The sequence below is a fragment of the Triturus cristatus genome, chromosome 11, assembly GCF_964204655.1.
Source record: "Triturus cristatus chromosome 11, aTriCri1.1, whole genome shotgun sequence".
In the NCBI taxonomy this organism is placed as follows: Eukaryota; Metazoa; Chordata; class Amphibia; order Caudata; family Salamandridae; genus Triturus; species Triturus cristatus.
In genome coordinates this window covers 1,144,135,835-1,145,091,841 of record NC_140594.1, presented here as the reverse complement: position 1 = coordinate 1,145,091,841, position 956,007 = coordinate 1,144,135,835, and the positions used below count along the sequence as shown (strand labels likewise).

The following is a 956,007-nucleotide window of genomic DNA, read 5'->3' as shown; positions in this document are numbered from 1 at the left end:
AACCAAGCATGCATCAGAACGAGCAGAAGCCATACTGAATCGCAACACTGACATCACATTCATCACAGAAACGTGGCTAAATGAATTCTCACAGCCAATCATGGACACACACGTCCCACTGAGATTTCTAGTCATCAAGAAAGACAGGAAGGGCTGCCACAATGGAGGCATTGCCATTATTTACAAGAACAACATCAGCACGGGCTAACAGAGACCTTCAACTACAGCTCGTTTGAATCTCAGCACCACCATAAGGATGAAAGAAAACACAAATATGTCCTGTCACCTACTCTCCCACCCACCGGGTGACGGACTCTCCTTTGGTGAACAACTTGTAGATATGATAATACACTACTTGCTCATGCACCAATAATCTCATCCTAGATTACCTCAACCTTCACTGGAATGACAAAAGCAACACTCTAATTCAGTCCTTGAATGACCTTACTCAGTAAGGAACTCTCCCAGCACTGCAAAGGTCAAACCCACAACAAAGACTCAACTCTGGATGCTATCAAAGCTCAGGAATAAACTAGGCCTGGGCCAAAATTCAGTTTTGTTCGCGGAAATTGCGATTATTTGGCATTTTCGCGGAAAGCGCGAAAATGTCAAAATTTCCGCATTCCGCAGCTTAGCGATAATTTGTTTCTTGCTCGCTCTGTAAAATGATACATTCTCACGTGCGCGCGATCGCCTTACCTGAATCCCCGCGTTCGCCGACAAGTTTTCCCGATCCGGTCGCGTTCTCCACGAGATGTTGGATTGTTGGTAGCCATTTGCGCTGTCTTGCAACAGTTCGCGCCCGCAGTAACATCATGCGTCGCGCAATCACGTCTTTCTTCTCGCGATCATGCACCGCGAGACAAGTGAAAAGAAGATGGCCGCGCCCGCGAGCAACCGCATGGGTAAGTTGGCGAGCCGCGACCACGCAGAAAATACCGCGAACGGGCGGAAAAAAACTTCCGCATCTTCGCGATATTTCCACGTGTTTGCGGAGATTTTTAACATTTTCGCGATAATTTGCGAAAGTGAATTTCGCAAATTCCGCCCACCCCTAGAATAAACACTAACTATTGACATCATTCTCCCCGTTGACTGGTTGGATCATTACATCATATTAATGTTTCATATCAAGAAAGCTTTTCATCCCCAAACTAGACCACAATAAAAAAAACAATGCGCAAGAAACATAAACAAATTCCATTAGTGGACCTGGAAGACAGAATGGGATCACTTCTTCCCCTTCATCAGACAACCTCTCAACAGCCAAACTCACCACCCACTGCAATTAAACAATGTCCTCTAAATTGGACCACATAAACTCTGGAACACAAATCCATCCACCGCCCTCCTTGATCATGTGAGGAGGGAATGCAGAAATGACAAAAAACACACACCATAAAAGAAAAAGCCACCTTCTTCTGCAGTCCTCTAGATAAGGCCAAAAACTGCCCCAACGGGCTTTTCAATGTCATCAAAAAATAAACCTCCAAACCATCCTTAAAAAACCCTCAGATCCCCAAAGAAAGGTGTGACAGCGTTTCCAACTTCTTCAATGATAAAATCATGAAGCTTGAGCACTCCCTTGAAGATCGCAGCCAGTCAACCAATTAGAACCTTCCTCCCATAAAGGAAGATAACGATCACTCCTCTTTCCGCATGGCCTCCCTATCAACGAGCTCTCGACAGGACCAAGATGGAGCTAATCGAAAAGAAGAATCCCTCAAAACACCTGGAAGCTGCAAGGTTTTCCACCCACTCTCAGAGGCAGTCATTTCTGCTCTGCTAGCCACGTACAAACCATCCTCCAAGCTGGCCGACCCCCTCCCAGCATTCCTGGCAAAAAAAACTCAATCTGGACTAAGATTATAAACAGCTTTGGGAAGACTGGTGTGCTGACAGACTTCTCAATCATGGTATAGTCATGCTACTGCTAAAACAAAACCGGAAAGAGACCCAAACAACCTCAATAACTTCAGTCCATTCTCCAGTCTCCCATTCCTAGCCAAAACTCTAGAGAGATGGATTCTCTCATATTATAAATCTCCGGCAGGACATGAGGTTATTAGAGTGCTTTACAACAGTGCATGTTGATACCAGCTAACACATATAATTTATACAGCTGAATTAAATTAGAAAGAGTCAAAGTACCCCATCTCAAAGGTTCCTACACTACTCACCCACCAGACCCACCATCAAAAATAAAGAACCCACTGACATCTCAGATTGCACTTCTGCTGACATCCTGAATCTCATTCCCACCGACACACACTTGCGGACGCAGGATCGCATTCCCCATTCAATCTGAAGCGAAACACCCATACTCACCCCTCTTTAAATCACACGCCCATATCCAAAGTAAGCAAGAGATTCATTTGCTTGAAAAACCAGCCAGAAAAATGTATAAAGGGTCTTAACAATATCACAAGGAACTTAAACACGTATGCACACCCTGCCCTTTACCATTATACCCCCAAATATCCTCCAACACACTACTCCTAAGAAAAGCCAAGACACAGCCAGTCAGCTGGACCACATTGCCCCTCAGCTACAAAGCTCAGATGCCAAAAAGAAGGAGCACCACAATGCCTCGGAGTGAAGTGGTGAAGCTAGCCAAATCTTATTCCCTGAAGATTGCTAAAATCAACACCTCCTCTAAGATCCCTGTATCAAGTGACTAGGGAGAAATCACACACCAACAAGCAAGACTAGACCTCCAGCACACCTCACTAATATACCCTTGAACTCCACCCCTCAAGATCATAAGAACAGCAGGCAAACCAAATGCGTGCTAATAAACTACAGGTCTATTTTCCCTGGTATCTAGTGGACTTTTTGCCAACTGGGGTAGGGGCAAATGACTGTAATGATTTTTTTGTGAGTGAATTAGTTTTCTAACAATACCTCCCTTTTGGCACAGTTCCTTGGAGCCAGAGAGAATGGGACTGTTTTCAGACCCCGACACGCTCCCAACGAGATCAGGAATGGTTTCCAGGGTGCCAGCCCTGCCAATGATGTGATCGCATCATTGGCAAGACGGTCATACCCCCTGTGCTAAAGCGTTTTAGTCTCCTGATATGCCCTAGGTGGGGTGTGGGGTGGACCGAACAGCCCACAACAGCTTCTGTTCTGGTGCAGGGTGCTCGGACATGACTTACGCATCAATAGCGCTGGTTGTGAGCACTATAGGCATGCAGGCTATGTCAACAGCAGCCAAGAGTTAACGTCCATGACCTGCCTTTCAACTCACCTGCTAACTCTGGTAGAAGGCATTTTGACATTAGAACTCAACTGTAATAAGTTATTAGAGGGGAGCAGCTATGTCATTTCATTATTACAATTAACAAGGTTTGTCACAAGTTGCCTGTAAAAAGGAAATTAAAGACAAGCTTTTATACGAGGATTGCAGAATCCCATGTGTCACATAAAACATTACTACTAGCAGTAAAATTCATTGCAGCAAACAGGACAGGTGGAAAGTATGGATACCAAAGGGAAACACTTTTATTCAAGAGCAGTGGACCACTAAACTACTAACTCTAAAGTCGTGAACGACAACAAAAGTACTTTGGAACACTTCAGGTTATTTGAAATGGAGACCAGTCATTCTGGAAGAATAAAATCTGTTTTAAATTTGATCCAAAAGATTTGTTACCCACTGATTCTTCTGATGATGCCGGTCAAAAGGTTTTGTGGGTCCCAAGTAAAGAATATATGTAGGGACTCTTTCGTTTTTTATACTAGAAGCTCTTCATTCTTTTTAGAAAAAATATTTTCTGTGAAAAAGATTTACTTTTACAGACAGTGCCAGCCTTTGGCTCCACCTAGTGGTATGAACACCCTACTACCTTTCATAATTGAACAGAACAAGTATGTGTTTAGAACTCCCCTGAGACAGCACACACATTGTCACTTGTGAGTCTCTTGTAAATAAAAGCAAGAACTTAAAAGGGCTTGGAGCCCGTCCATGACTTACCATTACGTACCACTGATTGACTTTAACATTCACTTATTTCCCTGCTTCCTTTTGGTCAGCATCTTCTGCTTTCAACTTCTCTTCCTGTGTTGTCTGTTCTGTAGAGCAGGGACCAAATACAGCCTCTTGTCTGTGGCCACCATCCCTTCATTGGACGCATGCAGAGCCAGCCTAAAATGTATATAAAAATATATATATATTGCTTATAGCTTGTTGTGCTATCCCCTCAATCGATATGTTTTTGGCCCTTCTCAGTTACAGGCTCTTGGCCCACCCCCACAAGTGAGGTATCATTTTACTCGGGAGACTGAGGAGAACTCTGGGTGGTAGAAATGTTGTGCTAGCAATGCAGGTGACTCCCTAGCAAAACCTGGTAGTTTTGTGATCGATAATTTTGAAGTCGCCACGGTACATTTTGAGCCATTTCCTGTTGCGGGCACTAGGCCTAGCCACACAATTGAGGTACTATTTTTAAAGGGAGACATGGGGGAATGCTGGTTCGTAGGAAATTTGTGGTGGCCCGGTGATCCCACAACTTTCTCACACAGAAAAGTGAGGAAAATGTGATTTCTTTAGCTAAATTTGAGGTTTGCAGGGGATTTTACGTAGGAAAATGTTGGGTGATCCAGCAAGTCACACCTTCCTGGACTTCCCTGGGTATCTAGTTTTTAAAACTATCTGGGGTTGGTAGGTTTCTCTAGTTGGCCACCCAGCCCGGGACCTAAAACCCAGGTTACCGCTTTGCAAAACCAGGTTGTTTTATCCTAGATAGCGGGGCACCTGTGTATTAGGTCTGGGCTTTGCAGCCATATAAATCCTACTAAACCCAGGCATTTCTTAAAACTAGACACCAGGAGAGTTCGGGGACATCTGGCTTCCATGGATCCCCCAACATTTTCTTACCCAGAATCCCCTGCCAACCTCAAATTTAGCAAAACAGTCACATTTTCTTCACATTTATGGTTTAGGGATCACAGCAACGGCACAAATTTCCTACCACTCACCACTCCCCTTGGTCTCTTGATAAAAAGGAGACCTCACTTGTGTGGGTGGGCTAAGCGGCTGTGACAGGGAGGGCCAAAAACATGTAGAGATTGAGGTGGACCCAAAGTGGGTCCAAAAGGGCAGTTTCTTTATGCGTTTTTAGGCTGACTCTGCTTTGGGCACCCTCAGAAGTGAGGTATCATTTTGTACTGGTGCGGTGATCCTACAATTTTCCACACAGAAATGTCAGGAAAATAGAATTTGTAGCTAAATTTAAGGCTTGCAGGGGATTTTAGGTAAAAAAAAAATCCTCGGGGCATCCACACAAGCCACACCGGCAGTCCACGCATACCCAGATGTGGCCAGTGTTCTGGATGAGCAACGGGATGGGCGGAGCTGGCGGAGGAGATGGGGCGGGGATTAGTGTCACAGGTAAGGAAAAATAAAATACTTCCCTGCAGCCGGTCGTGTTGCTCTCTTCTCCTCTTCGTCTCCAGGCAGCTCAGGCTCCCAGAATGCCCTGTGGCCAATCCTGAATCTGCTCTCATGCATGAGAGCAGCTCCAGGATTGGCTTCAGTGCCCTCGATTGGGTCTCCAGGACGTACTGTGAGTCTGTTCCTGCTCTCTGCAACCCAGCTGTGTTGGTGAATTGGAGAGAGCTTTTACTGCGCATGATGGTTTTGCCGGTCTAAGACATTTTATTTTGCCTTTCCTGCCATTATTTTGGGGAAACACTCCTATGCCATAGCTGGGGAGCCGCTGCTGCACACATCACCAGCCAAGTGCCATCCATGCACATCGCCAGCCAAACCATTCCACGCACACTGCCAGCAAAGCGCCAGTCCATGCATACCTCCAAGCAAGCACCAGTCTATACACACCGCCACCAAGCGCTAGTCCACACACACCACCAGCTAAGTGCGAGATTACACACACTGCCAGCAAAAAACACAGTATGCACACAGCCAGCCAAATGCCAGTATAAACAGGCCATCAGCATAACTCCAGTTCACACACACACACACACGCATGCACGCACACACACACACACACGCGCACACACACACACACACACACACACAAACTTTCCTTGGTATCAAGTGGCTTTCAGCCCCCTTGGCGGCCAGATGAGTCCAAAAATATTGCTGATCTGCCCTTAAGGGGGGGCCTGAAACAGGCAAAATATGTCCCTAGAAAAAAATGGAGCAACCCTTGTCAATGGAGCCGCTCTCTAACATGTACATAAACATATCCCTGGGGTCTAGTGGTCTTTCTGTCCCCCTGTGGGGCAGATCGGTGTAATAACCCCCTTGGGCCCCCAAGGGGGGCAGAGAGACTGTTCAATTTGTGTTTGGGGGCACAGACATGTCCATTTTGGGCAGCCCAATCCCCTGCGTATAAAAAAAATAATCCCTGGTGCCTAATGGGCTTTCTGCTCCTTGGGGGCAGATCAGGGGCTATCGCCACATCTGCCTCCCGGGGGGGGGGGGGGGTGGCAGAAAGACTGTGACAATTTTTTTAGGGGGTGGGGGCATTGGCATGTCCATTCTAAAATGCCCCCACCACAAACTACAAAAAAGATAACTGTTCCTGGCATCCTAGTGGGCTTACTGTCCCACGGGGAGGCAGGTTGGGAGCTATTGCCTCCATCTGCCACCAAGGGGGGCAGAAACACTGTCTAATTTGTTTTGAGGCTGGGGGCACTCTCATGGCCATTTTGGGCAGCTCCCACCCCTACATATTAATAAAAACACAATCCCTGGTGCCTAGTGGCCTTTCTCCCCTATCTATTGCCCCATCTGCCTCCACGGGGGCAGAAAGACTGTGGCAAATTTATTAGGGGTTAGAGGCACTGGCATGCCTATTCAGGGCAGCCACCACCCCTCAACTACAAAGAAATAGTCCCTGGCTGCCTAGTGGGCTTTCTGCTCCCTTGGGGACAGATCGGGTCCATTTCCCCATCTGCCCCCAAGGGAGCAGAAAGACTGTCCAATTAGTGAGGGTGGGGACTGCCCAAAATGGGCATGCCAATGCCCTCAACCCCCTAAATAACCTCCACAGTCTTTCACCCCCACCTCCCCCAGGCTGGGGGCAAAGCATGTACTAATAGCAGTTCCTGACCTTTGCCGGTATCGCGTCTTTTCAAGTAGGAAAATATTTTGTTCAAGGCAATATAACATCATTGTCTCTAACATCATATTGTGTTCCAATAATGAGGTGTGACGCCCTCGTAAAAAATACATGCTTGCCTCTATCACCTTCTTTTGATCAATGCAGGTTTATAATGAACATCCATCTAACGCTATCATGGAGTACGTGTTCTCCAATTTAACAGTTCTGTCTTTACATTAAGATCTTAAGTTGACAACAAAAGGAGATAGAAAAAGATCCAAAAAATAGAGGTATTTTCCAACAGTCCTCCATTAGATGCGCCTATAGGTCTCCCTATTGGTCTAATGGGGTCTTAATGAATTTTCGGCAGCAAATATAGGCAGGGGACACGTTGATTTTCAGTTCTCAGGAAATTGTGTTCGTCTTCATCAATCAATCCTGCTTCCCACCACCCTCTCCAAAGATCATATTTGGTGACGGACGATCTATAGGTTTCCCATCCAATTTCCTCATAACATGTAAAATCAGCCAATTGCTGTTGAGCTTCAGTTCTATATTTATTTATAAAGTTTTATATTGCACGAACATGATCCCGAAGGATATCAGAGCGCTTTACAATAGGAGGGAAGGAAGGTAATAAGTTGCAGTACCGGCACCAAATATGAATTATACATCAAACATTTAAAACACAAAAAGGGTCAATAAAAAGTAAAACAATAAGTGGTACAAGGCGTGCTGAACTGGGAGCAAATGATAGGTTAAAAGAAGAGTAACACTCAGTGCAGGTCATATGTTTGTAAGACTTAGAACAGATGATCCACAGCTAATTGAGGTAAGAACTTGTTCATAAAGAATCTTTTAGCTTCCAATTTGAAAGCAACCGTGGTTGTTCAATATCCATGATTACTATATTTCCCCCTTTGTCCGAGGGTTTGATGATGATACTGGGGTCATTTTCCAAATCTGTTAGTGCTAAACATTGTTTTGTTGATAAATTTTCCCATTCCTTACCAGAACCGCAATGTCTCATTTTCATCAGTTCTTGGAAAATAGCAGCGCTAAAGGCTTCTATATTATCATGTGGTACATTTATATTGAACTTTGATTTGGATTTCAGGCCACTGCGGCTCGCATGATTGGTAGTGAAGCCCAATTGTGCCAGGGTTGTCCCTGTATCATTATGTGACCTTTCCTCTTTGTTCGTTTCAAAATCATGCAGATTTAAACTGAAATCTATATCTCTGATCCGAAAATCGGCAGAATCGGTCATCCTGATATTGAAAACTGGTGCCTCTCGTTGTCCCACCGTCATCTTATATAGTTTAATCAGCTTTAACTTCCTTATATATAGAAATAGATCTCTTCTTGTATCCACATAGTTCATATCATTAGAGGGACAGAAAGATAGGCCTAATTGTAGTACTGATATCTCTTCGGATGCTAATGACCTTGAGGATAAATTGATTATAGAGTTGTCACAGATGTTGTCTGTTGTCTTTGTTGTTTTGAGTTTTTTTCTCCCCCCTTTTCTTTTGATTAGTCAGAATCTTTCTTGGTTCCTTTTCTTTTTCCTCTTTTTGGACCTCTGCCTCCTCCTCCGCCCCTGTTCGGTGTTTTGTCTGATGGTCCCTGTTCTTTTGTCTGCTCACTCACTCGAAAAAGGCTATCGCCGAAACGCATCGTCTTTATGCTCAATAAAGTATTGTGCAGTCCCTAAGGTGTGCCGCTTGTTTTTCTTCTCGGATTCCTGGAAAGTAATGTGGGTGACCATATATATATATAGATATTACCTACTGGCAGTCGCCAGTAGGTAGTTATAGTTAGGACCACGTTTCCATAGGAAATCCGCAACATTCTATTTTGAATAACTTTGGCGCCGGTCGACGAATCCTCGCGAATTTTTCAAAATAGGTGGGGCGCTACGCTCCGCTCCTACCCTGAAAGTCTCGGGGGGATTCGTCAAGCGGGGGCTGAGATAAAAGGGGGGTCCCAAAACGCGTTTTTCCCATGCATTTTTCCATAGGACCTTTAGACAGGGCTACAGCCCGAACGGCTGAACAGAATTACTTGAAATTTGGCAGAGAGGTATTCCTCAGGTCAAGGAAGTGCCTTTTGTAGGTTTGGTGTAAATCTGTTCAGTAGATTCTGAGAAAATAGCCTTTAAATCAATATATATATCTGAGCCAGCTTATGGTGCGCTTACGGTACGCTTACCGTACGCGTACGGTGGCGTGCGCGAGCGCGATTCTGATTGGCTCTTAGATCTTAGTAAACATTCGAATCGGCCGAAACCAGGAAGCGGCGGCCGCCATTTTCTCTCTCGCACTGAGAGTGATGATGAAAATACAAAGCACAAAAACATGTAAAGGGGCTGTTTAGACAGCGCCCACACACATAGCCATGTTGAGGGAGTCCCCAAAGATCCCCCAAGGCCAAAAACTGATATTTTTTTTTTTCGCTAATTTCGCCGATTACGCTTACCGTACGCGTACGGTAAAAAAAGAAAAAAAAACAAAAATTATCCACACTCTCCCCACCCCGTGTGCAATTGGTGGCCGAAGGCCACCAATTGTGCATGGCTTTTAACACACGAGATAAACTATAATATGTAAAAAAAAAAAAAAAAATTATCCACACTCTGTTCACCCCGTGTGCAAATGGTGCCCGAAGGGCACAATTTGTGCATGGCTTATAAAAATTACGAAAAATTAAAATATTACCTTTCAAAACGAAGTGCATCATATGTCCTCCATGTGCGCACGGTGCGCGAAGCGCATCGTGCGTACATGGCCCATCTAGCGTAACGTGGGCACGCGGTGCGCGTAGCGCACCGCGTGCCCACCGTGCGTGCACGGCACTAACTGCGTAAAGTGGGCGCACGGTGCGCGAAGCGCACCGCGTGCTTACTGTGCACGCACCGTGCGCGCACGGAACGAACTGCGTTAAGTGGGCGCGCACGCCACGAATGGCGTAAAGTAACTTAGCATTTAAAAAACCGTACAAATTCACTGAAAAAACCATAGGTTTCACACACGTTATAGTTAGGAATTAGCATTTAAAAAACCTTGCAAATTCACTGAAAAAACCATAGGTTTCACACATGTTATAGTTAGCGGAGGGGGGGCGTGGCCAACTGGCGAACATGGCGGCCGCAAGTCCTTGAGGCTCCGGCCGTTACCCCCGCTTCATCCTGACAGTTATCCTGGGAAGCGGACAGCCCTGACACAAACAGCGCTGGTCGGGTGCAGGACTGCGGTGGGGACACCCCCTGAAGTCCGGGAGTGGTGAGGTGCTCGCTCCTGGCCGCAATCCGCGAGGCAGACTACGAGGCGGAGCTGCTCGCTAGCGGCGGCCGCCGTCTTGAGGGCGTGTCCGGCGAGCGGAGGACGGAGAGCGCGGTGCTCAGCGAGGCCCTGAGCGACTGCGGCGGGGGCCTCCCGTCGGTGACTGCGGGGCGCCTGCTGTGCTAAGGAGCGGAGGAGTGGAGGCGGCGGCCTGGGCTGCGCCGCGCGACCAGTGAGGACGCCGGGGACGGCGGCAGGCGGAGCTGTGCCCTGGGGGAGCAGCGTGGCTGGACCGGACGGCCCGTGTGCGGTGCGGCCTGAGGAGGACACGGAACAGGGTGCCCTGGGTCACTGCGAGCCCTGCAGAGGTGACGACCGCTGAGACCCCCGACGAACAGTGAGTGGCTGGGGGCAGCGGGGCCCGCGGAGCAGCCTGCGCCCTCGCTGCGGGGAGAGCAACGGTCTGCGCTCGCGCCTGGGCAGGTGCGCCCTAAGAGAGGTGGAGCGGAGTGGCCAGCCCACGGCTGCAGGGGCAGAGTGCAACAGCAAGCGGACGGACTAGAGGACCCGGAGGTTAGAAGACACCTGCTGCCGGGGGCCTGTGGATGGATGCGGGCGGCTGCGGGCGCCGCGCTGAGAGAGCCGCCATCTTAGGTGAGCAGGCAGCGATCCCCTGGGAGAGGATACTCACTGAGGAGGACAGCGGTGCGAGCCTGGCGCCGGGGTGGTAGGGGCGCCTCTGGGTGGCTGAGCAAGGCGTGCTGGACGCGGGGGGGCCCCCGGCCGCCCCTGGTGGCTGAACGTTGGACCAGTGACATTACAAGTACCCAGGGGCCCAGCGGGCTGCCGGCGGGCACCGATCGGGTGTACCCGGCGACGTCGGACGGAGCGCCAGTCTCCACACAGCCGGTGCCGCCGCAGGGAGCTGAGGGCGCCGGTCGGGCACGCCTGGAGCGGCTGAAGGGTGCGGGTTGGAGGCCTCGCTGGCCGTGGACGGCACCGGTGAGGGGAGCCACGGAGTGCCCCGCTGCCTGGCACACCCCGGTAAGGAGGACAGTGGAGCACTGACCAGGGGAAAGGGGCACGACACACTGGCCCAGGAGCCCTGAGGACTTTGGGACTTGCCGCTTGCCCGCACCGGTGGCCGCGCGGAGGGGTGCGCAGTACAGGAGCGGAGCAGCAGCCACCGGGCTGCGTCTGTGACACCGGGATCCGGCCTGCGGATGCCGACGGCCCAACAATACGCGATGGGCCGGCTCCGGGACAAAACGCAGCAGGGACAGTCACGCACAGGGAGCGTGGACAACACGCAGCCCCGTCCAGGGGGAGACGCGGAGCCACAATCTGCAGCCCTGTCGGCCAAGATGGACGTCATGCTCGCAGCGGTGGAGAAACTCGGCGCCAGTCTGGAGCAGACGAGGGAGTCCTTAGAGGTCAGGATCGACAAGGTCACCTCCGACTTCACGTTACTCCATGCAGATCACCGCAAGCTGGCGGAGAAGGTCACGGTCCAGGGCCAGACGCTTCGGGAGCTCCAGCCAATCGCCCATAGCCATGGGGCTGCGCTGCAGGATGTGTTGGACAGGGTTAATGCACTGGAAGACCGGGTTGACGAAGCAGAAGGGCGCTCCCGTCGCAATAATGTACGCGTCGTGGGCCTTCCAGAGGGCGTCGAAGGCAGGAACCCGGAGCAGTATATCGAGCGATGGCTGACGGACCTCTTGCCGCAGGGGGCACTATCCCAACACTTTGTGGTAGAGCGTGCACACAGGGTGCCAGCGCAGCAACCCAAGCCGGGAGCCCGGCCCCGCCCGTTCCTCTTCAAACTCCTGAACTATCGCGACCGCGATGCGGTCCTGAGGGAAACGCGCAAGTCTGGTGACCCGACGGTTGGCAGTAGCCGTGTCATGCTCTTCCCCGACTACACGGCAGCGGTGCAACGGCGCAGGAGCAACTACCTGGCGGTGAAGAGGCAGCTTCGGGAGCTGGCGCTGCCCTACTCCCTGCTGTTTCCGGCCCGCCTGCGAGTGGTGGCAAAGGAGGGGACCCGCTTCTTCGACTCCCCGGATGATGTCTGGGACTGGCTGGAGGAGACGGGGCAGTGGAAGGGGGAGAGGCCCGCGGGCGCGGCGCCCGGTGGCTGCCCGGAGAGAGGACCCCGGAGGCGTAGGAGGCGAGGGGCCCGACAGCAGCTGAGGATGGGGCTGACGGCGCCTAGCCCGGAGAGGATCAGAGTGGAGCGGCAGGAGGTCCTCGACGCGGTGGCGACCCTGGGGACGCCGCCCGGTGGAGACTGCATGGAGATTGGAGCGTGCAGTGCCCCGGGGACCAGTGGTGCCTCGTCCCCGTCCACGGTGATATCGGAGGACCTGGCTCTACCGGTGGTGACCCCACAGACTGCTGATTTGATTGCGTGATGGGACACTGCTACACCGCACTGAGGTGGGGGCCTTGCGGGGTGGGTAAGCCTGTGCGATTGGCCTGCAACTGGGTGACTGGAGGAGAGACGGGGACTTGAGGGTGGGGGAGTCCTCCCGTGGGGGGCGCAGGCTTAGCGTGGGGGGCGTCTGGTAGCACAGGAGGGCCCACCCGTGGCGCGCGCCACTGAATGGTCTAGTGGGGGGTCCTACTTCCGCGTACTAGAGCCCGGGCAGCGTGACAGTTTCATGCTAAGGTATGCTGCTGCTTTTCCCTTCCCTTAGAGGCGATTGGGGTGGGGGGACATTGCGCCAGCTAGTTGACACTTTCGCGCGTACCCCATCAGACACTGTACTGACACATTGCATAGTTAATTAGTTTCTTAGATGTTTGGACGGATGCCCCGTTGGGAATACGCCCCTCTTTGTTCTATTGTTCACGGCAGTTACACTGTTCACATGGCAGCGCAGTTATATACTCCCCTGGGTTGGGTGGCTGGCCCCTCGTCCTCCCCCTCCCCGGGTACAGACGCTCTACCTCCGGCCCGGCTGGTTTTCCCACCTTCACGATGGCGCACACTAACGTGGTGACCTGGAACATACGGGGTATGCACACACCGTCCAAGCGCTACTCCATCTTCTCCTACTTACAACGCCACTCTGTCGGGATCGCTCTCCTGCAGGAGACGCATATGTCCCGGCTAGAACTGGACAGGCTTTCCAGGCGGTGGAGGGGGCACACATTTGGTACCATCTATTCGGCGCACGCGCGCGGCACATTGATTTGGGTGCGAGCAGGGGTCCCCTTCCGATGCGAGGAGGCGGTGGTGGACGGCGAGGGCAGGTACACGCTGGTGCGGGGAAAATTGAATGGGCAGGAGATATTGCTGGGGTCGATATACGCGCCCAATGTGGATCAGTCGTCTTTCCTGGAACGCCTGACACAAGTCCTGCACCCTTATACGGGGCTCCCCTGGCTACTAGGAGGGGACTTCAACATGGTGCTAGATGTCCAACTGGACAGATCCTTCCCCCCGCTGCGTGCTGCGGTGGTGGAGTCTAACGCTAGGGCGCTGGGGGACTGGCTTGCGCATTGGGCGCTACAGGACCTATGGCGCACCCTCCACCCGAGAGACAAGATATACTCTTATTATTCGGCAGTGCACGATCTCCACGTCCGGCTGGACAGGTTGGTGGGCTCGCAGTCGCTACTCCCACTCATAGTCCGCTCCGAATACCTGGGCCGAACGCACTCTGACCATAACCCCTTGTGGCTCTAGCTTAGCTGGGCGGTGGAGCGGCAGCCGGTGCCCACCTGGCGACTCCAGCCGAGCGCGCTCGAGGATCCGGAATTTAGATCTTCCCTTGGCACGGCCATTCTGGCATATTTCGAAGCGAATGAAGGGACTGCGAGCGATACGCTGGTGGAGTGGGAAGCCCATAAGGCGACCATCCGCGGCCACTGTCTGGGGGCTACCTGGAACATACGTAGGGGCCTCTCGGACTCTCTGACGTGCCTGGAGAATGACCTCCTGCGGCATGAGAGGGAGGGAGAGGGAGGGGGTCGGCACTCACACACCCTGGCAGACCTTCGGGAACGGCACACGGACCTCCTGGAGCGACTCCGGTGCCACAACTATGCCGCGCACACGGCCAGGACGCATGCTGGGGCGGATAGGGCGGGCCGCCTCCTGGCCTGGCTCATACGTCAGGAGGACCGGCGTGCCCCTATCGGTTCGATCCGCAGAGCGGATGGCACGCTAGTCCACACACAGTATGAAATACACCAGGCCTTCACTGCCCACTACCGGCAGCTGTACACAGCGAAGGGAACTGGTCCCCCGCAGCTTCTTGGGGACTTTCTGGCCTCTATCCAGCTCCCTGAGGTCATGGCGGCGCAAAATGGGGACCTCGCCGGACCTCTCTCTCTGGAGGAAATAGGGGAGGCGATCCAATCGATGGCATCTGGGAAGACGCCGGGGCCGGATGGCCTGCCCGCGGAATATTACAAAGCATACCGCGAGTCCCTGGCGCCGCTGCTGAGAGAGCTCTATAACACAGCACTGGAGATAGGGTCGCTCCCTCCTTCTATGCGGGAGGCGTTCCTGGTCTCCCTACCCAAGCCCGACAGGGACCACACGGAGCTAGGCTCCTACCGACCCTTAGCGATGCTGAACGTGGATTACAAAATCATCGCCAAAGTGCTGGCGGAGCGGCTGGCGCCGGTGGTCCCCCACCTGGTGCACACCGACCAAAATGGCTTTGTCCCGGCACGGTCAACGTCCCTGAACATCCGGCGATACTTCAGGGTAGCAACTGAGGCAGTGCACAGTTGGCCCAGGGCGGGGTGCCTTATCTTGGACTTAGAGAAGGCGTTTGACAGCCTAGAGTGGGGTTATTTAGCCGAGGTGCTGCTGCGATATGGGTTGGACCGGGAATTTCTGCAGATGGTCGACCTGTTATACAGGCGGCCCACGGTCCGCGTCCGTCTGGGCCCTCACGTCTCGGAGGCGATACCGGTGGGCCGGGGCACACGACAGGGGTGCCCGCTCTCCCCGCTCCTGTTCGCCCTGGCGATTGAGCCCCTAGCTGTGGCTCTGCGGGCGACACTGGGAGATGGCTTACAGTTGGGGGACGCGGTCCACCAAGTGTCGCTCTATGCCGACGACCTGCTAGTCTATGTACAAGATGTGGGGCGTGTCCCGGAGGAGCTACCGCGACTGCTAAGGACGTTCGCCGCCATCTCGGGGCTACGTGTGAACGCAGCCAAATCATGCCTGTATGCCTTTAGCGCCGGTATTGAAGACCCGCGATACTGCCTGGATGGCACGCTGGTACAATGGAAGGCAGACACCTTCCGCTACCTGGGGATCCAAATCTACCGCTGCCCGGCCGACCTCTTTGATGGGAACCTGGGGAGGGCGGTCACGGCGCTCAGGTCGCAGATACGCTTCTGGAGCGCACTCCCACTGACGATCACGGGCAGAGTGGCGCTGGCCAAAATGGTCATGCTCCCCCGCCTCCTGTATTACTTTGCCAATCTCCCGATGTACATCTCCCCCGCATTTTTTGGCAAGCTTAGCCAGCTGCTGCGGGACTTTGTCTGGGGTAGTGCCCGGCACAGGCTGGCGCTCGCGAAGTTGTATTTACCAACAGACCGAGGTGGTTTGGCCGCCCCTTGCTTTGAGCACTACTACCTGGCTGCTCAACTGCAATGGGTGGCCCGTTGGCTCGCCGATAAGGGCAGGGATGACACGGCCTCGGAGCTGGCACCCTACACACTGGAACAATTAACCAGGTTCTTCCATCCTCTCCACAGGGTCGCGCGCCCGCTGCCACTCCTACTGGAAGTGGCACACAGGTGTTTCCGGAGGGCCTTGTTCCTCACGCGTGCTGTTATCCCGTACGCGCCGGCGATACCGCTTGAGGGCTCCCCTGGTGGGGGAGGGGTACTCACGGCCCACATGCTGGCAGGCTGGTGGGGGGCCGATGTGCGCACATTGGGAGACCTCTATCGGGAGGGTGAGCTCGTACCGTACGAGACCCTGGTATCGGAGGACGGGCTCCCGCCCGGGGGGTTTCTGACACACCGCTCGCTGATGGCGAGCATGACTGCCCAGTGGGGAGATATGACCTCGGAACCCGCCCTACATCTGACCATGCAATACTTGCATGTTATGGGGAGAGGAGGGCACTTGATACGCTGGTTCGCAGCCTCACTGAGGGAGCTGTCGTCCGTCAGCCTGGACCGCCTCCGCGCTAAGCGGGATCTGGATCTGGGTAGACCGCTAGAGGACAAGGAGTGGGAAAGGATACTCAAAGGCCCGGTGCGTATACCCCGAAACCTGCGATTCCGCCAAATCCAGGTATTTATTGTGCACAGAGCTTACCTCACGCCGGAGTTAATCAATCGGTACTTTCACCGCACAGACGCAGTGTGCCCTAGGTGTGGTGAGCCGGGGGCGGGTTTCCTGCACATGCTGTGGAGCTGCCCACGGTTGGGTGTCTACTGGAGATCGGTCAGTGGGCTGCTACTAGAGAGTGTGGGTCGCAGCATCCCGTTCGACTGGCCCGAACACATATTGCACCACTTTAAACGACCGCGCAAGGATAAGGTGACGTCGCGGTTCATTGACCTGGGGCTGGTGGTAGCGGCACGACTCATCACGAAACGATGGAAAGCGCAGGACCCGCCGCGCGTGCAGGCTTGGATCGCCTCGTTTCAGGCATGGGCCGGGGCTGAGGGGACCGCCATCCAGAGGGAGGAAACATTGGGCCTGCGGAGGGAACCCATGGCGGACCACTGGAAGCAGCTGCTGGGGAAGCTCCGACACCTGGGTGTGGAGGGCGATGCGGGGTTGCGGGGGGCGTCCGACGGCGCTGACGCAGGTGGGGGTGGATCGGGGGATGCCCCCCTGCCGTGCTGACATACCCCGGCTACTTCCTGCCTCCCTTGGAGCCGCGACGCCCACACTTGCATAGTGCTGACCACAGCCGGGGCGCACGCACACACACACATGGGGATTCCTGGGGGGGGTGGGGAGGGGCGGGGGGACTAGACTTCAACTGGGGGGGTATTGGGACTGCATGTACAGTTTATGCTGCCATCGTTAAGGTTTTGTTCTGTATAATCTTTAGGCCTGGCGGGTATTTTGTCTGTTCTTCACTATCTGAACGAGGCGGGTAGCACCCGCGCATAGCCACGGAACCCAGCTGAGGTACGGTTAACACTGTTACTCCTGGTGAGACTACTACGAGACTGTCAAAGAACTGTGGTTGGCTCCACTGAGGGCGGTGCTCGTGCACAAGACTGATTGCAAGTCCTGACGCAGTGGTTGGGGGTTCTGTAGCGGGGTGCTCCCTTGCTTATGCTATTAAATCTATGCTCGCCTACTGTGTCACTTGCCAAAGAATGTTGTTGTATTCTTTAAAACAATAAAAACAGATTTAAAAAAAAAAAAAAAAATGTTATAGTTAGCGGAAATTTTACTGATAAAAAACTAATGAAATTCCCCCGTTATAGTTAGTGCAGGCAACTATAACTCACGCGACCGCAATCTTCTGCTGATGACATATGTGTCTTTATGAAAAAAAAATATTTGTAATATATGTATAGCTAAAAATGTATGGAAGAAGACATGGGCAAATAAGGGTCTAAATACAGTATTAGCATCAGCAGAAGATTGCGGTCGCGTGAGTTATAGTTGCCTGCACTAACTATAACGGGGGAATTTCATTGGTTTTTTATCAGTAAAATTTCCGCTAACTATAACATGTGTGAAACCTATGGTTTTTTCAGTGAATTTGCAAGGTTTTTTAAATGCTAATTCCTAACTATAACGTGTGTGAAACCTATGGTTTTTTCAGTGAATATATATATATATACATATATGACTCAATGCGAGAGGCCACTGCAAACAAACGTATAGATTATGTGAATGATAATAGGGGAAGCAGAAAACTGATTGAATCCCCCTCAGCCTCAGACTTGAGTTCCGCTGTGGAAAGCGGCTCGGAATCAGATAATTTGGGAGCAAGGTCGGAGGCCAGTAATATCAAACTAACTTTCGGGGAAGAGATGGAAATTTTAAAACGATGTCGGAGGGAGACATTTAGGCCGCGCAACAAAGTGCCCGTCAGAACAGGGCAACCCGGAGAAGAAGGGGGCGCTGGCAGGCAAGGAGAAGGTGCCAAGATGCGCGGGCGAGGCAGGTCCCGCAAATAGAGGTCAAAATGCGGGACATGAGGAACAATGATTACAGTGCCAGTACCTTGGAAAGTAATACCATTATCAATCTAGTGGGTATTGACCTCACCACTGTGGAGCAGCAGCTCCTATCACTTGGATTGTCGTATTGTCCTGAGTCTGATTTTAAATACACCCAGACTAGGGCGGACATATACAGGTTCATACGGAAATTGAAATTAAAAAAGTTCCATTACCAACGTGGCAAGCAGAGCGGGCCGGATGGGGTGGAAACAGGATCGCAGGTCCCTGGGTTGTCAGGCCTGGTGGGCTCTGATTATGAGTTGTTACATGATCTACAGAGTCTAGAAAGAGGAGATGTATTATCAGCTGATGCCTCCACCAGCCCACATGAGGGAAATTAAATAGCAGGCCCAAGTTTACAGCAGTCACAAATACATGGGACTAATGTTAAGCCACGGACTCCTTTCAAAACTAAATCTAAAATTTGTACCTATCATGGCCAGAAATTCCATAGATGTTTTTAATGAACAAGTGGTTGAACAAATAAAGAGATTGAACATCACCACCAATAATGCCAAAAGGAAATTTACCAATCATGAGAGGAAATATCGTCAACTTGTAAATGAGCTTAAGGACAACCATCAAATCATAATACGCAATTCCGACAAAGGGGGGAATTTGATATTATGGCCCTTAAAGGATTATTTGGAAGAAGCGCACAGCCAATTGAACAATATCGAATGTTATAGAAAGGCTTCTCCCACAAAATGTAAGGACACACAGGAGTTATTGTTTTCCCAATTATTAGCCTGGAAAGGTATGGGCCTGCTAAGTTGGGAGGAGTTTAAATACCTTAAGAAGGAGCATGCTACTATCCCGGCGATTTATTTTATACCTAAAGTACATAAAAATATCAATAAACCACCGGGACGGCCCATTATAGCAGCATGTGATGGGCTGTTGGAGAACCTTTCTAGATACATTGATTTTTTCTTGCAGGACTTTGTTAAAAGTCTCAAATCATTTGTGCAGGATAAGTGTGACTTTCTGAGGAAGATTCAAAACATCACATGGGAGTCCACGTTTTTGCTGATAGCGCTCGATGTGTCCGGCTTATATACATGCATTAAGAATAAGTACGGAATGAGTGCGGTTGAATACTTTTTGATGAATAGGCCAATTGTATTTTCTCAACACACTACTATGCTGCTCAAGTTGTTATTATTCTGCTTGGAAAACAGCTTATTTTTGTTTGATGGCAAAATGTATCAGGAGACTCAGGAGGTTGCTATGGGGGCCAGCTTCTCCCCCAGCTATGCCTGTTTGTTCATGGGATGGTGGGAGGAGCTGGTCCTCTTGCAACAACATGAGCGGATTTTTAATAAGAGTGTGGTAACATGGCTGCGCTATATTGATGATTTATTTATAGTGTGGGATGGAGATGTTGAGAGTGCAACTGCTTTTATTGAGTTATTAAACAACAATACAGTCAACCTATATTTTACTTCTGACATTAGTAAGGATATGTTCACGTTCTCGGATGTAAGAATCCAGGTAATTAACAACAGGTTATCCACTACCCTTTTTAGAAAACCTACAGCAGGGAACACACTGCTGCATGCCTCTAGGGCGCATCCTCCCCATCTTATTAAGAGCATTCCGTATGGGGAGATGCTGCGCATTAGACGGATATGCAGTGAGGAGGTCGACTGTAACCTTAAACAGGGGGAAAGTCGGAATAGGTATCTAGCTAGGATGTATGGACCAGATGTTATTGATTCGGCAAATTGCCAAATCTAAATCTTTGACAAGACAGGGCTTATTGAAATACAAGGAGAAACATGCCAGCAATGATGCAGGTAATGAACCCACAAGGTCGATTCTAGGTTTTTCGCGACAGGAAAAACAGATAAGGGCAATTGTGAGGAAGAATTGTCCCATTGTAAGGGACAACCCAGTGATTGGAAGGTTGCTACCTCACAATCCAGCAGTAACCTTCAGAAAGGACAACAGTATGGGTATGGCACTTGTTAGAAGCAACCTTGAAGTACGAGGAAAGGGATCATGGCTTATGGCGCGGAAAGGGTTCTATAAATGCTCTGTATGTAAGGCCTGCTAATATGGTGTTAACACTACAAATTACACAACTGCATTTAGTTCCAGAACTTGCAATATAGGTCAACATCTTACATGCAAGGCTGAGTTTGCGGTCTATGTGTTAACGTGCAGCTGCAATTTGAAATACATAGGCAGCACTAAATTGCCAGCGCATAAAAGGATCCTTCAGCATATCCGGGCAATTCTTAACAGTGATGAGAGTTATCGGGTTGCAAGGCATTTTAAGATCAGCCATAATAGTGATCCAAAACACCCGAAGTGCTATGTTATAGAGGCCATAACTCCCCAGAAAAGAGGTGGGGACAGGGAATCAAAATTGAGGAGGCTAGAAACAACTTATATCCTGCAATTTGATTCTAAGTACCCCAGGGGTCTTAATGCCAGTGAAGACGTATATACGTTTTTATGAGGAAGTGGGTTGATTGAAAGATGATAGGAACTATATGGAAATTGTAGGCATGAAGGTTTGGCAATGAGAGAAACATATACCTTCTAATATGACGAATGTTGATTGGTGCCACCTAACATGAATTTTTTATTTTGCATGTTTCAGGGTAATTTATATATTTATGATATTTAAGGTTGGATTTTAGAAATCATTTTTGGAAAGTGTATTTTTATACTTCCATTTATATACTGTGATTTTCTGAGTGATCTACCTATTGTATTTATTGATAATATATATTGCTGTCCTTAAAATGTTTGCACTTTAAAGATTGATGTAGTTTGCACACAGTGGATGCTGTTTTGGCAGCGTGCGTTGTCTAGAACGGAAACTTGGATCTTTCAGTTGACAAATAGGGGCCCTTTGGGAATTTAGCTTCAGGGGGGTCACTTTACTTGAACAAGGAACTATAGAGTGTTTTTTTTTTTAAGGGATTCACATTGAATGTCATTATTGCACTAATGTTGTTAAGCATTCTATATGGTTTCACTGGTTGGACATAGTGAAGAACTGGAAATAGCTTATGCATTTATGCTATTATTGTATTGTATATATTATTATGTACTGATATGTACCATTATGCCCTTTTAATTTTGAAAGGGCATAGGATTTTAGTGGCCATGTTTGTGACATTTATGTTTTGTATTAACGGCCATTTGACACAGCAAATCTAGAAGTGTTTCTTCTATGTCCATAAAATTGCTATTGCACTTTAAAAAGCGAGTAAAATTGCTGATGAGTTGTCATGTGATATATATATATATATATGTGTGTGTGAAGAAGCCCTCCTGTCTCACAACAGCAAGGTAAGAGTCGCACTCAGGTTTGCAGGTAGAGAAAAATGTATTGACTGACGCGTTTCAACCTCACGGTCTTTGTCAAAGTCACTTCAAAGGCAGGAAGTGGATACTAATTTATGCATTTACAAACAGGTATGACCAAGCAAATTTGAAAATAGACATAGAAAAAAGAGTCATTTAGGTGTAAGAAAAAAGACTCTCCACATTCAAGCCAGCATTAGTAAAGGGTTATTTTCATACGCAAATACATTTACATGCCCTTCTTATAATTGCTCGATGTGGAAAGTACAATAAATTAAAACAACAGAGGAAAGCACAGTCCATCATTATAGCGCCAACTTAGCCTGCTTTGTGCTGAGAGAAGTCCTACTCAAATGTGTGCCAAGATTTAAATTAGGTGCATATCCAGTATTTGTGACACTGCCAAGTGGCATTGTGGCAACAGACAGATTATCTTTGATGAATTTTAACACCCAACCAACGACAGTCAAAATCAGTCAGGCCTGTCAATATGAATGTTCTACAAGGTATAACAAACCCGAGTGAGAGCTAAAATTTGAACTAGAAACATAAAAGAGAAAAAATTATAAAAATCTCACAATCAGTGTGTCAAAAGGGTCTAAAAAAACAAGCTAGGATCATACTAGGAAAAAACCCACCCCCTTGGTATTATAAAAATCAGTACGTGGTGGCAATGCAAACTAAATGACCACGCAGCCGCTTGGAAGAAGTTGCGGCCAAAAAATATAGGGAAGAGAAAAAGAGACTTAAACTCTTCTACACTGAAACTGTATTGCAGTGGAGTGAAAAGAGAAGAAGGAAGGGATGAGGGAAGAACTACAGGCGGGCCAAAGTGGGGACCAGAGTATATATACACAGTGTCCAAGATGTTGGTGTATATGATAACTCTTCATCCTAGATGAACATGTAGGTCTTCCTCTCGATTGAGACCTCCAGGGGCCTTACTCTGTAGGCGAATGATGTATTCGGATTCCAAACGTCAAAGAAGGCGTTCTCGATCACCCCCACGTGGATGCAATGCCACCCTGTCAATTCCAAAAAATGAAATTTTAGAGCTGACATCAGTTACCTCTCCATGTTCTAGCGCGCAATGCTTAGCAATAGTATAGGTAAAATCCCTATTACTGATGGCGCGTAGATGCTCAAGAATACGCTTCTTTACAGGAAACACAGTGCTGCCAACATAGCCCAAGCCACAAATGCATGTCAGAACATAAAAAACATATTCGGTGTTACAATTGATAAAAGACAGTATTTTTTCATCCCTTCCAATTGGTAACCGGTGGCTTTTCACATTGTGGCTGCTGGCGCAGGCCTTGCACCGTCCACATTTATGAAAGCCGAGAAGTTCCTGTAACCACGTGCCTATCACTTTGGCCTGTTGCGTGAAGTGACTGTGAACCAGTGTGTCCTGTAGGGATTTACTTCTACGGTATGTTATGTGTGGTTTGGGGCTGACCAACTTGCCTATGACTGAATCCTGCCTGACCAGATACCAGTGTTTACTTACAATCTTGTGTAATGCCAGGGATGCTTTGGAGAAGGTGGTGATAAGCCTAACTTCCTGTTTGTCCGCACCTTGTGTTTTAGGGATAAGGAGACTGTCCCTGTCCTTGGTGGAAGATTTTTCAATGGCAGCTCTAACAGTTTTACTTGAGTAGCCCCGTGTCTTGAAACGGCCGGCCATATTGATCTGTTCCTGAGACAAAGCCTGCAGGGTACTGCAATTACGCTTTGCTCTAAGGAGCTCCCATAAGGGATGCTCCTTTTTAGGCCTTCTGGGTGATGACTACGTGCGTGTAGAATGCTGTTCCCGGTAGTAGCCTTTCTGAACATACTTGTGTGTACAGTGTCATCAAGAATTTCCACTAGGACATCTAAGAATTCAATAGTGGTGGTGTCAATCTTACAGGTGAACCTAAGGTTAAGGCTATTAGTGGAAAGCCCAGCAATAAAATCCTGTAGTAAAACCTGTGGACCATCCCAAATCAGAAAAATATTGCCAATGTAGTGGGTCCACAGGATTACATTGTCAGAGTAACACACATTGTCCTGATGCCAGAGATGCTCCGCCTCCCACCATTCCATAAAAATACAGGCATAACTAGGTGCGAAGCAACTTCCCATCGCAGTACCTGTGTAATGTTTGTACCATGTTTCCCCAAATCAAAAACAGTTGTTATGCAGGTAAAAGTGTAACATGTCCAACAGTAACACAGTGTGATCAAAACTGGAGATGGGTTTGTCATGCATAAAATATTTACAAGCTTCAAGGCCTGATCATGTCGGAGGAAGGTGTACAATGACACCACATCAATGGTGGCAAGTACATACGAGGCTTTCCATGGGATGCCTTGTATTTTGGAAAGGAAGTCAATAGTGTCCCTGCAATAGGATGGTAAACTAAAAACATAATCACAGAGAAAAAAGTCAAGATATATGGAAGAGTTTTCCAGTAGGCTTTGGTTGGCAGCAATGATGGGTCTCCCAGGTGGATTAACCAGATTTTTATGCACCTTAGGGAGCATATAAAACACCGGGGCAGCTGGTTTCTTGGTCATCAGAAAAGGAAATTCATTACGTCTCAGGGTCCCTTTCCCAATCCAGGTCTCTAACAGTTGGTGATATTGGACAATAGTGTTCTTATACTCAGCTTGACTAGATCTTAGATAGCTACCTGAGAATTCCAGCTGCCGTATTGCTTCAGTTTTATACTTATTAATGTCCCACAACACTACGTTGCCCCCCTTGTCCGAGGGCTTGATGATAAACGATTTGTCATTCTGCAGGGATTCAAGGCCCACCCTCTGTTCAGGTGCAAGATTGCTACCAAATGAATTATTCTGTTTCTTCCATAACTGCATTAGCTCCGATAGAATCGTCTCTTGATACGTATCGATTCCATCATGTAGGGTCACTGTGTTGAATCTTGATTTGGGCTTAAAATCATTCCTTGATTTATGGTCAATAGTGATACCCATACTAATCAAAAGGTCCCGATCTGAATCCCAGTCTTTGCTACCTAGCTCAATTTCTCATGCCGCAGCCAGGGGACCAATGTCGTGTATAGTCAGAGGGTCAAGGTCAGGGCTATGAGTGCTAGATGGTAGAATTGATGCAGAGACAGACCCACTTTGTTTCAGAGTATGGACTTTGAGAAGTTTTAATTTTCTAATAAACAGAAAAATATCAATGCGTGCCCTTGGGAAATTGAAGTTCGCAGTAGGGCAGATGGATAAACCAAGTTCTAACACTGCACGTTCCCCATCTGTAAGGTTGTGGGAGGAGATATTATTAATAGAAAGATTATTAATGTTAGCTTGCTCACCCATCACTTGTTGTGCTTGGAACGCCGTTGTCCTTTCCCATAGGGCGTCTCGCTGTCTTTGGCCTTCGCCTCCTCTCCTGGTTTGTCTTTTTCTTGACTGTTGTTTCCGCCTTTTCCTCTTCCCCTGGGTGGATTCTTTCTTCCACCCAGGCTTTCTCGTAAAAAACTGTTTTCAGTAAGAGAAGGAAAGGGACCTCTCACTGGTGCCGATGCGCCAGGTGTTTCTTCCAGATCTGATGGAACATCCGAACTAGACTCAGAGGTTCCTGGTTCCACAGTGCGTGCCATCTCTGATTGCGCAAAATTTCTTCTTGCTGAATCATATTTGCGACCAAAGGTTAGTATGCGGCCTTGGGCATAGTCATTACGATCCCTTATAAATTTCCAGCGCTTCTTGGATTTGATGCCCTCTTTATACTTGAGAAGCCTGGTATCCATATCTTTTAGGAAAGAAACTATCTCACTCTGAGACTCATGTAAACACTGTGAATTGCTATACAAAACGGTAAACATTTTCTTTTAGGACTAACTTGACCAGTGATGTTTCCATGGGCATTTATGTAAATCGCAAGTCGTGGTTGCACACAATAATAGTGCGTGTGTGCTAAAAAAGAAATGAATGCATTTCAAAAACAAATAACTGTGCAATAACACTTACCCCAACCAGGGAGGCCTTTGACGACAAATGGCGATACTTTCAGAGATGATGAGCCCAATTAACAGAGGTAAACTGAGACAAAAGTCCAACTTTACTACTATTGGTATTCACAAAGGGCATTTACGAGGAATAAAGTTAGACTCTTGTCTCAGTTGAACTTAAGTTTTGGTCTCAAGTTTAACTGAGACCAAAACTGAGACAAAAGTCCAACTTCCCTACTCGTAAAGGCCCTTGGTGAATACCGAAAGTCGTAAAGTTAGACCTTTGTCTCAGTTTACCTTTGTGAATCGGGCCCAATGTTCACAAAATATGCTAGTACATCAATATTATTTAGCTACATTCTTAGGAATAAACATAAAAATTACCTTCATTAAAATGTAATAATCTAATTTGATAGCACCATAAACTGCAATAAACTAATAACATATCTAAAAGATGTTTCATAGGTGAAACCTATTGGCTTTGCCCAAGCTTGTTCTTATTTGAAGCACATACCCACCACATTAGGTTGCACTGCTTTCCTGGTTCCTGCTTTTATTTTTTGTATTTATCTTCTATATGCTTTTTAAGTATGTGTGTGTTTTTCTGTAGATACATGGGTGAGTGAGTGCGTGCATGAGCGACTCAGGTGGATTAATAGATGCATGAGTGCACGGATGAGTTACGAAGTGCCTAGACTCACCAGTGACTGACAAAGCACTTTCAATTATAAGCCCAGCCTACTGGCACTGACCCTATTTATTTTTTTAGACAACCAATTAAAATTCCCCTTGAGTCGCAGAACACTGGGTTGACCGTGAGTTTGACAGACACACAATAACACACACACAACCCCCTGGCTTGAAAGATGTCATTGTGTGCTCCTGCTCTGCTGTTCATGACAGGTGGGTTTAGGTTTCAAGGTCGCCAGAAGCAGATATTCCGGTTTGCTGCACCCAACCGTCAGTTCAGGCTGATGGCGGTGGCGGTGGTGGACGCCACCAGGAGTGTCTGTTTCTGGTCTGCCTTGCGGTATGGTGGTGGCATCATATCTCCAGGAGTGGGTCAGGTGTTTGCTGCAGAGTGGAGAACTCAAGTGAGTGCTTTTTATTTTATTTATCAAAGACATGTCTGGGATGGATAAGGTGTTTCTAGTTTGTATGTCCCAGGTGTCTTACATCGAGCATCGTGCCTGGGTCTGGCAGTGTTCGTCATTGGACGCTCAGCGCATCTCTTGCGCACTCACAGAGCTGGGCAGGCCGGATGCAGTGTGTGGTGGGCTCCCTTTACACACTCGTCATATCCGGTGCTGCTAGAGGCGCCTCGTGGTGTTGATGGCAGCTGTTGGCAATGGGGAAGCGAACAGCTGCCTCTCTAAGATATCTCCCTTCCCTGGGCGGCCGGTGGTCCACCAAGGAAGGAAGACAAGGATGCAGGGACGCGTGCCTCTCTGGAGCACATCTCGGAGTTGGGTGAATGTGTGCTGTGTGTGTGTGTGTGTGTGTGCTGTGTGTGTGTGTGTGTGTGTGCGTGTGTGTGTATGCAATGGTGTATGTTTTTTGAGTGGTTTTTGAGTGTCTATGTGTCTGTCGCTGTATCCCCTGGTGTGTGTGTGTGTGTGTGTGTGTGTATGTCTCTACCTGTTTGTTTTGTGAGTGTTTTGCTTCTAGTCTGTGTGTCTGTGTGTACTTGTGTGTGCTTGTGTGGTAGGGTGAGCAGACAGCCTTGATTCCCACAGACAGTCCCGGTTTGCCGAAGCTTTCTCTAATTTTAAATACATGTCCTGGCTTTTGGGACAAATGTCAACTCATCCTGCAAAGCAACATTGAAAGGCGTGCTGGCCACCCCTAAAGTCTAAAATTACTCAGAAATGTAGATTTTTGCTTTAAGCAGCACAGGAGGAGGTCAGCTGCATGCTCCCAGCAGAGGGGGGAGAGTGGGAAGGAGGGCAGGGGGAACCAGGGTGGAGGTCCTGCCATAGCTAATGGTATGTAAACGTCGCTTGTTATGCATTTAGAAGACTAGTTTGCATCTGAGCTCCTCCTGAACTGTCTGAAAGAAAGAGATACATTACATAAGTTATTTCAGACAATTCTGCTTTGCAGGATGAGTTTACACATGCACACACACAAGCACACACAACGTCCCCACCCCTACACAAAAACCAGGCCAGGCGGCAAAATATATACCTTGATCTCTGTCAGCCTTCATCCTCCATGTCTGTCTGGCTTATCCTATTTTAACTTCCCCAAATCTGTCCCTGGTAACCCTCCTCTGTGATGAGAGATACACAGAGCTGCTTGGACCTGGCTCCCCGATGCCCTGGAAGTACTCTGGGGTCAGGGGGAGGAGACAAAAAGTCCATGAATTCATGAGCTGTGAGGAGCAGTACAAGGGATTCACTTTGGGAAACACGTTCATGCAAAGCACCAGCTGGACCCTTATTTCATTTATAAGTCCCTGGATGAGCTCGTGGAGGGCTGCAGGGGCCCAACACAGGCCCCTGCAGCCCCTGTGGCATAGTGGGGCATCCCTCCAGGGGCCCCACAACTCTTCAGAGGGGCTCCATTCCCTAATGCCCCCCAGCACCTGGATACCCTCATGGGTGATAAGCTGCGCTTTACAAGTACTGATTGATTTATTGATTGAAGGTCAATTAATATTTGTGAAAAATTGTTACTTAAGGTCCCCACTTCACATTCTGCAGGGGGGCCCCCATTATTTTATGTTACACCGCTGGAGGGCTCTGCTTCCCTCACAGCAGCCTCATCCTTCAATCCTCGGCATGTCCTGGCATCTGGCCTATGTTTCTCTTGATCCCTCTCGTTCACAAGAAAGACCTCCCCAAAGGCAATTTAGAATTTCGTACTAATTGTGCTGATCAAGTGAGCAGCTAATGTCCTGAATAGACATGAAATGTATATCTTATTAAAGGGAAGGAGGCAGCTCTTTGTATGAAGGAGCCCGTCTGAGGGTCTATTCTGTAAATCCTGTGGTAATCCCCTTTCCATGGTGAATTTCTGAAAGAGGATGCTGTCTGAGAATTCACCATCGATGGACAGTTTTGAGTATTTGACTAAAATATATTATCATACCTGATTATAAATATTTTAGTCATTCCCGACACAGTTTAGTAAATGTAGACACGATATTTATGCTGGACGTTATTTCTGCATGCAATATTAAGATATGCAACTGTTACAGTGCAACCATATATATAATTACTGATTGATGCATCTTTATTTCATGTTTGCTTGCTACATCATGCTTCTTTGTTACCGTTTAACACATTCTCTTTATATCAGGCTTGCTTGTTTCATTTCGTTCTTTTGTTAAATGCTTCTTTCTCACATTTTTTGACACGTATCACTTCATTCGATTTGAACAATGCAAATCATAAAAGTACTTAAAATCATACAATTCATCATTACATTTTACATACATCTTTTGTATTTATTGTGTCACACGTTACATCATGTTTGCTTCATCATGCATGTTTGTTACATCAATCTTTCCTGTTACCTAATGCTTTCTTGTAACGTTATGCACGGACATTACATCATGTTTGCTTTTTACATTGTGCATTCTTGTTGCGTAATGCTTGCTTAGTGCAGGGTGAAAGATTGTTACATGTGTCTTGCTAAAAAGTGCAATCTCTGTTACATCACACTGTTTTGTTACATCTTCCTTGCTGCAATGTGCATGTTTGGTACATCATTTTTTGTTACGTCTTCCTTGCTGCAATGTGCATGTTTGGTACATCATTTTTTGTTACGTCTTCCTTGCTGCAATGTGCATGTTTGTTACATCATTTAATGTTACGTCTTCCTTGCTACAATGTGCATGTTTGCTACATCATTTAATGTTACGTCTTCCTTGCTACAATGTGCATGTTTGTTACATCACTTTTTGTTACGTCTTCCTTGCTACAATGTGCATGTTTGTTACATCACTTTTTGTTACGTCTTCCTTGCTACAATGTGCATGTTTGTTACATCATTTTTTGTTACGTCTTCCTTGCTACAATGTGCATGTTTGTTACATCATTTTTTGTTACGTCTTCCTTGCTACAATGTGCATGTTTGTTACATCACTTTTTGTTACGTCTTCCTTGCTACAATGTGCATGTTTGTTACATAATTTTTTGTTACGTCTTCCTTGCTACAATGTGCATGTTTGTTACATCATTTTTTGTTACGTCTTCCATGCTACAATGTGCATGTTTGTTACATCACTTTTTGTTACGTCTTCCTTGCTACAATGTGCATGTTTGTTACATCACTTTTTGTTATGTCTTCCTTGCTACAATGTGCATGTTTGTTACATCACTTTTTGTTACGTCTTCCTTGCTACAATGTGCATGTTTGTTACATCACTTTTTGTTACGTCTTCCTTGCTACAATGTGCATGTTTGTTACATCACTTTTTGTTACGTCTTCCTTGCTACAATGTGCATGTTTGTTACATCACTTTTTGTTATGTCTTCCTTGCTACAATGTGCATGTTTGTTACATCACTTTTTGTTACGTCTTCCTTGCTACAATGTGCATGTTTGTTACATCATTTTTTTTGTAACATCTTTCTCGCTACAACCTGCTGCACGTCTTCCCTTGACAATCCCCGAAAGGCTACATCCAGCTGCCAGGGTTTCCATGCCACATGCTCGTTTTTTGCATCACTGTCCAAGGCTCAGAGGGCACCTTTGTCAGTATGCCCCTGGCCCAGTGCCCATGTCTTCCCACACTAGTCTCTGTCTGTCCCATTACAAGTTTTTGTTTCCCCTGTTCTGGTGTCAATGTTTTCCTGTCCCACATTGTGTCCCTGTGTCATTATGTCATTATGCCAGCGCCAGTGTGTCCCTCTCGTGGTGTCAGTGACTGTCTCCCCATCCCAGCATCTGCCTGTCTCACTACCAGCCTCAGTGTCTCAAGGTATCCGTACCCACTGACAGTGTCTCAAGGTATCCATACCCACGGACAGTGTCTCAAGGTATCCGTACCCACGGACAGTGTCTCAAGGTATCCGTACCCACTGACAGTGTCTCAAGGTATCCATACCCCCGGACAGTGTCTCAAGGTATCCGTACCCACGGACAGTGTCTCCCTTCACAACTAAAAATGCCGCAAGGAAAGTGACACTCAAAGTAGCTTTTACCTGCATGGAGCTAAGGCATACGAAATATGCATAATTGGCTTTCAGTAATAATGCAACATTTTGGGAACATTATGCAAAGTTGCATGAAATGATGCGAAACTGCGCAAAATGCAAGTTTGTATTTAGCAATATATTTCGCATGAAATGTGTCCTCGTGTCGATTTTTGACACAAAGACGCATTTTGTACTAAAAGCAGCGCAATGACGAGGGCCTGCATGCACCAGTTGCTTCGCTCTGTATTTAGCACTTTACCTTAGCATGAAATGTGTCCCCATGTCAACATTTGACACGAAGACGCATTATGTACCAACAAAAGTGCATAAAACACAAGTGCTGCACACAACAGCTGCCTGTGCTCTGGGTATATGCCTTGTTACCATGGTATCGTTGTGCCCTGAAAGTTGGACTACCTACACAGCATGGGGCAATCCCAAAATGAAGAGACTGATCCCACTGTCATTTAAATGTAAAATTGGGGCTAAACGTGTCTATTGTCGGGACCTAGTTGCTGGGTGCTAAAGTGAAAGGGGGGGGTCAGTGCCTCTCATGTGGGCGTGGCTTTCGTGTCAAGAAGGTTCAGTGTGCAGTTCCAAAGCAGGATGTACACGAGAAATATCTGAGGCATGAGAGGAGTTAGAGATCGCAGTCTCAAGGGCCTGGGGCTAAACAATGCTTCAGAGAGGTTTCTGTGAAGCCAGGGACTGTGTGCAAGGTAATGCAAACATTTAAACAAAACAATTCTATGGGAAAGTACCATGTGAGATTCCTTCTGCACACAATGAGGGAGGCCCCAAAAAAACAATGAAAAAGGAGTGTTACCACCAACCCTGGACACTCCCATGTAAGATATGCATGAGCGGAGACTGGTGCCAATCGCACATTTTTTTATTTTTTTTGTGCTCATTTTGCCTCCTTTGGGGACCTTGCCTATCCACCAGCCTTTCATGGGGCCTCAAGCTCATGGGAAGCATGGACTTCTGTCACGTGTGGCTCAGAAGCCCCTTTCCTGGGCCCCTTTCCATTGGTTGTTTTTTCAGCAAAGCAGTTGCAGGGGGTCACATGAGGAATGCCGGTAGCGGAACCCTGGCTGGGCCTGGATGGACAAATCAGAATGTGATGTAGGGGTCCACGCTGCAGCAGAAAGCGTGCCGGTGACCTGCGTTGGTCTCGTGTGAAGTGCCCGTGATATGTAGTTCTGCAGGGTTCCAGGACAAGTGGTCAGTGGCGGCTGGTGACATTTAAAAGTGGTGAGTGTGTGTAAATGTCTATCCTGAGTGCCATCAGATTTGTGAGCTCAATTCTTCCAACTCTGGAGGTCAAACAGTGATCATTGCAACAGGCACAGTAACCCACCAAACTAACTTAACAAAAACAATAAGGGCCAAATACAAATATTTCTGAAAGAAAGGAGCGGCAGATATTTGTGCTCGACATATGAGAAATAAAAGACAAGGCCTGCTGTCACCCATCAGCCAAGGAGAGTGGTGGGCAGCAGAATACACAGATTCAAACCTTGAGGATTCAGAAAGAGAGGTGGGTATCGTATGGAGCAGCGCCACCTCTCACTTCGACCCTTTGCCTTTTTGCTTTGAAGGGAGTTGAATGAGGCTATTCAGGAAATAATAACTCCAGATCTCTGCAGCATTTTCTGCTGCTTCCCATTGATGAGTGAGTCCTGCACAAACCTGGATGGATCCAATGTTCAATAAGGATTCTTGGACTCAGATCTGCTCCTGTCCTTAATACACTCGAGGGCTAATGCCTCAAGACTGACATGGACAAACACAGTACATTAAGGGCACTACTTTCTGGCTCAGCCCTCCACACCTCAGCCTGGTCATCTTCATTACCCTTCATCTAGTTAAAATGTAACAATTAGATTTTTTTTGCCACGCACACTTATGGATCCAACTTTGTGATAAAGAATAAAAGAATTCCCCGATGCATTGTGGCCTGGGTAAGTCGCGTTGCGGCACGTTCTGAGGCCTGTCACCTTCTATATTATTAAGGCTCCCCGCTTTAATTATCAGCAACAGTGGCTGAGGAAAACTTAAGCTTGACAGGCAATAAGAAGCATTTGCAATGCCATAGGTTTCGCATTTGTCAGAGTTAGAGCTTTTGGTGTTGTAAATGACATTGTCTTTTGGTTTGGAGTGTAGTGGATTTATGTGGTGTGGAGTGGAATTATGTGGGTTGTATTCGAATTGTTAGTTGTGAAATTGTGTGGGGTGGAATTGTGTGGTGTGGAGTATATTTGTGTAGTGGAATTATGTGGAATGGTGAATAGATAGGGGTGAGAGATACACAGAATAGATAGAAAAGACAGAGTGGTATAGGTAGTTTGTGCAGGAAGTGGTAAATTAACTCGAGACAGAGAATCAGAAAGAGTGTGCGAGAAAGAGAGAAAGAAGGGGAGAGCATGCCACGGACATATAAAGAGGGAGACACAGAAGACACCCTAAGAAGAGGAGAGTGTAGGTTTGAGGGACGAAAACCTTGAGAAGGCATGGGAAAGAAACTGTACTTAGTTGGTGTGAACAGGCTGTATAGAGAAGGGATAGGGAGTGTGAGGGAGGGATGAGGGGGGCAGTTGGATTGGGAGATGAGAGAGGTAGTGACAGTGTGAGGGAGAGATGAGGGGGGCAGTGGGTGTGTAGGGAAGAGTTGACTGTGTTGTTGGAAGTGCAAGGGATTGGAATTTTTTGTTGTTGAATTGTGTGGTGTGGTGTGAAGCTGATTAGTTGATATGTGTTATGTCAGTGACATACGTTTGAATGTAGTTTCCTAAAATGACTACTCATGGTAAATTACCAGGAAGCGCCATCATTCACTCTTGTTTCCCAGGCACTTTGGGGCAGAGTGGTCTGGTTGGCATGATGCAAAACATCTCACCTAGAAAATCTTTTGTCACCAGGCACCTCCTATGTGTCAAACAGGTCCAATCAAATAAATACGACCATGGATATCTTTAAAAGATTACATCTCCTAAATAAATTTCACCTCAGACCCTACCACAAATAATCCGAAGACTGCACTCATACAATACTCAGAGGTGAAATCCCTCTTGATGCAGTTAAGTAACTCCACTGTGCAGCATGCATAGTAAACAATAGGTTCAACACAAGCTGATAATGTGTTTATATTTATAAAGCAGTGTCTGTGTGTTATTAAAAGTTGGGAAAAAGATCTATAAAAACCTATTTTATCACCATAGTTTATCTTGAATCTCCAGGGGAGCTTTGACAGAAGGCAGGACATGATGTGGCTCTACAGGGTCTGAGCACAGGGTTCATGTTGCAGTTGCAGCCGGCGCTGGGGAGACGCGTCTGGCAGGGGGAGGACACCACAAGTACCAGGATGCAGGGGAGTTGCGCTCGCAGGCAGGGTACAGCTCAAGCCGGACTAGGGCATGGCGAGTGCAAGTATAACAGCAAGGTAAATGGCAATTTGAAGATATATGATAAAAAGTGATCATTGTTTTTAAGTACCTACGGCCAAAATGCGACTTCGCAAGCAAAATACAAATTTTAGACAGCGGAATACTGCAACCTTTTTCATATCAAACTAATATGTGCTAGAAATAATTTAAAAAAATTGCTAGGGTTATCATTTCCTTGAATTTAGAGAAGCAATGAGGCCTTTAATTAAGAAGGACTGTTGCGCATGACACAACTAGGCCTGGGCGAAGCACTACGCTACGCTCGCGTAGTTTGCGAAGTTCGCGCTACCTCGCGCTACGCGAACTGCACGTAGCACAGTGCGAACACGCGTAGCGTAGTGTTGCGTAGTGCTGCGGTCATTTTTTGCTTGCTCGCGGTCCTCAACGTCAAGTTGGCGACCGCGAGCAAGCAAAATGACATCCTGGCGAGACTTTTTCCTTGTTCGCGATCGCGAGCATGGAAAATAAACCTCCCGGCGAGATTCCCAACGCGAGAAGGTCAGGTTTCTCATTGCGAGGGGTCGCGTATGCTCGCGACCGCTCGCGATGAGAAACTACCAGTTCGCGTTGAGAAAGCTGCAGCTCGAGTAAAAATCTACTCGAGCAGCAGAAAACTACAGCTCGCACTGTGCAAGATGCCATTTTCAATGATTGCACAGTGCCGGTTGCTTGTCCGCACTGTGCAATCATTGAAAACAACATCTTGCACAGTGCGAACATGTTACTTCGCAGTTCGCGAAGTGCTACGCGTAGCTCGCGTAGTGCGAACTTCACTTTGCGTAGCTTCGCGAAGTGCTACTTCGCGAACTACGCCCACCCTTAGACACAACCCGTTGTCTCTGCTTGGGGCATTAATTGGCCCAGGAGAGCCCGCAGAGTCTCCGGTGAAGCTGAGGGCTGAGGAGTGTCTGCATTTTACAACCTCTTTCATAAAACCAACGGGGGAAGGCATTCTTCTGACCTGAGTTACACGAGGTCGTAGCCGTAAGGTCTCTTGGCGCTGAAGTTAGTTTTGGAGTGATCGATAACAGGAAGTCTAATCTAATTGTGTGCTTGAGTGAAAAGCCAAATCTTCAGCATTTTTCTGAGACGCCGATAGTCCACTTTGAGTCTCAGGGTTGTAGGCAGAGTGTTCCTCAGTTGAGGGCCCAATATAGAGAACCGTGACCCACCTGTCCGTTTGCGTCTGAATCTTGGAACTGCCAATAGATTCATATGCATGGATATTAAGGTGCGCTGGGGGAGTATTTGAGGATATGTACTTAGGATGTACAGTCCTGAGAATTTTAGCAATTGGTTCAACATTTCCAGCCGTCTACCTTTCTGCAGTCTGATCCTATGCTTTGCTTTTTTTTATCAGTTCTATCCTAGTTGCCTCTGGCCTGCTATTATCTTTTACTCGTTTACTTCTTCCCCTGGACTCTAGGGTAAGAAGCTCTAGGCATAGGGACTTTCCTTCTTGCCCCAGGAGGCTCTTGGCACTAGTCGCGTGGCACGTGATACTATGCAGGAAGTGGGCTTTCCCCGTGGTCCCAGCCCCCTTATCACCCTGCTCTTGATGAAGCTTCTTCTTCTCTTACTGTAAAGGTGTAGAGAGAAAGTTTTGGGAGTAGTTGCATTTCTCACCTATGTCCACCCATAACCAGTTGTATTCAGGTGTCACTCAGACCTTCCACAAGACGATCTTATGACCTTCATTGGGTCTCCTTCTCAGATTGAAGTCTTCCTTTTTTTCTGAGCTCCCCTTCAGTGTGTGCTGGAATGAATGCTTTGCTTTGTGAGATTTTAATTAGAGGAATCCTGTTTCAGTCATAAAGGAAGGCTTAGGTCTGAATCAGGATGAACTGTTGCATGGTAATAACACACAGTCACTTCCCACACACATTTCACCAGAAAACAAACCTGCCTAGGTGTCAGTGGAGAAAGTACGTGGAGTGAGAGAAGACACGTGGGTAATTGTGTAAAAACACAGATCACTCCTTAAAAAAACTTAATTTATGAATACTCTGTTAATTGGCCTCAGGGAAATGCCAATCGCTGCGTCCCTGTTTCTCACATAGAGAATTCTGTTGCTTCCATCCGGGCCACTGGGAAATGTATGAGAGCAACAAAATAACAGATTTGAATAGAGCTGGCACATATTGATGACTCCCTGGATACAATTAAAGCATCCAAAAAGGACACGGCATTCCCCATTTATTTCCACAGAGGCATCAAGAGAGAGCAAAAAGAAACAGATACCAAAGCAATTGCGGGTCGGCAAGGTGTTTATGCACATGTTAAAGTCTCGCTGTCCACGTCATTCACATACCACATTGTGTCAATAAAAGGAATGCACAACACATGTATACTTGTGCTGAGCAACTTTCCACTGGTCCATGTGGACACTTTTCCACCTTTTTTTAAGTTGCATTTGCACCTACCACTGATACAAAATGTGGGTTTTACCCTGTGAGTGAGTGCAAATATCCTTTTTGCACTGGTCTTTGATGCCAGCAAAAGTGCCCAGTACTGGTGCAATTGTCTTTAGGGTCTCTCTAAGCCCCCAGCATTCACTTGATAGAATTGGCTTCTCCACCCAATGGCCCAAGTCTGTCATTCATCATAAAGCAGAGATCAGCAGGGATGACTTTCATGAGGGCCCTTCATGAGTCACTTAATAACGGGCCCAAGCCTTGGTTATCTGAGTGCTTCATGCAGGCCAAAGCGGATTTGAAGTCATTATGAGGATAAGCATTTGGGAAATTTCTGAGCATTTTTTTAAAACTTGTTTTTATAAAACAAGAAGTGTTTCATCTCATTGAGATTTAAGCCCTTATTACAAATTTTGCAAAAATCACACATGATTTGTCCCAATTTGTAGTACACTCTTTTTTGGTTTGAGCTTGGTCGCTCAAACTAATTTTTAAAAGAAATGTTTGTTGCTAGACTGTGGTCTATTTGTACAATTCTGTATTACAAAAGTACCAAAATAGTGCAGATGGTTTTGTATTGGTAGCCGCACCTGTGTGAAGATTGTTTGCAATTCCGCCCTTGTGTTTGTTGGACACCAGTGCAATGTCCACGAGACCGGCATAGAGAGAGTCCAGTTCTAGCCTCGCACCGCCGTCTCTTTGAATCTCTGGTGATGCCACTGACACTCCATTGATTGATTCAAGATAAGTTAGTCTGGGCGAAATGGAAACTGGAAAAGGGTGGCCCATGGCAAATTTTTAGGATTGCCAGTGTCTGTGTTTATGGCTTCTGCATATGAGCATTATGCATGTACCTCACGTGGATAACATGAACTCTGCTGGGTGTGTGTGAGCATATGTACGTGAGACGACTCTATCGATATAGGGAAGTTGTTTAATTTAAAAAACTGCATTAGGAAATGATGTACTTCTGAAGTTGGAAGAGATATCCGGGTGATTGTGACGGAGTGCTCATCTGCCAAACTCTAAGCTTGGCCCAAAATATATGCTTAATACTTAGTTGAAACTCTGGAGGGGGATATTCATGAGACTCGATTTAAACACCAATATCAACAATCATTGGCAAAGTCAATAGGTATTGTGTATACCTAAAAGTGCCATTGTGTCACTTTTTCACTGGCACTCCACTTAGTCACTCATCCTTCCAATCATGGACATATTCATCTTCCATTCACTGATTTTTGCATTTACCCACTCAGCTACCCACAATACCACACAACAGACCCACAAGTTAATGGAGATGCACGTTCACTTATCAGATTTATTGCTTTTGCTGCTAGTCTGTGAGAGATGTTGGAGTGTTTCTGACTGAGTTTCTGACTTCTAATCTATGTGAGATATGAGGCTACTTTAAAACATGTCTGATTGCCGCTCCGTGAGTAGTGTGAGACGGTGATACTCAAGTGTGAATGCTGGTTAGTGACAGATGTGAGAGTATTGGTGATAAAGTGCGACTCATGAGAGGAGTGAAAGTGCTTTTATTAGTGTCTGACTGCCAGTTTGTGAGAAGTGTGAGAGTGTTCATGGTAGAGCATGACAACTAATCTGTGAGGGATGTGGGACTGCTGTTGCTGGTGTGTAACTGCTTGTCTGCGAGGTGATGAGAGTGCTGTCAGTAGTGTCTGACTGATACTCTGCGAGGAATGAGAGAGTGCTGCTGGTAGTGCAATACCGCTTATCTGTGAGACGTGAGAGAGTGCAGTCGTAAGTGTGTCACTACTATTCTTTGATAGGTGCAAGAGTGCTTCGGGTAATGTGAGACTGCTACACTAATGAATGCAGGAGTGTGGTTGGTAATGCATGAATGTGAGTCTCTATTGAATGCAAGATTTTTGTTGATTGTGTGTAATTGCTGGTTCAACAGGGGTGTAAAGTGACACTGATCACAGTGGGAATTTACTCCTCTCCGAGTGTGGATGTGTGGCATTCTTTGCATGTAAAGAATGTGCTGTGCTGAGGGTTCTGACCCTGTTATGGTTCAACTGGGCCAAGAGTTCAGAGAGGTGGATGTGGGAGTATGCTTTGCTGAGGTCGTTTTACCAGATTCTTTGTTGACCTTTATGGGAAACCTCGAAGATTCACCTTGTCATCTTTACTACACTCGCGACGAGCAGGAGAACTCATCTTCAACTTCAGCAGCTACTAATTTCATAGAACCTCTAGCACTACTCAAATAGCGGATAAATAGCCACTAGAGGTCGCTAACTGCATCATATAGTGGAACCCACCCGATGTTACTTCCTGGGCCCTGCATTTGGACTAAAAACTCATTTAAACGGCGTTCATCTCTTTTCTGCCTATCCTGACCGTCTGTTACTGAACACCACACTGGCAAAGAAAGGCAAAGATGTGCAAGGAAGGTGCACTTTACAGCCCTGCCTAGTACCACACATCAGGCGTTAGACTAACGCATTTCAGTGGGGTGGTTCGCCTCACAGCAATGAAATGCAACGTCACGCATTACAGCGCCTCCCGAGCTGTCAAAGCTGTGGCTCTGCTAATGCACTATTACTGACTGATTTTAAGCTGGAGCGGCAGCGCGCAGTCACGGTGTGGGCTGCTCCCGCCAGGCTTGGAGCTGGTTTAGCTGCTCGGGGAGCTCTAGCTGGTGTTACAATGTTGCATTCATAATTGATTCACCCGACATTGTGTGCAGCAGCATTACTGTTACAACTGACGTCAGGAGTCACTGTGTCCAGTGAGTACCCTCTCACCCGCACCTATTAAAGTGTGTGTCTGACCACACTGTCTCGATAGTACTCATTGGACAGTAATGCCACGGCGCATGGTGTCAGGTGGATCAATTATATGTCATCCGAGTCGTTGCGGCTACTAGACGCGTTACCGAGTTTGCCACTTACCTCATTTGTGACGCTGCACAGAAGTAACTGCCTGGAGTGACGTTACTGTCCTTGCTGCTAAGGCTGCTGATGATTAATAACATAAACAACTTTACTTTCTTACAGTGTTGACCGTCCACTCACTTCAGCGAAGTGTATGTTCCAAAGACAGTGCAATCCAAAGATGGCGCTGCCGGATCCAAGCGGGATGGGCCTGGCACGCAGTGGACATATTTGGATTTCTTGCCATTCTGGGTAAGCGGCACATGCTACACTTGATAGTTCAGGCAGGTGCTGAAGCTTGAACCATCAATCTCCTCACCCTGAACATGACCCACATCTGCGGGTTGAAGTGGGGATGTGTGCCCAGGGTGCAGTGGGCAAGGATAGGCTTGCTCATGGTGCCCCCACTCGCAGTCACAGGGCTGCTCGATCTGAAGGCCCACCTGCCGCTACACCAGCACTGAGCCATTCCTGTCTATCTTTCTGCTGGATGGCACAGGGGGCTTGAGCCGAAAGCACCCTCGCTGTCAGTACAGAGGCACCGGACATCCAGGCACAGTGTAGGGTGAGTGCTTAAAATAAAGTATTTGATTTTAAGATCTTCTTAGAGTTTTTCGTTGATCCAATGGGTGTAATTTCTGATATTTACACATTTCCCTTGTCTTCATTGCATGATTTTTGCAAACGAGAAAGTGCTACTCATAATTTCACTGAAATTATGAAAATGTTACACTTAAGCAATCTGAAATCATGCAGCTATGGTTTTATCTAGCTACCTGCCTTACGGTCAATTTATTTCTTTGTGAACTTTTTCCATCCAGACTTGCAAACAGGAAATCAGCACGTGCACTCGCTATACTCACTTTGGATTACCACTTACCACTAAAATAGCCTTACAATGTTCGTTCTGTGTTCGCACATCGTCCCTGCCCCCCACTTCTCATGTGCCCTTGCCAGTGATGTCATTCTGCATCATGTCACACTCTGGCATAATTTATGCAGCGCCATCTTGGATTGGGCTAGATTCCAGGTTTTTTTAACAAGCAAAAGGATGGTGGCACTGTGGAAGAACAATAGAAAAAATTAGCAAGACAAGACTTAAACAATTCTATCATTTAAAAAAATCTTGTATCACGATAGTACGTCTTTTCACCCTCTGTAACCTCGGAAAATTGACAGTTAACTTCCACAATGGATTTCTGGTATTATATCGAATACTAGTGCTTTCTTCAGGTCTCGGGTATTACATCAACTACCAATGTTGTGGTTGTTTTAATGTATACTTGATATATAATATATTAGGGGATTTTTCCTCTTTGTTTCATATTCGTCCTCCTTTTTTTATCTTTTCCTAGTAAAACCGTTCCTCATTGGCAAAATGGAAAAAGGTTTCTAACCAATAGGCTAGAGTTTGTGGCACTTCCCTAAGTGGTGAACAGAAGATGTTTCTACTCATTCACTGTCTTGGACCTGAGGGTCAAGAGGTGTGTGAACACTCTCCAAACCTTTCTGATGAAGATGCTATGGGTTTAAATTAATTTTTTAATTTATGTAAGGAATTTAGAGATTCACTGTCTTCCCAAGATCAGAACTGTGTTAGAACGTTATCATTGACTTCTTTTGTTATTCCTTTTGATACTTTTAAATATGTCAGTATAATCTTTTGATTAATTTCCACCTTGATCCAATTTCCAAAGGACTTTGGAAAGTATGTTGAAAGGAGTTTATGGGATAAAACTTTATCAGGACATTGTGCTAGGATTTGGTAGCAATGCTCAAGCACATGATGTTACGTTACGTGAAGTCCTCCATACACTGGAATTTAGTGAACTTAACCTTAAGTTGGAGAAAGTCCAACACAGAGTATTTAGTTCACTATGTCTCTTCTCATGGAATCCTACCAAAAGGGATCTAGTGAGTACCATAAGTGACATATCCAGTCCCAGTAACAAAGAGTAGCTGTTGATACTATAATAAAGTACTCACAAGTTGTGCTGAGCAAAATAAGAACATGAGAAAGCTTTCTGAAAAAAAGAACAGAGATTGTTTGGGGTCGAGAGTGTGAAGTAAAATGCAAATGTATGAAATCTGATTTAATGAAAGGTCCTTGTTTAATCAGTTTTGAACCAGGTCAGAAAACCATTTTTATGACTGATGCCAGCTCTAAAGGCTTGGGAGCTATTCATGTGCAAATTATTGGTGGTTAAGTGAAGACAATTTTGTTGATTTCCTAAGGTTTGATGGATGCCGAGCTTTGGCTATATATTGAGCCGTGCGAGAATTAAGGCAATTTCTGTGGTGAAGTGTGTTTGAAATCACAGCTGACCATAAACCTTTGCTTTAAGCAAAGGTAGAGATTCTGTTTCATGTAGGATACGTAAATGGGTGGTAGCTCTTCAGGAATATGAGTTCAATCAGACCTATGTTCCTGGTGAAAGAATTAATTGTCAAAATGATATGGTAAGGATGGTGTGGATGGGTTGAGTGACATCTTTGATAGTGAATCTTGTAGTGAGGAATTGCAAGTTTGCGGAGTGGAGAGTGGCATTATACTTGAGGATGAGTGTTTGAATGACTTGCCAAATGGCAAAATCTTAGAAAAGGTTTTTGTTTAGTTGAATTCTGGGTGGATGCCTAAGAATGCATGTGGAGAATGCATGAAAGGTTTTATGGAATGTCAAAGATGAACCTTCTTTAAAAGATTAGTTCCTGTTGAGAGGCAATAGGTTGGTTCCATGGCCGAATTTGAGAGATCACATAGTATCTAATACACAAGAGTCATTTAGGAATTTTAAAGACAAAGAAAAAAACTTTGTGGTGATTATTGGTGGCCAGGCATGGTTTTAATGGTGGAAAGATTGGCGACAAACTGTAGAGTATGCTTGAGTAGCATTAAGATTTTAAAATATAGAAGTCAATCAATGGGTTTGTGCAAACTACTCTCTGGACCATGGGAAGAAATAGCTTTGAATACTGTAGGCCCCATTTGTACACCTAGTATGATGTCATACCTTGAGTTTCATTGACTTGTTTTCACAGCAATCAAGATTGTGGGTTCGATTGAAACATGTCTTGTAATTGACTTTCTTGATGAGATGTTTGGAAGAGAAGGTTATTCTCCCACTTTGTTAACATTCCAAAGACAATGGTATGATTGGGCGTTTTAACAAGGTTTTGAAGGAGATTGTCAAGGTGTCATGGCTAGTGGCAAGTGTTGGAAGGAAAGGTTGAAGGGAAAAGTTAGAGTGTATAGGTTGACGTCACATTCCACAGCTGGCTTGACCCCATTTCAGCTTTTAAAGAGTAGAAAGCCCCACTGTTTAATGAGTTTGAGTCAAATGTCATAGGGGTTGAATGCATGTACAGAGAGAAAGATACAATTCTTAGGAGGAAAGAGAGTTTGATGACTGGAAAAGAGCCAAGGTGACAAATGGACAGATTGGTAATTGGGTCAAGATTAAACTTTCTGATTTAAATGTGAACGCTTCAAAATTCTGTAAACCTGTGACAATAATACAATTATTCAAAAATGCTGCGAAAATGAGGATCATAGGAATTTGAATTTAGGTAAAGTTGTCAAGTGTAATTCATTTTATGTTGATTCGGAGGAACCAAGGGACAAAACATTGTCTTCACAATCTACAGTGAGGAAAAGTCGCCTTTATGAAGAAGGAGAGCCTTCATATTTTAGAGATTCTAAAAACAAAATGTAGAAGTTCATGTAAAGATAAGCCTTAGAAAAAGTAGAAAACGTTCTTACTTGACACACTATGTTAAATAGATCATAATCTTGGTTGACCTTAAAAGTTATCTTCTATTTAAAGAGTAAAGAGTAATTTGTTATTTTATCCAATTTGGTTATTATTTGATATATGTTTTCAACTTTCATTCTTGTAAAATTGCATTTGTTGTAGGGGGATGGTGTGTTGTATTTTTTACATGTAAAGAATGTTCTGTACCCAGGGTTCTGAGAATGTTATGATTAGGCTGGGGAAGGAGCTGAGAGATGGTGATGTGGGGGGTTCCTGGCTGAGGTCGTTTTACCAGATTATTCCTTAAACTTTATGAGAAACCTTCAAGAGTCACAGGGCCATCGTTACTGCAGTGGTAATATTTTTTGTTTTTGTCTCTTCAGATTCACCAGGCTCATCCTGACATCTGCTTTAAATAGGGCTGACAGTCTGATGTACTTTCAAAGAGGACCCCAATTTTTCCAAGCTATTGGTGTAAGCTTTCTGCCAGTGGGGACTCAGTCAGCAGATTATGTTGGTTGCTTGACTCCTAATAGAGTGGGTGAACCATCCATTTGGAATATAGTGTACTCATCCATATTTGTCAAACTATAAATCAGGTTAAAAGATATTGCTCTGTTGAGTGACTGGGGGCAATCCTAAAAACGTCCTCTCTGTCCTTGATAACTTAAATGAGAATCCCTTCAAAAAAGCAGAATTTGAGGATGTGATAGATTAGATAGATTAGATTTGCCAGAAATTCATAATAGCCATGGTCAGTTTGGATTCATCAACCTTAATGTGGTGGTAAACAAAATTATCTGAAAAGAGGGACTATTGTAATTGTACATTGGGCAGAGCAACTAACCTATAGTATGTTGCACAGCTTTGCGGACATTACTATAATCCAAGCAAAACACTGTTAACACCCCTCTTGTTTTTAAATGATGTGTTCTGCTCAGAAGCACATTCTATTGTTGTGGCGCAATGGTCGGAAATAAGGCTTATGTGCTTTGCGAACAATGGCATTCAATAGCTCTATCAAAACAGCCAGGAAAACCGATCTCTGAGATGGGTGGTTAAAACACACAAAACACATTCTTATGTATAGTTCCTCAGGTGTACAAGACAGGTCAGAGTCAAACTAAAGTTCCTTATAATGTCTTCCTTTGTTTTCTTCTTTTCCAGGTCCAGCGGGATGGTGCCACCAACACCCCTCAAACAAAAGAACAATGCCCAAGTAAGTATTCTGACAAGGTTCCTTTAACAATATTCCTTCCTGGTCTAGAAATGGGTCTTTCTTATTCTGTCCTATATACAATGAAGTCCACTAATGCTTGAGCCTCTAGGGATTGGTCCCTTCACCACTGAGGATCCAACTACGAGGCTGGTAGTCCGAGGACCGTCAGACTCATGGGGGCATTAGGTGGTTGTCCAGCCAACACTCCACCAGGGGTCCAACCACCCCATTAGGAGTTGGGCAGTGAAACGGCACTGGAACCGCCGCCAGGGAACCACCATTCCTTGGTGGTGGTGAGGTAGGGTAGAATCAGCAATATGCTTGGAGGGATGTTACTTGTTTCCTCTCCACTTGCAGTGTCATAGAGGTTCCTACACAATGAACATCGTGGCAGAGAGGAAACAAAGGGGCCCTAAACGGCCCCCTGTGCCTCCTCCACGTGTGGATGCACACAGGAGGGCATATAATTTGCCCCCCTGTGTGCATGCACACCAGTTACTGCATGAGATGGACTTTACAGTCCATGTTACGTGCAGGAACCTTGTGTGGCATTCCCATTGCAGTGCCTTTTTCAAAGGCACCGCTGCCTTTGAAAGAGGCACCGCCACAGGACTGCCATGCCACCACTTTTAAGTCATTATCTGGCAGTCAGCAGTGAGTCTCGTCAGTGTGGGGGAAATGGCGGGGCAGCATATCTGCTCCCACACCACTGAAACTCGTGATCGGTCCCTTAGTGATTTGATTTGAAATTTATAGAGCGCAAACAATTACCCATATTCATGCTTTTGACCAAGTGTTAGGCTATTCCGTACAGGTTCCCCTAGTGCTGTCATAAAACATCTCTATTGGTCAATCCATGTTACTCCATGTTTAGATCCCTTCACCAGCATTTGTGCACAACCCCCTTGTGTGTCATGTTTTTTAATTAATTCTCATCCCATCAGGGTTGTGACTTTAGAGGTGATCATAGGGAAGGTTGTATGACATAATTTCGACAGACAGAAAATCGACCTACAAATATATCGCAACAAAAATATCGATGTCAAGAATATCGACATCCTATCTACAACATGGTAAGTACAAAAATATCGAAAATTAAATATCGATGTCAAAAATATCGTTATTAAAAATATCGGTTTTTTTTTACTTTAAAAATATATGTAAAATAAACCAAATTATACTTAGAAATTAAATAAACATAATTAAATATATTGTATAATATTTATAATGTATAATTAATATATATAATTTAATAAAACTTTAATTAAACATTTACATATAATATATATACTTACTTAATAATTAATTTTACTAATAATTTCTGTAACGTATAAATTATTAAATGTTTTTAAAAATTACCAATACATCTATACACATAAAATAATAACATTAATAAATATTTAATAATTACATATAGCAAATAATAATCAATATTTTTAATGTGAATAATTTTTATTATTAATGATATATTACAATAGCCAAAATAATACAAAACATATGAAATATCAGACACAATAAAACTACTAGTCAAACTCCAACAAAAACAACAGAAAGTAAAATGTTGGATACCGTAGGGGTAAAAATTACTATTCCAACTCCAAAGAGTGCAACAGTAGGGAAAGCGTTGGATAGCGTAGGGTTAAAATTACTATTCCAACTCCAGAGAGTGCAATAGTAAGGAAAGCGTTGGATAGCGTAAAGGTAAAAATGACTATTCCAACTCCAGAGAGTGCAACAGTAGGAAAAGCGCTGGATAGCGTAGGGGTAAAAATTACTATTCCAACTCCAAAGAGTGCAACAGTAGGGAAAGCGTTGGATAGCGTAGGGTTAAAATTACTATTCCAACTCCAGAGAGTGCAATAGTAGGGAAAGCGTTGGATAGCGTAAAGGTAAAAATTACTATTCCAACTCCAGAGAGTGCAACAGTAGGAAAAGCGCAGGATAGCGTAGGGGTAAAAATTACTATTCCAACTCCAGAGAGTGCAACAGTAGGGAAAGCGTTGGATAGCGTAGGGGTACAAATTACTATTCCAACTCCAGTAAGTGAAACAGTAGGGAAAGCGTTGGATAGCGTAGGGGTACAAATTACTATTCCCACTCCAGTAAGTGAAACAGTAGGTAAAGCGCTGGAAAGCGTAGGGGTAAAAATTACTATTCCAACTCCAAAGAGTGCAACAGTAGGGAAAGCGTTGGATAGCGTAGGGGTAAAAATTACTATTCAAACTACAAAGAGTGCAAAAGTAGGGAAAGCGTTGGATAGCGTAGGGGTAAAAATTACTATTCCAACTCCAGAGAGTGCAACAGTAGGGAAAGCGTTGGATAGCGTAGGGGTACAAATTACTATTCCCACTCCAGTAAGTGAAACAGTAGGGAAAGCGCTGGATAGCGTAGGGGTAAAAATTACTATTCCAACTCCAAAGAGTGCAACAGTAGGGAAAGCGTTGGATAGCGTAGGGGTAAAAATTACTATTCCAACTCCAGGGAGTGCAATAGTAGGGAAAGCGTTGGATAGCGTAAGGGTACAAATTACTATTCCCACTCCAGAGAGTGCAACAGTAGGGAAAGTGTTGGATAGCGTAGAGAAAAGAATTACTATTCCAACTCCAGAGAGTGCAACAGTAGGAAAAACGCTGGATAGCATAGGGGTAAAAATTACTATTCCAACTCCAGAGAGTGCAACAGTAGGGAAAGCATTGGATAGCGTAGGGGTACAAATTACTATTCCCACTCCAGTAAGTGAAACAGTAGGTAAAGCGCTGGATAGCATAGGGGTAAAAATTACTATTCCAACTCCAAAGAGTGCAACAGTAGGGAAAGCGTTGGATAGCGTAGGGGTAAAAATGACTATTCCAACTCCAAAGAGTGCAACTGTAGGGAAAGTGTTGGATAGCGTAGGGGTAAAAATTACTATTCCAACTCCAGAGAGTGCAACAGTAGGGAAAGCGTTGGATAGCGTAGGGGTACAAATTACTATTCCCACTCCAGTAAGTGAAACAGTAGGGAAAGCGCTGGATAGCGTAGGGGTAAAAATTACTATTCCAACTCCAAAGAGTGCAACAGTAGGGAAAGTGTTGGATAGCGTAGGGGTAAAAATTACTATTCCAACTCCAGAGAGTGCAATAGTAGGGAAAGCGTTGGATAGCGTAAGGGTAAAAATTACTATTCCCACTCCAGAGAGTGCAACAGTAGGGAAAGTGTTGGATAGCGTAGGGAAAAGAATTACCAATCCAACTCCAGAGAGTGCAATAGTAGGGAAAACGTTGGATAGCATAGGAGTAAAAATTACTATTCCCACTCCAGTGAGTCCAACAGTAGGGAAAGTGTTGGATAGCGTAGGGGTAAAAATTACTATTCCCACTCCAGAGAGTGCAACAGTAGTGAAAACGCTGGATAGCGTAGGGGTACAAATTACTATTCCCACTCCAGTAAGTGAAACAGTAGGAAAAGCGCTGGACAGCGTAGGGGTAAAAATTACTATTCCCACTCCAGTAAGTGAAACAGTAGGGAAAGCGCTGGATAGCGTAGGGGTAAAAATTACTATTCCAACTCCAGAGAGTGCAACAGTAGGAAAAGCGCTGGATAGCGTAGGGGTAAAAATTACTATTCCAACTCCAGAGAGTGCAACAGTAGGGAAAGCGTTGGATAGCGTAGGGGTACAAATTACTATTCCCACTCCAGTAAGTGAAACAGTAGGGAAAGCGCTGGATAGCGTAGGGGTAAAAATTACTATTCCAACTCCAAAGAGTGCAACAGTAGGGAAAGCGTTGGATAGCGTAGGGGTAAAAATTACTATTCAAACTACAAAGAGTGCAAAAGTAGGGAAAGCGTTGGATAGCGTAGGAGTAAAAATTACTATTCCCACTCCAGAGAGTGCAACAGTAGTGAAAACGCTGGATAGCGTAGGGGTACAAATTACTATTCCCACTCCAGTAAGTGAAACAGTAGGGAAAGCGCTGGATAGCGTAGGGTTAAAAATTACTATTCAAACTCCAGATAGTCAAACAGTTGGGAAAGCACTGGATAGCATAGGGATTCTATAAACATAATAACCAATTAAATACTTAGTTATAAAAAAATAGCATATTAATAATTAATTTACAAACTATGTATTATTAAATATCAATTATTTTAAATAAATATTTATATAAAGAACTTTAAATTACATCCCACACTATTCCCCCTTTAACACACAACACACTACACATACAAAATACACAATACATTTAAATATCAGTTTATCTATTATTTAGAATTAATAATACATTCTTTATAATTAATATACTTATTATTTACAAATCTATACATATTAACTACCAAATTACAATTATTCACAAATTAATTATTAATTAACAATACATTAATTAGCAATAACAACAAATAACATGGAATAATACATTATTTATATTTACTATATTTAACGTACTAATAACAATTAAATACCAATTAATAATTAATTAACAATTAATTATTATTAATTACAAATAAATAAAAATTATCATTAATTATTTGAATTTAATTACATCCCACCCTATTCCCCTATAAACCCACAACCCACTACACATAAAAATTCACATAATTAATTTAATCATCAATTAATCACTTAATAAAATTAAATCACCAATTAATTAGTAATTAATAATTAATTAATTAACAATACCAATAAAGAAATATTAATATTAAACTAATTATAACTTATATAATTAACCAATTAATAAAATTAATTTACAATTAATAATTAATTAACAATTAATTAATCAATTAATATATTTAATTAACAATTAGTAATTAATTAACAATTAATTAATCATAAATACCAATTAAACAATACATATTAGTTAATTAATTATAATTAAATTACTTCCCACCCTATTCCCCTATAAACCCACAACCCGCTCTGATACTAAAACGCTAAATTATATTTTACATAATTATTAATCTCTAAACATTTATTTTTAAATGTATTAAAATACATTACAATAGTCTTTAACATACAAATAAAATACATATTAAAATACATTACACTAATAAAATATCGATATTCTTGACATCGAAATTTTTGATTACGATATTACTTACATCTATATTAATGACTTCGATATTATTAACTTCGATAATACTTACCTTGGGGTCGATATTCTGTCCATCGATATTCTTGACTTCGATATTCTTTACCTACGATATTTACAACTCGATATACTAGTAGTTCGAAATTTAAAACTCGATATTTAGACTGCTCACCCATAGGGAATAATAAACAAAACAGAAGACTGAAAATAACATCAGAAAAAGAAAAAATGTCTCAACACGTAGCTTTTAGGCTCTCACCTGAGTAGCCACAGGACTCCTGAGTTGTAGTGGGCAATTCGGCAACAGCTGGGGGCATCCATCACACCTCTGTCCAGGCATTTTCTTCTGCTTCATTCTCCACATCCTCCCGGCTTTCTACTTGGATGGCACCTGGGTCCTAATCCCCCTCTTGGGAACTCCTTGCCAATGGGTCATCAGCTTCCTGCTTCTCCCGTCTCCGGTGAACCTTATCCTTTCTCATGGTCATGTCTGTCAGCTCTCCTCACTTTCTTGAGTTCTCTCACTTTCTTCCTTTCTTATCAACCTCTCACCTTCTTCTCTCCTCTACTACTCTCCTTGTAGCTTTTTCACTCTGCCTTTTTCCAGTGAGGGTTAGATCTTCTTTTCTTTTCACCTTTCTTTCCATCTACACCCTATCACCACCTCTCTGTTTGTGCTCTGTCCCTTCTCTCTTTCTAGGTCTTCTTGCTGTTTGGGAGGTGGCTTTGTGTGACCCTTCCATCTTTCCTAAGGTAAGTGATTTACCTTCACAATGCTAAAAATGAGAGCACAGACTTAATTAAAAAAACTGGAGAATTGGTGTGTGAATCACCCCTGGTTCACCAAAGGTTGGAGATCATCGATTGAAAGTACATCAACATGATAATATCTAAGGCTGCTTAAGATCACAATGGATTCTTTGAAAACAGAACATTTTACTTATTATTTTTATATAGACATTCAAAAAGACTTATTTACTTCTTTTATGTTTTTGCTTCTCAAAGAAGCACGTGTACCATTGCATCTCTCAGCTATGTACCAGTTTGTATTTAAAACTTTAAATTTGGAAAACATTATACCTGACGGGCTGAAATAATTTCTAATTGTTATATTTGTCTTCCAAGGTTGAGACTTTGAGCACAAATGGCAGCATCCACAGCTGGAGCACAAGAAGGAAATGGCTGATTATACAGGCAGATGCAAAATCCTTTCAAGTGGTTTGTAACCATTGGTATTCAGGGATCTCTTGAATTGATTGTTCTCCGATAAAAGGTATGTTTGCAAGCAGCCCCAATTAGAGGTATTGTCTGACCACTACTGCCCAATATGAATGAGCTGTCAATTCTTTGAAAGTTTATGTTTTCTCAAGCAAAATTTCCATCTACTTCCTGTGTTGTGTAACCTCTCATATAATATTAGCTCTGACAGTATAATGTCACTGAAATGCCTGAAGCTGTTAAAGACTACAAGGTATTCCAGCTATCTTGAGGGGGACAGATGGAAAAATGCAATTCCCATTTCATTCAGTTTACAAAGGTACAGTATGCTCTTATTACCTCTCTAAACCCCTCCCCATGTGACATGTTCAAGCTAGACATAAATCAAATGTGTAGTCACACAACAGGTAAACATAGGAGAGGGTAGTGACATCACACTCATGGCAGCCAATAAGAGTTGAGAGACTGGTAGACACACTGGGGTGAGTGTTTCCTACTTGAGTTTCAACTCTTACATGGCTGCCAGAAATAGCACCTGGGATCAATACCCATCCCACATTTAGGTGTCCTCGTAGCTGGTTTTGGGTATTTTTGGATGAATAATTGCTTGCAATTCGGTGACGTGTTATGTCCATTCTCATTGGATTGGCAAAGTGATTTGATGGTGGCCTGGCTAGAATGCAGAAGCACTGAGCAGTTGACATGTCTGGTTACTTTCAGTTCCTGGTCTGGTCCGAAACCTAACTCTCCTCCCAGTATCCTCGACAACTTTGTTCATTAGCTGGTATCCACCAGAAGGCGAAGCCGGCTTCTACGTGGTGAGGATTTTGGGCACTCCTTCGCTGAACACAACAGTTATAACAGAACATTTGAGCGTACCGGACCTGGCCCCTGGAAACTACTACACTGTTGAAGTGTCAGCACAAGATGGACCTAGACAAGGAGCAACAGTGTCAATATCTGGCTTCACAGGTAACTATGCTATCAATATTCTAGCTGATGGTAGTATTATTTTCACGTTGTAATCAAATCATTAATGTTAACTTTGGACAAGTTGTGAAATGCAGGGTAGATATTTTCTAGTTATTTCAAGTGATTGTCAAATTTCATGCAAACCAGTAAGTGGGGTCCAACGCTTTAGGCAAATCAAAATACCTCTTCAGTGGAAAGAATGCCTGAATCATAAGTATATAGTGGCCATCATGACTGCTTACTATTGGAGCCATTATGCATATCTTGAGGTTGCAGCCTCGAAGACGAGATCAAAGACTATATATACTGATGTGGGGTCTCTTTCTGTTGTCCTGTCCTTGCACTCAGTACCAAGACCATGGACTATGGGCCACAGACTTTAGGGGAATGGAGGGTGTCTTTCTTTGTTAGAATCCCAGGTCTATTTGTCAAGATCGTGGACTATGTGTGCAATTTTAGCTGTGTGAGGCTTTAACAAAAAGTCTGTTGACTACAGATACTTTTGATGGACACATACAATTCTAAAAACATAACCTTTCTTATGTCCACTTACATGTGCTCTGACACAACATTAAATTTTTGTTATTCAATTTTTAATTACATTTTTTTTAGCTCTAATGATTACTTGTATAATACTGCTTCTCTGTTACTTCTAAGAAATTACTTCTCTGTTTGAGCAAAATACTGACTTTTCAAGTATTCAGAAATATCCCATAGAACATTCCTAGTGATAAATAATACCTGTTAGAAATTTCTAGGGGTACTATTTTGTATAACTTTTATTGGCGACATTTCGAAAAGTCTTATCCTTTCCTCATCTAGTCAAGTAGAAAAAAGATGTTAATTCCTTTTAAAAGCATGTAGGGACAATGGCTACCAAATCATAAATGGAAGACTGGCAAATGACGTCTCTACCCATTTCATTTATAAGAGTGGAAAGAATATAATTAATCAATTACATTCTTACCTCCTATCCCTTGTTGTTTAGATTGCTAACTGACCCTGAGATAAAAGACTCTCTCTGGAGTGAACCATAGAATAATCTCCTTTGATTTGAAATTACCTCTGGAGGAGTGTCCATCTTGGAATTTAAAGGGTGTTTTAGTGCATCTTAGTGACGTCAATGGTAAAATTCTGCTTAAAAAAAACATATATAAAAGTTGCCTTAAAAATACATTAGAGCTTAGTTTAGATAGAGAACTAATTTGAAAAAGACGCGCCTACCTTGTCGGTAAAGAATTATTCTCCCCAGGGAATACCTTGGTAAATAATAAACCTTTAGTAGTCTCCCATAAGGAGTTTAGCCTTAATAAATTGGGTAACAAATTCCAAAGACATCAATTTGTATATTTCTCCAGAGAGAGAATACAAAATATGCATGTACTAAAATGAAGGTGTACAATAAGGAAAGTTACAATAAAAAAACAACAGGCCAACAAGATTTGGAAAGATCTACGGTAAGCTGCTGCCCGCAAAGACTCCAGAAGTTTCTGGCAAATAATTATTACGTCTTCCGGGAGTAGTATTAGGACAAAAATGAACCCCATCTCAAGTATAGAATGGTCTTCATAAATTTGAATCTCTACTCAGCTAACTCTCCAGTTGATGAGAATGTTTCTCCCCTGTTGGCCCTTCCCTCTGGGGGAGGAGATTTAGGAAGCCCCTCATGGGCTCAGACCAATGAGAATATATCATGCAAGAGCCTCGGCAGCCAGGGGTGCAGATCAAATCCCGAGCACTAATATAAAACTGGAAAAAGACCTCTGGTCAACTTATTTGACAGCTCTCTTAAATTATAGCATTGATTTAGAACAATTCCATCTTTGGGATGAAGAAGAATTATTTTAACATTATTTTAGAATGCTCTTTGATTCTATAGCAAAATATATTACTATGAGCCCTCTAGATTATTTACAAGGTTGGGCAAATGCTGCCCATAGTATCACATAGAGAGAGCAGGCTGGTTTTAAACCAAACAGCTCAACCTTGGGCAAAATGACAGCCCTTTAATTGATTTTGGAGAAATACGTGATGTCATGCAATATGCTGGTCTATGCCGCATATATCAATTTCTCCATGGCCTTTGACCAGGTAGACAGACTCACCTTGTTCAGACACTTAAAAAATCCTGATCATCAGCTTAACATTATAATAGCCCTTTACTACTTCACCTGGGGCCATGTATTACTTGGGCAAAAGACACACAATTCTTTTTACATGTATTATTTGGGGGCAATTATCACAAAACTTTTGACAAGCAATGGTCTCAAACAAGGTTGCTTGTTAGCTCCTTTATTATCTTCCTTCTATAGTTAGAATTTACCAGGTGAGAGACTGAAAGCTACGTGTTGGAGTTTTATATAGCGCGAACTAGACCCGAGACATCGGGTATCAGAGCGCTTTACATGAGCACCAGTTTCGTTACATGAGGACACATTCATTTTTGTTAGGCACGGGGAGATTAAGTGATCTGTGCAGAATCAGAGGATGTTGAGTGTCGTTGCCGAGACTTGAACCCGGTTCCCCAGCTTCGAGGTTGGCCGCTCTAGGCGTAAGGCTACATCCTCTGCCTAACCCATGACTTTGACAGAAATGGGAGGGGACCCCCCAAAGTTAGGTCACCACAATATAGCTTCATTCCTATAAGCGGATAATACTGTGAATTTTTACCTCACTTATAGGGGCCTACAGAATGGCCCAGGCTGTCTGCATATGGTTGCTTACTGCCATTACTTAAAGATGAACATCAATAAGAGTACAGTGATGATTTGTAAAGCTGAGGGATGCAAAAAGCCGACAAATTTCAATTGCCTTTTAGGAAGACAGGAGTTGGAATATGTTACATCATATCCTTACTTGGGCAAAATGTTTTCTGCCAAATCCCCTGTAAAAGAATGGATTTTGCATCTCTCTGGTAAAGCGATGGCATATGCCAACCCACTCTTATCACCTTACAGTGCCTCAAGCGGCAGACAAATTATTCAACTATTGTCTGTGTACAACGTAAAAATCCCCTCAAATAAACTCTATGCCTTTGAAGTCATCCATACAAAATATTGCTATTTTTTGCATAAAGAGTAAGAAAAAATATTTTGCAACCTCTGTAACCCTAAAGGCCTTTTGTGCAGTTGAATCACTATGTCTCGAGATGGGGCTATTGAGTATTTATGTTGGGGGGCTGCTCGCTGTTCTTTGTTGAGGCCACAGGCTAAGTAAAGAGTCCTCCTATAGAAGCCTACTCTGCTAAGAGGCATTATGACAAGACAGCAAGGCTGTATAAGAATCAAGCACTTCAGCACTTCAGTCGGAGTAGGGTCGAGCTTACAGCTAATCTAGATTTGCACTTAAGAATTTTTGAAGACATACCATTAGGATTACCTCTAGGGAACAAGATATGCGGTTAAGCGGGGCAAAAAAGAAGATGGAGGTAAACATTTCCACATGTTGTGAGGCTCCTCCTCAACTATATGTAAAGTGGGGTTCGGAGCATGGTATCTGTCTGTTCTTTTAACTCTTCTGTATGAATATCAAGCCATTAAATAAAATTACAGGATCATGGAGCAGGGTGGCTCTGGAGCACAGACTGTGTAACCTTTGTTGGAACTCTATACAAATTTTAGAGCATGTTCTTTTTGTCAGCCCCTCACTGTGCATTGATCAGTATCCCTTGTTAAAACTATTGTTCTTGGCACATGGAGTTTGTTAGACAAAGGAAGCATTACAATTCTTACTTAATTCAGCAATTGAAAAAAAATGTTTTAATATTTTTACTTAAAAAAAATCTTTTTAGGTATGTATTGATCATGTATTTTGCATATTCTGTAAAGTGGAAATCATTGTAGATCTGTATCTTATAAATAAATTACATTGAATTGAAAAGTGGAAATCTAAAACATATTTTCAAAAGGAAAAGGAAATCTACCTGCACAAGCGAAGGGAGTAACAAAGCCACCATAGTTGCATGGTGTAAACATATAATTTATTGAAAAGTCTTCTAAGGAACACCAACAAGCCCTTCCTTGCCATAACATTTGCACTCTAGCAGATATTCTAAATTTGCAATCCCATTTTTATTTAAATACCAGTTTTATCAACCCTATAATTCACCTGCAGATTAAATTTGTGTGAATTTAAGAGTAACTGTAGATAATATTTTTGTAGAAATTTGGTCCATCAGAAAGAATAGCTTTAAAATCAATTTTTCATAATCATTATTGAAATATAATTTTCACTTTTGAAATGATGACCCTAATGGTTTCAATTATAACTGTATATGTCTTCACTTTTCAATCTTTACAGCATTAATTTATTTATTTAATTAATTGACCTGAGACTATAAAAACTACTGCTTCCCCAAATTTTGGGCCTTATTATGATGGTGGTGAAACCGCCGCCGACAGCTTGTTGTAAGCACGTTTTATGCCCGGCACATTACAATGGCAGGCGTGTCTATGGCGGTCAGGAAGACCGACCGTCACGGTTCCGACAGGCTCAAGGAGCCCGTCAAATCGTCGAAGAGGAATCATATCCCTACAATGGTGGCGGTGCCTGCCAGGCACTGCAGTAGGGATTATGATGTCCCTTACCGCCCGCCTTTTTTATGGCTGGTAATCTGCCATAAAAATGCAGGCAGAAAGGGAATTTGGGTGCCTGTAGTGGGCCCCCTTCCCCACTGCACCCCATATTCGGGCATCCGAATAGTGGGCCCCCTGCTATCCTTGCACCATGTGGCAGGCACCGCATTGTGCTTGCCACGTAGTGCAGAGATTTGTTACATGTCCCGTTTTAACAATTTTAAATATAGGTATTGCGACCGCCAACACAACCGTCGCATTGTAATTACCCACGTGAGACACGCCGCCTTGTAGGCAGGCGGTCCTACTCCACCATACGAGGGCTGATGGACTGAAGTCTGACCGCCATTGTAATCAACCCCTTTGTCTTCTGAATGAAAATTTGCCATGTATGCTCATGCAAACTTGACAAGTTATTTATGTAAACACCACCCTTCTCAAATGATAACAAAATGTGCTTCATCCTGCAATAGTGTGGATTTAGTGTTTCTGAGCAAATCCGTCATTTAGATGATAATCTGAAATGAATATAGTTACCCTAATGGAAGAAGGCTGAAGACATTTCGCTCCAGATTTACAAAGGTTTGATGTCAGGCTTGCATTACTTTTATTAAGCAGACCCAATGGCAAATCCTTTTCAGGATTTACAAACCAAAGCGAATTGGTATTTGTGTTAGTAAACCGAGACACAAACCAGTGTCAAGGGGGCATTCCATGTGTGGTACATGGACATTCCTGTGCAACCACACATGGTTTTGTATGCAAAACCCTATCTGCTAAACAGGCATTAAAAAGGAGATATGCTTTATACTGAAGTTAGTCTAAGGCTAGTATTAGGGTACCCTTCTGTTGAAATGAAGACACTCTGAAGCGGGTAAGTTCAAGCGTCTTTATTCTGTCATCCACTCTCCGCTACTGACAGCCTGTTGAACATTCCAAGGTGAACTCTCTAGGACCGTCCCAAGAGGGAGGAAATGCGGGGGAGGAAAGGAAGCTACCACTAGGAAAAGGAACTGGAAAACACGTCAGGGAAGGTTACATCACCTTCCAGTGCAAAACCAATGCCAGACTCACACAGACACATTTTCACTGTGGTGCAAAGATGTGTGTGTGGCGCTCGGCTGCCTGATTGTGCCCTGGTGCTAGGGAGAGAGCCGGATACACGATTTCTCTGTAGATATGGCGTTATCCTGCTCCCTCCCTGTCACACAATGAAGCACAGCACAGAGGTGCTGCTCTGGGACGTGTGACAGGTTTCTGATCCTCTTTTGAATAAGCATAGTTGCAAACTATGAATGAATGAATGAATTGAATGAATGAATTGGGTTTGTAAAGCGCACAATACCCAAGGGTGTCTTAGCGCTGGGCAGAACAAGACGAAAGGGAGGAAGCAGCAGCCAGGCAGATGACTCGCCAGACCCTGGAATTATTACCAGAAAAATTGTAGATTCACTATTACATCACAACATCAGCTTTGCAAAGGATGCCGGAAGCATATAAAGATGTGCATAGGAAAAGTATGCCTAATTGTGGAATCACAATACCTTGCAAGCTATGAAAAGAGAGGTAAGCACTTAAACCCCCTATTTGGCCTTTCAGTTGCATATTGTGAAAACCTTGAGGACTACAAGCTATTAATCCGAAGTAGAGTAAAAGTTTCTAAATGATAAAATAATAATGCATAATTGATTAATGTGCTTGCCCTGTTTCAAAACCCTATGATATAAGACTGCTCCTCCACTCTCAGTGAAAACTATTGCAAAACATTTGCAAGAAGTATGGACATATGTTTTGGTTACACATACCGGAGATTTGAGAACAAAGAACCAAAATGGAGTTCATTTTTTGGGAAAAACTTTCATTTTATGCACTTATTTCTTGGTATTATGAATTATCTAAATCTATTATAACATCTATTAGAGTGTACATTGGTGCTGTGACCTGTAGAACTTGAGACTCCAAAGTGGAAAGATAAATTTGATAGGTTAGAATTGCTCTGAATTGCAGTTGCTTCATTATTATCCACAGGAGAACGAATCTTGCTTTTTGTATTCACACAAAAAACAGCTTCTGCTTTTGCTGGTAAGAATTTGCAGTTCATGACAGATTTTTGTTAATGAGTTTGTTGGTTTATTATATGGCTAGCTCAATTTATTGCCTAGTATGTGAAGCAGCAAGAGACAGAGAGTGTGCATTGGTTGGTACTTGTACTGGGGAGATCACAAGGACCTTCGTAGCATCCATAATGGCCACATTCTGATGAGCTTCACTGATGAGTCGTTACCTTCAGTAGAGACCACCATGATGCTCTCAGTACAGGATGATATTTACTATTATCACTCGCCTGAGCAGGCAGAAGTCAGTTTTGTGTGTTCTTACGCTGCCTTTCTATTTGGAGATCAAACTTCATATAATTGCTTAAGAAATGTATGTGACAGTAACTCACATTCCTTTATTTTTCTCAGTACCCAATGTCACCAATAATCTGGACGTCACAGAAGTTACCATCGATTCAGTTTCCCTCAGTTGGCTACCACCGACTGGCAGCAAAAGCTTGTATGTAATACACGTGTTAGGGTATCCAGCCTCAAATGTGACAACATTCTCTGAATTTGTGTCTATCACAAATTTAATACCTGGAAATTACTACACCTTCTTAGTCTCAGCTGTGTCTGGAAATGGCCTTCAAGGAAATAGCAGCATGATATCAGAATACACAGGTGAGAATTTTCCATATGAAATTGAAATCATTTTTATAGTTTGCCATTTTAAGTGCAATATCAATGTTTAGAAGATTTATAAAACAGTGTTTAAAATGATAAAATAGTAATACTCAATTGATGAATGTGCTAGACCCGTTCTATAAGGTTATACTGTATCAGAATTTTTCTCCCACTCAATATCAAATGCTTTTTCACTCTTAGCGAAAAATTAATGGAAAGTATTTATTATATAGTATTGGTATAAGAAAGAAAATGCAGTCCAAAACAATTAACAAAGTCACAAAGCTGTTAGGTCCCAGCAAAGTTAAAGAAAATTAACAAATCATTTAAAAGTACCAAAACTATTAAAAAGTCAAAATCACAACACAATACAACTTCAAACTCAATTTATAAAAATAGAGGGACTTGTAAAAAGCAAAATGACACCAAAACAGCAAAAAACAAAAATGAGGAACTGTGATATGAAATGTAAAAGATTTAAGAGAAAAGGCGCAATGAAAAAGTAAAGAGACAATTGAAGGTCATTTTAGCATGTGCCCAAGAACTAGGCATGATTTCTGTCTGACTACGATAGAGTCCATGATTTCACTCTCTGTCTAGGGCCTGTTTCTTGGTCCCTCCTGTGCTGCTGACACAAGATCACGATGCTCTGTAACCCTGTTGTCGTAGGATTTGAAGGTAGACTTCACAGTCATTTCTCCAATGTAGTGCATGGTAACAGTTTGTCTTATTTAACATGCAACAAAACATACAGTACATATGACCTACATATACATTACAACACAAACACAACATATAGATGTGTTTCAGATTTACACACATTGAACTTACCTATCTTTCGAGCAGCAAAACATCACTCCGTTGGGACACCGCCGCCAAGAGATTGCCAGCCCATTGGGAACATCGTAATTGCCTCTGAGTTATACCGCCATCCTGACGGCGGCGGAGTACTGGCAGCCAGCAACATCGTCGTAATACAGTGGGCTGGAGATTGCCAACCTGGACAAGTTCCCACTAAAAACCATCAGTTTTGGCAAAAAAAAGCTCAAAGCAAGAAAAGTTCAAATTTCACTCCCAGAGAGGCTTGCTCATTGGCTGGATACTTTTCCTGCATTCACCATGTCAATATTTTTTCATTAAGAATTAGCCTCTTTTTTTAAGCGCAGAATTCTCCAACTGGGCAAGGCTGCAGGATGAGTCCTGGAAAATTGCAGTGAAGTCAAAAAGAATTTGCGCAAGAGTCTGGTGAACATCTTTTACAGGCGTCAAAAAGCTATGAGCAGGACTAAATTAAAATCTTTGCCTGGTAATGTCTCAGTTTGGTTGGATTTAATATCTTATACAAAGGACAATCAGTGTTGCTTTTCTGTATCCAGACCACATCTTGTCCTTCCCCTGAGAAGAATTTGCAGTGCATGACAGCTTTTTGTTTATGAGTTTGTTAAACAATGTGGGTATGTATTATATGGAATACATTCTAAGTTGATTGACATGGACATAAACATTATGCAAAATTGTTCATTTATTGATACCTTTACAGGGTTGAAATTAGCGGGATATCTTTACCATCCTTAATGGCCACAATCTGATGACCTTTACCAGTTTTAATTGTATTTGACTTCTTCATCAGTCGTTATCTTTGACAAAGACCATCACTTATGGCAACATATCTGCAGAGGTTGATGTTCACAGTGAAGGATGCTATTGACTATTAGAATCATCCTAAGCAGGCATCAGTCAGTGTGGAGTATTCCTACTTTGGCATTTCTAGGAGATCAAACTTTAGATAATTGCATAAGAAATGTATGTAATAGTGACTCACATTCTTTTATTTTTCTTTCAGTGCCCAATGTCACCAATGATCTGAACGTCACCGATGTTTCCCTCGATTCTGTTTCCCTCAATTGGCTGCCACCGACTGGCAACAGAAGCTTCTATTTGATACAAGTTTTAGGTGACCCAGCCTCAAATGTGACAACATTCTATGAAGACGTGTCTATCACAAATTTAATACCTGGGAATTACTACATGTTCTTTGTCTCAGCTGTGTCTGGAAATGGTCTTCAGGGAAAGAGCAGCATGATATCAGTATACACAGGTGAGCATTTTTCATATGAAATTGAAACAATTTTTATAGTTTGCCATTTCAGGTGCAATATCAATGTTCAAAAGCTTTATATAACAATTTTGAAAATTATAAAATAATAATGCGCAATTGATGAACGTGCTAGAACTATTGTAAAAAGTTGTGGCGTAACAAAAGTTTTCTCCTGCTCATATACCAACTGCCTTTTCATTTCTAGTGGCAAATTAATGCAAAGGATTTGTATAAAGTATGGGTATAAGAAAGTGAATTACTAATTGGGGTGAATGTTACTCCACGACAATGAATAAGGTCACTAAGCTGTTAGGTCCCCGCAAAGTTAGTGAAAATATGTAAAGCATTTAGAAGATCGGAAAAAGGTAAAAAGTCAAACTCATAACACAATTAAAATTAAAATCAAATTTATAAATTAAGAAGAATATGTAATAAACTAAATGACACCAAAACAACAAAAATCCAAAATGAGGAACCAGAAACATGAAATGTAAAAGATTTAAGAGAAAAGCATAGTAGCAAATTAAAGAGACAATTTAAGGTAATTTTGGCATGTGCTCTAGACCTAGGCATGATTTCAGGCTCACTGCGACAGAGCACGGGTCGGAGACACCCAAAAGGTTCATCCCAGTCAACGATTTTTACCTTCTCACTTACTCTCTGAAATGGAAGTTTAAATCCTCTAGCGGGGCAAGGTTGCAGACTGTAACTGAGGAAGTCCATTCGAAGCCAGGTAGCCTCTGGACATGGTCCCACTAAAGCCATCAGTTTTGGCAAGAAAATCTTTGAGCACAAAACGTTTAATTTGCCCAGCCAAAGAGGTCCGCTCTTTGGCCGAATACTTTTCTTGCCTTCACCTTCGAGATTTCTTCATTCACACTTGAAGGCATATTCATGAATCTTTCTGCTGTGCAGGGCAGCACAGCAAGCCACCTTGCTGCATGGCCCTACATCACAGGGAAAGGACAAGAATGCACCATATTTATCCAAAAGGGCACATTTCTGACCTTTTCCCTTGAGCTGGCACCATTTTGGCAGCCTAGCGCCAATGCAGGGACCCTTACAACATTGTACAAGGGTGCCTGTGTTGTAGGCAGCAAAGTTTTTTTGCAGGAAGGAGCACCTTCCTGCACAAAAACAATCCTGAGAGGTGTTTTCCTCTTTCTATATGTGCTGCAGGATGCAGCACACATGTGAAGAGGAAAAAACAAGGACAAAAAAAAGGTTTTTCTCCTCATTACGCATCTACTGGGAAGAAAAATCTTTTTGGTGCATTCCCAGGTTTAAACGGTCTTGTAAATCTAGGAATGCATCTAAAACAAAAAGAGTTGTGTGGGAACACTCATGCAACGCCCATGGAATGACTTCCCTGGGCTGCGTTGTGTTACTCCATATTTTTTGATTCACTCAAAGCCAAGCAAAGCGGCATTGCTTGGATTCAGAAATATGACTTAAAGTTTGTGTTGCTCCTGCACTAGATTGCGTGGTCAAAGTGCAACACAAACTGGGTCATATATATGGCTTTTTTGAAGCACAGCATTCTCCATCAGGGCAAGGCTGCAGGCTGAATCCAGGAGAGTCTAATTAATATCAGAAAGGATTGGCGCAAGGGTGTGCTGAACATATGTTTCAAGCGTCAAAAACCTCTGAGTGGTACTAAATAGAAATCTTTGTCTGCTATGATCGCACCTTGATTGGATTTTCTTGAATAGTTAGTTCCAACCATCTGGAAGTCTGGAAGTCCAAACTTTTTCCAAGTCTCAACTTTTCTGAGATTGTTGGGGAAGTCCAGCTATACACAGACAAGGATCCGAGGACCTTTTAAGGGGCAGAATGTATTCCAGCAGACTCCTCCATTAAGTCCAGTTGCTACTGGGCAGTTCAGAACTTCAGGAAAATATCTCTTACATTTTGATGTGTCCCTGTAGCCACACAGGCGTTCAACCAACTGACCCATGGAGTCCACTTCTCTGTCCTTGGTACCAGGTACCAGTGTGAGAAGTTGCAGCCCTTCAGATCTCCTCACAGATCACAAACGATAGGTGCACTCCTTTTTCTGTTCTCACAGATGTCTATAAAGTGTTCTATGGAGCTATGGGTGAGGTGCCATCTTTGAGGATTTTGATAATTAGCAGATGGTGGTAACTACTCAACATTCCCTAACCAACTGGGTAAAAGTTCCAAACCAAACTTGTTCATCTAGGGCAAAGATTTTACCTTCTGACTTACTCTCTGAAATTAAATTTGAAATCCTCTAATGAGGCATGGTTGCAGACTATATCTGAGGAATTCCATTCGAAAACACATAGCCACTGAACAAGGTCCCAGTCAATATATCAAATTTGGAAGGATAAACTCATAGTGGAAAAAGTTCAAATTTCTCACCCATAGAGGTCCGCTCATTGGGCGAGTCTTTTGGCACCTCCAACCAGTCAAGATTTTCTGACTTAGCCTCTTTTTTGGAGCTCAGTATCCTCCAACAGGGCCAAGCTGCAGGCTGAGACCGGGAAGGTTGCACTGAAGTCAGAAAGGATTGCTGCAAGGGTTTGCTGAATATGTTTTTCAAGCATCAAAAAGCTCTGATCCAGAACAAAATGAAATCTTTGAATCTTTGCCTGCTAAGGCCACACTGAAGTTGGATTGAATTGGGTGGTTGGTCCCCGTCCACTGTAGGTCCTGGAAGTTCAAAGTTTTTTTAAGTCCCAACTTTTCAGAGAATGTTGGGAAAGTCTAGCTGGACAAAGTTAAGGATCATAGGACCTTAGGGACAGCATTCAAGGATCAGAACATACTACAGTAGAGTCCACCAGCAGATCCAGATAAGGTTCAGCTGCAACTGAGCAGGGGGCACTTCAGAAAAATGGTCTGGTACATATTTCTGGGGTCCCTGCAGCCACATAGGAGTTGAGCCAACTGACACATGGAACCCACGTCTTTGTCCTGGGTACAAGTGTGAGCACGCGCAGCCCTTCACGTCTACTGACAGGTCTCAAACAGCAGGTGCAGTCCTTCTTCGGTTCTTCCAGAGGTCCAGAGGGTGATCTATTTTGATATACAAGCTTTCTGGGCATCCCTAGCTAGAGGATGGGGGTAACTTCTCAATACTTCCTAGTCAATGCAATAATTCCTAATCAATGGGGTAAATCTTCCTGGAACCAACCCTTCCCACTTTTGGAGCACATCATGTTTGCCTTACTGCAAGCTATCCACATTGTGCTACTCTAATGTAAATCCAACATGACACAGGACTTCTGCCCCCGAAGGTGACCCGTGGGAAAGGCAGGGTTGTGTTTAGGGAAATGGCAGTCCATTCCTCCTCCGCTACATGAAACGTATCCTAGGAAGAACTTCCTCTCTCACTGGTCTGGTGTCCAACTGGTTAACTTTGACCTACTGGAACAGAGGCTTCTCTATCCTCTGGTCTCTTCTTACAATGACCTATGAATTGACAGGCTTCACCTTTATTCTTTTCATGTTAATGACAATTCAGGAACCTTGCCAGCTGCCCTTCCTGAGCTAATAGTGGTTTATGTGCCCTGTGTCCAGTATATTCTGTTGCAAAAGTATACATAACCTGAGGCATAAAATGCTTGAATTAATCTCAGTCTACCGGTAATTACTCAAGGCTGTGTATCACTCCAGCGTTATTTTCCACAACATGTAAATCGCTATTAGGAAATCTCCATTCAGGAAATGCAAAATGGAATGTACGAAAATAGATATTTCCTAATACGAATTCCTACTTTGTAAGAATAGCTATTAGGAAATCACTATTTAAGAGATGCTAAACTAATCATTCCTGTGGGCCCAAAGGCCCATAGGTATGAATGGTTTAGTCTAAGTTCCCCCTTTATGCAGCCTAAAAAGAAGTGGTGCGCATTTAGAGCCCTTGGGGCAAGTGTGTGCCTTACAATGCTTTTTGCAAATTGCACCTGGTTACAATTGGCTTGGAATCGATGGTGATAGCATTTCCTAAATGCCCATTTTGCATTTAGGAAATGCTTTGTACATGTGGTTAGGAAATCGCAAATAGGAAATCCCTATTTGCGATTTACTATTTAGGGAATTGCAAAATTAAATTTCTACTGGGTAGAAACCACATTTCATGATTCCCCATCTGCCTTTGTACAGATTTAAAGGCAATTTAGCATTTCTTAAACGACCAACATTGAGATTCGGTCTCTTTAAGAATGCAAAATCCTTTCGGACATCTGGCCCTATGTGTGCAACCAATCATGTTTGTGCAGCATCAAGAGGCTTTAGGTCCTTTTTGATAAAGAGATGTTGGGTGAGAGAGAACTTGTTGTTAACAGCCCTTGCAAGATGTGTTCTCCTGCAGTTGAAGGCATTTATGGCAATTGAACCCTTCAATGGTACCACTGAAGGCCAACAATCGTTAGCAAAGGAAGAAGGGCAGTTTGGACATTTGGTACTAGACCTACTCTTAGGCATAGGTGTTTCACATCGATGCAGTCCATTTCCACTGCTAGTGTACAGGAACATGCAAGAAGTCAACCCAATCCAAAGATGGGTATCAGGCAAATTTTGCTGCCTGTTTACCCCAAAGTTAACTATTCTTAAGACTTGCAGTGCTCCAGCATAATTTTTCCCACTCCTGGAATCGTAAGAAGATGATGCTGTCCATGCATTTAAACCTTTTAATATGCATCACAGGTCGCTGGGGCAGTTCACACTTTGGTCTACCTAAATGCATGCCATCTACATGTTTAGCCATTAAAATAATCCTACATCTTGTCATACATAATATGTCATCTGTATGAACAGACAGCTTATCTTTTCGTTCCCCTCTTCAAATTGTTGATCCTAATTTCATCATCGGACGGAGCCCCGGCGGCAAGGCCACATTTCCGTGCAGCAGCATGGTCTGGTTTGTCTTCATTTCCATGCTTCACCATGGACACTTGGCTGAAAATCAAGAACCACTCCATGGAGCAGACATTGTAAACACTTGTATAACAAGTGGGGAGTTGAGAAAGGGCAGTAAAACCAGGGCAAGGGGTGTGTAGTGAACTATAGTTTATTATGTACGGATCTCCAAACTCCAGGGAGGGGAGAGGTGAAAGGGAGTCCAACCCTCATAAGCACGGAGGTTCCCACTGACTGAGGACCCATCAAGACGCTGTGGAGGTCCCTGTTGTAGCAGGTAAGTAGCAGTATGGCAGTACAGAAGTGCAAGAGAAAGTTAATTACAAGGTCAAAGTTTATTGTGAGGGCTCTGGTTGGGCGTATGGATCCTTGAGGTTTCACCACAGTAAACCAGACCCGAGGGCAACCCATGCAGCTTGCAGGCTTTCCATGTCTATTTGTTGCTTATTAGCTCCTTTTAGAGTTTCCTGGAATTGTTTTGGTGGAGCCATCCATCTTGTGCCATGTAACAGTAGTTATGTTATGTTATATTAAATGTATAAAGCGCTCAGCTACTCAAAGTGTCCCGGCGCTTGCTCCATAACGAAGGTGAACTTCCACTAAATCAGGACCTAAAAGAGCAATGTTTTGAGCTTTTTTCTAAACAACAATGGGTCTTGACTGGCCCGAAGTACCAATGGTAGCTCATTCCAGGCCAGACCGGCTTTACGAGCAAAAGAGTTCCCACCCAGCATTTGGGGCTTAAACCTAGGGATTTGCATCAACAGCTGATCAGAGGAACGAAGTTGTCTGCCTGGTCTGTAGAAAACAAATCTTTTTTGAAGGTAAGATGGACCTGACCCGTAAAGGGCCCGATGTACAATGGATAACATCTTGAATCTCAGCCGAGAGTCGACTGGAAGCCAATGCAAATTGCACAAATGGCTCCGAACACTCTGAGTCGGAGAAAGGCCAAGCAACAGTCTAGCGGCCGAGTTTTGAACTACTTGCAACTTTTTAACTAAATAGGCAGGACATCCAACCAGAATTGCGTTGGCATAATCCAACCAAGACAAAATCAATGCCCGGACCACAGTTTCCTTGGCACAAGTAGGCAAAAGAGGGAGAAACTTCCTCAATATTTTTAAAGTGCCGAAGCAAGTTCCTACCAGTTTCTGCACATGAGTAGAAAAGTTCAGGTTTTCCTCGAACCAGACCCCGAGATTTTTTACAGCGCCCTTACCCATAGATGGCCACAACCTTTCCCTAAAATCCGCAGGGAACGATCCATACAACAGCACTTCCGATTTTTCTTTGTTGCACTTTAATTGTGCATTCACCAGCCAATGAAACACGGCCGTCAAACAGAGCTGCGCGGCCTCAACTGAATTGTCTCCATTCCTCCAAGAGAACAGTAGCTGGGTATCATCAGCATATGCCATCACCTTAGCCCCCAGTGACTCAGCAAGATAGATCAGTGGAGTCACATAGATGTTGAAAAGCAGAGGGCTAAGTGATGACCCCTGTGGAACCCCAGTAACCAACTGCAGAGGGGTAGAGGCATAAGGTGGAAGCCAGACCTGTTGAGATCTGTTTCCTAAAAAAGATCTAATCCAGCTCAGCACCTTTCCCGAAACACCGATAACCTCCAGTCGGTCAAGAAGCAAAGAGTGCGGCACCGTATCGAATGCCGCTGAGAGATCAAGCATGACCAAAGCCGCTCTCCCACCGGCATCCAAGCTCTCCCGAACTCTATTAGCTAAGGCGTCCCCACATGAATCCAAAAATACATTGGCTAGCCCCGGTGGACGATAAATCAAAGACCCACCCAAAGTAAAGTGGGCTGAGAGTTGTAAATTAAAACCAAGAGCCTCACATGCCCCCCAGATGGAAGATGTTTCACCAAACAGAGTCCAACACTGTCTGTATAAAATAGCCAGTCCGCCCCCCCTCTACCGACAGGGCGATCAGCTCGATGGATTTTGTAGCCAGCTGGCGAGGCCAAAGCCACAATAGGATTAGAGAGAACATCAAGCCACGTCTCTGTAATAAATAGTAAGTCTAAATGATTATCAGAGACCATATCCGCAACATCAACATAATGCCTTCTCAAGGACCTAGCATTAGTGAGGGCGGCCCTGATGTTCCCTTGGACAGGTGAAGCAGTAGACACTCTATCGGGAGGGAGCTGGGTACCAAAACAAAAGCCACAATCCACACAGGCAGAGATGTTCGAGAGGCACGCCAAGTGAATGTCGTGTGAGGGACATTGAGGGGGACGAAAAGACGTTAGGGACGCACTAGAATACTGCACAATATTACTCTTAGTTACAATCTGACAAGCAGTATAACTCGCCCAGAGCCCTGCCTTAGCACGGACGGGCGCAGACAAGCTTGCCTTAAGTGCGCCTTCGGCGTGCCATCGGCGCGCCCGCTGCGCTCGCCTGCTGCGCGTACAAAAGCAGCCCATTAAATAGACAGGTTAATGACGTAGAACGAGTGTACCGCTGACCGCGAGGAGCGCGCGTCCCGTCCCAAATGGCGGGTAGCCGAGAATGGCTCCGTCAACAATGTAAGGCACAGAATGAGCAACGTTAAAAATAACTCTGAAGTCCCCCTGTGAAAAACATAAAAGAAATAGCCCGTTTCCCCCCAGTTTTCATACGAACAGCACTACAATTTTTTTAACCGTTTCTTAGAAGCAATTCTAATAAAATTAAGTAGCGGAGAGCACCTTACTGTAGTGGTGTCCTAAATGAATCCCACTGTGCTTTATAATTAATACAATGTTACGGACTGAGGATGAACAACAGTAGATATCCCCTCCAGCATTTGCAGAATATCCTTTCAATGTTTGCATCCAAACACACCTTCACACTTCTACCCCCAGAGCTGATCAGCACTCCTTGCTCAAGCGGTGGCCTACTGGCGACATAACATTGAACAGACTGTTTACCTTACCTTAGCAGCTATCAAAGTACCTGATGTAGCACTATCTTCACATGTAAATAATGGTGTTTCTCTCTACAGTATTGCATTCTGAAGTAGCACGTCATCTCAAATGTCCCCTATATATCCTAAAATGCAGCATGAAAAATGATCTTTACTTGAACCCTCTGGTGGTCACCTCTCCCTTTGTCCTTCCATCCTTTACATGCCTCTTCTACTTGAAATAATCTTCCTCTTAGTGACATCTATGTTTTCCTTAATTTCTATTGATGTATTTCAGCAAAGTGCAAACAGCTCATTTTAAAGATCACAACCTCTCCTTTTTCTGAAAATGACAACCTAATACTAGCTAACCTCCACTAGCTAATCTATTAACCCCACCAAACACAGGGGCTCGCTTATCCAACTTCTCTTCTATACAGAGCCATTCTCCTCAATTGTGGCAGTCTCAGAGCCTGTCCCTGGGTATTCAGCTCCCTCCTTGAGTCCTGGTTGGACTGTGGCTAGCCACAATTATTCCACGTCAAGAGAGTTAAGCTTTGAGCATCATCGTTAATGCATATGCGTATTCTGTGTGCTTGTACTGTTATAAGTGTCACCGTTTATTTTGTATCCCTCACTTTTTTAGATACCCGAGCAGTGGTTCTGAGATGTTACTCTGTTGTTGTGGCTGCAATTCAGAACTAGTGTCTCAATGTCTTTTCCCTTATTGATTGCTCCCCAAGGTTTCTAAACTACATGTCGTCATTGAGTACCTCGGTTGGAATAGGTGGATACATTTAAATGCGGGCTCTACTCCTGATGGATATTACATTTCTATGCTTCAGTTCTGACAATGTTTTCGTGTGTGAGGATATATTTTCAGGAGCTGGTTTAATAATAACAAATATCCAACAATAAGGTGTAAAGTTATATTTTTCTGTATAGCCACGTAGGAATTCATACAACCCCTTCGCTGCTGCAACATTTGTCTACAGGCACAATCTTCAAAACTTTCATATGCCATCTATTTAAATTGAGGTATTATTAATTGTGCCATTTTTACCAGCAAAAGGTTTTTGCATGGGTCTATGTTTTATTAGAGAAATACTTTTAACACTTTTAGTACCTTAGGAAGGGTATCTTTACAATGTGTTTATCAGCAGCATGAGAATTAATTTTTATATGTTGAAATGTTGAATTCAGGAATGTGTATTCAAATTGCACCTTTTGTATACCTTTATTAATTTCAATCTTTAAATGTGTAACTATTTAATTTAGTAAATCCAATTAAATCCTGCTCTTTCTCTGGACTCTTTGCCTTTGTGTTAACAAAAAGAAATCAGCAAGTTTGGTCAAACAGTGCTGAATCCTCAAACATCTCAAATAATGAAATCTACATTTTTGTGAGATTAATGCTCCAGGGAGGGCCAGGAGCAAGGATTACTGTTGCCCTGTGGGGAGCAAGTATAGCACTCAGCCACAATGAAAGACTTCGGGGTTGGGATGATGCTATATCAGACCGAGAGCTAATATTAGATTTCAAGCATGACAAGAGATGTTGGGCAGCAAGCAGACATGCCTTTATTAAACTCACACAGGGAGACCCTGGTAAAAACATTAGTCCTGTGTTGTGACCGCAATCATGCCCAAAGCTGTTAGGTAGGCAGGCATGGCCTCTATTTAATCCTTCTGGCAGATCCCCAGGAGGGGAATAGAACTGTATTGTAACCCTAAACAAGCTGCTGAAAAAAGAGGTGCTAACCTCAAACATCTGTAATCAAGTTGAGAGTCATGGTTCTCAGTCTCTGTGGTCTCGGCTGTGTAATCACTGCGGTCTCCATTCGTGTGGTGTAACCAGTCGGTCCCCTTTAAATACCAGTATTGATGTTGCTTCCGCACATAGTAGCACCATGTTCAGCATCAACATGTATGACCTTTTTAATATTACTGGTCGTCATCTTCGAATGGTACTCCCTTGGCCTAATCTATATTAATTCTAACCTTATCTGTAATCGGGGTAGTTTGCGCTTTAATGTCACAGAGAGAATAAATATCTGAAAACAAAACCTTGATTTTCTATTCTTTACAGGAGACCATGAAATCTATAGCCAGAAATGCATTTCCTAGTCCTTATTAAGTCCAGCTTGGGCAGTGTTAAACCTAAGGAGGGTTTTGGTTTCCTATCCTCTTAGTCTAAGTTTTAGACCACTCACTCTTATGTGTCTGTGGACTTGTTCAATCCCTATGAATGTGAAAGCTGATGGTGCTCTAGATAGTGTTCCAGCAATGGTTGTTTGGTGTCCCATTTATGGATGTTCTGGTAGTGTTCCTAGATTCGTTGTTTAAGTTATCTGAACGTACTACCTAAATTTATCTTGTGATGGGGAATTTGATGATATAGTTCACAAAGTTACTATTGCAATTGATCCAAGTAATGATTTTATATTTTGTCCCTTTCAGTATGATAAGTTATTTTTCTTTATTATTCACAAGTTTGCAGGTGGAACAATCATGGCCGTTAAAGAATACCTGTTGTGTGAAGAAGGTGCTATTCTTGATTCATGCATCCTGGAAGTGTCATGTACTTAGGAATTGTTTTTTTGTTTTTCTTAAATATTTTTTTATTGAGCGGGAAAAAACAGACATAATAATCATGGATACCCAATCTCACATTTCATTACACAATAAATTGCATACATTCATATTCTATTTTATATCATATATAACCAGCATTCCATATAATAAAACATTGATTACCTAAAATACAGATGCAAGAGTACCAAAAATATTGCTGCAAACTGGGATCGATCTAACAGTTAAATCAAAGTTTATAGATTAACACCCCTAATTTTACACAGAGGATACCCTGCTTTGCACATTGTCATTTGGATATGTCACCAGAAAATTGCCCTCCCAAGTCGCTCCAAATCTACGAAGCGCCCCTACCCTTTTTGCGTAAACCTCTTCAAATTGGTAGGTCCGGTCCAACTTAGGAAGCCAATGTCCCATTGAAGGTACCCTCGGTGATCTCCAATCTTCCAACACCAAGGATCTAGCTACCACTATAGCTATGAAAACAAAGTATTACCTATGTTTTGGTAGCTGACTACCTGAGCGACATTGATGACAGGATAACCAAAGACATACAACCACTAATAAACCTAAAAACCTCCTCTCAAAAGTATTGCAGTCTCGGACATGTAAACAATATATGTATCCCTTCACCTGCCCCCATAAAATTGAAACTCAAACATTCATTTGGGATTGATGGAAACCAATTATGTAGTCTGAGGGGAGTATAATATACCAACCCTCTAGAAAGAAAAGACATTCTCAGAGCTTTATTCCCACACTCGCACACTTGTTGCCATTTCTGAATATTAAACAATTAGTTTCCTGAGCACTTTTAGGAAGTATTACCTCAACGAGATTCTTATTCGTACCCTGGGGGAGTAACCAATACCAGTTTCCAACACCACTCAGATTCAACTCAAAAGCTGCTTTTAGGATTATTCTTTCCCTCTCATTAATTATGTTGTAGTTATTTGAAAGAAAGCATGTTATCTGCCTAAAACTTAACTACAGATCTCGACTTTGGGGTTCAAATTGCAATACAAATGATTCCCATGCTACAAAATTGGTACCAATATAGAAATCCACTAGCTAACAAAAGCCTAGATCTGCAGTCCCTTTTGTGAAAGGTGGAGACCCCATAGTTCACAGACTTAGAGAGAGGTGTATACGTGCATGTTGGAACACTGTAAGTTTTATAAACCGCTGCGTATGATTTGTAATTATATTTACGACCTTATATCTTGTCTTCTTAGGTAATTTTGTAGTGTGCAAAAATGCTGGTAGCTCAATTGCGCTTTCTGTTAGCATAAGACTTAACAAAAATTATCAAATTTCGACGAAGGGGCTGCTAGCTGAGTTAGTAAGATAACTAACGCAGCTTGAGAATAAGTAGAGAAGTGAGGTAGTGCAAGCTTCCCCCCTGCTCAACATCTAATTGTAAAATGGATAGTTTGACCCCAGGTTTTGATTTGCCCATAAAAAGTCACAGATAACTTTATCCACTTCATTTAAATATGGGATTGATATTTTTAAAGGAAGATTTAGAAACAGAAACATCAGCAAGGGAAGTATAGACATTTTTAATAGGGAAACTCAGCCTCCTATAGACAGAGGTAAAAGCGACCATCTTTCAAAGATGTTTTTTTAATTAAGCGTAATTACATAATTTATATGAAACAGTCAAGAAAAATTGGCTTGATTAACCTTAGACCCCCTCCCCCCACCTCTATAAATGCCTAGATTTCCCCTAGTCCGGATTTGTTGTTTGCCTTATCTAGGTTCAGATATAAAATCATATCATCAGCAAACAGCTAATTTTTGCCATTCCTGTTAGGGGAGCCAGAATTGATGGGCAACCCTGCCTAGTACCCCGCCTAATCACCACTTTACCCGCCTGATCCGCAGATATGATTATTTTTGCAATTGCCCCCTTATAAATTCCTCTTAGCATTTCTATCAGTGGGGTGGAAAACCAAACTTCCCTAAAATAAAAGAAAAGAGCCTGCCAATCCACCAGATCGAATGCCTTTTCTGCATCCATCATTTCGATAGCCACTCTATCCTTCCTGACTGAAAAATAATCGATAGCTTGAATTAAAAAAAAAGTATTCATAGCCATCAACCTACCGGGCAGAAACTCTGTTTCGTCAGCGCAGCGAGTACCACCTGCTGTGCACATCCTGAGATCCCATTTGCCCAAATGTTCATACAAAGCTTGTAGTCTATATTTAACAGACTTATTGGGCGATAGGAGCTTAGGACCTTAGGTTCCTTATCTATCTTCAGGATAGTAATCACAACTGATTCCTTGAATCTGTCAGAGACAGGCAACGCACCCATAATCTGATTGTACAGGAATAACAAAAAAGGGGGGAGCTCATCCAAAACCAGCTTATAGACTTTAATCGGTATTCCATCATTACCACTTACCTGAGCACCAGCCATTCCTTTTACAATTTCCTTAGTTCTGCAGGTGTAATCAGTACATTCAGAGCCTTACAATTATCCTTAGTAATCATGGGTAACTGAACTTCAGGAAAGAATTCCTCAAGGGCCTGGGTGTTAACTAGCTGGGTCTCTGCATACATTTCCTTAAAGTGAGAAACAAACATTTCGGCAATTCTATCTTTATCACTAACTGGACTCGCAGTGCTTGGGTCTCTTATTTGTGGAATTAGTTGCCTACTCTGTTGTGTTTTAGTTGACGAGGCTAATCATTTTCCTATATGTTGGCTTTCTTTGTATACTTCTGTTGAAAAGCTTTGCTTCCAGAGATCTCTTCGAGAATAAAACAAAAATTGAATTGCTCTTTTGCCCTTAATAATTCCTGCTGAAGAAATTCCTCCTCAGGATCTCCAAGGGGCCTGGACGTAAGATCTCCCCTAGCTCGATCTACAGGAGTTCTTCGATCTTATGTAGCCTCACTTTATGTAGATTATCCTTATATGCAATTACCCATCACTGAAAAGAGGCCTTAACAGCTTCCCAGCCCATAAAACCTGATGCTGTAATAATATTCTCTTTATAAAACTACTGTATAAACTCACGAATTTCGGAGATCCATATTGGATCCGAGAGCAATTCAGTATCAAAGTTCCACCTTCATTTTTTTTATTAGGGGTGGGTAAATATATTACCAGGGAGACTAATGAATGATCAGAAAACAAATTAGAAAAAATGACAGATTCCCCTCTTACAATTTGGTTATTTCTCAAGATGAAGTCCAATCGTGAAGCTGTTTTAAATTTAGCTGAATAGCGTGTAAACTGAGTAAAGCCTGGGTGATCTACCCACCAAGGATCGAATAGGGCAAAATCTTCTTTCAGGATTCTTAATAATCTAGCCGTCTTTGGTTGTAATTGCTGTTTACCCTTATTTGACGTATCTAGGCCTAAATCTTGAATAAAATTAAAATCGTCTCCCATAACTGGAGCCATGGGCATTTATCAACAAGCCATATATCTGTTTCAAGGTCTTAATGTCATCATAAATTGGCCCATAGTATTTCAACAACACTAGCCCTATCCCATTAACTTAGACTTCAATCCAAATCCATCTTGCTCCTTCATCCCGAATCATTTTTCCCACCTCCCAATCTAGCGCAGATGAAAGTAAATGAAGATAAATTAGGGGAGTTGGACTTAAGGTGTGTCTCTTGCAAAAAAATCATCGGTGGGGAGAATGAGTCTAACCATTTTAACATTGCTCCTCATTTCTGTACATTTAAAAACCCATTTACGTTGCACAAGATTATCTTTAGTGGTTGTGATGTTCTTCAGGATAACACATAGCACCTTAACACAACCAACGAATGCATTTTACACTCTCCCCTTCGCAAGACCTTAATTTGTACCGTCTCCTTTGTTGAAGTTACCTGCAACCCCTCAGTGACATAAAGACCACAGCATACCCCTTGACCCCTGAACTTGGTTATGTTGCAATCATGTTTCTTGCTCATTACTAGCCTGCTATTTCCTGCCCATTTTTTTATAATCCTTCACCCCACCACCCTCTACCTTCCAAAGCTACCTGAGTAAGGGGGTAGCCCTTACCTCCTTTCCTCAGCCAACCCATCAAACAAAGGCGCCTTGTCCTAGCACCTGGTTGTACGTCTATCCACCTCCCCCTTGGTGCTGTATATCCTATGACTTGTAACCCTCGGAGTATCTCCTGTATAAAGTACTACCATCAACAAACAGTGCTTGTGATTTAAGTGCCCACACAGACCAAGAAATATCCAGCTGGAACTGATTTTATTGGCCAAAGCCTAAAACACCTTAACATAGGAAAAGGCAACTCATTTCTTGCACACACAAAACACATGCATATAAGAATCCTTGTCCGCCAGAACTTCTAGAAAAAAACCCTGATTCTAGTATCGAAAATGGATAATACATAAAGTGCAAATCATCTTTACTGTATCCATTACTTATTCAAGAAGAGGTTGCTACACACTTTTCCCAATCCAGCATGGTAGTTACCATTCCCCCATCATAGAGGAAAAATAAAGTGCAATAGTGAAAGTGAGCACCGTGCATAAAGTGCAAAGTGCAGTCTAATTTTCTGGTACAAAATACCTATAACAACAGAAAATAATAGTAGCTTTACCCAATACATAATCCCCATAGAGGAGAACAAAGTGCAGTAGTAAAAGTGAGCACAGTTAAAGTGAACACAGTTCACAAAGTGCAAAGGACATAAATTACCAAGTGCAAGTAACTAAGCCTAAACCACTTGCATATATCACTTGCAAATGATCATACAAAAATCGAGCTTGTATATCAGCTATATACAGTCCTAAAGTCCTGGAGATGGCACTCTGCTCAGAAACCCCTCATTTTCCTATTTTCCACTTGCTTGGGATATCTTTTGTAGTATTTCTTGAGCTTCTTCAAGAATGGATCATAGATGAAACTGTCCTCTCCATAAAACGTTCATTTTGGACTGATGGACGATAGAAATTTTCGCTGCTGCACTCTCGAATTGACCCATCATGCCCACAAAGTCTTCCTGCTGGTGACGCACAGATATCGGAGAACACTCTCACCTTGGATCCATCGGTTGGGACAATATTCTTCTTTTGAATCGCTTTAGTTAAAATGAACTCTCTAATGCGGTTATCAGAGAAATTAACAATCATCGTCCTGGGATACTTGGATCCTGGATATTTCTGGGAGGGGACTCTATGGACCCTCATTATAGTAAGGTCCTTGGTACTTTCTCAAGTACATTTTCTCTGATCTTCGACTCATAACCAAAGGATTAGACTGACCATTGAAGTGTTCACTATCCTCCGGTATCCATGTAAAGCGCAAATTAGATCGTCTAGCGTAATTCTCCATCTCGTCTATATTTAACTGTGAGGCCAGCAGCTTATTCTGGAGAGAGGCAATATCTGAGTCACATGACAGGGAGTGGTCCTCAATGTCAGATACACGTGCTCCAATTCTTTAAATCGCTCTGGTATTTGCTGTACCGTATTCTCAATTTTGTCTAATCTCTCATGTACTAGAGAGAGCTCTTGGGCCTGAGAGGTTTAAAAGTCTCAAAGCTGTTGCATTTGGTGCGTTGAGAACAGTGGGGGCTGGCTCGTAATGTTGCTGCCCCTTGAAATGAAATCGTGTTTTTAGCCCCCTGCTGCTTAGGTGAATCCAGCTCTTTGGCCCTGGGTTTCATCAGGAGACTGCGGGATACTGAGGGATACGATAACCCTGGGCAGCCTAGTATCTTGCATTCATGTATAGGCTGATCCAGACCTTTCACTTGAGCAGACTGTATAGGCGCAGCTAGACCTGTCCCTTGTACAGACTGCCCTCTCTGACCCAGGTTATTACCAGATACATTTCCAGAGCGACTTGAAATACCACTCCAGGTGATGTACGGACAACAGGAAGAAAATTGGTGCCCATTTGGGTTGTCTTACAATTATTAGAAAATACAGGGTAGTCTTTAGGAGGATTGCCCACCCCTACCATCTTGTTATTCTCCTCAGCTACTTCTCTTACAGCCAGTTGCTCAGACCCTACCTCATTTCCATCCCAGTCAGTCTCTTGCTGAATGCTGGAGGGCCATGGAACATCCAACCCATTAACTTCTGAATCCTGCCTGAGACCCGGAGTCCTCCCTACCAGGGCCCCTATTGCTGTTATCCATTTCTTTAGACGACCCAGATGAAGTAAGTGCCGGGGAGAGGAACCTGGGAATACAAGATCCATTGCAGTATTCACCACCCTACTCTTCACTGTATAGGTCTTCCTCTCCTGGCTGCCGGAATTCGAGTTTGTGCTGCTTTCCTCTTAGCCTTTTGAGTCAACGCTGGAGGGGTGGGTGCCTCAGCTGAAGTTCTTGCTCCTCGTACTGATCCCCTCAGGACCATCTGCTGCATACTTCACAGTCCATACCTCCAGAATGACTCTCTCTAACTCCTACACTACAGATCACTGTGGGGACTGTAGTTGTGCTATATGGCCACCATATAAGCCGAGTACTTTTCCAGGCTACTTTCACACTTGCAGCCACAGAACCTCCCCCAAAAAAACACAAAGGGACACCTACTCCAGTGTCTGGAACGAGAATATGCCCTTTTCTTCCCCTAAGAGCCTCCTCTGGCTTCGACATCAGCCATGGTGGCCTCAAGCCCCCATTTACTTCTTATCTCAGCACCAGTTCATTACCCCGTAGATTCTGCCATGTCATCACGGGGGTCAGATAATCCTCGAAATAGCCGTAGACTCCTTGCAGGATTTTTTCACCGTGGATTCCGCTTGTTATCATCCTTGAGCCGCTGCGCCCTTCATCGCAGCTTGCTGCTCAGGGCTCACCGATTCCGGCTGTGCACGACCCGCAAATAGTCACACATGATGAGAGGAAGGGGAGGAGTGACGAGCCTCAGGAGCAGGGCACCGGGCTCGCCCACTGTTATGCCCGGGACTACATAGGAATTGTTTAAGATTTTTTGCACATAAGAACCCAATCTGGAAAAAATCATTGATCTCGTCTGTTTGGGTTGCCCTTTAGCAATATTCTGTGTTTCTGGGGGCTGTTTCTAAGGATATGAAGACCATTTTTGTTTTTGGTGGTACATGTCAGTGAGAAATCTTTTGATCCTGGTTCCAAACTTGGTATGTGGTCATGTAGGAGGGTAATACAGTCCAAATTTGAAACTTCAGCCATGGTTGAGACAAGTAGATTGAGATTGTATGCTCTGTAGTGTAATATTGTTTTAATTTTCTGGGAATTTACCTGATATTCATAGTTTTTGACGTAATTTCTTCTTGGCTAAATAAATTCCACTCTTGGAATATTTTATATAATGCTATTAGGATGGCAGATTTCTGCATGTAGGATTACATTAGATGCTCTTTCCTTCCTGTGAATCGGACTGTTGATTTTATTATCTTCGATGTATGGGGTAAGATCCAGGTAGTTCATTGAGTATTTAGAAACTGGTTTGGTAATGTATATATTCAGTTTGTTGACTGATAGTGTATACGACCAGGCAAGAGTTTACGTAGACGCTCCCGTCTCAACGAGATATTGCCTATGGGATGCCCCTAGAAGATTTTGTGTTCTGTTATGGTGCACTTTCTGAATATCCTAGGGCAAGAAATTTCCTACCTTTCTCAAAGTGATGCGGACATACAGTGGGGCAAATTTGACCCCCAATTTCGGTGCCATGCATTTGTCGGAAAATCTTAATATGAAATGTGAAATAATGTACTGGAGCATCTCAATGATCATTTAATTTCTCTCCAGAATGTGTATGGATCTGGTTGACAGAGCTTTTCTTACCATTTCCAGCCCATCTTTGTGTCTATTTTTTTGTAAAGAGGCCCAGTGATTGTTGCTAGTAGACAATTCTCCTGCAGTTCAATGTTCTACAATTTCTGGAGTTTATCCTTTGAGTGATTAATGTAAGATGATAGGCTATGCAAGATAAATTGTAGCTCTGAGTCTATCCTGGTTTGTGTATTTTTAGAAGTATGTACATGGTAGCCATGACTGGGTGTTACATAAAGAGATATTGTTTCTCTTCCTATGTGATTATTTCCCTCTGGTACCATCTATCCATTTGAGTGTGTAGTGCTGTGGTTAGATTTCCGGGTAACTTTTCATAGTCGAGTCAACAGAGAGTTGTCTCACTATTTCTGTAATGTAGTCATCAGTGTATATAAGAATACTATATTCAAACCTTTATCCACTATTTCTATACACGATCTTGGTTTTGTTTGAGTTCATTAGGTGCCAAAATATGTGTCTTAGGCAGATACTTCAACTTTTTAAGATTTTTACCACACTCTTTGTCCGATCCTTTGTGACTACTGAATAAAAAAGGTCAATTGAGTTGCATTGAGGAAGGACTGGTGTGAAGGTAGTTCTAGTCAGTTTGATACTAATTCACGTTCTGTTTTCTTTATTTCAGAAAAACATCAAATTTCGAATCTTAACATCGTAGAAGTTAACATTGATTCAATTTCACTGAGCTGGGTACCAGGGACTAACGGAATAAGCTCCTATTTGGTGAGAATGCCAGGAAATCCTTCCTCAAATGTGACCACGCTTGTTGAATTTGTGTCCATCACAAATTTGATACCTGGGAATTACTACACATTCATAATCTCAGCTGTGTTTGAAAATGGTGATTTGGGAAATGAGTATGTAATATCAGAATATACAGGTGAGTTTTTTAATTGTAAAAGTAATCTCATATGCAATTACAGATGCAATACTAATCGTGTAAAGATGTATAAACTGGATAATGTTACTAACTCACAAAACAACAACAGAAATATATAGATTATAAATTTAACAAGCAGAGACAACACCATTGCCTTGACTACAAATTTCATGGAAAGCATACCTTTATTGTATCTGCCTTATGAAAGAAAGTTTGAAGAGAATAATAATTATATTCCGAACCAAGGATGTCATTACGATGGCGGGCAGACTCAAGTCCGCCCGCAACCGTAGCGGTGCATAGGACCGCCTGCCTGCAACGCGGCGGTCCCGCACATCAGATTACGATGTGACTGCCACCGTGGCAGTCGCATCGTGCATTGTTCACATTGTGGCGGGTGCTGCTGGCTGCAGCACCCGCCGCAATGCTAAAAATGCATGTTATGCTTTTCACTGCACTACGTGGCAGGCACCACGCGGTGCCTGCCACGTAGTGTTGTGAAATGTAGGGGTGTACCATGGGTACCTCCACAGTGCAACACCACCCCCAACACAAGGGAGGCACGCAACTGGCCCCCGAATGCATTATCTGCCACCCTTTCAATAGCGGTTTACCCGCCACAAAAAGGCCCGCTGTGGCCAGCATCGTAATCTGGCGGACAGTGCCTGCTAGGCACCGACACCATTTTATGCTATCTGGACGGTCTGCCAGGCAATCAGAATGATTGCCTGTGGTAGATCCGTGGCGGGCAGTCTTTGCGCCCACCACGGTCGCGGTACGATTCCCCCCGCCATCCTAATTTGGCGGGCGGAGAATCCTTGTCTGATGGCGGACGGCCCTCCAACGAACGGCTGGTGGTGGCAAACCCTCTGCCATCGTAATCACCACCCACGTTCCCAATTTAGGTTAGAGAGTACTCTTAAATTTCTACATGTCCCATTTTTATATACCAGGCACCCTACCTTATAAGCTGCAAGGTATTGATACGTGTGACTCATTAATAATGAATGGGAAGTTTTTCACCTACCAAAATGATGATTTTGAGAGGTCTGTCCACAGATTTAAACTAGACTTTGGCATGCCTGAAGCCAAGTTTTCCATTTTACACGACTGGATTGAACAATAAGTGCTGCAATCCATCGGTGACATTTAACATTCCATGCTGTGAGTATAGCTTCTACTCCATATACTATGGCCCTCAAAGAGAGTTAGAGAGGTGAATCCGGGACTAGCCACATGTTTACATGTTCTAGGGGTCAGAGCACATATACTGGGCATTGTTCCACACTTCCCTTATGTGCAGAGTCTTCAAACATGCAATAAAATAAGCAAAAAAGGAGGTGGATGCTCTAACGGGCATTATCTAAGATTGGGAATATGTTTACTTTCTGTTCATAGCTAAGATTAAAGAATAAGGAACCAAAATGGAATCCATTTTATTTGAACCAATTTTACTTTATTCCCTTATTTCACTTGGTTTTATGAATTATCTGGATCTAGTCTGACATCTATTATAGTGTATATCTGCACTGTTTATTTGTGCTCTGTTTGCAGAGCATTGGACTTCACAATGAGAAAGATTGATCTGAGGGGATAAAAATGCTCTGAATTGCAAGTACTTAGATAATATCGTATTATACACAGGACAATGAGTTTTGCTTTTCTGTATCCAGACCACATCTTTTCCTTCCCCTGAGAAGAATTTGCAGTACATGACAGCTTTTTGTTTATGAGTGTTTTAAACAATGTGGGTATTTATTATATGGCTTGGGTTCTAAGTTGATTGACAGAGACATAAAGCAGTAAGGAAGATTGTTCATTTCTTGATACCTTTACAGGGTTAAATTAGAGGGATATTTTTAGCATCCTTAATGGCCACATTCTGATGACCTTTACCAGTTTTAATTGTATTTCACTTCTTGATCAGTTTTTATCTTTGGCAAAGACCATCACTTATGGCAAGATATCTACAGAGGTTGATGCTGTCAGTAAAGGATGCTATTGACTATCAGCACCATGCTGAGCAGGCAGCAGTCAATCTCGAGTATTCATTCTTTGACATTACTATTAGGAGATCAAACTTTAGATAACTGCTTAAGAAATGTATGTAATAGGTACTCACATTCCTTTATTTTTTCTTTCAGTACCCAATGTCACCAATGATCTGAACGTCACTGATGTTTCCCTTGATTCGGTTTCCCTCAGTTGGCTACCACCGACTGGCAACAAAAGCTTCTATTTGATACAAGTGTTGGGTGACCCAGCCTCAAATGTGATGACATTCCATGAAAATGTGTCTATCACAGATTTAATACCTGGGAATTACTACACGTTCTTTGTCTCAGCTGTGTCTGGAAATGGTCTTCAGGGAGAGAGCAGCGTGATATCAGAATACACAGGTGAGCATTTTCCATATGAAATTGAAACCATTTTGACAGATTGCCATTTCAGGTGTCATATCAATGTTCAGTACCGGAGAAATGAAATATAAAAGATTTAAGAAAAAAGCGCAGCAACAAAATGAAAGAGACAATTTAAGGTAATTTTGGCATATGCTCGAGACATAGGCATGATTTCAGGCTTTCTGCGACAGAGCACAGGTCGGATACAACCAACAGGTTTATCCCAGTCAACTATTTTTGCCTTCCGACTTAGTCTCTGAAATGGAAGTTGAAATCCTCTAGCAGGGCAAGGCGGCAGACTGTATCTGACAAAGTCCATTTAAAGCCAGGTAGTCTGTGGCCACGGTCCCACTAACGCCATCAGTTTTGGCAGGAAAAGCTCAGAGCAAAAAGAGTACAATTTGCGCAGCCAAAGACGCCCGCTCGTCGGTCGGATACTTTTCTTGCCTTCACTGTCAAGATTTCTTCATTCACACTTGAGGGCATATTTATTTGCATAGCCCGCATCACAGGGAAAGGGCAAGAATACACCATATTTATTCAGGACACCGCATTTCTGACCCTTTCCTTTGCGCTGGTTCCGCTTTGGCAGCTTAGCGCTAATGCAGGCACCCTTGCACCATGGTACAAAGGTGCCTGTAATGTAGGCAGGACTTTTTTTCCAGGAACGAGCACCATCATGCACAAAAACAATCCTGAGCGGTTTTTTCCTCCTTCTATGTGTGCTGCAGTATGCAGAACACACAGAAAGAGGGAAAAACGAGGGAAATGAAGGTATTTCTCCTCATTATGCATCTCTTGAGAAGGAGTATATTTTTAGTAGATTCCCAGGTTTATAAGGTCTTGTAAATCTAGGAATGCATCAAAAGCCATGAGAGTTGTGTTGGAACACTCTTGCAACGCCCATGGAATGCCTACCCAGGGCAGAGTGATGCTTTGGGCTGCGTTGTGTTACTCCATATTTTTTGAGCCACTCAAAGCCAAGCAAAGCAGCATTGCGTGGGTTTAGAAGTTTGTGTTGCTCCTGCACCAGATTGAGTGGTGAAAGTGCGACAGAAACTGAGTCATATATATGGCCCTTTTTTAAGCACAGCATTCTCCATCGGGGCAAGGCTGCAGGCTGAATCCCGAATTTAAAATAAGAAAGGATTGGTGCAAGAGTGTGCTGAACATATTTTTCAAGCATCAAAAAGCTCTGAGTGCGACTAAATTGAAATCTTTGGCTGCTAAATTCACACCTTGATTGGATTTTTTTGGGTGGTTGGTTCGAGCAATCTGGCAATTTGCCTAATTGCAAGCTATCCACATTGGGCTACTCGAACGTAAATCGAACATGACACAGGACTTCTGCCCCTGAAGGTGACCCGTGGGAAAGGCAGGGGTGTGTTCAGGGAAATGGCGGTCCTTTCCTCCTCAGCTACATGAAACGGATCCTAGGAACAACTTCTTATCTCACTGCTGTTGTGTACAACTGGTTATCTTTGGCCTAGAGGACAAAAGCTTCCCTCTCCTCTGGTCTCTTCTTACAATGACCTATGAATTGACAGGCTTCACCTTTATCCTTTTCAAGTTAATGACAATTCAGGAACCTTGCCAGCTGCCCTTCCTGAGCTGATAGTGGTTGAAGTGCCCTATGTCCAGTATATCCTGGCACAAAAGTATACAAAAGCTGCGGGATGAAATGCTTAAAGTAATCTCAGTTGACTGGTAGTTACTCAAGGCTGTATGCCACTCCAAAGTTATTTTGCACAACATCTGAGATTTCCCAATAGAAATTCCTACTCTGCTATTAGAATATCTCTATTTAGGAAATGGAAAATGGAATGTACAAAAATAGAGATTTCCTAATACGGATTCCTACTTTGTAGGAATAGCCATTAGGAAATCACTATCTAAGAGATGCTAAACTAACCATTCCTGTGGGCCCAAAGGCCAATAGGTATGAATGTTTTAGTCTAAGTTCCCCCTTTATGCAGCCTAAAAAGAAGTGGTGCGCATGTAGAGCCCTAGGGGCAAGTGTGTGCCTTATGGTGCCTTTTACAATTGCACCTGGTTACAATTGGCTTGGAATCGATGGTAATAGCATTTCCTAAATGCGCATTTTGCATTTAGGAAATGCTTTGTACATTTGGTTAGGAAATCACAAATAGGAAATCCCTATTTGCGATTTACTATTTAGGGAATTGCACAATGCAATTTCTACTGGGTAGAAACTAGAAACCACATTTCATGATTCCCCATCTTCCTTTGTACAGATTTAAAGGCAATTTAACATTTCTTAACGGACCAAAATTGAGATTCGTTCTCTTTAAGAATGCAAAATTCTTTCGGACATCTGGCCCTATGTGTGCAACCAATCATGTTTGTGCAGCATCATGAGGCTTTAGGTCCTTTTTAGGTCTCGCTGGCGTTGCAGCGCCAAGCGCTGCCGCCAACGAGTACTATTGTTGCCGTGTTTCCTCCCAAGGGAGACCAACCTGGGCACGAGCCGATTCTGCTCCGGGCACGAGCCGATTCTGCTCTGTGAACGCGCTTCACAGTGGAACAGCTTGTTTTTCTTGCCCCGCCCCTTCTTCGCTCCAGGCCTCACTTTCGTCCAGGGCTCCCTTGTTTTGCTGTAAGCTGGTACACAGACTCCGTCTCCGACATTTCCAAAAGGGGGAAACAGAAATAAAAGAATTTTGAAGCTGAAAGAAGAGTCCACTGGGGATCCGACTGACGACGTTCTCCTGAGGGCCTCGCGCTCCGGTCCTAACGGTGCACGGATTTCCCCTGCCGCCTGCGGTGAGTGTTAGCTCCAAGATAAGAGGCCTTTACCGGGCGGGTGGCTTTCCTGCTAGCAGATAGATTATTCTGGAGATGTGGTTTGTAAATAGGCCTGTTGCAAGAGGCCTTTCTCGTCTCAGCAGTTACAGGCAGGCGTCGTGGATCCGCAGGCTGTGGGCAGACAATAGTTTTATTTTTTTTCCGCGACTGTTTCTCCTTAAAACGCAGCCTAGCATGACGATGTGCCCCTCCCCAAACTAGGCCATTTGTTATTATCACAAGCTTCGCGCGCGCAATATGTTCTTAGAGGCCTAAACTGCACAGATCACGCGTGCATTAATCTAAATAGATTAATGCGGGATGTTCCGGTACCCCCCCGCCCCCTTCTTAAGGCTAACTACGTGTATTCGTGAGATGGACGGTAACACATACTAATACATTAACGGGACGGTGGTCTCGTGCTAAAGGCCACAACGGAGCTTGACGCAGTAGTAACCGCGATGTCAGTGGAATCTGTGTGAATAATTTGGATGGGGAAACCTTTTTTTTTGTTTGTTTTTATGCTGCAAAGGTCACAAATCGCCTACGACGTAATTCGGCGTCTTATGCAATTCCTAACTTTGACCGTACAGCACGTTGCTGGTACTCTTGTTAATGTTTACTAAAGTCGTAATGGGCTCAAAATCCAGATATGTAAATCTATATCGGTTGGTCTGACTTCACTTTTTACACGAGGGCTTCTTGGCTTGGCTGGTTTCGGTAGTTCTAGTGCAACGACAGAAGAAACAGAAATCAAAATAGCGAGACCGTGTCAGTTGTCCACTGAAGTGTAACCCCTTCGGGTGAGCTAATTGTGAGAACTCAATGGTTTGAGTTGACTGCAATAGTCCACTATTCATTCTTCTGCCACAGATTCCATCTCCACAGGAGCAATCTATAATATCTGTTTCGAAAGCAGATGGCTACCATTTAGCCATGTTCAGCAGCGTCTCTGTGCAGCATGGCTAAAGGGAAAGTTAGGACAAGCATTTGCAATGCAATAGGTCTCGCATTTACGCGAGTTTGAGCTATTGACATTGCAAATGACAATGCCTTTTATTTTTGTTTTCATTTGTAAAACATAACTAAAAGGCATTGTCATTTGCAATGCCAATAGCTTAAACTCGCGTAAATGCGAGACCTATTGCATTGCAAATGCTTTTTTTTTTAACCAGCGGGGCACCCTCTATATTTCACTGATTCTAACATTCAGAAGAAGCACCATGCGACGCAAGGGGGTATCGTGTAAATAAAATTATTATTTTTTTAAACCCGCCACACCGCACTTTACCTTTAACATTACCACGCTGCGCCTTTCTTTTGTTGTGCACCCAAACATTTTTTTATTTCTTTAAATTACCAGCAGACTTTATTCCATTCGCCGGCCGGTAACTCTTCAGAGCTCAGCCCGGGGGCGGTCAGAACAAGCAGCACGAGAAGTGAGGGGGGACCATTTCCAACATTGTGTTTTTTTCCCACAGCGCGCCATGCTTTAACTTTGAGAATGCTGCTTCATATTGAATAATGACGCCCATGCCTTTCTTTTGTTGTGTGTGGCTCGCTCTTCAATGTGACAAACTTGTACCTTGCTGCTCAACTCTCTGGAGGCGGGGAGCTCACCACTCGCAGTTCCTTGTTTAACACTCTCAGAAGTCCATTGGGGCCGTGGCCACATGTATGTGGTGACGTAGGATTTACGAGAGCATGCTCGGGAGGGATTCGGATTGTACCCGTTGCAGGGCTGCTTAAACGAGTTAATTTTTAAAATGGTGAATAGTCCCTGTTGATGCTTCTGCCCACCAGCTCATGCAGTGTCTGTCTTTCCACTGAAGCTGAAATTCTCAACCCACCCCTCCCTCGCACTTCATCCTGCTTGCTGCTGTTTAGCAGGGCGGTGCTATGGTAATCTATAAATCACACGTGAAGCACATTATTTTTGGGATATTATACACATGCAGCATTGATATTTAATTTTGTTTTGCTTTAAAGGGAGTTTTACAGCAACCTATGTTTATCTATTGTTTGTACGGAAAGTTTTCACAAGCCCTAGAGCTTCCATTCATACCTTCATCCAAATTCCCTACAGTTCTGCTTTTTAATTTGGTCTGTGCATTATGTTTTCATCAGCAACGGAGTCTAAATGCACCGTGACACGCTCTTCTGACTCTAAAGCATTTTGTATTGAGTTAACGTTAACTTTTGTTTAGAGTCTGGCTCTTTTTGCAACATAACACGCTCTTATACTTCACAAACTGTAATAAAATATATTTTCTGTTTGCAATACATCTCCATGTGTAATTGCAATATGACACACTCTTTTGTTTCACTTTCCATAATGTTTTTTTTATTTTTAGGTAAGTTTGACAGCAACCTAGTTGCCCAAACATAATAGATTCATTTATTTTATGGTTGTGTGGGGGGGGGGGGGAGTATCGCCTGTCCTAGGATGATAGTGCATCATTACACACTACATCTAACACATTTGCAATTACATTTTTTTTTTATTGTTGATACAGGTAAAATACCTTTGCACTATTGATGCCCTCCATTAAGATTTATTTATTGACGTGCAGCAACAGACTTCCCCAAACCATGTCAAAGTGTACCAAGACAAGTTCTCCTGCTTCCTCCACCATCATGGATTTTTATTTTTAATGTATGTAAAATTACTTTGCACTATTGGAGCGCTCCCTTACAAATTATTTGTGGAGTTGCAGCCACAACAGCAAACACCTTCCACAACGAAAAGTTAACTTCTAAGTTTATTAGTGTGTGCAATCCCTTGTCGCCCGCCTTAGGCTCTCACTGCACCATCGCAACACATAGAAGATAATATTTATGTTACAAGCAAATCCGCTTGGTATGGTAATGGCGCTCTCTCTCTCTTCCACAAATCAAATTCATTTTCGTTAGGGGTGGGTCCCACAGTGTAACTGCACCATCAAACACCCTCCCCAAATGTATGTAGTTTGTTTTATGTTTGCAGTAATTTTTAAAGCAACATACTTTCAACAAACTTTACATAATAAAATATTTTATTAATAGCTCAGCGGAATGATTTCAAACACAATGAACACTAAGCGCACTGTGACACACTTTTCCCATTCTCATTTCACAATCCTTTTCTTTTTGTGTTTATGGTGACTTAATACACTCTCACCTATAAGCTCTTTGTCTTCACTTTAGCACTCACTTATCACTCACAAAATTACCCACCTCCCCGCCCCAAAGCTCTCTCTCTCTCGCAAATGTTCAAAATATCACTATCTCCACATGCCTAGTAGCCCCTTTATTTTCTGGCGGCCTTGCTTCCAGGTGTTCTCTCAGCCTCTCAAGTGCCCAAACTTTGTAGATCTAAATCCCACTTCCTTCTATTCTCTCTCTCTTTAGTTTAGCCACACGTACTATCTGTGTCTCCCAGTATCTGTTATTCCCATAATACTTTTCCACTGCACGTCCTGCCACATAATTCCGCTACAAAAAAAAACCTCATAGGTAAAAAACATTGTCATTTACACAAGGTCAATAACTCTAACTCTAAAAAATGCGAGATCTATTGCATTGAAAATGCTTTTTCATAAAGAGGTGTTGGGTGTGTGTCTAACAGAGAACTTGTTGTTAACAACCCTTGCAAGATGTGTTCTCCTGCAGTTGAAGGCATTTATGGCAATTGAACCCTTCAATGGTACCACTGAAGGCCAACAATCGTTAGCAGATGAAGAAGGGCTGTTTGGACATTTGGTTCTAGACCTACTCTTAGGCATAGGTGTTTCACATCTGCTAGTGTACAGGAACATGCTAGCGGTCCACCCATGCCAAAGATGGGTCTCAGGCACATTTTGATGCCAGTTTACCCCAAAGTTAACTATTCTTAAGACTTGCAGTGCTCCAGCAACATTTTTCCCACTCCTGGAAACGTAAGAAGATGATGCTGTCCATGCATTTAAACCTTTTAATATGCATCACAGGTCACCAGGGCAGTTCACTCTTTAGTCTATCTAAATGTATGCCATCATTATGATTTCTACCCCACATCTACATTTTTAGCCATTAAAATAATCCTACCTCTTGTCATACATAATCTTTCATCTGTATGAACAGACAGCTTAGCTTTTCGTTCCCCTCTTCAAATTGTTGCTCCTAATTTCATCATCGGACGGAGCCTCGGCGGCAAGGCCACATGTCTGTGCAGCAGCAGGGTCTCCTCGTCTTCATTTCCATGCTTCACCGTGGACTCTTGGCTGTAAATCAAGAACCACTCCATGGAGCAGACACTGTAAACACTTGTATCACAAGTGGGGAGTGGAGAAAGGGCAGTAAAACCAGGGCAAGGGGTGTGCAGCGAACAGGAGTTGGTTAGGTAGTCTGTGGAGGTCCCTGTTGTACCAGGTAAGTAACAGTATGGAAGTACAGAAGTGCAAGAGAAAGTTAATAACAAGTTCAAAGTTTATTGTGAGGGCTCTGGTTGGGAGTATGGATCCTTGACGTTTCACCACAGTAAACCAGACCCAGGGGCATCCCCTGCAGCTTGCAGTCTTTACATGTCTATTTGTTGCTTATTAGCTCAGTAACTGAGAAGAGGGGTCCTAAATGAATCCCACTTGCTTTATAATTAACGCAATGCTCCAGACTGTGGATGAGCATCAGTAGAAATCCCCTCCAGCATTTGCAGAATATCATTTCAATGTTTGCATCCAAGCACACCTTCACACTTCTACCCCCAGAGCTGATCAGCACTCCTTGCTCAAGCGGTGGCCTACTGGCGACATAACAATGAACTGACTGTTTACCTCACATTAGCACCTATCAAAGTACCTGATGTAGCCCTATCTGCACATGTAAATATTGGGGTTTCTCTCTACAGTATTGCATTCTCAAATGGCACGTCATCTCAAATGTCCCCTGTATATTCTAAAATGCAGCATAAATATCTGATCTTTACCTGAACCCTCTGGTGGTCACCTCTCATTTTGCCCTTCCATCCTTTGCATGCCTCTTCTACTTGAAATAATCTTCCTCATAGTCACACCTATGTTTGCCTTAATTTCTGTTGACATATTTCAGCAAATTGCAAACAACTCATTTTAAAGATCACAACCTCTCCTTTTTCTGAAAATGACAACCTAATACTAGCTAACCTCCACTAGATAATCTATTAACCCCACCAAATACAGGGACTCGCTCATCCCTCTTTTCTTCTATACTGAGCCATCCTCCTCAATTGTGGCAGTCTCAGATCCTGTCCTTGGGTATTCAGCTCCATCCTTGAGTCCTGGTTGGACTGTGGCTAGCCACAATTATTCCACGTCAAGAGAGTTAAGCTTTGAACATCATTGTTAATGCATATGTATATTTTGTGTGCTTGTACTGTTAAAAGTGTCACCGTTTATTTTGTATCCCTCACTTTTTTAGATACCCGAGCAGTGGTTCTTAGATGTTACTCTGTTGTTGTGGCCGCAATTCAGAACTAGTGTCTCAATGAATTTTCCCTTATTGATTGCTCCCCAAGGTTTCTAAACTACATGTCGTCATTGAGTACCTCGGTTGGAATAGGTGGATAATTTTCAATGCGGGCTCTACTCCTGATGGAGATTACAGTCCTATGCTTCAATTCTGACAATGTTTTCGTGCTGTGAGGATATATTTTCAGGAGCTGGTTTAATACTAACTAATATCCAACAATGAGGTGTAAAGTTATATTTTTCTGGATAGCCACGTAGGAATTCATACAACCCCTTCCCTGCTGCAACATTTGTGTACAGGCACAATCTTCAAAACTTTCATATTCCATCAATTTAAATTGAGGTATTATTAATAGTGACATTTTTACCAGCAAAAGGTTTTTAAATGGATCTATGTTTTATTAGAGAAATGTTTTTAAAACTTTATACCTTAGGAAGAGTATCTTTACAATGTGTTAATCAGCAGCATGAGAATTACTTTTTATGTGTTGAAATGTTGAATTCAGGAATGTGGATTCAAATTGCACCTTTTGTATACCTTTATTCATTTCAATCTTTAAATGTGTAACTATGTAATTTAGTAAATCCAATTAAATCCTGCTCTTTCTCTGGACTCTTTGCCTTTGTGTGAACAAAAAGAAATCAGCAAGTTTGGTCAAACAGTGCTGAATCCTCAAACATCTCAAATAATGAAATCTACATTTTTGTGAGATTAATGCTCCAGGGAGGGCCAGGAGCAAGGGTTACTGTTGCCCTGTGGGGAGCAAGTATAGCACTCAGCCACAATGAAAGACTTCGGGGTTGGGATGATGCTATATCAGACCGAGAGCTAATATTAGATTTCAACCATGACAGGAGATGTTTGGCAGCTAGCAGACATGCCTTTATTAATCTCACACAGGGAGACCCTGATAAAAACATTAGTCCTGTGTTGTGACCGCAATCAGGCCCAAAGCTGTTAGGTAGGCAGGCATGGCCTCTATTTAATCCTTCTGGCAGATCCCCAGGAGGGGAATAGAACTGTATTGTAACCCTAAACAAGCTGCTGAAAATAGAGGTGATAACCTCAAAGATCAGTAATCGAGTTGAGAGTCATGGTTCTCAGTCTCTGTGGTCTCGGCTGGGTAATCACTGCGGTCTCCATTCGTGTGGTGTAACCTGTCGGTCCCCTTTAAATACCAGTGTTGCTGTGGCTTCAGCACATAGTAGCACCATGTCCAGCATCACCATGTATGACCTTTTTAATATTACTGGTCGTCATCTTCGAATGGTACTCACTTGGTCTAATCTACATTAATTCTAACCTTATCTGTAATCGGGGTAGTTTGCGCTTTAATGTCTTAGAGAGAATAAATATCTGAAAACAAATCCTTGATTTTCTAATCATTACAGACCATGAAATCTATAGCCAGAAATGCATTTCCTAGTCCTTATTAAGTCCCTCTTGGGCAGTGTTAAACCTAAGGAGGGTTTTTGTTTCCTATCGTCTTAGTCTAAGTTTTAGACCACTCACTCTTATGTGCCTGTGGACTTGTTCAATCCCTATGAATGTGAAAGCTGATGGTGCTCTAGATAGTGTTCCAACAGTGGTTGTTTGGTGTCCCATTTATGGGTGTTCCGGTAGTGTTCCTAGATTCGTTGTTTAAGTTATCTGAACATACTACCTAAATTTATCTTGTGATGGGGAATTTGATGATATAGATCACAAAGTTGCTATTGCAATTGATCCAAGTAATGATTTTATATTGTGTCCCTTTCAATAAGATACGTTATTTTTCTTTATTATTCACAAGTTTGTAGGTGGAACAATCATGGCCGGTAAAGAATACCTGTTGTGTGAAGAAGGTGCTCTTCTTGATCCATGCATCCTGGAAGTGTCATGTACTTAGGAATTGGTTTTTTGTTTTTTTTAAATATTTTTTTATTGAGCAGGAAAAAACAGACATAATAATCATGGATACCCAATCTCACATTTCATTACACAATAAATTGCATACATTCATATTCTATTTTATATCATATATAACCAGCATTCTATATAAAAAAACATGGATTACCTAAAATACAGATGCAAGAGTACCAAAAATATTGCTGCAAACTGGGAGCGATCTAACAGTTAAAACAAAGTTTATAGATTAACACCCCTAATTTTACACAGAGGATACCCTGCTTTGCACATTCTCGTTTGCAAATGTCACCAGAACATTGCCCTCCCAAGTCGCTCCAAATCTACGAAGCGCCCCTACCCTTCTTGAGTAAACCTCTTCAAATTGGTAGGTCCGGTCCAACTTAGGAAGCCACTATCCCATTATAGGCACCCTCGGTGATCTCCAATTTTCCAACACCAAGGATCTAGCTACCACTATAGCTATGAAAACAAAGTATTACCTATGTTTTGGTAGCTGACTACCTGAGCGAGAAAAACCAAATAAGGCCAGCGACATTGATGATAGGATAACCAAAGACATACAATCACTAATAAACCTAAAAACCTCCTCTCAAAAGTATTGCAGTCTCGGACATGTAAACAATATATGTATCCCTTCACCTGCCCCCATAAAATTGAAACTCAAACATTCATTCGGGATTGATGGAAACCAATTATGTAGTCTGAGGGGAGTATAATACACCAACCAACGAGAAAGAAAAGACATTCTCAGAGCTTTATTCCCAGACTCGCACACTTGTTGCCATTTCTGAATGTTAAACAAACAATTAGTTTCCTGAGCACTTTTAGGAAGCATTACCTCAACGAGAATCTTATTCGTACCCTGGGGAGTAACCAATACCAGTTTCCAACACCACTCATTCAACTCAAAGCCTGCTTTTAGGATTATTCTTTCCCTCTCATTAATTATGTTGTAGTTATTTATAAGAAAGCATGCTATCTGCCTAAAACTTAACCACAGCTCTCGACTTTGGGGTTCAAATTGCAATACAAATGATCCCCATGCTATGAAATTGGTACCATTATAGAAACCACCTAGCTTACAAAATCCTAGATTATTATAGGACTGCAGTCCCTTTTGTGAAAGGTGGAGACCCCATAGCTCACAGACTTAGAGAGAGGTGTATGCGTGGCATGTTGGAACACTGTAAGTTTTATAAACCGCTGCGTATGATTTGTAATTATATTTACGACCTTATATCTTGTTTTCTTAGGTAATTTTGTAGTGGGCAAAAATGCTGGTAGCTTAATTGCGCTTTCTGTTAGCATAAGACTTAACAAAAAATTTTCACATTTCGACGAAGGGGCCGCTAGCTGAGTTAGTAAGATAACTAACGCAGCTTGAGAATAAGTAGAGAAGTGAGGTAGTGCAAGCTTCCCCCCTGCTCAACATCTAATTGTAAAATGGATAGTTTGACCCAAGGTTTTGATTTGCCCATAAAATGTCACAGATAACTTTATCCACTTCATTAAAATATGGGAATGATATGTTTAAAGGAAGATTTAGAAACAGAAACATCAGCAAGGGAAGTATAGACATTTTTAATGGGAAACCCTGCCTCCTATAGACAGAGGTAAAAGCGACCATCTTTCTAAGAGTTTATATGAAACAGTCAAGAAAAATTGGCCTGATTAACCTTAGACCACCTCCCCCCACCCCTTTAAATGCCTAGATTTCCCCTAGTGCGGATTTGTTGTTTGCCTTATCTAAGGTCAGATATAAAATCATATCATCAGCAAACAGCTTAATTTTTGCCATTCCTGTTAGGGGAGCCAGAATTGATGTGTTAGAGCTGATCTTTATTGCCAGTGGCTCAATAAAAAGGGAAAATAGAAGGGGGGAGAGGAGGCAACCCTGCCTAGTACCCCACCTAATCACCACTTTACCCGCCTGATCCGCAGATATGATTAATTTTGCAATTGCCCCCTTATAAATTCCTCTTAACATTTCTATCAGTGGGGTGCAAAACCAAACTTCCCTAAAATAAAAATAAAAGAGCGTGCCAATCCACTAGATCGAATGCCTTTTCTGCATCCATCATTACGATAGCCACTCTATCCTTTCTGACTGAAAAATAATTGATAGCTTGAATTTAAAAAAAGGTATTCATAGCCATCAATCAACCGGGCAGAAACTCTGTTTCGTCAGCGTGTACCACCTGTTGCGCACATCCTGAGATCCCATTTGCCCAAATGTTCATACAAAGCTTGTAGTCTACATTTAATAGACCTATTGGGTGATAGGAGCTTAGGCCCTTAGGTTCCTTATCTTTCTTCAGGATAGTAATCACACCTGATTCCTTGAATCTGTCAGAGACAGCAACCCACCCATAATCTGATTGTACAGGAATAATAAAAAATAACAAAAAAGGGGAGAGATCATCCAAAACCAGCTTATAGACTTCAATCGGTATTCCATCATTACCACTTACCTGAGCACTAGCCATTCCTGTTACAATTTCAGTTAGTTCTGCGGGTGAAATTAGTTCATTCAGAGCCTTACAATTATCCTTAGTAATCATGGGTAACTGAACTTCTGGAAAAAATTCCTCAAGGACCTGGGTGTTAACTAGCTGGGTCTCTGCATAAATTTTCTTAAAGTGAGAAACAAACATTTCGGCAATTTTATCTTTATCACTAACTGGACTCGCAGTGCTTGGGTCTCTTATTTGTGGAATTAGTTGCCTACTCTGTTGTGTTTTATTTGACCAGGCTAATAATTTTCCTATCTCTTGGATTTCTTCGTATACTTCTGTTGAAAAGCTTTGCTTCCAGAGATCTCTTCGAGAATAAAACAAAAATTGAATTGCTCTATTGCCCTTATTAATTCCTGCTGAAGAAACTCCTCCTCAGGATCTCCTAGGGGCCTGGACGTAAGATCTCCCCTAGCTCGATCTACAGGTATTCTTCGATCTTATGTTGCTTCACTTTATGTAGATTAGCCTTATATGCAATTACCCATCACTGAAAAGAGCCCTTATCAGCTTTCCAGACCATAACACCTGATTCTGTAATATTATTCTCTTTATAAAACTACTGTATAAACTCACGAATTTTGGAGATCCATATTGGATCCGAGAGCAATTCAGTATCAAAGTACCACCTTAATTTTTTTTATTAGGGGTGGGTAAATATATTACCAGGGAGACTAATGAATGATCAGAAAACAAATTAGAAAAAATGACAGATTCCCCTCTTACAATTTGGTTATTTCTCAAGATGAAGTCCAATCGTGAAGCTGTTTTAAATCTAGCTGAATAGCGTGTAAACTGAGTAAAGCCTGGGTGATCTACCCGCCAAGGATCGAATAGGGCAAAATCTTCTTTGATGATTCTTAATAATCTAGCCGTCTTTGGTTGTAATTGCTGTTTACCCTTATTTGACGTATCTAGGCCTAAATCTTGAATAAAATTAAAATCGTCTCCCATAACTGGAGCCATGGGCATTTATCAACAAGCCATATATCTGTTTCAAGGTCTTAATGTCATCATAAATTGGCCCATAGTATTTCAACAACACTAGCCCTACCCCATTAACTTGGACTTCAATCCAAATCCATCTTGCTCCTTCATGCCGAATCATTTTTCCCACCTCCCAATCTAGCGCAGATGAAAGTCAAATACCCACCCTCCATACTTCAGTATGTGCCGAAGCAAAGTATGCCTGAGCATACTTCCTGGGGTGTGATAAATTAGGGGAGTTGGACTTAAGGTGTGTCTCTTGCAAAAAAATCATCTGTGGGGAGAATGAGTCGAACCATTTTAACATTGTTCCTCATTTCTGTACATTTAAAAACCCATTTACGTTGCACGAGATTAACTTTAGTGGTTGTGATGTTCTTCAGGATAACACATAGCACCTTAACACAACCAACTAATACATTTTAAACTCTCCCCTTCGCAAGACCTTAATTTGTACTGTCTCCTTTGTTGAAGTTACCTCTAACCCCTCAGTGACATAAAGACCGCAGCATACCCCTTGACCCCTGAACTTGGTTACGTTGCAATCCTGTTTCTTGTTCATTACTGGCCTGCTATTTCCTGCCCATTTTTTTATAATCCTTCACCCCACCACCCCACCACCCCCTACCTTCCAAAGCTACCTGAGGAAGGGGGTAGCCCTTACCTCCTTTCCTCAGCCAACCCATCAAACAAAGGCGCCTTGTCCTGGCACCTGGTTGTACGTCTATCCACCTCCCCCTTGGTGCTGTATATCCTATGACTTGTAACCCTCGGAGTATCTCCTGTATAAAGTACTACCATCAACAAACAGTGCTTGTGCTTTAAGTGCCCACACAGACCAAGAAATATCAAGCTGGAACTGGTTTTATTGGCCAAAGCCTAAAACCCCTCAACATAGGAAAAGGCAACTCATTTCTTGCACACACAAAACACATGCATATAAGAATCCTTGTCTGCCGGAACTTCTAAAAAAAACCTGATGTTCCAGCTAATTCTAGTATCGAAAATGGGTAATACATAAAGTGCAAATCATCTTTACTGTATCCGTTACTTATTCAAGAAGAGGTTGCTACACACTTTTCCTAATCCAGCATGGTAGTTACCATTCCCCCATCATAGAGGAAAAATAAAGGGCAATAGTGAAAGTGAGCACCGTGCATAAAGTGCAAAGTGCAGTCTAATTGTCTGGTACAAAATACCTATAACAACAGAAAATAATAGTAGCTTTACCCAATACATAATCCCCATAGAGGAGAACAAAGTGCAGTAGTAAAAGTGAGCACAGTTAAAGTGAACACAGTTCACAAAGTGCAAAGGACATAAATTACCAAGTGCAAGTAACTAAGCCTAAACCACTTGCATATATCACTTGCAAATGATCATACAAAAAACCGAGCTTTTACAGTCCTAAAGTCCTGGAGATCGCGCTCTTCTCAGAAACTCCTCATTTTCCTATTTTCCACTTGCTTGGGATATCTTTTGTAGTATTTCTTGAGCTTCTTCAAGAATGGATCATAGATGAAACTGTCCTCTCCATAAAACGTTCATTTTGGACTGATGGACGATAGAAATTTTCGCTGCTGCACTCTCGAATTGACCCATCATGCCCACAAAGTCTTCCTGCTGGTGACGCACACATATCGGAGAACACTCTCACCTTGGATCCATCGGGTGGGACAATATTCTTCTTTTGAATCGCTTTAGTTAAAATGGCCTCTCTAATGCGGTAATCAGAGAAATTAACAATCATCGTCCTGGGATACTTGCATCCTGGATATTTCTGGGAGGGGACTCTATGGACCCTCATTATAGTAAGGTCCTTGGTACTTTCTCAAGTATATTTTCTCTGATCTTCGACTCATAACCAAAGGATTAGACTGACCATTGAAGTGTTCACTATCCTCCGGTATCCATGTAAAGCGCAAATTAGATCGTCTAGCGTAATTCTCCATCTCGTCTTTCTTTAACTGTGAGGTCAGCAGCTTTTTCTGGAGAGAGGCAATATCTGAGTCACATGACAGGGAGTGGTCCTCAATGTCAGATACACGTGCTCCAATTCTTTAAATCGCTCTGGTATTTGCTGTACCATATTCTCAATTTTCTCTAATCTCTCATGTACTAGAGAGAGCTCTTGGGCCTGAGAGGTTTAAAAGTCGTGTATTTCTCCCAAAATAGTCTCGAAAAGCTGTTGCATTTGGTGCGTTGAGACCAGTGGAGGCTGGCTCGTAATGTTGCTGCCCCTTGAAACGAAAGTCGTGTTTCTAGCCCCCTGCTGCTTAGGTGAATGGTTTCATCAGGAGACTGCGGGATACTGAGGGATACGATAACCCTGGGCAGCCTAGTATCTTGCATTCATGTATAGGCTGATCCAGACCTTTCCCTTGAGCAGACTGTATAGGCGCAGCTAGACCTGTCCCTTGTACAGACTGCCCTCTCTGACCCAGGTTATTACCAGATACATTTCCAGAGCAACTTGAAATACCACTCCAGGTGATGTACGGACAACAGGCAGTAAATTGGTGCCCATTTGTGTTGTCTTATCATTTTTAGAAAATACAGGTAGTCTTTAGGAGGATTGCCCACCCCTACCATCTTGTTATTCTCCTCAGCTACTTCTCTTACAGCCAGTTGCGCAGACCCTACCTCATTTCCATCCCAGTCAGTCTCTTGCTGAATGCCGGAGGACCATGGAACATCCACCTCCATTAACTTACGATTCTGCCTGAGGCCCCCGAGTCCTCCCTACCAGGGCCCCTATTGCTGTTATCCATTTCTGGCAATGACCCTGCGGAAGTAAGTGCCGGGGGAGAGGAACCTGGGAATACAAGATCCATTGCAGTATTCGCCGCCCCACTCTTCTTCTGTATAGCTCTTCCTCTCCTGGCTGCCGGAATTCGAGATTGCGCTGCTTTCCTCTTAGCCTTTAGAGTCAACGCTGGAGGGGTGGGTGCCTCAGCTGAAGCTCTTGCTCCTCGTACTGATCCCCTCAGGATCATCTGCTGCATACTTCACAGTCCATACCTCCAGAATGAGTGTCTCTAACTCCTACACTATAGATCACTGTGGGACACTGTAGTTCTGCTATATGGACACCATATAAGCCAAATACTTTTCCAGGCTACTTTCACACTTGCAGCCACAGAACCTCCCCACAAAAAACACAAAGGGACACCTACTCCAGTATCTGGACAGAGAATATGCCCTTTTCTTCACCTAAGAGCCTCCTCTGGCTTCGACATCAGCCATGGTGGCCTAAAGCCTCCATTTACCTCTTATCTCAGCACCAGTTCATTACCCCGTAGATTCTGCCATGTCATCACGGGGGTCAGATAATCCTCGACATAGCCGTAGTCTCCTTGCAGGATTTTTTCACCGTGGGTTCCGCTTGTTATCATCCTTGAGCCACTGAGCCCTTCATCGCAGCTTGCTGCTCAGGGCTCACCGCTTCCGTCTGCGCACGACCCGCAAGTAGTCTCACATGATGACAGGAAGGGGAGGAATGACGAGCCTCAGCAGCAGGGCACCGGGCTCGCCCACTGTTATGCCCGGGACTACATAGGAATTGTTTAAGATTTTTTGCACAACAGAACCCAATCCGGAAAAAATCATTGATCTCGTCTGTTTGGGTTGCCCTTTAGCAATATTCCGTGTTTCTGGGCGCTGTTTCTAAGGATATGAAGACCATTTTTGTTTTTGGTGGCTTATGTCAGTGAGAAATCTTTTGATCCTGGTTCCAAACTTGGTATGTGGTCATGTAGGAGGGTAATACAGTCCAAATTTGAAACTTCAGCCATGGTTGAGTCAAGTAGATTGAGATTCTATGCTCTGTAGTGTAATATTGTTTTAATTTTCTGGGAATTTACCTGATATTCATTGTTTTTGACGTAATTTCTTCTTGGCTTAATAAATTCCAGTCTTGGAATATTTTATATAATGCTAATAGGATGGCAGATTTCTGCATGTAGGATTACATTAGATGCTCCTTCCTTCCTGTGAATCGGACTGTTGATTTTATTATCTTCGATGTATGGGGTAAGTTCCAGGTAGTTCATTGAGTATTTAGAAACTGGTTTGGTAATGTATATATTCAGTTTGTTGACTGATAGTGTATACGACCAGGCAAGAGTTTGTGTAGACGCTCCCGTCTCAACGAGATATTGCCTATGGGATGCCCCTAGAAGATTTTGTGTTCTGTTATGGTGCACTTTCTGAATATCCTAGCTCCAGAAATTTCCTACCTTTCTCAAAGTGATGCGGACATACAGTGGGGCAAATGTGACCCCCAATTTCGGGGCCATGCATTTGTCGGAAAATCTTAATATGAAATGTGAAATAATGTACTGGAGCATCTCAATGATCATTTCATTTCTCTCCAGAATGTGTATGGATCTGGTTGACAGAGCTTTTCTTACCATTTCCAGCCCATTTTTGTGTCTATTTTTTTGTAAAGAGGCCCAGTGATTGTTGCTAGTAGACAATTCTTCTGCAGTTCAATGTTCTACAATTTCTGGAGTTTATCCTTTGAGTGATTAATGTAAGATGATAGGCTATGCAAGAAAAATTGTAGTTCTGAGTCTATCTTGGTTTGTGTATTTTTAGCATTATGTACATGGTAGCCATAACTGGGTGTTACATAAAGAGATATTGTTTCTCTTCCTATGTGATTATTTCCCTCTGGTACGATCTATCCATGTGAGTGTGTAGTGCTGTGGTTAGATTTCCGGGTAACTTTTCATAGTCGAGTCAACAGAGAGTTGTCTCATTATTTCTGTAATGTACTTATCAGTGTATATAGGAATACTATATTGAAACCTTTATCCACTATTTTTATACACAATATTGGTTTTGTTTGAGTTCATTAGGTGCCAAAATATGTGTCTTAGGCAGATACTTCAACTTTTTAAGATTTTTACCACACTTTTTGTCCGATCCTTTGTGACTACTGAATAAAAAAGGTCAATTGAGTTGCATTGAGGAAGGACTGGTGTGAAGGTAGTTCTAGTCAGTTTGATACTAATTCACGTTCTGTTTTCTTTATTTCAGAAAACCATCAAATTTCGAATCTTAACATCGTAGAAGTTACCATTGATTCAATTTCACTGAGCTGGGTACCAGGGACTAACGGAATACGCTCCTATTTGGTGAAAATGTCAGGAAATCCTTCCTCAAATGTTACCACACTTGTTGAATTTGTGTCCATCACAAATTTGATACCTGGAAATTACTACACATTCATAATCTCAGCTGTGTTTGAAAATGGTGATTTGGGAAATGAGTATGTAATATCAGAATATACAGGTGAGTATTTTCATTGTAAAAGTAATCTCATATGCAATTACAGATGCAATACCAATCGTGTAAAGATGTATAAACTGGATAATGTTACTAACTAACAAAACAACAACAGAAATATATAGATTATAAATTCAACAAGCAGAGACAACACCATTGCCTTGACTACAAATTTCATGGAAAGCATACCTTTATTGTATCTGCCTTAAAGAGAGTTCAGACTCTTAGATTTCATCTAATTGTGGTTATTATTTTGAAAACATTTTATGGAAGAAAGTTTGAAGAGAATAACAATTATATTCTGAACCAAGGATGTCATTACGATGGCGGACAGACTCAAGTCCGCCCGCAACCGTAACGGTGCATATGGCCGCCTGCCTGCAACGCGGCGGTCCCGCACATCAGATTACGATGTGACTGCCACCGTGGCAGTCGCATCATGCATTGTTCACATTGTGGTGGGTGCTGCTGGCTGCAGCACCCGCCGCAATGCTAAAAATGCATGTTATGCTTTTCACTGCACTGCGTGGCAGGCACCACGTGGTGCCTGCCACGTAGTGCAGTGAAATGTAGGGGTGTACCATGGGTACCCCCACAGTGCCTGGCTGAAGACGGCTGAAATGCCAGAAACCGGTCCTAGGAAGCTTGTTTCCGGTCCAGGGAAGACATGGCTTGGCAGTTCGGGCTGGACTGTTCCCATGAGGCACAGGGTCAGACTGATTTGCATATGGCCATGTCTGAACTGGGGTGGCAGAGTGGGCTAAAGAACGGTGATGGATTAAACCCAGATCAGTTGACTGGGGGTGAGTGCTTGCAATGTTCAACACTCCGTCCATCATTTCCTTTGGTTTTTGCTTTGTTCGCCATAAGTTGGCAGGGTATGCTCAGACGTGAGTCCCTTGCTCACTTTGCCACTGGATTCAAGCAAGCCTGGCTGAAGACGGCTGAAATGCCAGAAACCGGTCCTAGGATGCTTGTTTCCGGTCCAGGGAAGACATGGCTTGGCAGTTCGGGCTGGACTGTTCCCATGAGGCACAGGGTCAGACTGATTTGCATATGGCCATGTCTGAACTGGGGTGGCAGAGTGGGCTAAAGAACGGTGATGGATTAAACCCAGATCAGTTGGGTGAGTGCTTGCAATTTTCAACACTCCGTCCATCATTTCCTTTGGTTTTTACCCCCACGGTGCACCACCGCCCCCAACACAAGGGAGGCACGCAACTGGCCCCCGAATGCCTTATCTGCCACCCTTTAAATGGCGGTTTACCCGCCATGAAAAGGCCCGCTGTGGCCAGCATCCTAATCTGGCAGACAGTGCCTGCTAGGCACCGACACCATTTTATGCTATCTGGACAGTCCGCCAGGCAATCAGAATGATTGCCTGTGGTAGATCCGTGGCGGGCAGTCTTTGCGCCCACCACGGTCGCGGTATGATTCCCCCCGCCATCCGAATTTGGCGGGCGGAGAATCATTGTCTGATGGAGGATGGCCATCCACCGGACGGCTGGTGCTGGCAAACCCTCTGCCATCGTAATCACCACCCACGTTCCCAATTTAGGTTAGAGAGTACTCTTAAATTTCTACATGTCCCATGTTTAAATACCAGGCACCCTACCTTATAAACTGCAAGGTATTGATAGGTGTGACTCATTAATAATGAATAGGAAGTTTTTCACCTACCATAATGATGATTTTGAGAGGTCTGTCCACAGATTTAAACTAGACTTTGGCATGCCTGAAGCCAAGTTCTCCATTTCACACTACTGGATTGAAAAATAAGTGCTGCAATCCACAGGTGACCTTTAACTTTCCATGCTGTGAGTATAGCTTCTACTCCATATACTATGGCCTTCAAAGAGTGTTAGATAGGTGAATCTGGGACTAGCCACATGTTTACATGTTCTAGGGGTCAGAGCACATACACTGGGCATTGTTCCACACTTCCCTAATGTGCAGAGCTTTCAAACATGCAATAAAATAAGCAAACAATGTGGTGGATGCTCTAAGGAGCATTTTTTCAGATTGGAAATATGTTTACTTTGTGTTCATAACTAAGATTAGAGAATAAGGAACCAAAATGGCCTCCATTTTATTTGAACCAATTTTACTTTATTCCCTCATTTCACTTGGTTTAATGAATTATCTGAATCTAGCTTGACATCTATTATAATGGATATCTGCACTGTTTATTTGTGCTCTGTTTGCAGAGCATTGGACTTCACAATGCGAAAGATTGATCTGAGGGGATAAAAATGCTCTGAATTGCAAGTGCTTAAATAATATCGTATTATACACAGGACAATGAGCTTTGCTTTTCTGTATCCAGACCACATATTTTCCTTCCCCTGAGAAGAATTTGCAGTGCATGAAAAGCTTTTTGTTGATGAGTGTTTTAAACAATGTGGGTATTTATTATATGGCTTGGGTTCTAAGTTGATTGACAGAGACATAAAGCAGTATGCAAGATTGTTAATTATTTGATACCTTTACACGGTTAAATTAGAGGGATATTTTTAGCATCCTTAATGGCCACATTCTGATGACCTTTACCAGCTTTAATTGTATTTCACTTCTTGATCAGTTTTTATCTTTGGCAAAGACCATCACTTATGGCAAGATATCTACAGAGGTTGATGCTGTCAGTAAAGGATGCTATTGACTATTAGCACCATGCTGAGCAGGCAGCAGTCAATCTCGAGTATTCATTCTTTGACATTACTATTAGGAGTTCAAACTTTAGATAACTGCTTAAGAAATGTATGTAATAGGTACTCACATTCCTTTATTTTTTCTTTCAGTACCCAATGTCACCAATGATCTGAACGTCACCGATGTTTCCCTCAATTCTGTTTCCCTCAGTTGGCTACCACCGACTGGCAACAAAAGCTTCTATTTGATACAAGTGTTAGGTGACCCAGCCTCAAATGTGATGACATTCTATGAAAATGTGTCCATCACAAATTTAATACCTGGGAATTACTACACGTTCTTAGTCTCAGCTGTGTCTGGAAATGGTCTTCAGGGAGAGAGCAGCGTGATATCAGAATCCACAGGTGAGCATTTTCCATATGAAATTGAAACCATTTTGACAGTTTGCCATTTCAGGTATAATATCAATGTTCAGAACCCGAGAAATTAAATGTAAAAGATTGAAGAGAAAAGCGCAGTAACAAATGAAAGAGACAATAAAAGGTAATTTTGGCATATGCTCGAGACCTAGGCATGATTTCAGGCTCACTGCGACAGAGCACAGGTCGGATACACCCAACAGTTTCATCCCAGTCAACTATTTTTACCTTCTGACTTAGTCTCTGAAATGGAAGTTGAAATCCTCTAGCAGGGCAAGGCGGCAGACTTTATCTGAGGAAGTCCATTTAAAGCCAGGTAGTCTCTGGACACGGTCCCACTAAAGTCATCAATTTTGGCAGGAAAAGCTTAGAGCAAAAACAGTTCAATTTCGGCAGCCAAAGACGCCCGCTCGTCGGTCGGATACTTTTCTTGCCTTCACTGTCAAGTTTTCTTCATTCACACTTGAGGGCCTATTTATTTGCATAGCCCGCATCACAGGGAAAGGGCAAGAATGCACCATATTTATTCAGTACGCCGCATTTCTGACCTTTTCCCTTGCGCTGGTGCCACTTTGTCAGATTAGTTAGCGCCAATGCAGGCACCCTTGCACCATTGAACAAGGGCACCTGTGTTGTAGGGAGGATTGTGTTTTTCCAGGAAGGAGCACCATCATGCACAAAAACAATCCTGAGAGGCTTTTTCCTCCTTCTATGTGTGCTGCAGTATGCAGAACACACAGAAAGAGGAAAAAACAAGGACAAATAAAGGTATTTCTGCTCATTATGCATCTCCTGAGGAGTATATTTGTATTACATTCCCAGGTTTATAAGGTCTTGTAAATCTAGGAATGCATCAAAAGCCATGAGAGTTGTGTGTAAACACTCTTGCAACGCCCATGGAATGCCTACCCAGGGCAAAGTAAAGTTTTGGGCTGCGTTGTGTTACTCCATATTTTTTGAGCCACTCAAAGCCAAGCAAAGCAGCATTGCGTGGGTTTAGAAGTTTGTGTTGCTCCTGCACCAGATTGAGTGGTGAAAGTGTGACACAAACTGAGTCAAATATATTGCTCTTTTTTAAGCACAGCATTCTCCATCGGGGCAAGGCTGCAGGCTGAATCCCGAATTTAAAATAAGAAAGGATTGGTGCAAGAGTGTGCTGAACATATTTTTCAAGCATCAAAAAGCTCTGAGTGCGACTAAATTGAAATCTTTGGCTGCTAAATTCACACCTTGATTGGATTTTTTTAGGTGGTTGGTTCGAGCAATCTGGCAATTTGCCTAATTGCAAGCTATCCACATTGGGCTACTCGAACGTAAATCGAACATGACACAGGACTTCTGCCCCTGAAGGTGACCCGTGGGAAAGGCAGGGGTGTGTTCAGGGAAATGGCGGTCCTTTCCTCCTCAGCTACATGAAACGGATCCTAGGAACAACTTCTTATCTCACTGCTGTGGTGTACAACTGGTTATCTTTGGCCTAGAGGACAAAAGCTTCCCTCTCCTCTGGTCTCTTCTTACAATGACCTATGAATTGACAAGCTTCACTTTTATCCTTTTCAAGTTAATGACAATTCAGGAACCTTGCCAGCTGCCCTTCCTGAGCTGATAGTGGTTGAAGTGCCCTATGTCCAGTATATCCTGGCACAAAAGTATACAAAAGCTGCGGGATGAAATGCTTAAAGTAATCTCAGTTGACTGGTAGTTACTCAAGGCTGTATGCCACTCCAAAGTTATTTTGCACAACATCTGAGATTTCCCAATAGAAATTCCTACTCTGCTATTAGAATATCTCTATTTAGGAAATGGAAAATGGAATGTACAAAAATAGAGATTTCCTAATACGGATTCCTACTTTGTAGGAATAGCCATTAGGAAATCACTATCTAAGAGATGCTAAACTAACCATTCCTGTGGGCCCAAAGGCCAATAGGTATGAATGTTTTAGTCTAAGTTCCCCCTTTATGCAGCCTAAAAAGAAGTGGTGCGCATGTAGAGCCCTAGGGGCAAGTGTGTGCCTTATGGTGCCTTTTACAATTGCACCTGGTTACAATTGGCTTGGAATCGATGGTAATAGCATTTCCTAAATGCGCATTTTGCATTTAGGAAATGCTTTGTACATTTGGTTAGGAAATCACAAATAGGAAATCCCTATTTGCGATTTACTATTTAGGGAATTGCACAATGCAATTTCTACTGGGTAGAAACTAGAAACCACATTTCATGATTCCCCATCTTCCTTTGTACAGATTTAAAGGCAATTTAACATTTCTTAACGGACCAAAATTGAGATTCGTTCTCTTTAAGAATGCAAAATTCTTTCGGACATCTGGCCCTATGTGTGCAACCAATCATGTTTGTGCAGCATCATGAGGCTTTAGGTCCTTTTTAGGTCTCGCTGGCGTTGCAGCGCCAAGCGCTGCCGCCAACGAGTACTATTGTTGCCGTGTTTCCTCCCAAGGGAGACCAACCTGGGCACGAGCCGATTCTGCTCCGGGCACGAGCCGATTCTGCTCTGTGAACGCGCTTCACAGTGGAACAGCTTGTTTTTCTTGCCCCGCCCCTTCTTCGCTCCAGGCCTCACTTTCGTCCAGGGCTCCCTTGTTTTGCTGTAAGCTGGTACACAGACTCCGTCTCCGACATTTCCAAAAGGGGGAAACAGAAATAAAAGAATTTTGAAGCTGAAAGAAGAGTCCACTGGGGATCCGACTGACGACGTTCTCCTGAGGGCCTCGCGCTCCGGTCCTAACGGTGCACGGATTTCCCCTGCCGCCTGCGGTGAGTGTTAGCTCCAAGATAAGAGGCCTTTACCGGGCGGGTGGCTTTCCTGCTAGCAGATAGATTATTCTGGAGATGTGGTTTGTAAATAGGCCTGTTGCGAGAGGCCTTTCTCGTCTCAGCAGTTACAGGCAGGCGTCGTGGATCCGCAGGCTGTGGGCAGACAATAGTTTTATTTTTTTTCCGCGACTGTTTCTCCTTAAAACGCAGCCTAGCATGACGATGTGCCCCTCCCCAAACTAGGCCATTTGTTATTATCACAAGCTTCGCGCGCGCAATATGTTCTTAGAGGCCTAAACTGCACAGATCACGCGTGCATTAATCTAAATAGATTAATGCGGGATGTTCCGGTACCCCCCCGCCCCCTTCTTAAGGCTAACTACGTGTATTCGTGAGATGGACGGTAACACATACTAATACATTAACGGGACGGTGGTCTCGTGCTAAAGGCCACAACGGAGCTTGACGCAGTAGTAACCGCGATGTCAGTGGAATCTGTGTGAATAATTTGGATGGGGAAACCTTTTTTTTTGTTTGTTTTTATGCTGCAAAGGTCACAAATCGCCTACGACGTAATTCGGCGTCTTATGCAATTCCTAACTTTGACCGTACAGCACGTTGCTGGTACTCTTGTTAATGTTTACTAAAGTCGTAATGGGCTCAAAATCCAGATATGTAAATCTATATCGGTTGGTCTGACTTCACTTTTTACACGAGGGCTTCTTGGCTTGGCTGGTTTCGGTAGTTCTAGTGCAACGACAGAAGAAACAGAAATCAAAATAGCGAGACCGTGTCAGTTGTCCACTGAAGTGTAACCCCTTCGGGTGATCTAATTGTGAGAACTCAATGGTTTGAGTTGACTGCAATAGTCCACTATTCATTCTTCTGCCACAGATTCCATCTCCACAGGAGCAATCTATAATATCTGTTTCGAAAGCAGATGGCTACCATTTAGCCATGTTCAGCAGCGTCTCTGTGCAGCATGGCTAAAGGGAAAGTTAGGACAAGCATTTGCAATGCAATAGGTCTCGCATTTACGCGAGTTTGAGCTATTGACATTGCAAATGACAATGCCTTTTATTTTTGTTTTCATTTGTAAAACATAACTAAAAGGCATTGTCATTTGCAATGCCAATAGCTTAAACTCGCGTAAATGCGAGACCTATTGCATTGCAAATGCTTTTTTTTTTAACCAGCGGGGCACCCTCTATATTTCACTGATTCTAACATTCAGAAGAAGCACCATGCGACGCAAGGGGGTATCGTGTAAATAAAATTATTATTTTTTTAAACCCGCCACACCGCACTTTACCTTTAACATTACCACGCTGCGCCTTTCTTTTGTTGTGCACCCAAACATTTTTTTATTTCTTTAAATTACCAGCAGACTTTATTCCATTCGCCGGCCGGTAACTCTTCAGAGCTCAGCCCGGGGGCGGTCAGAACAAGCAGCACGAGAAGTGAGGGGGGACCATTTCCAACATTGTGTTTTTTTCCCACAGCGCGCCATGCTTTAACTTTGAGAATGCTGCTTCATATTGAATAATGACGCCCATGCCTTTCTTTTGTTGTGTGTGGCTCGCTCTTCAATGTGACAAACTTGTACCTTGCTGCTCAACTCTCTGGAGGCGGGGAGCTCACCACTCGCAGTTCCTTGTTTAACACTCTCAGAAGTCCATTGGGGCCGTGGCCACATGTATGTGGTGACGTAGGGTTTACGAGAGCATGCTCGGGAGGGATTCGGATTGTACCCGTTGCAGGGCTGCTTAAACGAGTTAATTTTTAAAATGGTGAATAGTCCCTGTTGATGCTTCTGCCCACCAGCTCATGCAGTGTCTGTCTTTCCACTGAAGCTGAAATTCTCAACCCACCCCTCCCTCGCACTTCATCCTGCTTGCTGCTGTTTAGCAGGGCGGTGCTATGTAATCTATAAATCACACGTGAAGCACATTATTTTTGGGATATTATACACATGCAGCATTGATATTTAATTTTGTTTTGCTTTAAAGGGAGTTTTACAGCAACCTATGTTTATCTATTGTTTGTACGGAAAGTTTTCACAAGCCCTAGAGCTTCCATTCATACCTTCATCCAAATTCCCTACAGTTCTGCTTTTTAATTTGGTCTGTGCATTATGTTTTCATCAGCAACGGAGTCTAAATGCACCGTGACACGCTCTTCTGACTCTAAAGCATTTTGTATTGAGTTAACGTTAACTTTTGTTTAGAGTCTGGCTCTTTTTGCAACATAACACGCTCTTATACTTCACAAACTGTAATAAAATATATTTTCTGTTTGCAATACATCTCCATGTGTAATTGCAATATGACACACTCTTTTGTTTCACTTTCCATAATGTTTTTTTTATTTTTAGGTAAGTTTGACAGCAACCTAGTTGCCCAAACATAATAGATTCATTTATTTTATGGTTGTGTGGGGGGGGGGGGGAGTATCGCCTGTCCTAGGATGATAGTGCATCATTACACACTACATCTAACACATTTGCAATTACATTTTTTTTTTATTGTTGATACAGGTAAAATACCTTTGCACTATTGATGCCCTCCATTAAGATTTATTTCTTGACGTGCAGCAACAGACTTCCCCAAACCATGTCAAAGTGTACCAAGACAAGTTCTCCTGCTTCCTCCACCATCATGGATTTTTATTTTTAATGTATGTAAAATTACTTTGCACTATTGGAGCGCTCCCTTACAAATTATTTGTGGAGTTGCAGCCACAACAGCAAACACCTTCCACAACGAAAAGTTAACTTCTAAGTTTATTAGTGTGTGCAATCCCTTGTCGCCCGCCTTAGGCTCTCACTGCACCATCGCAACACATAGAAGATAATATTTATGTTACAAGCAAATCCGCTTGGTATGGTAATGGCGCTCTCTCTCTCTTCCACAAATCAAATTCATTTTCGTTAGGGGTGGGTCCCACAGTGTAACTGCACCATCAAACACCCTCCCCAAATGTATGTAGTTTGTTTTATGTTTGCAGTAATTTTTAAAGCAACATACTTTCAACAAACTTTACATAATAAAATATTTTATTAATAGCTCAGCGGAATGATTTCAAACACAATGAACACTAAGCGCACTGTGACACACTTTTCCCATTCTCATTTCACAATCCTTTTCTTTTTGTGTTTATGGTGACTTAATACACTCTCACCTATAAGCTCTTTGTCTTCACTTTAGCACTCACTTATCACTCACAAAATTACCCACCTCCCCGCCCCAAAGCTCTCTCTCTCTCGCAAATGTTCAAAATATCACTATCTCCACATGCCTAGTAGCCCCTTTATTTTCTGGCGGCCTTGCTTCCAGGTGTTCTCTCAGCCTCTCAAGTGCCCAAACTTTGTAGATCTAAATCCCACTTCCTTCTATTCTCTCTCTCTTTAGTTTAGCCACACGTACTATCTGTGTCTCCCAGTATCTGTTATTCCCATAATACTTTTCCACTGCACGTCCTGCCACATAATTCCGCTACAAAAAAAACCTCATAGGTAAAAAACATTGTCATTTACACAAGGTCAATAACTCTAACTCTAAAAAATGCGAGATCTATTGCATTGAAAATGCTTTTTCATAAAGAGGTGTTGGGTGTGTGTCTAACAGAGAACTTGTTGTTAACAACCCTTGCAAGATGTGTTCTCCTGCAGTTGAAGGCATTTATGGCAATTGAACCCTTCAATGGTACCACTGAAGGCCAACAATCGTTAGCAGATGAAGAAGGGCTGTTTGGACATTTGGTTCTAGACCTACTCTTAGGCATAGGTGTTTCACATCTGCTAGTGTACAGGAACATGCTAGCGGTCCACCCATGCCAAAGATGGGTCTCAGGCACATTTTGATGCCAGTTTACCCCAAAGTTAACTATTCTTAAGACTTGCAGTGCTCCAGCAACATTTTTCCCACTCCTGGAAACGTAAGAAGATGATGCTGTCCATGCATTTAAACCTTTTAATATGCATCACAGGTCACCAGGGCAGTTCACTCTTTAGTCTATCTAAATGTATGCCATCATTATGATTTCTACCCCACATCTACATTTTTAGCCATTAAAATAATCCTACCTCTTGTCATACATAATCTTTCATCTGTATGAACAGACAGCTTAGCTTTTCGTTCCCCTCTTCAAATTGTTGCTCCTAATTTCATCATCGGACGGAGCCTCGGCGGCAAGGCCACATGTCTGTGCAGCAGCAGGGTCTCCTCGTCTTCATTTCCATGCTTCACCGTGGACTCTTGGCTGTAAATCAAGAACCACTCCATGGAGCAGACACTGTAAACACTTGTATCATAAGTGGGGAGTGGAGAAAGGGCAGTAAAACCAGGGCAAGGGGTGTGCAGCGAACAGGAGTTGGTTAGGTAGTCTGTGGAGGTCCCTGTTGTACCAGGTAAGTAACAGTATGGAAGTACAGAAGTGCAAGAGAAAGTTAATAACAAGTTCAAAGTTTATTGTGAGGGCTCTGGTTGGGAGTATGGATCCTTGACGTTTCACCACAGTAAACCAGACCCAGGGGCATCCCCTGCAGCTTGCAGTCTTTACATGTCTATTTGTTGCTTATTAGCTCAGTAACTGAGAAGAGGGGTCCTAAATGAATCCCACTTGCTTTATAATTAACGCAATGCTCCAGACTGTGGATGAGCATCAGTAGAAATCCCCTCCAGCATTTGCAGAATATCATTTCAATGTTTGCATCCAAGCACACCTTCACACTTCTACCCCCAGAGCTGATCAGCACTCCTTGCTCAAGCGGTGGCCTACTGGCGACATAACAATGAACTGACTGTTTACCTCACATTAGCACCTATCAAAGTACCTGATGTAGCCCTATCTGCACATGTAAATATTGGGGTTTCTCTCTACAGTATTGCATTCTCAAATGGCACGTCATCTCAAATGTCCCCTGTATATTCTAAAATGCAGCATAAATATCTGATCTTTACCTGAACCCTCTGGTGGTCACCTCTCATTTTGCCCTTCCATCCTTTGCATGCCTCTTCTACTTGAAATAATCTTCCTCATAGTCACACCTATGTTTGCCTTAATTTCTGTTGACATATTTCAGCAAATTGCAAACAACTCATTTTAAAGATCACAACCTCTCCTTTTTCTGAAAATGACAACCTAATACTAGCTAACCTCCACTAGATAATCTATTAACCCCACCAAATACAGGGACTCGCTCATCCCTCTTTTCTTCTATACTGAGCCATCCTCCTCAATTGTGGCAGTCTCAGATCCTGTCCTTGGGTATTCAGCTCCATCCTTGAGTCCTGGTTGGACTGTGGCTAGCCACAATTATTCCACGTCAAGAGAGTTAAGCTTTGAACATCATTGTTAATGCATATGTATATTTTGTGTGCTTGTACTGTTAAAAGTGTCACCGTTTATTTTGTATCCCTCACTTTTTTAGATACCCGAGCAGTGGTTCTTAGATGTTACTCTGTTGTTGTGGCCGCAATTCAGAACTAGTGTCTCAATGAATTTTCCCTTATTGATTGCTCCCCAAGGTTTCTAAACTACATGTCGTCATTGAGTACCTCGGTTGGAATAGGTGGATAATTTTCAATGCGGGCTCTACTCCTGATGGAGATTACAGTCCTATGCTTCAATTCTGACAATGTTTTCGTGCTGTGAGGATATATTTTCAGGAGCTGGTTTAATACTAACTAATATCCAACAATGAGGTGTAAAGTTATATTTTTCTGGATAGCCACGTAGGAATTCATACAACCCCTTCCCTGCTGCAACATTTGTGTACAGGCACAATCTTCAAAACTTTCATATTCCATCAATTTAAATTGAGGTATTATTAATAGTGACATTTTTACCAGCAAAAGGTTTTTAAATGGATCTATGTTTTATTAGAGAAATGTTTTTAAAACTTTATACCTTAGGAAGAGTATCTTTACAATGTGTTAATCAGCAGCATGAGAATTACTTTTTATGTGTTGAAATGTTGAATTCAGGAATGTGGATTCAAATTGCACCTTTTGTATACCTTTATTCATTTCAATCTTTAAATGTGTAACTATGTAATTTAGTAAATCCTATTAAATCCTGCTCTTTCTCTGGACTCTTTGCCTTTGTGTGAACAAAAAGAAATCAGCAAGTTTGGTCAAACAGTGCTGAATCCTCAAACATCTCAAATAATGAAATCTACATTTTTGTGAGATTAATGCTCCAGGGAGGGCCAGGAGCAAGGGTTACTGTTGCCCTGTGGGGAGCAAGTATAGCACTCAGCCACAATGAAAGACTTCGGGGTTGGGATGATGCTATATCAGACCGAGAGCTAATATTAGATTTCAACCATGACAGGAGATGTTTGGCAGCTAGCAGACATGCCTTTATTAATCTCACACAGGGAGACCCTGATAAAAACATTAGTCCTGTGTTGTGACCGCAATCATGCCCAAAGCTGTTAGGTAGGCAGGCATGGCCTCTATTTAATCCTTCTGGCAGATCCCCAGGAGGGGAATAGAACTGTATTGTAACCCTAAACAAGCTGCTGAAAATAGAGGTGATAACCTCAAAGATCAGTAATCGAGTTGAGAGTCATGGTTCTCAGTCTCTGTGGTCTCGGCTGGGTAATCACTGCGGTCTCCATTCGTGTGGTGTAACCTGTCGGTCCCCTTTAAATACCAGTGTTGCTGTGGCTTCAGCACATAGTAGCACCATGTCCAGCATCACCATGTATGACCTTTTTAATATTACTGGTCGTCATCTTCGAATGGTACTCACTTGGTCTAATCTACATTAATTCTAACCTTATCTGTAATCGGGGTAGTTTGCGCTTTAATGTCTTAGAGAGAATAAATATCTGAAAACAAATCCTTGATTTTCTAATCATTACAGACCATGAAATCTATAGCCAGAAATGCATTTCCTAGTCCTTATTAAGTCCCTCTTGGGCAGTGTTAAACCTAAGGAGGGTTTTTGTTTCCTATCGTCTTAGTCTAAGTTTTAGACCACTCACTCTTATGTGCCTGTGGACTTGTTCAATCCCTATGAATGTGAAAGCTGATGGTGCTCTAGATAGTGTTCCAACAGTGGTTGTTTGGTGTCCCATTTATGGGTGTTCCGGTAGTGTTCCTAGATTCGTTGTTTAAGTTATCTGAACATACTACCTAAATTTATCTTGTGATGGGGAATTTGATGATATAGATCACAAAGTTGCTATTGCAATTGATCCAAGTAATGATTTTATATTTTGTCCCTTTCAGTATGATAAGTTATTTTTCTTTATTATTCACAAGTTTGCAGGTGGAACAATCATGGCCGCTAAAGAATACCTGTTGTTTGAAGAAGGTGCTATTCTTGATTCATGCATCCTGGAAGTGTCATGTACTTAGGAATTGGTTTTTTGTTTTTTTTAAATATTTTTTTATTGAGCAGGAAAAAACAGACATAATAATCATGGATACCCAATCTCACATTTCATTACACAATAAATTGCATACATTCATATTCTATTTTATATCATATATAACCAGCATTCTATATAAAAAAACATGGATTACCTAAAATACAGATGCAAGAGTACCAAAAATATTGCTGCAAACTGGGAGCGATCTAACAGTTAAAACAAAGTTTATAGATTAACACCCCTAATTTTACACAGAGGATACCCTGCTTTGCACATTCTCGTTTGCAAATGTCACCAGAACATTGCCCTCCCAAGTCGCTCCAAATCTACGAAGTGCCCCTACCCTTCTTGAGTAAACCTCTTCAAATTGGTAGGTCCGGTCCAACTTAGGAAGCCACTATCCCATTATAGGCATCCTCGGTGATCTCCAATTTTCCAACACCAAGGATCTAGCTACCACTATAGCTATGAAAACAAAGTATTACCTATGTTTTGGTAGCTGACTACCTGAGCGAGAAAAACCAAATAAGGCCAGCGACATTGATGATAGGATAACCAAAGACATACAATCACTAATAAACCTAAAAACCTCCTCTCAAAAGTATTGCAGTCTCGGACATGTAAACAATATATGTATCCCTTCACCTGCCCCCATAAAATTGAAACTCAAACATTCATTCGGGATTGATGGAAACCAATTATGTAGTCTGAGGGGAGTATAATACACCAACCAACTAGAAAGAAAAGACATTCTCAGAGCTTTATTCCCACACTCGCACACTTGTTGCCATTTCTGAATGTTAAACAAACAATTAGTTTCCTGAGCACTTTTAGGAAGCATTACCTCAAAGAGATTCTTATTCGTACCCTGGGGAGTAACCAATACCAGTTTCCAACACCACTCATTCAACTCAAAGCCTGCTTTTAGGATTATTCTTTCCCTCTCATTAATTATGTTGTAGTTATTTATAAGAAAGCATGCTATCTGCCTAAAACTTAACCACAGCTCTCGACTTTGGGGTTCAAATTGCAATACAAATGATCCCCATGCTATGAAATTGGTACCATTATAGAAACCACCTAGCTTACAAAATCCTAGATTATTATAGGACTGCAGTCCCTTTTGTGAAAGGTGGAGACCCCATAGCTCACAGACTTAGAGAGAGGTGTATGCGTGGCATGTTGGAACACTGTAAGTTTTATAAACCGCTGCGTATGATTTGTAATTATATTTACGACCTTATATCTTGTTTTCTTAGGTAATTTTGTAGTGGGCAAAAATGCTGGTAGCTTAATTGCGCTTTCTGTTAGCATAAGACTTAACAAAAAATTTTCACATTTCGACGAAGGGGCCGCTAGCTGAGTTAGTAAGATAACTAACGCAGCTTGAGAATAAGTAGAGAAGTGAGGTAGTGCAAGCTTCCCCCCTGCTCAACATCTAATTGTAAAATGGATAGTTTGACCCAAGGTTTTGATTTGCCCATAAAATGTCACAGATAACTTTATCCACTTCATTAAAATATGGGAATGATATGTTTAAAGGAAGATTTAGAAACAGAAACATCAGCAAGGGAAGTATAGACATTTTTAATGGGAAACCCTGCCTCCTATAGACAGAGGTAAAAGCGACCATCTTTCTAAGAGTTTATATGAAACAGTCAAGAAAAATTGGCCTGATTAACCTTAGACCACCTCCCCCCACCCCTTTAAATGCCTAGATTTCCCCTAGTGCGGATTTGTTGTTTGCCTTATCTAAGGTCAGATATAAAATCATATCATCAGCAAACAGCTTAATTTTTGCCATTCCTGTTAGGGGAGCCAGAATTGATGTGTTAGAGCTGATCTTTATTGCCAGTGGCTCAATAAAAAGGGAAAATAGAAGGGGGGAGAGGAGGCAACCCTGCCTAGTACCCCACCTAATCACCACTTTACCCGCCTGATCCGCAGATATGATTAATTTTGCAATTGCCCCTTATAAATTCCTCTTAACATTTCTATCAGTGGGGTGCAAAACCAAACTTCCCTAAAATAAAAATAAAAGAGCGTGCCAATCCACTAGATCGAATGCCTTTTCTGCATCCATCATTACGATAGCCACTCTATCCTTTCTGACTGAAAAATAATTGATAGCTTGAATTTAAAAAAAGGTATTCATAGCCATCAACCAACCGGGCAGAAACTCTGTTTCGTCAGCGTGTACCACCTGTTGCGCACATCCTGAGATCCCATTTGCCCAAATGTTCATACAAAGCTTGTAGTCTACATTTAATAGACCTATTGGGTGATAGGAGCTTAGGCCCTTAGGTTCCTTATCTTTCTTCAGGATAGTAATCACACCTGATTCCTTGAATCTGTCAGAGACAGCAACCCACCCATAATCTGATTGTACAGGAATAATAAAAAATAACAAAAAAGGGGAGAGATCATCCAAAACCAGCTTATAGACTTCAATCGGTATTCCATCATTACCACTTACCTGAGCACTAGCCATTCCTGTTACAATTTCAGTTAGTTCTGCGGGTGAAATTAGTTCATTCAGAGCCTTACAATTATCCTTAGTAATCATGGGTAACTGAACTTCTGGAAAAAATTCCTCAAGGACCTGGGTGTTAACTAGCTGGGTCTCTGCATAAATTTTCTTAAAGTGAGAAACAAACATTTCGGCAATTTTATCTTTATCACTAACTGGACTCGCAGTGCTTGGGTCTCTTATTTGTGGAATTAGTTGCCTACTCTGTTGTGTTTTATTTGACCAGGCTAATAATTTTCCTATCTCTTGGATTTCTTCGTATACTTCTGTTGAAAAGCTTTGCTTCCAGAGATCTCTTCGAGAATAAAACAAAAATTGAATTGCTCTATTGCCCTTATTAATTCCTGCTGAAGAAACTCCTCCTCAGGATCTCCTAGGGGCCTGGACGTAAGATCTCCCCTAGCTCGATCTACAGGTATTCTTCGATCTTATGTTGCTTCACTTTATGTAGATTAGCCTTATATGCAATTACCCATCACTGAAAAGAGCCCTTATCAGCTTTCCAGACCATAACACCTGATTCTGTAATATTATTCTCTTTATAAAACTACTGTATAAACTCACGAATTTTGGAGATCCATATTGGATCCGAGAGCAATTCAGTATCAAAGTACCACCTTAATTTTTTTTATTAGGGGTGGGTAAATATATTACCAGGGAGACTAATGAATGATCAGAAAACAAATTAGAAAAAATGACAGATTCCCCTCTTACAATTTGGTTATTTCTCAAGATGAAGTCCAATCGTGAAGCTGTTTTAAATCTAGCTGAATAGCGTGTAAACTGAGTAAAGCCTGGGTGATCTACCCGCCAAGGATCGAATAGGGCAAAATCTTCTTTGATGATTCTTAATAATCTAGCCGTCTTTGGTTGTAATTGCTGTTTACCCTTATTTGACGTATCTAGGCCTAAATCTTGAATAAAATTAAAATCGTCTCCCATAACTGGAGCCATGGGCATTTATCAACAAGCCATATATCTGTTTCAAGGTCTTAATGTCATCATAAATTGGCCCATAGTATTTCAACAACACTAGCCCTACCCCATTAACTTGGACTTCAATCCAAATCCATCTTGCTCCTTCATGCCGAATCATTTTTCCCACCTCCCAATCTAGCGCAGATGAAAGTCAAATACCCACCCTCCATACTTCAGTATGTGCCGAAGCAAAGTATGCCTGAGCATACTTCCTGGGGTGTGATAAATTAGGGGAGTTGGACTTAAGGTGTGTCTCTTGCAAAAAAATCATCTGTGGGGAGAATGAGTCGAACCATTTTAACATTGTTCCTCATTTCTGTACATTTAAAAACCCATTTACGTTGCACGAGATTAACTTTAGTGGTTGTGATGTTCTTCAGGATAACACATAGCACCTTAACACAACCAACTAATACATTTTAAACTCTCCCCTTTGCAAGACCTTAATTTGTACTGTCTCCTTTGTTGAAGTTACCTCTAACCCCTCAGTGACATAAAGACCGCAGCATACCCCTTGACCCCTGAACTTGGTTACGTTGCAATCCTGTTTCTTGTTCATTACTGGCCTGCTATTTCCTGCCCATTTTTTTATAATCCTTCACCCCACCACCCCACCACCCCCTACCTTCCAAAGCTACCTGAGGAAGGGGGTAGCCCTTACCTCCTTTCCTCAGCCAACCCATCAAACAAAGGCGCCTTGTCCTGGCACCTGGTTGTACGTCTATCCACCTCCCCCTTGGTGCTGTATATCCTATGACTTGTAACCCTCGGAGTATCTCCTGTATAAAGTACTACCATCAACAAACAGTGCTTGTGCTTTAAGTGCCCACACAGACCAAGAAATATCAAGCTGGAACTGGTTTTATTGGCCAAAGCCTAAAACCCCTCAACATAGGAAAAGGCAACTCATTTCTTGCACACACAAAACACATGCATATAAGAATCCTTGTCTGCCGGAACTTCTAAAAAAAACCTGATGTTCCAGCTAATTCTAGTATCGAAAATGGGTAATACATAAAGTGCAAATCATCTTTACTGTATCCGTTACTTATTCAAGAAGAGGTTGCTACACACTTTTCCTAATCCAGCATGGTAGTTACCATTCCCCCATCATAGAGGAAAAATAAAGGGCAATAGTGAAAGTGAGCACCGTGCATAAAGTGCAAAGTGCAGTCTAATTGTCTGGTACAAAATACCTATAACAACAGAAAATAATAGTAGCTTTACCCAATACATAATCCCCATAGAGGAGAACAAAGTGCAGTAGTAAAAGTGAGCACAGTTAAAGTGAACACAGTTCACAAAGTGCAAAGGACATAAATTACCAAGTGCAAGTAACTAAGCCTAAACCACTTGCATATATCACTTGCAAATGATCATACAAAAAACCGAGCTTTTACAGTCCTAAAGTCCTGGAGATCGCGCTCTTCTCAGAAACTCCTCATTTTCCTATTTTCCACTTGCTTGGGATATCTTTTGTAGTATTTCTTGAGCTTCTTCAAGAATGGATCATAGATGAAACTGTCCTCTCCATAAAACGTTCATTTTGGACTGATGGACGATAGAAATTTTCGCTGCTGCACTCTCGAATTGACCCATCATGCCCACAAAGTCTTCCTGCTGGTGACGCACACATATCGGAGAACACTCTCACCTTGGATCCATCGGGTGGGACAATATTCTTCTTTTGAATCGCTTTAGTTAAAATGGCCTCTCTAATGCGGTAATCAGAGAAATTAACAATCATCGTCCTGGGATACTTGCATCCTGGATATTTCTGGGAGGGGACTCTATGGACCCTCATTATAGTAAGGTCCTTGGTACTTTCTCAAGTATATTTTCTCTGATCTTCGACTCATAACCAAAGGATTAGACTGACCATTGAAGTGTTCACTATCCTCCGGTATCCATGTAAAGCGCAAATTAGATCGTCTATGGTAATTCTCCATCTCGTCTTTCTTTAACTGTGAGGTCAGCAGCTTTTTCTGGAGAGAGGCAATATCTGAGTCACATGACAGGGAGTGGTCCTCAATGTCAGATACACGTGCTCCAATTCTTTAAATCGCTCTGGTATTTGCTGTACCATATTCTCAATTTTGTCTAATCTCTCATGTACTAGAGAGAGCTCTTGGGCCTGAGAGGTTTAAAAGTCGTGTATTTCTCCCAAAATAGTCTCGAAAAGCTGTTGCATTTGGTGCGTTGAGACCAGTGGAGGCTGGCTCGTAATGTTGCTGCCCCTTGAAACGAAAGTCGTGTTTCTAGCCCCCTGCTGCTTAGGTGAATGGTTTCATCAGGAGACTGCGGGATACTGAGGGATACGATAACCCTGGGCAGCCTAGTATCTTGCATTCATGTATAGGCTGATCCAGACCTTTCCCTTGAGCAGACTGTATAGGCGCAGCTAGACCTGTCCCTTGTACAGACTGCCCTCTCTGACCCAGGTTATTACCAGATACATTTCCAGAGCAACTTGAAATACCACTCCAGGTGATGTACGGACAACAGGCAGTAAATTGGTGCCCATTTGTGTTGTCTTATCATTTTTAGAAACTACAGGTAGTCTTTAGGAGGATTGCCCACCCCTACCATCTTGTTATTCTCCTCAGCTACTTCTCTTACAGCCTGTTGCGCAGACCCTACCTCATTTCCATCCCAGTCAGTCTCTTGCTGAATGCCGGAGGACCATGGAACATCCACCCCCATTAACTTACGATTCTGCCTGAGGCCCCCGAGTCCTCCCTACCAGGGCCCCTATTGCTGTTATCCATTTCTGGCAATGACCCTGCGGAAGTAAGTGCCGGGGGAGAGGAACCTGGGAATACAAGATCCATTGCAGTATTCGCCGCCCCACTCTTCTTCTGTATAGCTCTTCCTCTCCTGGCTGCCGGAATTCGAGATTGCGCTGCTTTCCTCTTAGCCTTTAGAGTCAACGCTGGAGGGGTGGGTGCCTCAGCTGAAGCTCTTGCTCCTCGTACTGATCCCCTCAGGATCATCTGCTGCATACTTCACAGTCCATACCTCCAGAATGAGTGTCTCTAACTCCTACACTATAGATCACTGTGGGACACTGTAGTTCTGCTATATGGACACCATATAAGCCAAATACTTTTCCAGGCTACTTTCACACTTGCAGCCACAGAACCTCCCCACAAAAAACACAAAGGGACACCTACTCCAGTATCTGGACAGAGAATATGCCCTTTTCTTCACCTAAGAGCCTCCTCTGGCTTCGACATCAGCCATGGTGGCCTAAAGCCTCCATTTACCTCTTATCTCAGCACCAGTTCATTACCCCGTAGATTCTGCCATGTCATCACGGGGGTCAGATAATCCTCGACATAGCCGTAGTCTCCTTGCAGGATTTTTTCACCGTGGGTTCCGCTTGTTATCATCCTTGAGCCACCGAGCCCTTCATCGCAGCTTGCTGCTCAGGGCTCACCGCTTCCGTCTGCGCACGACCCGCAAGTAGTCTCACATGATGACAGGAAGGGGAGGAATGACGAGCCTCAGCAGCAGGGCACCGGGCTCGCCCACTGTTATGCCCGGGACTACATAGGAATTGTTTAAGATTTTTTGCACAACAGAACCCAATCCGGAAAAAATCATTGATCTCGTCTGTTTGGGTTGCCCTTTAGCAATATTCCGTGTTTCTGGGTGCTGTTTCTAAGGATATGAAGACCATTTTTGTTTTTGGTGGCTTATGTCAGTGAGAAATCTTTTGATCCTGGTTCCAAACTTGGTATGTGGTCATGTAGGAGGGTAATACAGTCCAAATTTGAAACTTCAGCCATGGTTGAGTCAAGTAGATTGAGATTCTATGCTCTGTAGTGTAATATTGTTTTAATTTTCTGGGAATTTACCTGATATTCATTGTTTTTGACGTAATTTCTTCTTGGCTTAATAAATTCCAGTCTTGGAATATTTTATATAATGCTAATAGGATGGCAGATTTCTGCATGTAGGATTACATTAGATGCTCCTTCCTTCCTGTGAATCGGACTGTTGATTTTATTATCTTCGATGTATGGGGTAAGTTCCAGGTAGTTCATTGAGTATTTAGAAACTGGTTTGGTAATGTATATATTCAGTTTGTTGACTGATAGTGTATACGACCAGGCAAGAGTTTGCGTAGACGCTCCCGTCTCAACGAGATATTGCCTATGGGATGCCCCTAGAAGATTTTGTGTTCTGTTATGGTGCACTTTCTGAATATCCTAGCTCCAGAAATTTCCTACCTTTCTCAAAGTGATGCGGACATACAGTGGGGCAAATGTGACCCCCAATTTCGGGGCCATGCATTTGTCGGAAAATCTTAATATGAAATGTGAAATAATGTACTGGAGCATCTCAATGATCATTTCATTTCTCTCCAGAATGTGTATGGATCTGGTTGACAGAGCTTTTCTTACCATTTCCAGCCCATTTTTGTGTCTATTTTTTTGTAAAGAGGCCCAGTGATTGTTGCTAGTAGACAATTCTTCTGCAGTTCAATGTTCTACAATTTCTGGAGTTTATCCTTTGAGTGATTAATGTAAGATGATAGGCTATGCAAGAAAAATTGTAGTTCTGAGTCTATCTTGGTTTGTGTATTTTTAGCATTATGTACATGGTAGCCATAACTGGGTGTTACATAAAGAGATATTGTTTCTCTTCCTATGTGATTATTTCCCTCTGGTACGATCTATCCATGTGAGTGTGTAGTGCTGTGGTTAGATTTCCGGGTAACTTTTCATAGTCGAGTCAACAGAGAGTTGTCTCATTATTTCTGTAATGTACTTATCAGTGTATATAGGAATACTATATTGAAACCTTTATCCACTATTTATATACACAATATTGGTTTTGTTTGAGTTCATTAGGTGCCAAAATATGTGTCTTAGGCAGATACTTCAACTTTTTAAGATTTTTACCACACTTTTTGTCCGATCCTTTGTGACTACTGAATAAAAAAGGTCAATTGAGTTGCATTGAGGAAGGACTGGTGTGAAGGTAGTTCTAGTCAGTTTGATACTAATTCACGTTCTGTTTTCTTTATTTCAGAAAACCATCAAATTTCGAATCTTAACATCGTAGAAGTTACCATTGATTCAATTTCACTGAGCTGGGTACCAGGGACTAACGGAATACGCTCCTATTTGGTGAAAATGTCAGGAAATCCTTCCTCAAATGTTACCACACTTGTTGAATTTGTGTCCATCACAAATTTGATACCTGGAAATTACTACACATTCATAATCTCAGCTGTGTTTGAAAATGGTGATTTGGGAAATGAGTATGTAATATCAGAATATACAGGTGAGTATTTTCATTGTAAAAGTAATCTCATATGCAATTACAGATGCAATACCAATCGTGTAAAGATGTATAAACTGGATAATGTTACTAACTAACAAAACAACAACAGAAATATATAGATTATAAATTCAACAAGCAGAGACAACACCATTGCCTTGACTACAAATTTCATGGAAAGCATACCTTTATTGTATCTGCCTTAAAGAGAGTTCAGACTCTTAGATTTCATCTAATTGTGGTTATTATTTTGAAAACATTTTATGGAAGAAAGTTTGAAGAGAATAACAATTATATTCTGAACCAAGGATGTCATTACGATGGCGGACAGACTCAAGTCCGCCCGCAACCGTAACGGTGCATATGGCCGCCTGCCTGCAACGCGGCGGTCCCGCACATCAGATTACGATGTGACTGCCACCGTGGCAGTCGCATCATGCATTGTTCACATTGTGGTGGGTGCTGCTGGCTGCAGCACCCGCCGCAATGCTAAAAATGCATGTTATGCTTTTCACTGCACTGCGTGGCAGGCACCACGTGGTGCCTGCCACGTAGTGCAGTGAAATGTAGGGGTGTACCATGGGTACCCCCACAGTGCCTGGCTGAAGACGGCTGAAATGCCAGAAACCGGTCCTAGGAAGCTTGTTTCCGGTCCAGGGAAGACATGGCTTGGCAGTTCGGGCTGAACTGTTCCCATGAGGCACAGGGTCAGACTGATTTGCATATGGCCATGTCTGAACTGGGGTGGCAGAGTGGGCTAAAGAACGGTGATGGATTAAACCCAGATCAGTTGACTGGGGGTGAGTGCTTGCAATGTTCAACACTCCGTCCATCATTTCCTTTGGTTTTTGCTTTGTTCGCCATAAGTTGGCAGGGTATGCTCAGACGTGAGTCCCTTGCTCACTTTGCCACTGGATTCAAGCAAGCCTGGCTGAAGACGGCTGAAATGCCAGAAACCGGTCCTAGGATGCTTGTTTCCGGTCCAGGGAAGACATGGCTTGGCAGTTCGGGCTGGACTGTTCCCATGAGGCACAGGGTCAGACTGATTTGCATATGGCCATGTCTGAACTGGGGTGGCAGAGTGGGCTAAAGAACGGTGATGGATTAAACCCAGATCAGTTGGGTGAGTGCTTGCAATTTTCAACACTCCGTCCATCATTTCCTTTGGTTTTTACCCCCACGGTGCACCACCGCCCCCAACACAAGGGAGGCACGCAACTGGCCCCCGAATGCCTTATCTGCCACCCTTTAAATGGCGGTTTACCCGCCATGAAAAGGCCCGCTGTGGCCAGCATCCTAATCTGGCAGACAGTGCCTGCTAGGCACCGACACCATTTTATGCTATCTGGACAGTCCGCCAGGCAATCAGAATGATTGCCTGTGGTAGATCCGTGGCGGGCAGTCTTTGCGCCCACCACGGTCGCGGTATGATTCCCCCCGCCATCCGAATTTGGCGGGCGGAGAATCATTGTCTGATGGAGGATGGCCATCCACCGGACGGCTGGTGCTGGCAAACCCTCTGCCATCGTAATCACCACCCACGTTCCCAATTTAGGTTAGAGAGTACTCTTAAATTTCTACATGTCCCATGTTTAAATACCAGGCACCCTACCTTATAAACTGCAAGGTATTGATAGGTGTGACTCATTAATAATGAATGGGAAGTTTTTCACCTACCATAATGATGATTTTGAGAGGTCTGTCCACAGATTTAAACTAGACTTTGGCATGCCTGAAGCCAAGTTCTCCATTTCACACTACTGGATTGAACAATAAGTGCTGCAATCCACAGGTGACCTTTAACTTTCCATGCTGTGAGTATAGCTTCTACTCCATATACTATGGCCTCCAAAGAGTGTTAGATAGGTGAATCTGGGACTAGCCACATGTTTACATGTTCTAGGGGTCAGAGCACATACACTGGGCATTGTTCCACACTTCCCTAATGTGCAGAGCTTTCAAACATGCAATAAAATAAGCAAACAATGTGGTGGATGCTCTAAGGAGCATTTTTTCAGATTGGAAATATGTTTACTTTGTGTTCATAACTAAGATTAGAGAATAAGGAACCAAAATGGCCTCCATTTTATTTGAACCAATTTTACTTTATTCCCTCATTTCACTTGGTTTAATGAATTATCTGAATCTAGCTTGACATCTATTATAATGGATATCTGCACTGTTTATTTGTGCTCTGTTTGCAGAGCATTGGACTTCACAATGCGAAAGATTGATCTGAGGGGATAAAAATGCTCTGAATTGCAAGTGCTTAAATAATATCGTATTATACACAGGACAATGAGCTTTGCTTTTCTGTATCCAGACCACATATTTTCCTTCCCCTGAGAAGAATTTGCAGTGCATGAAAAGCTTTTTGTTGATGAGTGTTTTAAACAATGTGGGTATTTATTATATGGCTTGGGTTCTAAGTTGATTGACAGAGACATAAAGCAGTATGCAAGATTGTTAATTATTTGATACCTTTACACGGTTAAATTAGAGGGATATTTTTAGCATCCTTAATGGCCACATTCTGATGACCTTTACCAGCTTTAATTGTATTTCACTTCTTGATCAGTTTTTATCTTTGGCAAAGACCATCACTTATGGCAAGATATCTACAGAGGTTGATGCTGTCAGTAAAGGATGCTATTGACTATTAGCACCATGCTGAGCAGGCAGCAGTCAATCTCGAGTATTCATTCTTTGACATTACTATTAGGAGTTCAAACTTTAGATAACTGCTTAAGAAATGTATGTAATAGGTACTCACATTCCTTTATTTTTTCTTTCAGTACCCAATGTCACCAATGATCTGAACGTCACCGATGTTTCCCTCAATTCTGTTTCCCTCAGTTGGCTACCACCGACTGGCAACAAAAGCTTCTATTTGATACAAGTGTTAGGTGACCCAGCCTCAAATGTGATGACATTCTATGAAAATGTGTCCATCACAAATTTAATACCTGGGAATTACTACACGTTCTTAGTCTCAGCTGTGTCTGGAAATGGTCTTCAGGGAGAGAGCAGCGTGATATCAGAATCCACAGGTGAGCATTTTCCATATGAAATTGAAACCATTTTGACAGTTTGCCATTTCAGGTATAATATCAATGTTCAGAACCCGAGAAATGAAATGTAAAAGATTTAAAAGAAAAGTGCAGTAACAAATGAAAGAGACAATAAAAGGTAATTTTGGCATATGCTCGAGACCTAGGCATGATTTCAGGCTCACTGCGACAGAGCACAGGTCGGATACACCCAACAGTTTCATCCCAGTCAACTATTTTTACCTTCTGACTTAGTCTCTGAAATGGAAGTTGAAATCCTCTAGCAGGGCAAGGCGGCAGACTTTATCTGAGGAAGTCCATTTAAAGCCAGGTAGTCTCTGGACACGGTCCCACTAAAGTCATCAATTTTGGCAGGAAAAGCTTAGAGCAAAAACAGTTCAATTTCGGCAGCCAAAGACGCCCGCTCGTCGGTCGGATACTTTTCTTGCCTTCACTGTCAAGTTTTCTTCATTCACACTTGAGGGCCTATTTATTTGCATAGCCCGCATCACAGGGAAAGGGCAAGAATGCACCATATTTATTCAGTACGCCGCATTTCTGACCTTTTCCCTTGCGCTGGTGCCACTTTGTCAGATTAGTTAGCGCCAATGCAGGCACCCTTGCACCATTGAACAAGGGCACCTGTGTTGTAGGGAGGATTGTGTTTTTCCAGGAAGGAGCACCATCATGCACAAAAACAATCCTGAGAGGCTTTTTCCTCCTTCTATGTGTGCTGCAGTATGCAGAACACACAGAAAGAGGAAAAAACAAGGACAAATAAAGGTATTTCTGCTCATTATGCATCTCCTGAGGAGTATATTTGTATTACATTCCCAGGTTTATAAGGTCTTGTAAATCTAGGAATGCATCAAAAGCCATGAGAGTTGTGTGTAAACACTCTTGCAACGCCCATGGAATGCCTACCCAGGGCAAAGTAAAGTTTTGGGCTGCGTTGTGTTACTCCATATTTTTTGAGCCACTCAAAGCCAAGCAAAGCAGCATTGCGTGGGTTTAGAAGTTTGTGTTGCTCCTGCACCAGATTGAGTGGTGAAAGTGTGACACAAACTGAGTCAAATATATTGCTCTTTTTTAAGCACAGCATTCTCCATCGGGGCAAGGCTGCAGGCTGAATCCCGAATTTAAAATAAGAAAGGATTGGTGCAAGAGTGTGCTGAACATATTTTTCAAGCATCAAAAAGCTCTGAGTGCGACTAAATTGAAATCTTTGGCTGCTAAATTCACACCTTGATTGGATTTTTTTAGGTGGTTGGTTCGAGCAATCTGGCAATTTGCCTAATTGCAAGCTATCCACATTGGGCTACTCGAACGTAAATCGAACATGACACAGGACTTCTGCCCCTGAAGGTGACCCGTGGGAAAGGCAGGGGTGTGTTCAGGGAAATGGCGGTCCTTTCCTCCTCAGCTACATGAAACGGATCCTAGGAACAACTTCTTATCTCACTGCTGTGGTGTACAACTGGTTATCTTTGGCCTAGAGGACAAAAGCTTCCCTCTCCTCTGGTCTCTTCTTACAATGACCTATGAATTGACAAGCTTCACTTTTATCCTTTTCAAGTTAATGACAATTCAGGAACCTTGCCAGCTGCCCTTCCTGAGCTGATAGTGGTTGAAGTGCCCTATGTCCAGTATATCCTGGCACAAAAGTATACAAAAGCTGCGGGATGAAATGCTTAAAGTAATCTCAGTTGACTGGTAGTTACTCAAGGCTGTATGCCACTCCAAAGTTATTTTGCACAACATCTGAGATTTCCCAATAGAAATTCCTACTCTGCTATTAGAATATCTCTATTTAGGAAATGGAAAATGGAATGTACAAAAATAGAGATTTCCTAATACGGATTCCTACTTTGTAGGAATAGCCATTAGGAAATCACTATCTAAGAGATGCTAAACTAACCATTCCTGTGGGCCCAAAGGCCAATAGGTATGAATGTTTTAGTCTAAGTTCCCCCTTTATGCAGCCTAAAAAGAAGTGGTGCGCATGTAGAGCCCTAGGGGCAAGTGTGTGCCTTATGGTGCCTTTTACAATTGCACCTGGTTACAATTGGCTTGGAATCGATGGTAATAGCATTTCCTAAATGCGCATTTTGCATTTAGGAAATGCTTTGTACATTTGGTTAGGAAATCACAAATAGGAAATCCCTATTTGCGATTTACTATTTAGGGAATTGCACAATGCAATTTCTACTGGGTAGAAACTAGAAACCACATTTCATGATTCCCCATCTTCCTTTGTACAGATTTAAAGGCAATTTAACATTTCTTAACGGACCAAAATTGAGATTCGTTCTCTTTAAGAATGCAAAATTCTTTCGGACATCTGGCCCTATGTGTGCAACCAATCATGTTTGTGCAGCATCATGAGGCTTTAGGTCCTTTTTAGGTCTCGCTGGCGTTGCAGCGCCAAGCGCTGCCGCCAACGAGTACTATTGTTGCCGTGTTTCCTCCCAAGGGAGACCAACCTGGGCACGAGCCGATTCTGCTCCGGGCACGAGCCGATTCTGCTCTGTGAACGCGCTTCACAGTGGAACAGCTTGTTTTTCTTGCCCCGCCCCTTCTTCGCTCCAGGCCTCACTTTCGTCCAGGGCTCCCTTGTTTTGCTGTAAGCTGGTACACAGACTCCGTCTCCGACATTTCCAAAAGGGGGAAACAGAAATAAAAGAATTTTGAAGCTGAAAGAAGAGTCCACTGGGGATCCGACTGACGACGTTCTCCTGAGGGCCTCGCGCTCCGGTCCTAACGGTGCACGGATTTCCCCTGCCGCCTGCGGTGAGTGTTAGCTCCAAGATAAGAGGCCTTTACCGGGCGGGTGGCTTTCCTGCTAGCAGATAGATTATTCTGGAGATGTGGTTTGTAAATAGGCCTGTTGCGAGAGGCCTTTCTCGTCTCAGCAGTTACAGGCAGGCGTCGTGGATCCGCAGGCTGTGGGCAGACAATAGTTTTATTTTTTTTCCGCGACTGTTTCTCCTTAAAACGCAGCCTAGCATGACGATGTGCCCCTCCCCAAACTAGGCCATTTGTTATTATCACAAGCTTCGCGCGCGCAATATGTTCTTAGAGGCCTAAACTGCACAGATCACGCGTGCATTAATCTAAATAGATTAATGCGGGATGTTCCGGTACCCCCCCGCCCCCTTCTTAAGGCTAACTACGTGTATTCGTGAGATGGACGGTAACACATACTAATACATTAACGGGACGGTGGTCTCGTGCTAAAGGCCACAACGGAGCTTGACGCAGTAGTAACCGCGATGTCAGTGGAATCTGTGTGAATAATTTGGATGGGGAAACCTTTTTTTTTGTTTGTTTTTATGCTGCAAAGGTCACAAATCGCCTACGACGTAATTCGGCGTCTTATGCAATTCCTAACTTTGACCGTACAGCACGTTGCTGGTACTCTTGTTAATGTTTACTAAAGTCGTAATGGGCTCAAAATCCAGATATGTAAATCTATATCGGTTGGTCTGACTTCACTTTTTACACGAGGGCTTCTTGGCTTGGCTGGTTTCGGTAGTTCTAGTGCAACGACAGAAGAAACAGAAATCAAAATAGCGAGACCGTGTCAGTTGTCCACTGAAGTGTAACCCCTTCGGGTGATCTAATTGTGAGAACTCAATGGTTTGAGTTGACTGCAATAGTCCACTATTCATTCTTCTGCCACAGATTCCATCTCCACAGGAGCAATCTATAATATCTGTTTCGAAAGCAGATGGCTACCATTTAGCCATGTTCAGCAGCGTCTCTGTGCAGCATGGCTAAAGGGAAAGTTAGGACAAGCATTTGCAATGCAATAGGTCTCGCATTTACGCGAGTTTGAGCTATTGACATTGCAAATGACAATGCCTTTTATTTTTGTTTTCATTTGTAAAACATAACTAAAAGGCATTGTCATTTGCAATGCCAATAGCTTAAACTCGCGTAAATGCGAGACCTATTGCATTGCAAATGCTTTTTTTTTTAACCAGCGGGGCACCCTCTATATTTCACTGATTCTAACATTCAGAAGAAGCACCATGCGACGCAAGGGGGTATCGTGTCAATAAAATTATTATTTTTTTAAACCCGCCACACCGCACTTTACCTTTAACATTACCACGCTGCGCCTTTCTTTTGTTGTGCACCCAAACATTTTTTTATTTCTTTAAATTACCAGCAGACTTTATTCCATTCGCCGGCCGGTAACTCTTCAGAGCTCAGCCCGGGGGCGGTCAGAACAAGCAGCACGAGAAGTGAGGGGGGACCATTTCCAACATTGTGTTTTTTTCCCACAGCGCGCCATGCTTTAACTTTGAGAATGCTGCTTCATATTGAATAATGACGCCCATGCCTTTCTTTTGTTGTGTGTGGCTCGCTCTTCAATGTGACAAACTTGTACCTTGCTGCTCAACTCTCTGGAGGCGGGGAGCTCACCACTCGCAGTTCCTTGTTTAACACTCTCAGAAGTCCATTGGGGCCGTGGCCACATGTATGTGGTGACGTAGGGTTTACGAGAGCATGCTCGGGAGGGATTCGGATTGTACCCGTTGCAGGGCTGCTTAAACGAGTTAATTTTTAAAATGGTGAATAGTCCCTGTTGATGCTTCTGCCCACCAGCTCATGCAGTGTCTGTCTTTCCACTGAAGCTGAAATTCTCAACCCACCCCTCCCTCGCACTTCATCCTGCTTGCTGCTGTTTAGCAGGGCGGTGCTATGTAATCTATAAATCACACGTGAAGCACATTATTTTTGGGATATTATACACATGCAGCATTGATATTTAATTTTGTTTTGCTTTAAAGGGAGTTTTACAGCAACCTATGTTTATCTATTGTTTGTACGGAAAGTTTTCACAAGCCCTAGAGCTTCCATTCATACCTTCATCCAAATTCCCTACAGTTCTGCTTTTTAATTTGGTCTGTGCATTATGTTTTCATCAGCAACGGAGTCTAAATGCACCGTGACACGCTCTTCTGACTCTAAAGCATTTTGTATTGAGTTAACGTTAACTTTTGTTTAGAGTCTGGCTCTTTTTGCAACATAACACGCTCTTATACTTCACAAACTGTAATAAAATATATTTTCTGTTTGCAATACATCTCCATGTGTAATTGCAATATGACACACTCTTTTGTTTCACTTTCCATAATGTTTTTTTTATTTTTAGGTAAGTTTGACAGCAACCTAGTTGCCCAAACATAATAGATTCATTTATTTTATGGTTGTGTGGGGGGGGGGGGGGAGTATCGCCTGTCCTAGGATGATAGTGCATCATTACACACTACATCTAACACATTTGCAATTACATTTTTTTTTTATTGTTGATACAGGTAAAATACCTTTGCACTATTGATGCCCTCCATTAAGATTTATTTCTTGACGTGCAGCAACAGACTTCCCCAAACCATGTCAAAGTGTACCAAGACAAGTTCTCCTGCTTCCTCCACCATCATGGATTTTTATTTTTAATGTATGTAAAATTACTTTGCACTATTGGAGCGCTCCCTTACAAATTATTTGTGGAGTTGCAGCCACAACAGCAAACACCTTCCACAACGAAAAGTTAACTTCTAAGTTTATTAGTGTGTGCAATCCCTTGTCGCCCGCCTTAGGCTCTCACTGCACCATCGCAACACATAGAAGATAATATTTATGTTACAAGCAAATCCGCTTGGTATGGTAATGGCGCTCTCTCTCTCTTCCACAAATCAAATTCATTTTCGTTAGGGGTGGGTCCCACAGTGTAACTGCACCATCAAACACCCTCCCCAAATGTATGTAGTTTGTTTTATGTTTGCAGTAATTTTTAAAGCAACATACTTTCAACAAACTTTACATAATAAAATATTTTATTAATAGCTCAGCGGAATGATTTCAAACACAATGAACACTAAGCGCACTGTGACACACTTTTCCCATTCTCATTTCACAATCCTTTTCTTTTTGTGTTTATGGTGACTTAATACACTCTCACCTATAAGCTCTTTGTCTTCACTTTAGCACTCACTTATCACTCACAAAATTACCCACCTCCCCGCCCCAAAGCTCTCTCTCTCTCGCAAATGTTCAAAATATCACTATCTCCACATGCCTAGTAGCCCCTTTATTTTCTGGCGGCCTTGCTTCCAGGTGTTCTCTCAGCCTCTCAAGTGCCCAAACTTTGTAGATCTAAATCCCACTTCCTTCTATTCTCTCTCTCTTTAGTTTAGCCACACGTACTATCTGTGTCTCCCAGTATCTGTTATTCCCATAATACTTTTCCACTGCACGTCCTGCCACATAATTCCGCTACAAAAAAAACCTCATAGGTAAAAAACATTGTCATTTACACAAGGTCAATAACTCTAACTCTAAAAAATGCGAGATCTATTGCATTGAAAATGCTTTTTCATAAAGAGGTGTTGGGTGTGTGTCTAACAGAGAACTTGTTGTTAACAACCCTTGCAAGATGTGTTCTCCTGCAGTTGAAGGCATTTATGGCAATTGAACCCTTCAATGGTACCACTGAAGGCCAACAATCGTTAGCAGATGAAGAAGGGCTGTTTGGACATTTGGTTCTAGACCTACTCTTAGGCATAGGTGTTTCACATCTGCTAGTGTACAGGAACATGCTAGCGGTCCACCCATGCCAAAGATGGGTCTCAGGCACATTTTGATGCCAGTTTACCCCAAAGTTAACTATTCTTAAGACTTGCAGTGCTCCAGCAACATTTTTCCCACTCCTGGAAACGTAAGAAGATGATGCTGTCCATGCATTTAAACCTTTTAATATGCATCACAGGTCACCAGGGCAGTTCACTCTTTAGTCTATCTAAATGTATGCCATCATTATGATTTCTACCCCACATCTACATTTTTAGCCATTAAAATAATCCTACCTCTTGTCATACATAATCTTTCATCTGTATGAACAGACAGCTTAGCTTTTCGTTCCCCTCTTCAAATTGTTGCTCCTAATTTCATCATCGGACGGAGCCTCGGCGGCAAGGCCACATGTCTGTGCAGCAGCAGGGTCTCCTCGTCTTCATTTCCATGCTTCACCGTGGACTCTTGGCTGTAAATCAAGAACCACTCCATGGAGCAGACACTGTAAACACTTGTATCATAAGTGGGGAGTGGAGAAAGGGCAGTAAAACCAGGGCAAGGGGTGTGCAGCGAACAGGAGTTGGTTAGGTAGTCTGTGGAGGTCCCTGTTGTACCAGGTAAGTAACAGTATGGAAGTACAGAAGTGCAAGAGAAAGTTAATAACAAGTTCAAAGTTTATTGTGAGGGCTCTGGTTGGGAGTATGGATCCTTGACGTTTCACCACAGTAAACCAGACCCAGGGGCATCCCCTGCAGCTTGCAGTCTTTACATGTCTATTTGTTGCTTATTAGCTCAGTAACTGAGAAGAGGGGTCCTAAATGAATCCCACTTGCTTTATAATTAACGCAATGCTCCAGACTGTGGATGAGCATCAGTAGAAATCCCCTCCAGCATTTGCAGAATATCATTTCAATGTTTGCATCCAAGCACACCTTCACACTTCTACCCCCAGAGCTGATCAGCACTCCTTGCTCAAGCGGTGGCCTACTGGCGACATAACAATGAACTGACTGTTTACCTCACATTAGCACCTATCAAAGTACCTGATGTAGCCCTATCTGCACATGTAAATATTGGGGTTTCTCTCTACAGTATTGCATTCTCAAATGGCACGTCATCTCAAATGTCCCCTGTATATTCTAAAATGCAGCATAAATATCTGATCTTTACCTGAACCCTCTGGTGGTCACCTCTCATTTTGCCCTTCCATCCTTTGCATGCCTCTTCTACTTGAAATAATCTTCCTCATAGTCACACCTATGTTTGCCTTAATTTCTGTTGACATATTTCAGCAAATTGCAAACAACTCATTTTAAAGATCACAACCTCTCCTTTTTCTGAAAATGACAACCTAATACTAGCTAACCTCCACTAGATAATCTATTAACCCCACCAAATACAGGGACTCGCTCATCCCTCTTTTCTTCTATACTGAGCCATCCTCCTCAATTGTGGCAGTCTCAGATCCTGTCCTTGGGTATTCAGCTCCATCCTTGAGTCCTGGTTGGACTGTGGCTAGCCACAATTATTCCACGTCAAGAGAGTTAAGCTTTGAACATCATTGTTAATGCATATGTATATTTTGTGTGCTTGTACTGTTAAAAGTGTCACCGTTTATTTTGTATCCCTCACTTTTTTAGATACCCGAGCAGTGGTTCTTAGATGTTACTCTGTTGTTGTGGCCGCAATTCAGAACTAGTGTCTCAATGAATTTTCCCTTATTGATTGCTCCCCAAGGTTTCTAAACTACATGTCGTCATTGAGTACCTCGGTTGGAATAGGTGGATAATTTTCAATGCGGGCTCTACTCCTGATGGAGATTACAGTCCTATGCTTCAATTCTGACAATGTTTTCGTGCTGTGAGGATATATTTTCAGGAGCTGGTTTAATACTAACTAATATCCAACAATGAGGTGTAAAGTTATATTTTTCTGGATAGCCACGTAGGAATTCATACAACCCCTTCCCTGCTGCAACATTTGTGTACAGGCACAATCTTCAAAACTTTCATATTCCATCAATTTAAATTGAGGTATTATTAATAGTGACATTTTTACCAGCAAAAGGTTTTTAAATGGATCTATGTTTTATTAGAGAAATGTTTTTAAAACTTTATACCTTAGGAAGAGTATCTTTACAATGTGTTAATCAGCAGCATGAGAATTACTTTTTATGTGTTGAAATGTTGAATTCAGGAATGTGGATTCAAATTGCACCTTTTGTATACCTTTATTCATTTCAATCTTTAAATGTGTAACTATGTAATTTAGTAAATCCAATTAAATCCTGCTCTTTCTCTGGACTCTTTGCCTTTGTGTGAACAAAAAGAAATCAGCAAGTTTGGTCAAACAGTGCTGAATCCTCAAACATCTCAAATAATGAAATCTACATTTTTGTGAGATTAATGCTCCAGGGAGGGCCAGGAGCAAGGGTTACTGTTGCCCTGTGGGGAGCAAGTATAGCACTCAGCCACAATGAAAGACTTCGGGGTTGGGATGATGCTATATCAGACCGAGAGCTAATATTAGATTTCAACCATGACAGGAGATGTTTGGCAGCTAGCAGACATGCCTTTATTAATCTCACACAGGGAGACCCTGATAAAAACATTAGTCCTGTGTTGTGACCGCAATCATGCCCAAAGCTGTTAGGTAGGCAGGCATGGCCTCTATTTAATCCTTCTGGCAGATCCCCAGGAGGGGAATAGAACTGTATTGTAACCCTAAACAAGCTGCTGAAAATAGAGGTGATAACCTCAAAGATCAGTAATCGAGTTGAGAGTCATGGTTCTCAGTCTCTGTGGTCTCGGCTGGGTAATCACTGCGGTCTCCATTCGTGTGGTGTAACCTGTCGGTCCCCTTTAAATACCAGTGTTGCTGTGGCTTCAGCACATAGTAGCACCATGTCCAGCATCACCATGTATGACCTTTTTAATATTACTGGTCGTCATCTTCGAATGGTACTCACTTGGTCTAATCTACATTAATTCTAACCTTATCTGTAATCGGGGTAGTTTGCGCTTTAATGTCTTAGAGAGAATAAATATCTGAAAACAAATCCTTGATTTTCTAATCATTACAGACCATGAAATCTATAGCCAGAAATGCATTTCCTAGTCCTTATTAAGTCCCTCTTGGGCAGTGTTAAACCTAAGGAGGGTTTTTGTTTCCTATCGTCTTAGTCTAAGTTTTAGACCACTCACTCTTATGTGCCTGTGGACTTGTTCAATCCCTATGAATGTGAAAGCTGATGGTGCTCTAGATAGTGTTCCAACAGTGGTTGTTTGGTGTCCCATTTATGGGTGTTCCGGTAGTGTTCCTAGATTCGTTGTTTAAGTTATCTGAACATACTACCTAAATTTATCTTGTGATGGGGAATTTGATGATATAGATCACAAAGTTGCTATTGCAATTGATCCAAGTAATGATTTTATATTTTGTCCCTTTCAGTATGATAAGTTATTTTTCTTTATTATTCACAAGTTTGCAGGTGGAACAATCATGGCCGCTAAAGAATACCTGTTGTTTGAAGAAGGTGCTATTCTTGATTCATGCATCCTGGAAGTGTCATGTACTTAGGAATTGGTTTTTTGTTTTTTTTAAATATTTTTTTATTGAGCAGGAAAAAACAGACATAATAATCATGGATACCCAATCTCACATTTCATTACACAATAAATTGCATACATTCATATTCTATTTTATATCATATATAACCAGCATTCTATATAAAAAAACATGGATTACCTAAAATACAGATGCAAGAGTACCAAAAATATTGCTGCAAACTGGGAGCGATCTAACAGTTAAAACAAAGTTTATAGATTAACACCCCTAATTTTACACAGAGGATACCCTGCTTTGCACATTCTCGTTTGCAAATGTCACCAGAACATTGCCCTCCCAAGTCGCTCCAAATCTACGAAGTGCCCCTACCCTTCTTGAGTAAACCTCTTCAAATTGGTAGGTCCGGTCCAACTTAGGAAGCCACTATCCCATTATAGGCATCCTCGGTGATCTCCAATTTTCCAACACCAAGGATCTAGCTACCACTATAGCTATGAAAACAAAGTATTACCTATGTTTTGGTAGCTGACTACCTGAGCGAGAAAAACCAAATAAGGCCAGCGACATTGATGATAGGATAACCAAAGACATACAATCACTAATAAACCTAAAAACCTCCTCTCAAAAGTATTGCAGTCTCGGACATGTAAACAATATATGTATCCCTTCACCTGCCCCCATAAAATTGAAACTCAAACATTCATTCGGGATTGATGGAAACCAATTATGTAGTCTGAGGGGAGTATAATACACCAACCAACTAGAAAGAAAAGACATTCTCAGAGCTTTATTCCCACACTCGCACACTTGTTGCCATTTCTGAATGTTAAACAAACAATTAGTTTCCTGAGCACTTTTAGGAAGCATTACCTCAAAGAGATTCTTATTCGTACCCTGGGGAGTAACCAATACCAGTTTCCAACACCACTCATTCAACTCAAAGCCTGCTTTTAGGATTATTCTTTCCCTCTCATTAATTATGTTGTAGTTATTTATAAGAAAGCATGCTATCTGCCTAAAACTTAACCACAGCTCTCGACTTTGGGGTTCAAATTGCAATACAAATGATCCCCATGCTATGAAATTGGTACCATTATAGAAACCACCTAGCTTACAAAATCCTAGATTATTATAGGACTGCAGTCCCTTTTGTGAAAGGTGGAGACCCCATAGCTCACAGACTTAGAGAGAGGTGTATGCGTGGCATGTTGGAACACTGTAAGTTTTATAAACCGCTGCGTATGATTTGTAATTATATTTACGACCTTATATCTTGTTTTCTTAGGTAATTTTGTAGTGGGCAAAAATGCTGGTAGCTTAATTGCGCTTTCTGTTAGCATAAGACTTAACAAAAAATTTTCACATTTCGACGAAGGGGCCGCTAGCTGAGTTAGTAAGATAACTAACGCAGCTTGAGAATAAGTAGAGAAGTGAGGTAGTGCAAGCTTCCCCCCTGCTCAACATCTAATTGTAAAATGGATAGTTTGACCCAAGGTTTTGATTTGCCCATAAAATGTCACAGATAACTTTATCCACTTCATTAAAATATGGGAATGATATGTTTAAAGGAAGATTTAGAAACAGAAACATCAGCAAGGGAAGTATAGACATTTTTAATGGGAAACCCTGCCTCCTATAGACAGAGGTAAAAGCGACCATCTTTCTAAGAGTTTATATGAAACAGTCAAGAAAAATTGGCCTGATTAACCTTAGACCACCTCCCCCCACCCCTTTAAATGCCTAGATTTCCCCTAGTGCGGATTTGTTGTTTGCCTTATCTAAGGTCAGATATAAAATCATATCATCAGCAAACAGCTTAATTTTTGCCATTCCTGTTAGGGGAGCCAGAATTGATGTGTTAGAGCTGATCTTTATTGCCAGTGGCTCAATAAAAAGGGAAAATAGAAGGGGGGAGAGGAGGCAACCCTGCCTAGTACCCCACCTAATCACCACTTTACCCGCCTGAGCCGCAGATATGATTAATTTTGCAATTGCCCCCTTATAAATTCCTCTTAACATTTCTATCAGTGGGGTGCAAAACCAAACTTCCCTAAAATAAAAATAAAAGAGCGTGCCAATCCACTAGATCGAATGCCTTTTCTGCATCCATCATTACGATAGCCACTCTATCCTTTCTGACTGAAAAATAATTGATAGCTTGAATTTAAAAAAAGGTATTCATAGCCATCAACCAACCGGGCAGAAACTCTGTTTCGTCAGCGTGTACCACCTGTTGCGCACATCCTGAGATCCCATTTGCCCAAATGTTCATACAAAGCTTGTAGTCTACATTTAATAGACCTATTGGGTGATAGGAGCTTAGGCCCTTAGGTTCCTTATCTTTCTTCAGGATAGTAATCACACCTGATTCCTTGAATCTGTCAGAGACAGCAACCCACCCATAATCTGATTGTACAGGAATAATAAAAAATAACAAAAAAGGGGAGAGATCATCCAAAACCAGCTTATAGACTTCAATCGGTATTCCATCATTACCACTTACCTGAGCACTAGCCATTCCTGTTACAATTTCAGTTAGTTCTGCGGGTGAAATTAGTTCATTCAGAGCCTTACAATTATCCTTAGTAATCATGGGTAACTGAACTTCTGGAAAAAATTCCTCAAGGACCTGGGTGTTAACTAGCTGGGTCTCTGCATAAATTTTCTTAAAGTGAGAAACAAACATTTCGGCAATTTTATCTTTATCACTAACTGGACTCGCAGTGCTTGGGTCTCTTATTTGTGGAATTAGTTGCCTACTCTGTTGTGTTTTATTTGACCAGGCTAATAATTTTCCTATCTCTTGGATTTCTTCGTATACTTCTGTTGAAAAGCTTTGCTTCCAGAGATCTCTTCGAGAATAAAACAAAAATTGAATTGCTCTATTGCCCTTATTAATTCCTGCTGAAGAAACTCCTCCTCAGGATCTCCTAGGGGCCTGGACGTAAGATCTCCCCTAGCTCGATCTACAGGTATTCTTCGATCTTATGTTGCTTCACTTTATGTAGATTAGCCTTATATGCAATTACCCATCACTGAAAAGAGCCCTTATCAGCTTTCCAGACCATAACACCTGATTCTGTAATATTATTCTCTTTATAAAACTACTGTATAAACTCACGAATTTTGGAGATCCATATTGGATCCGAGAGCAATTCAGTATCAAAGTACCACCTTAATTTTTTTTATTAGGGGTGGGTAAATATATTACCAGGGAGACTAATGAATGATCAGAAAACAAATTAGAAAAAATGACAGATTCCCCTCTTACAATTTGGTTATTTCTCAAGATGAAGTCCAATCGTGAAGCTGTTTTAAATCTAGCTGAATAGCGTGTAAACTGAGTAAAGCCTGGGTGATCTACCCGCCAAGGATCGAATAGGGCAAAATCTTCTTTGATGATTCTTAATAATCTAGCCGTCTTTGGTTGTAATTGCTGTTTACCCTTATTTGACGTATCTAGGCCTAAATCTTGAATAAAATTAAAATCGTCTCCCATAACTGGAGCCATGGGCATTTATCAACAAGCCATATATCTGTTTCAAGGTCTTAATGTCATCATAAATTGGCCCATAGTATTTCAACAACACTAGCCCTACCCCATTAACTTGGACTTCAATCCAAATCCATCTTGCTCCTTCATGCCGAATCATTTTTCCCACCTCCCAATCTAGCGCAGATGAAAGTCAAATACCCACCCTCCATACTTCAGTATGTGCCGAAGCAAAGTATGCCTGAGCATACTTCCTGGGGTGTGATAAATTAGGGGAGTTGGACTTAAGGTGTGTCTCTTGCAAAAAAATCATCTGTGGGGAGAATGAGTCGAACCATTTTAACATTGTTCCTCATTTCTGTACATTTAAAAACCCATTTACGTTGCACGAGATTAACTTTAGTGGTTGTGATGTTCTTCAGGATAACACATAGCACCTTAACACAACCAACTAATACATTTTAAACTCTCCCCTTCGCAAGACCTTAATTTGTACTGTCTCCTTTGTTGAAGTTACCTCTAACCCCTCAGTGACATAAAGACCGCAGCATACCCCTTGACCCCTGAACTTGGTTACGTTGCAATCCTGTTTCTTGTTCATTACTGGCCTGCTATTTCCTGCCCATTTTTTTATAATCCTTCACCCCACCACCCCACCACCCCCTACCTTCCAAAGCTACCTGAGGAAGGGGGTAGCCCTTACCTCCTTTCCTCAGCCAACCCATCAAACAAAGGCGCCTTGTCCTGGCACCTGGTTGTACGTCTATCCACCTCCCCCTTGGTGCTGTATATCCTATGACTTGTAACCCTCGGAGTATCTCCTGTATAAAGTACTACCATCAACAAACAGTGCTTGTGCTTTAAGTGCCCACACAGACCAAGAAATATCAAGCTGGAACTGGTTTTATTGGCCAAAGCCTAAAACCCCTCAACATAGGAAAAGGCAACTCATTTCTTGCACACACAAAACACATGCATATAAGAATCCTTGTCTGCCGGAACTTCTAAAAAAAACCTGATGTTCCAGCTAATTCTAGTATCGAAAATGGGTAATACATAAAGTGCAAATCATCTTTACTGTATCCGTTACTTATTCAAGAAGAGGTTGCTACACACTTTTCCTAATCCAGCATGGTAGTTACCATTCCCCCATCATAGAGGAAAAATAAAGGGCAATAGTGAAAGTGAGCACCGTGCATAAAGTGCAAAGTGCAGTCTAATTGTCTGGTACAAAATACCTATAACAACAGAAAATAATAGTAGCTTTACCCAATACATAATCCCCATAGAGGAGAACAAAGTGCAGTAGTAAAAGTGAGCACAGTTAAAGTGAACACAGTTCACAAAGTGCAAAGGACATAAATTACCAAGTGCAAGTAACTAAGCCTAAACCACTTGCATATATCACTTGCAAATGATCATACAAAAAACCGAGCTTTTACAGTCCTAAAGTCCTGGAGATCGCGCTCTTCTCAGAAACTCCTCATTTTCCTATTTTCCACTTGCTTGGGATATCTTTTGTAGTATTTCTTGAGCTTCTTCAAGAATGGATCATAGATGAAACTGTCCTCTCCATAAAACGTTCATTTTGGACTGATGGACGATAGAAATTTTCGCTGCTGCACTCTCGAATTGACCCATCATGCCCACAAAGTCTTCCTGCTGGTGACGCACACATATCGGAGAACACTCTCACCTTGGATCCATCGGGTGGGACAATATTCTTCTTTTGAATCGCTTTAGTTAAAATGGCCTCTCTAATGCGGTAATCAGAGAAATTAACAATCATCGTCCTGGGATACTTGCATCCTGGATATTTCTGGGAGGGGACTCTATGGACCCTCATTATAGTAAGGTCCTTGGTACTTTCTCAAGTATATTTTCTCTGATCTTCGACTCATAACCAAAGGATTAGACTGACCATTGAAGTGTTCACTATCCTCCGGTATCCATGTAAAGCGCAAATTAGATCGTCTAGCGTAATTCTCCATCTCGTCTTTCTTTAACTGTGAGGTCAGCAGCTTTTTCTGGAGAGAGGCAATATCTGAGTCACATGACAGGGAGTGGTCCTCAATGTCAGATACACGTGCTCCAATTCTTTAAATCGCTCTGGTATTTGCTGTACCATATTCTCAATTTTGTCTAATCTCTCATGTACTAGAGAGAGCTCTTGGGCCTGAGAGGTTTAAAAGTCGTGTATTTCTCCCAAAATAGTCTCGAAAAGCTGTTGCATTTGGTGCGTTGAGACCAGTGGAGGCTGGCTCGTAATGTTGCTGCCCCTTGAAACGAAAGTCGTGTTTCTAGCCCCCTGCTGCTTAGGTGAATGGTTTCATCAGGAGACTGCGGGATACTGAGGGATACGATAACCCTGGGCAGCCTAGTATCTTGCATTCATGTATAGGCTGATCCAGACCTTTCCCTTGAGCAGACTGTATAGGCGCAGCTAGACCTGTCCCTTGTACAGACTGCCCTCTCTGACCCAGGTTATTACCAGATACATTTCCAGAGCAACTTGAAATACCACTCCAGGTGATGTACGGACAACAGGCAGTAAATTGGTGCCCATTTGTGTTGTCTTATCATTTTTAGAAACTACAGGTAGTCTTTAGGAGGATTGCCCACCCCTACCATCTTGTTATTCTCCTCAGCTACTTCTCTTACAGCCAGTTGCGCAGACCCTACCTCATTTCCATCCCAGTCAGTCTCTTGCTGAATGCCGGAGGACCATGGAACATCCACCCCCATTAACTTACGATTCTGCCTGAGGCCCCCGAGTCCTCCCTACCAGGGCCCCTATTGCTGTTATCCATTTCTGGCAATGACCCTGCGGAAGTAAGTGCCGGGGGAGAGGAACCTGGGAATACAAGATCCATTGCAGTATTCGCCGCCCCACTCTTCTTCTGTATAGCTCTTCCTCTCCTGGCTGCCGGAATTCGAGATTGCGCTGCTTTCCTCTTAGCCTTTAGAGTCAACGCTGGAGGGGTGGGTGCCTCAGCTGAAGCTCTTGCTCCTCGTACTGATCCCCTCAGGATCATCTGCTGCATACTTCACAGTCCATACCTCCAGAATGAGTGTCTCTAACTCCTACACTATAGATCACTGTGGGACACTGTAGTTCTGCTATATGGACACCATATAAGCCAAATACTTTTCCAGGCTACTTTCACACTTGCAGCCACAGAACCTCCCCACAAAAAACACAAAGGGACACCTACTCCAGTATCTGGACAGAGAATATGCCCTTTTCTTCACCTAAGAGCCTCCTCTGGCTTCGACATCAGCCATGGTGGCCTAAAGCCTCCATTTACCTCTTATCTCAGCACCAGTTCATTACCCCGTAGATTCTGCCATGTCATCACGGGGGTCAGATAATCCTCGACATAGCCGTAGTCTCCTTGCAGGATTTTTTCACCGTGGGTTCCGCTTGTTATCATCCTTGAGCCACTGAGCCCTTCATCGCAGCTTGCTGCTCAGGGCTCACCGCTTCCGTCTGCGCACGACCCGCAAGTAGTCTCACATGATGACAGGAAGGGGAGGAATGACGAGCCTCAGCAGCAGGGCACCGGGCTCGCCCACTGTTATGCCCGGGACTACATAGGAATTGTTTAAGATTTTTTGCACAACAGAACCCAATCCGGAAAAAATCATTGATCTCGTCTGTTTGGGTTGCCCTTTAGCAATATTCCGTGTTTCTGGGTGCTGTTTCTAAGGATATGAAGACCATTTTTGTTTTTGGTGGCTTATGTCAGTGAGAAATCTTTTGATCCTGGTTCCAAACTTGGTATGTGGTCATGTAGGAGGGTAATACAGTCCAAATTTGAAACTTCAGCCATGGTTGAGTCAAGTAGATTGAGATTCTATGCTCTGTAGTGTAATATTGTTTTAATTTTCTGGGAATTTACCTGATATTCATTGTTTTTGACGTAATTTCTTCTTGGCTTAATAAATTCCAGTCTTGGAATATTTTATATAATGCTAATAGGATGGCAGATTTCTGCATGTAGGATTACATTAGATGCTCCTTCCTTCCTGTGAATCGGACTGTTGATTTTATTATCTTCGATGTATGGGGTAAGTTCCAGGTAGTTCATTGAGTATTTAGAAACTGGTTTGGTAATGTATATATTCAGTTTGTTGACTGATAGTGTATACGACCAGGCAAGAGTTTGCGTAGACGCTCCCGTCTCAACGAGATATTGCCTATGGGATGCCCCTAGAAGATTTTGTGTTCTGTTATGGTGCACTTTCTGAATATCCTAGCTCCAGAAATTTCCTACCTTTCTCAAAGTGATGCGGACATACAGTGGGGCAAATGTGACCCCCAATTTCGGGGCCATGCATTTGTCGGAAAATCTTAATATGAAATGTGAAATAATGTACTGGAGCATCTCAATGATCATTTCATTTCTCTCCAGAATGTGTATGGATCTGGTTGACAGAGCTTTTCTTACCATTTCCAGCCCATTTTTGTGTCTATTTTTTTGTAAAGAGGCCCAGTGATTGTTGCTAGTAGACAATTCTTCTGCAGTTCAATGTTCTACAATTTCTGGAGTTTATCCTTTGAGTGATTAATGTAAGATGATAGGCTATGCAAGAAAAATTGTAGTTCTGAGTCTATCTTGGTTTGTGTATTTTTAGCATTATGTACATGGTAGCCATAACTGGGTGTTACATAAAGAGATATTGTTTCTCTTCCTATGTGATTATTTCCCTCTGGTACGATCTATCCATGTGAGTGTGTAGTGCTGTGGTTAGATTTCCGGGTAACTTTTCATAGTCGAGTCAACAGAGAGTTGTCTCATTATTTCTGTAATGTACTTATCAGTGTATATAGGAATACTATATTGAAACCTTTATCCACTATTTTTATACACAATATTGGTTTTGTTTGAGTTCATTAGGTGCCAAAATATGTGTCTTAGGCAGATACTTCAACTTTTTAAGATTTTTACCACACTTTTTGTCCGATCCTTTGTGACTACTGAATAAAAAAGGTCAATTGAGTTGCATTGAGGAAGGACTGGTGTGAAGGTAGTTCTAGTCAGTTTGATACTAATTCACGTTCTGTTTTCTTTATTTCAGAAAACCATCAAATTTCGAATCTTAACATCGTAGAAGTTACCATTGATTCAATTTCACTGAGCTGGGTACCAGGGACTAACGGAATACGCTCCTATTTGGTGAAAATGTCAGGAAATCCTTCCTCAAATGTTACCACACTTGTTGAATTTGTGTCCATCACAAATTTGATACCTGGAAATTACTACACATTCATAATCTCAGCTGTGTTTGAAAATGGTGATTTGGGAAATGAGTATGTAATATCAGAATATACAGGTGAGTATTTTCATTGTAAAAGTAATCTCATATGCAATTACAGATGCAATACCAATCGTGTAAAGATGTATAAACTGGATAATGTTACTAACTAACAAAACAACAACAGAAATATATAGATTATAAATTCAACAAGCAGAGACAACACCATTGCCTTGACTACAAATTTCATGGAAAGCATACCTTTATTGTATCTGCCTTAAAGAGAGTTCAGACTCTTAGATTTCATCTAATTGTGGTTATTATTTTGAAAACATTTTATGGAAGAAAGTTTGAAGAGAATAACAATTATATTCTGAACCAAGGATGTCATTACGATGGCGGACAGACTCAAGTCCGCCCGCAACCGTAACGGTGCATATGGCCGCCTGCCTGCAACGCGGCGGTCCCGCACATCAGATTACGATGTGACTGCCACCGTGGCAGTCGCATCATGCATTGTTCACATTGTGGTGGGTGCTGCTGGCTGCAGCACCCGCCGCAATGCTAAAAATGCATGTTATGCTTTTCACTGCACTGCGTGGCAGGCACCACGTGGTGCCTGCCACGTAGTGCAGTGAAATGTAGGGGTGTACCATGGGTACCCCCACAGTGCCTGGCTGAAGACGGCTGAAATGCCAGAAACCGGTCCTAGGAAGCTTGTTTCCGGTCCAGGGAAGACATGGCTTGGCAGTTCGGGCTGAACTGTTCCCATGAGGCACAGGGTCAGACTGATTTGCATATGGCCATGTCTGAACTGGGGTGGCAGAGTGGGCTAAAGAACGGTGATGGATTAAACCCAGATCAGTTGACTGGGGGTGAGTGCTTGCAATGTTCAACACTCCGTCCATCATTTCCTTTGGTTTTTGCTTTGTTCGCCATAAGTTGGCAGGGTATGCTCAGACGTGAGTCCCTTGCTCACTTTGCCACTGGATTCAAGCAAGCCTGGCTGAAGACGGCTGAAATGCCAGAAACCGGTCCTAGGATGCTTGTTTCCGGTCCAGGGAAGACATGGCTTGGCAGTTCGGGCTGGACTGTTCCCATGAGGCACAGGGTCAGACTGATTTGCATATGGCCATGTCTGAACTGGGGTGGCAGAGTGGGCTAAAGAACGGTGATGGATTAAACCCAGATCAGTTGGGTGAGTGCTTGCAATTTTCAACACTCCGTCCATCATTTCCTTTGGTTTTTACCCCCACGGTGCACCACCGCCCCCAACACAAGGGAGGCACGCAACTGGCCCCCGAATGCCTTATCTGCCACCCTTTAAATGGCGGTTTACCCGCCATGAAAAGGCCCGCTGTGGCCAGCATCCTAATCTGGCAGACAGTGCCTGCTAGGCACCGACACCATTTTATGCTATCTGGACAGTCCGCCAGGCAATCAGAATGATTGCCTGTGGTAGATCCGTGGCGGGCAGTCTTTGCGCCCACCACGGTCGCGGTATGATTCCCCCCGCCATCCGAATTTGGCGGGCGGAGAATCATTGTCTGATGGAGGATGGCCATCCACCGGACGGCTGGTGCTGGCAAACCCTCTGCCATCGTAATCACCACCCACGTTCCCAATTTAGGTTAGAGAGTACTCTTAAATTTCTACATGTCCCATGTTTAAATACCAGGCACCCTACCTTATAAACTGCAAGGTATTGATAGGTGTGACTCATTAATAATGAATGGGAAGTTTTTCACCTACCATAATGATGATTTTGAGAGGTCTGTCCACAGATTTAAACTAGACTTTGGCATGCCTGAAGCCAAGTTCTCCATTTCACACTACTGGATTGAACAATAAGTGCTGCAATCCACAGGTGACCTTTAACTTTCCATGCTGTGAGTATAGCTTCTACTCCATATACTATGGCCTCCAAAGAGTGTTAGATAGGTGAATCTGGGACTAGCCACATGTTTACATGTTCTAGGGGTCAGAGCACATACACTGGGCATTGTTCCACACTTCCCTAATGTGCAGAGCTTTCAAACATGCAATAAAATAAGCAAACAATGTGGTGGATGCTCTAAGGAGCATTTTTTCAGATTGGAAATATGTTTACTTTGTGTTCATAACTAAGATTAGAGAATAAGGAACCAAAATGGCCTCCATTTTATTTGAACCAATTTTACTTTATTCCCTCATTTCACTTGGTTTAATGAATTATCTGAATCTAGCTTGACATCTATTATAATGGATATCTGCACTGTTTATTTGTGCTCTGTTTGCAGAGCATTGGACTTCACAATGCGAAAGATTGATCTGAGGGGATAAAAATGCTCTGAATTGCAAGTGCTTAAATAATATCGTATTATACACAGGACAATGAGCTTTGCTTTTCTGTATCCAGACCACATATTTTCCTTCCCCTGAGAAGAATTTGCAGTGCATGAAAAGCTTTTTGTTGATGAGTGTTTTAAACAATGTGGGTATTTATTATATGGCTTGGGTTCTAAGTTGATTGACAGAGACATAAAGCAGTATGCAAGATTGTTAATTATTTGATACCTTTACACGGTTAAATTAGAGGGATATTTTTAGCATCCTTAATGGCCACATTCTGATGACCTTTACCAGCTTTAATTGTATTTCACTTCTTGATCAGTTTTTATCTTTGGCAAAGACCATCACTTATGGCAAGATATCTACAGAGGTTGATGCTGTCAGTAAAGGATGCTATTGACTATTAGCACCATGCTGAGCAGGCAGCAGTCAATCTCGAGTATTCATTCTTTGACATTACTATTAGGAGTTCAAACTTTAGATAACTGCTTAAGAAATGTATGTAATAGGTACTCACATTCCTTTATTTTTTCTTTCAGTACCCAATGTCACCAATGATCTGAACGTCACCGATGTTTCCCTCAATTCTGTTTCCCTCAGTTGGCTACCACCGACTGGCAACAAAAGCTTCTATTTGATACAAGTGTTAGGTGACCCAGCCTCAAATGTGATGACATTCTATGAAAATGTGTCCATCACAAATTTAATACCTGGGAATTACTACACGTTCTTAGTCTCAGCTGTGTCTGGAAATGGTCTTCAGGGAGAGAGCAGCGTGATATCAGAATCCACAGGTGAGCATTTTCCATATGAAATTGAAACCATTTTGACAGTTTGCCATTTCAGGTATAATATCAATGTTCAGAACCCGAGAAATGAAATGTAAAAGATTTAAAAGAAAAGTGCAGTAACAAATGAAAGAGACAATAAAAGGTAATTTTGGCATATGCTCGAGACCTAGGCATGATTTCAGGCTCACTGCGACAGAGCACAGGTCGGATACACCCAACAGTTTCATCCCAGTCAACTATTTTTACCTTCTGACTTAGTCTCTGAAATGGAAGTTGAAATCCTCTAGCAGGGCAAGGCGGCAGACTTTATCTGAGGAAGTCCATTTAAAGCCAGGTAGTCTCTGGACACGGTCCCACTAAAGTCATCAATTTTGGCAGGAAAAGCTTAGAGCAAAAACAGTTCAATTTCGGCAGCCAAAGACGCCCGCTCGTCGGTCGGATACTTTTCTTGCCTTCACTGTCAAGTTTTCTTCATTCACACTTGAGGGCCTATTTATTTGCATAGCCCGCATCACAGGGAAAGGGCAAGAATGCACCATATTTATTCAGTACGCCGCATTTCTGACCTTTTCCCTTGCGCTGGTGCCACTTTGTCAGATTAGTTAGCGCCAATGCAGGCACCCTTGCACCATTGAACAAGGGCACCTGTGTTGTAGGGAGGATTGTGTTTTTCCAGGAAGGAGCACCATCATGCACAAAAACAATCCTGAGAGGCTTTTTCCTCCTTCTATGTGTGCTGCAGTATGCAGAACACACAGAAAGAGGAAAAAACAAGGACAAATAAAGGTATTTCTGCTCATTATGCATCTCCTGAGGAGTATATTTGTATTACATTCCCAGGTTTATAAGGTCTTGTAAATCTAGGAATGCATCAAAAGCCATGAGAGTTGTGTGTAAACACTCTTGCAACGCCCATGGAATTCCTACCCAGGGCAAAGTAAAGTTTTGGGCTGCGTTGTGTTACTCCATATTTTTTGAGCCACTCAAAGCCAAGCAAAGCAGCATTGCGTGGGTTTAGAAGTTTGTGTTGCTCCTGCACCAGATTGAGTGGTGAAAGTGTGACACAAACTGAGTCAAATATATTGCTCTTTTTTAAGCACAGCATTCTCCATCGGGGCAAGGCTGCAGGCTGAATCCCGAATTTAAAATAAGAAAGGATTGGTGCAAGAGTGTGCTGAACATATTTTTCAAGCATCAAAAAGCTCTGAGTGCGACTAAATTGAAATCTTTGGCTGCTAAATTCACACCTTGATTGGATTTTTTTAGGTGGTTGGTTCGAGCAATCTGGCAATTTGCCTAATTGCAAGCTATCCACATTGTGCTACTCGAACGTAAATCCAACATGACACGGGACTTCTGCCCCTGAAGGTGGGCCGTGGGAAAGGCAGGGGTGTGTTCAGGGAAATGGCGGTCCATTCCTCCTCAGCTACATGAAACGGATCCTAGGAACAACTTCTTATCTCACTGCTGTTGTGTACAACTGGTTATCTTTGGCCTAGAGGACAAAAGCTTCCCTCTCCTCTGGTCTCTTCTTACAATGACCTATGAATTGACAAGCTTCACTTTTATCCTTTTCAAGTTAATGACAATTCAGGAACCTTGCCAGCTGCCCTTCCTGAGCTGATAGTGGTTGATGTGCCCTATGTCCAGTATATCCTGGCACAAAAGTATACAAAAACTGCGGGATGAAATGCTTAAAGTAGTCTCAGTCGACCGGTAATTACTCAAGGCTGTATACCACTCCAACGTTATTTTGTGCAACATCTGAGATTTCCTAATAGAAATTCCTACTCTGCTATTAGAATATCTCTATTTAGGAAATGCAAAATGGAATGTACAAAAATAGAGATTTCCTAATACGGATTCCTACTTTGTAGGAATAGCTATTAGGAAATCACTATCTAAGAGATGCTAAACTAACCATTCCTTTCGGCCCAATGGCCCATAGGTATGAATGGTTTAGTCGAAGTTCCCCCTTTATGCAGCCTAAAAAGAAGTGGTGCGCATGTAGAGCCCTAAGGGCAAGTGTGTGCCTTACGGTGCTTTTTAAAAATTGTACCTGGTTACAATTCGCTTGGAATCGATGGTGATAGCATTTCCTAAATGCCCATTTTGCATTTGGGAAATGCTTTGTACATGTGGTTAGGAAATCGCAAATAGGAAATCCCTATTTGCAGTTTCCTATTTAGGGAATTGCAAAATGAAATTTCTACTGGGTAGAAACCACATTTCTTGATTCCCCATCTTCCTTTGTACAGATTTAAAGGCTATTTTGCATTTCTTAACGGACCAAAATTGAGGTTCGTTCTCTTTAAGAATGCAAACTCCTTTCGGACATCTTAAATTCTGTCATTCCTGTTAGGGGAGCCAGATTTGATGTGTTAAAGCAGATCTTCATTGTCAGTGGCTCAATAAAAAGAGAAAATAGAAGGGGGAGAGGGGGCAACCATGCCTAGTACCCCACCTAATCACCACTTCACCCGCCTGATCCGCAGTTATGATTATTTTCGCAATTACCCCCTTATAATTCCTTTTAACATTTCTATAAGGCGGGGTGGAAAACCAAACTTCCCTAAGATAAAAAAAGGGCCTGCCAATCCACCAGATCGAATGCTTTTTCTGCATCCGTCATTACAATAGCCGCTCTAGCCTTCCTGACTGAAAAACAATCGATAGCTTGAATTTAAAAAATATTCGTAGCCATCGACCTACCGACAGAAACCCTGTTTGGTCAGCGTGTACCACCTGTTGCGCACATCCTGAGATCCCATTTTCCCAAATGTTCATACAAAGCTTGTAGTCTACACTTAATAGACTTATTGGTTGATAGGAGCTTGGGTCCTTAGGTTCCTTATCTTTCTTCAGGATAGTAATCACAACTGATTCCTTGAATCTGTCAGAGACAGACAACCCACCCATAATATGATTGTACAGGAATAACAAAAAAGAGGTGAGCTCATCCAAAACCAGTTTATAGACTTCAATCGGTATTCCATCATTACCACTTACCTTAGCACTAGCCATTCCTTTTACAATTTCCTTAGTTCTGCAGGTGTAATCGGTTCATTCAAAACCTAACAATTATCCTTAATAATCATGGGTAACTGAGCTCCAGGAAAAAATTCCTCAACGGCCTGAGTGTTAACTAGCTGGGTCTCCGCATACATTTTCTTAAAGTGAAAAACAAACATTTCGGCAATTCTATCTTTATCACTAACCAGACTCGCAGTGCTGAGGTCTCTTATTTGTGGAATCAGTTGCCTATTCTGTTGTGTTTTAGTTGACGAGGCTAATAATTTTCCTATCTGTTAGCTTTCTTTGTATACTTTCTGATGAAAAGCTTTGCTTCCAGAGATCTCATCGACAATAAGAAAAAAATTGAATTGCTCTTTTGCCCTTACTAATTCCTGCTGAAGAAACTCCTCCTCGGGATCTCCTGGGCACCTGGACATAAGATCTCTCCAAGCTTGATGTACAGCATTCTGGTGTCCTTCGATCTTATGTTGCCTCACTTTATATAGATTAGCCTTATATGCAATTACCCGTCCCCGAAAAGAGGCCTTAACAGCTTCCCAGACCATAAAACCGGATGCTGTATTAATATTCTCTTTATAAAACAACTATATAAGCTCACATATTTCAGAGATCCATATTGGATCCAAGAGCAATGCTTTATCAAAGTACCAACTGATATTATTTTTTTTAGGGGTGGGAAAATATATTACCAGGGAGACTAATGAATGATCTGAAAACAAATTAGAAAAAATGACGAATTTCCCTCTTACAAGTTGCTTATTCATCAAGAAGTCCAATCGTGAAGCTGTTTTAAATCTAACTGAATAGCGTGTAAACTGAGTAAAGCCTGGGTGATCTACCCACCAAGGATCGAATAGCGCGAAATCTTCTTTCAGGATTCATAATAATCTAGCTGTCTTTGGTTGTAATTGCTGTTTACCCTTATTTGACGTATCTAGGCCTAAATCTTCTATGAAACTAAAATTGCCTCTCATACCTGGAGCCATGGGCATTTACCAACAAGCCATTTATCTGTTTCTAGGCCTTAATATCGTCAAAAATTGACCAATAGTATTTCAACAACACGAGCCCTACCCCATTAACTGAGACCTCAATCCAAATCCATCTTGCTTCTTCATCCTGAATCATTTTTCCCACCTCCCAATCTAGAGCAGATGAAAGTCAAATACCCACCCTCCATACCGCAGTATGTGCCGAAGCAAAGTATGCCTAAGCATACTTCCTGGGGAGTGATAAATTAGGGGAGTTGGACTTAAGGTGTGTCTCTTGCAAAAAAATCATCTGTGGGGAGAATGATCCTAACCATTTTAACATTGATCCTCTTTTCTGTACATTTAAAAAGCCATTTACATTGCACAAGATTATCTTTAGTGGTTGTGACGTTCTTCAGGATAAAACATAGCACCTTAACACAATCAACGAATACATTTTACACTCTCCCCTTTGCAATACCTTAATTTGTACCATCTCCTTTGTTGAAGTTACCTGTAAACCCTCAGTGACATAAAAACCACAGCATACCCCTTGACCCCTGAACTTGGTTATATTGCAATCCAATTTCTTGTTCATTACTGGCCTGCTATTTTCCCGCCCATTTTTAGGTCTCGCCTGACCGAGCGCATGCGCTGGTCTGGCAAGACATTTTGTAAGGGCTCCAAAAAGTGCTACCAGGCCAGCCTAGAGCTACAGTGCATGTGCGCGGGCACGCGCGTCGCGCTTTACCGAGATTACTTTCACTTTCACGGCCGCAGGGCCGCTTTGATGTTCTCTGTGAGGCTTCAATAGATTGCAGCAGTTAAAACAAGCATTGGCATAGCCAATCGGTCTCGCTTTTGGGACCTTACAAGTGTTTAGTTATGCAACTGTTGCATGGCTAAACACTTATAAGGTCCCAAAAGCGAGATCTATTGGCTATGCCAATGCTTGTTTTATAATGTTTCACCCCCCAATCCCACCGCCCCCTCCCTCCCAAAGCTACCTGGGGAAGGGGATAGCCCTTACCTCCCTTCCTCAGCCACCCCAGCAAACAAAGGCACCTTGTCCTGGCACCTGGTTGCACGTCTATCCCCCTCCCCCTTGGTGCTGAACATCCTAAGACTTTTAACCCTCGGAGTATGTCCTGTATAAAGTACTACCATCAACAAACAGTGCTTGTGCTTTAAGTGCCCACACAGACCAAGAAATATCCAGCTGGAATTGGTTTTATTGGCCACAGCCTAAAACCCCTTAACATAGGAAAAGGTAACTCATTTCTTGCACACACAAAAAAAATGCATATAAGAATCCTTGTCTTCCGGAAACTCTAAAAAAAACCCTGATGTTCCAGCTAATTCTTGTATTAAAAATGGATAATACATAAAGTGCAAATAATCTTTACGGTATCCATTACTTATTCAAGAAAAGGTTGCTACACACTGTTCCTAATCCAGAATGGTGAATAACATTCCCTCATCTTAGGGGGAAAAATAAAGTGCAATAGTGAAAGTGAGCACCATGAATAAAGTGCAAAGTGCAGTCTAATTTTCTGGTACCAAATACCTATAAAAAGAGAGAATGATAGTAGCTTTACCCAATACATAATCCCCATAGAGGAGAACAAAGTGCAGTTGTAAAAGTGAGCACAGTTAAAGTGAACACAGTTCACAAAGTGCAAAGGACATAAATTACCAAGTGCAAGTAACTAAGCCTAAACCACTTGCATATATCACTTGCAAATGATCATACAAAAAACCGAGGTTGTATATCAGCTATATACAGTCCTAAAGTCCTGGAGATCGCGCTCTGCTCAGAAACCCCTCATTTTCCTATTTTCCACTTGCATGGGATATCTTTTGTGGTATTTCTCGAGCTTCTTCAAGAATAGAGCAAAGATGAAACTGTCCTCTCCATAAAACTTTCATTTTGGACTGCTGGATGATAGAAACCTTCACTCCTGCACTCTTGAATTGACCCATCATGCCCACAAAGTCCCCCCGTCTTCGTGCTGCTGTAGCAGACATATCGGAGAACACTCTCACCTTGGCTCCGTCGGATAGGAAAATATCCCTCTTTTGAGTCGCTTTAGTTAAAATGGCCCCTCTAATGCGGAAATCAGAGAAATTTACAATCATCGTCCTGTGATACTTGGCTCCCGGAAGTTTCTGAGAGGGGACTCTATGGACCCTCATTATAGTAAGGTCCTTGGTACTTTCTCAAGTATATTTTCTCTGATCAGCGACTCTACATAAATCAAAGGATTAGGCTGACCATTGAAGCGTACACTATCCTCCGGTATCCCAGTGAAGTGCAAATTTGATCGTCTAGCATAATTCTCCATCTCGTCCATCTTTAATTGTGAGGCCAGCAGCTTTTTCTGGAGAGAGGCAATATCACAGGGAGTGACAAGGAGTGGTCCTCTATGTCAGATACACGTACTCCAATTCTTTAAATCGCTCTGGTATTTTCTGTACCATATTCTCAATTTTGTTTGAATTCTCATGCACTAGAGAGAGCTCTTGGGCCTGAGTGGTTTTACAGTTGCATTTGGTGAATTGAGACCAGTGGAGGCTGGTTCGTAATGTTGCTTTCCCTGGAAACAAAAGTCATGCTTCCAGCTCCCAGCTGATTAGGCAAATCCAGCTCTTTGGCCCTGGGTTTCATCAGGAGACTGTGGGATACTGAGGGAGATGATAACTTTGGGCAGCCTGCAGCCTAGTATCTTGCATTCATGCATAGGCACATCCAGACCTTTCCCTTGAGCAGACTGTATAGGCGCAGCTAGACCTATCCCCTGAACAGACTGCCCTCTCTGATCCAGGTTATTACCAGATACAATTTACCGAGCAAACTGAAATACCACTCCAGGTGATGTCTGGACAACATTTGGGTTGTCTTACAATTATTAGAAAATACGGGGGTAGTCTTTAGGAGGATTGCCCACCCCTACCATCTTGGTATTCTACTCAGCTACTTCTCTTACAGCCATTTGCACAGACCCTACCTCATTTCCATCCCTATCGATCTCTTGCTGAATGCTGGAGGGCCATGGAACATCAACCCCCATTAACTTCTGGATCCTGCCTGAGGCCCCGGAGTCCTCCCTACCAGGGCTCCTATTGCTGGTATCCATTTCTGGTGATGACCCTTAGGAAGTCAGAGAGGAACCTGGGATTACAAGATCCATTGCAGTATTCACACGCCCCACTCTTCTTCTGCATAGCTTTTCTTCTAGCTGCCGGAATTCGAGATTGCGCTGCTTTCCTCTTAGCCTTTTGAGTCAATGCTGAAGGGGTGGGTGTCTCAGCTAAAGCTCCTGCTCCTCATACTGATCCCCTCAGGATCATCTGCTGCATACTTCACAGTCCATACCTCCAGAATGAGTGGCTCTAACTCCTACACTATAGATCACTGTGGGGCACTGTAGTTCTGCTATATGGACACCATATAAGCCAAGTACTTTTCCACGCTACTATTTACTTGCAGCCAAAGATCCTCTCCCAAAAAACCACACAGGGACACCTACTCTAGTATCTGGGCAGAGAATATGCCCTTTTCTTCCCCTAAGAGCCACCTCTGGCTACAACATCAGCCGTGGTGGCCTCAAGGAGCTCCTGCTCAGCCCCCGTTTACCTCTTATCTCAGCACCAGTTCATTACCCCGTAGCATCTGCCATGTCATCACGGGGTTCAGACAATCCTTGGAATAGCCGTAGTCTCCTTGCAGGATTTTTTCACTACAGGTTTGGCTGTTATCATCCTTGAGCCGCTGCCCCCTTCATCGAGGCTTGTGGCTCAGGGCTCACCGCTCGCGGCTGCGCACGACCCGGAAGCAATCTCACACGATGAGAGGAAGGGGAGGAGTGACGCGCCTCAGCAGCAGGGCATCGGGCCCACCCACTGCTATTCCTGGGACTACATAGGAATTGTTGAAGATTTTTTGCACATCAGAACACAATCTGGAAACAATCATTGATATCATCTGTTTGGGTTGGGTTGCCCTTAAGCAATATTCAGTGTTTCTGGGGGCTGTTTCTAAGGATATGAAGACCATTTTTGTTTTTGGTGGTACTTGTCAGAGAGACGTTTTTTTGATCCTGGTTCCAAACTTGGCATGTGGTCACGTAGGAAGATAATATAGTCCAAATTTGAAACTTCAGCCATGGTTGAGTCAAGTAGATTGAGATTGTATTCTCTGTTGTGTAATATTTTTTTAATTTTCTGGGAATTTACCTGATAATCATAGTTTTTGCCGTAATTTCTTCTTGCCTAAATAAATTCCACTCTTAGAATATTTTATATAATGCTATTTGGATGGCAGATTTCTGCATGTAGGATTACATTAGATGCTCTTTCCTTCCTGTGAATCCGGCTGTTGATTTTATTATCTTCGATGTATGGGGTAAGATCCAGGTAGTTCATTTAGTATTTAGAAACTGGTTTGGTAATGTATATATTCAGTTTGTTGATTGATAGTGTATATGACTAGGCAGGAGTTTGCATAGACGCTCCCGGCTCAACAAGATATTGCCTATGTGATGCCCCTAGAAGAATTTGTGTGTCGTTATGGTGCACTTTCTGGATATCCCAGAGCCAGAAATTTCCTACCTTTCTCAAACTGATGCAGGCATACAGTGGGGCGAATTTGACCCCCAATGTCGGTGCCATGCATTTGTCAGAAAATCTTGATAATAAATGTGAAAAAATGGACTGGAGCATCTCTATGATCAATTCATTTCTCTCCAGAAAGTGTATGGATCTGGTTGACAGAGCATTTCTTACCACTTCAAGCCCATCTTTGTGTCTATTTTTTTGTAAAGATGCCCAATGATTGTTCCTAGTAGACAATTCTCCTGCAGTTCAATGTTCTATAATTTCTGGAGTTTATCCTTTGAGTCATTAATATAAGATGATAGGCTATGCATGAAAAATTGTAGTTCTGAGTCTATCCTGGTTTGTGTATTTTTAGCAGTATGTATATGGTAGCCGTGACTGGGTGTGACATAAAGAGATATTGTTTCTCTTCCTATGTGATTATTTCCCTCTGGTACCATCTATCCGTGTGAGTGTGTAGTGCTGTGGTTAGATTTCCAGGTAACTTTTCATAGTTGAGTTATCAGAGAGTTGTCTCATTATTTCTGTAATGTAGTCATCAGTGTATATAGGAATACTATATTGAAACCTTTATCCACTATTTTTATACATGATCTTGGTTTTGTTTGAATTCATTTGGTGCCAAAATCTGTGTCTGTGAGAATTTCCTAGGCAGATACTTTAACTTTTTAAGATTTTTACCACACTCTTTGTCTGATCCTTTGTAACTACTGAATGAAAAGGGTCAGTTGAGTTGCATTGAGGAGGTACTGGTGTGAAGGTAGTTCTTGTCCTGAGTTTGCTATGTGATGAGCACTCTGTAACCCTTTCATATTTTCCATGGTATGCCTGCTAGAAAACAAAACTCAATACAATTCTTTATGTAACTCCTCTCATAATAATTCACGTTCTGTTTTCTTTTTCTGCTTTATTTCAGAAAACCATCAAATTTTGAATTTTAACATCGTAGAGGTTTCCATTGATTCAATTTCGCTGAGCTGGGTACCAGGGACTAACGGAATAAGCTCCTATTTGGTGAAAATGTCAGGAAATCCTTCCACAAATGTGACCACGCTTGTTGAATTTGTGTCCATCACAAATTTGATACCTGGGAATTACTACACATTTATAATCTCAGCTGTGTTTAAAAATGGTGATTTGGGAAATGAGTACGTAATATCAGAATATACAGGTGAGTATTTTCCATGTAAAAGTAATCTCATATGCAATTACAGATGCAATAGCAATTGTGTAAAGATGTATAAACTTGATAATGTTACTAACTCACAAAACAACAACAGAAATATATAGATTATAAATTCAACAAGCAGAGACAACATCATTGCCTTGACTACAAATTTCATGAAAAGCATACCTTTAATGTATCTGCCTTAAAGAGAGTTCAGACTCTTAGATTTCATCTAATTGTGGTATTTATTTTGAAAATATTTTATAGAAGAAAGTTTGAAGGGAATAACAATTGGATTCTGAACCAAAGGGATCATTACGATGGCGGGCGGATTCGAGTACGCCCGCAACTGTAGCAGTGCCTGGAACCGCCTGCCTACAACGCGGCGGTCCCACATGTCAGATTACTATGTGACTGCCACCGTGGCAGTCACATTGTGCATGGTTAACATTGTGGTGGGTGTTGCTGGATGCAGCGCCCGCCGCAATGCTAAACATGCATGTTATGTTTTCACTGCACTACATGGCAGGGACCACGCGGTGCCTGCCACTTAGTGCAGTGAAATGTAGGGGCGTACCATGGGTACCCCCAAGGTGCACCACCACCCCCCAACACAAGGGAGGCCCGCAACTGGCCCCCCAAATGCATTTTCTGCCACCCTTTCAATGGCTGTTTACCCGCTACGAAAAGGCTGGCTGTGGCCAGCATCATAATCTAGTGGACAGTGCCTGCTAGGCACCGCCACCATTTAATGCAATCTGTGGCGGATCCTTGGCGGGTGGTCGTTGCGCCCGCCACGGTCCTGGTACGATTCCCCCGCCATCCTAATTTGGCTGGCGGAAAATCATTGTCCGATGGCGGACGGCCCGCCACTGCACGCCTTGTGGTGGCAGACCCTCTGCCAATGTAATCACCACCCAAGTTCCCAATTTAGGTTAGAGTGTACTCAAAAGCTGCAGTGAGAAAGGTAGTCTGGCAATTGTACCTATGTTACTTCAGTGTATGTGCAAATTTCGGACTTTTCAATTATTCATAAACAGTTCCCAGAGAGCTCTGGGTGATCTATGTCAAGTAGATATTTCTATGACTGCTCAATTGCATAATAGTTCATGGAGAAAAGTGAAATGTAAAATGTATGTTCAATGAGAATACATTTTTGGATTTTGAAAAAAACTTCCACAATAAACCAATCCAACATTTGAGTGAACTCTCAACATTTCTGCCCATTACATCAATTGATCACACAATGCATGAGCACACTTTCATTACTTAAGTGAATTTAAAATAAAATATCTGAAGTGCTGGGAGCAAAATGATATCATTGGCAGACATTACTGTAAGATTTTCTGTTTAGCAAATCCTAAATAATTTTATATCGTAGTTTCAGCAATCGTGGAAATTACCCCCGCAAATGAGTTTTGCATGCATTCAAGGTTAACTAACGAAGATTGTTTTACAAAGTGTACACTTCAGAAAGAAATGTTTTAAAATGTAATCATTACCATCTCATTATGGGAACAACTGTTTAAGTATTGAAATGTTGATCCTTGAGATGTTGGTTCATACTTCATATCTGTATTCCCTCACATGTTTAAGCATTTAACTTTACGACTAGGATTTTTTTTTTGTCCTCATTACACCCCGGTTACTACATTCTGAACCGGTTGTAAGCACCCTCGATCTGTCTATCTGTCTATGGTCCAAATAGTACTCGGACAGCACCTTCCACTGCACCCTTCGACCGACAATAGGGGGTAGGGCTCAAAGACTTCAAACCACTATCCATTGCTTGATGTAATCATTGAACTAGATTTTGCTTTTTTTGTAACCATGACCCTGCTACATACCTGACCATTTCAAAAAGTCCTCCCATACTTCTGCAGACCTTCATGTGTGCCTTTTGGTATCTATACTACATGTCTATCAGTCCAGACCTCCAATAAGGGTCTCATTTTCTCTTCCTCTGCTTCCAACAGATATCTATACCAAATTGCGACTTCTTTAGCTTTCTGATCTGGATCCTGAAGCAAGGCCTCAAATTCCCAATTTCCTCTTGCTTCCTCCTCTGCGGCCAAAGCCCATGAAGTAAGCTGCAGATACTTGAACCTGGAAAGGCAGTGCCTGTCTTAATGTTCACTTGTTCAGGACCTCCCATGGGACCAATGTGCCTGTTGTTATTAGGTCTCCCCATTTTGTTACCCCCGCCTGCTTTAAAGGCAGGCTCAGGGCATCCTTCAGACATTCTGGTGTTCCCGGGGATTCCCATATTAGGGCAAAGTCTGAGAAATAGCCGATCTTTAAGGTCCGTCTCACTGCTATCCAGAGCCGTAAGTCTGCTTGCAGCACCTTTAACCTTACTTTTTTCAATATTTTTGGGCTCCAAATTTGTATAAAAAGGCTCCTCCCACTTCTTTAATCATCTCACCAAGTATTGGTCCCCATGTGGTGTTAACAGGGTCCCCCACTAACATGTAAAAGTTCTTAAATTGAAGGGCCATACAGTGCAATCTAAGGTCTGGTAGTGCCAACCCCCCTTCTTAAGATAACTTCTGAGTTTTTTCCAGGAGAGCTGTATCCCCCGAGATGACCAGATAAAACTAGATATCTCCCCTTGTATTTTTTTAGTTTCATCTTTAGGGAAACTAAGTGGTATACATTTAAAAAGATAGGTTAGTTTTTGGAGAACAGACATTTTTATTAGGTTTACCCTCCCATATATTGACAGGGGTAAATTCATCCATTTGGCTAGTTTCCTATCTGCCTCCTTCATCACTCGTTTCAAGTTACGGGAGGAGATCTCCTCAATTTTCTCTACAATTGTTATCCCCAGATATTTAATCTCGGAACAAGCTCTGCCACCCCAACCTGCCATGTTCCAGCTCATTACTTCTGTTTTTGAAATATTGACCATATATCCTGAGAGAGCACCAAATTCTGTTGTCAATTGCTCTATCCTCATCAATATTTTCGCTGGGTCGGAAGTAAAAACTACCAAATAGTCTGCATATAGTGCAATTTTACTATGCGTTGGCAGCTGGTGGATAGGGGTGATCTGCTCATCTGTTCTTAGCTTGTGCGCAAGTAGTTCCATATATATATCAAAAATAAGGGGGGACAGTGGACACCCCTGTCTCGTCCCCCTCATGATTTTGAAACTACCTGTCAATACGCCATTAAGCAAAATTTTGGCCGTGGGCTGCTCATATAATTTTTGCACTGCCTGAATAAAGGTGATACTGAAACCCATTATATCTAAAACTGCCCAGAGAAATGACCAGCTGACACGATCGAAAGCCTTGGCGGCCTTGATAGTAATCACTGCCAAGGGGATAGATCACGCCACTGCTAGGTCGATAGTCCCAATTAATGAGAGCGTGAGGTCTTGTATTTGCCTCTTAGGGACAAACCCTTTCTGGTCGATGTGCATCAACTGAGGTACCACCTTAGCCAGTCTCCTCGCCAATATGCATGTATAAATTTTTAGATCGGCATTTAATAAAGAGATTGGTCGATATGAATTGGCATTTGTCGGATCCTTTGCGGGTTATAAAATTAACATTATTAAGGGCTCATTCCACGAACACGGAATCCTATCTCCCTCCTCATATACAGTATTAAAGAGAGTCACCATTTCCATTACAATCTCCTCCATTATCAATTTATAAACCTCAACCGGAACTGAGTCCGAACAAGCCGCCTTACCATTCTTCATGTGTTCTCTTATTTCTTTGAGACCTCTCTATCGGCCTTCCTGGCTCTGTGTACAATTCTGTGAAGAGTTTTACTATGCTTTCCTGAATTTCCTCCTCATTATTAGTAACATGTCCCTTGGGATTAATAACCAACTCTCCAATATGGTTTCTCTCTCTATCTGCCCTCGCCTTCTAAGCTAGTAATGCTCCGGCTTTTTTGCCATACTCAAAATGTTGCAAACAACTTGCCTCCTTTCTCTGCTCTTTGTTTCTAGTCTCATTCCATAATTCAATCTAGCATCCTCCAGTTGTTTTTCCATCTCCTCACTATACTGTGTGTCCTGCTGTATCCTTCCTTCTAATAACCTAATCTCCTCCTCTAGCTTTTTTAATTCAACTTGTTCCACTTTATTTTTATATGACACCTGACTTTGCAATACCCCCCGAATATAAGCCTTGAAGGTGTCCCAAATAATCCCAATTGGTGCTGAGTGAGCGTTTACCTGAAAAAATTCCATGTTTTTTTAAGCCTGGGCGGACAACTACGCTACGCTTGCGAAGTTTGCGTAGTTTGTGCTACTTCGCGCTACGTGAATTGCACGTAGCACAGTGCAAAATCGCGTAGCGTAGCGTAGTTGGCATTTTTTGCTTGCTCGCGGTCCTCAACGTCAAGTTGGCGACCGCGAGTGAGCAAAATGACATCCCGGCGAGACCTTCTCCTTGTTCGTGATCAGCAACATCAAGCTGAAGATTGCGAGCGTGGGAAATGAACCTCCCGGCGAGATTCTCAACGCGGGGAGGTCAGGTTTCTCATTGCGAATGGTCGCGTATGCTCGCGACCGCTCGCGATGCGAAACTACCAGTCCGCATTGAGAAAGCTTCCGCTCGAGTAAAAATCTACTCGAGCGGCAGAAAATGACAGCTCACACTGTGCAAGATGCCATTTTCAATGATTGCACAGTGCGGACAAGCATCCGGCACACTACACAGTTCACGTAGTGCTACGCGTATCTCGCGTAGTGCGAAGTGCCCTTCGCGTAGCTACACGTAGCGCTACTACGCAAACTATGCCTAGGGTTAGTTTTTTTCCTTCAAAAGGGCAGCCACGGCCAAATCCGACAAAACGGCTCACTTCAGTGTCAATCTGACATTATTCCTAATGCATATCTCCCTCAATGTGATACTGACCATATTATGGTCCGAGATGTGTCCTGGATGTATATGCACCTTTTTTATTTTCCCCGCCCACTTTCTATCTACCAGTATATAGTCCAACCGTGAAAAGTGGTGATACTTTTTACTGTGAAAAGTGTAGGCTATTTTCCCTTTCATTAGATGTCTCCAAGGATCAACCATTCCAAAATCCTTTAACATGTATGTTAAGGCCTGCCTTGTTTTAGGTGCCTGGGTTTGGACCCCCTCCTCCTTGTAGATCTATCCAAAATTGGGTCCAGGAGAGTATTAAAATCCCCGCCTAATATTATAGGTGATGTTACCCCTGCTAGTCTTAATTGCATATCCAGTATATATTGGGGGTCATCTGTATTCGGGCCATAAATACCAGCATACAAAAACTCAGAACCCATACATTTAAGAGTAGCCATAAACCATCTACCTGAACAGTCAGTATTGGAAGTGATCATTTCTAGTCCTGAGCCTTTCCGGATGATTATTGCTACACCTTTCTAATATACTGATTGATCTGATGCTACGTGGCTTCCTATCCATCTTTGTTTAGAGTATAGTTCCCTACTTTCCCTTGCCATTAGGTGGGTTTCCTGTATGATACATACTTGGGCATTAGATTCTTCTAAGTAATTCATTACCAGCCTTTGCCTATTTTTTGTCCTTAAGCCGTTTAAATTCCACGTTATAATTCTAACTTTGTTTTCCCTCCCTGTCATTTTAATGTATTAGAGGCATTGGAATCGAGGGTCTCTGGTTCTTCTGAAAAAAAGACCAAGATAGGATAAAAAGTGTTTCAAAAGTGTCTAAAAATTTATTTTTTATTTTCTCCCACTGCACCCCACCGTGTGTGCCCTTAACCCCCCCCCATGGGAATCCTCCCCAAGCTGTCTGGCATAGAGCCAATTTAGACCGCCTGGAGGCCTATCTATAAATTTTACTTGAGTTTACCCCTGCCTCCCGTGATGACTAAGTGAGTAAATTATGCTTATGTGTTTTCCTCTCTAATATATATATATATATTTTTTTTTGTTATCATACATTTCTAACATATATATTTTTTTTATATTTAAAAAAACGACAAAGAATTTAGAATTGTCTTTTACATTCTTAGCTTCTTACAATAACAGACTCGCCTACTCAGGGGCGCCCTTCTTTCCTTACAGACTCAATCAAACTATCTGCCTCCTCTATGGTTCGAATATAATGCATTTGATTGTCCTACATGACCCGTAACATAGCTGGAAATTTTAGTTGCGCCTTGGCCCCCAAATTATTAAGTACACCCATTCTTTTGCCCAGTTCCCACTGTTTCTGATCTGTTGCGTGGGATAAATCTGATCTAATAGTAAACTGAAGGCTCCGAGATACATGGGGTCCGTTCCTTAATGCAGCCGACAAAATGGCATCCTTAACCGAATATGAAAGAAAATGTATCAACATTTTTCTTGGTTTGTGATGTTGAGGATTTCACCTAAATGGAACTCTATGGACCCTCTGTATTTCGCGTTCCAAGTCAATATCTGACCTGTCCTTCAGGGCTGTCTCCAATAAAAGATTGATCACAAATGCCTTAAGATTGGACCCCTCTTCTGCCTCCAGGATGATTAGGATCCTCAAATTATTTCTCCGGGATGGGTTTTCTAATCTTTCTAAGTCTTCTCTGAGGCTAGCATTTTCTTTAGCCAAGGTCTATACTCCTTTAGTGTTGTTTGAGATTTTCTTCCGTATAGTGCTTACTTCCTCCTCAAGCTTCCCTGTTCGAGTAGTGACATCATCCAAATTTTGTGCAAGGGCCGGGAATGAGGTTTGTATGCCCTCTTGGTTTGCCTCTGATACCTCAAACCGACCTCTAATCTCTCTCTTGAGATCCATAAGGAAAGAGGCCATTGTGACATCTGGGTTTTCTGGTACAGGGCTAGGATGGTGTGCCACTAGAAGGTCCACTAATGCTAATGTACTTGAGGGGGTTAGCCGATCTTCTACTTGTACCATGATGTCTCTGCCCCCACTTGCCGGGTCCATCTCCACCAACACCACAGTTTCACTCTCTTGGAAAATGCTAAACCTATTCTGTGTTGTTACTTGGAACTCCACCCCAGCTACTCCTTTCTTTTTGTATATCTACTTGTATGCCTTCTGGTGTTTCTTGGCCCCCAAGCTTCTCCTCTTCTGGATTGGTCGCAGGCTTAGTGACTTTTACGGACTTCAAACGTCTGCCCTCTTGCTCGCATAGCTGCTTCTGCACCCCACCACTCATACTCACAATCGCACCACCTCCATTATCTCCTGATGCCATTACTTGTGTTAATATTTTGCAGTAGGCTTCTAATGAGGGGGTGATTTTATTTTGTAAGGGGGAGATTTTTTCCCCCTTTCCTTAGGGCTCCTCCCCTGATGCAGTACAGCTTTCCCTACTTTGGTGACTTTAGAAGGGGCTCTACCAGCCAATGTGCCCCAAGCCGAAAATAAACAGGAGTTGTCACTTACTCCCGTTGAATTTTCCAACCACTCCGAGGGCACGGGTACGAAGCATATACCTCAAAATCTGGTCCAAACTTGCATCTGGAATCTCAACTTTCTTTTCACCTCTCTTCCCTACGTATATCGAACTCTCCTTCTCCATAGAGGGTGGAAATCGTTTTATATGGTTCTCCCTCCAGCACCTTTTATTGTTATCATCTATCTGGGGCTCTGTTTTGCCTTGTATCCTGGTAAAAAACATTCTCCAGTGACTCTAGGATTTTGTCTCAGTTAAACTTAAGTTTGTCTTAAGTTTAACTTAAGACCAAAACTTAAGTTTAACAGAGACAAAATCCTAACTTTAGTACTCCTAAATGCCTTCTGTGAATATCAAAAGTCGTAGCATTTTTAAACTGATGTAATCACACCGGTCCTCAGAGCAATATAAAGATGTACATAAAAGATTATTGCTATATTTGGAATTTTCAAACTTTGCTAAGAACTTTGGGCCTCATTTACAATGAATTGGTGTAGGGCAAAGCCACAAGTCTTTTTGCTGCTCTTCCCTATGCCAATCACAAAGGACAGGAATGCACCCTATTTACAAAATAGGCTGCATTCCTGTTGTTTCTGCCAGCTTTGGCGCACAATTGCAGGTGCCCTTGCACCCTCTGCGTTGTTAGCAGGATTGGTTTTGTACAAGAAGCAGCATCTTAGTGCACAAAAACAATCCACTGAGACCTTTTCCTCTTTCGATGTGTGCTGCAGCCTGCACCGTACACAGAAAGAGGAAAAAACTAGGTGAAATACAGATATTTCACCACGTTACATCTCCCCAGGGTAGGTTTGCAGTTTGAAAAACATTCCCAGTTTTGCAGCTCCGTGTAAAACTGAGAATGTGTCCAAACCCATGAGTGTTGCGTTGGAAAATCCACCTCAGTGCCCATGGAACACCCGCCTGACACAGTGTAAGGCAAGGTAGTGACTGGCGCTGCTGTGCCTAACACCATACTCAAAGTGGCTTTGCATGGCCTCATAGATATGGGACTGCACTCTGCACCCCTGGAGTGTCATAAAAAGTGAATCTCTGGTGGAGCAATGGGCTTGTAAATAAGCTCCTGTATCTCCACATTTGGGATCTCAATGGCATCCATTGTAAACTTTGCAAGGCAGAAGCTATAAAAAAACAATTTCGAACGAAACTCCACCTCTCCAGTTGCTTCTACTGCTCTGTAGCTGACGTTTTTCAATTTTTTGAGGCTGTCACATAATTCCAAGAGAGTATGTGCCCTCTCGCCTCTGCCACGAGTCCTCACTGCTGAGTAAGTCTAAATCAGATACTGCAAGGGACTCAAAAAACACAACACAGGGATAATCCAACATCAATTTAGAAAAATGGACTAAAATGTAATACATAATATGACACCAAAATGACAAAAATCCCATCAGTAAAACAGGAATTATGATTTTGTTTAAGTTTAAAGTGAAAAATAACGCCAAAAAACAAACAAAGAGCCAACTGCTGGCATATGGTCACACGAGAATGAATTGGGCCCCGTCCCAGCATACATTTAGATTTGGAATTTTTGAGGAAAAATGTCTGAGCAGGTGAAGGTCAGCAGGGCAAGGCAGCCGCCAGTGTTCAAGGTAAGGTGACATTGTTGGGGAGCTTTTGGACGAGTCACAGAGAAGATTTCTTTGTTCAGACTTAGTCTCTTTTTTGGAAGCCAAAGATTTCCAGCGGGACAAGGCTGCTGTCTCGAGGTGCCAATAGTTCCACAAGGCCAGATACCCCGTCTGCGAGGAGCTGCTAAACAGGATTTCATGATGCAGAGAATGCATAGCGGGAGTTGTAGCGAAGTCAGGTCGAACAGTGGTGTACTTCAGGAGGATCAAGGATCAGGTAGGTCCTGGTGTCCTGTCAGTTTTCGGAAACTACCAGGCATACAACTTTTTATGTCCCAAGTTTTGCATTTTGGTGGTTTGGGCACCTTTTGTACCACTTCCAAGACACTAATACTGGATGGTCACCACTTGGAGGGTAAGTCTTTTCTGTCCTTGGGGCTCCGAACTGGAGACCGGCCTTAGAGTCACACTGGTAGTCCTGGGTCCCAGCAGAAAAGCAAGTCTAAATCAGCAGGGAAGTTCTCTAAGGACAAAGGGTAGGCTTCAGGCAGCAGGATGATCCCCATGGAGTATCAAGGCAGTCCTCTGAAGTACAGAGTAGGTCTTAGGCAGGAGGGCAGTCCTCTGTGAGTCTTTCACAAGTCCAGAAGTGAACTGAAGAACTGAAGAGTGGGTCTGAGAGGCCTAGTTTTATACCTAGTTCCAGATTTGAAGTGGAAGAAACGTCTGGGGTTTTCCTACCACAAATGGCCCTGAACTTTCCTGCCTACCTCCCACAGCCCCAGGATATCTAGATTCACAAATGGCTAGTGTGAAGTTCTTTGTGTGGATGCTGAGGCAGCTTCTTTGAAGTGTAAATGGTGCTGTTCATAGCTCCACCCATCCTTTTAAAACCAAATCCTCCTTTGTGATACTGTCTGGGAGGAATGCACAAAGGCCAACTGCTAGCTATACCTAGTCATGTGACCTACAATACAGACTGCAGGCAATAAATGGTTAGGACAAGAAAAAAACTACTTTCTACAAGTGGCCTTTTGTGAATTATGACTTGAAATCTGACTTTATCATTAAAGAGGATTTTAAATGGCAATTCATTGGAGACCAAACATGACATTTCTATCTGTTCCCAAACAAAAGTTATCACCTATTAAATGTAATCAGGAAACCCACTGTTATCCTATTGCAGTAGTGAAAAACAAATTTAAGAGTTTTCCACCAAAAGGACATGGAAAACATAAAACCACATGCCCAAACTTTTAAATACTCTGCACCCTGCCCTAAAAGATGTGTAGGGCCTACCTTAGGTGTGACATATGTGTTAAAAATGAAGGTTTAGGCTTGGCATATGGGTTATTTTGCCAAGGTAATTTGCCAGTCAAATACTGTACGCAAGCTGCAATGGCAGGCCAAAAACATGTTTTATATGGCTATTTAAGTAGGCAGCACTATAAGTGCTTGAGGCCCACTAGTAGCATTTAATTTACGTGCCCTGGGTACTTGTAGTACCACTAAACTAGGGACCTATAAATAAATTAAATCTGCCAACTGAGTGTAACCATTTTTACCATGTTTAGGGGAGTGAACACAAGCACTTTAGCACTTGTTACCAGCAGTTAAGTGCACAGAGTCCTAAGGCCTACAAAAATGAATTCAAGCAAAACAGTAGTAGGGAAGGCAAAAGGTTTGGGGAAGGCCACACTAAGGCTGACAGGGCTAACACTTGCCAAGCTTGCATTTGGCACTAGCTACTAGGTTTGATTGCTGATCATTTGTGTCTTATGCACAATGTTAGAACTCAGTGGACCGGGGCAGCGCAGGCCCTAGTAAGCCAATGAGCAGGTAGTGGCCTTCTTCTTCCTGCTGCTCTGTGGGCCTTTAAGTCTTTTGGCCTGGCCCACTGGCTATTTTCTTAGCAGGACTCCCAACTATTTACCCCTCTCCCTGGAAAGCCAGGCATTGAAAGCAATTGGTATTATGGCTGAAAGGGATCAGTTGGAACCGGCTTGGGGTTGGAGTTTGGCTCTCTAGACCAATGGACTTGCTTGAAGATTTCCTTGTATTTAGTTCAAGTGGATTTGGAATTGTTTGTCACCTAGATGATTCCATGTCCTGCTGTTAATGTATCCAGTGACTAGATGGCTAGGTTGGTAGAGGCTGAAGAAGGAGGTGGCGGTGTAGCTTGCGACTCCGGTGCAGTGAGTTGAGTTGAGCTGTGCAATCTTTGCATTGGAAAACATAATTTAGGTTTCTCTGTATTATGCTTTGATTAATTTAAATGCATTACTTATACTTATATTACTTTCCTTTTAGTTATGATCTTGTCCTAATGAAGTGGAGATAAAATAGGTTGATTTTGTTGACTAGCAACAGAATAGTATCAGCTACCAAGACCATCCGTAAATTACGATCTCACATTCACCAATTAGATGCTCAATGTGGGGTTATAATTAAAGAAAGGCTTCCTATTTCAAAGCCACAAGTAATTTTAGTACTCACTTGCAATCCCAGCCCACCATAAAAAACAACAGGCAGTAACATCAGAGTTTCCTCTCATCACTGGCTGTTTCATCAAACAACTACGGCTTTCTGGGTTTTCAACAAATGTGGTTGTTATTCCAATGAGGAACTTGTGTTGCAACTCAGCCAGACTCCATGAAGGTGAGAGCCAGCACTACCACAAGATGTCCAGCAGTTGTAATTGCACAAATAGATGATGCATATAGTACAATAGAAAAAGCCATAGTGAAAGCAAATAGTTTTGATGGGTAGCCAGAACATTGCTTTTTTAACATCATAAATTCTCTGGTTGGTTCTCCTTGTCTTGGAATATACTCCCCCAGATTATTATTATTATTATTAGAACCTTTGAATGCTGCAGGCAGAGAAGTTCTACCTGTTACTTCACAGGAGGTTCTTCATGATAATTCGAAATCCACAGGTAAACAATACAGAGGAGAAGACTTTTGGACCAATGTCAAGGCATTATATGGTCAACATGCCTGACCAGCCAAGTTTTGTTATGCCTGAAAAAGGGCTGAACGTATTCACCACTGATGCATTAGCTTATAGAAGGATTCTGTACAGCAGAGATCAACTTGGTCGATGAGCCATTACACTTCCTTCAAACAGGAATTAAAAGGTTTATGGGAATGACCATTGACCTAACAGCGTTATTGGATGTGCTGAGGTTATTTGTCAATAATTTCGCAAAGGCCCCAAGCCCATTAATGCAGAATGTGTTTGCCAAAGCAATCCAAACTCAGATAACTTTTCCTCTTAACACCCAGAACTGTGATTCTATTCAATCCCCTCTGCACCCTAAAATGATCTCGTTCAATTTTTCTCTCCCCATTGGAGTAAGATCATCAATACACCACTAGTGCAAGACACAATCCTAGATTGCCTAGAAATTGGGCATCGACCTAATTTTTTTTATCCCAGTGTCAAAAATACCCTTCCTCTCGAAACTACTGGAAAAATGTGTACACAAATAATTATGTTATTACATTGAAAAGTTCAGCTTAGTCAACAAGTTCCATTTGGGATTTAGGAGAGGTCACAGCACAGAAACAGCCAAACTACGTGTCATGTACAATACACTCAGAATCCTAGACAGTTATGGTTCCTGCTTACTCATTCTTCTCAACCTTTTCTTGGTGTAAGAGCCTGTGAATCACACAGTCTTTAAGAGTTCCTATATCACAGAATGGGGCTGTCAGGAAATATCCTAAAATGGTTCTATATAATTTATCACAACAAATCAAATTGGTGGGCACTATCCAAAGTATCCCGGGTCAGAATCTACCATCTCTCACTGTTACCACTCTCTATTAAACCATTGACGGAGATCCTAAACAGGCAAACCTTTCATGCCACATGTATGCAAATGGAATGCAGTTATACCTAACGAGATCATCCCTAGAGGATATCATCCAACTCAACACAACTGTAATAAAACCCAAACATGGCTGTCAAGAAACTACCTAAAAATTCATACTCATCTCGCCACCCCACAGCACCCTCCATACAAGAATGGATCAATCACTTAGACACCCTCAATTGCAAACCTGTCATCATTGAATTAACAACATCCCATGGGATAAACTTGAATACAATAACCTCGTCAAGCAAGCAGACATGTTCATCATCTCATCCTCCTCAAGAAGTTGGAACTATTCATCCTACCACTAGACTTCAAGATTGCAGTACAATCCCTAGTCATACCCAGACTAGTTTATGGGAGTGCAACCTTGAAGGGTTTGCCGAAGTCAAGAATGGTACCACTCAAGTCAATCCTAAATGCTGCTGAGAGACTGATTACAGGTACACGATGCTTCAACTATATCATACCATCTCTCAAGTGTCTCCACTGCCACTCATTCAAAGCGAGGATCCATCTAAAGATAGCTTGTATGATGCACAAAGCCCTGCACTCTGATAAATCCATGTACCTAACACAAAGTCTTATGATCTCAGGAGGCAGCCGCTCTCTACAGATTGTGAATTCCCTGTTCCTGGAACCTCAGAGATTCAAAACAAAGAGGACCTAAAACCTCACCTTCTCAAAAACTGTCTGGAGAACCTGGAACTTGGAGATTTAGATGAACCCTTCAAACATTGCACTCATGAAAGCGGTTAAGACAGTTTTACTAAACACATTCCCAACATAATTTATATGACCAGGGCTTACTCCTGGATGTCTTAGGCACCTGCCCAAGAAGACTCAACTTTCTAGCTTTTTGCTGTCACACCACCAAGATTGCGACCACGGATAAAGAACCTATTTTGTGTATTGTTTTTCATTTTTGCTTGTCGGTTGCTTGGTAGCATATGTTATGTAACATGACATGGTTTTTCTTGGCACAGCACTCTTGGGTCATTTTATGCCAAATAAAACATTAACTAAAAAATAAAAAAAGGATGTGATGATTGATCTGTGGCCTTAATTTCTAATGGGAATGCCAGTGATCTTATGCCATTAACCTCTAACTCCTCCTTATGTAAATCTTATGCTACAAAACAAGTTAAAAAATGCAAGCATGTTTCACGCAAATCCACCGGTATAGTATCTAGCTGGAGAGACAGACGAAGTACTCACAGCCAATGAGGTGGAAACATTGCTTACATTCTGATTCCCACAACACTAAGGATGAAAATGTCCCTTCCTCCAACCCTCAAGTATACCCAATCTTTATGAAGGTAAAAATGATGGGAAAACTGTGAAGAATACTCAAAAGATAACTAAGAAGTGGAGAAAAAAACGGGTGAATATCTAAAAACTCCATACATATTTAAAGTGGCTCTGGGTCCCTCAAGGTTAGTGGATGTGAGTGACAGGCAATTGAACGATGAACAACCCGCTGAACAACTACAGCATCCCTGACTACTGTGTCCTTAATCGTAATGCTTGACCTTATCATGTAGAGTGTGTCAGTGGTGGCATGCCAAATTCGGTATGTGAGGGGTTTTCGATCTAACATTTCCAATCTGGTTTTCTTAGATCTGTTCCTATATACTATCAAATACTTTTCCCAAAATAGATCAAGGTTGTTTGATAAGGTTACACGAGTCACTGTCTTTGTTCTGTAAATTCTAGTTCTATTGACTTGGCAAAATTTGTACTCTCAACTATGACTGAATTTCCCATTATTGGTTCAAATTTCAGTCTACTAAAATATGCAGGCTGAACTTAGATAAGATTGATTTCATACAGGTAATGTCGATTGATTTTGTCCCTATTTTTCTGAGGGAAAAACAAAGCACTTAGGGCATGAGCCCTCTTATAATTAAGAGCTGATCAGGAGTGAGACTTTTTGCCCCACAATATTTTTTTATTTAGCCAACCAGCATTCTTAATGAAGCCGAATACTTAGGCCCTAATCACGATGTTGGGCGGACTCATCATCTCGGTGTGGGAACTGTTGACTGTAGGTCGTCAGTTCCGAACACCCTATTACAATCCGACCGCATATGGTGCAGTTGCAAACTCCCATTTCCCTATGGGAGCTTGTGCAGTGGGAGTTCCTGTAAATCCCTGTGCTGAGTGGCAGGCACCTCACAGTACCTGACACACGGTACAGGGATGTACAGGGAGACACCATAGGTGCCCCACACCGGAAGCCACTGAAGCATGGGGGCCCTGCTAGGGGCACCCAAAGTTGCTTTCTGATAGTCTTTTTATGTTGGAAAGCCCAACATGAAAAGCCTGTCAGAAACCAACATCATAATCCCAAACGCGTACATGCCGTCCAGGGGGGACTAGGTGCAGCCTCCGACTGGTTGACAGGCTCCTTGAGCCCATCGGGAGCCAGTCGGCCCGACCAGCCAGTTTAAACTCCGACCGCCTACATTGTAATTAGGTGGTCGGAGGATTTCCAACCCACATCCAAATGAGCCCCTAGTCACACCTCAAAATAATAGAAGGGTGAATAAAGAGTGGAATAGGCAATCAGTAACTAGGAGCTGTAATCAGCACTCCACTGAGGATAACTGGGGTTGGTTGCCAGCAGTTGCAATCATCCTCGCAGTCCCATGCAGTATCACTCAACTCTCATAATTATTAGTACTAGGCCAACCCATCACTCTTACAATAGCTGGCACTGGAAATGACATGGGTGAGGGCAAAGAGAATTACAGTATTTAATGGAAGCTGCTAAGACTACTGGAATATAGCAGGCTTGGCCTAAAAAGTTAAGGTTATGAGTGGTTAGGCGTCATAGGTAAAGGTGAGATATGCTGCTTCCAAGAAACATAGGAACTATCCAAAATGCTTTCCTTACATGATGCATACCATAAAGAGAGAATTGGAAGGTATTCTTTTTCCCGGCACTAGAGCTAAAACACTATTTGACCAAATGATCACCAAAGCTGCTTATTACTTGACAACCATTATGCCTAGCACAGTAAGACCAAGTAAAGGTCAAAATATTTGTTTTTTTGATGAAGTTTGGTCAAGGAAGCAGGAACTGCCTGTAGCTTATGGTGAATGGAAAATAAAAGCCCTCAGGATAGACTATAATAAATGAATATTGAACAAAAAAAAAGTCAACTGCTCTATAGGATATGCGATGATTTGAAATATACTGTGCAGTGGAAAGGCTTCAAAAATGCATTTGGACCCAAGACAGGCCTTTTCACTTTACAAAACGTACAAAACTTCACTCATTGAGTTAGTAGGAAAACCACTCCTAATGCACCTTCAAGCCAAAACAGTCATGCAAACTGAGTATTTATAGTACTTCCGAAGTGGAAACATCTATATTGTGCTAGAAACCAAATAAGGCCCGTTGGGTAGCAATGGATCTCTAGCAAGCCGATGTGAACATATGGGCCCCTGTTCTTGCCAGAGTTTTTAATGCTTTAACATCTAGCAATATTGTTCCAGGTTCATGGCATAGTGTCACAACTATTCCCACAAAAAAGGCAGTTCACCAATTCCCAACAGTCACAGACTTAGCTCATCATTGGATGGCTGTTTCTTGTTGAACCATATCCAGGACTGGCGTCAAGATGATAATCAACTCTCTGATTGCCAGGCTGGTCGCAGGAGTGTGATTCTACTGCTCACCAGGCAATGAAACTTCAGCGTATTTGTATAAGATACACTCAACTGACAAAAGACTATTCATAGGATAGGATAGGATAGGATAGGATAGGATAGGATAGCCACTTGTAAAGCGTGAACGAATGCCGAAGCGTCTTGGCGCTGGTGGGTAGAGAGAAAACAGCTCCATGATTAACACCGGGTCACCTCAAAAAGCCGTGTTTTTAACAGTTTTCTGAAGACTTGATGACTGTCTGTTAGTTTCAGAGAAGCAGGAAGTTTGTTCCAGAGACTGGCAGCATGAAAAGAAAAGGCTCTGCCACCCCATCCGGCTTTCCTGACACGATTTAGCCTAAGGAGGGATTGAGAGGAGGACCTAAGTGCCCGACCCGGAGAGTAGGGAACAAAAAGCTTCCGAACCTCCTTTGCTCCCCCCCCCCAAACACAACCTTGTGTACTAGGCATAGAGCCTTAAAATCTATGCGTTGCTGGACTGGGAGCCAATGAAGTGCCTTGATTCCCTCAGCGATAGAATGATCTCTGGGAACGTCTAGCAAAAGTCTGGCTGCCGCATTCTGCAAGACCTGCAGTCTCCTCATCAAGGTCTTGTTGATTCCTAATAGCAATGCATTGCAGTAATCCATTCTGGACAGCACTAAAGCTACCACCACATTCCTGCGAAGATCCAATTTAATAAAAGGGAAAATCTTCCGCAATGTCCTTATTAGATAGGAGCAGGAAGAGGCCAGATTACTGACATGCGCAGAAAAATTAAGCTGATTATCAAACACCACTCCCAGGTTTCTGACCTTAAGCACGGGACAAGGGCATTCGCCAGCCTCCGCTGGCCACCAGGAACCGCTCCACACGGGTTTTCCCCGGCCAAACTCTATTATCTCCGTTTTCTCCGTATTAATTTTGAGAAAATTCTCTCGCATCCAGCTCATGATTTCTGACAGACAGCTGTGAAACTTAATAGCCGTGTCGTTGGCTTGTTCACCAGCGGACACAATAATTATCAGCATAGGAGATAATCGTGAAGCCATGCGCCCTAATGAGCTTGGCCAAGGGGGAAACATAGATGTTAAAGAGCGTGGGAGATAAGGCAGAGCCCTGTGGCACTCCGCACTGTAAGTGAAAGGGGTCGGACTGCAGACCATCCCACGACAAGCTCTGCTCCCTACCCTCCAAAAAAGAGGCTAGTAGGGCCAATGCAGTACCCTGGACACCAAACTCCTGCAGCCTCCGAATCAGCACCGTATGATTCACGGTGTCGAAGGCAGCTGAGAGACCCAACATCACCAGGACTGCCCGACCTCCCCCGTCAACTATAGTACGCACATTTTCTGCTGCCATCAGAAGTGCTGACTCTGTAGAGTGCTGGCCGCGGAAACCGTGCTGAGAAGAGTCAAGCAGATCGTGGGCCACCAGGTATGCCGTAAGGGAGCGATTAAGCTCCCTCTCCAGAATCTTGGCCACCATGGGCAGTGCGGCAATTGGGCAATTGTTTTTTAAGACTTGAGGGTCTAGTGTAGGTTTTTTGAGCAGAGGCTTGATTATAGCTTTCTTCCAGCTCGAGGGGTAGCAACCAGATTGCATTGCTATATTCATTAGCTGGGATAGCTCCTCCGCAATCACCTCAGCAGCAAGATGGAAGACTGATGGTGGGCACGGATCCAGAGGAGATCCTGAGTTGATTGAGATGATCAACCTACGTGTTTACTTCACCGTAATGGGGGCAAACTCACTGAGAACCGTATTACCCCTAGGGCCAAAATCCTGCCTCTGATCGCTCCACTCTGAGCTAGGCGAGCTAGGAGACATGCTACTAAATTCATTATAGATGGCCTGTACCTTCTCCTGGAAATATACCGCCAACTTTTGGCAGGTTTCCAGGTCAGGTCGGTAGGAGTTATCCTGCGGAGGTTTAGCAAGAGCTGTTATGGTCTTGAAAAGCTCCTTAGCTGAGTTGCCAGCCTCGCTGATTTTAAATTCAAAATAGGCACTTTTGGCTGCCACTATTGCTTGCCTGTAGGCTGCAAGAGTGCAATTATAGTGTGCTTTGCCCTCGACGCTATAATCCTTTCTCCACAACCGCTCAGCCCTTCTGCATGTACTCTTCAGTATCTTGAGGTTGTTGTTATACCAAGGCGCGGATAGTTTAGTTCTTCTGGAACCCTGTGGCTTCTGAGGAGCTACTCTCTCCATCGCGGCCACCAGCCAATCCTTAAAGACTATCGCCGCCTCCGAGATATCATTAGTGTAGGAGGGGCGTGAGCCACCCAGGATAGGGAGCAGTTTATCAGCGGTCACCTGAGACCATGGTCTGATCATGAGTGAGAGACCGATATTCTGGTCCTAATAGTAAAATTCACTGCCTTATGATCAGACAAGGGAAATGGCATAATATTGGCCACCTTCAGGTCCATGTTGTTGAAAAAAATGCCATCTAGAGTATGTCCCAAACTATGAGTGGGACTTGTGACTACTTGATTAAAATCGAGTGCGGCTAGGTTGGCAATTAACACCGCCACCTCTGACTGCTCCACGCGTTCTGGATGATAATTAAAATCACCAAGGATCATAAAAGGATGGTGATCCATCCGGGATTCTAAAAAATGCATATGCATTATAGGGAAAGTGGATTTGGGGCCTTTCGGACGATAGACTAGAATTCCTTGGAATTTGTACATATTAGCTACATAGATGGTAAAAAACATTGCTTCCGCGGGGAGATCAAGATAGGTTTCCACACGAATTTTTAACAGTGTTGAATGAACAATGGCTTGTCCCCCCGCTTTCTTGTCCAGTCTATCCTGGAAAGAAACAACATAACCGCTGGGTAAGGCAATGTTCCAGTCCGGACCGGATGTGTTGTCCGTCCAAGTTTCAGTTAAAAAAATTAAATCATACGCCCCATTCTCAATAAGGTCATAGATTTGGTAAGTGTTTATGAAGCGACCGAACGTTCAACAAAACACAATTTAACATATGGGGCGGTATAGTCTTCCTCAAAGGAGGGGTCATTACTCCTTGCTGGTTTGCTACCTCTCCTCCATGCTGCCTATCAGGCAGGATCCCCCCACCAGCCTCCTTACGATACTCCCAAGACTGGCCAGCACAATTGGGACAGGCTCTTATCCCCGAAACCTCCTGACAGAGATCCCAGTCATGGGGCCTGCATAGGGAGGTATTCAAAGCTAACAGCTCACCTCTGCTGTATGAGTATGGGGACCGAGGGGCAGGGGTCCTGGCGCTGGGCGTGGATCGGGCGCGGACGGGCGCAGACGGGCTTGCCTTTGGCGCGCCTTTGGCGCGCTCGCTGCGCGGCCGTCCCAGTGCTGTTTTAATTTTAGAGCTAGCCACGCCCCCCAGCTGACACGTCGAACCCAGGTGCAATGCGGGCCCGCCTACAGCCGGGTCCGCTTGGGTCGACCGTCGGAGAAGACTTAGCAGGGAGGAAAACGTGAAAGAACCTTCCCCGTGAGCCCGGTACTGTGCAAATTAGCAATGTGCAAAGATGGTGCCAGCAGTATAAAAATCAGGTAAAGATAAAATATTTTTAAACGAAGTACAGGTAGCAGCAAGGTATCACAGAAACGGCTTTACATTTTCATTAAAACACAATAAAAGTGGTAACACGCTGTCCTCTGGACACAACGTATGCTGAGTGTGACCAGCGGCAGAGCGGAGGTCCCTCTCTACAGACCGCTGCGCGGCCGTCCCAGCGCCATTTTAATTTTAGAGCTAGCCACGCCCCCCAGCTGACGCGTCGAACCCAGGTGCAATGTGGGCCCACCTACAGCCGGGTCCTCTTGGGTCGACCGTCGGAGAAGACTTAGCAGGGAGGAAAACGTGAAAGAACCTTCCCCGTGAGCCCGGTACTGTGCAAATTAGCAATGTGCAAAGATGGTGCCAGCAGTATAAAAATCAGGTAAAGATCAAATATTTTTAAACGAAGTACAGGTAGCAGCAAGGTATCACAGAAACGGCTTTACAATTTCATTAAAACACAATAAAAGTGGTAACACGCTGTCCTCTGGACACAACGTATGCTGAGTGTGACCAGCGGCAGAGCGGAGGTCCCTCTCTACAGACCTCTATAGATTGGAAATCCGCTTTTGACTTGGTGCTAAGAAGAATTGTGTTTAGACAGAATATCGAAAAAAATATTTTGATAGTAAAAATATAATTACAGGAATATGATGAATTCAAAAATACAATGTACATGAATTTTAAAGATAAGTATAATGTTTTTAGTCTTCTTTTAATATTGTTACAAAACATATTTACTAAAATATTATTGTATATTATGTCTTTTTTTACTAAAATGTTGTGTTAATGTTTTAAATCTACATTTTGTAGTTATTTTAAATACCAGTTGATATTATGTGAATATATTTTATAAAGTATTCATAATGTTTATTTTACTGAATTTGAAAATTTATTTTTAAAGTATGTTGGGGTTGCAGGGAAAAAATGTTGGGAGATTTTTCAAGTATGTTTGCTTGTTTAAATAAGCATTTTATATATATTTCTATAATTTTATTTTATTTAATTACTGGTTTTATATTTTAGAACTCTAATGGCCATATTCACAAGGAGCTATTGCCGAATTAACGGCACTTTATCGCAGGCAAAGTCGTGATAAATTTACCTCCCTATTCACAAGCTGTTGCTAACAGCCCACAGCACCAGTTTACTCGCGATAGCAGCGGCAAAAAACATCGCTACAGAGGATCCCCGCAACTATCATTAATGAGAAGCAGAGTGGGCGTTCCTGTGCCAAAAGCCGCAACCACACCACTCCTCAACATTCTCAACAACCAGACAGATTGGTGATAAAAACACAAAATAGGTGATAAGGCGAGTTAGCACCAGGAAATCTACACCTGCTCTGACCTGGTATTAAGTGGGCGGCAGCCAGCACCTCAAAAGGGAGACCAGCCCAGGGCCACATCGGAAGTGCAACAGATGTCAAAGAGCCACTCATCATGCGGCCCGGAGGACACCCATGAGGGACACAACACCCACCGACACCACCCCGGGACCCCACCCACACCCGGAATCTCCCCCGGACAACCACAGAGGCAGCGCAGGCAAAGACAGCGGACCTCCAGGAAACGTACCAGCCTCACAGACGCAACATCTGATAATGTTACCGTCCACTACAGGCTGAAACGGACAGCCATCCTACGCATCTTGACTAACCCTGGGCAAAGCACTATGCTCCGCTCGCGTAGTTTGCGAAGTTTGCACTACGCGAATTGCACGTAGCACAGTGCAAACACACGTAGCTTAGCGTAGCGTAGTGCAGCGGTAATTTTTTGCTTGCTCGTTGTCCTCAACGTCAAGTTGGCGACCGCGAGCAAGCAAAAAACCATCCCGGTGAGACTTTTTCCTCGTCGCGATCAGCAACATCAAGTTGCCAATCGCGAGCGTGGAAAATAAATCTCCTGGCGAGATTCTCAACGCGGGGAGGTCAGGTTTCTCATTGCGAGTGGTCGCGTATGCTAGCGACCGCTTGTGATGAGAAACTACCAGTCCGCGTTGAGAAAGCTGCCGCTCGAGTAAAAATCTACTGGAGCGGCAGAAAACTACAGCTCGCACTGTGCAAGATGCCGTTTTCAATGATTGCACAGTGCCGGATGCTTGTCCGCACTGTGCAATCAATGAAAACGGCATCTTGTACAGTGCGAACAGGGTACTACGCATTTTGCGAACTGCTACGCGTAGCTCGCGTAGTGCGACGTGCACTTTGTGTAGCTACGCGTAGTGCTACTTCGCGAACTATGCCCAGGGTTAATCCTGACCATCATCGCCTAACAGGCCTACGGCACCAACATAGCAGACAACCAACATCCCACCCCACACCAAGCTGCTGGATTGGCGGCACTTGTTGGCCCCTGGCACCCCCCCAAACAACACCCACTAGAGTCAGAGGAGTACCACAGCTAGCCACATTCAAGCCCCCCACACCTGTCCTGGACATCACCATCACCCTGGTACCCCAGTCCCCCTACGTCGAACACAATGCGCAGGATCTGCTGGAGACCAAGCAAGGACTATACGCCATAGCAGGATGCACGCATGTGTTGGGGGCAACCCACAGCACACATGTCCCACCTGTGTCCCTTGGTGACACAGCACACAATCACCGCAACAGGAAGCACACATCTCACATCAATGTGCAGGCAACAACCGAACACCATGGAACCTCCAACAATGTCGCCTGCAAATACACAGCCAGTGTGCATGAGTCCTCCATCCTCCGACAGTCCATCAGCAACCAGCGTACCCAGGATGGAAACAAGGAAAATGCACAGCCCCATGGCAAGTTTCAAATGGACACCCTACTCATCTCATCTCCACAACCATGCAACTCACAACCCTGGCATTGCACACATCACAAAATCACTACCAACATACACAACAACATGACCACCCACCAGACACGAAGGAACAACTCACAATTGTTACCTGGCCAAGCCGTGAACATGAGCCAACAATGGCATGGCAGCTCAGCCACACAACATCCAAATGTGGGAAGAGGTGGCAGCCAGGCATGTGTGAAGGATGCAGTAGAACCATGATTGGGAGAGTACACAATGCCAAGAGTGGCGAAGATGTGCTGGACAGACCGCAGTATGCAGAACACACCCATATCCATGGCAGCACACACCTCCGGGGTATGGAGTCCAGTGGACAGTGGACGCAACCATTTCACCCCTGCCAGTGAGGGACCTTGCGGAAATGTTGACTGTTACGCCCCCCAAGCATGACCGGAGTAGGATGGCCCTGCGTATACCACACCAGCGTAGGGGTTTGAATAAAAAGCACGTAGCCCTGAGTGTGGTCCTCTTCTGGAAAGCACAACGTCTCTGCAGGGCGGCGCCTCTCACCCCGCCATGAGGCCGAGGCCGAACTCGTGAGCGGAGTTGCCTGCGATGCCGTGCGCCTGCAGGACCCCGGCAGGCAGGACCACAAACCTGTTAGAGCCGCCCCTACGCAGCCAGGCCACACTGATCACCTGATGACACCGGCGTGTGTCAAGGAGGGCCCACCACGTGCCGGCGCAAGCTCCAAACCTGAGGGCCGCAACCTTGGCAGCCTCCTCAGTCCATTACGACCTCCACAACACAGGCCCGCTTAACTCCTTTCTCGTTGACGTAGTCTACTGCCGCCTTTGGACTCCTCTTCGGCCCAGTTGGTCACATGTGCGAAAATGTGTCCAGATTCATGAATGGCAGTGACCCCAATTCCGGGCCAGTGGCCACAGCACCAGACCCACTCCGATCATTGAGGCATAGTTCCATATGGGCCATTTGTGACATGTTCAATGCCAGCCCGCGACACGTGGTGCCGCTAACCCTGTTCAACGCCAGCCAGCGACAAGTGGATGAGGGACAAGGACTACCCTGCGGACCAGTAGGTCCCACATGCAGCATCTTGGCAAAAATCACAAATGGCAGAGTCCACACCAGTGGTCGCACGGAGAGGAGTAAGAGGAAGATGTGGCTCAGTCCGGACGAAAGCCGGGTCACAGTCACGAAGGTGAGCAAACACGTGGTGCCACTGAACCTGAACTAAGCAGCCCTTTGGGGCCACCAACCTATGCCGGCAACACTTGGTGAATGGCCTGTGCTGACCGCTGCCACCGGCCTACACTGCGGTCCAGTAGGTCACAGACTCTTCATTTTGCATTGGCTGAGTTCATATCAGCGTACCGGCATCATCAAAGACTGCATCCCCTCTCAGCCCCGGTGCCACTAAGTCTGTTCCCCGACAATCATGGACCCTCTCTGGTCTAACTTTTGTGGCGTCTGAGTCTATGGACCAGGGGGCAGTTTTCATCCTCATGTAGCTGATACCGAATTGGTGGTAGCAACAAGGCTGTCACATTCCACTCCTCCATTTGCTGCTTCCGGATAAAATCTAACCTTCTGGTGTCATGCCCTGGAAGACACCTTCCACTGTCCCCCGAAACCCTCCGCAACATACACCTCGGACATTGATGGTGACCCGCTCAGGTCGCATGACCCTTCTGACTGTACCGCAAGTCACCGTCCCATGGCTGGGTGCATGTGCCGGCCACTGTGCATCCGGGGCCAATAACTCTGTACTAGTCAGGTCCGGGACCCCTTCTTCTGAGAAATTGGATGGCCCCTGAAGCATTGGCCTTGGGGTCATCAACGCCATTTCTCTGTGGCCCTGTGCTGTACGCAGCCTCCGGGCCCAAGAGCGTCCCATCAGGGCTCACACACCAAATCGAGTCCTGACCGGCCCAGACGTGGCATCACCTCAGGAGGCACATGCCACCACCGCAAAGACCACCTACAACAGCTATCTGCCACAGTCGACACGGTGGTCCTGACAGACTTACGGAGTTGCTCAGACCTGTTGGGGATGCCATCATCGGCGTAATACCCTGCTCAGCACTCCAGGTCCCAGTGACTCAGTGCACCGCAAGCCATTGTCCGTTACTGATTGACAAGTGTGCAGTGGAGATGTTGCGCAGCAATGTCACCTCATGCAGTGTGGAAGAGCTGGGACTATGATGAGGAAGACGTGTCAAGTGTGCAGACAGGAGATGGCACAGACAATGTGAGGGCAAGAGGCAACATCCCCAAGACAGGAATGCAGACTGGAGGTGGTAGTCGAGCCACACACCCAGGACCATTACTGGGTAATGCGTTGTGGACTGCGCACGCAACTGTCACCTCAGACAGTGTGGGAGACCTGGAAAGTTGATGAGGAAGTTGATGCAGGTCTAACACACCCCACTGCTTCTGCATCAGGACTAACACGAAGGGACACAATCCTAGCATTTCCTTCACATGAGCACGTTCATCTCTAGTGCCCCTACCTCAGTGCACTGCAACTCACGGAACCTCCTGACTGAGTTTCGGGTGACCTCTGTCCTTACTCCGGCTACCTCCATGTTGCTGTGCAGCTGACTTTGTTATGCTGTTTCTGTTGCACTGGTGTCCAATGTTCAAGTTGTTGCCAGCACCAGGCATTCTGTGCGGGCTGTCTTACACTCACCTCACACACATCCAGCTCAGGCATCACTGTACTTGTGGCCCTGCCAATAAAGGGGCCGGGCGCACGTGTCTGTAGCCAGTTCAACATAATATCTGCGTGTGTCCCTGTGGTCTTGTTGTATGCATGAGGGCCCTGGGCCCTACGACACTAACTTGTGCTGTGTACATCGGATGCAGACGTGTCACCGCAGGCAGCGGGAGCTTGGACATGTAACTTTGTCATCACCCACTCAATTCGTAAGGGGAGTGGCCAGGGCCATCGTACAGAGAGCCAACATGGGTGTGTGTGACTGGAGTTTGAGCGCCCCTGCCCGTGGTTCTGTACTGTGAATGTGCAACTGCATGTGTCTCTATGGCAGTGTGGGTCTCCTTAGTGGGGTTTTGGTGGCCCCTGAGGGGTGATGGACACCTACGTATGTGTCCTGGTTTGCATTCCATAGGTTCTGCCCCCACCCACACCTGTTGGGCCACCTCCTTTTGGCATGCAGAAACATGGCATTGGGGTGCGATGTGTGGGTGGGTGAAGTGTTGTGGGCCAGCTGTGCTTGCAGGTGCTTCCTGCTGTGTGGTCTGTTGCAGGCTGGGTGTTCTCCTCTAAGTAGCTTGGCTGTCCAGGTCCTGGTTGGGGGTTGCGTGGGATATCCATGTGCTGTTGTAGGGCGTCGGTGTCAACAGTGTGGTGGTCCTCTCCGGCATCACTGATGTGTTGTATTCTGTGTTCTACTGAAGGTGTTGTGTGCCCCTCTGGGATGTGAAGGGGAGGTGCGTATTGACTTTGCGTTGACATATATGTTGGCGCATTGTGCAGGTTTGCATGCAGAGTGTACGGCAATGTACATTGTGACTGTTTGTGGGGTGCAGGATTCTTCTGTGGGACAGTGTCGATTTGGTTTACATGACGGATGTGATGTCGTACGCGTACATTTCCATTTCACATTTTCCGGCTCCATCAGATGTAGTAGGTATGTTTCTGTGCATGTGCGGAGCCAGTTGTGTCCTCTGTTCTGCAGTGTTGGCTATGTGCGTTGTTCCTCATTGTCGTCAATGTGGGTGTGCTGTTCGTGCTATGTGTGTGTGCTGCAGGGTGGCAAGGGGATCGGGCCCATGGACCTGGGTGATTGTGGGTGTGCAGTGTGCTACACCTCATTGTGCATGTGTGCCATTGTGCCCACTCCCCCGTCCACTAGTCCCTGTTGATGTTGTGTCAGGTCCTCTTGAGCTGTGTCCATACTCCCCACTCCTTGCACCGTCTCACACTGATGACTGTGGCCTGGGTTTCCTTCAGCTCCTCCGGTGGTGCTGGACTCCCACCTTCTGTCACCGTTGCTGCCTTCCTGTTGGCAGCGGGTTTGTGCCTGGTTTAGGTAGTCACGTCATGCCGGCGCCTATTGGCCTCCTGGGCACTCCGACTGCAATCCAGGTGGTCTGCTAGTGTGTCAGTTGCTCCGTGACGCTGGTCTTGTTTTCCTGCGGTCTGCACCCCGTCTTCCTCTCCCTCTTCTCCTTGGCCTTGCCCAACCCTGTTGTTCCTTGCTGGTAGTCTGTGGGGGTTATGGGGTTTGGGTTGGCCCCTGCTCTGTGTCAGGGTGCATTCATGTTGCTACGCACTATGGATTGTTTTTGGTGTATTTGTTCTGTGGTTTTTAGAGTGCATTGTTCTGCCAGACACGTGGGATTTGCAGGCCTGTTGCTGTTTTTCGCTATTTTTTGTGCCGCGGTCGGCCTCATCGCATGTTTTTTTGCATTCGTGTATCGTATTTCTCAGGCGTGGCATTGATTTTGACGTGGACATTTGGTGCGATATCTGGTGACTATCGCAAGCTACCGCCTTGTTGTGAATCACATTTTGTCACAGGTTATTTTCCCACGATGGGCTGCGATATTGAAAGTTGTGTTACGCTACTCTTGCAGTAGTTATCACACGTTCTTGTGAATAAACCCCTACGTTTTTGCACATTTCCTTTTACGATGTCAGACAGACTTGCATCTGCCCGACACCATATCGGTATGGGAACCACCAGACGATGGGTCAGCAGCTTTCCGATTCTCATCGTAGTCGGGCCCTTATTTGTAAATTTTGAATTTGTTTTCATTATTAATGATAGCGCTTCAGTTTTTTATTTGAATATGTAAGCTTACATTAATTTTACTTTTATAAATTGCATTTACTATTATTGTTCTTTATGTTTATGCTAAGTTTGTTTATGTATATTTTGTGTTCAAGTTTAAGAAAAGTAAAATATTTTATAAACGCATATATTTATTATACAGTGTTTTGGACTCATTTTATTTTGTTCTTACTTTGCATTTTTTAAATAATTTTTGTAATTTATTTTGTTAATTATACATTTGCATTTATTATATGTTGATGTAAAAATATATGTTGTGTGATTGCATTTTTAAATTGAACAAACTGTTTAGTACCGTTTTTACAAGTAACATGTTGGGTTTATTGGCCAATAGTGTTGTGAGATTTTTGAAGCATTTTCTTGTATATGTATGTTTCATTTAGATTTAAGGCTGGAATTGTAAATATAGTCTTTGTATTTTTTGTTTTAAAAACATCACATTTTAAAATTGAAGATTAAGGTGGCAATTACGATCCTGTAAAAAATGTCCCCGTCCGACTCGTATCCGGTCTTTTTACCGTACGAATCGCACAAGTGCCGTACAAACTGGCAAGTACGATTCGCATGGGAAAAAGTCCATACGAATGTAATTGGGGATAATTCCCCACACGTCCTCGGGTCGGAAAATGTGTCCGACACGTCCCCGGGCGATTCACCGTACAAATGTGAAAAGTGAAGTCCGACCGCGCAAGTACGATCCATCCCGTGCGTCCGATGTCACAATCGTATGGAAAGAACACCGTCCGCACCGTACTCCCATAGCAACCATGGAGACATGTGCCCGCATACGCGCCGACCCCCCCCAGCCCCCGCATGTACGCGCCGAACACCCCCCCCAGCCCCCGTGAGTACGCGCCGAACATACCCCCTAGCCCCCGTGTATGTACGCGCCGAACCCCCCGTGTATGTACGCGCCGACCCCCCGTGTATGAATGGAGCGTACCCCCCGTGTATGAACGGAGCGTACCCCCGTGTATGAATGGAGCGTACCCCCATGTACGTACGAGTCGTACCCCCGTGTATGTACGGTGCGTACCCCCAGCGCGTACATACGGGGGCTGGGGGGGTGTTCGGCGCGTACCGGGCCCCCAATTCCACTCGCATCGCGGCGTACTTCGCTTTTCTGGCACTTTTTGGGTGCCGTAAAAATATTGCCGTCCGGACCGCTGTCGGTTCGAATCGTACTTCCTGGTTCGTGAAACGCTGCCTGAGAGCGTCCCGACGTCACGTCGGCGCTGTCCCCGGATCAAATTTGTATGTATCTTTTCGTCGGTCAGTGTTTTGTACGACTCGTACGGAAATGGTGTTTCCGTGTGAATCGTACTTGCATGTTTGTAATGTTTTACGACCGGGTACGAGTCGGACGGAAAAAAGCCTCCGTCCGACGGTTCGTACCCGGTTTTTACAGGATCGTAATTGGCACCTTAATATTAACAATTGTTCTTATTGTGTTTGATAATAATTTTTTCTGATATAATTTTATCTAAAATATTAAATGTTTTTTAATATTCAATAATTTAGTTGAAGGCATAAACCTCCAGTTGTCAGAATTTCAAAACAGCACTGGCTATCATTAATAGCCTTGAGCTGTGGGTTTCAAGTGAAATGCAACTCAGGAGTCCTCCCAGTGCATTGTGTGTAACATGGTTCATCTTTTGCACAGGTCATTTTTAATACTTAAATTATTTTAACTTTAAAAAAAATATATTTTTAAATATATTTACATGTTGTTTATTTATGTTGTTAAAGCATGTTTTTATTTCCTCAATGTTCGATGTTATTATTTCAAATTTTATTTATATATTTTAAAAGAATAATATTTATATTTTTAAAGTTATTTCAGAAAATTAAAATTTTGTATTGCAGAAATTTTAAGCTATTTTTATTATTACTATGACTGCTTTTTTCTTTGCAATTCTCTTTAATTTGTAATGATGCATTTCATTTATTTTTCGATGTAGTGAATTTTTCTTTATATTTTATTTTTATATTATATTATGTTTATTCCTTTAAAATGTATCTAAACTGAAATATTTATTGCAATTGACATTTATTGTTTTTTCACGGATTTTGACAATTTTGTAAAATTATGTATAGTGTTGTAGGAATAGTCCATCTGACTGCTTTAGTGTCTAAGGGGCCCATTAGGAAGGTGGGCAGATTGCCCCCGCCGGGCCAGCGGTTGCCACCGCCATCCCGGAGGGGGCAATCCGCCCGCCTTCCTGCCAAGAATGACCCCCTGCCACACTAGGATGGCTGGGGGGTCCACGGCAGACGGGAATACCGTCCGCCGCTTTTCCGCCAGTCGACTCGTCGACCGGGCGGAAAACGTGTATAATATGGTGGCGGTGTCCATCCATATTATGATGATGGCGGAGATCAGCCTTTTCATGGCGGCGTTACCGCCACGGAAAGGCATGTGGTTTCTGCATTTGGGGGCCCGTTGCGGGCCCCCAGGGTGTTGGGGGTGGGAGGTGCACATGAGGGGTACCTATGGTACGCCCCTGCATTTGCATGCACAAGGTGGCAAGCACCGCGCGGTGCTTGTCACAATGTGCATGCAAATGCATGTCTTGCATTTTTTACATTGCGGCGGTTGCTGCTTACAGCACCGCCCAATGCAATGTAAAAAATGCGGGATGCGCCCGTCAGTGTGGTGGGTGTATCCTAATTAGAATGGTGGGACCACCGCACCTATTGTGGGCGGTCCCTTTTACCGTTGCGGTGGCATCGTAATAGACCCCTAAGTGTCCAACACCTTCCTCCATATGTTTTAGACTAGAAATAGTAAATATGATTTATTTAGAGTTCAAGACCTTCCTTCCCCTAAAATGGTTTTAAATGTAGTGGGAATAACAAATCTGACCCCTTTAGTCTCTAACACCTTTCCCCCAAAATTAATAACATTGGAGTGGGAGTAATAAATCTAACCCTTTAGTGTCTAATATCTCCCCGAAAATGGATGAGATTGGAGTTAGAATAGTATTTGTTTTAAAACATTTTTACAAATTTTCACAGACATTTTTGTAATATATTTAAACAGTCTTATGTAAATTTATATGGATAGCTGCCTTTTTAATGCTACCTGTATTTTATACTTTATTAGTGTTATTTTGAGGTGGATTTTCATTCATATCGGTTATGATTACCTGTTGCTAGTTGACAGATAAGGTATGCGCTTTTCTAAGTAGTATTTTAGGGTTTTTGGGATGGTACGATGTGTGTAGGTTAGTGTAGGTTATGGTATTAGTTTGATTTGATTAGCTTGTTTAGTTGTAGTTTGTGTATCATTGTTATGTAGTGTAGTGCGATAGGCCTAACTTTACTTTGGGGAGTGGTTCTGTTCTCTGGTGTTAATTACAGTATAATTTTTCCTTGTAGCTTGCCCATATCAATCATTTGCATAATATTTAGTACATTTTCAATTCACATTTATGGTGCTTGTGCTTTCCTGGCTGTTTGTGTATTGCCTTGTGCAAAAGCCATTTGTTGCATTTCTATGGCAAGATAAACATAGCTCTTTCTGAAATTCTGTCAGAAAGTAGCCCAATTTCAAAATTAATAATTACAGAAATGTTTGTTATGTTTGCTAATATAAATCAATCAGTCAAATGAAATATTTGTAAAGCGCAGCAAATCACCCGGTGTCGAGGCGCTGGAGATGTTGGCTACTGCATTGTGGTTTGTCATTCAAGGTGCAGGGGCAGGCTATTCCATGCCTTGGTTGCCAGGTGCGAGAAGGACCGTCCTCGACTGTTAGTTTGGTGGATCCGTGAGATATCTGCGAGAGAGCGGGAAGCAGACCGGGAGTCAGTGTAGTTTCTTGAAATGGGGTGTGATGTGGGTCCTAAAGGGGAGGTCGAATATGAATCTTACTGCTGAGTTTTGTATTGTCTGGCTTCTCTTCGGGAGGAGTGCAGTGATTTTTACTTAGAGTGTGTTCTGTAGCCCAGTCTGTGGTGATAAGGGTCTGCGTGACTTGGAGCCAATTGAAGATCTTACTGAGCATGTGGAGCATGCCAATGGTGTGGAAGCAGGCTGATGAGACTGGGTTGACTTGTTTCTTTATAGATAGCTTGCTATTCAGGATGATGCCGATATTGCTAATATCGTGTCAAGTGTCAACGAAGCAACGGATAGACTGCAGGATCACATCGCAATGGCCCTTGAGCATTGCTCTCGACAGCGTCGGAATCCCAAACCCAGCCGTACTAAGTCAGAAAAATGGTACGGCCAGGAATTAAAGACACTTAAAAGGAAATGCACCAAGCTTGAGCATAAATGGAGGCTAACAAAATCTCAAGAGAATAGGTCAATGTATAAAATAGCTCTGTCGCACTACACCTTGGCCATCAGGAAAGCAAAAAAGGACTACTTCTCCCAGAGGATTCTAGAGAATAAAGACTCCTCCAAAGAACTCTTCAAAATAGTTAAGGAGCTATGTAGCCCGTCTAGTCTATCATCTGAATTGATCCCATCACAAATCAGCTGCGATAAAATAAGCAGCTTCTTCTGTGAAAAGATAGACAAGATTTATGCTTCTTTCCCTAATTCGGAAGCAGGACCCCTCATAGATCATGAGCCCCCCTCTCCTCAAGTCCTCTGCACTAGCTTTGGGCCATTTTCCGAAGAGGAAGTAGGCAAAACAATGATTGAAATTACATCTGGCTCTCCTTTGGATCCGTGCCCCCATCATATCTTCCGACAAATTATTCCCTTCATTTGCCCTGCAGTAACTCAAGTTTTGAATCACTCGTTAGAAGTTGCAGAATTTCCACGCAGTTGGAAGAATGCCATAGTCACCCCCCTCTTAAAAAAAGCAGGCCTAGACATTAACAATCCGGCCAATTATAGACCTATTTCCCAGCTTCCCTACCTGTCGAAAGTCTTGGAGAAACTGGTCAATAGAAAATTGGTCAGTTTTCTCGAGACTAATAATTTATTAGACAGTACGCAAACAGGTTTTAGGGCCAACAATAGTACGGAAACAACTCTCCTGGCCGTGCTTGATAACATCAGAATGCTGGTGGACCAGGGGAAAACAGTTGCCCTAATCCTGTTGGACCTCTCGGCGGCATTCGATACCGTCCCACACAAATTGCTCCTGGAGACACTAGCCACCAGAGGCATTAGGGACAGAGCACTGGGATGGTTGCGGTCCTTCCTATTGGAAAGATCCCAATCGGTGCATTTGGGCAAGTTCTCATCCTCCCCCCGGACCATCAAATATGGGGTCCCACAGGGGGCTTCGTTAAGCCCTACTCTGTTTAACGTTTTTGTGTCTTCTCTGGCCGGAATTGGCAGAAAATGGGGGGTGGAAATTTGCTCCTATGCAGATGACACCCAACTTACGGTAGTCCTGGATGAGAAGACCAATTCCAAGGACAGACTTAGGAGCTGCCTCTCAGATTTGGCTGAATGGATGCATAAACACTATCTCAAGCTGAATGCAGACAAATCAGAGATATTGCTGTTTGGAGGCCACACACAAATGTGGAATGACACCTGGTGGCCCGAAGCATTGGGCATCCCCCCAGCCCCTACATTAACAGCAAGGAATCTGGGGATAACGATCGACACGTCCCTTTCCATGAAAGCTCATGTAGCCGCTATATGCGGCAAAGGCTTTGCGATCCTGAAAATGCTCAAAAGAGTTTTTCCTTGGATTCCATTAGATTGCAGAAGGATCCTAATTCAGTCTCTCTTGATGAGCAGGCTGGACTATGGAAACTCTCTGTTTGTTGGCATGGCGGAGTATTTGTTCACCAAGCTACAAACACTTCAGAACGCAGCAGCCAAGGCCATCTGTATGAAAAGGAAATATGACTCGGCCAAAAACTGTCTGCGAGATCTGCACTGGCTTCCGATGAAGCAGAGAGCAACTTTTAAGATGCTGTGCATTGCTCATAGAGCACTTCATGAGACAGGCCCTCTCATCCTTAGAAACAGGATCCGGTTCTACACGCCCACTAGACACCTCCGCTCACAAATCGCGGCTCTGGCCAGCATACCGAGGGTAAAGAAAGCCAGAATGGGTGAACGAGCCTTTTCCCACGTTGCCGCAAAGAAGTGGAATGAACTTCCCATGGCCCTTCGACTTACAGAGGATCATCTGGCGTTCAGGAAACAACTGAAAACTTTTCTTTTCCCTGACTATGACTAAAGACACCTATTTTTTCCCACTGCATCCTCACTGTAGCAATCGCAGCGCCGTGATATCCCTCGGGATGATTGTTAGCGCTTTATAAGTAACCTAAATAAATAAAATTGCTGGCATGATTTGTTGGGGCAGGGGGTGAACCGAGTTCCACAGGTCACCATATGTCGTTCCATGGCGAGGTGTTGTTCCCAAAAATAAGAACTTCCTTCTTGTTTGTGCTGAGTTTGAGACAGTTGTCTTTCATCCAGTCTGCAATGTTTATCATGCATCTGTGGAAGTTGGCTTTGGTGGTGGAGGGGTTTTCAGACAGTGAGAGGATATGCTGGGTGTTGTCGGTGTAGGAGATGATGTTGAATCCGTGTGATCTGATGGTGTAAACAAGGGAAGTCATGTAGGTGTTGAAGAAGGGGTGTTGTGGGGATGATCCTTGAGGACTCCACAGATGATCTTCTTGGGTTGCAAGGTGAATGATGAAAGACGGATCATTGAGGTTCTACTGGTGAGGTATGAGGTGATCCATTTGTGGGCATCCCCTTGGATCCTCATGTGGTGGAGTCTTTTGATCAGGATGTGATGGGAAATGGTGTCAAATGTATCTGACAGGTCCAGGAGGATGAGGGCTGTTGTTTCTCTGTGTTCTAGAAGGGCTCTGATGTCATCGGTGACTGCAATCAGGGCTGTCTCCGTGCTGTGGTTAGCTTTAAATCTGGATTGGCAGGGGTCCAGGAGGTTGTGGTGTTCTAGGTGTTGGGTACGTTGCTGGTTGATTGCTTTCTTGTAGACTTTTGCTGGATAGGGGGGCAGAAAGATAGACCGGTAGTTCTTTCATTCGGCGGAGTCAGCAGATTGTTTTTTGGGTAGGGCCACACTTCTGCGTATTTCCAGTCCTTATGAAAGGAAGCCACAGTGATTGAGGTGTTCAGGACTTTTCTGAGCTTGCCACCGATTGCCTTGCTTCCGAGTTTGAAAACGTAGTAGGGACAGGGGTCCATGGGTGCTCCAGAGTGCACAAATGTCATGCTGGATATAGTGTATTCTGTGGTATGGATGTCCCAGTGGGTGAGCAGGTGTTCTAGGGTTGTGTTTGTGGGCATGAGCTGGTTGATGCGGTCGCCAGCGGAGAGTTGGCGTTCAAAGTTTTCGTAGATGGCCGAGATCTTGTCATGGAAGAAGTCAGGCAGGTTGTCCCATAGTTCTGGGGTGCAGAATAAACATGCTCTGAAATGTTTTTCATTTTAACTTACATATGTGCTGTTGCTTCAAGTTGCCCTTGACTTTAAGTTTTATTAACATTATGCCTTACTCACTGTGTTAGATGTATTAACTACCATTTAGTCCCTACCCGATCCGCTGCGGCTGTTGTGCCGTTTGAGCGGAGGGCGGGACTCGAATCTAATTGAAACATCTACTTCCACCCTCACTTCCGGTCTCGGTAGTTGGCGGTCTAGCTCTTTTACAACTGGCTTTATAAGAATTGCATGCTGCAACGGACGCACAGCACTAGTGGACAGAAACACTGGGGCGCATTCTGTGTGCTGTCGGGTGTTGGACCTCTGCTGATTGATTGTTACTTTTAGTCTGTTTCTAAACATTTTTTAGCTTATTATAACCGCAGATTTAGCCTTTTTACCGCTGTGTTAATTGCGTTTAAGTTTTATTAACATTACACCTTACTCACTGTGTTAGATGTACTAACTACCATTTAGTCCCTACCCGATCCCCTGTGGCTGTTGTGCCGTTTGAGCGGAGGGCGGGACTCGAATCTAATTGAAACATCTACTCCCACCCTCACTTCCGGTCTCGGTAGTTGGCGGTCTAGCCTTTGACAACCGGTTCTATACGGATTGCATGCTGCAGCGGACGCTAAGCCGACGTACGCAGTGAATTCGGCGCACCCGTCTGCACACGATCCCCGCACAGTGTCAGGCACTATGCAGGTCCCACCCCAGATGGCGTTAGAGGCCTACCACTACAGTATTCAAGGGAAACTCTATTGCACCTTAAAACCACACGTAAACCCTGTTCTAGCACCCCCTATTACCCATGCCAGATTCAAGGGAAACATGCATGCCCTCACTGCACAATTGTGCTTTATAGTCTTCCCCTACCTCAAACACGATGCTGGCAAGCTAAGCAAATACACTCTGACACCAGTTATGCTATAACTCGCTGCCTACTCAATAATACATGATCTCTCATCAAAAACGCCTTAGCGTTGCATGACCTTATGGAAGAGCACGCCATCGATACAGCCTTTATTACAGAAACCTGAGCTGACTCCTCATCAGAACCAGATCTCCTCGTAGGCCCTCCAGATGGTTTCAACATTTATATGGAAGACAGAGTTGGGAAAAGAGGGGGGCATAGCACTCACAGCTAGAAATAGTCTTAATATTCAGTTCAATGCATTCCCCTATTTCACTGAAGGTGAAATAGCTACCATCAAAATCAAGCTCGACAACCGTTTTAATGGCACTCTCATTTACCGTTCACCACTGGCTAAATCTAATTTTTTTTAACTCCATAGGCCAGCTCCTTGAACCCAAAGCAAAATCACCTAATTATAGTGTCCTTGGTGATTTTAATTTTCATCTCGAAAACTCCACAGACACAGATACAGAGGTCCTCTTAGACCATGTGGCCAGTGTAGGACTCAATCAACTGGTCAAAGAAAAAACCCACTCCGCGGGGCACTGCCTAGATGGAATCTTTTCCGACCTTCCTAACCTTCTATGGAATAAAACCCTACCACTTATTGGGTCAGACCATAGAGCAGTACTGTTTAAAGTCTGATTCCTCTCAAAAAGTCAACCCATGCTCTCAGCTTCCGGCCTTGGAATAAAATTGAGAGAGATGAACTGAGCAAGACCCTACAAGGCTCATGTAAATCCACTTCGGAAAACCTAGATGAGGCGGTTATAAATTATCACTCCTGGATTTACCACGCAGGGCATCAGTTAGCCCCCCTAACTACACGGCACTCCACTAGAAGCTCCAAACCTTGGTTTAAGAAATCTCTGTAAGAGCAAAAACAGACCTGTAGGAAACTGGAAAGGAAATGGAGACTAGCCAACAATGAGCAAACCAAATCCGAATATAGATTGGCCATGCAAACCTATAAGCAGCACATTCTTAAAGCCAAATGTGACTTCTTCATAGAAAATATTGAAGCATCTAAGGGCTGTGCAAAGAAACTGTTTGCAACGGTAAAAAAACTCTCCAAGCTTCCTGAAATACAAAGTCAAGGCAACAGTAGGCAATTCTGCAACAATCCAGCAAACGCTTTCCAATTAAAAGTCAACCAAGTCAATTCACTTGCACTTATGGATAAAAACACAAGTGCCAATTTTTCCCACCAAATCAACACAGCCATCCTATCTACGTTTCCACTAATTTCTCTTAACCGTACTATTGACCTTCTCTCCTTAGTTAAGTCAGAATCCCCCTCTGATCCTTGCCCTCGTAAAGTCTTACATCTGGTCCCTGAAATTGTGGGACCTGTTCTTTGGCCCATCTTTAAGTCTATGATCTCATCAGGAGCCTTTCCCACTGACTGGAGAAGAGCCTCTATATTGCCAATCCTGAAAAAAAATAATTTGGACCCAGACGAACCCTCCAATTACAGAGCGATCTCCAGGATACCGTTCCCGGCTAAAATAATAGAAAAGTATCTGAATGAGGAATTTTCTGCCTTCCTCATGGAAGGTGATATCCTAGATCATTCACAATTTGGCTTCCCGGCTCACCATAGTATGGAACTGGCCTTAATTACAGCTATGGAGGAACTTAGGTTATCCCTTGACAAAGGTGGGTGTGCTTCCCTGATCCTTTTAGATCTCTCAACGGCATTCGATACTGTTAAGCACGATGTGCTTGTTGATCACCTTGCCTCGCTGGGAATCAGGGACAAAGCACTCCTCTTACTCAGATCCTTCCTGTCAAACAGGACACAATCCTTAGCACTTGATTCATTTGTCTCCCCAGACTTCACACTCCCTTGTGGAGTGCCTCAGGGCTCATCGAGCCCCACTCTTTTTAATCTCTACGTCACCCCGTTGGACAAATTGATAGAAATGTTTGGATTCATGCTGGTGTCCTATGCTGATGACACGCAAATCATAGTGTCTGTCAATAACCCGTCAGCGGACACTGCATCCCGGTTTAAATGCTGTATAAGTCATATAGGGAAGTGGATGCAGACACACTGTCTTAAGCTCAATACTTCAAAAACAGAAGATATGCTCTTTGGCAACACACCTATTGTTTGGTCAGACAATTGGTGGCCAAGTCACATGGGCTCTTCCTCTACACCAGCGGATAAGGTCAAGAACCTGGGAGTTTGGTTTGACGCCAGGCTCTCCTTCAAACATCAGAACAACTATACTACATCAACATGCTTTTTCATTCTTAAAATCCTGAGGAAAATATTACCATTCAACCCATTAGAACTTAGGAAAACAGTAGTTACAGCCTTGATTGGCTCAAGACTGGACTACTGCAATGCCCATCTGACCAGTGCAAGCAAACGTAGTCTACAAAAACTGCAGACTACTCAAAATGCCGCCGCTAAAGTTCCGCTTGGGCTCTCTCATTTCAACTCAGCTTCTAAGGCTCTCGCAGAGCTACATTGGCTGCCCATAAGCAAACACATCCAGTTTAAAGCCTTCTGCATTGCATTTAAGGCCATGCATGGCAAGGGCCCACAACAACTATCTCAATTCCTCAGACCTTACATCCCAAGCAGATCACTTAGATCGGCAAATAGTGGCAACCTTGCCATCACCAAGATTTCCAAAGTAAAATTGGGAGGCAAATGTTTCTTCTATACCACCACTAAACTTTGGAACTCCCTGCCCACCTGCCTGAAAAATGAACACAATCTGCTCCAATTTAGGAAGCGCTTAAAGACCTGGCTTTTCCAGTAACATCATGCTGGAAATAACTATCCTCTGGTGTCGTTAGGATCTAGATACCTTCGTGTTATGTCGCGCTTGAAAAATCCTTCATTTCATTTCATTTTCTTCATTTGTCTTTGATGCATTCAAGATTTAGGTCAGGTTGGCTTTAATTGTCTGTTGGTGAGAAAATGTTTGTTTTAGTTTTATGTTAAAAATTCAAGTTTGGTTAGTTGTTAGGGTTTTAGATTTAAGTTTAACATAGGGGTTGTTTTGTTTTTATAACTTTTTATTTTACTTTGAAAATGCCTTTTTTACGCATTTGTGAGTGTGGAGTTGGAGGTTTCATTGTGAATTACTTTGTTTTCACTGGAATGCTTCCTTGACATCGAAATAATAATACATATAATTAAAGACAGAGTTTAGGAACATACTTACACAATTGTGTTTGAAGAATATGTTAGCCTGCATTGTAGTTAAGTTACTTTTTAAACCTACCTGTGAAGTTGACTTGTTTTGTTGAAGTCCTCCTTCTTTTTTTTCTTCATGCACCTAGCACTGTGTCTATTTCTTACAGTTGTTAAGTTTTTCCTGTGAAAAACAGTAAGGTTGTGTGCTCTTTTAATACTGTTTACTTAATACGGTTTATATTTTAATCGGTTTGTTTGTATTATGGTAAATTTTATTGAATACTTTTTATATAGTTTCAAATGTTTTTCAGTTATTTTCATTTTGGTAGGATGCTAGTTAGTTTTTCTGTTTTAATTCTGAGTATGTGTCTTTGTTGGATTGTTGTATTCATTTTATATTTTAAATGTTAAATGCACTTTAATTAGTTGTATGTGTGTTGTGAATTTATTTTCCAGTACTAATGTTTGATTTTTTTTAAATGTTTATATTAATACTATATGTATTGTCAATAGATATGGTTTTATATATGAATAGTTTAATGTTTCCTGTTTTAACTCATAATTCATTTTTGTGTGTTTAGTTATTGATTTTATGATTTAAAATATAATTATTTTCCTATTCTTCACTATATTGTTGATAATGTGTGTTTCAATATTTTTGATATTGTGTACATATTTAAATAGTAGACAATGTTTTGTATTTCAATGTTTGGGTGTTCAATACTGTTAAATTTAGATATTTTATACAGCAACATTTTTGCTTTTGATATTTCATTTGTTTTTCGGGTTGAGTATAGAATGGCAATATTTTTGCAATCAATATTATTTCGATGATATTTTGGTGAATCCATATTATTTTCAAAGTCATTCTGTCATGCACGAGAAGAATTGTGACGTACCTTACAATTGCAAGGTCTTAACAACAATTTATTATGAGCTGGTAAGGTCTTTCACAGTAGTACCATGCAAAGAGTACATTATAGGCAAGAAGATGAATGCACTAAGACCTTTCCTTAAAAGGTAGGAGTTGGCCAAGGTTGTGTGCTTGCACCTACAAAAGCTACTATTTGATACAAGTGTTAGAAATCGCACCTCAAATGTGATCATCTTCATTAGTTTTGTATTCATCACAGATGTAATACCGGGTATCACTACACATTCTTAGTCTCAGCTGTTTCTGGAAGTAGTCCATTAGGAAAGGGTATTCATAACAAAGTGAAAGTCAAGTTTTTTGGTTTAGGCCTCAACTGAGATCAACAGTTATTAAATATTAAAAATGATTAATTCTTTCCATACATCATTACAAATAACAATTTAAAAGGTTTAAAAAATGAAACAATATTAGAGAACTCAAATCATCAGCTCATGTTATGTTACATTTAAAATACAGAGGAAATAAATAACAGTTGTGTGATATTGCAACTGCAGGGTATAACATTTTTTGAAAAATTTAAATCTTGAAACCTTCTATGAAGTAAGCTGCAAACTATTCTGGCGTTTTGAAGTGGACCAAGGAAATGTATCTGCATTCAGAAGAATAATGCCCTTTCTGAGTGTGATTGTGACCTGAATAACTCTTTATCTAATATAAGTGATAAAAACAATTTGTGGGCACTTATACACTATGACTTCTAAAAATGATTCATACAGCTTTAGTGTCTTGCAATGGAAATCGTCAACAGAAAAATGAAGGGCATCATTACGATGCAGGTCGGTCTTTTGTCCGACTGGCACTGTAGTGGAAGCAGGATCACCTGACTTGAAGTTGGGGGTCATGCTGCCCTTATTACGATGCGACCTCGTTGCCGGTGGTGGCAAAGTGTATATTTTCCATTGGGGTGTGTGCTGTGAGCTGCAGCACACGCCACAATGGAAAGTTCGCTCTGTGAAAACATCCCTGCACCATGCGACGGGCACCGTCCGGTGCCTGCCACATGATACAGGAATGTTTAGTGGAGCACCATAGATGCCCCTCATGCCCCATAGCGGAGGGCAAGGGGACCCTGCTAGGGGCGCCAAAGTCCCTTTCGGCCTGCCTTTTCATGGCAGGTGGACCGCCATGAAAGGGCAGCAGAAAGGGACAATGTAATCTCTACGGCGGTGCTGGAGCAGGCACCATCCCTATTGTAGGGATTACTGATGCTCCGACGGTCCGACTGGCTCCAGGCATCGGACTGTCCCTCCACCTGTTGCCTCCGACTGCACGCATTGTAATGCGTTGGTCAGACCGCATCAAGAGAAGGCGGTCGGGCTGCATCTGACGAGCTATCGGATGCGGCTCGAACGCCATTGTAATGACCCCTTAAATCTTGAAATTGCATGTTTTAAAAAATGTCTAATTTGTTAAATAGTCCATGATTGCAAGTGTTCTATTTTGCAATCAAGTTATCCAAAAGCAAACGTAAGGTTTATTGTGAAAGTGGAGTTTTTCTCAGGTACTGCAAATGTTTTCTACTTTAATAGGTTGCTAAGGGTGCCCTCTGATGCATGCAGTAGATAGTAAGGCTAGCATGCTACATTTAACCATTGAAGAGGAACAATTACTATTAATGCAAGTTCCATTTTTGTTTTAAATATCTTTATTTGATTTTACCATAGTTAAACATACCCCAAACCCGCACCCCCCACCCACCCAGGTCAGACACTTAATAATACAATACAAGAAAAACAAAGATTTGAATGTTCGCACAAGTTCATGATCATGTTACATTGTACATTATCCCTGTAAACTACCACTTTCTATTAAATCATAAAGTTCATTATACTTCACAATATTCTAGGTGTTATTTTGGGATTGACACCTTTTATTAATGGGGACCAAATTCTCCAACCCCTTTTACGCCGTATCCTCCCTATCCGTTTATAAATAGCAGCCTCCAGATTGGAGATTGCGAGAGACCTAGCCAGCCATTGATGAAAAGACGGTGCATTGGGATCCAACCAGGCCGAGGCGATACACATTCTTAAAACCACCATAGCTATAAAGATAAGTCCCTGACCCGGCCTGGGGGTGCTAGGATATGTCGATCCCAATAATATGACTTCACTGGACAAAACAATCTCTCTTTGCTGTACAGTCGATAAAAGCTTCTCAATGTTTTGTTTTAAAGATGTTAGTCCTTCACAGGTAGAAAAAATATGCACACAGTCAGCATTAAATAGCATACATCTTGGGCAACATGTCCCCTTGACACTCCCCCATTGAGCGATCCTATCTGGAGTGTAGTATAAAAAGAAGCATGTTTTATAGAATTGCGTTTGGAGTTTTGTTGACATGAGAATTGTTTGAAACAAGGAGTATGCAGAGTACAATTTTTCCATAGTTATGTCAATTTTCTCCTGCCACTTCTGAGATATTTTCTCCAGATCATCCGGAAACCGCGAATTTATAAGGGAGTATATTCCCCCAATTGTGTTTTTCCTAATGTGAATTAATTTTTCTACAAGAGTTATTTTTCCCGGAAAAGTCTCTCCCTTCACCCATCGGATTAGAAAGTCTCTAATTTGAAGATATTTAAAGAAATTCCGCCGGTCCAATCGATAATTTTCCCTAAGTTGCTCAAAAGATTGTATCCCTGCAGGGGAGAGGAAGCACCCAATGTGATTTATACCTGCCTCGTTCCACTTGCTGAAGTACTTATCTTTAAAAATCTCCGGCAATCCGGATTATCCCTTAAGGCAGTATAAAATGATATTCGTCCAATACCCAGCATTTTTCTCACATTTTTCCATACCCTAAACCTGTCAATGTTTTTAGTTTCAATTTTTCATGATAGCTGTCATGAAGATGTCGCCAAAGATATCCATAATTTTTGTTGCCCAATGTTAATTGGAAAATAGATGGCGAATCACCCCCTGGTGTCATTTCTATCCCAGTATTCTGTAATAATTCACGACTATAGAGCAGCACAGATGCCCAATAGTATGCTTTTAAATTTGGGAGAGCCAGATCTCCTCTTTCCTTTGACAAGGTCAAAAATGTATACGCACGGCGAGGTTGTGCATACGCCCACATAAAACTCGAGAAGGTGCGTTCCATAGATTTAAACCATTGATCTGAAAATTCTAAGCATATTGCCCTAAATAAATATAGGATCTTAGGGAAAAACATAATTTTCAAGGCATTAGCCCTGCCGATTAGGGATAGATGTAAATTGTCTAAGCTACGAAGATCTTTCTGTATGGTGCCCAGCAATGGCTTCATGTTTAAATCCACCAGAATCTCAAGTTTAGATGTAATACAAATTCCTAAATATATAGCTTTATCCACAACTCGGGGGTCAGACATCTCGCTTTTGTTCTTCAGCACGATCTGTGTTTTCCCCTGATTGAGTGCATATCCGGATACAAGCCCAAATTTATTAGCCTCGCATTCGATAGCCGGCATAGCTGTGCTAGGATCCGGGGTCACAAAAGCAATGTCGTCTGCATAGGCCAAGATCTTAGTCGGGTATGCTTGTGACAACATCGGTGCTATTTCGATATTTCCCTCTAGTCTACGAATAAAGGAATCGATATAGATCGCGAAGAGCAGTGGCGAACATGAGCACCCCTGTCGAGTTCCACGAGATATAATCAACTCTTTAGTAAGGCTACCGTTCACCATTACCATGGCCCTGGGATTCACATACAATTTTTGCACAGCATGAATAAACCCTCGGTTAATCCCAACCCTAGACATAGCAGCCCACAAAAATTGCCACAAGACCCTGTCAAAGGCCTTCTCGGCATCGAGAAGGACCAATGCCATAGGGTCTCCGGTGCAATCCATACTATCAAACAAGGTGATCACTTTCTGAATGTGATTAGTGGTTGATCTCCCTGGAACAAAGCCATGTTGGTATTTGGCAATTACTTTATGAATAATCGGGGCGATTCGATTTGCCAACAGTTTTGAGTATAATTTGGAGTCTGCATTTATTAGTGTGATAGGGCGATATGAGCCTAGCTGATCCGGGGGTTTATTTTTTTGGGGAAAGATAACTATCTTTGCCCTAGACCAAGAATTTGGAGGCTGTCCCCCTTTAAAAATGTGTATTATTAGGTCAAATAGAATATCTTTAATCTGATCTATAAATACTAGATAGAATTCCGATGGTATATTATCCAATCCGGTTGCTTTGCCTTTAGGTAAGTTTTGGATTGTAGTTACAATTTCTTCTTTGTTGGGAATTTCATCTAAGGTAAACTGATCATCTGCCTCCTCCATCTAAATAGCTCTCAATTTTATCTGGATCCCTCCCCCCTCTTCGGTGTACAGGGTGCTGTAGAATCTCCAAAATGCCTCTCTAATTCGTTCCGGATCAGTTATTTGGCCTTCCACTGGTCCTGTATTTCCCGTATCAAATTTACTGAGGCCTGCTGTCTCATACGAATAGCCAACTGATGGCCAACTTGTTCGTTAACCTCATAGACTAGCTCTTTATGAGCAGTTGCTTTTTTTATGGCTTAAGCAGTAAAAATATTTGTAATTTCGGCCTTTGCAATTGCCACCAAATTTTGAATTCTATTTATATCTTCTAGCTCCTGGCTCCCTCGAGTTACGCTTATCAACTCCATTTCAGCATGTCGAAGATTTTCCTGCAATCCTCTCAGATGTTCCCTGGCTATTTTATTAGTCTTTAATGAGTATTGCATTGTTTCTCCTCGAATCCCTGTTTTAAGGCGTCCCACATTACTTCAATTGATACACTCCCAATATTGTCCTCTATAAAGTTAGGAATCCACTCTTTCATGTGGACACAATACAAATCATCTAAAAGCAAGGATTTTTTGAATGTCCAGGAAATAGGTGTTATTGTTCCGGGTGTTATTTCTATGGTGCAAATTAAAGGATTATGGTCTGAGAGAACTCGAGGAAGTTTCTCAATTTGAAATTTAGATCTAAATGAGTTGGACATCAATATGTAATCTATCCTTACGTGTGTGCGATGCGGGTTAGAAAAAAAGGTATAACCAGGATCATTAGCTTTTAAGGTCTGCCAGCCATCTACAAGCCCATGTGTATAACACATATGTTTCATTGCCTTAAACACTCTAGGTTTCCGGCCCTTGTACTGCCAATCATCCCTTAAAGACCAGTCGCTGGGGAGATTAATATTAAAATCCCTGCAGACCATTAAGGGTAGAGGCCAGTGCGTAAGTTCATTAGAAATCTCGTGGAAGACTGACGAGTCGTCATTATTGCTCCCGTAAATAGCACAGAGAGTGGTCTTTTGCCCCTGTCCATCTTGACACTCCGTCACTGCCCAGCGGCCAAATCTATTGGCTTTAGAGCGGTTAAAAATGTACCCTGGGCCCTTAGCTAATATAGCGACCCCCCGCATCCGCACACCTTGTGAAGTTGCATAAACCAGTTTATACCCCAGTGTTTTTAGCATATGTATCTGTGTGCCCTCAATGTGAGTTTCCTGTAAGCATACGACATTCTCACCCATGGTTTGTAAGCCTATCGCAACCCTTTGTCTCTTTTTAGGGTCATTTAAGCCACAAATATTTAAGGATAGCACCTTGAGGACCCCCATCTAATTATGTCATGTGATCTTGGTATTGCCCCTTTGCTACACCATAACCTACTGTTTCCAATATACCAGTTAACAGCATACGTCAATATAGCCACCTGTCTGACCTTCCACCCTACCCACTCTGCCCAGCCAAGCCCCCCCCACCCTGCCCCCCCCTCCTCCCACCACCATTATTAGAGGTTACCTGGCCAACACAGGGCCAGGTATGTGGCATCCGACAAACACAACACCCGTCTGCCCGCTAAGATTCCCCCACTGTCGAGTAATCTTCAAGTAAGCAAAACCGACAAAGCGAATACCCTAACGCGGGGCTTGATTCAGCAAAGAATCCCTTAAATTTAGTTTAGAGCCACTGTTACCCAAGAGTTTTTTTTAAATATATTTCCCCCCCCCTTCTTCCTTTACTTATTACCCGAAATTTCTTCTAAATACTCTTTCGCCTGTATTTCAGAAAAAGAACTGCGGGTAACCCCTTGATGGACAACTTTCAATCTGGCTGGATTTTGGAGGTATACCATTGCCCCAAGTTTTTGAAAGGGATCAAACAGCTGCTGCATTCTCCACCGGCGCTCCACTGTTGCATGTGCAAAGTCAGGTCTCGTGAAAAAAGTTATGCCATCAAATGACCGCTTACTTGTAGGTCTAGCCAAGTCGTCTCACAGCAAAGAAACTGCAAGGGGCAGTTAGGAAAGTGGGCAAAACCTGTGCCGAAATTGTTGATTGAATGGCCTCAGTTGAAGAAAGAACAGAACAACTAGAGAAGGATGTCTCCTCGTTGAAAACTAAGTCGAACGAGCATGAAGGGGAAGTTAAGGATTTAATGTGGAAGCTGGAAGAGCAGGAAAACCGACAGAGACGTAACAATCTCCGCTTCCTAGGGATTCCGGAGGGGGCCAGGAAAGAGGATCCCAGAAAATTCATGATCTCACTTCATAAAGTTTCATTTCCTGAACTTCAATCCTGGGATTGGGACAAGGAAATCCAAAGAGCCTACCGATTTCCTTTGTCTCTTGGGAAGTGTAATTCGGCATCCCAACCGCATCCTCGAGCTATGCTTTTATTTTTGGGAAATTTTTTGCTGCGGCAAGCTCTCTACGACTATTAATGCAAGTTCCAAATGTAGCAACTTGACTAGAGTTGCTTGACTTACTGTAGTTACCTTGTGTAGGGTCTTACCCTCGTGAAGATTCAAAGATATCCATTTACTAATTGGAACATCCTCAAGTGCATATATGAGAATTGGTGGGATTTTTATTCTCTACATTTCTAACAAATAATTAAAATGTGTCCATCCTGAAGCTATATAAAATGTATTCAAAGCACCAGCCTGCGTAAAAACATTGTTCCCTAGATAAGAGAGATGTAATTTACTATTTAATTACCATCTAAACTTTGTGAGAACACATTTATGGAGCTGTGTGTACATTTTTACTGGAAAAGAGAAGTATGACATCACAATACATAAGTGGCCATTTTACAGGTAAGTCAAATATGCCATTATGGGGTATGCCAATTTCTTCATGTTAAGAAGGCAGCACCAACACTTTACCACTGGTTAACTGGGGAATGGTGACAAGAGTTCTGCAGCTAGCCAATACAAGGGTTCATCAAACAGGCAAAAAGTCCAAGGTGACCCTATAGAAAGTGCAAATTTCTAACAGGCTGGTAATTGCTATTGCTTTTTTATGAGCAAATACCTTCACAGTTAACCACCCATTTAATGCAAGCAATAAAGAGCAGTTTATGCCCTCAATATAGGGCATTATCTACTATTAGCATCCTACTACATCTTAATGATATTTTCTATGATATTTCTGTTAGTAAAAAACTTCAAATTCATACAGTTATTTACATAATTTATTTGAGAGTAACTCAAATTCTTTTTTTCTTTCAGTACCCAATGTAACCAACAATCTAAGCATCACAGATGTTTCTATTGATTCAATTTCTCTCAGTTGGCAGCCACCGTCTGGCAACAAAAGCTACTATTTGATTAAAGTGGTAGGAAATCCTGCCTCAAATATGTCAGTAGTCACAGAATATGCCTCCATCACAAACTTAATGCCTGGGAACCACTACACATTTGTAGTCTCAGCTGTGTCTGGAAGTGGCCTGTTGGGAGAGAGCAGTGTAATATCACAACACACAGGTGAGCATTTGATATATGAAATGAATTAACCATTATAGTTGGTCATTTTAGATGCAAGCTTTAAAAACTGGATACAAAATTCAGACCCTTGTCTTTAGTCAACTTGGTTCAACTGAATAGGTGCACCATTGATGGGAATATGTATTTGTTTCCTCAACGAGCCATGCCAGGCCTTGAATTCTCAGCATTTTCAGGCAGAACGTATGTCATCGGGTATTGGCACACTTACTGTTCAATTGATTTCTATAGGTGTTTCACACTCACAACAAATTACTTGTAAATGGGTATATAGCTGGACTTGATCATAGGGAGCCTCATTACTATGGCAGGCTCTATTCACAATATAATTGCTGTATTTTGTATCTTCTCTTGACAGTTTCGCTGTTATTGATTGTGTCGAAATTTATTTGGTGAAGGGGAGTACACTCCACCAGAGTGTTCCTAAAAGCCCACATCGGGCCATGAGACAACTTGGTAAATTCCCTTTTGCATGATAGATGAGGAATTTACTCCTACTGTTAGTGTTTACCCTATGTGTGTTACTTATGAATGGCATATTCTCACTCTGCATGTGACTCATTGCACTCAGCATAATTATGGACCACAGTCATTATCACAACGGTCAGGATTATTTTCTGGTTCTAACATGCCACATTGGCCGTGATTTTTATCCCACACCTAGGGGCCCATTAGCATGGTGGGCGGATTGCCACTGCCCGACCGTCGGTGGCGATCCGCCCGCGAAAACACCTCACTGGACAGCCATTTACCCGCGGTGGATAGAAAGACCCTCCGCTGCTTTTCCGCTGGTAGGCAATGGTCACGGAAAAGGCCCATAATATGGTGGCAGTGCCTTGCAGGCACCGCCATCCATATTATGATAATGGTGGTGGAATGCCTTTCCATGGCGGAGACACTGCCATGGAAAGGCATGCAGTGTTTACTTTGGGGGCCCATTGAGGGCCCCCCGCGGGGGTGGGGGGCAGCACTTGTGGGGTACCCATGGCACCCCCCTACATTGGCATTCACAAGGTGGCAGACACTGCGTGGTGCCTGTCACGTTGTGCATGCCAATGCACAACATGCATTCCCAACATTGTGGCGGGTGCTGCTCACAGCACCGCCCGCCACATTGTTGGAAATGCGGGATGTGACCGCCAGGGTGGCGGTCGCATCCTTACTGGCAGGAGGTCTCAGCACCGCTAGGGTGGTGGGCGGACTGGAGTCCGCCCGCCATCCTAATAGACCCACTAGGGCCTAGTTATGAGTTGGCAGTCCAAGGACCACCAAACTCATGGTGCCGCAGCAGTGGCAGTTAGGCCACTGCTGAACCGGCAGTCTTATTGTCTGATTACAACATGGGCGGTCAGACTGCCATGGCACCCCCGCAACCACCAGGAAGCCGAGATCCCTGGCGGTGGCGCGGCAGTCTGAGAGCCACAATATGCTTGGTGGTGCCCTGCAGCAACATCAAGCATATGATGACTTTCCACCTGCCAGCACTCTTATGGAGGTGCCTATTCCATGAAACCGCTGGCGGTGAGGAAAGAAAGGTGGTCCTAAAGGGCCCCCTCATGGCCCTGTGCATGGGGGTGCATGCAGGGGGCCCCCGTGTGGATGCACCCCATTCCTGCACCTTATGCACTTAACAGTCTATGCAATGCGGGAACATGCACTGGAGGTCCCGCAGGGTGCAGTTTAAAGCTCACATAGGAGCCTTTTAACTGCGCACACCACCTGAAGGCCACGTTCCCCCACCAGATCACAGTAATACTCGTAGTCTGTTGGGCAGACAGGCGGTGGCCCTGTTTGGTGATGTGGGAGCAGGGCAGTGGTGTGCCATCCCGCCCTCACACTGCAAAACTTGTAATCGAGCCCATAGTGTAGAAAACGCTCCATGGTTCTGTCACAGTGACCACAGCATGGACGTTTTTGCATGAATTCTCACCCACTGCAGATTCCTTAAACGTATATTATAAACTAAATTAATTTTGATCTTTTCTTTTCCTTTCTCTCTCTATAGTTTCGCCTTTCCTCACCCTTTCCCCCCTCTTGATTTTACAGGTTCTCATATTTATTCTTTTTCTTCCCATATTTGTTTATGTATCCTGGTAAACATTGTATTATATTGATGATGATCTCTAAATTTGAGGGGATTGAAACATCGTCGACCTGATCACTTTGACCCATCTGATTATATACACTTGATTAATGGGTGCAGCAATGTTGTGTTTTACAGAGTTGTGTCTTTGATTTAGTGTGTTTTTTGTCACTCACTTTATTGCCTGTGCGTTTTTTTGATACCTGTATAAGTATGCCTCGTAGAAGTAACCACCACTACAGATTATTTAGAATTTGATCTATTCATAAAATGTAATTTTAAGCGTTGAATGGACACTCCCTGGTAATTATTTATGTTCCCAGTGCATTATATTTTTCTAATTGGAATTTAGGGTCCTCTGTTCCTCATAGCATAGGGTATTGGGACAAAAATATCAAAAAAAATCGAGGAGCAGAAATATTGAGGTTTAAATATTGTGATGCATAACTATTATGTGCAAAAATATCATTGACAAGGCTTTTGATTTTAAGGTAAGTAAAATTAATGTTAAAAATATATACGTTGTTAATCATGATGTTTAAAATATCTAAGTTGTTAATATAGTTTCCAAAGTTTCCAAAAATATTGTTGTTAATAAGGTCATCTTTAAACAATTTTTATGTATTATGATATATATTTTTATTGTATACATTATGAATGGTTTGTATAATTATTGTTAATGTTTTTATATAGTTTTCTCATTTTTAGTTGTTTTTAAATTTAATGTAATGGTTTATTTGTATTTTTAGTGCCAAAGTGTGTTGAGTGTCAAGTAAATTAAGTATGGTTATTAATTATTGATTAGTATTAAATAGTTGATGATTAATTATGTTAATGTTGTATTTTTTTTATTACGTTAGGTTTTAGGTACGAGTTGTGGGGTTTCTATAGCTATAGGGTGCGAATTAATGTAATTATAATTATTTAATGATTATTATTTAATTATTATTAATTATTTAATTGATAATTAATTATGTACACTGTGATATATATGTATTTTTTATTATTATTTTTGTTGTGGGTAGTGGTTTTTATATAGGTAAAGAAAATAGTTATATAATTAATAATAAGTGTAAATTATTAATAATTATTTACTTAATAGTTATTTATGTAAATTATGCAATTGAGTTTTGTTTTCAGGTTATATATTTGGGGGCCGATTCCGATCCTGGGAAAACGCTGTACAAATCGTGGTATGGAGCGTTTTCCCCATACAACTCGTACTTGTAAGGATTCCCCTACAACCTAGGAAGTACGATCCGTACAAATAGACGCTCACCATACAAATTGTAAAAAAGACCATACAACTCATAAGTACAAGCGATTCCGATTCGGATTGCCCTGCACGCGACGTTCACATGTATTCACGGCAGCAGTTTACAACCCGTCAAGTACGATTCGTACAAACGGCACTCCGTACGGCTCTTTTTTTACAGGAGCCAAAAAGTGCCAGGAAAACATTGTACGCCCCAAAAACAGTACGAGACGGACCCCCCATGTACGCGTCGTACACCCCATGAATACAGGGGTACGGTGCGTAAGTTGATATAAACAGACACAAAGATTTGAGTTTTTTAAATAGTATTATATGTATATATGATTTTAAATTATTTCGAAATATATATTTTATATTATATTACTGTTTAATGTTAATATATTTTATGTTTACTATGTTTAACTATATTTATATTAAAAGACTATATTTTTGTCTTCGGTATTAGTGTATAACAATATTTTTTTCATTTTTTTTGCGTATTTACATTATAAGTATAGATAACAATAATTTTGGGTTTGATATTTTTGAGAAAATATTTATGTCCCACGATATTTGTGGTTTCGATATTTTGTCAGTGAACCCGAACCCTACACATCCTTAAGTGTCCCTTATATTTGTAAAACAACACCTATAGGCTCTGCACTGGACCTCTGCACAGGGAAAGAAAGGTTCTGCCATCTTGGGTTTAGGTATACAGGGGCACTGTAGGGCTGTTTGCAGTAAGGTACACAGGAATTGCAGGGGGTAGGGTTACCCCTCTAAAGGTTTTCTCAATTGGTTAGGGAAAGGTCAGGAGTCAGCCTCATCCATGGGCCAGTGCCATGCACATATGTGGCACCCCTGGTCACCCTCCCCAGAACACTACTGGGCCTGTGGAAGACAGAAGAAGGACTGTACCTGCTGTTGAGAACTGTGAGGAGAACAAATGAGCTGGACCTGCTCCCACGTGTCCTCAGGACAAAGAAGTGGACTTCAAGGGTCAGTTGGTTGACAACCTACAAAGCTAAAAAGCTACAGGTTCATCAAAGCCACAACAAGTCCATCTTTCTTGAAGAGCCCAGCTGACCAGTCCGCACCGGACTAGCTCTGGACTCTGCTGGTGACTCCTATGGAGTGGAGTGAGACTTTATCCTAAGTACCGTTCCTGAGGTCATGGAACACTTGGCTGGTGTCAGAGTGTACACCTTCTGCCTAATACTAATGATGGGGGACTTTGAAACTTTTTGTTAACTTTTTGCTTGGAGAACCATTGAGAAACTGGGAACAACCTGCTATCTGAGACGCTGGGGGAATATAACAAGTTGGCCTCACTTCTCAGTAGTTCCCATGCATTCTTCTCTTGATGACAGAATCTGTCAACACCAAGTCCTTCTCGGTTCCCATCTGCAGTTTCATTGGTTACGCCATGGAAGGAGACTCAATTAATGCCAGAGATCTCTGGGGCTCAAAGACTTGAACATCTCCAATGGAGGTCTTTAGCCTAAACCAACAATTTTGCTAAGGTTCCTCTCTATGCCCAAATATGCTGACCCCAAAGTCTGCTGTCTTTCTCTACTGAAAACTGTTCATCATTAGGAGGTAACTTTACCGCAGGACCTTGTATCTGACCCGCGCTCTATCGTGGTCGGCCTTAAACCTTATCCTTGTCCTATTCAAGCGCCACCAGATGACCCTTGTTGGTGCTTGACTCTATTTGGTGCTATTTTCATTTAATCAATTGAACCGGATTTATGGAGAGGGACTAATCACCCAGGAGGGTATCCAGACGCAGATTTCCATTACTGGATTTTTGTTATTTTGGTGTCATTTTGGTCATTATAAATTGGGGTGGGATTTTTATTATGTTGTGTTTTTAACTTTTTAAATGTTTTAGAACTCTTAAATGCTTTACACATTTTCTTATGTTCAGCCTGTCTGCTCTGTGCCATAGCCACCAGGAGTTGAGCTCAGGTTAATATGATTGAAACCTTGACTGGACCTAACAGGAATAATGACAATATTACTTGTGATGGCCTACCAGCCATCACAACTAATCCACTTCTAAAGAGTTGGGGGCAGATTTACAAGCCCCTTTCGCCACCGGTCCATCCCCTTTTGTGTCGTACCGCTGGTGCACGCATGTTACTGCTTCATATTTACAAGGACCAGAAAAGCTGCCCTGCGTGACTTTTCCTGTCCTTCTAAATATGGCCCTTTACACACTGCACTTTGCCTGAAACAGGCATTTCATGGGTGTTGCTGTGGGTTTTCCCACGCAGCACCCATGAAACAGACACATTTCCAGATTTACGAGGAATCGTAAATCTGGAAATGGGTGTGAATGCTACACCTCCCCAGGGGAGGCGGAGGGAGGCTCAAAGAGGAGAAATGTATTCATTTCTCCTCGTTTTCTTTTCCTCTTTCTATGCGTGCTGCATTCTGCAGCACGCATAGAAAGAGGAAATCATCTCTAATGATTGTTTATGTACAGGAAAGGGTTCCCTTCCTGCACATTAACAATCATTGAAACAATGACATTTTTCAACTTCTAGGTGTGCTAATGAGCACACATAGAAGTTGAAAAACGGCATTTCAGATTGTGTTTGTGCAGGAAGGGAACCCTTCCTGAACAAAAACAATCTCCCCACGATGCAGGCATCGTTGCACCATGGCGCAAGGGTGCCTGTACCAGCGCATGGCAGCAGTTTGTGTGCCAGAGCAGGGGGAAGCACAGAGATGTAACAAATTGTTGTAAATATTTTGCATCCCTGTGCTTTGAAAGTGACTCGGTGCGGCCAAACCAAATGGCCTGCGTTCTGCACTGAGTCACTTTCTTGTAAATCTTCCCCCTGGTGTTTTCTAAACCCCTCTTTATGAGCCAACATCATCAGAGAGGACAACCCATTTAATGCAAGCAATGAACAGCAGTGATGCCCTCAAAATTGGGTGTTATCTACTATAAGCCACCTGAGCAAGAACTATTTAGGCCCCTATTACGATATTGGGCGGACTTGCATCTGCCCAACACCGTATCGGAATGGGAATCGGCCAACCATGGGTCGGCCGAACCGCAAACCAAATTACAGAGCAAACGCAAATGGTGCAGTCGCAAACTCCCATTTGCCTTTAGGAGCTTATGCTTCGGCCTTAAACCGACCATAGAGAAATGGGAGTTTGTGTGTATCCCTGCACCATGTGGCAAGCACCTAACAATACCTGCCAAACAGTGCAAGGATTCACAGGGGGGCAGCCCCCAACCACAGGCCTCAGTGAGAAGGGGCTAAGTCGCTTTCCGACAAGCTTTCCATGTCAGAAAGCCAGGCATGGAAAGCCTGTTGGAAACCGACATCATAATCCTTATGGCGGAAATGTCGTCCATAGGTATTACAGGCCAGCCTCCTATTGGCTGATCGGAAGCCAGATGGAATGACCGTCCAGTTTCACTTTCGACCTTTTGCATTGTATTGTGGCAGTTGAAACTGAAACTATGATGTGATTCCGAAAGCCTCCGACCTGAGGTCAGAGACTTTCTGAATCACCGTCGTAATTAGACCCTAAGTTTAATGAAAATTTCTATATTTTTGTTAGAAAATCAAACTTTCAATTCATATAGCCCTTTAAATAATTTATTTGATAGTAACTTAAATTTTTCTTTTTTCTTTCAGTGCCCAATGTAACCAACAATCTAGCAATCACAGATGTTTCCTTCAATTCGGTTTCTCTCAGTTGGCTACCACCGACTGGCAACAAAAGCTACTATTTGATACAAGTTTTAGGAAATCCTACCTCAAATGTGACCATATTCACAGAATTTGTGTCCATCACACACTTAATACCTGGGAATCATTACACATTCTTAGTCTCAGCTGTGTCTGAAAGTGGCGTATTGGGAAAGAGCAGCGTGATATCACAATACACAGGTGAGCATTTTACATATAAAATGAATTCATCTTTATTGTTTGTCATTTTAGATGCAATATTAATCATTGGAAGCCTCACCACCTGGATAATGCCAGCGGCTGCATCCTGGAACAGCGAGATGGAGTCAATCTCCAACACGCATAGACCATGCCATCTCATTTGCTTATGATTACATGAGCAATGTACCTTATTTGGTTCTGCATTAATGAGAGTTTTGACATTTTAATTCTATCCTGCAGAGTTCCAAACAGAGATTCATAACCTTCTTCCCATTTAACATTTCATTTTAAATAATTTAATCTTGAGTTAAAGGCTAAAGTAAGAAATGTACTCACATGCATAAACTGATTGAAAAATGTAACATTTTGAAAAGAGGAAATGTGAATGATATGTGAACTACAAACATGCTTTTTACTTCTGAAAATCTTCCACACTAAACCCATTTAAACATAGGGGTGTATTTTGCGCTTTCTGCCCATAAGATCCTAATTGATACCAAACCTTTAATGAGGATATGTGCATGCCTTTCAAGGGTGTGGGAATGAACCTGGAATTTCCACCTCCAGGCACATTTTGAGTTCAATTAAGATGAATTTGGGGGGCCCTAGCAGACCCCCCTTCACCCAGAGGCCTCTGGTTGGAGCCTGTGGGGGTACCCATGGGACCCCTCTTTATAACCATGCAGTGTGGCAGGCACCATGAAGTGCCCGTCACAGGGTGCAAGGTTTTCTGCAGCCACCCCTTTTTTCAATGGGAGCCTGTGATGTCAGTCGAAACACAGGCTCCCATTGAAGTAAATTGGAGTCCAACGGAACGGTGTTCGGAAACATCGCGATCGGTGACAAATGGACTCCCTGAACCCAAGTTGGTCAGAAATGATTCAGGCAAGGAGTCTGTCGAAATGCTTTCCGACCGACATCGTAATGAGGCCCATAGTGCGGTCAGAAACTTCCATTTTTCAACGGGAACTTGTGCAGGGGGCACCCGCAGCACAAGATTCTCTTGAAAAATGGAAATATGTAAACATCCCTGCACCGTATGGCAGGCACCTCATGGTGCCTGCCACAAGGTGCAGGGATGTTGTGGTGGGTATGGTGCCCCCCAGGGCAGTATGTGGAGGGCCAGGGGAGAGGGGGCCCTGCTAGGAGTCCCAATATTGCTTTCCGACAGTCTTTCCATGTTGGAAAGACCAACATGGAATGGCTCTTGGAAACTGACATCATAATCTCGACGTAGGATTATGCTGCCTTTCCAACTGAAGCCAATTGGAACTGTGTTGGATTCCCCCACAGGTTTAAACTTCGACCACAGTCATCTTAATACAGCCATTGGACTTTAAACCTACCATGTCGGGCAGAAAGCCTCCGGAGGCTTTCCGCCCGTCATTGTATTCGGGCCCTAAGGGTCTGATTTAGATCTTGATGGCCTTACCATCATCCGGCCGTGGTTTTAAATACTCCATCAAGAAAGACAGTGGTCCGACTGCCATATTTAAATGTTGCGGCTAGAGACAGAAGACTGCAGTGGTTTTCCCTGCTGGCTAGCAGTATCCCATCGCTGTCAGGCCTCTGAAAAGGAGACTAAGGGTCTGATTTGAGATATTGACGATGGTATAGCACCGAGCCAGTTTAGATGGTCCCATCGTGCTGACCATGTCCTGACGTAGTGGGGCAATTGTGGTGCGGAGACAGGTAAGTAATGCTTATTTAAATCTCAATACACAGATGTGTTGAGTATATGTCAATATGCACATGTAGGTATTGTGTACTGGCCATTGTTGTGACATACGTCAATGCACACCAACAACCTACACACACCATTGACTGTACACACACACACCAAAAAGCCTACCTTAGTATCCAGTGACAATGGAGTGGCTGAGCATTGTGATCAAGTAGCAGCAGCACAGCAAAGACCTGGACAATGGCGTTGGCATTTTCACCAACCCAAGCTTGGAGGTTTCCCCACCACAGTTGCCTCGACGGAAAGGCACATCATAATCTGGATGGCGGGAATCTCAGCGTGACTCCCTCCAACAGCCACTCCAGTCTACGAGAGAGACAGATCCTGGGGAAGTGGGTGGGACCGCAAAGGTCTTCCCTCCAATGCCCAGACAACATCTAAATCTGACCGGCGGACTGCCAAGGTGTATGTGTGGGAAGACCTGCAAAGAAGCGATGGCTGGACCAGGCCCATGATGATCTAAATCAGGCTCTAAGTGGGAAGGTAGAAATCCTGAACAGGTGAAGGTGCCAATTGTATCCTGCTGACAAGAGGACTTCTCTGGGAGTTGAAATTCAAATTTCTCTTCACAAACCACCAAAACCAATGGTTTCACCGGGACCTTGTCTGAACCTATCCGACATTGTGGAGCCCTCCTTCGAATACAGCCTGCTGCCTTGCCCTGCTGCAGAATTTTGACTTCCATTTTTGAGTTTAAGTTCCAAGGAGAAACGTCCAACCTGGTTGAACCTAGTTGAACCTGGTTGGTGTATTTGAACCCTGATCCATTGTGATCAACCTGAAATCACACCAAAGTACTGGTCTACCTTGAAAAGTTGACCACTATTTGTGCTTAGTGTTTTTTGGCACTACTAAATTGTATCTTTGGTTCCCCTTATTGGATTATGTTTGTTTTATATCATTTTATTTACTAAAATGTACTCTACTTTTCAAATTATGCTTGGGATTTTTATTGTATGGTTTTTATACTTTATGACATTTTTGGGCTGCATAAATATACATTGCCTTAACTTAAACCTGAAGTATGCAAAAAGTGATCAATGAAATTCTTGAATACTCTCAGCCACTGGTAATTATTTGGAGCCGTTCTCCAATCCATTGTTATTTTCCACGGCATACTACCTGAGCTTGGACCAAGCTATATGCAAATCAGTCTTGACCTTGCTCCAAGGAGAACAGTCCAGCTATGAACTGCCTGGCCACGTACACTCAGACCATTTCACAACAACCTAGGACCAGTTGTGCCCTATTTGGGGCTCATCACCAAGGTATAGCTTTGTTCCAGTGACGTAGCCTTTGTCACGGAGCATATAGGGGCAATGTGTAAACTATTTATACAATACTGATTTCTCGCCCTTAGTTAAGACCAACTGCAATAAAGCACGGGGCAGATACAGAAACCAGATTCCACATGATCTGAAGTTTTACCTTCAGACTTCTTCTCTGGAATGGAAGTTTAGAGTTTCAGTCTTCAGTGGACAAGGGAGCAGGCTGTACCTGAGAAGTGTTCTATGACTTTGGACAGTTACTGGATGAGGTCTTGGTACCTTTGACTTTTGGTAGGAACTCTCTGAGTCGGAATAATTTGAATTTATTGATCACTTTTATGGAGCTCAGATTCTTCCAGCGGAACAAGGCTGCAGTCTGTAGTCAAAGAGGGCTCTACACGGCTGGGTACCTTCTTCACAAGGTTCAGCTGAATCAGATGTGCTGCTGTGAGAAAAACGTAGTGGAAGCAGAAGAGATCTTTAGCACTGGGGCAATGCACCATTATTAGATTGACTTGGCAGGTTGGCTCCAGTCCCCCACCGGTTCTCAGGGCAAAAAGTTGGCAAAATGTTTCTAAGTCTTATGTTTTAGGATTTCTTAAGAGTTGTACACTTTGACACTAGATAAAAGGCCCAAACCTTGTGGACAATACTAAGGAGTCAAGACTCACTCTAGCAGAGGCCAGCAGCAGGGTCCATGGCATATCCAGTTGGAACTGGTCAGATGAGAATGCAGGCAAAGGGTCTTTTGGAGCTTTTTGTGTCCCTGTAATTCAAACGGAGGTCAGCATTATGACAGATGCAGTCCATTTATTTGTCCTTGGGTAAAGAGGGAGAACAGGTCCAATCTTCAGTGTACTGCTCAGTTCAGACCTCTTCTAGAAATCCAGACATTGTTCTGATGAGAGAACTGTGGGTGCCACATTTTTGTATGAGACCAGCCTTGGGTAGGGATGACTTCTAGCTCCTGCTTCAACAATGGTAAAAAATTTCCCAGGGGCAACCCTACCCATTTCTGCAGCACTTACTATGTGCCCTACTGCAAACAATCCCACAGTGCCCCTCTCTACCAAAAGGCAATATGGCAGTGCATTTCCTCCCTTCCCCATAGCGCCTGTGTCCACCCTAGAGGGGACCCCTCCTCCTCTGTAGTCACTCAAAACAGGATGTTGTGGCAGCTCCCCTCCCTGGGCATGCTGCCTGACTGGCCACCAGTTCTTGCTTTCCTGGCCCTAGCTACCAACAGGAGTTGTAAACTGCCTGAATAGAAGTCTCTCCTGGGGACATGATGTAAGAAGATTTTGGAATATGGGAGGGTCTTTTCAATAAAAGGCCCTAAGCGCAATGCAAAGGACCTTAAAGAAGATTCTTTGTTGGATTGGCAGCCAGTGTAGCACTGCCTGGGCCGGCCTGGCCAATTGATGTTTGGGTATTTTAATCAGAATTCTGGCTGTGGCATTCTGAACCACTTGCAGTCTTCTTATCACAAGTTTTGGACTCCCTAAATAAAGGGAGAACTCATAACCAAATCATGAATTTATTCGAAACTGCACAGCAAGTCACCTGGTGGATTGTGGTAATAAATATAGATGTCTTCTTAGGGACCTACAAATGCCGAAACATGAGCCAGCTAGTTTTATGGCTTGGGTTACCATTGAAAGATTTTCAATAAATCCAAGAACCCCAACTTTTTACTGCTTGGATAGGCTTGGGTAATTCTCCTAGATGCTTGGCCAGGATACTTTCAGCCACCGAGACCTGTTATTGCCTACCACAGGCACCTCTGTTTTTGTGTCATTAAGTTTCAGGCTGCTAGCAGCTATCCAATCTATGACCTCATTAAGACATGTCTTAATGAGAGTGGAAGATTGTATAACTTCAGGAGTAAAGGCCATAATGATCTGAGTGTCATCTACATATGGCAGTATGGCAGATCCATGTGATCACACAATTTCCGCAAGAGGTAAAACATACAAATTAAAACATGTGGGTCTAAGGTAGGATCCTTATGAAACTCCACACTGGAGATATTTAACTGCAGAATGCAGAGCACCTTCACAAACTTTCAGCCATTTAATTGCTTCTCCTGTGATTCCAGGTTCCCCCATTCTTTAGATGAGGGTGATATGTGACATAGTGTTGAATGCAGCACTCAGGTCGTGCCTAACAAAAATGAATGTGTCCTCATGTAACGCAACTGGTGCTATGTAAAACGCTCTGATACCCGATAACTTCGGATCAAGTTTGCGCTATATAAAACTCCGTAAAATAAAAAATAGAAAAAAATAACCCTGGCGGATGAACCTCCCTGATCTAGGATAGCCTATCATGCTTTTCTGATATTTGGCTGGCTGCTGGAAGCAGTGAGATTGGCCTATAGCTTTCGGCTAACAGGGGATTTGCAGTCAATTTTTTTACAGCGGTTTTACCATTGCATGTGTCTCTTTTTGAGGAATGCAGCCCTTTTCCAGAGAGTGATTAAGTATATCCTGAAGAATAGCCATAATAGTGGGGATGCCCTGAGCTAGGATATCAGGTGGTGCTAGGTCTGCAGGAGATCCTGACTTGACCTGAGGATAATTTCCATAACTTCCTGACCCAAGGCTGGGAAAGCCGACAGAGTGGGGCCTGACTACTGTCTTACAGGGGGAATCATATTAGCAGTAGGCTACGGTAATAGATTTAGGAGTCTGTTAACTTTCTCAAGAAAAGATTGGCTAACGAGTTGCATCTTTGGGTAGAAGGTAGAGGGCCTATAGAACAGGAAGGGAGACTCATTAAATCCTTTAATACTTTGAATGAACCTTAGAGGAACTGGGGGCACTTTCTATGTTTCCATAAAATGGTTGCATCTGGCCTGCAAGTAGTCTTTTATGACCAGTCAATATAGAATTTTGCTGTCATTCTTAAATGGCTTCCTTCATTCTCTTTCCCTTCTTTTGGCTTCTTTCTTCTGCATGCTAAATTCTGGTGTATATAATGGGGCCTGGCTTTTAGTTTGGTTTGGGAAGTTTCAGAGGAACTCAAGGCTCTAGTGTATTAGTAAGCCAGTTCTTAAAGACAATATATCTGTCCAGTGTGTCACCCCTCATGTAGGAGTTGGTTCATTCAGCGTATCCTGTGTTCCCTTACATTAAGCTTGGACCATAGTCGCTTGGGTTTTTGGGGAAGGGGATGTTTGGTTGTTTTTCTGAAACTTCAAGTCGGAAGGGGACCATAAAATGGTTGGACCAAGGTATTTAAAAGGCCTAATCTGCGGCCAGATTATTGAGATTTGTGAAGATCAAGTAGATGCCCCTGTTAGTTGGTGGATATTTTTACAATTCGGTCTTGAATTTTAATTTTTGTGTTTTCACAACCCTGTTCTTCAAAATGAAAAGAAAGGTCACCAAAGAAGGTAAAGTTAGCTTTCCGTAAGCTGTGTTCAGTCACTAACTCTGGTAGGTCTGCGACTAATTTGGAGACTGACCCAGGAGGGTGCTTTACTACAATCCCTGAGAATGCAAAAGTTGAGCTCACCTCCAGAGGAAATTGAAGACTCTTACTGCCCGGTGTATCAATGAGAGTAAAAGTAAAGGTAAAAATGGCAACAAATTGCTCTTTATATATTATACCTACGCCCTCCTCTTCTGCCCTCTATATTTTGACTAGCTATTAAATAGCCAGTTCATGGCAATATTTGGAGTTGACTCATTCCTGAGCCAAGTTTCTGTTAAAAACACGGCGTCCAGTCTTCTTTCCTCTATGAACCGAAATAGAAACATGGCCCCCCTCCATGCACCCCCATGCACAGAGGCGCAGGGGAGGCCTATTAGGTTTCTTTGGTGCTTTACTTGCTCCCTTTTCATGGTGGTCTCTCTGCCATGAAAAGGATAGTGGTAAGACAACTCGTATTATGCTTGGAGGTGTTGCAGTGGCACTACCAGCATGTTTCTGCCTCTGACCACTGCACAACCACCACGGGATCACAGATCCTCCACGGTTGCAGTGGTCCCGTGGTGGTCCAGCCTCCGAAGTCATAATGCGGTAGGTGGACTGCCAGTCTGGCAGTTCACGGACCACCACGAGGACTATGGCAGTCCAATGAACTGCCGTAGTCGTAATCAGACCCGTAGTCTTACCAGTGGATGTATTGCTGCATCCTCCCTTCCAGTTACAATTCTGGCAGGCTAAGGGTAAGGTGCACGTTTGCATTGTTTACCTACAATTGTTATTTATGGAGTTGTTAGTTAGGTGCAGTTCTTAGCCCCCTGGAAGCGGACGTGGGTAGACAGGTATGCCATTGGCCCCCCTTTGGGGTGTGTCGTCTGAGCGTTCGCACCAGTGTGTGCCTTATATAGAGGGTCAGACTTCTGCTAAATTACTAGACTGCACTGCCAAAATGATGGTTCTAGTCTGTATTAATGGCAATCTCAGAAGTGACTCTGAAACTGGCAATGGTACACTCCATAAGGTATCCTCTTCCCTCAATATTGCACCAAAGTTTCCCGTCAAATCAAGTAAAAGATTAGAAGCACATGTTAAGTAAAAGTAGGCGCCCATGATCAGCAGCACAAATAGTTAATATTTAATAAATCGGTGATTTAAAATAGTGAGTTAAAAGTGATTCCTCTAATACAGTAGTGGAATTGCAGAAATAGTGTCTGCGCCACGTTGTGCCTTATATACCGGGCTGGAATTTTGCAAAATGACTAGACCGCACTGCCAAAATGGCGATTCTAGTCTGCAATAATCGTAACCTCGAAAGTGGATCTGAAAACGGTCGCAATACACTCTGTAAGGTATCCCCTTCCCCCATTATTGTACAAAAGGTTCTCCTGTCAACTCAAGTAAGCAGCGCAAGTTAAGTAAAAGTAGGAGCCTGCGATCGGCAGCACAAACAGTTAAAATTAAATAACCAAGGGGCATATTAACAAGGGCTTTATCTCCGCTTTTTTGGCTTTAAAAGCCAAAGAAGCGGAGATAAAAATGTCGCCCTATCAACAACAGGGTGCTAACATGCAAAATTGCATGTTAGCACCCTTTTTCACTACGCTTCCCTTTGCATCTCCAATGAGATGCAAAGGGGCGTTCCAGAGCAAAATAATAGGAGAAATGTCGCTAAGCGACATTTCTCCTATTATCAAGCTTCACGCTAACCCTGTTAGAGACAAAAAAAAGCAGCGCTAACCACGGTTAACGCTGCTTTTTTACGTCTGCTAATTTTCAGACTTAGCCATGTAATGCAATGGGAGGTGGATTACAGGGCTAAGTCCACCATGGGCTATCAACAAGGATATCCCTATCCTTGTAGTTTTATCGCTGCATTACCAGCGATAACCTCCCAAAAGGCCGCTATCGCTGGATTTTTTATCGCCTAGGTGGTTAGCGTTGTTAATAACGCGATAACCAGGCGATATTATCCAGCGATAGCGGGCGTTAAAAAAATTAACGCTAAGTGCCCTTAGCGTTAATTTTCCCCGTTCCTTGTTAATATGCCCTCTAGTGATTCAAAATAGTGAGCTAAAACTGATTCCTCCAATGCAGCAGTGGCGTTAATGAGCTAGGGCAAGCTTTAAATCTTTTTATAATAGAGTTTTTTTTTGTATGACTGTGTTTGTCAACTCTGCAAGAAATTATTTTTCAGGTATGAGCTAAAGTGCTTTTTTATGATAATATTTAGAGACCTATCTGAGCAAACATGAGCCTAAGCATCTTTATTCACTGGCTGTTGTGCTGCTTCTTTCCTGTCCTGGGATGGGAATATACTCCTTTCTCGATGCATGGTCTTGCATGAGGACTGTTCTTGGAAGAAACCATCCCCTTCCCCTTCACTGAGATCTTCTCCTAAGAGTTGGGTTCCCATTTTCTGCTTGCTATCTACCTTTTTTTCTGCTCACCATTTCCATATTTCACCAGCTGCCACTGCAATGTAAGTCTAACACAATTCCAAAACATTAAACTTGCAAGTAACGCTACACGCCAACCAGGTTCAAATCTACTATATCCCTGGCAGGCCTGAATTAAGTAATACTTTACACCAGGCTACTCACAGGACTGGTAGTGGGTTTTTGATAGGGATATTAACATTTTTTGCTCCTTGGTGTGCTGCAGTGATCTGTAGATAATTTAACATTTGAGCTGGACCATAAGAAGTAAAAATATGCTAAGTATACATTTTGGTACACACAGAGGCCTTAGCATGTAGACCAACCACTGGTTATATTACTGCTTACAAGTGTAACGCCAATAGTGGCAACAGACTTTCAATGAACAAGGTAAATGGGTATTTATTCTTTTTTTTTCAGTTTCCGGGCTGCTCTTTCCATCTTTGAAATTTACCTCACGTCTCCCTGCATATCAAAGAAAAGAATATGTTGTATCAAAGGTATGGAAATAATTATGTTGAATATTCATGTATAGAGTGCTAAAACCACAATGCAGTAACATTTTGTGAGTGGGTGCTTACGGATAAAATTGCTGGTGAAAGACTCAAAATTCATGGTTGTAGAAGAGCAGGGGAGCAGGGTGGATGTATGTGTGTTATTTGTGTAGATATATTTCCACTCTGTAGCTATAGTTAGGGTTACCAGAGATAGTTTTTTTTTATCATTTATGTCTCTTAATAACTTTGCACCCATTTGTGGAATGTCCGCAAAACTTTGCAGACCCAGTGCCCTCATTTAATTCATGAGTCCCAAAGATTTCACGACATTTCGTCAAGGTGTGTAAAGACAAAAAGGGGAGTCCCAAAACGGAGATAAAATCCAATGCATCTTACATAAACTTTTTGCATTTTGTGTAGCGCAAAAATCAGCACTCGGATTTAGATGAAATTTGAAAGGATTTTGTATCATAGTGCACAGATGATTCTGTGGAGGTACTGCAGGTAAGTAGGGTAAGTATGTCATAAGTTTAATGTTTTCAATGTAGTTATATCTATGGTCCGTGATAGTACCACAGTACTCCCTGTGTTCGGTGTTATACTATTCAATGTAAGTAAGTGTTAGATTTGCTATTATTCTTGTATCTATTACCACTTCAGTAAAGTGGTAATAGGTTGGGGAAAACATATGTAGATATATATATATATATAGGACCTATTTTCCATAGGAAATCCGCAACATTTTACTTGGAATAACGTTGGTGCCGATTGACGAATCTTTGCAAAATTTTCCAATCTTTTGGCCAGCTCCGGTCCGCTCCTATCCTGAAAATTTCACGGTGATTCGTCAAGCAGGGGCCGAGAAAAAAGGGGGTCCCAAAACACGTTTTCCCCATGCATTTTCCCATAGGACCTGTTGACGCAGCTACAGCCCGAACTGCTGGACGGAATTACACCAAATTTGGCAAAGAGGTAGTCCCCAGTTCAGACTCGTGCCTTTTGCTTAAATGGTGTAAATCCGTTCAGTAGTTCCTGAGAAAATTAGAGTTAAAAAGATAGATATATCTGTGCGGAGCCTAACCACACATCTCATCGTGAGATCTGATTGGCTGTCAGTACTTCATCCAAGAAGTGTTGGCAGCCATCTTGGGACCAATATACATGATAGCACCTCATTAAAAAGCATTGCAGTTAATAGAAGGTTTTAAGACTTTAGTTACATTAAAAATCATTTGTTGATGGTACCATACTCATTTTGGAATTGTGGTGTGCTCTAAGGTGATTTTACCATGTGAAAAAGCCTTCTGCTGTGATATCATGAATCATGATGCTTTTCCCACAGAGGTTTGGAAGGTGATCTATAAGCTAAACTGAGAGCATATTTTCTGTAAATTCACATTATCTTTCTCAGTCATGTGAGAATGAAGTCTGACATTCTCAGTAAAACATGTACATCCAACAAGGGCAGAGACTGTCAGTTGATTCCTTTGTGTTCTACTGCAGCTTCCCAGAGTGTTCTAAAGAACAACTAGAGCGCTAACAGTCCTACTTATGACAAACGTATTGCACACCTGAAGCCATCTTGATTGGAATAAAGTGGTAACACTTAAAACATTTAATTTACAAAGGAACAAAATGAGGGGGTTCATTTTGCCATAGAAATTATGATTAGTGCTGCAGAAAGAAAAATTAGGGCACATTTTGATTTCTCAAATCCTCTTCTATTTCATTAAAACATTCTGACATGCAGACTGAAACATGCACTTTCAATACCAGCAGCAGACTTCCCTAGTGAGCAGTAGCTTTACTATAGGGATCTAATAAGCAACTAGAGTGCTAACATTCTGAATTTATGGCAAATGTGTGACACATCTGAATGCCTTCTTGATGGAATCAAAGTAAAAAACTGAAAGTATTTCCTACTGAGGAGACTGCAGTAAATAAGGAAATTAGGAAACTTCATAACAAATAAGTCTCCCAAAATGGCCACCAGAGACAAAAGAGCCCAAATGTAGCCCAAATATCACCCAGATGTAGCCCAAGTATAGCCCAATGACAGAATGTCCCAGAGTGTTCTAACGAACAACTAGAGCGCTAACAGTCTTACTTATGACAAAAGTATGGCACACCTGAAGCCATCTTGATTGGAATAAAGTGGTAACACTTAAAACATTTAATGTACAAAGGAACAAAATGAGGGGGTTCATTTTGCCATAGAAATTATGATTAGTGCTGCAGAAAGAAAAATTAGGGCACATTTTGATTTCTCAAATCCTCTTCTATTTCATAAAAAAATTCTGACATGCAGACTGAAACATGCACTTTGAAACAAATAAATCTCCCAAGATGGCCATCAGAGACAAAAGAGCCCAAATGCAGTACAAATATCACCCAGATTTAGCCCACATGTAGCCCAATGACAGAAGTGTGCAAAACACTTATTTTTGTGTATTTGCAGTTTTATATAGTGCAGACTTGTCAGGTATTGGAGTGCTTTACATGAGCATTGGTTATATCACACAAGATCAAATTCATTTTGGTTGTAGACATGGGGAGATTAAGTGATTTGATCAGAATCACAGAATGTTGAGCTGAAGCAGAAACTCCAACCTGGTTCCCCAGTTGCAAAGTCTGCAGCTCTGGAAGTAACACCACATCCTCTCCCCTAGGTGCAACATTTAATCAAGTGGTCAACTGGATAAAAAAACATAAAGATTACAAATAATTTAAAAGTTCTTTGTCGCTATTTGAAAACTCAGAAAATATGTCCTCATTTTAGTTTTTTAGAGCACTAACCATAATTTTGATGCAAATAAGACCCTCTCATATATGTAATTTCTAAAGGAAATGCTCTAGGTATTACAGTTTTGATTACATCAAGATGACGTCAGGCATTCCACACTTTTGTAATAAATATAGAATGTTAGCAATCTAGTTGTCCATTGGGATACTGTTGAGAGGCAGAGGCCAGGGGCACGGACTCTGAAAATTGAAGGCAGGTAGGAAAGTGCCGAGGCAACAATTTGACCACACTGGACAGGCAGGAAGGGCAGTGGCAGCACAACAGACTATGGAGGGCAGTGGAAAGGGGGGCAGGGGCAACAAACCAACAATACAGGACTGGCAAGAGAGGCTGTGGCAATATAATAGACCATTGTGGGCAGAAGGAAGAGGCAGTGGTCGTACAACCATACATGCCAACAGACCCGTTTCAGCCAGGAAACGTCCAAAGTTTTTATGCTCAGATGGGCTTTATTTGATCTGTCTCCTGTCTACAATCTCCTCTTTTTCAATGTAAGTCAAAGGGGAAAATCAATACCCCAGTTTTATTTCAAAATCTCCCTCTTACCAAGTTCAAAATGTTCGCCAAGTATGGTACATTGGATCATGGTAGGCAGGAGGAATTGGGGTAGGGACATGGAATCGGATAACAGAGGACAGGAGGGACATGGAGAGGTGCACCAAACTGACCCTACAGGGCAGGCATCAGGGTTTGCAGCAGCACAATACACCACACAGGGCATGCGGGACGGGAGTGCAGCACAACAATCCATAGAAAGCAAAAGGGAGGGGACAGGACCATGCACATGGACAACAGAGAACAGAGGGGAAAGAGGCAATGGTAGCTAGCTGACCATAATGGACAGACAGGAGAGAAAGCTGCAGCATAACAGACCATAAAGGGCAAGAGGGACGGATCAGGGGCATTACAATGGAACAGACAAGCCAGGAGGGAGGAAATAGGGGTCTGCACATGGAAACAGAGGGCTGGTGGCAAGGGGGCAGGGCAGGAGCAGCAAGATGACCATGGAGGTCAGGCAGAATGGGCACTAGAAACAGGACACACCATGGAGAGCAACAGTGAGACTATGATGGCATACACACAGACCATGGAGGGACGGTGGGAGGGGGTCAGGGGCAGCTAGCTGACCACACAGGGAAGGTGGGAGGGGCCATGGCAGCACAGACGACCATGCATGGCAAGCAGGAGGGTTAGTGGCAGCACAATGGCTATGATGGGCAAGAAGGAGGGTGCAGGGGCAAGCACAAAGGACCATGGAGGATAGAAGGGAGGGTCAGGACCTGGGCACAGACAAGAGAGTTCAGGGGAAGGGGCCTCACAACAGACCGCACGGAGCAGGCAGGAGGAGCAGTTGCAGTACAACAGACCAGGGAGGGCAGAAGGGTGTGGCAGTAAAATGGACCATGGAGGACAGGAGGAAGGGGATATGGGCATGGCATGTGGACAGGCAGGGTGGAGGTAGCAGGGACAGGTTACAGTCATTTGACAATGCTAGGCAGGTGGGAGGGGAGTGGCAGCTCAACAGAGTAGATAGGAGTGGCAGGTCCATGGAACATGGTGGGCAAAATGGATGGAGCAGGGGCATGCACAAAGACATCGGAGGGCAGGGGGAAGGAGAATAGGGGCAGCAAGCTAAGCACAGAGGCTAAGCAGGAGGTCAATGATGGGCCATAGAATTGGGCAATGGAGGGCAGGAGGAGTGGACTGGTACATCATGCTAAATGGAGGGCAGTGGCAGCACATCAGACCATGCATGGCAGGAGGGAGGAGGCTAGTCCATGGATTCAGACAGCAGAGGATAGGGAGGAGTTGGATGGGGCAGCAAGCTAACTGTTCAGAGAAGGTGGGTATTAGGAACTTTATTGTTTTTAAAACGTGTGTCTGTGCGAACTACTTAAAATATGAACAAGTATGCAGCATAATCTCACTTTTATTCAGGAAGAAGAGGACGTTTGTGACAGTGACTCCGGGCTCATTTGGCAGAAACACCCCCTGACCCTCCATCCCCCATCGCAAAATGTAATGCCTGTGAAAAGGGTAGGTGGACGCAGTGTTATATAGAACATAGTCCTGAGAGCACGATTGAAAATGAAAACTAGATATAGTATATGGTATAAACTATGCACCAAAAAGTGTGATATAAGATGAACCGGGCGTGAAATATAATATGCAATACATTGTACGCAATGACAGATTCACTGGAGAGCGCGAGATAGCACAGGCACTAGCGCATACTATGCGATATGCACCTTGGAGTGTAATATGCACAGGGCAGTGTTGTGTAACCTAACTAGTCTCAAAAGTTGTAATATAAAATATGTGCTGGGGAGTGTAACATTGCATATGCACTGTGACAAAGATATGGATCCCAGATTGTAATATGTATGGCATAGCGCTGTGCATTATAACATAGGCATCAAGGAAGGCACGTTAGATGGGGCAATATAACCCGTGCGAAGGCAAGTGTGGCATGACATATTCACGGGGTGGTGTTACAGTGCACATGGGCTAGAGAGTGTCATAGCATACGCACTAGCTGGTGGAATACAACACAGAGGTGTGTGGCACTCGGCGGGCACTGGTGGGTGTAACACAGCATTGGGCTCAGCCAGGAGCATGCTGTGACTCTCTTGTGAGGTTTGTCTCCTTTCCAGAGAATAAAATAAAAAGCATTACACAGCCGGTGGTGGATGTGTGTTTTATTAACCGTGAGGGGGGTTTCTTGCATAGTTTGGTTGAATTTTTGTCGAATCCCCTTTGAATTTCTTGGTGTGCGTGTGTATCAAATGTGGCCGTCAATAGCTACCCATATTTGTATAAATAAACGACAAGGGTGTCTACTTGGAGAGTACCCACCGGCGGGGGCGCCGGGATTAGGCACGGTAGGGCGTCAGACACGTCAGAGCTTCACTAGCGGTGTAAATACATTCCACGTGGATTCATTGTATGCATAGTCGCCTTTTATTGAATATCACGCAAATCGTCATGGTGATAGGTACATACGGTTTGTCCAGCATGTCCTTGGTGTTTCTATAAATATATATTTTTTTTAAATAATAAAAAACAAAGGCCGGCCCCGGGGGATGGGGTCCCTGGCGCCATAAGTGGCCTGAGGAGGGGGGCAATGCAGCCCCCCTCCTAAAGAATTAAAAAATTAAAAGAAGGCCATGACCCGGGGGTAGGGGTCCCCGGGGCCGATTAAGACCTTGGGAGGGTCAAATTAATTTTTTTTAATAAAAAAAATTAGGGTGCAGGCCCTGGGGGATTGGGTCCCAGGGACAATAAATTAGAAAAAGAAGGGGGGCCACACAGCCCTCTTTCTTAAAAAAATAAAATAAATAAAAGACCGGCATCGTGCCGGAGGCCACGCCCCCACCTTGCAGCACTCTGCAAACGCGCCCCCTGACCAGTTGTAAGTTGAGGAATTAATTCCCCTTCGATACCGAGGGTCCCTGAGGGCCAACTAGCCCAACAGGTATCACCAGTATGTGCCAGGGAGCTGCGTTGCAGACAGGTGTTCTGAGGCCACGCCCCTTTTTACACCTCTATGCAACGCAGCTCTGTGGCGCTTACTGGAGGTACCTAGTGGGCTAGTTTGACCCTAGGTACCCTTAGGATTCAAGGGGACTTAATCTCTCAACTTAGAACGGCCACAGGGCGCGTTTACACAGTGGTGAAGGGAGGGGACGGGGCCTGAGGTGACATGTGCAAACACACCCTGTGGCGCGTTTTAAGTTGGGGAAATAATTCCCTTTCAATCCTGAGGGACCCTGGGGGCCAACTAGCCTACCAGGTGCTTCCAGTAAGCGCCACTGCTCTGCGTTGCAGAGAGGTGGTGCAGACCGTGCCCCTTTTTACACCTCTCTGCAATGGTGCTTACTGGACGTACCTAGTGGGCTATTTTGCCCCTAGGGACCCTCAGGATTCAAGGGGACTTAATCTCCCAACTCAAAAAACGGCCACAGGGCGTGTTTACACAGTGGGGAAGGGACGGGCCTGAGGTGACGTGTGCAAACACACCCTATGGCGCGTTTTAAGTTGCGGAAATAATTCCCCTTCAATCCTGAGGGCCCCTGGGGGCTAACTAGCCCGCCAGGTGCTTCCAGTAAGCGCCACTGAGCTGCGTTGCAGAGGGGTGGTCCAGGCGGTGCCACTTTTTACACCTCTCTGCAACGCAGCTCTGTGGCGCTTACTGGAGGTACCTAGTGGGCTAGTTGGACCCTAGGGACCCTCAGGATTCAAATGAACTTAATCTCCCAACTAAAAACGGCCAGAGGGCGTGTTTACACAGTGGCGATTACTGGAGGTACCTAGTGGTCTAGTTGGACCCTAGGGACCCTCAGGATTCAAGGGGACTTAATCTCCCAACTTAAAACGGCCACAGGGCGTGTTTACACAGTGGGGAAGGGAGGGGACAGGGCCTGAGGTGACGTGTGCAAACACACCCTGTGGCGCGTTTTAAGAGGTAGTTTTAATCCCCTGCCCTATTATATACTAGTGGCTTACAGAGGAAGCCATGCTAATCACAGGGGGATCCCAACGCATAGTGTTCCCTAGTGTTTGTAGGTGTTTTCACTGTATTCTGAGTGTCTTTTAACATAGCACTGGCTCTAGGACTGGTTAGTCAGACTCAGTTACCACCAGTATCCGTCTGAAAAAGTTGAGAGTACAGGATGATTTTGCAACAAGGCTTCTTTCTGCTCTTCTGTTTGGTCTTTCTGCACGTTATCCTTCTTCCTGCACTTTTCTTCGTCTTTGAGGGCTTATGTTGCTTCTTTCTGCATTTCTTTTTTTTCTTTCTGTGCGTTTTTTTCTTCTTTCTTCACATGTCCTATCTCTGTAGGCATAGTTAGAAATTAGCATTTAAAAAAACCCTTGAAATTCACTGAAAAAACCATAGGTTTCAGGCAAGTTATGGTTAGGAATTAGCATTTAATAAACCTTAGAAATTCACTGAAAAAACCATAGGTTTCAGGGGTGTTATAGTTAGCTGGACTTTTCACTCGTACAAAACCATTGAAATTCCCCCGTTATAGTTAGCTCAGCTAACTATAACTCGCGCGCCCACAATGCACTGCTGATGACGTCACATATTACATCACTCATGACATGGTCAGTGACATCACTCATGACATCACTGATGACATCACAAATGACATCACTGATGACATCATCCTTGTGATAGAGTGGCAGACCTCCTCTCCCCCTAATATAACCTTTGAAACACACATTCAAAAATAGAAACTAAAATTTTCAAAACAATGTACATACCAATACCAGTTACAACAACCTATTCAGTAATTCTAAGATCCACATATACACCCACTCATTCACAAACAGTCCTATACAGTCACTCATACATGTACTCACTCATCATATGTACTCATACACCTATACATCCTGTTACACAACGCCACTCATCCATAGAGTTACTCACACACATAGTCACTCATGCTAATAAAGAATCAAACATCCATTTACTTGCATATACAGTTATACACACACCACCACACTTACTTCTACAGAAACTTACACATACTTAGTCTTTTAAACAATCCCTTATAGAAACACATACTTATTCATACAGGAACCCTTTCAATCTCTCACTCTCACATATACTCACTTATATACACCAATAGTCACATATACTAGTTTAAAACATATGTAGTTACTTATAAAGACACTATTGAGACAGTCATTCACTCACTAACACACCCATGCACACACTCATCCACCCATACAGTCCTGCACACATGCTGTCGTCAACACTTACAAACAGTGAGTCACTCATCCCTGCACCTATGCACTACGTAATACCCTTCACCGAACCATACAGACACTCAGACACTCATACTGATACTCAAAACACCAACTAATAACCTATATAGACACTCATGTAGCTACTCACCAACCCATGCAGCCACTTATACACAAAGTGAGAGACTGATACAGATATTTACATATTTAAACATTACTCACTAAGCCATGTATTCACTAAGATACACTTAATCAGTCAGTTATACAATCAATTTTTCAAAAACAAATCATCCATTTAGACACTTATATACCCATTTATTCTTCCATCGACCTTGAGATATACATATATAAAACATATGTAATTTTCAGAAAAACACACATTCACTGGATGATGTCATCAGTGATGTCATAAGTGATGTCATTTGAGATGTCATCAGTGATGTCATGAGTGATGTCACTGACCATGTCATGAGTGATGTAATATGTGACGTCATCAGCAGTGCATTGCGGGCGCGCAAGTTATAGTTAGCTGAACAAACTATAACGGGGGAATTTCAATGGTTTTGTACGAGTGAAAAGTCCAGCTAACTATAACACCCCTGAAACCTATGGTTTTTTCAGTGAATTTCTGAGGTATTTATAGAAACACCTAGGACTTGCTGGACAAACCGTATGTACCTATCACCATGACGATTTGCGTGATATTCAATAAAAGGCGACTATGCATACAATGAATCCACGTGGAATGTATTTACACCGCTAGTGAAGCTCTGACGTGTCTGACGCCCTACCGTGCCTAATCCCGGCGCCCCCGCCGGTGGGTACTCTCCAAGTAGACACCCTTGTCGTTTATTTATACAAATATGGGTAGCTATTGACGGCCACATTTGATACACACGCACACCAAGAAATTCAAAGGGGATTCGACAAAAATTCAACCAAACTATGCAAGAAACCCCCCTCACGGTTAATAAAACACACATCCACCACCGGCTGTGTAATGCTTTTTATTTTATTCTCTGGAAAGGAGACAAACCTCACAAGAGAGTCACAGCATGCTCCTGGCTGAGCCCAATGCTGTGTTACACCCACCAGTGCCCGCCGAGTGCCACACACCTCTGTGTTGTATTCCACCAGCTAGTGCGTATGCTATGACACTCTCTAGCCCATGTGCACTGTAACACCACCCCGTGAATATGTCATGCCACACTTGCCTTCGCACGGGTTATATTGCCCCATCTAACGTGCCTTCCTTGATGCCTATGTTATAATGCACAGCGCTATGCCATACATATTACAATCTGGGATCCATATCTTTGTCACAGTGCATATGCAATGTTACACTCCCCAGCACATATTTTATATTACAACTTTAGAGACTAGTTAGGTTACACAACACTGCCCTGTGCATATTACACTCCAAGGTGCATATCGCATAGCACGCGCTAGTGCCTGTGCTATCTCGCGCTCTCCAATGAATCTGTCATTGCGCACAATGTATTGCATATTATATTTCACGCCCGGTTCATCTTATATCACACTTTTTGGTGCATAGTTTATACCATACACTATATCTAGTTTTCATTTTCAATCGTGCTCTCAGGACTATGTTCTATATAACACTGTGTTCACCTACCCTTTTCACGGGCATTACATTTTGCGATAGGGGGTGGAGGGTCAGGGGGTGTTTCTGCCAAGTGAGCCCGGAGTCACAGTCACAAACGTCCTCTTCTTCCTGAATAAAAGTGAGATTATGCTGCATACTTGTTCATATTTTAAGTAGTTCGCACAGACTCAATGTTTTAAAAACAATAAAGTTCCTAATACCCGCCTTCTCTGAACAGTTAGCTTGCTGCCCCATCCCCCTCCTCCCTATCCTCTGTTGTGTGAATCCATGGAATAGCCTCCTCCCTCCTGCCATGCATGGTCTGATGTGCTGCCACTGCCCTCAATTTAGTATGATGTACCAGTCCACTCCTCCTGCCCTCCATTGCCCAATTCTATGCCCCATCATTGACCTCCTGCTTAAACTCTGTGCTTAGCTTGCTGCCCCTATTCTCCTTCCCCCTGCCCTCCGATGTCTTTGTGCATGCCCCTGCTCCATCCTTTTTGTCCACCATGTCCCATGGACCTGCCTCTCCTATCTACTCTGAGTGTTCTGTTGAGCTGCCACTCCCCTCCCACCTGCCTAGCATTGTCAGATGACTGTAACCTGTCCCTGCCACCTCCACCCTGCCTGTCCACATGCCATGCCCCTATCCTCTTCCTCCTGTCCTACATGGTCCATTGTACTGCCACACCCTTCTGCCCTCCCTGGTCTGTTGTGCTGCAACTGCTCCTCCTGCGTGCCCCGTGTGGTCTGTTGTGAGGTCCCTTCCCCTGAACTTTCTTGTCTGTGCACAGGTCCTGACCCTCCCTTCTATCCTCCATCGTCCTTTGTGCATGCCCCTGCACCCTCCTTCTTGCCCATCATAGCCATTGGTCTTCTGTGCTGCCATGGCCCCTCCCACCTTCCCTGTGTGGTCAGTTAGCTGCCCCTGACCCCCTCCCACCTTCCCTCCATGGTCTGTGTGTATGCCATCACAGTCTCACTGTTGCTCTTCATGGTGTGTCTTGCTTCTAGTGCCCATCCTGCCTGACCTCCATGGCTATCTTGCTGCTCCCGCCCTGCCCCCTTGCCCCCAGCCCTCTGTTTACATGTGAAGACCCCTACTCCCTCCCTCCTGGCTTGTCTGTTCCATTGTAATGCCCCTGATCCGTCCCTACTGCCCTTTATGGTCTGTAATGCTGCAGCTTTCTCTCCTGTCTGTCCATTATGGTCAGCTAGCTACCATTGCCTCTTGCCCCTCTGTTCTCTGTTGTCCATGTGCATGGTCCTGTCCCCTCCCTCTTGCTTTCTATGGATTGTTGTGCTGCACTCCCGTCCTGCATGCCCTGTGTGGTGTATTGTGCTGCTGCAAACCCTGATGCCTGCCCTGCAGGGTCAGTTTGGTGCACCTCTCCATGCCCCTCTTGTCCTCTGTTATCCAAGTCCATGTCCCTATCCCATTTCCTTCCATGATCCAATGTACCATACTTGCGAACATTTTGAACTTGGTAAGAGGGAGATTTTGAAAAAAAACTGGGGTATTGATTTTCCCCTTTGAGTTACATTGAAAAAGAGGATATTGTAGACAGGCGACAGATCAAATAAAGCCCATTTGAGCTTAAAAACATTGGACGTTTCCTGGCTGAATCGGGTCTGTTGGCATGTATGGTTGTACTAGCATTGCCTCTTCCTTCTGCCCACAATGGTCTATTACATTGCCACAGCCTTGAAGGAGGGTAGATTTTGTATCAAAGGGGGCCCCTGGCCCGTTCTGTCCACACCTGAAGTATGAGACCCTTGTCCTTGCTCTGCCAGCCGCATTTGTAGGCCGTATTAAATTGACCAGCGGGTCCTGTGTTGCTATATAATTATCCTGAGACATCCTTACCACTCAGCCAGCATAAAACCCCTGTGTAGGCCCTTCTGTTCAATATGTAGGCCTCTTTGTTAAATTGACCATAGCTCTGCAATTTTAGTGTATAGCAGTCTGAAGGCAGGTCTGCGAGGCCTTCTGCTCCAAACTAGTAGCCCCCACCCTACCCGAGTGCTCCGTGCTCGGTATCAAAGTTCAACATCCCACTGAAGCTGTCGACATACAGTAGGCTGCATCCTGGACTGGTACTTGCTTCCTGGGCAGGTTTCCCGCTTTTAAGGAAGTGGCAACCGCAGAGCGTCAAGTTAGGAGAACTGAGGAGATTTTGTACATGAATATATTGAATTCCCGTACAATACCCATTATTTTCTGCTTGCTCTATGGAACTTACGATAAGCGATTGGCCTGAGAGACTGACCTTTTCACCCAGTCCATTGTCAGCATTAAGTGGGTAAATGACGAAATGTCTGGTAAAATCTGCAGACGAAGCTTTTGGGTAGCATACGTAGGTAGATGTAGCGTGCAAAGGAGCCCACAAAATGATATAAAAAGGGAGCACCCACAGATATCGACGGACTACCTCGCCGTCTGTATGTAGGTTAACAGGCTGTGCAGGTTTTCCCCAAGAGCTGGGAGCTCTTGTCTTCCTTTGCTTAAAATGTCTTGCTCTGCTTTGCTTGAAGTATCTTATTCTATTTTACCTATATGAAATGTCATGTTATGTTTAACCATTGTTCTCTTTACTTTTGCATTTAAAAGATTTTTTATTGTAATTGCAGGAATGCTTGCTCTAAGAGTAAACGTGTGTGTTCCCAGGTAACATTTTCCTTGGTGTAACTTGTTTCTCATGATGCATTTATAGATGTGTTTTCTCTCTCTCTCTGTCAGTACATTAATTAAGATACAGAGAATATCATGACAGCTGTATGATTATCTGGATTCTGTATTTTGTACTTTATGTCTCTATTCTGCGGTTTCTTTGAAGTTGTATCTTCTCATTAAACTGCCATTGTATTCTGCCACCAATTCCATGTCTCATATGTCTGTTTTCTTCATTTTTGGAGCAAGCGTTCCTAGGCACCCCGGCTCAAATTAAGGTGCCCCTTTTGTCCCTGACTCACTCTCCTGCTCAGTTCTGTGGTGGCTCCCGGGGCTCTGGGGACCGCCTCTAGCTTCCTTGACCCGTAATAGATCTTCCCTCCAACAGCCTCTCTTGCAAGTCCTGTATTGTTGGTTTGTTGCCCCTGCCCCCCTTTCCACTGCCCTCCATAGTCTGTTGTGCTTCCACGGCCCTTCCTGCCTGCTCAGTGTGGTTAAATTGTTGCCTTTGCACTCTCCTACCTGCCTTCAATTTTCAGAGTCCGTGCCCCTGGCCTTTGCCTCTCAACAGTATCCCAATGAACAACTAGATTGCTAACATTCTATATTTATTACAAAAGTGTGGAACGCCTGACATCATCTTGATGTAATCAAAACTGTAATACCTAGAGCATTTCCTTTAGAAATTACATATATGAGAGGGTCTTATTGGCATCAAAATTATGGTTAGTGCTCTAAAAGACTAAAATAAGGACATTTTGTCTGAGTTTTCAAATAGCGACAAAGCACTTTTAAATTATTTGTTATCTTTATGTTTTTTTTATCCAGTTGACCACTTGATTAAATGTTGCACTTAGGGGAGAGGATGTGGTGTTACTTCCAGAACTGCAGACTTTGCAACTGGGGAACCAGGTTGAAGTTTCTGCTTCAGCTCGACATTCTGTGATTCTGGTCAAATCACTTAGTCTCCCCATGTCTACAACCAAAATGAATTTGTGCTTGTGTGATGTAACCAATGCTCATGTAGAGCACTCCAATACCTGACAAGTCTGCACTATATAACACTGCAAAAACACTAAATAATAAGTGTTTTGCACACTTCTGTCATTGGGCTATATTTGGGCTACATCTGGGTGATTTTGGGCTACATTTGGGCTCTTTTGTCTCCGGTGGCCATCTTGGGAGATTTATTTGTTATGAAGTTTCCTAATTTCCTCATGTACTGCAGTCTCCTCAGTAGGAAATGCTTTCAGTTTTTTAGGTTGATTCCATCATGAAGGTATTCAGATATGTCACACATTTGCCATAAATTCTGAATGTTAGCACTCTAGTTGCTCATTAGATCACTGTAGTAAAACTACTGTTCACCATGGAAGTCTGCTCCTGGTATTAAAAGTGCATGTTTCAGTCTGCATGTCAGAATTTTTTAATGAAATAGAAGAGGATTTGAGAAGTCACTCAAAATGTGCCCTCATTTTCTTTCTTCAGCATTAATGATAATTTCTATGGCAAAATGAACCCCCTCATTGTGTTCCTTTTTAAATTAAATGTTTTAAGTGTTACCAGTTTATTCCAATCAAGATGGCTTCAGGTGTGCCATACTTTTGTCATAATGAAGACAGTAAGCGCTCTAGTTGTTTTTAAGAACATTCTGGGACATTCTGTCATTGGGCTATACTTGGGCTACATCTGGGTGATATTTGGGCTACATTTGGGCTCTTTTGTCTCTGGTGGCCATCTTGGGAGACTTATTTGTTATGAAGTTTCCTAATTTCCTCATTTACTGCAGTCTCCTCAGTAGGAAATACTTTCAGTTTTTTACTTTGATTCCATCAAGAAGGCATTCAGATGTGTCACACATTTGCCATAAATTCAGAATGTTAGCACTCTTTTTGCTCATTAGATCACTGTAGTAAAGCTACTGCTCACCAGGGAAAACTGCTGCTGGTATTGAAAGTGCATGTTTCAGTCTGCATGTCAGAATTTTTTAATGAAATAGAAGAGGATTTGAGAAGTCACTCAAAATGTGCCCTAATTTTTCTTTCTGCAGCACTAATCATACTTTTTATGGAAAAATGAACCCCCTCATTTTGTTCCTTTTGAAATTAAATGTTTTAAGAGTTACCACTTTATTCCAAGCAAGATGGCTTCAGGTGTGCCATACGTTTATCATAGGTAGGACTGTTAGCGCTCTAGTAGTTCTTTGGAACACTCTGGGAAGCTGCAGTAGAACACAAAGGAATCAACTGACAGTCTCTGCCCTTGTTGGATGTACATGTTTTACTGAGAATGTCAGACTTCATTCTCACATGACTGAGAAAGATAATGTGAATTTACAGACAATAAGCTCTCAGTTTAGTTTATAGATCACCTTCCAAACCTCTGTGGTAAAAGCATGAGAAAATATTTTTCTCTCAATCATGATATCCCAGCAGAAGGCTTTTTCACATGGTGAAATCACCTTAGAACATACCACAATTCCTAAAATGAGTATGGTACCATCAACAAATGATTTATAATGTAACTAAAGTCTTAAAACCTTCTATTAACTGCAATGCTTTTTAATGAGGTGCTATCATGTATATTGGTCCCAATCATCCTTGTGATAGAGTGGCAGACCTCCTCTCACCCTAATATAACCTTTGATACACACATTCAAAAATAGAGACTAAAATTTTCAAAACAATGGACATACCAATACCAGTTACAACAACCTCTTCAGTAATTCTAAGATCCACATACACATCCACTCATTCACCAACAGTCCTATACAGTCACTCATACATGTACTCACTCATCATATGTACTCATGCACCTATACATCCTGTTACACAATGCCACTCATCCATAGAGTTACTCACACACATAGTCACTCATGCTAATAAAGAATCAAACATACATTTACTTGCATATACAGTTATACACACACCACCACACTTACTTCTACGGAAACTTACACATACTTAGTCTTTTAAACAATCCCTTATAGAAACACATACTTATTCATACAGGAACTCTTTCAATCTCTCACTCTCACATATACTCACATATATACACCAATAGTCACATATACTAGTTTAAAACATATGTAGTTACTCATAAAGACACTATTGAGACAGTCATTCACTCACTAACACACCCATACACACACTCATCCACCCATACAGTCCTGCACACATGCTGTGTTCAACACATACAAACAGTGAGTCACTCATTCATGCACCTATGCACTACGTAATACCCCCCACCGAACCATGCAGACACTCAGACTGATACTCAAAAAACCAACTAATAACCTATATAGACACCCATGTAGCTACTCACCAACCCATGCAGCCACTTATACACAAAGTGAGAGACTGATACAGATATTTACATATTTAAACATTACTCACTAAGCCATGTATTCACTATGATACACTTAATCAGTCAGTTACACAATCAATTTTTCAAAAACAAATCATCCATTTAGACACTTATATACCCATTTATTCTTCCATCGACCTTGAGATATACATATATAAAACATATTTAATTTTCAGAAAAACACACATTCACTGGATGATGTCATCAGTGATGTCATCAGTGATGTCATTTGAGATGTCATCAGTGATGTCATGAGTGATGTCACTGACCATGTCATGAGTGATGTAATATGTGACGTCATCAGCAGTGCATTGCGGGCGCGCGAGTTATAGTTAGCTGAACTAACTATAACGGGGGAATTTCAATGGTTTTTTACGAGTGAAATGTCCAGCTAACTATAACATGTGTGAAACCTTTGGTTTTTTCATTGAATTTCTAAGGTTTTTTAAATGCTAATTCCTAACTATAACGTGTGTGAAACCCATGGTTTTTTTAGTGAATATTATATATAGATAGATAGATAGATAGATAGATAGATAGATAGATAGAAAGATAGATAGATAGATAGATAGATAGATAGATAGATAGATAGATAGATAGATAGATAGATAGATAGATAGATAGATAGATAGATAGATAGATAGATAGATAGATAGATAGATAGATAGATAGATAGATAGATAGATAGATAGATAGATAGATAGATAGATAGATAGATAGATAGATAGATAGATAGATAGATAGATAGATAGATAGATAGATAGATAGATAGATAGATAGATAGATAGATAGATAGATAGATATAAGTGTGTGCTAAAGTATTATTTAGATATTGAAATAAGCACATAAAAGTGTACGAGTAGCACATTAATCACTAAACATTACCTCACTACTTTAAAAAAATGCACTTCACCATACAGTGGTATAAAAATGTTGAAAAACATGTAAACGAAAATGTTAACCTTTGTACCACAGTACTCCTCCATACATAGAAAGTTATAATATTTTGCTCTACCTATTATCACTTACAGGTAATCGTTAGGGCAAAAATGCGAAACCTTATATTTGCCTACATTGGAAGGCGTAACGCACAATGCAGGAAAAGTGTACCTAAAAACAACATGGGTGTCTTTAACATTTGGAAAGCCAATGATTACCTAGTCAGCTAAAGACTTGTAATAACTCTTTGGCCTATTACGATGGCGGGTGGATCGCCGGGCTGGCAGTAGCCACCGCTGGCCCGGTGGGGGCGATCCACCCACCTTCCATACCTGAAAGATCCCCCGCCATATTAGTATTGCTGGGGGGTCTGCGGCAGAAGGAAAGACGTTCCGCCGCTTTTCCACCGGTTGACTCGTCGACCGGGCAGAAAAGGGGCATGATATCGTGGCAGTGTCTGCAAAAAACCGCCATCCAAATCACGATGAAGGCGGAGAGCAGCCTTTCCATGGCGGCGTTGCCGCCATGAGAAGGCATGTGGTTTTCGCTGGATGTTGGGAGGGTGGGGGGTGCACATTGGGGGTACCTATGGTACCCCTCTGCATTTGCATGCACAAGGTGGCAGACACCGCGCGGTGCCTGTCACGTTGTGCAAGCAAATGCACTACATGCATTTTTTACATTACGGCGGGTGTTGCTTACAGCACCGCCCGCCGCAATGTAAAGAATGCGGGATGCGCCCGCCAGTGTGGCGGGCGCATCCTAATTTGAATGGCGGGACTGCTGCACCTATGGCGGGCGGTCCCTTTTGCCGATGCGGTGTCCGCCCGCCATCGTAATAGACCCCTATGTACCTACGTACCCTAATTTCCTCCACTGTGTGGCAAAACACAGCAAAAAGAGATATAACTAACTTTAAGTATACTAATACTTGATAACAATTTTACTTACCTGCACTACACAAAAACATCTGTGTACCATAATATCTAATCTGGACAAATTTAAACAAAATAACACTCACGGTTTTGGAACAATGCAAAAGCAATAATAGATATCACTAAATTTAAAGACATTAAATCTTAAAAAATAATTATATTACTTGCCTGCACTAGAGAAAATAAACATCTACGCAACATAATATTTAATCCTGCAAAATTCCAACAAAATACCACTCATAGGTTTGAAACAATGGAAAATTTAAAACTGTGTGTCAAATACATTGGATTAATGCACGTTTTGGGACCCCCCCCCCGTCTTTTTACTTTACACTAAGTTCACACAAACACGCAAAAGTTTGACTTTTTGAGAATTAAACTGCTAGAAGAAGTGTGGTAAGATTTGCTGTCATTACTAAAACAGGTGCAAAGTTTTTAAAAGGATACATTTAAAAATAATCCATATGGGGATAATCTTTAAAAAAATGAAAAAGAATTTACCTAGTACATCTTAAATAATGTGGGAATAAGTTATTAACAATAATAAAAGGTAATAGATAACTGTATGTTTTACCCTGACTCACAAGTCAACGAACCACTGGTTGTACAATTATGCAAATTACGAATACATGGCTGACTTTTTCCTTTGGCAAACACGGCCATCTGCCTATCACATCACCCCTTCCAAGCCTCATATATCGTACCATACCAGCACAGGGGTCTCCAACCTTTTCTATAGACAGATCTACTTAAAACAGGTGAAAATCACCCTCACACCCAGTTTTGTCAAATCTAACCCTAATGTTCATAGAGCTAAAGACTAGGGTTTGAACACATTACTTTGACTAGGGGAACTATGACATGGCTGCCATGTGTGCCAGTGAGAGCGCGGTCTTTGGGGATGTATGAGCATGTGTTTCTATGAATTGGATACATGTGTAAACGTGAATGAAAATCTGTGTTGTATGTACTTGTGGGACAGGACATATATTTTCCCCTATGTGGCACTGATACATTTATAGCACAAACATACAACCATTGTTTTAAATGGGACGAATTTAAAGTGCAAATAAATGTTCTGCAAAAAAAGGTTCACAATATTGAGCATTCTTCTGCACTTTAAATTTTTTCCACTTTAAAAATGGCTTTTTTCAGTGATAAATATGGCATCGTATCTACCAGCCACTGGGAGTAAACTGCCCGCTGTGTGTAAACGAGAGACTTTAACCCCTTCGCCGCGGTGGAAATTCCGCCGCGGCGCTGGGGGGGGTTTGGGGGCACAGCGGTGGCGCGGTGCTCATGACGGAACCGTGCCGTCATGAGCCACGGGCGAGCTGTGCTCATGACGGCGTGGTTCCGTCATGACTCCGCCCACTCTATAATTCGCCCGCACAGGCGGGAAATTCGAGCCGCGTGGGAGGAGCGGCCGCCAACGTCCGCTCCATGACGGAACCACGCCGTCATGAGGACACGGCGCCCGTGTCTCATGACGGCGGGGTTCCGTCAAGGGCACAGAAGGGGTTAAGATGGGAAACATTTAAACTGAAGAGTAAGCTTCATGTTCATATGGATTCCATAAAACTCATCATTTAAGTTTTCTTCCATTTCAAAATGTCTCATTTACAAACAGCAGGCATCTTGCACCCAGTGGCCTGTAGACATGGTGCCATATTCATAAGAGAAACATACAGCCATTTGTTTAAATAGGAGAAATTTAAAGTGAAAAAACATGCATTTAAAAATAAATGTTTCATTTTTTACTTTTCCCATAGATTATTGCATTCTCTAAACAATTCATTACCACTAATCTTCGGTAGCTGGTAAATTATTAATGTTTTGCGACCAGAATTTGCTTGCAACACATGAATACATTCCATTTGGATTCAGTAGTTGGAAGAGATGCCCATTGCAAATACCGAATCGGTATTTGGTCGCAAGCCAAAATTGTGATTAGATCACATGCTTCCCAATCACAGTTTGGGTTTGATACATACCAAAATGCTTTTTTTGTGGTCGCAAATGGGAAGATTCTGCTAATCAGCCCATTTGCGACCTGAAAAAATCTTGATAAGAGTGGATGGTCTCAGGTCCTTTTCATTCTGTCCATCACCATCAGGTAGGGTTTACCAGTGAACACCAGAAAAAACATAACGACCTTCACACCCTGGGAGAAAACCATTTTAATTTTGCTGAACCTATTTCCATTTTTTGAGTTTGTATCAGTGCACAGCCTCCTAAAAGATGGCTTACATGCACCAAACTTTCAAATCTTTACAGGAGCCATGATGCTGGCCGCTCCTGTGAATGCACAGAAATCACTGCAGAACCAGAGGTGATCTGTAAATTTGGCCGTCCTCTCTCCGTAAAGATTGTACATCTAATGTCCTCCACCACTATCGCGAACATAGGTAAAACAGCCATACTATAAAATAGGCCACGTGTGTGCAAGGCCTCTTAATACCAGTGTTAATGGTTTAGTGTTACCTACAGGGGTCAGGCTGAACATTGAGTTTAGACAAAAGAATGCTGAATTTGTAGAAAAATAGTTTGGATGAAAATCTGTGTGGAATAAAATGCTATTAATGCATACTACATACAGAAACATTTCTTTTGAACTGTATGTCTGCTTTAACAAGATCAACTTGTACAACTTTAGAAGTCTTTTGGCGAATGGCGGAAAAGGCATTTATTAAAAAATGTGTTGATAATTGACTGATCTGAACAGTACCAACAAGCAATAATGACACAGTAATCACATTTCATCTAGCCTGTAATTCCACGAAATGTTGAGGAAAACAGGTCCTGAAAAGTTAGATGGTACTCTATAGATTTAGATCTGGTTCCTGTCAATATAGCAATTTATTTACATTTTTCTACACAATTTGTTCTCAGTTTTTTAAACAAGTGCATGCTTTAAGAAGTGCTCCGTTTTCATAATATCCCATGGATCATAAGTAGCAGAATATTCCCGCAATCATGCATGTTCTTGAGGAGAATAGGGTGATTCCTGACAATACTGTAAAAATAGTGAAAATGATGTGTGGTGCCTACAAGAAATAAAAAGTCTCCCTTCATGGTGGTAAGTTGAAATGTATCAACATGTGGCAAGATAGCAGAAGAGAATTTCATTAGTAAATATGGTGAGGAAAAAAAGGAGCAAAAGACATGAATGTTTCAGGGGTCCTTTTAGAGTTTGGCAGATTAGGAGAACTGCTGCCAATTTGTGTTTTTCCTACCCCACCAAACTTGCAGTTCCTATTCCTTATTTTAGATGTGGAGTCGATGGTAAATGATCACCAATAGCCATCACCAGTTCTGTTGACGCTTAGTCAAAGATGGCAGCTTTGTTATGAAAATGTATCTTGCTTCAGAAAGCCCCCCTATCAAGGGCCATCTTCCCAATGCATACATTTTGAGTCCAGGTTCACTGCACAAGGCATGGTGGACCCAAGCACAGAAAATAACAATGATACCCCACACTGGCAGATAGATTCCTGCATAGCAGAACCATTGTTTGGTTTGGTGGTTCGTGAAAAACAAATATGAAATCCCAGAGTGTCACAAATTCACAAATTGCACTTTGAGGTACATAAATTAGTATTCCAATTTACTGCTTCATGTAGTACAAAAATGCAATTTAGCAGACTATGGGCAGAGAACTCTACCTTCTCCATCTTTCTGTGCGACAATCTTAGTCATGGTAGCAGAGGTCTCTGCTCATATATACTTCCACTTTTTTTTTTTTTTTGTCAAAATTGTTTTTATTAACATCAAAACACGACAAAAGAGACATACCGTGACATTTGCTTTACGACTGAGTAGACCAGCAAGCGAGGATATAGGAAAGAAAAGAGTACCGACTCTGATCCATACACAGAAGAGGCAAGCGTCCCCCACAATAACATACGCTAATGGAGAGGTACAGTAGTGCGAAAAAAGGAGGGGGAGCAAGCCCTGAGAATACGCCCTAGAGGACTCTAGTGGGCTTCAACCGGAATCTAATAGTCCAGCGCCGGTAGGCTATGCAGAAAGGTAATGTCCAAACAGCCCGCTGTCTCTGTGCCACGGAACTGCAAACTCGTTTTATAAACACCCCAGCTCCCCAAAATCCCTCCCTCCCTCCCCACCCCACAAACCCCATAGAACATGAGAGAGAACAAGAAGAAAAAAAAAAAAGAGAGAGAAAGAAAAGCAAGAGAGAGAGAGAGAGAGAGAGAGGAGAGACTCACGGAGGGAGCTCAGAAACCTAGGGCCTGAGACGGACCCATCAAAGGCGGAGACAGGGCAATGCCTCATCCAGGGGGCCCCGCAACTGCGAAATGGACTATCAGGAGAGTCAACCTGTGGCCGCCGCAGCCGACTACAGCTGAAACAGCCGCAATCCCCTGACCAGGGGCGGACACACTGCCGCCGGTAAACCCCGAGAGAGGAAAGTCACCAGCAGACCCCATTTGAGCTTGAATGCGGCATAGTCCTCCCTGAAGATGTCCGCCATTCTCTCTAAACTGAGGAGTCTCCAAAGACGGGAATGCCACATCGAGGCCGTAGGAGCCTCCCGTTTCTGCCAGTTAGCGGCGATAGCCACCTTCGCCGCCCCCAAGCAGAGCCACATTATGGCCTTATCTGCTCTAGTTTGGTAGCGCAAGGAGGGATCCCGAAGGCCCAACAATGCCGTCTCAATGGAGGTGGGGATCGGATAGCCCAGCATAGATTTAATTTGCGCTAGAATCTCCTCCCAGAAGGGGTGGATCGTAGGACAGGTCCACCAGATGTGCTGGAAGTCGCCCAGCATCCCACAGCCCCTCCAGCAGCGATCAGAGGTGCTCGGAAAAATGCGCCGCAGCTTAGCTGGGTATAAGTACCAATCCACCATCACTTTCATGTGACCTTCACGTAATTCTATAGAGTGGTTGTGTTTGGAGATGTCGGACCATAGGGCCTCCCACTCCCGCTCCTCAATCGGTCTAAGCACCACCTCTTCCCATTTAGCCTTAAATCGCGGGGACGGCGAAACCACAGTGGCCAGTAGGTGGCCATATAAAAAGGAAATTGCCCCCTTCATAGTAGTGGTAGTGCGAATGAATTTTTCAAACGGGGTCTGGGGCCATTGTTCAGTTTGCGGGAGGCTAAAGTCAGTTCTGCATTCTGAGAACGTCATGAGCCTAGAACCTCTAAATAGATGTCCGATCATTAAACAGCCCCCCTCCTCCCAAGCTGTGAATGGCCCTCTGTTGAACGCGGGCGGGAAGGTTGCCTGCCCATGGATGGGGGTGTGAGGGGAAGGGAAAGTGGTCCACCGGTCATCCTGGGACAGGGAGTCCCAGACCCGTAGCGTTGTTCTGGTGGGTGTACTAATGTACGCGTTAGCTGGCCTATCTCGTTTCGCGCGCCATGCTAAATCCCAAATAGACCGACCCGCCACCGACCTGTCCATATGTAACCAATGTTTGTCTGACTCTCTTTTCGACCACTCAATCAACACGCGCAGTTGCGCCGCCTTATAATAGAGGTGGCAGTCGGGAAGGCCCGCCCGCCAGCAGAGCGAGGCCTCTGCACCATGGAATATGACAGGCGGGCTCTTCCTCCCTGCCAGATATAACGAGAACAGAGGGAGCGCATAGTCGAGAAAAAGGAGAGGGGGACGTCAATGGGGAGGGCTTGAAATAAGTTGAGCAGTTTCGGCAATACTGTCATTTTAAGCGAATGAATACGCCCCAGCCAGGAGATGAACAAAGGCTTCCAGCGCGCTAAATCCGCCTTAATGTGCGTGAGAAGGGGGGGAAGTTAGCCTTATACAGATCATCCACGGATGGGGTAAGCCGGACTCCTAGATATTGGAGCGATGTAGACGCCCATCGGAAAGTCGTGCTTTGCTGGAGGCGCGGGAGCTCCTCCCCGGGTATCGTAAGGTTGAGGATGTATGACTTGTCCAGGTTAATCTTGAACCCCACCACCCGTTCAAAGCGCCGTAACTCGGCATGTAAAGTCGGGAGCGACGTGGAAGGGTGAGTGAGGGAGAGGAGAACGTCGTCTGCGAACAGGGATATCTTGTGGTCCTCTCCCGCAAACGGAATACCCGATATCTGTGGGTTGTGCCGGATGGCCATCGCCAGAGGCTCAATGCTCAGGGCAAATAATAGGGGGGAAAGGGGGCAACCCTGTCTCGTGCCCCTAGAAAGGGTAAACGGAGCTGAACAGGTCCCATTAACTTGGACACGTGATGAGGGAATCCGGTAGTTGGCCTGAACCATTGCGATAAAGGCATCGGCGAAGCCCATCCGTCGCATTGTGGAGAAGAGGAAATCCCAGTCCACCCGGTCGAATGCCTTTTCGGCATCCAGACCGACCAGGAGGGCCGGCATGCATCGTCTAGAGGCTTTTTCTATGAGATGTACAATACGTCTTGTGTTGTCATGCGTTTGTCTCCCCGGAATAAAACCCGATTGGTCGGGGTGTATCAGCGCTGCCATAAGGGGATTGAGCCTGGCGGCCAGGATAGAGGACTACAATTTAGCATCCAAGTTTAACAGCGCGATAGGGCGGTAAGAGGAACATTGATCCTTACGTTTTCCAGGCTTTGGGAGGACCGTTATGACCGCCTCCGCCATGGACGGGGAAACTACCCCTTGAGCGATCACGGCGTTAAAAAGAGACTGCAAGCGTGGGGCCAGTTCCGGTGCGAAAGTACGGTAGAATAGGGCTGTGAGGCCATCAGGCCCGGGTGCCTTATTGAGTTTAAGCGCCATAATAGCTTTGGTAACCTCTTCCAATGAGATGGGGGCGCAGAGGTCCGCATTGGTAGAGGCGGCGACCTGGGGGAGCGACAACCCCTGCAGATAGTCGTCCTGCACTGGGGCCTCGAGAGAATCAGATGTGTACAATGCGCTGTAGAAGGAGCGAAAACATTCCGCCTTCCCCTCGTCGGAGTGAGTGACCACATCCGCAGCGTCTCGAATCCCCTCAATATATTCCTTGTCCCTTTTAACTCGGAGCTGTCTGGCTAGATGCCTCCCGATCTTATTCCCCTGAATGTACGAGGTGTGGCGTAGGCGTAGGAGGGTATGCTCCGCCCTGTTTGCGTATATCGACTTCAATTTGCCCCGCAATGCCGTAAGGGGTCGTAAAGTGACGCGAGAGGGCTTGGCCTTATGGGCCTGTTCTGCAGCCACCAGCTCCTCCTCCAGTCGTTCCCAATCCGCTGCTCTCTGCCGGTTGAGCGCGGAATTAAGTGCGATGCACTTGCCCCTTAGCACCGCCTTAAAGGCGTCCCACCGTATCAGCTCCGAGGTCTCCTCCACGCTATTGAGGGCAAAGTATTTGTCCATAGCCTCACGCAGAGATGCGCGTAGCACAATGTCCCTAGTGAGGGAGCGGGGAAGTACCGCTTGCGCTGGCGGTCCCGTGGGCCAGCCCAATGGAGTGCGATCATGACCAGACTATGGTCAGAAACGGAGAGGGGAAGAATCTGTGCATCTCTTAAGGAACCCGACAAAAAGCGATTCATGAAAATATAATCCAGACGGGAATAAGATTGATGGACATGTGAAAAATGGGTATAATCCTTCGTGGAAGGGTGAAGTGTGCGCCATGCATCGCAAAGGCCCAGATCCGATAAGCGTTGCTTGAATGCCGGGGAAAAGGAACCCGAGTCTGCCCTCTGCAAATGAGAACTATCAAGATCCGTCCGCCATACCAGATTAAAGTCCCCCATCAAGACGACCGAGCCTTCCGCAAACTGCTCCAATTTCGCGCAAAAGGTGGACAGAAACCCCGCCTGACCGGTGTTAGGTGCGTAAAGCGTGGCGAAAGTGCATGTCTGACCCCTTACAACCCCCTTCACCATCACCCACCTCCCCATCTTATCCGAGCACACCTCTAAGGGTTGAAACTTTACCCCGTTATGAAACATCAGTACGACCCCCCTATGCTTGGTGATAGCTGAGGAACTGTATGTGAGTGGGTATGACCTATGTCGTATCCTATGTTCGTCCCCCTTACGGAGATGTGTTTCTTGGAGTGCAACTATATCCAGGTGACGATCCGATATATATTTCAGCACCCTCTGACGCTTCTGGGGGGAGTTAAGCCCTTGCACATTCCATGAGCCTATGGATAAAGCCATCGTGGGTGTGGAAGTAGGCTACCAGCATTATCAAGTCTCAAGGTCCACCCCCCCACCCCACCGTCCCCCCCCCCCACCCTCGGGAAGGCCCCCCGGTCTCCATGTCAAGAAAAGAGAAAGAAAGAGAGAAAAGAAGAAAAACAAACAACCAAAAGACCCCAAGTTCACACAACATCCAAGAGCAGAGGTCTCGGAGGGCCATGACAACCCGCCCCCCCCCCCCCCGGCTGCATAAATCTCAATGTAAACAAGAAAGATGAAAAACATCTTCAACTGTTGAACCCAAGTCCCAGACACGCCGGATCCTGTAATCCACAGCCTAGCGCGGCCCCTCCTCCGGTGTTGACAGCAAGCCCCGGTGGGGCAACGTCCAAGCGGGGCCCTGCGGGTCTGCAGTAATTACACCGGACCCCCTTCTGTGGCAGAAAAAACGTCCTCCGTATGGATTCCCCCGTGGATTCAGCGGGAAGGAGCGCGACCCACCGTGGCCCACTCCCCGGCCCTCGCCCCAGGACCCGCCAGCCGCCGAGGCCCCCATCTCCTCCTGCTCGTCTCCCGATGGGGAAAGTCCCAGTATGGCCCGGCCGGCCACCAGATCCACCACAGTCCGTTGCTTATTTTGGTATTGAAACGATAGGCCAAAGGGGAAGGTCCATCGGTATCGAATGCGCTCCGCTCTCAGCTTAGTCGTCAGTGGCCTAAAGGATTGGCGCCTCGCCAGTGTCGCCGGGGACAGGTCTTGAAACAGCGCGCACGTAAAGCCCTGGAACGATATCTCCGACGACGCCCTGGCCGCCGATAGGACGGCCTCCTTGACCTTGTTGGATTGAAATTTAGCCAGGATGTCTCTCGGCCGCCGCCTGTCCCCTGGCGCCAGGGAACCCACCCTATGCGCCCGGTCGAGCTTGATTTGGAGGGTTTGTGTCTTCACCACCTTCGCGAAAAGACCCTCCAAGCTCAAGGCTGAGGACCTGGAGAACCGCGCTCGACGCGATAACATCCGCCTGCGCCACTTGGAGGAGCGGGCGGAGGGCCCCGATCTATACTTCCACTTTTATAGTACATGTGGGAGAATCTGGGCCGTTATCGGAAAATTAGAATTAATTATGATAAAATTGGTGAGCCTAAATGAAAATTAAGGAGAGTTTTGGGAGGGTTATGCAAATTCAAAATGCACACTGACATAGGATTAGGACCATTGCAATTCACAATATACACTTCTAAATTTACTCAAGCTAGCAAAGGCTCAAAACAGGTATAAATGTACTCCAGCCCAGCTTTAGTCTAGATTTAGTATTTGTCCAGCAAATTCTCATCTCATTTAGAGATAGACAGATTGTACTCTTTCCTTGGGCAAAACCCCCTTTGAGTCTGTCGACAGAAAATGTACTATAATAGCTCGAAAGAGAAGAGGCCTTTGAATAAAAGCCATCACGCAATCCGCTATAGTTTAGGCAGATGATGTAATGTTTTTTTCCTGTCCACCACAGTCAAGCAATGAACCCCACCCTCCGGGAACATTCACCCAGGTTGTGGGCTAGGTGGGGGTCATTCGTTTTTGTTTCTGTAAAGAGATGTTAAATGTTTGGTATATGGCCATCAAAACTGAAGGTGACCATGCACCAAACCTTTTGTACCTAGAAGGGAACCACAGTTACAGCAGATCCTTTCACTGTACAGTGATGACTGCTGGGCCCGCAGTCTCTTTATGTTTAAGGGCTGGAGTACCCTCTGCATGGTAGACTTGATGTCGGTATTCCATCCATCAAACTCAGGCCCTAAGTCAAACACCATACATGGCCATCCACCAGAACTGCAGCACTCTGCTATAAAAAGTTGTGAAACAATAAGTATACAAAACAGTGATGGGTGGAATGCTTGAATTAATCTCCGCCACTGGTAATCACTCAGGGCCGCATCCCAATTCATCGTTATTTTGTGCAATATGCCTCCTCAGTTACATACAAATCAGTCTTGACCCCGCTCCATGGGAACAGTCTGTCCCAAACTGCCAAACCAGGTTGTGTCTGAACCCGAACACAAGCAACCAAGGACAGGTTTCACCCTAGTTATGGGCTCATCAGCCGGGTACAGCTTGGTCCCAGTGACACAGTGTGCAGAGGACCCACGTCTGGGATACCCGTCCCACTTAGAGTGACACAATAAGTACACAAAACAGTGATGGGTGGAATTCTTAAATTATTCTGAGCCACTGGTAATCACATGGGCCACACCCTAATCCATCATTATTTTTGCACACCATGCAACCTCGGTTTGGACCCAGCTAAATAGAAATCAGTCTTGACCCTGCTCCAATTGAAACAGTCCTGCCTAAACCACCAGGCCTGGCAATCCTAGTGATGGGCTCATCAGCAGGTACAGCTTGGTTCCAGTGATACAGTGTGCACAGGACTCAATCTGGGCATACCCATCTCACCTAGGGTGACATAATAAGTAAAACAAAACAGTGATGGATGGAATGCTTGAATTACTCTCAGCCACTAGTAATCACTCAGGCCTCATACCAATCCATCATTATTTTGCACACCATGCCACCTCAGTTTAAACCCAGCTCTAGGTAAATCAGTCTTTGCCCTGCTCCAATAGGAACAGTCCAGCTGCATTGCTAAACTAGACTGCTTATACACCCTGTGTGCATACATTACTAGCAACCTCAAACCATAAGTCTCAGTCCTGCTCTTGTTATTTCTCGTCCTGGGTGAATGGCCTTGAACACGAGCCACTAGATATTTCCCTCAGGTCAAAATAAAAATGTTCTTCTTTCTTTCAGTTAAACCAGTGGATACAAGACCATTTTCCAGAAGAGGAATTCACTTTGCTGTGGAACAAAGAGACTAAGAGCTAGCAGGAATCGTCATATGGATGGACATCAAAATATGCTGGACTAATCTCATGGCTTAGCAGTATCACTTGGTTTCATTGTACTGTACTCTAAGTAGATGCCCTTTTAATGATATCTCACAAAAGAAAAGTGATGTGGTACCTTTTCCAGTGGTTTCCATTTGAATCTACAGCCTACCTGTGCAAATGCTACAGCAAGTGGAACTGCAGAGTTAGACAGAGATTGCAAAAAGGGAACCAGTGGAAATACTTTCTGTTAAAAAAATGACTATAACATAAAACGGGGCTTTGCTGTAAATCACCGCTCTCACAGTGGAGGTTACCATGATGTGATTGTTGACATTGCGCATTAGTATGGCACTGACCACGGAGAAGGATGCATTATCCCTAAAACCCATCAACACAAATCAGATAGCTGAAGTCTATCTGTATATTCACAATATTTATGAAAAATAAACAGTAGGGTGTAAAGTGATAACAAAAGATGCAGAAGCTCACTAAATGCACCCCACTATTTGTGAAGATGCAAATGTGGTAGTTAGAGCATAATGAAACATGACGTTGTATGAAGTCAGAGTTATTTCTTTATTAAGCAAAATAACGCAAGGTCTGGGATATGTATGAACCCTAAAAACCTTATCACATTGACCATCCAAACAAAATAGACAAGATTTCAAAGGGTCCTACTAGCTTATAATGGTCCCAAATCTTTTACATGCAATTGCCTCTAAGTTGAATGGGTTCTTTACTCTTAAGTTCCAAGCAGCTCTTAAAGGTGGGGTTCTGTCATGCCACTGACTGACAACTGATGATGCAGGAATCATTGAAGAAAAAACATAAAATCATTATTTTGAATCATAGCCGAGGTTTTAGTGTGCCTGCAAGAGGGGCAAACATGAATCAAAATAAATAGACAGTCCCAACACTAAGTATATATATTCATAAGTCTCTGCTGAACATTTGGACAACAGCTCTATGAGGTGGGGGAGATTAGTGATACACTGCTGGTCTGGTGATCAAGAACATGTAAGATTCAGAAAATGGTAAAATAATGATCCTAACTCTGGAAACCTACTTACAAAATGCCAACAAATTGAGACTATGTTTTATGAAGATTTTTCTATCATTTATAAAGAAAAATCAAATTCCTCTGACTGTGACATTGCTGAATTTTTTGGTTAAGGTCTAAATTGCCTCATTTATGGTCGGAGCAGTTAAAAATCCTATCTGCCCTATGGATCTGGATGAACTTGAAGCTGTTATCAAGTCCTTTTCTAAATGCAAATCTGCAGACGAGGACAAATTTCCATCGAAGTGGCATCAATTTCTGATGTCTTAGCTAATTATTTCCTCATTAGGGGCCAGATGTAGGTGGCTAAATACCGGTCGGTAATACCGAAATTCGGTACATTTCAGTGTTACCGACCGGTATTTAGCCATTCCTAATGTAGGTAAGGAATCGGTAAATAAGGAATCGGTAAATACTGATTCCTTATTGCTCTTGCATTTAAGGCATCGGTAATACTGATTCCTTGAAATGCACTGTAGGAAGCAGATTAAAGAGTGCTTTTGAGCCTTAAGAAATCGGTAATTACCACCAACTTCAAGTTGGTGGTAATTACCGATTTCCTTTAAAAAATCACTTTTTTGTTTTTTGTTAAGTGCCATGTGGCACACATTCATGCCCTTAGGGCATGTATGTACGCCACATGTGCACACATGCACATTTCAGGGGTGCAACAGGGTGTCCTTTTGACACCCTGGCACCCTTGAAAGTGCTCCCGCTATTAGCGATTCGATAATAACAAATCGCTAATAGTGAATGTCTTCACATTCATTCCTATGGGCCTCCAAGCCCATAGAAATGAATGGGTAGGTATTCCTTATTACCGAATCTCAATTACCGATTCGGAAATAAGGAATATTAAGGATTCAGTATTTTTTACCGAATCTTTACCTACACAGGAAATACCGATTTCTTAATAGCGAATCGGTAAAATTCGCTATTAAGAAATTGGTATTTCAGATTTACCTACATCTGGCCCTTGATCTTGTTGATTACATTTTGAAATAGAGCAGTATCCCGCCCTTTTCCTGGCTCATTTCACCCAATTACACTGCTAAATACAGAATGTAAATCTTAATAAAACACACAGCATTAAGAACTGTAGGCAAATATTGAGTCTAATAAATGAGGACCAGAATGGATTTATACTCACCCACTAGCTATATTTGATTACGCATTTCTTAGAGGAACCCATAGACTACTTTTCAACAAACTATACTTCTGCAACAATACTGTTTATGGACACACAGAAAGTGTTTGACTTGGTGATCTGGAAATATTTGTTTACGTTTTTAGATAATGTGGGTTTTCCACACCAGATCATCAAGGCAACAGCCACCACATATGAGGGGTCATCTGCTTCTCTGTTTCTGAATGGCTGAGCTTTCGATCCAATAAAGATAACTTGATGCACCAGACAGGGGTGGCCACTCTCACCAATGCCTTTTGTGATGCTTCTGGAACCACTTGCATGTCTTTTAAGGGACAATTAGTGGATTAAAGCAGCAATTCTTGGGGCTCCCAATTCAACTTATACACTGATGATCTTGCATGGTTCCTTTATTCAGAAACAAGCATCTATAATTAATTATTTGATATCTTTCCCCGCTGCTCAACTATCTCGGGATACAAAACAGATATCCAACTTTTTAACCCTACTGTCAATTAATTACTGCATTATTTACAGGCATCTTATCATAGAAAGCCACTGAAGTATTTAGGGATCACAGTGTATGAGAACTATGATAAGCTATATCAATTGAACTACCACCCTCTTATTTGTAAGATTAAAGTTAAACTGAAAAGGTGGGATAAGCTACCATTATTGGAAGAGTAGCAATGATGTAAATGCAGACACTACCCCTTTTAAATTTTTTTTTTGCAGCAGTCCCAAACTCCTTAATGACTACGTTTAAATTCATAATTATAATAAATTATAATATATTCACAAATTAATAGTTTCATATGGAATAAACATCAATCTCAGATAAGCATGCTAAACCTAAATTTGACTTGTGAATAAGGAGGACTCTCCCTCCAATTGGAAGATGTATTTTTTAGCAGCCTTCCTGAGATTAAACACTAGATTGTATAACATTAATGCTTTCAAAGCATTTCATAACTTCTTCTTCGACTATTCCAACACTAAGCCCATATTTTCCTAAATCTCTGCTGAGACAATTTGAACTGCAGGGTTTCCCCATATCATATGATTCCAAGTACCGACTTCTTGATGGCACCTAGTACAACATAGTACTATTTTCATTTGCCATTTTGTGAATTTACCAGCATTTTGATTTGATATGCAGATTGTGCATATGATGATTTAGCTTTCTGGTCAGATTCCTTTAGCTTTATATTCAACCCAGAATGATAATTGTTCCTAAGTTTATCATATTTGGGTGGAATCATACGTAGTTTCCTTTATACAAGTGAAATAAATTCCTTCTGAAGAGATCATCAAAAAGCAACATTAAACAGAGATGAGTCATTTTACTGATGAAGCAAAGAAACTACAAAACTGTAAATACTTGAATAATCCCCACCAAAAAGTATTATTATTATATATCTCTGGTGGTTTCATGAGGGGAAAGAATCCTCGTGGTCGAAAATCTGCTTTAATTCCCATAAATCTTGACTTTTTCCATTCTGATATTTTCTGACTCAGATCCAACTGGTTACTCTGGATTGAATTTCAGTGGTGAATTTCTCCTATCACCTATCAAATAATATCCCTTCTTGAGCAGCTCAATTATTTTTGTAGCCCGAAATTTTGAAAAAATGATCACAAATTTAAAATACCCTAGACAAATTATTTTGATCTGCTTCTAAGAAAAGGGCAAAATCATAAGCATAATGCAATAATTGATATGCTCCTTCTAAATTTGGAGTTGGATGCACTGCATTATCTCTACATATTAGCCTGGACAATGGTTCAATAAAAAGCACAACAGTGTATTGAGATAGTGGACAACCCTTTGTTGTCTCATGTTCAATTTGCACTTTTTCAACAGAATTCCCTTCTAGCGTCAAAATCATTCTTTTTTTTTTTTTTTGAAAAACCTTTATTTCAAAAATCAGGACACAGCTATTCAGCCGACAGCCCGAAGGTTCGGCAGCATTGAGAGTTAGATACAGTGATGTGTCCCCAGTACAGTACAAAGAGTAGTGCAAAGGTCCAATTTTAGGTAAACACAAAAAAACCCACAACAAACCCCAGCAAGGCAAGAACATTGAAAGCCCATGGTGAAAGCCCCCAGGGGAGGCCGGACCCCACTCATCTACTAGTTACAAGACAGTGTACGGAGGAATAAGGGGGACAGCAGAGGCCCAAAACGGTTCCTAAAGCCAAACTGTGCTGGAAAGAAGGTCAGGGGGAAAGCTGTTCCTCGGGAGGTTCCAAATCCGGGGCAAGACATATTCCCCCCCTGTATTGGTTCCACCGCCCCCAGATGGCATGCCACTTCCGGGGGCGACCTCTGGAGCAATAGACCGTCTTCTCCCTAAACATGCTCCAGTCCATGTTCTCTTTCCACGCGGTCAGTGTAGGGGGTCCCGAGGAGCCCCACAATCGCGCGATATCCCTTTTAGCGACCATGTTACCCAGAGTCACCCATTGGGCCTGCGCCTCATCGAGGTCAGTGGGCCCCCAGACGTTCAGGAGGCAGCACCGCGCCTCCGGCTGCACAGCAATGCCCGTCACCTCCCCCATAACTGCATGGACTCTCCTCCAGAACTCCACAATGACACCACATTCCCAAATGATGTGCAGGAAAGTACCCACCATACCACAACCCCTCCTGCACAGGCCGTCCTCCGAGAATCCCATGTGGACCAGCCTTGGCCCCGTCACATACACACGGTGCAGTATTTTAAGCTGCACCAGCCTCAGACGCGACGGGATCGCAACCTCCTTAGGAGAAGAAACCGCTGACTGCCAGTCCTCATTATCCAACTCAAGGCCATCCCTAGTCCACTGTTCTCTCAGCCCCAAAAGCATGTCTGCCCGGACGTTAATCAATTTCTTATATATGAGCGAGATCGTGCTCTCGGGCATATGACCATCAAGGACCCGGTCCTCAAGGGGAGAGGACTCCGGCACCTTCTCACCCTCCACGAGGACTGATCGGAGGGCGTGGCGCAGCTGGATATACCTGAAATACTCGGAGGGCCCCAGCTCATACTCAGTCTGCAACTCCTCGAAGGACTTCACCCTCCCCTTATGCAGTACATCTCCCACCTTGGATATACGTATCAGGTCCCACTTATCAAAGCCCTTCGTATGCCAGAGCCTTCCCAATCTCTCCGATTCAAACAATGGGGTAGCGAGGGTGAGCCTATCCTTCCAGCCCAGCGAGTCAGTCGCCATCTTCCACACACGCACCGCCACACCTGTGGGCCCCGTGAGGGACGAGTCTAGGGACCGCGAATACAACGCCCTGTAGTAGTTGCCACCACGCAGCAACCACCTGTCCATGGCATACCCAGGGCTGAGGGCGGGACCATAAAACCCATGGTTGATCGCACTCAGCTGCGTGGCCCAATAGTACCGTCGGATGTCTGGGAGCGCAATGCCCCCATCGTACCACGGGAGCGTCAACTTTGCAATAGCTATTCGCGGCCTCCCATCCCACAGCAACGTCCGTTGGAGGCCTTCGACCTCCCGAAAGTATTTGGCCGGTACCCAGTCCAAAGTGTTCTGGAGGGCGTAGAGGAAGCGGGGAAGAGACATCATTTTGAACAGGGCCACACGCCCAACAAGGGAGAGCGGCAGCCTCCGCCAACCTTCAACATCTCGCCTCAAGCGTGCCAGGGGGGGGAGCAGATTCTTCTCGTAGCGCACAGCAGGGTCCATGGATATAAAGATCCCCAAATACACGAAACCCTGCTGGGCGACCTGTATCGAACATGTTCTAGGGATCGGTGGGACCTCGCCACTAAGAACGTACAAGTACGATTTGCCCCAATTAATAACGAGCCCCGAGTTCCTACCGAACGATGCAAGTACGTCACAGACCACTATAAGTGACTTCTTAGGTGAGGCAAGATACAACAGGATATCATCGGCATAAAGCGAGATACGGTCCTCGTGATCAGGCGACCACCGAAGGCCCCGTATATCCGGGTGCCAACGTATCCACGCAGCCAACGGCTCAAGGGCGAGGGCGAACAACAGAGGCGACAGGGGGCAACCCTGCCGAGTACCCCTACCAAGCCGAAACGGAGTAGATGCCCGACCATTCACCACAACATTCGCTAGCGGCCCCTCGTACAGCAACCTAACCCAACTCACGAATCCGCGACCAAAACCAAACTTGGCCAGCACGGCCCATAAGTATGCCCACTCCACCGTGTCAAAGGCCATCGTGGCATCAAGAGACGCCACAATAGCCGGTTCACGCAGCGTGCCCGCCCTGGCGATGACGCCATGAAGACGCCTAAGGTTTAATGCTGTGTTTCGGTGCGGGATGAAGCCGGATTGATCCGGGTAGACCAAGTCGCCAAGTACCCTAATCAAACGGGTCGCCAGGAGTTTAGCCAGAATTTTCGGCTCAGCGTTGAGGAGGGAAATGGGCCGATAGGAGGCGCACCTATCTCGGGGTTTACCCTCTTTATGTATGACCACGATCGACGCTAGCCGTTGATCCAACGGAAGGATCCCATCCCCCCGCGCCTCCAAAAACATGGCGCGCAGGTGAGGGGCGACCCTATCCGGGAACAGCTTGTACAGATCGATCGGCAATCCGTTCGGTCCAGAGGCCTTACCCGAGTTTAACGCGCGAATAGCCCCCGCCACCTCGTCAACCGTTATATCCCCATCCAAATCGTCCCTATCTATGTCAGAGAGGCAGGGCAACTCGATATCACGGAGGAGATCCGATGAGTCCTCGGGCGGCCTGTCCGACACAGAGGAATAAACCCTACGAAAATACTCCGCGAAACCCTTCACAATCCCCTCGGGTTCCACAATCGCCTCTCCCCTCTCTCCCGTCAACTCTGGCACCACTCTATTGACCCGTTCTTTCCTGTCCAACCACGCCAGGAGTTTCCCTGCCTTATCACCAACATCATACAGGCGGCCCTGTTGTTCCCTACTGAGGGTCTTAGCGGCGTTCGTCACCAGGTCCCTATACTCCGTCTGCTTCAAGCAAAGCTCATGCAGTGAGGACTCTGTAACCCCCTCCTCCATAGCCCCCTCAAGGGCCGCGATCTCCTCCTCTACCTGCCGTACCTCGCCATCCCGCCGACTCTTGGCAGCCACCACCAGGGAGAGGGCTTCCCCCCAAAGCACGGTCTTAAAAGCTTCCCACAGCGACACCGCCGAGTCCACGGTTCCCAGATTGTCCTTGAAGTAATTATCTACCTTCTTTACCAGGGCGCTGCGCATCTTGGGGTCTCGGAAATACCATGGGTTGATGGGGGCCACCCTCCCTCCTCCCGCCCGACCTAGATCCAGCCGGATCCACACTGGTGAGTGGTCAGAGATACCGCGTGCCATGTGCCTCGCCTCGGATACCAACGAGGCATGTGCGGCAAGAGTGAGCAGGTAGTCAATCCTGGAGAGGCTACCATGCGCCCCGGAGTGGAACGTGTATTGACTCTGTGTGGGGTGCCGGAGCCTCCAGCAGTCTATCAGACCAAGCGTGTCTAGGAAATCTGGAAGCCATTTCTGAGCCCCCCCTGTGTCCCTGGGCGGGTATCTATCCAACAGTCCGGAGCCCACAGCGTTGAAATCCCCTCCCACTACCAGCATACCCCCCGGGAGAGTCAGCAAAGCCCTGCCCAGATCAGCAAATGTGGAGGCCTGCAGGGCCGGCGGGACATAAACCGAAACCAAAACCAAAGTCCTTCCTTCCCACCGCCCCGCCACCGCCACAAACCCCCCCCTATTGTCAACAATGGTGGAGTCCACCTCAAAAGGCAACGATGCTCTAACTAGGATGCCCACACCCCTGGACCCAGAAGAGAATCCCGAGTGTGCAATGAATTTATACCCCTTCCTATTCAGGGCATAGCACGTATTACCTATGAGATGCGTCTCCTGCAGCAGGGCAACATCTGGCATTGAGCGTTTCAAAAATTGCAAAACAATCCCCCTCTTGATGCGATCCCCCAAACCATTAACATTCCAGCTTATAACACTTAAGCCTCTACCCCCCATCCTCAAACGGAAAGAGGCCCACCCCACACCCGAGGAGCCACCATGGAACAGCCCTGAGGATAATCATCATGCCTTGCAGAAATAAACCCCCCAACAACAAACTCCAAATCCCGGAAACTCCCCCCACCCTGCACCCCTGCTGCAGCTTACAAAGCCCCCCCAACTTGCAGTGTGCCTGTCGCCCTACAAAACCAAAAGTCTACAAAAAGTACCCTAAGGGAGGAAAAGAGCACCCCTCGTCCTCCCGCAACCCTCCACAGTTACTGCACTCTGTTCAATTTCTCAAGTATAGTCAAATCAAGTCAGGCCGGCTCTGAGATATCAGCCCTGTCCATCCCGGCCACTGTCTCCATGCTCGGCTGTGTCGTCCCCCGTCCGTCGCCGGGGCAAAGCGTCCAGCCATTCGTCGGCCATAACAGGAGAGTCAAAAAAGAATGTCCGATCTTCGTGCACCACCAGTAGTCTGGCAGGGAAAAGCATGGCATACTTCAGATCCAGTTCCCGAAGCCTCCGCTTCACCCCCAGGAAGCTAGGTCTCTGTCTCTGCACCTGCTGGGTGAAGTCCGGATAAAAATTCACCGACGCATTCTGGAAAGGAACTGGGCCCGCCACCCTCGATGCTTGCAGGATAGCGTCCCGATCTCGAAAATGAAAGAGCCGGGCGACAATCGGCCGCGGCGGGGCACCCGCCTTGGGCCGCCCGCCCAGCACCCTATGGGCCTTTCCACCGCAAAAAACTTTCCAAGGCCCCTAGGCTTCAGATGATTAAGGACCAAATCCTCAACAAGCAGGTCCGCCGAAGCCTCATCCGAGGACTCCGGGACCCCGATGACGCGCACGTTGTTGCGCCTGGCCCGGCTCTCGAAGTCCTCCGGCCGGCGGGCGACGAGGTCACTCTCGGCCCTCAGCTTACGGACCTCGGTCTGCAGTTCCGCAACATCATCAGTGAGGCCCATGGTCTTGAGGTCCAGGTTCTTAACACGTTCGTTCGTCTTGCCCAGGTCCGAGCGGATCAGATTGACATCCACCAGGATGGCATCCACCTTATGCGCCAGGGCCTCGAACTGTCTCCCCATCGAGGTCTGCATCCCGTCGAGCGCGCCCATGACATCCTGTAGGGAGAGCTCCGGTGTCACAGGCGAGTCCTCCTTCTGGGCATCCGGTGCCTGGCTCGATCCACTCGGTGATGCTTTCTGGAGAGCGTAGCGGTCCATGCTGTTGACTTGGGTATATGTTCCCCGCCTGGTAGACTTAGTCTTCAGCCGATCCCCTTCTGCTTTGCCCGACATAATGGACTCCAGGCAGTCCAGTGCAGTTAAGACGGTTCCCTCTCAGGGAGAGGAATAAGGAGTGAGCAGTTCTGCCTTATGCTGCCAGAGTAGCCCGCCGAGCGTCCTTGGGGTAATAAAGCCACCCAGAGCTCTCCAGTGTCCGGGCAGACAAAGGGAACGAAATCGAAAGTGAAAGAGCGGGGACCTCCGTCCGACAGTTCACACCTCGCCTGGCCGTTGTTGATCAACTAGGAGCCGGGCATCCTGCCAACTCTAGTCCCTGGCATCCCCGGGAGATAGGCCGCAATCTTCCGCCAGGCGTAAGTCCGGTTCCCGATGGGCGATCCGACCGCGGGTAGCATCAATCGCCTCCCTGACAACTCACCAACACGATGCCATGCATACCATCAGGATTAGAGACAGGATAGTCGACGGAGGGCGCTGTGGTCTCGGGAGCTCTAAGCTCACGCGGCCATCTTGGTCAAGCGCTAGGCTCCTCCGTCAAAATCATTCTTAGCTCCTTCACTAAGTGCTATCAACCGTCCTGTAAATTTGACCGGGAGTTTTATTTTTTCCTCTGACTTTTTCCTTTGACATTTCTGCAGTGAGAAACCAGACTGCTAATGCATATGCTTTTGTCTCAGGGTAGTTTACTGCTTCTAAGAGAAAATGGATATTAATTTCCAAAGGACTACCTGATATAAACCCCATTTGGTTCAGAAGAATTAGGGGCATATCAGCAACAACCGGCGATAATTATTGCTCAGCGCTCTTAGCGTGAGGATAATTATCGCCGGGTAACATGGATTTTTATCGCTGAGATAGCGTGCTATTAGCAACGCTTATCTCCTCAGCGATAAAAATCCTCACGCTAACTGCCTAGCGTGAGATTATCGCTGGAAACCCAGCGATAATCTCACGCAATGTGGCGTTAGCTTGTTGATAGGGACTCACAAACTGAGCCATGATATCCACCTTCCATAGGATATCACGGCTAAGTCAGTCCTGAAGCAGGCGTAAGGAAAGTAGCGATAACAGGGGTTATTGCTACTTTTCCTGTCGCTATGCTTCATAGCGTGGGGCTAGCGACATTTCTCCTGTCATGTCAGGTCAGAAACGCCCACTTTGCATCTCATTAGAGATGCAAAGCTGGGCGATAGGAATCCCGACGCTAAAGCAAGGTTTCACGCGTCAGCGTGGCCTTGCTAATTAGGCGATAAAATTATCGCCGCTTTTCGGCCGAAAACTGACGCAAAAGCGGCGATACTTTTTTATCGCCAGCTTGTAAATATGCCCTTAAGTGATGAATAAAGATGGTCAACAATTTGCTAAAATGTTCATCAAAAGTTTGTAGTCAGTCTTTCATAGACAGATAGACATTCCTATGTGTTTTGCCTATTTTTTCAATGGTCAGTTTCCCCTTTCAATGTGAGAGGAAGTAGAATTGCTTCATCCATAAATGCAAATACTATTTCAGTTGAGGTACAAGAAATAGGAAAATAGTTTTTAAATGGCATCCGGTAGGACATTAGACATGGGTGCCAACCCAGTGGGAGGAGATTTGAGAATCTCATCATGTGAGATGTGTGAAACGATATTTCCTGTTTAATTAAACTTAGCATTCTTCATTTGCATTATTCAAGAACTGAACTGCTCAGTTGTATTATGAAGGACTTTATGATTTTGCGTTCATTTTGTAATAAAACTGCAGAAAGACGAAGGCAATCTTTTCAGAACTATTCTTAAACAGGCCAGATATAGTATGGTCTTTTATCTTTTTAACATGATTAGAAATAAATCTGTTTTTAACTTTCCAAGGCAAATATTGACCTATTTTATTATCTTGTTCATATGTCTGTTGATCATCATTTGTAATTTTAATCATTTTTGATCTATACTAATTCTTTTGACTTTTTCAAAATAAAACCTACATTTCTTACGTTTTAATTGGTTAGTCTTTTGGCCACTTTAAACTGAACACTTATTAATGCTCTTTTTTGTCTTCTAGTATCTGAACTTCAGTTTCCCTTGACCCACGGCCTTGTTTATGATTACTCCTTGCTAAAATGCTTTAAAACTATAATTTAATTGATAATGAATACTCCTGTAAACTTCTTTGACCTGCTAGGAATTTTAAATTGGTTGCCAAGAATGTTCTACTCAAATTCAAAGATCAGAGCCACACTCTTATTAAATACATACCGGATTGTGACCTATTAAACACCAAAGGATCCTTTCTTAAGGATTTAGGGCCTAATTTTGATCTTGGCGGATGGGTTACTCCGTCACAATGGGTACGGATAGCCAATCTGCCAAAATATAAATCTAATAGGATATAATGGGATTTATATTTCAGCAGCCAGGATATCCATCCTTGTTGTGATGGAGTAACCTGTCCGCCAAGATCAAACTCAGGCCCTAAGACTTTGAGGTTGAGGAGACCAAAAATAACCTATGCATATTTGACTATATATGGATCTCAGACAGAATATTGATTCCAACAATATCGAGGGACATACATTTTGTGTAAAAAAAATCAATTAAAAAATATCGTTTCCTTATGCTTATAATGGTAAATACAGAAATATCGGAAAAAATAGTGTTTTAGACTAATATAATTTAAAAGCATTAACAAAAATGGTGTTTTATTCTATTTATATTTTAAATTAGTAAATCTTAAACATTTTTATGTATAACATTAATATAATGTAAATAAATAAATGTAAGTAATATTTAATACTATGTATACATATATACTAATATGAACATACACACATAAATATATATGTGTGTGTATATTTATGCATACATCATAGGTTTCCAAACTTTTCTGAAATGAGAACTACTTTTGATCAGTGAAAATTGCCGTGAGTTACTGCAGGCCAAGCAATGTGTGCATTGTTACCAGGCACCCCCTCTGCCAGCTTCACGGACTTTGAACCTAATGTCCATGGAGCCCCATACTATGGTTCAAATATAATACTGTGGCTAGGGGTGTTGGAGAGTAGGATCTGCCTCTTATGGTTACCCCCACTTTTTGCTGGTGTTTCACTGTATTTCGATTTTAGTCTGGCTGGGACCCTGCTATTTAGGGCCCCATCCTAGCTGCTTCCTCTCTAAATTGAGTGCATGTACATTAGGTACACTACAGATTGGATTCTGGGGTACCCTTGTGAGTACCCAGTATATGGTATACTATGTACCCAGGGCATAGGTACCCCAGAGACCTACCAGGGGCTGAAACATGTATTGTGCCACCCCTGGAAAGCCCTCCACAATGACAACACAGGTCTGCTACTGCAGGTTGGGGAAGGTGGTGCATGCACCCCTTACTGAGGTATAGGTTCACTATACCTCACCTATCACTGCACATAGTAACCTATCAGTCACCCCTGTGGCAGGCCTTATCAATCCTGAAGGCAGGGTGCTTGGTTATATGTGAGAGGGTGCCCAGGCATGAGTTGAGCCCCATGCAGCCTTCGGAATCTCTTCTCCAGGGTTGTTAGTGGTGCAGCCTGACCATATGCCCTTAAGTGCATTATATCTTAAACGATTAATGCTAACTTTGGACTGGCTGCATGTTGTGTTTGGTGTCAAACACCTTGGAATCATACCCCTACATCAGTTCTTGAAGTGAGGATATGATCCCGCCCTTCTAGAGGGAGAGACATAGCAGTACTGGTATACCCAGTAGAAATCTAATAGAGCCCTGGCATCACAAAATGGATGCTGCAGCGACAGACACGGGTCTGGCCACCTGCTGCTGACCGAAACTCCAGCAGGGGAGGCCTGAACAATAGGTTTCCTGTCACAGGGAGGTGTAACCACCTCTCAGACAGGCGTATGTGTTTTGGGGCTGGGAGGGAGCACTCTCAGTGTGCTTTGAAGTCCTGAACTGGGGTCACATTTGGTGTCCCTGTGCATAGTCCAGCTCAAACAGGTTAAGGGGCTTCCAGCCCCTGCTCTGGAGTGAAATTGGACAAAGGAAATGGGTGTAGCCACCCCTCTTTCCAAACCCTCCCATAGGTGGGTCCCTAGGGCTAGTCCAACCCCTTCCTTAGGTATAAGTAATTAACCTCTGTAACCAGAACTTTAGATATCCCTGGATAAAACTCTGAAGCTGAATCCTGGAACTTCAATGCTCTACTAAAGACTAGAGGACTGAAGAAATCTCCCTTGGGGTCAAGTAGTGACTCCCCTGCTTGGCAGGCACCAAGGAAGCATTTTGCCGGTCTGCATCTCCGAAGCTCCCACCAGACTCCGAAGTAATTGCAGCCCAGGAAAAGGATTTCCAGACATCTCAGAAACCGACCCAACTCCCCAGCAAAGCTAAGACCCGCAGCCCTCGTGAGTAGCGTGGAACTGGAACTCCTGGTCACCGTGCATTCTTGCAAGTGCATTAACTTCTCGACGTCTCTTGAAGTTGTGCTTAGGGTTACTTGTAGCCCCCACCTCAATCAGAGAATCCACTGAAGATTGTTGGCCTAGTCCCCCCGAGTGACCCGTGGGCCGCCATTTTGTGTTTCCTCCCGAGGCTCCTTCGTGATCCCTGGTTTGTAAACTGGTGGGTCCCTGAGAAGGTAACTTTGATTTTTCTTGGGTTTTCCTGGTTGCTCCAGACGTGCCCCGACTCCCTACAAAGTGGTGAGTCCCCCAGACCTTGCTGGTCTGCACCAAAGCATCTTTCTCCTTTCTACATGGGTTGCTGTTGCCAAGGCTTGTTGTGTCCAATCCGGGCACCAATGCTGCAGCACTTGACATCCTTCATGGGACAGCTCGAATCCAGCTCCTGGTTGTCCTCGACACCTCCTGGTCCTCGTGGCTGAAGAGTCAAGCTTCATCTTCTTCACCTGAACTCACCCGACATCGGTGGGCATCCACCTATCGTCCTCCTCGTCACTGGCATGGCACCCAGACTCTGTCCTCTCTGCTTTCTGGTTCTTCTCAACTTCGATCCAGGCTTGGATCTCTTCGGACACTTCGCATCTTCCCGGCAGCAGCACTTCTTTGCCAGCTCCCATTGAAATCGACGACGCGACCCGACACCATTTGACACCTATGCACCCGGCTTCCCTGGGTGAGGTAACACAAGTATTCCGGTGCTTCCATGGATGTTGGCCCTAGAACTTCCTAAGTCCCAAAGGGTTTGGTCCTGACTCATTTCTAAGTGTCCCTAATCTTTAAAAATCTAACCGTGACTTTCCCCATAGAAGCTAACGGGAGCTCGCGGCTGTGTTCCCACACTGCACACGGCCCCCGTGGGTCCCCTGTGTCACTACCTTGGGTGGTTCCTTGGGGTCCCAGCAATTCTACAGGCTCTAGGCCTTGTGTCTAGTTAAGCCGTGGTTCTTATACCGCTATTTTAGTATATGGTTTGGCTCGCCCCTAGAGCCTGACGTGTATTTGTGCTATTTTACTGTAATATTTGAAGTGTAACTTATGAGTTTTGACCTCTAGCCTCATAAAGAGACTAGGAGGGTGTGTTTAGAAATAAATACATATATTTTATATATATACCTGGTGTGGTTGTCTTTCATTTAGTCATTCAAGAGATTATAGACTGGTAAAACAAGCTGCTTTACATTCCTTCAAGACTTAGCCTGAAGGATGCTCTCCATAACTACCACTAGGATAGCTTTCAATAAAGGTTGTCTTTAACCTATCATCAATAAGGGGTTGTTTGGAGTGGTACAGGGTGCCCATTATAATTAGTGTACAGCATATACCAGGCCTACTTCTCACATTGGTGGCAGCGGTGGGATTCCACCTTGCTATTGTTTTACCAGGTAATCATAATTGAGTGGCTAACTGAAAACCACTAAAGGTACCCTAGGTACATATAATATAAGCTTTAGAATGCAGTAAGTTCTACTGAACTTAGATTTGTGTGTTAAGGGCTTAGCACACCCTTTCTACAACTCAAGAGAGTTTAGTAGGCCACACTAGAGTAGGTAGTGCAATACACCACACTTCACTAGTAATGTCTTCAAGGCCAGGAACCAGTGGGTCCCTGCCAGAAGCCAATGGGCTTCTTGTCATCAAGTATGATAACCTCCCATTCATGGAACTGAGAGCATTATGCACTACTAGGAAACTGAAGACAGGCAAAAGTCCAACCACCCAGCATCTTATAGAGGTACTCAGGCTGGATGATCTCAGAAGACCTATAGGGTTTAAAGGGGTAGGCAGAGTGGGTGGGACAGCACATGAGGAAGGACCTAGGGGTGAAATTAACCACGACCTGACCTCTAATGCTGACCAGGAAGATGACAATGATCTTGACCTGGAAAATCCAGCTTCCCTGGAAGATGAGGGGGAGGGCCACAATGGCCCCCTCTTTGTCCCTCCAGGAAGCGTTGGTGGTGGGCCTAGAAGGTCTAGATTTCCCTCAGTGGAGTCTAACCATTCTGGTTCATCTATAGGGACCTCTATTTCTTCTCATAGGAGGGAAACATCACAGGAGAGGAGGGAGAGACTGCTGAAGTATGAGGAAGCTCAGCTTGAAATCAGAAGAAAGCAGGTAGCCCTGGACAAGGAGGCCCTAGAGCTCTACAGAGCTAGACAACAGTTGGGACTAGAGTCCCATGGTGGCAGCAACATCCCTAGAGATAGGGAAAGGTCTCATGACCATAGAAACCTGAATAAGATTGTCTCTCCCTACCAGAGTGGGGATGACATCCACAAATGGATAACTGCACTGGAAAGGGCCTGTAAAGTTCAAATGTCCCCCAGTGCAGTGGGCAGCAATCGTATGGCTCTCCTTTGCAGACAAAGGTAGAGATAAGCTCCTCACTGTTAGAGAGGAGGCAGATGATTATAGCAGTCTGAAAAGTGCATTGATTGAAGGGTTTGGCCCAACCACTGAACAATACAGGATAAAGTTCAGAGATACCCAAAAGGCACAGATTCAAGACTGGGTAGACTTTGTAGATTGTGCTACTAAGGCTCTGGAGGGTTGGTTACTTGGTAGCAAAGTGCATGACTTCCAAGGATTGTACAATTTGATTATGAGGGAGCAGAGCCTTAAAGACTGTCAAAATCAGCTGTTGCACCAGTACCTGGTGGACTCAGATCTGACCTTTCCCCAAGACTTGGGAAAGAAGGCAGACAAGTGGGTCAGAACCAGGGTGAGGCAAGAGGTACAAAACCAATGTGGTGAACCAAAGAAGCAAGATCCTAAAAACTCTGACAAGGGTGGGGAGAAACGTAAAGACCAGAAGTCTTCACAAGGTCCCCAAAAATCTTCTTCAGGTGGGGATTCACAGTCTAACAAGGGAAAAGGCCAAAAGAAACCATGGTGCCAAATCTGTAAACAGAAGACTCACGGGACCAGTGACTGCATCAAGTCCAAAGAATCTACTCCAGCCACCTTTGCCCCTAAGACAACTGTTCCCCCTAGTATAGCTATAATTGGTGGTGGTAATGTTCAGAATAAGGATGTAGTAGGGTTAACCCTGGGTTCTGAGATGGACTCTGGCCTAGTTAGAGTTCCAACTCAGGCTGTCCTGATCTCTGATGGAGGCATGGATATGTCCTCCTTTGTGAGTCCCAGTAACCTGGGCAAATACAGACAGCAACCTTTGATTAATGGAAAAGATGCTTTGGCATTCAGGGACACAGGAGCAAGTGTCACCATGGTGACAAAATATCTTGTAGATCCTGGGCAGATTATACTTGGTGAAATGTACCAAGTGACCAATGCTAGCAATGTCAGAACAGACCATTCTCTGGCAGTTGTTAACTTCTCCTGGGGAGGGGTAACTGGTCTTAAGAAGGTTGTGGTAAGTGCAGACCTACCAGTTGAATGCTTGCTTGGCAATGATCTAGAAACTTCAGCTTGGGCTGAAGTGGAACTCAGGACACATGCAGAAATGTTAGGGATCCCTGCTCATGTATTTGCTGTGACTAGGTCACAGGCCAACATGCCTAACACTGGACAGGCCCTGGATTCTGGAATAATAGACAAGGTGCCTCCCAAGAGGAGGAGCAGTAGGGTTAAGGCAGTGCCTTTCCCCCTGACTCAGAATGCAGGTTAGCCTCCTAAGGGAGATGATCTTGAGCCTGAAGAAGGGACTGTCCCAGAGGAGCTTGAACCTGACCAGGTTGTGTTCTTGAGGACAGGGGGCCCTTCCAGGGAAGATCTGAGCCAGGAACAGAACACATGCCACTCTCTTGAACCCCTCAGAAAGCAAGCTGCTGATGAGGCTGCTGGGAATGCTAGTGGCACTCATAAAATATATTGGGATGATGGACTCCTTTATTCAGAGTGTGGAGACCCCAAGCCTGGCGCTTCCAGGAGGTTGGTTATACCTCTGAAGTTTAGGGGCGTCCTATTGACACTAGCCCATGATATTCCCTTAGCATGACACCTGGGCCAGAACAAGACTTAGGACAGAATTGTCCCTCACTTTCACTGGCCCCACATGTCTGAAGACACTAAGGAGTTTTGTCACTCCTGTGTGACCTGCCAAGCCAGTGGCAAGGCAGGTGGAACCACAAAGGCGGATAAATCTGTGCCCAGATGCAGTTTGAGGATCCATGGGACCAACAATGTCAATCCCAAACCCTCCCATAGGTGGGTCCCTAGAGCTAGTCCAGCCCCTTACTTAGGTATAAGTAAAGTACCTCTGTAACCAGAACTTTAGATATCCCTGGACGAAACTCTGAAGCTGAATCCTGGAACTTTGATGGTCTACTAAAGACTAGAGGACTGAAGAAATCTCCCTTGAGGTCAAGGAGTGACTCCCCTGCTTAACAGGCACCAACGAAGCATATACCAAGCCAACTTCTCACAAGGGGTACTATGAAAGGGCTGCCATGTGTATCAGTGAGAGCATGGTCTGTGGGGATGTATGAACATGTTTGTGAATGAATGTATATATCTATGGGTGACTGAGAGCCTGTGTTGTATGAAATTGTGGCCCAGGACATACCTTTTGCCACACGTGCATCATTATACGTACAGCACAAACATACAACCATTTTTTTTTAAATGGGAAAAATATAAAGCAATCTGCTGATGCTAATACTGTATTTAGACACTTATTTGCCCATGTCTTCTTCCATAAATTTTTAGCTATACATATATTACAAATATTTTTTTTTCATAAAGACACATATGTCATCAGCAGAAGATTGCGGTCGCGTGAGTTATAGTTGCCTGCACTAACTATAACGGGGGAATTTCATTGTTTTTTTATCAGTAAAATTTCCGCTAACTATAACATGTGTGAAACCTATGGTTTTTTAAGTGAATTTGCAAGGTTTTTTAAATGCTAATTCCTAACTATGACGTGTGTGAAACCTATGGTTTTTTCAGAGAATTTGTACGGTTTTTTAAATGCTAAGTTACTTTACGCCATTCGTGGCGTGCGCGCCCACTTAACGCAGTTCGTTCCGTGCGCGCACAGTGAGCATGTGGTGCGCTTCGCGCACCGCGTGCCCACGTTACGCTAGATGGGCCATGAACGCACGATGCGCTTCGCAATGAGACTATTTGCCTGGTGGATGTATGCATGTTCATAGGCAAATTGCAGTCACTCATTGCTAAGTGAGCAAGGAGCCCACGTCTGGGCATACCTTGCCAACTTAGGACGTACAAAACAAACACAAGGAGATGATGGACGGAGCGCTGAAACATTTCCGACACTCACCCCAGTCACAGATCTGGGTTGAATCCATCATCGTTCTTTAGCTCACTTTGCCACCCCAGTTCAGACCCAGCTTTATGCAAATCAGTGTTGACGACCTTTCTTGGCAGTTCGGGCTGCACTGTTCCCATGAGGCACAGGGTCAAGAGTGCTTTGCATATGGCTGGGTCCAAACTAGGGTGGCGTGGTGAGCAAAAGAATGATGGATTTAACCCAGCTCCTTGTGACTGGGGGTGAATGTTTGCATTGTCCAGCATTCCAACTATCAATTGTTTTTGTTTGCATTTGTCGCCCTAAGTGCCAACATAATGGTCTCTTGCTGAATGCAAATCAGTCTTGACCCTGTGCCTCGTGGGAACAGGTCAGCCCGCACACCATGAAAGTATTAAAATATTTACTGAGTGTCCTCTTAGATACTTTGGGGCAGATTTACAAGCCCCTTGCGCCACTTTTGCGTCACTTTTAACATTGGAAAAGTGACGCAAAAGTGGCGCCATGGGCTTGTTCATCTGCCCCTATGGGGGCAGATTTATGTTGCCTGGCGCATCCCTGCAAATCAGCAAGGATGCGCCAGGAATGATGCGTCACGCAAGTTTACCCTTGCGCCACACATGATGCGCCGCATTTACAATGTGGCGCATCATGGCGCAGGAATAAACAAATGCGTGACGCATCCAATGGCGTAAGGTTGGCGCAGTGCTTCAGTTGCGTCGCAAGCGCGACGCAACTCCAGCACTGTTCCAACCTACCCTATCCCTAACATGGTGCGTCAAGCCTTACGCCTGCTTCAAGCAGGCGCAGGGTTTTGGCGCATCAGCGTTGGGTAAGTGACTCAGTCAAATCTTATAGATTTGACTGAGTCACTTTTCAGGGGCGTTCCTGCGACGGAACGCCCCCCCTCTGTCGACACGCCCACGTGAAACCTGAAGCAGGTTTTACGTGGCGCAGGGCTTTACACCGTGACGCATCTCCATAGATGCGTCACGATGTAAATATGGCGCAACGTGGCGCAGGGTTTACACCGCCGCTGCGTCACAAAAGTGACGCAACGGCGGCGTAAAAGTGGCGCGTCGCCGATATAGATCTGCCCCAGGGTTTCTTAGCAAATAAATGTGTAAAAAATGCAGTTGCTGATGCTCAGCTCACAGTTTTTCTTGGTGGAGCACACCCCCCACCCCCCATGCGGCTCCTTCTGCTTGCTCACTATTCCTTCGGCACAGATATGGCTTCCCGCGGGTTTCTAAGAGCCCTTGCTGGGCGGTAGAAGTGGGCTGCGTTGGTGGTGGAAGAGGGCGTCAACTCCAAATAGACAGTTTGGGCACTTGCATCTTTTTGTTTATTTTTTTCTTTCACAAATTAAGCCCTGCTCCAACCCAGAATTAACATGCCAAGGAAATGGCTGTTTGCAGCTAATATGTTGTACACCACCCCAGCGGCTCAGACTCCGCCCTTCCGGACATTTGCTCTTTCAAGAAGTCATTTTATATGTAATCTAACAGAAGAACCTGTCCCTAAAACAGCTTTGCGTGTGCCCCGTGCATGTGACAGTCGGCTCGAGGCTACAAGACCAGGAAGAATTCTTTCAGAAATACACTCCCTGGGAAACTCCTCAGATGGGCCTTTCGGCCAATCCCCGCGCTCCTGCCGCCTGCAGGACTCTGCACAAACTGAATGAATATATTTGATTGACACTTTAATTAGTCGAGAGACGACAAACATCGCAAAGCTTTTATATAAAGATTAATGAAATTTTTTAGCATTTTAGGAGTGTCCAAGTGGTTCTAGTTCTGCGAGCTGCTGCCTATTATGTAATATTCATGTACATTCGGAAATAATGCAATAAGGATATATACATATATATGCACAACGGCACTTTAACTTGTAGAAGCAATGATTTAGTACAACACAAATATAATTGACCGTCTGTAACAGTGTGATTTTATATTTTGATCTGATGATTGTAAACTATACTCCTATGAAATCAATAATTGTTGTGGTAAAGAAAGAATCATTACATTTGCACCTTAAACGCTTTTTGTGCTTAGGAACTGTTTTTCTAAATCGAACTGTGATCAAAACATAGGAGAGATTAATTACAATATTTTTAATTAGTGCACACTGCAGTCCATTACAGGAAATATCCACTCTGCTTGTTACTACTCATAACTGTAAAAAGAACAGTTGATGGACAGAATGCAGAACAATGTCATACATTCACCCCAGTACAGAGATCTGGGCCTAAATCCATCGTTTTTTTGCTCACCATGCCATTCCAGTTTGAACCCAGCCATATGCAAATCAGTCATCTTTGGACTGGGGGAGAATGTTGGCATTGTCAGCATTCCGTCCATCATTTATTTGCTGTAACCCTACTCATAACTGTTACATCCTTTCTTAATCTGATTTATATTACGCTGATTCTATTATGTTTCGGCAACAATTTGCTAACTGCCTTTTTGTGTGTTTAATTTCGCACTTGGAATTCAGCTTCTATTGTTAATGTCTACAGTGCAACTATCTCTTCTGGTTGAATGACAGAAGCATGCGTGGCTGAACCACGCGTGCCTGTACAACCCGGTCCCAACAACAAATGCGTCTTAATTGCGCATTCCTTTTCCACACATTCCTTTACCACACATTCCTTTACCTCACATGCCTTTACCACACATTCCTTTACCACACATGCCTTTACCACACATTCCTTTACCTCACATGCCTTTACCACACACGCCTTTACCACACATGCCTTTACCCCACATTCCTTTACCTCACATGCCTTTACCACACATTCCTTTACCTCACATGCCTTTACCACACATTCCTTTACCTCACATTCCTTTACCTCACATGCCTTTACCACACACGCCTTTACCACACATGCCTTTACCCCACATTCCTTTACCTCACATGCCTTTACCCCACATTCCTTTACCTCACATGCCTTTACCACACATTCCTTTACCTCACATGACTTTACCACACATTCCTTTACCTCACATGCCTTTACAACAAATTTAGTTGTGAAGACGTTTGCTAAAGGGATATGCATGGTGAATTACCACTTCCCCGACACTCCTGTCCTGAGCCCTAAAACTAACCCCCATCCCTAAAAACTACACCCCAAACCTGGCCCAGCCCTTAAAACTACCCCGCCCTCCCCCAACCCTGAGCCTTAAATCCCTACCCCTTCAAAAATCTACCCCCCAACCCTGCCCCAGTCCCACTTACCTGTCCGCATCTGGTGCTTCCTGGTCCAACTCTTCCTGTTCCTCTCCCCTCCCGTGCGGACACCAGACCGCTGTTTGCCTTGTTGCGCTGTTCAGGCAAGTGTTGTTACGTTTGTGAGGAAACGGCACGTGGGGCTCAGCCTACATTGTAAAGGTCGTTTCCCATCTCTTTCAAAATAAAGGGGCGAGACACCAGGATATGAGCTTTTTGTGAGGATGGTGATGGTGTCACAAACTATTATAAGGAATAAAATACTCCCTGCCTTATGTTTAAAGAATATTGCAAACAGTGCTTAATTTGAACCAGAGATTGCAGGTGGGACATCCCAGCACTTCTTTTTGGGGACTGGCAATTATTTTTCCTCAGAAGCCTTTGGTGGAGAGCAGGAGAGAGAAAAACATGAAAGGAGGATGGGAAAACAGTGACAAAGGGAGAATGTGTGGCTGGCAAAGAACCTTCAAGAGTGAGGTAAAGAGGCTGGGAGTGTCTGGTGGATGATTAGAGAGGCATGGGGAGGAATGCACAGTATTAATATTCAACCCCTTACCTTCACTAGCGAAACATTTTGAGACAACCACTTATGCATTTACAAATTAAGAAGTGACTGCGGGTCACCTCAGAGTTCCATGATGCTATAAAGAAACTCAGCTTTCATACTCGTTCCTGTATATGGTACCAACACTCATCTATAGCTTGCAACATCCTTGTAGTATATGGCAGGAGGTACTTTATCTCATATATTCTACATTTAGCCTCCATCACTGATATGTGTTGTGTTGACATTTATACAGCTCTTTCCATGCTCCTTGCAGAGCCTAACGTGTTCTCTGGGTGGTCACATAGCATTATTTGTATAGAATATATACCCTGATATGGCTGTGAAGCGCTACATTTTATATTGGGTTCTGGGCACCTTAGCGAGTGCTATGTTCTCTCAAACATTATCTGTAATACTTGCTCAAAACCTACAACTTTGAGAAGAATCCCTAGATGAGCACCCTCGGGTACAGACCAGTGATGTCACAAGGGGCCAAGCCTGCCTTACATGAAAAGAGATAACTCTGGACGTCACAGGTTCACCTCGGGCCGGAAGACGCTGAAGAAGTTGCTGTTGGCCAACTTCCGGTTTAAGCATCTCAGAGATGTTGAGAGAGGGAAGGAGGACTGACGGAAGGTGAATAAGTTCAAGGGTCAACTTAATTAACACCTGCACCTGTGCCCACTGTACAGCAGGCTAGAAGGGCTGGGTACAACCACTGCTGACTAGCTGTAGGGCGAAGTCCGCTGCAGAAACTATTATTGGAATATGCGTATTTCGCGTAATTTTTCATTTTTGTTCATTTACGTTTTATACATAATTTTCTTTTTTTCGAGCAGAAACTTTCCGGCGGGAACCTGTGGGACAGGATGACGCAGCATCCCTGCATCTAGCGCCAGCCATGTTTACCGCACGCCTTTAGGAACTGTTTGGAAAATACATTGATCCGGTATCCCCCTCGACGTTTGTATACAATGGAACATTTCATCTACAACTTTCACACAAACGACCACATAAAGTAATTTGCTGATAGGGGAGATTTAAGCAATAACTAACCGCCTTGCACATAGGAACAATACACAATTCCACCCGAACCCACCACCAACTTTCCAACATGTGATGTGTGTAGATCCCCCTTAGTATTGTAGATTTGCGGGCTGACCGACAAAGTCACTGCAGGGGACCCTCATAAGAGGGCGCCCCTTTAGTGCCACAAGATGGCACACTGGGCAGCTTAGTGTACAGAGACCCCTTAGTGGTCCCGCTCGTCACTTCTGGCCGGGGTGGGGTCGGGGAGAGGTATAAATTCCTCCCCCGCCGACCTCTTTGTCCCCTCGCCCTGTCGCAGATTCCGTTGTGTCTCCAGGGAGCTACTTTAGTGCGGTGAGTGAGTCTCCCCCCCCCCTCCCCGCCCGCTTCCTCCAACGAGGACAGGGTGGGCCCTTGGCGCTGTGTAGCGGCAGCCTGACTGTGGGGGATGGGAGGTCAGCTCCCGGGGAACTAGGGCCCGGCACCCCTCCCCAGGTCAGCCAGTGAGGGCCGGGGAGGGGGCTCTCGTGGATGCAGACAGTACCCCTGGCATAGCAGGACTCCGCTGCGATGACCGCCGTTCATTCCGGCACCGCTGGCACCGTAGGTGCGGGGTGGGCTCCCGGTCACCATAGGACCTGCTGCGGGCTCTGCCTCGCCCTTCCGGCTGCTCGGGGGGAGAGCATCGCTGTATTTTGCAGATCAGTCAGCCATGCTCAGGTTTTCTGCCTCTGCATTCTTCCTGCCGCGCAACTGGTTGCCGATTCGCGGGATCTCGCGCAAAGTTGGTAACTGGGGCCGCCATTGGCTTTATGTTTTTTGCCAATTGTAGCAGTGTGTGACCTATCTTGCCTCAGGAAATGGGCTTTTGATTTGCCGGTGCGTATTGACCTATTAGGGAATTACCTGTATGTTATGTTACTGTGTTTTGTAACGCGCTCAGCTACTCCTAGGAGTGTCCCGGCGCGAGCCAAGAGAACAGTAAGACAAATGCACAGATTAAAACAAATGGGTTTTAGGGTGTTTCCTGAACGAATTAGAGTCCTGAATCACACGCAAAGATAGCGGCAATGCATTCCAAAGCCTAGAGGCCCTGAAAGCAAGAGATCTACCCCCCATACGTTGAAGAAGGAAACCGGGGGTAGAGGCATAAAGCTGCGATGATGATCTCAGAAGCCGGGTAGGTTGGTAAAACGAATGGCACATAGGGCGTGGCCTGTTCTGTCCCCGGCCGGGTCCTGGGTCGCAGGGACGGCCTAGTTGGAATTGTGGGCCATTTGGCCAGGGCTGGGATGATCTTGTGGGCAGCCCAGCCTAGGTTTGGATAGGGTGATAGGTAGAGCGGCATGGGTCAGGTTTCGCCCTTGGCTACAGGGCCTGACCTCTTGGCTCCAGTTAGTTGGGGCGGTGGTGCACTGGACGCCCTAGGGCGTGCGCAGTCCCGTTGACCAAGACTGGGCGGGGTGGACACCTACGGTAGTAGGGTTCTTGTCTTTATGGCCTCTGGAGGTTTTCTTCGTAATTGTTAATGAGGAAGTGTTAATGCACAGTACAGACTAACGAACTAACAAGAATATCGCTTATTCGAATTAGGTTATGGTCAGTATAGATTCCATAAAGTGGTAACTCAACCTGAGTAACACAGGCTTGTAAACATTTTATAGGTTTTCGGTAGGGCACTATATGCAGATTTGTTGTAAAGGAAGTTGTTGTATCCCCACCCCAAAGGCATAAAGCGTCAGGCCACAAGGTGGCACTGTTTTACTCTTTTCTCAACGGGTCAGAGGGAGTATCGCGGCGCCCGGGTAGCCGTATCTGCTCTGCCAACTTTTGATGCACCCTCTGCCAGTGGTGAGAGGGGAGCACATATATAGACCTGGGAGTCACCGGCAATAGCTGCGGGGGACAGTGCCACCACACTGTGGGCGTGGGGTAGTTGAGTGGGCACCACAATATCAAGTATTACATAAGAGAGAATGCGCTCCCACATGAGAACTTGGTCTCCATGTCACATAAGGGTTCCCTCTCTAGGTTTGATTTAAGCCAGGGGTCTTGGGCCATGGCACGGGTACTTAATTAGCAACACCAGTGAGTGAGACAGTCTACCATGGGTGGTTACTCCTGGTGCGCGGCTAGGAACAACACATACAGCCTGGGAACCTAATTTTGCGGACCTGCATAACCCCTGGTTAGTTTGCTCCTTTGGGCGGGCAACATTAAGAATTCTATAAAAGTTTACACCAAATAGGCCAATTTGGCATATAGGGTTGGTTAACTTGTGGGGGTCCTAAACCCGGAGCTCCTCACCCACATGGCACTATGGGGAAGCAGCAGCAAGTTGCACAAACCTTGGGGCCTGCAGCATTCTGGCCACACTTAGTCCATTCGGCTCTGACTCCACTGTTGGTCTGGCTGATACAACAAAGCCTTTTATTTGTTTAAATCTCTTTGGATTTAACGGTTTGTTTTAATTTCAGTTGCCCGGAATACAAATTGTACGTGGGGATGTGTGTGAAGACATTAGTTATCTTGCAGAGCAATATTGTGTGCTTCGTACAAAAACAAAACAGTATCCTAAAACATCACAGGACCTCAAAAATGAAGGGTCAGGGGTCATTATGATTGGCAGAAATATTAGGGAGCTGCTGCTGAAGTGCACGTTGAAAACACGAGTCAATATCCCTGAATATTGACGCAAACACAATTAGAACACAGGGGCCAGCAGGGGCCAGCAGGGGGGAAGATTCCGGCAAGAGGAGGAGCAGGCTTGTTAACCTATACTTTGTTCGATCTGAAGGATTACATGTACTTGAAAATGAACTGTCAGTTTTAATAATGCCCACAGTTATATAAGTTGTATCTCAGCGTCGCCAGTGTCTTTTACTCAGGCCCAGCGGCATTATGGTAATACGGCAGCATATTGGACAGAGCTTTGGGCCTGCGTTAGCCACACATACCTCCTCCAGTCTGACCCCACTAAGACCATTCAGCTCTGGCTCCACTTCGGGTCGGGTTGATACAATAAAGCCTTTAACTTGTTTAATTATAATGGACACATACTGGCACGTTTATGGCCATATAGGGTTGTGTCTTAGCAGGTGGGCCTGCGATTGGTTTGGCTGGTTTTACTTGAGGGGTCCAGGTGTGGGCAGGCAAAAAACGACAGTCTAAAACACAACAACAGGGGTTCACACGCAGGGGAGGGCCCTAGGCTAGGTGCACTGGTAATCCTTTTACCTTAGACTGTATTTATTTAGTGGTTATTCAGGTATTAAGGTGGGGAGACCTGTGGCAGTATTTCCATGCCTAAACGTACGTAGTGAGGAAGTAATAGTGTCCCAAGTTGCGCAACATGATTTATACATTTTGACAGGGTGCTTGTTAAAAGCTGCCTTGGGTCCAACGAGGGCCAGGCAAATGGGGCGACTTGTCAAGAGACAAACATGAATAGTTACTCTACACGGTGTGTTAGAAGGGATGTTGTCTAAGCAGGTCTCAAACTAGCCTTAAACGCATGATGGAGACAATTAGTGACAGGCCTAAAGCGGTAAACCTTGTTTTAAAGGTATGGTATGCCTAGGGAGATATCTGACATATTTCACAGGATCCCCTCAATCCAACATGCCTAAAGTAAGCGGGGAATGCCCGAGTGATCTATTAGACCTCTTATTAGTTTTATTAAACACACCAAGTACTGCGAAGTAGTGACATTTGAACTCGTATCAATGGTACTTCCAGGACACATCTCCTCCAGTGCACACACCGCCAGACAGGGCTGTTCTCCCCTGGAGCAAAGGGAAGCTAATCACCATAGACGGCATAACGCCAACGTTGGCAACGTTAGCTATGCTTGCGGCCAGGCAGTGGGCATGTCCAACTAATGTGATCATTTTAAGGGTTGCAAGCATGCACCAGGAGATGGATATTCGAGACCATCCAGGACAGACAAAAAGACCCGCCCTATAGCCAGGGAGCCAGGCATTTGCAGAAGCTGCCAGCTAACTTGTGGGTTGCGGTGCAATAAGCTGAGGGGAACATGGGATCAGAGCATATTTGGCTCAAATGTTTGAAGGCGTTCCCACTGCTCAAGAAGGGGCAAGTATTCGTGTATGTTCCCCCTCTTACACGGCAGGTACACGAGGACACACATGCTTATGTCACATATCCCATGGCAGGATAGTCACCAAAAGGGGGGGATGGCCATTGACATGCCTTGCCAGGACAGGGATGGCCACTCACACTAACTGGCGCCTCCAGGAAAGATAAATGTTAGAAATACAGACTGGGTGTGCTGGGCCCAAAACCCTTCACCAAAGCTGCGAGGGGCATCAGGCTGTCAGGTGTCTATGAGGGACGGGCAAGTGCATTAAGGGGCCGTAGTGCGTGACACAGCATCTGCAGGGATACGGAAGGGTCCCAGCGGATCCACCAAATGGGCTTCAGCGAAATATGTGACACAGAATCTGGTAGTCCGACACCATTCTGGTGTAAGTATTAAGGGTCACAGGTTGATAGCAGGAACTGGGCATCTGTGACCAATCGAAGGGTCAGCAAGCAGGGTAGGCTGCATAAGTTGTCACTTCACGAAAGGGTGCAGTGTCTAATAACAGGCACAGTACATTTATTCCCTCAAACCTGTTGTGACACCATTACTATGTTCACCAGGGATCAATCGAAAAGAACTATGAATTGGTCTGGTCAAAGTGGCGAAGTAATGCACCCTAGAATAAGACCACAAGGTGCTAAGTAGCAACCAGTTGGGGACAGGTAACTTTAGTTGTCTGATTTCACCCCCCAGCTCCCGTGGGGGAGGCGATGGAGCCTGCGCACAAGAGGTTCATCTGCGCTATGCGTAAATTAACTGAGCAGAGGGGATGTGACTCCATTAGACATGGGTGCTACTCGCCAAATTCACAGGGTGCTTTGAGGACCATGGGGTACATCTGTCCAGTATAAGCAGGGACCTGTTCTTGCAGGATAAGGGGAGAGGCCCTAGAAATAGCAGGATGTAATTAGGAATGCCGGCCTTCGTGGGGCGCCCTGGCTGTGAAGGTCACCACACCCAGGGCTGTGGCGGAGTTACATGGCAATCCAGAGGCGGAAAGTACTCAGGGATACCCTCTTCAGGAGCACAAAGGGTGCTGAGGCCGAATATCCCCAGGAAGTCTGTGCGGTGGACCCTGGGGTGCGACGGTGCCCCATATGTCCTACGGGCGGTTGGAAACCTGTACAACCGGGGGTCGCTTGAATGCTCCGCCCCTCGTGGGGGGTGTGAGTTATGTGGTGGAACAATGGTTCACCGGAAGTGGGAGGGGCTATCCCCTCACCACAACCACTAAGCACCGATTGGCTAAGGCCACGATGCAAGTTGGCCCATCAGGTGGTAGGCCACGAGGGGCGGCTTGCCTTTGGATCGCCTATAAGATAACCCACCATGTTGGCATATTTGGAATGCTAATAAACCTGCAGCAATTTTCTCCACCCCAAAATTTGTCTTGTCTGCTTATTTATGCTACCTGTATGTTGCTGTGGGAGGGCTGGTGAGTGTGGCCGACATTGGCACTATATGGAAACCATCCTCCCCCAGATACATCTATGATTGATTGGTACGGCACCACTTCTTGTGACCCCACCTCCCCCCCCCATCATGGAGGGGTTACGTTTTAGCGCCTCGTTTAAATTTCATCAGGGCTACTGGGCCATAGGACCCTTGACCCCGAGAGGGGTTCATGCTGCTGCATCCAGGGCGGGGGCCACCTCGGTGGGAAAACAGTGACTTCCAATGTGTCTGAGCGCCCCCCCCCAAAAAAATAAACTATATCTTTCTTCAGAAATAATAAGAATCATATAATATTAGTGCCCTCCACCTGCACAAGTTGTGTCCCCGGGCGCGCGGGACCCTCCTAGACCTTTTCTTGCCATCATTGGATTGGTTGACAAGGCTGCCCGGGCGGGAGGGACTGTGGGTGGCTCAGCGAGTCACCTGCAAACACCAGCTCGGATCGGGCTGTGTAACATGCATGTGAATCTAGAAGTGGCTGCAGCGTGAGTTGTCATTTATGCATTACCTCAACATGTGGTCAGTGAGGCATCAGAGTGAGGCATTGTGTAGTGTTGAGACAACTTGTGCAAAAAACGGAGCGACAACAACGAACCTGCGAAGGCGAAGCCAGGAGGCGGCATTGAAAAAGAACAAGTGACTGTTAGTCACTCACAACCGACATACATGGAGAGGGCGAGCTCAGAAGAAACATGTCACAAAAGCAGCGGAAGGGACAGAACTTTTAGGGGCTTTACATCACGGTGAACACTACAGGAGCCTTCCTGTACACACAGGGTCGCCCCAGTGCCTGCAAAGTGCGCTGCGGGTGGACACAGGGGGTGCTTGGTGGAGGAGTTGATGTCGGGAGGGGAGCAGGAAAGGAAAGAAAGAACAACTACCGGTCAGGGGTGTGACTGTGTCAAGAGCACAAAGGGACGTAACTACCGGTCAGGGGTGTGACTGTGTCAAGAGCACAAAGGGACGTGTACCGGTGGAACAGGTTCGGGTGGGAGGACAACTTCACCTGTGACTTCGACCTTGTCATGAAGAGAACTCCCGGCTGCAACAAAAATCTCACCGTGTCTTGAGGGGGCGGGGTCTCGTGTCAGAAATACTTAAGATGCACTTTTGCCCCCACCCCGGGCCTAGGATTTAAGAAAAAACTTGCTGAGGCTGGTGCCGAGGCCCTGGGGTGTTTTCACACCCATTAATGGACGTCAGCAGTTGAAAGCCTCCCAAAACCAGTTGAAATCCACTGTTTCCAGTGGTTTTTAGCTAGTTTTTCCTGCCACTGTCACTTTTCGACCCTGTGATGGAAGTCGATATCGTGTGTCACACGGTGGTACCGTGTGAGTTGGCAGATCTAACTCCAGGGTCCAGTTACATCTTAAGTATTTTGAGTGCCCTGGGCCACTTGTATTTTGTGGGCCGTTTTTAGGTCTCGCCTAGCAATGCAGCGCATGTGCTGCATGCCTTGGCGAGATCTATTGTTGTTGATTTTTTGTCGGAAAGGGGACAGGACATGTGCACGCCTGCAGAGGACAGGAGTTGTGCATGCGCACGCACATCTCCTACCCCGCGCTTTCACTCTCACAGCGACAGCTTGTTTTTAAAGGTACAGGTTACACGTAGTTTAACCTGTAGCCTGCTACAACGCGTGCAAAAAGATTACTTTTTCACATAATCTTTTGGAAAGAAGCGTTTCTTCCCTGTCCTCGTAATGCCCCTCCCCACCATGTGTGTGGGTGCTGCTTCATCGATGCAGCCCTCGGACACCCCCCAAACTGTACTTTTTGTCCCCCCCAAGGAAAATGTTTGTGAGTAGCCATGGCCTCCAGACTGTCCTGTTTCTGATAGTCCTACATTCAGAAGTTCCTCACGTTCCAGAACATTCAAACTTTTTCGTCTAAAAATGACATTCCTACAGAACTAAAAAGAATACAACACTGCCTTCTAGCGGAGAACTGGAAATCGCATGGAGGATAAAAGTGTATTTTTTCGAAAACCCACTCCACAAACACTTAATCGCCTCTACCATTTAAATGTCACTAGAGACTCCCTCACTCAGAAATAGATAATAAAACCAGCACATGTGCACCTTTCCTCACAAGCACGAAAAGCCCCTCTGCATTGCAACCGCCCACCATAGCTGTACAGAATGGCTCAGTGGCATCGCCAATATGGGACAAGCATTTGCAATGCAATAGGTCTCGCATTTGTGAGAGTGTCCTGCAGTAAAAGTGGATACTATCTGGTTTATGTTCCCTGCGTGTACGCTGCACTATCCTACACACGCCTGCAACATGTTTAAACATGTCTGAAGGGGCTCTTAGTGGAGGGCTTTTCCACATTTTTTCAGAAGACCCTTAATTTTACGGAGATCACTCGTAGGACATGAGTTGTGACCAAGTGCTGCAAACTAGATTGTGCTGTCTGGAGAAGCTAAGGGGAGACTCCACGTATCAAATGGATAATAGTGTTAAGAAGGAAAAACAACTGAAGGACGTCGGCATCTGCTACTTGGAACATGACCGTGGTGGGAGGGAGGGGGCGGGGGGGTTGAAGGAAAATATGGTGGGGGATAAGGTACAAGACTTCATGCAAGTCGCGTCATATTGTTATCTTTTGTTTTGTTTTCTGTTATGCTTTGTTTTATGTTGTTAGGTTTTGTTTTATGTTATCTTTTGTTTTGTGATGTTATGTTTTGCATTATGTTATGTTTTGTGTTATGGAATGTTGTGTTATGTTATCTTTTGTATTACGTTATGTTGTATTATGTTATGTTGTTATGTTATGTCTTATGTTCTGTTATGTATTTTTTGTGTTATGTTTGTATTCTGTTAGGTTTGTATTATGTTGGTATTATGGTTTGTGTTGTGCTATGTTTTATGTTATGCTATATTATGTTATGTTTTGTGTTATGCCATGTTATGTTTAGTGTTGTGTTACGTGGTATATTGTGTGTTATGTGCTATGTTATTCTTTGTGTCATGGTATTTTATGTTTTGTGTTATGTTATGTTTCATGTTATATGCTATGTTTTTGTCATGTTGTGTTATGTATGTTTTTGCTATGTTACGTTTTGTGTTATGTATTGTTAGGTTATGTTATTTTTTGTGTTGTGCTATATAACATTTTCAGCGACATTCCCCAGATGTGGTGCTATACGGTGTAACACTCCTTCGAGGCCCTTTAATCTTGTTAAAAAAGGCCTTCTCCTGAACTCTAGCGTTCTAAAAGTGCTCAACATTCTAGGAGCCTGGAGGCAGAGGGGAAGAACTGAAACATGGATACTGTGGCCTGCATAACAGGCGGCCTTTCTGGAGACTTCTGCATTGTCTGTGTAACATGTGATGGTCCTTCTGGGATGTGAACAGTGCAGGGTTGTGGTGCACCCATGGGCAAGGCAGCATCTGTCAGCAACCTTTCTAGGTCTGGCGTGAGGGCGCTGCTTCATTCAAAGACATGTTGCTATCAATCCTCCTACATGTGCGTGGGTGGTCTCTGGCTTCCGCCAGTGGAGTTTCTGTTAAGAAATGTCTTTATTTATCAAAATGACGGCAGACAACAAAGTTCAGTTGGAACAGAAGTTTATTCAACCTCTCCGCTTCCAGTACAAACGATCAATGCCTAACATTTCCCCTAACGCTCACCACCACCCGAGACACCCTGTTTGAACCACAACACTCCGCGTGGTCTCCACGAGCAAGATGCAAGATTGCTCGTGGACACCACGCGCCATGAATGAATGCGTATGCAACACATCTCCCCCCCTTTATTTATTTTTTTATTATTTTTTTTTTACAATATTATTCGTCAAACTAAACCATAATGTAATCTTTAAACCTTCCCGGACAATGGTGTTCACGTTTTCTTCTAGACAAATCCATTCCCCAATGAGAACACCCTGGTTGTTGATCATATCTCATATCATTGTGCACATTCTCCAATCGTGTGTTATTTTTAACATTCCTACATGAAAAGTCATTGCTTACATCATCCAAACACATGTCATTGGATGCATTTCCAGATGGTTGAATAGAACCCTTAAACACAGATACTCTGCTCAAATTCCAAACACTTCCACCCTCTATTCTCACCGCATTGCTGAAAACTTGTACAACCCTCTTTGGGTCTGACCAGCTTTGGGAACCCTTAAGAACATTCTCTTTCCTCTTTATGCGAACCAGATCATCCACTCCAATTTTTTGTGTGCTCATTGGACCTCGCTTCTGGTCCATAACTTCTTTCATTTTTTTTTTATACTCACTGACCCTTTGTCTAACTACATTGTAGTCAACAGCAACCAACTTCTTGTCATCCATACCCTTCTTTAACCACCACGGAACCAAACAAGTGCTGGGTTTCCGTCCTCTCAAAAGTTCAAAGGGACTGATTAAAGTTACTGAATTAGGAGATGTCCTATATGCCAGTAGCATGGACTGTAAAGCATTGCTCCAATTGAGTCCACCCTTAACGGCAAGTTGAATCGCTTCCTTCACCACACGATTAAAACGTTCCACCTGACCATTAGACTCTGGATGGAATACTGAAATTCTCCTATGAGTTATGCCACATTTTCCAAAAAATGACTCTATTTCTCTGCTAATAAACTGGGGACCATTGTCTGTGACAATCTCCTGAGGAATACCTTCCCTACAAAATATACCATCAAGAAATTCAAGGACACTTTGTGACGTAACTTCTTTAACCATCTTGATTTCAGGCCATTTGGAAAAATAATCAATTAAAACAATTCCAAAGCATTTATCCTTGGGCAAAACATGAAATGGACCAATGATGTCGAGCCCTAGTTTCCTCCATGGCCCAATAGGATATTCCACAGGACACGACTCAACTCTTAAAGGCACCGCAGATTTATCACTATTTGAACATTTATCACATTTGCGTACAAAATGTTCAACAGCAGAATCAATGCCAGGCCACCAAAATGCCTCCCTTATTCGCCTTCTAGTAAATGAAACTCCTAAATGTCCCTCATGGCTAATTTCCATAATGGTTTTCCTAAGAAAAAAAGGGGGAATTATTCTGTCCATCCTCATAACCAACCCATTCTCAATGGCCAATTCATCATGGACTTTGGAATAGCTCATCATATCACCAGATAATTTTCTTTCTTCCGGCCATCCCTGCACAATGTAATTCTTAACATTGCTCAATTCACTGTCATTTCTCATTGCTTCCATCCAAACTTTTTCATCCAAACTCGCCTTATCACCATGTAAAAGGTTGATATCATGTGTTGTGAAAGCAACCTCACAATCATCCTCCTGATAATCCTTATCACTATCCAAAGGCAACCTGGACATGCAATCCGCATGCATATTCGCTTTCCCCTGGACATATTCAATGTGAAAGCGAAAAGATTGTAACCTTGATGACAGTCTAGCTAACCGTGCAGACATGGATCTACCACCACCAGGAGACATTAGAAAAACTAACGGTTTGTGATCAGTTTTTATTATGAAATCGTTCCCCCACAAGAAACTTCTAAAGTGTTCTGCTCCCCATACGCAAGCAAGTAACTCTCTTTCAATGACAGAGTAATTCTTCTCTGCATCTCTCAACACCCTGGACGCATATGCCACAATCCATTCACTAGAGTTATCTTTCTGCATTAAAACACCACCCAGACCTAGATTACTTGCATCTACCATAACTATGCATTTTTTTCCTGGAACAAACGGTCTTAAGCAGGGTGCAATGACTATGAATGCCTTCAATTTCCCAAACGCCTCAGTCATGTCATTTGTCCACACAAACTTTGCATTTTTTTTTAACAAACACCTGAACGGTTCAGTCTTCATGGAATAATTAGGAATAAATTTGGCATAAAATTCAATCAATCCAAGAAAAGCAACCAACTGTTCCTTCGAGGACGGTAGAGGAGCGTTAGTAATGCTCTCAATGTGCTTATGTTTCGGTTTAATCCCCTTTCCACTGATGGTGTGTCCTAAATAATCCACTTCCTTAGCTTTTATTTTGCATTTATCTAACCGAAGAGTGAGGCCTTTTTTTGCTAAAGCTGCAATAACGCTATGTAAATTCTTATCGTGCTCCTCATCATTCTTCCCAAAAACTAAGATGTCGTCTTGGAAAGCAATGGCTCCTGACAGCCCTTCCAGAGTTTCTTTCATCAACCTCTGGAAAACAGAGGCAGCACTAGCCAACCCAAATGGCATGCGATGATACCTGAATAGACCTTCAGGTGTGATAAACGCCGTATAATTTTTTGAGCTGTCAGACAGAACTACCTGGTGGTACGCGCTTGCCAAATCAATGCAGGAGAATACTTGCGCATCAGATAGAGTGGATACCATCTCATGCAAATTAGGAAGAGGGTGTGCATCTACCCAAATAACTTGGTTCAAACTGCGCAAGTCCACACATAATCTAAGTTCCCCTGAAGATTTGACTGAAATTACGATGGGAGAAACCCACGGGGAAGATTCAATAGGTTCAATGATGCCATCATTACACAGTTTTTTTAACATACTCTTCAATTTATCCCTGTATGACAATGGGACATTTCTTACTTTTTGACGTACAGGAATGGCATTCTCATGGAGTTTGATTTCATGTTCAAACCCTTCGTATTTCCCAAGCTTACCACTGAAAACACTAGAGAATTCCTTAATGAGCTCACCCACAGTGACCGACCCATGGTGAACTCCATGGTCAACAACAAAGACTGGGGGATTGGCTCTAGGGTCAAGTTTGATGCTTAATTCATGTTGATGTGGCCACCCTAAAAGTGATTTCCCTGACCTTGCCACATAAATTTTGCTGTAAGTTTGCCGTCCTGCGAATTTTATGTTCGCATGAAAATATCCAACCAAATCAATCTTGTGCCCTGTGTAACCGCCCGGAGAAACATCGGGGTCACTAAGTTCCCTTTTTGGCCAGTTATCCTCGAAAACCTTCAAAGAAATAATAGAATACCAGGCGCAAGAGTCAACCAAAAATCTCAAAAAAACGCCATCCACACTGATGAGACAAGAAGGAAATTTCGAAACATTGTCATCACTACATACATTAATTACTGTGTTAATTTCATTTTCATCATTGTCATAGGACGGTTCATAATCATCAGAAAACTGTATGTAATTTACTTTCTTTGTGGGTGTTTTGCAAAACCTACTGAAATGACCTTTCCTATTACATTTAGAACAAACTTTCTCAATAGCAGGACACCCTTTGAAATTCGCTAGATGGTTATTGCTTCCACACCTGAAACAAAGTAATGATGAATTATGTTTCTCAACTCTAGAATTTGGATACTTAGGCTTGTTCCCATTTTTCCCAAAATTCTCAGATCTTTGAGTAACAAATCTTTTTTGTTTGTCACTATCTTTTAACTCTTTGTTGACACTGAATACATCTGTTTTCTCATTTCCTCTAATTTCTTTCACGAACTCTTCAGAGTGTTCAATAGATTTTGCAATATCAATAGCTGCATTTAATGATAAGTCAGATGTTGACCATAGTTTTTCTTGAACTTTCTTGCTGTTTGTACGCATTAAAATTTGATCTCTTAGTACTTGTTCGTATGATATTTTCTCAAATTTGCAAGAAGCTGCCAACGATCTGAGTGCTGAGACATAGTCTTCAATGGATTCATCGCTGCGTTGTTTGCGGGAGTAAAAGATAAATCTTTCCATCACTACGTTTTTTTTTTTCCCAAAACGTATGTTAAGCTGTGTCGAAGCGTACTGGTAAACATTAATTCTCCCTGGGCTAATTAACGCAGGTAACGTTTGAAATTCTTTTAAGCCAAATCCACCTAAACAGTGTTTTAACAGTGACAATTTCCTTTCTGGTTCACAGTCCTCGCCTTCTAAAACCTCCACATATGCCAAAAATACTGGCATGGGAGGATCGCCTGATGATGATAGAAATGAAGGGGGAGGTACGATGCCAGACATATTGTACTATAAATGGTAAATAAACTATAAATTTTAACTATAAATTTTACATGTACAATGGTTGTTATTCTGAATATCAAAGACTTATGGTACCGAAATTATTATGCGCCCCAACCTTACTTTCAGTAACTGAAGCTGAATTTTCTTGCTTTAAGTCTCGGTTCTTTGTGTTGAATCAGGCAATCCAAGGACAAGATTATATTTACTATCCTTCGCGATGACACAATGCTGAATTTGCACGGGTATGTCGTCTCGTTTGCTTTTGTTGAATCTGGTAATCCATAAACAAGGTCACATTTACAGACTCGACGAAACACAACGTTACGCGCTGATGCAGTGTGCGCATGCGCATCAAAGCTGGGAAAATCCAAAAGGAACAAATCCAGGATTCCTCTGCAATGGTAAGTAAAATATCTCTTCTTTCTTTTTTTTTCTTTTTTTTGTTGAAATCCTTGTTTTTCCTTAAGGTAATCACTTCCTTATTGCCTTTGTTTACACGATTCCGCGCTGTATTCAAAACTCTTAAACAGCGTAGAACAGGTTAAGTATTCGTTGAAATACCTCAGCTGCCGACACCCCTTGTAATCCAAGGAATACTTGAAGTTGTTTAAGTCATCCTTTTCAAACCGCTCCTTCCGATGTCAGTTTCATCTGGGCAGAATAGTTCCTCTAAATGACTTTCTTCTTTCAGCATGTATAGGCGGTCCATCCCACTCTCATCGCCAATGTTAAGAAATGTCTTTATTTATCAAAATGACGGCAGACAACAAAGTTCAGTTGGAACAGAAGTTTATTCAACCTCTCCGCTTCCAGTACAAACGATCAATGCCTAACATTTCCCCTAACGCTCACCACCACCCGAGACACCCTGTTTGAACCACAACACTCCGCGTGGTCTCCACGAGCAAGATGCAAGATTGCTCGTGGACACCACGCGCCATGAATGAATGCGTATGCAACAGTTTCCACTTATAACTTCATGCCTTTGCCTCTTTGAGGTTTCACTCACATCTTATGGCGTGCAGGCACCCAATGCACGAGGGACTCTTTTACATCTCAGAATTACACTGAATCATCACACCTAAAACTCGATATCTCATAGATGCATTTTATATGTCAAACAACCATTTTTTTTGTTTTTTTATTGTTCACTGCAGCAGGCATTTTAAAGCAAGCATATTTGAGCTGGGACTTCAATTTGCAAGCCAGACCGAGTGGGATAACGTGATCTGGCTGAGCTCAGTCTGCAACCATTGTGAGCTGGCTTCCAGAGAGCTCATCCTAGCCCCTTGTGAAAGAGGCTCCTGAATTTATTAAGAGCAGGGATGTAAGTATTATGCAATTAAAAACAAAGAGGCGAGCATCATGCAGTCCCTCTTCTCACTGTATATTATATAACCATTTAAAGCACTGCATTTACTCTAAAGGCAGTTCCTTTAAACAGAAAGTGAGAATTCAAAAATTAATTGATCACACAGTATGTAATGGAAGGACTCCAGACCACCCTCCCCCTTGGTATGTCCTCACATGTGCGTGACTTTAAACCTACAAAAACAACAGAACACATCCCAGTGTTCCGTTCTACCTCTGGATTAACCAGCGGGGGCCGCGTTGCGGTATTTGCCACTAGCGCGCATCGCTGAAATAATGAGCCGACTCTGTATGATAGTTGGGCGCGAACTGCCCAAGTTCGCCCGCCCCTTTATTTTTATACACACGCGCCCACGTCCGTCGACGTGAGCGTAGGTTGCGCAAATACGACCGCGCTCTAGCCAGAGGCTAAAGCGCTAACTGTAACATCCCTCTACAACTCGGTCCTTGACAACAGTTCAAACATTATTCAGCGGCATCACTTACTTGGCACGCAAAGTCTCTTAGCCGGCTGCTGGGCCTGGGGTTTTCTCTCAGCACATACCTCGAGTTCCCCCGATGGGCCGGGGTTCGGGTTGTTGGTGATGCCCTTTTCCCGGACTCACCATCAGGGCTCTCACTATCAGGGCTCTCAGTGTATTCGGGTTCGACCCGGGGCCGCCCTGGGGGATGGGGCTGGGCGAGCTGGCTGGGGGAGCCCCTGGGTCGTGTTCTTCCCCGACCTCAGTAGTTCCATAGTCGTCAGAGGGGTTCCTCACCACTTTGAACCACGATATGTTCCGGGTGACTAGTTCTCCTCCTCGTCATGCAGTCACCATAGTTCCTTGCTTGTCGACCACTCTCCAGTAGCCCTTCTCATACGTCGTCTTGAATGTCCCTCCGGGCCGTGGTTCTCTGAGAAGTACTAGATCTCCGGCTTGGACCTCTCTGGGCGCAGCTCTCCGCGCCTCACTGACTTTGGCATTTCGCTCTTGGTGCCTCTCGAACGCCCTCTCCTCGTCGAAGGGCGGGGCTGTCCAGCCTGGAGCAACTGGTAGCCCGTCTCTACAAGCCCCGTTGAACATCAAGGCCCACGGTGCTTGGCGGGTTGAGCAGTGGGGGGTGCTGCGATATTCTCCCAGAAACCGCTGCAATTCTCGCTCCGGGTCTAGTTGTTCGGACATCGCGATGCGCATTGTTTTATTGAGGGTGCACATGAGCCGCTCTACCTCTCCATTGGCTTGTGGCCACTGGGGGGTGATTCGCCGATGGCGGATGCCGTGCGATTTTAAAAACTCTTCGAACTCGTGTCCTTGGAATGGGGGTCAATTGTCACTTCGCAGTTCCTCTGGGCACCCGAACATTCCGAACACCATTTCCAGTGCTGGGCCTACGTGTGTGAAAGCGGTGGATGGCAATGCTTCGGCTATCGGGTACTTCGAGTGGCTGTCGATGATTACTAGCGTGACTCGTCCGTCGGGCAGGCTCCCGAAGTCCACACTGATTTTTTTCCCACGGGCATCGGCCGTGTTCCTCGGTTATGATGGGGGCTGGCGGCTGGGCTCCGCTGGTTATCTGGCATGCCTGGCAGCTGCGAACTGCATCATCTACAAACTCATCCATGCTCGGAAACCAGACTTTCTCCCTCATTCGAGCTTTCATCTTTTCCGTCCCTTGATGTCCTTTGTGCGCTAGCTGTGTTGCTCGTGTCCTGAGGGCGGCTGGAATGACAATTCTGGAGCCTCGTAGGATGAGTCCTCCTCTGGTCACACTTAGCTTATGTCGTATCCTCCACATGTGTTGGAGGTCATTCCTCTCTTCTCTAGTCCATGAATTAGCTGTTTGTAGAAATTGCTGCCAGGTTCCCTCTAGGATTGTGTTTTTAACCTTGACCATCACGGGGTCTTGTTCGGCTGTTTCCAAGATCTCCTCTAATGTCAATGCCTGGGGACATGTCAGGGCAGCCACCATGTCCAAGTGACCTTCTGCCTCTTCTTCTTCATCCATCGGCGTAGGCCTGCTACCGGTCTCGGGGTGCCGGGATAGAGAGTCCGCCGGATTTCGGGATCCTGGCCTGTATATTACGCTGAGGTGGTACTGTTGGAGGTTGATGGCCCATCGTTCTATCCTTGGAGGCGGGTGTGGCGCCGTTCCTCGGAAGAGTGGCACTAACGGTTGATGGTCTGTCACCACTGTGAACGGGTGTCCGCACACATACAGATGGAAGTGACGGCACCTCCACCGGATCGCCAGGGCTTCACGCTCAATTTGTGAGTATCGTTTCTCCGTGTCCGCTAGGGCCTTGCTGGCGTACGCTAAAGCTGCTCACTGCCCTGGTCCTTGCTCTTGCGTCAGGACTGCTCCTAGCCCTACGGGGCTGGTGTCCACTAGGATCTCCGTTTTCTTGCTCGGGTCAAAGTAGACCAGTGTGGTCTGGTCTAAGAGAGCTTCCTTGATCGTTTGGAATGCTGTCTCTTCTGCGACTGTCCACTGCCACATCACATCTGTCTTGGTGAGGTGCCTGAGGGGTTCGGCGAGGGTGGCCAGATTCGGAATAAATCGTCCACAGTAAGTGGCCATACCCAGAAAGCTGCGGACCTCCGCCACTGACGTTGGGGCTGCGGCCGCTTTGATGGCGTGTGACTTCCGGGGGTCCACTTGGATGCCTTCCTTGGTGAAGACGTAGCCGAAGAACTCGATGGTTTGCTGGAACAGCTGGCACTTATCTCGGTGTGGGGTGACGCCATGTTCCTGCAGACGCGACAACGTGGCTCGGACGTGCTTGTAATGCTCATCGACTGTCTTGGAATATATGAGGATATCGTCGCTCACATTTAAGACACCAGGCAGGCCGAGCAGAATGTCTTTGATAGTATTTTGGAAAATCTCTGCTGCCAACGATATTCCGAAATTTAACCGTTTGTATCGTCTCAGTCCCAGATGCGTACTGAACGTGGTAATGTACCGGCTCTATTTCGCTAGGGTGAGCTGGTGGTATCCGGCGTTTAGGTCCAATTTTGAGAACCATCGGGCTCCGTTTAAATCAGACACGATGTCGTCCATGGTAGGTGTGATATGCCTCTCTCGTTTGATGGCCTTGTTTGGGAGGCGCATATCAATGCACAGCCGGATCTTCCTGGGCTGACGGGGTTTCTCAGCGATTACCATTGGCGATACCCACGGTGTGGGCCCTGTAACCTTCTCAATGACTTCCTGTTCCTCTAGCCTCTGGAGTTCTTCCTCGACTAGCGGGCGTAGGTGGAACGGTATCCGCCGGTGTCGGAGAGCTGTTGGTGTTACTGAGGGGTCAATGTGGAGGCGTATTGGCGGCCTTTTGATCTTCCCCAGCCCTGAGAATAGGCTTTTGAATGTCTCCAGCAGGTCTTTGACTTGTTTGTCCTGGACTTTCCTGAGGAACGCAATCAGTCCTAGATCCTCCGCAGCGTGTCCGCTGAGTAGTGTGTCCACTTCTTGGTCAATGACGTGGATGTCGACGACAATTTCCGACTTTTCTGACCGCACTTCCACCGTCATCTTGCCTTTCAGTGGTAGCGGCGTGTCGCTCCCATAAGCGTATATCTTGGCCTTGGATTGTCGGAGTTCAGGTTTTGGTCTGAGACGGTTGTATTGCTGTATGCCCATCACTGTGACGGATGCGCCTGTGTCAATCACTGCGTTAACTTCAGATCCAGCGATCAATACATCACAGCGAGGCTGCGGGCGCCTGGTACTCTTTAGGGCTTTGGTGAACGACACTAGGTATGTTTCCCCTTCATCGTCAGAATCTGTATCTGAGTCTTGGAAACCCCTGGTCCTCTCGCGTCCTGACTTTGGCTGTGACGACAGTGATGTGTGCGATAGTTGCCGCACCATCTTCCTCAGCGGTCCGGCCCGCCTGTTCCCACTTTTCTGCGTCTTCCTCCGACAGACAGATGCGAAATGGTTCTCAATGCCACAGTTCGTGCACGGCTTCCCTCTCGCTGGGCATGCCTTGAGGGGGTGATCTTCATACCCGCAGTAACCACACAGCCTGGCGTGGGCTGATGGTTGCCGGTAACGGGGTCGCTGTGGTCTTTCTTTCGCTCGCACCGCATCCGTTTTCTCCATTTTCACTTCCGCGCTCTTGTCTGTCCCTTTCAACAGGGCCTGGTCCATTTCTTCCGCTCTCGCCGCGGACAGGTCATGTGTCCTGGCCAGGACGAGGATATCATTCATCGGGATGTTAGGTTGACGGAGTATTAATCCTCGTAGTGTCTTGCTCCGGATTCCTAGTATGAGCTGTGCCCTGATTTCTTCCTTGGCCCTGTCCCCTACGAGGTGAGTGTCTGTGAGGGCCCTTAGTCTCGTGTGGAAGGCATCCACTGACTTACCTTCGCACTGCTTTGCTTGGCGGAGCTTGAAATGCTCATAATCTGGATTGACCTGGGGGTCAAAGTGTGCGTTCAGGGCCGCCACCGCCGCACTGTAGTCGTCTGGGTTCCCCGTGTTCGGCAGGTGTTTGAAAAGGAGATACACTTCTTCACCTGTGTAGTATAGGAGGAGGGACCTTTTCACCGCCCCATCTGTCTCCCTGGATCTGATGAAGTAATTTTCCAACCTGCCTAGCCAGGTCTGCCATCGCGGCGCAGCTGTCGTGGGGTCAGCGGCTTCGCTAAATGGGGGTAGCACCCCTGAAGGGGGGTGATGAGGCAGGCCCCTTGCTGGGCCGGCCTGGTCATCGTCGCTCATGGTGGCGCGGAAGCCACGTGCCTGCTGCGGCTGTAGAGGCGTACTGTGTGCCACTGGTCCTCAGGGCCAATTTGCAGGCCACTGCGCCCCGCCCCGCTGCCAGGTGACTACCTGCAGGGTGCTCTGCATGGTGGCCGATAGTGAGGGTCCTCGAGAGGGTAGTGTGGGCCTCCCTTCTCCTGCAGCCGGTGGATGCGCCGCTCAGGTGCAGCTCCGCACAGAAGGAGGGGCAGGGGCCCACCCTCGTCGCCAGTGTTCTGTTCTACCTCCGGATTAACCAGCGGGGGCCGGGGGCCGCGTTGCGGTATTTGCCACTAGCGCGCAGCGCTGAAATAATGAGCCGACTCTGTATGATAGTTGGGCGCGAACTGCCCAAGTTCGCCCGTCCCTTTATTTTTATACACACGCGCCCACGTCCGTCGACGTGAGCATAGGTTGCGCAAATGCGACCGCGCTCTAGCCGGAGGCTAGAGCTCTAACTGTAACACCCAGCAGTTGCCAAACCAAATCTGCTTCTCTTTGTCCAGTCTCCATTTAGGGTTTCGATTCCCATATGAATAATAGTTTCCCAAGCTCCAAGCCTTGAGGACAAAGCACTGGGGCACACGCTCTACTGTTTCCCTAGATTCCTTGATAAGTAAGTGGAATAAGTGAGCAGACCAGTAAGATTCTTCTGTTTAGTCGTAACACAATTCGAACAAATTCAGCATGGAGGCAGTCGACATGTGTTTTGTCCAAAGGGCTTTTTCAAGGCAAGAACAGTGTCCAACTACCAAAATAGTGGTCTAATGCCGAAGGCACATCTGCCGCACTTCGTAGGTCCTCTAAATTGGAAGTCAACTTGTAATGGTTTCCAAAAAATATTACCAATCTTGAAAAAGTATTTATAGCCAACCCGGCTCATGTGGGCACGCCAACCTGGCCCAGGTAGGCACCTCATAAGGGGGTTGCCGCTAAAGTGAAACAGAATCAAGCACCTTTTCCCAGCAGGGACGTGATAAGCCTGCCAACATCCGTAAAGGCTTGAAAACGCCAGATGTAATCCCTTAAGGGAAATGTAGTGTTTGAAACGGCTGTAAAATGGTGAGAACAGAGACGGCTTATTTTGAGCCTCTATCTTGTAAGCAGTGTTGCTGGCATATGTTTATTGTAATTTCTTATTTTCTGATGTTCCTGCACGCTTCCTCTCTGCCTGGAATTTCATGGACAGATAAGCTGTGAGCACCTACAAAAGCCTCAAAACCGCAGAAAATTTGCTAAGTTTTCCAAATCCACAGAGAATTTGGAAATACGTTTTTTCAACAGAAACAATTCTGCTGCAGATTTAGATTGCCAGCATTCCAGCAGTATAACCCAGCCCCCTGAAGCCAATGCTGCTACAGTTTCAGGGTGCTGCTAGGAGACACCGAGACAGTCCCCTCAAGTCACATATGCAGTGGATCAGTGAAGCACTGAGCCAGACTCAAAGGGCTTCCAGACCACAAATGTCTTCCCACTTCCAGTCCCTGCTTCACATGCAGATTCTGAATAAGTGATTTTGAAACTGTTGGGCAAGACCCTCCAGAGGGATGAAGGTGGGGTGTGGACCACTCAAGGGGATGTAAAGGACCAGGAGGAAGGAGTGCGTCTGCCGTGGGCACCTCACCGGTGGCATGAAGTGTCTATGGCATGATACTGATACCTTCAGAACAATGTATGTATGAATGCTTAAGATGAATATCACCGAAATATGTGTAGTGTTAAGTCTGTTAATGCGGCCAATGACGCCTTTCATAAATATTTATTGGGATATACCCAGCACCTTGGGCCTGATTTATACTTTGCCGGACAGGAATTTACTTTGTGACAGGGTAAAGTACTCCGTCACCCTGTGGGCGTACCCACACGCCAATTTTAGAGCTGTCTGCCAGCCCAGCAGACATCTCTGGCATTCATAGGAACCGCGGTCACAGCGGTACCTATAAATGCTTTCAAAGTTTGACAAACAGTGCATCAACCTTTCACATGTGTTTTTTAATTTAAAAAACAAAACTCGAAAGAGAGATTTTGTTTTTTAAAGTAAAAAAAAAATCAAGGACCCCCTTCTCCATCGGAGTTTTCTCCCATGGCGTGAGGGTCCTTTTACTGTTTTCAGTGTCCCTTACCACCAGCTTTTACCTTTTTTTGTTTGTTTTTATTTTGGTACTTATAGAGCGCACGGCCACTCCCAGGAGTGTCCCGGCGCTAGAAAAAAAGGAACCAGTGACAGAACCAAAAACTGAACGCCCCGAAGCCGCTGAGCTATTATGCAAACAGACAAGTTTTTAAGCTGCGTCTGAAACTGAGGAGATCCTGCTCCTGACGCGGAACTGGAGGCAAGCTATTCCAAAGTCGAGAGGCCACCACCGGGAATGATCGTCCACCCAAGCGAGAGCGGAAAAACCTTGGGATCTGTGGCAGTGGCGCACAGTGAAACTGGCCATGTTTTCGCCCAATCTAAAGAGAGCGGGCAGGCACATGGCCAGGCCTCTGATGGCCCTTCCTTCACTGGTTGCCCGGCGTGCTATGCACGGCTCAAGGTTCCAGAAAAAGCTACAGGGTAGTGACTAGCGAGCAGGGCGGCAGTGTGGGCCTGAGAGGCAGGCCTTGGCTTCCTCTGTTGGGACAGGTCAAGTAGCTATAGACTCTAGCAGATGAGCCCATCTCTGACACCTGCCGCCCATCAACTGCTGGCTGGATGGGCTGGTGTGGGTGCTGTGGCACGCGAAGCGGCAGTGGGTGCCAACTGCTGGCTGGATGGGCTGGTGTGGGTGCTGTGGCACGCGAAGCGGCAGTGGGTGCCAACTGCTGGCTGGATGGGCTGGTGTGGGTGCTGTGGCACGCGGAGAGGCAGTGGGTGCCAACTGCTGGGTGGATGGGCTGGTGTGGGTGCTGTGGCACGCGGAGAGGCAGTGGGTGCCAACTGCTGGGTGGATGGGCTGGTGTGGGTGCTGTGGCACGCGGAGAGGCAGTGGGTGCAGGTGAAAGTTCCTACTGTGGAACAAATTACTTTTATTTTTCTGTGTTAAATATCTTTCCAAAATGCATTGAAATATTAGGTTACTTTCAAAGTTGTAAATTACATATATTTATTATGAGAACTTAAAAATAATTTTTTTAATAAATATTCTATGTACATTTTTGGGCAGACCAAAGCAGGTTCCGCTATTTGCCAGGAGTTATGAAATAAATACATCAAGAGAGAAACGCCATGGGTCAGCGTCCACCGTTGCTTCGTATTCTGTAACATCCCTCTGTGCAGCAGTTCGATGCTGCAAGGCAAGGCGTTGCTTTATTGAAGCCTTGCTTTGCAGAGCACGTGTCTCTCCCTTCAGTGCATCCAGAATGCTGGTGAATGCAGGACGCAGAATAGGGAAAACATGGTGCAGAGAGTGAAGAGAGTCTTTTTCTGATATTCTTCAATCACGAAGTAAGAACTGAGGACTTTAAATGAATCGTGCTTCCATGTCACTGTATGATTCGCCCCCGCGTCACGATGCAAGTCTCTGTGGACACCCCAGTGACAGCCTCACCCTCATGCAGTGGCGATGCCGTGTGAGGCCAGCGAGAGGTGACAGGTGTGCACCCCCCTCTTCTCAGTAGCAGGTGGGATGGGCGGGCCCCAGGCGTGTGTGCGCTTGTGCTGAGCTCATGTGCTGCTCTGTGACAGGCAGCAACAGAAGAGCTGCCTGGCCACGCCCAGCCCTTCACCAGGAACCCGGAAGAAAGGCGCCTTCAGTCAGGGAGGCTGACCTCACTCTCTGACTCCGATGACCCTGAAACTCACCAGGCCAGCACTGCGGCACGCGGCATGCCCTGCACTCACTGGGTCAAAGGTAACACAAAGCACAGGGCACTGCCAGTGCAGGTCCCATGGCACTGCCAATCACAGCACCCGGTGAGGTCCCAATGCAAAGAAAGCTTAGGGCAGCAATCAGCACACAGGGTGCAAACTCTGCAACAAAGCGAGGGTCATTTAAGTTTGTAGATGCAGGTGAGCAGGATAATGTGTATCTCTCTGAGGACATTAACTGGTGAAAACACAACCATCAGGACAGTGACACGGGTCCATGTGCAGCAAGGCGGCAGTGTTCCAAGTGCATGCCACACGCGGGGGGAACAACAAACACAGAGGTGCAACAGCCCAAGGGTGGACCACAAAGAGCCCTGGATGCAGCCAGCACTATTGGCCAACTGCTGCTTGGTCACCCGGCCTGAAAGGTCACAGGAAGAAACAAATGAGGGGTGCCAGCCTACGTAAGGGGCGTGGCGCCGTTAGTGGCAACAAAGGGCCCAGACAGGTTAGGAATCCCTTCCGGGTCGCGAGACCCGGAAGGGTGGGGACACAATAACAAACGGACCAGATGTGCGCAGGGAGGATGAGTAGATGACCCAGGAAGTAATTAGACGATGGCGGGGGGTTTAAAAGCGAAAGGGGCGTGAACTTCGCCCTCTTTGTCCGCGGTCCTGCAACAGGGTCGGAGGTCGCGTCGGAGTTGGAGCCGAATCAGCATCGGCGACTGGAGGTGCGACCGGAGCCCGATTTGCAGGTAAGCGGGCCTCACAGTGTGCGAGATGGTCAGCATGGATATGGCATGGCGGGCGATGAATGCTCAAGAGAATGTGGTAGGAAAACGAGGCGAAGCGTACGCAAAGGAAGACGAGCGTGAGTTGGGAGTACGCATGAGGGAGAACGATGCATACCGGTAAGCGAAGGGAGTGTGCATGGGCTAAGGCGGCATGTAAGGAAGCGCATCAGGGCTCAAGTCGGACTCGAAGCAATTCCGCGAACATTCGGAGCGGAAAGCGGAAACTAGTCCGGGTGGGATGAGACGCTAGAGTGATGAGCGGTGACTACGGCACGAAGGAAAGTGAAAAGAAAGTGGAAGCAGGGTGCTAGGTAGTACGATTACCTGAGTCCTGGGACAGCAATTAAGGGATTGGGAATAGGAGCTGGGGAGGCCGATTACGGCGAGCTACAATTATATTATTTTGTTTACAGGTAGAGTTCCTCAAACCCCAAATCACAAGGGAATGAATTGTTAAAAAGCAGATGGTAACATTTTTTGTCTCTTGTTAAGTGCAACATGACTCCAAGACGCGCACAGAAAGGGAAAGGAGCCAAAGCAACAAAGGATGAATACCTTGCATTGACCGAGCTGTTGGAGTTCACCAAGGAGAAGGCAGTGGATTGGTCGTTAAAGACTTTGAAAGAAGGGGCCGGTACAGGTACACAAGAGCAAACAGCGCGAGGCAAGCGGGCAATGCGTACACCAGAGAGGTTCAAGGATGTGCCAATGGACAAACGCAGTAGAACGAATGATGCTCAAGCCACATCCTCAGGTTAGGTAGAGGTTGGAGAGGCGGCAGGAATGGGATCAAACACAGCAGAAATAGGGACCTCGAAAGGGGGAGACAACACTATAAACAATGTTGCGCATGGGGCGAAGATACCTGCATCAATAGTGGAAGCGCCCAAAGAGCAAATGGTCCCTCAAACCACGCCAACATTGGTCGCACAGCCAGGCAGTGGAATAGCGCAGGTGTGGGTTCACTCAGGAGGTGTAGCGCAATCCCCAGGTGTAATAGCGGCAACGTCGCAGGGACAGGCACTGAGTAATTGCGCTGTAGGTTCAATGATTCCCGCAATGGCCTATACGGGGGGGTCAGGGCTAGTAGCTATGGGGCAATCCCCAATGGTGGTAACAGCGCCCTCACAAGGACAAACGCTCAGCAATTGCGTAGGAGCCCCCGTGGGACCCTATCCAGGGACAGTGGGGCCAGGGGCGATGGGGCAACCAACGTTAGCATACAGCCCTCTAATTTATGGATCTGCGTCCATGGCGTTATCGCCCTCGGCCGGTTTCACATGACATGTGCCGGTAGAGACCAAAGAAAAGATTTTGAAAGGGGAATATATAGATGTCTTTGATCTCATAAATGCCGGGGTGGTCCAAGTGAAAATCAGAGTAGGAAAGGAAGGCGAGTATAAGCAGAAGAAGGTATGGGTAGACTGGTCGATGAAAAATTGGATTACTGGACTCGCAATTTACGCGGCTATCATTGCTGAGAAGTACCCGACAGTGGCCCCTCAATTAATTAGTTACATATCCTTAATACATGGGGCGGCGTCTGAATTCCCAGGGACAGGAGGGCTCCAATACGACACCAAGTTTAGGCAAATGAAAGCAGTACACCCAGAGATGGCATGGGATCATCGGGAAATTAATGTATGGCACACAGTATTTTACTCAACATTACCTGTGAATAAGACCAATCAACCCATTCCCAATCAGTCCTTTCGGGGAGACAGGGGGGCGGGAGATAAAAAACAGGCCTGCTGGCAGTTCAATAAGAATGAATGTAACCGAGGCACATCATGCAGATATAAACACTGTTGCTCCTTTTGTGGAGTGTCAGCGCACCCAGAAATGAGATGTTATAAGAAATTGGGAAAGCCAAAAGAACAGCCTGCCCCTACACAACCTAAGGGTCGGCCCCCATTGGCACCCTAGAGGCTTGCCGACACCTATTAAATTGCATGTGCTAACACACCTCCTTAGCAAATATGACAAATTACAAGATGCACAGCTTTTACATAATGGTTTTCTGTCTGGATTTCGCATCCCATCTTCGGCTACCCCAACCGCCGATCCCCCACGCAACCAACGCTCTGTGCTACAAAACATGGAAGTGACTAAGCAAAAAATCGCAAGCGAAGTTGCGCTAGTGAGAGTAGCAGGTCCATTCAAGCAACTGCCGAAGCCGGACCTTATATGCTCACCATTGGGTTGATACCAAAAATGGAGGCAGGAAAATTCCGTTTAATTCACAACTTATCAAGCCCCCCAGGGTTGTCCGTCAACGACAAACTTGATCCAGAACTGTGCACAGTGCGCTATACCACTTTTGATACCGCAATCCACAAGTTGCAGAGGCTAGGTGAAGGAGCGCTGATGGCTAAATCAGATATTGAGGCAGCCTTTTGTCTACTGCCGGTACACCCAGAGGACACCAAGTTTTTAGGTTTCACCTTCAGAGAAGAGTATTTCATCGATCTATGCATGCCAATGGGGTGCTCGATCGCGTGCGCTGTATTTGAGACATTCAGCAGGTTCTTGGAGTGGGCCGTACAACAATTCTTAACCTCAGTTACATCTTATGAGGTGGTACATTTCTTGTTTATGGGACCGCAGGGCTCCCTAGCATGCAGGAAGGCCCTGCTGGGCTTCCAGCACTTAGCAAAAGCTCTGGGCGTGCCATTGGCGGCAGAGAAGACAGAAGGGCCAACTACGCGTTTAACATTCCTAGGCATAGAGATAGACGCTAGAAAAGGTGTATGCAGGCTCCCACAAGAGAAAGTGGCAGCTTTCAAGGCGGCTATTGAAACCTGTTTGTTGGCCTGGAAAGTGACGTTACATCAATTGCAGGTTTTAGTGGGGCAGTTGAACTTTGCACTGCGAGTTATACCAATGGGCAGGGCTTTTTCTAGGAGCATAGCAAGGGCAATGTCAGGGCTGCGTGCCAAGCATCATCATACTAGGCTCTCAGCGGAAGTGAAGAATGACTTAACTATTTGAAAAGAATTCCTAAAAAATGTCAATGGCACAGTGGTTTGGCAAATACCGAGTCGCCCCAATGGCGAATTGGAATTGTTCACAGATGCAGCCGGGAGTGTGGGCTTCGGGGCTATCTTGGGGCGCAGATGGTGCAGGCAACACTGGCCGCAAGAATGGGCATTGTCAGGTCTCACAAGGAATATTACCTTTCTTGAATTCTTCCCAATCATTGTGGCATTGCATCTGTGGGGGGTCAGTTTGGCGAACAGGCATATTGTGTTTTGGTCAGACAGCATGTCAGTGGTGATGGCAATTAACAATCAGAGAGCAAAGTGCACCTGGGTTCTGCGCCTGTTGAAGGAGCTGTTGATGCAATGTTTGCGACGTAATGTACACTTTACTGCCAGACACGTGCCAGGGATAGACAACACAGTCGCTGACGCTTTGTCCCGTTTTAAGTTGGCAGAGTTTCGCTCCCGATGGCCGTAAGCAGACATAGAGATGACGGACTTCCCGGTGGGACTATGGTAGCTTGGTGCCCCACAGCCCCTGAGTTGATAACAGCTTCACTGGCCCCCAAGACCACGAGTATGTGTGAGAGGTCATCGCAGGCATATCAGGTTTTTATGAAGGGATCAGGAGGAATAGAGGAATTGTCACCGTTAAGTATCTTAGAATTCATAGTGCATCAGAAGGCGAGTGGGAAATCTCCAGCAATGATGAGAAGACAATTGTCGGCAATAGCATTCTATGCTGGGTTGAGAGGTGTGGCAGACCCAACAAAAGACCCGAGAGTGAGAAGAGCGATAAAGGGTTCGGAGCGACTGACACCAGGGGCAAAAGACTCTAGGAGACCCATAGACGCAAGCAGATTAACTAACATGCTGGAAATTCTGCCCAGAATTTGCTTTGCACCATACGAGACACAATTATTTAGTGTAGCATATTCTCTAGCCTTTTTTGGGGCATTCAGGATATCAGAGTTACTGCCAGCCTCAAAGACAGACAATGAGGGGGGGCATACGAGTTGAAGATGTGATTCTGACAGGCGAGACTCTACAAGTCATGGTGCGGAGATCAAAAACAGACCCGCTAGGGAAAGGGATTTGGATCCAGCTAAGACCAATGGCAGGGGCGACAAGTTGCCCGGTTAACCTGGCAAGGAATTTCCTGCAAATCAGGCCAAAAGGGGGCGACAGCAGACTTCTATTACATGACGACGGGGTTCCCCTCACCAGATTTCAATTCACTAGAGTGTGCAAGCTAGCTCTGGTAGGCCTGGGGGTGGACACGGCGCAATTTACATCCCAATCATTCTGCATCGGCGCAGCCACGACAGCAGCGGCATTAGGCCTCCCTGATGATATCATTAAGAGAGTGGGCAGGTGGAAGTCGACATGCTTTGAACGTTATATATGCCCCCAGCTAGTATAGGTGCTGGGTGACTGCCCCCCCTGTATGCCAACTCACGTTGATTATGTCCATCTTCAATTTGCTCTAGGTACAACATCCCAGAGGTCCCAAATATGCTGGTGTGGCCCTTCCTTTATACGCAGGGCAGGGCTTGCCTTCAAGGATTCACAGGAAGAGAGAGCGCAGAAGGCGAGAAGGATTGACCACCATTGGGTGGGGGTAGGCGGACAACGTTTAGGGGGGGTGCCCAAGGACTTGCAGGGTGCCATGGCCAGGGGCATGCCGATCCCCGATATCTTAGTAATACATTCAGGGGGCAATGATATGATCCCGGCAGGAAGGAGGGGAGTCAAGGAGGCTTTGTTCTCAGTGCTGGCAGAGGTCAAGAACATTTTGCCCAAAGCGATTTTATTCTGGTCCGAGGTCATACCACGGCAACGTTGGGCGGAAGGGGCGCCTCCGAGGGCTATAAATAAGTCAGTGAGGAGGCTGAATCAGTCGGTGGCGGAAATTTTAAAGGGAACCAGCATCCGGAACATCAGGCACAAGTTGATACAACCAGCAAGGTTAGACCTTTATGCAGTGGATGGAGTACACCTTTCTAAGGCAGGTAATGAGTTGTTCATACAGACGGTGTTAGGAGCCATCGAGGAGGTATTAGATTGAGGAGGGGGGAGGGCGAGTCAGCCAGTGAGCGCCTCGCCCTGTGGCGGGGTCCTGGGCAAGAGAAATGACATGGACTCCATTTGTCGGTGGCTCTTTTAGTACCAGAACAGGTCTTGAAGTCTATCAGGGCTCCGGGCTGGCGAGAGAGGGGGGGCTGACCTGCTGGTGGCTCCGGACTCTCTGGCACTAACCCAGGAAGCCAGCGGTTGTCACAAGAGGGGCAGATTATTTACCTGCGGCTCTGTTGACCGGGGGGCGGTCAGCCTAAGGAGAGCAGGCTATCTTGGTTGGGGCCTGCTGGCACAGCCCGAAGATCAAACCTGAAAATGTATAATCGTTACAGTCAGTTGGAGTGCTGTGGTGTGTTGAAGTAAAATATATTAAAAGATGATCACGCATAAGTAAAGTGGCCAATGGAGTAATTGGCGGATCTGTATTAATAAATGTTTGCACTGTGAAGACCATAAATGACTCAAGTGTTTATATGAGTGGAAGGATGGCGGAGGGGGGGGGCAAGTGCACTTTGTATGCCAGCTATAAAATGTCTAGAAATACCAATGTTGGTTCCAAGTGAGGCGCCCCCTCATCTCCTTGACAGGGGTCGGGGTGATTCCTTGCAGTTTGTTTCTATTCCGGATGTGGAATGTGAGCGGCTCAGTGGACACCAGCGCACAGTTCTCAAACCCTCAGCAGCCTCCTTGCAGAATCTGGTGAGGCGTTTGGTGGGTTTAGGACACCTTTGAAGCATACAGTGAGCTCCGGGGTCTTCAAGCTCTCCAGAGGCGGGACGTGCCCGCTTTACCTCATGTCTGAAAGCTCCACTCCTTGGCTCATCTCGAGAGATCCCCCAAATACATTTTTCTGTGATTAATAACTTTTTAGTAAATACATGTTAATACCCAACTATATATTGGAGCCTTAGTTTTCCCCCACACCTGAATTTGAGAAGTGCATGCATCAGAGAAACCAACTGCAGTTGGAAAGTCTGCTAAGGCAAGAGGCGGCACATGGGGGCCAATGAGCCAAGGGACCCCAAGGACCCCTGTGCCCGCTAGGGTCCAACCATCCTCTCCAGACACTGGGATCCGAAGCGCTGCACCATGGGCATCCCACATGAAGTAACCAGAAGTCCCACATTAGCTGGTTACTTCTCAATTTGCCAACACTGGATGAATGAAAGATAGAGACGTCCCTTATGGAGACCACCAGATTAGTCCTGTGTTAGGGGCGAGCGGGTACTGTCCGGAGGCCTCTGACTTGGCCATGACTTTGCATATGTGGCTAGTGCAACTAGCAGAACACAGTCCAGTGGCAAGTGCAGCATGAAGAGGTGTGCCAAGGAGCATGGGCAAAGGCCCTGGAGGAATGTAGCGCTAGCAGAGGGGGTGGACACATGACGCGTGACGCAAAGCAAAGCCGGCGACCATTAACTGGTGGCCGGGTATGCCCAGATGGGGTCAGCCGCCATGAAAAACCAGGGCTGCTTGTGGTCCCGCTGAGAAGGACCCTGAGCGGACACTCCGGGCCGGACTCGTCCCACTGAAGCAGGAGACGTGTCATGGTTCTGAGGTGGTCTTGAGCGGACACTCCGGGCCGGACTCGTCCCACTGAAGCAGGAGACGTGTCATGGTTCTGAGGTGGTCATTGAGCGGACACTCCGGGCCGGACTCGTCCCACTGAAGCAGGAGACTTGTCATGGTTCTGAGGTGGTCTTAAGCGGACACTCCGGGCCGGACTCGTCCCACTGAAGCAGGAGACGTGTCATGGTTCTGAGGTGGTCCTTGAGCGGACACTCCGGGCCGGACTCGTCCTACTGAAGCAGGAGATGTGTCATGGTTCTGAGGTGGTCCTTGAGCGGACACTCCGGGCCTGACTCGTCCCACTGAAGCAGGAGACGTGCCATGGTTCTGAGGTGGTCCTTGAGCGGACACTCCGGGCCGGACTCGTCCCACTGAAGCAGGAGACGTGTCATGGTTCTGAGGTGGTCTTGAGCGGACACTCCGGGCCGGACTCGTCCCACTGAAGCAGGAGACGTGTCATGGTTCTGAGGTGGTCCTTGAGCGGACACTCGGGGCCGGACTCGTCCCACTGAAGCAGGAGACTTGTCATGGTTCTGAGGTGGTCTTGAGCGGACACTCCTGGCCGGACTCGTCCCACTGAAGCAGGAGACTTGTCATGGTTCTGATGTGGTCTTGAGCGGACACTCCGTGCCGGACTCGTCCCACTGAAGCAGTAGACGTGTCATGGTTCTGAGGTGGTCTTGAGCAGACACTCTGGGCCGGACTCGTCCCACTGAAGCAGGAGACGTGTCATGGTTCTGAGGTGGTCCTTGAGCGGACACTCCGGGCCGGACTCGTCCCACTGAAGCAGGAGACGTGTCATGGTTCTGAGGTGGTCCTTGAGCGGACACTCCGGGCCGGACTCGTCCCACTGAAGCAGGAGACGTGTCATGGTTCTGAGGTGGTCTTGAGCGGCCACTCTGGGCCGGACTCGTCCCACTGAAGCAGGAGACGTGTCATGGTTCTGAGGTGGTCTTGAGCGGACACTCCGGCCGGACTCGGCCCACTGAAGCAGGAGACGTGTCATGGTTCTGAGGTGGTCCTTGAGCGGACACTCCGGGCCGGACTCGGCCCACTGAAGCAGGAGACGTGTCATGGTTCTGAGGTGGTCCTTGAGCGGACACTCCGGGCCGGACTCGTCCCACTGAAGCAGGAGACTTGTCATGGTTCTGAGGTGGTCCTTGAGCGGACACTCCGGGCCGGACTCGTCCCACTGAAGCAGGAGACGTGTCATGGTTCTGAGGTGGTCTTGAGCGGACACTCCGGGCCGGACTCGTCCCACTGAAGCAGGAGACGTGTCATGGTTCTGAGGTGGTCTTGAGCGGACACTCCGGGCCGGACTCGTCCCACTGAAGCAGGAGACGTGTCATGGTTCTGAGGTGGTCCTTGAGCGGACACTCCGGGCCGGACTCGTCCCACTGAAGCAGGAGACTTGTCATGGTTCTGAGGTGGTCTTGAGCGGACACTCCGGGCCGGACTCGTCCCACTGAAGCAGGAGACTTGTCATGGTTCTGAGGTGGTCTTGAGCGGACACTCCGGGCCGGACTCGTCCTACTGAAGCAGGAGACGTGTCATGGTTCTGAGGTGGTCTTGAGCGGACACTCCGGGCCGGACTCGTCCCACTGAAGCAGGAGACGTGCCATGGTTCTGAGGTGGTCCTTGAGCGGACACTCCGGGCCGGACTCGTCCCACTGAAGCAGGAGACGTGTCATGGTTCTGAGGTGGTCCTTGAGCGGACACTCCGGGCGGACTCGTCCCACTGAAGCAGGAGACGTGTCATGGTTCTGAGGTGGTCTTGAGCGGACACTCCGGGCCGGACTCGTCCCACTGAAGCAGGAGACGTGTCATGGTTCTGAGGTGGTCTTGAGCGGACACTCCTGGCCGGACTCGGCCCACTGAAGCAGGAGATGTGTCATGGTTCTGAGGTGGTCTTTGAGCGGACACTCCGGGCCGGACTCGTCCCACTGAAGCAGGAGACGTGTCATGGTTCTGAGGTGGTCCTTGAGCGGACACTCCGGGCCAGACTCGTCCCACTGAAGCAGGAGACGTGTCATGGTTCTGAGGTGGTCTTGAGCGGACACTCCGGGCCGGACTCGTCCCACTGAAGCAGGAGACGTGTCATGGTTCTGAGGTGGTCTTGAGCGGACACTCCGGGCCGGACTCGTCCCACTGAAGCAGGAGACGTGTCATGGTTCTGAGGTGGTCTTGAGCGGACACTCCGGGCCGGACTCGGCCCACTGAAGCAGGAGACGTGTCATGGTTCTGAGGTGGTCTTTGAGCGGACACTCCGGGCGGGACTCGTCCCACTGAAGCAGGAGACGTGTCATGGTTCTGAGGTGGTCCTTGAGCGGACACTCCGGGCCGGACTCGTCCCACTGAAGCAGGAGACGTGTCATGGTTCTGAGGTGGTCTTGAGCGGACACTCCGGGCCGGACTCGTCCCACTGAAGCAGGAGACGTGTCATGGTTCTGAGGTGGTCTTGAGCGGACACTCCGGGCCGGACTCGTCCCACTGAAGCAGGAGACGTGTCATGGTTCTGAGGTGGTCTTGAGCGGACACTCCGGGCCGGACTCGTCCCACTGAAGCAGGAGACGTGTCATGGTTCTGAGGTGGTCTTGAGCGGACACTCCGGGCCGGACTCGTCCCACTGAAGCAGGAGACGTGTCATGGTTCTGAGGTGGTCTTGAGCGGACACTCCGGGCCGGACTCGTCCCACTGAAGCAGGAGACGTGTCATGGTTCTGAGGTGGTCCTTGAGCGGACACTCCGGGCCGGACTCGTCCCACTGAAGCAGGAGACGTGTCATGGTTCTGAGGTGGTCTTGAGCGGACACTCCGGGCTGGACACGTCCCACTGAAGCAGGAGACGTGTCATGGTTCTGAGGTGGTCTTGAGCGGACACTCGGGGCCGGACTCGTCCCACTGAAGCAGGAGACATGTCATGGTTCTGAGGTGGTCCTTGTCTGGAGAAGAGCTGGACCGCGCCCCCAGGAGCTGCCACTGGATGGGCATTCTGTGAGCATTCCAGCCATCTTTTAATTCTTTTTTATGCTTTAGATTGAATATTGCATTTATTTATTTATGCAACATATTGATTGAATGATTAGAAAAGTGCTGAAATCACAGATAAACATTAAAAGAAAACAGAGAGCGTCGTTTTACATTTCTAGTAATACCTGATTTTTTGTAAGTATTACGTAACACGAACAAATATTTTCATAGATAATGAGTGAAGTCTGAGCACTCGAGCGTTTGAAACACACAATAGAACTCATTTCAGGAATGTGAAACCCTGGTGAAGACGCCTCGAACACTATCCCAAGCAGCAACGTGTGAGATTGAATCTCGCCGAAAGCAGAAATTCCGGTTTGGGCAGCACTGTCCCTTCAGTGAGGATGCGGGGCGTGCGCTGGAGCGCTCCGGTGTGCGGGGAGTCGCCCTCCTTTGCTGGGAGGAGAGGGGGCAGCACACGTCCAGGATGGGTCGCCGGTTCCTGTACACGTCAAGGAGGGGTCGCCGGTTCCTGCACACGCCCAGGAGGGGGTCGCCGGTTCCTGCACACGTCCAGGAGGGGTCGCCTGTTCCTACACCCGTCCAGGAGGGGTCGCCGGTTCCTGCACACGTCCAGGAGGGGTCGCCGGTTCCTCGGTGAGTGCTTCGTGTACTTTGATCCGCAGACCTGTGATAGAGAGTGATGGAGTGTTTCTTGGCTGTTTCAAGCCCCCTCTAATGTTAGCCTCACGGTAGCCTTGGTTACGGCCTGCTGTCTCTGCCTCCCGGGACGGTTTGCGGTGCATGGCAGACCCCGGGGTGGGCAGGCCAGGAGCGATGTGCAGTGGGCTCCCCTCAGAGACCCCCGCAGGTTCCCTTCTGCTCGAGACACCCGGGGGTGTTGTGGGGACTCGAGCCCCGGCTCCTAAGGCGCTCTCTTCATGGCGCTATGTTATGTGCTTACGGCGGGGAAGGGACATGAACGTCCAGAGCCATGTCGCGGGCTCTGATCTCTACCTGGGAGGGCAGGCTGGCATTCTGAGGGCACACTGGAGGGTAAGTCTATGCCCGTCCTTTCACTGCACTGCATGCCAGCTTAGTGTGTATATGTGTGTATGCAAGTATCCTTGTGTCAGTATGTGTCTAAGAATGTAGATCTTGCGTCCTTGTATGTGTGCGTGTACCCATGTGTCCTCGTGCCTATATGTGTCTGCTATTGTCAGGGCTTTAAGTGGGCCAGGTCCTGCCGGTGCTCAGCACCGGCTGTTCTCAAAAGCAAATGCCGAGACGGGCCCTTATAGGGCACTCCATTTTTACCTTCAGGGTGGAGGGGGAACAAGATTAACCTTGCATCCCTCACTGCTTTTGATGTAACTTCAAAAAAAATCATTTTCAGTTTTATACAGCGCAAATATGAGCGCTAGTTCCATTACACAAGGACACGTTTGCGTTTTGAATGACAGGCGTTGATTGAGCCGATGTGAGGCTGGAACCTGCTTTCTCAGCTCGAAAGTCGGCAGCTCTAGCATTAGCCACAACCTGGCCCACAAGAACGGAAGCATTTTCAATATTATATACAACGAAGTCATAGTTGTTGCTTATTTATGTTATGCAATTTACAAACATTGACAAAGCCAGTAGTCCTGGCTTGTTGTAGGTGTAATGTGATTTGTGTATTTATATATCTGGAAGAATAGACTAACGCAGCAAAATACCAGTGGGGCAGCACACTATGCTAAGTAAAGATTTTTAGCTTGTGTTTTAAGCCACACCCTTAATTACGTCAACCACGCCCCTATGAGAGAGACCCCAGTTTTTTCTTCCCACTTAAAACCCTGGCTGTTTAATTGCATACACTTGTGTGCATCCTTGTGGGTTTCTGTGTGAACGCATGTATGACCGTGTCTCTGTCTGTGTGTTGGTGCGCGTATCTGCCCATCTGTGTGAGTGCATGTGTTTAGATGTGTTTATGTGTGTAGTTGTGATTACACTCATCTGTGTGTGCCTGTGCACTTGTGAGTGCCCTTACAATGCACGTGGGATGGTTAAATTTGGTTCTGGACAATTAATACATAGGACTGCTAACAGGCCCGGCTCCAGGAACTTTTATTAGGGTGGGCCAAGGGTGCATTCGGGTGAGCCTCTGCGGGCCGATTTGTCTCTTATTTGTCTAGCCAGGCCTACTTCTGGGCCGTCCTTTATCTCTTCTAATTCCTACAAGGCCCAGTAAAACGCACTCTTTTCCAAGTCTCTTTCTCAATGTTATCACTCCCAAAAAGTGTTTTTTTTCCATGTAATGTCCCTTTGATGGGAAGATGAGGTTTCTAAGGTGGGAGTATCAGGCAAGAGACACTTCTCAGGCTCCCTCTGTGCGAGCCTCCAGGGAGAATCCCTTTTCATTACTACCTCCACCTGACCCCGGACACTGCAACGCACTCCCTTACAGGCTCCCTCTGTGCGAGTCTTCAGGCAGAATCCCTCTTCATTGCTACCTCCACCTGACCCCGGACTCTGCAACGCACTCCCTTACAGGCTCCCTCTGTGCGAGCCTTCAGGGAGAATCCCCTTTCATTACTACCTCCACCTGACCCCGGACTCTGCAACGCACTCCCTTACAGGCTCCCTCTGTGCGAGCCTTCAGGGAGAATCCCTCTTCATTGCTACCTCCACCTGACCCTAGACTCTGCAACACACTCCCTTACAGGCTCCCTCTGTGCGAGCCTTCAGGGAGAATCCCTCTTCATTGCTACCTCCACCTGACCCTAGACTCTGCAACGCACTCCCTTACAGGCTCCCTCTGTGCGAGCCTTCAGGGAGAATCCCTCTTCATTGCTACCTCCACCTTACCCTAGACTCTGCAACGCACTCCCTTACAGGCTCCCTCTGTGCGAGCCTCCAGGGAGAATCCCCTTTCATTACTACCTCCACCTGACCCCGGACTCTGCAACGCATTCCCTTACAGGCTCCCTCTGTGCGAGTCTTCAGGGAGAATCCCTCTTCATTGCTACCTCCACCTGACCCTAGACTCTGCAACGCACTCCCTTACAGGCTCCCTCTGTGCGAGCCTCCAGGGAGAATCCCCTTTCATTACTACCTCCACCTGACCCCGGACTCTGCAACGCACTCCCTTACAGGCTCCCTCTGTGCGAGTCTTCAGGCAGAATCCCTCTTCATTGCTACCTCCACCTGACCCTAGACTCTGCAACGCACTCCCTTACAGGCTCCCTCTGTGCGAGCCTCCAGGGAGAATCCCCTTTCATTACTACCTCCACCTGACCCCGGACTCTGCAGCATAATCCCTTACAGGCTTGATTATCCACTTTTCTACCACCCCTCTCCTGTGCCCCTTCCCTCACAGCTGACCTTGGGCCTCAGCCCCATATCAGCCACCATCCGGCTCCACTTTTATTATTCCCGGATTAAAACATTAGTAAAATCATCTTCAAACTTAAAACATTGAATATAGCAGTAAATGTAATTAGCACGCACTTTAAAGTATGCTCCACAGTTGTCCAAATCACCTGACTGTTAATTAAATAAACGAAAACAGAAATGTCATGACAGGGCCAGCTTTAGTGCTGGTGCAAAAGTCTTTTTTTGGCGCCCAACCAATGACCTCTTTCTCCGTAGATACCTTTACTACCACCCTCCAACAGTGCCCTTTGTCTCTACATAGCCCCTCCCCCTCATGACCTCCTACTCAGACTCCCTCACTACCACCGTCCACCAGTGACCCTCATCTCTCCGTAGCTCCACCCCCACCCCATGACCTCCTCCCCAGATTCCCTCACTGCCACCTTCCACTAGTGCCCCTCATTTCCCCGTAGCCCCCCAACCCCATGACCTTCTCCTCGGATTCCCTCACTGCCACCCTCTACTAGTGCCCCTCATCTCTCCGTACTTCCCCCCACCCCATGACCTCCTCCTCGGATTCCCTCACTGCCACACTCTACTAGTGTCACCCGACTGTTAATTAAATAAACGAAAACAGAAAGGCGATGACAGGGCCGGCTTTAGTGCTGGTGCAAAAGTCTTTTTTGGTGCCCCACCAATGACCTCTTTCTCCGTAGATACCTGTACTACCACCCTCCAACAGTGCCCTTTGTCTCTACGTAGCCCCTCCCCCTCATGACCTCCTCCTCACACTCCCTCACTAACACCATCCACCTGTGACCCTCATCTCTCCGTAGCTCCACCCCCACCCCATGACCTCCTCCCCAGATTCCCTCACCGCCACCTTCCACTAGTGCCCCTCATTTCCCCGTAGCCCCCCCACCCCATGATCTCCTCCTCGGATTCCCTCACTGCCACCCTTTACTAGTGTCCCTCATCTCTCCGTAGTTTCCCCCACCCCATGACCTCCTCCTCAGATTCCCTCACTGCCACCCTCTACTAGTGCCCTTTATCTCTCCGTAGTTCCACCCACCCCATGACCTCCTCCTCGGATTACCTCACTGCCACCCTCCACCAGTGCCCCTTATCACTCCATAGCCCCTCCCCCATGACCATCTCCTCGCATTCCCTCAGTGCCACCCTCCACTAGTGCCCCTCATCTATCGTAGCTCCCCCCCATGACCTCTTACTTGGATTCCTTCACTGCCACCCTCCACTAGTACCCCTCATCTCTCCATAGCTCCACTCCCACCTCATTACCTCCTCCTCAGATTCCCTCACTGCCACCCTCCACCAGTGTCCCTCATCGGTCCCCCATGACGTCCTCTCGTATTCCCTCACTGCTGTCCTCCGCCAGTGCCGCTTAGTGTTCTATAGCCCCTCTCCCCATGACCTCCTTCTCGGATTCCCTCACTGCCACCCTCCACCAGTGCCCCTCATCGCTCCATAGCCCCTTCCCCCATGACCTCCTCTCAGATTCCCTCACTGCCACCCTCCACTAGTTCCCCTCATCTCTCTGTAGTCCCCCACCCCATGACCGCCTCCCCGGATTCCCTCACTGCCACCCTCCACCAGCACCCCTCATCTCTCCGTAGCTCCCCCCCTTCCCTTGACCTCCTCCTCGGATTCCCTCACTGCCACCCTCCACCAGTGCCCCTCATCTCTCAGTTGCCCCACTCTCCTATTCATTTCATTTGTTGTATAGTGCTACTCATATCAGTGTAGGATGTCACAGTAATTTACATCACACACACATTATACAGAGACAATAAATCAGTCTACAGGGAATGTAACAAATTAATGAGGATTACAAGGTGTAGGAATCACGTCATCTGTACTGGTGGGCAGGATATTGTAGCAGGGTTTCGTCTTGAGAAGCACAAACTCAGGATTTAGAGAGTACTCCAGTGGTTGGGGATTGGCTTTAATAATAAAAATGTATAACTGCCCAAACAAACTCTTTTTAGCAACATTAGAATAAGAAAGACTGGAGAAGTTCTAACTATATCACAACACAAAAAAGTGAAGCTTGTATGCAGCTCTTTGATGACAGTTTATAGGTCACTGTCCTATGTTAGGATAGTAACTTCTGAACTGCAAGTAACACAAGGATCTCTGTGAAAAAGGCAATAACCCACTGAGCTATAATTCAGTTTATCTGCATTTAAAAACTACCATCAGACAAATGATTGCTCTCCAGCAGGATCATATATCACCAGTTTCTGAACATTTTTAGGTCTCGCCTAGCGGTGCAGCGCATGCGCTGCTCGCTTTGCGAGGCATGCAGTATACACTATAGGTGAGGGAAGCCCCGCCCACTTTTTCATTGGCTTGTGGCTTTTTCTTTTGTAAATGCTGCCTTCTGATTGGGTTAGAGGCTTCTAGTCCCGCCTTATGACGGCCATGTCTCCTTCCACGGCTATTGGCCCCTTTACTGCGTGTTTTGGAAGCACTACTTTGTGCCCGTGCCACCCCTCCCGCTGTCCGAGCCTTCTCTCCTGCCCCCCCACTTCCATTGTTCGTGCCTTGTTAACGCCCGCCCACCCGCACTCTCGTTTGCCTTACATCGTAGCCATACGTTGTGGGCGGGGAAAGGTAGGCACTCTGTCCCAAGAAGGCAGGACATTGATACCATGGAAGCGGGAGCCTACCCCGCAATTTTTGTTGTTTATGGAAAACGCAGCGTCAACAACAAAAAACGCCGCAACCCGAGTCAGAAGTCGGGTGGACTCCCTGGACATAGGCGGGGCCGTGCAGGAAGACAACGTCCCAAGAGGAAGTAGGCGGCCGTGCCTGGTTGGGGGCGTGGCTTAAAGTCCGATGCAGAGTGGCCCACGTGTGGCTGTGAAAGCGGCGTCGGTGCAGTTGAAGAGACGGTGAAGTCCGAATTGCAGTCCGCATGTATTCTTTTTTATTTACATTTGCAGCTGCAGGGGGCTGGTGCGCACGAGGCAGAGCAGTGTTTACAGCTTGCGCTGGTTCACTGGCTTCACGAGTGACTTCTGGCTTGCACATTACACAAAGTGAAACGCAAGGAGGGCAGTAGTGTTGCTGCGTGCTCACCGTGCTGCTGCGAGTTCACTCTCTCTGGGCTGGCTTGGCTCTCATTTGTTTCCTGTCCAATTTGTCATGTGATGTTCTTAGTTGAGCAATATTTTCTGTTTTTGAGAACGGGCTACGCTTCAAACATGATCTAAACTGGACTGTTGACCCTGTGCGATTTCGGTGATGTGAACCGATGTTATTCTTTCATTTTTGAGGGAGGAGAGAGGGGATTTAGGAAGTGGGAGGCAGCAAACAGCAAAGTGCACACACTCCCTGTTCGGGATTAACTCCTTCGTGCCCTGCCTGTTAAGTAGAAAGTTCAGTGCTTGTAACATGTTAGGCAGACACCAGAAGCGTCTCCCACCCTTCCAGCAAGCGATGCATGTTTCATTAGAACATTCTCAAAGATTCAAGTAAGGCAGGTGGCCGACTTCAAGATGTACAGTTTGCGGGCTACGCCGCAAATTCAGTACTTGCGCAGCTCCTAGAGCTGCTGCTGCAGGTAGTTGGCACCGGGCTGCCCCCACGCTACCACAGCGGTATTATTATTTTTGCCCCTATCTATGCAGCCCAATTTCAACGCCAAGAGGCCACCAGGACGGTATCACTGGGCGGCCCCGCACTAAACTTTCAGAATAGCGTGTGAGACTGTGAGCCGGGTGGTAAATCGTCCCGAAATCGCAGCCTCGACTCCCTGTATTGCCACAACCAGCCCTTGCAGGCCACAGTGAGTTGCTGCCTAGAAGCGCCTTCCGTCTGCAGCCTCCGGACACACAGACACTAACACGCGGCCCAAGTAGGTATCACAAAATTTCTGGTTTTCATGTGGAGGCTGTGTGTTATCGCTTGTCTAGAGCCCGCCGCTCTCTGCATGTTGAGTTTATCTACAGGTGACAAGGGCACCAAAAATGGCAGCGTTTCCAAGTTTTGAACGCCTTATGGTCTGAAGGCAGAGCTCTGGCCTTTAAACAGCGAGTAGCAAAAGAAACGGGAAGGTGGCATAGAAGGGATGCCATTTTTAGAGCATGTTATCCACGGTTCACACTAAAAAGAACACTCCTATTGTACTAGGTACGACCGTGTAAAGATAGTGTATGATGTGCTGCTGTAACGTGTGTTTTGCAGTATTATATGTAATGCAATACGTAGTAACATACACTTATTTCAATAAACTAGGGCAGAATCTAGGGTAATATTAGTAGCCTGGCTTGTTCCACAGAATAATATGGAGCTTGTTCACCACCTGAAAAGTATTTAGCACATAACATAACGTGCCCACCTGAAAATTTGTATTATACTGAATTCTGTACAATAATTATCCATCAGTTTCTCGATCAGCGTTCGAAATTATCCTGTGACAAAGTGATGTTATCCGTAGTCTGTCGACTGTCTTTAATATGGACAATCTTGCATTTTACAACAGACTGATGTTTAAAAGAGAACTTGACATGCAGCAGCACCTTTGAAGACCTATGTTTCATTGTGACTGCCATGCTTACTCATCTCTGCCGCTTCAGAAACCCTGCTCCGTTATTTCTAGAAAGACTTTACTCTGCTTGCAGAGGGGCAGACAGGACTATACTTGCATATCAAGGTTTCCAGACAAAAGCAAAGGCTGACATGTGACTTACACAGCCCAAATCGCCTAGCAGAGATAGTTCCGATAAGAAAATAAATCTATTAGCCAGCAGAATAGTCCATTGCTGAGTTTTTCACCATTAATGTATTCATTTACAAGGAAAGCAGTGTTTATTAGCATCTAAATCACTAGTAAACTCTACCTGCCGATTTACATTATGAAACTGTAAATTATGTCTGGTTATATTAATTTTTTGATCTCCTTGTAATGCAGTAAGGAACTGATGAACAGCAAGGAAGGCTGCCATCTTATAGTAGCTATGTTGTTTTTTTTTGTGTTTAAGAGATACAAACACCACAAGTGGTGTTTGTTTCTGTAAAAACAATTGCTCCAGACGAGCTGACAGTTTTCTTCCTGCGAGTGGACATTTCTTTAACATGCTCCCGGCCTCCATGCAATACATGGTAGTTGCAAATATAAAAATTATGCCTTGACAGTTCCACCCTAAGAAAGGCAGGTCTTCTAGCACAATGCATCAAGCAGCATAGTTGTGGAGGACCTGTGGTCTAAATGTGTCTAACAAACCCACATAATTCCACTCCACAGCACATACATCCACTCCAATCCAAAACACATGGGCAAAAGACATGGTAATTTACATCGCCAATACCTCTAACTCTCACAAATGCGAGACCAATTTGCATTGCAAATGCTTGTTTATTGTTGTTGTACATCGGTGGCAGATTCACCGCAAGGGCCAAGGCTCATGTTTGGGTGTGCCAGGCTCATGTTTGGGTGTGCCAGGCTCATGTTTCGGTGTGCCAGGCTCATGTTTGGGTGGGCCAGGCTCATGTTTGGGTGTGCCAGGCTCATGTTTGGGTGTGCCAGGCTCATGTTTGGGTGGGTCAGGCTCATGTTTGGGTGGGCTTGGCCCACCCGCTAGAACCGGGCCTGACTGCTAAGAGCCTTGCATAGCTCCTAGAAGTACTCTGTGGGAAGTGGGTAAACACATATTGCCTCGTCCAGGGGCTGTTCTCTGATTTTTGGGATCAGGCAGAAAGGGATGTGCTAGGCCCCCCTAATTTGGATATGAGGTGAGGCATTCAGGGCTGTATAGATGGCCCTGCTCCTAAACTGCTGTATGCAGACCCCTTCTCTCAGCCACCTACAGGGCTGAAGGTGAGAGGTTTGCTTGTAGGCGGAGAGGGTTAAAACTGCTGGTGCACTAAACTGTGGGACAATGGGCGTCCCCGGTGCCTCTGTATGGCAAGCAGGGCAGCACAAACCTGCAGAATGCGTCTCCTTCAACTAGGACCATAGGGAGGGGAGGGAGGCACCAAGGGCCCACCTTAGGAAGGGAAGTGGGGTCCACCCACCCTCCCCTAGAGCTCGAAACCCTAGACCACTGCACCGTGGCCCAGGAGAGGGGGCCCTCCTCCAATGGGCACAGTTGCGGACACCTTGCTCTCGATTAGATCAGCAGGGGGGGCCCAAGAGGACGGTGTACCATGGCATACTGGTGAGGGGCCCCATGTTGCTGGGCTGAGTGTGGGGCCCGGGCAGCTGCCGACACTGCCCATGCCTAGTGCCGGCCCTGGCCTCATTACAAGTCCCATTGGGAGCACTGGTTGTAGTCATTATGGTCAGTGCATGAAATGGAAAAATCGAAGTGCTGGTACTCTGGTACTCTGTACCAGAGTACCTGCATGTTTCCGAGAAGTGCCGGTACTCTGTACCAGAGTACCTGCATGTTTCCGAGAAGTGCCGGTACTCTCCAATTAAAAATATTACATCTCTTCTGAGAACTCCCTAATCCAGCTATGTTACACTATGTTTGCTTCTTGTCTTTACCCGGTTTGTGCATCCTGTTTGTTTATGTAGCACACTTTCTTCCATTTGCTGGTCCTCTGTGCGGTTAGCTGTCCGGCCAAGCAGGGTTTTGACTGCTAGCTGTGGTCTCCTTAAAGAGGAACCAGCAGGCGATTGGGACTAGCCATCTCCTTCCCCATGAAGCAGGGTGTTTCATATGTTCTGGGTTCCCAGTGTCAGAGTCAGACATGCATGTCTTCCTGTGACAGCGCAGGAGTAGCCTCTTCGTGCTCTCTTTCCTGTGTGAGTGTTGTTCTGCTGAAGCATTTTAGAGCCTGTGGTTCCATCCCTCATTGTCTCTATGTACGACTATGAGTTCCAGATTCCGTGTCTTCCTTCGTCAGCTTTAGAGATTCCCTGTGTCAGTGTCTTCCATACACACTGTCAGTGATTCCACGGCAGATGTCAGACCCCCTCGGCATCTGCATTTCCTTGTCATAGTACCGCTGTCCTCATCATAAGGCCTGACTCACAAAGGGAATCTTACACTTTTGTGTAAGTTTACTTTTTTTTGGTACTCACAAACTACGAGTTTAATTTTGCGGATAGTAATTTTACAAGTGATGAGACTCTGCAGTCAGGGTGGTGGAATAGTATGAGAGAGTCCCTACCTCAGCGCTTGAGGTTCACTACCCCAATGCTTGAGGTTCACTTCCTCAGCGCTTGAGGTTCACTACCCCAATGCTTGAGGTTCACTACCTGAGTGCCTGAGATTCACTACCCCAATGCTTGAGGTTCACTACCCCAATGCTTGAGGTTCACTACCTGAGTGCCTGAGATTCACTACCCCAATGCTTGAGGTTCACTTCCTCAGTGCCTGAGATTCACTACCTCAGTGCCTGAGATTCACTACCTCAGTGCGTAAGGTTCATTACCTCAGTGCCTGAGATTCACTACTTCAGTGAATTAGGTTCACTACCCCAGTGCTTGAGGTTCACTCCCCCAGTGCTTGAGGTTCACTCCCCCAGTGCTTGAGGTTCACTCCCCCAGTGCTTGAGGTTCAATATTAATCATAGTGTCAGTGCATTAGGGGAGTGAGGCTATGCTCAAATGTCAGTACGTCCCGATCTACATATCCGATCCCCTATCGTAGTCTCAGTGAATCCCTGTGTGGTATCCCGCTCTCTTCTCTGTCTAGTCCTTTCTCTGTGTTCTGTACTCTGCTGCTTGGCCAGTGTAAGTGATGTCACAGAATTGTCCCTGTGTGTATGTTTGAGTGGAATTTTCAGATTCTGTATGTGGGCTGAGAAGCAGGGATGCTGCTCCCGGTGGCGCTGACTCTCCTGATACTACTTTCAATACTACTACAACCCTCTTATCCTCTAATGTTCCTGTCCTGATAGAACTAAAAAATAAATCTTCCATTTGGATACAACTCCATCTCAGCGTACCTCATTCCTGCATTCCGCACCCTGGCACAGGGACTGTGTTTCTTATAATGGTATGTGTTTGTTTCTAATGCAGTGTCAGTGAGGCTGCAGCAAAGTACAGGAGTTGGCAGATATTGAGAGCCTGCCCCCTGCAATCACCCCCAAATGTCTGTGGGACCCCAGGGAGGTGAATGCAGATGATACCGTCAGCGACCACTCCAATGCTTCACTTGAGTCCCTGGAACCCCAGGAGGGAGCTGAATAGGGAACACTATGGGAGTGAGCATTTCCTCTGGAGATATCACAGCAGTGACAGACCTTTTTGTTTTCCACTGCTCTGACATAGTGGCAGCAAATAGCTAGATTTAGAATTCAGCATTCAAAAAACTGCCTGTCAATGAGAGCCATACATGCCTTGGTAGTCACTGGAATTAGTCAACTCAGTTTAAAGTAGGGAAGAAAAAAAAATCATCAGAATGCCACTTTCACCTGGTCTCAACTGCTTTGTTTATGGTCTGGCTTCACAACACAGCGGTCTCCAGGCAATTATGTGAACATCTCCAGGAGAGGAGCTTTGGCTCCGCCCACGAGGCAGGAGTACAGCATTTGATTGGACAGAAGTTGTGTGCTTGCTCAGAAAAAAAGTGCTTCTTACACTCTCATTGCTTCTCGGGGGATTTCCTCACCCAAGATGGCCCCCATTATAAACACATTGACTGCAGCATCTTGTTTAACAGTGCTACTGGGTTAAAATTCATATCTGCCAGCATTTAAAAAAAGTGTGTAAGTGTGCGTAAAGATATTGCACATTTTCTTCAAATGAATAAAGCTGCTCACAAACAAGAAAGGAATTCTGCAAATTAAGAAAATAGTGTATTTGCTTCAGTAAACAGCATCTGTTGGGTGCTGCGTGTAGCTGGATGCACACTCACACACTACGTAGCTGCTGAAGGAAAGGGGACAAGGAGGATGTGAGGTCTCACTCAAGATAAGCCTGAACGTTTTTAAGTAAGGACAAGAATTTCCTTTACTTCCTGTGAACTTCGCTACAGCGCTCCATTCAGCGTGGAAGACCAGCAGGAACCTGCCTTCCATTCTTCTTGATGCTATCTTTGCTGCTGCACTCCATTCAGCGTGGAAGACCAGCAGGAACCTGCCTTCCATTCTTCTTGATGCTATCTTTGCTGCACTCCATTCAGCGTGGAAGACCAGCAGGAACCTGCCTTCCATTCTTCTTGATGCTATCTTTGCTGCGGTCTATTCAGCGTGGAAGACCAGCAGGAACCTGCCTTCCATTCTTCTTGATGCTATCTTTGCTGCAGTCCATTCAGCGTGGAAGACCAGCAGGAACCTGCCTTCCATTCTTCTTGATGCTATCTTTGCTGCGGTCCATTCAGCGTGGAAGACCAGCAGGAACCTGCCTTCCATTCTTCTTGATGCTATCTTTGCTGCTGCGCTCCATTCAGCGTGGAAGACCAGCAGGAACCTGCCTTCCATTCTTCTTGATGCTATCTTTGCTGCAGTCCATTCAGCGTGGAAGACCAGCAGGAACCTGCCTTCCATTCTTCTTGATGCTATCTTTGCTGCAGTCCATTCAGCGTGGAAGACCAGCAGGAACCTGCCTTCCATTCTTCTTGATGCTATCTTTGCTGCTGCGCTCCATTCAGCGTGGAAGACCAGCAGGAACCTGCCTTCCATTCTTCTTGATGCTATCTTTGCTGCTGCGGTCCATTCAGCGTGGAAGACCAGCAGGAACCTGCCTTCCATTCTTCTTGATGCTATCTTTGCTGCGGTCCATTCAGCGTGGAAGACCAGCAGGAACCTGCCTTCCATTCTTCTTGATGCTATCTTTGCTGCTGCGGTCCATTCAGCGTGGAAGACCAGCAGGAACCTGCCTTCCATTCTTCTTGATGCTATCTTTGCTGCGGTCCATTCAGCGTGGAAGACCAGCAGGAACCTGCCTTCCATTCTTCTTGATGCTATCTTTGCTGCTGCGGTCCATTCAGCGTGGAAGACCAGCAGGAACCTGCCTTCCATTCTTCTTGATGCTATCTTTGCTGCAGCGCTCCATTCAGCGTGGAAGACCAGCAGGAACCTGCCTTCCATTCTTCTTGATGCTATCTTTGCTGCTGCGGTCCATTCAGCGTGGAAGACCTGCAGGAACCTGCCTTCCATTCTTCTTGATGCTATCTTTGCTGCTGCGGTCCATTCAGCGTGGAAGACCAGCAGGAACCTGCCTTCCATTCTTCTTGATGCTATCTTTGCTGCGCTCCATTCAGCGTGGAAGACCAGCAGGAACCTGCCTTCCATTCTTCTTGATGCTATCTTTGCTGCTGCGGTCCATTCAGCGTGGAAGACCAGCAGGAACCTGCCTTCCATTCTTCTTGATGCTATCTTTGCTGCGCTCCATTCAGCGTGGAAGACCAGCAGGAACCTGCCTTCCATTCTTCTTGATGCTATCTTTGCTGCAGCGCTCCATTCAGCGTGGAAGACCAGCAGTGACCTGCCTTCCATTCTTCTTGATGCTATCTTTGCTGCTGCGGTCCATTCAGCGTGGAAGACCAGCAGTGACCTGCCTTCCATTCTTCTTGATGCTATCTTTGCTGCGCTCCATTCAGCGTGGAAGACCAGCAGGAACCTGCCTTCCATTCTTCTTGATGCTATCTTTGCTGCTGCGGTCCATTCAGCGTGGAAGACCAGCAGGAACCTGCCTTCCATTCTTCTTGATGCTATCTTTGCTGCGCTCCATTCAGCGTGGAAGACCAGCAGGAACCTGCCTTCCATTCTTCTTGATGCTATCTTTGCTGCTGCGGTCCATTCAGCGTGGAAGACCAGCAGTGACCTGCCTTCCATTCTTCTTGATGCTATCTTTGCTGCAGTCCATTCAGCGTGGAAGACCAGCAGGAACCTGCCTTCCATTCTTCTTGATGCTATCTTTGCTGCGGTCTATTCAGCGTGGAAGACCAGCAGGAACCTGCCTTCCATTCTTCTTGATGCTATCTTTGCTGCAGTCCATTCAGCGTGGAAGACCAGCAGGAACCTGCCTTCCATTCTTCTTGATGCTATCTTTGCTGCGGTCCATTCAGCGTGGAAGACCAGCAGGAACCTGCCTTCCATTCTTCTTGATGCTATCTTTGCTGCTGCGCTCCATTCAGCGTGGAAGACCAGCAGGAACATGCCTTCCATTCTTCTTGATGCTATCTTTGCTGCTGCGGTCCATTCAGCGTGGAAGACCAGCAGGAACCTGCCTTCCATTCTTCTTGATGCTATCTTTGCTGCGGTCCATTCAGCGTGGAAGACCAGCAGGAACCTGCCTTCCATTCTTCTTGATGCTATCTTTGCTGCGGTCCATTCAGCGTGGAAGACCAGCAGGAACCTGCCTTCCATTCTTCTTGATGCTATCTTTGCTGCTGCGGTCCATTCAGCGTGGAAGACCAGCAGTGACCTGCCTTCCATTCTTCTTGATGCTATCTTTGCTGCAGCGCTCCATTCAGCGTGGAAGACCAGCAGGAACCTGCCTTCCATTCTTCTTGATGCTATCTTTGCTGCTGCGGTCCATTCAGCGTGGAAGACCTGCAGGAACCTGCCTTCCATTCTTCTTGATGCTATCTTTGCTGCTGCGGTCCATTCAGCGTGGAAGACCAGCAGGAACCTGCCTTCCATTCTTCTTGATGCTATCTTTGCTGCGCTCCATTCAGCGTGGAAGACCAGCAGGAACCTGCCTTCCATTCTTCTTGATGCTATCTTTGCTGCTGCGGTCCATTCAGCGTGGAAGACCAGCAGGAACCTGCCTTCCATTCTTCTTGATGCTATCTTTGCTGCGCTCCATTCAGCGTGGAAGACCAGCAGGAACCTGCCTTCCATTCTTCTTGATGCTATCTTTGCTGCAGCGCTCCATTCAGCGTGGAAGACCAGCAGTGACCTGCCTTCCATTCTTCTTGATGCTATCTTTGCTGCTGCGGTCCATTCAGCATGGAAGACCAGCAGTGACCTGCCTTCCATTCTTCTTGATGCTATCTTTGCTGCGCTCCATTCAGCGTGGAAGACCAGCAGGAACCTGCCTTCCATTCTTCTTGATGCTATCTTTGCTGCTGCGGTCCATTCAGCGTGGAAGACCAGCAGGAACCTGCCTTCCATTCTTCTTGATGCTATCTTTGCTGCGCTCCATTCAGCGTGGAAGACCAGCAGGAACCTGCCTTCCATTCTTCTTGATGCTATCTTTGCTGCTGCGGTCCATTCAGCGTGGAAGACCAGCAGTGACCTGCCTTCCATTCTTCTTGATGCTATCTTTGCTGCAGTCCATTCAGCGTGGAAGACCAGCAGGAACCTGCCTTCCATTCTTCTTGATGCTATCTTTGCTGCTGCGGTCCATTCAGCGTGGAAGACCAGCAGGAACCTGCCTTCCATTCTTCTGGATGCTATCTTTGCTGCGCTCCATTCAGCGTGGAAGACCAGCAGTAACCTGCCTTCCATTCTTTTTGATGCTATCTTTGCTGCTGCGGTCCATTCAGCGTGGAAGACCAGCAGTAACCTGCCTTCCATTCTTTTTGATGCTATCTTTGCTGCTGCGGTCCATTCAGCGTGGAAGACCAGCAGTAACCTGCCTTCCATTCTTTTTGATGCTATCTTTGCTGCTGCGGTCCATTCAGCGTGGAAGACCAGCAGGAACCTGCCTTCCATTCTTCTTGATGCTATCTTTGCTGCAGCGCTCCATTCAGCGTGGAAGACCAGCAGGAACCTGCCTTCCATTCTTCTTGATGCTATCTTTGCTGCTGCACTCCATTCAGCGTGGAAGACCAGCAGTGACCTGCCTTCCATTCTTCTTGATGCTATCTTTGCTGCTGCGGTCCATTCAGCGTGGAAGACCAGCAGGAACCTGCCTTCCATTCTTCTTGATGCTATCTTTGCTGCGCTCCATTCAGCGTGGAAGACCAGCAGGAACCTGCCTTCCATTCTTCTTGATGCTATCTTTGCTGCGCTCCATTCAGCGTGGAAGACCAGCAGGAACCTGCCTTCCATTCTTCTTGATGCTATCTTTGCTGCAGCGCTCCATTCAGCGTGGAAGACCAGCAGTGACCTGCCTTCCATTCTTCTTGATGCTATCTTTGCTGCGCTCCATTCAGCGTGGAAGACCAGCAGGAACCTGCCTTCCATTCTTCTTGATGCTATCTTTGCTGCAGCGCTCCATTCAGCGTGGAAGACCAGCAGTGACCTGCCTTCCATTCTTCTTGATGCTATCTTTGCTGCGCTCCATTCAGCGTGGAAGACCAGCAGGAACCTGCCTTCCATTCTTTTTGAGCTACCCATTCATGCCCTCTTGCCGCTCCGGCTGCATCCTGCTGCAGATGTTCAGTGAGACTTTGAGAGCTTTTTTCTGTGCCCTCAAAAATGGCAGGGAAGGCCCTCCTTTTCTCGCCTCATTGGATAGCAGGCCGTGCAAGCAGGAGGCCCTGGGACCTGTGTGCAAGAGCAGGCTCGAAGACTGAGAGGTGTATGTCCTGCTTTGATACATTTGTATGTGTTATCTTTACATGTGCTAATTAACAGCAATGTGGCATGTGTATGTGTGTGTTGTAGCCAGTGGCGGTTTCTACTCAGGGTCGGAAGAGCGTTGCCACACCAGGAACTAGTGGTATAAATTAAGTCCTTTTCATGCCCAATGACTACTGCGCTACCTGGCTGCTCCACATGTGCAACCGGCAGGGGCAGCGCATGTAAAGGCAGGGGATGACCAGTCAAGAAGATTGGCAATGAATACCGACCGCATCAGCTGACGGCCAGTGTGCATGTCGGGTTGGACAGGTTTGGCCTACATCCAATCTGACTTGGCACTTTAGGCCAAGCACCGAGTGCTCACACAGAACAGCCCCTCTGGCCTTTGAAGCGATGTGTTCACTGGCTCCAACCAATCGCTAGTTTGCTCTCATGCTGCTGTAAGTATAAAGCTGCATGAGAGCAAAGCCTGCATTGGTTTGGGAAGAAGAGTCTGCCCTTGCATGCCCACGCTTTCAATGAAGCGTGGGGGCGGGATGATTAAGCGCATACCCAAACCACTAACCACTATGGCTTTAATTCAAAGCTACGCAGTGATTGGTCATTGTGGTGTCTTGGGCCAAGGCCCTCATGCTGTGCAAAGGACCACACAGACACAGAGTGAGTGGTACTGGAACTAGCCCACGGCACGTGCGCCCGGACCCTTTTATTAGCAGGATCACCTGACCAGTGACGCCTGTGAATGGGCGGGTGTAGAGTGTGGGTGTAATCCAGAGTGGACACTACAGTCATGTTTTTTTTATGGCGAGGACTGCGAGTGCGACGGCAGTAATATCGGTGGCTGGGAATGCTGTACGGCTTTAGACTAGTAGCAGCACAGTGTTAAATTGATTGGCAGTCAGCGGAAGAATGGGAGAGCGGTTAGGGGAGATCATGGGCGGTGGATGTTGAATTTGTGCATTTACAGTTTGGGGGACGGGAGTGCATGCAGTAAAATAAGTTGTGCTTTCATAAGGAGTGTGTAAGGGGTGGGGTGTAAAGTAAAACAAACTGGAAGGGGCTCACTGCTTGCTGATGGACTCAAGAGAGAGATGTGTAAAGGGGCTGGAGGATCTCAGAGAGGGCGAGGCGGAGGAGAGTGACAGGTGATCAGAGAGGGGAGGGACCACGGACAGACGGAGGAGAGAGGGGTCCCTGCAGGGAGGCAGCCAGGGCGGCAGCACATCTGTGTCCATCACCCTTCAACTGCAGCCTGTGTCCATCACCCTTCAACTGCAGCCTGTGTCCATCACCCTTCAACTGCAGCCTGTGTCCATCACACTTCAACTGCAGCCTGTGTCCATCACACTTCAACTGCAGCCTGTGTCCATCACCCTTCAACTGCAGCCTGTGTCCATCACCCTTCAACTGCAGCCTGTGTCCATCACCCTTCAACTGCAGCCTGTGTCCATCACCCTTCAACTGCAGCCTGTGTCCATCACCCTTCAACTGCAGCCTGTGTCCATCACACTTCAACTGCAGCCTGTGTCCATCACCCTTCAACTGCAGCCTGTGTCCATCACCCTTCAACTGCAGTCTGTGTCCATCACACTTCAACTGCAGCCTGTGTCCATCACACTTCAACTGCAGCCTGTGTCCATCACTCTTCAACTGCAGCCTGTGTCCATCACACTTCAACTGCAGCCTGTGTCCATCACACTTCAACTGCAGCCTGTGTCCATCACACTTCAACTGCAGCCTGTGTCCATCACACTTCAACTGCAGCCTGTGTCCATCACCCTTCAACTGCAGCCTGTGTCCATCACCCTTCAACTGCAGCTCCTCTTTCACGGGCTCTTTTTGGTTGTGAGTTTCAACATCACATGACCTACCGGGGGAAGAAGTAGTGAGAGACCAGAGACCAGCCCTGTACTCCACGCCGAGCTGGGGGAGGAGGGGTCCCTGACCAACGTTTGTGTGGAGTATCAACTGCGATCTCAGCACCGTGGGTTAGATGAGCTGCCCTGGAAACCTATCAGTATTCCGCAGGGTCCCCTGACTTCAGTTCACAAAAGGCCTATGGGGAGCCCTGGTTAGCCACAGGGTGCCATTTTCTGCTTCCAGGCCATCCGTAAATCAGCCCACGTGGGTCTTCACATCAGTCCCTTGCCCTGGTGGCCATAGCTGAAGCTCACAGAACCCATAACTAAAGAGAGCCAGGTTTCAGTACGCAATTCGCCTGCGGGAACCGTTGCAGTTAAAGGATTCGAGCTGCAGTTGGGCCGTGGAAGGGGATTAGGGGTAGGCATGGGTTGGGAAGAGGATGCTGCAGTCCTCATGTCTCCTTCCTGCAGTCCATAGAAGCTAGTAGTAGCTTCAGTCCTCTGGGTGTCCGGACTGCACTCCGCAGGGTGTCCTGACTGTATGTACTCCGCAGGGTGTCGCAACTGCACACCGCAAGGTATCAAAACTTGCTTTCTGCAATGGTGACTGACTGCATAGCACAATAGTGGCTGACTGGGGCCTGTATACATTCTATATTTTTGAGGGGGTGGTGTCCTGAGCGCACTCTTCATGGGATGTTGATTGCACTCCGCTGGCGGGGGCAGTGACTGTACTTGGTAGGGGGCGCACTGAGTAGACTCCACCCAGGAGCAGTTGACGGTACTAGACAAGAGGGGTCCTGACCACACTAGGAATCCTGACTGCGCCCCACAAAGTGGCTGACTGTACACGTGGAGGGGTGATGGGGATAACTGCACCACACAGAGAGGCTTACTACACTCCGGGGGGCTGGCCGTATGTCTCAGGGGGCCATGATGACCACGGTCCATGTGAAGGAGGATGGCAGCAGCCACAATCTACAGGGGTGCAGCTGCAGTTCAGAGTGGGCCATCGCATAGGTGCTGGCATGGGGGTAGCCAGTGTTTGTCGGTTAGGGTAGGATAGGGGCCCCTGATGTTGGTACACTGGTGGTTGCTGGTGTGGGCTGAAATGCTCTCCAACTGTATGTGCTAGTGGCAGGCTGCGGATCACCCACCCAGTGTCACCCGTTACATGCAGTGGAGTGGAGGGTTCCTTTCACGGTGTGACTGGGCTGTCAAGTATTGCCTTACCTTGGTTGTTTACAGTATATCTCAGTATATTCTTCTACCATCATTCAAGCAATACCCACTATTAGATGATACCAGTTCTTTGGGATAAAGACCCTATGTGCTGTGTGAAAGTATTCTGGTCCAGGTAGTGTTAGGTCTTGTCTGTACCAGAATCAACTGAGAGCCCACGCGGTGCCTGAGTTTTTCAGCGGCATGGGCTAACCTGGCTAATTTGCTTCCACATTGCTGCCTCACCCTATTGAGATGCCAGACTTGCATCTCTCCCACACTGCGGTATTGAATCTGTGTGCCACTGGACGTTTGGCCACCGCGTCCTTGCTCCGCGGCAATGAGGTCTTGGACATCTTTTTGTCCGCACCTTGGGAGCGCCGACTACGGTCTCTTCATGAACCTTTCTCCCTAATCCTAGACTGGGCTATGTAATTGGTGCCATACGTACCAATCCTTGGTGCTTCATTACATTCAGTAAGTACAATTGACGGTGGTTGTTATCAACTTATATCCCGTTACATTCATTTTCAGAAATCTTTATTCCTAAAAACTATAGGCACTGTTCCGTGAACTGAAATGTTTCCCCGTGCACTAGACAAGCCACCCGCCCCTGTTTGTAAGCGGTTCCGCCTGGGGATATTTTCTTCACTTTACTGGGTTTTCTCATAATTGGGTTTTATTATTGTTTTGCTTTGCCTTTGTATGGTTTCAGGTTTAGGAAAATATAGCCTGGAAGGCAGGTAATTCTTTCTTCCTATTGACTTAGTTGGCCATGCTCTATTTTCCACTTCCTTCTAATTAATTCACTCATGTTTCCAGACGCAGGGACACCCGAGCTGGAGTGTTAGCTATTTCATCATGTAGGGTTTCTGTAGGTTTTGTGCATCTTATTACTCTTGCATAGTGCATACTTTGAGTCGTGCCAGGTGTTTGAGAGGGGCTTTGATTGAGAGCTCTGATGCTGAAGGCAAAGCAAAGTGCCTGTCAGTGTGTTGGGCTCTCTGCAAAGAACACAGAACAATGGCCACGAATTCCAGTTGCAATTGAACTTCTGTGCAAATGTGTGTGACGGAGGTACACAGAAGTTAAAATATTTACAAGGCAAAGGGAAATAAAGTGCTTAAATGTGAGTGAGTGCAGTGTGTCTCTGGGGTGATGAACTGATGGAGACGCTAGGAAGTGCATTCGGGCAGAGTGAAAAGAGGTTGCCGAAGAGGAAAGAGAGGTGGTGGAATGCGTGCCGATGGACATGGTGTGCAGAGAAAAAGAGCGTACATATCTAACATAAAGCACACATGACTGACGGCCAGTACTCCTTCCACAGGCCTCAATAATATTTAATTCACACTCACAATACCAGATTTGAAACAAATTCAATGTCAATTATTCATAACAAATCATTGTTACTCATTTATATTAAACAGCTAACAACCGTTGTGAAAGCCAATCGTACTGGCAGGTTTTTGGTCTGTGTCAGTTGTTGGGTCATACATCTGGATGCAATTACATCTCAGAGACAAACCAAAATACTGGTCAGGTGGCACGCTACATTTATTTTACATGTTGCCTTTTAGAGAGCTCCCGCTTTTTTTCATCCCACTTAAATAGCTCTCTTCACATATTTCTATATGACTGATTGCAGCCCGCAGCTGTGGAGGCTTCCGGAAGCCGGGCTGGAGCGTTTTCTTCCAAAGATGATGCCGCATTCAGTGCGCAACACTGGACACTTTAAAGGGCTGTAGTTGCCATCATGTGCCATTTGCAAATTACAGTAACTGTTGAGCACACTCATGCAGTAAAATATGAGGCAGTTTCAATGTGTTTCTTTCTAGGAGGGCCCACCCTGTCCTCCATGTTTGTCCATTAAATGTGCTTGTGTCGCTCACTACACAAAAGTCATACCCAACTTTTACGCCCCACCACTTTCAATGATTCAATCAATCAATCAATCAATCAATCAATCAATCAGGTTTCTTGTAAAGCGACTACTTTCAAATGTCACCAGCCGCCACTGGTTAGAGTTCTGTATTTTTATGTGTAAGATGTGCTGGGTGAGTGGGGCAGTAACCCAGGGCTGGATTGGGAACACCAACCAGCCCTGGCTGATTTGTGCTAGACTGGCCCTGGCGGTGGGGGGTGCTCGTAAAAAGTAACGCTCCTGCTTTTGTTACAGGGGGTCAGCACTGCTTCAAAACCGGCCCCCTGTGACAAATCCCCCCCCCCCCCCCCCCCATGGCCAGAAAAAACCAACCCGCACCGCTCCAGCCCACCGGGGAAACGCCCAGTGCCCGCTAAGTCCAGTCCGGCCCTGCCTGCACCTCTAAGTATACATACTGGAGGTTCAGGAAACTGTTTAAAACTTAACATTGTGGAAGAAAGGAGGGAAAATCCACATGTTCCTCAGATACAAATGTTATTTATCGCTTTCTCCCACTTAAACGTACAATTTAAGTGCTCAAACCAGATGGGTAGCAGAATATTGTGAAGAAATAATTATATAAGACAGATATATTATTTACAAAAATATCGCCTCATTGGAGGAAATTATAGAAAACGTAAACTGAATGGAATAAGCATTTGGTAGGTGGTATTTAGAACACGATACTTATGCCATGACATATTTTTGTAAACCATGTTCTAACACCACCGTGCAGCTGTGTAACAAGTGCGGTTCACTCTTTATTTAACATTACAGTCCAAGAACCACAATCTTTGCTGTTCCCAAGAAGCCTTCTCATTTTAAATATGGAGAATTCGACCTACATTTGGCCCCAGAACAGCACTATTTTGTTATAATGTGTGTGCAAGTTTTATTTGCTGTTACCAGAGAGTGATTTTCTGTTGTTACATATACTTGATTTTTTTTCTCAATACTTATTGGGTTCATTTTTTGAAAATCAGAAGGCAGTGATGAAAGTCACCTGCTTTAAGGTGTATATAAATATTGTGCGAGAAGCACAAACACAATATATAAACTGCTCACATATTGAAAAAAACACGAATAAAAAGCAACGCCGGCCCATGTCTTGCACAGAGGTGGAGTCTGTAATGATTCCAGCCCACAGCCCTCCCAGAGCCAGTACAGAGCCAGGCATCAAAGTCTGAGTCACGTGACCTGCATCTCTGCCCTTTTAATCCTGCCACACAGGCCTTTCCAGGCGGAAATACAATACTGAAGTCAGGCTCCCTTTCTAACAAGCACTGGCAAAGCCAATAGGTCTGGTTTATAGGAGAGCTGGGTCTGTATTCATGCCACAGGCCTTTGCAGGCGGACATAAAGAGTGACGTCAGAGTCCCTTTCTAACAAGCACTGGCAAAGCCAATAGGTACGGCTTTTAGATGAAAGTGCTGCTTCAATGATTGTTTACATGTGCAGGTGTGTGTGATGGTTAAGTTTATGACTAAGGGTTGGATGAAAGGAAGTGCGAATGCATGTTTGAATAAATGATCACGTGCATTATTTAAGGACTGAGTGCATCGAGGTGAATGAACCATTATATCACTGCGCGTCTGACAGGTGTCTCTGAATTATTTCCGTCTCGACGAATCTCCTACAACCAGAGCCCGCGGCACGGGTGCGGCTCAGTAAAGCGTTTATCGCCAGCTTCGTGGCGCTTCCAGCTGTCTAGGAACGAGGAAGTGGTGAGCTCTGCCAGGTGCAGGTCGGACGTCCTCTTTCTATTCATCGACAGAAAGCAAATCTAACACCCTGGAAATCTCGCTGTCTCTTGAGGATATTATTGTAGAAAAGAATGGACCGAACACAGAAGCGGACACCCACAAGAAATGAGGAGAAATATCGAATGAGCCACACCGGCCATCCAAGCCCAACCAGTGACCTTCAGGCCCCATGTCCCTCCAAGATCATTCTCGGTCAGCCGAGAAATTCTAAGAAAACTGAACTACAGGTTTTGAAAATAATTTTACCTAAAATCCTTTTACGTTTAAATTATTGTAAAACAAGCACCAATGCTTTGAAACTAAACCTTTTTGTTATTTTTATAATCACACGTGCCCTTTTCCTATTTACAGGGGTAGAAATTGGGCATTTTTTGGGTATACAATGTTTAAATTCCTCGTTATTTTCATATTCTCCAACTCAAAATAGCAAGCAGTCAATTTTAAGTCAAATAACATGCGCATTTGTCAGGAAAGTTGAAAACCAGGAAGAGGGAGCCCCGGAGACGCCGCGCTTCAGGTAAGTGCCTTTTAATTTGCTTTATTATAAATTTATGTTATCTTTTAAATGGAGGGTGGGCGGGAGGCGGGTGGCGCGTAGTGGGGCTACGCGAAGTGCGTAGTGTGCGTAGATTCGGGCACACTACGTGCTGCTTCACGTAGCCCCACTACGCCCACTACGCCCACCCTTAAAACACACTCTAAGTAGGAATCACTGCATCCAGAAGAGACTCCAGACAATACAAAACTCAGTGGCAAGGATCATCCTCAACCTCCCCAGAAGGGACCACATCACACCCCACCTCAAGAAACTACGCTGGCTCCCAATCCAGAAGAGATGCCAGTTCAAGATGCTGACCCACGCTTGCAAGGCCTTGCACAACGAAGGACCAGCATACATCTTCAAATGCCTGACTTTCTACCAACCGACCATACACCTTGGATCCACTTCCCTCTCCCTCGTATACACCCCATGGATCCACCGAACCAACAGTGGAGGACGCTCCTTCTTGCACCTGGTAACCAAGGCATGGTGTTTATAGCCGTCAGCAATTGGGTTGTAGTTGAAGGCAGTGTGAGTTTTTCTCAGTGGGGCAGTATGGTGTACAGTGGGGGAGACGATGTGGCACTATGGCCAGAGCTGCTGAATTTGGAACTGGGGAACCAGGTTTAGCCTTAATAACCAGTCCACCAGACCACTCTCCTGAGAGAGCACAATCCAATGCTAGACCTTAGAAGGCTTCGCAAGACCTTAGAAGCGCTGGTGTCTTAGCACCAGCAGGTGGACCCTAGCAGTGGCAAGTCTGGGTTAACCTTCAAGGTTTATCCACCACAATCCATACTGAAGTTCACCTCCAGTCTTGCGGGCAGGCCTACGAAGCAGCAAACCTTAGAGCAACTGAGACTCTGTCACTGAGGTCACAGGATCTTTGAGCAGGGTGGCTCTAGGGCGGTGCGACCGGTGAGACCGGGCGCTGGCTTTGGGTGGAGACATTATGTTTGCAAGTAAATTAAGGTTTTAAAAGCGCTTGCTGCCTCCTTCCTGGCCTCCAGCAATTTTCGGCAAGAATAAAAATGTCATAATGACTCTGGTGTTTGAATGGTGTTTGAATGTTCTTCCTAGAGAGAGATCGGAGTTTTGTCTAGTGGAAGTTTTGACTCCTGGAAAGGTAGCACATAGGGTTAATGTGCCTGCAGCAAAGAACATGTACCATGCAGATCACAAAGTGCACATAATGTAAATAGGTCTGTGGGCTACTGCGTGTGTGTGTGTAGGTGGCTCTGTGGGTGGATCTATTTGTGTGTGGGTTGCTCTATGTGAGTGGCTCTGTGTGTGTGGCTCTTTGTGTGTGGGTGGCTTTGTGTGTGTGGCTCTGTGTGTGGGTGCAAATGCAATAGGTCTCGCATTTGTCACCAGTTCTCTGGTCCTACCCCCATACCTTTTTCCCTTTATTTTTGAATATCACCCCCCTACTTCCTCCTTTTTACCTGCACTGTGACCACCCAGATTGCAGAAAGGCACCTCCCATTCGCCATTTTTGCTGTGCCCCAGCCCTTCTTTAGGCATCTTCAGGGCTCTACCACTCAAATGAACTGTGCGCCAGCCTGCTGCCATTTCAAGCCAAAGGTAAGTGTATTTTACCAACGTATCTCCTCTCGGGGGTACAAATGAATGGCGGCTTCCCAGTGTATTCTCAGGGGCTTGAGTATTTGCTGAGTTTGTGGCCGTGTTGTTCTTGCAGTGCAGTACACTGTGTCCTTTTGTTCCATAATTGGTGCTCTGTAAAGCGCTCTAAATACCATTGGGTCAAGTTTGCGCTATATAAATCTGCAACAAGAAAGTGTGGCTGCAAGAACAATCTGGCCACAAACTCAGCAAACACTCCAGCCACTGCTTCTTCACAGCCAAGCTGGGTAAGGACACTCTCCCAACGTCCGCAGCGCGCCGCAAATACATCCCAAAAACACATGTGCAGAGCAGTACACTGTACCTGCCCCTCTGCACCCAGCAGATATACTGTCGCTGTCCATCCCTGCCTTGGGAGCTGTTTCAGAAGCTGTGCAATGAAAGTTACTGCAAGAAATGGAAAAAATGAGGGATTGTAGCCAGACCTCAGAGTGAACTGTAAATAATTTGAAATACAAAATATACTACAGTAGTAACGCATTGTGTGAAAACTGTTTTGTGAAAACACACAGACCTATTTGAGTTTCAATGTAACAAACTTCCCACCCTGTGAAAAAAACATGTATCACTTCGGCCTCGCGAAGATTTATTCAATTTTGGATTTTTTGTCTTTTGAAAGCCCTATTGTATTAATATTTTTAATTTTTTTTAGAAGCCAGCTTCTGCACATGTGAGGGCCAATCCCTCATCTTTGTTAGCTCCATGTAAACTGTGACAGGTCTCTTTAAAAGAGTACATTTTATGAGTATCATTTTCTCCATGAAGGCCCCTTCTATGTCTCTCGGCAGCTGCCCAGTTGTAACTGCACTTAAAGGCTAGGGCAAGTACATGACTGTGGCTGATTTCCACACACTAAGACTATTGTAAGATCATATTAGTTTGTATTAAAATACGAATATAAATTGTGGTAGTACCGAGCTGTTGATAGCCTTAAATAAATGTGGAAAAATACTATCTGCAGCGTCGTCTTTTGATTAAGGAAAAAAAGGGGATATATACAGAAAAAATGCCCAAAAAATAAATACAGATAAATACAGACGGAAATGGCAAAAAAATAAACACCATAAAACCTAATTGTAATTTCATAAAAAATCGATTTTGAAGATGTTTAGTACGGCTCAGGAGTGGAAACTTTATATGGTTTTATTTGATTGTAGTAATTTGTAATAACTTTAACTATTAATTATTTGATCTACTTGGTTTATGTTGACCTGTGATAAACATTTTAATTTCATTTAAATAATAATATAGAAATTTGATTCAAGTAAGAACGGCACTTTTTGAATGAGATGCACAATGGCACTTTAACACAGGAATTTTAAACGTAATGTAGTATTGATAGTTTTATGGAAGATTTGTATTAGTATATAAAGAAGTGTTGTTTTAATAAAGAAAGATATATGATTTGAAATATAAATTGTAGAATGAAATGCCATTCTAGGGATGGATTGTTGCGACATCAATGAATTGGTATGTTATGTTATCCCCAAAATTATCACAATATGAGTAATATACTGTCCTGCATTTGTTGATTGAAGAAAATGCAATTGTTCGATTATGATTTTATAAGTCTATTCTTTAAAAAAAATTATTGTATTCTTTAAATTCTTTTATGGTAATGATTTTTATTAATCAACAATAAAGATTCTATATACTGTCAATGCTTTTTACATTACACTGTCGAGCTGTTGGAGGAATTTAATCACGGCAGAAATGGACACATTTCAATTGGGCGGGCAGGCTACTAACTTGGTGATCACACCAGGAGACAATGAGAGTCCTGCGCGAGGACTCGGATTGTCTCTAGTTTATTATGTTCCTTCTGCAGACACTAGGTCCAACCACACAAATGTAATAGCATTTTTATTGGAACAAGTGTGGCCTCACTGGGAACCTAATTGTGGTGAACCCCACAATCAACCCGGAGGGTGCTTGCTCTGGGGTAGGTACTCACCCTGTGCAGAGTGCTAGGAAGTTTGAGGGCTGCTGCAGATTCCGGAACTTTTTGCCACAGATATGTAAAGAAAATCTGTGATTAAAGGCAAAGTTTGAGGTTTGCAGGGCTGGGTTTACAGGGCATTGTAAGTAAGAAAACAAACAAACAAAAATGTTTGGGTACCATAAGTTTACCTGAGTCGCAGCAGAGCCTGGTCCCAATATGCCTCTCTCTCAAGGTCTTAAACTTGGATGCACTCAGATTAGGGTCATGGCTTTTCCCCCACTAGGCCCGTTTCATAGGCAGAAATATTGGTGTTCTGACTTATCAGCCATTGATGGAAATATGAAAGTGTGCGACAGCCTACAGTTTGTGTTTGAGGGCTATGTGCGTCATTTACAAGCAATATGATTTGTTATGAGATAGACCGATCCATTAGCTCACTTGGGCAGCACCCCACTTCCTTTCTTCTAATTTCTGTTCGTTATTTCATTGTACCCTGATACAAGGACACTATTTTCAGTTGCAGACTTGGTATATATGATGTATTATGCACTGAATTATTTATGCAACATTTCTGAATATCTGCATGACTTATGGTATAAAAGACAAACTTATGCCCCCATATGTACAGGCTTGGGACTTCCGTATAATATATACAATATTATGTATTACTAGTATAAGAGGGTAGTTAGTCAATGCGGTATCTATGAGGACTGAATTGAGTGAGAAACAAATTGAGTCTTTTCTCATGTATTGTTCCAACTAAGCCCGAGCATGCAACAATTTAACTGTGAGTATTTTTTCGCAGTTTATTTAAATTGTTATAATTTAGTATTAAGAATCACTTTGTTCAAATTATTGTTGTGCTGATATAGTCTCTGCCTATAATGATGATATAGTTAATGATTTAATGCACTGTCATGTTTGTTGTGGCATGTAGAAACTTCTATGTCCATCAATTAGAATGGTTGCTGTGACATGGACTTTTTTCCGTACAAATGGTAAAAGCGCCGTACAAACTGCCAAGTACGATTCGTATGGGAAAAAGTCCATACGAATCGCATTGGGAAAATTCCCCCACACGTCCTCGGGTCAGGAAAAGTCTCCGACACGTCCCCGGACATTTTTACGTACAAATGGGAAAACTGAAGTCCCAATGCGCAAGTACGATCCGTCCCATCCGTTCGATTGTACAACTGCATGGAAAAAAGACCGTCCGGAGCGAACTCCCATAGCATCCATGGAGGTGTCCAAACAAGTGCCGGTATGCGCCGTACCCCCCCCCAGCCCCCGTATGTACGGGGCGTACCCCCGTACCCCCCAGCCCCCCGTATGTAGGGAGCATACCCCCCAGCCCCCCGTATGTACGGGGCGTACCCCTGTACCCCCCGTATGTATGGGGCATACCCCTGTACCCCCCAGCCCCCCGTATGTACGGGGCGTACCCCTGTACCTCCCAGCCCCCCTGGGTGTCCGCACTGTACATACGGGGGTGGGGGTACGCTCCGTACATACGGGGGTCTGGGGGGTACAGGGGTACGCCCCGTACAGACGGGGGGCTGGGGGGTACGCTCCGTACATACGGGGGCTGGGGGTACGGGGGTACGCCCCATACATACGGGGGCGGGGGGGTACGCCCCGTACATACGGGGGTGGGGGGGGTACGGCACGTACCGGGCCCCCTAATCAGCTCGCATCGCCGCGTACTTAGCTTTTCCGGCACTTTTTGGGTGCCGTAAAAATATTCCCATCCGGACTGCAGTCGGTGCGAATCGTAATTGCTGGTACGTAAAAACATGCCTAACTCCGTCCGGACGTCACGTCCGCGGTGTCCCGGATCACATTTGTATGTATTTTTCTGTCGGTTGGTCTTTTTTCCGATTCGTACGGAAATGGTGTTTCCGTACGAATCGTAATTGCATGTTTGTAGAGTTTTACAACCCGGTACGAGTCGGACGGAGAAAACGCTCCGACCCACGGTTTGTACCGGGTTTTTCCAGGATCGTAATCGGCCCCAATATATTGTGAAAATCCAATGGTGCCAGATGTAGTGATCAAGGCGGTTCGCCGTCGAAACGCGTCTAGGTCTTCTTATGGAATACAACTTTTTGTGTCATATCCCCACAGAGCCAGCGCCTGTTATTTGCAGATGCCAGGATTAGAAATATATATATATATATATATATATATATATATATATATATATATATATATATATATTCACTGAAAAAACCATAGGTTTCACACATGTTATAGTTAGCTGGACATTTTACTGATAAAAAACCAATGAAATTCCCCCGTTATAGTTACTGTAGGCAACTATAACTCACGCGACCGTAATCCTCTGCTGATGCTAATACTGTATTTAGACACTTATTTGCCCATGTCTTCTTCCATAAAATTTTAGCTATACATATATTACAAATATTTTTTTTTCATAAAGACACATATGTCATCAGCAGAGGATTACGGTCGCGTGAGTTATAGTTGCCTACAGTAACTATAACGGGGGAATTTCATTGGTTTTTTATCAGTAAAATGTCCAGCTAACTATAACATGTGTGAAACCTATGGTTTTTTCAGTGAATTTGCAAGGTTTTTTAAATGCTAATTCCTAACTATAACGTGTGTGAAACCTATGGTTTTTTCAGTGAATTTGTACGGTTTTTTAAATGCTAAGTTACTTTACGCCATTTGGGGCGTGCGCGCCCACTTAACGCAGTTCGTTCCGTGCGCGCACGGTGCGCTTCGCGCACCGCGTGCCCACGTTACGCTAGATGAGCCATGAACGCTCGTTGCGCTTCGCCCACCGTGCGCACATGGAGGACATATGATGAGCATCGTTGTGACAGGTAAAATATATGTTTTGTTTTGGTGTAATATGCCATGCACAAATGGTGGCCTTCAGGCACCATTTGCACACGGGGTGGGGAGAATGTGGATATTTTTTTTTTTTTTATAATATTTACTACCGTACGCGTACGGTAAGCGTAATCGGTGAAATTTTCGAAAAAATAAAAATTGCCTTTTTTCACTTGGGGGATCGTTGGGGACTCCATCGACATGGCTAGGTGCTTGGGAGCTGTCTAAACAGCCCCTTTACATGTTTTTGCACTTTGTTTTTCAACCCCCTGTCAGAGTGCGAGAGAGAAAATGGCGGCCGCCGCTTCCTGGTTTTGACCGATTCGAATGTTTACTAAGATCTAACGGCCAATCGGAATCGTGCTCGCACACGTCACCGTACGCGTACGGTAAGCGCACCGTAAGCGCACCGTAAGCGCACCGTAAGCTGGCTCAGATATATATATTGATTTAAAGGCTATTTTCTCAGAATCTTCTAAACAGATTTACACCAAACCTACAAAAGGCACTTCCTTAACCTGAGGACTACCTCTCTGCCAAATTTCATTAAATTCTGTTCAGCCGTTCGGGCTGTAGCTCTGTCTAAAGGTCCTATGGAAAAATGCATGGGAAAAACGCGTTTTGGGACCCCCCTTTTATCTCAGCCCCCGCTTGACGAATCCCCCCGAGACTTTCAGGGTAGGAGCGGAGCGTAGCGCCCCACCTATTTTGAAAAATTCGCGAGGATTCGTCAACCGGCGCCAAAGTTATTCAAAATAGAATGTTGCGGATTTCCTATGGTTAGAGGGTCCTAACTATAACTACCTACTGGCGACCGCCAGTAGGTAATATATATATATATATATATATATATATATATATATATATTCAAAAAAGGTGCTCAAACGCTTGAGGCCGCAACCCACTACAGGTGAAGGAACATCCTTTATTTAAACAAAACAGGCAGCCTTCGATTCCGTGTTTTCACCCCTGGCCTGACGCGTTTCAGATATTCACTCTCTTTCCTCAGAGGCCTTCGTTTCACAAGCGGTAAATCTTCAAACAATCCACAAATGTGACAAATAAAGGATGTTCCTTCACCTGTAGTGGGTTGCGGCCTCAAGCGTTTGAGCACCTTTTTTGTATATATATATATATATATATATATATTCACTGAAAAAACCATAGGTTTCAGGGGTGTTATAGTTAGCTGGACTTTTCACTTGTACAAAACCATTGAAATTCCCCCGTTATAGTTAGTTCAGCTAACTATAACTCGCGCGCCCGCAATGCACTGCTGATGACGTCACATATTACATCACTCATGACATGGTCAGTGACATCACTGATGACATCTCAAATGACATCACTGATGACATCATCCAGTGAATGTGTGTTATTCTGAAAATTAAATATGTTTTATATATGTATATCTCAAGGTCGATGGAAGAATAAATGGGTATATAAGTGTCTAAATGGATGATTTGTTTTTGAAAAATTGATTGTGTAACTGACTGATTAAGTGTATCATAGTGAATACATGGCTTAGTGAGTAATGTTTAAATATGTAAATATCTGTATCAGTCTCTCACTTTGTGTATAAGTGGCTGCATGGGTTGGTGAGTAGCTACATGGGTGTCTATATAGGTTATTAGTTGGTTTTTTGAGTATCAGTCTGAGTGTCTGCATGGTTCGGTGGGGGGTATTACGTAGTGCATAGGTGCATGAATGAGTGACTCACTGTTTGTATGTGTTGAACACAGTATGTGTGCAGGACTGTATGGGTGGATGAGTGTGTGTATGGGTGTGTTAGTGAGTGAATGACTGTCTCAATAGTGTCTTTATGAGTAACTACATATGTTTTAAACTAGTATATGTGACTATTGGTGTATATATGTGAGTATATGTGAGAGTGAGAGATTGAAAGAGTTCCTGTATGAATAAGTATGTGTTTCTATAAGTGATTGTTTAAAAGACTAAGTATGTGTAAGTTTCCGTAGAAGTAAGTGTGGTGGTGTGTGTATAACTGTATATGCAAGTAAATGTATGTTTGATTCTTTATTAGCATGAGTGACTATGTGTGTGAGTAACTCTATGGATGAGTGGCATTGTGTAACAGGATGTATAGGTGTATGAGTACATATGATGAGTGAGTACATGTATGAGTGACTGTATTGGACTGTTGGTGAATGAGTGGATGTGTATGTGGATCTTAGAATTACTGAAGAGGTTGTTGTAACTGGTATTGGTATGTCCATTGTTTTGAAAATTTTAGTCTCTATTTTTGAATGTGTGTATCAAAGGTTATATTAGGGTGAGAGGAGGTCTGCCACTCTATCACAAGGATGATGTCATCAGTGATGTCATCAGTGATGTCATTTGAGATGTCATCAGTGATGTCATGAGTGATGTCACTGACCATGTCATGAGTGATGTAATATGTGACGTCATCAGCAGTGCATTGCGGGCGCGCGAGTTATAGTTAGCTGAACTAACTATAACGGGGGAATTTCAATGGTTTTGTACAAGTGAAAAGTCCAGCTAACTATAACACCCCTGAAACCTATGGTTTTTTCAGTGAATTTCTGAGGTTTTTTAAATGCTAATTCCTAACTATAACGTGCCTGAAACCTATGGTTTTTTCTGTTAATTTCAAAGGTTTTTTAAATGCTAATTTCTAACTATGCCTACAGAGATAGGACATGTGAAGAAAGAAGAAAAAATGCACAGAAAGAAACAAAAGAAGTGCAGAAAGAAGCAACAGAAGTCCTCAAATACGAAGATAAGTGCAGAAAGAAGGATAACGTGCAGAAAGAACAAAATGAAGAGCAGAAAGAAGCCTTGTTGCAAAATCATCCTGTACCCTCAACTTTTTCAGACGGATACTGGTGGTAACTGAGTCTGACTAACCAGTCCTAGAGCCAGTGCTATGTTAAAAGACACTTAGAATACAGCGAAAACACCTACATACACTAGGGAACATTATGCGTTGGGGTCCCCCTGTGATTAGCCTTACCTCCTCTATAAGCCCCTAGTATATAATAGGGCATGGGGATTAAAACTACCTCTTAAAACAGGCCACGGGGCGTTTTTGCACACGTTAACTCAGGCCCCGTCCCCTCCTTTCACCATTGTGTAAACACGCCCTGTGTCCGTTTTTAGTTGGGAGATTAAGTTCATTTGAATCCTGAGGGTCCCTAGGGTCCAACTAGCCCACTAGGTACCTCCAGTAAGTGCCACAGAGCTGCGTTGCAGAGAGGTGTAAAAAGTGGCACAGCCTGGACCACCTCTCTGCAATGCAGCTCAGTGGCGCTTACTGGAAGCACTTGGTGGGCTAGTTAGCCCCCAGGGGCCCTCAGTATTGAAGGGAAATTATATCCCCAATTTAAAACGTGCCATGGTGCGTGTTTGCACACGTCACCTCAGGCCCCGTCCCCTCCCTTCACCACTGTGTAAACGCGCCCTGTGGCTGTTCTAAGTTGAGAGATTAAGTCCCCTTGAATCCTAAGGGTCCCTAGGGTCACACTAGACCACTAGGTACCTCCAGTAAGCGCCACAGAGCTGCGTTGCAGAGAGGTGTAAAAAGGGGCTTGGCCTCAGAACACCTGTCTGCAGCGCAGCTCCCTGGCGCATACTGGAGATGCCTGTTGGGGGCGCGTTTGCAGAGTGCTGCACGGAGGGGGCATGGCCTCCGGCACGATGCCAGTCTTTTATTTATTTTATTTTTTTAAGAAGGGGGGCTGTGTGGTTCCCCTTCTTATTCTAATTTATTGGCCCTGATGACCCCACCCCCCAGGGCCTGTCTCCTAATTATATTTTTTTTACCCCAATCCCCAGGGCCGGCCACTGTTTTTTATTATTTTTAAAAAATATATATTTATAGACACACCTAGGACATGCTGGACAAACCGTACGTACCTATCACCATGACGATTTGCGTGATATTCATTAAAAGGCGACTATGCATGCAATTAATCCACGTGGAATGTATTTACACCACTAGTGAAGCTCTGACATGTCTGATGCTCTACCGTGCCTAATCCCGGTAGACACCCTTGTCGTTTATTTATACAAACATGGGTAGCTATTGACGGGCACATTTAATACACATGCACACCAAGCCATTCAAAGGGGATTCGACAACAATTCGACCAAAACTATGCAAGAAACCCCCCTCACGGTTAATAAAACACACATCCACTGCCGGATGTGGAATACTTTTTATTTTACTCTCTGGAAAGGGGACGAACATCACTTGCGAGTCACAGCGCGCTCCTGACAGAGCCCAATGCTGTGTTACACCCACCATTGCCTGCCGAGTGCCACACACCTCTGTGTTGTATTCCACTAGCTAGTGCATATGCTATGACACTCTCTAGCCCATGTGCACTGTAACACCACCCCGTGAATATGTCATGCCACACTTGTCTTCGCACGGGTTATATTGCCCCATCAAACGTGCCTTCCTCGATGCCTATGTTATAACGCACAGTGCTATGCCATACATATTACAATTTGGGATCCATATCTTTGTCACAGTGCATGTGCAACGTTACACTCCCCAGCACATATTTTATATTACAACTTTAGAGACTAGTTAGGTTACACAACACTGCCCTGTGCATATTACACTCCAAGGCGCATATCGCATAGCACGCGCTAGTGCCTGTGCTATCTCGCGCTCTCCAATGAATCTGTCACTGCGCACAATGTATTGCATATTATATTTCACGCCTGGTTCATCTTATATCACACTTTTTGGTGCATAGTTTATACCATACACTATATCTAGTTTTCATTTTCAATCGTGCTCTCAGGACTATGTTCTATATAACACTGTGTTCACCTACCCTTTTCACGGGCATTACATTTTGCGATAGGGGGTGGAGGGTCAGGGGGTGTTTTTGCCAAGTGAGCCCGGAGTCACAGTCACTAACGTCTTCTTCTTCCTGAATAAAAGTGAGATTATGCTGCATACTTGTTCATATTTTAAGTAGTTTGCACAGACAAAATGTTTTAAAAACAATAACGTTTCTAATACCCGCCTTCTCTGAACAGTTAGCTTGCTGCCCCATCCCCCTCCTCCCTATCCTCTGTTGTGTGAATCCATGGCCTAGCCTCCTCCCTCCTGCCATGCATGGTCTGATGTGCTGCCACTGCCCTCAATTTAGTATGATGTACCAGTCCACTCCTCCTGCCCTCCATTGCCCAATTCTATGCCCCATCATTGACCTCCTGCTTAAACTCTGTGCTTAGCTTGCTGCCCCTATTCTCCTTCCCCCTGCCCTCCGATGTCTTTGTGCATGCCCCTGCTCCATCCTTTTTGCCCACCATGTCCCATGGACCTGCCACTCCTATCTACTCTGAGTGTTCTGTTGAGCTGCCACTCCCCTCCCACCTGCCTAGCATTGTCAGATGACTGTAACCTGTCCCTGCCACCTCCACCCTGCCTGTCCACATGCCATGCCTCTATTCTCTTCCTCCTGTCCTACATGGTCCATTGTACTGCCACACCCTTCTGCCCTCCCTGGTCTGTTGTGCTGCAACTGCTCCTCCTGCCTGCCCCGTGTGGTCTGTTGTGAGGCCCCTTCCCCTGAACTTTCTTGTCTGTGCACAGGTCCTAACCCTCCCTTCTATCCTCCATCGTCCTTTGTGCATGCCCCTGCACCCTCCTCCTTGCCCATCATAGCCATTGTGCTGCCACTAACCCTCCCACTTGCCATGCATGGTCTTCTGTGCTGCCATGGCCCCTCCCACCTTCCCTGTGTGGTCAGTTAGCTGCCCCTGACCCCCTCCCACCTTCCCTCCATGGTCTGTGTGTATGCCATCACAGTCTCACTGTTGCTCTTCATGTTGTGTCTTGCTTCTAGTGCCCATCCTGCCTGACCTCCATGGCTATCTTGCTGCTCCTGCCCTGCCCCCTTGCCCCCAGCCCTCTGTTTACATGTGCAGACCCCTACTCCCTCCCTCCTGGCTTGTCTGTTCCATTGTAATGCCCCTGATCCGTCCCTCCTGCCCTTTATGGTCTGTTATGCTGCAGCCTTCTCTCCTGTCTGTCCATTATGGTCAGCTAGCTACCATTGCCTCTTGCCCCTCTGTTCTCTGTTGTCCATGTGCATGGTCCTGTCCCCTCCCTCTTGCTTTCTATGGATTGTTGTGCTGCACTCCCGTCCTGCATGCCCTGTGTGGTGTATTGTGCTGCTGCAAACCCTGATGCCTGCCCTGCAGGGTCAGTTTGGTGCACCTCTCCATGTCTCTCCTGTCCTCTGTTATCCAAGTCCATGTCCCTATCCCATTTCCTTCCATGATCCAATGTACCATACTTGCGAACATTTTGAACTTGGTAGGAGGGAGATTTTGAAAAAAAACTGGGGTATTGATTTTCCCCTTTGAGTTACATTGAAAAAGAGGATATTGTAGACAGGAGACAGATCAAATAAAGCCCATTTGAGCTTAAAAACATTGGACGTTTCCTGGCTGAATCGGGTCTGTTGGCATGTATGGTTGTACTACCATTGCCTCTTCCTTCTGCCCACAATGGTCTATTACATTGCCACAGCCTTGAAGGAGGGTAGATTTTGTATCACAGGGGGCCCCTGGCCCGTTCTGTCCACACCTGAAGTATGAGACCCTTGTCCTTGCCCTGCCAGCCGCATTTGTAGGCCATATTAAATTGACCAGCGGGTCCTGTGTTGCTATATAATTATCCTGAGACATCCTTACCACTCAGCCAGCATAAAACCCCTGTGTAAGCCCTTCTGTTCAATATGTAGGCCTCTTTGTTAAATTGACCATAGCTCTGCAATTTTAGTGTATAGCAGTCTGAAGGCAGGTCTGCGAGGCCTTCTGCTCCAAACTAGTAGCCCCCACCCTACCCGAGTGCTCCGTGCTCGGTATCAAAGTTCAACATCCCCCTGAAGCTGTCGACATACAGTAGGCTGCATCCTGGACTGGTACTTGCTTCCTGGGCAGGTTTCCCGCTTTTAAGGAAGTGGCAACCGCAGAGCATCAAGTTAGGAGAACTGAGGAGATTTTATACATGAATATATTGAATTCCTGTACAATACCCATTATTTTCTGCTTGCTCTATGGAACTTGCGATAAGCGATTGGCCTGAGAGACTGACCTTTTCACCCAGTCCATTGTCAGCATTAAGTGGGTAAATGACGAAATGTCTGGTAAAATCTGCAGACGAAGCTTTTGGGTAGCATACGTAGGTAGATGTAGCGTGCAAAGGAGCCCACAAAATGATATAAAAAGGGAGCACCCACAGATATCAACGGACAACCTCGCCGTCTGTATGTAGGTTAACAGGCTGTGCAGGTTTTCCCCAAGAACTGGGAGCTCTTGTCTTCCTTTGCTTAAAATGTCTTGCTCTGCTTTGCTTGAAGTATCTTATTCTATTTTACCTATATGAAATGTCATGTTATGTTTAACCATTGTTCTCTTTACTTTTGCATTTAAAAGATGTTGTATTGTAATTGCAGGAATGCTTGCTCTTAGAGTAAATGTGAGTGTTCCTAGGTAACATTTTCCTTGGTGTAACTTGTTTCTCATGATGCATTTATAGATGTGTTTTCTCTCTCTCTCTGTCAGTCCATTAATTGAGATACAGAGAATATCATGACAGCTGTATGATTATCTGGATTCTGTATTTTGTACTTTATGTCTCTATTCTGCGGTTTCTTTGAAGTTGCATCTTCTCATTAAACTGCCATTGTATTCTGCCTCCAATTCCATGTCTCATATGTCTGTTTTCTTCATTTTTGGAGCAAGCGTTCCTAGGCACCCCGGCTCAAATTAAGGTGCCCCTTTTGTCCCTGACTCACTCTCCTGCTCAGTTCTGTGGTGGCTCCCGGGGCTCTGGGGACCGCCCCTAGCTTCCTTGACCCGTAATAGACCTTCCCTCCAACAGCCTCTCTTGCAAGTCCTGTATTGTTGGTTTGTTGCCCCTGCCCCCCTTTCCACTGCCCTCCATAGTCTGTTGTGCTTCCACGGCCCTTCCTGCCTGCTCAGTGTGGTTAAATTGTTGCCTTTGCACCCTCCTACCTGGCTTCAATTTTCAGAGTCCGTGCCCCTGGCCTCTGCCTCTCAACAGTATCCTAATGAACAACTAGATTGCTAACATTCTATATTTATTACAAAAGTGTGGAACGCCTGACATCATCTTGATGTAATCAAAACTGTAATACCTAGAGCATTCCTTTAGAAATTACATATATGAGAGGGTCTTATTGGCATCAAAATTATGGTTAGTGCTCTAAAAGACTAAAATAAGGACATATTTTCTGAGTTTTCAAATAGCGACAAAGCACTTTTAAATTATTTGTTATCTTTATGTTTTTTTATCTAGTTGACAACTTGATTAAATGTTGCACTTAGGGGAGAGGATGTGGTGTTACTTCCAGAACTGCAGACTTTGCAACTGGGGAACCAGGTTGAAGTTTCTGCTTCAGCTCGACATTCTGTGATTCTGGTCAAATCACTTAGTCTCCCCATGTCTACAACCAAAATGAATTTGTTCTTGTGTGATGTAACCAATGCTCATGTAAAGCACTCCAATACCTGACAAGTCTGCACTATATAACACTGCAAAAACACAAAATAATAAGTGTTTTGCACACTTCTGTCATTGGGCTATATTTGGGCTATATCTGGGTGATTTTGGGCTACATTTGGGCTCTTTTGTCTCCGGTGGCCATCTTGGGAGATTTATTTGTTATGAAGTTTCCTAATTTCCTCATTTACTGCAGTCTCCTCAGTAGGAAATACTTTCAGTTTTTTACTTTGATTCCATCAAGAAGGCATTCAAATGTGTCACACATTTGCCATAAAATCAGAATGTTAGCACTCTTTTTGCTCATTAGATCACTGTAGTAAAGCTACTGCTCACCAGGGAAAACTGCTGCTGGTATTGAAAGTGCATGTTTCAGTCTGCATGTCAGAATTTTTTAATGAAATAGAAGAGGATTTGAGAAGTCACTCAAATGTGCCCTAATTTTTCTTTCTGCAGCACTAATCATACTTTTTATGGAAAAATGAACCCCCTCATTTTGTTCCTTTTTAAATTAAATGTTTTAAGAGTTACCACTTTAATCCAAGCAAGATGGCTTCAGGTGTGCCATACATTTATCATAAGTAGGACGGTTAGCGCTCTAGTAGTTCTTTGGAACACTCTGGAAAGCTGCAGTAGAACACAAAGGAATCAACTGACAGTCTCTGCCCTTGTTGGATGTACATGTTTTACTGAGAATGTCAGACTTCATTCTCACATGACTGAGAAAGATAATGTGAATTTACAGAAAATAAGCTCTCAGTTTAGCTGATAGATCACCTTCCAAACCTCTGTGGTAAAAGCATGAGAAAATATTTTTCTCTCAATCATGATATCCCAGCAGAAGGCTTTTTCACATGGTGAAATCACCTTAGAACATACCACAATTCCTAAAATGAGTATGGTACCATCAACAAATGATTTATAATGTAACTAAAGTCTTAAAACCTTCTATTACCTGCAATGCTTTTTAATGAGGTGCTATCATGTATATTGGTCCCAAGATGGCTGCCAACACTTCTTGGATGAAGTGCTTACAGCCAATCAGATCTCAGGATGAGATGTGTGGTTAGGCTCCGCCCACATATATATATTGATTTAAATGCTATTTTCTCAGGAACTACTGAACAGATTTACACCAGACCTACAAAAGGCACTTCCTTGACCTGAGGACTACCTCTCTGCCAAATTTCAAGTAACTCTGTTCAGCCGTTCGGGCTGTAGCTGTGTCTAAAGGTCCTATGGAAAAATGCATGGGAAAAACGCGTTTTGGGACCCCCCTTTTTTCTCAGCCCCCGCTTGACGAATCCCCCCGAGACTTTCAGGGTAGGAGCGGAGCGTAGCGCCCCACCTATTTTGAAAATTTCGCGAGGATTCATCGACCGGCGCCAAAGTTATTCCAAATAGAATGTTGCGGATTTCCTATGGAAACAGGGTCCTAACTATAACTATCTACTGGCGACCGCCAGTAGATAATATATATATATATATATATATATATATATATATATATATATATATATATATATATATATATATATATATATATATATATATATATATATATATATATATATATATATATATATATATATATATATATATATGTACACATATAAATATACATATTACCTACTGGCGGTCGCCAGTAGGTAGTTATAGTTAGGACCACGTTTCCATAGGAAATCCGCAACATTCTATTTTGAATAACTTTTGCGCCGGTCGACGAATCCTCGCGAATTTTTCAAAATAGGTGGGGCGCTACGCTCCGCTCCTACCCTGAAAGTCTCGGGGGGATTCGTCAAGCGGGGGCTGAGATAAAAGGGGGGTCCCAAAACGCGTTTTTCCCATGCATTTTTCCATAGGACCTTTAGACACAGCTACAGCCCGAACGGCTGAACAGAATTACTAGAAATTTGGCAGAGAGGTAGTCCTCAGGTCAAGGAAGTGCCTTTTGTAGGTTTGGTGTAAATCTGTTCAGTAGATTCTGAGAAAATAGCCTTTAAATCAATATATATATCTGAGCCAGCTTACGGTGCGCTTACGGTACGCTTACCGTACGCGTACGGTGGCGTGCGCGAGCGCGATTCTGATTGGCTCTTAGATCTTAGTAAACATTCGAATCGGCCGAAACCAGGAAGCGGCGGCCGCCATTTTCTCTCTCGCACTGAGAGTGTGGATTAAAAAACAAAGGACAAAAACATGTAAAGGGGCTGTTTGGACAGCTCCAAAGCACCTAGCCATGTTGAGGGAGTCCCCAAACATCCCCCAAGGCCAAAAACGGAATTTTTATTTTTTCGCTAATTTCGCCGATTACACTTACCGTACGCGTACGGTAAAAAAATATTTAAAAAAAAAATTATCCACACTCTCCCCACCCCGTGTGCAAATGGTGCCCGAAGCGCACCATTTGTGCATGGCTTATAACAGGTGTGAAAAATGTAAATATTACCTTTCAAAACGAAGTGCATCATATGTCCTCCATGTGCGCACGGTGCGCGAAGCGCATCGTGCGTACATGGCCCATCTAGCGTAACGTGGGCACGCGGTGCGCGTAGCGCACCGCGTGCCCACCGTGCGTGCACGGCACTAACTGCGTAAAGTGGGCGCGCGGTGCGCGAAGCGCACCGCGTGCTCACTGTGCGCGCACGGTGCGCGAAGCGCACCGTGAGCGCACGGAACGAACTGCGTTAAGTGGGCGCGCACGCCACGAATGGCGTAAAGTAACTTAGCATTTAAAAAACCGTACAAATTCACTGAAAAAACCATAGGTTTCACACACGTTATAGTTAGGAATTCGCATTTAAAAAACCTTGCAAATTCACTGAAAAAACCATAGGTTTCACACATGTTATAGTTAGCGGAAATTTTACTGATAAAAAACCAATGAAATTCCCCCGTTATAGTTAGTGCAGGCAACTATAACTCACGCGACCGCAATCTTCTGCTGATGACATATGTGTCTTTATGAAAAAAAAATATTTGTAATATATGTATAGCTAAAAATTTATGGAAGAAGACATGGGCAAATAAGTGTCTAAATACAGTATTAGCATCAGCAGAGGATTGCGGTCGCGTGAGTTATAGTTGCCTGCACTAACTATAACGGGGGAATTTCATTGGTTTTTTATCAGTAAAATTTCCGCTAACTATAACATGTGTGAAACCTATGGTTTTTTCAGTGAATATATATATATACACAGACTTGTTACTAGCTTAGTAATAGGAAACAACCACAGCCTAAAAAGAGAAGCAGACATACAGACTGTTTTAACTGTGGCACTCCAAACTGAAGCCTGTGACTTCTTTAACTGGGCTGCTTGTGTGTAGGGAAACTGATAAACAAAGGGGAGAAGTTATAAACACAGTGGAGCCTTGCTGGCCATGAAAGTAAATGAACATTTGGTTTTATTCCTCACATATCTGTAAATGTTCTAAAATGCTCCATGCATATCAAAGCCCAGTGGCCTCAAGTACGTGCCGAAACTTGTTCACAATGTGTTAAAGGCCGACTGCTCCTGTACTGTGAAAATATGTTTCTTTTTAGAAACTTTAAAGTTTTACACAACATAATACCGGTGTGCAACCAATACCAGAAAAAAGAATCAGGTAGTCAATCAATCTATCAATCAATAGTACTTTATTCGGCTTTGTAAAAGAAAAAACATAAAAGTCTTGGTTACAACAATACGAGATATTCCTATCCATAGATATCATCAGTCATCAGTCACCAGTCTCCATTCACAATTATAAAAAACATGCTGAAATAAACGGACAAAATACAGATCAAACAAATTAAAAGATAGCAAAATAATTTCACATTTGGACCTACTCCACTCGTAAAACTTAATCACAGCTAGATCTACGCCTGACTGCGGCCTTTAAAAAACTAAGAACATGCCATAGAGAGAGTCCTGAGATCATAGCTAAAAAGGTAAATGAAGGACGCACTTGGTTAGAATTTGGCTATTTTAAAATTGGTTTTAAATAAGTCTTTCTCGGCACTTCATAACTACTACAGAACATTAAAAAATGAATCATGTCCTGAGGAGACTTGCCATCACAACCACATGGCGGCGAAATCTTGCCGTTGCTACTCCCACGAGGGTCAGCAAGGAGAAGATGAAATGAGTCAAATCGGAACCTTGTCAATGAAAAATAATCATACGAGTTGGGAAGCCCTAAGAGATACGGCTCTATGAATTGTGCACTTTTTAGGATGATATATTTATATTAATGGGCTTCATTAACTCACGCTCTTCCCTGTTCACCACCCGCTGTCTAAAAAAAGGATCCTTGGCCCAGAGTAGGTCCTTGCTTATCATTGACTCCGGGTTACTAAAAAGATCACCCCTTTGTAGAGTCCTTAAACCTTCCCGGATGTATTTAAGCCAAGGAATATAAAGGGTGTGATAAAGAGCCCTACAGTCCTTTAGAATATCTTTATTTAAGGCGGTTCCCTTATTCATCCAAACTGTAAGCCAATAAGATAAGGGGCAAAACGACAACAAATCTGACAGGTAGGGCATACCCAGTTCTTCATGTACAATCAAGGTAGAGGTTCCCTGGGGTACACATAGGAGTCCTCTCAGAAACCTGTTTTCAACTCTTTGTAGCTCCTCATGAGATATGTGGACCCAGATTTCACTGCCATACGTCGCTTGTGCCAAACATTTGGCTCTATAAATCTGTAAAATTGCTCCTATTGGTTTTTTTCCTAAACGCGAGGCAAAATTAAAAATTGCAGCATTAGCTCATAAAAATTCCACGCGCCATTTACTTTTCAAGGGGCCCCAATTTAGTTTGGCATCCAGCACGACCCCCAGGTAAGAGAAGGCACTAGTCAGGGGAACTGGCATAGACTCAACCTTAAAATTACAGGTCTTCTGTAGACAGGGACAACATGCAGTCCAGCACCCCTTCAGGATTGTGCTGGACGAAAAACACCTGAGCACAGGGCATCTTCTTGCACTGCCCTCCAAGCCACAAGCTGCTCAGTGCTCTCTCCATGCCTAAGGGGACCAATTAGACACACTGGTCCGATCACAGCAGGCCAAGGGGTCACTTGAAGATCCATGTGGCTTTTCTGGGTCATCAATGTATTTATTTACATCACGTCAGGCACTAAGACCATGCTGCAGCAAGGGACTGGGTTCGGCTGAAAGCCCTGGTGCCAAAAAGACACAGTTCTATAAATGTGTAATTTATTTAAGAGGATGCACATTGTCTTTCAGACAGCTGCCAGCACACCGGACACACTCAGTGAGAGCACGCTTCCTGCTTAAATGCTGGTCCTTGATGAGCGTGCCTCCCACAGTGTGATAAGGGAGCTTTAAATGCATGACTAACGAGTTAGAGTTTGGTGATGGCACTCTGATGCACGGTACTTTGGAGGACGGAGGAAGGAGCAGAGGAATGGGCAATGCTCTGGTTATTTACACAGCAGCCAGTTTCTGGACTTGAAGACCACAGGAAGCATCTTGTGTGGCCGCGTCCTTCATTCAGATTATGATGGAGCTGCAGTCCTTTTTTGTGTCAGCAGAAATTCATCATCGTGTGCAGCTATTTGCCTATTTTCACTTTTTGGCATGCAGTCTTTGGCATACTGATGGTTTCAAGCCTAATTGGGAGACTAAAAGTCCCAGAAAGCTGGTTAAAAAATCAAGATTCCTTAAAAAATCATTGCGGGCCCCTGGAGGAAGGCAGTGAAACACCCTCTGCACTTGGGGAATTGGGACGGAGAGAAGAACAGTATATGAAATTGGCGGCCTTGTGTGTGCTGGAACAAGTCACAGCAACGGGTATTCTGGGAAATCACTTTTCACCACTTTGCTGAGATAGGAGGATGTGTGCCTCAGCAGAAAGGTGTGTATGAATGTGGCATGCACCCCTGGTTTTCAAATACCGCTGTCAGCAGGAGCTGCGGCTCAAGAATTCAAAGTGCTCTTTCAGGAGGGTGAGCCATTCACACAATCAAGAATATCACCGATGATAGTATAAAAGTTAAAATACTTTAAGTGCCCATCACAGCACACTGTATCTTTTCCCTGTGTTTCAGCTTGAAGGAGCCAACCAGATCTAACCTCCCCAGGAGACTGCATTTTACAAGCTCATTGGCTTAAAGTTCTTTATCCTTTTTGGGTGATATAACACTCACAGTTATTAGTTATTATTTACAAATTGATGATTTCGTAGCTGAGTCCGAGACAGCTGACTTCACAATCCTGACATTTTCTAAGCAACAGAAAATGTTGTGTACTACAAATAAATACTCCTTAAGCGAGGCAAACAAGGTCCACTTTTGGGGTGAGTTAAATGCCTGACTCTTATTTCAGACGTATTTTACCTTAGTAACACAGCCGTGCTTTTGGCATGCTGAAATGCCTAGTTAACTTTAGATAGAAAGTCCGCCAAAACCATTAAAGAATGTTGTGCTTTTAAACATGGCAAATAAATCTGTAGAGGAAATGCCTCCGCACCTCCAATGTGGATGCCTATTTTGGCCACGGGGGCACCAGAAAATGCACAAAGAACACAGAAGTCTGTGCTTGATCGGAGCGCAATACTGACCCAGGCACACCCGGTCTGAGCATTGCTGAGCCATTCAGTAATTGGGCATTGCTGGAGAGGCAAAATTAGTAGTTTAGAAGTATTTATCAAGTGGAACTTGGAGATCTTTGTGGCATTAAGAAGAGGTGGGAAGAAGAATGCTACATTTGAATGTAAACAGCTAGGGTGCTGATGCTGAACACAGACAAACAGTAAAAGAGCAGGAAACCAATACAAAAATAGTCCCTCAAAGAACACATAAAGAACCATAGCAGAATGAGACAGTGCTAAGTCCCTGCTCTGTGGGTGGAACAGACGAGAGAAAAGAGGTACAAGGAGGTAGGACTGACCACTAGCAAGCAGGGATTTTTAAAGGACACTGACATAGACAAATGAAAAACACTTGCAAGAAAGGGGATGGACTTAATGCTGACAGATTGATTACAGCAGGTTTGCGGAGACTGGGCATGCACTGTCTAGCTCGACCTTAAAATAGAGCATTCTAATTTGCACTGGGAGCTTTATTTCACTTTGACTTGTGCCCTGATTGACTGCCAACAACATCAGAAAAATGTTGCTGGCAGCCATTACAGGACTTCGGGACATAGTCCCCCGTCCTGAAGTTTAAAAAAATAGATGTGGGCAAAGTAGGGATATCATGCCCTAAAAAGCCCCATGTGGGGGGATACAGCAGGAAAATAGAAGAAAATGGCAATCTTTTCCAAGATCCTACAGGACTCCCACGAGATTGTGAAAAAAAATGAAAAACAATGGCAGCCGAGGCTGCATGGTTTAATTAAGGGGATGGAGGTGTGCATCCCCCCACTCAAGGTATTATATGCCTGGAGAGCCTACCACAGGGTCATATTTCATAAGGGGAGAGGTAGCACGGACCCTCTTTCTGAACCATTATATGCCATGGGGAGCCCACCCCTGGGATCAAAATGTCCATAAAAGGTAGGGGTGGCGCATTGTCCCCCTCCCCCATCCCTTCTAAGGCCCACAGGACCTCATCCCTTGGGGCCAGTTTATTAAATTAAAGGGGAGGTGGGTAGTTAGGCTTCCTCTCTAGAAGGGAGCCCAAATAGGGGCAAAAAACCCTACAAAAAAAGGGGTGCGGCCATGCACCTCCTATACATGAGCCCATTAATGGCCTCACGGACCCCATCCCCTGGGGCCTTATCACATACTGTGCCCCCCCAGGGAGCCTATCCCAGGGACACAGTGATTTCCCTACATGCAATAGCTGGGGCAGGGAGACTTGTGTTTGCTCCTGCCTAGCTGGAGCATTTTTTAAACTACCACCAAATCGAAATAAACACAAAATCTGCTCCCAGCTGTCAGAGATTTAAGAATCCTCCCACGGACTGGGTGAAGACTTTTGATCTGTTTCCCTGTACAAACTGATGTGAGCAGAGAAACAGAACAAGATGTTGCTCCCACTCGAGGGTAGCAGCATGAATAATTTATCCTTGCAAGAGGGAGCAATGTCAGCTCCTCAAGTATGCAGGGAGTCAGTGGGGGCCCTGGGGGTCCCCTCACATCCCCAATGTATTTATGCTGGGTGCCCTGGCTGGGCACCAGGACACCCACCTATTATACGGAGAGCCCCCTTTAAAAAAACACATCCCTAGAGGGATGGGGTCCCTAGGGTCTAATAAGGCTTGGAGAGGGAGTCCATTTGGCCCCCTCACCTTGAAAATAGATGGGGCCCTGGGTGATGGGGTCCCCAGGGCCTAATGAGGCTTAGGAAGGGGGGCCACACAGACCCTCCCGTTAAAATAAAAGGCACTGGGGGCTGGGGTCCCCTGGGCCTAATAAGGCTTGGAGAGGGGGATCCTGTGGTTTAAAAAAAATATATATTTATATTTTAAAGGGAGGGGGCCCCCTCCTGTGCCAATTTTTACCCAAGGTCCCCATCCCCCGGAGCTTGGTCTTTCCCTCTTTTTTTTTTAAATAAATATTGGGAGAGGGGCTGCTTGGCTCCCTCCCTGGCTGATTTCAGCCTCGGGGACCCCATCCCCTAAGGCCCAGCCTCTAGACTGACCAGGGCACCAACTTTTTTATGTTGGGATCCATGGGGGAGCCTCAAGGCCCCCATGGTTCCTGCCGGCTTCCCACTTCCTGCGGGAGCTGGTATTGCTTTGACAGAGAGGGAGGTGCTAACATGCAGCCCCCAGGGTTGGGGGGGCAAGAGGCCCCATTATTACATAAATAGACCAGGAGAGGTGGTGGTTCCTGGGACAGTGGGGAAGGCCACACGGACCTCCCCTGTCTTTTTGGTTTAAGATGCCTCGGGGAGGTGGTGGTTTCCAGAGCATTATAAACCCCTGAAGCGGGGCATGTGGACCGTCTCCATTATTTCTATAGTGCTCTCGGCACCTGACTCACCTGGGGGCAGATTAATAATGAAGCGTGGGAGGCCGAGATTTCTTTTTGTTCCGCGGGATTCATGGATCCAGCACAATTCCTGCCAAAAAGTTTACAATAAAATACTTTTTTGGCCCTGGGTGTTCCCTGTGGGAACCTCCTCCAATAGGCCTAGCAGTTCAGGGTGTTTCTACCCTGCCCCCTTTCTTTCTTTTTATGTTTTTTTGAGTGACTCGGTTCAACCTAGTCACAAGGTGGCTCCCAACAATTTCTGGTTTAAACTGTGGGCAGCCAATCAAATCTTTTGCCAATGTGCAACATTCCGTCCATCATCTTGTGTGTTTTGCCAATCAAATCCCAGCATGAGATTGGGAGGAGTCGTGGATCCTCCACGTCCCCAGATAAGCAACTGGAAAGTTATTTTAATTTCTTCGTAGCTACTGAATTAATTTAGACTAAGTCTCAAAAAGGCACTTCCCTGACCTAACATATACCTCTCTGCCAAAATTGGTGTAATTCTGTTGAGCAGTTCGGGCTGTAGCCATGTCTTCATTTTCCTATGGACATTAACATGGGGAAAACTTGTTTAGCCCCCGCCCCCCTCCCTTTTCTCATCCCTAGATGGACAGTTCAGCCCATGGAGAGTCAAACTAGTTTTATAAAGTTCACGCAGATTCGTCAAAGATGCCAAAGTTATTGACAAAACAATAAATGCTCTTCGTATGGAAACTGGGTCCTAACTATAAGTGCCTACTGGTGACCGCCAATAGGTAATATATGTAAATGTTTCTTTGCACTAGGAACAGAAGACATCACACAACATTACAATGGCTTAGTTATAGGCTTGTCTGAAGAGCAGCCACAATTTCAGCTGCTTCCAAATTCTCATGTAATTGGAGGAAAAGCTAATCTCTGTGGAAAAAGAGTTGCACGTGTGAGGAGCGAGAACAGAACATCTGTAGCACTCTTGTCTCTTCTTTCGAATAGGGGAAGTGTGTGAAAATTCAGGTTAGTAGACTAAAAACTTTTTCCTACATGATGTACAGCGGTTCCACCAAATGTGAGGAACAGCTATGGGTTCCTGGTTTGCTCCCTCTTATGCTTGCCTCTTTATGGAGTGGTATGAGAGGGTGCACGCCTAGGGCAAATGTGCCTCCCAATGGACTGAACATATAGACTTTTGGGCGAGGTACATTGACGATATCTGTCTCCGGACTGGGTCAAATGAGGCTCTTCAATAATATTTTGCTTTCTTAAATGATAGTCCCTATAAAGTCAAACTAACCATGGCCCGTCATGAAGAAACAATTCCTAGACCTCCACTTCTATGTTAAGGATGGTGTGGTACAAAGCACACTGTTCTGTAAGGGAACAGCATGCAGTGGGGTCCTTCATGCATCTAGTGCACACACAAGTTCAGTCATCAGAAATATGCCATTTGGAGAAAAGGTCCATGTGAGGAGGAATTGTAGTGAGGAAGACACATTCCAAGCCAACATTCAGGATACGAGAAGGCGTTTTTGCAAAAGAGGATATGAAAGGAAGGTGCTCAATGATGCAGAAGTAAGGATAAAAAGGTTGAATAGGGACAGGATTTCACTAAATAGTTCGCTCCCCAAAAAGAAAAGAGGACATAAAGGGAAAATTGATGTTTGTTACAAAATATTCCACTTATAGTGGTAGGATTTTTTAAATCCTAAAAAATAATTGCCACATGATAATGAACGTTCGGGTTTGCGAATCTCCTTGAATCAATGCCCTTCATCACTTATAGAAGGGGTACAACCCTAAAGGATACACTCTGTCCTAGTTGTTTCACATCCACAGAAGGACGAAAGGAGAATATGTGGTTGCATTTGAAACCAGAAAAACAAAGCACTTTTATTTTGAAATTTCCCAGCAATACAGTATTAGACATTTAATTAATTGTAATACATCCTTTGTTGTCTACATATTGGGGTGCATGTCTGACATGATCTATGTGGGTAGTACAAGCCGTTGTCTCAAATTACGGATCCAGGAACACCATAGAGCCGTTTCGAATGGGGATACTAGATACCCTATGGCTGAACATTATAAATCTATCCACCCAAATTACTACAGCTTTTGGTTTCATGGAATAGAACATGTGACCATAGGTATGAGGGGGGATTGGGATTTATTATTAAAACAAATGGAAGCTAAGGTGATCTGTCATTTGCGGGCAGTTACTTATGGACATCAAACTGACAATGAATTTCATCATTTTCTCGTGTAAAAATCTTTGACAAATGAATTGCTCCACCTCATCTTCCTGAGCTTCTGACTTCGTGGCCTGTGACACTCATTTATGTTTTTTTGCCCTTGATTTAATTGTGGTTGTAATGTATTTCTTATTATGATTTCTTTGAGAACACTCAGCAATAACAGTTCTTAGAGGGATTCAAGATTTTGCTGTTTTTCTATAAAAATTAATATAGAACTATAAACAGAAGATTTTATTTTTTTCCTCGTCATGGGGCCATGAAGTACTGCTCATCATATCATGTATGGGTAGATTCCTGGCCCATTTTGTTACTCGTATGGATGACTAGGCTTGTCCTTTTCTAAAGATGTATGAATTCATACTTATGAACTATATAATCCTTTAATTCGATATATGATGATTAGTTTATAGTGATTTTATTTGATAATATAACGGGTGAAGTATATATATATATATATATTCACTGAAAAAAACATAGGTTTCACACACGTTATAGTTAGGAATTAGCATTTAAAAAACCTTGCAAATTCAGTGAAAAAACCATAGGTTTCACACATGTTATAGTTAGCTGGACATTTTACTGATAAAAAACCAATGAAATTCCCCTGTTATAGTTAGTGCAGGCAACTATAACTCACGTGACCGCAATCCTCTGCTGATGCTAATACTGTATTTAGACAATTATTTGCCCATGTCTTCTTCCATTAAATTTTAGCTATACATATATTACAACATTTTTTTTTTCATAAAGACACATATGTCATCAGCAGAGGATTGCGGTCGCGTGAGTTATAGTTGCCTGCACTAACTATAACAGGGGAATTTCATTGGTTTTTTATCAGTAAAATGTCCAGCTAACTATAACATGTGTGAAACCTATGGTTTTTTCACTGAATTTGCAAGGTTTTTTAAATGCTAATTCCTAACTATAACGTGTGTGAAACCTATGGTTTTTTCAGTGAATTTGTACGGTTTTTTAAATGCTAAGTTACTTTACGCCATTCGTGGCGTGCGCGCCCACTTAACGCAGTTCGTTCGGTGCGCGCACGGTGCGCTTCGCGCACCGCGCACCCACTTTACGCAGTTAGTGCCGTGGATGGGCCTTGTACGCACGATGCGCTTCGCGCACCGTGCGCACATGGAGGACATATTATGCGCTTCGTTGTGAAAGGTAAGCTTTTAAATTTCTTCAATATGTGATATGCCATGTAAAAATGGTGGCCTGCGGGCACTATTTGCACACGGGGTGGGGAGAGTGTGGATACTTTTTTTTTATTTTATTTTTTTAACCGTACGCGTACAGTAAGCGTAATCGGCGATTTCTCGTAAAAAAATAAAAATGAATTTTTGGCCTTGGGGGTTCTTTGGGGACACATTCATCAAGGCTAGGTGGTTAGGAGCTGTCTAAATAGTCCCTTTATATGTTTTTTGCCTTTGTTTTTCCTCCCCCCCTCAGAGTGCGAGAGAGAAAATGGCGGCCGCCGCTTCCTGGTTTCGAACGATTCGAATGTTTACTAAGATCTAACAGCCAATCAGAATCGCGCTCGCGCACGGCACCGTACGCGTACGGTAAGCTTACCGTAAGCTTACCGTAAGCGCACCGTAAGCTGGCTCAGATATATATATTGATTTAAATGCTATTTTCTCAGGAACTACTGAACAGATTTACACCAGACCTACAAAAGGCACTTCCTTGACCTGAGGACTACCTCTCTGCCAAATTTCAAGTAACTCTGTTCAGCCGTTCGGGCTGTAGCTGTGTCTAAAGGTACTATGGAAAAATGCATGGGAAAAACGCGTTTTGGGACCCCCCTTTTATCTCAGCCCCCGCTTGACGAATCCCCCCGAGACTTTCAGGGTAGGAGCGGAGCGTAGCGCCCCACCTATTTTGAAAATTTCGCAAGGATTCGTCGACCGGCGCCAAAGTTATTCCAAATAGAATGTTGCGGATTTCCTATGGAAACAGGGTCCTAACTATAACTATCTACTGGCGACCGCCAGTAGATAATATATATATATATATATAGATATAGATATATATAGATAGATAGATAAAGATATATAGATATAGATATATATATATATATGGAATTGGAATTGGGTCCATCTAGGGTTTATTTTTTTAAAAGAAAAACCTGGAATTCAATGTAGAGCATTATTTTCTTGTATCTGTAGTTTCAGTTATTAAAATGACAAGGTTTTGTGTGAATGATAAGTTAGATTTGTCAACTGTCCCACTTTATGTGCATTATTAAACAAACCATTTTTACAGAAAAACTAAAATAAAAAATAAAAATATATGCGGCTGGCAGTATCAGCACAAGAGAAGTTGTCTGTCTCTCCTTTCGGTGCCGCAGCGCACCTTTGAGTGGTTATCAGATATATATGTATATATATATATATATTGAAGCAGCTCGTAATCCTTTTCCTGCTTGAAAAATCACAGTCGCAAACCACTTGTTATACCAACAGTATATTTATTTCCCTATCAAGATGTCAAGACGCGTTTCGGCCGTCCAAGCGGCCTTGATCACCTGACCACGCGCTATAGCAGACCCCATATTTAAAGTGCAAGTGCTGGTTTGGAATATCATTAGACATGGAAAACATACTACAAGTCAGTCAAAATGCAGTATTATCACATTATAAATAATTTACATTGATTCGTATGTGTTTTTTTGGCTAAGGCTTAAACAGAATCGTATATATATTTATATATGACGGCTTCAATGCACTTGTCTATACAATTAGTATTTCTAAAATATCTCCATCTTGATTATTTTAAATAACAGTTAAACATTGCATTCCACATCATTAAGACATTCCAATTCGTGCTCACCTATCCGTGTCATAAAAATATTGAAAGATAATTAATTTCATTATCTACACTCACCAAAAGTCCAACACTATAATATGAATAATTATTCTATTAAAGTGCATAAGTGCTACAGTACAAAGTGAACAAAAAAGTGACTGATGCTTATAAGTACAAAAGAGGCAATCATTAGCGGCTTAGGCATAGGACAACAAAGGAGAAGATAGACAAATAATGACCACTAATAGATTGGACAGTAATGATCAGATTAATTACTTCTTATAATATTACTAGGGTTCCATCTGAAAAGTGCTTATGCAAAACAGGTATGCCAGATTTTAAAATGCAGTAAAATACATTTGAAAATATAACACAGTAAACAACATAAAACTTGTGACATATTTAAAATGATCCATAATAAAGACACTGGGTACATAAAAATTACTACCCGTCAGTATCCTTAAAACCAATCATTAAAAAATCATGATAAGCTGTCCCAAGTTAAACTGTAGTCATCTTAGATTCATATAGAGGCATGGACCTAAAATCAGATCATAGAAAGGTGTAAAGATCCTCTGTGGCATTTAAACCCCCTGGCCATTTGGAATCAAACTCCAAAATATATTGTGTTTCCAAACGGCGTAATGTGGCCTCTCTATTGCCCCCTCTTCGTTTTTGGGGAACTGATTCTATGGCAAAGTATCTGAGGCATTTGGGGTTGCTACTGTGAACTTTCTCGAAATGTCTGGCTACAGGGTAGTTCTGATCTTTATTGTTTATAGCTCTTAAGTGCTGCAGAATACGTTTGTCCACTGCCAATTTGGTACTTCCAATATATTTTAAAGGACAGTCACATTCTAGGACATACACACAGAAATCCATTTTACACGTGAAGTGTTGTTTGATTTCCCTTTTTCTATCTGAGAATGCTGTGCAGTATGTCTTAGTGTTCGTACCAAACTGGCAGGCCTTGCAGGTAGAGCATTTAAAAAAAACCTTTCTTGTTGGTAACCATGTTTGCTTTTTAAAACTCTCTTGGCTATTATCAGTTAGCATGTTACCCATACTTCTTGATTTCCGAAAGGTAATTGAAGGATTTGAGGGCATCAGGTCACCTATTACTGGATCTTCCCGTATGAAGTGCCAATTTTTTCTCATAATGCTCCTCAATTCCCTTTCTTGTTTGGAGAAAGTAAGAATAAGACGTACAGGTTCACTATTGGAATCTAAGACTTCTTTCTTTCTATATTCCAAGAGTTCCTCCCTAGGTTTTAACTGGGACTTTTTCATTGCAGCTTCCACTACTTCAAAACTGTACCCCCTGGCTAAAAACCTCATCATGCTTTCCTTTTGTTTAAGTTCTGCATCCTCAGTGTTACTACAAATACGCCTAATGCGGAGAATTTCCCCATAGGGTATACTCCGTATTAGATGCGGGGGATGCGAACTGGTGGCCTGGAGTAATGTGTTGCCTGCCGTGGGTTTTCTAAAAAGGGTAGTTGTTAAAATGTTATTAAATACTGAAACCTGTACATCTGAAAATGTCACTGAATCCTTACTTATATTAGAGGTAAAAGAGAGGTTAAGATCATTGCAGTTAATTTCATCAACAAAGTTCAACACACTATCTTTTGATCCCTTCCAAATAATAAAAAGGTCGTCAATATAGCGGAACCAGGAGACCACATTTTGAGTAAAGGCACATGCATAGTCACGCCTGACTACCAGCTCCTCCCACCAGCCCATGAATAAACAGGCATAGCTGGGGGAGAAGCTGGCACCCATCGCTACTCCTCGTATCTGTTGGTAAAATTGACCATTAAACAGAAAGAAATTATTTTCCAAACAGAAAGATAGCATATTCAATAGCATTCTTTTGTACTCAGCATATTCCAATTGTCTAGTACTCAAATAAAATTCGACTGCTCTAAGTCCATCTTGGTGTTTTATGCAAGTATATAAGGAACAAACGTCTAGGGTTACAAGTAGATAATCCTCACTCCAATTTAGATTAGCAATCTTTTTGAGGAAATCTCCTGTGTCCTGGATATAAGAGTTTAACTTTTTCATATGTTCCTGCAAAAAAAAGTCAATATACCGCGACATGTTCTCAAGAGGACCATCACTGGCTACTATTATTGGTCGGCCTGGAGGAGCAGTCAAATTTTTGTGGACTTTAGGGATAAAGTAAATATAAGGAACCAAAGGATGTTCTTTTTTGATGAATTTAAATTCTTCCAAATTTAAAAGACCCAAGCTTTTCCATGCCAATAGTTTATTAAATAATGTCTCTTGTGCATGCTTGTATCTTAAAGGCGTGCTTTTACTGTAGCAAACTGCATCATCTAATTGCCTATGGGCCTCTTTAAGGTAATCTGCTATGGGCCAAAGAACAATGTTCCCTCCATTATCCGAGTTACGGATTACTAGGTCCGCTTTTTGTAATTTTGAGCTCAATTGTTTGAATTGCTCTTGTTGATTAAAATATCTTCTCTTTTTTACTGCATAACTGGCATGTGTTAGTTTCTTCAGTTGGGCTACCACATGCTCACCAAAAGTATCCAAGCCATCATGTGAGGAAATTGGGATACATTTAGATTTGGGTTTAAAAGGTGTTTCGGGTTTTTTCTGATCAAACACTGCAGTCAAATCCACATTATCACCACCTGATTCCAATTGATACAAGTCCTTATACAATGCCAAATCAGATACTAGCAAACCGGATGGATTAATTGAACCTTCCAACTTGTTGTCCTTTTCAATTGCTGGTTTTTGCATATGAAGTTTTTTGAGTTTCAATTTCCTAATAAAAAGGTACACATCCGCCCTGGTTCGTGTATATATTGGAAATTCGATTCAGGACAAAAACTTAAGCCCAGGCTTAATAGTTGATTTTCTGCTTTGGTCAACTGCGTTTGCCCTAAATTGATAATAGATTTAACCTCCTGGGCTTTGTATTCATCGATCTCCGTTTTTAATATCTCCGGGAGCGCCCTCGACCTCTTTTCCTTGGCTCGCCGTTGTTTATTCGCCCGGCGTCTGGCCCGTCTCCTTTGGCATTTTGTTGTGTCATTGTGTTTTGCGGTCTTGGCCTCAGTGTTTCCCTTCTTCCTTGCTTTAAAACATCCAACTCTTCCCCCACCGTCAGCTTGATTCCCATAGCGTTTCTTGCACCTTCATTGTCTGATTCACTCTCCAGTGCCGAGCTAGACGGTGACGAAAGCTCAACTCGTTCTCTCTGAGTTCCTTTTTCCCCATCATGTCTTTTATTGGCAGTTGCCACTCTCAGAGAATCATAGCGACGCGAAAAAGTAAAAATCTGGCCATTCGCATAGTCATCACGGTCTCTTTTGAACTTCCATATTTTTCTTGCTTTTATCTTTTCTTCTTCTTTGCTGAGCCTACTATTCATTTCTTCCCTCAACTTAGATTCCTGTTGAGGGACATTTCCTTGTTGCTTAATGTATGCTTCCTGGGCATCTATTTTTGCTTGTAGATCTTGCCCATCTATTTCTGCATACTTAACAAGGATCTAGACTAGGCGCCTCGAGGATTCCAGGTTGCACTCTCCCCATTCGGCCATCATCAAGGGATTGGGTGCCTCATAACTTGGGGCTAGCAGAATGCGTAGCCCCCTTGGAATCCTGTCTACGTCTAAGTATCTTTTTAGGGAACGAGCCTCCCACCATTTAGCTGTTTCTTGCCTTTTCAGCTTTTCCAATAATTTGAATTGTTCCTTAAGACCAGTACGCTCCTTACTTAATTCCTTCTGTGCCTCCGCTCGTTTATTTGCCTCATTTTCAAGGGCATCAGAAAATATCTCATCGGCAGCAAGCTCTCGGGCTCTGCGCGCGTCAGTCGACATCTTTTATATATATATAACTTGCACTAATTCCGGTCAACAAATCCAGGCTGTCACGGGCGGTCCGAGTAAAGACACCGGAAGTCCTTAAAATTCTGTACACCCAAGCTGCTGTTAATTAACAGGAACCACTCGGACACCTTCACTTGTTGCAAAATTCGTGCTTTTAATGGCAAGTTTGGAACTACACGTTTTGGCTTTACGCCTTGTTCACGCTCAAAGAAGCTCCGTATCACCATGTTTTTAAATTCATTATTTTCAAAATAAACAAAGGACTATTTACAAAAACTCGAGTGTGACTACTGACAAAAGTGGTGGCCATTTTGTAACGTCTCAACTTGAATTCATATGTATATGTGGCCAAATTACTATGGTACAAATCCACACATCAAAATTTCTCCCACATATTTTTCAACATTAGTATAGCTGAAAGTCGCAATTTATATATTATTAGGCGGCAATTATAAGAGTTCATAATATTCCATGTGCGCGACAAGTTTGCATAAGTTCATTATCAAGGACCACTGTAAACTGGTACACAGCATGTCAAATTAAACCCAAGTGGGTTATAAAATTAAATACAACAAACATATCAGTCATTGCTGACCAAAATTTTCTACCCAAGTGGGTTTGCAGTGTACATCAGTTCTTAGATTCAATTTTGTTTAGTTAACAACTATTTCATCTTCAACAATGTCATCTATAGGCAGTTGCAGGGCACTGCGATGGGCACCTGATTCGCCCCCAGCTATGCGAAGTTGTTCATGGGCTGGTGGGAGGAGCAGGTGGTCTCACACATGATGGAATTAGAAAACAGTGTAACCCTGTGGCTGCGCTATATTGATGATATTTTTTTCATTTGGAATGGAGATGAGAGATCAGCGAAAAGTTTCATTGATAAACTCAATGTGAATGAGTACAATTTGACTTTCACAGAACATAACAGTACAAGCTCTATGGAGTTTTTGGATGTATTTTTGGAAGTCAAAGGGAATACCTTAGAAACTAGATTGTTTCGAAAGAAAACTGCTGGCAATAGTATTTTAAGTGCAAGCAGTGCACATCCACGGAACCTTGTATATAGTATCCCTTCTGGAGAACTATTACGTGCAAAAAGAAATTGCAGCACAATACTTGCTTATCAGACTGAGGAGGTAACTATGTGTAAACGTTTCAAGGAACGTGGATATAGTGACAAAACTATTGCAGAGGCTAAAGCAAGAGTTGAACAAGTAACTAGAAATGAATTGTTATACCTCAAACGGAAAGAAGAAAACAATGAGGGTATAAGATTCATTACCACATTTTCAGGACAAGCGAATGAAGTTCGTAAAATGTTTAACAAACACTGGCATGTATTGCTGACAGATGAACATCTAAAGAAAGATCTTGGCAGCAACCCACAAATAACATTCAGGAAAAGTCGCTCACTGAAAGATGAGCTAAGTCACAATTATGTGACAGATGGGGAGCAGGTAAATCCCAAAGGCAAACCAGGTTTTAAGTGTTGTAGAAAATGCAAGGCCTGTAAGGGAAGTTTTGACTGTGATAGATTGGAACTACCGAATTCAAAAAGAGAATTTCAAATCAGAAAAATTCTTACATGTAATACAACATATTGTATTTATGTATTGATTTGCCCCTGTAATAAATGGTATGTGGGAAGTACGAAACATCAGGCCAAGAAGAGAGTTTTGGAACATATCCGGGCTATAAGAAATAACAACAACCAATATCCGGTAGCCCGGCATTTTTTTGCCAAACATTGTCAGGATGAGAATCAAGTCCGCATGGTTGTTATTGATTCAATAAATTGGGAATGAGAGGAGGAAACAGAGAATTATCTCTTAGAAAGTTGGAGTCAAGGTATATCATAGATTTTGAAAGTTTAGTACCTAATGGTCTAAACTCGAGCGAAGAGCTGGCAATCCACTTACATGACAAATAATGAGGTATTTAACAAGACAGGGTAGCAGATGCTTTCAGTAATTTTAATTTTAACTTTTTCTAATTTCAGGTGTGGTATTTCTTTTATCTACTGTTTGAAAAATCGATGTGGCCTTATGTCAACTTGATTAGCAACCATGACAGAACAAGTCGATTGGATCTAAGAACTGATGTACACTACAAACCCACTTGGGTAGAACATTTTGGTCAGCAATGACTGATATGTTTGTTGTATTTAATTTTTTAACCCACTTGGGTTTAATTTGACATGCTGTGTACCAGTTTATAGTGGTCCTTGCTAGTGAATTGATGCAAACTTGTCGCGTATATGGGATATTATGAACTCTCATAAAACCCACTTGGGTTTAATTTGACATGCTGTGTACCAGTTTACAGTGGTCCTTGCTAATGAACTTATGCAAACTTGTCGCGCACATGGAATATTATGAACTCTTATATTTGCCGCTTAATAATATATAAATTGCGACTTTCAGCTATACTAATGTTGAAAAATATGTGGGAGAAATTTCGATGTGTGGATTTGTACCATAGTAATTTGGCCACATATACATATGAATTCAAGTTGAGACGTTACAAAATGGCCACCACTCTTGTCAGTAGTCACACTCGAGTTTTTGTAAATAGTCCTTTGTTTATTTTGAAAATAATGAATTTAAAAACATGGTGATACGGAGCTTCTTTGAGCGTGAACAAGGCGTAAAGCTGAAACGCGTAGTTTCAAACTTGCCATTAAAAGCACGAATTTTGCAACATGTGAAGGTGTCCGAGTGGTTCCTGTTAATTACCAGCAACTTGGGTGTACAGAATATATATATAAATATATATATATATATATATATATATATATATATATATATATATATATATATATATATATATATATATATATATATATATATATATATATATATATATATATATATTGGTGATTGCCTCATACATTCTCTCCTTTTTTACACTGATAGAATGGAATAATGGTTCTCACCTCCCGTGTTTGATAGCAAATGGGAGATTTTTTATTGCTTTGGGATATATATGTACACAATTGGTGAGTTTGGTATGGAACTTTCCTTTCCTTTCCTTCTAAACTATATTAAAAAGACAATCTTTCTCATATCTCTGCTGTAATAAGCAAATGACGCCACATGTTAAGATGGCCACCGCGGTAGACCTTAGAGTTCGGTTCCATCTTTTAATAGGCATTTCTTCCATGTTGCCAGTTTGTTTTATATCAGACCGCGGGAAAGGGAATAAAGGTAATGGGTGTCAGGAACGGCATTTGAGAAATCAGACCACAGTTAAAATGGAGCATAAAGCTTTAATAAGGTGAGCATTTGTACATGTGGTGGTCCGTGGAGTTTCTAGTTGTAAGGGTGTTTATTTAGTATTATGTCCTCCAGGCTCCGCTATACCGAGAATTGAACGCAAAGCTCGCGCCCGTATCTTCATATGCTACGCTACACCAGGGATTGGACGCGGAGCCCGGCACCGGTATATTTGCATGCTTTACCTTATCTTTTGTTTACAACTGTGTGACGCAAACTGCACTCTTACAGTGCTTGGTTTGAAATGGATATGGGATCCGGTAGGGATGTACTTAAAAAAGGGAGCATTTGATTATCTCCCCTCTCAAGTTCAGATTTTTTTTTTTTTGATTTTCAAAACCTTTATTGACAGAATTGCATAAACATGGTACATTCTTGCATCAAATAAGTGCACCGTATACATAAGTACAATTGCAGAAAGAAAGGAGGGCCAATAATACAGACCAGCAGAGAGCAATAGCATAAACAGACACAACTTAGGCACAGCTGCACGGTGAGCAATAGTAGGTATGAATCATACAAACTGCGGGAGAAGGAGCAGGCCTGACCGGAAAGGAATAAGGAAAGGGTAAAGGGCGGCTACTGAACTACACCGAGCCTGAAGGTATGTCACTAGGGGGCCCCATATGTCGAGTGGGCGAGATCTTGCTGGCTTAAGGTCTCAGAATTCAGATAATAGGTTCTGGCATCACGGTGCATCCTAGAGCCAGTGGGCTAACTTAGGTGCAGGTTTGCGACCCCAACACATGGACACCCTACGCCGTGCGAAAACGAGCAGCATAGCAATCAACTGGCAGGAGGGGTCTGGGCAATACTTCACAAAGCCTAGAAGGCAAAGCGGAGGGTCGGGCTGAACCAGTGAGGAGGTGATCTCGGAGATTGCAGTACAGACCTCCCACCAATAGTCGGAGACCTTTGGACATAACTTGGCAAGATGAGAGAAGTCCGCCACGGGAGCAGCACAGCGCAGGCATCTGTTACTGAGGATAAGTCCCAATTTATACCGCTGAACGAGGGTGCGATAAAGCCTATGCAAATATTTAAAATGAATAAGGCACAGGCGATAGTTAGGGGACAATTGCTTCGTCTGGTTGCAACAATAAAGCCAATCGGCTTGGGAAGTATCAACACCAAGGTCCTCGCCCCATGCCACATGAGCACGGTCAGTGGAGATGGAGGTGGCCACCAGCGTGAGGGCATAGAGTTTGTTGACCAACTTACGAGGAGAGGGAGACGAGTATAGGAAATCAAGAGAGTTCATTGAGGGAGGAGGCTGGGGGAATGTAGGGTGCAGCTCCCTACAGATGCCCGGTAACTGATAAAAAAGTTAAGTCTTCATGGGATCAAAAACGGCAGCAGGAGAGTAGAATGTGTTCCCCGGGTAGAGATCCGCCAATGTAGTCACCCCCGGGCAGGTGTCGTGTTTAGCCATGCCAGAGGGCTGGAGAGGAGGGAAAGCCGGATGCCGATCGGTTGGCATCGGAGCACCGGACAAATGGCATAGTCCATCCCAGGCCCAGCGCAAGGTCTCAACTGTGTCTATTTCGGTGTGTGGGAGTTTGGCGGGGTGAACAGGGCGATGACGAGCGGCCACGGGGCTGCGAGGTCCGCCTCAACTGCCACATGCGACTGGAAAGGAGTGGGATGAATCCAGAAGTGCAAAAAACTGTCCTGAGCACACAATGCATAGAGCTTAAAGTTATGAGTGCCAGTCCACCGCACGACATCAGGAGGGTGAGAATGTCATACACAATACCGGGTTGACTACCAGCCCAGATTAGAGAGATGATCAGGGAGCGGATCCTACAAAAAAAGTGGGCAGTAAGGGGAACAGGGATGTTCAGGAAAAGATATAAGAATTTCGGGAAGACCACCATCTTGGCAATAGCTATGCGACCGGCCAATGACAAGGGCAGCCGGTTCCTTTGGGGTATCTTGGATTCAAGCCAGTCCACCGCACGACCACAGTTAGCCCTCCAAAGTTCATCCACGTCCCTGCTAAGCCATATACCCAAATAGTGAGTGGGACCTGCCGCCCAAACAAAAGGATAGTCCGGAGTGAAGGGCGTAGTAGCGTCAGTAAGAGGAAAGAGGACTGACTTACTCCAATTCACCTGGATACCAGAATATCCACCGAACCGCATAATCTCGCGCACCAGGGGGCTGAAATTTTCCTGGGGGTGACGAACATATAAATTAATATCATCCACGTACATGGAGACCAAGAAGGTGCGGGCAGCAAAGCCAATGTCCCTCTGAGTATGGTGTTGTCGGAGTCTGGCCGCGAGTGGCTCCATCGCGATAGCGAAGAGCATGGGCGAGAGTGTGCAACCCTGGTGGGTACCGTGCCCGATAGGGATGGGATCAGATATTTGTCTGTTAATCAAAGGACGCGCGGTGGGAAGAGTGTATAGGAGTAATATTTTGCGTGTAAATACTGGACTGAAGCCAAGACGTGGAAGGACAGAGAATAGGAAAGGCCACTCTAGGGTATCGAAGGACTTAGTGGCATCAAGAATGGCTGCTACTGCGGGGAGAGCTGGATTAATCTGATGGAGGACGGAAAAGATGGGCCAAAGATTGTGTGAAGTGGCGCGTCCAGGAATGAAGCCGAACGGATCAGGGTGAGCAATAAGTGGCATGAGAAGAAGTAGGCGTGAGGCGAGTAGCTTTGTGAAGATTTTATTGTACGTATTAATAAGGGACAGGGGGCGGTAGGAATCACGGCATTCGGGGGGTTTGTCCAGCTTGAGAAGAAGAGTCAACATCGCCTCGGGGAGCGACGGGGGAGAAGACCACTCTCGAAAGAGTCGTTATAGTGGCCAGGTGCGGCACCAAAAGCGGGGCGAAGATCTTAAGTTCAGAGTTGGGGGGTGCATTGTTTGTATTTCTCTATTATGTTATTGTTATCCTTGCACTAATTGCGTGACTTGATCTTTACTCGCTTATAAGGGTTGAGAAATATATATTTCAAATCGACAAATAGGGAATAATTGAATTTAAACTGAAATAACAAATAAATTAAAACAGGTACCTTTTTTTTTGGCATAGGCAATAAATATGGAATTTGATGAACTTGTCTTGTACTTACCGTAATCTAACATAGAAGCTGATGACCAATTATGGAGAAATCCCTATGAAATATCATAGATGAAACATTGATTAATATTGTGATTAAACATACATTGTCATATGCGACTTAAAGATGAGGAGAATGTGGTTAATATGTATAATTGCACTCTTATGTACAACTTTGGGAAGGATAGAGAAAAAACACTTAAAATTAAATTAATTGTTTCCAAAGTCCTTTTTTCCATTTTTAGAATGTAATACATTTACATGTATTAGTTTGGATGATATGTGTATAGTGTATGTTTATCAATGTTTTCATTTAGGTTTATTCTTGTTACTTTTGTTGTTGTGTTGTGGAATTTCTGTATAGTTATTGATTTATTATTAGAGTTTTGGATTTGATTAGATTTTATGTGCCAGCCTATGCAATACTATGCAATAGGGTGTATTTCTGAAACAAGAATCGTGTAGAAGAAACCCAGGTATTAAATGTCAATAATTGTTGATATGTTATATGCTATATGTCCTGTATAATATGTAATGTTCCTGTTTGTTGTGGATGTCTTGTTATATTTGGTTGAATATTGTGTTTATGTCATTTTTTGTGTCCTGATGAATGAAAAGCGTTGGCTGGATTGTAACATCTTCTGAGGAATGAGAATAGAGGAGATATTTTGAAACCTACATTGAAATTGGACATCTTTCTGGTGCCCCTTCCATTTCTTAAAACAGTATTTGGATCTGCTGGACAGTAGCACCAACCAATGGCTTGTGCTGGGAGATTTGTGCACAGGACACTATACTTTTTTTGATTTGTGATTTTGATGCAGACTATATAGTCTGGCGCTGGTTTATTTTGTATCAAGAATGAAATTGAGCAATAATTTTGCAGGGTAAGTGGGTCCTCACCCAATTCCTTTTGGCGTAGCATCCTTAAGCATGTTAGACACCATACCTTGACTAAGGGAATGACTGAGAAGAGAAATAGCAATCACTGGGAAATGTGAAAAGACCGTTTTTAAAATACTTGGAGGGCAGGTTTTGTCGGGGGAGCCTGACAACTTTTGATAACAGGTACAAAGAAATCATCCTTGCTGATAGCGGGAAAGTCAGATAGTTTAACCGAATTACTATTTTCAGCAGATTTCACATTAGAGGGAGTGATGGAAGTATACTATCCTTTCTTATCTTAATCTTCATTATAAAGAAGGATTAAAGAGTATCGCACAAGATGTGTGTCGGTTGAATAGGTAGGGTCACCCTGTCAGGATTGGACAGTTCAGAAACCATGCTAAAGATTTCTTTGGACTTATTCGGGGAAGCCAATATTTTGGTGAAGAAGGCAGTCTAAGCTTGCCTGATTAGTTTTTTTTTTAATCTTGAGGGTGTGATGAATGAACTTCCTTGCTCTCAGTCATATTGTTTGTCTGCCATTTTCGTTCAGCACAACGAAGGGCGGTTTTTGCTGTTTTTAAATCTTCCAAGAACAATTCAGAAGCATCATGACTTCGAGCTTGTGTTGATTTCCTGAGCTGGCATGTACATTGCTGGCTGCTGTAGGCCAGTTGGAGATGTTTTTCACATGACTATCAATACTGTCATGGGAGAAGGGGAGAGTGGAAGTTAAAGATTCCAAGAACAGGGCTAAGTCGAGTCAAGACTAATTTATATGGAGATGTCCAGGATGGGGGGAAGGTTTTAGAGGAGTCAGACCAGATAACAAGAATTTAATTAAGTAATGGTCTGACAAAACACACAGAGAGACTGTAATGTTAGCCACTGATAAATTAATGGACCTTACCTTGTCTAACATATGGCCTTTATTATGCGTGGCTACAAATAAGTATTGTTCTAGATTTAAATTACTTTGCAGAATAGTTGGTCCTGCTAATATGGGCCCACCTGCTACCTCGTTTGCTGAGTTGTTCAGATCTCCTATGGGCAGAAATTTGGTGTGGTCAATGATTAAGGGGGACAAAAATTCTGCAAGGAGTTGAGGAAAAAGTTGCAAGTGACCAGGGGGTTTATGCACTACTGCAAAATGAGGGGAGAAGTTGAAGATTCAAGCTTATTCAAGAGGCAGTCAACCAAAGGAGTGATGCATGGTGAAACGCTAGAGAACCTGAGGTGACAAGAGCCACCCCCCTCCAATCATGCCAGTGTACCTAATTGTATACATAAGACAATAGCCCACTGGAAGAGCTGCTAAAATGTTGGGAGAGGATTTGTCTGTTAACCAGGTTTTTATAAGCAATACATTGGCAGGGAATTCAGAATCAAGTAGGTGATGGATTTCAATCTATTGCTTAATCATGGATCTAGCATTAAGGTACATTTCCCTAATGTCATCCATTTTAGTTTTAGGAGAGGTGGCGTTCATAGATAGGCCTGTGATGGATTCCGTTGGTGTGATTAAGTCTGCTGATGCTGGCTTATCGTTAAGAAGGTCAAGCATTCACAGTTTAGTTAGTAGATGGGGGAGGGGCACATGAAAGCTGATGAATGCAGCCTTTTAAGTGCCTCTGAAGAATAAGAGACTAAATGGGCATGGCAGCTGGCCCCTGGTCCCAACCATACACAGATGGGCACAGATGGGCTTGCCTTTCACTTAAATCACTTAATCACTTAATTTCCCTGTGCCTAGCAAAAAAAAAGGAATGTGTCTGTCTGTAACGCAACTGGTGCTCATGTAAAGCGCTCTGATACCTTCGGGTCTAGTTTGCGCTATATAAAACTCCCCAAAAAAGCTTTTGATTGGGAGTAGTTACAAAGTCAAGTTTGGTGTCAGAGAAATTGAATTGTAATTTATAACCCTCTTTAATGGTAATGTTGAATTTAAGTCACAATCCTGAAAATACCACTTTTAGAATGTTGTCTTTTTCGTGTTGTTACAGTTTGGTACCGAGATCCGGTTTCTGGGTCACATGACTAGGTGTAGTTTGCCCATGGGCTTTGTGTATTCCTCCTACTCAGTATCACAAAGGTGGGTCTGGGTGTTGGCAGAGTGAGCCATCTCTGAATTGATTGGGGGTGAATCTGTCACCTACCGCATTTGCACTTCAAATGTTCTGACTCAGCTCACACACAAAGGACTCCACACTAGCCTATTGTGTCACCAGCCAGACTGGAGACAGGACATTTGAGACACCTCTGCAGGAGGATGCTCTAGAAGCTGGGCTTGCCTTTGGTGTGCCAGGGGCGTACCCGCTGCGCACGTTCGCTGCGCATCTGCACAGCTGCTGGTATAAAATAGGCTGCAAGCTCTTAAAGACTCTGCCTTTTCTCCTGACTGGTTCCCCTGAGTCCAATAAGTGAAAGCAACGGCCCTCTTCGTTTAACCCCAGTGTGTGAACAACCACAAGAAGTTTCTTATGGCTGTAAAGTGCTCAAGTGACAATACTTTTAAAAAGTGCTCTGCTTTTGTAGGGATCACTGTAATGACTATTTGTACTGTCCTTTGCATATATATTGCAGGATAATAAATATCTGCAACAGAAACTCTTTCAGTCACATTTTATTTTTGTTAGATATAACTTAAGTGAGAACTAACTGTAAGGCTGAATAATACATTTGTTGTTTGCCTCCCCGACTCATGAAAGAGGTTGGCCCACTTCATGAAAAGAGACCAGCAGTGTCCTCTGTATACATAGCTAACTCCGGCCTTGGTCTGTGCGGGCCTAGAGGGTTGTCTTTGTGACACTACACATACCGAATTTATTATCTGCTTTGGAAACATCATCTGCTGACTTCTTTTCATTATGCCCATTGTTAAAGGTACATCATACCTCTGCTAATGCTGTCAGTTCAGCCCTATTAGCAATTTCCATTTGTTTTAGCTCTGTATGTTGCTTTAGTATGATATTTTCTATTCAGAACATCTTTGGTGTACATACTCCTTCAATTGCAATTGGGTTGTAAAGCTTGGTGCACATGGAAATTGCTCCACATGATTTTGTAACTCAATTTAGGGGAATCAGTAAATGATGTCCAGAAGCTTAGGGTGTGTAATATTTGCTTTATAAAATGCTGTAGCAGGGATCCATTTTAATTTAGGGCGTACTTGGTTATCACCATGTGAGCATAATGTGTTTAGAAAGAACTGCTGACTGAAACTCTTGCTACTTAGGGATGTCAGCATATACATACTTGGCCCTGTTATAATCAATTTCTATTCCACACGGAGACTGAGCATGAAAAAGTGAGATGTGATGCTGATAGTAATTTGGTATGCAGTTTCTCTGCATGCCTCAGATAATCACCTCTGTGATTTTTGTGAGAGAAAACGAGATGTACTTGTTTGTGGATTGCATGAATTGCCCGAGGCAACTTAGCAGGTAATTGAAGAAAGTTTAACATTTCTAGGTAGTGAAAAACTCTCAACCTTGTTTTTCACTATTGCAAGGCCTTCCTCTGACATTGGGTTACCTTATTACATGCAATAAGTAATAACATTTGAGGAGAGAATGTGGCCTAACAACTATGGTGGTCGACCTGGGAGGTGGGAAACGGGGTTTGAGTCACGGCAAGGACACTCAACAACCTGTGATTCTGGGCAAAATCTCTTAATTTCCCTGTGCCTAACAAAAAAAAAGAATGTGTCTGTCTGTAACGCATCTGGTGCTCATGCAAAGCGCTCTGATACCTTCGGGTCTAGTTTGCGCTATATAAAACTAAAAAGAAAGCTTTTGACTGGGAGTAGTTACAAAGTCAAGTTTGGTGTCAGAGAAATTGAATTATAATTTATAACCCTCTTTAATGGTAATGTTAGATTTTAAGTCACAATCCTGAAAGTTCCACTTTTAGAATGTTGGCTTTTTCTTGTTCTTACCGTTTGGTGCCTGCAGCCGGTTTCTGGGTCACATGACTAGGTGTTGTTTGCTGTTGGGCTTTGTGTATTCCTCCTACTCAGTATCACAAAGGAGGGTCTGGGTGTTTGCAGGATGAGCCATCCCTAATTTGATTGGGGGTGAATCTGTCACTTACAACATTTGCACTTCAAATGTCTGACTCAGCTCACACACAAAGGACTCCACACTAGCCTATTGTGTCACCAGCCAGACTAGAGACAGGACATTTCAGACAGCTCTGCAGGAGGAAGCTCCAGAAGCTTCTCCCACTTCAAAGCTGGGCCCAGGTATAAATATTGGGTTCTCAGACCCAACCTATCAGATCACTTTTGGACCTGTCAAAGACTTAGAAGAAGGACTGCTCTGCTTCCCTGTTGCCCTGCTGCAAGAAGGACAGCCCACCTGCTCTGCTGCTCAGCTGCCCTGCTGCCCTGCTGCTATGCTTCAAGTGGGACTGTTCCGCTGCCTTACAGCCTGAGGAACAAGGACTAAATCTACTACTTTAACCGTGGCCCACCAGAGTGTCTGTAATGGCCAGTTATCTGGCCTCTGGATCTGAGCTACAGGGACATAACCAGCTCCTCTGCACCAATGCAAACCGATGTATCCCAATGCAGGACCACGCATCACAGCACCAGTTCAACCCCTCCAAAGCACTACCAAATTTCATTGCATCTTGACGCCGTCAACCAACCCAGCTTGATGCATCTAGACCCACCTTTGTACAGGATCACACTTCACAGCTTCTGATCAGCGGCTTTGCAAGCACCGAATCAGCGTGACACATCTCAATGCTGACCACCGGCCCAGTTCGATGCATTCCGGTTCAGCACTGGCGCATCTCTATGCAAGTGCTCAGAGCACGAATGGCTTCATCAACATCGAAACATTGCGGTGCATCTCAGCCCTGGACTCTGCATCACAGCTCACATCAACTGCTCCAGTGACCTCAACTCAGCATGACGCATCTCAACACAGGACTTCGCATGGCAACTTCCGTTGACGATTCCTTGATGGTTGCAACACGCAGGCAACCATCCCCTTTTGTACCGCGACATCACATATTACATCATTCATGACATGGTCAGTGACATCACTGAATTCATCACTGATGACATCATCCACGTGAAAATCTGATGCACCTCCTCACACTCTAATATAACCTTTGATACACCCACTGTAAAATACAGACTACCATTTTCGAAACCATCGACACACCAATACCAGTTACTACATACGCACTCACTGATTCATAGGTCTACACACACATCCACTCATTCACCCATACAATCAATCATACATACAGTCACTCATCAATACAACACTATCATATGCACTCACATACCTATACAGACACTCACACACCACCACTCATCCATGGAATTACTCACACAACCTTTACTCACCTAAACTGTTATAAACACAAAACCTCACTTATTCATACAGATACTAATACATACTTACTCTCTTATACAAACTCTGATACAAGTACACGCTCATCCATACAGCCACTCTCACAATCACTGACTCTCATGTATAGTCATTTATATACTTCAACTCTCACATACACTGCCTTTTACATATGTAGTTACTTGGACATGTACCACTGAGATATCCATTCACTCACCAACACACCCATACACACACTCACCCACCCATACCGCTGTATCCACAGGCACTCTTGAACCCATACACCCAGTGAATCAACCACTCAAACATCTATGCACAGAGTCACACACCTAACACACATTCAGTCTCCCATACAAATACTCAGGCAACCAATCAATAACTCATATAGACACTCATGTAGCTACTGACCAACGCATGCAGCAGCTTACACAACAACAGACAGACTGATACAGATATTCACACAGTTTAGTCACTAACCAATGCATTCAGTAAGACAAATTTAATCACTCACTTATACAGTCAGTCACTCACCTACTAAATCCTCCATCCAGATACTTATACACCCCTTCATTCTTCAATACACCTTGGCATATATATATAAAACATATTTAAACTTTACAGAAACACACAGTCACTGGATGATGTAATCAGTGATGTCATTTGAGATGTCATCAGTGATGTCATCAGTGATGTTACTGACCATGTCATGAATGATGTAATATGTGACATCATCAGCACTGCATTGCGGGGGCGCGAGTTATAGTTAGCTGAACTAACTATAACGGCGGAATTTCTATGGTTTTGTAAGAGTGAAATCCAACTAACTATAATGTCCCTGAAACCTATGGTTGTTTCAGTGTGTATATGTATATATATATATATATATGAATCCCAAATGCCACTGAGACTGCTGAACATCTTAAGAAGTGGGTGCCTCCGACATGAGAGTGGCCCTCATGCATCTAATTTCAACACAAAAATATCCACTAGGAAACGGCACGGAGCACTCAGTGGGGTATTAGCATCCATTTTATTAATCAAGCAGACACATTTTGACAAAAGGAATTGCCTTTCTCAATGTTGGTATGTATAAGCATCATCACATGGCATGCCTTTAAATTAGTCCTGCCTTCTCCCGACAGCGTCGGTCTGGTGACCTTCACTAATACATTTAGTAATGTTCTGATATTAGTTCGGCAGGTATGACATCACTTCTTGGCTGCGGCGGTTCTGGCAGTTACTGTTTAACACAAATCCCAAATGCCACTGAGACTTCTGACTGATATCGGAACATTACTAAATGTATTAGCGAAGGTCACCAGACCGGTGCTGTCGGGTATGTACGTGTGGAATGGCAAGTGCGGTATAATGAGGGGTACAGACTACAATTTATAATTTGTGGCAAGATTGGTTTAAAATACTAAAGTATAGCCTGCGTGCATTTATGGAAGGAGGATGAACTGTCTGACTCATATCCACTATGGTGAAAACATCTACTGAAGAGCTATTAAGCCCACAGACACTGCAATTGAGACTAAAGAAAAGACACGCTGTGATGGCGGCCTGTTTTTGAAGTGATACTATGGAGAACAGAAAGTCCGCTTTTACTAACTGATTTGACCTCCAATCAGGGGAAGGCAGGACTAATTTAAAGACATGCCATGTGATGATGCTTGCACAAACCAACATTGAGAAAGGCAATTCCTTTTGACGAAACGAATGGAATGGACGGAACGGATGCTGTTACTCCGCAGAATGCTCCATGCTGTTTCCTTGTGGAATTTTTTGTGTTTAAAAAAAATAAAATAATATATATATATATATTCACTGAAAAAACCATAGGTTTCACACACGTTATAGTTAGGAATTAGCATTTAAAAAACCTTAGAAATTCAGTGAAAAAACCATAGGTTTCACACATGTTATAGTTAGCTGGACATTTTACTCGTAAAAAACCAATGAAATTGCCCCGTTATAGTTAGTTCAGCTAACTATAACTCGCGCGCCCGCAATGCACTGCTGATGACGTCACATATTACATCACTCATGACATGGTCAGTGACATCACTCATGACATCACTGATGACATCTCAAATGACATCACTGATGACATCACTGATGACATCATCCAGTGAATGTGTGTTTTTCTGAAAATTAAATATGTTTTATATATGTATATCTCAAGGTCGATGGAAGAATAAATGGGTATATAAGTGTCTAAATGGATGATTTGTTTTTGAAAAATTGATTGTGTAACTGACTGATTAAGTGTATCTCTCACTTTGTGTATAAGTGGCTGCATGGGTTGGTGAGTAGCTACATGGGTGTCTATATAGGTTATTAGTTGTTTTTTTGAGTATCAGTCTGAGTGTCTGTATGGTACGGTGGGGGGTATTACGTAGTGCATAGATGCATGAATGAGTGACTCACTGTTTGTATGTGTTGAAGACAGCATGTGTGCAGGACTGTATGGGTGGATGAGTGTGTGTATGGGTGTGTTAGTGAGTGAATGACTGTCTCAATAGTGTCTTCAGGAGTAACTACATATGTTTTAAACTAGTATATGTGACTATTGGTGTATATATGTGAGTATATGTGAGAGGGAGAGATTGAAAGAGTTCCTGTATGAATAAGTATGTGTTTCTATAAGTGATTGTTTAAAAGACTAAGTATGTGTAAGTTTCCGTAGAAGTAAGTATGGTGGTGTGTGTATTACTGTATATGCAAGTAAATGTATGTTTTATTCTTTATTAGCATGAGTGACTATGTGTGTGAGTAACTCTATGGATGAGTGGCATTGTGTAACAGGATGTATAGATGTATGAGTACATATGATGAGTGAGTACATGTATGAGTGACTGTATAGGACTGTTGGTGAATGAGTGGATGTGTATGTGGATCTTAGAATTACTGAAGAGGTTGTTGTAACTGGTATTGGTATGTCCATTGTTTTGAAATTTTTAGTCTCTATTTTTGAATGTGTGTATCAAAGCTTATATTAAGGTGAGAGGAGGTCTGCCACTCTATCACAAGGATGATGTCATCAGTGATGTCATCAGTGATGTCATTTGAGATGTCATCAGTGATGTCATGAGTGATGTCACTGACCATGTCATGAGTGATGTAATATGTGACGTCATCAGCAGTGCATTGCGGGCGCGCGAGTTATAGTTAGCTGAACTAACTATAACGGGGCAATTTCATTGGTTTTTTACGAGTAAAATGTCCAGCTAACTATAACATGTGTGAAACCTATGTTTTTTTCACTGAATTTCTAAGGTTTTTTAAATGCTAATTCCTAACTATAACGTGTGTGAAACCTATGGTTTTTTCAGTGAATTTCTAAGGTTTTTTAAATGCTAATTCCTAACTATAACGTGTGTGAAACCCATGGTTTTTTCAGTGAATTTGCAAGGTTTTTTAAATGCTAATTCCTAACTATAACGTGTGTGAAACCCATGGTTTTTTCAGTGAATTTGCAAGGTTTTTTAAATGCTATTTTTTTTTTTTATTCTTCATTTTTTTCAAACATATTTTTAATTTAATTTTCTTATCTTTTATAAAGACTATGCTTACATTTTTAAAATCCTTAAATATTTTTTTTATATATATTTTTTAAAATAAACATGTAAAATGTATTTCCAGATTTTTTTTTTTTTTTTTTTTTTTTATAGTACGCGTACCGTAAGCTCACGGTAAGCGTACGGTTTACGCAACGTCCGTAATCTATCTACGCTGCTTGCGTATAGTTACGTACTTTGCGTAGCCGCGCGTACTGCGCGTGGGACGCGTGCGCGCTTACGCAACACGCGCACGTTACGCGGAAGTGCCGGGAAATGACTGTTATGCGCATGCGCGCAAGCGCGTGTCTTTTTTACGCGCACGCGTACTTTTTGCCGTAAGCGTACCGTAAGCGTACCGTAAGCGTACGGTAGGTCATGTGATCTTGAAACACAACTTTTGATTGGTTGAAACTACTTTCAGTTCTAGAACTCTCCTACACCACACCCATTCCCCTCATTTCTGCTTGTGATCCCTTGGAAGAAGGAGCTGGTTTGTCTTTGGGATACGATGGCAGAACAGCAGAGCCCTTCTGAGAGTGAGGCTAGCACCAGCAGCACTGTCTTGAGGCAGAGAGCGAGGAAAGTAAAGCCTTCTTATGTTTGGGATTATTTTACTTTTCCAGAAGGCCAGCAAAAGGTGAATGCACCCTTAGTTACTTGCAGGCTGTGTCAGCGTGTACTTTCTAGAGGTAATCCTGACAGGAAGTATTCCTTTGGGAATCATACCATGATCAGACACCTCAAGGATGTACACAAAAGGACACATGGTCATCTTTTTGGAGGTAACTCTTCAGAAAGACGAGCCAGTACATCCACAGCAGCTCAGCCTGGACCATCATCTGCAGGGCAGACTCCTTCTTCTGCAGGTCAGGTGAGCCCTTCATCTGTGGGGGGAGAATCTCCTTTTGCTGGCCCTCTGGAAATTAACCCTCGGTTTGCGAGGGTTGAAGTACGGTGCGCCACTTGTCACGATCTAATTACTTATAGGGAGACCAGTATTTCCCTAGTGAACAATAAAATAGATCAGCACACTTGTCGTACCGTCTAATATTCCCAATCTTTCTTTCCTCTGTCCCTGCATGAACACAACGGCTCTTTTAAGAGCCAACCTTATCTTTCATCTTTTTTTTACATATGTTTTTAAAAACTTTTTTTTATTTTTTTTTTACCGTACGCGTACGGTAAGCGTACCTTTTTTTTATTTTTTTTAAAAAAAACACTAAAAATCATTTATCACATTACATTGACTTACCATACTCACTCAAAAAAATATTTATTCATTTGTTTTTTTAAAAAATAGTTTTTAAAATGGTTGTAGTTTTCGAAAATTTTCTATATCGATCTGAAAAAAAAAAAAAAAGTATTAATATTTTTATAACAATTTATAATACAGTACACATATTTACATTTTTTTCCCAAAAATATTTTTGCCTCTTTTAACAATTGGAAATCACTTTTACAGACTGACACATTATGAAACCACTATTTTTGATTTATTTAATTGCACGTGTCCAAGCTGTTTTTTTTTCAGACCACCACCATGTGCATTCTCTGTGACTGCCTACACTCCACCAAGGGCAACCAGCCTTAGTGATGCTGAATGTATTTGCATTACAGACTTAAACCTGAAAACCCCACTGGCTTGTAAATACTGTGCATGACTATACACGGCAAGGACATGGGTGTGTGCTAACCCTCTGCTTATTCCCCCAAAAATTCGCTCCCCCTTTCCATCTAATGCAACTGTGAAATCACCAGAGCAAGACGCAATAAATCTCTGCCTATAATTCTTCTATGCACACAGAGTCATGTTTTCACATTAGTCCCAAAACGAAATTTCTTTGCCAATTTGAAAGCACACTTACTGCTCTTTTTTTTTTCAGGGGCAAGTGTAAATCACTTTTACACACTGACACATTATGAAACCACCATGTGTAACTACAACAAAAACAATTCCCATTTCTATTATTCATTTCTTAAGTTACCACATACATACCCTCTCAAACTGTAAACTCACCTTTAAAATTAGTTAGTTGTGAAAGAAATGTGACACTCAAACAGCAGATTATCAGAGCCAGGATCTCTGTTGTGTTCACCTCTCTCCTCTCAGCAGAACCAGATAATGGCAAACTTTCCCTCTATTTTTCCACACATATACATGTAAGTTTCAAATCTCAGTGCTTCCCCCTTTTTTTCACATGTAATCACACATTTCTATTGGTTGAAAACGAACCCTTTTCCAAAAGTACCCTTCCCCCAACTTGACTTCTGCCTAGTACCCTTCCCCCAACTTGACTTCTGCCTGCTACCATAGCAACAGCTCATGGAACACTGCTGTGTGCAGTTAGGTCAGAAGTTCGACACACAATGTTTCAATTCCACAGAGCAAGAGTGCTTGACTTTTCAAACCTAACAGCAAATCCATAGTACTGTTCTTTGGTTACACATTTTTTGTACCAATACAAAACATTCTTCTATTAATTTACACATACAGCCTAGTTTTTATTCTTGAATGGTATGAAACAGCCAATCAGTTCTTTTTGTTTTGAAAAAAATATGTATGCCTCCATTTCCAAACTGTCTTTCTTTTCATATTGCCATTCTACTGAAAGACACCTCCTGAGTGCATCCAGATCTCCTTTGAAGATGTTCACAGTGTGGATTGTAGGGCACAGCTATGTCTTCTGGAGTGAAAAGTTTGCAGAGAAAACAGATATGGTGAGAGACCTTGCTTTGCCAAATGTAGACATTAAATGGATTGGTCAGAGAGGGTTAAAGTGGCACCAATTGATGCCATTGGTGAAATCCTTCATGCAAATCCAACACCCTGACCTCATAATAGTGCACTGTGGTGGCAATGACCTAGGCACTTTGACTGGGGTAGGTCTGGAAATGCTTATGAAGGACACCTTTGCACAACTGTTTTCACTTTTCCCTAAAACTGCCTTTGTGTTTTCCAACATATGCCAAAGGCAAAAATGGAACTGGTCCAATCATTTCTGTCCACAGATTGACAAAGCAAGAAAGCACGTCAACAAATCTGTTTCTGCTTTCCTCCGTGACTATGGTATGGGTGCCATTTACCACAACAACTTGCGTTATGACATGCAAGACATTTATAGAGGAGATGGTGTGCACTTCAATGATGAAGGGAACAGAGTCTTCCTCTTGAACCTTAGACTCTGCATCGGTACTTACTTGTAGGTACCACTAAAAAAATGACTTCATAAACACAACAGCTCTTTTTAGAGCTCCCTAATATCTAAACTCTTAAATCTGCTTTTCATTTATTTATTTTTATTTTTTTACCGTACGCTTACCGTAAGCTTACCGTAAGCGTACCCCGTGATTTTTTTTAAAATCAATAAATGTTTTTTTTGTACTTTTCTGTCCTTCTTTGACCCCCTTACAATTGTTAGGGGGTCTGTAACTCTCCTCATTGCCCCCTTTCCTTGTTTTCACTCTTTTTTTTCAGAGTGAAATACACAAAATGGCGGCCGCCGCTTCCTGGTTTCGGCCGATTCGAATGTTTACTAAGATCTAAGAGCCAATCAGAATCGCGCTCGCGCACGCCACCGTACGCTTACGGTAAGCGTACCGTAAGCGTACCGTAAGCTGGCTCAGATATATATATTGATTTAAAGGCTATTTTCTCAGAATCTACTGAACAGATTTACACCAAACCTACAAAAGGCACTTCCTTGACCTAGGGACTACCTCTCTGCCAAATTTTGAGTAATTCTGTTCAGCCGTTCGGGCTGTAGCTCGTTCTAAAGGTCCTATGGAAAAATGCATGGGAAAAACGCGTTTTGGGACCCCCCTTTTATCTCAGCCCCCGCTTGACGGATCCCCCCGAGACTTTCAGGGTAGGAGCGGAGCGTAGCGCCCCACCTATTTTGAGAAATTCGCGAGGATTCGTCGACCGGCGCCAAAGTTATTCAAAATAGAATGTTGAGGTTTTCCTATGGAAACGTGGTCCTAACTATAACTACCTACTGGCGACCGCCAGTAGGTAATATATATATATATATATATATATATATATATATATATATATATATATATATATATATAATTTACATATTTCTCAAAGCACTATATAAATAATAATACTTACCTACTTAAATTTGTTGACCAAGAGCCATACAAAATTCTGTTGTTTTTAGAATAGTAATAATTTTTAATTGTTTTTATTATTCAAAGTATATTAATTTTTTAGGGTTGGGTATGTTCCAAATTTTCCAGGTGTGTGTCTAAGGCTCTTGTAAGACTAAGTCCCTTCTCTGACTGAGCACATTTTTAGGAAAAAGATGCTGCAGCATTTCCTCCAGATCCAAGTAGCATGGAATGCAAATAACCTTGTCAAAGACCTAGGGCAAGATGTACGTAGGTTTTGAATAGTGATTTCCTAATTGCATATTTTACAGAAATGCAAGTTGGAAATTGACATTCTTAATGAGTCCCAATGGCCCTTCCTCAATTTCCAAATTGGTATGAGTCACAAATTGCAGTTTGGCGATTTCCTAATACTCATTCTTAAAATTGCAAATCGGTCTTCAGGAATCGCAAATTGCAAAAGTCACATTTGGAAGTATCTTGATGACATCACAATGATGCACAGCTTTCACACATGCTCTCTAGAGTACCCCAAATCAAAGTGGAAGGAAAGCTATATGAGCTAAATAGCCTACTTACAAAATTGTGGTTTTTAAAGCATCTTTTTAACATACTGTCAAGAGAGGAGTCTGAAAAGGAAAATACAGGACTCAAAAGGAAGTTAGAGTTCAATGAGAACGAGCTGGAGGTGCTTGCTGAAGGATGTGTACTTCATAATGATAAGCTTTTTAGGCAAAGCTCTTTTGAGGTTTTCGATATACAAAAGAAAAAAATTCTACATACACAACAAAATAAATTCTGTGGGTGTAACGTAGCACACCATCAAGGAGGCAATAGACTTGCTGAGGTCCAAGGAACAGGCGGGATCCCACAACCCAGGCACCTTCACCTACTCTGGAAGACTTGATCAAAAGCACCTATGAGCCTGAAAGTATATTTGGGATTTTCAGAAATCAATACCTTTGCCCCACCCATTACATTGTTAAATTATTACGTTATTTCTTGGACGGTGTAATAGATATCCAACTCATTTTTTAAGTTAGTAGTATTATAAAAAACCCTCCTGATTTATGCGATCAATCCTTTCTGATGCATTCTGATAGATATAGTACATACATTTTAGTATTTTTTTTACCAATAAATGCAGACTTATTTTTTCCCAAAACTTTAAAAAACATTTTGGAATTGTGAAAAAAAAACTTTAATGATATTTGTGGAAGAAAATCTGATTTAATGTTGGTATAAACTTTTCACAGAAGATTCCTTCAGGCATGTAGATACTCTGTCAGACATGAAGGTAGATAATGAAAAGACATGTACAAAAACACCACCTGTGTCATCCAGGTGCAAAGCAGCAGTCTCTCCACTGCCAGATTTTCCATATGCAGACAAGGCTTTTTCTGTACCAATGCATTGCTTCCAGGCTGAGAGGTCCATGTGTTGTTAGGCCGACAGATGACGGTTATACTATATCTGTTTTTGGTGGCTTGGAGGCCTCAATGTTGGATTACAAAATAAGAATATAAAATCAGTTAATACACAGTGTCTATGAATGGAAGCATTGGAAAAATCAAAGATGGTTAAGATAAGCTAAGTAAGACTTTTGAGGAGGTGAAAATGTTAATGCTGATACTTGTAGGCAACTAACAGAGGCTGTAACAAAGCTATGTACCATTTTACAGCAAGAAAAATAAATCATAGGTGCCGCCATCATCAGCTTATGTGCCAATTAGATTGGCTCAGAAGGTCTGCTCACAGGCTGAAACATGATCCTACCACTCTATCAAGGCGCACAGTCAAAATTCATGTAGGGATCAGTCGCTATATTGGGGATTTTGCACGTGGCATTGTTCAAAGTCACTAGTGCCTTATAAAATATACAAACATCACACATCTCTACTATAGGTAGTGATGTATCAGCAACTCACAATGCTAAACCGCAATAAGAGCAAGTGTTGTGAGAGAGAGAAAAAATTATCAGCAACATGTTTTACCTATTACTTGTTATTTTCCTTCAATTTGTTACTTATTGCATTGTTAAAAAAAGAGAAGCTTATTTTGTAAAACATTTGATTTTTGTTTGATGAAAAAAAACATTTACAATGTACCTACACGTGAAGGGCAGGTAATACAAATTTAAGGTAAAAGCAATATTATTGTGTGGACTTTCTTTATAGCTTTGAATTTGATTCTTAAGAAATAATTCCCAGTGAACTCAGCATGTCACTATTCGCTGATATATACCACTGCTCCGTCAAAGGCCAGCAGAAAATTGATCTCATTTTCCACACCCAGAGTCCTGCAAAATGGAACACCATTCTTAGAACACACCTTCACATATCCAAAACAACTAGCACCCCTCTCAGCTGCAAACGGATGATCTCGACCTCAAACCGCACTAAACGCAGTGGCAACACCTCTGCGACCATCTACAGCAATGTTATAGTCCTGATCCAAGCCAACAATGATAACCTAGACTCATTTGACTCCCTTTACCCCATGCTACGCAATGCCTTCACTCATTTACGCTATTCCCACTCGAACAACTCTTTATCTCCCAACCGACCTACCCCCTGGAGAATTCATAAAATAATCCCATGACACATTCCACCAAGCCCAACCTAACCCCCCTGTTGCCACCCTCTCCCCCTTCCTCCCTTTCCTGACTCACATAATATATACCTCTCATCCAGAACAAATCTGAGGTACGTCTCTGGTGAGACACTCCAACCCCTTGCCGACCTCAACCTCTCCCCCCTGTCCACAGTACTATTCCCAACAAGCAACTAGCGAAACTGACCCTCAGTCAATGACTCCTAACTCTCACCTTTCACCGGCTCTCAAGAAGTTGCCGCTTGAATCACACCGTGATTTTTCATACCACATGTCCATGGCCAGCCTCAAGATTAACATAGGCAACATTAACACTGTGAGCCACACTCCCACTGACAAGCTCTCTCCATCCCTGGACAACTCCACTCAGGACATCTGGAACCTAAACTCCACTACCCCCTCCTCTTTGAATATGACTCAGAGACTTGCTCTACTGGAAAGACAGCTAGAGATCATAACACAGAGCATCAACAAAATCCTATTGAACCACACCACACCTCTGGAGCCTACCCAACGCCCACACCCTCCTCCCACAGTTACCAACACTAAACACACAAGGCCTCCCAAGGCTCAATGGCACAGCGGGAACTCAACCCCCCTCCTGAACCAGCCTCAGAGACCCAAAAGAACAAGCGCCACAATGTCCATGAGAGAGGGGATTGATCTTGCCAACTCTTACGTTGCATCTTCAACTCTCAACCCATGCTCCAAGATCCAGGTTATCACTGGATTTGGAAGAGACCGCACCCCACCTAGAACATCGAGGCCTCTAGCCTTCCTCACTAATATCCCCATGGCTCCAATGACGAAGAAACTCAACAACAAGGGAACGACCAACTGCATGCTCATAAATTGCAGATCGGCTACCAAACATGAAACAGAACTAGCAGGAACCATCCTCACCCATGACATAGACATCACGTTCATCACAGAAACTTGGTTAAATGAGTCTTCTTCCCCAATCATTGACATGCTTGTCTCCCCGGGGTTCTCAATCATCAATAAAGACAGAAAGAACCGTCATCCACAAGATCAACATCTCCGTAACCGAATCAGACTCCTTCAAATATAACACATTTGAATATCTAACCTCCACAATTAAGACGAGTGACAACAAAATGCTAAACTGCCATTTCCTCTACCATCCACCAGGCAACACCCCCTCATTTGGAGAACACCTTTCTGACTTGATAACACACTGCTCACTCTTGGACTCCAACAACATGATACTAGGTGACCTCGACCTACATTGGAATGATGAAAATAATTCTCTTATTCAATCCTTGAATGAACTTCTACACAAACAACAATCTTATCCAACACTGCACAGAACAAACCCATAACAGGGGCTCAATCCTGGATGCCATTATAGCTCACGAAGATACAGTCACTATTGACCACATCCTTCCTGTTGATTGGTCAGACCACCACATCATTCTATTCCACATCAACCAAAGGATCCACTGCCTACCCCGTACACAGGAATCCCCCATTGGGTGAGAAATCTAAGACAGATTCCCCTTGCCGACCTCGAAGAAAGGGTTCACTCCTGCCCAGCACATCATGCCACATTTCTACAACTGAACTTACCTCGCACTACAATGAAACAATGACTGCCATTCTTGACCAAATAGCTCCCTTGAAACAAAAAAACAGTCAGCAACATTCCATCAAGATCTTGGTTCAACACAGACCTAAACTCGGAAAGAAGACAACTAGAGCTGCAGAAAGACTCTGGTGGAACTACCAGTCCACTATCCACCTTGATCAACTCAAATCTGAACACAGGACATATAAAAAACACATTAAGAATGAAAAAACTTACTTCTTCTGTGATGCACTAAACAATGCCAAAATTTGGCTCAAAAATCTCTTCAATCTCATTAGACAACAAACAACCAAGCCCCAACTCATCTCCAGTGCAGGCTTCCAAAGACCTATGTGCTAATGTTGCCAATTTTCTTTAATGATAAAATCACCAAGATTGAGCTCTCCCTTGATGACAACCACCGGCCACCCAACGAAAACCCGCCCCCCTACAAAGAAGTTAACAACCCACCCAGGCACCCCCTAACGACTGTAAATCTTTCAATCCCATCTCAAAAGCAGAGATCATTAAAATGAATACCTGTTCTTAACCCTCGTCACACATCTCGGACCGTATCCCTGCCCAACTGGATAAGAAGCTCAAACTCACCCTAGCCCCGCTCTGGACGATGATTATAAATAGCTCCCTGAGAACCGGAGTCATGCCAGACTGTCTTAAAATCGGCCAAGTCACGCCATTACTAAAAAAAATGGTCTCTGACCCAAACGATCTCAATAACTTCAGGCCTGTATCAAATCTCCCATTCTTAGCCAAAATTCTGGAAAGTTGTGTTCTCATTCAACTTACCCAACACATTGACAGTAACAACCTTCTAGACCCTCACCAATTGGGTTTCAGAAAAGGTTGCAGCACAGAGACAGCGATCCTGAATGTCATAGATGATGTCTACAAATCACTGGACACGGACCTATGGTGTCTACTCATACTCCTGGACCTATCGGCAAACTTCGACACGGTAGACCACAAACTGCTCATCGATGCACTTCGAGAAAGGGTCGGAGCAGAAGTGGTGGTCTTGCAGTGGTTTACCTCCTTTCTGCAGAACCGTACCCAAAGAATAAAAATTAAAAACTGCACGTCTGACCTACTCCCCATAAGCAGGGGTATCCCTCAAGGATCAGTTCTCTCCCCATCACTGTTCAACATCTACATGGAGCCCCTCACCACCATACTCAAAAAAGCCAACATCCCCTTCCACCTATATGCGGATGATACCCAGATCTACCTAGAAACTTCCTTCATTGGTGAAATCAGAGACTAAAATTCACTCTAAGAGAAGTCCATCACTGGGTATCCCTCAACCACCTGCAACTCAACCAAGATAAGATGGAAATCCTTCTCATATCCAACAAAGAGCAGACCCCCCAAATCACAGAATGGCTAAAAACCATTGATGCTCTCAACAGCAGTCTCACCCTGTCCGACTCCGTAAAGTCACTAGGAATCTCTCTGGACGCAAACTTAGACATGGTCAAACATATCAAGAACACCGCACAGAGCGCTTTCTTCAACCTAAAACTACTCAACAAAATAAAACTCTTCATTCCTCCCAATAACCTCAAACAGGCTACTCAATCCCTGGTGTTGTCCAGATTGGATTACGGGAACGCAACCCTCACAGGCACAGCAAAATCTCACTTAGCTCCCCTCAGATCAACTCTAAACGCAGCAGCCAGGATCGTCACTGGAGTAAAGAAATACAAACACATCTCTCCCGCTCTCAGAGAGCTAAAATGGCTCCCAATTGAAATGTGTGCCAACTTCAGAACTGCCTGTCTCACACACAAAGCTTTGCACACTGGTAAACCTGCGTACTTGGCCTCAAAACTCAATAAGGCTGTTCAGACAAGAACCTCAGGAGTACTAACACTCTACTTCTCATTCCTCAGAAAACTCGCAAACAAAAAACCTTATCACGCTCCTTCTCTGGAAATGCGCCCAAAATTTGGAACTCCATCGCAGTCCATATCAGGACTAACCCCTCTTTTTGAAAATTCAAAAGCCAGCTCAAAGACCTCTTCCTCAACCGAACTCTTTCAAATGGACAGCCGGCGCTTAACGTAGAATCTTGCCCATTGCAGCATAGAGTCACTTTGATAAGAAGGCTTCTACATCACCTACCTCTTGTCTCGCTTCTTTTTCCCCCTTCCCTGAACTGGATTAATCATGAATCGATGTGTTTATTATTGCTATTTTTTGTGTTCGATTGCTTCATGATAAATGTTGTAAAGCGCTCTGATACCTTCGGGTCTGGCTAGGGCTATATAAAACTCTTAAATAAATAAATAAAATGACACACTCTTCCTTCTCCTGCCCTTCAGCCATCCTGTGGTTGATTTTCAGTGTATTAGCAGATCATCTTCATCCAACTCTGGCTCTGACAAGACGGAGGGTATTCCAGTTTGTGTTGCTATGTTGTGCTATATAGCACAAGTTGCTACTATCTTCTAGTTTGTCTCTGGTGTATACTGGATTTCCTCAGCACATTTAATTAGACAACTTTTCAGCAGCTAAATATTCAGCGCTAACTAGCTGTTTTACTAGCTGGTTCAGAATTAAGATATAGTATTAAAATCAAGGAGCGCACAGCAGAAGCACTGTGTCTTGTAATGTTAAAGTGAAAAATGTTTTAGAATTTAAATGGATGAACATGTTCAGCATAGATCTATGTGAAGAATATGTTAGGAATTACAAGGTAAATATCTGTCTCCAAATACTCCTCTAAGAAGGTATGGGTAAAACCCACTGTGCCTAATAATAAAGGAATCATCAGTACTTTCAGGGAATCTTGCCACTATATATGTTAATGTTGATGCGTTGCAGGCAACTAGGATGTTGAGAGAATGTGTATTCTTGCTATTTCTTAAATATACTTGGGAGATGGGGAAAATATCGGAAAATAAATTCCGCCAATGCATTCAATTACATGTGAAAATTGCACTGTTTGATAACATTTTTAACTTGGTTTCTTACCATTTTTGTGCAGTTATTGGAAATGTAATGAAATAATTAATTTTCAATAGCGTTACAAACAAAGAGAGTGCACTTTGTGGTACCCCACTTGCTGCTGCAATCACACTGTGGTAGCTCTCAGGAGCTAAGGGGTGCTCTGAGCATAATACCTGCACATGGGTGGGGATTGATTTGCTCCTGAAAGTGTTTCTCTCTAGCTGAGGCTTAATTTCAGCCATGACATCTAATATGAGTGCACTAGTTAGCCTGCATTTGTAAAATATTTCCTCCTCCCTCTGACTCTGACTCTAAATATGTGCCCATGTCACCTCCTCCTTCTCTGCAAACCAGTCAGTAGCCTCATCCGCCTCACCACCACATACAAAGAAGCTATTGTAGATAATGCTGATTCATCCGGAGCTGTTTCTATAGGTTGCACCTGTTTACCAGCTGTCCAAAGTTGGTGGTAAATTGCACATGCAAAAGGACGATTTTGTGACAAGTCACAATTTGAGAATGCTTGGTACATTTAAATTAAATATAAAATTGCAAAATGTGACTCGCCATCTGGAGTCACAGAAATCCAGACTCAGAATTAATTTGGTTCACTGAATAGTGAACCAAGTGCCTTTAGTACATACGTAAATTAGTTTGTGCATTAGCAACCAGCACAATTTTGCAAATCAGACTTTTTGTGACCATAAAAATGCTTCATACAACTGGCCCTATGTGGCATGTTATTCAGGGAGCACACGTGAATCCTACATGTTCTACCATTCAACCATATTTGACCTGCTTGCAAGAGGAGATCTATAAGTTGGATGGTTACCCGAAGAGTAAACACAGTAGGCACAGCAACACCTATGATTTCCTGCATGTACGCCACTTCAGGGTTGAAGTGAATTGAATTCTAAATGGATATCTGAGAAGGGTAGTCTCCAGGGAGGGTAAGGCACAAAGAATTAAAGAATCAATATTTAAATAAACATAATTTCACAATACACTAATGGTTTCCTTGGGGGATTTAGGCATGGCCTTGAAGATATAAGAGGATAAATAGTTCCTGACTGCATAGGTCAGCATGCCCAGAATTATAAGACCTTAAAATGAGACTTATACTGTGATTGAGCTATACGCAGAGGACAAGCGAGGAGAGATGAGTACCCCTGGAGGAGTCGGCATATTGATCATCTATGTCAATGTTGAAAATCATTGATGACATACTATTATGAACACAAGGAATTGTGTGTAGCTGTACCACTGCTTATAGGTTAAATAATTGAGACCTGTGGAAAGCATTTTTCCGGAGATAAACTGCTAAAATATCATCACTTTGCCACTGGATGCAGTCCAATCCTGTGCACACATGTTCATCTAGTTTGAAAGTTCAATCCAAAGTCCGAAATCAGAGCCGTTAAAGTCTTTTTGCAAGAATTATTTTTCTTTATTCAAAAGAACACCACAGGGTCCAGCCAACACATGTTTCGTCATTGGAACAATAACTCTCTACTTCTTCAGGGCTGTATGCCTTCCCAAAAGCCAGTTCTATGCCTTCTGCACAGTTATAATTCCGACCCGGCTAAGTCTTTCCAACAAGAAGTGTATATCCAAGGAGTACAGTTTGTCAGTCTTCAAAATCTGGTTGTTTGGCTATCAAAATTTATAGAAAAGTGAGCTAAAGAATATTGATGGATTCAATCCAGATCTGTGACTGGCGGTGAGTGTCTGAAAAGTTTCAGTGCTCTGTTCATCATCTCTTTGTGTTCATTGTGTTCACCCTAAGTTGGCAGGGTATACCCAGACATTAAAGATTAAAGCTAGCCTGGTTGATGAGGGGTGTTACCCCGAAACTTGTGTCAGCATGCTTGTTTCTGGTCCAGGGAGGACTTGGCTCAGCAGTTCGGGCTGGACTGTTCCCATGAGGCACAGGATCAAGACTGATTTGCATAAAGCTGGGTCTGAACTGGGGTTGCGAAGTTAGCTAAAGAACGATGATGGATTCAACCCAGATCTGTGACTGGGTGTGAGTGTCTGAAACGTTTCAGCGCTCCGTCCATCAACTCTTTGTGTTTGCTTTATTCGCCCTAAGTTGGTAGGTCATACTCAGATGTGGGTCCCTTGCTCACTTTGCCACTGGATTTAAGCAAGCCTGGCTTGGCCATTTTCGGTTACAAGTCTATGGAGGGGATACAGACAGTTGAAAATAAATTTCTAGGCACCCTCTTGTCGGTTTCCCAATTTACTCCCACTTTTGTAACCCATCGAGAATCAGGTGTTGGTATTGTGGCAGACAGGCTGAGGCTGGCCCGGGTGCTCTGTTGGCTTAAAACTGGGCTCAACCCCCAACTAACACTGCACCATAAGATTATTAGGGATTGTGTCACCCTGGACCAAGCTAACATTATTCCATGGCTAAATTACGTTAAGAACATTTAAACTAAGCTTGGACGTTCAGATGTATTTGATTTCCCTGATAAAATAAGAAAAGGTGGCTTGGCGTGGGTACAATTACACTTCCTGAATTTGAAGTCGGTAGAGCGGGAGGAGATCAAGTTAATGAAACCGTCTGTTAAAGTCCATTTTTTGTTAAAAACCTCTCGCTAGATTGAACCTTACTTGAGGGTTGTCAGGAAGCCATTTGACAGCCTGCTTTTAACCAGATTTCATTTTAAATTAATTCACCTTGTTCTGGATAACTCGCAAGCCTGGAGTAGAACGTGTGATTTAGGTCCCTGTACCTGTGACAACTTCTCGATCCAGGACACAATGCATTTTACTATGTTCTGTGACCACTATCAAGATATCCGCAGGAGGTTCCTTGTTCGGATCTTAAAGGGGAAAGGCTTTATACAGGTCAAACCCGCTTTACTGTACTTACAACTGCTTAATGACCCATGGGAGATTTTTAACATTGCAAGCTTTTTTGTCGCAGCTGTGAGACTTAGGAAAAATCGGCACCCTATGTTATCCTATGAGTATTTGTAAATCTCACTTTTATTAAATCTTGAATACTTGCCTTTTCAATATTCAATTATTTTATAGCAATGATGCACTTTTTTAACTGCTTTAGCTACAGTCAAGATTTGTATGTAACCTCATGAATTCTGATTTATAGCCTCCAGTATTGTTTTATGTCACCCTTATTTTAGATGATTCGGATATGACATTTTATTGTGTGTTATTTGTGATTTATGTATCGTTTTTATGGTACTTTCATGGTTTTTATTAACCGAATAAAGTGGTTTGAAGATAGTACTGAGGCCTACCACAGATTCAGGGCACGAGCATACACCATACATAACATAAAGACAGCCACTGACCGGGCCAACACCTTATCCAGGGCAGAACTACTCACAGGGAGGCCGACACCAGTCACGCCAGACACTACCACCGAGACCATTGCAGAAGCAGGCAGTCCAGGCACAGTTAGCACCAGGCTTATCATCACGTACAACACAGAAGAATGTGCCATTCGTTCCATGATTAACAAACATTGGGGGATCATTAATCTGACCCCATTTTGGGCCCCCGGGTTGCCCAGCGTCCTGATATCACATTCAGGCGAGCTTTCTCCATGCACAATGCCTTAGTAAGAAATAGTCCTGAAATCACAACTAAATCCAACTGGCTGTCAGATGTGAAGGGATTTTTCAAGTGTAACAGTTGCAGGGCATGCAAGTTCGGTAAAAACATCACACAGTTAGAAGTCACCTTCAGGAGAGAACCCCTCACCATTAAACAAAGACTAACATGTAGAACAGAGTTTGCGGTGTACATACTTGAATGCGAATGTTGCCTACGTTACATCAGCAGCACAAAGTTACAGGTACATCTTCGCATCCTCCAACACTTAAGGGCGATTGTTAACAATGATCCTTCCTACCCTGTAGCCAGACATTTTAAGGAGGTGCACAATAACAATCTCGACAATCTTCAATACTACGTTATTGACTGCATACCCCCCTTAAGAAGAGGTGGTAACCGGGAGAGGCTAATACGCCAACTGGAAAGCAGGTATATCCTAGAACTCAACACCAAGGCACCCGCAGGCCTGTACATCAGTGAAGATTTGCACAACTTTTTGTAAACCATCACATAGCATTGATTGATTTTTCATGCATTAGTTAATCCACTTCACTGGTCTCCCAATCACATAAGGCTAAATGTACTCTCGGAGTCTCACCATAGCCGTTTGAAAGAACGCATATGAGTATTAATGGCATTTGTGCACATTTGAATATCTGTCTTATACGAGATCATCATTTACTGAGGAGACAAGACTCAAGGGGTGTTACATTGTCTATCAGATTGCAGCTGCAATATTTTTTTAATTATGAACCGTTGACAATTGCCGTGTGGAGGGAACTATTGCTCCTATACTGCCCTGCTGCCCTGCTGCCGTTCGCGCCAGGAGGCGCTGCCGCCATTCCACCGCGCCCGGAGGCGCTTAAACCTCAGCGCGGTTCCCGCTGCGCAGGAACCGCTGACAATTGCCATGTGGAGGGAACTATTTCTCCCATACTGCCCTGCTGCCCTGCTGCCATTTGTGCCAGGAGGCGCTGGCGCCATTCCACCACGCCCGGAGGTGCTTAAATCTCAGCGCGGCTCCCGCTACGCGGGACGAACTTAGGCACGTGCTGTGTGAAGCCCAGGCCAAGGGCGGGCCCGTCTGTGCCCGTCAGGGTCCAACAGGGGCCGGGCTGGGCCGCCCCCCCCTAACCTCCACAATATGAGCCCTTTGCTGGACTCGCTGAACTTTGGGGTGAGCGGACATTGGACTAAGGATTCTTACTCTTAGAAGTAAGTTTGTCAAAAGTGCTCGCTTTATTCACACTGCTGTGCTGCTATTGTTAAACATTTAATCAGGCCAAAAAGGAAGATGAAATATGCAGCAACTACAGCAAATGTAGAGGCCAAGGTAATGAGCCAGACATCATTATTGTCATATCTTACAGGGGCTATGGGGGCTATCGAGGAGCAAATTAGCATGGTAGAGGAATCGTTATCGAAGGGAAGGCGGGGCCCAGCAAGGGAGGAGGGAGGCCTTCTAACAACCCCCTATCTCAATGTGAAAATAATTCTGCTCTGGGTCCCCAAAATGGCTCTATACAGGATATCTCGGCTCACATAGCACAGAGTGATCTGAGTGACCTGGTAGAGGAAATACAACCACCGCTGAAGCGTAGTAAAAATCCTGGAATCCCAGAGAGCATACTCACACAAAAACCCATAGGGCAAGGCCTGGGGAGGTGTAAAAAGAGTTCCCAAGGCAGGAAAAGGGTATCTCAGAGTAAATTGCCATCTCAACCGCTACCTGCTCGTAACAACATAGGGGGCCTAAGAAAACCTACCACGCATGCCCAGTTAGCGAGCCAATCCTTGGCATTAGAAAAAACATCAAAAAGCATAGACGAACTGCACAGGCACATAGAGAACGCACTGGGGAAATTAATTGAGAGAGTGGTAACCCTGGTGGGAAACATAATGGGCAAACTTTGTACAAAAAACCAGGGCAATCTAATATATGTCCAGGAAAATACTTTTTTAAGTGGGCCGACAAGCACAACCAATATAGCTATCCCTACCCTAGCGACCAGGAGCATTATCTTGAGACCCCCCATTCTTGGATATAACGCTGACACGAGTGATCAAAACGTCATCACTGAGACAAATAAGTTGGTGGGGGAGGAGAATAGATATGGAAATAGACTAGGGCATAATGGTAGGGATTTGAGGCTAATTCAGGAGCCCCAAACACATACTTGCCTTGATCTGCCACCGGAAGCTACACCATATGTGGTACTCCTGGCTAATGCCCCAGTACTAAGGTCACCTGAACTAGAAACATGGATAGAACACCGCAATAAGTCTCTCCATTGGCTGGGAAGGCATACTGGCCTCACGGATGAGTTATTCAAGCATTTTAAAATGGCAAGACGGGTTGCGTGGGTGGGCAAAGAAAGAAAAGACCTACGGGGTGATTGTGTGGTCCTGACGTTTAGTGATCCGAGACTAGTGCATGCAATACTAAACAGGCTAGGAAATGCTTCTCTTATCAATAACGCAATCAATGTACTGCCTCTAGGAGCTTTTTACCCACCACTCCCAGGCCTATATAGGATAAATGGGAAATATCCCGTTTTGGGCCCTGATGTTAGAAAACCCATAGGGGATCCCCATAAGGGATACCTAGGAGGCGAGAATATCCCACTCTATAATCGTTTAGAACCATTAACGGGAATGGAAGAATTAGACTGACCCATTGCAATGGTAGAGAGGGAGGAGAACCAAGGGAAAAAGGGTACAACTCTGAAAAGGGGGAGACACGCAGTAAAGAAGGGACTTGAAACTAAATGCACGAATGCATTGGAGCAATCGTCGCCCAAAAACACAAGCTATGTGGGGGAGGATGGAAGCATAGTAACTGCAAAATGTCCACGCAAAAATGGTCAATTCGAACATTCCATAATAGACACACAAGGGATAAACGAAGGTGAAGTGACTGGCCGAAAACCTAGAAAATCCTGCAAAATATTAACTTGGAATATCGTTGGTTTAGAGCCCAAAGTAAAAGATCCTCAGTGGCTAACTTATATTAATGACTATGCCATAGTTGGTCTCCAGGAAGCATGGGCAATAGAGGAGATGCACATAATCGGCTTTCAAACATTTAACACCGCAGCGTGCACTAGTAAACAGGGCCGTAATAAAGGAGGCCTATGTATTTACGTCTCCAACTCGGCAGGGGTCTCTCACGTGAAAATTAGAGAGGTTAGTGACTACTATCAGATCCTGACTATGAATTTATGTGGGCAAAGGGATGCAGTCTTGATAAATTTATATAATAACTTTCCTAAAGCCCAGCAAACAAATGTCTTATCTAATTTAGGTATATCCTTAAAAAATCTTGAAGGAAAATTGAAGGGAGACATGTTTACTATCTGGCTGGGTGATTTCAAATGCTCGTTGTGCCAATTCAGCGAAGAAGGTATCTGTGGGTTGGGTAATGAAAATGAAGATACATCTTCTCACTTCTTACATACACCTTTGGGAGATCTGTTGAATGGCATAGTTTTCCAATTTGACCTTGGTTACGCGAATTAACTATGTTTGACTCCCACTCCGTTTCAATCAACCTATAATGGAAGGGGATGTAATTCTACCATTGATTTTGTCCTAATATCCAATAGATACTCCCGTAATGCATTTTCTTGCAAGACTTCTGACATCTTAATGAATGATCATTACCCTATTTACCTAGATCTCGTACTAAGAGGGCCGGAGAAAAAACCTGACAGGAACTTGCAATATAATAGCGATATTTATCTTGCCAGTATAAACGGGTATACGTTAAACTGGGCAAAAGTGGATCCCGGGTCATTCCTCCTAGGCCTGATTAATAATAGCAGAGAGGAAATAGCAATAGGCCTCTCACAGGACAGGGAGGATAAAGATATATTTAACACCTTCCTTAAGATCTCAGCTGAGGCCAGGAAGCTATTAACAAGACAAAAACGACATGGTCAGCAGTCCTCCCAGGGCTGGTTTGATAAAGAATGCACGAAGGCCCATACTCACTTAAAAAAGGCTCTGCATAATGTACCGAGGTGCAGGGATAAAATAAGGCAGGCAAGATCTTTGTACCAGTTGGCGCAAAAAAAACGTAGGGCAACATTAAAAAGGGAAGCGTGGGATGCCCTACACAAGGTTTGCATAAACAAAGATAACACTGGCTTTTTGAGAGCGGTTAATGCCCCTTTTTTTAATAACAGAGAGAAAGATATTATAGACATGGCTATTAGTGGCGATATGTGGGTAGACTTTTTCACAGGGCTCGATAGGGATGAGACTATAGATGGAAATGTGATAGAAACAGTTGCACTGAGAGAAGATGATAATATTGATTGTGGACCGTTCCCCTTAAAGACAATCGATGATAGTGCCTCAAGGAAAGCGCCAGGGCCGGATGGCATCCCGGTGGATGCCTACAAATCCAATATAGGGTTATGGGCGCCTCTTTTAACTAATGTATTAATTAGTTGTACCCGTTACGGGTTAATCCCTACCTGGGCAGATGCCGTCGTGAACAGGGAACAGAAATGAACCTAAGTATTATCGTCCGATATTATTATTGGATGCCTTTATGAAAATAGCGGGAAGGGTCATCTTAAATACGCTTGAGACCTGGGTCCAAGAGACAGGGGTTTTATCAGTCTTTCAATATGGTTTTCGACCAGTTCTAGGCACCATCGAACAGGGACTTAATTTGTCTCTGATAATTGATAAATATACAAAAGCTAAGAAGGCCAAACTTTTCCTCACCTTTGTGGACTTAAGCTCTGCTTTTGATTGCGTCAAACACATCATGCTGTGGGACACTCTTCAAGATCTAGAGCTGGATCCTCCCTTGTTGCTGTTCATAAAGGAATTATACAGGGGGGCAGGTGCCAGGGTACGGTATGGGAAACAGGGCGAATGCTCAAGCAGGTTCCCCATAAAAAGAGGGGTACGGCAGGGGTGCATTCTTGCCTCCTTGCTTTTCTCCCTCTATATAAACAGTTTGGGGCAGTACTTGAGCGAGCTCCATCATGATTATCCAACTATTAAGGGTACCCCTGTTCCTATTTTATTATACGCAGACGACGCTGTTATAATGTCTCGGACACAGCAGGGCCTGCAAAGGTCAGTCTCAAATTTTGTCGCCTACATGTCAAAGCGGGATTTAAAGGTAAATATCACTAAGACATTTACTATGAGTTGTGGGACAAAATTGAGAAAGACATGTTACATTTTTATTGATAACAAAAAAATTGCAAGCACGGATACATTTTCATATTTAGGTATAACCATTGACAGGAAGGGTTCTTGGATAGCAGCCATGAACAGTAGAAAGCTGACCCCGTCAAGAGCCATAGGAGCTGTTAGTAACTTCGCTAAGAAATTAGGCGGAAGACCTGTCCCAGAGCTGCTGGCCATCTATGAATCTAAATGCACCTCAACAGGCACATATGGGGCAGGCATATGGGGTATCGAATACTCGGACCAAATACAACGCTGTGAAAACATTTTTTTTGCGTTATCTATTGGCGGTTCCTAGCTCGACCGCCACCTATTGTTGTCTCAGGGAACTTGGTCTTGCATATATTTCTTTTTTTTTTTTTTTTTTTTTATTGGCATTTGTTATATTTTACAATCAAACATCAACCAGAACATTGCGGTCACAGCACAACAGCATCCTTCATCCAAGTTTCCTGTTCGTTTCCTAATCAGAGGTCTTCTATACCCAACACCCTTCCCCTTGCATACTAGTCGTTCGTGGGTTCTGTTGAAACAGTTTGCAGATATTGGGTTAGGTATACCCAGTAGTCCCTGGGTGTTGATCCAGCAGGGAGTTCTTCCTCGTAAGTTCTGAGGGTATCTCTACAGTACGTTAAGTCCGTAAGCCAGTCTTTCGGTTTTGGGATTCGCCTCCCATTCCAGCATAGCGAGACCCTTCTTTTGGCCATTAGCAACGCAATCACACAGAATCTGCGCTTTAGTGCCCGTAAGTCAGGCAGCAGTCCCAGCAAGCAGGTTTTGGCTTCGCAGCGCACCTCACCACCCACCATGACCCCCAGTAATTTCGTCACCTGCTCCCAGTAGTCTCCTACTGCCGCGCAGGACCATGCCAGATGCATGAAATCTGCCCCTTCAGCTCCACAGCGTTCGCATCTAGAATCCCTACGCAGCCCATATCGCTGTAGCCTAGCCGGTGTGTAGTACGTCTGGTGTAGGTATTTGAAATGTAGTATGCGGAGGTTACCATTGGGCATCAGCATTCCCGTCAGGGTGCATGCCGTTGTCCACTCCTCCTCCGTTAACTGCGTGTCTAGGCAGCTGTTCCACTTGTCCATGGAAGCGTGTGTGTTCCCTGCTATGTCCCCCTGCATTTTTATATATAGTGTTGATACCAGGTGCTTTTTTTCAGGTGTGGTTATCAGCCATTGCAACGCGGTCAGTTCCTGCGGTTCCAACGGGTACGTTGGATACAGATGTTTCACAGCTTTCTGCAGCCTATGATAGTAAAAACGAAATAATGTAGACATGTTACTAATGTATGTTAGATGTTCAATTGTTTTAAAGGTCCCATCCTCGTACAAGTCCCCTACAGTGTCGATGCCCACTTGGCGCAGTAAGTCCAATCCCACCCTTTCTTGCGTTACCGAGATGGCCGGATGCCATTGAAGCCTGAGCGCCGGGGCATACAGCGGCAGTTTATTGGCCAGTCTGCCCATGGTATGCCATGCTTTGTTCGTGGCGTCAACGGTATTTATGTCTCGCGTGTGCAAAGGGGGCCTACGGTGAGTAATGATCGCCTCAAGTGGAATTGGCATTGCATCTCCCTCCTCAATCGCAGTGTGGGTGAGAAATGGGATCCTGTGGTACCAATAATGTGCGTATTGTGCCTGCGCACAGAGATAGTAGAGATAGAGGTCTGGGACCCCGAACCCTCCTTGACTGTACGGTAATGTGAGCGTCCGCATCTCCACCCTGGCCGTCTTTCCCGCCCAGACAAGCCTGAGGACCATCGAAGCAATCCTGCGGAACACCTCCTTTGGGGGGTGTATAGGGATGTTAGCGAACAGGTAGAGTAACTTCGGCAGTACTACCATCTTGACCACAGCGATACGATCAGCCAGCGATAGAGGCAATTGAATCCATCTCCCCACCTTCTCCTCTAGCATGTCAATCACCGTCCCGTAATTAGCCCTGATCACAATTTCCGGATCCCTGTGGAACCACACACCCAGATATTTTATCGGTTCCGTTTTCCACTCCAAAGGGTAATCTATGGGGTGCGGGTGTGTGGTGTCGGTCAAGGGAATAATCAGTGATTTGGCCCAGTTTATAGTGACACCAGATTGACGCGCGAATTTTATGTTTTCCCTCAATAACGGATTCAGATTGGTCTGTGGGTCTCTCACGTATAGCAGCATATCATCTGCATACAACGATATGTGCAATGGCCGTTGCGGAAACTGAAGGGCCGAATAGTGATGTCCCTGTCTTATCTTGCAGGCAAGGGGCTCCAGTGCTATTGCGAACAAGAGAGGGGATAGCGGGCATCCCTGCCTCGTCCCCCTCCGGATATCAATGGTGTCTGAGATGTAGTTATTCACCCGAATCCTCGCCACAGGCGCATCATATAATAGGTGGATCCACTGGAGAAACATGAGCGGGAAGCCCATCCTCCGCAGTACCTTAGTCATATATGTCCACTCTAGAGAGTCAAAGGCTTTGGCTGCGTCTAGAAAGACCGCCGCAGCCTTCGTCTCTGGCGTTAAATAGTGTGAAAGCGCAAACAGCGTTCTTGTATTGTGCGCAGTGGAGCGCTCGGGTATGAATCCAGACTGGTCAGGCAAGATCAATCTGGGCATCAGCGGGTTTAGCCGAGCAGCCAGCAGTTTGTCCAGTATCTTGTTGTCCACGTTTATGAGGGACAGCGGTCTATATGAGTCGCAAAGCTCCGGATCTTTCTGTGGCTTGGGGAGTGCTAATAGTAATGCTTCACGTAAGGTTGGCGGCAGGTGTTGTTGCTCATGGGCATTACCATACATTTCCACCAGGCGGGGGGCCAGCTGGTCAACAAACGCCTTATAAAATTCGCACGTAAAGCCATCTGGGCCCGGAGCCTTACCATTTGGTAGCGACTTAATTATTTCTGTGACCTCCTCCACTGTGATGGGTTGGGATAGGTATTCACGATGTGCGTCCGATAGCCACGCTATCGCCACATCTTCAAGGTACTCCCCAATTTCAGCCTCAGTGGCCGTAGGCCTGGAGGCATACAGCTCTCCGTATGCAGCCATAAATTCCCCTAGTATTTCTCGCTCACCATACTTCCGCTCTCCTAGCCGTCCACGGATCACCTGTATGTTCTGCGGTGCGCGTCCCTCACAAATGTTAGCCGCCAATCGCCTACCTGGCCTGCCGCCCTCCCCATAGGCCCTCGCCACCTGTCGTTTCATGGTGTATTTAATTTCATCATCCGCAAGCCTCTGAAATTCGGATAGAGCTATCCGAATGTCCCCCAGTATCCGAGCATTTTGAGTGCCCTCGTATACCCGTTCTAGTACTCGGAGCTTGTCTTCTTTGGCTCCGATTTGCTTTTGAATATCTTTAAGGATGCCCGCATTGGTGCTGATGCAAACGCCACGTATAGTTGCCTTGCAGGCCTCCCAGAGCACTCCCGGGTCGGTCGCAGTGGGCGCATTATTGTCAAAATATTCCTGTATCGCCTGCCCAATGGTATCAGCGTATAGGGGGTCTATGAGTGCCTTAGCATTAAATCTCCAGCTGAATGGAGGTGGTGTGTAGTTTGGGAGCTCCAATGTGAGGAGCACCGGGCTGTGGTCGGATAGTGTTCTGGGTAGGTGACGAACTTCCCTCGTCCACAATGCAACTTCCCCCGACACCAGCCAGTAGTCTATACGGGACCAGCTACCTCGCGACGTAGTCACATGGGTAGCAGCCAGCTCAGCCGGGTGTCTACTCCTCCAAATATCAGTGAGTGCCCTATCTATCATTATGTCCTGGAGGACATGGAGTGCGCGCCTATGTGGTTCTGTTGTCGTCCCAGATCGGTCAATGTCATCGCAGAGCGCAAGATTAAAGTCTCCACCCCACACCACGTGTGGAGCCTGCAGTTCGCGCAGTTTGCTCCACAGTGACTGGTAGAATTGCGGATCGTCCACATTAGGCCCATAGACATTCACCACAGCCAGCCTCTGGCCCCGCAGGAGACCAGTTAGAATAACAAACCGCCCCACATCATCCTTCTCGACCCTCTCAATTGTATATTTAAGTCCTTTTCTTATCAGCACCATCACCCCCCGCGCATATGAGGAGTAAGAGGAATAGTGTATTGATTCGGCCCATCTGCGGCCCACAGTTATTCGGCGCGACGGTGCGCAGTGGGTTTCCTGTATGAGTGCAATGTCTACGCGCTGTCTGTCTAGATATGCCAGCGTGTGCCTAATTTTTTTGGGGTTACCAAGCCCCCGAACATTCCACGTTAATAATCGGATATATCCCTCCCTCAATCTGGTATCAGCCATTTCCCCGTATCAGCATGCATGCCCCAGGCACCCCCACTTCCAGTGAGCGCGTCCCTATAGCTTTCGTAGCGGATAATGACCATCTTGTTTCTCAGCAAACGTACTTGGATTTCAGCAATGCGTCTCATGTACAGTGACCAACATTTCAACTTCCCAACCATACCCCCCTTCCCCCCACCCACTTCAGCACCCCAACCATGCCAAAGACATACCCCATAACTAAGTTTAAACATTAGGGTAACTGGATTCGGGGATCTCCCTTTGTTTGGGGGGACCGCCTAGAACACACTACTCCATCCAACTCAATGGATGTGGACGGGGACAAATCATTGTTCAGAACCCATTGGGCCCCATATCCATGTAAGCATCTGAGTGACTCTCCCCAGGGCCCAACGCAGCCGCATCAGTGTTCATATCGTCCCATTTACGGTTTTACTGTCCTGCCAGCAGACGAGCTCCCTCCAGTCATTTGTTTGTCCCTCCTCCCGCACCTTACCTATGTATCTATGATCTAGGTCTGGGAGGCAGGGTTTGTTGCTCTCGCTGCTCTTCTGGGGGGACCGTCCTCAATCCCAGAGAACCCCCATGCCCTCCCAGCATGGGACGGCTGCTTCCCACGCTACGCGGGCCCTGTCTGGCAATGGCGTCCCACCACCGATGGCCCGCAGGCAATAGTCAGCTCTGTAGCACCATGACGGACATAGCGGCACTGTTACCGGACATCATCCCCTCACATTCCCCGGTATGTGTGTGCGCAGTAGGTGCAGTCTCCGTCTGTGCCATGCCAGAAGTCGCCTTACCGGCCATACCGCTCTCCGCAGCCCATTCCGGCAGGGCCGCAGGATCAGCACACGGTGTAGAGTCGCTTAGTCTTTCCTCTGGTATTTCTTTGCACAAGTTATTAGTCAATGTCCGCATTTTGTTCAACTCTCCGCCTCTCCTTTCGCTTAGCACCGATTTTTTTGGTGAGTTCCTGCGCCTCTCGGGGCGAATGGCACAGCGTCGCACGTCCATCGTGTGTTATTCGAAGCCGGGCAGGATATAGCATGGCGTAATCGACCCCCATCTCACGAAGTTTCTTTTTTACCGGATTGAACTCCTTCCGCGCTTGTTGAACTGCGAGTGTAAAGTCCGGATAGAACGCCAGGGTGTTTCCTTGGTGCGTGATCTGTTGCTTTTCACGCGCTATTCGGAGGACAGCATCGCGGTCCCTGTAATTGAGGACTCTGGCGACTATAGGCCGCGGAGGCGCCCCGGGCTTCGGTCTCGGGGCCAGTGTCCTGTGGGCCCGCTCAATGAGGAACATTGGGGATAGGTGCTCCGCGCCCACAATTTCCTTAATTAACTCCTCAACATATGTCTCCATCCGTCCAGTGTTGGTAGACTCCGGAACCCCCGTGATTCTCACGTTATTGCGTCTTGAGCGCGCCTCCAAATCCTCTGCCTTGTTTTTTAGCACCTCCATCAGTCTCTCAGCCTCCGTATATTTCTGAGTTGTGGTTTGCGAAGCGTCCTCCAGCGCCCCAATTTGATTCTCTGCCTCCGTCAGGCGCTCCCCGTGCGCGTCCAGTTTCGCCGCCATGTTATCAACACGCAGCGTGATAGTGTCTAGTTTGCCATGTACATCCTGTAGGCTCTGCTGGATGGCCCTCAGCGCCTCCGCCATGCCCCGTGGTGTCGAGTCCTCAGCACCCGGTACTTCGTCTGGTGACATTACAGCGCCTTTGGTCTGGCGCTTAGTTTCAAATGGAAGCTTTGTCTGTGTCTTCTCTGGTTTCCCCATTTTGTCCGCTTGCGCCCCTGGGCCCCGGGGGTCCCGCCGACACAGCCACCGACCGGCACCTTCTCCCCCCCAGGTGGGATTGGGGGGTGTCGTAGTATTATGGCAGTTTCTCAGGCTCTCACCTCTGCATGCCAATCTGGGCTCCAGTGCCGTCCGTCAGTGCCCCATGACCGCCATGCGGCCCAGCTCTCACCGTAGCGCCGGCAGGCCTGCGTAGTCGGCACCCTCCACGGCGCGTACCATGTAATGCTCGCAGTGGCAGCGTCACGCCAGCCGCCTATGTATCTCGCCAGTGTCCGGACTTTTCATTGCCCTGCAGCCAGCTTGTTGTACACGTCCACTTCGGCCCTCCGCAGCGTCCCTCCGACCTCGCGGTCGGCGCCGCAGCCCAGCGCTATTTGCCTCCAGCCGCGCAGCTTCACCGCGGCCCAACCCTCACCTCTTCAGCGGTCAGGCCGGCGGACAGCATGCAGCTCCTCCCAGGGCAGCGCCCGTCCGCAGCGTTGTCTTGTCTGGGCGCGGCTTCCGCAGCGCTCTCCTGTCGTTGTCCGTGTTCTCCGGTCCACCGCGGCGTGTCAGCAAAGGATATCCGAGGGCCATTCAGTGTTCGCATCACTCACAAGCATCGGTCTTCAGTGGCTGGGCCTCCACCTGCAAGGTCGCGTCTTCGCGTCGTCGGGCGCCGCCATCTTGGGAGCCGTTAGCTTCTCGCGCCGCGGATCACTTGGGTCCTTGTTTTCAAGGCTCGCAGGGCATCTGAGTTGTTCTCGTGCTCCCCTTCCGTGGAGGGCAGCCTCCGATCAGTGCAGCGACATTTTCTGGCTTCGGAGCGCCCCCGGTCATGCTTTTTTCGGCATTTGCGTTCCCCGTCCGGCGGAGCTGTCTCAAGAGGCAGCCATTCCGCTGTGCGCCCTCTAGCGCCCCCCGGTCTTGCATATATTTCTGACACTATAAAGATCACCCCTCTCCTTCTATGGCACAAGGTATGGGTATCGATAGAGATGTGTTTCAATAGGGATGTAATTATGGATTGTCTCAAGCTGGACAGGGTGGCAAATCTGCCTTGGATTAGTTACATAAAAGGCATGACACATGATATAGGCCACCCTGAATATTTTCATAATCCCAGGAGCTTGGAATCTGTTTCCAGAAAATACCTCAAGACACACTGTTTTAATTACCTAGAGAACAGACGTTGGCTCGTCGAGAGAGAAAAGAAAACGGACATGGCAAATCATTTGATGTCCACTTGCATAGGTCTACAACCCTACTTAACAGTGGTACAGAGCAGTTTTTCTCGCATGCTTCTGGCCCGTTTTCGTAGTGGGTCTTTCTTTAGGATGGTTACATTTCCTGATTTAATGATTGGTCTAAACACCATCTTATATGGAGAAGTGCGGCTCAATGATTAGAGTGGCAGACCCTGATGCAGAGATCTAGCCCGGGACCAGGGTTCAATTCCCTGCCTCGGTGGGTCTTGGGCTCAAAATATTCCACGGACCTGATAATTCTCGCCTCGGTGCCTATTCCAATCATGGAGTGCAACTCTGGGCAATAGCTTGCTTAATCTCCACAATGGCCCCCATAACGCAAAGGATGCCTGGCCTCCACCTTGGGGGTGCCCAGGAGTGGACGCCTCACAGGGAGAGCCAGGATGGGTTCCACAGCGGTATTCGTACAAGTGCCTTGAGACCCTTGTGGGTGAGTAGTGCGCTATACAAGTATCACATTTACATTTATGCCCATGTGATGATATTTCTAGATTGACCACAATGCACTGCACTTTATTTTGTAAATATTATGTCGCACCGAGGAATATCTTTTTGTTGCCCATTCTTAGAAGATGGAATTTAAAAAAATGTAGAACAGCCTTTTTAAGATTACAAATGCTAGAAAATGAATTCATTATCGCGGCTACCTCTTCTTTCTAAAAGGCTGTCATAAGGTTTCGGAACACTATGTGAAGAAATTGTGAATAATTGGTGTCCCTGCACTCCTCTGTGTCTATATAAGGATTATATTATGAATCTCTGTTTTTATATTGATTGTGTTTGAACTTGGAGAATTGTATCTTTTTAAACAGTGTTCTTTTTATCATCGTGCTTTTATGATTTTATGATATAGAATCGAACAAAGCTATTTGATTTGATTTGATTTAATTCTGTTTCACCATAGTATTTTCCTTAATTATGCCTCACTTGTTCTCTCACTTTGTCTTTTTACACATCTGATAATATAGATTTATCCACACTGTATTTATGCCAGGATTGTGTATACCTAATGTGGGATTATCTTGATGGTGGGTGCCAGGATCGTAGCATGCAATGTTGTGGTTAGACATACCAGTGGCCTTTATTTCATATCTCTCCTCATTTCCCTCCTTTCAGCGTTCTCAACTATCATATTGCAGCACATGAGTGCAGTTCAGTCTCAGAAATTCCCAAGTGATGTTAACTTGGCATTTCACCCTCCGGCTGGAGGCATGATCGACAAGCACGTTTATTTTGAGCTCATCTTTCTGGTAGTTATCTGATTTCAGACACACTTTTTTCCACGTCTTTTTAATTTGGCACTCACTTAGCACATCCCTATGCTGCGAACACTATGCTTCACCTTCCCAATTTCACTTCCCGTCCCTCCTTATAAGATCTTAATATTTGCACACATTTGGCACTAGCAACACTTGTTTTTAAACTATGTATGGCATCCCTGCCGGCCGGATAAGTGCATTCTGACACTTTCTGTAATAAGATTACAATCACCTGTCGACACGGCCGGTATCTCTCTTGCCTGCGGCTCCCCGTCTCATGTTCAAGCTAACTTAGAGCCCATGCTCCGACTTCAATCACATGTGACCGCTAGCCTCCAACATACACAAGTATCCAAACCGGGGCCCCGATGTAACACATACGGCTACCCTCATTTCGTCACCCTGGCCTTCAATCCATTCCTAAGCAGCTCGCTAGCTCCAGGGCGCGGATATATCACCATCAATATGAGGCAATGCCAATAGGAGAGTCTTTTCTCTGTGTCTCCATACTGTCATTCTAACTTGACTTGCGGCTAGCAGTAAAGGAGCTGCTCGTGACATGCCGGTTTTAGTGCGGTAAAATGCCTACTCATGATGTAAAACAATATAGTAAAAATACTACTGCCTATATGCACTCCTGTATATATATCACTCATTCACTACTAGCGCACTATGTGATCAAGGCCACATGTCTGGTGGCCGAAACGCATCATTTGGACCTTGATGTGTGAATGAAACACATTTATATCTTTGCCTTTGGAGTCTGTGCCCTGGTGTTGCACTGCAGTGGTCTGGATGCTTTGATATTTTCATTTGGATATATATATATATATATATATGACCAAAACCTCCTCCTCACGGACAGAGTAGAGGCCACACAGGGGTAAACCAGGGAAAACGCTTTATTGCGGCGAATGCATTTCAGCCAGTCGGCCTTCTTCAGCGCCATAAACAATGCTCAGGAGGTCTAAATGCACCACTTAGTAAGAGTCCCGCTTCGTTGTCATTGGTCAATGCCAGCACCATCCCCCAAACATGTGTATCTGCTCACCCAATTGCAGTTCACGTACTTCTTCTGAACTGCCAGTCCCAGAATGCAGTATGGTTCCAGGTAGGTAGTGCAGGGGGGTATTATAAAAACAAATAGTAGCGCTTTGTGCAGGACAGTCCGTAGTGCTTTTACAACCAATGTCCTGTTGTGTTGTGCAAGAAGCGCTTCCATGGGTCCCCAAACCACGTCAGCCACTGAGTCCAGAAATCCATCCGACGGGGGCAGCGATGTCAGCGCATCCCGCCCAGCGTGAAATGAAATCACCTCACGACTGCCCCATCTCAAACTGGAACTCGTAGGTGGGCCCAAACTATTCAAAACCTTGAAAGTCGCCACAGCTGCCGAAACAGAAGCCAGTAACGTATAGGCCAACTTGTAACGTAGGAGACTCCAGAACGCGTCTCTGGCTGACGCGTGAAACATCTCCAAAACCTCCTCCTCATGGACAGAGTAGAGGCCACACAGGGGTAAACCAGGGAAAATGCTTTATTGCGGCGAATGCATTTCGGCCAGTCGGCCTTCTTCAGTGCCATAAACAATGCTCAGGAGGTCTAAATGCACCACATAGTAAGAGTCCCGCTTCGTTGTCATTGGTCAATGCCAGCACCACCCCCAAACATGTGTATCTGCTCACCCAATTGCAGTTCACATACTTCTTCTGAACTGCAAGTCCCAGAATGCAGTATGGTTCCAGGTAGGTAGTGCAGGGGGGTATTATAAAAACAAATAGTAGCGCTTTGTGCAGGACAGTCTGTAGTGCTTTTACAACCAATGTCCTGTTGTGTTGTGCAAGAAGCGCTTCCATGGGTCCCCAAACCACGTCAGCCACTGAGTCCAGAAATCCATCCGACGGGGGCAGCGATGTCAGCGCATCCCGCCCAGCGTGAAATGAAATCACCTCACGACCGCCCCATCTCAAACTGGAACTCGTAGGTGGGCCCAAACTATTCAAAACCTTGAAAGTCGCCACAGCTGCCGAAACAGAAGCCAGTAACGTATAGGCCAACTTGTAACGTAGGAGCCTCCAGAACGCGTCTCTGGCTGACGCGTGAAACATCTCCAAAACCTCCTCCTCATGGACAGAGTAGAGGCCACACAGGGGTAAACCAGGGAAAATGCTTTATTGCGGCGAATGCATTTCGGCCAGTCGGCCTTCTTCAGTGCCATAAACAATGCTCAGGAGGTCTAAATGCACCACATAGTAAGAGTCCCGCTTCGTTGTCATTGGTCAATGCCAGCACCACCCCCAAACATGTGTATCTGCTCACCCAATTGCAGTTCACATACTTCTTCTGAACTGCAAGTCCCAGAATGCAGTATGGTTCCAGGTAGGTAGTGCAGGGGGGTATTATAAAAACAAATAGTAGCGCTTTGTGCAGGACAGTCTGTAGTGCTTTTACAACCAATGTCCTGTTGTGTTGTGCAAGAAGCGCTTCCATGGGTCCCCAAACCACGTCAGCCACTGAGTCCAGAAATCCATCCGACGGGGGCAGCGATGTCAGCGCATCCCGCCCAGCGTGAAATGAAATCACCTCACGACCGCCCCATCTCAAACTGGAACTCGTAGGTGGGCCCAAACTATTCAAAACCTTGAAAGTCGCCACAGCTGCCGAAACAGAAGCCAGTAACGTATAGGCCAACTTGTAACGTAGGAGCCTCCAGAACGCGTCTCTGGCTGACGCGTGAAACATCTCCAAAACCTCCTCCTCATGGACAGAGTAGAGGCCACACAGGGGTAAACCAGGGAAAATGCTTTATTGCGGCGAATGCATTTCGGCCAGTCGGCCTTCTTCAGTGCCATAAACAATGCTCAGGAGGTCTAAATGCACCACATAATAAGAGTCCCGGTTCGTTGTCATTGGTCAATGCCAGCACCACCCCCAAACATGTGTATCTGCTCACCCAATTGCAGTTCACATACTTCTTCTGAACTGCAAGTCCCAGAATGAAGTATGGTTCCAGGTAGGTAGTGCAGGGGGGTATTATAAAAACAAATAGTAGCGCTTTGTGCAGGACAGTCTGTAGTGCTTTTACAACCAATGTCTGCTTCCATGGGTCCCCAAACCACGTCAGCCACTGAGTCCAGAAATTCATCCGACGGGGGCAGAGATGTCAACGCATCCCGCCCAGCGTGAAATGAAATCACCTCACGACCGCCCCATCTCAAACTGGAACTCGTAGGTGGACCCAAACTATTCAAAACCTTGAAAGTCGCCACAGCTGCCGAAACAGAAGCCAGTAACGTATGGACCAACTTGTAACGTAGGAGCCTCCAGAACGCGTCTATATATATATGAATAAAACAGCTCACAGCCTTGCCCATGTCACGAACAAAACAGAGTACTCACGGGGGTGAGTCCCAACCAGGATTTATTTTCGTGGACTCTGTTACACCAGACGTGTTTCAGCAGTTGCCTTTTCCGATGGTAATTGGGCGCGCCGGAAACGGTCACATTTAAATACACCATATTTCTGATTTTTCGACATGGTGTATTTAAATGTGACCGTTTCCAGCGTGTCCAATTACCATCGAAAAAGGCAACTGCCGAAATACGTCTGGTGTAACACAGTCCACGAAAATAAATCTTGGTTGGGACTCACCCCCACGAGTGCTATATGGCGGAAGAACCTTCCGCGTGGGAGCACCCGTTTGCGAGTGCACTGAGTCGGTGCAAACCAGGAGCTGTGAGATATATATGCCTGATGTCGAGTCAGTTCAGCCTAATAAAGACTTTGTGGTGCATAACGAAGTCTGCCTGTACCTGAGTGCATTCTCGAAATTGGGACGCTTTTGGGATGATATAATACCGGCCTGTCCAGGTCGGGAGAGTGCACCGCCACGAAAAACGAGTGGACTGTGATCGCTGATACACGGCGACCGCCAACAGAGGAACAGGTGGCAGTACATGAACTGAGGACACTATTGGGGGCCCACTGAGGGTCTGAGATTTTTATTAATTTTGTTGTTTGGCGAAATTCATCATGGATTCTATTTTGAGCACTACAAGTCCCAAGAGGCTCCTTTGATTTGCCCATTGGAGGGCGTTATTTAACAAGGATGACGCTGGTGCTCGTTTTGCCGTTCAACAAACAGCCCGTGAACAAGGAGCACAGGGCTCCGAAACGCGTAGGGCAGAACTTCAATGCCTGATGTCGAGTCAGTTCAGCCTAATAAAGACTTTGTGGTGCTTAACGAAGTCTGCCTGTACCTGAGTGCATTCTCGAAATTGGGACGCTTTTGGGATGATAGAATACCGGCCTGTCCAGGTCGGGAGAGTGCACCGCCACGAAAAACGAGTGGACTGTGATCGCTGATACACGGCGACCGCCAACAGAGGAACAGGTGGCAGTACTTGAACTGAGGACACTATTGGGGGCCCACTGAGGGAACAGGAAAGTCTTTAAGTTAAAGACGAGGAGCCACACCGATCCAGTACTTCAAGTAAATCCTTTATTCACGGGCACAAAAAGACGCGTTTCGAGCTATCCAGCTCTTGGTCACATGGCCATGGTTCTGATGCAAGGGTTTAAGTGCTTTTTTCCAAATGAAAAAAATAAAGAAAAGACTCTGGATTTCACCACCATCCAGAGACTCGGTGAGTAACAAAACATTTTTGTGTATATTTAAAAAAATCATCATAAACATAACCTTGCTCAGATTATACTTTGTAATTTTTCTTTATAAACACTAATTTAGGTATAGGACCTGAATCTAGAATACCATGTATCATTTGAAAATATATATGTACTGAGAACAGAAAAAATGTAAAAAGCGTACCAAACAACTCAACTCAGAGATCTAAGCAACTTTAGTATTCAATTATACATTAGATTATCTCAGGTCTAGTACCTTGAAAAAGAAATCTATCCATACGTAAGTCTCTGTAATCAGTTCTATAGGGTTGTGAACTCCACTTATCTGATGTCTAATTTAGCTATAAGAGGAGAGTGTGTTTATAACTGTAAACACATGTTCTCCGTGCACGTAGGTTTTAACAGTAGTTGGTGACACATTCACTCCATCCGATCCAATCTATATAGAGACAAACAGAGAAAGAAAATATGATTAGTAGGAATTTCACACCTATTACTCTTTAGACCCATGAACAATAGATGCCATATACACTTCTTCCCATATTCTAATTCTCACATGGTACCCTAATATCAGAAAAGATAAACCAAAACTCTAAGACAACCTGAGCAAGTCAAAAAACATTGTGTATAAAGGTGAAAGAGTTTAAAACATTACAGAACAAGAATTCCTATCGGGATATCAGGAGATTTGCCAAATAAACAAATTTAGAGATGTACATGCATTTCTTCATCAATGTTCAGCCCTATAGGGGCGATACTGCCAGCTTGGAGAATGAACTTAGATTCTGATCTTCGCAAGGACAGGACTCTGTTGCCCCCCCTTGGGTTTTTTGGAATAGTATCCAAAGCAAAGTATTTGGCCTTAGTCCAGTCTCCATCATGATGTTGATTGAAATGTCTTGCAGTATTGAAGGAGAAGTCTTTATTGGTAATCGCTCGCCAATGTTCGAGTATCCTCTTCTTCACAGGGAAGGTAGTTGAGCCTATATACCACTTGTCACAAGGACAGGTGATGACATACACAACAAATTCTGTGTTACACTGTAAGTGTCTCCGTATACTCCATTTTCTGTTTGTTCTTTGTAGTGTCACTTCTCTCACATTATTACTGTTACTACAAGCTTTACATTTACCACACTTGTGGAAGCCTCCCTTTCTTGTCAGCCAAGTTGTTTGTTTGTTCTCCATATGACTTCTCACTATTTGGTCTTTTATGGATCTGCCTTTTCTGTATGTTATTGCTGGGTGAGAACCTAGTATCTCTTTCAGTATTTTATCTTGGAGTAGTATATCCCATCTTTTTCTGACTATTTGGCTGAACAGGTAGGATTGGGAGTTATAGGTGGTAATCAATCTAATTACAGAATCAGATTTGGTGACATTAGTTATATATTAGTTATATATATATATATCTTAGCGCTTCCCAAACAACGAAATTCAACAGAGTACAGCACTCACGGGGAATATCGTATCGATGTTTTTTTAATCAGCAAACAGACGCGTTTCGGAAAATCCTTCATCAGTGTTAAATTAGATCACTGTGATGAGCAATTTAAATTCATTCACGTCACTCGAACAGCAACATAGACAACGGAATGTGTAAAAAGACAAATACACTTCCATTGGCGGCCATATTTTAACAATGTTTGCGTTACATCATATACAGTGCCACAATAGTTTTTTGTCATATAAAGACCAACTCATTACTAATAAGACTTGAATTAAAGTAAAAAATAACTGAAAAAATAAGAGTTGGTGTGCATTAAAATTCTGCTATGAATCGGCGAAATCTGGCTAATGTATTTTCTGCGTATCACAGTCCTGAGGTAGATTAACCACTCCTACAATTGCACCATCATTTTGTACACATTGACAAGACTTATTAAGCTGTGGATCGGCCAGCACTTAAATATTTAAAATTAAAAAGTGACAATAAGTATATACCGTGAGGGATCAAGATGACCAGACATTATCAGCATATTATTCATGTCTTCTCCTTATTTTGATATTATACACCGTTCTTCGTAATTTAGATTAGAATTTAACTTATCTTCCGAAACGCGTCTGTTTACTGATTAAAAAAACATTGATACGATATTCCCTGTGAGTGCTGTACTCTGTTTATTGAATTCTGGAGTTTGGGAAGTGCTGATATTACGTGGGGCACCACCACGACAAGGCACCCGCCTGCAAGTATTCCGGTGTCAAGGTGCTAGACGGTAGTACAATCAGGATGTTGGAAAGTTTTCAAAAAGTATTTTAGTGATTAACTTTGTCCTAAGAACAGCACGATTCTCTTGTTTGAAACTATCAGAGCCCTTGAGTTTATGTTGTTTATCTTGTTGTGGGTACAATCCTGTTAATTATAAGCAGGATGTATGTTAAAATTTGAAATTATAATTTCTCAAATGAAAAATCATTATATTTAGACTGTAATTTGTTTAGAGTTGTATGAATGTTGAAATATTTTATAGTTGAAACACTTGTCCTCATTTATTAGGGTACTGGCTCCCCAGTAATTATTGGTCCCAGGGATACACAAAGGTCCTCTGGCTTGTGCCATCTCACCACCAGCCCTCATCACTCCCCTAGCTCTTTACTCCTTCTCCTGCGCCACTCTTCCATCCCCTGGCCTGCAAGCACGGGTTCGAGCAGATCAGCAATGCTCCCTTCACCCTCCCAATGGATTGGCCCCACTTACTTTCCTATTTCTGTCTTATGTGTTAAGAGATCCTCTGTGCTGCCTCTCTGAACACCACAAGGGGCTCCTGCATCTGCTGTGACAGCCCCTTCTGCATATTACCCCTGACCCTGAACTTAACTTTTGACACCTCAAAATTGAATTCTCTGCCCCTTGGCTAAAGAATCATACCACTCCCCCAAACTGCCTGTGAGAGATTGAGGTGCCACTTTCTCCCCAAAACAAAAGTAGGTCCTCGAGTCAATGCATATTATTTGAGGTCGTAGATCCTGGAAGAGAAGTCACTGTCTCTAGATGGGTGGGTACTGTAATATTCTCCAGAGTAATTCTAATAATCTAATGAAGAATTTGTCATTGATTTCTGTGTTCCAACAGATTGGTGGATGTGCTGAACGAAGCTCACAAACCTCCAGTGCTTCCCAACAGCGACTGTTCCACAGGGATCACAAGTTATGCAGCTGCTGCAAAAAACCGCACGTAATTGTATCTATGTCACAAATACCACACTTCTTTAAGTGGGTGCTAAGATTGTTGCAGCATCAAATCCTTCTACCAGATCTCTTTTTTAGGTCTGGCCTTAGCTAAGACATTTTGATTGTACTAAAGTTATATGGAAAATATACTCACTTTAACAGGCTTTCAGTCATCTCACTACACCCACTGCTCCATTGTTGTGCCATTCACATCTCCCATTACAGCATACCTCATGCAGGCAATGTCTCAGCCTACTTCAGCCACTGCTTAACTTCAATTTGAGTGATTGCATTTTGCCCATTTATAAGGAGCCCATCCACACACGAGGGAATCCCCCTCAGTGCCAGTTTATTGGTTTTTACTTTAGTGTTACCTTTGTGTATAGAGCCTTATGTGATAGCAGGCAACTTTCTTCCTAATTTGAGTTCATTCTTGCTTTATCGGTTCCTGTCTCCTGCTAATGCTATTATTAATTTATGCCGCACTGTTATATATTTTAATTGAGGACTTCAGGTACACTTGTAAACCAATTTAGTCTGTATGTACTGCTTGTATGACTTTCCAGTTTCTTGCATGTTGTGCTTAATATAGACATGTATCTATCTATCTATCTATCTATCTATCTATCTATCTATCTATCTATCTATCTATCTATCTATCTATCTATCTATCTATCTATCTATCTATCTATCTATCTATCTATCTATCTATCTATCTATCTATCTATCTATCTATCTATATGTCTATCTACTATCCGTCTGTCTGTCTGTCTGTCTGCCTCTCTATCTCTGCAAACCTCTCTATCCTCTCAACCCTTTTTATTTATCTTTTCAACCCTCTCTACTATTTGTAATATAGATTCACAAAACTGAATTTGGAAAGAAAAGAGGCTTACAGCCAATGCCAGATCGATTGGCATTTTTGGGGTGGTGACCTTTTAATGTTACTAAAAGTATGTGTATAGCATAGTTCCTTTTAGGGGTTCTCAGCCAGAATTCATCCATTAGTATGTACTTGAGTCATTTCAGATGTTTTCTTCCCCTCATTTTAGCATGCATCATGGGCAATAGGTCAGCCTAATTCAGTTAATGGTTGACTTCACTATGAGTTATGGCATGCTGCCCTTTCACAAGAAACGCAGGTTAGTTCCCTTCAGTGTCGGAGACTACTATGGCAGTGTGTGCTTTTTTACGACCATTTTTGCCTATAGCCAATATTTTTCTTTAGATTGATGAGGGCCCGTCAGCTTCCCGAACACTAAACTTTTGTGAAAACCACGACAGAACAAAACAAGAATTGCCAAAGCCACGAGGTTGTTGGACAAATTGTCTTTGACAATGCTTGTTATTATTTGAAGTTGCTAATTATACAGAAATATCAACAGTGTGATTTGCAGATGCTAAAATCAGTCGTTCAAGAGAAGGATTGAAATATGTTTGTTCCTCTCATATGAGGACCCCCAAGATTTATTCTTTGAGGTGTAAATTGAGGATTCCATATACACTGAATAACATTATTTGGTACTTGGCAGTATTTTTATTGTAGCAGCAAGACCTCATGCATAATTCAGTTTTATTGCATCTCAGCAAGCATCACTGCACATAAAAAGCATGTAATTGAATGGTAGGTAAAAAGAAATGTAAAAATATATGGCAGTGTTGTTACCCTACTGTGTTCCTCAAAGTCCCCGAAAACTTAAATCCAGACGTAGTACCATGTGGGCTGATATTACAGCAAGGTTATTACCAGTTCTAATTTCCACCTGATTTAAAATTACAATTAAGTGACCTCCGGTGTGGTCTCTTCGGATTTGTTGCAATATATTCAGGGCCACTGGAATTTTGCAGTACCGATGGACCAAATTTTTCAACAGGGTTGACAAAATTATGCAGCTAGAAAATGCAAGTTATACAGCATAATGTGGCACAATTTGTGTTAATATTATTGTATTATTTTGTCATTTTTACACATGCTAACTAGTTTAGCACCCAAATACAACATTAAGCAATAGAAAGGTGACTAGTCAACTGTTGCAGAGGGTCTTCTACTTCGCAGCAACACGTGCAGCTGGGTTTTGGTATCTTTTGAACCTTTTGAGGTAAAAAAATAAAAATTGTTAAAATATGCAGATCATGTACCAGCTGATGGATTATGTGGCAAGTGTGGTGACTCCATACCTATGCAGAAAACATTGCAGTGGTAAAATCACATAATTCCAGTGGCGCTGAATGTGCGGCAGTCTAATTATTACTCCTGGTATCAGAGCTGACTTATTAAAACAGTTTCACATCTGTGAATGTGGCACAAAAAAGACTAAGATTTAGAGTGTCTATCAATAATAAAGACAGCAAGTTAAATGCACTAACTTCCCAAATCTCTTTATTGGAGTTTTGAGGTGTACCAGATTAAAATTATTTGTGTGCAACATAAACTGCACTTCCAAACATCCACACCAACCCAGGTGATGCATGGTTATAGTGAGAAGCTAGTACTATGACTCTCATCAGTACGGATGCCTATAAGACTGGCAAAAGCTGATTGAGCATTAGTAAATCACCGGCTGCCTATGTATGTGCTTGGTCTAGACAGTCAAGGCACAGTTGTGGGAAATGTATGTGGTTACACATGGGTGTGATTTCAGTGGGGAATACCCTCCTATTCTGGACTACTAATAAATGGTTCTTTAGACCTCTGAAAAATCGCACAAAAAAAGACCCCTCTCAATCAACATGCTTACTGTCAGCTCAGAGCATAGAGTAGTGGTTTGCGAGACAAACAAATCACTTATGTGCCAAATAAGTACAAGAACAGTGAAAGCTATAGTTTGATCCAAACATCCAGTGCATCTGTTTGGCAGCTTCATTTACACCAAGGCAAAGATGCATTGGTACAGTCAGATTCATCTGTGCAGAGTGGGTGATAATGCAAAGTTAACAACCCATGACATTTTATGCGGTTAACATTGTCATGGAACCTAAGGCCCAGTTTAGAGGAGAGTGCTAATGTAACAAAACCTACTGTGTTGGCATCTATCCACCCTTACATCACCCTGTCCTAATATAAGAGTGGGAGAAGGCTACCTGTCCTTTGGGAAAGTCTTTGGGTGCTCTTCCTTCAGGAATACTAGTGTGGCGTATATGGGGGAGGGTTGCAAAGAATGGGCAGAAAGGTGGCCCTAATGTGCAGAGAACAAATGGCATGTGGGGAAGACTAGCTATTTGGTAACTGAGAATCCACCCACATGTTGCGACAGCAGTTCCAGCAAGATGGCATGGCATAGTGCGGTGGCTGTTACAACGCTAGTGGAGGCTGCCTGAAGGAAAAAAAACACCTCTGTTGCAGCCATTTGAAATTAGGGCAGTCATCCCCCTGCTGCTGTTATGAAGGCTCCCTTCCCCCAGTTATGTGAATTGAATATCTCTTAACAAAATTATAAAGTTGAAATTGTGACTTCTGCTGAACTTGGGTCAGATTTTAGCAAGAAGATAGCAGGCTCCTAGAATTGCACCTACAGAGCAGATATGGCCCTATTATCTAATGTAACCACAATCTATTGTGAACTGGAATCATAAGTTACCCGGTATTGGGCCCTTTTTTGAAAATAGTCACAGACACGCCAGGCAGGCTTAGTTCAGACGGTGACTTCCCCCAGTACAGCATGTGTTGCCTTCGGTCCAGTACATTGAAGGATTACATTCTAAGCAATAGTGGGGACTCTAATTCATTTTTACTCAGCCTTCAAAATCGTGAGCATAAACTTTGAGTTCAAAAAGACAGCATGTACAGCTCTGATTAAATTCTATGTGACACAGTTTGATATAGGACATTAAGTGCAGCCCCCAGGCATTTGAAATGTCTTTCTTCCATGATTCAACACATACCTGCAGTTGTTCTTCTTGGTGTCAATTCTTTGAATGTGATCAGTTTTCTTCTTCCTATCCTGCAGGGCAGATCAACGCAAGTAACCACACATCGGTGACAAGCTGGATGCTTCAATATTTCATGTTGTCTTTGTGAGGAGACTCCTCACCACTACACTACACCAAACTGAGGTGGAATGGTGTGCAAAATAAAGATGTGCTGGTATGCGACCAGAGTAATTACAACTGGCTAAGATTAATTCAAGAATTCCATCCATCACATTTCTGTCTATTGTATTGTATACTTCAGAGCGATGCCCTAAGTGGGATGGGTATGCCCAGACGGGGGTCCTGTGCACACTGTGCCACTGGAACCAAGCTACACCCGACTAATGGTCTTGAGGTGATTGTGTTCTGGTTCATGGTGGACCTGGTCTTGTAGTTTGGACTGGAACTGTTTCTTTTGGAGCAAACTCAAGACTTATTTGCAAATGGCTGGGTCCAAATTGAAGTGGCATGGTGTGCAAAATAACAATGGACCAAGATGCAGCCCTGAGTAAATACCAGTGGCTGACATCAATAAGATTTCCATACATCACCTTTTTTGCATACTTTCCACTACATAACATAATACCTGCACACGTTTTTCAGAGCTGCTATTTCTAAGAGCATTTCACCTGCTTAGAGAAATCCCTTCTCCCATTACAGAGCAGCAGTAGGAACATACATGCACAATATGATTGGAATAGAAGAATCACTTTGTTGGCCAACAGTTCTAGTTGAACCAGTTGGTACAACTTCACAGCTTATTACAATTATGCTCCCGAGCTGTGTGGTAGACCAAATGGCAAGTGCTTCCCATGAACTAACTATTACTAGTGGATTCAGACCTCTATAGCTCACACACTTGTGGCTCCGAAACAGTCACCCTTGGAGGAGTAAAAGCTTTCATGGGTGCCTGGACTTCAGACTCAGTATGTGTACACAGATCAGACGGTAATGCTTAAATGAAATTTCTCCCAATTCACATAATTCTCACAATTTGGACAGTTAATATTGGGATAATGTACATTATTGGTTTATCAAAAATGCATATTGATGAGGGACCATTCTTGAATGCTTACCAATGTTCCTTTGGTAGTGCAATAGTATGATGTAATAGTGGAGTGGGCACGATACACATCCTACACATATTTGGAAAAATTATATTTAAAAAAAAAATGGACACACCATTCATTGAAAAGTTTGTCTTGCCTGAAATACCTCCTCGATCACGAACAGAAGATCAAGAGAGCATGTGCTCCTGTTTCAGGAAACACCTAATAACTGGGGAAACCAACACCTCTTTAAAGTCAAGCACAAAGGTAAGTGGCTAAGAGCACTATTATGAGTTAGTGGAAACAATAATTGAAAGGCCTTGTTCATTCCACTTTGCCAAAGTAAAAGTTGTATTAGATATGTGAGCTACCTTACTGTTTTCTGTAAACAATGCACTAGTATCCTGTTTCTTATGATTGATTTACAATTATTCTCTTTTTAGGGCGTTCTTTGATTGGGTGAAAAACATTTGTCCAACAAATTTTGATGTCAACACTACTGGATCATTCTTTGCCATCAAGGTCAATACAGATGGATTCACTACTCAGATTACCCATCAAGCCCGACCCTTCTGGCATTCCCAGTGCATTGGAATAAAGCATATTGAATTAAATGCGTCCCACAATAATGGTGTTCAGGTATTGGTCTTACTTTCTAACCTCCAATTCATCACCGTACGATCAGCACCAGAAGAGTGTGTCATGCTTCTTTTCAAGGTTCCTTGAAAGACGACACACCAGCATTCAGGAGTTTGTAAGAATGGTACAGACTTCATCAGTATGGAAATCTCATATGGCCAAGACATATGCTATAAAGGTGTTTAAGAAGAAGCTTTATATTTGCTTGAATTGTATAATGAATAGTGCTTTAGCATGGCCTTCAAGTTGGTCTAAAAAAAAAACTCAACTCCCTTTACAGCCTTTGGATTCTTGCACCTGAAGTCATCCTTCTGTTTGAGAAGGCCAGCAATGTGCAAAAGCCTGTGAAACCTGCAAATCTATCAAAATGGATAAAAATGACCAGTCCTTGAGGAGCAAAAGCCTGTGAAACCTGCGAATCTATAAACAATGGATGAAAATGACCAGTCCTTGAGGAGTGCTTTGGAAACTTACCTGCTGAGGAACACATTAACTTCAATTGGATCTAGTTGCGATAACCCTATCGCTAAGGCAATTGAGAGCTCTGTTTCATTAATGTAGTACAAATCCCTCTTGTTTCCCTTCTTTGTACCTTTTACTCCATCACACTTTTCTTCTGATAACATCCATTGCTATAATACACATAGATAAACATTAAGTACATTGCAGTAAAGTCTGTTCCTAAGCTGCTTTCCCTCTGTCCACTCTAATGAAATAAAACAGCAAACCTATAAACTTGATGTGTGTCCGTTCTATGTTGTTGAGCCAGTGTCTTGACTCAGATGTATGTGTTTGTACTTTCCTGAGAGGAAAAGGAGGGTCTCTATGGCCTCGATGTACATAAAGAACATGTATTCATACACTGGAGGGTTACAGGAAAATACATTATAAGGTCTGGTTGAATGAATGATTTATTTGGACGCTTGTTCAGTGTGCATAGCAGAGGATCCACTGATAAATGATCCACCTATTATTGTTTTGTAGTCACTGCCACACAAGTAGAATGCAGGTGCTACTATTAGTATTATTATGGAGCATTTAGAAACCACAGACCCTTGTGCTTCAGGTACAGAGTAATCGGAAATTACATTTGCTTTACAATGTCCTAATGGCAATGATTCTAAAAGAGTGAAAGATCCGCCAGCTAATTTATGCATCTTTACTCAATGATAAATAGTTCTCTAGGCCGTAAGATGTGCACAGGATACAGACCACACTGTGCAACAAATATGGAACCAGTAGATTGTACTAAAATACATACTAAAATGTGTGGTAAAGTTTCTTATAGATTGGCCCAAATTATGTGGCGAAAGCTGTTCCAAGATATGTATGAAAGTATCAATATTTTCACGAATTAGCAAAAAGATGTTACTAAAGTCATATCCACTGAGGTACCAAATAAACCAAATGAAATATCAATGGCGGTACCAAGCCAAGTACCAAGATATACACCAATCGATATATAGAATGGTGTACCAAACATTGTAACAAAATGTGTACCACTTGCTGTACCATAAAGAACAAAAGAGGGTCCCTGAATCGTGAAATATAAGGAGAGGAAGGCAGGGTACAAGATAACAAAAAACAGAGAAGCTCTCCTTAACATGTAGTTCTTGAACGGGTACTACCTCAACCTTTAACAATATATTGTTCCACAAGACATTGATTCATATTCAATTTTTTATTTATCAAAAATATATTTTTAGATGTTCATTTATTTAAGTGAATAACATCAACATAAATTCATATATGAGCCCAAAACCTGCGTTCTCAATGGAATTCAAACCATGCACTAGGTCAACATCAAACATACCACTTCATTCATACCATACACTATCATACTGTCAAACATAACTAAACAGAGTAATGCCTATCATAAATACATTACATCAATGCATCAGTAAAAACATAAAGAGAAGAAAAGCGCTGACACGCGTTTCGGAGGGGGGTCCACAAAACCCCAATATCCTTCGTCAGGGCACAGCGGATCAATTAAGCATTGGAAGATGGGAAAAAGTACAGAAATCTTCAATAGGTTTCTTATGCGTAGTGCATAGTGGGCTCTATATCCTAATTCTTTGAGCTTTATGTAATTGATCTGTGGGAACAATGAAAGAACGTACATAAGAATAATGTAACTGAGTAACAAAGAACCTAAAGCTTTGGCCATACTCCCATTAGGTTGGTGCTTTAAAGGTCGTTATAATGACACCGAAAATCAGTGAAGAAAGGAAAAGTAGTGAAATGATCATAGAAGGTAAAAACGGCCACCATACCATCGTGACTGAAGAAAAGGTAAAAAAAATCTGATAAATAAAAATATAACCTCCTGGGTAAACCGTAGAGAGAGTAGATATCTCTCAAAACGATGCCGGAAGAGGAAACTAGAAGTGCTGGATGTAGAGTTCAACGAAAAGGGACCTAATGAAAACAGAAAATTATTAAGGGATATAATGCATAAAACGAAATAAACGCATATGCAGACATGTCAAGACTGACCATGAGGTCATTTTTAGTAGTCAAGTTGACACACCATGTCAAGGGGCAGAGAATAAATCAACACAATCCCGGGGAAATAGCTCATTGCTCAGTTAACCGGGATGGTTTAGCTTCACAAAAGTAAGCGGAAACCTAAAAGGTGAACACTCTTACCTTACTAGCGTAATGAGGTTAGAGGTGCTCTGGCTCTCAGCCCTCTCAACAATATCTGGGTCAATCAATGTAAGTATCTAGAGAACAAATGGAAGAAGCCTACTTAAGTATGATAAAAACGATAAAAATGGGTTGCTGAGTCAGAGGGAGATAAACATAGCAAATGTAATGCCTACCGAGCAAAAAATTGCTGTATATACACTAAGTTTTCAATGCACCAATATATTTGTCAGACTTTCTGAAGCATCTACCTGAACGTGTGCCTACATATGTACTAAACAAATTTACCAAGGGAATATCAAAGTGTATACCAAAGGAGGTACCAAAAGATACACAAAACAATGTTACCAAAAGGGTACCTCTTGATGTATCAAATGATGCCCCAAATGTTGTCCCGAGACATGTACCAGATGTTCTGAAGTATCTAGCCAAGCTGTACCTATATATGTAGTAAAAGACGTACCAAAAGACTAAACCAAGATATGGACTAAACAATGTAGTAAAGTTTTGCTTAGATATATACCAAAGGATACAACAATATTTGTACCAAGATTAGCACCAAAAAAGGTTAACTAAGATACTTGCCAAAGGATTTCTGCACAAATAGATAACAAAGGATTAACCAAAAGTTATAGCAAAGAAAACATATTTTCATCTCCAAAATCTGGAAAAAGTTGACTGATTGAAATGTTGGCTTGAGTCTGGGGTAGTTTGGTCGAGAAAACAACATGAATACAGGAAGACTAACAGGGAAAGTGTTCCAAATGCCAAACTCAGTTGTTCAGAATGGGATATGCATGAGTGCATAGTACAATGTTAACAGGGCTGTTGACACTGCATTGCGTTTTCTGGACAAGCACATGACTGCACAAGTGTCTGAGACTGTTGTCATTTCAGTTTGTAAGGCTAATGCTATCATCGCAGCTGTACAACCTTTGCAGATAACTTGCTTGTTGTTTTGATCATGACCAATCAGAAGTCGTGTTACTGCCAATGCTGAAATAACTAACCCTGTCTTCTCGTTTTTCCTCCAGTATCATGGCTTTGGATTTCATTGGCTGATTTCACCACTTGGGTCCCTGAAGCAAAGAGTGGGCCATGGATCAACACCAATGGGCAAAATTAGTAAACTTGATTAGATCAGAAACATGTATGAAGAATGATCTTGTCACTCTTCTGAGTAAGACAAACAAATACCATGCAGAACAAAGGATATGCTGAAATGAAATACCTTGTCACCAGGGTGATAATCATGAAATATTGATGCAGGAGAAAAGAGAGCATATATAAGTTTTTGTAGGAGTAGGCCTTGTTCCATAATTATAGCTCACACAATGATCTTGAATCCTGGTGGCAAAGCCGGATGAAGTTCTTCATAGGCGATTCGTACAAATATGTTGTGAATATGAAATATCCATGAAAAATGTTCTGACTATGAAAATCTTCCCAGAAAAGGGTCTGGATTTCCCATAAATCAGAATAGGTTCTGAATAAGCCATGACACAGAATAAGCTCTAATCCAATCTTGAATATATTCTAAATCATGAGTCAAAACAAAAACCCTGACTCATGATTGTATAATGACTGAAACATGACTCAGAATAAATTCTAAGGAGATGTGACCCAGACTAGACTGAGACTCAACAAGACTGTGTCACTCTTTTGCCGGTTTCAAAGTATCCTCAATGTCCAGGCTTCCTCCTCAGAGAACCTCCTCTGATTGTGTTTTCAAAAAAGACACAGACCCCTCTGCCACACTTGGTGGCATGCTTCGTCATAGGAATCATGCTTCACCAGCAATGCTCGTCCACAGTCCTTATTGAGAGAGGTTGTAGGTACACTTGTCTCAGAGGAGTCACTGTAGTTAAATATTTATTGAGTTGGAGATTTATGACTTAATTATTGGTTTATCTTCCTCACTCACACAAGTTTAAAATCTGGTAAGGATGGAGTAATGGTTAATCAGGACACATTCCTCATCAGTCAACTTGTGATCACAATACACCTGCTTTATTCTGCATGGCCTGCTGGTCTAAGTGCATTCAGAAGGTCTAAGGGGACCCTCCTGCTGGCTGACCTAAATCTGATAACCAGACTTGTAGCATCTTGTGGTAGAAACTGTAAGGTAAACCCATGTGCCAGGAGAAAACAAGATAATGGGATTGTCTGGAGATTACTAAGCAGAAGTCAATATGTGTGTAGATGATTTCAAGCAGCCCAGTCAGGCACCATATTTTGTACACATCAGTAGCTGTCACTTGGGTACCAGTGTCAATTACTTATTAAACTTCAGATGAGTTTTGAGCTCATCACAAGCTTGTGTTTCCACTGTTAACACTGATTATTGCATTTTTTTGGGATCATAAACATAAACGGACACCAGGAGTATTAGTCCTGGATACAATACTGCTGTGTTCTTTCACCTATAAAATGTGGTGCCTGGCTGCACTTGTGAAGGCTCGAATAAGACAGGTCTCCCATTGTCAAATAGATCTTAGAACTCTGTTGACTTTTTCATTGTATTTATTATCGCTTGTCAGTGTAGATGCAAGGGTCCAAGTTACTCTTCTGTGCTGCCTTCAGGCGGTCAAACCCCATTTAAGCATTAAACTTTGTGGTCTATGCTGTGTTTTTCATTGTGTCCGGCACCTTATGTTGAATGTGAGGAAAAGTCTTCAATTCTCTCAGCTGAGTATGTGCCACTTCAGCATATCAAATCCCCGATAAACTTAGAGGTCTGCCGACTCTGATATATTTTTCATGGAGTCAGGTACCTTTAGGTGGCTGTGTGGGAGATCATTTGAGTCCCTCAGCCGAGTCTGTGCTACCTTCAGACTGTCATGTCTCCTGTGGTCATTGAGATCTTTGGCAGTGCTTAATTTGAGGCATTGGTTGCTGGTGGGGCCCACCGGCACTGATTTTTGAGAACCAGTAGTGTTTTTCCTGAGTAGAGAAAATGCAAGGGGGGAGAAATAAGAAAAGAAGATAGACATTCGGCCACAAAGGAGAAAGCAGGGATCAACAATACACTGCCAAACTGAGATAGAAAAGCAGAGAGTGTCTTGCGGAGGATTAAAGAGCATGAGGTGGTATCACGACTGCACAGTCTTGATATTCAGTGCCCTAAACTTTGATAGGGCCGGCCATGGGCTCCTGAGCAAAACTTTGAGCACCACACTTATTCTTTTACAAATTAAGCTTTGCTCTTTGGTTTGTGCTGTGTTTCACATCATATTTGGACATTTATGTTGACTGCTGAGTCAAATGTACAAGTTGCTTGACAGGACATCCTAGATGAACTTAGAGATCTATGGTGTTTGCTGAGGTTTTCTTTATATTTATACCTCTTTTTAAATGCAGGTGACATACATGTTTCTCAGCAAATAATGTGCTTCCTTGTTCATGTCAAGGTAATTGCAGAGGTTTCTATCCTATGGTGTGCTTTCCGTTGTGTTTGGTACCTCTTTTAGACCATCAGTGAGAGCTTTCAAGTGGCTCAGCTAACTGTGTGATTACTTTAGAATGTCAAAACCTCCTCTTGCATGTGCAAATTCGTACAAATTCTACCTCCCCACTATCAGAGATGAGGGCCTCAAACCATAGGGGAGGGAACACATTTTGATGCATAGAATATGTGAGGGCTCTAGCACCCTTTCATGAGGGAAGATGGGCAATACATAAAAAAAAAATCTTAGTACCTATTTACTGCTATCCTGACACCTTATTTGAAAAGTGCAATAACAATATTTGGATAGGTATTCATGGCATCAAGTTGGAGTGACAATAGACATTCAATCAGACACAACTTCCAAAACAGTGTCCTTTTAAAAAATTAAAATAATTTTAAAATCCACTGAAAAGTCATAGTGTCCTGTGAGCATGGAAAGTCTGAATGCCTTTGTTACCGCCTTTACTTGTCAGAATTGCTCAGTGTGACACTGTTATGTTTCTTTTCAGACCCTGGCCTTCTCAGAAACCTAACTTTAAACGAAGTGTCCACCACAACATTATATATTGCTTGGTCAGCACCAGAAGGAGGCGCAAGTTCCTATGTCGTGAAGGTTCTTGGTTTCCCTGCAGTGAACACGCAGCTCACTACAGACTACGTCAATATTACAGGCCTGACTCCTGGGAACTACTACTTTATCCAGGTGTTTGTACAAGATGGTGTACGTCTGGGGGAAGCCTCAACTTTATCTGCTTTTACATGTGAGTGAACTAAAATTATTTATGGTTTGTGATACATTCTTTAGTAGTTCTTGTAGAGCTCTATATTGTTTCCTTAGTTTCTTCTGTGTGCTAAGAAAGTGGGACATGAACTTTGCTAGGGTTGTTTCCATCACTCTTTAGAATTACAGAGCATGTGCTTCATTTTTGCTTTCTTAACTGCTGAATGTGTACAGTTCATTTCCAAGCATTTAAATTGTGTTGAGTGTTACAAAAATGACTTCCTACAGCCTTGCCGTTCACCCTCAATGTACCCCAATAAGGTTGGAACCTAATTCCCTTTAACTTTATTCCTCAGACTGCAAAGTGAGAGGACAATTTTTTTTGAAGTGCACTAAATATGACAAGATAAGTACTGACTTTAAAGAAATCTTTAATTATTGCTTGGACTTTAGCGACTCACCAACATTTGGCTTGGTTGCGACCCTCAGTTTGGGAAACACTGTCCCATATCCATTCTTTTCAGAAAGTAATCTTTTATTGCTACTTTTTACACCTGTATCAACAATACTTGTTTCAGCATGGTAAACAATGTTTGTACATGTTTGTGTTAGCACTTTAATCCAGAACAACTGGCTTTGCCATTGTTTGTGGTATATTTGGAAAATTCAGCTTGGTCATTTATGTCTCAACAGATTTAGGGCACAACGTTGGTATTTTTCTTAAGCAATACCCCTCACTTTCCATATTGCCCCCTCCTTCCTCACACCACTCACTCATTCCTTCCCCTGCCTATAATTTTTATGTTTATTTTTTAAATAGACCCTGCTCCTCTATTGATTCCTCTCGCTGCTTATTTGTATTTGTATCTTTCCACACCTGTCTGCATTACCTTTGTTCCCCAACTGCTCCCCGTTGTATCCAATTATTTTTTTTATTTATTATTTGACTTGTTTATTTATTATACAGCGGCTAGTAGCTGCAATTTGCTGCTATGATTTTGTGTGCATTTAAATTCTCATTTATTTAGTTTACTGCTGCAAAATTGGCATCTTCTATGTCAGAACAGTAAACTAAAAACAGAAAAACAGTGGATACATCATGACACGTGTGCACAGAGCATGACGCATATATGTGTACATTTGTAATCACTCACATCGTATTCTATTCCATTCTTTGCTTCTTATAAAGGGCGTAGCTACCCGAAGGCCTCCAAGCGCTAGTACACTCAGCCTCATATTAATCAGCTCTCAACAGGACTAATTGCTGTAAAGCCACATTTTCATGCCTTATGAAATTAGTACTCATCAGGAAGCAGATGAAGTTAGAAGGGGAGAGTATTCCAAAGTTTGGGAGACAGATAAGAAAATGAACTGCCACGCCAACAAGATCTGCTAAATTTGGGGACCTGTAGTAGGTGTGCTGAAGCAGATCTAAGTGACCTTCCAGGAATGTAGAGAGTGGCTAGAGATCTTAATAGAACAGGACCTTTGTTATGGAGTGACCAATGCAGAATGCAAAGGGACTTAAACTGGACCCTCTGCTCGACTGCTCATTTTTGCAGATTGATGTCTAGGAACATTCATAAGAAGCTGACGAGCAACATTCTACATGATCATCAGCTTCTTTATCCCGTAATGATGTGAGCCAACGAGAAGAGCCTTAACATAGTCGAGGTGGGAGATGATCTGGACAATTAATCTTCTGGCTGAAAAAGAAAGAAGATTTAACACCTTTGTAAGTAGTCTCTGGACAAAAAATCAGGTGGGAACAAGTTTTTTTGCTTGGTACTCCATTGTGATACTAGAATCTAGCAACATTCCAAAGCTGTTTATCACACTTTTGGGGCTCGGAAGGGTCAATAGACATTGGCTAAGTGGATGGTGTCTTTTTTGCTAAAATTGTTGCCCAATACCATGACTTCAGTCTTGTCTTTATTCAGCTTCAATTGGCAATTAGCCATCCATCTGGCCACTGCCTGAAGACACGTGGCAATATTAGCTAGGGGATACGATAAAGATAATAAAGAGTGGGGCTAAGGGAAGACCCTTGTGGTACCCCATAGCACAGGGGGTAGCTATGGGAGGTCCTGGAGTGATCGAGCACTTGGAAAGTTCTATCCTTCAAGAACGAGGAAGGCCAATTCAGGACATGGCCTCCCACACCCCCTTGAGATATCCAATGTATAAGTGTGGTGTGATCTACTGTGTCAAAGGCTGCGCTCAGACCTTAAAGGATAATGGCTGTTGAGCCTCCTTTATCCAACAAAGATCTAAGTTCCTCAACCACAGCCAGCAAAGCTGTTTCTGTGCTGTGGTCTAATTCCCAATTGTGTCAGGTGTAGAATGTTGTTGGACTCAAGGAAGGTGGTAAGATGTTTATTAGCATGCTTTTCCAGAAGCTTTGAGAAACATCGTAACAAGGTGAAAGGCCGGTAATTGCTCAGGCAGAGAGAGTCTGATCCCAGCTTTTTAAAGAGGGGCTTAACCACCACATTATTCCCTTGAGGAGGAACCTGTCCACTGGTAAGGGAGAGGTTCAACAGATCCTCCAGGGTAAGGGCAATACTTTGAAACCCTTGACGCTAGATATGAAGGGGAGCAGGGTCAAGGGGTGACAGATTTGACTGTATTTAGAAGATGTGAGAAAGGTCTCAAATTCTGAGAGCATTCCTTCAGAGTGCGCTGAAGGGCATCCCGTTTCTGGAGGATCTTTGGTAGTTGTGCTATCAGGGAATGAAGAATAAATGTCCAAAAACGTTTTAGGAAAGAAGTGATCAGATCGTTATGAAAGAAGAGAGCCAGATTGTTACAGCACTCAGCTGAGGCTTTCACAACAGTACTGGCAGATTTAAGGTATGGGTATGTGTGCATTGGGATGCATGGCAGCTGTCCAGGAATGTGTTTTCTTTAATAAGAAATGAATTCCAAGACTTTCCTACCTGCATATGCATGTGTCTTTGTACAAGGTTTAGCATGACAGTTTGTACAAGCATTGAAAAAACCAATATCACTATTATTTAATGCAGAGATATATTGATTTGCAATTTGTGTTTTATATAGCACAAACTTGAATGTTGAGCGTCCCTGCCGAGGCTCGAACCTCGTTCCCCCGCTTCGAGGTCCATCACTCTAGTCGTTAGGCCACATCCTCTCCAATTCTCTTACAATTGTTCTTTACTTTTTCTGAGGAAAGCCAGCCTGCCCTTATCTGCCTCCTCTATGGCAAAATGGACTCAGCAAGTACTGCATGTGGTGTTTGCAGAGAGTATAAAAGAAACATATTGTGATACAAAAATATTGTTACGGGAATGTCATGTTTTAAATATCATTGTAAAATGTATCATTTACTATAATACTATTGTCTATAATGTTGTCTTTAACAATATTTTTATTAAATTGCTGGGGTGCATTTTAAATGTATTTCATATAGCTAGTTTAAAAATAGGTTGATGTTACATGTATTTATTTAGTTTAAAAAGTAATCATAATGTTTATTGTATTTAATTTAAATATGTATTTGTTGAACATTTTGGGTCCGATTCACAGAACTAACTTAAGATAAAATCCTAAACTGACTACCATTTTGGTATTCACAGAAGGCACTTACTCATCAATGAGTAGGTGTCTTCTGTGAATACCAAAATGTGCAAGTGCCTACTGTGAATACCAAAATGAGTAAATGGTAGTAAGTTTAGGATTTTGTCTTAAGTTAGTGCTATGAATCGGGCCCTTTGTAAATAAAAACATATATTTAATAAAATGTCTAGTAGTGGGACGTTGTATTTGTAGGGGAAAAGGGTATATTTGTTTAAATGCATATTTCATGTATTGTGTTTAATTGAAATTAAACACTTTAAATTAGTAATTATATTTTGTGATTTGTTCATTTTACAAATTTATATGTGCAGTTTAAAAAAGTTGTTTTGCTAATGTTTGAATTGTTTTGAATAAATTAAGATATAAGCTTCTTTCAATTTATTTGTAAATACATTTATTTGTAATGAGTTGTATTTTACGTTTATGTTAAGGTATTTTATGTATATTTTGGTTAATCATTAATAAAATACAAATATTTAATAAATGTATTTATGTATTATTGCAATCTTTATTTTAGTTTCATTTGAAAATAAAAAAAATAGTTTCAATCATTTAATTTTCCTTTGTGCAGTTTGTTTATTTAATTTTTGCTTATTTTTGCGTATCTGTATATATTTAAGTTTTTTCTTATTAAGAAATCAATTTATTGATTGTTTAAATAAAGAAAAATGTTTATTAGTGGGCTGTTGAGATTATAGGGGAATAGAGTGGGGAAACGTTTGAAGTATTTATTTTTCTGTTTATAATTCATGCAATATTGTAGATTGTAATTGTTAGCATTGTTTTTGTAAATTCTCTAAAATGTAAAATTTAGAAATTAAGATTTAATATTCATAATTGCTATTTTTACATTTGTTGATTGTTAAACGTTTAAAGACAATTCTAACTAAGTTAATAAATATTTTCTTGAAATGTGCAATCATTTATTTTTTGACTTATTTAAAATGTATTTACATTTTGGGGCCGATTCCAATCATGGAAAAAGGCTGTACGAATAGTCGTACGGAGCGTTTTCTCCGTACGACTTGTACCAGGTAAACTCATTCTACAAACTAGGAAGTACGATTCGTACAGAAAGCCTTTTTCTGTACGAATCGTACAAAAGACCATACAGCAAAAAAATACCCACGATTCCGATCCGGAACTGCTTGTACGCGACGTCCGCACGTATTTCAGCAGCGTTTTCCGGCCCAGCAAGTACGATTCGTACCGGCGTCACTGCGTACCTCGCTGTGATTATGGGAGCGAAAAACTGCCGGGAAAGCAGAACCCTACGCCACATAGCCCCAGTACGCGACGTACAGCCATGAACCCCATCGTACGTGTCATCCCGGTCCTCTTGGCCTACGACCTGGCGCACCGCACCCGACGCACAAGCCGCAGAAGGTGAGAACAACACCCAGGGGCCAGGGTGGGGGTGAGGGCCAGGAAACATACCCATACGCAAACACAAACCTACAATATGGGGGCCATACATTACCAGCTGGGACTGGTCACTTGGGGGCATGTCCAGCAACCCCTGCGTACCGCAACAACGGAAGTGGACATGTACGGTGCGTACCACACGTACCCCTACGGCACCATGATAACAGTGGTACGGACCGTACCCCCGCTTGAATGCGTGGGTACGGTGCGTACCACACGTACCCCTATGGCACCATGACAACAGTGGTATGGACCATACCCAGCCATGAATGCGTGGGTACGGTGCATACCACACGTACCCCTACGGCACCATTACAACAGTGGTACGGACCGTAGCCACACATGAATGCGTGGGTACGGTGCGTACCACACGTACCCCTATGGCACCATTACAACAGTGGTATGGACCGTACCCACGCATGAATACGTGGGTACAGTGCGTACCACACGTACCCCGTTACGGCAGCAGGAAATTATGGATGCGAGGCGTACACACACCAGGAATGTGGGCATAGAGGACTGGCCCAGCATGTTACCTTCATATTGTTGTGTGTGTAGGTCCTGGCCAGCAGTGTACAGCTCCAAGGGGGTGCGTGGGTGGGTGCAGAGGACTCCCAGCAGTGGACAGACATATGAGGGGTGGGTGCAGACGACTTCCAGCAGTGGACAGACATATGAGGGGTGGGTGCATATCACTACCAGCAGTGGACAGACATATGAGGGGTGGGTGCAGAGGACTCCCAGCAGTGGACAGACATATGGGGGTGGGTGCAGAGGACTCCCAGCAGTGGACAAACATATGAGGGGTGGGTGCAGAGCACTCCCAGCAGTGGACAGAGATTTGGGGGTGGGTGAAGAGGACTCCCAGCAGTGGACAGACATATAAGGGGTGGGTGCAGAGGACTTCCAGCAGTGGACAGATATATGAGGGGTGGGTGCATATCACTACCAGCAGTGGACAGACATATGAGGGGTGGGTGCATATCACTACCAGCAGTGGACAGACATATGAGGGGTGGGTGCAGAGGACTCCCAGCAGTGGACAGACATATGAGGGGTGGGTGCATATCACTACCAGCAGTGGACAGACATATGAGGGGTGGGTGCAGAGGACTCCCAGCAGTGGACAGACATATGAGGGGTGGGTGCATATCACTACCAGCAGTGGACAGACATATGAGGGGTGGGTGCAGAGGACTCCCAGCAGTGGACAGACATATGAGGGGTGGGTGCATATCACTACCAGCAGTGGACAGACATATGCAGGGGGTGCATATCGCTACCAGCAGTGGACAGACATATGAGGGGTGGGTGCAGAGGACTCCCTGCAGTGGACAGACATATGAGGGGTGGGTGCATATCACTACCAGCAGTGGACAGACATATATGGGGTGGGTGCATATCACTACCAGCAGTGGACAGACATATGAGGGGTGGGTGCATATCACTACCATCAGTGGACAGACATATGAGGGGTGGGTGCAGAGGACTCCCAGCAGTGGACAGACATAAGAGGGGTGGGTGCATATCACTACCAGCAGTGGACAGACATATGAGGGGTGGGTGCATATCACTACCAGCAGTGGACAGACATATGAGGGGTGTGTGCAGAGGACTCCCAGCAGTGGACAGAGATATGAGGGGTGGGTGCAGAGGACTCCCAGCAGTGCCCCACTCCCAGGAGGATGGATGTCTTTCACACACTGCATGACACACCACATGTGGGTGTGAGGACATACAACACATGCATACCCACCCATGGCGGATGCCGCACAATACACACCCTCATTTCATGCCAACAGACTGTATAGTCATGGAAATGCATACTAGAATAAGTTAGCCAAAGGGAACACACACTGTCACGCACATCACAGGAGTGATGGGAATGTCCAGGTGCTGGTCCAGCCACCCAGATGTTGTCTCTCATGGAAGGAATAGGGTTCACTGCGACTAGATACAATGCCCACAATTGTGAGTCTGGTGCTCAAATACCCTGCATTACACGTGCCATTTGTGTGTTAGGCCGTGATTACACACATGCATAGTGCTGAAAAGGGGCAATTGGTGCCTGATGCCATTCCTACATACCCAAAACACAAGTACAGTGACTGGCAAGGATGGCACAGACGATTCAGCAGGAGACATCGGGGAGCATGCATGACCATTGCTGAAGGGATCCGTCACCAACAAAGGATATGCTGACACAGGTCAGCACAACAATTGTGCAACTGTTTGCAGGGAACATGTCAGGTGCCACAGAGCAAGGAACACTCCTTGGGACAATGTCTCCCAATCCAAAGGAACACACACTACCAATTAATATTTTCACAGACATTGTGATGGCACACAGATACCATGGTCCACCTCATGACCATCATACTAAAACATTTCTCAGAACCCTAACACATTAACAGAACACCAACTTCATGGGCCTCATCACCAACATCAAGTACCTGAAATGCAATAGTGTTGAAACTAAATGAAAAGGCTTTATTCAGCACACAAATAAATAAAAATTTGAAGAATACACTATTTACAAAGGCCGAGTTCAAGGGTGGACGTATGCGACTGTTTCCACCCCTACCTTGCCTGCACAAAGTCACCTCAAGGTTTGTCAGCCGGGGGGGGGGCATCATTGGTGGGAGTACCAGGCACCGCAGGGACAGGAGTGGGTTGGGTAGGTGTGGTGGGTGCAGGGCTGGTCATATCCACCACAGGGGGTGGGGCAGTGCCAAAGGTGGTGGTGAGCAGCTCGCTGCACACTGCTGCCAGGGCGTCCAGAGGAACCCCTGCACCGGAAGAAACACCAGGGCCAACGGAGGGGGGGTGTCCGAGGGATGGGGTGCAGTGCTCTTGGGGGAGGGGGTGGACATGGGGGGGACTCAACTCCCCTGCCCGGGGACTTCCTCCACCGCTTGCGGGGTGGTGTCACAGTGGGGCTGAGGGACAGACTAGCCATGTAGGTCTCTTTGTGTGACAGTCTGGCAGGGGAGCTAAGGGGAGTGGATTTGGAGGAAGTGGGTCGTGAGGACTGCGGACTCTGACTTTGGCTGCGTGTCTGCCGTTTGCCCCCAGACCCTGTGGGTGTGACTACATCCCCCTGAGTGTGCGTGCCAGGAGGTGTGCGCTGTTCCTTACTTGGGGGCGTGCTGGATGTGTCTGTTGGGGTGGGTGCCCGTGACTGTCTGTGTGTGCGTTGGTCAGGCATGGGAGAGGGCAGTGTGGATGGGTCCGGGGTAGGGGGGGATGGAGCGCCACAGGAGAGAAACTGCTTCCGTCAGTGAAGAGTCCATGAACCGCAGAATCCTGCTTTGGCCAGACATCGTTGATGGCATGCCCTCCACGAACGACATCAACTGTGTGAGCAGTTTAGTGTGTTCATGGAGGACATGCAGCACTGATGCCTGACCAACCTGCAACTGCCGCAGTGTGTCCACAGTCTCTTCACTGAGGGCAGCAGGGGTGACAGGGGAGAGGGTGCGGTATCTGGTCCGAAGGAGACACGGTGGGACCCTGCACGGACAGAAGGGACGGGAGCAACTGGGAGGGCGGAGATGGCAATGGAGGAGGCGGGTACAGATGGTGGGATGCTGCCAGTTGTTGTTGCATCCTCCGCCTCCTCAAGGATGTCAGCCTCGGACCTGTCGGTGTCGTAGATGCTCTCGCCTCCAGACAGGTCCTCTGACTGACTCCCCTCACCCTCTGTGCCACTGGCTCCTTCTGCCTCCACAGCACTGGTGGCACTGTCTCTGTGTCCCTCCTCAAGGTCCATGCAGGTGTCTCCCTCGCTTGCGGATGATGATGCTGTGGGCAAGGAGAAGAAATTGCAGCCTCTCCGTGTGCAGCAGGATGTGTTTTGCTCATCCCCTTACCTTGTGTGCCAGTTCATTAGGATTGACATCATCCGTGTTGTGAAGGGGGGTCCAGCGTATGTCCCACATGTTCTGTCAACTGACCTGTGAGTCTGTTAATATGGATGCATATCCCTTTGTGTGTGTATGTGGAATAAAGGTGCTCGGCACAATCCAAAGTGCCTCATCTCGGTCACTGCAGTGTGTCTCCTTTGCGCATCTCCGCATTTTGATGCCTGATACAGTGGCTGTAATTTATGGTGATTGATCATACACTTTCTGGGAGTGACCCATGAGTGAGCTGACACTCCTTCCTTGACATACACCTGTTGCACTGTGCCTTGCAGACCTCCTTGTCTTTGTGTGTTGATTTTTGCATAATTTCTGACCCCTTCCGCTTGCTGCTGCTTCACCTGCGGCCCGCCACTCCGAGTGCCCTGATTCTGCAACCCCCACACCTCAAAAATGCTCAGCCCTTCCCCCTCCACCCATTTGAAATGCAGCCAGCAGCTTTTCTGTGCCACTGTAGCCCAAAGGCAGGACCGTCTGCGCCTGCAACATGCACAGTGCACGACCCTCTAGTCTTTGCATGACCCATGTCACACAACAGGCTCATGCTGCAGCCACTCTCCAAGCAATGTCCTTGTGACAATCATCCTCCTGCCATCAGGCAACCCCTAAGCACCCACACGACACCTTCGCATGCTAAGTGTGCTACTCCAACTGCCTACACAGCGCTGCCCAGCCTACCAGACCCTGTCAGAACAACCAGGTAATGTGCCTCCTACTCCACACCCGCTCCATCCACCAGCATGCCATTGGACTCTGTTACCTCCTCAACACTACAGCCCCACACATCACCTTCACGACAGTAACCTGGATAAAAGCATCCTCAGCACATGACGTCTTCATTGCCATCTCAGAATGATCCAAGATCACCCGCAAGGATGCCAACACCAATCCCGGGGGCTGAATTGCGATTTATTCACAAGTACACCCTCAGAGTCACAGAGTCGCAACTCCCTGGCAACCCTCGGAGTAACACTCATCTACAGATCTGCAGGCCTACATCCACAATTCCTCTAAGCCACCTCCACAGGCTACATGTGGCTGGGGGCCAGTAACTTCTTGCTGGAGGGGAAACACACCACCATCCATCATTGGTCCATCAACATTTGAATCCACGTCAACAACAAGCAACACAGTGCCACACACCCCGCTACCGATCCCCCAAAGATGCTTGATGTAAGTCGCCACAGACAAGCTGTGTGGGACACTCAAAACAACACCACCGCCACACCCTGCAAACTCACACACTGGATCTTCAACTGATCCAACAATCTTGCCACATTGGCAGACTTTCCTGTGAAGCACAACAACAGTTAAGGCACCTGGGACAAGGCAGACCTACTGGACTCCTACAGACCTAGCCGGACTCTTGTGCAAACCTTGCCACACAAAGAGACATTCTTTTCCTTACAGCCCTGGAAAACATCACACACAGCCATCACCATATCATCAGCAAGGACAAGTGGAGATACTTCAGATAGTGCCGAGACACCCAAACACACGACATCAAGGAGCTCATCAGCATTGAGAGTGAACTGACAGCAGATCTCCATCCAAGACACTACACCCTTGCAAGGCAGATCACATCCCTTGCAACTTTGTACCACTGCAAGCTCATGGCCATACACAACAGCCTTGGCACACAGAGGCAGACAGCACTATTATCTGCTGGACAAACCCCCCTCAGGTCATGGACTCCCATCAGCAGCAAGTACACAACCGGGATCATGTGCACCATCCACTCTGGCTCTCCATCAGGCCCCTTCCCACACAACATCTCAACCACATCATTCGCCATCCTTGAAGCCCACGTCCAGCGCGTCATGAATGTCTCCTTTGAGTTAGCCACATTCCATGGCTGCAGGAGGCATGCAGAGCCCCAGGCCCTTCTTAAACAACGGACGGCAGTACCGCAGGATCTCCTGGTACATCACCCTACTTCCCTAACCAGCAAATGTCACCAGGAATACACTCAACAAGCAACTGACCAATTTCCTACATGCAACCAGCTCCAGCCAACCGGCACCAGACCGTTTTCCACAGTAATCACACCACTGCAACCGTCATCATTGCCACCACCAACGACTACTTTGCCCTGCTCAACAATTGTGAGGCCACCACCCTTGACCTCTCAACGGCATTCTACACCATGTGCTACCACACTGTCAGCTCACACATCTCCAACACTGGTATCCAGAGGAGGGCCCAGGATTAAATCAGAAAGTAGCTCACCAGCAAGGCCCAGGGAGTCTGCCTCCACCCTGCAACATGTAGTACACTGGGGTCATCTGGCCCATGCCACAGGGCTCTTCTCTCAGCGTGACGATCTTCAATGTCTCCATGACGCCCCTCTCCACCATCACATGCGCACCCAACCTCATCATCATCTGGTATGCCATTGACACCCAGCTGCTCCTCAAACTCACCAAAGAGCCAGCCATTGCCAGATCCAAAGTTCAAGAAGGCATGAGATCCGTTGATGAATGGCTGAACATCAGCCATCTGAGGCTGGACTTGGACAGGACAGAGGTCATCATCTGAGGATTGTTCCCTTACGGCTGGGTCAACTCCTTGCGTCCCACTGGTCTGTGCACTGCACCAACACCCAGTGGCCACGCAGGCAAGCTGGTGTTCATCATGGACCCATCGCTCACAATTAACATGCAACTCACCAACATCTGCACCTCATGCTGCAACACCCTCCACATGCTGCTAATGACCCCCAGATAGATCCACTCCAAGGCAAGACAGACCGTCCCCCTGGTCAGGACACCAGCCGGCTCAAATACAGCACCGGCCTCTACAGAGGACAACAGCAAACATGCAGGAGAACTTATCCACATCCAGGGTGCATCCGCACACCTCATCTGCAACATCCCCCGCCCCAGCCACATCACTGTCCACCTGAGAGAGGTGCAATGGCTCACTGTGTGCTGCAGGATCACCTTCAGACTCCTCAACCACACTCAGGAGGCAGTCCAAAACCCCAGACCCAAACCGACCTTGGACGTGTGTCATCCAACACCCCGTTGGGCCAACTCCATGCAGCCCACCTTGCCCTGGCCACCATTCATCACATCAAAATCTGTATGCAGGAGATAGTTCTCCCACCTCGCAAAACTCCCTCCCCGGGCACATCAACATGACCCATGACCTCTACACCTTCATGTAACTCTTCCAAATTGGTCTGTCAGAGCAATATAGCAAGCCCCCCCTCAGCAGCTTGAGGCCATCACGGGTGAGTGTTGGGCTCCATGTCTGTATTTTGTGATACATTGTGAGACATGTGTGTCCTCGACAGGACTCAGATCCAAGTGGCTGGAGTTAGTTCCACACTCAGGAATACTTTGATATATCCCCACACGTATGTTGTGGACTCATGCTAAATGACTGCAACATGAAATTTCAATTATTAATTTTTTTAATTTCTAGCTCTGGGGCGTGATTTGTGCACAGAAAAAGGGGAAATGCAGGGACCATAGAATCCAAAGTTCACAGGGGGAGATGGGATCCTTGGCATTTGAAGTCATCAGAGTCCAGCCCACAGTGTTTGGCATTATTGGTCAGACTGTGACCAGCAAGTCCATGTGGCAGATGATGTCAATCAATGAGGTGATGCTGTCGCACATGAAGGCCAGGTGCCAGGCCAGGTGACCTGGGAGATGTGGATGACCCGCTGCCTCTCACGGTCTTTTCCGTGGACGACCACCCTTCCTGGGGGGACCCTCAGATGCAGGCCTTGATGAAGCTTGGGACGCTCCGTCGGACAAATCCTCCTCCTCCTCCCTCCCTGTGGCTGGTGCTGGTCTGCGCCTGGTGGCACAGGGAGGGTTGCCCATGTTGTCGGCGATCCAACGGAGTGAATGGCTTATGTCCCTTTGCACCACCAGGAGCTCAGCCAGTCTTGCCTCCATCCGTCCTTGGTGTTGTTGTTGACTGGCGTGTTGCTTGGCCTGCTGGTTTTTGATCTCTGTGAGGGTCACCACTACCTCGCTGGTCTCCCTGGTGTCACGCCGGTATGCCTCCATGATGTTGCGGATGTGTGACATACTGGTCCCTTCAGCTGGCTGGTCAGGTTCTCGCCTCCGCCTGCCTCCACTTCCACCACCCCTGCCCACACGAGCCTGGCCTGCCGTTGTGGGCACATCGGGTTGACGGGACCCCTGAGGGATGGCAGTGGCGGTGTTGTCTGCCTCCTCCTGGGTGCCCGCCGCACCTTGTCCCTCCTGGTCAGACTGGCTCTGTTCATTGCGGGCAGGGCTCCTGGATGTCTCCTGTGATGTGGCAGGAATGGGGGGGGGTGGTTGGCACAGATGTTCCTAAACCAGGTTCTGCAGGGGCTTGGACACCAGAGGGTCCAGGTCGGTCGGGGTCATCCACCGAGTGTTGAGAGGCTTCGCTGCTGGTGGGATCCGGTTCCTCCTGAGCCTGTGACTGTGATTCTTCACCCCCATTGTTGGGGGAATGTTCATCACGTTGCCCTGTGTGTCAGAGACAGACAATTTTAATGCTATTTCATGCAACATGCATGTTTCATACACATTCAAGTTGGCACTGTTCCTCCAGGTAGTTGTATGTGCCTAGCATTCTCCTCAATGTTCACTTGTGGATGGGTATGTTACGGGGGACAGATTGATATGTTCTCCTAAGTCTTTGACATGTCCATTTGTGGCTTTGGTGCTTCTTCGGCTATGTATTGGTCTTGTTGTGTTACATGTCCATTGTGGCAGTGGGTAAATCCATTGCCTGTCCTGGTGGTGTCTGCTTGTGTAAGGGGTGTGTGTGACAGGGCCTGCTGGTGGGTGTAGTGTGATTTGGCCCTGGGGCTCCCAGGTGATGTAGCTGTCCCCCCATGGAGCATGCTGCCATGACAGTGAGTGTGAGTTCCTGTTCTAGATATCTGACCTTGTTGTGTTGGTGTTTGTGTTTGCACTGGTCACAGGAGGGCCTTGTGCTACCTACACCAGGGCCAAGTGTGAGCTATCTTGTCAGTACTTTCCCAATCCCTGGGTATTGCGCATGGTGCATGGGTATGTAGCTGGGCCATATGGGATGAGGGCAATTGTGTCTGATTTGGAATTCAAACATGCGTTTTGGGGCACCCACCCTCCCAGCATACCGCACATCCATTCTTGGATTGGTGCTTCGTGTAGCATGGGACATAGCATGGCCTTGCTTTCGCAATGGGGCATACACATGTTATTGGCAGTCGTGTTGTTTGTGACTGTGGTTCTGGCGGGTGAGGGCTTGGGGTAGTTGCGTGCATTTGGTATCATTGGGGTGTGGATGCCATTACCCCCATCTTACGTAAGTTGTTTGTGTACTCACCAGGCTCTGGAAGTCCTTGGAGTCCATGTACTCCCACCGGCGGAAGCATGGCCATCACCGTCTCCTCCCAGGGATGGTAATGTACTGGTCTGCGGGGCGCACCACCTCCAGTGATGTTGGTGTGGGCGTGCTCTTCATTCATTTTTCTCTTGACCGCCCTCCGCAGATCGTACCACCTGGCTTGGCATTCGGTCCTGGTCCTTCTGATGGGTGCAACAGCATTCACCCTATCGACAATCCTCTGCCACAGGCGTGATTTTTCAGCTATGCTGGTCTATCTGACCAATGTTCCAAACAGCTGTGGCTCGACTCTGATGACTTCATTGACAAGGATCTCCAGCTCCTCCCTTGTGAACTTTGGATTCTTGTCGGTGGGCATGGTGTGGGGCGAGGGTGTGGATGGTTGTGGGTGTGTGGGTCTGAATGTGACGGTGTGTGTCTGAAAGTGGAGAGGGGGTATGTGTGAAGGAGGGTGTGTGAAGGTGTATATGTTAAGGTGGATGGGTGCAGTTCTTTGTGTGTGCTCTGTAGCTGCAGTGAGTCTGTTGCAAAGGCTCATGGTTTGTGTGTGTGGGCCCTTTTTATTGGTCCATTTGTGGGTGGGGCTCAGTTTGAATTTTTGGTGGGTGTGTTATATGGGGTGGTTGTGAGTTTGGCCCTCTGTTTGCCTGTTTGGATGTGTCCGGGTCAGTCCTTTCCATTTTTTGTGTAGACGTGTTTGGTGGGGTTGTGCGAGTCGAATAGGCCCTACTAAAAGAGTTTGTTTCGTGAAGTTGAAACAAAAAAAAATTTATGAAACAGCTGGAGGAAGTTAATGTAAATTTATAAAGCACGAGGAGAGACCCAAAAGTGCATCTCAACACTGGGATCATGAACTGAACCCAATGAATCAAATATTGGGTAGAAAATGGAGACCTATTTAGGTTTGAGTGGTTTCTAAAAAGTGAGCACTTTTAAGTGTTCATTCTAAGTAGAAGTATAGACTCATGCCTAAATTTTCCTTTTGGGAAGTCCTGCCCACCACTGAAAACTCACCTTGTGGCCTGGGACACTCAGATGGAGCGGCTGAGGATGGTCAAACAGAGTGTTCTGTGATTAATGTCAAGAATCAATAATTATGAACAATAAGGCTAGTAGCCTGAATTTCATAATGGCAGACTAAAAGCCAATAAACATAAAGTGCTTGTTAACGAGAAACCAATGCAGTTGTAAAAGACTATCCATGATGGGATCTTCACATCTCAAAGCAAAAATGAGACATATTATAAAGACATCAACTGAGTAATTCACAGGCCCAACTGAAGGCACATAACTTTGCAACACATATGTCATACTTGGGGAGAGGATGTATCCTTAGGGCTAGAGCGGTCGACCTTGAAGCGGAGGAACCGGGTTCAAGTCTCGGCAACGACACTCAACATCCTGTGATTCTGGGCAAATCACTTAAATCTCTCGTGCCTAACAAAAAAAAAAATTAATGTGCCCATCTGTAACGAAGCTGGTGGTCATGTGAAGCGCTCTGATACCCGATGTCTCGGGTCTAGTTTGCGCTATGTAAAACTCTAAAAAAAAAAAAGTATCCGTTTTTATGTGTTCAAGTCTGAGCAAATCAGTACTAAATTAATGGTAGCACCATAATTACCCTTGCATCGCTGGAAGATTGCTGTCCTTTTTGTGACAGCCTGTCCCTCCTAATTAGAGTCCTGGGGCAAATCTTGGGCAGATACATTTGGGTCTGTCTACCTGTACCATTGAACATCGCAGTAACCCCCTGGCAGATTTCTCTCTCAGCAGATTAATATCTAGAGAATCAAGAATTAAGAAAGACAGGGCCAAAGACCTGGACTACACAACACATTGGTAGATGGAAAGACAGTAAAGATACAAGTGCTTGAAGACATGCTAAAGGGTACCCCTGCACTTCCATGACCAGTGCCATGAACTTTGAGCATCATGGCACAATAATTGCTTCCATTTCCATTTATACAAATGTAATCAATCAATCAATCAAGCATTTGTATAGCGCGCTACTCACCCAGAGGGTCTCAAGGCGCTTGGGGGAGGGGGGTCCGCTACTGCTCGAACAGCCAGGTCTTGAGTTGCTTCCTGAAGGAGAGGTGGTCTTGGGTCAGGCGGAGGTGGATGGGGAGGGAGTTCCACGTCTTGGCAGCCAGGTAGGAGAAGGATCTTCCTCCTGTTGTGGCTCTTCGGATGCGGGGGACGGTGGCGAGGGTGTGGCTGGTTGATCGAAGCTGGCGGGTGGGAGTGTAGAAGGTCAAGCGGTCGTTGAGGTATCTTGGGCCTTGGTTGTGGAGAGCTTTGTGTGCGTGGGTGAGGAGTCGGAACGTGATTCTCTTGCTGACGGGGAGCCAGTGCAGGTTTCTCAGGTGTACGGAGATGTGGCTGTGTCGGGGAATGTCCAGGATGAGGCGTGCCGAGGCGTTCTGGATGCGCTGGAGTTGTTTCTGGAGTTTGGCTGTGGTTCCGGCGTAGAGGGAGTTGCCGTAGTCCAGTCGGCTGGTGACGAGGGCCTGGGTGACCGTCTTCCTGGTTTCGGTGGGGATCCACCGGAAGATCTTACGTAGCATGGGTAGGATGTTGAAGCATGATGCGGAGACGGCGTTGACTTGTCTGGTAATGGAAAGGGAGGAGTCCAGGACGAAGCCCAGGTTGCGTGCGTGGTCTGTTGGTTTGGGTGCGCTGCCAAGGGCAGGGGGCCACCAAGAGTCTTCCCAGGCGGAGGGTAATGATCCCAGGATGAGGACTTCCGTCTTATCTGAGTTCAGTTTCAGGCGGCTGTTCGTCATCCACTCGGCTACGTCTTTCATCCCTTCGTGTAGGTTGGTTCTGGCGGTGGCGGGGTCGTTGGTGAGGGAGAGGATCAGCTGGGTGTCGTCGGCGTAGGAGATGATGTTGAGGTTGTGTTGGCGTGCGATGGCTGCGAGGGGGCTCATGTAGACGTTGAAGAGGGTGGGGCTGAGTGATGATCCTTGTGGTACGCCGCAGATGACTTTGGTGGCCTCGGATCTGAACGGGGGTAGGCGGACTCTCTGTGTTCTGTAATCAAAACTTTTGTGTCCTTTTATTTCAGTGCCAGATGTAGTCAGGAATCTAAGCGCCATCAATATCACCACCCAGTCGGTATTCCTGAGCTGGCAACCTCCAGAGGGAAACATGAGCTCTTATGTGATAGAAGTCATGGGAGAACCATCAAATACTATTGAGGTGCAATCAGAGTCTGTGCTCATCAACTTCCTAACACCAGGAAATTTGTACACCTTTGTGGTCTCTGTCCTGGTGACAGACAACCCTAAGAGAGGGGAAATGTGTGGCCATTTCTGAATACACAGGTGTGGAGATGGGAGTCATTCATTTTACATCCTTGATTAATGGTACTAGAGTTTTCAGTAATGTTTCTGAGTGTGTTAAATCAGTGCAAGAAGTCATCAAGCACCTCTGTGTTGAATGTAAACCTCCCTCTTTCTGGAATCTCAGTACCTAACTGTGAGAAGCACAAAGTGTTTGTTATGCTAAAACCCATTTACCATCCCTACACTCTTAGGCCGTAATCATGAATATTCCAGTTCCAAAACCAGTAAATATGGCGTCTCAAGATACTATCACTGTCTGGAATTGTGTCTTGAAGGTCAGGAAAAGCACTGGATTGTAGGTTCGATCCTGAGAGTCCTCTTAAGAATGGAGTCTAACCAGGGGGATCAGATTTAACACATCTGATTCCCTTGGGTATTTCTTGCACTTGGTCACATTTTTGTTCAGGGAATTTCAGCTGCTTGAGGCACCCAGCATCAATTGGGTAAATGCCCGGATCAGCAGGATTACTGCATTTCTTTTCAACTCGATGGGCCTAGGAACCCCCATCACCTGCCTATCAGATATTACAATATTCCATTGGCTTTGCTACAATACAGGATGGGAATTGGAATAACTGCTTCAGTGTTAGCTGAGCCCTGGGAGTTGCCTTTGGAAGCCCATGCACTTTTGTCAAATTTCTGGCCTGGTGTTGGCCTCCATTGGGGCATTGTCACTGGAGGGGTTTACCTCAGAAATGCAGCCAGGAATTTGAAGATGTGACATGATTTGGAAATGATTTAGTGTTTGGGAACCGTTTCCATTGATTTTCACTGTCCCAAGGGGCAGTGCTTAATTTCTGAACACTGTAAATATGTGCACAAACAAGATACTGCAATCTAACTGTGTCCTTTCTTTTATAGTACCAAATGTTATCAGGAATCTGATTATCAGCAATTTCACCAATGATACCGTGTCTCTCAGCTGGCTCTCACCAACCGGCAACAAAAGCCACTATTTGGTAAAGGTATTAGGGATTCCTGCCTCAAACTGGACAACAGTCGATGAATCTCTGACCATCACTATGCTGATACCCGGAAATAACTACACTTTCCTGGTCTCTGCTGTGGCTGGAAATGGGATAAAAGGAGAGGACAGTAAGATCGGGTTTTTAGGTATGTGTTTCCTATTATTATATTAACATATGTTTTCAAGGGTGTTTGTTGGTGAATGCATATAAATTATACTATCTAGATGACTATGAGAATGTGCTCAATTTGACTTCCCTCTGCTGAGCAGGCACATGCTTATCACAAGTTAAGACAAGCTCAACAGACCTGGCCTTCTTAAAATGTGCATGGTTGTGAGTTTGGATGGATGAGAGTGGGGAGATGGATGTATAGAAACACAGAAGACTGATTAAGGAAATGATTATGAGATATTCTCTCTATATCTCGCTTTACTCTTGAAAATGATGAATGACCTGTAAATTTCAGCAGTTTTGACCTGCTACAGCTGCCACATTTCATAATAAAAAAATCTGAGGATGGATTTTTGGATAAACGGATGAATGACTGAAAGGAGAGGTTGGTTGGATAAATGAATGAAGGACAGTATATGGACGAATGGATAGACAAATTAATAACTGGGCGATGATAGGTGGATCGAGGAAGGCCTGAGAGTGTGAGAAGAATTCTGTGGATAAAGGAACGACTCCCTTAGAGTATCACCATGGATGGGAGGATGTGCAGGACGCTGAGAGTGTAATCTTTGGTTACAAGTGAATCAGCTTTTAGGGATGGAGTTGGATAGACGAGTGAATGAACATGTAAAAATGAATAAATGGATGAACTGTTGAGCAGTGGGGGAGAAAAAGAATGGTCACTTATGTGCCCATATCGCTTAAATTGTGTCCAGTTTTATAGAAGTCAAGACAGCTCCCTATATTTGGGCAGGAAAGAGGAAGTCTAGGGAACTTTTCAAATTTTACCAATCTGACCAAGTGCCCAACTGAGTTCAGCCTATGATCAATCATTAGCTTATTGTCTAAATTGCTTCTTTATTGTAAAATCTCATAGGAAACCATGTAAGGTACAAACTAGTTGATCTCAAGTCAGGGGGGCCATGGGAACAATTGTTGAAGGAGAAAAACAGTTTATCTCAATCAGTAAGGAATTGTTATACCTGGACAAGAGTCTTTGGGACATTGAGGGCATAGGAGCAGAAGGACAACGAACAACAGAGATGTAGTTCCCAACTGATTATATTTCCAAAAAAGCATGGTTTTTCAAACTGATCATTACCTTCAGGGCACAAAGAGTTACCTTGCAAATTCACATAAACCACTATTACCCTTTGGAATGGAGTTACCCCATCATCTCACTACCCTCCTGGATTACAAACATTGAGAGCAACTTTCTCATTTTTAGAATATTGTAGAGCCAAAAAGTGGAGAGGTAAAAACCAACTTAGTTATTTGGTATGATATGATCATTAAGGAAGCGGGTAATTGTCTGAAAGTGGAATTGTGGAAAGTGTTCAGACAACTCTATTACAAAAAGTACTGTAAAAGGATGACATTTCATTTAACCTCCTGACAACAAAGAGCAAATTAAGAAAGATAAAGTGGAGGGTGACGGGGTCGTTGACTGATAGCTAAATTAATGCTACAAAACGTTAAGGCTTTGCTGAATAACAAAAAGACTAAGGGCCTGATTACGATGTCAGGCAAACTTGCAGTTCCCCTACACCGTCTTGGTCCTGGGTCCTGACCGGCTAATTACAATGCGACCAAACACTATTTGGTTGCATACTCCCATTTCTCAATGGGAGCTTGGGTTACGGCTGTAAACTGGCCATAACACAAGGTCCTATTGAGAAATGGGAGGTGTTGTTCATCCCTGCACCCTGTGGCAGGCACCACAAGGTGCCTTCCAAAAGGTGCAGGGATCAACAGGGGGGCACCATAGGTGCCTCCTCGGCCCCCAACCGGAGGCCACATGCACAAGGGGGCCCTGCTGGGGGCCCCCGAACATGCTTTCCGACATGGTTTCCATGTCGGAGAGGCCGGCATGGAAACCATGTATGAAACCGTGCATCACAATTCCAAATTGGAAAGGCCCGCCATTTGGGATTACGAGCCGGCTCTGACTGGCTTACGGGCTCCATGAGCCCATCTTAAGCCAGTTGTAATGACCGTCCAGTTTACTTTCCGACCGCGAGTATTATAATGCGGCGGTAGATAGTAAACTGAGCGGCCGATTACGATGCAACCAGGACGGCTCCGACCATTGTTCAGAGCCTTTGCGGGCTGCATGGTAATCGGCCCCAAATTGTAATGAGAGATGCTGAAATCAAATGTTATCCCTCATTCCTTCACAGGAACTCCATCACTTACACTTGTAGTGCCAGAGAATCCTTAGGCAAGCTATTTAAGAGACATTTGTCGCCAAGGGCAAACAGAGGCATTCTCCCTTAAATATATCAGTAATGAAAATGTGATTAATCTACTAGCTGAAGCAACATTAATGGTAATTTTGTCTCTGAATCTATCCACGGAGGCAGGTCTTGGCAACTTACCTGTTATTGTTCCTAATGAAATACTCACTGTTCAGTAAAGGCTTTCGTATTAGTCTTTTGATGAAGCACCATCGATGTCCACTTCATGAAAGCTGTAAAGGAGCGGTGATTAAGCCCATAAAAAGGATGACCCTTCAAGTCCAAAAATCCCATGGACTTACTAGTTTAATTGGCTTGGAAGTAAAAGCTTATGTTTAGATTTTACTCCAGGCATTGAAGGGTTAGATAGAAGAGTATAAGTTACTATGACCAATAGCTTAGATATCAATTGAAATACAAGGGATTTTTTTCTGATGCTTTGTCGACTTCGAGGCAGAATTCCCTTTTGTGGATAGAGAACTGTTGTTGAAAAAGTTGATGGAAATTGATATTTTTGAAGACCTTTTGTTTAGTCTGAGAGAGTTGCATCTGTCCAATTGGGCAACAGTGAAGGCAGATTTGGGAGTGCATTTTGTCAAAACAATTCGGATAAATATTGCCCTAAGACAAGGTTGTGTATTGGCCCCCACTTAGTTTGCCTTCTTATTACCATATCTAATCCAGGCTTTTAGCAAAAACGTCTTCCTTCTCGTCAAAGATTTGGGGGGGCCATTTTCCATGCCCATTGTATGCAGATGATTAAGTGATATTTGACTCAACCTAAGTTGGTCTGCAGAGGAACCTACAGTTATTCTGACAGTACTGAAAACACAATAGATTAATCATAAATATGGGAACAAAGCATTTGGGTATTCGCCACTAAAATGAAGACATTCCCATGGCCTATAAACCTAAGGCAATGGCAACAGATACCGGGTGGGGGAATATTCAAGTAGAACAGTTAATCTAATCTTTGTCCTCAGGTAGAACAGACTCTTGAGTGGTCCATCAATTGCACCACTAACAAGAACATATAAAGCAAAGGTTCAATCCCCTGCTACCAACTTAAAATCTCTGGTGGCCTTTTCTAAGTCCTTAATGGTGCAATTGATCTGGATGGTACTAAAAGTAAGATTGTGACACTATTTATCCAATGTATCCATGCTGCAAACCTTGAAGTATTGGAATTAACTTCTCCTTACTCCTACCAAGAATTGCCAATCACTGTGTTTACAAAGCCTAATAGTGAACCTCAGAGGGCTCATGATGTAAGAAAACAGGCAACAAAAGCAAGAGGATATTAACCTCATAACACTTAGAGCTTGAGATCCCCATCATATTTATCTGATTTGGAATAATAAGGTCTGCTAGTTCGCCAGTGCGAAAGATGGCTGCTTGTTAGAACAACTCCTGCAATCGATGGGGGAGAAACTACAAACAAATGCCATAATCTGAAAACAAAATGTGGTAATTCAGGACTACATAAGACTTGAGGCATGCAATGAGGAAACTAATCAACATTAATACCAGATCTCACTTGATTCAGTCAGAAATATTGTGGAGTGGCACTGGGGTCCAGAGGGCAGGTGCAGTTCATCATATGGCCAGGGTATTTCAGTGAACACAGTGGCAAGCCTAGAGGCAGCAAACTAAAGGATAGCCCCACCACAAGGCAAGTGCATGATGCAGAGGTACTACTTTGAGTTCATGTGGGGGATGAGCATTGAGAAGGGCACGAGAAAGACTGCTAAGGAGGGCATCGGTGGTGCATGGCAGATGACAGCATGAATGTTTTAGCGGAAGTCACTCTGACGTGTGCTTGGGCTGCAGAGGCTGTGAGTGCTGTGACCTACCTGAGGGTGCCTGCTGTGGTTGTGCCCCCCCCATTTATAAAAAGGTAACACAGATATGATATTGTCAAATGCCAGACAAAGAGGGAGGTTGTCAAATCTGGAGGACTCATGTGCATGTGAAGATGCCAGTGAGCAAACTGGTGCTACAGAAGATTTCTGATGTGAAAACGCTGCTCCGCACCATACAGCAGAGTCTGGTGTCCATAGACAGGAAACTGGATGCACTGATTTATTGAATGGACTCCATGTCCCAAGAGCCATTTAGTCAGGAATCAATCAATCAATCAATCAATCAATCAATCAATCAGGGTATTGTAAAGTGTGCTACTCACCCGTGAGGGTCTCAAGGTGCTAGGGGGGGTCAGCAGTTCCGTTTATCCAAAAAGCCAGGTCTTGAGTGCTTTCCTGAAGGTATTCAGGGTGGGGGCGCATCTGATGTAACGTGAGCTTATTCCAGGTCTTGGCCACAATGTGGTAGAAGGCTCTTCCCCCTGACTTGGATCTGTGGATGCATCAGATTTCGGCGAGGGCGAGGTTGGCGGATGGGAGGTTCCTTTTGGGTGTGTGGAAGTTGATTCTGTCATTGAGGTATTGGATTCCGGTGTTGTGTAGGCATTTGTAGGTGTGGGTGAGTACCTTGAAAGAGATTCTCTTCTCGACAAGGAGCCAGTCGAGATTCCATAGGTGTTTGCTGATGTGCTTGTGTTGGGGGATCCGCAGGACGAGCCTGGCGACGGTGTTCTGTATAGTCTGGAGCTTGCGGGTTAGAGACTTGTTCTTGCCAGCATAGAAAGCATTTGCGTAGTCCAGTCTGCTGGTGATGAGTCCGTGGGTAACTGTCTTCCTTGACTCGGTGGGGATCCATTTGAAGGTCTTACGGAGGGTGTTGAAGCAACTTGAGGCAACGGCGTTGACCTGTCGGTTCATGGAGAGGGAGGAGTTGAGAATGATGCCGAGATTCCTGGTGTGGTCCGTGGGGGCGGGGGGGATACCGAGGGCGGTGGGCCACCAGGTGTTGTTACATGCCGATCGGATGGTTCCAAGGATGAGGACTTCTGTCTTTTCTGAGTTGAGCTTCAGGCAGCTGTTGCTCATCCAGGCTGTGACGTTCTGCATTCCTTCATGGAAGATAAATCTGGTGGTGGTGGGGTCCTTGGTGAGGGAGAGGATGAGCTGGGTGTCATTGGCGTAGGATACTATGCTGAGGCTGTGCTGTCGGACGATGGCAGCGAGGGGGGCCAAGTAGATGTTGAAGAGGGTTGGGCTCAGTGATGATCCCTGGGTCACTCAGCAGTTGATTTCTGTGGGTTTGGAGAGGAAGGGTGGCAGTCTGATCCTTTGGCTTCTGCTGGTGAGGAACGATCAGATCCAGTCGAGGGCAGTTCTTTGTGTGCCGGCGTCATAGTCTGGTGGCGAGTGTGCTGTTGGAGAGGGTGTCAAAATCAGCTGATGGCTCGAGTAGGATCTGGGCTGTGGTCTGGCCTTGGTCGAGGAGGGTGCGGATGTCATCTGTGGAAGCAGGTAGGGCAGTCTCAGTGCTGTGGTTGTTGCAGAATCCCGATTGTGAAGCGTTGAGGATGGCGTTGTCCTCGATGAACCTTGTCAGTTCTGCATTGACGGTTTTCTCCGCAACTTTCTCAGTGAAGGTGAGGAGCGAGATGGGGTGGTAGTTCTTGAGGTCTGTCGGATCTGCTGTGGGCTTCTTGAGCAAGGGCCTGACTATTGTGTGTTTCCAGTTGTCTGGGAAGATGCCAGTCTCGAAGGTGGTGTTGATGAGACATCGTAGTTCTGGCACGACGATGGTGGGGGCTTTGTGGTAGATGTGCGGAGGGCAGAGGTCTGTGAAAGCTCCCGAGTGGATGCCTTTCATGGTCGAGGTGGTGTCTTCTGTAGTGAATGGTGACCAGGAGGAGATGGTGGGTTGGCAAGTGTTGCCAGATGGTGGGCTGGTTGCGGAGTCAGGTGTGTGGTCATCGAAGTTGCCGTAGAGGTTTTTGATCTTCAGGTGGAAGTAGGATCCAAGCTTGTTGCAGAGTTCCTGGGAGGGGGTGATGTCTGTTGCTTCGCTGGGGGGTTTGGTGAATTCCTAGATGACGCTGAATAGTTCTTTAGAGTTGCTGGCATTGGCTGGGATTTTGTTGTGGATGAAGGTACTTTTGGTGGTTCTGATGCGTTGGTGGTATTCCGTCGTGGTGTTCTTGTAGGTGGTGTAGGTTTTGGGTATCTTGGTGTTTCTCCAGTTCTTCTCCTGGCGTCTTCATGTGTGCCTGGCTTCTTGTAGGTCTGTGGTGAACCAGGTGGCTTTCCTGGGGCTTTGTCTGTTGGAGTTGCTTAGATGGGTGAATTTGACTGTGCCGTTGATGATCCATGTGTGGGATTCCTTGGCAGCGAGTTGGTGTCAGTTGCAGGGGGAGGGGTGTTGTGGTTGAGCAAGGAGTTGAGCTGTTCCTCAGTGACTCTGCTCCAGTTCCTTTGTAGAGGGCATGAAGCGGGTTTGGGCGGTTTGGGTTTGTTGATGCTGAAGTGTATGCAGTGGTGGTCGGTCCACGGGGGTTGTGTGGTGTGGCTGCAGTGAACGCTGTTTCCTCCTGAGAAGATGGGGTCGAGGGTGTGTCCTGCCTTGTGCCTGGGTGTGGTGACGAGTTGTTTCAGGCCGATGTTAGTGAGGTTGTCTTGTAGGGTGATGGAGTAGGGGTCGCTGGGATTGTCGAGGTGAAAGTTAAGGTCACCAATGATTATGTAGTCCAAGGAGGCGATGGCGTGGGGTGCGATGAGTTCATGATGGAGTTGGTGAAGATGGCCCTGGAGGTCTGTAGGTGAGGGTGCCGCGGAGTGTGGAGTTGAGGCTGGTCTGGACATGGAAGTGCAGGTGTTCGGCAGCAGGGAAAGTGTTGCTGGAGGTGCAGAGGCGTAGGGAGTTCTTGTGAGTGATGGCGAGGCATCCTCCCGGTTGGTTGGGGCTGTCCTTCCTCTGGATCTTGTATCTATCAGGTATGGCGATGGCAATGTCTGGGGCGGAGGAGGCGTTGGTCCGAGTTTCTGTAAAGAAGGTGACGTTGGGTGTGAGGGTGTTCAGGAGGTTCCAGATCTCCACGGCGTGTCTGTGCAAGGAGCGCACGGTGAGGAGGATACATCTTAGGGTGTTGGGGTGTTGACGGCCGGAGCGGTGGTGTGTCTGGTGGCAGTGGTGGTGGGAGAATTGGCCATGGGTCGAGTTCGGCGTGGCCTGCTGGCAGTTGTTATTTCTTCCGGGGGTGACAGCGAGGAGGGCAGCTGGCGCTGGTTGCGGTCGGGCCACGGATGGGCACAGACAGGCTTGACTTTGGCGTGTCAGCGGTGTGACCGCGCAGCAGCCGCTAATATATAGGGAGGGGCAGGGAAGTGCAGTTGAAAGGTGGGTGCAGGATCCGGCAGGGGCCACAGGGGCAGCAGCGGCAGGCAGGGGGAACGGGCACCGAACCTGAGGGGAAAACGGGTAGACAGCAGAGAAAAGCACACAAGTCACAAGTGACAGTCCAAAAAATGGCAGACAGGCAACCAGAACAAAACCAAAACCAGGCAGCAGTGGGGCAGACAGGCAGACAGAACAGAGCCAAAAACCAGGCAACAATGGGGCAGACAGGCAGACAGAACAAGACCAAAATCCAGGCAACAATGGGGCAGACAGAACAAACTAAATACCAGGCAACAATGGAGAGCACACTACGAAAGGCAAAGAGCACAGCAGCCTGGTTCACCTACCAGGTGGAGGTGAGCAGGTCAGCGGTGAGGCACAGCACAGCAGAGCTGCTGGGGAAGAGCAGATCTCACACCAGAGGTCAGAGGTCTTGGCCACGCTCCCCCGCAGCAGCTGCCATTAAATAGGGAGGGGGGAGGACCTGCAGCTGGGAGGCGGGTGCAGGAACCAGCAGGGGCCACAGGGGCAGCAGCTGCAGGCACGGGGAACGGGCACTGAACCTGAGGGGAAAACGGGCAGAGAACAGAGAAAAGCACACAAGTCACAAGTGACAGTCCAAGAAACGGCAGACAGGCAACCAGAACAAAAACAAAACCTGGCAGCAATGGGGCAGACAGGCAGACAGAACAAAGCCAAAAACCAGGCAACAATGGGGCAGACAGGCAGACAGAACAAGACCAAAAACCAGGCAACAATGGGGCAGACAGAACAAACTAAATACCAGGCAACAATGGAGAGCACACTATGAAAGGCAAAGAGCACAGCAGCCTGGTTCTCCTACCAGGTGGAGGTGAGCAGGTCAGCGGTGAGGCACAGCACAGCAGAGCTGCTGGGGAAGAGCAGATCTCACACCAGAGGTCAGAGGTCTTGGTCACGCTCCCCCGCAGCAGCTGCCATTAAATAGGGAGGGGGGAGGACCTGCAGCTGGGAGGCGGGTGCAGGAACCAGCAGGGGCCACAGGGGCAGCAGCTGCAGGCACGGGGAACGGGCACTGAACCTGAGGGGAAAACGGGCAGAGAACAGAGAAAAGCACACAAGTCACAAGTGACAGTCCAAGAAACGGCAGACAGGCAACCAGAACAAAAACAAAACCTGGCAGCAATGGGGCAGACAGGCAGACAGAACAAAGCCAAAAACCAGGCAACAATGGGGCAGACAGGCAGACAGAACAAGACCAAAAACCAGGCAACAATGGGGCAGACAGAACAAACTAAATACCAGGCAACAATGGAGAGCACACTATGAAAGGCAAAGAGCACAGCAGCCTGGATCACCTACCAGGTGGAGGTGAGCAGGTCAGAAGCGAGGCACAGCACAGCGGAGCTGCTGGCAAAGAGCAGATCTCTGACCAGAGAGGTACACATTGGCAAGGCTGAGCAACGCAGCTCCACCACAGAAGATGACCTACATGTCACTAAAGAAAAATGTGGAAACATAAACAAAATCATTGCTATTATAAAGGGCAGAAATGGACATATGGAAGCCAGAGGCATACCAAACTTACTATACTAGGAATCACAGCATCAACCAACACAATTGAAATGGCAGCCCATGTATTGGATATGGTGGCCTCATTATTTGGTGTGGACAAAATTATCCAACATGTTTACAGTGTAATAAGCCCATAGATCTTTCACCCCGGTGTCCCCTGCCGGGAGCACTGGCCAAACCCCGAATTGCCTGCTTTCGAGACACAGATGTAGCCCTCCAGCTGGCATGAGAGAAAAGAGATCTGCACTACCAAGGTGAACACATCTCCTTGTATCCAAACTTCAGACTGGCATTTCAGGTAGCCAGATGAGCCTACCATAATGTGCAGAAATCCGTGCATCATGCCGGCATAAAATACGCCATGCTTTATTCAGAAAAATGATTCTCAATACCCAGCAAAAAGAAATGGCATTTGTTAGGAAACTGTAAAAGCTACCTGAGAAAGTGCTCTGCAGGGGAGGGGAGGGGAGAACAAGCAGGTCAAATGTACAGGGGCTCGGACTGGCCCCCCATCTGCATGGCAGCCCCTAAATTTACAATCAATAACAGCCAACATGAACAACTGTGCAATGGCCTGGTCGCAAATGAAAAATAATTTCAAGAAACACAAATGAACCCCTTATAGCAGCTGACACCTTAGTGGCAAAACGAGACAGTTCCCCACTTGTTGTTCATGTAATATACTATCCAACTCTCTATGACAAAGATCTTAGGGACCCCCACCTCCCACAAGGCCGAGACATGCATCCTTGCAGGACCTGATGCTGGGCACTACGAGATGACTCAACAGTAAACTCCCAGACCAATATTAACCTACATTATGACTTTTAAAAAAAATATTCTTATCTTAACTATGGGGAGGGAAGAAAAGGTTAAAAAGGAGGGACTATGACATTTGCTAGCAAGTTGGGAATGCTAGTGTATCAGAGGAGGGCAGTAATATTCAATTTAGTTTGCACCAAACAATTTGGTTACACTCAATACCACTGCTAACTATGACACAAGTAACTGTAAAGAACACCTTTCTTCGGCTAACACACAATCAGTAAAATGTCCTATCAATGACACATAATCAGCTATTTCCTCACATGGATTATTCAGGGACTAAACAACCCGAGCAAAATACAAGTGCATTCATATGCCCTGTGGCATCATGTCGATATCCTTATGTTTCAAGAAATAAATTTTAGTAAATCTACTAACCAACAGATGGGCCAGTCATTTCTAAATGACATCTTACTCCTCATATGACAGAAGGACCACAATCAAAACAGGAATTCCCTACCATTGCTTCATGCAAAATAGATTGTATGGCCTGTTCTGTCATTGTCTGGTTTTTAAATGGGAAAATTGAATGCTAGTAAACAACTATGGTCCCAATGCTGATGACGCACAGTTTGTTACATATCTATGGAATAAGATACATGTAAAATCTCTGAAATCCATAATAAGTGCTATAGACTTTAATGTGGTACTGGATCTGCACAACGGCAGATTACAAGATTCACATAGGCCACAAAAGCTATTACAACAGGACTTAGGGACATTTCTATAATAGATATATAGAAAATACACCACCCGCACTGCAGAGAAGGCAATTGCCACTCCCCAGTACATAATATATCTCAATTAGATTTCTGGTTAGGGGCTTGTGAAATATGCACATAAACACTTGGTGAAAATACTGTCTGAGCGTACCACAGGTGGCCTTAGTATAAAACTTCCACTCACCTAGTAGAGTAGGTATTTGGAGACTATCCCCTATTATCTTACTATGTAGAGTGTTTAAAGATGAACCACATACAGAAATTAAAAAATATTTTAATACAAATTAAGTTACAGTCAAAAAGGTTGCAACGCTCTGGGAAGCCTTCAAACTAGTGTTTAAGACCTTTAGATCCCAACTCAGTAAATTAAGACACTATAAAGTCAGTAGAAGATAAATTGAGAGGCTCATTACCTCTGTAACTATGCCACAGCAAGAGTGTTTTGAGAAGGAGAGAGACCTGCTAAGACAGTGGGTGAAATCTTAAAGATACTTTAGCAGCAACAACATCACACAAATGAATGGTCAGATGTTTGCTCTAAATATGAATGGAAAGAGAGTATCTCTTGTGGCCCATTGCGGTGGAAGAGATAAGGAATATAAAACATACACTACCTAATAAGAAAGCCCTGGGATCAGACAGGCTACTATCCGAATTAAAATAAATATATGCTGATGTACTAGTGCCATACCTGCTGAAGGTTTAAGGAGAGGCGCTTGAGACTGGAAAACTCCACTCACAATGAGAAAAGCTGTGCTGATATCTAAAACTGACAAATCAGCAGAGAACTGTGATTCATGTAGACCTCTAGTGCTCATTATTAATGATACAAAAATACTGCCTAAATAATTGACCAATAGATAGCTCCCACTGCTATCAGATATGATGCTACCAAACCAAGCAGGGTTTTTACCATACCGTTCAACTTCACACAACCTGCACACTTTCTTCGCAAGTGTACATCAGCCTAATACAGAAACTAAAGCTGTGTCAGTCTTCTTAGATATCACAAATGCATTTGAATCTGTAAAATGGGACTACCTACTAGCTCAGCTATGCGGAATGGGCATACCTAACTCATTTGTAAATTGGATACCATGAGAAATTGAGTTGTTGGTGGAATGGGTGGGTGACCCATGCTCAAGCACCAGTCATAAGGCTAGTAGCTTGGCACAAAAGTAGTGAGGCTTAACTCAGAGGTAATGTGTAAAGTATTAATGCTTAGAACATCATACATATACGAGTTGCACACCTCTGATTCATCCTTCTTTATCATTCAAGATTTACCATATGCGTGCTCAGTGGTGACGTGCCAAGCCCAAACTGCACGTCTGAAACAATTAACACATCTAGAAGGGGCGAGTTTATCACCCCAAACCACTGGCACAGCCGAGACTGCTTTTGCAATTGTTAATTTTTCATCTTTTTCTACTTCTGCTTATGCTTCCAGTATACATCCTCTGGTTCATTTTGAAACTGTTTAGATCCTCATGCAAGGTAATGCAATTTTCCATGTTTCTCATGTTCAAGACGTGCCCATCCGGACCTCACTCCAAGAACACGTACAAGCGCAAAGTTCATCAAAAAGCAGTTTATTAAAAACCCAATGCATTTCGGGCAACTGAGGCCCTTCGTCAGGGGTAACTGAAAATAACAATTGACATGTATTATTTTTTCATAATCTAACATCATACATAATCTTATGCTGACATGCTCATGAAATTAATTTTAATTAAACCACCAGTCCTTATGACTGTCACGTTAGCTTCGCATTGCTGTTGACTGCTCCTTTCAACAACTCAGACCCCCTAACATCACTGGCAAAATGTAACCATTTGTTGGATCGCGGTTATAATCAAACAGTAACTGCCCTTGGATAACAACATACGTATCACCCCCATACTGTTCTCCTCTTGTATCACCATCCTATGTATATAGCTCTTCAATCAAATCCTTCCCTTGCTCCACACCATTCCGTTATGTTATTACCCCCTCTTTCTACCCTTCGTTCAAACACCATGCTCCTTTTCACATCACCCGTACCCTGTCTGCACTCGCCAATTTAAGCTGCCCTAACTGTTCGCTGCGCATCCCGTTTTCACCAATCTGCCCTTCACGTACCTGCCATTAAACATCCTTCCTCCTCTCTCCTTTCCAAGAAGTAATTCCCCTCCCCTTCCCTGCATCTGAATTTAAACTCGCGCTCGGCAATCATTTCCGGTACCCTCCCTTTTCTCACCTTAAATGAATATCACCTGTGTTGTTCATGATCGCTCGAGCCTGCCTACAGTGCTCGCTATGCTTAAATACTACAGCTCCCATGGTGCATTACCCTCATTCATGAAACGTGAGTAGTAATTTCTTATCTGGTGCTAAAATTAACATGGCAATGCAACTTCCAAATATCAATATGACTTTCGATTTTTACAAATGTTTACACCGTCCAGTATTTATTATTCAAAGTTCAGTAATCGTCTGATACCATTCAAAACTAGCTTGATGAACAAAGATGTTCCGCCTTGCATGGGGAAGAGTAACGAAAATTCCCAATTTCGCTGTATTGATGTTCCATTCATTGTGGGTGCTAACTCGATCGGGCAACAAACGTTTAGAACATCATACATATACGAGTTGCACACCTCTGATTCCTCCTTCCGTCACCACTGAGCACGCATATGGTAAATCTTAAATGATAAAGAAGGAGCATGGTGTTTGAACGAAGGGTAGAAAGAGGGGGTAATAACATAACGGAATGGTGTGGAGCAAGGGAAGGATTTGATTGAAGAGCTATATACATAGGATGGTGATACAAGAGGAGAACAGTATGGGGGTGATACGTATGTTGTTATCCAAGGGCAGTTACTGTTTGATTATAACCGCGATCCAACAAATGGTTAAATTTTGCCAGTGATGTTAGGGGGTCTGAGTTGTTGAAAGGAGCAGTCAACAGCAATGCGAAGCTAACGTGACAGTCATAAGGACTGGTGGTGTAATTAAAATTAATTTCATGAGCATGTCAGCATAAGATTATGTATGATGTTAGATTATGAAAAAATAATACATGTCCATTGTTATTTTCAGTTACCCCTGACGAAGGGCCTCAGTTGCCCGAAAAGCATTGGGTTTTTAATAAACTGCTTTTTGATGAACTTTGCGCTTGTACGTGTTCTTGGAGTGAGGTCCAGAAGGGCACGTCTTGAACATGAGAAACATGGAAAATTGCATTACCTTGCATGAGGATCTAAACAGTTTCAAAATGAACCAGAGGATGTATACTGGAAGCATAAGCAGAAGTAGAAAAAGATGAAAAATTAACAATTGCAAAAGCAGTCTCGGCTGTGCCAGTGGTTTGGGGTGATAAACTCGCCCCTTCTAGATGTGTTAAAGTATTAATGCAGCACACAAACAGCAATAAAGTGAAAAAAACACAACACAACACAAGAAAAGTCTCATCCCAATTATAAAAGACAGTCCATTTTAATACATTATTTGACACCAAAAGGGCATAAATTCAATCAGTAGAACCAGAGTTATGAATTTTCAGCATTTCAGGTAAAAAAGTGAAGCTCCAACTATGGACATCTTGTCACATGAGTCGAAAAATATGGCCAACCGCGATGGGGCGGGAGTCGAATACAAGAAGTGGATTGGGGGCCCAGCGGCGCTTACCTCCATATTTAAAAGAAATTTTGAAAAAACAATTCTGAGAATTTAAAGCTCAGTGGGAAAAGGCTGCAGGCGGTGTTCGAGCATTTTAGGAGGGAGCATCATTGTTAGGGGGCTGCTGGATAAAGTTTGTGGTGAAGATTTCTATGTTTGGACTTACTCACTATTTAGGAAGTTGAAAACCTCCAGTATAATAAAAGAAGAGGCTGTTCCCACGGGGCTGGATACCCCATTGGTGTAGGACTGGTGAACAGGATTTGCTGCTGCACAGAAGACCTACTGCGAAGTGAGGCCGACTAGCGATGCAACTTAGGTGGATAGACAAGCAGATTGGTTCCAGTCTGTCTTGGTTCTCAGAGCAGTTTTTTGCAAAAATGTGCTACGTCCCATGTTTTAGAATGTGGCTATCTGGGTACTTTTAGGCATTAGAATTCATGTACGCTGGGTCCAGGAGAGGGTTCAAGATGGTTGGACCCTTCTCTGTCCCTGAGGCTCTGATTAGGAGGTCAGTCAACTAGCCTTTGGAGACACTCTGGTAGTCCTGGGTTCAACAGCGAAAACAGGGTTCAAGCAGGAGGCAGGCCTCTGAGGGTTCAAGGCAGCCTCCAAGCAGCAGAGCAGTCCTTCCAGTTGCAACAAAGCAGTCTTGTGGATTACACAGCAGTAGGCAGTCCCCTGAGAGTCCTTCGGCAGGTCAGGAAAGTGAATTTAAGAGTGGGTCTGAAGGTCCTTTTTTTATACTTGGTGCCTTCTTTGAAGTAGGAGGAGTTTCTAGAGAATTCACTTTGAAGTGCTTGAAGTTTTCTGACTCCCCTTCCCTGGGTCCTAGTTGGTTGTATGATCAGTGCAGGGGTGACAACTCCTTTGTATGAAGGCAGAGCATAGCCTAGTCAGTTGCAAGTGGGTCTGTGACAGCTCTGCCCCCCCCTATTCTGTCAGTTGATGGCCTTTTCAGGCACACCTAATCCCTCTATTGTGTGGTAGCCTGGGAGAAATAAACAAAGTCCAACTTTCTAAAAGTTGCATTTTCAAAATTGTAAATTGAAATCTGACTTTACCATTATAGATAATTTTTAAATACAAATTCTCAGACACCAACCATGAAATGATTACCAATTCTCAACTAATAGTCAGCACTTATTGAATGCAAAAAGGCAACCCAATTGTATCCTATTGGAGAAGTAGGCCACATAGTAATGAAAAACAATTTTAGGAGTTATTCACTACCAGGACATGTAAAACTTAAAAGTACATGTCGAACATTTTTATTGCAATGTACCCTGCAAAATGGACTAACTAGGGCTTACCCTAGGGTGACCTGTATAGTATAAAAGGGGAGATTGAGGCTTGGAAAGTGGGTAATTTTGCCAAAGTGAATTGTCAGTTTATAACTGCATTCAGGCGCAAAATGGCAAGTCTGGGATATATTTTAAGGACTACTTAAGTGGGTGGGACAATCAGTGCTGCAGGTCCACTATTAGCTTTTAATTTACAGACCCTGTTTATATGGTGTACCACTCTACCATGGACATATGGGTAAATTAACTTTGCCAATCAGATTTAATCCAATTTGGCCATGATTTAGGGAGTAAGCACACACACTTTAGCACTGATTAGCCTATGTGCAACAAAAACGAATTTCAACAAAAAGTGGAAGGTAAAGGCAAAATGTTTGGGAGTGACATTTAAAAAACATGTGCAGCAGTAAGGGTGTTTCTTAGTATTTAGATGTGTTATAAACCCCTTTTAGTTTTAAAGTGCATCACTGGAAAATATAGCATAAAGAAAAGGTTCTGTTGGTTTTGAATTACTGCAACTTGATAACATAGTTTGAACATGAAATTGTGCCTGAAGAATAAAAAAGATGCAGAATGACCATAAAAATGTAGGGCCAGATTCACAAAAGTAATCTCAGACAAAATCCTAACTTTACAACTTTCGGTATTCACAAAAGACATTTAGGAGTAGTAAAGCTCGGATTCCCAACTTTACTACTCCTAAACTGAGAAAAATCCTAACTTTACGACTTTCAGTATTCATAAAAGGCATACTTTACTACTCCTAAACTGAGAAAAATCCTAACTTTACGACTTTCAGTATTCATAAAAGGCATTTAGGAGTAGTAAAGTTAGGATTCCTACCTTTACCACTATTAAACTGAAAAAAATCCAAACTTTATGACTTTCGGTACTCACAAAAGGCATTTAGGAGTGGTAATGGTAGGATTCCTAACTTTACTACTCCTAAGCTGAGAACATTCCTAACTTTACGACTTTCGGTATTCACAAAAGACATTTAGGAGTAGTAAAGTTAGAATTCCTACCTTTACTACTCCTAAATCACAAAAAGCATTTAGGAGTAGTAAAGTTAGCATTCCTAACTTTACTACTCATAATTACCCTTTATGAATACCAAAAGTCGTAATGTTAGGATTTTGTCTCAGTTTAGTAGTAGTAAAGTTAGGATTCTTAACTTTACTACTCCTAAATGCCTTTTGTGAATACCAAAACTCTTAAAGTTAGGATTTTGTCTCAGATTACTTTTGTGAATCGGGCCCGTAGTAGCTAAGTACAGTGTTGGCCAGTCAGTCTTGGTAACAAGGTACAGGTAGCAATAGCTCTTGCACTCTCCAATATCAACTTTATTGAAAGTGCGTACATGGGTGTTGCTCAACAGAAAATACAGGTCCTACAAAACACTTCTCCCTGTGGCCTGATGCATCTAAACTGTTGAGACCATATGACTTCCCTCCTCTGATTTGTGCACTTAGCTCCTATCAGAGAAAGAGTAGTGTTTGTAATTATGTCAATGGTCCAGAGAGCAACTCTGAGAGAATATTTGACTTTATTTAGATTTGGATAAATCCACTCAAATTGAGTGGGGTTGTCAACTTGGTTGTATCTAAGTCAAGGAACTGCACATTGGAGACTGAGGTAAGCCTCTGCAGGCTGGCTCCCTGGTTATTTTTTTTTTTTCACCCATATCAGTAAATCAACTAGGGACAGTTTTACCTTTAGCTGCTATCTCAAACAAACATGCACACATTTTAGCATATTTTGGAGTATTTGTTCTGTCGGGTGGACTTTGTTTCAAAGCTTTATGCTGCAACTGTGCCTGTGAGTGCTGCTTTCCAAAGGGGTTATATGTTAAAGGTTGTGTGAACGACTGTGTGGGGCTGCACAATTTTGCCCTGTGCCTACAGGCTTTCATAATAGTAAGTAAATTGATGCAATGCTTTCTGTCACTTAGCGCTGTTTCGTTGTTCTTTTTGCCATGTACAAAACTTTAGCAAATAACCCCATTAAAGGTCACTTAACAGAGATTATTACATGGTTGCATTTGCCTGTGAAGACATAAGACATGCTTTAGAGGTTAGTGGACGTAGTAGTGCCCTTCAGGATGGTGAAGGACATTACCTCTGTCACCCCAAGGATACTCTCCACACTAAATCTCAGCAGTCATCTGTATATTTAAAGGAACCGCTGCTATAAACTTCATTGACAGAATAGTTAAGGGTGGAACAACTCCAAATGAGGGTTTGAGGAACAGGAGACTCCATTGGATTTGCAAGAATGCATTCTACTTGCCAAACTCTACATTCTTAGAGCCTGATTTGGAATTTGGCAGATGTTACTCTGGCACAAATTTTGCAGATGTCACGGCCACCTTTTTACAAAATCATTATATCTTATTGCACTTGTAATAAGGCAGATGGAATATCCTTCACGTTTGTGACTGAGCACCCGTCCATCAAACTCTAAATCAGGCCCCAAGTCTGCAGTCTCCAGTATCACAGGAAACGTATGTTTTATTGACTTCAATTGACAGCAAAGGTACTTCTAAGTAGAGTCTCCTCAAACTAAAAAAATAGGACAAAAAATCTCAGTCCGAAATTATTTAAAATGCTGAAAGTTGTCCCTCTTCATGAGTCTGAGATGTTTTCGAAAGCTTTGGCAACAAAAAACAACTTGTGGTTCAAGACAGGAGCCATACATACAATAAGAAATCATGGAGCAGTCACTGTACCAGGACCATGAAGGGTTGCAGGTCATGTGACTCGATAACAAATCTTATCAAAATGTATCATGGTGATGTTTTGCGTTACACATATCAGTTTTGAATTTGGAATACATGTGATCAATGCAGAATGCTTTTGGATTGTGACTCCATTAGCTCAATAACATTTGATCTGAAACAAATCTAAGCAGACTGATTTTCTGTTGTCTGATTACAGGACCAAAAGATATCAACATGCTGCGTGTGGCTCAGGTCTCCATTGATTCATTGGCCCTCAGCTGGCTTCAGCCAATTGGCAGCAAGCGCCCCTACTTTGTCGATGTATCGGGGGTCCCTGCCTCACAAGAGAGAGTGAACAATGAATCAGTGACCATCTACAATCTAATACCTGGGAATCTGTACACAGTTTTTGTCTCTGCAACTGCTGAAGATGGGTCATTGCAAGAAAAAGGAAGCATGATCTGGACTTACACAAGTGAGTCTTTTATACACACCACTTACCTTTAAAGAAATTACCATTCAAGATTTATATTGTATTGTGGTTATTTTGCTTGTCTGTGTCACTAAGAGGGGAGAAGGATAGTCACCTACAGGATGTACTAGTAGACTGCAGTGCATTGAACCATGAAAGAGGAGCAACCAACATGTTGATTCATCTTACCTTGATCCAACAAGCACGCTTTCCTTGACCTTTCTATTCTATTTGACGCCTTTGTGATTTTTTCAAAATTCAAGAGACTTTTAAATGTAGTTTTTGTAGGACCATGACTTTTTTTTTTAATAAACATGACCCACACATGAGGTCCATTGGTCTTGTGTAAATCCACCAGATGGAGTATCTTTGCAAATTATATTCATAGAGGTTAGTATGCTGCCACTGTTTTTAGGAGCATTCCGGATTAATGCCCATCTTTTAATTAAGCTCCAAGTGTCACCTGCAAAGAGAAGTCCTTTCCCTCAATACCTTTCTAACAACAAAGTCCACTATCTTTTGCCACATTTAAGGTCAGCCACCACATTTTTGCTGAAAGTCACTTAGTTAGATCTTTATTCAATTTGCCAGGGTGCACCACAGACAAAGGTTACTTGCTCATAAGGGTTACTTGTGGAAACGACCCAAATCCAAGATGCTATTGAATGGGGCCACATGTAATGATAGCTCATGCTCAGCCTCTGTCCTATCCACAATTGTTTCTTCAGCCCCACATGACCAACATGTTTGCAGTGCAAAATGAATTGAGCCACAAATCCCTCCATCTGAAATAGAAATAGGAGCCATATATACCACCTGGTAACACATGCCCTACTACCGTCTGTCTAAAACTACTACATCATCCTATCGCAGTGAGCAGTTTGACCTTCAGGTATGACTTAAATATGGGTAATATTGATGCATACGTTTCTTCCCATTATCTTTTTGATTTCTCTCTATAGTTGCATGTTGTACCTATTGATAAACGCAGCAAAGTTCCCTGTTTTACTGACATCTTGCAGTTCAAAATATGAATATCGCATGCATGCATTTTAGTCTAGTGGACGGACTAAAACTTGTGAGAGACAATGATGAGCAATAATGGTCCAAAAAGCAGAACTACTAGATATCCACCCTTGTCTTTCCCGTGGACCTGGTGACATGGGTTGCACTGTCGCATATGACTTGCTATGTCAAGCCATATCTTGATGAGATGTCCTTCAGGCGTGTTCATCAGACTGACCCATGGAGTGTGGCTACCTGCAACCAAGATTTAGGCTTGAATAGTCTCCTTACTGGTCACAACATCTTTGCAACCAATACAACGGAGGCTATACCAATAATCTCACATGACACTCTATCACACTCGCAGTGAAGGGTACGTTCACTTTAAGTGTCCACTACCTAGATAACTAGTAGAAGAAATCTGTTTCCCTGACACCAATGTTTTCTGTCACACTAATTGATGAGTGTGCAATGCTAGGACACACCAACAAGTGTTTCATATGGCAATATGCTCATGAACCACACACTGATTTTAGCCCCATAAAATGACCAATATTGAAATAGTTTTTTTGGATGGATGATGCAAATAAGCTGAAGCATGGAGCAGCATATAAGAAGGATTACACCTCATCACTATGAATTTAACACAAACAGGTCTGCACTGCTAGTCAAACACCTGGGACAAAATAAGGTTTTTTTTCTTCCTTTACCTTCCCTACTACTCTGTAATGTTAGATTGTTAGCTAAGTTGACAGTAAAAGAGGGACCTGTTATGACAATTATCTCTAACCTTCTTTAGGATCGAGAGAGGGCCGAAACATGTTGACTTTGGCATTCCACAGACATTTTGTGGATGCGAAGACAAGGTGAACAATAATGTGAACTTTATGAATGACTTTATTCTATGCATTTTTACAATCTACATCCCTTTTTCTCTGTGGAGTCATTATTACTTGTAAGTTGTTTTATCTACCACTAATAATACAGACCCAAAGTATATAGTAATTAGTTTAATGGAGTGCTGCACCTTTATTTTTTCACAAAAAATATTATAAAGATCTTTCAAACCACTAGGTATTCCCAAGGGAGCCCATAACTCACCTAAATCATTGCATGTAGTGAGGAGAGACACGCAACTTTAGTTGTGCTCCCAGATGAATGTGTTGCAATATACAGAAACTTGGGAGGTAGCCCCCAAGGTCCCACACCCTTGGCTGTAACTCTCTGTTTGTACATGAATACGAAGTGAGTCCTGGTGACTAACAAGGACATCAGTAATCACCAGTACACAGATGATACCCATCTCTAGCTGATGGTATTCTATGAACATGTTTTTACTCATTGAAGAACTGCCTCCCAGCCATTGCAGGTCTGAATGTCCAAGGAATAAGCCAACCTAAACATGTTCAAGATTGATTGCATCCTCTTTGTCAATGCCCTGAATTAACAACAGATATAGGAATGACTGAATGAAATGAATCTCAACAGCTTCACAATAGAACTAATAGACAGTGTCAAATCCCTGCGTTTTCGCATTGATTCCAAACTCTGCTTCAGGAATCAGCAAGCAAAACACCAAGACCACCCTGAACCAGCTGACCCCTTTGTCACAGATAGTAGCTAAGGTCCCTTCTGAACAATCACACTGGTGATGATCCTTTGCCATCTCGATGGTAGTTTCACAAACGTTTAGACTGACTGGTACCCTGTAACCTGCCCAAAGCTCCTCAAGAGTTGTATTTATGAATCACCACATCTCATAACAAATATCTGCAATTCATTAGGATAATTTCAAAGAACTCCTTTTGCATACTTTGCTCATCTGCATTATTTTCCAAATCTGCTGCAGTATCGTGTATCAGCCAGTCAAAGATGGCACCCTACATACCTGGAAACAAAGTTCAAAAAGAAAGACATCAGATTGCTTTGCCAGATGTACCATAACAACATTGTCAGACATGAATCCAGGCAGTTCAGTGCAGGAGAGACAAGGCAAGATACCAGCACTTCTTCTGCTACTTTCTCTTGGGTGTAGAAACCCCTCCCAATTAAATATTTTCTAGGCTTCACTTCCGCTGCAAGAAGGAGCTGATAATTCTTCTCTTCAAGAAACTTCACATTGCAATATAACAACTTGCTTAATAGAGCTTTTATATAGTGCCTCCTAAACACCTCCTGTAAACATACCTATGACCCAACTTACCACATCTTCTCCTGCTGCTATTTCCTGCAGCTCATCCCCTTGTATCTCTTTACCCTCCCTTCTTCCCTGCTGAAGCCCATCTTCTGTGTGCTGATACTCCCCTTGTGCTATGTGGTACTTTCACAGCATAAACTCCATAGTGAAAGACTCTTTTTCACGCACTATGTTCTCCCATTGAGTCGTTCAGTGACCCATTGCTTTGCAGCTAGGTCTATGTTATTTATTCTGAAAACAGTGAGTGCTGTGTTTAAAGATTCAGAAGTTCTGTGGCCGAATAAGATGGTAGCCTTACAGAAAGGAAGATTTGCATAATAAACACAAGTTAGCCAGATTAATTTAGTTGTGAGTTGCACCTGTAGAAGGTGGTAATGCATACTTGCAAAAAATGAATAATTAAGTCTGTGTTACATGTGCCACTCATAAGCTTTGCCTCAGAACATAGCTCTGCACTGAGTGTTACAACCACCCAAAGCTGTGAGAATACATTTCATGATTTATGTAAAGCATGCTGCCTACTGATCTGCACTCTACCATAACTATTTATTGGAAGGTTTTATAAGGTGCTGTGTGTCACATCATGGATGCTTCAAAGCGCAGGACAGTTCAAAATAAAGTCCAGGGGGCCGATTCACAGAACTAACTTAAGACAAAATCCTAATCTTACTACTTTTGGTATTCCCAGAAGTTAGGATTTTGTCTTAAGTTTGTCTTAAGACAAACTTAAGACAGACTTAAGACAGACTTAAGACAAACTTAAGACAAACTTAAGACAGACTTAAGACAAACTTAAGACAAACTTAAGACAGACTTAAGACAAACTTAAGACAAAATCCTAATTTAAGTCTGTCTTAAGTCTGTCTTACGTCTGTCTTAAGTCTGTCTTAAGTTTGTCTTAAGTCTGTCTTAAGTTTGTCTTAAGTCTGTCTTAAGTCTGTCTTAAGTTTGTCTTAATGCAAACTTAAGACAAAATCCTAACTTCTGTGAATACCAAAAGTAGTAAGTTTAGGATTTTGTCTTAAGTTAGTTCTGTGAATCGGGCCCCAGCTTTCTGGAATGACAGGAGTCCAATTGTCTACAGTGCATGATCTCTGGCTGTTATTCCTCAATTGCATCCATTGTGTCCATGGTTTTCTGAAGCACAATAGTTGGGTTCTGCTATAACACATTAGGTTTAGAACATTCCACATCATTGGACCATGCTGTCTTAGGGCTCTGCCTAAATGTGGTGTCCTCTTGATGGTTTGTTGAGTGATCCAGTGCATTTAAACAGACAAGAGATTCACAGAATGGATGTAGTAGGGGGAATAACCCTGCATGTGCCCCAGGCCACTCTCTCAATATGCTTAGGATGGCATATTTTCCTTAGCATAAAAAGCAGCTGAGAGGCAAATTTTGTATGTGTGCTTTGGCCAAAACAAATATAAACCCTAATGATTTTGATTACACTAGATATTTCAGTCAAGATCAACCAAACAACAGTGCCTAGAATGCCACCAGCACATATCCTATCTCTGAAGATGTTAACTCAAGGCTTAGCATATGCTGGTAAAAGATCTTTGGATCTAATAGACAGGTCTACCACCTCAATGAAGGTTGATCCAGGGAATCACCAGGTATCACCTCAGCACAGCAGCAACCTCAGACCCAAAATTGATTGGATTTGGTTGAAGATTTTGGACCTATTCCAATATTTGTTTGTCCAGCAGTTGAGGGTTATTATTTCCTGCTGCAGCTAATCATGAATGCACAATTCAGGGCAAGGAGAGTAGGCCTGGGTAAAGGTTTTGTTGCACCATAGTAACCTTGTGTAATTTCCAGCATTTTGTCTTATGCTTTTTACTAGGGGTGGGCGGAATTTGCGTAATTGCGTTACGCAAATCTCCGCGAAACGGTAAAAAATCTCCGCGAACACGCAGAAATTTCGCGAGCATGCGGAATTGCTTGTTCGCGATGCTTTTTTCCTGTTCACAATTGCTGTTTGCGTGCTCGGGGAGAAATATCTCGCGAACACGCATTTTGAGAACGCGAACAAGCAAAAATTTCGCGAAATCGCGGAAAGCAGACTTTCGAGCAATTTCGCGTTCTCCGCGGAACGCGAAATTACGCAAATTCCGCAAATTCCGCGAGCGGAACGGAATTTACCGCCCAGGCCTACTTTTTACACAAAATTCGTAATTAGAGACCGCTCACAATTCTATTGCAAGGAAAACGTGGGAAAAATATGAACTGGCAGAATTAAAGTGGCTGTAGTTCACAGGAAGCCTGTTTTTTCTGCTATCAATTTTAGTGTGAAATGGCTCCTTCTGTTCAAACTGGACACATAGCGTATTTCACACTAAAAAAAATAGCGCTAAATGCTAGATTTTCATTTTCCCTAATTTTGTTTAAGTTTGCCAACATTTTGCATAATAATGCAAAAGCAAATTCTGCAAATATTGCACATCCCCCCAAATTTGTCAGTTGGGTCCACAGGCCTTCATGCAAGGAGAAATGTTAACCTTTAGCTCAACAAGCTACAAAATAATACAACTGTCCTTCACCCATGTGGGTGTTTACATCCTTTCCCTGTGGCCAGTGTAGCTCAGAACCTACCCATAAAAGCTAAAAAGTTTTGAAACAATATGGAATGCATCTCCAGGGCTGGCTCTAGAGCAGTGTGACTGGTGCCACCCCACCGGATGCTGACTTCAGGGGGAGCCAAGTTGGGAAGTGTATTTTGTTTTTAAAAGCACCTGCTGCCATGTTCCTTGCCTTCACCAATTTACAGGCAACAAAAACTTAAAAATAACTCCAGTGAATAATGTTCTTCCTGGAGAGAAATTGAGTTTTGTCTAGTTGAGGCTCTGAGGGTTAATATGCTGCTACAATGAGCGTGAGCGCATACAATGTAATAGGTCAGTGGGTTACTGCTTTTCTAACCGGCGTCATTTTGTTACTTGCTGTTTATAAGATAAATCCTAATATAGGACAGTGAAATATTAACTGTCATCAAAGAACTGCATGCATATTGCAGAGCAGAGATTAGAGCACAAATTAATGTTGCAAAATGGTTCATTTGGGTAGAAATCAATTATTCTTATTAGAGAACCCCCAACTATGATGTGCCATTTTCAGTTCAGAGTTTGTGCTTCTCCAGACCGAGCACTCTTAAACCAGGCTGCCTACCAGTATGGATGACATGTGACTCCTACACCCTGTAGTCCTCTGGCTTATGTAACATTTCCTATGCACTGATTTACACATGTATGACTGTCTCAATGTAATGTGTATTGATGCAAAGTGCTCTGACACCTTACACTGCTATGAGTGATGCTATATCACTGATTAAGTGCATCTGAGAGAGAGTCATTATGGAGTCTTGGGGGGCACTGTTAAAAGGCGGTAGGGAGGGAACTAAGCTAAAGCCCAGCACCGCATCTTGGTGACATGGAGCCACCTGATAACCTTATTTAAACAACCAAAATGTTATATTTCAAACGTTTGTCCTGGAGATTATCCTCTCCTTTCCCGCTGATGATTGGGTGGGATGAAGGAAAACGCGGTTTGTTTTAGTGAATTTGTGGAGGTAGAACTGGGGCTGTCTCCAGTCTGCAGCACCCACAACATAATCCCAATGAAGGGAGAGATCTACCATCAGCCTGTCATTCATCCCTCTTGTAGCAGTAATCAGACAGAAAAGGGAAAACCCTGCGGAGAAACTTCTTCACTTGAGCAAGTTGTGTTGTTGCGCTGAGTGAAAGGTTAGTAAATCGGCCCCGCTATTTCATGCCTTTAAAGTAGAGTGTGAAAATGCGCCTCCGTCAGCTCTTACACATTACATTCTAGGATTTGTAAGAGGAGAGCATACAAAGAACTTAGAGAACATAAGTAAATATGCTGCAGAAAAACTATCCCTTTAAAGATGGTAGATTTTTGACAAATACAGAGACATTTGCATAGCAAGTCAATGCAGTTCAACTGGTTAATGGTTTATGTGCCTCACTTGCATGGATGTGATGCAGAAGAGATCAATAGATTAGTTTAGGACTGACATGTTTCTGGTTCACCCAGAGGTACTAGAATCAGGGGGTAGTGCCTCTCTGAAAACCCAAAACTGGGCAGCGGTCCATCAGTCAAATCTGCGGGTGATGCTGAGATCATTGCTAAGTCAAAACTGTTGACATTGGCCAGCACTACTACATCCGTTTATGTTAGGTATGGATTTAAAATAAAAAGAAAATCTGAAATAATTGATCTGATTGCTTATGCAATGTAAAAAGCTTATACCAAAGAAAGTAATTTATAAGTGTATTTGGAACTTACGGAGCGGCGTAATGTGTGCATTCTTAAAAATTATTTGGAATAAATAAGACATAAGGGTCCAGATGTATAGAAGTGACTAAGCAGTCGCAAATCCTCCAGATCACTAAATTACAGGATTCAAAATGTTATCTTTCACAAATTGAAGGGAGTGTTTTCTGGGCATTCAATTCTAATTTATGAATCAGTAATATGTCAAAGAGTGGCAACCATAATTTCAACTGCAAGACAATGAGCAATTACCGACTCCTAAGTTGTGGCGGTAACAGGTTGGCAGAGGGGAAGATGTCCCCTTTGGACAACTTCCCCTATGGAAATTAGAGTGGCAACTTCGAGGGTGAGTAGGCAGTGGTCCATGGGAATACTACCAACTCTTACTCAAGTTTTTCAAAATGGAAAGCATATTTATTTTTTAAAGTAAGCAGCTCCAGTCCTTTTGAGGAAATGTGGCTGCTAAAAAATACTTTTCCATTTGAAATGCAATTAAGGACACAACAGTCTACGAACCCTTGAAGGATTTTTGTTGTCTTGCAAGACATTGAAAACATAGATGTATTTTTATACAGATTAGGTTGTAATCTTTTGGATATTCATAAAGGTGAAATTTCAGGTGACTAAATTTACATAGGCAAGTTTACCTTTGGACTTTGCAGTAAATGTACTTTTTTAGCTATTCAGTAAATTTCCTGTAAAGTATAGGCTTGTATATCTCCACCTCCAGAAACCAAAGGAGAAGCCTAATTTACTAGTGTAAAAAAGATTTCCACTAACCCGGTGGAGATCTCACTCAGGGTAATGTAAACATATTTTAAGCTAAACATTATTGTATTGTATTATTTTATTTTAAATGTAGAACAAATGTAAACATCCTACAGTACTATTACCTTAATTGCAAAATAAATAATTACATTAAATATATTACAACATATTTTTTCAAATACATTTATACGAAAACTCCACCTAAGATAAATCATTTGTGTTTGTTTATTATCTATTATTAAAAGTGTTATATAGAATTATTTTAAATTACTTTATTATTTACAAAACATATTTTTACTTATTTTTTAGCTGAAAAGGGGTTATTAAAATAATTTAAAACAAACTAATATTTATTTTTCACTTATTTTTTCAACATTTAAAAACATTATTTATCTTTTTGAAAAGTCTAAATAAATGAATTTATTTTCAGATTGTTTCCTATAGAGCTCTATTTTGTGCCCTTTCCTCCAGTGATGCTGGACTTCTGGCAGCTGGAGTCCATGACTCCATGTACTACAGTTAGGGGTCTTTTTTGACTCTAATAACTAAAGAAGTGCAGTTTCTCAATATCATGTTCTTACTTTTTTGTGGATGGATGCATCTCCCTTTATAAACCTCTCCATAGTCCTCCCTAATCCTTGCGTACTCCCACCTTGGCTCCACCCATCTGGTAGTAAGTTTTCTCAATATTCCAGCCAATCCCCTTGTCCCTTGCACATTTACTCCTAAAATATATTCCTGCATTTTTTGAGACATCCGAAGTTGGTCAGAGTGCTTTGCACACAAAAGATAGGAGAGATGGAGATCTCCACATTTCAACTAGTGAGTAGCACTTTGTAGTAGGTTAGTAGTACTATTTAATACTACTAAATGTACTATGAAATACAGTCTGAAAATAGCCACCTTTGTTTTTATTTGCCTTTAGATTGTATATGTATGGAAAACTTTATTTATACATGGTATTTTGAATTCTAAGAGGGTAATTGAAACAATTTTTAAAATCATGGGTATTTTACGTTCATCTATATGTTGTGAATGGGTACATTGACAATGACAACAACACCACCACCCTGCTAGACAACCTCGCCAACCTCGAACTCAAGCAACTAGTGAACACCCCCACCCACTACGCCGGCCACACGCTTGACCCCGTCTTCTCCTCCAGCAACCACATCTCCTTCAGCCACTCCACCAGACCACACTGGACAGATTACAGCTGCGTCCACTTCAACTTCAGGAAAACCACGACCCACCACCACCCGCAACAGGCTCCCCGAAGATGCTGGAGCAAGATCACCACCGACCAGCTCACCACTTCCCTGTGCCAAAATCCTCCCGCCAACACTACGGACTCCAACGAAGCAGCCCGTAACCTCACCAACTGCGCCGATGCCCATGCACCACTGAAGAATCCTCCCAGCAGGCCCGGCAGCAAGAAAACCTCGTTGTTCACCAACGACCTCAAAGACTCCGAGAAATCCTGCCGTACCCTCGAGAAAGCCTGGCGCCACGACCAGTCAACAGAAAACATGACAGCCCTCAAGAACGCCATCCGCAAACACCACCAGCTGATCCGCACCACCAAAAGGACAGCATTCAGAGAACGACTAGACAACAACACCCACAACAGCAAGGAACTCTTCAGCATTGTTAAAGAGCTCTCCAACCCCAGCGCCAGCAACAACGACATCACGCCCTCGCAAGACCTCTGCGACGCACTCGCCTCGTTCTTCCACCGCAAGATCGCCAACATACACAACAGCTTCGGTGCCCAGACCACGCACCCAACCACCGAACCAACGCCCCCCACCACCACCCTCTGTGCCTGGACCCCCGTCAGCACTGAAGACACCACCCACGTGATGAACACCATCCACTCCGGCTCCCCAGCCAACCCCTGTCCACACCACATCTTTAACAAAGGCGACTCCATCATCGCACCCCAACTCCGGAACATCATTAACAACTCCTTCGCATCTGCCACCTTTCTGGAGAGCTGGAAGCATGCGGAGATCAGCGCCCTCCTAAAGAAACCCACCGCGGACCCCACGGACATCAAGAACTTCCGCCCCATCTCGCTCCTCCCTTTCCCTGCTAAAGTCATCGAGAAGACGGTCAACAAGCAGCTAACCACCTTCCTCGAGACAAACGGCTCCCTCGACCCATCACAGTCCAGATTCCGAGCAAACCACAGCACCGAGACCGCCCTCATCGCAGCCACCGACGACATCAGATCCCTGCTCGACAACGGGGAAACTGCTGCCCTCATCCTCCTCGACCTATCGGCCGCATTCGACACAGTCTGCCACCGCACCCTAAGAAACCGCCTCCACCACGCCGGGATCCAAAGAATGGCCCTGGAATGGATCACCTCCTTCCTCTCCAACAGAACTCAGAGAGTCCGCCTACCTCCCTTCCGCTCAGCGGCCACCAAGATCATCTGCGGCGTTCCCCAAGGCTCCTCGCTCAGCCCCACCCTCTTCAACGTCTACATGAGCCCCCTCGCAGCCATCGCACGCCAACACAACCTAAACATAATTTCCTACGCTAACGACACCCAGCTGATCCTCTCCCTCACCAACGACCCCACCACCGCCAGGGCTAGCCTCCAGGACGGAATGAAAGACGTTGCGGAATGGATGAAGCTCAGCCATCTGAAACTGAACTCAAACAAGACGGAAGTCCTCATCCTCGGACCATCCCCCTCCGCCTGGGATGACTCCTGGTGGCCCCCTGCTCTGGGCACCACCCCCAAGCCCACGGACCACGCACGCAACCTGGGTTTCATCCTGGACTCCTCCCTCACGATGACCAAGCAAATCAACGCCGTCTCGTCATCATGTTTCAACACCCTGCGCATGCTCCGAAAGATCTTCCGGTGGATTCCCACCAAAACCAGACGACTGGACTACGGGAACACCCTCTACGCTGGAACCACAGCCAAACTACAGAAAAGACTCCAGCGCATGCAGAACGCATCTGCACGACTCATCCTGGACATCCCCCGACACAGCCACATCTCTGCCCACCTGAGAGACCTGCACTGGCTCCCCGTCAGCAAAAGGATCACGTTCAGGCTCCTCACCCATGCTCACAAGGCTCTCCACGACATGGGCCCCATATACCGCAACGGCCGCCTCACGTTCTACACACCCACCCGACAGCTCCGATCCACCAGCCTCGCCCTCGCCACCATCCCACGGATTCGCAGAACCACCACCGAAGGAAGATCCTTCTCCTACCTGGCTGCCAAGACGTGGAACTCCCTCCCCACCCACCTCCTACTGACCCAGGACCATTTCTCCTTCAGGAAGCAACTCAAGACCTGGCTCTTCGAGCAGCAGCAGCACCCCCCCCCCTCCCAGCGCCTTAAGACCCTTGCGGGTGAGTAGCGCACTCTATAAATGTGTTTGATCGATTGATTGATTGATTGTGATGTTCACGAGCAATCCAAATACAATCTATTTATTACTTTAATAAGTTCCGTTTCCTAAACCCTTGTTCTAAAGAGTCACATAGTCTTCTTGTAGACAGCCCCTCTGGCCTAGGTCTAGACAATCAAGAGTATGCCTGAAAATATTGGTAAATGTGTGTTTAACCTGCTGAGAAATTCTAAATAGAGGAAATAGAGGAAAAACAGATATTTATTTCTACACTCCTAGATTTCTTCTTGCTTTCTGATTCAGACTCTTAGGGGCATATGTATTAAAACATCGTTTTGCGAGTCCTTAATAGCGATTTTTTTTTAATCGCTATTGAGGACTCGCAAAATGCAATGTATGTAGGAATCGCAATAATAATTGTGATTCCTACATATTCCTTAATTGTGACTCACAAATTGTGATTCGCAATTAAGGGATTCCTTCCTATTCATTCCTAAGGGCCTAGAGGCCCAAAGGAATGAATGGGAAGACATTCGCAATTTGCGAGTACCCATTAGGTAATCGCAAATTGCGAATGCAATTTCAAGGGTGCAAGGGTGTCAAAAGGACACCCTGTTGCACCCCTGAAATATGTATGTGTGCACATGTGGTGAACATACATGCCCTGAGGGCATCTGTGTGCGCCACATGGCACTTTGAAAAATGCTAAAAAGTTCATTTTTCAAACAAATGGCAAATTACCACCAACTTGAAGGTGGTGGTAATTTGCAATTTCTTAAGCCAAAATCACACAACTTGGGTGCTTTCTGCATTGCATTTAAGGAATCACAATTTGCGATTCCCTAAATGCATTCACAAAATAGGGAATGGCAAATTTTGCGATTCCATATTTTGCGAGGGCGTTTTGGGATGATACATCCCAAAAGGCTTGTTCCCGTTCGCAAACGAGCTGATTCTGAGAATGGGCCCATTTGCGAACAGGAAATGGCCTTGATACATATGCCCCTTAGCCTCTAAGTCGCATCACCTGTTCCACATAAACAGAAAAAGTATTGAGTATGACAAAAAATCAAGAAAGTATAGAATACATTTGCACAGAAAATGCCACTAATATTGGTCTTAAAGACCAGTTAGACAGGCACTTACAGGCATAGGACAAGAGAAACAGTTGGATGTCATGACATAAAAGAGGACAAAAATGTCCTTAAAGAGTGTCCTATAACAAATATTTTGATGGATTACTCTGCTGTTATGTTTACATCTGTGACTTATTTATAGTTCCATGACTTCAAATATCATTTGAAGTATTCTTTTAGTTGAATGACTCAATTTCAAGTTTATTAATATCTGCCTGTAATATTTTCATATCCACTACATCAACCTACCACTACATTCTAATCAGGAGCGGCCCGTGCAGGTAAGAGCGATAACTACGAGGGAAAATTAAATAAATAATTAATTTCCCCTCATGGTCGTCTGTCGAAAAACTCCCCCACCGGGCCCCACCACGCCACTGCTCTTACTTGCACAAGCCTCCCCTGATTCTAATTACAAGAGTACATTTGCTCTTCCTCACTCCACCCATACTCACCTTCTGAGGTAACTGTAAGTACAATTTTGGAATGTAGTTGTATACTTATTTAACTCTACTATGGTCATTAGATTGATGAGTTTTTGTTGCAGTATTAGCTGGGTGCTATATCTCATATCTCATGCTATGTAATGACCCACAACCATATATTTATTTAATTTGCTAAGAACCCTAGGCATCTGCAGAAACGCCATTCCCTAAAACAGATTATGTGCGATCAAACATGTTATCACTTATAATTTTCAATATCCAAGGGATGGTTTTGCTATCCAAAATGTATAGTTTCTATTTCTTGTTGAGTTTGGTTTAGTCATCTGAATTGGAGATGTGGGTCTTCAATTTGGGACAATTCTCACTATAAAGATTTATATAAACAAATGAATGAAAATTAACCCTTTTTTTTTATTTCAGAACCAAACGTCACTCGCGATCTGAGTGTCGCTCAGGTCTCCATCAGTTCAGTGTATTTGAGCTGGCGTCCACCGACTGGCAACACAAGCTCATATGAGGTGGAAGTTTTGGGAGATCCTGCAACAACCATGGATGTGGACACAGAATCAGCCACAATCTCTAACCTGACACCAGGGAATTTCTACACATTTTCTGTCTCAGCTGTCTCTGGGGATGGCTCTTTGAGGGGGGACAGCAGTTCTGTTTCTACCTACACAGGTACCGTTGAGACCATCCAAACATCTGCATTTCTTTTGGGACTGCAAGTGGAGTCTCTCCTATGTATAAACGCCTGGCAGGGTGACACTCATTAGTTTGTTTAGAAAAAGTTTTTTTTTTTGCTTTTCCTTATTTTTTTAGTGTGTTCCTCATTTATTGGTATGAGTTCCTGTGTGACTTATGAGGTCCACCATTTTCAATCCTTTTGTGGGTAATGTAGCACCATATTTCAATTGCGATTGTCTTTTCAATTAGTTATATGGATATTAATCGTTTTATGTACTGAATGATTTCAATATAGTCTTTTCAGTCAATTTGTTTGGCTATTCCATACACTAACACGTTCCCCCTTCACACTCTGCACCTATAGATCCTTTTTATTTCTTCCTGGGATGAATATTGTTTATTTTATATTGATAAAAGTATTTCCTACTTAAAATACACACAACTTTGGTGGATAGAGAATTACCTTTTTAGAGTCCAGAAGTCAGTTTGTCTTTTAAAAAGAATATTTTTTGAAGACATGACCCAATGCTTTAGTTTCTGATGGCCCAAAGCTGGGCTGCTCTGGATCAGTGGTCTCGCCCTAGATTGATGAAAGTGAAGCACACAGAAGGCATCCAGGCTTATTCTGAGTCCACTGTGAATCCCCTCTCAGCCACTAGCGCGCGTTAGTGCCTCACTAGGGATTCTGTGTCGTTCGGGCAAAAAAATATGCATTGCCTTACTTTTCCCATTCACATTTCCCCAACATCTACCTGGAAAAATGTGAACAGAGTAGGTGCTCAAAAAGAGTCCTTCACTAATCTGGGTGCAAAACTCTGCTTCGACGTGTTATGACTCAGTCCAAGAAAAACAACTCGCAATCCGGCAAAGCACACACCAGTAACTATCCCACTCGGTGGTATTTGTACTTCTTGAGTGCGGTATCAAGCCCACAAACCCACTCACAATGATCAACACAGAAGTGTTTCCACAAGAATATCGACTGAAGAATACTGTGTTTTCAATATATATGGGCAGATTTACAAGAAACTGGCACATCTGTGCAGATGCTTCAGTTTGCCTGCGCCTCCTTGCGAAACCCTCGCGCCACCATGGGTGCGCCGTATTTACAATATGGCGCACCATGGCGCAAGAATTGACAGGAGCATCAGAAATTCTGACTCATCTGTTGGAGCAAAAGTTACGCATTGCTGGAGTCGAGTCGCAATCACGACGCAACTCCAGCAATGCATGGGGAGGCCTATTTGCAATACACTGTGTCACCTCTTATGCCTGCTCCAAGCAGGCATAGGGGTTTGACGCAGTGGCATCCTAGAAGTGGTGCAGTGAAATCACCGCTTCACTTCTACGATGCTTTCCTGAGTAGGCGCGTCCATTCTGCACACATTATACCTGACACAGGTATAGTGTGGCGCGGGGCTTTACAATGTGATGCATCTCCATAGCTGAGTCACGTTGTAAATGGGCTGCAATGTGGTGCATTGTTTACGCTCAAAAAGTTTTGCAACTGCGGTGCAAAAGTGCTGCAAGGGGCTTGTAAATTTGCCCCATAGTGGCTAAACCATAGAGGACCATAATATTGCGAAGATACATTTATATAGGTGAGCATAGGTTTACTACGCTTAACTCCTGATACATGTACCTTAATTATATATAAATCTTCAAGTTATGTAGATCGGAGGTTAAAAATATTAAATCTATACGTCGCCATATACACTTACCTCCTCGATGCTTTGGCCCTCGATATTTTTGTCACAATATTTTGTCACACAACTCAACACAGAGGAGCAAATTCCAATTATAAGAGTAAAAAAATATAAACTAATGTTCAGATTGTTTCTCTTCGCAGTGCCTGGTGCTGTCCGCAATCTGAGCGTGAGCCAAGACGCGACTGATTCAGTGTCTCTCAGCTGGCTCCCGCCACCTGGGAACAAGAGCGCCTACATGGTACATGTCTTAGGGAATCCTTCAACAAGTGTGAGAGTCCTCAATGAATCAGTAGCCATCCACAACCTAGTGCCTGGAAACCTGTACACATGCACAGTCTATGCTGTCTCTGGAAATGACTCATTTCAGGGAAATATCAGTTCTGTGACATTCAGAGGTAAGTCACTTATTTACTAAATATTGTAAAATGGTTATAGAGTGTATTTGATTTATATAAATTAATGCAAAGGCGTGATAAATTAACCCGGGGTGCAGCCAGGACTCCCTGGTGAAATTCAGCCAATGGGTGTGCGGATAATGCTTCACTCCAGGGGCCCCTATTTCACCCGGAAGTTAAAGTGTTCAATTAAAAAACACTCCCTCCAAGTCTGTGGCTGGTGTGATCATCACTTAGAAGCTGAGCCATGGATGAACCTCCAGTGAATACACAGGCGCACTCTCTTAATTGTGTGCTTTGAAGAAGTTACTTAGTAAATTCATGTTTTCAATCAAACGTCTGCAGTGAGGACACACCACAATTCTGTCATTTCATTATTTGAAGTTAAACCAATTCAGAACATTTACACTTTGGTGGTCTGTTTCTATTGTTTCAACAAGTGTAAATCAGTCCCATCACATTCTTGAAGTTTTATTGGAAGTCTTCAACCTGCTCTGTAGGGGAAGGCGATGCTTGTGGGAATGTATGGCCTTCAAGATGAGCCATTAACAGCTACCAATCTTGTTTCAAATGGTATTTGCTAAATTAATTTATAAAACAACATTTAGCTTACACTTTATTCAGAGACATAACGCAGTAATACGTATGTCAGTAAAGAACCATCTCATTTAACCACAGTTCGCTCGGAATCACCTTGTGAGAAGCTCGTGGTTGCTCTGTAATACCACTCCTAGTGGGAATGTATGTTTTGTTTCTCCAACAATATACACAACTGTGAAATAAAATGGATTTAACATCCGCAGAAACCTGCATAGTAAAGTTAGACCCGTTTTCCATGTTTCAATGTTGTTAAATAGTGAATTCTTTCAGAAAGTGAAAATTGCAAAGTCCCTTCATGCAAATGGGAAAGGCAGCAGCTAACTTTGCAGCAGCGAGGTACAGTGATGGGCACACAGTGCTGCACCGGGCAAATGTCCTCATATGTCTGCACTGTAGAACAAACCTAACCAACACAACTGAAAGTTACACAGATTGTGGATTTCACAGTGAGTCGAGGAGAAGTGGTGGAGAGTATGTGGGAGCAGGAATCCACCACCAAGGATGTGGATTTACAGTAGGATAATGGGCGGATCCTTCAGAGAGCCACCTTGAGAATGATGTCACAAAACGTTTTACAACCCAACCAGATGCCATCAACAAAGGAACATTCCAAAACCCCGATTTTGAAATAATATTGATGTTTTAAGCTTGGGTAAGAGGAGTGGCAGATCTGCGAGTGGGAGTATGGGCTCCGTAGTATGGGATAATTGTGGGAATTTTAAATTAGTATTCAGGTAGTTACCCTGTGATGAGGAGTTGTGGGAAGAGCGGTGATCAAGATTTTGCATCACCCTTGCTCCATGCAAGATGACGCAGGGTGACGCAAAACCTCGAATGAGATTTACCGAGCCACGCATGACCACCCTGCATGACTTGTTCATCTGGAGTAACGCAAGGCGGCGCAAGTCTCTGTCTTGCATTACTCTGACCTGGGAAAGCGTTCCATGGGTGGAGCATGGCTGTTCCTATGCATCCACCCATGAATTTTGGCACCTTCCCAGATTTACCAAGACGGGTATACCTGGGAATAAGTCAAAATGCTACATCTTCCCAGGAAAGGCGAAAGCAGTAGCAATATATTTATTTCTCTTCGCTGTTTTCCCTCTCTACGGGTGCTACATTCTGCAGCATCCTTGGAAAGAGGAAAAAGCCTCACAGGTATGTGTTTGTGCAGGAAGGTGCCTTTTCCTGCATAAAATCAATCCTGCCTACAATGCAGGCATCGTTGTACCACAGTGCACGGGTGCCTGCGTTGGTGCAAGGTGGCACATTGTGTGCCGGCGCATGGAGAGGCAAGGAATGCGCCACAATCGGTTGACCATGGTGCATCCCTGCCCTCTCCCTTCAAGCAGCACAGCCAGGTGCCTTGTTGCGTGCATTGCATGGAAATATGGTAAATCCGGCCCTCAGGTTCTTGCTCAAAGTGGTGAAGCCTCCGAATATCATTCATCATGGTGCACCACACTAAAGTTCACTTTCCTCTGATTTTATTACCAAAGCCTGCAGGATTTGGGTGAAAGCAACCTTTTTAGCAAGAATCCCTTTGTTACCCAACCCTTAACACATCTGGCCTTGGTCATGACACAGCTCCTCAAAGTGCATCTCTAGCATCCTAGAAAGGGCACCAATGTCTTACATTTAGAAAACTCCCAATTAGTATTGATGTCTCACCCCAATTTGCTAAAAGTATCATCAATTGTAAAATCCAATATTATGTGAGATATGAAAAGCTCCATTTGCACAGTAAGTGCTTCATAGGTTAAAAAGGCAAACACTCTTTATTCACACTGTTTGAAAGTTGTACAAAATGGAATCCAAGAAAATGTTTAGAGTGTCCTTTTGCAGCTGTTAATTAGGCCCCAGGTCACTTGTTACTTAATCTTGCTGTTTCTTCCTCTTGGCAGTCCATCAGACCTATCATTTACTATTGAAATTGTTATTTTTGTCTATCTATTTTCTAATGAAAGTTCAAGACTAAAATAGTCTAATGAGATGGGGCCCACGGTACATAGTTACATAAAACTGAATATATGTCTTTTTGTTGCAGTGCCTGTCCTAATAAGCCAGCTGACTGTCACCGAGGTCTCCATCAATTCAGTGTCTCTGAGCTGGCCCCAACCAACTGGTAACACAAGTTCCTATTTGGTAGAGGTATCTGGTGCTCCCTCCACAAATGTGACGGTGATCAACAACACAGTATCCATTCTGGGCCTGGTACCCGGAAATTTCTATACATTTTATGTCTCTGCTGTGCTTGCAGATGGGACTTTTCAGACTGAGAAGGCTTCTATTTCTACATACACAGGTCAGTGATCTCCAAGAATAGCCATCAAATATTATTTTAAACAATTTTTTTGCACTAAATAAAAATATTTCTCTCCAAAAGCTAGTGAAGGTGGGAAGGGTAGCTCACCCGCAAGATATACACAGATATTTAAGATATGTGTCTAAATTATGATATATTGGAATTTCTTAGTTTTTTAATTGAGTTCACGTTTATTTCATTTACCACTGTGGACTGTGGACACACTGCCGGAAGCTGGCACCTATCATTATCTATCGCCTACCTGTTGACTCGGTGCGTGGTTGAGATTGTTGTGAGACAGATGGAAAGACTATGGATCCCTGGCATTGAGAAGTCTGACAATATGCATCCTTCTTCTTGATTCAGATGGAGACAGTGTGACATAATGTTGTCACTCACACTGCCTGACATTCCAGCCACTGAATGGCCATCATGTGGGCTGACCCAAAATGTGAATGAAACTGGCTACCAAGTCAGTGACTGAAAGGGGCTGGCCCATTACTCACTCTCTGTATGCTGTCCTTGTGAGAAATTGGGTTTTTGGTTGTCTTGGTTGTTAACCCTCGTCAAGCAACAGCCACAATCCCTGTCAGGGTGAAACACTAAATTAGCCTGTGCTTAACCAAGTGGTAGCTTGGCACAAAAGCAGTCAGGCTTAACTTAGAGGCAAATTGGAAATTATTTATGCAGCCCACAAATAGGAATAAAGTGAAAACACAACAGAAAAACAAATCCCACACCAATTTAGAAAAAATAGAATACATTTTAATAAATTATTTGAAAGCAAAACTACAAAAATCCAACCAGTTGAACTAGGGTTACAATTTTTTTTTAAATTTTAAGATAAAATACTCACAACTAAAAGATCTACCTAGTTGCACAATACCAGGTCTAAGTCGAAAATATGGCCAACCTTGATGTGGACTGTGCCCGGTCAGCGCTTACCTTCGGAATTAAAAGAAATTTTAAAGAACATTTTCTGAATAGGTAAAGTTTAATGGGGCAAGGCTGCAGGTGGTGATCGAGAATGAAGCATCATTGTTGGGGAGCCACTGGATGAAGTCCCAGTGAAGATTTCTACATTTAGCTTTAGTCACTTATTTGAAAGCTGAACATCTCCAGTGGGGCCAGGCTGGAGGCTGTCGCTGATGAGAGTTTCAGGAGGCTGGACAGTCTTTTGGCGAAGGACCACTGAACAGGGTTTGCTGTTTAGAAGAACCTAGTGGGAGTTACAGCAAAGTCAAGCCGACAGGTGATGCCCTTGGGCAGATAGACAAGTAGGTTGGTCCTGGTCTTTCTCAGAGCAGTTTTCACCCAAAAATATCTAAGTCCCAGGTTTGGGATTTCGGCTACCTGGGAACCTTTACTACTATACCCAAGGGTCCAAGATTGTACAGCACCTCCTGGGTGTTCAGGACTCACTCAGGTTGGGCCAGGTGCAGGTTCAAGATGGTTGGAACCTTTTCTGTCTCTGAGGCTGTGATCAAGAGGATCAAGAGGCCAGACAATTAGCTTTAGGAGTTACTCTGGGAGTCCTGGGCTCAAGTGATGAAACAGGGCTCAAGCAGCAGGGCAGGCCCCTGAGGGATCAAGGCAGGCTCCAGACAGCAAGGTAGTTCTTCCAAGTAAAGCACAGCAGCCTTGTGGAGTACACAGCAGGCCACAGCAGCAGACAATCTTCTGAGGGTTCTTCTCCAGATCCAACAATTGAATTAAACAGTGGGTCTGGGAGTCCACTTTTTATACATGGTGCCTTCGTTGATGTAGGAAAAGTTTCTAGAATATTCTTTTTGAGGATCTTGAAGTTTCCTGCTTCCCTGCCCTGGCTCCAAGTTGGCTACATTAACACAGCAGGGGTGACAAGTCATTTGTGAGAGGGCAGAGAACAGCCTATACCATTGCATGTGGGGCTGTGCCCAGCTCTGCCCTATTCTAACAGATGATGGCCCATTCAGGCACACCTAATCCCTCTATTGTGTGCTGTTTGGGAGGAAAAAGCAAAGTCCAACTGATAACTACCCCAGTCATGTAGCCTAGGACAGGCTGCCAGCACCAAATAGTTTAGGTCAGCAAAATGCCTACTTTTTAAAGTGGCATTTTCAAAATTGTAACTTTAAATCTGATTTTCCATTTAAGAGGATTTTTAACTACAAATTCTCAGACACTAAAAGTTAAATGCTTACCTGTTCCCACTCCAAAGCTAGCCATTATTAAATGCAATAAGGTAATCCAATGTTATTCTATAAGAGAGGTAGGCCTCACAATTGTGAAAAACAAATGTAAGAGTCTCTCACTACCTGGACATATAAAACTTTGAAGCACACTCAAACATTTTATTTACAATGCATCCTGCCATATAGGCTGGCTAGGACCCATCTTAAGGGTGACCTGTATGCAATAAAAGGGTGGTTGAAGGCTTGGCAAAGGGGGTGATATTGCCATGTTGTATTTGCTGTTTATAAATGCATCCTGGATGCGGTGGCAGCACTGGGAGATGTTGCAAGTAGCTACTTAAGTGGGTGGCACAATAAGTGCTGCAGGCCCACTAGTAGCATTTTATTTAGAGGCTAACTAGAAGCATTTAATATGCAGGTCCTGGGTATATCGTATACCCCTCTACAATGGAATTGTAAGTTATTTAAATATGGCAATCAGGTGTAAGCCAATTTTAGCATGTTTAAAGGAGAGTGCACAAGCACTTTCAGTTAAAATCTTGAATCGGCTATATACTAGCCATAAAAGAAAGCATCATAAAAACGTTTCATAAAAAAAAATACAAACAAATGATAAATCCATAGCAATAGCGGTTACAAGTAACCCGATGTCAATCTCTTGTAGCAGTTTCATCACTGAGGGCTATAGTTCCAAGACATGACCACATTTCAATCAGGTTGATAATAAACGTTGAGAGGACATCTATATACAAAGTCCATATAAATGTTGGCTTCAATTTCCAGAATTAAGCAATATTGTATTATATTTCAACATAAAGGAGTCTTACGTCCCAGGCCTGATAATATAATCAATACAAGGCAATCATTTTCCAACAATATTCCGATGCCGAACAGCCATGGAAATGGAAATCTTGTGACGTATATACGATTCAGGGGTACTTATACCGTGTTGATTATAGAAAAGGCCACTCATTCTTTTCAACTTCGAAATGAATACCAACCTGGAATTGATTACTTGGTGACGTTTTGGAGTGTGTTCTTATGTGATACTTTGGCCCTGACGAAGTTCCTAAAGAACGAAACGCGTTGGCTGAGTCTGAATTTTAGAACCTAAATAAAGAATAGAAGACGAAATTTGGATCGTTTGGAAAGACTTTTATTCTCTGGTGCACCTTCCATTCTTCTAAAAGCCATGGAAATGTATGTGTAGACCATTAAGCAAATGAATTCATCATTTAAAAGTTATAGGTGATGTAATGCAGACCAACGCTTTCGAATGTTTAAAAATCGTAAAAGTGGTTTTAAAAAGGCACATCTTGATTTAATATAAAGTTTACAAAAAAACATACAAGGCAAAGTGCTCTGAACTGACTTTGAGTCGAATGGACACAGATCCAAGTTAGCTTCACAGTGCGCATCACCTGGGTATGAGACCAGTAAATGAGAAATGTCCATCCTGAACCTTATCAGATAAAACATTTTAGCATGACTGATATAGAAGGAGAGGTAGGGTGCAATGCATGGGGAGCAGACTAATAAAGAGTGGTAAACGACCCTTTTTTTCCCTCCCCAGGTTATTTCTAGCCAGACACAAATGGGTTAAAAATTCATTTTTCAGCCTGGCTCTAGTTATTTTGGGTATGTTTCCAGGACGTTTGAGGCAGTCTAACAATCCCAATTTCTCAAGCTAGTCATTAATATAGGTAGTCCAGGGGATTTTTTAAAAACAATTTAATTTTAAACATTCAAAAATTAGAGCGCGATTCAGGCCTGCTTCTTCTTTTGCCCAGATGTTGTAGCATAGCAGTAGTGGAGCTAGTTGTATGCGAAAGGACAAAGGGGTCACACCAAGTTCACTACGGCAAATAGTGGAAGCAGTACTTTTCGGGACTGTCAAAAGTCGTTTCATGAACGTGTTCTGTGCCCTCTGTAGGCCCTTAATATTGCTGGAGCCCCAAACTCCAGCGCCATACAGAGTAACAGCACACGTGCGGGCTTTATAGATATCAATGAATGCTTTGATAGGCCTAGAGCCTAACTTTTTGGTGAATCTAAAGATAGCCTCCATATTTTGGTTAAAGCCCCTAATCTTAGCCTCAACTAAATGGCGCCAAGAACTTTTTTGATCAAACAAAATCCCTAAATAGGAAAAGGTCGGAACATAAGACAATTTTTCATTTGTTATGTAGCATGTCTTTAGAACCTTAGGAGATTTGCCAACCACCATGATGTGTGATTTCGCTACATTGGTTTTTATACCACAATCATAAATGAAGTTATTAGTTAGAAGCCTCTGCAGCCCCACCCCAGTTCTGGACATCAATACGCAGTCGTCCGGGTATAACAGTGCGGATAGTGACCTGCAACCTACCAGCGGAGCATCCACGTTCCCTCTTTTGACTTGGTTTTACAAGTCATTTATATATAAACAAAATAAAAAGGGAGCAAGGACGCAACCCTGACGTACTCTGCGATCCATCCTTATTGGGGCAGTAAGAACACCACCTGCTCCATATCGAACTCTCCCCGTCACCTCCTAATGCTTGGCTGCCAGGAAATGCACGATGGGCGGATCAATGCCCATGGTCAGCATTTTCTCCCAGAGCCTTCCTTTCTGCACCCAGTCAAAGGCAGACGTCAAGTCCATGAATCCAAGATAAAGAGACCCAGGCTTGGCTAGAGTGTATTTACCAATCACCAGGTGCAGGTTGAGGCACTGTTCCACTGTACCCAGGCCACTCCTGAAGCCATATTGAATGTCAGAAAAGCTCCCACTTTATGTTACCCAATCCTCCAATCTCTCCAATATTACTCGGCCCACGATCTTACAAGTACTATCAATTAGAGATATGGGCCAGTAACATTTAGGGTCCGACCTGTCTCCCTTTTTAAAAATGGGAACTATTTTCACTGCTCTCCGCGATTCAGGGGGACCCCGGGCCGCATAGCATTTAAAATTGTTTGTTAATAATGGAAGCCAAAGGGGAATATTGGCTAAGAACAGGTCCGCTGGGATACCATCAGGGCCTGAGGCCTTATTCTTCACAGTCTGAGATAAGGCCCTTTCCACCTCATCTATTATCGGAGGTGCGAGGGTTGATTCCCCGTATTGAAGATTAGTGCTAGAGTGTAAGTCGCTTCCAATTTTATGATGGCCGGAGAAATGTTCTACCCAAGTATCAGGCATAATTGTGACATCCCTACTTCCATTTCTGGTACCATTAAAATAATCCTGGTTTACAATTAGCCACAAAAGTTTAGAATCTTTACTCTGCATGCTACATGGAGTTGTTCCCAAGCATCTTGCCTAATTTCTCGCTTGCGTTTTTCTAGCGCCTGTTTATTTTCAAGTCATGACTTTTTTACCTCAAGTGAGTTTCGGGGTCTGACTTTTAGAGTCTTGATTAAATTATTGTGTAGGTGTGCACATTGACTATTAAACCACCTTTTATTTCCTCGTGGTCTGTCTCTTTGTTTTTTAGACAATACCACCTTTATTGCCTGCGTTATGTCCTCGAAAGATGTTATCATAACTTGGGGATTTATACTGTCTTCCAGGCAGATTAAAACTTGATTTAAATTCGTTTTTATAATCTGATTTAGAGCCAACACAGGGTCTAGAGTACACCATTTTTGTAATAACTCCTTGTTTTTATCAGGAATAAGTGGGGATGATCTGACTTGGGTGGTTAAGTCATCAGACTGACTCTCAAACTCCAAAGTTAAGGGATAATGATCACCAAGACAGATTTTATGTATAATAAAAGTAACAGATTGTGTGTTGAAATAGTCAGACAGAGCAATAAAATCAATTAACGTGCCTTTGCCTTTCCCAACAAAAGATACTAAATCTTGGCCTTCCATTTCAATAAGATCAACAGTTAAGAAAAGAGAGAATTTTGACAGTAGTGAGTTAAAAATATTCCCACAGGGGTTATGATAAAAATGACGACCACCATCAGTGTCCCCGGCTACTAAATGGCATGCTGAATGTTTCGAGAAGGGACATAATTTACAATTAAAATCACCTCCCCAAGATACCGCGAAGTCCGTATTTATCTCCTCAATATGTCTTGAGAGCTCAACTTCCAGCTCTTGAGCAATACTGATGTTTGTGTTATTAAAATTATTATGGTAAAAGTTTACAAGAACCAGAGTCATATTTTTCCTAAGCAGGATGTTAATAATCTGAAAATGAGGTGAGTCAAGCAGCGCTTTTCCTAGTCTAACATTCAATGTCGTAGAAACCAGAGTTAACAGGCCCCCTTTATCATGACCACCTACGGAGGCTATAGCTGGCATATGAATGGAATAAAAAACATGTATATGTGCAGTATCTTGCATCCAGGTTTCCTGTAGGCATACAATACTATATTTTCCAATTAAATCAGCCCATTCTTTAGATTCTAATTGCGTTGGTAATCCAGCAATATTTCAAAAAAGGCTACCATGCATTAGCATGTTATTTTGACTACTGTGCATTCTCTTTGTGAAACAAGGAGCTGCCTTTACAGTAAATGGTACAGAGGAATCCGACCTACCAGGCGACAGTGTGTTAAGTTGCGCTAAAAAGGTGTCTGATGGGACAGAAAGATTCGGGCTGTCTATCTTATGTCTAATAGGAAAAGTTAAGTTATCTCTGCCCCACACATGAGCAGAAGATATCTCACCTTGCCGATCAGCATTCGGAGTTGGGATAAGATTCACTGGGGAATCAGGGCAAATGACACTGCCTAACCCAGGCCTTGGGGAGATGGTGGAATATCGGCCCCACATGCATGGGCCTGGAAAGATGCGTTATTAGTCCACGTGAGCATATCCATAAACCAGCGTACTAGGGACCTATTCCTAAAATTGACGACAATGCAATCATCTGTTTCAGTTTTTGCTTGCGATCCCTCCCATGAAACACGTTCAACATTATTTATATTATAATGCAAGTCATCAGTGCTAGTCCAGTCCACTGCTTTAGCCAACCAATGTACTGTTTTATTTTTAAGCTGCTTCCAGTCCTCTTCCTTGTTGGTTGGTAAAAGGGGGACATTTTTAAGGACAATAACAAATGGGGTTGCTTCAGGAGGGAGGTGAAGTATTCTCTCAGCATTTTTTTTGTCTGCCCAGAATGTGTTTATTATGTTGATTTTCAGTAGGATTTGACACAACAGGCTCCCTTTGTGAAGATATTACACCTGTCCTATTAGCACCTGCCGTATTGATGGCTGTCGTTGGTGGTGCAGCTTGATGTGTGACTTGTTGTGTTACAGTCTGAGAAGTCTGAGAGATTTTACTGGGCCAATTTTGTGGTGGGGGTACTAAAAGAAGAGGTGCTGCGTGAGGTGTGTCTGGATTATAGTTGGTAGTGGAATTCAAATTAGTGGCGAACCAGAAATCCTCTTCGAGACACTGGAACCAATTAGTATTTTTAAAGACATGTTGATGCTGGGGGCGTGGCTTGCGCGCCGCGGCGATATGGCGGTTTGCGCTTGAGCTCCGTGCTGAGCTGGAGCCGACGGAGGAATAGCTGTTGTTTTCGGCTGCCCCGGTCATCGCGGATAACGGCCGTATGGATAGGAACATATCACGGATGTTTTGGAGGAGGTTTCCTGCTTCCTGAGGCTGCCGGCACTCGCACTTTGGTTCCTTTTTGACGGCGCTCGGTGGTTTAGCGAGCGGCCGCCATTTTGTCTCCTCAGGAGCGGTGAGAGCTTTCTCCTCAGCGCGAAGTCGACAATGCCACAGAAGGGCCAGGAATGAAGTTAAACAAGTACTGGTGACGTTTCTTTTATTTCCTCAACTAATATTGCTTTTCCTTTTTGCCTGCTGCCCTGCTGCCTATTTTGGTATCATTTTTTGGGGTTTTTCTGCTGATTTATCGCTCGTCAGGAACACCGTCAAGGCCATTTAGTGGGACTTCTTTGATTAATGCTTACCTGCCTTTGGGTCATTTCTGACTGTTGTTAGGAGCCCTTTTGATACCTGCAAGGTGGGATATTTTTGTGAGGTGGTTCCCTTCCCTGTCCCTGGAATCTGCCTTTAATATTTTTCTGTTCTCTTGCTAAGAGTGCGCTATCCATTTTTGCTCGTTCTCTTTTGATATATTGAGGTTTCCTTCCTCACCTGGCATTTTCTTCTCGTAATCTGTCTGGAGTGGTGTACTGTACTCCTGCTGAGGTGGTGTGCTCTATGGCTGCCAATATGGGCCCGTCTTCAAATGCTAAAGACGCGAAGGAATCTAAAGCGTCTCTTAAAAGGGCCAAACAGTTATCTCCTTCACCTGAATCTCCGCAAAAGGACCACAGTCCCACTCTTGAGACTATCCTGACGCGCCTTAATGAGGTCTATGAAATTGCGCAGTCTACCAAGACCAACACAGATTTATTGCAAGTGGAAGTGTTAGCTATCAGGAATGATTTCAAGGCCCTGTCTCTTCGTGTTTCGGACACGGAAGCACGTATTAGTGGCGCAGAGGATTCCATGCAAAAGCAGTCCAGATTTCTTTCACAACTTGAGCGATCAATGGTAGCTTTGCGGAAGGACCTCACTGAGCAAGAAGATCGTAACCGTAGATCTAACCTGCGCATTTTTGGGCTTCCTGAGGATGTTGAGAAAGATGCGCCTTCTATGATTGATTTCCTCTATCGATGGATTCCTTCCACATTGCAAATTTCCTTCCAAAGAGATTTTGAGCTGGAACGCGCACATCGTGTTCCCACTTTTCGTTCTGAGTCTGCTACGCAACCTAGGGCGATCATTTTTAAGCCACTGCGTCATCAGCATACAGAACAAATTCTGACTCATATGCGGAAGGTTAGAGTTGTTTCGTGGAATGGTCATCGCATTTCAATCTCTCAAGATTTTGCCAGAGACACGGTCATAAGAAGGAAGGGTTTTCTTAATCTGCGGAAGCGTCTATCTGAGATGAATATCCCCTTTTCTTTTGCTGGCCCCTCAAAATTCCGCATTACTTTCAAGGGTCGCTCTAGAATCTTCGATGAACCTGCTGATTTGGTCTCGTTTTTGGATAATCAGATGGAGCTACAGATGGAACTTCAAATGGAGGCCTCGCTTGATCCTGGTTCTGCTGGCACCTGATGCGGTTATTCATACTGCTATGAGTTTTTTTGCCAGATCTATTGAGCTTAGTCTCTCTTAGTTCTGCACGGTGGTCTAAGTGTCCATTGTTCTTGCGGTGCTTTTGTCGTCTGTTGGTGTTCCCTCCTTATCGGTATGGTGTAATGGTCTTTTTTTGTTGTTAGTTCTATTGTATGAACCATCCAAGATTTTGTGGTAATGTTTCGTGAGGGTTTAACGTCACTTTTGCGTGATTGCCATCCTTTTTATTCTTTTCCTTCCCAAATTGTCTTTCCGCATATTAGGTCCTGGTCCGTTTCTTATCCCATTGTAGGATTTCCTATTTTCTATTGTTCTGGTTATGTGTATGATTTTCATCGTCTTTGGCTGTCTCATATTTGTGGAGTATGTTAGTGTTTATTAATGTATTGATTACATATTTGATTCATTGATAAGTATTTGTTGCTTATTAATTGCTATAGTTAGAGTTTGTGTTTAGCTCTATGTCACTGTTATAGCATTGATTGGTTTGTATCGTTATTATTATTAAGTGTCTTTTTCGATTAGGTCGGAATTTTTTAGCTGTTTTGTAATTGATAGGCTTATGTTTCTTTCCTTCCATGTTCATATATTTAAGATACTCTCACCTCTCTCAGTTAAATTGAGTGCAACGCGAAATATGTTTTTGTGGACAGTTATCTATTAGCTTATCTATAGATTTTACATTTTTATGTATAGTCTCATTTATATTATGTATCTATCATAAGACTTCATTGTTTGATACATTAGTCTGTTACTATATGCCGCTCTCCTCTTTATTTCATTTACTTTCTTCATAATGTATTATATAGTACTCTTTGGAAGTTTTTCTGTATTGTTTACATCTGTTTTCTCTCTCTTTCTGCTTTTTACACTTTTTATGATCCTGTTTAGATGTTTCCTTTTTCTCAATTTGGTTAAAATGTCGCCTGTATAGACTTATATGGTGTACTGTTTCTAGAACGATAATTGATTCTTGTTCATATCCTCTAGATAGTTCTTCTTTTTATAATAACGCATAATCTGTTATGTTCTGTTTTGGGGCTATTTATGCTGATGGTTTCTATTCCTCATGTTGGGCTCTTTGCTCATTTCCCATGTCCCCCCTTGTATGAATTCGGTCTTTTTCAGACCTTCCTTGTTGGCCCTTCTCTCCCTTTTTCTGTCTATCCTCTTCCTTTCTTTTTTCTCTCTTTTTTCCTTTTCTCTTCGGATTTTCTTCTGGGATTCTCCCGGCTTTGTGTTGATGTCTAGTGTCTGGAGGCGAGGTCTCTTGGAGGTTGTAGTTCATATATCATTCGTGCAATATCTTTTTCTCCTGTTAATAGGTCTATGTCTGGATTGAATGTACTCTCCCTTAATGTCAAAGGGCTAAATCACCCAGTTAAAAGGTCGAAGATTCTAGATTATTGCAAATCTCTTTCTTCGGATCTCGTCCTTTTTCAGGAGACAAAGGTCTCTGTTAGGGAGGCGTTATTTCTGAAGAAAGAGTGGGTTTCTGATGTTGCTTGTTCAGATGCTAGTGGTAAAAGAAATGGGGTAATTACTTTAGTCTTTAAACATTCTTGTTTGTCTATCGTTTCCTCTGAACAGGATACAGAGGGACGCTGGTTACTATCTAAGTTGTCCGATGGTAATGCTGTTCTCTTTGTCATGAATATCTATGCCCCTAACAAGGATGATCCGTCTTTTTGGAAAACGGTCACTAAAAAGCTACATGACACACCTCATTCTGGCAATCTTATTGTTGGTGGTGACTTTAATTTACCAATGGATCCTATTTTGGATAGGAATTCTGCCTTTAACTTTCGTCCCCCTCAAGCACATAAACAAATGATTAATATGTGTTCTCTGACCCATCTTCAGGATGTTTGGCGTCTTCACAATCCCACTGGCAGTGACTTCTCCTTTTTTTCTTCCCCTCATTCGTCCTTCTCACGTATTGACTATCTTCTGGTTCACTCTTCTCTTGTTCAAGCTTCCTCATCTCCGCTTATTCACCCCATTTTAGTTTCAGATCATGCCGCGGTAACTTTCACACTTATGTCTTTTGCTCCTCGGGCAAGGTCTCGATCTTGGAGGCTAAACACGGAAATTTTACATGATGTTTCCCAAGTTCGAGAGTTTTCTAATGATATTGAGACGTTTTTCCGTGAGAATGTTGGTTCAGTAAGCTCCCCTGTTGTTCTCTGGGACTCTTTTAAATGCACTTTTTGTGGCCAGGTCATTAAGTGTATGTCCAGGAGAAACGCTGCCATTAAAAAAGAGCTCACGGATTTAGCGGATGAGATTAAACGTCAGGAAGCTCTTTTTCGACATTCTTAAGATAAGTCATGCTTACAATCTATTAAGAATTTAAAATATGAGTATAATACTATTGTCACAAAGAGAGCGCATATTGGCTTTCAGGCTCAGAAATCTAAGAGGCTGCTGTTAAAAAATTGTGCGGGCAAGACTCTTGCAGTTACATTAAAGTTCCAGGAATCTTCTAATAAATCTTCCCAAATCTCTTCTATTACTGACCATCTTGGTAAGAGAAAATTTCAGACTGAAGAAATTCTTGAGGTCTTTCGCGATTTCTATAATCATTTATATACCCCCTCTACGCAGGCGTCTTTTGAACAGTGCCAGGAGTTTTTGAAGACAGTGCCGTTGAAAGTTATACCGAAGGATGATAATAATTCATTAAATGCCCCGATTACCTCTGATGAAATTATTTCCGCGATTAAAGCCGGTAAGGCTCCGGGCCCTGATGGGTACCCTATTTTGTTTTATAAGACCTTCCTATCTGTGATTGTTCCGAAACTTCAATCGGTCTTTGATGCTTTTGTCAAAGATGGCTCTGTGTCTGGCTCTGCTGCTGATGCTACTATTGTAGTAATCCCCAAAGAAGGAAAGGATCATTCAGACCCCAAGAATTTTCGTCCCATTTCCCTGCTTAACATGGAGGCTAAGATTTTTGCTAAAATCTTAGCTAAACGATTAGAATCCTTTATCCCTCATTTGGTTCATCCTTCCCAAACAGGTTTTGTAAAGGGTCGTCTTGCACGTGATAATATCCGTACTTTTTGTCATATTCTAGGTGCCGCTAAGCGATCCAATCTTCCGGCGGCGGCTTTGGCCCTTGATGCTGAAAAGGCCTTTGATAAGGTTTCCTGGCCTTTTTTACGAGCTGTTTTATGTGCACATAACCTTGGTGATTCCTTTATCCGTATGGTTATGTCTCTTTACTCCCGACCTAGGGCTAATATAAGAGTGAATGGGGCTACCTCGTCCTTTTTTAACCTTTGCCAGGGTACTAGACAAGGGTGTCCTTTGTCTCCTCTTTTATTTTTATTGTCCATTGATCCTCTTCTCAGACTGATTGACGTACATCCAGACATTATGGGTTTTTCTTTTGGTTCCCATCAGCTAAAAGTAGCTGCCTATGCCGATGACGTTCTCATTTTTTCAGATGATGTTGCACGTGCCATCCCGGCTATTTCTGAGATCATTTCCATTTTCTCAAAGGTTTCGGGTTATACACTGAACAGAGATAAGACAGAAATGTTCCCCTTAAATGCTTACTGCTTCTCCTCTCATATGGGTTCGGCGGGCTTTAAGTGGCAATCTAAGCAACTAAAGTATCTGGGTATTTATTTTTGTTCCACCCTTTATGCTACGGTTACTTATAATGAATCTCAAACTATTCTTAAAGTGCGACATCTTTTAGAAAATTGGTCTCCGAAGCATATTTCTTGGTGGGGTCGTCTCCAAACTCTTAAAATGATGATAACACCTATTATTAATTTTGTCTCTTCTATGCTTCCAGTAAAGTTCTCTGATGCCTTATTTCATGATCTTGATTTAATTACCTCCAAATTCTTATGGAATAATAAAAGGGCTAGACTTGCCTATACATTTTTGAGGAAACCCTATGAGTTGGGGGGATGTAATCTTCCTGATTGGGGGAAGTATCAATCTGCTTTTCTAGCCTCTCAAGGTGCGCTCTGGTTTTCCCCTCCCCTTATGCATGTTCCAGCTTGGTTGCTAATAGAACAGGAATTGGCCTCTCCTCTTCCAACTGCCTCTTTCTTAACCACGAATACTCTTTTCATTCCATTTTCTAGATCTATTATTTTGGATACTGTTGCTGCGATTCGTAAAATTGATATGAGAGTGGCGATTCCGCTGCATAAAACTAGATGGTCATCCATTTGGCGTAATTCCAAAATTAAGATTAATATTGATCCAGACTTGATGTCTTATTGGTCGGGGAAAGGTATCTCGCTTGTTAAACATTTGTATGATTCCAATAATGACCCTCTTCCTTTCTCTACCCTGGCCCAGCAATTTTCTTTATCTAATTTAGATTTTTATACTTTTCTTAAGATAAAGGTAGCTCTTGCTAGAATACAGCTTCAGCCTTCTTCCCCTATGATTATGCTTTTTCACTTATGGATTAAGTCTGGTCATGTAGCATCTAGGATTTATAAATTTTTGTCGTCCTCGACACTTCCTACTCAAACTGTTGCACAGCAAAAATGGCTACGTCATTTCGAGCATGAGGTCACCGATCATATTTCTTCAGACACTTGGCAAGATATTGGTAGGATCTCTCTTCGTAATAAAATCGCCCCCTCATTAATGCAATCTAAGTTTTTCTCTATTAATCTTCTTCACTGGACTCCCACTCGTTTACACGCGCTAAATCTCAAGGACTATAATCGATGCTGGAGTTGTGGTCTTGCATCTGGTGATTTCCAGCATATGTTCTTTGACTGCTCTCTTCTCCAACCCTTTTGGGGTTTAGTTCACAAACACCTTATGCTTATCTTTGATATTAAGTTTCAACTCTCTTTTCCACTAATTCTTCTAGGTCCACTGGCTGCCTCGGTCCCGTTGCCCTTAGATGCCATGGAATTACAACTATTGGATCTTTTACTAACTATTGCAGTCAAGGTAATTCTCATGGAGTGGAAATCTTTTTCTTCAGTCTCTTATCATACTTGGTGGGCATGGGTTTCTTTTCTGCGTAGTGCTCATACGTCAGTTGATCATGCTCACCTTTCTCCGTCTATATCTAATGAGGTGTGGCTGACTCTAGATACGTACATGCAAAGGGCCTCAGAGGGATTGGTGGCTCAATACCCTTTTGATGTGCCTGGTTAATGATGGCGTTGTTGTTGGGTGAATTCTTTGGAAATCCTCTTCTCTTTGCTCATCCTGTCTTGTCTTTCTTCTTCTTTTCTTCTACCTTCTTTCTGTCTTTGCTTTCTTTCCTTTCTTTCCCTTCATCCCCATTTTAATATATGATGATGATACTTTTGACAAACACGTCTCCTGATTATCCAGTGATTCTTCCTTACTTAATGCATTCCTCTGATATTTCCAGATTATTGAACTTTGTAATGTGATTTTTAGTGTTAACTCTCATTTTACCAGGTTGAATGTCTTTTAGCTGATATCATTTGTATCATTCTTGATTGTAGTCTATGCTTGTTTTTACTCCCTTAAAATAATAAATTCTTTTGAAATAAAAAAAAAGACATGTTGATGCTGTTTAGCACCCCTACAAGTGGTTCAAGAATTGATTTACTGATGACCTCCAGCGAGCTAGTAGGATGCGTAGAAAGCACTGAGTCACATAAAGGCTCAGTTTCCTTTGGGCCCATAACAGCAGCAGCAGCAGCAGCAGCAGATTCCGGAACTTGGGCCTTTAAGGCTTTCCTTGGGGGGGCACCATAGTTTTTTTGCGTGTTATCAGGGGCTGTGCATCTTTCTTGGCTTTACTGCATGCCTTTGGTTCTTTGGATGGGAGGCATGAGGCATCCGGAAACTCCTCCTGTTGAGAATTACTGGTATTACTAGTATTGGCCGCAATCCTGAATTTGTTTGGGTCACTAGATGCTGAGGACCTTGCATCTTGCTCCTTACTTCTATGATTACCGTCACCACCAGCAAGATCCAAAACTAGATCAGACCCCGGGTCATTCACTGTTGGTGCACCATTTTCTAGAGCTCCTTGAGTGGGCCCCAATCTCTCCTCCACAGACTCAATTTCACTTGCCATTGCCCACTTTGCAGTTGTCAGGAAGCTAGTAATAGATGTAGTTAAGGGCCGTTCCTTTGCAGAGGGCATTGCAGTTTTGCGTTTTACCATCTCCTTACCTTTAACAAAAATGTCCCAGTGATCATCCTATGCTGGAACGGCAGCCCTTATGTCCTGAACGGTAGCCAAGGGATCTGGCCCAGCCCAGCCTCATCCGGTCACGGACGGGCGCAGACAGGCCTGCCCCAGTGAGGTTGTGCATGGGTGCCTCCGGGTGCTAAGACTGCCAGGTGTTGTAGTCCTCGTTAAGTCCGCCGGTCCGGTAAAGTGACCTGTGCCGCTGGAAGTGGTCCGTGCTCTGTGCAAAGTTTGCAAGGTTTTGGTCAAAGTCTCCTGCCCCACAGGTGACTGCAGCTGCTTAAAAGCGCCCCCTTATACGGCCGATGCGTGGGCGCCTCCTGGCGCTATGACTGCCGGGTGTTGTAGTCCTAGTTAAGTCCGCTGGTCCGGTAAAGTGACCTGTGCAGCTGGAAGTGCTCCGTGCAAATTTCTCAAGGTTTTGGTCAAAGGCTCCCGCACAGCAAGAGTTCGCACCTGCTTAAAAGTACCCCCCCAGTGCGGTCGATGCGTGGGCACCTCCGGGCGCTAAGACTGCCGGGTGTTGTAGTCCTCGTTAAGTCTGCAGGTCCGGTAAAGTGACCTGTGCCACTAGAAGTGCTCTGTGCAAAGTTTGCAAGGTTTTGGTCAAAGGCTCCCGCCCCGCAGGAGCCCGCAGCTGCTTAACCCCTTCAGTGCCCCGCCCTTTCCTCCTCCTGTGCCGGGCGTTTCCCACCCAGGTGGGTTTCATGACTAGATAGTCTCGTCATGGGCACAGCGCAACTGTGCTCCATGACGAGACTATCTCGTCATGGGCACAGAAGAGGTTAAAAGCGCCCCCCGGCACGGCCGATGTGTGGGCGCCTTCTGGCGCTAAGACTAATGGGTGTTGTAGTCCTCGTTATGTCTACCGGTCCAGTAAAGTGACGTGTGCTGCTGGGAGGGCTCCTTGCTCTGTGCAAAGTTCACAAGGTTTTGGTCAAAGGCTCCCACCCTGTGGGAACCCGCAGCTGCTTAAAAGCACCCCCCAGCGCAGCCTATGCATGGGCGCCTCCTGGCGCTAAGACTGCTGGGTGTAAAGTGACCTGTGCCACTGAAAGTGCTCCATGCTCTGTGCAAAGTTCGCAAGGTTTTGGTCAAAATCCCTACCTGATTGAGGTGGTGGGACCTGGGTTCTTCAGCTCTATCCCTATATCTACATCCAGAGCGGGCTTCAGAGGTTTGAAATGTCTGCTATTTCGGTCTTGTTCAAGGAAATCAAAGATTGCCTCAAAAAAGCTTATGCATGAGCTCTTGTTTGTGTAAGATAGTGTTGGACTTGGCATCTTCTGGTGTGTTTTCCCCGAGTTTTTTGCTGTCTGACCTCCCGGTTTGGACTCCATTGGTGCTCTGCACACTTTTCTCACTGCTGATCAGTTGGAAAATGCAAGTGCTCCTGTGGTAAAATGTGTTATGGATTGGTGTTTCCATGATTGGCCTGTTTGATTTTTGAGTCAGTCCCTAGTAAAGTGCACCACATGTGCCAGGGCCTGTAAATCAAATGCCGTTAGTGGGCTGCAGCACTGGAGTGTGATAACTCAGGCCTACCATCGCAGAGCCCGTGTGTGGTTTGATACCGCCATGTCAACTGGCAAGTACCGACACTTGCCAGTCCCACTCCTTTCCTTTTCTAACATGTTCGCCACCCCTAAGGTAAGCCCAAGGTACCCCTGTGGGCCTGGTGCGGTGTATGTGAAAGGTAGGACATGCCCTGGCGTGTTTGGCATATCCTGGTAGCGAATTACGGCCCATTTAGTTTCTCGCTATTGCAAGGCTTCCTGTTCCCCATAGGACAGAATGGAAGTTTGTTTATAACATCTTATTTACATAACTGGCCCAGGGAATTAGGTAAGAGAATAAAGTTTAGTATGCCTGAACTCAGAATCTAAAGATGCATCTTTTAGGGAAGGTGATTTTTACGTTCTGTGTTTGAAAATGCCACTTTTTGAAAGTAGTTATTTTCTTGCTCAGTCATCCCGTGTTTCTCTGCTGGAATGTGGATTGCCTGTCTGGGTTTTGGATGACAGAAGGCTGGGGAGCAGGAGTGGCTCCGGATAGTCTAGGTGGGTCAGGAAAGGGCTTAATAGACTTGGGCTGCGATGGGGGAAGAAGGAGGAGATTTCCTTGCACCTCAAAGGGCCTGGTCTGCCTCTGACAATGCCATCTCCACCACCTGCCAGGAAGTCACACCAGATAAGGCAGAACTGGTTCTGGCCGGGCACAGACACTCTCTACCTAAGAGATCAAAGGATTTTTGGATATAAATATTGGGGCCCAGACCCCTGAACTTTAGAATTCTTTTGGACCAAGAAGACTGCCAAGAAGAAGAGCTGGAAAAGCTGTGAGGAGGAACTACCACTTTGCTGTGTGCTTTGCTGTGTTGGCCTGCAGTGGATGCTTCTGTCTTGGGCAGTGAAAAGACTGGACTGAACTTTCTGCAATCTACTTTTGTGAGTTTCTCCAAGGGCTTGAGGTAGAGCTTGCCCCCTGTTCAAGAAGTCTCAGGAACAACACAGACATCAAGCTCTTCTGCCCTCAGCACTGGGGACTGTGTGTTTTGTGCTGCAACAGAAGAAAAGCAACCCGACGACGTCTATGATGCCCCTGCTGACTCCGTGTCCTGAAGGCTCCGCAGTGGGCATCCCCGCAATGCCGCACCGTGACCCTGGTCTCACAGAAAACACTATCTGACGCCATCACTGAGGCACCACACGCTGCACCACTGCACTTTGCACCGCAGCACCCAACGCCTGCCGACGCCAGCGCTCCTGACTTCAACAGAGAGGAGTTCGATCTACAACTCGTGTGACTTCGAGGGCACCGTCGACTCCTACACCGAACTCCAGAACCGACGTCTGGAGAAGCTGTGCTTTTAGAAGATCAACGAGAGGTCGCCGACACCCTGCATTTCTAAAAGGTACTGTTTGCAAGTCTTCCCGACATCATAGCTGCACTGCAATGCTGCGATCAGCCAGAACTGTTTGGATTTGTTTGCTCATGATGCCGTGATAGCCCCGGACGGAGCTATTGACAAAAATGAACTATTTTTCAAGCATATATTGATAAACAAAGATTTTTAAGTACTGTATTGTGGATTTTTATCGTTTTTGGTCTTGTCTTAAATATATAAAAATATTGGATATTTTTCTAAACTGGTGTGGTGTCCTTTTGTAGTGCGTTCACTGTATTACTGTTGGTTATGTGCAAATGCTTTACACACTGCCTCTAAGATAAGCCTGACTACTCATGCCAAGCTACCAAGGGGGTGAGCAGGGGTTATTTTAGGAGTGTAACTCCCTTATCCTGACTAGAGTGGTGGGTTTGCCCGACTTCGGCACATGCCCTGGCTGACCAAAAATCCCATTTCTAATAGATAGTTATATATTGTCTGCGTATACCGCCATAATGTCATGGAATACTTAGGTACATCACAATAAGAAAACAGTATATGATAGGGCAATGAAAGCCCTTATAAAATTAAAAGGTAGCCATATTGCATAGACCACATTTAGTCTGAGTTCTATGTTTTAAATCGAAATATGGTGTACTACTGTATTAGACGTGCATACGAAGAAATGACGCAGTTTAGGTAAGTATGTAAAGGTAAGGAAAATAAGTTTAATTACTTAACACATTTAATAAAAAGGTTTACAGATTACCTTGTTACTATCTAGAGAGTTCTGTGGTAGTGGCAGCCAGAAAAAAGTTGAGATATGGTGTTGTGCAGTGTATTTAGAATGTATTAACAAGTTTTTAATTTTTTATTTTTGTATGTAGCACACTACTTTCTAGGTAGTATCATGGTACTCCGTAGACTTTTTTTGAAAGCCTAAGTAAATAAATAATTGAAAATACAGTTGTACACCATATTTATGAAATCTAGAATAGTACAGTGCATGTTTAATGTTTTACATATTTTATTTTCTTAAGATTTATTTTTAAGTACTGTGGTACTTCCTAGATAGCAAAGCAGCATTTTCTTACCCTTTAAAAAAAAATATAGAAATATATAAGTAATTTTCTGTACCTATTACCACATTAAAAAAGTGTTATTAGGTAGGGAGAAAAATAAAACCTACTACTTGCTTATATCTATGGCCCTAACACAGAACACAGCTAAAGGGTGTTGAAAAACATGGCTGCCTTTTACTTTTGTATAGGCAGCCATTAGAAAACCATATACTGCCTTGCATCCATATGTACCGCAGTATACAGCAAATTTACTGTGTTATACTGTGTCCTAATTTATAGCTAGGTTTTAGTGCCTTATAACTTAACAATTACTTCATGAATTCACTTGAAATACCATTAAAGGATACTTTACACATCATAATCTAGATACCTGTCTAATTTTATTAAAATGCGTTCAGCTATTTCAACAATACGGCGAGTACAAAGAGTATGGAAAATGTGTTTTGGGGCTCCCTATTTGTCTTTCCAACCCCCCTAATGGATCACCATGAAACTTTGCACCATCTGCCAACATTGAACAAGGAATATGTCTGCTAAGTTTGATGGAGATTCAATAAACAAGGATGAAGTTATTATCCATCTAAAATCAGAGGAATTCCTACCACTCGAAATACTAACTATAGCTATAGAGTGGGTACCTCCACTCTATTAAATATTACTGCAATATATATATATATATATATATATATATATATATATATATATATATATATATATATATAGTCTACTGGCGGTCGCCAGTAGATAGTTATAGTTAGGACCGTGTTTCCATAGGAAATCTGAAAATTCTATTTTGAATAACTTTGGCGCCGGTTGACGAATCCTCGCGAATTTTTCAAAATAGGTGGGGCGTTCCGCTCCGCTCCTACCCTGAAAGTCTCGGGGTGATTAGTCAAGCGGGGGCCGAGAAAAAAGGGGATCCCAAAACACGTTTTCCCCATGCATTTTTCCATAGGACCTTTAGTCGAAGGTACAGCCCGAACGGCTGAACAGAATTAAGTGAAATTTGGCAGAGAGGTAGCCATAAGGTCAAGGAAGTGCCTTTTGAAGGTCTCGTGTAAATCTGTTCAGTATTTCCTGAGAAAATAGCATTTAAAACCATATCAATCTCTATACGCGCGCACCGTGCGCGCACTGTGCGCGCACCCTGCTGTGCGCGAGCGCAATTCTGATTGGTTGTTAGATGTCAGTAAACATTCGAATCGGTCGAAATCAGGAAGTGGCGGCCGCCATTTTGTCTCTCGCAGTCTGAGGCAGTGAAAAACAAAGGTGGAGAACGTGAAAAGGGGGCAGGGTGGACAGTTCCTGACCCCCTAGCCTTTGTCAGGGGGTCACTGAAGGACCCCCAAGGGTGAAAAAAACATTTATTTTTTTGTCGAAAATGCGCAGGGTGCGCGCACGGAGCGCGCACAGGGTAACGCTTCGTGGGCGCTCGGTGCGCAAAGCGCACCGAGTTCCCACAGCGCACGCACGGTGAAAAACCTGAAAAAAAAAAAATATTAATAAATACATAACTTAGCATTTAAAAAAACGTACAAATTCACTTAAAAAACCATAGGTTTCACACACGTTATAGTTAGGAATTAGCATTTAAAAAACCTTGCAAATTCACTTAAAAAACCATAGGTTTCACACATGTTATAGTTAGCTGGACATTTCCCTCGTAAAAAACCAATGAAATTCCCCCGTTATAGTTAGTGCAGGCAACTATAACTCACGCGACCGCAATCCTCTGCTGATGACGTCAGATATTACATCACTGATTACATATGTGTCTTTCTGAAAAATAAATATTTGTAATATATATATAGCTAAAGATTAATGGAAGAAGACATGGGTAAATAGGTGTCTAAATACAGTGATGTAATATCTGACGTCATCAGCAGAGGATTGCGGTCGCGTGAGTTATAGTTGCCTGCACTAACTATAACGGGGGAATTTCATTGGTTTTTTACGAGGGAAATGTCCAGCTAACTATAACATGTGTGAAACCTATGGTTTTTTAAGTGAATTTGTATATATATATATATATATATATATATATATATATATAGCTTGAAATCGCCAACACTTCTCACTTTCCACAGCAAGGCATCCACGGCACCATGAAAGCAATCAGGTCTGCACAATTCTTCTTTTTCAATGTATATTTTATTTCACCATTTTGTGCAGAGGTACGGACGGCCTACGCGTTTCGGCGCTAATATATATATTTCTGAGGGTTAACCCTTTTATGCCTAACCCACGCCCCTCTGTAAATGCTAATTCCTAAATGCATCAAATAACAAAAATCATATTTTCTGAGTAAAGTTGTAACTTTTACCAACTTTGAAGTAATTCCTGGAATTAACATGGAAAATTGCATTTTCAGGATGCTTCTTCTTCTTAAGCCATGCTTGACGTATCAGTCTCAAAAAATTAAAACAACAATAATCAATGAAATTTACATGCACGCAAAAGCATATTTTCCCACTTTGCTTTAAATTTTGTCCCACTTGATAGACCTGTACAAAATGATAGGTCTGCCAAATTTCATGCAAACTCCTTTGAAGCCTCCCCAACAACTATTTCAAAGGCAAATATTGCACACAAAAAAACAGAAATACTTCATTCCAGACCAAGCTTTTATAGTGTTCTCGCACTCGAGCATACAAGGATTTCCACATTGATTGGGGTCCTTGCTGGTTGGATTTTTAATGACTGCATACATTAGTAAGTGAGTTACATCTTAAGCATTCCATTCTTAGCAGTTATGTTATTTTTAGTGTGTCTCTGTGGAAGCTTGCATCACAGGTATTTCTACAATCCTCTCATACACATACAGTGAGCTCATTTACAGGCACTACACCTCTCAAAATCACGCTTGCAATGTATCCAGAAAATATCTGTGCAATGGCTTAAAGGAGGAGAAATCAACACTGTGGTTCTGATTGAGCAGGCTCTTCCACGCAGTACACGTAGCGCACCTGAGGAGGCGGAGCTGCGAGCCGCGAGGAGCCGCAAGCTGCAAGGAGCCGTCGTGGCAAGGAACCTTTGCTTGAGCTTGAGGTGAGGCAGAGTAGGGAGCTGTGACGAATGGTGGTGAGAGGAGCGGGGGAAGTGAGGAGCAATTTAGGTAATTCAGGCACAGCGATGCTCCCCGCTCCTGCCCCCACCCTTCCCCTAAGCCCTTAGCAGGTTGTTTTCCAAAAACAAGGACTGTGCTGAGAGTCTCGCAGTGCAGAAGAGCCAAGAGGTCTAAAGGAGGCCAACATTGAGGAAGCGCAGAGAGAGCACAGTGCTCGGAGTGCTGTTCTCTGTCGTTACTTTCCTTTGGTCTTACCCTCTACTTCTTGGAACGTGGGCTAGAACAACTTCTTGACTCCCCGTCTCAAATTGAAAAAGGAGACCAACAAGTGGCAGACAGTCCCAGTCCCAGTAGAATCCAGGAACTGGGAGTAGAAACTAATCCACATAAGGACATGAACACTGACATGAACATTGACATCGACGTGGACACAGTCAAAGAATGAGCACTGAGCCCTACTACCACCATCAGTTCAATCCCCAGAACTAATGCTAAATCCAGTAAGCGGGCACTTTTCACAGATTTTTTAAAAGTGTGCCACAGACAACCCCCGGAGAAACAAAAGACTAAGTCAATATCAACAATCCCAACAACAAAAAGTTATACAGTGCCTCAATGAAGATCTTGTGTGCTGGAATTTCAGTTTTTAAAGCCCTGGTGTCCCAGCTAGCTCATCAGCAGTTCTACAAACACAATTACTAGACCAACCTGGGGCACAATAAGCTTGTGCTCAAAAACTGCTCCGGGCATGTTTGAGACACCCCCAACGCACCCCCCAAAGCATCCTAGCCCGCCCACCAGACGGAACAGGGACCACTACAACAAAAGACAATGGGGGTTGTGCCCCTTGTGCCCCTTGAGGCCACGTTGGCCCCTCCTTTCGAACCACAGGGTTTACGTGAAAACGAGCATCAAATAATCGCTGAAGAACAAGGAGATAAATCTATGATGGATGCACAAATACATCCACTAATCGGCTCTGTTTGGCCATTATTACTAAGCACAATGGAAACTATTGGATCTGCTATGACATACCACGCCAACAAGCTAGACACCCAAGTCGAGCTATTAAATGTCTTAGCAATATACGTCCAGGGGACTGAACAGAATTTGCAAGATTTAAACACCATGATAACGAAGGTTCAACATGAAAAGGACATTACATATCAGTTGATGGAATGTGTTCAACCTTAATCTTGTTAAAGGGGATTTCTGTCTAGCGTTTTGTACAAAATTAAGATATGGTTGAATATCATAAGTAACCAACATCATTTGATTGTTTAGAATACTGGGTTTTATAACCTCAGTAGTAAGTCTAAAGTTCTCAACCAAGGAAAAACAAGCCTGTTATACAGCTTTTCTGCTAGTTAGTGTCAGTGTGTCAGGGGAGTTAAAAAACTTAGAGTTGGGGCATGGCCAAGCTTCCGATGAAGTGAGACTTGCCTCGCTGTGTCTCCGATCCTCAGCAGCCTGCTAAAGCAGATCTCTCAACATCTGGGCCCTCTTACCCACACCACAGCTTCCCTGAGTTCAATAATGCTGCTAACTGTTGGGGAAACGAGCCAAACATCCTTTATCATAGAACTACGGACCCATTGATTGCTGCCGGAGATACGCCCATGGCCTGAGCTTCCATTTTAAGGCCTGTAGGCCTGTAGCGGAGCTGCCTACTGCCCCTGGAGATACTTGCTGGGCCCGCTTCTTGTTTACTGAGCACCCGGCAACACCTGCCTCTCGCTGCTGTGGAAGAGATGGGCTAAAAACCTCCCGCTCTCGCCCCACACCTACAGCGACTGCTGCTGCACAGGGCATGGCTGATCCGCCCCACCATCTTGAGGCCTCCCACGCTGCCGTCGGCCACAGTTAGTGTCGCCGTGGGAACCATGTCCTAAATTGTGGTCTCTTCGGGGTGATCATTTTGGGCTGTGGTACACTGCTGTGGCTCTTGGCCACCAAAGAGAATTAAATCTTGCTGGGCAGTGGCAGCCTGCCTCAAAACAACTGAATCACACAGACTGCCTATTTTTCAGGCTTGGGGCCTATGGCGGTGCCTGTGATTGACCCATATGCCCCCTGAAGGGCTTGCTGACTACAGTTTAAGGGTCGTAGAGCAGTCTGCTCCCCCCAGACACATCCCCATCTAGCCCAAAGGTTGCGGCAAACTCCCGGTGTTTCTTAAGATCACAGAGGCACACAGTCTGAGTAATCCGGCCTGCTCTCTCGTGGCCTACACTGCCATCGCCGGCCATGACCAGTGGAAACCTCTGGACTAAGTTGAACTGTGCTCTCTGGCCCCAGAGACTGCCTCCAATAGCTGAGATGGGGTGTCGGGGACTACAGGCCCCTACTGGAACAGGAACAGTTATTGGAGAATGACGCCTGGGGGCCTTGCTTGGAGCCCATTGTCGCTGCTGCACTTGTCCCAGCAAGGACCCCGAAACCAGCCTGACAACACTGGACACTACGTCTTCACACTAGAAGCTTGATAATGTGCACCAGGCTTCTCCCCATGCCCTCTCCTCTGGCTCACTGCTCTGGTCCTCCCTTTGAGACCCCATTACATCCTTGGACCTCGTGGAGCTCTGGTTGTTCTCCATCCTGGCAATCCTCCTCCTACTTTATTGCTAGGACTTCCACCGGCGGCACCTTAGGGCCCCACCAAACCTACACCCCTATGCCCTAGCGAAATCCTAGCACTGTCAAGGGATGCTCTGCTCACCGCCGACTCTACTCCTGATCCCACTGTGATGTTCATGGCTTGTCGTTGGGGCCCACTCTGAGCTCATAAGTCAACAGTCTCTTTGGGGGATCAGTGTGCCTGAGCGAACCCCCGTCCGGGTTGTGTTTATGGGAATTCTTTGCTCCGGAGACCCTCATTGGTGCCTCCCACTACACCGTATCCTGGCCTCCTGCAGGTGCCGGGGGGATCTGGAATGCCCTGCCTCCTTGAGCTCTACAAGATTGGTTCAGGTGTGGAGCTATGCTGCATCCTCTCCTTTAAAACATCTCACCTGACCGCGAAAGACTGCACCTGGTCCAAGAGGACTACACTAGGACCACAGGAAGTCCATCCATCCATGGCTGTCCTTGGTAATCTTCAGGGACCCTGTCTGCCTCCTCTACCACCTGTAGACCTGTCTCCAGGTTTGTATTTCCTCATGGTTCTCTTGAGGGAAGAACCTGACTCCCCTCCGCCCTCTCTGTGTATTTCTCCCTCTGGCCCAAACCCCTGTCTCTCCCTCTGGGTCTGGTCCAAATCTGATCCTGCCCTCTCCCTCTCTGGTGCATCCATGAACAGCCCCCTATAAAAGATGAACCAGAGTCAGGATCCTGGTAAATGGGCCGTGATTGCATGTTTAACCACCTGTGCACATACTTGGCTGTTCTTTGTTGCTCTCTGAGCCACTTCCCACGAATGACTCAGAGAAAGTAGTAAACATCTGGGCCCCTGTCTCCCTATATTTGTGCAATAACCTTGATAGTCCTATTGGTAATAGTCTTCCGCAACGTAAAGGTAAATTACTTTCATGTCATAGGCCCTGATGTCTTATTTCAAGGTAATATAATCCATAGGCAGAGTGTTTTTTGTTTTGGTAATAACTTTAGTGCCATTTGACCAATCTTCACTTACCCACCCATACAGCCAGCCACTCATATACCCACTCACAGATCTATAAAACCACTCAAACATCCACTCACAGACCTGCACAGCTACTCATACATGTACTCATACCCCCACTCACACAGCCACACAGCCACTCACATACCCATATAGCCACTAACACACCCACTCACAGACCCACATACCTACTCGCACACCCACTCACAGGTCCACACAGCTACTCACACATCCAGACACCTACTTATACCCTCACACACCCACTCACACATCTATACAGCCACTCACTAAAAAACACACATACATACACATTACCATCCTTGTGGGGACTATATATGGACACTTGCCTTCTGGGTACTAGCCTTTCTGAAAGTTTTTAACCCCTTTGCTGCTAGGCCTTTTCCCCCGTGCTAAGCTTTTTTGGGGCTATTTGGGGTAGTTTGCGCTTAGGCCCCTGTAACTTTTTGACCACATAAGGTATCCACATCAAATTTGCATCCTCTTCTTCCGACATCATGTGGATTTTAAAGCCACCCACGATTTGTTGATTGCCCTAGAGAGGACCCAGAAATTAGCCAAAATACAGCTAAATTGTGGTGGTTTTTTTTAGAAAAAAGGGCTACAGATGAAAGCGTTTGTTTTTTTCCCTGCAAATGGTATCAACAAAGGGTTTATGGTGCTGAAATCACCATCTTCCCCGCTTTCAGGGACAAGCAGGCTTTTGTTAGAAAACCACATTTTTTTTACACAGTTTTGCCATCGTTCTAGGACATAGCTTATTTTTGCTATTTTTTGTGCTTCAACCTCCTTCCAGTTAAGGGTAACAATGGGTATGAAAGCAATGATGGATCCTGTAAAGCTATACATTTCTGAAAAGTAGATAAGATTTTGAATTCAGCAAGGGGTCATTTGTGTAGAACCTTCAAGGTTTTCATATAGAAACTAACAGTTAAATGTAGAAAAAATTGAAAATGAGTTAAAAAAACAGACATTTGTGCCAACGTTTTCACCTGTAACTTCTACTAAGTATGACAGATGTTTAAAAGCAATACACTGTTACATCCGCTGGACCCTTTTGGTTGTGGGGATATATAGGACCTGTGGGCTTACCAAGGACCCAAGGAACCCAGAGTCAATAACTGAACAGCGTCTTGCAATGGTTTTTTTGAAAAGTGCCTAGCTGTTGATTTTGAACACTAGCTCTGCCGGTCCCTAGGGAAACCTAGCAAACCTATACATTTTTTAAAACTAGACACCCAGAGAAATCCAAGATGGGTTGACTTGTCTGTTACCCAGAATCCCTTGCAAACCTCAAAATGTGTCAATAAAAGACAGTTTCCTACATTTTTGTGGGGGAAAGTTCTAGAATCTGTGTGGACCCACAACATCCCACCCAGTATACCCCAAGGTCTTCTGAGAAAAATGGTACCTCACTTGTGTGAGTAGGCCTTGTGCAAGCGACAAGAAACAGCACAAAACGCAACATGGACACACCACATTTTCATAGTGAAAACTAACCTTTTTTTTGCAAAGTGCCTAGCTGTACATTTTGAACCCTAGCTCTGCCGGCACCTACATAAACCTACCAAACCTGTACAATTTTTAAAATTAGACACCAAGGGAATCCAGGATGGGTGACTTGTCTGACTCTCTCCAGGTTCTGTTACCCGGAATGCCTTGTGAACCTAGAAATCTGTGAAAGAAAAAACATTTTCCTCACATTTCTGTAGTGGAATGTACTGGAGTCTGCATGGATCCACAAAATTCCACCCACCACTCATTCCCAAAAGTCTTCTGAGAAAAATAGTACCTCACTTGAGTGGGTAGGCCTAGTTCCCGCGACAGGAAACAGCCCAAAGCACAACGTGGACAGATCACATTTTCACAGTGAAAACTGACCCTTTTTTTGTAAAGTGCCTATCTGTAGACTTTGAACCCTAGCATTACCGGCACCGAGGGAAACATAGCAAACCTATACATTTTTCAAAACTAGACACCCAGGAGAATCCAGGATGGGGTGACTTCTCTGGCTCTAACCAGGTTCTGTTACCCAGAATCCCTTGCAAACCTCAAAATGTCTACAAAAAATAAATGTTCCTCACATTTCAGTGGTGAAAAGTTCTGGAATCTCCGTGGATCCACAAAATTCCACCCACTCCGTATTCCCCAAAGTCTTCCAAGAAAAATGGTACCTCACTTGTGTGGGTAGGCCTAGTTCCCGCAACAGGAAACAGCTCAAAACACAACATGGACACACCACATTCTCACAGAGAAAATGGACCCTTTTTTTGCAAAGTGCCTAGCTGTAGATTTTTAACCCTAGCTCTACCGGCACCTAGGTAAACCTAGGAAACCTATACATTTTTGAAAATTAGACACCCAGGGCAATCCAGGATGAGGTGACTTGTCTGGCTCTCTCCAGGTTCCGTTACCCAGAATCTCTTGCGAACCTCGAAATCTGTAAATAAAAACAAATGTTCCTCACATTTCTGTGGTGGAATGTTTTGGAATCTCTGTGGATCCACAAAATTCCACCCACCGTGCATTTCCCAATGTCTTCTGAGAAAAATGGTACCTCACTTGTGTGGGTAGGCCTAGTGCCTGTGACAGGAAATGGCCCAACACACAACGTGGACACACCACATTTTCACAGTGAAAACTGACGCTTTTTTTTGCAAAGTGCTTATATGTAGATTTTGAACCCTAGCTCTGCCGGCACCTAGGGAAATCTAGCAAACCTATACATTTTTGAAAACTAGGCACCCAGGGGAAAACAGGATGGGGTGATTTGTCTGGCTCTCACCAGGTTCTGTTACCCAGAATCGCTTGCAAACCTCAAAATTTGTCCAAAAAAACACATTTTCCTCACATTTCTGTGGTGGAAAGTTCAGGAATCTGTGTGGATCCACAAAATTCCACCCACCCCACATTCCCCAAAGTCTTCTGAGAAAAATGGTACCTCACTTGTGTGGGTGGGTCAAGTACCCACAACAGGCAAGGGCCCAAAACATATTGACCCATCACAAAAACAACAAAAGGGGGTCTCATGAGTTTTTGGCCCCAGGCTCGGCGGCCATCTTGGAAATTCTACCAAACTCACACATTTCTGAATACTAGACACCCAGGGAAGTCCAGCGAGGTATGGTTTGTGTGGACCCCCCAAAGTTTTCCTACCCAGAATCCCCATAAACCTCAAATTTAGTTAAAAAAACTCAAATGTTTCTCAAATTTCAGTGTGGGAAAGTTCAGGAATCTGCATGGATCCACAAATTTCCTACAACGCAACGTACCCCAGGTCTCCTAATAAAAATGATACATCACTCGCGTGGGTGGGTCAAGTGCCCCCAGCAGGCAAGGACCCAAAACGTATTGAGGAGACATCAAAATTACCTATCACAAATCTCTGCACTCAGGTGGAATTTCCACACTCTGAACGGAGATGCGGATCTCTGCCCGAGTGCTAGTGCATTATTACAGGCTTGTTCCTGCATCTGATACTGTGTGATTATAGTGGTGATCAAGTCCCTGCTGATGTAGCATATGGAAATTATCATTGGTCAAGTCCGTGTAGTGATAGTGTGTAAAGATAATGACATTCAAGTCCCCACAGAGTGTGTGAATACAGGCATGTTTAAGCCTCCTCATATCGTGTGATTTTAGTGGTGTTCAAGTCTGCCAACATAGGGGCCTAATTACGATGGCAGTTGGTCGGATGACCAACTGTCATTGCAGCAGGAATGAGACCAGCCAACAAAAATTCAGCGGTCCCATCAGCCATAAAATGATAAGACTGCCATGTAGGAGGTCAGAAACTGCCTTTTTCTCCTGTGGCGTGTGCTGCGGCCTGGAAAAGGGCTGCAGCACAAGCCCCTATTGAAAAAGGCAGTTTGTGCACATCCATGCACTGTGTGCCAGGCACCAAAATCCCTTTCCGGCTGCCTTTTCATGGCTGTGGTACTGCAATGAAGAGGCAGTTGGAAAGCGATATCCTAATTACTAGGGTGGTGCCTGCGGTGGCCCCGCCCCATTGTAGGGTTAGTAATTTGACCACCATCCCGATATGATGTTTGATCCTGTTACATCCCCACCTCTGCGCTCCGACCGCTGGTATTGTAATCTGACGGTCAGACTGATTCACAGGATGTCAGACAGACCGCCGCCGACAGCTGGTCGGTGGTGGTCCACCCGACATTGAAATGACCCCCATAGTGTATGGAGATTATCATGGTCAGGTTCAGACACTGAATTGTGTAAAGGTAATGTCATTCAAGTCTCCACAGGGCTAGTTGTGTGATTTTAGTGATGTTGAAGTCCCCACAGAGATAGTGTGATTATTGGGATGTTCAAGCCCCCACAGTGATAGTGTGTGGTTATTGAGATGTTCAAGATCTCACAGAGATTGTGTATGAACGTAGGCATGTTCAAGTCCCCATAACAATATTGTGTGAAAAGAATGTTCAAGTCTCCACACAGCTAGTGCATGAAGATAATGATGTTCAAGTCACCACTAGGCCTGGGCGAAGCACTACGCTACGCTCGCGTAGTTTGCGAAGTTCGCGCTACTTCGCACTACGCGAACTGCACGTAGCACAGTGTGAACACGCGTAGCGTAGTGTTGCGTAGTGCTGCGGTCATTTTTTGCTTGCTCGCGGTCCTCAACGTCAAGTTGGCGACCGCGAGCAAGCGAAATGACATCCTGGCGAGACTTTTTCCTTGTTCGCGATCGCGAGCATGGAAAATAAACCTCCCGGCGAGATTCCCAACGCGAGAAGGTCAGGTTTCTCATTGCGAGGGGTCGCGTATGCTCGCGACCGCTCGCGATGAGAAACTACCAGTTCGCGTTGAGAAAGATGCAGCTCGAGGAAAAATCTACTCGAGCAGCAGAAAACTACAGCTCGCACTGTGCAAGATGCCATTTTCAATGATTGCACAGTGCCGGTTGCTTGTCCGCACTGTGCAATCATTGAAAACAACATCTTGCACAGTGCGAACATGTTACTTCGCAGTTCGCGAAGTGCTACGCGTAGCTCGCGTAGTGCGAACTTCACTTTGCGTAGCTTCGCGAAGTGCTACTTCGCGAACTACGCCCACCCTTAGTCACCACAGAGTTAGTGTGCAATTATAGGCATGTTCAAGCCTCCACAGAGTGTGTGATAATAGTGGTGTTCGTGTCCCAAACAACATAGTATATGGAGATTTTTCTGTCAAAGTCCATAAAGTGATATGGTGTAAAGATAATGATATTCAATTCCAGACAGAGATAGTGTATGATTAAAGTAATGTACAAGTCTCCACAGAGATAGTGTGTGGTTATTTGGATGTTCAAGATTCCACAGTGGTAGTTTCTGGTTATTGGGATGTTGAAGTCCCCACAGAGATAGTGTGTGAATATAGGGATGTTCAAGACCCCACATTAGTAATTTATGGTTACTGGGATGTTCTAGTCCATGCACAGCTAGAATGTGGTTATTGGGATTTTCAAGTCCCCATAGGGATAGTGTGTGGTTACTGGGATATTCAAGATCTCACAAAGATGGTGTATGAAGGTAGGCATGTTCAAGTCCCCAAAACAATAGCGCGTGAAAATTTTGTTCAAGTCTCCACACAGCTAGCGTGTGAAGATAATGATGCTCAAGTCTTCATAGAGTTAGTGTGCAATTATAAGCATGACCAAGCCTCCACAGAGTGTACTATTCTAGTGGAGTTCATGTCCGTAACAACATTGTATGTGGAGATTATCATGTCTAAGTCCATACAGTGATATGGTGTAAAGATAACAATATTCAATTCCGCGCAGATAGTGCATGATTATAGTGATGTTCAATTCCCCACATAAATAGTGTGTGAATATTGGGATGTTCAAGACCCCACGGAGATATTGTGTGGTTCTTGGGGGGTTCAGAATCTCACATAGATGTGTGTGAAGGTAAGCATGTTCAAGTCCCCATTAAGATAGTGCGTGAACTTAATGTTCCAGTTTCCACAAAGATAGTGGGTGAAGACAATGATACTCAAGCACGTTCAATCCTGAGCATAACGTGTGATTACAATATTTATCAAGTCCATACTTTGCAGAGATTACCATGGTTAAGGTCATACATGGATAGTGTGTAAAGATAATGATATTTAAATCCTCACAAAAATAGTGTGTGATTACAGGCCTGTTCAAGCCTCCGCATACTGTTGTTTAAGTCCCTTCTGGCGTAATGTATGGATATTATCATGGTCAAGTCCATAGAGTGATAGTGTGGAAATATCATGATATTCAAATCCCCACAGAGATAGCTTGTGATTACTGGCGTGTTTATGCCTCTGCCTGGTGTGTGATTAAAGTGGTGTTCAAGTCTCTACTGACATAGTGTGTGTAGATCCCCCCGCGTGGTTACCTGCATGGACCGCCACTGCTATATACTTTCTGACTGACTTATACAACCTATTCCATTGTTCTGTTCACTTTCAACAAGAATCTTTTGCAGCTTGCTGGGAACTCAGTCTTGATCTTTACTTAAAATGGCAAAAAATGAGTCCACTAAGAAGTCAAATCCCAACAACTAAAGCCGGTGCACCATAGTCAACACAATGTGAAAACAAATTGTGCAAAGTTGTTATTGCATGTGCAAAGCCTCGTATGTATTTTGATTATTGCCCTACCAATAGCAAATTCGTCTACTTTTCCTACATTTTGTCCCTGGCACATTTTTTACCTTCAAACTAGCAATATTGCCTTATGAATGCTAGGAGGCACTGCTTTGTCAATAGTTAACTTTAAAACTATTTCCACACAATTTTGAAATTGGATGGGTTTTGGAGCTTCTTTTCCTTTATAACGAAGGAGAAAGGACACAACATTTCACAGTTTAAATAGAAAACTCACATGCAGAAAACTATTAATTTGGGGCTTGTAATTTACTGCTCTAGGATCCCATGCATTGACATAGCTATCATTGGGGCAGCATGTGCAAGCATATGGGGGCCCACCGAACAGAACTATGCCTCTCTTTTACAGATGAGCGGTGGCAAAGAAGGCATTCTAATTATACCAAAGATCTCATGCTTGGAGGAACAATGACAGACAGCCAGTACCCCACCATAGTTTGCCAGGTCTAGACTATTCTGAGTGCTGTTTGCTTTAATGAAGTCAACCCTAGCCCAGTGCTGGACTGGAAGGTTAAAGCAATAGTGGTAATTGATATAATAAAAGCTTTTATATAACACTAAGAAAGTATGTCTGACCATCACCAGGATTAATTGGAAGCATTGCTTCTCGAACAATGTTGTTAGAAAAATGATCCACACTATGTATTGTATAGCCCTTTGTTCCAAATATATTGTCCAAAAGACTATTTGTTTTACCTGGTCCTAAGTGCATTTCATAGATTGTTTAACAAGTACTGGTATTGGGAATCGATTGAGAGTAAATGGTTACAGACATCACTGATTGATAAACATATATTGGTTTTCGGAAACTGTGTCTTCTCAGCAAAGATGATTTATGAGGCCTGTGACTGAGTGTTCTCTTTTCCACTCCTCTAAGCTTTCCCAGAATTAGGTGTCCTTCTTGTAGGTTTTAGGATTCTGCAAACAACTGGTAGTGAATCTGGACCCGCAGCTTTCCCATTCTTTATTTGCGAAAACTGCTCCCTTATTTCTCCCTCGGTGATTGGGTCGTCCATACTCTTCCTAACCTCTGCTGTGAGCACTAGGAGTCCTACACTACTTAGCAATTTCTTTAGGCTCCTCTCATCTGGGCACACTTCTTCCATAAATAATTTAGAGAAGAGGTGAGACCAGTCGGGCCTGCATTTCCTCTTCCTTGTTCGAGATGTCACCCTGGGGGCTGATGATCAATTCCCCGATATGATTTTGTGACCTCTCAGCCCCCAACTTCCATGTTAGCAATGCTCCAGCCTTCTCTCCATACTCAAATTGTTGCATGCGTCCCGTTGTCTACCGCTCTCAACATTTTGCCTCTAGGTTGATCTTATGATTTAATCTGGCTTCCTCCAACTGTTAAGAAGTATTATCTCTTTCCTGGGTGTTCCCTGGCATTTGCTGTAGCTTAACCTCTAACATTCCCGCTCTTTCCTCCAATCTTCTAATTTCAGCTCTATCTACCTTATTCTTATAGGAGACCTGCTTTGTAAAACACCTCGTACACCGGCCTTAAAGGTATCTAAGATTACTCCAATGGAGGCTGAGAAGGGCATTATCCAGGAAGAACTCCAGAGTTGTTTCTTTCAAAAGGATGGACATTTCTGGGTCTAATAGGATAGATCTTTTCAATGTCCATCTTGCGTTGTGGCTCACTCTAACTCTCAGTAATGTGACATAAACCACAGCGTGATCCAAAATATGTCCCGGTGATATATTGAGCTCTTTTATTTCCCCAGCCCAGACTCTATCCTCTAACAGATAATCCAAACTCGAGAAGTGGTGATATTTTTTGCTATGGAAGGTGTATTCTCTATTTTGACCCCTTAAATATCTCCATATGACAACCAAGTCCATCTCATATAGCATATGCTTAAAAGCCTGCCTTGTCCTTGGCGCTGGAGCTTGGGTTCCCCTCCTACTAGTGAATCTATCCAGAGTTGGATCCAATAGGGTATTGAAATCACCCCCTATAATTATTAGGGTGGTTACCACTACAAGGGTCAATTGTAAATCCACTATATCCTGGGGGTTGTCTACATTTGGACCGTAGAAGCAAGCATGGACATACTCTGCACCAGAACATTGCTAAAACCCACCCTCCGGAGCTGTCTGTTATAGAAGAAATCAGGTTGACCCCTGATTCCCTCCTAACGAGTATAGCAACACCCTTACAGTATTCTAATTGATCTGAAACTGCATAGCTTTCGACCCATCTTAGGTGTGTGTAAAGATTTCTACTTTTGCTTGTCGTTAAATGGGTTTCTTGTAATATAGCTACCTGAGCTTTAGAGTCATCCAGATATTTCATCACTGACCTCTGTCTATTTTTACATTCCAAGTTAAAATTTGTAACTTGTTATCATCCCCACTCATCTTCTTTGAGTTGGGCAATTTTTATGTCACCTGGCAATCTATAGAGATCTGTTTTCAAAATGGTTCAAGGCCATACTGAGGACTTATATTTTTAGTTTTATTCCCTCTGTTCCCCACCCAGTGCCCTACCCCCTCCTCTATTCCCCCTCTCCCTCAAATAGAAACCCTCCCTTGACTATCAGTCATGATGCCTGTAGGGCCACCGGAGAGAAAGATATGCTCCATAAACTATAAACTAAAACAGTGCGCCCCGTCCCCCTGCCACTCATCTGAAATCCCTGTGCCAGCGGTTTCTTAACCTACAACCTCAGCTTCTCAATTTGGGGTCTGTTCTCCTCAAGATGCTCCACTCTTTTGTTTAATATCTATCAGACTATCTGCTTCTTCAACTGTCCGAAAATTATGCATCTGGCTGTTCCACATAACGCTGAGCATCGCCAGAAATTTCAGTTGCGCCCTAATCCCAAGTTTATTTAACACCGCCATTCTTTTGCCCAGCTCCCACTGCTTCTGATCTGTTGCATGACACACATCCGACCTGATGGAGAAAGTGACATTTTGAGCTGTACATGGGCCATTACTCAATGCTGCTGTTAAAATGATTTCTTTAACTGTGTATGAGAGGAAGTTTACAAGTATTTTCCTTGGCTTCTGTCTCTGCACATTCTGCTTAAAGGGGCCCCGATGGACATGTTGAATCTCATGGTCCAAGTTAATATCTGACCTATCTTTCAAGAAGGTCTCCTTTAGAAGTTTAACTAAGAAAGCCTTAATGTAAGTCCCCTCTTCAGCTTCTGGGATGTTCAGGACTCTCAAGTTGTTTCTCTTTGAGTGGTTCTCAATTCTTTCCAGATCTTACCTAAGTCCTAAGTTTTCTTTAACCAGTGCTCCCAGCCCATCTGTGTTTTATGACTATGTCCTTCCTCATCAGCCCTACTTCTTCCTCTAATGCGCCTATCCGCACCGTGAAATCATCCAATTTCTGTGCGAGTGAAGCGCTAGAGGCTTGCATGTCTGATTGATTGGCTTCCGATGTCCTAAACCTGTTTCTGATTTCCTCTTTCAGATCCAGAAGGATGAAGGCCAGCGGGGACTGCGGGTTCGAACCCCTATCTCCGCTACCTGGCGGACTTCATATAATTGTCTCTCACCATAGTCTTCCTCGTCTCTCACTGCCAGCACACAAACTATTCTGTGTTGATATCTGGATAGTGCCGCATCCATTTCCTGCTTCTGCACCTCCAGTGGCCCCCTGGGCTTTATTAACTTCTATCTGGGTGAGGTTAACCCCCTCCATCTCAGGCTCCTTCTTTGACATGACTGCTGTTTTTCCACCGTCCACCCCCAATGTCGTTGAGTGAGTCAAGGCCTTGTAGAATTTTTTGAGGGAGGGAGTGACCTTAACCTGGGGGTGAGACTTTTTTTTCTCTTCCACATGGACTCTTCCCTCATTGCCTTACGGACCTCCCAACTCCCACCGACTTTGTTGGGGTAGACCTCCCTACTTTGCCAACACTTTTCACTGAAGGCCACAGTGGTTAGGGGTAATTGTAAATCTGAACTTACCCCAGTCGATTTCCCAATTGCCTGAGTGCGCAAGGTATACCTGGAAATCTTTTCAAAGTTGGCACCTACTTTCTCCAGGGATAATGGATTCTTCTCCAAAGTAAAAGACTGTTGCGCTCACAGACCTCCTTTGCTGCTCTGCCAACTTTACTCACATGATGGGAAACTGTAGCACAGCTAACTCTAACAGGAAACCCCCTCACACTGCTCTCTTCATCCACACTTTCCTCCTGAGGACTTGTGTTGATTCGTGAGCGGTGCAGCTGAACCGCATCCCTCTCCAATGCCGGGATTGCTCTTCTTGTCTCCGGGTGCCCCCCCTGTCCAAGCGCCGCTCTCTAACCAAGGCTGCATCTGCACACGCCCTCAGCATGTGGCAGGTATGTTTTCTTTTTTGCTGTTCATGTCAGAGTGACGCGGGAGAGGTTACATTCCTACAAGCCTGCTTACCTCACCTCTCTCAGGCAGCCAGCGACCTTTTACCTCTCGGCCGCCATGTTCCCTAGAGCCCGAACCGCTATTGCTACCACTAGTAAGTCCCATGTAGCTGGATTGCTGAGACCCCGTCTCTTTTCTCAACCACTCTGTAAATGAGCGTTCTGGTGCATTACATGTTGGTGTGTAAATCCCCTTGGTTGCTGAGAGTCACTGGGGCCAAGAACCTCTATTTTTAACACCAGTAAGTCCCACACAGCGGCCCTGTAGGGATCTCATTGGAGGGCCTGCCTCCTTTCTCAAAATCTCTGCAAATGCACCTCCTCGCACACTATTGGTTGGGGGATGAAGTCCCCTTGGATGCTGAGGGTCATTGGGGGCCAATAACCCCTATTGTTAGCACTAGTAAGTCCCACATAGCAAGATTGTTGAGACCTCGTCAGAGTCCCACCCTCTTTCTCAACCAAATCTGCAAACACGCCTCCTTACTGGTTGGGCAATGAAGTCCCCTTGTTTGCTGAGGGTCATTGGGAGACAAGAACCCCTATTGTTACCACCAGTAAGTCTCACACAGTGGGATTGGTGATACCTCATCGGAAGCCCAACACCCTTTCTCAACCACTCTGCAAACATGCCTCCTGGCACATTGCTCATTGTGGGTTGAAGTCCTCTTGGATGCTGAGGGTCATTGGGGACCAAGAACACCTATTGTTACCAACAGTAAGTCCCACACTGTAGGATTGCTGAGACCTCATCAGAGGAGGCCCGCCCTCTTTCTCAACAACTAATCAAATGCTCCTCTTAGCATACTACTGGTTGTGGGATGAAGTCCCCTTGGCTGCTGAGTGTCTTTGGGTGCCAAGAACCACTGTTGTTACCACTAGTAAGTCCCATGCATCTGGATTGCTGAGACCTCATCGGAGGACCTGTCTCCTTTCTCAATCACTCTGCAAATGAGCCTTCTGACGCATTACTTGTTGGGGCATGAAGTCCCCTTGGTTGCTGAGTGTCATTGGAGCCAAGAACCTCTATTTTTAATGCCAGTAAGTGCCTCACAGCTGTCTTGTAGAGATCTCGTCGGAGGGCCTGTCTCCTTTCTCAACATCTCTGCAAATGCACCTCCTTGCGCACTATTGGTTGGGGGAATGAAGTCCCTTTGGCTGCTGAGGGTCATTGGGGGCCAAGAGCCCCTATAGTTACCACCAGTAAGTCCAACACAACGGAATTGCTGAGACATCATCGGAGGCCCCATCCCCTTATTCAAACACTTTGCAAACGTGCCTCCTTGCGCACTACTCCGGTGATGAAGTTCTCTTGGATGCTGAGGGTTGTTGGAGACCAAGCATCCCTATTGTTACCAACAGTAAGTTCCACCCAGCCGGATTGCTGAGACCTCATCCGAGGCCCCATCATCTTTCTCAAACACTCTGCAGACTCTCCTCCTGGCACACTACTGTTTGGGGGATGAAGTCCCCTTGCTGCTGAGGGTCATTGGGGGCCAAGATCCCCAATTGTTACCAGCAGTACGTCCCACACAGTGAGATTGCCGAAACCTCATGGGAGGCCCAACCCCTATTCACAACCACTCAACAATCAGGCATTTTACCCGAATACTGGTTAGGGGATGAAGTCTCCTTGGATGGTGAGGTTCGTTGGGGGACAAGGACCCCTATTGTAACCTCCAGTAAATCCCATGCAGTGGGATTGCTGAGACCTCATTGGCGGTCCCTCTACCTTTTTCCACAACTCTGCCAACACAGCTCCTGGTGGGGGATGAAGTCTAGGGGTGCGCATGCCAGAAAACTCCGCTCTGCTGGTGGTTGGAGTAGTTTTTGCCAAACTCTGTTTTTCAAGTGGAGCGCTGTGTGGCAAAACTCCACAAAGTCCGCCAGTGGAGTGGAGTTTACCAGAAACCCCTAGTCATTATAAAAAAGCGAAACCCCTGGTCTGTAAATATTTTGTTTCATGCATTGTTCGAAGACTCACCAGTTTGAAGGAACAGCACTATTTGTCCACCAATATATGCTTTCACTTTGTCAGTTGCAGAGGCATGACTCTATGTCGCATGAGGAAAATTGTGTCTGAGAAGACTTAAATGAGAGTGTTGCAGCACAGTCACACTCAGAAAGAGATCCTATTTGAGACCCTAGACTGTCTATAACTCCTCATATCCCTTTCTCCAGGGTCTCAGTACTACCCATTCGTATAGTGCAATATTGTCTCAGTGCTACCTATGAGCAATCTGAAGGCTGTCTCATTATTACCTAATAGGAATGAACTGCTGTGTTTCATGCCTACCTATAACAAGAATAAAGGGTGTGCCTCAGTACTACTCATCGGTAACATGAAGGCTGATTCAGAATAATGAACTGACTTGTTTCAGTACTACCCATAAAGAAGATGAGGCCTGTGTGTCAGGAAAACCTACTAGCAAAGTTAGGTTCTATATATGGATTTTCATTTTTAGTATTTGATGAATCACCGACACAAATTCAAGAAAAAGAGTGATGTTGTGCAGAGAACAGTTTATTCTAGCAGGAGCTGCTCCGATATGAGATGTGCACAGAAAGATGTGTTTGGCCCACTGGGCCAGTAGTGAATGTACTACATCCGATTTAAACTTGAAATTAGACAGAAAAGTAAAATGTTTGGGCCTGGTGAAAATTCTATACAATGGGGATTTCCAGGTCAGACCAAACTGGAGTTTTAGCAAGATTCCTTTTAGGCTTTAAATGTAATCTATTAGTCATTTTGTAAGAATATATCAAGCAGGGTGTATTTGAGAAAGTTATTGATTTCTCAGGTATTTTTAAATTGCCCTTATAGTGTGCCTGATTAATCTACTTTAGCAATTAATTTTCAGGAGTAATGAGAAGAATAATGCATTAGCTTGGGCAAAGTTAAATATATTAAAAGTAGTTTTACATGAAGAAATGTGAATAAATGCAAAATTTTAAGGCATCTTTTATGCTGTTGAAATGTTATGTATCATTCAATTATACACAGAGACATGTTATCTATGTTTCTCAGGTGTAATCTGGAGGGATCCCAATGATATCAGGAGTGCATTTTCATGTCTTCCCAAGGTGTGAATCTATCTAGGTAGCTCAGTGAATTGCCACAAATGTCTGAGAAGCAGGAATATTTTGCTGAATTCCAAACACACAAATGCATTAACAACTTCCCTGCTAGCATATTTGCACAGCCCCACTTATCACAAACCTAACCAATTTTATTTTGTAGTTTTTACATTTAAATACATTTTTTGTCTAACTGTGTTGAGTTGTAGAGGCTTATTTTAGTAAGTTAGTGTCCTCAGCAGAAAAGTTCTAAAATGAGTTTATTAAGATCATCCTCATAAGAATACCTCTTTAGCTTTACAATTGCTGAACACACAATCATGGATGCAATTAGAATCTCTGTTCATGCGGATATTTGAATCTAAATGAACATAGTATTAGTTAAATGCACATTTTAAATTCCATGGGAAAACACTGTTTACTGGCTTCATCCTTATATGTAAAGATCAACCCAGGATTGTGTGAAAGGGGGCAGAAAGACAGAGACTCGTATTTGTGGGTAGAAAAGGCCACTTCATTGAACACTGGTGTGCATCACAATATAGACGTAGTCCTTTGCCTTCACAAAATTAAAGCTCACTATACACAAAACATTTTCACCATCACTAAAACCCTCACCCCTAAAATACCCACCCCACCCCATTACATATTTATACTACACCTCATAAGTCCTACCCTGTTATTAATATTTGAATTCCCACTTCTTCTACATTTTTTCTACATCTATCGATATCTAACTATCTACATACCTAAAGCATAACATTCAATTGCTGTTTTCATCCAGTTTTAACTTTGTCTGTTCACCTATGGCAACAACAAAAACCTTGTTCTATAATTCTGCCACCTGATGGCCCACCTCAACACATTTGTTGCAAGCAACAAAATGTACAATCCAAGCCCCCTTGCACCTGAAACCATTTAAAGCTAGCCACAGGATACACCTGGTCTTTGGAACAAGACAACGGGGAGTAGGCGGGCGGTAAAAACAATTTCTCGGCCATAGCGGCCACCGGGTGATATCTTCAAAAAAGAGGCTGTGGAACGAAAACTGGCCGAATATATATGTGGTTTCCCTACTGTTCTGCTTGGGTTTTCGGATCAGATAGAACCCGCTCATCAGAGCCTCACTAACCCAGCCAGAACGTTACCCTCTCCCTAGGGCCTATTTACAATAGTGCAACCACATATATCTACCACCTAAGGACAGGGAATTCCTACTATACATACCAAGACCTCTTATAATCGGCGGCCTCGCGATCCCATACGGATCCAGACCTCTCTGCCCATACGACAGTATCACAAGTGGCGGCCTCGCGATCCCATACGAATCCAGACCTCTCTACCCAGACGGCAGTCTCAGCACAATCGGCGGCCTCGCGATCCCATACGAATCCAGACCTCTCTGCCCATACGACAGTATCACAAGTGGCGGCCTCGCAATCCCATACGAATCCAGACCTCTCTACCCAGACGGCAGTCTCAGCACAATCGGCGGCCTCGCGATCCCATACGAATCCAGACCTCTCTGCCCATACGACAGTATCACAAGTGGCGGCCTCGCGATCCCATACGAATCCAGACCTCTCTACCCAGACGGCAGTCTCAGCACAATCGGCGGCCTCGCGATCCCATACGAATCCAGACCTCTCTACCCAGACGGCAGTATCAGCACAAGTGGCGGCCTCGCGATCCCATACGAATCCAGACCTCTCTACCCAGACGGCAGTCTCAGATCACAAGTGGCGGCCTCGCGATCCCATACGAATCCAGACCTCTCTACCCAGACGGCAGTCTCAGCACAATCGGCGGCCTCGCGATCCCATACGAATCCAGACCTCTCTGCCCATACGACAGTATCACAAGTGGCGGCCTCGCGATCCCATACGAATCCAGACCTCTCTACCCAGACGGCAGTCTCAGCACAATCGGCGGCCTCGCGATTCCATACGAATCCAGACCTCTCTACCCAGACGGCAGTATCAGCACAAGTGGCGGCCTCGCGATCCCCTACGAATCCAGACCTCTCTGCCCATACGACAGTATCACAAGTGGCGGCCTCGCGATCCTATACGAATCCAGACCTCTCTACCTAGATGGTAGTCTCATACGACAGTTCATCCTATGATCACCATAACATACAAAAAGGGAATCAGTCTCACTATTCATCAGATCACACAAGGATTGCCAGTTCGAGCACAGCCTGTTCTCAGGTTCGAGGGGCTCCTCTTTCCCTTATTCAGTTACCACTTACCTGATCAGGGTTAACATCTGTTCATGTAGCCGCAGCTGACTAGAAGAACAGGCTACCCTCTCATACAAGAACACACAGCACATGTTGGTTCACTACAAACTGGGTACTTTATTACTCATTACATACGCAATCACATAACATTACATTATAACACATCACCTGCAAAGAAAAGTGAAAGATTAAGTTGTACACTCTAATAAGAAAGGGTCGACATCACCTTAGTAGTGTGTAGCCTGCACTCAGTGGTCATCTAGGTTCCCTTCTCGTCTGTGCCTCGGCTCGCCTGGAAGTCACACCTCCGCAGTCACGGATACATGTCTGCACCACTATGCGCTGTTCTCTTCACCCTTCTCCGAGTCACTGGGACCTCTTCCTTATCGGCTACTCTCTCCTCTCTGGCTATTCTGCTAGGAGGGTATCTGTCTCTCGGTTCTTCTCCGCCTTCAAGATGGCGTCTGTCTTCCCTGGAATAAGTAGTAGCTTTACTGCTAACGGCTAGATGCCGCCTACGGACTGAACATGTAACTGCCTCAGACTTTCACTAATATAGAGGTGCGTTTCCTCATGGAAAATTCCGGCCTGTAACCTGCCGCCCACCAAATTCTTGTACCTCCCCGTACCAAGGACACGTTCCCAGCCGGCCGGCCTGATGTAGTGTCTTCGGCATGAAGAAAAATACAATCCTTCGATAAGGGCCGGCCTGAACCGGTTCTCTCCAAGCGAATAACACCTCATAACTAAAACATTACATTTGACCTAGAAGCATCCCAAGCTGCCGGAGCAGAAAGAAAGATGGAGTCTCTCCCGTTTGAGGCCTACCAGGCCTGAATTCAGCACAGCTCCATGAAATACCCTCACTACAGGACAGATTATCCCTAATACTAACGAATCTATCCCCTAGGCTATGTGTGCAAGCCCTGATCTATGGGGAAGAGCACAGAATCATGTCGAAGTGCCTTGTAAATAGGCTCCATTCACTACTCTAACCCTTAGACTTGAATGATAAGAGACTGAAGTCACATTCCATCATTGTTCCTCACAAGAAGGCCGGGAAAATCGAGCAGAACATTTCACCCTTGACTTCAGTCTATTATACATTCATTAAACAGAACTAATATCTGTGGAAGAATAATATGAAACAAGACTAACTGATCTATGTCTAGTACCAGGTGTGCAGAATTGAAGTAATGAAGGAATACACTGAATAAAGCAACAGATAGAAATCAAAATGCCGATAGTAATCAGAATACCTCCTAATATCTGACGTAACATATGCAAATCAGGTAACCAATTAAAGAGCCAGTCAAACCAGCCCTGGTCAATGTGTTTTCTAACTTCTTCTGTCAAGTCATGTAGTTTATCAATGTGAGCTTGAATGGATTTTGTATGATCCGACAAGTTAAAACAACAAAGACCCTCAAAATCAGAACAATCGTGTCCATGTTTAAGCAAAAGATAATCAATGGCCGCTCGATTTTGCAAGATAGCCCTACGTTCACCCTGGGCGTCTAATAGCATGTCAGACAGGACTGTAGAAGTATGATTGATGGATTTTACCATCCAGCAGGCCATTTTCCCAATAGATTTGGCATTATAAACTGCCAAAGCAGGAACACCAACAATTGAAATAGCCAGGCTAAGGTATTCAGACTTGGAATATAAATGCAAAGATGAGTCACAATCCTCCTGTAACCTCACTGTATCTCGAATCACACGAGAGTTGGCATTCGGATGTGATGAAAACATCAACAAGCTCAGTCTAGTAATGGCACAAGGGCCTCCAGAAATATTTGCGGGGATATATGGCCAGGAAGTATTACCACATGAGAAAAGCCATCCGGCAGGTAGTAACATCGTGCGATAATGACTGGGGGTAACTACCAAACTCTTGCAAGTCATGTTATTCTGAACAGAAGTACATGTTTTCGGTGTCCTTTGAAAGCACAAAGTTCGTTCATGAGCGGTGAATGAAGTGGCACCTTTCAATCTTAAACGCATACATTCAGAAATCGCACTAGGATCACAAGTAAGGAAAAAACACAAATCACCCTGTGTGATATTATAGGTAACTATTTGGGACTGGATGGGGGGTATCGGGTCTGACAGTACAGTACACAAGGGGCAATACTCATGGGCAGCAAAATCGCCCAGAAGAACATTGGGGCGAGCACTCGATATATTAAAAATATGAGTCAAAGTCTCCAATGAAGCAGGGACAGCAACTAAACAAGTCGCTAGAATGTCCGTCACCGATCTCATCGGTGTCAAGCAGAAATGAGGGGCTTTAGTCACTTGTTTGGCTAACGTGATCCAAAAGTTCAACGACGAATCCCACGCAGCGAAGGAACGCGACACTCGGGTTTTCAACTCAGCCCGGGTTGATGGGATCCCTCCTCTCTCGTCGTACCAGCCCAAAAGGAGTCCAACGCCGACACATCCTGCAGCAACAGTCCAAAGAATGATCTGAAAGAGAATCAAATACAAGCATTATTCATTCTCGTAAGTAACATTTGTCAGCCGGGACTGCTTCCCAGCTATCTTTCCCTGGTCTCATAACTAAAATGGTGTTGTCTTGACCGGTTGCAATGACTTCTGCTTGTTCAGGGGGATTCTTAGGCGACTGCACCCAAACTCTGGCCCCAGGATTATCTGTGGAGCCAAAACCTTTCTGGCCTCGTACAGTTAGCAACGTTGGGGCAGTGCCTTTTGTGATCTCACCACTGAAAACAGGCATTATTAGCAATTGAGCCACTCGGTCAGTTTGATGTATCAGTAAGTCAACCTCACTGCTATTCAGCAGGAGCACCTTAATCTCTCCCTGATAATCACTATCAATGATTCCTCCAAGCACCTGAATGCCTTTTACAGCCAGCCCCGATCTAGGGGCGATTAATCCGAAATTTCCAGTTGGTATATGAACACCAACACCAGTTTCAATGATGACTCGATCCTTACTTTTTATAACGGTGTCATCCATGGCATGCAAGTCTAAACCTGCCGACCCTGGGGTCGCTCTACATGGAGCCAAAGCTCCGGGAGTAATTTCCCAGTACATCACAGTCTCTCTGATTTCATTGGGCTTAGCATCAACATTCGGAGGAAACAAACGCATAAGTGGGGATTCAGCATTTAGAAAAGGACGGTTATTCAAAATCAATAGCGCTTGAGGCAAAAAGTCCCGCCAATTCTTATACTTGTCATCTGTTAATTTACGTAACTGATTTTTCAGCAGGCCATTCAACCTCTCCACAAGACCCGAGGCCTGTGGATAATATGGTATATGAAACACCCATTCAATATTGTTTTCCCCACAGAATTCCTGTACCAATCTTCCACGAAAATGGGATGCATTATCAGATTGAATTTGGAATGGCACACCATAATACATCATAATCAATTCCACTGTTTTAATAGTATTCAATTGGGTAGCTTGCTTACAGGGAAGGGCCACCAACAGGCCACTGTATGTATCAACAATAGTGCAAACATATTGACAATTCCTACTCATAGGAAGTGGACCGATGTAATCAATCTGCCAAATTTGAGCGGGCAATTTCCCGCGATGTAAATGACCTTTAACAGTTTGGGGCACTTTGCGCTGCCTGATATGCTGACAAATGGGACAATGTAGAATAACATTTTTGATTAAATCTAGGGGAATATAAATTCCTCGATCAGCAGCCCACCTGCTAGTGGCTTTCTCTCCAAAGTGTCCTGCTTTCTGGTGGGCCCATTTCGCCAATCCCGCAATATCAGAATCTTGCCTGTCCACCACTGCCTCAGCAATTTTAGATTTCTCATCTGCAATGTTATGAAAGAATTTGTCAAGAGAGTCTATCGGGGTATGAGCATCCACATGGAAGATTGTAACAGTACTCTGTGGGAGCATTTCCCAAATCTCCTGCCATAATTCTTTTCCCCACAGTTATTTTGAATGGATTTTCCAACTATGGGAATGCCAAGTCGGTAACCAAACTGCCAGTCCATTGGCAGTAGACCAAGAATCGGTGAAAATATGACATGTGCCAGGTAACTCTTGTTTCAGAACTTGATAAACAGCATAGAGTTCAGCAAATTGACTGCTCTTACCCTCACCAGTTGTGCTCAGCAATTTTTGTGTGATCGGATTATAGGAGACCGCCTTCCAATGCCGTTTCGTCCCTATGAACCTTGCTGAACCATCCGTAAACCAGACATGGATTCTGTCCTCTGCGGACAAATCATCAAAAGGTCTACCCCACTGAACAGGAGACTCCTGTACTAAAGGTACGGAACATTCACTCTCAGTCTCAGTCGATGGCGCCCGTGCCACCTGCTCATGCAAAGATGCAACTCCTTTTTGTCCCACACGTGCCCTGTCTTGTATATACCATTTCCATTTAATCACACTCGCCTCTTGAGCGTGTCCAATTCGGTGAGTTTTCGGCGAACTCATAACCCACTGCATGATAGGAATTTCAGGTCGCAAAACTATACATGTCCCAAAGTCAATTGCTCGGTATCCACCAGAGCCCAATAACATGCAAGTAACTGTTTCTCAAAAGGTGTATAACGCTCACCAGCATCAGGTAACTTTTTGGTCCAGAAACCTAACGGTACTCTACTCTTGCCTTGTTTCTGCCACAAACTCCAATTCGCATAAAGGCCTTGTACAGACACATTCAAATCCACATCACCATCACATACAGGCCATAAATCCAGAGCATGCTGAATTGCTTCTTTTGCCAGACTGAACGCATCTTGCTGTGGTTTATCCCATTCAAATGCATTCTTCTTACGAGTGACACGGTACAAAGGGGCCAATATTTGACTCAAATGAGGAATATGCTGGCGCCAAAAACCAAACAAACCAATGAAGCTTTGGGCTTCTTTCCTGTTCCTCGGAACTGCAAAATCAAGAATTTTCTGTTTAACCTGAGGGATCACTTCTCGGTGCCCCTCATGCCAATTAATACCCAAAAATTTCACAGCCTGGGACGGACCTTGTAATTTATCCGGGTTGATTTCCCAACCTTTCTCACGCAGGCACTCAATGACTCTGTCCAATTGGGTCTGAACTTCCTCTTGTGTTTCACCTTGGATCAAAATATCATCAATATAGTGACATATCTGAATTCGCGGATGAACCGGTACCTCAGCCAAATGCTCTGCCACCAGCCGGTGACATATCGTAGGACTATGCACATAGCCCTGGGGAAGACTTCTAAACGTCATCTGACGCCCGTTCCACGTAAAACTGAATTGTTCTTGACACTCAGGGGCAATCGGAATCGAAAAGAAAGCATTAGCAATATCAATGGACGCATACCATGTACCTGGATGTTTTTGGATTCTTTCAATTAGGGTAATAACATCCGGTACTGCAACAGTCAAAGGGGGTGTGTGTCTATTCAATTCTCGATAATCAACCGTCATGCGCCAAGAATTATCACTCTTACGTACCGGCCAAGCAGGATTATTCCAAGCAGAAGTAACTGGGGTTATAACTCCTGCATCCACCAACTCCTGAATAGTGGTACTAATCTCTTCATGACCACCTGGAATACGATACTGCTTCTGACGAACCATTTTTGTCGCCTGGGGAACTTTTATGGGGGGCATTCTTAAACGACCAACCCGTACAGGCCTGGACGATATATAATGTTTAGTTCCAAATTGGTAACATCCATCATCTAAGTGCAAAGTCATTCCTTTCAAAATATCAATTCCAATTATGAATTCTAAGAGTGGTACCACTAATACAGGGTATTCTTTTCTAGGAATTCTACCTATTCTCATTTCAAGTAAAGTTTGAACTGCGGGAGTTTCCTTTCCACCTAATCCGGTAATTGTAAAAGGCTGGCCTTTAAACTTCTTTGATTTTCCATGAATAAGAGTGGCCTCCGCTCCTGTATCTACCAATGCTCGGGCCCTTTGGATATTACGATGTCTCCAATAAATATCAATATCTACATAGGGTCTATTATCTCTGTGAGCCCATCTGTGTACTGGAGCTTGACCTATTTCCTAGTCATTTTTACTGCGTTCTGTGTACCAGGATAAATCAGGATAAAGACTCTCACGTTTCCCAGGTATCGATACCTCCTGTTCATATCCATCTCCATTACGAAATGGATTCCTGTCCTCTGCATTGTACTGCAGGTTTCGATCGGCCAATCTGTGTCGATCCTCTCTCCTTCTCAACTCAGGGGATTGATCCCTATCATCTCTACGTCTGCTGTTAACATAATCATCTCTCCCCCTCTCTCTTTCCCCCTCTCTCTCCCTGTCTCTCTCACGACGGGGGGACAAATCACGTACATAACGTCGATCATCACGACGATCAGAGCGCCCACGGCGGTCGTCATCACCGCTACCGTCAGAAAAACCACGATCACACTCAGTTGTCCGAACACGCCGGGCACCCTCCTTTCGATCCAAGCCACGTTTGCGAAACATTTCCCACAAACGAGAAGTAGTCTCACCGTCAATGTCCTCCTTCCGCACACCATCGGCCATAAGACCAAAAAACATATCACGTCTAGTAAGTTTATTGTCACCAGGAGTACGAGTGTCAGGCCGGGATTGCCGTTCAGGTTTAAACCACTCACCCAACTCACCGAGTTGGCGTACCGATTCCAGCACCATAGATAATACGTTACCAGTCTGATTAATCAATAAAGTCATCATGACCTGCTTATAAGCAACAGGGGAAGAACGAATAATACGATTCCGCACAGAAGATGACAACAAACCATCAAGCAACCTGTCAGCAGTATTCAAAAAAATCGCCGTTTTCATCACCTCCTCTTTGAGACGTTGTGCAGCATCGCGCAAAGTATACCACGGTTTGTCATTCACAGGCCAATCAGATTCAGTAGGATATTTTTGATTACAACCCTCAGTCGCCAATTGAAGCAAAGAAATTTGACCACCAACATTAAAGTTACGAAAATGATCCTGTACAGTAGAATCCGAACTCAAGGAACAAAACCTCAAACAATCGCCAGCATCCAACATAATGCCAGCAGCGCCCAGTTCATAAAGGCGCACCATCCATGTGAGTAAGGACTCACCAGCTCGCTGCCGAAATCGCTGCAAAATATCACTAATTTCTTGTTGAGTAAAATCCTCCAAAGAGTCTAAAGCAATACCATTCGGAGCACCGGGAGCCTGCTGCAACTTACGCCGAAAAACTGGATGCACCGAGACCGCGGGACGAGCATCACAAGGAGCTCGACCAATACACATAGAGGAACAATCAGTGTAAGAAGCATCGACCCCACTCGAAGGACGAGCGCAATCATTGGGTGCACCATCAGAGGCGCAAGAAGCAGACTTACAATCACGGCCGGAGCGAGAGGACTCGCGCTTGGCAGACTCCTCACCCGAGGAAGGAGAATCACTCGAGTTCCAGATATTACCATCCCATTCATCAGGATTCCAATCCAGTCCGGCTTTCGCCACGACCAGACACACCTTTCGCGTCGAAACCCGACCACGCCGATTCTTGTATTTATAACGAGCAATTCGCACAGCCGCCCTCTCGGCAATAGTTTGGTACGTCTCAAGTTTGTCAGCAAGCAACTTATTTTGACACCGCAACAAAGTATGAGCATTCTGAATCTCAACAAAGTTCGCTTCCACATCCTTATGCACATTTTGTAACTTCAACAACCTCTCATGCAGGATCCTGTACGCAGACAGAACAATCCAACCTCTGTGCCCCAAAACGGGAAGTTCATCACCCTTAGATACCGGCGCCTTCTGTAAACAAGTAATCACATTAGCCGGCTCCGCCAGCTCCAAAAAAGAATTCCAATTCTCACTCAAACCAGTAGAATCAGCCCACTCACGGGCTAAGGCTTCATAAGGCGTTGAATCCCAACCGGGAATATCAACGGGCAACTTAAAAGTAGATTTCGACTTTCTAGAAAACATATCGGAAAAGAAAGAAAAAGAGAAAAAGAGAAAGAAGAAAGAAGAAAGAGAAAAAAAAACTATACTCACAATTATATAGAAATAATATACAAACGAAACCACGCACGCGCCGAAAGCAAACACGATACAACCACAACGCACACAGGTTTCGTAAACGGTTCGTGACGCCAAATGTTCTGCTTGGGTTTTCGGATCAGATAGAACCCGCTCATCAGAGCCTCACTAACCCAGCCAGAACGTTACCCTCTCCCTAGGGCCTATTTACAATAGTGCAACCACATATATCTACCACCTAAGGACAGGGAATTCCTACTATACATACCAAGACCTCTTATAATCGGCGGCCTCGCGATCCCATACGGATCCAGACCTCTCTGCCCATACGACAGTATCACAAGTGGCGGCCTCGCGATCCCATACGAATCCAGACCTCTCTACCCAGACGGCAGTCTCAGCACAATCGGAGGCCTCGCGATCCCATACGAATCCAGACCTCTCTGCCCATACGACAGTATCACAAGTGGCGGCCTCGCGATCCCATACGAATCCAGACCTCTCTACCCAGACGGCAGTCTCAGCACAATCGGCGTCCTCGCGATCCCATACGAATCCAGACCTCTCTGCCCATACGACAGTATCACAAGTGGCGGCCTCGCGATCCCATACGAATCCCGACCTCTCTACCCAGACGGCAGTCTCAGCACAATCGGCGGCCTCGCGATCCCATACGAATCCCGACCTCTCTACCCAGACGGCAGTATCAGCACAAGTGGCGGCCTCGCGATCCCATACGAATCCAGACCTCTCTACCCAGACGGCAGTCTCAGATCACAAGTGGCGGCCTCGCGATCCCATACGAATCCAGACCTCTCTACCCAGACGGCAGTCTCAGCACAATCGGCGGCCTCGCGATCCCATACGAATCCAGACCTCTCTGCCCATACGACAGTATCACAAGTGGCGGCCTCGCGATCCCATACGAATCCAGACCTCCCTACCCAGACGGCAGTCTCAGCACAATCGGCGGCCTCGCGATTCCATACGAATCCAGACCTCTCTACCCAGACGGCAGTATCAGCACAAGTGGCGGCCTCGCGATCCCCTACGAATCCAGACCTCTCTGCCCATACGACAGTATCACAAGTGGCGACCTCGCGATCCTATACGAATCCAGACCTCTCTACCTAGACGGCAGTCTCATACGACAGTTCATCCTATGATCACCATAACATACAAAAAGGGAATCAGTCTCACTATTCATCAGATCACACAAGGATTGCCAGTTCGAGCACAGCCTGTTCTCAGGTTCGAGGGGCTCCTCTTTCCCTTATTCAGTTACCACTTACCTGATCAGGGTTAACATCTGTTCATGTAGCCGCAGCTGACTAGAAGAATAGGCTACCCTCTCATACAAGAACACACAGCACATGTTGGTTCACTACAAACTGGGTACTTTATTACTCATTACATACGCAATCACATAACATTACATTATAACACATCACCTGCAAAGAAAAGTGAAAGATTAAGTTGTACACTCTAATAAGAAAGGGTCGACATCACCTTAGTAGTGTGTAGCCTGCACTCAGTGGTCATCTAGGTTCCCTTCTCGTCTGTGCCTCGGCTCGCCTGGAAGTCACACCTCCGCAGTCACGGATACATGTCTGCACCACTATGCGCTGTTCTCTTCACCCTTTTCCGAGTCACTGGGACCTCTTCCTTATCGGCTACTCTCTCCTCTCTGGCTATTCTGCTAGGAGAGTATCTGTCTCTCGGTTCTTCTCCGCCTTCAAGATGGCGTCTGTCTTCCCTGGAATAAGTAGTAGCTTTACTGCTAACGGCTAGATGCCGCCTACGGACTGAACATGTAACTGCCTCAGACTTTCACTAATATAGAGGTGCGTTTCCTCATGGAAAATTCCGGCCTGTAACCTGCCGCCCACCAAATTCTTGTACCTCCCCGTACCAAGGACACGTTCCCAGCCGGCCGGCTTGATGTAGTGTCTTCGGCATGAAGAAAAATACAATCCTTCGATAAGGGCCGGCCTGAACCGGTTCTCTCCAAGCGAATAACACCTCATAACTAAAACATTACATTTGACCTAGAAGCATCCCAAGCTGCCGGAGCAGAAAGAAAGATGGAGTCTCTCCCGTTTGAGGCCTACCAGGCCTGAATTCAGCACAGCTCCATGAAATACCCTCACTACAGGACAGATTATCCCTAATACTAACAAATCTATCCCCTAGGCTATGTGTGCAAGCCCTGATCTATGGGGAAGAGCACAGAATCATGTCGAAGTGCCTTGTAAATAGGCTCCATTCACTACTCTAACCCTTAGACTTGAATGATAAGAGACTGAAGTCACATTCCATCATTGTTCCTCACAAGAAGGCCGGGAAAATCGAGCAGAACACCTACTGACAGACGAAAGCCCAATAAAGATCCCCAAAAATAGCACACCTGAGTCAGGGCTTTACCCCTCCCCCAATCCTCCCGGGGGACAGACATCCCTCCCTTTGGCTGCCTCCAAAACCCATTGGGTGAAAGGAGGCAGTGAAGAAACGGAGTCATATTTTTGTGTGAAGCAAAACTAGACCTCATTATACACAAAAAACACATACTTTCATTAGAACCACCACCCCTAAAATTCCTCCATTACATATTTATATTACACTTCCTAAGTACTACCCTGCTATTAATATTTGAACTCCTGATTCTCCAACATTTACTAATATCTAGCTATCTACATACCTACAGGGTAATATTCAATTCCTGTTTTCATCCAGGTTTAACTTTTCCTATTCACCTACAGGAACAACAATAACCTTGTTCTTATAATCATGCCACTTGACAGTCCACTGCTACTCAGAAATATCTTCAATATTACTGACCCCCCACTAAGGAGCCTCTATTATCCGTGCATAAGCAATGTCATTACCAGCACCTCCCACATTTGCATAAGGTATAGTTCCATCCAAAAGTGAGACAATTGCACCCCATCCTCCTGAAAAAAATCCATAGCTGTGTACCTCAACTCACAGTGTTCCACTCTACTTATCCCTTCTTCACCGCAGAAAGAACACATCTCTTTGTTAATATTTCTCCTGACCCTATCTATCACAGTGTGTCGCTGCGCTCCCCTTTATTCCCAACCAGGGACAAACTCGAAACAAATGACATCAAACCTTGGCCTGTGGCGCTTTATGCCCATGAGGTCTCTTTTCAGTAAAGCTGAGCTCCTGCACACCACCCTATCATTCTCCCCGAGGTGAAGCAACAACACATCAGGACATCTATAACATTTCAACAAGCCATTTGAACAATTCAAAAGGTCCTTCCACCTCATACCCCCGACCAAGCCAAGATATCAAATACAGCCCATCGTCAAGACCCAAATTAGCTCTGTAATGCCTCTGCACTTTGTGCCTTTCAGCCCATTTTATAAATAAATGTGCCAGAATCTATATTGACACATCGGAAGCCTCTGGGCCTGCCACAGAACCTGAAAAGAAAGTATGTGACACAGACAGGAAATTTGTGCCTTTACACATTTAACGTTTCTCCTCCCCCTAATGCACGTAGCTGCAATAGCAGTCAGATGACCACTTCCCCAAACTCATGTGTTATCTCTGCTCCGACCTCTCTTCTCTGACTCCATGGCCACATTAATCACATTAATCTTGAAGGAGTAAGTCCTAAAGGACCCGGGTCTTCCCTCCCTTAAACCAGAACCTTATGCAGCACTGCCAAAAGCTAGAAAGGTGTCACCAGGGCTCCAATGCCATGTCAGAAAACCTCCCCTAGGGTGCCCCCAGAGAGATACCGCAACTGCTCATCTCACCGAATGGGAGGCAAACTTGGAACCGGAAATTACTGAAGCACCACTATTTTACCCTTAGACCTCTGGTCCATCTTAGACTTGTGCAAGCACAACTCCATCATACTTGTGGTGATAGAGCCCTAGAGGCATATTTACAAGGGGTTGCACCACCAGACCGTCAATTTTTCGATGTTCTGGTGGCGCAATACCATACACTATACTTACAAAGCGGCGTAAAGCCACTTTCCTTGTTAATAATTCCACTTAGGCCCAGCAAACTCCATCTATGCCCTGTTCACCCAGTATTTCGGGTCCAAAAAACATTCAATCAACAATGTGGAACACAGGAAAGCCTCATCCACCCCAAGACAAACAACCAGCAAGGCTTCCAGAACTTTACCAAAAAGACCCCTCACCAATGGCCTTCTCACCCTATATGTACGGCCTCTCTCCCTAGCCCAGCCATCTAGGATCCTTGTGCTAAGCTCCTTGTGTGAGGAGCCACAGTACAGCTTTGCCATGATGCAATCCTGGACACCTTCTCCATGAGGGTGACTCTGGACAGACCCCTCTCAATCATTGTGAGCAAAAACTGGACCATGTCCTTTACCCTGCTCCAGCCTACCAGTCTCCACTGAGCTCCAGTAATCAGAAATGTTTACCATGCCTGTGCATTGGCGTTGCATGCCTGGTAGATTCCACCAAAAACCCTACTGCCAACTCGAACATCCTTTCTCTCCTATCTTACACATGGGCTGTCAGAACCCCACGAGGCTTACCTGGTATGCTCGTGAGGCTATCTCGCAGAGACGACACGAACAACCTCCACCGTCCCCCTCCTTACCTTGGCAGCGTGGATATACTGACCGAGGCAAGGATGGGACCAGGGGAAGAAGTCAAAAGGTAGTGGAAGGGGATGCTGTCCTTGAAGGATCTGCACTAACTGAGGGCTGTGGTCGTGGGATCACCAACTATAGAAGAAAGGAACCCATAGGTTAGTGCATGTGTTCACCCTTCTAACATACTTGCACATACACCGCACTCGTACCAATACAAGGGTCAAAGAGTATAGTCACCTGGAAAGGCAAGCGGGTCTGGTTCCTACAACACCAGTAAGGAGTGGCCCCAGAGAGTCCAATGTCAGCGACAGAAGAAGGGCCACCACACTTGCGTGGTAGCTGGGTAAGGACGGGGAGAAAACAGGGAGCGTTCCGGATAATGAAGGCGAAACAAAGGAAGCCGCAATCACGAGTTACCTGTGCGTGTCACGGAAGCCGCTAGAATAAGGTGCTCCTGCGCGGCGAAATCAAACATATAGCTGTGAGCAAGCTTCCCTGTGCGTGTCGCAGCGAGTTTTCAGAACATAAGGTGCTCCTGCGCCGGGAAGAAACAAAGTGCCTTGAACACGCTTCCCCGTGCGTGTCACAGCGAGTTTCAAGAACATAAGGCGCTCCTGCGCCGGGAAGAAACAAGTGCCATGAACACTCTTCCCTGTGCGTGTCACAGCGAGTTACAAGGCGCTCCTGCGTGGTGAAATCAACAAGATAGCTGTGTAAACGCTTCGCTGTGCGTGTCACAGCGCGATACAAGGCGCTCCTGCGCGGTAAAACAAAGGAACAGCTGTGTACACGCTTCCCTGTGCGTTTGACAGCGAAAACACAGGAAAGATAAGGCGCTCCTGCGCTGAAAGGCAAAGGCAAAGGGGAGGTAGCAGCAAGTGTTGTCGTAGGGTCAGGGTGACAAGCGCTCCTGCACGGTAGGGGGCAAGAAGCAGAGAACGTGCATCAGCGTCTCCGAGGTCCAGGCATGGAGGAGGGTTCCGGGCGAGGATGACGCAACCACGCGTCTCTGGCGGCAAAGGTCTCGGGCTGCATGGCTGAAGCTGGGCGTCCGTCTTAGGTTCGCAAGCAGCAGGCTTGCACTCCGGGTCAGTACTGGAAGCGCTGTTGGGTTGAGCATCGCAGTTTTAAGCGGTCTCACCCGGCAGCGCTTTCCGACCGGCTGATACACTTCCGGGTAGGGCAGGCGGGTGGGACAGCTAGACCGCTGACCCGCCCTGCCGCGCCGCGCTGCACACAACACCCGGACTGGAACCCAACATCAACCACCACACCTCGCCTAGCCCTCCCGAGGGAACCATGACATGGGCGTCCTGAATTTGTTTGCGTCCGTGGCCAGCCCATGGAACCTCTCCCACTGTGAATGAGGCAACTCATTGGCAATGTCATTGTTCACTCCTGGTACATGCTTCACCTTAAACACCTTAAACACTACATCATATTTCAGACAACCCAGGATAAACACTTGCAGTAACAAGGACCTGTGCATCCATAGCATACCGTCTGTTGCTAATGAAGACCACAGCTATGTTATCAATTGAAAAGAACCTTGTGGTGTGACAGCTCCGGGCCCCAAAGTGTCACCGCCACCAACAGACGAAAGATTTCAAGAATAGCAATGTTCTGCCCTCTCTGCTTCCAAGCTGTTGGTAACTCCTCTATGCAACACCTACCCTGCCAGTACAAACCAAATCAAAAACCTCCACTGCGTCAGAGTAAATCTGAACGTCAAATTCCAAATCTGTGGGTAATCCCAGGGATATCCTAAGAAATCCTCAAGGAACTAGCACCACATGCACAGACCCTCTTTAGCACCAGCCAACAGTTGCACATGCTGATGAGGATGTAAACCACCCACTAGGGACAAGCTAAGGTGCTTACAGAAAGTCATGCACAATCTGACTACTCTGTAAGTGAAGTTTAGGTCTACGAACAAGGCCTGTATCTCCCTCACTGTGATATTTTCTCTGGCTAATATAGCATTCAGTAGAAGCATCATAAGGACTTTTTTATCCATGGGTAACCATGCTTCCATGGCTTTTGAATCCAATTCAATACCCAGAAATGCCAGGGCCATGCTGGGCCCAACTGTCTTTTCTTGCGCAAGAGGCACACCTAGGTCACCCAAGAGCTCATGGAACTGTACCGTAATGGAAATATGATGTGGTATGGCTGTGTCCTTACCATGTAATATTACAACATTACCCACAAGCGGATATTGTATTCATACTAGTAATCCTTTTCTCAGTGCTGGTAGAGTTGCAAACAGCAGACAGGCTTACTCAGAGGAACATGTGTAAAGCATTTTACAGACCCAACATGGACGATAAGTGACACTGTTCGAAAGAATCCAACACCAATTCATAAAAATAGAGCTTACTTTTATACAAATTAGGCACCAGAATGAAGTATGTACAGTTCATAGAACCGCAGTTATAGAATTTACCACAATAATAAAATTGTAATTTGTAAAGCTTTCCAACTTTCTCATTGCAGCCAAATATAAGGTGACACTCGGTCCCTTGCGGGGTCAGTCCAATGCAATCCACTCAGAGTTAAGGCCTCACAGGTCCTCTCACCAAGTTCTGAAAGTCACATCACTTTTACCTTGCCCAGGGAGTCTAGGTGCAGAGGTGACTTGGATGTCCTTAGTGCTGGACAGGAGCCACTTGAATTGTCAAAAATAGCTTTTGACAAAATGGAAATTGCAGGGTGAGTTCAGAGCAGCCCCATGGAGCCGAAGCTTGGAGAAACACCTGGACAAGGAATCTTCAGACAGAACAGCTCTGTTTTGCACCACCATCTCAGGTGCAGAGGTGATCCTTGGCTTTTTGTGGTGCTGTGCGGAACTGTGGGAACTGGGTTTACCAGGAGTGTCAACTAAGCCGACTTTGGGATGCAAGAGCTCGATAACTGTGCCACAGAAAAGGAGAGGGAATGATGCCACATGTTCCCTCAGAGTGGGGTGTCGAGTGAAGCAGATAGCAGTCAGCAAGACCACCAACAAGACTTGGTCCCGGCACAGGTCAAGATGAGGTCAATCTTCTTCCAGAGGTCCAGGGAACTCTGTAGAGGGCTGAGATTCGAGGATGTTCAGGGCTATGCTTCTCAGAAGACACCTGGTTGAATACTTTCAGGCTGGTCCTTGACGGTGCCCGGTGGTCGGTCCTTCTCTGGATTGTGAAAGTGAGGTTTGTACCCGTCGACGGCTGGGGACTAGAGCCTCTAGCAAGTTCTGATTAAATCTTTAGGTTGCAAAAGGGTTCACCTTCCTTGCGGAAATGGTCTCTAGTCCTGGACCAATTCTAGTCCAGTGGTGCAGGGGGCTGTCACAGGTGCAAAGATTACACCTTCTTTGTCCTTCTTCTTCAGAGCAGATCTGGGGTTCTGGTGTCAAGGGTGCCCCTTAAATCCTGAGTTTAGGGGATCATTAGCAGTGTGAGGGCAAGTAGCTAATAGGCTACTTGCCCTGTGGCTAATCAGCCCCTCAGGTGACAACACCTGGTGGGTGTACATCACTACCCAGAACCCAATTCATGTGACTTTTCAAGATGGCACCGGCCATCTGCAGCTGTACAGAGCCCCTAGCCCATCATAAATGTGTGGCTAGTCTTTGGGGATTGTACTCCTCCTGAATACCTAATTTCCCACCTGCTCACAGTCATGAGTACCTGGGGGCAGGGGGGCTCATTTGTCTCCAATGGGAGTCACTGCCCTGATGGGTCTTTCACTGGCCATCCTGGGAAGATGCAGATGCGTGAACTCCTTCCTTCCCATGCCTTTTGTACACCTCCCCTGGGTGTGATAGAATTCACCAGCAGGATGTTGGACTTCTGTCTTGGCAGTAAATGGCTCTAAAACAGGGAAATCGAAAACTCAGTGGGCACCCTCTGAGGGTTTAACCTATGGACCACTACTCACTTACAGTGAACTTAGATTTGCAAGGTTGTTAAATTCCTGAGTTAGGCCCATGTGGATAAGCAGCTTATTTCTTATATTTTCCTCACAAACAACACTTCCAGATGTGACCTTTTGAACATATTTGCCTGCACGACAATGTTGGATTAGTTTCCCTCAAATTAATCTTGTTTACACATCTAACTTTGCACAACTTTATCACAATGCCCTGGACATAATGTACAACGTCTCATTTTGAACTACGTACCAATGTCATAACTATCTTCATCCACGGGTCGACAGGGCTATCTATATATCCATAACATCACTAAACTATTCGCACATTGCTTGGGGGAATCTTGGCTATACACCTACACACACTCTAGGTTCACTTAGAGTAGGGTTTGCATTATAGGAGGACGCTCGAATACTGCCTTATTTTATATGCCGACACAAGGATATGATGGAGGGAGTGCTGAATCACCCCCGGTCACATCTGGCTTGGTAGTTTGGGCTGGACTGTTCCCATGAGACACAGGGTCAAGACTATTTTGCATATGGCCAGGTCTAAACTGGGGTTGCATGGTGAGCAAAATAATGGACGGAGAGCTGACATTTTTCAGACACTCACCCCCGTCAACAATCTGAGTTGAAAGCAGCATCGTTCTTTAGCACACTTCTCCACCTCAGTTCAGACCCAGCTATATGCAAATCAGTCTTGACCCTTAGTCTCATGGGAACAGTCCAGCCCAAACTGCCAAGCCAGGTCTTCCTTGAACCAGAAACAAGCCTCCTGGGATCGATTTCAGTGTAACACCCTTCTTCAGCCAGGCTAGCTTGAATTCAGTGGCAAAGTGAGCAAGGGGCCCACGTCTGGGCATACCCTGCCAACTTAAGGTGAACAAAGCAAACGCAAGGAGATGATGGACGGAGTGCTGAAACATTTCAGACACTCACCCCCAGTCACACATATGGGTTGAATCCAGGATCATTCTTTAGCTCACTTCACCACCTCAGTTCAGACCCAGCTATATGCAAATCAGTCTTGACCCTGTGCCTCAAGGGAACAGTCAAGCCCGAACTGCCAAGCTAGGTCTTCCCCGAACCGGAAAGAAGCATCCTGGGACCGGTTTTGGGGTAACATCCCTCTTCAACCAGGCTAGCTTGAATCCAGTGGCAAAGTGAGCAAGGGACCCACATCTCGGCATACCCTGCCAACTTAGGGTGAACAAAGCAAACACAAGGAGATGATGGACGGAGTGCTGAAACTTTTCAGACACTCACCCCCAGTCACAGAACTGGGTTGAATCCAGCATTGTTCTTTATCGCACTTCGCCACCTCAGTTCAGACCCAGCTATATGCAAATCAGTCTTGACCCTGTGCTTCATGGTAACAGTCCAGGCAAACTGCAAGCCAGGTCATCCCTGAATCGGAAAAAGCATCCTGGGACCGGTTTCGGGGTAACACCCCTCTTTAGCCAGGCTAGCTTGAACCCAGTGGCAAAGTGAGCAAGGGACGCACGTCTGGGCATACCCTGCCAACTATGGGCGAACAAAGCAAACACAAGGAGATGATGGATGGAGTGCTGAAACTTTTCAGACACCCACCCCCGGTCAGAGATCTGGCTTGGTAGTTTGGGCGGGACTGTTCCCATGAGGCACAGGGTCAAGACTGATTTGCATATGGCCAGGTCTAAACTGGTGAGCAAAATAATGAGGGATTTAACCCAGGTCTCTTGACTAGGGGTGAATGTTTTGATTTGTTCAGCATTCCATCCATCAATTGTGTCTGTTTTGCTTTCTCAGCCTAAGTACGCTGGGTATGCCCAGACTAGGGTGCAGGGCTCACTGTGCCACTGGATTCAAGCTATACTAGCTGAAGAGAGGTGAGATCCCGAAACCGGTCCTAGGATGCTTGTTTTTGGGCCAGGGTGGACCTGGCTTGGCAGTTAAGGCTGGACTGTTTCCCTGAGGCACAGGGTCAAGACTGATTTTCATAAGGCCAGGTCTAAACTGGGGTGGCATGGTGAGCAAAATAATGATGGATTTAACCCAGATCTCTTGACTGGGGGTGAATGTTTTGATTTGTTCTGCAGTCCGTCCATCAATTTTGTCTCTTTTGCTTTTTTACCCTAAGTGCGCCGGGTATGCCCAGACGTGGGTCCCGGGCTCACTGGGCCACTGGATTCAAGGTATCCTGGCTGAAACACACATCCCTGTCTTACTCCCCTATTTACAGGGATGGGCTGCGTAAGTTCCCCGTTTTTCCCATATCTAGTTTCCATTGTGTAACCTTCTCAATATATCTAGAAGGTAATGGGGAAGTCCTAGTTCACTCAGAACCCTCCACAGAGCATCTCTGGGGACCAGGCCAAATGCACTCTTGAGATCAACAAAACCAGATACAAACTACCTCATTCTAGATGAACTGTTTTCCAATAGAGAAGCAGGAGCCTGAAGATCTGGTCTATTGTTTATGTTTTTTCCCTTAAGCGGGCCTGCAGAGGGGTCAAGATCTTTTGTTCCTCCAACCAGGATTGCAAACGATCTAATAGAATCCTCAAGAATACTTTTTGTGAGACGTCAATCAAACTGACCAGTCTGTAGTTTGTAGGTGAGAAAGGTGATCCCTTTTTATATACTGGGAGAATCTCAGCACCTAGCCAAGTTGCAGGAAGAGCCATTCCCTGCATAATGGCATTAAGGACCACCCAGAAATAAGTACCCCATATCTTGGGTTCTTCCTGATACAAATACCCAGGTTTCTTGTCCAAGCCGGCAGCCTTGCCAGGAGCTATTCTGCTTAAGGCTTTAGAAACTTATAGCAGAGCGATCTAGGGGATAGCTATCTCAGCCACAGAGGGAGTCGGGTTGACTGGTGTCTAGCTACTAGCCACAGCATCATGTTAGGCATAGAGGGCTAGATAATGCTCTCCAGCTATCAGCCACTCTGTTTGGCTCTAGGGCCACCTGTCCTTTATTGCTACCTGTAGATATGATACTCCAGAATGTTTTCATATCTTTGGACTCCAGATTCAAATTCAAAGAAACCCACTGTTCTATTTCCCATGCGCTTTTAGCAGATGCAATGGTGGTTTCATAAAGGGACCTGGCTGATTTTACTGTACTGTTAAACTTTGTTTTTATGGCCTCTATCAGTGCCATTTTAGTCACCCGGCAGCTATCATTAAACCAAGATTGCTTCGGCTTCCTCCCAAAACCCCTGGTACACGTGGTCCAAAACACCTCCTCCAGCTTACAGGTAGTGGACTCAGTAATCTTTGCAACCTCTGCAAGGGAAGCGGTGGGATCTCCGTGCTTCACAATCTCTGACATGGCCTCAAAGTTGGGAATAATGGCTTCAAATAGGAGGGCCATTTTTTCGTACGATTCTTCTAGCCATGCCCACCTGACTTTCCGCCTGTTTTTTGTTAGGGTCAGTCTTTGGTCAGCAGCAGATGATTCTGCTGGTTTATCGCCGTTCAATGGCAGAGTAAGTGCAAGTGTTAGGGCATTTTGGTCACTGTCATGGCGCGGCCAGACGGTAAAGTCCTTAGCCAGGGCCCATAACCTTGTTTCTATTAAAATATAATCCAAAATGGATGAGTGGCCAACTCTATTGAAGGTATGGTTCCTGGGGGAGTCTGAGCTTAAGAGACCATTTCATGCTCGCAAGGAATGTTTTAAAGTAAGTGCTTTAATTTGGAGTACCAGAGGTGTCCAACCCCTAATCGGAGAGATTTTGGTCTCAGGAATGACCCACAACTCGTCCTCCTCTGTGACAGGTGCACCAGTTAGGTCTTTCAATGGTTCAAATTGGCAGTTTAGATCGCCACCCAGCACTACTAGAGAGTTATTTGGGAGGTCGGATAGCAGATTATCAAGGTGGTCTAGAGTTGTTGATTCTTGGCCAGACTTTAACGGCCTCGAATAGATATTAATTTGGGCGATTTTAACCTCTGATGTAAAAGTCAATACTAGGCACAATATATCTGAGGAATTGGATGCCACTTGAGTAATCTTACAACCTAAATGACACCCAACCCACGTACAGTGCCCACCTGAGTGTCTACCTCATCCCCTGGTTACAGCAGGTATGTAAAATGGAGCAAAGTCCATGCAAGTTGGTGCCCCTGTTGACCAGGATTCCTGGAACATACAGATGTCACAGATATCTACAAACCCCCACCATTCAGGGCAATCTAGTTTGCTTTCCTGACACATTCCAAGCTACAACCTTGAGATCTTTCTTTGCACTACGATTGACTAGACGGTCCCCCTGATCTTGGTTCACTAAATGAACTTTTGTATCTAATAACGCTGCGTGTCAATTATTCAAAGAATCAATAGTTAACACTGTATTTTTTACCCTGTCTAAGTTACCAGGATTTTCCAGGTTGCCAATGAAACAATTAGAAACATGGGGATGTGTGAGGGAAAGGAGATTTGCATCTTTTGTGGATATGTTAAATTTAGGATTAGGGGCTGCAAGTAGAACTTTATGCTGTTTAGGGAGGGCAATTAAACCAGGATGGACAGTTACAGTGTTCATGGTGGGGTCATTATCTGGAGAGCTAATTGGCTTGTTCTTGGGATCCGCGGCCCTTTCCACTATGAGATCACTCCCACATATCGACTGGGGTGCCTGTACACATTCAATGTCTTTGCTGTGGGCGAAAATGGTGTACTGGGAAATAGCAGTCAATTTTCAGAATGCACAGGTGAGAATTTATTTTATAAAATAGGTATAATTTTGATAGATGTGCTTTTCATGCATGTACAAATAGTTTTTTCAAGTTTACAAAATGCATTTGTTAGCTGCCTGAATACCTGTAACTGCTGGGTATAATCCAACTTCAGCAAGCAGGGACACTGTCATCTCTCCTTATCAATACTGGAGAATGCATATTTGCAATTTTTGTGCTTGTTTGAGGTTTTCAAGTCATAAAAGCCGATTCACTGGAACACTTCCAGTTCAAATTCTATACAACAGAGATTTCTAGGTCACACCAAACTGGATTACTTTTAGCAAGGTTCTGTTTAGTAGGCCTGGGCGGCAAATTCCGTTCCGCTCGCGGAATTTGGGTAATTTTGTGTTCCGTGGAGAATGCGGAATTGCCAAAAATTCCGCGTCTTTGCGGAATTTTTTGCTTGTTTGCACTTTCAAAATGCGTGTTCGCAAAATATTTCCCCCCAAGCAGGCAAACAATGTTCGCGAACATGAAAAAAGCATCACGAATGGGCGGAACAAGCAATTCCGTGTGTTCGCGGAACTCTGCATGCTCGCGGAGATTTTTTACTGTTTCGCGGAGCTTTGCGTGGCACGACTACGCAAATTTTGCCCTCCCCTACTGTTTAGGCTTTGAATTTAAGATATTAGATATAATTTCATAATGAAACATTTTCTGTGTTTTTAGAAAGTAACTTATATCTCAGATACTCCTAAATAGTCCTTGTAGTGCACCTGATTATTTATATTAGGAATAGATTTTCAGGAGTATCAAAAGAATAATGTTTACACATGAGCAATGTTGAATCTATAGCGACTTTTAAATGAAAAATGTGAATAAATGTTAAACTACAGAAGCATCTTTTGTGTTTTTGAAAATATATGTATCATTGTTAGAAATGGAGGTCTCTAGTTGGCAAGGGCTAGCACCTTTGTCCAAATAGGGACCCTTCTTCGTAGCCAGGATAAGGGAGTTACACTCCTAAAATTATCCCTGCTAACCCCCTTGGTAGCTTAGCATGAGCAGTCAGGCTTATCTTAGAGGCAGTTTGTAAAGCATTTCCACATAACCAACAGTAATACAGTGTAAGCACCACAAAAGAACACCACATCAGTTTGGAAAAATATCCAATATTTTTATATACTTAAAACAAGACCAAAACGATAAAAATCCACAATGCAGTACTTAAAAAACTTCAGTTATCAAAATAACCTTGTAAAACAGTTCTTCCGGGCTATCACGGGTTCGTGAGCAAACAAATCCAAACAGTTCTGGCTGACAGCGGCATCACGGGCAAGCTACAGTGTCGGGAAGACCCACAAACAGTTCCTTTCAGAAATGCAGGGTGTGGATGACTTCTTGTTGAGCTTCCAAAACACGGCGTCCGCAGGCGTCAGTTCCGGAGGTCAGTGCAGGAGTAGTCGGTGCCCTCGAAGTCACACGCGTTGCAGATCAAACTCCTCTTTGTTGAAGTCAGGAGCGCTGGCATTAGCGTCGGGTGCTGCAGTGCGAAGTGCAGCGGTGCGGCGTGCAGTGCCCTCAGGTCATGGTGCGAACAGTGGCTTGGTGGCAGCGTCAGATGGTATCGTAAGTGAGACCAGGGTCGCGGTGGGAGATGAAGGCGGTGCTCCTCACTGTGCTGGCAGGTCACGGTGCAAGCAGCGGCGGCGGCGTTGCTGAAGTGCAGTCGTCGGCTGACGAACTGGAGTCAATGGCACCGGCGTTGGAAGACCAAGGCTGCCTGCGGGATGAGGGCAGTGTGACGTGTAACTTTACGAGTGGTGCCCTCGAACCACGGTGCAAGCAGTGGCGTCGAGTCCGGCGTGGCGCGATGTTGTCAGGTATACCAAGGCGTCGTAGTGAAGCGAGGCAGTGCGGAGTGCAGTCCCCACAGGTCGCGGTGCGAGCAGCGGCTCAGTGGCAGTGTCAGCAGGCGTCATCGGTGAGACCAGAGTCGCGGCGTAGCGGCAGTGCCCTCTGCGGTGCCTTCAGTACATGGAGTCGGCAGCGGCGTCGTAGACGGCATTGAGCTTGAAGTCTTTGCTGTTCCTGAGACTTCTTGAACAGGGGCAAGCTTTACCTCAAGCCCTTGGAGAAACTCACAAAAGTAGATTGAAGAAAGTTCAGTCCAGTCCTTTCACTGCCCAAGACAGAAGCAGCCACTGCAGGCCAACGCAGCAAAGCACACAGCAAAGTGGTAGTTCCTCATTACAGCTTCTCCAGCTCTTCTTCTTGGCATTCTTCTTGATCCAAAAGAGTTATAAAGTCCTGGGGTCTCGGCCCCAATATTTATACTAGCAAATCCTTTGTCCTCTGAAGGTAGTGGGTCCTGTTCCTAGCTCAAACCAGTTCAGGGTGCATTCTGCCAGTGTGCACCTTATTCCTTTGTCAGAGTGGGCCAGGGTCATCAGAAGCACCACATGAGGTGGAGCCAGCATTGTGGAAGGCATGCACAGCCCTATTCAGGCCCAGCTGCTACTCCTCCCACCACTCTAAATGTAGATAGGTCTATTCAGCCCTGTGTTGACTCACCCTGTCTCCTGGATTCTCCCTAGCTCCTTTCACTCACAAACCAGAAAGACAACACACAAGCTAGCAGAGGCAGGCTGGATGGTTCGGTAAGAAAATACCTACTTTCTAAAAGTGGTATTTTCAAACACAGAATGTTAAAACCAACTTCACTAAAATGTTCCCTGGGTCAATTAGGATTATAAGATGTTATAATCAAACTGCCCATTCTGGCCTATTGGGCAAGGTAGCCTTGCAATAGTGAACAACGAAATAGGCTGTAATTCACTATCAGTTCATGCCACACACACCAGGGCATGTCCTACCTTTCACATACAATGCACCCTGCCCATGGCGGTACCTTGAGCCTATCTTAGGGGTGATTAACATGTAGAAAAGGGAAGGTTTAGGGACTTTCAAGTGTGTGCAGTTAAATAGTCCTTGTAGTGCACCTGATTATTTATATTATTTTTGTGCATGTTTTAGTTTTTCAAGTCATAAAAGCCGATTCACTGGAACACTTCCAGTTCAAATTCTATACAACAGAGATTTCCAGTTCACACCAAACTGGATTACTTTTAGCAAGCTTCTGTTTAGGCTTTGAATTTAAGATATTAGATTTAATTTCATAATAAAACATTTTCCTTGTTTTAGAAAGTAACTGATATCTCAGGTAACCTCTTAAATGGTCCTTGTAGTGCACCTGGTTATTTATATTAGGAATAGATTTTCAGGAGTATCAAAAGAATAATGTTTGCACATGAGCAATGTTTAATCTATAGAGACTTTTAAATGTAAAACGTGAATAAATGTTAAATTACAGAAGCATCTTTTTTGTTTTTGAAAATATATGTATTGTTCAATTATATTTAGAGATAGGTTATCTATGCTTCTTTCCTGGAAACAAAAAGGATCCCAGTCATACAAAGAGAGCATATTCCTTACCTTCCCAAGGTTTGAAACTATAGCTGGTTAACAGAAATACAACACATGTCTAAGAAGCAGGAATATTTGATGGATTTTAAACACAATAATGCATACACACTTTCCTTCTATCATATTTGCACACAGTCAAATAATCCACATTTGCAAGACCCATTTACCTACATAGGCTTCTCACTAATTTTGGAGTTTTTACTTTTAAATGAATTTTTTGGCCAACTGTGTTGAGTTATGAGACGCCTATTTTTAGTTGGTTAGTTTCTGCAGCAGAACTGTACTAAGATGTGTATGGATCATCATCCTCAGAAGAATACCCCTTTAGCTTTAAAACTGCTGAACACAAAGCCATGGATGAAAGTTTAGTCTGTGTGCATGCCAAATATTTGAATCTAAATAGACATAATATTAGTTTAGTTCACATTTCAAATTCAATGGAAACAGCTACTTACTGGTTTCATCATTATATGTAAAGACAAATGAAGTATGACACAGTATGAGCAGGTACACTTATAATTACAATGTATCACAAAATATTTAGGTGAAACATATTTGTAAATGCAGCAATGCACTTGCAATATTAGTATTTGAATAGCTATGGTATTTTCTCACTTCTTGTTGAATGGAAATTCTTGTCACAAACTGTCTTCAGAGAAATTAATGCACATGAACATTCACATAATTCCAACCTAAGAAGGAACATCCATAATTGTTAATCTACTATAAAGTAGCACATCTACGCTATTTTCAAAAGCTAGCAAAATGTGCTTTATCAAAAAGTGATCAGAAATATCAAAAATCATATCAATACAGTTTGTACAACAACATTAATATACTGGTCAACTAAGGAACATATATAAAAGCTACTAACTCACTATTCAGAGATTTCCGTTGATCAAGTAGAAGGCTATACAAAGTGTGTAACCTGGAACATATATAAGTATTTAGTAGTTTACAAATTAAGAAAATAAGAAGAGCAGTGAAAGGAATCTGGCTGCCTTGAGCTGTAAAATTCCAGCATATCACAAGCTTACATCATACATGAATGCAAAATATATTTGTACAAATTGTTCAATAAAAAATAAGCCAATCTCTTATTTACCACATATTTTGCAAGACAGACTAATTGTCTGTTAATTGAACATTTAAACTTTCCCTAAACACTGCATAATTGAAGATTTTGGGATATGTTTTTTTATAAACAAAAGGATTAAGCTAGAGTTGCTCACAGTTGGGGATTGAGAATAAGCTATCATTACGGAACTGACTTTATTGGAAACTTTTATTGCACTTTTGATAATTTATAATTTTTAGTAAAAGTTTCAATTTTGAATTTCGAAATCAAGGAGGCAGTGGTGTTAGGAAGTAGCTCACTCTATTGTGATATCTGTAATGCTGTATATGGCTGCAGTTAACAGGTGTGTTTTATAAAACAGTATGACGCTTATCTGTTGTGAAAACTTTTAATGACAAATATGTATCTAATTCTATGAGTGGTATTTCACGATCCATTTTCTCATTTCAGTACCCAATGTAACCAACAATTTAAAGAGGACAGATGTCACCATTGATTCAATTTCTCTGAGCTGGCTACCACCGACTGGCAATAGGAGCTCCTACTTAGTGCAAGTTTTAGGAAATCCAGCCTCCAATGTGACAACGTTGTATGAAAATGTGTCCATCTTAAATTTAATACCTGGCAACCTATACACATTCAATGTCTTTGCTGTAGGTGAAAATGGTGTACTGGGAAATAGCAGTCAAATTTCGGAATACACAGGTGAGAATTTACTTTATAAAATGGGTATCATTTTGCTAGATGTGCTTTTCATGCATGAACAAACAGTTTTTCAAGTTTACAAAATGCATTTGTTAGCTGCCTGGGGCCACTCCAAGAATATGGCACTCTCTCCCGCCCGCCATCAGAAGAATCACTTCTCTGGCACATTTCAAAAAGGAGGCCAAAGCTTTCCTTATGGGTAAATTCCTCTGATAAATCTTGCCTCCTACCAACAGAGAAACCCTGACCAAGTACCGACTAGTGCCACCCATATGAGTATCGAGCTACCTCACCAAGAATCCTGGGACCTTATCTTGAGTAATCACTAATGTAATCTGTACATACATGTCCTCTATCTCTTATGTATCCTGCATCCCCGCCCCCTCTTTATCTTTTGCACTTTGCGATTCCATGCCTATTGTTCACTTCTATGATCCATGTAAAGCGCTCTGATACCCTAACAGGTCAAGTTTGAGCTCTATAAAACACTAAAATAAAAATAAAATGTGTAACTGCTGGGGATAATCCACCTTCAGCAAGCAGGGACACTGTAATCTCTCCTTATCAAAACTGGAGAATACATATTTGCAATTTTTGTGCATGTTTTAGTTTTTCAAGTCATAAAAGCCGATTCACTGGAACACTTCCAGTTCAAATTCTATACAACAGAGATTTCCAGTTCACACCAAACTGGATTACTTTTAGCAAGCTTCTGTTTAGGCTTTGAATTTAAGATATTAGATTTAATTTCATAATAAAACATTTTCCTTGTTTTAGAAAGTAACTGATATCTCAGGTACTCTTAAATGGTCCTTGTAGTGCACCTGATTATTTATATTAGGAATAGATTTTCAGGAATATCAAAGGAATAATGTTTACACATGAGCAATGTTTAATCTACAGAGACTTTTAAATGAAAAATGTGAATAAATGTTAAATTACAGAAGCATCTTTTGTATTTTTGAAAATATATGTATCATTCAATTATATGTCAAGATAGGTTATCTGTGCTTCATTCCTGGAAACAAAAAAGGATCCCAATCATACATGAAGTGCATATTCATTACCTTCCCAAGGTTTGAAACTATCTAGCTGGTTAAGAGAATTACAACACTTGTCTAAGAAACAGGAATATTTGCTGGATTTCAAACACATTTCCTTCTAACATATTTGCACACAGTCAAATAATCCACATTTGCAAGACCCATTTACAAAATAGGCTCCTCACTAGTTTTGGAGTTTTTACTTTTACATGAATTTTTTGTCCAACTGTGTTTAGTTATGAGAGGCTTATTTTTAGTAGGTTGGTTTCTGCAGCAGAACTGTACTAAGATGTGTATGGATCATCATCCGCAGAAGAATACCCCTTTAGATTTAAAACTGCTGAACACAAAGCCATGGTTTCATCATTATATGTAAAGATCAACCCAGTATAGCGCTTGAAATATGAGCATGTATACTTATAATTACAATGTATCACAAAAAATTTCAGTGAAACTTATTTGTAAATGCAGCAATGCATTTGCAATATTAGTATTTGAATAGCTTTGGTATTTGCTCAATTCTTGTTGAATGGAAATTCGTGTCACAAACTCTCTTAAGAGAAATCAATGCACATGAACATTCATATGATTCCAACTTAAGAAAGAACATCCATAATTGTTAATCTACTACAACGTAAAATATTTACGCTATTTGCAAAAGCTAGCGAAATGTGCTTTCACAACAAGTGATCAGAAATAACTAAAATCAAATCAATCCAGTTTGTACAACAACATTAATATACTGGTCAACTAGTGAAAATATATAAAAGCTAATAACTCACTATTAAGAGATTTTAGTTGATCAAGTAGAAGGCTATACAAAGTGTGTAACCTGGAACATATATAGGTATTTAGTAGTATACAAATTAAGAAAATAAGAAGAGCAGTGAGAAGAATCTGGATGCCTTGACTTTTAATAATTAAGCATGTAACAATCTTACATCATACATGAATGCAAAATATATGTGTACTAATTGTTTAATAAAAAATAAGCTAATCTCCGATGTACCACATATTTGGAATACCGAATAATTGTCTCTCAATTGAACATTTAAACGTTACCTAAACACTGCATAAGTGATCAATTTGCGATATGTTTTACCATAAACAATGGGATTAAGTTACAGTTGCTCACAGTTGGGGGTTGAGAATAAGTTATCACAACTGAACTGATTTTATTGGAAACTTTTATTTCTCTTTTGATAATTTATAATGTTTAGTAAAAATCTCAATTTTGAATTTCGAAATCAAAGAGGGAATGGTGTTAGGAAGTAGTTCACTCAATTGTGAGATTCAAAATGCTGTATATTGCTGCAATTAACAGGTATCTTTTTGTAAAAAGTATGCCGCTTATCTGTTATGAAAACTACTTGTGACAATTATATAACTAATTCTATCAGTGGTATTTCACAATCCATTTTCTCATCTCAGTACCCAATGTAACCAACAATCTAAAGAGGACAGCTGTGACCATTGATTCAATTTCTATGAGCTGGCTACCATCGACTGGCAGAAGAAGCTCCTACTTAGTGCAAGTTTTAGGAAATCCAGCCTCAAACGTGACAACATTGTATGAAAATATGTCCATTACAAATTTAATACCTGGCAACCTGTACACATTCAATGTCTTTGCTGTGGGCAAAAATGGTGTACTGGGAAATAGCAGTACATTTTCAGAATACACAGGTGAGAGTTTACTTTATAAAACAAGTATAATTTTGATTAATGTGTTCTTCATGCATGTACAAATAGTTTTTTCAAATTTACAAAATGCATTTGTTAGCTACATGCATACATGTACCTGCTGGGGATAATCCACCTTCAGCAAGCAGGGACACTGTAATCTCTCCTTATCAAAACTGGAGAATACATATTTACAATTTCTGTGCTTGTTTGAGGTTTTCAAGTCATAAAAGCAGATTTACTGGAACACTTGCTGTTCAAATTCTATACAACAGAGATTTCCAGGTCACACAAAACTGGATTACTTTTAGCAAGGTTCTGTTTAGGCTTTGAATTTGAGATATTATAGTTAATTTCGTTATAAATTTCTTTCCGTGTTTTAGAAAGTAACTGACATCTCAGGTACTATTAAATAGTCTTTGTAGCACACCTGATTATTTATATTAGGAATAGATGTTCAGGAGTATTTAAAGAATAATATTCACACATGAGCAATGTTTAATCTATAATGAATTTTAAATGAACAATTTGAATAAATGTTAAATTTCTGAAGCATCTTTTGTGTTTTTGAAAATATATGTATCATTCAATTATATATCGGTATATGTTATCCATGCTTCTTTCCTGGAAACAAAAAGGATCCCAATCATACAAGGAGTGCATATTCATTACCTTCCCAAGGTTTGAAACTATCTAGCTGGTTAAGAGAATTACAACACATGTCTACGAAGCAAGAATATTTGCTGAATTTCAAACACAATAATGCATTCACACCTTTCCTGCTATCGTATTTGCACACAGTCTAATATTTCACATTTGCAAGCCCCATTTACCTAACTAGGCTCCTCACTAGTTTTGGAGCTTTTACTTTTAAACACATTTTTTGTCCAACTGAGTTGAGTTATGAGAGGCTTATTTTTAGTAGGGTAATTTCTGCAGCAGAAATGTACTAAGATGTGTATTCATCATCATCCTCAGAAGAATACCCCTTTAGCTTCAAAACTGCTTAAAACAATTCCATGGATGAAATATTTGTCTGTGTGCATGACAAATATTTGAATTTTAAACAGACTTAGTATTAGTTTAGTTCACTTTTCAAATTCAATGGAAAAAACTACTTACTGGTTTCATGATTAGATGTAAAGATCTACCCAGTATATCGCTTGAAATATGAGCATGTATACTGATCATTACAATGTATCACAAAATATTTCAGTGAAACGTATTTGAAAATGCAGTAATGCATTTGCAATAATAGTATTTGAATAGGTGTGGTATTTTCTCACTTCTTGTTGAATGGAAATTCATGTCACAATCTGACTTCAGAGAAATCAATGCACATGAACATTCATATGATTCCAACTTAAGAAAATCAATAATTGTTAATCTACTATAAAGTAACATATTCACGCTATTTGCAAAAGCTAGCAAAAGGTGCATTCACAGCAAGTGATCAGAAATATCTAAAATCAAATCAATCCAGTTTGTACATCAACAATAGTATGCTGGTCAACTAGTGAAAATATATAAAAGCTACTAACTCACTATTCAGAGATTTCAGTTGATCAAGTAGAAGGCTATACAAAGTGTGTAACCTGGAACATATATAGGTATTTAGTAGTATACAAATTAAGAAAATACGACGAGCAGTGAGAGGACTCTGGCTGCCTTGAGTTGTAAAATTCAAGCATATAACAATCTTACATCATGCCTGAATGCAAAATATATATGTACTAATTTTTCAATAAGAAATAAGCTAATCTCCGATGTACCACATATTTGGAAGACACCCTAATTGTCTGTTAATTGAACAGTTAAATGTTACCTAAACACTGCATAAGTGATCAATTTGGGATATGTTTTTTCTATAAATAATGGGATTAAGTTACAGTTGCTCACAGATCGGGGTTGAGAAAAAGTTATTACAACTGAACTGATTTTATTGGAAACTTTATTTGCTCTTTTGATAATTTATAATTTTTAGTAAAAATCTCAATTTTGAATTTCAAAATCAAAGAGGCAGTGGTGTTAGGAAGTAGCTCACTCTATTGTGAGATCCGTAATGCTGAATATTGCTGCAATTAACAGGTGTCTTTTTTTAAAAAGTATGACGCTTATCTGTTTTGAAAACTACTTGTGACAATTATGTAACTAATTCTATTAGTGGTATTTCACAATCCATTTTCTCATTTCAGTACCGAATGTAACCAACAATCTAAAGCGGACAGATGTCACCATTGATTCAATTTCTATGAGATGGCTACCACCGACTGGAAAAAGAAGCTCCTACTTGGTGCAAGTTTTAGGAAATCCAGCCTCAAATGTGACAACGTTGTATGAAAATGTGTCCATCTTAAATTTAATACCTGGCAACCTGTACACATTCAATGTCTTTTCTGTGGGTGAAAATGGTGTACTGGGAAGTAGTAGTACATTTTCAGAATACACAGGTGAGAGTTTACTTTATAAAACAGGTATAATTTTGATAAATGTGCTTTCATGCATGTACAAACAGTTTTTTCAAATTTACAAAATGCATTTGTTAGCTGCCTGCATACATGTACCTGCTGGGGAAAATCCACCTTCAGTAAGCAGGGACACTGTAATCTCTCCTTACCAAAACTGGAGAATACATATTTGCAATTTCTGTGCGTGTTTGAGGTTTTCAAGTCATAAAAGCCGATTCACCGGAACACTTGCTTTTCAAATTCTCTACCACAGAGATTTCCAGGTCACACTAAACTGGATTACTTTTGGCAAGTTTCTGTTTAGGCTTTGAATTTAAGATATTACATTTAATTTCGTTCTACCTTTTTTCCGTGTTTTAGAATGTAACTGATATCTCGGGTATTATTAAATAGTCCTTCTAGTGCACCTGATTATTTATATTAGGAATAGATGTTCAGGAGTATCAAAAGAATAATATTTACACATGAGCAATGTGTAATCTATAGAGACTTTTAAATAAAAAATGTGAATAGATGTTAAATTACTGAAGAATCTTTTGTGTTTTTGAAAATATATGTGTCATTAAATTATATGTAGAGATATGTTATCCATGCTTCTTTCCTGGAAACAAAAGGGATCCCAATCATACAAGGAGTGCATATTCATTACCTTCCCATGGTTTGAAACTATCTAGCTGGTTAGAGAATTACAACACATGTCTAAGAAGCAAAAATATTTGCTGAATTTCAAACACAATAATGCATTCACACCTTTCCTGCTATCATATTTGCACACAGTCAAATAATCCACATTTGCAAGCACCATTTACGTATATAGGCTCCTCCCAAGTTTTGCAGTTTTTACTTTTAAATTATTTTGTATCCAACTGTGTTGAGTTATGAGATGCTTATTTTTAGTAGGTTAGTTTCTGCAGCAGAACTGTACTAAGATGTGTATTGATCATCATCCTCAGAAGAATACCCCTTTTGCTTTAAAACTTCTTAACACAAAGCCATGGATGACATTTTAGTCTGTGTGCATGCTAAATATCAGAATTTTAAACAGATATAGTGTTAGTTAAGTTCACTTATCAAATTCAATGGAAAAAACTTCTTACTGGTTTCATCATTAAATGTAAAGATCAACCCAGTATATCGCTTGAAATATGAGCATGTATACTTATAATTACAATGTATCACAAAATATTTCAGTGAAACGTATTTGTAAATGCAGCAATGCATTTGCAGTATTAGTATTTGAATAGGTGTGGTATTTTCTCACTTCTTGTTGGATGGAAATTCTTGTCACAAACAGTCATAAGAGAAATCAATGCACATGAACATTCACATGATTCCAACTTAAGAAAGATCATCCATAATTGTTAACCTACTATAAAGTAACATATTTACACTATTTGCAAAAGCTAGCAAAATGTGCTTTCACAACAAGTGATCAGAAATATCTAACATCAAATCACTACAGTTTGTACAACAACATTAATATACGGGTCAACTAGTGAAAATATATAAAAGCTACTAACTCACTATTAAGAGATTTCAGTTAACCAAGTAGAAGGCTATACAAAGTGTGTAACCTGGAACATATATAGGTATTTAGTAGTCTACAAATTGAGAAAATAAGAAGAGCAGTGAGAGGAATCTGGATGCCTTGACTTGTAAAATGTAAGCATATAACAATCTTACATCATACATGAATGCAAAATATATGAGTACTAATTGTTCAATAAAAAATAACCTATCTCTGATGTACCACATATTTTGAATATAGACTAATTGTCTCTCAATTGAACATTTAAACATTACCTAAACACTGCATAAGTGATCAATTTGGGATATGTTTTTCTCCATAAACAATGGGATTAAGTTACAGTTGCTCACAGTTGGGGGTTGAGAATAAGTTATCACAACTGAACTGATTTATTGGAAACTTATTACTTTTTTGATAAATTATAATTTTTAGTAAATATCTCAATTTTGAATTTTGAAATCAAAGAGGCAGTGGTGTTAGGAAGTAGCTCACTCTATTGTGAGATTCATAATGTTGTATATTGCTGCAATTAACAGATGTCTTTTTGTAAAAAGTATGACGCGTATCTGTTTTGAAAACTACTTGTGACAATTATGTAACTAATTCTATTAGTGGTATTTCACAATCCATTTTCTCATTTCAGTACCCAATGTAACCAACAATCTAAAGCGGACAGATGTCACCATTGATTCAATTTCTATGAGCTGGCTACCACCGACTGGCAAAAGAAGCTCCTACTTGGTGCAAGTGTTAGGAAATCCAGCCTCAAATGTGACAACGTTGTATGGAAATGTGTCCATCTTAAATTTAATACCTGGCAACCTGTACACATTCAATGTCTTTTCTGTTGGTGAAAATGGTGTACTGGGAAATAGTAGTACATTTTCAGAATACACAGGTGAGAGTTTACTTTATAAAACAGGTATAATTTTGATAAATGTGCTTTCATGCATGTACAAACAGTTTTTTCAAATTTACAAAATGCATTTGTTAGCTACCTGCATACATGTACCTGCTGGGGATAATCCACCTTCAGTAAACTTTGACACTGTAATCTCTCATTATCATAACTGGAGCATACATATTTGCAATTTCTGTGTTTGTTTGAGGTTTTCAAATCATAAAAGCCGATTCACTGGAACAGTTGCTTTTCAAATTCTATACAACAGTGATTTCCAGGTCACAGTAAACTGGATTACTTTTGACGAGTTTCTGTTTAGGCTTTGAATTTAAGATATTACATTTAATTTCGTTCTAACTTTTTTCCGTGTTTTAGAATGTAACTGATATCTCGGGTACTATTAAATAGTCCTTCTAGTGCACCTGATTATTTATATCAGGAATAGATGTTCAGGAGTATCAAAAGAATAATTATTACACATGAGCAATGTCTAATCTACAGAGACTTTTAAATGAAAAATGAGAATAAATGCTAAATTACTGAAGAATCTTTTGTGTTTTTGAAAATATATGTGTCATTAAATTATATGTAGAGATATGTTATCCATGCTTCTTTCCTGGAAACAAAAAGGATCCCAATCATACAAGGACTGCATATTCATTACCTTCCCGAGGTTTAAAACTATCTAGCTGGTTAAGAGAATTACAAACCATGTCTAAGAAGCAAGAATATTTGCTGAATTTCAAACACAATAATGCATTCACACCTTTCCTGCTATCATATTTGCACACAGTCAAATAATCCACATTTGCAAGCACCATTTTCGTATATAGGGTCCTCACTAGTTTTGGAGTTTTTACTTTTAAATTATTTTTTATCCAACTGTGTTGAGTTATGAGAGGCTTATTTTTAGTAGGTTAGTTTCTGCAGCAGAACTGCACTAATATGTGTATTGATCATCATCCTTAGAAGAATACCCCTTTAGCTTCAAGACTGCTTAAAACCAAGCCATGGATGAAATATTTGTCTGTTTGCATGCCAAATATCTGAATTTTAAACAGACTTAGTATTAGTTTAGTTCACTTTTCAAATTCAATGGAACAAACTACGTACTGGTTTCATCATTAGATGTAAAGAGCAAAGATCAACCCAGTATATCGACTGAAATATGAGCATGTATACTTAAAATAACAATGTATCAGAAAATATTTCAGTGAAAAGTATTTGTAAATGCAGCAATGCATTTGCAATATTAGTATTTGAATAGTTGTGGTATTTTCTCACTTCTTGTTGAATGGAAATTCTTGTCACAAACTGACATCAGAGAAATCAATGCACATGAACATTCATATGATTCCAACTTAAGAACATCAATAATTGTTAATCTACTATAAAGTAACATATTTACGCTATTTGCAAAAGCTAGCAAAATGTGCATTCACAACAAGTGATCAGAAATATCTAAAATCAAATCAATCCAGTTTGTACATCAACATTAATATACTGGTCAACTAGTGAAAATATATAAAAGCTACTAACTCACTTTTCAGAGATTTCAGATGTTCAAGTAAAAGGCTATACAAAGTGTGTAACCTGGAAAATATATAGGTATTTAGTAGTATACAAATTAAGAAAATAAGACGAGCAGTGAGAGAACTCTGGCTGCCTTGAGTTGTAAAATTCAAGCATATAACAATCTTACATCATATATGAATGCAAAATATATATGTACTAACTTTTTAATAAGAAATAATCTAATCTCCGCTGTACCACATATTTGGAAGACACACTAATTGTCTGTTAATTGAACATTTAAACGTTATGTAAACACTGCTTAAGTGATCAATTTGGGATATGATTTTTCTATAATCAATGGGATTAAGTTACAGTTACTCACAAATGGGGGTTGAGAATAAGTTATCACAACTGAACTGATTTTATAGGAAACTTTATTTGCTCTTTTGATAATTTATAATGTTTAGTAAAAATCTCAATTTTGAATTTTGAAACCAAAGAGGTAGTGGTGTTAGGAAGTAGCTCACTCTATTGTGAGATCCGTAATGCTGTATATTGCTGCAATTAACAGGTGTCTTTTAAAAAAAAAGTATGACGCTTATCTGTTTTGAAAACTACTTGTGACAATTATGTAACTAATTCTATTAGTGGTATTTCACAATCCATTTTCTCATTTCAGTACCCAATGTAACCAACAATCTAAAGTGGACAGATGTCACCATTGATTCAATTTCTATGAGCTGGCTACCACCGACTGGCAAAAGAAGCTCCTACTTAGTGCAAGTTTTAGGAAATCCAGCCTCAAATGTGACAACGTTGTATGAAAATGTGTCCATCTTAAATTTAATACCTGGCAACCTGTACACATTCAGTGTCTTTGCTGTGGGTGAAAATGGTGTACTGGGAAATAGAAGTACATTTTCAGAATACACAGGTGAGAGTTAACTTTATAAAACAGGTAAAATTTTGATAAATGTGCTTTTCATGCGTGTACAAATAGTTTTTTCAAATTTACAAAATGTATTTGTTAGCTGCCTGCATACATGTACCTGCTGGGGATAATCCACCTTCAGTAAACTTTGACACTGTAATCTCTCATTATCATAACTGGAGCATACATCTTTGCAATTTCTGTGTTTGTTTGAGGTTTTCAAATCATAAAAGCCGATTCACTGGAACAGTTGCTTTTCAAATTCTATACAACAGTGATTTCCAGGTCACAGTAAACTGCATTACTTTTGACGAGTTTCTGTTTAGGCTTTGAATTTAAGATATTACATTTAATTTCGTTCTAACTTTTTTCCGTGTTTTAGAATGTAACTGATATCTCGGGTACTATTAAATAGTCCTTCTAGTGCACCTGATTATTTATATCAGGAATAGATGTTCAGGAGTATCAAAAGAATAATATTTACACATGAGCAATGTCTAATCTACAGAGACTTTTAAATGAAAAATGAGAATAAATGCTAAATTACTGAAGAATCTTTTGTGTTTTTGAAAATATATGTGTCATTAAATTATATGTAGAGATATGTTATCCATGCTTCTTTCCTGGAAACAAAAAGGATCCCAATCATACAAGGACTGCATATTCATTACCTTCCCGAGGTTTAAAACTATCTAGCTGGTTAAGAGAATTACAAACCATGTCTAAGAAGCAAGAATATTTGCTGAATTTCAAACACAATAATGCATTCACACCTTTCCTGCTATCATATTTGCACACAGTCAAATAATCCACATTTGCAAGCACCATTTTCGTATATAGGGTCCTCACTAGTTTTGGAGTTTTTACTTTTAAATTATTTTTTATCCAACTGTGTTGAGTTATGAGAGGCTTATTTTTAGTATGTTAGTTTCTGCAGCAGAACTGCACTAATATGTGTATTGATCATCATCCTTAGAAGAATACCCCTTTAGCTTCAAGACTGCTTAAAACCAAGCCATGGATGAAATATTTGTCTGTTTGCATGCCAAATATCTGAATTTTAAACAGACTTAGTATTAGTTTAGTTCACTTTTCAAATTCAATGGAACAAACTACGTACTGGTTTCATCATTAGATGTAAAGAGCAAAGATCAACCCAGTATATCGACTGAAATATGAGCATGTATACTTAAAATAACAATGTATCAGAAAATATTTCGGTGAAAAGTATTTGTAAATGCAGCAATGCATTTGCAATATTAGTATTTGAATAGTTGTGGTATTTTCTCACTTCTTGTTGAATGGAAATTCTTGTCACAAACTGACATCAGAGAAATCAATGCACATGAACATTCATATGATTCCAACTTAAGAACATCAATAATTGTTAATCTACTATAAAGTAACATATTTACGCTATTTGCAAAAGCTAGCAAAATGTGCATTCACAACAAGTGATCAGAAATATCTAAAATCAAATCAATCCAGTTTGTACATCAACATTAATATACTGGTCAACTAGTGAAAATATATAAAAGCTACTAACTCACTTTTCAGAGATTTCAGATGTTCAAGTAAAAGGCTATACAAAGTGTGTAACCTGGAAAATATATAGGTATTTAGTAGTATACAAATTAAGAAAATAAGACGAGCAGTGAGAGAACTCTGGCTGCCTTGAGTTGTAAAATTCAAGCATATAACAATCTTACATCATATATGAATGCAAAATATATATGTACTAACTTTTTAATAAGAAATAATCTAATCTCCGCTGTACCACATATTTGGAAGACACACTAATTGTCTGTTAATTGAACATTTAAACGTTATGTAAACACTGCTTAAGTGATCAATTTGGGATATGATTTTTCTATAATCAATGGGATTAAGTTACAGTTACTCACAAATGGGGGTTGAGAATAAGTTATCACAACTGAACTGATTTTATAGGAAACTTTATTTGCTCTTTTGATAATTTATAATGTTTAGTAAAAATCTCAATTTTGAATTTCGAAACCAAAGAGGTAGTGGTGTTAGGAAGTAGCTCACTCTATTGTGAGATCCGTAATGCTGTATATTGCTGCAATTAACAGGTGTCTTTTTAAAAAAAAGTATGACGCTTATCTGTTTTGAAAACTACTTGTGACAATTATGTAACTAATTCTATTAGTGGTATTTCACAATCCATTTTCTCATTTCAGTACCCAATGTAACCAACAATCTAAAGTGGACAGATGTCACCATTGATTCAATTTCTATGAGCTGGCTACCACCGACTGGCAAAAGAAGCTCCTACTTAGTGCAAGTTTTAGGAAATCCAGCCTCAAATGTGACAACGTTGTATGAAAATGTGTCCATCTTAAATTTAATACCTGGCAACCTGTACACATTCAGTGTCTTTGCTGTGGGTGAAAATGGTGTACTGGGAAATAGAAGTACATTTTCAGAATACACAGGTGAGAGTTAACTTTATAAAACAGGTAAAATTTTGATAAATGTGCTTTTCATGCGTGTACAAATAGTTTTTTCAAATTTACAAAATGTATTTGTTAGCTGCCTGCATACATGTACCTGCTGGGGATAATCCACCTTCAGTAAACTTTGACACTGTAATCTCTCCTTATCATAACTGGAGCATACATATTTGCAATTTCTGTGTTTGTTTGAGGTTTTCAAATCATAAAAGCCGATTCACTGGAACAGTTGCTTTTCAAATTCTATACAACAGTGATTTCCAGGTCACAGTAAACTGGATTACTTTTGACGAGTGTCTGTTTAGGCTTTGAATTTAAGATATTACATTTAATTTCGTTCTAACTTTTTTCCGTGTTTTAGAATGTAACTGATATCTCGGGTACTATTAAATAGTCCTTCTAGTGCACCTGATTATTTATATCAGGAATAGATGTTCAGGAGTATCAAAAGAATAATATTTACACATGAGCAATGTCTAATCTACAGAGACTTTTAAATGAAAAATGAGAATAAATGCTAAATTACTGAAGAATCTTTTGTGTTTTTGAAAATATATGTGTCATTAAATTATATGTAGAGATATGTTATCCATGCTTCTTTCCTGGAAACAAAAAGGATCCCAATCATACAAGGACTGCATATTCATTACCTTCCCGAGGTTTGAAACTATCTAGCTGGTTAAGAGAATTACAAACCATGTCTAAGAAGCAAGAATATTTGCTGAATTTCAAACACAATAATGCATTCACACCTTTCCTGCTATCATATTTGCACACAGTCAAATAATCCACATTTGCAAGCACCATTTACGTATATAGGGTCCTCACTAGTTTTGGAGTTTTTACTTTTAAATTATTTATTATCCAACTGTGTTGAGTTATGAGAGGCTTATTTTTAGTAGGTTAGTTTCTGCAGCAGAACTGTACTAATATGTGTATTGATCATCATCCTTAGAAGAATACCCCTTTAGCTTCAAGACTGCTTAAAACCAAGCCATGGATGAAATATTTGTCTGTTTGCATGCAAAATATCTGAATTTTAAACAGACTTAGTATTAGTTTAGTTCACTTTTCAAATTCAATGGAAAAAACTACGTACTGGTTTCATCATTAGATGTAAAGAGCAAAGATCAACCCAGTATATCGACTGAAATATGAGCATGTATACCTAAAATACCAATGTATCACAAAATATTTCAGTGAAAAGTATTTGCAAATGCAGCAATGCATTTGCAATATTAGTATTTGAATAGTTGTGGTATTTTCTCACTTCTTGTTGAATGGAAATTCTTGTCACAAACTGACATCAGAGAAATCAATGCACATGAACATTCATATGATTCCAATTTAAGAACATCAATAATTGTTAATCTACTATAAAGTAACATATTTACGCTATTTGCAAAAGCTAGCAAAATATGCATTCACAACAAGTGATCAGAAATATCTAAAATCCAATCAATCCAGTTTGTACATCAATATTAATATACTGGTCAACTAGTGAAAATATATAAAAACTACTAACTCACTATTCAGAGATTTCAGATGTTCAAGTAGAAGGCTATACAAAGTGTGTAACCTGGAAAATATATAGGTATTTAGTAGTATACAAATTAAGAAAATAAGACGAGCAGTGAGAGAACTCTGGCTGCCTTGAGTTGTAAAATTCAAGCATATAACAATCTTACATCATATATGAATGCAAAATATATATGTTTTAAATTTTTAATAAGAAATAATCTAATCTCCGATGTACCACATATTTGGAAGACACACTAATTGTCTGTTAATTGAACATTTAAACGTTATGTAAACACTGCTTAAGTGATCAATTTGGGATATGATTTTTCTATAATCAATGGGATTAAGTTACAGTTACAAATGGGGGTTGAGAATAAGTTATCACAACTGAACTGATTTTATAGGAAACTTTATTTGCTCTTTTGATAATTTATAATGTTTAGTAAAAATCTCAATTTTGAATTTCGAAACCAAAGAGGTAGTGGTGTTAGGAAGTAGCTCACTCTATTGTGAGATCCATAATGCTGTATATTGCTGCAATTAACAGGTGTCTTTTTAAAAAAAAGAATGACGCTTCTCTGTTTTGAAAACTACTTGCGACAATTATGTAACTAATTCTATTAGTGGTATTTCACAATCCATTTTCTCATTTCAGTACCCAATGTAACCAACAATCTAAAGCGGACAGATGTCACCATTGATTCAATTTCTATGAGCTGGCTACCACCGACTGGCAAAAGAAGCTCCTACTTAGTGCAAGTTTTAGGAAATCCAGCCTCAAATGTGACAACGTTGTATGAAAATGTGTCCATCTTAAATTTAATACCTGGCAACCTGTACACATTCAGTGTCTTTGCTGTGGGTGAAAATGGTGTACTGGGAAATAGAAGTACATTTTCAGAATACACAGGTGAGAGTTAACTTTATAAAACAGGTAAGATTTTGATAAATGTGCTTTTCATGCGTGTACAAATAGTTTTTTCAAATTTACAACATGTATTTGTTAGCTGCCTGCATACATGTACCTGCTGGGGATAATCCACCTTCAGTAAACTTTGACACTGTAATCTCTCCTTATCATAACTGGAGCATACATATTTGCAATTTCTGTGTTTGTTTGAGGTTTTCAAATCATAAAAGCCGATTCACTGGAACAGTTGCTTTTCAAATTCTCTACAACAGTGATTTCCAGGTCACAGTAAACTGGATTACTTTTGACTAGTTTCTGTTTAGGCTTTAAATTTATGATATTACATTTAATTTCGTTCTAACTTTTTTCCGTGTTTTAGAATGTAACTGATATCTCGGGTACTATTAAATAGTCCTTCTAGTGCACCTGATTATTTATATCAGGAATAGATGTTCAGGATTATCAAAAGAATAATATTTACACATGAGCAATGTCTAATCTACAGAGACTTTTAAATGAAAAATGAGAATACATGCTAAATTACTGAAGAATCTTTTGTGTTTTTGAAAATATATGTGTCATTCAATTATATGTAGAGGTATGTTATCCATGCTTCTTTCCTGGAAACAAAAAGGATCCCAATCATACAAGGACTGCATATTCATTACCTTCCCGAGGTTTGAAACTATCTAGCTGGTTAAGAGAATTACAAACCATGGCTAAGAAGCAAGAATATTTGCTGAATTTCAAACACAATAATGCATTCACACCTTTCCTGCTATCATATTTGCACACAGTCAAATAATCCACATTTGCAAGCACCATTTACGTATATAGGGTCCTCACTAGTTTTGGACTTTTTACTTTTAAATATTTTTTATCCAACTGTGTTGAGTTATGAGAGGCTTATTTTTAGTAGGTTAGTTTCTGCAGCAGAACTGTACTAATATGTGTATTGATCATCATCCTTAGAAGAATACCCCTTTAGCTTCAAGACTGCTTAAAACCAAGCCATGGATGAAATATTTGTCTGTTTGCATTCAAAATATCTGAATTTTAAACAGACTTAGTATTAGTTTAGTTCACTTTTCAAATTCAATGGAAAAAACTACGTACTGGTTTCATCATTAGATGTAAAGAGCAAAGATCAACCCAGTATATCGACTGAAATATGAGCATGTATACCTAAAATAACAATGTATCACAAAATATTTCAGTGAAAAGTATTTGTAAATGCAGCAATGCATTTGCAATATTAGTATTTGAATAGTTGTGGTATTTTCTCACTTCTTGTTGAATGGAAATTCTTGTCACAAACTAACTTCAGAGAAATCAATGCATATGAACATTCATATGATTCCAACTTAAGAACATCAATAATTGTTAATCTACTATAAAGTAACATATTTACGCTATTTGCAAAAGCTAGAAAAATGTGCATTCACAACAAGTGATCAAAAATATCTAAAATCAAATCAATCCAGTTTGTACATCAACATTAATATACTGGTCAACTAGTGAAAATATATAAAATTTCTAACTCACTATTCAGAGATTTCAGATGTTCAAGTAGAAGGCTATACAAAGTGTGTAACCTGGAAAATATATAGGTATTTAGTAGTATACAAAGTAAGAAAATAAGACGAGCAGTGAGAGAACTCTGGCTGCCTTGAGTTGTAAAATTCAAGCATATAACAATCTTACATCATACATGAATGCAAAATATATATGTACTAACTCTTTAATAAGAAATAATCTAATCTCCGATGTACCAAATATTTGGAAGACACACTAATTGTCTGTTAATTGAACATTTAAACGTTATCTAAACACTGCTTAAGTTATCAATTTGGGATATGATTTTTCTATAATCAATGGGATTAAGTTACAGTTACTCACAGATCGGGGTTGAGAATAAGTTATCACAACTGAACTGATTTTATAGAAAACTTTATTTGCTCTTTTGATAATTTATAATGTTTAGTAAAAATCTCAATTTTGAATTTCGAAATCAAAGAGGCAGTGGTGTTAGGAAGTAGCTCACTCTATTGTGAGATCCGTAATGCTGTATATTGCTGCAACTAACAGGTGTCTTTTTAAAAAAAAGTATGATGCTTATCTGTTTTGAAAACTACTTGTGACAATTATGTAACTAATTCTATAAGTGGTATTTCACAATCCATTTTCTCATTTCAGTACCCAATGTAACCAACAATCTAAAGCAGACAGATGTCACCATTGATTCAATTTCTATGAGCTGGCTACCACCGACTGGCAAAAGAAGCTCCTACTTAGTGCAAGTTTTAGGAAATCCAGCCTCAAATGTGACAACGTTGTATGAAAATGTGTCCATCTTAAATTTAATACCTGGCAACCTGTACACATTCAATGTCTTTGCTGTGGGTGAAAATGGTGTACTGGGAAATAGAAGTACATTTTCAGAATACACAGGTGAGAGTTAACTTTATAAAACAGGTACAATTTTGATAAATGTGCTTTTCATGCATGTACAAATAGTTTTTTTCAAATTTACAAAATGTATTTGTTAGCTGCCTGCATACATGTACCTGCTGGGGATAATCCACCTTCAGTAAACTTTGACACTGTAATCTCTCCTTATCATAACTGGAGCATACATATTTGCAATTTCTGTGTTTGTTTGAGGTTTTCAAATCATAAAAGCCGATTCACTGGAACAGTTGCTTTTCAAATTCTCTACAACAGTGATTTCCAGGTCACAGTAAACTGGATTACTTTTGACTAGTTTCTGTTTAGGCTTTAAATTTATGATATTACATTTAATTTCGTTCTAACTTTTTTCCGTGTTTTAGAATGTAACTGATATCTCGGGTACTATTAAATAGTCCTTCTAGTGCACCTGATTATTTATATCAGGAATAGATGTTCAGGAGTATCAAAAGAATAATATTTACACGTGAGCAATGTCTAATCTACAGAGACTTTTAAATGAAAAATGAGAATACATGCTAAATTACTGAAGAATCTTTTGTGTTTTTGAAAATATATGTGTCATTCAATTATATGTAGAGGTATGTTATCCATGCTTCTTTCCTGGAAACAAAAAGGATCCCAATCATACAAGGACTGCATATTCATTACCTTCCCGAGGTTTGAAACTATCTAGCTGGTTAAGAGAATTACAAACCATGGCTAAGAAGCAAGAATATTTGCTGAATTTCAAACACAATAATGCATTCACACCTTTCCTGCTATCATATTTGCACACAGTCAAATAATCCACATTTGCAAGCACCATTTACGTATATAGGGTCCTCACTAGTTTTGGACTTTTTACTTTTAAATATTTTTTATCCAACTGTGTTGAGTTATGAGAGGCTTATTTTTAGTAGGTTAGTTTCTGCAGCAGAACTGTACTAATATGTGTATTGATCATCATCCTTAGAAGAATACCCCTTTAGCTTCAAGACTGCTTAAAACCAAGCAATGGATGAAATATTTGTCTGTTTGCATGCAAAATATCTGAATTTTAAACAGACTTAGTATTAGTTTAGTTCACTTTTCAAATTCAATGGAAAAAACTACGTACTGGTTTCATCATTAGATGTAAAGACCAAAGATCAACCCAGTATATCGACTGAAATATGAGCATGTATACTTAAAATAACACTGTATCACAAAATATTTCAGTGAAAAGTATTTGTAAATGCAGAAATGCATTTGCAATATTAGTATTTGAATAGTTGTGGTATTTTCTCACTTCTTGTTGAATGGAAATTCTTGTCACAAACTGACATCAGAGAAATCAATGCACATGAACATTCATATGATTCCAATTTAAGAACATCAATAATTGTTAATCTACTATAAAGTAACATATTTACGCTATTTGCAAAAGCTAGCAAAATGTGCATTCACAACAAGTGATCAGAAATATCTAAAATCAAATCAATCCAGTTTGTACATCAACATTAATATACTGGTCAACTAGTGAAAATATATAAAAGCTACTAACTCACTATTCAGAGATTTCAGATGTTCAAGTAGAAGGCTATACAAAGTGTGTAACCTGGAAAATATATAGGTATTTAGTAGTATACAAAGTAAGAAAATAAGACGAGCAGTGAGAGAACTCTGGCTGCCTTGAGTTGTAAAATTCAAGCATATAACAATCTTACATCATATATGAATGCAAAATATATATGTACTAACTTTTTAATAAGAAATAATCTAATCTCCGATGTACCACATATTTGGAAGACACACTAATTGTCTGTTAATTGAACATTTAAACGTTATGTAAACACTGCTTAAGTGATCAATTTGGGATATGATTTTTCTATAATCAATGGGATTAAGTTACAGTTACTCACAAATGGGGGTTGAGAATAAGTTATCACAACTGAACTGATTTTATAGGAAACGTTATTTGCTCTTTTGATAATTTATAATGTTTAGTAAAAATCTCAATTTTGAATTTCGAAACCAAAGAGGCAGTGGTGTTAGGAAGTAGCTCACTCTATTGTGAGATCCGTAATGCTGTATATTGCTGCAATTAACAGGTGTCTTTTTTTAAAAAAGTATGACGCTTATCTGTTTTGAAAACTACTTGTGACAATTATGTAACTAATTCTATTAGTGGTATTTCACAATCCATTTTCTCATTTCAGTACCCAATGTAACCAACAATCTAAAGCGGACAGATGTCACCATTGATTCAATTTCTATGAGCTGGCTACCACCGACAGGCAAAAGAAGCTCCTACTTAGTAGAAGTTTTAGGAAATCCAGCCTCAAATGTGACAACGTTGTATGAAAATGTGTCCATCTTAAATTTAATACCTGGCAACCTGTACACATTCAATGCCTTTGCTGTGGGTGAAAATGGTGTACTGGGAAATAGAAGTACATTTTCAGAATACACAGGTGAGAGTTAACTTTATAAAACAGGTATAATTTTGATAAATGTGCTTTTCATGCATGTACAAATAGTTTTTTCAAATTTACAAAATGTATTTGTTAGCTGCCTGCATACATGTACCTGCTGGGGATAATCCACCTTCATTAAACTTTGACACTGTAATCTCTCCTTATCATAACTGGAGCATACATATTTGCAATTTCTGTTTGTTTGAGGTTTTCAAATCATAAAAGCCGATTCACTGGAACAGTTGCTTTTCAAATTCTATACAACAGTGATTTCCAGGTCACACTAAACTGGATTACTTTTGGCGAGTTTCTGTTTAGGCTTTGAATTTAAGATATTACATTTAATTTCGTTCTAACTTTTTTCCGTGTTTTAGAATGTAACTGATATCTCGGGTACTATTAAATAGTCCTTCTAGTGCACCTGATTATTTATATCAGGAATAGATGTTCAGGAGTATCAAAAGAATAATATTTACACATGAGCAATGTCTAATCTACAGAGACCTTTAAATGAAAAACGAGAATAAATGCTAAATTACTGAAGAATTTTTTGTGTTTTTGAAAATATATGTGTCATTAAATTATATGCAGAGATATGTTATCCATGCTTCTTTCCTGGAAACAAAAAGGATCCCAATCATACAAGGACTGCATATTCATTACCTTCCCGAGGTTTGAAACTATCTAGCTGGTTAAGAGAATTACAAACCATGTCTAAGAAGCAAGAATATTTGCTGAATTTCAAACACAATAATGCATTCACACCGTTCCTGCTATCATATTTGCACACAGTCAAACAATCCACATTTGCAAGCACCATTTACATATATAGGGTCCTCACTAGTTTTGGACTTTTTACTTTTAAATTATTTTTTATCCAACTGTGTTGAGTTATGAGAGGCTTATTTTTAGTAGGTTAGTTTCTGCAGCAGAACTGTACTAATATGTGTATTGATCATCATCCTTAGAAGAATACCCCTTTAGCTTCAAGACTGCTTAAAACCAAGCCATGGATGAAATATTTGTCTGTTTGCATGCAAAATATCTGAATTTTAAACAGACTTAGTATTAGTTTAGTTCACTTTTCAAATTCAATGGAAAAAACTACTTACTGGTTTCATCATTATATGTAAAGACAAATGAAGTATGACACAGTATGAGCAGGTACACTTATAATTACAATGTATCACAAAATATTTCAGTGAAAAGTATTTGTAAATGCAGCAATGCATTTGCAATATTAGTATTTGAATAGTTGTGGTATTTTCTCACTTCTTGTTGAATGGAAATTCTTGTCACAAACTGACTTCAGAGAAATCAATGCATATGAACATTCATATGATTCCAATTTAAGAACATCAATAATTGTTAATCTACTATAAAGTAACATATTTACGCTATTTGCAAAAGCTAGCAAAATGTGCATTCACAACAAGTGATCAGAAATATCTAAAATCAAATCAATCCAGTTTGTACATCAACATTAATATACTGGTCAACTAGTGAAAATATATAAAAGCTACTAACTCACTATTCAGAGATTTCAGATGTTCAAGTAGAAGGCTATACAAAGTGTGTAACCTGGAAAATATATAGGTATTTAGTAGTATACAAAGTAAGAAAATAAGACGAGCAGTGAGAGAACTCTGGCTGCCTTGAGTTGTAAAATTCAAGCATATAACAATCTTACATCATACATGAATGCAAAATATATATGTACTAACTTTTTAATAAGAAATAATCTAATCTCCGATGTACCAAATATTTGGAAGACACACTAATTGTCTGTTAATTGAACATTTAAACGTTATCTAAACACTGCTTAAGTTATCAATTTGGGATATGATTTTTCTATAATCAATGGGATAAAGTTACAGTTACTCACAGATCGGGGTTGAGAATAAGTTATCACAACTAAACTGATTTTATAGAAAACTTTATTTGCTCTTTTGATAATTTATAATGTTTAGTAAAAATCTCAATTTTGAATTTCGAAATCAAAGAGGCAGTGGTGTTAGGAAGTAGCTCACTCTATTGTGAGATCCGTAATGCTGTATATTGCTGCAACTAACAGGTGTCTTTTTAAAAAAAAGTATGATGCTTATCTGTTTTGAAAACTACTTGTGACAATTATGTAACTAATTCTATTAGTGGTATTTCACAATCCATTTTCTCATTTCAGTACCCAATGTAACCAACAATCTAAAGCGGACAGATGTCACCATTGATTCAATTTCTATGAGCTGGCTACCACCGACAGGCAAAAGAAGCTCCTACTTAGTGCAAGTTTTAGGAAATCCAGCCTCAAATGTGACAACGTTGTATGAAAATGTGTCCATCTTAAATTTAATACCTGGCAACCTGTACACATTCAATGCCTTTGCTGTGGGTGAAAATGGTGTACTGGGAAATAGAAGTACATTTTCAGAATACACAGGTGAGAGTTAACTTTATAAAACAGGTATAATTTTGATAAATGTGCTTTTCATGCATGTACAAATAGTTTTTTCAAATTTACAAAATGTATTTGTTAGCTGCCTGCATACATGTACCTGCTGGGGATAATCCACCTTCATTAAACTTTGACACTGTAATCTCTCCTTATCATAACTGGAGCATACATATTTGCAATTTCTGTTTGTTTGAGGTTTTCAAATCATAAAAGCCGATTCACTGGAACAGTTGCTTTTCAAATTCTATACAACAGTGATTTCCAGGTCACACTAAACTGGATTACTTTTGGCGAGTTTCTGTTTAGGCTTTGAATTTAAGATATTACATTTAATTTCGTTCTAACTTTTTTCCGTGTTTTAGAATGTAACTGATATCTCGGGTACTATTAAATAGTCCTTCTAGTGCACCTGATTATTTATATCAGGAATAGATGTTCAGGAGTATCAAAAGAATAATATTTACACATGAGCAATGTCTAATCTACAGAGACCTTTAAATGAAAAACGAGAATAAATGCTAAATTACTGAAGAATTTTTTGTGTTTTTGAAAATATATGTGTCATTAAATTATATGCAGAGATATGTTATCCATGCTTCTTTCCTGGAAACAAAAAGGATCCCAATCATACAAGGACTGCATATTCATTACCTTCCCGAGGTTTGAAACTATCTAGCTGGTTAAGAGAATTACAAACCATGTCTAAGAAGCAAGAATATTTGCTGAATTTCAAACACAATAATGCATTCACACCGTTCCTGCTATCATATTTGCACACAGTCAAACAATCCACATTTGCAAGCACCATTTACATATATAGGGTCCTCACTAGTTTTGGACTTTTTACTTTTAAATTATTTTTTATCCAACTGTGTTGAGTTATGAGAGGCTTATTTTTAGTAGGTTAGTTTCTGCAGCAGAACTGTACTAATATGTGTATTGATCATCATCCTTAGAAGAATACCCCTTTAGCTTCAAGACTGCTTAAAACCAAGCCATGGATGAAATATTTGTCTGTTTGCATGCAAAATATCTGAATTTTAAACAGACTTAGTATTAGTTTAGTTCACTTTTCAAATTCAATGGAAAAAACTACTTACTGGTTTCATCATTATATGTAAAGACAAATGAAGTATGACACAGTATGAGCAGGTACACTTATAATTACAATGTATCACAAAATATTTCAGTGAAAAGTATTTGTAAATGCAGCAATGCATTTGCAATATTAGTATTTGAATAGTTGTGGTATTTTCTCACTTCTTGTTGAATGGAAATTCTTGTCACAAACTGACTTCAGAGAAATCAATGCATATGAACATTCATATGATTCCAATTTAAGAACATCAATAATTGTTAATCTACTATAAAGTAACATATTTACGCTATTTGCAAAAGCTAGCAAAATGTGCATTCACAACAAGTGATCAGAAATATCTAAAATCAAATCAATCCAGTTTGTACATCAACATTAATATACTGGTCAACTAGTGAAAATATATAAAAGCTACTAACTCACTATTCAGAGATTTCAGATGTTCAAGTAGAAGGCTATACAAAGTGTGTAACCTGGAAAATATATAGGTATTTAGTAGTATACAAAGTAAGAAAATAAGACGAGCAGTGAGAGAACTCTGGCTGCCTTGAGTTGTAAAATTCAAGCATATAACAATCTTACATCATACATGAATGCAAAATATATATGTACTAACTTTTTAATAAGAAATAATCTAATCTCCGATGTACCAAATATTTGGAAGACACACTAATTGTCTGTTAATTGAACATTTAAACGTTATCTAAACACTGCTTAAGTTATCAATTTGGGATATGATTTTTCTATAATCAATGGGATAAAGTTACAGTTACTCACAGATCGGGGTTGAGAATAAGTTATCACAACTAAACTGATTTTATAGAAAACTTTATTTGCTCTTTTGATAATTTATAATGTTTAGTAAAAATCTCAATTTTGAATTTCGAAATCAAAGAGGCAGTGGTGTTAGGAAGTAGCTCACTCTATTGTGAGATCCGTAATGCTGTATATTGCTGCAACTAACAGGTGTCTTTTTAAAAAAAAGTATGATGCTTATCTGTTTTGAAAACTACTTGTGACAATTATGTAACTAATTCTATTAGTGGTATTTCACAATCCATTTTCTCATTTCAGTACCCAATGTAACCAACAATCTAAAGCGGACAGATGTCACCATTGATTCAATTTCTATGAGCTGGCTACCACCGACTGGCAAAAGAAGCTCCTACTTAGTGCAAGTTTTAGGAAATCCAGCCTCAAATGTGACAACGTTGTATGAAAATGTGTCCATCTTAAATTTAATACCTGGCAACCTGTACACATTCAATGTCTTTGCTGTGGGTGAAAATGGTGTACTGGGAAATAGAAGTACATTTTCAGAATACACAGGTGAGAGTTAACTTTATAAAACAGGTATAATTTTGATAAATGTGCTTTTCATGCATGTACAAATAGTTTTTTCAAATTTACAAAATGTATTTGTTAGCTGCCTGCATACATGTACCTGCTGGGGATAATCCACCTTCAGTAAACTTTGACACTGTAATCTCTCCTTATCATAACTGGAGCATACATATTTGCAATTTCTGTGTTTGTTTGAGGTTTTCAAATCATAAAAGCCGATTCACTGGAACAGTTGCTTTTCAAATTCTATACAACAGTGATTTCCAGGTCACACTAAACTGGATTACTTTTGGCGAGTTTCTGTTTAGGCTTTGAATTTAAGATATTACATTTAATTTCGTTCTAACTTTTTTCCGTGTTTTAGAATGTAACTGATATCTCGGGTACTATTAAATAGTCCTTCTAGTGCACCTGATTATTTATATCAGGAATAGATGTTCAGGAGTATCAAAAGAATAATATTTACACATGAGCAATGTCTAATCTACAGAGACTTTAAAATGAAAAATGAGAATAAATGCTAAATTACTGAAGAATCTTTTGTGTTTTTGAAAATATATGTGTCATTAAATTATATGTAGAGATATGTTATCCATGCTTCTTTCCTGGAAACAAAAAGGATCCCAATCATACAAGGACTGCATATTCATTACCTTCCCGAGGTTTGAAACTATCTAGCTGGTTAAGAGAATTACAAACCATGTCTAAGAAGCAAGAATGTTTGCTGAATTTCAAACACAATAATGCATTCACATCTTTCCTGCTATCATATTTGCACACAGTCAAATAATCCACATTTGCAAGCACCATTTACATATATAGGGTCCTCACTAGTTTTGGAGTTTTTACTTTTAAATTATTTTTTATCCAACTGTGTTGAGTTATGAGAGGCTTATTTTTAGTAGGTTAGTTTCTGCAGCAGAACTGTACTAATCTGTGTATTGATCATCATCCTTAGAAGAATACCCCTTTAGCTTCAAGACTGCTTCCAACCAAGCCAAGGATGAAATATTTGTCTGTTTGCATGCCAAATATCTGAATTTTAAACAGACTTAGTATTAGTTTAGTTCACTTTTCAAATTCAATGGAAAAAACTACGTACTGGTTTCATCATTAGATGTAAAGAGCAAAGATCAACCCAGTATATCGACTGACATATGAGCATGTATACTTAAATAACACTGTATCACAAAATATTTCAGTGAAAAGTATTTGTAAATGCAGCAACGCATTTGCAATATTAGTATTTGAATAGTTGTGGTATTTTCTCACTTCTTGTTGAATGGAAATTCTTGTCACAAACTGACTTCAGAGAAATCAATGCACATGAACATTCATATGATTCCAACTTAAGAACATCAATAATTGTTAATCTACTATAAAGTAACATATTTACGCTATTTGCAAAAGCTAGCAAAATGTGCATTCACAAAAAGTGATCAGAAATATCTAAAATCAAATCAATCCAGTTTGTACATCAACATTAATATACTGGTCAACTAGTGAAAATATATAAAAGCTACTAACTCACTATTCAGAGATTTCAGATGTTCAAGTAGAAGGCTATACAAAGTGTGTAACCTGGAAAATATATAGGTATTTAGTAGTATACAAATTAAGAAAATAAGACGAGCAGTGAGAGAACTCTGGCTGCCTTGAGTTGTAAAATTCAAGCATATAACAATCTTACATCATATATGAATGCAAAATATATATGTACTAACTTTTTAATAAGAAAAAATCTAATATCCGATGTACCACATATTTGGAAGACACACTAATTGTCTGTTAATTGAACATTTAAACGTTATGTAAACACTGCTTAAGTGATCAATTTGGGATATGATTTTTCTATAATCAATGGGATTAAGTTACAGTTACTCACAAATGGGGGTTGAGAATAAGTTATCACAACTGAACTGATTTTATAGGAAACTTTATTTGCTCTTTTGATAATTTATAATGTTTAGAAAAAACTCAATTTTGAATTTCGAAACCAAAGAGGCAGTGGTGTTAGGAAGTAGCTCACTCTATTGTGAGATCCGTAATGCTGTATATTGCTGCAACTAACAGGTGTCTTTTTAAAAAAAAGTATGATGCTTATCTGTTTTGAAAACTACTTGTGACAATTATGTAACTAATTCTATAAGTGGTATTTCACAATCCATTTTCTCATTTCAGTACCCAATGTAACCAACAATCTAAAGCAGACAGATGTCACCATTGATTCAATTTCTATGAGCTGGCTACCACCGACTGGCAAAAGAAGCTCCTACTTAGTGCAAGTTTTAGGAAATCCAGCCTCAAATGTGACAACGTTGTATGAAAATGTGTCCATCTTAAATTTAATACCTGGCAACCTGTACACATTCAATGTCTTTGCTGTGGGTGAAAATGGTGTACTGGGAAATAGAAGTACATTTTCAGAATACACAGGTGAGAGTTAACTTTATAAAACAGGTAACATTTTGATAAATGTGCTTTTCATGCATGTACAAATAGTTTTTTTCAAATTTACAAAATGTATTTGTTAGCTGCCTGCATACATGTACCTGCTGGGGATAATCCACCTTCAGTAAACTTTGACACTGTAATCTCTCCTTATCATAACTGGAGCATACATATTTGCAATTTCTGTGTTTGTTTGAGGTTTTCAAATCATAAAAGCCGATTCACTGGAACAGTTGCTTTTCAAATTCTCTACAACAGTGATTTCCAGGTCACAGTAAACTGGATTACTTTTGACTAGTTTCTGTTTAGGCTTTAAATTTATGATATTACATTTAATTTCGTTCTAACTTTTTTCCGTGTTTTAGAATGTAACTGATATCTCGGGTACTATTAAATAGTCCTTCTAGTGCACCTAATTATTTATATCAGGAATAGATGTTGAGGAGTATCAAAAGAATAATATTTACACATGAGCAATGTCTAATCTACAGAGACTTTTAAATGAAAAATGAGAATACATGCTAAATTACTGAAGAATCTTTTGTGTTTTTGAAAATATATGTGTCATTCAATTATATGTAGAGGTATGTTATCCATGCTTCTTTCCTGGAAACAAAAAGGATCCCAATCATACAAGGACTGCATATTCATTACCTTCCCGAGGTTTGAAACTATCTAGCTGGTTAAGAGAATTACAAACCATGGCTAAGAAGCAAGAATATTTGCTGAATTTCAAACACAATAATGCATTCACACCTTTCCTGCTATCATATTTGCACACAGTCAAATAATCCACATTTGCAAGCACCATTTACGTATATAGGGTCCTCACTAGTTTTGGACTTTTTACTTTTAAATATTTTTTATCCAACTGTGTTGAGTTATGAGAGGCTTATTTTTAGTAGGTTAGTTTCTGCAGCAGAACTGTACTAATATGTGTATTGATCATCATCCTTAGAAGAATACCCCTTTAGCTTCAAGACTGCTTAAAACCAAGCCATGGATGAAATATTTGTCTGTTTGCATGCAAAATATCTGAATTTTAAACAGACTTAGTATTAGTTTAGTTCACTTTTCAAATTCAATGGAAAAAACTACGTACTGGTTTCATCATTAGATGTAAAGACCAAAGATCAACCCAGTATATCGACTGAAATATGAGCATGTATACTTAAAATAACACTGTATCACAAAATATTTCAGTGAAAAGTATTTGTAAATGCAGCAATGCATTTGCAATATTAGTATTTGAATAGTTGTGGTATTTTCTCACTTCTTGTTGAATGGAAATTCTTGTCACAAACTGACATCAGAGAAATCAATGCACATGAACATTCATATGATTCCAACTTAAGAACATCAATAATTGTTAATCTACTATAAAGTAACATATTTACGCTATTTGCAAAAGCTAGCAAAATGTGCATTCACAACAAGTGATCAGAAATATCTAAAATCAAATCAATCCAGTTTGTACATCAACATTAATATACTGGTCAACTAGTGAAAATATATAAAAGCTACTAACTCACTATTCAGAGATTTCAGATGTTCAAGTAGAAGGCTATACAAAGTGTGTAACCTGGAAAATATATAGGTATTTAGTAGTATACAAAGTAAGAAAATAAGACGAGCAGTGAGAGAACTCTGGCTGCCTTGAGTTGTAAAATTCAAGCATTGAACAATCTTACATCATATTTGAATGCAAAATATATATGTACTAACTTTTTAAGAAGAAATAATCTAATCTCCGATGTACCACATATTTGGAAGACACACTAATTGTCTGTTAATTGAACATTTAAACGTTATGTAAACACTGCTTAAGTGATCAATTTGGGATATGATTTTTCTATAATCAATGGGATTAAGTTACAGTTACTCACAAATGTGGGTTGAGAATAAGTTATCACAACTGAACTGATTTTATAGGAAACGTTATTTGCTCTTTTGATAATTTATAATGTTTAGTAAAAATCTCAATTTTGAATTTCGAAACCAAAGAGGCAGTGGTGTTAGGAAGTAGCTCACTCTATTGTGAGATCCGTAATGCTGTATATTGCTGCAATTAACAGGTGTCTTTTTTAAAAAAAGTATGACGCTTATCTGTTTTGAAAACTACTTGTGACAATTATGTTACTAATTCTATTAGTGGTATTTCACAATCCATTTTCTCATTTCAGTACCCAATGTAACCAACAATCTAAAGTGGACAGATGTCACCATTGATTCAATTTCTATGAGCTGGCTACCACCGACAGGCAAAAGAAGCTCCTACTTAGTGCAAGTTTTAGGAAATCCAGCCTCAAATGTGACAACGTTGTATGAAAATGTGTCCATCTTAAATTTAATACCTGGCAACCTGTACACATTCAATGTCTTTGCTGTGGGTGAAAATGGTGTACTGGGAAATAGAAGTACATTTTCAGAATACACAGGTGAGAGTTAACTTTATAAAACAGGTATAATTTTGATAAATGTGCTTTTCATGCATGTACAAATAGTTTTTTCAAATTTACAAAATGTATTTGTTAGCTGCCTGCATACATGTACCTGCTGGGGATAATCCACCTTCATTAAACTTTGACACTGTAATCTCTCCTTATCATAACTGGAGCATACATATTTGCAATTTCTGTTTGTTTGAGGTTTTCAAATCATAAAAGCCGATTCACTGGAACAGTTGCTTTTCAAATTCTATACAACAGTGATTTCCAGGTCACACTAAACTGGATTACTTTTGGCGAGTTTCTGTTTAGGCTTTGAATTTAAGATATTACATTTAATTTCGTTCTAACTTTTTTCCGTGTTTTAGAATGTAACTGATATCTCGGGTACTATTAAATAGTCCTTCTAGTGCACCTGATTATTTATATCAGGAATAGATGTTCAGGAGTATCAAAAGAATAATATTTACACATGAGCAATGTCTAATCTACAGAGACTTTTAAATGAAAAATGAGAATAAATGCTAAATTACTGAAGAATTTTTTGTGTTTTTGAAAATATATGTGTCATTAAATTATATATAGAGATATGTTATCCATGCTTCTTTCCTGGAAACAAAAAGGATCCCAATCATACAAGGACTGCATATTCATTACCTTCCCGAGGTTTGAAACTATCTAGCTGGTTAAGAGAATTACAAACCATGTCTAAGAAGCAAGAACATTTGCTGAATTTCAAACACAATAATGCATTCACACCGTTCCTGTTATCATATTTGCACACAGTCAAACAATCCACATTTGCAAGCACCATTTACATATATAGGGTCCTCACTAGTTTTGGACTTTTTACTTTTAAATTATTTTTTATCCAACTGTGTTGAGTTATGAGAGGCTTATTTTTAGTAGGTTAGTTTCTGCAGCAGAACTGTACTAATATGTGTATTGATCATCATCCTTAGAAGAATACCCCTTTAGCTTCAAGACTGCTTAAAACCAAGCCATGGATGAAATATTTGTCTGTTTGCATGCAAAATATCTGAATTTTAAACAGACTTAGTATTAGTTTAGTTCACTTTTCAAATTCAATGGAAAAAACTACGTACTGGTTTCATCATTAGATGTAAAGAGCAAAGATCAACCCAGTATATCGACTGAAATATGAGCATGTATACTTAAAATAACACTGTATCACAAAATATTTCAGTGAAAAGTATTTGTAAATGCAGCAACGCATTTGCAATATTAGTATTTGAATAGTTGTGGTATTTTCTCACTTCTTGTTGAATGGAAATTCTTGTCACAAACTGACTTCAGAGAAATCAATGCACATGAACATTCATATGATTCCAACTTAAGAACATCAATAATTGTTATCTACTATAAAGTAACATATTTACGCTATTTGCAAAAGCTAGCAAAATGTGCATTCACAACAAGTGATCAGAAATATCTAAAATCAAATCAATCCAGTTTGTACATCAACATTAATATACTGGTCAACTAGTGAAAATATATAAAAGCTACTAACTCACTATTCAGAGATTTCAGATGTTCAAGTAGAAGGCTATACAAAGTGTGTAACCTGGAAAATATATAGGTATTTAGTAGTATACAAATTAAGAAAATAAGACGAGCAGTGAGAGAACTCTGGCTGCCTTGAGTTGTAAAATTCAAGCATATAACAATCTTACATCATATATGAATGCAAAATATATATGTACTAACTTTTTAATAAGAAAAAATCTAATATCCGATGTACCACATATTTGGAAGACACACTAATTGTCTGTTAATTGAACATTTAAACGTTATGTAAACACTGCTTAAGTGATCAATTTGGGATATGATTTTTCTATAATCAATGGGATTAAGTTACAGTTACTCACAAATGGGGGTTGAGAATAAGTTATCACAACTGAACTGATTTTATAGGAAACTTTATTTCTCCTTTGATAATTTATAATGTTTAGTAAAAATCTCAATTTTGAATTTCGAAACCAAAGAGGCAGTGGTGTTAGGAAGTAGCTCACTCTATTGTGAGATCCGTAATGCTGTATATTGCTGCAATTAACAGGTGTCTTTTTAAAAAAAAGTATGACACTTATCTGTTTTGAAAACTACTTGTGAAAATTATGTAACTAATTCTATTAGTGGTATTTCACAATCCATTTTCTCATTTCAGTACCCAATGTAACCAACAATCTAAAGCGGACAGATGTCACCATTGATTCAATTTCTATGAGCTGGCTACCACCGACTGGCAAAAGAAGCTCCTACTTAGTGCAAGTTTTAGGAAATCCAGCCTCAAATGTGACAACGTTGTATGAAAATGTGTCCATCTTAAATTTAATACCTGGCAACCTGTACTCATTCAATGTCTTTGCTGTGGGTGAAAATGGTGTACTGGGAAATAGAAGTACATTTTCAGAATACACAGGTGAGAGTTAACTTTATAAAACAGGTATAATTTTGATTAATGTGCTTTTCATGCATGTACAAATAGTTTTTTCAAATTTACAAAATGTATTTGTTAGCTACCTGCATACATGTACCTGCTGGGGATAATCCACCTTCAGTAAACTTTGACACTGTAATCTCTCCTTATCATAACTGGAGCATACATATTTGCAATTTCTGTGTTTGTTTGAGGTTTTCAAATCATAAAAGCCGATTCACTGGAACAGTTGCTTTTCAAATTCTATACAACAGTGATTTCCAGGTCACACTAAACTGGATTACTTTTGGCGAGTTTCTGTTTAGGCTTTGAATTTAACCCCTTCGCTGCCAGGCCTTTTCCCCCTCCTGTGCCAGGCTTTTTTTTGGCTATTTGGGGTAGTGCGCGCTTAGGCCCCTTTAACTTTTTGACCGCATTAGGTAGCCATGCTAAATTTGCGTCCTTTTCTTCCAACATCATGGGGATTCTAAAGGTACTCAGGGTTTGTGGATTCCCCTGGAGGGGTCACAGAAAAGAGCCAAAATACAGCAACATTTTGTTTTTTTTTGGAAAAATTGGAAAAACGGGCTGCAAATGAAAGCATCTGGGTTTTTCCCTGCAAATGCTATCAAAAAAGGGTTTGTGGGGCTGAAATCACCATTTTCCCAGATTTTCGGGGATACTTGACTTTTGTCAGAAACCCAACATTTTTTACACAGTTTTGGCATTTTTCTGGGACATAGCCTATTTTTGCTATTTTTTGTGCTTTTGACCTCCTTCCTTTTAGTGGCAGAAATGGGTACAAAAGCAATAGTGGATCCTGGAAAGCTATACATTTTCGAAAAGAAGACAACATTCTGAATTCAGCAAGGGGTCATTTGTGTAGATCCATCAAGGTTTTTTTTATAGAAACAAACAGTTAAATATAGGATAAATTGAAATTTAGTTGAAAAAAACAGCCTTTTGTGTCAACGTTTTCACCTGTAACTTCTTTTAATTATGACAGCTCTTTGAAAGCAATATACCGTTGCATCCGCTGGACATTACTGGTTGTGGGGATATATAGGACTTGTAGGTTCACCAAGAACCCGACGAACCCAGAGCCAAAAACTGAGTAGTAACTTGCAATTTTTTTTATTATGTACCGGGTATATAGTAATTATTCTGTAAAAAAGTGTACATGGAAAAATCGGTATGAAAGACACCTATGTATTTCTGAAATGGGAACAAAATATAGAGTTTAGAAACAGTAGATATTTGCACATTTCTGAAATTGGGAATACTCATACTAGCATGAGAATTATCAGTCATTTTTTAGAATGACTTCTTTTTTACACAATATTTTTCATTTGGAAAGCAGAAATGCATGGAAAGTCAATAGATAATAACAGTTCCTTTACAAATCTGAATTACCCTAAGTCTCCCGATAAAAATGGTACCTCACTTGTGTGGGTAGGCATAGTGCCCACGACAGGAAACGGCGCAAAATGCAACGTGGTCACACCACATTTTCACAATGCAAAATTACCCTTTTTTTGCAAAGTGCCTAGCTCTAGTTTTTGAACCCTAGCTCTGCGAGCACCTTGGGAAACCTAGCAAACCTATACATTTTTGAAAACTAGACACCCAGGGGAATCCAGGATGGGGTGACTTGACTGCCTCCCACCAGGGTTTGTTACCCAGAATCCCTTGCAAACCTAAAAAATTATCCAAAAAACCACATTTTCCCCATATTTCTGTCGTGGAAAAGTCGGGAATCTGCGTGGATCCACAAATTTCCACCCACCCCGCATTTCCCAAAGTCTTACGAGAAAAACGGTACCTCACATGTGTGGGTCGGCCTAGTGCCCGCGACAGGAAACGGCGCAAAACGTAACCTGGTCACACCTCAATTTCGCAGTGAAAAATGACCCTTTTTTGGAAAAATGACTAGCTGGAGTTTTTGAACCCTAGCTCTGCGGGCACCTTGGGAAACCTAGCAAACCTATACATTTTTGAAAACTAGACACCCAGGGGAATCCAGGATGGGGTGACTTGACTGCCTTCCACCAGGGTCTGTTACCCAGAATCCCTTGCAAACCTAAAAAATTGTCAAAAAAACCACATTTTCCCCACATTTCTGTCGTGGAAAGTTCCGGAATCTGCGTGGATACACAAATTTCCACCCACTCCGCGTTCCCCAAAGTCTTACGAGAAAAACGGTACCTCACTTGTGTGGGTCGGCCTAGTGCCCGCGACAGGAAACGGCGCAAAACGCAACCTGGTCTCACCTCAATTTCGCAGTGAAAAATGACCCTTTTTTGGAAAAATGACTAGCTGTAGTTTTTGAACCCTAGCTCTGCGGGCACCTTGGGAAACCTAGCAACCCTATACATTTTTAAAAACTAGACACCCAGGGGAATCCAGGATGGGGTGACTTGACTGCCTCCCACCAGGGTCTGTTACCCAGAATCCCTTGCAAACCTAAACAATTGTCCAAAAAAACACATTTTCCCCACATTTCTGTCGTGGAAAGTTCCGGAATCTGAGTGGATCCACAAATTTCCACCCACCCCGCGTTCCCCAAAGTCTTACGAGAAAAACGGTACCTCACTTGTGTGGGTCGGCCTAGTGCCCGCAACAGGAAACGGCGCAAAACATAGTGAGGTGACATCAAAATTGCCTCTCTCAAAACCACCTGGTTTTGCAATGGGGGTCTCTTGGGTTTTTGGCCCGGTGCACGGCGGCCATCTAGGGAAACCTACCAAACCCATACATTTCTGAAAACTAGACACCCGGGGGCTTCCAGGGAGGTATGGCTTGCGTGGATCCCCCAACGTTTCCTTACCCAGAATCCCCTGCAAACCTCAATTTTAGCTGAAAAAAATCACTTTTTTCACACTTTTTTGTGTGGGAAAGTTGTGGCATCACCGGGCTCACTCAAATTTCACACCTCCCAGCGTTCCCCTGGGTCTCCCGGTAAAAATGGTGCCTCACTTGTGTGGGAGGCCCAAGTACCCACGACAGGCAAGGGCCCAAAACGTAGTGGTGCGACATCAACATTGCCTATCTCAAAACCACCTGGTTTTGCAAGGGGGTCTCTTGGGTTTTTGGCCCGGTGCATGGTGGCCATCTAGGGAAACCTACCAAACCCATACATTTCTGAAAACTAGACACCCGGGGGCTTCCAGGGAGGTATAGCTTGCGTGGATCCCCCAACGTTTCCTTACCCAGAATCCCCTGCAAACCTCAATTTTAGCTGAAAAAATCACTTTTTTCACACTTTTTTGTGTGGGAAAGTTGTGGCATCACCGGGCTCACTCAAATTTCACACCTCCCAGTGTTACCCTGGGTCTCCCAGTAAAAATGGTGCCTCACTTGTGTGGGAGGCCCAAGTACCCGCGACAGGCAAGGGCCCAAAACGTAGTGATGCGACATTTGGGATAGGCAATGTTGATGTCGCATCACTACGTTTTGGGCCCTTGCCTGTCGCGGGTACTTGGGCCTCTCACACAAGTGAGGCACCATTTTTACCGGGAGACCCAGGGGAACGCTGGGAGGTGTGAGATTTGAGTGAGCCCGGTGATGCCACAAGTTTCCCACACAAAAAAGTGTGAAAAAAGTGATTTTTTCAGCTAAAATTGAGGTTTGCAGGGGATTCTGGGTAAGGAAACGTTGGGGGATCCACGCAAGCCATACCTCCCTGGAAGCCCCCAGGTGTCTAGTTTTCAGAAATGTATGGGTTTGGTAGGTTTCCATAGATGGCCGCCGTGCCCCGGGCCAAAAACCCAAGAGACCCCCCTTGCAAAACCAGGTGGTTTTGAGATAGGCAATGTTGATGTTGCATCATTACGTTTTGGGCCCTTGCCTGTCGCGGGTACTTGGGCCTCCCACACAAGTGAGGCACCATTTTTACCGGGAGACCCAGGGGAATGCTGGGAGGTGTGAAATTTGAGTGAGCCAGGTGATGCCACAACTTTCCCACACAAAAAAGTGTGAAAAAAGTGATTTTTTCAGCTAAAATTGAGGTTTGCGGGGGATTCTGGGTAAGGAAACGTTGGAGGATCCATGCAAGCCATACCTCCCTGGAAGCCCCCGGGTGTCTAGTTTTCAGAAATGTATGGGTTTGGTAGGTTTCCCTAGATGGCCGCCGTGCACCGGGCCAAAAACCCAAGAGACCCCCTTGCAAAACCAGGTGGTTTTGAGATAGGCAATGTTGATGTCGCATCACTACGTTGTGGGCCCTTGCCTGTCGCGGGTACTTGGGCCTCCCACACAAGTGAGGCACCATTTTTACAGGGAGACCCAGGGGAACGCTGGGAGGTGTGAAATTTGAGTGAGTCCGGTGATGCCACAACTTTCCCACACAAAAAAGTGTGAAAAAAGTGATTTTTTCAGCTAAAATTGAGGTTTGCAGGGGATTCTGGGTAAGGAAACGTTGGGGGATCCACGCAAGCCATCCCTCCCTGGAAGCCCCCAGGTGTCTAGTTTTCAGAAATGTATGGGTTTGGTAGGTTTCCCTAGATGGCCGCCGTGCAGCGGGCCAAAAACCCAAGAGACCCCCCTTGCAAAACCAGGTGGTTTTGAGATAGGCAATGTTGATGTCGCATCACTACGTTTTGGGCCCTTGCCTGTCGCGGGTACTTGGGCCTCCCACACAAGTGAGGCACCATTTTTACCGGGAGACCCAGGGGAACGCTGGGAGGTGGGAAATTTGAGTGAGCCCAGTGATGCCACAAGTTTCCCACACAAAAAAGTGTGAAAAAAGTGATTTTTTCAGCTAAAACAGAGGTTTGCGGGGGATTCTGGGTAAGGAAACGTTGGGGGATCCACGCAAGCCATACCTCCCTGGAAGCCCCCGGGTGTCTAGTTTTCAGAAATGTATGGGTGTGGTAGGTTTCCCTAGATGGCCGCCGTGCACCGGGACAAAAACCCAAGAGACCCCCCTTGCAAAACCAGGTGATTTTGAGATAGGCAATGTTGATGTCGCATCACTACGTTTTGGGCCCTTGCCTGTCGCGGGTACTTGGACCTCCCACACAAGTGAGGCACCATTTTTACCGGGAGACCCAGGGGAATGCTGGGAGGTGTGAAATTTGAGTGAGCCCGGTGATGCCACAACTTTCCCACACAAAAAAGTGTGAAGAAAGTGATTTTTTCAGCTAAAATTGAGGTTTGCGGGGGATTCTGGGTAAGGAAACGTTGGGGAATCCATGCAAGCCATACCTCCCTGGAAGCCCCCGGGTGTCTAGTTTTCAGAAATGTATGGGTTTGGTAGGTTTCCCTAGATGGCCGCCGTGCACCGGGCCAAAAACCCAAGAGACCCCCCTTGCAAAACCAGGTGGTTTTGAGATAGGCAATGTTGATGTCGCATCACTACGTTTTGGGCCCTTGCCTGTCGCGGGTACTTGGGCCTCCCACACAAGTGAGGCACCATTTTTACCGGGAGACCCAGGGGAATGCTGGGAGGTGGGAAATTTGAGTGAGCCCGGTGATGCCACAACTTTCCCACACAAAAAAGTGTGAAAAAAGTGATTTTTTCAGCTAAAATTGAGGTTTGCGGAGGATTCTGGGTAAGGAAACGTTGGGGAATCCATGCAAGCCATACCTCCCTGGAAGCCCCCGGGTGTCTAGTTTTCAGAAATGTATGGGTTTGGTAGGTTTCCCTAGATGGCCGCCGTGCACCGGGCCAAAAACCCAAGAGACCCCCCTTGCAAAACCAGGTGGTTTTGAGATAGGCAATGTTGATGTCGCATCACTACGTTTTGGGCCCTTGCCTGTCGCGGGTACTTGGGCCTCCCACACAAGTGAGGCACCATTTTTACCGGGAGACCCAGGGGAACGCTGGGAGGTGGGAAATTTGAGTGAGCCCGGTGATGCCACAAGTTTCCCACACAAAAAAGTGTGAAAAAAGTGATTTTTTCAGCTAAAATTGAGGTTTGCGGGGGATTCTGGGTACGGAAACGTTGGGGGATCCACGCAAGCCATACCTCCCTGGAAGCCCCCGGGTGTCTAGTTTTCAGAAATGTATGGGTTTGCTAGGTTTCCCTAGATGGCCGCCGAGCACGGGCCAAAAAGACAGTTGACCCCCTTGCAAAACCAGAACGTTTTGACATTGTTTCTACAACGTGAGAATTTCGGCACAATATTGCATGGACAATGTGACAGATATTTTGAGGTTTGCAGGACATTGAGGATAAAAAACCTTTTTGTAATTCACAAGAGAGACATCACCATGAACTCCCATGGGTTTACGACAATATCTACACTTGGTGGGTTATTTTTACATGGAACATACACCTTGGCAGAGAAACTAAAAAGACAAAGAATCCTGCACAGCCACCTATTCCTCAAACGCACACACATACTGGTTGGATTTGGCACGAGGGCGAGTGATGGTTCAGTATATTAAATTTTATTAACAAGAGATTTCACAAAAATGAAATGCACTGTCAATAATTCAATGGAGAAAAAACTGAACCAATGACTCGCAGCTCGTGAGCTGTAAAGCCACGGCAAGGCACCAACCGCTTTACAGGCCATTCACACACCTTTCATACGTGATACACACAAGACCATTCGCACCACCAGGCACAAAAACAACACATTACAAAATTCACAAAAGGGACAAGGTACACCCTGCTTCAGAAAGGCAAATATTACTGCACAGCCCTCTAATCCTCAAGCACACACACATACTGGTTGGATTTGGCACGAGGGTGAGTGATGGTTCAGAATATACAATTGTATTAGCAAGTGATTTCACAAAAATGAAATGCACTGTTAATAATTGAAAGGGCGAGAAACTGAACCATTGACTCACAGCTCGTGAGCTGTAAAGCCACGACAAGGCACCAACCTCTTTACAGGCCATTCATACACCTTTCATACGCGTGAGACATACAAAACCATTCACACCGCCAGCCACGGGCCCATCACATAACAAAACTCACACCAGCACACAGCGCCATTCAAGGGCCCATCACTTTCACACGCCCACATTCCTGACACAGCAACTACACAAGCAGATGGATTGCGTGGAGTGGCACTCAGCTAGCAGTGTGTGTAGTGACCAGCAGCAAGTCACTACTCACACACAGCCAGCCGAGCGCCAGTCCACGCACACCGCTAGCCGAGCACCAGTCCACGCACACCGCTAGCTAAACACCAGTCCACGCACACCGCTAGCCAAGCGCCAGTCCAGGCTCACCACCAGCCAATCGCCAGTCCACGCACACCGCCAGCCAAGCACCAGTCCACGCACACCGCCAGCCAAGCACCAGTCCACACACACCGCCAGCCAAGCACCAGTCCACGCACACCACCAGCCAAGCACCAGTCCATGCACACCGGCAGCCAAGCACCAGTCCACGCACACCGCCAGCCAAGCACCAGTCCACGCACACCGCCAGCCAAGCACCAGTCCACGCACACCACCAGCCAAGCACCAGTCCATGCACACCGCCAGCCAAGCACCATTCCACGTACACCGCCAAAGAAGTGCCAGTCCACACACTCTGCCAACACATTTAGGATTTTTTTAGACAAAAATAAAAACGCAAACAAATCACAAATAGATACAAATCTACAAACACAAAATCAGAAACTAAACACATTGCACTAACTGCAACCTTGAAACAGAATCAACATTTTCAAAGAATACAAACCAATCAGTTAACTTTACCACTCATGAATGCTCCCAAAAATTCTTTTGCGTATGGTACGCTCTAAAACAAGCAGGGACACACAGCCCAGGTTTAGATGGACAGTCGGGGCAATACATACGAATCTCCTTCCGCGTACCTCTTCGCCAACAGCCTCTGCATCTCCTAGTGGGAAAATCTTTTGCCGGTGTGGGAGGGATGAAATCAGGAAAGTGGCGATCTTTCAATCGAACCACATCCTCCACCACTCCAAATCTAGGAACACTTGCCTGTTCCACAACAACAAGGCTAGCTATCACAGAGTGCTGAAACTGAAGAAATGTCAACTTTGACGCAGGAGAACACTCCTTGAACACAATAAAAGCATTGAACATTGCTAATTCGACAAACATAAGCCTTCCGAATAGCAGAGTAAGGTTCCAACCTCTGATCTACTCTGTCAACACCACCCATGTGCTTATTGTAGTCTAGAATGCACACAGGTGTGCGCACTTCAGCAACCTGACCCCAAACAGCCACAGGTGAAGGACTCTCATCATGGATGGTAGTCAGCATGTACACATCCCTCCTGTCCACAAATTTTACAGCTAGTAGTTCATCACTACGCAAGGAACTGCACTGCCCCCTCTGAAGTTTTTTGCAAACAAGCTCTTTCGGATAAGCTTTACGGTTAGAGCGGATTGTGCCACATGCAAAAGTGTCCACTTTATACAATTCCTTAAATAATTGCACAGCAGTATAGAAGTTATCAAGGTACAAATGGTGGCCTCTGTTAAACAGTCTCCTAGCAAGATCCCACACAATTTTCTCTGCAACTCCAAAAGTGGACGGACAACCTGGGGGGTCAATAGCAGAATCTCTACCAGTGTACACACGAAAATTAAAAACATATCCTGTCCTACTCTCAGACAACATATACAGCTTAATTCCATAGCGTGCCCTCTTGCTAGGGATGTACTGCCTAAAAACCAAACGGCCCTTGAACAAGACCAAAGACTCATCAATAGATATTTCTTTCCCTGGAGTATAGATCTCAGAAAATCGATCCACAAAGTGATCAAGAACGGGCCAAATCTTAAAAAGACGGTCACAGTCAGGGTGATCTTGTGGCAACGCCATAGAATTATCAACAAAATGCAGCATACGTAGCAAAAGTAAATACCGATTACGAGTCATAACTGCAGGAAATATGGCAGTTGCCAACAAGGGGCTAGTAGACCAATATGAAGCCAAGGTTGGCTTCCTTACCACACCCATCAATAAAGTCAAACCCAAAAACTTCTTAATCTCTTCCAGATATGTGGGAGTCCACCGGGTAGCTCTAGACTGGGGCCTAAGTTTGTCGCTGTTGTTCCTCAAAAACTGTTCAGCATACAAATTCGTCTGCTCAACAATCTCACCCAAAAATACATCATCCATAAACAACTGAAAAAACTGTATAGGCAAAAAGTTTTCACAATTCACTGTACACCCTGCATCACCGCTAAAGGCAGGCAACACTGGCTGCACCATGTTTGGATCAACCCAAAGTCCAGCACTTCCAGTAGGAAGCCTAGCAGCCTCAGACTGCAATCCAGATGCCTCTTGCACCATCGGCACAGCAGTTTCCTCCTCTAAGACAGGCACTTCATCCGCACTGAGAGTTGCTTCATCCACACCAAGAGTACCTTCATCTGCACTGAGAGTACCTTCATCATCCGATGATTCCATGTTGAGTGAAAACTCACTGCCAGAATCTTCCCCTCCCTCCTCTCCCTCAGACGCACTGTCAGTCTCATAATCATGCTCAGAGGAAGATTCAAGAAGCATACTGACCACCTGTTGAGCAGTCATTCTACGGCTAGCCATATTGCTTACTAATAAAGGTAACTTGTCAAACAAGTCAACAAACTCTTTGTAAAATAAGTAATAAGCAAAAAGCACCTTTATCAAAAACTCAAATATACTCCAAAACAATACCACTCACTTGCCAGAGGCAGCTAAACTACTCACCACCACCAACTCTGTACAGACACAGTATGGATCAACAATATCCCACTAAAAAAGAAAGAGAAAAGCAATTACACATAAGACTATGCAAAACACATCGCAAAGAATTTCATGCTCAAACCACTAACTAAATATGCCGCCATTATGACATCACTTACAAAAAAATTCATTCAGACATTATATTATTACTCATTTGGTGTAAATACAACAACAAAAAATTTCTTACCAACACAATGCAACTACACAAAACTGCAGAACAGCCACCGTCGAAAAGCTTTAGACTAGAATAAAAAGAAGAAAAAAAACTTTATTGTAACATATGCATATAATGCTCTAGACCATCACGTACTGCGCAAAATGTATTGCTTGACCCTCCCACTTTCAAAAAGGAAAGATCGATGGCCCAATCCTTTACAAGCAATGCGGCGAGAATCTGGAACTGAGCCTCAGCTCCGGACCACCCCCTCCCTCTTCCCAATCCTTCAAAACTAACCTCAAAGTACTTCTCCTGCAAAGACACTTCCAAACTTAATTCACACCCTCCCTATTGTGTGAAGGAAGTCTTTACATTATAGGAAATTCTGTTCTCCATGCCCGTAGAAGTGCCTACCCAGTGTGTTCCTGTGTTTTGCGTGTCTGCCATTTATTGCACTTTTATACCTCTACTTGTACTTTGTACTCTTTTGTAAGTTGACACCACTACAGTACACCTGCTTGTGCTAAGACATCAAGCCTTCTAAGGTCTAGTGGGGCCTTCTACGGTGTAGCATGGGAATGTGCTCCCTCAGTACAGTGGTGTGGTGGACTGGTCATGGATGCTGAACCCGGTTCCCCATTTCCAAATTCAACAGCTCCGGCCATAGTGCCACATCCCCACTGAACGCCATACTTGCCCACTGAGAGAAACTCGCACTGCCTTCAGCTATAACCTAATTGTGCCCGCTATAAACACTTGGATGTGGCTCAATTCAAATTATGCACTTGATAAGAGTAATACGCTGCCTAAAAAAAAAAAAACTCCTAGGGAATGCAAAGCATGTGAAATGTAAGCAGAAACAACATGGTTACCTAAACGATCTCTCACTAACTATTCAGAAATCAGCGAGTGGTTTCACCGGAAAAGTTATGGACATGACTAGAGGGCCCTGAAGGGAACCGTTTCACTGTCCATTGCCTCCTTGTTGTTGCCCTCGGCTGCCCTGGACTTACCTCGAGACTCTGCCCCGCGCTAATCTCTGGTCAGCACTTGTATCTCCTCACTCCCACCGCCGCGCACCGGATCTTGCGGCCGCAGTGTGGTGTGAAGGCAAAACCGGACTACAGCTCCCAGATTCCCCAGGACAGACACAGCGTCATCAGCCCAGCGCCCGGAGGCGCATAAAATCGGCGTCATTTCCGGTGGAGCGGGTGTCTCCTTGTTGTTGCCCTCGACTGCCCTGGACTTACCTCTAGACTCTGCCCCGTGCTAATCTCTGGACAGCACTTGTATCTCCTCACTCCCGCCGCCGCGCACCGGATCTCGCGGCCGCAGTGTGGTGTGAAGGCAAAACCGGACTACAGCTCCCAGATCCCCCAGGACAGACACAGCGTCATCAGCCCAGCGCCCGGAGGCGCATAAAATCGGCGTCATTTCCGGTGGAGCGGGTGTCTCCTTGTTGTTGCCCTCGGCTGCCCTGGACTTACCTTTAGACTCTGCCCCGCGCTAATCTCTGGTCAGCACTTGTATCTCCTCACTCCCGCCGCCGCGCACCGGATCTCGCGGCCGCAGTGTGGTGTGAAGGCAAAACCAGACTTCAGCTCCCAGATTCCCCAGGACAGACACAGCGTCATCAGCCCAGCGCCCGGTGGCGCATAAAATCGGCGTCATTCCCCGCGTCGCGGGACCGCGCGCGGACGGCGCCGGGCTAAGCCCGGGCAAAGGGCGGGCCCTCTGTAGCCCTCAGGAGCCGAAGGAGGCCGGGCCGGGCTTACCCTCTTGACTTTTGATTCTTGGTGGTATTGTCGTGATTGTGCGGTAGCTACTACCTGTGGCTGCATTGGTTTAAGTAGGCTTCGTGTTTTTTTGCTTTGTCATTTTATTGTTGTGGCTAAGCATTGTTAGATTTGTACCTCAGGGGGGTTGTGTATTAATAGCTATATTATCATGACTAGTAATTCCAATAAGGGTACTCTTGATGGTTATGTTTGGAAAGTTAATTCTGGGGCTGATAAAGAAACTACTCTAGCCGAACTAAGGGCGAGACGTCGTAGCTCTATAGAGCATATAAAAAACATGTCTCAAACTCCAAACGTGCTCCATGAAGTCACTCTACCCGATAAAAGTACCCTTTCTTACCATGATACTATATCTTGTTCGGACAACATCGTTATGTCATCACCCCCTGGTAATTCAACCATGTATGATCCATCTAAAGACCTGTCCTCTACTATTATATCTTGTCCTATTGAGGTAACTTGTCAACCAGTTGTATTGAATGACTTACAAACAGTGGCACCCCCGTCCCAAATTACTATTACCCCAGGGGCACCTAAATTAGCAGGCCCGTTACCCAAGAAAAGGAGAAAGTTGGATCTAGAAGTTCGTAAAAATAAAGGGAATTATAAATCCTGTAACAAACCCAATCTGGCTCATACTGGTACTGGTCCCATTCATGATTCCAATGACATACCCCCTCCTGGTACCTCGGTATCCTACTCTATAAATGACATTACAATAGCGGAATTAATGGGTAATATAGACGAACTGTTTAAAACCCATCTACTATCCATTGTCGACAGCCTAAAAATCATTGAAAAAAGGCTGGCGAAAGTAGAATCTGTAATGGGTAGCAAAAGAGTCATATCCCCGAGTCCTGCAAAGTCAATAATGCAGCTTTCTACTGTATCTGTTCCTACGGTATCATTTCCTACTCTACCTTTACATCAGACAGTAAGACAGGGTGAGAGTGGTACGATTAATCCAACGAATAATTGCGTAGGAAGAACCACTATTTCTATGCCAATCCAGCCAAAAAATGACATCTTATGTCGAGGAGGGATTACTCCACTACCTGGGGTTGTCAATTCTGACAGAAAGAGTCGATGTTCGGTTCCAATGGCTAAGTTGCACGAATCTCTTCCTGTCAATATCCCACCAGAAGCTGTCCCTTTTGTAGTGGTGCTTGCTGGTGTCCCTATTCTGAAAGGCGAGGTTACAGAGGGATATTCCCAATTAAAAAATAAGGTCATTCACTGGTTAGGACAAAATCGTCCCCTTCCCTCGTATATCAATGGAGAAATTTTACATGTCAGGCGTTTACCATGGTTGGGCAATACACCGAAAAACATAATTGGAGACATAATTTTGGTGAAATTTTATGGACCCCAGGGCTGTCAATCACATCTTAAACTGGCATATAGATCCTAGGAGGTCCGCCATCAGTACCTGGGAACTAACTTATTTTTTTCCTAGACCCAGGTTAGTTTCTACCTTCAATCCTGGGACCTCAACAAGTGTCCAACCAAATGTTCCGATCCCGATGAGAAATCGTTTTGAGGTGTTAGCCAATCTTGAAGAGGTAGATTGACTTGATATTAATCAGGTCCTGTCAGCGAGCTCTGCTGAGTCCCTGTTTGATCCATTTCCTCTTAGCAATAAGACAGTAAATTATGAAAAGGAAGTAATTACAGATACTTGTCCCAAACAAACCTATGATCCTCTATTGACTGCTATCCGCCCCAATAATGCACAGGGAACCAGGGGGAGTTTATTGTCCTGGAACATTGCTGGCCTGAATTCCAAACTGGAATCAGCAAATTGGATTGGTTTTGTTAATAATCATGACCTTTGTATTTTTCAGGAGACTTGGTCATGCGAACCTTGTTTCGTTCAGGGATTTTTGAACTACTCTGTGCCGGCTTCTAAGGGCCCTAGGGGCAGACCCATGGGAGGATTAACAATATGGGTTCGCCAGTGTCTAAGGCTGGTTATTAAAGTTATTGACACTAAAAACCAAGATATTCAATTGATCAGACTGGTATCAGACAAATCAGGTATATTGGATATTTATAATGTTTATGTCCGGAGCAACAAGGGGAGAAGGTCTGATATTTTAGTTGCTTTAAGTAGTCTACTCAATACTAATTCTACAAACAACAATATCATTATTGCGGGTGACTTTAATAGAACATTTGAACCCCTATTGAACAACGATGACTTATTTGATGACGAGGAGGATCGACAATGGGATGTTCCCAAATTAGAACTCCCACCGGTTTTGCGGTGGACGGCAGATATTATAGCCCTAAACACTATATGCTACGAAAAGGGCCTCAGAGCTCTAAATGGTAGGACCAATGGCGATAGGAATGGGTCAAGCACATTTGACAATGGCCGGCATAACACTAGAATCGATTATGTGATATGTAGTCTAAAACTATGGCCTTTGATCTGTGACATGGAGGTAGTAAAGAGGATTGAGAGCGATCACAATCCCCTGTGTGCTACTCACAAATGGTGGCTCCATACCATTTTATCGCCTTGCCTCTCTGTGACTGCTCCTCCCCGGGTCGTCCCCAGAAATGACATGCGGAGATTGAGGTGGGAAAAGGTAGCTATTAACCACCAGGTCATTGCCGAGATTAATTCTCGGGTGGACACTGCAATATCGGATATAAAGCATCTTAATTCACTTGGAACTGGTTTAGGTGAGGTTGAAGGATTACACAATTCTCTCTTTTGTAAAATCAAGGAGTATTTCTTCAAACCTGTAAAAAATAAAGATAATAGAGTTCCTAAGCCAGCCAATTGGTACAACGAACAATGCAGAAAATCACGACTATCCCTGGGTGAAGCTATCAAGGGGGGGCAATCTATTCTAATTCAAGCCGCTAGAAAGAATTATAAAATAAGTATATCTAAGGCTAAAAAAGATTGGGATGAACATCACTGGTCTGAGCTAAAGGCAGCCAGTGACAGTAGGGACTCCCGGTTATTTTGGCATATTGTTAGATGGGGTAAAACTGGTTCTCCTGGGTCCCCAAATAATAATGTGCCTGAAGAAGAATGGATAACATTTTTTAAAAATCAGTATGCTGCCCCAAATAATGATAGCATGGCCCAGGAGCTTAGGTTAGACCTTCCCAAAGTGAATCTCTTCGGCATAGCTGAAATCATGTCGGCCCTGAACACGGTTGCCTGTGGTCGTGCGCCTGGTCTTGATGGTGTACCAGCCGATTTATTTGTAAATGATAAGGACCGCTGGTGCCAGTATATTCATCTCCTCATTAATGCTATCGCTTTGGGTGCTGCGGTCCCAAAATCCTGGCAGGGTGCAGTTATTATTCCTATTTTCAAGAAAGGCGATCGATCCCTGCCAGGCAATTATAGGCCAATAAGTCTTATTGATACCATTCAAAAGGTGGTGGGACGTGTAATCATCAATAGGCTCCTGGAATGGGTGGATGAGACCAATGCTCTCTCACCATTCCAGGCTGGCTTTCGACGGTCCACAAGTACGGTGGACCAGGCATTCCGCTTTACCCTGATACAATGGAAGACGGTGATGCTGGGCAAAGGTAGCTTGTATGCGGCCTTTGTCGATCTACGGGCCGCTTTCGACCTTGTTCCCCGTTCCAAGCTTTGGATGGTTCTAAACAAGCAGGGCCTTCCTAGCGATTTACTGTCTTTGATTATGAGGTTGCATGAATCTAATTATGCCAGAATCCAGTGGGGAGGACTTGGTTCGGTAACCACGGACTTCCCTGTTGAAAGGGGAGTGCGGCAGGGTAGCTCGATGGCTCCTGTTCTTTTCACCCTATATATTAATGATGTTGTTGCCCCTATGACCTCTGCTCAAGTGGACGCTCCTTTTTTAACTGGGATTAAAATCCCTATTTTAATGTTTGCTGATGACACGCTCATCCTATATAAAACCCCCAGTGGACTCTATTTTTGACCAATTCTGTAGGGAGTATGGTTTCGAAATCAACACTGCCAAAACAAAGCTAATGATATTCAACCCTCACTGTAGCTTTAAATCAAAAATTATTCTGAATGATCGCCCGCTAGAAGTAGTGAACACCTTCATGTACCTGGGCATGCATATATCTAGCGAGCAGAATTGGCGGCATCACACTGATATTGCTACACTTAGGCATAGGCAATTGGCAGGCGCTATTTCCTCAGAGCATAGAAAATCATTGACCAAACCTATAAAACCGGTTCTACAGGTGTATGAAGCCAAAGCTCTAGGCTCCGCTTTATATGGTGCTGAGCTCTGGGGCTTTGAGAAGGTTGTTGCTCTTCAATCCTCAGAAAATAAATTTTTAAGGGCAATAACAGGTCTTCCTAAAAGTACCCCATTGTTGCCCCTTAAATACGACCTGGGCAGAAAAGCAATCTCAGATTTGGTACAACTGCGCCCTATTTTGTATTGGCGCAGGATATGGACAACTCCTGTCCTTTCTCACTATGTAGATGGTTTTTTAGATATCATAAGGTCTGATGCTTTCCATAAAATAGAATGGTTAAAGGCACTTAGGACATCTCTGTTTAAACTTGGTTTGCGCTCACTTTGGGACGATCCGGCGAGAGCCAGCTTTCCATCTAAAAGCACCTTAAAGAATATTTATTGGGAGTCGGTTGCTCGACGGAACTGGAACAGCTTGAGTGCTGGTTCCATGACTGCAGACTTTATGGAGGTTAAGATGTATCCTTGTCTGGAACCATATTGGGATATTATAACAAGGCCCTTGGAAAGAAAGCTCCTTTTCCAACTGAGAGTAGGTGCACTTCCCCTCAAATCTTTGACATCTAAGTGGGAAGGGGGTTCGTGTGATGGATGTCCTGTATGTGGCACAGATAAGGAAACCATTGGACACTTTTTATTTGTCTGCAAGTTTTACGCGGTCCCAAGGCGTAACTGGTTGTCCCCGATGTGTAAAAATCTAGGAACAACCAGTGGCATCGTGGCCCTGCGTATAATACGTACTAATACTCTGCCATGGATTACAGTAGCCACTGCAAAATATTTAGGCTGGGCATGGTCAATTAGACAGAGATTGCTAGTTGTTTGACTATTCTCATGATTTAGGAGAGACTGCTAGTCCTTTGATTATTCTCTCCTATGTTTTATGTTTTTAAAAAATATTTTGTATCTACTTACCGCCTAAGAAAAACATGTCATAGGGTCACGTATAAGATGTGTGTATGCTTTGTATCTATCGATCTTAATTTAATTCTTTTTTAACCATGTATGAAATTGTTAATGTAAAATGTTTTTTGCTTTTATGAATAATATTCGAATAAAGCATACTTTGACTGACTGACTGTCCATTGCTTACATCCTTACAAAACATAAGCAGTATGGTAGACCACATCCATAAACACAGAACCATGGTGCACATTGTGTTTTCCAATTCACCCATCAACCAGGTATTGCAGTACCTCCAGAAATGGTACAATCTCCCACCCTGGAAACAACAATGCTGTTCAAAGGAAGACGAGAAAACGAAAGTAGCAATACACTGGCAAACTCTGATGCTGGTGTACTTGGATGCAAATGAAATCAATCTGGCCACTTTGCAACCCCTCTGTCTTACTTTATTTCGCCCCCCCTGGGAACAACAATGCTGTTCAAAGTTAGATGAGAAAACGAAAGAAGCACTTCACTGGCAAACTCTGATGCTGGTGTACTTGGATGCAAATAAAAACAATCTGGCCACTTGGCAACCCCTCTGTCTTTCTTTATTTCGCCCCCCCTGGGAACAACAATACTGTTCAAAGGAAGACGAGAAAACAAAAGTAGCACTTCACTGGCAAACTCTGATGCTGGTGTACTTGGATGCAAATAAAATCAATCTGGCCACTTTGCAACCCCTCTGTCTTACTTTCTTTCGCCCCCCCTTGGTACAACAATGCTGTTCAAAGTTAGACGAGAAAACGAAAGTAGCACTTCACTGGCAAACTCTGATGCTGGTGTACTTGGATGCTAATAAAATCAATCTTGCCACTTTGCAACCCCTCTGTCTTACTTTATTTCGCCCCCCCTGGGAACAACAATACTGTTCAAAGGAAGACGAGAAAACGAAAGTAGCACTTCACTGGCAAACTCTGATACTGGTGTACTTGGATGCAAATAAAATCAATCTGGCCACTTTGCAACCCCTCTGTCTTACTTTATTTCGCCCCCCCGGGAAAAACAATGCTGCTCAAAGTTAGACGAGAAAACGAAAGTAGCACTTCACTGGCAAACTCTGATGCTGTGTACTTGTAAGCAAATAAAATCAATCTGGCCACTTTGCAACCCCTCTGTCTTACTTTATTTGGCCCCCCCTGGGAACAACAATGCTGTTCAAAGTTAGACGAGTAAACGAAAGTAGCACTTCACTGGCAAACTCTGATGCTGGTGTACTTGGAAGCAAATAAAATCAATCTGGCCACTTTGCAACCCCTCTGTCTCACTTTATTTCACCCCCTGGGAACAACAATGCTCTTCAACGTTACACGAGTAAACGAAAGTAGCACTTCACTGGCAAACTCTGTGATGCTGGTGTATTTGCATACTAAAAAAAAAAAACAGGGCACTTTGCAACCCCTCTGACTTATTTTGTTTCACCCCCCACCCCCCTACCAGCACCCACCGATCACAAGATGTAAAAGAAATCAATCTGGCCACTTTGCAATCCCTCTGTCTAACTTTATTTTGCCCCCGGGGAACAACAATGCTGTTCAAAGGAAGACCAGAAAACGAAAGTAGCACTACACTGGAAAACTATGTGATGCTGGTGTATTTGGATGCACATAAAATCAATCTGGCCACTTTGCAACCCCAAAGGCTTACTTTATTTCACCCCCCACCCCATCCCACGCTAGCAGCACCCCTCACACAGAAAACGAGAGAAAAACGAAAACGAGCGTTTATTTTTTGGATCCATTTCACATAAAAGCACCTGCACTTGGACGATCCAAGCGCAGGAACAAAGCGGAGTCTACATAAAAACATTTCTACCCCCCCAACATTGTGCCCCCACCCTACCTAACCCACCGATGCAATAATACCCCCTCCCCAGCCCCAAAACTGACCTTTACTCTCCGACGCGCAGGAAGCAAATGGCTTCCTGCGCCTCGGAGAGCAAAGGGGAAGCCTCCGGTGACGTCCGCGCGGCTCGCGCGCTGACGTCATTGATGACGTGAGCGGGGGGGCGGGGGGAGGCAGGGGAAGGTCTTCCCCTGCCTCCCCAGTAAAAAAAAAACAAATCAACGAATCACGGGGGGAGCGCCAGCGCTTCCCCCAAGGGTGGGTCCCATGACGAGATGGTCTCGTCATGGGCACAGCACGACTGTGCTCCATGACGAGACCATCTCGTCATGGGCACAGAAGGGGTTAAGATATTACATTTAATTTAGTTCTAACTTTTTTCCGTGTTTTAGAATGTAACTGATATCTCGGGTACTATTAAATAGTCCTTCTAGTGCACCTGATTATTTATATTAGGAATAGATGTTCAGGAGTATCAAAATAATAATATTTACACATGAGCAATGTTTAATCTACAGAGACTTTTAAATGAAAAATGAGAATAAATGTTAAATTACTGAAGAATCTTTTGTGTTTTTGAAAATATATGTGTCATTAAATTATATGTAGAGATATGTTATCCATGCTTCTTTCCTGGAAACAAAAAGGATCCCAATCATACAAGGACTGCATATTCATTACCTTCCCGCGGTTTGAAACTATCTAGCTGGTTAAGAGAATTACAAACCATGTCGAAGAAGCAAGAATATTTGCTGAATTTCAAACACAATAATGCATTCACACCTTTCCTGCTATCATATTTGCACACAGTCAAATAATCCACATTTGCAAGCACCATTTACGTATATAGGGTCCTCACTCGTTTTGGAGTTTTTACTTTTAAATTATTGTTTATCCAACTGTGTTGAGTTATGAGAGGCTTATTTCTAGTAGGTTAGTTTCTGCAGCAGAACTGTACTAATATGTGTATTGATCATCATCCTTAAAAGAATACCCCTTTAGCTTCAAGACTGCTTAAAACCAAGCCATGGATGAAATATTTGTCTGTTTGCATGCCAAATATCTGAATTTTAAACAGACTTAGTATTAGTTTAGTTCACTTTTCAAATTCAATGGAAAAAACTACGTACTGGTTTCATCATTAGATGTAAAGAGCAAAGATCAACCCAGTATATCGACTGAAATATGAGCATGTATACTTAAAATAACAATGTATCACAAAATATTTCAGTGAAAAGTATTTGTAAAAGCAGCAATGCATTTGCAATATTAGTATTTGAATAGTTGTGGTATTTTCTCACTTCTTGTTGAATGGAAATTCTTGTCACAAACTGACTTCAGAGAAATCAATGCACATGAACATTCATATGATTCCAACTTAAGAACATCAATAATTGTTAATCTACTATAAAGTAACATATTTACGCTATTTGCAAAAGCTAGCAAAATGTGCATTCACAACAAGTGATCAGAAATATCAAAAATCAAATCAATCCAGTTTGTACATCAACATTAATATACTGCTCAACTAGTGAAAATATATAAAAGCTACTAACTCACTATTCAGAGATTTCAGATGTTCAAGTAGAAGGCTATACAAAGTGTGTAACCTGGAAAATATATAGGTATTTAGTAGTATACAAATTAAGAAAATAAGACGAGCAGTGAGAGAACTCTGGCTGCCTTGAGTTGTAAAATTCAAGCATATAACAATCTTACATCATATATGAATGCAAAATATATATGTACTAACTTTTTAATAAGAAATAATCTAATCTCCGATGTACCACATATTTGGAAGACACACTAATTGTCTGTTAATTGAACATTTAAACGTTATGTAAACACTGCTTAAGTGATCAATTTGGGATATGATTTTTCTATAATCAATGGGATTAAGTTACAGTTACTCACAAATCGGGTTTGAGAATAAGTTATCACAACTGAACTGATTTTATAGGAAACTTTATTTGCTCTTTTGATAATTTATAATGTTTAGTAAAAATCTCAATTTTGAATTTCGAAACCAAAGAGGCAGTGGTGTTAGGAAGTAGCTCACTCTATTATGAGATCCGTAATGCTGTATATTGCTGCAATTAACAGGTGTCTTTTAAAAAAAAAGTATGACGCTTATCTGTTTTGAAAACTACTTGTGACAATGATGTAACTAATTCTATTAGTGGTATTTCACAATCCATTTTCTCATTTCAGTACCCAATGTAACCAACAATCTAAAGCAGACAGATATCACCATTGATTCAATTTCTATGAGCTGGCTACCACCGACTGGCAAAAGAAGCTCCTACTTAGTGCAAGTTTTAGGAAATCCATCCTCAAATGTGACAACGTTTTATGAAAATGTGTCCATCTTAAATTTAATACCTGGCAACCTGTACACATTCAATGTCTTTGCTGTGGGTGAAAATGGTGTACTGGGAAATAGAAGTACATTTTCAGAATACACAGGTGAGAGTTAACTTTATAAAACAGGTATAATTTTGATAAATGTGCTTTTCATGCATGTACAAATATTTTTTTCAAATTTACAAAATGTATTTGTTAGCTGCCTGCATACATGTACCTGCTGGGGATAATCCACCTTCAGTAAACTTTGACACTGTAATCTCTCCTTATCATTACTGGAGCATACATATTTGCAATTTCTGTGTTTGTTTGAGGTTTTCAAACCATAAAAGCCGATTCACTGGAACAGTTGCTTTTCAAATTCTATACAACAGTGATTTCCAGGTCACACTGAACTGGATTACTTTTGGCGAGTTTCTGTTTAGGCTTTGAATTTAAGATATTACATTTAATTTAGTTCTAACTTTTTCCCGTGTTTTAGAATGTAACTGATATCTCGGGTACTATTAAATAGTCCTTCTAGTGCACCTGATTATTTATATTAGGAATAGATGTTCAGGAGTATCAAAAGAATAATATTTACACATGAGCAATGTCTAATCTACAGAGATTTTTAAATGAAAAATGAGAATAAATGTTAAATTACTGAAGAATCTTTTGTGTTTTTGAAAATATATGTGTCATTAAATTATATGTAGAGATATGTTATCCATGCTTCTTTCCTGGAAACAAAAAGGATCCCAATCATACAAGGACTGCATATTCATTACCTTCCCGAGGTTTGAAACTATCTAGCTGGTTAAGAGAATTACAACACATGTCTAAGAAGCAAGAATATTTGCTGAATTTCAAACACAATAATGCATTCACACCTTTCCTGCTATCATATTTGCACACAGTCAAATAATCCACATTTGCAAGCACCATTTACGTATATAGGGTCCTCACTAGTTTTGGAGTTTTTACTTTTAAATTATTTTTTATCCAACTGTGTTGAGTTATGAGAGGCTTATTTTTAGTAGGTTAGTTTCTGCAGCAGAACTGTACTAATATGTGTATTGATCATCATCCTTAGAAGAATACCCCTTTAGCTTCAAGACTGCTTAAAACCAAGCCATGGATGAAATATTTGTCTGTTTGCATGCCACATATCTGAATTTTAAACAGACTTAGTATTGGTTTAGTTCACTTTTCAAATTCAATGGAAAAAAACTACGTACTGGTTTCATCATTAGATGTAAAGAGCAAAGATCAACCCAGTATATCGACTGTAATATGAGCATGTATACTTAAAATAACAATGTATCACAAAATATTTCAGTGAAGAGTATTTATAAATGCAGCAATGCATTTGCAATATTAGTAGTTGAATAGTTGTGGTATTTTCTCACTTCTTGTTGCATGGAAATTCTTGTCACAAACTGACTTCAGAGAAATCAATGCACATGAACATTCATATAATTCCAACTTAAGAACATCAATAATTGTTAATCTACTATAAAGTAACATATTTACGCTATTTGCAAAAGCTAGCAAAATGTGCATTCACAACAAGTGATCAGAAATATCTAAAATCAAATCAATCCAGTTAGTACATCAACATTAATATACTGGTCAACTAGTGAAAATATATAAAAGCTACTAACTCACTATTCAGAGATTTCAGTAGTTCAAGTAGAAGGCTATACAAAGTGTGTAACCTGGAAAATATATAGGTATTTAATAGTATACAAATTAAGAAAATAAGACGAGCAGTGAGAGAACTCTGGCTGCCTTGAGTTGTAAAATTCAAGCATATAACAATCTTACATCATATATGAATGCAAAATATATATGTACTAACTTTTTAATAAGAAATAATCTAATCTCCAATGTACCACATATTTGGAAGACACACTAATTGTCTGTTAATTGAACATTTAAACGTTATGTAAACACTGCTTAAGTGATCAATTTGGGATATGATTTTTCTATAATCAATGGGATTCAGTTACAGTTACTCACAGATCGGGGTTTAGAATAAGTTATCACAACTGAACTGATTTTATAGGAAACTTTACTTGCTCATTTGATAATTTATAATTTTTATTAAAAATCTCAATTTTGAATTTCGAAACCAAAGAGGCAGTGGTGTTGGGAAGTAGCTCACTCTATTGTGAGATCCGTAATGCTGTATATTGCTGCAATTAACAGGTGTCTTTTTTAAAAAAAGTATGACGCTTTTCTGTTTTGAAAACTACTTGTGACAAGTATGTAACTAATTCTATTAGTGGTATTTCACAATCCATTTTCTCATTTCAGTACCCAATGTAACCAACAATCTAAAGCGGACAGATGTCACCATTGATTCAATTTCTATGAGCTGGCTACCACCGACTGGCAAAAGAAGCTCCTACTTAGTGCAAGTTTTAGGAAATCCAGCCTCAAATGTGACAACGTTGTATGAAAATGTGTCCATCTTAAATTTAATACCTGGCAACCTGTACACATTCAGTGTCTTTGCTGTGGGTGAAAATGGTGTACTGGGAAATAGTAGTACATTTTCAGAATACACAGGTGAGAGTTTACTTTATAAAACAGGTATAATTTTCATAAATGTGCTTTCATGCATGTACAAACAGTTTTTTCAAATTTACAAAACGCAGTTTTTAGCTGCCTGCATACATGTACCTGCTGGGGATAATCCACCTTCAGTAAGCAGGGACATTGTAATCTCTCCTTACCAAAACTGGAGAATACATATTTGCAATTTCTGTGCTTGTTTGAGGTTTTCAAGTCATTAAAGCCGATTCACTGGAACCCTTGCTTTTCAAATTCTATACAACAGAGATTTCCAGGTCACACTAAACTGGATTACTTTTGGCAAGTTTCTGTTTAGGCTTTGAATTTAAGATATTACATTTAATTTTGTTCTACCTTTTTTCCGTGTTTTAGAATGTAACTGATATCTCGGGTACTATTAAACAGTCCTTCTAGTGCACCTGATTATTTATATTAGGAATAGATGTTCAGGAGTATCAAAAGAATAATATTTACACATGAGCAATGTCTAATCTATAGAGACTTTTAAATGAAAAATGAGAATAAATGTTAAATTACTGAAGAATCTTTTGTGTTTTTGAAAATATATGTGTCATTAAATTATATGTAGAGATATGTTATCCATGCTTCTTTCCTGGAAACAAAAAGGATCCCAATCATACAAGGAGTGCATATTCATTACCTTCCCGAGGTTTGAAACTATCTAGCTGGTTAAGAGAATTACAACACATGTCTAAGAAGCAAGAATATTTGCTGAATTTCAAACACAATAATGCATTCACACCTTTCCTGCTATCATATTTGCACACAGTCAAATAATCCACATTTGCAAGCACCATTTACGTATATAGGGTCCTCACTAGTTTTGGAGTTTTTACTTTTAAATAATTTTTTATCCAACTGAGTTGAATTATGAGAGGCTTATTTTTAGTAGGTTAGTTTCTGCAGCAGAACTGTACTAATATGTGTATTGATCATCATCCTCAGAAGCATTCCCCTTTAGCTTCAAGGCTGCTTAAAACCAAGCCATGGATGAAATATTTGTCTGTTTGCATGCCAAATATCTGAATTTTAAACAAACTTAGTGTTAGTTTAGTTCACTTTTCAAATTCAATGGAAAAAACTACGTACTGGTTTCATCATTAGATGTAAAGAGCAAAGATCAACTCGGTATATCGACTGAAATATGAGCATGTATACTTAAAATAATAATGTATCACAAAATATTTCAGTGAAAAGTATTTGTAAATGCAGCAATGCATTTGCAATATTAGTATTTGAATAGTTGTGGTATTTTCTCACTTCTTGTTGAATGGAAATTCTTGTCACAAACTGACTTCAGAGAAATCAATGCACATGAACATTCATATGATTCCAACTTAAGAACATCAATTATTGTTAATCTTCTATAAAGTAACATATTTAAGCTATTTGCAAAAGCTAGCAAAATGTGCATTCACAACAAGTGATCAGAAATATCTAAAATCAAATCAATCCAGTTTGTACATCAACATTATTATACTGGTCAACTAGTGGAAATATATAAAAGCTAATAACTCACTATTCAGAGATTTCAGTTGATCAAGTATAAGGCTATACAAAGTGTGTAACCTGGAAAATATATAGGTATTTAGTAGTATACAAATTAAGAAAATAAGACGAGCAGTGAGAGAACTCTGGCTGCCTTGAGTTGTAAAATTCAAGCATATAACAATCTTACATCATACATGAATGCAACATATATATGTACTAACTTTTTAATAAGAAATAATCTAATCTCCGATGTACCACATATTTGGAAGACACACGAAGGTGCCGATTCGTTAAAAAAAATTTGCGTACGACTCGTATCCGTATATTTTTACGTACGATTCGTACAAGTGCCCTGCAACCGGCGCAGTACGATTTGTACGTTAAAAATACATATGAATAGCGTCAGGAAAAGTGTACCAGAGGGAGCCGGACATTTTTAAGTGCAAACTGTAAAACAGAAGTCCGAGCGCGCAAGTATGATCCGTACCGCCCGTCCGAATACACAACCGCATGTAAAAGGCCCTGTACGGAGCGAACGCTGTAGCACACATGTACACGGGTAAACTTGTGCCCGGATACGAGTCGTACAGCCCTCTCTCCCCCGCATATGTCAGCACCGTACCCCCATATGTCAGCACCGTAACCCCCACTCCGCACCATACCTCCGGACCGTACCCCAGCCCCACACCTGTACGCGGTGTACCCCAGGACCGTACCCCAGCCCGCACATGTATGCGCCGCACCCCAGGACCGTAGTGCCTGTATGCGCTGCACCCCAGGCCCGTACCCCAGCCCCGTACCTGTACGCACCGTACCCCAACACCATACCCCAGTCCCACCTGTACGCTCCGCACCCCAGGTGCATACCCCAGCCCCGTACCTGTACGCACCGTACCCCAGGCCCGTACCCCAGCCCCGCACCTGTACGCGCCGCACCCCAGGACCGTAGTGCCTGTACGCACTGCACCCCAGGCCCGTACCCCAGCCCCGTACCTGAACGCACCATACCCCAACACCATACCCCAGCTCCCCACCTGTACGCGCCGCACCCCAGGCGCGTACCCCAGCCCCGTACCTGTACGCACCATACCCCAGGCCTGTACCCCAGCCCCGCACCTGTACGCGCCGCACCCCAGGCCCATCTCCCAGCCCCGTACCTGTACGCACCGTACCCCAGGCCCGTACCCCAGCCCCCCACCTGTACGCGGCACACCCCAGGCCCGTATCCCAGCCACGTACCTGTAAGCACCGTACCCCAGGACCGTAGTGCCTGTACGCACCACACCCCAGGCGCGTACCCCAGCCCCATACCTGTACGCACCATACCCCAGGCCCGTTCCCCAGCCCCCCACCTGTACGCGCCACACCCCAGGCCCGTATCCCAGCCCCGTACCTGTACGCACCGTACCCCAGGACCGTAGTGCCTGTACACGCCGCACCCCAGGTGCGTACCCCAGCCCCGTACCTGTACGCATCATACCCCAGGCCCGTACCCCAGCCCCCCACCTGTACGTGCCGCACCCCAGGCACGTACCCCAGCCCTGTACCTGTATGCACCATACCCCAGCCCCCCACCTGTACGCGCCGTACCCCAGGCACGTACCCCAGCCCTGTACCTGTACGCACCATACCCCAGGCCCGTACCCCAGCCCCCCACTTGTACGCGCCGCACCCCAGGCCCATATCCCAGCCCCGTACCTGTACGCACCGTACCCTAGGACCCTAGTGCCTGTACGCGCCGCGCCCCAGGCCCATACCCCAGTCCCGTACCTGTACGCACCGTACCCCAACACCGTACCCCAGCACCCTCACCCAGCATCGCGTATGTACGGACCTTACCTACGCGAAAAAGACTCGTACAGAATCAGGACACTGTAAAACAGCACAAGGAGTGTCAATTTGACTTGCACAACACCACAAAACACGTCTACATGACAAAATATATCTCAATGACTGACCTGGCACATCTAAACAGGCAAACAGAGGCCCAAAATCACAACCACCTCTCATAACACACCAACCAAAAATTCAAACCCAGCCACACCCACAAATGGACCAATAAAAAGGGCCCACACACACAACCCATGAGCCTTTGAAACAGACCCACTGCTGCCAGACACCACAGACAAACAACTGCACCTTACTAACACCTTAACTACACCTTAACTTACACACCTTCACACAACCTCCTTCACAAACAACCCCTCTTCACATTCACACACACATCGTCACATTCACACCCACACACCCACAACCATCCACACCCACACCCCACACCATGCCCACAGACAAGAATCCAAAGTTGGAGCTGGACCTGCTTGTCAACGAAGTCATCAGAGTCGAGCCACAGCTGTTTGGAACATTGGTCAGACAGACCAGCATAGCCCAAAAAACTAGCCTGTGGCAGAGGATCGTCAATAAGGTGAATGCTGTTGCGCCCATCCGAAGGACCAGGCATGAATGCCAAGCCAGGTGGTACGACCTGCGCAGGGCAGTCAAGCGGAAAATGAACGAGGAATACGCCCAGAGCAACATCACTGGAGGTGGGCTGCTCCGCAGACCCGTACATTACCATCCCTGGGAGGAGAAGGTGATGGCCCTGCTTCCACCGCTGGGAGTACATGGAGTCGAAGGAGTCGGAGAGCCTCGTGAGTACACAAACTACTTGCGTAACACGGGGGCAATGGCATCCACACCCCAAATACACCAAATGCACGCAACTACCGCCAAGCCCTCACCGGACACAACCACACTCAATAAGCACGCTCATGCCACTAACATGTCCATGCCCCATTCACAAAGCAAGGCCATGCCATGCCCAGGCTACACGAACCACAAACCCAAGACTGGATGTCCGGGATGCTGGGAGGGTGGACCTCACAAAACACATTGTGACACTCAGAAGCAGACACCAATGCCCTCATCCCATATGGCCTAGGTACATACCCATGCACCATGCCCAAGGCACAGGGACTGGCAAAGTACTGACAAGGTAGCTAACACTTGGCCCTGCTGTATGCAGCACAAGGCCCTCCTGTGACCACTGTACACTCAAACACCAACTCCACTAGCTCAGATATCTAGCACAGGAACTCACACTCACTGTCATGCCAGCATGCACCATGAGGGGACAGACACATCACCTGGGAGACCCAATGACAAATCATACTTCACACAACAGCAGGCCCGGTCACAACCCCCCCCCCCCCCTTACACAAGCACAGACCCCTGGGGCAGGCAACGGATTCATCCACTCACAATGGACATGTGACACAACAAGATCAATCCATAGCCAAATAAGCATCCTAGCCATAATTCTACAGGTCAAACACTCAGGAGAACATATCAATCTGTCCCCCGCAACATAACCATCCACAAGTGGACATTGAGAGGAATGCTAGGCACATCCAACTACCTGGAGGAACTGTGCCAACTTGAATATTTATGAAACATGGATGTCGCTAAAAAACAGCATTGACATTGTCTCTCTCTTACACACAGGGCAACGTCATGGATCTCCCCCCAACAATGGGGGGAACAATCACAGCACCTGCTTCAGGTACATCTGTGCCAACCACCACCCCCATTCCTGCCACATCCCAGGAGACACCCAGGAGCCCTGCTCGCACTGAACAACAGAGCCAGTCTGACCAGGAGGGACAAGGTTCTCCGGGCACCCAGGAGGAGGCAGGCAACCCCACAAATTCCATCCCTCAGGGGTCCCGTAGACCCGATGTGCCCACAACGGCAGGCCAGGCTTGTTTGGGCAGGGGTGGTGGGAGTGGAGGCAGGCGGAGGCGAGAACCTGACCAGCCAGCTGAGGGAACCGGTATGTCACACATACGCCACATCCTGGACACATACCGGCGTGACACCAGGGGCATCAGCCAGGTAGTGGGGAGCCTCACAGAGATGAAGGGGACCCTCGACGAGATGAAGAACCTGCAGGCCGAGCAACATGCCAGTCAACAACAACACCAAGGACCTGATGGAGGCAAGACTGGGTGAGCTCCTGGCGGTGCAAAGGGACATAAGCCATTCACTCCGTCGGATCGCCGACAACATGGGCAACCCTCCCTGTGACACCAGGCGCAGACCAGCACCAGCCACAGGGAGGGAGGAGGAGGAGGAGGATTCGTCCGACGGAGCGTCCCAAACATCGTCAAGGCCTGCATCTGAGGGTCCCCGGAGGAAGGTGGGTCGTCCACGGAAAAGACAGTGAGAGGCAGCGGACCATCCACATCTCCCAGGTCACCTGGCCTGGCACCTGGCCCTCTGGCGCAACAGCAGCACCACATCCAATGACATTCTCTGCCACATGGACTTGCTGGTCACAGTCTGACCAATGATGACCAACACTGTGATCTGGACTCTGATGACTTCTAATGCCAAGGATACCATCTCCCCCTGTGAACTTTGGATTCCATGCACCCAGTAGAGCACCTTATTTTATCTACCAAAACACGTCCCCACCGCAAATAAAAAGATTTATTTCATATTATGAGATGTTGCAGTCATTTTGCATTAGTCCACAACATATGTGTGTGTAAATGTCAAACTATGCCTGAGTGTTGAACTAACTCCACCCATCCATAACCTTGGATCTGAGTCTGGTACAGGACACACATGGGTCACAATGTATCATGCAATGCAGACATGGAGCACAATACTCACCTGTGATGGCCTCAAGCTGCTGAGGGTGGGCTTGCAATACTGTGCGGACAGACCTATTTGGAAGAGTATCATTAAGGCGTAGAGGTCATGGCTCATGTGGAGGTTCCCGGGAAGGGAGTCCCAGGTATGTTTTCCCAGGTGGGAGAACTATGTCCTGCATGCTGGAGTACGGTGGATGTGAAGAATGGTGGCCAGGGCATGGTTGGATGCACGGAGATGGCCCAACGGGGTCTCGTATGACAGTGGTACAAGGTTGGTTTGGGGTCGGGGTAGTGGCCTGCCTCCTGAGTGTGGGTGGGTAGTCTGAAGGTCATCCTGCAGCACACAGTGATCCATTGCAGCTATCTCTGGTGGACGGTGATGTGGCTGGGGCGCGGGATGTTGAAGCTGAGGTGTGCAGATGCACCCTGGATGTGTACTAGTTTCCCGGGAGTTTGGATGTACTTGCTCCGCAGAGGGCAGGGCAGTATTTGACACGGATGTTGTCGTGGACCTGGGGGATGGTCTGTCTTTCCTTGGAGTGGATCTATCTGTGGATCATGTGTATAATGCAGAGGGTGTTGCAGCCTGAGGTACAGATGCTGGTGATTACCATGGCAAATGTGAGCGAGCAATACATGATGCACACCATCTTGTGTGCGTGCCCACTGGGTGCTTGTGCAGGGCACTTGCGGGTGGGAAACAAGCAGTTGCCCCAGCTGTAAGGGGACAATCCGCAGATGATTACCTCAGTCCTGTACAAGTCCAGCCTCAGGTGGCTGATGTTCAGCCATTCATCAATGGATCTCATGCATTCTTGATTATTGGAACTGGAAATTTCGGCGTCTTTGGTGAGGGTGAGGAGCACCTGGCTGCCAATAGCATACGAGCTGATGATGAGGTGCTGTGTGCATGTGATGGTGGTGAGGGGGGTCCTGGACACATTGTAGATTGACATGCTGAGAGATGATACCTGTGCCATGTGCCAGATGACGACACCATACTACATGAAGAAGCCTTGAGTCCCACGCACATGGCCTTGCTGGGGTACAGAGCCGGTGGGGAGTAGGAGGGACATTACCTGGTTGGTGTGACAGGGTCTGGAAGGCGTGGCAGCGCTGTGTAGGCAGTCGGAGTTGCACACTCATCATGCAAAGGTGTTGTGTGTGCGCTTAGTGTATGCCTGAGAGCAGGCTGTAGATATGCGGATGGACATTGCATGGAGGGTGGCTGCAACATCAGACTGTAGTGTGATATGGGTCATGCAAGGACATGAGGGTCGTGCAATGTGCACATTGCATGTGCAGACGGTCCAGCCTGTGGCACTGCGTGGCCGCAACAGTGGCACAGACAAGCTGATGACAGCCAAATGAATGGGTGGAGGGAGGAAGGGAGGAGCATCTTTGAGGCGTGTGTGTTGCCAAATCCGGAAACTCTGTGTGCCCTTGCTGCAGGGGCTGCAGCAGCAGGTGGCATGTCCTGGAAAATATGCCACAAGTTGCACACAAAGACAAGGATGTCAGAAAGGCCAACTGCAACAGGCGTATGTAAAGGAAGGAGTGTCCGGTTTCCCATGGCACACCCAGAGACAATGGATGCACAATCATCAAAGATGACTGACACCGGATCAGGAAACTGAAGGCCAAGCTGTGCACAGGAAACACACCCTGAGCAGGTGTTGAGGGGACGAACATGCCCAAATACATACACAACCATGGACTTCATGCACAATAGAGATTATAATCCATAAAGAACAGCATGCATGTTGCTAATCTACACATAGACTCATATGCACAATCTTTGACAACTATGCCAGAGATGCCGCATGCACAGTGGCAAGAGACCTGCATTGACAGAGATGAGGCACCTTGGAGGTTGAGGAACACCTTTATTACTCAGACCCACACCAAGGGAAATGCATCAATATGAACAGACTCACAGGTCTTTTGGCTGAACATGTGGGACCTACACTGGACACCCCCTTCACACCACAGATGCTGTAAATCCATTGAACTGGCACACAAGTGAAGGGGGTGAGCCAAACAACCCCTGCTGCACACAGAGAGGCTGCAATTCCCCATTGAGCCTCTTATGGGGATGTCCCACACTATGTCCACCCGTAGCCTCCCGTATGTTTCAGAGGGAAGTTTCACACACATTGATGCCTTCCTCACAATCCACAATCCCATTACAGATGACTGTCACGTAGGGTGACTATCAATTCATGGGAGTCATGCTACATGCCAGGTGCCCCATGGTGAGTCGACATGTATGCATAGTAACAAAACATGCACAAGAGCAATGCCCACACATTCCAAACAACTACCACACCCAAAATGCCTTGCTGCAATCCTACCCAAAGGAGACTTTTCACCATGTCCGTGCATGTAACGCTGATTCAGCACACGTTGCAATACTCATGAGAAATAGCAGGAGCCCAACGATGCCACGAGCAGACAGCATGCACAACTACCTTGGGATGACAGACACACAAGAAGTCACCGAAAAGATAGTCAACCGCATGCATGGTCATTGACTCTACAGGAATAAGGTTGTCACCATGCTAGTTTTAAATGTACTGTCTCAGCTACAATGTGTGGAATGACATCATCACTCGAGTGACACATCAGAACACACCTCAAAGTCACTTAGCATTCAGTCAGCAGGACACACGCATCGCAATACATGCCACACAAGGCTCAAAGCGTGCACACTCAGACCCAGGGACTCACCATTATGAGAAGAAGTTGCATATGAGCTGACTCCGGATGTCCTCCTCCTCCTCACTTGCCTCGTGACCAAGCCCTTCATCCTCCACGGGTGGATGTTCCTGCTCATACGGATCCAGGATGAGTGGCACAGCTTTCTCCACTGCCATGTTGTGCAGCATGCAGCACACAATGAAGATTTTGCAGACCTTCAGCGGTGCATATGGGAGGGATCCGCCTGTCTTGTGAAGGCACTGGAATCGGCTCTTCAGGAGGCCAAACGTCCTCTCAATCACTCGCCTGGTCTGTCCATGGGTGTTGTTGTAACGGTGATCTGCAGCTGTTCTGGGGTTGCGGAGAAGCGTCATCAGCCATGGCATGTTGGGATAGCCAGAGTCCCCTACATGGAAACATCATGTAAAGAAGTGGGAACTACTCAGTCGCATGGATACACTGCCAGGTTTTATATGTGCAGTGCATATCCTGTTGCCCCAAGTCAACCGGGGCTGTTCTTCCTCCCTTCCCCTCCTTGACATGTGTTCCCTGGTCTGTGTGTAATCACTCTTGCACATGGTCATCTAGGCTGCCAGTTAATCCAAGTGCACAATGCTTGCTGCATCATGTGCGGGGGTGGTCTGTGACATGTGTTGGCACCTTGCCTGTGCCCTGTCCTGTTCAGTAATTTGGGGGTCCATAATTGTTGGCACTGATGCTGAGTCTCAACATAGGAGTGTGAGGCTTAAAATTGAACAGACTTGCAGCATGCATGACCGATGTTGTGGCCTCAGACATGATGTGCATGAGTGGGAGATATGCATAGTGCCGGGACGGTTGCTCATGTTACAGTCAGATGATTCCAGGACCAATGAACAGTGTGCCCACTACAGTCCCCTGAGACACCTTTTCCTAGGAATCATGTGTGTCATCCAACACTGTGGACATTCTCGGTGTGTTCAGCATAGGTTGGCCTCTGTGCCATTGTTCCCTGTGAAGTACTGGGAATTTAAAGCCCAGCGGTGCAGGGGAACACACCCTAAGACTTCGGGTTCTTCCTGTTTCAGACCTACAGAAACACAGAGTCTTCTGGGTGAAGTCAAAGATCAGTTTATTGGCTGCAGACCAATTACAGGTATCCGAGAAGTACAACAGCATGTATGTTCTCAGGAGACTGCTTAAAGTTACAGAAACGGGCTTCTCCTTAAATACAAAATATCATGCTTCAGGCACACATTCCTTGTTTTATGGCATGGTCATTCACATGTATACATTACAAACGAAAAGGCAGAGTCATGATGACCATCCCACATTCCAGTTCAGCCAGCCCACAATTATTTACCCAGCGAGGCTCAGATCCCACATCAGATATCAACAGGCCCCAATAAACACGGGCATCTCCTGTTTGTAAAACAAGCCATAAAACAGGAAGAGTCAGGTGTGGAAGAGATTAGCTGGAGGCTTGTGTGGGATGAAAGACTTTATGGTGTGTCAAACCCTGATGCTAATCACAGGTGGGCGTAGAACGGGGAGCTTGTGAGACCGGACTGACCTGGGGCAGCGGAGCCAAGCTGCCCAGGTCACAGAGAAGTCAAAGGAAGGCACATGTGTTCTAAAGGCCCGTATTTGCTCGTAATAGGTAGCCTATGTGAGGGCAACCATAAGATGGCCACCGCTCTAAGATGGAACCCACGAAGTCAATGTATAATAACGTATACATAGTGCATTTATCAATGAAACGTTATACAAAGCACTTGTACATACCGCATTGACCATTAGCGGTTCGCTAATACCGGGATAGACAGGGGTAGGGCCCTGTCTCCCACGCGGTCCCAAATTTCAAAGTACCACAGACCCTCCTTTTGCCCTTACATAGGCAATAACTATGCTCACATCAATCCGAGTCTAGGTCAATATTCACGAAGTCATGGAGATGTTGCTGTAGCATCATCCTACTACTTAGCTCGTCCCTCGATACAGGTTTCCTTACACATAATGTAGCACAGAGGCCACATATCGCAGGAGCACACTGTATGCACAGACAGAACAGGAAAAGGATGGCTAAGATCATTCCAATGACCATCAGAATCTTCCAACCCCAGGCAGATATCAGTTCCCAGAACCACCCCACCAGTGACCAATCTCCTTTATCCACGTGGATGGATTCAGATATTTTATGCAGTTTGGAGATGGCTTGATAAACTGTTGGAGCGTTATCTGGTATGAAAATGCAACAACTAGATTGGATAACCTTACATACCCCACCGCGGTCTGCAAGTATGACGTCTAGAACCATGCGGTTCTGCAAAGTCATGAGGCGATCCGCTTGGAGCTCAGCTGTCAAATTACCAAGGGCACCAGCCGTAACATTAACAGTGGATTCAACCACACGAGTCAGTTGCCTCAGGTTCCTACTATTGACCATAGGTCCCCAAAACGGCAGGAAACCCAAAAAGAAGTCTCCCGCTTCCTGACCGGCAGTATCCTCCTAACTAATCATGCCTCTCACAACTCTGGTCTTGTGATAGTCAGAGGCAGCAGTAAATGTCGGCGGTCGCAGATTTGCAATATAACATGTGCCCGAGAAATCAGGGGGCAACCATGTATATGCTCGGTCATTGCAGACAAAATATGTACCCTTGGCAGCCAAAAACGCAGGGGAAAACTGTGACGGAAAGGTGTACGTTTCAGTACAGTCACTTCTCCCCAGTTGAGCTCTTGGATTCTGACCATTACCTTGTAAACAGAACCGACCCATGTGAGGTACGACCCAAATTGGGGATGAGATTTTCCGCTGCCTTTCACCCAGACTAATACTATACCCCGTCGCGTTCCACCCTACATAAGCTCTCAATTCCTCCTTGGGAATAGATGAGTATGCGTCGATATCTCTGCTCATATCGGCAACTCCTTTCATTAAAGCTTTATTATTGGTGCTAGGTCTGATGGAACGCGGTTGTCTCGGGGAGTAGGCATCTAGTGCTAAGAGAAACATGGTCTGGAATGCCCATGACGATCCCTTGTAACTAAACGGCAGCACTAGATAAGGAATACCCTTATTAATGGTATTTGGCATTAAACCACACACCCAGCAATTGGTTGTATTCATGACTAGTTGGTGCTGGTGCAGGAGCTGAATAAACGAGTTGTTTACAAACTCTGACCGTCTAGCTTGTTCGTGTACAGGCAGAGGGTGAAAAGAGTGTGAGGAGACAGTAGGAGGAGGTATAGGCTGTACAGTGGGTGCAATGGGCTCTTGAGAGGAGAAGAATACAAATCCTACAGTAAACACCATCATACTACATAGTATAAACAGACATAAAAATACAAAACGTTTGCTCTTCATTATTTTACATACTTTTGCTTTAAAGTTCATTTCCTCAGCGAGTCTCTCCATCTTGAAAAACTCCATCCTCTAATCGTGCCGCTCGCGGCGGGTGAGTATCTTCTGCTAAGGAGTACGCCTGTCGGTCCAGGGAACGCCCTAGACAAACCAGAACCGTTGACCTAACGTCTTCGGCCTGAACCCCAAAGTCTTGGCACCGCGACCCTGCAGCTGAACCCGGATTGTGGTTCGAAAAACAAAAATCAAGAAAAGTCCTTCAGATGGGAGAGCTATGATATCAAAAACAAAAAGGTAAGGGAAAAGAATATTTATTTGTCCATAGGACTTGGTCTCAGGTTGTAGCGGAAACGGCCAGGTACTGTTTGATCTTGAAACAAGAGTTCAGGCTCTGTGGTGTCCAATCGAATGGACGGTGGCACAGCTTCTTGCAAAATATTGTCACTCTGTTGTGCTGAAGTTGTGCCTCTTACGCGTGCATCACTAAATGGTACAAAATGAGGTACAGTGTCTGTTTCAGAATCGGCGATACCCTCCTGGACCCACTGGTCATATGGTAGAGGCAAAGGGATCCTCTTGATGTGGGCGCCGTGAATCCAGTTCTTCTTCCCCTTTACTCGAACCGCTGATCTTGTAGACAGAAGTACGAGGTGAGGGTAATCCAACGGGGCTCATCATTGCTCTTTCGCTGGAAGTTCTTGATGAGCACCCACGTGCCAGGGTCAATAGGGTGTCCTGGAGCTTCAGAGGCCTGGGGGAGAGTATCATGCACCTGTTGGTGTAAAACACGCAATTTAGCCGTCAATTCATACAAATAATCAAGCAGTACTGGATGTTCGATTTCGCTGAATTTCTTCGGTCTTGGCACACCCCATACATTGGCCGGGCGGCCAAAAATTATTTCATATGGGCTAAGTCCCACTCGTGAATGCACGGTCATTCTTGTGGATAGGAGTGCTAAAGGCAGAGCGTCAGGCCATTTAAGACCGGAGCTCGCCTGGATTTTGGCTAGTTTTAGCTTCAGAGTGCCATTGTAGCACTCTACTAATCCAGCTGATGGGGGTGATTTGCAGCGTGAAACTTTTGCTTGATCCCTAACCCCTCACACACATTCTTCATTACTCGACCCACAAATTCACTCCCATTATCACTCCACACCATTCTTGGCATTCCAAACCTAGGGAAGAACTCTTTCACAAGGGCTTTGGCTGTGGATAAAGCAGTGTTGTCCTTTAGGGGATATGCTTCTATCCATTTTGAAAAAGCGCAAACAACAACCAATACATATTTCAAGTTGTTGCACCTCTCCATGTGGATAAAATCTAGCTGCAAAACTTCGAATGGATATGATGGAGGCGCAAAATGACCAACTGGAGTTGGGGTTCCCCTACCAGGGTTGTATTTCAAACATACCATACAATTCTTGACCACATTCTCTGCACACTTGGGAATTTCAGCATTCTGCCATACTGGAGCCAACAACTTACAAATTCCTTTCATACTGATATGTGCCATTCCATGTGCCATAGTAACCACTGGAAGCACATATGCATCAGGTAACAACCATCGCCGATGTTCTGACAAATCAATCCAACAACCATTCTCATCCATTTTACCCGTACTTTCTCTCCACTTGCTCAACTCTTTCTCTGTGGCTTCAGCTTGAAGGGACTTCACACTCTCTATCGTGTTTTCACACATTCCAACATCACCAACTCATCTTGCAGGGCCTGCAACATACATTCGAGTCTTCACATCTTTTGCTGTTTCTTTCGCGACTCCGTCAGCAAATGCATTACCACGACCAACCTCATCAGTGACTTTCTTGTGCGCACTGCATTTCATAATCGCAACTTGTAACGGTAGGGTCAGTGACTCAAGAAGATCATTCACCAACTTGCCATTCTGAATCTTAGCTCCATGCGAAGTCAGGAACCCACGTTCTTTCCACAATCGCCCAAAACTATGAGCCACGCCAAAGGCGTACTGGCTATCCGTATATATGTTCACTTTCATTCCTTCAGACAACATGCATGCTCTTGTAAGGGCAATTAATTCTGCTGCCTGAGCCGAATTATGTGGCACTCGTGCAGTTTCCACAATCGTGTGCAAAGTCGTGATAGCATATGCAGCAGTTGTATCACCATTCGGAAGCTTGAAACAAGAACCATCCACTCATAAGGTACCATCACACTCAGTCAGGGGAGTATCTTTGAGATCCACTCTCCCTTTCGTCTCTTCTTCTGTTCTGAACAGACAATCATGTTGCTCAATCTCATCTAGGTCTGCTGGAATTGGCAATAATGTAGCTGGATTCAACGTGTTGCATCTCTTTATGTGTATGTGATTTGCTAACAGTGTTAATTCATATCCTGACAATCGCGCACTAGTTAAGTGCTGTGTCTTGGTCCTGTTTAACAATGTGTCCACAGCATGTGGAACCATAACAATCAATGTGTTATCCATTACTAGTCCAGCAGACTGTCGAATAGACATAGCTGCTGCAGCTGTAGCTCTCAGACAACTTGGCAATGCCCTAGCTACCGGGTCCAAGGTTGACGAAAAATATGCGCATGGACGCGGTCTGTCGCCAAAAGGCTGTGTTAACACTGATAATGCGCAACCGTTCTTTTCGTGAACATACAATGTAAAAGGCTTGCTGTAGTCAGGGGTACCCAACACAGGAGCTGAACACAATGCATTACGCAATTCCCAAAAACTTTTCTGACATTCCTCAGACCATGGGATAGGATTCGGTGTGTCTTTACATGTTAAGGCTAACAAAGGTTTTGCCAGCAAAGAAAAATTTGGTATCCAATGCCTACAGTATGAAGTAATGCCCAAGAAAGCACGCACTTCTCTCTGTGTTCTTGGCACACTCAACTGTGCAATGGCTTGAATTCTTTCTGGGGTCAGTTTCCTTCCCTCCTTCGATAAGAGATGACCTAAGTAGGTCACTTCTTGTCGACAATATTGGAATTTTGAGAGAGACACTTTGTGATGGAAGGCAGACAAATGACGCAACAATGACAATGTAGCTTCTTTGCAAATCTTTTCAGTATCCGCGGCGATTAGTAAATCGTCAACGTACTGAATGAGGATAGCGCCACTGGGTAAAACCAGTGCATCAAGTTGCGCTTTCAATGCTTGACTGTATATTGATAGACTTTCACAGTAGCCCTGGGGAGCGCGTTTAAAGCGGAAGCTGCGACCTCCTAAACTGAAGCCAAAAATGTCTCTGCTCTCCTCTGCAATTGGGATGCTAAAGAAAGCAATCTTCAAATCTATCACTGAAAACCATGCAGCGGAGGCTGGAATCATAGTTAACAAGGCAGTTATGTCAGGGACAACTGGAAACTGTGGCACAACAATCTTATTTACCTCTCTAAGATCAATCACAAATCTGTAAACAGGTGGCTGTGAAGGGTCCGTTCGTTTTAAGACAGGTAAAACAGGACTATTGCAAACGTTGCCTCTTGTTTCTTCAATTACTCCCTTTTTAATCAAATCGCTGACAATTGCTAACAACGCTTTCTGACCTTCATTGGAGATCTTATACTGGGGAATACGTGGCAATCTGACATTGGCTTTTAGAGTGACCATGTATGGCGGTATTTCCAGGAGACCCACATCATTGGGACCAGTAGCCCAAAGGACACCCGGAAGGGATGACAATTCAGGTGGCATTGCATTCTTAGACAAATACATTGGGGAAATCACTTTCTTACCTAATGTAAGTTGTACTCCTGAGGGTCCCTAGGGTCCAACTAGCCCACTAGGTACCTCCAGTAAGCGCCACAGAGCTGCGTTGCATAAAGGTGTAAAAAGGGGCGTGGCCTCAGAACACCTGTCTGCAACGCAGCTCCCTGGTGCATACTGGAGATACCTGTTGGGCTAGGTGGCCCTCAGGGACCCTCAGTATTGAAGGGGAATTAATTCCCCAACTTACAACTGGCCAGGGGGTGCGTTTGCAGAGTGCTGCTAGGAGGGGGCGTGGCCTCCGGCGCGATGCCGGTCTTTTATTTATTTTATTTTTTTAAGAAGGAGGGCTGTGTGGCCCCCCTTCTTTTTCTAATTTAGTGGCCCTGGGGACCCCATCCCACAATATAGTGTTGCATGCAATCTTTTTAGCAAATCTAATCCTAGCAGATTTTCACCACAACCTGTCGTTAGGATGAGGGGTGCTTTTAACTCGCAAGGTCCAACAGAAAGTGACATAGGACTAGAAATCGGGTTCCTTACTGGGGCGCCAGAAAAACCTACTGAAACATTCATTTCGCCAGACTAAGGCGCGCCAGGGAGTTTTGAATGCATGATTGAACTCTTTGCAGCACCAGTGTCCAGCAGAAAGGGCTCTGTTACACCCGCTGTAGTCACTTTAACATATGGTCCACTCTGATCCACTGGTACTGAAACAACTCCCTCTCTCTGTCTACGGCTGTCCTAGTAATCATTACCTTCCACATTGTCGTCTTCTGCATAATAATCATTATTATAGTACTGAGCTGTATTACCAGTTGCATTGGCTTGCTGATCAAAGCTATTTATGGTATTTTGAGGCGGAAGAGGACGCGCGTTCTGGGGAACATTTCCACGCCCACTACCTCTAGGAGCTTGTTGACCACCTCTACCTCTTGCGCCATACGCATTACTAGTACGCTGCATTAATTTAGGACAACTATACTTAAAATGACATTCCTCTCTGCAGTATGAACATTGATTGGGACCTACAGGAATACGTGGTTGATAATACCCATTCATTTGTTGATTATTCTGGAACTGTTGGGGTTGCTGATAGATCCCTTGGGTTTGCCTATAATTATTCTGTCCTCCACGTGGCGGATAAGCCTGCTGTAAAAGGACCTTCGTTTTCAGTTCTTTCGTTTTCTTATCTGTTCTATCTTTCTCGTCTTTATCTCTATTTTCATAATACTGTGCAGTAGCCAGTATTTGCGCTGAAGAGGAAACAGCCCAAGAACTTTCTGAATCTTTTAATTTCTTACACAACTCGGGAAGTAGATTCTGTACAAATTTATCCACAAATAATCGTTGGCCACCTTCAGTACTCATGTCTTGACCACTGTGGTCGATAAACGTTTCTTCAAACCTTGTAAAGAAATCGGACACTGTCTCATCTTTCTTCTGCTTGCATGCGGACAGTTTATCCCAATTTACTTGCATCGCGGGCATTATAGTTTTCATGTAGGTAATAATTCTACCAGGGAGTTCTGCTACCAAAGGGTCAGGCTTCGCACCACCAACTTGGCCAGCATCTGCAGCAATGATATTAGCCCATGTGTTACCCAATTCTGCAGCATGATCTACATTACGAATGGATCCCCATAAAGGCTGTGGAACCACATTCCCAAACAACATATCTATGTCAGCCAGATTCATGACACACGATTCTGCAGTTTGCGATAACTCCTTATAATATCCTGTAGGGTTTTTACGGGGGTCAGGCAATGTCTGCTTAAGCGCTAACACCTCAGAACGCTTCCATGGGACATGTACCCAAACACGCTGAAAATGAGCTGGAGCAGCAACAATATTTCTAGCGGCATCAGCCGCAACGGCTTCCTTCCATACCGGAGGGACTTCTCTCATAGGGTATTGTCGCGCTTTTCCCTTTTTCCCCACAGGGAATTCCTGTTCGAACAATGATTGTTGACAATCGCCATTTCTGAAGGACAGTAAAGTCGCAACTGCTTTATCTACATTGGGACCCACAATTGTACCTTTTTCAAAATCAAATCGCACTCAACACAATTCCTGTGGGTTTGGGTTTGAACCATTATCCTCCAATTCCTCACAGAGGAATTCACACATTTTATCAAAGACATACCTCTGTTTTGGGGCATCCCATTGGTGAAAAACGTTAACAACTGATTCCACATTATAAAGTGAAGGGAAACCAATCCACCTACGCACCAGATGATCTATCACCTCTTTCTCGTCAGGACCAGGCAGCTGACTACGCAATTGCTTACGTTGTAAACCAGGAGTCGCACTAGATGACCCAAAGAGAGGCGACATTAAACTAGTAACCACATTAGCTAGTCGTTGTCGTGCTGAAGGAGAAGTTGAGGCGAAAATGGGGGGATAGTCAGAGGGAAGAAAAACGGATTCAGATACAGGTACCGGGGTAGTGCAAGAAGGAGCGCCAGGGGAGGCAGTTGGCGTGCTAGGCAAAGTCGTAGGAAGCGCAGGGGCAACAGGTAACAAAACTGGCGGCCCTTGAGAGGGCTGCACTGCAGGGATAGGAGCCAGCTGAGGAGGAGCTGGCGGTTGTGGGAAGGCTTGCGGCATATATACTGAAGGCGGCACATTTACAAGCTGTGGAGGCGCTGTGGCATTTTACGCATACAGGGGTGGCGAACTTAGCAAATGGGACATTAGGGAATCTTTCTCTTTCTCTTCTGTCTCAACTTGCACAAGGGGTGACAAAACAGGGTAACATTTATCGATCCCTAGTTTGCGCTGTCTATGTAACTGTTCATTCATTTGTTCCTCCTCATTATCTGTAAATTGCACAGCTGCTTGCATCATTGACATACCTCTTTCTCTCTTATTCCTTTTCGCTAGCTTAATTTCCTTCTGTTTGGCTTCCTTTCGCCATAGGCGGAAAGAATCAAACATCGCCGGCCGGGCTTTCTTTTTAAACAATTTAACTTCCAAATTATCTAAGATATCTGTATCGAAACTACCATTTTGGGGCCATTTTAAAACACCGTCCTTTCTGGTGTATCGGATCCATACTTCATTATATGCAATGGGGCCCACGCCATGTTTTACATAAAGCTCATAAGTTGGAGTTCCAATTGGAGGAACCGGACATGAATCCTCTAACTGGAAATCCCTTCCACAACCCAGACAAAACAATCTTCCAAATACACTAGAACCAGGCATCTTCGCTCACTAGTCTAGTTTCAAACTTCAAAGGATTATCGAATACGATAGTCTCGTGAATACACGAGTCCTCTGGCTTTGGGACTTGCAAGCTCCAAATCGAAATGACCCCGAAGGATACCAAATTCCCGAAGGATACCAAACAAACTGGGAGACTCTCCACTTATACATTAACTGAACACGCCCCCCAAAGTGCCCAGACCCTGGAGGTACTGTTTGTACATGATATATGTGGTATAATTTGGGTGGGGTTAAGTTGCATGCCCCTCACCCCCCCCCCTTTCACCATGGGTGTTGTTCTGACCTTCTGCGGCGTCTGTGGCGGTTTCTGTGCACCAGGTCGTAGGCTAAGAGGGCTGGGATTACACATAGGATGGGGTCCATGGCTGTCCGTCGCGTACAGGTGCTCCTTCTTCGCATCGTCCTCAATTTCTCGGGAGTTTTTGGCAGCCGTAAAAAATGAGCCGTGCGGAGTAACGTAGGCACGAATCGTACTTGCTGGTCCGTAAAACGCTGCCTGACTCCGTCCGGACGTCACGTACGTGATGTCCCGGATCGAAATTGTGGGTATTTTTTAGCCGCACATAGGTTTGTACGAATCATACGGAAACGGTATTTCTGTACGAATCGTACTTGCTGGTTTGTAAGGATGATTTCCCGGGTACGAGTCGTACGGAGAAAACGCTCCGTACGACCATTCGTACCCGGGTTTTCCAGGATCGGAATCGGCACCTAATTGTCTAGTAATTGAACATTTAAACGTTACCTAAACACTGCTTAAGTGATCAATTTGGGATATGATTTTTCTATAAACAATGGGATTAAGTTACAGTTGCTCACAGATCGGGGTTGAGAATAAGTTATCACAACTGAACTGATTTTATAGGAAACTTTATTTGCTCTTTTGATAATTTATAATTTTTAGTAAAAATCTCAATTTTGAATTTCGAAATCAAAGAGGCAGTGGTGTTAGGAAGTAGCTCACTCTATTGTGAGATCTGTTATGCTGTATATTGCTGCAATTAACAGGTGTCTTTTGAAAAGAAGTATGACGCTTATCTGTTTTGAAAACTACTTGTGACAATTGTGTAACTAATTCTATTGGTGGTATTTCACAATCCATTTTCTAATTTCAGTACCCAATGTAACCAACAATCTAAAGCGGACAGATGTCACCATTGATTCAATTTCTATGAGCTGGCTACCACCGACTGGCAAAAGAAGCTCCTACTTAGTGCAAGTTTTAGGAAATCCAGCCTCAAATGTGACAACGTTGTATGAAAATGTGTCCATCTTAAATTTATTACCTGGCAACCTGTACACATTCAGTGTCTTTGCTGTGGGTGAAAATGGTGTACTGGGAAATACCAGTACATTTTCAGAATACACAGGTGAGAGTTTACTCTAAAACACAGATATAATTTTGATAAATGTGCTTTTCATGCATGTACAAATAGTTTTTTTCATATTTAGAAAATGCATTTGTTAGCTGCCTGCATACATGTACCTGCTGGGGATAATCCACCTTCAGCGAGCAGGGAGACTGTAATCTCTCCTTATCAAAACTGGAGAATACATATTTGCAATTTATGTGCTTGTTTGAGGTTTTCAAGTCATAAAAGCAGATTCACTGGAACACTTGCTGTTCAAATTCTATACAACAGAGATTTCCAGGTCACACTAAACTGGATTACTTTTAGCAAGTTTCTGTTTAGGCTTTGAATTTAAGATATTACATTTAATTTTGTAATACCTTTTTTTCCATGTTTTAGAATGTAACTGATATCTCAGGTACTATTAAATAGTCCTTCTAGTGCACCTGATTATTTATATTAGGAATAAATGTTCAGGAGTATCAAAATAATAATATTTACACATGAGCAATGTCTAATCTACAGAGACTTTTAAATGAAAAATGTGAATATATGTTAAATTACTGAAGCATCTTTTGTGTTTCTGAAAATATATGTGTCATTAAATTATATGTAGAGGTATGTTATCCATGCTTCTTTCCTGGAAACAAAAAGGATACCAATCATACAAGGAGTGCATATTCATTACCTTCCCAAGGTTTGAAACTATCTAGCTGGTTAAGAGAATTACAACACATGTCTAAGAAGCAAGAATATTTGCTGAATTTCATACACATTAATGCATTCACACCTTTCCTGCTATAATATTTGCACACAGTCAAATAATCCACATTTGCAAGTCCCATTTACCTAACTAGACTCCTCACTAGTTTTTAAGTTTTTACTTTTAAATACTTTTTTGTCCAACTGTATTGAGTTAAGAGAGGCTTATTTTTAGTAGGTTACTTTCTGCAGCAGAACTGTACTAAGATGTGTATTGATCATCATCCTCAGAAGAATACCCCTTTAGCTTTAAAGCTGCTTAACTCAAAGCCATGGATGAAATTTTAGTCTGTGGGCATGTCAAATATTTGAGTTTTAAACAGACATAGTATTAGTTTAGTTCACTTTTCAAATTCAATGAAAAAATTACTTATTGGTTTCATCATTAGATGTAAAGATCAACCCAGTATATCGACTGAAATATGTGCATGTATACTTATAATTACAATGTCTCACAAAATATTTTAGTGAAACGTATTTCTAAATGCATCAATGCATTTGCAATATTAGTATTTGAATAGGTGTGGTATTTTCTCACTTCTTGTTGAATGGAAATTCTTGTCACAAGCTGACTTCAGAGAAATCAATGCACATGAACATTCATATCATTCCAACTTAAGAACATCAATTATTGTTAATCTTCTATAAAGTAACATATTTATGCTATTTGCAAAAGCTAGCAAAATGTGCATTTACAACAAGTGATCAGAAATATCTAAAATTAAATCAATCCAGTTTGTACATCAACATTAATATACTGGTCAACTAGTGAAAATATATAAAAGTTACTAACTCACTATTGAGAGATTTCAGTTGATCAAGTAGAAGGCTATACAAAGTGTGTAACCTGGAACATATATAGGTATCTAGTAGTATACACATTAAGAAAATAAGACGAGCAGTGAGAGGAGTCTGGCTGCCTTGAGTTGTAAAATTCAGGCATATAACAATCTTACATCATACATGAATGCAAAATATATATGTACTAATTTTTCAATAAGAAATACGCTGATCTCCGATGTACCACATATTTGGAAGACACACTAATTGTCTGTTAATTGAACATTTAAACTTTACCTAAACACTGCATAAGTGATCAATTTGGGATATGTTTTTTTTTGTAAACAATGGGATTAAGTTACAGTTGCTCACAGATGAGGGTTGAGAATAAGTTTTGACAACTGATCTGATTTTATTGGAAACTTTAACTGCTCTTTTGATAATTTATAATTTTCAGTAAAAATCTCAATTTTGAATTTCGAAATCAAAGAGGCATTGGTGTTAGGAAGTAGCTCACTCTATTGTGAGATCCGTAATGCTGTATATTGCTGCAATTAACAGGTGTCTTGTTTTTAAAAAGTATGACGCTTATCTGTTTTGAAAACTACTTGTGACAATTATGTAACTAATTCTATTAGTGGTATTTCACAATCCATTTTCTCATTTCAGTACCCAATGTAACCAACAATCTAAAGCGGACAGATGTTACCATTGATTCAATTTCTATGAGCTGGCTACCACCGACTGGCAAAAGAAGCTCCTACTTAGTGCAAGTTTTAGGAAATCCAGCCTCAAATGTGAGAACGTTGTATGAAAATGTGTCCATCTTAAATTTAATACCTGGCAACCTGTACACATTCAGTGTCTTTGCTGTGGGTGAAAATGGTGTACTGGGAAATAGCAGTACATTTTCTGAATACACAGGTGAGAGTTTACTTTATAAAATAGGTATAATTTTTATAAATGAGCTTTATATGCATGTACACATTTACAAAATGCATTTGTTAGCCTCCTGCATACAGGTAACTGCTGGGGATAATCCACCTGCAGCAAGCAGGAACACTGTACTCCCTCCTTATCAAAACTGGAGAATACATATTTGCAATTTCTGTGCTTGTTTGAGGTTTTCAAGTCATAAAAACCGATTCACTGGAACACCTCCAGTTCAAATTCTATACAACAGAGATTTCCAGGTCACACTGAACTGGATTACTTTTAGCAAGATTCTGTTTATTCTTTGAATTTAACATATTACATTTAATTTCGTAATACATTTTTTTCCGTGTTTTAGAAAGTAACTGAAATCTCAGGTACTATTAATTAGTCCTTGTAGTGCAACTGATTATATTAGGAATAGATGTTCAGGAGTATCAAAAGAATAATATTCATTTACTTCCCAAGGTTTGAAACGATCTAGCTGGTTAAGATAATTACAACACTTGTCTACGAAGCAAGAATATTTGCTGAATTTCAAACACAATAATGCATTCACACCTTTCCTGTTATCATATTTGCACACAGTCAAATATTGCGCATTTGCAAGCCCCATTTACCTAAATAGGCTCCTCACTAGTTTTGGAGTTTTTACTTTTAAATTAATTTTTTGTCCAACTGAGTTGAATTATGAGAGGCTTATTTTTAGTAGGTTAGTTTCTGCAGCAGAACTGTACTAAAATATGTATTGATCATCATCCTCAGAAGAATACCCCTTTAGCTTCAAAACTGCTTAAAGCAAAGCCATGGATGAAATATTTGTCTGTGTGCATGCCAAATATTTGAATTTTAAACAGACATAGTATTAGTTTAGTTCACTTTTCAAATTCAATGGAAAAATCTACTTACTGGTTTCATTATTATATGTAAAGATCAACCCAGTATAGCGCTTGAAATGTTAGCATGTATACTTATAATTACAATGTATCACAAAATATTTCAGTGAAACATATTTGTAAATGCAGCAATGCATTTGCAATATCAGTATTTGAATAGCTGTGGTATTTTCTCACATCTTGTTGAATGGATATTCGTGTCACAAACAGTCTTCAGAGAAATCAATGCACATGAACATTTATATGATTCCAACATCAGACAGAACTTCAATATTTGTTAATCTACTATAAAGCAACATATTTACGCTATTTGCAAAAGCTACCAAAATGTGCTTTCACAACATGTGATCAGAAATATCTAAAATCAAATGAATCCAGTTTGTACTCTCGTATTTCGATTTAGATGTCCGTACATAGGTTTTCCTAAATCATGTCCTTAAATAGGCAAAATTCGCATTGCCCTTATTTAGGCATAGAATCCCAGTCCTTATTTAGGCATTATCCATGCTATCCAAACACAGGCATGGTCTCCTACATCTGTCCATCCCCACGTCACAACGAGTTCTTAGAAATCAGACCCTTAAGCCATTGGGGATTTCCCTAGCTAGTATTATTGATTTCTCCAAGAACTCATCTATTATGCATTAACTACTATTCCTTAGGGGTTCATTCATGACGTCTTCTTCTGCCCGACTTTACGTCAATGCTAACATTCCTAAGCACCTTCCAGGTATAAATATACCTTCCTTTACCATGGCAAACAACGGCTCTTCTCGGCTGCACAGCTCGACATGGCTCGCCACAGCAAGTTCGGAAGAATTCGAGTCCCCGCCTGATGCACTGACCAGATGCTGTCATCCCTGCTCGCAGAGAATCCAGCTTCCAGTGTTCTGACTCCCTTCATGGGGTGTTAGAGTTTGAGACCCGGAAAGAGATTCCCACCTCTCTCATTCTAAGGTATGGAGCAGAGTAGAACCTAGAGGGACTCTTGGAATATGCAAAACTATAGCTTTCCATACTATAGAATACGGCACCTACTTCTTACCTTGTACTACACTTAGGTTAGGTACACTGGGGTAGAACTATTTAGAAGCATCAAACAAGTATCCACTTTTTAGCCTATGTTATTTATGTATGTGTATATGAATATATGTCATAGCTAGAAGACAATGCTGTTGCAGTATTATATCTTCTTACTGCTTACGCTGTACAGCTCATATCTCTTGCACGAGAAAGAAGACTGTTCAATAAATCCATTTATTGAAACGCCCATCTATCTATTTCTGTATAACTCTGAAGAAACTAAGCATGCACGATTGACTGAGTGAAACTGTTATCTATTGTTTCCACAATTCTGAAACATGTTCCTATTCTTAGGGAAACAAAGTTGTCATGTTTATGCGGTAGCCAGAAACTCCTCCCTTCTTGTTTATTCAAGGAGTTTCTAGTGGCCACTGAGTTAGCTGGCACACAAAGTAATTAAGTTTAATGTACTCAAAGAGGCATACCGACCTCAGTCCTATGCTACAACTATATTGTATATTATTCCAATGTGCAGAGCCTATAAGGGAAATAGGAACTACACTACATGGCGCCCAACGTGTTTGGTAAGGCACTAATTTAACGCTAGATACTGAAGTAACTCAGTCGTGCTTTTCTCAGAGACCCTTACTCATAATAATCAATAAGATGTCTGGAGTGGGTAGGGTTAATATCCGCCATAGCTGAGTAGGACGAAAATCCTATGTATTAGCTGTTTGATTTGTTCAACATTGAAGGATACAGTGTTCCAAAATATTGTGCACCTTATCTTTGTTTCCTTGAAACTTGTTCTACATTTTTCAAAAACAATGTACCAAAACAGGGATAATAATACGGTGACCGGTGAGGCAACGACTGACCAAGTCATAACAGCTTTTAATCTTACAGGTTTAAATGAAACTGATGAGGGTGTTATAAACATCCATCCAAATTTAAGGACAGCCATCACTCTAAAACTTATAAAACATGGCCTAACACCAAGAGGTGGTAGAGCAGTTTTTGTGATAGAGGCACATGAATCTTTTCAGACAGAGGTATTCTATTCATGGATAGTATTCCCAGAATCAAATCCAGTAACAAAAGTGTTTCACTTCTATAAAGAAGATGAACAGACCAGAGGAATATATTCCCTTCGATGATGTTGAAATTCCACTCACATACCAGGAACATAATCTCTGGTTTAAAGGCACCCTAAAACATTACAATCACATTACCAGGCTCAGTCCACTAGGTAGACCAGGAGCAACATGGACGATTTTAGCCATCTACACACCTCATCCTGACATCGAAGAGATGTCAGACGATGAATTACTCACTCAACTTAAAGAGTTAATAAAAATGTACAGACAGTTAGTCCAATATGTCATGCAGACTTTCAAAGTTCAACCACCATTAACCATTCCAAATCAAACCCCTCACCAAGGGAATACACCAAAAATTACCCCACATACTTTACACGCAGTCATGGGTAAAACGCCCACAAAACGTGAACAAATTCCATTATGGATAGCTAAAAAAATTACTCAAATCGAAGCAGTATTTCCTAATACTAGCCCTTATGAGAAACACAGAATCTTAACAATCTGTTTACCAATGGGGATCCCACCACATTTGGAAGACTGCACCACTTGGGGCACAGTCTTTGCTGCCATCTATACTAAAACACATGGCGTTCCGTCTATTGCGGTAATACCTGATATCCTGAAACAAATTAAAAATGAATACGGGTCAGACCAGGTCTCAACAATAATATTATCTAATATTAAAGGGGAGGCAGCATCAGTGGCGATCCGCCAACGCTTAAGGGAATTTGATGCAACAGAACATCAACAAGAACTACCCAGAATAATAGAAAAATCCCATGAAGAATTAGGCAGAGATAGTTTGGTTGGGACACTAGTTAAACCACAACTGTCTGAAGGTCCTGAGAAGGACTCTATTAAACATAATCCTACATCTTCTGAAAAGAAGTGGGAAAATAACAAACAACATTCAAAAGAGAAACGTTCTCAATCCCGAGGTAGGTCTCCTCAAAAGGAGCCCTCTGAAAGGAGGTATAACCTCAGGAATAGGGATAATTTGAGAAAACCTGACAGGTATCAAAATACTGATACACGTTCCTCTCGTACCTTTCAGAGATCGTCACAGACATCCGAAAGAAGAGGACAGTCAGATCACAAAAAAGAACACATAAAGTCCAAAGACGAACAACACATTCAGAACTCAAGAACGGAGAATGGGCTCAGACAATGCTGGACAGTGCAGCAGAAGTAACAATAGCTCGCCAGAACTGAAAGGAACTTCTGGAGATAGTGGACTTGAATGAGTACATCACAGTTGAGACTGTAGACACCAGGGTTTGTACTCCACAATGGTTATATGAAATAACACTCCAGATGGAGGGAGACATACCAAGAAAAGTGAGAGCACTCTTTTGGGAAAAACTTTCAGAACAGAACAGGACTGGCCACCAAAATTTGTCATGGAGTGCCCACATGGCGAAGACATCATTATGCCGGCCTTCTCCAACCATGTTCCAATACACATAAATATACATATGCCAGGAAATGGGCAGTTGCCCAGGCCCCAGCATTATACAAAAATCATGTAGGATGGGATGAGGACTCACCTCACCACAAAATACAGTCAGGTCAGGGAGATCTTAGATCAACTTGAATACCAAGAGGTGATTGAAACATGCACCTTATCAATGAACAATCCTTTGTTTCCTGTCTGCAAACCAGACAATACATATCGTTTAGTTTTTGATTACAGACACCTTAACACTTGTTCTAAGACATTTGCAGTACAAAATGCACACAATACAGCATTAATGAATAACATTGTGCGTAAAAAATATAAAACCACATTAGACATTACAAATTAGTTCTTTTGTCAAAATATAGCACATGAAAGTAGGTACTTGACAGCTTTCTCACTAATGGGAATTCAACGTCACTTTTGTCGACTCCCTCATGGGTTCAAGAACAGCCCGGGGTTATTCTCAGCAAGAGTAACAGAGTTACTACAAATGTATGATGAAGAGGCATTGTCATATGTCGATGATATCTATCTGACAGACGATGACCTGAAACTTACAGTCAATTCTAGGTTTCCTGAATTTTGGAAGAACTTACATTCCAATTTATGCAGAAAGGGTTAAACCTCTCTACGCTTTAAATAAACCTGATTTCAAAATCAAAAATTGGACACAGGAACGCACAGATATCCCGCGTTCACTTCAAACTGATATGTTAGCAAGAAATCACTTACAAACATGCGTAAATACACGCAATTTAGTGATCCAAATACTTTCGGATCAACGCGGATTCACCTACTCAACTTTTAATGAAGGTGAAAAAGTACCAATTGCATACAAATCACATTTGTATACACAAGCGGAAATGCGCTTCACTTCGACAGAAATAATTCTGACAGCAGTTCAAACCACAGAAGCTAAAGAAAGAGCTCTATCTCGGGGAAACGCATTATTGTGGTGACTCCGGTACCGGCCTTAGAGGCAGTTACAAAAGCGAAAATTCCAAATGCAAAAGCTTTACATACAAGATGGATGCAATGGGTTAATTCTCTTGCTGCAACGGATGTTGAATATGTTTTTGAACCTTATTTAAAAACACAAGCATTCCTGCAAGATAAACATGAATGTCCTCTGCCTATTGAGATTCTCCCTCTTGATCAGTATGAATGTATAATTTATACTGACGGATCAGCACAACCCATTACGGGAAGTAAGCAAGCTTACAGTGCAGCATGCACAATCGTTAAAGGTCGCATGCCCGATGGTAAATTCCGACCAATGGTCACTAAAACACAATCTCTAGGAGATTGTACAACTCAGCGAGCTGAACTACAAGCATTCAAATTGGCACTTGAAAATACAAACAGCGAATTCCCCACACTTATAGTGTGCGATTATTTTTACTGTGTCTAGAATCATATAATGAATATTAACTGAATTGGCTTCAAAACGGTTTCAAAGATGCAAAAGGTGGCACAATCAAGCATAAAAAGCTTGGGGAACAAGTAGTTCAGTTACGAGACGGACTACAAAACACTCACGTGATACACACGCTGAGTCATCAACGTGATGGCGTTCACGTTGCAGGGAATTCCTTGGCTGACAAAGCTGCGAAGGGAGCTGTGCAAAGGGCTTCCGTAGCTGTGATCACTCGTTCAAAAACGAGAATAGACAGTGAGATATTATTGGCTGTCAATGCTTCAAGCAAAGGCAGTGGTGCAGCGTTATCTAAAAAATGTCCCCTCAAATACTCCTATATAATTTATGTGAACAACATTCCTTTGTCCCTGGAGAATCCCTGGAGTGGGGGATAGGGTAATTCCAAACATGGAACGTAGATTAGGACTAATCCTAGCAGCACAAGAACGGATAGCCTCTGCCCTTGCAGGTGTTTCTGCCTTAGTATCGTTATAAAACCGAGATATTGGTGGGCCGGCATTAGGAAACAGACCAAAAACTTTGTTTTGGAATGTGAAATATGCCAACAGATGAAAGTCTCTACAGTGAAACGTCCTGCGCAGACAACCCTTTTAATTTCAGATAAACCATTAGCTTGTGTTTACCTGGATCACTGCGGTCCCTTGCAAAGTGATTGTAACTATATATATATCACGGTCACAGTGGATTTCTGTTCAAGGTTCCTATGGATGTGGCCTCAGCGCTCGGCTGACGCTGGAACTGTTATAAAAGATTTGGGAGTCTTTATCGGCACATACGCAAACGGCATACTACATTCTGACCAGGGCCCTGCGTTTAGCTCTTGAGCTTACAAAGAAGCCATGGCCAGTTTGGGCGTAGCATTGCGGTACTCCTCTACGTTTCATCCTGAGGGAAATTCTGTTGTGGAAAGGAAAAACCGGGACATAAAGCAGTCTATAACAGCTAGATTATTAGGTTCGGGTGATGGGTGGGTCACACATCTTTATGGGGTCCAACCCTCATTAAACAATTTGCCATTCAGGATCTGATCTGTTGTTTTGTAAAAATTGTATGTACGTCGACCTCTCTAGGGGGGGTCACTCCATATGAGGTCCTATTTGGGACAATAATGTGGGTTCCAGATCTCGAATGTAAAGGCACAGTGATGGAAAATAAACCATTTGATATCAAAGATCGTTTGGCTGTTTTTCCAGGACTTAAATGAACTAAGATCAAAATAAAGCAACGTGTTCCTGAAGCCAACCACCACTGGGGAAATTCCAGCCGTTCCAGCAAGGCCTGTCTGGATCCCAAAGCTTGGGAACCTAGTCAGAGAGAAGATCGTGGAGAAGAAGGAATTTGGGCCTTCTTATAGACAACCAGTACCTGTCCTAGCCATCCACGGAACAAGAACAGTACATCTGTCGCCCCTTGGTGGAAAAAAGGAGAAAAGATTTGTGTCAATCGACCTCATCAATGGCCAATACTAAGCAGTAGGCCTTGTGGACTTCGACCAAGAAGCAGACGCACTCCTCTAGCTACCATTCAAGAGGATCAAACCGAAAGACTCATTACCATCGAGGAGTCAGCAGTAAGAAATAAAGGACTAAGCAACAATGCTATGGAACTCATTCCTCTTGAAACCCAAATAACAGTTTGTCCTGATACACCTGTCTACACCAACAGAACACATGATCAACTGGTGCCAGCGATTTCAACGAATCCTAATGCAATTTCTACCATTAACAGAACTGCCTCTGGCTATTTCATTAACTTTGATACGTTTTCTGAGGATCCAAGCGAACCGGAAACGATGCCAGCCAAAAGAACTTTCAAAAAACGAGCACAAGACTTTTTTCATCTCCTGGAAAGACCTATCTGGTTTCACCATGGATTGAAATATGGATTATTTCTGGAATACTTTTCTTTCTGCTTTGGCTAGCTTTAGTAATGACTCTGAGCATGCTGATAAATGGAAGATATATTCACTTGGACACAGAAAGTAAAAATGTGAACTTACTTTTGAAACCACACAAATCATCCCATCGTGAAGCAAGAGGCTTGTCAGCAGTGAACATCACAGCCGTTCCTATAGAAGATGGTATAGTTTGGGACAAAACGGATTATGATATATTTGGCTCGTCTGAACTTTTGAAGAGTTCACACTTATTTAAGATTTCATTAAGTGACTTTATTACCTCCAGTATCTATTCTGATGATTGGGACTTTGAGACTGTTAATAACGTGATGTCTGATCTAGAAAGGTCTACTGCATTCTCCACCCATGAATACTTAGAGGGTTCAACAGACTATGAACAGCTTCATTGTTACAACCACTATGGTCATCATTTCTTGTATGAATCTACAACACCTAGAAATGTATTTATGTATAACCCTTGGGAACATTGCCCTAAACCACCAAGGGGTAGCTCAAAAATGTTTGCAATGAAGTTTCCATATTTTTCAGGGTACAATACATCCAATCCAGAAACGTTTTACTTTAAGAATGTGAACAAAACAGGAGCGAAAAATATGTCAACCAACACAAAACAGATTTATTCTGCAGCCTTTATTGCCCAACTATCCGGACAGGGTTTCGACTTTTGGAAAGACACAATTGACACAAAATCTGTCTGGGGTACAAAAGATTGGCAAGTGCAGGGGATAGAAGCTTTGTTTAAGAGCCTGCATCATCCCACAGCAAATAATGTTTTTGAATGACACTGTCCAACAAACGTCTTGCCTTCGGTTAGCCAAGATCAAAGACATGAACACACCGTCCATATCTACACCTGCAAGTAATAGCAAAGCACAGGGGGAGGTCGACGTACATACAATTTTACAAAACAACAGATCAGATCCTGAATGGGAAACATTGTTGCTCTGGACCACCGACACAAACATCTGTCAAGAAAGATTCCTGAACAGAATACAGGGTTTTAAAATCGATAGGCCAGACCCACATTATGTTCAAAGACAGCCTCCAGGGGTAGTAACAATATACAGTGTAGGAAAATTAGCCTTGATTGGCTACAGAAATCTACACTAGAGGATGTGAAACAACAGTTATCTTTACGTAAAGAAGGCGCAGACCTTAGGGATTTCTTCCTAGGTTCGAGAAAACCGCGTCAAAAACATTTCATATATGCCGGCATCTAAGCTACTTATAATGAAATATGGAAGGTTACCCAAGCATACGCCGCAGAAAGAATTCGAGAAATTGATCGTATTAATGTAGAAAAATCTCTTGCTGTGGTCGACAATGGGTTAACGACTCTGTCATCCAGGATATATTCACTGGGCAACATTGTATCCTCTGCTATGGACATTGTGGAACAAGATTTGGTCCTGCTGCGACAAGGCCAGTCTCAATTACGTTCTTTTCTGTTATTAGGCTGGACGCTACAAAACTTGGTTGCTGGCTATGTGCCTTGGCATTTCATCAACACGTCGTCTCTGTTTTCAGAATACAATCTCACTGATAAACAGATCAAACTGGCACAAAGGGGAGGAAAGTATATAGTGCTGAGCATTGAAAAACTGGAAAAATTGCCATTTACAGTAGCAGAAAAACCAGCTACAGAATGGACCATTCATGGCCTGTTCCAACTTTCCATTTTCAGTACTGCCTCAAACAAATGCAAGCAGGCAAATATGAAAGGTTGGGTAAAGAAAACATCAAGACATCCTGGAATTTACCTTACACACACAGATGTTGGAGTGGGGGGCATGGAGTGTTTCTTAGCAGTACACACCGTAAAAATGCACTGAGCGGTTCATTCATATGTCGGGATATTAGTTTACATGGGGCCTGTAGCGGTTCTACTGCAAACCTATCCTGCCACCTGCAAGGTTCACCAGCCTCAGTGATTAATCCAACGTTTGGCCAACTTTCAAATGGGAGTTACCTCATGTTTAATGATCAGAGCTGCTGTGGCATGTTGCCAGGCATCCCATATCTGGTAACGGTTGGCTCCAGGGTCACTTGCTGTATGCAAGTTTTGTTCCCCCAAATAGACACAGTCAGGGAGTCACCTTTATGGCCTTCACTGAACATCTCTTCTATACGGATTGATACTTTAAGCAGAATGAAAGCCATTCTTTTACAACAAACCGTGCCTTTGACCTCAGCCAAAGAAACCTCTGATCTACAAATTGCAAGGCCTTCGGCTGAGATACAGGCTCTGTTACGTACAAACTGCCCTACATATTTCACAGAAATGTTGGGACGTATCTTAAACATGTCTGATACGAGCGGTATTGTGCATGTATTCAAGACCACATGTTCAGGACTGTTAACACCTTTTCAAGCAGTCCTCGGAATCATTCCAAACTTTGTGCACTCGGTGTTTGGTGGTCTGCCGCTAATTTTAACACTCATTGCAGGAATCCTGTTTTTATTCCTACCACTACGCTATGACAAGCCAATCCACCAGCGTCACTCCCAGCACCTTGGAGAAAGCTCTCCTGGAAAGGAAGTGTTGTGAGCGCAAAGTACAACTTTTGAGCTTACTTTGTCTACGAGAATTAAATACCACATGGTTTCTGTCATTCAGACCAATCTGGCAAGATTGTTGCATCTTACCTGTTCTACCCTGCCTGCTTTGCGGTGAAGAATGCGTGCTAGACATTTGTCTAACACTCCCATCAGTCATGCCAACGGATATCGATATTCTGCTCTACTCGATTACTGCCCATGCTCTGTGTTGCCCCCAGAGGCTACCAATCCTGATGACGGCATTTGTTGAGATCTCACAGACGCAACATGCTACTGCTGAGGTATGAGATGGATCAACTGGCACACAGGTAACATCGGAAACGAACATTGCTACTGGCGATGCTTCACATTTATGTGCAGTTAATATTCTAAACGAGGTATTCTAACTATCAACGACATCGGTAGATGATCTTTTGTCCACAGGAATAGAGGATTTCATGTTTTCACCAACTCCTTACACTGGCTTTTGATTCGGCTCACAGTGTACCGGGAAAGCTACGAATTTAGCCTTCATTTTTCAAAACAAAGACAAAAGCTTGGAATTTTTTCATACAATTGTTTTTTCTTTTCTTCTCTCTAAAATGTAATTTTTCTTTTTATGGCGAAGTAATATGCTTAAAGTAGAACTATTCATAGAGAACAGACTTCTTTGAACACTTTCAATTTCATTTATGTACCATGATACAAAATGGCTTTGACCTTTTCTTCTGTAATCGTGAGCCATTTCATCATATGGGTATATATTTCTGTTCATTCACTTAGCATTCACTGTAAATAAATGCTTAGAATGAAACATTGCTTTAATATGTTCAGCACCTTTGTATTTCCTGTCTAGCAAATGTTTTTTACCTTAAACTTATTTTAGTATGCTTTTACAAATGTTTTTAGAAACATGCGGTACTCGTTTAGCATTTCATGTTTAGCATTTAGTATTAGCGTTGATTCAAAAGTGGAGTGGGTGTTGTGTTTCGATTTAGATGTCCGTACATAGGTTTTCCTAAATCATGTCCTTATATGGGCACAATTCGCATTATCCCTTATTTAGGCATGGAATCTCAGTCCTTATTTAGGCATTAGCCATGCTATCCAAATACAGGCATGGTAACCTACATCCGTCCATCCCCACGTCACAACGAGTTCTTAGAAACCAGACCCTTAAGCCATCGGGACTTCCCCCTAGCTAGGATTATTAATTTCTCCAAGAACTCATCTATTGTGCATGAACTACTATTCCTTAGGGGTTCATTCATGACGTCTTCCTCTGCCCGACTTTACGTCAATGCTAACATTCCTAAGCACCTTCCAGATATGAATATACCTTCCCTTACCATGGCCAACCACGGCTTGGCTGCACAGCTCGATATGGCTCGCCACTGCAAGTTCAGAAGAATTCAAGTCCCCGCCTGACACACTGACCAGACGCTGTCATCCCTGCTCGCAGAGAACCCAGCTTACAGTGTTCTGACTCCCTTCGCCGGGTGTTTGAGACCCGGAAAGAGATTCCCACCTCTCTCCTTCTAAGGTATGGAGCTGACTAGAACCATACTATAGAATACGGCACCTACTTCTTACCTTGTACTACACTTAGGTTAGGTACACTGGGGTAGAACTATTTAGAAGCATCAAACAAGTATCCACGTTTTAGCCTATGTTATTTATGTATGTGTATATGAATATATGTCATAGCTAGAAGACAATGCTGTTGCAGTATTATTTCTTCTTACTGCTTACACTGTACATATTATATCTCACATACTGTCTTGCAATTGTAACAGCTCATATCTCTTATATGAGAAACAAGACTGTTCAATAAATCCTTTTATTGAAATGCCTGTCTATCTATTTCTGTGTAACTCTGAAGAAGCTAAGCATGCACGATTGACTGAGTGAAACTGTTATCTGTTGTTTCCATGATTCTGAGACATGTGCCGATTCTAAGGGAAACAAAGTTGTCATGTTTATGCGGTTGCCAGAAACTACACCCTTCTTGTTTATTCAAGGAGTTTCTAGTGGCTTCTGTGTTAGCTGGCACACAAAGTAATTAAGTTTAATGTACTCAAAGAGGCATACTGTCCTCAGTCCTATGCTACAACTATAGTGTATATTATTCCAATGCGCAGAGCCTATAAGGGAAATAGGAACTACACTACAGTACAACAACATTATTATACTTGTCAACTAGTGAAAATATATAAAAGCTCCTAACTCACTATTCAGAGACTTCAGTTGATCAAGTTTAGGTCTATACATAGAGTGTAACCTGGAACATAAATAGGTATTTACTAGTATTCAAATTAAGAAAATAAGAAGAGCAGTGAGAGGAATCTGGCTGCCTTGAGTTGTAAAGTTCCAGCATATCACAATCTTTCATCATACATGAATGCAAAATATATGTGTACTAATTGTTCAATAATAAATAATCTAATCTCCGATTTAGCACTTATTTTGCAAGACAGACTAATTGTCTGTCAATTGAACAATTAAACGTTACCTAAACACTGCATAAGTGATCAATTTGGAAAATGTTTTTTCTACAAACAAGGGGATTCAGTTACAGTTTCTCACAGTTGGAGGTTGAGAAAAAGTTATCGCGAATGAACTGATTGTATTTGGAAACTTTTATTGCTCCTTTGATATTTTTAATTTTTAGTAAAAGTCTTAATTTTGAATGTCAAAATCAAAGAGGCAGTGGTGTTAGGAAGTAGTTCACTCTATTATGAGATCCGTAATGCTGTGTACTGCTGCAGTTAACAGGTGTCTTTTTTTTTAAAGTATGATGCTTATCTGTTATGAAAACTACTTGTGACAATTATGTAACTAATTATATGAGTGGTATTTCACAATCCATTTTCTCATTTCAGTACCCAATGTAACCAACAATCTAAAGAGGACAGATGTCACCCTTAATTCAATTTCTATGAGCTGGCTACCACCGACTGGCAATAGGAGCACCTACTTAGTGCAAGTTTTAGGAAATCCAGCCTCAAATCTGACAACGTTGTATGAAAATGTGTCCATCTTGAATTTAATACCTGGCAACCTGTACACATTCAATGTCTTTGCCGTGGGTGAAAACGGTGTACTTGGAAATAGCAGTACATTTTCGGAATACACAGGTGAGAGTTTAATTGTAAAATAGGTATAATTTTGATAAATGTGCTTTTCATGCATGTATAAAAAGTTTTTTCAAGTTTGCAAAATGCATTTGTAAGCTGGCTGTATACAGGTAACTGCTGCTGGGGATACTCCACCTTCAGCAAGCAGGTCCAACAGTAATCTCTCCTTATCAAAACTGGAGAAAACATATTTGCAATTTCTGTGCTTGTTTGAGGTTTTCAAGTTATAAAAGCCGATTCACTGGAACACTTCTAGTTGAAATTCTATACAACAGAGATTTCCAGGTCACACCAAACTGGATTACTTTTAGCAAGGTTCTATTTAGGCTTTGAATTTAGGATATTAGTTATACTTTTATAATAAAACATTTTCAGTATTTTAGAAAGTAACTGATATCTCATGGACTCTTAAATTGTCCTTGCAGTGCATCTGGTTATTTATATTAGGAATAGATTTTCAGGAGTAGAATAATGTTTGCTCATGAGCAGTGTTTAATCTATAGAGACTTTTACATGAAAAATGTGAATAAATGTTAAATTACAGAAGCATCTTTTATGTTTTTGATAATATATGTATCATTCAATTATATGCAGAGATATGTTATCTATGCTACTTTCCTGGAAACAAAAAGGATCCCAATCATTCAAGTAGTGCATGTTCATTACCTTCCCAAGCTTTCAATCTTTCATGCTAGTTAAGTGAATTACAGCACATGTCTGAGAAGCAGGAATATTTGCTGGATTTCAAACACATGACATACACACCTTACCTGCTACCATATTTATGCAAAGTCAAATAATCCACATTTGCAAGCCACATTTACCTAAATAGGCTCCTCACCAGTTTTGGAGATTTTCCTTTTAACGTCTTTGGTGATCATGGCGGAATGAGTCTGTCATGAGCACCAGTGCTTCTGTGCTCATGAATGAACGATTCTGTCATATATGCAGGCGCACAAAATCCCTTTGCTGTCTATCCCTTTCTTTTTTTACTTTTGCCTCGGGAGGTGTGGAATAGCTTCACCAACCTATCGAGTTTTTTTTTTTATCTAATGACGATTGCACGCATGGCGCACTGACACCATTACAATGAAGTTGAAACTGAAACTTAGTTTCAGTTTCATTGTTTCGGGGCTTGTGGGGCTATCTCAGCCCCCATGAGCACCGAATCACATGGGAGAGATAGTGTTAGAAATTGTTCCTTACCCTGGTGGATCCCTGCTTGGGGATCGCCCTAAGAGGGCTATCCTTAAGCAGGGATCCACCCACAAGCCACCAGGGAGGGTGGCTAGCTCCCAAATGTCCACCCAGCGTTCCCCCAGGTATCCCAATAAAAATGGTACCTCACTTGTGTGGGTGGGCCAATTACCTGAGACACGGAAGGGCCCAAAACATATTGTGGATACATCAGAATTATTTATGACAAACCAACCTGGCTTTTGAAGGGGGGGGCACCTGCATTTTTGCTCTTGGGCTAAGCAGCCATCTAGGGAAAGCTACCAAACCCAGAAATTTCTTAAAACAAGGAGGTGTGGCTTTCATGGATTTTTTATAGCTAAATTTGAGGTTTTCAGGGGATTCTGGGTAGGAAAATGTTTTGAGATACATGCAGGTCACACCTCCCTGAACTCCCTCAGATGTCTAGTTTTCAGAAATGTTTCTGATTGGTAGGTTTCCCTAGATGGCTGCCGAGCCCGGGATCTAAAACGCAGGTGACTCCCTTGAAAAACTAGGTATTTTTGTAATCGATAACTTTGAAGTCTTCACAGTATGTTTTGGGCCCTTTCCTGTCCTGGGCACTAAGCCTACCCACACAAGTGAAGTACCATTTTTATCAGGAGACTTTGAGGAATGCTAGGTAGAAATTTGAGGATCCATGCAGAATCCAGAACGTTCCAGCAGAGAATTATGAGGAAAATGGTTTTTTTTACAAAGTTTGAGGTTTGCGGGGATGCTGGTGAAAGCCACACAAGTCACCACATTCTGGATTTCCCTGAATGTCTAGTTTTCAGAAAGGTATAGGTTTGCTAGGTTTCCTTAGGTGCCGGCAGAGCTAGGGTCCAAAACTAGGCAGATTGCAAAAAAAGGGTCAGTTTTTACTACAAAACTGTGATGTATCCATGTTGCATTTTGAGCCGTTTCCTTGTCGCGGGCAAAAGGTGCACCCCCACAAGTGACGTACTATTTTTATTGAGAGACTTTGTGTAATGCTGGGTGGGTGGAAGTTTATGGATCCGCACAGATTTCAGAACTTTCCATCACAGAAATGTAAGGAAAATCTGTTTTTGGAACAAAATTCAAGGTTTGCAAGGGGTTCTGGGAAACAGAACCTGGTGAGAGCCAGACAAGTCACCCCATCCTGGAAATCCTTGGGTGTCTGGTTTTAAAAAATGTATAGGTTTGCTAGGTTTTTATCCTAGGTGCCGGCAGAGCTAGGGTTCAAAATCTACTTGCAATGTACATTGCAAAAAAGGATCATTTTTCACAAAACAAATGTGATGTCTCCACATTGCATTTTGAACATTTACTGTCACGGGCACTAGGCTTACCCACAAAAGTGAGGTATTATTTTTATTGGGTGACTTAGGGGAGCACAGAGTAGCAGAACAAGTGTTATTACCAATTGATTTTTTGCATTTCTGCCTTCCAAATGTAGGACATTTAGCTAAAAAAAAGTTATTTTGTAAACTGACCTCCAATTCAGATGCTTGTATGGGTGCCCACAGTTTTGGTGATGTGCAAATAGCCACTGCTTCTAAACTCCACATTTTGCTCTCATTTCTGAAATATATAGGTATACTTGGTACCTATTTTTCACTCTTTATGTTTTACCAAATGAATTGCTATATACCAGGTACACTGTGAAAAACCATTGCAAGCAAGATGCAGTTCAGTTATTGGCTCTGGGTTACTCAAGTTCCTGGTAAACCTACAAGTCCTATATATCCCCGCAACCAGAATGGTTCAGTGAATGTAACGGTATATTGCTTTTAAAATCCGTCATACTGAGAAGAAATTACAAGTGAAAACGTTAGCATGCATTTTTTCAACTCAATTTCAATTTCCTTATTTTCAACTGTTTGCAGGGAAAAAAGCAGACTTCTGCAGCACTTTTTTCCCATTTGAAAAACCCCACAACATTTCGCTGTATTTTGGCTAATTTCTGGGTCCCCTCCAGGGGAATACACAAAGACTGGCTACCTTTACAATTCTCAAGATGTTGGAAGAGAAGGCTTCACAATTGGCATGGATGCCTTATGTGGACAAAACGTTACAGGGGCCTAATCCAAAAAAAGGCTTAGCACAGGGGGGAAAGAACTAGCAGCGAAGGGGTTAAATGCATTCTTTGTCCAACTGTGTTGAGTTTTGAGGGGCTAATGTTTAGTAAGCTAGTTTATGCAGCAGAACTGTTCTAAGATGTGCTTTTATCATATTCAGAAGTATGTCCCTTTAGCTTTAAAGTTGTTGAACACAAAGTCATGGCTGTAGTCTGAATCTCTGTACATGCCCCCATTTGAATCTGAACACACATAGTATTAGTTTAGTGCACACTTCAAATTCAATGGAAAAAACTACTTTTTGGTTTCATCATTTGTAAAGATCAACCCAGTATGCTGCTGGAAATATGAGCATGTGTTCCTATATATATGATGTATGGTAAAAATAATTTCAGTGAAACGTGTTTAAATGCAGCAATGCATGTGCAATATTTGTATTTGCATAGTTGTAGTATTTTCTCACTTCTTCTTCAATGAAAATACAAGTTGCAAGTTGTCTTTAGAGAAATTTATAAACATAAACATTTTTATAATTCCAATTTAAGAAAGAACATCAATCACTGTTAATCTACTATAAAATAACACATTTACCATTTTTCAGAAACTAACAAAAGATGCTTTCAGAACAAGTGATCAGAAATATCTAAAATCAAATTAATCCAGTTTGGATGACAACATTAATATACCAGTCAACTAGTGAGAATGGATAAAAGCTATTAACTCACTATTCTGAGAATTTAGTTGATCAAATAGAATGCCATACAAAGTGTTAACTAGAACATATATAGATATTTAGTAGTATACAAATTAAGTCAATAATAAGAGCAATTGGAAGGATCTGTCTGCCTTGAGTTGTAAAATTCCAGCATATCACAATATTGTCATACTTGAATCCAAAATATATGTGTACTAATTGTTCAATAAAAAACAGGATAATCTCGGATTTACCACATATTTTTCAAGACAGACTAATTGTCTCTTAATTTAATATTTAAATTTTACTTAAACACTGCGTAAGTGATCAATTTGTGAAATACTTTTCTATAAACAATGGGATTAAGTTACAGTTGCTCACAGTTGGGGGTTGAGAATAAATTATAACTGAGCTGATTTTATTGGAAATATTTTATTGCTCTTATGGGAATTTACAATTTTTCGTAAAAGTCCCAATTTTGAATTTTGAAATTTAAGAGGCAATGGTGTTAGGCAGTAGCTCACTCTATTGTGAGATCCATAATGCTGTATATTGTTGCAGATGACAGGTAACTTAAAAAACAATACATGTGACAATTATGTAACTAATTTTATAAGCGGTACTTCAAATTCTATTTTCTCATTTCAGTACCCAATGTAACCAACAATCTAAAGGTGACAGACATCACATTTGATACAATTTCGATGAGCTGGCTACCACCGACAGGCAACAAAAGCTCCTACTTAGTGCAAGTTTTAGGAAATCCAGCCTCAAATGTGACAGTGTTGTATGAAAATGTGTCCATCACAAATTTAATACCTGGCAACCTGTACACCTTCAAAGTCTTTGCTGTGGGTGGAAATGGTGTACTGGGAAAAAGCAGTCTATTATCGGAATTCACAGGTAAGAGTTTACCATATAAAACAGGTATAATTTTGTTGATGTGCTTATAGTGCATGTAATAATACTTTTTTCAAGATAAAAAAATGCAGGTGTTAGCTGCATGCATACCTGTAACTGCTGGGGATAATTCTCCTTCAGCAAGCAGGGACAATGTAATCTCCCCTTCTCAAAAGGTGTGCATGTTTGAGGTTATCAAGTCATAAAAGCAATCCACTGGAGCACTTCCACTTCAAATTCTATTCAATATACAACAGAGATTTCCAGGTCACACCAAACTAGATTACTTTTAGCATTGTTCTATTTAGGCTTTGAATTTAAGATATTAGATATAATTTCATAATAAATCATTTTCCATGTTTTAGAAAGTTACTGATATCTCAGGTACTCTTAAATAGTCCTTTTAGTGCACCTGATTATTTATATTAGAAATACATTTTCAGGAGTAATCAAAAGAATAATGTTTAAACATGAGCAACGTTTAATAGATGGAGCGTTTTACATGGAAAGCTTGAATGAATTCTAAAATAAAAAGCATCTTATATGTTTTTGAAAATATCTGTATTATTCATTTATATGCAGAGATATGTAATCTATGCTTCCTTCCTGGAAAGAAAAAGGATCCCAATCATTCAAGGAGTGCATATTAATTTCTTCCCAAGCTGTGAATCTATCTAGTTATCTAAGTGAATTACCACAAATGTCTTATAAGCAGGATTATTTGTGGGAGATCTCAAACACATGAATGCGTTCATATCTTCCCTGCTAGAATATTTACACACAGTCAGTTAATCCACATTTGCAAGCCCCATTTAGCTAAATGGATGCCTCACCAATGTTGGAGTTTTTACTTTTAAAATAATTTTGGTCTAATTGTGTTGAGTTTTGAGAGGCTTATTTTTAATTAGTTAGTTTCCCCAGGAGAACGGTTCTAAGATGAGTTTTTATCATCATCCCTTTAAGAACACCCCTTTAGCTTTAAATATGCTGAACGAAAAGTCGTGTAGGCAATTTGAGTCTCTATATATGCAGTAATTTGAATCTAAGCACACATAGTATTAGTTGTGTACACATTTCAAATCAATGAAAAGAACTGCTTATTGGTTTTGTCATTATATGTAAAGATCAACCCAGGATAGTGCTGAAAATGTGAGCATGTATTACATCAGCTGATAGGAGCCGCCAGACCAAAGGGGTCTTTTTTACTAAGCAAGATATTTTGGCTGCAATTAGCACCATTGTCCCATCTAAAGCACCGTCCCAGATGGGATACCAGGTGATCTTTCCATCTGGATTATTTCCGGCTGGATGCATTTGTATGCATAAATTATTTAATGCTATAGCCGATGGCACCCCTATCCCAGATTCTTGGAGGGAAGCACAAGTTGTCCCAATATTAAAAAAAGGTGACAAGTCCCCTGCTGGTAACAATAGGCCTATCAGCCTCATTGTTGCAATCCAGACGGTCTTCAGCAGGGTTATCCTGAGGAAAATCCAGGAACGTGCCAACGATAATGAAATTCTGTTCGCTTATCAAGCAGGCTTTAGACAGAAAACAGGGACCATAGATTAAGTGTTCCGCTTTCTTCTTCTCTGTTGGAAAATAGTGCTGGTTGGAAAAGGTAGCTTGAATGTCGCCTTTATGAACCTTAAGATGGCATTTGATCGTGTCCCGCCCGAGGTATAGCTTGTGGCACACTCTTAGAGATCCGGGTATTTAGAACCCAGCGGCATCAGGGGCACGCCCAAAGTCTTCGGGTTCACCTGTCTTAGAATACAGAGACACAGGATACTTCTTGGTGGCATCAGAGATCGAATTTATTGGCTGCAGCCAGTAACAGAAGTCCTAGAAGTCATCACGGTATGAGTTCTCAGGAGACTGCTCAAATTTACAAAGCAAGTCATCCCTTTTTATACTAGAAACATCACATTACAGACAAACACCCATTATTTTACAAATTGTCCAATTGCATGTAACCACACCAAAAGTATCGCATGATGGAAAAACCCACTTTTCAGTTGTCCGGCCCATGATCAATCATCGAACAATCCCAACATTCTTCTTTAGACAAGCCGGACAGACCCACAATAAAGAGACCACAACCCATATCGTAAATGGACCATAAAAGAAGAAACAGAAACAGATAGAAGTAGGATGGGGCATGTTTGTGTGCAATAAAACTTTACGAGATCCCGTGCTCTGACCCTTAATCAAGATCAGCTAGCGGGCGGGAACGGGTTTGGCAGGGTCGGCCTCGGGCAACGAGGTCAGTTCACTCAAGTCATGTAGGAGTCAGCACAAACTCGAGCTAAGGTGAGCTTGACCAAAAAAAGCTTGTTTAACCACAGTCATCGGCCTATGTGAGGGCAACCACAAAATGGCTACCATGCACAAAATGGAACCCAGGGTTCTGAACGAAAACCCTAAATACTCAGTGAATCCATTGGTGTAATGTGACGAAAACACACGTACTAGCTGAACTCACTAGTTACGGTTCGCTGCTACCAAAATCGTAACGGAACCATGATATTTATAACGCAGATTCAGATTTTACGGAACCTCAGACCCTCCTTTTGCCCTTACATAGACAATCTTAGTCTGCATCTGAATCGATGTTGATATTCATCAAATCATCAAGGTGCTGTTGAAGCATCATCTTATCTCTCTGTACCTTTCTCAAGACAGGTAGTCTCCTAACACATGTAGCAGCACAAAGGCCACATATGGCAGGACCACACTGTACACAGAGACAACACAAGAAAAGAATTGCTAAAGCCACACCAATGATCATCAGAATCCTCCATCCCCAAGCAGATAACAGTCCCCAAAACCATCCAGTTAATGACCAATCTCCTCCGGCCGTATGTATTGACTCGGAGATCTTATGTAGCCTGGAGATGGCCTCGTATACTGTCGGAGCATTATCTGGAATGAAAACGCAGCAACTCGATTGGATCACTTTACATACTCCACCTCGATCTGCAAGTATGACATCTAAAACCATACGATTCTGCAATGTCATAAGGCGATCCGCTTGAAGCTCAGCTGTCAAATTATTAAGGGCACCGGCAGTTTCGTTTATGGTGGATTCAACCACTCTCATCAATTGCCGCAAGCTCCTACTGTTAACCATAGGTCCCCAAAACGGTAGGAAACCCTTAAAGAAGTCTCCCACTTCTTGTCCAGCTGTATCTTCCTGATCGAAGACACCCCTGACAACTCTCGTCTTGTGGTAATTTGTGGCAGCAGTATACGTAGGAGGCAACAAATATCCAACATAACACGTTCCCGAAAAATCAGGGGGCAACCATGTATATGCTCTGTTGTAGCAAACAAAATACGTACCCTTGGCTGCCAAAAACGGCGGGGAAGACTGAGACATAAAAACATACGTCTGAGTACAAACACTCTTCCCTAACTGAGCTCTCGGATTCCTGCCAATACCTTGCAGACAAAAAAGACCTCGGTGGGGTACGATCCAAATCGGAGGTGATCTCTTTCGTCTCTGCTTTTCACTCAGGCTAACACTGTATCCAGTCGCGTTCCAGCCAACATAAGCTAGTAACTCGTCCTTGGGAATAGTCCTATACGTATCGATATCCCTACTCATATTCGCAATTCCCTTCACCAAGGCTTTATTACTCGAGTTATCTCTTATGGAACGCAGGGGATAGACTTCGATAGCGTAAATGAACATCATCTGGAAGGCCCATAAAGACCCATTCTGACTAAACGGCAGAACCAGATAGGGAATACCTCTATCCGTAGTATGTGGCATAAGACCACACACCCAGCAATTAGTGATGTTTACTACCAACTGATGTTGATGCAGAAGCTGTACAAATGAGTTATTTGCAAATTTTGACCTTCTAATCTGCTCGTGTTCGGGTAAGATATGAAAAGAATGCAAAGAAGTAGTAATAGGAAAAGACGTAGGTTGGGAAGTGGGTGCAGAAGTCAATTGGGTAGAAAAAACAATCCAACCCACCAAAGCTAATGTCATGCTAAGAAACATCATGATACATGTAATCGGAAAACATTTGAGATGCATTATCCTGCATAGTTTCATCTTAAAGTTCAAGTTCGTTTTCTCAACAGCTCTCTTGACCTCAAAAAATTCCATCCTCTCACCGTGCTGTTCGCGGCGGTTGGTTTTCTTCTGCTAAGGAGTGCATCTGTCAGTCCAGGGTACGCCCTAGGACCAACCAGAACCATCGACCTTGTGTCTACACGGCTGCAATCCCAAGTCTTTACACCGCGACCTTACAGCTGAACCCGGACGGTGGTTCGAAAAAAGGAAAAAAAGATCAAAACAGTTCCTCGGCTGAAAGAGTGCTGTTCTCAAAATGAAAGGAATTATTTGTTCTTTATTAGTCCATTGTATCTAGACCGCAGGTTATAACGACTTTTACCAGGCTCTGTCTGACTTTGAAACAACAGTTCAGGTTCAGTGGTGTCCAATCTTAAAGGTGAAGGCACAGCTGCTTGCAAGACATCGTCATCTCCTTTCTCAGACCTTGTCCATACCAACTCAGCGTCGCTAAACGGTGTGATTTTCGGTAATCTCTCAGTTTCGGTGTCTGCAATACCTCCGCGGATCCACTGGTCGTACGGCAGTGGTAAGGGTACCCTCTTACAGTGTACGCCGTGAATCCAATTTCTTTTTCCGAAGACTTTTACAGATGTCCTTGTAGACAACAACACCTGGTGAGGGCCCGTCCAATGGGGCTGATCATTCTTAGTCCTCTGAAAATTCTTTACCAGGATCCAATCACCAGGATTGATAGTATGACCTGGGTCCACAGATGCTGGTGGCAAGCTATCATGAACCTGTTGATGCAAGACACGCAATTTAGCCGTCAGGTCATACAAATAGTCCACCAACACAGGATAATCGATGTCACTAAATTTCGTTGGTCTCGGCACTCCCCACACATTTGCCAGTCGACCAAAAACAATTTCATACGGACTACGTCCAATTCGGGAATGCACCGTAGTTCTAGTTGACAAAAGTGCCAATGGCAAGGCATCGGGCCATTGGAGACCAGAACTCGCCTGAATCTTGGCTAACTTCAGCTTCAGAGTGCCATTATAGCACTCCACTAAACCAGCTGACTGGGGATGATTCGCAGCGTGGAATTTCTGCTTTATGCCCAAACCCTCACATACTCTCTTCATGATCCTGCCCACAAACTCACTTCCGTTATCACTCCACACCATCCTTGGCAACCCGAACCTAGGGAAATATTCTTTGAGCAAGACTTTTAGCTGTGGACAAGGCAGTATTATCTTTTAGGGGGTATGCCTCTACCCATCTAGAAAAGGCAGAAACTGTTGCGGCCAGGAATCCTCAGGATCGCACGTCGTATATAATGTCCACCTCTCGACACCACCACGGTCTGATAAGTTTTACACAGACTCCATGGAGTGGTCAAGCGAGGGAAGGGTAGGAAGGGGACAGCGGGGATGGAGATCTGAAACGACAACGAGACAAAGAATAACAACACCGATAACTAATGTGTCTTCTATTTTCCCCCTGACTATTGTGTAACTAAAAGCCTCACTCCTTCTGTCTCATACCTGTAAAAGAAAAAATAACAACTCTGCTGATACGTCAGATAGGGACACACCCTGACTTATATGTTGTGGTTCTGTAAAGTAAAGAACAAAGCAATTACTGGTGTAACAGTTATCTCCAGTAGACTGTGAAGCATTTATATCGGGACTACCCACCTTGAGCTATTTTACGGTAGACAGAAACAGGGGAAGGAAGAGCCAAAGTCCTGCTCACTCGCAGTCCCTCTGTCAGAAAATAGGCATGCAACAAAAGTAAGCAGGCAGCAATAATCCAATGGTTCACATTTCATCAGTAGTAATTGTTCATTATGCAGTGAACTTCTCCTTATCTTCAGGAACAACACGGAGCATAACAGATACTAGTCTGTCCAAATTATAATCAATAACTCTCAATACCACACGTTATAGCAGGCTTTATACCAGGGGAAATCTTTAGAAGTTCCGGTATTATAACATCGGTTTCATTTTCAAGAGTGTCTTCCTGTATCTCCAGCTAAGTGCGACCTTTTCCTTAGCTTGCAAAAACCCCAAGTAGATAAGGCCAGCCGGCCGAGTATATGGACAAGTGCAAAAATCTTTCCCCGCAAGAGCTATATGAAATGCTCGCCAACAGGGAAAGAAACAGTTTATTAAACTTGGACGAAATCACCACCGTCTTTCCTGCATGAGCAGCAGAGCGCTCGCCAACAGGAGAAGACCTCTATTTATCTATTCCAGGCGAATGTCAATACTTGAGCTCTACCTCAGAGCTTTCTACAAAGGCTACATCCTCCTCGTATACCTAGGAGGGGGGAACTTATCCAGGGAAGTGTTCCAGTGTTCTGAAAGCGCTTACTAACAGATGCCTTTACCTCAGAGACAGAGTCTTGGAAGCGCAAACCAAGACTCCCACAAAGCCACCACAAGGAGCGGAGAGATCCGCGCTGCCACTGCCAAACAGTACAGGGAAAACTGAGTTGGTGCAAAGCACCCTTGCCAGCCTCGAATTAACAGCACCTCTCTCCGGACGAGTAATCGGCAACTGCTCGCCGCCATGGCTCTCCTTCATACGCTCAGACGCGTAAGCGTCCTGACGTCACCAATGTTGAGTCCCCGAGCCTCATGGGACTTGTAGTTCAGGAGTACTTCTCGAGAACGCTACGAGGCAGTGTTCTTCCTGGTGGCCCCTCCGTGGGCTCTGACAGGACATCCCTCTCCCGAAGAACACTGACAAAGACATGGTTTATATGGGAAACGTTTGTGGAACCTTTGAATACACCTTGGGGCGCGAACACCCTCTGCTGGTTCCCAGGAATTTTCTTCCTCCCCATACCCCTTCCAAGCTATCAGATACCACAATTTGTTCCTATATAGTTTGGAATCAAGGATACCTCGAACCTCATACTCCACTTCATCGTTGACCAGAACGGGAGGCAACCCCTTCTTTTTTGGGGAACGCGCTGGTTTCAATAATGACACATGAAAGGAGGGGTGAATCCGAAGAGAGAAGGGTAAGGCTAACTTAACCGCTACAGGATTAATAAGTTTAACCACTCTGTACGGTCCTATGTATTTTGGGTTGAAAATACTATATTTTTTAAAGCGGATGTTGCGAGTAGACACCCAGACATGATTACCTATTTTATACTTAGGCCCAACCTGTCTATCTCTATCTGTGTATGCCTTGTAACGTTTTTTCGCTACCCTCAACCTCTCTTGTGTGTTTTTTAAAGTGGTCTGTATGTGCTGAATTCTTTGCCCTACTTCAGGAACCACCTCACTTTTAGCTGGATGTATCAGAGGAATGAATCGTGGATGAAAGCCGTAGGAACAAAAAAAAGGGGAATATTTGGTGGAACTATGTATTGCATTGTTATATGCTATTTCTGCCAACCATAAATCGTCTACCCAAGTTTCTGTGGTGGTATCTGCATAACATCTCAGATATTGTTTGAGTGTTTGGTTTACCCTCTCAGTTTGACCGTCTGTCTGTTGGTGAAAGCTGGTGGATAGATTTAGTGTGATGTGAAGAGCTTGACACCATTCCTTCCAGAATCTGGCAGTGAATTGAGATCCCCTGTCTGAAACCACCAATTGAGGCAACCCATGTAGTCTCACAACATGCGTTAACAACGACTGAGCCACTTGACTAGCGGTAGGTATGGCTTTACAGGCAATAAAGTGAGCCATCTTGGTTAAGTAATCAACCACAACTAGTATGGTTGTGCTCCCTTTATCCGGAGGCATTCCTACGATAAAGTCCAAGGAAATTTTTTCCCATGGTTGTTCTGGAGTAGGTAATGGATTTAAAAGTCCTACTTGTATACTGTGCAAACTTTTCATCTGCTGGCATGTCTCGCAATCCAGAACCCACTCACGGATGTCGTGTCGTACCGTGGGACACCAAAATTGACGTAGGACTTGTTCAGTAGTTTTCTCGACCCCATGATGACCCGCACTAGGGAGGGTATGACACCAGGCAAACACCCGCTTTCTTAGTTGTTTCAGTGGAATCAGCAGCTGTTTTCCTCGGACTGGAAGACCGTCTTTCATAATCCACTCCGGATGTTGAGATAGCCAGGTCTTTCAATTTTTTGTGCGGATGTTCTTGGCGATACTCTGAAGAAAGGCTCAGTGATTGTGGCACCAAGAACGTTTTGAGGGCTGATGATGGATCTGACTTCACCTTCTTCTCGAGAGGGGTGGAAGATCTGATGAGTCAAGGCATCCGCCTTCTTGTTATCCTTCCCTGGTCTGTATGTCACTCGGAAATCATACTCAGAAAAGAAAAGAGTCCATCGTAGTTGTCTAGGTGAGAGATGACGAGCGGCCGTCATAAATTGAAGATTACGATGGTCCGTATATACCATAACCGTATGGCGAGCCCCCATAAGGAAATGTGTCCATTCCTGGAAGGCGTCCTTGATGGCCAGAAGCTCCTTTTCGGCAATAGTGTAATTGCCTTCAGCCTGATTGAGTTTCCGGGAGTGATAGGCCACGGGATGCAATTGTCCGGTATCACTATGTCTTTGAGACAAGACAGCCCCTACAGCCAAATCCGAGGCGTCCGCCTCCACCACATACGGTTTGTTAAGGTCGGCATGGACCAATACAGGAGCTGAGGCAAATGCTCTTTTCAAGGCTTCGAATCCTTGTTGTGCTTCTTCCGTGCAGTGAAAGGATTTTTTCTTCTTCAATAAATGTGTAAGGGGAGCTGCCAATGCAGAAAAGTGATGTACAAATCGCCGGTAAAAATTGGCAAATCCTAAAAAACATTGGATGTCCCGGACATTCGTAGGGATAGGCCACTCCTTTACTGCTGCAATTTTTCTTTCCGCCATTACTTGACCTCTGGGAGTCAACATAACTCCTAAAAATTCTACTGTAATTACTCCAAACTCGCATTTGCTGATTTTGCAAAAAAGATGATGTTTCTTCAGAGTATGAAGTATGTTTCGGACATGTTGAGTGTGGCATTCTACGGTGGGAGAGTAGATCAATATATCATCAATATAGACGATCACGTAGTGGTCCAAGTATTCTCGCAATACATAGTTCAGAAAGAATTGGAACGCAACAGGGGCGTTGCAGAGCCCAAAGGGCATAACGAGGTATTCATATAACCCAAAACAAGTTTTGAACGCTGTTTTCCACTTGTCTCCTCTGCGCATCCTCACCAGGTGATACGCTCCTTTTAAATCCAAACGAGTGTATATAACCGCCTTCTTCACTTGTTCCAGCAAAACTGGAATCAGGGGTAAGGGGTACCTGTTTTTTACAGTGATGGCATTCAATGCCCCGAAGTCAATGCACGCCCTCAAATCTCCATTGGCTTTAGGAATGAAAAATAACGGGGAAGCTGCCGGTGACTTGGAGTGTCTGATGAATCCAAGGGCCAGATATTTATCAATGTATTCTCTTAAGTATTTAGTCTCAGGTTCTGTTAACGCGTAGACCCGACCAGTAGGCACTACTGCTCCTGGAACCAAATCTATCTGGTAATCATATTGTCGATGCGGTGGGAGCGTTTCTGCCTTCGTGTCGTTGAATACTTCAGCCAAATCCTGATATTCTGGAGGTAAAGTAACCGGGTGTTCTGCCGCAGTGGCTATGTGATGTAGTTGGGCCAGTTCTTGAGATGGACTCTTCTTCGGTAAACCACAGTTTTTGGAACAATAAGTCGAGGTATACTGTATAGTTTTTTCTATCCAGTCTATCAGGGGATTATGCAATCTAAGCCAGGGTAACCCCAATATTATTCCATATTGAGGGGCTTGTACGACGTTAAATGCTAACGTTTCGACGTGTTCCAGGCCCTGTCGCACTTCCAGCACATCGGTGTGACACCGGATAGGTCCTGCCTCTAGACACCGTCCGTCCACTGCCAAAACTGCTTCTGGTATGTCTTTTTTATGAAGTGCTAATCCTAAGGCCGCAGCCTTTTGGTCATCAATAAAGCACCCAGTTGCCCCAGAGTCCAACATCGCTGATACCGGACACCACTCCCCTTGGATCCGCAGAGAGAGCTCAACAAAAAAATGATGTTTATCCATGTTACTTTTATAGCTGATGGAAGGGATGTACATAGAGCTTGAGGAACTCCCTTCTTTCTTCCTCAAGCTAAGGCGTTTCCCTCCGCCCCTTCTGAAATAGCCGCCACTTGTTTGCGTGGTTCAAAGCGAGATCCTTTCCCTCTCAGAGTACATTCTTTGATAAAATGCCCTTTCTTACCACAATATATACAAAGGCCTTTCTTCCTCCGGTATTCTCTTTCCTCCTGGGTAAGGCTAGACCTCACTGCTCCTATTTCCATAGGCTCGAGTTTAGTGGTAGAGGGACTGTGACTGGTTTTGGAAGCCTCCAACCGCCAAGAAGGGCGATCTCTGCGTTTATTTTCTCCCTTCCGCTCCGTGAGGCGGTGATCCAAACGCAATACTAAATTGATCAAGTCTTCGCATGTAGCAGGTTGTGGATCAATTTGTGCCAGTACATCTTTCATGTCCTCCCTAAGTCCCTGATGAAAGATGGCTGCTTGTTTAGCCTCTGGCCATTCGGTCTCAGTGATTAGTCTGCGAAAATCATTCAAATAGGCGATTAGATCCCTATTTCCCTGTCTTAATTCTAATAAATCCTTGTCCGCCGAGAGAGTAGCGGATCTCCTGTTGAAGGTTCTTTCAAAGTCCTTAAGGAAGGAGTCCCAATCATAGATCAAGGGATCATCTCTTTTGACTAACGGGACGGCCCATTGAGCCGCATCTCCAGCAAGGTATGAAATTAAAAAGGCGACCCTAGCTTGGTTGGTCCGTGAAACCTCTCTGGAGTGGCCAACGGAACCGGGGTGGGTATTTCTACGACCAAAGGGGAAGCGGAGGATGCGTAGGGTATTCCTGCATCGAAAGGATTTCTTTGCATCCTATCCACAGTGGCTTGCAAACGGGCGGTTTCTGCCCTAGAGGCAGCCAACTCAGTCTGCACTAGTTGTAACGCCCCCATCAGATCCTCTAGAGTGGCCATATCTCAACGTGCGATCGGGGAGATAAAAATCCTTGGGCCGATTACTCTGTTGCGGCCAGGAATCCTCAGGATCGCACATCGTATATAATGACCACCTCTCGACACCACCACGGTCTGATAAGTTTTACACAGACTCCATGGAGTGGTCAAGCGAGGGAAGGGTAGGAAGGGGACAGCGGGGAGGGAGATCTGAAACGACAACGAGACAAAGAATAACAACACCGATAACTAATGTGTCTTCTATTTTCCCCCTGACTATTGTGTAACTAAAAGCCTCACTCCTTCTGTCTCATACCTGTAAAAGAAAAAATAACAACTCTGCTGATACGTCAGATAGGGACACACCCTGACTTATATGTTGTGGTTCTGTAAAGTAAAGAACAAAGCAATTACTGGTGTAACAGTTATCTCCAGTAGACTGTGAAGCATTTATATCGGGACTACCCACCTTGAGCTATTTTACGGTAGACAGAAACAGGGGAAGGAAGAGCCAAAGTCCTGCTCACTCGCAGTCCCTCTGTCAGAAAATAGGCATGCAACAAAAGTAAGCAGGCAGCAATAACCAATGGTTCACATTTCATCAGTAGTAACTGTTCATTATGCAGTGAACTTCTCATTATCTTCAGGAACAACACGGAGCATAACAGATACTAGTCTGTGCAAATTATAATCAATAACTCTCAATACCACACGTTATAGCAGGCTTTATACCAGGGGAAATCTTTAGAAGTTCCGGTATTATAACATCGGTTTCATTTTCAAGAGTGTCTTCCTGTATCTCCAGCTAAATGCGACCTTTTCCTTAGCTTGCAAAAACCCCAAGTAGATAAGGCCAGCCGGCCGAGTATATGGACAAGTGCAAAAATCTTTCCCCGCAAGAGCTATATGAAATGCTCGCCAACAGGGAAAGAAACAGTTTATTAAACTTGGACGAAATCACCACAGTCTTTCCTGCATGAGCAGCAGAGCGCTCGCCAACAGGAGAAGACCTCTATTTATCTATTCCAGGCGAATGTCAATACTTGAGCTCTACCTCAGAGCTTTCTACAAAGGCTACATCCTCCTCGTATACCTAGGAGGGGGGAACTTATCCAGGGAAGTGTTCCAGTGTTCTGAAAGCGCTTACTAACAGATGCCTTTACCTCAGAAACAGAGTCTTGGAAGCGCAAACCAAGACTCCCACAAAGCCACCACAAGGAGCGGAGAGATCCGCGCTGCCACTGCCAAACAGTACAGGGAAAACTGAGTTGGTGCAAAGCACCCTTACCAGCCTCGAATTAACAGCACCTCTCTCCGGACGAGTAATCGGCAACTGCTCGCCGCCATGGCTCTCCTTCATACGCTCGGACGCGTAAGCGTCCTGACGTCACCAACGTTGCGTCCCCGAGCCTCATGGGACTTGTAGTTCAGGAGTACTTCTCGAGAACGCTACGAGGCAGTGTTCTTCCTGGTGGGCCCTCCGTGGGCTCTGACACAAACAACTACAAGGACGTATTTCAAATTGTTGCATCTTTCCATGTGGATAAAATCCAGTTGCAAAACCTCGAACGGATACGTCGGAGGCGCGAAGTGACCAGCTGGAGTTGGAGTTCCCTTACCAGGATCATACATCAGACACACCATACAATTTTTGACCACATTCTCCGCACACTTGGGAATTCCTCCATTCTCCCACACTGGAGCCAACAGCTTACAAATCCCTTTCGCACTGATGTGAGACATCCCATGTGCCATCGTAACCACCGCAAGCACATACGCATCGGGTAACATCCATCTTTGGTGTTCCGACAACTCAACCCAACAACAAGTCGAATCCAATCTACCAGTAGTTTCTCTCCACGTGTTTTTCTCACTCTCCGTAGCTTCGGCCTGAATCAATTTCACACTCTCAATCGTATCCTCACACATTCCAGCTGCACCAATCCATCTCACAGGGCCTGCAACATACATTCGATCCATCCCATTTTTCACTGTTTCTTTCGCAACTTCATCCGCAAATGCGTTACCACGGCCAACATCATCCGTAACCTTTCGGTGAGCACTACACTTCACAATCGCAACTTGCTTCGGCATAGTAAGTGACTCATGAAGCTCATTCACCAACTGTCCATGTTGGATTTTAGTCCCATGCGACGTAAGAAATCCTCTCTCTCTCCACAAGCGTCCAAAACTGTGTGCTACACCAAACGCATACTGACTATTGGTATATACATTCACTCTCTTTCCTTCAGACAAAACACACGCTCTTGTTAATGCGATCAATGCCGCTGCTTGTGCTGAATTATAGCTCACTCGTGCAGTTTCAACAATCGTACACAATGTCGTCACGGCATATGCCGCAGTCGTATCACCATTCGGGAGCTTGTAGCATTACCCCTCAACCCATTGCGTACCATCTGGATTTGAAAGAGGAGTATCTTTTAAATCAACTCTACCCTTCGTTTCCTCTTCTGTCCTAAGAAAGCAATGATGCTGTTCTTGACCATTCTTATCCACAGAAATCGGCAACAATGTCTCTGGATTTAATACGTTACACCGTTTAATGTGCACGTGACTGGCCAAAAGCGTCAACTCATAACCCGACAACCTTGCACTAGTAAAATGCTGAGTCTTTGTTCTGTTCAATAAAGTATCCACTCCATGTGGAACCATCACCACCAACGTATTATCCATCACCAACCCAGCAGACTGTCGGATGGAAACAGCCACTGCTGCTGTAGCTCTCAAGCAACTCGGCAACGCTCTTGCTACCGGATCCAAAGTCGACGAGAAATACGCACATGGACGCTGCTTCTCACCAAACTGCTGCGTCAAAACTGACAATGCACAACCCTCTCTCTCATGAACGTAGAGTGTAAAAGGCTTACTGTAGTCAGGAGTACCCAACACAGGAGCAGAACACAACGCGTCACGCAATTCAGAAAAACTTTTATGACAATCGTCAGACCAGAGAAGAGGACTCGGTGTATCCTTACAAGTCAAAGCCAACAAAGGTTTTGCCAACAAGGAAAAGTTCGGAATCCACTGTCTACAGTACGACGTGATACCCAAGAAAGCGCGTACCTCTCTCTGCGTACTAGGCACAGTCATTTGAGCAATCGCTTGGATTCGTTCTGGGGTCAACCTCCTTCCCTCCTTCGACAAGAGATGACCTAAGTAGGTCACTTCTTGGCGACAGTACTGTAACTTCGAAGGTGACACTTTATGATGCAAATCAGACAAATGTTGTAACAACGAAAGAGTAGTTTCTTTACAAGTTTCCTTATCATCAGCAGCCACTAACAGATCGTCAACATACTAAATAAGAGCAGCACCCGTAGGCAACACAAAAGTATCAAGCTGAGTTTTCAAAGCCTGACTATAGATGGACGGACTTTCGCAATAGCCTTGAGGAACGCGCTTAAACCGGAAGCTTCGTCCTCCCAAAGAGAAGCCAAAAATATTTCTACTTTCTTCGGCGATTGGAATACTAAAGAAAGCGTTCTTCAAGTCTATGACGGAGAACCAGGCAGCTGAAGCTGGAATCAAAGTCAACAAAGCAGTAATGTCCGGAACAACAGGAAACTGGGGCACAACAATCTTATTAACCTCTCGAAGGTCAATCACAAACCGATACTCAGGCTGCTGAGAAGAATCAGTACGCTTCAAGACAGGCAGAACAGGACTGTTACACACGTTACCTCTCGTCTCTTCGATCACACCTTTCTCAATTAAATCATAGATGATCGCTAAAAGCGCTCTTTCACCATCACTCGAAATCGGATGTATGACGTTACAACGCACACTTTTACAACGCATGCACTTACAACGCATTTTTTACAACGCATAATCCATTACAACGCATGACATTACAACGCATGACACTACAACGCATTTTAAAAAAATACCTTTACAACGCATTACCATTACAACGCATACTACCTTTACAACGCATACCATTACAACGCATAATATTAAATTACATTTAAGGTAAGTATTAGATAGTATAGGGGTAAAAATTACTATTCTAACTCCAGGGGGTGCAACAGTAGGGTAAGTGTTGGATAGTATAGGGGTAAAAATTACTATTCTAACTCCAGGGGGTGCAACAGTAGGGTAAGTGTTGGATAGTGTAGGGGTAAAAATTACTATTCTAACTCCAGGGGGTGCAACAGTAGGGTAAGTGTTGGATAGTATAGGGGTAACAATTACTATTCTAACTCCAGGGGGTGCAACAGTAGGGTAAGTGTTGGATAGTATAGGGGTAAAAATTACTATTCTAACTCCAGGGGGTGCAACAGTAGGGTAAGTGTTGGATAGTATAGGGGTAAAAATTACTATTCTAACTCCAGGGGGTGCAACAGTAGGGTAAGTGTTGGATAGTATAGGGGTAAAAATTACTATTCTAACTCCAGGGGGTGCATCAGTAGGGTAAGTGTTGGATAGTATAGGGGTAAAAATTACTATTCTAACTCCAGGGGGTGCATCAGTAGGGTAAGTGTTGGATAGTATAGGGGTAAAAATTACTATTCTAACTCCAGGGGGTGCATCAGTAGGGTAAGTGTTGGATAGTATAGGGGTAAAAATTACTATTCTAACTCCAGGGGGTGCATCAGTAGGGTAAGTGTTGGATAGTATAGGGGTAAAAATTACTATTCTAACTCCAGGGGGTGCATCAGTAGGGTAAGTGTTGGATAGTATAGGGGTAAAAATTACTATTCTAACTCCAGGGGGTGCATCAGTAGGGTAAGTGTTGGATAGTATAGTGTAATATTATGCGTTGTAATGGTATGCGTTGTAATGGTAGTATGCGTTGTAATGGAATGCGTTGTAAAGGTAGTTTTTAAAAATGCGTTGTAGTGTCATGCGTTGTAATGTCATGCGTTGTAATGGAGTATGCGTTGTAAAAAATGCGTTGTAATGGTAGTGCGTTGTAAAAGTTGCGTTGTAAAGGTTGTTCCCCCTCGAAATCCGATATTGGGGAATACGTGGCAATCTAACATTCGATTTGAGCGTCACAACATATGGTGGAATCCCCAAAAGACCCACATCATTAGGACCAGTAGCCCAAAGAGTATCAGGGAGACAACACAATTCCAGTGGAAGCTGATCTCTAGACAGATACATCGGAGAGGTCATTCGCTTACCCAATGTAAGGTGTACTCCTGAAGGAGAACAATACAATGTCGCGTGCAGTCTCTTTAACAAATCCAGACCCAACAAATTCTCACCACAACCCGTCGTTAGAATAAGGGGTGCTTCAAATTCACAAGGCCCAATAGAAAGAGACAAGGGACTAGAAACTGGATTACGAACCGGGGCGCCAGAAAATCCCACTGAAATATTCGTTAAGCCAGACAAAGGTGCGCCAGGGAGTTTAGAGTGCATGATAGAACTCTTCGCTGCACCAGTATCCAAAAGAAAAGGCTCTACCACACCTGATGCAACCACTGCAACATAAGGTCCATCCTGGTCTACTGGAACTGACACTACTCCCTCTCTTTGTCCTTGGCTGTCCTAGCAATCATTATAGCCCGTACTCTCACTTTCAACGTAGCAATCGTCGACATAATATTGCAGAGATCTGCCAGTCTGTACGTTCTGCTGATCAAAATAATTCATAGACGTCTGTGGGGGAAAAGAACGTTCATTCTGAGGGAACGCGCCACGTCCTCTACCCCTAGACACCTGCTGGAAACTACCACGACCTCTTGGAGCCAACATACCGCTCGCACGTTGTCGTAAAACAGGGCACTCATTCTTATAATGACCTTCCTCTCTACAATACGCGCACTGATTCAGACCCAAAGGTGGTCTTGGAGGAAAATACTCAGGTTTCTGTGACAGTCTCTGAAACGATGGAGGTTGCTGAAACTGTAGACGTTGCTGTGATTCTTGCTGATTCGAGCGAGGCGGATACGCCTGCTGCAGAAGAACCTTCGTTTTTAAGTCTTTTGTCTTTTTCTCTAATCTATCTTTCTCATCCTTATCCCTATTTTCGTAGTACTGTGCAGCCAATATAGGGGCCCAAGAACTCTCGGAATCTTGGGCCCCTATATTTTCAACTTGTTACATAGTTCAGGAAGTAAATTAAAGACAAACTTATCTACAAACAATCTCTGGCCACCTTCCGTACTCATATCTTGACCGCTATTATCTATAAAAGTCTCTTCAAACCTGGTGAAGAAATCAGACACACTTTCGTCCTTCTTCTGCTTACATGCTGTCAACTTGTCCCAATTCACTCCTAACGCTGGCATCATCGTTTTCATCATATTAATAATTCCACCGGGTAAATCCGCAATTAGAGGCTCAGGTTTAGCTCCTCCTACCTGTCTAGCATCTGCAGCCACAATATTCACCCATGTATCACCTAATTCTACCGTTACCGTTACATTACCCAATAACATATCCACATCAGCTAGATTCATAATGCATGCGTCGACTGTCTAGGACAACTCCTTATAATACCCCGCAGGATTCTTACGGGGGTCGGGTAAGGTTTGCTTAAGAGCCAAAACCTCAGCTCTCTTCCAAGGGACATGTATCCAAACTCGTTGGAAATGTGCCAAACTAGGTGGATTAGCGTTTGCGTCTCCCTCTCTCAAAACTGGAGGAACCTCTCTCATTGGATATTGTCGTACCTTTTTTCTAACTGAGGCATCAGGCTCAAACAATGGCTGGGGAGGAAGTGCAGACCTATATGTAAGAAGTGTCACTACCGCATCCTCGACACCAGCTCCCACTATCGTCCCTTTGGCGAACTCACTCTGAATATCAAGCAATCCAACAGGAGCCAACTCCAATTTATCATCTTCCCACTGTTCCCGAAGCAAAGTACACATCATATCAAAAACATACCGCTGCGTCCTTCAGAACCGCTCCCGGATCATACCTAGAAACATTCGTGACCCACCTACGAGCCAACGAATCCAACACTCCACGCTCCACAGAACCGGGGAGCTGACTACGTCTCTGTCTGTCATCAGAAACGGGGGTCGTGACTAGCGACCCAAATAGAGGAGTTAAGAAATTAGTAACAGTGTCAGCTACTCGCCGACGAACAGAAGGGGAAGCAGTTATAAGAACAGGAGAAAAGGTACCTTGCGATGGCAAAGAAAAAGACGCAGAAGTAGAGGAAGTTGAAGGGACAGGAGCAGGAGGCACAGCAGTCTGAGTCAAGGCAGGCAAAGGTAAAGTAGGCAACCCAGGAAGAGGGGGTGCCGGAGGAACCTGAACCAACTGTGTAACAGGAAAAGAAGGTTGCGGAGGGACTAAAGGCTGACCAGCAACCTTTTGTGCAACAAGCGGTAATATCGGTGCAGTAGCGCCTTGCACGTAAGGGGGAGGTGACTTTAACAAATAAGACATTAATGGATCCTTTTCGGGATCCTCAACAGGATTCACAGGAGGGGGTGACAAAACTGGATAAAATGTTTCAATAGCCATATGATGTTGCCTATTTGACACCTCAATCGCTTTATCTTCTTCATCTTCTTTAAACTGCCTAGCAGCTTGCATTATCGATACACCCTTTTCTCTCTTATCTCTTTTAGCTTGTTTTATCTCTCGTTGTCTGGCTTCTTTGCGCCAAAGGCGGAAGGAGTCGAACATTGCCGGTCGGGCTTTCTTCCTAAATAATTTCGCTTCCAAATTGTCTAAAATCTCTGTTTCAAAACTACCATGTTGGGGCCATCGTAAGACACATCTTTCCTAGTGTAGCGGACCCATACTTCATTGAACGTAATGGGGCCCATGCCGTGTTTAGAATAGAGCTCATAAGTCGGAGTTCCAACTGGAGGTATCAGACACGAGTCCTCCAATCGGAACTTCCTGTTATAACCACAACAAAACCAAGTACCAAATTTGCTACGATTAGGCATCTTCGCTCACTAATCGAGCTTCAAACTTCAAGGGGCTTTCTCTACCAATACACTCGTAAATATACGAGACCCTCGGCTTTGGAAATTGCAATTTTCAAATCAAAACTAAGGACCAAACAAACTAAGAACCAAACTAAGAACCAAGCAAAACCAAGAACCGATCAAAACTAAGGACCAAGTAAAACTAAAACTAAGAACCAAACAAATTAGTGGGAGCGACCCACTCATACTTAACCAAGTTGTCTGCTACGCCACCCAGAAGATCCGTCGATCGTCTTGCCTTACGAAGTTTCACAAAGAGGAGGGGGGTGTCCAAGACAGGGCAACAGTCAGGGCAGCGGTCCTTACGTAGCCGTCAGAAGGGGGAAACCTCGTGGAAAAGACTTTCGGTCCATGTTTTCGACATGCAGGGGTCGCTGAAGTGGGGGCCCTCCTCCAGAGTTTCCTCACGAAGTTCCTCTTGATCCTCGGGCTTGGACCGGTACCGCTTGATGTCGCCCCATGTCGGGCGCCAACTGAAGAACCGGGTATTTAGAACCCAGCGGCGTCAGGGGCACGCCCAAAGTCTTCGGGTTCACCTGTCTTAGAATATAGAGACACAGGATACTTCTTGGTGGCGCCAGAGATCGAATTTATTGGCTGCAGCCAGTAACAGAAGTCATAGAAGTCATCACGGTATGAGTTCTCAGGAGACTGCTCAAATTTACAAAGCAAGTCATCCCTTTTTATACCAGAAACATCACATTACAGACAAACACCCATTATTTTACAAATTGTCCAATCGCATGTAACCACACCAAAAGTATTGCATGACGGAAAAACCCACTTTTCAGTTGTCCGGCCCATGATCAATCATCGAACAATCCCAACATTCTTCTTTAGACAAGCCAGACAGACCCACAATAAAGAGACCACAACCCATATCATAAATGGACCATAAAAGAAGAAACAGAAACAGATAGAAGTAGGATGGGGCATGTTTGTGTGCAATAAAACTTTACGAGATCCCGTGCTCTGACCCTTAATCAAGATCAGCTAGCGGGCGGGAACGGGTTTGGCAGGGTCGGCCTCGGGCAACGAGGTCAGTTCACTCAAGTCATGTAAGAGTCAGCACAAACTCGAGCTAAGGTGCGCCTGACCAAAAAAAGCTTGTTTAACCACAGTTATCGGCCTATGTGAGGGCAACCACAAAATGGCTGCCATGCGCAAAATGGAACCCAGGGTTCGGAACGAAAACCCTAAATACGCAGTGAATCCATTGGTATAATGTGACGAAAACACATGTACTAGCCGAACTCACTAGTTACGGTTCGCTGCTACCAAAATCGTAACGGAACCATGATATTTATAACGCAGATTCAGATTTCACGAAACCTCAGGAACTGGTAGGTTTACTCATTCGTCTGCATGAAGGAAATATTGCCAAGGTCTGTTGGGTCTTCCAAGGCCAGCTCTCTGATCCCATTTATGTCAACAAGGGTGTTCGCCAGGGCTGCACGTTGGCTCCAACACATTTGTCTTTATATATTATTAGCATGGCACAGTTCCTTAGCGCAATACTTAATGGTGCTCCTACGCTAGGGGGGGAGTTGTTACTCTACTTTTTGCTGATGATACCTTGCTGGTATCTAACACACCTGGAGGGTTACAACGATTACTAAACCAGTTCCATGAATTCTGCGACACTGACGGTCTAATAATAAATACATCTAAAACCAAATTTATGGCCTTGAACACCCACAAACCTTATCAGGGCATCCCAAGGCTCAGAGGTGTACTGCTCGAGGAGGTTCGCGCCTTTGATTACATAGCCCTAAAGTTAGCTGACAATTTGTCATGGAAATCCCACATTAATAAGATGTTCCTGAAGGACAAGCAGTGGTCTGGGGTCTAGCGAGGGAACATCGATTATCTTATACTAACCGGATTTGGCCAGCCTTGCAGGTATATGATGCAAAAGTGTTGAGCTTTGTGATGTGTGGAATAGAACTATGGGGCTTGGATTACGCAGAGGAGCTTAGTAACCTTGATCATAAATTCCTAAGAAGTCTAGGGATGCTGCCCCCAGAGTACCCCTCTTCTCCCCCTCATGTTAAACATGGGCGGACATTCCCTTGTTTCCAAAGCAAAATTGCGTCACTTGCTGTTTTGGCTGAGGTTCAGGACGACACCCAAACTCCTGCCATATGCTCATGCGATAGAGGATGTAATATCCAGGGATACAGACAATAAAATGAGCTGGCTGAGAGGTGTTAAGAACTTGCTTGTAGCTATTGGGCTGGGCAATTTATGGGAGGTCAACAATCCCATCTTGCCCCCTCAGAAATGTGATTTGAAGAATACTTACTGCGGTGGGTATCCCAGGAGGAAACAAGTAGTAGAGCTTGGGGTAAAATCACTCTAGATTTCATGGCCCACAAATGAGATCGCTGCTTGGAAGGCTACCTTGACTTCATAGAGCACCCGGGGGGACAGAAAGTTGCATATTCAATTTAGATTTGGTACCTTGCCCCTGAACAATTTTACCAGCAAATTGAATTGTAATACTGAGGCAGCCTTCAGCTACCCTGGAAGTAAAAATCACCAAGAGACCGTAGCCCAAGTAATGTTTACCTATTCATTGTATGCGATCCCGAGGAAAAATTGTCTCTCTCCAATTTGCAAGTTACTGGGAACTGATAACTATAGAATCAGGTTGAGGATCTTGAATTCTGAGCCCAGGCCATTGTTTGCTTGTGCAGTGGCAAAACTCTTGGGCCAAATGTGGGGTATTAGAAGCAGGGCTCAGACGGCGAATACTAAGTGAAGCCACAACCGCACCTGCTAGGCCTCGGCTCTCCTCATCTCTAAAGAAGATGCATTTGTGGCCACCTTAAACATATATGTTATATCCGTTGGATTTTGATGTTTATATTGTTTCAAGCAGATTTGATTGCTTTTGACAATTTTTTCTATACTGATGTATTTTATTTTATTATATTCCTATATTTTTATATTGTATCCAGTCATTTTTACCTTGTAAATGATATAGTGCTGGATGGCACTGGCGACAAGTAGCTAACATGAACAATTCTCGATCATATCTAATTGTAGATAATTTGATGCACGATACGCACCTTTCCAAGGGTTACCCCACGGATTGTGATGTTATTTATTCCATTGACTTGTATTAAATCGATGTATTATCAGACGGATTACAAGCGCGCTAAGAGAGAATGCAGAGATGGCCGACTCTGTCATATTATTGTTGCGCATATGTTTGCTTATATCCGGCTTCTGCTCAAGATTTGCACTTTATTGTTTTACTCCTGTACTATTGGTATGCTAAAAGCAACTTTTATGACTTGTGGTCGAAATAAAGTAATTGAACTGAACTGGTCAGCATGTATTCTTGTAATTACAATGTATAAGGTTTATAGATGAAAGATATAAGGTTTGCATATGTGTCATTGTTGCGTGTAATAATACTTTTTTCAAGTTTACAAAATGCACGTGTTAGCTGCATGCATACCAGCAACTGCTGGGGATAATCCTACTTCACAAGCGGAGACCATGCCATCTCTCCTTATCAAAACTGGAGAGTAAAAATGTTCTATTTGTCTGCTTATAGTCGATCCATTGGGACACTCCCAGTTCAAGTTCTATACAACAGAGACTTCCAGGCCTTACTAAACTGATCATGTGCTCTGACAAAGTGTGATGGATGGAAGTGCTTGAAAATGTGCAAGTTCATTTAGTTCACTTTGCTGGGTTCCATTGGCAGTCGCTTCACCTCCACGGCTTAGCCTGTAATCTAACTGCCATGGCTTCTCATTGGCCTCTCACAGCCAGGAGGATCACTCAACCCCACCGCTGGCATGGCACAGTGGAGCTGGTGCAATACTGACAGACTGCGATGGGCTGTGCCACCCCCCCCCCCCCCCAACTCCTGACGTGGAAAGGTTTAAAACGACTCAGAGCGACCTGTCAAGCAGCAAAGTCGAGATTGAGGGGAGGGGAGGGGAGGGGAGCTGGAACCAAGTCATTACACAGTAGCCCAAGCAATGTCTGCCGGACGCTGCCTATGGTGTACATTTCAGGTGCTGTCAGGTTACTTTCATTTACATCATCTGTTTTCCACCTACTGTGTAAGTGTGGAAGCAGAGCGACAGAACTACATCATTATAACTACTGTAATTAATGAGAGCATTTGCTTTATAGGCAGTGAATTCCAATGAGGGAAAACACGTGATAGCGATCTTTAACTGAAAACTATGGGGCAAATTTACAAGCCCCTTACGCCAGATTTGCGCTGCCGTTGCGTCACTTCTGTGACGCAGCAGCGGCGCAAAGCCAGTGCCATGCTGCGGGCTATTTACAACGTGATGCATCTAGGGAGATGCATCAGGTTGTAAAGCCCTGCGCCTCATGTGGGCGTTCCTGCACGGGGGGGGCGGTCCGGTGCAGGAATGCCTCCGAAAAGTGGCTGAGTAAAATCTACAAGATTTCACTCAGTCACTTTTACGGCTATGCTGCGTCAAAACCCTGCGCCTGCTTGAAGCAGGCATAAGAATTGACGCAGCATGTTAGGGATAGGGGCACCCGAGGCTTGCTGGAGCTGCATCGTGCTTGCGACACAACTCCAGCAATGCGCCGCATTTCCGCGGGGGGATGCGACATGCATCTGCCCGTCCGTGCGCCGCGGTGCGCCGCATTGTAAATGAGATGCATCAGTGGTGGCGCACGGGTGGGCAGATGCATTGCAACTCTTATGGCGCATCCCTGCTGATTAGCAGAGATGCGCCAGAAGTAGTAAACCTGCCCCTATGTCTCCAAAGAAGAGCGTCCTTAAACGTCACCCCAGGGTTTTGAAGAAAGCAAATGCCCATGTCCTGGTTGCTTATACATTAAGTCCTGCATCGAAGCTTGTGTAGACTACCAGCTGTCACGTGCCTTGGCAGATATTTTATTTCTGGTGCCTTCACTATGCAGCAACAAAAATCATGTTGAGCTGCAGGCTTCTTTTAAAATAATGTGTGTAGTAAATGTTCATTAAGACTTGAAGACTTGCATTTTGTTACTCTGGCAATATGAAATACTGAACTTCCAGTAAATAATGGAGTCCACTTCACACCTGATCCAATTCAAGCTGAGAACATTCGAAGCAACACATAAATTTGGATAATTTGAACAAATACAACATCATTGTGTGCACTGCAGGGATTTGTGCTTATGTACACAGTCTGGCGCGCAAACACACATGTCATATACACAGTCCTCGTTCCCCCTGGACTCAACCTTCAGTGTTGGCAAATCCAGGAAATCGGGAACCAGTATGGGTTCACAGCAAGGTCTAAGGGATCCCTTCAACATTGCCAACCCATGCTGCCTTTGTGTGTGTGTGTGTGTGTGTTTTTGGCCATCCCGCTGCTCCCGCATGCCTTATGCTGCGTCTGTAGTGTGCAGCCTCTGGTGCTACTGCTGCCACTCCGTGGCACCAGTGATAGCTCATGCGGCCACCGAATAAAGTTCACAGCAACAATGTGCACCCTCCAGATACATAACAGGCCATGCTTCAATGCAGCCTCCTGCCCAGCCTCGGCATGTGCATGTGCTTATATAGGGGTGAGCATTGAGCGCAACAGTAGACTCCGCTCCACTGCAGTTGGCGAAGCTTTTGATGAACTTCACGCTCCAAGCTGAGCGCAGAGTTCCAAAACTCCACGAACTCCACTGGCAGCCACCCCTAATATATATGTATATATATATATATATGAAAAAACCATAGGTTTCACACATGTTATAGTTAGCGGAAATTTTACTGATAAAAAACCAGTGAAATTCCCCCGTTATAGTTAGTGCAGGCAACTATAACTCACGCAACCGCAATCCTCTGCTGATGCTAATACTGTATTTAGACACTTATTTGCCCATGTCTTCTTCCATACATTTTTAGCTATACATATATTACAAATATTTTTTTTTCATAAAGACACATATGTCATCAGCAGAAGATTGCGGTCGCGTGAGTTATAGTTGCCTGCACTAACTATAACGGGGGAATTTCACTGGTTTTTTATCAGTAAAATTTCCGCTAACTATAACATGTGTGAAACCTATGGTTTTTTCAGTGAATTTGCAAGGTTTTTTAAATGCTAATTCCTAACTATAACGTGTGTGAAACCTATGGTTTTTTCAGTGAATTTGTACGGTTTTTTAAATGCTAAGTTACTTTACGCCATTCGTGGCGTGCGCGCCCACTTAACGCAGTTCGTTCCGTGCGCGCACGGTGCGCTTCGCGCACCGTGCGCGCACAGTAAGCACGCGGTGCTTACTGTGCTTACGGTGCTTATAAGCCATGCACAAAAGGTGCCCTTCGGTCACCATTTGCACACGGGGTGGAGAGAGTGTGGATAATTTTTTCTTTTATTATTTTTGTTAAAAATATTGTGGTTTTTCACACCACTAATAAGCCATGCACATTTGGTGGCCTGCGGCCACCAAAAGCACAGGGGGTGGGGAGAGTGTGGATAGTGTTTTTTTTTTTACATTTTTTACCGTACGCGTACGGTAAGCGTAATCGGCGAAATTAGCGAAAAAATAAAAATGGCATTTTTGGCCTTGGGGGGTCTTGGGGGACTCCCTCAACATGGCTATGTGTGTGTGAGCTGTCAAAACAGCTCCTTTACATGTGTATTGGTTTTATTTAACAACCTAACTCTCAGTGCGAGAGAGAAAATGGCGGCCGCCGCTTCCTGGTTTCGGCCGATTCGAATGTTTACTAAGATCTAAGAGCCAATCAGAATCGCGCTCGCGCACGCCACCGTACGCGTACGGTAAGCTTACGGTAAGCGTACCGTAAGCTGGCTCAGATATATATATTGATTTAAAGGCTATTTTCTCAGAATCTACTGAACAGATTTACACCAAACCTACAAAAGGCACTTCCGTGACATGAGGACTACCTCTCTGCCAAATTTCAAGTAATTCTGTTCAGCCGTTCGGGCTGTAGCCCTGTCTAAAGGTCCTATGGAAAAATGCATGGGAAAAACGCGTTTTGGGACCCCCCTTTTATCTCAGCCCCCGCTTGACGAATCCTCCCGAGACTTTCAGGGTAGGAGCGGAGCGTAGCGCCCCACCTATTTTGAGAAATTTGCGAGGATTCGTCGACCGGCGCCAAAGTTATTCAAAATAGAATGTTGCGGATTTCCTATGGAAAAGGGGTCCTAACTATAACTACCTACTGGCGACCGCCAGTAGGTAATATATTTTCCACAATGTGATCCAAAACGATCCTGCGCGCTCTTACGTGGGTGCTCTGCGTAGGGGTCGGATCCAGACCCAAATTATCAATTTTGCTCCCAATGACGCGGCACACAGGAACATCGGTTTTAGCTAGTTTATTTTGAAACACTCAGACCAACGCGTTTCAGCCTTCCTGGCTTTGTTCACGGTCAGTGAGCCCTCTTCTATTTCTACATATATACCATTTTTACCTTCATGTGGCATTATGGGATTTGTAGTTTTTTAACCGATTGTTATATAATTAAAAAGAGAGATTATTAGGCAACAAGTTATTACATTCATAACTGTTTCTAAACATTATAGTAAATGTTATTGGCGCTTTGCAGTTTTATCTCTTTAAAAAAAATACAATTAGTTAACTAAATTAATAGATATTTCCCAAATATTATTGATATAGTACCATTTCTGTTCATCAGGTCATTACTTTAAAGAGATTTTTTCTTTCTTTAAGCAAAGATTGTTTCATCATTATCAGCGTGTGTGGGTATAGTACCCAATTCTACACATTTGGCGATTCTCACATGTGATAAATTATTGCTTAATTCAGTTCTAAATCGTATTATCTTCAACATTTAAGTTCAGTCTAGATGTACGTATAGTTCTTCATCATTGTTCATCCCTTTCGGGGTCTTGGTCCTCAGTCGAATAATGCACTTTGATTCTATTTGTCGTAGTTTTTTCATGCGATTGCCTCCGCGCTCATCTTGTTGTACCATGTGGATTCCAAAGAAACTCATTGCTCTCCAGTCACTCTTTTGACATGATGCCATGTGTTTTGCCGTTGCGTAAGACATATCTTTGTTCTTAACTGCTCTTATGTGTTCAAGAATTCGCTTTTTCAACATTCAAATGGTGCTCCCAATGTATTGCATCCTGCATTTACATTCAATTATGTAAACAACATGTGTTGAGGTGCATGAGATTTTTTGATCGATTCTGAACACTTTTCCATCGGGTTCTTTAAATGAATTCACATTTTTTCCGATTTTGCATGCCTTACATGTGTTGCATTTTTTGAAACCTTTCTGTTGATGTTCCAGCCAGTTTGTTTGTTCCCTGTCTTTAAAATGGCTAGGTACCAAGGCATCTTTCAAAGATTTAGTTTTTTTGTATGATATAATTGGTCCGTTTCCCAGTGATTTCCCTATGTCTGGATCCCCAGAGATAAGGTGCCAGTATTTTTTGATTTTGCTCATAATTTGGCTACTCTCCTTGCTGTACGTTGTGCCAAATCTTGGTATTTGATCTTTTTCTTGATTTTTACTTTTTGGTTTAAGAATGTCTGCTCTTGATTTTTTGTCGATTCTTTTCTTTCCCTTTTGTAGGTTTCTCTCATTGTAACCTCTTGCTCTTTGTCTACTCATTGATTCCAAAATCTGATTCTCTGTATCCTTTGGTTCAGAGCAATTTCGTTTTAATCGGGTGAATTCACCATAAGGGATACTTGTAATCAGACTTGCTGGATGGAAACTTGTTCCATGGAGGATGCTGTTTGTCGCCGTTTTTTTGCGAAACAATGGGGAATTAATTTTATTTCCTTCAATGTAGATTTTTGTATCTAAAAAATCAATTTCTTTTTTGCTTGAGGTACATGTGAAAGATAGACCAATATCATTATTGCTTAGTTTCGAATAATATTTATTGAAGCTCTGTGATGACCCATTCCAGATTACGAATAAATCGTCTATGTATCAGACCCATAATATTGTTCTGTCCAGATCTTCTTGATTTTCAGAGCTCCAGGCCACCACTTTCTCCCACCAGCCCATAGTTATATTGGCATAGTTCAATCATTTGGAGTAGCATTTTTGTGTGTTGTAGTACAAGTTATCTAGTACAGAGTGAATCTCCATGATTTGACTGTAACCCTGCTAGGTAATCCATGTCTCAGCTCTTGAGAACCCATAACATGCAGCTGTGGGAAATTAGCTTATAAGAAAGCCTGCTTGTTTCCTAACAATGCGCTGAAGCAGACAATAATTGTGGAGGGGATGGATGAGGCCTAAAATCCATGCTTCCTATTGAGGCCAAGGCAATCACCTGAGAAGTGTTATTGAACCACACTGTCAGGAGCAGGCAGCCTGGACAAGGAGATGCAGCAATAAGCTGACATTTTGTACCCCACACCTCTCTGTGTATACAGCACCATCCCTAATTTGAGATATGTTCAGTAGCTTCCCTACCACCTCCTGTGGGCCATAAATCCCAAACTACCCATAATAACATAGTAAATAAACAATTTATCTGGATGCATATTTTCTTTACAGATCTATGTGTGTGTGTGCACATATGCCGTACGCATAGTTTTAGTCTAGGTATTTTTATTTAATATAGTCATATAGTAGTACATATTTACACATGATTAAGCATTTATTGGTTGGCAGAGGTCAGGCCGGTTAATGTACCCACCTGTAGCCCTAATAATATTCTGTTGGGGCAATTGCTGAATAATTTAAACAATCGGTTATGGTAGATTTTTTAAATACTGTGTTCTTAAATTATGGGAATATATGAATAACCTGATTATTTTGCTCATAAAAATTGCACTTTGTATGCACCTGAATGGGTCCGCATAGTCTGGTAGCTGTCCCGATGATTAGTGCTTTAGTTCCTGGTACGCTATACCAGAACACCTCTTTCCTTTATTCTCCTTGTTTTGCACTGTATTTCAGGTTTGAAAAGGGATGTTCTCTGGTTTAAGGATTCCGATAAACAGCAAGACATTTTCTGGTGTGTTGGTGTACCGCCACCGGGCCATGAAGGGAGACTATTTAGCATCCCCTGACCAGGCCCTAGTCCTTATTTGAATTAATTATGCCAACACTATGATCATAGAGGATTTCAATATTCACCTGGAGAAGGATAAGGATCCCTGGTCACTCTGCTTTTAGACATGTCTAACATCTTCAAATCTGATGCATGTTTATACCGGACCCACACACATAGCAGGACATGCTATTGATGGTATTATATGTAATATAGCAGTTTGCTAGGAGTACCCAGTACAGGTGTGCTGGTCTGATCACTTCTTGCTCCCCTTCTCCTAGCCATATTTGGGTTAATTGGAAAGACACATCTAAACCCTGTAACAATGATCTAGATCTTGGAATAAGATCTCACTCATTTACCTAAAAAAAAGCACTGGTTGAGTCTAGACCTCTTCTCTCAGATAGGGTCAAAAAATGTGACAAAGTAATTTCTAATTTGCTCCTGAAAGTACCAATGAGATCTATTAGGAAGGGGCCTAAGGCTCGCTCAGCGGGTTGGTTTTCTCAGGAGCTGGTCATGGAGAGAGCTGCGTGTAAAAAGCTTGAGAGAGTGTGGCGTCGCCACTACTTAGAGGACAATAAAGATGGTCATAAACCGGCCCTCAATTTGTACCATAAGAATATAAAAAAGCATGTTGCTCTTTCCATACTCAACACATTAGAAAGGCTGACAATGATGGCAAGGAGATTTTTAAGACAGTCTCTAGTTTGTCAACACTAAAATAAAAGCCACTCTCCCGGTATCTAATCAAACTATTGTCACAAGATTAATTGACATCTTCAAAGACAAGATCATCAAAATTCGAGCCAATTTGGGGAGTCCTAAGTCCCCAGATTTTGTCACACTACCCAGTGACATCACAGGGCCGACATAAGAAAATACGTTGACTCTCTTTGTACCTCATACAATAGAGGACGTAAAGAGGCAGCTGGCAATGTGCAGGTCAGGCTCACCTGAAGATCCTAATGTTGTCCCCAATGTCTCAGGAGCCGTCCTCTGTCTCTCTCCAGTTGAGTGTTATTCCTGATTTCTGGAAGAGAGCAAAGGTGATCCCACTCCTCAAAAAGGATAATGCATATCCAAAAGTAGCAGCTAGGTTTTGTCCAGTCTCCTTTCTTCCTGCGGCTGCCAACATTTTAGAAAAATGAGTAACCCATCAGCTCACTACATTTCTTGCAGATAATAAGCTGCTTCACCCATCCCAATCCGGCTTTCTCTCTCAACACAGCACAGAGACACCACTGCTAGAAATTGCTGAAGCGATTGAGTTGAGTTTGGATGCTGGTCTCAATGTGGCTTTGGTGTTGTTGGACCTGTCAGCAGCATTTGACATGGTGGACCACAGCATCTTGCTAAAGAGACTAGAACGCCTGGGTGTGGCAGACTTGGCTCTTGGTTGGTTGGGATCTTTTCTGGGGGAAAGAGAGCATGTACTATTCGCTTCCAGAGTTGAACAGTTGAGATGAGGAAATCCCCAGGGCTCTGCCCTGAGGTCCGCCCTTTTCAACATTTACCTGTCTCCTTTGGTATAGCTGGTGGAATCGTTCGGCATTAAGATTATTTCTTATTTGGACGATGCACAGCACCTTCTAACCTACAAAAGGCTTTTAATCAGGGTCAAAAAAACTTTTGCTCTCTCCTTGAAAGCACTACTTGAGTGGCTCAGGAAGAACACAGTTGAGTGCATCCCATATAAGACTGAGGTCCTGTTGTTCGGGCCGAACTCTGTACCTGGTTAGACAGGTGTCTGTCCAAATAATGTTTCACCTCCACTGCCCCCCATGGGGATGGCCAGAAACCTGTGTGTTTTGTTTGATTCAAACCTATCCTTCAATGTCCAGGTCTCACCGGTGGTGAAGTCCTGTTTCTGGATTATCTGATCCCTCAGTAAGAAAAATCACAGTGGTTAGGACATTGATATTATCATGGCTGGATTATGTCAATGTCTTATACATGGGTATTCCAGAATATTGAATCCAGCATTTACAAGTAGTGCAAAATATGGCAGTCCGCTTATTGCACAAGTTACCAAAGCACTTGTATGTATCGCTTTTTCGCAAGTCTCCTTGGCTGTCCAGTGTGCAAGCAAAGGATGTTCAAAACATTAACCTTGACACAACAAGCCCTTCATGAGAGGGTCATTTGTATTTGAAGACCTCAAGAAGTATTGCTGCTTTCCAACCAGGGTAGGCTATTGACAGTTCTCCATTTAAAAAAGTAGCGTAGAGGGGTGTTCCTCTTTTACGGTCCTAGCCACGGTCTTGTGGAACCAGCTGCAGAGACATCTGAGATTGATGAGTGAGTAAAGCACTTTTAAGAAAGCATTGAAGACCCACCTCTTTAGTAGCTAGAATGTAGGGGACTCAAGCCTGGCTGTGCTCTCTTGTAAGCCTCCGATGCTGATGTTTAGGAGCTAGGACACTCTTGGAGTAGCTGTGCACTATGTAAATAATCCTCATTCATTCAATCATTCACATGCTATTGCATGCAAGAAGTGTGCAGCACAGCTCTGATAAGCTTGGAGGTGTAATTTAGGGGTGGGCGGAATTTGCGAAATCCACTTTCGCAAATTATCGCGAAAATGTTAAAAATTATCGCAAACACGCGGAAATATCGCGAAGATGCAGAAGCTTTTTTCCCGCATGTTCGCGAGATTTTCTGCATGGTTGCGTCTCGCCAACTTACCCATGTGGTTGCTCGCGGGCGCGGCCATCTTGTTTTCAGTTGTCTCGCGGTGCATGATCGCGAGAAGAAAGACGTGATCGCGTGACGCATGACGTCACTGCGGGCGCGAACTGTCGCGAGACAGCGCAAATGGCTAAAAACAATACATTATCTCATGGAGAACGCGACCGGATCAAGAAAACTTGTCGGCGAACGCAGGGATTCAGGTAAGGCGATCGCGCGCGCGCGAGAATGTATTATTTTACAGCGCGAGCAAGAAACAAATTATCGCCAAGCAGCGGAATGCGGAAATTTTGACATTTTCGCGCTTTCCGCGGAACGCGAAAATGTCAAAACATTTTAGCCCAGGCCTAGTGTAATTGTGAGTGCAGCTATTGTAGTTCTTAATTGATTGCATTCTCTGCAGCCGTGTAATCAAGTTTATAAATAGCATCTTACTCCAGGAAGATGTGCAGCTTCTTGTGTTGTGGTCCGAGTCAGCGTGTGTGACATTACACCTGCTGTCTCATTCTTAAAATAACTTTTTTACTTCCTCGGTTATTGAATATCTAGATTTACCTAACGAGCCATGACATCATCAGACATCAGCTACGTTGAGCAGTGCCTTGCCACATCTGATGTTGTAAAACAAAACCTTTGGTGATCTCAAATGGAAACTTTGTCATCAGATTAGACATAGTATTTGCCCTAATTTTCAGAGAACATTCAATTTAAGCAAGACTTGCAAGAAAAAGCGTGCATACAGCCAAGAAGTTGCATATTTGGAAGCAGTACATCTAATGGATACATTGTGTAGAGCTGTTTCATGTGCTACTAAGAGGAAGACTTGAATATGGTGATATGACAACTCAGTGGGTTACTGCACCAATCCCACACATGCAGTTTACTTTCAGGAAACTGGGCTCACTGAACCAGTTTCATCCTTTCAAAACAAAATATGAGATCATTGTTAATGATTTGTCACAGAACGAGACACACGGCACAGTAAGGGTGGAATAGTTGCTAAGTTGCTTACAGTAGAACCAGGGTTTCAGCTTATCCAGTGTTTTTGGAAAAAAAACACATTGCTCTGCTCACAGTGCTTTGGTTGAATAATTTACTGAACTTGTGAGTGCTCAAAAACTTGAATTTCATTGTTAGGTAAGCATGCTAGTTTTTACACAGCTACTTAGTTTCTCATGCTTTGTGGATATTTCAGTGTAAAACAACACATACAGGCCTACTGCGGAGAAGGGTGTCCAGTTGAGCTGCATTCGCTTTCACAGGTGCTACAGATCTCTATTAGTCAATGCTGTAGAGAAGGTCCAGCAACTAAACTTGCAATACCAGAGCTATTGCCTTTGTCAATGATTTTCAGGCACATTGTACCAAAACACTTGGGGGCAGATTTATGAGCCCCTTGCGCCACTTTTGCGTCACTTTTCCCATGTTAAAAGTGACGCAAAAGTGGCGCAAGGGGCTCATAAATCTGCCCCTTGTTTTCTAACTTTCATCCACGCCTAACAGATGTTGCACTGCTGTACAGCATGGCTAAAACAAACATTGACAAAGCCAATAGATCTCACATAGGTGAGATCTATTGACTTTGCCAAAGCTTGTTTAAGATCTATGCTGAGAGATTTGATGGAGATTCTTGAGCGTTATAGTGTAGAGGGTGTGAGAAAGGGAGATACAATTCTCAGTTTTTACTGGCAGTGTGGACTAGCAAATTCTATTCACAAAAAGCCTTTGCCACTTAAAAGGAAAAGGAAGCACAAATAGTGATCATAAGTACCTCATTTCCTGGGTACATATTAGAGTAAATGTTTGAAGGCGTCTATTTACATCTTTAAAAAAATATGTTTTGGGGGTGTGGGCGGCCAAAATGGCCGTGAGGACGTGATTTGCCTCTGCTCCGGATCCACGTCGCTGTTCGACTATTAAAACCCACACCAGAGATCGCCAAAAATGTCCCGATTGCAGACTCAGGGGCCATAACCATGAAAATGTCCTGCAAGAGAATGGCGTTGGAGCCTCGTAAAATGGTGGCGATCCCAGACTGTTGTCAACGGAACCCACTGGGGAAGGCCAAGAGTTCCTGAGTCTCCTGCTAGCCCTCAACCGCCGCTGAGAATCTGGATAAGCTGTTAAGGGGCGCAGAGTGGCAGCGTTCCGAAGCACCTGATCCCTTCAACTGGTGCGACCGTGGAGACCCCAGAGTGGTGCAACATTTACCTGAAGGTGAGAGGGGGGAGGCAGCGGGCTGTGCAGGAGAAGCAGCCCCTCAGGCACAAAGATAGCAAGCCAGACTATTGATGCATCCTGAGATGCCTGGCCTGGCTCTGCCTGACTTCAAAATGACAGTCGACCTTGTGGCAAGTATGACTCTATTTATGTAGATCTCCCAGGCACCCACACTACAGTGGGTCTGCAGAACACCACGAAGGGAACAGAGAAAGCGCTGTGAGACATACCCTCAGAAGAGACACCCATTGGCAGCACATGGACGGGGCTCCAGGAAAAGCAGAATGGACCTCCGTTGTGAGGAGAGCATACCACGAGGAGCCTGGCCCACCAGGGAAAAGGAGACACACCAGTAGAACCGACGGCCAGTGGATCTGAAGAATGCTGTGGGGGGAGGCTCCTGCACTCTCTGCAGATGACCACATGTGCATAAAGAAAAGGGGAAACCAAGCCTGCATCTATGCCACCAAAGAAGGGAACAAACAAAGTCACCATTTTTTTTACTCCCTCAGAGAAGCTACAGCCCCCAGAACAAGGAGAAACCGTCACCACCATGGCTCTCACGAAAGAGGACTTGATGGCCTCTCTGAGGGAGTTCAGGACGGAACTATGCTTTGAGATAAATCAGGACATCAAGGCATCCAAAGACCAACTCAAAACTGACATGAACAAACGCATGTCCACCCGCCAACACGATGTGGACTCGGTGGGCACCAGAGTTATGGAGGTGGAAGCACAGGCCCAGGATCTAGACAAGCAGGCCACGGCCACACAGGAAAAGATACAGGGCCTCCAGAATCAACACCAACTGACCCTGATGAAGACAGAATATTTAGAAAATAGGTCTCGCTGAGACAACATTAAAATTAGGGATTTGGAGGAAGGGGTGGAGGGACCAGACTTAGAGGCCTTCCTTAGAGGTCTATTTGAGGAAATGTTAGGCCCACACCAGCTAAAAATCAAGATCGAAAGAGTGCACCACTTTGGAAACCAAGCAGCCGGAGATCGTAGTCATACGCATGATATGCTCGCCAAGCCCCACTATTTAAGGTCAAGGAGGCTGTATTGCAGGTGGCCATGAAGAAGAATGACATAGCCTTTCAAGGGTTTCGGTGCAGCTTATATCAAGATCTAGCACTCACCATGCTGGCGCAGGGACAGCAATTTAGGCCCATCACCACGAAGCTCTGAACAGACAAAGTCAAATACAGGTGGACATACCCATTTGGTTTGAGCGTTGAATAGAATAACTAAATGTGCCATATTACAGAACTCGAAGAAGGTCTGAGAAAAATGGGTCTTCCCCTTTGGACTCTGAGAGTACACACGACACATGGAGGGGGGGGCGCAAATGCAATAAGGGAACTTAATGGAGCACAATTGCCAAGGGAGAACGCCCGAGATTGTGAAATAAACAGGAGTATGAGAACTGAAATAGTACAGGACTTACGTAGACAGTGCACCTGAGGCTATTCAAGGGTGAAATTGGCAATGAAATCTTGATGAATGAACAATGACTGACAAAACACTGCACGTTGCATAACATTCGGGGTCCATGAGGGGATACAACACCCGCTGGTGATCATCTTAAGTGAAAGGGACGGACGTGGGTGCGGGCTCCGGCCGTGTCGCCCGCCATCAATAACCAGCAGAGAAAACTAGGTAGTGGTATTAGTTTCAGGAATAGGTGCCGCAGAGTTTATTAACTAATAAATTTAGTGATGAAATCCAATATCCCACGGTGCTACAAGGTGAGGAGAACCACCCTACTCCTCAAAATAGGCCTAAGACCTGTGTACGCAATGTAACTCCTTAGCACACGTGTAGTTAATCAATTGACATAAGTATATAACGTGTTTCCACAAGAAGGAACAAGTTATTAGTACAAGAAAATACATATGGGATCTTCTTTCTTCCTTCTTGTTTTCTTTAATTAATGCAAAAACTCCCAATGTTTCATTCCAGCCAACACGTGTTTCGTCGTAAAGTGGGTTAGTTTACCCCACGACTTTCTCAAGGCTATATTCCATGTATCTTTAAATTTGAAGCGCGACAATTATTTCTAATCGCAAACGCTCAGAGGTGTTTCGGCTTCGCCACAAACATTACTCCCTTATCTATAGTTCTTCAGCTCACACCAAACAGCGGGGGGTGGTTCTTCTTTTTAATAACTCTATTACATTCCAACCGGAGGCCATTAAGTCGGATAAAGAAGGCCGGATATTCATGGTGAAGGGGACATTGAGAGGGCGACTTTGTCCATTTATCTCAGGATATGCAGCCAACGTGGGCCAACCCACATTCCACGCAATGCTACTAGACCAGGTGGGAGAGTTTGGGGAAGGCCCGACGATTCTCATGGGGGATTTCAATATCATTTGTTAGGCAGAATCAGATAGTACACACCCACATAGAAACACTACAAGCAATTTCCCTAAGGGAATTAAACAGACCTTACACATTCGAGGGATGAGGGGTGCATGGCATACCCTTTATCCCTCGACCAAAGACTATGGGCCCGATTCACAGAACTGACTTAAGACAAAATCCTAAATTTACTACTTTTGGTATTCACAGAAGTTAGGATTTTGTCTTAAGTTTGTCTTAAGTCTGTCTTAAGTCTATCTTAAGTCTGTCTTAAGTCTGTCTTAAGTCTGTCTTAAGTTTGTCTTAAGTCTGTCTTAAGTCTGTCTTAAGTCTGTCTTAAGTTTGTCTTAAGACAAACTTAAGACAAAATCCTAACTTCTGTGAATACCAAAAGTAGTACGTTTAGGATTTTGACTTAAGTTAGTTCTGTGAATCGGCCCCTAAACATTTTTCTCCCATGTACACCAAATGTATTCAAGACTCGATTATGTTTTTATTGGCCAAAATCTTTTGGGCTCAATCCAGGAGGCAAAAATTCTCCCACTCATGATTTCCGACCATTGCCCTGCCTCGATCTGTTTGAATTGGGGCCATGCTACAACCAGGATACAAAGGTGGTACTTCCCGGTTTCATTAACTAGGGATAGAAGTTTAAGAGGTGAAGTGAGGGGGGCTATCACAGATTTTTTTTACATTAAACTCACTGCACGACATTTCACCCCTCAACAACTGGGATGCATTTAATACAGTCCTGAGAGGTAAATGCCTGGAGCTTAATGCTACACTGAATAAGCAGAGGGCCAAAGAGAGGGTGGATTTAGAGACAGAACTGGAACGTGTTGAAAAGGAACATAAAATACACCCTCCAGGATTCTACAACATAAACTAACAGGGTTGAATATACCCTACTTCATCTATGTCAGCTCTCTTACACACAGTGGAATAAGTGGGTACATACCTAGCCAGACAGCTTAGGGAAAAGAGAGAAAATTAATACATTGGAGGCATACATGATGGTGAAGGCAATATAGTGAATACAGATGCAGAGCAGGATAATATATTTGGGGCATTCTACAAGGGGCTATATACAGGTGAACCAACTGCTGGCGCTGAAGATCCCGCAGGTCTCCCAGACTTGGAACAATATCCTTAATGCACCTTTCACTGAGGAAGAGGCGGGGACAGCAATCTAATCACTTAAGCCCAATAAAGCCCCCATGTCGGATGGCCTGATGGCTCATTTTTATAAAACATTTGCACCAGATATCTTTCCACAGCTTCCACAGCTTTTTAATACTATGGCGGAGGGCATCGGGATGACCCCCTCCATGGCAGAGGCGGTGATAACGGTGAGCCCCAAGCTGGGGAAAAACGCACATCAATTTGCCTCATTTAGACCAATTGCGCTCCTGAACCTGGATGCAACAATATACTCTGCTGTCTTGGTGGTGAGGCTAGAGGACCTGATGCCCGATCTAATTCACCGTGATCAATCAGGTTTCATAAAGGGCAGGCAGACCCACAACAATATTTGTAGGATGCTATACCTCATTGAAAAAGACCCTAAATGCAAGATACTGGAGATGCTTATGGGTCTGGATGCCGAAAAGGCTTCTGACAGGGTGGATTGGTTGTTCCTTTTTAGCACACTTCAATACTTTGGGTTTGGGGAAAAATTCATAAACATGATCAGGGTCAACTTTGTACTACCGCGATCTAGGATGCAGGTTAACGGGCCATCGCCAATCCATTCCCCCTTACTAGAGGGACTGGGCAGGGTTGCCCGCTGTCACCGCTGCTATTTGCCTTAAGCATAGAGCCGGATCAGGGAGACCCCAGAGCTAATGGGCATTACCTCTGGGGGTGAGGAACATAAAATCTCACATTTCGCATATGATATACTGTTGACCCTCACTGACCCGGATCTGTCGCTTCCTGCTCTACAGAGGGAGCTGAATGTCTTTGAGACAGTAGCGGGGTTCAGAGTCAATCTAACAAAATCATCCATATTAAACCTCAAAATACCAGATGTTGAGGCTAATTCCTCCGGGAGCGCACTCCATTTCAGTGGGCCTTGCGCTCACTCGAATACTTTGGTATACAACTAACGCCTCGCTTGGAGGATTTATATAAAGCTAACTATCCGCACCACCTTCTCCAACTCCAGAATGACCTCAAACGATGGAAGCCTCTCTTTATCTCCTGTATGGGCCGCATCCTTGCCATTTAAAATGACAGTGTTGCCTACATTTCTGTATCTTTTCCAGGCACTTCCAATTGCCTTAGACATAGAACTTCTCCCCAAGATAAGATCCCTGATCATCCGCTTTATCTGGCTGAATAGCATACCCCGCCCCTTTCCATACCCCTAGACGAGCAAGGGGGCGGAAGGAGTGGGTCTTCCTGATTTCAGTCTGTATTACAAAGCAGCCCAACTGAGGATTGTGGCAGGATGGTCCAAAAGGGAATCAGATAAACACTGGTTGCACATGGACACGTCAATAGCGGGAGGGACAATATGGGACCTCATATGGAAACCTAGCAAGACATGGTCAGCACTTACCTTTGGGCCTAGAAGAAACTCTGAGACAAAGTGTTCTGAAAAAGTAAAGTTCAGGGTGGTAAGGCTACAGGAGGCATTCAGGGAAAGAGCACTTTCATCCGATAAACTTGGGTTAATATTTTTAAATTCGGACTTAGAATCTGAAATAGAAGTCGAAATCTCCAGCAGGACAAGGCAGAGGGCTCTAGCCAAAGACAGTTTCAAGAGGCCGGTTACCCCTTTGGTGAAGGATTACTGAAAAAGATTAGATGCTGAAGAGAAGAACGTAACAGGAGTTGTGAAGTCAATCTGACCAGTGGTGCACCTCAGTCAGATAGGCAAGCAGGTTGATCCCACTATCCTCCTGGTTCATAGAGCAGTTTTTGGCCCCGATTCTTTTTCAAGTCATCCGTTTTGGGATTAGGCCATCTTGGCACCTTTACCACCACAACCAAGGGTTCAGGACTGATGAGGCACCACTTGGGGTTTCAGGACTTCCTCAGGCTGGATCCAGGTGCAGGTTCAATATGGTGGAAGCTTTTTGTTTCCCTTTGGCTCAGAACAGGAGACCCGCAAAGTAGCCCTTGGAGTTACTCTGGCAGTATTTGGCTCAGATGAAGATGTAGGGCTCATCAACAGGGCTGGCCTCTGAGGGTTCAAGGCAGGCTTCAGGTAGGAAAGCAGTAATTCCAGGTATAGATAAGCAGTCTTGCATAGTGGAGGTAATGGCAACAGACAGGCTTCTGAGAGTATATCTGCCGGTCCAGGAGTGAACTGCAGAGTGGGTCTGAAGGTCCTATGTTTATACCCTGGTGCCCTTCCTCAGGAAGGTGGGAGACCCTTCTGGAAAGGTTCTTTGCAGCGCATGGAATTGACTGCCCCCCATGCCCTGGCTCTGAGATGGCTGCCTTGACAATGTGTAGGTGCAGGGTCCTTTGTGTGAAGGCAGAGTACAACCTATTCAATTGTATGTTCAAGTCTGAGCAGAGAAAGGGAATATGGTATTCTTTTTACTTGAGAGAAGGTATGTCCACTACTGCAAATAAGTCATATGTCCTTGGACATGCAGGAGGTACATGGAAGAGGATTGAACAGAGTGCATAGTGATAGATCTTGATAATCAATAATTAAGATAACACCGAACTAATGGCCTGAATTATAGAATGACACATGGAAAGACATTAAATATTCAGTGATTAGAGAAGTAAAGCCAATGAAGCTTATCAGGATGATTCTTCATGTGATCCTCATATCTGAAACAAATGTGAGACACAGTGCAAAGGTGCCAACTGGCTACTTAACAGCATGGTGTTCATCCTGCTGGCTCACCAGGGCAGCTGTGATTTGATCTTCAATTCGCTGTTAGATATCTGCTCCATGCAGATGGGGGTCTCTGCAAAGCCAGTGGAACTAGATTTGTAACTGCACCACTGAGCAGTCTACATTTTGCCGAGCAGGTGCCATGTTTGATGACGTTTCTAGGCAAAATATTTGTTTTCTGAGAACAAAGTCCCAAAGCAGTTTGTTTTTATTTAAAAACAATACAACATTTCTCCTGATGCACAGGTTTCTTTCTGAGCTTGGTTGTCCATTGTTCAATTTCCCTACCATGGACATTGCCTGCCTCATAAGTTAATTTGATAGAAGCAAAATGTATGACTGTTGCTCTGCCCTTCAAAGTGTAGTGAGCTCTACTGTGACCTTGCTGCCCTCTGGTGGACGGGCCACCAAATGCAAAGCTTACAGCAGTAAAGGCTGCTGAGGCTCTGTTGTTGTATACTTCTACTTCCACCAACTTTAAAGAGAGCTGGTGTATTCACTTTTGGAGTGTCATATGGATACGCTAGGCCCAGTGTTAAGAAAGACCATTTTACATGCTCACGATCTTAAGTTGCATTTTCTTCTTGAACACGATGAAATATGACACACATTTATTTGCGTGGAGATCTAGGAAAATATTCCCTGAACTCAGTTTTGCTTGCACTACCAATTCATAGGCACTTTATCAGAACACCTTGAACATTCTGTACAAGGTCTAAGTTTATTACGCAAGATGTGGTTATTTGCTTTGACTGCTCAGTGACAGAGCTATCACAATAGAATAATAATAGTGGCCTGGCTAGGGCTTCTTCATGGTAGTATAAAGGATGTTATTATATATATGACATCATGCCTTTGTTTGAACAGAGGAGCATTTCGCTGGCAATGAGAGGTTAATCCATGCTGGAATTTCAGCTCAACTGGAACTCATGTGAGGGATGCTGTCCATCTCTATACCAAGACAGGTAGTTGATGACACTAACCCACAGGTAGGAGGGAGCTGGATCACCCCACATGGATTTGGCACATACACTCACCTTGGTACATAATAGGTTAAAATGTTGTAGGTAGGAGTACAACACATTACAGTACTTGTATTCAAGCATATATTCTCTGTAATATCAAAATGGTTGAACTGTTTATATTTTTCACCATTCTTGTAATGCTAATCACATTATTATATTTCCTTCTATTGATTATTGCAATACAAGAATTTTACTCAAGAATTTCAATGCTTCAATAAATATTGAAATGCTTTACTGAATATTTCTTGTGTATCTCTTTGGGTTAGCATTAGTTGCTAACCGAAAGGGCTCTAGATCTGTTACCACGATTTCCTTGGGGAGTCAGGGCTGTCATGCTCTGAGTTTGCACATCCATTTGTTATCCTGTAAGGTTTGAGGTACAAATGGTGCACTGTAAGCTATCAGGAATTTGGCCAACATATCCTGATGGTGTGCATGGAATTACTCTCTTAGAGTTCTGATGGTTATGTTGTCCAACAAACTCACATTTTTTCTTGGGAATGTATAACCCGTAGGACGTGGCACTGCCAATTTTCTAGATTGAGTTCCTATTTTATGGATCACCTGAGCAGTTTTCTAAAGTGTACCTAAAGATCCCTACTCACCTAGTAACAGGAGATGTGCTCGGTGTTAAGGAAACAAATTCTAGGTAAACCCTATGTATTGACTGTAGGTTGTTCAAGCTTGATCATTTGAAATGATCACCCCACAAAGGTACCCTCTCTGATTCTATATATCTGAAGACCCAGCAATTAACATACCAGCTAACAGCAGACATACAGTTACACAAATGCTGTTACAATGTGGACTGCCCCAGGTGGGTAGTGCAGCTACCTTCGTGGTTCAGGCTAAAAAAGGAGAGAGGTTTTCTGTTCATGAGTTACATTACTAGCAGCTAATAAAACTTCTAGACTGTTTCACACATACACTGCATATACAGTTCCTAACAACTGCACTGCTTCTGAAGCATGCAAAATACCACTAACTTACTAAGAACATCAAAATTAGTTTGAAGGCGCCCTACCACATACAAACAATAATGCTAGACTAGGTCCCCTTCGCAATCTCGAACAACATGGCAAGTCTTAGCTGATTACACACTCTATCCAGATATAGACAAACTGACAGGACCAGACTTATGCATATTATACACAGATCTGGTTAAAACATATAGAGGTTTAGCACCATTTTTCATGCGCACAATGACAATAAATCCTGCAAGGGCTGTTCAAGCTGCACAACCACAGTTGGCTACACCTGAATTAATCCACAAAGCACTAATGCAGTCATGGGTAAAATTCCCCTCAGACTGGAGGAAATTTTGTTTTGGATTGCACAAAAGATGAGTCAGCTTGAAACAGTGTTTCTCCATATGGGACCTCAGGAAAACAGAATTCTGGCTCCTCCAGAGGAAGACTGTACCACCTGGGGTACAGTCTTTGCTGCAGTATATACCAAAACACATGGTACACCCCAATTAACTGTTTTGCCAGAGGTACTTAAACAGATCCAAAATGAGTATGGGGCATCTCGATTTGGGGATGAAACTGATACTTTGTCACAGCATCCACCATACTGTTCAGTAACAAAGGGAAGCAGCAGTACCGCCAACAACTCAAAAACTTGACTCCAAGAGAACAGCAGCGCGAGTTACCAAGAATTATTGAGGAAACCTATGCCACAATAGATAGAGATAATTTGGGAGCCAGACCTAGTGAAGTACAAATTAAGAGTAATTCTGGAAAGGATAACTCTAAACATGCATCAGACTCTTCTAAGAAGTGGGATATTAAGTAACAGAAAGAAAAGACTAAATTGTGGGGCGGATCTCCTCCACAGCACTATCATCAGCATAATCGTGATAATCTAAAAAGGCCTGCCAGGCATTGGGATACTAATACACGTTCATCTCATTCCTTTCAAGAGTCATCCCAAAAAATATCAGAGAGAGGTGGACAATCTGACTGACTGCCAGAGTACCTTGGGAAATTTCTTGGTGTGCTATAAAGTTTTGCTTCATGGCGCATGCAATGCATCTAAGTCAAACATATGTTATTTGAAGGGTTCTCCAGCTGCTGTGATCGATCTGGCTTTCAGGTTACTCTCGAATGGGAGTTACTTGATGCTGAATGATGAAGGTTGCGGTGGGATAAGAGTGGGCGTTGCCTAGCTGGTAATGATTGCTGCGGTTGTGACTTGGTGTACACAAGCACTGTTTCCACCTGCCCACAGAGTTAGGGATGCAAAGCTTGGGCCTTTGATAAAGCATACAAATGTGCGCTTTGATGCTTTAAGCAGACTGACAGCATTATTGTCCAAAAAGATGTGGCCTTAACATCTGCAATGGAGATGTTTGATCTTCATGTTGCAAGGTCCTCTTCTGAGATATAGTCGCTACTCCGCATTAATTTCCCACATAATTTGGTGAGCTTGTGAACTGCATTTTTAACATGTCTAGTACTGCGGGGGTAGCACACCTTTTTAAGACAATTTGCTTCAGGTTGGTTAGCACCTTCCAGACGGTCTTCGGCGTTATTGCATCATTCATATACTCAGTGCTTGCCAGCCTTTTTGGACGCTTACTGCTTGTCGTATTCTTAGTCGTCAGGACTGTGCTTTTATTTTTTCTGCTCCACAATAGATGTTGCATCTTGAGGCCAAATGGGGAAAGCACTACCACACATGTTCCTGCGTCCTGAAAGCATGATACAGTGCTTGGGTGCACCCTTAGGTAAGGAACTTAATGACTATGGGTTCTTGTCCTTTCTGCCTGTCTGGCTGCAATGCGTGTAGCCTGTTTTCTGCAGTCCGCTGTGTACTTTTGACTATTTCCTGGACATATGCTCGTCATTACAATTGCTCAATCTGCGGACATTGCCCTACTGTTGGGTCCCCTAACGGCTCATTTGTACCGTTGTCCTTCGCACTTGCCATTGCTCCAAAATGCATAATATGAGGCCTCCTGTGATGCTTCAGCTACTGGCGATCTGGATCCTGGCTCATCTTCTGCGAAATCAGCACCAGCTGTTCCTTCCTTGGTGGATGCGGAGGGGGATGAACTGAAACATGTTTTATTTATGGACTTGGTACATTGGGTGTGTCTGGGACATCGTCTGCGGTGGCTGAGAAACAGCAATGTTTTGTCTACTCTTTGGACCACATAAATAATCTGGCAGTTTTGAGTTGTGGATTTTTTTTTAAATGCAAACATATTTTTAATATCCCTAGTTGTTTTTAAGTGTTGAGCAGTTTAATATTGCTTTTACATTTTATTTTTATACTTTTATGTGTGGCTTCCTGTATGCTTTTACCTTCAAACTAGTATAGTGCCTTTTTATACTCTTAGGGTTTTTGTGGTTTTATGTTTATGTTTAGAATTGCATTTAGTTTTATTTTTTGCCATCTCACGTCCAAGGAGTCAGTGTCACATGGATACACTAGGCACGGTTAAGAAACACCATTTTACATGCTCACGTTCTTAAGTTACCTTCCCTTCCCTTCAGCGCCAAGATGCTCCTTGGAGTGAAAGTTGTGCTATATAAAAACGTTTTTACATCACATTACATGATGACATTAAACACACATTCATTTGCGCCACATACAGGATAATATTCCATTCCATTCCATAATTCTCTACAAGCTCAGTTGTGCTTACCCTACCACTTCGTAGGCACTCCATCAGTTCAACACGCAAGATGTTGTTTTTGTTGTGGCCGCTCAGCGACAGAGCTATCACAATAGAATAAACAATAACGGCCTTGCTGGAGTGACTTCTATGTACTAAAAGGTGAGTTTACAGCTTGACAAGGGGGTTTAGATGCCAAATTGACATGGCAGTATAAAACTGCATTCAGGCTGCAGTGGTAGGCCTGGTACATGTTTTAAGGTGCTATTTAAGTGGATAGCACATAAAGTTCTAAAGACCCACTGGTGGCATGTAATTTACAGGCTGTGGGTACATGGTACACCACTCTACAAGGGACAGATAAGTAAATGAGATATGCCAATCAGGTGTAAGCTGATAAAAACCATGTTTAGGGGAGTCAGAACAAACACGTCACCACTGGTTATCTGGGGTAAAGAGCACAGTCATACAACCAGCAGAAACAATTTTAAGCACCAAAATATATGTAGCTAAAATGTTTTGGGGAAGACCAAGCTAAGACTAACAGGTCTAGCAATACCCCTATTTTTAGCTGGAAGGGCTAATCCTACAATTTCAGGGTTATGATCACTAAAGGCCCTGGGCTTACTGCTTCCATATTGTACCCATACATTTATCATCCTGGAAACAAACACATAATCGATTATAGTGCTGCACTCCAACCCAGTTAAAGTAGGAGGTTGTGTATCTTGGTCTCCCACCAGTTCCTGAATATTAAACAAATCAAAATCCATAAAAAATGTATAAAGCACAGTGCCTGTTGCATCTTTCTTGGTTTAAGAATCACCAGAACAACTGTCTAATTCAAATCAGTGATAGTTGGGTTGTTACCAATTCTTGCATTAAAACCTCATCCAAAAGCAATAAGAAATTGCAGGAATGCTGGAAAAATGCAGGAATATAAGAAGCCAGATCTGCCATATATAAGTAGTATAACATCTTTTGTGTCTTTTTGTATTAATAGGAGATCTATGAATTTCTTCCAAGAAGGATTCTAAGGATAATCTAAATAAATAGTGAAGAGGGAAAGTCCTAGGTGTAGAATAAAGAATGATAATGTAATATAAATGTGTGTGGTCAAAACCATAACATTGCAAGGCCTAGAATCCAAAAAGCCCAATCCACATGGTCAAAAGCTTCATCCTTGTCAAGAAGTACAGTTATAATGGGGTCAGCCATGCAAGAAATATCATTGATGATGCTTAAGAAAGTTCTAGAATTATCTGTAATGGTTCTGCCTTTGACAACCTAGATTATTTAATTCCAACTATATCTGTAATGTAATTATAAATGCATAAAGCTACAATTTTACCAGATATTTACAGTCAGTATTAATCAGGGAGATTTCTTAAAAAATTTTGTTTTCAGGTTGTTTAGTGATTGCACTGAATATTTCCTTATGTGGAATATTCTTTTGCATTGCTGATAAGTTTAGTAAACCATAACATTCTTAAAGAATTGAATTAAAAAAATATCCAAATAAATTATACTCAGCACAAATATTCCATGGCGTATAACCTGGTGTAAATGTCTATAAAGCAATTCAAAATGTCAGATTTTTAGGTGACATTTGTTCACATGCATACAAGTGATGGATTCTCTATGTGACTTTTGTTTTTTAAGTTTGTGATAGTTTTCTAGAAGTCTTCCACCTTTATGATGACTCCAAAGATGTTTGAATTCAATTTAAAAAGGGGAAAATTGGCCTCTTCGATAAATTTAAAGATAAATTATATCTTTGCCGAAGCAAGGCTGGCAAGAGCGTCTTTTATTACACTGACAATGACACCATTTTTATTAGCTTTAGCAGGAGACTGATAAACCTGGCCAGCCCAATCCTTCTTTAAAACATTTATAACTTTATCTGTTAACTGTGTTTCTTGTAGCATTGCAACTTTGTAACTTAAATAAATATATAAGACTCGTTGTTGTCATGAATACCCATAACATTCCATGGCACAAAACAAAGATAAGTCATTAAAGAAAGACAAACAATTATATTGGATTTAAATTCATTTCAGAAAAATAGAAAAAACACAATGGATAAGTATGCAACATGGAAGATAAAAAAAAACATCAAGTAAACTGTAAGGAAAAAAAGGGAGAAAAAATAGGTTCTAATACGGCATCCTAAAGAGATAGCAAAATAAATTATGGTAGGAAGTTGAGTAAACCTTAATTATATTGTTGTAATTAGAAAGAGAATAACACAAACATGTAAAAGAATGTTAAAGCACCAATTTAGACGATCAGCTCAACTCAAGAGCAGCATCCGATAGAATCAGAGAAATACTGGAGATAAAAAAGAAGATAAGCCTATTAAGGAGAGGACAAAAATATGAAGCTAAAAAGGAAAATTATGTAATAAAAGGAAAAAAAGTAGTGGCATTGTCTCCATTAATCCACATAAGGATAGACTTACCTTACAATAAGGACCAGGCGAGAGGAAAATTACAATATTCTAAAGACCACAAATGCAATTCATGAAAGAACAATCGGTGAAATAGAGAACAGTTCATCACAAAAATACAAGGAATTCTGAAAAACAGATGAAGATAAACAATGAAATTAGTAGGAACTAGTCATAACATCAGGGAACAAATGTAACAATTAACATTAAATATTGCAGCAAAAAGATAGGCTAATCATAGATACAGGACAGTAATCTGAATTGAAAAACATTTAAGTGTGACTAGGTTTTGCCAGCAACCATCCCTTCCATCTTATGAAGATATTTAAATTCTTTCCACTAATTCCGGCTTACAAAAGTGGTAGTCTTTTTTTTATAAATTGCCTTGAGGTAACACAAATTAATTCATCTAAATCTGGCATTTTTTTAGTTGAAAGCCAGATGCAGATCTAAAAACTCTTTCGGGCCGATTCCGATCTCGCTCGGAAGGGCTCCGAACGCGATCCGGCCATAAAAAGTACGAGCCGTACGTGTGTTTACCGACCAACTCGTACAGCTGTACGAGCGAGCAAGTACATTGCGAGCAACGCGAAATTCACCGACAGACTCGTTTCCGGGTCCGAACCACTCCGTACGCCTCATCCGTTAGCGAACCGTGCTGTGCAATGGAGGTTCATTCCGACCGAGCCAGTATGATGCACGCGTCGGACAGCGGGATCGAGCCGAAGTTTCCTGCTCAGGGGGAGACCCAGGGGGAGACCCAAGGGTCTCCCCAACACAGGCATGTATGGTACGAATGGCACCGATGCGTATCCACTGTAGGGGGCGCCCTTGTGCGAGACGTACCCATTCAGTCAATGGGAGCCCATGTACATGTCGTATGACTGGCTCCCATTGACTTCTATGGGAGTCCGACCGAACGGAGTCCAGCAGAATGGGGCCGCATCATTCTCACTCGGTCTGACTGCAGGAGTCCAGCTCGGTCGGAAAACACTCCGGATCCGGCTCGGTCGGAGAGCTGTCTGACCCAGATGGGAATCTGCCCCTTTGTGTTGATTTGCTGGAGACCCGGAAACATTTTGAAGAAAGACAATTTTGTGTGTTGTCCACAGCATTTGTTTGCCCTGCCTTGCTGCAGAATTAACTTTTGTAAAGTCTGTAAATTATAAAGAGAGAACTGTAATGCGTCTGTGTTTGAGAGAACTCACATACCATCTATTTTTGGAATATTAGACTTCAGAAAGGTAACACATCAGAATGTTTTCCTCCTTCAGTAATGCCATAAATGTGAAGATTATTATGCCTATTACACTTTAATGAACTTCAGTTTGTTTTTCAAAAGTGAAATTTCTTTAAACATTGAAACAAATTTGACAGCAACATCTTGAGTGTCAATTATTCATTGTTCCATCTCTAAGGTCCTTGTTTTAAGATATAACTACTTTTCCTGTAGACTCTGCAAGGTATCATTAGATTTTATTATACAGGATTTCAGATTTTTGATCTCTAACAGGTAATATTGGACTGAAAGAAAATCAATCTGAACAGTTGAGGCATACACTCCTTGTGGGTGATTGAGTGACTGCACCTGAGCCTCACCAGTGCTGTATTCATGATTAAATGCCAGAGATGACAAACGCTGGGGAGCTCTGTTAGAAAGGTGGGCAGAACAGTTTAGTGCCTAGATTGCAACAGATTTTTAACCCTGTGTTTCATTCCTCCCAATGTACCTTGTAGTATTCAGTGAGATTGTGTGAAGAAAATACATTATTTTACTCAAAGTGTTAGCACTGGGATGGAGAGCACTTTATTGTTTTTTTTGGTTAATTGTTTCGTTCTGGGCCGTTTCCCCAACCTTGCCTCTCTGGGAAGTCTGTGAGTGCTCATTTGTGATAGCCCCTGACTTATCAAAACATCTAAATATTTAATATTTTCCTGCATCCAAACAAAGGAAAATTCTTTCATAGCTGTGACCTGGTACGTTTGGTCTGGGGTATTGCTTAACATTTGGAGCAGCTGATGTGGTATGATGACAACTGCATTACTCCAGAAAGCAGGGTCAATGCAGCACTCGTCCTCCTGGACCTCTCCACAGCCTTTAATACAGTCTCCCACCCCATATTCATCCAATGCCAAAACAGCATTGGAATCCAGGGGCATACACTCCGATGGATCCGCACCTTCCTGACTGGAAAGACCCAGTCACTCAGCCTTTTACCATATACCTAGAATGCCTGTGGCTTCACCTACACATTTCTGCAAGGATCCTCCTTGAGACTATGATACCTCTGGCTAGCATCAAAAATGTATTTCTAAATATAGGCTCCTCCTCCCTTTCAGTTTTAGTATTACAATATGCATGTATTCAAACTCTTCTTTCCACCAACTTTGCCCTCTATGTTTTGGCAGGTTCTCTGCAAAAACCCATACTCATAGCACATTCTCGACTTGTTGGAGCCTTTGCCTCTTGTGCTGCCATTGCCCATTCATTTTCCTTGCTGCTTCTCTTTGGAGCCTTCTTTCCTGTACTTCAATCAATCAATCAATCAATTGAATCTTTATTTCGGCAGTATTTCAGCCATAAAAGAACACATAAAATAATATATACAGTAAAAATACAATGTTGAAGCAATAACTAAAATTACACAATCAAGTGTAAAGCAGAGGTGCTAATCACTGTTAAAAATACAGTATTGCAGTAATAACTACAATTGCAAAATCGAATGTGAACCAGGGCTGCTAGTCACTATTTGAAATTATAAAACTCCTTTTGATCCAGATAGCATGCAGATACTTCGCAAGGGCAAACACAATATAACCTGCAGTATCAGTTTTAAAAATCCTTAATGCATCTGAACATTTCCTAAATCCTAAATTTCTACAGATAGGTACAATCCAGTTCTTCCTTGCTCTACTATAAAGAGGGCAGAAAAATAGAATATGGCATTCATCCTCTTTATTCATACCACAGCCTGGACAATGTGAGGACCTGGACGAGGACCATTTACTGGTTAGGCACGCTATAGGGAGTGCGCCAAACCTCCATTGTATGTATAGCTTCCTGGCCATGACAGGGAAAATTACATCCAGGAAATCTTCGAATGAGTATACAGATTTAATCTCTACGAATGATTTTACCATGGTGCCATTCTGTGAATCGTGGAGCCATGCATTAGAGCATCGAAATCTATAGAGCTCTGTAAATAGATTCCCTGAGATCTCACTACAGGCTGTTACTGGATTCAGCCACATGTCCGCAAGACCCATTTTCAAAAATTCGTCTTTGATGTAAGAGAGCCAAGGAATATGCACTGCCTTGCCTAATCTCAGAATTTCTTGTAACTCAGTTTTATACTGCACGAGCTCGGGGGTCAGCCAAATCCTCCTCCAGAACCTGAGGGGTTTGATGGCTAGTTCCTCCTGGATGGGAAATATACCCAAGTCGAGCCTCAGCGGTAAGAGAGGTGTACTTTGGGGGAGCGAGAGCAACTGCCTCAGAAAGTTGTTCTCAACTTTAGTCAATCCAGGTCTAACGGCGTGCCCCCAAAGTTCCCCTCCATACAATGCTGCCGCTCTAGCCCTCGATTTATAGATTTCAAGACCAGGGCTGATGGGTTTGTAAGTGGAGGCATTTGTCATTTTTAGTATTCCCCCAGCTATTTGGGTCAGTTTGAGTTGTGATTTGGCAAGGTGTGGGCCCCAGGAAAGTTTTTCACTTAGTGTAACACCTAAGTATTGGAAAGTGTGAACTCTCTCGAGTGCAACCGAGTCTAAAGTGGGGGGTGGTCTGGTGTGTAAGGGAGGATTAAAAATCATGTATTTAGTCTTGTCTTTCCTGTACTTCACTCTCAACCGGTTCTGAATTGACTTCACACTGGTCACAGAAAAATTCTCCATGGTTTACACTACCAGTGACTGATTCTAGTCTTAAACTATAATCTAAACTTTATGGGTTTTATAAAATTCTGTCTTACCGTGCTCTTGGGTTTGTACACTTTTAAAGGCACATGGCTTGTGGTGCAAGCTACCTAAAGTTTTTTAAATTGCCATATGTTTTGAGTATTTCTTCTGTGCCCCCCCCCCCCCTCATTTCCACATGCCACATCACAATTCCACCTGCATTCGTCTCAACTGGCTGTCATGACTGAAAACTTTATGAAATTACATACTGCTTCTGGAAGCATGTCTCTGTGAACCACTTCTCAGGGTGAACTAAAAATGGCGTCCCCTTTGGACTATATCTGTATTGTCAAATGGGCTTTTCCAAGTCAGTAAATGCAGAATCCAGTGCATCTCTTCCCACATGTATTAATGATGTCAAACTGCTTCAATCAGTGTATGCCCGCACCACCCACAGAAGCACTTCTGATGTTAGGGGGAATACCATGGAAAAATTATTCTAATCTATAATGAATTTAGGTTCTGCTTTGGACAAATTAGGGACATCTAATAGAGGAACAGACAGGACCCTGGGAACAAAGTATATGCAGTGCATAGTATTTAAAGGAAATGAATGCAGAGGCCTGAGATGTTTCTCAGGAGCCCGCAACTGGTGGTGCAGACACTAAGGATGCCTAGTTTTAATCCATGTCCTGCCTCTTTCTTTAACCACTCTACAGTTCCTGGACCCTTTTCTCATTCTTGCAGGTTCTTCTTAATCCCTACGTTGTCTTGTTATCACTGTGATCCTATCTTTCTCGTCCTCATTTTTTCTTTCTTTTCTGCATTTATCTCTTGTGCTTTGGGTCAAAGTTCAATAGTGTAATATAAGTCCATGACCTTCCTAAAATCAAGTGCAATTGCAGCCACTTGCACAAATAATACTCTGTGGTGGCTGACAAAGAACTGTTATAACCTCAGCAATACCAATGAAACGGTGATAGGAATTACCCTCATGACAATAAATGTGCACATACTGAATGTAACCACTCGTTTGGCCACTCCAAGCCTGTCTGTGCTGCTCACTTTCAAAATGCTGTGCCTAGCAAAGGGCAAAAGGAGATACCATTCTGCAGATAAGAAAATCTAATCCCCACAGCCATGAATGCATAAAGTAACTCTAATCAATGTAGAAAGCCTACATCTAATTCCTTGTCTGCAGAGGCATCACTTAGGCTCCTACACACTCTGACATCATTCTACTGAGAAAAGGTTTGGGTTGCAGTCTGGAATATCACAGGAGGAATATTGAGTGCCCACAATATTATGACCAAAATGTTGAAAACCAAACAATCAAGAAGGTAAGTGCACAGAGGGAGGTATAGATTTGCTATTCTCAACTCACGATACATATATCATCAAGGTATGCAGATGTGGAATTAGGTAAAGAAAATCTATGCACACCTGTTGATATTTTGTTCCTCAATATTCTGGTTATGATATTGTGACCACTCATCAGTTCGTCTGATATATTCCAGACCAGCACCAAAGGGATATTGCTTTGAAGACAGTTGGTCATACCATAGGGTGGAAAATATCTCCCTTGGACACTTTCACACCGCAGCTGGTGAGCATCCTCCTTCAGTGGGCACTCACTGCAGGATGGCTTTAGACATTGGTAGTTGTTTGCAACATTCTTGGCTAAGTGTGCATATCCCCAGGTGCTTACATGCTTGCTGCTTTACAGATGACATTACACGCATGGTGATAATGCTCTGATGCAAGAACAATTGACATCGGAGAATCGTACTCCAGGTGACTATAGGTCAGTTTTGTGGAACATATAGTTCAACATGGCACTATTCTGCAAAACGATATTCAAAGACAGCAAGGGGGCTTAATGGTGATATTTGCTTTTTCCACGTAGCCTTCGGATACATGTGATGTACATATCAGGTGGACATGTAAACTAATTTACCTTTGAGCCCTTGTAATAGTTTTTATCTTAAGGGAAGGCATTAATGCTGTGTGCTCTCTTTCTTTGCAGTTGAAGGATTCCTCTACCTATCTGTGAAAGCTACTTCAACACTCAGTACAGATGAAAGACAATTGTATTTACTGGAAAAGGTAATATGCTAACATAATTTCTTCTTGAGTGGAATGGGAAGGGGTTGACGGGAAGTGAAAGTTGTGCTGCAGTGACAGACAGCAGACAGAATAAATGAGCGAGTAAAGTGGTCAAAATGCATTCTGTTATGCATGGTTCTCACTGAACACTACCATTTTGAATACCAGAGTTCATTTCAAGACTGGAGGCTACCATTATACAGTAAATCTTTAATTGCCCCTCCTGCAGCACCTTTAATACACTTTTACAAACAATAAACTTCAATCTAGAACCAGAACACCTTAGTCAATATATAATCCCCGCATAGAACCCTTTTCCTCTTGTAAATACTGCTCCTGGAGAACTAAATACCTATTATCTGTTGTGGTATATGAAATGTATGTGTGTTTAAAAAAATAAAAAGTTACAGATTGTGTGTTTCTATGTGCTAAGCCTCTAATTTACCAAAGCAGGATCAAGGTTTAAGAGCTATAAAATGGAAAGTTTGGTTTTAGGATGTGCGATTTCAATTTTTGTATAGTTTAAAATATATCCCAGGTGTATTAGGTTAGGCTGGGAGCTATGGCACTAGGCCGCTGAATGACATGAAGAGAGGGCAAGTTTATCCTTTAATGTAGGCACGAGCTCCAGATCTTCCTTCTCCAGCATCCGTCTGTGATGTGGCCTCGCATTTTTGAGCACACAACTTTGCCGCTGTAGGGAATCTCTGAAGCACGAGCATGGCCGCTGACTGCGCACCCGTGGTGCAGAGAAATATAAGGAGATTAGGAATCTAAAGTCTCACGAGCAATCTCACATTTATGGAGGCCATTTTGAGTTAGCTAAATAAATGAAAGAAATGCTGGTAGACAGATAAGTTGCACTGGTAAAGAATTGTGTAACTAATCAGACAAAAACAATTGCTTGCTCTGAGGAAAAGATGAAGGCTTTAAAAAAAGGGTATATTTGTGTTGTTAGTAGAGAGATAGCGTAGTAAGATTTTAGTTAAAAGGTTGGCTTTTAGCGTTTATTTGTTGTTCATAGTATATCGGTTGTTTGTAAATTGAGAGCTAAAATATGGATTTAGACCAAAGAGGTAGTTTAGAGATTACTGTATCTAAAATTAGTGAGGAGGTGATTAGGAAAATGATTCAGCATGAGATGAAGAATCAGGTTAAGGAGACATTTGTTATTTTTAAAAAAAATAAGAAACAAAAGGACATGGAGTCCTTATCTGAGGAGGAAGAATTAAGAGATGAGAAAGGAGGTTAGAAATTGAAAAAGAGCAAACATTTGGAAGGCATGTCTATGTCAAAAAATGGAAAGGATGGATTGAACTCCATCAAATGGAAAGATGTCCCTAGCGACAGACAAAGGAAAGGTGTCCTTATTGGCACAGGAGAGGATGAGTTCTTTGAGATGGAGTTGGGAGGGATTCCCTGTCAGAAGATGCTAAGGAGTATGATGAATACATTTTTGACATTCAGCAAGTCATTTGATTTCAGCAATGTCTGAGGCTACAACTGGTGGAAAGGTCTATGACAGCATTTCTTGCTGCCTGAGGGGCGTGTGGGCGTCCCCTCAGGGCCTGATTTAGAATTTGGTGGATGGAGTAACAGCAAAAAAGGGTGACAGCGGACTTTACGTGTTCTACCCTGCCTTTACTCTGCCTGCCACATTTAGAGATGTTAGCCTGCCCCATGGACATCTCTAAACACCAACAGGAAGGCCATGAGGTTTCTGTCAATGTACAAAAAGTTGGAAGGATGACTCTGTGAAACCTGACAGCCGACTGTCAAACTTTTGCAAAGTTTGTTATTTTGTTTTAAAAACTTCCAAAGTGGAAGATAAATGTTAAAAAAAACTAATTACCCACAAAGCCTGGGAGTTTTCTCCAAAAGGTGTAGGGGTAAACTTTCTTCTTTTTCAATCCCTCACTGTCAGGATGTACCTGGTGGTAATGGACAGTAAAAATAAATGTTGTTGTAGACAATATAAAAAGTCTATCTGTCCAGCTACTCAAATTAGAGTGGACTGTCAGAGAGCTTATCTACGACGGTTCCTACTCCCTCAGCTGCCAGTGGAAGATTTACACCTCAGAGTAAATTTTACTCCATCAGCACACACCTGGTGGTCTGCACACCTCTAAAAGTGGCAGAAGGAACAAAAGGCATTTTTATTAATTTTTCACACAATGAAAGGCAGCATGCAAAGTTCCTGCTCTGTGTTGCATTAAAGGTAGAGAGCAGAAATGATCCATATTTACAAAGATGTCGAACAATTTTTGCTCCCTCCTCTTGTTTGAGCACTATATGCTGCCTAGTCTCAACCCAGGCACCATAGTGCAAGGGTGCCTTCATTCCAGACAAGACTGTTTTTGTGCAAGCAGAGATACCTTCCTGCATTAAAGCAATCCTGGCAGGGATTTTCATCTTATTCTGAAGCACATGTGGAAAGAGGAAATAACAAGCAGAAATACGGATATATTTCTCCTTGTTACTACTACTAAGCAAGGTGTAGCATCCTGACACATTCCCAGGTTTACTACATTTAGTAAATCTAAAAATACACCAAGATCTGTGTTGCATTACATTTCTTTACAAAGCCACTCATGGTGGTGCAAGTTGCCCCAAGCATGGCTTTGTAAATATTACTGAAGACACACAGACTACGCAAAGTCTTGATAAATGTGAGCCCAATAGTTTGGCGGAAAGGGTACTCAATCGATGTTCAGGTAGAATATTCTGTCTGCTAAACTTTATATTGGCCCCTCTGACTAGAAAACTCATAAAAATGAGTACTGTGCCTCACCATGCACCAGTCTGTATGGCACCCATCCCTTCATGAACACATATATAACTAGTTTTTGTGTTTTCTTTCTTCTCACATTAACCACATGCCTTTATACAACAGAATTTGAATGTGTGCAAAATTATTGCTCACACACCAGGCTGATAGGGCCTACACGGGTAAATATTAGCTGCCTGCATGTTGTTGCCAGGTCAGCTCATGGGTTCCAGATTCAATGTACCAGACCAAAGCTTTCAAATCATTATCTCCAGGTGCGTTAGTCTCTTTAGCGTCTTTACTTGACGACCAAAACAGTCTGTGCTTGAACTGTTGAAAAACAAAATTTAAGGAGGTGAAATTGGTCATCAGCAGAACTCACAAAAAGTCAGTCCAGAAACAGGTAAAAAAGTATGAAGGAGAACCAGAGAAGTACCTGTCTCAGGATGTGAAATCAAATCAAAGAACATAAGACCAGAGAATCAAAGGAAGGAGAGGTGAGCAATACTGGTGCTATTTAGACTATAAGATTGGAGCAGTCAGTTGTGAAAAATTGGTTAATAATTGGGGTTAATGGCAGTACACCACAAGTAATAATGTCACTACTCTTCCAGGGTCCAGAAAAGATTTTAGTAGTTTAAACTAGAGCACGTCCCCTGGTAGCTACAGCACAGAGCAGGCAGGCTTAACTCATGAAAATATGTAAAGTATTTAGAAGTAATAAAACAGTAAAAAAAAAAGAAACACCATACAATAAAAATCCCACACCATCATATAAAAATAGAGAAGATTGTAATTAAAAGAATGACATGAAAATGGCAAGAATCTTTTAATGGGAACCAGAGGTATGGTTTTGTAAAGTTCAGATCAAATTTTAGCACCAAAAACCAGAAAGGCCAACCGCAGGAAACTGGTTACAGGTACAAAGATAAGTTTTAAGGCAGACCACAATGGAGCGTGCCTCAGATTCAAGGCCCAGGTGGGTTCTGGTCAAAGAGTTACTTTTGGACTTAGACGTTTTTCCAGAGAAAATATAGTAGTTGATGAGTCATCTGTAGGGCAAGCTACAAACTAGATCCGACTTGGGTCTCTCTGATGGTGGGTTACTAAAGACTAGGGTCCAGGTGCGGTCATCAATGATGGCGGGAAAGCTCTGAGCTGGCGAAGTATAGCATCTGTGCCCAGAAAGTTCTTTATGTCAACAGGTTTCGACTAGGTTTTGCTCTGGCTGAAGCTATCTACGTTAGGATTTAGAAACTTTTCTTGAAGTTAATTCTCCTTCTGTGGGACAAACCAGCAAGTCAGAGCCAACTGGCAATTCAATGCTGAAAGCTTCAGTTCATCGGTGGTCACAATCTCCCTTTTTCCGAAGAAAAGTTTGCAAATGTTTTCTAAGTCACAGCTTTTGGACAGCAGGAGTACACTTTAACACCAGAACTGAATCCAACAGAAGCCCCCAGCAGGGTCCAGGGCAGATTACGTTGAAACTGGTCAGCTGGGCTGTTCAGGAAAATGGGCTTTGTGCAGCTTTTGAGTCGCTGTATCTTTGCAGGAGGTCAGATAACTGACCTTTGGAGTCTACTCCTTGGTCATGGATACAAGTTGGAGCAGGTCCAGTCCTTAGGGTTCTCCACATAGATCACAACAAAAGGTGCAGTTCTTCTTCTGTCTTCCCCAGGTACAGAGGTATTCTGAAAGAAGTGGTGAGGGTACCACATGTGTGTTCAATGCCAGCTAATGGGGGTAGGGGAAACATCTGGTCACTCCCTAACCAATGGAGTATAATTTTCCAGTGGTCACCCTACCCAATTTTGTATCACTTAGAGGACACATACTATAAATTATCTTCTCTACCAAAACTCTAAGATGACAGAAACTTTATACTCTAGTACAGAGCTCCTGTGCCCACCATAGAGGTGTAGCCAGGGGAACTAGCAAACCTGGGATGTCTGGTCGCGATGCACTGGGTCAAAGTCAAAAGTTTAGGCCAACCATGATAGAGTGCAGGCCAGATACAGGGACCCATGAGGCCTGCTGAACAAAAGTACCTTGATCCCAGCTGCATGGATGGTGAAGATGAAGGATGCAGCAGAAGCAATATGTCGGTGTTGATCGACGCAGTGGTGGCAATGCGCAGGAGTAGGAAAAATGCGTTGACTACGATAACCGATTCATCATTGTCGAAGATACCATCGACGTAGATGTTGAGACCTTGTGCAGTGGTGGTTCCAAAGGCGATGCTTTTGGCCTGATCCACTCAGTAGAAGCGATGAGCCAGTTCTAGTCATGCAACAGGAGTGATGCACTGGTTCTGATCCATGCAACAGGGGTGATGCACCGGCTCTAATACATGCAACAGGGGCGATGCACCAGTTCTGATCCACGCAAAGGCTCCAATGTGCCGGTTCAACAGAGAATGCATGGGATTTTGCTGAAGCAAGCACCTTAGGCCTCACTTCCAAGGGTCCAGGACTTGGCAGGCCAGGCTCATAGATGGCAAAGTATAGGTGCAGAAGCAGGTAAGTGGAAGTCTTTTAAGTCTGTGAGACTCCAGATCAAGAGGCCAGCCAGCTAGCCCTTGTAGTCACCCAGAGTTCAAGTGTTGCAGGTCCAGTCCTTCTCACCCAAGCAGGGGAACAGCAGGCAACAATTCAGCACAGCAAGGCAGGAGTTCAGCACAGCAGCAGTCCAGGAGAGTGGCAGTACTTCAACAGCACAGCAATCCTTCTTTCTGGCAGAGTCTTCACAGCTCCAGAAGTGTACTGAAGTTGTGGTGTCAGAGGTCCAGTACTTATATCCAGTAGTGCCTTTGAAGTGGGGGACACTTCAAAGGCAGGTCTTTGATTGCACAGAGGTCTTCCCTTCCTGCTATGACTTCAGACTCACTATAGGGGGGTAGGCAGCCCATTGTGTTGGGATAGGACATAGCCTATTCAGGTGTAAGTGATGCTGGGTCCAGCTCCTCCCTTCCATCCTGCCAGGATGGTCCATCAAGTCATGCCAAAACTCCCATTGTGGGTGACTTTCTAGGGGAAATATCCAAAGCCCAACTGTCACCTTTCCCAGATGTGTATCAGAGACAGACAGCAGGCACCAAATGCTTAAAGTAAGAAAATGGCAGCTTTCTAAAATTGCAAATTTAATATCCAACTTTACCATAAGTTGTGATTTAAAATTGTGACACCAAACTTAAAAAGTCTATCTCTTCACAGTTGGGAATGATACTTATTAAAATGTAATAAAGTAACCACAATGTTATCCTATGGGAGAGCTGGGCTTTGCAATAGTGAATTTGAGAGTTTTTCTTTATCAGGACATGAAAAAACAAAAAGTACATGTCCAAGCTTTTAATTGAAATGCACCCTGCCCCATGGACTACTTAGGGTCTACCTTAATGTTGACTTATATGTATATGTAATAAAGTGTGAGTTAAAGGCTTAGCAAGAGAGTCAAATTGGTAGTTTAAATCTGCATTTAGGCCAAAATGGCAGACCTGGTACATGTTTAAAGGGGCTACTTAAATGGTTGGCACAATAAGTGCTGCAGTCCTACTAGTAGCATTTCATTTACAGGCATTAGGTATATGGTAAAGCTCTTTACTAGGAACTTATAAGGAAATTAAATGTGCCAATCAGATGTAAGCCAACTTTACTAAGTTCTAGGGAGTAAGCCACTCCATCGGGCAAGGGGTCCCCCAGGGGTCGGCGCTTAGCCCATCCCTATTTAACCTATATGTTCAGCCTCTCGCAGTGGTGGCAAAAGAGTGGGACCTTACGCTGGTGTCGTACGCTGACGACACACAGCTGGCCATCACACTCTCAGAAGGCCCATCACCTTCGGCAACCAAATTCAGAGATGGCCTCGCAGCAGTCGCTAGGTGGATGACACTCAACTGCTTGCAGCTAAATGCCGGGAAAACGGAGGTCCTCCTCCTGGGAAAAAACCCCACCCTTTGGAACCATCATTGGTGGCCCTCTGTACTTGGCCCCACCCCCGTGCCAAAAGATGTCGTCAAAAACCTAGGTGTCTGGCTCGACCCCTCACTTAGCTTTCAGTCCCACACGAAGAAAGTGGCAGCTACGTGTGTGGGTCTCATGAGGAGCCTCAACCCCATACTTGGATTCTTTGACTCCAAAACCCGCCAACTCATTATACAATCTATGATTCTTGCCCGGCTGGATTATGCCAATGTCTTACTCTTGGGGGCAAACAAAGCTGAACTAGCAAGACTGCAACGTATCCAGAACTCGGCCGCCAGAGCAGTGGTTGGTCTCCCACGTAGGTGCTCTGCCAGAGCCACCATCCGTAATTTGCACTGGCTGCCAATTGAATCTCGGATCCACTTTAAAACCCTGACCATGGCATTTAAAATTCTCAACTCTGATTGTCCTGAACTCCTGCGCCCTCTTCTGGTACCATACACGCCCCAGCGCAACTTGCGCTCACTGGGACAACACCTCGTGACGGTCCCCCGAACTAAGCTCTGCAGACAGGGTGGACGTTCCTTCAAAGTCTTAGGGGCTAAGCTATGGAACTCCCTACCTCTGCACATCCGTACCCAAACCATTCTGATCGCTTTCCGAAAGGAACTCAAAACCCATCTCTTCTCTGTCATCTAATTCCTCTGCTGGTCCCCCCTCCCCTCAGGTACTGGTTAGGTCAGCGCCGGGACGCTCCGTTGCTGGGGCAGCTGTTTGCGCTTTAACAAATAAATAACATAACATAACATAAGCTCAAGCACTTTAGCACTGTTTAGGTGCACAGAGTCCTAAGGCCACCAAAAACAAACTCAGAAAAAATAGAAGGATGGATGTTTTTCACACCTTCTGTTCATGTGACTTTAAGTGAATAAAAAACAATTACAAAAGCAAGCACAGATACCTATTTCTCACAGTCTAGCACATGGTAACACTATCTAACTAATTTGAGCAGAACATACCAGCAACGGTTTGTAACAATTCTGTGTATATTACAATGAGGAAAACATTGGATTGCCTTATTGCATTTAATTAGTGCTAACTTGTGATTGGGACCCGTTGATCATTTCATACTTGGTGTCTGAGAAATTGTAATCAAAATCCTTTTCAATGGTAAATTTGGATTTTAAGTTATAAGTTACAATTTTGAAAATGCAATTTTTAGAAAGTTATTATTAGAAAAATGTTTTAGCTTTCTATTCAAAATATCCTATGATTTTACAAAACCAATAACTCAATTTCCTTGGTCCTTGTATTTATGCCCTGCTGTTTGATCAGTGTTTCTGCTGCTGAACCCAGGACTGCCAGCATGACTCCAAGGGCTTGTTGGCTGGCCTCCTTATCAGATCCTCAGGGACAGAAAAGGCTTCAACAATCTTGACCACATACCTGGACATAGCCTGAGTGAACCCTAACCCTGCAAGTGATGCCCCTCCAGTCCTGGACCATTGGTGGTGGTGCTAAAAGTACCCAGATAGCCAAAATTCAAAATTTGGGACATAACATATTTTTGGGCTAAATACTGCCCTGAATAGCGAAAGAAGACCAGGACTAACCTGCTCATCTATCCACCCAAGGTGCATAGACGGTCAGTTTGGCTTTGCATAGCTCCTGCTACGTTCTTCTCCGCACCAGCAAATATTGTTCAGTTGTCCTTCCGCAAAGTGGTATCCGGCCTTGTGGAAATCTAGTCCATTACAGCCTCCAGACTCGCCCCACTGGAGATTTTTTTACTTAAAAAAAAGAGATTAAGTCAGAATGTAGAAATCTTTAGAGCGACTTTGTCTAGCAGCTCTCTGATGACAACGCTCCCTTCTCAGACACTGCCTGCAGTCTTGTTGCACTGAAGGTTTTCCTTCTCAGAACATTTTCTTCAAAAGTTCTTTCAAGTCCAAAGGTAAGCATTGCCTAAGCCCAATAAACTATTTCTATTCAACCCAACTCCATCGCGGTCAGCCATTTCTCAACTTTGACCTGGTCTCGTGCGAGTACATGTCCACAGTCGGTACTTTGATATTTTAGGTGCTAGCTTTTACTTTAAACCTTAAAAATTCCTAACTCTGTTTTTACTGATTGGATTTTTGTTGTTTTGGTGTCAGATAATGTATTAAAATGTATGTTTTGTTGTGTTGTGTTTATACATTATTACTGTTTGTGTGCTGCATAAATCCTTTACACATTGCCTCTAAGTTAAGCTGGACAGCGTTTGTGCCAAGCTATTGGAGCGTTAGGCACAGATTAATTTAGTGACTCTTGTGTTTCAACATGACAGGGATTGTGGCTATTGCTTGAGCAGGGTTAATACTCCACTCAACCCCGAACCCAATTTATTACAAATGTCTCTTTAATGTATTAAAGACCCAGATAACTATGGGATGTTCGTGGGGAGCATACTTAAATGTCATGCTTGTATTCATGTGTTTGTCCTAGTTTGGCATTAAAATGAAGTGAAAACATTGATTTAGTGCTGGACGGCAACACAGGGCTGAGGACAGTGCAGTCTGGAATAGGAGAATGTAGCACTGGCTGACCTCTGCTTGAGTTTTTGCTCGTGGGGTTTAATGTTCATTGTGGGTGGATGTGTGGCATTCCTCACACAGGACAGCAGGAGAGTCAGAGCCTATGTGTCTGCATGTGGGAGAAGGGTTTTGTTGATTGGTTGAGAGGCTGGCCTTTAAATGCTATTTTATGTTCAAGTCTCTTGCACTTTGGGCCAAAGGATGAAACAATTAGCAGCTGTTAAGTTCTGCAGCAGCAGGAAACAGTACTTACATATTTAAAAAAAATGAACAGCTTTTCCTTTTTCCATCAAATTGTTGTACTGTAAGCAACTAAATTATAACCACTGTTATTTCTTTGTCTTTTAGTTAAAGCAACGTATGAAAGACCGTTTTCCTGGGATTCCTTTTAACTTAAAAATGGCTCCAGGAAAAAAATAAAAACAACTGAAGACAAGGTCCAGCAGATTCCCAAGAGTGGACATCACTTCAATATGTGTGAGAGACAGGAAATTTCCACCACTGCAACGACCTGAAATATGAGTTCTTCAAACAGAAGGAAAGCCTAGTGCCCTTCTAACAGGAGCTTGTAAAGTGGGTCACAGATTAAAACTGGTGCCTCAGCAAGAGACTTCTCAGTCACATTTTGCACACATTGTTGACTTTTTTCAATGTTGGAGCACATCCACCACTGGTACAAAATGTTTTCATAGTGAGGAAGAGAGGGACCCAATGGCGTAGAGCTACAGGATGCATCACATTTTGCACATAACTTCATAGTGTGCATCATGCACATTGGTTTAGCGTGCTAGCTGGACAGACTGACACTACTATATGCATGTTGATGATCCCAAACTGTGATCGGCTGTTTACTATTGTTAATGAAATCGCCATCTTGAAATGGTGTCTTTCTTCAAATTCTGCATCTGCAACTGTACGCATACAAGTTAAATGGAGCACTCAAGCAAAGTGTTTTTCCTATTTGTATTAATAATGAAATATCTAATTGTGTTGTCTCTAAAAGTTTTTCTTTTACTTAACCTTTATGTAGCTTTGGAATGTTATAAAAAATGTGTTAAATGCTATAGAATTTGATTTGTGTCAGCTCTTAACTTTTCATTTGAGACACAAGTTGTCTACATTATCACCACAATGCAAATTCAAGGCACACCCAGTCCACAGGCACCAGTATGGCCCTGTGCATCAAACACACATGCTGCAAACCTCAAAAAAGGAAAAGATTTGGAGGGCACATTTGTATGACAGCTAATTGAAATTCATAGTTGCATATAAATCACACAGTTCATATTTAGTATGAAAAACTGAATACAAAAATATCTTTAGGTTAAGTTTGCCAATGTCATTGCCACAATTCTCCCCTAGATGTGCTCTCCTATTTCTCCTAGGCAACTAAGTCAGATTTTGACCAGCGAGGTACCTTTAAACCCATTGGTTGGTGGCATGTAGCCTGTGGATGAGTATGCATTCTTGACCTGGGGGGCTGGGGGGATGGATGGTCAATATGAGTTTTGGCTTTTTACTGGTTGAATTGGTCTTTCTTGGTGCTCCTATGCATTTCTTGCCTTACTTTAAGATCCCAACATAAAAAGGCGACTTTCCTGGTGGCATTTTCTGGCTGCATTGGCTTGTAGCAAAGTCGTTGGCACTGCAGGGGTAGAGAATGGCGAGGGGAGTAGGGGGTGTGATGAAGGCGGATAGAGTAAAGGCAGATCCAGTGAGGCTTGCGGTACATAGGGTTGAGCAGGAACCTAAAGTAATCCATCTGGACTTTTCTACAACCATTTCTATAATCATTTCAACTTGACTGATGTGTTGCTCCATCTATCTGAGAGAAAGAGAGGTTAATAAATAATTTGAGTCCTACATAAGTTTCCACGTGGCTATTCTAATCAGGCAAGGTACAAGGTTATAAGTAGGCCTGGGCGAAAATTTCGTTCCGTTCGCGGAAATTGCGATAATTTGACATTTTCGCGTTCCGCGGAGAGCGCGAAAATGTCAAAATTTCCGCTTTCCGCAGCTTGGCGATAATTTGTTTCTTGCTCGCGCTGTAAAATAATACATTCTCGCGCCCGCGCGATCGCCTTACCTGAATCCCTGCGTTCGCCGACAAGTTTTCTTGATCCGGTCGCGTTCTCCATGAGATGTTGGATTGTTTTTAGCCATTTGCGCTGTCTCGCGACAGTTCGCGCCCGCAGTGACGTCATGCGTCGCGCGATCACGTCTTTCTTCTCGCGATCATGCACCGCGAGACAACTCAAAACAAGATGGCCGCGCCCGCGAGCAACCACATGGGTAAGTTGGCGACCCGCAACTATGCAGAAAATCTCGCGAACATGCGGGAAAAAAAAATCCGCATCTTCGCGATATTTCCGCTTGTTTGCGATAATTTTAAACATTTTCGCGATAATTCGCGAAAGTGGATTTCACAAATTCCGCCCACCAAGTCTAAATAAGCTGCATCAGTGAGGACTAATCAAACAGTTCTTACTTTTTCTGGCGAAACTAAGAAGATTTCATAGCAGCTCAATGATGCACAGATTTCCGAAATGCTTGAAGCAAGCAGTTCAGCTGGTCTCATCTTAGACATGTTGTCTAACAACTATGCTTTGGACAAGCCTCGTGGACACTGTCTAGTCCAGCCTGTGAAACCTGTAATAGTAAGAAGCCCAAAGAGCTAATTTCTGACTGCTTTAAGATCTCCCTCCAAAGCGTTCTGTGGCACTATTACAAAGAGTTTAAATCAACATGACAGTGATGCTTCAGTCATCCCTCCCATCTTCTGAAATCAAATATTTGTTACTGCTCAGATTAACAACCAACCCACAAATTCACAGCAAATATATGAAGAAGATATATTTACAATTATAACATCTTGCAATTCTTCTCAATCTCCGGGCCCTAACGGTATTCCACCTGCCTTAATAAGAAAAGATGCATCAAATGGAGAAAGACATTGTTTCTCTTGTTAATAGATATCACTCATACAAGTTTAATTCTATCATCCTGGAAAGTTTTGCATTATCTAACCACTTCATAAGAAGATCCAAGAACCTACTGTCTTATTGCCCTGCTGGATGCAGAATGGGAAATCTTTGTTAAACTACTTTTAAAACATTTGTCACATAGGGCAAATGGAAAACAAATTATCAGATTCCATCAGACTGGCTTCCACCTGAGATGCTCAACATTTGATAATATTATAGCTTTGAACTGCTGAGTTAAGAACTCTTTACAGATCTAAGAAAAGATGGTATAAGCATGTTTCATTGACTACTCCACAGCTTTTGACAGGGTTGATAGAAATACAATCTGAACAAGGTTACATAGTTGGGGTGTTGACACCTCTTCTTCTCCTTATAAAACAGCTTTATTCTGACACTTAGGAACTATGGGAGACTATGTGAGAGAAGAAGATTAACTCTAGGAGTAAAAACATATATTGATCTGAGACAGGCTTGTATCCTTGCCCCCCTACTTTTCTCACTGTATTTAGCTGATCTGTTCACGGCATTAGAGCAATCAAATAGGGGAGGTTCTAAATTGGGCCAAGTAAAGGTGTCTCATCCCGCCTATGCCGGAAACTTGGTCATCTTATCAACAACACAAAATGGCTAACATGATTGCAGAACTACAGCAAACAGAACAGTTTACAGTTTCACAATGAATTTTGAAAACATAAAAAACTTGTTCTTTGGGAACTGACCATTTAAATATACCTGGAGAATTGGTGAAAATAGTCTTGAAACTGTAGCAATTTACACATATCGCAGGGTGGAAATACATAAACATTTTAATTGGTCCATGCATTTAACCAATCTAACCAACCAAATGAACACTATAACAAGTGTGTGATAGAAATGAATAAACAAGTTGGATGGGAATAAAAACACTATATTAAACAAAAAAAGGTAAATGAACAGGGCTATCAGACTTTTCAGCCCTTGTTAAGATGGAAATAAAAGCTCACAAGATGCTAATAAAAGTTGCCGTAAATGTGAATCAATTCAAACCAGACACAACTCTTAAGTTAAAAAACTCAAGCTACTTATGGTCCTTATATACCACTAGAAGGCAGCCATATATTGACTTTAACTTAATTACTTCGACAAAGATACTGTTTCCTAGATATTGCTTACTGGATATGCCTCTTCTCCAATGTGAAGGATGTGGAAATATTCTGAAAATAATTATGATGCCATTTGTGTTTTTCTTAAAATAATCTATTGAGCAAATATTATACATTTGTTCTACTTTAGAACAAACACACAATAAATACCTCAAAGCAATTATTATCACTAAAAGTATTAGAAGAATAAATGTTTGTTCTTTTTCTGCTTCAAAGGAGAATCATTTATGCCATGAATAGTTTCTCTTTTAAAAATAATCAGTGGATCCTGGTTGGATATGATAAATACATGTAAAAAAATAGGTCTCCTTTGATGCAATAATAGGAAATCACTAAGTTACAATTTGCTAATTTCATCCTATTTTGTCTTATAACTCATACATTTTATATGAATGCAAAATGTTGTGAGATTATTTCAATTTGTATCTTGTTTTAAACAAATGTGTACATTTTGATCATATTTTATTATTCTGTGAAGTTTTAAATAACTAATTCAATAAAAATACTACTATTACTACCAATTCAGATGCAAAGAATGGTGTCCACTCTTACAAGTAGTAGGAAAATATTTAGATGTATAACTATTAGGCATCCGCTTGTTGTGCACATGGGGTTCAAAGAAATATCAAATAGTCAAGCAAAGCTCGAGTTGTTGATGATGTTATGTAGAACCTTTGGTACCAAACTCCATGTTATTGATAGCTATGCAAATATTAAGAGTCTTTTGCTTCTTTTGAGAGTCCAACAACAGAAAGAGTTTTCAAAATAGATACTCCTTCCCCTAATCCCACTAGCCACATCATCCATAAATGCAGTTCTGAAATGTATTGTGCCCGCAGTCCTCTACCTCTATACAAAGGGAGAGGGGTCAGGGGGAAACATGCACAACAAAGCCACACCTCTTTCAGCCCCATCCCTTATTCAAAGACTGTGCCTGCATGGTTTTGAGTTCTCTGAGATAAATGGGTGGTGGAGGAGATGGCAGCTGGAAGAGGCAGAGTGCTATCCAAGTTTACCTACCTCCCTCGTATCTGTGGAGACCCGACAAGGGTGAATGAAGGTAGGTATGACAGGCAAATGCCCTTAGGTATGGTTTCAGGAAACCAGGGCACGCCAAGGGAGCACTGGGGAAGTAATCACTTTGACTGGTGCTCTCACGGCATTGCAAAACACCTTTTGTCCATCTTGTGGATACGCAGCAGTGGATAATCAAAATAGAATCCAATATTCTGCTGATTAATTTTGTTACTGTTGGCGCATTTCAATGTGCACATTTTGGGGCCCATAAAGTGTTATCGGATGAATCGAATTTCTAAACTGAGCCTGGTCAGCAAAAAAATGAATTCAATAAATGTGAATTATATGATGCTCCGCAGGAAAGACAGAGAACTGGTCAGAGTCTAACAGTCCTGACATGTTATTCCCTTGCTGCTCTGATTTTTCAGCAAATACTTAATTGCTCTATACAAATACTAAAAAAGGTGGACATTTCTGTCATTTGATACCCGAAGAAGCATGAATGAGAACAGTTTACAGAGAGTACTTGTGGTGTAGAATTACATAGGTGTCTTCCCGGTCTTCTTCCTTCTCCTGCAGGTCTTTCTGTGCCTTCTGGTGTTGGTCTCATTCTGGTCCAGTTCCAAGTCCTGTTTTTCTGGATTGCTTTGGTATTGGTGATCCTCATTCAGACCCTGGCACAACTAGTTCCTGTCACCCTGATACTTGATTCCTGAATAAGACACTCCTAGTTCTAGTCCTTCCTGACCCTCATCTTCCTGGCCCTTCTTTGCATTAGCCCTTCTTGGGCTCCTGATCCTGGGACTGCTGATTCTCACCCTGGCCCTGCTGGCCTGCTGAGTCCATCTCCACCTTACCCTTTTGTCCTGGTTCTCATAGATATGGGACTTCTAGTCTTCCTGGTTAGGGTGAACCTGAGTATCTTTGCCCTGGTCCCTGTCTTCCTGGGCCACCTTGTACTGCGTCCATGGGTCCTAGTCCTCCTTATTAGGTCCTCTTGGGCTGGGTCTGTTCATTTTGGTCCTGATCTGGTCCCATTGGTCTTTGTGACACTGGTTGTCCTAGTCCCTCAATCCTACCAGTGTGGTCCCGATACCCCAGTTCTTGGTCCTCCTGCATTACTGTACTTCAGGTCCTGGTCCCTTCGATTGTGACCCCTGTGGTCCTCCTGGCCGTGTTCCTTCTTATTCTGAACATTCTAGTCCACCTAACCCACCCCAATCTGGACCCTGGTCTTAATAGCCTTAGTCAACCTGCTCTTACCCTGACTGGTTCTCCTGTTCTTCCTTCAACAGGTCAGGATACTCTTGGCCCTGGTCCGCCTGCCCCTTGTCATCATGATTCTGCACTTACTTGTCCACTTAGCCTTGATCCTCATTGTTCCGGTCATCCTGTCCTTAGCTACCCAGCTCATTCATCCTGGCTCCTGTTGTCTCGGTGCTCTTAGCCCTGGTCCTCCTTGTCCTGGTACTCTTTGACCTGGTATGCCAGCTCCTGACACTCCTGAGCCTCTATGACTTGATCTTCATTTTCCCTTTGTTTGTGGTCCCACAAATCCTCCTTGCCCTGGTCTTCTTAGCTCCTGCCATGCTGGCTCTGTTTGCCTAGCCATATCCTTCAAATTTTCCTGAGCCTCTTCTACTAGTCTGGCAGCTAGGTAAATAGCAGAGATTTTGTAGTATTTGGCCGACATCCGGGTAAATAGTGCAAAATGTGCCTTTGTGTCCTAAATGGGCATGATGACACATTTTGCACTATATTTAAACACCAAATGCTAGTTTTGAATGTATACATAATTTCACAACATTGTTCTTAAACTGTAGGTAATGACGTGAATGTTGCTCATCCCTAGTCATAATACTCCGCTTACTGCGATGGTCACCTGGCATTGCAGCACTTGAAGACAAATGCAAAATAAATGTTGTGTGAGAACACAAATCTTTAAAATGTACCATAATATGAAAGTGCTTAAACTGACTTTTATACTAAATTAACTTTGCAAATACATACTTACTATTAGCATTTAAATAATTGAACAGTTTCACAGTTTTATTAAGTGATTTTAATGTCCACGCTCATGAGAAGTCTAATGCATGCCATAAACAGCTGACAGGGATGGAGCCTGCTGGCACATGGACCGCAGGTCACTCACTGTCTGTCAAAAAGCAACAGGCATTTTAGCATCAGTCAATTTTTGGGTTGTTTGCTGCCAGGCCTTTTCACCAGACATTCAAGGTCTACCCTTCACAAGCAATGTACACTTGTCCTGCAGGCAGTAACAAACGTATTTGTGCAGGGATCCAGCAACTTGCAGAAAGCATTGGCAAAGCCAATAGGTGAAGTCTTGGTAGCCTGACCTTTTTTTTTTGTCCCTGCTTGGTTTGACATGGTTTTTGTAAATGTTTTGTTGAGGCCCTCATGAACCCAGAAAAAGGGTTAAAAGCAAATGAATGAATGGCAGAAGTGGGCTTACCCACTGCCCACTGATGTATGTATGCCTTAGTGCGTGGATGAAAAATGTGAAGGACACAGTGAAAGACCAGTGGATGAAGAGGGCTTGTCATAGAGTTAGTATAATAAAGAGGACAATGGCCAAAGGCAAGAAGAACCAGCATTTACCAGAATTTACAGCAGGGCAATGAAGCAAGATTGTTACATGAGGAGTTAGAAGGAAGGTGGGGAGGAGTACAGGTCTTGCAGGGCTCTCTTCATGGACCTAAGATGCTACCTGGTTAGAGAACATCTTATCCTGGACGCTTTTGTGAAAAAACAAATATTATGCACATGAGAAACAGAATGAAGGAAGAGAAGGAAAACAACATTCATTAAATACACAGAAGATTGAAATATTGAATGTCAAAAGTGGAAAAATAACTTTAAACAGGGCCCGCAAGGAGGTGTGTAAGGGTCTCACATGCCATTTATGTTTATACTTGTATTTTATTTCATTTGTAGGGTAATTTTGATTGTTTGTCAATCTCACCCGCAACCTTGAGCAGAGACAGAGAGTTGAGGAGTCTCTTCTCACATAGCTGTTACAGGTCTGATCTTTTGGCTTTTGCCAGCACAGAAATGATAGTGTGGTCCTGGGTAGAATAATCTTGGGGGCGTATATACGAGCCAGTTTGTGGAGATTATGCACCACGCAATGTGGTGCAAGGGTGACGCAAACTTTACATGTGATTTACGAAGCCAAACACGGACACTTTGCCTGGTGCTTAGTGGCTCGATAAATCGTGATTAGGGCAACACAGTGTAAATCTCTGCATTGCCTTACTATGCCCTCGGAAGAAATTCCATGGGCATTGCGTGGGTGTTCCCTTGCAACTCTCATGATTTTTGACACATTCCCAGATTTACCAGAACTGGTAGACCTGGGAATCCACCCAAAATAATCACCTTCCCAGGAGAGGCATATCGAGGAGAAATATCTCCTCATTACTTCCTCTTTCTATGTGTGCTGCATTCTGCAATATGCCTCTCAGGATTGGTATTGTGCAGGAAGGTGTTCCTTCCTGCTCAAAAACAAACCTGCATGTAACACTGGCACCCTTGCACCATGATGAAAGGGTGCCTGCATTGGCGCCAGGCTGCCAAAAGGACGTCAGTGCAGGGCAAAAGACAGGAATGTGATGTATTGCCTTAAATACAGCACATTCCTGCTGTTTCCCCGTTACACAGATGCACTGCGTGCAAGTTGGTAAATAGGGCCCTACATGCATTGTCTGGTATTTATTTTCCAGTCAAGGTATGCTTAGCACTATACCACCAGCATCCCCTGAGATGCATTTGGGATTCTAGACATTACAAAACAGAGTTTAATGGCTATTTTGCACCAGTTTAAGTAGTACATTTGGTTTAGATACCAAAATGAAAATCAGAAGACAGTTTCTTGCAGATGATATTAAAATGTGGTCAATAATGGATGTGGCGTTCCTCTCTGTAAAGGTGGGTATAGGGTCTCCATTCTTGTCACAGGCACATTGTAATAAATGGAATGTAATGGAGTTCAGTAAGCTCCCATAATCATTATGAGGAAAATGTAAGTAGCCAGCCCCAACCTAGTAGGTAGCCATACACACCTGTGTGGCAGACAGGGGGCATGCTTGGATGTTAAAATCTCCTGCCCAAATTAATATAAAACTATTAGTAATAGAGAGGAAAGTTTTTCTAATCCTCCTTCAAGGGCTGACCCCACCTTCCCCCAAGTGGAGTCAAAAACATTATTATGGTAATTAACCAGTACCATATCACAGCCTCCCCTAAATGTTAGCCACAGGATTAATGAATGTGGCCCTACAGTTAATTTTTTCTTGATGTTTACCGGGAGCTTATTCGATATAAGAACCATAAGCCCCTCTTTGGCCCTGGATCAGCCTCTAGGCAACGTGATGAAAAACCCTCAAAGTAAGTGGGGGCTAAACACCAAGCTTCCTGGATACAAATAATATCAAGGTCACTTAGAGAATGAGGCCATCCTGGTAAACCCTGTTTATTCGCTAGGCCTCCTACATTCCAGGATGCAATGTTATAGCCTTCCTCTGACCTTGTACAGGTACTACTGGGAGGTGTCTAACTACATGGTACAGCTCTGGGGTGTGTTGCCCTCAGCTATATCCATGGTTAACAGAGGTGCGGCGATTAAGAAATAGAAATACAATGTGTGTAATTAATCACAGAATTGCTGTCTTCATTCCCACCCTCAAAAATCGGGAACTCCTGCATCATATCTTACCCTATCTTATGTCCATCATTGGACTGGAGGTCGCTCAATATTTGAAACCTGTTAGAAACCTCCAGAGCCTGGCATGCAGATCCAGGATTATTAGTTATAGGACATAACACCCGCATTTGGGGCTCAGGGTTCCGGAAATTACTGTAATAGAAACCCAAAGGCTGTATTGATATAATTGGCTCCATAAGCATTGGGGTATTGCCTTCATTAGGACACCCTTTTCCCAACTGGGGTCCCTAAAATTGATTATAATACAATCCCCTTTACAATGTTTCCTCTGGGGGGGCAATCCAACTCACTCTCCTTGTAAACAGGATTTGATGGGCAGCATCTACTGGGAATGAGCAATTCTTTTGAAGCCAATGTACCATTCTATTCTTCTATGAATAATTTGTTTCTGTTTGGCCTGGGTGCAAGGGAGAGACATTTACTAAAACTGCCACATGTGGGCAGCATTCCGGTGGTAAATTAATGGTAACACGAGCATCCGCTCTGCTAACACTACTGGCCCTTGATGAGTTGGGACTCTAGACGCAAGGTATTATTTAATGTCAGGTGCCTTGTATTCACATTAAGTTGTCGTGATGTATGCAGTGATTGAGCCGGAGAAACAGATAAATGATCATAGCCCCTGGGGTATGGGTTGGACGCAATGCCGGCCCCCTGGGTCTTCTCAATGTGGGGCCTAGATGCCCCCGTATTAGCCCTTGACTTATTGAGTGTTAAAGCTAATGGGGGTAAACTTTCAAGGGCCCCTTTTGCAAAACCCATAAGTGAGTTGGGGTGGTGTGTTCTAATCTTCTCCACCTCAATGGTCATAAGCTCTAGCTTCTCTCTGATGGGTGCAAGCAATGCCTACATTCTAGAAGTTATATCACCTATTAATGGTGCCCAGTGTGACTCCCCTAGGGTGTTTGGCTGGGTCACTGCCTCTGTGCATAAATAAGTTAAGGGCGAGGGGACATGTGTTCCATTGGTCATTGTAGTGGGCTTCCTACATTTCCTTTTCCTCTTGGGCATGGAGGGCAAACAATAGAAGCACAATTATCGGGGGAGGGAACTAACATTGGCTCTTGATTTGATTGAGTAGCTGACCAATCAGTGGCGCTAAAAGTGGGTGCCTCCCCTTGCTGTACCTCCAAGACTGTTGCAAAAATAACATCATTTAAAGGTACCCTGCCCCCCCACCCCAACTCCTGAGGAAAGACGTCCTTCTGCCAAATCAATTTCTTTGTAATCAAATTGACTGCTAAAGCTCAAAAAAGTTGATTGTTATCTGGGCAGATTCTGGTACAGGGGGAACTTTTGTAGCTTTACGCTAACCCATGACAGCTTATATAGATCATAAAACAGAATGATAAATGGTGCAGCAATGTCCAGAGTCTTGAATAAAAACCGATTCAAGAAAAGGTTAACAACCCGCAAAAAATCAAGGCAGTGCAAAAAAAGGTCCAAAGTTAAGACCGGGCGATAAGAATTTAAAATCTGGTGAGTTCCTCAAACACTCCATTAAAAGTTCAAGGCAGCGCTAAGAGTGCGATATGGCCACGCTTTCCCCTGAACAGCAGCTGCAGGAAGACTGTAAGTGGTGCACCCTGGGACAGACAGTCTCACAAGGATGTTGACGGGCCAGGGAAACAGCACGTGGACCCATCAAAGTTAATCTCCCATGCTGTGTGAGATGAGGCAGCGCTAAAAGTGTGAGATGACCATGCCTCCACAGAGCAGCAGCTGCAAGAAGCCTATGAGTGGTGCACCCTGGGACTGAGAGTCCCACAAGGGTGTTGATTGCGCCAGGGAAACAGCAAGTGGCCACAGCAGAGTAAATCTTCAGTGCTGAGGGGGTCGAGGCAGTAATAAAAACTAAAGATGGCTGTACCTCCCCTGAGCAGCAACCGCAGGAAGCCTGTAAGTGGTGCACCCTGGGACCGAGAGCCCACAAGGGTGTTAGCAGGCCAGGGAAACAGCAAGCGGCCACAGCAGAGCTAATCTCTGACTCTGAGGGGGTCGAGGCAGTGCTCAAAGCAAGAGATGGCCGTGCCTTCCCCAAGCAGCAGCTGCAGAAAGCCTATTAGTGGTGCACCCTGGGACCGTGAGCCCACAAGGGTGTTGACGGACCAGGGAAACAGCAAGCGGCCACAGCTGAGATTATCTCCGGTGCTGCCGGGGTCGAGGCAGTGCTAAAAGCATGCGATGGCCATGCATTCCTCAAGCAGCAGCTGCAGGAAGCCTGTGAGTAGTGCACCCTTGGAGCGAGAGTCACACCAGGGAGTTGACGGGCCAGAGAAACAGCAAGCGGCCCCAGCAGAGTTAATCTACCCAGTCATTTATCCTCATAATTGTGGATCATTTATTTCAAGGTGTAGGGTTGATCCTTTGGCGATGTCTGTCTTGACTTTCAGGGGAGACAGATAGTTGAGAAGTCTTTTCTCACATAGCTAGCACAAGCCTGCGCTTTTCCTAGCTGGCAACGTGCAAATGACAGATTGGTCCTAGGAAGAAAAATCAAGCAATATTAGCAGAGGATGGTTTCGATCCATCGACCTCTGGGTTATGGGCCCAGCACGCTTCCGCTGCGCCACTCTGCTCCCTTGTGAAAGTGCTCTCTTTATGCAGAGGAGGAGCTTTCAGCGGAGTGGCAAGGGATTGGTGGGGCTCTCTCCTCATTTGCCTAAGCACATCGCAAGGTATGCTGGGTGCAGAAAATCTTCATCTTCCCCACTCAAAGTCAGTCATAACTGAAAGTGCAGACCCTCTTAGGAATTAGCCGTTTCAGGCCTTTACCAAGACAGCAGCTCTCTGTCCCTCTCCTTTCTCTGTGATCCTAGCACTCGCATACTCAGGATTTGGCTTTACCTGGGAGCCAGAGATCTACCCGGTGAGGGCTGAGGCTTTTGAGCGTTTGGGAGCGTTGAGGACGCTGGACAGGAAACTATGCCAATTTGAAGTATCCAACCTTCCTGCTGCAGTGAGAGGCTCTTTCCGTGGAAATCTACCACTTGGAGTCCTCTCAACTTGCCCTCTGATAAAACATTTTTCTGAGCCGCAGTTACATCCGATGGTTACAAGGTGGCGCTGCATTCAGGTGAGAGCACAAGTATGCACAAAATCTTGGGGACTTTAGCCAGATTTATCGGTGGATCTTGCCTATTATTTTCAGAGGCTAGATATCGCCTAGAAATGCTTTTTAACATAGGGATGCTGGGGATATAATGTCTGGTCGGGGCTCAGCCCTTTCATTGCCTGCCCCCAGCAAAATATTTATTATCAGCACATGTGAGTGGTGAGTGCTTTATGGAAAATAGCATATATTGGGACAATGAATGTAGCAGATGAGGCAATCGAGATGTCTACCTACCTGTTTGTTTATTTTTTTATATAACGGCAGATAATTATGTTTCTGATATTTCAGTTTTGTGACATGTTGCATTAAAATATATCCTGCTTGGAGAATATATCCATATTTGCACTGCGTTGGCCGGGAATCGAACCCTGGTCAACTGCTTGGAAGGCAGCTATGCTCACCACTATACCACCAACGCCCTCTGATGTGTGTGCTCTAGGTTCCAGATACTACAACCTCGAGTTCAATGGCAATCTTGCACCAGTTCCAATGGTGCATTTGGTGTGGATACCAACATGAAAAGCAGTAGAAATTGTCTTGCAGAGGGTAAAGAACTGGGGATTGAAACCAAGGACAAAGCTGTGCAGAAGAGAAGAAATGGAAAGCAGCAGTACAAATAGTGGAAATGAGCATATGGGCAGCATCGGAAGCAAAGCAGCGAAGAGAAAGGGAGTAAATTCCATGAAATGCATAGGAGATTGATAAAAGCAGAACAAAAAGGGAAGAATGAAATTCAAAGCATGCCCCGAAAAACGTGTGAAGGTCCCACCTGTCATTTATGCTTCTAATTGGGTATCTTTACTTTCAAAGTATAGGGTTGATCCTTTGACGATCACTCTCTTGATTTACAGCAGAGACAGATAGTTGAGAAGTCTTTTCTCACATAGCTAGCACAAGCCTGCGCTTTTCCATGCTGGCAGGGTGGAAATTACAGATTAGTTCTAGGAAGAAAAATCAAGCCATATTAGCAGAGGATGGTTTCGATCCATCGACCTCTGGATTATGGGCCCAGCACGCTTCTGCTGCGCCACTCTGCTCCATTGGGAAAGTGCTCTCTTTATGCAGAGGAGGAGCTTTCAGCGGAGTGGCAAGGGATTGGTGGGGCTCTCTCCTCATTTGCCTAAGCACATCGCAAGGTATGCTGGGTGCAGAAAATCTTCATCTTCCCCACTCAAAGTCAGTCATAACTGAAAGTGCAGACCCTCTTAGGAATTAGCCGTTTCAGGCCTTTACCAAGACAGCAGCTCTCTGTCCCTGTCCTTTCTCTGTGATCCTAGCACTAGCATACTCAGGATTTGGCTTTACCTGGGAGCCAGAGATCTACCCGGTGAGGGCTGAGGCTTTTGAGCGTTTGGGAGCGTTGAGGACGCTGGACAGGAAACTATGCCAATTTGAAGTATCCAACCTTCCTGCTGCAGTGAGAGGCTCTTTCAGTGGAAATCTACCACTTGGAGTCCTCTCAACTTGCCCTCTGATAAAACATTTTTCTGAGCCGCAGTTACATCCGATGGTTACAAGGTGGCGCTGCATTCAGGTGAGAGCACAAGTATGGACAAAATCTTGGGGACTTTAGCCAGATTTATCGGTGGATCTTGCCTATTATTTTCAGAGGCTAGATATCGCCTAGAAATGCTTTTTAACATAGGGATGCTGGGGATATAATGTCTGGTCGGGGCTCAGCCCTTTCATTGCCTGCCCCCAGCAAAATATTTAATAACAGCACATGTGAGTGGTGACTGCTTTATGGAAAATAGCATATATTGGGACAATGAATGTAGCAGATGAGGCAATCGAGATGTCTACCTACCTGTTTGTTTATTTTTTTATATAACGGCAGATAATTATGTTTCTGATATTTCAGTTTTGTGACATGTTGCATTAAAATATATCCTGCTTGGAGAATATATCCATATTTGCACTGCGTTGGCCGGGAATCGAACCCTGGTCAACTGCTTGGAAGGCAGCTATGCTCACCACTATACCACCAACGCCCTCTGATGTGTGTGCTCTAGGTTCCAGATACTACAACCTCGAGTTCAATGGCAATCTTGCACCAGTTCCAATGGTGCATTTGGTTTGGATACCAACATGAAAAGCAGTAGAAATTGTCTTGCAGAGGGTAAGGAACTGGGGATTGAAACCAAGGACAAAGCTGTGCAGAAGAGAAGAAATGGAAAGCAGCAGTACAAATAGTGGAAATGAGCATATGGGCAGCATCGGAAGCAAAGCAGCGAAGAGAAAGGGAGTAAATTCCATGAAATGCATAGGAGATTGATAAAAGCAGAACAAAAAGGGAAGAATGAAATTCAAAGCATGCCCCGAAAAACGTGTGAAGGTCCCACCTGTCATTTATACTTCTAATTGGGTATCTTTACTTTCAAAGTATAGGGTTGATCCTTTGACGATCACTCTCTTGATTTACAGCAGAGACAGATAGTTGAGAAGTCTTTTCTCACATAGCTAGCACAAGCCTGCGCTTTTCCATGCTGGCAGGGTGGAAATTACAGATTAGTTCTAGGAAGAAAAATCAAGCCATATTAGCAGAGGATGGTTTCGATCCATCGACCTCTGGGTTATGGGCCCAGCACGCTTCTGCTGCGCCACTCTGCTCCATTGGGAAAGTGCTCTCTTTATGCAGAGGAGGAGCTTTCAGCGGAGTGGCAAGGGATTGGTGGGGCTCTCTCCTCATTTGCCTAAGCACATCGCAAGGTATGCTGGGTGCAGAAAATCTTCATCTTCCCCACTCACAGTCAGTCATAACTGAAAGTGCAGACCCTCTTAGGAATTTGCCATTTCAGGCCTTTACCAAGACAGCAGCTCTCTGTCCCTCTCCTTTCTCTGTGATCCTAGCACTAGCATACTCAGGATTTGGCTTTACCTGGGAGCCAGAGATCTACCCGGTGAGGGCGAGGATTTTGAGCGTTTGGGAGCGTTTGGGACGTGAGAGGATGCTGGACAGGAAACTATGCCAATTTGAAGTATCCAACCTTCCTGCTGCAGTGAGAGGCTCTTTCCGTGGAAATCTGCCACTTGGAGTCCTCTAAACTTGCCCTCTGATAAAATATTTTGTGAACCGCAGTTACATCCGATGGTTACAAGGTGGCGCTGCATTCAGGTGAGAGCACAAGTATGCACAAAATCTTGGGGACTTTCGCCAGATTTATCGGTGGATCTTGCCTATTATTTTCAGAGGCTAGATATCGCCTAGAAATGCTTTTTAACATAGGGATGCTGGGGTTATGATGTCTGGTCGGGGCTCAGCCCTTTCATTGCCTGCCCCCAGCATAATATTTATTAACAGCACATGTGAGTGGTGACTGCTTTATGGAAAATAGCATATATTGGGACAATGAATGTAGCAGATGAGGCGATCGAGATGTCTACCTACGTGTTTGTTTATTTTTTTATATAACGGCTGATTATTATTTTTCTGATATTTCAGTTTTGTGACATGTTGCATTAAAATATATCCTGCTTGGAGAATATATCAATACTTGCACTGCGTTGGCCGGTAATCGAACCCGGGTCAACTGCTTGGAAGGCAGCTATGCTCACCACTATACCACCAACGCCCTCTGATGTGTGTGCTCTAGGTTCCAGAAGTTACAACCTCGAGTTCAATGGCAATCTTGCACCAGTTCCAATGGTGCATTTGGTTTGGATACCAACATGAAAAGCAGTAGAATCTTGCAGAGGGTAAGGAACTGGGGATTGAAACCAAGGACAAAGCTGTGCAGAAGAGAAGAAATGGAAAGCAGCAGTACAAATAGTGGAAATGAGCATATGGGCAGCATCGGAAGCAAAGCAGCGAAGAGAAAGGGAGTAAATTCCATGAAATGCATAAGAAATTGATAAAAGCAGAACAAAAAGGGAAGAATGAAATTCAAAGCATGCCCCGAAAACGTGTGAAGGTCCCACCTGTCATTTATGCTTCTAATTGGGTATCTTTACTTTCAAAGTATAGGGTTGATCCTTTGAAGATCACTCTCTTGATTTACAGCAGAGACAGATAGTTGAGAAGTCTTTTCTCACATAACTAGCACAAGCCTGCGCTTTTCCTTGCTGGCAGTGTGGAAATGACAGATTAGTCCTAGGAAGAAAAATCAAGTAATATTAGCAGAAGATGGTTTCGATCCATCGACCTCTGGGTTATGGGCCCAGCACGCTTCCGCTGCGCCACTCTGCTCCCTTGTGAAAGTGCTCTCTTTATGCAGAGGAGGAGCTTTCAGCGGAGTGGCAAGGGATTGGTGGGGCTCTCTCCTCATTTGCCTAAGCATGTCGCAAGGTATGCTGGGTGCAGAAAATCTTCATCTTCCCCACTCACAGTCAGTCATAACTGAAAGTGCAGACCCTCTTAGGCACTAGCCGTTTCAGGCCTTTACCAAGACAGCCGCTCTCTGTCCCTCTTCTTTCTCTGTGATCCTAGCACTAGCATACTCAGGATTTGGCTTTACCTGGGAGCCAAAGATCAACCCGGTGAGGGCGAGGCTTTTGAGCGTTTGGGAGCGTTCGGGACGTGAGAGGACGCTGGACAGGAAACTATTACAATTTGAAGTATCCAACCTTCCTGCTGCAGTGAGAGGCTCTTTCCGTGGAAATCTGCCACTTGGAGTCCTCTCAACTTGCCCTCTGATAAAACATTTTGTGAGCCGCAGTTACATCCGATGGTTACAAGGTGGCGCTGCATTCAGGTGAGAGCACAAGTATGCATAAAATCTTGGGGACTTTTGCCAGATTTATCGGTGGATCTTGCCTATTATTTTCAGAGGCTAGATATCACCTAGAAATGCTTTTTAACATAGGGATGCTGGGGTTATAATGTATGGTCGGGGCTCAGCCCTTTCATTGCCTGCCCCCAGCAAAATATTTATTAACAGCACATGTGAGTGGTGACTGCTTTATGGAAAATAGCATATATTGGGACAATGAATGTAGCAGATGAGGCGATCGAGATGTCTACCTACGTGTTTGTTTATTTTTTCATATAACGGCTGATTATTCTGTTTCTGCTATTTCAGTTTTGTGACATGTTGCATTAAAACAAATCCTGCTTGGAGAATATATCAATACTTGCACTGCGTTGGCTGGGAATCGAACCCGGGTCAACTACTTGAAAGGCAGCTATGCTCACCACTATACCACCAACGCCCTTTGATGTGTGTACTCTAGGTTCCAGATGTTACAACGTCGAGTTCAATGGCAATCTGCACCAGTTCCAATGGTGCATTTGGTGTGGATACCAACATGAAAAGCAGTAGAAATTGTCTTGCAGAGGGTAAAGAACTGGGGATTGAAACCAAGGACAAAGCTGTGCAGAAGAGAAGAAATGGAAAGCAGCAGTACAAATAGTGGAAATGAGCATATGGGCAGCATCGGAAGCAAAGCAGCGAAGAGAAAGGGAGTAAATTCCATGAAATGCATAGGAGATTGATAAAAGCAGAACAAAAAGGGAAGAATGAAATTCAAAGCATGCCCCGAAAAACGTGTGAAGGTCCCACCTGTCATTTATACTTCTAATTGGGTATCTTTACTTTCAAAGTATAGGGTTGATCCTTTGACGATCACTCTCTTGATTTACAGCAGAGACAGATAGTTGAGAAGTCTTTTCTCACATAGCTAGCACAAGCCTGCGCTTTTCCATGCTGGCAGGGTGGAAATTACAGATTAGTTCTAGGAAGAAAAATCAAGCCATATTAGCAGAGGATGGTTTCGATCCATCGACCTCTGGGTTATGGGCCCAGCACGCTTCTGCTGCGCCACTCTGCTCCATTGGGAAAGTGCTCTCTTTATGCAGAGGAGGAGCTTTCAGCGGAGTGGCAAGGGATTGGTGGGGCTCTCTCCTCATTTGCCTAAGCACATCGCAAGGTATGCTGGGTGCAGAAAATCTTCATCTTCCCCACTCACAGTCAGTCATAACTGAAAGTGCAGACCCTCTTAGGAATTTGCCATTTCAGGCCTTTACCAAGACAGCAGCTCTCTGTCCCTCTCCTTTCTCTGTGATCCTAGCACTAGCATACTCAGGATTTGGCTTTACCTGGGAGCCAGAGATCTACCCGGTGAGGGCGAGGATTTTGAGCGTTTGGGAGCGTTTGGGACGTGAGAGGATGCTGGACAGGAAACTATGCCAATTTGAAGTATCCAACCTTCCTGCTGCAGTGAGAGGCTCTTTCCGTGGAAATCTGCCACTTGGAGTCCTCTAAACTTGCCCTCTGATAAAATATTTTGTGAGCCGCAGTTACATCCGATGGTTACAAGGTGGCGCTGCATTCAGGTGAGAGCACAAGTATGCACAAAATCTTGGGGACTTTCGCCAGATTTATCGGTGGATCTTGCCTATTATTTTCAGAGGCTAGATATCGCCTAGAAATGCTTTTTAACATAGGGATGCTGGGGTTATGATGTCTGGTCGGGGCTCAGCCCTTTCATTGCCTGCCCCCAGCATAATATTTATTAACAGCACATGTGAGTGGTGACTGCTTTATGGAAAATAGCATATATTGGGACAATGAATGTAGCAGATGAGGCGATCGAGATGTCTACCTACGTGTTTGTTTATTTTTTTATATAACGGCTGATTATTATTTTTCTGATATTTCAGTTTTGTGACATGTTGCATTAAAATATATCCTGCTTGGAGAATATATCAATACTTGCACTGCGTTGGCCGGTAATCGAACCCGGGTCAACTGCTTGGAAGGCAGCTATGCTCACCACTATACCACCAACGCCCTCTGATGTGTGTGCTCTAGGTTCCAGAAGTTACAACCTCGAGTTCAATGGCAATCTTGCACCAGTTCCAATGGTGCATTTGGTTTGGATACCAACATGAAAAGCAGTAGAATCTTGCAGAGGGTAAGGAACTGGGGATTGAAACCAAGGACAAAGCTGTGCAGAAGAGAAGAAATGGAAAGCAGCAGTACAAATAGTGGAAATGAGCATATGGGCAGCATCGGAAGCAAAGCAGCGAAGAGAAAGGGAGTAAATTCCATGAAATGCATAAGAAATTGATAAAAGCAGAACAAAAAGGGAAGAATGAAATTCAAAGCATGCCCCGAAAACGTGTGAAGGTCCCACCTGTCATTTATGCTTCTAATTGGGTATCTTTACTTTCAAAGTATAGGGTTGATCCTTTGAAGATCACTCTCTTGATTTACAGCAGAGACAGATAGTTGAGAAGTCTTTTCTCACATAACTAGCACAAGCCTGCGCTTTTCCTTGCTGGCAGTGTGGAAATGACAGATTAGTCCTAGGAAGAAAAGTCAAGTAATATTAGCAGAAGATGGTTTCGATCCATCGACCTCTGGGTTATGGGCCCAGCACGCTTCCGCTGCGCCACTCTGCTCCCTTGTGAAAGTGCTCTCTTTATGCAGAGGAGGAGCTTTCAGCGGAGTGGCAAGGGATTGGTGGGGCTCTCTCCTCATTTGCCTAAGCATGTCGCAAGGTATGCTGGGTGCAGAAAATCTTCATCTTCCCCACTCACAGTCAGTCATAACTGAAAGTGCAGACCCTCTTAGGCACTAGCCGTTTCAGGCCTTTACCAAGACAGCCGCTCTCTGTCCCTCTTCTTTCTCTGTGATCCTAGCACTAGCATACTCAGGATTTGGCTTTACCTGGGAGCCAAAGATCAACCCGGTGAGGGCGAGGCTTTTGAGCGTTTGGGAGCGTTCGGGACGTGAGAGGACGCTGGACAGGAAACTATTACAATTTGAAGTATCCAACCTTCCTGCTGCAGTGAGAGGCTCTTTCCGTGGAAATCTGCCACTTGGAGTCCTCTCAACTTGCCCTCTGATAAAACATTTTGTGAGCCGCAGTTACATCCGATGGTTACAAGGTGGCGCTGCATTCAGGTGAGAGCACAAGTATGCATAAAATCTTGGGGACTTTTGCCAGATTTATCGGTGGATCTTGCCTATTATTTTCAGAGGCTAGATATCACCTAGAAATGCTTTTTAACATAGGGATGCTGGGGTTATAATGTATGGTCGGGGCTCAGCCCTTTCATTGCCTGCCCCCAGCAAAATATTTATTAACAGCACATGTGAGTGGTGACTGCTTTATGGAAAATAGCATATATTGGGACAATGAATGTAGCAGATGAGGCGATCGAGATGTCTACCTACGTGTTTGTTTATTTTTTCATATAACGGCTGATTATTCTGTTTCTGCTATTTCAGTTTTGTGACATGTTGCATTAAAACAAATCCTGCTTGGAGAATATATCAATACTTGCACTGCGTTGGCTGGGAATCGAACCCGGGTCAACTACTTGAAAGGCAGCTATGCTCACCACTATACCACCAACGCCCTTTGATGTGTGTACTCTAGGTTCCAGATGTTACAACGTCGAGTTCAATGGCAATCTGCACCAGTTCCAATGGTGCATTTGGTGTGGATACCAACATGAAAAGCAGTAGAAATTGTCTTGCAGAGGGTAAAGAACTGGGGATTGAAACCAAGGACAAAGCTGTGCAGAAGAGAAGAAATGGAAAGCAGCAGTACAAATAGTGGAAATGAGCATATGGGCAGCATCGGAAGCAAAGCAGCGAAGAGAAAGGGAGTAAATTCCATGAAATGCATAGGAGATTGATAAAAGCAGAACAAAAAGGGAAGAATGAAATTCAAAGCATGCCCCGAAAAACGTGTGAAGGTCCCACCTGTCATTTATACTTCTAATTGGGTATCTTTACTTTCAAAGTATAGGGTTGATCCTTTGACGATCACTCTCTTGATTTACAGCAGAGACAGATAGTTGAGAAGTCTTTTCTCACATAGCTAGCACAAGCCTGCGCTTTTCCATGCTGGCAGGGTGGAAATTACAGATTAGTTCTAGGAAGAAAAATCAAGCCATATTAGCAGAGGATGGTTTCGATCCATCGACCTCTGGGTTATGGGCCCAGCACGCTTCTGCTGCGCCACTCTGCTCCATTGGGAAAGTGCTCTCTTTATGCAGAGGAGGAGCTTTCAGCGGAGTGGCAAGGGATTGGTGGGGCTCTCTCCTCATTTGCCTAAGCACATCGCAAGGTATGCTGGGTGCAGAAAATCTTCATCTTCCCCACTCACAGTCAGTCATAACTGAAAGTGCAGACCCTCTTAGGAATTTGCCATTTCAGGCCTTTACCAAGACAGCAGCTCTCTGTCCCTCTCCTTTCTCTGTGATCCTAGCACTAGCATACTCAGGATTTGGCTTTACCTGGGAGCCAGAGATCTACCCGGTGAGGGCGAGGATTTTGAGCGTTTGGGAGCGTTTGGGACGTGAGAGGATGCTGGACAGGAAACTATGCCAATTTGAAGTATCCAACCTTCCTGCTGCAGTGAGAGGCTCTTTCCGTGGAAATCTGCCACTTGGAGTCCTCTAAACTTGCCCTCTGATAAAATATTTTGTGAGCCGCAGTTACATCCGATGGTTACAAGGTGGCGCTGCATTCAGGTGAGAGCACAAGTATGCACAAAATCTTGGGGACTTTCGCCAGATTTATCGGTGGATCTTGCCTATTATTTTCAGAGGCTAGATATCGCCTAGAAATGCTTTTTAACATAGGGATGCTGGGGTTATGATGTCTGGTCGGGGCTCAGCCCTTTCATTGCCTGCCCCCAGCATAATATTTATTAACAGCACATGTGAGTGGTGACTGCTTTATGGAAAATAGCATATATTGGGACAATGAATGTAGCAGATGAGGCGATCGAGATGTCTACCTACGTGTTTGTTTATTTTTTTATATAACGGCTGATTATTATTTTTCTGATATTTCAGTTTTGTGACATGTTGCATTAAAATATATCCTGCTTGGAGAATATATCAATACTTGCACTGCGTTGGCCGGTAATCGAACCCGGGTCAACTGCTTGGAAGGCAGCTATGCTCACCACTATACCACCAACGCCCTCTGATGTGTGTGCTCTAGGTTCCAGAAGTTACAACCTCGAGTTCAATGGCAATCTTGCACCAGTTCCAATGGTGCATTTGGTTTGGATACCAACATGAAAAGCAGTAGAATCTTGCAGAGGGTAAGGAACTGGGGATTGAAACCAAGGACAAAGCTGTGCAGAAGAGAAGAAATGGAAAGCAGCAGTACAAATAGTGGAAATGAGCATATGGGCAGCATCGGAAGCAAAGCAGCGAAGAGAAAGGGAGTAAATTCCATGAAATGCATAAGAAATTGATAAAAGCAGAACAAAAAGGGAAGAATGAAATTCAAAGCATGCCCCGAAAACGTGTGAAGGTCCCACCTGTCATTTATGCTTCTAATTGGGTATCTTTACTTTCAAAGTATAGGGTTGATCCTTTGAAGATCACTCTCTTGATTTACAGCAGAGACAGATAGTTGAGAAGTCTTTTCTCACATAACTAGCACAAGCCTGCGCTTTTCCTTGCTGGCAGTGTGGAAATGACAGATTAGTCCTAGGAAGAAAAGTCAAGTAATATTAGCAGAAGATGGTTTCGATCCATCGACCTCTGGGTTATGGGCCCAGCACGCTTCCGCTGCGCCACTCTGCTCCCTTGTGAAAGTGCTCTCTTTATGCAGAGGAGGAGCTTTCAGCGGAGTGGCAAGGGATTGGTGGGGCTCTCTCCTCATTTGCCTAAGCATGTCGCAAGGTATGCTGGGTGCAGAAAATCTTCATCTTCCCCACTCACAGTCAGTCATAACTGAAAGTGCAGACCCTCTTAGGCACTAGCCGTTTCAGGCCTTTACCAAGACAGCCGCTCTCTGTCCCTCTTCTTTCTCTGTGATCCTAGCACTAGCATACTCAGGATTTGGCTTTACCTGGGAGCCAAAGATCAACCCGGTGAGGGCGAGGCTTTTGAGCGTTTGGGAGCGTTCGGGACGTGAGAGGACGCTGGACAGGAAACTATTACAATTTGAAGTATCCAACCTTCCTGCTGCAGTGAGAGGCTCTTTCCGTGGAAATCTGCCACTTGGAGTCCTCTCAACTTGCCCTCTGATAAAACATTTTGTGAGCCGCAGTTACATCCGATGGTTACAAGGTGGCGCTGCATTCAGGTGAGAGCACAAGTATGCATAAAATCTTGGGGACTTTTGCCAGATTTATCGGTGGATCTTGCCTATTATTTTCAGAGGCTAGATATCACCTAGAAATGCTTTTTAACATAGGGATGCTGGGGTTATAATGTATGGTCGGGGCTCAGCCCTTTCATTGCCTGCCCCCAGCAAAATATTTATTAACAGCACATGTGAGTGGTGACTGCTTTATGGAAAATAGCATATATTGGGACAATGAATGTAGCAGATGAGGCGATCGAGATGTCTACCTACGTGTTTGTTTATTTTTTCATATAACGGCTGATTATTCTGTTTCTGCTATTTCAGTTTTGTGACATGTTGCATTAAAACAAATCCTGCTTGGAGAATATATCAATACTTGCACTGCGTTGGCTGGGAATCGAACCCGGGTCAACTACTTGAAAGGCAGCTATGCTCACCACTATACCACCAACGCCCTTTGATGTGTGTACTCTAGGTTCCAGATGTTACAACGTCGAGTTCAATGGCAATCTGCACCAGTTCCAATGGTGCATTTGGTGTGGATACCAACATGAAAAGCAGTAGAAATTGTCTTGCAGAGGGTAAAGAACTGGGGATTGAAACCAAGGACAAAGCTGTGCAGAAGAGAAGAAATGGAAAGCAGCAGTACAAATAGTGGAAATGAGCATATGGGCAGCATCGGAAGCAAAGCAGCGAAGAGAAAGGGAATAAATTCCATGAAATGCATAGGAGATTGATAAAAACAGAACAAAAAGGGAACAATGAAATTCAAAGCATACCCCGAAAAATGTGTAAAGGTCCCACCTGTCATTTATGCTTCTTATTGGGTATCTTTACTTTCAAAGTATAGGGTTGATCCGTTGAAGATCACTCTCTTGATTTTCAGCAGAGACAGATAGTTGAGAAGTATTTTCTCACATAGCTAGCACAAGCCTGCGCTTTTCCATGCTGGCAGGGTGGAAATGACAGATTAGTCCTACGAAGAAAAATCAAGTGATATTAGCAGAGGATGGTTTCGATCCATTGACCTCTGGGTTATGGGCACAGCACGCTTCCGCTGCGCCACTCTGCTCCATTGTGAATGTGCTCTCTTGATGGTGAGGAGGAGCTTTCAACGGAGTGGCAATGAAGTACTGGGAATTTTAAGCCCAGCGGTGCAGGGGAACACACCCTATGACTTCGGGTTTTTCCTGTTTCAGACCTACAGAAACACAGAGTCTTCTGGGTGAAGTCAAAGATCAGTTTATTGGCTGCAGACCAATTACAGGTATCCGAGAAGTACAACAGCGTGTATGTTCTCAGGAGACTGCTTCAAGTTACAGAAACGAGCTTCTCCTTAAATACAAAATATCCTGCTTCAGGCACACATTCCTTGTTTTATGATATGGCCATATAAATGTATACATTACAAACGAAAAGGCAGAGTCATGATGACCATCCCACATTCCAGTTAAGCCAGCCCACAATTATTTACCCAGCGAGGCTCAGATCCCACATCAGATATCAACAGGCCCCAATAAACACGAGCATCTCCTGTTTGGAAAACAAGCCATAGAACAGGAACAGTCAGGTGTGAAAGAGATTAGCTGGAGGCTCGTGTGGGATGAAAAGGCTTTATGGTGTGTCAAACCCTGATGCTAATCACAGGTGGCCGTAGGACGGGGAGCTCGTGAGACCGGACTGACCTGGGGCAGCGGAGCCAAGCTGCACAGGTCACAGAGAAGTCAGACAGAAAATACATGTGTTCTAAAGGCCCGTACTTGCTTGTAATGTGTAGCCTATGTGAGGGCAACCATAAGATGGCCACCGCTCCAAGATGGAACCCACGAAGTAAATGTATAATAACTTATACATAGTGCATTTATCAATGAAACGCTATATAAAGCACTTGTACATACCGCATTGACCATTGGCGGTTCGCTAATACCGGGATAGACAGGGGTAGGGCCCTGCCTCCTACGCGGTCCCAAATTTCAAAGTACCACAGACCCTCCTTTTGCCCTTACATAGGCAATAACTATGCTCACATCAATCCGAGTCTAGGTCAATATTCATGAAGTCATGGAGATGTTGCTGTAGCATCATCCTATTACTTAGCTCGTCCATCGATACAGGTTTCCTTACACATAATGTAGCACTGAGGCCACATATCACAGGAGAACACTGTATGCACAGACAGAACAGGAAAAGGATGGCTAAGATCATTCCAATGACCATCAGAATTTTCCAACCCCAGGCAGATATCAGTTCCCAGAACCACCCCACCAGTGACCAATCTCCTTTATCCACGTGTATGGATTCAGATATTTTATGCAGTTTGGAGATGGCTTGATAAACTGTTGGTGCGTTATCTGGTATGAAAATGCAACAACTAGATTGGATAACCTTACATACCCCACCGCGGTCGGCAAGTATAACGTCTAGAACCATGCGGTTCTGCAAAGTCATGAGGCGATCCTCTTGGAGCTCAGCTGTCAAATTACCAAGGGCACCAGCCGTAACATTAACAGTGGATTCAACCACACGAGTCAGTTGTCTCAGGTCTCCCGCTTCCTGACCGGCAGTATCCTCCTTACTAATCACGCCTCTCACAACTCTGGTCTTGTGATAGTCGGAGGCAGCAGTGAATGTTGGCGGTAGCAGATTTGCAATATAGCATGTGCCCGAGAAATCAGGGGGCAACCATGTATATGCTCGGTCACTGCAGACAAAATATGTACCCTTGGCAGCCAAAAACGCAGGGGAAAACTGTGACTGGAAAGGTGTACGTTTCAGTACAGTCACTTCACCCCAGTTGAGCTCTTGGATTCTGACCATTACCTTGTAAACAGAACCGACCTATGTGGGGTACGACCCAAATTGGGGATGAGATTTTTCGCTGTCTTTCACTCAGACTAATACTATACCCCGTCGCGTTCCACCCTACATAAGCTCTCAATTCATCTTTGGGTATAGATGAGTATGCGTCGATATCTCTGCTCATATCGGCAACTCCATTCATTAAAGCTTTATTATTGGTGCTGGGTCTGATGGAACGCGGTTGTCGCGGGGAGTAGGTATCTAGTGCAAAGAGAAACATGGTCTGGAATGGCCATGACGATCCATTGTAACTAAACGGCAGCACTAGATAAGGAATACCCTTATTAATGGTATGTGGCATTAAACCACACACCCAGCAATTGGTTGTATTCATGACTAGTTGGTGCTGGTGCAGGAGCTGACTAAACGAGTTGTTTACAATCTCTGATCGTCTAGCTTGTTCGTGTTTGGGCAGAGGGTGAAAAGAGTGTGAGGAGACAGTAGGAGGAGGTATAGGCTGTACAGTGGGTGCAATGGGCTCTTGAGAGGAGAAGAATACAAATCCTACAGTAAACACTACCATACTACATAATATAAACAGACATAAAAATACAAAACGTTTGCTCTTCATTATTTTACATATTCTTGCTTTAAAGTTCATTTCCTCAGCGAGTCTCTCCATCTTGAAAAACTCCATCCTCTAATCGTGCCGCTCGCGGCGGGTGAGTATCTTCTGCTAAGGAGTAGGCCTGTCGGTCCAGGGAACGCCCTAGACCAACCAGAACCGTTGACCTAACGTCTTCGGCCTGTACCCCAAAGTCTTGGCACCGCGACCCTGTGGCTGAACCCGGATGGTGGGTCGAAAAACAAAAATCAAGAAAGTCCTTCAGATGGGAGAGCTATGGTATCGAAAAACAAAAAGGTAAGGAAAAGAATATTTATTTGTCCATAGGCCTTGGTCTTAAGTTATAGTGAAAACGGCCAGGTACTGTCTGATCTTGAAACAAGAGTTCAGGCTCTGTGGTGTCCAATCGAATTGACGGTGGCACAACTTCTTGCAAAATATCGTCACTTTCCTGTGCTGAAGCTGTGCCTCTTACGCGTGCATCACTGAACGGCACAAAACGAGGTACAGTGTCTGTTTCAGAGTCAGCGATACTCTCCTGGACCCACTGGTCCTACGGTGGAGGCAAAGGTATCATTTTGATGTGGGCGCCGTGGATCCAGTTCTTTTTCCCCTTTACTCGAACAGCTGACCTTGTAGACAGAAGTACGAGGTGAGGGCCAATCCAACGGGGCTCATCGTTGCTCTTCCGCTGGAAATTCTTGACGAGCACCCATGTGCCAGGGTCGATAGGGTGTCCTGGGGCCTCAGAGGCCTGGGGGAGAGTATCATGCACCTGTTGGTGTAAAACACGCAATTTAGCCGTCAATTCATACAAGTAATCAAGCAGTACTGGATGTTCGATTTCGCTGAATTTCGTCGGTCTTGGCACACCCCATACATTGGCCAAAAATAACCTTGTATGGGCTAAGTCCCACTCGTGAGTGTACGGTCATTCTGGTGGACAGGAGTGCTAGAGGAAGAGCGTCAGGCCAATTAAGACCGGAGCTCGCCTGGATTTTGGCCAGCTTGAGTTTTAGAGCGCCATTGTAGCGCTCTACTAATCCAGCTGATTGGGGGTGATTTGCAGCGTGGAACTTCTGCTTAATCCCCAATCCCTCACACACATTCTTCATCACTCGACCCACAAATTCACTCCCATTATCACTCCACACCATTCTTGGCATTCCAAACCTAGGGAAAAATTCCTTCACAAGGGCTTTGGCTGTGGATAGGGCAGTGTTGTCTTTTAGGGGATATGCCTCTATCCATTTTGAAAAAGCGCAGACAACCACCAATACATATTTCAGGTTGTTGCACCTTTCCATGTGGATAAAATCTAGCTGCAAAACTTCAAATGGATATGATGGAGGCGCAAAATGACCAGCTGGAGTTGGGGTTCCCCTACCAGGGTTGTATTTCAAGCATACCATACAATTCTTGACCACATTCTCTGCACACTTGGGAATCCCAGCATTCTGCCATACTGGAGCCAACAACTTACAGATTCATTTCATACTGATATGTGCCATTCCATGTGCCATAGTAACCACTGGAAGCACATATGCATCAGGTAACAACCATCGCCTATGTTCTGACAAATCAATCCAACAACCATTCTCATCCAACTTACCTGTACTTTTTCTCCACTTGCTCAACTCTTTCTCTGTGGCTTCAGCTTGAAGGGACTTCACACTCTCTATTGTGTTTTCACACATTCCAACATCACCAACCCATCTTGCAGGGCATGCAACATACATTCGAGTCTTCACATCTTTTGCTGTTTCTTTCGCGACTTCATCAGCAAACGCATTACCACGACCAACATCATCAGTGATTTTCTTGTGCGCACTGCATTTCATAATCGCAACTTGTAACGGTAGGGTGAGCGACTCAAGGAGATCATTCACCAACTTGCCATTCTGAATCTTAGCTCCATGCGAAGTCAGGAACCCACGTTCTTTCCACAATCGCCCAAAACTATGAGCCACGCCAAAGGCGTACTGGCTATCCGTATATATGTTCACTTTCATTCCTTCAGACAACACGCATGCTCTTGTAAGGGCAATCAGTTCTGCTGCTTGAGCCGAATTTTGTGGCACACGTGCAGTTTCAACAATCGTGTGCAAAGTCGTGATAGCATATGCAGCAGTCGTATCACCATTTGGAAGCTTGAAACACGAACCATCCACCCATAAGGTACCATCACACTCAGTCAGGGGAGTATCTTTAAGATCTACTCTCCCTTTCGTCTCTTCTTCTGTTCTGAACAGACAATCATGTTGCTCAATCTCATCTAGGTCTGCTGGAATTGGTAATAGTGTAGCTGGATTCAACGTGTTGCATCTCTTTATGTGTATATGATTTGCTAACAGTGTCAACTCATATCCGGATAATCGCGCACTAGTTAAGTGTTGTGTCTTGGTCCTGTTTAACAATGTGTCCACAGCATGTGGAACCATAACAATCAATGTATTATCCATTACTAGGCCAGCAGACTGTCGAATAGACGGAGCTGCGGCGGCTGTAGCTCTCAAACAACTTGGCAATGCCGTCGCTACCGGGTCCAAGGTTGACGAAAAATATGCGCATGGACGCGGTCTATCGCCAAAAGGCTGTGTTAACACTGATAATGCGCAACCATCTTTTTCATGAACATACAATGTAAAAGGCTTGCTGTAGTCAGGGGTACCCAACACAGGAGCTGAACACAATGCATTACGCAATTCCAAAAAACTTTTCTGACACTCTTCAGACCATGGGATAGGATTCGGTGTGTCCTTACTAACAAAGGTTTTGCCAGCAAGGACAAATTTGGTATCCAGTGCCTACAGTATGAAGTAATGCCCAAGAAAGCACTTACTTCTCTCTGTGTTCTAGGCACACTCAACTGCGCAATGGCTTGAATTCTTTCTGGGGTCAGTTTCCTTCCCTCCTTCGATAAGAGATGACCTAAGTAGGTCACTTCTTGTCGACAATATTGCAGCTTTGAGAGAGACACTTTGTGATGGAAGGCAGACAAATGACACAACAATGACAATGTAGCTTCTTTGCAAATCTTTTCAGTATCCGCGGCGATTAGCAAATCGTCAACATACTGAATGAGGATAGCGCCACTAGGTAAAACAAGTGCATCAAGCTGCGCTTTCAAAGCCTGACTGTATATTGATGGACTTTCACAGTAGCCCTGGGGAGCGCGTTTAAAGCGGAAGCTGCGACCTCCTAAACTGAAGCCAAAAATGTCTCTGCTCTCCTCTGCAATTGGGATGCTAAAGAAAGCATTCTTCAGATCGATCACTGAGAACCATGCAGCGGAGGCTGGAATCATAGTTAACAAGGCAGTTATATCAGGGACAACTGGAAACTGTGGCACAACAATCTTATTAACCTCTCTAAGGTCAATCACAAATCTGTAAACAGGTGGCTGTGAAGGGTCCGTTCGTTTTAAGACAGGTAAAACAGGACTATTGCAAACGTTGCCTCTTGTCTCTTCAATTACACCCTTTTTAATCAAATCACTGACAATTGCTAATATGCTTTCTGACCTTCATTGGAGATCTTATACTGGGGAATACGTGGCAATCTGACATTGGCTTTTAAAGTTACCACATATGGCGGTATTTCCAGGAGACCCACATCATTGGGACCAGTAGCCCAAAGGCCATCCGGAAGGGATGACAATTCAGGTGGCATTGCATTTTTAGACAAATACATTGGGGAAATCACTTTCTTACCTAATGTAAGTTGTACTCCTGAGGGAGAACAATATAGTGTTGCATGCAATCTTTTTAGCAAATCTAATCCTAGCAAATTTTCACCACAACCTGTCGTTAGGATGAGGGGTGCTTTTAGCTCACAAGGTCCAATAGAAAGTGACATAGGACTAGAAATCGGGTTCCTAACTGGGGCGCCAGAAAAACCTACTGAAACATTCATTTCGCCAGACAAAGGCGCGCCAGGGAGTTTTGAATGCATGATTGAACTCTTTGCAGCACCAGTATCCAGCAGAAAGGGCTCCGTTACATTTGCTGTAGTTACTTTAACATAAGGTCCGCTCTGATCCACTGGCACTGAAACAACTCCCTCTCTCTGTCTACGGCTGTCCTAGTAACCATTATCTTCTACATCGTCGTCTTCTGCATAATAATCATTATTGTAGTACTGAGCTGTATTACCAGTCGCGTTGGCTTGCTGATCAAAGCTATTTATGGTATTTTGAGGCGGAAGAGGACGCGCGTTCTGGGGAGCATTTCCACGCCCTCTGCCTCTAGGAGCTTGCTGACCACCTCTACCTCTTGCGCCATACGCATTACTGTTACGCTGCATTAATTTAGGGCAACTATATTTAAAATGACCTTCCTCTTTGCAATATGAACATTGGTTGGGACCTACAGGGATTCGTGGTTGATAATACCCATTCATTTGCTGATTATTCTGAAACTGTTGGGGCTGCTGATAGATACCTTGGGTTTGCCTATAATTATTCTGTCCTCCACGTGAAGGATAAGCCTGCTGCAAGAGGACCTTCGCTTTCAGTCCTTTCAGGTTCTTATCTGTTCTATCCTTCTCATCTTTATCTCTATTTTCATAATACTGTGCAGTAGCCAGTATTTGCGCTGAAGAGGAAACAGCCCAAGAACTTTCTGAATCTTTTAATTTCTTACACAACTCGGGAAGTAGATTCTGTACAAATTTATCCACAAATAACCGTTGGCCACCTTCAGTGCTCATGTCTTGACCACTGTGGTCGATAAACGTTTCTTCAAACCTGGTAAAGAAATCGGACACTGTCTCATCTTTCTTCTGCTTACATGCGGATAGTTTATCCCAATTTACGCGCATCGCGGGCATTATAGTCTTCATGTATGTAATAATTCTACCAGGGAGTTCTGCTACCAAAGGATCAGGCTTCGCGCCACCAACTTGGCCAGCATCTGCAGCAATGATATTAGCCTATGTGTTACCCAATTCTGCAGCATGATCTACATTACGAATGGATCCCCATAAAGGCTGTGGAACCACATTCCCAAACAGCATATCTATGTCAGCCAAATTCATTACACATGATTCTGCCGTTTGTGATAACTCCTTATAATATCCTGTAGGGTTTTTACGGGGGTCAGGCAATGTCTGCTTAAGTGCTAACACCTCAGAACGCTTCCATGGAACATGTACCCAAACGTGCTGAAAATATGGCTGAACAGGTGGGTTAGCAGCCAAATCACCAGGTCTCCAAACTGGAGGAACCTCACGCATTGGATATTGGCGTGCTTTTACCTTCTTCCCCACAGAGAGTTCCTGTTCGAACAATGATTGCTGACAATCGTCATTTCTGAAGGACAGTAAAGTCGCAACTGCTTTATCTACATTGGGACCCACAATTGTACCTGCTTCAAAATCAAATCGTACTCGACACAATTCCTGGGGGTTTGGGTTTGCACCATTATCCTCCAATACCTCACAGAGGAATTCACACATTTTATCAAAGACATACCTCTGTTTTGGGGCATCCCATTGGTGAAAAACGTTAACAACTGATTCCACATTATAGAGTGAAGGGAAACCAATCCACCTACGCGCCAGATGATCTAACACCTCTTTCTCGTCGGGACCAGGCAGCTGACTGCGCAATTGCTTACGCGGTAAGCCAGGAGTGGCACTAGATGATCCAAAGAGAGGCGACATTAAACTAGTAACTACATTAGCTAGTCGTTGTCGTGCTGAAGGAGAAGTTGAGGCGAAAACGGGGGGATAGACAGAGGGAAGAAAAACGGATTCAGATACAGGTACCGGGGTAGTACAAGAAGGAGCGCCAGGAGAGGCAGCTGATGTGCTAGGCGAAGTCGCAGGAAGCGCGGGGGTAACAGGTAACAAAACTGGCGGCCCTTGAGAGGGCTGCACTGCAGGGATAGGAGCCAGCTGAAGAGGAGCTGGCGGCTGCGGGAAGGCTTGCGGCATATTTACTGGGGGCTGCACATTTACAAGCTGTGGAGGTGCGGTGGCATTTTGTGCATACGGGGGTGGTGAACTTAACAAATGGGACATTAGGGAATCTTTCTCTTTCTCTTTTGTCTCATCTTGCACAAGGGGTGACAAAACAGGGTAACATTTATCGATCCCTAGTTTGCGCTGTCTATGTAGCTGTTCATTCATTTGTTCCTCCTCATTATCTTTAAATTGCACAGCTGCTTGCATCACAGACATACCTCTTTCTCTCTTATTCCTTTTCGCTAGCTTAATTTCCTTCTGTTTGGCTTCCTTTCGCCATAGGCGGAAAGAATCAAACATCGCCGGCCGGGCTTTCTTTTTAAACAATTTAACTTCCAAATTATCTAAGATATCTGTATCGAAACTACCATTTTGGGGCCATTTTAAAACACCGTCCTTTCTGGTGTACCGGATCCATACTTCATTATATGCAATGGGGCCCACGCCATGTTTTACATAAAGCTCATAAGTTGGAGTTCCAATTGGAGGAACCGGACATGAATCCTCTAACTGGAAATCCCTTCCACAACCCAAACAAAACAATCTTCCAAATACACTAGCACCAGGCATCTTCGCTCACTAGTCTAGTTCCAAACTTCAAAGGATTATCGATTACGATAGTCTCGTGAATACACGAGTCCTCTGGCTTTGGCGTTTGCAAACTCCAAATCGAAATGATCCCGAAGGATACCAAAAATCCCAAAGGATACCAAACAAACTGGGAGACGCTCCACTTATACTTAACTGAATATCGATGATCAATGGCGTCACCAGAAGACTCTCTCGATTGTTTCGCTCTACCAAAAATCGTCAAGGGTCCAAAACAGGGCGATTAATCAGGGCAGCAGTCCTTCGTAGCCGTCGGGACGCGGAGAACCTCGCAGAAAAGACTTTCGGACCACGTCGAAATGCAGGGGTCGATGAAGTGGCGGCCTTCCTCCAGAATTTCCACACGAAGCTCCTCACGAACCTCTGGCTTGGACCGGTACCGCTGAAATCGTCCCGAGTTGGGCGCCAACTGAAGTACTGGGAATTTTAAGCCCAGCGGTGCAGGGGAACACACCCTATGAATTCGGGTTCTTCCTGTTTCAGACCTACAGAAACACAGAGTCTTCTGGGTGAAGTCAAAGATCAGTTTATTGGCTGCAGACCAATTACAGGTATCCGAGAAGTACAACAGTGTGTATGTTCTCAGGAGACTGCTTCAAGTTACAGAAACGAGCTTCTCCTTAAATACAAAATATCCTGCTTCAGGCACACATTCCTTGTTTTATGATATGGCCATATAAATGTATACATTACAAACGAAAAGGCAGAGTCATGATGACCATCCCACATTCCAGTTAAGCCAGCCCACAATTATTTACCCAGCGAGGCTCAGAACCCACATCAGATATCAACAGGCCCCAATAAACACGAGCATCTCCTGTTTGGAAAACAAGCCATAAAACAGGAACAGTCAGGTGTGAAAGAGATTAGCTGGAGGCTCGTGTGGGATAAAAAGGCTTTATGGTGTGTCAAACCCTGATGCTAATCACAGGTGGCCGTAGGACGGGGAGCTCATGAGACCGGACTGACCTGGGGCAGCGGAGCCAAGCTGCACAGGTCACAGAGAAGTCAGACAGAAAGTACATGTGTTCTAAAGGCCCGTACTTGCTTGTAATGTGTAGCCTATGTGAGGGCAACCATAAGATGGCCACCGCTCTAAGATGGAACCCACGAAGTCAATGTATAATAACGTATACATAGTGCATTTATCAATGAAACGCTATATAAAGCACTTGTACATACCGCATTGACCATTCGCGGTTCGCTAATACCGGGATAGACAGGGGTAGGGCCCTGCCTCCTACGCGGTCCCAAATTTCAAAGTACCACAGCAAGGTATTGGTGGGGCTCTCTCCTCATTTGCCTAAGCACATCGCAAGGTATGCTGGGTGCAGAAAATCTTCATCTTCCCCACTGACAGTCAGTCATAACTGAAAGTGCAGACCCTCTTAGGAATTAGCCGTTTCAGGCCTTTACCACGACAGCAGCTCTCTGTCCCTCTCCTTTCTCTGTGATCCTAGCACTAGCATGCTCAGGATTTGGCTTTACCTGGGAGCCAGAAATCTACCCGGTGAGGGCTTGCCCGGTGTGAGGCTTTTGAGCATTTGGGAGCGTTCGGGACGTGAGAGGACACTGGACAGGAAACTATGCCAATTTGAAGTATCCAACCTTCCTGCTGCAGTGAGAGGCTCTTTCCGTGGAAATCTGCCACTTGGAGTCCTCTCAACTTGCCCTCTGATAAAACATTTTGTGAGCCGCAGTTACATCCGATGGTTACAAGGTGGCGCTGCATTCAGGTGAGAGCACAAGTATGCACAAAATCTTGGGGACTTTTGCCCGATTTATCGGTGGATCTTGCCTATTATTTTCAGAGGCTAGATATCGCCTAGAAATGCTTTTTAACATAGGGATGCTGGGGTTATAATGTCTGGTCGGGGCTCAGCCCTTTCATTGCCTGCCCCCAGCAAAATATTTATTAACAGCACATGTGAGTTTTGACTGCTTTATGGAAAATAACATATATTGGGACAATGAATGTAGCAGATGAGGCGATCGAGATGTCTACCTACGTGTTTGTTTATTTTTTTATATAACGGCTGATTATTATGTTTCTGATATTTCAGTTTTGTGACATGTTGCATTAAAATATATCCTGCTTGGAGAATATATCAATACTTGCACTGCGTTGGCCGGTAATCGAACCCGGGTCAAATGCTTGGAAGGCAGCTATGCTCACCACTATACCACCAACGCCCTCTGATGTGTGTCCTCTAGGTTCCAGATGTTACAACCCCGAGTTCAATGGCAATCTTGCACCAGTTCCAATGGTGCATTTGGTGTGGATACCAACAGGAAAAGCAGTAGAAATTGTCTTGCAGAGGGTAAAGAACTGGGGATTGAAACCAAGGACAAAGCTGTGCAGAAGAGAAGAAATGGAAAGCAGCAGTACAAATAGTGGAAATGAGCATATGGGCAGCATCGGAAGCAAAGCAGCGAAGAGAAAGGGAGTAAATTCCATGAAATGCATAGGAGATTGATAAAAGCAGAACAAAAAGGGAACAATGAAATTCAAAGCATACCCCGAAAAATGTGTGAAGGTCCATCCCGTCATTTATGCTTCTAATTGGGTATCTTTACTTTCAAAGTATAGGGTTGATCCGTTGAAGATCACTCTCTTGATTTTCAGCAGAGACAGATAGTTGAGAAGTCTTTTCTCACATAGCTAGCACAAGCCTGCGCTTTTCCATGCTGGCAGGGTGGAAATGACAGATTAGTCCTAGGAAGAAAAATCAAGTGATATTAGCAGAGGATGGTTTCGATCCATCGACCTCTGGGATATGGGCCCAGCACGCTTCCGCTGCGCCACTCTGCTCCCTTGTGAAAGTGCTCTCTTTATGCAGAGGAGGAGCTTTCAGCGGAGTGGCAAGGGATTGGTGGGGCTCTCTCCTCATTTGCCTAATCACATCGCAAGGTATGCTGGGTGCAGAAAATCTTCATCTTCCCCACTGACAGTCAGTCATAACTGAAAGTGCAGACCCTCTTAGGAATTAGCCGTTTCAGGCCTTTACCAAGACAGCAGCTCTCTGTCCCTGTCCTTTCTCTGTGATCCTAGCACTAGCATACTCAGGATTTGGCTTTACCTGGTAGCCAGAGATCTACCCGGTGAGGGCGAGGCTTTTGAGCGTTTGGGAGCGTTCGGGACGTGAGAGGACGCTGGACAGGAAACTATGCCAATTTGAAGTATCCAACCTTCCTGCTGCAGTGAGAGGCTCTTTACGTGGAAATCTGCCACTTGGAGTCCTCTCAACTTGCCCTCTGATAAAACATTTTTCTGAGCCGCAGTTACATCCGATGGTTACAAGGTGGCGCTGCATTCAGGTGAGAGCACAAGGTTGCACAAAATCTTGGGGACTTTTGCCAGATTTATCGGTGGATCTTGCCTATTATTTTCAGAGGCTAGATATCGCCTAGAAATGCTTTTTAACATAGGGATGCTGGGGTTATAATGTCTGGTCGGGGCTCAGCCCTTTCATTGCCTGCCCCCAGCAAAATATTTATTATCAGCACATGTGAGTGGTGAGTGCTTTATGGAAAACAGCATATATTGGGACAATGAATGTAGCAGATGAGGCGATCGAGATGTCTACCTACGTGTTTGTTTATTTTTTTATATAACGGCTGATTATTCTGTTTCTGATATTTCAGTTTTGTGACATGTTGCATTAAATATATCCTGCTTGGAGAATATATAAATATTTGCACTGCGTTGGCCGGGAATCGAACCCGGGTCAACTGCTTGGAAGGCAGCTATGCTCACCACTATACCACCAACGCCCTCTGATGTGTGTCCTCTAGGTTCCAGATGTTACAACGCCGAGTGCAGTGGCAATCTTGCACCGGTTCCAATGGTGCATTTGGTGTGGACACCAACATGAAAAGCAGTAGAAATTGTCTTGCAGAGGGTAAGGAACTGGGGATTGAAACCAAGGACAAAGCTGTGCAGAAGAAAAGGAAAGCAGCAGTACAAATAGTGGAAATGAGCATATGGGCAGCATCGGAAGCAAAGCGGCGAAGAGAAAGGGAGTAAATTCCATGAAATGCATAGGAGATTGATAAAAGCAGAACAAAAAGGGAAGAATGAAATTCAAAGCATGCCCCGAAAAACGTGTGAAGGTCCCACCTGTCATTTACGCTTCTAATTGGGTATCTTTACTTTCAAAGTATAGGGTTGATCCTTTGACGATCACTCTCTGGATTTAAAGCAGAGACAGATAGTTGAGAAGTCTTCTCACATAGCTAGCACAAGCCTGAGCTTTTCCTTGCTGGCAGGGTGGAAATGACAGATTAGTCCTCGGAAGAAAAATCAAGCAATATTAGCAGAGGATGGTTTTGATCCATCGACTTCTGGGTTATCGGCCCAGCACGCTTCCGCTGCGCCACTCTGCTCTATTGTGAAAGTGCTCTCTTTATGCAGAGGAGGAGCTTTCAGTGGAGTGGCAAGGGATTGGTGGGGCTCTCTCCTCATTTGCCTAAGCACATCGCAAGGTATGCTGGGTGCAGAAAATCTTCATCTTACCCACTCACAGTCAGTCATAACTGAAAGTGCAGACCCTCTTAGGAATTAGCCGTTTCAGGCCTTTACCAAGACAGCAGCTCTCTGTCCCTGTCCTTTCTCTGTGATCCTAGCACTAGTATACTCAGGATTTGGCTTTACCTGGGAGCCAGAGATCTACCCGGTGAGGGGAGGCTTTTGAGCGTTCGGGACGTGAGAGGACGCTGGACAGGAAACTATGCCAATTTGAAGTATCCAACCTTCCTGCTGCAGCGAGAGGCTCTTTCCGTGGAAATCTGCCACTTGGAGTCCTCTCAACTTGCCCTCTGATAAAACATTTTTCTGAGCCGCAGTTACATCCGATGGTTACAAGGTGGTGCTGCATTCAGGTGAGAGCACAAGTATGCACTAAATCTTGGGGACTTTTGCCAGATTTATCGGTGGATCTTGCCTATTATTTTCAGAGGCTAGATATCGCCTATAAATGCTTTTTAAAATAGGGATGCTGGGGTTATAATGTCTGGTCTGGGCTCAGCCCTTTCATTGCCTACCCCCAGCAAAATATTAATTATCAGCACATGTGAGTGGTGAGTGCTTTATGGAAAATAGCATATATTGGGACAATGAATGTAGCAGATGAGGCGATCGAGATGTCTACCTACGTGTTTGTTTATTTTTTTATATAACGGCTGATTATTCTGTTTCTGATATTTCAGTTTTGTGACATGTTGCATTAAAATATATCCTGCTTGGAGAATATATAAATATTTGCACTGCGTTGGCCGGGAATCGAACCCGGGTCAACTGCTTGGAAGGCAGCTATGCTCACCACTATACCACCAACGCCCTCTGATGTGTGTCCTCTAGGTTCCAGATGTTACAACGCCGAGTGCAGTGGCAATCTTGCACCGGTTCCAATGGTGCATTTGGTGTGGATACCAACATGAAAAGCAGTAGAAATTGTCTTGCAGAGGGTAAAGAACTGGGGATTGAAACCAAGGACAAAGCTGTGCAGAAGAGAAGAAATGGAAAGCAGCAGTACAAATAGTGGAAATGAGCATATGGGCAGCATCGGAAGCAAAGCAGCGAAGAGAAAGGGAGTAAATTCCATGAAATGCATAGGAGATTGATAAAAGCAGAACATAAAGGGAAGAATGAAATTCAAAGTATGCCCCGAAAAACGTGTGAAGGTCCCACCTGTCATTTATGCTTCTAATTGGGTATCTTTACTTTCAAAGTATAGGGTTGATCCTTTGACGATCACTCTCTTGATTTACAGCAGAGACAGATAGTTGAGAAGTCTTTTCTCACATAGCTAGCACAAGCCTGCGCGTTTCCTTGCTGGCAGGGTGGAAATGACAGATTAGTCCTAGGAAGAAAAATCAAGCAATATTAGCAGAGGATGGTTTCGATCCATCGACCTCTGGGTTATGGGCCCAGCACGCTTCCGCTGCGCCACTCTGCTCCCTTGTGAAAGTGCTCTCTTTATGCAGAGGAGGAGCTTTCAGCGGAGTGGCAAGGGATTGGTGGGGCTCTCTCCTCATTTGCCTAAGCACATCGCAAGGTATGCTGGGTACAGAAAATCTTCATCTTCCCCACTCACAGTCAGTCATAACTGAAAGTGCAGACCCTCTTAGGAATTAGCCGTTTCAGGCCTTTACCAAGACAGCAGCTCTTTGTCCCTGTCCTTTCTCTGTGATCCTAGCACTAGCATACTCAGGATTTGGCTTTACCTGGGAGCCAGAGATCTACCCGGTGAGGGCTGAGGCTTTTGAGCGTTTGGGAGCGTTCGGGACGTGAGAGGACGCTGGACAGGAAACTATGCCAATTTGAAGTATCCAACCTTCCTGCTGCAGTGAGAGGCTCTTTCCGTGGAAATCTGCCACTTGAAGTCCTCTCAACTTGCCCTCTGATAAAACATTTTTCTGAGCCGCAGTTACATCCGATGGTTACAAGGTGGCGCTGCATTCAGGTGAGAGCACGAGTATGCACTCAATCTTGGGGACTTTTGCCAGATTTATCGGTGGATCTTGCCTATTATTTTCAGAGGCTAGATATCGCCTAGAAATGCTTTTTAAAATAGGGATGCTGGGGTTATAATGTCTGGTCGGGGCTCAGCCCTTTCATTGCCTGCCCCCAGCAAAATATTTATTATCAGCACATGTGAGTGGTGAGTGCTTTATGGAAAATAGCATATATTGGGACAATGAATGTAGCAGATGAGGCGATCGAGATGTCTACCTACGTGTTTGTTTATTTTTTTATATAACGGCTGATTATTCTGATATTTCAGTTTTGTGACATGTTGCATTAAAATATATCCTGCTTGGAGAATATATAAATATTTGCACTGCGTTGGCCGGGAATCAAACCCGGGTCAACTGCTTGGAAGGCAGCTATTCTCACCACTATACCACCAACGCCCTCTGATGTGTGTCCTCTAGGTTCCAGATGTTACAACGCCGAGTGCAGTGGCAATCTTGCACCGGTTCCAATGGTGCATTTGGTGTGGATACCAACATGAAAAGCAGTAGAAATTGTCTTGCAGAGGGTAAAGAACTGGGGATTGAAACCAAGGACAAAGTTGTGCAGAAGAGAAGAAATGGAAAGCAGCAGTACAAATAGTGGAAATGAGCATATGGGCAGTATCGGAAGCAAAGCAGCGAAGAGAAAGGGAGTAAATTCCATGAAATGCATAGGAGATTGATAAAAGCAGAACATAAAGGGAAGAATGAAATTCAAAGCATGCCCCGAAAAACGTGTGAAGGTCCCACCTGTCATTTATGCTTCTAATTGGGTATCTTTACTTTCAAAGTATAGGGTTGATCCTTTGACGATCACTCTCTTGATTTACAGCAGAGACAGATAGTTGAGAAGTCTTTTCTCACATAGCTAGCACAAGCCTGCGCGTTTCCTTGCTGGCAGGGTGGAAATGACAGATTAGTCCTAGGAAGAAAAATCTAGCAATATTAGCAGAGGATGGTTTCGATCCATCGACCTCTGGGTTATGGGCCCAGCACGCTTCCGCTGCGCCACTCTGCTCCCTTGTGAAAGTGCTCTCTTTATGCAGAGGAGGAGCTTTCAGCGGAGTGGCAAGGGATTGGTGGGGCTCTCTCCTCATTTGCCTAAGCACATCGCAAGGTATGCTGGGTACAGAAAATCTTCATCTTCCCCACTCACAGTCAGTCATAACTGAAAGTGCAGACCCTCTTAGGAATTAGCCGTTTCAGGCCTTTACCAAGACAGCAGCTCTTTGTCCCTGTCCTTTCTCTGTGATCCTAGCACTAGCATACTCAGGATTTGGCTTTACCTGGGAGCCAGAGATCTACCCGGTGAGGGCTGAGGCTTTTGAGCGTTTGGGAGCGTTCGGGACGTGAGAGGACGCTGGACAGGAAACTATGCCAATTTGAAGTATCCAACCTCCCTGCTGCAGTGAGAGGCTCTTTCCGTGGAAATCTGCCACTTGAAGTCCTCTCAACTTGCCCTCTGATAAAACATTTTTCTGAGCCGCAGTTACATCCGATGGTTACAAGGTGGCGCTGCATTCAGGTGAGAGCACAAGTATGCACTAAATCTTGGGGACTTTTGCCAGATTTATCGGTGGATCTTGCCTATTATTTTCAGAGGCTAGATATCGCCTAGAAATGCTTTTTAAAATAGGGATGCTGGGGTTATAATGTCTGGTCGGGGCTCAGCCCTTTCATTGCCTGCCCCCAGCAAAATATTTATTATCAGCACATGTGAGTGGTGAGTGCTTTATGGAAAATAGCATATATTGGGACAATGAATGTAGCAGATGAGGCGATCGAGATGTCTACCTACGTGTTTGTTTATTTTTTTATATAACGGCTGATTATTCTGATATTTCAGTTTTGTGACATGTTGCATTAAAATATATCCTGCTTGGAGAATATATAAATATTTGCACTGCGTTGGCCGGGAATCAAACCCGGGTCAACTGCTTGGAAGGCAGCTATTCTCACCACTATACCACCAACGCCCTCTGATGTGTGTCCTCTAGGTTCCAGATGTTACAACGCCGAGTGCAGTGGCAATCTTGCACCGGTTCCAATGGTGCATTTGGTGTGGATACCAACATGAAAAGCAGTAGAAATTGTCTTGCAGAGGGTAAAGAACTGGGGATTGAAACCAAGGACAAAGCTGTGCAGAAGAGAAGAAATGGAAAGCAGCAGTACAAATAGTGGAAATGAGCATATGGGCAGTATCGGAAGCAAAGCAGCGAAGAGAAAGGGAGTAAATTCCATGAAATGCATAGGAGATTGATAAAAGCAGAACAAAAAAGGAAGAATGAAATTCAAAGCATGCCCCGAAAAACGTGTGAAGGTCCCACCTGTCATTTATGCTTCTAATTGGGTATCTTTACTTTCAAAGTATAGGGTTGATCCTTTGACGATCACTCTCTTGATTTACAGCAGAGACAGATAGTTGAGAAGTCTTTTCTCACATAGCTAGCACAAGCCTGCGCTTTTCCTTGCTGGCAGGGTGGAAATGACAGATTAGTCCTAGGAAGAAAAATCAAGCAATATTAGCAGAGGATGGTTTCGATCCATCGACCTCTGGGTTATGGGCCCAGCACGCTTCCGCTGCGCCACTCTGCTCCCTTGTGAAAGTGCTCTCTTTATGCAGCGGAGGAGCTTTCAGCGGAGTGGCAAGAGATTGGTGGGGCTCTCTCCTCATTTGCCTAAGCACATCGCAAGGTATGCTGGGTACAGAAAATTTTCATCTTCCCCACTCACAGTCAGTCATAACTGAAAGTGCAGACCCTCTTAGGAATTAGCCGTTTCAGGCCTTTACCAAGACAGCAGCTCTCTGTCCCTGTCCTTTCTCTGTGATCCTAGCACTAGCATACTCAGGATTTGGCTTTACCTGGGAGCCAGAGATCTACCCGGTGAGGGCGAGGCTTTTGAGCGTTTGGGACGTGAGAGGACGCTGGACAGGAAACTGTGCCAATTTGAAGTATCCAACCTTCCTGCTACAGCGAGAGGCTCTTTCCGTGGAAATCTGCCACTTGGAGTCCTCTCAACTTGCCCTCTGATAAAACATTTTTCTGAGCCGCAGTTACATCCGATGGTTACAAGGTGGCGCTGCATTCAGGTGAGAGCACAAGTATGCACTAAATCTTGGGGACTTTTGCCAGATTTATCGGTGGATCTTGCCTAATATTTTCAGAGGCTAGATATCGCCTAGAAATGCTTTTTAAAATAGGGATGCTGGGTTTATAATGTCTGGTCGGGGCTCAGCCCTTTCATTGCCTGCCCCCAGCAAAATATTTATTATCAGCACATGTGAGTGGTGAGTGCTTTATGGAAAATAGCATATATTGGGACAATGAATGTAGCAGATGAGGCGATCGAGATGTCTACCTACGTGTTTGTTTATTTTTTTATATAACGGCTGATTATTCTGTTTCTAATATTTCAGTTTTGTGACATGTTGCATTAAAATATATCCTGCTTGGAGAATATATAAATATTTGCACTGCGTTGGCCGGGAATCGAACCCGGGTCAACTGCTTGGAAGGCAGCTATGCTCACCACTATACCACCAACGCCCTCTGATGTGTGTCCTCTAGGTTCCAGAAGTTACAACGCCGAGTGCAGTGGCAATCTTGCACCGGTTCCAATGGTGCATTTGGTGTGGATACCAACATGAAAAGCAGTAGAAATTGTCTTGCAGAGGGTAAAGAACTGGGGATTGAAACCAAGGACAAAGCTGTGCAGAAGAGAAGAAATGGAGAGCAACAGTACAAATAGTGGAAATGAGCATATGGGCAGCATCGGAAGCAAAGCAGCGAAGAGAAAGGGAGTAAATTCCATGAAATGCATAGGAGATTGATAAAAGCAGAACAAAAAGGGAAGAATGAAATTCAAAGCATGCCCCGAAAAACGTGTGAAGGTCCCACCTGTCATTTATGCTTCTAATTGGGTATCTTTACTTTCAAAGTATAGGGTTGATCCTTTGATGATCACTCTCTTGATTTACAGCAGAGACAGATAGTTGAGAAGTCTTTTCTCACATAGCTAGCACAAGCCTGCGCTTTTCCTTGCTGGCAGGGTGGAAATGACAGATTAGTCATAGGAAGAAAAATCAAGCAATATTAGCAGAGGATGGTTTCGATCCATCGACCTCTGGGTTATGGGCCCAGCACTCTTCCGCTGCGCCACTCTGCTCCCTTGTGAAAGTGCTCTCTTTATGCAGAGGAGGAGCTTTCAGCGGAGTGGCAAGGGATTGGTGGGGCTCTCTCCTCATTTGCCTAAGCACATCGCAAGGTATGCTGGGTACAGAAAATCTTCATCTTCCCCACTCACAGTCAGTCATAATTGAAAGTGCAGACCCTCTTAGGAATTAGCCGTTTCAGGCCTTTACCAAGACAGCAGCTCTCTGTCCCTGTCCTTTCTCTGTGATCCTAGCACTAGCATACTCAGGATTTGGCTTTACCTGGGAGCCAGAGATCTACCCGGTGAGGGCGAGGCTTTTGAGCGTTTGGGAGCGTTCGGGACGTGAGAGGACGCTGGACAGGAAACTATGCCAATTTGAAGTATCCAACCTTCCTGCTGCAGCGAGAGGCTCTTTCCGTGGAAATCTGCCACTTGGAGTCCTCTCAACTTGCCCTCTGATAAAACATTTTTCTGAGCCGCAGTTACATCCGATGGTTACAAGGTGGCGCTGCATTCAGGTGAGAGCACAAGTATGCACTCAATCTTGGGGACTTTTGCCAGATTTATCGGTGGATCTTGCCTATTATTTTCAGAGGCTAGATATCGCCTAGAAATGCTTTTTAAAATAGGGATGCTGGGTTTATAATGTCTGGTCGGGGCTCAGCCCTTTCATTGCCTGCCCCCCTTCAAAATATGTATTATCAGCACATGTGAGTGGTGAGTGCTTTATGGAAAATAGCATATATTGGGACAATGAATGTAGCAGATGAGGCGATCGAGATGTCTACCTACGTGTTTGTTTATTTTTTTATATAACGGCTGATTATTCTGTTTCTGATATTTCAGTTTTGTGACATGTTGCATTAAAATATATCCTGCTTGGAGAATATATAAATATTTGCACTGCGTTGGCCGGGAATCGAACCCGGGTCAACTGCTTGTAAGGCAGCTATGCTCACCACTATACCACCAACGCCCTCTGATGTGTGTCCTCTAGGTTCCAGATGTTACAATGCCGAGTGCAGTGGCAATCTTGCACCGGTTCCAATGGTGCATTTGGTGTGGATACCAACATGAAAAGCAGTAGAAATTGTCTTGCAGAGGGTAAAGAACTGGGGATTGAAACCAAGGACAAAGCTGTGCAGAAGAGAAGAAATGGAAAGCAGCAGTACAAATAGTGGAAATGAGCATATGGGCAGCATCGGAAGCAAAGCAGCGAAGAGAAAGGGAGTAAATTCCATGAAATGCATAGGAGATTGATAAAAGCAGAACAAAAAGGGAAGAATGAAATTCAAAGCATGCCCCGAAAAACGTGTGAAGGTCCCACCTGTCATTTATGCTTCTAATTGGGTATCTTTACTTTCAAAGTATAGGGTTGATCCTTTGATGATCACTCTCTTGATTTACAGCAGAGACAGATAGTTGAGAAGTCTTTTCTCACATAGCTAGCACAAGCCTGCGCTTTTCCTTGCTGGCAGGGTGGAAATGACAGATTAGTCATAGGAAGAAAAATCAAGCAATATTAGCAGAGGATGGTTTCGATCCATCGACCTCTGGGTTATGGGCCCAGCACTCTTCCGCTGCGCCACTCTGCTCCCTTGTGAAAGTGCTCTCTTTATGCAGAGGAGGAGCTTTCAGCGGAGTGGCAAGGGATTGGTGGGGCTCTCTCCTCATTTGCCTAAGCACATCGCAAGGTATGCTGGGTACAGAAAATCTTCATCTTCCCCACTCACAGTCAGTCATAATTGAAAGTGCAGACCCTCTTAGGAATTAGCCGTTTCAGGCCTTTACCAAGACAGCAGCTCTCTGTCCCTGTCCTTTCTCTGTGATCCTAGCACTAGCATACTCAGGATTTGGCTTTACCTGGGAGCCAGAGATCTACCCGGTGAGGGCGAGGCTTTTGAGCGTTTGGGAGCGTTCGGGACGTGAGAGGACGCTGGACAGGAAACTATGCCAATTTGAAGTATCCAACCTTCCTGCTGCAGCGAGAGGCTCTTTCCGTGGAAATCTGCCACTTGGAGTCCTCTCAACTTGCCCTCTGATAAAACATTTTTCTGAGCCGCAGTTACATCCGATGGTTACAAGGTGGCGCTGCATTCAGGTGAGAGCACAAGTATGCACTCAATCTTGGGGACTTTTGCCAGATTTATCGGTGGATCTTGCCTATTATTTTCAGAGGCTAGATATCGCCTAGAAATGCTTTTTAAAATAGGGATGCTGGGTTTATAATGTCTGGTCGGGGCTCAGCCCTTTCATTGCCTGCCCCCCTTCAAAATATGTATTATCAGCACGTGAGTGGTGAGTGCTTTATGGAAAATAGCATATATTGGGACAATGAATGTAGCAGATGAGGCGATCGAGATGTCTACCTACGTGTTTGTTTATTTTTTTATATAACGGCTGATTATTCTGTTTCTGATATTTCAGTTTTGTGACATGTTGCATTAAAATATATCCTGCTTGGAGAATATATAAATATTTGCACTGCGTTGGCCGGGAATCGAACCCGGGTCAACTGCTTGTAAGGCAGCTATGCTCACCACTATACCACCAACGCCCTCTGATGTGTGTCCTCTAGGTTCCAGATGTTACAATGCCGAGTGCAGTGGCAATCTTGCACCGGTTCCAATGGTGCATTTGGTGTGGATACCAACATGAAAAGCAGTAGAAATTGTCTTGCAGAGGGTAAAGAACTGGGGATTGAAACCAAGGACAAAGCTGTGCAGAAGAGAAGAAATGGAAAGCAGCAGTACAAATAGTGGAAATGAGCATATGGGCAGCATCGGAAGCAAAGCAGCGAAGAGAAAGGGAGTAAATTCCATGAAATGCATAGGAGATTGATAAAAGCAGAACAAAAAGGGAAGAATGAAATTCAAAGCATGCCCCGAAAAATGTGTGAAGGTCCCACCTGTCATTTATGCTTCTAATTGGGTATCTTTACTTTCAAAGTATAGGGTTGATCCTTTGACGATCACTCTCTTGATTTACAGCAGAGACAGATAGTTGAGAAGTCTTTTCTCACATAGCTAGCACAAGCCTGCGCTTTTCCTTGCTGGCAGGGTGGAAATGACAGATTAGTCCTAGGAAGAAAAATCAAGCAATATTAGCAGAGGATGGTTTCGATCCATCGACCTCTGGGTTATGGGCCCAGCACGCTTCCGCTGCGCCACTCTGCTCCCTTGTGAAAGTGCTCTCTTTATGCAGAGGTGGAGCTTTCAGCGGAGTGGCAAGGGATTGGTGGGGCTCTCTCCTCATTTGCCTAAGCACATCGCAAGGTATGCTGGGTACAGAAAATCTTCATCTTCCCCATTCACAGTCAGTCATAACTGAAAGTGCAGACCCTCTTAGGAATTAGCCGTTTCAGGCCTTTACCAAGACAGCAGCTCTCTGTCCCTGTCCTTTCTCTGTGATCCTAGCACTAGCATACTCAGGATTTGGCTTTACCTGGGAGCCAGAGATCTACCCGGTGAGGGCGAGGCTTTTGAGCGTTTGGGACGTGAGAGGACGCTGGACAGGAAACTGTGCCAATTTGAAGTATCCAACCTTCCTGCTGCAGCGAGAGGCTCTTTCCGTGGAAATCTGCCACTTGGAGTCCTCTCAACTTGCCCTCTGATAAAACATTTTTCTGAGCCGCAGTTACATCCGATGGTTACAAGGTGGCGCTGCATTCAGGTGAGAGCACAAGTATGCACTAAATCTTGGGGACTTTTGCCAGATTTATCGGTGGATCTTGCCTAATATTTTCAGAGGCTAGATATCGCCTAGAAATGCTTTTTAAAATAGGGATGCTGGGTTTATAATGTCTGATCGGGGCTCAGCCCTTTCATTGCCTGCCCCCAGCAAAATATTTATTATCAGCACATGTGAGTGGTGAGTGCTTTATGGAAAATAGCATATATTGGGACAATGAATGTAGCAGATGAGGCGATCGAGATGTCTACCTACGTGTTTGTTTATTTTTTTATATAACGGCTGATTATTCTGTTTCTAATATTTCAGTTTTGTGACATGTTGCATTAAAATATATCCTGCTTGGAGAATATATAAATATTTGCACTGCGTTGGCCGGGAATCGAACCCGGGTTAACTGCTTGGAAGGCAGCTATGCTCACCACTATACCACCAACGCCCTCTGATGTGTGTTCTCTAGGTTCCAGATGTTACAACGCCGAGTGCAGTGGCAATCTTGCACCGGTTCCAATGGTGCATTTGGTGTGGATACCAACATGAAAAGCAGTAGAAATTGTCTTGCAGAGGGTAAAGAACTGGGGATTGAAACCAAGGACAAAGCTGTGCAGAAGAGAAGAAATGGAGAGCAACAGTACAAATAGTGGAAATGAGCATATGGGCAGCATCGGAAGCAAAGCAGCGAAGAGAAAGGGAGTAAATTCCATGAAATGCATAGGAGATTGATAAAAGCAGAACAAAAAGGGAAGAATGAAATTCAAAGCATGCCCCGAAAAACGTGTGAAGGTCCCACCTGTCATTTATGCTTCTAATTGGGTATCTTTACTTTCAAAGTATAGGGTTGATCCTTTGATGATCACTCTCTTGATTTACAGCAGAGACAGATAGTTGAGAAGTCTTTTCTCACATAGCTAGCACAAGCCTGCGCTTTTCCTTGCTGGCAGGGTGGAAATGACAGATTAGTCCTAGGAAGAAAAATCAAGCAATATTAGCAGAGGATGGTTTCGATCCATCGACCTCTGGGTTATGGGCCCAGCACTCTTCCGCTGCGCCACTCTGCTCCCTTGTGAAAGTGCTCTCTTTATGCAGAGGAGGAGCTTTCAGCGGAGTGGCAAGGGATTGGTGGGGCTCTCTCCTCATTTGCCTAAGCACATCGCAAGGTATGCTGGGTACAGAAAATCTTCATCTTCCCCACTCACAGTCAGTCATAATTGAAAGTGCAGACCCTCTTAGGAATTAGCCGTTTCAGGCCTTTACCAAGACAGCAGCTCTCTGTCCCTGTCCTTTCTCTGTGATCCTAGCACTAGCATACTCAGGATTTGGCTTTACCTGGGAGCCAGAGATCTACCCGGTGAGGGCGAGGCTTTTGAGCGTTTGGGAGCGTTCGGGACGTGAGAGGACGCTGGACAGGAAACTATGCCAATTTGAAGTATCCAACCTTCCTGCTGCAGCGAGAGGCTCTTTCCGTGGAAATCTGCCACTTGGAGTCCTCTCAACTTGCCCTCTGATAAAACATTTTTCTGAGCCGCAGTTACATCCGATGGTTACAAGGTGGCGCTGCATTCAGGTGAGAGCACAAGTATGCACTCAATCTTGGGGACTTTTGCCAGATTTATCGGTGGATCTTGCCTATTATTTTCAGAGGCTAGATATCGCCTAGAAATGCTTTTTAAAATAGGGATGCTGGGTTTATAATGTCTGGTCGGGGCTCAGCCCTTTCATTGCCTGCCCCCCTTCAAAATATGTATTATCAGCACATGTGAGTGGTGAGTGCTTTATGGAAAATAGCATATATTGGGACAATGAATGTAGCAGATGAGGCGATCGAGATGTCTACCTACGTGTTTGTTTATTTTTTTATATAACGGCTGATTATTCTGTTTCTGATATTTCAGTTTTGTGACATGTTGCATTAAAATATATCCTGCTTGGAGAATATATAAATATTTGCACTGCGTTGGCCGGGAATCGAACCCGGGTCAACTGCTTGGAAGGCAGCTATGCTCACCACTATACCACCAACGCCCTCTGATGTGTGTCCTCTATGTTCCAGATGTTACAATGCCGAGTGCAGTGGCAATCTTGCACCGGTTCCAATGGTGCATTTGGTGTGGATACCAACATGAAAAGCAGTAGAAATTGTCTTGCAGAGGGTAAAGAACTGGGGATTGAAACCAAGGACAAAGCTGTGCAGAAGAGAAGAAATGGAAAGCAGCAGTACAAATAGTGGAAATGAGCATATGGGCAGCATCGGAAGCAAAGCAGCGAAGAGAAAGGGAGTAAATTCCATGAAATGCATAGGAGATTGATAAAAGCAGAACAAAAAGGGAAGAATGAAATTCAAAGCATGCCCCGAAAAATGTGTGAAGGTCCCACCTGTCATTTATGCTTCTAATTGGGTATCTTTACTTTCAAAGTATAGGGTTGATCCTTTGACGATCACTCTCTTGATTTACAGCAGAGACAGATAGTTGAGAAGTCTTTTCTCACATAGCTAGCACAAGCCTGCGCTTTTCCTTGCTGGCAGGGTGGAAATGACAGATTAGTCCTAGGAAGAAAAATCAAGCAATATTAGCAGAGGATGGTTTCGATCCATCGACCTCTGGGTTATGGGCCCAGCACGCTTCCGCTGCGCCACTCTGCTCCCTTGTGAAAGTGCTCTCTTTATGCAGAGGAGGAGCTTTCAGCGGAGTGGCAAGGGATTGGTGGGGCTCTCTCCTCATTTGCCTAAGCACATCGCAAGGTATGCTGGGTACAGAAAATCTTCATCTTCCCCACTCACAGTCAGTCATAATTGAAAGTGCAGACCCTCTTAGGAATTAGCCGTTTCAGGCCTTTACCAAGACAGCAGCTCTCTGTCCCTGTCCTTTCTCTGTGATCCTAGCACTAGCATACTCAGGATTTGGCTTTACCTGGGAGCCAGAGATCTACCCGGTGAGGGCGAGGCTTTTGAGCGTTTGGGAGCGTTCGGGACGTGAGAGGACGCTGGACAGGAAACTATGCCAATTTGAAGTATCCAACCTTCCTGCTGCAGCGAGAGGCTCTTTCCGTGGAAATCTGCCACTTGGAGTCCTCTCAACTTGCCCTCTGATAAAACATTTTTCTGAGCCGCAGTTACATCCGATGGTTACAAGGTGGCGCTGCATTCAGGTGAGAGCACAAGTATGCACTAAATCTTGGGGACTTTTGCCAGATTTATCGGTGGATCTTGCCTATTATTTTCAGAGGCTAGATATCGCCTAGAAATGCTTTTTAAAATAGGGATGCTGGGGTTATAATGTCTGGTCTGGGCTCAGCCCTTGCATTGCCTGCCCCCAGCAAAATATTTATTATCAGCACATGTGAGTGGTGAGTGCTTTATGGAAAATAGCATATATTAGGACAATGAATGTAGCAGATGAGGCGATCGAGATGTCTACCTACGTGTTTGTTTATTTTTTTATATAACGGCTGATTATTCTGTTTCTGATATTTCAGTTTTGTGACATGTTGCATTAAAATATATCCTGCTTGGAGAATATATAAATATTTGCACTGCGTTGGGCGGGAATCGAACCCGGGTCAACTGCTTGGAAGGCAGCTATGCTCACCACTATACCACCAACGCCCTCTGATGTGTGTCCTCTAGGTTCCAGATGTTACAACGCCGAGTGCAGTGGCAATCTTGCACCGGTTCCAATGGTGCATTTGGTGTGGATACCAACATGAAAAGCAGTAGAAATTGTCTTGCAGAGGGTAAAGAACTGGGGATTGAAACCAAGGACAAAGCTGTGCAGAAGAGAAGAAATGGAAAGCAGCAGTACAAATAGTGGAAAGGAGCATATGGGCAGCATCGGAAGCAAAGCAGCGAAGAGAAAGGGAGTAAATTCCATGAAATGCATAGGAGATTGATAAAAGCAGAACAAAAAGGGAAGAATGAAATTCAAAGCATGCCCCGAAAAACGTGTGAAGGTCCCACCTGTCATTTATGCTTCTAATTGGGTATCTTTACTTTCAAAGTATAGGGTTGATCCTTTGACGATCACTCTCTTGATTTACAGCAGAGACAGATAGTTGAGAAGTCTTTTCTCACATAGCTAGCACAAGCCTGCGCTTTTCCTTGCTGGCAGGGTGGAAATGACAGATTAGTCCTAGGAAGAAAAATCAAGCAATATTAGCAGAGGATGGTTTCGATCCATCGACCTCTGGGTTATGGGCCCAGCACGCTTCCGCTGCGCCACTCTGCTCCCTTGTGAAAGTGCTCTCTTTATGCAGCGGAGGAGCTTTCAGCGGAGTGGCAAGAGATTGGTGGGGCTCTCTCCTCATTTGCCTAAGCACATCGCAAGGTATGCTGGGTACAGAAAATCTTCATCTTCCCCACTCACAGTCAGTCATAACTGAAAGTGCAGACCCTCTTAGGAATTAGCCGTTTCAGGCCTTTACCAAGGCAGCAGCTCTCTGTCCCTGTCCTTTCTCTGTGATCCTAGCACTAGCATACTCAGGATTTGGCTTTACCTGGGAGCCAGAGATCTACCCGGTGAGGGCGAGGCTTTTGAGCGTTTGGGACGTGAGAGGACGCTGGACAGGAAACTATGCCAATTTGAAGTATCCAACCTTCCTGCTGCAGCGAGAGGCTCTTTCCGTGGAAATCTGCCACTTGGAGTCCTCTCAACTTGCCCTCTGATAAAACATTTTTCTGAGCCGCAGTTACATCCGATGGTTACAAGGTGGCGCTGCATTCAGGTGAGAGCACAAGTATGCACTAAATCTTGGGGACTTTTGCCAGATTTATCGGTGGATCTTGCCTAATATTTTCAGAGGCTAGATATCGCCTAGAAATGCTTTTTAAAATAGGGATGCTGGGTTTATAATGTCTGGTCGGGGCTCAGCCCTTTCATTGCCTGCCCCCAGCAAAACATTTATTATCAGCACATGTGAGTGGTGAGTGCTTTATGGAAAATAGCATATATTGGGACAATGAATGTAGCAGATGAGGCGATCGAGATGTCTACCTACGTGTTTGTTTATTTTTTTATATAACGGCTGATTATTCTGTTTCTAATATTTCAGTTTTGTGACATGTTGCATTAAAATATATCCTGCTTGGAGAATATATAAATATTTGCACTGCGTTGGCCGGGAATCGAACCCGGGTCAATTGCTTGGAAGGCAGCTATGCTCACCACTATACCACCAACGCCCTCTGATGTGTGTCCTCTAGGTTCCAGATGTTACAACGCCGAGTGCAGTGGCAATCTTGCACCGGTTCCAATGGTGCATTTGGTGTGGATACCAACATGAAAAGCAGTAGAAATTGTCTTGCAGAGGGTAAAGAACTGGGGATTGAAACCAAGGACAAAGCTGTGCAGAAGAGAAGAAATGGAGAGCAACAGTACAAATAGTGGAAATGAGCATATGGGCAGCATCGGAAGCAAAGCAGCGAAGAGAAAGGGAGTAAATTCCATGAAATGCATAGGAGATTGATAAAAGCAGAACAAAAAGGGAAGAATGAAATTCAAAGCATGCCCCGAAAAACGTGTGAAGGTCCCACCTGTCATTTATGCTTCTAATTGGGTATCTTTACTTTCAAAGTATAGGGTTGATCCTTTGATGATCACTCTCTTGATTTACAGCAGAGACAGATAGTTGAGAAGTCTTTTCTCACATAGCTAGCACAAGCCTGCGCTTTTCCTTGCTGGCAGGGTGGAAATGACAGATTAGTCCTAGGAAGAAAAATCAAGGAATATTAGCAGAGGATGGTTTCGATCCATCGACCTCTGGGTTATGGGCCCAGCACTCTTCCGCTGCGCCACTCTGCTCCCTTGTGAAAGTGCTCTCTTTATGCAGAGGAGGAGCTTTCAGCGGAGTGGCAAGGGATTGGTGGGGCTCTCTCCTCATTTGCCTAAGCACATCGCAAGGTATGCTGGGTACAGAAAATCTTCATCTTCCCCACTCACAGTCAGTCATAATTGAAAGTGCAGACCCTCTTAGGAATTAGCCGTTTCAGGCCTTTACCAAGACAGCAGCTCTCTGTCCCTGTCCTTTCTCTGTGATCCTAGCACTAGCATACTCAGGATTTGGCTTTACCTGGGAGCCAGAGATCTACCCGGTGAGGGCGAGGCTTTTGAGCGTTTGGGAGCGTTCGGGACGTGAGAGGACGCTGGACAGGAAACTATGCCAATTTGAAGTATCCAACCTTCCTGCTGCAGCGAGAGGCTCTTTCCGTGGAAATCTGCCACTTGGAGTCCTCTCAACTTGCCCTCTGATAAAACATTTTTCTGAGCCGCAGTTACATCCGATGGTTACAAGGTGGCGCTGCATTCAGGTGAGAGCACAAGTATGCACTCAATCTTGGGGACTTTTGCCAGATTTATCGGTGGATCTTGCCTATTATTTTCAGAGGCTAGATATCGCCTAGAAATGCTTTTTAAAATAGGGATGCTGGGTTTATAATGTCTGGTCGGGGCTCAGCCCTTTCATTGCCTGCCCCCCTTCAAAATATGTATTATCAGCACATGTGAGTGGTGAGTGCTTTATGGAAAATAGCATATATTGGGACAATGAATGTAGCAGATGAGGCGATCGAGATGTCTACCTACGTGTTTGTTTATTTTTTTATATAACGGCTGATTATTCTGTTTCTGATATTTCAGTTTTGTGACATGTTGCATTAAAATATATCCTGCTTGGAGAATATATAAATATTTGCACTGCGTTGGCCGGGAATCGAACCCGGGTCAACTGCTTGGAAGGCAGCTATGCTCACCACTATACCACCAACGCCCTCTGATGTGTGTCCTCTAGGTTCCAGATGTTACAACGCCGAGTGCAGTGGCAATCTTGCACCGGTTCCAATGGTGCATTTGGTGTGGATACCAACATGAAAAGCAGTAGAAATTGTCTTGCAGAGGGTAAAGAACTGGGGATTGAAACCAAGGACAAAGCTGTGCAGAAGAGAAGAAATGGAGAGCAGCAGTACAAATAGTGGAAATGAGCATATGGGCAGCATCGGAAGCAAAGCAGCGAAGAGAAAGGGAGTAAATTCCATGAAATGCATAGGAGATTGATAAAAGCAGAACAAAAAGGGAAGAATGAAATTCAAAGCATGCCCCGAAAAACATGTGAAGGTCCCACCTGTCATTTATGCTTCTAATTGGGTATCTTTACTTTCAAAGTATAGGGTTGATCCTTTGACGATCACTCTCTTGATTTACAGCAGAGACAGATAGTTGAGAAGTCTTTTCTCACATAGCTAGCACAAGCCTGCGCTTTTCCTTGCTGGCAGGGTGGAAATGACAGATTAGTCCTAGGAAGAAAAATCAAGCAATATTAGCAGAGGATGGTTTCGATCCATCGACCTCTGGGTTATGGGCCCAGCACGCTTCCGCTGCGCCACTCTGCTCCCTTGTGAAAGTGCACTCTTTATGCAGAGGAGGAGCTTTCAGCGGAGTGGCAAGGGATTGGTGGGGCTCTCTCCTCATTTGCCTAAGCACATCGCAAGGTATGCTGGGTACAGAAAATCTTCATCTTCCCCACTCACAGTCAGTCATAATTGAAAGTGCAGACCCTCTTAGGAATTAGCCGTTTCAGGCCTTTACCAAGACAGCAGCTCTCTGTCCCTGTCCTTTCTCTGTGATCCTAGCACTAGCATACTCAGGATTTGGCTTTACCTGGGAGCCAGAGATCTACCCAGTGAGGGCGAGGCTTTTGAGCGTTTGGGAGCGTTCGGGACGTGAGAGGACGCTGGACAGGAAACTATGCCAATTTGAAGTATCCAACCTTCCTGCTGCAGCGAGAGGCTCTTTCCGTGGAAATCTGCCACTTGGAGTCCTCTCAACTTGCCCTCTGATAAAACATTTTTCTGAGCCGCAGTTACATCCGATGGTTACAAGGTGGCGCTGCATTCAGGTGAGAGCACAAGTATGCAAAAAATCTTGGGGACTTTTGCCAGATTTATCGGTGGATCTTGCCTATTATTTTCAGAGGCTAGATATCGCCTAGAAAGGCTTTTTAACATAGGGATGCTGGGGTTATAATGTCTGGTCGGGGCTCAGCCCTTTCATTGCCTGCCCCCAGCAAAATATTTATTATCAGCACATGTGAGTGGTGAGTGCTTTATGGAAAATAGCATATATTGGGACAATGAATGTAGCAGATGAGGCGATCGAGATGTCTTCCTACGTGTTTGTTTATTTTTTTATATAACGGCTGAATATTCTGTTTCTGATATTTCAGTTTTGTGACATGTTGCATTAAAATATATCCTGCTTGGAGAATATATAAATATTTGCACTGCGTTGGCTGGGAATCGAACCCGGGTCAACTGCTTGGAAGGCAGCTATGCTCACCACTATACCACCAACGCCCTCTGATGTGTGTGCTCTAGGTTCCAGATGTTACAACGCCGAGTGCAGTGGCAATCTTGCACCGGTTCCAATGGTGCATTTGGTGTGGATACCAACATGAAAAGCAGTAGAAATTGTCTTGCAGAGGGTAAAGAACTGGGGATTGAAACCAAGGATAAAGCTGTGCAGAAGAGAAGAAATGGAAAGCAGCAGTACAAATAGTGGAAATGAGCATATGGGCAGCATCGGAAGCAAAGCAGCGAAGAGAAAGGGAGTAAATTCCATGAAATGCATAGGAGATTGATAAAAGCAGAACAAAAAGGGAAGAATTAAATTCAAAGCATGCCCCGAAAAACGTGTGAAGGTCCCACCTGTCATTTATGCTTCTAATTGGGTATCTTTACTTTCAAAGTATAGGGTTGATCCTTTGACGATCACTCTCTTGATTTACAGCAGAGACAGATAGTTGAGAAGTCTTTTCTCACATAGCTAGCACAAGCCTGCGCTTTTCCTTCCTGGCAGGGTGGAAATGACAGATTAGTCCTAGGAAGAAAAATCAAGCAATATTAGCAGAGGATGGTTTCGATCCATCAACCTCTGGGCTATGGGCCCAGCACGCTTCCGCTGCGCCACTCTGCTCCCTTGTGAAAGTGCTCTCTTTATGCAGAGGAGGAGCTTTCAGCGGAGTGGCAAGGGATTGGTGGGGCTCTCTCCTCATTTGCCTAAGCACATCGCAAGGTATGCTGGGTACAGAAAATCTTCATCTTCCCCACTCACAGTCAGTCATAACTGAAAGTGCAGACCCTCTTAGGAATTAGCCGTTTCAGGCCTTTACCAAGACAGCAGCTCTCTGTCCCTGTCCTTTCTCTGTGATCCTAGCACTAGCATACTCAGGATTTGGCTTTACCTGGGAGCCAGATATCTACCCGGTGAGGGCTTGCCCGGTGTGAGGCTTTTGAGCGTTTGGGAGCGTTCAGGACGCTGGACAGGAAACTATGCCAATTTGAAGTATCCAACCTTCCTGCTGCAGTGAGAGGCTCTTTCCGTGGAAATCTGCCACTTGGAGTCCTCTCAACTTGCCCTCTGATAAAACATTTTTCTGAGCCGCAGTTACATCCGATGGTTACAAGGTGGCGCTGCATTCAGGTGAGAACACAAGTATGCACAAAATCTTGGGGACTTTTGCCAGATTTATCGGTGGATCTTGCCTATTATTTTCAGAGGCTAGATATCGCCTAGAAATGCTTTTTAACATAGGGATGCTGGGGTTATAATTTCTGGTCGGGGCTCAGCCCTTTCATTGCCTGCCCCCAGCAAAATATTTATTATCAGCACATGTGAGTGGTGAGTGCTTTATGGAAAATAGCATATATTGGGACAATGAATGTAGCAGATGAGGCGATCGAGATGTCTACCTACGTGTTTGATTATTTTTTTATATAACGGCTGATTGTTCTGTTTCTGATATTTCAGTTTTGTGACATGTTGCATTAAAATATATCCTGCTTGGAGAATATATAAATATTTGCACTGCGTTGGCCGGGAATCGAACCCGGGTCAACTGCTTGGAAGGCAGCTATGCTCACCACTACACCACCAACGCCCTCTGATGTGTGTCCTCTAGGTTCCAGATGTTACAATGCCGAGTGCAGTGGCAATCTTGCACCGGTTCCAATGGTGCATTTGGTGTGGATACCAACATGAAAAGCTGTAGAAATTGTCTTGCAGAGGGTAAAGAACTGGGGATTGAAACCAAGGATAAAGCTGTGCAGAAGAGAAGAAATGGAAAGCAGCAGTACAAATAGTGGAAATGAGCATATGGGCAGCATCGGAAGCAAAGCAGCGAAGAGAAAGGGAGTAAATTCCATGAAATGCATAGGAGATTGATAAAAGCAGAACAAAAAGGGAAGAATTAAATTCAAAGCATGCCCCGAAAAACGTGTAAAGGTCCCACCTGTCATTTATGCTTCTAATTGGGTATCTTTACTTTCAAAGTATAGGGTTGATCCTTTGACGATCACTCTCTTGATTTACAGCAGAGACAGATAGTTGAGAAGTCTTTTCTCACATAGCTAGCACAAGCCTGCGCTTTTCCTTGCTGGCAGGGTGGAAATGACAGATTAGTCCTAGGAAGAAAAATCAAGCAATATTAGCAGAGGATGGTTTCGATCCATCGACCTCTGGGTTATGGGCCCAGCACGCTTCCGCTGCGCCACTCTGCTCCCTTGTGAAAGTGCTCTCTTTATGCAGAGGAGGAGCTTTCAGCGGAGTGGCAAGGGATTGGTGGGGCTCTCTCCTCATTTGCCTAAGCACATCGCAAGGTATGCTGGGTACAGAAAATCTTCATCTTCCCCACTCACAGTCAGTCATAACTGAAAGTGCAGACCCTCTTAGGAATTAGCCGTTTCAGGCCTTTACCAAGACAGCAGCTCTCTGTCCCTGTCCTTTCTCTGTGATCCTAGCACTAGCATACTCAGGATTTGGCTTTACCTGGGAGCCAGAGATCTACCCGGTGAGGGCGAGGCTTTTGAGCGTTTGGGAGCGTTCGGGACGTGAGAGGACGCTGGACAGGAAACTATGCCAATTTGAAGTATCCAACCTTCCTGCTGCAGCGAGAGGCTCTTTCCGTGGAAATCTGCCACTTGGAGTCCTCTCAACTTGCCCTCTGATAAAACATTTTTCTGAGCCGCAGTTACATCCGATGGTTACAAGGTGGCGCTGCATTCAGGTGAGAGCACAAGTATGCACTAAATCTTGGGGACTTTTGCCAGATTTATCGGTGGATCTTGCCTATTATTTTCAGAGGCTAGATATCGCCTAGAAATGCTTTTTAAAATAGGGATGCTGGGGTTATAATGTCTGGTCTGGGCTCAGCCCTTTCATTGCCTGCCCCCAGCAAAATATTTATTATCAGCACATGTGAGTGGTGAGTGCTTTATGGAAAATAGCATATATTAGGACAATGAATGTAGCAGATGAGGCGATCGAGATGTCTACCTACGTGTTTGTTTATTTTTTTATATAACGGCTGATTATTCTGTTTCTGATATTTCAGTTTTGTGACATGTTGCATTAAAATATATCCTGCTTGGAGAATATATAAATATTTGCACTGCGTTGGGTGGGAATTGAACCCGGGTCAACTGCTTGGAAGGCAGCTATGCTCACCACTATACCACCAACGCCCTCTGATGTGTTTCCTCTAGGTTCCAGATGTTACAACGCCGAGTGCAGTGGCAATCTTGCACCGGTTCCAATGGTGCATTTGGTGTGGATACCAACATGAAAAGCAGTAGAAATTGTCTTGCAGAGGGTAAAGAACTGGGGATTGAAACCAAGGACAAAGCTGTGCAGAAGAGAAGAAATGGAAAGCAGTAGTACAAATAGTGGAAAGGAGCATATGGGCAGCATCGGAAGCAAAGCAGCGAAGAGAAAGGGAGTAAATTCCATGAAATGCATAGGAGATTGATAAAAGCAGAACAAAAAGGGAAGAATGAAATTCAAAGCATGCCCCGAAAAATGTGTGAAGGTCCCACCTGTCATTTATGCTTCTAATTGGGTATCTTTACTTTCAAAGTATAGGGTTGATCCTTTGACGATCACTCTCTTGATTTACAGCAGAGACAGATAGTTGAGAAGTCTTTTCTCACATAGCTAGCACAAGCCTGCGCTTTTCCTTGCTGGCAGGGTGGAAATGACAGATTAGTCCTAGGAAGAAAAATCAAGCAATATTAGCAGAGGATGGTTTCGATCCATCGACCTCTGGGTTATGGGCCCAGCACGCTTCCGCTGCGCCACTCTGCTCCCTTGTGAAAGTGCTCTCTTTATGCAGCAGAGGAGCTTTCAGCGGAGTGGCAAGAGATTGGTGGGGCTCTCTCCTCATTTGCCTAAGCACATCGCAAGGTATGCTGGGTACAGAAAATCTTCATCTTCCCCACTCACAGTCAGTCATAACTGAAAGTGCAGACCCTCTTAGGAATTAGCCGTTTCAGGCCTTTACCAAGACAGCAGCTCTCTGTCCCTGTCCTTTCTCTGTGATCCTAGCACTAGCATACTCAGGATTTGGCTTTACCTGGGAGCCAGAGATCTACCCGGTGAGGGCTTGCCCGGTGTGAGGCTTTTGAGCGTTTGGGACGTGAGAGGACGCTGGACAGGAAACTATGCCAATTTGAAGTATCCAACCTTCCTGCTGCAGCGAGAGGCTCTTTCCGTGGAAATCTGCCACTTGGAGTCCTCTCAACTTGCCCTCTGATAAAACATTTTTCTGAGCCGCAGTTACATCCGATGGTTACAAGGTGGCGCTGCATTCAGGTGAGAGCACAAGTATGCACTCAATCTTGGGGACTTTTGCCAGATTTATCGGTGGATCTTGCCTATTATTTTCAGAGGCTAGATATCGCCTAGAAATGCTTTTTAAAATAGGGATGCTGGGTTTATAATGTCTGGTCGGGGCTCAGCCCTTTCATTGCCTGCCCCCCTTCAAAATATTTATTATCAGCACATGTGAGTGGTGAGTGCTTTATGGAAAATAGCATATATTGGGACAATGAATGTAGCAGATGAGGCGATCGAGATGTCTACCTACGTGTTTGTTTATTTTTTTATATAACGGCTGATTATTCTGTTTCTGATATTTCAGTTTTGTGACATGTTGCATTAAAATATATCCTGCTTGGAGAATATATAAATATTTGCACTGCGTTGGCCGGGAATCGAACCCGGGTCAACTGCTTGGAAGGCAGCTATGCTCACCACTATACCACCAACGCCCTCTGATGTGTGTCCTCTAGGTTCCAGATGTTACAACGCCGAGTGCAGTGGCAATCTTGCACCGGTTCCAATGGTGCATTTGGTGTGGATACCAACATGAAAAGCAGTAGAAATTGTCTTGCAGAGGGTAAAGAACTGGGGATTGAAACCAAGGACAAAGCTGTGCAGAAGAGAAGAAATGGAGAGCAGCAGTACAAATAGTGGAAATGAGCATATGGGCAGCATCGGAAGCAAAGCAGCGAAGAGAAAGGGAGTAAATTCCATGAAATGCATAGGAGATTGATAAAAGCAGAACAAAAAGGGAAGAATTAAATTCAAAGCATGCCCCGAAAAACGTGTGAAGGTCCCACCTGTCATTTATGCTTCTAATTGGGTATCTTTACTTTCAAAGTATAGGGTTGATCCTTTGACGATCACTCTCTTGATTTACAGCAGAGACAGATAGTTGAGAAGTCTTTTCTCACATAGCTAGCACAAGCCTGCGCTTTTCCTTGCTGGCAGGGTGGAAATGACAGATTAGTCCTAGGAAGAAAAATCAAGCAATATTAGCAGAGGATGGTTTCGATCCATCGACCTCTGGGTTATGGGCCCAGCACGCTTCCGCTGCGCCACTCTGCTCCCTTGTGAAAGTGCACTCTTTATGCAGAGAAGGAGCTTTCAGCGGAGTGGCAAGGGATTGGTGGGGCTCTCTCCTCATTTGCCTAAGCACATCGCAAGGTATGCTGGGTACAGAAAATCTTCATCTTCCCCACTCACAGTCAGTCATAATTGAAAGTGCAGACCCTCTTAGGAATTAGCCGTTTCAGGCCTTTACCAAGACAGCAGCTCTCTGTCCCTGTCCTTTCTCTGTGATCCTAGCACTAGCATACTCAGGATTTGGCTTTACCTGGGAGCCAGAGATCTACCCGGTGAGGGCGAGGCTTTTGAGCGTTTGGGAGCGTTCGGGACGTGAGAGGACGCTGGACTGGAAACTATGCCAATTTGAAGTATCCAACCTTCCTGCTGCAGCGAGAGGCTCTTTCCGTGGAAATCTGCCACTTGGAGTCCTCTCAACTTGCCCTCTGATAAAACATTTTTCTGAGCCGCAGTTACATCCGATGGTTACAAGGTGGCGCTGCATTCAGGTGAGAGCACAAGTATGCAAAAAATCTTGGGGACTTTTGCCAGATTTATCGGTGGATCTTGCCTATTATTTTCAGAGGCTAGATATCGCCTAGAAATGCTTTTTAACATAGGGATGCTGGGGTTATAATGTCTGGTCGGGGCTCAGCCCTTTCATTGCCTGCCCCCAGCAAAATATTTATTATCAGCACATGTGAGTGGTGAGTGCTTTATGGAAAATAGCATATATTGGGACAATGAATGTAGCAGATGAGGCGATCGAGATGTCTTCCTACGTGTTTGTTTATTTTTTTATATAACGGCTGAATATTCTGTTTCTGATATTTCAGTTTTGTGACATGTTGCATTAAAATATATCCTGCTTGGAGAATATATAAATATTTGCACTGCGTTGGCTGGGAATCGAACCCGGGTCAACTGCTTGGAAGGCAGCTATGCTCACCACTATACCACCAACGCCCTCTGATGTGTATGCTCCAGGTTCCAGATGGTACAACGCCGAGTGCAGTGGCAATCTTGCACCGGTTCCAATGGTGCATTTGGTGTGGAAACCAACATGAAAAGCAGTAGAAATTGTCTTGCAGAGGGTAAAGAACTGGGGATTGAAACCAAGGATAAAGCTGTGCAGAAGAGAAGAAATGGAAAGCAGCAGTACAAATAGTGGAAATGAGCATATGGGCAGCATCGGAAGCAAAGCAGCGAAGAGAAAGGGAGTAAATTCCATGAAATGCATAGGAGATTGATAAAAGCAGAACAAAAAGGGAAGAATTAAATTCAAAGCATGCCCCGAAAAACGTGTGAAGGTCCCACCTGTCATTTATGCTTCTAATTGGGTATCTTTACTTTCAAAGTATAGGGTTGATCCTTTGACGATCACTCTCTTGATTTACAGCAGAGACAGATAGTTGAGAAGTCTTTTCTCACATAGCTAGCACAAGCCTGCGCTTTTCCTTGCTGGCAGGGTGGAAATGACAGATTAGTCCTAGGAAGAAAAATCAAGCAATATTAGCAGAGGATGGTTTCGATCCATCGACCTCTGGGTTATGGGCCCAGCACGCTTCCGCTGCGCCACTCTGCTCCCTTGTGAAAGTGCTCTCTTTATGCAGAGGAGGAGCTTTCAGCGGAGTGGCAAGGGATTGGTGGGGCTCTCTCCTCATTTGCCTAAGCACATCGCAAGGTATGCTGGGTACAGAAAATCTTCATCTTCCCCACTCACAGTCAGTCATAACTGAAAGTGCAGACCCTTTTAGGAATTAGCCGTTTCAGGCCTTTACCAAGACAGCAGCTCTCTGTCCCTGTCCTTTCTCTGTGATCCTAGCACTAGCATACTCAGTATTTGGAATTACCTGGGAGCCAGAGATCTACCCGGTGAGTGCGAGGCTTTTGAGCGTTTGGGAGCGTTCGGGACGTGAGAGGACGCTGGACAGGAAACTATGCCAATTTGAAGTATCCAACCTTCCTGCTGCAGTGAGAGGCTCTTTCCGTGGAAATCTGCCACTTGGAGTCCTCTCAACTTGCCCTCTGATAAAACATTTTTGTGAGCCGCAGTTACATCCGATGGTTACAAGGTGGCGCTGCATTCAGGTGAGAACACAAGTATGCACAAAATCTTGGGGACTTTTGCCAGATTTATCGGTGGATCTTGCCTATTATTTTCAGAGGCTAGATATCGCCTAGAAATGCTTTTTAACATAGGGATGCTGGGGTTATAATTTCTGGTCGGGGCTCAGCCCATTCATTGCCTGCCCCCAGCAAAATATTTATTATCAGCACATGTGAGTGGTGAGTGCTTTATGGAAAATAGCATATATTGGGACAATGAATGTAGCAGATGAGGCGATCGAGATGTCTACCTACGTGTTTGATTATTTTTTTATATAACGGCTGATTATTCTGTTTCTGATATTTCAGTTTTGTGACATGTTGCATTAAAATATATCCTGCTTGGAGAATATATAAATATTTGCACTGCGTTGGCCGGGAATCGAACCCAGGTCAACTGCTTGGAAGGCAGCTATGCTCACCACTATACCACCAACGCCCTCTGATGTGTGTCCTCTAGGTTCCAGATGTTACAACGCCGAGTGCAGTGGCAATCTTGCACCGGTTCCAATGGTGCATTTGGTGTGGATACCAACATGAAAAGCAGTAGAAATTGTCTTGCAGAGGGTAAAGAACTGGGGATTGAAATCAAGGAAAAAGCTGTGCAGAAGAGAAGAAATGGAAAGCAGCAGTACAAATAGTGGAAATGAGCATATGGGCAGCATCGGAAGCAAAGCAGCGAAGAGTAAGGGAGTAAATTCCATGAAATGCATAGCAGATTGATAAAAGCAGAACAAAAAGGGAAGAATGAAATTCAAAGCATGCCCCGAAAAACGTGTGAAGGTCCCACCTGTCATTTATGCTTCTAATTGGGTATCTTTACTTTCAAAGTATAGGGTTGATCCTTTCACGATCACTCTCTTGATTTACAGCAGAGACAGATAGTTGAGAAGTCTTTTCTCACATAGCTAGCACAAGCCTGCGCTTTTCCTTGCTGGCAGGGTGGAAATGACAGATTAGTCCTAGGAAGAAAAATCAAGCAATATTAGCAGAGGATGGTTTCGATCCATCGACCTCTGGGTTATGGGCCCAGCACGCTTCCGCTGCGCCACTCTGCTCTCTTGTGAAAGTGCTCTCTTTATGCAGAGGAGGAGCTTTCAGCGGAGTGGCAAGGGATTGGTGGGGCTCTCTCCTCATTTGCCTAAGCACATCGCAAGGTATGCTGGGTACAGAAAATCTTCATCTTCCCCACTCACAGTCAGTCATAACTGAAAGTGCAGACCCTCTTAGGAATTAGCCGTTTCAGGCCTTTACCAATACAGCAGCTCTCTGTCCCTGTCCTTTCTCTGTGATCCTAGCACTAGCATACTCAGGATTTGGCTTTACCTGGGAGCCAGATATCTACCCGGTGAGGGCGAGGCTTTTGAGCGTTTGGGAGCGTTCGGGACGTGAGAGGACGCTGGACAGGAAACTATGCCAATTTGAAGTATCCAACCTTCCTGCTGCAGTGAGAGGCTCTTTCCGTGGAAATCTGCCACTTGGAGTCCTCTCAACTTGCCCTCTGATAAAACATTTTTCTGAGCCGCAGTTACATCCGATGGTTACAAGGTGGCGCTGCATTCAGGTGAGAACACAAGTATGCACAAAATCTTGGGGAGTTTTGCCAGATTTATCGGTGGATCTTGCCTATTATTTTCAGAGGCTAGATATCGCCTAGAAATGCTTTTTAACATAGGGATGCTGGGGTTATAATTTCTGGTCGGGGCTCAGCCCTTTCATTGCCTGCCCCCAGCAAAATATTTATTATCAGCACATGTGAGTGGTGAGTGCTTTATGGAAAATAGCATATATTGGGACAATGAATGTAGCAGATGAGGCGATCGAGATGTCTACCTACGTGTTTGATTATTTTTTTATATAACGGCTGATTATTCTGTTTCTGATATTTCAGTTTTGTGACATGTTGCATTAAAATATATCCTGCTTGGAGAATATATAAATATTTGCACTGCGTTGGCCGGGAATCGAACCCGGGTCAACTGCTTGGAAGGCAGCTATGCTCACCACTATACCACCAACGCCCTCTGATGTGTGTCCTCTAGGTTCCAGATGTTACAATGCCGAGTGCAGTGGCAATCTTGCACCGGTTCCAATGGTGCATTTGGTGTGGATACCAACATGAAAAGCTGTAGAAATTGTCTTGCAGAGGGTAAAGAACTGGGGATTGAAACCAAGGATAAAGCTGTGCAGAAGAGAAGAAATGGAAAGCAGCAGTACAAATAGTGGAAATGAGCATATGGGCAGCATCGGAAGCAAAGCAGCGAAGAGAAAGGGAGTAAATTCCATGAAATGCATAGGAGATTGATAAAAGCAGAACAAAAAGGGAAGAATTAAATTCAAAGCATGCCCCGAAAAACGTGTGAAGGTCCCACCTGTCATTTATGCTTCTAATTGGGTATCTTTACTTTCAAAGTATAGGGTTGATCCTTTGACGATCACTCTCTTGATTTACAGCAGAGACAGATAGTTGAGAAGTCTTTTCTCACATAGCTAGCACAAGCCTGCGCTTTTCCTTGCTGGCAGGGTGGAAATGACAGATTAGTCCTAGGAAGAAAAATCAAGCAATATTAGCAGAGGATGGTTTCGATCCATCGACCTCTGGGTTATGGGCCCAGCACGCTTCCGCTGCGCCACTCTGCTCCCTTGTGAAAGTGCTCTCTTTATGCAGAGGAGGAGCTTTCAGCGGAGTGGCAAGGGATTGGTGGGGCTCTCTCCTCATTTGCCTAAGCACATCGCAAGGTATGCTGGGTACAGAAAATCTTCATCTTCCCCACTCACAGTCAGTCATAACTGAAAGTGCAGACCCTCTTAGGAATTAGCCGTTTCAGGCCTTTACCAAGACAGCAGCTCTCTGTCCCTGTCCTTTCTCTGTGATCCTAGCACTAGCATACTCAGGATTTGGCTTTACCTGGGAGCCAGATATCTACCCGGTGAGGGGAGGCGTTTGAGCGTTTGGGAGAGTTCAGGACGCTGGACAGGAAACTATGCCAATTTGAAGTATCCAACCTTCCTGCTGCAGTGAGAGGCTCTTTCCGTGGAAATCTGCCACTTGGAGTCCTCTCAACTTGCCCTCTGATAAAACATTTTTCTGAGCCGCAGTTACATCCGATGGTTACAAGGTGGCGCTGCATTCAGGTGAGAACACAAGTATGCACAAAATCTTGGAGACTTTTGCCAGATTTATCGGTGGATCTTGCCTATTATTTTCAGAGGCTAGATATCGCCTAGAAATGCTTTTTAACATAGGGATGCTGGGGTTATAATTTCTGGTCGGGGCTCAGCCCTTTCATTGCCTGCCCCCAGCAAAATATTTATTATCAGCACATGTGAGTGGTGAGTGCTTTATGGAAAATAGCACATATTGGGACAATGAATGTAGCAGATGAGGCGATCGAGATGTCTACCTACGTGTTTGATTATTTTTTTATATAACGGCTGATTGTTCTGTTTCTGATATTTCAGTTTTGTGACATGTTGCATTAAAATATATCCTGCTTGGAGAATATATAAATATTTGCACTGCGTTGGCCAGGAATCGAACCCGGGTCAACTGCTTGGAAGGCAGCTATGCTCACCACTATACCACCAACGCCTTCTGATGTGTGTCCTCTAGGTTCCAGATGTTACAATGCCGAGTGCAGTGGCAATCTTGCACCGGTTCCAATGGTGCATTTGGTGTGGATACCAACATGAAAAGCTGTAGAAATTGTCTTGCAGAGGGTAAAGAACTGGGGATTGAAACCAAGGATAAAGCTGTGCAGAAGAGAAGAAATGGAAAGCAGCAGTACAAATAGTGGAAATGAGCATATGGGCAGCATCGGAAGCAAAGCAGCGAAGAGAAAGGGAGTAAATTCCATGAAATGCATAGGAGATTGATAAAAGCAGAACAAAAAGGGAAGAATTAAATTCAAAGCATGCCCCGAAAAACGTGTGAAGGTCCCACCTGTCATTTATGCTTCTAATTGGGTATCTTTACTTTCAAAGTATAGGGTTGATCCTTTGACGATCACTCTCTTGATTTACAGCAGAGACAGATAGTTGAGAAGTCTTTTCTCACATAGCTAGCACAAGCCTGCGCTTTTCCTTGCTGGCAGGGTGGAAATGACAGATTAGTCCTAGGAAGAAAAATCAAGCAATATTAGCAGAGGATGGTTTCGATCCATCGACCTCTGGGTTATGGGCCCAGCACGCTTCTGCTGCGCCACTCTGCTCCCTTGTGAAAGTGCTCTCTTTATGCAGAGGAGGAGCTTTCAGCGGAGTGGCAAGGGATTGGTGGGGCTCTCTCCTCATTTGCCTAAGCACATCGCAAGGTATGCTGGGTACAGAAAATCTTCATCTTCCCCACTCACAGTCAGTCATAACTGAAAGTGCAGACCCTCTTAGGAATTAGCCGTTTCAGGCCTTTACCAAGACAGCAGCTCTCTGTCCCTGTCCTTTCTCTGTGATCCTAGCACTAGCATACTCAGGATTTGGCTTTACCTGGGAGCCAGAGATCTACCCGGTGAGGGCGAGGCTTTTGAGCGTTTGGGACGTGAGAGGACGCTGGACAGGAAACTATGCCAATTTGAAGTATCCAACCTTCCTGCTGCAGCGAGAGGCTCTTTCCGTGGAAATCTGCCACTTGGAGTCCTCTCAACTTGCCCTCTGATAAAACATTTTTCTGAGCCGCAGTTACATCCGATGGTTACAAGGTGGCGCTGCATTCAGGTGAGAGCACAAGTATGCACTAAATCTTGGGGACTTTTGCCAGATTTATCGGTGGATCTTGCCTAATATTTTCAGAGGCTAGATATCGCCTAGAAATGCTTTTTAAAATAGGGATGCTGGGTTTATAATGTCTGGTCGGGGCTCAGCCCTTTCATTGCCTGCCCCCAGCAAAATATTTATTATCAGCACATGTGAGTGGTGAGTGCTTTATGGAAAATAGCATAAATTGGAACAATGAATGTAGCAGATGAGGCGATCGAGATGTCTACCTACGTGTTTGTTTATTTTTTTATATAACGGCTGATTATTCTGTTTCTGATATTTCAGTTTTGTGACATGTTGCATTAAAATATATCCTGCTTGGAGAATATATAAATATTTGCACTGCGTTGGCCGGGAATCGAACCCGGGTCAACTGCTTGGAAGGCAGCTATGCTCACCACTATACCACCAACACCCTCTGATGTGTGTCCTCTAGGTTCCAGATGTTACAACGCCGAGTGCAGTGGCAATCTTGCACCGGTTCCAATGGTGCATTTGGTGTGGATACCAACATGAAAAGCTGTAGAAATTGTCTTGCAGAGGGTAAAGAACTGGGGATTGAAACCAAGGATAAAGCTGTGCAGAAGAGAAGAAATGGAAAGCAGCAGTACAAATAGTGGAAATGAGCATATGGGCAGCATCGGAAGCAAAGCAGCGAAGAGAAAGGGAGTAAATTCCATGAAATGCATAGGAGATTGATAAAAGCAGAACAAAAAGGGAAGAATTAAATTCAAAGCATGCCCCGAAAAACGTGTGAAGGTCCCACCTGTCATTTATGCTTCTAATTGGGTATCTTTACTTTCAAAGTATAGGGTTGATCCTTTGACGATCACTCTCTTGATTTACAGCAGAGACAGATAGTTGAGAAGTCTTTTCTCACATAGCTAGCACAAGCCTGCGCTTTTCCTTGCTGGCAGGGTGGAAATGACAGATTAGTCCTAGGAAGAAAAATCAAGCAATATTAGCAGAGGATGGTTTCGATCCATCGACCTCTGGGTTATGGGCCCAGCACGCTTCCGCTGCGCCACTCTGCTCCCTTGTGAAAGTGCTCTCTTTATGCAGAGGAGGAGCTTTCAGCGGAGTGGCAAGGGATTGGTGGGGCTCTCTCCTCATTTGCCTAAGCACATCGCAAGGTATGCTGGGTACAGAAAATCTTCATCTTCCCCACTCACAGTCAGTCATAACTGAAAGTGCAGACCCTCTTAGGAATTAGCCGTTTCAGGCCTTTACCAAGACAGCAGCTCTCTGTCCCTGTCCTTTCTCTGTGATCCTAGCACTAGCATACTCAGGATTTGGCTTTACCTGGGAGCCAGAGATCTACCCGATGAGGGCTTGCCCGGTGTGAGGCTTTTGAGCGTTTGGGAGCGTTCGGGACGTGAGAGGACGCTGGACAGGAAACTATGCCAATTTCAAGTATCCAACCTTCCTGCTGCAGTGAGAGGCTCTTTCCGTGGAAATCTGCCACTTGGAGTCCTCTCAACTTGCCCTCTGATAAAACATTTTTCTGAGCCGCAGTTACATCCGATGGTTACAAGGTGGCGCTGCATTCAGGTGAGAGCACAAGTATGCACAAAATCTTGGGGACTTTTGCCAGATTTATCGGTGGATCTTGCCTATTATTTTCAGAGGCTAGATATCGCCTAGAAATGCTTTTTAACATAGGGATGCTGGGGTTATAATGTCTGGTCGGGGCTCAGCCCTTTCATTGCCTGCCCCCAGCAAAATATTTATTATCAGCACATGTGAGTGGTGAGTGCTTTATGGAAAATAGCATATATTGGGACAATGAATGTAGCAGATGAGGCGATCGAGATGTCTACCTACGTGTTTGATTATTTTTTTATATAACGGCTGATTATTCTGTTTCTGATATTTCAGTTTTGTGACATGTTGCATTAAAATATATCCTGCTTGGAGAATATATAAATATTTGCACTGCGTTGGCCGGGAATCGAACCCGGGTCAACTGCTTGGAAGGCAGCTATGCTCACCACTATACCACCAACGCCCTCTGATGTGTGTCCTCTAGGTTCCAGATGTTACAACGCCGAGTGCAGTGGCAATCTTGCACCGGTTCCAATGGTGCATTTGGTGTGGATACCAACATGAAAAGCAGTAGAAATTGTCTTGCAGAGGGTAAAGAACTGGGGATTGAAACCAAGGATAAAGCTGTGCAGAAGAGAAGAAATGGAAAGCAGCAGTACAAATAGTGGAAATGAGCATATGGGCAGCATCGGAAGCAAAGCAGCGAAGAGAAAGGGAGTAAATTCCATGAAATGCATAGGAGATTGATAAAAGCAGAACAAAAAGGGAAGAATTAAATTCAAAGCATGCCCCGAAAAACGTGTGAAGGTCCCACCTGTCATTTATGCTTCTAATTGGGTATCTTTACTTTCAAAGTATAGGGTTGATCCTTTGACGATCACTCTCTTGATTTACAGCAGAGACAGATAGTTGAGAAGTCTTTTCTCACATAGCTAGCACAAGCCTGCGCTTTTCCTTGCTGGCAGGGTGGAAATGACAGATTAGTCCTAGGAAGAAAAATCAAGCAATATTAGCAGAGGATGGTTTCGATCCATCGACCTCTGGGTTATGGGCCCAGCACGCTTCCGCTGCGCCACTCTGCTCCCTTGTGAAAGTGCTCTCTTTATGCAGAGGAGGAGCTTTCAGCGGAGTGGCAAGGGATTGGTGGGGCTCTCTCCTCATTTGCCTAAGCACATCGCAAGGTATGCTGGGTACAGAAAATCTTCATCTTCCCCACTCACAGTCAGTCATAACTGAAAGTGCAGACCCTCTTAGGAATTAGCCGTTTCAGGCCTTTACCAAGACAGCAGCTCTCTGTCCCTGTCCTTTCTCTGTGATCCTAGCACTAGCATACTCAGGATTTGGCTTTACCTGGGAGCCAGATATCTACCCGGTGAGGGGAGGCTTTTGAGCGTTTGGGAGCGTTCAGGACGCTGGACAGGAAACTATGCCAATTTGAAGTATCCAACCTTCCTGCTGCAGTGAGAGGCTCTTTCCGTGGAAATTTGCCACTTGGAGTCCTCTCAACTTGCCCTCTGATAAAACATTTTTCTGAGCCGCAGTTACATCCGATGGTTACAAGGTGGCGCTGCATTCAGGTGAGAACACAAGTATGCACAAAATCTTGGGGACTTTTGCCAGATTTATCGGTGGATCTTGCCTATTATTTTCAGAGGCTAGATATCGCCTAGAAATGCTTTTTAACATAGGGATGCTGGGGTTATAATTTCTGGTCGGGGCTCAGCCCTTTCATTGCCTGCCCCCAGCAAAATATTTATTATCAGCACATGTGAGTGGTGAGTGCTTTATGGAAAATAGCATATATTGGGACAATGAATGTAGCAGATGAGGCGATCGAGATGTCTACCTACGTGTTTGATTATTTTTTTATATAACGGCTGATTGTTCTGTTTCTGATATTTCAGTTTTGTGACATGTTGCATTAAAATATATCCTGCTTGGAGAATATATAAATATTTGCACTGCGTTGGCCGGGAATCGAACCCGGGTCAACTGCTTGGAAGGCAGCTATGCTCACCACTATACCACCAACGCCCTCTGATGTGTGTCCTCTAGGTTCCAGATGTTACAATGCCGAGTGCAGTGGCAATCTTGCACCGGTTCCAATGGTGCATTTGGTGTGGATACCAACATGAAAAGCTGTAGAAATTGTCTTGCAGAGGGTAAAGAACTGGGGATTGAAACCAAGGATAAAGCTGTGCAGAAGAGAAGAAATGGAAAGCAGCAGTACAAATAGTGGAAATGAGCATATGGGCAGCATCGGAAGCAAAGCAGCGAAGAGAAAGGGAGTAAATTCCATGAAATGCATAGGAGATTGATAAAAGCAGAACAAAAAGGGAAGAATTAAATTCAAAGCATGCCCCCGAAAAACGTGTGAAGGTCCCACCTGTCATTTATGCTTCTAATTGGGTATCTTTACTTTCAAAGTATAGGGTTGATCCTTTGACGATCACTCTCTTGATTTACAGCAGAGACAGATAGTTGAGAAGTCTTTTCTCACATAGCTAGCACAAGCCTGCGCTTTTCCTTGCTGGCAGGGTGGAAATGACAGATTAGTCCTAGGAAGAAAAATCAAGCAATATTAGCAGAGGATGGTTTCGATCCATCGACCTCTGGGTTATGGGCCCAGCACGCTTCTGCTGCGCCACTCTGCTCCCTTGTGAAAGTGCTCTCTTTATGCAGAGGAGGAGCTTTCAGCGGAGTGGCAAGGGATTGGTGGGGCTCTCTCCTCATTTGCCTAAGCACATCGCAAGGTATGCTGGGTACAGAAAATCTTCATCTTCCCCACTCACAGTCAGTCATAACTGAAAGTGCAGACCCTCTTAGGAATTAGCCGTTTCAGGCCTTTACCAAGACAGCAGCTCTCTGTCCCTGTCCTTTCTCTGTGATCCTAGCACTAGCATACTCAGGATTTGGCTTTACCTGGGAGCCAGAGATCTACCCGGTGAGTGCGAGGCTTTTGAGGGTTTGGGAGCGTTCGGGACGTGAGAGGACGCTGGACAGGAAACTATGCCAATTTGAAGTATCCAACCTTCCTGCTGCAGTGAGAGGCTCTTTCCGTGGAAATCTGCCACTTGGAGTCCTCTCAACTTGCCCTCTGATAAAACATTTTTGTGAGCCGCAGTTACATCCGATGGTTACAAGGTGGTGCTGCATTCAGGTGAGAACACAAGTATGCACAAAATCTTGGGGACTTTTGCCAGATTTATCGGTGGATCTTGCCTATTATTTTCAGAGGCTAGATATCGCCTAGAAATGCTTTTTAACATAGGGATGCTGGGGTTATAATTTCTGGTCGGGGCTCAGCCCATTCATTGCCTGCCCCCAGCAAAATATTTATTATCAGCACATGTGAGTGGTGAGTGCTTTATGGAAAATAGCATATATTGGGACAATGAATGTAGCAGATGAGGCGATCGAGATGTCTACCTACGTGTTTGATTATTTTTTTATATAACGGCTGATTATTCTGTTTCTGATATTTCAGTTTTGTGACATGTTGCATTAAAATATATCCTGCTTGGAGAATATATAAATATTTGCACTGCGTTGGCCGGGAATCGAACCCAGGTCAACTGCTTGGAAGGCAGCTATGCTCACCACTATACCACCAACGCCCTCTGATGTGTGTCCTCTAGGTTCCAGATGTTACAACGCCGAGTGCAGTGGCAATCTTGCACCGGTTCCAATGGTGCATTTGGTGTGGATACCAACATGAAAAGCAGTAGAAATTGTCTTGCAGAGGGTAAAGAACTGGGGATTGAAACCAAGGATAAAGCTGTGCAGAAGAGAAGAAATGGAAAGCAGCAGTACAAATAGTGGAAATGAGCATATGGGCAGCATCGGAAGCAAAGCAGCGAAGAGAAAGGGAGTAAATTCCATGAAATGCATAGGAGATTGATAAAAGCAGAACAAAAAGGGAAGAATGAAATTCAAAGCATGCCCCGAAAAACGTGTGAAGGTCCCACCTGTCATTTATGCTTCTAATTGGGTACCTTTACTTTCAAAGTATAGGGTTGATCCTTTGACGATCACTCTCTTGATTTACAGCAGAGACAGATAGTTGAGAAGTCTTTTCTCACATAGCTAGCACAAGCCTGCGCTTTTCCTTGCTGGCAGGGTGGAAATGACAGATTAGTCCTAGGAAGAAAAATCAAGCAATATTAGCAGAGGATGGTTTCGATCCATCGACCTCTGGGTTATGGGCCCAGCACGCTTACGCTGCGCCACTCTGCTCCCTTGTGAAAGTGCTCTCTTTATGCAGAGGAGGAGCTTTCAGCGGAGTGGCAAGGGATTGGTGGGGCTCTCTCCTCATTTGCCTAAGCACATCGCAAGGTATGCTGGGTACAGAAAATCTTCATCTTCCCCACTCACATTCAGTCATAACTGAAAGTGCAGACCCTCTTAGGAATTAGCCGTTTCAGGCCTTTACCAAGACAGCAGCTCTCTGTCCCTGTCCTTTCTCTGTGATCCTAGCACTAGCATACTCAGGATTTGGCTTTACCTGGGAGCCAGAGATCTACCCGGTGAGGGCTTGCCCGGTGTGAGGCTTTTGAGCGTTTGGGAGCGTTTGGGACGTGAGAGGACGCTGGACAGGAAACTATGCCAATTTGAAGTATCCAACCTTCCAGCTGCAGTGAGAGGCTCTTTCCGTGGAAATCTGGCACTTGGAGTCCTCTCAACTTGCCCTCTGATAAAACATTTTTCTGAGCCGCAGTTACATCCGATGGTTACAAGGTGGCGCTGCATTCAGGTGAGAGCACAAGTATGCACAAAATCTTGGGGACTTTTGCCAGATTTATCGGTGGATCTTGCCTATTATTTTCAGAGGCTAGATATCGCCTATAAATGCTTTTTAACATAGGGATGCTGGGGTTATAATGTCTGGTCGGGGCTCAGCCCTTTCATTGCCTGCCCCCAGCAAAATATTTATTATCAGCACATGTGAGTGCTGAGTGCTTTATGGAAAATAGCATATATTGGGACAATGAATGTAGCAGATGAGGCGATCGAGATGTCTACCTACGTGTTTGTTTATTTTTTTATATAACGGCTGATTATTCTGTTTCTGATATTTCAGTTTTGTGACATGTTGCATTAAAATATATCCTGCTTGGAGAATATATAAATATTTGCACTGCGTTGGCCGGGAATCGAACCCGGGTCAACTGCTTGGAAGGCAGCTATGCTCACCACTATACCACCAACGCCCTCTGGTGTGTGTCCTCTAGGTTCCAGATGTTACAACGCCGAGTGCAGTGGCAATCTTGCACCCGTTCCAATGGTGCATTTGGTGTGGATTCCAACATGAAAAGCAGTAGAAATTGTCTTGCAGAGGGTAAAGAACTGGGGATTGAAACCAAGGACAAAGCTGTGCAGAAGAGAAGAAATGGAAAGCAGCAGTACAAATAGTGGAAATGAGCATATGGGCAGCATCGGAAGCAAAGCAGCGAAGAGAAAGGGAGTAAATTCCATGAAATGCATAGGAGATTGATAAAAGCAGAACAAAAAGGGAAGAATGAAATTCAAAGCATGCCCCGAAAAACGTGTGAAGGTCCCACCTGTCATTTATGCTTCTAATTGGGTATCTTTACTTTCAAAGTATAGGGTTGATCCTTTGACGATCACTCTCTTGATTTACAGCAGAGACAGATAGTTGAGAAGTCTTTTCTCACATAGCTAGCACAAGCCTGCGCTTTTCCTTGCTGGCAGGGTGGAAATGACAGATTAGTCCTAGGAAGAAAAATCAAGCAATATTAGCAGAGGATGGTTTCGATCCATCGACCTCTGGGTTATGGGCCCAGCACGCTTCCGCTGCGCCACTCTGCTCCCTTGTGAAAGTGCTCTCTTTATGCAGAGGAGGAGCTTTCAGCGGAGTGGCAAGGGATTGGTGGGGCTCTCTCCTCATTTGCCTAAGCACATCGCAAGGTATGCTGGGTACAGAAAATCTTCATCTTCCCCACTCACATTCAGTCATAACTGAAAGTGCAGACCCTCTTAGGAATTAGCCGTTTCAGGCCTTTACCAAGACAGCAGCTCTCTGTCCCTGTCCTTTCTCTGTGATCCTAGCACTAGCATACTCAGGATTTGGCTTTACCTGGGAGCCAGAGATCTACCCGGTGAGGGCGAGGCTTTTGAGCGTTTGGGAGCGTTTGGGACGTGAGAGGACGCTGGACAGGAAACTATGCCAATTTGAAGTATCCAACCTTCCAGCTGCAGTGAGAGGCTCTTTCCGTGGAAATCTGGCACTTGGAGTCCTCTCAACTTGCCCTCTGATATAACATTTTTCTGAGCCGCAGTTACATCCGATGGTTACAAGGTGGCGCTGCATTCAGGTGAGAGCACAAGTATGCACAAAATCTTGGGGACTTTTGCCAGATTTATCGGTGGATCTTGCCTATTATTTTCAGAGGCTAGATATCGCCTATAAATGCTTTTTAACATAGGGATGCTGGGGTTATAATGTCTGGTCGGGGCTCAGCCCTTTCATTGCCTGCCCCCAGCAAAATATTTATTATCAGCACATGTGAGTGCTGAGTGCTTTATGGAAAATAGCATATATTGGGACAATGAATGTAGCAGATGAGGCGATCGAGATGTCTACCTACGTGTTTGTTTATTTTTTTATATAACGGCTGATTATTCTGTTTCTGATATTTCAGTTTTGTGACATGTTGCATTAAAATATATCCTGCTTGGAGAATATATAAATATTTGCACTGCGTTGGCCGGGAATCGAACCCGGGTCAACTGCTTGGAAGGCAGCTATGCTCACCACTATACCACCAACGCCCTCTGGTGTGTGTCCTCTAGGTTCCAGATGTTACAACGCCGAGTGCAGTGGCAATCTTGCACCCGTTCCAATGGTGCATTTGGTGTGGATTCCAACATGAAAAGCAGTAGAAATTGTCTTGCAGAGGGTAAAGAACTGGGGATTGAAACCAAGGACAAAGCTGTGCAGAAGAGAAGAAATGGAAAGCAGCAGTACAAATAGTGGAAATGAGCATATGGGCAGCATCGGAAGCAAAGCAGCGAAGAGAAAGGGAGTAAATTCCATGAAATGCATAGGAGATTGATAAAAGCAGAACAAAAAGGGAAGAATGAAATTCAAAGCATGCCCCGAAAAACGTGTGAAGGTCCCACCTGTCATTTATGCTTCTAATTGGGTATCTTTACTTTCAAAGTATAGGGTTGATCCTTTGACGATCACTCTCTTGATTTACAGCAGAGACAGATAGTTGAGAAGTCTTTTCTCACATAGCTAGCACAAGCCTGCGCTTTTCCTTGCTGGCAGGGTGGAAATGACAGATTAGTCCTAGGAAGAAAAATCAAGCAATATTAGCAGAGGATGGTTTCGATCCATCGACCTCTGGGTTATGGGCCCAGCACGCTTCCGCTGCGCCACTCTGCTCCCTTGTGAAAGTGCTCTCTTTATGCAGAGGAGGAGCTTTCAGCGGAGTGGCAAGGGATTGGTGGGGCTCTCTCCTCATTTGCCTAAGCACATCGCAAGGTATGCTGGGTACAGAAAATCTTCATCTTCCCCACTCACATTCAGTCATAACTGAAAGTGCAGACCCTCTTAGGAATTAGCCGTTTCAGGCCTTTACCAAGACAGCAGCTCTCTGTCCCTGTCCTTTCTCTGTGATCCTAGCACTAGCATACTCAGGATTTGGCTTTACCTGGGAGCCAGAGATCTACCCGGTGAGGGCGAGGCTTTTGAGCGTTTGGGAGCGTTTGGGACGTGAGAGGACGCTGGACAGGAAACTATGCCAATTTGAAGTATCCAACCTTCCAGCTGCAGTGAGAGGCTCTTTCCGTGGAAATCTGGCACTTGGAGTCCTCTCAACTTGCCCTCTGATAAAACATTTTTCTGAGCCGCAGTTACATCCGATGGTTACAAGGTGGCGCTGCATTCAGGTGAGAGCACAAGTATGCACAAAATCTTGGGGACTTTTGCCAGATTTATCGGTGGATCTTGCCTATTATTTTCAGAGGCTAGATATCGCCTATAAATGCTTTTTAACATAGGGATGCTGGGGTTATAATGTCTGGCCGGGGCTCAGCCCTTTCATTGCCTGCCCCCAGCAAAATATTTATTATCAGCACATGTGAGTGCTGAGTGCTTTATGGAAAATAGCATATATTGGGACAATGAATGTAGCAGATGAGGCGATCGAGATGTCTACCTACGTGTTTGTTTATTTTTTTATATAACGGCTGATTATTCTGTTTCTGATATTTCAGTTTTGTGACATGTTGCATTAAAATATATCCTGCTTGGAGAATATATAAATATTTGCACTGCGTTGGCTGGGAATCGAACCCGGGTCAACTGCTTGGAAGGCAGCTATGCTCACCACTATACCACCAACGCCCTCTGGTGTTTGTCCTCTAGGTTCCAGATGTTACAACGCCGAGTGCAGTGGCAATCTTGCACCCGTTCCAATGGTGCATTTGGTGTGGATTCCAACATGAAAAGCAGTAGAAATTGTCTTGCAGAGGGTAAAGAACTGGGGATTGAAACCAAGGACAAAGCTGTGCAGAAGAGAAGAAATGGAAAGCAGCAGTACAAATAGTGGAAATGAGCATATGGGCAGCATCGGAAGCAAAGCAGCGAAGAGAAAGGGAGTAAATTCCATGAAATGCATAGGAGATTGATAAAAGCAGAACAAAAAGGGAAGAATGAAATTCAAAGCATGCCCCGAAAAACGTGTGAAGGTCCCACCTGTCATTTATGCTTCTAATTGGGTATCTTTACTTTCAAAGTATAGGGTTGATCCTTTGACGATCACTCTCTTGATTTACAGCAGAGACAGATAGTTGAGAAGTCTTTTCTCACATAGCTAGCACAAGCCTGCGCTTTTCCTTGCTGGCAGGGTGGAAATGACAGATTAGTCCTAGGAAGAAAAATCAAGCAATATTAGCAGAGGATGGTTTCGATCCATCGACCTCTGGGTTATGGGCCCAGCACGCTTCCGCTGCGCCACTCTGCTCCCTTGTGAAAGTGCTCTCTTTATGCAGAGGAGGAGCTTTCAGCGGAGTGGCAAGGGATTGGTGGGGCTCTCTCCTCATTTGCCTAAGCACATCGCAAGGTATGCTGGGTACAGAAAATCTTCATCTTCCCCACTCACATTCAGTCATAACTGAAAGTGCAGACCCTCTTAGGAATTAGCCGTTTCAGGCCTTTACCAAGACAGCAGCTCTCTGTCCCTGTCCTTTCTCTGTGATCCTAGCACTAGCATACTCAGGATTTGGCTTTACCTGGGAGCCAGAGATCTACCCGGTGAGGGCTTGCCCGGTGTGAGGCTTTTGAGCGTTTGGGAGCGTTCGGGACGTGAGAGGACGCTGGACAGGAAACTATGCCAATTTGAAGTATCCAACCTTCCAGCTGCAGTGAGAGGCTCTTTCCGTGGAAATCTGGCACTTGGAGTCCTCTCAACTTGCCCTCTGATAAAACATTTTTCTGAGCCGCAGTTACATCCGATGGTTACAAGGTGGCGCTGCATTCAGGTGAGAGCACAAGTATGCACAAAATCTTGGGGACTTTTGCCAGATTTATCGGTGGATCTTGCCTATTATTTTCAGAGGCTAGATATCGCCTATAAATGCTTTTTAAAATAGGGATGCTGGGGTTATAATGTCTGGTCGGGGCTCAGCCCTTTCATTGCCTGCCCCCAGCAAAATATTTATTATCAGCACATGTGAGTGCTGAGTGCTTTATGGAAAATAGCATATATTGGGACAATGAATGTAGCAGATGAGGCGATCGAGATGTCTACCTACGTGTTTGTTTATTTTTTTATATAACGGCTGATTATTCTGTTTCTGATATTTCAGTTTTGTGACATGTTGCATTAAAATATATCCTGCTTGGAGAATATATAAATATTTGCACTGCGTTGGCCGGGAATCGAACCCGGGTCAACTGCTTGGAAGGCAGCTATGCTCACCACTATACCACCAACGCCCTCTGATGTGTGTGCTCCAGGTTCCAGATGTTACAACGCCGAGTGCAGTGGCAATCTTGCACCCGTTCCAATGGTGCATTTGGTGTGGAAACCAACATGAAAAGCAGTAGAAATTGTCTTGCAGAGGGTAAAGAACTGGGGATTGAAACCAAGGATAAAGCTGTGCAGAAGAGAAGAAATGGAAAGCAGCAGTACAAATAGTGGAAATGAGCATATGGGCAGCATCGGAAGCAAAGCAGCGAAGAGAAAGGGAGTAAATTCCATGAAATGCATAGGAGATTGATAAAAGCAGAACAAAAAGGGAAGAATTAAATTCAAAGCATGCCCCGAAAAACGTGTGAAGGTCCCACCTGTCATTTATGCTTCTAATTGGGTATCTTTACTTTCAAAGTATAGGGTTGATCCTTTGACGATCACTCTCTTGATTTACAGCAGAGACAGATAGTTGAGAAGTCTTTTCTCACATAGCTAGCACAAGCCTGCGCTTTTCCTTGCTGGCAGGGTGGAAATGACAGATTAGTCCTAGGAAGAAAAATCAAGCAATATTAGCAGAGGATGGTTTCGATCCATCGACCTCTGGGTTATGAGCCCAGCACTCTTCCGCTGCGCCACTCTGCTCCCTTGTGAAAGTGCTCTCTTTATGCAGAGGAGGAGCTTTCAGCGGAGTGGCAAGGGATTGGTGGGGCTCTCTCCTCATTTGCCTAAGCACATCGCAAGGTATGCTGGGTACAGAAAATCTTCATCTTCCCCACTCACAGTCAGTCATAACTGAAAGTGCAGACCCTCTTAGGAATTAGCCGTTTCAGGCCTTTACCAAGACAGCAGCTCTCTGTCCCTGTCCTTTCTCTGTGATCCTAGCACTAGCATACTCAGGATTTGGCTTTACCTGGGAGCCAGAGATCTACCCGGTGAGTGCGAGGCTTTTGAGCGTTTGGGAGCGTTCGGGACGTGAGAGGACGCTGGACAGGAAACTATGCCAATTTGAAGTATCCAACCTTCCTGCTGCAGTGAGAGGCTCTTTCCGTGGAAATCTGCCACTTGGAGTCCTCTCAACTTGCCCTCTGATAAAACATTTTTGTGAGCCGCAGTTACATCCGATGGTTACAAGGTGGCGCTGCATTCAGGTGAGAACACAAGTATGCACAAAATCTTGGGGACTTTTGCCAGATTTATCGGTGGATCTTGCCTATTATTTTCAGAGGCTAGATATCGCCTAGAAATGCTTTTTAACATAGGGATGCTGGGGTTATAATTTCTGGTCGGGGCTCAGCCCATTCATTGCCTGCTCCCAGCAAAATATTTATTATCAGCACATGTGAGTGGTGAGTGCTTTATGGAAAATAGCATATATTGGGACAATGAATGTAGCAGATGAGGCGATCGAGATGTCTACCTACGTGTTTGATTATTTTTTTATATAACGGCTGATTATTCTGTTTCTGATATTTCAGTTTTGTGACATGTTGCATTAAAATATATCCTGCTTGGAGAATATATAAATATTTGCACTGCGTTGGCCGGGAATCGAACCCAGGTCAACTGCTTGGAAGGCAGCTATGCTCACCACTATACCACCAACGCCCTCTGATGTGTGTCCTCTAGGTTCCAGATGTTACAACGCCGAGTGCAGTGGCAATCTTGCACCGGTTCCAATGGTGCATTTGGTGTGGATACCAACATGAAAAGCAGTAGAAATTGTCTTGCAGAGGGTAAAGAACTGGGGATTGAAATCAAGGACAAAGCTGTGCAGAAGAGAAGAAATGGAAAGCAGCAGTACAAATAGTGGAAATGAGCATATGTGCAGCATCGGAAGCAAAGCAGCGAAGAGTAAGGGAGTAAATTCCATGAAATGCATAGGAGATTCATAAAAGCAGAACAAAAAGGGAAGAATGAAATTCAAAGCATGCCCCGAAAAACGTGTGAAGGTCCCACCTGTCATTTATGCTTCTAATTGGGTATCTTTACTTTCAAAGTATAGGGTTGATCCTTTCACGATCACTCTCTTGATTTACAGCAGAGACAGATAGTTGAGAAGTCTTTTCTCACATAGCTAGCACAAGCCTGCGCTTTTCCTTGCTGGCAGGGTGGAAATGACAGATTAGTCCTAGGAAGAAAAATCAAGCAATATTAGCAGAGGATGGTTTCGATCCATCGACCTCTGGGTTATGGGCCCAGCACGCTTCCGCTGCGCCACTCTGCTCTCTTGTGAAAGTGCTCTCTTTATGCAGAGGAGGAGCTTTCAGCGGAGTGGCAAGGGATTGGTGGGGCTCTCTCCTCATTTGCCTAAGCACATCGCAAGGTATGCTGGGTACAGAAAATCTTCATCTTCCCCACTCACAGTCAGTCATAACTGAAAGTGCAGACCCTCTTAGGAATTAGCCGTTTCAGGCCTTTACCAAGACAGCAGCTCTCTGTCCCTGTCCTTTCTCTGTGATCCTAGCACTAGCATACTCAGGATTTGGCTTTACCTGGGAGCCAGATATCTACCCGGTGAGGGCGAGGCTTTTGAGCGTTTGGGAGCGTTCGGGACGTGAGAGGACGCTGGACAGGAAACTATGCCAATTTGAAGTATCCAACCTTCCTGCTGCAGTGAGAGGCTCTTTCCGTGGAAATCTGCCACTTGGAGTCCTCTCAACTTACCCTCTGATAAAACATTTTTCTGAGCCGCAGTTACATCCGATGGTTACAAGGTGGCGCTGCATTCAGGTGAGAACACAAGTATGCACAAAATCTTGGGGACTTTTGCCAGATTTATCGGTGGATCTTGCCTATTATTTTCAGAGGCTAGATATCGCCTAGAAATGCTTTTTAACATAGGGATGCTGGGGTTATAATTTCTGGTCGGGGCTCAGCCCTTTCATTGCCTGCCCCCAGCAAAATATTTATTATCAGCACATGTGAGTGGTGAGTGCTTTATGGAAAATAGCATATATTGGGACAATGAATGTAGCAGATGAGGCGATCGAGATGTCTACCTACGTGTTTGATTATTTTTTTATATAACGGCTGATTATTCTGTTTCTGATATTTCAGTTTTGTGACATGTTGCATTAAAATATATCCTGCTTGGAGAATATATAAATATTTGCACTGCGCTGGCCGGGAATCGAACCCGGGTCAACTGCTTGGAAGGCAGCTATGCTCACCACTATACCACCAACGCCCTCTGATGTGTGTCCTCTAGGTTCCAGATGTTACAACGCCGAGTGCAGTGGCAATCTTGCACCGGTTCCAATGGTGCATTTGGTGTGGATACCAACATGAAAAGCTGTAGAAATTGTCTTGCAGAGGGTAAAGAACTGGGGATTGAAACCAAGGATAAAGCTGTGCAGAAGAGAAGAAATGGAAAGCAGCAGTACAAATAGTGGAAATGAGCATATGGGCAGCATCGGAAGCAAAGCAGCGAAGAGAAAGGGAGTAAATTCCATGAAATGCATAGGAGATTGATAAAAGCAGAACAAAAAGGGAAGAATTAAATTCAAAGCATGCCCCGAAAAACGTGTGAAGGTCCCACCTGTCATTTATGCTTCTAATTGGGTATCTTTACTTTCAAAGTATAGGGTTGATCCTTTGACGATCACTCTCTTGATTTACAGCAGAGACAGATAGTTGAGAAGTCTTTTCTCACATAGCTAGCACAAGCCTGCGCTTTTCCTTGCTGGCAGGGTGGAAATGACAGATTAGTCCTAGGAAGAAAAATCAAGCAATATTAGCAGAGGATGGTTTCGATCCATCGACCTCTGGGTTATGGGCCCAGCACGCTTCCGCTGCGCCACTCTTCTCCCTTGTGAAAGTGCTCTCTTTATGCAGAGGAGGAGCTTTCAGCGGAGTGGCAAGGGATTGGTGGGGCTCTCTCCTCATTTGCCTAAGCACATCGCAAGGTATGCTGGGTACAGAAAATCTTCATCTTCCCCACTCACAGTCAGTCATAACTGAAAGTGCAGACCCTCTTAGGAATTAGCCGTTTCAGGCCTTTACCAAGACAGCAGCTCTCTGTCCCTGTCCTTTCTCTGTGATCCTAGCACTAGCATACTCAGGATTTGGCTTTACCTGGGAGCCAGAGATCTACCCGGTGAGGGCTTGCCCGGTGTGAGGCTTTTGAGCGTTTGGGAGCGTTCGGGACGTGAGAGGACGCTGGACAGGAAACTATGCCAATTTCAAGTATCCAACCTTCCTGCTGCAGTGAGAGGCTCTTTCCGTGGAAATCTGCCACTTGGAGTCCTCTCAACTTGCCCTCTGATAAAACATTTTTCTGAGCCGCATTTACATCCGATGGTTACAAGGTGGCGCTGCATTCAGGTGAGAGCACAAGTATGCACAAAATCTTGGGGACTTTTGCCAGATTTATCGGTGGATCTTGCCTAATATTTTCAGAGGCTAGATATCGCCTAGAAATGCTTTTTAACATAGGGATGCTGGGGTTATAATGTCTGGTCGGGGCTCAGCCCTTTCATTGCCTGCCCCCAGCAAAATATTTATTATCAGCACATGTGAGTGGTGAGTGCTTTATGGAAAATAGCATATATTGGGACAATAAATGTAGCAGATGAGGCGATCGAGATGTCTACCTACGTGTTTGATTATTTTTTTATATAACGGCTGATTATTCTGTTTCTGATATTTCAGTTTTGTGACATGTTGCATTAAAATATATCCTGCTTGGAGAATATATAAATATTTGCACTGCGTTGGCCGGGAATCGAACCCGGGTCAACTGCTTGGAAGGCAGCTATGCTCACCACTATACCACCAACGCCCTCTGATGTGTGTCCTCTAGGTTCCAGATGTTACAACGCCGAGTGCAGTGGCAATCTTGCACCGGTTCCAATGGTGCATTTGGTGTGGATACCAACATGAAAAGCAGTAGAAATTGTCTTGCAGAGGGTAAAGAACTGGGGATTGAAACCAAGGATAAAGCTGTGCAGAAGAGAAGAAATGGAAAGCAGCAGTACAAATAGTGGAAATGAGCATATGGGCAGCATCGGAAGCAAAGCAGCGAAGAGAAAGGGAGTAAATTCCATGAAATGCATAGGAGATTGATAAAAGCAGTACAAAAAGGGAAGAATTAAATTCAAAGCATGCCCCGAAAAACGTGTGAAGGTCCCACCTGTCATTTATGCTTCTAATTGGGTATCTTTACTTTCAAAGTATAGGGTTGATCCTTTGACGATCACTCTCTTGATTTACAGCAGAGACAGATAGTTGAGAAGTCTTTTCTCACATAGCTAGCACAAGCCTGCGCTTTTCCTTGCTGGCAGGGTGGAAATGACAGATTAGTCCTAGGAAGAAAAATCAAGCAATATTAGCAGAGGATGGTTTCGATCCATCGACCTCTGGGTTATGGGCCCAGCACGCTTCCGCTGCGCCACTCTGCTCCCTTGTGAAAGTGCTCTCTTTATGCAGAGGAGGAGCTTTCAGCGGAGTGGCAAGGGATTGGTGGGGCTCTCTCCTCATTTGCCTAAGCACATCACAAGGTATGCTGGGTACAGAAAATCTTCATCTTCCCCACTCACAGTCAGTCATAACTGAAAGTGCAGACCCTCTTAGGAATTAGCCGTTTCAGGCCTTTACCAAGACAGCAGCTCTCTGTCCCTGTCCTTTCTCTGTGATCCTAGCACTAGCATACTCAGGATTTGGCTTTACCTGGGAGCCAGATATCTACCCGGTGAGGGGAGGCTTTTGAGCGTTTGGGAGCGTTCAGGACGCTGGACAGGAAACTATGCCAATTTGAAGTATCCAACCTTCCTGCTGCAGTGAGAGGCTCTTTCCGTGGAAATCTGCCACTTGGAGTCCTCTCAACTTGCCCTCTGATAAAACATTTTTCTGAGCCGCAGTTACATCCGATGGTTACAAGGTGGCGCTGCATTCAGGTGAGAACACAAGTATGCACAAAATCTTGGGGACTTTTGCCAGATTTATCGGTGGATCTTGCCTATTATTTTCAGAGGCTAGATATCGCCTAGAAATGCTTTTTAACATAGGGATGCTGGGGTTATAATTTCTGGTCGGGGCTCAGCCCTTTCATTGCCTGCCCCCAGCAAAATATTTATTATCAGCACATGTGAGTGGTGAGTGCTTTATGGAAAATAGCATATATTGGGACAATGAATGTAGCAGATGAGGCGATCGAGATGTCTACCTACGTGTTTGATTATTTTTTTATATAACGGCTGATTGTTCTGTTTCTGATATTTCAGTTTTGTGACATGTTGCATTAAAATATATCCTGCTTGGAGAATATATAAATATTTGCACTGCGTTGGCCGGGAATCGAACTCGGGTCAACTGCTTGGAAGGCAGCTATGCTCACCACTATACCACCAACGCCTTCTGATGTGTGTCCTCTAGGTTCCAGATGTTACAATGCCGAGTGCAGTGGCAATCTTGCACCGGTTCCAATGGTGCATTTGGTGTGGATACCAACATGAAAAGCTGTAGAAATTGTCTTGCAGAGGGTAAAGAACTGGGGATTGAAACCAAGGATAAAGCTGTGCAGAAGAGAAGAAATGGAAAGCAGCAGTACAAATAGTGGAAATGAGCATATGGGCAGCATCGGAAGCAAAGCAGCGAAGAGAAAGGGAGTAAATTCCATGAAATGCATAGGAGATTGATAAAAGCAGAACAAAAAGGGAAGAATGAAATTCAAAGCATGCCCCGAAAAACGTTTGAAGGTCCCACCTGTCATTTATGCTTCTAATTGGGTATCTTTACTTTCAAAGTATAGGGTTGATCCTTTGACGATCACTCTCTTGATTTACAGCAGAGACAGATAGTTGAGAAGTCTTTTCTCACATAGCTAGCACAAGCCTGCCCTTTTCCTTGCTGGCAGGGTGGAAATGACAGATTAGTCCTAGGAAGAAAAATCAAGCAATATTAGCAGAGGATGGTTTCGATCCATCGACCTCTGGGTTATGGGCCCAGCACGCTTCTGCTGCGCCACTCTGCTCCCTTGTGAAAGTGCTCTCTTTATGCAGAGGAGGAGCTTTCAGCGGAGTGGCAAGGGATTGGTGGGGCTCTCTCCTCATTTGCCTAAGCACATCGCAAGGTATGCTGGGTACAGAAAATCTTCATCTTCCCCACTCACAGTCAGTCATAACTGAAAGTGCAGACCCTCTTAGGAATTAGCCGTTTCAGGCCTTTACCAAGACAGCAGCTCTCTGTCCCTGTCCTTTCTCTGTGATCCTAGCACTAGCATACTCAGGATTTGGCTTTACCTGGGAGCCAGAGATCTACCCGGTGAGGGCTTGCCCGGTGTGAGGCTTTTGAGCGTTTGGGACGTGAGAGGACGCTGGACAGGAAACTATGCCAATTTGAAGTATCCAACCTTCCTGCTGCAGCGAGAGGCTCTTTCCGTGGAAATCTGCCACTTGGAGTCCTCTCAACTTGCCCTCTGATAAAACATTTTTCTGAGCCGCAGTTACATCCGATGGTTACAAGGTGGTGCTGCATTCAGGTGAGAGCACAAGTATGCACTAAATCTTGGGGACTTTTGCCAGATTTATCGGTGGATCTTGCCTAATATTTTCAGAGGCTAGATATCGCCTAGAAATGCTTTTTAAAATAGGGATGCTGGGTTTATAATGTCTGGTCGGGGCTCAGCCCTTTCATTGCCTGCCCCCAGCAAAATATTTATTATCAGCACATGTGAGTGGTGAGTGCTTTATGGAAAATAGCATAAATTGGGACAATGAATGTAGCAGATGAGGCGATCGAGATGTCTACCTACGTGTTTGTTTATTTTTTTATATAACGGCTGATTATTCTGTTTCTGATATTTCAGTTTTGTGACATGTTGCATTAAAATATATCCTGCTTGGAGAATATATAAATATTTGCACTGCGTTGGCCAGGAATCGAACCCGGGTCAACTGCTTGGAAGGCAGCTATGCTCACCACTATACCACCAACGCCTTCTGATGTGTGTCCTCTAGGTTCCAGATGTTACAATGCCGAGTGCAGTGGCAATCTTGCACCGGTTCCAATGGTGCATTTGGTGTGGATACCAACATGAAAAGCTGTAGAAATTGTCTTGCAGAGGGTAAAGAACTGGGGATTGAAACCAAGGATAAAGCTGTGCAGAAGAGAAGAAATGGAAAGCAGCAGTACAAATAGTGGAAATGAGCATATGGGCAGCATCGGAAGCAAAGCAGCGAAGAGAAAGGGAGTAAATTCCATGAAATGCATAGGAGATTGATAAAAGCAGAACAAAAAGGGAAGAATTAAATTCAAAGCATGCCCCGAAAAACGTGTGAAGGTCCCACCTGTCATTTATGCTTCTAATTGGGTATCTTTACTTTCAAAGTATAGGGTTGATCCTTTGACGATCACTCTCTTGATTTACAGCAGAGACAGATAGTTGAGAAGTCTTTTCTCACATAGCTAGCACAAGCCTGCGCTTTTCCTTGCTGGCAGGGTGGAAATGACAGATTAGTCCTAGGAAGAAAAATCAAGCAATATTAGCAGAGGATGGTTTCGATCCATCGACCTCTGGGTTATGGGCCCAGCACGCTTCTGCTGCGCCACTCTGCTCCCTTGTGAAAGTGCTCTCTTTATGCAGAGGAGGAGCTTTCAGCGGAGTGGCAAGGGATTGGTGGGGCTCTCTCCTCATTTGCCTAAGCACATCGCAAGGTATGCTGGGTACAGAAAATCTTCATCTTCCCCACTCACAGTCAGTCATAACTGAAAGTGCAGACCCTCTTAGGAATTAGCCGTTTCAGGCCTTTACCAAGACAGCAGCTCTCTGTCCCTGTCCTTTCTCTGTGATCCTAGCACTAGCATACTCAGGATTTGGCTTTACCTGGGAGCCAGAGATCTACCCGGTGAGGGCGAGGCTTTTGAGCGTTTGGGACGTGAGAGGACGCTGGACAGGAAACTATGCCAATTTGAAGTATCCAACCTTCCTGCTGCAGCGAGAGGCTCTTTCCGTGGAAATCTGCCACTTGGAGTCCTCTCAACTTGCCCTCTGATAAAACATTTTTCTGAGCCGCAGTTACATCCGATGGTTACAAGGTGGCGCTGCATTCAGGTGAGAGCACAAGTATGCACTAAATCTTGGGGACTTTTGCCAGATTTATCGGTGGATCTTGCCTAATATTTTCAGAGGCTAGATATCGCCTAGAAATGCTTTTTAAAATAGGGATGCTGGGTTTATAATGTCTGGTCGGGGCTCAGCCCTTTCATTGCCTGCCCCCAGCAAAATATTTATTATCAGCACATGTGAGTGGTGAGTGCTTTATGGAAAATAGCATAAATTGGAACAATGAATGTAGCAGATGAGGCGATCGAGATGTCTACCTACGTGTTTGTTTATTTTTTTATATAACGGCTGATTATTCTGTTTCTGATATTTCAGTTTTGTGACATGTTGCATTAAAATATATCCTGCTTGGAGAATATATAAATATTTGCACTGCGTTGGCCGGGAATCGAACCCGGGTCAACTGCTTGGAAGGCAGCTATGCTCACCACTATACCACCAACACCCTCTGATGTGTGTCCTCTAGGTTCCAGATGTTACAACGCCGAGTGCAGTGGCAATCTTGCACCGGTTCCAATGGTGCATTTGGTGTGGATACCAACATGAAAAGCTGTAGAAATTGTCTTGCAGAGGGTAAAGAACTGGGGATTGAAACCAAGGATAAAGCTGTGCAGAAGAGAAGAAATGGAAAGCAGCAGTACAAATAGTGGAAATGAGCATATGGGCAGCATCGGAAGCAAAGCAGCGAAGAGAAAGGGAGTAAATTCCATGAAATGCATAGGAGATTGATAAAAGCAGAACAAAAAGGGAAGAATTAAATTCAAAGCATGCCCCGAAAAACGTGTGAAGGTCCCACCTGTCATTTATGCTTCTAATTGGGTATCTTTACTTTCAAAGTATAGGGTTGATCCTTTGACGATCACTCTCTTGATTTACAGCAGAGACAGATAGTTGAGAAGTCTTTTCTCACATAGCTAGCACAAGCCTGCGCTTTTCCTTGCTGGCAGGGTGGAAATGACAGATTAGTCCTAGGAAGAAAAATCAAGCAATATTAGCAGAGGATGGTTTCGATCCATCGACCTCTGGGTTATGGGCCCAGCACGCTTCCGCTGCGCCACTCTGCTCCCTTGTGAAAGTGCTCTCTTTATGCAGAGGAGGAGCTTTCAGCGGAGTGGCAAGGGATTGGTGGGGCTCTCTCCTCATTTGCCTAAGCACATCGCAAGGTATGCTGGGTACAGAAAATCTTCATCTTCCCCACTCACAGTCAGTCATAACTGAAAGTGCAGACCCTCTTAGGAATTAGCCGTTTCAGGCCTTTACCAAGACAGCAGCTCTCTGTCCCTGTCCTTTCTCTGTGATCCTAGCACTAGCATACTCAGGATTTGGCTTTACCTGGGAGCCAGAGATCTACCCGATGAGGGCTTGCCCGGTGTGAGGCTTTTGAGCGTTTGGGAGCGTTCGGGACGTGAGAGGACGCTGGACAGGAAACTATGCCAATTTCAAGTATCCAACCTTCCTGCTGCAGTGAGAGGCTCTTTCCGTGGAAATCTGCCACTTGGAGTCCTCTCAACTTGCCCTCTGATAAAACATTTTTCTGAGCCGCAGTTACATCCGATGGTTACAAGGTGGCGCTGCATTCAGGTGAGAGCACAAGTATGCACAAAATCTTGGGGACTTTTGCCAGATTTATCGGTGGATCTTGCCTATTATTTTCAGAGGCTAGATATCGCCTAGAAATGCTTTTTAACATAGGGATGCTGGGGTTATAATGTCTGGTCGGGGCTCAGCCCTTTCATTGCCTGCCCCCAGCAAAATATTTATTATCAGCACATGTGAGTGGTGAGTGCTTTATGGAAAATAGCATATATTGGGACAATGAATGTAGCAGATGAGGCGATCGAGATGTCTACCTACGTGTTTGATTATTTTTTTATATAACGGCTGATTATTCTGTTTCTGATATTTCAGTTTTGTGACATGTTGCATTAAAATATATCCTGCTTGGAGAATATATAAATATTTGCACTGCGTTGGCCGGGAATCGAACCCGGGTCAACTGCTTGGAAGGCAGCTATGCTCACCACTATACCACCAACGCCCTCTGATGTGTGTCCTCTAGGTTCCAGATGTTACAACGCCGAGTGCAGTGGCAATCTTGCACCGGTTCCAATGGTGCATTTGGTGTGGATACCAACATGAAAAGCAGTAGAAATTGTCTTGCAGAGGGTAAAGAACTGGGGATTGAAACCAAGGATAAAGCTGTGCAGAAGAGAAGAAATGGAAAGCAGCAGTACAAATAGTGGAAATGAGCATATGGGCAGCATCGGAAGCAAAGCAGCGAAGAGAAAGGGAGTAAATTCCATGAAATGCATAGGAGATTGATAAAAGCAGAACAAAAAGGGAAGAATTAAATTCAAAGCATGCCCCGAAAAACGTGTGAAGGTCCCACCTGTCATTTATGCTTCTAATTGGGTATCTTTACTTTCAAAGTATAGGGTTGATCCTTTGACGATCACTCTCTTGATTTACAGCAGAGACAGATAGTTGAGAAGTCTTTTCTCACATAGCTAGCACAAGCCTGCGCTTTTCCTTGCTGGCAGGGTGGAAATGACAGATTAGTCCTAGGAAGAAAAATCAAGCAATATTAGCAGAGGATGGTTTCGATCCATCGACCTCTGGGTTATGGGCCCAGCACGCTTCCGCTGCGCCACTCTGCTCCCTTGTGAAAGTGCTCTCTTTATGCAGAGGAGGAGCTTTCAGCGGAGTGGCAAGGGATTGGTGGGGCTCTCTCCTCATTTGCCTAAGCACATCGCAAGGTATGCTGGGTACAGAAAATCTTCATCTTCCCCACTCACAGTCAGTCATAACTGAAAGTGCAGACCCTCTTAGGAATTAGCCGTTTCAGGCCTTTACCAAGACAGCAGCTCTCTGTCCCTGTCCTTTCTCTGTGATCCTAGCACTAGCATACTCAGGATTTGGCTTTACCTGGGAGCCAGATATCTACCCGGTGAGGGGAGGCTTTTGAGCGTTTGGGAGCGTTCAGGACGCTGGACAGGAAACTATGCCAATTTGAAGTATCCAACCTTCCTGCTGCAGTGAGAGGCTCTTTCCGTGGAAATTTGCCACTTGGAGTCCTCTCAACTTGCCCTCTGATAAAACATTTTTCTGAGCCGCAGTTACATCCGATGGTTACAAGGTGGCGCTGCATTCAGGTGAGAACACAAGTATGCACAAAATCTTGGGGACTTTTGCCAGATTTATCGGTGGATCTTGCCTATTATTTTCAGAGGCTAGATATCGCCTAGAAATGCTTTTTAACATAGGGATGCTGGGGTTATAATTTCTGGTCGGGGCTCAGCCCTTTCATTGCCTGCCCCCAGCAAAATATTTATTATCAGCACATGTGAGTGGTGAGTGCTTTATGGAAAATAGCATATATTGGGACAATGAATGTAGCAGATGAGGCGATCGAGATGTCTACCTACGTGTTTGATTATTTTTTTATATAACGGCTGATTGTTCTGTTTCTGATATTTCAGTTTTGTGACATGTTGCATTAAAATATATCCTGCTTGGAGAATATATAAATATTTGCACTGCGTTGGCCGGGAATCGAACCCGGGTCAACTGCTTGGAAGGCAGCTATGCTCACCACTATACCACCAACGCCCTCTGATGTGTGTCCTCTAGGTTCCAGATGTTACAATGCCGAGTGCAGTGGCAATCTTGCACCGGTTCCAATGGTGCATTTGGTGTGGATACCAACATGAAAAGCTGTAGAAATTGTCTTGCAGAGGGTAAAGAACTGGGGATTGAAACCAAGGATAAAGCTGTGCAGAAGAGAAGAAATGGAAAGCAGCAGTACAAATAGTGGAAATGAGCATATGGGCAGCATCGGAAGCAAAGCAGCGAAGAGAAAGGGAGTAAATTCCATGAAATGCATAGGAGATTGATAAAAGCAGAACAAAAAGGGAAGAATTAAATTCAAAGCATGCCCCCGAAAAACGTGTGAAGGTCCCACCTGTCATTTATGCTTCTAATTGGGTATCTTTACTTTCAAAGTATAGGGTTGATCCTTTGACGATCACTCTCTTGATTTACAGCAGAGACAGATAGTTGAGAAGTCTTTTCTCACATAGCTAGCACAAGCCTGCGCTTTTCCTTGCTGGCAGGGTGGAAATGACAGATTAGTCCTAGGAAGAAAAATCAAGCAATATTAGCAGAGGATGGTTTCGATCCATCGACCTCTGGGTTATGGGCCCAGCACGCTTCTGCTGCGCCACTCTGCTCCCTTGTGAAAGTGCTCTCTTTATGCAGAGGAGGAGCTTTCAGCGGAGTGGCAAGGGATTGGTGGGGCTCTCTCCTCATTTGCCTAAGCACATCGCAAGGTATGCTGGGTACAGAAAATCTTCATCTTCCCCACTCACAGTCAGTCATAACTGAAAGTGCAGACCCTCTTAGGAATTAGCCGTTTCAGGCCTTTACCAAGACAGCAGCTCTCTGTCCCTGTCCTTTCTCTGTGATCCTAGCACTAGCATACTCAGGATTTGGCTTTACCTGGGAGCCAGAGATCTACCCGGTGAGTGCGAGGCTTTTGAGGGTTTGGGAGCGTTCGGGACGTGAGAGGACGCTGGACAGGAAACTATGCCAATTTGAAGTATCCAACCTTCCTGCTGCAGTGAGAGGCTCTTTCCGTGGAAATCTGCCACTTGGAGTCCTCTCAACTTGCCCTCTGATAAAACATTTTTGTGAGCCGCAGTTACATCCGATGGTTACAAGGTGGTGCTGCATTCAGGTGAGAACACAAGTATGCACAAAATCTTGGGGACTTTTGCCAGATTTATCGGTGGATCTTGCCTATTATTTTCAGAGGCTAGATATCGCCTAGAAATGCTTTTTAACATAGGGATGCTGGGGTTATAATTTCTGGTCGGGGCTCAGCCCATTCATTGCCTGCCCCCAGCAAAATATTTATTATCAGCACATGTGAGTGGTGAGTGCTTTATGGAAAATAGCATATATTGGGACAATGAATGTAGCAGATGAGGCGATCGAGATGTCTACCTACGTGTTTGATTATTTTTTTATATAACGGCTGATTATTCTGTTTCTGATATTTCAGTTTTGTGACATGTTGCATTAAAATATATCCTGCTTGGAGAATATATAAATATTTGCACTGCGTTGGCCGGGAATCGAACCCAGGTCAACTGCTTGGAAGGCAGCTATGCTCACCACTATACCACCAACGCCCTCTGATGTGTGTCCTCTAGGTTCCAGATGTTACAACGCCGAGTGCAGTGGCAATCTTGCACCGGTTCCAATGGTGCATTTGGTGTGGATACCAACATGAAAAGCAGTAGAAATTGTCTTGCAGAGGGTAAAGAACTGGGGATTGAAACCAAGGATAAAGCTGTGCAGAAGAGAAGAAATGGAAAGCAGCAGTACAAATAGTGGAAATGAGCATATGGGCAGCATCGGAAGCAAAGCAGCGAAGAGAAAGGGAGTAAATTCCATGAAATGCATAGGAGATTGATAAAAGCAGAACAAAAAGGGAAGAATGAAATTCAAAGCATGCCCCGAAAAACGTGTGAAGGTCCCACCTGTCATTTATGCTTCTAATTGGGTACCTTTACTTTCAAAGTATAGGGTTGATCCTTTGACGATCACTCTCTTGATTTACAGCAGAGACAGATAGTTGAGAAGTCTTTTCTCACATAGCTAGCACAAGCCTGCGCTTTTCCTTGCTGGCAGGGTGGAAATGACAGATTAGTCCTAGGAAGAAAAATCAAGCAATATTAGCAGAGGATGGTTTCGATCCATCGACCTCTGGGTTATGGGCCCAGCACGCTTACGCTGCGCCACTCTGCTCCCTTGTGAAAGTGCTCTCTTTATGCAGAGGAGGAGCTTTCAGCGGAGTGGCAAGGGATTGGTGGGGCTCTCTCCTCATTTGCCTAAGCACATCGCAAGGTATGCTGGGTACAGAAAATCTTCATCTTCCCCACTCACATTCAGTCATAACTGAAAGTGCAGACCCTCTTAGGAATTAGCCGTTTCAGGCCTTTACCAAGACAGCAGCTCTCTGTCCCTGTCCTTTCTCTGTGATCCTAGCACTAGCATACTCAGGATTTGGCTTTACCTGGGAGCCAGAGATCTACCCGGTGAGGGCTTGCCCGGTGTGAGGCTTTTGAGCGTTTGGGAGCGTTTGGGACGTGAGAGGACGCTGGACAGGAAACTATGCCAATTTGAAGTATCCAACCTTCCAGCTGCAGTGAGAGGCTCTTTCCGTGGAAATCTGGCACTTGGAGTCCTCTCAACTTGCCCTCTGATAAAACATTTTTCTGAGCCGCAGTTACATCCGATGGTTACAAGGTGGCGCTGCATTCAGGTGAGAGCACAAGTATGCACAAAATCTTGGGGACTTTTGCCAGATTTATCGGTGGATCTTGCCTATTATTTTCAGAGGCTAGATATCGCCTATAAATGCTTTTTAACATAGGGATGCTGGGGTTATAATGTCTGGTCGGGGCTCAGCCCTTTCATTGCCTGCCCCCAGCAAAATATTTATTATCAGCACATGTGAGTGCTGAGTGCTTTATGGAAAATAGCATATATTGGGACAATGAATGTAGCAGATGAGGCGATCGAGATGTCTACCTACGTGTTTGTTTATTTTTTTATATAACGGCTGATTATTCTGTTTCTGATATTTCAGTTTTGTGACATGTTGCATTAAAATATATCCTGCTTGGAGAATATATAAATATTTGCACTGCGTTGGCCGGGAATCGAACCCGGGTCAACTGCTTGGAAGGCAGCTATGCTCACCACTATACCACCAACGCCCTCTGGTGTGTGTCCTCTAGGTTCCAGATGTTACAACGCCGAGTGCAGTGGCAATCTTGCACCCGTTCCAATGGTGCATTTGGTGTGGATTCCAACATGAAAAGCAGTAGAAATTGTCTTGCAGAGGGTAAAGAACTGGGGATTGAAACCAAGGACAAAGCTGTGCAGAAGAGAAGAAATGGAAAGCAGCAGTACAAATAGTGGAAATGAGCATATGGGCAGCATCGGAAGCAAAGCAGCGAAGAGAAAGGGAGTAAATTCCATGAAATGCATAGGAGATTGATAAAAGCAGAACAAAAAGGGAAGAATGAAATTCAAAGCATGCCCCGAAAAACGTGTGAAGGTCCCACCTGTCATTTATGCTTCTAATTGGGTATCTTTACTTTCAAAGTATAGGGTTGATCCTTTGACGATCACTCTCTTGATTTACAGCAGAGACAGATAGTTGAGAAGTCTTTTCTCACATAGCTAGCACAAGCCTGCGCTTTTCCTTGCTGGCAGGGTGGAAATGACAGATTAGTCCTAGGAAGAAAAATCAAGCAATATTAGCAGAGGATGGTTTCGATCCATCGACCTCTGGGTTATGGGCCCAGCACGCTTCCGCTGCGCCACTCTGCTCCCTTGTGAAAGTGCTCTCTTTATGCAGAGGAGGAGCTTTCAGCGGAGTGGCAAGGGATTGGTGGGGCTCTCTCCTCATTTGCCTAAGCACATCGCAAGGTATGCTGGGTACAGAAAATCTTCATCTTCCCCACTCACATTCAGTCATAACTGAAAGTGCAGACCCTCTTAGGAATTAGCCGTTTCAGGCCTTTACCAAGACAGCAGCTCTCTGTCCCTGTCCTTTCTCTGTGATCCTAGCACTAGCATACTCAGGATTTGGCTTTACCTGGGAGCCAGAGATCTACCCGGTGAGGGCGAGGCTTTTGAGCGTTTGGGAGCGTTTGGGACGTGAGAGGACGCTGGACAGGAAACTATGCCAATTTGAAGTATCCAACCTTCCAGCTGCAGTGAGAGGCTCTTTCCGTGGAAATCTGGCACTTGGAGTCCTCTCAACTTGCCCTCTGATATAACATTTTTCTGAGCCGCAGTTACATCCGATGGTTACAAGGTGGCGCTGCATTCAGGTGAGAGCACAAGTATGCACAAAATCTTGGGGACTTTTGCCAGATTTATCGGTGGATCTTGCCTATTATTTTCAGAGGCTAGATATCGCCTATAAATGCTTTTTAACATAGGGATGCTGGGGTTATAATGTCTGGTCGGGGCTCAGCCCTTTCATTGCCTGCCCCCAGCAAAATATTTATTATCAGCACATGTGAGTGCTGAGTGCTTTATGGAAAATAGCATATATTGGGACAATGAATGTAGCAGATGAGGCGATCGAGATGTCTACCTACGTGTTTGTTTATTTTTTTATATAACGGCTGATTATTCTGTTTCTGATATTTCAGTTTTGTGACATGTTGCATTAAAATATATCCTGCTTGGAGAATATATAAATATTTGCACTGCGTTGGCCGGGAATCGAACCCGGGTCAACTGCTTGGAAGGCAGCTATGCTCACCACTATACCACCAACGCCCTCTGGTGTGTGTCCTCTAGGTTCCAGATGTTACAACGCCGAGTGCAGTGGCAATCTTGCACCCGTTCCAATGGTGCATTTGGTGTGGATTCCAACATGAAAAGCAGTAGAAATTGTCTTGCAGAGGGTAAAGAACTGGGGATTGAAACCAAGGACAAAGCTGTGCAGAAGAGAAGAAATGGAAAGCAGCAGTACAAATAGTGGAAATGAGCATATGGGCAGCATCGGAAGCAAAGCAGCGAAGAGAAAGGGAGTAAATTCCATGAAATGCATAGGAGATTGATAAAAGCAGAACAAAAAGGGAAGAATGAAATTCAAAGCATGCCCCGAAAAACGTGTGAAGGTCCCACCTGTCATTTATGCTTCTAATTGGGTATCTTTACTTTCAAAGTATAGGGTTGATCCTTTGACGATCACTCTCTTGATTTACAGCAGAGACAGATAGTTGAGAAGTCTTTTCTCACATAGCTAGCACAAGCCTGCGCTTTTCCTTGCTGGCAGGGTGGAAATGACAGATTAGTCCTAGGAAGAAAAATCAAGCAATATTAGCAGAGGATGGTTTCGATCCATCGACCTCTGGGTTATGGGCCCAGCACGCTTCCGCTGCGCCACTCTGCTCCCTTGTGAAAGTGCTCTCTTTATGCAGAGGAGGAGCTTTCAGCGGAGTGGCAAGGGATTGGTGGGGCTCTCTCCTCATTTGCCTAAGCACATCGCAAGGTATGCTGGGTACAGAAAATCTTCATCTTCCCCACTCACATTCAGTCATAACTGAAAGTGCAGACCCTCTTAGGAATTAGCCGTTTCAGGCCTTTACCAAGACAGCAGCTCTCTGTCCCTGTCCTTTCTCTGTGATCCTAGCACTAGCATACTCAGGATTTGGCTTTACCTGGGAGCCAGAGATCTACCCGGTGAGGGCGAGGCTTTTGAGCGTTTGGGAGCGTTTGGGACGTGAGAGGACGCTGGACAGGAAACTATGCCAATTTGAAGTATCCAACCTTCCAGCTGCAGTGAGAGGCTCTTTCCGTGGAAATCTGGCACTTGGAGTCCTCTCAACTTGCCCTCTGATAAAACATTTTTCTGAGCCGCAGTTACATCCGATGGTTACAAGGTGGCGCTGCATTCAGGTGAGAGCACAAGTATGCACAAAATCTTGGGGACTTTTGCCAGATTTATCGGTGGATCTTGCCTATTATTTTCAGAGGCTAGATATCGCCTATAAATGCTTTTTAACATAGGGATGCTGGGGTTATAATGTCTGGTCGGGGCTCAGCCCTTTCATTGCCTGCCCCCAGCAAAATATTTATTATCAGCACATGTGAGTGCTGAGTGCTTTATGGAAAATAGCATATATTGGGACAATGAATGTAGCAGATGAGGCGATCGAGATGTCTACCTACGTGTTTGTTTATTTTTTTATATAACGGCTGATTATTCTGTTTCTGATATTTCAGTTTTGTGACATGTTGCATTAAAATATATCCTGCTTGGAGAATATATAAATATTTGCACTGCGTTGGCTGGGAATCGAACCCGGGTCAACTGCTTGGAAGGCAGCTATGCTCACCACTATACCACCAACGCCCTCTGGTGTTTGTCCTCTAGGTTCCAGATGTTACAACGCCGAGTGCAGTGGCAATCTTGCACCCGTTCCAATGGTGCATTTGGTGTGGATTCCAACATGAAAAGCAGTAGAAATTGTCTTGCAGAGGGTAAAGAACTGGGGATTGAAACCAAGGACAAAGCTGTGCAGAAGAGAAGAAATGGAAAGCAGCAGTACAAATAGTGGAAATGAGCATATGGGCAGCATCGGAAGCAAAGCAGCGAAGAGAAAGGGAGTAAATTCCATGAAATGCATAGGAGATTGATAAAAGCAGAACAAAAAGGGAAGAATGAAATTCAAAGCATGCCCCGAAAAACGTGTGAAGGTCCCACCTGTCATTTATGCTTCTAATTGGGTATCTTTACTTTCAAAGTATAGGGTTGATCCTTTGACGATCACTCTCTTGATTTACAGCAGAGACAGATAGTTGAGAAGTCTTTTCTCACATAGCTAGCACAAGCCTGCGCTTTTCCTTGCTGGCAGGGTGGAAATGACAGATTAGTCCTAGGAAGAAAAATCAAGCAATATTAGCAGAGGATGGTTTCGATCCATCGACCTCTGGGTTATGGGCCCAGCACGCTTCCGCTGCGCCACTCTGCTCCCTTGTGAAAGTGCTCTCTTTATGCAGAGGAGGAGCTTTCAGCGGAGTGGCAAGGGATTGGTGGGGCTCTCTCCTCATTTGCCTAAGCACATCGCAAGGTATGCTGGGTACAGAAAATCTTCATCTTCCCCACTCACATTCAGTCATAACTGAAAGTGCAGACCCTCTTAGGAATTAGCCGTTTCAGGCCTTTACCAAGACAGCAGCTCTCTGTCCCTGTCCTTTCTCTGTGATCCTAGCACTAGCATACTCAGGATTTGGCTTTACCTGGGAGCCAGAGATCTACCCGGTGAGGGCTTGCCCGGTGTGAGGCTTTTGAGCGTTTGGGAGCGTTCGGGACGTGAGAGGACGCTGGACAGGAAACTATGCCAATTTGAAGTATCCAACCTTCCAGCTGCAGTGAGAGGCTCTTTCCGTGGAAATCTGGCACTTGGAGTCCTCTCAACTTGCCCTCTGATAAAACATTTTTCTGAGCCGCAGTTACATCCGATGGTTACAAGGTGGCGCTGCATTCAGGTGAGAGCACAAGTATGCACAAAATCTTGGGGACTTTTGCCAGATTTATCGGTGGATCTTGCCTATTATTTTCAGAGGCTAGATATCGCCTATAAATGCTTTTTAAAATAGGGATGCTGGGGTTATAATGTCTGGTCGGGGCTCAGCCCTTTCATTGCCTGCCCCCAGCAAAATATTTATTATCAGCACATGTGAGTGCTGAGTGCTTTATGGAAAATAGCATATATTGGGACAATGAATGTAGCAGATGAGGCGATCGAGATGTCTACCTACGTGTTTGTTTATTTTTTTATATAACGGCTGATTATTCTGTTTCTGATATTTCAGTTTTGTGACATGTTGCATTAAAATATATCCTGCTTGGAGAATATATAAATATTTGCACTGCGTTGGCCGGGAATCGAACCCGGGTCAACTGCTTGGAAGGCAGCTATGCTCACCACTATACCACCAACGCCCTCTGATGTGTGTGCTCCAGGTTCCAGATGTTACAACGCCGAGTGCAGTGGCAATCTTGCACCCGTTCCAATGGTGCATTTGGTGTGGAAACCAACATGAAAAGCAGTAGAAATTGTCTTGCAGAGGGTAAAGAACTGGGGATTGAAACCAAGGATAAAGCTGTGCAGAAGAGAAGAAATGGAAAGCAGCAGTACAAATAGTGGAAATGAGCATATGGGCAGCATCGGAAGCAAAGCAGCGAAGAGAAAGGGAGTAAATTCCATGAAATGCATAGGAGATTGATAAAAGCAGAACAAAAAGGGAAGAATTAAATTCAAAGCATGCCCCGAAAAACGTGTGAAGGTCCCACCTGTCATTTATGCTTCTAATTGGGTATCTTTACTTTCAAAGTATAGGGTTGATCCTTTGACGATCACTCTCTTGATTTACAGCAGAGACAGATAGTTGAGAAGTCTTTTCTCACATAGCTAGCACAAGCCTGCGCTTTTCCTTGCTGGCAGGGTGGAAATGACAGATTAGTCCTAGGAAGAAAAATCAAGCAATATTAGCAGAGGATGGTTTCGATCCATCGACCTCTGGGTTATGAGCCCAGCACTCTTCCGCTGCGCCACTCTGCTCCCTTGTGAAAGTGCTCTCTTTATGCAGAGGAGGAGCTTTCAGCGGAGTGGCAAGGGATTGGTGGGGCTCTCTCCTCATTTGCCTAAGCACATCGCAAGGTATGCTGGGTACAGAAAATCTTCATCTTCCCCACTCACAGTCAGTCATAACTGAAAGTGCAGACCCTCTTAGGAATTAGCCGTTTCAGGCCTTTACCAAGACAGCAGCTCTCTGTCCCTGTCCTTTCTCTGTGATCCTAGCACTAGCATACTCAGGATTTGGCTTTACCTGGGAGCCAGAGATCTACCCGGTGAGTGCGAGGCTTTTGAGCGTTTGGGAGCGTTCGGGACGTGAGAGGACGCTGGACAGGAAACTATGCCAATTTGAAGTATCCAACCTTCCTGCTGCAGTGAGAGGCTCTTTCCGTGGAAATCTGCCACTTGGAGTCCTCTCAACTTGCCCTCTGATAAAACATTTTTGTGAGCCGCAGTTACATCCGATGGTTACAAGGTGGCGCTGCATTCAGGTGAGAACACAAGTATGCACAAAATCTTGGGGACTTTTGCCAGATTTATCGGTGGATCTTGCCTATTATTTTCAGAGGCTAGATATCGCCTAGAAATGCTTTTTAACATAGGGATGCTGGGGTTATAATTTCTGGTCGGGGCTCAGCCCATTCATTGCCTGCTCCCAGCAAAATATTTATTATCAGCACATGTGAGTGGTGAGTGCTTTATGGAAAATAGCATATATTGGGACAATGAATGTAGCAGATGAGGCGATCGAGATGTCTACCTACGTGTTTGATTATTTTTTTATATAACGGCTGATTATTCTGTTTCTGATATTTCAGTTTTGTGACATGTTGCATTAAAATATATCCTGCTTGGAGAATATATAAATATTTGCACTGCGTTGGCCGGGAATCGAACCCAGGTCAACTGCTTGGAAGGCAGCTATGCTCACCACTATACCACCAACGCCCTCTGATGTGTGTCCTCTAGGTTCCAGATGTTACAACGCCGAGTGCAGTGGCAATCTTGCACCGGTTCCAATGGTGCATTTGGTGTGGATACCAACATGAAAAGCAGTAGAAATTGTCTTGCAGAGGGTAAAGAACTGGGGATTGAAATCAAGGACAAAGCTGTGCAGAAGAGAAGAAATGGAAAGCAGCAGTACAAATAGTGGAAATGAGCATATGGGCAGCATCGGAAGCAAAGCAGCGAAGAGTAAGGGAGTAAATTCCATGAAATGCATAGGAGATTCATAAAAGCAGAACAAAAAGGGAAGAATGAAATTCAAAGCATGCCCCGAAAAACGTGTGAAGGTCCCACCTGTCATTTATGCTTCTAATTGGGTATCTTTACTTTCAAAGTATAGGGTTGATCCTTTCACGATCACTCTCTTGATTTACAGCAGAGACAGATAGTTGAGAAGTCTTTTCTCACATAGCTAGCACAAGCCTGCGCTTTTCCTTGCTGGCAGGGTGGAAATGACAGATTAGTCCTAGGAAGAAAAATCAAGCAATATTAGCAGAGGATGGTTTCGATCCATCGACCTCTGGGTTATGGGCCCAGCACGCTTCCGCTGCGCCACTCTGCTCTCTTGTGAAAGTGCTCTCTTTATGCAGAGGAGGAGCTTTCAGCGGAGTGGCAAGGGATTGGTGGGGCTCTCTCCTCATTTGCCTAAGCACATCGCAAGGTATGCTGGGTACAGAAAATCTTCATCTTCCCCACTCACAGTCAGTCATAACTGAAAGTGCAGACCCTCTTAGGAATTAGCCGTTTCAGGCCTTTACCAAGACAGCAGCTCTCTGTCCCTGTCCTTTCTCTGTGATCCTAGCACTAGCATACTCAGGATTTGGCTTTACCTGGGAGCCAGATATCTACCCGGTGAGGGCGAGGCTTTTGAGCGTTTGGGAGCGTTCGGGACGTGAGAGGACGCTGGACAGGAAACTATGCCAATTTGAAGTATCCAACCTTCCTGCTGCAGTGAGAGGCTCTTTCCGTGGAAATCTGCCACTTGGAGTCCTCTCAACTTACCCTCTGATAAAACATTTTTCTGAGCCGCAGTTACATCCGATGGTTACAAGGTGGCGCTGCATTCAGGTGAGAACACAAGTATGCACAAAATCTTGGGGACTTTTGCCAGATTTATCGGTGGATCTTGCCTATTATTTTCAGAGGCTAGATATCGCCTAGAAATGCTTTTTAACATAGGGATGCTGGGGTTATAATTTCTGGTCGGGGCTCAGCCCTTTCATTGCCTGCCCCCAGCAAAATATTTATTATCAGCACATGTGAGTGGTGAGTGCTTTATGGAAAATAGCATATATTGGGACAATGAATGTAGCAGATGAGGCGATCGAGATGTCTACCTACGTGTTTGATTATTTTTTTATATAACGGCTGATTATTCTGTTTCTGATATTTCAGTTTTGTGACATGTTGCATTAAAATATATCCTGCTTGGAGAATATATAAATATTTGCACTGCGCTGGCCGGGAATCGAACCCGGGTCAACTGCTTGGAAGGCAGCTATGCTCACCACTATACCACCAACGCCCTCTGATGTGTGTCCTCTAGGTTCCAGATGTTACAACGCCGAGTGCAGTGGCAATCTTGCACCGGTTCCAATGGTGCATTTGGTGTGGATACCAACATGAAAAGCTGTAGAAATTGTCTTGCAGAGGGTAAAGAACTGGGGATTGAAACCAAGGATAAAGCTGTGCAGAAGAGAAGAAATGGAAAGCAGCAGTACAAATAGTGGAAATGAGCATATGGGCAGCATCGGAAGCAAAGCAGCGAAGAGAAAGGGAGTAAATTCCATGAAATGCATAGGAGATTGATAAAAGCAGAACAAAAAGGGAAGAATTAAATTCAAAGCATGCCCCGAAAAACGTGTGAAGGTCCCACCTGTCATTTATGCTTCTAATTGGGTATCTTTACTTTCAAAGTATAGGGTTGATCCTTTGACGATCACTCTCTTGATTTACAGCAGAGACAGATAGTTGAGAAGTCTTTTCTCACATAGCTAGCACAAGCCTGCGCTTTTCCTTGCTGGCAGGGTGGAAATGACAGATTAGTCCTAGGAAGAAAAATCAAGCAATATTAGCAGAGGATGGTTTCGATCCATCGACCTCTGGGTTATGGGCCCAGCACGCTTCCGCTGCGCCACTCTTCTCCCTTGTGAAAGTGCTCTCTTTATGCAGAGGAGGAGCTTTCAGCGGAGTGGCAAGGGATTGGTGGGGCTCTCTCCTCATTTGCCTAAGCACATCGCAAGGTATGCTGGGTACAGAAAATCTTCATCTTCCCCACTCACAGTCAGTCATAACTGAAAGTGCAGACCCTCTTAGGAATTAGCCGTTTCAGGCCTTTACCAAGACAGCAGCTCTCTGTCCCTGTCCTTTCTCTGTGATCCTAGCACTAGCATACTCAGGATTTGGCTTTACCTGGGAGCCAGAGATCTACCCGGTGAGGGCTTGCCCGGTGTGAGGCTTTTGAGCGTTTGGGAGCGTTCGGGACGTGAGAGGACGCTGGACAGGAAACTATGCCAATTTGAAGTATCCAACCTTCCAGCTGCAGTGAGAGGCTCTTTCCGTGGAAATCTGGCACTTGGAGTCCTCTCAACTTGCCCTCTGATAAAACATTTTTCTGAGCCGCAGTTACATCCGATGGTTACAAGGTGGCGCTGCATTCAGGTGAGAGCACAAGTATGCACAAAATCTTGGGGACTTTTGCCAGATTTATCGGTGGATCTTGCCTATTATTTTCAGAGGCTAGATATCGCCTATAAATGCTTTTTAAAATAGGGATGCTGGGGTTATAATGTCTGGTCGGGGCTCAGCCCTTTCATTGCCTGCCCCCAGCAAAATATTTATTATCAGCACATGTGAGTGCTGAGTGCTTTATGGAAAATAGCATATATTGGGACAATGAATGTAGCAGATGAGGCGATCGAGATGTCTACCTACGTGTTTGTTTATTTTTTTATATAACGGCTGATTATTCTGTTTCTGATATTTCAGTTTTGTGACATGTTGCATTAAAATATATCCTGCTTGGAGAATATATAAATATTTGCACTGCGTTGGCCGGGAATCGAACCCGGGTCAACTGCTTGGAAGGCAGCTATGCTCACCACTATACCACCAACGCCCTCTGATGTGTGTGCTCCAGGTTCCAGATGTTACAACGCCGAGTGCAGTGGCAATCTTGCACCCGTTCCAATGGTGCATTTGGTGTGGAAACCAACATGAAAAGCAGTAGAAATTGTCTTGCAGAGGGTAAAGAACTGGGGATTGAAACCAAGGATAAAGCTGTGCAGAAGAGAAGAAATGGAAAGCAGCAGTACAAATAGTGGAAATGAGCATATGGGCAGCATCGGAAGCAAAGCAGCGAAGAGAAAGGGAGTAAATTCCATGAAATGCATAGGAGATTGATAAAAGCAGAACAAAAAGGGAAGAATTAAATTCAAAGCATGCCCCGAAAAACGTGTGAAGGTCCCACCTGTCATTTATGCTTCTAATTGGGTATCTTTACTTTCAAAGTATAGGGTTGATCCTTTGACGATCACTCTCTTGATTTACAGCAGAGACAGATAGTTGAGAAGTCTTTTCTCACATAGCTAGCACAAGCCTGCGCTTTTCCTTGCTGGCAGGGTGGAAATGACAGATTAGTCCTAGGAAGAAAAATCAAGCAATATTAGCAGAGGATGGTTTCGATCCATCGACCTCTGGGTTATGAGCCCAGCACTCTTCCGCTGCGCCACTCTGCTCCCTTGTGAAAGTGCTCTCTTTATGCAGAGGAGGAGCTTTCAGCGGAGTGGCAAGGGATTGGTGGGGCTCTCTCCTCATTTGCCTAAGCACATCGCAAGGTATGCTGGGTACAGAAAATCTTCATCTTCCCCACTCACAGTCAGTCATAACTGAAAGTGCAGACCCTCTTAGGAATTAGCCGTTTCAGGCCTTTACCAAGACAGCAGCTCTCTGTCCCTGTCCTTTCTCTGTGATCCTAGCACTAGCATACTCAGGATTTGGCTTTACCTGGGAGCCAGAGATCTACCCGGTGAGTGCGAGGCTTTTGAGCGTTTGGGAGCGTTCGGGACGTGAGAGGACGCTGGACAGGAAACTATGCCAATTTGAAGTATCCAACCTTCCTGCTGCAGTGAGAGGCTCTTTCCGTGGAAATCTGCCACTTGGAGTCCTCTCAACTTGCCCTCTGATAAAACATTTTTGTGAGCCGCAGTTACATCCGATGGTTACAAGGTGGCGCTGCATTCAGGTGAGAACACAAGTATGCACAAAATCTTGGGGACTTTTGCCAGATTTATCGGTGGATCTTGCCTATTATTTTCAGAGGCTAGATATCGCCTAGAAATGCTTTTTAACATAGGGATGCTGGGGTTATAATTTCTGGTCGGGGCTCAGCCCATTCATTGCCTGCTCCCAGCAAAATATTTATTATCAGCACATGTGAGTGGTGAGTGCTTTATGGAAAATAGCATATATTGGGACAATGAATGTAGCAGATGAGGCGATCGAGATGTCTACCTACGTGTTTGATTATTTTTTTATATAACGGCTGATTATTCTGTTTCTGATATTTCAGTTTTGTGACATGTTGCATTAAAATATATCCTGCTTGGAGAATATATAAATATTTGCACTGCGTTGGCCGGGAATCGAACCCAGGTCAACTGCTTGGAAGGCAGCTATGCTCACCACTATACCACCAACGCCCTCTGATGTGTGTCCTCTAGGTTCCAGATGTTACAACGCCGAGTGCAGTGGCAATCTTGCACCGGTTCCAATGGTGCATTTGGTGTGGATACCAACATGAAAAGCAGTAGAAATTGTCTTGCAGAGGGTAAAGAACTGGGGATTGAAATCAAGGACAAAGCTGTGCAGAAGAGAAGAAATGGAAAGCAGCAGTACAAATAGTGGAAATGAGCATATGGGCAGCATCGGAAGCAAAGCAGCGAAGAGTAAGGGAGTAAATTCCATGAAATGCATAGGAGATTCATAAAAGCAGAACAAAAAGGGAAGAATGAAATTCAAAGCATGCCCCGAAAAACGTGTGAAGGTCCCACCTGTCATTTATGCTTCTAATTGGGTATCTTTACTTTCAAAGTATAGGGTTGATCCTTTCACGATCACTCTCTTGATTTACAGCAGAGACAGATAGTTGAGAAGTCTTTTCTCACATAGCTAGCACAAGCCTGCGCTTTTCCTTGCTGGCAGGGTGGAAATGACAGATTAGTCCTAGGAAGAAAAATCAAGCAATATTAGCAGAGGATGGTTTCGATCCATCGACCTCTGGGTTATGGGCCCAGCACGCTTCCGCTGCGCCACTCTGCTCTCTTGTGAAAGTGCTCTCTTTATGCAGAGGAGGAGCTTTCAGCGGAGTGGCAAGGGATTGGTGGGGCTCTCTCCTCATTTGCCTAAGCACATCGCAAGGTATGCTGGGTACAGAAAATCTTCATCTTCCCCACTCACAGTCAGTCATAACTGAAAGTGCAGACCCTCTTAGGAATTAGCCGTTTCAGGCCTTTACCAAGACAGCAGCTCTCTGTCCCTGTCCTTTCTCTGTGATCCTAGCACTAGCATACTCAGGATTTGGCTTTACCTGGGAGCCAGATATCTACCCGGTGAGGGCGAGGCTTTTGAGCGTTTGGGAGCGTTCGGGACGTGAGAGGACGCTGGACAGGAAACTATGCCAATTTGAAGTATCCAACCTTCCTGCTGCAGTGAGAGGCTCTTTCCGTGGAAATCTGCCACTTGGAGTCCTCTCAACTTACCCTCTGATAAAACATTTTTCTGAGCCGCAGTTACATCCGATGGTTACAAGGTGGCGCTGCATTCAGGTGAGAACACAAGTATGCACAAAATCTTGGGGACTTTTGCCAGATTTATCGGTGGATCTTGCCTATTATTTTCAGAGGCTAGATATCGCCTAGAAATGCTTTTTAACATAGGGATGCTGGGGTTATAATTTCTGGTCGGGGCTCAGCCCTTTCATTGCCTGCCCCCAGCAAAATATTTATTATCAGCACATGTGAGTGGTGAGTGCTTTATGGAAAATAGCATATATTGGGACAATGAATGTAGCAGATGAGGCGATCGAGATGTCTACCTACGTGTTTGATTATTTTTTTATATAACGGCTGATTATTCTGTTTCTGATATTTCAGTTTTGTGACATGTTGCATTAAAATATATCCTGCTTGGAGAATATATAAATATTTGCACTGCGCTGGCCGGGAATCGAACCCGGGTCAACTGCTTGGAAGGCAGCTATGCTCACCACTATACCACCAACGCCCTCTGATGTGTGTCCTCTAGGTTCCAGATGTTACAACGCCGAGTGCAGTGGCAATCTTGCACCGGTTCCAATGGTGCATTTGGTGTGGATACCAACATGAAAAGCTGTAGAAATTGTCTTGCAGAGGGTAAAGAACTGGGGATTGAAACCAAGGATAAAGCTGTGCAGAAGAGAAGAAATGGAAAGCAGCAGTACAAATAGTGGAAATGAGCATATGGGCAGCATCGGAAGCAAAGCAGCGAAGAGAAAGGGAGTAAATTCCATGAAATGCATAGGAGATTGATAAAAGCAGAACAAAAAGGGAAGAATTAAATTCAAAGCATGCCCCGAAAAACGTGTGAAGGTCCCACCTGTCATTTATGCTTCTAATTGGGTATCTTTACTTTCAAAGTATAGGGTTGATCCTTTGACGATCACTCTCTTGATTTACAGCAGAGACAGATAGTTGAGAAGTCTTTTCTCACATAGCTAGCACAAGCCTGCGCTTTTCCTTGCTGGCAGGGTGGAAATGACAGATTAGTCCTAGGAAGAAAAATCAAGCAATATTAGCAGAGGATGGTTTCGATCCATCGACCTCTGGGTTATGGGCCCAGCACGCTTCCGCTGCGCCACTCTTCTCCCTTGTGAAAGTGCTCTCTTTATGCAGAGGAGGAGCTTTCAGCGGAGTGGCAAGGGATTGGTGGGGCTCTCTCCTCATTTGCCTAAGCACATCGCAAGGTATGCTGGGTACAGAAAATCTTCATCTTCCCCACTCACAGTCAGTCATAACTGAAAGTGCAGACCCTCTTAGGAATTAGCCGTTTCAGGCCTTTACCAAGACAGCAGCTCTCTGTCCCTGTCCTTTCTCTGTGATCCTAGCACTAGCATACTCAGGATTTGGCTTTACCTGGGAGCCAGAGATCTACCCGGTGAGGGCTTGCCCGGTGTGAGGCTTTTGAGCGTTTGGGAGCGTTCGGGACGTGAGAGGACGCTGGACAGGAAACTATGCCAATTTCAAGTATCCAACCTTCCTGCTGCAGTGAGAGGCTCTTTCCGTGGAAATCTGCCACTTGGAGTCCTCTCAACTTGCCCTCTGATAAAACATTTTTCTGAGCCGCATTTACATCCGATGGTTACAAGGTGGCGCTGCATTCAGGTGAGAGCACAAGTATGCACAAAATCTTGGGGACTTTTGCCAGATTTATCGGTGGATCTTGCCTAATATTTTCAGAGGCTAGATATCGCCTAGAAATGCTTTTTAACATAGGGATGCTGGGGTTATAATGTCTGGTCGGGGCTCAGCCCTTTCATTGCCTGCCCCCAGCAAAATATTTATTATCAGCACATGTGAGTGGTGAGTGCTTTATGGAAAATAGCATATATTGGGACAATAAATGTAGCAGATGAGGCGATCGAGATGTCTACCTACGTGTTTGATTATTTTTTTATATAACGGCTGATTATTCTGTTTCTGATATTTCAGTTTTGTGACATGTTGCATTAAAATATATCCTGCTTGGAGAATATATAAATATTTGCACTGCGTTGGCCGGGAATCGAACCCGGGTCAACTGCTTGGAAGGCAGCTATGCTCACCACTATACCACCAACGCCCTCTGATGTGTGTCCTCTAGGTTCCAGATGTTACAACGCCGAGTGCAGTGGCAATCTTGCACCGGTTCCAATGGTGCATTTGGTGTGGATACCAACATGAAAAGCAGTAGAAATTGTCTTGCAGAGGGTAAAGAACTGGGGATTGAAACCAAGGATAAAGCTGTGCAGAAGAGAAGAAATGGAAAGCAGCAGTACAAATAGTGGAAATGAGCATATGGGCAGCATCGGAAGCAAAGCAGCGAAGAGAAAGGGAGTAAATTCCATGAAATGCATAGGAGATTGATAAAAGCAGTACAAAAAGGGAAGAATTAAATTCAAAGCATGCCCCGAAAAACGTGTGAAGGTCCCACCTGTCATTTATGCTTCTAATTGGGTATCTTTACTTTCAAAGTATAGGGTTGATCCTTTGACGATCACTCTCTTGATTTACAGCAGAGACAGATAGTTGAGAAGTCTTTTCTCACATAGCTAGCACAAGCCTGCGCTTTTCCTTGCTGGCAGGGTGGAAATGACAGATTAGTCCTAGGAAGAAAAATCAAGCAATATTAGCAGAGGATGGTTTCGATCCATCGACCTCTGGGTTATGGGCCCAGCACGCTTCCGCTGCGCCACTCTGCTCCCTTGTGAAAGTGCTCTCTTTATGCAGAGGAGGAGCTTTCAGCGGAGTGGCAAGGGATTGGTGGGGCTCTCTCCTCATTTGCCTAAGCACATCACAAGGTATGCTGGGTACAGAAAATCTTCATCTTCCCCACTCACAGTCAGTCATAACTGAAAGTGCAGACCCTCTTAGGAATTAGCCGTTTCAGGCCTTTACCAAGACAGCAGCTCTCTGTCCCTGTCCTTTCTCTGTGATCCTAGCACTAGCATACTCAGGATTTGGCTTTACCTGGGAGCCAGATATCTACCCGGTGAGGGGAGGCTTTTGAGCGTTTGGGAGCGTTCAGGACGCTGGACAGGAAACTATGCCAATTTGAAGTATCCAACCTTCCTGCTGCAGTGAGAGGCTCTTTCCGTGGAAATCTGCCACTTGGAGTCCTCTCAACTTGCCCTCTGATAAAACATTTTTCTGAGCCGCAGTTACATCCGATGGTTACAAGGTGGCGCTGCATTCAGGTGAGAACACAAGTATGCACAAAATCTTGGGGACTTTTGCCAGATTTATCGGTGGATCTTGCCTATTATTTTCAGAGGCTAGATATCGCCTAGAAATGCTTTTTAACATAGGGATGCTGGGGTTATAATTTCTGGTCGGGGCTCAGCCCTTTCATTGCCTGCCCCCAGCAAAATATTTATTATCAGCACATGTGAGTGGTGAGTGCTTTATGGAAAATAGCATATATTGGGACAATGAATGTAGCAGATGAGGCGATCGAGATGTCTACCTACGTGTTTGATTATTTTTTTATATAACGGCTGATTGTTCTGTTTCTGATATTTCAGTTTTGTGACATGTTGCATTAAAATATATCCTGCTTGGAGAATATATAAATATTTGCACTGCGTTGGCCGGGAATCGAACTCGGGTCAACTGCTTGGAAGGCAGCTATGCTCACCACTATACCACCAACGCCTTCTGATGTGTGTCCTCTAGGTTCCAGATGTTACAATGCCGAGTGCAGTGGCAATCTTGCACCGGTTCCAATGGTGCATTTGGTGTGGATACCAACATGAAAAGCTGTAGAAATTGTCTTGCAGAGGGTAAAGAACTGGGGATTGAAACCAAGGATAAAGCTGTGCAGAAGAGAAGAAATGGAAAGCAGCAGTACAAATAGTGGAAATGAGCATATGGGCAGCATCGGAAGCAAAGCAGCGAAGAGAAAGGGAGTAAATTCCATGAAATGCATAGGAGATTGATAAAAGCAGAACAAAAAGGGAAGAATGAAATTCAAAGCATGCCCCGAAAAACGTTTGAAGGTCCCACCTGTCATTTATGCTTCTAATTGGGTATCTTTACTTTCAAAGTATAGGGTTGATCCTTTGACGATCACTCTCTTGATTTACAGCAGAGACAGATAGTTGAGAAGTCTTTTCTCACATAGCTAGCACAAGCCTGCCCTTTTCCTTGCTGGCAGGGTGGAAATGACAGATTAGTCCTAGGAAGAAAAATCAAGCAATATTAGCAGAGGATGGTTTCGATCCATCGACCTCTGGGTTATGGGCCCAGCACGCTTCTGCTGCGCCACTCTGCTCCCTTGTGAAAGTGCTCTCTTTATGCAGAGGAGGAGCTTTCAGCGGAGTGGCAAGGGATTGGTGGGGCTCTCTCCTCATTTGCCTAAGCACATCGCAAGGTATGCTGGGTACAGAAAATCTTCATCTTCCCCACTCACAGTCAGTCATAACTGAAAGTGCAGACCCTCTTAGGAATTAGCCGTTTCAGGCCTTTACCAAGACAGCAGCTCTCTGTCCCTGTCCTTTCTCTGTGATCCTAGCACTAGCATACTCAGGATTTGGCTTTACCTGGGAGCCAGAGATCTACCCGGTGAGGGCTTGCCCGGTGTGAGGCTTTTGAGCGTTTGGGACGTGAGAGGACGCTGGACAGGAAACTATGCCAATTTGAAGTATCCAACCTTCCTGCTGCAGCGAGAGGCTCTTTCCGTGGAAATCTGCCACTTGGAGTCCTCTCAACTTGCCCTCTGATAAAACATTTTTCTGAGCCGCAGTTACATCCGATGGTTACAAGGTGGTGCTGCATTCAGGTGAGAGCACAAGTATGCACTAAATCTTGGGGACTTTTGCCAGATTTATCGGTGGATCTTGCCTAATATTTTCAGAGGCTAGATATCGCCTAGAAATGCTTTTTAAAATAGGGATGCTGGGTTTATAATGTCTGGTCGGGGCTCAGCCCTTTCATTGCCTGCCCCCAGCAAAATATTTATTATCAGCACATGTGAGTGGTGAGTGCTTTATGGAAAATAGCATAAATTGGGACAATGAATGTAGCAGATGAGGCGATCGAGATGTCTACCTACGTGTTTGTTTATTTTTTTATATAACGGCTGATTATTCTGTTTCTGATATTTCAGTTTTGTGACATGTTGCATTAAAATATATCCTGCTTGGAGAATATATAAATATTTGCACTGCGTTGGCCAGGAATCGAACCCGGGTCAACTGCTTGGAAGGCAGCTATGCTCACCACTATACCACCAACGCCTTCTGATGTGTGTCCTCTAGGTTCCAGATGTTACAATGCCGAGTGCAGTGGCAATCTTGCACCGGTTCCAATGGTGCATTTGGTGTGGATACCAACATGAAAAGCTGTAGAAATTGTCTTGCAGAGGGTAAAGAACTGGGGATTGAAACCAAGGATAAAGCTGTGCAGAAGAGAAGAAATGGAAAGCAGCAGTACAAATAGTGGAAATGAGCATATGGGCAGCATCGGAAGCAAAGCAGCGAAGAGAAAGGGAGTAAATTCCATGAAATGCATAGGAGATTGATAAAAGCAGAACAAAAAGGGAAGAATTAAATTCAAAGCATGCCCCGAAAAACGTGTGAAGGTCCCACCTGTCATTTATGCTTCTAATTGGGTATCTTTACTTTCAAAGTATAGGGTTGATCCTTTGACGATCACTCTCTTGATTTACAGCAGAGACAGATAGTTGAGAAGTCTTTTCTCACATAGCTAGCACAAGCCTGCGCTTTTCCTTGCTGGCAGGGTGGAAATGACAGATTAGTCCTAGGAAGAAAAATCAAGCAATATTAGCAGAGGATGGTTTCGATCCATCGACCTCTGGGTTATGGGCCCAGCACGCTTCTGCTGCGCCACTCTGCTCCCTTGTGAAAGTGCTCTCTTTATGCAGAGGAGGAGCTTTCAGCGGAGTGGCAAGGGATTGGTGGGGCTCTCTCCTCATTTGCCTAAGCACATCGCAAGGTATGCTGGGTACAGAAAATCTTCATCTTCCCCACTCACAGTCAGTCATAACTGAAAGTGCAGACCCTCTTAGGAATTAGCCGTTTCAGGCCTTTACCAAGACAGCAGCTCTCTGTCCCTGTCCTTTCTCTGTGATCCTAGCACTAGCATACTCAGGATTTGGCTTTACCTGGGAGCCAGAGATCTACCCGGTGAGGGCGAGGCTTTTGAGCGTTTGGGACGTGAGAGGACGCTGGACAGGAAACTATGCCAATTTGAAGTATCCAACCTTCCTGCTGCAGCGAGAGGCTCTTTCCGTGGAAATCTGCCACTTGGAGTCCTCTCAACTTGCCCTCTGATAAAACATTTTTCTGAGCCGCAGTTACATCCGATGGTTACAAGGTGGCGCTGCATTCAGGTGAGAGCACAAGTATGCACTAAATCTTGGGGACTTTTGCCAGATTTATCGGTGGATCTTGCCTAATATTTTCAGAGGCTAGATATCGCCTAGAAATGCTTTTTAAAATAGGGATGCTGGGTTTATAATGTCTGGTCGGGGCTCAGCCCTTTCATTGCCTGCCCCCAGCAAAATATTTATTATCAGCACATGTGAGTGGTGAGTGCTTTATGGAAAATAGCATAAATTGGAACAATGAATGTAGCAGATGAGGCGATCGAGATGTCTACCTACGTGTTTGTTTATTTTTTTATATAACGGCTGATTATTCTGTTTCTGATATTTCAGTTTTGTGACATGTTGCATTAAAATATATCCTGCTTGGAGAATATATAAATATTTGCACTGCGTTGGCCGGGAATCGAACCCGGGTCAACTGCTTGGAAGGCAGCTATGCTCACCACTATACCACCAACACCCTCTGATGTGTGTCCTCTAGGTTCCAGATGTTACAACGCCGAGTGCAGTGGCAATCTTGCACCGGTTCCAATGGTGCATTTGGTGTGGATACCAACATGAAAAGCTGTAGAAATTGTCTTGCAGAGGGTAAAGAACTGGGGATTGAAACCAAGGATAAAGCTGTGCAGAAGAGAAGAAATGGAAAGCAGCAGTACAAATAGTGGAAATGAGCATATGGGCAGCATCGGAAGCAAAGCAGCGAAGAGAAAGGGAGTAAATTCCATGAAATGCATAGGAGATTGATAAAAGCAGAACAAAAAGGGAAGAATTAAATTCAAAGCATGCCCCGAAAAACGTGTGAAGGTCCCACCTGTCATTTATGCTTCTAATTGGGTATCTTTACTTTCAAAGTATAGGGTTGATCCTTTGACGATCACTCTCTTGATTTACAGCAGAGACAGATAGTTGAGAAGTCTTTTCTCACATAGCTAGCACAAGCCTGCGCTTTTCCTTGCTGGCAGGGTGGAAATGACAGATTAGTCCTAGGAAGAAAAATCAAGCAATATTAGCAGAGGATGGTTTCGATCCATCGACCTCTGGGTTATGGGCCCAGCACGCTTCCGCTGCGCCACTCTGCTCCCTTGTGAAAGTGCTCTCTTTATGCAGAGGAGGAGCTTTCAGCGGAGTGGCAAGGGATTGGTGGGGCTCTCTCCTCATTTGCCTAAGCACATCGCAAGGTATGCTGGGTACAGAAAATCTTCATCTTCCCCACTCACAGTCAGTCATAACTGAAAGTGCAGACCCTCTTAGGAATTAGCCGTTTCAGGCCTTTACCAAGACAGCAGCTCTCTGTCCCTGTCCTTTCTCTGTGATCCTAGCACTAGCATACTCAGGATTTGGCTTTACCTGGGAGCCAGAGATCTACCCGATGAGGGCTTGCCCGGTGTGAGGCTTTTGAGCGTTTGGGAGCGTTCGGGACGTGAGAGGACGCTGGACAGGAAACTATGCCAATTTCAAGTATCCAACCTTCCTGCTGCAGTGAGAGGCTCTTTCCGTGGAAATCTGCCACTTGGAGTCCTCTCAACTTGCCCTCTGATAAAACATTTTTCTGAGCCGCAGTTACATCCGATGGTTACAAGGTGGCGCTGCATTCAGGTGAGAGCACAAGTATGCACAAAATCTTGGGGACTTTTGCCAGATTTATCGGTGGATCTTGCCTATTATTTTCAGAGGCTAGATATCGCCTAGAAATGCTTTTTAACATAGGGATGCTGGGGTTATAATGTCTGGTCGGGGCTCAGCCCTTTCATTGCCTGCCCCCAGCAAAATATTTATTATCAGCACATGTGAGTGGTGAGTGCTTTATGGAAAATAGCATATATTGGGACAATGAATGTAGCAGATGAGGCGATCGAGATGTCTACCTACGTGTTTGATTATTTTTTTATATAACGGCTGATTATTCTGTTTCTGATATTTCAGTTTTGTGACATGTTGCATTAAAATATATCCTGCTTGGAGAATATATAAATATTTGCACTGCGTTGGCCGGGAATCGAACCCGGGTCAACTGCTTGGAAGGCAGCTATGCTCACCACTATACCACCAACGCCCTCTGATGTGTGTCCTCTAGGTTCCAGATGTTACAACGCCGAGTGCAGTGGCAATCTTGCACCGGTTCCAATGGTGCATTTGGTGTGGATACCAACATGAAAAGCAGTAGAAATTGTCTTGCAGAGGGTAAAGAACTGGGGATTGAAACCAAGGATAAAGCTGTGCAGAAGAGAAGAAATGGAAAGCAGCAGTACAAATAGTGGAAATGAGCATATGGGCAGCATCGGAAGCAAAGCAGCGAAGAGAAAGGGAGTAAATTCCATGAAATGCATAGGAGATTGATAAAAGCAGAACAAAAAGGGAAGAATTAAATTCAAAGCATGCCCCGAAAAACGTGTGAAGGTCCCACCTGTCATTTATGCTTCTAATTGGGTATCTTTACTTTCAAAGTATAGGGTTGATCCTTTGACGATCACTCTCTTGATTTACAGCAGAGACAGATAGTTGAGAAGTCTTTTCTCACATAGCTAGCACAAGCCTGCGCTTTTCCTTGCTGGCAGGGTGGAAATGACAGATTAGTCCTAGGAAGAAAAATCAAGCAATATTAGCAGAGGATGGTTTCGATCCATCGACCTCTGGGTTATGGGCCCAGCACGCTTCCGCTGCGCCACTCTGCTCCCTTGTGAAAGTGCTCTCTTTATGCAGAGGAGGAGCTTTCAGCGGAGTGGCAAGGGATTGGTGGGGCTCTCTCCTCATTTGCCTAAGCACATCGCAAGGTATGCTGGGTACAGAAAATCTTCATCTTCCCCACTCACAGTCAGTCATAACTGAAAGTGCAGACCCTCTTAGGAATTAGCCGTTTCAGGCCTTTACCAAGACAGCAGCTCTCTGTCCCTGTCCTTTCTCTGTGATCCTAGCACTAGCATACTCAGGATTTGGCTTTACCTGGGAGCCAGATATCTACCCGGTGAGGGGAGGCTTTTGAGCGTTTGGGAGCGTTCAGGACGCTGGACAGGAAACTATGCCAATTTGAAGTATCCAACCTTCCTGCTGCAGTGAGAGGCTCTTTCCGTGGAAATTTGCCACTTGGAGTCCTCTCAACTTGCCCTCTGATAAAACATTTTTCTGAGCCGCAGTTACATCCGATGGTTACAAGGTGGCGCTGCATTCAGGTGAGAACACAAGTATGCACAAAATCTTGGGGACTTTTGCCAGATTTATCGGTGGATCTTGCCTATTATTTTCAGAGGCTAGATATCGCCTAGAAATGCTTTTTAACATAGGGATGCTGGGGTTATAATTTCTGGTCGGGGCTCAGCCCTTTCATTGCCTGCCCCCAGCAAAATATTTATTATCAGCACATGTGAGTGGTGAGTGCTTTATGGAAAATAGCATATATTGGGACAATGAATGTAGCAGATGAGGCGATCGAGATGTCTACCTACGTGTTTGATTATTTTTTTATATAACGGCTGATTGTTCTGTTTCTGATATTTCAGTTTTGTGACATGTTGCATTAAAATATATCCTGCTTGGAGAATATATAAATATTTGCACTGCGTTGGCCGGGAATCGAACCCGGGTCAACTGCTTGGAAGGCAGCTATGCTCACCACTATACCACCAACGCCCTCTGATGTGTGTCCTCTAGGTTCCAGATGTTACAATGCCGAGTGCAGTGGCAATCTTGCACCGGTTCCAATGGTGCATTTGGTGTGGATACCAACATGAAAAGCTGTAGAAATTGTCTTGCAGAGGGTAAAGAACTGGGGATTGAAACCAAGGATAAAGCTGTGCAGAAGAGAAGAAATGGAAAGCAGCAGTACAAATAGTGGAAATGAGCATATGGGCAGCATCGGAAGCAAAGCAGCGAAGAGAAAGGGAGTAAATTCCATGAAATGCATAGGAGATTGATAAAAGCAGAACAAAAAGGGAAGAATTAAATTCAAAGCATGCCCCCGAAAAACGTGTGAAGGTCCCACCTGTCATTTATGCTTCTAATTGGGTATCTTTACTTTCAAAGTATAGGGTTGATCCTTTGACGATCACTCTCTTGATTTACAGCAGAGACAGATAGTTGAGAAGTCTTTTCTCACATAGCTAGCACAAGCCTGCGCTTTTCCTTGCTGGCAGGGTGGAAATGACAGATTAGTCCTAGGAAGAAAAATCAAGCAATATTAGCAGAGGATGGTTTCGATCCATCGACCTCTGGGTTATGGGCCCAGCACGCTTCTGCTGCGCCACTCTGCTCCCTTGTGAAAGTGCTCTCTTTATGCAGAGGAGGAGCTTTCAGCGGAGTGGCAAGGGATTGGTGGGGCTCTCTCCTCATTTGCCTAAGCACATCGCAAGGTATGCTGGGTACAGAAAATCTTCATCTTCCCCACTCACAGTCAGTCATAACTGAAAGTGCAGACCCTCTTAGGAATTAGCCGTTTCAGGCCTTTACCAAGACAGCAGCTCTCTGTCCCTGTCCTTTCTCTGTGATCCTAGCACTAGCATACTCAGGATTTGGCTTTACCTGGGAGCCAGAGATCTACCCGGTGAGTGCGAGGCTTTTGAGGGTTTGGGAGCGTTCGGGACGTGAGAGGACGCTGGACAGGAAACTATGCCAATTTGAAGTATCCAACCTTCCTGCTGCAGTGAGAGGCTCTTTCCGTGGAAATCTGCCACTTGGAGTCCTCTCAACTTGCCCTCTGATAAAACATTTTTGTGAGCCGCAGTTACATCCGATGGTTACAAGGTGGTGCTGCATTCAGGTGAGAACACAAGTATGCACAAAATCTTGGGGACTTTTGCCAGATTTATCGGTGGATCTTGCCTATTATTTTCAGAGGCTAGATATCGCCTAGAAATGCTTTTTAACATAGGGATGCTGGGGTTATAATTTCTGGTCGGGGCTCAGCCCATTCATTGCCTGCCCCCAGCAAAATATTTATTATCAGCACATGTGAGTGGTGAGTGCTTTATGGAAAATAGCATATATTGGGACAATGAATGTAGCAGATGAGGCGATCGAGATGTCTACCTACGTGTTTGATTATTTTTTTATATAACGGCTGATTATTCTGTTTCTGATATTTCAGTTTTGTGACATGTTGCATTAAAATATATCCTGCTTGGAGAATATATAAATATTTGCACTGCGTTGGCCGGGAATCGAACCCAGGTCAACTGCTTGGAAGGCAGCTATGCTCACCACTATACCACCAACGCCCTCTGATGTGTGTCCTCTAGGTTCCAGATGTTACAACGCCGAGTGCAGTGGCAATCTTGCACCGGTTCCAATGGTGCATTTGGTGTGGATACCAACATGAAAAGCAGTAGAAATTGTCTTGCAGAGGGTAAAGAACTGGGGATTGAAACCAAGGATAAAGCTGTGCAGAAGAGAAGAAATGGAAAGCAGCAGTACAAATAGTGGAAATGAGCATATGGGCAGCATCGGAAGCAAAGCAGCGAAGAGAAAGGGAGTAAATTCCATGAAATGCATAGGAGATTGATAAAAGCAGAACAAAAAGGGAAGAATGAAATTCAAAGCATGCCCCGAAAAACGTGTGAAGGTCCCACCTGTCATTTATGCTTCTAATTGGGTACCTTTACTTTCAAAGTATAGGGTTGATCCTTTGACGATCACTCTCTTGATTTACAGCAGAGACAGATAGTTGAGAAGTCTTTTCTCACATAGCTAGCACAAGCCTGCGCTTTTCCTTGCTGGCAGGGTGGAAATGACAGATTAGTCCTAGGAAGAAAAATCAAGCAATATTAGCAGAGGATGGTTTCGATCCATCGACCTCTGGGTTATGGGCCCAGCACGCTTACGCTGCGCCACTCTGCTCCCTTGTGAAAGTGCTCTCTTTATGCAGAGGAGGAGCTTTCAGCGGAGTGGCAAGGGATTGGTGGGGCTCTCTCCTCATTTGCCTAAGCACATCGCAAGGTATGCTGGGTACAGAAAATCTTCATCTTCCCCACTCACATTCAGTCATAACTGAAAGTGCAGACCCTCTTAGGAATTAGCCGTTTCAGGCCTTTACCAAGACAGCAGCTCTCTGTCCCTGTCCTTTCTCTGTGATCCTAGCACTAGCATACTCAGGATTTGGCTTTACCTGGGAGCCAGAGATCTACCCGGTGAGGGCTTGCCCGGTGTGAGGCTTTTGAGCGTTTGGGAGCGTTTGGGACGTGAGAGGACGCTGGACAGGAAACTATGCCAATTTGAAGTATCCAACCTTCCAGCTGCAGTGAGAGGCTCTTTCCGTGGAAATCTGGCACTTGGAGTCCTCTCAACTTGCCCTCTGATATAACATTTTTCTGAGCCGCAGTTACATCCGATGGTTACAAGGTGGCGCTGCATTCAGGTGAGAGCACAAGTATGCACAAAATCTTGGGGACTTTTGCCAGATTTATCGGTGGATCTTGCCTATTATTTTCAGAGGCTAGATATCGCCTATAAATGCTTTTTAACATAGGGATGCTGGGGTTATAATGTCTGGTCGGGGCTCAGCCCTTTCATTGCCTGCCCCCAGCAAAATATTTATTATCAGCACATGTGAGTGCTGAGTGCTTTATGGAAAATAGCATATATTGGGACAATGAATGTAGCAGATGAGGCGATCGAGATGTCTACCTACGTGTTTGTTTATTTTTTTATATAACGGCTGATTATTCTGTTTCTGATATTTCAGTTTTGTGACATGTTGCATTAAAATATATCCTGCTTGGAGAATATATAAATATTTGCACTGCGTTGGCCGGGAATCGAACCCGGGTCAACTGCTTGGAAGGCAGCTATGCTCACCACTATACCACCAACGCCCTCTGGTGTGTGTCCTCTAGGTTCCAGATGTTACAACGCCGAGTGCAGTGGCAATCTTGCACCCGTTCCAATGGTGCATTTGGTGTGGATTCCAACATGAAAAGCAGTAGAAATTGTCTTGCAGAGGGTAAAGAACTGGGGATTGAAACCAAGGACAAAGCTGTGCAGAAGAGAAGAAATGGAAAGCAGCAGTACAAATAGTGGAAATGAGCATATGGGCAGCATCGGAAGCAAAGCAGCGAAGAGAAAGGGAGTAAATTCCATGAAATGCATAGGAGATTGATAAAAGCAGAACAAAAAGGGAAGAATGAAATTCAAAGCATGCCCCGAAAAACGTGTGAAGGTCCCACCTGTCATTTATGCTTCTAATTGGGTATCTTTACTTTCAAAGTATAGGGTTGATCCTTTGACGATCACTCTCTTGATTTACAGCAGAGACAGATAGTTGAGAAGTCTTTTCTCACATAGCTAGCACAAGCCTGCGCTTTTCCTTGCTGGCAGGGTGGAAATGACAGATTAGTCCTAGGAAGAAAAATCAAGCAATATTAGCAGAGGATGGTTTCGATCCATCGACCTCTGGGTTATGGGCCCAGCACGCTTCCGCTGCGCCACTCTGCTCCCTTGTGAAAGTGCTCTCTTTATGCAGAGGAGGAGCTTTCAGCGGAGTGGCAAGGGATTGGTGGGGCTCTCTCCTCATTTGCCTAAGCACATCGCAAGGTATGCTGGGTACAGAAAATCTTCATCTTCCCCACTCACATTCAGTCATAACTGAAAGTGCAGACCCTCTTAGGAATTAGCCGTTTCAGGCCTTTACCAAGACAGCAGCTCTCTGTCCCTGTCCTTTCTCTGTGATCCTAGCACTAGCATACTCAGGATTTGGCTTTACCTGGGAGCCAGAGATCTACCCGGTGAGGGCGAGGCTTTTGAGCGTTTGGGAGCGTTTGGGACGTGAGAGGACGCTGGACAGGAAACTATGCCAATTTGAAGTATCCAACCTTCCAGCTGCAGTGAGAGGCTCTTTCCGTGGAAATCTGGCACTTGGAGTCCTCTCAACTTGCCCTCTGATAAAACATTTTTCTGAGCCGCAGTTACATCCGATGGTTACAAGGTGGCGCTGCATTCAGGTGAGAGCACAAGTATGCACAAAATCTTGGGGACTTTTGCCAGATTTATCGGTGGATCTTGCCTATTATTTTCAGAGGCTAGATATCGCCTATAAATGCTTTTTAACATAGGGATGCTGGGGTTATAATGTCTGGTCGGGGCTCAGCCCTTTCATTGCCTGCCCCCAGCAAAATATTTATTATCAGCACATGTGAGTGCTGAGTGCTTTATGGAAAATAGCATATATTGGGACAATGAATGTAGCAGATGAGGCGATCGAGATGTCTACCTACGTGTTTGTTTATTTTTTTATATAACGGCTGATTATTCTGTTTCTGATATTTCAGTTTTGTGACATGTTGCATTAAAATATATCCTGCTTGGAGAATATATAAATATTTGCACTGCGTTGGCTGGGAATCGAACCCGGGTCAACTGCTTGGAAGGCAGCTATGCTCACCACTATACCACCAACGCCCTCTGGTGTTTGTCCTCTAGGTTCCAGATGTTACAACGCCGAGTGCAGTGGCAATCTTGCACCCGTTCCAATGGTGCATTTGGTGTGGATTCCAACATGAAAAGCAGTAGAAATTGTCTTGCAGAGGGTAAAGAACTGGGGATTGAAACCAAGGACAAAGCTGTGCAGAAGAGAAGAAATGGAAAGCAGCAGTACAAATAGTGGAAATGAGCATATGGGCAGCATCGGAAGCAAAGCAGCGAAGAGAAAGGGAGTAAATTCCATGAAATGCATAGGAGATTGATAAAAGCAGAACAAAAAGGGAAGAATGAAATTCAAAGCATGCCCCGAAAAACGTGTGAAGGTCCCACCTGTCATTTATGCTTCTAATTGGGTATCTTTACTTTCAAAGTATAGGGTTGATCCTTTGACGATCACTCTCTTGATTTACAGCAGAGACAGATAGTTGAGAAGTCTTTTCTCACATAGCTAGCACAAGCCTGCGCTTTTCCTTGCTGGCAGGGTGGAAATGACAGATTAGTCCTAGGAAGAAAAATCAAGCAATATTAGCAGAGGATGGTTTCGATCCATCGACCTCTGGGTTATGGGCCCAGCACGCTTCCGCTGCGCCACTCTGCTCCCTTGTGAAAGTGCTCTCTTTATGCAGAGGAGGAGCTTTCAGCGGAGTGGCAAGGGATTGGTGGGGCTCTCTCCTCATTTGCCTAAGCACATCGCAAGGTATGCTGGGTACAGAAAATCTTCATCTTCCCCACTCACATTCAGTCATAACTGAAAGTGCAGACCCTCTTAGGAATTAGCCGTTTCAGGCCTTTACCAAGACAGCAGCTCTCTGTCCCTGTCCTTTCTCTGTGATCCTAGCACTAGCATACTCAGGATTTGGCTTTACCTGGGAGCCAGAGATCTACCCGGTGAGGGCTTGCCCGGTGTGAGGCTTTTGAGCGTTTGGGAGCGTTCGGGACGTGAGAGGACGCTGGACAGGAAACTATGCCAATTTGAAGTATCCAACCTTCCAGCTGCAGTGAGAGGCTCTTTCCGTGGAAATCTGGCACTTGGAGTCCTCTCAACTTGCCCTCTGATAAAACATTTTTCTGAGCCGCAGTTACATCCGATGGTTACAAGGTGGCGCTGCATTCAGGTGAGAGCACAAGTATGCACAAAATCTTGGGGACTTTTGCCAGATTTATCGGTGGATCTTGCCTATTATTTTCAGAGGCTAGATATCGCCTATAAATGCTTTTTAAAATAGGGATGCTGGGGTTATAATGTCTGGTCGGGGCTCAGCCCTTTCATTGCCTGCCCCCAGCAAAATATTTATTATCAGCACATGTGAGTGCTGAGTGCTTTATGGAAAATAGCATATATTGGGACAATGAATGTAGCAGATGAGGCGATCGAGATGTCTACCTACGTGTTTGTTTATTTTTTTATATAACGGCTGATTATTCTGTTTCTGATATTTCAGTTTTGTGACATGTTGCATTAAAATATATCCTGCTTGGAGAATATATAAATATTTGCACTGCGTTGGCCGGGAATCGAACCCGGGTCAACTGCTTGGAAGGCAGCTATGCTCACCACTATACCACCAACGCCCTCTGATGTGTGTGCTCCAGGTTCCAGATGTTACAACGCCGAGTGCAGTGGCAATCTTGCACCCGTTCCAATGGTGCATTTGGTGTGGAAACCAACATGAAAAGCAGTAGAAATTGTCTTGCAGAGGGTAAAGAACTGGGGATTGAAACCAAGGATAAAGCTGTGCAGAAGAGAAGAAATGGAAAGCAGCAGTACAAATAGTGGAAATGAGCATATGGGCAGCATCGGAAGCAAAGCAGCGAAGAGAAAGGGAGTAAATTCCATGAAATGCATAGGAGATTGATAAAAGCAGAACAAAAAGGGAAGAATTAAATTCAAAGCATGCCCCGAAAAACGTGTGAAGGTCCCACCTGTCATTTATGCTTCTAATTGGGTATCTTTACTTTCAAAGTATAGGGTTGATCCTTTGACGATCACTCTCTTGATTTACAGCAGAGACAGATAGTTGAGAAGTCTTTTCTCACATAGCTAGCACAAGCCTGCGCTTTTCCTTGCTGGCAGGGTGGAAATGACAGATTAGTCCTAGGAAGAAAAATCAAGCAATATTAGCAGAGGATGGTTTCGATCCATCGACCTCTGGGTTATGAGCCCAGCACTCTTCCGCTGCGCCACTCTGCTCCCTTGTGAAAGTGCTCTCTTTATGCAGAGGAGGAGCTTTCAGCGGAGTGGCAAGGGATTGGTGGGGCTCTCTCCTCATTTGCCTAAGCACATCGCAAGGTATGCTGGGTACAGAAAATCTTCATCTTCCCCACTCACAGTCAGTCATAACTGAAAGTGCAGACCCTCTTAGGAATTAGCCGTTTCAGGCCTTTACCAAGACAGCAGCTCTCTGTCCCTGTCCTTTCTCTGTGATCCTAGCACTAGCATACTCAGGATTTGGCTTTACCTGGGAGCCAGAGATCTACCCGGTGAGTGCGAGGCTTTTGAGCGTTTGGGAGCGTTCGGGACGTGAGAGGACGCTGGACAGGAAACTATGCCAATTTGAAGTATCCAACCTTCCTGCTGCAGTGAGAGGCTCTTTCCGTGGAAATCTGCCACTTGGAGTCCTCTCAACTTGCCCTCTGATAAAACATTTTTGTGAGCCGCAGTTACATCCGATGGTTACAAGGTGGCGCTGCATTCAGGTGAGAACACAAGTATGCACAAAATCTTGGGGACTTTTGCCAGATTTATCGGTGGATCTTGCCTATTATTTTCAGAGGCTAGATATCGCCTAGAAATGCTTTTTAACATAGGGATGCTGGGGTTATAATTTCTGGTCGGGGCTCAGCCCATTCATTGCCTGCTCCCAGCAAAATATTTATTATCAGCACATGTGAGTGGTGAGTGCTTTATGGAAAATAGCATATATTGGGACAATGAATGTAGCAGATGAGGCGATCGAGATGTCTACCTACGTGTTTGATTATTTTTTTATATAACGGCTGATTATTCTGTTTCTGATATTTCAGTTTTGTGACATGTTGCATTAAAATATATCCTGCTTGGAGAATATATAAATATTTGCACTGCGTTGGCCGGGAATCGAACCCAGGTCAACTGCTTGGAAGGCAGCTATGCTCACCACTATACCACCAACGCCCTCTGATGTGTGTCCTCTAGGTTCCAGATGTTACAACGCCGAGTGCAGTGGCAATCTTGCACCGGTTCCAATGGTGCATTTGGTGTGGATACCAACATGAAAAGCAGTAGAAATTGTCTTGCAGAGGGTAAAGAACTGGGGATTGAAATCAAGGACAAAGCTGTGCAGAAGAGAAGAAATGGAAAGCAGCAGTACAAATAGTGGAAATGAGCATATGGGCAGCATCGGAAGCAAAGCAGCGAAGAGTAAGGGAGTAAATTCCATGAAATGCATAGGAGATTCATAAAAGCAGAACAAAAAGGGAAGAATGAAATTCAAAGCATGCCCCGAAAAACGTGTGAAGGTCCCACCTGTCATTTATGCTTCTAATTGGGTATCTTTACTTTCAAAGTATAGGGTTGATCCTTTCACGATCACTCTCTTGATTTACAGCAGAGACAGATAGTTGAGAAGTCTTTTCTCACATAGCTAGCACAAGCCTGCGCTTTTCCTTGCTGGCAGGGTGGAAATGACAGATTAGTCCTAGGAAGAAAAATCAAGCAATATTAGCAGAGGATGGTTTCGATCCATCGACCTCTGGGTTATGGGCCCAGCACGCTTCCGCTGCGCCACTCTGCTCTCTTGTGAAAGTGCTCTCTTTATGCAGAGGAGGAGCTTTCAGCGGAGTGGCAAGGGATTGGTGGGGCTCTCTCCTCATTTGCCTAAGCACATCGCAAGGTATGCTGGGTACAGAAAATCTTCATCTTCCCCACTCACAGTCAGTCATAACTGAAAGTGCAGACCCTCTTAGGAATTAGCCGTTTCAGGCCTTTACCAAGACAGCAGCTCTCTGTCCCTGTCCTTTCTCTGTGATCCTAGCACTAGCATACTCAGGATTTGGCTTTACCTGGGAGCCAGATATCTACCCGGTGAGGGCGAGGCTTTTGAGCGTTTGGGAGCGTTCGGGACGTGAGAGGACGCTGGACAGGAAACTATGCCAATTTGAAGTATCCAACCTTCCTGCTGCAGTGAGAGGCTCTTTCCGTGGAAATCTGCCACTTGGAGTCCTCTCAACTTACCCTCTGATAAAACATTTTTCTGAGCCGCAGTTACATCCGATGGTTACAAGGTGGCGCTGCATTCAGGTGAGAACACAAGTATGCACAAAATCTTGGGGACTTTTGCCAGATTTATCGGTGGATCTTGCCTATTATTTTCAGAGGCTAGATATCGCCTAGAAATGCTTTTTAACATAGGGATGCTGGGGTTATAATTTCTGGTCGGGGCTCAGCCCTTTCATTGCCTGCCCCCAGCAAAATATTTATTATCAGCACATGTGAGTGGTGAGTGCTTTATGGAAAATAGCATATATTGGGACAATGAATGTAGCAGATGAGGCGATCGAGATGTCTACCTACGTGTTTGATTATTTTTTTATATAACGGCTGATTATTCTGTTTCTGATATTTCAGTTTTGTGACATGTTGCATTAAAATATATCCTGCTTGGAGAATATATAAATATTTGCACTGCGCTGGCCGGGAATCGAACCCGGGTCAACTGCTTGGAAGGCAGCTATGCTCACCACTATACCACCAACGCCCTCTGATGTGTGTCCTCTAGGTTCCAGATGTTACAACGCCGAGTGCAGTGGCAATCTTGCACCGGTTCCAATGGTGCATTTGGTGTGGATACCAACATGAAAAGCTGTAGAAATTGTCTTGCAGAGGGTAAAGAACTGGGGATTGAAACCAAGGATAAAGCTGTGCAGAAGAGAAGAAATGGAAAGCAGCAGTACAAATAGTGGAAATGAGCATATGGGCAGCATCGGAAGCAAAGCAGCGAAGAGAAAGGGAGTAAATTCCATGAAATGCATAGGAGATTGATAAAAGCAGAACAAAAAGGGAAGAATTAAATTCAAAGCATGCCCCGAAAAACGTGTGAAGGTCCCACCTGTCATTTATGCTTCTAATTGGGTATCTTTACTTTCAAAGTATAGGGTTGATCCTTTGACGATCACTCTCTTGATTTACAGCAGAGACAGATAGTTGAGAAGTCTTTTCTCACATAGCTAGCACAAGCCTGCGCTTTTCCTTGCTGGCAGGGTGGAAATGACAGATTAGTCCTAGGAAGAAAAATCAAGCAATATTAGCAGAGGATGGTTTCGATCCATCGACCTCTGGGTTATGGGCCCAGCACGCTTCCGCTGCGCCACTCTTCTCCCTTGTGAAAGTGCTCTCTTTATGCAGAGGAGGAGCTTTCAGCGGAGTGGCAAGGGATTGGTGGGGCTCTCTCCTCATTTGCCTAAGCACATCGCAAGGTATGCTGGGTACAGAAAATCTTCATCTTCCCCACTCACAGTCAGTCATAACTGAAAGTGCAGACCCTCTTAGGAATTAGCCGTTTCAGGCCTTTACCAAGACAGCAGCTCTCTGTCCCTGTCCTTTCTCTGTGATCCTAGCACTAGCATACTCAGGATTTGGCTTTACCTGGGAGCCAGAGATCTACCCGGTGAGGGCTTGCCCGGTGTGAGGCTTTTGAGCGTTTGGGAGCGTTCGGGACGTGAGAGGACGCTGGACAGGAAACTATGCCAATTTCAAGTATCCAACCTTCCTGCTGCAGTGAGAGGCTCTTTCCGTGGAAATCTGCCACTTGGAGTCCTCTCAACTTGCCCTCTGATAAAACATTTTTCTGAGCCGCATTTACATCCGATGGTTACAAGGTGGCGCTGCATTCAGGTGAGAGCACAAGTATGCACAAAATCTTGGGGACTTTTGCCAGATTTATCGGTGGATCTTGCCTAATATTTTCAGAGGCTAGATATCGCCTAGAAATGCTTTTTAACATAGGGATGCTGGGGTTATAATGTCTGGTCGGGGCTCAGCCCTTTCATTGCCTGCCCCCAGCAAAATATTTATTATCAGCACATGTGAGTGGTGAGTGCTTTATGGAAAATAGCATATATTGGGACAATAAATGTAGCAGATGAGGCGATCGAGATGTCTACCTACGTGTTTGATTATTTTTTTATATAACGGCTGATTATTCTGTTTCTGATATTTCAGTTTTGTGACATGTTGCATTAAAATATATCCTGCTTGGAGAATATATAAATATTTGCACTGCGTTGGCCGGGAATCGAACCCGGGTCAACTGCTTGGAAGGCAGCTATGCTCACCACTATACCACCAACGCCCTCTGATGTGTGTCCTCTAGGTTCCAGATGTTACAACGCCGAGTGCAGTGGCAATCTTGCACCGGTTCCAATGGTGCATTTGGTGTGGATACCAACATGAAAAGCAGTAGAAATTGTCTTGCAGAGGGTAAAGAACTGGGGATTGAAACCAAGGATAAAGCTGTGCAGAAGAGAAGAAATGGAAAGCAGCAGTACAAATAGTGGAAATGAGCATATGGGCAGCATCGGAAGCAAAGCAGCGAAGAGAAAGGGAGTAAATTCCATGAAATGCATAGGAGATTGATAAAAGCAGTACAAAAAGGGAAGAATTAAATTCAAAGCATGCCCCGAAAAACGTGTGAAGGTCCCACCTGTCATTTATGCTTCTAATTGGGTATCTTTACTTTCAAAGTATAGGGTTGATCCTTTGACGATCACTCTCTTGATTTACAGCAGAGACAGATAGTTGAGAAGTCTTTTCTCACATAGCTAGCACAAGCCTGCGCTTTTCCTTGCTGGCAGGGTGGAAATGACAGATTAGTCCTAGGAAGAAAAATCAAGCAATATTAGCAGAGGATGGTTTCGATCCATCGACCTCTGGGTTATGGGCCCAGCACGCTTCCGCTGCGCCACTCTGCTCCCTTGTGAAAGTGCTCTCTTTATGCAGAGGAGGAGCTTTCAGCGGAGTGGCAAGGGATTGGTGGGGCTCTCTCCTCATTTGCCTAAGCACATCACAAGGTATGCTGGGTACAGAAAATCTTCATCTTCCCCACTCACAGTCAGTCATAACTGAAAGTGCAGACCCTCTTAGGAATTAGCCGTTTCAGGCCTTTACCAAGACAGCAGCTCTCTGTCCCTGTCCTTTCTCTGTGATCCTAGCACTAGCATACTCAGGATTTGGCTTTACCTGGGAGCCAGATATCTACCCGGTGAGGGGAGGCTTTTGAGCGTTTGGGAGCGTTCAGGACGCTGGACAGGAAACTATGCCAATTTGAAGTATCCAACCTTCCTGCTGCAGTGAGAGGCTCTTTCCGTGGAAATCTGCCACTTGGAGTCCTCTCAACTTGCCCTCTGATAAAACATTTTTCTGAGCCGCAGTTACATCCGATGGTTACAAGGTGGCGCTGCATTCAGGTGAGAACACAAGTATGCACAAAATCTTGGGGACTTTTGCCAGATTTATCGGTGGATCTTGCCTATTATTTTCAGAGGCTAGATATCGCCTAGAAATGCTTTTTAACATAGGGATGCTGGGGTTATAATTTCTGGTCGGGGCTCAGCCCTTTCATTGCCTGCCCCCAGCAAAATATTTATTATCAGCACATGTGAGTGGTGAGTGCTTTATGGAAAATAGCATATATTGGGACAATGAATGTAGCAGATGAGGCGATCGAGATGTCTACCTACGTGTTTGATTATTTTTTTATATAACGGCTGATTGTTCTGTTTCTGATATTTCAGTTTTGTGACATGTTGCATTAAAATATATCCTGCTTGGAGAATATATAAATATTTGCACTGCGTTGGCCGGGAATCGAACTCGGGTCAACTGCTTGGAAGGCAGCTATGCTCACCACTATACCACCAACGCCTTCTGATGTGTGTCCTCTAGGTTCCAGATGTTACAATGCCGAGTGCAGTGGCAATCTTGCACCGGTTCCAATGGTGCATTTGGTGTGGATACCAACATGAAAAGCTGTAGAAATTGTCTTGCAGAGGGTAAAGAACTGGGGATTGAAACCAAGGATAAAGCTGTGCAGAAGAGAAGAAATGGAAAGCAGCAGTACAAATAGTGGAAATGAGCATATGGGCAGCATCGGAAGCAAAGCAGCGAAGAGAAAGGGAGTAAATTCCATGAAATGCATAGGAGATTGATAAAAGCAGAACAAAAAGGGAAGAATGAAATTCAAAGCATGCCCCGAAAAACGTTTGAAGGTCCCACCTGTCATTTATGCTTCTAATTGGGTATCTTTACTTTCAAAGTATAGGGTTGATCCTTTGACGATCACTCTCTTGATTTACAGCAGAGACAGATAGTTGAGAAGTCTTTTCTCACATAGCTAGCACAAGCCTGCCCTTTTCCTTGCTGGCAGGGTGGAAATGACAGATTAGTCCTAGGAAGAAAAATCAAGCAATATTAGCAGAGGATGGTTTCGATCCATCGACCTCTGGGTTATGGGCCCAGCACGCTTCTGCTGCGCCACTCTGCTCCCTTGTGAAAGTGCTCTCTTTATGCAGAGGAGGAGCTTTCAGCGGAGTGGCAAGGGATTGGTGGGGCTCTCTCCTCATTTGCCTAAGCACATCGCAAGGTATGCTGGGTACAGAAAATCTTCATCTTCCCCACTCACAGTCAGTCATAACTGAAAGTGCAGACCCTCTTAGGAATTAGCCGTTTCAGGCCTTTACCAAGACAGCAGCTCTCTGTCCCTGTCCTTTCTCTGTGATCCTAGCACTAGCATACTCAGGATTTGGCTTTACCTGGGAGCCAGAGATCTACCCGGTGAGGGCTTGCCCGGTGTGAGGCTTTTGAGCGTTTGGGACGTGAGAGGACGCTGGACAGGAAACTATGCCAATTTGAAGTATCCAACCTTCCTGCTGCAGCGAGAGGCTCTTTCCGTGGAAATCTGCCACTTGGAGTCCTCTCAACTTGCCCTCTGATAAAACATTTTTCTGAGCCGCAGTTACATCCGATGGTTACAAGGTGGTGCTGCATTCAGGTGAGAGCACAAGTATGCACTAAATCTTGGGGACTTTTGCCAGATTTATCGGTGGATCTTGCCTAATATTTTCAGAGGCTAGATATCGCCTAGAAATGCTTTTTAAAATAGGGATGCTGGGTTTATAATGTCTGGTCGGGGCTCAGCCCTTTCATTGCCTGCCCCCAGCAAAATATTTATTATCAGCACATGTGAGTGGTGAGTGCTTTATGGAAAATAGCATAAATTGGGACAATGAATGTAGCAGATGAGGCGATCGAGATGTCTACCTACGTGTTTGTTTATTTTTTTATATAACGGCTGATTATTCTGTTTCTGATATTTCAGTTTTGTGACATGTTGCATTAAAATATATCCTGCTTGGAGAATATATAAATATTTGCACTGCGTTGGCCGGGAATCGAACCCGGGTCAACTGCTTGGAAGGCAGCTATGCTCACCACTATACCACCAATGCCCTCTGATGTGTTTCCTCTACGTTCCAGATGTTACAACGCCGAGTGCAGTGGCAATCTTGCACCGGTTCCAATGGTGCATTTGGTGTGGATACCAACATGAAAAGCTGTAGAAATTGTCTTGCAGAGGGTAAAGAACTGGGGATTGAAACCAAGGATAAAGCTGTGCAGAAGAGAAGAAATGGAAAGCAGCAGTACAAATAGTGGAAATGAGCATATGGGCAGCATCGGAAGCAAAGCAGCGAAGAGAAAGGGAGTAAATTCCATGAAATGCATAGGAGATTGATAAAAGCAGAACAAAAAGGGAAGAATTAAATTCAAAGCATGCCCCGAAAAACGTGTGAAGGTCCCACCTGTCATTTATGCTTCTAATTGGGTATCTTTACTTTCAAAGTATAGGGTTGATCCTTTGACGATCACTCTCTTGATTTACAGCAGAGACAGATAGTTGAGAAGTCTTTTCTCACATAGCTAGCACAAGCCTGCGCTTTTCCTTGCTGGCAGGGTGGAAATGACAGATTAGTCCTAGGAAGAAAAATCAAGCAATATTAGCAGAGGATGGTTTCGATCCATCGACCTCTGGGTTATGGGCCCAGCACGCTTCCGCTGCGCCACTCTGCTCCCTTGTGAAAGTGCTCTCTTTATGCAGAGGAGGAGCTTTCAGCGGAGTGGCAAGGGATTGGTGGGGCTCTCTCCTCATTTGCCTAAGCACATCGCAAGGTATGCAGGGTACAGAAAATCTTCATCTTCCCCACTCACAGTCAGTCATAACTGAAAGTGCAGACCCTCTTAGGAATTAGCCGTTTCAGGCCTTTACCAAGACAGCAGCTCTCTGTCCCTGTCCTTTCTCTGTGATCCTAGCACTAGCATACTCAGGATTTGGCTTTACCTGGGAGCCAGAGATCTACCCGATGAGGGCTTGCCCGGTGTGAGGCTTTTGAGCGTTTGGGAGCGTTCGGGACGTGAGAGGACGCTAGACAGGAAACTATGCCAATTTCAAGTATCCAACCTTCCTGCTGCAGTGAGAGGCTCTTTCCGTGGAAATCTGCCACTTGGAGTCCTCTCAACTTGCCCTCTGATAAAACATTTTTCTGAGCCGCAGTTACATCCGATGGTTACAAGGTGGCGCTGCATTCAGGTGAGAGCACAAGTATGCACAAAATCTTAGGGACTTTTGCCAGATTTATCGGTGGATCTTGCCTATTATTTTCAGAGGCTAGATATCGCCTAGAAATGCTTTTTAACATAGGGATGCTGGGGTTATAATTTCTGGTCGGGGCTCAGCCCTTTCATTGCCTGCCCCCAGCAAAACATTTATTATCAGCACATGTGAGTGGTGAGTGCTTTATGGAAAATAGCATATATTGGGACAATGAATGTAGCAGATGAGGCGATCGAGATGTCTACCTACGTGTTTGATTATTTTTTTATATAACGGCTGATTGTTCTGTTTCTGATATTTCAGTTTTGTGACATGTTGCATTAAAATATATCCTGCTTGGAGAATATATAAATATTTGCACTGCGTTGGCCGGGAATCGAACCCGGGTCAACTGCTTGGAAGGCAGCTATGCTCACCACTATACCACCAACGCCCTCTGATGTGTGTCCTCTAGGTTCCAGATGTTACAACGCCGAGTGCAGTGGCAATCTTGCACCGGTTCCAATGGTGCATTTGGTGTGGATACCAACATGAAAAGCTGTAGAAATTGTCTTGCAGAGGGTAAAGAACTGGGGATTGAAACCAAGGATAAAGCTGTGCAGAAGAGAAGAAATGGAAAGCAGCAGTACAAATAGTGGAAATGAGCATATGGGCAGCATCGGAAGCAAAGCAGCGAAGAGAAAGGGAGTAAATTCCATGAAATGCATAGGAGATTGATAAAAGCAGAACAAAAAGGGAAGAATTAAATTCAAAGCATGCCCCGAAAAATGTGTGAAGGTCCCACCTGTCATTTATGCTTCTAATTGGGTATCTTTACTTTCAAAGTATAGGGTTGATCCTTTGACGATCACTCTCTTGATTTACAGCAGAGACAGATAGTTGAGAAGTCTTTTCTCACATAGCTAGCACAAGCCTGCGCTTTTCCTTGCTGGCAGGGTGGAAATGCCAGATTAGTCCTAGGAAGAAAAATCAAGCAATATTAGCAGAGGATGGTTTCGATCCATCGACCTCTGGGTTATGGGACCAGCACGCTTCTGCTGCGCCACTCTGCTCCCTTGTGAAAGTGCTCTCTTTATGCAGAGGAGGAGCTTTCAGCGGAGTGGCAAGGGATTGGTGGGGCTCTCTCCTCATTTGCCTAAGCACATCGCAAGGTATGCTGGGTACAGAAAATCTTCATCTTCCCCACTCACAGTCAGTCATAACTGAAAGTGCAGACCCTCTTAGGAATTAGCCGTTTCAGGCCTTTACCAAGACAGCAGCTCTCTGTCCCTGTCCTTTCTCTGTGATCCTAGCACTAGCATACTCAGGATTTGGCTTTACCTGGGAGCCAGAGATCTACCCGGTGAGGGCGAGGCTTTTGAGCGTTTGGGACGTGAGAGGACGCTGGACAGGAAACTATGCCAATTTGAAGTATCCAACCTTCCTGCTGCAGCGAGAGGCTCTTTCCGTGGAAATCTGCCACTTGGAGTCCTCTCAACTTGCCCTCTGATAAAACATTTTTCTGAGCCGCAGTTACATCCGATGGTTACAAGGTGGTGCTGCATTCAGGTGAGAGCACAAGTATGCACTAAATCTTGGGGACTTTTGCCAGATTTATCGGTGGATCTTGCCTAATATTTTCAGAGGCTAGATATCGCCTAGAAATGCTTTTTAAAATAGGGATGCTGGGTTTATAATGTCTGGTCGGGGCTCAGCCCTTTCATTGCCTGCCCCCAGCAAAATATTTATTATCAGCACATGTGAGTGGTGAGTGCTTTATGGAAAATAGCATAAATTGGGACAATGAATGTAGCAGATGAGGCGATCGAGATGTCTACCTACGTGTTTGTTTATTTTTTTATATAACGGCTGATTATTCTGTTTCTGATATTTCAGTTTTGTGACATGTTGCATTAAAATATATCCTGCTTGGAGAATATATAAATATTTGCACTGCGTTGGCCGGGAATCGAACCCGGGTCAACTGCTTGGAAGGCAGCTATGCTCACCACTATACCACCAATGCCCTCTGATGTGTTTCCTCTACGTTCCAGATGTTACAACGCCGAGTGCAGTGGCAATCTTGCACCGGTTCCAATGGTGCATTTGGTGTGGATACCAACATGAAAAGCTGTAGAAATTGTCTTGCAGAGGGTAAAGAACTGGGGATTGAAACCAAGGATAAAGCTGTGCAGAAGAGAAGAAATGGAAAGCAGCAGTACAAATAGTGGAAATGAGCATATGGGCAGCATCGGAAGCAAAGCAGCGAAGAGAAAGGGAGTAAATTCCATGAAATGCATAGGAGATTGATAAAAGCAGAACAAAAAGGGAAGAATGAAATTCAAAGCATGCCCCGAAAAACGTGTGAAGGTCCCACCTGTCATTTATGCTTCTAATTGGGTATCTTTACTTTCAAAGTATAGGGTTGATCCTTTGACGATCACTCTCTTGATTTACAGCAGAGACAGATAGTTGAGAAGTCTTTTCTCACATAGCTAGCACAAGCCTGCGCTTTTCCTTTCTGGCAGGGTGGAAATGACAGATTAGTCCTAGGAAGAAAAATCAAGCAATATTAGCAGAGGATGGTTTCGATCCATCGACCTCTGGGTTATGGGCCCAGCACGCTTCCGCTGCGCCACTCTGCTCCCTTGTGAAAGTGCTCTCTTTATGCAGAGGAGGAGCTTTCAGCGGAGTGGCAAGGGATTGGTGGGGCTCTCTCCTCATTTGCCTAAGCACATCGCAAGGTATGCTGGGTACAGAAAATCTTCATCTTCCCCACTCACAGTCAGTCATAACTGAAAGTGCAGACCCTCTTAGGAATTAGCCGTTTCAGGCCTTTACCAAGACAGCAGCTCTCTGTCCCTGTCCTTTCTCTGTGATCCTAGCACTAGCATACTCAGGATTTGGCTTTACCTGGGAGCCAGATATCTACCCGGTGAGGGCGAGGCTTTTGAGCGTTTGGGAGCGTTCGGGACGTGAGAGGACGCTGGACAGGAAACTATGCCAATTTGAAGTATCCAACCTTCCTGCTGCAGTGAGAGGCTCTTTCCGTGGAAATCTGCCACTTGGAGTCCTCTCAACTTGCCCTCTGATAAAACATTTTTCTGAGCCGCAGATACATCCGATGGTTACAAGGTGGCGCTGCATTCAGGTGAGAACACAAGTATGCACAAAATCTTGGGGACTTTTGCCAGATTTATCGGTGGATCTTGCCTATTATTTTCAGAGGCTAGATATCGCCTATAAATGCTTTTTAAAATAGGGATGCTGGGGTTATAATGTCTGGTCGGGGCTCAGCCCTTTCATTGCCTGCCCCCAGCAAAATATTTATTATCAGCACATGTGAGTGCTGAGTGCTTTATGGAAAATAGCATATATTGGGACAATGAATGTAGCAGATGAGGCGATCGAGATGTCTACCTACGTGTTTGTTTATTTTTTTATATAACGGCTGATTATTCTGTTTCTGATATTTCAGTTTTGTGACATGTTGCATTAAAATATATCCTGCTTGGAGAATATATAAATATTTGCACTGCGTTGGCCGGGAATCGAACCCGGGTCAACTGCTTGGAAGGCAGCTATGCTCACCACTATACCACCAACGCCCTCTGATGTGTGTGCTCCAGGTTCCAGATGTTACAACGCCGAGTGCAGTGGCAATCTTGCACCCGTTCCAATGGTGCATTTGGTGTGGAAACCAACATGAAAAGCAGTAGAAATTGTCTTGCAGAGGGTAAAGAACTGGGGATTGAAACCAAGGATAAAGCTGTGCAGAAGAGAAGAAATGGAAAGCAGCAGTACAAATAGTGGAAATGAGCATATGGGCAGCATCGGAAGCAAAGCAGCGAAGAGAAAGGGAGTAAATTCCATGAAATGCATAGGAGATTGATAAAAGCAGAACAAAAAGGGAAGAATTAAATTCAAAGCATGCCCCGAAAAACGTGTGAAGGTCCCACCTGTCATTTATGCTTCTAATTGGGTATCTTTACTTTCAAAGTATAGGGTTGATCCTTTGACGATCACTCTCTTGATTTACAGCAGAGACAGATAGTTGAGAAGTCTTTTCTCACATAGCTAGCACAAGCCTGCGCTTTTCCTTGCTGGCAGGGTGGAAATGACAGATTAGTCCTAGGAAGAAAAATCAAGCAATATTAGCAGAGGATGGTTTCGATCCATCGACCTCTGGGTTATGAGCCCAGCACTCTTCCGCTGCGCCACTCTGCTCCCTTGTGAAAGTGCTCTCTTTATGCAGAGGAGGAGCTATCAGCGGAGTGGCAAGGGATTGGTGGGGCTCTCTCCTCATTTGCCTAAGCACATCGCAAGGTATGCTGGGTACAGAAAATCTTCATCTTCCCCACTCACAGTCAGTCATAACTGAAAGTGCAGACCCTCTTAGGAATTAGCCGTTTCAGGCCTTTACCAAGACAGCAGCTCTCTGTCCCTGTCCTTTCTCTGTGATCCTAGCACTAGCATACTCAGGATTTGGCTTTACCTGGGAGCCAGAGATCTACCCGGTGAGTGCGAGGCTTTTGAGCGTTTGGGAGCGTTCGGGACGTGAGAGGACGCTGGACAGGAAACTATGCCAATTTGAAGTATCCAACCTTCCTGCTGCAGTGAGAGGCTCTTTCCGTGGAAATCTGCCACTTGGAGTCCTCTCAACTTGCCCTCTGATAAAACATTTTTGTGAGCCGCAGTTACATCCGATGGTTACAAGGTGGCGCTGCATTCAGGTGAGAACACAAGTATGCACAAAATCTTGGGGACTTTTGCCAGATTTATCGGTGGATCTTGCCTATTATTTTCAGAGGCTAGATATCGCCTAGAAATGCTTTTTAACATAGGGATGCTGGGGTTATAATTTCTGGTCGGGGCTCAGCCCATTCATTGCCTGCTCCCAGCAAAATATTTATTATCAGCACATGTGAGTGGTGAGTGCTTTATGGAAAATAGCATATATTGGGACAATGAATGTAGCAGATGAGGCGATCGAGATGTCTACCTACGTGTTTGATTATTTTTTTATATAACGGCTGATTATTCTGTTTCTGATATTTCAGTTTTGTGACATGTTGCATTAAAATATATCCTGCTTGGAGAATATATAAATATTTGCACTGCGTTGGCCGGGAATCGAACCCGGGTCAACTGCTTGGAAGGCAGCTATGCTCACCACTATACCACCAACGCCCTCTGATGTGTGTCCTCTAGGTTCCAGATGTTACAACGCCGAGTGCAGTGGCAATCTTGCACCGGTTCCAATGGTGCATTTGGTGTGGATACCAACATGAAAAGCTGTAGAAATTGTCTTGCAGAGGGTAAAGAACTGGGGATTGAAACCAAGGATAAAGCTGTGCAGAAGAGAAGAAATGGAAAGCAGCAGTACAAATAGTGGAAATGAGCATATGGGCAGCATCGGAAGCAAAGCAGCGAAGAGAAAGGGAGTAAATTCCATGAAATGCATAGGAGATTGATAAAAGCAGAACAAAAAGGGAAGAATTAAATTCAAAGCATGCCCCGAAAAATGTGTGAAGGTCCCACCTGTCATTTATGCTTCTAATTGGGTATCTTTACTTTCAAAGTATAGGGTTGATCCTTTGACGATCACTCTCTTGATTTACAGCAGAGACAGATAGTTGAGAAGTCTTTTCTCACATAGCTAGCACAAGCCTGCGCTTTTCCTTGCTGGCAGGGTGGAAATGCCAGATTAGTCCTAGGAAGAAAAATCAAGCAATATTAGCAGAGGATGGTTTCGATCCATCGACCTCTGGGTTATGGGACCAGCACGCTTCTGCTGCGCCACTCTGCTCCCTTGTGAAAGTGCTCTCTTTATGCAGAGGAGGAGCTTTCAGCGGAGTGGCAAGGGATTGGTGGGGCTCTCTCCTCATTTGCCTAAGCACATCGCAAGGTATGCTGGGTACAGAAAATCTTCATCTTCCCCACTCACAGTCAGTCATAACTGAAAGTGCAGACCCTCTTAGGAATTAGCCGTTTCAGGCCTTTACCAAGACAGCAGCTCTCTGTCCCTGTCCTTTCTCTGTGATCCTAGCACTAGCATACTCAGGATTTGGCTTTACCTGGGAGCCAGAGATCTACCCGGTGAGGGCGAGGCTTTTGAGCGTTTGGGACGTGAGAGGACGCTGGACAGGAAACTATGCCAATTTGAAGTATCCAACCTTCCTGCTGCAGCGAGAGGCTCTTTCCGTGGAAATCTGCCACTTGGAGTCCTCTCAACTTGCCCTCTGATAAAACATTTTTCTGAGCCGCAGTTACATCCGATGGTTACAAGGTGGTGCTGCATTCAGGTGAGAGCACAAGTATGCACTAAATCTTGGGGACTTTTGCCAGATTTATCGGTGGATCTTGCCTAATATTTTCAGAGGCTAGATATCGCCTAGAAATGCTTTTTAAAATAGGGATGCTGGGTTTATAATGTCTGGTCGGGGCTCAGCCCTTTCATTGCCTGCCCCCAGCAAAATATTTATTATCAGCACATGTGAGTGGTGAGTGCTTTATGGAAAATAGCATAAATTGGGACAATGAATGTAGCAGATGAGGCGATCGAGATGTCTACCTACGTGTTTGTTTATTTTTTTATATAACGGCTGATTATTCTGTTTCTGATATTTCAGTTTTGTGACATGTTGCATTAAAATATATCCTGCTTGGAGAATATATAAATATTTGCACTGCGTTGGCCGGGAATCGAACCCGGGTCAACTGCTTGGAAGGCAGCTATGCTCACCACTATACCACCAATGCCCTCTGATGTGTTTCCTCTACGTTCCAGATGTTACAACGCCGAGTGCAGTGGCAATCTTGCACCGGTTCCAATGGTGCATTTGGTGTGGATACCAACATGAAAAGCTGTAGAAATTGTCTTGCAGAGGGTAAAGAACTGGGGATTGAAACCAAGGATAAAGCTGTGCAGAAGAGAAGAAATGGAAAGCAGCAGTACAAATAGTGGAAATGAGCATATGGGCAGCATCGGAAGCAAAGCAGCGAAGAGAAAGGGAGTAAATTCCATGAAATGCATAGGAGATTGATAAAAGCAGAACAAAAAGGGAAGAATGAAATTCAAAGCATGCCCCGAAAAACGTGTGAAGGTCCCACCTGTCATTTATGCTTCTAATTGGGTATCTTTACTTTCAAAGTATAGGGTTGATCCTTTGACGATCACTCTCTTGATTTACAGCAGAGACAGATAGTTGAGAAGTCTTTTCTCACATAGCTAGCACAAGCCTGCGCTTTTCCTTTCTGGCAGGGTGGAAATGACAGATTAGTCCTAGGAAGAAAAATCAAGCAATATTAGCAGAGGATGGTTTCGATCCATCGACCTCTGGGTTATGGGCCCAGCACGCTTCCGCTGCGCCACTCTGCTCCCTTGTGAAAGTGCTCTCTTTATGCAGAGGAGGAGCTTTCAGCGGAGTGGCAAGGGATTGGTGGGGCTCTCTCCTCATTTGCCTAAGCACATCGCAAGGTATGCTGGGTACAGAAAATCTTCATCTTCCCCACTCACAGTCAGTCATAACTGAAAGTGCAGACCCTCTTAGGAATTAGCCGTTTCAGGCCTTTACCAAGACAGCAGCTCTCTGTCCCTGTCCTTTCTCTGTGATCCTAGCACTAGCATACTCAGGATTTGGCTTTACCTGGGAGCCAGATATCTACCCGGTGAGGGCGAGGCTTTTGAGCGTTTGGGAGCGTTCGGGACGTGAGAGGACGCTGGACAGGAAACTATGCCAATTTGAAGTATCCAACCTTCCTGCTGCAGTGAGAGGCTCTTTCCGTGGAAATCTGCCACTTGGAGTCCTCTCAACTTGCCCTCTGATAAAACATTTTTCTGAGCCGCAGATACATCCGATGGTTACAAGGTGGCGCTGCATTCAGGTGAGAACACAAGTATGCACAAAATCTTGGGGACTTTTGCCAGATTTATCGGTGGATCTTGCCTATTATTTTCAGAGGCTAGATATCGCCTATAAATGCTTTTTAAAATAGGGATGCTGGGGTTATAATGTCTGGTCGGGGCTCAGCCCTTTCATTGCCTGCCCCCAGCAAAATATTTATTATCAGCACATGTGAGTGCTGAGTGCTTTATGGAAAATAGCATATATTGGGACAATGAATGTAGCAGATGAGGCGATCGAGATGTCTACCTACGTGTTTGTTTATTTTTTTATATAACGGCTGATTATTCTGTTTCTGATATTTCAGTTTTGTGACATGTTGCATTAAAATATATCCTGCTTGGAGAATATATAAATATTTGCACTGCGTTGGCCGGGAATCGAACCCGGGTCAACTGCTTGGAAGGCAGCTATGCTCACCACTATACCACCAACGCCCTCTGATGTGTGTGCTCCAGGTTCCAGATGTTACAACGCCGAGTGCAGTGGCAATCTTGCACCCGTTCCAATGGTGCATTTGGTGTGGAAACCAACATGAAAAGCAGTAGAAATTGTCTTGCAGAGGGTAAAGAACTGGGGATTGAAACCAAGGATAAAGCTGTGCAGAAGAGAAGAAATGGAAAGCAGCAGTACAAATAGTGGAAATGAGCATATGGGCAGCATCGGAAGCAAAGCAGCGAAGAGAAAGGGAGTAAATTCCATGAAATGCATAGGAGATTGATAAAAGCAGAACAAAAAGGGAAGAATTAAATTCAAAGCATGCCCCGAAAAACGTGTGAAGGTCCCACCTGTCATTTATGCTTCTAATTGGGTATCTTTACTTTCAAAGTATAGGGTTGATCCTTTGACGATCACTCTCTTGATTTACAGCAGAGACAGATAGTTGAGAAGTCTTTTCTCACATAGCTAGCACAAGCCTGCGCTTTTCCTTGCTGGCAGGGTGGAAATGACAGATTAGTCCTAGGAAGAAAAATCAAGCAATATTAGCAGAGGATGGTTTCGATCCATCGACCTCTGGGTTATGAGCCCAGCACTCTTCCGCTGCGCCACTCTGCTCCCTTGTGAAAGTGCTCTCTTTATGCAGAGGAGGAGCTATCAGCGGAGTGGCAAGGGATTGGTGGGGCTCTCTCCTCATTTGCCTAAGCACATCGCAAGGTATGCTGGGTACAGAAAATCTTCATCTTCCCCACTCACAGTCAGTCATAACTGAAAGTGCAGACCCTCTTAGGAATTAGCCGTTTCAGGCCTTTACCAAGACAGCAGCTCTCTGTCCCTGTCCTTTCTCTGTGATCCTAGCACTAGCATACTCAGGATTTGGCTTTACCTGGGAGCCAGAGATCTACCCGGTGAGTGCGAGGCTTTTGAGCGTTTGGGAGCGTTCGGGACGTGAGAGGACGCTGGACAGGAAACTATGCCAATTTGAAGTATCCAACCTTCCTGCTGCAGTGAGAGGCTCTTTCCGTGGAAATCTGCCACTTGGAGTCCTCTCAACTTGCCCTCTGATAAAACATTTTTGTGAGCCGCAGTTACATCCGATGGTTACAAGGTGGCGCTGCATTCAGGTGAGAACACAAGTATGCACAAAATCTTGGGGACTTTTGCCAGATTTATCGGTGGATCTTGCCTATTATTTTCAGAGGCTAGATATCGCCTAGAAATGCTTTTTAACATAGGGATGCTGGGGTTATAATTTCTGGTCGGGGCTCAGCCCATTCATTGCCTGCTCCCAGCAAAATATTTATTATCAGCACATGTGAGTGGTGAGTGCTTTATGGAAAATAGCATATATTGGGACAATGAATGTAGCAGATGAGGCGATCGAGATGTCTACCTACGTGTTTGATTATTTTTTTATATAACGGCTGATTATTCTGTTTCTGATATTTCAGTTTTGTGACATGTTGCATTAAAATATATCCTGCTTGGAGAATATATAAATATTTGCACTGCGTTGGCCGGGAATCGAACCCAGGTCAACTGCTTGGAAGGCAGCTATGCTCACCACTATACCACCAACGCCCTCTGATGTGTGTCCTCTAGGTTCCAGATGTTACAACGCCGAGTGCAGTGGCAATCTTGCACCGGTTCCAATGGTGCATTTGGTGTGGATACCAACATGAAAAGCAGTAGAAATTGTCTTGCAGAGGGTAAAGAACTGGGGATTGAAATCAAGGACAAAGCTGTGCAGAAGAGAAGAAATGGAAAGCAGCAGTACAAATAGTGGAAATGAGCATATGGGCAGCATCGGAAGCAAAGCAGCGAAGAGTAAGGGAGTAAATTCCATGAAATGCATAGGAGATTCATAAAAGCAGAACAAAAAGGGAAGAATGAAATTCAAAGCATGCCCCGAAAAACGTGTGAAGGTCCCACCTGTCATTTATGCTTCTAATTGGGTATCTTTACTTTCAAAGTATAGGGTTGATCCTTTCACGATCACTCTCTTGATTTACAGCAGAGACAGATAGTTGAGAAGTCTTTTCTCACATAGCTAGCACAAGCCTGCGCTTTTCCTTGCTGGCAGGGTGGAAATGACAGATTAGTCCTAGGAAGAAAAATCAAGCAATATTAGCAGAGGATGGTTTCGATCCATCGACCTCTGGGTTATGGGCCCAGCACGCTTCCGCTGCGCCACTCTGCTCTCTTGTGAAAGTGCTCTCTTTATGCAGAGGAGGAGCTTTCAGCGGAGTGGCAAGGGATTGGTGGGGCTCTCTCCTCATTTGCCTAAGCACATCGCAAGGTATGCTGGGTACAGAAAATCTTCATCTTCCCCACTCACAGTCAGTCATAACTGAAAGTGCAGACCCTCTTAGGAATTAGCCGTTTCAGGCCTTTACCAAGACAGCAGCTCTCTGTCCCTGTCCTTTCTCTGTGATCCTAGCACTAGCATACTCAGGATTTGGCTTTACCTGGGAGCCAGATATCTACCCGGTGAGGGCGAGGCTTTTGAGCGTTTGGGAGCGTTCGGGACGTGAGAGGACGCTGGACAGGAAACTATGCCAATTTGAAGTATCCAACCTTCCTGCTGCAGTGAGAGGCTCTTTCCGTGGAAATCTGCCACTTGGAGTCCTCTCAACTTACCCTCTGATAAAACATTTTTCTGAGCCGCAGTTACATCCGATGGTTACAAGGTGGCGCTGCATTCAGGTGAGAACACAAGTATGCACAAAATCTTGGGGACTTTTGCCAGATTTATCGGTGGATCTTGCCTATTATTTTCAGAGGCTAGATATCGCCTAGAAATGCTTTTTAACATAGGGATGCTGGGGTTATAATTTCTGGTCGGGGCTCAGCCCTTTCATTGCCTGCCCCCAGCAAAATATTTATTATCAGCACATGTGAGTGGTGAGTGCTTTATGGAAAATAGCATATATTGGGACAATGAATGTAGCAGATGAGGCGATCGAGATGTCTACCTACGTGTTTGATTATTTTTTTATATAACGGCTGATTATTCTGTTTCTGATATTTCAGTTTTGTGACATGTTGCATTAAAATATATCCTGCTTGGAGAATATATAAATATTTGCACTGCGCTGGCCGGGAATCGAACCCGGGTCAACTGCTTGGAAGGCAGCTATGCTCACCACTATACCACCAACGCCCTCTGATGTGTGTCCTCTAGGTTCCAGATGTTACAACGCCGAGTGCAGTGGCAATCTTGCACCGGTTCCAATGGTGCATTTGGTGTGGATACCAACATGAAAAGCTGTAGAAATTGTCTTGCAGAGGGTAAAGAACTGGGGATTGAAACCAAGGATAAAGCTGTGCAGAAGAGAAGAAATGGAAAGCAGCAGTACAAATAGTGGAAATGAGCATATGGGCAGCATCGGAAGCAAAGCAGCGAAGAGAAAGGGAGTAAATTCCATGAAATGCATAGGAGATTGATAAAAGCAGAACAAAAAGGGAAGAATTAAATTCAAAGCATGCCCCGAAAAACGTGTGAAGGTCCCACCTGTCATTTATGCTTCTAATTGGGTATCTTTACTTTCAAAGTATAGGGTTGATCCTTTGACGATCACTCTCTTGATTTACAGCAGAGACAGATAGTTGAGAAGTCTTTTCTCACATAGCTAGCACAAGCCTGCGCTTTTCCTTGCTGGCAGGGTGGAAATGACAGATTAGTCCTAGGAAGAAAAATCAAGCAATATTAGCAGAGGATGGTTTCAATCCATCGACCTCTGGGTTATGGGCCCAGCACGCTTCCGCTGCGCCACTCTTCTCCCTTGTGAAAGTGCTCTCTTTATGCAGAGGAGGAGCTTTCAGCGGAGTGGCAAGGGATTGGTGGGGCTCTCTCCTCATTTGCCTAAGCACATCGCAAGGTATGCTGGGTACAGAAAATCTTCATCTTCCCCACTCACAGTCAGTCATAACTGAAAGTGCAGACCCTCTTAGGAATTAGCCGTTTCAGGCCTTTACCAAGACAGCAGCTCTCTGTCCCTGTCCTTTCTCTGTGATCCTAGCACTAGCATACTCAGGATTTGGCTTTACCTGGGAGCCAGAGATCTACCCGGTGAGGGCTTGCCCGGTGTGAGGCTTTTGAGCGCTTGGGAGCGTTCGGGACGTGAGAGGACGCTGGACAGGAAACTATGCCAATTTCAAGTATCCAACCTTCCTGCTGCAGTGAGAGGCTCTTTCCGTGGAAATCTGCCACTTGGAGTCCTCTCAACTTGCCCTCTGATAAAACATTTTTCTGAGCCGCATTTACATCCGATGGTTACAAGGTGGCGCTGCATTCAGGTGAGAGCACAAGTATGCACAAAATCTTGGGGACTTTTGCCAGATTTATCGGTGGATCTTGCCTAATATTTTCAGAGGCTAGATATCGCCTAGAAATGCTTTTTAACATAGGGATGCTGGGGTTATAATGTCTGGTCGGGGCTCAGCCCTTTCATTGCCTGCCCCCAGCAAAATATTTATTATCAGCACATGTGAGTGGTGAGTGCTTTATGGAAAATAGCATATATTGGGACAATAAATGTAGCAGATGAGGCGATCGAGATGTCTACCTACGTGTTTGATTATTTTTTTATATAACGGCTGATTATTCTGTTTCTGATATTTCAGTTTTGTGACATGTTGCATTAAAATATATCCTGCTTGGAGAATATATAAATATTTGCACTGCGTTGGCCGGGAATCGAACCCGGGTCAACTGCTTGGAAGGCAGCTATGCTCACCACTATACCACCAACGCCCTCTGATGTGTGTCCTCTAGGTTCCAGATGTTACAACGCCGAGTGCAGTGGCAATCTTGCACCGGTTCCAATGGTGCATTTGGTGTGGATACCAACATGAAAAGCAGTAGAAATTGTCTTGCAGAGGGTAAAGAACTGGGGATTGAAACCAAGGATAAAGCTGTGCAGAAGAGAAGAAATGGAAAGCAGCAGTACAAATAGTGGAAATGAGCATATGGGCAGCATCGGAAGCAAAGCAGCGAAGAGAAAGGGAGTAAATTCCATGAAATGCATAGGAGATTGATAAAAGCAGTACAAAAAGGGAAGAATTAAATTCAAAGCATGCCCCGAAAAACGTGTGAAGGTCCCACCTGTCATTTATGCTTCTAATTGGGTATCTTTACTTTCAAAGTATAGGGTTGATCCTTTGACGATCACTCTCTTGATTTACAGCAGAGACAGATAGTTGAGAAGTCTTTTCTCACATAGCTAGCACAAGCCTGCGCTTTTCCTTGCTGGCAGGGTGGAAATGACAGATTAGTCCTAGGAAGAAAAATCAAGCAATATTAGCAGAGGATGGTTTCGATCCATCGACCTCTGGGTTATGGGCCCAGCACGCTTCCGCTGCGCCACTCTGCTCCCTTGTGAAAGTGCTCTCTTTATGCAGAGGAGGAGCTTTCAGCGGAGTGGCAAGGGATTGGTGGGGCTCTCTCCTCATTTGCCTAAGCACATCGCAAGGTATGCTGGGTACAGAAAATCTTCATCTTCCCCACTCACAGTCAGTCATAACTGAAAGTGCAGACCCTCTTAGGAATTAGCCGTTTCAGGCCTTTACCAAGACAGCAGCTCTCTGTCCCTGTCCTTTCTCTGTGATCCTAGCACTAGCATACTCAGGATTTGGCTTTACCTGGGAGCCAGATATCTACCCGGTGAGGGGAGGCTTTTGAGCGTTTGGGAGCGTTCAGGACGCTGGACAGGAAACTATGCCAATTTGAAGTATCCAACCTTCCTGCTGCAGTGAGAGGCTCTTTCCGTGGAAATCTGCCACTTGGAGTCCTCTCAACTTGCCCTCTGATAAAACATTTTTCTGAGCCGCAGTTACATCCGATGGTTACAAGGTGGCGCTGCATTCAGGTGAGAACACAAGTATGCACAAAATCTTGGGGACTTTTGCCAGATTTATCGGTGGATCTTGCCTATTATTTTCAGAGGCTAGATATCGCCTAGAAATGCTTTTTAACATAGGGATGCTGGGGTTATAATTTCTGGTCGGGGCTCAGCCCTTTCATTGCCTGCCCCCAGCAAAATATTTATTATCAGCACATGTGAGTGGTGAGTGCTTTATGGAAAATAGCATATATTGGGACAATGAATGTAGCAGATGAGGCGATCGAGATGTCTACCTACGTGTTTGATTATTTTTTTATATAACGGCTGATTGTTCTGTTTCTGATATTTCAGTTTTGTGACATGTTGCATTAAAATATATCCTGCTTGGAGAATATATAAATATTTGCACTGCGTTGGCCGGGAATCGAACTCGGGTCAACTGCTTGGAAGGCAGCTATGCTCACCACTATACCACCAACGCCTTCTGATGTGTGTCCTCTAGGTTCCAGATGTTACAATGCCGAGTGCAGTGGCAATCTTGCACCGGTTCCAATGGTGCATTTGGTGTGGATACCAACATGAAAAGCTGTAGAAATTGTCTTGCAGAGGGTAAAGAACTGGGGATTGAAACCAAGGATAAAGCTGTGCAGAAGAGAAGAAATGGAAAGCAGCAGTACAAATAGTGGAAATGAGCATATGGGCAGCATCGGAAGCAAAGCAGCGAAGAGAAAGGGAGTAAATTCCATGAAATGCATAGGAGATTGATAAAAGCAGAACAAAAAGGGAAGAATGAAATTCAAAGCATGCCCCGAAAAACGTTTGAAGGTCCCACCTGTCATTTATGCTTCTAATTGGGTATCTTTACTTTCAAAGTATAGGGTTGATCCTTTGACGATCACTCTCTTGATTTACAGCAGAGACAGATAGTTGAGAAGTCTTTTCTCACATAGCTAGCACAAGCCTGCCCTTTTCCTTGCTGGCAGGGTGGAAATGACAGATTAGTCCTAGGAAGAAAAATCAAGCAATATTAGCAGAGGATGGTTTCGATCCATCGACCTCTGGGTTATGGGCCCAGCACGCTTCTGCTGCGCCACTCTGCTCCCTTGTGAAAGTGCTCTCTTTATGCAGAGGAGGAGCTTTCAGCGGAGTGGCAAGGGATTGGTGGGGCTCTCTCCTCATTTGCCTAAGCACATCGCAAGGTATGCTGGGTACAGAAAATCTTCATCTTCCCCACTCACAGTCAGTCATAACTGAAAGTGCAGACCCTCTTAGGAATTAGCCGTTTCAGGCCTTTACCAAGACAGCAGCTCTCTGTCCCTGTCCTTTCTCTGTGATCCTAGCACTAGCATACTCAGGATTTGGCTTTACCTGGGAGCCAGAGATCTACCCGGTGAGGGCTTGCCCGGTGTGAGGCTTTTGAGCGTTTGGGACGTGAGAGGACGCTGGACAGGAAACTATGCCAATTTGAAGTATCCAACCTTCCTGCTGCAGCGAGAGGCTCTTTCCGTGGAAATCTGCCACTTGGAGTCCTCTCAACTTGCCCTCTGATAAAACATTTTTCTGAGCCGCAGTTACATCCGATGGTTACAAGGTGGTGCTGCATTCAGGTGAGAGCACAAGTATGCACTAAATCTTGGGGACTTTTGCCAGATTTATCGGTGGATCTTGCCTAATATTTTCAGAGGCTAGATATCGCCTAGAAATGCTTTTTAAAATAGGGATGCTGGGTTTATAATGTCTGGTCGGGGCTCAGCCCTTTCATTGCCTGCCCCCAGCAAAATATTTATTATCAGCACATGTGAGTGGTGAGTGCTTTATGGAAAATAGCATAAATTGGGACAATGAATGTAGCAGATGAGGCGATCGAGATGTCTACCTACGTGTTTGTTTATTTTTTTATATAACGGCTGATTATTCTGTTTCTGATATTTCAGTTTTGTGACATGTTGCATTAAAATATATCCTGCTTGGAGAATATATAAATATTTGCACTGCGTTGGCCGGGAATCGAACCCGGGTCAACTGCTTGGAAGGCAGCTATGCTCACCACTATACCACCAACACCCTCTGATGTGTGTCCTCTAGGTTCCAGATGTTACAACGCCGAGTGCAGTGGCAATCTTGCACCGGTTCCAATGGTGCATTTGGTGTGGATACCAACATGAAAAGCTGTAGAAATTGTCTTGCAGAGGGTAAAGAACTGGGGATTGAAACCAAGGATAAAGCTGTGCAGAAGAGAAGAAATGGAAAGCAGCAGTACAAATAGTGGAAATGAGCATATGGGCAGCATCGGAAGCAAAGCAGCGAAGAGAAAGGGAGTAAATTCCATGAAATGCATAGGAGATTGATAAAAGCAGAACAAAAAGGGAAGAATTAAATTCAAAGCATGCCCCGAAAAACGTGTGAAGGTCCCACCTGTCATTTATGCTTCTAATTGGGTATCTTTACTTTCAAAGTATAGGGTTGATCCTTTGACGATCACTCTCTTGATTTACAGCAGAGACAGATAGTTGAGAAGTCTTTTCTCACATAGCTAGCACAAGCCTGCGCTTTTCCTTGCTGGCAGGGTGGAAATGACAGATTAGTCCTAGGAAGAAAAATCAAGCAATATTAGCAGAGGATGGTTTCGATCCATCGACCTCTGGGTTATGGGCCCAGCACGCTTCCGCTGCGCCACTCTGCTCCCTTGTGAAAGTGCTCTCTTTATGCAGAGGAGGAGCTTTCAGCGGAGTGGCAAGGGATTGGTGGGGCTCTCTCCTCATTTGCCTAAGCACATCGCAAGGTATGCAGGGTACAGAAAATCTTCATCTTCCCCACTCACAGTCAGTCATAACTGAAAGTGCAGACCCTCTTAGGAATTAGCCGTTTCAGGCCTTTACCAAGACAGCAGCTCTCTGTCCCTGTCCTTTCTCTGTGATCCTAGCACTAGCATACTCAGGATTTGGCTTTACCTGGGAGCCAGAGATCTACCCGATGAGGGCTTGCCCGGTGTGAGGCTTTTGAGCGTTTGGGAGCGTTCGGGACGTGAGAGGACGCTAGACAGGAAACTATGCCAATTTCAAGTATCCAACCTTCCTGCTGCAGTGAGAGGCTCTTTCCGTGGAAATCTGCCACTTGGAGTCCTCTCAACTTGCCCTCTGATAAAACATTTTTCTGAGCCGCAGTTACATCCGATGGTTACAAGGTGGCGCTGCATTCAGGTGAGAGCACAAGTATGCACAAAATCTTAGGGACTTTTGCCAGATTTATCGGTGGATCTTGCCTATTATTTTCAGAGGCTAGATATCGCCTAGAAATGCTTTTTAACATAGGGATGCTGGGGTTATAATTTCTGGTCGGGGCTCAGCCCTTTCATTGCCTGCCCCCAGCAAAACATTTATTATCAGCACATGTGAGTGGTGAGTGCTTTATGGAAAATAGCATATATTGGGACAATGAATGTAGCAGATGAGGCGATCGAGATGTCTACCTACGTGTTTGATTATTTTTTTATATAACGGCTGATTGTTCTGTTTCTGATATTTCAGTTTTGTGACATGTTGCATTAAAATATATCCTGCTTGGAGAATATATAAATATTTGCACTGCGTTGGCCGGGAATCGAACCCGGGTCAACTGCTTGGAAGGCAGCTATGCTCACCACTATACCACCAACGCCCTCTGATGTGTGTCCTCTAGGTTCCAGATGTTACAACGCCGAGTGCAGTGGCAATCTTGCACCGGTTCCAATGGTGCATTTGGTGTGGATACCAACATGAAAAGCTGTAGAAATTGTCTTGCAGAGGGTAAAGAACTGGGGATTGAAACCAAGGATAAAGCTGTGCAGAAGAGAAGAAATGGAAAGCAGCAGTACAAATAGTGGAAATGAGCATATGGGCAGCATCGGAAGCAAAGCAGCGAAGAGAAAGGGAGTAAATTCCATGAAATGCATAGGAGATTGATAAAAGCAGAACAAAAAGGGAAGAATTAAATTCAAAGCATGCCCCCGAAAAACGTGTGAAGGTCCCACCTGTCATTTATGCTTCTAATTGGGTATCTTTACTTTCAAAGTATAGGGTTGATCCTTTGACGATCACTCTCTTGATTTACAGCAGAGACAGATAGTTGAGAAGTCTTTTCTCACATAGCTAGCACAAGCCTGCGCTTTTCCTTGCTGGCAGGGTGGAAATGACAGATTAGTCCTAGGAAGAAAAATCAAGCAATATTAGCAGAGGATGGTTTCGATCCATCGACCTCTGGGTTATGGGCCCAGCACGCTTCTGCTGCGCCACTCTGCTCCCTTGTGAAAGTGCTCTCTTTATGCAGAGGAGGAGCTTTCAGCGGAGTGGCAAGGGATTGGTGGGGCTCTCTCCTCATTTGCCTAAGCACATCGCAAGGTATGCTGGGTACAGAAAATCTTCATCTTCCCCACTCACAGTCAGTCATAACTGAAAGTGCAGACCCTCTTAGGAATTAGCCGTTTCAGGCCTTTACCAAGACAGCAGCTCTCTGTCCCTGTCCTTTCTCTGTGATCCTAGCACTAGCATACTCAGGATTTGGCTTTACCTGGGAGCCAGAGATCTACCCGGTGAGTGCGAGGCTTTTGAGCGTTTGGGAGCGTTCGGGACGTGAGAGGACGCTGGACAGGAAACTATGCCAATTTGAAGTATCCAACCTTCCTGCTGCAGTGAGAGGCTCTTTCCGTGGAAATCTGCCACTTGGAGTCCTCTCAACTTGCCCTCTGATAAAACATTTTTGTGAGCCGCAGTTACATCCGATGGTTACAAGGTGGCGCTGCATTCAGGTGAGAGCACAAGTATGCACAAAATCTTGGGGACTTTTGCCAGATTTATCGGTGGATCTTGCCTATTATTTTCAGAGGCTAGATATCGCCTAGAAATGCTTTTTAACATAGGGATGCTGGGGTTATAATGTCTGGTCGGGGCTCAGCCCTTTCATTGCCTGCCCCCAGCAAAATATTTATAATCAGCACATGTGAGTGGTGAGTGCTTTATGGAAAATAGCATATATTGAGACAATGAATGTAGCAGATGAGGCGATCGAGATGTCTACCTACGTGTTTGATTATTTTTTTATATAACGGCTGATTATTCTGTTTCTGATATTTCAGTTTTGTGACATGTTGCATTAAAATATATCCTGCTTGGAGAATATATAAATATTTGCACTGCGTTGGCCGGGAATCGAACCCGGGTCAACTGCTTGGAAGGCAGCTATGCTCACCACTATACCACCAACGCCTTCTGATGTGTGTCCTCTAGGTTCCAGATGTTACAATGCCGAGTGCAGTGGCAATCTTGCACCGGTTCCAATGGTGCATTTGGTGTGGATACCAACATGAAAAGCTGTAGAAATTGTCTTGCAGAGGGTAAAGAACTGGGGATTGAAACCAAGGATAAAGCTGTGCAGAAGAGAAGAAATGGAAAGCAGCAGTACAAATAGTGGAAATGAGCATATGGGCAGCATCGGAAGCAAAGCAGCGAAGAGAAAGGGAGTAAATTCCATGAAATGCATAGGAGATTGATAAAAGCAGAACAAAAAGGGAAGAATTAAATTCAAAGCATGCCCCGAAAAATGTGTGAAGGTCCCACCTGTCATTTATGCTTCTAATTGGGTATCTTTACTTTCAAAGTATAGGGTTGATCCTTTGACGATCACTCTCTTGATTTACAGCAGAGACAGATAGTTGAGAAGTCTTTTCTCACATAGCTAGCACAAGCCTGCGCTTTTCCTTGCTGGCAGGGTGGAAATGCCAGATTAGTCCTAGGAAGAAAAATCAAGCAATATTAGCAGAGGATGGTTTCGATCCATCGACCTCTGGGTTATGGGACCAGCACGCTTCTGCTGCGCCACTCTGCTCCCTTGTGAAAGTGCTCTCTTTATGCAGAGGAGGAGCTTTCAGCGGAGTGGCAAGGGATTGGTGGGGCTCTCTCCTCATTTGCCTAAGCACATCGCAAGGTATGCTGGGTACAGAAAATCTTCATCTTCCCCACTCACAGTCAGTCATAACTGAAAGTGCAGACCCTCTTAGGAATTAGCCGTTTCAGGCCTTTACCAAGACAGCAGCTCTCTGTCCCTGTCCTTTCTCTGTGATCCTAGCACTAGCATACTCAGGATTTGGCTTTACCTGGGAGCCAGAGATCTACCCGGTGAGGGCGAGGCTTTTGAGCGTTTGGGACGTGAGAGGACGCTGGACAGGAAACTATGCCAATTTGAAGTATCCAACCTTCCTGCTGCAGCGAGAGGCTCTTTCCGTGGAAATCTGCCACTTGGAGTCCTCTCAACTTGCCCTCTGATAAAACATTTTTCTGAGCCGCAGTTACATCCGATGGTTACAAGGTGGTGCTGCATTCAGGTGAGAGCACAAGTATGCACTAAATCTTGGGGACTTTTGCCAGATTTATCGGTGGATCTTGCCTAATATTTTCAGAGGCTAGATATCGCCTAGAAATGCTTTTTAAAATAGGGATGCTGGGTTTATAATGTCTGGTCGGGGCTCAGCCCTTTCATTGCCTGCCCCCAGCAAAATATTTATTATCAGCACATGTGAGTGGTGAGTGCTTTATGGAAAATAGCATAAATTGGGACAATGAATGTAGCAGATGAGGCGATCGAGATGTCTACCTACGTGTTTGTTTATTTTTTTATATAACGGCTGATTATTCTGTTTCTGATATTTCAGTTTTGTGACATGTTGCATTAAAATATATCCTGCTTGGAGAATATATAAATATTTGCACTGCGTTGGCCGGGAATCGAACCCGGGTCAACTGCTTGGAAGGCAGCTATGCTCACCACTATACCACCAATGCCCTCTGATGTGTTTCCTCTACGTTCCAGATGTTACAACGCCGAGTGCAGTGGCAATCTTGCACCGGTTCCAATGGTGCATTTGGTGTGGATACCAACATGAAAAGCTGTAGAAATTGTCTTGCAGAGGGTAAAGAACTGGGGATTGAAACCAAGGATAAAGCTGTGCAGAAGAGAAGAAATGGAAAGCAGCAGTACAAATAGTGGAAATGAGCATATGGGCAGCATCGGAAGCAAAGCAGCGAAGAGAAAGGGAGTAAATTCCATGAAATGCATAGGAGATTGATAAAAGCAGAACAAAAAGGGAAGAATGAAATTCAAAGCATGCCCCGAAAAACGTGTGAAGGTCCCACCTGTCATTTATGCTTCTAATTGGGTATCTTTACTTTCAAAGTATAGGGTTGATCCTTTGACGATCACTCTCTTGATTTACAGCAGAGACAGATAGTTGAGAAGTCTTTTCTCACATAGCTAGCACAAGCCTGCGCTTTTCCTTGCTGGCAGGGTGGAAATGACAGATTAGTCCTAGGAAGAAAAATCAAGCAATATTAGCAGAGGATGGTTTCGATCCATCGACCTCTGGGTTATGGGCCCAGCACGCTTCCGCTGCGCCACTCTGCTCCCTTGTGAAAGTGCTCTCTTTATGCAGAGGAGGAGCTTTCAGCGGAGTGGCAAGGGATTGGTGGGGCTCTCTCCTCATTTGCCTAAGCACATCGCAAGGTATGCTGGGTACAGAAAATCTTCATCTTCCCCACTCACAGTCAGTCATAACTGAAAGTGCAGACCCTCTTAGGAATTAGCCGTTTCAGGCCTTTACCAAGACAGCAGCTCTCTGTCCCTGTCCTTTCTCTGTGATCCTAGCACTAGCATACTCAGGATTTGGCTTTACCTGGGAGCCAGATATCTACCCGGTGAGGGCGAGGCTTTTGAGCGTTTGGGAGCGTTCGGGACGTGAGAGGACGCTGGACAGGAAACTATGCCAATTTGAAGTATCCAACCTTCCTGCTGCAGTGAGAGGCTCTTTCCGTGGAAATCTGCCACTTGGAGTCCTCTCAACTTGCCCTCTGATAAAACATTTTTCTGAGCCGCAGATACATCCGATGGTTACAAGGTGGCGCTGCATTCAGGTGAGAACACAAGTATGCACAAAATCTTGGGGACTTTTGCCAGATTTATCGGTGGATCTTGCCTATTATTTTCAGAGGCTAGATATCGCCTAGAAATGCTTTTTAACATAGGGATGCTGGGGTTATAATTTCTGGTCGGGGCTCAGCCCTTTCATTGCCTGCCCCCAGCAAAATATTTATTATCAGCACATGTGAGTGGTGAGTGCTTTATGGAAAATAGCATATATTGGGACAATGAATGTAGCAGATGAGGCGATCGAGATGTCTACCTACGTGTTTGATTATTTTTTTATATAACGGCTGATTATTCTGTTTCTGATATTTCAGTTTTGTGACATGTTGCATTAAAATATATCCTGCTTGGAGAATATATAAATATTTGCACTGCGCTGGCCGGGAATCGAACCCGGGTCAACTGCTTGGAAGGCAGCTATGCTCACCACTATACCACCAACGCCCTCTGATGTGTGTCCTCTAGGTTCCAGATGTTACAACGCCGAGTGCAGTGGCAATCTTGCACCGGTTCCAATGGTGCATTTGGTGTGGATACCAACATGAAAAGCTGTAGAAATTGTCTTGCAGAGGGTAAAGAACTGGGGATTGAAACCAAGGATAAAGCTGTGCAGAAGAGAAGAAATGGAAAGCAGCAGTACAAATAGTGGAAATGAGCATATGGGCAGCATCGGAAGCAAAGCAGCGAAGAGAAAGGGAGTAAATTCCATGAAATGCATAGGAGATTGATAAAAGCAGAACAAAAAGGGAAGAATTAAATTCAAAGCATGCCCCGAAAAACGTGTGAAGGTCCCACCTGTCATTTATGCTTCTAATTGGGTATCTTTACTTTCAAAGTATAGGGTTGATCCTTTGACGATCACTCTCTTGATTTACAGCAGAGACAGATAGTTGAGAAGTCTTTTCTCACATAGCTAGCACAAGCCTGCGCTTTTCCTTGCTGGCAGGGTGGAAATGACAGATAAGTCCTAGGAAGAAAAATCAAGCAATATTAGCAGAGGATGGTTTCGATCCATCGACCTCTGGGTTATGGGCCCAGCACGCTTCCGCTGCGCCACTCTTCTCCCTTGTGAAAGTGCTCTCTTTATGCAGAGGAGGAGCTTTCAGCGGAGTGGCAAGGGATTGGTGGGGCTCTCTCCTCATTTGCCTAAGCACATCGCAAGGTATGCTGGGTACAGAAAATCTTCATCTTCCCCACTCACAGTCAGTCATAACTGAAAGTGCAGACCCTCTTAGGAATTAGCCGTTTCAGGCCTTTACCAAGACAGCAGCTCTCTGTCCCTGTCCTTTCTCTGTGATCCTAGCACTAGCATACTCAGGATTTGGCTTTACCTGGGAGCCAGAGATCTACCCGGTGAGGGCTTGCCCGGTGTGAGGCTTTTGAGCGTTTGGGAGCGTTCGGGACGTGAGAGGACGCTGGACAGGAAACTATGCCAATTTCAAGTATCCAACCTTCCTGCTGCAGTGAGAGGCTCTTTCCGTGGAAATCTGCCACTTGGAGTCCTCTCAACTTGCCCTCTGATAAAACATTTTTCTGAGCCGCATTTACATCCGATGGTTACAAGGTGGCGCTGCATTCAGGTGAGAGCACAAGTATGCACAAAATCTTGGGGACTTTTGCCAGATTTATCGGTGGATCTTGCCTAATATTTTCAGAGGCTAGATATCGCCTAGAAATGCTTTTTAACATAGGGATGCTGGGGTTATAATGTCTGGTCGGGGCTCAGCCCTTTCATTGCCTGCCCCCAGCAAAATATTTATTATCAGCACATGTGAGTGGTGAGTGCTTTATGGAAAATAGCATATATTGGGACAATAAATGTAGCAGATGAGGCGATCGAGATGTCTACCTACGTGTTTGATTATTTTTTTATATAACGGCTGATTATTCTGTTTCTGATATTTCAGTTTTGTGACATGTTGCATTAAAATATATCCTGCTTGGAGAATATATAAATATTTGCACTGCGTTGGCCGGGAATCGAACCCGGGTCAACTGCTTGGAAGGCAGCTATGCTCACCACTATACCACCAACGCCCTCTGATGTGTGTCCTCTAGGTTCCAGATGTTACAACGCCGAGTGCAGTGGCAATCTTGCACCGGTTCCAATGGTGCATTTGGTGTGGATACCAACATGAAAAGCAGTAGAAATTGTCTTGCAGAGGGTAAAGAACTGGGGATTGAAACCAAGGATAAAGCTGTGCAGAAGAGAAGAAATGGAAAGCAGCAGTACAAATAGTGGAAATGAGCATATGGGCAGCATCGGAAGCAAAGCAGCGAAGAGAAAGGGAGTAAATTCCATGAAATGCATAGGAGATTGATAAAAGCAGTACAAAAAGGGAAGAATTAAATTCAAAGCATGCCCCGAAAAACGTGTGAAGGTCCCACCTGTCATTTATGCTTCTAATTGGGTATCTTTACTTTCAAAGTATAGGGTTGATCCTTTGACGATCACTCTCTTGATTTACAGCAGAGACAGATAGTTGAGAAGTCTTTTCTCACATAGCTAGCACAAGCCTGCGCTTTTCCTTGCTGGCAGGGTGGAAATGACAGATTAGTCCTAGGAAGAAAAATCAAGCAATATTAGCAGAGGATGGTTTCGATCCATCGACCTCTGGGTTATGGGCCCAGCACGCTTCCGCTGCGCCACTCTGCTCCCTTGTGAAAGTGCTCTCTTTATGCAGAGGAGGAGCTTTCAGCGGAGTGGCAAGGGATTGGTGGGGCTCTCTCCTCATTTGCCTAAGCACATCGCAAGGTATGCTGGGTACAGAAAATCTTCATCTTCCCCACTCACAGTCAGTCATAACTGAAAGTGCAGACCCTCTTAGGAATTAGCCGTTTCAGGCCTTTACCAAGACAGCAGCTCTCTGTCCCTGTCCTTTCTCTGTGATCCTAGCACTAGCATACTCAGGATTTGGCTTTACCTGGGAGCCAGATATCTACCCGGTGAGGGGAGGCTTTTGAGCGTTTGGGAGCGTTCAGGACGCTGGACAGGAAACTATGCCAATTTGAAGTATCCAACCTTCCTGCTGCAGTGAGAGGCTCTTTCCGTGGAAATCTGCCACTTGGAGTCCTCTCAACTTGCCCTCTGATAAAACATTTTTCTGAGCCGCAGTTACATCCGATGGTTACAAGGTGGCGCTGCATTCAGGTGAGAACACAAGTATGCACAAAATCTTGGGGACTTTTGCCAGATTTATCGGTGGATCTTGCCTATTATTTTCAGAGGCTAGATATCGCCTAGAAATGCTTTTTAACATAGGGATGCTGGGGTTATAATTTCTGGTCGGGGCTCAGCCCTTTCATTGCCTGCCCCCAGCAAAATATTTATTATCAGCACATGTGAGTGGTGAGTGCTTTATGGAAAATAGCATATATTGGGACAATGAATGTAGCAGATGAGGCGATCGAGATGTCTACCTACGTGTTTGATTACTTTTTTATATAACGGCTGATTGTTCTGTTTCTGATATTTCAGTTTTGTGACATGTTGCATTAAAATATATCCTGCTTGGAGAATATATAAATATTTGCACTGCGTTGGCCGGGAATCGAACTCGGGTCAACTGCTTGGATGGCAGCTATGCTCACCACTATACCACCAACGCCTTCTGATGTGTGTCCTCTAGGTTCCAGATGTTACAATGCCGAGTGCAGTGGCAATCTTGCACCGGTTCCAATGGTGCATTTGGTGTGGATACCAACATGAAAAGCTGTAGAAATTGTCTTGCAGAGGGTAAAGAACTGGGGATTGAAACCAAGGATAAAGCTGTGCAGAAGAGAAGAAATGGAAAGCAGCAGTACAAATAGTGGAAATGAGCATATGGGCAGCATCGGAAGCAAAGCAGCGAAGAGAAAGGGAGTAAATTCCATGAAATGCATAGGAGATTGATAAAAGCAGAACAAAAAGGGAAGAATGAAATTCAAAGCATGCCCCGAAAAACGTTTGAAGGTCCCACCTGTCATTTATGCTTCTAATTGGGTATCTTTACTTTCAAAGTATAGGGTTGATCCTTTGACGATCACTCTCTTGATTTACAGCAGAGACAGATAGTTGAGAAGTCTTTTCTCACATAGCTAGCACAAGCCTGCCCTTTTCCTTGCTGGCAGGGTGGAAATGACAGATTAGTCCTAGGAAGAAAAATCAAGCAATATTAGCAGAGGATGGTTTCGATCCATCGACCTCTGGGTTATGGGCCCAGCACGCTTCTGCTGCGCCACTCTGCTCCCTTGTGAAAGTGCTCTCTTTATGCAGAGGAGGAGCTTTCAGCGGAGTGGCAAGGGATTGGTGGGGCTCTCTCCTCATTTGCCTAAGCACATCGCAAGGTATGCTGGGTACAGAAAATCTTCATCTTCCCCACTCACAGTCAGTCATAACTGAAAGTGCAGACCCTCTTAGGAATTAGCCGTTTCAGGCCTTTACCAAGACAGCAGCTCTCTGTCCCTGTCCTTTCTCTGTGATCCTAGCACTAGCATACTCAGGATTTGGCTTTACCTGGGAGCCAGAGATCTACCCGGTGAGGGCTTGCCCGGTGTGAGGCTTTTGAGCGTTTGGGACGTGAGAGGACGCTGGACAGGAAACTATGCCAATTTGAAGTATCCAACCTTCCTGCTGCAGCGAGAGGCTCTTTCCGTGGAAATCTGCCACTTGGAGTCCTCTCAACTTGCCCTCTGATAAAACATTTTTCTGAGCCGCAGTTACATCCGATGGTTACAAGGTGGTGCTGCATTCAGGTGAGAGCACAAGTATGCACTAAATCTTGGGGACTTTTGCCAGATTTATCGGTGGATCTTGCCTAATATTTTCAGAGGCTAGATATCGCCTAGAAATGCTTTTTAAAATAGGGATGCTGGGTTTATAATGTCTGGTCGGGGCTCAGCCCTTTCATTGCCTGCCCCCAGCAAAATATTTATTATCAGCACATGTGAGTGGTGAGTGCTTTATGGAAAATAGCATAAATTGGGACAATGAATGTAGCAGATGAGGCGATCGAGATGTCTACCTACGTGTTTGTTTATTTTTTTATATAACGGCTGATTATTCTGTTTCTGATATTTCAGTTTTGTGACATGTTGCATTAAAATATATCCTGCTTGGAGAATATATAAATATTTGCACTGCGTTGGCCGGGAATCGAACCCGGGTCAACTGCTTGGAAGGCAGCTATGCTCACCACTATACCACCAATGCCCTCTGATGTGTTTCCTCTACGTTCCAGATGTTACAACGCCGAGTGCAGTGGCAATCTTGATCCGGTTCCAATGGTGCATTTGGTGTGGATACCAACATGAAAAGCTGTAGAAATTGTCTTGCAGAGGGTAAAGAACTGGGGATTGAAACCAAGGATAAAGCTGTGCAGAAGAGAAGAAATGGAAAGCAGCAGTACAAATAGTGGAAATGAGCATATGGGCAGCATCGGAAGCAAAGCAGCGAAGAGAAAGGGAGTAAATTCCATGAAATGCATAGGAGATTGATAAAAGCAGAACAAAAAGGGAAGAATTAAATTCAAAGCATGCCCCGAAAAACGTGTGAAGGTCCCACCTGTCATTTATGCTTCTAATTGGGTATCTTTACTTTCAAAGTATAGGGTTGATCCTTTGACGATCACTCTCTTGATTTACAGCAGAGACAGATAGTTGAGAAGTCTTTTCTCACATAGCTAGCACAAGCCTGCGCTTTTCCTTGCTGGCAGGGTGGAAATGACAGATTAGTCCTAGGAAGAAAAATCAAGCAATATTAGCAGAGGATGGTTTCGATCCATCGACCTCTGGGTTATGGGCCCAGCACGCTTCCGCTGCGCCACTCTGCTCCCTTGTGAAAGTGCTCTCTTTATGCAGAGGAGGAGCTTTCAGCGGAGTGGCAAGGGATTGGTGGGGCTCTCTCCTCATTTGCCTAAGCACATCGCAAGGTATGCTGGGTACAGAAAATCTTCATCTTCCCCACTCACAGTCAGTCATAACTGAAAGTGCAGACCCTCTTAGGAATTAGCCGTTTCAGGCCTTTACCAAGACAGCAGCTCTCTGTCCCTGTCCTTTCTCTGTGATCCTAGCACTAGCATACTCAGGATTTGGCTTTACCTGGGAGCCAGAGATCTACCCGATGAGGGCTTGCCCGGTGTGAGGCTTTTGAGCGTTTGGGAGCGTTCGGGACGTGAGAGGACGCTAGACAGGAAACTATGCCAATTTCAAGTATCCAACCTTCCTGCTGCAGTGAGAGGCTCTTTCCGTGGAAATCTGCCACTTGGAGTCCTCTCAACTTGCCCTCTGATAAAACATTTTTCTGAGCCGCAGTTACATCCGATGGTTACAAGGTGGCGCTGCATTCAGGTGAGAGCACAAGTATGCACAAAATCTTAGGGACTTTTGCCAGATTTATCGGTGGATCTTGCCTATTATTTTCAGAGGCTAGATATCGCCTAGAAATGCTTTTTAACATAGGGATGCTGGGGTTATAATTTCTGGTCGGGGCTCAGCCCTTTCATTGCCTGCCCCCAGCAAAACATTTATTATCAGCACATGTGAGTGGTGAGTGCTTTATGGAAAATAGCATATATTGGGACAATGAATGTAGCAGATGAGGCGATCGAGATGTCTACCTACGTGTTTGATTATTTTTTTATATAACGGCTGATTGTTCTGTTTCTGATATTTCAGTTTTGTGACATGTTGCATTAAAATATATCCTGCTTGGAGAATATATAAATATTTGCACTGCGTTGGCCGGGAATCGAACCCGGGTCAACTGCTTGGAAGGCAGCTATGCTCACCACTATACCACCAACGCCCTCTGATGTGTGTCCTCTAGGTTCCAGATGTTACAACGCCGAGTGCAGTGGCAATCTTGCACCGGTTCCAATGGTGCATTTGGTGTGGATACCAACATGAAAAGCTGTAGAAATTGTCTTGCAGAGGGTAAAGAACTGGGGATTGAAACCAAGGATAAAGCTGTGCAGAAGAGAAGAAATGGAAAGCAGCAGTACAAATAGTGGAAATGAGCATATGGGCAGCATCGGAAGCAAAGCAGCGAAGAGAAAGGGAGTAAATTCCATGAAATGCATAGGAGATTGATAAAAGCAGAACAAAAAGGGAAGAATTAAATTCAAAGCATGCCCCCGAAAAACGTGTGAAGGTCCCACCTGTCATTTATGCTTCTAATTGGGTATCTTTACTTTCAAAGTATAGGGTTGATCCTTTGACGATCACTCTCTTGATTTACAGCAGAGACAGATAGTTGAGAAGTCTTTTCTCACATAGCTAGCACAAGCCTGCGCTTTTCCTTGCTGGCAGGGTGGAAATGACAGATTAGTCCTAGGAAGAAAAATCAAGCAATATTAGCAGAGGATGGTTTCGATCCATCGACCTCTGGGTTATGGCCCAGCACGCTTCTGCTGCGCCACTCTGCTCCCTTGTGAAAGTGCTCTCTTTATGCAGAGGAGGAGCTTTCAGCGGAGTGGCAAGGGATTGGAGGGGCTCTCTCCTCATTTGCCTAAGCACATCGCAAGGTATGCTGGGTACAGAAAATCTTCATCTTCCCCACTCACAGTCAGTCATAACTGAAAGTGCAGACCCTCTTAGGAATTAGCCGTTTCAGGCCTTTACCAAGACAGCAGCTCTCTGTCCCTGTCCTTTCTCTGTGATCCTAGCACTAGCATACTCAGGATTTGGCTTTACCTGGGAGCCAGAGATCTACCCGGTGAGTGCGAGGCTTTTGAGCGTTTGGGAGCGTTCGGGACGTGAGAGGACGCTGGACAGGAAACTATGCCAATTTGAAGTATCCAACCTTCCTGCTGCAGTGAGAGGCTCTTTCCGTGGAAATCTGCCACTTGGAGTCCTCTCAACTTGCCCTCTGATAAAACATTTTTCTGAGCCGCAGTTACATCCGATGGTTACAAGGTGGTGCTGCATTCAGGTGAGAGCACAAGTATGCACTAAATCTTGGGGACTTTTGCCAGATTTATCGGTGGATCTTGCCGAATATTTTCAGAGGCTAGATATCGCCTAGAAATGCTTTTTAAAATAGGGATGCTGGGTTTATAATGTCTGGTCGGGGCTCAGCCCTTTCATTGCCTGCCCCCAGCAAAATATTTATTATCAGCACATGTGAGTGGTGAGTGCTTTATGGAAAATAGCATAAATTGGGACAATGAATGTAGCAGATGAGGCGATCGAGATGTCTACCTACGTGTTTGTTTATTTTTTTATATAACGGCTGATTATTCTGTTTCTGATATTTCAGTTTTGTGACATGTTGCATTAAAATATATCCTGCTTGGAGAATATATAAATATTTGCACTGCGTTGGCCGGGAATCGAACCCGGGTCAACTGCTTGGAAGGCAGCTATGCTCACCACTATACCACCAATGCCCTCTGATGTGTTTCCTCTACGTTCCAGATGTTACAACGCCGAGTGCAGTGGCAATCTTGCACCGGTTCCAATGGTGCATTTGGTGTGGATACCAACATGAAAAGCTGTAGAAATTGTCTTGCAGAGGGTAAAGAACTGGGGATTGAAACCAAGGATAAAGCTGTGCAGAAGAGAAGAAATGGAAAGCAGCAGTACAAATAGTGGAAATGAGCATATGGGCAGCATCGGAAGCAAAGCAGCGAAGAGAAAGGGAGTAAATTCCATGAAATGCATAGGAGATTGATAAAAGCAGAACAAAAAGGGAAGAATGAAATTCAAAGCATGCCCCGAAAAACGTGTGAAGGTCCCACCTGTCATTTATGCTTCTAATTGGGTATCTTTACTTTCAAAGTATAGGGTTGATCCTTTGACGATCACTCTCTTGATTTACAGCAGAGACAGATAGTTGAGAAGTCTTTTCTCACATAGCTAGCACAAGCCTGCGCTTTTCCTTGCTGGCAGGGTGGAAATGACAGATTAGTCCTAGGAAGAAAAATCAAGCAATATTAGCAGAGGATGGTTTCGATCCATCGACCTCTGGGTTATGGGCCCAGCACGCTTCCGCTGCGCCACTCTGCTCCCTTGTGAAAGTGCTCTCTTTATGCAGAGGAGGAGCTTTCAGCGGAGTGGCAAGGGATTGGTGGGGCTCTCTCCTCATTTGCCTAAGCACATCGCAAGGTATGCTGGGTACAGAAAATCTTCATCTTCCCCACTCACAGTCAGTCATAACTGAAAGTGCAGACCCTCTTAGGAATTAGCCGTTTCAGGCCTTTACCAAGACAGCAGCTCTCTGTCCCTGTCCTTTCTCTGTGATCCTAGCACTAGCATACTCAGGATTTGGCTTTACCTGGGAGCCAGAGATCTACCCGATGAGGGCTTGCCCGGTGTGAGGCTTTTGAGCGTTTGGGAGCGTTCGGGACGTGAGAGGACGCTGGACAGGAAACTATGCCAATTTCAAGTATCCAACCTTCCTGCTGCAGTGAGAGGCTCTTTCCGTGGAAATCTGCCACTTGGAGTCCTCTCAACTTGCCCTCTGATAAAACATTTTTCTGAGCCGCAGTTACATCCGATGGTTACAAGGTGGCGCTGCATTCAGGTGAGAACACAAGTATGCACAAAATCTTGGGGACTTTTGCCAGATTTATCGGTGGATCTTGCCTATTATTTTCAGAGGCTAGATATCGCCTAGAAATGCTTTTTAACATAGGGATGCTGGGGTTATAATGTCTGGTCGGGGCTCAGCCCTTTCATTGCCTGCCCCCAGCAAAATATTTATTATCAGCACATGTGAGTGGTGAGTGCTTTATGGAAAATAGCATATATTGGGACAATGAATGTAGCAGATGAGGCGATCGAGATGTCTACCTACGTGTTTGATTATTTTTTTATATAACGGCTGATTATTCTGTTTCTGATATTTCAGTTTTGTGACATGTTGCATTAAAATATATCCTGCTTGGAGAATATATAAATATTTGCACTGCGTTGGCCGGGAATCGAACCCGGGTCAACTGCTTGGAAGGCAGCTATGCTCACCACTATACCACCAACGCCCTCTGATGTGTGTCCTCTAGGTTCCAAATGTTACAACGCCGAGTGCAGTGGCAATCTTGCACCGGTTCCAATGGTGCATTTGGTGTGGATACCAACATGAAAAGCAGTAGAAATTGTCTTGCAGAGGGTAAAGAACTGGGGATTGAAACCAAGGATAAAGCTGTGCAGAAGAGAAGAAATGGAAAGCAGCAGTACAAATAGTGGAAATGAGCATATGGGCAGCATCGGAAGCAAAGCAGCGAAGAGAAAGGGAGTAAATTCCATGAAATGCATAGGAGATTGATAAAAGCAGAACAAAAAGGGAAGAATTAAATTCAAAGCATGCCCCGAAAAACGTGTGAAGGTCCCACCTGTCATTTATGCTTCTAATTGGGTATCTTTACTTTCAAAGTATAGGGTTGATCCTTTGACGATCACTCTCTTGATTTACAGCAGAGACAGATAGTTGAGAAGTCTTTTCTCACATAGCTAGCACAAGCCTGCGCTTTTCCTTGCTGGCAGGGTGGAAATGCCAGATTAGTCCTAGGAAGAAAAATCAAGCAATATTAGCAGAGGATGGTTTCGATCCATCGACCTCTGGGTTATGGGCCCAGCATGCTTCCGCTGCGCCACTCTGCTCCCTTGTGAAAGTGCTCTCTTTATGCAGAGGAGGAGCTTTCAGCGGAGTGGCAAGGGATTGGTGGGGCTCTCTCATCATTTGCCTAAGCACATCGCAAGGTATGCTGGGTACAGAAAATCTTCATCTTCCCCACTCACAGTCAGTCATAACTGAAAGTGCAGACCCTCTTAGGAATTAGCCGTTTCAGGCCTTTACCAAGACAGCAGCTCTCTGTCCCTGTCCTTTCTCTGTGATCCTAGCACTAGCATACTCAGGATTTGGCTTTACCTGGGAGCCAGATATCTACCCGGTGAGGGGAGGCTTTTGAGCGTTTGGGAGCGTTCAGGACGCTGGACAGGAAACTATGCCAATTTGAAGTATCCAACCTTCCTGCTGCAGTGAGAGGCTCTTTCCGTGGAAATCTGCCACTTGGAGTCCTCTCAACTTGCCCTCTGATAAAACATTTTTCTGAGCCGCAGTTACATCCGATGGTTACAAGGTGGCGCTGCATTCAGGTGAGAACACAAGTATGCACAAAATCTTGGGGACTTTTGCCAGATTTATCGGTGGATCTTGCCTATTATTTTCAGAGGCTAGATATCGCCTAGAAATGCTTTTTAACATAGGGATGCTGGGGTTATAATTTCTGGTCGGGGCTCAGCCCTTTCATTGCCTGCCCCCAGCAAAATATTTATTATCAGCACATGTGAGTGGTGAGTGCTTTATGGAAAATAGCATATATTGGGACAATGAATGTAGCAGATGAGGCGATCGAGATGTCTACCTACGTGTTTGATTATTTTTTTATATAACGGCTGATTGTTCTGTTTCTGATATTTCAGTTTTGTGACATGTTGCATTAAAATATATCCTGCTTGGAGAATATATAAATATTTGCACTGCGTTGGCCGGGAATCGAACCCGGGTCAACTGCTTGGAAGGCAGCTATGCTCACCACTATACCACCAACGCCCTCTGATGTGTGTCCTCTAGGTTCCAGATGTTACAATGCCGAGTGCAGTGGCAATCTTGCACCGGTTCCAATGGTGCATTTGGTGTGGATACCAACATGAAAAGCTGTAGAAATTGTCTTGCAGAGGGTAAAGAACTGGGGATTGAAACCAAGGATAAAGCTGTGCAGAAGAGAAGAAATGGAAAGCAGCAGTACAAATAGTGGAAATGAGTATATGGGCAGCATCGGAAGCAAAGCAGCGAAGAGAAAGGGAGTAAATTCCATGAAATGCATAGGAGATTGATAAAAGCAGAACAAAAAGGGAAGAATTAAATTCAAAGCATGCCCCCGAAAAACGTGTGAAGGTCCCACCTGTCATTTATGCTTCTAATTGGGTATCTTTACTTTCAAAGTATAGGGTTGATCCTTTGACGATCACTCTCTTGATTTACAGCAGAGACAGATAGTTGAGAAGTCTTTTCTCACATAGCTAGCACAAGCCTGCGCTTTTCCTTGCTGGCAGGGTGGAAATGACAGATTAATCCTAGGAAGAAAAATCAAGCAATATTAGCAGAGGATGGTTTCGATCCATCGACCTCTGGGTTATGGGCCCAGCACGCTTCTGCTGCGCCACTCTGCTCCCTTGTGAAAGTGCTCTCTTTATGCAGAGGAGGAGCTTTCAGCGGAGTGGCAAGGGATTGGTGGGGCTCTCTCCTCATTTGCCTAAGCACATCGCAAGGTATGCTGGGTACAGAAAATCTTCATCTTCCCCACTCACAGTCAGTCATAACTGAAAGTGCAGACCCTCTTAGGAATTAGCCGTTTCAGGCCTTTACCAAGACAGCAGCTCTCTGTCCCTGTCCTTTCTCTGTGATCCTAGCACTAGCATACTCAGGATTTGGCTTTACCTGGGAGCCAGAGATCTACCCGGTGAGGGCTTGCCCGGTGTGAGGCTTTTGAGCGTTTGGGAGCGTTCGGGATGTGAGAGGACACTGGACAGGAAACTATGCCAATTTGAAGTATCCAACCTTCCTGCTGCAGTGAGAGGCTCTTTCCGTGGAAATCTGCCACTTGGAGTCCTCTCAACTTGCCCTCTGATAAAACATTTTTGTGAGCCGCAGTTACATCCGATGGTTACAAGGTGGCGCTGCATTCAGGTGAGAACACAAGTATGCACAAAATCTTGGGGACTTTTGCCAGATTTATCGGTGGATCTTGCCTATTATTTTCAGAGGCTAGATATCGCCTAGAAATGCTTTTTAACATAGGGATGCTGGGGTTATAATTTCTGGTCGGGGCTCAGCCCATTCATTGCCTGCCCCCAGCAAAATATTTATTATCAGCACATGTGAGTGGTGAGTGCTTTATGGAAAATAGCATATATTGGGACAATGAATGTAGCAGATGAGGCGATCGAGATGTCTACCTATGTGTTTGATTATTTTTTTATATAACGGCTGATTATTCTGTTTCTGATATTTCAGTTTTGTGACATGTTGCATTAAAATATATCCTGCTTGGAGAATATATAAATATTTGCACTGCGTTGGCCGGGAATCGAACCCAGGTCAACTGCTTGGAAGGCAGCTATGCTCACCACTATACCACCAACGCCCTCTGATGTGTGTCCTCTAGGTTCCAGATGTTACAACGCCGAGTGCAGTGGCAATCTTGCACCGGTTCCAATGGTGCATTTGGTGTGGATACCAACATGAAAAGCAGTAGAAATTGTCTTGCAGAGGGTAAAGAACTGGGGATTGAAACCAAGGATAAAGCTGTGCAGAAGAGAAGAAATGGAAAGCAGCAGTACAAATAGTGGAAATGTGCATATGGGCAGCATCGGAAGCAAAGCAGCGAAGAGAAAGGGAGTAAATTCCATGAAATGCATAGGAGATTGATAAAAGCAGAACAAAAAGGGAAGAATGAAATTCAAAGCATGCCCCGAAAAACGTGTGAAGGTCCCACCTGTCATTTATGCTTCTAATTGGGTACCTTTACTTTCAAAGTATAGGGTTGATCCTTTGACGATCACTCTCTTGATTTACAGCAGAGACAGATAGTTGAGAAGTCTTTTCTCACATAGCTAGCACAAGCCTGCGCTTTTCCTTGCTGGCAGGGTGGAAATGACAGATTAGTCCTAGGAAGAAAAATCAAGCAATATTAGCAGAGGATGGTTTCGATCCATCGACCTCTGGGTTATGGGCCCAGCACGCTTCCGCTGCGCCACTCTGCTCCCTTGTGAAAGTGCTCTCTTTATGCAGAGGAGGAGCTTTCAGCGGAGTGGCAAGGGATTGGTGGGGCTCTCTCCTCATTTGCCTAAGCACATCGCAAGGTATGCTGGGTACAGAAAATCTTCATCTTCCCCACTCACATTCAGTCATAACTGAAAGTGCAGACCCTCTTAGGAATTAGCCGTTTCAGGCCTTTACCAAGACAGCAGCTCTCTGTCCCTGTCCTTTCTCTGTGATCCTAGCACTAGCATACTCAGGATTTGGCTTCACCTGGGAGCCAGAGATCTACCCGGTGAGGGCGAGGCTTTTGAGCGTTTGGGAGCGTTCGGGACGTGAGAGGACGCTGGACAGGAAACTATGCCAATTTGAAGTATCCAACCTTCCAGCTGCAGTGAGAGGCTCTTTCCGTGGAAATCTGGCACTTGGAGTCCTCTCAACTTGCCCTCTGATAAAACATTTTTCTGAGCCGCAGTTACATCCGATGGTTACAAGGTGGCGCTGCATTCAGGTGAGAGCACAAGTATGCACAAAATCTTGGGGACTTTTGCCAGATTTATCGGTGGATCTTGCCTATTATTTTCAGAGGCTAGATATCGCCTATAAATGCTTTTTAAAATAGGGATGCTGGGGTTATAATGTCTGGTCGGGGCTCAGCCCTTTCATTGCCTGCCCCCAGCAAAATATTTATTATCAGCACATGTGAGTGCTGAGTGCTTTATGGAAAATAGCATATATTGGGACAATGAATGTAGCAGATGAGGCGATCGAGATGTCTACCTACGTGTTTGTTTATTTTTTTATATAACGGCTGATTATTCTGTTTCTGATATTTCAGTTTTGTGACATGTTGCATTAAAATATATCCTGCTTGGAGAATATATAAATATTTGCACTGCGTTGGCCGGGAATCGAACCCGGGTCAACTGCTTGGAAGGCAGCTATGCTCACCACTATACCACCAACGCCCTCTGATGTGTGTCCTCTAGGTTCCAGATGTTACAACGCCGAGTGCAGTGGCAATCTTGCACCCGTTCCAATGGTGCATTTGGTGTGGATTCCAACATGAAAAGCAGTAGAAATTGTCTTGCAGAGGGTAAAGAACTGGGGATTGAAACCAAGGACAAAGCTGTGCAGAAGAGAAGAAATGGAAAGCAGCAGTACAAATAGTGGAAATGAGCATATGGGCAGCATCGGAAGCAAAGCAGCGAAGAGAAAGGGAGTAAATTCCATGAAATGCATAGGAGATTGATAAAAGCAGAACAAAAAGGGAAGAATGAAATTCAAAGCATGCCCCGAAAAACGTGTGAAGGTCCCACCTGTCATTTATGCTTCTAATTGGGTATCTTTACTTTCAAAGTATAGGGTTGATCCTTTGACGATCACTCTCTTGATTTACAGCAGAGACAGATAGTTGAGAAGTCTTTTCTCACATAGCTAGCACAAGCCTGCGCTTTTCCTTGCTGGCAGGGTGGAAATGACAGATTAGTCCTAGGAAGAAAAATCAAGCAATATTAGCAGAGGATGGTTTCGATCCATCGACCACTGGGTTATGGGCCCAGCACGCTTCCGCTGCGCCACTCTGCTCCCTTGTGAAAGTGCTCTCTTTATGCAGAGGAGGAGCTTTCAGCGGAGTGGCAAGGGATTGGTGGGGCTCTCTCCTCATTTGCCTAAGCACATCGCAAGGTATGCTGGGTACAGAAAATCTTCATCTTCCCCACTCACATTCAGTCATAACTGAAAGTGCAGACCCTCTTAGGAATTAGCCGTTTCAGGCCTTTACCAAGACAGCAGCTCTCTGTCCCTGTCCTTTCTCTGTGATCCTAGCACTAGCATACTCAGGATTTGGCTTTACCTGGGAGCCAGAGATCTACCCGGTGAGGGCGAGGCTTTTGAGCGTTTGGGAGCGTTCGGGACGTGAGAGGACGCTGGACAGGAAACTATGCCAATTTGAAGTATCCAACCTTCCAGCTGCAGTGAGAGGCTCTTTCCGTGGAAATCTGGCACTTGGAGTCCTCTCAACTTGCCCTCTGATAAAACATTTTTCTGAGCCGCAGTTACATCCGATGGTTACAAGGTGGCGCTGCATTCAGGTGAGAGCACAAGTATGCACAAAATCTTGGGGACTTTTGCCAGATTTATCGGTGGATCTTGCCTATTATTTTCAGAGGCTAGATATCGCCTATAAATGCTTTTTAAAATAGGGATGCTGGGGTTATAATGTCTGGTCGGGGCTCAGCCCTTTCATTGCCTGCCCCCAGCAAAATATTTATTATCAGCACATGTGAGTGCTGAGTGCTTTATGGAAAATAGCATATATTGGGACAATGAATGTAGCAGATGAGGCGATCGAGATGTCTACCTACGTGTTTGTTTATTTTTTTATATAACGGCTGATTATTCTGTTTCTGATATTTCAGTTTTGTGACATGTTGCATTAAAATATATCCTGCTTGGAGAATATATAAATATTTGCACTGCGTTGGCCGGGAATCGAACCCGGGTCAACTGCTTGGAAGGCAGCTATGCTCACCACTATACCACCAACGCCCTCTGATGTGTGTCCTCTAGGTTCCAGATGTTACAACGCCGAGTGCAGTGGCAATCTTGCACCCGTTCCAATGGTGCATTTGGTGTGGATTCCAACATGAAAAGCAGTAGAAATAGTCTTGCAGAGGGTAAAGAACTGGGGATTGAAACCAAGGACAAAGCTGTGCAGAAGAGAAGAAATGGAAAGCAGCAGTACAAATAGTGGAAATGAGCATATGGGCAGCATCGGAAGCAAAGCAGCGAAGAGAAAGGGAGTAAATTCCATGAAATGCATAGGAGATTGATAAAAGCAGAACAAAAAGGGAAGAATGAAATTCAAAGCATGCCCCGAAAAACGTGTGAAGGTCCCACCTGTCATTTATGCTTCTAATTGGGTATCTTTACTTTCAAAGTATAGGGTTGATCCTTTGACGATCACTCTCTTGATTTACAGCAGAGACAGATAGTTGAGAAGTCTTTTCTCACATAGCTAGCACAAGCCTGCGCTTTTCCTTGCTGGCAGGGTGGAAATGACAGATTAGTCCTAGGAAGAAAAATCAAGCAATATTAGCAGAGGATGGTTTCGATCCATCGACCTCTGGGTTATGGGCCCAGCACGCTTCTGCTGCGCCACTCTGCTCCCTTGTGAAAGTGCTCTCTTTATGCAGAGGAGGAGCTTTCAGCGGAGTGGCAAGGGATTGGTGGGGCTCTCTCCTCATTTGCCTAAGCACATCGCAAGGTATGCTGGGTACAGAAAATCTTCATCTTCCCCACTCACATTCAGTCATAACTGAAAGTGCAGACCCTCTTAGGAATTAGCCGTTTCAGGCCTTTACCAAGACAGCAGCTCTCTGTCCCTGTCCTTTCTCTGTGATCCTAGCACTAGCATACTCAGGATTTGGCTTTACCTGGGAGCCAGAGATCTACCCGGTGAGGGCGAGGCTTTTGAGCGTTTGGGAGCGTTGAGGACGCTGGACAGGAAACTATGCCAATTTGAAGTATCCAACCTTCCTGCTGCAGTGAGAGTCTCTTTCCGTGGAAATCTGGCACTTGGAGTCCTCTCAACTTGCCCTCTGATAAAACATTTTTCTGAGCCGCAGTTACATCCGATGGTTACAAGGTGGCGCTGCATTCAGGTGAGAGCACAAGTATGCACAAAATCTTGGGGACTTTTGCCAGATTTATCGGTGGATCTTGCCTATTATTTTCAGAGGCTAGATATCGCCTATAAATGCTTTTTAAAATAGGGATGCTGGGGTTATAATGTCTGGTCGGGGCTCAGCCCTTTCATTGCCTGCCCCCAGCAAAATATTTATTATCAGCACATGTGAGTGCTGAGTGCTTTATGGAAAATAGCATATATTGGGACAATGAATGTAGCAGATGAGGCGATCGAGATGTCTACCTACGTGTTTGTTTATTTTTTTATATAACGGCTGATTATTCTGTTTCTGATATTTCAGTTTTGTGACATGTTGCATTAAAATATATCCTGCTTGGAGAATATATAAATATTTGCACTGCGTTGGCCGGGAATCGAACCCGGGTCAACTGCTTGGAAGGCAGCTATGCTCACCACTATACCACCAACGCCCTCTGATGTGTGTCTTCTACGTTCCAGATGTTACAACGCCGAGTGCAGTGGCAATCTTGCACCCGTTCCAATGGTGCATTTGGTGTGGATTCCAACATGAAAAGCAGTAGAAATAGTCTTGCAGAGGGTAAAGAACTGGGGATTGAAACCAAGGACAAAGCTGTGCAGAAGAGAAGAAATGGAAAGCAGCAGTACAAATAGTGGAAATGAGCATATGGGCAGCATCGGAAGCAAAGCAGCGAAGAGAAAGGGAGTAAATTCCATGAAATGCATAGGAGATTGATAAAAGCAGAACAAAAAGGGAAGAATGAAATTCAAAGCATGCCCCGAAAAACGTGTGAAGGTCCCACCTGTCATTTATGCTTCTAATTGGGTATCTTTACTTTCACAGTATAGGGTTGATCCTTTGACGATCACTCTCTTGATTTACAGCAGAGACAGATAGTTGAGAAGTCTTTTCTCACATATCTAGCACAAGCCTGCGCTTTTCCTTGCTGGCAGGGTGGAAATGACAGATTAGTCCTAGGAAGAAAAATCAAGCAATATTAGCAGAGGATGGTTTCGATCCATCGACCTCTGGGTTATGGGCCCAGCACGCTTACGCTGCGCCACTCTGCTCCCTTGTGAAAGTGCTCTCTTTATGCAGAGGAGGAGCTTTCAGCGGAGTGGCAAGGGATTGGTGGGGCTCTCTCCTCATTTGCCTAAGCACATCGCAAGGTATGCTGGGTACAGAAAATCTTCATCTTCCCCACTCACATTCAGTCATAACTGAAAGTGCAGACCCTCTTAGGAATTAGCCGTTTCAGGCCTTTACCAAGACAGCAGCTCTCTGTCCCTGTCCTTTCTCTGTGATCCTAGCACTAGCATACTCAGGATTTGGCTTCACCTGGGAGCCAGAGATCTACCCGGTGAGGGCTTGCCCGGTGTGAGGCTTTTGAGAGTTTGGGAGCGTTCGGGACGTGAGAGGACGCTGGACAGGAAACTATGCCAATTTGAAGTATCCAACCTTCCAGCTGCAGTGAGAGGCTCTTTCCGTGGAAATCTGGCACTTGGAGTCCTCTCAACTTGCCCTCTGATAAAACATTTTTCTGAGCCGCAGTTACATCCGATGGTTACAAGGTGGCGCTGCATTCAGGTGAGAGCACAAGTATGCACAAAATCTTGGGGACTTTTGCCAGATTTATCGGTGGATCTTGCCTATTATTTTCAGAGGCTAGATATCGCCTATAAATGCTTTTTAAAATAGGGATGCTGGGGTTATAATGTCTGGTCGGGGCTCAGCCCTTTCATTGCCTGCCCCCAGCAAAATATTTATTATCAGCACATGTGAGTGCTGAGTGCTTTATGGAAAATAGCATATATTGGGACAATGAATGTAGCAGATGAGGCAATCGAGATGTCTACCTACGTGTTTGTTTATTTTTTTATATAACGGCTGATTATTCTGTTTCTGATATTTCAGTTTTGTGACATGTTGCATTAAAATATATCCTGCTTGGAGAATATATAAATATTTGCACTGCGTTGGCCGGGAATCGAACCCGGGTCAACTGCTTGGAAGGCAGCTATGCTCACCACTATACCACCAACGCCCTCTGATGTGTGTCCTCTAGGTTCCAGATGTTACAACGCCGAGTGCAGTGGCAATCTTGCACCCGTTCCAATGGTGCATTTGGTGTGGATTCCAACATGAAAAGCAGTAGAAATTGTCTTGCAGAGGGTAAAGAACTGGGGATTGAAACCAAGGACAAAGCTGTGCAGAAGAGAAGAAATGGAAAGCAGCAGTACAAATAGTGGAAATGAGCATATGGGCAGCATCGGAAGCAAAGCAGCGAAGAGAAAGGGAGTAAATTCCATGAAATGCATAGGAGATTGATAAAAGCAGAACAAAAAGGGAAGAATGAAATTCAAAGCATGCCCCGAAAAACGTGTGAAGGTCCCACCTGTCATTTATGCTTCTAATTGGGTATCTTTACTTTCAAAGTATAGGGTTGATCCTTTGACGATCACTCTCTTGATTTACAGCAGAGACAGATAGTTGAGAAGTCTTTTCTCACATAGCTAGCACAAGCCTGCGCTTTTCCTTGCTGGCAGGGTGGAAATGACAGATTAGTCCTAGGAAGAAAAATCAAGCAATATTAGCAGAGGATGGTTTCGATCCATCGACCTCTGGGTTATGGGCCCAGCACGCTTCCGCTGCGCCACTCTGCTCCCTTGTGAAAGTGCTCTCTTTATGCAGAGGAGGAGCTTTCAGTGGAGTGGCAAGGGATTGGTGGGGCTCTCTCCTCATTTGCCTAAGCACATCGCAAGGTATGCTGGGTACAGAAAATCTTCATCTTCCCCACTCACATTCAGTCATAACTGAAAGTGCAGACCCTCTTAGGAATTAGCCGTTTCAGGCCTTTACCAAGACAGCAGCTCTCTGTCCCTGTCCTTTCTCTGTGATCCTAGCACTAGCATACTCAGGATTTGGCTTTACCTGGGAGCCAGAGATCTACCCGGTGAGGGCGAGGCTTTTGAGCGTTTGGGAGCGTTCGGGACGTGAGAGGACGCTGGACAGGAAACTATGCCAATTTGAAGTATCCAACCTTCCAGCTGCAGTGAGAGGCTCTTTCCGTGGAAATCTGGCACTTGGAGTCCTCTCAACTTGCCCTCTGATAAAACATTTTTCTGAGCCGCAGTTACATCCGATGGTTACAAGGTGGCGCTGCATTCAGGTGAGAGCACAAGTATGCACAAAATCTTGGGGACTTTTGCCAGATTTATCGGTGGATCTTGCCTATTATTTTCAGAGGCTAGATATCGCCTATAAATGCTTTTTAAAATAGGGATGCTGGGGTTATAATGTCTGGTCGGGGCTCAGCCCTTTCATTGCCTGCCCCCAGCAAAATATTTATTATCAGCACATGTGAGTGCTGAGTGCTTTATGGAAAATAGCATATATTGGGACAATGAATGTAGCAGATGAGGCGATCGAGATGTCTACCTACGTGTTTGTTTATTTTTTTATATAACGGCTGATTATTCTGTTTCTGATATTTCAGTTTTGTGACATGTTGCATTAAAATATATCCTGCTTGGAGAATATATAAATATTTGCACTGCGTTGGCCGGGAATCGAACCCGGGTCAACTGCTTGGAAGGCAGCTATGCTCACCACTATACCACCAACGCCCTCTGAAGTGTGTCCTCTAGGTTCCAGATGTTACAACGCCAAGTGCAGTGGCAATCTTGCACCCGTTCCAATGGTGCATTTGGTGTGGATTCCAACATGAAAAGCAGTAGAAATTGTCTTGCAGAGGGTAAAGAACTGGGGATTGAAACCAAGGACAAAGCTGTGCAGAAGAGAAGAAATGGAAAGCAGCAGTACAAATAGTGGAAATGAGCATATGGGCAGCATCGGAAGCAAAGCAGCGAAGAGAAAGGGAGTAAATTCCACGAAATGCATAGAAGATTGATAAAAGCAGAACAAAAAGGGAAGAATGAAATTCAAAGCATGCCCCGAAAAACGTGTGAAGGTCCCACCTGTCATTTATGCTTCTAATTGGGTATCTTTACTTTCAAAGTATAGGGTTGATCCTTTGACGATCACTCTCTTGATTTACAGCAGAGACAGATAGTTGAGAAGTCTTTTCTCACATAGCTAGCACAAGCCTGCGCTTTTCCTTGCTGGCAGGGTGGAAATGACAGATTAGTCCTAGGAAGAAAAATCAAGCAATATTAGCAGAGAATGGTTTCGATCCATCGACCTCTGGGTTATGGGCCCAGCACGCTTCCGCTGCGCCACTCTGCTCCCTTGTGAAAGTGCTCTCTTTATGCAGAGGAGGAGCTTTCAGCGGAGTGGCAAGGGATTGGTGGGGCTCTCTCCTCATTTGCCTAAGCACATCGCAAGGTATGCTGGGTACAGAAAATCTTCATCTTCCCCACTCACATTCAGTCATAACTGAAAGTGCAGACCCTCTTAGGAATTAGCCGTTTCAGGCCTTTACCAAGACAGCAGCTCTCTGTCCCTGTCCTTTCTCTGTGATCCTAGCACTAGCATACTCAGGATTTGGCTTTACCTGGGAGCCAGAGATCTACCCGGTGAGGGCGAGGCTTTTGAGCGTTTGGGAGCGTTCGGGACGTGAGAGGACGCTGGACAGGAAACTATGCCAATTTGAAGTATCCAACCTTCCAGCTGCAGTGAGAGGCTCTTTCCGTGGAAATCTGGCACTTGGAGTCCTCTCAACTTGCCCTCTGATAAAACATTTTTCTGAGCCGCAGTTAGATCCGATGGTTACAAGGTGGCGCTGCATTCAGGTGAGAGCACAAGTATGCACAAAATCTTGAGGACTTTTGCCAGATTTATCGGTGGATCTTGCCTATTATTTTCAGAGGCTAGATATCGCCTATAAATGCTTTTTAAAATAGGGATGCTGGGGTTATAATGTCTGGTCGGGGCTCAGCCCTTTCATTGCCTGCCCCCAGCAAAATATTTATTATCAGCACATGTGAGTGCTGAGTGCTTTATGGAAAATAGCATATATTGGGACAATGAATGTAGCAGATGAGGCGATCGAGATGTCTACCTACGTGTTTGTTTATTTTTTTATATAACGGCTGATTATTCTGTTTCTGATATTTCAGTTTTGTGACATGTTGCATTAAAATATATCCTGCTTGGAGAATATATAAATATTTGCACTGCGTTGGCCGGGAATCGAACCCGGGTCAACTGCTTGGAAGGCAGCTATGCTCACCACTATACCACCAACGCCCTCTGATGTGTGTCCTCTAGGTTCCAGATGTTACAACGCCGAGTGCAGTGGCAATCTTGCACCCGTTCCAATGGTGCATTTGGTGTGGATACCAACATGAAAAGCAGTAGAAATTGTCTTGCAGAGGGTAAAGAACTGGGGATTGAAACCAAGGATAAAGCTGTGCAGAAGAGAAGAAATGGAAAGCAGCAGTACAAATAGTGGAAATGAGCATATGGGCAGCATCGGAAGCAAAGCAGCGAAGAGAAAGGGAGTAAATTCCATGAAATGCATAGGAGATTGATAAAAGCAGAACAAAAAGGGAAGAATGAAATTCAAAGCATGCCCCGAAAAACGTGTGAAGGTCCCACCTGTCATTTATGCTTCTAATTGGGTACCTTTACTTTCAAAGTATAGGGTTGATCCTTTGACGATCACTCTCTTGATTTACAGCAGAGACAGATAGTTGAGAAGTCTTTTCTCACATAGCTAGCACAAGCCTGCGCTTTTCCTTGCTGGCAGGGTGGAAATGACAGATTAGTCCTAGGAAGAAAAATCAAGCAATATTAGCAGAGGATGGTTTCGATCCATCGACCTCTGGGTTATGGGCCCAGCACGCTTCCGCTGCGCCACTCTGCTCCCTTGTGAAAGTGCTCTCTTTATGCAGAGGAGGAGCTTTCAGCGGAGTGGCAAGGGATTGGTGGGGCTCTCTCCTCATTTGCCTAAGCACATCGCAAGGTATGCTGGGTACAGAAAATCTTCATCTTCCCCACTTACATTCAGTCATAACTGAAAGTGCAGACCCTCTTAGGAATTAGCCGTTTCAGGCCTTTACCAAGACAGCAGCTCTCTGTCCCTGTCCTTTCTCTGTGATCCTAGCACTAGCATACTCAGGATTTGGCTTCACCTGGGAGCCAGAGATCTACCCGGTGAGGGCGAGGCTTTTGAGCGTTTGGGAGCGTTCGGGACGTGAGAGGACGCTGGACAGGAAACTATGCCAATTTGAAGTATCCAACCTTCCAGCTGCAGTGAGAGGCTCTTTCCGTGGAAATCTGGCACTTGGAGTCCTCTCAACTTGCCCTCTGATAAAACATTTTTCTGAGCCGCAGTTACATCCGATGGTTACAAGGTGGCGCTGCATTCAGGTGAGAGCACAAGTATGCACAAAATCTTGGGGACTTTTGCCAGATTTATCGGTGGATCTTGCCTATTATTTTCAGAGGCTAGATATCGCCTATAAATGCTTTTTAAAATAGGGATGCTGGGGTTATAATGTCTGGTCGGGGCTCAGCCCTTTCATTGCCTGCCCCCAGCAAAATATTTATTATCAGCACATGTGAGTGCTTTATGGAAAATAGCATATATTGGGACAATGAATGTAGCAGATGAGGCGATCGAGATGTCTACCTACGTGTTTGTTTATTTTTTTATATAACGGCTGATTATTCTGTTTCTGATATTTCAGTTTTGTGACATGTTGCATTAAAATATATCCTGCTTGGAGAATATATAAATATTTGCACTGCGTTGGCCGGGAATCGAACCCGGGTCAACTGCTTGGAAGGCAGCTATGCTCACCACTATACCACCAACGCCCTCTGAAGTGTGTCCTCTAGGTTCCAGATGTTACAACGCCAAGTGCAGTGGCAATCTTGCACCCGTTCCAATGGTGCATTTGGTGTGGATTCCAACATGAAAAGCAGTAGAAATTGTCTTGCAGAGGGTAAAGAACTGGGGATTGAAACCAAGGACAAAGCTGTGCAGAAGAGAAGAAATGGAAAGCAGCAGTACAAATAGTGGAAATGAGCATATGGGCAGCATCGGAAGCAAAGCAGCGAAGAGAAAGGGAGTAAATTCCATGAAATGCATAGAAGATTGATAAAAGCAGAACAAAAAGGGAAGAATGAAATTCAAAGCATGCCCCGAAAAACGTGTGAAGGTCCCACCTGTCATTTATGCTTCTAATTGGGTATATTTACTTTCAAAGTATAGGGTTGATCCTTTGACGATCACTCTCTTGATTTACAGCAGAGACAGATAGTTGAGAAGTCTTTTCTCACATAGCTAGCACAAGCCTGCGCTTTTCCTTGCTGGCAGGGTGGAAATGACAGATTAGTCCTAGGAAGAAAAATCAAGCAATATTAGCAGAGGATGGTTTCGATCCATCGACCTCTGGGTTATGGGCCCAGCACGCTTCCGCTGCGCCACTCTGCTCCCTTGTGAAAGTGCTCTCTTTATGCAGAGGAGGAGCTTTCAGCGGAGTGGCAAGGGATTGGTGGGGCTCTCTCCTCATTTGCCTAAGCACATCGCAAGGTATGCTGGGTACAGAAAATCTTCATCTTCCCCACTCACATTCAGTTATAACTGAAAGTGCAGACCCTCTTAGGAATTAGCCGTTTCAGGCCTTTACCAAGACAGCAGCTCTCTGTCCCTGTCCTTTCTCTGTGATCCTAGCACTAGCATACTCAGGATTTGGCTTTACCTGGGAGCCAGAGATCTACCCGGTGAGGGCTTGCCCGGTGTGAGGCTTTTGAGCGTTTGGGAGCGTTCGGGACGTGAGAGGACGCTGGACAGGAAACTATGCCAATTTGAAGTATCCAACCTTCCAGCTGCAGTGAGAGGCTCTTTCCGTGGAAATCTGGCACTTGGAGTCCTCTCAACTTGCCCTCTGATAAAACATTTTTCTGAGCCGCAGTTACATCCGATGGTTACAAGGTGGCGCTGCATTCAGGTGAGAGCACAAGTATGCACAAAATCTTGGGGACTTTTGCCAGATTTATCGGTGGATCTTGCCTATTATTTTCAGAGGCTAGATATCGCCTATAAATGCTTTTTAAAATAGGGATGCTGGGGTTATAATGTCTGGTCGGGGCTCAGCCCTTTCATTGCCTGCCCCCAGCAAAATATTTATTATCAGCACATGTGAGTGCTGAGTGCTTTATGGAAAATAGCATATATTGGGACAATGAATGTAGCAGATGAGGCGATCGAGATGTCTACCTACGTGTTTGTTTATTTTTTTATATAACGGCTGATTATTCTGTTTCTGATATTTCAGTTTTGTGACATGTTGCATTAAAATATATCCTGCTTGGAGAATATATAAATATTTGCACTGCGTTGGCCGGGAATCGAACCCGGGTCAACTGCTTGGAAGGCAGCTATGCTCACCACTATACCACCAACGCCCTCTGATGTGTGTCCTCTAGGTTCCAGATGTTACAACGCCGAGTGCAGTGGCAATCTTGCACCCGTTCCAATGGTGCATTTGGTGTGGATACCAACATGAAAAGCAGTAGAAATTGTCTTGCAGAGGGTAAAGAACTGGGGATTGAAACCAAGGATAAAGCTGTGCAGAAGAGAAGAAATGGAAAGCAGCAGTACAAATAGTGGAAATGAGCATATGGGCAGCATCGGAAGCAATGCAGCGAAGAGAAAGGGAGTAAATTCCATGAAATGCATAGGAGATTGATAAAAGCAGAACAAAAAGGGAAGAATGAAATTCAAAGCATGCCCCGAAACACGTGTGAAGGTCCCACCTGTCATTTATGCTTCTAATTGGGTACCTTTACTTTCAAAGTATAGGGTTGATCCTTTGACGATCACTCTCTTGATTTACAGCAGAGACAGATAGTTGAGAAGTCTTTTCTCACATAGCTAGCACAAGCCTGCGCTTTTCCTTGCTGGCAGGGTGGAAATGACAGATTAGTCCTAGGAAGAAAAATCAAGCAATATTAGCAGAGGATGGTTTCGATCCATCGACCTCTGGGTTATGGGCCCAGCACGCTTACGCTGCGCCACTCTGCTCCCTTGTGAAGGTGCTCTCTTTATGCAGAGGAGGAGCTTTCAGCGGAGTGGCAAGGGATTGGTGGGGCTCTCTCCTCATTTGCCTAAGCACATCGCAAGGTATGCTGGGTACAGAAAATCTTCATCTTCCCCACTCACATTCAGTCATAACTGAAAGTGCAGACCCTCTTAGGAATTAGCCGTTTCAGGCCTTTACCAAGACAGCAGCTCTCTGTCCCTGTCCTTTCTCTGTGATCCTAGCACTAGCATACTCAGGATTTGGCTTCACCTGGGAGCCAGAGATCTACCCGGTGAGGGCGAGGCTTTTGAGCGTTTGGGAGCGTTCGGGACGTGAGAGGACGCTGGACAGGAAACTATGCCAATTTGAAGTATCCAACCTTCCAGCTGCAGTGAGAGGCTCTTTCCGTGGAAATCTGGCACTTGGAGTCCTCTCAACTTGCCCTCTGATAAAACATTTTTCTGAGCCGCAGTTACATCCGATGGTTACAAGGTGGCGCTGCATTCAGGTGAGAGCACAAGTATGCACAAAATCTTGGGGACTTTTGCCAGATTTATCGGTGGATCTTGCCTATTATTTTCAGAGGCTAGATATCGCCTATAAATGCTTTTTAAAATAGGGATGCTGGGGTTATAATGTCTGGTCGGGGCTCAGCCCTTTCATTGCCTGCCCCCAGCAAAATATTTATTATCAGCACATGTGAGTGCTGAGTGCTTTATGGAAAATAGCATATATTGGGACAATGAATGTAGCAGATGAGGCGATCGAGATGTCTACCTACGTGTTTGTTTATTTTTTTATATAACGGCTGATTATTCTGTTTCTGATATTTCAGTTTTGTGACATGTTGCATTAAAATATATCCTGCTTGGAGAATATATAAATATTTGCACTGCGTTGGCCGGGAATCGAACCCGGGTCAACTGCTTGGAAGGCAGCTATGCTCACCACTATACCACCAACGCCCTCTGATGTGTGTCCTCTAGGTTCCAGATGTTACAACGCCGAGTGCAGTGGCAATCTTGCACCCGTTCCAATGGTGCATTTGGTGTGGATTCCAACATGAAAAGCAGTAGAAATTGTCTTGCAGAGGGTAAAGAACTGGGGATTGAAACCAAGGACAAAGCTGTGCAGAAGAGAAGAAATGGAAAGCAGCAGTACAAATAGTGGAAATGAGCATATGGGCAGCATCGGAAGCAAAGCAGCGAAGAGAAAGGGAGTAAATTCCATGAAATGCATAGGAGATGGATAAAAGCAGAACAAAAAGGGAAGAATGAAATTCAAAGCATGCCCCGAAAAACGTGTGAAGGTCCCACCTGTCATTTATGCTTCTAATTGGGTATCTTTACTTTCAAAGTATAGGGTTGATCCTTTGACGATCACTCTCTTGATTTACAGCAGAGACAGATAGTTGAGAAGTCTTTTCTCACATAGCTAGCACAAGCCTGCGCTTTTCCTTGCTGGCAGGGTGGAAATGACAGATTAGTCCTAGGAAGAAAAATCAAGCAATATTAGCAGAGGATGGTTTCGATCCATCGACCTCTGGGTTATGGGCCCAGCACGCTTCCGCTGCGCCACTCTGCTCCCTTGTGAAAGTGCTCTATTTATGCAGAGGAGGAGCTTTCAGCGGAGTGGCAAGGGATTGGTGGGGCTCTCTCCTCATTTGCCTAAGCACATCGCAAGGTATGCTGGGTACAGAAAATCTTCATCTTCCCCACTCACATTCAGTCATAACTGAAAGTGCAGACCCTCTTAGGAATTAGCCGTTTCAGGCCTTTACCAAGACAGCAGCTCTCTGTCCCTGTCCTTTCTCTGTGATCCTAGCACTAGCATACTCAGGATTTGGCTTTACCTGGGAGCCAGAGATCTACCCGGTGAGGGCTTGCCCGGTGTGAGGCTTTTGAGCGTTTGGGAGCGTTCTGGACGTGAGAGGACGCTGGACAGGAAACTATGCCAATTTGAAGTATCCAACCTTCCAGCTGCAGTGAGAGGCTCTTTCCGTGGAAATCTGGCACTTGGAGTCCTCTCAACTTGCCCTCTGATAAAACATTTTTCTGAGCCGCAGTTACATCCGATGGTTACAAGGTGGCGCTGCATTCAGGTGAGAGCACAAGTATGCACAAAATCTTGGGGACTTTTGCCAGATTTATCGGTGGATCTTGCCTATTATTTTCAGAGGCTAGATATCGCCTATAAATGCTTTTTAAAATAGGGATGCTGGGGTTATAATGTCTGGTCGGGGCTCAGCCCTTTCATTGCCTGCCCCCAGCAAAATATTTATTATCAGCACATGTGAGTGCTGAGTGCTTTATGGAAAATAGCATATATTGGGACAATGAATGTAGCAGATGAGGCGATCGAGATGTCTACCTACGTGTTTGTTTATTTTTTTATATAACGGCTGATTATTCTGTTTCTGATATTTCAGTTTTGTGACATGTTGCATTAAAATATATCCTGCTTGGAGAATATATAAATATTTGCACTGCGTTGGCCGGGAATCGAACCCGGGTCAACTGCTTGGAAGGCAGCTATGCTCACCACTATACCACCAACGCCCTCTGATGTGTGTCCTCTAGGTTCCAGATGTTACAACGCCGAGTGCAGTGGCAATCTTGCACCCGTTCCAATGGTGCATTTGGTGTGGATTCCAACATGAAAAGCAGTAGAAATAGTCTTGCAGAGGGTAAAGAACTGGGGATTGAAACCAAGGACAAAGCTGTGCAGAAGAGAAGAAATGGAAAGCAGCAGTACAAATAGTGGAAATGAGCATATGGGCAGCATCGGAAGCAAAGCAGCGAAGAGAAAGGGAGTAAATTCCATGAAATGCATAGGAGATTGATAAAAGCAGAACAAAAAGGGAAGAATGAAATTCAAAGCATGCCCCGAAAAACGTGTGAAGGTCCCACCTGTCATTTATGCTTCTAATTGGGTACCTTTACTTTCAAAGTATAGGGTTGATCCTTTGACGATCACTCTCTTGATTTACAGCAGAGACAGATAGTTGAGAAGTCTTTTCTCACATAGCTAGCACAAGCCTGCGCTTTTCCTTGCTGGCAGGGTGGAAATGACAGATTAGTCCTAGGAAGAAAAATCAAGCAATATTAGCAGAGGATGGTTTCGATCCATCGACCTCTGGGTTATGGGCCCAGCACGCTTACGCTGCGCCACTCTGCTCCCTTGTGAAAGTGCTCTCTTTATGCAGAGGAGGAGCTTTCAGCGGAGTGGCAAGGGATTGGTGGGGCTCTCTCCTCATTTGCCTAAGCACATCGCAAGGTATGCTGGGTACAGAAAATCTTCATCTTCCCCACTCACATTCAGTCATAACTGAAAGTGCAGACCCTCTTAGGAATTAGCCGTTTCAGGCCTTTACCAAGACAGCAGCTCTCTGTCCCTGTCCTTTCTCTGTGATCCTAGCACTAGCATACTCAGGATTTGGCTTTACCTGGGAGCCAGAGATCTACCCGGTGAGGGCTTGCCCGGTGTGAGGCTTTTGAGCGTTTGGGAGCGTTCGGGACGTGAGAGGACGCTGGACAGGAAACTATGCCAATTTGAAGTATCCAACCTTCCAGCTGCAGTGAGAGGCTCTTTCCGTGGAAATCTGGCACTTGGAGTCCTCTCAACTTGCCCTCTGATAAAACATTTTTCTGAGCCGCAGTTACATCCGATGGTTACAAGGTGGCGCTGCATTCAGGTGAGAGCACAAGTATGCACAAAATCTTGGGGACTTTTGCCAGATTTATCGGTGGATCTTGCCTATTATTTTCAGAGGCTAGATATCGCCTATAAATGCTTTTTAAAATAGGGATGCTGGGGTTATAATGTCTGGTCGGGGCTCAGCCCTTTCATTGCCTGCCCCCAGCAAAATATTTATTATCAGCACATGTGAGTGCTGAGTGCTTTATGGAAAATAGCATATATTGGGACAATGAATGTAGCAGATGAGGCGATCGAGATGTCTACCTACGTGTTTGTTTATTTTTTTATATAACGGCTGATTATTCTGTTTCTGATATTTCAGTTTTGTGACATGTTGCATTAAAATATATCCTGCTTGGAGAATATATAAATATTTGCACTGCGTTTGCCGGGAATCGAACCCGGGTCAACTGCTTGGAAGGCAGCTATGCTCACCACTATACCACCAACGCCCTCTGATGTGTGTCCTCTAGGTTCCAGATGTTACAACGCCGAGTGCAGTGGCAATCTTGCACCCGTTCCAATGGTGCATTTGGTGTGGATTCCAACATGAAAAGCAGTAGAAATAGTCTTGCAGAGGGTAAAGAACTGGGGATTGAAACCAAGGACAAAGCTGTGCAGAAGAGAAGAAATGGAAAGCAGCAGTACAAATAGTGGAAATGAGCATATGGGCAGCATCGGAAGCAAAGCAGCGAAGAGAAAGGGAGTAAATTCCATGAAATGCATAGGAGATTGATAAAAGCAGAACAAAAAGGGAAGAATGAAATTCAAAGCATGCCCCGAAAAACGTGTGAAGGTCCCACCTGTCATTTATGCTTCTAATTGGGTATCTTTACTTTCAAAGTATAGGGTTGATCCTTTGACGATCACTCTCTTGATTTACAGCAGAGACAGATAGTTGAGAAGTCTTTTCTCACATAGCTAGCACAAGCCTGCGCTTTTCCTTGCTGGCAGGGTGGAAATGACAGATTAGTCCTAGGAAGAAAAATCAAGCAATATTAGCAGAGGATGGTTTCGATCCATCGACCTCTGGGTTATGGGCCCAGCACGCTTCCGCTGCGCCACTCTGCTCCCTTGTGAAAGTGCTCTCTTTATGCAGAGGAGGAGCTTTCAGCGGAGTGGCAAGGGATTGGTGGGGCTCTCTCCTCATTTGCCTAAGCACATCGCAAGGTATGCTGGGTACAGAAAATCTTCATCTTCCCCACTCACATTCAGTCATAACTGAAAGTGCAGACCCTCTTAGGAATTAGCCGTTTCAGGCCTTTACCAAGACAGCAGCTCTCTGTCCCTGTCCTTTCTCTGTGATCCTAGCACTAGCATACTCAGGATTTGGCTTTACCTGGGAGCCAGAGATCTACCCGGTGAGGGCTTGCCCGGTGTGAGGCTTTTGAGCGTTTGGGAGCGTTCGGGACGTGAGAGGACGCTGGACAGGAAACTATGCCAATTTGAAGTATCCAACCTTCCAGCTGCAGTGAGAGGCTCTTTCCGTGGAAATCTGGCACTTGGAGTCCTCTCAACTTGCCCTCTAATAAAACATTTTTCTTAGCCGCAGTTACATCCGATGGTTACAAGGTGGCGCTGCATTCAGGTGAGAGCACAAGTATGCACAAAATCTTGGGGACTTTTGCCAGATTTATCGGTGGATCTTGCCTATTATTTTCAGAGGCTAGATATCGCCTATAAATGCTTTTTAAAATAGGGATGCTGGGGTTATAATGTCTGGTCGGGGCTCAGCCCTTTCATTGCCTGCCCCCAGCAAAATATTTATTATCAGCGCATGTGAGTGCTGAGTGCTTTATGGAAAATAGCATATATTGGGACAATGAATGTAGCAGATGAGGCGATCGAGATGTCTACCTACGTGTTTGTTTATTTTTTTATATAACGGCTGATTATTCTGTTTCTGATATTTCAGTTTTGTGACATGTTGCATTAAAATATATCCTGCTTGGAGAATATATAAATATTTGCACTGCGTTGGCCGGGAATCGAACCCGGGTCAACTGCTTGGAAGGCAGCTATGCTCACCACTATACCACCAACGCCCTCTGATGTGTGTCCTCTAGGTTCCAGATGTTACAACGCCGAGTGCAGTGGCAATCTTGCACCGGTTCCAATGGTGCATTTGGTGTGGATACCAACATGAAAAGCAGTAGAAATTGTCTTGCAGAGGGTAAAGAACTGGGGATTGAAACCAAGGATAAAGCTGTGCAGAAGAGAAGAAATGGAAAGCAGCAGTACAAATAGTGGAAATGAGCATATGGGCAGCATCGGAAGCAAAGCAGCGAAGAGAAAGGGAGTAAATTCCATGAAATGCATAGGAGATTGATAAAAGCAGAACAAAAAGGGAAGAATGAAATTCAAAGCATGCCCCGAAAAACGTGTGAAGGTCCCACCTGTCATTTATGCTTCTAATTGGGTACCTTTACTTTCAAAGTATAGGGTTGATCCTTTGACGATCACTCTCTTGATTTACAGCAGAGACAGATAGTTGAGAAGTCTTTTCTCACATAGCTAGCACAAGCCTGCGCTTTTCCTTGCTGGCAGGGTGGAAATGACAGATTAGTCCTAGGAAGAAAAATCAAGCAATATTAGCAGAGGATGGTTTCGATCCATCGACCTCTGGGTTATGGGCCCAGCACGCTTACGCTGCGCCACTCTGCTCCCTTGTGAAAGTGCTCTCTTTATGCAGAGGAGGAGCTTTCAGCGGAGTGGCAAGGGATTGGTGGGGCTCTCTCCTCATTTGCCTAAGCACATCGCAAGGTATGCTGGGTACAGAAAATCTTCATCTTCCCCACTCACAGTCAGTCATAACTGAAAGTGCAGACCCTCTTAGGAATTAGCCGTTTCAGGCCTTTACCAAGACAGCAGCTCTCTGTCCCTGTCCTTTCTCTGTGATCCTAGCACTAGCATACTCAGGATTTGGCTTCACCTGGGAGCCAGAGATCTACCCGGTGAGGGCTTGCCCGGTGTGAGGCTTTTGAGCGTTTGGGAGCGTTCGGGACGTGAGAGGACGCTGGACAGGAAACTATGCCAATTTGAAGTATCCAACCTTCCAGCTGCAGTGAGAGGCTCTTTCCGTGGAAATCTGGCACTTGGAGTCCTCTCAACTTGCCCTCTGATAAAACATTTTTCTGAGCCGCAGTTACATCCGATGGTTACAAGGTGGCGCTGCATTCAGGTGAGAGCACAAGTATGCACAAAATCTTGGGGACTTTTGCCAGATTTATCGGTGGATCTTGCCTATTATTTTCAGAGGCTAGATATCGCCTATAAATGCTTTTTAAAATAGGGATGCTGGGGTTATAATGTCTGGTCGGGGCTCAGCCCTTTCATTGCCTGCCCCCAGCAAAATATTTATTATCAGCACATGTGAGTGCTGAGTGCTTTATGGAAAATAGCATATATTGGGACAATGAATGTAGCAGATGAGGCGATCGAGATGTCTACCTACGTGTTTGTTTATTTTTTTATATAACGGCTGATTATTCTGTTTCTGATATTTCAGTTTTGTGACATGTTGCATTAAAATATATCCTGCTTGGAGAATATATAAATATTTGCACTGCGTTGGCCGGGAATCGAACCCGGGTCAACTGCTTGGAAGGCAGCTATGCTCACCACTATACCACCAACGCCCTCTGATGTGTGTCCTCTAGGTTCCAGATGTTACAACGCCGAGTGCAGTGGCAATCTTGCACCCGTTCCAATGGTGCATTTGGTGTGGATACCAACATGAAAAGCAGTAGAAATTGTCTTGCAGAGGGTAAAGAACTGGGGATTGAAACCAAGGACAAAGCTGTGCAGAAGAGAAGAAATGGAAAGCAGCAGTACAAATAGTGGAAATGAGCATATGGGCAGCATCGGAAGCAATGCAGCGAAGAGAAAGGGAGTAAATTCCATGAAATGCATAGGAGATTGATAAAAGCAGAACAAAAAGGGAAGAATGAAATTCAAAGCATGCCCCGAAACACGTGTGAAGGTCCCACCTGTCATTTATGCTTCTAATTGGGTACCTTTACTTTCAAAGTATAGGGTTGATCCTTTGACGATCACTCTCTTGATTTACAGCAGAGACAGATAGTTGAGAAGTCTTTTCTCACATAGCTAGCACAAGCCTGCGCTTTTCCTTGCTGGCAGGGTGGAAATGACAGATTAGTCCTAGGAAGAAAAATCAAGCAATATTAGCAGAGGATGGTTTCGATCCATCGACCTCTGGGTTATGGGCCCAGCACGCTTACGCTGCGCCACTCTGCTCCCTTGTGAAAGTGCTCTCTTTATGCAGAGGAGGAGCTTTCAGCGGAGTGGCAAGGGATTGGTGGGGCTCTCTCCTCATTTGCCTAAGCACATCGCAAGGTATGCTGGGTACAGAAAATCTTCATCTTCCCCACTCACATTCAGTCATAACTGAAAGTGCAGACCCTCTTAGGAATTAGCCGTTTCAGGCCTTTACCAAGACAGCAGCTCTCTGTCCCTGTCCTTTCTCTGTGATCCTAGCACTAGCATACTCAGGATTTGGCTTCACCTGGGAGCCAGAGATCTACCCGGTGAGGGCTTGCCCGGTGTGAGGCTTTTGAGCGTTTGGGAGCGTTCGGGACGTGAGAGGACGCTGGACAGGAAACTATGCCAATTTGAAGTATCCAACCTTCCAGCTGCAGTGAGAGGCTCTTTCCGTGGAAATCTGGCACTTGGAGTCCTCTCAACTTGCCCTCTGATAAAACATTTTTCTGAGCCGCAGTTACATCCGATGGTTACAAGGTGGCGCTGCATTCAGGTGAGAGCACAAGTATGCACAAAATCTTGGGGACTTTTGCCAGATTTATCGGTGGATCTTGCCTATTATTTTCAGAGGCTAGATATCGCCTATAAATGCTTTTTAAAATAGGGATGCTGGGGTTATAATGTCTGGTCGGGGCTCAGCCCTTTCATTGCCTGCCCCCAGCAAAATATTTATTATCAGCACATGTGAGTGCTGAGTGCTTTATGGAAAATAGCATATATTGGGACAATGAATGTAGCAGATGAGGCGATCGAGATGTCTACCTACGTGTTTGTTTATTTTTTTATATAACGGCTGATTATTCTGTTTCTGATATTTCAGTTTTGTGACATGTTGCATTAAAATATATCCTGCTTGGAGAATATATAAATATTTGCACTGCGTTGGCCGGGAATCGAACCCGGGTCAACTGCTTGGAAGGCAGCTATGCTCACCACTATACCACCAACGCCCTCTGATGTGTGTCCTCTAGGTTCCAGATGTTACAACGCCGAGTGCAGTGGCAATCTTGCACCCGTTCCAATGGTGCATTTGGTGTGGATTCCAACATGAAAAGCAGTAGAAATTGTCTTGCAGAGGGTAAAGAACTGGGGATTGAAACCAAGGACAAAGCTGTGCAGAAGAGAAGAAATGGAAAGCAGCAGTACAAATAGTGGAAATGAGCATATGGGCAGCATCGGAAGCAAAGCAGCGAAGAGAAAGGGAGTAAATTCCATGAAATGCATAGGAGATGGATAAAAGCAGAACAAAAAGGGAAGAATGAAATTCAAAGCATGCCCCGAAAAACGTGTGAAGGTCCCACCTGTCATTTATGCTTCTAATTGGGTATCTTTACTTTCAAAGTATAGGGTTGATCCTTTGACGATCACTCTCTTGATTTACAGCAGAGACAGATAGTTGAGAAGTCTTTTCTCACATAGCTAGCACAAGCCTGCGCTTTTCCTTGCTGGCAGGGTGGAAATGACAGATTAGTCCTAGGAAGAAAAATCAAGCAATATTAGCAGAGGATGGTTTCGATCCATCGACCTCTGGGTTATGGGCCCAGCACGCTTCCGCTGCGCCACTCTGCTCCCTTGTGAAAGTGCTCTATTTATGCAGAGGAGGAGCTTTCAGCGGAGTGGCAAGGGATTGGTGGGGCTCTCTCCTCATTTGCCTAAGCACATCGCAAGGTATGCTGGGTACAGAAAATCTTCATCTTCCCCACTCACATTCAGTCATAACTGAAAGTGCAGACCCTCTTAGGAATTAGCCGTTTCAGGCCTTTACCAAGACAGCAGCTCTCTGTCCCTGTCCTTTCTCTGTGATCCTAGCACTAGCATACTCAGGATTTGGCTTTACCTGGGAGCCAGAGATCTACCCGGTGAGGGCTTGCCCGGTGTGAGGCTTTTGAGCGTTTGGGAGCGTTCTGGACGTGAGAGGACGCTGGACAGGAAACTATGCCAATTTGAAGTATCCAACCTTCCAGCTGCAGTGAGAGGCTCTTTCCGTGGAAATCTGGCACTTGGAGTCCTCTCAACTTGCCCTCTGATAAAACATTTTTCTGAGCCGCAGTTACATCCGATGGTTACAAGGTGGCGCTGCATTCAGGTGAGAGCACAAGTATGCACAAAATCTTGGGGACTTTTGCCAGATTTATCGGTGGATCTTGCCTATTATTTTCAGAGGCTAGATATCGCCTATAAATGCTTTTTAAAATAGGGATGCTGGGGTTATAATGTCTGGTCGGGGCTCAGCCCTTTCATTGCCTGCCCCCAGCAAAATATTTATTATCAGCACATGTGAGTGCTGAGTGCTTTATGGAAAATAGCATATATTGGGACAATGAATGTAGCAGATGAGGCGATCGAGATGTCTACCTACGTGTTTGTTTATTTTTTTATATAACGGCTGATTATTCTGTTTCTGATATTTCAGTTTTGTGACATGTTGCATTAAAATATATCCTGCTTGGAGAATATATAAATATTTGCACTGCGTTGGCCGGGAATCGAACCCGGGTCAACTGCTTGGAAGGCAGCTATGCTCACCACTATACCACTAACGCCCTCTGATGTGTGTCCTCTAGGTTCCAGATGTTACAACGCCGAGTGCAGTGGCAATCTTGCACCCGTTCCAATGGTGCATTTGGTGTGGATTCCAACATGAAAAGCAGTGGAAATAGTCTTGCAGAGGGTAAAGAACTGGGGATTGAAACCAAGGACAAAGCTGTGCAGAAGAGAAGAAATGGAAAGCAGCAGTACAAATAGTGGAAATGAGCATATGGGCAGCATCGGAAGCAAAGCAGCGAAGAGAAAGGGAGTAAATTCCATGAAATGCATAGGAGATTGATAAAAGCAGAACAAAAAGGGAAGAATGAAATTCAAAGCATGCCCCGAAAAACGTGTGAAGGTCCCACCTGTCATTTATGCTTCTAATTGGGTACCTTTACTTTCAAAGTATAGGGTTGATCCTTTGACGATCACTCTCTTGATTTACAGCAGAGACAGATAGTTGAGAAGTCTTTTCTCACATAGCTAGCACAAGCCTGCGCTTTTCCTTGCTGGCAGGGTGGAAATGACAGATTAGTCCTAGGAAGAAAAATCAAGCAATATTAGCAGAGGATGGTTTCGATCCATCGACCTCTGGGTTATGGGCCCAGCACGCTTACGCTGCGCCACTCTGCTCCCTTGTGAAAGTGCTCTATTTATGCAGAGGAGGAGCTTTCAGCGGAGTGGCAAGGGATTGGTGGGGCTCTCTCCTCATTTGCCTAAGCACATCGCAAGGTATGCTGGGTACAGAAAATCTTCATCTTCCCCACTCACATTCAGTCATAACTGAAAGTGCAGACCCTCTTAGGAATTAGCCGTTTCAGGCCTTTACCAAGACAGCAGCTCTCTGTCCCTGTCCTTTCTCTGTGATCCTAGCACTAGCATACTCAGGATTTGGCTTTACCTGGGAGCCAGAGATCTACCCGGTGAGGGCTTGCCCGGTGTGAGGCTTTTGAGCGTTTGGGAGCGTTCTGGACGTGAGAGGACGCTGGACAGGAAACTATGCCAATTTGAAGTATCCAACCTTCCAGCTGCAGTGAGAGGCTCTTTCCGTGGAAATCTGGCACTTGGAGTCCTCTCAACTTGCCCTCTGATAAAACATTTTTCTGAGCCGCAGTTACATCCGATGGTTACAAGGTGGCGCTGCATTCAGGTGAGAGCACAAGTATGCACAAAATCTTGGGGACTTTTGCCAGATTTATCGGTGGATCTTGCCTATTATTTTCAGAGGCTAGATATCGCCTATAAATGCTTTTTAAAATAGGGATGCTGGGGTTATAATGTCTGGTCGGGGCTCAGCCCTTTCATTGCCTGCCCCCAGCAAAATATTTATTATCAGCACATGTGAGTGCTGAGTGCTTTATGGAAAATAGCATATATTGGGACAATGAATGTAGCAGATGAGGCGATCGAGATGTCTACCTACGTGTTTGTTTATTTTTTTATATAACGGCTGATTATTCTGTTTCTGATATTTCAGTTTTGTGACATGTTGCATTAAAATATATCCTGCTTGGAGAATATATAAATATTTGCACTGCGTTGGCCGGGAATCGAACCCGGGTCAACTGCTTGGAAGGCAGCTATGCTCACCACTATACCACCAACGCCCTCTGATGTGTGTCCTCTACGTTCCAGATGTTACAACGCCGAGTGCAGTGGCAATCTTGCACCCGTTCCAATGGTGCATTTGGTGTGGATTCCAACATGAAAAGCAGTAGAAATTGTCTTGCAGAGGGTAAAGAACTGGGGATTGAAACCAAGGACAAAGCTGTGCAGAAGAGAAGAAATGGAAAGCAGCAGTACAAATAGTGGAAATGAGCATATGGGCAGCATCGGAAGCAAAGCAGCAAAGAGAAAGGGAGTAAATTCCATGAAATGCATAGGAGATTGATAAAAGCAGAACAAAAAGGGAAGAATGAAATTCAAAGCATGCCCCGAAAAACGTGTGAAGGTCCCACCTGTCATTTATGCTTCTAATTGGGTATCTTTACTTTCAAAGTATAGGGTTGATCCTTTGACGATCACTTTCTTGATTTACAGCAGAGACAGATAGTTGAGAAGTCTTTTCTCACATAGCTAGCACAAGCCTGCGCTTTTCCTTGCTGGCAGGGTGGAAATGACAGATTAGTCCTAGGAAGAAAGATCAAGCAATATTAGCAGAGGATGGTTTCGATCCATCGACCTCTGGGTTATGGGCCCAGCACGCTTCCGCTGCGCCACTCTGCTCCCTTGTGAAAGTGCTCTCTTTATGCAGAGGAGGAGCTTTCAGCGGAGTGGCAAGGGATTGGTGGGGCTCTCTCCTCATTTGCCTAAGCACATCACAAGGTATGCTGGGTACAGAAAATCTTCATCTTCCCCACTCACATTCAGTCATAACTGAAAGTGCAGACCCTCTTAGGAATTAGCCGTTTCAGGCCTTTACCAAGACAGCAGCTCTCTGTCCCTGTCCTTTCTCTGTGATCCTAGCACTAGCATACTCAGGATTTGGCTTTACCTGGGAGCCAGAGATCTACCCGGTGAGGGCTTGCCCGGTGTAAGGCTTTTGAGCGTTTGGGAGCGTTGAGGACGCTGGACAGGAAACTATGCCAATTTGAAGTATCCAACCTTCCTGCTGCAGTGAGAGTCTCTTTCCGTGGAAATCTGGCACTTGGAGTCCTCTCAACTTGCCCTCTGATAAAACATTTTTCTGAGCCGCAGTTACATCCGATGGTTACAAGGTGGCGCTGCATTCAGGTGAGAGCAAAAGTATGCACAAAATCTTGGGGACTTTTGCCAGATTTATCGGTGGATCTTGCCTATTATTTTCAGAGGCTAGATATCGCCTATAAATGCTTTTTAAAATAGGGATGCTGGGGTTATAATGTCTGGTCGGGGCTCAGCCCTTTCATTGCCTGCCCCCAGCAAAATATTTATTATCAGCACATGTGAGTGCTGAGTGCTTTATGGAAAATAGCATATATTGGGACAATGAATGTAGCAGATGAGGCGATCGAGATGTCTACCTACGTGTTTGTTTATTTTTTTATATAACGGCTGATTATTCTGTTTCTGATATTTCAGTTTTGTGACATGTTGCATTAAAATATATCCTGCTTGGAGAATATATAAATATTTGCACTGCGTTGGCCGGGAATCGAACCCGGGTCAACTGCTTGGAAGGCAGCTATGCTCACCACTATACCACCAACGCCCTCTGATGTGTGTCCTCTACGTTCCAGATGTTACAACGCCGAGTGCAGTGGCAATCTTGCACCCGTTCCAATGGTGCATTTGGTGTGGATTCCAACATGAAAAGCAGTAGAAATTGTCTTGCAGAGGGTAAAGAACTGGGGATTGAAACCAAGGACAAAGCTGTGCAGAAGAGAAGAAATGGAAAGCAGCAGTACAAATAGTGGAAATGAGCATATGGGCAGCATCGGAAGCAAAGCAGCGAAGAGAAAGGGAGTAAATTCCATGAAATGCATAGGAGATTGATAAAAGCAGAACAAAAAGGGAAGAATGAAATTCAAAGCATGCCCCGAAAAACGTGTGAAGGTCCCACCTGTCATTTATGCTTCTAATTGGGTATCTTTACTTTCAAAGTATAGGGTTGATCCTTTGACGATCACTCTCTTGATTTACAGCAGAGACAGATAGTTGAGAAGTCTTTTCTCACATAGCTAGCACAAGCCTGCGCTTTTCCTTGCTGGCAGGGTGGAAATGACAGATTAGTCCTAGTAAGAAAAATCAAGCAATATTAGCAGAGGATGGTTTCGATCCATCGACCTCTGGGTTATGGGCCCAGCACGCTTCCGCTGCGCCACTCTGCTCCCTTGTGAAAGTGCTCTCTTTATGCAGAGGAGGAGCTTTCAGCGGAGTGGCAAGGGATTGGTGGGGCTCTCTCCTCATTTGCCTAAGCACATCGCAAGGTATGCTGGGTACAGAAAATCTTCATCTTCCCCACTCACATTCAGTCATAACTGAAAGTGCAGACCCTCTTAGGAATTAGCCGTTTCAGGCCTTTACCAAGACAGCAGCTCTCTGTCCCTGTCCTTTCTCTGTGATCCTAGCACTAGCATACTCAGGATTTGGCTTTACCTGGGAGCCAGAGATCTACCCGGTGAGGGCGAGGCTTTTGAGCGTTTGGGAGCGTTCGGGACGTGAGAGGACGCTGGACAGGAAACTATGCCAATTTGAAGTATCCAACCTTCCAGCTGCAGTGAGAGGCTCTTTCCGTGGAAATCTGGCACTTGGAGTCCTCTCAACTTGCCCTCTGATAAAACATTTTTCTGAGCCGCAGTTACATCCGATGGTTACAAGGTGGCGCTGCATTCAGGTGAGAGCACAAGTATGCACAAAATCTTGGGGACTTTTGCCAGATTTATCGGTGGATCTTGCCTATTATTTTCAGAGGCTAGATATCGCCTATAAATGCTTTTTAAAATAGGGATGCTGGGGTTATAATGTCTGGTCGGGGCTCAGCCCTTTCATTGCCTGCCCCCAGCAAAATATTTATTATCAGCACATGTGAGTGCTGAGTGCTTTATGGAAAATAGCATATATTGGGACAATGAATGTAGCAGATGATGCGATCGAGATGTCTACCTACGTGTTTGTTTATTTTTTTATATAACGGCTGATTATTCTGTTTCTGATATTTCAGTTTTGTGACATGTTGCATTAAAATATATCCTGCTTGGAGAATATATAAATATTTGCACTGCGTTGGCCGGGAATCGAACCCGGGTCAACTGCTTGGAAGGCAGCTATGCTCACCACTATACCACCAACGCCCTCTGAAGTGTGTCCTCTAGGTTCCAGATGTTACAACGCCAAGTGCAGTGGCAATCTTGCACCCGTTCCAATGGTGCATTTGGTGTGGATTCCAACATGAAAAGCAGTAGAAATTGTCTTGCAGAGGGTAAAGAACTGGGGATTGAAACCAAGGACAAAGCTGTGCAGAAGAGAAGAAATGGAAAGCAGCAGTACAAATAGTGGAAATGAGCATATGGGCAGCATCGGAAGCAAAGCAGCGAAGAGAAAGGGAGTAAATTCCATGAAATGCATAGAAGATTGATAAAAGCAGAACAAAAAGGGAAGAATGAAATTCAAAGCATGCCCCGAAAAACGTGAGAAGGTCCCACCTGTCATTTATGCTTCTAATTGGGTATCTTTACTTTCAAAGTATAGGGTTGATCCTTTGACGATCACTCTCTTGATTTACAGCAGAGACAGATAGTTGAGAAGTCTTTTCTCACATAGCTAGCACAAGCCTGCGCTTTTCCTTGCTGGCAGGGTGGAAATGACAGATTAGTCCTAGGAAGAAAAATCAAGCAATATTAGCAGAGGATTGTTTCGATCCATCGACCTCTGGGTTATGGGCCCAGCACGCTTCCGCTGCGCCACTCTGCTCCCTTGTGAAAGTGCTCTCTTAATGCAGAGGAGGAGCTTTCAGCGGAGTGGCAAGGGATTGGTGGGGCTCTCTCCTCATTTGCCTAAGCACATCGCAAGGTATGCTGGGTACAGAAAATCTTCATCTTCCCCACTCACATTCAGTCATAACTGAAAGTGCAGACCCTCTTAGGAATTAGCCGTTTCAGGCCTTTACCAAGACAGCAGCTCTCTGTCCCTGTCCTTTCTCTGTGATCCTAGCACTAGCATACTCAGGATTTGGCTTTACCTGGGAGCCAGAGATCTACCCGGTGAGGGCTTGCCCGGTGTGAGGCTTTTGAGCGTTTGGGAGCGTTCGGGACGTGAGAGGACGCTGGACAGGAAACTATGCCAATTTGAAGTATCCAACCTTCCAGCTGCAGTGAGAGGCTCTTTCCGTGGAAATCTGGCACTTGGAGTCCTCTCAACTTGCCCTCTGATAAAACATTTTTCTGAGCCGCAGTTACATCCGATGGTTACAAGGTGGCGCTGCATTCAGGTGAGAGCACAAGTATGCACAAAATCTTGGGGACTTTTGCCAGATTTATCGGTGGATCTTGCCTATTATTTTCAGAGGCTAGATATCGCCTATAAATGCTTTTTAAAATAGGGATGCTGGGGTTATAATGTCTGGTCGGGGCTCAGCCCTTTCATTGCCTGCCCCCAGCAAAATATTTATTATCAGCACATGTGAGTGCTGAGTGCTTTATGGAAAATAGCATATATTGGGACAATGAATGTAGCAGATGAGGCGATCGAGATGTCTACCTACGTGTTTGTTTATTTTTTTATATAACGGCTGATTATTCTGTTTCTGATATTTCAGTTTTGTGACATGTTGCATTAAAATATATCCTGCTTGGAGAATATATAAATATTTGCACTGCGTTGGCCGGGAATCGAACCCGGGTCAACTGCTTGGAAGGCAGCTATGCTCACCACTATACCACCAACGCCCTCTGATGTGTGTCCTCTAGGTTCCAGATGTTACAACGCCGAGTGCAGTGGCAATCTTGCACCCGTTCCAATGGTGCATTTGGTGTGGATTCCAACATGAAAAGCAGTAGAAATAGTCTTGCAGAGGGTAAAGAACTGGGGATTGAAACCAAGGACAAAGCTGTGCAGAAGAGAAGAAATGGAAAGCAGCAGTACAAATAGTGGAAATGAGCATATGGGCAGCATCGGAAGCAAAGCAGCGAAGAGAAAGGGAGTAAATTCCATGAAATGCATAGGAGATTGATAAAAGCAGAACAAAAAGGGAAGAATGAAATTCAAAGCATGCCCCGAAAAACGTGTGAAGGTCCCACCTGTCATTTATGCTTCTAATTGGGTATCTTTACTTTCAAAGTATAGGGTTGATCCTTTGACGATCACTCTCTTGATTTACAGCAGAGACAGATAGTTGAGAAGTCTTTTCTCACATAGCTAGCACAAGCCTGCGCTTTTCCTTGCTGGCAGGGTGGAAATGACAGATTAGTCCTAGGAAGAAAAATCAAGCAATATTAGCAGAGGATGGTTTCGATCCATCGACCTCTGGGTTATGGGCCCAGCACGCTTACGCTGCGCCACTCTGCTCCCTTGTGAAAGTGCTCTCTTTATGCAGAGGAGGAGCTTTCAGCGGAGTGGCAAGGGATTGGTGGGGCTCTCTCCTCATTTGCCTAAGCACATCGCAAGGTATGCTGGGTACAGAAAATCTTCATCTTCCCCACTCACATTCAGTCATAACTGAAAGTGCAGACCCTCTTAGGAATTAGCCGTTTCAGGCCTTTACCAAGACAGCAGCTCTCTGTCCCTGTCCTTTCTCTGTGATCCTAGCACTAGCATACTCAGGATTTGGCTTTACCTGGGAGCCAGAGATCTACCCGGTGAGGGCTTGCCCGGTGTGAGGCTTTTGAGCGTTTGGGAGCGTTCGGGACGTGAGAGGACGCTGGACAGGAAACTATGCCAATTTGAAGTATCCAACCTTCCAGCTGCAGTGAGAGGCTCTTTCCGTGGAAATCTGGCACTTGGAGTCCTTTCAACTTGCCCTCTAATAAAACATTTTTCTTAGCCGCAGTTACATCCGATGGTTACAAGGTGGCGCTGCATTCAGGTGAGAGCACAAGTATGCACAAAATCTTGGGGACTTTTGCCAGATTTATCGGTGGATCTTGCCTATTATTTTCAGAGGCTAGATATCGCCTATAAATGCTTTTTAAAATAGGGATGCTGGGGTTATAATGTCTGGTCGGGGCTCAGCCCTTTCATTGCCTGCCCCCAGCAAAATATTTATTATCAGCGCATGTGAGTGCTGAGTGCTTTATGGAAAATAGCATATATTGGGACAATGAATGTAGCAGATGAGGCGATCGAGATGTCTACCTACATGTTTGTTTATTTTTTTATATAACGGCTGATTATTCTGTTTCTGATATTTCAGTTTTGTGACATGTTGCATTAAAATATATCCTGCTTGGAGAATATATAAATATTTGCACTGCGTTGGCCGGGAATCGAACCCGGGTCAACTGCTTGGAAGGCAGCTATGCTCACCACTATACCACCAACGCCCTCTGATGTGTGTCCTCTAGGTTCCAGATGTTACAACGCCGAGTGCAGTGGCAATCTTGCACCGGTTCCAATGGTGCATTTGGTGTGGATACCAACATGAAAAGCAGTAGAAATTGTCTTGCAGAGGGTAAAGAACTGGGGATTGAAACCAAGGATAAAGCTGTGCAGAAGAGAAGAAATGGAAAGCAGCAGTACAAATAGTGGAAATGAGCATATGGGCAGCATCGGAAGCAAAGCAGCGAAGAGAAAGGGAGTAAATTCCATGAAATGCATAGGAGATTGATAAAAGCAGAACAAAAAGGGAAGAATGAAATTCAAAGCATGCCCCGAAAAACGTGTGAAGGTCCCACCTGTCATTTATGCTTCTAATTGGGTACCTTTACTTTCAAAGTATAGGGTTGATCCTTTGACGATCACTCTCTTGATTTACAGCAGAGACAGATAGTTGAGAAGTCTTTTCTCACATAGCTAGCACAAGCCTGCGCTTTTCCTTGCTGGCAGGGTGGAAATGACAGATTAGTCCTAGGAAGAAAAATCAAGCAATATTAGCAGAGGATGGTTTCGATCCATCGACCTCTGGGTTATGGGCCCAGTACGCTTACGCTGCGCCACTCTGCTCCCTTGTGAAAGTGCTCTCTTTATGCAGAGGAGGAGCTTTCAGCGGAGTGGCAAGGGATTGGTGGGGCTCTCTCCTCATTTGCCTAAGCACATCGCAAGGTATGCTGGGTACAGAAAATCTTCATCTTCCCCACTCACAGTCAGTCATAACTGAAAGTGCAGACCCTCTTAGGAATTAGCCGTTTCAGGCCTTTACCAAGACAGCAGCTCTCTGTCCCTGTCCTTTCTCTGTGATCCTAGCACTAGCATACTCAGGATTTGGCTTCACCTGGGAGCCAGAGATCTACCCGGTGAGGGCTTGCCCGGTGTGAGGCTTTTGAGCGTTTGGGAGCGTTCGGGACGTGAGAGGACGCTGGACAGGAAACTATGCCAATTTGAAGTATCCAACCTTCCAGCTGCAGTGAGAGGCTCTTTCCGTGGAAATCTGGCACTTGGAGTCCTCTCAACTTGCCCTCTGATAAAACATTTTTCTGAGCCGCAGTTACATCCGATGGTTACAAGGTGGCGCTGCATTCAGGTGAGAGCACAAGTATGCACAAAATCTTGGGGACTTTTGCCAGATTTATCGGTGGATCTTGCCTATTATTTTCAGAGGCTAGATATCGCCTATAAATGCTTTTTAAAATAGGGATGCTGGGGTTATAATGTCTGGTCGGGGCTCAGCCCTTTCATTGCCTGCCCCCAGCAAAATATTTATTATCAGCACATGTGAGTGCTGAGTGCTTTATGGAAAATAGCATATATTGGGACAATGAATGTAGCAGATGAGGCGATCGAGATGTCTACCTACGTGTTTGTTTATTTTTTTATATAACGGCTGATTATTCTGTTTCTGATATTTCAGTTTTGTGACATGTTGCATTAAAATATATCCTGCTTGGAGAATATATAAATATTTGCACTGCGTTGGCCGGGAATCGAACCCGGGTCAACTGCTTGGAAGGCAGCTATGCTCACCACTATACCACCAACGCCCTCTGATGTGTGTCCTCTAGGTTCCAGATGTTACAACGCCGAGTGCAGTGGCAATCTTGCACCCGTTCCAATGGTGCATTTGGTGTGGATTCCAACATGAAAAGCAGTAGAAATTGTCTTGCAGAGGGTAAAGAACTGGGGATTGAAACCAAGGACAAAGCTGTGCAGAAGAGAAGAAATGGAAAGCAGCAGTACAAATAGTGGAAATGAGCATATGGGCAGCATCGGAAGCAAAGCAGCGAAGAGAAAGGGAGTAAATTCCATGAAATGCATAGGAGATGGATAAAAGCAGAACAAAAAGGGAAGAATGAAATTCAAAGCATGCCCCGAAAAACGTGTGAAGGTCCCACCTGTCATTTATGCTTCTAATTGGGTATCTTTACTTTCAAAGTATAGGGTTGATCCTTTGACGATCACTCTCTTGATTTACAGCAGAGACAGATAGTTGAGAAGTCTTTTCTCACATAGCTAGCACAAGCCTGCGCTTTTCCTTGCTGGCAGGGTGGAAATGACAGATTAGTCCTAGGAAGAAAAATCAAGCAATATTAGCAGAGGATGGTTTCGATCCATCGACCTCTGGGTTATGGGCCCAGCACGCTTCCGCTGCGCCACTCTGCTCCCTTGTGAAAGTGCTCTATTTATGCAGAGGAGGAGCTTTCAGCGGAGTGGCAAGGGATTGGTGGGGCTCTCTCCTCATTTGCCTAAGCACATCGCAAGGTATGCTGGGTACAGAAAATCTTCATCTTCCCCACTCACATTCAGTCATAACTGAAAGTGCAGACCCTCTTAGGAATTAGCCGTTTCAGGCCTTTACCAAGACAGCAGCTCTCTGTCCCTGTCCTTTCTCTGTGATCCTAGCACTAGCATACTCAGGATTTGGCTTTACCTGGGAGCCAGAGATCTACCCGGTGAGGGCTTGCCCGGTGTGAGGCTTTTGAGCGTTTGGGAGCGTTCTGGACGTGAGAGGACGCTGGACAGGAAACTATGCCAATTTGAAGTATCCAACCTTCCAGCTGCAGTGAGAGGCTCTTTCCGTGGAAATCTGGCACTTGGAGTCCTCTCAACTTGCCCTCTGATAAAACATTTTTCTGAGCCGCAGTTACATCCGATGGTTACAAGGTGGCGCTGCATTCAGGTGAGAGCACAAGTATGCACAAAATCTTGGGGACTTTTGCCAGATTTATCGGTGGATCTTGCCTATTATTTTCAGAGGCTAGATATCGCCTATAAATGCTTTTTAAAATAGGGATGCTGGGGTTATAATGTCTGGTCGGGGCTCAGCCCTTTCATTGCCTGCCCCCAGCAAAATATTTATTATCAGCACATGTGAGTGCTGAGTGCTTTATGGAAAATAGCATATATTGGGACAATGAATGTAGCAGATGAGGCGATCGAGATGTCTACCTACGTGTTTGTTTATTTTTTTATATAACGGCTGATTATTCTGTTTCTGATATTTCAGTTTTGTGACATGTTGCATTAAAATATATCCTGCTTGGAGAATATATAAATATTTGCACTGCGTTGGCCGGGAATCGAACCCGGGTCAACTGCTTGGAAGGCAGCTATGCTCACCACTATACCACTAACGCCCTCTGATGTGTGTCCTCTAGGTTCCAGATGTTACAACGCCGAGTGCAGTGGCAATCTTGCACCCGTTCCAATGGTGCATTTGGTGTGGATTCCAACATGAAAAGCAGTGGAAATAGTCTTGCAGAGGGTAAAGAACTGGGGATTGAAACCAAGGACAAAGCTGTGCAGAAGAGAAGAAATGGAAAGCAGCAGTACAAATAGTGGAAATGAGCATATGGGCAGCATCGGAAGCAAAGCAGCGAAGAGAAAGGGAGTAAATTCCATGAAATGCATAGGAGATTGATAAAAGCAGAACAAAAAGGGAAGAATGAAATTCAAAGCATGCCCCGAAAAACGTGTGAAGGTCCCACCTGTCATTTATGCTTCTAATTGGGTACCTTTACTTTCAAAGTATAGGGTTGATCCTTTGACGATCACTCTCTTGATTTACAGCAGAGACAGATAGTTGAGAAGTCTTTTCTCACATAGCTAGCACAAGCCTGCGCTTTTCCTTGCTGGCAGGGTGGAAATGACAGATTAGTCCTAGGAAGAAAAATCAAGCAATATTAGCAGAGGATGGTTTCGATCCATCGACCTCTGGGTTATGGGCCCAGCACGCTTACGCTGCGCCACTCTGCTCCCTTGTGAAAGTGCTCTCTTTATGCAGAGGAGGAGCTTTCAGCGGAGTGGCAAGGGATTGGTGGGGCTCTCTCCTCATTTGCCTAAGCACATCGCAAGGTATGCTGGGTACAGAAAATCTTCATCTTCCCCACTCACATTCAGTCATAACTGAAAGTGCAGACCCTCTTAGGAATTAGCCGTTTCAGGCCTTTACCAAGACAGCAGCTCTCTGTCCCTGTCCTTTCTCTGTGATCCTAGCACTAGCATACTCAGGATTTGGCTTTACCTGGGAGCCAGAGATCTACCCGGTGAGGGCTTGCCCGGTGTGAGGCTTTTGAGCGTTTGGGAGCGTTCGGGACGTGAGAGGACGCTGGACAGGAAACTATGCCAATTTGAAGTATCCAACCTTCCAGCTGCAGTGAGAGGCTCTTTCCGTGGAAATCTGGCACTTGGAGTCCTCTCAACTTGCCCTCTGATAAAACATTTTTCTGAGCCGCAGTTACATCCGATGGTTACAAGGTGGCGCTGCATTCAGGTGAGAGCACAAGTATGCACAAAATCTTGGGGACTTTTGCCAGATTTATCGGTGGATCTTGCCTATTATTTTCAGAGGCTAGATATCGCCTATAAATGCTTTTTAAAATAGGGATGCTGGGGTTATAATGTCTGGTCGGGGCTCAGCCCTTTCATTGCCTGCCCCCAGCAAAATATTTATTATCAGCACATGTGAGTGCTGAGTGCTTTATGGAAAATAGCATATATTGGGACAATGAATGTAGCAGATGAGGCGATCGAGATGTCTACCTACGTGTTTGTTTATTTTTTTATATAACGGCTGATTATTCTGTTTCTGATATTTCAGTTTTGTGACATGTTGCATTAAAATATATCCTGCTTGGAGAATATATAAATATTTGCACTGCGTTGGCCGGGAATCGAACCCGGGTCAACTGCTTGGAAGGCAGCTATGCTCACCACTATACCACCAACGCCCTCTGATGTGTGTCCTCTAGGTTCCAGATGTTACAACGCCGAGTGCAGTGGCAATCTTGCACCCGTTCCAATGGTGCATTTGGTGTGGATTCCAACATGAAAAGCAGTAGAAATTGTCTTGCAGAGGGTAAAGAACTGGGGATTGAAACCAAGGACAAAGCTGTGCAGAAGAGAAGAAATGGAAAGCAGCAGTACAAATAGTGGAAATGAGCATATGGGCAGCATCGGAAGCAAAGCAGCGAAGAGAAAGGGAGTAAATTCCATGAAATGCATAGGAGATTGATAAAAGCAGAACAAAAAGGGAAGAATGAAATTCAAAGCATGCCCCGAAAAACGTGTGAAGGTCCCACCTGTCATTTATGCTTCTAATTGGGTATCTTTACTTTCAAAGTATAGGGTTGATCCTTTGACGATCACTCTCTTGATTTACAGCAGAGACAGATAGTTGAGAAGTCTTTTCTCACATAGCTAGCACAAGCCTGCGCTTTTCCTTGCTGGCAGGGTGGAAATGACAGATTAGTCCTAGGAAGAAAAATCAAGCAATATTAGCAGAGGATGGTTTCGATCCATCGACCTCTGGGTTATGGGCCCAGCACGCTTCCGCTGCGCCACTCTGCTCCCTTGTGAAAGTGCTCTCTTTATGCAGAGGAGGAGCTTTCAGCGGAGTGGCAAGGGATTGGTGGGGCTCTCTCCTCATTTGCCTAAGCACATCGCAAGGTATGCTGGGTACAGAAAATCTTCATCTTCCCCACTCACATTCAGTCATAACTGAAAGTGCAGACCCTCTTAGGAATTAGCCGTTTCAGGCCTTTACCAAGACAGCAGCTCTCTGTCCCTGTCCTTTCTCTGTGATCCTAGCACTAGCATACTCAGGATTTGGCTTTACCTGGGAGCCAGAGATCTACCCGGTGAGGGCGAGGCTTTTGAGCGTTTGGGAGCGTTGAGGACGCTGGACAGGAAACTATGCCAATTTGAAGTATCCAACCTTCCTGCTGCAGTGAGAGTCTCTTTCCGTGGAAATCTGGCACTTGGAGTCCTCTCAACTTGCCCTCTGATAAAACATTTTTCTGAGCCGCAGTTACATCCGATGGTTACAAGGTGGCGCTGCATTCAGGTGAGAGCACAAGTATGCACAAAATCTTGGGGACTTTTGCCAGATTTATCGGTGGATCTTGCCTATTATTTTCAGAGGCTAGATATCGCCTATAAATGCTTTTTAAAATAGGGATGCTGGGGTTATAATGTCTGGTCGGGGCTCAGCCCTTTCATTGCCTGCCCCCAGCAAAATATTTATTATCAGCACATGTGAGTGCTGAGTGCTTTATGGAAAATAGCATATATTGGGACAATGAATGTAGCAGATGAGGCGATCGAGATGTCTACCTACGTGTTTGTTTATTTTTTTATATAACGGCTGATTATTCTGTTTCTGATATTTCAGTTTTGTGACATGTTGCATTAAAATATATCCTGCTTGGAGAATATATAAATATTTGCACAGCGTTGGCCGGGAATCGAACCCGGGTCAACTGCTTGGAAGGCAGCTATGCTCACCACTATACCACCAACGCCCTCTGATGTGTGTCCTCTAGGTTCCAGATGTTACAACGCCGAGTGCAGTGGCAATCTTGCACCCGTTCCAATGGTGCATTTGGTGTGGATTCCAACATGAAAAGCAGTAGAAATAGTCTTGCAGAGGGTAAAGAACTGGGGATTGAAACCAAGGACAAAGCTGTGCAGAAGAGAAGAAATGGAAAGCAGCAGTACAAATAGTGGAAATGAGCATATGGGCAGCATCGGAAGCAAAGCAGCGAAGAGAAAGGGAGTAAATTCCATGAAATGCATAGGAGATTGATAAAAGCAGAACAAAAAGGGAAGAATGAAATTCAAAGCATGCCCCGAAAAACGTGTGAAGGTCCCACCTGTCATTTATGCTTCTAATTGGGTATCTTTACTTTCAAAGTATAGGGTTGATCCTTTGACGATCACTCTCTTGATTTACAGCAGAGACAGATAGTTGAGAAGTCTTTTCTCACATAGCTAGCACAAGCCTGCGCTTTTCCTTGCTGGCAGGGTGGAAATGACAGATTAGTCCTAGGAAGAAAGATCAAGCAATATTAGCAGAGGATGGTTTCGATCCATCGACCTCTGGGTTATGGGCCCAGCACGCTTCCGCTGCGCCACTCTGCTCCCTTGTGAAAGTGCTCTCTTTATGCAGAGGAGGAGCTTTCAGCGGAGTGGCAAGGGATTGGTGGGGCTCTCTCCTCATTTGCCTAAGCACATCACAAGGTATGCTGGGTACAGAAAATCTTCATCTTCCCCACTCACATTCAGTCATAACTGAAAGTGCAGACCCTCTTAGGAATTAGCCGTTTCAGGCCTTTACCAAGACAGCAGCTCTCTGTCCCTGTCCTTTCTCTGTGATCCTAGCACTAGCATACTCAGGATTTGGCTTTACCTGGGAGCCAGAGATCTACCCGGTGAGGGCTTGCCCGGTGTGAGGCTTTTGAGCGTTTGGGAGCGTTGAGGACGCTGGACAGGAAACTATGCCAATTTGAAGTATCCAACCTTCCTGCTGCAGTGAGAGTCTCTTTCCGTGGAAATCTGGCACTTGGAGTCCTCTCAACTTGCCCTCTGATAAAACATTTTTCTGAGCCGCAGTTACATCCGATGGTTACAAGGTGGCGCTGCATTCAGGTGAGAGCACAAGTATGCACAAAATCTTGGGGACTTTTGCCAGATTTATCGGTGGATCTTGCCTATTATTTTCAGAGGCTAGATATCGCCTATAAATGCTTTTTAAAATAGGGATGCTGGGGTTATAATGTCTGGTCGGGGCTCAGCCCTTTCATTGCCTGCCCCCAGCAAAATATTTATTATCAGCACATGTGAGTGCTGAGTGCTTTATGGAAAATAGCATATATTGGGACAATGAATGTAGCAGATGAGGCGATCGAGATGTCTACCTACGTGTTTGTTTATTTTTTTATATAACGGCTGATTATTCTGTTTCTGATATTTCAGTTTTGTGACATGTTGCATTAAAATATATCCTGCTTGGAGAATATATAAATATTTGCACTGCGTTGGCCGGGAATCGAACCCGGGTCAACTGCTTGGAAGGCAGCTATGCTCACCACTATACCACCAACGCCCTCTGATGTGTGTCCTCTACGTTCCAGATGTTACAACGCCGAGTGCAGTGGCAATCTTGCACCCGTTCCAATGGTGCATTTGGTGTGGATTCCAACATGAAAAGCAGTAGAAATTGTCTTGCAGAGGGTAAAGAACTGGGGATTGAAACCAAGGACAAAGCTGTGCAGAAGAGAAGAAATGGAAAGCAGCAGTACAAATAGTGGAAATGAGCATATGGGCAGCATCGGAAGCAAAGCAGCAAAGAGAAAGGGAGTAAATTCCATGAAATGCATAGGAGATTGATAAAAGCAGAACAAAAAGGGAAGAATGAAATTCAAAGCATGCCCCGAAAAACGTGTGAAGGTCCCACCTGTCATTTATGCTTCTAATTGGGTATCTTTACTTTCAAAGTATAGGGTTGATCCTTTGACGATCACTTTCTTGATTTACAGCAGAGACAGATAGTTGAGAAGTCTTTTCTCACATAGCTAGCACAAGCCTGCGCTTTTCCTTGCTGGCAGGGTGGAAATGACAGATTAGTCCTAGGAAGAAAGATCAAGCAATATTAGCAGAGGATGGTTTCGATCCATCGACCTCTGGGTTATGGGCCCAGCACGCTTCCGCTGCGCCACTCTGCTCCCTTGTGAAAGTGCTCTCTTTATGCAGAGGAGGAGCTTTCAGCGGAGTGGCAAGGGATTGGTGGGGCTCTCTCCTCATTTGCCTAAGCACATCACAAGGTATGCTGGGTACAGAAAATCTTCATCTTCCCCACTCACATTCAGTCATAACTGAAAGTGCAGACCCTCTTAGGAATTAGCCGTTTCAGGCCTTTACCAAGACAGCAGCTCTCTGTCCCTGTCCTTTCTCTGTGATCCTAGCACTAGCATACTCAGGATTTGGCTTTACCTGGGAGCCAGAGATCTACCCGGTGAGGGCTTGCCCGGTGTGAGGCTTTTGAGCGTTTGGGAGCGTTGAGGACGCTGGACAGGAAACTATGCCAATTTGAAGTATCCAACCTTCCTGCTGCAGTGAGAGTCTCTTTCCGTGGAAATCTGGCACTTGGAGTCCTCTCAACTTGCCCTCTGATAAAACATTTTTCTGAGCCGCAGTTACATCCGATGGTTACAAGGTGGCGCTGCATTCAGGTGAGAGCACAAGTATGCACAAAATCTTGGGGACTTTTGCCAGATTTATCGGTGGATCTTGCCTATTATTTTCAGAGGCTAGATATCGCCTATAAATGCTTTTTAAAATAGGGATGCTGGGGTTATAATGTCTGGTCGGGGCTCAGCCCTTTCATTGCCTGCCCCCAGCAAAATATTTATTATCAGCACATGTGAGTGCTGAGTGCTTTATGGAAAATAGCATATATTGGGACAATGAATGTAGCAGATGAGGCGATCGAGATGTCTACCTACGTGTTTGTTTATTTTTTTATATAACGGCTGATTATTCTGTTTCTGATATTTCAGTTTTGTGACATGTTGCATTAAAATATATCCTGCTTGGAGAATATATAAATATTTGCACTGCGTTGGCCGGGAATCGAACCCGGGTCAACTGCTTGGAAGGCAGCTATGCTCACCACTATACCACCAACGCCCTCTGATGTGTGTCCTCTACGTTCCAGATGTTACAACGCCGAGTGCAGTGGCAATCTTGCACCCGTTCCAATGGTGCATTTGGTGTGGATTCCAACATGAAAAGCAGTAGAAATTGTCTTGCAGAGGGTAAAGAACTGGGGATTGAAACCAAGGACAAAGCTGTGCAGAAGAGAAGAAATGGAAAGCAGCAGTACAAATAGTGGAAATGAGCATATGGGCAGCATCGGAAGCAAAGCAGCGAAGAGAAAGGGAGTAAATTCCATGAAATGCATAGGAGATTGATAAAAGCAGAACAAAAAGGGAAGAATGAAATTCAAAGCATGCCCCGAAAAACGTGTGAAGGTCCCACCTGTCATTTATGCTTCTAATTGGGTATCTTTACTTTCAAAGTATAGGGTTGATCCTTTGACGATCACTCTCTTGATTTACAGCAGAGACAGATAGTTGAGAAGTCTTTTCTCACATAGCTAGCACAAGCCTGCGCTTTTCCTTGCTGGCAGGGTGGAAATGACAGATTAGTCCTAGTAAGAAAAATCAAGCAATATTAGCAGAGGATGGTTTCGATCCATCGACCTCTGGGTTATGGGCCCAGCACGCTTCCGCTGCGCCACTCTGCTCCCTTGTGAAAGTGCTCTCTTTATGCAGAGGAGGAGCTTTCAGCGGAGTGGCAAGGGATTGGTGGGGCTCTCTCCTCATTTGCCTAAGCACATCGCAAGGTATGCTGGGTACAGAAAATCTTCATCTTCCCCACTCACATTCAGTCATAACTGAAAGTGCAGACCCTCTTAGGAATTAGCCGTTTCAGGCCTTTACCAAGACAGCAGCTCTCTGTCCCTGTCCTTTCTCTGTGATCCTAGCACTAGCATACTCAGGATTTGGCTTTACCTGGGAGCCAGAGATCTACCCGGTGAGGGCGAGGCTTTTGAGCGTTTGGGAGCGTTCGGGACGTGAGAGGACGCTGGACAGGAAACTATGCCAATTTGAAGTATCCAACCTTCCAGCTGCAGTGAGAGGCTCTTTCCGTGGAAATCTGGCACTTGGAGTCCTCTCAACTTGCCCTCTGATAAAACATTTTTCTGAGCCGCAGTTACATCCGATGGTTACAAGGTGGCGCTGCATTCAGGTGAGAGCACAAGTATGCACAAAATCTTGGGGACTTTTGCCAGATTTATCGGTGGATCTTGCCTATTATTTTCAGAGGCTAGATATCGCCTATAAATGCTTTTTAAAATAGGGATGCTGGGGTTATAATGTCTGGTCGGGGCTCAGCCCTTTCATTGCCTGCCCCCAGCAAAATATTTATTATCAGCACATGTGAGTGCTGAGTGCTTTATGGAAAATAGCATATATTGGGACAATGAATGTAGCAGATGATGCGATCGAGATGTCTACCTACGTGTTTGTTTATTTTTTTATATAACGGCTGATTATTCTGTTTCTGATATTTCAGTTTTGTGACATGTTGCATTAAAATATATCCTGCTTGGAGAATATATAAATATTTGCACTGCGTTGGCCGGGAATCGAACCCGGGTCAACTGCTTGGAAGGCAGCTATGCTCACCACTATACCACCAACGCCCTCTGAAGTGTGTCCTCTAGGTTCCAGATGTTACAACGCCAAGTGCAGTGGCAATCTTGCACCCGTTCCAATGGTGCATTTGGTGTGGATTCCAACATGAAAAGCAGTAGAAATTGTCTTGCAGAGGGTAAAGAACTGGGGATTGAAACCAAGGACAAAGCTGTGCAGAAGAGAAGAAATGGAAAGCAGCAGTACAAATAGTGGAAATGAGCATATGGGCAGCATCGGAAGCAAAGCAGCGAAGAGAAAGGGAGTAAATTCCATGAAATGCATAGAAGATTGATAAAAGCAGAACAAAAAGGGAAGAATGAAATTCAAAGCATGCCCCGAAAAACGTGAGAAGGTCCCACCTGTCATTTATGCTTCTAATTGGGTATCTTTACTTTCAAAGTATAGGGTTGATCCTTTGACGATCACTCTCTTGATTTACAGCAGAGACAGATAGTTGAGAAGTCTTTTCTCACATAGCTAGCACAAGCCTGCGCTTTTCCTTGCTGGCAGGGTGGAAATGACAGATTAGTCCTAGGAAGAAAAATCAAGCAATATTAGCAGAGGATGGTTTCGATCCATCGACCTCTGGGTTATGGGCCCAGCACGCTTCCGCTGCGCCACTCTGCTCCCTTGTGAAAGTGCTCTCTTAATGCAGAGGAGGAGCTTTCAGCGGAGTGGCAAGGGATTGGTGGGGCTCTCTCCTCATTTGCCTAAGCACATCGCAAGGTATGCTGGGTACAGAAAATCTTCATCTTCCCCACTCACATTCAGTCATAACTGAAAGTGCAGACCCTCTTAGGAATTAGCCGTTTCAGGCCTTTACCAAGACAGCAGCTCTCTGTCCCTGTCCTTTCTCTGTGATCCTAGCACTAGCATACTCAGGATTTGGCTTTACCTGGGAGCCAGAGATCTACCCGGTGAGGGCTTGCCCGGTGTGAGGCTTTTGAGCGTTTGGGAGCGTTCGGGACGTGAGAGGACGCTGGACAGGAAACTATGCCAATTTGAAGTATCCAACCTTCCAGCTGCAGTGAGAGGCTCTTTCCGTGGAAATCTGGCACTTGGAGTCCTCTCAACTTGCCCTCTGATAAAACATTTTTCTGAGCCGCAGTTACATCCGATGGTTACAAGGTGGCGCTGCATTCAGGTGAGAGCACAAGTATGCACAAAATCTTGGGGACTTTTGCCAGATTTATCGGTGGATCTTGCCTATTATTTTCAGAGGCTAGATATCGCCTATAAATGCTTTTTAAAATAGGGATGCTGGGGTTATAATGTCTGGTCGGGGCTCAGCCCTTTCATTGCCTGCCCCCAGCAAAATATTTATTATCAGCACATGTGAGTGCTGAGTGCTTTATGGAAAATAGCATATATTGGGACAATGAATGTAGCAGATGAGGCGATCGAGATGTCTACCTACGTGTTTGTTTATTTTTTTATATAACGGCTGATTATTCTGTTTCTGATATTTCAGTTTTGTGACATGTTGCATTAAAATATATCCTGCTTGGAGAATATATAAATATTTGCACTGCGTTGGCCGGGAATCGAACCCGGGTCAACTGCTTGGAAGGCAGCTATGCTCACCACTATACCACCAACGCCCTCTGATGTGTGTCCTCTAGGTTCCAGATGTTACAACGCCGAGTGCAGTGGCAATCTTGCACCCGTTCCAATGGTGCATTTGGTGTGGATTCCAACATGAAAAGCAGTAGAAATAGTCTTGCAGAGGGTAAAGAACTGGGGATTGAAACCAAGGACAAAGCTGTGCAGAAGAGAAGAAATGGAAAGCAGCAGTACAAATAGTGGAAATGAGCATATGGGCAGCATCAGAAGCAAAGCAGCGAAGAGAAAGGGAGTAAATTCCATGAAATGCATAGGAGATTGATAAAAGCAGAACAAAAAGGGAAGAATGAAATTCAAAGCATGCCCCGAAAAACGTGTGAAGGTCCCACCTGTCATTTATGCTTCTAATTGGGTATCTTTACTTTCAAAGTATAGGGTTGATCCTTTGACGATCACTCTCTTGATTTACAGCAGAGACAGATAGTTGAGAAGTCTTTTCTCACATAGCTAGCACAAGCCTGCGCTTTTCCTTGCTGGCAGGGTGGAAATGACAGATTAGTCCTAGGAAGAAAAATCAAGCAATATTAGCAGAGGATGGTTTCGATCCATCGAACTCTGGGTTATGGGCCCAGCACGCTTACGCTGCGCCACTCTGCTCCCTTGTGAAAGTGCTCTCTTTATGCAGAGGAGGAGCTTTCAGCGGAGTGGCAAGGGATTGGTGGGGCTCTCTCCTCATTTGCCTAAGCACATCGCAAGGTATGCTGGGTACAGAAAATCTTCATCTTCCCCACTCACATTCAGTCATAACTGAAAGTGCAGACCCTCTTAGGAATTAGCCGTTTCAGGCCTTTACCAAGACAGCAGCTCTCTGTCCCTGTCCTTTCTCTGTGATCCTAGCACTAGCATACTCAGGATTTGGCTTTACCTGGGAGCCAGAGATCTACCCGGTGAGGGCTTGCCCGGTGTGAGGCTTTTGAGCGTTTGGGAGCGTTCGGGACGTGAGAGGACGCTGGACAGGAAACTATGCCAATTTGAAGTATCCAACCTTCCAGCTGCAGTGAGAGGCTCTTTCCGTGGAAATCTGGCACTTGGAGTCCTCTCAACTTGCCCTCTAATAAAACATTTTTCTTAGCCGCAGTTACATCCGATGGTTACAAGGTGGCGCTGCATTCAGGTGAGAGCACAAGTATGCACAAAATCTTGGGGACTTTTGCCAGATTTATCGGTGGATCTTGCCTATTATTTTCAGAGGCTAGATATCGCCTATAAATGCTTTTTAAAATAGGGATGCTGGGGTTATAATGTCTGGTCGGGGCTCAGCCCTTTCATTGCCTGCCCCCAGCAAAATATTTATTATCAGCACATGTGAGTGCTGAGTGCTTTATGGAAAATAGCATATATTGGGACAATGAATGTAGCAGATGAGGCGATCGAGATGTCTACCTACGTGTTTGTTTATTTTTTTATATAACGGCTGATTATTCTGTTTCTGATATTTCAGTTTTGTGACATGTTGCATTAAAATATATCCTGCTTGGAGAATATATAAATATTTGCACTGCGTTGGCCGGGAATCGAACCCGGGTCAACTGCTTGGAAGGCAGCTATGCTCACCACTATACCACCAACGCCCTCTGATGTGTGTCCTCTAGGTTCCAGATGTTACAACGCCGAGTGCAGTGGCAATCTTGCACCGGTTCCAATGGTGCATTTGGTGTGTATACCAACATGAAAAGCAGTAGAAATTGTCTTGCAGAGGGTAAAGAACTGGGGATTGAAACCAAGGATAAAGCTGTGCAGAAGAGAAGAAATGGAAAGCAGCAGTACAAATAGTGGAAATGAGCATATGGGCAGCATCGGAAGCAAAGCAGCGAAGAGAAAGGGAGTAAATTCCATGAAATGCATAGGAGATTGATAAAAGCAGAACAAAAAGGGAAGAATGAAATTCAAAGCATGCCCCGAAAAACGTGTGAAGGTCCCACCTGTCATTTATGCTTCTAATTGGGTACCTTTACTTTCAAAGTATAGGGTTGATCCTTTGACGATCACTCTCTTGATTTACAGCAGAGACAGATAGTTGAGAAGTCTTTTCTCACATAGCTAGCACAAGCCTGCGCTTTTCCTTGCTGGCAGGGTGGAAATGACAGATTAGTCCTAGGAAGAAAAATCAAGCAATATTAGCAGAGGATGGTTTCGATCCATCGACCTCTGGGTTATGGGCCCAGCACGCTTACGCTGCGCCACTCTGCTCCCTTGTGAAAGTGCTCTCTTTATGCAGAGGAGGAGCTTTCAGCGGAGTGGCAAGGGATTGGTGGGGCTCTCTCCTCATTTGCCTAAGCACATCGCAAGGTATGCTGGGTACAGAAAATCTTCATCTTCCCCACTCACAGTCAGTCATAACTGAAAGTGCAGACCCTCTTAGGAATTAGCCGTTTCAGGCCTTTACCAAGACAGCAGCTCTCTGTCCCTGTCCTTTCTCTGTGATCCTAGCACTAGCATACTCAGGATTTGGCTTCACCTGGGAGCCAGAGATCTACCCGGTGAGGGCTTGCCCGGTGTGAGGCTTTTGAGCGTTTGGGAGCGTTCGGGACGTGAGAGGACGCTGGACAGGAAACTATGCCAATTTGAAGTATCCAACCTTCCAGCTGCAGTGAGAGGCTCTTTCCGTGGAAATCTGGCACTTGGAGTCCTCTCAACTTGCCCTCTGATAAAACATTTTTCTGAGCCGCAGTTACATCCGATGGTTACAAGGTGGCGCTGCATTCAGGTGAGAGCACAAGTATGCACAAAATCTTGGGGACTTTTGCCAGATTTATCGGTGGATCTTGCCTATTATTTTCAGAGGCTAGATATCGCCTATAAATGCTTTTTAAAATAGGGATGCTGGGGTTATAATGTCTGGTCGGGGCTCAGCCCTTTCATTGCCTGCCCCCAGCAAAATATTTATTATCAGCACATGTGAGTGCTGAGTGCTTTATGGAAAATAGCATATATTGGGACAATGAATGTAGCAGATGAGGCGATCGAGATGTCTACCTACGTGTTTGTTTATTTTTTTATATAACGGCTGATTATTCTGTTTCTGATATTTCAGTTTTGTGACATGTTGCATTAAAATATATCCTGCTTGGAGAATATATAAATATTTGCACTGCGTTGGCCGGGAATCGAACCCGGGTCAACTGCTTGGAAGGCAGCTATGCTCACCACTATACCACCAACGCCCTCTGATGTGTGTCCTCTAGGTTCCAGATGTTACAACGCCGAGTGCAGTGGCAATCTTGCACCGGTTCCAATGGTGCATTTGGTGTGGATTCCAACATGAAAAGCAGTAGAAATTGTCTTGCAGAGGGTAAAGAACTGGGGATTGAAACCAAGGACAAAGCTGTGCAGAAGAGAAGAAATGGAAAGCAGCAGTACAAATAGTGGAAATGAGCATATGGGCAGCATCGGAAGCAAAGCAGCGAAGAGAAAGGGAGTAAATTCCATGAAATGCATAGGAGATTGATAAAAGCAGAACAAAAAGGGAAGAATGAAATTCAAAGCATGCCCCGAAAAACGTGTGAAGGTCCCACCTGTCATTTATGCTTCTAATTGGGTATCTTTACTTTCAAAGTATAGGGTTGATCCTTTGACGATCACTCTCTTGATTTACAGCAGAGACAGATAGTTGAGAAGTCTTTTCTCACATAGCTAGCACAAGCCTGCGCTTTTCCTTGCTGGCAGGGTGGAAATGACAGATTAGTCCTAGGAAGAAAAATCAAGCAATATTAGCAGAGGATGGTTTCGATCCATCGACCTCTGGGTTATGGGCCCAGCACGCTTCCGCTGCGCCACTCTGCTCCCTTGTGAAAGTGCTCTCTTTATGCAGAGGAGGAGCTTTCAGCGGAGTGGCAAGGGATTGGTGGGGCTCTCTCCTCATTTGCCTAAGCACATCGCAAGGTATGCTGGGTACAGAAAATCTTCATCTTCCCCACTCACATTCAGTCATAACTGAAAGTGCAGACCCTCTTAGGAATTAGCCGTTTCAGGCCTTTACCAAGACAGCAGCTCTCTGTCCCTGTCCTTTCTCTGTGATCCTAGCACTAGCATACTCAGGATTTGGCTTTACCTGGGAGCCAGAGATCTACCCGGTGAGGGCTTGCCCGGTGTGAGGCTTTTGAGCGTTTGGGAGCGTTCGGGACGTGAGAGGACGCTGGACAGGAAACTATGCCAATTTGAAGTATCCAACCTTCCAGCTGCAGTGAGAGGCTCTTTCCGTGGAAATCTGGCACTTGGAGTCCTCTCAACTTGCCCTCTGATAAAACATTTTTCTGAGCCGCAGTTACATCCGATGGTTACAAGGTGGCGCTGCATTCAGGTGAGAGCACAAGTATGCACAAAATCTTGGGGACTTTTGCCAGATTTATCGGTGGATCTTGCCTATTATTTTCAGAGGCTAGATATCGCCTATAAATGCTTTTTAAAATAGGGATGCTGGGGTTATAATGTCTGGTCGGGGCTCAGCCCTTTCATTGCCTGCCCCCAGCAAAATATTTATTATCAGCACATGTGAGTGCTGAGTGCTTTATGGAAAATAGCATATATTGGGACAATGAATGTAGCAGATGAGGCGATCGAGATGTCTACCTACGTGTTTGTTTATATTTTTATATAACGGCTGATTATTCTGTTTCTGATATTTCAGTTTTGTGACATGTTGCATTAAAATATATCCTGCTTGGAGAATATATAAATATTTGCACTGCGTTGGCCGGGAATCGAACCCGGGTCAACTGCTTGGAAGGCAGCTATGCTCACCACTATACCACCAACGCCCTCTGATGTGTGTCCTTTAGGTTCCAGATGTTACAACGCCGAGTGCAGTGGCAATCTTGCACCCGTTCCAATGGTGCATTTGGTGTGGATTCCAACATGAAAAGCAGTAGAAATTGTCTTGCAGAGGGTAAAGAACTGGGGATTGAAACCAAGGACAAAGCTGTGCAGAAGAGAAGAAATGGAAAGCAGCAGTACAAATAGTGGAAATGAGCATATGGGCAGCATCGGAAGCAAAGCAGCGAAGAGAAAGGGAGTAAATTCCATGAAATGCATAGGAGATTGATAAAAGCAGAACAAAAAGGGAAGAATGAAATTCAAAGCATGCCCCGAAAAACGTGTGAAGGTCCCACCTGTCATTTATGCTTCTAATTGGGTATCTTTACTTTCAAAGTATAGGGTTGATCCTTTGACGATCACTCTCTTGATTTACAGCAGAGACAGATAGTTGAGAAGTCTTTTCTCACATAGCTAGCACAAGCCTGTGCTTTTCCTTGCTGGCAGGGTGGAAATGACAGATTAGTCCTAGGAAGAAAAATCAAGCAATATTAGCAGAGGATGGTTTCGATCCATCGACCTCTGGGTTATGGGCCCAGCACGCTTCCGCTGCGCCACTCTGCTCCCTTGTGAAAGTGCTCTCTTTATGCAGAGGAGGAGCTTTCAGCGGAGTGGCAAGGGATTGGTGGGGCTCTCTCCTCATTTGCCTAAGCACATCGCAAGGTATGCTGGGTACAGAAAATCTTCATCTTCCCCACTCACATTCAGTCATAACTGAAAGTGCAGACCCTCTTAGGAATTAGCCGTTTCAGGCCTTTACCAAGACAGCAGCTCTCTGTCCCTGTCCTTTCTCTGTGATCCTAGCACTAGCATACTCAGGATTTGGCTTTACCTGGGAGCCAGAGATCTACCCGGTGAGGGCTTGCCCGGTGTGAGGCTTTTGAGCGTTTGGGAGCGTTCGGGACGTGAGAGGACGCTGGACAGGAAACTATGCCAATTTGAAGTATCCAACCTTCCAGCTGCAGTGAGAGGCTCTTTCCGTGGAAATCTGGCACTTGGAGTCCTCTCAACTTGCCCTCTGATAAAACATTTTTCTGAGCCGCAGTTACATCCGATGGTTACAAGGTGGCGCTGCATTCAGGTGAGAGCACAAGTATGCACAAAATCTTGGGGACTTTTGCCAGATTTATCGGTGGATCTTGCCTATTATTTTCAGAGGCTAGATATCGCCTATAAATGCTTTTTAAAATAGGGATGCTGGGGTTATAATGTCTGGTCGGGGCTCAGCCCTTTCATTGCCTGCCCCCAGCAAAATATTTATTATCAGCACATGTGAGTGCTGAGTGCTTTATGGAAAATAGCATATATTGGGACAATGAATGTAGCAGATGAGGCGATCGAGATGTCTACCTACGTGTTTGTTTATATTTTTATATAACGGCTGATTATTCTGTTTCTGATATTTCAGTTTTGTGACATGTTGCATTAAAATATATCCTGCTTGGAGAATATATAAATATTTGCACTGCGTTGGCCGGGAATCGAACCCGGGTCAACTGCTTGGAAGGCAGCTATGCTCACCACTATACCACCAACGCCCTCTGATGTGTGTCCTCTAGGTTCCAGATGTTACAACGCCGAGTGCAGTGGCAATCTTGCACCCGTTCCAATGGTGCATTTGGTGTGGATTCCAACATGAAAAGCAGTAGAAATAGTCTTGCAGAGGGTAAAGAACTGGGGATTGAAACCAAGGACAAAGCTGTGCAGAAGAGAAGAAATGGAAAGCAGCAGTACAAATAGTGGAAATGAGCATATGGGCAGCATCGGAAGCAAAGCAGCGAAGAGAAAGGGAGTAAATTCCATGAAATGCATAGGAGATTGATAAAAGCAGAACAAAAAGGGAAGAATGAAATTCAAAGCATGCCCCGAAAAACGTGTGAAGGTCCCACCTGTCATTTATGCTTCTAATTGGGTACCTTTACTTTCAAAGTATAGGGTTGATCCTTTGACGATCACTCTCTTGATTTACAGCAGAGACAGATAGTTGAGAAGTCTTTTCTCACATAGCTAGCACAAGCCTGCGCTTTTCCTTGCTGGCAGGGTGGAAATGACAGATTAGTCCTAGGAAGAAAAATCAAGCAATATTAGCAGAGGATGGTTTCGATCCATCGACCTCTGGGTTATGGGCCCAGCACGCTTACGCTGCTCCCTTGTGAAAGTGCTCTCTTTATGCAGAGGAGGAGCTTTCAGCGGAGTGGCAAGGGATTGGTGGGGCTCTCTCCTCATTTGCCTAAGCACATCGCAAGGTATGCTGGGTACAGAAAATCTTCATCTTCCCCACTCACATTCAGTCATAACTGAAAGTGCAGACCCTCTTAGGAATTAGCCGTTTCAGGCCTTTACCAAGACAGCAGCTCTCTGTCCCTGTCCTTTCTCTGTGATCCTAGCACTAGCATACTCAGGATTTGGCTTTACCTGGGAGCCAGAGATCTACCCGGTGAGGGCTTGCCCGGTGTGAGGCTTTTGAGCGTTTGGGAGCGTTCTGGACGTGAGAGGACGCTGGACAGGAAACTATGCCAATTTGAAGTATCCAACCTTCCAGCTGCAGTGAGAGGCTCTTTCCGTGGAAATCTGGCACTTGGAGTCCTCTCAACTTGCCCTCTGATAAAACATTTTTCTGAGCCGCAGTTACATCCGATGGTTACAAGGTGGCGCTGCATTCAGGTGAGAGCACAAGTATGCACAAAATCTTGGGGACTTTTGCCAGATTTATCGGTGGATCTTGCCTATTATTTTCAGAGGCTAGATATCGCCTATAAATGCTTTTTAAAATAGGGATGCTGGGGTTATAATGTCTGGTCGGGGCTCAGCCCTTTCATTGCCTGCCCCCAGCAAAATATTTATTATCAGCACATGTGAGTGCTGAGTGCTTTATGGAAAATAGCATATATTGGGACAATGAATGTAGCAGATGAGGCGATCGAGATGTCTACCTACGTGTTTGTTTATTTTTTTATATAACGGCTGATTATTCTGTTTCTGATATTTCAGTTTTGTGACATGTTGCATTAAAATATATCCTGCTTGGAGAATATATAAATATTTGCACTGCGTTGGCCGGGAATCGAACCCGGGTCAACTGCTTGGAAGGCAGCTATGCTCACCACTATACCACCAACGCCCTCTGATGTGTGTCCTCTAGGTTCCAGATGTTACAACGCCGAGTGCAGTGGCAATCTTGCACCCGTTCCAATGGTGCATTTGGTGTGGATTCCAACATGAAAAGCAGTAGAAATTGTCTTGCAGAGGGTAAAGAACTGGGGATTGAAACCAAGGACAAAGCTGTGCAGAAGAGAAGAAATGGAAAGCAGCAGTACAAATAGTGAAAATGAGCATATGGGCAGCATCGGAAGCAAAGCAGCGAAGAGAAAGGGAGTAAATTCCATGAAATGCATAGGAGATTGATAAAAGCAGAACAAAAAGGGAAGAATGAAATTCAAAGCATGCCCCGAAAAACGTGTGAAGGTCCCACCTGTCATTTATGCTTCTAATTGGGTATCTTTACTTTCAAAGTATAGGGTTGATCCTTTGACGATCACTCTCTTGATTTACAGCAGAGACAGATAGTTGAGAAGTCTTTTCTCACATAGCTAGCACAAGCCTGCGCTTTTCCTTGCTGGCAGGGTGGAAATGACAGATTAGTCCTAGGAAGAAAAATCAAGCAATATTAGCAGAAGATGGTTTCGATCCATCGACCTCTGGGTTATGGGCCCAGCACGCTTCCGCTGCGCCACTCTGCTCCCTTGTGAAAGTGCTCTCTTTATGCAGAGGAGGAGCTTTCAGCGGAGTGGCAAGGGATTGGTGGGGCTCTCTCCTCATTTGCCTAAGCACATCGCAAGGTATGCTGGGTACAGAAAATCTTCATCTTCCCCACTCACATTCAGTCATAACTGAAAGTGCAGACCCTCTTAGGAATTAGCCGTTTCAGGCCTTTACCAAGACAGCAGCTCTCTGTCCCTGTCCTTTCTCTGTGATCCTAGCACTAGCATACTCAGGATTTGGCTTTACCTGGGAGCCAGAGATCTACCCGGTGAGGGCTTGCCCGGTGTGAGGCTTTTGAGCGTTTGGGAGCGTTCGGGACGTGAGAGGACGCTGGACAGGAAACTATGCCAATTTGAAGTATCCAACCTTCCAGCTGCAGTGAGAGGCTCTTTCCGTGGAAATCTGGCACTTGGAGTCCTCTCAACTTGCCCTCTGATAAAACATTTTTCTGAGCCGCAGTTACATCCGATGGTTACAAGGTGGCGCTGCATTCAGGTGAGAGCACAAGTATGCACAAAATCTTGGGGACTTTTGCCAGATTTATCGGTGGATCTTGCCTATTATTTTCAGAGGCTAGATATCGCCTATAAATGCTTTTTAAAATAGGGATGCTGGGGTTATAATGTCTGGTCGGGGCTCAGCCCTTTCATTGCCTGCCCCCAGCAAAATATTTATTATCAGCACATGTGAGTGCTGAGTGCTTTATGGAAAATAGCATATATTGGGACAATGAATGTAGCAGATGAGGCGATCGAGATGTCTACCTACGTGTTTGTTTATTTTTTTATATAACGGCTGATTATTCTGTTTCTGATATTTCAGTTTTGTGACATGTTGCATTAAAATATATCCTGCTTGGAGAATATATAAATATTTGCACTGCGTTGGCCGGGAATCGAACCCGGGTCAACTGCTTGGAAGGCAGCTATGCTCACCACTATACCACCAACGCCCTCTGATGTGTGTCCTCTAGGTTCCAGATGTTACAACGCCGAGTGCAGTGGAAATCTTGCACCCGTTCCAATGGTGCATTTGGTGTGGATTCCAACATGAAAAGCAGTAGAAATTGTCTTGCAGAGGGTAAAGAACTGGGGATTGAAACCAAGGACAAAGCTGTGCAGAAGAGAAGAAATGGAAAGCAGCAGTACAAATAGTGGAAATGAGCATATGGGCAGCATCGGAAGCAAAGCAGCGAAGAGAAAGGGAGTAAATTCCATGAAATGCATAGGAGATTGATAAAAGCAGAACAAAAAGGGAAGAATGAAATTCAAAGCATGCCCCGAAAAACGTGTGAAGGTCCCACCTGTCATTTATGCTTCTAATTGGGTATCTTTACTTTCAAAGTATAGGGTTGATCCTTTGACGATCACTCTCTTGATTTACAGCAGAGACAGATAGTTGAGAAGTCTTTTCTCACATAGCTAGCACAAGCCTGCGCTTTTCCTTGCTGGCAGGGTGGAAATGACAGATTAGTCCTAGGAAGAAAAATCAAGCAATATTAGCAGAGGATGGTTTCGATCCATCGACCTCTGGGTTATGGGCCCAGCACGCTTCCGCTGCGCCACTCTGCTCCCTTGTGAAAGTGCTCTCTTTATGCAGAGGAGGAGCTTTCAGCGGAGTGGCAAGGGATTGGTGGGGCTCTCTCCTCATTTGCCTAAGCACATCGCAAGGTATGCTGGGTACAGAAAATCTTCATCTTCCCCACTCACATTCAGTCATAACTGAAAGTGCAGACCCTCTTAGGAATTAGCCGTTTCAGGCCTTTACCAAGACAGCAGCTCTCTGTCCCTGTCCTTTCTCTGTGATCCTAGCACTAGCATACTCAGGATTTGGCTTTACCTGGGAGCCAGAGATCTACCCGGTGAGGGCGAGGCTTTTGAGCGTTTGGGAGCGTTGAGGACGCTGGACAGGAAACTATGCCAATTTGAAGTATCCAACCTTCCTGCTGCAGTGAGAGTCTCTTTCCGTGGAAATCTGGCACTTGGAGTCCTCTCAACTTGCCCTCTGATAAAACATTTTTCTGAGCCGCAGTTACATCCGATGGTTACAAGGTGGCGCTGCATTCAGGTGAGAGCACAAGTATGCGCAAAATCTTGGGGACTTTTGCCAGATTTATCGGTGGATCTTGCCTATTATTTTCAGAGGCTAGATATCGCCTATAAATGCTTTTTAAAATAGGGATGCTGGGGTTATAATGTCTGGTCGGGGCTCAGCCCTTTCATTGCCTGCCCCCAGCAAAATATTTATTATCAGCACATGTGAGTGCTGAGTGCTTTATGGAAAATAGCATATATTGGGACAATGAATGTAGCAGATGAGGCGATCGAGATGTCTACCTACGTGTTTGTTTATTTTTTTATATAACGGCTGATTATTCTGTTTCTGATATTTCAGTTTTGTGACATGTTGCATTAAAATATATCCTGCTTGGAGAATATATAAATATTTGCACAGCGTTGGCCGGGAATCGAACCCGGGTCAACTGCTTGGAAGGCAGCTATGCTCACCACTATACCACCAACGCCCTCTGATGTGTGTCCTCTAGGTTCCAGATGTTACAACGCAGAGTGCAGTGGCAATCTTGCACCCGTTCCAATGGTGCATTTGGTGTGGATTCCAACATGAAAAGCAGTAGAAATAGTCTTGCAGAGGGTAAAGAACTGGGGATTGAAACCAAGGACAAAGCTGTGCAGAAGAGAAGAAATGGAAAGCAGCAGTACAAATAGTGGAAATGAGCATATGGGCAGCATCGGAAGCAAAGCAGCGAAGAGAAAGGGAGTAAATTCCATGAAATGCATAGGAGATTGATAAAAGCAGAACAAAAAGGGAAGAATGAAATTCAAAGCATGCCCCGAAAAACGTGTGAAGGTCCCACCTGTCATTTATGCTTCTAATTGGGTATCTTTACTTTCAAAGTATAGGGTTGATCCTTTGACGATCACTCTCTTGATTTACAGCAGAGACAGATAGTTGAGAAGTCTTTTCTCACATAGCTAGCACAAGCCTGCGCTTTTCCTTGCTGGCAGGGTGGAAATGACAGATTAGTCCTAGGAAGAAAGATCAAGCAATATTAGCAGAGGATGGTTTCGATCCATCGACCTCTGGGTTATGGGCCCAGCACGCTTCCGCTGCGCCACTCTGCTCCCTTGTGAAAGTGCTCTCTTTATGCAGAGGAGGAGCTTTCAGCGGAGTGGCAAGGGATTGGTGGGGCTCTCTCCTCATTTGCCTAAGCACATCACAAGGTATGCTGGGTACAGAAAATCTTCATCTTCCCCACTCACATTCAGTCATAACTGAAAGTGCAGACCCTCTTAGGAATTAGCCGTTTCAGGCCTTTACCAAGACAGCAGCTCTCTGTCCCTGTCCTTTCTCTGTGATCCTAGCACTAGCATACTCAGGATTTGGCTTTACCTGGGAGCCAGAGATCTACCCGGTGAGGGCTTGCCCGGTGTGAGGCTTTTGAGCGTTTGGGAGCGTTGAGGACGCTGGACAGGAAACTATGCCAATTTGAAGTATCCAACCTTCCTGCTGCAGTGAGAGTCTCTTTCCGTGGAAATCTGGCACTTGGAGTCCTCTCAACTTGCCCTCTGATAAAACATTTTTCTGAGCCGCAGTTACATCCGATGGTTACAAGGTGGCGCTGCATTCAGGTGAGAGCACAAGTATGCACAAAATCTTGGGGACTTTTGCCAGATTTATCGGTGGATCTTGCCTATTATTTTCAGAGGCTAGATATCGCCTATAAATGCTTTTTAAAATAGGGATGCTGGGGTTATAATGTCTGGTCGGGGCTCAGCCCTTTCATTGCCTGCCCCCAGCAAAATATTTATTATCAGCACATGTGAGTGCTGAGTGCTTTATGGAAAATAGCATATATTGGGACAATGAATGTAGCAGATGAGGCGATCGAGATGTCTACCTACGTGTTTGTTTATTTTTTTATATAACGGCTGATTATTCTGTTTCTGATATTTCAGTTTTGTGACATGTTGCATTAAAATATATCCTGCTTGGAGAATATATAAATATTTGCACTGCGTTGGCCGGGAATCGAACCCGGGTCAACTGCTTGGAAGGCAGCTATGCTCACCACTATACCACCAACGCCCTCTGATGTGTGTCCTCTAGGTTCCAGATGTTACAACGCCGAGTGCAGTGGCAATCTTGCACCCGTTCCAATGGTGCATTTGGTGTGGATTCCAACATGAAAAGCAGTAGAAATTGTCTTGCAGAGGGTAAAGAACTGGGGATTGAAACCAAGGACAAAGCTGTGCAGAAGAGAAGAAATGGAAAGCAGCAGTACAAATAGTGGAAATGAGCATATGGGCAGCATCGGAAGCAAAGCAGCGAAGAGAAAGGGAGTAAATTCCATGAAATGCATAGGAGATTGATAAAAGCAGAACAAAAAGGGAAGAATGAAATTCAAAGCATGCCCCGAAAAACGTGTGAAGGTCCCACCTGTCATTTATGCTTCTAATTGGGTATCTTTACTTTCAAAGTATAGGGTTGATCCTTTGACGATCACTTTCTTGATTTACAGCAGAGACAGATAGTTGAGAAGTCTTTTCTCACATAGCTAGCACAAGCCTGCGCTTTTCCTTGCTGGCAGGGTGGAAATGACAGATTAGTCCTAGGAAGAAAGATCAAGCAATATTAGCAGAGGATGGTTTCGATCCATCGACCTCTGGGTTATGGGCCCAGCACGCTTCCGCTGCGCCACTCTGCTCCCTTGTGAAAGTGCTCTCTTTATGCAGAGGAGGAGCTTTCAGCGGAGTGGCAAGGGATTGGTGGGGCTCTCTCCTCATTTGCCTAAGCACATCACAAGGTATGCTGGGTACAGAAAATCTTCATCTTCCCCACTCACATTCAGTCATAACTGAAAGTGCAGACCCTCTTAGGAATTAGCCGTTTCAGGCCTTTACCAAGACAGCAGCTCTCTGTCCCTGTCCTTTCTCTGTGATCCTAGCACTAGCATACTCAGGATTTGGCTTTACCTGGGAGCCAGAGATCTACCCGGTGAGGGCTTGCCCGGTGTGAGGCTTTTGAGCGTTTGGGAGCGTTGAGGACGCTGGACAGGAAACTATGCCAATTTGAAGTATCCAACCTTCCTGCTGCAGTGAGAGTCTCTTTCCGTGGAAATCTGGCACTTGGAGTCCTCTCAACTTGCCCTCTGATAAAACATTTTTCTGAGCCGCAGTTACATCCGATGGTTACAAGGTGGCGCTGCATTCAGGTGAGAGCACAAGTATGCACAAAATCTTGGGGACTTTTGCCAGATTTATCGGTGGATCTTGCCTATTATTTTCAGAGGCTAGATATCGCCTATAAATGCTTTTTAAAATAGGGATGCTGGGGTTATAATGTCTGGTCGGGGCTCAGCCCTTTCATTGCCTGCCCCCAGCAAAATATTTATTATCAGCACATGTGAGTGCTGAGTGCTTTATGGAAAATAGCATATATTGGGACAATGAATGTAGCAGATGAGGCGATCGAGATGTCTACCTACGTGTTTGTTTATTTTTTTATATAACGGCTGATTATTCTGTTTCTGATATTTCAGTTTTGTGACATGTTGCATTAAAATATATCCTGCTTGGAGAATATATAAATATTTGCACTGCGTTGGCCGGGAATCGAACCCGGGTCAACTGCTTGGAAGGCAGCTATGCTCACCACTATACCACCAACGCCCTCTGATGTGTGTCCTCTACGTTCCAGATGTTACAACGCCGAGTGCAGTGGCAATCTTGCACCCGTTCCAATGGTGCATTTGGTGTGGATTCCAACATGAAAAGCAGTAGAAATTGTCTTGCAGAGGGTAAAGAACTGGGGATTGAAACCAAGGACAAAGCTGTGCAGAAGAGAAGAAATGGAAAGCAGCAGTACAAATAGTGGAAATGAGCATATGGGCAGCATCGGAAGCAAAGCAGCGAAGAGAAAGGGAGTAAATTCCATGAAATGCATAGGAGATTGATAAAAGCAGAACAAAAAGGGAAGAATGAAATTCAAAGCATGCCCCGAAAAACGTGTGAAGGTCCCACCTGTCATTTATGCTTCTAATTGGGTATCTTTACTTTCAAAGTATAGGGTTGATCCTTTGACGATCACTCTCTTGATTTACAGCAGAGACAGATAGTTGAGAAGTCTTTTCTCACATAGCTAGCACAAGCCTGCGCTTTTCCTTGCTGGCAGGGTGGAAATGACAGATTAGTCCTAGTAAGAAAAATCAAGCAATATTAGCAGAGGATGGTTTCGATCCATCGACCTCTGGGTTATGGGCCCAGCACGCTTCCGCTGCGCCACTCTGCTCCCTTGTGAAAGTGCTCTCTTTATGCAGAGGAGGAGCTTTCAGCGGAGTGGCAAGGGATTGGTGGGGCTCTCTCCTCATTTGCCTAAGCACATCGCAAGGTATGCTGGGTACAGAAAATCTTCATCTTCCCCACTCACATTCAGTCATAACTGAAAGTGCAGACCCTCTTAGGAATTAGCCGTTTCAGGCCTTTACCAAGACAGCAGCTCTCTGTCCCTGTCCTTTCTCTGTGATCCTAGCACTAGCATACTCAGGATTTGGCTTTACCTGGGAGCCAGAGATCTACCCGGTGAGGGCGAGGCTTTTGAGCGTTTGGGAGCGTTCGGGACGTGAGAGGACGCTGGACAGGAAACTATGCCAATTTGAAGTATCCAACCTTCCAGCTGCAGTGAGAGGCTCTTTCCGTGGAAATCTGGCACTTGGAGTCCTCTCAACTTGCCCTCTGATAAAACATTTTTCTGAGCCGCAGTTACATCCGATGGTTACAAGGTGGCGCTGCATTCAGGTGAGAGCACAAGTATGCACAAAATCTTGGGGACTTTTGCCAGATTTATCGGTGGATCTTGCCTATTATTTTCAGAGGCTAGATATCGCCTATAAATGCTTTTTAAAATAGGGATGCTGGGGTTATAATGTCTGGTCGGGGCTCAGCCCTTTCATTGCCTGCCCCCAGCAAAATATTTATTATCAGCACATGTGAGTGCTGAGTGCTTTATGGAAAATAGCATATATTGGGACAATGAATGTAGCAGATGATGCGATCGAGATGTCTACCTACGTGTTTGTTTATTTTTTTATATAACGGCTGATTATTCTGTTTCTGATATTTCAGTTTTGTGACATGTTGCATTAAAATATATCCTGCTTGGAGAATATATAAATATTTGCACTGCGTTGGCCGGGAATCGAACCCGGGTCAACTGCTTGGAAGGCAGCTATGCTCACCACTATACCACCAACGCCCTCTGAAGTGTGTCCTCTAGGTTCCAGATGTTACAACGCCAAGTGCAGTGGCAATCTTGCACCCGTTCCAATGGTGCATTTGGTGTGGATTCCAACATGAAAAGCAGTAGAAATTGTCTTGCAGAGGGTAAAGAACTGGGGATTGAAACCAAGGACAAAGCTGTGCAGAAGAGAAGAAATGGAAAGCAGCAGTACAAATAGTGGAAATGAGCATATGGGCAGCATCGGAAGCAAAGCAGCGAAGAGAAAGGGAGTAAATTCCATGAAATGCATAGAAGATTGATAAAAGCAGAACAAAAAGGGAAGAATGAAATTCAAAGCATGCCCCGAAAAACGTGAGAAGGTCCCACCTGTCATTTATGCTTCTAATTGGGTATCTTTACTTTCAAAGTATAGGGTTGATCCTTTGACGATCACTCTCTTGATTTACAGCAGAGACAGATAGTTGAGAAGTCTTTTCTCACATAGCTAGCACAAGCCTGCGCTTTTCCTTGCTGGCAGGGTGGAAATGACAGATTAGTCCTAGGAAGAAAAATCAAGCAATATTAGCAGAGGATGGTTTCGATCCATCGACCTCTGGGTTATGGGCCCAGCACGCTTCCGCTGCGCCACTCTGCTCCCTTGTGAAAGTGCTCTCTTAATGCAGAGGAGGAGCTTTCAGCGGAGTGGCAAGGGATTGGTGGGGCTCTCTCCTCATTTGCCTAAGCACATCGCAAGGTATGCTGGGTACAGAAAATCTTCATCTTCCCCACTCACATTCAGTCATAACTGAAAGTGCAGACCCTCTTAGGAATTAGCCGTTTCAGGCCTTTACCAAGACAGCAGCTCTCTGTCCCTGTCCTTTCTCTGTGATCCTAGCACTAGCATACTCAGGATTTGGCTTTACCTGGGAGCCAGAGATCTACCCGGTGAGGGCTTGCCCGGTGTGAGGCTTTTGAGCGTTTGGGAGCGTTCGGGACGTGAGAGGACGCTGGACAGGAAACTATGCCAATTTGAAGTATCCAACCTTCCAGCTGCAGTGAGAGGCTCTTTCCGTGGAAATCTGGCACTTGGAGTCCTCTCAACTTGCCCTCTGATAAAACATTTTTCTGAGCCGCAGTTACATCCGATGGTTACAAGGTGGCGCTGCATTCAGGTGAGAGCACAAGTATGCACAAAATCTTGGGGACTTTTGCCAGATTTATCGGTGGATCTTGCCTATTATTTTCAGAGGCTAGATATCGCCTATAAATGCTTTTTAAAATAGGGATGCTGGGGTTATAATGTCTGGTCGGGGCTCAGCCCTTTCATTGCCTGCCCCCAGCAAAATATTTATTATCAGCACATGTGAGTGCTGAGTGCTTTATGGAAAATAGCATATATTGGGACAATGAATGTAGCAGATGAGGCGATCGAGATGTCTACCTACGTGTTTGTTTATTTTTTTATATAACGGCTGATTATTCTGTTTCTGATATTTCAGTTTTGTGACATGTTGCATTAAAATATATCCTGCTTGGAGAATATATAAATATTTGCACTGCGTTGGCCGGGAATCGAACCCGGGTCAACTGCTTGGAAGGCAGCTATGCTCACCACTATACCACCAACGCCCTCTGATGTGTGTCCTCTAGGTTCCAGATGTTACAACGCCGAGTGCAGTGGCAATCTTGCACCCGTTCCAATGGTGCATTTGGTGTGGATTCCAACATGAAAAGCAGTAGAAATAGTCTTGCAGAGGGTAAAGAACTGGGGATTGAAACCAAGGACAAAGCTGTGCAGAAGAGAAGAAATGGAAAGCAGCAGTACAAATAGTGGAAATGAGCATATGGGCAGCATCGGAAGCAAAGCAGCGAAGAGAAAGGGAGTAAATTCCATGAAATGCATAGGAGATTGATAAAAGCAGAACAAAAAGGGAAGAATGAAATTCAAAGCATGCCCCGAAAAACGTGTGAAGGTCCCACCTGTCATTTATGCTTCTAATTGGGTATCTTTACTTTCAAAGTATAGGGTTGATCCTTTGACGATCACTCTCTTGATTTACAGCAGAGACAGATAGTTGAGAAGTCTTTTCTCACATAGCTAGCACAAGCCTGCGCTTTTCCTTGCTGGCAGGGTGGAAATGACAGATTAGTCCTAGGAAGAAAAATCAAGCAATATTAGCAGAGGATGGTTTCGATCCATCGACCTCTGGGTTATGGGCCCAGCACGCTTACGCTGCGCCACTCTGCTCCCTTGTGAAAGTGCTCTCTTTATGCAGAGGAGGAGCTTTCAGCGGAGTGGCAAGGGATTGGTGGGGCTCTCTCCTCATTTGCCTAAGCACATCGCAAGGTATGCTGGGTACAGAAAATCTTCATCTTCCCCACTCACATTCAGTCATAACTGAAAGTGCAGACCCTCTTAGGAATTAGCCGTTTCAGACCTTTACCAAGACAGCAGCTCTCTGTCCCTGTCCTTTCTCTGTGATCCTAGCACTAGCATACTCAGGATTTGGCTTTACCTGGGAGCCAGAGATCTACCCGGTGAGGGCTTGCCCGGTGTGAGGCTTTTGAGCGTTTGGGAGCGTTCGGGACGTGAGAGGACGCTGGACAGGAAACTATGCCAATTTGAAGTATCCAACCTTCCAGCTGCAGTGAGAGGCTCTTTCCGTGGAAATCTGGCACTTGGAGTCCTCTCAACTTGCCCTCTAATAAAACATTTTTCTTAGCCGCAGTTACATCCGATGGTTACAAGGTGGCGCTGCATTCAGGTGAGAGCACAAGTATGCACAAAATCTTGGGGACTTTTGCCAGATTTATCGGTGGATCTTGCCTATTATTTTCAGAGGCTAGATATCGAATATAAATGCTTTTTAAAATAGGGATGCTGGGGTTATAATGTCTGGTCGGGGCTCAGCCCTTTCATTGCCTGCCCCCAGCAAAATATTTATTATCAGCACATGTGAGTGCTGAGTGCTTTATGGAAAATAGCATATATTGGGACAATGAATGTAGCAGATGAGGCGATCGAGATGTCTACCTACGTGTTTGTTTATTTTTTTATATAACGGCTGATTATTCTGTTTCTGATATTTCAGTTTTGTGACATGTTGCATTAAAATATATCCTGCTTGGAGAATATATAAATATTTGCACTGCGTTGGCCGGGAATCGAACCCGGGTCAACTGCTTGGAAGGCAGCTATGCTCACCACTATACCACCAACGCCCTCTGATGTGTGTCCTCTAGGTTCCAGATGTTACAACGCCGAGTGCAGTGGCAATCTTGCACCGGTTCCAATGGTGCATTTGGTGTGGATACCAACATGAAAAGCAGTAGAAATTGTCTTGCAGAGGGTAAAGAACTGGGGATTGAAACCAAGGATAAAGCTGTGCAGAAGAGAAGAAATGGAAAGCAGCAGTACAAATAGTGGAAATGAGCATATGGGCAGCATCGGAAGCAAAGCAGCGAAGAGAAAGGGAGTAAATTCCATGAAATGCATAGGAGATTGATAAAAGCAGAACAAAAAGGGAAGAATGAAATTCAAAGCATGCCCCGAAAAACGTGTGAAGGTCCCACCTGTCATTTATGCTTCTAATTGGGTACCTTTACTTTCAAAGTATAGGGTTGATCCTTTGACGATCACTCTCTTGATTTACAGCAGAGACAGATAGTTGAGAAGTCTTTTCTCACATAGCTAGCACAAGCCTGCGCTTTTCCTTGCTGGCAGGGTGGAAATGACAGATTAGTCCTAGGAAGAAAAATCAAGCAATATTAGCAGAGGATGGTTTCGATCCATCGACCTCTGGGTTATGGGCCCAGCACGCTTACGCTGCGCCACTCTGCTCCCTTGTGAAAGTGCTCTCTTTATGCAGAGGAGGAGCTTTCAGCGGAGTGGCAAGGGATTGGTGGGGCTCTCTCCTCATTTGCCTAAGCACATCGCAAGGTATGCTGGGTACAGAAAATCTTCATCTTCCCCACTCACATTCAGTCATAACTGAAAGTGCAGACCCTCTTAGGAATTAGCCGTTTCAGGCCTTTACCAAGACAGCAGCTCTCTGTCCCTGTCCTTTCTCTGTGATCCTAGCACTAGCATACTCAGGATTTGGCTTCACCTGGGAGCCAGAGATCTACCCGGTGAGGGCTTGCCCGGTGTGAGGCTTTTGAGCGTTTGGGAGCGTTCGGGACGTGAGAGGACGCTGGACAGGAAACTATGCCAATTTGAAGTATCCAACCTTCCAGCTGCAGTGAGAGGCTCTTTCCGTGGAAATCTGGCACTTGGAGTCCTCTCAACTTGCCCTCTGATAAAACATTTTTCTGAGCCGCAGTTACATCCGATGGTTACAAGGTGGCGCTGCATTCAGGTGAGAGCACAAGTATGCACAAAATCTTGGGGACTTTTGCCAGATTTATCGGTGGATCTTGCCTATTATTTTCAGAGGCTAGATATCGCCTATAAATGCTTTTTAAAATAGGGATGCTGGGGTTATAATGTCTGGTCGGGGCTCAGCCCTTTCATTGCCTGCCCCCAGCAAAATATTTATTATCAGCACATGTGAGTGCTGAGTGCTTTATGGAAAATAGCATATATTGGGACAATGAATGTAGCAGATGAGGCGATCGAGATGTCTACCTACGTGTTTGTTTATTTTTTTATATAACGGCTGATTATTCTGTTTCTGATATTTCAGTTTTGTGACATGTTGCATTAAAATATATCCTGCTTGGAGAATATATAAATATTTGCACTGCGTTGGCCGGGAATCGAACCCGGGTCAACTGCTTGGAAGGCAGCTATGCTCACCACTATACCACCAACGCCCTCTGATGTGTGTCCTCTAGGTTCCAGATGTTACAACGCCGAGTGCAGTGGCAATCTTGCACCGGTTCCAATGGTGCATTTGGTGTGGATTCCAACATGAAAAGCAGTAGAAATTGTCTTGCAGAGGGTAAAGAACTGGGGATTGAAACCAAGGACAAAGCTGTGCAGAAGAGAAGAAATGGAAAGCAGCAGTACAAATAGTGGAAATGAGCATATGGGCAGCATCGGAAGCAAAGCAGCGAAGAGAAAGGGAGTAAATTCCATGAAATGCATAGGAGATTGATAAAAGCAGAACAAAAAGGGAAGAATGAAATTCAAAGCATGCCCCGAAAAACGTGTGAAGGTCCCACCTGTCATTTATGCTTCTAATTGGGTATCTTTACTTTCAAAGTATAGGGTTGATCCTTTGACGATCACTCTCTTGATTTACAGCAGAGACAGATAGTTGAGAAGTCTTTTCTCACATAGCTAGCACAAGCCTGCGCTTTTCCTTGCTGGCAGGGTGGAAATGACAGATTAGTCCTAGGAAGAAAAATCAAGCAATATTAGCAGAGGATGGTTTCGATCCATCGACCTCTGGGTTATGGGCCCAGCACGCTTCCGCTGCGCCACTCTGCTCCCTTGTGAAAGTGCTCTCTTTATGCAGAGGAGGAGCTTTCAGCGGAGTGGCAAGGGATTGGTGGGGCTCTCTCCTCATTTGCCTAAGCACATCGCAAGGTATGCTGGGTACAGAAAATCTTCATCTTCCCCACTCACATTCAGTCATAACTGAAAGTGCAGACCCTCTTAGGAATTAGCCGTTTCAGGCCTTTACCAAGACAGCAGCTCTCTGTCCCTGTCCTTTCTCTGTGATCCTAGCACTAGCATACTCAGGATTTGGCTTTACCTGGGAGCCAGAGATCTACCCGGTGAGGGCGAGGCTTTTGAGCGTTTGGGAGCGTTCGGGACGTGAGAGGACGCTGGACAGGAAACTATGCCAATTTGAAGTATCCAACCTTCCAGCTGCAGTGAGAGGCTCTTTCCGTGGAAATCTGGCAATTGGAGTCCTCTCAACTTGCCCTCTGATAAAACATTTTTCTGAGCCGCAGTTACATCCGATGGTTACAAGGTGGCGCTGCATTCAGGTGAGAGCACAAGTATGCACAAAATCTTGGGGACTTTTGCCAGATTTATCGGTGGATCTTGCCTATTATTTTCAGAGGCTAGATATCGCCTATAAATGCTTTTTAAAATAGGGATGCTGGGGTTATAATGTCTGGTCGGGGCTCAGCCCTTTCATTGCCTGCCCCCAGCAAAATATTTATTATCAGCACATGTGAGTGCTGAGTGCTTTATGGAAAATAGCATATATTGGGACAATGAATGTAGCAGATGAGGCGATCGAGATGTCTACCTACGTGTTTGTTTATATTTTTATATAACGGCTGATTATTCTGTTTCTGATATTTCAGTTTTGTGACATGTTGCATTAAAATATATCCTGCTTGGAGAATATATAAATATTTGCACTGCGTTGGCCGGGAATCGAACCCGGGTCAACTGCTTGGAAGGCAGCTATGCTCACCACTATACCACCAACGCCCTCTGATGTGTGTCCTCTAGGTTCCAGATGTTACAACGCCGAGTGCAGTGGCAATCTTGCACCGGTTCCAATGGTGCATTTGGTGTGGATTCCAACATGAAAAGCAGTAGAAATTGTCTTGCAGAGGGTAAAGAACTGGGGATTGAAACCAAGGACAAAGCTGTGCAGAAGAGAAGAAATGGAAAGCAGCAGTACAAATAGTGGAAATGAGCATATGGGCAGCATCGGAAGCAAAGCAGCGAAGAGAAAGGGAGTAAATTCCATGAAATGCATAGGAGATTGATAAAAGCAGAACAAAAAGGGAAGAATGAAATTCAAAGCATGCCCCGAAAAACGTGTGAAGGTCCCACCTGTCATTTATGCTTCTAATTGGGTATCTTTACTTTCAAAGTATAGGGTTGATCCTTTGACGATCACTCTCTTGATTTACAGCAGAGACAGATAGTTGAGAAGTCTTTTCTCACATAGCTAGCACAAGCCTGCGCTTTTCCTTGCTGGCAGGGTGGAAATGACAGATTAGTCCTAGGAAGAAAAATCAAGCAATATTAGCAGAGGATGGTTTCGATCCATCGACCTCTGGGTTATGGGCCCAGCACGCTTCCGCTGCGCCACTCTGCTCCCTTGTGAAAGTGCTCTCTTTATGCAGAGGAGGAGCTTTCAGCGGAGTGGCAAGGGATTGGTGGGGCTCTCTCCTCATTTGCCTAAGCACATCGCAAGGTATGCTGGGTACAGAAAATCTTCATCTTCCCCACTCACATTCAGTCATAACTGAAAGTGCAGACCCTCTTAGGAATTAGCCGTTTCAGGCCTTTACCAAGACAGCAGCTCTCTGTCCCTGTCCTTTCTCTGTGATCCTAGCACTAGCATACTCAGGATTTGGCTTTACCTGGGAGCCAGAGATCTACCCGGTGAGGGCGAGGCTTTTAAGCGTTTGGGAGCGTTCGGGACGTGAGAGGACGCTGGACAGGAAACTATGCCAATTTGAAGTATCCAACCTTCCAGCTGCAGTGAGAGGCTCTTTCCGTGGAAATCTGGCAATTGGAGTCCTCTCAACTTGCCCTCTGATAAAACATTTTTCTGAGCCGCAGTTACATCCGATGGTTACAAGGTGGCGCTGCATTCAGGTGAGAGCACAAGTATGCACAAAATCTTGGGGACTTTTGCCAGATTTATCGGTGGATCTTGCCTATTATTTTCAGAGGCTAGATATCGCCTATAAATGCTTTTTAAAATAGGGATGCTGGGGTTATAATGTCTGGTCGGGGCTCAGCCCTTTCATTGCCTGCCCCCAGCAAAATATTTATTATCAGCACATGTGAGTGCTGAGTGCTTTATGGAAAATAGCATATATTGGGACAATGAATGTAGCAGATGAGGCGATCGAGATGTCTACCTACGTGTTTGTTTATATTTTTATATAACGGCTGATTATTCTGTTTCTGATATTTCAGTTTTGTGACATGTTGCATTAAAATATATCCTGCTTGGAGAATATATAAATATTTGCACTGCGTTGGCCGGGAATCGAACCCGGGTCAACTGCTTGGAAGGCAGCTATGCTCACCACTATACCACCAACGCCCTCTGATGTGTGTCCTTTAGGTTCCAGATGTTACAACGCCGAGTGCAGTGGCAATCTTGCACCCGTTCCAATGGTGCATTTGGTGTGGATTCCAACATGAAAAGCAGTAGAAATTGTCTTGCAGAGTGTAAAGAACTGGGGATTGAAACCAAGGACAAAGCTGTGCAGAAGAGAAGAAATGGAAAGCAGCAGTACAAATAGTGGAAATGAGCATATGGGCAGCATCGGAAGCAAAGCAGCGAAGAGAAAGGGAGTAAATTCCATGAAATGCATAGGAGATTGATAAAAGCAGAACAAAAAGGGAAGAATGAAATTCAAAGCATGCCCCGAAAAACGTGTGAAGGTCCCACCTGTCATTTATGCTTCTAATTGGGTATCTTTACTTTCAAAGTATAGGGTTGATCCTTTGACGATCACTCTCTTGATTTACAGCAGAGACAGATAGTTGAGAAGTCTTTTCTCACATAGCTAGCACAAGCCTGCGCTTTTCCTTGCTGGCAGGGTGGAAATGACAGATTAGTCCTAGGAAGAAAAATCAAGCAATATAAGCAGAGGATGGTTTCGATCCATCGACCTCTGGGTTATGGGCCCAGCACGCTTCCGCTGCGCCACTCTGCTCCCTTGTGAAAGTGCTCTCTTTATGCAGAGGAGGAGCTTTCAGCGGAGTGGCAAGGGATTGGTGGGGCTCTCTCCTCATTTGCCTAAGCACATCGCAAGGTATGCTGGGTACAGAAAATCTTCATCTTCCCCACTCACATTCAGTCATAACTGAAAGTGCAGACCCTCTTAGGAATTAGCCGTTTCAGGCCTTTACCAAGACAGCAGCTCTCTGTCCCTGTCCTTTCTCTGTGATCCTAGCACTAGCATACTCAGGATTTGGCTTTACCTGGGAGCCAGAGATCTACCCGGTGAGGGCTTGCCCGGTGTGAGGCTTTTGAGCGTTTGGGAGCGTTCGGGACGTGAGAGGACGCTGGACAGGAAACTATGCCAATTTGAAGTATCCAACCTTCCAGCTGCAGTGAGAGGCTCTTTCCGTGGAAATCTGGCACTTGGAGTCCTCTCAACTTGCCCTCTGATAAAACATTTTTCTGAGCCGCAGTTACATCCGATGGTTACAAGGTGGCGCTGCATTCAGGTGAGAGCACAAGTATGCACAAAATCTTGGGGACTTTTGCCAGATTTATCGGTGGATCTTGCCTATTATTTTCAGAGGCTAGATATCGCCTATAAATGCTTTTTAAAATAGGGATGCTGGGGTTATAATGTCTGGTCGGGGCTCAGCCCTTTCATTGCCTGCCCCCAGCAAAATATTTATTATCAGCACATGTGAGTGCTGAGTGCTTTATGGAAAATAGCATATATTGGGACAATGAATGTAGCAGATGAGGCGATCGAGATGTCTACCTACGTGTTTGTTTATATTTTTATATAACGGCTGATTATTCTGTTTCTGATATTTCAGTTTTGTGACATGTTGCATTAAAATATATCCTGCTTGGAGAATATATAAATATTTGCACTGCGTTGGCCGGGAATCAAACCCGGGTCAACTACTTGGAAGGCAGCTATGCTCACCACTATACCACCAACGCCCTCTGATGTGTGTCCTCTAGGTTCCAGATGTTACAACGCCGAGTGCAGTGGCAATCTTGCACCCGTTCCAATGGTGCATTTGGTGTGGATTCCAACATGAAAAGCAGTAGAAATAGTCTTGCAGAGGGTAAAGAACTGGGGATTGAAACCAAGGACAAAGCTGTGCAGAAGAGAAGAAATGGAAAGCAGCAGTACAAATAGTGGAAATGAGCATATGGGCAGCATCGGAAGCAAAGCAGCGAAGAGAAAGGGAGTAAATTCCATGAAATGCATAGG

The 956,007-nt window shown here is 44.0% G+C and overlaps 1 protein-coding gene, 1 long non-coding RNA gene and 100 other non-coding genes across 102 annotated transcripts; 2 read left to right on the top strand and 100 right to left on the bottom strand.

Annotated features, from left to right (window-relative positions):
- The first annotated feature begins 26,804 nt into the window (after positions 1 to 26,804).
- Positions 26,805 to 721,441, top strand: LOC146788598 (tenascin-X-like). Its single transcript, XM_085633173.1, has 49 exons — positions 26,805 to 26,929; positions 44,664 to 44,715; positions 50,907 to 50,999; positions 51,720 to 51,971; positions 59,011 to 59,265; positions 61,112 to 61,366; positions 80,160 to 80,414; positions 82,559 to 82,813; positions 101,536 to 101,790; positions 104,583 to 104,837; positions 123,560 to 123,814; positions 126,607 to 126,861; positions 145,586 to 145,840; positions 148,633 to 148,887; positions 158,425 to 158,679; positions 206,242 to 206,496; positions 213,518 to 213,772; positions 223,072 to 223,151; positions 252,142 to 252,211; positions 300,217 to 300,290; positions 300,822 to 301,083; positions 431,611 to 431,964; positions 450,427 to 450,678; positions 469,190 to 469,447; positions 483,096 to 483,353; positions 485,209 to 485,463; positions 488,111 to 488,368; positions 557,015 to 557,269; positions 559,744 to 559,998; positions 562,191 to 562,445; positions 564,635 to 564,889; positions 567,087 to 567,341; positions 569,540 to 569,794; positions 571,989 to 572,243; positions 574,440 to 574,694; positions 576,893 to 577,147; positions 579,333 to 579,587; positions 581,773 to 582,027; positions 584,224 to 584,478; positions 586,677 to 586,931; positions 589,126 to 589,380; positions 610,241 to 610,495; positions 612,695 to 613,174; positions 633,211 to 633,465; positions 635,659 to 635,913; positions 649,177 to 649,431; positions 654,052 to 654,306; positions 707,452 to 707,531; positions 717,143 to 721,441. The coding sequence occupies exons 3-49, from the start codon at positions 50,960 to 50,962 to the stop codon at positions 717,212 to 717,214; spliced, it is 11,205 nt and encodes a 3,734-aa protein (XP_085489299.1). The 5' UTR covers positions 26,805 to 26,929; positions 44,664 to 44,715; positions 50,907 to 50,959; the 3' UTR covers positions 717,215 to 721,441.
- Positions 310,332 to 427,738, top strand: LOC146788599 (uncharacterized). Its single transcript, XR_014970874.1, has 4 exons — positions 310,332 to 310,583; positions 419,409 to 419,510; positions 423,454 to 424,731; positions 424,908 to 427,738. It is a non-coding gene; the product is annotated as an uncharacterized LOC146788599 (long non-coding RNA).
- Positions 721,442 to 754,504: 33,063 nt separating the features above from the next.
- TRNAG-UCC (transfer RNA glycine (anticodon UCC)) lies at positions 754,505 to 754,576 on the bottom strand. The gene has a single exon. It is a non-coding gene; the product is annotated as a tRNA-Gly (tRNA).
- Positions 754,577 to 756,068: 1,492 nt separating this feature from the next.
- TRNAG-UCC (transfer RNA glycine (anticodon UCC)) lies at positions 756,069 to 756,140 on the bottom strand. The gene has a single exon. It is a non-coding gene; the product is annotated as a tRNA-Gly (tRNA).
- Positions 756,141 to 760,794: 4,654 nt separating this feature from the next.
- TRNAG-UCC (transfer RNA glycine (anticodon UCC)) lies at positions 760,795 to 760,866 on the bottom strand. The gene has a single exon. It is a non-coding gene; the product is annotated as a tRNA-Gly (tRNA).
- Positions 760,867 to 762,377: 1,511 nt separating this feature from the next.
- TRNAV-UAC (transfer RNA valine (anticodon UAC)) lies at positions 762,378 to 762,449 on the bottom strand. Its single transcript has one exon. It is a non-coding gene; the product is annotated as a tRNA-Val (tRNA).
- A 1,509-nt stretch (positions 762,450 to 763,958) lies between these two features.
- TRNAV-UAC (transfer RNA valine (anticodon UAC)) lies at positions 763,959 to 764,030 on the bottom strand. The gene has a single exon. It is a non-coding gene; the product is annotated as a tRNA-Val (tRNA).
- A 1,500-nt stretch (positions 764,031 to 765,530) lies between these two features.
- On the bottom strand, positions 765,531 to 765,602 carry TRNAG-UCC (transfer RNA glycine (anticodon UCC)). The gene has a single exon. It is a non-coding gene; the product is annotated as a tRNA-Gly (tRNA).
- Positions 765,603 to 767,113: 1,511 nt separating this feature from the next.
- On the bottom strand, positions 767,114 to 767,185 carry TRNAG-UCC (transfer RNA glycine (anticodon UCC)). The gene has a single exon. It is a non-coding gene; the product is annotated as a tRNA-Gly (tRNA).
- Positions 767,186 to 771,850: 4,665 nt separating this feature from the next.
- Positions 771,851 to 771,922, bottom strand: TRNAG-UCC (transfer RNA glycine (anticodon UCC)). The gene has a single exon. It is a non-coding gene; the product is annotated as a tRNA-Gly (tRNA).
- Positions 771,923 to 775,015: 3,093 nt separating this feature from the next.
- Positions 775,016 to 775,087, bottom strand: TRNAG-UCC (transfer RNA glycine (anticodon UCC)). Its single transcript has one exon. It is a non-coding gene; the product is annotated as a tRNA-Gly (tRNA).
- Positions 775,088 to 778,181: 3,094 nt separating this feature from the next.
- Positions 778,182 to 778,253, bottom strand: TRNAG-UCC (transfer RNA glycine (anticodon UCC)). The gene has a single exon. It is a non-coding gene; the product is annotated as a tRNA-Gly (tRNA).
- A 3,092-nt stretch (positions 778,254 to 781,345) lies between these two features.
- Positions 781,346 to 781,417, bottom strand: TRNAG-UCC (transfer RNA glycine (anticodon UCC)). Its single transcript has one exon. It is a non-coding gene; the product is annotated as a tRNA-Gly (tRNA).
- A 1,510-nt stretch (positions 781,418 to 782,927) lies between these two features.
- TRNAG-UCC (transfer RNA glycine (anticodon UCC)) lies at positions 782,928 to 782,999 on the bottom strand. The gene has a single exon. It is a non-coding gene; the product is annotated as a tRNA-Gly (tRNA).
- A 3,071-nt stretch (positions 783,000 to 786,070) lies between these two features.
- On the bottom strand, positions 786,071 to 786,142 carry TRNAG-UCC (transfer RNA glycine (anticodon UCC)). Its single transcript has one exon. It is a non-coding gene; the product is annotated as a tRNA-Gly (tRNA).
- A 1,521-nt stretch (positions 786,143 to 787,663) lies between these two features.
- TRNAG-UCC (transfer RNA glycine (anticodon UCC)) lies at positions 787,664 to 787,735 on the bottom strand. The gene has a single exon. It is a non-coding gene; the product is annotated as a tRNA-Gly (tRNA).
- Positions 787,736 to 789,234: 1,499 nt separating this feature from the next.
- Positions 789,235 to 789,306, bottom strand: TRNAG-UCC (transfer RNA glycine (anticodon UCC)). Its single transcript has one exon. It is a non-coding gene; the product is annotated as a tRNA-Gly (tRNA).
- A 1,511-nt stretch (positions 789,307 to 790,817) lies between these two features.
- TRNAG-UCC (transfer RNA glycine (anticodon UCC)) lies at positions 790,818 to 790,889 on the bottom strand. Its single transcript has one exon. It is a non-coding gene; the product is annotated as a tRNA-Gly (tRNA).
- Positions 790,890 to 792,410: 1,521 nt separating this feature from the next.
- TRNAG-UCC (transfer RNA glycine (anticodon UCC)) lies at positions 792,411 to 792,482 on the bottom strand. The gene has a single exon. It is a non-coding gene; the product is annotated as a tRNA-Gly (tRNA).
- A 1,510-nt stretch (positions 792,483 to 793,992) lies between these two features.
- Positions 793,993 to 794,064, bottom strand: TRNAG-UCC (transfer RNA glycine (anticodon UCC)). Its single transcript has one exon. It is a non-coding gene; the product is annotated as a tRNA-Gly (tRNA).
- Positions 794,065 to 797,167: 3,103 nt separating this feature from the next.
- On the bottom strand, positions 797,168 to 797,239 carry TRNAG-UCC (transfer RNA glycine (anticodon UCC)). The gene has a single exon. It is a non-coding gene; the product is annotated as a tRNA-Gly (tRNA).
- Positions 797,240 to 798,749: 1,510 nt separating this feature from the next.
- TRNAG-UCC (transfer RNA glycine (anticodon UCC)) lies at positions 798,750 to 798,821 on the bottom strand. The gene has a single exon. It is a non-coding gene; the product is annotated as a tRNA-Gly (tRNA).
- Positions 798,822 to 800,331: 1,510 nt separating this feature from the next.
- TRNAG-UCC (transfer RNA glycine (anticodon UCC)) lies at positions 800,332 to 800,403 on the bottom strand. Its single transcript has one exon. It is a non-coding gene; the product is annotated as a tRNA-Gly (tRNA).
- A 1,521-nt stretch (positions 800,404 to 801,924) lies between these two features.
- Positions 801,925 to 801,996, bottom strand: TRNAG-UCC (transfer RNA glycine (anticodon UCC)). The gene has a single exon. It is a non-coding gene; the product is annotated as a tRNA-Gly (tRNA).
- A 4,654-nt stretch (positions 801,997 to 806,650) lies between these two features.
- On the bottom strand, positions 806,651 to 806,722 carry TRNAG-UCC (transfer RNA glycine (anticodon UCC)). The gene has a single exon. It is a non-coding gene; the product is annotated as a tRNA-Gly (tRNA).
- A 1,521-nt stretch (positions 806,723 to 808,243) lies between these two features.
- On the bottom strand, positions 808,244 to 808,315 carry TRNAG-UCC (transfer RNA glycine (anticodon UCC)). The gene has a single exon. It is a non-coding gene; the product is annotated as a tRNA-Gly (tRNA).
- A 1,499-nt stretch (positions 808,316 to 809,814) lies between these two features.
- TRNAG-UCC (transfer RNA glycine (anticodon UCC)) lies at positions 809,815 to 809,886 on the bottom strand. The gene has a single exon. It is a non-coding gene; the product is annotated as a tRNA-Gly (tRNA).
- A 1,511-nt stretch (positions 809,887 to 811,397) lies between these two features.
- TRNAG-UCC (transfer RNA glycine (anticodon UCC)) lies at positions 811,398 to 811,469 on the bottom strand. Its single transcript has one exon. It is a non-coding gene; the product is annotated as a tRNA-Gly (tRNA).
- Positions 811,470 to 812,990: 1,521 nt separating this feature from the next.
- On the bottom strand, positions 812,991 to 813,062 carry TRNAG-UCC (transfer RNA glycine (anticodon UCC)). The gene has a single exon. It is a non-coding gene; the product is annotated as a tRNA-Gly (tRNA).
- A 1,510-nt stretch (positions 813,063 to 814,572) lies between these two features.
- On the bottom strand, positions 814,573 to 814,644 carry TRNAG-UCC (transfer RNA glycine (anticodon UCC)). Its single transcript has one exon. It is a non-coding gene; the product is annotated as a tRNA-Gly (tRNA).
- A 3,103-nt stretch (positions 814,645 to 817,747) lies between these two features.
- Positions 817,748 to 817,819, bottom strand: TRNAG-UCC (transfer RNA glycine (anticodon UCC)). Its single transcript has one exon. It is a non-coding gene; the product is annotated as a tRNA-Gly (tRNA).
- Positions 817,820 to 819,329: 1,510 nt separating this feature from the next.
- Positions 819,330 to 819,401, bottom strand: TRNAG-UCC (transfer RNA glycine (anticodon UCC)). Its single transcript has one exon. It is a non-coding gene; the product is annotated as a tRNA-Gly (tRNA).
- A 1,510-nt stretch (positions 819,402 to 820,911) lies between these two features.
- Positions 820,912 to 820,983, bottom strand: TRNAG-UCC (transfer RNA glycine (anticodon UCC)). The gene has a single exon. It is a non-coding gene; the product is annotated as a tRNA-Gly (tRNA).
- Positions 820,984 to 822,504: 1,521 nt separating this feature from the next.
- Positions 822,505 to 822,576, bottom strand: TRNAG-UCC (transfer RNA glycine (anticodon UCC)). The gene has a single exon. It is a non-coding gene; the product is annotated as a tRNA-Gly (tRNA).
- Positions 822,577 to 824,086: 1,510 nt separating this feature from the next.
- Positions 824,087 to 824,158, bottom strand: TRNAG-UCC (transfer RNA glycine (anticodon UCC)). Its single transcript has one exon. It is a non-coding gene; the product is annotated as a tRNA-Gly (tRNA).
- A 1,510-nt stretch (positions 824,159 to 825,668) lies between these two features.
- Positions 825,669 to 825,740, bottom strand: TRNAG-UCC (transfer RNA glycine (anticodon UCC)). Its single transcript has one exon. It is a non-coding gene; the product is annotated as a tRNA-Gly (tRNA).
- Positions 825,741 to 827,261: 1,521 nt separating this feature from the next.
- Positions 827,262 to 827,333, bottom strand: TRNAG-UCC (transfer RNA glycine (anticodon UCC)). The gene has a single exon. It is a non-coding gene; the product is annotated as a tRNA-Gly (tRNA).
- A 4,654-nt stretch (positions 827,334 to 831,987) lies between these two features.
- TRNAG-UCC (transfer RNA glycine (anticodon UCC)) lies at positions 831,988 to 832,059 on the bottom strand. Its single transcript has one exon. It is a non-coding gene; the product is annotated as a tRNA-Gly (tRNA).
- A 1,521-nt stretch (positions 832,060 to 833,580) lies between these two features.
- TRNAG-UCC (transfer RNA glycine (anticodon UCC)) lies at positions 833,581 to 833,652 on the bottom strand. Its single transcript has one exon. It is a non-coding gene; the product is annotated as a tRNA-Gly (tRNA).
- A 1,499-nt stretch (positions 833,653 to 835,151) lies between these two features.
- On the bottom strand, positions 835,152 to 835,223 carry TRNAG-UCC (transfer RNA glycine (anticodon UCC)). Its single transcript has one exon. It is a non-coding gene; the product is annotated as a tRNA-Gly (tRNA).
- A 1,511-nt stretch (positions 835,224 to 836,734) lies between these two features.
- On the bottom strand, positions 836,735 to 836,806 carry TRNAG-UCC (transfer RNA glycine (anticodon UCC)). The gene has a single exon. It is a non-coding gene; the product is annotated as a tRNA-Gly (tRNA).
- A 1,521-nt stretch (positions 836,807 to 838,327) lies between these two features.
- On the bottom strand, positions 838,328 to 838,399 carry TRNAG-UCC (transfer RNA glycine (anticodon UCC)). The gene has a single exon. It is a non-coding gene; the product is annotated as a tRNA-Gly (tRNA).
- Positions 838,400 to 841,502: 3,103 nt separating this feature from the next.
- Positions 841,503 to 841,574, bottom strand: TRNAG-UCC (transfer RNA glycine (anticodon UCC)). Its single transcript has one exon. It is a non-coding gene; the product is annotated as a tRNA-Gly (tRNA).
- A 1,510-nt stretch (positions 841,575 to 843,084) lies between these two features.
- Positions 843,085 to 843,156, bottom strand: TRNAG-UCC (transfer RNA glycine (anticodon UCC)). Its single transcript has one exon. It is a non-coding gene; the product is annotated as a tRNA-Gly (tRNA).
- A 1,510-nt stretch (positions 843,157 to 844,666) lies between these two features.
- On the bottom strand, positions 844,667 to 844,738 carry TRNAG-UCC (transfer RNA glycine (anticodon UCC)). The gene has a single exon. It is a non-coding gene; the product is annotated as a tRNA-Gly (tRNA).
- A 1,521-nt stretch (positions 844,739 to 846,259) lies between these two features.
- On the bottom strand, positions 846,260 to 846,331 carry TRNAG-UCC (transfer RNA glycine (anticodon UCC)). The gene has a single exon. It is a non-coding gene; the product is annotated as a tRNA-Gly (tRNA).
- Positions 846,332 to 851,006: 4,675 nt separating this feature from the next.
- TRNAG-UCC (transfer RNA glycine (anticodon UCC)) lies at positions 851,007 to 851,078 on the bottom strand. Its single transcript has one exon. It is a non-coding gene; the product is annotated as a tRNA-Gly (tRNA).
- Positions 851,079 to 854,160: 3,082 nt separating this feature from the next.
- On the bottom strand, positions 854,161 to 854,232 carry TRNAG-UCC (transfer RNA glycine (anticodon UCC)). Its single transcript has one exon. It is a non-coding gene; the product is annotated as a tRNA-Gly (tRNA).
- Positions 854,233 to 855,742: 1,510 nt separating this feature from the next.
- On the bottom strand, positions 855,743 to 855,814 carry TRNAG-UCC (transfer RNA glycine (anticodon UCC)). The gene has a single exon. It is a non-coding gene; the product is annotated as a tRNA-Gly (tRNA).
- A 3,082-nt stretch (positions 855,815 to 858,896) lies between these two features.
- TRNAG-UCC (transfer RNA glycine (anticodon UCC)) lies at positions 858,897 to 858,968 on the bottom strand. Its single transcript has one exon. It is a non-coding gene; the product is annotated as a tRNA-Gly (tRNA).
- A 1,510-nt stretch (positions 858,969 to 860,478) lies between these two features.
- TRNAG-UCC (transfer RNA glycine (anticodon UCC)) lies at positions 860,479 to 860,550 on the bottom strand. Its single transcript has one exon. It is a non-coding gene; the product is annotated as a tRNA-Gly (tRNA).
- Positions 860,551 to 862,060: 1,510 nt separating this feature from the next.
- TRNAG-UCC (transfer RNA glycine (anticodon UCC)) lies at positions 862,061 to 862,132 on the bottom strand. The gene has a single exon. It is a non-coding gene; the product is annotated as a tRNA-Gly (tRNA).
- A 1,521-nt stretch (positions 862,133 to 863,653) lies between these two features.
- On the bottom strand, positions 863,654 to 863,725 carry TRNAG-UCC (transfer RNA glycine (anticodon UCC)). The gene has a single exon. It is a non-coding gene; the product is annotated as a tRNA-Gly (tRNA).
- A 3,082-nt stretch (positions 863,726 to 866,807) lies between these two features.
- TRNAG-UCC (transfer RNA glycine (anticodon UCC)) lies at positions 866,808 to 866,879 on the bottom strand. The gene has a single exon. It is a non-coding gene; the product is annotated as a tRNA-Gly (tRNA).
- A 1,521-nt stretch (positions 866,880 to 868,400) lies between these two features.
- TRNAG-UCC (transfer RNA glycine (anticodon UCC)) lies at positions 868,401 to 868,472 on the bottom strand. The gene has a single exon. It is a non-coding gene; the product is annotated as a tRNA-Gly (tRNA).
- A 1,511-nt stretch (positions 868,473 to 869,983) lies between these two features.
- On the bottom strand, positions 869,984 to 870,055 carry TRNAG-UCC (transfer RNA glycine (anticodon UCC)). Its single transcript has one exon. It is a non-coding gene; the product is annotated as a tRNA-Gly (tRNA).
- Positions 870,056 to 873,137: 3,082 nt separating this feature from the next.
- On the bottom strand, positions 873,138 to 873,209 carry TRNAG-UCC (transfer RNA glycine (anticodon UCC)). The gene has a single exon. It is a non-coding gene; the product is annotated as a tRNA-Gly (tRNA).
- A 1,521-nt stretch (positions 873,210 to 874,730) lies between these two features.
- TRNAG-UCC (transfer RNA glycine (anticodon UCC)) lies at positions 874,731 to 874,802 on the bottom strand. The gene has a single exon. It is a non-coding gene; the product is annotated as a tRNA-Gly (tRNA).
- Positions 874,803 to 879,477: 4,675 nt separating this feature from the next.
- TRNAG-UCC (transfer RNA glycine (anticodon UCC)) lies at positions 879,478 to 879,549 on the bottom strand. The gene has a single exon. It is a non-coding gene; the product is annotated as a tRNA-Gly (tRNA).
- Positions 879,550 to 882,652: 3,103 nt separating this feature from the next.
- Positions 882,653 to 882,724, bottom strand: TRNAG-UCC (transfer RNA glycine (anticodon UCC)). Its single transcript has one exon. It is a non-coding gene; the product is annotated as a tRNA-Gly (tRNA).
- Positions 882,725 to 884,223: 1,499 nt separating this feature from the next.
- TRNAG-UCC (transfer RNA glycine (anticodon UCC)) lies at positions 884,224 to 884,295 on the bottom strand. Its single transcript has one exon. It is a non-coding gene; the product is annotated as a tRNA-Gly (tRNA).
- A 1,522-nt stretch (positions 884,296 to 885,817) lies between these two features.
- Positions 885,818 to 885,889, bottom strand: TRNAG-UCC (transfer RNA glycine (anticodon UCC)). Its single transcript has one exon. It is a non-coding gene; the product is annotated as a tRNA-Gly (tRNA).
- A 1,510-nt stretch (positions 885,890 to 887,399) lies between these two features.
- Positions 887,400 to 887,471, bottom strand: TRNAG-UCC (transfer RNA glycine (anticodon UCC)). Its single transcript has one exon. It is a non-coding gene; the product is annotated as a tRNA-Gly (tRNA).
- A 1,510-nt stretch (positions 887,472 to 888,981) lies between these two features.
- Positions 888,982 to 889,053, bottom strand: TRNAG-UCC (transfer RNA glycine (anticodon UCC)). The gene has a single exon. It is a non-coding gene; the product is annotated as a tRNA-Gly (tRNA).
- A 1,500-nt stretch (positions 889,054 to 890,553) lies between these two features.
- Positions 890,554 to 890,625, bottom strand: TRNAG-UCC (transfer RNA glycine (anticodon UCC)). The gene has a single exon. It is a non-coding gene; the product is annotated as a tRNA-Gly (tRNA).
- Positions 890,626 to 892,146: 1,521 nt separating this feature from the next.
- Positions 892,147 to 892,218, bottom strand: TRNAG-UCC (transfer RNA glycine (anticodon UCC)). Its single transcript has one exon. It is a non-coding gene; the product is annotated as a tRNA-Gly (tRNA).
- A 1,510-nt stretch (positions 892,219 to 893,728) lies between these two features.
- Positions 893,729 to 893,800, bottom strand: TRNAG-UCC (transfer RNA glycine (anticodon UCC)). Its single transcript has one exon. It is a non-coding gene; the product is annotated as a tRNA-Gly (tRNA).
- A 1,510-nt stretch (positions 893,801 to 895,310) lies between these two features.
- TRNAG-UCC (transfer RNA glycine (anticodon UCC)) lies at positions 895,311 to 895,382 on the bottom strand. Its single transcript has one exon. It is a non-coding gene; the product is annotated as a tRNA-Gly (tRNA).
- Positions 895,383 to 896,885: 1,503 nt separating this feature from the next.
- Positions 896,886 to 896,957, bottom strand: TRNAG-UCC (transfer RNA glycine (anticodon UCC)). The gene has a single exon. It is a non-coding gene; the product is annotated as a tRNA-Gly (tRNA).
- Positions 896,958 to 898,478: 1,521 nt separating this feature from the next.
- TRNAG-UCC (transfer RNA glycine (anticodon UCC)) lies at positions 898,479 to 898,550 on the bottom strand. The gene has a single exon. It is a non-coding gene; the product is annotated as a tRNA-Gly (tRNA).
- Positions 898,551 to 900,060: 1,510 nt separating this feature from the next.
- TRNAG-UCC (transfer RNA glycine (anticodon UCC)) lies at positions 900,061 to 900,132 on the bottom strand. The gene has a single exon. It is a non-coding gene; the product is annotated as a tRNA-Gly (tRNA).
- Positions 900,133 to 901,653: 1,521 nt separating this feature from the next.
- On the bottom strand, positions 901,654 to 901,725 carry TRNAG-UCC (transfer RNA glycine (anticodon UCC)). Its single transcript has one exon. It is a non-coding gene; the product is annotated as a tRNA-Gly (tRNA).
- Positions 901,726 to 904,839: 3,114 nt separating this feature from the next.
- TRNAG-UCC (transfer RNA glycine (anticodon UCC)) lies at positions 904,840 to 904,911 on the bottom strand. Its single transcript has one exon. It is a non-coding gene; the product is annotated as a tRNA-Gly (tRNA).
- A 1,521-nt stretch (positions 904,912 to 906,432) lies between these two features.
- On the bottom strand, positions 906,433 to 906,504 carry TRNAG-UCC (transfer RNA glycine (anticodon UCC)). The gene has a single exon. It is a non-coding gene; the product is annotated as a tRNA-Gly (tRNA).
- Positions 906,505 to 908,025: 1,521 nt separating this feature from the next.
- On the bottom strand, positions 908,026 to 908,097 carry TRNAG-UCC (transfer RNA glycine (anticodon UCC)). The gene has a single exon. It is a non-coding gene; the product is annotated as a tRNA-Gly (tRNA).
- Positions 908,098 to 911,211: 3,114 nt separating this feature from the next.
- On the bottom strand, positions 911,212 to 911,283 carry TRNAG-UCC (transfer RNA glycine (anticodon UCC)). The gene has a single exon. It is a non-coding gene; the product is annotated as a tRNA-Gly (tRNA).
- Positions 911,284 to 912,794: 1,511 nt separating this feature from the next.
- TRNAG-UCC (transfer RNA glycine (anticodon UCC)) lies at positions 912,795 to 912,866 on the bottom strand. The gene has a single exon. It is a non-coding gene; the product is annotated as a tRNA-Gly (tRNA).
- Positions 912,867 to 914,376: 1,510 nt separating this feature from the next.
- TRNAG-UCC (transfer RNA glycine (anticodon UCC)) lies at positions 914,377 to 914,448 on the bottom strand. Its single transcript has one exon. It is a non-coding gene; the product is annotated as a tRNA-Gly (tRNA).
- Positions 914,449 to 915,969: 1,521 nt separating this feature from the next.
- Positions 915,970 to 916,041, bottom strand: TRNAG-UCC (transfer RNA glycine (anticodon UCC)). The gene has a single exon. It is a non-coding gene; the product is annotated as a tRNA-Gly (tRNA).
- Positions 916,042 to 917,562: 1,521 nt separating this feature from the next.
- TRNAG-UCC (transfer RNA glycine (anticodon UCC)) lies at positions 917,563 to 917,634 on the bottom strand. The gene has a single exon. It is a non-coding gene; the product is annotated as a tRNA-Gly (tRNA).
- Positions 917,635 to 919,155: 1,521 nt separating this feature from the next.
- On the bottom strand, positions 919,156 to 919,227 carry TRNAG-UCC (transfer RNA glycine (anticodon UCC)). Its single transcript has one exon. It is a non-coding gene; the product is annotated as a tRNA-Gly (tRNA).
- A 3,114-nt stretch (positions 919,228 to 922,341) lies between these two features.
- Positions 922,342 to 922,413, bottom strand: TRNAG-UCC (transfer RNA glycine (anticodon UCC)). The gene has a single exon. It is a non-coding gene; the product is annotated as a tRNA-Gly (tRNA).
- A 1,500-nt stretch (positions 922,414 to 923,913) lies between these two features.
- On the bottom strand, positions 923,914 to 923,985 carry TRNAG-UCC (transfer RNA glycine (anticodon UCC)). Its single transcript has one exon. It is a non-coding gene; the product is annotated as a tRNA-Gly (tRNA).
- A 1,511-nt stretch (positions 923,986 to 925,496) lies between these two features.
- On the bottom strand, positions 925,497 to 925,568 carry TRNAG-UCC (transfer RNA glycine (anticodon UCC)). Its single transcript has one exon. It is a non-coding gene; the product is annotated as a tRNA-Gly (tRNA).
- A 1,511-nt stretch (positions 925,569 to 927,079) lies between these two features.
- Positions 927,080 to 927,151, bottom strand: TRNAG-UCC (transfer RNA glycine (anticodon UCC)). Its single transcript has one exon. It is a non-coding gene; the product is annotated as a tRNA-Gly (tRNA).
- A 1,510-nt stretch (positions 927,152 to 928,661) lies between these two features.
- On the bottom strand, positions 928,662 to 928,733 carry TRNAG-UCC (transfer RNA glycine (anticodon UCC)). Its single transcript has one exon. It is a non-coding gene; the product is annotated as a tRNA-Gly (tRNA).
- A 1,521-nt stretch (positions 928,734 to 930,254) lies between these two features.
- TRNAG-UCC (transfer RNA glycine (anticodon UCC)) lies at positions 930,255 to 930,326 on the bottom strand. The gene has a single exon. It is a non-coding gene; the product is annotated as a tRNA-Gly (tRNA).
- A 1,521-nt stretch (positions 930,327 to 931,847) lies between these two features.
- Positions 931,848 to 931,919, bottom strand: TRNAG-UCC (transfer RNA glycine (anticodon UCC)). The gene has a single exon. It is a non-coding gene; the product is annotated as a tRNA-Gly (tRNA).
- Positions 931,920 to 933,440: 1,521 nt separating this feature from the next.
- On the bottom strand, positions 933,441 to 933,512 carry TRNAG-UCC (transfer RNA glycine (anticodon UCC)). The gene has a single exon. It is a non-coding gene; the product is annotated as a tRNA-Gly (tRNA).
- Positions 933,513 to 935,033: 1,521 nt separating this feature from the next.
- On the bottom strand, positions 935,034 to 935,105 carry TRNAG-UCC (transfer RNA glycine (anticodon UCC)). The gene has a single exon. It is a non-coding gene; the product is annotated as a tRNA-Gly (tRNA).
- Positions 935,106 to 936,626: 1,521 nt separating this feature from the next.
- TRNAG-UCC (transfer RNA glycine (anticodon UCC)) lies at positions 936,627 to 936,698 on the bottom strand. The gene has a single exon. It is a non-coding gene; the product is annotated as a tRNA-Gly (tRNA).
- Positions 936,699 to 938,209: 1,511 nt separating this feature from the next.
- Positions 938,210 to 938,281, bottom strand: TRNAG-UCC (transfer RNA glycine (anticodon UCC)). The gene has a single exon. It is a non-coding gene; the product is annotated as a tRNA-Gly (tRNA).
- Positions 938,282 to 939,802: 1,521 nt separating this feature from the next.
- TRNAG-UCC (transfer RNA glycine (anticodon UCC)) lies at positions 939,803 to 939,874 on the bottom strand. Its single transcript has one exon. It is a non-coding gene; the product is annotated as a tRNA-Gly (tRNA).
- Positions 939,875 to 941,374: 1,500 nt separating this feature from the next.
- TRNAG-UCC (transfer RNA glycine (anticodon UCC)) lies at positions 941,375 to 941,446 on the bottom strand. The gene has a single exon. It is a non-coding gene; the product is annotated as a tRNA-Gly (tRNA).
- A 1,511-nt stretch (positions 941,447 to 942,957) lies between these two features.
- On the bottom strand, positions 942,958 to 943,029 carry TRNAG-UCC (transfer RNA glycine (anticodon UCC)). Its single transcript has one exon. It is a non-coding gene; the product is annotated as a tRNA-Gly (tRNA).
- A 1,511-nt stretch (positions 943,030 to 944,540) lies between these two features.
- On the bottom strand, positions 944,541 to 944,612 carry TRNAG-UCC (transfer RNA glycine (anticodon UCC)). Its single transcript has one exon. It is a non-coding gene; the product is annotated as a tRNA-Gly (tRNA).
- Positions 944,613 to 946,122: 1,510 nt separating this feature from the next.
- Positions 946,123 to 946,194, bottom strand: TRNAG-UCC (transfer RNA glycine (anticodon UCC)). The gene has a single exon. It is a non-coding gene; the product is annotated as a tRNA-Gly (tRNA).
- Positions 946,195 to 947,715: 1,521 nt separating this feature from the next.
- TRNAG-UCC (transfer RNA glycine (anticodon UCC)) lies at positions 947,716 to 947,787 on the bottom strand. The gene has a single exon. It is a non-coding gene; the product is annotated as a tRNA-Gly (tRNA).
- A 1,521-nt stretch (positions 947,788 to 949,308) lies between these two features.
- Positions 949,309 to 949,380, bottom strand: TRNAG-UCC (transfer RNA glycine (anticodon UCC)). Its single transcript has one exon. It is a non-coding gene; the product is annotated as a tRNA-Gly (tRNA).
- A 1,521-nt stretch (positions 949,381 to 950,901) lies between these two features.
- On the bottom strand, positions 950,902 to 950,973 carry TRNAG-UCC (transfer RNA glycine (anticodon UCC)). The gene has a single exon. It is a non-coding gene; the product is annotated as a tRNA-Gly (tRNA).
- A 1,510-nt stretch (positions 950,974 to 952,483) lies between these two features.
- Positions 952,484 to 952,555, bottom strand: TRNAG-UCC (transfer RNA glycine (anticodon UCC)). The gene has a single exon. It is a non-coding gene; the product is annotated as a tRNA-Gly (tRNA).
- A 1,510-nt stretch (positions 952,556 to 954,065) lies between these two features.
- Positions 954,066 to 954,137, bottom strand: TRNAG-UCC (transfer RNA glycine (anticodon UCC)). The gene has a single exon. It is a non-coding gene; the product is annotated as a tRNA-Gly (tRNA).
- Positions 954,138 to 956,007: the final 1,870 nt, after the last annotated feature.

What these genes read in the sequence shown, in the direction of transcription:
- LOC146788598 (XM_085633173.1), top strand. Translation starts at nt 50,960, where the DNA reads ATGGCTGATTATACAGGCAGATGCAAAATCCTTTCAAGTG. An exon ending in CGTAATATCAGAATATACAG is followed by an intron (nt 158,680 to 206,241) that starts GTGAGTATTTTC and finishes TTTTTCTTTCAG; the next exon opens with TACCCAATGTAACCAACAAT. An exon ending in TGCTCAAGCCACATCCTCAG is followed by an intron (nt 301,084 to 431,610) that starts GTTAGGTAGAGG and finishes TTAAAATCCACT; the next exon opens with GAAAAGTCATAGTGTCCTGT.